This window comes from Homo sapiens, chromosome 2 (genome assembly GCF_000001405.40).
Source record: "Homo sapiens chromosome 2, GRCh38.p14 Primary Assembly".
In the NCBI taxonomy this organism is placed as follows: domain Eukaryota; kingdom Metazoa; phylum Chordata; class Mammalia; order Primates; family Hominidae; genus Homo; species Homo sapiens.
The window spans coordinates 157,951,505-158,967,924 of NC_000002.12; the positions used below are offsets into that span (position 1 = coordinate 157,951,505).

General features: G+C 39.9%; 5 protein-coding genes, 4 long non-coding RNA genes and 11 pseudogenes across 26 annotated transcripts, besides 29 other annotated features; 12 read left to right on the forward strand and 8 right to left on the reverse strand.

Moving 5' to 3' along the window:
* MTA3P1 (MTA3 pseudogene 1) lies at nucleotides 9,870-11,396 on the reverse strand (annotated as a pseudogene).
* On the reverse strand, nucleotides 34,285-34,390 carry RNU6-932P (RNA, U6 small nuclear 932, pseudogene; annotated as a pseudogene).
* UPP2 (uridine phosphorylase 2) lies at nucleotides 43,675-184,650 on the forward strand. 3 transcript variants are annotated; one of them, NM_001135098.2, is made up of 9 exons: nucleotides 43,675-43,755; nucleotides 64,297-64,382; nucleotides 150,536-150,621; nucleotides 154,595-154,712; nucleotides 163,597-163,755; nucleotides 166,320-166,434; nucleotides 169,905-170,114; nucleotides 172,245-172,391; nucleotides 183,244-184,650. In NM_001135098.2, the coding sequence occupies exons 1-9, from the start codon at nucleotides 43,695-43,697 to the stop codon at nucleotides 183,384-183,386; spliced, it is 1,125 nt and encodes a 374-aa protein (NP_001128570.1). In that variant the 5' UTR covers nucleotides 43,675-43,694; the 3' UTR covers nucleotides 183,387-184,650. The 3 variants fall into 3 exon arrangements, with proteins under 3 accessions (NP_001128570.1, NP_775491.1, XP_016858973.1); NM_173355.4 differs by lacking the exons at nucleotides 43,675-43,755; nucleotides 64,297-64,382 and having other exon boundaries at nucleotides 150,372-150,621; XM_017003484.2 differs by lacking the exons at nucleotides 43,675-43,755; nucleotides 64,297-64,382; nucleotides 172,245-172,391; nucleotides 183,244-184,650 and adding an exon at nucleotides 171,867-172,227 and having other exon boundaries at nucleotides 150,372-150,621.
* PTP4A1P1 (PTP4A1 pseudogene 1) lies at nucleotides 113,841-114,750 on the forward strand (annotated as a pseudogene).
* Nucleotides 161,865-163,064: an enhancer, noted in NCBI's record as "MED14-independent group 3 enhancer chr2:158969881-158971080 (GRCh37/hg19 assembly coordinates)". NCBI's record gives its function as "activates an origin of replication core promoter dependent on BRD2, BRD4, P300/CBP and CDK7 cofactors, and independent of MED14, by STARR-seq in HCT116 cells {active_cell/tissue: HCT116}" and the evidence as "EXISTENCE:reporter gene assay evidence [ECO:0000049][PMID:35650434]".
* A 30,495-nt stretch (nucleotides 184,651-215,145) lies between the features above and the next one.
* On the forward strand, nucleotides 215,146-284,665 carry CCDC148-AS1 (CCDC148 antisense RNA 1). Its single transcript, NR_038850.1, has 5 exons — nucleotides 215,146-215,219; nucleotides 225,097-225,191; nucleotides 226,557-226,608; nucleotides 255,980-256,113; nucleotides 284,226-284,665. It is a non-coding gene; the product is annotated as a CCDC148 antisense RNA 1 (long non-coding RNA).
* On the reverse strand, nucleotides 219,569-505,249 carry CCDC148 (coiled-coil domain containing 148). 3 transcript variants are annotated; one of them, NM_138803.4, is made up of 14 exons: nucleotides 504,911-505,249; nucleotides 406,945-407,066; nucleotides 393,711-393,814; nucleotides 389,094-389,176; nucleotides 388,738-388,889; nucleotides 387,486-387,581; nucleotides 387,222-387,403; nucleotides 362,252-362,390; nucleotides 357,929-358,135; nucleotides 299,268-299,408; nucleotides 269,091-269,209; nucleotides 227,375-227,492; nucleotides 225,017-225,157; nucleotides 219,569-220,755 (listed from the first exon to the last, which is right to left on the reverse strand). In NM_138803.4, exons 1-14 carry the CDS (start codon nucleotides 504,933-504,935, stop codon nucleotides 220,609-220,611), a joined length of 1,776 nt encoding a protein of 591 aa, NP_620158.3. In that variant the 5' UTR covers nucleotides 504,936-505,249; the 3' UTR covers nucleotides 219,569-220,608. The 3 variants fall into 3 exon arrangements, with proteins under 3 accessions (NP_620158.3, NP_001288613.1, NP_001288614.1); NM_001301684.2 differs by lacking the exons at nucleotides 388,738-388,889; nucleotides 393,711-393,814; NM_001301685.2 differs by lacking the exons at nucleotides 219,569-220,755; nucleotides 225,017-225,157; nucleotides 227,375-227,492; ... (2 more) ...; nucleotides 357,929-358,135; nucleotides 362,252-362,390 and having other exon boundaries at nucleotides 387,089-387,403.
* Nucleotides 236,499-236,699: a silencer, noted in NCBI's record as "peak3909 fragment used in MPRA reporter construct". NCBI's record gives its function as "represses an SCP1 promoter by STARR-seq MPRAs in K562 erythroleukemia cells {active_cell/tissue: K562}" and the evidence as "EXISTENCE:reporter gene assay evidence [ECO:0000049][PMID:32103011]".
* Nucleotides 239,872-240,031: an enhancer, noted in NCBI's record as "active region_16679". NCBI's record gives its function as "activates an Ori minimal core promoter by ATAC-STARR-seq in GM12878 lymphoblastoid cells {active_cell/tissue: GM12878}" and the evidence as "EXISTENCE:reporter gene assay evidence [ECO:0000049][PMID:35858748]".
* Nucleotides 251,259-251,459: a silencer, noted in NCBI's record as "peak3910 fragment used in MPRA reporter construct". NCBI's record gives its function as "represses an SCP1 promoter by STARR-seq MPRAs in K562 erythroleukemia cells {active_cell/tissue: K562}" and the evidence as "EXISTENCE:reporter gene assay evidence [ECO:0000049][PMID:32103011]".
* Nucleotides 271,741-272,240: an enhancer, noted in NCBI's record as "H3K4me1 hESC enhancer chr2:159079757-159080256 (GRCh37/hg19 assembly coordinates)". NCBI's record gives its function as "activates a minimal SCP1, AML or CMV promoter by ChIP-STARR-seq in primed H9 embryonic stem cells {active_cell/tissue: H9 hESC(primed)}" and the evidence as "EXISTENCE:reporter gene assay evidence [ECO:0000049][PMID:30033119]".
* Nucleotides 443,703-443,856: a silencer, noted in NCBI's record as "fragment chr2:159251719-159251872 (GRCh37/hg19 assembly coordinates)". NCBI's record gives its function as "represses an EF-1alpha promoter that drives an FKBP-Casp9 reporter gene in an ReSE screen in K562 erythroleukemia cells {active_cell/tissue: K562}" and the evidence as "EXISTENCE:reporter gene assay evidence [ECO:0000049][PMID:32094911]".
* HNRNPDLP2 (HNRNPDL pseudogene 2) lies at nucleotides 473,221-473,799 on the forward strand (annotated as a pseudogene).
* Nucleotides 495,662-495,957, reverse strand: RN7SL393P (RNA, 7SL, cytoplasmic 393, pseudogene; annotated as a pseudogene).
* Nucleotides 505,153-505,447: a silencer, noted in NCBI's record as "tiled region #156; HepG2 Repressive DNase unmatched - State 1:Tss". NCBI's record gives its function as "represses a minimal TATA promoter and a strong SV40 promoter by Sharpr-MPRA in HepG2 cells {active_cell/tissue: HepG2}" and the evidence as "EXISTENCE:reporter gene assay evidence [ECO:0000049][PMID:27701403]".
* Nucleotides 505,153-505,547: a biological region, named in NCBI's record as "Sharpr-MPRA regulatory region 156".
* Nucleotides 505,178-505,547: a silencer, noted in NCBI's record as "silent region_12035". NCBI's record gives its function as "represses an Ori minimal core promoter by ATAC-STARR-seq in GM12878 lymphoblastoid cells {active_cell/tissue: GM12878}" and the evidence as "EXISTENCE:reporter gene assay evidence [ECO:0000049][PMID:35858748]".
* Nucleotides 505,448-729,925, forward strand: PKP4 (plakophilin 4). 14 transcript variants are annotated; one of them, NM_001377220.1, is made up of 23 exons: nucleotides 505,448-505,714; nucleotides 547,336-548,577; nucleotides 581,676-581,812; nucleotides 625,767-625,879; nucleotides 651,566-651,600; nucleotides 669,486-669,617; nucleotides 669,727-669,917; nucleotides 673,374-673,923; nucleotides 680,249-680,437; nucleotides 682,569-682,785; nucleotides 689,123-689,255; nucleotides 690,982-691,195; nucleotides 706,627-706,810; nucleotides 709,829-709,946; nucleotides 711,393-711,584; nucleotides 711,768-711,941; nucleotides 714,909-715,059; nucleotides 718,216-718,411; nucleotides 722,173-722,257; nucleotides 722,379-722,496; nucleotides 725,235-725,363; nucleotides 727,077-727,150; nucleotides 728,925-729,925. In NM_001377220.1, exons 3-23 carry the CDS (start codon nucleotides 581,681-581,683, stop codon nucleotides 729,171-729,173), a joined length of 3,576 nt encoding a protein of 1,191 aa, NP_001364149.1. In that variant the 5' UTR covers nucleotides 505,448-505,714; nucleotides 547,336-548,577; nucleotides 581,676-581,680; the 3' UTR covers nucleotides 729,174-729,925. The 14 variants fall into 14 exon arrangements, with proteins under 14 accessions (NP_001364149.1, NP_003619.2, NP_001291898.1 ...); NM_001377221.1 differs by lacking the exons at nucleotides 505,448-505,714; nucleotides 547,336-548,577 and adding exons at nucleotides 506,389-506,803; nucleotides 525,740-526,411; NM_003628.6 differs by lacking the exon at nucleotides 547,336-548,577 and having other exon boundaries at nucleotides 682,566-682,785.
* Nucleotides 505,627-506,630, reverse strand: LOC124907900 (uncharacterized). The gene has a single exon (XM_047446754.1). It carries the CDS (start codon nucleotides 505,948-505,950, stop codon nucleotides 505,627-505,629), a length of 324 nt encoding a protein of 107 aa, XP_047302710.1. The 5' UTR covers nucleotides 505,951-506,630.
* Nucleotides 505,768-505,817: a silencer, noted in NCBI's record as "silent region_12036". NCBI's record gives its function as "represses an Ori minimal core promoter by ATAC-STARR-seq in GM12878 lymphoblastoid cells {active_cell/tissue: GM12878}" and the evidence as "EXISTENCE:reporter gene assay evidence [ECO:0000049][PMID:35858748]".
* Nucleotides 506,068-506,117: a silencer, noted in NCBI's record as "silent region_12037". NCBI's record gives its function as "represses an Ori minimal core promoter by ATAC-STARR-seq in GM12878 lymphoblastoid cells {active_cell/tissue: GM12878}" and the evidence as "EXISTENCE:reporter gene assay evidence [ECO:0000049][PMID:35858748]".
* Nucleotides 506,138-506,197: a silencer, noted in NCBI's record as "silent region_12038". NCBI's record gives its function as "represses an Ori minimal core promoter by ATAC-STARR-seq in GM12878 lymphoblastoid cells {active_cell/tissue: GM12878}" and the evidence as "EXISTENCE:reporter gene assay evidence [ECO:0000049][PMID:35858748]".
* Nucleotides 506,228-506,447: a silencer, noted in NCBI's record as "silent region_12039". NCBI's record gives its function as "represses an Ori minimal core promoter by ATAC-STARR-seq in GM12878 lymphoblastoid cells {active_cell/tissue: GM12878}" and the evidence as "EXISTENCE:reporter gene assay evidence [ECO:0000049][PMID:35858748]".
* Nucleotides 506,728-506,807: an enhancer, noted in NCBI's record as "active region_16680". NCBI's record gives its function as "activates an Ori minimal core promoter by ATAC-STARR-seq in GM12878 lymphoblastoid cells {active_cell/tissue: GM12878}" and the evidence as "EXISTENCE:reporter gene assay evidence [ECO:0000049][PMID:35858748]".
* Nucleotides 537,853-538,147: a silencer, noted in NCBI's record as "tiled region #8835; HepG2 Repressive non-DNase unmatched - State 19:H4K20, and K562 Repressive non-DNase unmatched - State 8:EnhW". NCBI's record gives its function as "represses a minimal TATA promoter and a strong SV40 promoter by Sharpr-MPRA in HepG2 and K562 cells {active_cell/tissue: HepG2 | K562}" and the evidence as "EXISTENCE:reporter gene assay evidence [ECO:0000049][PMID:27701403]".
* Nucleotides 545,465-545,966: an enhancer, noted in NCBI's record as "NANOG hESC enhancer chr2:159353481-159353982 (GRCh37/hg19 assembly coordinates)". NCBI's record gives its function as "activates a minimal SCP1, AML or CMV promoter by ChIP-STARR-seq in naive H9 embryonic stem cells {active_cell/tissue: H9 hESC(naive)}" and the evidence as "EXISTENCE:reporter gene assay evidence [ECO:0000049][PMID:30033119]".
* RPL7AP22 (ribosomal protein L7a pseudogene 22) lies at nucleotides 596,900-597,770 on the forward strand (annotated as a pseudogene).
* Nucleotides 625,887-644,753, forward strand: LOC105373715 (uncharacterized). The gene is made up of 2 exons (XR_001739137.2): nucleotides 625,887-626,759; nucleotides 636,721-644,753. It is a non-coding gene; the product is annotated as an uncharacterized LOC105373715 (long non-coding RNA).
* Nucleotides 668,053-668,347: an enhancer, noted in NCBI's record as "tiled region #6347; HepG2 Activating DNase unmatched - State 14:Gen5'". NCBI's record gives its function as "activates a minimal TATA promoter and a strong SV40 promoter by Sharpr-MPRA in HepG2 cells {active_cell/tissue: HepG2}" and the evidence as "EXISTENCE:reporter gene assay evidence [ECO:0000049][PMID:27701403]".
* On the reverse strand, nucleotides 706,833-783,498 carry PKP4-AS1 (PKP4 antisense RNA 1). Its single transcript, NR_135242.1, has 4 exons — nucleotides 783,224-783,498; nucleotides 727,742-727,885; nucleotides 714,344-714,577; nucleotides 706,833-710,246 (listed from the first exon to the last, which is right to left on the reverse strand). It is a non-coding gene; the product is annotated as a PKP4 antisense RNA 1 (long non-coding RNA).
* Nucleotides 771,905-772,410: an enhancer, noted in NCBI's record as "H3K4me1 hESC enhancer chr2:159579921-159580426 (GRCh37/hg19 assembly coordinates)". NCBI's record gives its function as "activates a minimal SCP1, AML or CMV promoter by ChIP-STARR-seq in naive H9 embryonic stem cells {active_cell/tissue: H9 hESC(naive)}" and the evidence as "EXISTENCE:reporter gene assay evidence [ECO:0000049][PMID:30033119]".
* Nucleotides 773,247-773,746: an enhancer, noted in NCBI's record as "H3K4me1 hESC enhancer chr2:159581263-159581762 (GRCh37/hg19 assembly coordinates)". NCBI's record gives its function as "activates a minimal SCP1, AML or CMV promoter by ChIP-STARR-seq in primed H9 embryonic stem cells {active_cell/tissue: H9 hESC(primed)}" and the evidence as "EXISTENCE:reporter gene assay evidence [ECO:0000049][PMID:30033119]".
* Nucleotides 793,304-793,804: an enhancer, noted in NCBI's record as "H3K4me1 hESC enhancer chr2:159601320-159601820 (GRCh37/hg19 assembly coordinates)". NCBI's record gives its function as "activates a minimal SCP1, AML or CMV promoter by ChIP-STARR-seq in naive and primed H9 embryonic stem cells {active_cell/tissue: H9 hESC(naive and primed)}" and the evidence as "EXISTENCE:reporter gene assay evidence [ECO:0000049][PMID:30033119]".
* Nucleotides 793,805-794,305: an enhancer, noted in NCBI's record as "H3K4me1 hESC enhancer chr2:159601821-159602321 (GRCh37/hg19 assembly coordinates)". NCBI's record gives its function as "activates a minimal SCP1, AML or CMV promoter by ChIP-STARR-seq in naive and primed H9 embryonic stem cells {active_cell/tissue: H9 hESC(naive and primed)}" and the evidence as "EXISTENCE:reporter gene assay evidence [ECO:0000049][PMID:30033119]".
* Nucleotides 831,687-832,186: an enhancer, noted in NCBI's record as "H3K4me1 hESC enhancer chr2:159639703-159640202 (GRCh37/hg19 assembly coordinates)". NCBI's record gives its function as "activates a minimal SCP1, AML or CMV promoter by ChIP-STARR-seq in naive H9 embryonic stem cells {active_cell/tissue: H9 hESC(naive)}" and the evidence as "EXISTENCE:reporter gene assay evidence [ECO:0000049][PMID:30033119]".
* Nucleotides 841,239-841,408: an enhancer, noted in NCBI's record as "experimental_53410 CRE fragment used in MPRA reporter constructs". NCBI's record gives its function as "activates a minimal promoter by MPRAs in K562 erythroleukemia cells, with activity observed for both the introgressed and non-introgressed 2:159649340 variant alleles {active_cell/tissue: K562}" and the evidence as "EXISTENCE:reporter gene assay evidence [ECO:0000049][PMID:34662402]".
* DAPL1 (death associated protein like 1) lies at nucleotides 843,813-864,486 on the forward strand. Its single transcript, NM_001017920.3, has 4 exons — nucleotides 843,813-843,926; nucleotides 852,778-852,865; nucleotides 855,551-855,611; nucleotides 864,201-864,486. Exons 1-4 carry the CDS (start codon nucleotides 843,869-843,871, stop codon nucleotides 864,315-864,317), a joined length of 324 nt encoding a protein of 107 aa, NP_001017920.2. The 5' UTR covers nucleotides 843,813-843,868; the 3' UTR covers nucleotides 864,318-864,486.
* Nucleotides 855,515-855,684: an enhancer, noted in NCBI's record as "experimental_53422 CRE fragment used in MPRA reporter constructs". NCBI's record gives its function as "activates a minimal promoter by MPRAs in K562 erythroleukemia cells, with activity observed for both the introgressed and non-introgressed 2:159663616 variant alleles {active_cell/tissue: K562}" and the evidence as "EXISTENCE:reporter gene assay evidence [ECO:0000049][PMID:34662402]".
* Nucleotides 864,487-876,563: 12,077 nt separating the features above from the next.
* On the forward strand, nucleotides 876,564-910,983 carry LOC124907901 (uncharacterized). The gene is made up of 3 exons (XR_007087272.1): nucleotides 876,564-877,791; nucleotides 887,251-887,414; nucleotides 910,902-910,983. It is a non-coding gene; the product is annotated as an uncharacterized LOC124907901 (long non-coding RNA).
* On the forward strand, nucleotides 902,000-903,168 carry OR7E89P (olfactory receptor family 7 subfamily E member 89 pseudogene; annotated as a pseudogene).
* OR7E28P (olfactory receptor family 7 subfamily E member 28 pseudogene) lies at nucleotides 910,842-911,788 on the forward strand (annotated as a pseudogene).
* On the forward strand, nucleotides 923,089-924,262 carry OR7E90P (olfactory receptor family 7 subfamily E member 90 pseudogene; annotated as a pseudogene).
* Nucleotides 928,414-928,525: a silencer, noted in NCBI's record as "fragment chr2:159736430-159736541 (GRCh37/hg19 assembly coordinates)". NCBI's record gives its function as "represses an EF-1alpha promoter that drives an FKBP-Casp9 reporter gene in an ReSE screen in phorbol 12-myristate 13-acetate-treated (for megakaryocytic differentiation) K562 erythroleukemia cells {active_cell/tissue: K562(+PMA)}" and the evidence as "EXISTENCE:reporter gene assay evidence [ECO:0000049][PMID:32094911]".
* TRE-CTC7-1 (tRNA-Glu (anticodon CTC) 7-1) lies at nucleotides 930,155-930,226 on the reverse strand (annotated as a pseudogene).
* Nucleotides 941,937-942,106: an enhancer, noted in NCBI's record as "experimental_53476 CRE fragment used in MPRA reporter constructs". NCBI's record gives its function as "activates a minimal promoter by MPRAs in K562 erythroleukemia cells, with activity observed for both the introgressed and non-introgressed 2:159750038 variant alleles {active_cell/tissue: K562}" and the evidence as "EXISTENCE:reporter gene assay evidence [ECO:0000049][PMID:34662402]".
* Nucleotides 971,301-972,325: an enhancer, noted in NCBI's record as "VISTA enhancer hs1477". NCBI's record gives its function as "enhancer in: limb[3/6]" and the evidence as "EXISTENCE:transgenic organism evidence [ECO:0001131][PMID:17130149]".
* Nucleotides 977,503-977,672: an enhancer, noted in NCBI's record as "experimental_53495 CRE fragment used in MPRA reporter constructs". NCBI's record gives its function as "activates a minimal promoter by MPRAs in K562 erythroleukemia cells, with activity observed for both the introgressed and non-introgressed 2:159785604 variant alleles {active_cell/tissue: K562}" and the evidence as "EXISTENCE:reporter gene assay evidence [ECO:0000049][PMID:34662402]".
* Nucleotides 984,294-984,481, reverse strand: RNU2-21P (RNA, U2 small nuclear 21, pseudogene; annotated as a pseudogene).
* Nucleotides 1,011,488-1,012,068: an enhancer, noted in NCBI's record as "NANOG hESC enhancer chr2:159819504-159820084 (GRCh37/hg19 assembly coordinates)". NCBI's record gives its function as "activates a minimal SCP1, AML or CMV promoter by ChIP-STARR-seq in naive H9 embryonic stem cells {active_cell/tissue: H9 hESC(naive)}" and the evidence as "EXISTENCE:reporter gene assay evidence [ECO:0000049][PMID:30033119]".

Genomic DNA, 1,016,420 nt, shown 5'->3' on the forward strand with positions numbered 1-1,016,420 from the left:
TTGTTTTCTTACTATTGAGGTGTACAAGTTCTTTATATATTTTGGACATTAACCTCTTTGTATGATTTGCAAATATTTTCTCCCATTCTGTAGGTTGTTTCTTCACCCTTTTGATTGTTTCTTTGTTATACAGAAGCTTTTTGGTTTGATGTAATCCCATTTATCCATTTATCTATTTTTCCTATTGTTGCCTGTAGTAAGCCACTTTTTTTAAGTTATTAAACTTCAAGAGGAGAGAGGTCTTTCTGACCATACACAGATATTCTCATGTCTTTTTTTTTTTTTTTTTAATAGAAAACAGGCTGGGCATGGTGGCTCATACTTGTAATCTCAGCACTTTGGGAGGCCAAGGCATGTGGATCACCTGAGGTCAGGAGTTCCAACCAGCCTGGCCAACATATGAAACCCCGTCTCTACTAATAATACAAAAATATAAAAAATACACAGAAAGGCTGAAGCAGGAAAATTGCTTGAACCCAGGAGTCAGAGGTTGCAGTGAGCCGAGATTGTGACACTGCACTCCAGCCTGGGTGATAGAGTGAGACTCTGTCTCAAAAATAAGTAAATAAATACATAAATATAAAACATACACTAATGGGTTAAGCCTAATTTAGCTTCAGGAATTGGAAAATTAGATTTGGTTCCTACCTCTGAACACTCACTGCTTTTTGCATGATCTTAAACAAGTTGCATTTCTCCTTTCATTCATTCTCCATCTGTAAGTCAGTAAGTCCTCCTTAATTGTGTTTTCCTCTTCAGAGGAATGGTGTCAAACTTCAAGAGAAATACAGCCAAGTTCTTAGGTTTTTAGAGTGGTAGTTAGGCAGACACGAGCAGGGCAGGAGAGGGCCCCCACCAGGAATGTCAGGTGACCATCAGGTTATGGTCAGGTTGTTGTTAAACTGTCTCTCCAAAATAATTGGTTGCAGCTGGCGCCACGAAAAGACAGCCTCCCAATAGACAGAAAATACCCGAAGCTGGTGATCAGTAGCTTTCCGATAGAATTTCAGGAGTTGGGCAAATGGGCTCAAACATGCACACTAAGAGGCAAAATGGCAGAGTTTAACTGGTATATGACCTTCCTCTAGGAACGCTCAACTGGTAAGGAAAAAATGCCCCAGGTGAGCATGCACACAACTTCAGTAAACACACTGCACATGCAGCCCCTCCCAAGTGCTGGCGGGCCATCACACATATGGACTGCCCACTCCAAGGGAAAAATCAAGGAAGAAGAAATGCCAACCCCAGAACCGTGCCAATGTAGAAAACCCCAAGTCAAGGGACAAACGGGGCACTTGGATCTCTCAAGTGGTCTGCTGGGCCCTCTTCCAAGTGTACTTTTCTTCCTTTCATTCCTGTACTAAAACTTTAAATAAACTTTCACTCTTGCTCTAAAACTTGCCCCTGTCTCTCACTCTGCCTTATGCCCCTTAGCCAAATTTTTTCCTCTGAGGAGGCAAGAATCAAATTGCTGCAGAGCCATATGGATTTGCTGCTGGAATGAGGTGACTTCACAACCCTCCCCAGTAGTCGCCAGGAGCTGGCAGAGTGGCAGTAACTTCTGCTGCCCACCGGAGTAAAATGCAATCTGAGTCAAAGAGCCATAAAGTGTACTCAGAAATTAAAAATCTATAGGCAGGGAATTCTAGCTGGGGGTCAGGTTTTCCAAGCAACCAGGGATTTTCTTTGCTTTTAGGCATTTTCTTGTCATCTTGAATGAAAAGTATTAAATACTATGTAACAATTTTTTTTTCTTTGAGACAAGGTCTCACTCTGTCACCCAGACTGGAGTACAGTGTTATAATCACAGCTCACTGCGGCCTCAACCTCCCAGGCTCAGGTGATCCTCTCTCCTCATCCTCCCAGGTAGCTGGGACTACAGGGGTACGCCAACATGCCTGGCTAATTTTTTGTATCTTTAGTAGAGATGGAGTTTTGCCATGTTGTCCAGGCTTGTCTTGAACTCGGGCTCAAGTGATCCTCCCACCTTGGCCCCCCAAAGTGCTGGGATTATAGGCATGAGCTACTGCGCCTGGCCAACAATTTTTTAAAGATAAGGAATTACCATTAAAACCAATGATTCTTAACTCCATCCAGGCGCAACTCCCTTCCTATTATAGATATTTTATAAGACCTGCTTACAATTCTGTCATTAACTAAATAGACTATATAACTTACAAGTGAACATAATTTAAAAAAGCAACATAACACCTGATTATGTAAAGGAGTAATAAAAGCAAAGTTGTTTATAATATAGTATGTATTTCAAAAGGTAAATATCTAGTTTTGACTTCTAGACAAAATAACTTAGATGCTTACTTACACTAATATATAGAATAAATGTAAATGAGACAGCTATACATGTAGTCTGATATAGGTGTGTTATATTGGAAACTTTAAAATCATATGCAGCATTGCGAGTGATTATGTGATTTTCCTAAATGTTGAATACCTTATGGTATATTTCTAACAAAATATTCCTGGAAGCTGGGCTTGGTGGCTCATGTCTGTAATACCAGCACTTTAGGAGGCCAAGGAAGGAGGATCACTTGATGCCAAAGTTCAAGACCAGCCTGGGCAACATTGGGAGACCCCCATCTCTAAAAAAAAAAAAAAAAAAAAAGCAAAAGCTGGGCATGGTAGTTACTACTACCATGCTACATGGTAGGACTACCCCTGTAGTCCTAGCTACTCAGGAGACTGAGGTTGAGGTTGGAGGACTGCTTGAATCTAGGAGTTTGAGGATGCAGTGAGCTATGATCATGCCACTGCACTCCAGCCTGGGCAATAGAGCAAGGCCCTGTCTCTTTAAAAAAAATTTCTGGAAAATTTAAATCTATTAAACACATGAAGAAACTACTTGGTATTTATTTGCAAAATGAATTAAGTTCTAATTTTAGATCATTAAAAACACCTTTTTCAGCTAGAGATATGTCTTTGGTGGACTTTGAAAAGTATGCGAGATGTAGGGCAATTCTTACTGCATGGGACAGTCTTATGCATTTTAAGAAATTCTGTATTGGCTGGGCGCAGTGGCTTATGCCTGTAATCCTAGCACTTTGGGAGGCTGAGGTGGGCAGATCACCTGAGGTCGGGAGTTCAAGACCAGCCTGACCAACATGGAGAAACCCTGTCTCTACTAAAAATACAAAATTAGCCGGGTGTGGTGGTGCATGCCTGTAATCTCAGCTATCCGAGAGGCTGGGGCAGGAGAATCGCTTGAACCCGGGAGGCAGTGGCTACAGTGAGCCAGGATTGCACCATCGCACTTCAGCCTGGGCAACAAGAGCAAAACTCTGTCTCAAAAAAAAAAAAAAAATAAGATGTAAAAAAAGAAATATTGTATTCCCAGTACCAATCCACTAAATGTTAGTTGCTTCCAGTTGTAACACTACAAAAACTTTCTCACAAATGTTTAAAATGCTAACTAATAGTAATACCACCCCTAATGAGAAACTCTATTATAAACAATGTCTGGCACTTGATATGTATTTAATACATGCTTATTGATTAGATGGATGAATGATTATATAAATATTAAATCTCAAAAATAACTTTAATTTCTGACTGTAAGTATCAGAAAACCCAACCAACAGTAGTTTAGACAAATTAGAGTATATAACTTTTCACTAAGAAGTTTGGAGTTAGGCAACCCAGGATTGGTCCCACAGCTCATGATGTCATCATTGTTTATGGTTTCTGTTTTATTTCTATTTAGCCATTCTTAGCAAATGTGTTACTTCCTAATGAATTAAAGATGGGTGCTTCATCTCTGGTTCTCACATCTATATTCGAAGCAGAAAAGTGGAAGGAAGAGGAAAGGATCATTGCCCACAGACTTCCTCTTCTCTTATTGGCCAGAACTATGTCACATGATCAGTGCTAGCTGCAAGGGAAGCTATCATCCTCTCCCTCAAAGTAATACTGCTGCCATATAAAATATAAACAAGCCAGGCACCGTGGCTCATGCCTGTAATCCCAGCACTTTGGGAGTCTGAGGCAGGTGAATCACGAGGTCGGGAGTTCGAGACGAGCCTGACCAACATAGTGAAACCCCGTCTCTACTAAAAATACAAAAATTAGTCAGGCGTGGTGGTGTGTGGCTGTAACCCCAGCTACTCAGGAGGCTGAGGCAGGAGAATCGCTTGAACCTGGGAAGTGGAGGTTGCAGTGAGCTGAGATTGCGCCACTGCATTCCAGCCTAGGTGACAGAGTGAGACTCCATCTCAAAAAAAAAAAAAAAAAAAGAAAAAAAAAATATATATAAACAAATAAACTTTCAAACATATTACTGAAATGCCAAGAAAGTAAAGGCTCCCAGAAACTAAAAATAGAGTGAACATGGAACCTCCTAAGAGGTGAGAAAAGTGCTAAGGCTTTTGCCTTAAGAACATATGCTAAACTGTAGTGATCTTGACATTGCATTTATAATGGTTTCACAGGAAGTGGGGTGGAGAACAGAAGACAAAGCTTGAGGTCTGCCCAGTGTTTGGAGTCTAATAGTAGACCTTGACTCAAAGTTGGAATATGAAATGGCAAGCCACAAACTATAGAAAATATTCATGAAGATGTGTGTTCAGAATATGTAAAAACTTCTACAAATAGGTATCAAAAAGAAAACCCAATTTTAACCAGGAACAAAAGTCTTGGCAAGACACTTTAAAAAAGAAGATACGCTAATAGCCAATAAGGCCATGAAAAGACACTCAACATCATTAATCATCAGGCAAATGCAAATTAAAAGCACAATGAGATACTATGACACATCCATTAGAAGGGTTAAAATTTAAAAGACTAATCAAACCAAATATTGGAGAGGATATAGAGCAACTAGGACTTTCATACATTTCATATATTGCTGATAGAAATATAAAATACGCAATCATTTTGGAAACTGCTTTGCAATTTCTTAACATGTTAAACACATACCTACTATATATCTTAAGATGTTAAACACATACCTACTATATATCCAAGATAAGTGAAAATATATGTCTACACAAAAGCTTGTACATGAATGATCATAGCACCGTTAATAATAATAGTCAAGAAGTAGAAACAACCCAAATGTCCATCAACTGATAAAAGCATACACAAAATATAGTATATCCATACAATGGAATATTGTTTAGCTGTAAAAAGGAATAAAGTACTGATACATGCTACGATATGGATGGACCTTGAAAACATGATGACACATGAAAGAAGCCAGACATGCAAAAAAATACATATTATATGATACCATTTACATAGCATGTATCCAGAATGGGTAAACTCATACAAACAGAAAGATGGTTAGTGGTTGTTGGGGGCTGGAAGAGAAGGAAGTGGGGAGTGACTTCTAATGAGTAGAAGGTTTCTTTTTAGGGTGATAAAATATTATGGAATTAGATAGTGGTTATGCTTGCATAACTGTGCCAAAAACCACTGGATTGTATACTTTAAATATGGGTGGATTGTATGGCATCTGAGTTACATCTCAATAAAGTTGTTGTTAAAAAATATATATAAGCTATATACATCATCAACACTGCCACCATCCCAATTACCATTGCCAATATCTTGGTATACAGCCTTCTAAACTCATTTCTGTGCATCACATATACTTGTTAAAGAATGAAAATTGGATTACACCATGCATATCCTTTAAGAAGTGTTGTTGTTGTTGTTTAGATACAATATTTCACTTTATTACCTAGGCTGGATGTAGTGGTGCAATCATAGCTCACTGCAACCTCAAACTCCTGAGCTCAATTGATCCTCTCAATCCTCCTGCCTCAGCCTCTTAAGTAGGTAGGACTACAGGTACATGCCACAACACCCAGCTAATATTTTAATTTTTTGTAGAGACAGGGTCTCACTATGTTACCCAGGCTGGTCTCAAACTCTTGGCCTCAAGCAATCCTCCCACTTCAATCTCCCAAAGTGCTGGGATTACAGGCATGTGCCACCACATCTAGACTTTATAGAAAGTATTTTAAATTACAACACACATGACTTTATAATCATAAAGTAATATCAGACTGGAAGACCATTGTCTTTTTTCTGATTTTAGGAGTAAAACTGTCAGTCTTTCATCATTAAATATTATATGAGTTCTGGGGTTTTCATAGATTCTCTTTATCAGGTTAAGTTCCCTTTTACTCCCCATTTGCCAAGTGTTTTTTTTTTTTTTAAATCATGACATGGTGTTGCATTTTGTCAAATGCATTTTTTGCATTAATTGAGATGATCATATGGGATTTTTCTTTATTAATATGGTATAGCCTATTGATTGATTTCTTTATGTTGAGCCAACCTTGCATTCCTGTGATAAATCTCGTTTGGTTATGGTATAAAATCCTTTTTTAAGTGTAAATTGGCAAATTTTATTTATTTATTTATTTATGAGAGGGTCTCGCTCTGTTGCCCAGGAGTGCAGTAGTGTAATCTTGGCCCACCGCAACCTCCACCTCTTGGGCTCAAGCAATTCTCATGTCTCAGCCTCCCAAGGAGCTGAGACTATAGGCATGTGCCACCACACTTGGCTAATTTTTGTATTTTTTGGTAGAGGTGGGGTTCCACTGTGTTTGCCAGGCTGGGCAAATTTTATTTAGACCTAATTAATCTACATATGAATGGACCTCACTGTCTCAATTATGGAGTTTCATTATAACATCATCGTATTATTCCATTCTCACACTGCTAATAAAGACATACTTGAGACTGGGTAATTTATAAAGGAAAGAGGTTTAATTGACTCACAGTTCTTCAGGGCTAGGGAGGCCTAAGGAAACTTACAGTCATGATGGAAAGGGAAACAAACATGTCCTTCTTCACGTGGCAGCAGCAAGGAGAGGTGCAGAGCAAAGTGGGGGAAAGCCCCATTTAAAACCATCAGATCCATGAGAACTCACTCACTGTCATGTGAACAACATTCAATTACCTCCAACTGGGTCCCTCCTATGACACATGGGGATTATGGTAACTACAATTCAAAATGAGATTTGGGTGGGGACACAGCCAAACCACAGCATTATGCCCTGGCCCCTTCCAAATCCCATGTTCTCACATTTCAAAACATAATCCTGCCTTCCCAACAGTCCCCCAAAATCTTAATTCATTCCAGCATTAACTCAAAAGTCCAGGTTCAAAGTTTTATCTGAGACAAGGCAAGACCCTTCTGCCTATGAGCCTGTAAAATCAAAAGCAAGTTAGTTACTTTCTAGTTACACTGGGGGTACAGGCATTGAGCAAATACACTCATTCCAATGGGGAAAAAATTGGCCAAAACACAGGGGTTATAGGCCCCATCCAAGTCTGAAACCCAGCAGGGCAATCATTAAACCTTAAAGTTACAAAATGATCTCCTTTGACTTCATGTCTTACATCCAGGTCATGCTGATACAAGAGGTGGGCTCCTATGGCCTTGAGCAGTGCCACCTTTGTGGCTTTGCAGGGTACAGCCTCCCTCCTAGCTGCTTTCATGGGCTGGCATTGGGTGTCTGTGACTTTTCCAGGTACATGGGGTAAGCTGTTGGTGGATCTACCATTCTGGGGTAAGACAGTGGCCCTCTTCTCACAGCTCTACGAGGCAGTGCCCCAGTGGGAGCTCTGTGTTGGGGCTCTGAACCCACATTTCCCTTCCACACTGCCCTAACAGAGGTTCTCCATGAGGGTTCCACCCCTGCAGCAAACTTCTCTCTGGACATCCAGATGTTTCCATATATCCTCTGAAATCTAGGTGAAGGTTCCCAAATTTCAGTTCTTGACTTCTGTGCACCTACAGGCCCAACACCTTGTGGGAGCCACCAAGGGCTTGCACCTTCTGAAGCAACAGCCTGAGTTGTACATTGGTCCCTTTTAGCCATGGCTGGAGCTGAAGCAGCCGGGATGCTGGGCACCATGTCCAGAGGCTGCATAGAGCAGGGTGGCCATGGGCCCAGCCCATGAAGTCATTTTTCCCTCCTAGGCCTCTGGGCCTGTGATGAAAGGGGATGTTCTGAAGGTCTCTGACATGCCCTGTAGGCATTTTCTCCATCGTCTTGGTGATTAACATTTGGCTCCTTGTTACTTATGCAAATTTCTGCAGTGGGCTTGAATTTCTCCCTAGAAAATGGGTTTTTCTTTACTATCGCATCATCAGGCTGCAAATTTTCCAAACTTTTATGTTCTACTCTCTCTTGAATGCTTTGGCACTTAAAAATTTCTTCTGCCAGATATACTAAATCATTTCTCTCAAGTTCAAAGTTTCACAGATCTCTAGGGCAGGGGCAAAATGTCATCAGTCTCTTTGCATAGCAAGTGACCTTTACTTCAGTTCCCAACAAGTTCCTCATCGTCATCTGAGACCACCTCAGCCTGGACTTTATTGTCCATATCACTATCAGCATTTTGTTCAAAGCCATTCAACAAGTTTCTAGGAAGTTCCAAACTTTCCCATATCTTTCTGTTGTCTTCTAACTCTTCCAAACTCTTCCAACCTCTGCCTGTTATCCAGTTCCAAAGTCACTTCCACATTTTGGGGTATGTTTACCCGAACAGCTCCATTCCTGGTATCAATTTACTGTATTAGTCTGTTCTCACACTGCTGATAAAGACACACCTGAGACTGGGTAATTTATGAAGTAAAGAGGGTTTTGTTTTGTTTTGTTTTGTTTTTTTAATGTCAGTTTCGCTCTTGTTGCCCAGACTGGAGTGCAATGGTGCAATCTCGGCTCACCACAACCTCTGCCTCCTGGGTTCAAACAATACTCCTGCCTCAGCCTCCTGAGTTGCTGGGATTACAGGCGTGCCCCACCACGTTCGGCTAATTATTTTGTATTTTTAGTAGAGATGAGGTTTCTCCATGTTGGTCAGGCTGGTCTCAAACTTCCGACCTGAGGTGATCCACGCGCCTCAGCCCCACAAAGTGCTTGGATTACAGGCGTGAGCCACTGCACCTGGCTGGAAAGAGGTTTAGTTGAGTCACAGTTCAGCAGGACTAGGGAGGCCTCACGAAACTTACAATCATGGTGGAAGGGGAAGCAAATCCACCCTTCTTCACATGGTGGCAGCAAGGAGAAGTGCAGAGTGAAAGGGAGAAAAAACCCTTATAAAACTATCAGATCTCATGAGAACTCACTCACTATCATGAGAACAGGATGGAGGTAACCACCCCCATGATTCAATTACCTCCCACCTGGTCCCTCCCATGACACATAGGGATTATCAGAATTACAATTCAAGATGAGATTTGGGTGGGACACAGCCATACTATATCAACCATCCTTAGGGGTTATCTTGTTGCACTACCTAGTAGGTAAAAGTGCTTATGGGCTTTGTAGGCAATTCCATCATAAAACCCCATGGGATAGGATCACCTCCCACCAATCTTTTGCTGAGCAGTATTCCCTGATAAGATAACAGAAGTTTTTAATGCTTTGATTTTTTTCAGATTGGCATGATACAAATAGCAACAGACAAAAATAATGTTAAAAAATAAACCAAATAAAAGGTTGTACACAATAACTTACATTTATTACAAACAAACAAAAAAAGGAGCGAGAGGAAATGGTCAGAAGCACAACATATAAGATTAAGAATTTTAAAGCAGTGGCTGGGCATAATGGCTCACACTTGTAATCTCAGCACTTTGGGAGGCCGAGGTGGGAGGATGACCTGAGGTCAGGAGTTCAAGACCAGCCTGGCCAACATGGTGAAACCCTGTCTCTACTAAAAATACAAAAATTAGCCAGGCGTGGCAGCAGCCACCTGTAATTCCAGCTACTCAGGAGGCTGAGGCAGAAAAATCACTTGAACCTGGGAGAGGAAGTTTGTAGTGATCCATGATCATGCCACTGCACTCCAGCCTGGGTGATACAGTGAAGCCCTGTCTAAAAAAAAAAAAAAAAAAAAGCTTACATTCTGCCCTAATGGCAGCATAAATTAATAGCTACAAGTGGCCATCTTGCTGCCTGCTTCAGCCAGAGGATACTTTTGAATAAATGGAGAGCAAATTTTGTGAAAAACACAGTATGAAGGAAGAAAGCTTGGTGAGTTTTCACTGCAGACTTTGTACTGACAGTGTTTTGGAGTGGCATCCCTTGAATGGCCTGGCAGCATTTCTAACATGAGAGTCCTCTGTAATTGGGCTAGGAGATAACTTTTCTTCTGACTGGGTGGGCATTTTCAGGTCTCCATATTTTTCTCAATAAAGCCAACAAATTGCACTGCATATTAGGTGGGCCCCAAGAATACTACTGGTTAGACTGTGTAGCACAGCAGCCCTCCCAGGCTTGCACTACAAGGGGATTCTGAGGCAGGAATGTCAACCTCATGGTTTCACTCATAGCACCAGGCTTGCCATTGCTGGTAGATATTTGGTTGGGATTTGGTTTCCTGTAAATTGGGATATATACTTGTTTCAGCTTACTCTCAGTTTCTGCTGCTTTTAACCATTTCTGTTGCACATATCTGTCAGTAGTTCTCCACAAGAAATAACATTCAGTGATGCTAGTCAATGATTTCCAAGGGAAAAAGTTTTGGCATATGTCGTTGAAGTCTTTGCCATATTTTTTCCAGTACCTCTTCGAATAAGCTAGCTTAAGAGGCTGACCATTCTTCCAATTTATCTCTGCATAAAACAGCTTCTGCAAGTGGTACTGAGACACTAATTGCACTGCTCAAATCATAGCTATGTCTACGCAATGTATTGATAGCATGAAAGAAGGTGATGTCTTGGGAAGCTGCAGCAGCACTCATATGCAAACTAGGCTGCCTCAAAGAACTGCTGCAATCGAGAGGTCTAGGGAGTGTCCCAATAGCACTTGCTACAATTAAAAACTGGTTAATTGATCAATCTTTAAGTGGGCTATTTGGATCCCCAAACTTTAACTTTCCATTTTCACTGCTCCCTCTCATCTGATTCTCCTTCTATGAGCATTTCTGGGACATCTACTTGATATCTAGGTCCCATTCTGAATTCACCTTCATCAGCTAATAGTGTTTTCGATGAGGGGTCATGATCAATAAGTAGAAGAAAGTATCCTTTTTATGAAGATATGACAATACTGATTCTGTCTCATTCATAAGCCAACACTGCATTTTCCCCTAATATGTGTTGAAGGCAAAGATTCATATTGGGGTAACAAAGAAAGTAACTTATGTTTTGATTGATGTTTCTGAGTATTGGTCAAGTAAGGGTCAACTATTGTTTCAGATTCTTCCTCAATTTCTTTAGCATGCTTCTCCACAAGCATTATCAGTGTGTTAAAAATATCATGTAATCTGTAAAAGCATACTACTTTTGCTTCCATGTTGCCACTTGCAGTCTTGTCGAGATTTTCTATCCTGATTATTTATGGATTGCTGGAGGAATTCTCAAAGTAGACAAAATCTCCTACCTGGTACATGTTGGCCGCCATGTCTGCCAGCCCCCGCTCCTGTTCACCGGGACCCAGTTGAACCCCATTGCCACTACTGCAGCCTCACGGGGAAGGTGCTCTGGGAGGGGGAAGAGAGGGAACAAGGGAAAGAGACAGTGAAGGGAAGGGGATGCTGAGTGGTCTAAAATGTTTTTATATGTTTTTTTGAATTCAGTTTGCCAGTATTTGGTTGAGCAATGTTGCTTCCATATTTATAAAGATATCGCTCTGTAGTTTTCTTTTCTTGTCATGTGTTTGTCTTGCTTTTATATCAGGGAAGTACTGACATCAAATATTGAGTTAGAAACTGTTCCCTCCTCTTTTATTATTTGCAAAAGCTTATGAAGAATCAGTAGTAATTCTTCTTCAAACGTTTGGTAGAATTCACCAGTAAATCTGTATAGTCCTGGGCCTTTTCAAAAGTTTTTTTATTACTAATTCAGACTCTTGTTATTGATCTTTTCAGATGTTCTATTCCTTTTTCAATTAGATTTGGTTGTTTGTATGTTTCTAGGAATTTGTCTATTTCATCTAAGTTATCTACTTTGTTGGCTTATAATTGTTCATAGTATGCCTAATGTCTTAGTTGGCTTGGGTTGCCGTAACAAAATATCACAGACTGTGTGACTTAAACAACAGAAATTCATTTCTTACAGTTCTGGACTTTGGGAAGTCCAAGATCAAGGTCCTAGCTGATTTACTTCCTCTTGAGGGCTTGCTTCCTGACTTACAGACAGCCACTATCTTGATATGTCCTCACAAAGCTTTTCTTTGGTGCATGCATGTAAAGAGAGAGCACTAGAAAGAAGAGAGAGATGAGATCTCTCCCTCTTTTTTATTTTATTTTTTATTTCCGTAGGTTATTGGGGAACAGCTGATGTTTCGTTACATGAGTAAGTTCTTTGGTGGTAATTTTTGAGATTTTGGTGCACTCATCACCTGAGCAGTATACACTGTACACAATTTGTGGTCTTTTATCCCTCATCCCCTTCCCACCTTTTCCCCCTGAGTATCCAAAATCCATTTTGTCCTTCTTATGTCTTGGCATCCTCACAGCTTAACTCCCACATATGAGTGAGAACATACGATGTTTAGTTTCCCACTCCTGAGTTACCTCACTTAGAATAATAGTCTCCAATCTCATCCAGGTCACTGTGAGTGCCATTAATTCATTCCTTTTTATGGCTGAGTAGTATTCCATCATATATATATATATTCACACACACACACCAGTTTCACATCTTTTTTTTTTTTTTTTTTAGACAGGGTCTCATTCTGTCACCCAGGCTGGAGTGAAGTGGCACAATCACATCTCACTGTAACCTCCACCTCCTGGGTTCAAGTGATTCTCATGCCTCAGCCTCCTGAGTAGCTGCGATTACATATGTGCACCACCATGCCTGGCTCATTTTTTTGTATTTATTTTTAGTAGAAACAGGGTTTCACCATGTTCGGCAAGCTGGTCTTGAACTCCTGACCTCAAATGATCCATCTGCCTCGGCACCCCCAAAGTGCTGGGATTTCAGGCGTGAGCCACTATGCCCAGCCTTATACCAGTTTATTTATCCACATGTTAATTGATGGGCATTTGGGTTGGTTCCATGATTTTACTTGCAAATTATGCAACTAAAAACACGGGGGTGCAAGTATATTTTTCATATGATGACTTCTTTTTCTCTGGGTAGATACCCAATAGTGAGATTGCTGGATCAAATGGTAGTTCTACTTTTAGTTCTTTAAGGGATCTCCACACTGTTTTCCATAGTGGTTGTACTAGTTTACATTCCCACCAGCAGTGTAGAAGTGTTCCCTGTTCACTGCATCCATGCCAACATCTATTATTTTTTGATTTTTTGATTATGGCCATTAATGTAATACCATTATGGTATCACATTGTGGTTTTGATTTCCATTTCCCTGATCATTAGTGACGTTGAGCATTTTTTCATATGTTTGTTGACCTTTTGTATATTTTCTTTTGAGAATAGCCCAATTTTTGATGGGATTGTTTGTTTTTTTCCTTGCTAATTTGTTGTAGATCCTGGGTATTAGTCTTTTGTCATATGTACAGATTGCAGAGATTTTCTCCCACTCTGTGGGTTGTCTGTTTACTCTGCTGACTGTTCCTTTTGCCATGCAAAAACTCTTTAGTTTATTAAGTCCCAGCTATATGTCTTTGTTTTGTTACATTTGCTTTTGGGTTTTTGGTCATGAAATCCTTGCCTAAGCCAATGTCTAAAAGGGTTTTTCCAAAGTTATCTTCTAGAATTTTTATAGTTTTATGTCTTAGATTTAAGTCCTTGATCCATCTTGAGTTGATTTTTGTATAAGGTGAGAGATAAGGAGCCAGTTTCATTCTCCTACGTGTGGCTTGCCAATCTTCCCAGCACCATTTGTTGAATAGGGTGTGTCCTTTCCCCACTTTATATTTTTGTTTGCTTTGTCAAAGATCAGTTGGCTTCATTTCTGGGTTCTCTATTCTGTTCCATTGGTCTATGTTCCTATTTTTATGCCAGTACCACGCTGTTTTGGTGACTATGGTCTTATACTATAGTTTGAAATCAGGTAATGTGATGCCTCTAGATATGTTCTTTTTGCTTAGTCTTGCTTTGGCTATGGAGGCTCTTATTTGGTTGCATACGAATTTTATAATTGTTTTTTCTAATTCTGTGAAGAACGATGGTATTTTTATGGGAATTGCATTGAATTTGTAGATTGATTTTGGCAGCATGGTCATTTTCACAATTTTTTTTTTTTTTGAGACACAGTCTCACTCTGTCATCTGGGCTGGAGTGCAGTCACATGATCTTGGCTCACTGCAACACTTGAACCCTGGGTTCAAGTGATTCTCATGCCTCAGCCTCCTCAGTAGCTGGAATTACAGGTGTGCACTACCACTCCTGACTAATTTTTATATTTTTAGTAAAGAGGGGGTTTGCCATGTTGGCCAGGCTGGTCTTGAACTCCTGGCCTCAAGTTAGCCACCCATCTCAGCCTCTCAAAGTTCGGGGATTACAGGCCTGAGCCACTGCACCTGGCCATTTCACAATATTGATTCTACCTATCCATGAGCATGAAATGTGTTTCCATTTGTTTGTGTCATCTATGATATATTTCAGCAGTGTTTTGCCATTTTGCTTGTAGAGGTCTTTCACCTCCTTGGTTAGGTATATTCCTAAGCATTTTATTTTATTTTTTTGCAGCTATTGTAAAAGGGGTTGAGTTTTGTTGTTGTTGTTGTTGTTGTTTTGAGACGAAATCTCACTCTATTGCCCAAGCTGGAGTACAGTGGCACAATCTCGGCTCACTGCAACCCCCCCCTCCCAGGTTCAAGTGATTCTCCTGCCTCAGCCTCCTGAGTAGCTGGGACTACATGCACATGCCACCATGCCCAGCTAATTTTTTTGTATTTTTAGTAGAGACGAGGTTTCACTATGTTGGCCAGGCTGGTCTTGAACTCCTGATTTCGTGATCTGCCCACCTCGGCCTCCCAAAGTGCTGGGATTACAGGTGTGAGCCACCACGCCTGGCCGTGGTCGAGTTCTTAATTTAATTTTCAGCTTGGTTGCTGTTGGTGTATAGAAGAGCTATTGATTTGCATACATTGATTTTGTATCCAGAAACTTTGCTGAATTCTTTTATCACTTCTAGAGCTTTCTTGAGGAGTCTTTATGGTTTTCTAGGTAAAGGATCATATCATCAGCAAACAGCAACAGTTTGACTTCCTTTTTACCAATTTGTATGTCCTTTATTTCTCTCTTTTGTCTGATTGCTCTGGCTAGGATTTCCAGTCCTATGTTGAAGGGGAGTGGTGAGAGTGGGCATCCTTGTCTTATTCCAGTTCTCAGAGGGAATGCTTTCCACTTTTTTTTATTCAGTATTATTTTGGCTGTGGGCTTGTCATAGACAGCTTTTATTACATTGAGGTATGTCCCTTGTATGCTGATTTTGCTGAGAGTTTTAATCATAAAGGGATGCTGGATTGCGTTGAATGCTTTTTCTGCATCTATTGAGATGATCGTGTGATTTTTGTTTTTGATTCTGTTTAAGTGGTGTATCACATTTATTGACTTGCATATGTTAAACCACTGCCGCATCCCTGGTATGAAACCCACTTGATCATGGTGGATTATCTTTTTGATATGTTGTTTGACTTGGTTAGGTAGTACTTTGTTAAGTATTTTAACATCTATGTTCATCAGAGATATTGGTCTGTAGTTTTTGTGTCCGGAATTGGTGGGATCTTGGTCTCACTGACTTCAAGAATGAAGCCAAGTACCCTTGCAGTGAGTGTTACAGTTCTTTAAGGCGGCATGTCTGGAGTTTGTTCCTTCTGATGTTCGGATGTGTTCCGAGTTTCTTCCTTCTGGTGGGTTCGTGGTCTCGCTAGCTCAGGAGTGAAGCTGCAGACCCTCCCGGTGAGTGTTACAGCTCTTAAGGCGGGCGTCTGGAGTTGTTCCTTCCTCCCTGTGGGCTCGCGGGCTCGCTGGCTTTAGGAGTTAAGCCGCAGACCTTCGCCGTGAGTGTTACAGCTCATAAAGGCAGTGTGGACCCAAAGAGTTAGCAGTAGCAAGATTTATTGCAAAGAGCGAAAGAACAAAGCTTCCACTGTGTGGAAGAGGACCCAAGCAAGTTGCCACTCTGTGGAAGGGGACCCGAGCGGGTTGCCACTGCTGGCTCGGGCAGCCTGCTTTTATTCTCTTATCTGGCCCCACCCACATCCTGCTGATTGGTAGAGCCGAGTGGTCTGTTTTGACAGGGCACTGATTGGTGCATTTACAATCCCTGAGTTAGACACAAAGGTTCTTCATGTCCCCACCAGATACAGAGTGTGGACACAAAGGTTCTGCAAGACCCCACCAGAGTAGCTAGATACAGAGTGCCGACTGGTGTATTTACAATCCCTTAGCTAGACATAAAGGTTCTCCACGTCCCCACCAGACTCAGGAGCCCAGATGGCTTCACCCAGTGGATCCCCCACGGAGCCTGCAGGTGGAGCTACCTGCCAGTCCCGAGCCATGCGCCCACACTCCTCAGCCCTTGGGTGGTGGATGGGACTGGGCTCTTGGAGCAGGGGGCAGCACTCCTCGGGGAGGCTCAGGCGGCACAGGAGCCCACGGAGTGGGAGGGGAGGCTCAGGCATGTCGGGCTGCAGGTCCTGAGCCCTGTCCCGTGGGAAGGCAGCTAAGGCCTGGCCAGAAATTGAGCACAGCAGCTGCTGGCCAGGTGCTAAGCCCCTCACTGCTGGGGGCCGGTGGGGCCGGCCGGCGGCTCCGAGTGCGGGGTCCGCTGAGTCCATGCCCACCTGGAACTCGCGCTGGCCCACAAGCACCGGGCGCAGCCCCAGTTCCCACACGCGCCTCTCCCTCCACACCTCCCCGCAAGTTGAGGGAGCCAGCTCCAGCCTTGGCCAGCCCAGAAAGGGGCTCCCACAGTGCAGCGGGAGGCTGAAGGGCTCCTCAAGTGCCGCCAAAGTGGGAGCCCAGGCAGAGGAGGCGCCCAGAGCAAGTGAGGGCTGTGAGCACTGCCAGCACACTGTCACCTCTCATTTTCTTTTTCTGTTATGTCTTTTCCTGGTTTTGGTATTAGGGTTATGCTGGCTTCATAGAATGATTTGAGGGGAGGGTCCCCTCTTTCTCTGTCTTGTGGAATAGCATGAATAGGATTGGTACCAATTCTTCTTTGAACGTCTCTTAGAATTCTGCTGTGAATTCGTTTGGTCCTTGACTTTTTTTGTTGTTGGTAATTGTTGCTATTACCATTTCAGTCTCTCTACTTGTTACTGGTCTGTTCAGAGTGCCTAATTCTATCTGATTAAAGCTAGGAAGGTTGTATCATTCCAGGACTTTATCCATCTCTTCTAGGTTTTCTAATTTATGCACATAAAGGTGTTCATAGTAGCCTTGATGATCTTTTGTATTTCTGTGGTGTCAGTTGTAATAGCTCCCATTTCGTTTCTAATTGTGCTTATTTGGATTTTCTCTCCTCTTGGTTAATCTTTCTAATGGTTTATCAAGTTTATTTATCTTTTCAAAGAAGCAGCTTTTTGTTTTGTTTATCTTTTGTATTTTTTTGTTTGTTTCAATTTCATTTAGTTCTGCTCTGATCTTGGTGATTTCCTTTCTTCTGCTGGGTTTGGGTTTAGTTTGTTCTTGCTTCTCTAGTTCCTTGAGGTATGACTTTAGATTGTCTGTGCTCTTCCAACCTTTTTGATGTAGGCATTTAGGGCTATGAACTTTCCTGTTAGCACTGCCTTTGCTGTATTCCAGAGGTTTTGATTGGTTGTGTCACTATTGTCATTCAGTTAGAAGAATTTTTAAATTTTCATCTTGATTTCATTTTTGACTCAGTGATCATTCAGGAGAAGGTTAATTTCCATGTATTTGCATGGTTTTGAAGGTTCCTTTTGGAGTTGATTTCCAGTTGTATTCCACTGTGGCCTGAGAGAATACTTGAATTCAATTTCAATTGTCTTACCTTTATTGAGGCTCGTTTTGCAGCCTATCATATGGTCTTTTGGAGAAAGTTCCATGCACTGTTGAATAGAATGTATATTCTGTGGTTGTTGGGTAGAATGTTCTGTGTATATCAGTTAAGTCCCTTTGTTCCAGGGTATTGTTTAAATTTATTGTTTTTTGTTGACTTTCTGTCTTGATGACCTGTCTAGTGCTGTCAGTGGAGTATTAAAGGCCCCCACTATTATTGTGTTTCTGTCTATCTTATTTCTTACTTCTATTAATAATTCTTTTACAAATTTGGGAACTCCAGTGTTAGGTGCATATATATTTAGGATTGTGATATTTTCCTGTTGGACAAGACCTTTTATCATTATATAATGACCCTCTTTGTTTTTTCAACTGCTGTTGCGTTAATGTTTGTTTTGTCTGATATAATAACAGCTACCCCTGCTTACTTTTGGTGTCCATTTGCATGCAATGTCTTTTTCCATTCCTTTCCTTAAGTTTACGTGAGTCCTTTTGTGTTAGGTGTGTCTCTTGAAGGCAGCAGATGGTTGGTGAATTCTTATCCATTCTGCAATTCTGTATCTTTTCAGTGGAGCATTTAGGCCATTTACATTGAACGTTTGACTGAGATGTGAGCTATCATTCCATTCATTATGCTATTTGTTTCCTGTATATCTTGGGTTGTTTTTTTTTTTTTAAATTGTATTTTTGTCTTGTAGGTCTTGTGAGATTTATGCTTTAAAGAGGTTCTGTTTTGATGTGTTGCCAGGATTTGTTTCAAAATTTAGAGCTCCTTTTAGCAGTTCTTGTAGTGCTGGCTTGGTAGTAGTGATTTCTACCATTTGTTTGTCTGAAAAAGACTGTATTTTTCCTTAATCTACAAAGTTTAGTTTCACTGGGTACAGAATTCTTGGCTGATAATTGTTTGTTTGTGAAGGCTGAAGATAGGGCCCCAATCCCTTCTAGCTTGTAGACTTTCTCTGAGAAATCTGCTATTAATCTGATAGGTTTTCCTTTATAGGTTACCTGGTGTTTTTGCCTCACAGCTTTTAATATTTTTTCCTTCATCTTAACTTCAGATAAGTTGATGACAATGTGCCTGGGCAATGATCTTTTTGTGATGAGTTTCCCAGATGTTCTTTGAGCTTCTTGTATAATGTCTAGTTCTCTAGCAAGGCCAGAAAAGTTTTCCTTGATTTTTCCCCCAAATACACTTTCCAAGCCTTTAGATTTATCTTCTTCCTCAGGAACGCTGAAGATGCTTAGATTTGGTTATTTAATATAATCCCAGACTTCTTGGAAGCTTTGTTCATATTTTCTTATTCTTTTTTCTTTGTCTTTGCTAGATTGGGTTAATTTGAAAACCTTGTCTTTAAGCTCTGAAGTTCTTTATTCTGCTTGTTCAATTCTATTGCTGAGACTTTTCAGAGCATTTTGCATTTGCATAAGTGTGTCCATTGTTTCCTGAAGTTTTGATTGATTTTTATTTATGCTATCTTTTTCATTGAATATTTCTCCCTTCACTTGTATCATTTTTTGGATTTCCTTACATTGGGCTTCACCTTTCTCTGGTGCCTCCCTGATTAGCTTAATAACTAACCTCCTTCTGAATTCTTTTTCAGGTAGATCAGGGATTTTTTCTTGGTTTGGATCAATTGCTGGAGAGCTAGTATGATTTTTGGGGGGTGTTAAAAAACCTTTTTTTGTCATATTACAAGAGTTGGTTTTTGGGTTCCTTCTCATTTGGGCTTTGTCAGCAGGAACATCTCAGGCTCAAGGCTGTTGTTCAGGTCCTTTTGTCCCACGGGGTGTTTTCTTGTTGTAGTACTGTCCCCCTTTTCCTAGGGATGTGGCTTCCTGAGAGCTGAGCTATAGTAATTGTTATCTCTCTTCTAGCCATCCAGCAAGCCTACCAGGCTCTGGGCTAGTAGACTTGCTCTAGTAGACAGGTTCTGGGGGTTGTCTGCACAGAGTCCTATGATGTGAACAATCTGTGGGTTTCTCAGCCATGGATACTGGCACCTGCTCTGGTGGAGGTGGCAGGGGTATCAAATGGACCCTGTGAGGGTCCTTAGCTTTGGTTGATTATTGCACTATTTTTGTGTTGGTTGGCCTCCTGCTGGGAGGTGGTGCTTTCAAGAGAGCATCAGCTGTGGTAGTATGTGGAGGAACAGGTGGTGGGAGAGGCCTTAGAACTCCCATGAGTTTATGTCCTTTGTCTTCAGTTACCAGGGTGGGTAGGGAAGAACCATTAGGTGGGGGCAAGACTAGGTGTGTCTGAGCTCAGACTCTACTTGGGTAAGTCTTGCTGCGGCTCCTGTTGGGGGTGGGGGTGAGGTTCAGGTTCCTAGGTCAATGGAGTTTTGTTTCCAGGAGGATTATGGCTGCCTCTGCTGTGTCATGCAGGTTGTCAGGGAAGTGGGGGAAAGCTGTCAGTCACAGGCCTCACCCAGCTCCCACCCAACCCAAAGGGCTGATCTCACTTCCACCATGCTCCCACCCCCAACAGCAACAAGTCTGTTTCCAGGCAGTGGGCCAGCAGGACTGAGAACTTGCCCCAGGCTACCCACCTCCCAGCTGTGAAAATAACTAGGGCTTTCCTTCCTCTCCCACCTGTGGAGTATGCACACCAGATTCACACCCTCCCCCAGTTTCTGGCCAGGAGGCTTCTAAATTGGTTCAAATTGTTACAAAGTTCAGCTGGTGCTTTTCTTCTCCCTGTGGCCTTTTCCCAGTGACTCTGGTAGCTCTCCTCAAGGATGCCTGTGAGGTGAGGCAGAAATGTCTTGCTAAGGGACCCAGCAAGCCCACAGAGATTTTCCTTCTGCTTCCTCTACCTCTGTATTTCACTCAGCTCTCTAAATTGACTCAGCTCCAGGTAAGGTCAGAATCTTCTCCCATAATCTAGACCTTCAGGTTCCCCAGTGGGGATGTATGTTCATGGATGAACAATCTTCCTTTCCCACTTGCAGAGTTTGGGCACTCACAGTATTTGGGGTGTCTCCAGAGTCTTGCAGGAACAATCCACTTCTTTCGGAAGATATATGGGTTCTCTTGGCTTTCCTAATATATTTCTACAGTCATACTGGAGCAAAAGTTCACAGTACAAGCCTCCACAGGCTGTTGTGTCTGTCCAAGTGGGAGCTTCAATCTAGTCCTGCCTGTCTGCCATGATCTCATCTCTCCTTCTTTTTCTAAGTCCACTAATCCCATGATGAGGGCCCAAGCTCATGACCTAACCTAACCCTATTTACCTTACCCTAACCCCATCTTTAAATATCATCATATTGAGAGCTAGGGCTTCAGCATGTGGATTTAGAGACAGTGAGGGGGAACATTCAGTCAAAAACACCTTATAATATTTTTTGTTTTGTAAAGTTATTAATAGTGTCCCATTTTTCATTTCTGATGTTAGTAATTTTAGTCTGTTTTTTCTTTTCTTTCTTTCTTTTTTTTTTTTTTGGATACAGAGTCTTGCTCTGTCAGCTCTGTCACCCAGGCTGGAGTGCAGTGCTGCAATCTCAGCTCACTGCAACCTTGCTTCCTGGGTTCAAGTGATTCTCCTGCCTCAGCCTCCCAAGTAGCTAGGATTACAGGTGCGTGCCACCACACCTGGCTAATTTTTGTATTTTTAGTAGAGATGAGGTTTCACCATGTTGGCCAGGCTGGTCTCGAACTCCTGACCTCAGGTAGTCCACCTGCCTCAGCCTTCCAAAGTACTGGGATTTCAGACATGAGCCACCACGCCCGGCTGAGGTTTGTTTTTTTTTTTCCTTGCCTGGTGAGATTAGCTAAAGTTTTGTCAATTTTGTTGGTCTTTTCAAAGAACCAACTTTTGGTTTTACAGATTTTCTCTATGATTTTTCTATTTTCTATTTCCTTTATTTTCTCTGTAATATTTATTATTTCTTTTCTTCTGTTTGCTTCGGATTTGCTTTTTTTTTTTAGCTCTTTAAGATAAAGTTTTGGTTTTGATTTGAGATCTATCTTTTTTTAAAAAAAAATAGGCATTTCTAATTATACATTTCCCTCTAGGCACTATTTTTACTGCATCTCCTAAGATCTGGTGTACTGTGTTTTTATTTTCATTTATCTCAAGGCATTTTCAAATTTCTTTTGTAATTTACTTTTTGACCTTTAATTATTTACAACTGTGCTCAATTTTCTTGTGAAATTTCCAAATTTTCATGTTATTAATTTCTAATTTCATTTCACTGTGGTCACATAGTATAATTTGTACCATTACAGTCTTTTATACTTTATTAAGACTTGCTTTATGGTGTAACATATGTTTTATCCTGGCAAATGTTACTTGTGTGCTTGAGAAGAATGTGTATTATTTTATTAATAAATGGAGGTTCTTTAGATCTCTGGAAACTGGACTATACCTTGTTCAAGTCTTCCATTTTCTGGAAGACATTCTGTCTAGCTATTCTAACCACCATTGAAAGTGGGTTAATTAATCTCCAACTACTGTTGAATTGACTATTTTCTCCTTCAATTCTGTCAGTTTCAATTCTGTTAGAATTTGGGGTTGTTTGGTGCATATATGTTTATAATTCTTACATGTTTTTGATCAATTAACTCTTTTTTTTTTTGAGACAGAGTCTCACTTTGTTGTTCAGGCTATATAGTACAGTGGTACGATCTCAGCTCACTGCAACCTCCACCTCCCGGGTTCAAGTGATTCTCTTGCCTCAGCCTCTTTAGTAGCTGGGATTACAGGTGCATGCCACCATGCCTGGCTAATTTTGGTATTTTTAGTAGAGACAGGGTTTCTCCATGTTGGCCAGGCTGGTCTCGAACTCCTGACCTCAAGTGATCCACCTGGCTTGGCCTCCCAAAGTGCTGGGATTACAGGCATGAGACACCATGCCTGGCTGATTAACTCTTTTATCATTGTAAGATGTCCTTCTTAGTCTTTAGTAACAATTTTTTGTCTTAAAGTCTACTTTAATAATATAGTCATTCTAGGTCTCTCTTAGTTACAGTTTGACTGGTACATCTTTTTTCATACTTTTATTTTCAACCTCTTTGTGTCTTTAAATCTAAAGTCTCTCATAGACAGCATATAGTTGAATCTTGCTTTTAAATCTGCTAACCCCTTTTTTTTCTTTTTTTGAGACATAGTTTCACTCTTGTCACCCAGTCTGGAGTGCAATGGCACAATCTCGGCTCACTGCAACCTCTGCCTCCTGGGTTCAAGCAATTCTCCTGCCTCAGCCTCCCAAGTAGTTGGGACTACAGGCACCTGCCACCACACCTGGCTAATTTTTTTTTTTTTTTTTGTATTTTTAATAGAGACGGAATTTCACCATGTTGGCCAGACTGGTCTTGAACTCCTGACCTCAGGTGATCCACTCATCTCAACCTCCCAAAGTGCTGGGATTACAGGTGTGAGCCACTGCACCTGGCTGAATCTCTTATTTTTAATTTGAATGTTCAACCAGTTTACATTTAATGAAATTGCTAATAATGTAATGTTCTCATTTGCCATTTTTCTACCTGTTTTTTAGATGTTTCATGTCTTTTTCAATCCTTCCTTTATTAATACCTACTTTTGTGTTATAAATATATTTTCTAATGTATTGTTTTAATCCTTCATTGTTTCTTTTACTGTATTTATTTTTATTTTCTTTTTTAAAATAATTTTTAATTTTCAATTTCTGTGGGTACACAGCAGCTGTATATATTCATGGGTTACATGAGATGTTTTGATAGAGTCATGCTATGTGTAATAATCACATCATGGAAAATGGAGTATTCACACTCTCAAGCATTTATCCTTTGTGTTACAAACAATCCAGTTGTATTCTTTTAGTTATTTTAAAATGCACAATTAAATTATTTAATTTTTTTCTTCAACTTTCATTTTAAGTTCAGAGGTACATGTGCCAGATGTTCAGGGTTTTTTCACATAGGTAAATGTGTGCTGTGGTGGTTTGCTGCATGGATCATCCCATCACCTAGGTATTAAGCCCAACATGCATTAGCTGTTTTTCCTGAGGCTCTGCCTGCCTTCACCCCTGCTCCAACAGGCCCCAATGTGTGTTTTCCCCCCAATATGTCCCTGTGTTCTCATCATTTAGCTCCTACTTATAAGTGAGAACATGTGGTGTTTGGTTTTCTGTTCCTGCATCAGTTTGCTGAGGATAATGGCTTTCAACTCCATCCATGTCCCTGCAAAGGACATGATCTCATCCTTTTCTTTGTGGCTGCATAGTATTACATGGTGTATATGTACCATATTTTCTTTATCCAGTCTATCGTTGATGGGCATTTAGGTTGTGTTCATGTCTTTGCTATTCTTAATAGAAAATGCACAATTAAATTATATTAATGGTAGCCACCCTGTTGTGCAGTCAAATACTAGGCCTTATTTATTCATTTTAACTTTTTGATACCTATTAAGGATCTCACCTCCTCCTATCCCCCACTAACCTTCCCAACCTCTGGTAACCATCCTTCTACTCTCTATCTCAATGGGTTCAATTGTCTTTATTTTTAGGTCCCACAAATAAATGAGACCACGTGATGTTTATATTTCTGTGCCTGGCTTATTTCACTTAACATAATGAATTCTGGTTCCATCCATGTTGTTGCACAGGGATCTTATTCTTTTTTATGGTTGAATAGTACTACACTGTGTATGAGAATCACATTTTCTTTATCCATTATCTGTTGATAGACACTTAAATGCTTTCAAATCTTGACTATTGTTAACAGAGCTGCAACAAACATGGGAGTGTAGATATCCCTTCGACACACTCATTTCCTTTCTTTTGGGTATATACTCAGTGGTGGGATTGCTGAATCATATGGTAACTCTATTTTTCATTTTTTGAGAAACCTCCAAACTGTTCTCCACAGTGGCTGTACTAATTTACATTCCATCAACAGTGTACAAAGGTTCCCTTTTCTCCACATCCTAGCCAGCATTTGTTATTGCCTGTTTTTGAGGCCATTTTAAGTGGGGTGAGATGACATCTCATTGTAGTTTTGATTTGTCCCTTCCTCTGATGATCACTACATTGAGCATCTTTCATAGGTCCGTTTGCCATTTGTATCTCTTCTTTTGAGAAATGTCTTTTCAAATCTTTTGCCCATTTAAAATTGGATTATTAGTTTTTTTTACTTTTTTTTTTTTTTTTTGTCACCCAGGCTGGAGTGCAATGGTGCGATCTCGGCTCACTGCGACCTCCACCTCCTGGGTTCAAGCGATTCTCCTGCCTCAGCCTCCCGAGTAGCTGGGATTACAGACATGTGCTATCACGCCCGGCTAATTTTTGTATTTTTAGTAGAGATGGGGTTTCACCATGTTGGCCAGGCTGGTCTCTAACTCCTGACCTCTGGTGATCCACCCGCCTTGGCCTCCCAAAGTGCTGGGATTGCAGGTGTGTCCCACCATGCCTGGCCAGATTTTTTTTTTTTTTGACAGAGTTGGTTGAGCTACTTATATATACTTGTTATTAATCCCTTGTTAGATAGGTAGTTTGTGAATAATTTTTCCCATTCTGTGGGTTGCCTCTTTCCTTTTTGGGTTGTTTCCTTTGCTATACAAAAGCTTTTTAACTTGATGTGATCCCATTTATGCTTTTTTGCTTTGGTTGCCTGTGCTTGTGGGGTATTACTCAAGAAATCTTAGTGCAGTCCAATGTCCTGGAAGTTTCCCCAATGTTTTCTTGTAGTAGTTTCATAGTTTGAGGTCTTTAAGTCTTTAATCCATTTGGATTTGATTTTTGTATATGATGAGAGATAGGGGTCTAGTCTCTTTCTTCTGCATATGAATGTCCAGTTTTCCCAGCATCATTTATGGAAGAGACTGTCTTTTCCCTAGTGTATCTTCTTGGTACCTTTGTCGAACATGAGCTCACTGTAGGTGTGTGGATTTGTTTCTGGGTTCTCTATTCTATCCCATTGGTCTGTGTGTCTGTTTTTATTCTAGTACCATGATGTTTTGGTTACTATAGTCGTGAAGTATAATTTGATGCCAGATAATGTGCTTCCTCCAGTTTTGTTCTTTTTGTTTAGGATAGCTTTGGCTATTCTGGGTCTTTTGTGGTTCCATATAAATTTTAGGATTTTTTTTTCTATTTCTGTGAATAATGTCATTGGCATTTTGATAGGGATTGCATTGAATCTATAGATTGCTTTGGGTAGTATGGACATTTTAACAATATTGATTCTTCCAATCCATGAACATGAAATATCTTTCCAATTTGTGGTGTCCTCTTCAATTTTTTTCATCAGTGTTTTATAGTTTTTATTATAAAGATCTTTCACTTCTTTGATTAATTTCTAGGCATTTAATTTTATTTGCAGCTAAAGTAAATGAGATTACTTTTTAAAATTTCTTTTTCGATTTGTTCACTGTTGGCATATAAAAATGCTATTGATATTTGTATGTTGATATTGCACCCTGCAACTTTACTGAATTTGATTATACGTTCTAACAGTTTTTTGGTGGAGCCTTTAGGTTTTTCCAAATATAAGATCACATAATCTGCCAACAAGGATAATTTGATTTCTTCCTTTCCAATTTGGATGCCCTTTTCTTTTTCTCTTGTCTAGCTGCTCTATCTAGGACTTCCAGTATTACGTTGAATAACAGTGGTGATAGTGGGCATCCTTGTCATGTTCCAGATATTAGAGGAAAAGCTTTCAGTACCCCCTCACCCCCCAGTTAGTATGACATCTGCTATGGATCTTTTGTATATGGCTTTTATTAGGTTGACGTATGTTCCTTCTGTACCCAGTTTTTTGAGGGTTTTCTTTCATGAAGAGATGCTGAATTTTGTCAAATGGGTTTTCAGCATTGATGGAAATGATTGTATGGTTTTTGTCCTTCATACTGTTGATATAATGTATCACATTGATTATTTTGCATATGTTGGAACCATGATTGCATCCCTGGGATAAATCCCACTTGGTCATGATGAATCATCTTTTTAATGTATTGTTAAATATGTATTTAGTTGAAGATTTGTGCATCAGTATTCATCAGAGATATGGACCTGTAGTTTTCTTTTCTTGAGGTATCTTTGGTGTTGGTATTGGGGCAATAATAGCCTTGTAGAATGAGTTTGGAAGTAGTCACTTCTCCTTGATTTTTCAGATAGTTTGAGTAAGATTGGTATTAGTTCTTCCTTAAATGTTTGGTAGAATTCAGTGGTGAAGCCATCAGGTTCCGAGCTTTACTTTACTGAAAGACTTTTGATTATGGCTTCCATCTCATTGTTATTGATCTGTTCATGTTTTGGATTTCTTCATGGTTTAATCTTTGTAGGTTGTATGTGTCTAGAAATTTGCCCATTTCTTCTAGATTTTCCAATTTATTGGCTTATTGTTGTTCACAGTAGTGACTTATGATCCTTTGAATAGCTGCAGAATCAGTTGTTGTGTCTCCTTTTTCATCTCTGATTTTATTTATTTGTGTCTTTTTTTTTCTGAGCTAATCTGGCTAAAGGCTTGTCCATTTCGTTTAACTTAAAAAAAACCAGCTTTTTGTTTCGTTGATCTTTTGTATTGTTTTCTTCATTGTAATTTTATTTATTTCTGCTCTGATCTTTTTTATTTCTTCTGTTAATTTTGGATTTGGTTTGCTCTTGATTTTCTAGTTCTTTAAGATGCTTTGTTAGGTTGTTTATTTGATGTTTTTCTTTTTTTAATGTGGGCATTTATAGCTATAAACTTTCCTTTTTAGTGCTGCTTTTGCTGTATCCCATAGGTTTTGGTATGTTGTGTTTCCATTAGCATGTGTTGCAAGAAATTTTTAAATTTCCTTTGTAATTATTTCATTGACCTACTGGTCATTCAGAAGCATATTGTTTAATTTCCACGTTGATCTTGTTTGGCTGTGTCCCCACCCAAATCTCATCTTGAATTCCCACATGTTGTGGGAGGGACCCCATGGGAAGTAATTGAATCATGGGGGCAGGTCTTTCTTGTGCTGTTCTCATGATAGTGAATAAGTATCATGAGATCTGATGGTTTTATAAGGGGGAGTTTCCCTGCACAAGCTTTCTCTGTTTGCCTGCTGCCATCCGTGTAAGATGGGACTTGCTCCTCCTTGCCTTCCATGATGATTGTGAAGCCTCCCAATCCACGTGGAACTGTAAGTCCAATAAATCTCTTTCTTTTGTAAATTGGCCAGTCTTGGGTATGTCTTTATCAGCAGCATGAAAACGAACTAACACATTAAATTGGTACCAGTAGAGTAAGGTGCTGCTGAAATGATACCCAAAAATGGGGAAGCAACTTTGGAACTGGGTAACAGACAGAGGTTGGAAAAATTTGGAGGGCTCAGAAGAAAACAGGAAAATGTGGAAAAGTTTGGAACTCCCTAGAGACTTGTTGAATGGCTTTGTCCAAAATTCAGATAATGATATGAACAATGAAATCTAGGCTGAGGTGGTCTTAGATGGAGATGAGAAACTTGTTTGGAACTGGAGCAAAGGTGACTCTTGTTATGTTTTAGCAAAGAGACTGGTGGCATTTTGCCCCTGCCCTAGAGATTTGTGGATCTTTGAACTTGAGAGAGATGATTTAAGGTATCTGGCAGAAGAAATTTCTAAGCAGCAAAGCATTCAAGAGGTGACTTGGGTGCTGTCAAAGGCATTCAGTTTTAAATGGGAAACAGAGCATAAAAGTTCAGAAAATTTGCAGCCTGACAATGCAATAGAAAAGAAAAACTCATTTTCTAAGGAGAAATTCAAGATGCCTGCAGAAATTTGCGTAAGTAACAAGGATCCCAATGTTAATCCCCAAGACAATGGGGAAAATGTCTCCAGGGCATCTCAGAGACTTTTGCAGCAGCCCCTTCCATTACAGGCCTGGAGGCCTAGGAGGAAGAAATGGTTTTGTGGGCCAAGCCCAGGGTCCCATGCTGTGTGCGGTCTAGGGACTTGGTGCCCTGCATCCGAGCCACTCCAGCCATGGCTGAAATAGAGATTGGGCCGTGGTTTCAGAGGGTGCAAGCCTCAAGCCTTGGCAGCTTCCACATGGTATTGAGTCTATGAGTGCACAGAAGTCAAGAATTGGGTTTTGGGAACCTCCATCTAGGTTTCAGAGGAAACCTAGAAGAAGTTTGCTGAAGGGGTGAAGAAGTTTGCTGAAGGGGTGAGGCCCTCATGGAGAACCTCTGCTAGGGCAGTGCAGAAGGGAAATGTGGGCTCAGAGCTCCCACACAGAGTCCCTACCTGGGCACCACCTAGTGGAACTGTGAGAAAAGGGCCACCATCCTCCAGACTCCAGAATGGTAGATCCACTGACAGCTTGCACCATATACCTGGAAAACCCACAGACAATCAACACCAGCCCATGAAAGCAGCTGGGAGAGATGCTGTACCCTGCAAAGCCACAGGAGCAGAGCTGCCCAAGACCATGGAAACCCACCTCTTGCATCAGCATGACCTGGATGAGAGACATGGATTCAAAGGAGATCATTTTGAAACTTTAAGATTTGACTGCCCTGCTGGATTTCAGACTTGCATGGGGCCTGTAGCCCCTTAGTGTTGGCCAATTTCTTCCATTTGGAATAGGTGTATTTACCCAATGCCTGTACCCTACTGTATCTAGGAAGTAACTAGCTTGTTTTGATTTTACAGGCTCATAGGTGGAAGACCTTGCCTTGTCTCAGATGAGGCTTTAGACTATGGACTTTTGAGTTAATGCTGAAATGAGTTAAGACTTTGGGGGACTATAGGGAAGGCATGATTGGTTTTGAAATGTGAGGACATGAGATTTGGGAGGGGCTGGGGTGGAATGATATGGTTTGGCTGTGCTGCCACCCAAATCTTACCTTGAATTCCCATGTGTTGTGAGAGGGACCCCATGGGAGGTAATTGAATCATGGGGCAGTTATTTCCCATGCTGTTCTCATGATAGTGAATAAGTCTCATGAGATCCGATGGTTTTATAAGGGGGAGTTTCTGTACACAACTTCTCTCTTTTTGCCTGCTGCCATCCATGTAAGACATGACTTGCTCCTCCTTGCCCTCCACTATGATTGCAAGGCCTCCCTAGCCATGTGGAACTGTAAGTCCATTAAACCCTTTTCTTTGTTTTTTTTTTTGAGATGGAGTCTAGCTCTGTCACCAGGCTGGAGTGCAGTGGCATGATCTCAGCTCACTGCAACTTCCGCCTCCTGGGTTCAAGAGATTCTCCTTTCTCAGCCTCCCGAGTAGCTGGGATTACAGGCACGCGCTGCCACACCCAACTAATTTTTGTATTTTTAGTAGAGACAGAGTTTCACCATGTTGACCAGGATGGTCTTGATCTCCTGAACTTGTGAACCGCCCACCTTGGCCTCCCAAAGTGCTGGGATTACAGGCATGAGCCACTGTGCCTGGCCCATTAAATTTCTTTCTTTTGTAAATCGACCAGTCTTGGGTCTGTCTTTATCAGCAGCATGAAAATGGACTAATGCACATACAAATACTAAACAAGTATTTGTATAGTTTCCAAAATTCTTCTTCTTATTATTATTATTATTATTACTTTTGAGATGGAGTCTTGCTCTGTTGCCCAGGCTGGAGTGCAGTGGCGTGATCTCCGCTCACTGCAAGCTCCGCCTCCCGGGTTCTTGCCATTCTACTGCCTCAGCCTCCAGAGTAGCTGGGACTACAGGCGCCCGCCACGACGCCTGGCTAATTTTTTTTATTTTTAGTAGAGACGGGGTTTCACTGTGTTAGCCAGGATGGTCTTGATCTCCTGACCTCGTGATCCACCTGCGTTGGCCTCCCAAAGTGCTGGGATTACAGGCGTGAGCCACCGCGCCCCGCCCTTTTTATTGATTTCTAGTATGATTCTGTTGTGGTCAGAGAGGATGCTTGATATTATTTCAATTATTTTGAATATTTTAAGACTTGTTTTGTGACCTAACATATAGTGACCTAACACATAGTTTATCTCTGAGAATAATCCATGTACTGAGGAAAAGAATGTGTATTCTGCAGCCATTGGATGAAATGTTCTGTAAATGTCTACTAGATCCATTTGGTATATAGTACAATGTTTCTTTGGGCCATGGCCCAATGTTTCTTTGTTGATTTTCTCTCTGGAAGATCTGTTCAGTGCTGAAAGTGGGGTGGTGAAATCTCCAGTTACTATTGTATTGGATTCTCTCTCTCTCTCTAGCTCTGATAATATTTGCTTTATATTTCTGTGTGCTCCAGTGTTGGGTGCACATATGTTTCAAATTATTATATTCTCTTGCTGATTTCATGCCTTTATCATTATATCTTGACCTTCTTTGTCTCTTATAGTTTTTGTCTTGAAATCTATTTTGTCTGATATAAGTATAGCTACTTTTGCTCTTATTTGGTTTCCATTGGCGTGAAATATATTTTTTCCAGCCCTTTATTTGCATTCAATGTTTGTGTTTGTAGGTGAAGTGCATTTCTTGTAGGCAACAGATTAATGGGCCTAGTTTTATTTATTTATTTTTAATCCATTCATTTACTCTATTTCTTTTAATTGGAGAGTTTAATTCATTTACATTCAGTGTTATTATTGATAAGTAAGGACTTATTCCTGCCATTTTGTTATCTGTTTTCAGGTTGTTTTGTGGTCTTCTCTTCCTCCTTTCTTTCTTGTCTTCCTTTTAGTGAAGATTATTTTCTCTGGTGATATGATTTCATTTCTTGCTTTTTATTTTTTGTGTACTTACTGTATGTTTTTCAATTTGAGGTTACCATGAGGCTTGCAAATACTATCTTATAACCCATTATTTTAAACTGATAACAACTTGACACTGTTTGCATAAACAAACAAGCCAAAAGAAAACTAATACACTATGTCTTAACTTCGTCCCCCTGCTTTTTAACTTTTTATTGTTGCTATTTATATCTTACTGTACTATGTCTTAAAACGTTGTAGTTATTATTTTTGATTGGTTCACTGTTTATCTTTCTACTTAAGATAAAAGTAGTTTACACACCACAGTTACAGTGTTATAATAATCTGTGTTTTTCTGTGTACTGACTATCACCAGTGAGTTTTGTACTTTAGATGATTTCTTCTTGCTCATTAACATCCTTTTCTTTCTGAATGAAGTACTCCCTTTAGCATTTCTTGTAGGACAGGTCTGGTGTTGATGAAATCACTTGGCTTTTCTTTGTCTGGGAAAGTCTTTATTTCTCCTTCATGTTTGAAGGGCAATTTTGTGGGATATACTATTCTAGGGTAAGAATTTGTTCTCTTCAGCACTTTAAATATGTCATGCCACTCTCTTCTAGCCTGTAAGGTTTTACACTGAAAAGTCTCCTGTCAGATGTACTAGAGCTTCATTGTACGTTATTTGTTTCTTTTCTCTTGCTGCTTTTAGGATCCTTTCTTCATCTTTGACCTTTGGGAGTTTGATTATTAAATGCCTTGAGGTAGTCTTCTTTGGATTAAATCTGCTTGGTGTTCTATAACTTTCTTATACTTGGATATTGATATCTTTCTAGGTTTGGAAAGTTCTGTTATTATCCCTTTGACTAAATTTTCTATCCCTATCTCTTTCTTTACCTCCTCTTTCAGACCAATAACTCTCAGCTTTTCCCTTTTGAAGCTATTTTCTAGATTCCGTAGGTATGCTTCATTGTTTTTTATTCTTTTTTCTTTTGTCTCTTCTGACTATGTATTTTCAAATAGCCTACCTTCAGCCTCACTAATTCTTTATTCTGCTTGATCAATTCTGTATTAAAAGACTCTGATGCATTCTTCAGTATGTCAATTGCATTTTTCATTCCATTATTTCTATTTATTCTTTTTAATTATTTCAATCTCTTTGTTAGATTTATCTGATAGAATTCTGAATTCCTTCTCTGTGTTATCTTGAATTTCTCTGAGTTTCTTCATTATAGCTATTTGGAATTCTGTCTGAACAGTCACATATCTCTGTTTCTCCAGGATTGGTCCCACGTGCCTTATTCGCTTCTTTTGGTGAGATCATGTTTTCCTGGATCATCTTAATACTTGTAGATCTTCTGAGTCTGGGTATTGAAGAGTTAGGTATTTACTGTAGTCTTCACAGTCTGGGCTTGTTCATACCCATCTTTCTTGGGGAGGCTTTCCAGCTATTTGAAAGGACTAGGGTTTTGTGATCTAAGCTGTATCTGCTTTAGGAGGCAGCAATGCTCTGGGTCTTGCAGACTCATAGAGGTACTACCTTGATGTTCTTGGACAAGATCTGGAAGAATTCTCTGTATTACTAGGCAGAGACTCATCTTCTCTTCCTTTACGTTCTCCCAAACAAAGAGAGTCTCTCTTTCTCTGTTCTGAGCCACCTGGAGCTGGGGATGGAGTGACACAAGCACCCCTGTGGCTACCACCCTTAGGACTGTGCTGGGTCAGACCTAAAGCGAGAACAGCACTGGGTCTGGCCCAAGGCCTGCTGTAACCACTCCCTGGCTACCACTTATGTTCACTCAATGCTCTAGGGCTCTACAATCATTAGCTGGCAAAACCAGCCAGGCCTATGTCCTTCTCTTCAGGGCAGCAAATTCCCCCAGGTCTTGTGTGGGTCGGGGGGCCATCCAGGCACCAAGAACTAGAGTAAAAAACCTTAGAACTCTACCTAGTGTTCTGTTGTGCTATTTTTGAATTGTTTTCTTAGTGGGTGTATGTTAGCCAGGGTTCTCCAGAGAAACAGAAACAATGGGCTATATAGAGATATGTAGGAGGAGATTTATTATAGGGATTGACTCATGGAACTATGGAGGCCAAGAAGTCCAATGATATACTGTCTGCATATTTCCTGGGAAACCAGGAAAGTCAGTGGTATAATTTAAGTTCAAAGGCCTGAGAACAAGACTACCTGATGACATAAGTCCCAGTCCTGAAAACTTTAATCCTGGTGTAGGGTGTACACTGGTGGAACTCTATTTCCTGAGAACTTGAGTTGTGGAGGCATTGGAAGTCCTGAAGTCCAAAGGCCCAAGAACCAGTAGTTTCAATATCTGAGGGCAGGAGAAGCCGAATGTCCCAATTCAAGAAGAGAGAGAAAATTAACCCTTCCTCTGCCTTTTTATTTGATTCATGCCTTCAACAGATTAGATTATGTCCACCCACATGGATGAGGGTGGGTCTTCTTTGCTCAGTCTGTTGATTCAAATACTAACCTTGTCAAGAAACACCTTCACAGACACACCCATAAATAATTCTTTACCAGCTATCTGGGCATTCCCATTCCTTAGGCCAGTCAAGGTGACATATAAAATTAATCATCACAGGTTGCTGTTAGAATTACAACATCATAATTTATAACAATCTATTTCAAGTTAATGCCAACTTAATTACAATAATATACACAACTTTGTTCCCATATAGCCCATCCCCTTTCCCCTCATTTTTTGTTGTTATTGTCATGCAAATTATAATACATAATTCCAAATTTAGATATCCTACTCTTTACTGATCATCTCCAGTACATTGTGTGCCCTTGGATACAGAAAAAATATGAAATGCTTTGCAAATCTTAAGTCATCCTTGCACAAGGGCCATACTAGTCTTCTCTGAATTGTTCTAATTTTGGTATATGTGTTGCTGAATTGAGCACAATGTAATCCGATTTTACCATTAAAAACTTCACTCTGACAGCATGAAAAATGGATTAAAGAGGAGGCCAGTGTGGAGGTAAGAAGACTGATACAAGATGCTGGAGTAAACAGATAAAAGATGATAGTAGTCTAAACTGGAGTTCAATACTGAAGTGTTAGAGAACAGAGGCTGACGACAAATTTGAAAAATGTTAAAGATATAATATTAACTAGCTATGGTGACTGAATGTAGGGTTGAAGAAAATAGAAGAGGAAAAATGTTTAGCTTTCTGCATCATGTAACTGAAGGGATATGGTGCTATTCATAGAAACAGATAACATTGAAATAGGAGCTTTGGGAGAAAATGCAACAAGCTCAGTTTTAGACCTTTTGAATTTGTGATACTTGTTGGATATTCAAATGGAGACTAGAGATGATCAATAAAGAGTGCGATATCTAGATTTGAAACTAAAGTGAGCAATATGAACTGTGAGTATAGTATAGATTTGAGTGATTAGTATGTAGATAGTAATGGAAGCCTAGTAAGTTTATTAGAATGCCCAGTAAGAGTGAATATAGTGATAATAGAAGAAGAAGAAGGATGGAATTCCAAGGAACAGTAATATTTGACTTTGAGGAAAAGATTCTTCCCAAAAAAGAGAAGGAGAAGCCCTAGAAGTGCCTGGACAAGCAGGAGAGTGTGTTGTCATGAAAGTTGAAGGAAGAAAGTATTTCCAGAATCAAGGTGCCACAGAAAATAAGGACTACAATGTTTTCATTGGATTTAACAATAAAGAAATTCATTAATAACTGTGGTACATTAAAGATAGCTGTAAATTATTTGCTGTTCTCTCTATCAAGAAGTGAAGTCTATTTGCTTTCTGTTGAATCTGGGCTGGATTGGACTTGTATTGACCAATGTGGCAGAAGTGAGGTTCTTTAATTTCTGAGGCTGAGCAGCTTCTATTTTCACAAGGTTGAAATTGTTCCTCTTGAAATTCAGCCATCATGTTGAGAGAAGCCCACATGTAGAGAGGCCAGGAGGAGAAGGACTAACTTCTAGCTGAGTTCCCAACCAAAAGCAAACACCATCTGCCAGCCATGTCAATGAGCCATAGTGGATGTTCCAGCTCAGTCAAGCCTCCAGGTGACTGCAGTTCTGTGCAGAACAGAGGAATTGTCTAACTGAGCCTTGTCAACCCACAGAATCATGGCAGATAATCAGTGGTGTCTGTTGTTTTAAATGACTAAGTTTTGAGGTAGTGTGTTACTCAGCAATTGACAACCTATTTTCTTACTATTTTGTAAAGTCCATAAGAGCAGCTGTCCTGTTGGGGAACTGCAGGTGTAAATTGCAATGGGTTGAAGAGTGACTTGAAGGATAGAAACTGGAGACATCTATTTTAAGAAGTGGACTGTGAAAGAGAGGAGCTATTTTGAGTGGTATTGGAAGAAGTTCTGTATTTGACAAAGGATGTTTTGTTTGTTTTTAATAGGAAAAACTTAAACGGTATTTAAGAAGGGGTTAGTTAGGTGGTGCCTCATGCTTATAATCCCAGCACTTTGAGAGGCTGAGGCAGGAGGAAAGCTTGAGGCCAGGAGTTCAAGACCAGCCTAGGAAACACAGTGAGAACTCATCTGTACAAAAAAAAGTCAAAAACTTAGCCAGGCATGGTGGTACATGCCTGTAGTTCCAGCTATTTAGGAGATTAAGGTGGGAGGATCATGTGAGCCCAAGAGGAGGTCGAGGCTGCAGTGAGCCATGACTGCACCATTGCACTCCAGCCTGGGTGACAAAGTGAGACTCTGTCTCAAGAAAAGAAAAAAAAAGTGTTAGTTTAAGGAAAAAACATTGAAGACACAGGAGAGATGGGTTAATTGATGGAGCAAGGTTCCTGAGGAGACAGGGAAAATGCTGTCTTATTCAGATGCCCCTAGAAAGGATCTGATTGGTTTCATTAGATATTATCCAATTTGGATGCCTGGATGAGTGAACTTTCATATCCTACCTCCTCAGCAGTCATCCTATGGATGGCTGCCTATGGCTCAGGCACTAATACATTTTCTAGTCATCTATGGCTAGAGTATTTAGGTAGTATTGTTTAGGGTATTTCAGGCTATGAGTAATAGAAGACATATCTCAAAGTGGCTAAAACATACATCTGAAGTTTGAAGGTTGATTAAATCAGCAGCTCAAAAGGTATCATCAAGGTTCCAGGTTCTTTCTATCATTCTGCTCTGTTGTCTTTGGACTTTTATCTTGTTCTCTTAGGTGTCCTTCCATAATTGTCTCAAGATGACTGCTGCAGTTCCAGGGGTCATATTCAGAAGATAATGTCAATGGACAGAAGTAAGTTTCTCCATGCAAGTCCCTTTCCAGAAGTATTCTAGCAAACTACTCAAAAGTTTAGAATCTCATTATATGCCCAGTCAATATTGAGGATGATTTTAGGTAGATTATTTAAACTTACTGAACTTCCATTTGCTCATCTGTAAGACAGGTAGCAAAATATCTATCTCAAGATTATCATAAGGAATAAAAGAGTTTTATATTAAGTGCATCACCTAGTGTTTGGCCCATATGTCCTCCATCTTCCATCCTGTGTCTACAGTTCATTTTCTATGAAACATACTTGAGGTTCTCTCCTCCCATTTAAAAGACTACATATGGCTTAAAATAAAATTGATTCATGAGAACACAGGGACACAGGGAGGGGAACATCACATACCAGGGCCTGTTGGGGGTGGGGGGCTAGGGGAGGGATAGCATTAGGAGAAATACCTAATGTAGATGATGGGTTGATGAGTGCAGCAAACCACCATGGCACGTGTATACCTATGTAACAAACCTGCACGTTCTGCACATGTATCCCAGACTTAAAGCATAATTAAAAAAAAATTGATTCATCTTCTGGTGCTAGAGTTTACTCTCCTGGAAATACTCAGAAGAGAGGAAAAAAATAACTGGATGTCTATTAGAAAAGAAAAAGGATGGACGGACAAAGGAGAATGTCTGCTCCATGGGACCACCAGTGTGCAAGAAACTGTTCTGGTTGTCTCATTCTTGGGGTGTAAAAACTCCTGGGTTCCAGGCAGGAACTGCCTGGGTTCCAGGCAGAGTTTCCTGTCTGGGAAAAAGGGAGAGAGCCAGTGCACAGGTGGGGATCCAGGGCACAGATGGAGTATAGGTGCTGCTGTATGTGTTGGGTAACAGAGGTGAACATTCAGCATGATTTATTCTTATTCCAAGTATATACTGTATAGGATGGCCCTGGGCTTCACCACAGGCCTAAGATGGAGCCAGAATAATAAATCATAAAATTCCATGGGCTCCAAAGAGAATGTAACCTGAATACTGAATAGTATTTGCGTTATCATGTAACTAAGGCAAAAATAAAATACCGTGCATTCTCACATGCCTTGTGCTTTCTCTAGAAACAATTAAATTTCCCATCTAGAATCTCCCTTTGCTTATCTCAATAGACACAGTGCCATCTACTGAAAATAAAGCACCAATAGCCATGGTACCCTGAGGGATTCCCAGGAGAGCCCCCCTCTCTGTGGGCTCCCTGTCTCACCCACCTCCCAGATGGACTGGAGGGAGTAGGCGGAATCCACAGGCTGTTCTCCTGTCACAAACTGTAATGCATCTGTTCCCTGGTGCTTTCCGTGAGCAGCGAGAGTAAGATGTTCCTGAAGGGACCTAGGGAGCCTGGCAAGGCACTTACAGTGTAAGTGAAGGCTCTTTTAGGCTACCCTCTTGCCTTCAACCAAGTATAAACTGAAGCTATTTTATATAGTGGAGGCATAGTTTTTATATTCAATCATAACAAGGATGAATGACATGTCTTCCTTTGGGTAATTAGGAGATGTTTCTTTCCACACAATAGTGTAGCAATGTGTTTAAGTACGTTTACCCTTCTGTGAAATTTTTAATGGGTACAATGGATAAGAGATTAATAACAGAATCCTGGACCATTATCAAGTCAGGTATGTCTTTGGGAAATGTGGATAACCTAGGTTGCTGTGAAATTCACTTAGGCGAAAGTCCACATTTTAGTTCATTATGTCCTCTCCAGGTGGCAATGTCTCTTGGTCTCATACATGGAGAAATGGAGAAACAAAAGGAGACCGTTTCTGATTTAGCCACTACAATTAATGATAAAATAGAAAATGGAAGCTTTAAAATACACAGCCCTCTGCAGGACATACTCAACTCTTGCCCTCACCACCTCTCACTTTACCATTCCTCCTCCCAAGGAATCTTGGCTCAGCATGTCAGGAAGCCCTTCAGGGACCGTTTATAATTTAAAGCTCTGGTTTGAACTGATTCTGATTTGGCTTTTGGTAGTCAGATCTGGCATCTCTTCCATTTGCCCCTCCAAATCTGGCCCCATTTTCTCTGTTGCATTTACTGCTCATTCTTTCTGCTGTCTTTTTATTAGATTTTCCAAAGCAAAACTCCCTGCAGTGAAGTCTGTGGTCTGGTAATTTATCACAGATATTCTTGAAATTGCCTCATTAAAAGGGGCATTCGAAGCTGAAACCTAAGCGTCTGTTACCACGGTAACCACCGGCAACTATTTAGAACAGCCTGCTTAAACCAGAGGGGTAGAGGATTGCTGTTGGCAGAGATTGAAGGTAGGCAACTAAACTCTACTGGGCAGGGGAAAAGGCCTATAGATTCTGATGTGGAATTCTCAACCTCAAGTCAGATATCCTTCTACATAAGACAAAATAAGTTGGTGCCATGCTCCTGAGTTCTCTCCTGCATGTAGTCTAGGAAATTTGAAAATTGAAAATTCTTTTCACCATCAGATTACCAAGGGAGTTTGAATTAAAAATGTATACCTCAAAATTACTTGATCATGCTTTGCATGTTCTTGAGCCAGTCATTTGCCTCTCAGTGCCTCAAGTTCTTTGTACATTTTTTTAAAAAGTGGCCACCATGAACTCTATATGTCTTAGTCTGTTTGTGCTGCCATAACAAAATGCCTTAGGCTGGGTAACTTATAAAGAAAAGAAATTGGTTTCTTACAATTATGGAAGCTGAGAAGCCCAAGATCAAGGTGCTAGCATTAATGTTTGGAGAGCTGCTCTCTGCTCCCAAGATGGTGCCTTGTTGTTGTGAAATCTGCAATATCACGGGGTGGGAGGTGGAAGAACAAGAGAGCCAAACTTCACTTACTCAAGGCCTTTTAAGAGGGTACCTAACATCATTCTTGAGGGCAGAGCCCTCATGATTTAATCACCTCCCAAAGGCCCCACCTCTTAACACCATCACCTTGAGAACTAAGTTTCAGTATACAAATTTTGGGGGTATACACACATTCAGACCATAGCACTATGTCAGCAGGTTATGTGAATTATCAGTGAGGCAATAAAAGTGAAGCCTTTTTGTTAACAAGGTGCTACATTCAAGTAGACTAAAACTCACATTTTGAATCTATAACTGTTCTCCAGAATGTCTTATGGATTGCCATTAGGCAAGCTTCTTCTCTCAAAACAGAAACAAAATCAAAAACAATCACAATTCCTCCAATAGAGAGTAGTGTCAAAATAACCTTATTTATTGCCTTTCCAAGCCAGGATTCTCCATACTTTCCATTATCCACAGGCCTGTAAAAGAGCTAACAGTGCCTGTTAGGCATATCTTGAAGTACTACAAAGGTGGTTATAAGAAAAATACATTTGGTAAATAATGAAGATTACAAAAAGTACAAATGACATTCCTTTGTCCTGTTTTCTTGGTTTCCCAGTGCAATTTTGGATAAAATATTAAAGAGACAATTAATCAGGAGTGCTGAGCACTGTATGAAAATAGAGAGAGATGCCAGGTCAGGCAATACATATGGGTAATTTAGAAAGATCTATATTTTTAAAAGTAGTTAGATGCTTGGGAGTATTTTGTATGTACTGTTTTCTTAGTAGAAATATAGTGCATTAAATCAACAGGATTAGACAAATATGACAGATGGAAAAACACATCTTGGTGAGCAAAGTATGGAGGGATGAAGACATGATAAAGAAGAAAAGACTGCAGAGTGTTGATGTTCTTGTGACAAGAAGAAGGGGGTATGGCCTGGACTGGAGTCGTGGTAGGAATGGTTATGGAAGACAGTAACAACAATAACTAGTGTCATATGAAAAGGGATTGAGTTATGGATATAAGTGGATGCATTAAATCTGCAAGATCTAGAATTTCTTCAGCACTGCACTCCTTTTGTTGTTTTTCATACTGTCACAACTGCATTAATCAACTATTAGTGAATTTTTGACGACTCATTCATGTACCTACGAAGGAACAGGGGTAAGCAGAGCTCATTCTTCGGGTAGTCTTAAGTAGGCAGCCTGCGAGCTCAAATGTTCTAAATTTCCTTCTTTTCACCAAGTAGGTAGGGAGGTCTGAGCTTCCCGGAGATAGGTGGGGTGTGGAGGAGTTCATGGAACATCAAAAATATTGAGATGTTCAAATCAGAATGGATTCAACATCAAAGAGAGATCTTGCACATATTTCAGAAAAGGTGAACAAAGCAATTCCACATAAAATTGCTTGTTTTGTGGCTGTTAATGAGAAAATTCCCAGAAACATACCTTTTACTGTTTATGTCTCAGACCTTGTAAATCATGAAATGCAATTTCAGATTGTAGTGTAAGACCTATAGAGAAACGTGGGTATTGCTGTTAGCTGTAAATACAGTTCTTTATTATGATTGCAGCTTGTTCTCCCTAAAATAAAATTCAGCATGTGCTGAATTTAAGTTTAGCTTGGCTAACTTTTCTGCCAGATAGAATATAAGTACACTGCATATAATACTGTGTTAGCTTTTTTTTTTTCAACATGAACTCAAATTTTGAATGTTCTTATCAGTTTATTATTAAACCTTCATGCAAAAACAAAATGGGAAAATGTAAGGGCATAATCTGTGGCATCAGATAGAACTGTTTAGATCTTGATTATGCCACTTACTTGATTGCTAATCCTTACTTTCCTTATCTATAAAAATTGGATGATAGATATGCTTACCTCATATGGTAGCTCTGAGGTATAAAGGAGACAATGAATGTAGACTTTGTTGGGATACTTACGTATCCTCAGTAAATAATACCCATTTTCCCCACCCAAGTTCTGAACCAATTTAGAAACAGACAAGAGTAACGCAGGCAGGAGACCATTATCATTGATAAAGCTGACACTGGAGAACTTAGGCTTCCTGACGCTGAATACCAGAAATAGACAGGCTCACCAACTGGTATCAGGTAGTCCTGGACAATGGGTCGTTCCACCGGGAAAAGGTCTTTGCCACTATGCTTACAGCTTGCCTAAAATCATGCTCCCTGTGAGAGTTGCTACCAAAAGAGAAAGAGGCTGGAATACAAATACCCAGATTCTCTCAACTTATCCTTGCCAGGGGAGGATAAATGAGGAGGTGGAAGTATCCAGGAATGTTACAGCTCATGCAGCTCTCTCTCATGGGAGGAAACAGCAGGAGTGGAGAATGAGTATTCCCTCCCACAGAATGATTAGCACAGTGCCTGGCACATGCTAATTTATTATTTGTCATCTATGCCTATTATATTTACTGGTTCTTAAGGAAAAGTGAAAATAAATACAAATTATACTTTGAACATATGTGAGAGTGGTAGGTGGCAAGTTTTAGAGAGATTGATAAAACCTGAATAGTTAAGGTCCTTATATGTCATAATGTGCATTTTCATTTTGTTTCGTAGATAATGGATAACCAAAAATAATCTTAAATCAGGGAGAAACCCTCTATTAAGTCTGTTCTTACACTGTTATAAAGAACTACCTGAGACTGGCTAATTTATGAAGAAAAGAGATTTAATATACTCATAGTTCTGCAGGCTGTATAGGCAGCATGGCTGCGGGGCCTCAGGAAACTTAAAATTATGGCGGAAGATGAAGCAGAACCAAGCATATATTCATCATGGCGGAGCAGGAGATGGAGAGAGAGCAAAGGGGGAAGTGCTACACACTTTCAAACAACCAGATCTTTTGAGAACTCTATCATGAGACAGTACTAGGGGGATGGTGCCAAACCATCAGAAACCACCCCTATGATCCAATCACCTCCCACCAGGCCCTACCTCCAACACATAGGGTCACAATTCAACATGAGATTTGGATGGGGACACAGAGCCAAACCATATCAAACTTTCAAGTTTGCACTTTAGAATATGAACTCTTTCTTAGACTGTTTCATGTTGCTATAAAAGAATACCTGAGTCTGGGTAATTTGTAAAAGTAAGAGGTTTATCTGGCTCATGGCTCTGCAGGCTGTATGACCATGACACCAGCGTCTGCTTCTGGTGAGGGCTTCATGGAGCTTCCACTCATGGTGGAAGGCAGAGGAGAGCAGGCATCACATGGTAAAGGGAAAGAACAGAGAGAGAGAATGAGAGAGAGAGGAAGAGGGGTGGGGAGGGAGGTGTCAGACTCTTTAACAGATCTAACAGGAACTAAGAGTGAGAACTCACTCAATCCCGCAAGAATGGCACCAAGCCATTTGTGAGGGATTCATCCTCATGACCCCAACACCTCTCTCTAGGCCCCACCTCCAACATTGGGGATCAAATTTCAGTATGAGATTTGGAGGGGACAAATATTCAAACTATATCAAACTCTAACTGCAGTATACAACATAGAGAAGATGAACAGTCTCCCTGAGCCAGGCACTATGGTATGCACCTAATAGAATGCTCTCTCTTTTAATCCTCACAGCAATCTTGAGAATAATGCCACACTCACATCACTCCCATTTTAAGATTGCATAACTGAAACTTTGAAAGTTTAAATAATTTAGCCAAGATACTCAGCTTATAAATGAAAAAATCGAGAATTTGATCCCATATCTACCTGACTCTAAAACTCAGGACTGGCTTCATGGGCCCGTGACCAGTACAGTCACACAGAGACCTGAATTTAGAAGGGCTCTGAGCTTGGTTTCATGCTCTGCTGTCTCAGTATTAAAATTCTTAATCATTTTAGAACAAGGAGCCTGCATTTTCATTTTGCATTGGGTCCCTTAAATGATGTAGCCAGTCCTGCCAAGATATCTTTTCTTACTATTATTCCAGTCACCACTATCACCAAATCGGAAAGATTCTACACAAATAAAACTCCCCTTTTCATCAGAGTTATGGAAAAGTAATGAGTCTAGGTGGAAAATTAATATGTGGATGATCGTATATGGGTGTTTCTGCATTTACACGTGTAAATGTTCACAATTCAGAGCCCAGTCATTGTCACCACTCTTTTCTCAAACATTTTTTTTATTCCTAGGGACTTCACCAGTGCTGCCATGCTGGCCCCAGGCTGTGAGTTGGACCCAGACCAAGAAGTGGTGAGGACAAGGCCTGAAGGTTAGTGAGGGAAGAGGAGAAATACATTCATGTCTAAGCACATGTGTCTGGTCATATTCCAAGTCTCAGTACAAATTAATTTTGAATTATGTGGTTGATGTTTTCCACATTTCAGCTTCCATCAACTGGCACAAATAATTAAGGGATGATGCAACACATATTGGTACAATTTCTCAACTTTTTTAGAGCTAGGCCCACTGAAATTCAGGTAGCTACTACAGACGATGGAAGAGGTTATTTTAGAAAAACATGCTATGTGAACAGCCCTACACTGGTGCCTTATTTTCAATCACCTTTTTAAACCATGAATTCATAATACTCTTTAAGGTAGTTGACCACTCTAACGATCCCTTTAATACATAATTTTTAAAAAAAAATAGAAAAAAATTGAAAATACAAAAAGAAAGACCCCAGAAAAATTATTCTAAGTCTTTCTGCATTTTTTTCACAGGCACATACACACACATACACAGACTTACAAAATAGAAAATGGTGGGCATAATTTTTTGTAATCTGGATTTTTTCCTACTTATACTGAGCATTAATGGTTTTGAAAAAAAGCTATAATAGTTTTTTTGGTCATTTAAATGATTTCCTGTGTTTTTTTTTCTATGAAGTCCATTGTTGTAAAAAAATCTGATTATTTTCTTAAGCTAAAGTGAAATATCCTATTCAAAGGACATATACACTCATAAGACCCTTGATATATATTGCTAAATTGTCTTCAAGATTGGTTTTACCAGTATATAGTCCCAGCTCAATGTGGGAATGCCTGTTTGCATAAACCTGTTTTTAAAAGTTCAGATCTAAATCTATTTGGTTTTCTCCTTCTAGCTGCTTATCAACCAAGGTGCATACTTTGGACTAAGGGGAACAGAAGATGCCTTGCCACTCTACCATACACACTGTGACCACATGATTGTAGAGGCAACATTGCCTCTCTCCACTGGAGAGAAGAGCTTTTCTTGGTTTACTATAGCTTTGGCTATATCTTAGCTTACCATACCTTTAGTGAGGAGATACAACTATTGCCTAAACATACTTTTTTTTCTTTTTTAAGCTAGGCTATAATATTTATTGAGCTCTTTTTTCTTGCTAAATGATATTATTAATTTATTCTCTCACATATTTCCCTAGAACTTGTTTACTCCCTATTGAATAAATGTATGGCTTTTTTCCAATCTGAAGTCAGTGTTAGTCATGTTGCAATGTTGTTGCCTAATTTGGGGTCTCTAAAATGACTTGTAAATAAGAATTAGATCCCAAAGAAAATTATTCCGGCTAATTATAAATCTTTGAAAGTTATTTTTATGCTTTAGTTGTATTCTGTGAGGATTTACTATGGCCTTCTAGAGCTTTCTAGAATTAGAGAAGAAACAGCCTGAAAACCAACCTTTTGAGTAAGCTCAGACTCAGATATTACTCATAGAAGCCCACATACTTAGATCCTTTTCTAAATCCTAGGATTGCTTTAGGGGACACATATCGATGAAGCATATTGATTAAACTTCAATGAGAAGTTTAATAGGAAAGTCTTTCTTATAAAGAAATCCTCTCTGGCCAGAAATTGAATAAGTAATTTTAGGGCAACATGACATGTTTTTGAGTGATAACTTGGATTCTGAAAAGACATTTATTCAGTAATGCTAATAAAGTAATCATAATTCTTTTCACTGATTGCTTTCATCTCAAGTAATATTGTTTAATCAACTGCAGAAGGACCAAGAGAATAACACCAACTTGACCTTTGACTTTTAACCTCAACAGTGTGTCTTCACATCACTGCAGTAGCAGATTGCTGCAGTTCTTCCCTATTGTTTTCTCAAACGTTTCTTTGGAAACTCTGAGGGTAATTCATTTGCCTGTAACATCAGGGAACTGCTTGTCTGATTATTAGATCAAATAAGAGGATGAACTAGGGAGCTTATCAAAAAATCAGTAAAATATAGTTAGGACACTACATAATATTTTGTGTTTGGACCTCCTATTTTTTTTTATTTTTATTTTACTGCCAGTCATTCTACTGCTCATTTTGGGAACCTTTGCTCATTTCTTTATTATAAGTTTACCATTTTATAATATACCATTGAACATCTGTAAAGGTCTTCACATTTTTAGGTAGCTAAAATTGGATGTTAATATTTTTTTGGAAACTTGTTGCCTGGTAGTAATAAGGAGAAAGTGGGACTAGAAACTGGAAATAGCTATTTTTAAATTGTTAGCAAATTCTTCTGTTTATAGAGGTAAAATTTTGAATTTACTTTTGAGGACAGATTGCTCCTTCACTTCCATGCCTTAATTCCCAGACACATATATTTTGATTATGGGGAAGATGCCACCATGGTCTCTAATTCAAAGCATGTACCACATCCTGTTAAGACAGAATATCATCCTTTTAAGCCGTTGTCTCCCAGTTGGCACCATAACAGAGTCTTCAGTGAACTATTCCAGCTTTGAAATAGCCCAGCCATTTCTGAGAGATTGGGTGTGTGATGAGGCATTTAGATCATTGCTAGGAAAACCTTCATCTGGGGAAGATGCTTTGAAAGGGGATGTTCATTTTCCTTAAGATGCACTACAATCACCCCCTCTTACCACTAAACGTTTGGACAGGTCCAAATCTCAGTATGTTGTAGGTGGATAAGTACACACAATGACCTGGGAAAAATTAACTTGCATGCCCCAAACATTTCAAGACTTTGCTAATAAATATATAGCAACAGAAACCTGGGGAACATGTGTGAGAGTATGTTCTAAGGGTCTTTTTCATAAGAAGATACAATATTAGATTGGGTTAAATCATGGATATGGGTGTACTTAGTAGAGATTCTGGATTTAATGTATTAGCTCATGCAACTGGAGGTGGTTTTAACATCTTTCTTGGTGGATTGACTAAAACTTGGACTCAATGGTAGTCTACATTTAATGGGGATGCCATGCCAGAGCTTCCTTGGCATGCTATGGAGAAGGGAATCCACAGGCTTAGGACATAAGGTTGAACTGGATTTATCATGTGCAACCTGGTGCCCATCCTCCCACCTAATGCTCCACCAGAAACCTCGAAGACTTTCCCTTCACTAAGATATTCAGAAATACTTTAGTGCAGGGCACGTCTGAATCCTTGAAATGCTCTGTGATTACTCTACTTCGAAGGTCAGAAATGACTGTGGGGGATGTTGCCCACTTAGATGGGCTCCCTGATTTGATTATGATGTGCCTTGATGTGTGTCTTCATCTTTCTTTTCATTAACATTTATTGAGGCCAGGCACAGCGGCTCATGCCTGTAATCCCAGCATTTTGAGAGGCCCAGGTGGCTGGATCACTTGAGATTAGGAGTTCGATATCAGCTTGGACAACATGGTGAAATCCCATCTCTACTAAAAATACAAAAATTAGCTGGGTGTGGTGGCGCATGCCTGTAATCCCAGCTACTCAGGGAAGCCTAGGCAGGAGAATCACTTGAACCCAGGAGGTGGAGGTTGCAGTGAGCCGAGATTGCACCGCTGCACTGCCTGGGTAACAGAGCAAGACTCTGTCGCAAAAATAAAATAAAATAAAATAAAAATAAATAAAGTTTATTGAGTTTCTTGGATCTATATGTTTATGTTCTTCAACAAATCTGGGGAAATTTCAGCCATATTTCTTCAAACTTTGTTCCTGTCCTCTCTTCTCTCTCATCTTGGAGACCACATTTACATTCAGAGTAGGCTGCACGAGGTTGTCCCACTGCTCACTGAAATTCTGTTGATCTTTTTCAGTCATTTTTTATCTGTGTGTTTCATTTTGAGTAGTTTCTATTGACATGTCCTCATTTGTAGTGTCTAATCTACTTTCAATCCCATCTAGTTTATTTTTCATCTCACATATTGTATTTTTCAACTCTAGAAGTTTGATTTGGGTCTTTTTGTTGTTGTTGTTGTTGTTGTTATTGTTGTTGAGATGGAGTCTCACTCTGTTGCCCAGGCTGGAGTGCAATGGTGTGATCTTAGCTCACCGCAACCTCCACATCCTGGGCTCAAGCGATTCTTCTGCCTCAGCCTCCCAAGTAGCTGGGATTACAGGTGCCTGCCACCACACCCAGCTAATTTTTGTATTTTAGTAGAGACAGGGTTTCACTATGTTGACCAGGCTGGTCCTGAACTCCTGACCTCAAGTGATCCACTCGCCTTGGCTTCCCAAAGTGCTGGGATTACAAGTGTGAGACACCTCACCCAGCCTATTTGGGTCTCTTTTATGTCATCATCTATGTCTTTTCTTAACACACTTATGGTTTCCTCTACTTTCTTAAACATATAGACTATAGTTATAAACCTGTTTTAATAACCATGACTGCTATAGTCATTCACCACATAATAACGTTTTGGCCAATGATGAGTTACATATATGACAGTAGTTCCATAAAATTTTAATAAAGCTGACAAATTTCTATTGCCTACTGACATCTTGATAATCCTGACTCTATGTAGGCCTGCATGTTTTTGTCTTAGTTTTTAACAAAAAAGTCTAAAAAGTAAATGGAATAAAAGTTAAGAAAAATTTTACATCTATTTTTATTTTGGGATGCTATTCAAATCACACACACACTTACCCAAAAAGAATCAGTGAGTGTGAGAGAGAATAAGAGAAGTACACTAAAAACATCAAAAGAGATGGAGATTGCACTAGAGGGATTAGGATAAAAAGGGAAGGAGGGAAGGAGAGAGAGAGGGAGAAATGTCAAAAGTTATTAAAACTTTTCAAAATAAGTATTAATGTAAGAATGGTAGAAAAGATAATATGTTTTTCTCTTCATTTTGTGCCTTTCAAATTTTTTTTTTTTTGAGACAGAGTCTTGGTCTTGTCCCCCAGGCTAGAGTGCAATGGCGCGATCTCGGCTCACTGCAACCTCTGTCTCCTGGGTTCAAGTGATTCTCCTGGGTTCAAGTGATTCTCCTGCCTCTGGATCTCTGTAAGCTCTGGAGATTGCTCTACCTGCTCCTTCTGAGTGGCTCTTTTTCCTGCTTTTGGTAGTTTTCTCACACGCATGGGCTGATCACTGCCCAGCTGAAGAATCTCTGCAAGGCAGCCTTAATCTACTTACAGGGTTTTTTGGAAATATAAATGAGAGATCCAACTTATATTAAGTAAAAATAAAGTATTCATTGTCTCATAATACTGGAAAACTGAAGGATAAAACTCACTCAAGAGACTGGCTGCAGTAGCAAATGAGGTCATCTCTTTTGTGCTCACTGTTGCTCTTCCTCCATCTATCCCTTTTCTCTCTCTCCTGTTCTCTTTGCTGATGCTAAATGATTTCTTGCTGGAGATGGCTTCCTCCAAACAGAGGGAAAGGTGGCCTGAAGCAATGGTGGCTGCTATCATCATCCTTCTAGTCTTTCCCTAGGTCCAAGTATCAAATCTCGGAGAAATTTATTGGCCTGTTAGAGTCACATGTCCATTACTGAGCCAAGCATTGTGCATGGGAGGAGGTGTGTTCTGACAGGCAAGGCCTGGGTTAGCACTAGTTAAAACCTGTGAAATGAGCTCCTTGCAGGAGAGAGTAGTTTTATTACTAGAAGATGCTGAAGGAGGGAATTTGGGTCTACAAAACAGCAATGATCAATTCACCCAGTTTCCTCATCAGTAAAGTGGATAAAAAATTCTAAAATATGACCGGGTATTTATTAGGTACTTGGCTTATCATAAGTGCATGGTAAATGTGTTATTATTAAATCTGAGCATAGTACCTCCAGTTGTCAGTAACTGCATTCACTTCTCTGTATTGCTAATCCTCAGTAAAGAAGTTTCTCCTTTGTTTCTCTGTGCCAAGAGTTGCTTGAATTCCTACCATGGGCCTCAGTTTCCAGGTAACTGGGTTCCCGATCATTTGCCATTGCCATTTCTCAAATGCACCTGTTTCTGCCTTGCCTAAGCAGAGATCTTTTGTAAGCATCAAACCAGCAGCAGGAAACAAATGGTCCACTCAAATTGGGTAATTTGAGTAGAGTTTATTAAGGAGATTATTTATAAAGGTATTAGCAGGTTATAGGGAAATCACAAGGAGTAGTGCAGTACCCTGGGCTAGTAGAAGGCCTGATGGGACAAAGGACAGAATGATGTTGGTGCTGGAGAGAGAGGGTCACCTGACAGGAGCAGGGATATTCAGCCAGCCTGTAGTGGCCCAAGGAGAGGGAGCTGGTGAATAAATACCCTGGCCTTCTGCTCTCACTATTCTACCCTCTTTCTGATCTCCAATGCTCCCCATGGGGTGAATCCAATAAGAAGCTATAGTGCAAAAGAGCCTGTTTATACAGCCCAATAGGTCAGCCTCCTACTTGGGGCACAGAGAAGAGTGATGAAGGGAATAGGGTGGACTGGAAGAACAACTGGGAAACATCAAGCACGCCCTAGATCTTGGTCTTATTTTTTTCCCAAGATGAAATAACTTATTCCTGGTCATATTCACAAAACATGTGTCTGCTCTGGATTTTCCTGGTCTTGAGATAGGGAGCTCTGAATTTCTATAACCTGAAGTTGGGGAAGATTGCTAGCCATAGTCTGGTATTTAAGAAAGCAAAACACTGCTTGCAAATACCTGGACATTTGCAACCTGGTAACAGGAGGTTTTGTTCTTTAGTTGTATCCCATGATTGGATCTTAGATCAAGCCATTCCTTGAAGCGGACAGCTTTTCTGGTTGCCTGGGGAGAATGAGCACCAAAAAAAAAAAAAAAAAAAAAAAAAGAAGAGAGAGAGCTGTTACCTTACATGGAAAGAAGGTACTCATATGGAAGGAGGCTACGGGGGCGGGGGCTTCACAGATTCACCTTTCAGCATCTTTTACCAATATAAAATTCACCTCATTTTTCAAAGTGCTTACAGGGGAAGCCAAGGATGCAGGGCAGGGGAATAAAAATGGTAATAATAAAAGAGGGAGATGAGGTAAAAACAGGTTGTTAGGAAATATACAGACAGATAAAAGTGAAGACAAAGGGGAGGGTGAAGTAATAACAAAATCAAAGTGATGAGTACCAAAGATAAACGTGCAACTCGAAGCCAGAGGCAATCCCACCATTAGAGAGAAAAAGCAGGCCTTGGTCCAGTTTTTGCTGTGGAAGATGAACCAGGGGCCGAGCAGCTACCCATTATCACAGTTAGAGGACAATGCAGGCCTGGCCCAACTCTCTGCTCTTTATTTTGAATCCTACATTTTCCTTTCCGAAACACCTTGGAAGCCACTTAGCCAAGGTAAGAGGAAAAGAAAAAGGCAGCTATCTGGCAGGCCTGCCTGCACAGAGCAAGAGCTTTGCTGGGCCATTTGAGACAGGTAGGTGATTCAGACCGTATTGAAGGGAAGATCCCTGGGGTGGTTTGAGGATTTGGGATATGTTACCAAATATCTTGAAAGAAAAATCACAACCCAAGTGCCCCCTGGCTTAAGTGCATGTTTATTTTCACAGCCTTTGTCTTTCAGAGATCAGCACTCCATTGCTGTGTTGCTATTGTAAGGATGGAAAAAAATAGAACCATTTTAATGTTGTGCTGTTTGCATTTCCTGACAGTTAAGAAGCAGCCCCATTATTAGCTGGCAACACCGTTGTGACATTAGTGGTGACTTTGCTGCTTGGGATTCAGCTCATGAAATATCTTCCTTCCTGGTACAATTTTTTTTTTTCCTTTTTCTTTTCTTTCATCTCTCATGTTTAATTCTCATGCAAATGACTAGCTAAATGGCCATCTATGCTTTAGGTCTAACTGCTGGTCCAGGTTAAGAATGGGCTACCAAAGATGCTAACATATTAAGTTTGATGCAGTCTCAAAATACTAGAACCCATGGAGCCACCTCCTCATGGCTATCCCTGATGGGCAAGGGAGCTGTCTTTGTCAGGGATGGGTAGGTGGGGTGTCACAACTTAGGGGGCTCAGGGAGGTCCTGACACAGAGAAAGAAGGACTTTTGTGTTGGTGGAGGTGTCAGAGCATGATGGGGCACAAGGTCTTGGAGGTTGTAGGGGGTGAGAGGGTCCGATGCAGAGTGCTGGAGACCAGTGGGAGGAGGAACATTCCTGCCAGGGATAGGGACAGTGGAGGCAACAGGAGAGTGATTCGATGAATAAATAAATTGAAGACAATTGGAGCCAGCCTTCACATTATTTGGGAGAATAAATATACATATAGAAAGAGAGCCAGCTGGGCAGGGTGGCTCATGCCTGTAATCCAAACACTTTAGGAGGCCAAGGTGGGTGGATCACCTGAGGTCAGGAGTTCGAGACCAGCCTGGCCAAAATGGTGAAACCCCATCTTTACTAAAAATACAAAAATTAGCCAGGTGTGGTGGTGTGTGCTTGTAATCCCAGCTATGTGGGAGGCTGAGGCAGGAGAATCACTTGAACTTGGGAGGCAGAGGTTGTAATGAGCTGAGATCACACCACTGCACTCCAGCCTGGGCAACAGAGTGAGACTGTTTCTCAAAAAATAAAAAAAAAAAAAAAAGAGAGAAAACTACAACTCTGTGGCCTAGGAATGGAATTGTAGATATTAGTACAACCTCATGGCTTTTAATATATGGGTATATAGAAGTAAATACAGATGTAAAATGTACACATGTATATGCTTGTGTGTGTGTATGTGTATTTTGCATGTTGCAACATTTCTCTAAGTGCTGGATTGTTTCAAAATAAAAACAAGAAAAATAATATGAGAGCAATAGTACTATTTCAAATGGAGTATAGTACTAATAATGTTATAGTGCCAACAACATGGTGTTATTGAAGGATTAAATGAGATAATTCATGCAGTGGATATAATATAATGCCTGGCACCCAGTAAGCTCTCAATAACTATTATTATTATCCCATGGGAGAAAAGCTTACAATGAACACTATTCTACATCTTATTCTTTTCACTAAAAATATATCTTAGAAATATTTTCATAACTGTACATACTTTTTAAAATTAGTAAATCTTGCTAGTGTTCTTTACTATATTACTTTTATAATTAGAAAAATAAAAAACAATCATCGTCGGGGGATGATCTGCCTTAGTATGTCATCTGCTGATGACTCATAATTTAATTAATTCTTGTTGCTAATGGAAACCTCCCGGTGAATAAGGCTTAGTTGTATTTTAATAGCAGTACGTAGTGGAGAGAATAAGAAAAAAAAAAATCCAACACCTAATCTATGGAAAAATGGATATTCACACTAATTTTTCCTACTTTTGTAAAGCTCTGAATCAAAATCACTGAGTAATGAAAGCAGCTGTCAAACTTCATTGCTTCAGTCTGTGAACAAACCCCTACAGGTCTGCTGCGACCAGTCACTATTCAGTGTGCTCGGGAGACAGCTGTGAACAAAACAGGCTCTCCCCTCATGAAGCTCTCTCCTCCTAGTCGGGGGAGATGGATAAGAAACAAGTAAACGCCCAACTTTCTGTGCTTCCTCAGTTAATAACAAATTAACATTAGATCTGTCCCTTTCCTTCATAAAGAAATGCAATTTGGTAACTTTTTTTAAAGTTTGTGCCTTATTATTCATTTGACTTTTAGTAACCTTTTGAGCCTTGGTTCCCATATATCAAAAATGGAGATAATAATTATCTTATAAGGTTTTTGTAATCAAATATGTAAAATGCCTGGCATAAAGCCAGCCCCTTTGCAGATGCTTGATAAATAGAAGCCATTATTACATGTTAAATTGTACAATTTTTGGTTCTTGTTTTTAAGACTAAAAGAAGATTGTTTTGATTTACAGTTACAGTACCCTAGGTTGGGTGTGTCACTGATATATCCCTAAATCTTATCAACCAGTGCCTACACCTCTAGTCATGTTTCCTTTACTGCCCTGTCACAACCTCTCACCAACAGGAATGAGGAGCCTGTTCTTCTACTGGGTTCCCTTCTAGAAGGAATCTCAAGAAATCTGTTATGGTCTCTTGTCACCTACCCTGCAGCCCACACTTTGAGTGATCACTTTGCACTGACTATAATTGTGTTTTCCAGGCAGCTTTTTCCAGAGGCCAGGGCTCTCACTGAGTTCTCCAAAGCTCACCAAGCCCAGACTTGACCTTGCAAGCCATGCTAAGCATTTGGATCTTTATCCTGAGAATACTGGGAAACTGAAATGTTTAAGCAGGAGAACGACTTGACTTCATTTATATTGTAAAGGGGATTCTCAGGTTGCTGGTAAAGAATGGGATGGAAGATGAAAAGAGAAAGCCAGGAGAGGAAGAGGATCCTGTTGTCACCCAGGTGGAAAACAACAGAATCAGAATCAGGGTGGGAAACAGGAGAGGCAAACAAAGCACGAGCTTGAGCTTAAGGCTCTTTGGAGGCAGAATTGATAGTACTTGTTGATGGTTTCAGTGGAAGAATGGGAAGGAACGGGGAAGTTTTCAGTTTGAACATTTTGGTGAATTTATATGGCTCTGCCATTTACCAAAAATGAAAAGTAACATGATATTTAATAAAAACTTTACTAAGTGCCAATGGAATCAAGTTGAGTGCTTGACACTGCAGGGACCAGTGGGGGCTCTTCCGGCTTACAGCTGACCCTAAACAAACTTCAGGGTCCTGGCCCAGCCCCCGAAGGCCTCTCCATGGCCAGGAGCAGCTCACACTCCACACACAGGACTTCTAGGCATCCGCAAGCCTCAGTCCTGTGCCCAACCATCAGTCCCCTTGAAGCAAATAAGCTTCTCTCCTTCTCTATCCTGAGGCGTGTTCATCCCCTCCTCACACTCACCTAGGGAATGGTCTCATTACACTGCGCAGCTACAGTGATCAGCAAAACACCCCAAAGCGCATTCCCCTTTACCCAAGTCTGGGCTGTTAGTCCTAAAGGGCAGTAAGTAGAGGAGAGTTCAGCCTACAAACACCATTTTATGGCTAATAAAGTTATTTAATTCTTCAAGAGCACAATGTGGTTAAGAATGTCCATAATGGCTGGGCACGGTGGCTCACGCCTGTAATCCCAGCACTTTGGGAGGACGAGGCGGGCAGATCACGAGGTCAGGAGATCAAGACCATCCTGGCTAACACGGTGAAACCCCGTGTTATTTAGTCTTTACTAAGAATATAAAAAATTAGCCGGGCGTGGTGGTGGGCGCCTGTAGTCCCAGCTACTCTGGAGGCTGAGGCAGGAGAATGGCGTGAACAAGGGAGGCGGAGCCTCGGCTCTTGCAATGAGCCGAGATCGTACCGCTGCACTCCAGCCTGGGTGAAAGAGCGAGACTCCGTCTCAAAAAAAAAAAAAAAAAAAAAAAGTCCATAATTCCCAATATGAAGCAGAACACTCAACATCTTCCAGACTGCAGTGTCTGCACTCAGATGCATGGAAACTTCACCATCTTCTCCAGAAACAAGGGAGAGATACTTACCTCACATTTTAAAAAATAAAGGGACCATTCACTTGAATTAAAAAAATAAAAGCAACTTCCAAGACTCACTTGTTTTGGCAAACAAGCTAACAAACCATCTCCAGTGGGCGTCTTCCTAGGCATACTCGAGGAAGCCTTTCAATGGAATGAGCTTCTCCTTCCTGCTCTTACTCAAAGGCACTTGTCAGATCTGAAATGACACCAGATTTGCTTTCCAGAGCAGCTGTTACAAATGACTGGATTTAGAGCAAGGTATCTTTAAGACAGGGTCAGGAAAGGTGAACATTCCAAGGGGCATATTTCAGTGTGCAAGATTTTGTGTACCAGAAGGCCCTTGGTTCAATGCAAAGCCTAGTGAGGAGATTCCACACCATCCTAGTTCCCTTTGCCTTGTTTCCTTTGCCTCCCTGACTTTGACTCTGTGAGGTACCCATTTGTATCCTTCTCTGAGACTGGCATTCACCTTCCCTTTGCCAGCCTCTCTGGCAGCAGCACTCAGTAGTAATACTCATATCCTTTGCTCAGCCCTTTCTGTGTACTCATAGGCAGTGTGCTAAGTGCTTGATATGCATCATCTTATAACCCTATAATAATTCTGCGAGGCGGTGCTATCATTATACTCAGTTGACAAGTGAAAAACACCAAGTCGGAGAGACAAAGGTGTTTCCTTTCCCAGAGGTGACACATTTGATAAGGGTCAGAAGTCAGGTTTTCGTGACTTCCAAGCCCAAGCTCTTTCCACTCTGACTTCAGTCTTTTCTTGTTCCCTCTGGCTTGCACTTTCTCTTTTCAGCTCTGCATTCAGCTGACTTCCCCATAACAAATTGATCTTGCCCACTTCTCAGGTGCCCTGAGTGTTCCCTGGCAACCAGCTTGTCTTGAGGGCCTCATCTAACCATGTCATTGTGAAGTGCTCTCTGCTGCCCTGCCTGGCAACTTTTAACACCGGCCAGTTCCTTGTTCCATGCACATTTGCTAAGAGGAGCGTGGGTTTTTCACGTATTTCTCTCTCTCTCTTTTTTTTTTTTTTTTAAGACGGAGTCTTGCTCTGTCGCTCAGACTGGAGTGCAGTGGAGTGATCACTGCAACCTCCACTTCCCAGGTTCAAGCAATTCTCCTGCCTCAGCCTCCTGAGTAGCTGGGATTACAGGCACGCACCACCACATCTGGCTAGAGACAGGGTTTCAACATGTTGGTCAGCTGGTCTTGAACTCCTGACCTCGTGATCCGCCTGCCTTGGACTCCCAAAGTGCTGGGATTACAGGCCTCCCAAAGTGCTGGGATTACAGGAGTGAGTCACCGTGCCTGGCTTTTCATGTATCTCTATTTTCATTAACCAGATGCTTCTGTGTTAACATTTAAATTAAAATAAAAGCAATCAATTTTCAAGCTCAGGATCTAAGAATACATTTAAGGTCTCAAAAATGGATTGAAAAGAATGTAAATTTAACTTGTAATTGGATACATGGAAAGTTAATGGGAAGTAAAGATATTTCAAATTCAGAATCCTTTGAGGCTTTTCCTAGAGATGAGAAATTATGACTTTTAAAAAGACTTTGTGTGTTTTTAATGTATATTTGCTTATAAATATATTCGTTCATGAAACTTTGCCAGAGTGTCTCAGGAATGCCAGTCTAAAATGTAAATTTACTATTTTGAGAAGGTTATTACTTCTTCAGCTTATTAGAAATAAGCCAGTGTGAGATCAATAATTACCTTTTGGAATGCTGAATTATTTACTGTATTTGATTATTTTGTGTTGCAGGAATATAGCAGGTGTTTAGGTAGATGAATTAGAAAGAGTACCTAAATTGCTTTTACCAGTTACAGAGCAGAGTGGAGAGGAATGTTATTTGACTTAGGCTAACCTTGGAATTTTTCTTAAACACACAGTTGTTTGAGGCTTTACTCAATAAAATACTGTACTGGCACAATGAAATGGGTATCCCGTTTCCCTAAAGCTAATGACTTTCTAAAGCACTTGACTTTCCTACTGTAAGATTAGCACTATTATTTCCAGGCCAATCAATAGGCATAACTCCAAGATTAAAAGCAATTTGGATCATTATTCTCTTTTCATTACATATTCATTATTTTCTGTTTGAATAAGACCTGTAATCAGTGTTATTTACCAATCTTTATGGCGAAATTTTAAACTACTGATTGTTTCAGTCTTTGCAGGTATTAAATGCCATTTCAAATATCCTTTCAATAATTTTGTAGTTGCTAATGAAGTCCATTTTCCCAGATTTTTCAGTCCACTGAAAGAACATTGAACCCCCAAGAGTCTTTAAAAGGTATTTGTTGTTTAATTGGTGGCAGCTGTTCCTTAGAAAGTTACCTAAGTATATAAAAGTGCTTTTTCTCCCCTCTTTAATAGCTTTTTATCACCCTTTAAGGGTTATCCTTGAAATACATGCAGACTACATATGATGGTCTCCTGAAATGCTTTGATATTGCAAATTTTAAATATTATAATTCTAACACATGCAAGAAATTATAGGACAGTACCCTTTAATTTTGGATTTAATTACTAAAGCTTTAATGAAATATATTCTCTTGGCTTTCTGGCTAGATTTTTTCAGGAAAAGTTATTAGTTTATTGTAGTTAATTCTAAAGCATGTACATTCTGAATTACTTGAATACAACAGTTTTTCTGCTTTGTCCTTGAATTCTTTCCAAAAATCATAAGGTATTGGATACACACAGTAATAGCAGATTTGCTTAAATGTCGCTATTAATCCAGTTTATAACCCCTAACATTTTGTACAAGGAATTTCAGAAAGAAACCCTTACATAGACATCTAATGTCCAGAATAACCAGAGCCAAACATAATGATTTTACAGTTGAAGGATAGCCAAGACGCACATTTTCTGAGTGTGGTTTTACTGGGAGTCTGTGTGCAGATGAAATATGGCTTTTAAGAACATAATCTTCATGGAAAAGGCTTTTCTTGTCATAGCACTGGGCTGACTTTCAAGCCAAGGTCAAAGTACTTTCTGCAGGTCTATTTTTAGGTTTCCCATTTCTCAACAGAAGGCTCCCAGTTTTGAGTTAGCGCAACGCAGACTGGACTGTGCCCTAGAAGGAACAGGAATGCTTCCTCTTTGTGGCTTCCCCTGCATCTACCTGCAGACTTCTTGCTTTGCACAGCTCCAGGGTGAATGGGCATTCTCCTGCGGGCTGCCTTCTGTGGTCATCTTGCCCCAGCAAATGCTGTAGTCTCTCGTAAGGCAAAGGGCTATGCAGGGTTACTTTCCTCTTGCTTCTTTTGGATTTTCTAAAAACGTGGCTACCTTACATTATTGCTATTAATCAAGAATTTTCCAGATCTTCAAACTGCAAACCCAAGGGGGGAAAAATGAGGTCAAAGTGATTTAATTTAGATTGAGGTGGAAGACACCAGGAAACGAGTATGTTAATCAAATATATCAAATGCTATTTCTTTGTCTTTGAAATTGAATACAGAGGACATAGAAGTCTGTAAATAAATTAATAAATTAATGCATGTATTTTGGTTTTATGTTATGGCTTTTCATCGAAAGCGACAGAAGAATGAGGATGAAGAAAACCCGGAAGAAAGACAAGCAATCAACCTTGATATAGGCGGAAAATATCTACTATAATAATTATGTATCACTTTCCCAAAAAGGAACACTAGATTGTTAAAAAGAGTAATCCCTGAATTTGTTATAAGTAGTGCTTTGATTTTATGAATATATGTTCTTAAAATATTTTCCTTTCCTTATTTTCTAGTGAGGAAAGATTTAAATATCCTATCCTGGATGCTGGAAACTGTTGCATCCTCTTCCCGCCAACCATTAACTTTTACTTCCTTGCATAACAGCCCCATCTTGTGGTTGTTTGTAAATTTTCCACTAAAGATATGTTGCATTTTCACAGTTACGGGCATAAGTGGAATCCTCCCTTTTACCTTTCCTAGTAGGCTGAATCAAATTAAGCAGGAAAGAAGAACGGGTATGCATGAATTCAATTTAAAAGGCCAAAAACTGGTGAGGGAAATACAGGGCAGGTATTCAACAAGGATTGTTTGCATTAATGTTAAGTGAAGGCACAGTTATATTAATAGGTAAAAGGTAATACAATGAGTTCCCTCCAATGAGAGCATCATTAGCTCCCTCTTTTTCTTTTTTTTTTTTTTTTTTTTGAGACAGAGTCTCGCTCTGTCACCCAGGCTGGAGTGCAGTGGCACAATCTGGGCTCACTGCAATCTCTGCCTCCTGGGTTCAAGTGATTCTGGTGCCTTAGCCTCCCTAGTAGCTGGGACTACAGGTGCACGCCTCCATGCCCAGCTGATTTTTGTATTTTTAGTAGAGACGGGGTTTCTCCATGTTGGCCAGGCTGGTCTCGAACTCCTGACTCAAATGATCCACCCACCTCGACCTCCCAAAGTGTTGGGATTACAGGTGTGAGCCACAGTGCCCGGCCTCCTCCCTCATTATCTTAATAAAGCTTCTGATCTGGCACCTGTCTGCTTCACTAGGCCAAGGAGGCTTACCAGAGCTCATACAGAGCGCTGCAATTCCAAACCCTTGTGCTGGGGAACACCCTTTGGTTTCACACGGCAGAAATACAATAGGAAATAGCTTCAGAAGAATGCGAAGGTAATGACTCAGGTAACCAGACAGCCAGAAGGACAGAGGAAATGGGTGATTCAGAAAGACCTGACACAGGGTTCTGAATGCCAGCAGGACTCTTTCTCCCTCCTGCGTCTCTGAGTGTTTTGCTCATTGTCTTTTTCCCCTCTGCTTCTTTTCTGGCTCTTTACAGTTTCCAGGCTCACATCTGGGCTCATGGCTCTCTAACTGGAGAGAAGGAGCCCTCCTTTCCCATAAAGTTTTGAAAAAAAGCTAGGGAAGAAGTCTGATTGGCTTGTTTTGGGCCACATGACCACCCTTTGATCAATTGCAATGGTCAAGGGAGCTAGGCTCAGCTTGGGTAAGTTGTCCACCACTGAAGGGAACCAATCACTGTGGAGGAGGATGTAGGGTCATGTGAAAAGATCAAGTTTTCACACAGAACACTTGTCTGGAGGGAGGGAGGGAGGGAAGGAGCCATTTGTTTAAAGAAGGAAGAGATGAATAAACCAACTTGGCTAATTGAAACAAACAGACTTCCTCCTTTCCTCTCCTGTCTATGCCTGGCACATCACTCAACAAATATTTGCTCGATAAATGAAAGATTTTCTAATTGAATAGAAGATCCTAGGGTAGGTGTAAATGGTAGTGGGGTGGGGATAGGGGTGTGTTTGCTATTTCCTGGAGCTGAAGAAACCACAAGGTTCCTTTCCTTCTAAAATTCTGGGTTTTTCCACTCCCTGGCTATGGCCGTATATGGTCTCCCCTCTTGCTTAGAGCTTACACCAAGAATGCTGGTTTTCATCTACTTGACTCAGTGAGCATCTTTTTTATCCTTTGGGTATCTTCTCCTCTGCGGTCCTGCCTTTAGTGTTTGCATGCTCACTCTCTGAGCCTCCCTGTACTCTCTGCCCGCATAGACCAGTACATGTAAGCCTTTTAAAAAAGAGTTTGATTGCTAATCACTCTGAGGAAAAGAGAAAATTTTAAGAACAGAATAAGCATGAGGAAGTTTCAAAGGTTCAATAATCTTTCTGAATTGTTTCTACCTTTTTTTTTTTTTTTTTTTTTTTTTGAGAGGGGGTCTCCAGTTGCCCAGGCTGGAGTACAGTGAAACGATCTCGGCTCGCTGCAACCTCTGCCTACCGGATTCAAGTGATTCTCCTGCCTCAGCTTCCCGAGTAGCTGCGATTACAGGCACGTGCCACCACACCTGGCTGATGTTTGTATTTTTAGTAGAGACGGGTTTTCACCACATTGGCCAGGCTGGTCTCAAACTCCTGACCTCAAGTGATCCACCCACCTCGGCCTGCCAAAGTGCTGGGATTACAGGTGTGAGCCACCGTGCCTAGCTGATATAATTTTAAAATTATGAATAACATTGTGATAAATTATCTTGTGATATTTAACCACATCTTTGATCCTTAAAAGAGATTCCTGGAAACAGAATTATTAAAGCATACAAATATTTTTATTATAAATTTATTTATTTCCCTCATTATACCAATTTTTAGAAAATACTAATACATAGAAGAAAATATAATTTATGAAGTCACTACAAGGAGATGGTAACTATTTTGTTGGATCATGTTTTTATGTGTACATATACTTTAAACAAAACAATAATTACAAAGACACTTTAATAATCTTTATTCACTTAAACTCAAAATAACTTATTACTAAAAATTTTAAGTGATGATCTCATACCCTACTATATGGAGAAATATTATAATAAAATTCATCAATGCCCCATTGTTGAATATTTAGATTGTTTCGAATTTAAGCTATTGTTATTATTATTTTTTTTTTTGAAATAGATTCTTGCTGTTGCCCAGGCCGGAGTGCAGTGGTGCAATCGTAGCTCCTGGCCTCAAGCAATCCTCCCATCTCAGTCTCCCGAGTAGCTAAAACCACAGGTATTGCCACCAAAACTGGCTAATTTTTTTAAAAAGTTTTATTTTTTGTGGAGATGGAGTCTCACTATGTTGCACAGGCTGGTCTCAAACTCCTGGCTTTAAGTGATCCTCTGACTTCGGCCTCCCAAAGTGCTGGCATTACAGGCATGAGCCATCACACCTGGCCAATAATTCTTTTTCATGAATTTTAATGCACATATCCAACGTGGACATGAGGATGCATTAAAGGGGCATTATAACTCTTACAGCTTTAGGCATATGGGCATCCATTTGTGCTCTTGCCTGGGCTTTACCAATGTTAGGGGTTGGCCTGGCTGCCAAGGCCCAGGTATTTAATTCTAGATGTGGAAAGGCTTGGGGAAGAGGGGATTAGTAAGATGAGAAGACAGCACATCATTTGTGACTTTTTCTCTCTTGCTCTGGTAAAATGTAAACAGAAGCAAAACCTCAGGTTGGGAAGCCAGCAGTGTAATTTGGCAACTCACTCGGAAGAGATGTGTTTGATGAGGAAGAGGTGAGATGATGGATACAGAGTTCCTGCGTGGCAACAGGCACTCAATAAATAGTTATTTTTCCTGAGAAGGAGAAGGGCGAGGCACCTTTACATATCTGGACAAAAACACCTTTAAGCAGCAGTAAAACCTAAAGGAAGAACAGCACACTAGCACATGCAGATGAAGGAAAGAAAGCTTTGTGCGGCTTGCTTGTGTGAACGACAAGCCCAGGGGTTTTGTTTTCTTGTGTTTACGTAGGAAAATCACAGACAGGGACTTCCCAAGAGACTGTTTCTCTTAGCCACTGTCTGCTCCTAACAGTTACAAGAACTGTTCTTCCTCCCACAGCTGTGGCAGAAGCCTGCTTCTGCAGGGTCTCTGATGGGGAAGAACTGAGCTGTTTAGGATTGAACTGCCCACCTACTGTTAAGTAATGTTCTGTCTGTAACACAGGATTTCCACTTAGGAAAATGTGCTGTACATTTGGCTGCAGCATTTACTACGCATCTGCTTTACAAGCCTGTTCTGCAGCTCCAAGGCCTAACTCCAAACTGGCAAATGGTCTCTGAAGACTGCCATCAGAAAGAGCCAGGCCAGAGTTGGGATGGGGCAGGGTTAGCAACTAGTCTACTAGGAGGTCTGGTGGAATCAATTAGGAAAGTTAAGCAGGGGAGCTCATCAGCGGCTGATTGCCTCTCCTAGAACAACCCCAGCTCGCAAATACTCTCCAGAATCATTCAGGGAGCAGTGGGTCTGTAGAACTGGCCCTGCTGCAGTATTAAGCTGGAAGGTAGTAAATTCTTCTTATGGGCTTCCTTGAATCTGAGCTAAAGCCACAATTTCCTTAATAGTTTTCCAATAGCACTCCATCTCTTATTAAAAAGTACAGTTAATCTGGACCTTCCCTCCCACTCCCCTGTAATGTCAGAAAAGAAATGTGTTTCTGAAAATAAATGCTTCTTTTGCTGCGTGGCTATATTTCTTCAGGACTGTGGTTAGCAAATTGCTGCTGCACAACATAAAACCAAGCAATGAAACATAAGACATATGCCTTCTATAATACACTACTGATTAATACAGCTATTCTCTATCAAAAATACAAAAAGAGCCCCACCCAAATAGAGATCATGCCAACTTCCACCACATCTTCTCCCTCCACCCCATAACAAAACACCCAAATCATTCAGTTTCCTAGGGAAATTTGGTTCTAAGCAACTCTTGAATCACAAATTACTTTTGAAAATGATGCTTATATTCCAAAAGAATCCTTAGATTCTATGGTGATAGATTATTTTGCAATGCCTAGCCATTCTGATATGTAGGAAGCAGAAAACTTGGTCCAGCAACAATAAAGAGAATAAAATTACCTGTATTCCTATCCCATAATACATCTTTTGAGCACAATTTAATTAATCTTCATTATGATCATTAGAGAAACTAACAGATTTAAAATTATAATTAAACAAAAACACACAATGTCAAATTTACCATCTTAACCATTTTAAAGTATACAGTTTAGTAGTGTTAAGTATATTCACATTCTTGTTAAACAGATCTCCAGAACTTTTTATCTTGCACAACTAAAACTCTATACCCATTAAACAACAACTTCCCACTCCCCCTTTCCCAGCTCTTGGCAGCCACCACTCTACTTTCTGTTTCTATGAATTTAACTACTTCAGATACCTCATATAAGTGGAATCATACAGTATTGATCTTTTTTTGTGACTGGCTTATTTCACCTAACATGATATCCTCAAGGTTCAACCATGTTACAGCATGTGACATAATTTCCTTCCTTTTTTAGGCTGAATAATAATCCACTGTATGTATATGCCACATTTTGTTTATCTATTCATCTGTTGTTGGATATCTAGATTGCTTCTATTTCCTAGCTATTGTGAATAGTGCTGCTGTGAACATGGATGTGCAAATATCTCTTTGAGACTCTAGTTATATACGGATGTGGTTTTGCTCTGTGTTCCCACCAAATCTCATCTTGAATTGTAATCTCCACGTGTCAGGGGAGGGGCCTGGCGGGAGGTGACTGAATCATGGGGCAGACTTCCCCCTTGCTGTTCTTGTGATAGTGAGCTCTCACAAGATTTGGTTGTTTGAAAGTGTGTGGCACTTACCCCTTTGCTCTCTGTCTCTCTCTCCTGCTCCACCATGGTAAGATGTGCCTGCTTCCCCTTCAACTTCCACCATGATTGTAAGTGTCCTGAGGCCTCCCAGCCATGCTTCCTGTACAGCCTGTGGAACTGTGAGTCAATTAAACCTCTTTTGTTCATAAATTACCCAGTCTCAGGTAGTTCTTTATAGTGGTATGAAAAAGGACTAACGCATATACCCAGAAGTGAAATTGCTGGGTCATATGGTAATTCTATTTTTAATTTTTTGGAGAACCACCACACTATTTTCCATGGCAGTAGCCCCATTTTGTAATGCCACCAACAGTGCACAAGGGCTCCAGTTTCTCCACATCCTCACTAACACTTGTTTAAAAAAAAAAAAACTAACAGATTTTTTTTTTAAATTACTTTTTCTTGATGTCAATTAAGAAAATATTTCTAAATTGTCCCATTTCATTAAGACTGTCTTTTAGTGCCCATTGTGTTTATTGAATACTTTATAGGGATCAAGTTGTCTCATAAAGGGCTCACCTTTCATAGAGGTTTATGGATGACTTATATTAGCAAAAAAAATTCTTGTGAATTAGATGATTTTTTTTTTTGAGACAGAATTTCGCTCATGTTGCCCAGGCTGGAGTGCAATGGTGCTATCTCAGCTCACTGCAACCTCCACCTCCTGGGTTCAAGCGATTCTCCTGCCTCAGCCTCCCAAGTGGCTGGGATTATAGACACCCGCCACCAAACCCAGCTAATTTTTGTATTTTTAGTAGAGACAGGGCTTCACCATGTTGACCAGGCTGGTTTTGAACTCCTGACCTCAAGTGATCTGCCTGCCTCGGCATCTAAAGTGCTGTATTACAGGTGTCAGCCACTGCACCCAGCCCTGGGTCTAGGTTTTGATCACCCTAGACCATCCCGTCTTCCTCTGGAATTTGAACTTGAGATTTGTTCAAGCAACCTTGATGATTGTTAATCCTTTTCTATAATCCTGGAGAGATACGGAGGATTTCTCAATAATTAAGTGTTGAGAGGGCCCTTTTCTGTCCCCACCCCACAAGCAGAATCAGGTGGTTAATGTTTCAGGCACAGGTCAAATCCTCAATTTTTCCCTCTGAACAAAAAAGAAAGCCAAGGAAGAATTGGTGACTTGATTTTGTAACTGCTCATTACAGGGCCATCTATGCTTTTTAGCATGCAGCATCTTAATAAGCCAAGATACTATAGCAGAGGGTCCATAACTAATCTACTGTAATAAATAAAAGGAATGGGAGTGGTACTAGCATATTCTATGGATATAATGTGCAGTTTGCAAAGTGTGACATTTTAAATAAACTTTATTCTTGAGGTATTTAAAAAAACATAAAGGCAGTAATGAAATATAGTGCACAACATTAGTTGACACAGCAATTCCTGCCTCTTAAGACCCTGTTAAATAACCAGAGCTTAAATCTTCATCTTGAAATATACAGCTCTTCTATGATTTTAAGTGAGTTGTAAAACTTTTATGGAGTGTGTCCTAACTTTATTTTAAAAATAGTCTCCACTTTTATAGCAAAGGTGACCCAGAGGTACCTTGTGAATAATAGAACAACATATTTAAGCCATAAATTTACCTTTCTGGGCAATACAGAAGTCATCTTAGTACTTATATCTCTCCTGGAAGGAAGCAGCAGCAAGCAGGAGCAGGGATGCATCTTGAAATGGCTATTTACCCAAAACTTACAGATTTTAACTCTAGAAGTAACTAAGTTTTACCTCAAATGGGCACACTTAACATTTCTGCTACCAAGTTGAAACAAGGATTCAAAAGTTAAAGCTAGGTATTATAGAAACATAAAGTCAAATCTTTGCATAGCTGAGTGTTGAAACTGGGAAAAGTTCATACTCTCAGTATCTGGTTTATGTAGTTATTCGTTTTTGGGCATACAACTCTGTAAGCTGATGTGGGCCTGTGGGATGAGTTCATTCCCATATAGGGGGAACCAAATTTGACTCCAAAACTAATTAAGATGTTCAAGTGCTTTTTACTTATGGCCAAAATTTCACTGGGTTGCAATTCTTCGATTATATCAAACTCTTGTACATTTTTCAATGAAGCACAAACAATTCATTTTCTATTATTCTTTGTTTCTTCTTTTTAAGCTTATATACTTTGAAAATAGTTGTATAGTTGTAGTCTATTAAATATATGTCATATATATATGCATACACAATGAATACAGTTTGGTCTTTACCTTAACACTGTATGTGAAGCCTCATTTGGATGTAATGATAATTAATGTTTTAAAAATGAGAAAACCACTGACTTAGGCATTTCTTCTCTTTCCCACTGAAGACACATAGAATAACTAGATGATATCATAACCAATGAAAATCATTTACTAAACAGCCTCTCGTATGTGGTGTCATAGTAAGCATTATCCAAAGGACACTAGTTTTAGTGACTAAATAAAAGCTCCGCTTCCTGTGATATCCCAAGAAATAGCTACTTGCAAAAATATCTAGTAAGGGTGCACTTGTTTACAGAATTCAGAAGTCTTATTAAGACGGTTTGGATTATGCTAATATTCTCTGTTCCAATATTTATAGAGGGCAGTGAACCTGGCACTGTGTCTTTTTTTCTTATTAGGAATTCACTGAATGCAAGTGAGCATTAGCTTCCTTTTTACCTGTACCCATTGTTCCTCCCTTCTCTTCTCTCTCTCCTCCTCCCTTTTCTCTCAGCTCCCATCCTTCTTCTAAGGGAGGGGCCCAAGGGCAGGGTCGACCAAGTGGGTGCAGAAGAGCAGGCTGCAAGGCTGGAAGGCAGGTGCATGGCTGTTTCCCAGGTGGCAGTGGGGGAAGGGGGCTGCATAATCTCTCTATTTGGAAAGCAGGTAGGGAGAGAGGACAGCTACCTGTTACTTTAGGCCATGTTAGGTGAACAGGAAGAGTCCAAACTAGGTAAACTTTTAGTGGGACAGAAAAAGGATATCTTTTCCCTTTTGTCAATACACTCTTACATTCCTGTCTCTCAGAACACCTTCTCTTTCCCACTCTTCTTGGATCTTTATATCTCCTTTTCCTAGGAGCTCTGTGAAAACGGCCATATATGCTTAACAGCTCCCAGATGTCGAAGGAGCCAAGAAACTAAAGGAGGTGGTAGACAAATCCACTTTGTTTGTATTGGGTAATTTATTGAGGGAACTTATAGACAGAAGCATGGTCTTGCGTGGCCCCAAGATAGGTAGATCTCCACATGGTTACTCCACAAACCCAAGTCTTATCCACCATAAGGAAAGGGTATACATACTCTAGCAAGACAATTAAACCATCCAGAACAAGCAAGAATGCTATATGTGTCATAGCCTATAATTTGTGTGAAAACATCAAGATTGCTTTGATCTAAAATCAGGAGCACATGTTCTTGCACTAGGGTCAGTAAATAAAGGAGGAATCAGGAGGCCTTCCTAGAACTGGGGCTGATGGAAAGTCAAGATGGTGGATTAGCATCCAAGATGGAGTCACTTTTGTCTCCACAGAAGGTAAAAAAGAGGCAAGTTGGTGGGATATGAAAGGAGGCAGGAGAGAGAAGAGAGGACAAACCTGGAGAGATATACAGATCCATTGCTGGAGGACGGAGCGGGGAGTAGTATAGGCGCAGAAGACCTTGTGGGTTGGGGTGGGGAAAATGTTCAGAAGCCTCACTCCTGGGGCCGCTATGTTTAGGCACCACCCCAGTGGTTCATCTTGCTTCCTCTTATGCCTTCCGTCACAATCTGAAAATGGTCAAACCATCATATTGCTTTAAAGAATTATTGAAAATTCTCTTTAATGATAGCCTGTATAGGTTATTTCTCAAGAATTTATATCCTCCAAAGTGGAAGGAAATACAATCCTTTAAAACACACACACACACACACACACACACACACACACACACACACACACACAAGAAAGACAGAGAGAGAGAGAGAAATTCTATCTTGATTTCATATGGATAAAATGTACACTTTATTTTACAAATATCCTTGTAGCTTCCATTTTACATGTACATCAGTATATATATTTTTTAAGACAAAGAACTAGCATGCAGGAGTTTTTTAGAGTGATAGATCTGTATCCTGAAGGTGGTTACGTAAATTTACACATGGGTTAAAATTTTATACACCAAAAGAAAAAGTCGATTTTATTGTATTATAATTTGTAAAAATAAAATAAAACATTTTACTGTCACAAAAAGCCCATCTTCCATACAAAATCCAAAATCTGTCTCTTTATACCTAGCATAAAGGCTAAGGTGACTGTTGAATAGCGACTAGATTTGCTTGAAAGGCCCAGACTTGCTCTGTTAAAATATTAATGCATTAAACAAGGCCTGTTTGGTTTTTGTTTTTTTTAAAAAAAGCCTTATTAAGCACTTGCTGTGGAAATCCCCAAAAGTCACTTCCCTTGAGGAGCGAGTGTTTTCGAAGTGTTTGAGTGGACTAAAATGCAGGTCTGTGTTCTCCTTCTGACTTCACTGCTCCTGTTCTTCGACTGTCCATGGTCCTCCTTTGCAAAGTGGCGTTAGTTCCAGCTCTTTCTTCAGAAGGTTTGGTATGAGGATCTCTCAGCTGAGGGCCCAGGGAGACAGCTCTGTTAACTGCACTATGCAGGACAAGTGCGGACATGATGATGATCAGCTCCATTTCCCCTCAAGTCCAGAGACTGGACGGCAGGGTGGAGCTGGCATCTCTGCTCCTTTGCCAAAAAGGAGAAATTGATCTTCTCCTAGTTCCCCAGGATGCTCCCAAGCACACTCCAAATAGCCCACTGCTCACACTCCCTGATATTCCAGGAAGAAGGACAGATGCAACATGGAATGACACCCAGAGAGCTAGAGAAGCCTGCTGAAGCAGGGATGGAAATCCTCCAGGCACAGGGCTGAGGTTCACAGGGCATGCACCAGCATTGTTCGTGCACAGATGACAACCATTCTGACTGGTTGGTGGCTGTGCTTCACTGGTGATCAAGGATGTTAAACACAATCCCTGTGGACCAGAGGCCAGTGAGCTGGCATAAATAAGTGGAGCAGCTTAGTGTAAGAATTCCAAAACCCTCAATTCATTTTTCTTTTTCCAATTTTTGATAGAGACATAATTACAGGAAAATATTTCTTGACTCCAGGAAAATTGTTAGTGCAATGGAAAATGAAAACAGATGCATGGCTTCAGAGAAAGTAAAGAATGATGAGAACAGGGATCGAGGGGACAGCTGCTGCTTGGCTCTACTCTAGGATGGTCTCAGCCTTTATTGGGCCATGAACCCCTCTGGCAGTCTAGTGAAGCCCATGGATCCCTTCTCAAGATGACGCTTTTAAATAAAGAAAATAAAATACATAGGATTACAGAGGAAACTGTATCAAAACACAGGGGTCCCCTGGACCTAGGTTAAGAGCAATAGTCTCCATGCAGTAATATGGGTCTTGCACTTCTAAATATTTTAACCTTTCCAAGAGAAGTCAAGAACCCTAATTTTTAAAAGAAATGTTCTGACTTTTAACTGTTAACATGAAGTCTTTTTAAACACCAAGCCAGTCTAAGTATGTATCTGGATTGGTTTTGGATGCTGGTCTGATACTGAAACTTAATTTTAAGATTCCAGGAGACTCTTCATAAACAAAGAAGCGTGACAATCCCATATGGTGTCAACAGACGAGACTGGGGACAGTGTTATGGCCAAACCAGGGAAAGCCTAACACATGGCTGTCTGTTCATCGGAGGAGAACAAAACACAGCAGAGAAGAAATTGTATCCTATGTGCTTGGATTCATGTTCTTAACAAAGCTAGTTGATATTTGCCTTCCTTTGAGATTTTAATTTTATTATCTCACCTGTCACTATGATTTCCCATGGAGATATTTAGATAGATTTATCAAAGTTTGATATTGGAATTTAAGATTTTTAATTTGCTTTTATCACTTCTTTTCTACTAACTCTTAGAAAATGGCTTTTTCACCTTGGTAGGAAAGAGAGAGAGCTAGTATTATACTATCATCATAGACAGGCTCTACATGGGGAGACATAAAAGACAAAACAGAGGGAAGGTCCCTATTTTAGGAAAATTTTCTTAAATTATTTATCTCTATGAAAGATACCTATTCTGAACATAATTGAAATTAGATGAGATCAGATCATTATCATTTCAAGTAATTAGAAAATATATAGCTCTCTCAAAAACATCATGGAATCCATATACATTTCCTGACAAATGGATCCCCACATTCCAATAAATGGAAGCCATACCATAAAGTCAGCAGTTTTTTTTTTTTTCAAATTGAGTCAATGAAGTATTTAGTAAAGTATTAGGAAGTATTTCCTAGATGAGTGGCTTCTACATTTTTTGACCACTGTGTGTAGTAAAGAAGTATATTTTGCACATGTCTATATAATAAAAGTCTTGGCCATGTGCGGTGGCTCATGCCTGTAATCCCAGCACTTTGGGAGGCCGAGGCGGGCGAATCACGACGTCAGGAGTTCGAGACCAGCCTGGCCAACATGGTGAAACCCTGTCTCTACTAAAAATACAAAAAATTAGCTGGGCGTAGTGGCGGGCGCCTGTAATCCCAGCTACTCAGGAAGCTGAGGCAGGAGAATTGCTTGAACCCGGGAGGCGGACGTTGCAGTGAGTCAAGATCACACCACTGCACTCCAGCCCAGGGAACAGAGTGAGACTTGTCTCAAAAAAAAAAAAAAAAAAAGTTCCATAAAGCTGTACTGGAACTTACTAAGAGACATGTTTTCTAATTTATTCTATTATGTTATACTTCATTTAAAAATGTTGGTCTGAACCCACTAAATTGACACCACACAATAGTTGATTTCACTGACCTGTGCTTTGATAACCTACCATGCTACTTCTACTGCAGGCACAGCCCTCCATTCCCATCTTCTCCCCAAAATGCTCCAGAGTCAAGACAGTCTGGACCAGGTTCTTCTTTCCTCATCCAGACTTGTGCAAAGAATAGGTATAGAGGTTCTGTACGATAGTCAGCTTGCATCTTCTTAATTCCTTATTTATCCACTCATTCTTTCATTCCTACTGTCATTCATTCAAGGAAACATTTATTGAATATTCAGTATGTGGCAGCCACAGATCTTCCATTTAGGGATACAGGCATAAAAGCAGATGATTATAATGTCACAGGTTAAGAACTGAGCTGAGTATGCATAGGGAATGGTGGAGTCTCAGAGCAGTGGCACCTGGGGGCAATGATCTTGAAAGGATAAGAAGGATGATCTGGGTGAAGTCTCCACCTAGACATTCTTACAGGTATCTCAGCACCCAACAAGATGAATGCTAGAGCAGGAAGTGGGTTCAGAGACAGGAGGCCTGATTGGGAGGTGGGGGTGGGTGTGGGAAGGGCGTGTGTGAGGATGGGGTGTGTTAAAGTCTTTGGAGAATAGTGCATGAGGAGGGGAGGGTGTGATGAGGTCATGGGGTTGCTGTCAGTTGGGGGGGGGCATTTGGAAGGCTTTCAGTCCAGTGCTGCTTTACCCCCAATGTAGAGAATTGACATTGCAAAAGTTTATTGTTTTTGTATTGGCAGAGGATCTCAATTCTCAGTGACACTCCATAATAATTAATTGCTACAAACAGCAAAGGCTTAATGCTAAGCTTGGAATCTGGACTCCCATGATCACTTCTCATAAAGAGCCTCCTCTCCCTCTGAAAGCTCAAAATGAGATCACAGAATGTTAGAATTGGAAAGAAGCTAAGTGATGGTTATCTGGCTACTTCCATTTACAGCAATAACACCTGAAGCCAGCGACCTGTCCAAGTTCACAAAGCTGGTCAGCAGGAGAGCCTGGCCTGGAAGCTGGTCTCTTGCCTTTCACATCGAGTTGGGACATGGAGCTTTGGGGTGGGGTGGACACGGTGGGAGTTGGGTGGGGGTGATGGAGTAGCCAGCAGAGGTGCCTCTCCTTCTAACTGCCTTTTGCTGCTTCCTATGCAGGCCAGAGGGAGACACCATACACAAGCAGCCACTCTTCTGGTGGCCCATGGCTTCTTGTTTAGAGGGTTCGACCGAAGTTGCCAGGTCACTGTGGTGGAGCCTCCTATGTTCAAGCAGCAAACATTTGGGTTGTCAGGGGCTTTTGAGAACTCCTGCATTGGTCTCTTGAGCTCTCTTCAGCTCTGGATCCCCTCCCTCCCAGGGCCCAAGGGAGATTGCCTGCGTCAAAAGCATTTCATATGTTAGGTCTCCAGTTTCTTTCCTTAGTAGACTAAAATGTAGCATTGTTAGAACTTGAATGTGCATTAAAAATTCACCTGAGAAATTTGTTTAAAATGCAAATCCCAGGACTTAGACATTCCAATTCTTAGGTCTTGAGGAGGGACCCCAGCAACCTGCATTTTAAAGATCTTACCCAGGAATGCGGATATAGGGATCCCCTGGAGCATATTTTTTAAAATATGGGACTTAGAGCATATAAGGTTTGAGGAAGACAAAGACCTGGGCTTCCTGGGAGGTTATCTCTTCTCCTTAGTTTAAGGACCAAAAGGTTTCTTTCAACTAACCCACTGAGGCCATTTAGAATAGCTTTCTTGCCCCCAAACTGCCAGGATATCACTACAAGTTGACCTGTAGAGGAGCAGGATTGGGATGTAAACTGCATGGGAAAAGATAATCTTAAGAGTCATTTAATTTAATTAGCAGTAGGGCCCCAACGCCTGGGAAAAATCAGGTCTAAGTGGCAGTTTCCACAACAGCCACAAGGTGGCCACCTTCGGCGTCAATTTGAAGAGCTCAGAGAGTTACCATCAGGTTTAGCTTATTTTCAATGTTAAATGTCATCAGTTTTTAACGTGAGTGTTAATTTTAAAAGGATGCAAGAAGAAATGGCTTCACAGGAGAGCCTTCAAACTCACATTTTAATCAAATACTGACATGATCTAGATGGAGGAATTTAGTGAGGTTTCCACATCAGACCCCAGAAAAAAGATAAAAATCTGTTTGAGAAAAAGCCATAGTCTTTGCAAAATGAAATGTGTCACTTAAAGGGAGTGTTTTTTAAAGCATTCTGAAAAGTTGGCTTTTTGGAAAAGTAGCAGGTGCAATCTGGTCATAAAAAATAAAAAAAAATTATCATCTGGTAAATTTTTCTTTTTATTGGTGCATAATCAAGATCAGAAAATAGGGCCAGGTGCAGTGGCTCACACCTGTAATCCCAGCATTTTGGGAGGCCAAGGCGGGTGAATCACCTGAGGTCAGGAGTTCAAGACCAGCCTGGACAACATGGTGAAACCCCGTCTCTACAAAAATATAAAAATTAGCCAGGCATGATGGCGGGGTGCCTGTAATCCCAGCTACTTGGGAGGCTGAGGCAGGAGAATCGCTTGAACCCGGGAGGTGGAGGCTGCAGTGAGCTGAGATCGTGCCTTTGCACTCCAGCCTGGGTGACAGAGCAAGACTCCCTCTCAAAAAAAAAAAAAAAAAAGATCAGAAAATATAAAAAGGTCAGGGTGGAGGGAAGGGTGTGGGTGTGGAAATGCTCTGGATAAATGCAATAACCCCAGGGCCATTGTGGACCAAAAATGACAGCAGAGCTGTGGCTTGGCTGATGCAGACCTGAGCCTTTCTTCCCAGCAACTCCACGTGCTTTAGATGTTATCCTAACTGTCCTGGAGTGTGGAGGCCAGCAGGCCTGCAGGGAGGAGCAGCTACAGGGGAGGGAAGCCAAACAGGCTAAGAGCAGGGTACAGGAGGCCTTGAGGACTCACCACAGTGCAACTGCAAGCCAAGAAGCCCTGCCTCAAGCCTCCGGGAGGCCGAGCCACTGGCAAGGTCACTGCCAGCCTGTGACCTCAAGGACAGAGCAGCCAGTAGTTGGGGTTTATGGTGAGGCCACGGTCACCATTCCACAGGGATAGGTTGGAAAATATAGCAATGGCATCAGACCAGCAGAGAATGCTGGGGACAAGGCTGCTGGTCACTTAGTGGGCTTTGGGCCATATGTGTACACATCTGTGTAAAATTAGTTCAGAGAGCAACTCCTGGCCAGAGCCTCACACGGAAGACATCCTCTGACGCATCTGAATTCCAGAACAATGTGCGTAGAGAGGTCAGTAGAAGGGGGTCTGGAGGGATAAACATCACATCCTCGTGTTCCAAGGGCACATGGGAAAGTTGGCCTCACATCCTACCCTCTCATTTCAGCTTCGTCTGGAAGAAGCAGCCCCGGAAAGAAAGAGGACATAATCGAGGGAGGCAAAAGGCCACCAGGACATAAGAGGTGGTGATGAAGTACAGCAGCCTCCATAGCTGAGGCCTTCCTCTCCAGCCTTCTTCATTGTATCTCCCGTCGTGCTCTTTGTGAGGTTAGGAAATGGTGGGAAGGGAAAGCTCTTGTCGACAAGAGACCTGAGGCGGCCTGGTTTCTTAGATATTTGGAGAGTGTGGGAGAGGATTCTAAGAGGTTTCTCTTTCTGCCTCTTCTCTTATCCTCGCAGAGCAGCATCGGGGGCTGAAAATTCCCAGAGCATTACCCTTGGTGCTTAGGCTGCCTTCTTTCTAGAAATATGCCTTCAGCTCTCAAGCAGAAAGTAGGACAGTGTGGGGCCCAAGTAAAGGTCTCAAGGTCCTGATTGTTCTGAGGGACAGCTGTCCTTTGGTTGTTCTCTGATCAGGCCAGCTCACTGCAGGCAAAATTGGATGACAGCATATACAGAGAGCAGGACTCATGTTCCCAATGTAAGAACGAGCGTCTCTCTAGGACTATATCTCATGGGAACCCTCTCTGTGCTGCTTGGTAGATGGAGGAGATGCATATATGGTTGAGGAGAGGGGATACTTCATAAGTCACCGCCTTGGCAAGACTCTTTTTCCATGACATTACCTGTGGCTCCAGGAGAGTGGCTTCCCAAAGTTGGCCACACAGAAAGAGTTCAAACCTGCTGACTGCCATGAGATGACCAGGTCATGTTTAATATAAAATATAACAGGCAAGCAGTCTGTATTAGTCCATTTTCATGCCGCTGATAAAGACATACCCAAAACTGGGAAGAAAAAGAGGTTTAATTGGACTTACATTTCCACATGGCCGGAGAGACCTCAGAATCATGGTGGGAGGGGAAAGGCACTTCTTACATAGTGACAGCAAGAAGAAGTGAGGAAGATGCAAAAGCGGAAACCCCTGATAAAACTATCAGATCTCTTGAGACTTATTCGCTACTACGAGAACAGTATGGGGGAAACTGCCCCCATGATTCAAATTATCTCGCACCGGGTCCCTCTCACAACACTTGTGAATCATGGGAGTACAATTCAAGATGAGATTTGGGTGGGGACACAGCCAAACCTTTATCATTCCACCCCGGCTCCTCCAAATCTCATGTCCTCACATTTCAAAACCAATCATTGCCTTCCCAACAGTCCCCTAAAGTCTTAACTCATTTCAGCATTAACTGAAAAGTCCACAGTCCAAAGTCTCATCTGAGACAAGGCAAGTCCCTTCCACTTATGAGCCTGTAAAATCAAAAGCAAGCTGGTTACTTCCTAGATACAATGGGGGTACAGGTATTGGGTAAATACAGCCATTCCAAATGGAAGCAATTGGACAAAACAAAGGGGTTACAGGACCCATGCAAGTCCGAAATCCAGCGGGGCAGTCAAATTTTAAAGCGCCAAAATGATCTCTTTTGACTCCAGGTCTCACATCCAGGTCACACTGATGCAAGAGGTAAGTTTCTATGATCCTGGGCAGCTCCACCCCTATGGCTTTGTAGGGTACAGCCTCCCTCCTGACTGCTTTCATGGGCTGGCATTGAGTGTCTGTGGCTTTTCCAGGCAAATGGTGCAAGCTGTTGGTGGATCTACCATTCTGGAGTCTGGAGGATGGTGGCCCTCTTTTCATAGCTCCACTAGACGGTACCCCAGTAGGGGCTCTGTGTGGGGGATCTGACCCCACATTTCCCTTCTGCACTGACCTAGCAGTAATTCTCCATGAGTGCCCCACCCCTGCAGCAAACTTCTGCCTGGGTATCCAGGCATTTCTATACATCTGAAATCTAGGCGGAGGTTTCCAAACCCCAATTCTTGACTTCTGTGCACTTGCAGGCTCAACACCATGTGGAAGCTCCCAAGGTTTGGGGCTTGTATCCTCTAAAGTCATGGCCTGAGCTCTACATTGGCTTCTTTCAGCCACGGCTGGAGTGACTGGGATGCAGGGCACCAAGTCCCTGGGCTGCACACAGCACTGGGATCCTGGGCCAGGCCCACGAAACCATTTTCTCCTAGGCCTCTGGGCCTGTGTTGGGAGGGGCTGTTGTGAAGATCTCTGACATGCCCTGGAGACATTTTCTCCATTTTCTTGGAGATTAACATTTGGCTCCTCTTACTTATGCAAATTTCTGCAGCTTGCTTGAATATCTTCTTAGAAAATGGGTTTTTCTTTTTCTATCACATTGTCAGGCTGCAGATTTTCCAAACTTTTATGCTCTGCTTCCCTTATAAAACTGAATGCCTTTAACACTCAAGTCATCTCTTGAATGCTTTGCTGCTTAGAAGTTTCTTCCACCAGATACCCTAAATCATCTCTCTCAAGTTCAAAGTTCCACAAATCTCTAGGGCAGGGTCAAAATGCTGCCAATCTCTTTGCTAAAACATAACAAGAGTCACCTTTGCTCCAGTTCCCAACAAGCTCCTCATCACCATCTGAGACCACCTCAGCCTGGACCTTATTGTCCATATCACTAATAGGCTTTTGGTCAAAGCCATTCAACAAGTCTCTAGGAAGTTCCAAACTTTCCCATATTTTCCTGTCTTCTTCTGAGCCCCCCAATCTGTTCCAACCTCTGCATGTTACCCAGTTCCAAAGTTGCTTCCACATTTTCAGGTATCTTTTCAGCAACACCCCATTTCTGGTACCAACTTACTGAATTAGTCTGTTTTCATGCTGCTGATAAAGACATACCCAAAACTGGGAAGAAAAAGAGGTTTAATTGGACTTACAGTTCCACATGGCTGGAGAGGCCTCGGAATCATGACAGGAGGCAAAAGGCACTTCTTACATGGCGGCAGCAAGAGAAAATGAGGAAGATGCAAAAGCAGAGACCCCCTGATAAAAGCATCAGATTTCATGAGACTTATTCACTACCATAAGAACAGTATAGGGGAAACCACTCCTATGATTCAAATTATCTCCCACCAGGCCCCTCCCACAACACATGAGAAAGTGAGGAAGGCTGGCAGGCTTGCCCAAGGCTTGGATTTCTGATCAGAGCTTCGTCAGCCCAGAGCTCTTTGCAGCCAGTCTATCTGTTCACTCGCCCCTCATTCCACATAATGCACTCACTTTCAAGACAGTCCTTTGGAAATAAATTTTGCCTTAAACAAGACATCATTGTAAGTCTGAATGGTTCAATGGTAAAGTAAGTTAATAAGGACAATTTATCTCCAAATATTTAGAGATATTAAACAAAATATCTAGTTTAAACTAATAATAAACTAAATGTACTGTTCTAAGATCAAAGCAGCACTTCGTAACTGAGTTCCTCATAATTAGATTTCTAAAAAATAAAGATGCTTTAAAAAAATGTTTTCTTTGAAGCAGATGCTGTGTTGACTGATAGTCAAATTTTCAGTATCTTACACATTGTAATATCACTTTAGATAATTAGTTACATTGCTTTAATTTCCAAGCACCATGCCTTCAAGTTCCATCTGGCTGCCATGCAGATATTAGCTTTATAGGAAGCTTACTGAATGGCCAATATGGTGAATGCCTTGACAAGGCTACAGATTTATAATATATAGCATATTCCTTGCCATCAGTAGAGTGGCAACTGAATATATTGTCCAAACTGGGACACTTTTGAGCATAAAAGAATGCACTATTAATAATTACTCCAGAAAACAGGTATAAACTGGGCACTCCTTACCTATAAGGCAAAGTTTTTCCTTCAAAGTTATTTCACAAAGGGAGGGAGACATAGACATAAAAATAGACACAGATATAAATAGAGGTATTATTCAAGACTTCTTGAAGTTTCTCATATTCTAGGTCATCTCGTTTCTTTTTTTTTTTTTTTTTAAAACACTATTTAGGAAAGATACATTCCCTGAAATGATTCAATCACTGCTAGTTCTACAGTTTTATAGAGAACATCTTACAAAAATGCGTTTTAGAAAGCAGGCATGGCAATTTGACACAGATTTCGTAATTATTCCTTAGGGTAGTCCTTCAAACTTTCAAATTTGGGTTTTGAAAACACAAAATAGCAAAAAGGGAAGTAGTTGTATTGTCAACTTATAGAATGAATGGGAACCCCTACTGTTAGGAAAGTTTATGGTTTGAAAGAAATTTTACAGACATCATCTCACACGATTTCAAAAAGTGCTGTATGTCAAACAATGTGCTCTGGACAAGTTGGTAAAAGATAAAAAATTGGCGATTATGATGAAAGAGACAACGAACATGGAAAATATATTTTGAGAATGTACAAAATTATTCTGAAACATGAGGGTGGCAAGAAATTCTAAATTAAGCATTATTTTAGGTAGTACATGATTTTTAATATCAACAAGTAATTTAATTAACAAATTATTATGAGTAGACAATTGAATATTTCATCCATATCCCTGAAAGTTTATATATTCAAATTGGCCAAAAACTTTTCCTTTGGCTGTTCTTATGGGAAATCACTTTGTATTTGTGGCCATCTTATATTTGAGCATATGTTATAATCACCATATAGATTTCTGTTCTGTGTAAGTTTGTGGCAACAGACTCCTGAAGTTAAGGCTTGGAGAATAAAGGGTGCCCCAACTTTCTGTTTGGGCAGAAACTTCATCAGGACTCCAGGTGACAGGGTAGGGCATTGAGACTGTGAGCTATGCCTTGCTTGGGCTGATGTCTAAGCCCAGCTACTGTCTTTCAAAATACCACCACATTTAAGGTAAGAGATTATGAATATGAGAAGATCCTACAGCTTAGTAGATGACAGCCAGGATAACTAAATGTCCCAGGGGCAGTTCCTTTTCATCCCACTTCTCTAAGAAGCCTTCAGTCATAGACCCAAGACCTAACCTAGTTTGCTATTAAGGTGACCTGAGGCACATCTATTAAAAGTGAGCTGCTGGTTGGATCTAAAAAGAAGGATGTGTCAACCTGTTCTCTTCTGACCTCTTGGGAGCTTAGCATCTAGCTGGGATGGTTATCTGTACTCTTGTACTAATCAGCTTTGCAACTTTAGGCCAGTCAGTTCCCTCAACTTTCCAAGGGCATTAGATGAGTTGTGTTATTTTTTTTTTCCTAGAGCTTACTATCCTTTTATTTATGAGAATAAAAATAAGAAGGCAGCAAAATATTAAAATTAAATAAATGGTACAGAAAATAAATGCCTCAGAATTAAAAGAAAACAAAAGATCAGTGTGGGCTGGAGTGATTAGGGGAATCATTTGATTTCTTATCAGGCTTTCCTCCTTCATTAGTTGTAGACTTTAGGTTCATAGATTTTGGAGTAGGAAGTAAAGTGAGGGCCAGGAAGGAGAATTCACTCACGTAAGGTCCTGTGGCTACATAAAAGGCCCTCAAGAACTAAAGCATAATCTGGCCTCCCAAGCCCTAAACCTACGTAAGGCATTGCTTGGTATGTTGAGGGACTTGGAGAAAAGGAAATTGTTTCTTCCTGGTGGTTTTCTTCATACATTTGATGATTTCATTCTCTTAATTTGGCTCTTTGAAGGGACTTCCGAGATTTTGAGGCCCTGGAGGAGGCTTAGGGATGGGTGAGGAGTGCAGAGATCTGGGAAACCTGAGCTGTTGGAACATCTCCAGGACCGCTGAGGTTCCGAGCCAGCTCTATTCTAACAAGGATCTGCAGAGGCAGCCAGTGTCGGTTTGGAAGGCCATAGTTATCTTTCCAGTTGGTAACACATAAAGCTGTTTAATCAGATACATGAACTTCTTTGTATAACTCACTCAAACCACAACTCTACCATCAGAAGGCTATGAAATAACATTGAGAAAGTAGATTCAATGTCTGCCACAATCCAGGTGACTGCATTTCCTACATTTTTGGTTTTCTTCAAAACTGGAATCCCTTGGATGGGTAAAATACTAGCGTTCTTTCTTTAGCAATTTCCTCGTGTTTTAAAAGGTGGTTAGAATTTGATCGTGATCATGATCATCACCATTATCACCAAGATACCTCCCTCGAGTATGTTCATCATTCAGAGCACACATCTTCATACAGCTGAATATTGTGTTCCCCTCTGGGTGGCAACTTTCATGAGAGACTCTGGAAACCAGAAATTTCCCAGGAGAGAGCTGCCGGAATGGTACAGGGTCTGTAAACTATGATAGATGAAGATCAAAAGAATTGGGGAATCTCTGCTCTGGAGAAGAGAATCCTGACAAAAATTGAGAGCTAGCAGCTGCTTGTAATGCAGCATTGGGAGCAGATATTGCTGATTTTGGCTTAGTAGAAATAAGAACTTAATAAAACTTATAGCTATTCAATATTGGAGTGGGTCAGGATGAAGTCATGCACATCCTGTCACCAGAAATGTTCATGGCGAGACTGGGGAAACATCTTTCAGGGATGCCATGTAGGGGACCCCCTCCATGGGCTAAGTTGTGGTGAAAAGTTCTGGGTTTGAACTGGGGAGTCAAACAGGTATATGACAAAGAGCTTACCTCTGAGGGGCCTGTGGTCTTCCAGAACAAAGGCTGCCTACATGAAAATATAAGCAACAACCTAAGGAAGTGTATGACATAGGACAGGGGAAATATTAAGAGCTGTGGGTGGTGAGGGCAGTGGCAGAGGAGGGCTTCATTAGGAGGTGGGACATGGGGGAGGTGCTGAAACATGGCTGGGACTGAGATCACTGGAGAGGAAGACTCAGGGCTGCATTTGGGGCTACGGGGAGCATTGTGAACAAAAGACTGTGCTGGAACACAGTATGTCTGGGACAGAGGAGGATTTGTGAGGATACAGATCATAAAATTAGAGAGCACTACAAAGGCTGGATTCTGGAAATCCATGAGTTCCAGGTTATTGAAGTAAATCCTCTAATGGTTTTTGAGTTGCTAAATAGCAATGCTTTTCATATCTGACAGGCAGCACAGGTTTCTTTGTGCAGGGACACAGAGAGGCCAAATGTTAAGGTAGGAAGCAAGTAATATCATGGCATTTTCCTGACCTCTTTCATCTCTGCAGGCTCTGGCCCTAACAGGCTTTTAGGGGGAAATTGTACATTCCTTCTGGTATTTACCAGTATTGGCCTACCCATCCTTAAACCCTCAAATCCCGCTGTATAATTACCCCTAGGAGGCCAGGGGTCATTTAGAACACCAAATGTAGGCAACACCCAGCTATTAGAACTCAAACTTCAGAGCTCTACCTAAATTCTGGCCTGAAGCATACTGAAGATGGGAGGGGGGCCCCAAAGGTGGAGGACCTTTGAGCATGGTGTTTCTTTCTTGAAATAAAGGTGTTTAGTTTCTGAGGTTGGCCTGGGCAGGCTGTGTTCCTGTATAGGGAAGGGTATAGCTCCACTCCCAGGGAGGTCTCTCTGCCACACTAGAGCCCTGGCGGCAAAAAGGCTTACAGATGCTCTCACACTCACCTACTCTCCTGCTTTCTGCATTTAGCTGGGCTCTTAGGGAGGAAAACTGAGATGAGACTCAGGGGTGCTCTTATGACTGCAGATGGGATGGGTGGTTCCAGGAGGGAATGCTGAAGAATAGCTTCTCCAGAAGGGATCTTCCAGGGAGCTTGAGGGGAGCCAGCCAGCCAGCCAGCCAGTGAGTACTCCTCCTCTTTCCTGGGAAGAAGGAGAAGAGGCTGGGGAATGGGCGGTCCAGCAGTTGGTCTCCATGTAGGGCAATTCCTTGGCAAGATAGCAGCAATAACTAACTAGTTCTATGCAAGATCTACCTGCAGGCAGCTGTCCAACACGTTATAATTAAAGGGGTTCCACAAGCCCACTTTTCCAAGTAGTTTCTGTTATTAGCCTATCCTCAGGTTTAAAATGCTACCATTAGGAGAGATTCACTGGACTTTAGCACAAATCTCACCCCAAGGTTCTCTTAAAACATGCAGTTTCACAAGGATGCAATGAAATTAGTTTATTTGCTTATTCCAACCTGTTGAGAAGAGTGCATTGCCCTGAAAACATTAGGAGTTGGAGAAGGCAGCCAAAGACAACCAGATGTTTTGAGAGTGGACAGTACCAAGGGTCACCTTTACTTCCTTCAGGATTTGCTCTGGGGCAACACAGACCCGGTCAAGCAGCATCTCCTGGCTCTGGCAACCCAGAGAACAGTGTAAGGCTCCACACTTGGAAGTGGATACTTTTCAAGCTAGCTGTATGTTCAGTCTCTCCAGGAGGAAAAGCCATAAGAATCTAGGAGTTTGACCATGATCATGAATTCCAACCTTCCACCTCTGAACTGCTCTTCATGGTGTTCCTTCCTGCATGCATTTTTACCATCAGGGTGCTTGTTCTTGAAGCTGCCTGGGGACTCTCAAGTCTGCTCTCTGTGGGGAGGAGGTACGTTTTCACTGAGCAGACACAGCACTCCGCAGGGCAGGGAAAGCTCTCTGTTCCTCTTCCAGTGCAGAAGCCAAGGTCCTGGCTCCTTCGACCTCACACATAGGGCAAAGGCTTCTGCTCAGATGCTTTTCAGAGAGAAGGAAACCGTCCAGCAGGTGTCAGTAAGTTCTAAGATGTGTAAGGAGCCTGGCTTGATAATGGAGTGTGCTCTTTTCCAAACCAGCTCAGCCTTCAAGGATCTCAGAGGAGATGTGACAGACAGAGGGCCTTGAGTGACAGAGCTTCCAAGAGGGGAGCTTGGGAAGGGAAAATTGAAGTCCATTTCCTTCCAGAGATTTGTCGTGTGTGTGTGCCTGAGGATTCTAGGAAGTCTGTCCTATAAATCTGGACTAATTACGCATAGTGAATGAAAAGGAAGAGATTGTTTGGCACCAGTCAGCAGTTCATTATGTCTATGCCTCTGCTGCAGAGCATGAACCATTTCTGGCTTTATCTCAGGGGCAGCTTGTTCGAACTAGCCTTAAGATTCTCCTTCAAATTGAATGAGGCCTTAAACTGAGGTCACTGTGGAAAGGTCACTGTCAGTCCAGCCTGGAGAACTCTTTTCTGAATTAAGTTGGCCCTCCTCCAAATAAAGTGCACATCAGAAGCCCCAGAGCCACTGTAGCTTGCATTAGAGCCCCATTTCTGGCCTGGCATCAAATGGGGTTCTTGAAGATGTGAAGCAGAGGTGTGGAAAAGAGCTCTTTACCTTGCTACATCCTCTTCTTTTTATCAGAATTTATTAAAAGATTGCATTTTCAGGTACAGTGCTAGAAACTACAGAGGATACGTAGAGATATAAGATGGGGTACCTCAGTTTAAGAGGATCAGAATCTTTTTTTTTTTTTTTCTGAGATGGAGTCTTGCTCTGTCGCCCAGGCTGGAGTGCAGTGGTGCGATTTCAGCTCACTGCAACCTCCGCCTCCTGGGTTCAAGCGATTCTCCTGCCTCAGCTCCTGAGTAGCTGGGATTACAGGCATGCACCACCACGCCCAGCTAATTTTTGTATTTTTAGTGGATACGGGGTTTCACCATGTTGGTCAGGCTGGTCTCGAACTCCTGACCTCATAATCCACCTGCTTGGCCTCCCAAAGTGCTGGAATTACAGGCATGAGCCACCGCGCCCGGCCAAGGATCAGAATATTGAAGTGGGCTCTGATAGTCTGTCATTGATCAGCATATTATCCCATTCCTATTGTGCTGGATACAATCAAAGGAACTCCTCCTCCATTTTACAGAATCTTGATGGGTTATTAATTGGGCACCATACCCTACTACTGCGGCATGGGCTTGTAACCTGAGCTGGCCAATCAGAGTCTACCTGGGAATTGCTTTATGGGTGTTATCAGTTTCTTACAGCCAGAGATGTGAAACTAATTCATACATTGATGACATTAGATCTGCCAAACTGTTTAGCACTGTATAAAAACCAGCACATAATTCTGCAGGGACGGGATTGACTGGTCCAGAGATGTTCTTATTTTACATTGTAAGCAGTTGTTCAAATACACAAGGGTTGAAACCAGTTTTCCTCTGTTAAACAGCTGTCATCCTTACAAGCTACTGGAATAGGGGATTTCTAGGAAGTTGATTTTCACGTTAAACATACATTAGTGTTTTCCAAGGGACAAGGATTGTGTCAAATAGTTGGCCAAAATTTACCAAGCTCCTGGAGATGTTGTCACTCCTCTGACATGTAAGTCTCTTGGGCAGTAGAAGGGTCGTGAATGTAGATCCTAAAAGAACTCAAGCTCACAAGCTTGGAAAGTAGCAGTGATGATTTAAAAAACAAAATACTCAACTTTACTTCTTTAATCTGTAAAATTAGATACATTATCATTAGAGAAGGGCTAGAAAAAAATGCTTGCTGAGTTTCTTAAGCCATTCTCCAAGATTCATAGTGTCACACATTCTGTTATTAAAGTTATATTTTATGTTTCACAAGTTTCTTTTTTTTAAGGTATAATTTCAAAGTCTTTTCACTTGAACCTGAAAAGCAGGGTGGGCAAATACTCAGCTCCTTCACTACGACTGTACCCCCGAGCGCTTGGTGGAGACATTGATGCCTCCCAGCACAGTTCCTGTGGAGTCCAGGTGTGGTCTTGTAATTGACCTCAATACAGAGCTCTCAGCATCAGCATTCATCACCAGGCCATTAGTGTGGGCCTATTGTGTGCCATGAAAGATGAAAGCTATTTTCCAGTATAAACTATAGCCAGTGGTGCCATTTTATGTACAGACTCTGAGCAGAAATTTTGCTAGCTCTTATCTGTTCGTTCATAAGCTGGTGTAAGTAAGGCTCTGAGAAACACACAACTTCAAAATCAATCAATGATAGATTGTGACACTGATGCTATGAATATAAATGTTTATGGAAAGGCAGGTGAAGATAAGACCAGTTACTTTTAAGTTCTCAACATGTCAGTTATCTGTCCCTGTGGGCAGAAGATAAATATTCATTAAATAAATCAAAGAATGGTGAACAGTTGAAAGGGGGCACAGTCAAAATTTCACATTTCCAAATGTGTTTTGCTTCACACTGAAGGGTACCAGACACACAGACACGGAGACCCCAAGGTCTTCTGTATGTTCCTTAAAAGAAAGTGACACATCTCCAACAAAACACTGGCTCAGTAGAAAGTCTGTATGGGGCTGGGAAAGTTTCCTATCTTCAAGTTCATTTATTTTTTGGAATCTCAGATTCATTCCTATCTCAGAGGGCTAACCAGGCTCTGACTTGACATAAAGGATAGAAATGTAACAATCCTTGGCTGGGTGTGGTGGCTCACACCTGTAATCCCAGCACTTTGGGAGGCTAAGGTGGGTGAATAACGAGGTCAGGAGTTTGAGACCAGTCTGGCCAACATAGTGAAACCCCATCTCTACTAAAAATACAAAAAAATTAGCTGGGTGTGGTGGCGGGCATCTGTAATCCCAGGTGCTCGGGAGGCTGAGGCAGGAGAATCGCGTGAACCTGGGAGGCGGAGGTTGCAGTGAGCCGAGATTGTGCCATTGCACTCCAGCCTGGGCAACAGGCTGGAGACTGTCTCAAAAAAAAGAAAAAAGAAAAAAATCCTTTTGGGGGGATATATTAGTTTCCTAGGGCTATTGTAATAAAGTAGCACAAACTGGATAGCTTAAAATCACAGAAATGTATTCTCTGATTGTTCTAAAGCCTAGAAGTCCAAAATCCAAGTGTCAGCAGGGTGAATTCCTTCTGAGGCCTCCGAGGGAGAGTCTGTTCCATGCCTCTCTTTAGCTTCTGGTCATGGCCAGCAGTCACAGGGACTCCTTGGCTTGTAGAGGCATCACTCCAATCTCTGGTCCATCTTCCATGGTGTTCTGTGTGTGTGCCTGTCTTCACATGACCATCTCTTTTATAAGGACACCAGTCACATAGCATAAAGGATCCACCCTACTCAAGTATGACCTCATCTTAATTTAATTACATCTGCAACGACCCTATTTCCAAATAAGTTCAATTCTGAGGTACTGGGGGTTAATATTTTTGCATTTTTTGGGGGGTGGGGGGAGATACAATTCAATCCATAACAGGGAATGAGGAAATATCTGATCCCATCAAATAGTGAATGTTGCCAAAGCATGTAAAGCAACATCTTAGATGGTTTTGATTTATGGTGGCAGGTTCATGGGCCCTTAGAAAGAAACTAAGGCAGAATGTATCCTCAATGGGTAGAAGCATTTCTGCTGCATTGTTTTCCCATTTCTGCTCTGATTAGAATGTCAACAGTCGCCTAAAAGACAAAGGCTCTATATTCCATCATCAGTCTCCAGAACCATCTTATTTTCAGTTTCCCAAGTTTAAGAATCTCAGCACACATAATTTAGTATTTGTATCAATAACACTGCTTTTTGTATTTTATTCAGGTGGCTTCTCTTTCCTGGGCTTTCAGTCTACCAGATGTTTTAAATGGCTTTCATACATGGAGAAACAGAAAAGAAAATATTCCACAGAGGTTAAAGTGATGTGAGGCTGATTTGTTAAAAGTGTTGTGTCTTTAGAATAAATGGATACTAAAATAGTTGATTTCAAAGAACCAGATTGATAACCCCATTTTGATTGCATCAATAATGAGGACAAGCAAATCAAAGATACTTTGTAGCACATGTTTGCTAGTGTTCTTGTAATTTTTCACTGGGCAGATGCTGGAATGATATATATTTTGTATTATGCAGCAACAGTAGACAGACAGCTAATATTTTTTTCCAGTTCAGTTATTCATATCTTAGCACTGCTATAGAAAGAAGTAATTTCATTCTTTTTATTGCAGAGAAAGAAAAGAGTTTGTGCTACTCTTCACCCTTGAGCTGGAACAGCCTGTGGCTAATGCCCATTTGTAAAACCACATTGGGAGAGAATTTTTTTTACTCTCTCTGCTTCCTGACCTCCCAAAAGACATCATTGTCAAATGTGGGCATTAGAACTCTATTGAGGGTTTCTATAAAGATGGCAGGGAAGAAGAAAGGGTTGTATGTGCCTGGCACTAATTTTAATTTTATCCCCAGAGACCAGGTCACCAAAGCTAGTGTTATGCAGAGAGTAGACAATAGGTTCCATCGGGGCATCCATAATTTTCCCCATGAGGGAAATGCTTTCCCCTTGAGAGCTGCAGGGATCTACACACCGCACTGAGGAGATCTAATCCACTTTGGCTGGTTGCACTGAGATACTCCCTGTTCCCAATTAAATCAATTATCTGGGTAATCTTCATAATTAATGGCAGGCAGAAGGCTTGTGTTGTCAGGACCGGCTATAGCAAAAATATTTGGGTGCGTGACGTAAGCCATAGTTGCTCTGTGGGTTTCTGAGGCTGGGGAAGTGAAGGGGGCCTGGGTGTACCCTAGGTCAGCTTTCTTAATTAGTAATGGGCTCTAACTAAGCAGCAGACCCACAGGTGGTAGAAAGGGCTTTCAACTAAAAGTCAGGAGATTGTGTTCCTGTGCAACCACTGGCACTAGCAAGCTGTGTCACATTGAGCAAGATTCTTCACCTCAGAATGACTTTTCTGTACATCTGTAAAATGAAGCAGTGAAATCAGTTGTATTTACAAAGCAAATGCTAAGTATCAGGCACTGTAGTAAGCATTATTTCATTTAATCCTTATAACCAACCTTTTATGAAAATCAAGGTACAGAAAAGTTAAGCAACTTGCTCAAGGTTACATAGTTAGTAATTGTCAAAGGCCAGAGGGTCTTTAAGCTCCCTGTTGAATATAATTTTAATGGCCATTGCCGAGAGTCAAGCATAAGACTCAGTGTCCCAACTAAGGCTTAGGTTAGTTTTGATTCTTTCTACTCAAAGTTCATGGACTAATAGCATGGGAATCACCTGCCATCTTTCTGGAAATGTAGAGTCTTAGACCCCACTCCAAATCTGTTAATCAGAATCTGCATTTTAACCCAGATACTAACTTGGTTCACACACCTATTAAAGCTTGAGAGGCACTAATCTAAGGCCGACCAAAGTCTAGTCAAATTGGAACCAAGGTAAGGAATTTCTGTTTTCTCTCATTTCCAGTAAGCTCTGAAGGCCCTAGACTGAGGCCCCAGGGGAGGGGTGCTGTGCCTTCCATCTGGAACTTAGTGTTAAGCCATTTGCTTGTGTGCAGGGCTGTGTGTTTCATCTTTTAGTTTTTTGCCCAAGTTGTCGGCTCCTGCTTTGCTGCTCTGTGTCCAAAAGGAAGCCTCCAGTAACCAGAAGTGAAAAGGAAGTTAAAAATGATCTTTGTGGGCTGACTGCAGTGGGCAGGCCATTATGAATGGATTAATGTATGTGCAGGATGAACTTCTCCAACGTCCTTTTGCAGGGAGGAGAAATTGCTGTTCTAACTCTCCCACTGGCTTCCCTCCTTTATTTAACAATGACTCCACACAAAAGCTTTCTATGGAAAGATAATTGGATTTCTAACTCTATTTGTTGAAAATTCACTTAATATTATAATGGCCTCAGTTATATTGTTTGTATCAACTGATGAGTACTAAAGTGACAATTTCTGGATAGATATCTAGATTTTTGTTCATACATCTAGCATTACCAAAGCTGAAAGGGAAAAAGAAGCCAGAAATAAAAATCCATTAATAAAAACAGATACCACATATGCCTTGCTATGCTAGGCTTAAATGTGCTGGATAAATTTAGGTTTTCAACATCTGAGTGCTATTTTTATCTTACCTATGCATGTATTTGCTCAGTGTTTAATTGCTGTGGTACTTTTGGCAAATGGGTCACTGAAGAAGAATATAGCCTGCTGTACTCATGACTGAAGTGCTCATTTAACTCAATCTAAAATGAATTAAACATACACTTTAATCTAATAGTGATTACCCCTCCCTTCCTCTCAATGGAGGTTGCAACAGAACCCTGCTTTCTGAATAGACTAGAGGTTCCCTTTGACATCTTTAGCTCTCAAAACATTGGTTACATCATGCTTGGCTATTTTTATTTGTAAATAAATTTGGTGGCTATAGTAGGATAAGATTTGATTTAGGGACAGAAGATCTGGGTTGGAATGTAACTAATATTACTAGCCATGCGCCCAAGGGTTAGTCATTGAACCTGCTAGAGACAGAATTTTCTCCTTTACAAAATAAGAATAATTGCATTGCCTATGTAATTGAAGCTAATATTTACTAACTTTGTAATACTGTTCAAATCACCTCCCAAGGCCTCAATTTTCTTACTTGTAAAAATGGTGCTAATAGCTGCTTAGCCTAACAGGGTGGCTGTGAGCAGTAAATGAAATAATATATGTGAAATAATAAAGAACCACAGATGGTCCTCAATATCCAAGGATAGCTGATACTTTAAAAATTCAAAGAGAAATCACTTGAAACAAGAAGCATTTTTTTTACAATAAATGGTATTTTTAAAGTACTGATTGAATTTTATTTTTAAAAATGAAAGGTATAAAATCATTTAGTATTTATTTTATATTTACCAGAATGTTACAGTTAAAATCAATTGCTAATTTTAGAATCAGGAAATGAATTAAATGTTGATTTTTTGGCTTAACTTTGCTGGCAAAATTTTAAGATCTCCTTTACTTTACATTGACTTTTGCTACAGTCATGAGAGGGTCATTTCTGCAAAAATATTAAAGGACTTCACTCATTTCCCCGAGAGTCTCTTTTAATTCTCTGATATTCAGATCACTCTCTTTTGAAGCTCAAATTATGTCCTCATCCAAGTTGGATGAAAGCCTACATCTTTTGTAGGATATGCAATTTCACTTTGTTGCAATCAATTTGCATTTGATTTGCATTGTATTAATGACCTCATGGGAGTGACCAACAAAGATCTTGATGCCAGTGTGAGGGTAGACAACAGCATAAGTGGAAACTTATGATTAAATGAGAACTAATTACATAAGTGGTCAATTAATTAGTGAATCTTTTTCTGTCCTGAGAATTTTTGCTTTCCCATCCGATGTTGGAATTGCATAGATGTAGTTGATGAGTAAATGAGTTCCCTCTCCCACCTCCCCCACACTGAATATGATTCAATTGCCAAGAATTTGATTGGGGACCAAATTCTTAAAATCAGATCATATTTCAAATGCCCTTGGTTGGGAGACACCATTTTAAGGCATCCTTTCATGTTTCCCAAGGAAATCAAAAAGCCTATCTAATCCCTGACTTAATCTTACCTTTATAAATCTGGATTTCCAGGAATCACACTTCCTTGGATATACATACATTTCTTCAGTGAATTAGGGGTCAAGTAATGCTGCCTCACTTCATTCTTTGCAGACCAGGGGCCAGGTCCAGGACCATTTTGAAGCAGGCACAGGTGCGCCAGGCATAGAAAAAAGTTCCCCACTTGCAGGAAGAGACTTAAATCCTGAGTGTGGAGCATCTCACCCCTTCCCTGCTACTCTGACTGATTTAGGCCTGTACAGTTTTTTCTTTTCAATCCTCTGCAGGCCAGGAGTGTTGACAATTAAAGATAAAAGCAGGCCAGGGAAGAACAACCCCCCTCGCTTTTTTTCCTGAGCATCTCCCATAAGCCATAACATCCCCTGACATGTCTAGAAGGGGAAGTTGTCTGATGTGTGTCATGATCACAGATGCCGCCCTTCCCCCATCTTAAAACAAGCTCCACCTTCCCATCCTGTTGGATTAGCACTGATTAAGGGTTGAGAACAAACAGGATTTCATGGTGTTTCTGTGAGGTTTCTTAAACAGACAGCTGTGGGCAGAAATTTAGACAAACAGCAGGGCTTTTAAGGGGATCCTTAAATGATCTTGTCATGTCATCACTGATGGAATTACTTCTAGTTTCTGCAGCCAAACCCTGGTATAACAAGAAACTTGCACTCTAAGATATTGGGGAGACTTTTTTGGGGTGACCTTATAGGAAGAGAGAGGAAGGCCTTTTTGAATGTACTTTGTTCTCTTCTTCCTCCCAAGGAGGACACTGGGTGGCAGAGGGGAAGCAGAGAGACTGGAGAGGCCGGCGAGGATGCTGGAGAGGAAGGGAGGCGCCACACTGTTGGTGGGGAGGAGGCCTTTGGAGGAAACGAATGATTTCCACCCCAAATCCTCTCACAACAAAGAGGCCCCTGCCGAGCCTTTTCCTGCCAGGCCTGGGCCTGTGAAGCTCCCCAGCACCCTCCGCAAAGAGCAAAGCCAAATGTTGACAGTCTCAAACCCTCATTTCACCACATCTTAAGGTAGCCCTAAATGCTTGTAGCTTTTCATTTAGGAGCAGGAAGAGAGATCCCCTTGGGAAACCACCCTTTGAAGGCATAAGCTCTAATGTTTAAAATCTGTTCACAAACTAGACATTTCTCTGCTCTCACTGGGGCAGCTGGTTTCCCTCTAAATAAATCACAGGGCTGGGGAGCATTTCAATGAGAAATCTTAGGGGTCTCCTTTCAACACTGTACAAAAAGCCCAGCCTCAGGGGAGCTGGCCTGGGAACACCTTCTGCAGGCTATAATCCTGCTCATGAACTCCTTTGGGATTGGTTTGTCTGGAAGGTAGATTTAGGAACATTGTGCAATCCCGACATTGCAAAAGGGCATCAGGGGTTGACCAGAGTCCCATGACATCAGAAGTCAAGCCTGGCAGATGGGCAGAGAGAGAGAAGTAGAGTCTCTGGGAAAGCATCCAGATGCCTCCTACCTTTGGCGGTCAGCACCTTAGCCATCCAGGGGCTCACAGAGTATGCATGGGAGGAAAGAGAGGAAGTGCAGCACTCAAACTTAACAGAATCTGAATAAGCCTCAAATGTAAAGACCATGTTGCTCTATATGGGAGATAATGGTGATTCAATGGGAGAGGCCAGTCAGGGGAGATAATCATTCAAGGGTCTTGTATGTGCTTGCTTAGGAGGATGCAGACAACACAGAATTCATGATCTTGCCCATATTGCTGCCAGCATAGTTACGACCATCTGGTTGGGGAGATAAGATCAAGACACTTGAAATTGGAAGCAGTGATTCTCTGGGGGCGGTTTGCCAGCATTAACGACAAGTTTAGTCTCTGGAATCTGATATCATGGTGTGAATTTTAGTTCCATCCACTTATCATCACCTGTATGACTTTAGGAAAGTTACTTAGTCACCAGGAGGCTCCATTTCCTCATTTCCAGTATGTACATCATTGTGCCCACCTCACAGGGGTGGAGTGCAGATCAAATGAGCTATCCTGGGAAGGCACTTGGCCCATAAAAGGTGCTCAACAAAAATTAGCTTTAGATACCTATTATCCAAAGATGAGATATAATTAAGCTCTAAAGTAGCATGGCCTAGAGTAACTAACAGCTCAGAGTAAAGAAAATAAGTTGGATTGGAGGAAGCTTGGAAAAATGGGTTAGATTTAGACTAGCGGTAGATGGGGGCAAAAATCATTGAGGAACTGCAGAAAATGAGAGAGCAAGCACAGACAGGGTGTTCCCCTTTACAGGCCAGTTTTGATGTAGGCCTGCCTAGAGTACAGGCAAGTTGACCATAGTGGGAAATTGGATTATTTTAAATGGGCAGAACCCGAGAACTGCACTGAGGCAAATCCAACTTACAATGACTGGGAGGAGGGTGAAGAGCAATGTGTAAGTCTCGGGGCAGGAGAGGATGTAGTGACAGTGGAGTTTCAGGGAGCCTAAAGGGGCAAGGATGGCAGGATAACCGCAAAGAGAGTCAGGTCAGCCAGCTAGGGTGACATGGTGGTGACCTGGGAGTGTGGCAGCCGGAATCTGAGACTATTACGACATTTACAGGGAACAGGAAATGAGATTTAGTGACACTCGTGTGCACAATGTATACACATTGTGGAATATAAAAGTCTTAAATTAATGCTTATGTTCGATCAGGTATTTTGGTTTTAAGGAACAGAAATGCACTTAAGTTAAATCAAGTAATTAGAGATTTGTACACAAGCGTGGGAACACAGGAAAAGCCAAATAAACTAACAAAAGGAGGCTCCAGAGAGACGGTAACCAGAGAGTCCTCTGTAACCTAAACGGCTCTAGTAAGATGTTTGCTGTTTCATTTTAGTCCCTACCAATCACAGCCTTAACTCCGCTCCATGTGTCTGAACAGCAGTCCTCTCACTTCTGACAAATTCCCTACCCTTTATAAATATATTTTCCATTCTTGATAGGTAATGAATGAATACTTTGCAAATATTAAATGAATGTTAAATGAATGTATTTTCTTTCCCCCTCAAATCCTATTCTTTGCAATTTTCCACCTTTCCACCTTTTTCCTGAATGTATTTTCTTTTCCCTTCCAAATCATATTCTTTGTAGGTTAAGCCATGAAACCCCCTTGTCCCTTGAGAAAATAATGGGCTTGAAAACCAGGCTTAGATGACAGGAGGAATTTTCAAAATCCCTTTTAGAATTTCAGGAACTAACTTGGATGAATCAGACCATAGAATTCCTCCTGAGGTATAGAGATGATACCCTTTCTATCTAATATGGCTTAGTCACAAGGCTTAACTAGTGATGGTGAAAGGATGGTAAGATGCAGGCGAAGACAAGGAAAACCCCACCCTTTCTAGCCTGAAGCACGGTGGGAAAAAGGAGAGAGGCAGAGATGGAAAGACTAACTTCCTCTTATCTCCCAACACCATCTCAAGGCCAAACTTCAAGGGCAGTGGGCAGCTTTAGGAACATCCAGGTAATTTGGGGTACTGAAGTGGCATGAGCATTTCGCTCCATACCATGCCTGGGACTCTAGGAGGCAGTCACTTCCCATGTTGCCCTCTGCACCTCTGGGACGACTTCATCAAGTTGTCCACCTGGAGGTGCCATGTGGTGAGATAAACTTCCTGATGTTTTACTTTTTGGGTTGGCTTTTGGTGCTCCAGTGATGTAGATTCAATGTAGAGGAAACAGAGTTTGGGGAGTTCTATTTCTCAGTAAGCGTGTTTTGATGCTGTGACAGACAAATGGGAGGCACAACCCTTTAGGAAGGGTTATTAGCATCAGTAAAGTGCGGTGAGGCCACATGAGCCAGGGAAGGCCATCAGCCACCACCCAAGCTACGAGAGGCTAGATCGCAAGTGGTACCAGCCGCCAATTGTAGCTGCAAGTACCAGTGGGGCCAGCCATGAGCAGCTGTTCAAGGTCATGGCTGTGGAGACTAGAGGAGACAAAGAATATTAAATGGCATTTGGGCCTCTTTCCCCTCAAAGCCCACAAGATCATATAAGCTCCAATCTGCCCTATAGCCCCAGACATCACATTGACAGAGAAGGAAAAGAAATAAGATTCTAAAAAATTGAGTAATGCCTAAGAATGTCAAAATTATTGCTTCAAACTAAGAACTAGACTAAAGCATGTTATTTTGGTTTGTTCCTTTTGTTATCCAGTGGGTAGGGCTCATTAACAAGATTAAGGCTGTTCTAAATCAAATAAAGAAGCTATATTTTGTCTGCATAGTGGAATTGTAGTTTAAATAAATGTATAACCTCATCGCCAGAGTGTATGTTTGCTCATAGTTTCCACTCCCCCTCACTTGAATATGATCCATCATGACATCCCAGCCAACTTCTCAATTGCTCTTTAAATCATAACCTACAACTTCACTTTTTACTCTTAAGCATCTGGCTTGCTCATTATTTATTATTTCAAGGACTCCCCCAGCCAGAGAATCTGCTTGCCCCAAGTTGTTTTTCTGTGCCAGGTTGTATGGATTGAGATTTGAATTTTGGGTTAGGAAATAGGGAGACGGAGCTACACACAAAAGAACTTCCAAGGAAGCATCTAAAGGTAGATAAATTAATAGTCAATTCTTCACTAGTTTGCCTATGGTTAACGTTATGACCAAAGGAGAACTGGGAAAAATGCCTTGTCAAGATATTGAAAATGTTCTGTCTTGACAACACGTTGCTTCCCTTTAAACCTCTCCACTTATGTAATTCTTATAAACCTCTTCACTTATGTAATTCCTACAAACCTCTCCACTTATGTAATTGTGATTGAGTTTTTCTACTACCAGAAATAAGCTTAGGGAGTTCTGTAAGTTTCATCTCTTTTCCTTATATAGGGAACCAGGGAATCAGTCCATTCTTTCTCATGCAGAATTTTATTTTTATAACTACTCAGATATTATAGTTAATAAGATGTTGCCATTATAGAATAGAATGATTTTCCAAAGAATTTAAATATATTAAAAGAGATCAACTAAAACGACACCATGCTTGAAGATTCAGAAGATAGTTCAGAATTTTGCAGTCTCTCTGGGTTATAAATAGAGAAATCAGCTATCATTGTTCTTTCTATGTGCATCTGAGGGAGTTTTGGTTAATAGTCGAAGTCAGCTTATAATGTGTATCTCATGTTGCATTTGTTCTAAGTTTCATTCCACCCAAAAGCAAATTCAGGGTGTCCTGTGGTGCATTTCCTACCTCATAAACATCTTTATCAGGAACTCCACATGTTCACACAGCGGGGGTATTGAGGTTCATTTAAGGGGAACCAACTGGAAAGCCCATTTTAGGTGATGAAAACTTTAGCATGAGCACAGGCTGATTAGCTGATGGCAAAGCCACATGATGCCCCCAGGGGTGTTGGGAACGAGAGGTGGCTACTGGTTTACTTGAACGTCTACCATCAGCTGAGTTTAAACCTGCCTTTTTCCCAGTTTATGTGTCAGTGGCAAGAGGAGCATGCTGATATAAGGATTTTGTAGCTGGCATCCGGTTTAAACCCGGGCATTGTTCTCTACTCAGAAATATCATATGGGTTTACCCAAGGCCAAACCAAGAGACCAGTGGAAATGAGAAGGCACAGGAAGTCTTTTTTTCCAGCACCACTCCTTAGTGTCATATGTCAAAAAAATGCACTTCATTATCAGTATCTGTAATTGTTAAAAAACAGATCATGATAGAGCCAAATTATAAAGGAATGTAGCTTCAGTTACAGTTGCAGATAGAAGGCAGCATATCATCCTTTATCCTATTGCCACAGTGGCTCATTCATTCATTAATTTTCTTTCAACAAGTACTTGGTGAACATATACTATATGCCAGGCTCTTTGTAAATTGCTGGATTACAAGTCTTCCCAATTGGTTTTTCTAAATTCTAGAAGGAGTCTCTCTTACCTCAGATTTATTAGGATATTTGTTTGTTTGTGGGATTTTTGCTCCCGTCACAGCTCAAAATCTGAGGAGAGAAGTATGTACAGTGAGCAGTCCTGAGCAGAGAGTTCAGTGAGGGTTAATGAAGGCTGGGGGCATCTGAGATTACATAGCCAGATGTTCAACCAGAGAAGGATTAAGGGGTGAGGCTTCTGGGCATTTCCCCAAGCACCTAATCTATAAGGGGCACTAAACAGTACTAGACACAGAAAAGAAAGGACACAAGTTTTTGCAAGAACTCTCCTCATGGATTGCATTCTGTGTGGCTGGAAGGAACACTTGGACAAGAGAGTTGGATTGGGGCAGGGGCAGATGAAAGTTTTGATTTCCTGAGTGGGGCCCCCATGCTCAGTTAGAAGAACTGAGTTGCTCAGGAAAACAAAAGAAACTGAGGGTGGACATGGTGGCTCACGCCTGTGATCCCAGCACTTTGGGAGGTCAAGGTGGGAGGATCACTTGAGCCCAGGAGTTTGAAACGAGCCTGAGCAAAATAGTGACACCCCATCTCTACCAAAAAATAAAATTACCCAGGCATGGTGCCATGCACCTGTGGTCCCAGCTACTTGGGAGGCTAAGGTGGGAGGATTGTTCGAGCCCAAGAAATGGAGGCTGCAGTGAGCTGTGATTGCACTACTGCACTCCAGCCTGTATGACAGAATGAGACTATGTCTCAAACAACACTACCACAACAACAACAAAAGAAACTGAGGACTCCCTACATATCTTCCCTCTCAGCTTTTGCCCTTTGTAGTGCACAGTCTCTCTTCTAAGTTAAACAAGTGTTTAAAGAGTATTAAAAAATTGTAAATTAGCTATACAAGGTGCCTGATTCCATGTTTAACCATCTTCTTGCTTCCCTGGGATCTACCATTTGTGTGGCTTGAAAAGGAGGAAGGCAGAAAGCCACATGAGGGCTAGAGGGGTGTTTAGACATAGAGGAGAACTCTGGCCCAATTTCTACCCCTGCCCTTCTGCCTGCAAAGCAGAGCAGGCTTTTGAAAAATGTGATGTGAGTCAATGTGTCTTGACCATCTCTCCTTTCTCCACTATGGCATCTCCCTTGCTCCAGGCACCCAGTGCAGTGGGTGTGAGCCCTGACAATTTAGAGTTCCCCAGGGTGGTTCCAGACATTCCGCTTGCCCACCCCTCATCACAATTTAATTGTTACCTGTTTGGTCCCTTAGGGCCTTACTAGGTGATTCTTACTAAAGCACTGGGTTCTAAAATAATGGTTGACTTTGGATCCATGTCTAACTTCTCCAGATAGAGACATAGAGTTCAAAAGCAAAGCATGAGAGATGGGTAGTTTATTTCAAAGGCATGCATCTATCATGGTGGGCTCTGTGACAGATGGAGAGAGATTTAGGGGTGTGTGCATCTGTCAGTGGCATGCTCAAAACCACAGCACCTGTGTGGCAAAAGAAGTTCCCATTCATGCCACAGGCCTCTTCCTTTAACCTCATTGGTTAAGTTCCAAGTGATTTTCAGCTGCAGTACAAACCAGAGGACATCAGGTTTTGTTAAATGTTCTTTCCCTGTTTTCCTTTTTAAACTTCTTCATCTGCTTACTGTAGCCCAGCATTTATTAGCAGGAGAGAATGGTTTTTCAGCCTCTTTTCATTTTAGGGGTAATACATTAGTGAGCTTTTTCCTCTACTGTGAACAACAGGTGCATGGAAATCATAGTCGGGGAGAACAGGCAGCAGCAATCAGACTAATACACTCTGCGGGGAGGAGGAGCGCCAGGCACTTTAATTGACTCATGCATTTGGGATCTGAGACCATTTTAAAAGATCTCAGTCTGTAGTAGAACAGTCTGTCAGCTTTCATTTGGGATTTTAAAGTGAACTGGGGAATATTACCTAGGGAGAAGAATTTTGTAAATGTTTTACACTAGTTTCTTATGATCATACATTAGAATTCAAAATATATTTCTTTAATCCTGTTGACAATTTTTCACTTGGAAAAGACTTGAGCAAAATAGCTCTTATGTGATTTCACTTGAACCAATAGGCCCCATTACCATTTGAAATAAAAATCCCCTTGAATTTAAGCTTTTTTTCTTCACTGTGGTGATTCATTTTTTATTTCTAATGGTTAATCTTGATTCCTGACATTTTATTTACCTTTTGTTAGTTCTCAAAATATTAAGAGTCATAGGCAACAACAGAAAGTGGAGCGTTTTATGCTTAATTCCTGATACAGAAATTTAGCAGAGTGTTTGGCTAAAGAGTTTCATGAGAAATAAACAGACACCTTTATGAACTGAGGTTTTCCATGAGCACATTCCCACATTGACCATCTCCTGGAGACAGGTAACATATCATTCTCTTCTGCATTTTTAAGAAAGTGTGAGAGGCATTAGCAACTATTTGCTAAAAGCACAGAAGCAAAGACTCTAAGTGAAGACTGAGAAGTAAACAGTTTGGCTCCAATGTATTTACATGGATTATTTAGTTTTTTTTTTTTAAATGTACTAGTCTATCTTATCCTTATTCTCTAATAAGGTAAGAGATGAAAAATTGCACTAATTATAACCATCAAATTTCAGTTTCTAAAAGAGACCTTAGAATAAGAAGGATCTAGCTAGGTGTGATGATATACACCTGTAGTCCAAGCTACTTAGGAGGCTGAGGCGGGAAGATCCCTTGAGCCTGGAAGTTCCAGGCCAGTGTGGATAACATAGCAAGACCCTGTCTCAAAAAAAGAAAAAAGAGTAAGATGGATCTGGCATTTACTGAATGCACAAAGAAAATAAAAATTCTATTATTCCAGGAATTTTTTAAAAATGAGTTTTTATTTGCTGCTGTCAAATGTGATTATGGAATTTGAAACAGGGTGGAACTCGAAAGCAGATAATGTAACTGAATATGAACTATTGAAATGCACTGAGGTAGTTAGGAAGGATGAAAAAGACCTACTGTTTGATAGCATAACAGAGTGACTATAGTCAATAATAATTGGACATTTAAAAATAACTAAAAGAGTATAATTGGACTGTTTGTAACTCAAAGGATTGCTTGAGGGCATGGATACACCATTCTCCATGATGTGACTAATTCACAGAGCATGCCTGTATCAAAACATCTCAGGTACCCCAGAAATATATATACATGTACCCCATAAATATATATATATGCACACACATAAACATTATATAAATAAATATATCTACTATGCACCCATAAAAATTAAAAAAAAATCATTGAGGGTCACTCTAGGAATATGTGTGTGTGTGTGTGTGTGTGTGTGTGTGTGTGTGTGTGTATGTGTGTATAATATCTTTCATTTCATAACAACGCAGTCTGTCAAACTTCCTTTTTTTATCCCATGGAATTTATAAATTGGGAGGAGCATTTTGCATACTTCATAATTAAATTAACTTTGATAGTCATTTAAATCTTTCAGTGAGATCCTGGAAAAAGAAGAGGCTAGAGGGACACAATCTGACAGTGCTGTGCTGAGGGTATATTGAGGAATATCTGTTTTTTAGAATCTGAACTACCAGAGGAAATGACTAAAATGAATGAACAAATATTACTTGGAGTGAAGATAAATAACAACTACATGGTCAGGGGCGGTGGCTCACGCCTGTAATCCCAGCACTTCGAGAGGCTTAGGCGGCCAGATCACGAGGTCAGGAGTTCAAGACCAGCCTGGCCAACATAGCAAAACCCCATCTCTACTAAAAGTACAAAAATTAGCTGGGTGTGGTGGCGGGCACCTGTAATCCCAGCTACTCAGGAGGCTGAGACAGGAGAATCGCTTGAACCCAGGAGGCGGAGGTTGCAGTGAGCCGAGTTCATGCCACTGCACTCCAGCCCGGGCAACAGGGCAAGACTCCACCTCAACAACAACAACAACAACAACAAAACAAAACAACTACACTTTGCCAAACACAATGCTATTCATATACAACATTTCACTGAGTCTTCACCAGACCTTGAGAGTAGGGGCTCTCATTCCCATTCTGTGGAGGGATGCTGCCCAGCTGGCCTGGCACACATATCCTCTGCTGGGAAATCCAATGCTGTCTGTCCTAACCCATGAGGCCTTCCCAGTAAATACCCTGCTACCCACAGTGGATAATTCTTCCAGCTACAAAAATATTTAGGTAGGGGTTGCCAGAATTAGCAAATAAAAATAGAGAACACCCTTCATATGTCCCAAATATTATGTGGGACATACTTAGACTAAAAAAATTTGTTGTTTATCTGACAGTCAAATTCAACTGGTGTCCTGTATTTTATCTGGTAACTCTAGGTAAGGGAATAATGGGAACATGTCACCTGAAGGAAAAAGTAGGTAAGGAATTGGAACCCAACAATGAGTCTAAGGTCCAATAAACAGTGAGGAATGTTCCTAAGGAACAAAAGATGTACCTGACTTATTCTATCAAATGAAGCTGTAGTAGAAAGTATGATGGTGGCGATATCAAGATGTGGGTAAACTGGAAAGAAGTATACTTGGGGTAAGCTTTCAATAAACAGGGACACTATCGAGAGTTACTCTTACCTAGGAAGGAGTCAGTTATTATTCCTTGGAGTAAGGCCTACCATTCTATCCCTAGTGGCTAATGCCCTGGACACCAACAGTAGCCATTCATTATATGGGTATTGAATGACTGAATTGGGAGAACAAACTTAGGAGTGACATTGGTTGCCATATATTAGCTCTGTCACTTTGATAAGGTTACTTAACATCTTTGGGCGTCAATGTCTTTATTTGTAGAATAGAATTAATATTATTGCCTTTTGCCCAATAAATGGCAGAAGTGGCTTGTCTTCTTCACTGTCGTCATCATCATCTTCATCATCATTATCTAGAGTAGGAACTGGTAAATGTTTTCTGTAAAGTCCCAGATAGTAAACATTGGAGGTTTGTTGGGCCATAATGTCTCAGTCCCAAGACTCAACTCTGCCATTATAGTCTGAAAACAGCGACAAACAATACATACAAGTATGAACATGGCTGTGTTCCAATAAAACTTTATTTACAAAAACAGGCATTGGGTCAGATTTGGCCTGAGGGCTGTAGTATGCCAATCCCTGATTTAAAGCAGGGCTCCTCAATCACCTCACAAATCTCCTCATTACAGGGAAAGGATGGGAAAAGAAGAAAGGAGGTGCCCCTGGAACCGGTAGATAAGCTGGAGCACCTTTCTAGCAGGAGGTGTGTAGAAGCCCCCACACCAAGTGTAAAGAAGGTGGTAGAAGACTTGGGTGTCAACTGTGTGTGGTGAATAACAATAGCCTTTTGGGAAGTCCTGATTTAGAAGAATAAGTAAGAAAGATGTAGCCTTTCTAACAAAACCTGGAGGGCAAGGGTTGGGTTTTACATACTTTCATAATAATACCTAACATACACTGGGTGCTCTGTTATGTGCTGGCTGCTGTGCTAAGCACTTTATATGCATTTTCTCATTTAGTACACCCCAAATTCTCAAGGAACAGGTATATTAGATAAGGAAACTGAAATTTGGAAAGACTCGTGATCATGGTTATCCAGAGTTCAATTTCAAGCAGTCTGACTCCAATGTCTGAATGCCTAACTCCCATACCATATTGCTTGTATCTTGTACAGGCCTAGCTCAGTACCATGTACAGGGCTGGATTCAGGACCATTCTATAACCATTCGTAGAACAAGCAAATGGATGGATGGATGGAAGGATGGATAGGGCTTTGATTTCTAGGTAAATCATTATCCATACAGTAGCTACTTGACCTTTGGCAGAATTGTTAACATGTTTATAAATAATCTTATGAAGCTATAGATTAGGTTTTCCAGGGAATTTGAAGGATTTTAGCCACAGGATGTCTCACACATTACCATAGTTTACTCGAAGTGTGAGGAATTTATCTTCTACAATTCAAATGTGGAGAATGGGGCATAGACAGATTATAGGCCTTCTTAATTGGAAAAAGTAAATAGTGAAAAAGCTAATGCAGTGTTATTCCAAAGAAGGGGTTTTCTTTACCAGGTTTGATGGGACAATGTAACTATCTGTCACAAGCATTTTCACAATTTTGTGGTGACTTACAGCAAAATATTAGTAGCTGTGTTGAATAAAAGTCTGCATTTTTGAAAAAGTGCAAAAGGAGACCGAGGTGGGTGGATTACCTGAGGTCAGGAGTTCAAGACCAGCCTGCCCAACATGATGAAACCCCGTCTCTACTAAAAATACAAAAATTAGCTGGGCGCAGTGGCACACGTCTGTAGTTTCAGCTACTGAGGCATGAGAATGGTTTGAACCTGGGGGAGGTTGCAATGAGCTTAGATGGTGCCACTGCACTCCAGCCTGGGTGACAGAGTGAGACCCTGTCTCAAGGAAAAGTAAATAAATGAATAAATAAAAAGAAAGAAACAGTGCAAGAGGGAAAAATATAGCTTATAAATAATTGATAAATGCCTGGTTTACTTTTTCATGTTTTTGCTTTGTTGGTTATTTTGAGGTTTTTTTTTTTTTTTAAATCCTTGCAATGTGTAGAGAAAGAAGGAAGTGAGAGAAATTAATTAATGTATTTCTCTATGTTCCCTTGGAGAATCATGGGCTTTGCATATTGAAAGTCATTTTCCTCTGATAATATGAGATTGTGCTGAAATTTCTGTAGTGGGACATGGGAAAGAGTGAGGCTGAGAAAAAGCATGAAAACCATCCCAAAGCCAGTGACTTTTGAGAATCTGGTGTGTACTAAGGGCTTGCTGGGAGACTAGTTTTGCAGCTTTTTCACTGCCTTTTCCAGAAACATCTGCTGCTAGTATTTTAATTGGTTCTTCTCATCCCCATAAATAGTCAATGACTTCTACATGATGTTGAGCTAACAAATCTTTTTCCCATTAAAAATGTTTTAAACTACAATAAATACACAAAACATAAAACTTGCTATTTTAACCATTTTAAGTGTATATACAATTCAGTGGCATTAAATAAATTCACAGTGTTGTGAATTATCACCACCATCCATCTCCACAACTTCTTTTAATCTTGCAAAACTGAAACTCCGTACCCATTAGACTAAACTTCCCATTCCCCTCTCTCCCTAGCCCCTGACAACCACTATTCTACTTCCTGTCTCTACTAGTTTGACTACTCAGATACTGTCTTAGTTCATTTTCTGTTGCTTATAACAGAATACCCCAAACTGGGTAACTTATGAAGAATAGGAATTTATTTCTTACAATTCTGGAGGCCGGAAAGTCCAACATTGAAGGGTCGCATCTGGTGAGAGCCTTATTGCTGGTGGGGGCTCTCCCTGCTGAGTCCCAAGGCGGTGCAGGGTATCACATGGTGAGGGGCTGAGCATGCTAATGTGCTGGTTCGGGTCTCTTTTATAAAGCCACCAGTTTCCCTCTCAGGATAACACATTAATCCATTAGTCCATGAATGGATTATTCCATTCATAAGGGCAGAGCCCTCACCACCCAATCACCTCTTAAAGGCCCTGCCTCTCAATATTGTTACATTGGGGATTAAGTTTCAACCTGAATTTTGCACGGGACATTCAAATCATAGCAGGTACCTCACAGAAGTGAAATAATACAGTATTTTTTTTTGTGACTGGCTTGTTCACTTCGCATAATGTCCTCAAGGATATACATCCTCAGAGCTGTCTTTCTTGACACTCCTAAGTGATAGCCCTCTAAAAGTATTCCCATAACATGATGAACTTCTCTTTTATACAATTTTTGAAAGTTGTGATATTTAAGTTAAAAATGGGTATTTAACAGGCTGTGCAACTATGATGTCAAGGAAGGGTAGGGAATTCAGGCATAACCAACTCCAGCATTTCCAGCAATGTCCCAGGGCCTCTCTGCTGTGTCCTGTGTTGGTTTCTTTCTAAGCTAAGCATTCTGCTCATGGCGGAGATTGTGTTGTCCTCACAGCCAGCCATTTAAGCTTAAAAGGTCACAGGGTGATTTGTCATTTCTATGTGTGATGATGTTTCTAGTGTCTGCCTCCTTCCCTGGATGGCAAGGTCACTTTTTACCCTACATCCCTGGCACATTTCCTGGCATACAGTGAATGAATGGAAGGTTAACAAGACCTAAAAGATTCACGTGTGAGGAAAGGAGAGGAAGGAGACAAGACTAAACTGGGAGGCATGATGCCTTTAGGATGATCGCTTTCTGTGGAGAAGTTCCTGATTCTTTAAAATTAGAATGCATTTGATATAAACTACACAAAGGCAGATGGTTTCAAAATCAAAGCTTTGAGAAATTGAGACCTTATTTCAACAATTGCTGAAATAAGAAAAAGGTTCTTTTAAAATATACTTTATTTTAAAAACAGTTTTCCATTGTTAAACAATTGAGAACTGAGTGCAGAGCTCCCATCTACCCCACACCGAGATTCCCCATTATTAATATCTTATATTACACCATGGTACATTTGTTACAATTAATGATCCAGTAGTGGAAACATTATTATTGACTACAGTCTATAGTTGATTCAGATGTCTTTGTTTTGTTTATTTACTTTTTTCTGTTCCAGGATCCAGTATTCATTTCCTATGACCGCTGTAAAAATTTTTGACAAACTGGTGGCTTAAAAATAACAGAAATGTATTGTCTTACAGAGGCTAGAAGCCTAAAACCAAGGTGCCAGGAAGGCTATGCTCCCTCTGAAACCTGTAGGAGAGCCCTTCCTTTTCACTTCCTAGCTTCTGGTGGCTGCTGGCAATCTTTGGTGTCCCAGGGCTTACAGCAACATATTTCCAATCCCTGCCTTCACCGTCAAATGGCCTTCTCCATGTATCTTCACATGGCCGTGAGATTCTTAGAAGGACGGCAGTCGTACTGGATTCAGGACCTACCCTATCTAGACTGCATCCCAACTTAACTAGTTACACTGCAATGACCTTATTTTCAATTAAGGTGGTATTCTGAAGTACTGGGAGCTAGAATGTCAACATATCTTTTTTTCTGAGAGGAGATGCAATTCAACCCATAACAGATCTCATCCAAGACACCACATTATGTCATGTCTCTTTAGGCTTTGCTTGGCTGTGGCAGTTTTTCAGATTTCCCTTATCTTCTGATGACTCAACAAAATTGAGGACTACTGGATAGGTGTTTTGTAAGATGTCCCGTTTTTTGGAATGTGTCTGAAGCTTTTCTTATGATAACACTAGGGTTATGTGTTACTGGCAGGAAGGTCACAGAGGTAAAGTGATATTTTCATCACATCTTATCAAGGGTACACAGTGTCAACAAGATTTATCACTGTTGATGTTGACCTTGGTCACCTGGCCGAGGTAGTGTTTTGTCAGGTTTCTCTACTGTAAAGTTACTCTTTTTTCTCCCTTTCCACATTGTGCATTTTGGAAGGAAGTTGCTATGCACAGCCCGCACCTAAGGAGTGGGGAGAGTTAGGCTCCTGCTCTTCAGGGTGAAAGATCTACATAAATTATTTGCAATTCATCTGTGTGGAAGATTTGTCTGTTTCCCCCCATTTATTAATTTATTTAATCATGTATTTATATCAGCATGACCTCATGGATATTTTATACATTGGATTATAATCCATTACTACTCTATTTTGTTGCTCAGATTATTCTAGCATTGCCAGTGAAAACTCTTTGAGTTGGCATGTGTGTCCTTTTGAGAAACTACTGCAGAGTTCTCATCTACCCCACACCAAGTTTTCCCTTATTAATATCCTATATTACACTATGGTACATTTGTTTCAATTAATGATCCAATAGTGATACATTATTATTAACTACAGTCTATAGTTGATTCAGATTCTTTATGTTTTTTAACCTAATTTTTATTATTAAGTATAGTCTACAGTTGATTCAGATTCTTTTTTGTTTTTTAACTTCTTTTTTTGTTGTTCCAGGATGCTGTAGTAGTTTTCTATGGCTGCCATTAAAAATTTTTGTAGAAGTGGGTGGCTTATAACCTCATGTTATGAACTGAATTGTGTCCTCCTGAAATCCACAGTGTTGAAGCCCTAAACTCCAATATGACTGTATTTGGAGACAGGGCCTATAAGCAGATAATAAAGGTTAAATGAGGTGATAAGGGTAGGCTTTAATCCAATAGGACTAGTGTGCTTCTTATAAGAATAAGAAGGGCCTGGGCGCAGTGGCTCACTCCTGTAATCCTAGCACTTTTGGGAGGCCAAGGCGGGCGGATCACGAGGTCAGGAGATCGAGACCATCCTAGCTAACACGATGAAACTCCGTCTCTACTAAAAATACAAAAAATTAGCTGGGTATTGTGGCGTGCGCCTGTAGTCCCAGCTACTCAGTAGGCTGAGGCAGGAGAATGGCATGAACCCAGGAGGTGGAGCTTGCAGTGAGCCGAGATTGTGCCACTGCATGCCAGCCTGGGCGACAGAGCGAGACTCCGTCTCAAAAAAAAAAAAAAAAAAAAAAAAAAAAAAAAGAAGAAGAAGAAGAAGAGACGCAAGGGAGCAAGGGAGCATGCTTGTATGCTCTCTCTCTCTCTCTCTCTCTCTCTCTCTCTCTCTCCCCCCAACCTGTGTGTGTGTGTGTGTGTGTGTGTGTGTGTACGCGCATGCACAGAGGAAAGGACGTGTGAGGACACAACGAGAAGGTGGTCTCCTACAAGCTAGGAAGACAGGCCTCTCCAGAAACCAACCCCCTGACATTACCTTGATCTTGGACTTCCAGCCTCCTGAACCATAAGAAAATAAAATTCTATTATTTAAGCCATCCAGTCTGTGGTATTTTTTTTAAGACAGCCCTAGCAGACTAATACATCCCATCAATTTCTTTTTCAAGCACTTCCATATTTTCTGGCACTATAAGATGCTCCAGGCTTGTATATTTCCTGCCCAGTCCTAAAATCAGCCATTTGTTTTGAGGGAACGAACCCTGGTTCCTTTTATTAGAGAAAGATATTAGACACCAAGATCTGGGCAATGAAAAGGGTTTAAATAAGGAAAGTGAATGGTTTGGGAAGCTGAGAGGGAGAAGAGAGTTGCAGGCACAATGCCTATGAAAAAGGCAGGCAGGGAATTGCCCAGGTCAAGCAAAGATTTCCTGGTTAAAGATTCAAGTGGTTAAGGTGAAGAGAGATGAGTGAAGGGATATGAAGAGGACAAGCACAGAAGGTCCCAGAGTCAGCTGAGGAGGTCAAAGCGAAGGGCTTTGTTATTAGCTAAGCTACTGATTCTCAGCCATTGAGGAGGTCTTCAAGAAGTGATTAAAGATATCCATGTTCCATTGCCTGACCCACTTCCAAAGAACAACTATCTAGTCGATTGTGACTTCAGAGTCTGAGATCATAGATATCTTCAAGAAGTCCAAGCATGATGGGAAAACATATGGTATGGAATCTCCGAACTTACAGACCTTGCTGCCCAGCTCTAGCCATATAATGAACTTGACCATCAGGTAACCAAGCTAGTGCCTCAGACAGCTTCATACTGAACACTAATGCCTGTCAGCCTTTCAAATTATATGGCCATTTAAATTGATGGCTAGGATGACTGGTTGCACATCCATTCTGTCATTGAACTGGGCTCTTGTCTTTAAACTCAACTATTGAACTTTCTGAGCTTCCTCTGAGTGTTGTTCCACATGCAGTCAGTCACATTTTAACATAAGTCATACATCATATCTTGGCAGCCAGGAATGACCAAACTTAAGCACCTTGCTGGCACAAAAAGAGGTCTTAATGACTTGACTTTGGTCATATTGGGCAAAAGGGTAAAAGTGATTTGTCTCTGGGAGGCTGTGTACAGACTACAGATTATTGCAGGGAGAATTTGTACAACGTCTGGCACACAGAGCTCTGGAGTGTGAACACCTCACTTGGCATAGTTCTTGCCCCAATATGGCTTCCTCCTTTTTTCCATCCTTTTCCTCTCATCGAGCACTTGAGCCTTTGTCTCATACCCTAGCTGTTCATGGCTTCTAAGTTCAATGTTCTATCTGGACCTTTCATCCTTCAAGGGCTCCAATTCAAAGGATCTTCTTGGTCTTCACCACTCATCAAAATTCCCATTTTCTGAGATTCTAATCTCATCAAGATGTTGGGAGAATGCATTTTGCTTAGTTGGTTAAAGAAGTCCATCATAGATGGTGAATAACTTATAGGCATTAATACATTAATTAACACATATTATGAATACATTAAATGCACGCTATTTTCAACCACATCTGATTTGTGTGTGTGCGTGCATGCATGTGTGTACACACATGCATGCACACAGGCACTCTTCCCATGACTTGTGTTCAACCTGAAGGTTGTAGATCATGGTGATTAGGAGGGCAGGCTCTGGAGTTAGTCTACTGAGTTTTATATCTGGACTCAGTCTCATATTACTTGTGACACTGTATGAAAGCTCCTAAGGCTTTCCAAGTATTAGTGTGTCTTCATCTCTACAATAGGTCTAGTAATAAAGGCTGTCATTTTAGGTTATTGTGGAGTGAGATGAGATGATACATGTAAAGCACTTCAAGGAGTGTCTGGTGCACGGTAAGCTGTCAAGTAAATGTTAGTTATTATGATAGTGGGTAATTGAGACAGTCATCCTCCCATCCTGCCTCTGCTTTGAATGTCAGAAAGGTGGGACACAACTTGATATTCCTTTCTCAAAAATTTCTTGCTGATGAGAGACACATCTTTTGTTTTGTCCATGAGCAGATTGCAAAATTCCAAGAAGTCAGCATCTTACCTTAATTTGAAGGTTTGTGCTATGGACTAAACTGTGTTCCCTCAAAATTCGTATGTTGAAGCCCTAACTTCCAATGAGATAGTATCTGGAGATGAAACCTTTGGGAGGTAATTAGATTTAGATGAAGTCATGAGGGTAGGGCCCCATAATGAGATTAGTACCCTTAAAAAGAAGAGCCACCAGAGAGCTCACTCTCTCCCTGCCATGTGAGGACACAGTGAGAAGGTGGCCATCTACAAGTCAGGAAGAGAGCCCTCACCAGAAACCAATTATGCTGACACCCTGATCTTCGACTTCCGGCCTTCGGAAATGTGAGAAATAAATGTTTGTTCTTTAAGTCACCCGGTCTATGGCATTTTAGTATGGCAGCCTGGATGACTAATATAGTTTGAGTGATAGCATGTCCTTACAACTATCCAAGTATTAAATATCAGAACTTTTCAGTGAACTGGTAGAAACTTAGCTAATTCAGTTTTATCTTAATAGTAAAGCTAAGGCTTAATCCATTGACATGTGATCAGGCTAACTATGTTAATTATAGCAACGGGCCACAACCCCAGTCAGATTTCTTTCAGATGAATCATAAAATTATTATCTCTGAACTGGATAAGAACTTAGGAGTCATTTGATCTATCTTCCCATGTGGCAGATAAGGTCACTGAAGCCCAGGGTAGTTAGAGGTTTAGCATAAGTCACACAGCTGGAGCCCAGATTTTCTCCCTCCATGCCAGTGTTCCCCTCACACAAGGCCTTAGTGTATATCTTCAGTCACAAGGAGGCCCTGGAGGGGCTGTAGAGATGAATTAGCCCAAATTAGTGCTCCTAGAAAGAGTGCAAAGATTTCTTTTCTAAAGGGTCTTTACATACATTTGAGAAAACACTGTGTAGCAGCATTGACTTTTTATTTTCGCTGTAACTTAGAAAGTCAAGGAAACTGTAGCTTATTTTCTTTAAATAATAGATTTAAACTTCCTCCTGAGCTCCTACTCCTTCAGGGGGTTAGGGATATGGGGAGTGGTGGGACTGGCACAGGGGGCGGGGCCACCTACATCTGCCAACAGACAGTATCACTGTCTCTTCCATTTAAACAGTTTCTTCTAGATCATTTGGATTATTTGGGGTTGGTCTTTTGAATTTCTTTCCTCTCTTCCTGCTCCTTCCCAGGATGGACTCGAAGCTGTGTGCAGGTTTGTGGTCTGGCCCTTGGCCTATGTGTCTCAGTTGCACCTGGACCCATATCGCCTTTGCGTGCACAGATCAGGTAATCTGGCCCTAGCCCAGGTATCCACTAGCTCACTGATTCTTTCAGTGGCTTCTGTCCCTTTACTGAGGCATGTGGGAACTTTTGGCTCCTCTATCCCAGCGACAGGCATGTTGCATCCCTCAGACCAAAGCCTGTTTTTTAAAATAAAGTTTTATTGGAACACGGCCATACTTGTTTATTTACATACAGACTACAGCTGCTTTTATGCTAAAGCAATAGTATTGAATAATTGTGACAGAGACTTTCTTGTCCACAAAGCCAAACATATTTACTTGTAAGCCCTTTACGGAAAAGTTTGCTGACTACTGCTGTCTAATAGAACTTTCTATGATGACGGAAACATTTTTTATTTGTGCTGTACAGTGCAGTAGTCTTGAGCCATACATAGTTATTGAGCACTTGAAATGTGGCTAATGCAGCTAAGAAAACACATTTTAAATTACATTTAAGCTTGGTTACTTTAAATTTAAGGAGCCTGTGTGGCTAGTGGCTACCATATTGGACAGTGTAGTTCTAGATGCTGAATGGGCCTTGGGGAGCCAGGAATTCTACCTTCTGGTCTTCTCCCTGGCCATTTCTCTATTAGTGCTCCTGGGACATGTATCCACGTGCAAGGTTTTTAACCAGGGGTTTGCATCTTTTCTCAGGCACAGTGGGGAAAACATGCTATTAAACCCTGCTTTCCAGATTCTTCCATAGCTAGCAAAGGTTTAATGTCCAGCACTATCTACCCTACCCCAATGTTTGACCCAAGGATAGGACACAAAGAGGCAATTCTGTAGCACTCTCCTTTTTACACTATCCCTTGGGTCCAGGAGGGCAGGAATTCCCTCCTTTTTCATGTGGCTAGGACTTCCCTTATAGGATGCTGTATCTTCTTCTGAGATAACACTTGTTATTTTCCCGTCAGAGGACTATCCAATGGATGAGGTGCAGAGATAGAAACCAGCTGAACTATAAGGGAGATCCAGCATACTGGCATTCCAAAATACTGTTCTTGATAGGACTGCTATATTACCTCAATTTATGAGAGGTGTGAAACTTGACTATGCTCAGATTCAATGCACATTTGTTGGGTATCTGATACGTTTCAAGCACTCAATCCACTGTTAGGAAGTACCCAATCTGCTCCCCTGCCCCTCTTTTCTGTTATTCTCCTGCATCCCCAAGCTGACAAACACAGTTTCACAATCATCCCTTTGAGCCTGATTTCAGCAGTTGTAGAGGGAATACTTGCAATATAAGTGTAGCCTTTTCTTGAATGATTTAACTTTTTTTTCTGAACAATTACCTTTTCTGGAGAGCCATTCTTCATCACCTCATTTAGGCCCACATCACTCACCTGTCCTCTTTCCCTGCTTTACTTTTCCCCAAAGCACTTTATCACCTGACAAACTCTGCAATTACCTAATGAACTCATTTTCTGTCTGCCTCTTTAGAATATAGGCTACACAACAGCAGGAATTCTATTTGATTCATTGCTGTATTCTTATTACACAGAGCAGTGCCTGACAGAAAGTAGGTACTCAAATATTTTTGAATAAGTAAAAGAATCAGGATTATACCTTGTAGTATAACTTTGATGTCTGAAAAACCAGGAGCCGCTCACTGCATGGTAGAGTCTGGTGTTCCCACTGGCTGCTTGCAACATGGCCACCGCCACCCAGCAACAACCATCTCTGCCTCCTGCCCTGCAGCCTCTGCCACTGCTGCCTGGGGACCAGCTGTAGGATTAGGCCACCATTTTCTTTTCTTTTTTTTTTTTATACTTTAAGTTCTGGGGTACATGTGCAGAATGTGTAGTTTTGTTACATAGGTATACATGTGCTATGGTGGTTTGCTGCACCCATCAGCCCATAACCTACATTGGGTATTTCTCCTAATGTTATCCCTCCCTTAGCCTCCACCCCCCGACAGGTCTTGGCGTGTGATGTTCCCCTCTCTATGTCTGTGTGTTCTCATTGTTCAACTCCCACTTATGAGTGAGAACATATGGTGTTTGGTTTTCTGTTCTTGTGATAGTTTGCTGAGAATGATGGTTTCCAGCTTCATCTTTGTCCCTGCAAAGGACATAAACTCATTCTTTTGTATGGCTGCATAGTATTCCATGGTGTATATGTGCCAATTTTCTTTATCCAGTCTATTATTGATGGACATTTGGGTTGGTTCCAAATCTTTGCTATTGTGAATAGTGCTGCAGTAAACATACGTGTGCATGTGTCTTTATAGTAGAATGATTTGTAATCCTTTCAGTATATACCCAGTAATGGGATTGCTGGGTCAAATGGTATTTCTAGTTCTAGATCCTTGAAGAATTGCCACACTGTGTTCCACAATGGTTGAACTAGTTTACAGTCCCACCAACAGTGTAAAAGTGTTTCTATTTCTCCACATCCTCTCCAGCATCTGTTGTTTCCTGACTTTTTAATGATCGCCATTCTAACTGGTGTGAGATGGTATCTCATTGTGGTTTTGATTTGCATTTCTCTAATGACCAGTGATGATGAGCATTTTTTTCATATGTTTGTTGGCCACATGAATATCTTCTTTTGAGAAGTGTCTGTTCATATCCTTCACCCACTTTTTGATGGTTTTTTTTTTTCTTGTAAATTTAAGTTCTTTGTAGATTGTGGATATTAACCCTTTGTCAGATGGATAGATTGCAAAATTTTCTCCCATTCTGTGGGTTGCCTGTTTACTCTGATGATAGTTTCTTTTGCTGTGCAGAAGCTCTTTAGTTTAATTAGATCCCATTTGTCAATTTTGGCTTTTGTTGCCATTGCTTTTGGTGTTTTAGTCATGAAGTCTTTGCTCATGCCTATGTCCTGAATGGTATTGCCCAGGTTTTCTTCTAGGATTTTTATGGTCCTAAGTCTTACGTTTAAGTCTTTGATACATCTTGAGTTGATTTTTGTATAAGGTGTAAGGAAGGGGTCCAGTTTCAGTTTTCTGCATATGGCTAGCCAGTTTTCCCAACACCATTTATTAAATAGGAATCTTTTCCCCATTGCTTTTTTGTGTCAGGTTTGTCAAAGATCAGATGGTTGTAGATGTGCAATGCTATTTCTGAGACCTCTGTTCTATTCCATTGGTCTATATATCTGTTTTGGTACCAGTACCATGCTGTTTTGGTTACTGTAGCCTTGTAGTATAGTTTGAAGTCAGGTAGCGTGATGCTTCCGAATAGGAACAGCTCCGGTCTGCAGCTCCCAGTGAGATCGACGCAGTAGGCCACCATTTTCAATGCATAAACACATTCCTCAGTTCTGTGGTGTTCTTGGTCACATATTTATGGAGTTTCTGAAGGGCAGTGGAGATCACTGCCAGGCATAGCATGACCTCTATGCAAACAAGGAAACTGTAGAAATTCATTACTACTCTACCAAGAAGCACCCATTGTCCTGGACACAGAAGTGTTGAATTGAAACCCATAGGGCATTTTACAAGAGTTCTGACCTAGATAGGGTAAACCTCAGTGTGCTTCCTTTCTGTTGCCTCAGTATTACTGGATTGAAGAAGTGTCGCTTCTTGTTAGGAGGTTCATTTCATTTATTGTTACTTACAACTTCATACTCAAAGCACTGAGAATTTCAAGTGGAGTATATTGAAGTAGACTTCAGTTTCTTTGCATCATTTCTGTATTCAACTTTTAAAATTCTTTCATAACCCTATTGAGTGTCTTTTAACTAAATTAACATGGCTCAAATGAACTGTCCAGCTCCTGTGGAAGTCACATACAAGAACATGAGGATTTCTTACTACACACAACCCAACCAATGTGACCTTAAACAAATTCGTAGAGGAACTTAAGAAGTATGGAGTTTTCACAATAGATAAGAGTATGTAAAGCAACTTATGACACTACTCTTCTGGAGAAAGAAGGTACCCATGTTCTCGATAGGCCTTTTGATGATGGTGCACCACCATCCAACCAGATTGATGACTGGTTAAGTCTTGTGAAAATTAAGTTTCATAAAGAACCTCATTGTTGTACTGCTGTTCATTGCATTGCAGGCCTTGGGAGAGCTCCAGTACTTGTTGCCCTAGCATTAATTGAAGGCAAAATGAAAGATGATGATGCAGTACAATTCGCAAGAAAAAAGCAGTATGGAGCTTTTAACAGCAAGTTAACTTTTGTATTTGGAGAAGTATCATCCTTAAAGATGTGGCTGCACTTCAAAGACTCCAGTGGTCATAGATACAACTGTTGCAGTTAATAAAACTGGGGTCCCTGATGCTATTGCCTTGGAAGTGGAACTTGAGATAGGACCTGATTTGTTATACTTATTAGCCAACATGTTGGCTTTGAGTAAGTCTAATGAAACTTCCATAGGAGTACTGAAAGGCAGTTTTACCAGGCCACAAGCTAGACAGATTTGGCAACCTCTGTGTTTGGGTTACAGTCAACCTATTTGGACACTTGGCAAAAGATTCTTGCTGTTAGCATTTAAAATGTGCCTGTCGTTTGTACCAACTGACCTTTCCCGAAATCATGCAGTATTGAGTTATGTCTTGTTTAAATCTATTTGCTTGCCAGAATCTTATCAATATATAAGAAAATTAGGAAGATTAGGTGCCACCCGGCACAATACTTGTGTATTTTTAGTACCATACAGAACTAAAATCCCAGGAACTATGAACACTCTAGACCTTATGTAGTTTATTCCTTCAATCATTTCAAACATTGAAAGTAGGGCCTACATAGTGATTTGCCTGCTCACTCCATGTTTTCATCTCCCACATTCATGCTAGCAAATATCAGATTTGTTTAACCATTGATTCTTTTTTTTTTTTTACCATGTCTTACAGTGATTATTTAATGTGTTTCAATAAATCTTACTTTGTGCTGTTATGAAAAGCCTCCATTAAAAAAAATCTACATTGTATAGAAGCATGTGTCTTTAATGTCTTCAGACAGAAAGGCCTTACAGTTCATTTAATGTTTGCAATCTGAGGTGCAACTTCACAGGCAGGGACTGAGAAAAGAATGGGAGGGGGCTATTCATTATTTTTAGCAAAATTTTGCCTTTGTCTTGTGCAGAGCATGTGGGATATGCCCTTTAATTTAGTAAAATATTTTTTAAAGGTAGAGATGATTTGTTATTGTAGCCAAAACAATTCTTAATCATAAAATTTCTAAAATTATTGTAATTTTTTCCATATTTATCAGAAGTTGTTTACCAACTTATTTTTGTTTGAAAGTGATTTTTTATTTCCTTCTCTTCCTAACCATTCTTGCAAAAAAAAGAAGCAGGTTTCTGCTAATGAATTGAGCAGACATCTAATTTTTATATGCCTTTTGAGCTGTGCAACTTAATATTTGGATACTTGATAATTTGTTTTATTATGTAATTGATAAAATGGTGATGTGTATTAAGGTTAGTTCAACCATATATTTATACTGTCTGGGGATGTGTGGTTTTAGTTCTGTGGGAGAAATAATTTGTCAGTGTTCATCAGCTTGTAAAAACTTAGTGTGAGAGCTTAAACATCTAAATAAATAGTGAAATGCATTTATCATCAAAAAAAAAAAAAAAGAGAGAGAGAGAAAAAGAAACAAACCAAACTTCTTCCCTATCAGGAGTGAAGACAAAGAAAGACAAATGAGATGAAGGATATAGGGAATTCCTCTTCACTGCCTTTGTGGGGAGAGGGAGAAGCAAAATTTGTAAAGGAATATGGAATCCTACGTGCATCAGGGATTGGAAAACCAAAACTTTCAGAAGATGAATGGTGTCCCATTATGGGCAGAGAAGATTTACAAATCGATGTGTTCAGATTGCCAGATTCCAAGTTTTTACCATGCCCATTTTTTTATTTCATTACAAATACTGTGCCCCAGAATAATTCCTGAAACTCACTTATTTACCTATAATTTCAGTAGTTATCAATGATTGGAGGTACATTTTATTTTTAAATAAAATAATTAGGGTTATGTTTCTGTTTGGAATGAACTAAAATGTTTTCAATTTATTTTTCACCTTAGCATCTTTAAGTTGCAATAAAACAGGCCTAGCAAGTAAAATTTCTAAAGAGTTATTTCAAATGAAATTATATATATTTTATCTACATTATGTCACATGTTATATTACATATTATACATATTTATAAACCATAAAGTATTCTGCATTAATAAGGCATTGCTACTGTTATTATTATTAGCAATTCTGTAAAAACTTTGAAATAACTTTGAATAATCTTTTTTCCCCCCTTGCCAAGAGTGTGAAATTATTTAAGAATTGGACATGGCCTAACATTTAGTTACTTAATGAAAATGGCATAGATTTCCCATTCTGGTGAAGTGATAGAAATCTCTACAACCTCATCTGTTGGAAAGTAATGGCTCTGAAAATGCAAAAGAAGGGAGAATAGGAGAATCAATTAAATTGTTCTTATAGTACTAATTACAAATTGTGAAGCACTGGTTTTGTTTTAGGAGATTTTGAATGGGATTTTACATTAAGGCATACTTAATATCAGGCTAGTTAACCCGAGGAGAAACAAGTCTGAGTAAGCATTTGGTTATTTTCTTGCCTCAGAGAATTACCTGAACATATTTATTCCAACGATCTTGATTTTATGTAAATGAGCAAAATCTGTGCAATACAAACAGCCCAAATTCAAAGCAAATGTTTGAGAAAAATCACCACTAAAGGAAAGTTTATGTATTACCTCCCCCGCTGTTCTGTTTGACTATGACAGAGACGGGGGCAGGGGCAGAAGTAGCCATTTAAGCATGCTGTTTCCTCACCTGTAAAATGAAGTGGTTAAATGGTTAAGGACCACACGCTCAGATGCTTGTGTGGGCCCAGCATATATTTGTATGAAGTTTGCTGCTGAGCTTAAGATCCTATGGAGTTACTGAGGACTATGATAAATAGAATAGGTATGGCCTTCCTTAAAGCATTCAAATTCAAATATATATATATATATATATATATATATATATATATATTTTTTTTTTTTTTTTTTTTTTTTTTTTTTTTTGAGACGGAGTCTCACTCTGTCACCCAGGCTGGAGTGCAGTGGCGCAATCTCAGCTCACTGCAAGCTCCACCTCCCAGGTTCATGCCATTCTCCTGCCTCAGCCTCCCCAGTAGCTGGGACTACAGGTGCCCGCCACCACGCCAGGCTAATTTTTTGTATTTTTAGTAGAGACGAGGTTTCACTGTGTTAGCCAGGATGGTCTCCTGACCTCGTGATCCGCCCACCTCGGCCTCCCAAAGTGCTAGGATTACAGGCACGATCAAACTCAAAATTTTAAGGCTTTTTGCTGTCCAGAGGCTAGTCGCCTCTGGAACAAATGATTGCCAAGGTACAATAAGACACATTTCATGAACTCCTATCTTTTAGGAAACTGCTTTTGATGTCCACCTGTGCAAGTTCTTGATTTAGTGCCCATGAGATCCAAAGTCATCCTTTTTGCTTGCTCCATGAAATGAAGCTGGGCCATTTAGTTTTCAGTTGTCAGCTGACACAAGGTTAAGCTATGCTAGTAGAGTGTGCAGAAGAGATATTGCAGGAGAAAGGGGTTTGCTCTCTGATTCCAGTGAGCCCTCTTGGCAGGCTCCTGCAGTGTGGGCAGCTTCTCCAGTGTCGAGCTTATGCAGAGTGCAAAGCTTCTCTAGTGCCCAGCTCCTACAGTAGGGGTGACTCCTTAAGCATCTAGTTCTTGCAGTAAATACAGCTTATTTAGTGCCTGGCTTCTACAGTGCACCGTGGTCGTCAGCTTCCCCTAGAACCCTTTGTGTTCTTTTGTAGCAGAATCTCTCTGGTGAGGCATGTCCCTATGAACAGCTCTCCCTGACACCCTAGAGCGAGGATTTTCAGCAAGTTCCACTGGCATGGCACCTCAGTGATCTCTCAGTCACTCTGTGAGCCACAGCCATGCCCTCCAACAATGTCTTGACTTGTTCAGGCTGTTACATCAAAATACCATAGAGTGGATGGCTTATAAACAACAGAAATTTATCAAGTTCTGGAGGCTGGAAGTTTGAGATCAGAGAGCCAGCATGGTCAGTTCCTAGTAAAGGCCTTCTTCCAACAAGAAGACTGCTGACTTCTTCTTGTATCCTCACATGGAGAACTCTCTGGGGTCCCTTTTATAAGGGCTTTAATCTCAATCATGAGGGCTCCACTCTGACCTAATCACCCCCCAAAGGCCTCACCAAACAAGGTCTGGATCTCAACCTTGAGTGCAGGGAGCTTTTTCTTGGGTGTTCTAGCTCAGCTCTAGGGATAGTGGCTCCTTGTATCTGCTATTTTTATATTATTTAGCACTCTCTTCACTTCTTACTAGCCAATCTTTTGCTACTGTAGTCTCTCCCTATAATTAACAACTCTTTATATTAAACTTTCCCTTGTCCAAATTACCGTGTGGACTCTGTCTCATGAATGAACCCAAACTGAGCTACCCCCAAGCATTCAGCAGCTTTTCCATTTATGTTGGTGTCATTCAGATAGGACATCTCTACCCATTCTAGACAAGCCATCTCTACCTGTCCCTACCCAGAAATCAGAGACGTGTTTCTATCTATGTACAGGTCTCTTGATTCAAGTAAAGTGTTAATTATCCAACCTCATTTAATAGATAACTGAGAACAAGAAAAGCTGTATGGTTTCCTTATGATCACATAGCCAGTTAATTATGGAGCTGGGATCAGAACCCTGGTATTCTGACTCCTAACCCAATGTTCTTTCCTCTCTGCCATGCTGGCATTTTTCACTAAAAATATTAATTAAGCCACTGTTTATGGGGGGCGGAGCAAGGTGGCTAAACAGAAGCCTCCACTGACTGCCCCCAAAGGAACACAAAATTTTAACAACTAACTACAAACAAAAATGCACTGTCATAAGAACCAAAAGTCAGGTGAGGAGTCACAGTACCTGGATTTAACTTTATATCATTGAAAGAGGCACTGAAGAGGGTAGGACACAGTCTTGAATCACTGATGCCACCTCTTCCCTATTCCCCAGAGCTGCTACATGGCATGGAGAGGGAATCTGAGCACTTTAGGGAGGGAGAGCACAGTGACTGTAGGACTTGATATTGAACTCAGTGCTGTTCTGCCATGGCAGAGAGCAAAGCTGAGCTGGGCTCAGCCATTGCCTGCCCACAGAGAGATCATTTGGATCAGCCTTAGCCGGAGGGGGATCATCCATCCCAGTGGTTGGGACTTGAGTTTCTCTGCAAGCCTCATCACCAAGGGCTAAAGTGCTCTGGAGTACTAGGTAAAATTAAAAGGCAGTCAGGGACACAAATACTGCATTTCCTAGGCAAGTCCTAATGCTGGGCTAGGATTAGAGCCAGTGGACTAGGGCGGCACGTGACCTAGGGAGACATCAGCTGGGGTGGCTAAGGGAGTGCAAGCATCATCCCTCCCACAACCCCAGGCAGTGCAACTCGCAGCAACAAAAGTGACTCCTTCCAGCACGGTGGCTCATGCCTGTAATCCTAGCACTTTGGGAGGCTGAGGCGGATCACTTAAGGTCAGGAGTACAAGACCAGCCTGGCCAACATGGTGAAACCCTGTCTCTACTAAAAATACAAATATTAGCTGGGCATGGTGGCACATGCCTGTAATCCCAGCTACTGGAGAGGCTGAGGCAGGAGAATTGCTTGAACCCGGGAGGTGGAGGTTGCAGTGAACCTAGATCATGGTATTGCATTCCAGCCTGGGCAAAGAAGCGAGATTCTGTCTCAAAAAAAAAAAAAAAAAAAAAAAAAAAAGTGACTACTTCCTTCTATTTAAGGAGAAGAAAGCTAAGAGGAAAGTGGACTTTGGCTTGTATCTTGACTACCAGTTCAGCCACAATAAGATAGGACACTGGGCAGAGTTATGAGTCCCCCAGACAACATTTCTATATACACCCTGGACTAGAAGGGAACCCACTGCCTTGAGAAGAACCAAGTCCTGGCAGGATTCATCATCTACTGACTAAAGAGCCCTTCAGCCCCAAATAACTAAAAGTGACACTAAGGTAGTATGCAGTGGGTCTTGGGTGAGAGTGTGAGATATGCTGGTTACAGGTGAGACCCAGCACGTTCCCAGCTGCAGCGACTACTATGAAAGACTCCTTCTGCTTGAGAAAAGCAGAGGGAAAAGTAAAAGGAACTTTGTCTTACACCTTAGGTACGTATTTGGCTACAGTAGAGTAGAATATCAGGTGGGCTCTTGGGGACCCTGAGTCTAGGCCTTGGTTCTTGGACAGCTTTTCTGGACCTGCCCTGGGCCAGAGGAGAGCCCACTGCCCTGAAGTATGAGTCACAGGCCTAGCAGCATTCCCCACAAGCTGACTGAAGAGCCATTCGGCTTTACGTGAATATTGGTGGTGGCATGGCAGAACTCCCTGCAAGCCAGTGGTGGTGGTGGCCACTGGGAGAGCCTCCTCTGCCAGTGGAAAAGGGAGGGAAGAACAGGAAAGACTTTGTTTTGTGGTTTGAGGGCCAGCTTAACCACAGCAGAATAAAACATCAGGTAGATTTCTAGGTTTTTTTACTCCAATCTCTGGCTTCTAGACAGCATCTCTGTACCTGCCAAGGGTCTGGGGAAACTTGCTGCCCTAACAGAAAAGACACAAACCTGACTATCTTCCCATCTGCAGACTGTAGAACCCTAGGGCCTTGAGTGAACACAGGCAGTAGCCAAATAGTGGTTACAGTGGGCCTTAGGCAATACCCAGTGGTGTGCTGGCTTCAGGTCCAACCCAGCACCGTCCCAGTGGTGGTGGCCACAGGGCTCCTGGCATCACTCCAACCTCAGCTCTGGGCAGCTCAGCACACAGAGAGAAAGAGACAGACAGACAGACAGACAGACAGACAGACAGACTCCATTTATTTGGGAGAAAATCAGGGAAGAGAACAAGAATTCTGCCTGGCAATTCAGAGAATTCTTCTAGATTTTATCCAAGAACACCAAGGTGGTAACTCAATGAGTCTATAAGAACCACAGCATTATTGATCATGGGACACAAGTCCCTTCAAATACCTGGAAAGCCTTTCCAAGAAAGATGGGCACAAACAAGCCCAGACTGTGTAGACTACAATGAGTACCTAAATTTTCAATGCCCAGGCACTGATGAACACCCCCAAGTATCAAGACCATCCAGGAAAACTTGACTTCACCAAACTAAATAAGGTACCATGGACCAATCCTGGAAAAACAGAGATATGTGATCTTTCAGACAGAGAATTCAAAATAGCTGTTTTGAGGAAGCTCAAAGAAATTCAAGGTAACAAAGAGAAGGAATTCAGAATTCCATCAGATAAATTTAACAAAGAGATTGAACTAATTAAAAAGAATTGAGCTGAAACTCTGGAGCTGAAAAATGCAACTGACATGCTAAAACAATGCATCAGAGTTCCTTAAGAGTATAATTAATCAAGCAGAAGAAAGAATTAGTGAGCTTGAAGACAGGCTGTTTGAAAATGTATAGTCAAAAGAGACAAAAGAAAAAAGAATAAACAAAAATGAAGCATCCCTACAAGATCTAGAAAACAGCCTCAAAAGGGCAAATCTAAGAGTATTGATCTTAAAGAGAAGGCAGAGAAAAAGATAGGAGTAGAAAGTTTATTCAAAGGGATAATATCAAAGAACTTCCAAAATGTAGAGAAAGATATCAGCATTCAAATACAAAAAGGTGATAGAACACCAAGCAGATTTAACTCAAGGAAGACTACCTCAAGGCATTTAATAATCAAACTCCCAAAGATCAAGGATAAAGAAAGGATCCTAAAAACAGCAAGAGAAAAGAAACAACATACAAAGGAGCTCCAATACATCTGGCAGCAGACTTTTCAGTAGAAACTTTATAGGCCAGGAGAGAGTGGCATGACATATTTAAAGTGCTGAAGGAAACAAACTTTTACCCTAGAACATATCCAATGAAAATATCCTTCAAGCATGAAAGAGAAATAAAGACTTTCCTAGACAAACAACAGCTGAGGGATTTTATCAACACCAGATCTTTCCTACAGCAAATGCTAAAGGGAGTTCTTCAAACTGAAAAGAAAGATGCCAACAAACAAGAAGAAATCCTTTGAGGGCCAGGTATAGTGGCTGACGTCTGTAATTCCAGCATTTTGGGAGACCAGTGCGGGAGGGTAGCTTAAGCTTGGAAGCTTGAGACCAGCTTGGGCAATGCAGTGAGACCTTGTCTCTCCAAATTTTTATTTAAAAATTAGCTGGGTGTGGTGGCATGCACTTGTAGTCTCAGCTACTTGGGAAGCTGAGGAGGGAAAATCACTTGAGCTGGGATGCAGAGGTTTCAGTGAGCCAAGATTGTGCCACTGCATTCCAGCCAAGGTGACAGAGTGAGACCCTGTCTCAAAACAAACAAACAAAATCCAAACAGAAAAGAAAGAAAATACATCATCTGAAGATAGAAAACTCACTGGTAATAGCAAGCACACAGAAAAGCACAGAATATTATAAAACTGTAATTGTGATGTGTTTACTATTCTTAAGTAGAAAGACTAAATGGTGAACCAGTGAAAAATAATAGCTATAACACCTTTTCAAGACATAGACATTTCAATAAGACATAAAGAGAAGAAAATAAAAAGTTAAAAAGCTGGGGGATAAAGTTAAAGTGTAGAGTTTTTATTAGTTTTTTTGTTGCTTGTTTATTTGTTTACTTATGCAATCAGTGTTAAGTTGACATCACTTTAAAACAACGGGTTATATGACAGTATTTACAGGCTTCATGATAACTTCAAATTTAAAAACATAGTATAGATATACAAAAAATAAAAAGCAAGTAATTAAATCATACACCAGAGAAAATCACCTTTAGTCAAAGAAAGACAGGAAGGAAGGAAAGAAGGAATAGAAGACCTTCATACACACACACACACACACACACACACACACACACACAGAAAAATAACAAAGAGGCAGTAGTAAGTCCTTATTTATCAATAATAGCATTGATTGCAAATGGACCAGACTCTCTAATGAAAAGACAGGGTGACTGAGAGAATTTTTTTTTTTTTTTTAAAAGACCAATTGACCTGTTGCCTACAAAAAAGGCACTTCACCTATAAACACATACATAGACTGCAAATAAAGGGCTGGAAAAAGACATTCGATGCAAATGGAAACCAAAAAAAGAGCAGGAGTGGCAATACTTATATGAGACAAAATAGATTTTAAGAAAAAGACTGTAAGAAGACACAAGGAAAGTCATTACATAATGAAAAAATGGTCAGTTCAGCAAGAGAAAATAACAATTATAAATATATATGCACCCAAAATTGAAGTACCCAGATATAAAGCAAATATTATTTGAGCTAAGGAGAGAGATAGACCCCAATACAGTAATAGCTGAAGATTTCAACACCCCACTTTCAGCATTGGACAGATCTTTCAGAAAGAAAATTAACAAAGAAACATTGGATTTAATCTGTACTGTAGAACAAATGGACCTAAGAGATATTTATATTAGGGAATAGTATAAATGTAAATGTTCTAAGAGAACATTTTTAGTGTAATAAAAATGTGAATGTTTTAAGAGAACATTTTAGCCAATGGCTGCAGAATACACATTTTTCTCCTCAGCATATCGATAAGGATAGACCATATGTTAGGTCACAAAATAAGTCTTAAAACATTAAAAAAACTGAAATAATACCAAGCATCTTCTCTGACCACCATGGAATAGAACTAGAAATCAATATCAAGTTGAATTTTGACAACTGCACAAATACATGGAATTTAAACAATATGCTCCTGAATGACCATTGGGTCAATGAAGAAATTAGGAAGGAAATTGAAAAATTTCTTGAAACAAATGATCATAGAAATACAACATACCAAAACCTATGGGATACAGTGAAAGCAGTATGAAGAGGAGAATTTATAGCTATAAGCACTTACATCAGAAAAGAAGAAAATATTCAAATAAACAACCTAATGATGCATCTTAAAAAATTAGAAAATCAAGAGCAAACTAAACCCAAAATTATTAGAAGAAAAGAAATAATAAAGATCAGAGCAGAAATAAATAAAAATGAAATGAAGAAAATAATAAAAAAGATCAACAAAATGAAAAGATTTTTTGAAAAGATAAATTGAGAAACCTTTAGCAAGACTATCTAAGAAAAAAAGACACAAATAAATAAAATCAGATATGAAAAAGGAGACATTACAACTGATTCCACTGGAATTCAAAGGATCACTAGTGGCTATTATGAGCAACTATATGTCAATAAATTGGAAAATCTGGAAGAAATAGATAAATTCCTAGACATATACCACCTAACAAGATTGAACTATGAAGAAATCCAAAACCTGAACAGACCAATAACAACAAGATCGAAGTTGTAATACAAATTATCCCAATAAAGAAAAGCCCAGGACCCGATGGCTTCACTGCTGAGTTTTATCAAACATTTAAAGAAGAATTAATACCAACTTTATTCAAACTATTCTAAAAAATAAAAGAGTAGAGAATACTTCCAAACTTATTCCATGAGGCCACTATTACCCTCATACCAGAACCAGACAAAGACACATCTAAAAAAGAAAACTATAGACCAATATTTCTGATGACTATTGATCAAAAATCTTCAACAAAATACTAGCAAACCAAATTCAACAATACAGTTAAAAGACTGTTCATCATGACCAAGTGGGATTTACCATAGGGATGCAAGGATGGTTCAACATACGCAAATCAGTCAATGTGTACATCATATCAACAGAATGAAGGATGAAAATCATATGATTATGTCAATTGATGCTGAAAACAGATTTAATAGAATTCAATATTGCTTTATGATAAAAATTCTCAAAAAACTGGGTATAAGAGAAACATACCTCAACACAATAAAAGCCATATGTGAAAGACTCACAGCTAGTATAATCCTGAATGTGGAAAAGCTGAAAGCCTTTCCTCTAAGATCTGAAACACGTCAAAGATGCCTGCTTTCACCACTGTTATTCAACATAGTACTAGAAGTCCTAGCTATAGTGATCAGAGAAGAGAAAGATATAAAGGGCATCCAAATTGAAAAGAAAGAAGTAAAATTATTCTTGTTTGCAGATGATATGATCTTATATTTGGAAAAACCTAAAAACTCCACAAGGAAACTATTAGAACTGATTAACAAATTCAGTAAAGTTGCAGGATACATAATCAACATACGAAAATCAGTAGCATTTCTATATGCCAACAGTGAACAATGTGAAAAAGAAACAAAAAAGTAATCTTATTTACAACAGCCACACATAAAATTAAATACCTAGGAATTAACCAAAGAAGTAAAAGATCTCTATAATGAAAACTAAACATTGATGAAAGAAATTTAAGAGGACACTAAAAAATGGAAAAATATTCCGTTTCATAGATCGGAAGAATCAATATTGTTAAATGTCCATACTATCTAAAGCAATCCCTATCAAAATACCAATGACATTCTTCACATAAATAGAAAAAAACAATCCTAGAACTTATATGAAACCACAAAAGACTCAAAACAGCCAAGGCTATCCTGAACAAAAAGAACAAAACTGGAGGAATCACATTACCCGACTTCAAATTATACTACAGAGCTATCATAACCAAAACAGCATGGTACTGCCATAAAAACAGACACATAGACCAATGGAACAGAATAAAGAACCCAGAAACTAATCCATACACTTACAGTGAACTCATTTTCGACAAAGGTGCCAAGAACGTACATTGATGACAAGACAGTCTCTTTAAGGTGCTGGGAAAACTGGATATCCATAGGCAGAAGAATAAAACTAGACCCTTATGTCTCACCATATATAAAAATCAAATCAAAATGGATTAAAGACTTAAATCGAAGACCTAAAACTATAAAACTGCTACAAGAAAACATTGGGAAACATTGGATTGGCTAAAAATTTCTTGAGTAATAAACTACAAGCACAGGCAACCAAAGCAAAAATGGACAAATGGGATCACATCAAGTTAAAACTTCTGCACAACAAAGGAAACAATCAACAAAGTGCATGAGACAACCCACAGAATAAGAGGGAGAAAATACTTATAAACTACCTATCTGACAAGGGATTAATAACCAGAATGCATAAAGAGCTCAAAACAGCTCTATAGGAAGAAATCTAGTATTCCAATGAAAACATGGGCAAAAGATCTAAATGGACATTTCGCAAAAGAAGAGATACAAATAGCAAACAGGCATATGAAAAAATGCTCAACATCATTGATCATCAGAGAAATGCAAATCAAAACTACAATGAGATATCATCCCACCCCAATAAAAATGGCTTTTATTCAAATGACAGCTAATAACAAATGCTAGGAAGGATATGGAGAAAAGGAAACCCTTGTACACTGTTGGTGAGAATGTAAAGTAGTACGACCACTATGGAGAAGTTTGGTGTTTCCTCAGAAAACAGTAAAATAGAGTCACCATATGATCCAGCAATCCCACTGCTGGGTATATTCTCAAAAGAAAAGAAATCAGTATATTGAAGAAAGATTTGTACTCCTGTGTTTGTTGCAGCTGTGTTCACAACAGCCAAGATTTGGAAGCAACCTATGTGTCCATCAACAGATGAATGGATGAATGAATGTGATACACAGACACAATGGAGTACTATTTAGCCATAAAAAGAATAAGAGCTTGTCATTTGCAACAACATGGATGGAACTGGCAATCATTACATTGAGTGAAATAAGCCAGGCACAGAAAGACAAACATCACACTTCACTTATTTGTGGGAGATACAAATGAAAACGATTGTATTTGTGAAGATAGAGAGTAGAAGATGGTTACCAGAGGCTGGGAAGAGTAGCAGGGGGATGGGAGTGGGGATGTGGGGATTATTAATGGGTACAAAAAGTAGTTAGAAAGAATAAAGAAGACCTAGTATTTGACAGCACAACAGGGTGAATATAATCATAATGACTGCACATTTTAAAATAATGAAAAGAGTAGAATTGGATTGTAACACAAAGGAGAAATGTTTGAGGGGATGGATACCCCGTTTACCCTGATGTGGTTATTGCATGTTGCATGTCTGTACCAAAGTATCTCATGTACCCTGATATGGTGTGGTTCTGCATCTCCACCCAAATCTCACCTCGAATTGTAATAATCCCCACATGTCAAAAGTGGGACCAGGTGGTGATAATTGAATCATGGGGGCAGTTTCCCATATACTGTTTTCATGACAGTGAGTCCTCATGAGATCAGATGGTTTTATAAGAGGCTTCCCCCTTCGCTCAGCATTCATTCTCTCTCCTGACACCATGTGAAGAGGTGCCTTCTGCCATGATTGTAAGTTTCCTGAGGCCTCCCCAGCCATGTGGAACTGTGAGTCAATTAAATATCTTTCCTTTATAAATTACCCAGTCTCATGTATTTCTTCATAGCAGCATGAGAACGGACTAACACATACCCCATAATATATACACATACTATGTACTCACAAAAATTAAAAATAATTTTTTTTAAAAAAAGGAAAAAGCCTACTTGTATATGTCCCTGTAGGATATCCAAATTATAAGAATTTGGTCCTAGATATGCTTCTTGGATTGGCTGATCAGGGGTTAATGAAAGAGTTGTGGAATTTAGGATTGGAGAGCCTTGAGCTATTCACCTCCTGGAAGATCTGGGGCAAATGAACTAACATTGTTATAAAATGGAAATATCTACGTTACAGGGGGCTTGTGATGACAAAACAAGATCACAGACAGGTAGCACCTGTCATCATTAGCCAAATTTAGAAAAATTAAAAGGCGATTAAATCATACTAAACCCATTCCACTTCATTCAATTATTTTCCCCACTCATACATTTCTCTTACATACATTTTTTTCAAATGGCTGAAAAAAAGCCTTTTCCAATATGTTCTCCCTGACTTGTCACTGTTTCTGCTCTCCAACAATGAGTGTGTTTCTGGCAGAGTAATGTTGAATGAGTTCGAGTGAGTCAGAATTGAGAGAGAGGTAAGTTCTATGCTGCCTCATTCATTGTTCTTTTATATAATCAGTGTTAACAAATGTAAAGCTAACTGTATTCTGTGAAGTGTATCATGGGAGTCAGTTTCCTGTCTGTCAGGCACTATTTGCACAGAGACAACCAAGCCATTCAGCGTAATCATCATCTGTGTTTGAAGTCTCACTGTCTGGGGGAAGAGTCTTGCTTAGATCCACACAGCCACATAAATATCCCTGGTCTTAGCCCCTTGACTCTCCGGAATTTCCCTTTCAGAGCTTTCTCATTTGATTAAGAGATTTGTGTTCCATGAGCCACACACCATTTCATGCTTCTTTAATTACATATTCATAAATTTTTATTTAAAAAGTATATGTTAAGATAAATGGTATTAAAATAACAATAATTTTATCTTTTATTATGTGCTTACAAACCAGATATTTAATATATATTTTCTTATTTTATCTTCCCAATACTCCTGCATAGTAATTATTATTATTTCCATTTTACAAGAAGAAAACACTAAGATTATGAGCTTGCTGGCCCAATGATACATGGGTCCATTTGGCTTTAAAACAATTATCCTTTCAGTATATCACACTGCCTCTGTAGGTGCAATTTGTTAGTCTACCATTTTGAAACAAAACAGCATCTATATCCTGTGACAGAATTGTGCTGTACTGTTTTTCTTGCTTCCACAGCCAAGAGAATGGCTTTCTTCTGAATACAATTACTTTCCATTTATCCACACACTGATTATACCCGGAACAATGCATCATTTGGTATATTGTTAGTCTGTTTTTATAAATCTTGATGCACTACTCCCTTCCAACTTATTGAAGCCATAGTTATCTTTCCCAGCTAGTCCAGTTCAAATCAAAACTGGCCAAACGTTGGAAATATTTTTTCTACCTTGAAACAAAATTATGACTTTTACCAAAAAGCCAGCCTCTGTATTTTGTCCACCAGACTGTGCCCTCATTAGTGTGGGAATGAAGAAGGGATTAAGACAAAGTAGGGGAGGATTAGAATTAGTGTGGAACATCTCTGCTCTCTGATCCCCTGACCTTCTCTCACCTGAACAGGCTCTGGAGAGAGGAGAGGAAAGATCTCCAGAAACCTCAGTTATTTGTTAGAAAACCACGTTGCAGTATTTTAAAAGTATTCATTTAAAGGCATTTATTTTAAAATATTTTCAAATAAAATCTAATGTTAAAAAATGAAGTGTGTCATGCCTGTGTACTCTTCTAAATGTTGATTTAGTGTTGTTACATCTCAAATGACTTACAGACATAAGAATCAAGTGTTACCAGGAAAATAAAGAATGGATACAGTCTCATAAATTAAATCACAGAATATAGAGGAATTGTATGAAATGATGATTTTGGAAAAACAGGACCATTAGTCCAAACACTGCTTATGTCAAGTTTTACTGCTTAACAAAGATAGAGGATATTTCTAATGCTTAACAAAAATTAAGGTCACTTTAAAGAAAAGCTTGTGCCCTGGACCATATTTTTTGTATTGCACTATGTTCTTATTTTGCTTGAGGACTAGGTCAGTTAAAACATTTTTTTCTATTGAAGGGAATGTAAATTAGTAGTCATTATGGAGAATAGCATGATAGTTCCTCAAAAAACTAAAAATAGATCTACCAAATGATGCAGCAATCTCACTGTGAAGTATATATCCAAAAGAAAGAAAATCAGTCTACCAAAGAGATAGCTGCACTCCCATGTTTATTGCAGCACTGTTCATAATAGCCAAGATTTGGAAGCAATCTAAGTGTCGATCAGTGGTTGAATAGATAAAGGAAATGTGGTCATATACACCATAAAATAATATTCAGCCATAAAAAGAATGAAATCCTGTCATTTGCAACAACGTGGATGGAACTGGAGCACATTAATAAGCCAGACACAGAAAGATAAACTTCACATGTTCTCACTTATTTTGGGGAGCTAAAAATTAAAAAAATTGAACTCATGGAGATGGAGAGTAGAATGATGTTACCAGAGGCTAAAAGGGGTAGTGGGGAGGGGGAAAAGTAAAGATGATTAATGGATATAAAAATATAGGTAGATAAAATTAATAAGATCTAGTATTTTTTATATTTATTTTTATTTCAATAGGTTTTTGGGGAACAGGTGGTGTTTGGTTACATGAATAATTTTTTTTTTTTTTGAGACAGTCTCACTCTGTCATCCAAGCTGGAGTGCAGTGGCTCTATCTCGGCTCACTGCAACCTCCACCTCCTGGGTTCAAGCAATTCTCCTGCTTCAGCCTCTTCTTGAGTAGCTGGGACTACAGGTGCCCATTACCATGCCCGGGTAATTTTTGTATTTGTAGTACAGATGGGTTTCACCATGTTGGCCAGGCTGGTCTCGAACTCCTGACCTCAAGTAATCTGCCTGCCTTGGCCTCCCAAAGTGCTGGGATTACAGGCATGAGCCATTATACCTGGTCTGGTTACATGAATAAGTTATTTAATGGTGATTTGTGAGATTTGGGTGCACCTATCTCCAGAGCAGTATACATTGTACCCAACGTGTAGCCTTTTATCGCTTACCACCTCCCACTCTTTCCCTAAGTCCCTAAAGTCCATTGTATGATTCTTAGGCCTTTGCATCCTTATAGCTTAGCTTCCACTTATGAATGAGAATATACAATGTGTGGTTTTCCATTCCTGAGTGCCTTCACTTAGAATAATGGTCTCCACCATATGCAGAAAACTGAAACTGGACCCCTTCCTTACACCTTATACAAAAATTAACTTAAGATGGATTAAAGACTTAAACGTAAGACCTAAAACCATAAAAACCCTAGAAGAAAACCTAAGCAATACCATTCATGACATGAGCGTAGGCGAAGATTTCATGACTAAAACACCAAAAGCAATGGCAACAAAAGCCAAAATTGACAAAGGGGATTTAATTAAACTAAAGAGCTTCTATACAGCAAAAGAAACTATCACCAGAGTGAACAGGCAACCTACAGAGTGGGAGAAAATTTTTGCAATCTACTCATCTGACAAAGGGCTAATATCCAGAATCTACAAGGAACTTAAACAAATTTACAGGGAAAAAACAACCCCATCAAAAAGTGGGTGAAGGATATGAACAGACATTTCTCAAAAGAAGACATTCATGCAGCCAACAAACATATGAAAGAAAGCTCATCATCACTGGTCATTAGAGAAATTCAAATCAAAACTACAATGAGATGCCATCTTACATCAGTTAGAATGGCGATTATTAAAAAGTCAGGAAACAACAGATGCTGGAGAGGATGCGGAGAAACAGGAATGCTTTTACACTGTTGGTGGGAGTGTAAATTAGTTCAACCATTGTGGAAGACAGTGTGGCGATTCCTCAAGGATCTAGAATCAGAAATACCATTTGACCCAGCAATCCCATTACTGGGTATACACCCAAAGGATTATAAATCATTCTACTATAAAGACACATGCACACGTATGTTTATTGCGGCACTGTTCACAATAGCAAAGACTTGGAACCAACCTAAATGTCCATCAATGATAGACTGGATAAAGAAAATTGGCATATATACACCATGGAACACTATGCAGTCATTAAAAAAGATGATTTCATGTCCTTTGCAGGGACATGGATGAAGCTGGAAACCATCATTCTCAGCAAACTAACACAAGAACAGAAAACCAAACACCGCATGTTTTCACTCTTAAGTGGGAGTTGAACAGTGAGAACACATGGACACAGGGAGGGGAACATCACACACCAGGGCCCGTTGGGGGATGGGGGGTTAGGGGAGGGGTAGCATTAGGAGAAATACCTAATGTAGATGATGAGTTGATGGGTGCAGCAAACCACCATGGCATGTGCATACCTATGAAACAAACCTGTAGGTTCTGTGCATGTATCCCAGAACTTAAAGTATAATTAAAAAAAAATATAATTGTCTCCAATTCCATCTAGGTTGCTCTGAATACCATTATTTCATCCTTTTTATGGCTTAGTATTCCATGGTGTATATATATATACATATATATATATACACGTATATATAGACATATGTTTATGTCTGTTTATATATATATGTTTTTTATATATATATATATATCTCACAAGTTCTTTATCTATGGTGATTGAGTGGCATTTGGGCTGGTTCCATATTTTTGCAATTGAGAATTTTGCTGCTATAAACGTGCATGTGTAGGTATCTTTTTCATATAATGACTTCTTTTCCTCTGAGTAGATATCCAGTAGTGGGATTGCTGGATCAAATAGTAGCTCTATTTTAGTTCTTTAAGGAATCTCCACACTGTTTTCCATGGTGGCTGTACTAGTTTACATTCTGACTAGCAGTATAAAAGTGCTCCCTTTTCACCACATCCATGCCAACATTTATTATTTTTTTATTTTTTAATTATGGCCATTCTTGCAGGAGTAAGCTCATATTGTGTTGTGGTTTTGATTTCTATTTCCCTGATAATTAGTGACATTGAACATTTTTTCATATGTTTGCCATTTGTATACCTTCTTGAATAGAATTGTCTATTCATGTCCTTAGACCACTTTTTGATGGGATTTTTTTTTCTTGCTGATTTGAGTTCTTTATAGATTCAGGAAATTAGTCCTTTGTTGGATATATAAATTGCAAAGATTTTCTCCCATTCTGTAGGTTGTCTGTTTGCTGATTGTTTCTTTTGCTGTGCAGAAGCTTTTTCATTTAATTAAGTCCCATCTATTTATCTTTGTTTATGTTGCATTTGCTTTCGGGTTCTTGGTCAAGAAGTCTTTGCCTAAGCCAATATCGACAAAGGTTTTTCTGATGTTATCTTCTAGAATTTTTACAGTTTCAGGTTTCAGATTTAAGTATTTGATACACCTCGAGTTGACTTTTGAATAAGGTGAGAGATGAGGATCCAGTTTCATTCTCCTACATGTGGCTTGCCAATTATCCCTGCACAATTTTTTGAATAGGATATACTTTCCCCACTTTATGTTTTTGTTTGCTTTGTTGAAGATCAGTTTGGTGTAAGTATTTGGGTTTATTTCTGGGTTCTCTATTCTATTCCATTGGTCTGTATGCCTATTTTTATACTAGTACCATGCTGTTTTGGTGACTATGGCCTTATAATATAGTTTGAAGTTGGGTAATGTGATGCCTCCAGATTTGTTCTTTTTGCTTAGTCTTGCTTTGGCTATGCAGACTCTTTTTTTGTTACATATGAATTTTAGAATTTTTTTCTAGTTCTGTGAAGAATGATGGTGGTATTTTGATGGGAATTGCAATGAGTTTGAAGATTGCTTTTGGCAGTTGGTTATTTTTACATTATTGATTCTACCCATTCATGAGCATGGGATATGTTTCCATTTGTTTGTTTTGTCTATGATTTTTTTCAGCAGTGTTTTGCAGTTTTCCTTGTAGAGGTCTTTCACCTTCTTGGTTATGTATATTCCTAAGTATTACATTATATTTTATTTTATTGCAACTATTGTAACAGGGATTGAGTTTTCAATTTCATTCTCAGCTTGGTTGCTGTTGGTGTATAGCAAAGCTACTGATTTTCATACATTAATTTTGTATCCTGAAACTTTGCTGAATTCATTTATCAGTTCTAGGAAGCTTTTTGGAGGAGTCTTTAGGGTTTTCTAGGTATACAATCATATCATCAGCAAACAGTGACAGTTTGACTTCCTGTTTACTGATTTGGATGCCCTTTATTTATTTGTCTTGTCTAATTTCTCTGGCTAGGACTTCTAGTACTACGTTGAATAGAAGTGGTGAGAGAGGGCATTCTTGTGTTTTGCCAGTTCTCAGAGAGAATGCTTTCAGCTTTTCCCCTATCGGTATAATGTTGGCTGTGGGTTTGTCATAGATGGCTTTTATTACATTGAGGTATATCCCTTGTATGCTGATTTTGCTGAGGGTTTTAATCATAAAGGGATGCTGGATTTTGTCAAATGCTTTTTCTGCATCTATTGAGATGATCATGTGATTTTTGTTTTTAATTCTGTTTATGTGGTGTATCACATTTATTGACTTACATATGTTAAACCATCCCTGCATCCCTGGTATGAAACCCACTTGTCATGCTGGATTATCTTTTTGATATGCTGTTAGATTCAGTTAATCTAGTATTTTATTGAGGATTTTTGTATCTTTGTACGTTCATCAGGGATATTGGTCTGCAGTTTTCTTTGTTATGTCCTTTCCTGGTTTTGGTATTAGGGTGATACTGGCTTCATTGAATGATTTGGGGAGGATTCCCTTTTTCTCTATCTTGTGGAATAGTGTCAACAGGATTGGCACGAATTCTTCTTTGAATGTCTGATAGAATTCAGGTGTGACTCCATCTGATCCTGGACTTACTTTTCTTGGCATTTTTAATTACCATTTATCTCTCACTGCTTATTATTGTTCTGTTCAGAGTTTCTATTTATTCCTGGTTTAATCTGGGAGGGTTATATATTTCTAGTTTCTCCTGTATGTTTTCTAATTTATACACATAAAAGTGTTCATAGTAGCCTTGAATAATCTTTTGTATTTCTGTGGTATTGGTTGTAGTATCTCCCATTTTGTTTCTAATTGAACTTATTTGGATATTCTCTCTTCTTTTCTTGTTTCATCTCACTAGTGATCTATCAATTTTATTTATCTTTTCAAAGAACCAGCTTTTTGTTTAATTTATCTTTTGTATTTTTTTTGTTTCAATTTCATTTAGTTCTGCTCTGATCATTGTTATTTCTTTTCTTCTGCTGGGTTTGGGTTTGGTTTGTTCTTGTTTCTATAGTTCCTTGAGGTGTGACCTTAGATTGTCTATTTGTGGTCTTTCAGATGTTTTGATGTAGATATTTAAGGCTATGAACTTTCTTCTTATCACCACCTTTGCTGTATCCCAGAGGTTTTGATAGGTTGTGTCACTATTATCTTTCAGTTCAAAGAATTTTTTAATTTCCATCTTGATTTCATTGTTGACCCAATGATCATTCAGGAACAGGTTATTTAATTTGCAGGTATTTGCATGGTTTTGAAGGTTCCTTTTTGAGTTGATATCCAATTTTATTACACTGTGGTCTGAAAGAGTACTTGATATAATTTTGGTTTTCTTAAATTTATTGAGACTTGTTTTGTGGCCTATCATATGATCTATCTTAAAGAATGCGCCATGTGCTGAGGAATAGAATGTATATTCTGCAGTTGTTGGGTATAATGTTCTGTAAATATCTGTTAAGTCCCTTTGTTCTAAATTATAGTTTAAATCCATTCTTTGTTGACTTTCTGTCATGATGACGTGTCTATTGCTGTTAGTGGAGTATTAAAGTCCCCCACTATTAATATGTTGCCATCTATATTATTTCTTAGGTCTAATAGTAATTGTTTTATAAATTTGGGCACTCCAATGTTAGGTGCATATATGTTTAGGATTGTGATATTTTTCTGTTTAACAAGTCCTTTTATCATTATATAATGTCCCTCTTTGGCATTTTTAACTACTGTTGCTTTAAAGTTTGTTTGGTCTGATATAAGAATAGCTACTCCTGCTCATTTTTGATGCTCATTTGCATGGAATATCTTCTTCCACCCCTTTACCTTAAGTTTATGTGAGTCCTTATGTGTTAGGTGAGTCTCTTGAAGACAGCAGATCCTTGGTTGGTGAATTCTCCATTCTCCCATTCTTTGTCTTTTAAGTGGAGCATTTTGACCATTTACATTCAATTTTAGTATTGAGATGTGAGGTACTATTCTATTCATCACGCTATTTGTTGCCTGAATACCTTTTTTTGTTTGTTTTTCATTGTGCTTTTGTTATATAGATCCTGTGAGATTTATGCTTTAATGAGGTTCTATTTTGGTGCTTTTTGAGTATTTGTTTCAAGATTTAGAGCTCCTTTTAGCAGCTCTTATAGAGCTGGCTTGGGAGTGGCAAATTCTCTCAGCCTTTGTTTGCCTGAAAAAGACCATCTTTCCTTCATTTATGAAGTTTAGTTTCTCTGGATCCAAAATTCTTGGCTGATAATTGTTTTGTTTAAGGAGATAGGTCTCCAGTCCCTTCTAGCTTGTAGGATTTCTGCTAAGAAACCTGCTGTTAATCTGATAGAGTTTCCTTTTTAGGCTACCTGATGTTTTTGCCTGACAGCTCTTAAGATTCTTTCCTTCATCTTGACTTTAGAAAACCTGATGACTATGCTGAGGTGATAGTCTTTTTGCAATAAATTTCCCAAATGTTCTTTGAGGTTCTTGTTTTTGGAGTCTAGATCGCTTACAAGGCCTGGGAAGTGTTCTGTAATTATTCTCTCAAATATGTTTTCCAAACTTTTAGATTTCTCTTCTTCCTCGGGAACACCAATTATTCCTAGGTTCTGCCATTTAACACAATCCCGTACTTCTTGGAGGCATTATTCATTTTTTAAAATTCTTTCTTCCTCTTCTTTGTTGGATTGAGTTAATTTGAAAGCCTTGTCTTCGAGCTCTGAAGTTCTTTATTCTACTTACTTGATTCTATTGCTGAGACTTTCCAGTGTATTTTGCATTTCTCTAAGTGTGTCCTTTATTTCCAGAAGTAGTGATTGTTTTTTATTTATGCTATTTATTTCACTGAAGCTTTTTCCCTTCATATATCATTTTTTAAATTTTATTAAGTTTGACTTCACCTTTCTCTGGCACCTCCTTGATTAGCTTAATAGTTGACTTTCTGAATTCTTTTTCTGGCAATTCAGAGATTTCCTCTTGGTTTGGATCCATTGCTGGTGAGCCAGTGTGATCTTTTAGGGGTGTTAAAGAACCTTGTTTGTCATATTACTAGAATTTTTTTTCTGGTTCCTTCTCATATGGGTAGACTATGTCAGAGGGAAGATCTTGGGCTCAAGGGCTGCTGTTCAGATTCTTTTGTCCCATGGGGTGCTCCCTTGATGTGTTGCTCTCCCCCTTCCTCTAGGGATGTGGCTTCCTAGAGCTGAACTGCAGTGATTGTAATTTCTCTTCGGGATCTAGCCACCCATTGCAACTACTGGACTCTGGGCTGGTACTGGCGAGTGTCCGCACAGAGTCCTGTGATGTGGACCGTCTTCAGGTCTCCCTGCTGTAGATAACAGTATCTGCTCTGGTGGAGGTGGCAGGGGAGTGAAGTGGACTCTGTGAGGGTCCCTGGTTGTAGTTTTGCTTATTGTGCTAGTTTCATGTTGGTTGGCCTCCAGCCAGGGGGTGGTGCTTTCAAGAGAGCATTAGCTGTGATAGTGTAGGGAGGATCAGGGAGTGGGCAGGGCCATAGAGCTCTGAAGAGATTATGTCCTTTGTCTTTGGCTACCAGAGCGGGTAGAGAAAGACCATCAGGTGGGGGCAGGGTTAGGTGTGTCTGAGCTCTGAGTCTCCTTGTGGGGTCTTGCAGTGGCTGCTGGGGGGATAGGGGTGTGGTTCTCAGGCCAATGGAGTTACGTTCCCAGGGGGATTATGGTTGCCTTTGTGCATCATGTAGGTTGCCAGGAGAGTGGGGGAAAGTTGTTAGTTACAGGCCTCACCTGGCTTCTCTGCAGCCTGAATGACTGGGCTCACTCCCACCGTGCCCCTTTGACAGCACTGAGTTTGTTTCCAGGCAGTGGGTAAGCAGGGCTGAGAACTTGCCCCAGGCTACCAGCCTCCTGGTTTAGAAAGCAAGCAGGGCTTTCAGATTTTGCACCTCCCTGCCTGCTGCAGTTTCTGTGCTGTGTCTGCACTCCCGATTCAACCACCCCCGACCCCAACTTCTGTCCAGGAAACTTTGCACTCGGTTGAAATTGTTACAAAGTTCAGCTGGAAGTTTCCTTCTCTCTGGTCATTTCCCAGTTCCTCTGGCAGCCCTCCCAAAGGATCCCTGTGAGACAAAGTCAGAAATGGCATCCCTGGAGAATGAAAGTGCCCACAGGGCTCTTCTCGCTGCTGCTTCTACCCCTGTATTTCACTTGACTCTCTAAATTCATCTCAGCTCCAGGTAAGGTCAAATCCTTCTCCTGTGATCTGGGATCTGGACCTTCAGGTTTCCCAGTAAGGGTATATGTTTGGGGGCAGAATATCCCCCTTTCACATTTTGGGCACTCACAGTTTTTTGGGTATATCCTGGGGCCTGCAGCAGCAGTTCACTTCCTTCAAAGGGTCTGTGGACTCTCTTGGCTGTTTCTGCAGTAGTTCTTGAAGCAAAAGTTCATGATGTTAGTCTCTACATGCTGCTCTGTCCATCCGAGTGGGAGCTGCAAATTAGTCCTGCCTCCTATCCTCCATTTTCCCCAAGATCTAGTATTTGATAGCGTAACTGAGTGACTACAGTCAACAATCATTTATTATATATTTAAAAATAACTAAAAGGGTGGAATTGGAATGTTCCTAACACAAATAAATAAATTCTTGAGGTGATGGATACCTTAATTACTCTGGTGTGATTATTACACATTGTGTGCCTGTATTAAAACATCAAATGTAGGCCGGGCACAGTGGCTCACTCCTGTAATCCCAGCACTTTGGGAGGCCGAGGCGGGCGGATCACGAGGTCGGGGATCTAGACCATCCTGGCTAACACGGTGAAACCCTGTCTCTACTAAAAATACAAAAAATTAGCCAGGCGTGGTGGTGGGCACCTGTAGTCGCAGCTACTCCGGAGGCTGAGGCAGGAGAATGGCGTGAACCCGGGAGGCGGAGCTTGCAGTGAGCCGAGATGGTGCCACTGCACTCCAGCCTGGGCGGCAGAGTGAGACTCCGTCTCAAAAAAACCCAAAAAACCCAAAAAACAAACAAACAAACAAACCAAATGTATCTAAGTATATACATCTATTATTTACCCATAGCAATTAAAAATAAATTTAAAAAAATTTTCATTTCTAATTTTTTGCAATATTATTTTTGCTTGTTAAACAAAGCATCTGCCAGCAGCACGGCCACGGACCCACATGGACAACTTTCCTAACAGACATAAAAGGAGTATTGTCTAAAGGCTAGCATGGGTTAGCTTTAAGGAATAAAAGAGATAACCCCCAAGTTTTAGAAATGAAGAATGTAAGCTCATGAGCTGATGCCACTGAGGCCCAGAGAGGATCAAACTTGGAATAGGCCCCCGTGCCAAGGTGCTGGGATTCTGCAGGATGTATACACAGGGTCCTGGTTTGTAGGTGACCGTTGAACCTGAAACTTCTACATTAAGCCAAAACTGGGAAACTCTGTACCTTCAGTGAAAGAGGGCTAACATCCCAATGACTGTCTTGAATGCAAAGAAAGTTTGTCTCTGTGGCACGTGGGTACAAAAACAGTCTCCAGTGAGAAACGGAAGTAACGCGTCACTTGTGTTTGTAGAATGACAGTTTATGCTACCTACATGGTACCAAAATCCTTAAAATAAGACATTAATGTCAAACTGGTCCTAGACTGTGGACACACTTGTAGCCTCTAGCAGAAGCAAATACAAAACTGCTGCCTGGGGATGCTTTCAAATATTTCTGTGTACTGGATTCCCATGGTAAAATAGATATGGACTACAAAATTGAAATTATAGGTAAAATGAGGAAACACTAATGAGAGAAATCAGCTGTAATGGGAAGATTAGCACTTCAAGAACTTCAGATAGATCAACAACCTGAAAGAAATTATAAAATATCTATGTTTAAAATGATTACATAGACAAAAGATGAAACAGAAATATGTAGAAAAAATAGGATACGGTTTTTAAATATAGGTTAATTTGAAAAAGTAATAATTAGCTTACCTACAAATGAAAAAGTTTAGTAAACGAAAAATCTCAATGCATGGTATATTTGTTACCCTGTTGCCACAATAATGCTATTGCCATAGGTCCTGAAAGACACACAGCAAGCATTTCCTACTCATGTGCCTGGGGTCAGCTGGGCTGGCAAAGTGACTTTGCTGATCTTCGTGGGCTTGCTCACTTCTGGGGCTCAGCTGGCTGTTGGATGATCTAGGCTGGCCCTCACTGGGGTGACGAGGTGCCTGGGCTCCGTTTTACATGCTTCTCTTCCTCCAGCAGACTACCCTGGGCATGTTAGTATGACAATGGGGAAGTGCAAAGGCATGAACAACTGGCACATTGTCAGTTCTGACTCATTTTCTTGATCAAAATAATGGCATGATCGAGTCCATGGTCAAGGAGCAGTCAATGTTACCCAGTTTATGGTGAGAAGGCATTGCATAGTTATATGGAATAGGGTGTAGATACAGGGTGGAGTAAATAATTGAGGACATTACTGCAACTAACCACAGATAGGTTAAGAGTGGTCAAGCACACCCAGAGAGTGTGTGAAGAAGAAAGATCTGAGAAAATTTCTCATTTTATTGCCGAGAGACAAATTGAATGTATAAAAGGGAAGTTAATACATTAGGAGGACAAACTGAGGTGGCCTAACATACATCTAAGAGGGGTGCCAGAAGAAGATAACCTATTCAGGAAGAAATAGTGAGAATTTCCTAAAATTGATAACAGACAGGTTTTTTCATAATTTGGAAGCACAGTGAGCCATGAGAATAAGTTATTTTCTAAAAAAGTCACACCTAAACACATTTTAATAAAGCTTCAGGATATAAAGAGAAAATCTAGATGCAACCAGAAAGAAGAGACAGATTACTTACTCAAACACAAGCAGATGAAAACAAACTTTTCATCAGCAACAATGGGTACCAGAAGATAATGAATAAACATCCCATGAGTGCTGAGGGAAAATCACTGGCAATCTGGAATTCTAGACCATGCTAAATAGTCACTCAAAAATGAGGATAAAACAAAGATAGTTTTCAGCTCAAAGCCCATGCTGAAGAACTATTATATAATGTACTTTAGAAAGAAAGAAACCCAGAAGGAAGGAGATCTGAGAAGCAATTGTGATCAAAGACATTGGCAGACATGGATAATGTAAATTATTATTAACTATCAACAAAGTGGTAACCATAAGACTAAAAGGGAGGAAGGGATGAAAACAAGATAGATTAAGTTACTTTATACCAAAATGTGAAGTAGTAATTAGAGTTAAATTGTTCCAAGTTGCTTGTGTTATGCAGAAGAGTATAGGTATTAATTAGCTTTGAATTGTATTAAGTATGCTTGTTGAAATGTAAGGGTAACTATTGAAAGAATAGAAATAAAATATATAACTTCCAAAATAACAGAGGGAAATGGGGTCTGCAAAGAATCATGTAATCATTTTTTTTTCTCACTTTGCCACCCAGGCTGGAGTGCAGTGGCATGATCTCGGCTCACTGCAACCTCCGCCTCCCGGGTTCAAGTGATTCTCGTGCCTCAGCCTCCCCAGAAGTAGGGACTACAGGTGCACGCCATCATGACTGGCTAATTCTTGTATTTTTAGTAGAAATGGGGTTTCACCACATTGGCTAGGCTGGTCTCAAACTCCTGACGTCAAGTAATCTGTCCACCTCAGCCTCCCAAAGTGCTGGGATTACAGGCGTGAGCCATTGCGCCCAGCACAGAGAACTTAATCATTCTATAGAATGTAGGAAGGCGGTAAAAAGAAACATACACACACACACACACACACACACACACACACACAATTAGAAAAAAAATAAGAAGAAAGGAGTAAAAATATATCAGGAATCACAGTATTTGTAAATGTATTAAACATAGATAAAAGACAACTTTTTGAAAATCCATTGATGTATTGTTTACCTGATACACTCCTAAAACATAATGACATGGAAAGTTTGGAAGTAAAGGACAATATATATAACCAACAAAGGATCAGTATTCATCATATATAAAAATCTCCTACAAATTAGTAAGACAAAAATAAAATACCCAAAAGAAAATACGGGCAAAGAATGGAGAAGAAAGCTGAAAGACTGCCAAACATATATAAAGGCGTTTAATCTCACTAGTAATCAGGGAAATGAAATAAAGCAAAGAGATACCATTTTACAGTCATCACATTAACAAAAGAATTATAAGGCTAACAACATCAGATTTATTGGCAACAATATGGGGAAATGGGGTTTATTATACACTGTTGACAAAAGTGTAACTTGGTAAAACTATTAGGTAGGGCAATGTAATACTATCTAGTAAAACTGAATACATGCAAACATATTATTACCACACATTAGAGAAACTCTTATGTGCATACACAAGAAGATACCCATAAGGATGTTTACAGGAAAAAATTGGAAGCAACATAAAAAAGCCAGTTTTAAAAATATATATATAGTATATGTTACATTTATATATATATGCCATATATTATATATACATATGATTCTTATATATACATATCTACCATATATATACATATACCATATACATACACACACGCACACACCTTAAACCTGCTCATGTAGTTATTAAGTACATACTTATAAGTACGAGTTTTAACATATACCCCAAAAGCATACCTACCAACTCTTCACCTTTAGGACAGTGATTACCTTCAGGAAGAAAGTGAAGGTAATCTAAAGTAAGGAAGGTGACAGGGCTTTAATGAAATCTTTCCTTTAAAAAAAAATGTGTTAAATATGGCAAAATGTAACAATTGTTAAATTTGGGTAGTAACTACACAGGCATCTAATATATCTGTACCTTTATGTTTAAATGTTTTAAAATTAAAAATTTTAACTATAGTAACTAACATGAAGTAGTCACAAAGACCTAACAATCACCACAGCAACAGTATTTTCTGTTTAGTTACTTTAAATAAAAAACCAAGTAAAGTGTTCAAAAGAATAACATTTTTGAAAAGTCATGACATGCCTAAGGTGAAGCATTTACAGAAATGTCAATGTGACCATGATTATACAACCAAGGTTTTCTACTTCCTTAGAAAAAAAATTAATGGTTAACTCAATATATTGCACTTAGTAATGTTAAGAGAGTTCCATAAAACATACTGTTCTCTTTCACTCAGCTAAACCTAAATTAGAATCAGTCAGCTTTGAAATTTCATGACTTTGGGGGCCTAGAATTCACCACCTCCACAATGTATTAGCATTATTTTCCCATCTGAGCCCTCTTGGGCAGCAGCAGTAATAATCTGTGGTGTGTGTTAGAGGTTAGGACTGAACCTTCCTTGAGTTCCCAGGAAAATCACCCCCTCTCCCTTCAGTGTGGGGTTTGTCAAACTCACAGAGCTTCCTCCAGCTGTGGAGGCTGATTTCCCAATGTACTTCATGATCTGGTTAAGCGCTTTCATCAGGTGCTGAAAGACTAACACGGGCTTTAATCTCCAAGGCTTGAAGTCACCAGAATGGCCAGTCACAGGCAGTGAGGAAGCCAGGCTAGGAGACCAGCAGAAACAGAGCCTCTCAGCCCTCATACCCTTTAACTAATATTTCAGGGACAGCTCAGGGGCAGACAGAAATTGCTCCAGACAGGGTGGTGAGTTGGGCCCTGCTATTTGGGTAAAATCATAGGGAAGTGATGAGCCTGAGATGAGTTAATCGTAAAGTGTGTGTGAGAGACATTTTAAGGGTCAATTTAAAATTTGGCAATGAGATGACTTTAAAATCAGCTTTAGGACTGGGCCATCATTTTGATGGGGCCATCTTGTTCATCAGCATTCAAAGAACACACAGCTGCTATGGTTTAACTGTGCCCTCTTTTCCTATAAATGAGTTAAATCAACAACCTGATGACTAGCAGGGTAAAATGTGGCAGAGAGATGTTCCTTACATCCCAGTCCTACTTCACCTTCAACACCCAGATCAAATTCCCTTCTCTTGTTGAGGCCATTCTCCTTGGACTTTGTCTTCTTTAATGGACTCCACCATGTACCAGAAGCAGAGTAGAAAGAGTTTTCATGGTTTTGTGGCTGCACAGATCTAGATCTGAACTCCAATCTCCATTTACTCACTATAGGATCTCAGGCATTTGATTTAACCTCTCTAGGCTTCCATTTCCTCATCTGAAAATTGGGGAAATAATAATACCTATCTCACAGACGTGTTGTGAGGATGAAATGAGATACGGAGTCGAACTGTTTAGTCCAAAGCCTGGCCTGGAGTAATGCTATTAGCCACTGTTGTTACTGACATTCTTCCTGTTTTTTTTTTCATTATTTTTCCTTATCCTTCAGATTTCTATTCTGAGTTGAATGTGGTTATTTCGAGCTTAGACAAAAGCTTTTACATTTTATTCCCTACTGGTATTGATTTAAAATATGCTTTATTTCCAATGAAATAGCTTTTCTTGAATTTTTGTTAGACACGCGGTGCCTCATATTTTCTCAAACATCATTAAGAACAGAAACATCCTAAAAATTGAAGTCAAGTACATGCAGAAGTCAAGGGTTTTTCAGTCTTAAGGCCCTCTGTTGACCAGGCCACTAGAGGCACTGATGACCTTTGCTGGCTGTTCAGAGTTTTCTGTTGACTCTGAGGCTCTGGTGTTGGCTTAAGGTCAGCCATTAGAAAACAGTGAATTTACGCTTTGGTCACACTGTGGGAGTCAGGCTCGTGATAAGAAAGGCCACCAGAAAAGCCAGGGAAGTTGTAAGTAAAGTTCTTTTCATTTGGATGTTGCCAGAAAAAACAGGCTGAGAACAAAGACCATTATTAAAAAATAATAAAATAGTGGGCCAGGTGTGGTGGCTCACGCCTGTAATCCCAGCACTTTGGGAGGCCAAGGCAGGCGGATTACCTGAGGTCAGGAGTTCGAGACCAGCCTGGCCAACATGGTGAAACCCCGTCTCTACTAAAAATACAAAAATTAGCTGGGCATGGTGGCACAGGCCTGTAATCCCAGCTACTCAGGAGGCTGAGGCAGGAGAATTGCTTGAGCCTGGGAAGCGGAGGTTGCGGTGAACTGAGATTGCACCACTGCACTCCAGCCTAGCTGACAGAGCAAGACTCTGTCTCAAAAATAAATAAATAAATAAATATAATAAACAATAAGTGGCCATCAATAGGAGAATGGATAAATTGCTGTAATGTCATATAACAGATCACTATATGGTAATCTGATGAATTAGACCTATGCCTAACAATAATTTGATATCATTGCATATATAATATTAAATTTTTGAAAACAAAGTTGTAAAGGAAGGTAGAGTGGGATAGTATTAAGGTAAAATTTTTAAGCAGAAGAACCAAAACTATTTTTTTATCATCTATACTTCAACTTATAAAACACTTGAACCAGAAGTATACTTCCCAAATTTAGGGTTATGTTTACTTATCTGGGGAGAAAGGGAAGGAAATGAGATTGGATAAATCTTCAACTGTACATGGATTAATTTTAATGTTTTCAAATTAATATTAAGTCTGGTAGAAAAGAACATGTTAAATTTTTCTGAATACTTTGTAATATATATTAAATATTTTATAGTTTTAAAAACATGATAAAAAATATGAACCAGAAAAAAATAAAATAAAGTAAGTCATTACTCATCTTCGAGCATTAACAAACTTAGCACATAGTAGGTGCTTAATAATCACTTACTGCATGATAAGTATGACACTTCTTATGTGGCGTTTCCATTTACCTGGAGACAGACCCTTTCTGGAATGGCTGACAATAGTCAAGTCCTCCTTACTCAAACCCCTACAAAAGCCTATAAATAAATGTTCACGCAATTTGAAACTTGTTATTTTCTTAACTTTAATCATTGTCCAAAGAGAAATTCCTGGTTTCTCTCTCTATATATATATATATAGAGAGAGTGTGTATATAATTCTGGTAAAAAATAAATTTCGTCAATCAAGAAATTTTCCTCAGGCAAATTTCAACTTTATAAAGATTCCAGATGTCAATGCCTTGTGGGTCCTGGAAAATATGTCATTGTTTTGTATTTCTAAATCTCATACACAATTATTAAAACTTTTACAACATAACCACATCTCCTGAGACTGGAAACAGGAGCTTGCAGTCCTTTGCAAGGATTAGGGGATGCTGCAATCCTCCCCAGGGCCTCAGCATGGGTCAGCCTCCACTACACCAACCCTCGGGGGAAGGTATCTGTGCAAACATTCAGCTGCCACCCCTCTGCCTGGCCCTGCCTAGAACAGCAGTGCATTTTGACAGAATTGTGGAGGGAAACACCCTCCAAAAAAGAGCAAAACAAACACCGTAGGGTTGTAGCATTTGTCCTAGGGATATCATTCTTGCTTATAATTATAATATAGTACTTTGAAACCTAATACTAATCTCTTTTTTTCTTTTCTGTATACATGGCCTTTTTCATAGTGCACACTCCCGTCTATCTGCTGGGGAATGGGAGTTAGAGTAGGAAATTAGAATTCTTTCAATAGCAATTATGAGTCCCTAATAAGGCAATGTGAGGAAAAATAAAGATTTTAGATATGTTTATACTGTCATTAACACAAAAAAACCTAGGTCTGGACTTGAACACGGAGATTGCTAGAAACCAGAGAGAACTCAGGATAGGATATAAGGGAAATTCACATAAGACAGAGAGAAAAAGTACAAAGAGGGTCTCCTCTTTTAATTATGAGAGTAAGAGGGCAGGAGAAATGGTGCAAGAGGCAGGCCAAGGTCTGCGGTGACCACCCACCCTTGGGGGTGAAAATAAAGGAGGAGGGTGCTATCCCTATCCAACTAGGCATAGGCCAGCCTGAGAACACTGCAGCCAGAGGCCTGCATCCTTCGAGGCAGCCTAAGAAAGGTTGTGATTCTCTAGGAGAATTTCCATATTCAGCTTAGGCCTGCATCCAAGATGGTGAGGGGGAGGGCCAGCATAATGCTCCCTTAGGGCCAGATGGGGCCAGCTGCATCTCAGTGAGCGCATTCAAGGACCCATAGACTACACCTAAGTAGCCACAGGTCCCTTATGAGAAAACAGCGGACAATGCCTGAGCTGCATCATCACATAGAGCCAAGGGATAATACAAGGAAATGAGCACATGGATCCAGGAGCCCTTCTCTTGCTCCTTGCTCATCCCCACCATTCCATTTTGTACGTGTCACCTCAGATGGGAGCAGTGGGCACAAGGAAGAAATTGGATGAACGCGTATCTAAAAGAAAATAAATCATCTAAATGAGACTATTTAAACCAAAGACAGAGATGCTGTTAATTGGCAAGTTTAAAAACACTGTCCTCTGCTCTATCTTCCAGGAGGGTGCGTATACTGAGAAAGACTGGATAGCTAATAGAAAATACTGTACATTTTCTTTGCACGTATATGTAATAATGTTAAACTATAACACATCTATACCATAAAAAATTGTACACTCTTAATAGCTCCCCTTTTATACAAAGGTTTTGAGGCACCTATAACCTATGTATTGGAAAATAAACACTCAAGGAAAGATCAAAAGATCTTTAATTAGTTTTAGTTATTTGTCACGAAGGAGAGAATGCTGAATTTACACTTAGTATATGTGTTTTAACATACAGAAGGTTAGTATGAGGAGTGTGGTAACTTGCGTTTTCTTTATTCATGGAATGTCAATATTTTTGTGGAAGAAAAGAAGCAAGAACTGTCTTTTTCATGCCTTTATCTTCAGCACTTCCTAGACTTCCTGGAGCATGGTGTATGCTCAGTTAATATTTATTGAATGAATAAATGAAAATATAAACTGCTTAGCCTCAGAATGGATAGCTTAGGACATTTTTGGAGCTCTCTCAAGCCATTGCTGGTGCTATGGGCTGAATGGAAGAGCCAGGGAATCTGATGTGGCAGGAGGAAAGGGCTCTTGGTTACCCCATCCCCACTCTGAGACCCGCCAAAGAAGGAGGAGATGTGAGGACTTTGCTGTGCGTTGACACCCCTACTCCCATAGGCTGTGAGGCTAGTGTGTGTGTGCATGTGTAAGGGGCAGTGTCTTCTGGGAAGGGGTGCCTGCTGCAGCCTCAGGTGAACCAATACAACCTTTGCTGATACCCCATGGAGAGACATCTAAGAATTGAGACTCTGGTCCCAGGGCTAGTCTAGCAGGCAGGGAAAGAGCACAAAAGCATGGTCTCAGGGAGGCCTAAATGCTATCCAGTTGTACATCAAGACTGTGCTTTCTTTTTCTAATATTAGAGGTTCAGGGACAAAATTAAGCCAGATAGAAAACTGTAATGGAATTGAGAATGTAATAGTGCCAGCATCATAAAGGAAGACGGTAGGAAGTGAAGTGTTTTGTCTCAGGCAAGACACCATGGAGCATGGATTTGGCAGATCTGATGCAAGACCCTCCTGATCACAAGGCTGGACTGAGTCATGGGCTGTGCCTGGCACACAGCCTTTGTTTGCAAATTACCCAGTGGCCAGGTCTGAGTTTGCCTTGTGCACTCCTGTGTGCATAATTTTTAAAAACGAAACCTTTTCCCCTGCTCTTCAGGTGACTGGCCTTTTGCAATACAGTCAATCAAAAAGCATTGCTGAGAAACAACCTACCATAAGAGCAGGATCGAGTCTTGAGAAGATTGAAAGGTGGGGAGAATAATTTAAGACTGCCCAGAAGGCATTAACTAGTATTCTACTTTCATCAACTTTTATAGATTCCACAAGATTATTCTGAACTTCATCCAAATGACAATTACTTGCCTAAATGTCTGACCGAGTTGTTACATGGGGTCCATAAATCTTAGATGGCATTACCTGGCACTGTTAGTGATCAAGATCACTGGTTGACTGAATCTGCACCGGAAACAGACATGTTAATCAACCTAGTTAATTCACTGTGGTAATTAATTACTGAACACTTATCTAATTAGCTAACATTTTTACCTCTCAAAGCCAGAGGTAAATGCCAGATTGAAATTGGTGGTTCTCCTCATTATACCTTAAAAATAAAATTGAGAGATATGGCATGGAATATCAAATAAAGGTGTGCTGGTGCCAGCAGTAGTGAGTGAGTATGTTGAGTCTCAAAATTGCCAGTGGTTCCTGGGAAGGAGCAGCAGGTAGACCAGCCTGAGATGAGTCAGGAGGTAAGAGACAGATGTATACAAGCTATCAACAAGAACTACTGTTCTAAGTTACAAAGGCAACACACATGTTAAAGACTATTTTGCCTCATAGTCATCATTACCTTTTCCAGGATAAGTGTCCTCAGGAATTTTTTGCTATCTGGGCACAGTTGCAAACGTCTAGTTGGTGGTAACAGTGGCAAGATTTAGGCTACATGGATTCCCCAATATAGAGTCCCCTATTCTTTTTCCTTCCTATTCTGTAAACTTTGCTGTCTGACCAAGATGGACCAAAGGAGGCCAGTGGGGCATTCAAAGAATTTGCCAAGAATGACTGTCACCAGGAAGAGGAGCATCTTCTAACATGGAGAACTCAGTTAGGATATGAGCACTTGATTCTTGACTGTGATGCACATTCTTGGAAAGAAATCCAAGCATATTAGGAGGTGTCTTGTATTTGCTGCTGTTTGGCATTTATAGACATTTTAGGTTCTGATTTGCCTGAAAGCCATGAGACTACGTTCTTGAAGCTCTCACCAGCATAGAACTTCAGCTGATTGCTATGGGAGTGAAGAGAAAAAAGATCAGGATGAAGTTGTCTAGTTTTCTAGATTTTTCTGTCCCAAAAGTGAAAAGTGAGAAGCATTAGTGAAAGTAGTGAATTCATGCCTTTCTTGGCAGAGACTCCGTTTTCTGAAAATACTATGCTGTATTATTATTCCATGTGGATTAACCCCTGGTTCAATAAATTTTACCAATGGCCTACAGTTTAACTAAAGAAAGAGGCCCTGGGAAATAAGTTTTGTTTAATTATCAGTTCTTCTGTGTGAACTGGAATGAGCAAAGTTCAGATAAAGGGACATTCTGAGGTCCAGACTTTGGATGCTTCCCTAACTTGTGATGACAAAGAATGAAAACAAGTTGGCGAGGGGCTGGATGGAGATGGGGAACTGAAATGTTTGAGAACTGAAAGTTCTCGTATGTACTGGACACAGTTTTGAGAAGACCTGGTAGGTGTGTTATAGAAACCAAAAGAGGACTCGTATCCATATACAGTTGTCTCAAAGCAAATAAGCCTGTTTGCAACATCAAACCTGTGTTGGGATCAAGGACAGATGTAAGGGAAAGTTCTCACCAATAGTTAACAAGCTAACCAACCTGGTCAAAGAGCTAGGATGCCACACCTTCAAAGGGGGCCTATCTTCTTGAGGAAGTGCTGCTCTGAGAGCTGGGCTGTGGTATAAAAGTCATGTCAGGGAGGACATCTTTTATTTGATAGGAAAATTTAAAATGCTAAAGGAAAAATTTTCTTAGCAATTTCACAGGAAAACCTAAGTTTTAAGAGAGGTTATCATTCTGACTGGGAACTGAACTATTATGACTAGGTCTATAATTTAATAACAAGTCACAATATCTCTCTTTCTTGACATCAATTTAAGGTGACTTTTCACATAGTAGAGAGAATGGCTTCAGTTATACCTGCCTCCAATAGGTCCATGAGATCTGACAGGAATACATATGTTGGGTGAGTAATTTTGATTTTGTAAATTTGTTTTGATCAGATGGTTGCTCCTTGGATTTTGTATTAAATGATTAGATAATGGGCCTCTACAGTTAAGCAAATTTCTTAAATGTAGAGATTATATCACTGGATGCAGCTCATAAAGCAATAAAAACAGTGGAAAATGTATTTTCAATGACATTTTTACTCCTTGGTTTTGGGGGTTAGGGTTTGGCTCATCTAAGAAAATGGGGCAAAATAAATTATAAAAAACATGCAAAAGTTTAGCCAACCTTCAGTAGTAAACAAATTCAAGGTTCAGCCTGGGACTCACTATAGAGTTCAGCCCTTAATTCTAAGACCATGGGCTGCAAATGAGAAATAATTAAAAGGGCCTCCCAGTGCCTGAGGGAGGTTTAATTGTATTGCAGGATATTGTGGAGTGATTTCATATGCTTCATGATGGACCTTACATAGAATTTACTTCTGAAATACCGTCTATGTGATTCATCTCATGGGTAGATATAAAATTGCTGAAGCTGTCTACAAATTTAGCTCCAGTTCCTGCCCCAGGTTAACAGAACACAACAGAGCATTAATCATCATGAGGCATAAGGAGATTTTGCTGGTTCCCTCTGATTTCCTGAGAGTTGTGTGAAATGTCTTGCTTAGAGCCTCCATTATGTCAGCATTTCAGAAAACACTCCATTTGCCCATCCCAAACAGAGGTAGCCTCCTGCATGTTCCCTTCTTCAGGGAAGCCCAGGAGAAAAAGAAAAGGAAAAATTATGAAGATGAAGGTAATGGCAAATGGAAAGACTTCTGCTCAGCCAGCACTTTCTTTTGGTTACCAATATTTAATACTCATCATGTAGTGTAATTTGTCACGATTTACTAAAAAGACTATTCTATGTGTTAGGAAAAGGAAGAAGAGTTTGAAGATTCAACAACACATATAAACCTATTTAGTAAAAATTATATATTTTGGAAAAATCAAATATTCCAAAAACTACATTCATATTGGGTAGAAATTTGGCATGAAATCCCAAACAAGTTTTTTCTTTGGTACTGATAAAGTGATCATCTTAGAAGTGCTTCTGGATGAGCCCAATGAAACAAGAAACTTCTATAGACAGTCCCCCAAATTTTCTGACGGAGAAATCATTAGACGTTGGGACAGGGCATCAAGGAAAACTAATCCTAATGAATTAATAGTATTATAATTAATATAAGTGAAAATAATTAATGGCTCTGCTGGTTGGAGAATTTCTCCTTGAAGATAGGAAGTGTGTGTATAGATGAGTGATTTTAAAAACACCAAAGCCCAGGTCTCCTTGACCAAGTCAATCCAAATTTCTAGAGATAGGGTCTAGGGATAAGTACTCTTTAAAGTGCCCCTGGTGGTTCTGATATGTAGCTGGAGTTTGGAATCACTAGGGTAGAGCAATGAGACTCTTTTATAGAGTAATGATTCATAGATTCAGTTAGGAATCCAAAGGAATATTTCCAGGTCGTGAAAGTAGTCTTGGCAGAGTGAAACAGAAAGTGTAATAGAATTTGGAAGAAAAAGTTTATGGCAGTGTTTGTCAAACTTTAATGTGCATGTGAATCACACAGAGTTTGTTAAAATGCAGATTTTGATTCAGCAGGTATGGGGTAGAATCTAAGACTTTGCATTCCTAATGAGCTCCCCAGATGTTCCTGATGCTGCTGGTTCACTGACCACACACTGTATAACAAGGGACTAGGGATAAATTCTTGCCTCACAAGAGAAGAAAGGAAATGTCCCTTTGCTTTGAGATTTTGAAGCTTGTTCTGTAGTAGTAATGTGTACTAACACCACGGAATACTTTATTTTTGAAACTAGGTACGTATGACCCAGTAACTAATTAAAAATCTATAACTCTAGATGTTTTTGAGAAGGAAATTAATAGTATTTTGTTCCAATTTCTGAACAGTTAAATTTAATTCAACAATAGAATTTGTTAAAACTTAGGGATTCAAGAAGGATATTTGAGATAGCTTGCATCAGGGGATTCGCAGTCTTTCTAGAGGGATGGAAACTTAACTATATTGCAATGTGAAATGCTATCTACCAGCATTAGCATGAAACAAATGCTTTGGGAACACAGTGAGAAAAAAATTAATACTGATCAAGGAGAGAAGATGCTTGGAAAAGCCTTCACGGAAGAGGTAATATTTGAATTGGACCATAAAGGAAAATTGGAATTTGATAGGTGAAAAGTGGAAGAAAGGGGGAAGGATGTTTGAAGGACAAAGGCCTGAAGCAGGGGTTCTCAACTTTGGCTTCACCAAAGATCATTTGAGATTTTAAAAATACTTAAAATCTTTAGATTTAAAATACAGAGTGTCTAAATTAATTAGTGCCTGGTCACCAGTGTTTTTTTGTTTTTGTTTTTGTTTTTAAAGCTCCCTGGTAATTTTAATGCAAACCCAAGTGAGAATCGATAAAGATATAGAAAGACACAAGGCCTGGTAAAATGTTTTGAGGTGTATGGAATGAAAGCCATGTGGAAAGGCTAGGCATGATGGCTCACACCTGTAATCCCAGCACTTTGGGAGGCTAAGGTGGGTGGATCGCTTGAGGTCAGAGGTTTGAGACCATCCTGGCCAACATGGTGAAACCCCATCTCTACTAAAAATACAAACATTAGCTGGGTATGGTGGCAGGCACCTGTAATCCTGGATACTCAGCAGGCTGAGGCAGGAGAATCGCTTGAACCAGGAGGCGGAGGTTGCAGTGAGCTGAGATTGGGCCACTGCACTCCAGCCTGGGTGACAGAGCGAAACTCTGAAAGGGAAGGGAAGGGAAGGGAAGGGAAGGGAAGGGAAGGGAAGGGAAGGGAAGGGAAGGGAAGAGAAGGGAAGGGAAGGGAGGGGAGGGGAGGGGAGGGGAGGGGAGGGGAGGGGAGGGGAGGGGAGGGGGCAGGCATGTGGAGAGAAATGGAGGAACAAAGAACAAAGAAGTCTCAGACAGTTCTTGGCAAAGACGTCTTGACCCACTGTGGTGTGGGGGTAGATAACTTTTATCACTAACAACTCTAGTGGCATATGATTACTATCCAAATAACCGAAAGCTACAAATGATATGCTTCATAAATATGAACTAGATTGAATTAAGGTCATTCTTATAGCCGTCATCAGCTCACTGTCTTGAATTTCGTGGTATTTCACAAAGAAAAGGGAGGAAGGATTGGTGTTCTAGCTAGCACTGCCGTGATGGGGGTTTGAGCCAGGGCCATGGCCAGTGGGGTAGAAAGAAAGTGGTGTGTTCAGCATGGTTGGTGGAGTCCTCAATGGCAGCGCTATTCAAAGTGTTGTCCATAGACCATCAACATCAGGACCAATGAGGAGCTTGCTAGAAATGCAAATTCGGACACACATCAGCAACTCACTGAATCAGAATTTCCAGAAGAAGAGTCCATGAAGTGTCCGGCTGATTGTTATGCATGCTACACTTTGAGAAGATAAAATAAAATACAAATAACTTACTCAAGGTTGCACAATTAGGATATATATGGTTGAACTTGTACTGGAACCCAGGCAATCTGAATCCAGAGCCCAGTAGTTTATATTCCACAGCCTCCCATGCAAAGAAATTAGATGACCGTTACAGTCAGAACTGAATAGAAATGGCTGTTTTGTAATTTACTGGTTGTTAATCTTGCACAAGTTTCTCAACTTCTGTAAGCCTTGGCTTCTTTGTAAACTAAATTATTAATCTTACCCAGCTAAGAGGGCAGTTATGGGACAAATGAGTTAATGCATTTGTTATATGCAGTTTTCTTGCCATTTTCATGCTCAGTGCTATGCTTGGCACATAGTGTGGGCAAATATTAGCCATAATTACTGTTATACTACATTGCTTCTCAACAAATAATTTAACCCTAAAGGAAGGTTTATGTTCAGACTTTCTTTCTTGTGAGCTTTCTCTCAAAATTCTTTTATATCTTCTTTGTATAATTTTTTTTTCCAGAAAAAGGTTTGTTCACGTTAAAAATCCTTACTTGGATTTGATGGATGAAGACATTCTCTATCACTTGGATTTGGGAACAAAAACACACAACCTACCAGCAATGTTTGGAGATGTAAAGGTAAAAACATTTCTAATTTCAGGAAAAATGATTGAGTTTTCTCTACTAATTTTTCTTCTTACCTTGCCAAAATAATCTATACACCTTTGGCTAGCACAGTCCCAATAGGAACTGAAGTCACACTCATTCTCTGAAACAATTTGGAATGTGTATATCATGAACAATCATTTCCACCTCAACAAGACATAAAGGTTCCCAAACTAAATCTAATGCAAACATGTTATTTGGCTACTCTGGCCCCTGGAGATAAATATAATTTTATTGACAATACTGCTGGGTGTTGAGAATTCATTATGTTTTAACAGATTCAGCTCACTATTTAGCATCTACATTTATAGCTTAATCTCACTAGTTCTCGTTTTATTAACTCATAAAAATAACCCAACAAAACTAACAATATAATATTATTTCACTTCTGGGAAATAACCATTATCTAATATTTCATATTAAGAATTTTGTTTCATAAGAAATATTTCATACAAATTATTTATTAAATACTACCATAAAATTGTACTTCTGCATTATTTATTTTATCTGACATATTTTAATTATATAAGCAATTTGTGTACATTATTTAAAATAGGGAATACAAAAAAGAATATGATTGTTAAAAAACACCCAATAGTCCTGCCACCTAAACATAGACATGATCAACTCATTTTTTTCTTTCAATCATTTTTAATGAATAGACTTTAAAATAGTTGTAATTATATAACTGCATTCTGCACTTCATCATTTAGGTTTACATCATTAACATTTCTCCATATTATTACATTCTTTTGAAACATATCATTTATGGGTGTCAAGTGGTGTACCACACATTACAGAGACTATTACTGAGTTTTATGTTAAAATATTTTCCATTATAAACAGGAATCAAATGAATATTTTGTAACTAAAGATTTTCTACATTTAGGCCAATTTGCTTAGGGTGATTCACAGAAATGGTCAAAGAGACTGAATTTTTAAAGAACTTTTGTTTTCCAAAAGACTGTATCTATTTACAGTTGCACTAATGGAGAATCGCGCTGTTTTCATCTGACTTTTTCGTTTCTTTAGCAATTACGAGAACAAAAATAAAAGCGTCACATCTACTATCTCACTAACATCTGCAGATTTAGCTCTTTTGGATGGGTTTAGCAGATATTAACTCTCTCCATAAAACAAGGAAATTAAGTTCAGAGAGGTGGAGGAAGGTTACAGTTACACCATAGAGTGGTAGTGCTGAGACCTGGATTAAGTTCTTCCAAGTCCAATCTCTAGGGTTCTTGCTCATTGCACTAGGAGGACCCTTTGAGTCACAGTAACTCAGGATAGTCCATAATTATTTAATCCTAGCTCTTTCACTTACCCAGTGGGTCAAGAGGCAGGTGAGAAAAGGGGAGGAGGAAGAGGTTGGAGGCAGAGGAAAAGGAAGGGAACAAGAAAGTAAGGAAGGAGGGAAGGAAAGAAAAAAAGATGGGAAAATGAGAAGAAATAGATCTATTATGCCTATGATTAGTAGGTGCTGAGTGGCCTTCTCCTGCTCCCTCTCTCCTAGGAAGGAAGGTGTGAGGGCATGGGTGGGTGTCCTGGCAGTGAGGTGACCCACCCTTTCTTCACTCCTCTCCAGGCTGTGCTCCTTGCCTTTGTGTGGCCTGCCTCTATTTTGCGCTTTGTCTTCTCAATGTAACCTCTTCCCCTGCTGCTGTTTTGGTTTACTTATGCTCCAAGAGTCATTGATCAAGGCGGTCTTTAATACTCAATAACCAGATTGTACCAGAATTCAAATGTTAGATTTGAGGTTCATGCCTCTCAATAATATCCCAGGACCCTTGTCTAGGGATGACTCTGATTAATTGAAAGACTTTTCACAATTAATGAACTAAGGCACACAGCTGGTTAATACATTTAAAAGACTTGAGATATATATTTGAGACAGAAAGTGATTTGCTATCTACATATCTTGGGTGTCTGTGTCTCCTCTACCATTTATGGTGCGCTTTCTATATATCAGACTCTGTGTGGCACATGCAAATGGTACATTCAGTCCCCACAGCAACTATAGTTATTATCTCCACTTTACAGATGAGAAAACACAGGCTCAAATATATACATAGTGTTATAACACATATATGTTTGTCTGTAATAGGCACAACACAGCTGGTAAGTCAAATAGCTGAGATTAAACCTTAGGTTTCTCCGATAAAAAAATAATGGCTCTTTCTCTGTTCAAACAAAACAAAATAACACAAAAACAAAAACAAAAAAACAAAAGCACTATGTTTTAGTACTTTTTAGTACTCCAAGTATTAGTTTCTGGGAAATTATTGGGATGGAAAGCTTTGTTTTAGAGATAAAAATAAGGGGACTCACATGTATGTATCTCTCTCACACACGCACACACACAGACACACACACACATACGCACACACACATAGTTGTCTCATCTCGGTTATAATCCCAGGAAACAGACCTTCACGTCTGCCTGTCCAGATTTTGTTCAGCACTTATTCTCACACACTGTCTGTCATAACCACTATCCAACCTTATACATTCACCACCCACCTGGTTGTGAACCTTCAGTAAATTATCTTTTGGATAAAAAGACATGCTCTGTTTCAAACATGTTTTATCCCATCAAACAGCAACTCTACTGATTGAGCCATTTTGATGAATAGGAGGCAAAAGCGTGTGTGTGTGTGTGTGTGTGTGTGTGTGTGTGTGTGTGTGTGTGTTTGTAAATTGAGGAGCAGGTAACCTAGCTCCAAATGTTCAGAACTGGCCATTTAATCTGAAGTAGAATTTTTTCAAGGCAGCGTGTAAAGTCTGATTTATTCTCATAGATGGTTTCCTCAGAAACTTGCCTTCCTCCAGCCATGTTCTCCTCTTTGAATGAGAACATTCTACATTCAATTTCTTGAGTTCCTTAAATCCCAGGGCAGCAGTCCTGGCTAAGAAAAGAGGACATAATCCATCAGTACCTGAAAACTCAGGCTTGTCTTCACAGAGATGATAATCATTATTAATACCATTATCTTCCAAGAAAGGAGAACTCTGGGTGTATAAAGCTGAAACTTCAGACTCCAGCAATCACTCCTATTTCCTTCATATTCTTACCATATTTAAAAATTTTTGCTACTTGCTACTGCAAAATCTCAGTAGCTTAATACAATTTAAGTTTACTTCTCACTCACATTAGGTACAAGGTGGGAGTTCTTAGTTGATGGATGGTTTCCCTACATCTGGTGATTCGAGGACCCAGGCTCCTTCCATAATTGTTACTGTTTCCTTCAAGGCATAAATTGCTGTTTCCCAGTGTGTCAACACCTGTCCAGCAGATGACAGCGACAATATGTAGGGTCACCAATACATCCTCCTTGTAGGATGGGAGATTTCTATGGGCTAGGACTGGAAATGGTACCCATTACTTCTGCTCAAATTCTAGTCACTGGAACCCAGACAAATGACCTTGTCTAACTGGAAAGGAGGCTGAGATGTTAAGTTTAGCTGGGTGCCCAGAAAGAAGAGCAAACTGTTTAGGTGAACAGCTAATCAATCTCTGCCATACTCACTAGAAAGATTCAGACAATTAATACATACGGTGGAAGATCCTTAGAAGTTATCTATTCAAATTTAATGGACATTTATAAAATTCTCCACTCAAACAAAGCAGGATATACATTTCCGGGGAAGGCAGGAAATAGTTTGAACTGAGGAAAAATGAAAATACAACATATTATATCTACAGAATGTGGGTAGAGTGCTGAGAGGAAATTTATAGAATTAAAGGCTAATGTTGGAAAAGAAGAAATATTTTTTATTATACTTTAAGTTCTAGGGTACATGTGCACAACCTGCAGGTTTGTTACATATGTATACATGTGCCATGTTGGTGTGCTGCACCCATTAACTCGTCATTTACATTATGTATATCTCCTAATGCAATCCCTCCCCACTGCCCCCACCCCATGACAGGCCCGAGTGTGTGATGTTCCCCTTCCTGTGTCCAAGTGTTCTCATTGTTCAATTTCCACCTATGAGTGAGAACATGCGGTGTTTAGTTTTTTGTCCTTGTGATAGTTTGCTGAGAATGATGGTTTCCAGCTTCATCCCTGTCCCTTACAAAGGACATGAACTCATCCTTTTTATGGCTGCATAGTATTCCATGGTGTATTTGCTTAATCCAGTCTGTCATTGATGAACATTTGGGTTGGTTCCAGGTCTTTGCTATTGTGAGTAGTGCCGCAGTGAACATACATGTACATGTGTCTTTATAACAGCATGATTTATAATCCTTTGAGTATATAGCCAGTAATGGGATGGCTGGGTCAAATGATATTTCTAGTTCTAGATCCTTGAGGACTAGTTCTAGATCCTTGAGGACTCGCCACACTGTCTTCCACAATGGTTGAACTAGTTTACAGTCCCACCAACAGTGTAAAAGTGTTCCTATTTCTCCACATCCTCTCCAGCATCTGTTGTTTCCTGACTTTTTAATGATTGCCATTCTAACTGGTGTGAGATGGTATCTCATTGTGGTTTTGATTTGCATTTCTCTGATGGCCAGTGATGATGAGCATTTTTTCATGTGTTTTTTGGCTGCATAAATGTCTTCTTTTGAGAAGTGTCTGTTCATATCCTTCGCCCACTTGATGGGGTTGTTTTTTTCTTGTAAATTTGCTGGAGTTCTTTGCAGATTCTGGATATTAGCCCTTTGTCAGATAAGTAGATTGCAAAAATTTTCTCCCATTCTGAGGTTGCCTGTTCACTCTGATGGTAGTTTCTTTTGCTGTGCAGAAGCTCTTTAGTTTAATTAGATCGCATTTGTCAATTTTGGCTTTTGTTGCCATTGCTTTTAGTGTTTTAGACATGAAGTCCTTGCCCATGCCTATGTCCTAAATGGTATTGCCTAGGTTTTCTTCTAGGGTTTTTATGGTTTTAGGTCTAACATTTAAGTCTTGCCGATTCCCTTTCCATAAGTTCTATGCATTACTGAGAGAGGTGAAGTCTCAAACTATGCTTGTGAGTTTATTAATACTTTATTTCTGACAGTTTTTGCTTTATTTTTTAAGCTCTGTTTTTAGTTTTTATACACTTTGAATGTTATGTCTTCTTGGTAAACTGACTCTTATGGTTATGGAATATCCCTCTGTCTCTGGTAATTTTCTTTGCTCTGAAGCCTATTTTGATATTAATATAGTCATTCCAGCATTAGATTAAAGCTTGCATGGTCTATATTTTTCCATTCTTTTACTTTTAATCTGCCTGTATCATTATCATTATAGACAGCATATAATTGGATCATATGTTTGTTTATTCATTCTGAAAATCTCTGTGTCTTAAATGGGTGCTTAGACACTTTGCATTTAATGTAATTATTGATATGTTTGGATTTAGGTTTACCATTTTATATTTGATTTCTGTGTATTAAGCTCTGCTTTCCATTTCTTTATTCCTCTTTCCAGCTTTCTTTTGGGATAGTTGAACATTTTTTAAATATTCCATTTTTATTTATCTGTTATATTTTGACTATATCTCTTTGTTTTGTTTCAGTTTTGTTTCTCTGCTTATTTGTTTTAGTGGTTGCTCTAAGGATTACAGTAAACATATTTAATGTTTAAAAATCTACTTTTAATCAATGTTGTACGACTTGAAGTGGGACATATAGACCTTACAGGAATATACAGGAATCAAATAAACAAAAGAAGTGCAAACTTATACTCTGAAAACAACAAGCATTATTGAAAGAAATTTTGAAAGCTCTAAGTAAATGGGAAGACATCCTATGCTTATGGATTGCAAGATTTAATATTGTTAAGATAACTATACTACCAAAAATATTCTACAGATTCAATGCAGTCCCCATTAAAATTCCAGTTGCCTATTTTGCAGAACTTGACAAGCTTCTAATAAAATCCACGTCAAAATGCCTGGAATGCAGGATAGCCAAAATAGTTTTTACAAAGGAGAAAAAAGTTGGAGGACTCGCACTTCCCAACTTCAAAACTTATTACAAAGTTATAATGATAAAGACAGTGTGGTACTAACATATGGATAGACATAAAGATCACTAGAACAGAACCAAGAGACCAGAAATAAACTCTCACCTTTATGTACAACTGATTTTCAACAAGCATGCTAAGACAATTTATTGTGAAAAGAATCATCTCTTCAAATGGTGCTGGGACAACTAGATATCCACATGCTAAAGAATAAAGTTAGATCCCTATCTCACACCATATTCAAAAATTAACTCAAAATGGATGAAAGACCTAAATGTAAGGCTTAATTCTATAAAATGTTAGAAGAAAACATAGACATAAATCTTTGTGACCTTGGATTAGGAAATGATTTCTTATGTAAGATACCAAAACACAAGCAATAAAATAAAAATAAATAAATTGAACTCTAAAAAAAAAAGGAAGTTATCTATTCAAAATCAACATCTAAATATGTCTTTTATAAAATCACTAACTGGTATCCTCTAATCTCTCACTAGAAATTTTAGTAATATGCAATGCATTTTGAATGTATTTATATTCCCTTGTTAACACAGAAAATGCATAAAATGCAATAGACCAGATTAATACAACATGGCATAGTTAAGCCTTTTAAGATGCTAGGGATATCTAAAGCTGAGTTTTTTTCTGGCAATCATTAGGCAAAATCCTTAACATATTTTTGTAATGCCTCTGACTCCTTCCCAGTGTGTTTCTAACTTCTTTGATAAAACCAGGACAATTGATCATTTTGTTTGAGACATAAACACAGTAAGTGTCACTTAAGGTCAATGTTGGTTGGTGGTCTTCAGCCATATTTTACTTCTCATTAAAGCAGCCAGACCGAAAATTGTGTCCAGAGGTGGTGTTTAGTGAGTCTGGTTTAGGAGTAAGGAAGGCTTTAAGAACCAAGCTGCTTCTGTCTGTGCATATGATCTTTATGTCTCCAGAAATATTCAGAAATTCCTGTCGATTATAGCAATATCTACAGTTCAAAGGAGAATTCAAACCACAAGCTATTCTAACATCTGTTTTGGTTTTATGGTCAATCTGAATAGTTGTAATTTACATTCACTGGCACCACACAATGAGGTTATTTTCAAACTACCGTACTGTGTTAAAAAATTTCCTTGGACTTAGATCGTGAGCCAAGTCTTAACTATCCATACCAACAAAGAAGAAAATTCTAAGAATTATCAATAACTAGTTTAAAACTCACCTGAAACCATGGTCTTAACCTCTTTGCTACCAGTCTTTATGGCAGACTTCTATTGCAGTTCATTACTAGCTTAAGGCTTCATCAGAGAAACTCATAAGAAGGCAGAGAAAAGACAATATTAAGGGTAGAAGAGAAGCAGAGGGCGTGGATACAGGGTTAATTACACCCCTAATTGAGAAAGAGAATAGCTCAGGAATTATTGCTAAATGGAAACAAGATGCATCATGTACTCAGACCACCCAATAGTTAGAGTAAATCATTTGTGAATGGGGCCGCCTATTCTATAACCTCAGTTAGGTATTTCGTTAGACAGATATTCTTTATCCCTGTGATGGACCTTGTCAGCCCTCCCAGTCCTCTGTCCAATGCTGCCTACATCAGCCAGATACCACCAACTGCCTTTTCCTCACTAGAGGACTCAAACCAGCTTCCTGTGTACTAAATTCTGCAATACAGGAAAAGTAACAAGCTCAGAAGCAGGAATAGAAAATTGCTACATGATATAAAAAATAATGGTTACCATTTGCACATCACTGAGAACGTGTCTGGACTTGTGCAATGTCCTTTGCCATATGCAATCTCACGTTCTTCTTTCAAAACTCTCTGAGAGGTACTGTGTTTTTCCTATTTTGGAGATGTTCTGAGGCACATCGATTATTTGTGTGACACTGAGCAAGTTTCTTACTCACTGATGGGGTTGGAGTTCAAAGCCAGGTTTACCTAACCTCAAAGGGCAGACCCTCCACTATGTTGTCTTCTCTCTCTCTGCATTTTCCTCACCACTTACTTCAGAATCCGGGAGGACTTGACTCTTGCCACCTTGCTGTGGCCTGTGCTTCCTCCTGGGTGTGAGAGTCTGCTACTGCTCACCCTCTTGTTGCTGACCCGTAGTGCTTCTCTGCTCCTCTCCCTGGCGTCCACCTCTCCCACTCCTGGTACCTGGGGCTAGGGTACCCCTAAACAGACTGTTGTATGAGTAACTGCCAGACAATTGTATTACCATCTTCTATTAGACACCGTTGACTGCAACACCTATCCTAATTTCAGAGAAGGTAAAATGTGAATAAAACAAAAACAAAAATAAATCACTGGAATTGATGAAATGCCACAGGGAGATCCCACATTTACAATAATAAGGCTTGTTCCATGAGAATTTCTTCTGAATAAGAAATTTAAAAGTCTTGACATGATTCCTTTAAAATTTTAAGTTCACATACTCCATTTCACAATACAAATTTATGATGGGGGATGGGGAATCAGAAAACATACCTAAAACTGGTGGTTCTCCTTTTGCTCTTACATCACTCACGTGCCGTGGCCTCAGAACTTACATCCTAAGCATATGTCATGGTAATGCTCAACAATAGGCTGTCTATGTCAATTTAAGATGCTGGTTGGTGTTCACTATAAACAAAAACACCAGGAAACACCTCCTTGAATAATATCAACATTTATTTTGATTTTGTGATTTTCTTTACAAATTTAGTGCAAAAAACTTTGCATCTGTTGCTTTATTTACAGGTTGATGATGCAAATTAGCTAATTCATGGAACATAAACCATGACATCTACACGTGTTCTTAAGTAAATTAACTAAAAAGTAAAATAAAAACATTAGAGTTGAAACTGACCCGTGGTTCTTATCCCAGTTACTATGGCAGGCCCTTGTTTATTTTTATTAACAGTTTGTCTGTGTCGGTGGGAGCCCCAACAGAATGAAAGCATTTGCACTGTTTATGCACAAGGAGCTCGGGTTTGAGGAAGCTGAAGAAGACATAAAAGACATCTGTGCTGGGACAGACAGATACTGTATGTACAAAACCGGGCCTGTGCTCGCCATCAGTGTAAGTATCCATGGTTGCATTTCAGCTAGTCATTGCAGGCTAGAGAAAAAAGTGGGAACTTTTACATGTAGGAGTTCTTTTTCCCTCCAGCTTCGCATTCTTACACAATCAAACAAGGTGTCCAGGTATGAGTTCATTATTGGAAAAAGCCCCCAGGGCAGAACACAGCATGCAGCATCATTTTTGTTTATTAGTTACCACTTAGGTATTCAAATTAGGGGGAAAATACTCAAAGCACCCCTCCTTTCTCTTTACTTTGTAACTGGTTAACACCCCTCACCCCCGCCACGGCAATTTTCCTTCTTCTATCCCTTACCCAGCTTTGGGAATGTTGAGCTTTTAGTACACAGAGGCTAATTTTCAGGACTGCTAAAGTGCTGCTGTTTAACACCATAATAAGCTCGCTGAAAAGCTGCTAATGCATTTCTACTGAGCTCTTGTAAATTACTCTCCTGCATTTAGAACATGTGAACAGTTATGGAAGCACACAGTGCCCTAAGACAAAATGAAAGGGGAATGATTTGCAGTTTTAGGGAAGATGCAGACCATTTCCCCCTTGGACTCAGCTGGGCACACACTGATGAGGGCGTATGTGCATAGGCATCCCATTTGCCTTCCCATGTTTGTCTCTCTGCACAGGGCTGTATTCTGAAGCAATAACTCTGAAGCCATCACATTTCTGGGCACTGCAACCCTCAAAAGAGGCACAGGCAGGCATGCCAGGGGACAGGGGAAGAGTCTCCTGCACAGGGTGGCAATTCTAAGGAACTAAGCTGTAAGTGGCTCCTACCATAGGGAATAGGCATCATCCATTGATTGCCCTACAGTGTGGACAATCATTGATGAAAACCTGCGGTAAAGAAGGGAAAATTATGCAACACCAATAAGGCAGCTAAATTGCTCTCCTCTCTGGGCCAAGAGCGCCTGAAACCTGCTCAAATGGGAGAGTCCATTCAGTTATTCACTTGTGCATTCAATAAACCATTACAGAATATCTACATTAGAAGGAAGCTGAATATCCACTGATCTTGGTAAATTTTTTCTTACCAACATTTAGTGGACCTTTAGACTATAACTGTTTTTTGTATAGTAAATGGAGAAGGACAAAAAAGTAAGTTTCTTAAAAATGTGACACTACCATAAATAAGCAGTAAAACTTCACAGTAAGAAATGAAAACAGCAATAGACTGATCCTGTCCTGTCTGGGAAAAAGACCTGAAATATGTGTGATGCCAAGGTTACCAATTAGAAATGGGCCTTACTAGGCAGGCAGGGGATTGACAAATGTGATTCCTTCTTTGAAAATTCTTCCTCTCCAGTAGTGGTTGAATGGGGTGCGTGTGTGTGAAAGAGAGCACAAGTCCATTTGTCATTTTATCAATGCGTAACATAATAAGTGGCAATCATTAACTTACTAAATGTCTGAACTAGAAGGAATCTAATAGATCAAATAATAGTTCATCTTCTTATTTTGCAGGTAAGAAAAAATAATACTTAGAGCATTTATTCATTAGTCACAGAGCCAGTTCCAAAGTCCTAAACTTGTTAATCTTGGATATACAAATCAATACAAGTTCGATGCCTGGCTCCAGGATGCTTACTAAACATTTGAAAGTCAGGGCATATGCAATGGGAACCAGAAAGGGGTAACGCAGAGGTTCGAAGTTTCCATAGCTCAACATTCTTGATAGACGGAGGAAGCTCAGGTGAAAACATCATGGTCACGGCCAATGGTTTTCCAAAGTCTTTGTGTCCAAAAGTAGGACACATTGAAGAGCACATTTGACTCTCTGCTGTTATGTCAGGAATTAAGTTACTACCAGTTTTGAAATCAGTTCCAGTTTCTGCAAATTACAGAATGGAGGATGTTTCTGGAGAGTTATTAGGACATTGTGTAGCCACCAGGAGTTGCTAAATCCTGTAGCCTGTGTTGATCCCTTTTCTGGTGACATTGATTCCACTGTCCTGAATACTGAAAAAAACAGGGCTATGGTCATCATCTATAGTAATTTAAACTCACTTCCATGTTCAGTTTAAGTTTAAAATTGTTAAGTGGGGAATCTAACCCACGTTTCTACTCTAGTACCTTTCAGAGCACACAAAATTAACAGCAAATGAAATGGATTCACTATTTCATTTAGTATGGTTGAAAAAGACTGATGATTTGGCAACCAAAATTATATTTCCTCAAAATCAAGTCAATCGTGCAAAAAGCTCTTTTTCAAAGGCTCATCATGAAGAGCCCAGTGGGAAGATGGGAAATGGCACCGCCCTGACACACCTGTATACCACACCATCCCCACCTTCTGCTCTTGCTGATGAGGGCTGAAGTCAACAGAACTGGCAGTGAGATGCCTCCCTCTGATCTTCACAGATGGACACATCTGTCAGCATGTCATGTAGGTGCCAATTAGGGAGGACTTACATTTTCCTCAGCATTGGCAAAGTCTTAATGATTATGTAAATGTATCTGAGGCCTGTTAACTTGTAATGATGGAAGAAATTATGTCCTGTTCATGTATCACTTTGCAAGATGTATGATGACTTTCTCTTTCTCTCAATAGCACGGCATGGGCATCCCCTCCATTTCTATTATGCTTCATGAACTCATCAAATTACTCCACCATGCACGGTGCTGCGATGTCACCATTATTAGAATCGGTACATCAGGGGGAATAGGTGAGACGGATTGATGTCTACTATTAGAACTGAGTGATCCTTACATACATGGTAGCTGCCAAAATATAACATCCTATTCAGAGCCCAGCAAAAGCCCAGATGGGCTAAAAAGTGTCAGAAGGCTGGACTTGAGGAAACTTAAGGAAATCTGCCCACATTGCCTTTTTCTTTTATTCCTTTTTTCTTTATGGAAACCCACAGGGAGAGATCTCACTGCCTATTGCGGGATAGTCTTAGGTGTTTATAAAGGGAAGAGTAGAAAAATTGTTAGAAGATATGTTTTGAGGGTAGGGGTAAATTTCAAGTCTTAGGAGTTTTTTTAAAGTGACAGAAATAAGTGTGTTCAAGTAAAAAAAAAAATCATAAAAATGTCCCAGTTTTATCAGCTAAGTGAGCAAACTGCAAAGCTCTTAGAAAAACATTGCTTTTTGCTCACATCAGTTACTACGTCACCTCTACTGGCTGTATCTTTTCCTCATCAGTACACTAGAAAGAAACCAGGCCAGGCTTTCAGGGAAGGCTTAAGTGATGCTTCCTATAGTTTTCACAGAGCCTCCCAACCTCCCTTCTTCTTAGGCCTGTCAGTCAGCTGTATAGAGGCCTTGGTTTTGCTTCCAGAATGTGTTATGATGAAGTTTTGAGGTTTCCTCAAAACTTTCAGCTTTTTCTTAAGGAGCACATCTTGTCAGGGTATGATTTTACCATGTCACCAAAGTGCAAATACAGACTGCACATGGCAAATGGAGAAGTTTGGTTGACAGGGCGATAGAACTGAATGGGCATTATAAAAAGGGCTGAGATTTGGGAAGAGAAATGGTGGTAGAATTAGACATTTATGGAGCAAAAAGGGATGTCAGAAATCCTCACACAAGTAGGTGGAGAAGTGGTGTGTTCAACATCACAAAGCCACCATGGCTGAGCCATGCTTCACTAGAAATCAGACATGTTGGAAAAGATGATGGCTTTCCACAGCCGTGGTCCAGGAATAAAGTCCAGCCAAGGCCCTTACATCTGGGAGAAAGTAGGACCTTTGTGGATGTTCATCCATAGAGAGAAGTAGAGTGCTAGCAATAAGTGTCAGATCAGGCATCCTTCTAGATTGTAGTTTATCCAACAATACCCCAAATAATCAGTAGTAGGGAACTGCTCATTTGGGCATGAATTTCAGATAACATAGCTATTAAAGTTGCTCATAATTCTTGGGTTGTGGGTTACAAGGATCTGCCTTCATAGCCAACATTCATGCATTGTAAAGTCCTGACTGCTACAGTTACCACTTGATATTAACAAACACCAGCATGGGCAAGGTGCTCCAATGATCATCCAGCTCTTGATTAGGGTATTTTATTTCATGGCAACACGATACATATAGCACACAATGAAGGCCCATGGATGGTGGCAAATTAACCCACTGTACTGGTGTGGACACCTTCATTTTGAAGTTTTATCCTCATTAAGAACTCTTAGCTTACCAAAAAGATGTATTTGCTTATTTTCTTTTAAGCAGTATTGCGTTTGGAGATGAAAGATGTACACAGTATTGTCGCTCACATGATCCCTTCCTACATGAGCCAACACACCTTAACAAGCATAAACTACTCAGTTAAATAGTATGTTGACCTTTGAGAAACCTTAACCATGACATAATACACTAACACATTTAAATATTAAGATGGCATATAAATAACATCATTTTTATGTATATATTTTCAACTTCCCTCTCAATCACTTTCTTAGGACATTGTGAACAATTCAAGGAGCCACTTACTTGGATTGTTTAAAAACTATCTGGCCAGGCATGGTGGCTCACATTTATAATCCCAGTACTTTGGGAGGCCGAGGCAGTGGATCACTTGAGGCCAGGAGTTTGAGACCAGCCTGGCCAATGTGGTGAAACCCCATCTCTACTAAAAATACAAAAAATTAGTTAGGTGTGGGTGTATGTGCCTGTAGTCCTAGCTATTCTGGAGGCTGAGGCAGGAGAATTGCTTGAACCCTGGAGGCAGAGACTGCAGTGAGCTGAGATCACCCCACTACATTACAGCCTGGGTGACAGAGCAAGACCTCATCTCAAAAAAAAAAAATAAAAATAAAAATAAATTAAAAAAAAATATTTCACCCAACAAGGCTCTATTATCAGTGGCCACCTTGGGTCTCTAGTTGGATCTTCTAAAGCATTTTGTAATTAAGTCTACTTTGATCAATATCAAAATTTATGCCACCCTGAAGGATAAGTCTATACTCTATAGAAAGGATTGTCAAGCTTTTTCTGTAAAGGACAAGACAGTACATATTTTAGGATTTGCTGACTGTGTGATTTCTATTGCAACTTCTCAACTCTGCCTCTAGAGCTTGAAAGCAGCTATAGACAATATGTAAATAAATGGGTGTGGCTGTGTGACTAATAAAACTTTATTTACAAAGACAGGATTTGGTTTATGAACCATAGGCTTGCGGAGCTATAATCTATGGCATCTTTGTGAAAACATTCACTCATTTGACAAATTTTTATTGAGTACCTATAATGTGGCAGGCACAGAGCTAGACCAGGAGAGAGCAGTGAACAGACATAGTTCTTGACTTTATAGAGTTTATGTTCTATCAGAGAAAAAGATAAACAAATGGGTAATTATAAAAAGTGTTAGGACAGAGAGAGTCTAGGGCATTTATGAAGATATATCTTCTTATTCAGGCTTTAAATAGAAACCAGACTGGGTCAAAAGCTGGGTCAAAAATGGGCCTGGGGAAATTTAGTGTAACCTATCTGTGTTGCCTTTTAATTTTTTCATTTGTTTGCTTCCCTTCTGTGGATTCAGACCTTTTTCAGGAAGTAAATTAAGCTGACACCTGAAGAGTGACTTGGTGTGTGGTGAAAAGGTGGGGGGAGGAGGAGATGGCATGGCAGGCAGGGAGACTAACAGTTGGCAGAAAATAGTTTCTTAAGTAAGCCCAAGTCCCTTGAGCAACTCAGACTTTGTAGCCATGGAAGGTCAGCCAAGAGCCCTGATTTACATGAAGTCGGCGAGAGAACAAATGTGAAAAGAATCAGAAGAAAAAGAGGATAGAGATGCAAAGAAATTACAGTAATCAAGAAGTCGCAGAGAAGATTAAATATTAAGAAGTCACATCACTTTATGAAAGCTACTTGCTGGCAGGCTTATTTAGTTTTTTCCTGACCTAATTTATTCAAATTTGAGCCCAAAGTCTGGCACTAATTTGCATGTCCAAGAGTCATGTTTGTCTTGAAATCTAAACCCCATCACATTGTAAATGTGCATTTGAAAAGACAACAAATGTAAATGCCTCTTCTGAATGTTATTTAATTGCATTTGGAAAAGAAAATAATTTTAAAGTTGAAAACAGGGAGACTCATTAGCAGCTAGCATTAATACTAGAATAAGTTACATACTATGTGTCAAAAGTAAACTCTAAACGATATTCTTCTGTAATCATTTATTCCCACATTGCAGGGATTGCACCAGGGACTGTTGTAATAACGGATATAGCTGTAGACTCCTTCTTTAAGCCCCGGTTTGAACAGGTCATTTTGGACAACATTGTCACCCGAAGTACTGAACTGGACAAAGAACTGTCTGAAGAACTGTTCAACTGTAGCAAAGAAATCCCCAACTTCCCAACCCTCGTTGGACATACAATGTGTACCTATGATTTTTATGAAGGTGAGAACAATTTATAAACTGTGAAGGAAACAGAAAAATGCCAGCAACTCTTTGTTATTCAAACCCATAATTTATATTAACAACTCTACTTAAGAAAATTAATATTTGTGGGTTAAAAAGGAAATGAAACAGCCTTTTTTACTTACTAAAGCATAGAAACACAAGGACATAATGAGCAGCAGAATGAATTTATATTGAGGGTGGATTTAATCCTCCAAGAACACATTGAACACTAAAATGCAATTAGTGATGTTCACAGAATCTTATCTCTGTTTATGCCTTTAACTTAAATTAGCAGCTCTAAGAGAAGGGAAGTATGCTGATTCTATGTTTCTGCCATTCATCTGTACCTCAAAAATGATCCTGTCCCCCGGAAACAGTGGTCCAGAAAATGGGGAGAAATGCTTGGGGAGGGGGTACAAATCCCACGGGATGGCATGATCTCAGAGCGGGGTTTTTATCTCTCAGCCATGAGTAAGGGGTCCCCAAACCAAGTTTAGAGACAAATTGAAGATGACTGCTATGTAGCAGCACTTGCTACTAGGGATGAAGGGCCAAGGGGAAGAAACCTTCAAAGACAGACCCCCGATTCTTTCTCGTCCCAGAAGAAAGAATCTACACAGTATTGGTACCATGCCTTGAAGGGCATTCTGAAAATCTGGCAGTAGTTTTATTCTTTTCAAAATCCATACTATTTCATTATAAATTACTTTTATTTTCCCTTTAGCTCAAACTTAAGATATATTGAATTTTAAAAAATTATGTTTGGAGATAGGTCATATTATCTATACATTTTACTTCCGGTTAGTAAAGGTGGTTTCACCACATATTTGTTGTAAAATAGAAGGGCTGTTGGGGTCCAATAGGGTTGGGACCCTCTGTTCAAGGCCACTGACTCATAGTCCATCTCGAGGGTCACTCACTGATATGTTAAAGCAGAATTTGCAAATGGAAGCTTGTTAAAGTCAATGTTTCCTTTGGCCTGCACAGTATTTTTAAAAATGTGAATTATTTTGCCAACATTTACAATATCTGGAGATTTTATATTAACACCCACATTTCTGGCTTTTTGAAATAACTAGCATTTAAAAATGTACACCAGTATATGCATGACAGCCTTGACAAGCCCTGACCCACATCTGGGGCTACATTTGCTGAAGGTGAGGTGAAGCTGCTCCCCTCAGACCAGACACTCGCATCGACATTACCTGCTTGGCTTCTGCGATGTCTGTGTTTGAATCAGCTTAAATAGAGGTGGTGGCACGCAGCTCTAATGAGAAGAGAAGGAACAAGGGGAAGCAGACTGCCAGGGGTGAAAGTAGCGTGAAAGAGATAGAGGAAAGGGAGAAAAAGAGAGGAAAGAGCACCAAAAAGGGGATTGTGAAAATAATGGATGGCAACAGAGTGCTATTAGCCCACTTGCTTGAATCCAGGTCTTCTCAGGAGTGAGGAGGCATTAGGAGGTCTATTTCTGGGTGTGCACAGGGTACGGAAGGAGTAATGACATCAAGGTTTCCTTTCCTTGCTTCTGTCCGCACTGGTAGATACAGCTGAAATTCAGTGATGAATGAACACTGGGAGCAGCCTGGAAAGGAAAATGTGATCACAAGGGGTGGCGTGCAGCCTGAGAAGTGTGCGGAAAGGGGGAAGGTGGACAATGTCGCAAAGGCATATGGAGAGGCGCAATGTCCAAACACTGTCCTGATCCTCAAGTAGCTTAGCATCATCGAAACCTCTTTTTTTTTCTCCCAGCACCCATCCCTGGGCCATTCCCCAGTCATTGGAGCAACCTGAGATTTTCCTCAAAGGGCAGCTCTCACAGCAACCCCCCGCTTCCTGATTTCCCTGGGCACAGTGCTGGCTGCTGCAGCCACTCAACAGTTACTGACCCCAGAACTGAGGTCCTCGGCCATGAAGGCTCCTTCCTACGTATGAGACTCCTCAGCTAGGGACAGCATCGCTCCACAGTCCTCTGGTAGGAAGAGTCACACAGCTCAGTTTATCCTACACGGGGAGCACGCTGTAGAGTTAGACAGCGGCAGCGTGCTCCAGCCAACAGCAAGCCTCCTATGAGGCCACTGTCAGTGGGGTGGGACATCAAGTCACTAAACGTTCTCCCCTCCCTTTCAGGCCAAGGCCGACTAGATGGAGCACTGTGCTCCTTTTCCAGAGAAAAAAAGTTAGACTACTTGAAGAGAGCATTTAAAGCTGGTGTCAGGAATATTGAAATGGAATCTACAGTGTTTGCAGCTATGTGTGGACTCTGTGGTCTAAAAGGTAAGCTTTTCGTGAATGCTTAGGGTCAAATTCTCCTCTTTCATGAAGCTACTTTTACACCTTAGGAGAAGAAAAAGAGGTCCAGCTATATATTACCTTGGGCTGAAGGCATGACTTATAATTGTATATAATATACATTATCTCATAATATCTTGTGAGTGGCCAGGACATTATTCTTATTATGCAAATAAGGAAACTAAACCTCAGGGTTCAACAGCTAATTGGTGACATGTTCAGGGCTTGACAGCAAGTTCAGTTTCCTTCATCCTGGTGGTGGCTAGTAGTTTCTATTACAATTGAATTTATTGAGACAAGATACAAACAAAATATTCCTAAAATAGTCCATCAATCATAATTTTAAAGAGCATGGTCAGGGAAGGATGGGAGAAGAATGTGCCACTTGGATATCTGGGGGAAGAGCATTCTGTTCAATGCAAATCCAAGGCCACAGACAGGAGCATTCAAGGAGAATTGGAGGAACAGGGAAGAGATCAGGAGGGGAGAGGCAGTGGTGGAGAATGGGAGGAGAGAGGGAAGATGTACAGATTGTGTAGGACACTGTGAGAACAATGACTTTCACTCTGGGTGAAATGAGAAGCCACTGGAGAGCTCTGAATAGAGAGGTGGCTGGATCTGACCTGTGTGTTAACAGAATCACAGTGGCGGCTCAGCTGGGAAGACCCGAATGGGGTCAAGGGCAGAAGCAGGGAGAAGAACGAGAAGGCGAACGCAGTAGTCTAGTGAGAGTTGATGGACAAAGTGATAGCAGCGCAGGTAGTGAGAAGTAGTCAGATTGTAGAAACATTTTGAAGACAAACCCAACAACATTTGCTGACAACTTGATGTAAATTTGGTGAGAAAGGCAGGAGTTAAAAATGACTCCCATGTTTATGGTCTAAACTACTGGAAGCATGAGGTTGCCATAACTGGGACAGAGGAAATTGGGGTGAAGACATTAGGGTAGTAGACATCAAAATGGAGGCCAAGCAAGCAGGTGAATTTATGAATCTGGAGTTTAGGTTGGTCGTTTGCACTGGAGACATAAAATTCTAAGTTGAAAGCATATAGATGGCATTTAAAGCTATGCAATGGGTAAGATAACAAACAATGAGTCTAGGCACAGATGACAAGAGGTCCTTGCTTAAACGTTAAAAGTTAATTGAGATGGGAGAGACCAAGGAGGAGTGGCCCATGAAGTTGGCAGTACACCAGGGAAGTGTGGCATCCTGATATGCAAAGAGGAAGGCTTCAAAGAAGTAAAGAATTACAGCACAATAAAGCTTCATTTTTATAAGTGGAATTTGACTTGCAAAACTTGTCCTTATAGTCAATGAATTTTAATCTACACATTACAAACAGAATATATGTGGTCATATTTCTAAGAATGCATTTTACAAAAAAGCTGTAGTTCTAAGGAGATTAATTGTTGAACCACTATCCTTAACTACTTGCATCTGTCAGAATATATGTACGTGTAAATTATTGGTAAAAACGTGGGAAGAACACGCAATGCATTTTTGTACTCTTTTTTTTTTTTTTTGAGACAGAGTCTCCCTCTGTTGCCCAGGCTGAGTGTAGTGGCGCAATCTCGGCTCACTATAATCTTTGCTTTGCCTCCTGGGTTCAAGCAATTCTCTTGCCTCAGCCTCCCACATAGCTGGAATTACAAGCTTGTGCCACCATGCCCGGCTAACTTTTGTATTTTCAGTAGAGATGGGGTTTCAATGTTGGCCAGACTGGTCTTGAACTCCTGACATCAAGTGATCCACTTGCCTCGGCCTCCCAAAGTGCTAGGATTACAGGAGTGAGCCACCACGCCCAGCCCATCTTTGTATTCTTTTGAAGGTCATTGCTAGTATCCTCTTTTAGAGAACAAGAGCATCTGCTTTTCTCTCTACAAGTTAGTGACGGTGGGAAAGCAGCACCCCACACAGCCTGCAGGGACACCTGGATTCAGATGGTTCTGCTCCAGGAAATGCCTCCTCACATTTCTTTATTACATAAACAAGTGATCACTTGAGTCATGTCTCCACCTAATGTGTAAGTGTAACATAATTTGTTAACCACTTTATTAATAGTTAAACATAAAATGCCGAGTTATCAACATGTTGCCTTCATGAAAACCGGGTGATGACCAGCAGTTCTTTCTTAAGAGGCACCAACTGGCAGCCAAGAAGAGTTCTAGGCTTGTGGACCCTGGACTCTGAGTCTTTCTTTCTCTGTTTAGGATGTTGCAGAAACCTAAGTGAAGTTATTCTAAGAGCCTTTCTGTCCTTGCTGCAAATCTTTGTAACCTTGCTCTCTCTGCTACCTGCAGGTTTCCCTCCTGGATGCTTTCTTCTCTACATTTCTGTAGTTACTGCCCTCCACTGCATTTTCTTTCTTATGCTGCTGCTGGACCTGCTGGTAGCTGATTTCCGCCTGCAAATAGCTCTCCCCCAGGCCACTGCTGCAGCCTTTCATGGAGTAGACCCCTTCTAGGCTGCCAACATTCACACTAAAAGTTGCATCTGCAGCTCTGTAGTTCTTGGGAGTATTTCTATCTGAATGTCTTCATGGTGCCAGCGGCTCTTTATCTCCCTCAGATTTACTGTTCTAAAAGGTGGATTCCTGGTATGCTGTCCCCTGGAAGATCAGCCACCAAGTATAGAGACCGAAAACCCCATGGATAGGGTGCTATCATATTCTCTTCTTTCATTACTACTTCATAACATCCTGTTCCCGTAACACTGAAGCTTGGAAGCTGGCATCTGGCACCTTTTGATTTTAACCCATTTATAACGCACTTTGTGTGAGCCAGAAAAGCTTGCTTGGGGAAGGGCTGAGAATGCATTCATGGACAGCTGCTGAAACAGAGGAAGTTAGAGAGGACATCTGATGGTAAGCAATATGGAAAAAAAGATTTCACCTGGCACCAAGAGCCCAGGGCCCATAGGCATGTCTCCCTAACCCCCTCCCTGCCACTGTTAGTTATGGCCCACCCTATCCTATCTCTCCAGACAGCCTTCTGACACCTCTTCTGTTCCTTTAGTACACCAGATGACTGGATAACCAATCAGAATTCATACTAAGGTGATGGCTTATAAATACCAAATACTTACATAAACAAAGGTCTTCTAGAGAACCATTGTACTAACTTAGATGAATTACTCACTGAGTTTGGACCATTGCAGAAACAGATCTTTCTAGATCTACTTAGCACAAGGAGGCCTTGGGTCCACGTGGATTACCACTTATTATCTTTGCAGTTAGTATTACACATCTCACCCTAAATCTCACCTCCTCAAAAAAGTCTTGCATGACTACCTACACTCACTCACTCACAATGGTGTCATTCTATTTCATTTATCTGCATCACATTTACCACTACTGACTATATTTCCAGTCTGTTTATATGTTAACTTATATATTATTTCATGCATATTAGTGCATAAAGGCATATATTGATTATTTCTCTCCATTAGTGCCATAAGAACAGGGACCTTGTTTGTCATTGCTGTATCCCCAGTACTTAGAATAATGCCTGCCATATGGGCTTTCAATATTTACTGAACGAGTGAGTGAATGAAAAAAAAAAGGGCCACTAGACTCTTTTTGACTATGGAAAATGGCCATTGCAAACTTTAACCTTTATTCCCCAGCCATATAAGTGGCTTAGAATTGTCTAAAGGACTTAGGAGTATCTCCTAACTGTCCACAAAGGGGGAAATAAAGCCTTAAAGTCAAGCCTCCCTTTGCTCTAAGGTCTATACAAATATTTATTTTGCTAGATCTACAACCTCTGGGTCTGTCAACATTTGATAGGTGGACAAACTACCTATAATAAGGCCACTGACACCCAGAAGTCACTGTTGCTATCCTGATCTCATTATTTTAGAAAAGAGAGTTGGGAATCCAATGCTGTTTTAACAAAGATTCAGGTGAAGGGAAATAGTGGAATTCACCCAATTATTCCAAAGCTAAATTTTCAGCATAATGTAAACCTGTTCAATGGAAGCACTGTGCAATGCTCAATAAATGCATTCTCCTATCACTTTATAATATGCACATATCTGTGTCTCTCTTAAAGCAAAATCTACTTTAATTAAGCCCCAAACATTCTGATGAAAGATGATAATCCTCTTGTACTGTGAACTTGTGGTAAGTATGTTTAACTTGTATTCGTGTTTTAAAGACAGTGCTGCCTTTTGACACAGGCTTGCCTGACAATATATGAAGCCTAATATTTGTCTACGCTTAGGTTCTGCTTAAATCCTCTTCTATGTCTAGTTGTTTGCAGCACTCACAGTGGCTTTTCTTTAAAGAATTCAGTGTTATTTCCTTGGACAGACACTGGTAACTTAGGGAAATATTTAGTCTTTATAATATTACCTTAGTACAGTTCAATGAGAGGGAGCAGAATCTTGACTTTAATTCCATGTTTATATTCTTCTGCTGTTCCCAACAATGAAGGATATTGGACTCTGAGAACTGCATGAGGATCATTGATAAAGGTAAAAAGATACCACAAGGATTAAAGGTTATAATCAGTTTGGAGCTAGAGTATTTCTTAACCCTAAAATGGAGATAAATCCAGATTTTGAAAAATCTTTAGGCCAGGGTACAAGGAGACCAATTGCAGGGCTCTTCACCTTTACAAGAGAAAAACTTCATTCTGTATGTATTCTACATGACTGTAGCTCAGGGAGGTTAAATAACTTTCCCACCTTCTCAGAGCTGGGAAACAGGTGAGCTGGACTTTGAACCCAGCTTGGCTGACTCAGGCAGCTTTGCACCCTGCCTGCCATTTCTTGCCAGCAGCCTCCGTGTGGACACAACATGTTCATAGTCTCTGGACGGAAGAGCCAAAATGTGCACCACTAAAAGTCAATGCAGATTTTTCCATTTTAAGTGTGGTGAGCAGATAGTTGCACCACTGCCACAAGCAAACCCTAAGGGCTGAGCACATACCAATTGACTTAGTGATGGGATCAAATAAAACATTAAGCAGATACTTATTTTATAGTATGCAGAGCCCTCATTTTGCCAAGAAAATCAGTCATTGTAGCTGGAAAATCAGGTATAAATGGTATATAATTCACTTATTACTTTTACAGGGACAAGATTTTTACAAAGGTGTCTTTTTGCTTTTTCACATATTTTAATCAAGGTCAGTGTCTATAGTTTTGTTTGATTCATTTTAATTCCACCCTCCTAGCCTCTATTCTACTCTTCCCTTCCCACTGCCAACAACTCACACATTAGGGATCATTTAGCGCCATTGATTCCACCCTGTCTGTGGTTGTCATTATTTGTGGCCCTCCTCTCCCCTGCTATGACCCCAGGGAGGCTATCTGGATTCCCCTGGTGAGCCTCTCACCCCCACCTCCAGTAAGTACACAAGGCTCCATCGTCTACCTATCCTGTAGCATCTCTGGTTAACGGTCCCACATCTGGCAGAAGCTCAAGTCCTCGAGATTACATCTGGACCTCCTGGAGAAGACAGCAGGTTTTTGAACGAACCAAATCATGTGAGGCATGTAAGCTGAGGATGTGGACTTGCAAGAAGCCTTTGAGATCTAACCTGCTCCTTGCTCAGAGGATGAAATGAGGTCTAGAGAGTGTAATTGACCTGCCTGAGGAAACAGACTAAAACAGAGATGAATTAGAATAGACATCTCCTGTCTCCTGATCACCACTCTCTCCACTATTCCATAAGGTGCAAAAAAGTAATATATTCATCTATCGAAAGATGACCTGTACTGCCTCTATTTAAAAAAGCATTTGTGGCAGCTTTCAATGAAAGAGGAATGCATAATAATATAATTTAAACAGAGGTAAAAAAAAAAATAGGAGGCATTTATTTAAGGAAATAGATAGGAAGGTTTTTTTTTGTTTGTTTTTTTTTTGAGACAAGGTCTCTGTCTGTAACTCAGATTGGAACACAGTGGTATGACCACAGCTCACTGCAGCCTCCACCTCTTGGGCTAAAGCCATCTTCCCACCTCAGCCTCCAGAGTAGCTGGGACCACAGGTTCATACAACCACGAATTTGTGTGTGTATGGGTTTTTATTGTTGTGGTTGTTGTTGTTTTTGCAAAGTCGAGGTCTCACTTTGTTGCTCAGGCTGTCTTGAACTCCTAGGGTTCAAGCAATCCTCGTGCCTCACCCTCCCAAAATGCTGGAATTACAGGCATGAGCCACTGTGTCTGGCTAGAAGTTCTCAGTATTAAAGAGGCCACCCAGGAGTACAATACTTAATTTAAACACTTAGATTGAGCTCTGAGTTTCCTGGAAGCCAAGCTGTAAACAAAAACACTGCATTTGGGAGGCCGAGATGGGCAAATCACGAAGTCAGGAGATCGAGACCATCCTGGCTAACATGGTGAAACCTCGTCTCTACTACAAATACGAAAAAAACCAAAAATTAGCCGGTCATGGTGGTGGGCATCTGTAGTCCCAGCTACTCGGGAGGCTGAGGGAGGAGAATGGCGTGAACCCAGGAGGCAGAGCTTGCAGTGAGCTGAGATTGCACCACTGCACTCCAGCCTGGGTGACAGAGCAAGAATCCGTCTCAAAAAAAAAAACAAAAAAAAAAAACCACTGTGCATTATACAGCCACCATTAGCTAGTAAAAACATTTGCGGTTTGTCACAAAATCTTGATCCAAATGTTAAACTTAAATGAAATTATCAGCTATATTATAATGGGCAGTGTCGTTGATAGCACCTTTATAAAAGGTATGGGACAATTCTTCATAGGTATAATGAATTGGTTCTAATTCAGCATTGTTTGGGCACCCAAAGAACTGGGGTCCAGGTATGTATATTTGTGGTAATGATGATTCAAAGATAGAGTTTAAAGTCTTTGAAGCAGTCATTTTCAAATATTAATGTAAAAATAATTTAACTGGGAAGATGTTTTCATGCAGATTCACTGCGCTTTCCCAACACCCATCCCCAATTGTGATTTAGTATGTCTGGAATAAAGCCTAAGTATCTCTGATTCTGATGCAAGAGGCCAGTGGAGCACATTTTGAGAAACATGACTCTAGAAGAACAAATTGTTTCTATGTCTCTTACCATTGACCAGCCCCTTTGAATACAAATTTTCCCCACCTTGTTTTTAATAAGCAGCCAATAGCCTGAGATTAATGTTTCAGCGGAGATACAGGAAGTGCAAAGACTCTGGGTTGTTGATTAAAAAACATTTCCTGTGCTTTACATACCAGGCATATAGGGAGCAAAGGTAGTGTTTGCTTAATAAACTCAAACCCTTGAGGAGCAATGGGGGAGGGTATGAACATAACCAGGAAGAGGTAGAAGAAAGGCCAGGCTGGGAACTCCAAAGCTAATCTTTGCTGCTTTTCCTTTTTCCAAAGACCAGCCCTGTTTGACTTCTGCTGTGCAATGGGCATTTGTGCCCAGCCCTGCTATCTTTGCCCACTGTTCATGGGAAAACCTTGTTGAAAGTTCATTCTGAATCAGAGAGGTGGGGTTAAAGTGGTGGTCCATAGGGGTGCGTGGATTCCTAAGGATTCATGAGTGAATTTTCAGGGGCCCTGGGACCCCTGAAGTTATACACAAATATTTTGTGTGTATTGGCAGATGTGTATTTTTGTGTGAAAAGAGGTTCCAATTAGGACTTTCATCAGATTTTCAAAGCAGCCATAAATGTTCCCAAAGGGTTGACAATTACTGGGCAGTCCTAGTTCAGCTCAGGGTGCATCCAAGCTCCATGTTCAGGTCTGTGTGTTCCCAGAACATTCTAGCCTCAGGTCAGTTCACTGACAATCTCCTTGGTGGCAGCTGGGTCACTAAGTATCTCTTCCTCCCCAGCAGCCACCCTCCCTGCCTAATCTGAGGATTTTGCTAGCAAAGCTGTCAGGCTTAATTTCAGCAAATTGTTTTGGGTAATTAGTCCCTTTTAATTGCTCATGGAAATAGTAATTTTAAGTGACAAGATTATTATATGCTGCTCGCTAGTGGATTCTCCAGGGTCAAGAAAACACCACTGAGATTGCTATAACCTGTTCTTTTCTATCTTTGGCATTCCCCTTGAAATCCAGAAAAGACATTTAGTAAAGTCGGTTCCCACTCTGTAAAAAGTATAGAGCACTGGTTTCCTTTTATCCTTCTGCCAAAGTGAAGGATTAGAGAAGGACTTTCAACTTTTCTGTGCGACTGCCAGCCCATGTCAGGCTTCACAGATTTGCTGATCATTAACTTGAAAAGCTGTGGGAAGTTTCTAGCTCTTCCATTTGCTTGTTTACCTGTACAGCCAAGTTGCTTTACAACTGACTGAGTTTTGAATAAATAGGGTCCTAGGTGATGAAATATTTGCCGCAGCTCAAGTTGAATATTTTCATTGCTTTTCACGTCACTGAACAAGAGGGTCAGTCTGACCGATGGGTCAGTATAACCGATAGGGCAGGATTGCCTAATGGTTCACCATGTGCTAGCTCAGGGGAGGAGTGGATGGAAGGTAGAGAACTCTTCTCTCATCAGTTTAGGAAGCTAGGAGTTGATTGGCTCTGACCAGCTGTGTAATACTGGGCCATTTGGTTGATCATTCTAAGCCCTCATTTAATCATCTGTCGAAAGAGGACAAAAATAATCCTAGCTCAAGGAATAGCTGTAAAGGATTAAGTGATATCATAAATGCTTGGCATGTAGCAATAACTAAGTCAAACAAAAAAGATACATGGATTGGAGAAATGTGGAGAAACGCATGGAGAAAACATTTCTAAACTGATACATCTGATAAGAGGTAATACACAGAACATACAAGGAACTCAAACAACTCAATAGCAAGAAAACAAATTAAGAAATGGGCAAAGGATCTGAATAGGTTCTAAAAGAAGACATACAAAAGGCCAACAGATATATTAAAAAAAACACTCAACCTCACTAGTCATCAGGGAAATGCAAATTAAAACAATGGCGAGGTGTCGCTTCACACCTGCTAGAATGGCCATAATCAAAAAAGACGAAAGATAAAAAGTGTTGGCAGGATGTGGAGAAAAGAGAACCCTTGAATACTGTTGATGGGAATGTAAATTAGTACATCAATTATGAAAAACAGTATGGTGGTTCTTCAAAAAACTAAGAATTCCCATATAAGCTAGCAATCCCACCTCTGGTACATATCTGAAGGAACTGGTATCAGTGTGCTGTAAACAGACATCTGCTCTCCCAAGTTTGTTGCAGCATTATTCACAACAGCCAAGATATGGAATCAACCAAGTGTCCATCAACAGATGAATAGACTTTTAAAATGTGGTATATATACACAATGAAATACTACTTAGCCTTTAAAAAGAAGGAAATTCTCTCATTTGCAACAACATGGATGAATTTGGAGGCCATTTTGTTAAGTGAAATAAGCCAGGCACAGATAGACAAATACTGTATGATTTTACTTATATGTGGAATCTAGAAAAATCAAACTCATGGAAGTAGAGAGTAGAATGGTGGTTACCAGAGTATAGGGGAGCAGGATGGGGAACGGAGAGAAACTGGTCGAAGGGTGCAAAATTTCAGTTACAAGGAGGATTAAGCTCGAGAGATCTATTGCATAGCATAGTGATGAGAGTTTGTAATAACGTATAGTGAAAAATCTTTAAGAGAGTAGATTTTAATTGTTTTCACCATAAAAATGCAAGTATAAGAGATGATAGATATGTGAATTAGGCTAATTTAATCATTTCACAATGTATACATATATCAAAACATCACATTGTACCTCATAATTATATATAATTACTATTTGTCATTTAAAAATAAAGATAGCATGTACTATTATAATTACAGTATACTACTTCTTCCCAAATCTAGATCTTACAAAGAAGTCTGGAGTAGCAGAGAGGTCAAAGAAATAAACACTACCCTCATGCCCAACTCTCTCCATGCCTTCCAAGTTTGTTAATACAGACACATCCAATCCAATCACATATGTACTGAAATCCTTTTTTAAATGATGCAGATTCAGATGGAGATTATTACACCGTTAGCAATTCAAAGTGGCTAACACTGATTTCAATGTGGGTAACCACATTCCTTGAAATCAAAGATTTGATATGAAACTGACAATAAAGAATTCATATGGAACTCAATTTTTCTTGCTGATGAAACCAAAGACATTGCCCTTGTGACAACTTTTCAAAAATAAGAGTTTCATTTTTTAAAAAAGACTTTTGTTTTTTTTCCTCCAGTTTCCTATAAGATTTCATTCTCATTCTTTAGAAATCAAATGCTAATACATTTCCTCTTTCATGGTGCTGCTTCTTACATTTAAGCATTTCATATCATGTTTTTTCCTCTCAAATTTCATGAGAGCCAGTACTCACGTTTATTGGTATTTCCTGAGGTCAGCGTTCTATATCTCTTCTGTATTTACTTTTTTCTTCAGCAAGGGCTGCAATGCAGCAGGCAAACTCAACCATTGCACCAAGGAGAAAAATGTCACCTTGGGAATTACGGCTAGTTCTCCAGTTATATCCTCCCGTAAAAGACCCTCCTCTAAGAACTGGAAATAGGATAGAAAGCAGGAGATGGCATATCTCAGATTGCAAAGCTTTCTCCTTTATCTTGAACATGATGCTTTCCTGAGCCTTAATCTAGTCAATTGTGGAGGAAAAGAGGAAGGAGGAGTGTTCACAACAATTTTAGTTAACTTATTTAAATGAAGTGTTTGGTGGGATTCCACAAAAATATTGAAGACCAGAAGGTTCAGTAGGTTGCATCTACATTACAACAACAACAACAAAAATACACAAAAGTACATGTGCTAGGGATGCTGGTGTGTTTGGCTAATGCTTCTATAGAAAAGATGAACCCATTCATTCCATCAGTTGTGCTAATTGCTCTTCTAGCTGCTGTGGTCTGTGTGACACTTCTCGACAGACTCGACTGTGATCAGATCAACTTGCCTCATGATGTCCTGGTGGAGTACCAGCAACGGCCTCAGCTCCTAATCTCCAACTTCATCAGACGGCGGCTTGGACTTTGTGACTAGACGTCCTAACTGGGCAGCCCAACCCTCCCCTGCAAGTTTGTAGCTCAAGTTGTAATGTGAAAGTCATATTTTATTTGTGGCATTTTTATATAGTTCTCATCCACATGCTAAATGGAAAGACTTTATGAAATCCTTCTCTCTTAAAAAGGAATTTATTGTAAAAGAATACTCACACTAAATTAAATTCAAATTTCATTTTAGAATAAGTTAACTAAATCAGTCTAATAATTAAAATTTTAAAACTCCTGGATTATGACATTTGGAGTTTCATATGCAGCATTAATTAAGCTCACATCAAAATAGACCAGCCATTTGCACATAGTTACCAGTCACTCTGTTTCTGAAACCAATCCAGAAATTCATGTTAGAACATTGTCAGGCACTTCTAGGTATTGGACAAGTGACAGAAACTGATCATCCATATTCAAAATATTTACAGAAAAAAGTGTCAGTGAAATGTAGGTCTATATGGAAAAGTTACCATTAGGAAAATATGGCCATACTGCTTTTTTACCCCTGCACTATTTCAGTGCACCACAGAATAGGATTCGAGATTTACATATGCCTGTTTGTGATTTTATCTCAGAATATAACAACTCTGGATTACATTTTCCTCTCAACTGAAAACCCTCAGTAATGCAAAGAAAGGCCTTCCTTTTTCTTCAGAATCACAAGTGACTAAATTGCCTTCTAGCCATTTTTTCTTGTAAAAAAAGTGTTTTGAGGAGGCTGTATTTTTTATTCCATTTCAATATTAACCAAATAGGCTGAGAAATTCATAGCAATTGAATTAAGACTTGAGTTCAAGATGTTAAAGGAATCCTTTTGTATGACTTGTCCAGACCGGCCTATTGCCCTACCCGTTTGATTCTCTGGGAGGCATGGTGCTCCTCCTGGCTGCACATGCTCTCTGTGAACTGATCGCATCTTGGGTTCTTCTCAATTTGACATACTTGGGAGTCGGAATGACTGGATGGGGGATGGGTAGAGGATGACTGGCACACTTGTATAGTATGTAATGTTGTGTACATATTATTTATATGGTTGTGGCTCAAATAAAGTTTAATTCCAACACAGTACAGATTATTTGGATCCCAGAGCCATTGTCACACATGACCGAATGGAGGCTTGGGGCAGGAAATAGGTCCTAGGCCGGTTGAGTCTGAATTGGCCTGCTCCTGGGTGGGGAATGTCTTTCTCTTTCAAGCAATGACAATAAACAAGAGGTATTTATCATCACCAATAAACAATCCCCCAAGAGGTACATTGGTTTGTGAACTTCTTTTTGGCACTAGAGACACTTTAAGTGCCATTTTTAGGGTATCTCAATAATTGACCATCAAATTCAAAGATCAGAGCTAAAAGCAAGCTAGAATAGCATTGCCGTCATTTTCTGATGGGATTTTTACTTTGTTTCATATTTTTTTAGACCATGTAGTGAAAACCACCTCAGAGAGGCTTCAGTTTGAACTTTTATCTGCCTGCTCCTGGACAATCTTTTTTTTTTTTTTTTTACACGGAGAAGGAGAGGCTATGAGAGGGAGAAGAATGAAATAATTACAGTTAATCTTCTCTTCAACTCCTGCAAGGAGTGTGTGCGCACAGGTGCATGCATGCATGCATTTATGTCTGTGTCTTCCTCACTGGTATTTTCTATCTCAGTAAACCATATCACTTGCACAAGCCAGAAACCTGGGAAACCCCTGTGATGATTCTTTCTCCTTAATTTCCACAGCCAGTCAATCACTAAGTCTTATTAATTGATCCTCCTAAATATTTCCCCAGTCTGTTCATTTCCTTCCATCTTTTTGGCACCCATCCTAGTCCAGGCCACCATGATCTCTCCTCCAGGTCACTGAGGAAGCCTCACTCCTGATCACCCTGCCTCCATTCTTGAAGTTTGATTGGGTTATTTTCCTGCTTCAAAGCCTTCACATTGGTCTTAGAATGAAGACCAAAGCCCTCTGTGCAGCTTAGGCATTCCTGACTGGGCCCAGCTTGGTAGCCCAGCTCACCTCACCCACTTCTTCCCCTTGTGTCTGCCCTCCAGGCACATCACCCTTGGTCCTTCAGTCTTACCCAAGGCACAAATTCACAAAGGCACAATCCCTTGGGAAGGACTGCCAACAGATCCATCCAATGGGGGTGCTTAGCTGCGGGGACAAGTGGGACTGAGATCCACCCTGTCCAGCTAGCTGTGAGACCTGGACAGGGTGAATCTCAGTCCACCCTGAGCCACAGTGACTGAGAGGGGCCTTTTCCTGATTTATACAATGGTGTTATATGGGATAGTGGGAACTCTTAGTGCCAATGTCCCTTCCCATTTCAGAGCCTTTTGCTGTCTACTCTCCCTGAAGGGCCCTCGCTTAACTCATGCTCATGGTTTAAATCTCAACTCAGAGATCCCTTCCCTTAGAAAGTCTTTCTAATCCTCAAACCAGATTCCTTCCATGCTCACCTGTAGTCCCCCTCCAGAGCCCCCTCGACTACTTCTTCAAAGTATGCAGCTTGCAACTATGTCATGATTGGGGTCATTATTTAATTAATGCCTACTGTCTACACTATAAGGTTCTGGAGAACAAAGACTGCACATATTTTATTTGCTTCTATCGCTTCAAGCACCTAAAACAGTACCAGACACATACTAGGCACTCAATAAATACTTGTCAAGTGAAGAATGAATCCTTTTCATAGCATTTCCCTTGTAAACTCTCACTATAATCTCACAATCTTTGCAAGACTCATACTTTCCTTATTCAGTCCTGGTCAGCACAGCTCTCCCTGGCTGTTCCTCCCACTACATCTCACTCTGTGGGGAGGAAAGTCCTCTGTACCATCAGTGTATATCTGTGGCAGTGTCTAGAACCTCTTGTTTTCTCACATACACACAGCTTTCCCCTCTGTCAAAACCAAGCCCCAAATTCACCTCCTTTGGGGAGGTCTCCAACTTCAATTTTCCCTCAAGTCATCACTTCTTCCCTCCTTCCTTTAGAACTAGATTTGCACTGGGAAGACAGGAATTTGTTCTCATGCAGATGCCGTATTGAGAACATTTATCCTTTTTCATGTTCCTGGGCTGTCTTCATTTGGGAGGCTCACATTTCCTTTGTACTCTTAGCGTGTCATAGAGTTTTGTTCTCTACAGGTATCTTCTGACTGCTTACCTATGCACACTCTAGGTCTGGGCACCGGCTTTTTACCTCACCTGTAACAAGCTTCTCTACTCATTCTTTCTTGCCCTCTTTGAACACCCTTCAAGAAGCAGATTGGCCTGCAAAAACCCTCTTCTTGTCATTTCTATGTATATTTGTGTACATTTTTTGTATGTTTCTTCCTTTGTTCATTCATTCATTATAAATATATATTCCTCCTTCTTCCCCAGTAGAATCTGAGACAGCTTACAAGGTTGAATAATAGCACATCGAGATAGTATAAGATAGAACTAACTGGGCAAGAAAAGGAAAAGCAAAGGCAAGGGGCATCAACTGGTACAAGCCTGAAGCTTCTGCTACTGTGCATTCCATAGAGTCTGTGCATCAGCAGAACGTGGGCTCTGAATTGGCTTGGGGCCAGCTAGTGGTTGCCTCGTAAAGAGAACAAATTTACAGCATCTCTAAAATAAAAATGCAAACTAATGATCAGGAGAAGAACAACTAGTCCTGATTCTAAGAGGCCACAGTGTGCAGAGATGAGTGTGGATCTCAGACCGCCTGGGTGTGGAGTTGGGGGGATGAGCCCCAGTTGGGCGTCAGTGTGTTCATTCCAGGACACCGCCCTGAGGTTCTCAACACAGGTGCATACTAGGATCACCAGGGAAGCCTTTTGAAAACACTGTTCAGAGGTCCATCTCAGACCAATTCAACAAGAATCTCTGGGAGTGGGACTGGGAAGCTCTATTTTTTATTTTGCAGCCTAAGTTGAGAGTTACCAATTTAGAAGAATGGACAGTCTGTGACTCTGGCATGTGCTCTTCCAGCTGAACTTCTAAAACTCTTTAGGCCTTGTCTCCGCTGGAATAGTTATATAAAGATCAAGTTCTTTTACTTGACTCACTCCTCGATGCTAGCAACAGTATCTTACTCATTTTATATTCCAGCAACTTGCACAGTGCCTGGCACATAGTAAGACTGAAAGGATTTTACATTTTTATATTATATATAAAATATATGAAACAGTTTATAATTTATATAACATATGTGATATATTAAAAATTATATATAATTATAATGATGTAATTATATACTATATATTATCTATTAATAAAATAATTCATTCAATCTTACTATGTGTTTATGTATTCATACATATACACATGTACACACACATATTTGCTGGTATGTATAAAATTATGTACAAAAACATACAAAAAACTAAAATACCCCAATGAAAGATGAAACAAAAATGAACAAAATCACAAAAATAACAAAAAATAGCTGACTATCTCTCAGGGTAATTTTATCCAAATGTTATCACCTGAACAAGTCTTCAGGTCGACATGTATATATTAGTCAATATAATTTGCTTTTGTATTCCATTTTCATTCCCAAACATCAGCACAGGAAACAGTTAAGTTTAATCATTGCTTAGAAAAACTCAGTCTGTAATCCAAAATACACAAAATAACATTTTTGACTTATTTTTATCAGCTATAGAATGTTACCTAGTGTGTTGCATCCTGTAGAGGCTTCATACGGGAGGTAAACTATCAACTTCAGGAATATAATAGTTTGAATTTTATTTATTCCTTTTACAAACACAGTTTTAACATTTGGGATTCATTTTGGAGACCCCTGATAAAATCTATGAACCCGATCTTCAGGAAAACACACATTCATACATATGCCCCCAAATCTGCATACAATTTCCTGGGTTTGTGCACCTTCCTTAGGTCAGGTTGTGGCAGGACACCTGTGTCCTCTACCAAAGGCCATAGCTCCTGTGGGTGGCCCTTGCCACACTTCTGTCCTCCCTGGGTTCTGGTAATTGCCCTGCTTCAGCCCTCTCGGATCAGGGCTGGTAACAGTTGTTTCCAGCTGCATCATCCCTTGTTGCTCCCTAAATCCTGCCCACCCCTTGTAAACAGTCCCTTCAGTAAGTTCTCTCGGTTCCCTGTTTAATTATGCCATCTGGTTCCTGCTGAGACCCAGTAATACAGCCTCCAAAATACATCTGGGGACCAAAACCATTTTGAAAATCACTGACTTAAGGAACTGAAGTCATTCTATATGAAGATCTTTCAATTATGCATTTTTTAAATTGCAAAACAGAAGCTAATTCTTTAACTGGTAAAATACTTTTAAAAATATAATCTTCTGTACAAGAATGTATTCTTTTATTTAGAGATTCTCGTGAACTCTCCAGGGCCTGCAGCTTGAGAAACATGGTGCTCAACTTATTTTCCTAGCTGGCTGCTGGGCATCACATGTATGATAGAATTGAAAACTTGAGTAAAAGACAGATTAATGGCCTCTACTGTTTGCCTCCAAGCTACAAGTCCTGTCATCCTGTCATGGAAGGAAATTAAAATTGTCTGATACATACTGAGTTTCATAAAGCCACACTGTTCCTCTCCAGGATCCTGTGTGCCTCTAGATGTCTATACCATAGATTTTTTTTTTTTTTTTGAGGATTTGATCAACAACCTCCACCTCAGGGTTGGAGCTGTGTAAACTAATCTTTAATTGTTAAGATCTCCCTTTGTTCCTTTTAAAAATAAATGAATTATACATGTTTTTTTCTTTCGCAATCCTCCAGGACTTTCTCTGTCTTTTAATGATCCTAAAACTATAGCCAGTGACTCTGCAAACCACTGTCTCCTAAAATGAATAACTGGAAAAAAACTTACCATTTGCAGCCTGCTTCGTTATTCACTTCTCAATGATTTTCTCAATTTCTGATTTGTTTTTTCACTCCTCCCAAACAGAAGTCATTGAATCTAGAATCAATTTAACATTCGTTTTTCTAAAAAACTGAGCATAGCAGTTTTCACTTGAGAACAAGAGCCATTAAACCACTTTTTCCCCTTGAAACATTAAGCCTGATTTAAATATTATTTTTTATTAGTATAAAGTAGTTTAGAAATTCATTAGGCAAACAACTTAGACCAGTATCATATTTTGCAGAGGACTGGTCTAGAATTAACCTACCAAAAAGTAGTAATTTAGGGTTGTGTCTATTTTTCTAAATTTCTAATATTCTTGGAAAAGCTATTCCACCTATAGTAGCTTAATTGTTAACACCGTGAAGCACTGTGGATGTTCCAAGGTTACAGACATTATCTGGGTCATCAGATTTTGCCCATTCCTTGTTAAAACAGGAAGATGGATCTTTAAAAATCTAGATGCTTTTCATATCCAAATCAACTTATTTTTTCATTTGAGTTCAAGTTTGTACATTTCCTACCAGCATTCCAACCAACAAAAACCAATGATGAGATGAAATAAAATGACACCCAGGTTCCACTTACTCTAGGTAAATGATCAGCAGTGACCACGAGCCCTCTACTCAGATCTGTTTCCTACACTTCACAGTCCTACTTTCAGTGCTATCTTCTTCCTTCTACTAGGACCCCAGAGGACTCACCTCTTAAAGAGCCAGTCCAAAGTTGGTTTAAGGCTACAATGCTATGAACTCGCTCCAAGTAAACAAGCAAATGACAGAACAAATATATTTATAAAGAATCTACTTTCTGTAAGTCACAAGACTAGGTGTTATGAGAGAACAAGATACAGCCAGCTCCATTAAGCAATTTGCAACCTAGTAAGTTCAAGGCACTAAGACAAATGTGTGAATGACTAGAACTCAAAGGATAATCTGATAGACTCCAAAAAATAGGTAGACATACAAGTGTTTTGAGAGGTTAAACAAAGAAAATGATACTATGGAGCTGAGAGGGTTTGAAAGGGTTTCTTGGCTAAGGTGGATATTTGAGATGAGCTTTACTTAAGGGTATTTTGATAGAGGTTCTAGCGGAGGTGTTGTCACTAAAAGGAAAAGCATTAAGAAAAAATGAGGAAAAGACAGGACATATGACTAGAATGGTGAAGAATCCTGGTTGGCTGAATCTGGAAATGTAGTTTGGGAGTCTATTAGGTAGGGTCCTAAAAGTCAGGTTAAGAAGATGGGACCATATTGGCCAGGCAATGGGAAGTTGTTCAAAAGTGTAAAAGCACTGGTTCTTTTTCAGATAAAGATCACTAAGAAGAAACACCTGGATGTAGATGACCAATACTTGATCGGCTACATTTCACAATTTCCAAGGTGGTGGTAGGTGGTCAGGGGGAGATGGATTAAAGATAAGATGAGGCCTCCAAAGACACTATTTGCTTGTTAGTCAGTTCCCTTACTTGTGAAGGTCAGTGGCTTCAAATTTTTACCTAAAAAGTCAAGCCGCTTACATATTTCAGAATAAAAATTGCCTTTTCACGTGAAAGATCATGTGCTTCCAAAGTCTTCTTATGTTAAAAGGCTAAGGAGAGTTCAAATATGACACAGCCTGAATAGAGGCTGTGGGAGACAGTGGTGTTGAAATGACTGATGAGTGAGAGATGTCAGTGATGATCTCAGCATCTATGCAGATAAAACCTTTTACGGTTTTGTGGCTAATAAAAAATTAGTTTTTCCAAAAAAAATGTATAAAATTTAATTCATTAAAAAGTAAAGTCTCAGTGAAATTCTGATACATGCTACAACATGGATAAACCTCAGGATATTATGCTAAGTGAAATACTACACACATACAGATAAATATTGTACGATTTCACTTATATGAGGTACTTAGAGTAGACAAATTCACAGAGAAAGAAAGTAGGATACTGGTTACCAGGGGCTGAGAAAAAGAGGAAGTGGGATTCATTGTTTTATGAGCACAGAGTTTCAGTTTGGGATGACGAAAAAGTTCTGAAGATGGATAATGGTGATAGTTGCACAATAACGTGAATGTATTTAATGCTACTGAACTGTACATGCAAAAGTGTTAAAATGATAAATGTTATGTAAGTTTCACTATCACAAAAATGTAAAGGCTCAGTGAGGTCTATTTTGTGGTTTTTATAATAACACATTCTAATTTGCTAATTTTATTAATTTACTCATTGCTGATACTCATGCCTGCTGGTTGGCATTTCTACGTGGGCTTCTCTGATCTACAGGAGTTAAGTGGCTCTAAGAAGGTTCTGTGGTGAGTGATGAGTCACTCAGCAAAGGAGTTGAGTATGGTAATGGCTACCAGCAGGGAGACCGTGTAGCCCCATGTTCTTATCTCCAATATAAGACTGTATCTGCCAAGAAGTCCTAAATCTTTGAATCCGGCAGTTCAGGCATTCTTGCTCAAGACAGCATAGCTGACTGAAGTTATTTTTAAAGCACAGTTTATCAGACTCAGGAATGCAGTGAGAAGATATGACTGACACATCAATAGCTATCAGAAAGAATGATTAAATCTAAAATACTAGAGAGAAGAGAAGAAGGTAGACACACCAGGGAGTATTTCTACAGGATCAAAGGCTGTAAATTTAAAATGGAATTTTCCTGCATCAATCCAATAGGCATTACCCTGGGTATAAATACTCTGGTGTCTCAATAATGGAAGAACAACTAATAAGTTAATTTATCTTTTCAGGTTGTCATAGCATACATGGGACTCTGTGGGGTCAAAATATGTTGCTAGAGAAAGATAGAAATTATCATGAAGTGAAGGGAAATAATAAGAAAAAAATGAAAGGAAATATTGAGAGGGAAGGGAGACTAGTAAGCAAGGAGAACAGTTGTGGAAGGATATTATGAGAAGAAGTTTACTGGGGGTTCTGCAAGAGGGAGAGCTATTATACCCCAAGGCATTGCAAACATCTACGAAGGCTGCATGAAATATTTTGGGAAGAGAATCAAAACATGCCAGAAAAAAAGAGAAAACTTAAAGCCAGGGTTGTGACCGGGGCTTACAGCTGATACTAAACATGAAGGCTAAGGTTTAAAGCTCATGTAGACATGAGGCCTCATGTCAGGTGAGGTGGATATTGGAACTAATACCCAGCTGAAGAAATCCTCCCACCTACACAGGAGATTCTAGTGAATCTAGTTTGTCTCTGTTTAACAAGCAATAGGAAAAAAATACAATTCCCTAAGAAAGTCAAACTCCATGCCTGAGTCTGGCTTGGAATTTGAATTTATTTCAGGAACTCTCATTTTAAAAGATACACAGAAAATTGGGTCATGGAACAGAGACACCCCTGGTGCTCCTAGCATAATAAATGCAAAACCACATGGGGAAGCAGACACACCCAGGTGACACATGATTCTCACAAAATAGCCAGCCTCGTTGAAGATAAGCTCATGATAGAAAGTCACAGAATAAGCAAGTAACAATATTTGTGTGAGGCACAGTCAACAGGAGGATTAGACCCAAGAATGTGACTAGAATTGGGCCTTAAAGAAAGCAACTGTCATATAATAGCTTTAAAATCATCAAAGCTATACCAGAAGTAACTAAAACACAAGAATAAAAAATGTGAAAAGACATGTGAGGATCATGGCGGACGCGAGGCAAGACTAGATTGCAACTCCGACTGGGACAGACAGAGGTGTGTGGAGGCTCGCATCATGAATTTTTGCTCCACAACGACTGCAGGAATAAATCAGAAAACTTCGGAGGACCCACAAACCCCCTGAAGAAAGCAGATTGCTCCTGCAGGGCCCGGGAGACAACCCAAATACTCTGCGTGCCCAAACTGGAAGTAGGAAAGGGAGATTGTCTGCCCCCAAACACACCTCCCCACTGGAGAAACTGAAGGCCTAGATTATGGGAGAAGATTTTGACCTTACCTGGAGCTGAGTAAATTTAGAAAGCCAGTGAAATACAGGGGTAGAGGAAGCAGTGGGAAAAGCCGTGGGAGCTCGCTGGGTCCCCTGGCAAGCTGTTTTTGCCTGGCCTCACAGAGGCGCTTTGGGAGGATGGCCAAAGGTGCTGGGAAAAGGCCACAGGGAGAAGGAAATCTCCAGCTGAATTTTGTAACAATTTGAACTGAGGGAGAAGTCTCCTGGCCAGAACTTGGGGCAGCGCGTCAATCTATCTGGTGTGCTGACTCCACAGGTGGGGGAACAAAGAAAGCCATAGTTGCTTTTGCAGCTGGGAGGCAGGTAGCCTGGGGCAAGTTCTCAGCTCAGGTAGCTGAAGACAAAAGGCCTATACTCTTGGGAGTTCTGAGGCCCCGCCCACCACCTGTTACTCCTATCCTATCACAGCTGATGCTCTCTGGAAAGCACCACCTCCTGGCCAGAGGCCAACCAGCGCAAAACCGGTGCATTAAACCACCGAAGCTAAGAACCCCCCAGAGTCCATTTCACCCCTCTGCCACCTCCACTGGAACAGGTTGTTAGATATGAGTTCTAAATTTCTTTTCAAAGAATCAATATGTCAGTATGTTCAATTCTTTACCGTCTACTTTTAAACTTAACTTTCTCATAAAGCAACCTTTTTTGATTACCTGCTCCACCCTGACTCATTTCAGTTACCTGTTCCATCCTGACTCATTCTGATTACCTGCTGTGTCATAACCATTTTTCCCGCCAAACCACTCACCCCCGTCACTCTCTTTAAATTAGCCAGTCGGAATTAGTTTAGCTTGTGTGGTCTAACTCTAGCCAAGAGGGGAAGGACACAGCAGCAGGGGCCACGCGCGTCAGGGATAAGAACCCCTTCCCCTCCCTTGTCCAAGTGTGTACTCACCATTGCTTCATCTGTAAGGGTGCACACTTCTACAGAAGTACCTTGCCTTGCTGAGAATTAAAAAGAAAATTTTATATTCGAGTGCTATTTCTTTTGCAGCACCAAAACTTTATATATAACAAGGTGCTGGTATCCATGGCTGAGAGACCCAGGTGGTTCACATCATAGGACTCAGCAGACAACCCCCAGTACCAGCCAGGAGCCTGGTAGACTCACTAGGCGGCTAGATCCAAAAGACAGATAACAATCACTACAGCTTGGCTCTCAGGAAGCCACATCCATAGGAAAAGGGGGAAAGTACTACATCAAGGCAACACCCCGTGGGAAAAAAGAATCTGAACAACAGCCTTCAGCCCTAGGCCTTCCCTCTGACAGAGCCTACATAAATGAGAAAGAACCAGAAAACCAACTCTGGTAAAATGGCAAAACAAGGCTCTTTACCACCTGCCAAAAAATCACACTAGCTCACCAGCAATGGGCCCAAACCAAGAAGAAATCCCTGATTTATCTGAAAAAGAATTCAGGAGGTTAGTTATTAAGCTAATCAGAAAGGCACCAGAGAAAGACAAAGCCCAGTGTAAGGAAATCCAAAAAATGATAAAAGAAGTAAAGGGAGAAATATTCAAGGAAATAGATAGTATAAATAAAAAACAATCAAAACTTCAGGAAACAATGGACATGCTTATAGCAATGCAAAATGCTCTGGCAAGTCTCAGCAATAGAATTGAACAAGTAGAAGAAAGAACTTCAGAGCTCAAAGACAAGGTCTTCGAATTAACCCAATCCAACAAAGACGAAGAAAAAAGAATAAGAAAATATGAACAAAGCCTCTCCAAGAAGTCTGGGATTATGTTAAATGACCAAACCTAAGAATAGTCGGTGCTCCTGAGGAAGAAGAGAAATCTAAAAGTATGGAAAACATATTTGGGGGAATCATCAACGAAAATTTCCCTGGCCTTGTGAGAGACCTAGACAACCAAATACAAGAAGTACAAAGAACACCTGGGAAATTCAACGCAAAAAGATCACCTAGGCATAGTCATCAGGTTATCTAAAGTAAAGATGAAGGAAAGAATCTTAAGAGCTGTGAAACAGAAGCACCAGGTAACCTGTAAAGGAAAACCTACCAGATTAAAAGCAGATTTCTCAGCAGAAACCCTATAAGCTAGAAGGGATTGGGGCCCTATCTTCAGCCTCCTCAAAACAATTATCAGCCAAGAATTTTGTATTCAGCAAAACTAAGTTTCATATAAGAAGGAAAGATACAGTCTTTTTCACACAAAGAAATGCTGAGAGAATTTGCCACTACAAAGCCACCACTACAAGAACTGCTAAAAGGAGCTCTAAATCTTGAAACAAATCCTGAAAACACATCAAAACAGAACCTCTTTAAAGCATGAATCTCATAGGACCTATAAAACAAAAACACAATTTAAAAAACAAAAACAAAAAACCAACATATACAGGCAAAAAATAGCATGATGAATGGAACTGTACCTCACATCTCAATACTAACAGTGAATGTAAAGAGCCTAAGTACTCCACTTAAAAGATACAGAATTGCAGAATGGATAAGAATTCATCAACCAACTATCTGTTGCCTTAAAGAGACTCACCCAGCACGTAAGGATGTACACAAACTTCAGGTAAAGGGGTGGAAAAAGACATTTCATGCAAATGGACACCAAAAGCAAGCAGGAATAGCTAGTCTTATATCAGACAAAACAAATTTAAAGCAACAGCATTAAAAGAGACAAAAGGGGACATTACATAATGATAAAAGGCCTTGTCCAACAGGAAAATATCACAAATCTAAACATATATGCACCTAACACTGGAGCTCCCAAATTTATAAAACAAGTGATAATAGACCTAAGAAATGAGATAGACAGCAACACAATAATAGTGGGGGACTTCAATACTCCATGGACAGCACTAGACAGGTCATCAAGACAGAAAGTCAACAAAGAAACAATGGATTTAAACTATACCCTGAAACAAATGGACTTAACAGATATATACAGAACATTCCATGCAACAACCACAGAATATACATTCTACTCAACAGTGCATGAAACTTTCTGCAAGATAGACCATATGATAGGCAACAAAACAAGACTCACGAAATTCAAGAAAATTGAAATTATATCAAGCACTCTCTCAGACCACAGTGGAATAAAACTAGAAATCAACTCCAAAAGGAATCTTCAAAACCATGCAAATACATGGAAATTAAATAACCTGCTCTTGAATGATCATGGGGTCAACAATGAAATCAAGATGGAAATTAAAGGCCAGATGCAGTGGCTCACGCCTGTAATCCCAGCACTTTGGGAGGCTGAGGTGGGCAGATCATGAGGTCAGGAGATCGAGACCATCCTGGCTAACATGGTGAAACCCTGTCTCTACTAAAAATACAAAAAATTAGCCAGGCGTGGTGGCAGGCGCCTGTAGTCCTACCTACTCGGGAGGCTGAAGCAAGAGAATGGCATGAACCTGGGAGGCGGAGCTTGCAGTGAGCCGAGATCGCGCCACTGCACACGAGCCTGGGCGACAGAGCAAAACTCTGTCTCAAAAAAAGAAAAAAAAGATTGAAATTAAAAAATTCTTCATATTGAGCAACAATAGTAACACAACCTATCAAAACCTCTGGGACACAGCAAAGGTGGTGCTAACAGGAAAGTTCATAGCCCTAAACGCCTACATCAAAAAGGAGGGAATAGCACAAACAGACAATCAAAGGTCACACCTCAAGGAACTAGAGAAACAAGAACAAACCAAACCAAACCCAAACTCAGCAGAAGAAAGGAAATAACCAAGATCGGAGCAGGACTAAATGAAATTTAAAAAAAAATACAGAAGATAAATGAAACAAAAAGCTGGTTCTTTGAAAAGATAAATAAAATTGATAGACCATTAGCAAGAATTAACCAAGAAAAGAAGACAGAAAATCCAAATAAGCTCAATAAGAAATGAAATGGGAGATATTACAACTGACACCACAGAAATACAAAAGAGTATTCAAGGCTACTATGAAGACCTTTATGTGCATGAACTAGAAAACTTAGAAGAGATAGATAAATTACTGGAAAGATACAACCCTCCTAGCTTAAATCAGGAAGAATTAGATACCCTGAACAGACCAATAACAAGCAGCGAGATTGAAATCATAATTTTAAAAATTACCAACAAAAAAGAGTCCAGGACCAGACAGATTCACAGCAGAATTCTACCAGATATTTAAAGAAGAATTGGTATGAAGCCTATTGACACTATTCCATAAGATAGAGAAAGAGGGAACCTACCCTTAGTCATTCTATGAAGCAAGTATCACCTAAGTACCAAAACCAGGAAAAAGCATAACCAAAAAAGAAAACTACAGACCAATATCTCTGATGAACACAGATGCTAAAATCCTTAACAAAATACTAGCCAACCAAATCCAACAACATATCAAAAAGATAATCCACCATGATCAAGTGGGTTTCATACCAGGGATGCAGGGATGGTTTAACATATGCAAATCAATAAATGTGATACACCACATAAACAGAATTAAAAACAAAAATCACATGATCATCTCAATTGATGCAGAAAAAGCATTAGACAAAATCCAGCATCTCTTTATTATTAAAACTCTCAGCAAAATCAACACACAAAGGACATACCTCAATATAATAAAAGCCATCTATGACAAACCCACAGCCAACATAGTACTTAAAGGGGAAAAGTTGAAAGCATTCCCCCTGAGAACTGGAACAAGACAAGGATGTCCACTCTTACCACTCCTCTTCAATGTAGTACTGGAAGTCCTAGCCAGAGCCATCAGACAAGAGAAAAAAATAAAGGGCATCCAAATCAGTAGAGATTTTGCTGTTTGCTGATGATATGATTGTTTACCTAGAAAACCCTAAAGATTCCTCCAGAAAGCTCCTAGAACTGCTAAGAAAAATTCAGCAAAGTTTCCAGATGCAAAATCAATGTAGTAGCTCTTCTATACACCAACAGTGACCAAGCTGAGAATCAAATCAAGAACTCAACCCCTTTTACAATAGTTGCAAAAAAAATTACTTAGGAGTATACCTAACCAAGGAGGTGAAAGACCTCTATAAGGAAAACTACAAAACGCTGCTGAAAGAAATCATAGACAATACAAACAAATGCAAACACATCCCATGCCCATGGATGGGTAGATCAATATTGTGAAAATGACCATACTGCCAAAAGCAATCTACAAATTCAATGCAATCCCCATCAAAATACCATCATTCTTCTCAGAATTAGAAAAAACAATTCTAAAATTCATATGGAACCAAAAAAGAGCCTACATAGCCAAAGCAAGACTAAGCAAAAAGAACAAATCTTGAGGCATCACATTACCTGATTTCAAACTATACTATACGGCCATAGTCACCAAAACAGCATGGTACTGGTATAAATATAGGCACGTAGATCAATGGAACAGAATAGAGAACCCCAAAATAAACTCAAATACTTACAGCCAAGTGATCTTTGACAAAGCAAACAAAAACATAAAATGGGGAAAGGACACTCTTTTCCAAACAAATGGTGCAGAAATAATTGGCTAGCCACATGTGGGACAATGAAACTGGATCCTCACCTCTCACCTTATAAAAAATCAACTTAAGATGGATTAAGGACTTAAATATAAGACCTGAAACTATAAAAATTCTAGGAGATAACATTGGAAAAGCCCTTCTAGACATTGGCTTAGGCAAGGATTTCATGACCAAGAGCCCAAAAGCAAATGCAATAAAAACAAAAATAAATTGTTGGGACTTAATTAAACTAAAGAGTTTTTGCACAGCAAAGAAACAGTCAGCAGAGTAAACAGACAACCCACAGAGTGGGAAAAAATCTTCACAATCTATACATCTGACAAAGGTCTAATCCAGAATCTACAACAAACTCAAACAAATTAGTAAGGAAAAAAACAAACAATCCCAGCAACAAGTAGGCTAAGGACATGAATAGACAATTCTAAAAAGAAGATATACAAATGGCCAACAAACATATAAAAAATGCTCAACATCACTAATGATCAGGGAAATGCAAATCAAAACCACAGCGGGATACCACCTTACTCCTGCAAGAAGGGCCATAATCAAAAAGTCAAAAACATGGATGTGGTAAACAGGGAACACTTCTACACTGCTGGAGGAAATGTAAACTAGTACAACCACTACGGAAAACAGTGTGGAGATACCTTAAGGAACTAAAAGTAGAACTACCATTTGATGCAGCATTCCCACTACTGGGTATCTACCCAGAGGAAAATAAGTCATTATATGAAAAAGATACTTGCACACGCATGTTTATAGCAGCACAATTCACAATTGCAAAAATGTGGAACCAACCCAAATGCCCAATCAACAAGTGGATAAACTGTTATATATATATATATATATATATATATATATATATATATATATATATATCATATCACATATCATATCACATATATATATCATATCACATATCATATCACATATATATCATATCATATCACATATATATATCACAGATAGATGTATAGTAGTATTCATATATATGTATGAATACTACTCAGCCTTAAAAAGGAATGAATTAATAGCATTCGCAGCAACTTGGATGGGACTGGAGACTATTATTTTAAGTGAAGTAACTCAGGAATGGAAAACCAAACACCATATGTTCTCACTCATAAGTGGGAGGTGAGCTATGAGGATGCAAAGGCATAAGAATGACACAATGGACTTTGGGGACTCAGAGGGAAAGGGTGGGAAGTGGGTGAGGGATAAAAGACTACAAATAGAGTGCAGTGTATACTGCTCGGGTGATGAGTGGACCAAAATCTCACAGATCACCACTAAATAACTTACTGATGTAACCAAACACCTCCTGTTCCCCCAATAACCTATGGAAATAAAAAAATTTAAAAAAAACTTTTTGAAAGAAATATGAAAAGACAAGTTTGCTTCGAATGATAATGTTAATGATGATGATGATGATGATGATGATAGCATAGCACTGACCACACACTCCACACTCTATTTTTGCAAATAACTCATTTAATCCTCATAACATTATAGTATTATAATTGTGTTATGAGGCATTATTATTTTCCCATTTTATAGTTGAGGAAACTAAAGGACAGTGAAGTTAAGTAACTTGCCTTGGGTCATAGATCTAATAAGTGACGGAATTGACATTCACAAGGGCATTCTTTATTTGGAGTACAGGTCCTTAAGCACTATACTAAATTAAGAACTAAGTCTATTTCCAAATGAAATTTCAAAAGAACTTCAGGATTTGAGAATTACAAAAATTAAAATGTTGGTAATTGTAAAGAAAATTCAGCAGGTGAGTTAAATAGACGGTTAGGCATAGTTGAAGAAAAAAGGCATGTATAATAATGTATAGTAGAACTGAAAAAAATCTAAGAATGCAGTACAGAAAGAAAGAAATGGCAAATATATAAGCAAAAGTAAGAAATCAAGAGAATAAAGTAAGAAGATCCAATATATTTCTCAGAATTCCAGAAGGAAAGAATAGAGAGAACAATAAAGAGGCAAAATTCAAAATAAAATGACTAAGAAATTTCCAAAGTTGGTAAAAGACAATGAATATTCAAGAAGCACAGTATAAAGATATATCACAAGTGAATAAATGTAATAAGGCTGTCTAAGAAAACTAAGAGAAAATGTTAAAAGGAAGCAAAAAAGGAAAGACAGATTCCTTACGAAGGAGCAGTTAGATGGATAGCACATATCTCAATAGCAACCATAAACACTAGAAAATTCTAGATTATCTAGGTGATAATCTAGATCAGGACTCCTGCAGAGTCCTGAGGAAAAATATTGTTAACTTAGAATTCTATAAGCAGGTAGAATATCAACCAAGTGTGAGGACAAACTAAAAACATTTTTAAACAAATAAAAATGGAGAGAGTCCCCTACACTTAGGTTATTGATGAAAGAATAGCTAATTGAAGGATACACTTCAGGTAAAAAAATAATTGACTCAGATAGGAAAATAGGATGCAAGAAGAAATGGTGAGCAAAGGAATACAAAAATAATGACTGAAAAAAATAAATCTGAGGGATTAAAAATAAGTACTAAATAATATTAAAATGGAAATCTGAAATATAGAGTTGAAGGGTCCTAAGAGCCCACCATCGCTGGAGAGGAGAGGTTTGAAATAACATTAGACTTTATTACTTGTATATATTAAAATATAAGGCTGGAGGAGGGGGCAGAGCAAGATGGCCAAATAGAAGCCTCTAGCAATTATCCCCCCACCACCACAGGAACACCAAATTGAACAACTATCCATACACAAAAGCACCTTCATAAGAACCAAAAACCAGGTGAGTGACCACAGCACCTAGTTTTAACATCATAAGAGGCACTAAAGAGGGCATGAAAGACAATCTTGAATTACCTACACCATCCCCTCCTCATCCCTCGGCAGTGGCTACATGATGCAGTGAGAGAATCTGGGCATCTGGGAGAGGAAGAGTGCAGAGATCATGGAACTTTACATTGGAACTCAGCGCTGTCCTGTTATAGTGGAAAACAACTTGGGGTAGAACTCAGCCGGTGCCCACAGAGGGAGCATTTAGACCAGCCCTAGCCAGAAGTGAATTGTCCATCCCAGTTGTCAGAACCTGAGTTCTGGCAAGCCTCACCACGACGGGCTAAAGTTCTCTAGAGTTCTAGGTAAACTTGAAAGGCAGTCTAGGCCACAAAGACTGCAATTCTTGGGCAAGTCCTGGTGCTGTGCTGGGCTGAGAACCAGTGGACTTAAAGGGCATGTGACCTAGTGAGACACCAACTCGGACAGCCAAAGGAGTGCTTGCATCATCCCTCCCCTAGCTCCAGGCAGCACAGCTCACAGCTCCAGGAGAGACTCCTTCACTCTGCTTGAGGAGAGGAGAGAAAAGAGTAAAGAGGACTTTGTTTTGCAACTTGGATACCAGCTCAGCCACAGTATAATAAGGACCAAGCAAAGTTCTGAGGCCCCCATTCAGAACCTAGGTCCCAGATGACATTTCTAGACACCATAGGCCAGAAAGGAATCTGTTGCCTTGAAGAGAAAGATGCAGTTGCAGCAGGATTTATTACCTGCTGGCTAAGGGGCCCTTGGGCCTTGAATTATCAGCAGCAGTAGCCAGGCAATACTCACCACAGGCCTTGGGTGAGACTCAGAGATGTGCTGGCTTTAGGTGTGGTCAAGCACATTCCCAGCTGTGGTGGCTATGGGGAGAGATTCCTTCTGCTTTAGAAAAGAAGAGGGAAGAGTAAAGGAAACTTTATCTTGCAGCTTGGTTACCAGCTCAGCTACAGTGGGATAGAGCACCAAGTGGGCTCCTGGAGTCCCCAATTCCAGGTCTAGGTTCCTAGAAGGCATTTTTGGACCTGCCCTGGACCATAGGGAAGCCCACTTCTCTGAATGGAGACTCAGGACTGGCAGCATTCACCACAAACTGACAGAAGAGCCCTTGGGCCTTGAGTGAACATCAGCAGTAGCCAGGCAATACTCACCATAGATCTAGGGCACTTGTGGTTATGAGGAATCTTCTGCTTAAGAAAAGAGGAGGGAAGGCTGGGCATGATGGCTCATGCCTGTTATCCCAGCACTTTGGGAAGCTGAGGTAGGTGGATCACCTGAGGTCAGGAGTTCGAGACTAGCCTGACCAACAAGGTGAAACCCCGTCTGTACTAAAAATGCAAAAATTAGCCGAGTCTGGTGGCAGGTGCCTGTAGTCCCAGCTACTCAGGAGGCTGAGATAACAGAATTGCTTGAACCCAGGAAGTGAAGGTTGCAGTGAGCTGAGGTCGCACCACTTCACTCCAGCCTTGGCGAAAAAGAAAGAAAAGGGGAGGGAAGAGTGGGAAGGACTTTGTTTTGCAGCTTGGGTGCCAGTTCAGCCATAGTAGAATAGAGCACTGGGTACACATGTAAGGTTCTGAACTCCAGGCCCTGGCTCCCAGATGGTACCTCTGGACCTACCTGGGACCCAGAAAAATTCACTGCCCTGAAGGGAATGACACAAGCCTGGCTGGATTTGCCAACTCTTGATTGTAGAACCCTTGGCCATTGAGTAAACATAGGTGGTAACCAAGCAGTGGCCATCCTGGTCCTTGAGCAAGACCCAGTGCTATGCTGGTTTCAGGATGACTCAGCACAGTCCCAGTGGTGGTGGTCATAGGGGTGCTTGTGTCACCCTCCTGCATCTTCAGGTTGCTCAGCACAAAGAGAGGCACCATTTGCTTGGAGGACAGTAAGGGAAGAGAACAAGAATCTCTGCCTGGTAATCCAGGCAATTTTCTGGATCTTACCCAAGACCACCAAGGTAGTATCTTTACAAGTCTGCAAGAGTCACAGCCTTACTGGCTTGGGGTGCCACTTAATGCAGATATAGCTTCAGTGACCAAAGTCTTAGATCACAACATTCAAGTCGCTTCAAATACTTGGAAAGCCTTCCCAAGAAGGACAGGTACAAAGAAGCCCAGACTGCAAAGACTACAATAAATACCTAACTCTTCAATGGTCAGAAACTGGTGAATATTCACAAGCATCAAGACCATCCAGGAAAACATGGCCTCACCAAACAAACTAAATAAGGCACCAGAAACCAATCCCAAAGAGACAGAGGTATGTGACCTTTCAGACAGAGAACTCAAAATACCTGTTTTGAGGAAGTTCAATGAAATTCAAGATAACACAGAGAAGGAATTCAGAATTCTATCAGATAAATTTAACAAAGAGATTGAAATAATTAAAAAGAATCAAGCGGAAATTCCGGAAGTGAAAAATGCAATTAATACACTGAAGAATTCATCAGAGTCTCTTAATAGCAGAATTGATCAAGCAGAATAATTAATGAGCTTGAAGACAGGCTATTTAAAAATACATAGAGGAGACAAAAGAAAAAAGAATAACAAACAATGAAGCACACCCACAAGATGTAGAAAATAGCCTCAAAAGGGCAAATCTAAGAGTTACTGGCCTTAAAGAGGAGGTAGAAAAAAGAGACAGGGGTAGAAAGTTTATTCAAAAATAATAATAACAGAGAACTTCCCAAACCTAGAGAAATATATCAATATCCAAGTACAAGAACGTTATACATCACCAAGCAGATTTGACCCAAAGATGACTACCTCAAGGAACTTAATAATCCAACTCCCAAAGGTCAAGTATAAAGAAAGGATCCTAAAAGCAGCAAGAGGGAAAAAACAAATAACATACAAAGGAGCTCCAACACATCTGGCACCAGACTTCTCAGTGGAAACATTTTGGGGGTCCAGGGGACCTTCCCAGCACTTCTTAAATTATACCATTATGACACATGTGATTCCATATCCTGGCAAAAACCCAAAGAAGAGTCATCACTTTATCTGATTTGTGGATATGTCCCATAATGTTCTATAGATACCCAATGTAATTCTTGATACTTGTGATAACAGAGGATGGTCAATTTGACAAATGCTGAGATCAGAAAGCAATAGAGTTGAGGGCTTAGAAGCCAGGTTACCTGGCTTTAAGTTCAGATTCTTATCCATTCTGTAATCTTGGGCAAGATAAGCCACCTTTCTAAGCCTTGGTTTCACCCATTGTAAAATGCAGGTAGTAACACTGTATATCTCATAGTGTTGTTGTTGCAGATCAAATTACTTCATACATGCAAAGCACCTGAAACACTGCCTGGAATGTACTTAGTCTTCCATAAATGTTGGCTGTTACTCTTAGCAGTTCTGACAAAAAACTATCCGTCAAAAATCTGTTGTTCAAGAGTTTGATTTCAGTACTTGTGTCTGCATAACATATCACTGTAAAACAAATGTATTACCATTCTTTATAATTTCATGAGTTGACTGGGATCAGATGGGTGGTTTTCCTGCTGGTCTTACTTGGGGTCTCTCATGTGGTTGCAGTCACATGATGGCAGGGGCTGGAGTATTTGGAGGCTTGACTGTACTGCGACTGTACTCCCAGATGAGCTCTTTCCTAACCTGTCTGGTGCCTCAGTGCTCCACCACATGGCTTTACTCTCCACAGAGCTCATCCTCCAAGGCTCTCCATGGGGCCTATCCTTCGGCGGCATACTTGGACTTATCACATGGTAACTAGCTTCTAAGAACACAGGAGCAGAAGCTGCTAATCCTTTTTAATGCTTAGGTTCAGAACTGTCAGCATCACTTCTGCCCCATTCTACTGGCAAGTCACAAGGCCATCCAGCTTCAATATGGGAGGGAGGGCACTAGAGAAGAACATTAGAAGAGGGAGGCAGGGCTCACTGGGGGTGGTTTTCAGTGACAGCAGCTACAGTTGGCATGTGGGAGTATGAAGAGTGTGTTACACCCAAAATGAAAGGACAGGTAAGGTGTGAGTATCAATAACTGAAGTGAACACAAACCAAGACTTGTGGTATAAATAGATCCAAGCAGGGGTAGGCCTGGCAGATGGTTGGCAGAACTCCATGCCAGTGGTTGGTAACAAAAGATGGTGAAGGTAGCTACCAGAGGAACTGGAGATCTTGATCACAGAAGACAACCTCTGAGTCCTAGAGTACCACAGACAGAAAAACCATTACCAAAGAACCACAAAGAAGTGACCATGGACAGGATAGGATGTAACCAACCAGGCCCTGGGCAATGGAGTGACATGCTGGCAACAGGAGGAGCAGACTCAAGGGCTTGATGCTGAGTGAGGGCAGCCTTCTTATCACACTGTGCTTAGAATCAGGATTGTTCAGAGATTCTGTAAGAGCATTAAGTGCGCTGTTTGGGATTCGGACAAGAGTGAAGAAGCAGCTAGAGCCAGGCCAGTCATCACACCTTTGGGCGCTGCAGAGTTATGAATATTTCCATTTGCATATCCACTTGCCCAAGGCTTACTTTGCATACAGACCTGCTCACCTACCCCTCTAAAGGAACTTTCCAAAAGAGAAAACAATGAATAAATTTGCTCTTCCTCTCGAAGTGATAAGGATTGGACCCCACTGACCTCCACTTTCACATCATCTCACACCTGATTTATTCTGATTAATAATAAGTGGTTCCCCCACTCCCAGTGTTCTCCCTGCTTCCATCTGACTGTACCCTGCTCTCCTATTAACCTTCTGGAAGCATTGTCTTTGTTTTCATGCTCCACAAATATTTAAATATTTTGTACTGTCTACGTAAGTTCAAACACCTTGGGCTGTCATTCATGAAACCCTAGGCCTTTGTCTGTGAAGAATGGGGTGGAGTTGGAGGATGGCAGAAGTAAAACCCACAGATACCAGTAGGGATTGCATTCTGGCTTTATAAAACCTCAAAAGGGACAAGAACAGCATAGACCAGGAAACAGCTGGATGTTGTTCTTTCAGAAAGAATATGGAAATAAACCAAGGGGGTCTGTTTGATCATCGAACAGACCAAGGGGGTGACAACTGGTCAGCAGCCTGCAGGGGTGAAACATCTGCTAGGTCTGAACCAAAGGGATCCCAGAAATTTGTTATCTTCCCTATTGGAAGAGTCCATCATCACCTCAAAGCAATTGCTGCTTCTTGTAAAGCCACTCAACAAGTCACAGGCGTAGGCATGGCAGGTGATTGGCAGAACTCCATGCTAGTGGTTCACTTAGAACAGTCATCCATGCATAGTGTCTGGGTTCTCGGTCCCAATGTTTTCAATCCATCATATTCTACAAGTTTTTCTCTGTGCCTGCACCACAGATTATGCAATTTCCTTTATCTACACCTGTGTAGAGATGAGGAGGTTTTTCCATTTCTCCATGTTGGAGGTTCGTTGAATTGAATTAACCTGTTACAGATTTGGACTCAGAAAGAGGAAAAAAAGGAAATTGTCTAGAAGCATTAAACTCTGAGGCTTCCACTGATCTCTCAAGCCAGTTTTAAGTAACTACATTATATTGATATAATAATATCAGTGGATAACAAAATATTCTCTTCACATTATCTGGACCTTTTCTTCTAGATACCAGGGTCCCAATCCATGTAGACAGAAGTTCATGTTGTGCTGTGCTGGACTTCCTTTAGCAAGGCATTTATTTTCACTACCAAGTAAAGTTTGATTTTATTTTAGTAGGTTTAAAAATATTATTTTTAATAATCTTCCCAAAGTAAATGAGTGTATATTTCAATAGTAACAGGGCATTTGTTGCATCATTTTGTTTTTAATATACTGTGAAGATAAACATTTCAGATGAATACCATATTTATAAAATGTCTAAAGAAATGTAAGCAAATTGTTTTTGAAATTGTTTATAAATATTAGGAGTTTTAAGCATATGTGGTGCTAAGTAATATTGACATGTCTGGGAAAATGTGCAAAATAGAAGGCAAATAAGGCAGCTACTCACTCCCCAAATTCACTTACCCACAAGCAAAATAAATTATTTGAGAAAAAAAATTTGATGAAATTAGTGAGGCCACCAGTGACATTTAAAACACGTATTTAAATACAAATCTGAATCAAGTTAAGCAGCGAAAAAAACCTCGACCCCTATACTATGAAAGGCAGGAAAGAAAAAGAACACAGGCATTTGTTAGTACAAGAATTACTGTTGAGGGTGGAAATTCTTTCTGGAGATTATAAAAATATGGTAATAACAGATTTGATGTCATATTTTTTCCTAAGGACTGAGGGGTACAGTTGATTCCTTAAGTAGTCGGGCAGCTTGTGGATTCTATTGACATAATTCAGTCCTGTATTGAGTTTCAAATATCTACTGTTCCCAAATGTTCAGTGTCTAAGTTCCTGAGACTTTCCTCTCAGGATCTCTCCAGTATTCAGCAGTAATATATCAAGTGTTCATCTTCAAGTGTATCAGCAGCCATTCAATCATTTTTCCAAAGAAATTGATCAAATATCAGAAACAGTAGAATTCCCAGATTGTTTTCTCTTCCTAGGTCAGACTTCATCATTTCTAGGATTTGTTTGAAGTCTTTAAAAATTTTATAACTTAGACTTTCCTCCTGACTTCTCCCGGCAAAGTATTGGTCTTAACAAGTTTCTATTTTCTTCCCCATGTCGTTTACCTTCAAAGTGGCTTCATATTTTATCTTTGAGTCCTGAACACAGAACACAGAGGTAAAATATAGCTATGCTAGATTTTAAGAGATGATGAAGCTGTTTTAATGAGGGCAAAATAAAACCTATGGAAGTACAGCCTCCATAAAAAATAACTAAATACACATCAAATGTAGAAAGCCCCACGCTTTCTATGATTTTTACAATTACTAGGACCATATAAATCATAGGAATTTGGGTGTGGGAAAGTGGGCTGAGCTCTTTGGAGGGAAAGAAGGTCATTTTTATAGTTAGCCTTTCTGTAGTGCAGAAATCTTTGCTGTGAAAAACGGTACTCAGCAATTAAAGTGAGGTTAAAAAGAAACTGAAATGTTCTCTTCTTCCTATTTTCAGAAAAGAGTGGAAATGGTAGTTGGGACAGTTGCAGAGATGGAGGGATTATCTACAGAGGGCATGAGGCTGTGGTTGGTGCATCAGAGGAAATGAAAAAAGAGCAGTGGTGTGTCATTGCATCCATAGTAGCAAATATTGAAACCTACTGAAGCTAATTTAAGTAGGAAAGCAATATTTTATGGGTGTTAGGTAGTTCTTAGAATTTCTGGAAAGGCCAGAAAGTTATTGTTTGAGGCTATCCAACTGGAGAAGATGCTCAACTCTCATGAGGAAATGGCCCCACTGAAGACCCACTGCTGCTGTGTCCCCTGCACCTTCGCCCACATCAGTTACCCTGAGAACTAAGAACCAGATACTATAAATTATGCAACTATTGTTCCTTGAAGCTGAAATCTTCCACTGCCACTCGTCAGAAAGTGGATTCTTGCCTTATCACATAGCTGTCTTATGAACTGCAGTCTCAGATGGTTACATCTGATAGGCAGAGAATATATCACAAGATATTGGGGAAATTGAATCTCTAGCTTCTACTCTGGAAGACAGAGGCATAATGCGGGACATTGCCCAAATGTGAGAATGGCAAATATATTCCATCAGCAAATGTCCTCCAACAGCAGTATGGTTCCAGTGTAGGAGACAGGAAGTCAAGAAGTTTGATAGATTAAATGTTACAAATGAGAGAAAATGGAGCATCATGAATGACTCCCAGATTTCAGGTTTGCATAATGTGGTAGATGGTGTGGGCATGACTGAGATGAAGTGGGTTTGAGGAAGGAGCATGTTTAGTACAGGAAAGGCAGTCAGAATCAAGAGTTCATTTTTGGTGAATTCTAGGAAGATGACAGCATAAGTGGCATAATATTTTGAATCTCCTTAAATCAGCCTATAAAAAGAAACAGAGCAAATAGGATAACAAAGCCAAATACCCATGGAGATCATCCTTAAAAATAGGTGACAGTGGTTGGGTGTGGTGGCTCATGCCTGTAATCCCAGCACTTTGGGAGGCTGAAGCGGGCATATCACGAGGTCAGGAGATCAAGACCATCCTGGCCAATGTGGTGAATGCTCATCTCTATTAAAATACAAAAAATCAGCCCAGCATGGTGGCACACACCTGTAATCCCAGCTACTTGAGAGGCTAAGGCAGGGGAATTGCTTGAACCCAGGAGGCAGAGGTTGCAGTGAGCTGAGATCACACCACTGCACTCCAGCCTGGCAACAGAGCAAGACTCCATCTCAAGAAAACAAGGAAAAAATAGGTGACAGTATATTTCCATAGACTGTAAAATATGAGTGGATGAGGAGTAACCACTGACACCAGTAAGAACTGCATTTTATCAGTACCTTTGCAGGACGAACCAGAGAAAAACAAGGGGCATCAGATGAACTTGAGAACCCTAAAATATCCAAAAAGTACTCACTGGAAATTTTATCTGAAGCTGAGAGGAGTTTCACACCCTCTAATAAGGGGTAAGTTAAAGGAGTTTGCATTAAAGTCTGAAGGGACCAGAGAAGTCTGGGCTCCATGAACTCCCAAACTAACTCATCAAAACTTACTTTGAGGGCAAAGAGTCCAAATGAGGAGAAACTGTAGCAAGGAGACGCCCATTTGAGCAGCACAGAGACAACAGCATTAAAGGAAAGGGAAGGTCCAGATAAAAGTAAGGGAAAACATATTTCCAGAAAATAAGCTTCCAAATTTTTTGAACATTGCACAAATATAACAAAACAGAGAGCTCTAGAGCCATGAGGTTAGAGAAACTATCTTGAACAACAACTACTTCTAAAAATTAAGAAAGCTAATTTCAAGTGTAAATGAGGAAACGAAGTATCAGATCTTAAAATTAACATCAGACAACAGATCAAGAAGCCAAGTAACATTCCTAAAATAATTAATGCACATTAGAAAAACATTACCACAAAAGAGATTAAAATTATAACCTAAAAAATAAAATAAAAAGCTAAACAACTATGAAAATGATACATGAAATGAAATTAATCAGAATTAGGAACACTCAAAAATTAGGTAATATATCTCTGGAAATATTATAAATAAAAGAAAAATATTTTAGAAATGAAGAGTAAACTAGAAGAACAAATGAATAAAAGCGCAACAGATAATACCTTAAAAATAGGAAGTAAGAAATATAAAAATTTAAAAATAAAAGCAAAGAGCAAATGAAAAACATTCTATTTTGTTTAAAATGACACTGTGTTCTTCAAAAATGTCAGTTTCATCTTCAATAAAATACCAGCAAACTGAATTCAGCAGCATATTAAAATGATTATATGCCATGAACAAAAGATACTTATTCCTGGAATTCAAGGATGATTCAACATACAAAAATCTATCAGTGTAATACTCCAGATTAATAGAACAAAGGAAATAAAGTCACACAATCATCTCAATTGATGCAGAAAAGGCATTTGACAAAATTCAACACTGCTTTGTGATTTAAAAAGAACATTTGACAAATCAGGAATTAAAGGAGATTTCCCAACATGATAAAAGCCATCCATATATGAAAAACCCCCTGATAACATCATGACAGTTTTTCAGAGCAATTAGGCAACAGAAAGAAATAAAAGCATCCAAATTGGAAAGAAAGAAGTAAAATGATCATTTGCAAATGACATGATCTTCTATGTAGAAAACCTTAAAGATTACACACTTACACAAACTGTTAGAACCAATAAGCAAATTTAGCAAAGTTGCAAGATACAAAGTCAACACACAAAAGTCAGTTGTGTTTCTGTACACTAACAATGAGCAATTCAGAAAGGAAAACAACTCCATTTACAATAACATCAAATGGAATAAAATACTTATGAATTAACTCAACCAAAGAGATAGAAGACCTGTACAATGAAAAATACAAAATATTGCTGAAAGAAATAAAGGAGACATAAATAAATGGAAAGATATCCTATGTTCATAGATTGGAAGACTTAATATTTTTAAGATGTCTATATTACCCAAAGCCATCTAAAGATTTAATGCACTCCCCATTAAAATCCCAATGGTGTTGTTTTGCAGAAATATTTTTTAAATTCTAAAATTTGTATGGAATTCAACAAACCCTGACTAGCCAAAAAAACTTGAAAAAATAAGAACAAAACAATAGTGAAAAAGATCAAAGTTGAAGGACTTCCTGATTTCAAAACGTACTACAAAGTTACAGTGATCACACTAATGTCTTTAGGTTAGTGTGGTACTAGTCTAAAGACAGACAGACCAATGGAATAGAATAGAGAGCTCAGAAACAAGCCCTCGCATATATGGTCAACTGATTTTCAACAAGGGTGACAAGACCATTCAATTAAAAGGACAGTCTTTTAAACAAACAGTGCTGAGAAAACAATATCCACATGCAAAAGGATGAAATTGGATTCTTACTGTATACAAAAAATAAAGTGGATGAAAGCTCTAAATGTAGGTACTAAAACTATAAAACTCTTATAAGAAAACATGGAGGAAAAGCTTCATGACATTGGGTTTGGCAATGAATCTTTGGATATGACAGTAAAAACACAGCAATAAAAGAAAAAATAAATTGGACACTGATATTAAAAACTTTTGTACATCAGAGGATACTATCAACAGGATAAAAAGGCAACCTACAGAATAGGAGAAAATATTTGGAAATGATATATATCTGATAAGGCATGAATTTCTGGAATATGCGGAGCTCCCCTACAACACAACAACAACAAACCAATCCAATTCAAAAATGGGCAAAGGGCTTGAATAGACATTCCTCCAAAGAAGATATACAAATGACCAAAAAGCACCTAAAAAATTCTCACCAACACTAATCATTAGGAAAATGCAAATCAAAATCACAATGAGATACCAATTCACACCATTGAAATGGCTATGATAAAAAAACAAACAAACAAACAAAACAGAAAATAACAAGTGCCAGCAAGGATATAGATAAATTGGAACTCTTGTGCATTGCTAATGGGAATGTAAAATGGCAAAGCCACTGTGGAAAATAGCATGGCAGTTCCTCAAAATCTTAAACATAAAATTACCATATCATTTACCAATTTCACTTGAGTATATTCTCAAAATAATTAAAAGTAGTGGTTTGAACAGATATTTGTACATCAATGTTTATAGCACTGTTATTATAGCCAAAAGGTGAAAACAATCCAAATGTCCTTTGACAGATGAATAGATAAAAAAAATTTATATATATATATATACACACACACAATGGGATGTTTTCAGCCTTAAAAAGGAATGAAATTCTGATACATTCCACAACATGGATGAACCTTGAAAACATTATGGTAAGTGAAATAAGTCACACATAAAAGGACAAGTATTATATGATTCTGCTTATATGAAGTACCTAGAATAGACAAATTCATAGAGAAAAAAATTAGAATAGTGGTTACCAGAGGCTGAGGGGAGGAGGTGTATAGTTTTTGTTTAATGGGTTCAGAGTTTCAGGTTGAGATGATGAAAAAGTTCTGAAGATGAATAGGGGTGATTGTTGCACAACAATGTGAAAATACTTAATGCCACTTAACTGTATGCTTAAAAATGGTTAAAATAGTAAATTTTATATTATGTATATTTATCACGATAAAAAGTCAATGTCTTGAAAGACAACAAAGGCTGTAGAAATGAATCAAATTAAAGAAGAACACAAAAGCAATTTAAAAGTTGAATAAAATGTTAACAATGGGAGAATCTGGGGTAAAGTTACAACAATTTTATTCTTGCGGCTATTCTATAAAGTTATTTCCAAATAAAAAAAGTTTTTAAAAATGAAGAAAGAGATTAAAAGAATTCAAAACAAAGTGACAAATAAAGACTACAGACAAAGAAGATCCAACATAGCATAATAGCATAATAACAGTCCTGGGGAAAAAAGGAAACATAACAAACACTAAAAATTATAATTTTACAAAATTCCTGAAATAAAATTGAATTTATATTGTGAAAGGGAATATAATTTACTAAGTATATTAACCCAGAATGACAAACACAAAGTCCAGTAAAACTGCTATATTATAAAGGAAGTGAAAAAAACTCTAATTAGGCAAAAAGATCAAGTGATTCTTAGGGAAAGAAAACCATGTTATAGCCAGCCCTTTGACATTTTATGCTAAGAAAAGAAAATGTAAATAAAGTATCTTAGACCCAGGAAAAATTTATTTTCAACTATAAAGACGACCATCAACCTGTTATTAACATTCAAGGACCCAGAAAATATTGCTTCCATGACTAATTCCTAAATAATCTTCTGGAAAACAGGCTTCAGACAACCTAAATGACAAGAGAGAAATTGACATTAAAAACTGGCAGTATTGGTAAATATATATTTACTAATAGAATAAGATTCAATCATGGATAAAAGAGAGTGTGTATAATGTCTACACAGTCCCTCGCAATATAGATAACAAAAAGAAAAAGAATAGAAAAGGCATAATAACCCCAAATTTTATTATTTTTGTTTTTATTATATTGGTATTTTATTCTAAGACTTTTGTGTGGATAATGTAAATGAGTAATTATGTCATATTCTAACATCCGTGTGTAATTGGGCACCAGAATTGTCAGTAAGGAAAAAAGAAAATACAAAAGTAACATACAAGATATCAAGTGAAAATCCTATGGAATTTGAAGTAACAGAATAAATAAAAAAAAATTTTATCTTTAGATAATATAAGCGTATGTCTGGATTTGTTGGGTTTTTTTTGTTTGTTTTTGAGGCGGAGTCTTGTTCTCTCACCTAGGCTGGAGTGCAGTGGCACGATTTCGTCTCACTGCACCCTCTGCCTCCTGGGTTCAAGTGATTCTTGTGCCTCAGCCTACTGAATAGCTGGAATTACAGGCGCTCTCGACCACACCTTATTAATTTTCATATTTTTAGTAGAGACAGGGTTTCACCATGTTGGCCATGCTGGTCTTGAACTTCTAGCCTCAAGCGATCCACCTGCCTTGGCCTCCCAAAGTGCTGGGATTACAGGTGTGAGCCACTGCACTTGGCCTGTTTTGTATATATGTCTGTACATGTATATGTATATGTGTATGTATATGCATATGTATGGGAGTGTGTGTGTGTGTGTGTGTGTGTGTGTGTGTATTTTCTAACCATGCTCATTGAAAAGGTCTAGAATAGAAGATCAACCTAGTAGCAATGTGTATTCTTTGTCTCCAAATTTTGGTTTTGAAATACGATTTTCCAATAAAAAGAACCAAAGCTTCTCAGAGAAAAGGTTAGTTCCAGGTCAGAGCAAGAAATATTCAAAATGAGCTTAAAACATCTTGTTATGCCCGATAACAAACATGACAGATTTCAAAAAGTGGCTGCAAAAATATTTCCTATTTCACATACTTTTTTCCAATGTGACCTTGCCATCAATAAGTGGACTTTTTCTCAGCCTTTTTTAATCTGGGAGAGTTCTATGACTGCTTTGATGAAAAGAGTATGGAGGAAAAGACCCTATCCCAGTTCCAGCAGTAGATCTTAACTGGTCTAGCAGCTTGCATTTTATACCTCTTAGAATGTTTGCTCTTGGAAAATTCTATCTTGGAACCCAGCTACCATTCTATGAAAAGCCAAGCCATCTTGAGAAGTCATGTGTAGGTGGTCGGTCCCATTGACAACCTCAAATGAGCTGCCAGCCAACAACCAGCATCAACTGCCAGTCAGGTAAGTGAGTCCTCTTGGTCATTCAGCCAAGTTGAGCTTTTGGATGACTACGTCCTCAACTAGCAATTGACTACAAATTTATAATATACCCCGTGGTAGGCAGAAAATGTCTCCCAAAGATGTCAATTTCCTAATCTCCATAATCTGTGAATGTTATGTTACATGGCAAAGGGTATTCTGATCGCTAATCACCTGACCTTAAAATAGGGAGATTATTCTGAATTATCAGAGTGGGCTTAATGTGATCACAAGAGTTCTGAGCAGTGGAAGAGGGAGGCAAAAGAGGAGTGTGGAGTGCTGGGATGTCAGAAGGATTAGGCCTGCCACTGCTAGCTTTGAAGATAAAAGAAAGACAGCATGAGCTAAGGACTATAGGCAGCTTCTAGAAGCTGGAGAAGGCAAAGAAACCGATTATCTCCTAGAGCCCTGAGAAAGGAATACAGCCCTGTCAACACTGTGATTTTAGCCCAATGAGATTAAATTCTGATTTTTGACCTTCCAAAACTATAAGATAGATTTACATTGTTTAAACCATTAAATTTGTGGTAATTTGTTACAGCAGTGATAGGAAATTAATATAGGCCCCAAGTGAGAACTACCCAGTAGAGCCCAGTCGACTCATAGAAACATGAGAAATAATTTTTAAAAATGAAGTTTGAACCACTAAGTTTTACTGCATAGCAATAGATAACTGGAATAGCAAGGAAGTTACCAAGTCTATTAGGCTATCTGAATAGAATTCATAAGCCAAACTGAAAAGGTTTCCATTAGGCAAAGGGGGAATAAATGGAGCATCAATAAGGATAACACTTTAATAGAGTAAATGATCAAATACATTTAAATTCATAACTTCATAAAGATACAACAAAATTGATCACCTTTGCAGGATGTCAAAGAATAAATTCATTATTTGTAAAACTGTTAGGTTAAAAAAAAAACTCAAACACTTAGCCTACTCCTCTTATACTATCAAATACCAGAAGAGGAAAATTTTTTTCTTTATGTAATTTTTCCAGTAACAAAGGAAAGAGTGATTGAATTTGAATATATCTCTACCATGCAATCTGTAAGTAATTAATGGACTTAGGCATTGAGAATTAGTGGCAGCAAAAATTGCAAAAAGAAGTTCCATCCGATAACATGCATATCCTGCTGGGGGAACACACCACCACAATAAAGTAGCCTTGGAAAAAAGAAAAGAAGAGAACGACCTGAGTCTTATGTCTGATAAAGCCTCTGGGTCAACTACCAATTTATGGCAAACACAAAGAACAAAGGAGAGAGGAATACATTAAACTATTAGTACACCAAAAAGATAAAGTCAACAAAATCCAGCATAGGGAATTCTGCATATAAATTTCTTTGTTTCTTCAATAAATAAAATGCAAACAGGGAAAATGGATGGAGGGGGAAGCCTGTAGATTAAAAAACACTTAAAAGACATAATTTAAAGCTAAAACTAAAGTACAGCATTGAAGGATGTCCCCTTGGATAATACAATTAAAAAGATAGAGTTAAAGGGTCTAATCCTGGAGCACTTCAACATCTGGAGATGGATAGAGATGGAGGAGTCAGAAAAGGAATTGAGGAATGACCAGAGAAGCAAGAGGTGAAGCAGGCTGGTATCATAGAGGCCAAGAGAAAAGCATGCTCTGGATGGGGTAGTTGTCAACTGAATCAAATGTTGTCATGAAGTCAATAAGATGAAAATTGAGAAGTGGTCATCAGATTTGCCAGCACACAGTTCATTGGTGACCTTGCTAAAAGCAGTGTCAGAGGAGTTGAGGGCAAAGCTAAATCAAATGAGTGACAGTAACTGGAAGATGAAAAGAGACATTTAATGGCTATTGGCAACTCTTTAAAAATGTTTGCTTGAGAAGAGGAGCAGAGATACAGCCTGGTAGCTAGGGGACAATACGGGGTTAATGGAGATTTCTTTTTAAAGTGGAGTTTATTCTAGCATATTTGTATGCTGAGAGAGAGCTTGAAGATATAGAAGAGAAAAAGAATAAACAAAAAAGAAAAATTCTTGCAGAGTTGAGATGGGATGAAACCCAAAACACACATGGAAACATTGGTCTCTGATAGAGGGAGGGTTTCTCCCTCTGCTAGAGGATGCAAAAGTAAATGCCCATTTGGGTGTATTTGCAGATTTGGTGGTAGGGAGGTAAGGGAATTTCTACTAGATGGATTACATTCTTTCCTTTCAGTTTGAAACAAGCCCATCGTCTTCAAAGATGTGGAGCTGTATCAGGATATCCCATTTATTAACCATGGGATTGAGGGTAGTGGTTTTTAAATTTTTTTTGGACCATTACCCACTAATAAATATATTTTTCTTATGACCCACTATACAGAAACACAGATAATTGAAATAAACTTTCATGGCCCAGTGCTTACTCCTATTAGGTATGTTCTCTTTTCTTTCTTTTTCAAGCCTGCTAGGCAAACTAGACTGGCAAGAGCCACAACCTTTTGAAGCAGAGCACAAGGGTTGGGGAGGAGGAAAATAAAGGGGATCCTATCCCATGTCAGGGTAAATATGACTCCCGAGCAGGGACTGGCCTTCCTGTCTCAGAAATACATGTAAATTAAGGATATTAAATCAGAAACTGGCTAACAAGATTATTTCCAATACACTTATATGCTAAAAGATTGTTTTCATAATTTTCTAAATTTTTTTCATTTCATTGGGAATTCATAGCATTGACCTATTATAGTATATAAGTAAAACACTTATGTAAACATTAAAGAATAATTAGACAGATCCTCTAATCACTACCCTGGTTAAGCAATAAAACGTTTTCAGTAACTTGGAAGCCCCTACTCCCAACTGTCTCTGCATCTCTGAGAGGTAATCATAACCTTGATTTTAATTTTAATCATTCTATTTTTCTCTATTATTTTGCCACTTATGCATATATCCCTAAATAATATAGGTTAGTTTGCCCTGCTTTTGTACCTTAGATAAATAAAATACTACACAGTATGCATGCTCTTGTTTCTGGCTCCTTTCACTAAATATGTCCATGGTGCTATTTTTATTCATTTTCATTGCTGGATGCAATTCGTATTTGAATACACCACATTTTTTATATTTATTTACTGTTGATGAACATTCTGCTTGTTTTCATTTGGGAATCCTAGTTTATGTCCTCCTACACACATGCAGGAGCTTCTCAAGAGCATCTATCTAGCAGTAGAATTGCTGGATCAGAGTATGAATGCTTTCAACCTTATCAGATAAGTTCAAATGCTTCCAATTTACACTCCCACTACCAGTAGGTGTTTCCCATCGTTCTATATTATCACTACATGATATTGTTAGATTTCTTGACATTGTTGCCCATCTGGTGGGTATATATTGATAATTCATTGGGGGCTTTAATTGGTACTTCTATCTTTTCATATGTTCATTAGCCATTTGGATTTCAGATTTCTTTATTCAATTTTGTTTTATTTTAAAAAATGCTGGTTAGATCTGATCTTTGACAAACCTGAAAAAAAATGGGGAAAGGATTCCTTATTCAATAAATAGTCCTTGGAGAACTGGCTAGCCATATGCAGAAAATTGAAAGTGGACTCCTTCCTTACATCTTTTACAAAAATGGACTCAAGATGGATTAAAGATGTAAATGTAAAACCCCAAACCATAAAAACTCTAGAAGAAAATCTAGGCAATACCGTTCAGGATAAAGGCACAGGCAAAGATTTCATGATGAAAATGCCACAAGCAATTGCAGCAAAAGCAAAAATTGACAAATGGATCTAATTAAACTAAAGAGCTTCGTACAGTAAAAGAAATTATCATCTGAGTGAATACAGAACCTACAGAATGGGAGAAATTTTTTGCAATCTATCCATCTGACAAAGGTCTAATACCCAGAGTCTACAAGGAACCACCACGTGTCAGTTGATTGTTCTCAAAATGGTGGTGCTATCCCTCACAGTACTATCACCAGCTACTAGTCTGACTGTTGGGAAAACGTAAAGGGGATACTATTCAGCTGGAATTTGAGTGTGATCCTCTGGACATCAGTGTGGATGTTGATGTTGGAAAGGATCTGTGGACTCTGAGGAATATTGGTGTCATGCTGTTTAGAGAGGGTATGCTCTGACATGGCAGGGCTTTCTTGGGTCTATGTCTGAGGCGTCACATCAAGCAAACTGAGGACCCATAAAGGAAAACTGTAACCCTGGGAGATACTGTAAGGATAAACACTAATGCTCACTACTCTCTAGCTCTTGTTAAACACTCCTTCCTCTCTTTTTATGAGATGTTATGACGAGGCAACAAAAAGGGTGTTAGAATGAATTTTGGAATGCAGATAAAGATATTGCCCATAGAATCTTTTGTGAAGATTTATTCTAACGGGACTGTACTTGTATTTTTTATTTCCATGATGTTGGGGACAATCATAAAGTCAAAGATTCCACTAGTTGGATTGGGCTTTTTTTTTTTTACATTATTCCAGTAATTGCACAGAGGCTGCAACCCCTGGGAGGTAGGTGGGAAATGTCAGGGAGCTGCAATAGACAGAAAAAGGAGTGGGGTAATCTTAACTGTAACAATGGCAACTTTCAACAACACTAACTTGTTATTCTGCTTGAAAAATTATTTTTTAGAAATAGTCAAATATTTATGTTTGAGTTTTATTTTAAATGCTCCTTTTCTATAAAATCATCTAAATATTTAATAGATAATTTGGAATTTTTGACAGCATTCCAAATATTATGAAATTTTAAATATTTCTTCTAAACAATCACACAAATATATATATTTCCAAACCAAAACAGATATTCCCATGCTTGAAATGCTATTTCTAATTTCTAATTTATTCTTAAGGGCTAATTTGCAAAATGAAATTGTTTGGATGATTGGTTTGCAGTAAACATGGTGTACCAAATTGGTTTCTAAATTTAGAGAAAGGTTGAGTCTCCTCTTATAATAATCAAGAAATAATAGAAGTATTAATGATAATGAAGCTTCCATAATTAAAAAGTCAAATTCTGAAATAACAAGCAGAAATGAACATTAGCAGGTAGCAGCTACATAATTTATAATTCTCACAAAGTTATTTTGAGCTCTTTTTATAGGATAACATAACCTCCAACATGTAGTTTACTAAATTATAGTATAAGTACTATATGTGCCATAATTAAGTTCCATAATTTGGGGGAATTTAGTACTATTAAATATAACTTAAAGATACAGGAAATATAGTGCATAAAATTCTAAGAATCACAAAAGAAAGGCAAAGTTGTTTTAATAGATGCTATGATTTCTATGTCTGATATTTCAAACATTTTAGAAAGTAGTAATTATTATTATCCATATACATGTTTTCAAAGAAAAATGCTCTTTACATATAGAATTTGAGGATGAGCTCTATATTTTAAATACAGTAGACTCCATGTCCTTTCTTGGAGGTTTTTGAGGACTAATTTTTGGTAATATCTCTTTAGCATAAAGTGTTCTATGAAGTCCAGCTTCTCGAAGTGCTAACTCGAAGCGAAGTCTAGGGTCAGAAATTATCTGTAGAAATAAAAATACAATTTAAATAACAATTCATTGAACTAAAATAACTTTTAACATTTAGTTCCATGTTTTCCCAAACTAATTTGTTTTTACTGGACAGATGACTAGGTGACAGTAAACTGTGAATACAGTGACTATATTTTGGAAACATCTAAACCTTTTTGACATTATCACTTTTCAGTACATCAGTGGTTTCCCATGTAGGGTATATAGAACATAGTGTACTAGATTAGTCAAAATATAATGCGTTAAAATTATTAAAAGATGAAGTAAAAGAAGCTTACTTTCAGTGCTACTATTGATTTATCACTTATTGCTGGCTGGAATTATAAAATACAGATAATCATTGATTAAAATAAATCTAAGCCACAAAAAAAGCATCTTAATTTCTCCATCATCTGGCAATATGTAAATTAAGTTTAAACACATGGCCACCACTTGAAAAACAAAATCAATAGAACTTTTCTTCCAAGGCTGGATTTCTATTTCAAACAGAAGTAGAAAATGCCTCCATCGATCTGATTCTAAGTGGAAGTAGACATATGAGTAGTTCAACTTCTGTTTTCATTTATAGCTGATTGGATCTTATTCCTCTTCCCCTCCTCCTATGAATATTAAATGTCAACAGAGACTGTTTGAAATGATAAGAAGGTGGCCACATATGGATTTTACCTAATGAGGCATTTTACATGGATTTGAAGTCCCCCTAGAGGATGTGATAATAAGCTAGTAAAAGCAGCCCCTCCAGGAGCTCTTAGGCGAACTGGGGCAATAAAAATGTACACAGATAACTACAGATTATGGCAACATGTGGCAGATGCCCTAAAAGTAGTAAAACATGGGGGTGCATCTCCTGGTGGTGGCGGCATGCGGATGGTCTCAGGTGAAGATGAGCAATTGAACTACCCTTAAAGTCCAACTTAGTCTATAAAGCAGACTGGGGAGGAAGAGAGACCTAATGAGAAAGGAAGACACCTACAAACTCAGAGGTGAAATAGGCCAACTTGGGATAAGGGTGGTTTGAGCAGAGTACTGGTTACCATTGAGGAACACTGGAAACAGATGCTTCTCAGACTAGGACTTGAACTTAAAAGGCTTGCATGGCCATGCCGAGTCTAAGGAGCTACTAGGGTATGTTTGTTTCTAGTTTTTGCATAAAAATAATATAATCATTGTAGTTGCATAGGAAGATGGGTCTGATTGTAAGTTCAGAATAAATTAAGGTGGCAGGGAAAGAAGAAATGGAGGCCGAGAGAGTGGTTAGGAATTTACTACAATTGTCTAGACATAAAGTAATAAATGTCTGAACTTGGCTGGTAGCAAGGAAGAGATAATTGTCAGAAACACTATGAAAACAAGAATCAATAGCACTTGGCAGTTGATCAGATACAGGGCTTGGGGCAACGATGAGTATGAAGTCAAGAATAATACAGAGATTTGTGTCTGAGAAGCAATAAATATGAGCCTAAGACCCAGGTTTTTCCTCTTCTGTCTCAATGTCTTCTCCCTGGTCTGCTCTCATGTGCTCCAGTGATTCATGTGCAACCTGTATGCCATTGACTCCCAAATTACATCTAGGACTCACCTCTCTTTTCAGTTCCATGTTGTGAGGCTTAAATTTTTTTTTATTATTCAATTTTTGCATAGCTAGAGAGTGAAATGGAGATCTCCCCTCTACCGGAACTTCCATCTTCCCAATTCCCTTCCCCACAGGCAGCCCATCAGTTTCTTGTAAATATGTACTAGATATTTTTACCCTAAACATGGTATAAGTAAAACAAATTCTCTCTTTCCCTAAATCTGTTTTTCTTTCTGTATTCTTAAATGGTTAATGGCAGCACCACCAGATGATTATAATTTACTGAATTACTACTGGGTACCAAGAAATATTTTAGGCAGTGGACATTTATTATCTCTAATGCTCACAAGGACTTTGTAAATAATTATTTTACAGATGAGGAAAACAAGGCATAAAGACGTAAATAGCTTATACAAATGCACCCAGCCAATAAACAGCGGATGTGGATTTGAATCCAAAACACCAGCTCTTAATATTACTTGTTGTCTAGCTTCGAATCATCCTTACTTTCTTTGTCCTCTCCCTTTCTCAGCCAGAGCCATTCATGACCCCACCACCACCACTACTTCTATGAAGGCTCTGCCATTTTAAAAGGAACTCACCCCAACCCATGCCCACCCCCACCAATTTTCCATTCAGGACACATAGCTAAAACATAAGTCTGATTACAGTTGTGTGTCACATAATGACAGGGATACATTCTGAGAAACGTGTCCTTAGGCAATTTTGTTGTGTGAATGTCATAGCATGTACTTACATAAACTGAGATGGTACAGCCTTCTACACACCTAGGTTATATGATATAGGCCATTGCTCCTAGGCTACAGCCTGTACAGCATTAGTGTGCTCATTACTGTAGGAAGTAATGAGCTGTTACTGTGCTCATTACTGTAGGAAGTTGTAACACAATGCTAAGTACTTGTGAAACTAAACATACAAGAGGAAATGCATTGTGCTATGATGTTAAGACACTACTAGGCAATAGAAAATTTTCAGATCAATTATAATCTTAAGGGACCACCAACATATATGTGGTCTGTCTTTGACCAAAACACTGTTATGGGGCACATGACTGTATATAATTTAAAGCTTCAAAGTCTGGCATCTGCATACAGATGCCTTAGTAGCAAGGCCTACTTGCTACTACTGGTCAAATGCCTTAGTAGCAAGACCTACTATGCTTTTCAGCGCCTGAACCTAACACATGTTTCCAGTCTCCTCTCCCAGCACTTGTCATGCACCCCTTGTCATGTATCTTACACTGAAGACATACTAGGAAAAAGCCTTGCCCCACCCTCTTCCGCTTGGTCAAACCCAGAGGTGAAATAGGTCAACCGAGTATAAGGGTTAGCCCAGCGGCCTGAGACTTTTTAGCTTCTGATTTCAATCCTTTCAAGCCTCAGCTATTCTCCCCACTTCAGCAGCTAGGATCTAGAGACACCTCTTAAACCTTGTAATTAATCCTTCTCCCTATGTATCCTCCCCCACAACCTATTTTTGTTGTTATTATCGTAAATCATCTGGAGTGGATTTTGCTACTGCTTCCAAAAATCTTTGACTAAGATAGGGCTCAGAAGTTTCCTCTCTGACACCTTCTCTGACTTCTCCAGTCGGGGTTAGCCATTCATTCCCTTCTTCTTCCTAGGGCAACCCTTAGACATTCATTACAGAGTTGATCCCACCCTGGTGGCATTGTTGCTACACATGCTACTTTCCTTCCCCAGTAGGCTCTTTTGCTCACTTCCTCCAGACAAGATCAGCCTATCTTGCTCTGATGTAGCCCAGGCACCATACGCAGAGCCAGAATATAATATATGTTCCATAAATATTGGTTCAATTAATAAATGAATTATGCCTCTTTAGAGTCCCTAGCAAAGTATGCCGCACAAAGTAGAGACATAAGCGGATGAATGGATGGTTTCCTGGTTTTTAAATAATTAAATAATTATTTAGCTTCTCTCCTTAGATTTGTAAAACTGACAACTACTTTCTCTCTTAATTTCAGTGACTGATATATCATCCATCCACCCATCCATCCATCCATCCATTCATCTGTTTTCCCTCCTACCTTCCATCCCTCAATCCATCCATCTAAAAGATCTTTTAAAATCCTTTCTCAGTTACAGGCACAGATTCTCAGGCACAGATTAAAATGAACCCTAGGTTCCTAGAAATGGTTAAATAAGCCCTTAACACCTTTTTCCGTAAAAAATGTTTTATCATTAGCTCTGATGTATTATCTTCTGTTCATTTTCATTTCTAAAAACTTTCCTCTGCTTTGTCATCAGTATCAGTTGTTTATTAATATAATTTATATTATGAATTTAAATATAATTCTTAATGTAACAGATAAACATTTAAACAACAAAATACAATATTAATACAGAGCTCTCAAATAAAATTTTATAAAGCATTTTTAAAAAAATTTAAAAAATAAGCTTCAATGACAGATTTATAACATTTTTAGGTAACCTCTTGTTCTATGGTAGCCTATTAACTAGTTTGTAATATTAAGAATTATGTAGTAATTATGTACTATCATTTAGAAGTAAAAATTATGCTAATATGTAAGATATTCAAATGTAAATATTGAAAACTGTTGTAACCCCAAACACACACTTCTACAGTCCTTACCATCATCATGGCTTTTTCATCAGTCATGCTAATTTCCATAATTACCTGCTGTTCATTGTATGTATTCAATGTGAAGAGTGGCTTTTGAAGAATAAATTCTTCTTCAATTTCAATGCCCATTCTAGCTTTTGATGCCATTGTATCTGACATCATTCTAACAGGATCAAATTGAGCAACAACAGCAACCTAAAAATGAGAAAGCATGGCTACTTGGAACAAGGTACAAACTAAATATTTCTGGGCAACATTATTGATGTCTAATGCCCATTAAAGTTAAGAAATTTTATTAAAGGTAAAGCCTGAGAGGAAAGGGCAGAAGAAATATTAATTGGTCAGTCCTAGAGATCCACAAAGGAGTTAAAACAAAACAAGACAATACATATAAGACAAAATATTAAAATGCCTTGGCATATAGTTATTTGCTAATGATTGAATAATTATAATTAATTTCAGAAAACAATTTATCTTTCTGATATGAAGTCACAGGAAATCTCATATAGAAAACCTTACATATTCAACCAACTTGAAAGTCACAGAAAGTAAAAAAAAATTCACTTTTTGACCATTAGCAATTTATGGTTATGGTAACAACCCCATGAAGTTTCCTAGGAAGTTTAACCTGATTGAACTGGATCTAGAGCATATAATTCTTGGGTCAAGTGTGTTGGCATTAGTGAACAAGGTGGGTGAATTTCCTTTGTACCAGGCAACTAGATTTCCAGGGACTGCTATAAACCATTGTCCTCCTTCTACTGAAAAATTGCAAAGTCATTTTAACCCAAATGCCCTTGTCTTTTATAATTCAAACCTGCATCTTAATGAAAAGAAGTCACTAATTTTGTAAATGATATGCACCATTAGTAACACCTGCCTATTAATTCTGAAAGTCAAGAATTAGCATGAAGAAAATGGCATTCTTAATGCCATTTAAAGACTGTAATAAAATAACTGAGGGTTGAACATGCTTTAATTATTTTAGGTTTGCTAGCTAAAATAGCTTACATCACAGTTCTAAATACTGATTATAGATAAGAGATAACAGCTATTTCCTCTTTCAAAGCATTCACAGATGGAAAGAATTCTAATCATATAGACTGTAGTTATCAAAGTTATGTTTTGAACAAGAATGTGTTCAGTAATAGTGACATTAAGTCTTGTACCCAGAAGGCCATGATATATAAGTTGAATAACTAAAATTTTGTAGGATCCAGGATTACCAGGACTTACATTCCTATGCTTTAAATTTATCTTTATAATCTTTTTTTATCAAAGAAGATGATGATATAATAGTCGTATGCATTTATGCCACATCTATACCATCTCATTTAGCTAGACTTCCTTGGTTTGAATCAGTATAACATTTACTAGCTGTGTGACTTTGAAGAAAGCACCTAACCTCGGTGTCTCCTCTGTTTCCTCTCCTATAAAATGGGGATATTAATATTGCCCACGTCATAAAGTTGTTGTAGAAATTGAAGTAATACCTAACAGCATTTAGAAGAGGGCTTTACACTTAGTAAATAATAAATTTGAACTCACATTATTGCAAACCTATCAGACAGATCCTATTATTCCCATTTTTCAGATGAAGAAATAAAGCTTACGGAGGTTAAGTAAATGACCTGTTTCCAGTGCCGGTGAGTACACAACCAGCTTGTACCAGGTTGGAAGGACACCAGAGGCCAAGTTCTTATCCATGATTCTGTGTTCCCTCCAGCAACACAGGAGGGAAACCAAGTAGTCCTTTCCTATTAGCTGGGAAACGGTGTCAATGAAGATTTTAGAGATTTTGAGTTGAAACAACCCCTTCAAGTTCAAAACTCTGAAAAACTACCAAGTAAAACTATCACATTTCCTAAGTTCTTAAATTCTCACCCTTGCCATCTACCATCCATTTTCATCTACTTTTGCTTACTTTCACTAGGCAAAGTGATAGGAGGCTTTTATTTCTCCACAAAATAGGTATTTTCTAAAAAACTGTTTTTAACACATTTGTTGACTGTGGGATGTTTCCAAAGGGAGGCTCCTATGCCAAAGAAGATTATCTTGCTCGAACTCCACCAGGTTTTTTGAGGACAGTAAAATTCGTAGACTAGATGTAGAGCCTCACTGTTGTAAATGGATACTATCCAGCTAATAAACTCTAGGTGATATAGATATAGTTAAATCTTGGGAGAGCTTTTTAAAAGGTGATGATAAAGTTCTTTCAATACACTGAGAAACTGGAAATGGTTCAATATAATCTAATTGCTCCCAGGAATGAACAGCAGTATCCCCATTTGGAAAAGTTAAATTTTATATAGCAGATGTCATGAACTAAGCCCCAGTAAGAATGCTATTAAGAGCACTTAGAAACATTTTTTTTAAAAAAACCACCCATGAAAATTTCCAAATGAAAAACACCTGTTTCCTAAGGGCTTCTAGCCGCCGTGCTCTCTCTTTGTCTTCATGAGCTTCTTGAAGGGCCACTTCCTTTTTCTCCATCAAACGCCTTTCCAATAATTCTTGTCTATATTTAACCCTTTAAAAATAACACAGAAGGAAGTTGTGGAAGCATCATAATAATATTGGAGATTGTACAGAAAACAGCATAGGGGCAGAACACATCTCAGAGGTAACAGCACTGTCACATTTTTTTTTTTACTGATTTCTCAAGTCCAAATCAATAAAAGACACTCATATAAAATGCAATTTTTTTTTTTTTTTTTTTTTTTGAGACACAGTCTTGGCTTGAGTGCAGAGGCACGATCTTGGCTCACTGCAACCTCTGCCTCCTGGGTCCAAGCAATTCTCCTGTCTCAGCCTCCCGAGTAGCTGGGATTACAGGTACCCGCCACCATGCCCAGCTAATTTTTGTATTTTTAGTAGAGACGGAGTTTCACCATGTTGGCCAGGATGGTCTCAATCTCCTGACCTCGTGATCCGCCTGCCTTGGCCACCCAAAGTGCTGAGATTACAGGAATTCATAGTAATTCTAATAACAACCAGAGAAATACAGGAAAGCGTGGGAGTAAAATTCAGTTCATCTCATTCCTCATTGAAATCACTTTATTAACTCTCAGAGTACCCACTGGCTGCCATGGCTCTGGCTAACCTGCCCTGAGAGGTGACTGGCTCACTTTCAAGTGAGCTATTATAGTGGTCTCCCAATGAGAAGCTTTAGCACACCTTGGGTTGTTAGAAAGTTTACATTACTGATTAAATATACAAATTTTTAGAAGGAAAAGTAAAATAAGCTACTATAATAATATGTCTAAATTATTTTACTTACTAGAACTTAAACTTTACATATATTGTCATCTACATTCTCACTTTCTGAGTAGGTGCGTATGTGTGTTAAGCAACTTTTAAAATTGCACTTTGACATCTGTAGATGGCAGCAAAAACATGACTTTCCCTTAGCATTCTATTTCCAACCCCCTTAAAATCATCGGCTATTAAAATATGGCCCACTTAAATACCAGCTTAAAGCCCTGAGCTCCTTGGCCCTCCTCTGCTGCCTTTTTTGGGCAGCCTCCCTTGCCATCTCCTTGCCCAAGCTATACTTCTACTGAATTATAGAGATGGAATTCATCCTTTCAAAAGAGTAGGCACCTGGGTTCTCAGGGGAGTATTAGCTCTCCACCTCTGCCTTTCATCATTGAAAGATTTAGCTTTCTCTGTGGCATCAGTCACAAATGTCCTTTACCCTTAGTGTGCACACCTGCATTTTCCAAGGTGGAGACACCTTCACTAGACCTTTTACATTCTGGATTCTGGTATTTACTGCGTGTTCACCCTGCATCAGGTCTTGTGCTAAGTGCTTTATATGTTTTAGGTCATTTAGACCTCACAACAATCACATGCTGGGTTGCCATTTTTTAATTCCATTTTATGGATATAAAGAAATAGAAGCATAGACATGTGATCTTAAGAGACGTACAAATAAGAGCCACTGAGAATTTGGAGAAAGGTGAGATGACCAATCACTGCACTGTGGGAGGGGCTGGCTAAACTTAGCAAGAGCTTCACGGAGGAGGCAGTATCTGAGCAGGGTCTTGAGGATTAGGATTCCAGGCAGAGACAGCAAGTGCAGGGCTGGCATCTGAGAGTGGCCCTCACTTGCCTTGACCTAGTCATGGAGGCCACGAGAGGGGAAGAGCTCAGGGTGGCAAGAACAGAACAAGTGAATGATGAGTGACAGAGAAGCCCAGGCAAGTACTGGTGGCTGAGGCTGCAGCCACAGGGTTCCCTTAGGAAGACATGCTCCTGGGGAGGAATACCCCAGAAACAGGTTGCTCATGAGTCTGTCATGAAAGGAGAGACACAGGAGAGGAAAGGAGGGAAGCACACAGTGGATCCTTGTGGAATACAAAACCCAGAATGAGATTTAGAAGGAAAATCCTAACCTCCTTTGATGGCCATGAGTGTTCTTGCCAAAATCAGGAGTCAATATAGTCAAGACACATAGATTAAAGAGCCCACAAACCAGAATGCTCCCTTTCTCTCACGCCTCCATGTCATGGAAAGCTCTATTTCTCATTCTCTCCACTTTCACTAAGGCATGACATGACACAACCTCCCTAATGAGGTTCTACTCAATTTAAGCACTGAGTACAAGCTAAGTGAACTACTGTGAAGGTTCAATTAAAAAATACCCTGGGATTTGACAATTACCATATGCTAATTCTCAGAACCTTTGGAAAGTTTCTCTTCCTTTGGGATATATAGGTTGCTTTGTCTGCAACAAAGTTTTTGTCTGTTTTGTGGAAAAGTAATAGTTGTTACAGTCAGGGGAGCTTGACTAGTGAGGAAGAAATTGCAAATGAGAGAAAGGCATTTGTACTTGTGTGGTAGAGAAGGCTGACTCATCATTTACTTTGAGGCTTATTCATTTATTTAACAGGTATTTGTTGAGCACCTGCCATGCATCAAGGGCTGTGTTAGGCACTGGTGATACAACGTCAACATGGGAGACATGCTCCTGTCCTCGAAGAACTGACAATCCAATGTAGATACAAAGACCCAGGCAATTATGATACAGGGCAGCTTGTGCTCTGATGGGACAATGGGGCAGAGACCATGGGAAAGACAGCTTTCCCAGACTTGGGGCTTTTAGGGCAGTATCTATAATAGGAGGAAGTACTCTGAATTTAAGATCCAAAGAAGGAGCAGGAATGCACCAGGAGGGGAGAGAATAGAAAGAATGATTCAGACAAAAAAGTAGCATTTGAAGGCCCAGAGGTGAGAGTGAGCAGGTATGTCTTAAAAGACATTCAGAATAACCAAAAATGAGCAAAATAAGGTGCAGAGGGCCAAGAACTGAAGCTAGAGAAGCAAGAGGGGCTGGACTGTGGGGGTTTTGAAAGCATGAGAGGTTTTGATCAGGGAGAAGTATCTGCTGTGATATGCAGGATGGGTTGTTGGGAGGCAAGACTAGAGATGAGCAATCCAGATGGGAATGGAAGGCCTCCTGATCTAGGATGGGGGAAGAGTACTCATAGGAGGTTGGGAAAAGATAGGGATTTAAAGGACATGTAGAAAATAAAAATCAACAGAAAGTTTTCATTTATTTTATGGGAGAGGGAAAGAGATAGAGGAAATTTTCTCTTACACAGTGAACAGGGGTGTTCCTCCCTAAGACTGGGAACTCACATGAGAAACAGGGAGGTGAAAGAATTAAGTTCAGTTTGAACACAGACCTGTCTTCACAAGATCTGGGCTGGAGAAATACATGGGGAGTCTTTACCAGTAGAACGGAATTGAAGCCACAAGGCAGATGCCACCATCTAGAAAAAGAGTGTAGAGTAAGAAGAGAGGTAGGCCTGGGATTGATTCCTAAGGAAACAACACTTAGGAAAGGGAAAGAAGGAGAGGAAACCATTTAGGGAAGTGAGGAGGATAAGTGGTCCTAAGATGTTAGGGAAAATGGGGTCAACAACATCAAATGCTACAGAAAGATCAATTCTAGTGCAAAATAATGATTGGGTTAAACAACAGGGAGTCATTGGTGACCTTGGTGAGAACATCCCACAGAGGTGGATGAGGTGAGGTAAGGCAGTAAGAGAGGGCATGGAGACAAACAAGTCCTGCAGCAAAACTGATGCAAATGGAGAGGCGAGAGACAAGGCGGAGCTGGAGGGTGCACAGAGCCGACCACAGTTGCATTGGCTCCAAAGTGATGATCAAGGTTACTCTGACTGCCTGAAGGATTGGCCATGAAAAAATTTCAGGACTTAGGAGACACACTCAAATTCTTCATTTTTACAGATGCTATGGTTTAAACTCAATAATACTTCACTTAAAAAAGGAGAAACTCTTGGTGCTTCTTCTACTCTGGATAGAAAATTTTCTTTGCCTAAAGAGAAGTGATGCAGAAAAACTCCTGGGAGGAAGCCAAATACTCACATATTCATGGGGAAAGAAAATAGCAACACAGTAAAGTCAATCATTTGGAAATTTTTCCACATAAATACTTTTAGCCACTTGAGGTAGCAGATTTTCTCCAAATTAAACTGTTGCTATGAAAGTCAATGTCAGGAAGTGGCTAAACTCAATAGTTTTTAAGTTGTGCACTGAATTCCCAAACAGAAACCGTCTTGGGTTCATTTCTCAGTCTATTATATGCTCCCTGAGTCTACAAAGGTTGAAAGTGCTGCAAAAGAGGCATTTTCGACTTCTCTTGGGGGAGGAGAAGCATCATATTGTTCAAAAGCAACAGCTGCTGCAGAATCCGGCACAGCACTAACAATAATCTGGAAAGGATTTTATTTAAGCCTCCAGGCCTGAGTGTAGTTGAAGGGACAGTATGCTTTCATGTAGAAATGGAGAATTTATGTATCATTTATGAGACATTTTAATGTGTGCACAGCACTCTAAGAAATGAGTATACAAATGCAAATGTTTGGAAACACCTTGATCCGTAGTAACAGCTTCCCTGGGCTTCACTGAAACTTCAGTGAGAACCGGGCAAAATGATAAGTACCAAATCTTGATCTCCCTTTTATCTGGAGTCACAGCTAACTTTCCTCTCAAAAGAAGCTACAGCCACCAAGGGGGAAAAAGACTTCTGACAAATGGTCAATAGTGGCAAGTTCTACAATTTAAAACAAACAAAGAAACAAACAAAAAACTTAAGCAATAAAATGGAGCATAAAGACGTATCTTCATTAGGGTCTCTAACTAGTATGGAACTCCCCCTACCACCTAACATTTCAGGCAAGTAATTTGCCCTACTGAATTAAAGGCAGTTTATAATCAAACTTGCTACTTAGTGTTTAAGTCATGTGGCTTAGTCAATATGCAACAAGAAATCTTTAAACAGGCATGTGCTGGAGGTGCTACTATCAGGTGTTTCAGTGGCAGCATCACGGGGAACCTGTTTCTGCCTGTTGGGAAATTCATTTTTGGCTCAGATTTTACTCAGGAGGTTGTTCTTCCTACTAAGCAGAGGGGACCCCTTCATTAACTACAGGTCACCCCAACAGGGAAGAATGTGCAGATCAAAGCAGGCAGGCCAGGTGCCAACACGTTTCAAGTGGAGGGGAGAAGTCTGCCCAAAGAAAAGAATGGAAATTGCACAGGAAGACATTCACATTGAAAGGCATCACTCCTCTAACCACACGGGCTGGGAGTCTCCACTCAGTGGGGATTCTGGCTAAGGGCATAAGCAAAGACCAATTTCTGCAAACAGGAATGTGAATCCTGACACAAGACACTGACATCCTGGTACAGATTGGCATGAGGCAAGAACAAAGAAAACTCACAGGGTCTCTGCAGAATCAGAAAAGATGAACCCTTGCCAGCCCCAAACAGAGACCATTGTTCAGCTCAGAGAGCTTCCTGGTTCCTTTGTGAAGCTATTGGAACCCCATCTTTTAATTGATTAATTAGTTAAATTAGTCAACATAGAGTTACTTAAGCACCTACTATGTGTCAAGCACTGTTCTAGGTGCTCAGGTTATAATAGTGGGGGGAAATAAAACAGAGGAAAGAAGTCCCTACTCTGTTGAGTTTACATAATTTGTGGTCTGTTATGTATAAGCATGCCTAAATGAACACTGTAGTAAAATCACAAAATTGTTCTTAATAGTTTTTGAATTTATTCATAAACTTCCAAATTACAGAGCCCCTTTTCAGATTGCTACAGAATCATGGTTCTCAATCACTGAAACTTGTAAAATGACTTGCAATGCCAAGGCCTCGCTCCAGAATAATTACATCAGAATCTAGTAGTCAGGCCCAAGTACTGTATTTTGTTGAAAGTTCCACTAGATGATTCTAATGAGCAGCCTGGGATGAGAACCAATGCTACATAGCTTAGTCATTCTCAAATGAGCGTACATCAAAATCACCTGTGTGACTGGTTAAACCTCAGACTTCTGGGCCAGCTCCAAAGTTTCTGATTCAGTAGTTGTCAAGCGGAGCCCCCAAATCTGCATTTCTGACAAGTTTCCAGGTGATGCTGATTGTGCTGGTCTGGGGACCACACTTTGAGAACTACAGCATAGATAAATATACAGATTAAAAGGACTTTACCTGACTATTGTTATCAAGACAAAACCAGTTACAAGTTACTACCTAGACAGGGCTTATTTCTGTTTGCCTGTGCTAAACATTGCAGTTATATGCCTCAGGACTGTTCCAAACTAGAAATTCTTGCTTGGTATTATTGACATTCCAGAGCAGGACCTTTCAACCCCATTCTTTCCCAGCCCCTATGGCCCTGACACACATGGATGACAGGTTCTCTCAGAGACCAGAGCCTTCTCAGGCTTGGATAAGTGCTGGTGATGGGCAGTTGCAATAATGGCTATTACTGAACCTCTTTCTTTCCCTCTGATGGACAAAACACTGGTGTATCCTGATGACAGCTGAAAACCTCAGGCTACTGGCCGATATTTAAAGGGTCTATTCAGTAAAATCAAAGGAAGAGGAAATAACTCGAAGGCGTCTCAGCCTTTAAATAGAGATATGAACCACCTTCTTTGAGAATTATTTCGGCAGCTCCAAGGGTTGGATATCTTATCACAATGGAAGCAAAAATCCATAAATAAGAGCACATTTTCCTGTTGATTTTAATCAGTTCTAAGCCTGCTGTTTGAGTTCAGGTGAGCTGGAAGTGAGAGATACAAACAAGGACTTCAATCTGGGAGTCCCATGTTGAAAGGAGGACAAGCTGTGAAGAGAGAGACACTGGAAGAGTGTTGCAAATATCATATTAGCTCATTCCCCAAACTAATCCAAAAAACTATTTCTGCCACAACTTATTTATTCTTCTTTTTCTGAACCATTCCTCTTTCTACCTGACCTTCTGTAATCCTTTTATATCTTTACATATCTTCAACATTTTCCTCAACTACTCCTTTCCAATAACATTCCAAATGGGGCTCATTGTTTATAGAGAATTTAAAAATAATAAACGGACAAAAACCTTTTTAAAAAATCACCATGCCCCAATAGTTTAAATAATGTTAGTGATAAAATACTTCCTCCACTGGAACACTCAGCCACACCTGACCCCATTCTCAGTCGCTGCTTTCAATGATTTGCCTTAATTGAAAACCAGTGCTTCCCAGGTGCCACTACTTTTATTGCAACCTCTTAAAATAGAGGGTACCTGCAGAGAGGAGGCTGAGTTTTTCTGGCTCCTCAGTGACAATTCCAGAAAGTTGTACACATTGACTTTGGGATGATACCATCCTGTCTGTTCTATGGTTCTTGGAATTAACTACTGACTGGCTGGGTCAGTGTCCAATATTTACTCAACTCTGCCCACACAGTCTCTTGATTTCCAGCACCATTAACTCCATCCCTACTTCAGCAAACTTTTCCTTAGACTGAACTTAGAATTGTCATCACCTAGAACTGTTCCCCTGCCAACACCTTGAACTGAGGATTCCCGTTATATGCCTCCAGGTCTGGGGTCATGGCATAGACTTAGAAAGGCTGTATGCTGCACAAGTCTAGGAAGCGTCATTCACATGGATTGCCTGTCACCCTTCTGACACTGTCACCCATTTAACCTTACTCAATCTGTGACTTGAGCTTAGCAAGATTTCCATTGTTCAACAATATTTATTAGCTTAAATTAATAACCAACCACCTTCCACGGTTCTTTTTCCTCTACATATAAATTTATTCAAATCGGGTAGAGGGATGTATCTCTCAACTCTGCCTCCCTTTTCAGATACCGTCTTTTTTTCTTTCATTCCTTTTACTGCAAAATTTCTTAACTGAGGAAGCCATACATTCTGTCTCCAGCTCTTCACTTCTCATTTATTAACTTAAATACCATTGAACAATGGAAATCTTGCTAGGTCCCAGGTTAGGCCTTCCCTCCTGAAATTTTTTTTCTAGTTTTGCCTTTTCTCCCAGGCTACAAGAACCAGTCAGGCTTTATCTCATTCTCTCCCCAGCTTTGGAGCCCTGGGTCTATCTCTTCAAAGGCATTGTCAACAGCATCCTTTAATTATCTTGCCTTTTCTTTCTCATCTACCCTGCCAATATCCAACTCTAATTCTTTGTTGAAATTATTATGTACTAATGAAGTTGATCCTTAACTGGACATTCAACACTGCTCCAGAATTATTTATTCTCTCCCCAGCTGCTTGATGTTCTCCTTGAATTTCTACATCATGGCTAACTCTCCCTCTTAGTGGAGAACCTCACCTGCTCCACTGAAAAGAGCATTCATTTCCTCAATATGCTTTGCCGCTTCCAACCTTGTCAAAACTCATCTTCATCCATCCTTTGCTCCTTAAATCTGGGCTCCTAATCCTATAAATCTAGTTGCTGCTAGGATCTTGCTCCAGAAGTGAACTTCTTTCTTTCTTAATTCTTCAGTCTCTCTCTCTCTCTAACCAACCACCTTCCATGGTTCTCTTTCCTCTACGTACAAACTTATTCAAATGGGGTGGAGGGATGTATCTCTCAACTCTGGCTCCCTTTTCAGACACCATCTTTTTTTCTTTCATTCTTTTTACTGGAAAATTTCTTAACTGAGGAAGCCATACTTTCTGTCTCCAGCTCTTCACTTCTCATTTAGTCCAAACCATCCTGCAGTCTGGCCTCTGTCCACTCCACTCTATGGAAACTACTTTCCCCAATAACACCAGTGACTCAAAATTGCAAACTCAGAGCCGTCTTTCAGAGCTCCTTCAATGTGACCTGTCTGCAATGCCTGGTACTGATGATACCTTCTTCTTGGAATGTGCTTCCTATCTCTTGCACTGCTTTCTCTTCATTCCTTTTACCAGCTTCTCCTCGTCTGTCTACCCAAAGTTCCAACATGAATCCTCTTCTTTTCTCAATTTAAAAACTACTTCTGAGAAATCTGACTTCAACTACAATCAGTGCACAAATATCTGCAGCCTCCACCTCCCTCAAAGTCCCAGATCCTTTGAGCTTTTATTTGTTCTTTATGTAAGTTCAGGATTACCCTCAAACAAATCTCTCAAGTGTAACTATATTACATTGCTGGTTAAATAAAGAACTGCTGCTTTAAGGGCATCTGAGTTGGGTATAAGTTTGACATCTTCTTGTGCAAAGTTAGGAACCAACCTGATGACATATCTAAATAGAAAGCCAGACGGCCTCCTTACATGCTGTTAGAGATGAGCCACTATGGTACCCTGGGTACCATGGACAGAGCTAAGATCATGTCTGCTCAATTATTTGGGGTCCACTCCAATCCAAAAGCAGACAATCAAGCTCCCAATGTTTAATGTCTTATAAGATGGCTGCAACAATTTTAGCCTGCAATATTTATAGAGGAGTTGGTCATTTCAGCTACTTAAAAACCTAAGGAAAGCACTCATAAAATATGAAACTTTGAGCAATAGAACTTCCTGGGGCCAAGAAAATCATGTATATGCTTAAGTAACTGATTGAGGTGACTTCACATTTGGGATTATTAGCTATAAACCACTTTATATAATCTAAAAATAATGACTTTGATATTAGAATATTTTTTTTAAATATGTGTCTTCTTTCCAGCAGTAATTAGATACCAGAGCCAACTGCCTATTATGGACACACCTAGATTTTAATCATTAAATCAGTACTGGGGAAACTGGCTAACCATATGCAGAAGAACAAAACTGGACCCCTACCTCTCACCATATATAAAAATTAACTCAAGATGGATTAAAAGCTTAAGAATAAGAAATCAAACTATAAAACTCATAGAAGAAAATCTAGGAAATACTTTTCTATACATTGGCCTAGGCAAAGCATTTATGACTAAGTCTTCTAAAAATGCAACAAAAATAAAAATTGACAAGTAGGACCTAATTAAACTAAAGAGCTTCTGTGCAGCAAAAGAAACTCTCAACAGATTGAACAGACAACATACAGAATGGGAGAAAATATTTGCAAACCAAGCATCTGACAAGGGACTAATATCCAGAATCTATAAGGAACTTAAGTCAACAAGAAAAAGAAACAAATAAACCCATTAAGAAGTAGGCAAAGGACATCAACAGACACTTCTCAAAAGAAGACATGTAAGTGGCCAACAATTAATCACCAGAGAGATGCAATCATTAATCACCAGAGAGATGCAAAACAAAACCACAATGAGATACCATCTCACACAGGTCAGAATGGCTATAATTAAAAAGTAAAAAACAAAAATAACAGATGTTGACAAGGTTGAAGAGAAAGGGAACACTTATACATTGTTGGTAGGAATGTGTACTCAGTACACAGGTACTGAGTAAAGAGTCAGAAAGAGAGTGAGAGGAATCTGAAGATACCATTTGAGTCACTGAGGCAAGACTCATGCCCTGGATTCCCATTCTTGTAAATCAATTCATTCCCTTTTCTGCCTAAGCTAGTTTGAGTTAGGTTTTGTCAGTTGCTTCTGAAGATTCCTGACTAGCAGACACATCTTCTATGTGTAAGGAAATCTGTGTCTTTTTGTCCTCTATAACAAGAGGACATGTATCTAGCTGTTCCAAAGGGTAATCAGTTCTTTTCCCAAACTGATGGTCCATGGAATGTTAATTTCCCACAGGAAGTTAACACGTATACTATAAAAATGTGTTCAAGTAAGTTTGGGAAATACTAAGATAAACAAAGTAAAATAAATTTATTTATGGCAGGAGCTTTCAGAATATTTATGATAATATGGTGGAGTGCATTATGAATCTCTAAAAGGAGGACTTAGTGTGCTTATTGCTCAGTTATCTGATAACAGAAACCTTTCTCAATAGACCCAGTTTGGGAAATAATATTTACCTTTCCATAAGCAAGCAAGAATGGTCAAGTAAACAAACTGAATGGCATAGACACATAGACACTTCCTGCTTTGTATTATAGTTTCTGTTTTCATGTCTTGTCTACTAGACTGTATACTTCCTGAGTCTAGTGGCTATGACTTAATCTCCTGTGTATCCCCAAGAACTAGCAGAGTGCCTAAAACACAGAAGATATGCACCAATAAATGAAAGAAACATAGAATAAATGATGAGTGAAATTAAAAAGTGATGGAAAGCATTCTATTGAATATCCTAAGCTGTAGGTAAATAACAGGACACAGGAGTTGGCAAAATAAAAATGTAAGAATAAATTAAATATACATTATTCCTTTAAGCCTGTCTAATTAGTCAGTGAGTATGTCTTTGTAAGATATTTAATCATTTGAGAAGCTGGAAGAGAAATTGAATTACTGGAGAACAAATCTAGTGTCAGTTCCTTTTGAGAATAAGGAGCCATGAATGCTAAAAGCCAAACTGAGGCATGACATCCACGACCATGATACAGACTTGCTAGGATCATGATTTTGGAGGGACAGCACAGGCAGAAATAATGTTGGCTTTCAGAAATTATTTATCATGAACTGAAATTTAAAAGGCCACCCAGGCAGATCAGCATTTATTTGCCCAATTGCCTCTAATACATTCATTTATTCAGCACATTTATACAAAGTGCCATATATGTAAATGTATAACAATCATATTTCTGCAAAACAAACCAAAAACCCAGAGCAATTAGAAACACCTATCAAGTAGACAAAGGCAGAGCTTACATCTGGATTTTGAATACTTAGAGGCACCTGTCACTTGCCATCATATGAACTCACTAACAAAAGACATCTGCCATTTGATACTAATTGGGTAATTTGCACAGTGACTCTTGAACTCACAAATGGTTTATGGTAGATATAGTTTAACTCCACAATTAATATGTATTGCATTTAAAAAATCTTCATGAGGCCATATAATCATTTTAACAGTTGTGTAAGAAGGGAACTTTTGTTGAGGGTTTACCTCATAACATTGGAACCTTTCTTTAAATTCTTATGCTAATTTTGTTTGTAAAGCAAAATAATGCTTTTAAAAGTAAGAAAATGATAAGCATGGGTGATTAGTTTTATTGGAGAGGTTTTTTTCAGCTGAAAAATTCTCATAAGACACATAATTCCTGATGCCCAAGGTTTTCATAAATGTGTTTTCAGAATCACAAATACTAAAAGAGGCATTGCTTTAGTATTGAGCTTTAAAAAGACATGCTAATAAAATATACCACCGTGTTATCAAGTCATAATATTTCGGTCTAGTTCTATCTATTTTTAACTTCGGCTACTTATTGTGAGAACTGATTTTAATTGGTCCTCGTTTTTCTGGAGATAGACATCTGTATGATTATGATGATGGAACTGGGTTCCCTTCTTTAGCAGCACTGCTGAACCGAGAGGGCACTGAGACCACAAAAGAAACCACAGTCTTCTCCCTCAAACAAATGATTTAAGTAAATAAGATTAATAAAACATGGCTTCTCTAATGCTGTTTGAAAAATCCCCATTACATTCTCTTTCTTCCTTCCCAGATCTCTCAGAACTTCTGTAGAAAGCAAACATCAAAAGGACCAAAGGTTTTTGTAGTGATTCAGCCGCCCACAGCAAAGAAGTAAACCTTGATTTTCTTTCAGCCTAGGAAATGATCAGCGAAGAGGCTTCACAAACAGCCTCTTTAACATTTGAGGTTAAAAAAGAAAGTCAGTGGAGCAGAACAGTTATTTTCACAAACGCCTTCGGGGTTTTTTCTTCTACTTTTTAAGTAACCCTTCTAATCCCCCCAAGTAAAATATTTTCATTAGCTAAAGTTTTGGCTAGGCATTTTAAACATGCTTTAAAAAAACAAATGATAAAATATATTTATGTATTGGGTGTGACTTTTTCTAGTGCTTTTTTCCTTTGGCTTTCTCAAATGCTGATTTCCTCTGGCTATAGAGTTTCAACTAGCTTCTTTGGTGACTCTGCCAAGTCACACCTACCTTAGCAGTTTCCGTTTTGTCTCAGAATTCAGCTTTTGGAATTGAGCTCCGGAATCACTGTTCCTTTTTTTTCTTTGGAGACAGACAACTCTACAAAGCAGTTCACCCTAGAGTTCTGCCAAGTGAACCCTGGTGTTTGGATTTCAGGAGGAGAGCCCATCTCCAGTGCCTACTTGGGGAACTCTGTTACCTACCCTGTAGTTTTTTCAGGTGAGATGCCAAAGGTTATGTTCAAGAAAGGCAAAGAGAGAGAGATGTGTTGCTTTCATCAACACTCAGACAATAAAGTCAAAGATAGTAAAATTAATTAAATTAACAGGGAACCAACTTTACTGGAAAAGATAAAGCAATAAACTGGACAGAGATTCAGATGAACTTACAAATAATATGTAGATCACTGATAGCCCCCTCTTTTAAAGGAAACATGTATATATCTTCTCGCCAGCTTTATTCAAGTATGGACAGAAATAAACCTCAAGAAACCCTGTCTTTTCCCTTCCTACATTAAGCTAGAGATGTCCATATGGGTCTCTCTTTGGATATCTCTCTCAAAGGAAACAGAGAAATTGCTAGAGGAGGGTCGTGGGCCAGAGAATAAAACAGGCTTCCAACAACTCACGATTTGTAAACTTTAGTCGGATGTCTGGATTATAATTAAATCTAAAACTTGGAAAGCAGCTGGGGAAGGGTAGACAGGCTGAATGAGAAGTAGGGCAGGGTTTACTAAGCAAATCATGGTGTAGGAAAAACAGATAGCTAACTTTTATGAAATTTTATTTTAATAAAGTTTACAATGGCCAAGCGTTGGCCATCTAGACACAGCTAACAAAGGACACCAAGAGGTGGTTGTGTCTCTTTGTTCACATTCTACACAGAAAGAAAAGCAGCAGCAGGAGAGGCTCCTTAGGAAAAGAGCTCTCTCCCTTCATGAGAACTTCACAGTAACAGAGGTCAGGAAATAAACAGACCTGGCTCTCTCATGGGGCCTAACCATGACCCCAAACAGTAAACCCAAGGGAAAATTCCACTTAGTCCAAGTTAAGCTGACAAAGTGGTATCAATATTGCCCATTAAGGATAGGTTTATTTTCTCTGACCTAAGCTGCTTGGCAATCCCATGGTCTAAATAGAAAAAAAAAAAAGGCTATTTTATTTTCTCTAAAAGCAATAAGCTTATGTCCAAAAGATTATAATTTCTTAGAGATATTGTCAACCCTGTCAATATATGAAAGGCAACTCACATTTTCTCTCCAAGTGACTCAAATTTTAATCTTTATTATCCTTTCCCAGATGTCACAACTCCTCTCTGCCAGATTCCCCATTATTTCAAGAGACAAGAATATTCCTTAAGGCCTCCTTTTGAATATACATCTTTCTGATATCATGTCTCTGGTTTCCCTGAAGACTAACACATCAACAAATCTATCCTGTGCCTGGATTCTAGGCTTTGAAAATAATTGTATCAGTTTAGCCAGGCACAATCAACATTTCTGTCTTATGTGCATTCTTCAATTCCAGCAGAATGTCTTGTTTGCACCGCCCCAATTCTATGCATAAAAGTGTTGATGCAGAAATTGGCATAATTGTGAACAGAGACAAACCTTTCTGCAAATAAGACAACTGTCACTCATGGACCACAGGAAGACTCTATTCTGAGACTGCTCCAACATAACATCAGCTATGGAAGTCCTAGGAGGGTATGGCTTGTGGAGTAATACCCTGATTAGTGTGCACCAAAAGCTCACAGTATTTTTTTTTAAGCATCAAAAAGCCTTGCTCCTCTAGAAACGTTTAGCGCATTCAAGCCCACACACACTCAGATAGTAACGATAATCCTTTCTTTGTGGGATTTGGAAGAGCTACAAAGAATAAAAAAAGCCACAATATTTTGACAAAGTGATGCATTCTTCTCTAGGTATAGTTGATGGAAACTTTTGAACTTTCCCTGTTCAATTGATAAAACATTATAAATGCAAGAACATTGGAGTATATAAGGCTTTATAGGAATACAACAGATAAAGACACACACTTATTAGGTGTATATGAAGTACCTTATATTTTTAAAATAATCCATTTGCATAAAAATTTACAATTTTACATAAGGTATATCTCCTAATGCTATCCCTCCCCCCACCCCACAACAGGCCCCAGTGTGTGATGTTCCCCCTTCTGTGTCCCAATGTAAATGATGAGTTAATGGGTGCAGCACACCAACATGGCAGATGTATACATATGTAACAAACCTGCACGTTGTGCACATGTACCCTAGAACTTAAAGTATAATAAAAAAAAAAAATTTAAAAAAATTTACAGTTTAAAGGGTATTCTCTGATACATTATCAAGACATTTAGTATAAAAATAAGTTATTACTCAACTAACATTTAAACAGCATCATTCACTTTCTCCATTTCTGATTAAATGAGGAAGGGTGTTGGCAATTTTTTTAAAATTTAATAAAAATTTCTACCCTCCTGTTTCCAAGCAAGATTTGAACTGATATTTAGTATTAAACACAGGTAAAACAACAACATTAAAAATCAAAGACAAGACAAAACCAAGTAAAAGGAGTAGATATTTCCAAGCAATTGTAACAAGTTAATTGTCACAGTTGGGCCATGAATTTGCCTTTCACAGGCGTCAGCATTTGCTCACCAGATGGAACTACTGAAACTCTGTGCCTCTTTAACAGGGTGTTTCTAGACCTGTCTCACCAGCAGGGGCCCTGGATTAATTATACTGTTGTATTTCTCAGAAAGCGGTGAGTAGACCAACTGCACTGGAATCAAGGATGCCTATTTTTAAAATGAGGATTCCTGGGCCTGCCCTAGGCTCTCTGGAGGTAGGGTTCTGGAATTTGCATTTTCATATTACCCATCAGGTGATATTTTTGCTCTCTAAAGTTTGGAAACCACTACCTTCCTGGGAATGGTGTCCATTGCATGGGAACTATAGAAAACCCAGCAACAACGAGATAGAAAATTGTTATAGTGACCAGCCCCTTGGATATTGCTTTATGCTTTGTTATTTCTGCCCTGTGCAGGTAATATATTGAAATGCCTGGTCCACAGTTCACTTGATTTTTTATTTTGAATGGTCCCATGTGCTTGAACTCCTCTGACTATTATGTTATTCTCTTTCCAGCATCCCATCCCCCATCTGCTCATCCACACTTTTTTGGTTCCTGCCACAAGCCCCTGATAATTGTGCATGTCCCATAACCTGCTGGTTACTCCTGAGCTCACTTTGATAGTTCTGCATGTGCTACAGTCTCTGCTTGTCTCGCTGGGATCAATTCACTCCATGCTGGTCCTGGGTCCATCTGAGACCCTCCCTACCCCAGCTTCTAGCCATCAATGCCTACATATGGACCTACATTGGAGAAATTATCTGTTCTTTGTTCCTGAAAGATATTTCCAGTTCACTGGCTTTATTGGCTTATTCTGTGTATTTGAGGTATGTATCTTATGCTTTTCCCACTTTCTACACACTCTCAGACACAGTTAATTGCCCCTGCTCTTTTCCATTTCCCCCCATATATTCATTGGCTTATATTATTGTCTTATGATGTGCCTCTTACATTTGACAATTTCACATGAAGGCATATCCAACATCTGGCCTTTAAGTTTATGGTCCAAATTTCTACACTAAACTTATGAATGCTTCAGTCATATACTTGGGAATTCATCATCGTTTAACATTCATTTACCCCCAAGTAATTTTGTTTGTTCTTGTTCCCTGTGAAGTTTTGCGTTTTTGCTAAAAATTTACGATAATACTTCCTGCTCCTTCTCTGTGGAATTATTAAGGCTCCTGTCAAAAATATTTTCTCCATTTTTGAGAGGGACCCATTGTCCCTAGCTCAGAGCCTCCCTTTTTGGTCACAGACCACTCAGGAAATCATTTTTAAAAGAGCATGGACAGCACATTCTGGCAGTTTTCTATGGTTATGCTGCTTCCAAAGCAATCTGCATGAGTCTTCAGCAACCTGCAAGAAGACAAGATAGAAATATCACCTCCACATTCAGCTCCTTTAGTCTTCTACTCAAGACTTCAAAGTGTTCAGGATGCCTCCCACTTTTCTTCAAATTGATCATACAAGCCAGGACAAGTGCAGAGTGTCCAGTGGGCGCAGGAGGCTTAGGATCTCACTTCTGAATTTTGGAAAAGTTTATCAGGGGAGGCAGCACAGCAGATATAGCACATCAGGTCTGTAACACAGGCAATTCCATAGCAATCCATAGGGAATCACAATTAGCTCCTCATGGGACTTACTCACATGATTTCTTCCATCAGCTGGGGTGCCTGTAAACCCCAGTCATATGCCAGAGCCACTTCATACTAGCTGGAGGGACTGAGCCAATTGTTACATTTTGGGACCTTTGCAAGCTAGTCGTTAAACACAGGCATTATTAAATTATGTAAATTTACACAAAATCAATTATATTAAAAACAAAGGTAACAAATACTAAAAACTCACCACTTTTTAATTATTTTACTGTGTTTTACTATTATCTATGCTCTTGAGATAATTTATATCTACTAAATCTGTATGGCAGAAATAATATATGAGAGTATGCCACTGCACATCTCTTCCCATCTCTGTGTTCAGTAATATCAAGTTGGTAATTTGAAATAGGCTATGGTGGGATATTTACACCACAGAAATCAGCACGTGCTGAAAATCAGGATTTAACCAACCCTCTTCTCCTCCCCCCAGCCAGTTGTTAAATATGTCCAGTGCATTATTTGCTGTGAATCCAGCCCATTTAGTATTAAGATGGAAAGTGCAAAAGTACACCATGGTTATGGGTCAAATTTCCCATCTTTACTTAAAACTTTCTCACTGCCCCCAATCTGCTTTCCTTTCGATATGGTCCAACATGTCTCAAGCCAAGGCCTGTGGAAGCACAACCTATATCAAATAACTTACCTGAATAACGTTCACACTGGCCCTCCTTTTTAAAATCTTCAGAAATTCTTTCATATAAATTTTACGTCTACTTTTTCTCTGCTCAAAATCCCTGCTCTTTTACCTACATTGTCTCCTATACCCTACTCTGCACTTGTGTGTCTATGTGTTTATATCTGTGTGTTTATGTGTTCATATCTGTATGTACTAGATAGTAGCTGGGCAGTTACTTCTGATTGACTAACTTTAAATTAAAATATCTGTAATTTAAGCCCACCTTAGTATCTACTAAAACACTGGAAGGTGAGATCATTAACTGTCTTAGAATCAATACTTGAGTCCTTAAGAGGGAATTCAGGAGGTTAGCAAACATTATTAAAAGATCAGAAAATGGATTCAGGAAAATCTAAAGAAAGTAAGACTCTTTATGTGGCAATGATAAGGCTAATGGGGAACTGAAAGTGATCATGGAGAATGATTGGGAATTTTATACAGAGAAGTCTTTGTTCTCTGTTTCCACTCACAATAAGTCAGGACAGATTCAACTTACAGCACTTCATCGAAAGAACTGTAGAAGAATTCAATGAGAGAAAATTATCTGAAGGTTTTATTTCTCCTAAAGTTTTTTTTAATCAACATTTTAATCAATGATCCCACAGAAGCTGAATTTGAAGGTAGAGAGTCTAATTACGAAAAAGTCACTCAAAAATATAGTCAATGGAAGATGGGATGTCTGAGTTGTCCCCACAAACAGATATGGACTCTGGCTTTCTAATATCCTACAAAGTTCTAAGCTTAATTGAAGATCTTATTTACTAAGGTTACCCCAAGTAAAGTATGTGTATGGTTAAGGGATAAAGATATAAATACCTAAGACACATGATACCAAATCTAACCAAAGAAACATCCTGTCTAAAACCCCATTTCTGATAAAGTCACTGAAGTTATTTTGCTGGAGAGCATAAGAGAGCCTCTAATAAACAACTTCCCCTAATACTTCATGAGGTCCTTGTGTTTGTCTAATCTCATTTTGAACCAATTTATGTATTAACCTGCTATGCATAATTTATGTGCAACCTCCTGGTAATTACTTCCCTATTTTTTTATTGCCACTCTAATGATAGATACAGTTTCTATACAAGTTTCTTCCAGTATCCTGGAATTTGCTAAATCTCTGGGTATATATTATAATATTTTTGGAATAGAAAAGGTAAAAACCACTAAATGCATTCATTAACTGGTTAATGCAATTAATTCTAATGAATTAATCAATTAATTCTAATGAATTAATCAATTAATTCAAAAAGTCAGAATTAACCCTATTCAAGCTCTACAATATTTAAGGCTTCCAGGGACTTTTGTAATTTGGTCTCTACTTATCTATTTAATCTTTTCTCTCACCACAACCTTTGCCCAACCTACTCCAAACACTTCAACTATAGTAAATTACTAAATTACTTTCAGTTCCTCATGGAGATTTGGCAGGAGGACATTTCCTATTTCTGGAAGGCCTTTCCTTCTACTAAGAAAACACCTGACTCATCCCTGGCACCCCCTACCTGGTTTAAGTGCTACTTCCGTGTGTGTCCATAGCACTTTGTGCTTCCCTTCCCCAGGATATCTGAATATCTCACTTGGCCTTCAGGTTCTTGAAAACAGGGACAGTGTCATTTTTGTCCATCATTGTATCCCAAGGTAGTAGACACTCAATAATAATTATTAAATGTGTAAACCAAATAAGTTGGTGGATTTTAAATAATAGTATCACTGTGTTCTCAGACTAGAGGCCAGTGTATCAACTCTGCACCTTTGAAGTTGAAGTTGAAGAATGGCCCAACTTCATGGTCATTATATTCATTTTCTGAATCATGCCAGGAATCATGAAGTTTCCCAAATGCGAATTCATGATGATTTTACACACACGTCATTTCATGCCTTTGTTTTCTTTCCTAATGATGCCTGGGATTTCATTGGACTTTTTGGCTGATATCTTCAGAGAATACTTGAAATGGCTTCAAGGTCTTTTTTTTTCCAGGTCGGAAATAATTATTTGGAATTATCATCCTATAAGCACAGTTTGTAGGATAGAAAAATCAGAAACAGTGAACTGAGTTTAAATTTATCTTAAGTTAGATTCTGTATGTTACCAGCAGCACAAATTTTATCTCTTTGTCAAACAGAGCTGAAAAGCTATTGTAAAGTTCAAGAACATCTCCCCTAAGGAACAAAAGCAGAAGACTTCTGTTATGATGAGGGAAATCAAACAAACCTTGATTCTGAAACAGCTTTGTTCTCAGAAAGATGACTTTTTAAGGGAGGAGACCAAAACAAGAGTGAAAAACCAGAGGCAGGGACCTTGGGACCAGTAGAGATTAGTTAAGCATAAAGGGATCTGCTTGAAAGGTATGTATAGGCTTGATAGGGAGAACAGAAGAGTGTCATGGCAGCAAGGTATGAATTAAGAAAACATGTCTTGGTTTATAAGAGATTTTACTTGGTTTTATTCATCTGCTCTAAGGTGTATGATACTTTAAGCTTGGAAAGTAATTTTCTTATAGTTTTAATGAAGACATTTTGATATTGCTTTTTTAAATTTTAATTTTTATTTATATATTTTTTTGAGACAAAGTCTCATTCTGTTGCCCAGGCTAGAGGGTAGTGGCACCATCTCGGCTCACTGCAACCTCCGCCTCCCAGGTTCAAGTGATTCTCCTGCCTCGGCCTCCCAACTAGCTGGGATTATAGGCATCCGCCACCACCCCTGGCTAATTTTAGTATTTTCAGTAGAGACAGGGTTTCACCATGTTGGCCAGGCTGGTCTCAAACTCCTGACATCAGATGATCCACCCACCTTGGCCTCCCAAAGTGCTGGGATTACAAGTGTGAGCCACCACGTCCGGCCTTTGATATTAATTTAAAACCAGTTTTTAGCTTATAAGTTATTTAAATTATTTTTCTATAACAGACTTTAGGTGCTTCTAGATGATAGATTCTAAAATAAAACTCCATTTTATTTTAACTTGGAGTCATTTTAACTCCAAGTCCTGTCTCAGGAAATTATAGGTGAATAATGAAGGTCACTTTATGACAGTTATTAGTAAAAATATAGTTATCTGATTAGATCATTATTGGGAACGAGCAAATGTTTCTTTTTCTTTGAAAATAAAAAGGGTCAAATGATATAAATCATCCACTTGTGTCTCATGATAATTAAAGATTGGTGCTTAAAGCATAAACATCTATTTTTCTGCCTCCATAAACTTGCTTTCTTAATGATTTTAATCAAATGTTCAGGTGAAATGGCATTGATTTTATATCATGAGGCTTTGAAAAGCAGCTCAAGAGGGTTGAGACGCATTCAAACTAGTCATTGTGGTAGTGATCACAGATCATTGTGATGGCAGGGACAGGATAAAGGAAGATTCTGCACTCTGGTCCAAAAAAAATCAGCTGCACAAGGACAGGGCTGGTGACACAGAGTTTGGTGGTGCATGTTTAAAAAAGATGATCATTATCTAGGTTCATGCCCTGAAATTGGTTTTTACATCTCACTGGTTTATTTCAGTCTGAACAGACCCATTTTTTCCCATGATATTAAGTTTTCTGAAGCACTTAAGGAATGCTGTTTAATTTAAAGTCTTGTAGGATGCTCCTTATTTTTGATTTGTCTGATTATTTCCTCTTGATATCCAGTTATTTACTTTGGTTCCTCTTTCCCCTGAATTTCCTGTAAACAGTAAGTTGGGTCTTGAACAGGGGTTGACACACTATGACCCTGGGACCAAATCCAATCTACTGCTTATTTTTATAAATAAAGTTTTATTGGCACATAGCCATACCCATTTGCTTACATATTGACAGAGCTGAGAAGCTGTGACAGAGACAGGATGGCCCACGCAGCCTAACATAATTATGTTCTAACTCTTTCCAAATAAAATTTGCCAACTCATTGACTAAGAAATTGATTGGCTTCAGGTAAAATATTTTGGCACCAGGGTGATGTACTTCATATTATACCATCATGAGGCACACTGTCAGTTTGCCTCAGTATTAGTGATGCTAAATCAGTACACTTGGTTAAGGTAGCGATAGTCAGCTCTCTCCATTGTAAAGGCATATTTTTTCCCTTTTAATTTAGTAATTCATAGAGTTATACTTGGTTCTGTGTAAATGTCCAATTTTCTGAAAAATTCTTTACCTAAAAGTTTCACCATCCATTGATGATCTAGAATTATTACATTAGGAAATAAAAAATGTTATTTTCTAAATCTATCATTTCTTCAGCATTTATTAGCTGACACATTAAAATAGCCTAAACTCACCCCATAATTTCCCTGCCCCAGACCTGGAATCAGCCATTTGTTTCCCAATTAGCCCTGTTCCTTCAGGTGGGAAATAATATCTAGAAATCAGTACCTAGATACTAGGTAGGCTCATTGCCACTGGAGTGTCATTGTTTCCCTTACTGTGATGCTTTCTAGAGAGAGAAAAATTTACTTAAAAATTATAAGTTCTTAATTATATTTTCATTTTATATTTAATATCACCGTTTTGAAATTTTCATTTAATATTGGTATTTTTCTTTTACACTGAGTCCTAGTCCTGTTAATATTAATATGTCAATTTATATGTAAATATTTCGAAGTCTCAATACCAGTGTTACCAATAATAATAAACCTAACCAGTGAAGTTTAGGATTTCGTTCCAGTACTTTTTCCCTAAGAATATATCCAAATAATGTATACAGATTACTGTTTTCTTTTATTTGTTACTATTTTTTTTTTGGAGACAGGGTCTCACTCTGTCACCCAGGCTGGAGTGCAGTATTATGATCTTGGCTCACTGCAACCTCCATGTCCCAGGCTCAAGTGACCGTCCCACCTCAGCCTCCTGAGTAGCTGGAACTACAGCTATACGCCACCAACTCTGGCTAATGTTTTTCTATTTTTTGTAGACACAGGGTTTCACCATGTTGCCCAGGCTGCTCTGGAACTCCAGAACATAAGCAATCCAGCCATCTCGGCTTCCTAAAGTGCTGGGATTACAGGTGTGAGCCACCAAACCTGGCCCAGAGTTTTCAAAAGTTACTTAAAATAGTCTTTTTTCCTCATATGGTTATATTATCTTACTTGGGAGGGGTTAAAAAAACATTATTATGACAATTGGGGAAATTTGAATATGGCTAGATACTAATTGATATTATGGAATTACCATTCATTTTCTTAGGTATCACAATGGTATCGTGGTTAAGTACGTAATTGTCCTTATTCTCAGTTAATTCATGTCAATGTAGTGATAAAGTGTCATGATGTCTGCAACTCTCTTTCAAATGGCATGGCATAACAAAGTGTGTGTGTGAAGGTAGAGAGAGAGAGTAGAAATGATGAAGCAAATCGGGCAAAATATTAAAAATTAGTAAAACTGGGTAGAAATTATTTGCACTATTCTTATAACTCTTCCTTTGCTTGAAATTTTATGAATAATTAAAATTTAGAGAAAAAGGTGGGAGAGAAAGAAAAATATTGTCATTGTTCCATATGAATTTTTTAAAGTGTTCCATACACATACGCACAATCACTTTCCCACTTTGGGCAAAATTAATTAACGTATGTATCTTGAGGAAAGAAGCTTATAAGTTTGCTCTGTTTTAGCAGAAGGGTCAGACCATACATAAGGCTCTGAGTGTTATACTGTGGAAGTGAATAGGCAGAAAGGAATGCAATCAGATGAGAATGGTGTCTTTGGTTTAATAGAATGTCAAGTTTTCTCAGCTTTCCTTCATTTCAGTTAAGTTTTTCTAAAGGCGAGATAGAACCCAAGTATGTAAGAATATTTTGCTTTTAAGCAGCAATACTGATGTTCCCCGCTTCTTCCACCATCCTGCTAGACCTGGGGTCAGTACACATTTTGTGGAAACGGTGCCAAATAATAAATATTTCAGGCCTGCAGGCCATACAGTCTCTGTTGGCATCTATTCAACTCTGTCACTGCAGCACACGAAAGCAGCCAGAGACAAACAAAGAAGCTTGGCTCTGTTCCAATAAAACTTTACTTATGGACACAGAAATTTTAATTTCATATAATTTCTACACAACACAAATTCTTTTTTATCTTCTTTTTTTGACCATTTAAACATGCAAAAACATATTCTTAGCTTGCAGGCAATACAAAAAACAGGCAGAGGGCCAGATATGGACTAACCCAGAGAACAAAAGGGAAAACTTAAAATTGAATCTTTGTGTTGGCTGCCCTTTAGCTGCCTAGCTTAACTTTGGTGAAGGAAAGGGGCTCTCTTAGATGGTGTGACAGGTCTGAGCAGCACTATACTCTTAAGCCATTCAGCAGAGAGCAGGAGAGTCCTCTGAGACCTCCAAGATTAAAGAAGTCCATGAGCTGCTGTAAGTAGGGAGGCTTGCTTCAAGTTTGTAATCAGTGTGATTGGAGTCATAATGAAAGTAATGGTAACTGGAACCTTGGTCTGTTAGTCCAGCATCTACTTAGAGTTGGAGAGCATTGTCTTATTTGCTCCCTTCTGCAAGTGAAGCCACCTTACCCACTGTCTGTGCCTTGAGGTCTTTACCTTGACAGATCAATCTCATGTTTATCTGTGCAATAAAATGGGTTTGCTTTCAGATATGAATTCGTCTTATTTAAATAAATGTATATTAGATACTGATACAAATAACTTCCTAAGCAATAAGCTTTATTTGCAATAATTTATATCCTTTAACAATACTGCCATAGTGATCCTGAACCACGATGTTTGGGCATCATCACGGTGGTGTCCTCTGGCCAGTGAGGATTTTCCTCCTAAACTCTTCTCCACTATTAATGGCAAATGAGTTGAAAGCATACTCCCTCCAAAAAGAACTCACAAAACAAAGACCTTATAGGGATGGAGACAGATATGGGGAAAGAGAAAGAGACAATATCCTCAATGTTAAAAGTTTGTTAGGAGAAAGATTTACATTTGTTTCACATGGTCTCAAACAATAAAAGGAGGACCAATGTGTACAAGAGACAGATCTGAGCTTACTATAAAAAATAAAGGAATTAAAAAAAGGAAAAGAAAAAAATTCTATAGCTATCAAAAGATGAAATATACTGCCCTCAAAGATAGCAAGTTCAACATCAGGAGATGCGTATGTACCTAGGATGTATGAAATGTAGGAACACTTAGTAGAGAAGTGGAAGAGATTTAAACATTAAAACCATTGAACTAGATGACTTTTAAGATTTATGATCTTTAATACTCAGGCTTGACAATTTTGAGATGGTACTCTTTCCTTTGTTTAGAATAAAAAGGCAAACATAAATAACCAAGAGACAATTCCTTATTCCTGTAGTTTAAACAGAACTAAAACAAGTGTGACTCATTCAACTATAACAAATCAGGCCCTACCATTTGTCTAGTAGTGGTTTATTCTAGTTAGATTCCTCTACTCAATGAATATTTATTGAGATTGAGTTACCTACAATGTGCCAGATACAAAGGTAGGATGGTGAAGACAGATGCAAATTCCACTTCCGTAGAATTTACTGGAGTTTACTGGAGAAGATAAAAATTTAACAAGTAATTACAATACAAAATGAGCGTTAAGACTGTACAGGAAAAGGGCACTATGGTGGTTTTCAAATAGGATCACAAATTATTTGATACTCCTCCTATTGAGAGTTTGGATCTAAATGCCTTCTACTTGAATCTTGATGGGCCTTATAATTACTTTGACCAGTGGATAAAACAGAAATAACACTATGTGATTTCCAAGACTAAGTCATGAAAGCTATAAGGCTTCTGCCTTTTTTTGTTGGAAGACAATCTCCTGGAGCTCAGAGGCATTATATAGGAAGTCTGGCTCCTCTGAGGCCACTATGCTTTGAAGAAGCCGAGCTTCATGGAGAGACCATGCAAAGCTCCAAATGACAGTTCCCAGCTACCCCCAGCTTTCTAGTCATCTCAGCCCAGACGAAAGAAGACATCAGATTATTCCCCTCCCCTGCCATTCAAGTCCTCCAAGCTCAAACTCCAGAAATTATGAAGCAGAGAAAAACCATCCTCTCCACGCCCTGTCAAAATACTTGACTCTGTCCAAATTCATCTCAGCAGGCATCATGAAAACATACACCAAGAAGACATAACTTCAACAAGAGGCCAAAGAAGGTCTCACTGAGGAAGTCACATTTGTGCAGAGACATGAAGAACACAGGAATGTAGTCAGCCACAGGAATGTTCCCAGTAGAAGAAACATCCATCTGAAGACCCAGTGGATCTACCAGGAACTGGCAGGGCCCAGCAGTCTGGAGAGGAGTAGGAGGGGCAGGACTCCAGTGAGAGATTAAAGAGCTAAGCGGAGTCCAGCCATGGGCATCCCATGGGCAACATTAAGGCATCTGAACTTTACCCAAAGTGTGAAGAAAAACCACAGAAGGGTTTTCAGTATCTGAATGACATGACTAGCTGTGTTTGCTTTGGGGCAAGGCTGAAGTAGTGAGGTGTTGTGGCTGCAATTCAGGTGAGAGGATGGTGGCCCTATCAGGGTGACAGCAAAGGATATCAATATTCAAAAGGTAAATTCACAGAATTTAATAAGCCCTTGGCTGTAGGAGTGGGGAGTAAGAGAGGGAAGAGTCACCTTGGGCTTCTGATTGGGCAGTGAGTACATCCTGTTGTCATTTACAGAAAAGGGAATGCTGGAGGAAGAACAGGGTGGAGAGAGCAATGAATATCTCTATCTGAGGCATGGAAAATGTGAAGTGCCAGGGAGACATCCATATGGCAAAGCCCCAGACAGCTGGCTAAACATTGTAGATAAGGAGGAGGGTGTAGAGAGAAATGAATGTAACAGTGTGTATTGTACTCCGGGTGCTTTATATACATCATTTCCTTTAATTCTGCTAACAATCATTTGGGTGTGTCCAGAGACATAGGTAACTTGACTAAGGTCATAGAGGTAGGAAGTGGTAAGATAGGGATTTTAATACAGATTTTCTTACTCCACATTAAAAAAGACAATCATAATGCCAGATGATTCTTTGTAGGTTTGGAAGGTAGCAAAATCAGCTTTTGGGAATGCCTATCCAGTCAGTTTAGTGAGTGATCTGAACAGCTAACAGTATGAACACAGGTCAGAACAAGAGAAAGCTGTCCAGCTGGTCCAGGCCATGATGCAGATGGCAATGCCACTTGTCCTTGATGCAGAGGGTTCACTGGTGCCCCGGTGTATTCTGGGTAACTAGAATGTCTTATAGAGCATGTCAAAACCTTTATAGGTTCTCGCATAGTAGAGACCCTCAGGGTTCTGCAGCACAATCATGCCTTCTTTGCAAGTTGTAATTTTTCTTTTAAGATCTAGCTCTTGAATCACTATTGGACCCTGGTGATCATTATGATAACTATCATTTGTCAAGCAGATACATGTGGTAGGCATTGTAGTGAGTGTTTTCCATGTTTTAGTGTGTTTATTCCTCACAAGAACCATATAAGGTATGTATTTTTTTAACCTCTGTTTCATAAACAAGAGTTTGGCTCCTGACCTTAAGATACCAGGTAACAATGAGACTCATCGCTATTCCAATGAGCTGGGTGTCACTTGAGCCACCAGATGCTTCTAGGAGTACCTAAGCAGTACCAACTCATTAAACGAATGTAGAATGGGCCTTAAGACCCAAGTAATTTACACAGACAGGCAGCTCCCACTCAGCATGCCACTCCTGCCACAGCAGCATCCTTTCAACCCACACCCACAGCCCCTAAGGCACCCTCTGGAGAAAGGAAAAAATGAGCCAGTTTTACAGCTGGATCTACACATGCACTGGTCCAGACAGAAGCAGAGTGCTGAGATTGATGGCCCTGCTCAGAAATGTCCCTGAAAGGGGATGGAGGAGGGAAATTTACCATGCAAATGTAATTTCAATAGGATGATTTCCATGTTCACTTTACCTCATGTAAAGAATTAGTGACTGGCTCATATTAGGTACTCAGCAAATATTTTTTAATAGATGAATAAAATATGGATTAATAACATTTTGTGGGCAGTAGCTAATGGTTTGGCCAGTAGATTAGGGACACTGAAGGAATAAGATTGGAGGATTGTGAAAATAAGTCCCTGAAAAATTGTTGGAATTAGTCCAGAGTGCCCATGTATTGTATATAGGTGATTTTAAAGAAGTAGGTGGGAGTCATGGCCTACTATGTGTGTATCAGTCTTCTTCCCCAGCAACCTGCCACTTGCTCAATGGGCTTATGATAAAATGCTCCTAGTGATGGGGAACAGGAGATACGGACTGCTCAACCATGTCAGTTGCTTTTATCAAGGCTAATCTGACTACTGTAACTGTGAGTCCTTAACATGGTATAATACCCCAAAGGAATCAGCCAATTTTAGCCAGTTCCAATACTTTATCGACCACTTTCTATTATGGAAAGGACAGAAAAAATAATTGGATTTTCTTTCACTATACACTGTTTTTGGGCCAACTGTGTATCCATAGTATCGCACAAGACATTGTTTCTTCCTAAGGAAGTCCATTAACTGTGTAGAAGTAGAGGAATGGGCTGAAGCGCAGGCATTCACTGCATCACCCGGATACTGCTGTCCTTATAAGACGACAGATAGCCAATTGAAGACTCCACTACAGAACGAACTGGGAAGCAATATTTTCTGAGGTTCAATGCTGTTTTATAAGAAGTGATTTTGCTCTGATTAGTGACCAATATATGGTGCTATTTCTCACAAAGACAGAATATGCACATAATTGTACCACTAAATACAAGTGGGAATGGTGCTTTTCACAATTAACCCCAAAGATCCTTTAATAAAATTTCTGTTTCCCATCCCCAGGACTCCAGGCTCTGCTGGTTTTACTTCTAATGCTTCCATCGGAGGACAACAATGGTTACATTGACTTAAGATCTGATGCAAATGTTTACCTTTTGGGGTCTGTCATACCATGAAGCAAACAGACAGAAAAGAAGGTACAGTGTTGGTTGGAACAATAGACCTATCAATGGGAAATAGGAGTGTTATAATTTAATACAGGCAGGCAGAAGCAGATGAAATCCAAGGAATTCCTAGGACACCTTATGGAATTGTATGCCAGGGATAAAAGTCAACCTATGCAAGCAAGTCCTTCAGAAATTAAGGTAGGAGTCAACCTATTGAGTAAAGAACTGCAGTCAGTCAAGATGCTGGCTGAAAGCAATGGGCATACGTAATTCACAGTACAGAAGGGAAATTATAAATCTGAATTGTGATCTTGACCAAATTTGCAGAAGCAAGGACCACTTACAGAAAGGTGTTCATTTTGATCTGACACACACACACACACACACACACACACACACTTTCTGTTCACTTCCTTCACCTCCCTTTTCCATACTATTTTACATGAGGTGTTGTTATTGGTAGTGAACTTTAAAATTCCATTCACAGGTCATGGAATATAAAGATAGATCATGACAAGATGAGAGGATGATAGGGCAAAAAGATATGACCCTAGGGATCTTGGATTTGGAACTGGATGCTGTAACAAATGAGACTTTAAGTTTATTCCCTTTGGGAATGAAGCGAGTACATTTTGGGTTGTAAAAGGTAAAACAACAGTCTTAGGTGGAAGCAAATTTTTTGCTGTTTTAGGTATAGAAAGAAGGGTATGTGTTGATTTTTCTAACTAAAGCTGTGAACTGTAGAAGGTGTTCTCTTTCTTTTTTCTCGCTTCTGAGCCCCCTTCCTCCTTTGTAGAAATCCCCACTGTAAGCTGAGGCCTGATGCTTGCTTTCCCAGCCTCCTCTGCAGCTAGAGCATGAGTGTGGGACCTGAGCTCTGCCCTATGGATGCTGCACTCAGAAGCCAGTGGTGCAGAGAAGCAGGGCCTGTCGAGGAGCTGTTAGGGCCCTGGGCAGGGTGGCACGACAGGAACAGGAACAAAGGCAGTGTTGCCAGCAGAGATGCCCAATGTCATGAGACCACAGGGGAGGAGGCACGCCATGAGGTCCAGTAGTCATGGTTAAACTTAAGAGGATAATTCCGAAGGGAGTTGGGTTCCAATCCTGACTCTTTTCTATCTTCCCAGACTTCATTATTCCCAACAGTTTGCTAAGCTTGGGTCTGTGGCCTAACTGATGATTTTGTGGGCTACTCAAATATCTTTCCACAAAAATCTTTTTACCACAAAATTTAACTAGAAAGGATTTCTGTTGCTTGTAAGCTAAAACCTTAGTTAATGCAAGGAGGTTGGACTAGATGCATTGTATGATTCCTCCCAGTTTCAAAATTATATGACGCTGTAAAACTTATATTAGAATATATTTTTTAAAAAAACCCAGATTATAAACATGCTCCCTTCATTAACCTTCTAATTCTTATTTAATATCATCTGATGGCTGTATTTATGTATGTATATTTATAAATAAACATAAATATATGTTATATATACATACATACATGTGTATGTATGTATATATATAAATAAACATAAACATATATTTTTACACATACATATTTTTTTTCAGGGGTAGTCCCCCAAAAGAATAAACTTCAAGTGCCTGGAGTTCTATGGTATCCACCAGGGTAGTGGCATATTGTAAAAGCTACCATGTTATTTCTCCCAATCCATGGCTTTATTCTCCTTCCTTCATTTAACCTATACCAGCTAAGTTTCTGCCTACCTAGCCCTGCAGCTTTATAAAATCTTTGCAAAGTTTATGCCCAAAAGGTCAGTATTTCATTACTTAAAACTACTTAGTAAAACTCCCTAAGAAGTTAGTAATAAAGACATCAATACATCAATAAAGTATATAATGGTTGCCTCCATATCACTCACAAATACTGTGTGATGTACTGGAGGACACAGCATCCTTTGCTGCTGTGGAAGACCTGCAAAGCATTTACCTCTGCATATAGGTGTAAAGGTTGCCAGAGAGAAAGGTTGGGTTACCCACGAAGGGATGCCCATCAGACTAACAGCGGATCTCTCTGCAGAAACCCTACAAGCCAGAAGACAGAAGGGGCCAATATTCAACATTCTTAAAGAAAAGAATTTCAACCCAGAATTTCATATCCAGCCAAACTAAGCTTCGTAAGCGAAGGAGAAATAAAATCCTTTACAGACAAGCTAATGCTGAGAGATTCTGTCACCACCAGGCCTGCCTTACAAGAGCTCCTGAAGGAAGTACTAAATACAGAAAGAAAAAACCGGTACCAGCCACTGCAAAAACATACCAAATTGTAGACCATCGACACTATGAAGAAACTGTATCAACTAATGGGCAAAATAACCAGCTAGCATCATAATGACAGGATCAAATTCACACATAACAATATTCACCTTAAATGTAAATGGGCTAAATGCCCCAATTAAAAGACACAGACTGGCAAATTGGATAAAGAGTCACGACCCATTGGTGTGCTCTATTCAAGAGACCCATCTCACGTGCAAAGACACACATAGGCTCAAAATAAAGGGATGGAGGAATATTTACCAAGCAAATGGAAAGCAAAAAAAGGCAGGGGTTGCGATCCTAGTCTCTGATAAAATAGACTTTAAACCAACAAAGATCAAAAAAGACAAAAAAGGGCATTACATAATGGTAAAAGTATCCAAGCAACAAGAAGAGCGAGCTATCCTAAATATATATGCACCCAATACAGGAGCACTCAGATTCATAAAGCAAGTTCTTAGAGATCTACAAAGAGACTTAGACTCCCACACAATAATAGTGGGAGACTTTAACACCCCACTGTCAATATTAGACAGAACAATGAGACAGAAAATTAACAAGGATATTTAGGACTTGAACTCAGCTCTGGATCAAGCAGACCTAATAGACATCTACAGAACTCTTCACCCCAAGTCAACAGAATATGCATTCTACTCAGCACCACATCACACTTACTCTAAAATTGACTACAGAGCTGGAAGTAAAACACTCCTCAGCAAATGCAAAAGAACAGAAATCATAACAGTCTCTCAGACCACAGTGCAATCAAATGAGAATGCAAGATTAAGAAATTCACTCAAGGCCGGGTGCGGTGGCTCACACCTGTAATCCCAGCACTTTGGGAGGCCGAGGCAGGCAGATCACGAGGTCAGGAGATTGAGAACCTCCTGGCTAACATGCTGAAACCGTGTCTCTACTAAAAATACAAAAAAAAAAAAAAAAAAAAAATTAGCCGGGCATGGTAGCAGGTGCCCATAGTCCCAGCTACTTGGGAGGCTGAGACAGGAGAATGGCGTGAATCTGGGAGGCGGAGCTTGCAGTGAGCCAAGATCATGCCACTGCACTCCAGCCTGGGCGACAGAGCAAGACTCTGTCTCGAAAAAAAAAAAAAAAAAAGAAACAATGAGAACACATGGACACAGGGAGGGGAACATCACACACCAGGGCCTACTTGGGGGTTGGGGGCTAGGGGAGGGATAGCATTAGGAGAAATATCTAATGTAGACGGTGGGTTGATGGGTGCAGCAAACCACCATGGCACGTGTATACCTATGTAACCAACCTGTACATTCTGCACACATATCCCAGAACTTAAAGTATAATAATAAAAAAAAAGAAAGAAAACAACCTAATGCTCCAACAAAAACTTTCAAATATCTGTAGCACTAGTTATGTACCAAAATAAAAGTCTGTGTTACTGAAGAGGAGAATTTGAGATAATTGATTCTCAAAAAGATCACAGCACCTAGATGTTCTATTCGGAATTACAGCATCTGTGGTCAATTCATTGACACATACATATGAAACAAAAATAATGGTGGGCATAAAGGGATGTAATAATGCTCATTTTATACATTAAAAAACATATTCTAAAGTATTTCTGATTGTTGTCTGACCTTTACCAGACACATACCTGCTGACATTCCATTTTTTGACCTGAACAAGTAAATGCAACAGACAGATCAACTTAGCACACAACGAAAATCCAGTAACTCTTTAAATGAACAAGATTTCCAAATCAAAAATCAAAGTTGTAAACAACAAAGTAAAAGCAGCCTAAACTACTCAGCAAACGACATGCTTCAATTGCTTGTGGTTTGGAAGGAACCAGAGATGTACAGTCAACTTGATGTACAGTCATCAGGAGCTAAATCATCATCCAAGACCTCTTGAATGACCTTCAGCTGTGCCATCTCTGCCCAGCTGGTGCTCCATTTGCCCACAGGCATAAGCTTGCTTGTTCATTTTCACATCAAAATTGCTATATATTGCTTTGTCCATGAATTTCTTATCCTCTCTGTCAATCATGCTTGCTTAGCTAAGCTCCATTCAAGAACTACTATGATAATATCCAAATAATCTGTGTATCCATGTCCCAATGTATGAACACACACATCTCCCACAATTTGTTTTGTTATACTGAGAAGCAGGTCATAAGTACTATTATTATTATTATTACTGTTGGCCACCAATGAGGTTTCTTTCCATGTCTTAAGTTACTGCTAATTTGCAAAACATTTCTAATATACATATAAAATACAAAACAGACAGTCCTATTAAGAACTGTATTTGTTTAATGGTTCACAGTGATCTTTGGACTATATCATTTGGCACATCCACTTGGAATGGGGATTTGGTTGACAGAGACTTAATGAACAAGAGCATCCCCATTAATTTTGAGAAATCTCATGCTGAGAAGCAAAAACATGACAAATGTTTGTAAAAATTTCTGATTAAGTCACTTTACTAAACATACTCTTTAAAGATCTCAAACATTAGACTGTGAACCCACTTTAAATTTCCTTAATGCCTTCCAATACAACATGTCGAAATTTGCACATTGTTAAGAAAAGACATGGAAAATAGAGAGAAACATCTGGCTTTGTTACTTAGAAAATGCAATAACTGTCAATTCTCTGATGTTGGCAAGGACCTCAAAACACACACTAGATTCGCAAGGCCAATTTAGTGTTAGAAAGGCAGCTGGCTCTAGTCTCTTCCTTCCCAAATGGTCATTGACATCCTAAACTTCAAATGTTTACTGTTTTACAATACAGGAAAATGCTGTTATTTGGGAAAAAATAACCTAAAATTAGTGCTGCTTTTGTTTTTTGTACTGTGGAAAGCAACGTTTTCTCCACTAAACATACACACACATACATACACATAACTGGGTTGTTAGAAAAATAACACGCAAAATTTTTACTTGAAGTGGTTTTCTAGAATTGATAAACTGTTCCATGAATATAAGTTTCACCTATATGACCTCTCTGAGCTCAGTGAGGGTACTGTCTAGGAAAAGAGAAATTATGGGCATTTCTACAAAAAGTGGAATGGTCTCAAGAACCCAGTAGGTGACTTTGGGCCCATACTTGAGAAAGTGTAGAAAGAACTTTAGTACAATGGTTCTTAAATTTTGCTGCACTTTAGAATCCCCTAAGAATTTCCCAAAAATGTGGGGGTCAGAATTTTCCCCAGAGATATGAATTTAGTTGGTCTGGAGTCTGGCCTGGGCATCAGGACTTTCAAAGGCTCCCCAAGTGATTCTAATGTAGCAAAGAATGGAATAACAGCTGCTCTAGTGTTACATGAGCATTGACTGATAAAGTTCTTAGAACCTGTAGCATCCATTTGTTGGTTGTACCCAACTTCAGTTTTTTTGGTCATGAAATGATATCTAGAGGAACTCCTTAGCTAAGTAAATCTGCTTTTAGAGATCTTTAAAATTATCTTCTGGAGTATATTGTTAAAACATTTTTAAAACATTAAAATTAGCACAAAGGAGGTAAAATGAGAAAAGCAAGCTATTTATTAAATTATAAGAAACAGCAATGGAGATAAGTAGATGAAAGGCCACAATATAATTATCCTTATTAAAGCAATAATTGGCAAATACAGAGGAATAAGATTGTTAACTACAACAGAGCTGAACTTCAGAAAAGTCAAAGATTGAACATTGTAATAAGCATTTTCAAAATGTCATAATGTAAAGGGGAGAAAGGCCCCTGTGCTTGGAAGAATGGTCTAATTTCTGCTTGCATGCTCTGCAACAGTCACTGATAATAGAAAGCAGTGATGCTAAAGATATACAACAAATGAGATATGACCGTTACATATCCTAGCTTTCTACTCCTCCCTGTGTGTAGAATCTTTCACTACCCAACATAAAGAATGCTCAGTAAAGAAAGTTTCTGGGAACAGGGTAAGTGTTTAAAAACACCTGAAAACAAAATAAACATATACATCAAAGTATCACTGCAGCTGTAGAGAACTCTACACTGCAGTGACCAGGGCACCAGTATTGGTCCCAACAAGGTTAGTTAGGAAGTGCAGTCAGTGCCCTGCTGAAAAGAAAGAACAACTACTGCATGCGAAAGAGAGACAGTTTAGCTTTCAGCAGTGGTGGGGTAGGGGGAGGGGGAGAAGACTTTGGGTAAAAATTACCATGAGGGCTAAGTGGCAACGTTTTGGGATGGCTAGAAAGGAACTTGGAGCATAGAGTTACAGAAACTAAAGAACACAAAGAATAAACATTGTGGTAAAAAAAAAAAAAAAAAAAAAAAGACAAAGATACATTCTTATGTCTATTTTGAAGACTGTCATTTGTTACCCAAGAAAACTAAAGGTATCTTTCACTTAATACTCATATTTTGATTAGCATTTTAACTTTTATACATTTCGCTATCCAGTTTGCTCACCAATTTGAAGCCCATCACAAGACAATCAATGAAACTGAAACTTACCTGTGGCAAGCACCCCAATATCCACCAATTTATTGTTGCAACATAAAAAATGAAATGAAAACTACTAGAAATTAGGTAATAAAAACACAATATTTCAAACTTTGTAGAATATGGCCAAAAATAAACAGGAAAATAAAAACTATAGTCGAGTGAATTGATTAGGAAATAAAATACATTGAAAATAAAATAACTAAAGCTTTCAACCCAAGAGGCCAGAAAAAGCACAATAATATTCAGGGTCATGTTTCATTCTTTGTCTTCCTTTAGCCTCCAACCCTGATGACATGAGTCATCAACTCTAACTCATGTAAATACTGCACACACATCTGTCAGCTTTTGTAGCACTTCTGCTTCCCGCTGTCACTTCCTTAGTTCAGATACTTTTTCTCACAGAGCTTACTGAAGGAAACTTATAATTGGCTTCTTGGTCACCAATTTCTACCTATTTCAAAAATAATTTCTGTCCTCCCCAGAAAAAAAAAAAGATGAACTTTTCTAAAGGATCTAGCAAAAGTCTAGAGCTGTAGAGCTATTTGGAAGCATGTCCCCAGGCTGGAGATTAAATTTGGTATACGTGTCAGCTCTCCTTAATAAAATTTCAATACAAAAAAAATCAACAACATTTCTAAGTGAAATTTGACATAAGAATAGCTAAGATATTTTTGAAAAGAACAATGAGTGAACACTTGTTCTACTAGATAGCAAAACAGAATAATTAGAACAGGACACTATCAATGTAGAACTATAAACATAGATCAGTTTTTAATCTAATCAAGAGTCCATATGGATATAAAAGTATAATTAGAAATGTAACATATAACAAAGGTGGCATTTTAAATCAGTGGGTAAAGATGAATCATTAAATAATTGGTGTTGAGATAGTTGGCTATCAATTTAGAACAATTTAGCTCATATCACTCATTAAAATAAGTTCCAGATGGCTACAGAACTAAATTTTAGAAGAAATATGAATAATATATACTATTTTAAAAGAATTAGGTAGGTTTATTTGCAGAGATACCATGTATCATTTTGAAGTTTGTGCTCTACAAAAATGACCCATGACCCAGAGATACAAAAGAAGTATGACATCCAGCTTTGCCTCTGCTTGTCAAGCTGTATGCCATGGTTCAGAAGGGAGTCTTTTCGTAATTTGTCCACTTGTAGTAGGAGCAATATGCACATGCCAACAGAAGGAGGCACCTTTTTCTTTTTTTTCTTTTTTTTTTTAAATTATACTTTAAAGTTCTAGGGTACATATGCACAATGTGCAGGTTTGTTACATATGTATACATGTGCCACGTTGGTGTGCTGCACCTTTTTCTAACTAGCACAAAGGACTTATATGCCAGCAGCAACCTATAAATAGAAGTTAGTAGTGAATAGTCGATTTGTACATACATAAATGCTTTTTTTACACAAATGGTTGCTATAGACTGAATGTGTCTGCTCAAAATTCATATGTTGAGGGCCTAACCCGCAATGTGATGGTATTTGGATATGTAGCCCTCACGGTGGGAGTCACGCCCTTGTAAGAAAAGACACTCAAGTACTTGCTAACTCTCTTCACCATGTGAAGTCACAGCAAGAAGGCCCCATTCTGCAAGCCAGGAAGAGACCCCTCACCAGAACCTGACCATGCTGGCACATTGATCTTGGGCTTCTAGCCTCCAGAATAGTGAGAAAATAAATTTCTGTTGTTCAAGTCACCCAGTCTATGATATTTTGTCATGATAGCCCAAGCTAACTAATACAGTGGTATTATATTGTTAAATGTGTTGTGATTTTTGTTGCTGTTCTTAAACTTGATTTTATATAGGTACATATAAAATAGATAGCATGCATGTATATGCATTTAAAAATGATAAAAGCAATGGCTTTTAGAGAAGAGACTACATGAGGGTAGTGGTTAAGGGCACTTTTGCTTTAACTTTAATTTTTATAATAATGTCCTCATTTTTACATGTTTTATTTAAAATATTTTTAAAAATATTCATTTAAAATGTACCTATATATACGTACTGTAAAAAATCTTTAAGAACAGCAACAAAAAGCACAATACTTTTTTTTTTTTTTTTTTTTTTTTTTTTGAGACGGAGTCTTGCTCTGTCGCCCAGGCTGCAGTGCAGTGGCATGATCTCGGCTCACTGCAACCTCCGCCTCCTGGGTTCAAGCAATTCTCCTGCCTCAGCCTCCTGAGTAGCTGGGATTACAGGTGCGTGCCACCATGCCTGGCTAAAAAAGCACAATACATTTAATAATATAATACCATTGTATTAGTTAGCTTGGGCCATCATGACAAAATATTATAGACTGGGTGACTTGAACAACAGAAATTTATTTTCTCACTATTCTGGAGGCTAGAAGCCCAAGATCAATGTGCCAGCATGGTTAGGTTCTGGTGAGGGCTCTCTTTCTGGCTTGAAGTGTGGCCTTCTTGCTTTAATATTTTGAGAAAAAATACATTAGTATTTTGTGATGTAAAAGTCAATTGATAGGAATCGCTTATATTTAATGAATACTTAACTGTGTTCCAGGCAGTGAATGTGTTACATTCAATGTATCATTTGATCCTTGCAACAATCTTAAGAAGTAGATACTGTTTATATCCTCAAGGTACAGATGAGGAAACTGAAGCACAGGGAAGTTAAATAACTCATCTAAAGATCACACAGCTATAAAGGATAGAGCCAGGATTCTAATGTCAACCGATTCTAGAGCCTTCCCTCTTAATCTCAATGGCATGTTGAGAAATAAAAGCAGGGTATTAGGAGGTTAGTGGAAACTTGGGCAAAAACAATTTTGATAAAATGAAGAGGGCAAAAGACATATTCTAATAGATTGAGAAGGTAAATGTGATTAATAAATAAAACAATTTCTATGTCTTTTTTTAATGTTGAACCACATGAAATTGCCAGTACTCAACCATTTTGACCTACAAAAATGGAATTTTATGTGGTTCAACCTATCATTTTATTTATGTAGGTATATATATATATATATAATTTTGTGTATATATATATATATATATAAAATTTTGTGTGTGTGTGTATATATATATATATATATACACACACACATACATTTCATTTTTTTGAGATGGCGTCTCGCTCTGTTGCCCAGGCTGGAGTGCGGTAGCACGATCTCAGCTCACTGCAAGCTCCGCCTCCTGGGTTCACGCCATTCTCCTGCCTCAGCCTCCCAAGTAGCTGGGTCTACAGGCACCCGCCACCATGCCCGGCTAATTTTTTGTACTTTTTTAGTAGAGACAGGGTTTCACCATGTTAGCCAGGATGGTCTCAATCTCCTGACCTTGTGATCCACCTGCCTTGGCCTCCCAAAGTGCTGGGATTATAGGCATGAGCCACCGCACCCGGTCGAATATTGTTTTTAAGAAATATAATCTTAGAATTTAAAAATAGAAAAGGGAAGTAAATGACGGAAGTTTTCAAACCCTCAAGGATATGTGTGTGTGTTCTGAACACAGTTCTGGAAACTGCTTCAAGCCACCTTATTCTGATACGGAAAAAAAGTGTCCGTAGTTAAAATATCAAACATAAGGTTTATGAATTGTATTTCAGTAGTACAGAAAAATGTTTTAACCAATCAACCGAATTTCTTAGTGCTATGCAGTTATGAAAGAAGACAACTTCTGGTTACTATCGAAAGCAAAAACTATCAGCAATTTTGTATGTTGAATTCTATCTCCCTAAGTCACAAAATGAGGAATATACATCTATAATATTATAAAAATTTTTCTGAGAATTATATGTCTTAAATATCCTGATATTTTAAAGGCCTTTTTCACTGATTTTCCACTGGCAAATAAGCACTGGACTCATAATTATCTGAATCTACAGCATTTTAACATACGAGTTGAACAAACATATCATAGGCCCTTAAAAGTGGATCAACTCTGTCCTCAGAAGTTATCCAGTTCAACTTTACAGAGGACAAAACAGAGCCTGTAGAGGTGAAATGACAGATTTTCCCAAGGTCATATACAATTCAAAGAAGAGTCAAGACTAAAACCTTGGTCTCCTGGCTCCTCGTCTTTAGTACTCTTTTTAGTATCTTATAATATGCTTATTTTTTTTCTTTATGTAATGCAGATTAATCTGATTTTCCTTTTCTTCTTTTCAAACTGAAGTTCTGAATCAGCTAATCTTGATAATTATTGGGACAGGAAGCAAAAGACTGAAATGACTCTGTAATCAAAGAAGCTCCCTGACTATGAGGGGTAATTTTAGTGGAAGCCTGTATCCTAATGCTGGAACTACATATCTGTTCTGTTTTCCCCATTCCTTTTAATTTCTGTGGCTCTCTTTTGTTCTGGTAGGATAGCTTTAGACTGATCAACCAGATGTTGCCTTGCCCTTTAGTATTTAGCTGTTTGGGAATTCTTATCCACCTACTTGTTTCTGACCCATGGCCTGTATCCACTTAGGTCTTGGTTTGTGTTTGTTAATCTGGGTTCTCATTGGTGGCTTCACCTTCTAACCACGAGCCCTGGCTTTGCTATATTCTCAGTTCTCTCAGTAACAGATTATACTAAACTCTAAAATCCTGAGCTACCTGGGAAATAATGTGCATTTCGTCCAGAAAATCCTTAGGAATGCTTAGCATCTATTTGAAACTCCAGATTCAATCTACAACCTCAGTGATTAGAGTTTGAGATAACAGTCACATGGGTCACAAAGGAAGCTTCCTAGATACAAGTGAATCTCATTGTATCAAATGGTTATGCCTTCCAAAATTATATGTGAGTCTGAGGGGCAATTTTCAAAATAGGCTTTATTTATTATAGCGATTTTAGGTTCGGAGTGAAATTAAGCAGAAAGTATAGAGTTCCAGGAAATTTTTTTACAGCGACTAACTTAGGTAAATGTATCAGGGAAGCTCACTATTTAGAGGAAATTTACTATGATTTATGTTATGAAATGAGAGCTCTCTCTTCTTTATCTTTGGTGAAAATCACTAAGGAGCTAGCTAAATTAGATAACTATGCCAGTTATCAATGTAATGTCTCACAGCTCTAAATCCACCCTTCATTGTCTGCTCTCTGAAAATGGAGGTGGACCCTCTATCTATCCCTACAACTGGCAAAATATTAAGCAGTGTCAGAAAAGGCTGCTTGAAGGACACTGTAGAGGAAGGGGATTTCCTTCCTGGTTTGTGTGTTTATGCCTTCTTGTTCCTACCATACAGCTGCCAGCAGCACATGTAGGGGACACAAGTGTTGCTGTGTCCACAGAGTTCCAATGGCACACCCATGGTCAGTCCCATCAAATTTCAAAAGTACTTCCATGGTCAGATTTCCATTAAGCCTTGCAAGCATCTCAATAATTGGCTTCCAGCTTTGGCCTGCCTGCATCCAAGTTGGGTATTCCCTGTTTGCCTAGTGACTATTGAACTAGCTCTATCTTAACGCACCCAAGAACTTCTCCACCATTCAGAGGGTCATAACCATAGCTTCCACAGTAAGGTGTGAATCCCAACCGTGGAGAGGGCTCCTCAGTTCCAAACGTGTTTCTTCCAAGGGAACCCTCCTTCAGCCCTAGGGTATTCTTTAGCATGCTATTTATCTCTTTATATAGAAAGGATTTCCTGTTAGAGTTTATCATTTTTTCTATTAAACTTACCCTGTTCAAATTACTATATGTTTTTTGTCTCCTAATTGACCCTAACTGATACAGTAACTTTGGAAAAAATAACTTAAATCTCTTATTGTACTCATATGTAAAATGAGGAGACTAGGCTACTTGATCTCAAATGTCCTTTCCAGATCTAAAATTACATACTTCTAGGAAATTCCAGATTTTTTTCATGTATTGGGCATGCCCTAAGTATGTTATAATAAACACCACACAGCACTGTATAATTGTGTACTGTCTTCCCCAGCCTCCGTCACAGTAAATGGGTCTTCCTTCTTATTTGAATAATGGTTTCCTCCTTCTGGGTCAAGAGATAGTTACAGCAGCAGCCAGTATCATTTTATGCACACAGTGGGTAATCAAATACTATCAAATCCTCTGTGAGGGTTTTAACTAGGAAGCTATCTAAGGAACAAAATGAAAAACCAGAGGTTCATGTATGACTATGAGAATTTAAAATGCATCATAGATATCATTGTATTCATTTGTGAATATAAATATTGAAAGGATACATTAAGTATAGAAAAAAGTTCCCTCTGATATTATTTATTCTAACACTTTACAAAAGACTCCATTCACCACCTCCATTACCACACAATTTTAAATTTTCTTTTACCTTTCTCTGTCTTTTAGTGACTGTTCAGCGATTAATTTCTTCAGTTCTTCTAGACGCTGAAGATCTCTCATTTCCATTTCTTGCCACTTCTGTTTTTTCTTGGCCCAGTATTTTTTTATCTATTGTATAAATGTTACATAAAATTTAAATTAACAACAGATATGTAAAAATGAGGGAAAAGCCATAACCATATCCACTGGTTCGTATTACAAAATTGAATTTAAAGGGCACTTCATCTTTTTTGTTTCATAGATATGCTTATAATACATTGGCAACAGAAAAATAAATTAAAACACAAAGGTAGATGCCCTGAGAAACTGCAAGGTTTAACAATTTCTGCAATGAATGGAAATATAACTTGTGCTGACCTAAGGTTTTAATCTATGGCTAAAATAATCAACTTTCCAGAGAACCACAATAAAAGTGTGTTATTGTCTCTAAAGTATATGATCTACCTGTTACTCAAGAATATTTTTATCTTCTTATGGTAATGCAGTCTTTAACAAATATAGCATTAAAACTATTTTTATTTTAAAAGCATTAGTTTATTTATGCTAATGGACAGCAGGATGTTGAAAGCTTTATGCTTCTGGGGAAGTGGCAGGAGATAGGTGGGAGGAAGGAGGAAAAGAACAAATTAGCAGGGTTGTGGTATATAGTAGTTCTGACTTATGTGGTAAAATAAAGGTCGAGCTTATCAAGTGCAAAAAGGTGAAAGCAGTGTTATTAGTAGGCCTGTTTTACTTCCCTTTTCTGGAAATGGAAGCAAAATGAGAAAACCAGAGGTACATATGAGCTATTTTCAGGGAGCTGAAACCCTTATTCAGGATTTCCCAATGTGATGGGACAATGAATGTTTATTGAACAGAGGCCCATTCCACCACTCTGGCCTGCCATGTTGTGCCTGAGTCAAGAGACTGGCTCTTGCAGGTGAGTACCTCAATGGTAAATAGTGAGCGACTGGCAGCAGGGGGTCTGTTGTAGAGGCTGGGCTAGCCCTACCCCTAAGGTGGCATTTTCTTTTCTGAGACAGAGGTGAATAGGAAAATCTAAGTGGTTTCCTGACTTGCCCTAGCAACATGGTCTCTGATTTCTGGGAGAATCAAAAGAAGCATCCCAAGCACCATCGCCACAGACATAGCAACTCTGCAGCCACAATAGCAACATCTGTTCAATGTTTAATGAATAATTAAATAAGCCCAATGTGCAGTGATATCCACTGCAGAGATGACAGAGCTCTGGATTTAGAGAGAACAGAGATAAAGCTAGAAAGGCAGCAGCACCCAAGATGGAGAGAGAGAGAGAGAGGGTGGGTGCAGGAGAGGAAACATTGATTGACAAGGAGTGTTCTAGAGTCCTAACTGATAAATGCCAGGGAATTCTATTAATGACAGATACGGAAATGTTAGCAATGATTATGTCATCTCCATCTGGGAATTATAAACCATCTTTATTTTATTCTTTTCTGCATTACCTTATTTTTGCAATGAATCATATTTCTTTTATAATCAGAAAAAAATTAAGCTACTTCAAAACAAATTTTTTTAAAAGAACAGATATGGAATCAAAGAGCATTTTTCTCTGGGTTAATGCAGACCAATAATACTTCCTTACTCCCAGCACTGGCCTTGGAGAAAGTCAGTGGCTCTTTTGCAGACAATTCCTTGACCACAAGCAGAGCAACCCCAGGTTGCTGGCATCCTCAGATTTCTGACACCACTTGATCACTTGATACACTGTCCTGTGCAGGCCCCAGGCGTATGTTATACCTGGAGCTTTTTGCAATCTCAAGACCAGTTATTTCCATCTTTGACTCTGAAGGTACCAACCTTCAGGCATTGCTATAGTATAAGTGTGCTCTCTCCCTCTCTCTCTTTCTCTCTCTCTCTCTCTCTAATCCTTTTCAGTGCTTTCCACTGAGACCTCTGGAACCCCTGTGTCATCACATGTAAAACTCCCTACATCTTCAACCTTCAGAAAACTATTTCCTTGTTTTCACTGAAATTCTTTTGAGTGAAGGATACTCATATTCTGATACCCCATGTGCCATTTTGCTGGGGAATAGCTGGGGCATTTTCCTCATTGTTAACTGTCTGTTTCAGGCCATTATGATATGTACAATTCTTTCTCCCTTTGATGTTAACACCACATGGATATATCACCCTCTACCTGTCGTTATCATTGGCATGTGTAAATTTCCAAGTCACTCCCAAATTCTCTTCAAGAATTCAGATACTTGGAGTGGAGCCAAGATGGCCGAATAGGAACAGCTCCAGTCTACAGCTCCCAGGGTGAGCGAGGCAGAAGACGGGTGATTTCTGCATTTCCAACTGAGGTACCGGGTTCATCTCACTGAGGAGTGTCGGAAAGTGGGTGCAGGACAGTGGGTGCAGTGCACCGAGCATGAGCCGAAGCAGCGTGAGGCATCGCCTCACCTGGGAAGCACAAGGGGTCAGGGAATTGCCTTTCCTAGTCAAAGAAAGGGGTGACAGACAGCACCTGGAAAATCGGGTCACTCCCACGCTAATACTGCGCTTTCCCAAAGGTTTTAGCAAAGGGCACACCAGGAGATCATATCCCTCGCCTGGCTTGGAGGGTCCTACGCCCACGGATCCTCACTCACTGCTAGCACAGCAGTCTTAGATCAAACTGCAAGGCAGCAGCGAGGCTGGGGGAGGGACACCCGCCATTGCTGAGGCTTGAGTAGGTAAACAAAGCAGCCCAGAAGCTTGACCTGGGTGGAGCCCACTGCAGCTCAAGGAGGCCTGTCTGCCTGCCTCTGTAGACTCCACTCTAGGGGCAGGGCATTGCCAAACAAAAGGCAGCAGAAACCTCTGCAGACTTAAATGTCCCTGTCTGACAGCTTTGAAGAGTGTAGTGGTTCTCCCACCACACAGCTGGAGATCTGAGAACGGACTGACTGCCTCCTCAAGTGGGTCCCTGACCCCCCTGTAGCCTAACTGGGAGGCACCCCCCAGTAGGGGCAGACTGACACCTCACATGGCTGGGTACTCCTCTGAGACAAAATGTCCAGAGGAACGACCAGGCAGCAACATTTGCTGTTCACCAATATTCACTGTTCTGCAGCCTCGTCTGCTGATACCCAGGCAAACAGGGTCTGGAGTGGACCTCCAGCAAACTCCAACAGACCTGCAGCTGAGGGTGCTGACTGTTAGAAGGAAAACTAACAAACAGAAAAGACATCCAAAGCAAAACCCCATCTGTATGTCACCATCATCAAAGACCAAAGGTAGATAAAACCACAAAGATGGGGAAAAAACAGAGCAGAAAAACTGGAAACTCTAAAAATCAGAGTGCCTCTCCTTCTCCAAAGGAATGCAGCTCCTTGCCAGCAATGGAACAAAGCTGAATGGAGAATGACTTTGACGAGTTGAGAGAAGAAGGCTTCAGACGATCAAACTACTCCGAGCTAAAGGAGGAAGTTCGAACCATGGCAAACAAGTTAAAAACCTTGAAAAAAAATTAGACGAATGGCTAACTAGAATAACCAATGCAGAGAAGGCCTTAAAGGACCTGATGGAGCTGAAAACCAAGGCACGAGAACTACGTGATGAATGCACAAGCCTCAGTAGCCGATCAACTGGAAGAAAGGGTACCAGTGATGCAAGATCAAATGAATGAAATGAAGCGAGAAGAGAAGTTTAGAGACAAACGAATAAAAAATAAATGAACAAAGCCTCCAAGAAATATGGGACTATGTGAAAAGACCAAATCTACATCTGATTGGTGTACCTGAAAGTGATGGGGAGAATGGAAACAAGTTGGAAAACACTCTGCAGGATATTATCCAGGAGTACTTCCCCAATCTAGCAAGGCAGGCCAACATTCAAATTCAGGAAATACAGAGAATGCCACAAAGATACTCCTTGAGAAGAGCAACTCCAAGACACATAATTGTCAGATTCACCAAAGGTAAAAATGTTAAGGGCAGCCAGAGAGAAAGGTTGGGTTACCCACAAAGGGAAGCCCATAAGACTAACAGCTGATCTCCTGGCTGAAACTCTCAAGCCAGAAGAGAGTAGGGGCCAATATTCAACATTCTTAAAGAAAAGAATTTTCAAACCAGAATTTCATATCCAGCCAAACTAAGCTTCGTAAGTGAAGGAGAAATAATATATTTTACAGACAAGCAAATGCTGAGAGATTTTGTCACCACCAGGCCTGCCCTAAAAGAGCTCCTAAAGGAAGCACTAAACATGGAAAGGAACAACCGGTACCAGCCACTGCAAAAACATGCCAAATTGTAAAGACCATCGAGGCTAGGAAGAAACTGCATCAACTAACGAGCAAACTAACCAGCTAACATCATAATGACAGGATCAAATTCACACATGACAATATTAACCTTAAATGTAAATGGGCTAAATGCTCCAATTAAAAGACACAGACTGGCAAATTGGATAAAGAGTGAAGACCCATCAGTGTGCTGTATTCACGAAACCCATCTCATGTGAAGAGACACACATAGGCTCAAAATAAAGGGATGGAGGAAGATCTACCAAGCAAAAGGAAAACAAAAAACAGGCAGGGGTTGCAATCCTAGTCTCTGATAAAACAGACTTTAAACCAACAAAGATCAAAAGAGACAAAGAAGGCCATTACATAATAGTAAAGGGATCAATTCAACAAGAAGAGCTAACTATCCTAAATATATATGCACCCAAAACAGGAGCACCCAGATTCATAAAGCAAGTCCTTAGAGACCTACAAAGAGACTTAGACTCCCACACAATAATAATGAGAGACTTAAACACTCCACTGTCAACATTAGACAGATCAACGAGACAGAAAGTTAACAAGGATATCCAGGACTTGAACTCAGCTCTGCACCAAGCAGAACTAATAGACATCTACAGAACTCTCCACCCCAAATCAACAGAATATACATTCTTCTCAGCACCACACCACACTTATTTCAAAATTGACCACATAGTTGGAAGTAAAGCACTCCTCAGCAAATGTAAAAGAATAGAAATTATAACAAACTGTCTGTCAGACCACAGTGCAATCAAACTAGAACTCGGGATTAAGAAACTCACTCAAAACTGCTCAACTACATGGAAACTGAACAATTCGCTCCTGAATGACTACTGGGTACATAATGAAATGAAGGCAGAAATAAAGATGTTCTTTGAAACCAATGAGAACAAAGACACAACATACCAGAATCTCTGGGACACATTCAAAGCAGTGTGTAGAGGGAAATTTATAGCACTAAATGCCCACAAGAGAAAGCAGGAAAGATCCAAAATTGACACCCTAACATCACAATTAAAAGAACTAGAGAAGCAAGAGCAAACACATTCAACAGCTAGCAGAAGGCAAGAAATAACTAAGATCAGAGCAGAACTGAGGGAAATAGAGACACAAAAACCCTTCAAAAAATCAATGAATCTAGGAACTGGTTTTTTGAAAAGATCAACAAAATTGATAGACTGCTAGCAAGACTAATAAAGCAGAAAAGAGAGAAGAATCAAATAGACGCAATAAAAAATGATAAAGGGGATATCACCACCTATCCCACAGAAATACAAACTACCATCAGAGAATACTATGAACACCTCTATGCAAATAAACTAGAAAATCTAGAAGAAATGGATAAATTCCTCAACACATACACCCTCCCAAGACTAAACCAGGAAGAAGTTGAATCTCTGAAGAGACCAATAACAGGCTCTGAAATTGAGGCAATAATTAATAGCTTACCAACCAAAAAAAGTCCAGGACCAGATGGATTCACAGCCATATTCTATCAGAGGTATAAGGAGGAGCCGGTACCATTCTTTCTGAAACTATTCCAATCAATAGAAAAAGAGGGAATCCTCCCTAACTCATTTTATGAGGCCAGCATCATCCTGATTCCAAAGCCTGCCAGAGACACAACAAAAAAAGAGAATTTTAGACCAATATCCCTGATGAACATCGATGCAAAAATAATCAATAAAATACTGGCAAACTGAATCCAGCTGCACATCAAAAAGCTTATCCACCATGATCAAGTGGGCATCATCCCTGGGATGCAAGGCTGGTTCAACATACGCAAATCAATAAACATAATCCAGCATATAAACAGAACCAACGACAAAAACCACATGATTATCTCAATAGATGCAGAAAAGGCCTTTGACAAAATTCAACAGCCCTTCATGCTAAAAACTCTCAATAAATTAGGTATTGATGGGATGTATCTCAAAATAATAAGAGCTATCTATGACAAACCCACAGTCAATATCATACTGAATGGGCAAAAACTGGAAGCATTCCCTTTGAAAACTGGCACAAGACAGGGATGCCCTCTCTCACCACTCCTATTCAACATAGTGTTGGAAGTTCTGACAAGGGCAATCAGGCAGGAGAAGGAAATAAAGGGTATTCAATTAGGAAAAGAGGAAGTCAAATTGTCCCTGTTTGCAGATGACATGATTGTATATCTAGAAAACCCCATCGTCTCAGCCCAAAATCTCCTTAAGCTGATAGGCAACTTCAGCAAAGTCTCAGGATACAAAATCAATGTACAAAAATCACAAGCATTCCCATACACCAATAACAGACAAACAGAGAGCCAAATCATGAGTGAACTCCCATTCACAATTGCTTCAAAGAGAATAAAATACCTAGGAATCCAACTTACAAGGGACGTCAAGGACCTCTTCAAGGAGAACTACAAACCATGGCTCAATGAAATAAAAGAGGATACAAACAAATGGAAGAACATTCCATGCTCATGGGTAGGAAGAATCAATATTGTGAAAATGGCCATACTGCCCAAGGTAATTTATAGATTCAATGCCATCCCCATCAAGCTACCAATGACTTTCTTCACAGAATTGGAAAAAACTACTTTGAAGTTCATATGGAACCAAAAAAGAGCCCGCATTGCCAAGTCAATCCTAAGCCAAAAGAACAAAGCTGGAGGCATCACGCTACCTGACTTCAAACTATACTACAAGGCTACAGTAACCAAAACAGCATGATACTGGTACCAAAACAGAGATATAGATCAGTGGAACAGAACAGAGCCCTCAGAAATAATGCCGCATATCTACAACCATCTGATCTTTGACAAACCTGACAAAAACAAGAAATGGGGAAATGATTCCCTATTTAATAAATCGTGCTGGGAAAACTGGCTAGCCATATATAGAAAGCTGAAACTGGATCCCTTCCTTATGCCTTATACAAAAATTAGTTCAAGATTGATTAAAGACTTAAATGTTAGACCTAAAACCATAAAAACCCTAGAAGAAAACCTAGGCAATACCATTCAGGACATAGGCATGGGCAAGGACTTCATGTCCAAAACACCAAAAGCAATGGCAACAAAAGACAAAATTGACAAATGGGATCTAATTAAAATAAAGAGCTTCTGCATAGCAAAAGAAACTATCATCAGAGGGAACAGACAACCTACAGAATGGGAGAAAAATTTTGCAATCTACTTATCTGACAAAGGGCTAATATCCAGAATCTACAATGAACTCCAACAAATTTACAAGAAAAAAACAAACAACCCCATCAAAAAGTGGGCAAAAGATATGAACAGACACTTCTCAAAATAAGACATTTATGCAGCCAAAAGACACAGGAAAAAATGCTCATCATCACTGGGCATCAGAGAAATGTAAATCAAAACCACAATGAGATACCATCTCACACCAGTTAGAATTGCAATCATTAAAAAGTCAGGAAACAACAAGTGCTGGAGAGGACATGGAGAAATAGGAACACTTTTACACTGTTGGTGGGACTGTAAACTAGTTCACCCATTATGGAAGTCAGTGTGGCGATTCCTCAGGGATCTAGAGCTAGAAATACCATTTGACCCAGCAATCCCATTGCTGGGTATACACCCAAAGGATTATAAATCATGCTGCTATAAAGACACATGCATACGTATGTTTATTGCGGCAGTATTCACAATAGCAAAGACTTGGAACCAACCCAAATGTCCAACAATGATAGACTGGATTAAGATAATGTGGCACATATACACCATGGAATACTATGTGGCCATAAAAAATGATGAGTTCATGTCCTTTGTAGGGACATGGATGAAGCTAGAAACCATCATTCTCAGCAATCTATCGCAAGGACAAAAAACCAAACACCACATGTTCTCACTCATAGGTGGGAATTGAACAATGAGAACACATGGACACAGAAAGGGGAACATCACACACCCGGGCCTGTTGTGGGGTTGGGGGGAGGGGGGAGGGATAGTATTTGGAGATATACCTAATGTTAAATGATGAGTTACTGGGTGCAGCACACCAACATGGCACATGTATACATATGTAACTAACCTGCACGTTGTGCACATGTACCATAAAACTTAAAGTATAATAACAAAACAAAAAAAAAAAGAAAATGAAAGAAAAAAAAAGAATTCAGATACTTCAGTCACAGCCTTCTCAAATACAGGCAACTTCAGCCTGTCTGAATGCCCTTCCAACCTTCCTAATCAACTTCACCATCTGTCTGACTGCCCTTCCAACCTGTAATTCTCATAATTCTATGACTTCCTCCATTCTAGGGAACTTCCTCTTCCTCCAGAATTCTATTATCATTGAAAACAGTTCCAACTGTGTAATCTTGAATCAGCAATAGACTCTGTGACCAGAACCTGCCCTACCCACTTCCAATCATCCTCTGGGCTCCACTTATATAATGTTATTTCCCTAGTGCAGCTCTCATCACAAGGCTTTGCTAATTAATATACTTTTCTTCTGTCCCACTAGGCTGCAACAATTGTGAGATATTCAGCTAAAGTGTCTAAAACATAGCATGTACTTAATAACCATTTGATTGATGACATAATTGTAGGAACTAGTACTAAATTTATGGTTTCAATTGAATCTTCAATGACAATAAGCATTCCATTTATGAATTCCTGGACAATGCCTCTCAGTTTCTCATAGTGATATTCTAAAACCTGTTCACTATGTTCAGCTCCATACCTGCTGCTATTTCCTCACTTTCATCAGAGCAAACAGAAGCTCTACAAGATATCTTTCTCATTGTTCAGCCCATCAGAAGAAGAGGTATTTTTCCTCCTGTTCAAGACTAATGCCTCACCTGGGCTGCAGATCCCATTCCCAATTCCACCTTCTTCGTAGCCTCCCTCCTCATCTGTCCCCTCCTCTCCCCTGTACCTTCAGCTTCTTGCTCTTTGCTGCTTCCTTCTCACATGGAATTAAACATAATTTTATCCCATTGCAATAATTTAGAAATTCTTTAGAACCCAAAGATTGTAGCATCATACCTTTCATTGTTCCTCTTTGGCCAGGCATCTTAGCAACTCGCTTTTTCCCATGTGCACATCTTCTATTTCACTCCTCACCTATGGTATTCCTACCTCTGTACTCCACTCCGAAGTCACTGCTCTCACTAGTGAGTTCCACAGGATCGGATCAAATATCCTTTCCAATCATGATTTTACTTGATGTCTCTGTGTATTTGATTCTATTAACCCTTACCTATAGTATTAAACCATTATTGACTTTGGGACTTTGACATTCATTTGTTCAACAAGTATTTATTGAGCACATGATAACTGGTACTTAAAAAAAATAAAGCCTCTGTCTTGTGGAACTGAGACTTTCTAGAAAGGGAGACAGATAGTAAATGAATGAATGAATGGAATATCACATGCTGTATTAACCTCTAAGAAGGGGATACGTAGAGTGATGGTTTAGAAAAATTTGAGTAGAATTAGTAGAAGGTATCTTTTAAATGTCTTAAATAGGACATCTGGATGACATGACATTTGTTTGAAAACCTGGTAGATGAGCGTGAAACACCCACGGGAAGAGATGGAGGGGAGTACATTGGGAAGAGGGTGCAACAGCATTGGATGGGGAAGACCTCGCATATGTTGAGAACTGGGAATAGGCCAGGGAGCTGGAGCAGGTGGCATAGGTTAAGACTAGAAGCGAGATTGGAGAGCTGCATGGGGTTAGATGATTTGGCCAGGATTTAATTCTAGAAACAAGGAAAAGCCATTGAAGAGACTAAAGCAAATAGTAGCATGATCTGACTTACATTTCTTACATTTTAAAAAGAGAGCTCTCGATATGAAGTGGAGCACGGGTAGTAGAGAAGCTAAGGAACAACAGGGAGACCAGTTAGAAGGAAAAGGCAGCGCTCGTCCCTGGACTCAGGAGATGGATTCAAGTGTTCAGATCTGAGATGTGCTTTTGAGTAGAATCAGAGGGCTCATTGAAAGATTCCAAGAGGGCTCATTGAGAGATTCCATGTGAAGATTGCAGGAAAGACTAATCAAGGACAATTCCTAGGTTTTTGCTTGAACAGCTGGTTGAAAGGTGATACTAGTAACTGAGATAGAAGATTGGGAGAATAACAAGCTTGGAAAAGGAAGAAAATTGGGAGCTCAGTTTTGAACACATAACACTTGACAAGCCCATAAGACCTCTAAGTTGGAGGGGCCAGACGAACATCTGAAGGCACAGATGGGTGGCTTAGGGGAGAACTCAGTGCTGGAGACCTAAATTAAGGAGATAGCCACATAAACAGTATTTGACACCAGAGGACTGGATGAGGTCTCCAGGATGAGGATGTGAACAGGAAAGAGAATGTGGTTATGCACTCTCATGCTTATTTGCTTTTCTGCACAGCTTTCTCTACTAGAATGACTTAATTTCCCTCTTCCACCTGTCAAACTTACTTTATCTTTAAGATGAGAACAAATGCCACCTCCTCAAATCTTCTCCTGAGCCTTCTAGAAAAACAGTAGCTCCATCCATGGCACACCAATAGCTTATAGTTTATGACCCTCCTTTCTTTGACTACCTGCATTCCTGGACTTCTTTCATGAGGTTCTGCCCCTGGATCTTTACCAATATATTTGGGCATTTAGTACATGCCTGGAAAGTTCTGCCTTGCCTTATTGCTTGGTAAATCCTTCCTATCCATCCTTTAAAGACTCAGTTTTAGCATTGCCTTCTCAGCCTTTCTCCCTCTCCCTCTCCTCCAGATACAGCTAGGTGTACCTTCTAAGGCATTATTTGTGTATTCTTAACACAGCATTTCCCATATTAATCTGCATTGTTTATCTTTGTATCCTTAGTACATTGTGTCATGTCTAACACATAAGAGGGTATCATTGATCACTCTTAGGTGACTGGAAGTTTCTTCTGGTCTCTGGTCCAAGAATAACAAAGTTGTACATGGGAACCGGGCCAACAGTTTTCTTTTCAGGATGGTAAAGGCCAAACTAAGTACCTCCCTAAGGACAGTTCCATTCACTGTTCATCCATTAATTCATCCTACAATTTATGTATCAAGAATTATTAGCTTTGCAAGCCTCAAACTGAAGTCAAGACTAAGGGTATTTAACTAGTCCTTTGGGACATTTGTTGAGACAGAGATTTTAAATGCACTGATTGTTAGACTTTTTGAAGGATTCTTATAATGTTCCAATGATAGAAGAATCAGAAAGTCAGCATATGATAAGAGTTGAATTTATAGCTTGTCTCTTTACTTCCACATGAGGTTTACAGAAAAACAAAAGAAGCACTCATTATCCCCTATCTCCTCTTACTATTATACTTCTGATTTGTATTGAATGCAAGAGGTTTATTTTCACAGTCCCACATTTTGTTCATTTTAATAAAGTTAAACCAGTAAAAGTATAATAAATACTGTAGAAATAAAAACTGTAGAAACTATTCACCATATAGATTTTGGAGCCAAAATAATGTCATGCTATTTTTCAGTCTAAGATCATTTTTATATCCTACCTTACTTTTGTAATCTTTCAGATTTTTTCCTATTAAAAACTACACTTGTAAACAGAACATTTATAATATTAGAGTATCTCAAAGTTTAACTTAAAAAAAAACTTGGACCAATATTATACAACCATTAAATTCAACATGAAATAAGAATTTCTTATTTACACATAGGAAGCAGAAAGTTAGGACAAAAGGATTAGAGTAGCAAATAGTTTGTCTCTTATTTCACGCTTGTGTGATGTTGAATCTTTGAACAAATAGACTTCTGTACATTGTTGTCAGGTCATTATCTCTGACCTGTGACTCAGTCAGAAGGAAGTCATAACACTTAACCAGACTCATAAAAGATATGAAGTTCAAAGCATCCAGTTCCAGTCCCCATAAGCCATTAAGATAAAGCACATTTTTATTCCATTTTCTAGATTCTAATTAGATAGTTCCTTGCATCCTATTTTTAAGGTAGAGAGTAGAATGGTGGTTATTAGAGGCTGGGAAGGGTAAGGGGCAGGGGATGAAGAGAAGTTGTTTCATGCATATAAAACTACAGTTAAGTAGAAGGAATAAATTCTAGTGTTCAATAGCACCAGTAGGATGACTATAGTTAATCACAATTCATTGTATCTTTCAAAATAGCTAGAAGAGAATATTCGGAATGTTTCCAACATAAAGAAATGATACATGTTTGAGGTAATGGATATCCCAATTACTCTGACTTGATTATTACATGTTTTATGCTTGTATCAAATATCCCAGGTACCCCAGAAATTTGTACAATCACTATGTATCAATTATTTAAAAAGATCCCCTTTCTACTTTTGGCCTGGAATATGCAACTCCACACAAAAAGTATGTTTTACATATACATAGCATTGTTATATGTAAAAACATAACAGGATGTCTTAATAGAAAAGCATTCTTTTTTTACTATAATTTTTCCCATGTACTTCATTTAGATCAATGATGGTTCCTGTACCCCCTAAAATCACCACCAATTGAAGTATGACTCCTCTTTCTATATGATCAATTTTACAATTATCTATATTTTGCCACATAGTTTTTACAACTTTGTGTGAACTTCTGAATGGTAAGGAGCATGCCTTATACTATCATGTTTATTTGTATCTAGTATTGCACCTTTCAGATGAGAGATACAAGGTATACATTTGCTAAACTGATCCAATGAAAAAGAATATAGAAAGATAGCATTGCCCAAAATACTTTTCTTATATCAGCTCATATGAATCCAAAAACATCTGGATAGGCAACTTTTCAAACAGTGAGCCAGTTCATTTAGCCAGTTCATGCAGGGGTTTGGAGGTGCATTTAATCCCAACAGAGAATGGGGACCTGGTACATCTCTAGGTCAAACTGCTCATGGAAGCCAGATTAAAGGTATTCTATACTTAGTCATTCCTACTCTCAAAACCTTTCAGCCAACATTACCTCTTCTGTAGTTTGATGGTATAGAGATCTCCGTGTGCTTCAACCTGGGACTGGCTTAAGTTTCTGAATAAAAAATTGGCTTCAGGTTGGGTGCAGTGGCTCAAGCCTGTAATCTCAGCACTTTGGGAGGCCGAGGTGGGTGGAGCACGAGGTCAAGAGACAGAGACCATCCTGGCCAACATGGTGAAACCCTGTCTCTACTAAAAATACAAAACTTAGCTGGGCATGGTGGTGTGTGCCTAATATCCCAGATACTTGGGAGGCTGAGGCAGGAGAATCACTTGAACCTGGGAGACAGAGGTTGTAGCGGGCCGAGATTATGCCATTGCACTACAGCCTGGGCAACAGAGCGAGACTCCATCTCAAAAAAAAAAAATTGACTTCAAAAGAATTACCATCCAGGGCATTTATTATGCAAAGATGGAAAAACTCTCTACATGAGTAAGAAAACAGAGTTAATCCTTCGTTTTCAAAATAGAAAGTCAATTTGGCAACCATCCTGCCTGGTTATTTGAACTTAATGGATCTCCTTTCAGTCTGCAATTAAAACTGTTTGCGTTTCAGCTACTTATCAGTGCCTTAAACTTGAACATTTTAGCAACCAATCTCCAAGGTGATAAACAAGCTCATTTACCTCTGGTAGGAGGGTAAATTGTCATACTTTTTCTGAAGAATAAATTTTTAAAAATAAAAATAAGAAAATAACTAGTAAAAATCTTAAGAATTAAGAAATAAACTTTTAAGAATTAACAGGCAGGAATCTATGCAAAGATTTATAGGCAGAAATGTTCATCACAACCTTAAAAGGGTGAAAAATTGGAAACAATGTAATGATCCCAAGTTGCAAGATTTGCAAAATGCACTATTCTGATGTAACACTATGCAACCACTAAAAATTATGCGGCAGGAGAAAAAGGGGAAAATATGCAAAATGTTGGTCAATAAGAAAAAAATCTTGTTAAAAATAACATATATAGTGTGATTCTAGTTAAATTAAAGTTCTTGGATATGTAGAAAAAAGAGTGTAAAGACACTGTTAATTTTCTTTTGGCAGTGGTTTAGGATTTTGGGTGATTTTTATTGTATTTTGTATGCTTGCTTGCATTTTCCAAATTATCTACAATGGACATAAAATACTTTATAATTACACAATGGGGCCTTCCAGAGGGTGGAGGGTGGAGGAAAGAAAGGATGAGGAAAATAACTAATGGGTACTAGGCTTAATACCTGGGTGATACAATAATCTGTACAACAAACACCCATGAAACAAGTTTACCTACGTAACAAACCTGCACATGTGCCCCTAAACTTTAAATAAAAGTTAAAAATAATAATAGTAATAACTACAAAAGTATATTGTGTATATTATGTGTAAGTATATTATGGCCAGTTTTTATAATGTCTGGCCAAGGAAATTAATATTTGGGAGGAGCATGTAAAGGGCATAACTATTATTCATTCCTGAAGTTTCCAAATTCTATTCCTGTATCAGGTCAAATGACAAGAATCCTACATATATTCCTATATAACATTTTTCTTATCACCTTGCATGTGGCAGCAGTTTCATTTTCTGTAGAAAAGTTTCAAAGAATCATGATTTAATTTTATGCCACAGGTCTTATAAAGGCTGGTACAATCTCATAAGAAGATTGACTTAGGCTCTTGTAAAATTTCTACTGAAAATGCTATCCATTGAGTGGGTTGTACTCCTCCTCCCAATACATGCTGCCAGCTGCTGATCTGCTGGTATGTTCTCTATTATTAGCAAATAAGAGCTATATGTTTCCCTTTAACTTTAACCATGTTCAATTACAACACCCTTCTTTAGTCTTGTTTGCTGACATAATGATATTCCCATTCCCTTAATTTCTCATCTTTTATTCTTTTACTGACTTTCTATTTTAATGATTCCTAATAGGAAACAGATGGCACACTGAAAATTAGGATAAGTTAAGAAGAATGTAATAAGCGGACAACCGACAAAGGAGGGTGGGAATGCAGGGCAACCGCAAGGGCTCATACAGTGCTGGGTGAGGAGGACCCCTGACGGGAGCTGAGATCTTTGGTGAAGGACACAACTGGTCAGTACAACCCTGCAGGGCAAGGAGCTGCAGAAACAACTATCCAAACCCCACACCTCTCCCTCACCTTGATCTCCCATGTTCCACTTCGGCTGAACCAAACCAAAAGCCAGAGGGCAAGGAAGCCATGTGTGAAAACTGTGCTACAGAGCAGAATGGAGAGTGATACGACTCAGGGAGAAGATATCCAGCACTAAAGTATTAATGCCTTTTATTATAAATTGTTTGGAAGTAGATGATGTCTATATGCATAAATAAATAACACTAATCTCTTTTAGGTGATGTTTACTTTGGTCACTTATGTGAGCATTTTCCCATAGCAAAGCTTCCCACTCAAATTGGCAGTAAGCTATTTTCTGCTGTGATGCAGTCCCATGTCCTTATAACATGATGAGCCAAGAAAGTATTCTTGGGTAAACACATTAGTTATCTCCCCCTTAATTGAAATGCCAGGTGGATTAAAAAATAACTGTCATGTCTTCTTTAGGAGGAAGGTCTGTTTTCAGTATGGGCATTGAAATATTGCATAATGATCATGTCATATGTTGATATGGCTGAAATGAATTTGCCTGTAATCCTGTTTAATTTCTCTCTTTTCACTATTCATTAAGAAGGGAGTATATAGACTAAGGATGTTGTATTTCAAAACCTGAAGTGTCAGAGAGAGTGAAAAGTGAAAAGTAATCAAACCTGAGTCATTCAATCATGACTTAGAACCAAGGTGATTTTTGCAATCATTTAATCAAAACACCTCATTTTACAACTAAGGAGGCAAAACCCACAGAGCCTACATAACTTGCTAAGGTCACCGCTCTTGTTAAGACCTCTCAGCTTGGCATGCTTTCCTCTACACCATAACATCAAAGGAGAGTGATATACTTTTCATTCATTTAATTCATTTATTCAATCACTAATTTTGAGTGCCCTGTGCCAGCACTGGGGCTAAAGCAATAAAGAAACTAGACAAATTCTCTTTTCTCATGGGGCTTACATTCTAGAAGTGGGAGTGAAGATAGTCAATAAATAGATGTCGGGAGTGACAAGTGCTAAGGAAAAAATGAAGCAGGATAAATAGATAGTGACAGAGAAAGAGGATGCCATTTTTGTTGGGCCATCAAGGACTTTCTTTCTAAGATGACATTTGTGCAGGACCCTGAATGCTGTGCAGGAGTGAGTCATGCAGACATCTGGGAGAGCAGTGCTCCAAACCTGAGCAAAAGGCTGAGAGGACATATGCTCGAGTGTTCATGGAGTAGGAAGTAGGTTGCTTGGGCTGGAGCTCAACGATGGGAAGAGGAGTAGGATATGAGATTTAAGAAGTATCGGAGCAGAGCAGAGAGGTAGATCACACAGGGCCCTGTATGTCCCTTCTAGACTTCTAGATTCTATTCTGAGTAGAATGGGAAGTCATTGACGTGTTTTCTGCAGAGCAGTGACATGATCTAAAGTGAGTTTTAGAATGATCGGTCTGCCTACTGTGTGGGAAACTGATTGGAGAGGCAGAGTGGAAATGGAAAGGGAGGGGACATATTAATTAGGAGATTAGGAAGCTATTATAATAGTCCTAATTATATTTTAAAGGTACAGCCTTCTATCCATGCCAACAGGTAAGCGTATAAGGGCGGAAACAGAAGTCAGAGAGGATACCAAGCCTTTCGGCCTGAGTGCTAGCAGACTAGATTTCCATTTACTGAAAAAAGAAAAACTAGGGAAAGAGTATTTTGGAGACAAAAGCAAGAATACAGTTTGGGAATATTAGATTTGAGGAGTTAACACATATGAGTTTGGAGTTCAAAAGAAAAGTCCAGGCCAAAGGTATGAATTGGTATTAGGAAATAAATGGTATACGAAGTCATATGGATTGGCTGAGATCATTACAGAGTACACATACTGAGAGGACTGACCCCCACCCTGCCACCCCAGGAGACTCCAAAGCTTAGAAGATGGAACGGTGAGGAGTTTACTGAGAGGAAGATACCAGTAAGACAGAGGAACAAAGAAAGAATGGCTTCCTAGAGGCCAAGGGAATCAAGTTTTCCAAGGAGGAGGCAGTGATCAATTCCATCATAATAATTCAAGTAAGGTGAAGACAAAGAATTGATCATTGAAATACGGAGGTAAGCAATGATGTTGGCAAGTGCGACATTGCTGGAGCGGAGGGACAAAATGGTTCAAGAGGGAATGAGAGGAGAGACACTGGAGACACTGTGTATAGGCCAGGGAATGATGAGATTTTCTGAAGAGGGCATGTGGGATCAAGGGAGGGTAGTTTATAGATGAAGGTCATAATGGTGTATTTTTAGGGTACCTGGAAAGAGCTAGAAAAAGGGGGATGGTGGTGGGAGAGAAATTGGGATAAACTTGAGCAGGAGAAGGGGGACAGGATTCCATGCACAAATGGAGGGACTAGCCTTAGACAGGAGCATGACACGTCATGCACTGTAAAAAGAGGTAAGGGGAGGTAAGGGGTACAGATTCTGAGAGGTGGGCAGATGTCATATTGGAAACCTGTGGAAATTCTCTTCTTGTGAAATATGATGTCAGTAGGAAAAGAAATCACACCAAAATCATTACATTTTCTTCAGTCTGCTTAACAAAAGAATGGCACTGAGGAGGCGATGAAGAAGGTATTTTTTATCTGTTCCATAACACATGTCTTGATACTTCAACTATGATCATATTATAATGGTCTGGTGTCCTGTAAGTGTTTACACATCATAATTCATTATCTCAGAGGGAAGAATCTTGAAAGAATTTTAAGAAGAGTAGGGAGACAGACATAGTAAGCAGTGTGAACTTTTAGAACACAAAAGAAATTCTACTAGAAAGCAGGCAGGTACTAATAAAGAGTTTTAAGATTATCAATTACCTAGCCACTGAATAGTTCTGAGTAAACCAGGACAGGACCAAAGCCATTAAAGCGACCCGAAAGTAAATAGTTTGAAACTGAGATTTCTCAAAATTAATTAATCACAAAATTAACAGCACACAGCAATCATGATGATGGGGAGCATAGCACAGTGTCTAAAATCATACCGGTCAGACCACTCAGGTTCAAATCCTTACTGCACACTTAATGTTCATGTGACTTTGGGGAAATTACATAACCCCTATGTGCCTCAGTTTCTTCATTTATGAAATGAGGATCATATAAGTATCTACCCCTTAGGGCTGTTAAGAAGATTAAATGAACATGGAATACTGCCTTGCACATAGCAAGTACTGTTTAGGTATCTGTTAATTAAATCAAATCCCTATGAATAATCAAGACCTAGCCAGAAAGTACAGTCAAAAATTTATACCTGGAGTTAAATTCAAGATTCTTTCTCTAAAACTGTCTAATGGGAAGTCTTTTCCAGAAAAACAAATACATCTGGCTCCTGATTATCCAGGCTTTCTCTCTCTCTCTCTCTCTCCCTCCCCACCCACCCCTGGCTTTTTCTTAAAACTATGTCCTGACAGAGGGTAGAAAGATTCCATCAGCTTTTCTACCTTTTAAAAAGATGCTCTAGTGGAAGTTTTTATTTTTACAAGACAGCTGAAACCAGAAAAGTGAGCTTCTCGGATTACCATTCTACCATCTGTGGGTTACCACCACAACTTTTCTGTTACCTATTGACTCATATACTGTACCAAGAGTTGACCGTGTGCTCAGTCTCATGTTAGAAGGTTAATTTAATTTAAATTAATAAGGTTGATTTAAATTAATAAGTTAATTTAATAAAATAATGTTTATTTCTAAGTTTTAATAACAAAACAAGGAACATTATGAACATTTAAAAATTAGATGATCCCTAGTTTATTTCTTCTGCATAATTAAACCTCCTATTCTACTTAATTTCTTCACACATACAATAATACTAAAAGAACCAATATTAAATCTTCAGAAAATAAGGTCTGAATCCCAGTTTACTTGGGAGTCTTGTCTACAAAAAACATATGCTATCGTCTCCTTTTGACCATTATATTATCCTGATAATTAATTTACCAATTAGGTTTTTTTTTTCTTTAGTTCCCATGTTTGCAGTACTCCATCAGATTCCCAAAGAAAAAGACTAATAACTAAATAAAAAATACTCCCTTAAACTTTGCAAGATCACATGTCTAGGAGTTATTAATTGAAAGAATCACAAAAGGGAGGGTAGGAAGCAGTTAATCAGAGTGGCCCTCAGCCAAGTGGGGACACTTCAGCTCTACTGGCAGCAAGTTCTTTTGCAGTGAGGATGCTTGCTGTGAGAGATCTCGGTGGATGGATGTTAGAGCCAAGCCCAAGTTGGTGTTCAGAGTGGTTCAAAGACATGTTTCCAGGGTCTAAGAAGTCTATGAGAGTTCTTATACTCCATATTCTCAGGTTTACAAACATGTAAAAAGAGTGCTATAAGCCAACTTTAGATCATCTGAATGACACTGTACTATTGAGTCCTGCCATGGGATTTTTGTGTTCACATTTCAGGTGGCCCTAGTAACATATTATATAAACTGACAATATTTACAGTTTAAGTCATGTTTGTCTAACTGGGATCCAGTTAGATCACTCTCTCTTTCTCTCTCTCTCTCTCTCACACACACACACACACACACACACACACACACACACACCTCTTTAAAAGAAGTATCAGCCTCTCTGTTACACAAGGTTAACAAGGAGAGTCATGAGGGAAAAGGACCTGGAAGAAATGGATGACCTGGGCCAGGATCAGCAGGTACCATCTCACAGGGACCTCTCTGCTATGTGCTGGCTTCCAGGCAGCACTCTGATTTTCCCACCGCCTGAAGCCCTGAGATCTGTATCACTCTCCCTCAACAGCAGAGCATTCGATGGAGATGAAAGGCATTCAGTCACAGGCAATCAAAGAAAACTGCAGAGGACAGTCCCATATCCTGCAATTCCTACAGTACACACACGCCTGCAACAATTAAAGGCCTCAATGGAAACAGGTAAATTAATAGAAAGAGAGTTAATAAACCCTATTGGAGTCAGTTAGGGCAAAAAGTCTATACTCTAAGGCCTGAACTTTGATTAGCTATAGCAAAACTAATCACTTCTGTTAGCATAAGAGTATTCACACTAGGAAGCAGTCAGACCAGCATGGGTGAGTGTGAAGACAGATGCCCAAATTACAGTTTGATGATACTGGAACAGGAAATAAAAGGAGGTCTAGGCATGGATGAGAACAAAGGCACTCTCCTAACCGCTCCAACTTAGGTTAATGTTAGGTTAGGTTAGGTTAAGGCTTTGTTGATACTCCCTGAGAAAGCAGGAAGTAAATCTCAAAGTCACACTCTACATGTGTGTGTACACATGCATATACATATATTTGCGTATGCATATATGTATGTATGTATATGCACAAATGTATTTAATTTGCTATATATGGGCATGCTTAATTTAACCAGTAACAAACTCTATATAGTTCATTTTATATTTTTAGTTTTTCTCTATTAACTCTTTTTGTTGTGCTTATAAAGTCTGAAGCTAAAAGATATCCTTCTGTATTATTAATAAGAGCTCCCATTGACCTAAGAATTGTATATCAGTTTGTGGCCGAGCAGGTAAACACCTCCCTTTAAACAGAGATGAGAAAGGGGGCAATTTCTTGAGTGGATGATCTCTTATAATTGCATGAGGTATGGAGAATGGAGGATTGGGTATAATACATGTCACAATAAAGGCACTTGGTATGTACTTATTGAACAAGCAAATGAATGAATGATCATTTTGTTTGGACCCTTAATGCCCCCTTTGGAATTATACACAATCTTATTGTGAATGTATCTTACTAGGAGTTGATACCATTATCCTATGTTAAAGGGTGGGGAGGCTATTGGAAAGGAGGCAAATGCCACATAGTACTATGTGCTGGAGGACATTCGTACCAATACTCAATATAACAGTAAATGAAATATGTTGAGCCATAGTATTTTCTGAAAGGTGACTTTGGGATTTCAAAATAAAACACAGATTAGAAGACTTATGTATATAGTTTACAATAAGGTCAGCAAGTCATGAAACTTATGAAGTTAGTATATGTTTTATTTGTTTGAACTATTTAGGTGCTAATCAGTACATTTTGTTGATGATTGCCACTTAGAACCATAGGATGTACTTACTAATGAGTCAAAGATTCTTTGCTTTAAAGTGGATAACTATTTCTGCATGCCCTATGCTGTAATTAGAACATTTCTTCTTACTTGACCTTTCAATGGATTCCACTGTCACTAGTGTTGGTATAGTTCTGCCATTCTAGAGACATTCTGTTACTTGGTAAAGAGTAACCAGGCAAAGAGAAAAAGAACTGTATTCATGACAATAGTTTCTGAATCAGCATTAAAACCACTGCCTCTCATTATTATTATCTTTATCTCGTTTCTACCTTTTCTATTTGGTTCTCATGATTTTTCTAACTGCCTTCTGCTCTACCATTCCACTGGGGTAACAATAATAAAAGTAACAATTAGAACATCATTTACTGAGGCCTTTCTAAGTGCCAGCCACGTGCAAACTGCTTCACATGCATTTTCTTATCATACAAATGCAAATAGCACACAGACACAAACACTGAAATGGAGAAAAAGTAATTTCCCTCAAGGCCCCACAGTTAAGAAGTGGCAGTGCTGGAACTCCAGCTCAGGTCTGAGGGAACGCAAAAAGCCCCATGCTCAATACCACCCTGAGCCATTCCCCACTTGCAGTGGGCTCACTGAATTCATGGCCTTCCACATCTGCTACCCACTCTGTAGTTTTTTTTTTTTTTTCTCCTTCCACCATGGCTCTTCTTCATCTTTATTCTGGTAAATACATCCTCTTAGATCAACTCCAATACCTCCATATCTAGGAACTTCTTGGCTCAGGTCTTAATGAGGTTGTTAGTGAACCATTTAGTTATAGGTTTAAGGCCAACATATAGTTGAATAAAGGTGTCTTTGGACTGCTCTCCTTCTATTGAGCCTTTAGTGAAATATCATTTCAGTACCATGGATGTACCAGGGGATATGGAAGCTACCCTATACTCTTCTTAGGGGGAATGCTCATCTTCCACTCCTCACATAGCTGGGAACTTCCTCTCCCCAGGAGGGTTCACAGTATGGCCTGTCATTCTGATTGGCAAATGTGGGAGAAATGACTGAACAAGTTCAGCTCAGCCCTGTCTCTCTCTTAAAATGCCGTCTGTCTTCAGGCGGCACTTTCCCCTTTCTCTGCCTTGCAGTAAGTAGCCTGTGCTTTTACAGGAGGATCTGGATAGTCACAGCTCTTTCTGAGCCTAGAGAGGTGGGTTTGTTCAATGATGGAAGTATCAAAAAAATGCAAGGGGCCACAGGGGCCAGCCACAGTCTCTAATACCTGGGCTATTAAATTCTGCCCTCTTGGTTCAAGGGTCATTCGTCCTTCTTCTTGAATGGTAGTAGGCACTTGCATTTGAGTCGTTTTATCAGCCTGCCTCCCATCACTATAATCAAATTTTGGGGGACTATTAGCCCATTTTCACATCATACTCTCTCTGTCCCTTTCAGTCCAAGCTGGCAGTGTTTCTAATAAAATTTTCCCAAGAACCCAGCAGGACCTCTGTGGATTTTTTGGGAATTCACTACCTCAGACAAAAGCTATACCACAATCTTTTTGAAATAATCTCGTCTCTCTCGGTCTCCTGCCGAGATGGCTGAGGGATACCACTCTTAAGCTTCCTGGAGGCCTGCTAGTTTGAAAAGATCCATGAGAAGCACCGTTGATCTCCCAGAAGGGTCTTTTATATAACTAAATACTCTGACTTTTGATCTTTTCAAGACTAAAACAAAGGACTGTATATTCACACCTCAGTCTGTTCTTCATGCCATACTGTTGGCAGTAATTTGTTAACTCTAAGATCTTTTCCAATCTAGATAGGTCAAGAAGTCCCCAAAGCATCAAGTCTTGATCCTTTTCACTTAAATTTCTTCCTTCTATTTATCTCTTTTCTTTTTACTATAAGCAGCAGAAAGAATCCAGGTGGCACCTTCAACATTTTTTTTTTTTGATATCTTAGTTCATCAACTAGGAAGTTCATTTCTGGTTAATTTGTTTTCCATCTAACTGCAGGACATGACTGCCCTAGGCTTTCTGTCACCACATTAACAGTGATCCATCCTAATTTTTCCAGTTTCCAATAATACATTCATTACTTCCTCCTCAGCCCTCACCAGTCACGTTGTTAACATCCATATTTCTACTAACAGTTGATTCAAGGTATTCTAGCATTTTTCTATCATCCTCAAGATGACATCCTTAAAATTCTTCCAGCCTCTTCCCACTTATGAATTCCAAAGCCACTTCTGCATTTTTACGTATTTGTTATGGCAGCATTTCACTTCCAGATACTAAAATCTGTATTAGTTTTTTTTAAATCGTTGTTGTATAAAAATTGCCTCAAATTTAGCAGCTTAAAACAACACTCACTTGCTAGCTCAGAATTCTGTAAACCAGAAGTCTAGCATGGTGTGGTTGGGCTCTCTGCTTATGGTATCACCAGGCTGAAATCAAGGTATTGACAAAACTGAGTTCTCACCTGGAGAAAAAATCTGCTTCCAATCCCATTCATAAAAGTCCAGTTCTTTATGGCTATGGGCCTGTAGGCTATAGGTCCCATTTCCTTGCTGGCCATCAGCCCGGGCCACCCTCATCTCCTTGAGGCCACCACATTCCTTGCCATGTGACTCCCTCAGTCTTTTATCTATCAATGGTGGTCACATCCTTCTCATGTTTCAAATCTCTTACCACCCCAGTCTGCTATCACTCTGCCTTTAAAGGGCTCATGTGATTAGGTCAGGACCACTTGATAATTTTAAGGTCTTCTGTGCCATATAATCTGACCCAATCGTGGGAGTAAAATCCACAGTATTTATGGTCTGGTTGATTATACAGGCCACGGCTGGAGGGTGAGTAGGGGATCCTATAGCCCACCTTAGAAGCCTACTTATTTTGGTGTTATTCATTGACCGACCCCTTTAAATTCAACAATCCTGAAAAAGCAGAGTTTAAAGCCTGGGAATTTTTTAAAAAATCATTCTTCTGTGCTCACCATTTTTTCTACTCTTAGCTCTTTAGATCAGTATACTATTAGAATAAAAGATGCTGGAGAACAGATTTTATAATGTCATGATTCATTGCCCTGATAAGAACCTACAAATTCCCACACTGGGAGAATGGTTCAGATCTGAAATGGGGAGGTACTCTGAATTCTCTCCTGTGCAAGAGCTTCTGGAGTCTTCTGAAATAAGAATGGTTACAGTCCTTTAACCTGCATTCTGTTTATGACAGTCTACTGGTTTTTGTTTTAGACTATTTCTCCTCTTCTTGGTTCTCTGCAGGAAACATGTAATTTGGGTATTATGAGATCCCCTGAGGGGGTGGGGGAACACCCAAGTGCCAATGTTCTACCAAAGCCATGTCTTTTGGTATTTATTGGTATGATGTTACAAGAAGCTAAGAATTCACAAAGTGGCAGATCCCTCCCCAGAAAGATCTCTAAGGTAAGGCTGAAGGTCACAGCAGAGGTATCCTGATATCCTTGAAAATGCTCCCCACTCCTCAATTGCACAAAGTGTCTGGTGTGCAGATTAGGAGTTGGCAAAATTAGAGAGAATTTTGAAACGCTAGACGAGGGGAGAGATATGTCTTCTTTTTATGTGAGTCTTGCTAAAATCTCCATTTTGGAAGTGAGGCTAGAACCATCCTTGTAATGGATTCTGTGGAACTCTAAACTAGGCATCATGCAGCAACAACATCTCCTAAACCTCAATAATGCAGAGAAATTTTTCTGTGATTTAAGCTAGACAAAGAGCCACATCTAGAGAAAGGGTGGTATGGGAACCAATATTATATAAGGTCCATCTAGCAAGGAAATTTTGTTTCTTACAATAGCTCCCAGGGATCATTTATAGAGAGGTGTTATCTTTTGATTTTATCATGACAACAATTTCAGAAATAGAGAGATGCTCCTGAAAAACATCAATATCATCTAACAACTTAGGAATCAAAACTTTCTTTGAGTCTTAAAACTATGAAAACTGTAACTATTATATTCAACTTGAGTTTTAAAGCATAGAAGAAAAAGTGATTTAAGGAGCTGGGCAACTGCAAGGGTAAAATTAGCATCGAATACAAACCAAAATATTATTCCAGTAAATTGGTCATAACAGACAAATTGCTGGAAAGAAGAATTAGGAGGAAGATTACCTCTTGTTCAGAAATTGTATGGTGGAGTTTTGCACATGGCACAGTTTCTCTGCCTCTACTGCCAGTCCCTTAGGAAAAGGGAAAGCCAGGTAGATGAGACAGCAGATGGGGGGAAAACAGAGCACCAGCTACCAAAGCAACACCTCTCATGACAGCAGGGGGCTGCTGGTGTAATTTTCTGCCAAGCTGCTGTTAAACGCTGAAGAACCAAAATGTATCTCCAACAGTAAAATAGTTAAAACAAAGATAATCTAGGTTTGTGGTGAGTATATGTAAAGACAGCTAGAACTTCTGGTCAGTATCTCTGAGTTGACATGGAAATCTCCTTTCCTACCTCAAACACATAGAAATGCTGGACAAACTATAACACAACTACACACACACATACACGCACACACACTGCCCCAGTGCCAAAAATAAACATGGAACCTAAAGTCAGAGCAGTCAGAGAGAGCTGAAGCCTAAGGACTTGAGGAAAACTGGGACCCAGTATAGGTCTGCATAGCTGGTGGCCGGGCCTTTAACATTTGTCATGGGACCTGTGCTCACGGGAGCTGGAATCAAGCTACTTAAAAATAGCACAAAGTCACATAGGACTTGTCCAGATACAAAATAGGGACTAGATACACCATAATCACTCTCTGCAAAAGTTCCAGGGAGACCAGAGAAGAAAAGGGTCAAGTGCAGAACCCCAGACCAGTGCTGTGCACTAGCCCTAAATCTGATGCACTCTAGGCTCACGGCATAGTGTCCCAAGTCTAGAAACTGATAGGAAAATTGTTTCCAGGCCAAAGGGTAAAATGCATATGACCTTCAACAGAGACACATGTAAGAGCCACCTGTAGAGATGCTCTTGCTACCAGGTCACAGTTCATGAAGAGAAGCATAATTCATAAGAAACAGTTTAATAACCTTGATTACTTGAGCGTTTTAAATTTCCATGGCAATATAGATACTGCAGGCAAAATTAAAAGGCAAATGACCAACGGGTGAAAATACATGCAACCCATATAACTACAAAAAGAAATAGTATCTAGAATTTATAAAGAGCTTTTACATATTAATTTAAAAAATGGATTTTAAAAGTATGAATAAGTGAGTTACAGAGAAAGAAAACTCTCCAGTAAACATGAAAGATTTTCAACCTCACAAATGATCATGGAAATACAAATTAAAATATTTATAAGATACTTTTAAAATTTATCAAATTGACAAAAGTAAAAAAGCAAAGTTGTAGTATCTTATAAACCACCCCCCAAAATCTTATAAAGTTGAAAGTATATGAATCTACAACACAGTTATTCTCCTTCTAGGTACACCCTAGTGAAAGCCTGAACACACGCATCAGTACAAGCTGGCTGCTGCAGCACAGCCTATACGAACAAAACTTTGGAAACTTAAATGTCAACCACCAAAGAGAATGGATAAATGCTAGCTCACTTCTACTACGGAACACTATGTAGCAATTAAAAGGCCGGGCATGGTAGCTCACACCTGTAATCCCAGCACTTTGGGAGGCTGAGGCGGGCGGATCATCTGAGGTCCGGAGTTTGAGACCAGCCTGACCAACATAGTGAATCCCGTCTCTACTAAAAATACAAAAATTAGCCAGGTATAGTGGCGGGCACCTGTAATCCCAGCTACTCAGGAGGCTGAGGCAAGAGAATCACTTGAACCCTGGAGGCAGAAGTTGCAGTGAGCCAAGATCACGCCATTGCACTCCAGCCTGGGCGACAGAGCGAGACTCTGTCTCAAAAAAACAGAGTGAATTAGGTCTATGTGTATTACTAACACAGGTATATTTATATTTTTATTTTACTTTAAGTTCTGGGATACACGTGCAGAACATGCAGGTTTGTTACATAGGTATACATGTGCCATGGTGGTTTGCTGCACCCATCAACCCATCATCTAGGTTTTAAGCCCTGCATGCATTAGGTATTTGTCCTAATGCTCTCCCTCCCCTTGTCCCCCACCCCCTGAAACATAGACATATTTTTAAAACACTGCAGAATGACATAGCATGATAGTGTTCATGAAAAAATTAAAGTCACAAATTATATGTCAAAATATCTTAAAATCTATATATGGCCTGGAAAGATAGAAGTAAAATTCCTGATCATGATTGTCTCTGGGGAGGAAAGAAGGGAAATGGTACTGAGGAAGTTCTCAAAAGAGGATTTCAACTTTATCTGTAATATTCTCTCCTTTATTTAAATTTTAAAAATCTGAAACAAAATGAAAAATGTTAACATTTTAATGCTAGCCAATGTGTACTAATGTCTATATCATATCAATCTCTATTTTAAAAAAATATTTTATAAATGAAAAAGTATTTTAAAAATAAAATAAGTCGTATGCCTTGGTCCTACACAATTGCTAGGGTTTGACCACAACTTTGGCTTAGTTTCCCAAAGCATTGTAATGTCCTCTATACTCTATATAAATAGGACAACAAATTTGATAGGGCACTTCTTATAGTATGTTTTACTATAAAGTACAGGACACTTTATACATGTAACACCCTGCATGAAGCTTAGCAAAATGCAACCAGGGACAAAAATGCATTCTAGGCATGGAGATTTTCATGTTTTTTCAACATGTACTACTTTAATGCTCATAGGTATAGATCACATCTTGCATTCTAAGATGAGGAGAGGATATTTAATTTACACACACAACTAATGATACTGAAATTCTCCTCAGCCTTCATCTTTTCAGGCCTAAGTGTCCTTGTTTTAAGCTGCATTTAGGTTAGCCCTTTGGGTGCCTCAGCCATTAAAATAGCTTAATTCTTCCTTCCATTACTCTGTTCAGTTCTTGTTACAGTGTTTATGAGGCAATTGTCAGCCCCATCTGCAGGCTCAGGAAGCTCTCTCTCTCTCATCTTTTAAATGCCTTTCTCTCACTTCCAGAAATCTTACAAACTAGTGATGTCCCTCCATCCTCTCCTGTGTAGCCATGCCAGTTCCTCAACCCAAACTTAATTGGCACAATTAATTGTACCGACTCCCATTCTCAATACTTGAGTTATTTAATTTGCATGGCTTTACCTGTCTTTGTAAACCCCCAGTAAATGAAACTGTTTCCAAATCTCTTCATATGACATTTAAGTTGACACCGCATGTAAACAAGTGCCTACGAATATAATACTTTTTGTGGTCACGCTAATTCACAGTGAAGAAATGCTTCGAGGGCCCAAGTAGAGGGATATGCTTTTCAATAACTGTACTTTCATAACAGTAAATAATTGGTAAGTTCCCCTATTCCAGAGATATATAGCTCACTTACATTATTTGAAACGTGATCAATATTTATGAGTTTTGGAGGTACATGTAATTATTCCCTTTAATCATCAACTCTCTTGATAGGGACTTGATAAAACCACCCTATTTACTTCCTTAGAAGCAGAAATCAAATTCCTTTTTGAATTAAAATAAGCACTGTGAAGTATATCTTCTTAGCAGCTGACTTTGTCAAATGATCATATAACTTCTATGTATGTTGTTTTCCACAATGCTGCCTCTACACCAATTTGCTGATTTAAAGTCACAAAACAAATCAATAACAATGACAACTGAAGTACAATAAAATGTGGAAAAACTGGCTTATAGCTTTAAAATACATAGTTCCTTTACCTCTACATATTCAACTTGGAACAACCTCTAGGCATGAGCTTCTTTGACTTAGTTGGTCACATAGTGCAAAACGTCAACCATGTTCACAAAAATGAAAAGTTTGTCCACCAATGACCATGAATTAATTAATCATTCTTGGCACTGCAAGCAGCTTTTCCAAAGAAAAGATTTTTTTTACACCATATAGATCAAGTCAAAACAGGTGTATAGGTTAAAGACATTTCCTTTTACTCTGCTGATCACAAATTAATTGACTTTTTGTGAATTATTTCTACAGAGCTTAGCCACTCCATTTAAAAAATGGTTCATATATCTGATTAAATGTCTAACAAAAATATTTTTATGGCAAATTTCATAATTTTTGTGGTGGGAAAAAACATAAATGCCTAAATAAGTATCTCACATATATATTTAAAACAAAACAACCCTTAAGTGTATTCTATCTTCCATGGATTATCAACAATCACTTCTTTTGGTGTATAGTTTTAAGATTGTGCAACAAATGTTTACTCAAAAGAGGAATGATGAATTTGTGTTAGTAAATGAAAAACAAAACCATCTAATAAACAGCCAAGAAGTAAACTCTAAAGGGCATTTTGACTTTCCATGAATTGCACTGTCTCTAGTATAATATATTCTACCAACAAGGATGTTTTTGGCAATTATTTACCACATTGCCATCAACCAAGACACTATCCCAGCACAGTACCCTCTCATTTTTTGCCACGTCCCTATTTATTACAAGATTTAACAACTGTCACAACCTTGTCTTTTTTTTTTTTTTTAACCTACAGCACCTCTTCTAATCACAGGTACCTGTGCTCACACAAATCAACAAAGTGGGTTCTCCTCCATGTCAACAAATCTTTGAAGCTCAAATAAACTTTTCATTAGATAAAACATTCCACTAGATCTTTATGAATGTTCTCAGAACTGCTTATGAGAATTTCATGCCAAACACCAAGACCAAAAAGCTCAATCAGGCCATTAAGCATTCATTCACACATTCGTATTGACAATAGATTTTTTACTTTTTTTTTCTTCTCTGCTCTTTGCAACAATTCCTTCTTCTTCCACAGTTTCTCTTTCTCCTCTTCCTTTTCTCTTCTTCTGGCAGAAATTTCCATTTCCAGTCTTGCTACCTCTTCTTGGTGGGCTCGCCATTGACGAACCTGAAATAAAGAGAAAAACTTCATTCCAGTAACTATGCACACTGAAGTTATTTCATAGGTCATAATAAGACTAGGCTCTATATCAAGCAGATGTCACTTTTTTTCCAAATAAATGTTTAAATTCTATGTGCACATGACTGTGTGATGTATCTGTGAAACGTGTGTGTTAGGGTTAAAAGGAAAAAGCAACTTTAAAATCATGTAATTAAGGAATTCTTCACCTGGATTCATGGAATAGGGTTCCTAAAGAGTCTATGATTTAACTCCAAAGAATCTGTGTATTCTCATAAATAGTAAGTAAAAATTTCTGGTTTTGCCTATGTTTTTTTTCCCGGAGGTTAAACAACTTTCAAAAATTCTCAAATAATCCTAAAATGCTTAAAAGTTTAAGAATCTCTGCAATATTTCAGCCTTCTTATTTTATAAGAATGGAAAACAGGCCTGAATTAAGATGAAAAATAATTGTAAGACACTTAAAACAACTTTCTGGGTACTGGTATGTGTTATTGGCAGAAGTATACTTGCTACAGCCTTTCTATTGGGTATTAGGTAATATGTAAATATGCGTCACAATATAAAAAATGCATAGCCTTGATCCACAACCCTATTTCCAGAATATTATTTAAAGAGAAGACAATTAACTGGACAAGTGCACAAAAATGTACCCACAGGAATGTGCACTACAGTGCTGTTTAAAACAGAAAAATCGAAAAAGTCTAAAGTCTGGCAGTAAGAGATGGCTTAAATCAATTATGGTTCTTTTATACAATGACTGCCATTGAAAGAGGATGCCATAACTCCATATTCATGGAAATAGAAAATATCCACGACATATTGTTAGATGCAGAAAAGCAGATACAAAGCCACATTTGCAGTATGATCTCATTAATGTAAAATATCAACTATGTATCTATGCATAGAAAGAGATTTGGAAGGGGACTTACCAAATAATGATATTGGTTATCTCTGAATAGAATCACTTCCTGGGATTTAAAAAAATTATTCTTTAAACCTTTCTGTGCTGGGTGACATTTTTTCAATAAGTATTTATTATCCTTGTAAGCAGGAAACCAATGAAACTAATAAAATAAAAACAAATACTTATCTGATCCATGTATACATCTGGCTAAGGAAGCAGACAGCAGGGAAATGTAGAGGTATGCAAAATTCTTTTTATATTAGCATTCCCAGTTAAATACTTCATTTCTTACACATTTCATATAAGCATCATTTATTAATGGTAATATATATGATGAAAATTAAATAAATAAAATGTCAAACAAATACAATTAATTAAAGTGACTCTAAAGTTCATTTTTGCAAAAATTTCATTTTCTAAAGTAATATTTGCCTTGTTTATCAAAATAACCCAGGAAATTTCTACTCCCGTTTTTTAAATACAGTTCAGTTTAGCCCACCTACTGCTTATCCTGTCCATCATATTGACCTTTTTCTTGGGAACCCCATTCCTAGAATAGATCATCCCTGCCTTCTGTCCTGACCTGCTTTCAAACCTTTCCTTTCTGTAATTTATCTTCCATCTTTCACTTGCTACAATTAAAATCAGTGTCCTGTCATCCCATCACGTATTACCAGTGATCTACCCCTAAATACCCAAAAGATAGTTTTCTGTTCTCCATTCCTTGACCTCATGGTGATAGTTGACACTGTTGACCATTGCTTTATGCTTAAAACTTTCCTGCCCAGGTCATGACATTTCTCTCCCCTGTTTCTCTACCAACAGATACTGCTCTCTTCTTCCTGTTTCCTGTGTCTACCCTATAATCCAAACCCTACATTATCCTCTCATTAACCTCCAACCTCTCTATCTATGTTCATTATTTGATGTGCTTATCCCCTTCTAGGAGTTCATTCTATGTTTCTGACCACAAAATTTATACCATCCGCTCTATCTTTTTGTCTGCAATTCAATCCTATGTTAAACTCTTTAAGACTTAGCTTTTTGTATGTACACTTAAAATCCAACATTTCCAAAATTAAATTCAACATCTTTAACTTTGCCATAGCTTCACATCAAACCCTGTGCACCTGCTTCTCCTTTCCAAATATCCTGGTTTGGTCTGTGGAACCACAAGTCACCAGGTAGTTTGGATTTTTTTTATTACTATGTATACACATCAACATGACTGTCTCTTTACATTTTACATCTGACTTGGAAGCTCATACATTTCTTAAGCGCGGATGAATTTTTATTTATGACAAACTAATTTCCAAACCATTGAGCTTGGTCGTAGTTCCCTAGTCCATCCAAAGTCTTTCTGCCAGAAGTATTTAGAACAAGATCAGAAAGTTCAAAAGGATGATGTCAACTGATCAATATAGAATCTAAATAATTTAGTTTTCTCACTACCAACAAATGCCCCCCTTTGATGTAGCTAACACATAATCTCTAAGTAGCGTTCCTCCTCTGCCTTCCCTTATATGGCCATTCCTATTCTTAGCTCATGGAGTGACTCAAAGTACCCCCTGCTTGAAATGCTCTCAGATTTCCCCTTCTTCATAAAATATTCATGGCCTACATCTTCCTTGAAACATTCTACTGCCCATTTTTATCTCTCTTGTCTTATTTCACTGACCATACCATAACTGCTCTCTGAGTATGTTGAATAAAATGTTGGTTTCCACTTAGAGCACAGTCCATGCATTTGCCTTCCCCTTATACTGCCTAGCAGAGTACTGGTACATCACAGGTGCTCAACAAGTAACTTTTATTTAATCCTTCAAAATGAATATTTTAAATGAAGCCTGATAAATAAGAAAAAATGATAGTATTAGAATACACCACTTTGCAACAATTGCTGAAATAATGGATCCTAGTTAATGATCATCAATGACCACTAAAAATTTCATATTAACAATTAATGGGAAACTTTATAATGAATGGATCAAGCTGGAAACAAACATATGGAATAATCTTAACATCACAGAGGAACAAGCAGACATTGCTCCTTCTGATGGAAGCATACAGCATTCCCATGAATTATTCTTGCCAAAAAATAAAATTGAATCTGATCAAAGCTCTAGACCTACCTATCAGGTTACAGGAAATTCAGCCAACAGAGAAACACATTATGCAACAGTATATGGGAACACAATCCACAAAACTAAAATTTGTGAACACTCAAAGAACTTTAACAAATTACAAGAATAAAAATGAGGGATAAATTGATAGACATTTATGGAACATATTAACCAAATGCAATATGTGGTTTATATTTGGATTCTGATGTAAATAAACCAATGTGAAAAGAAATTATGAGATAATTAGAGCTATTTCAATACTGATTAGTTAGTTGATGCTATTAAGTTGATGCTATTGGTTAGTTGATGCTATTAAGGAAATATTGTTAAAGTTTTTAGGTATGATAATAGTATGGTTATGTTCTATAACGTTAGAGATATACACTTTAATTTTAAAGCTAGATACTTAATACTAACAGATTATATGGTGCTTGTGATTCTTACTATTATTTCAAGGGGCAGGAGGGAGTAAGTAAGAATACAGATAAAACAAATTTGACTAACGAATGGATAACTGTTGAAGTTAGGTGATGATAGACTTTCATAGGTTTTAAAATTTTTCCATACTAAAAAATGTATTGAAAAACAAAATAAACTGTAAAATATAATGCATATGCAAAGAGATTTATATAATCAAATACTGTAGTCTCAAGGTTCTGAGGCAGTAGGAAGGAAGATCTGTAATACATTGAAACAGTGAAAAGAAAAATTCAGCCTTTCTGAGCACTGAGACTATTTTTATAAATTTTAATGAAAATAAGTTAGGGTTTTAGAACTACTCTTCTCATTTTTTGATTTAAAACTAAGGGGAATCGTCATTGAATGACCTTTGCATATTATATGATGTCCTGTGATTTAAAGAAGCAAAAGCATAAATCAAAATCTATAAATGGAAAAGATTTCTGTTTCCTAAGGCAAGTATAGCAAGATAATAACCAGACCAATAAAACTAGTATAACCAGTTTACTCACCAATTTATTTAATTTACCCTTCCCTGTCTTTGGCAAGTCTAAATGATGCTTCTTTTCTCCAAAAAAAAAAAAAAAAGATAAAGTTATGTTGATTTTTAAACAGTGATGTACACACCAGAAAATCCTGAAACAGCTGCAAATTCAACAACCAAAAGCCAATAGTTTGTAGATCTTAATACAAGAAAAAAAGAAAAGAAAAGAAAAGAAATGCTGTAAAAAACAAAAAACAAAAACCCTAGAGCAAAGCTTCAGCCTTCAGAAACTAAATTGCTTCTACTTAATATTGGAATCATGGGGATGGTCAGGGACCCGTAGAATTTTACCTGAAGTCAATAATTCACAGCATTATTTCTAATTATAATGGTACCAGGAAAAAAAAAGGGGGGCGGGTAAAGGAAAGAAGGTTGTTGGAAGCTAGAGTGGTAAGATCTTGATAATGAGAAACAGGCTCAGCAGCAATTGGTATCTAAGCAATAAGGCAAAACAACTTTTAAGAATGCACACTGGATAAGATGAAGAATCTGGTGGCAATTGAAATAACCCTTATCCAATGGATCCTCACAGAGATACTCAAGGGATGTGGATGGCTTCCATGTGGAGAGAATGACAAACAATTATGGTATTTTCAAGACGCCTAAGGATAAGAAAGCTGGCAGGTGGGCAAAAGAATCAATATTAGTACAATAGACTAAAGCACAGAAGACTCTGAGTGAACAGTGAGCAAAAGGAAGAATAGCACAGAAGAACATTTTAGTAGTTTTATTTTAAAGGCTTTGCTAATTATATAGCTTTAAAGAGAGTATGTGAACATATAACAATGTAACAATAATAATCACAAAAGAACATTACCACAGTGGCAGCCAGGAGTGTGTGTTATAGGAAAGCATTATTTAAACTACTAACTACAGGGCATTTTTCCAGGTTTTAATTAATACTTTGCTTAATATGCCTACCAAGGGTTGTCTTTGAATGAGACCTTAACCTAACAGAGGATAAATGACATTTAAAATATGCTCGTCTACTGCAAATAATAAATTAATGGTTTAAAATGAAAATGGTTAGTAGCATTACATGTACTCCTCACTCTTAATGTACAGTAAAGTGGTTCAACTGAAATTAATAAGCACACATTCTCAGAAAGAACAAAGTAATAGAAAAACAAAAATGAAGCCCATGAAAACTTCAAAGGTAATGATTGAAATTAACATCAATGAAACAATATTAACACAATTTTACATCAAAGTTGAGAGCTTGAAAACAATTTATTATAAGTGTCAGTATGGCATAAAGGAAATGAATATTGAACATCTGCTTTTGAGACCCATCTTTGTCACCAACAACAATATTGTTACTTTCAGCAAATGGCTCATGCAGTTCTTTCATGTGTTAAAGGGAGGGACTGGATCAGGTTACCCCTATAGTTCATTTAAGTTCTATTATTCTGATACCATATTTTCCTTAGATAGAGAGATCATAATATATGATATGCTCTGCAATTTTCTTCTCCACGCAAAGCTGACTTCAATGAAAAAACATCAGTACTTTGTAAACCTTTTAAATAATAATAATTAAACATTAATATTATATTCTATTGGCCATATTTATGGAAACAGTGTGTGATGTGGTTGTTTTATATGGAAAATCAAAAGAAAGTTACCATCTGAGCAGTGCCTATAACTGACAATAATGAAATATGAAAAATTGCCATTTATGAGAGATTATTCTGTGCCAGGCTAATGTTTTATTAAGATGTTAAACACATGGTATGATGTAATCCTTGAAACAAGCAAGCCTGTCTACTTCACACTTCATCTGCCTAACTTCTACTTATCCTACTCAAGTCTTGGCTCAGATGCCATTTGCTCCAGGAAGGCTTTCCTAACCCACCATGCCCAGATCAGATACCTCTCTACTTCTCTAGCACATTGTCCCTATTCTATTACAGCACGTATCAAGTGTTTGGAATGACCCAAGGGACTGCAAACTTAATAAGGGCAGGGACCAGATCTGTCTTATTCATAGGCTGTCTCCAAAGATTAGCACAGCATCTGCCAGTCAGTAAGGGTTCAATAAGTACTTCTTGGGTGACTGCATGGATAATGCTCTGAAGTTAGATTGACAGTATTTTCTCTTCTGCCTCTTGCATTGATCTTTAAAAAAAAAAGTCTCCCACCAGAGACATGCTACCATTTTCCAACTCCCCCACCGTGAGACTCCTGATCCCTGCTTTCCTCAGTCCTAGCTGTTTCACTGCTTCCTAAGCTTCATCTGTGCTTATCTGATGGGGAAAATAATCAGAAAACTTATCAGGATTTTCAGCAACTAATTTATATTTCCATCAAGATTAGAGGACATGTGTAAAAACTAGCAATCAAATCCCTTTCTCTGTCTTCTCCCTAAATGTTACTATAAGCTTCTAAATTCAGTTCAGCTGAGTAAACTTTAAATTTTCATTTTATTAAATCTTTAACAGTCTGACAGCACCATTAAATATTTTTCCAATGTACCACTGTTTTTCAATATTACCTACCTAAGCTTTTTAATCTTATATATTTCGTTTATGTTTAAACTTTGCTCATGAAATATAGTACCTGTGATTTTGGATGTTATTAAAGCTTTCTATTCTCCATTTGGCATTTCTGCTTAGCAGAAAAATTTTGTCTTTATTCTTGGCTTCACAATTATTCCTTGGTTTCTTAGGTAACTTCATAAGTTCATTTTTTTATCACCTCTCTTTGATAACTGCTTTTCATTTTCTGTGGCCTTTTATTAGTCTTACTCAGATTCTCAAAGATAATGCACTATTATTATTTCGACTGTTCCATGTCCTTTACTTTTCAAATAAAATCTTGCAATGTTTCATTTAATTGGGTCCTGGAGGGTCTAACCTTAGTGTAAAACAAAACTTCTAGAGGAAGAAACAAACTAAATGCCAATAAGCAGAAAATTATCAACAGCTACTTTTTCTGAAAGGATAAAATTTACAAACCTATCAGTCAATTTTATTTATGAAAGTAACAAAGAAACTGGACTAAGGGTAAGAAATTCACTTGCTTCTTGGCTGTGAGATCTTGGGAAATCACTTCCCAGTTCTGGGCCTCAAATCCTCTTCTAAAAATTAAGAGGACTAGATCAGTATTGTCTAAACAATTCATTAACTGGATCATGAAATCAATTTTGTGGATAGCAACTAGCATTTTTTATGCAAGATAATAGAATGGAAAATAACAGAGATGTCAATGTATTAATGCTGTGTCAAGAAATTATTTCCATTCTGTGTGTGTTCATTTGTGATGTAAAATACATTTCTCACTGTAAGTCACAGTCAAAGAAGCTTGAAAAACACATCAGAAAGCTCTCTATAATCCCTCCCAATGCTAAGGTTCTATGGCTCTGTGATAATAAAGACCAACGTTTTTATGTCACCATCATTGAGCTACAGTCTTTCTTCCTTCTGCAATCAACTCAGAAGCACAGCATAGATGAGAAAACCCAGGTTTTGAAATCATAAACCAGAGTTTGAGTCCTACCTCTGTGACCTATTAAAGGTGTCCCTGGGCACACTGTTTAACCACTTAGAACCTCAGGTAAGTGTAAAATGAGATAATAATGATGCACACTTGACAGGGTTGCTATGCAAACACCAACCATTTGAACAAACCAGAAACTCAGGAATCATCCTAACACTGCCTGTCCCTGACACTCCATGTATCCAAGTTCTGTTGCCTATTACTCCTGACTGTACTTCCCACTGTCTCTTAAACCCATTCAGTTCTCTCTATCTCCATAACCACCACCCTAATTCCATAAGGGCCTCCCTGCATCCACTGTTGCTCCTCTCTCTCTACTGAGGCCAGACTCAGCAGAGAAAATACTTTACTGAATATTTTCAAAACAGATGTCTGATCCATCTCATTCCCTGTCCACACTCCCACCTCCCTGCCTAACATCTTTCAATAGTTTCTACTGCTCATGGGGTAATGTGTAAACTCCCAGGTATAGACTACACGGCTCCCAGTATTTGGCCCAGCCTGTGTCTGCAACCCCAACTCATAATCCCACACCAATTACCAATTTACCCTCTGTGTTCCAGATGCACCTTACAGATAGATCCCTGAACAGGCCACATGCCTTCCAGCTATGTAGATATTGCACATGCCATTTTTTTTTCTTGGAGTGTTCTTTCCCCCTCCCTGCCCCACACTCCCCTTTCTAATCAATATTTATTCAATCCCAAATTTCTGCTGCAATTTCTGTCAGGGAAGCCTTGCCCACCAGGACATGATATCAAGCCTCTTAGTTATGTGCTCCCATAACACTGCTTACTTTTTCTTCAAGGTAATTCTTGTAATTCGAAATTAGACATTCAGTCTTGTAATTACTTGACTGGTGCCTGTTTCCCCACTCGACTGTGATCTCCATGAGAACAGGGACCATAACTGATTGACTAATCAATGTACCTCCAGTGCTTTACCTACCACCCGGCACCTGATAGATGCTCAATAGATATGTTTAAATGAATATGAAATGAGGTAAGAAAGCAAATGTGATATACAAATGCTATTTATGTACCTGGATTGCTGCAGTTGCATTCTAGCTGACATTCCTGACTTCAGTGTCACTTTGGTTCAAACCATTGTGTACACATATATTTATTGGATTAATTTTCACACATTTTTGCTTCCCTGCTCAAGCCTCTTAATAGCAGTGGCTTTTTGGCCACCAGTTCAAGTGGCCTTACAGCTATTTATTTATTCATTTATTTGTATACCACCTTGTCCAAAAGGAAGACTCAATCTTTCAAGGTGTATTTGGATGTGACCCTGTACACATGACTTTATTTCCTATGACTCCCCAGGCTTTTGTCCTTCTCTGCCTCTTCCTTTCCTCCCCACTCCTACACGTCCTTGCTTATCTCCATCCCAGGCCTTGCCTGGAAAGCTCTCATTCCTGCTTCTTACCCTTCAAGGTCATTCAGTGTCCCATCCTAATGATTTCACCTAACATTTGACTAACCCATCTCTTACCTGTGTCTGTGAATACTGCCTAAAATACACCCCTCCTAGTGACTTTTTAACTACCTACTTTGTTTTATTTTCAGTTCACTTACATTTGCCACTATATAAATTGTTTTATTAATCAATTGATTTATTTTCTTGTCTGTTTTTCTCTTTAGACAGTAAGCTCCATGATAGCAGGGACTTGCCTTATTCACTATTCTATTCCTACTCCTGGAATAATGCCTCACCCAAAGCAGATACTCAATGAATATTCCTAGGTGGATGAATAAGTATCTAAAACTCAAATTAACATAAACAGAACTAAAGACAAAAACCACATGATTATCTCAATAGATGCAGAAAAGGCTTTCAATAAAATTCAACATCCCTTCAGGTTAAACACTCTCAATAAACTAGGTATTGAATGAGCATAACTCAAAATAATAAGAACTGTCTATGACAAACCCACAGCAACATCATATTGATTGGGCAAAAGCTGGAATCATTCCCACTTGAAAACCGGCACAAGACAGGGATGCCTTCTCTCACCACTACTATGCAACATAGTATTAGAAGTCCTAGCCAGAACAATAAGGTAACAGAAAGAAATAAAGGGCATCCAAATAGAAAGAGAGGAAGTCGAATTACCCCTGCTTGCAGATGACATGATAATTCCATATCTATAAAAACCCATAGTCTCAGCCCAAAAGCTCCTTCAGCTGATAAACAACTTCAGCAAAGTTTTAGGATACAAAATCAATGTACAAAAATCACTAGCATTCTTATACACCAACTACAGCCAAGCTGAGAGCCAAAACACGAATGCAATCTGATTCACAATTGTCACAAAAAGAATAAAATACCCAGGAATACAGCTAACCAGGGAAGTGAAAGATCTCTACAATGAGAATTACAAAACATTACTCAAGGAAATCAGAGTAGACACAAACAAATAGAAAACCATACCATGCTCATGGATAGGAAGAATCAATATTATTAAAATAGTCATACTGCCCAGAGCAATTTACAGATGCCATCTCATTCCTATCAAACTACCAATGATATGCTTCACAGAACTAAAAAAACTATTTTAAAATTTATATGAAACCAAAAAAGAGCCCAAATAGCCAAGACAATCACAAGCAAAAAGAACAAACAAAGCTGGAGGCATTACATTACCTGACTTCAAACTATACTACAGGGCTACAGTAACCAAAACAACATGGTACTGGTACAAAAACAGGCACATAAACCAACAGAACAGAATAGAGAGCCCAGAAACAAGGATGCACACCTATGACCATCTGATCTTCAACAAAGCCAACGAAAACAAGTAATGGGGAAAAGACTCCCTATTCAATAAACGGTGCTGGGATAACTGGCTAGCCATATGCAGAAGATTGAAGCTGGACCCCTTCCTTACATCATATATAAAAATCAACTCAAGATGGACTAAAGACTGCAATATAAAACCCTAAACCATAAAATCCCTGGAAGACAACCTAGGCAATACCATCCTGCACATAGGAATGGGCAAAGATTTCATTACAAAGATACCAAAACTAATCGCAACAAAATCGAAAATTGACAAACAGCATCTAATTAAACTTTAGAGCTTCTAGACAGCAAAAGAAACTATCAACAGAGTAAAAAGACAACCTACAGAATGGGAGAAAATATTTGCAAGCTATGCATCTGACAAAGGTCTAATATCCAGCATCTATAAGGAACTTAAATTTACAAGAGAAAAACAATCCCATTAAAAAGCAGGCAAAGGACATGAACAGATACTTTTCAAAAGAAGACATATATATGTCTTCAACAAGCATAAGAAATAAAGCTCAATATCCCTGATCATTAGAGAAATGCAAGGCAAAACCACAATGAGATACCATCTCACACCAGTCACAATGGCCATTATTAAAAAGTTGAAAAATAAGAGATGCTGGCAAGGTTGTGGAGAAAAGAGAACCCTTAAACACTGTTGGTGTAAGTGTAAATTAGTTCAACCATTATGGAAAGCAGTATGGTGATTCCTCAGAGAGCTAAAAGCAGAACTACCATTTGACCCAGCAATCCCATTACTGGGTATATAGAGGAATATAAATCATTCCACCATAAAAAAGACGTGCATGCAAATGTTCATTGCAGCACTATTCACAATAGCAAAGATGTGGAATCAACCTAAATGCCTACCAATGACAGATTAGATAAAGAAAATGTGGTACATATACACCATCGAATACTATGCAGCCATAAAAAAGAACAAGATCATATATTTTGCAGAAACATGGATGGAGCTGGAGGGTATTATCCTTAGCAAACTAAGGAACAGAAAATCAAACACCACATGTTCTTATAACTTATCCTTTAGCTAAAGGATGAGAACTCGTGAACACAAAGAAGGGAACAACAGACAATGGAGTCTATTTGAGAGTGGAGTGTGGGAGGAGGGAGAGGAGCAGAAAAATAACTATAGGGTAGTTGGCTTAATACCTGGGTGATGAAATATATCTGCACAATAAAACCCCATGACATGAGTTTACCTATGTAACAAACCTTCACATGTACCCCTGTATTAGTCTGTTTTCACGCTGATATAAAGAACTACCTGAGACTGGGTAATTTATAAAGAAAAGAAGTTTCATTGACTCAGAGTTCTGCATGGCTAGGGAGGCCTCAGGAAACTTAAAATCATGGCAGAAGGTAAAGGGGAAGAAAGGCATGTCTTACATAGTGGCAGGAGAGAGCAAGGGGGGACGTGTCACACTTTTAAACCATCAGATCTCATGAGAACTCACTCACTATCATGAGAACAGCATGGAGAAAGCCGCCCCCATGATCCAATCACCTTCCACCAGGTCCCTCCCTTGAAACGTGGGGATTACAATTCAACATGATATTTGGGTGGGGACACAGAGACAAACCATATGAACCTAAAAGTTTAAAAATAATAGTAATAAAAGAAAAAAGAAAACTCGGATTGGCAATCATATACTTGTCTAGTATCTAAACCACAGGGCCAGATGAGTACCATCTAGCATGTCACTACGTGATTACGTGATTTCAATAGGAAACTTTAGCCTGACAAATTTCTTACACAGAACACACTTCCTTCCACCTATCCCCTTGCCCTCTCTGTCTCTCTAGTCTTTTATCAAGGAGGCAAGCTAAAGTCATGAAGGTTTCACACAGCTGGTAGGACCTGGATTCAGCTTTGAACGATTCACAAAGGAGGATTTGGACTCTAAGGGAACAGTCAAGTTTAGAATACAATAAGACTCTACTTTAGGGCATGTACTCTATGAATGGAGGCCTTGAGAAAGTTAGGCTTATGTATGTGTATAATTTTCTGCAGTGCGTAGAGGGCACCTACCTGTTCTTTTTACCTCCCACGGAAACTATTGCAATGGCTGGCACAGTAAATACTTATTAAAGGTGTATTAAATATATTTAATAATACTTTATTATCTTATATTAAAAAGTTTATTAACCACTTTACATGTGTATCCCACTTCCCAACTAGATTATATGCTCCCTGTATTCTGGGGACAAGGTGTATGCCAATTTTGTAATCCATAAAATCTACCACATGCTAAATTCAAAGGAGATACTCAATAAAACTCATTCTTAAAGACACTTGTGATCTTACAAACATCCCTTTAAAAAGTTGAGACATCTTTCTGCTGAGCCTTAAGTTTAATTTTAATATCAGAGATTTTCCATAAATCTACCAAACCCCAGAAATGACTCCTCTTTTGATTCTGCAATTCTGGGCTTTCTTATCTTGGGCTGTGCTTAAAAATAAAATATCTAGTACATTTACCTAACAAGGCATTTGCCTAATTAATGCAAGTTAAATGGATTACAAAGAAGAAAAGTAGTTATCAAAAATCCTTTCCTGTAATTAGGGGATTATGATGCCTAGCAGGGGAAGGTGAAAAATGTATAGTACATAATGTAAATATACATATTTACATTTATATATTATATAATTTAAAAAAGCATTGGTAAACTATTCTTAAATGTACAGGTTTACATTAACATAACCATACTCCTCAAAGGTCTGATATTTCCTTTAGAGTTATTATTTTAATGAACAGAACCCTCAAGAGAACTGCTCATAGATCAGTAACCACTGTAACTTTTTTTTTAATGAGAATAAGACCATTTTGGAGCTACAAAATGGAGACCACTGCTGAGAACAAAAATTAAGGAAAGTGATTACAGAGTATGATAAAAGTGATTACAGTATATGGATTTACTAACTTATAGGACCCAAATAGGAAACCTTCAATGAGAATACTTCTTCCGTCATCAGCTCATTCCTTTCTAGATATAGCACAGAATCAACAACTGATAATTTAAAGAAACTGGCAGTACTTTTAATCTCTTCACTTGTTACATCTTAGCTATACAGGAGACCAAGAATGGAATGTGATTCTCAAACAAAAATCACAAGATTATTAACTGGGAAAAAATCATAAAAGAAAGAGACTTCCATTATCATCAGCAGAACCCCCTTCACGTGGGATGTTATTCAGCAATGAATATTTCAAACTAAATATAGTGCATGTTGATATGTGTGCATTTTCTGAATGCTATCTTCTAGAAAGAACAGTCAGAATATACCTGGGGGAAAAGGAAGCAAGATCTTCAAGACAGAAAAAGAAGTGGGGAGGGGAGGCAAAGGATAAAATGTAAAATTAAGGGGCTATTATATCCATGCACAGGGGCCTCACCCAGATTATCCCCCAAAATGCTAAATGGAAGTTACAAATCAATTCTCTGAGTACTCACAAGACGATAAATCCAGTCATCTTGAATTTTTTCCAAATAGATACTAAAAAGCAGGATGCTATACTGATATTACAATACGTTCGTGGAAATGGGAAATCTTATTCTTTTCCATAAAGTCTTAGTTAACCTCTGAAATGAATGTTCTGAGTAGATAAACACTAGAATAACGTGCATTATTCTGAATTCATTTGTTTTATGTTCAAGATTTAGCCAGTTTTACTTCTAAATGACAGCTCCACCAAAGCTCATTTATACATTCCTCCAGCTTCCCCAATCTTCGAATTACTTCTTCTGCATATGTTTCTTAAAGGAATAGCTATGACCCCTCATATAAAATTCTATACTATTCCTCATATAAAATTCTATACTATTCACCCAAGGAGACAGCTCTGTCCTAATCCATAAAAATGTATTAAATAGAACATATAAAGCATGATGGTGTGAATCTAATTGCCGCTTATGCTAGGAGGTTCAGAAATTTGAATTTGCTCTTTCAAGTCTATGTTCTATTGAACATTTCCTGCTTACAGATAATTACTCTCAGCTAGAAAAAGATGCTATCTGTCATAACAGAACTAATGCAACCAACCAATAATCCTATACATCATTATGTGCAAATGTCTTGGGTTTTTGTTTTTTTACATTTAAAATTACTTTGTCTCTTCATAAGAGTCAGTTTTTTCATACGTGTGACTCCTCTGCATCATATACATCCCATGGAAGCTTTAATCTTCACACAAGGGGAAATTTTAATCTTCGAATACCACTGTCATTAGTATATAAATTAAAGTATATTTATTGAATTAATAAGAAAATGTTTCTAACTTATAATTTATAAGTATATTTTAAAGAGTTAGTAGCATGTCGGAATCAATAACACCAATTGTACATCTCCCTTGGCTAGCTGGGTCCACTTCCTCTTGTGTTTCCTTTTTGGTTCTTTCCTTTTCACTCAACCCACTGGGGCCTCAGTACCACAAATGTGCTCACAGCTCCCAAATCCTTGGCTCCAGATCCAATTATTCAGCTCTCTGTTGGGTAGCCAACATATCTCCAAAAGCAGCACATTCAAAACAGAATCACTGTCTTCCCCTGAGAATCTATATTCCATATCTAGATTAATGGCATCACAGATCACCCAGTTGGTTGCCTAAGCCAAGAGCCACCCTAGACTTCTTTTTCTCCATTACCCTTCACATCCTGTCACCAAATCATCCTTAATATATCTAGACTCTGTTACTCACCTCCAGCCCCCTACTAAGTTCAGTTAAGCATTCATCTCTTTCCTAGACTGGCAATTATTTCCTAACTGGTTCTCCACTTTCAGATTTATCCCATGTCAATCCACCTTTCATATCCACGCCTGACTAATCCTTTTATAGTGAAAAGTCTGATCACATGATTCCCATGCCTCAAGCCTTTCATTGGCTCCCCACTGTCTCCAGCAGAGGCACAAGCTCAAATATTTGCCAGGGGCAGGCAGGTACAAAAGTGAGTAAAGGGGGCTGGGTGTAAAATGACAGGTGGTGGTTGGGACTACACCCAGAGGAAGAGGCACATGCTCCGTCTCAAGGCACTTAAGGGAGGCAGCTGCTTTGACTCCAGCCAGTTGCTGCCACATAGGAATGAGTGTAGGCCTGCGGTCACCAGATGTTCCAATTTTTCAAGAGAAGCTGGAAGCCTGGATTTGTATGCACAATTTCCAAAATGTTCATGTTGAAAATACACCCACATTCTTTTTAAATTTTTTAATTTATTTCCATAGTTTTTTGGGGAAACAGGTGGTATCTGGCTACACGAATAAGTTCTTTAGTGGTGATTTGTGAGATTTTGGTGCACCCATTTCCCGAGCAGTATACAGTGAACCCAATTTGTAGTCCTTTATCCCTCACTTTCTTCCCACCCTTTCTCCCTGAGCCCCAAAGTCCATTGGTCATTCTTATGCCTTTGCATCCTCATAGCTTAGCTCCCACTTACGTGTGAGAACATAAAGTGTTTGGTTTTCCATTCCTGAGTTACCTCACTTAGAATAATAGTCTCCAATCCCATCCAGGTTGCTACAAATGCCATTACTTCATTCCTTTTTATGGCTCAGTACTAGTATTCCAGTACATATATGTGTGTGTGTCTGTGTGTGTGTGTGTATTTACATATATATATATTTATTTACATATATATATACACACACATATATACATATATATGCACACATATATATGTGTGTGTGTATATATATATATACACATATATATATGTTTCTTTAACCACTCCATTGATGGGCATGAAATTATACCCACATTCTTAAAAACAAACATATGAAGCCCTAGCTTAATATTCAGGCTATCAAATTTCAACCTCTCCCGAACTAGATAAAACTCCGATTCTTAGCATGACATGCCAGGCCCTCTATTATCTGTCAAAGAACATTCATTCCTTTCTTCTCCCCACATACAACCTGTGTTCCACCCACACCAAACATCAAACTCGCCGTGCTTTTTTGCAGCTCCCGTGGCTTTGGATAGTCTTCTCCACTTCTGGAATGCCCTGCCACACCTACACACCTCTTGTTTTAATAGGAAAATGTTATTTGCTTGCCTAGACTCAGCTCAAGCATCTCTTCCTCTGTAATGCCTTCCCAGACCCAGGACGAGACAAGGCAATCATTTCACTCTTGGTATTACCACCATATCGAGGACATGTACTTCTTACATAATTAGTCACACTGAATTGAAAATTTTATTTTACAGTTGCCTTCGCTATCAGAAAATACAGGTTTTTAAGGGCAAGGACTGTTGTTATTCAGTGTTTTACATCTACCCCTAGGTCATAACCTATTAGCAGACATATAATAGTATTAGAACTAAACAGGAGATAAGTAACTATGTCATTTTAACAATAGAAAAACATATAAATTAGAGATTGTCATTGATCTCTAAAAGAATTTAACTCTGCTTTCATATAAATATAAAACCTCAGTCTTAACTGAAAAAGTGTCCATTATCTCTCTGCCTTTTCTCCCGGACTGGTCAGTCCTTCACTCACGATACAGTGGCTTCAGCCCTATTTTCTGTCCCTATAGTTTTGCCTTTTCTAGAACGTTATATAAAAGGCATTACACAGTATGTAGTCTTTGTGGTTGGCTTCTTCCACTTAGCATAATGTATCTGATGCTCATCCATGTTGTTCCATGTATGAGTGGTTGATTCCTCTGAATACTTTGAGAAGTATTCCATTGTATGGATGCACCACGGATTGTTTATACATTCATTAGTTGTAGGACGTTTGGGTTGTTTCCAGTTTTTGATGATCACAAATTAAGCTGCTACACACATTCATGTGCAGGTTTTGTGTGAACATAAGTTTTTATTTCATTTGGATAAATAATCAGTAGCATTGCTGAGTCGTACATGTTTAACTTTATAAAAAACTGCCAAACTGTTTTTCCAAAATGGCTGTACTTTTCTGCCTGTCCGTCAGCAATGCATAAGGGTTCCAGTTGTGCTTCTTCACTAGCACGTGATATTGTCAGAGTTTGGAGGGCTAGTTTTCTGGGGGAGAGGGGTTGATTTACGCCCTCTTATAGGGTGTAGTAATATCTTACACCTCCTTTAAAGCATTTGCCTGACCTCCTTTAAACTCCTCCTTCACTATTCTTTATTAGCTGATAAATCAAACATCTGTGTACCATCTCACGTCCTCTATACCAAATTTTTAAAATTTTCCAGATTTATTGAGGTATAATTGACAAACAAAATTATATTAAGGTATACAACATGATGATTCTATATCTATGAATTTTGTGACATGACTACCACAATCAAGTTAGTTAACACATTTATCACCTCACCTAGTAACCCTTTTTGTTTTGTTTTGTGGTGAGAATATTCAAGCACATTTCAAATATACAATTTAGGACTGTTAACTATAGTTACCATGCTGTATATTAGATCCCCTGAACTTATTTATCTTATAAATGAAAGTATGTACCCTTTGACTATGGTCATCTCCCCTTTCCTCCCATGCCCTTGCCCCTGGTAACCATCATTCTACTCTCTGCTTCTATGAGTTCAACATTTTTAGATTCCACATGTAGGTGAGATCATGCAGTATTTTATTTTCTCTAACTTATTTTACTTAGCACAGGTTCATCCGTGTTGCTGCAAATGGCAGAATTTCCTTCTTTTTATGGCTGAATACTATTCTGTTGGATATACACATGCCACAATTGCTTGATCCTTTCATCCCTTGATGGACACTTAGGTTGTTTCCATATCTTGACTGTTGTGAATAATGAACACAGAAGTGCAGCTATCTTTGATTGGTGATAATTTCATTTTCTTTGGGTATATATTCAGAAGATGAATTGCTGGGCATATGGTAGTTCTACTTTTAATTTTATGAGGAACACCTATACCATTTTTTTCATAATGGCTGTACCAATTTACATGCCCACCAACAGTGTAGAAGAATTCCTTTTTCTCTACATCTCACTGACGCTCATTCTCTCTTGTCTTTTTGGTCATGCCATCCTTTCAGGTGTGAGACGGTATCTCATGGTGGTTTTAACCTGCATTTCCCTCATGTTTGAGCACATGTTCATGTACCTGTTGGCTCTTGGCCAACCTCTTAACTGCAGCTATTGTTGTGGCAACCAGCTGCTCATAGGTAGGACCTGGCAGCAACTCAACCTTATCTCACTTGTGCCATGTATCTCACTTTCTGCTCCAGGGTTTCTCTGCCCTCCAACCCCCATGTAAAGTGTTTGCAAAAACTTATTCATTCTGAAGCATGTGTAAACCTAGAAATGCAAGAAAGTTTATACCCTATTGGTCAACCCTTGACCACTGGTGGAGAGAAGCTGATGAGTACATGTTTCTCTCTTCCACCCCTTCCCCTTGGAAGAATAGTTATAAGGCACATTCTCTGTGGCTCCTCACAGGATACCTAATTGGAATGAACACAGATGAACACTGTAGTGCCCATAGTGGTGACCAACAAAATAATGCATCCTTGGAATGGCTTTTCCTCCTTCCTTGTTTGACTCTTTCAAAGCCTCTACTTTTCTTCCTTGATGTATGTCATTTTCTGAAATAAATTACCTGCACATAAGCCCTTGTCTTGGGCTCCACTTTAGGTGCTATCCCTGCTAAGTCTAAAGGAAGTAAATAACAGAACAAAGTAGAAAGTATTTCAGTTCAAAAGGGAAGTTAACAACAGAACAAAGTAGAACCTACACTAATATTCTCTGTAAGGAACACAAGTATGCATTTTTTCCTTCTTTGGTGAGTAATATTTTTAGGCATGTCTTCAAGCATGAGATATAAGATTGCAAAGTTACATGGCTAAACTGTTGGATTTTTAATACTTAAGTATGTCTCTTCAATTAGAATCATAAGGAGATATATGAACACAGTATTTTAGACTTATTGAAAAGCAATAAAATAGTAATGTCAAACTTGCTAAACATTAACATTTATTCTTCACTAAAGTCATTTGTAAATTGGCATTGTTTTATTTTACCTGCACATTTTGTGACACATCCTCATGAGAATAATATGAAAAACAAGTGAGGTGGCTTGTATAGGTTTGGTCTCATACAGAAGCGGGGTATTACTCTGCACAAGGATTCATGCCAGGGCTGGAGAGATGACACAAGTGTACTAAGCATTGTATCATTTAGGACACAAGCAAATAGCAAAGGATAGGGTTACTTTACTTTGTACGAGGAAAAGAGTCCTTGATTCTGATAACCAACCATTAAAGCTATACTCAAGTGACTCAGATGAATCCTACACATAAGAAATGTCCATATAGAGAACAATTCATAGGTAAACCTGGGATCTTGTAAAGGATTGGATTGTTATCACTTTTGACAACTGACACCACTTGCCATGGCTGTCCATACAAAAGTAGCTTTTGTTAGCAAGCACGAGAAAGCTAGTCTATTCCGAAGGATAGATTTCTCAAGTTCCTTGATGGTGATACAAATATAGCTCAACTCTTTTTGGCACAGCTTTCTGGCACATGCATATTACATATACATGTTGATTATATCCACAGGCACTGTTACCAGGGGGGAGTACTTTTCCAATTATAGAAAGCACTCTTAGTATTTTCAAAATGGTAAAAGCTGATACAGTGGTAGACAGAAGCCACATATGTGCACCCTATCAGAGGATAGTTCCTGAATTTCATTCAACGTTTCACAACATCATAGATAAATGCTGGAAAATAGCTCCTGAGACAAATGGAAAATCTACATTGGATTTGATTTCAGATAAAAATGTATAAGGGAAAATTCTATAAATAATTGTTTAGTTTTATAACCAAGCATTGCAAACATTTGTAACATAGTGCCTTTGTGAAATTGATCCATTCACTGTTTCAGCATAATCATCATCACTTTCACTTTCATCATCTAATAGATTTAATGAAGAAGATTTTGGGGGGGTTAATAAGCTACTTTGAGGCTTTTATATATACTTTTCTAAATCTCTCAATTACTAATTCACCACTAAATGAATACCTTGCAATATATCTATGCTTCTTAACAGTAGTCCCCCCTTATCTATGGTTTCACTTTCCACAGTTTCAGTTACCCAAGGTCAGCCATGGTTAGAAACATATTAAATGGAAAATTTCAAAAATAAAACATTCATAAATTTTAAGTTGCATGCTGTTCTGAGTAGTGCGATGAAATTTTGTGCCGTCCTGCAGTATCCTGGCCAGATGAATCATTCCCTTGTTTAGCACATCCATGCTGTATGCACTACCTGCCCATTAGTCACTTTGCAGCCATCTTGGTTATCAAATCAACAGATCAGAAGTAGAAAGGTGAGCACAGTACAGTAAAGTATTTTGAGAGTGAGAGACCACGTTCATATAACTTGTATTGCAATATGTTGCTATAATTGTCTTATTATTATTCTTGTTCAGCTCTTACTGTGCCTGATTTATAAATTAAACTTTATCATAGGAAAATAATATAAATACAGAATTTGGTACTATCTGTGGTTTTAGGCATCTACTGGGGGTCTTGGACTGTATTCCTCATGGATAAGGGGGAACTATTATAGTATGGAAATCAGATATGTGACTACTAAGTATTTTTATTTAGGGTTACTACTGTCATTTAAACAACATGCCTTAAAACCAAGCTTACTGATTTTGTCACAAAAGTGAATTGCTCTTCCTGTTTCTCTATTTCCCTAACTACTTTAGCTTAGAAATCTCAGGCATCCTACATCCTTTGCTTCCATGTGACAAGTTGCATTAATTCATTCTTTGTTTTATTTGATCCTTCTTTTCCATTTCCACTTCTCCAATCCAAGTTCAAAAGGCAGGGCTGATGTTCAGTTGGTTAATATCAGGACAAAATATAAGTTAGCTCTTAGATGACATGAAAATTGTCTAACAAGCTTAAAGACAGCATTCCAAGAGGTTTCATAAGAAGATTTATAGTGGGAAATTCTGGGGAAAGCACAAAGAACTTTAGCTCAATTTCAGACTTAAGAATCATCTTGGAACAATCTCAGTAACAAGCAGAGCATGTGCTAGAGGTAGAGACCAAGACAGTATATGAGTCCTAAATGCACACTGGTCTCATTGATGGAGAAGAAGGGTACAGTAATATTTCTCTATACCTCTGGTTTATGGAAGGTGAAGTATAGTTCTCGGATGAATGGAATAAAGTATTCTTGAATAAAAGTCAAAAAGAAAAAGTACACAACTACTGCCAATTCTTTGGTAATTCTTATCTTTGACATAGATGAGAAAAAGAGGAAACTCTATAATGCCTTAACTATAGGTTAAATATGAAGCTGTCTCCAGGCAAGGCAGACTCAGACCTTTTGATGAAGCTGCAGAATCCCCAGCCCCTGAGAGTAGGATGCACAGTGCTGTGCCGAGATGGATGTATAGTAGCTTATTGCAGAGGATGAGGCAGCCAAATGCAGGTCTGATGTGGGGAATCTATCTTCTTGGAGTATCCACTCAACGTTCAAGAAGAACTGGTCTTGAGTCAAGCATACCAACTCCTATACTTCTGCTCATTCACTGGGAAAGCATGAAACAATGAAATCCAGAATGTATCTCATCCACCATAAAAACTCCTCTCAGAATTTGAAGTCTTGTGATAAGCAGGTGAGGTGATGGATATATTAATTAGCATGACTTAATCATCCCACAATGTATACATACAGCATAACACCACATTGCTCTCTATAAATATATGTAATTATTGTTTGTCAATTTAAAAAGGATTTAAAGCCTTGGAAACATATGAAGTGGATTCACTTTTTCTTCTAATATGAGATGATGACTTTGGAAGAGGCTGGAGGATGTGAGAAGTGAGTAACTGGCTATGAAAAAAGAACCAAGAAAGGATTTTCTTTCTGTGCTACAAATTATGATTTAGATGAACATTTTATAACAATCAGAGGAAAATTTTGATAGGAGTCATACAGACCTGATACAGAAGGCATCAAGCTAAAAGAAGATGAAGATGGGTTAAAAGTCTATATTTTGGTGATTGCAGGCATGATATATAGGGAACAACAGTGAAGGACCTGATTAGTAGTAAACATAATAACAATATACCCCCAATGTCCCGAGATTTCTTTGAGCAGTGATTACACATGAAATCATATTTATATTTGTGTAAAAATGTTATTGCCTCCTCATGCTTACCTCCTTCCACTATAAAATGTCCCCCAAAGTACTTCTGGGGTGTAACAGAAGATACACTAACAAGAAAGTGCCTGATGGGCACGTGCGTCTTTGTTTGCAGACCTCAGGGGAAGATCTGCCATCTCCTACTATGCATCCACTAAATCTGCAGCTGCTCTTACAGAAGCTCTCTTTGAATGCCATCTCCCGACGCTCACAAAGATGCCACACCCTAGAGGTGCTAGCTGACCCTGCATTCCCTCTAGTATTTCTGTGCCACAGTGATTCTGGGTTCCTTACAGAAATGAATCATGCTTATTACTTGCTGATTTGATGGACTCATTCACTGTGCCATCCCTCCATCACTAACTCTCATGCATCTGTCTCAGGCAACTGCAGAGATTTATGACATGAACTTATAGGGTCAATTTAGGTTCAGCATGATCTACCTTGCTACACTGTGCCTCCCCCACCCAACCAAAAAAAAATATTACAAGTGCTTAGGAAAGGATTCCAACGTCAGCCACCGATTCCCCAGAAAAGAGGATAGTGTTTTCTTTGCAACTCCCTGGCCCTTCCTCTGGGCTCAGAGCCAAGGGTTACTGGCCTCCAGGGCTATGTTCCAGGATAACAGTTACTCCAACATATAGATGACCCCATACTAGAAGCGAGAATTCATGAAGTTTTGCATGGGACTTCAGATTTTACTGGAATGTCCCTAGATGTCATTAGCTTCTGAATACAAATGAAGTTCCCCAAGTTTAGGCTCTGGCTATTCAACATGTAGTTTGTGAACCAGCAGCACAAGTATCATCTAGGAGCTTGTTAGATATGCAGTCTCAGGCTTCACCCCAGAATCGGCAGTTTAAAGAGATTTTCAGGTGATTCAGGTTTACATTAAAGTATGAAAAGATGTTATAGACTATGTCCCTGAATTTTTCCATTTTAGAAAATTACTGACAGCAACACCATTCATGGGTTTGAGTCATGAATACAAACATCTAGATCCATCGACACCTGCAGCTGTCATAGTCACTGTGTTAAACATAGGTGCAAGCAACTGGCCAATGTGTCTCCTGGTGATGTCACATCCAAATATTTACACATTAAAATATATATTATTTTATGCTCAGTTATTTTATTTTTATTTCTCTTTTACATTACTGTTCAGGCATTAATTTTATTTTCAAGCTGTGTAAGTCAGCCAACTATATTTCCTATGGATTTCATTCGGGGAGAGTAAATGAAATATTATAGAGTATTTGTTACAAAAAGGGAGCATTGGGTCTAAGAGAATTGACAACCAACGGTTATGAGAAGCCATCCAACAAGTTTATAGCAGGAAAGTAACATGGTCAGATTTGTTTCAAGTAGATTATTCTGGTGGCTATTTGGAAGATGGATTTAGGATCACAAGGCTGGTGGTAGAGAAGTCAATGTGGGAGAATACTACTATAGTCCAAGTGAGTCTGACAGGTGGCTGGGGACCAGAAGAAAAACTGGCCAGTGAAGATTCTCAGAAGCAAAGATAAAAGGATTTCAAGATGAAAGGAGCAAGTCAACAGAGTCACACGGATTTATATGAATTCTATAAATTGGCCACAAAATGTGGGAACAAGGCCAACTCACTTTGCCTTGGCAGGAGTGTTGGAGGGCAAGGAACAAGGAAAAGGAGGAGGAGGAAGAAGAAACACTTGCTCTCTTTTCTCTGAGCAGCATTCTCCCCTTCATCCCTACTTCCTCATAAGTGATTCTGTAGTCTTTGGGAAATGCCATCGCTAAGAATCTGTAGAATAAATTCTAGTCCCAAATCAAATGCCAATGAGCTGTGTAACTTCTGGCTAGCCAATTTTCTGTGACTCAATGTCCTTACCTGTGGCTTCAGGATAATAATTTGTCCTCTCTTATAAGATAGCTCTGATGACAGGAAAATATATGTCAAAGTATTTTGCAAAATTAAGGAAGAGAACTAATTGTGATTGTTATATTATTTAGGTTTAGACAATATAATAGGTTTCCATTCATAGCATCTGGATGCACGAGTGGGAGCCAGGCCATTTGCTTCTAGGTAATAATTAGGTTTTTCCTTTCTCAAAAAATAAAGAACTTTTTGATATTAGCACTTCTCTATGGCTTTATACTAGGGAATTTATATGAACAAAGAGGCCTAACGGTTCTGTGGCTTTTTGGAGTCTCTTTCTTTATCAAATCCCTGTCAATCTAGTTTTATCATCAAAGTATATTCTTTAGAGGCCTTTGGTGACAGCTGGAAGTCAGAGTTGCAGTTGGTTATATTTATGCAAAGTATTTTCTAAAAGATTCTTGATGGGAAAAATTTAAATTGAAAAAAAAAAAAACTCTGGAGAAATTACTATTGCTTTGGAAGAGTGTAAGTAGTCATGATGACTCTGAAAAAGTATATCCTATGATGAGGGTTTCTCTTACAATGGAAGTTCCAGACAGACTCTTCTATGCACATCATCAGTACTTCTCTGTACCCATAGAAATTTATGGCCTGAACATCTATTCACTTTAAAATCAAAGAATTATCATTATACCTATAGATTCCTGAAAGGCTTTAAAAAATGTCTAATTTATCAAAAAAAAAAAGAGTAAATGGATTTGGTTAAGTAAAAGGATTAACATGTAAAATGGTGATATGTGGTTCTAAGTTATTTATATGACTTGGAGCTTTTCAAGAGTCTTCTCAGGTCAGGATGAGACACTGGGAGTTTACTGGGTTTGCATTAAAAACCGCCTTGCCTCAGTGGCTCACGCCTGTAATCCCAGCACTTTGGGAGGCAGAGGCGAGTGGATCACTCGAGGTCAGGAGTTCAAGACCAGCCTGGCCAATATGGTGAAACCCTGTCTCTACTAAAAATACAAAAAAATTTAGCCGGGCCTGGTGGCATGCACCTGTAATCCCAGCTATTTGGGAGGCTGAGGCACAAGGATCTCTTGAACCTGGGAAGCGGAGGTTGCAGTGAGCTGAGATCACACCACTGCACTCCAGCCTGGGAGACAAAGTGAGACTCGGTCTCAAAACAAAAACAAAAACAAAAAACAAACAAAAAAACTGCCTCGTTATGGGAGGCGAAGGTTGCAGTGAGCCGAGATCACGCCACTGCACTCCAGCCTGGGTGACAGAGTGAGACTCAGTCTCAAAACAAAACAAAACAAAACAAAACAAAACAAAACAAAACAACTGCCTCATTATACTCGTGAGCTGCCTTTAAGACTGGGCATGAAGTTATCACATTAAGTGAGCTGAAACTCCATTCAGACACACAAGACAGCATTTCCTTTATCACTGATGAGGACTTTTCTTTCAGCCATTTGAAATTGTGAAGAAGGCATTTGATACGGTCCTTTATACACAGATAATTATGGTGCTGAAACAGACTTTGAAAAGGCCACTTAGGTCAGACTAAGCCCTGTGATTTTAAATGTCACACATTTGTTCTAGAATATGTATGCTTTGTTAATATGACAAATAGAAAAAGTATGATGTTTCATGCTAATTATCAGCCTACAAATTCCAAACTGCCCAGCTAATACTAGAAATTTACTAAAAGATGTAAATCCACTACAGAGATACTGACATTGCATTTTACATGCAAATCACAGAAGTTTAGAGCTGGAGATAATGTAGCTCAACTCTCCTCTTTGACAGATGAAGAAATTCAGGTACCTTAAGTCCAATGGTGGTTTGCAAATTAATATTGCAAATGTATAGAGACTATACCATTATTGAAGAATTTTCCCAGTGCCATTGCATGTAGTTAGTTGTGCAAGTTGAATAAATGCACATCACAACTCGAGGGGATGATAACATTTGCATAAAGTTGGGCAGTACAGTATACAACTTCAATGGCTATTCACAGCAGGGTTGGCTATTTCATGCAAAAAGTCCTTTAAAGGATTTGGCCTACATTTCCTTGAGGTGATAATGACCATTCCTGATACTTACCATTCACACCTACTGAGAATGTTCCAAATTAAGCTAATGTTTTGTCATAGTCAAGGAGAATAATGATTGATCTAAATATATACTATGGTCATTTTTCTGTCTGACTCACAAATAGGGGAAATAATAGCTAAATGCTGTGAAGTGTTTACTATACTAAATGCCAGGAACTACACCATGTCATTTACAGGCATGGCCCCTTTCAATACTCACAACAACACAGTGAGTTATGTTTTTTTGTTTTTTTTTGTTTTTGAGACAGAGTCTTGCTCTGTTGCCCAGGCTGGAGTGCAGTGGCGTGATCTCGCCTCACTGTAAGCTCCACCTCCCAGGTTCACGCCATTCTCCTGCCTCAGCCTCCCGAGTAGCTGGGACTACAGGCGCCCGCCATCATGCCCAGCTAATTTTTTGTATTTTTAGTAGAGATGGGGTTTCACCGTGTTAGCCAGGATGGTCTCAATCTCCTGACCTTGTGATCCGCCCACTTCAGCCTCCCAAAGGAGTTATGTTTTTTATTTTCATTATTTTATATACAAAGAAACTGAGGCTTAGAGGGGTTAGTAACATGTTCAATGTAAACAAACTCACAAATGATCTAGATAAGACAAGACCAAGTCAATTTGACTAGCACCTGTGGTTCTAGCCACTACACTGTGTTTGGTAAACCTCAGTCATTAGAGTGTCCCCTTCTAACCAGATCCACAAATAATCTATGTTATTAACATTTTTCCTTAAATTGACTCATTTTTTAAAACATAAATTTATTTGAAAATAAAACCGGAGGAGCCAAGATGGCCGAATAGGAACAGCTCCAGTCTACAGCTCCCAGTGTGAGTGACGCAGAAGACGGGTGATTTCTGCATTTCCATCTGAGGTACCGGGTTCATCTCACTAGGGAGTGCCAGACAGTGGGTGCAGGTCAGTGGGTGCAGCTCACCATGCACGAGCCTAAGCAGGGTGAGACATTGCCTCACTCGGGATGCGAAAGGGATCAGAGAGTGCCCTTTCCTAGTCAAAGAAAGGGGTGACAGACGGCACCTGGAAAATCGGGTCACTCCCACCCTAATACCGCACTTTTCCGATGGGCTTAAAAAATGGCGCACCAGGAGATTATATCCTGCACCTGGCTGGGAGGGTCCTTCACCCATGGAGTCTCACGGATTGCTAGCACAGCAGTCTGAGATCAAACTGCAAGGTGGCAGCGAGGCTGGGGGAGGGGCGCCCGCCATTGCCCAGGCTTGCTTAGGTAAACAAAGAAGCCTCAAAGCTACAACTGGGTGGAGCCCACCACAGCTCAAGGAGGCCTGCCTGCCTCTGTAGGCTCCGCCTCTGGGGGCAGGGCACAGACAAACAAAAAGACAGCAGTAACCTCTGCAGAATTAAATGTCCCTGTCTGACAGCTTTGAAGAGAGCAGTGGTTCTCCCAGCACGCGGATGGAGATCTGAGAACGGGCAGACTGCCTCCTCAAGTGGGTCTCCGACCCCTGACCCCTGAGCAGCCTAACTGGGAGGCACTCCCCAGTAGGGGCAGACTGACACCTCACACAGCCGGGTACTCCTCTGAGACAAAACTTCCAGAGGAACGATCACACAGCAGCATTCATGGCTCACGAAAAACCACTGTTCTGCAGACACCACTGCTGATAGCCAGGCAAACAGGGTCTGGAGTGGACCTCTAGCAAACTCTAACAGACCTGCACCTGAGGGTCCTGTCTGTTAGAAGGAAAACTAACAAACAGAAAGGACATCCACACCAAAAACCCATCTGTACATCACCATCATCAAACACCAAAAGTAGATAAAACCACAAACATGGGGAATAAACAGAGCAGAAAAACTGGAAACTCTAAAAAGCAGAGCACCTCTCCTCCTCCAAAGGATCGCAGTTCCTCACCAACAATGGAACAAAGCTGGACGGAGAATGACTTTGACAAGTTGAGAGAAGAAGGCTTCAGACGATCAAACTACGAGCTACAGGAGGAAATTCAAACCAAAGGCAAAGAAGTTAAAAACTTTGAAAAAAATTTAGATGAATGTATAACAAGAATAACTAATACAGAGAAGTGCTTAAAGGAGCTGATGGAGCTGAAAGCCAAGGCATGAGAACTACGTGAAGAATGCAGAAGCCTCAGGAGCCGATGTGATCAACTGGAAGAAAGGGTATCAGTGATGGAAGATGAAATGAATGAAATGAAGTGAGAAGGTAAGTTTAGAGAAAAAAGAATAAAAAGAAATGAACAAAGCCTCCAAGAAATATGGGACTATGTGAAAAGACCAAATCTACATCTGATTGGTGTACCTGAAAGTGACAGGGGGAATGGAACCAAGTTGAAAAACACTCTGCAGGATATTATCCAGGAGAACTTCCCCAATCTAGCAAGGCAGGCCAACGTTCAGATTCAGGAAATACAGAGAACGCCACAAAGATACTCCTCGAGAAGACCAACTCCAAGACACATAATTGTCAGATTCACCAAAGTTGAAATGAAGGAAAAAATGTTAAGGGCAGCCAGAGAGAAAGGTCGGGTTACCGACAAAGGGAAACCCATCAGACTAACAGCGGATCTCTCGGCAGAAACTCTACAAGCCAGAAGAGAGTGGGGGCCAATATTCAACATTCTTAAAGAAAAGAATTTTCAACCCAGAATTTCATATCCAGCCAAACTAAGCTTCATAAGTGAAGGAGAAATAAAATCCTTTACAGACAAGCAAATGCTGAGAGATTTTGTCACCACCAGGCCTGCCCTAAAAGAGCTCCTGAAGGAAGCACTAAACATGGAAAGGAACAAGTGGTACCAGCCACTGCAAAATCATGCCAAAATGTAAAGAGCATCGAGACTTGGAAGAAACTGCATCAACTAATGGGTGAAATAACCAGCTAACATCATAATCACAGGTTCAAATTCACACATAACAATATTAGCTTTAAATGTAAATGGACTAAATGCTCCAATTAAAAGACACAGACTGGCAAATTGGATAAAGAGTCAAGACCCATCAGTGTGTTGTATTCAGGAAACCCATCTCACATGCAGAGACACACACAGGCTCAAAATAAAGGGATGGAGGAAGATGTACCAAGCAAATGGAAAACAAAAAAAGGCAGGGGTTGCAATCCTAGTCTCTGATAAAACAGACTTTAAACCAACAAAGATCAAAAGAGACAAAGAAGGCCAATACATAATGGTAAAGGGATCAATTCAACAAGAAGAGCTAACTATCCTAAATATATATGCACCCAATACAGAAGCACCCAGATTCATAAAGCAAGTCCTGAGTGACCTACAAAGAGACTTAGACTACCACACATTAATAACGGGAGACTTTAACACCCCACTGTCAACATTAGACAGATCAACGAGACAGAAAGTCAACAAGGATACCCAGGAATTGAACTCAGCTCTGCACCAAGCGGACCTAATACACATCTACAGAACTCTCCACCCCAAATGAACAGAATATACATTTTTTTCAGCACCACACCACACCTATTCCAAAACTGACCACATAGTTGGAAGTAAAGCTCTCCTCAGCAAATGTAAAAGAACAGAAATTATAACAAACTATCTCTCAGACCACAGTGCAATCAAACTAGAACTCAGGATTAAGGAACTCACTCAAAACTGCTCAACTACATGGAAACTGAACAACCTGCTCCTGATTGATTACTGGGTACATAACGAAATGGAGTCAGAAATAAAGATGTTCTTTGAAACCGACGAGAACAAAGACACAACATACCAGAATCTCTGGGACACATTCAAAGCAGTGTGTACAGGGAAATTTATAGCACTAAATGCCCACAAGAGAAAGCAGGAAAGATCCAAAATTGACACCCTAACATCACAATTAAAAGAACTAGAAAAGCAAGAGCAAACACATTCAAAAGCTAGCAGAAGGCAAGAAATAACGAAAATCAGAGCAGAACTGAAGGAAATAGAGACACAAAAAACCCTTCAAAAAATTAATGAATCCAGGAGCTGGTTTCTTGAAAGGATCAACAAAATTGATAGACCGCTGGCAGACTAATAAAGTAGAAAAGAGAGAAGAATCAAATAGACGCAATAAAAAATGATAAAGGGGATATCACCACCGATCCCACAGAAATACAAACTACCATCAGAGAGTAGTACAAACACCTCTACGCAAATAAACTAGAAAATCCAGAAGAAATGGATAAATTCCTCGACACATACACTCTCCCAAGACTAAACCAGGAAGAAGTTGAATCTCTGAATAGACCAATAACAGGAAGTGAAATTGTGGCAATAATCAACAGCTTACCAACCAAAAAGAGTCCAGGACCAGATGGATTCACAGCCGAATTCTACCAGAGGTGCAAGGAGGAACTGGTACCATTCCTTCTGAAACAATTCCAATCAATAGAAAAAGAGGGAATCCTCCCTAACTCATTTTATGAGGCCAGCATCATCCTGATACCAAAGCCGGGCAGAGACACAACAAAAAAAGAGAACTTTAAACCAACATCCTTGATGAACATTGATGCAAAAATCCTCAATAAAATACTGGCAAACCGAATCCAGCAGCACATGAAAAAGCTTATCCACCATGATCAAGTGGGCTTCATCCCTGGGATGCAAGGCTGGTTCAATATACACAAATCAATAAATGTAATCCAGCATATAAACAGAACAAAAGACAAAAACCACATGATTATCTCAATAGATGCAGAAAAGGCCTTTGACAAAATTCAACAACGCTTCATGCTAAAAACTCTCAATAAATTAGGTATTGATGGGACGTATTTCAAAATAATAAGAGCTATCTATGACAAACCCACAGTCAATATCATACTGAATGGGCAAAAACTGGAAGCATTCCCTTTGAAAACTGGCACAAGACAGGGATGCCCTCTCTCACCACTCCTATTGAACATAGTGTTGGAAGTTCTGGCCAGGGCAATCAGGCAGAAGAAGGAAATAAAGGGTATTCAATTAGGAAAAGAGGAAGTCAAATTGTCCTTGTTTGCAGATGACATGATTGTATATCTAGAAAATCCCATTGTCTCAGACCAAAATCTCCTTAAGCTGATAAGCAACTTCAGCAAAGTCTCAGGATACAAAATCAATGTACAAAAATCACAAGCATTCCCATACACCAATAACAGACCAACAGAGAGCCAAATCATGAGTGAACTCCCATTCACAATTGCTTCAAAGAGAATAAAATACCTAGGAATCCAACTTACAAGGGACGTGAAGGACCTCTTCAAGGAGAACTACAAACCACTGCTCAATGAAATTAAAGAGGATACACAGAAATGGAAAAACATTCCATGCTCATGGGTAGGAAGAATCAATATTGTGAAAATGGCCATACTGCCCAAGGTAATTTATAGATTCAATGCCATCCCCATCAAGCTACCAATGACTTTCTTCACAGAATTGGAAAAAACTACTTTAAAGTTCATATGGAACCAAAAAAGAGCCCACATCGCCAAGTCAATCCTAAGCCAAAAGAACAAAGCTGGAGGCGTCACGCTACTTGACTTTAAACTACACTACAAGGCTACAGTAACCAAAACAGCATGGTACTTGTACCAAAACAGAGATATAGATCAATGGAACAGAACAGAGCCCTCGGAAATAACGCTGCATATCTACAACTATGTGATCTTTGACAAACCTGAGAAAAACAAGCAATGGGGAAAGGATTCCCTATTTAATAAATGGTGCTGGGAAAACTGGCTAGCCATATGTAGAAAGCTGAAACCGGATCCCTTCCTCACACCTTATACAAAAATCAATTCAAGATGGATTAAAGACTTAAACGTTAGACCTAAAACCATAAAAACCCTAGACGAAAACCTAGGCATTACCATTCAGGACACAGGCATGGGCAAGGACTTCATGTCTAAAACATCAAAAGCAATGGCAACAAAAGCCAAAATTGACAAATGGGATCTAATTAAACTAAAGAGCTTCTGCACAGCAAAAGAAACTACCATCAGAGTGAACAGGCAACCTACAACATGGGAGAAAATTTTTGCAATCTACTCATCTGACAAAGAGCTAATATCCAGAATCTACAAAGAACTCAAACAAATTTACAAGTGAAAAACAACGCCATCAAAAAGTGGGCAAAGGATATGAATAGACACTTCTCAAAAGAAGACATTTATGCAGCCAAAAGACACAGGAAAAAATGCTCATCATCACTGGCCATCAGAGAAATGCAAATCAAAACTACAATGAGATACTATCTCACAACAGTTAGAATGGCAATCATTAAAAAGTCAGGAAACAACAGGTGCTGGAGAGGATGTGGAGAAATAGGAACACTTTTACACTGTTGGTGGGACTGTAAACTAGTTCAACCATTGTGGAAGTCAGTGTGGCGATTCCTCAGGGATCTAGAACTAGAAATACCATTTGACCCAGCCATCCCATTACTAGGTATATACCCAAAGGACTATAAATCATGCTGCTATAAAGACACATGCACATGTATGTTTATTGTGGCACTATTGACAATAGCAAAGACTTGGAACCAACCAAAATGTCCAACAATGATAGACTGGATTAAGAAAATGTGGCACATATACACCATGGAATACTATGCAGCCATAAAAAATGATGAGTTCATGTCCTTTGTAGGGACATGGATGAAATTGGAAATCATCATTCTCAGTAAACTATCGTAAGAACAAAAAACCAAACACCGCATATTCTCACTCATACGTGGGAATTGAACAATGAGAACACATGGACACAGGAAGGGGAACATCACACTCTGGGGACTGTTGTGGGGTGGGGGGAGGGGGAGGGATAGCATTGGGAGATATACCTAATGCTAGATGACGAGTTAGTGGGTGAAGCGCACCAGCATGTCACATGTATACATACGTAACTAACCTGCACATTGTGCACATGTACCCTAAAACTTAAAGTATAATAATAAAAAAAAAAGAAAACCAATAATGACAGATTAGTATTTCAGACCAACCTTTCTGCTAAACTAAAAAATAACTATTCAGTATTTTTTATAATTAATAATAAAAATAACAACCTCTTAAAGAACTTAACAAGATGGTGAGGAACGAATGTGACAAGTGAAGATCTCCTTTTGGAAATTTGGATAGCTACTCCAAATCAGAGATTCTTTTGTGAAAAACTGAGGGTAAGCACTGGGGCATTCACCAACTCAGGGAGGAGGACAGGGCTTTGGAAAGATCATGAAGGAATCTGAGTGAAAAACTGCAGCAGTCAGCTGGGATCCTTGATAACTGGAGCAATTAAAAAGGCTTCAAGCTTTGGTCCTGGACTTTTAATGCTTTCAGGAATACGGCAGAAGGATGCAGCATGTTCATTGGAAGAGGCTAATATACTTACATATCAAATTATTTCTGTGAGCATTTTTAATTCAATGTCTAGTAAATAACCAAAGTGCAAGGTACATGAAGAGAAAGAACCTGAGCCAGAACCAGCGAAAACAAAAGGCATCTGTAGAAATTATCACAAACAGATTATAAAACAACACTGCTTACTGTGTTCATGGAGATGAAAGCTGAGCTTAAAATTTTAAGCAAGGAATTTAAAATTATGAACACTGACATTTAAAATTTTGAAAAATAAGCAAATATCAATTCCAAAACTGATAACTGATATTAAGAATTCAGTGCATTAGGCTGGGCGTGGTGGCTCATACTTGTAATCTCAACACTTTGGGAGGCCAAGGTGGGTGGATCACCTGAGGTCAGGAGTTCAAGATCAGCCTGGCCAACATGGTGAAACCCTGTCTCTACTAAAAATACAAAAATTAGCCAGGTATGGTGGTGGGTGCCTGTAATCCCAGCAACTCAGGAGACTGAGGCAGGAGAATCGCTTGAACCTCGGAGACAGAGGTTGCAGCGAGCTGAGATCATGCCATTGCACTCCAGGCTGGGCAGCAGGAGTAAAACTCCATTTCAAAAAAAAAAAAAAAAAATCAGTGTATGAGATTAACGGCAGATGAGAAATAGCTAAAGAATTGATAATCTGAAAGCTAGATTAGAAGAAACTCTCCAGAATAAAGCATAGCATATGAAATAGGAAATAGAAAAAGAAGGTAAACATAGAATCAGAAAAAGTATTTAATAATAGTAATATACATATATATACACATACATTCATACATACATATACTTCTAGCAAACTAAAACTATAAGGTAACTACTTTTTTTTTTTTTTGAGACGGAGTCTTGCTCTGTCGCCCAGGCTGGAGTGCAGTGGTGCAATCTCGGCTCACTGCAAGGTCCGCCTCCCGGGTTCACACCATTCTCCTGCCTCAGCCTCCCCAGTAGCTGGGACTACAGGCGCCCACCACCACGCCCGGCTAATTTTTTTTTTTTGTATTTTTAGTAGAGACGGGGTTTCACCATTTTAGCCAGGATGGTCTTGATCTCCTGACCTCATGATCCACCCGCCTCAGCCTCCCAAAGTGCTGGGATTACAGGAGTGAGCCACCGCGCCCAGCCAAAAGTTAACTTATTTAATCTGAGAATGTTCTCTTTCAGGTCAGGAACAAGACAAAAATGGCCCTTATCAATGCTTCTATTCAATACTGTAATGGAGGTTCTAACCAGTACAGCAAGGCAATAAAAATAAGTAAAAGGTATAAGCACTGGTAAAAGGAAGCAAAATTGTCATTCATAGGTGGCAATATCCTATACATGGACAACCTAACATAATGTACACAAAAATTATTAGAATTCATAGTACTCATATTAATATGTATTAATATTAGTATACCAAGGTTGCTTATAAAATCAATATAAATTATATTTTTATGTTCTAGAAAAAATAAGACACAGTTTTTTTAAAGATTCTATTTTCAATAGCAAAGACACCAAATATGTAGAAATGAATCTGGCAAAAGATTGTATAGCACCTCTGCAAAGAAACAATAAAACTTTACAAGAGGCTGCTCTGCCTATGGAGTAGCCATTCTTTATTCTTTTACTTTCTTAATGAAAAAAAGACAAAACAACTTTATAAGAGAAATTAAAATTAAAGAAGACCTCAGTAAGTGAAAATGTATACAATGTTCTTTATTTTGCAAAGCTCTCCATTCTTGCCAAATTTATTCATACATTCATTACAATATTAAACAACCCTCAATAGGACTTCTTTTTTAGAACTTGGCAAATAGTTTCCAAAATGTAATGCAAAGGTTCAAGAGTTAAAAAGACACTTATGAAGAAGAACAACAAGGTAGGAGGGCATTTTCTATAGCAACACTCATTACAAAGCTATAATATCTAAGGTAGGACAGTATTTGCCCATGGACATAGACAAATAAAATGGAATGGAGGGTTCAGAAGTAGATTTAGAGACACTTGCCTATGGCACAGACGGAACTGCAAAACAGTGGAAAGGACAGAGCTTACAATAAAAGGTACTGGGACAACTGGGTATCCTTATGATAAAAAGTAATATTAGACATTTACCTCATACCATTAAAAAAAACAAGTCTAGGATTATGGGTCTGAGTATTAGAGGCAAAATAATAAAGCCTTTAGAAGATTAAAAGGAAAATGGATTCATGACTGTATTAGTCCGTTTTCATGCTGCTGATAAAGGTATACCCAAGACTGGGAAGAAAAAGATGTTTAATTGGACTTACAGTTTCACATGGCTGGGGAGGCCTTAGAATCATGGTGGGAGGTAAAAGGCACTTCTTACATGGTGGTGGCAGGAGAAAAATCAGGAAGAAGCAAAAGCAGAAACCCCTATAAGCTCGTCAGATCTTGTGAGACTTATTCACCATCACGAGAATAGCACAGGAAAGACCTGCCCCATGATTGAATTACCTCCTACTGGGCCCCTCCCATAACACATGGGAATTCTGAGAGATACAATTAAAGTTGAGATTTGGGTGGGGACACAGCCATACCATATCATTCCACCCTGTCCCCTCCCAAATCTCATATACTCACATTTCAAAACTAATCATGCCTTTCCAATAGTTCCCCAAAGTCTCAGCTCATTTCAGCATTAACCCAAAAGTCCAAGTCCAAAGTCCCATCTGAGACAAGGCACGTCCCTTCTACCTATGAGCCTAGAAAATCAAAAGCAAGTTAGTTACTTACTAGATACAGTGGGGGTACAGGCATTGAGTAAATAGAGCCATTTTAATGGGAGAAATTGGCCAAAACAAAGGGGCTACAGGCCCCACACAAGTCCAAAATCCAGCAGGGTAGTCAAATCTTAAAGTTACAAAATGATCTCCTTTGACTCCTGTCTCAAATCCCGGTCACACTGATGCAAGAGGTGGGTTTCCGTGATCTTGAGCAGCTCTGCCCCTATGGCTTTGCAAGGTACAGCCTCCTTCCGGCTGCTTTCACGGGCTGGCATTGAATGTCTGCGGCTTTTCCAGGTGCAAGGTGCAAGCTGTTGGTTGATCTACCATTCTGGGGTCTGCAGGATGATGACCCTTTTCTCACAGCTCCATTAGGCAGTGCCCCAGTAGGGACTCTATGTGGCAGCTTCAACGCCACATTTCTCTTCTGTACTGCCTTAGCAGAGGTTCTCCATGAGGGCCCCACCCCTGTAGCAAACTTTTGCCTAGACATCCAGGTCTTTCCATACATCTTCTGGAACCTAGGAAGAGGTTTCCAAACCTCAATTCTTGACCTCTGTGCACCCGCAGGCTTAAACATTACATAGAGGCTGCCAGGGCTTGGGGCTTGCACCCTCTGTAGCCACAGCCTGACCTGTACTTTGGCCCCTTTTAGTTATGGCTGTAGTGGCTGGGATGAAGGACACCAAGTCCCTAGCACAGGAACCCTAGGCCCAGCCCATGAATCCATGTTTTCCTCCTACACTCTGCCCTGTGATGAGATGGGCTGTTGTGAAGACCTCTGACATGCCCTGGAGACATTCTCCCCATTGTCTTGGGAATTAACATTTAGCTCCTTGTTACTCATGCAAATTTCTGCAGCCAGCTTGTATTTCTCCTCAAAAAATGGGATTTTCTTTTCTATTGCATTGTCAGGCTGAAAATTTTCTGAACTTTTATGCTCTGTTTCCCTTTTAAAACTGAATGCCTTTAACAGAACCCAGGTCACCTCTTAAGTGTTTTGCTGCTTAGAAATTTCTTCTGCCAGATATCCTAAATTATCTCTCTCAAGTTCAAAGTTCCACAAGTCTCTAGGGCAGGGGCAAAAAGAGTCATCTTTGCTCCAGTTCCCAATAAGTTCCTCATCTCCATCTGAGGCCACCTCACCCTGGACCTCATTGTTCATATCACTATCAGCATTTTTGTCAAAACCATTCAAAAAGTCTCTAGGAGGTTCCAAACTTTCCCACATTTTCCCGTCTTCTTCTGAGCCTTCCACACTGTTCCAACCTCTGCCTGATACCAGTTCCAAAGTCACTTCCACATTTTCGGGTATCTTTTCAGCAACACTTCACTCTACTGGTACCAATTTACTGTATTAGTCCATTTTCATGCTGCTGATAAAGACATACCTGAGACTGGGAAGAAAAAGAGGTTTAATTGGACTTACAGTTCCACATGGCAGGGGAGGCCTCAGAATCATGTCAGGAGGCAAAAGGCACTTCATACATGGTGGCAGCAAGAGAAAAATGAGGTGGAAGCAAAAGCGGAAACCCCTGATAAATCCATCATATCTCATGAGACTTAGTCACTATTATGAGAATAGCATGGGAAAGATCAGCCCCCATGATTCAATTACCTCCCACTGTGTCCCTCCCACAACACGTGGGAATTCTGAGAGATACAATTCAACTTGAGATTTCAGTGGGGACACAGCCAAACTATATCAATGACTTTGAAGTCAGGAAATTATTTCTTACATAAAATATAAAAGAACTAACCATAAAAGACAAAGATTGATAAATCAATTACATAAAAATTGTAAATGTTTCTTAATTGAAAGATACTATTAAGAGAATGAAAATGAGTGATACAGGATTGGAAAACATACCTGAAAAACATATAACCCACAAAGAACTAATATGCAAAATATTTAATGAACAAGTACAAATCGATAAGAAAAAGTGGGGTAACACAATAGAAAAAAAATGGATGAAAGACTTAAACAAGCAATTTCACAAAGAAAAAAATCCAGATAGCCATTAAACATGCTGAAAGTCCCTCAATTTAATTAGAAATCAGAGAACTGCAAGTTAAAACTACAATGAAATACCACAATACATTTTTAAAACCAGATTGGTTTAAAAAATACAGTAGGATGACAGAAACATTCACAAGGATGTGGAACAACAGGATCTTTTATATGTAGCTGGTACAAGTTCTGGTACAAGCTTGTTAGGAAAAAAATGCAGTGGTACCTTGCCAAGTTGCAGAAACACATATTCTATATTGTTAGGTATGGACCCAGGAGAAGTGTGTATACCAGGGAACACATATAAAAACATTTATTGCAACATTGTTTCTAATAACCATGAAGTAGAGATAACCCAAATGTCTATCAACAGCAAAACGGATCAATAAATTGTGGTACACAATGGCCACACATAACAAAATATTGGGGGAAAGATGCCACACACAGTACGGTAACATACTACTTGATTCTATTCACAGGAGTTCAAACACAGGCAAAACTAAATTATATTACTCAGGGATGCATATCCAGTGATAAAACCAAGGAAATGACTGACACACAAGTTTGTTTATAACATGGGAAGGTGAGGGGTTAGGGTAGGGTGGAGCTACATCAAGTATTTGAATAAAGGGTAGAGCATAGTAGAGGTGGACCTGGGAGACATGTGAGATGCAGATATGCAGGTTGAGGTGAGGCACACAGGAGAGGGAGCTGAAGGATGGCAGGTGGCTGAGGAGGGCACAAGCTGGGAGCACCAAGACAAGCTGGGGAATAAAGGAGGCTGGCGGTGGGAAGGACTGGGCACAGGGATACCCCACCACTCAGGACACATTGTCAGTATACAATCACATTTCATCCCATGGTCTCTAACCTAGCTTACTGCAAAAGCTTCCTAATGCATCTGCCAGCTTTTTCGCTTGTCCTGTCATCCATTATCATGCCTACAGTTCGACTGTTTAGCCAGAGCACGTCATCCTCTGCTCACTCCAGCCACACTGTTCTAATTGCTGTTCCTTGAATACATCAGCATGGCATTTACGCTTGCTGTTCCCTTTGCTTAGAATACACCTCCCCTAGAATTGAGTCTCAGGATTTGACTCAATTGCTGTCTTCTCAATAAGGCTTTCCATAGATAGTTCCATCTAAATTATCATTTCCCTCCTTCCCCACATTCTATCATTTTCTTTGCTTTATACTTTTCTCCCTAGCACTTTTTGCTCTCTTGTAGTATTTATTATAGATTTTGTTGATTTATCTTGTTAGTCATCTTAACTTGCATTAGAAATGAAGCTCCATGAGGGTTGGGATTTTGGAATCTTTTCCACAATTTGATTCCCTAATATTTGGAAGAATGCTAGCGTATACTCAGCATTCACTAAATATTTGTTGGATTAATGAATCTATCCATCCCATAATGAAAGTAGAAACCTTTCATTTCTTTCAATTCTTTGGCTCTTTCTTCTCCCTCACCCAGTTCTGCCCATTCAACTTTCTCAATATCCCTCTACTCCTTTATCTCCACCTCTATCACCATCACTCTAGTTCAGACTACATCATCTGTCACCGAGACGATGGCAATAGAAACCTGACTCCCCACCTCTAGCCCTCTCTCCATAAAATCCATCGCTGCCCCTAACGTTCCCAGCTATGAGACTGATCCTCTTTTATATATATTTTGTTTTTTAAAGAGATGGGTCTCGCTATATTGCCCAGGCTTGACTGGAACTTCTGGGCTCAAGTGATCCTCCTGCCTCAGCCTCCCGAGTGGCTGGTATTACAGGCATGTGCCACGGTCCCCAGGTCCCAGGCTGATCTTAAAACATGTCCCTCTTCTGATAAAGGCTTCCAATGGCTCCTCATCACACAGGTAGACAAAAACTCCTGCTCCTTGATGTTGCACACAAGGCCCTGCAACATCTAGTACACACCTAGTTCTCTAGCCCTTCTCTCATTACACTCTGATTCACACCTTAAAAATAAGAACCACTGAACTGCTTTTGCATCCTGGAACATTGTTTCTGATCTAAGGAAGACTGGCTCATCTCTTCCCAATGTCTAGAATGTCCTCCCACTCCTCATTTTACCAAGCTACCAATCCTATCCTTGAGCAATTTGTTGAAAGGGTTGCCTCTTTGGTGTTTATATGGTTGCCTTCCTCGTTAGGCTATGTGCTGTCCTCTGTGCTCCCGTAATTCTTATACATATCTCTCCCATGGTGTATACTGCACTCCATAACAGCCAAATGTTTATGTGTCTGCCTCCTCTACTGGAATCTGAGATCCCTGAGGATGAATTACTCATCTCCAAATGCCCAGTGCCTGTCATAATGTCTGGCACAAGGTAGGTGCACAAAAACTATTTGTTGAATGAGTAAATGAATAAATTACACCATATAAAAGAAAAATAATTTTTGTAATAATCACTAAGTATATTACTAACAAGCAACTTGTGTCACTTTCAAATACCCAGGCATTCAACATATGTCTTTTATAAATTCCATCTCTTGTGAAAGTAAAGAAATAGGCACAGAGCCCAGAAGAATCACATTTAACATGTCTTTTATGGTCTTTTCATGCCCAGAAAGTTGATTCTCTTTATTATAAATGCCTCAGGCACTGAAAGATCACTTTTTTCTTTTTTTTTGTTCAACTTTATCCCTTTGCTAGTCTGCCTCTCTCATCCACAAAAAGAACTTCCAGCAAGCCACTATAACCAAATGAAACATTTATTATAATAAAACAATATTGGAGAAACTCAATATACATTATTTTAGACATTTACAAAATAGGGATTTTCTCAAATAGTCTTCAGCGAAAATACTCTGATGGGAATTCATTTGGTTATAATCAGCTTGGCAAGGAATACCAAGCAGGCACCGGGTTCAGAGAATGATATGCTCCACTAGGTGGAAATGTACTTGAATACTGCAGATATCAAAACAGAGATTTCCTTCAACAACTAATATATTTAATTCCTCCATTATCACACAGATAATTCTATGAAAATAAATGATACATTTAAAAGTATCATCTGTCCATTTGCAAACTTTCCATTCTGACCTTGAAATTCTCTTGATAAAAGCTTTCCTGTGCCATCCGGAGCTAAGAGCAAGAAATCAAGACTCGAGTCTTTCTAACCAATTATTCCTTCACTCACTGCCTAAAGTTTCCCTAATCAAACAATGCCAGGGTAAAGGGCAAACTACAAAAGGCAGTTAGATCTGCCTTCTGAGTTTCTTGCTGGAGAAAAGTATATATAGAAACCAGAATGAGCTCTGGTGTTATGCAATCTATAGGGATTGCCTGAAATAGACTCAGATGAATTAATGGCACGGGCAGATTTTACAGTGCAATTTTTAAAAACACCATGAAGAATATAAAAGCCAGATGTAAACTATTTGAAATACAAGTAAATTATCAGAGAACATAAAGGAGTACACAAGATTCCTCCTATAGCACTTTTTTAATAAAGTCAATTTGTTACAAATGCAGCATATTCAAAGGTATAGTAAATTAATGCTGTGTTTATTGAGTACCCATTATGGATCAGGATTGGTGTTAGGCATTAGTGATACAAAGCTCAATAAAAAATGTACCCTTCCTAACAAACCTGCACATTGTGCACATGTACTCTAGAGCTTAAAGTAAAATTTTAAAAAAAGTACCCTTCCTTTCACATGTTTAGCGTCCAGAAATAGACACACAAACAAGTATGTATATCAGATATAATAAATGTAATATGGGAGATGAGCACTAGGAAGACAATATGGGGGGTGGGGGAGAAGCACATTCACAATATCTATGGCATTAGTGTAAAGAGCAGATCTCCAGAGAAAGTTGCACTGGTAATATACCCTCATAGGAGCCAACACACCTTACACTTGTCTGCACACTAGGTTGCACCATATGATATTGCTGATATTATGCCATTCCTGACCTATAGAAACAGCAAATTGACATGTTTTAACCTATTTGTTTCTAAAGCAAAGTTTCATTTATTTATTCCACAAATATTTGGCAATCACATAGCAAGTGCAGGTAGGGAGGATAAAGAGAAGGTAGAGTAGATGGAGACTAAGAGAAGCCAAGGACTATAGTCACCACTTAACAAAATGTTTTTTTCCCCTAAAATTTTCCCTGAAACAATATCATAGACTTAGCCCTCCAGGAGAACTATGCTGATCAGAGGACCCTATGGTTGGCCTTAGAGATAATAAGCCACAGAATCTTTGTGAGAATACCTGAAGCAGAGGTTGAGTCTTAGAAAGGAAGGTACCCCCAAATTCCTTGCCGGCAACTCTCATCCCTGGAGTCTGCTAGTTGTCCCTGTTATTTTATTCTCACCTTTATTCATAGTAATAATCTCTGAATTTTGGCTGGGCATCAACTACCTAAAATAGACTGCATTGCTCAGCTTGCAGCCAGGCATGGCAAGTACAAAGAATGTGCAACTTCTGGAAAACCAATGAGGGGCATGGATGTGCCTTCCTGCCTTCCTTCCCCTCTCCCTCCCTCCCTCCCTCCCCCCCCCCCTCCCTCCCTCCCTCCCTCCCTCCTTCCTTCCTTCCTTCCTTCCTTCCTTCCTTCCTTCCTTCCTTCCTTCCTTCCTTCCTTCCGCCTTGGAAATCCCTCCCCATCCCCACCCCGCCAAGTCCTCTGCAAAGACTGATTTATTTTATGTTCCTATAGTTTTGTCTTGCCAAAAGATCATGTAAGTGAAATCATATGGAATGCAGCCTTTTGTGTCTGACATATTTTGTTTAGCGTAATACATTTGAGATGTGTACATGCTGTTGCTTGTATCAGTAGTGTTTTACTTTTTGTTGCTGAGTAATATTCCATTGTATGGAAGTATCACAGCTTGTTTACCCCTTCCCTGGTTGAAGGCATTTGGGCTGCTTTCAGTTTTAGCAGTTATAAATAAAGCTGCTATAAATGTTTACTTATAAATTTTTGTGTCAACATAGATTTCCAGTTTAAATGAATAAACACCCATGAGTAGGATTGCTGGGTCATGTGGTAAGTGTGTGTTTAATAGTATAAGGAACTGCCAAAACAAGCCAAAATAGTAAAAAGAACTGCCAAAATCGTATAAAGAACTGCCAAGATTATGCCTGTAATCCCAGCACTTTGGGAGGCCAAGATGGGCAGATCTCTTGAGGTCAGTAGTTGTAGACCAACCGGGGCAACATGGTGAAACCCCGTCTCTACTGAAAACACACAAATTAGCCAGGCGTGGTGGCTGGTGCCTGTAATCCCAGCCATGCAGGAGGCTGAGGCATGAGAATTGCTTGAACCTAGGAAGCAGAGGTTGCAGTGAGCTGGGATCTCACCACTGCACTCCAGCCTGGGTGACAGAGCAAGACTCTGTCAAAAAAAAAAAACAAAAAAAAACCTGCCAAAATGTTGCACAAAGTGACCATGTTACTTTGCATTCCCCGCTAGCACTGTATGAGAATTCCAGTTGACGATATTTGACATGATCAGATTTTTTAGTTTAGACTTTCTGATAGGTAATACTAATAGCCCCCTGTGGTTTTAACCTGTATTTTTCTACTAATTAGTGGTATTGAACATCTTTTCTTGTTTTATTTGCCATATATCTTCCTTGGTGAAGTGATTGAATTTCTGCTCTTTTAAAAAATTGAGTTGTTTCTTAAACTAGAAAATCTAGAAGAAATGGATAAATTCCTCGACACATACACCCTCTCAAGACTAAACCAGGAAGAAGTTGAATCTCTGAAGAGACCAATAACAGGAGCTGAAATTGTGGCAATAATCAATAGCTTACCAACCAAAAAGAATCCAGGACCAGATGGATTCACAGCCGAATTCTACCAGAGGTACAAGGAGGAACTGGAACCATTCCCTCTGAAACTATTCCAATCAATAGAAAAAGAGGGAATCCTCCCTAACTCATTTTATGAGGCCAGCATCATCCTGGTACCAAAGCCGGGCAGAGACACAACAAAAAAAGAGAATTTTAGACCAATATCCTTGATGAACACTGACGCGAAAATCCTCAATAAAATACTGGCAAACTGAATCCAGCAGCACATCAAAAAGCTTATCCACCATGATCAAGTGGGCTTCATCCCTGGGATGCAAGGCTGGTTCAATATACGCAAATCAATAAATGTAATCCAGCATATAAACAGAACCAAAGACAAAAACCACATCATTATCTCAATAGATGCAGAAAAGGCCTTTGACAAAATTCAACAATGCTTCATGCTAAAAACTCTCAATAAATTAGGTATTGATGGGACGTATTTCAAAATAATAAGAGCTATCTATGACAAACCCACAGCCAATATCATACTGAATGGGCAAAAACTGGAAGCATTCCCTTTGAAAACTGGCACAAGACAGGGATGCCCTCTCTCAGCACTCCTATTCAACATAGTGTTGGAAGTTCTGGCCAGGGCAATTAGTCAGGAGAAGGAAATAAAGGGTATTCAATTAGGAAAAGAGGAAGTCAAATTGTCCCTGTTTTCTTATTAAGTTTCAATAAATTTTTATAAATTCTGCACACAACTCTTCATTAGACATGCAATTTGCAAATATTTTCTTCTAGTGGATGGCCTGTCTTTTTATTATCTTAGCAGTGTCTTTCAACAATTTTGAAGATGTCCAATTGATCAATTATATATTTTAGGGATACTACATTTGGTGTCGTATCTCAGAAATCTTTGCCAAAACCAAGATCATAAAAATTCCCCCAAGTTGTCTTCCCCATGTTTTGTAGTTTTCAGTTTTACATGTGGGTTTATGATCCATTTTGAGTTCATTTTACATACGGTAGAAGTATGTATTAAGGCTCACTTATTTTTGCATCTGGATATTCAATGGTTCACACCATTTTTTTCATAGGACTACCCTTTCTTCATTGAACTGACTGCATATCTTTGTTGAAAATCAACTGACTTGAGATGTGTGGATCTATTTCTGGACTCTCTATTCTGTTCCACTAGACATGTTTACATTTTTTTAATGGCTATGTATTTATTTTTAACAGATATTTTAAGAATATTGGCTTTCCAACTCCAAGTTGTAACTTCCCCTCCTAAATTACCCAGTACTTGAGATTATGGTTGCCTGAAATTTTGTTGCATAAAGTCATTGTAAAATGCAAACATCTATATTCTAGACCAAGTATCCTCATTTGCAAAACATCTTGTGACATGTTGTTATGACTTGCCACAGAAATATAAGGCTCTCATTATAAAGAACATTTAAAAAGTACAGCCTCTTTTAAACTTTGTAAAATAGACCCCAATGCAGACAGATACACTTTAAAAACTAAGACATTTTAAGAGTAGGGCTACTTGGAATATTTTACTTGGAACTAATATGTAGATTCATCAAGTCCTCGAACCCTGGGAATTTCAATTAGCTACCTGCCAAGAGCCACAGATAGTGCAATATAGCTGTATAGACGAAATGCCATCTGCTGCTGTGACCAAAAATCACTCTGGCACTGATGCCTATGGTTCCTCAGAGCTCTCTTTCTTCTGCTAATATTGTATCCATGGTTAACCACAGGGAACTTCTCCATAAATGCTCCCAACTGCCGTGACTATAGGGAAGCCGATAATGCAAGAAATTCATCACTAGCACTGATTATGCTAATGATGCATAGCACAATTGACCACACCAAAATACTCATGAACAACTGCCTTAAATTGGCAGAAACTATTGAATCCTTGCCAGTTCTCATAGTAAACTGGACACCCAAGTTCCTCCAATTATGTTGTTTTTTCTTGTCTAATCAACGAAGTATATTGTGTGGAGATCCCTAATGCTCTAAAAGAAGCAACTTGCTGTATCTCCTGAGCAAATACCCCCTAAATGACGTCAGAGTACAAATGAAAGTAAATTACATCTATAGATGTTGACATATCATTATTATATGCATCTCCTTCCCTATACCTTTTCACTTGGGCCATGTGACTGATGGATGAGCTTTTTGTGATTATCTCTGCCTCAAAGGTGATCCAACATAGTGTGTGCCTGCAAGATCTATTTCAGCTTGGACCAGGAGAATGATGAATCATTACTGATTCTGTCTGTTTTTCATCTTTAACCTGCAGCCAGCAAGAAAGCAGTCAAAATAGCATAGCAGGACCCAGACACCCTCTGTGTCAGAGTTTTTAGTTGCACACAGCAGAATCCACCCTAGATAGTTTAGCAGAATGTATTAATTATGGAATTTTAGAAAGCTCATAAAATCTGTGGAGGGGGCAGAGAAGCAAGCTCTAGACTAAGTTTCCAGAAATAACATCCAGAATCATGTACCACAGAGCTGGTCTAGTAGAAGCCACACTGCCTCTGGCACAATTGGGAAGTTGTTGCATCACCAGTGACTCAGAACAGACTGCCTTTGTGTGTGACCACACCAGCAAAACGATGGCCATGCCATGTCTGTCTCTTCATATAACTCCCTTTCTCTTTATCCATCTGAATTAGTCTGTTCTCATGCTGCTAATAAAGATATACCCAAGACCAGGTAATTTATAAAGGAAAAAGGTTTAATTGATTCACAGTTCAGCATGGCTGGGAGTCCTCAGGAAATTTACAGTCATGGCGGAAGGGTAAGCAAACATGTCCTTCTTCACATGGTATCAGGAGAGAGAATGAGTGCCCAGCAAAGGGGGAAGCCCCTTATAAAACCATCAGATCTGGTGAGAACTCACTCAGTAATAGGAGAACAGGATGGGGGAAACCACTCCTGTGATTCAATTATTTCCACCTGGTCCCTCCCACAACATGTGGGGATTATGGGAATTACAATTCAAGATGAGATTTGGGTAGGGATACAGCCAAACCGTATCACCATTGTTTTCAGGAGTTTGACTGTCAAGTGCCTAGGTGTGGTTTTTTTTTGGTGTGTTTGTCTACTTTGGGGTTTGTTGAGCTTCTTAAAAATATAGGTTGATGTCTTTCACTGGATTTGGTAAGTTCTTAGATATTATTTCTTCAATACTGCCTCTATTTTATTCTCTCTCTTCTTTTTCTGGAACTTTAATTACATATATAATACAACTTTTTACCATGTTCCACACCTCTCTTATGTTATCTGCTCTATTCTCACTTTCACTTTATTATTTTTTCTTTATGTGCTTCAGGTGGAATATTTTCTATTGGCTTGTCTTCAAGGTCACTAATTCTGTCTTCTGCTATGCCCAGTCTGCTGATAAAGCCAATTCAATAGATTCTTAATTTAAGGTACTATATTTTACATTTCTAGAATTTCTATTTGACCCATTTTTATATATGCAAATTCTCTACTGAAATACATATTTTCATTCATTTTTTCCATGTTTACTTCTATTTTCTTTAACAAATTAATCATAATTATCTTGAGGTTCTTGTCTTTTAACTACAAATATCTGGATAATCTCTGAGACAGTTTCTTTCCTTGATTATCTATCTGATTTTCCTGTTTCTTTGAGTATTTGGTAATTTTCATCATATTTTGGACATTGTGAATCATATTTGTAGGGCCTCTGGGTTATGTTATATTTCTCTAAACAGTGTTGAGCCTTAGTCAGGAAGGCACTTAAGTTGCCAGAAAATCTCCTGAATTTTACTGATGCTTTGTCTTGGCCTTTTAGAGGGTAAGTCTGTTTCTATTTTCTTTATAATCCTAGAGTACAGCCCTTACCCCTACGGCATGGCCTTTCTAGGGTTTCAACCGAATGTCTAGAGAGTTCACCAAGATTTCTCTACTTTGACTAAACTAGAACTCCAAGACCTACACCTCCCCAGGCCTGTGTCCTGTGACCTCTCAAATCTCTATTTGGTTCTCAGCCTTCTAGTGGTTGTTCTCTGTTTGTCTTTTAGCATCTCATCCTGCACATTCAGAACTTAGAAGCTGGCAAAGGACCCAAGGAATATTTTCATATACATTTTGGAGGCTCTTTATCTGCCAGTCCTTCATCTCTAGTATCCTGCCCCCAAATTGTATTTGCCTTTGCAGCCCAAACTCCAATCTCTGCTTCTTTTACCTATCAAGACTATCATTTTCTGCTTAGGCTGTTTCTATCCACCTCATATTGAAAGATGACCTCAAGAAGAAATCCAGGGTGAATAAGAGGCTCACTTTTAAAACTTCTCTTATTTCAAAAATCTCATCCATACACTGGTTATCCAATGCCTGCAAACATTTTTAAATCATTTTGTCAAGTTTCTATAGTTGCTTACTGTGTGAGGGTGAGTCTGACAACAGCCATTCATCATCCCTGGAACTGGAACTCAGAAAACTCTATTTGAATTAAAGTACTGCTCACATCTGATTTGTGAAACCTAAATCCAAGTCTGCTCTCCAACAGCAAAGGAGGCTGAAATCTGTGGAGAAGGGGGGAATTATGGAAGGAATTGATACTGTGGAGAACTACCAAATGTGGAGAGAGAGAGTTCAAGTGATATTTATTCAAAAAGGTATCTTCTCTCTCAACATTATCTCATTTTCTTAGCTACTTGTGGCTTCTTGACTGGGTCATACAATCAGCTAGAGAGACAACGAGGAGCACAAAAACAAGATGAAGTGAAGAAGAAAACTAAGTGCCTGGTGACTTTGTTCATGCCTAAAATATACCTCAATTTTATGGGTAGTCAGGTTTTATTTTTAAAACTACATTTGGCATCTCAGAATATTCAATGTTGACAATTCAGTCTTGTACTTCACTTCTTGATGACTGCACATCATATACTTGTTTCAACAGCAAGTTTCCTGAGAAATACATTAGAAAGAAGGTAGTGAGGAGAGTACTGTGTCAGGAGGTATTGAGAAGAAGGAACAAAATGCCTAAGGCTTATCCACTTCACTTCAACAAAAGTTACTGAGCACCTATCAGGTCCCAAACACTGAAAATCTAGGGCAGGGGTAGGGGGAGGCTTACACCAAGATGAATAAGATGGTGTTCCTGTTTGCACTTCTTTTGGGGAAATAGAGTTTTTAGTGTGACATAATCATAATCACAGGCGAGCCAGAGTTATGTACCAGGAGTTAGGGAGAACAAAGAGTGTATTGACTCTAGTCAGGGATTCAACAAAGTTTTCCTGTATCAGACATTTGAGCTGAATTTTGAAGATGAATGAGACTTATTCAGACAAAGGAAGGTAAGAGAGGCATTCCAGGCAAAGCCAACAATAGCAAGAACAAAGGCACAAAAACAGGAAATAGAATGTTGCACTGTGCAGTGGCAGAGGTAGAGTGAGAGTGAATTACAAGGAGTTTGGTATTTCTAAATTGTAATGTGTAAAATGGAGTGTGTCAAGAAAGGAGGCTAGAAAGAAAGCCGGGGTCCAAATTACTGAAAACCTGGACAGCCATGCCAGAAAGTTGGGCCATTACTGTAAGCAAATGAGATGGTATCATTAGGGAATGGCATACCTGAATTGCAGTTTTTTTAAGAGACAGGGACTCACTCTGTCACCCAGACTGAACTGAAGTGCAGTGATGCAATCATAGCTCACTGTAACCTTGAACTCCTGGCCTCAAGAAATCCTCCTGCCTCAACCTCCTGAGTAGCTAGAACTACATGCACGCACCACTACTCCTGGCTGTTTTTTTAAACACTTTTTTGTAGAGGCAGGGTCTTGCTATGTTGCCCAGGTTGGTCTTGAACTCCTGGCTTCAAGCAATCCTCCCACCTTAACCTTCCAAAGCACTGGGATTACATATATGAGCCACTGTGCCTGGCCTGAATTGAATTTTAGATAGAGCATTCTGCCTGCAATTTAGAGAAAGGGTTTCTCAAGGGCAGAATGTGAAACATAGTCATGAGAGGAGCAATAGCTCAGGAACAATGGCCAGGGCTTTATGATAGAAAAGAAGGGGCAGATAGATAAAGTTTTCAAAAGTTGGTAAATAGCTATGAAGGTAAGAGAAAAGAGGAAGCTAAGTTTCAAGTAAGAAGTGCAAATTTACCACAGGAAAATGAGGATTTCTATTTTGGACACTGAATTTGAGGCATTCAGCCTTCTAAGTTGATATAATCAGCATGTAGCTGGATACATGAAGCTGAAGAGAGAACTGTGCAGAAATGGGAATAGAGATCTGAGAGCAGTTATAGCATATCAGGGTAGGCGGAATCACGAGGAGGCTTAGTGGCCAATGAAGTAAGGATATAAGAGCAAAGAGCAAGGACAGAAAACTGGAAGGCTCCAGCGTTTTAAAGTGGGCAGACAATGGGAAATATACAGGAAGACTAAGAACCACTGTAAGATATGGCAAGATAGGTTTTACAGAATCTGAGGGAGTAAAGAATGTCAAAGAGTGGATCGTCAACAGGGAAGTGAAGGGGAGAGGTCCAGGAGGATCAGGATGGAAGAGCCTTGCTGGATTAGGTAATACGGTGGTCACTGGAGACCTTAAGGGGTGGAGAAGATTTCAGTAGACTGAGAAGTCAGAAGTTCTTGGGACGATAATGTAGACTATTCTTTCAAAGGATTGATTTCAAATGAAAGAGTAGAGCTAGGGACTGCCCAAGACCTTGAGGATGACAAGAGAAGGCTTCTTTGGATAGTCTTTTGACTTAGTCATGTTTATAGGCTGAAGGAAACACTACAAAGAATAAGAGAGACAAAAATAAAGAAAGGCGATAACCACTAGCATCACATTTCTAAAGTAGTTGGGGGGGTCACAGTTCCAGACTTTAGGGAGAAGGACCGAACTTGAACACATAGGAAGCATCACACCCTTCATCTAGAGGAAGGCCAGCACCTGGCAAGAGACAGAAAGGCATAGGGTGGGGAGGAAGAAATTAGGGGTTGTTTCACTCCTCAATGACTGAATTTTCTTGCTAAAGTAGGAGGTGGCTTGTCTCCTGGGAGTCTGAGAATGAGGGTGTATGGTGTCAGGTAAGGGTCCTATGGAGTGGCGACCATAGGAAACAGTCATAAAAGGAATGGGGAGAGTGGGCAAACTAAGGACAGGATGAAAGCCTCTCATGTGGCATTCAGCATCCAGATGAAGTTAACTCTTCCCCTTTGGCCACCAGGCAGCACTCAGCCACCCAGCATGGAAGCAAAGAAAGACAATTATGAGGGCCGGGAGCGGTGGCTCACACTGGTAATCCCAGGACTTTGGGAGGCTCAGGTGGGCGGATCACAAGGTCAGGAGATCGAGACCATCCTGGCCAACATGGTGAAACGCTGCCTCTACTAAAAATACAAAAATTAGCTGGGTGTGGTGGCACATGCCTGTAATCCCAGCTCCTCAGGAGGCTGAGGCAGGAGAATCACTTGAACCCAGGAGTTGGAGGTTGCAGTGAGCCGAGATCGTGCCACTGCACTCCAGCCTGGTGACAGGGTGAGACTCCATAAAAAAAAAAAAAAAAATTATGAGATGGCTCTGGGGAGGATGTTCCTAGGCATGCCGTTGAAAGACAAGGATGCTGCGGAATTGAGTGCACAGCTAACAGACTGGTTCAGGCAGTAGTCGGGGAAAACTTGGGGGATCAAAGAGCAGGTTTCATGGGAGCAGGAGATTGAGAGCTCTGCTTCCTCCCTTTACTCTCATCCTCTGGTGAGAGGCCTAAATGCCTCTGCTTGCTACAGCAACTGTTATGACAGAAACCAAAATAAAACAAAACAGAGACAGAGAAAGAGAGCACGAGAGCATTATTTCAAAATTCCTTTAACACATCTTAAAAGACACAAATCATCTAAATTACCCCCCAAAAGCCCTTTTAAATTCCAAGGCTGAGAACAAAATTATGGTTAAATGTTTAATTAATGTTTATTATAGCTGGCATATTAGTTTTAGAAAGGTCAAATTTATGATACAATGAAGTAATATTTTTCACACTCTGTGGGCCTACTTTATAGCACACTGGAGCCTACAGTATAATAAATATCTTCTATTATTTTGTAGAACTCTTGTATGCAAACCTTTGTGGGGCCAAGATAATATTGAATTACAAGTTGAATGAGCTGGTGTGAACCTTAGGCAAGTCACTTCATCTTTCAGGGCTCAGCTTTCAGGCTTATAAAATGAAAGGCAGGGATAAATTGCCAAGTTTCCTTCCAGGTTAAAAAAAATTATAAGCATATTTTAACATTTTAAGTGACTGAAGAATTTATAGATTTACTTATTTTCTTTTATGATATCATTCTGATCCCAGCTATAATTTACTGAGCTCAGTCCCTCATCAGGAATACAAATTCCAATGATAACACCCTCTCTAGAAAAAACAGAATCCATTTTACTATAGTGTACTTTATGTTCTGATTTCCCCCACTGTCTGCCTGCATTTACACTTCTCAGGTTTCATCCCTGAAAGTTCAGATATTTGTTTACCCTCATGTGACCATACCCTTCTGAGGAGGCTACATTTTATGTTGTCTCTTAGAGCTGTGGCCTTGATTCAGTGGCTAGATGCTCTGCAGCAACCTCTGCACATCTCAGCTTAGATTTGTCATTGAAGAGAATATCAGGAAATGCACAGAAAGCATCTATTAGGATGCCTGGTGGATAGGAGACACTCAGTAAAGTATGCTTAGTATACGGTACAGCATGATGTGTGAGACATCAACAAAATGTGGCATTGTTTTTGTCCTCCATTCAGATGTTCTCCAACCACCAATTGAAAACTCAGCAGAATGCATGGCTCACTCTTGGGTTAGAGAGGTCCGTGGTAACTTTAAGTCACAAAACACAGTCTTGGTTCAAAATCAGTGCCTGGTTCCAAGAGATTAGTTACCACTTCCCTCTTCATGCAGAAGATGGCTTCTTCTTTCATTCCCCAGATGCTTAAACCTTCAGGGCCCAGAGGTGGGAGAAAGAAAAGAAGAGGAGGGCTAAAGAAAAGGAAAGCAAGTTCTCAGATGATGGGTGACTGACACTGTCCTAAGTAAGCTAGGCAGGAGGTTGATACTGACCCTTGATCTCCAAGCAGTACTGTTGCCTTGATTGCTAGCTGGGCTTTCCAGGAAAGATGCTCCTGATGTGGGTCATGCTCATTTACCTTTGACTAGCCATTTCTTTTCTATCTGTCAGGTTCCCATTTATTGTTGTTCCATCCCACTGTTTTTGGGGTCCCCTTACCTCTGGCAGGAACCCTGTTAGGCAGAAAAATCTTGGGCAGAATATCTTTGACAATGGCCCTTTACCATTAGCCAGTGGTTTCTTAAATAGGGCACAAAAAAGATTGATGAATTATATTTCATTAGGACCTATGAGCTTCCATTTAGGTGTAGAAAGTTAGATAGAATATTGTTCTCACCGTAACCAGAAGAAAAAGCTGAATCACTTACATCAGGACTTTTCCTGAACTCATCAGAGAGCAGAGGTCACAAGGCAATAAATTAGCCTGAAATTTAAGGAAAGACAGATGCCTCCAAGGAGAGCCAGGATGTGACAACTGGCTTACCTGCAGCAGAGCACCTGGGGAGATGAGGCCACTATGGAAGTGGGTAAGAAGACTGCAGCTAAAATGTTGTAATAAATTGATAAATTTTAATGATTTACAAGTTTTAATGACTTCGCAGAGCATGAGACTATAGAACCTGTGGAAGCTACAAACACAAGAGGAATTTGCACCCACTCTCAGGCTTTTCTCCATAGATCTCACAGAGTGCTCACAAAAAAAATATCAGAGTCAGGGTAGGAGAGCAGAGAACGCATCCTATGACAGTGCAGATCTGCCAGAGAGGATCCAAAGCCCTATAGAATGAACACCCATCACTGCTGAAGGAAAAGCCACAAACCCACTAGGGTACAAGTGTGGACCCATCACAACTGGGAGAAGGAAATGAAGAAACCATCTTCTCCTGGGGACGGTGAAGGAAACTATCTCCCTCACAAGAACATCAAATTCATGAGGCAGAATTTGTCTGCCATGGGGAAAAGAGCAGGATTGTTGAGTAAGCCCTTAGCCCCAAGACCCAGGGACACAGGCCCTGCCTGAGACTGAGGTTGAACCAGTATTGCAGAATGCCCCTTCCGCTACCAGGCTAGCAAGTGTCTAGTAACAATCTAGTGCAGGGGAAGGAACAAGAGTGTGGCAAGCCAGGCACAGTGGCTCACCTGCAATCTCCGTGCTTTGGGAAGCCAACGCAGGAAGATTGCTTGAGGCCAGAAGCTCAAGACCAGCCTGGGCAACATAGCAAGACCCTGTCTCTACAAAATATTGAAAAACTGAAAAATTAGCCAGGCATAGTGGTGCATGCCTGTGGTCTCAGCTATTTGGAAGATGGAGGCAGGAAGATCACTTGAGCCTGGGACATCTGGGCTGCAATGAGCTATGATTGCATCACCACATTCCAGCCTGGGCAACAGAATGAAACCCTGTCTCTTAAAAAAAAAAAAAAAAAAAAAAAAGGAGGGACACCCTCTGAGGCACAGGCTCACCAGGAAGCCTAAAGTCTACTCCCACTATAAGCAAGGCAACATTAATCACCAATAACTTGAAACAACTGATGAATGGAAAAACTGTAACGTAGCCATGTCATGGAATACTACTCAGCAATAAAAAAGAACAAACTATTGATACAAACAACATGGGTGAATCTAAAATGCATTATGCTAAGTGAACAAAGCCAGACTCAAAGGCTACACACTGTTGAGTTACACTTACATGACCTTCTAGAAGAGGCAAAACTATAGGGATAGAGAACAGATCAGTGATTGCCAAAGGCTGGAGGTAGATGAAGGGTTGACTACAAAGGGGAGTGAAGAATTTTTGAGTGGTGGTGGAACTGTTCTATATCTTGATTATAGTGGTAGTTATACACCATGCATTTTCAAAATTCATAGAACTATGCATTAAAAATAGTGATTTTGGCCAGGTGCGGTGGCTCATGCCTATAATCCCAGCACTTTGGGAGGCTGAGGCAGGTGGATCATGAGGTCAGGAGATCAAGACCATCCTGATTAACACAGTGAAACCCCATCTCTACTAAAAAAAAAATACAAAAAACGTATGTTTATTGCAGCACTATTCACAATAGCAAAGACTTGGAACCAACCCAAATGTCCATCAATGATAGACTGGATTAAGAAAATGTGGCACATATACACCATGGAATACTATGCAGCCATAAAAAAGGATGAGTTCATGTCCTTTGTAGGGACATGGATGAAGCTGGAAACCATCATTCTCAGCAAACTATCACAAGAACAAAAAACCAAACACTGCATGTTCTCACTCATAGGTGGGAATTGAACAACGAGAACACTTGGACACAGGAAGGGGAACATCACACACCGGGGCCTGTTGCAGGGTGGGGGAAGGGGGGAGGGAAAGCATTAGGAGATATACCTAATGTAAATGATGAGTTAATGGGTGCAGCACACCAACATGGCACATATATACATATGTAACAAACCTGCACGTTGTGCACATGTACCCTAGAACTTAGAGTATAATAATAAAAAAAAAAAACACTAAAAAAAAAAAATTACAAAAAAATCAGCCAGGCGTGGTTGCAGGCACCTGTAGTCCCAGCTACTCAGGAAGCTGAGGCAGGAGAATGGCGTGAACCCGGGAGGCGCAGCTTGCAGTGAGCTGAGATCACACCACTGCACTCCACCCTGGGCGACAGAGCAAGACTCCATCTCAAAAAAAAAAAAAAATAGTTATTTTACTATATATAACATATCTCAAAGACATTTAAAAATAAAAAAAAGTACTTCATTAAAATTAAGAAGTTTTGTTCATTTAAAGATGCCATTAAGAGAAGTGAGGAGACAAGTCATTGATTGGGAGAAAATAAAAAGAAATAGCTCTTGCATACAGAATATATAAAGAACATACAAATAAGTAAGAAAAAAAAGCACAAAACCCAATAGAAAAATAGGCAAAAGACTTGAGTGGGCTTCTCACAAAAGAGGATACCCAAATGGCTAATAAACATATGAAAAGACACTTGGACAGCTTTATTCTAAGTGCAAATAAAAACCATAATGAGGTACCACTACTCAGTCACCACGTTAGATGAAATTAAAGATTAGCAATACCAATGTTGGGGAAGATGTGAAGCAACTGAATTCGGTTGCAAATTTGTATAACCACTTTGGAAAACTATTTGGCAGTATTTACTAAAGCTAAACACATCTGAGCCTTATGATGTAGTGATTCTGCTCCTAAGTATACTATCTATCCAATAGAAATGAATGTATATGTCCAACAAAAGACATGTTCAAGAATGTTGATAGTGCCATTATCATAATAGCAAAAACCTGAAAACGGCTCAAATTTCTGTTAGCAGGAAAATATATACATATACTATGAAATACTAAACAGCAATAAAGAAGAACAAATAGCTGTAACATGCCACAAAGATGAAACAGATATGATGAATCCAAGAAGTACAAAGGACTATATACTGTATATATCATTTGATTTATATGAAGTTCAGGAACAGACAAAACTAATCGATGGTCATGAAGTCAGAATAGTGATCACAGGTGGGGATTGTATTTACTGAGAAGAGGCACTAAGTGGTCTTCTGAGCTGCCAGAAACATTCTAGGTTTTGATCTCAGTGGTTTTTCATGGGTATGCGTGTGTGTCATAAAGCTTCATCCAAGAGTCTTTGAGTCAGCATTAGACAGTTACTTTATCAAGACACTTGCATTTTCGTCTAGCACCTCAGTCTGATGTGCATGTCTATGGTTGGTATTGGATATCCCAATCAAAACTTCAATATTAACATCCTGTTATAGTAACTTTTTGGTTGAACCATATGAAATTATTGATTGTTGACCGTTTTTGACCTAAAGTGCACTTGTGCACTTTACTACATGTATGTTTACCTCAGTGCAATACAATATAAGGAAAATATCAATTTCAGCATAGCTCAACAGTTAATGATAATGTGTGCAAAATGAATATAAACAAACTAGGAATACAATAACTTGTCATGGCCCCTGGCCCCTGTGTGTTTCTTATCAGCCTGAAGATGGAGAAGAAACATGTATTAGCCCTGCAGCCCATGATAGACCAGCTTGATGCAGCTTCTATTCCTTTTAGGTCTCAAGCTTATGCAATGTCAAAAGAAATATCTTTTTGTTTTAAAAAATGCAGATGAAACATTTTTCCTCTAATGTTTTAAAACAAAGACATTTGTTTTATATGCTCTTAATTGGTATTGCTTAATGTCTGCCAGTTGTTTTCTATCAGGAGAATAAAATTTTTTGTTGCACCATCATCTTCCTACCATATCATTTATCAACTTAAGATTTGTGCACTTCAAGTATGTTATACCTCAATACAATTTGTTTTTAATGGCCCTGGCCAACACTCCTGGGGAGGCCATATCCACATCAGGCCTCCAGGACTCATGCACTGTGACCCTCCTGTGGAATGCAATTATTCCCAGCACAACAACCACTCTTACTTACAGTTCTGCCACTAAAGCAGCTCCTCTATTTCCCTCTGAGCATTGCTCCAGTCCTCAATCCTTCTAACAGCGAGGGTTACCTACCAACTCCCCAAGCCATCCTCAATCCAGCCCCGCTAGATATTTCTGGGTCTGAGGAGGAGGAAAACCCCATCCATTCCCCAACACTTCGCTGAGGACTCACACACAGCCCAGCAAGCTTGCCCCAATGTATTTCATCATAAAGCCTCTCTTCTCCTCCTCATTTGAACTTTTTGCTATCTTTGATGTGAATGAGAAGTCCAAGAGTCTTTAGATCAGCATTAGACAGTAACTTTATCATTACACTTGCATTTTTGTCTAGCACCTCAGTCTGATGTGCACATCTATGGTTGGTATTGGATATCTCAATCAAAACTTTGATATTAACATCCTGTTATAGTAACTTTTTGGTTGAACCATATGAAATTATTGATTATTGACTGTATTTGACCTAAAAAATGCAATTTTATACAGTTCAAACTAACAGTTTTATTAAAGGTAGGCTTTTGTTTTTTAAGAGAAACTGAACTTTAGGTTGAGTTTGAACAAAAGGGAAAAATGGATTCTTAAATATCCAGACAAATACTGAAACACCTGTGCAGCATCTTACCTTGGCTTTCAGATCAGCACACAATTCCTGTTGCTTTTTCTTGTCCTTAGCCAACATGCTCTCCATTTCATGTGTTGCACAAGCCTCAGTGAGTGTCAGCACAGCCTTCTGTATAAAGTCTTTCTTATTTTTATTCCAATTTGATATCAGGATATTTTGCTGCTCTATAGCAAAGCGATATTGGTCACAATATTTCTCGTGTTCAACCTGAAAAGATAACAGAGGGTGAATACTTATCATTATGAAAATGAGCTTACATTTTGCATCATTGTTACAAAAATGAAAAGAAAATGAATTATAACCAATGATTTTGAAAAACTGGGGACAAATATTTAATCGTAAATACAGCAACCAGAAACCAGGTACTACCGCCAAAATTCTGAACCCATGGCTAATTGGTGACTGAGGACAAGTCATTTAATGTTTATAAGTCCTTAGTTTCCTCATATAGGATGCAGTTACACCAGGTAACCTCTAAAACCACTTTATTTTTTAAATTTTTTTAGTATTTATTGAGCATTCTTGGGTGTTTCTCAGAGAGGCGGATTTGGCAGGGTCATAGGACAATAGTGGAGAGAAGGTCAGCAGATAAACATGTGAACAAAGGTCTCTGGTTTTCCTAGGCAGAGGACCCTGCAGCCTTCCACAGTGTTTGTGTCTCTGGGTACTTGAGATTAGGGAGTGGTGATGACTCTTAAGGAGCACGCTGCCTTCAAGCATCTGTTTAACAAAGCACATCTTGCACCGCCCTTAATCCATTTAACCCTGAGTGGACACAGCACATGTTTCAGAGAGCACGGGGTTGGGGGTAAGGTTATAGATTAACAGCATCCCAAGGCAGAAGAATTTTTCTTAGTACAGAACAAAATGGAGTCTCCTATGTCTACTTCTTTCTACACAGACACAGTAACAATCTGATCTCTCTTTCTTTTCCCTACATTTCCCCCTTTTCTATGCGACAAAACTGCCATCCTCATCATGGCCCGTTCTCAATGAGCTGTTGGGTACACCTCCCAGACAGGGTGGCGGCCGGGCAGAGGGGCTCCTCACTTCCCAGACGTGACGGCTGGGCAGAGGGGCCCCCCACCCCCCAGACGGGGCCGCCAGGTAGAGGCGCCCCCCACCTCCCAGACAGGGCGGCTGCCGGGCGGAGGGGCTCCTCACTTCTCAGACGGGGCGGCCAGGTAGAGGCGCTCCTCAGTTCCCAGACGGGGTCGTGGCCAGGCAGAGGCGCTCCTCACTTCCCAGATGGGGTGGCGGCCGGGCAGAGACACTCCTCACCTCCCAGACGGGGCGGCCGGGCAGAGGCACTCCTCACATCCCAGACAGGGCGGCCGGGCAGAGGCGATCCCCACATCCCAGACGATAGGCGGCCAGGCAGAGACGCTCCTCACTTCCTAGATGGGATGACGGCCAGGAAGAGGTGCTCCTCACTTCCCAGACTGGGTGGCCGGGCAGAGGGGCTCCTCACATCCCAGACGATGGGCGGCCGGGCAGAGACGCTCCTCACTTCTAGACAGTGTGGCGGCCGGGAAGAGGCGCTCTTCACTTCCCAGACTGGGCGGCCGGGCAGAGGGGCTCCTCACATCCCAGAAGACGGGTGGCCAGGCAGACGCTGCTCACTTCCTAGGCGGGGTGGTGGCCGGGCAGAGGCTGCAATCTCAGCACTTTGGGAGGCCAAGGCAGGCGGCTGGGAGGTGGAGGTTGTAGCGAGCGGAGATCACGCCACTGCACTCCAGCCTGGGCAACATTGAGCACTGAGTGAGCCAAACTCCGTCTGCAATCCCGGCACCTCGGGAGGCCGAGGTGGGCAGATCACTCGAGGTCAGGAGCTGGAGACCAGCCCGGCCAACACGGCGAAACCCCGTCTCCACCAAAAAATACAAGAACCAGTCAGGCGTGGCGGCGCGAGCCTGCAATCCCATGCACTCGGCAGGCTGAGGCAGGAGAATCAGGCAGGGAAGTTGCAGTGAGCCGAGATCGCGGCAGTACAGTCCAGCCTCGGCAACAGAGGGAGACTGTGGAAAGCGGGAGATGGAGACGAGGGAGAGGGGGAGACCGTGGAAAGCGGGAGACGGAGATGACGGAGAGGGAGAGGCAGAGGGAGGAGAGGGAGAGCTAAAACCACTTTCATTTCTAAATGGTAATGATTCTATGAGCAGAAAGCAATATTTTCCCTATATATAATTTTTTAAATACGCCATCTTTACATCAGTTTTGGTATTTTAACAATTACATCAAGGGTTTCAGTTAGACAAAATGCTAATAAACATAAAAATTGCTACCACAATCCTGAAAATTCACAATTTTACCTTTAATTACTGAAACATTCAGATGTTAGGATGCCTAAACTTAAAGTAATAATAACAATGACACTGAGCCCTTCCCATGCTATGCTCATGAGGGACATGGCATTTCCACATTGGCAGCAGTAGCTCCTTTTGGCAGTGAATCTCATCCATGGGAATTAGCAGTCTTGAGGGAAGAACAGGAATGGAGAGAACCTGAGTAGCCTGGAAAACCTCTGTGGGTCATTCTGAAATGCTCCTCAGAAAAACATGTGTCTTCCAAAATTGAGAGTCACTGATCTAAATAATTCTTTATTTTGCCAGTATAGACCATGACTCTGAATTTAATACATTATTTAACCCCCAGGAGTTGTGAGAAAAGCAGCTAGCAAATGGGATAAGGTATGTCCCACCTAAAATAATACTTTAGGTATAATTAGGTAAACAGTAAAACCACTTACTTGGTCTCACTTAAACTAAGTATCAGCTACTAAAATCTGTTCTGTAAACTTCTCAGCTTTGTTTTATAAAGCCAAAAATATACTTAACATCTTTCAAACATTAAGCATATACCACACAGAAATGGATGCTAATCAATCTAATGTAAGAAGTAAATGTATTGGGAGGCCGAGGTGAGCGGATCAGGAGGTCAAGAGATCGAGACCATCCTGGCCAACACGGTGAAACCCCGACTCTACTGAAAATACAAAAATTAGCTGGGCGTGGTAGCCTGCACCTGTAGTCCCAGCTACTCTGGAGGCTGAGGCAGGAGAATCGCTTGAACCCAGGAGGGGGAGGTTTCAGTGAGCCAAGATCGCACCACTGCACTCCAGCCTGGCGACAGTGAGAATCCATCTCAAAAAAAAAAAAAAAAAAACCAAAAAACAAAAAAGTAAATGTAAAAATCTTTATCATGATAATAATAGGAAAATATAAAAATCTTCAAGTTATAAATAACAACTTGTCACAGAAGCAACTAGAATCAATAGGGAACAAAAGGAAAGATCTAATTTAATAAATGAAAGTTATTTAAAAATCCAGAGTGAACTATTTATTATATAACAGGTATCTGTTACTGAATAAAGGGGGAGAGGTGAAGAGGATGAAAGAGGATGGGAGAAAATGGTCACAGTAGCTGTGTGACCTTTGCTTCAGTTTTTTCATCTAAGGATGGGAATAGTACTTCTCCCATCCACTCTTACATGTATTCAAGGAGTTTCCACGTGATTGATATATGGTTAACTTCTATATACATGTGAGTATTATTACTTGCTTAATTTAAAACAATTACAAAAATGCAGAGTATATAAGATGCTATAGCATGGCTCACTTAAAAATTAAAAGTCTGTGTGTTTGTTTACGTGTATGTTATAAGGTGAGTTATTGTGAAATTAACTGGTGACAGAGTAACTTCTGTTTTCTTGCCCTTGTGTTCTTGTTGACTAAAGAATGAAACAATAAAACAGTAATTTCCCAGTTCCTTTTTAGGAAAATATCAGTCACATCTTTGAGTTCTGTATTTGGGGTATTTGTGTTTCAGATCCAACTAGGAGGATCAAGCAGAGTTGTTGTGGTGGGGAAGAGATAAGTAAGTACCACCCCCAGGGCAAGTGCTGGCCTCCCTGTGACTAGAAAGACTGAGGTAGAGCAGGCTCTGTGAATGGTGGAGCAGGCATTTCACTTTCAGGCAAGACCTGGAGATGGTAAAGCCCCTGAAGGTGAGCATCTGGCTGTATGGACATCCAGGAGTCAAATACTAGCAGAGCAGCCCTGGGACCACAGTGAAGATCTCCGCAGCAAGTAGGCACAGAGAGTGACTTCTGCCCGAGGGGGCCCCCCACCTCGTTATGGACAGGACAAACTTGAAAAAATGACCTGCACAGGCTTTCAAACTATTATATAACCCTATTATTTTCTAGAGGGTAGGAAAAAAATAATTTTTAAAGAACCATTGAAAATACATGTACATTGCTTAATAATTATTGACTACTAAAACAATTTAACTTGCCAGTATGTAGGTAGGTCCAGTACTCACCAAATCATGCCTAGATTTGTGAGGAAAATATCTTTGTAACATGTCCAGATACAGAGTCCTTCTTCCAAAGAGATCTCCAGGGTACTGATCCAAAATAGCCTGGTAAATCCAGTGGTCTTCTTCACTTAGTTGACAGTTTCTAGAAGCAACAAAAATGTCACAACATATTATTGAGCAATCATGAAATTTGAGGGACTCAAACTGTTCAAGCTACTAGCAAGTGATAGTAACGAAGCAAAACGAGGTTTCTGTGTATTTTAAATACATTAGCCAAATTTAATGTCTGTTTCAGAAAAGCTTCTAAATTCTAATGCAATGGGTTCCTTCAGTTCTTTATTTGGTCTTGCCATGAGTATCAGGCACAATTCAATTAAGTTTGATGAGACATAGTATTTCAAAAATAAATTATTCTTGCCTAAAACAATATTTTAGAAATCATGACCAATGAATGAAATAAACATTGGAAAATAATTATATATACAGATTAAAAAGGAATTTTATTTATTCAACAAGGTTCCTATGTCTAAACTGGAGAAAAGTATAAATGTAGACAGTTAAATGAGCAATTATGTAACGGAAAATAAAGACAGACTGAGGAAGAGACTTATTTAAGGTTTGACTTCAAAAGAAAGTCTAAAATTATCTTTTACTTTATCTTCTTAGTGCTTCATAGAGGCAATACTAAATATTGATAGTGAAAAGATAACCAACGGCATTAAAACCACTGAAGAAATCATTTGCAAATAGGATCCCTTCAAGTCACCTTCCCAGTAACATATCCACTACGCTCCAAAAGGCCTTTTTCATTTCAGAACACTCCTAGGCACCATCCTGGTTTGCATTCTTTCTAGACTATTAGCAAAGTCTTGTGCAGAGTGAAAAGTTTGCAATATCAGTTTGAACACTAAACTGAATTAATATCTTTTTATATTCTGAGTTTATTTTGCATATCATTATTCCTGTTTAATAAATTAGAATAATCAAATACAAATGCAATCAGAGGGAATATTATTAGCAACAAATACTTCTTAATCCAAGAGGATACTTGTCATTGTTTATTTCTACTATATCAATGGTCTTATACTTTAAGTTAACTGTGCATTTCAAAGAATTTCTTATATATCTTCCATGCCCCTAAAAAATATTTGACAATTTAAAACAGAATAAAACACCTCTTAAATCAGTGACACTGATGGGAATTCCAATGTTCTCATACAAGATTATTATTCTGATAAGTAGCAAGAAAGAAAAATTCTTTTTCAAAGAAAAAAGTCCTATCTGTTTCATAATAGGGGGAAAAAAAGAGAGTTGGAGGTTCTACCAGGAAGAGGAATACTCTAAAGTTCTTCAGTATGACATAATAATTTATTGCAGAGAGAACTGGAAATGAATTCATTGAACACACCAAGTGTTTCAGTCCTGTCTGAAGCAGTTATGCACGTATAGACAAAGGCTTCTGCAAATAAAGCAGTACAAATAGGAGTATTAAGCCAGGAGAAAGGTTTGCCTGAGTAAACTTGGCATTTAAAACATCCTCAGGTTTTCATGGACAACATCTCAGGTCCTCTCTCAAGCAGCCCATCTTCATTCAGGTTAACATAAATGCATTTTAATAGCAGAGTTAGCCACATAAATTCTGCATTACCATACCACAAGCAACAAACAAAAAAATAGAACTAAAGTACATGTCTTCATTAATGTTTGTAAAATGTTTTTTTAATCAAAAGGACTTGAAAAAAGTTTGAATTTCCACCTTTATTTGATTATAAATGTGGATGTATGGGTAGTGTGTGCCCTGGGAAGGGGGAAGCAATAGAAGCTAGGTCCAACCAGTTCTCTGTTCCTCTAAATTGTGATTCACCTCTATAATGGATACTGTTGGTACCACACCCACATCGCCTTTATTAGATGGAATTCCCATCACCGAGATGCTGTGAGTCTTGGCAGATAACTCACAGATGCCCCTTCCTTCTCTGGAGAATTGCTATGGACCAACTAGGAGCTGCCTCTCCCACCCTCTTTAGAGAAGGCTACCCTCCCACCCTCTTTCAAAGGCCAACCATAACCAATGACTGACCTACCTGGAGGTACAGAAAGCCAGCCTACTTGCCTCCAGAGAGGATCAACTCTATGATACCTTTGCACTCTGGCCTTTCCCCATGGGAGCAAACCATGGCCAGTCTCCACTGACACTTTCTTGCTTACACATTTCCCTTCCTCTATTTGGCTTCCTTCACAGCCCTCCCTCTGAGAGCACCTCCCAACAAATCTCTTGTTTAGGAATCCCTGTCTCAGCTTTGTTTCAATAGAACCTACCCTAAGATAATCTACAAGCAATCTTACCCGTAATTTTCAAAAATAGTTTAAATCTTTTGGTAAATGGAGAAGTACTCCTAAATTAATTTCTTTGATGATATCTCATACTGAGTGGCAGTGCAAGATTGTGGCTGTCCTCAAAGAGAAAGTGAAAATGGCAAACATTTACAAAAATGCTTTCCAAATAGAAGCACACATTAAGCAGTGTACATTGCTATAAATAAATATAGCAGCAGAAGAATTTGTGGCACTCAGTGCATTTTTATACATTGCCTGAATGTATTAATTAGCTGCCATTTTAGTGACAATATTAAACCACTTAAACATATGAAATGATCATAAGACATTAAAGTCAGATATTTCAAAGCAAGCATGCCATGAACTGTCACCATATCCATTTTGACCTTCTTGTTGATTTTAGAAGCCTCACATCCCAACAGTTTTTTCCAGTTACCAAAATTACTCAAATTGCAAGTCACTTTTTAGTACATGTAGAATAAAAATTTAAAAAACATGCTTAAAGGAAATGATATATAAATACTCACAATATTATTATTTTTAGGTTATGTATTTATAGCAGTTTCCAGAGCTGCAGCCTTAAATATTGGAGCAAATATTCACATAGGCAGTAATAATGAAACAGCCCTGCATCTCCATTAGAATGCTGCATTTGAGGAAGGGAGAAATCTCCCTCAGCTACATACATACCCTACGTATATACTGAGCCTTTGAATAGTAAAAATCTAAGAATATTTAAACATAGTAGTCTCATCACAATAACAAAGTAGCCACTTCTGAGGAACATGCACTTTGAACTTCTAAAATAAAATCAGATTCAATATATTTGCATTTCCAAGTGTAAATGTGGACACTTTTTAAATCAAACCTTCATCTTTTTTGTATAGAAAAATCTATATCAAATAGCTGAAACTAAGGTTAGGTTTTACCTTTCAAAGTTCTTGTTGAATTCAACTGCTTTGCTGGTGATTCTAATGACAGAACTAGCTAAATTGCACAGACAGTGAAAAATATTCTCATCTCTTATCTACTTTCTGAATTTGAAAAATGACTCTACGTTAAAAGAAAATTTTAAAGAAAACTTTTAAAGTGTCCTAAGCTTTTTGCAATTTACAAAAAAAAATCTTTAGACAAAAAATCTTTAGCAGTTCTCTGCAATTTCTATTCCTTTTTGTCCGTCTAAACTTTCTAATTTAAAGTGCTTTAGAATGTTCATCTTTATCGTAGCCTGCCAAGATTTTACAATTTGTAAGTTTATTGAGTACTTTGAACACTTCAGGGAATTTCAGCCTACAAAAGGTGAGGTATTTACCATTCAATTCTCATTCACCATCCCCTGCCCCACAATATAGTATCGATCACAGATATCATTTTATTATGATTTCTCAGGAAGTGAGACAAAACAGATAATTCAGAAAACAACAACAGAGCTGTAAAAATTCACCCTGACCCAAGCCAATTGTCTCCCTAATTCTACCTGTTTGAATTATTCCAAAAATCCTAAAGTGACTCACAATTAACTTAGCTACTAGTGGTCCTCATAGCCATGTTTAAACCACTTTCCTTGGGTTCTGGTTCCGTGACATTCAAATACATTTAGGGGTGGAGGGCAGACAATGGTGCTAAACAGGACACATACAGGTAACAGATACTTTAACAACAGAAACAAGTTTATGAAACTAAACATTGTGGTTACAAACTGGCTGAAAGCTGTTTTATGTTTTCTCAGAGAAAGGGAGCTTTCCAGGCAAAATGGTAATTAGTGCCTCCTGAAGCTAGCTGATGCAATAGTGAACCTGACCTGAAGAAAAACTCATCTCTTAAAGCAGAACAGTGTTAGGGGACACCTACTGCTCCTTCACAGAGAAGTAGGAGTGCAGTGAGCCACCATTCAATTAATGTGGATGACAGACCATCCTCTTGTCTGGCTGCATCGGGTCTGACCCTCTGTAATATACAACTTGACTTCACCTTTCAATTTTTTCTTTCCAAGACAGAACCATCCAAACACCCAATCTAATCAGCCTGGTTTCTTCATCCACCAATGATCCCAGCCCAGGCCCACTGTCCAGATATAAATCTGTCTGATTTTCAGTCTGGTTTATAGGAGGCTCCCTGCTCCCAGACCCATTTCTGACCAACAGAATCTGATCTTCCCTGGGTATGCATCTTCTATTCCTCAGAGATCCATTCCCACCTCCACAGTCCCTGGCTCTACCAGTCTGGCTACTTAGCTGGAAGGTGACAACCAGAATAAAGTGAACTTTCACTAGCAAGGTCAAAATCCATTGAAACAAACAATTAAAAAAAAAGTGACCTATAGGATAAAGCCAAAACTTGTGCCAAATTCCAAAGCCTCATTCTTCTGAAGAATGATGAAAAGATAGCAGGGTTCTAAAAGTGATGGCTTTGGGAATCCGGTCAGAATAGGAGGCTAAGAGATTTATTTGGAAGTTGCATTTTCCAAATAGCAAGCATATTGCTTTTACTTAGATTTTTTTTTAGAGAAGTTTACATAGAAAGCTCATTTTTTTTTTTTACTTAGAATGTATATTTTTTGGAAGTAGAATAGTAGGGATGATGGCAAGCCTCTTAAACCACTCTTTGTCTCTGAAACATCCATCCAGCAGTAGTTTTCTAGTGGAAGTTTTAAAATAACATGACCGAGATAAAATAGCCTTTTACTGTTTTTTTTTTGGAGACAGGGTCTCGCTGTGTCACCCAGGCCAGTGTGCAGTGGCGTGATCATGGCTCATTGCAGCCTTGAACTCCTGGATTCAAGCAGTCCTTCTGCCTTAGCCTCCCACAGAGCTGGGACTACAGGCACTTGCCACCACACTCAGCTAATTTTTTATTTTCAGTAGAGATGGGGTCTTGTTCTGTTGCCTAGGCTGGTCTTCTTCTGAGCTCAAGCAATCCTCCCACCTCGGCCTCCCAAAGTGCTGGAATTACAGGCATAAGCCACAGCACCTCACCTAAAATAGCCTTTTAAAAGTAAGATGTAATTGCTCAACCACCCCATATGCTAAGTTTTTAATAATTACATTCATCATAAGAAGTGTAAGGAAAAGAAAACTGTAGCAGACATTGCTCCCACCCCTGCTCCTGCCCACCAGAATGCTGACTTTATTCAAGATCCACTCTCCTCCATCCACACTTGGCACTGCTTCAGGAAAAATGAGCCCCATCTCCAGCCCTGGCAGTGAATCTGGATTGATTTTCAGCTATTCACAAACACCCATTCACAAACTTCCTGTTTCTCCAACAAGTGTTTGGTAGGAACAGGGACAAAAGATCGAATTCTGGCCAATGAAATGTGAGGGGAAGTCCTCTGGGGCAAAGGTTTCCTAGCTCTTAAAAAGAGTCACAAAGAAAGAAGGAAGGTCCCTCTCTGCTTCTGGACATTGTTATGCAGAACTGTCTGGCAGGAAGTCATCTAAATTGCAAGAAGGCTGGGCAAGAGAATGCAGAACACCAGACCTCACTGTACTTGGACTTTTCTACCTCTAGACTTCTTGTTAAATAAGAAATTCCTTTATTATGTAAGTTACTTTGAGTTGGATTGGGTATTCTCTTATAGCTAAAGATAATTTGACAGCAAACTGAAAAAGAGAAACATGACTTTTTAAACATAGCATCTTAATATTGCTTTGGAAGAAAAGTACTATGAAAGGATGTAGAGATGAAAGAGATATAGACCCAACATGGGGAGAGACCAGCATCTAAAGTGATGAATACTCTGCAGCTGATTGTGGGCAGACCAATGATGTTCAACACCAAGGGCCATTTTTAAGACCAGAAAAACCCCCTCAAACTCAAATGAATAGAATCAGTGAAGACAAGATCATCTAGAAATACATTATTTGCTCTATGTTTTAAATCCTTATATTGAGCCAAAATCTGTCTCCATGTTACCATTTTATTCTTCATTTTTGGGGGGACAAGAACATTTTAAAGTGCAGTAAAGTTGAATTAAATAAAATTACCTTATATAGACATTATGACTCAATTTTCTAAGTCCAAAAGCAAGAGTAATAAAATTGGCCTACTTCTTTGGGACAGTATGAGGAAAATTTTAATTAGCCATCATAAGGTCTTCTGAAATTTTAATTGCCACATAAAATGTCATAATGTCATCTCAAACCAACCATAAGTAATCACTAAGAAATTATAAGAATGAATTAAAAGAGTGATGGTTCTTCTCAGTTTATTTTTTAGATATTAGCAATGTTCAACTTTATGTTTTCTGATAGGCACTAATACGGCAAATAAACATAAACCTGGGAATGGTGTAGTTATTCTTACATTACTTGTTCTCCATAGTGTTCGTTCTTATGGTTACCTCAAAAGATTATATTTTAACTGCAATTGGACTTCAAGGTACAAAGAATAGGGAAAAGTTGTTGTCATGAACAATTGGTTTGTTATATAAAATAGGTGTTAAAATTCTTCTCATGTTAAAATTTGACAATCTTGTCCATAGAAATTTTAATCTTGGCTTTGCATATAGCTACACATATTTTATTATTTTTACAATATATTCTTTCTGTATTATCCAATAACAAATGTCAGTTGTCCTAGACACAAACCCATCAAGCTGCTGTTTCCATTTTCTTCAATCATATTTATCCAAATTAATTTGATTTCACACCCAGTGAAGAATAGAAACCCCTTATAAATGATTTTCACCTCTTCATCATATAAAACCCAGATTTTTCAGTTTCCTGAAGTATTGAAAATGTAGCCTCATGCACCATTACATTGTGCAGTCACTAGCTAAAACAATTACATTAAAAAGGCAGGTGAAGCTGCAGTGATATTACTAATAAAGACTTAAACTAGGTATTTAAGCCGCTATTCTTAAATACCTAGATATACTTTTCACAAATACATAACATGCAAATAAATATAACTAAGCAAAGGTAAACTCTAAGACTAGTTTTTGAGGGTATCCTGCAGAAAGTGAACCCTTTTTTCCCTTGAAAAAAGGCACTCCACCATATCTAAGAGAATTTAAAATGTTTTATTCCCACGACAAACTCAAAGTAGGTTGAATAAACACCAAATGTGGTTTTTGGTGTTTAAAGGAAGAGTATAAAACCATAAAGTAGTTATTATGAATGATGTATTTTAAGAGACAGCTACTAAAGATATGTGACAAAAATAAAATCATGGTCCACACTATTACCCACTCCTTCCAAAAATATAAACCCCAACATCAAGTTGGACAAGAGAAAATGGGAGCTGCAGTGACCCAGGATGTTGGGTGAGGGGTCATCTAACCAACGAGACTACGTGAACACTGGAAGATAAGGTAATTACGCTGCTGTTTCTGGGAACTTCTCTCCTTATTAATCACCCTTGGCACACAACCAGCTCAGACTGGAAGTGCAGAACCTGAGACTGGACATGCCCAGGCACTGAAACTTTCCAACAGCTCTGAGAGTTCATTCTCAGAGAAAAATGCCACATGGGAATTAGGGCTCCAATGTTTTAACTTGTTGTCACCTCATCAAGTAAGCAAATGTCAGTTACCTATTATACCCCTTTCCCTCTCTTTCTTCTGTCTTGTATTCATCAAGCAACGGTCATATATGTAAGCATTTGTTTATTTCACATATTTTTAAAGACAATTATGTGAAGCCACACAGTGTTTCTTGAGTGTTGCCTTCTGATGCTGACTTTTATCCATCTCATCTTTATTAGCAATAGAGTTTATTTTGAAATATGGTTTATTTTGAAACAAGGGAAGAGTCAGGTTTATTATGAAAACTATGCATAGATTTCTCTTTTGGCAAAACTTTCACATAAGGACAGTGAAAGAGCTATGCTACACAAATAAATATTGAAAGAGAGAGAAAGAACATGAACGTGACACTGATGATATTCACACATGACGGCAATCTCCAATGCCCTGATCTCCAAGTACAGATGAACCAAATAATATAAAGTCTACTAATGAAAACATAAATTGTTTTTACTTGTCTGGAAGGCAATTTACCAATGCTACCAAAAGTCTTAGAATTTTTCATGCCCTTTGACTCAGCAGTTCTATTTCTAGGAGTTCATCTTAAGGGAATAATTATAGAACTACTCAAAATATGGTGACAAAATTGTCTATTCCAAGTTTTTAAAACAATTATCAAAATGTGGTAAAAATAATTGTCCAAAAATAGGAAATTGGTTAAATGTATGTGATACAGTCATACATTGTAATACTATCCATCTAATTTAAAAATATATTGTAAAATAATATTTAATACATGACCTAAATCATAGAAGCAGCTCAGTAACCATTTATTGAAAAAAGGAATGACACTGGATATGATTCAAAACAGGAAAAATCAGTAGATATGTGTATAGTTTTTTTTCATTTTTATAAACAACATTCATACATCTGAAATATATAAAATGTTACCAAAGGATATATCTGAGTGTTGGAAATTTAGATTAATTTTTAGTTTCTTCTCCAGTTTTCTAACTGTATTTTAAAAATTTTCTTTAACAAATAGAATTATTTCTGTATTAAGAGAAATATGCACAAAAGGAAAAGCTCATAGAGCACTAAATAGTTATCTTAAAAATTACTAATGAGTAGAATAAAGCTACTAACAAGTAGGGTAAATTCAAATAGTTTAGTTGAGAAAATATAAAACTATGGGCATCAGCAATGTACATACAGAGGAGAAAATTGTTAAATCATTGTGGGTTTTAAATAGCATTCAGAGTCAGATCTCGAATAATAATAGAATATTAATTATAAACTAACATTATAAAATTTAATATACCTATTAAACTATAAAGTAGAAATTACTTGCCATCATTCTTTAGCTTTTTCCACATATTGACTTCATATCTGACATAGCTAAATGGAGCATCAGACAATTATGTCTCATCTATATGGTTAATTCATCCAAATGTTAGGAAATTAAAGCCACAATCTCATCTGAGTCTCAAACAAGCAATTAAACTTGTCTTCATGTTACTGATGAAATACAGCCCAAATAGAATCTAAATAGCTTCACAAAAACACTGAATAAAGAAAGAGGTTCAATTGTAGTCAAATTGTTTTTAAAATGTGTTTCAGTAAAAGAGATCATCCTTTAAAGCTGTGCTGTCCAAGATGTTAGCCCCTAGCCACATGTGGCTTAAAAATGTGGCAGTCCAAATTAAGATGTGTTCTAAATATAAAATGCTGACCAGATTTCAAAGACTTCATATGAAAAAAGAGAATGTAAAATATCTCATTAATTGAAAAATATTGATTGTATGTTGAAATTATAATATTGTGGAACTATTGCATTAAATAAGACACACTTTAAAATAAATTTCACCTTGTTCTTTTTACATTTTTAATACAGCAACTTGAAACTTAAAATTACATATGTGCTCACATGTATAGCTTTTATCATATTTCTATGAAATGGCAACCTGTTTTACCAGCTGATACTGGTACTCAACCTGATTTACCAGCATCCTGGCATGTGTACATTCTTGAAGCAGTGTGGTAAGCGGGGAAAGCTCTCTATTCAGATGTGCAGAAGAGATGTAATCTTGCCCAACCATTTACCATGTCAGAGACTTTGGGGAAATTGCTCACCTTCCTTTGAGCTATAGTTTCTTCATCTGTAAAACAGAGCTTTTAAGATGGGGTAAACTGAGGGTTAAAATCATTTGTATTTATCAGATCATGTAATAGGTACTTATTAAATATCAATGGTCTCCTCTTCACCCTTTAACTTAGATTTTTAAAAACATGTATTTTTGCTTTAAAAAATAGAAAGTAAAAATATGCCAAAATTATGTCTAATTTCACCACCTGGGAATAACTTTTTTTTTTTTTTTTTTTTTTTTTTTGAGATAGGGTCTTACCCTGTTGCCCAGACTGGAGTGCCGTGGTGTGATCTCAGCTTGCCTCCCAGGCTCAAGCGATTCTTCTGCCTCAGGTTCCCAAGTAGCTGGGATTACAGGCATGCACCACTACTGCCCAGCTAATTTTTGTATTTTTAGTAGAGACGGGGTTTCACCATGTTGGCCAGGCTGGTCTTGAACTGTTGACCGAAAATGATCCACCCATCTTGCCTCCCACAGTGCTGAGATTACAGACATGAGCCACTGCACCTGGCCCAGGATAACTATTTTTATTGTTTATTTGGGTGAATAACATTTCAGTCTTTTTTCTGTGGCTATATATAGATGTAACGCTTTCAGAAGGAAAGAAAAAAAGAAAGTCCATGTTCTATAAACTATTTTGTGGCCTGCTTTTTAATTACATAGCAACATATTCAAACCATTTGTGTCATTAGAAATATCCTTTATATAATCATTAATGTCAGTGTAGTATTCCACTGTGTGGATATATCATACTTGATGAAGCTCATTCCCTATTTGCTGGCTCTTTAGGTAGTTTTGAAGATTTTGCCATCACTAAGGAGAGAAAATTTAATGTTGAACACCCCTGAAGCCAATATCCACTTTATGTCTCTGATTATTTCCTTAAAGATCATATCTAAAGAGACAAAGAGTACTCACATTTATAAAGATTTTTGATGACATGGTGTCAGACTTCCAAATACACCAATTATATATTAAAATGCTCATTTCTCCCATACCATTTTAAACTCTGGACACAATGTTTTACATTTTATAGGAAAAAAATTGAGTATTTTTTAAATTTTCATTGCTTTGATGAGTAGAGAGGCTTTTATAACTTTCTTAGTCATTTGCATTTAGAATTACCAGCCAGAGTTCCACAGACTGCCACCATGAACATCTATTCATTCCCCTCCCAGCATCTGCACCATATACTCTGCAACCTCACCTGTTAGAGTAGCAGATGAACCATCTGTGCTTATTCCTCCACTTGTGTACTAAATCCCAACTCTCCTTACAACTCCAAGGCATCATTCAGCAATTCCCCTCTCGCCTGCATCTTCAGAGTTTATCCTTTACTAGATTACTCTTACTAGCATCAAACACACTGCTACGTCTCCTATTTGAAAAAAAAAAAAAAGCAAATAACTACATAAAAGCCTGGCCCTACTTGCCTACTCTCCTTTGCAGAAAAACTTCTCAAAATAGTTATCTGTACACATCATCTTCAATTCCTTTCCTACGCATTCCAATCTATTCCATCAGGCATTTGCTTCCACTTCTTCAATGAAGATTGAACCTCCATCTAAAGCCACCAACAACCTCTATTAAAGCCAACAGTCAATTATCAGTGTATTTTACTTACCAGCAGCATGTATTCAATGGACTGACCACTTCCTCTTCACTTGCCTTCCAGGACACTACACTCTCTTTGTTTTCATATCTCACAGACATTTTCTCAGTGTCCTTTGTTGGCTCTTCCTCTTGTCCCTGACATTGTAATGTTGGCAGGCCTAAGGGATCAGTCTTTGATTTTCTCCTTCCTCTCTTTACTCACTACTTTAGTGATCACATCCAATCTCATGCTAATGACTCATATCCATGTAATTCCAGTCAAGAGCTCTTTCCTGAATTCCAAACCCATATAGCCAACTGCATCCACACAATCTCTACACAGATACCTAATGGCATCTCAACCTCATCGTGTCCAAACCTCAACCCCGGATTTTCTCCACAGCCAAAGCTTGCTTCACATACGGTGTTCCCCATCTAAGTTGATGGCAACTCCATCCTTCTAGTTGCTCAGTCCCCAAAAAGCAACTATTTGGAACTATTCTTGTTGCTCTCTTTTTCTTACATGGCTCATTGAATCTGTCAACAGGTGCTGTTGGCTCTGCCTTTAAAATATATCCAAGAGCTGAACTGGATTACTTTATCTAAGTGTCCAATATCTTCTTGCACTTCTACCCCCCAGCCCCACAGTTTATCTTAAACACAGTAACTGCCAAAGTGATTCTGCTAAACATAAGTCTGATTTTGTCACTCTGCTCACTTCTGCTCAACACCTTCCAACAGCTTCTCATATCACACAGAGTAAAAGCTGAAGTTTTAAAAATGGCTACAAGGCTCTAAATGTCCTGCCCCCCATCCATACCTCTATGACCCCACCTTCTACTACTCTCCAGATCTGTCACTCTGTTCCTGCCACACTGGCCTCTTGCCAGGCATACTCCCGCCTCAGTAAACATTGACTGGAATATTTTTACCCAAATATCTGCAGGACTAGTTCTCCCAACCCCGTCTTAACTTTTATGTCACTTTCTCAACCAGGCCTACCCCTAAACATCTACTTAAAATTACAGTCTGCCACCAGAACCCCAACACTTTCTATCTCTCTTACTTTGTATTTTTTCATAGCACTTATCACCTTCTAACACTACTGTGTATAATATACTTATGTATTATGTTTATGGTTTTCAGCATGTTTCTGTTTCATGAGTACACGAATTTTTGTATATTTTATGCCAATAAATGTTCAATAAATATTTGTTGAAAATACGAAGGATAAGTCAGTCATATCTTCATCTCATTTGCTCCATTTTCCTTTTGGCTGTTCACCATTCAATTAACTTGCAAAATGTCTTTATGCATTAGGGATTTTAATCATTTGTACCTGATATGTTGCCAACATTTTCCTGTTACTTCATTTTTACCCTTGTCAATTTTTTTCCTTTAAAAATTTTTAGAATAGAAACAATACTCATATGGTTCAAAATTCAAAAAGTTTAATGAAAGAGGATACAATAAAAATTCTTTCTCACACCTACTCCCCCAGGCATCTGGCTCCCCTCCCTCAAGATGAATGTTATCAATTTTTGTGTATTGTTTCAGACATGAAAAAGCAAATATATAAAAATATATATGTTTGCTTTTTCCTGTTTTACACAATGTAGACTGTGCATTGCTTTGATTACTTAACTATATACCTCACCCTAACCCTTACATATTGTTCCATGTCAGTTAATATAAATTTTCACAATTTTTAATCTGCAAAATAATATATTCTGTGTATGTACAATAATCTATAAAACTAGTTCCTATTGATATTAAGGTTTTTGCTCAATCTTTCACTACTGCAATGAATAACTGTAAAAATAAATCAGTGTATACATATTCAAGTACATTTATATGATATATTATTGAGATTTAGAGGCTGTCAGGACAAAGGGCATATGCTTTGTGATCTGGGAAGTCCTGCTGATCTGCTCTATAGAAAAGATTCACCAGTTTAGACTCACTTTAGCAGAATATAAAATACCTGTTTTCTCCACACTCTTGCCACATCTGTTAAGATTTAGTTGCAGATGATAAAAACTATTCAAACTCTTTAAGCAAAAAATAGTTTATGACTACATATTATATGACTTACACAATAATGCCTCTGCCATGATTAGGAAAGGACCCACCTACCACCTCAGGAAGCTATAATGTCAGAATATGATCACATGAGCAACGTGAATGCCTCACTCCTTGCTTCTTTTCCCTTTAACTCAATTCTGAACCCAAATTCATCCAAGGATTTTGGATTGTCTGAGCCCAAATCACATCCATTGACTGATCTGTTCATGGCAACATGCTACAGTTTATAAAATGCTTAATATAACACAGCAATAGTCTTCCCTCATTATTGCTTCTTTTCCTCAGAATTCTCCTAAATTCAAATTCAGATTAATATTTTAATCCTGTGAATTTTATTGATATCGTTAAATTCATATATTGATGGAAAATATCTCTATAATTATTCAGTCTTCTGAGACTAAAATATCACTTGTTCAAGTTTTATGTCCTTCAGCAACATTTGAAATTTTTTTCCTATAGTACAGATCTTTTACATTTCTTGTTAAATTAATTCCCAAATATTCTATATTTAGAATTGCTATTGCAAACTCTGTTTCTTTCTTTCATGAGATCTTCTAGATGGCCACTGTTTATATATATGAAAGTTTGGGTTCTATTTACATTAATTTTATACCCAGCCATCTTACTAAATTATCTCATTTCTTTTTTTTTTATTTAAGTTTTAGGGTACATGTGCACAATGTGCAGGTTAGTCATGTATGTATACATGTGCAATGTTGGTGTACTGCACCCAACAACTCGTCATCTAACATTAGGTATATCACCTAATGCTATCCCTCCCCTCCGCCCACCCCACAACAGGCCCCAGTGTGCGATGTTGCCCTTCCTGTGTCCATGTGTTCTCATTGTTCAATTCCCACCTATGACTGAGAACATGCTGTGTTTGTTTTTTTGTCCTTGCAATAGTTTGCTGAGAATGATGCTTTCCAGCTTCATACATGTCCCTACAAAGGACATGAACTCATCATTTTTTATGGCTGCATAGTGTTCCATGGTGTATATGTGCCACATTTTCTTAATCCAGTCTATCATTGTTGGACATCTGGGTTGGTTCCAAGTCTTTGCTATTGTCAATAGTGCCACAATAAACATACGTGTGCATGTGTCTTTATAGCAGCATGATTTATAATCCTTTGGGTATATACCCAGTAATGGGATGGCTGGGTCAAATGGTATTTCTAGTTCTAGATCCCTGAGGAATCGCCACACTGACTTCCACAATGGTTGAACTAGTTTACAGTCCCACCAACAGTGTAAAAGTGCTCCTATTTCTCCACATCCTCTCCAGCACCTGTTGTTTCCTCACTTTTTAATGACTGCCATTCTAACTGGTGTGAGATGGTATCTCATTGTGGTTTTGATTTGCATTTCTCTGATGGCCAGTGATGATGAGCATTTTTTCATGTGTCTGCTGACTGCATAAATGTCTTCTTTTGAGAAGTGTCTGTTCATATCCTTCACCCACTTTTTGATGGGGTTGTTTGTTTTTTTCTTGTAAATTTGTTGGAGTTCATTGTAGATTCTGGATATTAGCCCTTTGTCAGATGAGTAGAATGCAAAAATTTTCTCCCATTCTGTAGGTTGCCTGTTCACTCTGATGGTAGTTTCTTTCGCTGTGCAGAAGCTCTTTATTTTAACTAGATCCCATTTGTCAGTTTTGGCTTTTGTTGCCATTGCTTTTGGTGTTTTGGACATGAAGTCCTTGCCCATGCCTATGTCCTGAATGGTATTGCCTAGGTTTTCTTCTAGGGTTTTTATGGTTTTAGGTCAAACATTTAAGTCTTTAAGCCATCTTGAATCAATTTTTGTACATGGTGTAAGGAAGGGATCCAGTTTCAGCTTTCTACATATGGCTAGCCAGTTTTCCCAGCACCATTTATTAAATAGGGAATCCTTTCCCCATTGCTTGTTTTTCTCAGATTTGTCAAAGATCAGATGGTTGTAGATATGCGGCATTATTTCTGAGGGCTCTGTTCTGTTCCATTGATGCATATCTCTGTTTTGGTACCAGTACCATGCTGTTTTGGTTACTGTAGCCTTGTAGTATAGTTTGAGGCCAGGTGATGCCTCCAGCTTTGTTCTTTTGGCTTAGGATTGACTTGGCGATGTGGGCTCTTTTTTGGTTCCATATGAACTTTAAAGTAGTTTTTTCCAATTCTGTGAAGAAAGTCATTGGTAGCTTGATGGGGATGGCATTGAATCTATAAATTACCTTGGGCAGTATGGCCATTTTCACGATATTGATTCTTCCTACCCAAGAGCATGGAATGTTCTTCCATTTGTTTGTATCCTCTTTTATTTCATTGAGCAGTGGTTTGTAGTTCTCCTTGAAGAGGTCCTTCACGTCCCTTGTAAGTTGGATTCCTAGGTATTTTATTCTCTTTGAAGCAATTATGAATGGGAGTTACTCATGATTTGGTTCTCTGTTTGTCTGTTATTGGTGTATAAGAATGCTTGTGATTTTTGCACATTGATTTTGTATCCTGAGACTTTGCCGAAGTTACCTATTAGCTAAGGAGATTTTGGGCTGAGACAATGGGGTTTTCTAGATATAAAATATGTCATCTGCAAACAGGGACAATTTGACTTCCTCTTTTCCTAATTGAATATCCTTTATTTCCTTCTCCTGCCTGATTGCCCTGGCCAGAACTTCCAACGCTATGTTGAATAGGAGTGGTGAGAGAGGGCATCCCTATCTTGTGCCAGTTTTCAAAGGGAATGCTTCCAGTTTTTGCCCATTCAGTATGATATTGGCTGTGGGTTTGTCATAGATAGCTCTTATTATTTTGAGATACGTCCCATCAATACCTAATTTATTGAGTGTTTTTAGCATGAAGCGTTCTTGAATTTTGTCAAAGGCCTTTTCTGCATCTATTGAGATAATCATATGGTTTTTGTCTTTGGTTCTGTTTATATGCTGGATTACGTTTATTGATTTGCATATGTTGAACCAGCCTTGCATCCCAGGGATGAAGCCCACTTGATTATGGTGGATAAGCTTTTTGATGTACTGCAGGATTCAGTTTGCCAGCATTTTACTGAGGATTTTTGCATCAATGTTTATCAGCGATATTGGTCTAAAATTTTCTTTTTTTGTTGTGTCTCTGGCAGGCTTTGGTATCAGGATGATGCTGGCCTCATAGAATGAGTTAGGGAGGATTCCCTCTTTTTCTATTGATTGGAATAGGTTCAGAAGGAATGGTACCAGCTCCTCCTTATACCTCTGGTAGAATTCAGCTGTGAATCCATCTGGTCCTGGACTTTTTTTTGGTTGGTAGGCTATTAATTATTGCTTCAATTTCAGAGCCTGTTATTGGTCTATTCAGAGATTCAACTTCTTCCTGGTTTAGTTTTGGGAGGGTGTATGTGTTAATGAATCTATCCATTTCTTCTAGAACTTCTAGTTTATTTGCATAGAGGTGTTTATAGTATTCTCTGATGGTAGTTTGTATTTCTGTGAGATAGGTGGTGATATCCCCTTTATCATTTTTTATTGTGTCTATTTGATTCTCCTCTCTTTTCTTCTTTATTAGTCTTTCTGGCAGTCTATCAATTTTGTTGATCTTTTCAAAAAACAAGCTCCTGGATTCATTGATTTTTTGAAGGGTTTTTCTGTCTCTATTTCCTTCAGTTCTGCTCTGATTTTCGTTATTTCTCGCCTTCTGCTAGCTTTTGAATGTGTTTGCTCTTGCTTCTCGAGTTCTTTTAATTGTGATGTTAGGGTGCCAATTTTAGATCTTTCCTGCTTTCTCTTGTGGGCATTTAGTGCTATAAATTTTCCTCTACACACTGCTTTGAATGTGTCCCAGAGATTCTGGTAGGTTGTCTTTGTTCTCATTGGTTTCAAAGAACACCTTTATGTCTGCCTTCATTTTGTTATGTACCCAGTAGTCATTCAGGAGCAGGTTGTTCAGTTTCCATGTAGTTGAGCAGTTTTGAGTGAGTTTCTTAATCCTGAGTTCTAGTTTGATTGCACTGTGGTCTGAGAGATAGTTTGTTATAATTTCTGTTCTTTTACATTTGCTGAGGAGTGCTTTACTTCCAACTACGTGGTCAATTTTGGAATAAGTGTGGTGTGGTGCTGAGAAGAATGTATATTCTGTTGATTTGGGGTGGAGAGTTCTGTAGATGTCTATTATGTCCGCTTGGTGCAGAGCTGAGTTCAAATCCTGGGTATTCTTGTTGACTTTCTGTCTCCTTGATCTGTCTAATGTTGCCATGGGGTGTTAAAGTCTCCCATTATTATTGTGTGGGAGTCTAAGTCTCTTTGTAGGTCACTCAGGACTTGCTTTATGAATCTGGGTGCTCCTGTATTGGGTGCACATATATTTAGGATAGTTAGCTCTTCTTGTTGAATTGATCCCTTTACCATTATGTAATCACCTTCTTTGTCTCTTTTGATCTTTGTTGGTTTAAAGTCTGTTTTATCAGAGACTAGGATTGCAACACCTGCCTTTTTCTGTTTTCCATTTGCTTGGTAGATCTTCCTCTATCCCTTTGTTTTGAGCCTATGTGTGTCTCTGCACGAGAGATGGGTTTCCTGAATACAGCACACTGATGGGTCTTGACTCTTTATCCAATTTGCCAGTCTGTGTCTTTTAATTGGAGCATTTAGCCCATTTACATTTAAGATTAATATTGTTATGTGTGAGTTTGATCCTGTCATTATGATGTTAGCTGGTTATTTTGCTCGTTAGTTGATGCAGTTTCTTCCTAGCCTTGATGGTCTTTACAATTTGGCATGTTTTTGCAGTGGCTGGTACTGGTTGTTCCTTTCCATGTTTAGTGTTTCCTTCAGGAGCTCTTTTAGGGCAGGCGTGGTGGTGACAAAATCTCTCAGCATTTGTTTGTCTGTAAAGGATTTTATTTCTCCTTCACTTATGAAGCTTAGTTTAGCTGGATATGAAATTCTGGGTTGAAAATTCTTTTCTTTAAGAATGTGGAATATTGGCCCCCACTGTCTTCTGGCTTGGAGAGTTTCTGCCGAGAGATCAGCTGTTATTCTCATGGGCTTCCCCTTGTGGGTAACCCGACCTTTCTCTCTGGCTGCCCTTAACATTTTTTCCCTCATTTCAACTTTGGTGAATCTGACAGTTATTGGTCTGAAATTTTCTTTTTTTGTCGTGTCTCTGCCAGGTTTTGGTATCAGGATGATGCTGGCCTTATAAAATGAGTTAGGGAGGATTCCCTCTTTTTCTATTATTTGGAATAGTTTCAGAAGGAATGGTACCAGCTCCTCTTTGTACCTCTGGTAGAATTTGGCTGTGAATCCATCTGGTCCTGGACTCTTTTTGGTTGTAGGCTATTAATTACTGCCTCAATTTTAGAACTTGTTATTGGTCTACTCAGGGATTCGACTTCTTCCTGGTTTAGACTTCAGAGGGTGTATTTGTCCAGGAATTTATCCATTTCTTTTAGATTTTCTAGTTTATTTGCGTAGAGGTGTTTATAGTATTCTCTGATGGTAGTTTGTATTTCTGTGGGATCAGTGGTGATATCCCCTATAACATGTTTTTTTGTGTCTACTTGATTCTTCTCTTTTCTTTTTTATTAGTCTGACTAGCAGTCTATTTATTTTGTTAATCTTTTCAAAAAAAGCAGTTCCTGGATTCATTGATTTTTTTGAAGGGTTTTTCTTGTCTCTATCTCTTTCAGTTCTGCTCTGATCTTAGTTATTTCTTGTCTTCTGCTAGCTTTTGAATGTGTTTGCTCTTGCTTCTCTAGTGATATTTGGGTATCAATTTTAGATCTTTCCTGCTTTCTCTTGTGGGCATTTAGTGCTATAAATTTCCCTCTACACATTGCTTTAAATGTGTCCCAGATATTCTGGTAAATTGTGTCTTTGTTCTCATTGGTTTCAAAGAACTTATTTATTTCTGCCTTGATTTTGTTATTTACCCAGTAGTCATTCAGGAGCAGGTTGTTCAGTTTCCATGTAGTTGTGCGGTTTTGAGTTTCTTAATCCTGAGTTCTAATTTGATTGCACTGTGGTCTGAGAGACTGTTTGTTATGATTTCTGTTCTTTTGCATTTGCTGAGGAGTGTTTTACTTCCAATTAGATGGTCAGTTTTAGAATAAGTACGATGAGATGCTGAAGAGAACGCATATTTTGTTGATTTGGGGTGGAGAGTTCTGTAGATGTCTATTAGGTCCGTTTGGTCCTGAGCTGTGTTCATTTCCTGGATATCCTTGTTAACTTTCTGTCTCGTTGATCTTTCTAATATTGACAGTGGGGTGTTAAAGTCTCCACTATTATTGTGTGGGAGTCTAAGTCTCTTTGTAGGTCTCTAAGAACATGCTTTAGGATCTGGGTGCTCCTGTATTGGGTGCATATATATTTAGGATAGTTAGATCTTCTTGTTGCATTGATCCCTTTACCTATTTCTAGGTTCTTTCTTCTGTTCTGTGGATCTGCTTGGCTATTCTCTGGTCATATCACACAATCTTGATTATGGTAAGTCTTGAAGTTGGGTAGTATCAGTCCTCCAACTTTGCTCTTCTCTTTCAATATTGATCTGCCTATCTGGGTCTTTCATCTTTCCACATCAAGTTTACAATCAGCTAGCCAGTCAATATCCAAAAAATAATTTGCTGGGATTTTGACTGGGATTGCATTGAATGCATAGATCAAGTTGGTTCCTTTTATTCTCCTGCTGCCAGAAGCAAAAGGGAATTTTTATCAGATATTTACAGTGAGAACTTGATATAGCTCCTGGAGTAAAACTCACAAAAGTGTGGAGTGCCTCCTATGACTGGGTCCTCCTGGAGTTTTTAACTCTCAGAGTTGTCTACACTGAGCCTCTAGCAGTTTATGAATTATGGTTCAGGGTTTCTTAGCTCATTACTGGTTCCTGCAGAGGTTTCTGCTCATGTATTTCTGCTCCAGTAAGTTGTAATTCTTTGTATCTTTCTGTCTCTCCAATTTTGGGGGAAGCATTTTGTGCTGCGGTCTCACTTATTTGATAGATCAAAGACATCTGATTTTTCAGTTTGTTCAGCTTTTTATTTGTTGTTAGAAGCAAGTGGCAACTATGTTTCTACATGCTAGACTGGAAACCAGAAGTCTCTATTTTCTAGAGTTAAAACTTCTCTGCGTAACAATTATGCTAGATTTTTGAATGGCCTTCTCTACTTCAAGATTATTTATTTTTATTTTTATCTCATTCTTTTATGATTTTCTTTCTTCATATCTTAACGCACCTGGAGGTCACTGAGTCGAATAGAATGAAGAGACCTAACCTTATCTTCCAATTGCCTATTATCTAATGCTATCTCTTTAATAATCTGATATTACCCCAGTTTTGAAATTAGCCTTTATTGTAAATTAAATCATTATATTTTTCTGCTTTATTTCTGTTTTGTTCCACTGATCTGCTACACACTCCATAGTCACATAGAACTTTCTAATTTATTTTGATTTTAAAAAATATATATATTTATATTTGGCTGCGCAAGTCCCATCCCTCCACCATTAGTTAATCTTCATTTTTAAAGTTTGGCTGATTTTACAAGCTTAATCTTCCTAATAAATTGGAATATTTAATATAATTTTTCAGATTAATTCCATGAGTCATGGATATTTTGAAGCCAAATCAATTATTGTATTGAATTACGGATGTTTTTAGTGGCAAACAACTAGAAAGCCAAGTCACACTGGTTTAAGACAATAATTGGACCAATGGCCCTTAAAATTCCAGCAGTGAGGTGGACTTCCCATGCCATTCAAATAAAGCACTAGCTCAGTTTCTCCAGGACTCCTGAGGCCCTGCCCTGTCTTCAAAGGCTGTCTTCCTTCGGTCACCAGATGACTGCCAGCAGTAACGTCAGCCATGTGCTTTCTTGGTAACATCCATGCAGAAGAAAAGATACTGCTTTTCACAAGCACCTAACAAAAGTCCTGAGCTTTGCTCAGGGTAGCCTATGCTAACCCTACTCATTCTTCAAAGTTCATAGTGAATTTTGCTTCCTCCATCAATCCTCCTAAGTTACTTTATCCTCAATGTTCCTTTCCTCTGCAGAAATATTAGCATGTGTATTAGTCTGTTCTGATGCTGTTAATAAAGACATACCCAAGACTGGGTAATTTATAAAAGAAAGATGTTTAATTGACTCACAGTTCCACATGGCTGGGGAGGCCTCACACTCATGGCAGAAGGCAAAGGAGGAACAAAGTCACATCTTACATGGTGGCAGGCAAGAGAGCTTGTGGTGGGGAACTCTCATTTATAAAACCATCAGATCTGGAGACTTATTCACTACCATGAGAACAGTATGGGGGATACTGCCCCCATGATTCAATTATCTCCACCTGGCCCCACCCTTGACATGTGGGGATTATTATAATTCAAGGTGAGATTTGGGTGGGGACACAGCCAAACCATATCAGCATGTGATGTATATTCACCTAATCCTCTCCTGAGGATTAGACCTCCCTTAGCTAGTCACTGTGACCTGGGAAAATGAGGTTGCACTGACTGGTACATACTCCCAATCACTGCCTACCTTTGGATCTAGAGATGGAGTCATTTCAAACCAAACCAGCGAGCTACTATAAAATAGGAAGAATTGAATAAACAATGGGACTAACCATGATGTCCACTGCCTTCAGCCAATGAAAACCTTTTATAATTAAACAATGCCCCCTGGATATTTCAACTTTCATATGGCATAGCAGTGCACAACTGTCTAAACTATGCACACACTTCCACATACATGAACACAATCTATGTGAGCCCAATAACTAGAACAAAGAGGGGAGAAGGCCATATCAAAGTAGTGAAGATACTGGTAAACTGGAAGTACAAATAATGTTATGATTGAACCTATAATTCATTGTCTTAGGTAGAACAGTATACTTTTATGCCTTACTGCTCACAAGCCACAGACTACTGATAGCCACCACCTCTGTATTTATTCAAAATCACTCTTTTACTCTTTCTTCTCAAAGACACAACTCCTGAAACCTCATTCAGTTTTTATTGATGCTTCATTATTTCCTGCCAGCATATTTATAAAATATTTTCTTTAGTTGACATTTGCATGTTATTTTTATTTGGTTAGGGTACATGTATATACATTTCTTCCCCCAAATATTCCAAGCCTTCTTAGAGGCAAAGCCATATACTAAACTAATCTGTCTGTTGAACCCCCTACCAGGGAGCTTGCAATGACTACTGTATTTTAAGTTTTATTCAATAAATATTCATCAAGTGAAACAGATCATTATCTGAATAAAATGTATTATGGATAATTATAAGTGGCAAGCAGACTATTAAACTAGAATTTATGAACTTTATATTCCTCCAAAGTAGATTCCTACTGTTCCCATAACATATCTTGCCTTCATTGTTTTTCTTTTCAAATTCAACTCAATTGAACAATCATTTATTTAAAGATGTTAAGGATACAAATATAACTACTAAATTACTTTGTCCTCAAGGGGTTTACAGTCTAGTCATTTAATCTCCCTTCTTAGAATGCCTCCCCACCGTCTTCTGCCTATGCTAAGCATACCCCTTCTTCAAACTCCATAGTGAATTTTACATCCTCCATCAAGCCTTCCTAAGCTATTTTATCCTCAATATTTCTTCCTTCTGCAGAATTGTTAGCATGTGATATATATTCATCTAATCCTCCACTTAATCTTCAGTAATTTTAATGTAGCTGTGAATCTCAACTGTTTCTGAGTCACACAGGGTTGCATTATGAAAGAGCAGAAATTGAGTTTAGTTAAAAAGAAAGAAGGAAAATGGGCTGTGAAGAATAACTCTTACTGGAAGAAAGCCATTTTAGACTGCTAAGGCAAACTCCTCCCTCTTGGGGAGTTACTAACCTAGAAACACCACAATCTCAGCCAGCTTTCTCAGGGAGATAAGGAATCATCTGGGAGAGGAGGTACTGGGCCAGCCAACTTGCTTTAAATGATAGGGTCAGATTTACCCTCTTCACAGCTACAGTTTATCAGGCTGATTATAATGCCCTCTCCCCTACCAAACAAAAAATCCTCTTCCTCTTTCTTGATGAGTTCTAAAATCTCTTTAACAAGATTGGGATGGGGAGTGGGAAGACAATGTTCATTTAACAATTGGAGACTTAAGTGTAGTGCATGGTTGAGTTAGTACTTCACTACGACTGAGTTCCAGTTAACATGTAATTAATCAATCATCAAGTGTAAATTGTATATTATTATTTCTCAGCTTTACTGCAAGATAGGAAAGAAGAAAGGAAAGGAGAGAGATGGGGAAGGAAAGGCTATCAGGAGACCAAAAGGTGTGTGATGTGGAGAAGCTACCATCAGAAAAAGGGGTCCAACTTCAGGTAGAATCAGCTCTATTTACTGACAAGAGTGCTAAGACCAATAGAAGCTATAACTGAAGAGTTTGGATCAGGAAGCTACCAAAGCAAATAACTCTACTTGGTATAATTTAAGTTTTTTCCCCCTGTAATTTATTTCTTACAATTAATAGTTTCATACAGAGGAGCTGCAGTTCACAGGCAATTCATAAGAAATATAAATATTTGTCATATTCGTCTTCTTCCATTCCAAAGTTATAAACCTTTTATTTTAATTTACTATAAATGTGTCCCTTAAATAGTTATCTTTTTAAATATACATTCTTTCGGGGAAAATATTGAGGTCAATATCATAGCACACAAAGCTGTTTCCCTACAAAATGTCCCCTAGATGCTTCATATACACTATAAGGTAGACCATTGATCTAGTTCAGAGTGGTGTATCCGGATTTGTCATCTAAGTGAATTTTAACATAGAAGACACTAGAGAAGATGACCGCTGCCAAACTGAATTTTAAATCGCTGAACATTATATTCACCATGCAGAAGTGGATAATCATTCTTGGGAGAAAACCAGAAGTCTATTTCCTAAAAATGAAATTTAACATATAGAAGAAATTTTTTTAAAATTTAGAAAACATACTCTGTGTTGATCATAGGATAAAATTACAGTCAATTACAAGTAACATAATTCCATGGGTACATTTTCCATTGTATCAATTACTGCAGAGCAGCTTCACATCTTGAAAAGAAAAGTTGTGGTTACTGAAAATTCATATTTGAAAACTATTTCTTACCTGTGTAGTGAAGAGCTCAATAAGAGACATTTTCAACATGTCTTAACCTTATAAAAATCTTAAGAACTATTATGTCAAGAAATTTTTTTGAAAAAATAAAACCCTCTCTATTCATCAAATAGTCAGTCTAAACATTTATTGATTGTATTCCAGTTACATAGTAACTATACAGTAAGTTGGAAGTATAGTGATCCCAAACAAAAATAAAAAGTTAGTGTCAAAAGTCTACACAGGACTCAGTTTTATCTTATCACCTGTATATGTCTTCCAACTGCAGATTAAAGTCTTGAAGCTTCTTCTGATATTTCTGTGTAAACTTATAGAACTCACTGAGAATTGAAGATTTCAAATCAGGGTATGGGCATTCCAAACTTTCTAATTCAATGGGCAGTTCACTAAGCGGGTTAGTCTTTTCTTCCAAAGAATGATCTAGAATCTGAAAAAAAGTATATGATTATTTTATTTAACATAAACGACAAATTGATAAACACATAAATTATTAGCCACATCACACTTACCTTTATACTCCAGTCTGAAAGATCATTTTCTATTCTCTGTTGCTCCAGCCTAAGTCTTTCAAAGACAGTTTTCAATTGTTTCTTCACAAAGTCAACCTATAGGACATTTGGAACAAGTAGTAGGCAAATTATTGCAATTCATTCCATATTTATATTTAAAGACACAATAATTATTCTCAAAAGCCAATCAGTGATGAAGTTTAAAGACCTGTGGAAGAGAGTTAAAGAGATGCCAGCCAGGTAGGCAGTGCTCATCAGACAAATGAGCTGTGATAAGGCTTCTAGACATCCCAAAAATAAGCTCAGAAAGTACAGTGCAGTCACAGTCACTCTGCACCCACCTTTTTATTTTCTCTGTGGTAATGCAGAGAACTTACCAGATGTCTCTGCTCCAATCACCCCTTCCTTCCCTTGCATTCTTGCCTCTAATCCCCACCTGGGCATACATTTATATTTTTTATGAGTATTTATAAAAGCAATATAACATTACAGAATAACTGAAAAATAGAAAAAACCACCTAAATTTTTATCAAACATAGCACACCTATACTCAAGAAGTTTATGCTCAATTGAGGGGAAGCAGTTGACAAACTAATAAAAAAATATGTAAGAAAGGGTCAGGAGCAGGAAGGAAATGTCAAAATAGGGTGGTGTGATAGGGAGTGACTGTGGCTTCTCAGCACAGGCCTCTCAGACAAGAGGACATTTGAGCCAAGATCTAAATGGCAAAGAGTCACATCAACAGGACAGAGGAAATAGCCAGTACAGGAATGGGCCTGGCATGTTGGAGAAACAGAAAGAAGGCCAGCCTGGGTGTGACTGAGCTTTTATGGCAAAGTGGAAATGTCAGGTAGCAGATGTGATTGAAGAAGCAAAAAGGGGGCTATAGGTGGATAGAAGGACTTATGTACTCACAGGAGCCCCTAGGGAATTTCAGCAACAGATGACTTAATCCCCCTGTGCTGGGGTAAGATCCCAGGATGCATTGGGAGGAGAGGCAAGAATGAAAGCAGGGAAGCCAGTTATGAGGCCACTGGAACATTCCAGACAAGAAATGAGGGTGCTCGACAGAGTTCAGGCATGTGTTTAAAATATTTAGTGGATAGAATTAGCTGCCCTTCTATTTAAATATTATTTATGTATTAATATTAACTAATATACAGGTCACACATGTTTGTTTCTTATCTCAAACTCTTCTAGTTGGGACAAAAATGAAATATTACATTATGGAAAATAAAGGTAACATACTAACCTCTTCCAATACTTTCATGGAGTTAAACTCAATATGTGGGTGTGAATGCTGCAAAGTGTGATGCTGTCTGTATTTTAGATCTGCTCTCAGCTGCTGAATAGGATTTATTACATTTTTAAGATATGTGCACTGTTGTTCTGATAGCTCTTGCTCTATGGTGAAACAAAATTGAATTAAAGGAACACATTATTATTTTAAGTGTCTCCAAAAACAGATCATTAGAGTACAGATTTATTTGGGGATTTCCTTAGAAAAAAACAAATGGCAGTTAATATTAAAAGAACATGAAGTGAGTGGCCCATTCTCATTCTTCAAAATAAAACTCCCCTTTAAATATAGGATCAAAAAAATCTTACCAAAATTTGTAAGGTCACAAAGACATTCATTTCCAATGTTCTCTTCATTGAGAAGGGATTTTATTTCAGATTCCATTTTACATCTGAAATAGATGTGATCTCAATAAATGTTACAATCATAAACATACATCTAGGTTTTTAAAAAATAACCAAAGAGATATTTAGTCTAATATGGCTTTGTCATCTGTTCATTTAAACCATGTACTAAATTCCTAACATGGCTTGAGTCTTTACTAGACACTGAGGTAGATGCATAGGCTCAGGGAGAAGAAACAGCGTGAGCAAAGGCCAGCCCACAGCAGGTCCTGGCATTGCATGTGGAGAGGACCCAGAGCATTGGGAAGCACTGAAGGTCAGTAGGCTGACCTCACTTCCTCAGATCCGTGTTTCAGAAAGATTCCCAAGACAACAAGATAGAGCAGAAGGAGATGTGAGCAATAGAGATGGAAGATGAAGAGGAGGGTATCAGACAAATCTAGACCAACAAGGAGGTAATTTTAAAAGTTCAGAAAGGATGAGACCCTGAATTACAGAGGTAGAAGTATACTTTATTTTTAATATACTAATAAGAGCAACAAATCTTCATGAGCTTATATATGTATACATACGTATGTGTACGTACATATGTATACATATATATGTGTATGTATATACTAATAAGAGCAACAAATCTTCATGAGCTTATATATGTATACATATGTGTACATACATATTTTTTTTTTTTTTTTGGACTGAGTCTCGCTTGATCGCCCAGGCTGGAGTGCAGTGGCACAATCTCAGTTCACTGAAACCTCCATCTCCTGAGTTCAAGTGATCCTCGTGCCTAAGCCTCCCGAGTAGGTGGAACTACAGGCATGTGACACCACACCTAGCTAATATGTGCGTGTGTGTACTTTTATTAGAGACAGGGTTTCACTATGTGGGCCAGGCTGGTCTTGAACTCCTGACCTCAGGTGATCCGCCCACCTTGGCCTCCCAAAGTGCCAGGATTACAGGTGTGAGTCACCACACCTGGCCTACATATTTTTAAAATATAGTCATTTTTTTAGAATAAAATCATAACTAACTCTAAATGGGCATCCAAAAATATTATAGCCTACCCCTTGCTTATGGCAGATTCGATTAAATCATATAAAAGAGTTTTATGATTATTACAGTATTAAAATGGTATAATATAAAAAAGCAGCAATTATAATCCTTTAATATAATTATTATTTTAATTTTTCCAGATAAGTTTCTAGCCCTTATCTAAATGTTGATATATTTCACATGGTCATAACATGGCATATTTAACATTTTATGTTGTGGGATTTTTTTTTTTTTTTACTAACACTAACTTTTTTTTTAGATATTTCTAAATAGTTTTCATAATTATCATTTAATGACTCCATAGTATTCCATTTTATGTACGTGTCATTATTTTCTTTTCTTTTTTTTTTTTTTTTTTTTTGAGAAGGAGTCTTGCTGGGTCGCCCGGGCTGAAGTGCAATGGCGTGATCTCGACTCATTGCAACCTCCACCTCCCAGGTTCAAGCAATTCTCCTGCCTCAGCCTCCCAAGTAGCTGGGACTACAGGTGCGCGCCACCATGCCTGGCTAATTTTTGTATTTTTAGCAGAGACAGGGTTTCACCATGTTGGCTAGGCTAGTCTCAAACTCCTGACCTCAGGTGATCCACCTGCCTTGGCCTCCCAAAGTGCTGTGTCATAATTTTCTAAGCCAATTTACATGGGACAAGGTTTTGGTTTTTGTTTAAATGTATAAAGGAGGGGTGATATTGTAAGTGATACCTCACTGTCTATTTTTCCAGCAGGTAGTTTCTGCCAGAAATATTTTTAAGATCACATTTGCAACTGTTACATGGAGGATGAGTGCATAATGGTTGAGTCAAACCAGAAGTTATTCCAGAACAGATTTGTTTAACCAAAAACACAGCACTTAAAAACCATCTAGCTCGGCACCCAGAAAGTCATAACAGAGCATACTAACTGCCAAAAAATGAAGATATGGGTAATTTTTGATGTTCTGAGGAGACTGATTCTCCACTTAGAACTTTGGCACCTTTCTGGAAGGATAAGAATCTATACCAAGGTAGACACCTGAAGGCTCAAAAATGCCCTTCACCAGGGTGTCTTATCTGCAGGTGGTTGCACTGAGTAGATTAATACATCATCTGGGCAAACGAGCACACAAAAACTTAAGGGATTCTTTGTGGTACCAGAATGAAACGAGGGAGAAAGCGCCTCTGGAAAAGTGTGTCAAAAACCTCAAGGGGTATAGCTTGATTAAGCATAACACAATTTAAATAAAACTGTATAAATGTAAATATTAAACATAATTTCACATTTGAAAATTTTGTCTAGTTTTCTTAGTACAGATTTCAAAGAATCAAAGTTTGGCATATGTTTTCATTTTGTTTTGCTGTTTTTAGACATGGGGTCTCACGATGTTGCCCAGGCTAGAGTGCAGTGGCTGTTCACGGGTGCAATCATAATGTACTGAAGACTTGAACGCCTAGGCTGAAGTGATCCTCCTGCCTCAGCCTCCCACGTAGCTGGGACTACTGGTATGCACCACCACACCCTGGCAAAATTTCTTTTATTTTTGCCAGCAAGGCTAGACCAATTGCATCTCAGGTGATGTAAACAGAATCCTGTAGAAAAAGGAAAAAGCTACTCAACTCCAAGGTCATAGAGCACAGAAGTTAGGGGCAAATGTTCCAATCCCAGCTCCACACAGACTAGGTTATTTATGATCTACAAATTAACTTTCATCATCTGAGACTCAAGATTCTCATCTGTAAAACTGAGAGAGCAATAACGACTACTTTGTAGGGTCGTTGTAAATATTAAAGGAGATAAAACATGTAAAGGACTTAACATACTCGGTTGGTGCAAAAATAATTGTGGCTTTTGCCCAACCTAATATTACCTGGCACATATTAAATTACCTAACAAATGTTAGGTGTTATTGTAAGCCCTTATCCTCCGCCTGCCTGAGATTCTTAAATGTTGTCTTTTATGGTAAGGCATAGAATCTTACTTATTAAAAGGGGATGTCGATTTCTAAAGGTTGACAAACACTGTTAGGACTTTAACTACTTCTAATTTGTTGGTGGCCCTAAATTCTCCACAAGGTAGTCATTTCTCTAACTTATCTCCTATTGCTGTTAGCTTTTAGTTGCACCGAACACAAATTGCAATTAGCCTGCATTCTAGAATAACATAGAAACTTATCCTGGAATTCTTCATTTTGTCCAATTTTCAGCCCTTACAAGTTCTGAGACATTAAGGTTATCATTACTTAAGTGTTCCTCACTTCCATTTTCTTTGTGTCATTCCAGGTCAGCCAAAAGAATTATTTCCCATAATGATATGTATACACCTCTTCTACATAGCTTAAGAACAACTTAATATACACATTAAGAAAGACGTGGAATAGCCAAGATTTAAAAAAAACAAAAAACTTTACCAAGTGTCTTCCTTTACACTTGAATTTGAATCAGTGAACACCACAATTAAAGCTTCCTAATGGCTTTCCTTTTTGTCATGTTTCAAGTTATGCACATTTTCAAAAAAAAAATTCAATAGGCTCAAACATTCACTCCATAAAAGGTGACTTTTTGAGGGATAAGATGGGTCTAATTTCATTGTATTTAAAGTAGCTGTATGGTGATGAAGTCCATATAACTTTGTTTTTCTATGTTTTAAGTTACACAATAATGTAAAACCACTTTCAATTATAAGCCTTCTACTTCACATAAAGGAGTCACCTGCCAGAATAAGAAACTCATCAACATGAAAAAGACCTAAGTCAAAAGTAAAGTTAATGGCATTTACAAACTTTACTTAGAATAAGACCACAGAAATTAACTATTTTGATATAAAATAAATGCTTTAAAATGCACATTTTAGAAGCACACTTTATAAATATCATCATTAAAACAAGTATACAAGCTATAAATGAAGGAGAAACATATCTGCCTTCTCTTTTTGCCTTGACCTTTGAAAAAACTAATTTTTCAAAGATTACAATTAAGATCAACTGTAGAATCAATATTTCATTTTATCTTTACGTGACAGCTGGAAATAATAACAAAAGTCAAAAAGCAAAATTGAGTAAGTTAGTCATGATGCACTTACACCCAGAAATCATTTGCAACTTGAACTCCTTGTTCATTAGTTCATCCATGTATTAAAAGCATTTACATCTCTCCTATGTATTCTACTATATAAAAATGAATATGATGAGATGTTTGCCCGTGATAGGATCTTTACCACTTTATAGGGAGGAAAAAACATGTATCCAAAACATTATAATCCAATATGCTAAGTATGATACAAGTAAATACAAGTATGAGAGTGGGAGTGTGGAAGTGATTGACACATACAGAAGATCATCTTCTTTCCAACAGGAAGCAAAAGCCATATTAATATATTCACTGGATTTCAGATTAAGATGAGGAAATGAAAGGATTTTAATTTGACTCACATTCAAATCGTAACTTTAAATTTTTATTATAATGGTTAATTAACATGGAACATTATAGAACATCTGACAAGATAAGTGCTATTCCTAGTAATTCCTACGTGTTCTTACTATGTCCCCCAGTTCTTACCTGACTTCATTCAGCCTCTGGTATTCCTGCCACCACACTTGCTTGTGTTGTTTTATTAGTGTTTGTTCTTTGGATAACTTTGAAGTCAACATTGCTTTTCTGATCTAGATTTAGAGGAACAAAAGAGGAGCAACTTCAAAGTTTTCAGAATGTGTTTTTCACAACAGAAATGCTTAATCTGAATTTTCTAAGTTAAATAGTTTCTCTTTTAAAATTCTTATTAGTGCATCTCCTAACACAAAATCTACCTAAAATAAATTTGATTTTTTAAAGCAGGGAGGAGAAAGAAAAATGGTTGGGAATACTGACAAACTTAAAAACTGTTTTTAAAGTACTTATTAAAACAAAGGCAAAGTCATTCTATTTTCCATACATGAAATAGATAATACCTTAATTCATATAACCCCAGAAAAGTTTTCAAGAGGTTTCATTTCTCCCCTTTTGGATTTATCTTCCCTGTCAGGCATAATAGCCATCTTTATTCACATTTTTGGAGGAGAATATTTATTGAATGTATGAGAAGTTAAAAGATGTGGTCAAGATTATAAAGCTCATAAATATCAGAGTAACAAAGAACCTTGATGTTTAGATTGGCTTCTATCTGATCCCTCAGCATAAGATGGGAAAGGTTCCTTGGATAAGTTTTTAGAAGGCCTGGCTTCAACACTTACTAGAAATATGACCTTGAACACACAATTTTAGTCTTTCAACTCTAAGTGCGTCTTTGTAAAAAAATTTTTTTAATTTAAGCAAATATTTATTTGAAGATACTTAAAGAAATATGAAAAATCATGTAGCATTGAAATCTAAATTTTCAACTAAATGTAATTTTTCCTCAATTTTACTACTTTTTAAAAATGTAGCACATAATTAATGATTTTGAGTTTCAGCTGAAAGGTTATATCAGCCCTGGATCTGTTTGTCTTAGATCCATTTCTGGCTGTTTGCCTGATCTGCTCCATCTCACAGAGCAGCTTGTGTTTCTCAGGCACCCCTATCAGTTGGCTTCAGCCAAAGCAAGACCCTGGGATGGGAGACTGAAGGCAGGGAAGAAAGGAGAAGCCAAAGGATTATGTCATCTTGCCTTCTCTACTCTCACAGTCTCTAGGAGCATTTGCATTGTGTCCATTGCCCCAACTTTTCTCTGAACAGTTCCACTACGGTTCCAACTATCTCCGGGTAACCTCACCCCAGGAATTTGGCATGGCCTTGCTTCTTCTGTATGTCCCTCTGACCTACTGATGGCAGTGATTTCCTGTACTTGTCAATCTCCGTATTGCCTCCCAGTCCTTTGCCTTCTCAGTGCTATCACCTGCATAAACATTTTCCTACATTAAAAACCGCTCTACTCTAAATCCTCAAGTGATGTCTGTTCCCTGGTTAGACTCTAACTTATACTCATGGGTACTCCAAACCGAAGTATTCCATATTAACAATTTTAAACTACAAACGTGTACATCAGAAACTTGATGAAATACGCATATTTCATAATTTCTCTGCTGTTAAAGTACTTAGTACCCTAAAAGCTTTAAAAGATCAATGCTGGAAATGTAAAGACTTCAGAAGACAAGTTCTAAAAAGGAATCTTTATAATGCATGCTATTTCCAGCCGTCATTCACTGATTGCTTTAACCTTGAGTTTATCTTTCTGCTGTTCTGGTTACTGATTCAAAATTAGGGGTATAAGAAAACAACCCAAAGATTACTTTTAAAAAATACAAAGTCAAAGTCAAATATTTTCCTAAGAAGGTAAGAGTGTTACAATTATAAAATTTAGGAGGAAAGTACGTTTTTAAAAGCACAGGACCCTGCAGAAAAACATTCAGCAGTCTCTACTTTACCTACCAAAAAAATATAAGTACACAGTATTTCTAAAATCTGACACTTTAACGTTCACTTTAAGAATGCTTAAAACTCATTCCAGCCATTTACCATACACAGTCTCTAAAGTTTGTTGCAACAGATACAACTTTTAAAATTAGATTTCTTTGGCATATTTGGTACATATTGTACAAAAAAATTAAAATACATTGGTGAAAGACGGGGACACATTTTTATAGTTTGAAAAAAAATCAATGCTCTCGCCTTTGGGCCCATGGAAAGTTCAATTAAGTAGACTATAAAAGTCAAAATAAAGCTACTATTTTTCACTAGACAATTCCAATATTTTGCAGAACATACTGATTTTTTTATAAATTCACTCATTGATTCCACTTCTATCCTTGGGCCAAAAATGAAAAAAAAAAGTCTTAAAAATAACAAAAAGATTTAAAGTTCTATCTTTAACAACAGAGAGATGTCTAGGTGATTCCAATTCATTTTACTGGGCAATACACCATATGAAGTCAATACTTAGGGTGGATGATAATTTGTGCAGAATGCTGACGATTCAAAAATACTCTGGAAACATGCCAAAACAATGAATTCATAAAAGAATCAGAAACCAGGGGTTTCCTGTATATGGCTTATTGTGATGGTCCAAGATAATAAAACCCTAAATAGGTACCTTGAAATATTACAAAAGCTCTTTGAACGAGAAGATCCATCTTTTGAGACAGACGTCAATAACTAGTAGACCACTGGTTACATGTATGTATATGTTTGTCAAATTTCACTGGGACGTATGTTTGAGATATATACATTTTACTATATGTGAGTTATAGCTCAATAAAGAACTGTTAACATAAATAAAAAGAAAAAACAACTACAGTAAGATGCAATTTCTCATTTATCGGGTTGACAAAAACTCAATTGTTTAACAAAACACTGTGAGGCTACAGAAAGCATGTTCTGTCTAATATTGCTAGTGGGAATACAAAGTGATACAACCCCCATAGAAGGGAATTTGGAGATGCATCACAAGATTGCATATGGATTTATCCTGTGACCTAGCAAATTCATTTATAGAAATCCATCTGAAAACTATATTGGCAAAAGTATAAAAGATATATGCACAAAGCTATTCACTGCAGTACCATTTGTAATAGAAAAAGATTAGAGCACAAAACTTCCATCAGTAAGTGTTCTTGACAAAATTAATTGAACTTGAATCTGATCAAGTCCCTAAATATAACTATCAATTTACTGGAAATACAAGAAACAGAAAAACATGTTGAATGACACCACCAGGATGTAATCTGCCCAATTCAGACTATAAGACAAACAATACAATTTCTTCAAAAAATAAATTACAAAATACAAAAGGATAGAGGAGCAAATCTACAAAAAAAAAAAGTATAATGTACAGACCATATCTAGAAGCTTATTTAAATAATCTTTAAGACAAAATTTTTGAGACAATCAGGGAAATTTAACACTATATATTTGAAATTATTAAGACATTAACATTTTTAGACATGGTAATAGTATTGTAGGCTTTTTAAAAATCTCTATTATTTCAGAAATATATGTTGAAATATTTATGGGTGAAATATTATGATGTCTGTGATTTGCTTCAAAACAATCTGGCACAGGGGGTCATTTGTGGGTAGCAGTATAGAGGAAACAAGGGCCAAAAGTTGATCATTGTTGAAGCTGAATGATGTGACATGGAGATTCACTATACAATTCAATCCAATTGTGCATATGTTTATAATTTTCTATAACATTTTTAAAAAGAATTAATAGAGGCTTGAGCTGGACAAGAAGTATCTAAGCAAAGAAATTCAAATTTAAAAATAATTGCAAAGATCTCTTTTACAGTTAAAATACTGGGAATGTACAGTTACACACAATGTACCAAAATTGGTCTCAGTTTTTAGCCCAACTCTATTATTTGTCTTCAGGTTCAATCTCAGCCTTTGAAAGACTAGATCACTGACTGTCCACTTCAGTCTTATATAGCTGGCATCGCAGAAATTGTGCATGATCAATGACACAGTGATTATATAGATGACCATCACATCTAACTTGTTAATAATATCAGTAGTACAAATCAGACAGGTAGCTAAGTATTCTAGATGTAACTTGAAGCAATAATCTCTTTATGTGCTTTAAATGTTAACATTTTATCATTTTATTTAAATATGTTTATATTTAATATTGCCAGAGAAAAGTGCTGTAATAATTAACAATGATTATTAAAACTGTTAATTACATGTCTAAAAAAAGAGTTTATTTAAAAGGTAAAATAAACAGGGAAGTAGGCTGATAATACAAATATTTAGAGAGAATGTGTTAGCTATGTAATATTAAGAATAATAATACATTCTTTTTGAGCCTATGTATTTTTAATTCAAGTAATATATGAAAGAATAAGAGAGATACTATTATAATAATAATTCTAGTTAGTGTGGATTGTTTGGTATCTTAGCATTCAGGACATTAAAAAAAACTTTGAGTTGTATTTAATTTCCAGTTATTTAATTCCACTTAAGCCATGAGTCTTTTAAGAAAAAGTCCTATTTGGCAATTGTTCACAACTTACAAGAATAAATTAAAAGCAAAATGTCAACTTGCCACCTCTAAATTAAATTAGAAGACTCCAAAAAATAATGTACAGCAATATTCCCAATGCATCTTCCTTAATCCAGATATAATAAAAAATGAAAACTGCATGAAGAAAAAAAAGCAAGTGTTAGAAAATGATGAAGTACCTAGGACACATTTTGTTCTCACTAACTGAAATTCAAAACAACAGACATTCCAAAATGCTTTAAAAGGACAATTCCTCATCATCATGAATCTACGGAGACTAAAAATGGAAGCAAAAGCTTGTCAAAATGATTGCTACAGACTGTGAACCATTTTCATTAAAGACAAGGGATTTTTTGAGATTTGCCAAGCTATGAATCTCAGGTACACAGTTATTTCTAGAAAAGCTTCTTCCTGAATTACATTCCACTATAAACAAAAAGGTTACTGATGTTATTTAAAATGCCAGTTGAACGTGAGCATCTGTTTAACCGCACAAATATGTAAATACAGAGACCACAGTAGCCATCTAGCAGCTAACAGTGCTGAGAAATTATTGTTCCTGCACTTGATATTAAATTGTAAAAACCACAATAATTAAAAATCTGAAATATATTGATGCTTTCATAATGAGTCTATCACCAAAGAGAAATTCACTTTGATAAAATACTGATTTTAACACTCAACCATTCTACATTCAGCCAAAATGTCTTTTTTGGTACATCTCGAATGGATGGATGGTATTAGAAATATAAGTGTGTATATATACATGTATGAATATTTATTTATCTATTCCAATACTGACAAGGGTGTAGAGAATACATTTGTTTGGTATCTTTATTAAAACAATACCTTGGGAAAGAAATTTGGTAACAGGTCTCAAAAACACTAAAAAACACTCACACTTTTGGTCCAGATGTCCCAATCATGGGAATTTTTCCTATGAGAGTAGAGGATTCTAAAACATGAAAAGTATCTATGCTTGAAGTAGCATAATTTCTATTATCACAAAATTGGATACATCTCAAATATCTAAAAATTGGGGTGGGATAATGCATGCATCTTTTTCTCTTTGGAGTACTTGTCACTCCTGTTTTTACCTAGTTAATTCTTTTGTATTATATTTTTAATTGACATATTGTAATTGTGCATATTTATGGGCACAATTTGATGTTTTGATACATATATATGTTATATAAAATATACGTTAAATCAGGGTATTTTGCACGGCCATCGTCGTGTGCATTTATCATTTCTTTGTGGGGAGTATATTCAACAGCCTCTCTTCTGTTTTGTAATATACAATACCTCACTGTTACTCATCCTCACCCTACTGTGCAATAGAACACCAGAACTGATTCCTCCTATCTCATTGTAACTTCATACTTTATTGGCCTTGAGATCCCAATTCCAAAATCACTTCCTCAGAAAAGCCTTCCCTAACCACTCAGTGAAGATCAAATCCTATTATACACCAAACAGCATGGTTTTTATTGCAGTTTATACTTCGGATAATTTTACTTCCAGGCTTATTTGATAAACACTGACTCCTCTCCCTCCCCCAGCAAACAGTAAACTTCATAAAGGTAAGGGCTGACCATAGCCCAAGATGGCCGAATAGGAACAGCTCCGGTCTACAGCTCCCAGCGTGAGTGACGCAGAAGACGGGTGATTTCTGCATTTCCATCTGAGGTACCGGGTTCATCTCACTAGGGAGTGCCAGACAGTGGGCGCAGGTCAGTGGGTGGGCGCAACGTGCGCGAGCCGAAGCAGGGCGAGGCACTGCCTCACTTGGGAAGCGCAAGGGGTCAGGGAGTTCCCTTTCCGAGTCAAAGAAAGGGGCACCTGGAAAATCGGGTCACTCCCACCTGAATACTGCGCTTTTCCGACCGGCTTAAAAACCGGCGCATCACGAGATTATATCCCGCACCTGGCTTGGAGGGTCCTATGCCCACGGAGTCTTGCTGATTGCTAGCACAGCAGTCTGAGATCAAACTGCAAGGCGGCAGCGAGGCTGGGGGAGGGGCGCCCGCCATTGCCCAGGCTTGATTAGGTAAACAAAGCAGCCAGGAAGCTCCAACTGGGCGGAGCCCACCACAGCTCAAGGAGGCCTGCCTGCCTCTGTAGGCTCCACCTCTGGGGGCAGAGCACAGACAAACAAAAAGACAGCAGTAACCTCTGCAGACTTAAATGTCCCTGTCTGACAGCTTTGAAGAGAGCAGTGGTTCTCCCAGCACACAGCTGGAGATCTGAGAACGGGCAGACTGCCTCCTCAAGTGGGTCCCTGACCCCTGACCCCTGAGCAGCCTAACTGGGAGGCACCCCCCAGCAGGGGCACACTGACACCTCACACGGCAGGGTATTCCAACAGACCTGCAGCTGAGGGTCCTGTCTGTTAGAAGGAAAACTAACAAACAGAAAGGACATCCACACCAAAAACCCATCTGTACATCACCATCATCAAAGACCAAAAGTAGATAAAACCACAAAGATGGGGAAAAAACAGAACAGAAAAACTGGAAACTCCAAAAAGCAGAGTGCCTCTCCTCCTCCAAAGGAACGCAGTTCCTCACCAGCAACGGAACAAAGCTGGATGGAGAATGACTTTGACGAGCTGAGAGAAGAAGGCTTCAGACGATCAAATTACTCTGAGCTACGGGAGGACATTCAAACCAAAGGGAAAGAAGTTGAAAACTTTGAAAAAAATTTAGAAGAATGTATAACTAGAATAACCAACACAGAGAACTGCTTAAAGGAGGTGATGGAGCTGAAAACCAAGGCTCGAGAACTACGTGAAGAATGCAGAAGCCTCAGGAGCCAATGCGATCAGCTGGAAGAAAGGGTATCAGCAACGGAAGATGAAATGAATGAAATGAAGCGAGAAGGGAAGTTTAGAGAAAAAAGAATAAAAAGAAATGAGCAAAGCCTCCAAGAAATATGGGACTATGTGAAAAGACCAAATCTACGTCTGATTGGTGTACCTGAAAGTGATGGGAAGAATGGAACCAAGTTGGAAAACAGTCTTCAGGATATTATCCAGGAGAACTTCCCCAATCTAGCAAGGCAGGCCAATGTTCAGATTCAGGAAATACAGAGAACGCCACAAAGATATTCCTCGAGAAGAGCAACTCCAAGACACATAATTGTCAGATTCACCAAAGTTGAAATGAAGGAAAAAATGTTAAGGGCAGCCAGAGAGAAAGGTCGGGTTACTCTCAAAGGGAAGCCCATCAGACTAGCAGCGGATCTCTTGGCAGAAACCCTACAAGCCAGAAGAGAGTGGGGGCCAATATTCAACATTCTTAAAGAAAAGAATTTTCAACCCAGAATTTCATATCCAGCCAAACTAAGCTTCATAAGTGAAGGAGAAATAAAATACTTTACAGACAAGCAAATGCTGAGAGATTTTGTCACCACCACGCCTGCCCTAAAAGAGCTCCTGAAGGAAGCCCTAAACACGGAAAAGAACAACCGGTACCAGCCGCTGCAAAATCATGCCAAAATGTAAAGACCATCGAGACTAGGAAGAAACTGCATCAACTAACGAGCAAAATCACCAGCTAACATCATAATGACAGGATCAAATTCACACATAACAATATTAACTTTAAATGTAAATGGACTAAATTCTCCAATTAAAAGACACAGACTGGCAAATTGGATAAAGAGTCAAGACCCATCAGTGTGCTGTATTCAGGAAACCCATCTCACGTGCAGACACACACATAGGCTGAAAATAAAAGGATGGAGGAAGATCTACCAAGCAAATGGAAAACAAAAAAAGGCAGGGGTTGCAATACTAGTCTCTGATAAAACAGACTTTAAACCAACAAAGATCAAAAGAGACAAAGAAGGCCATTACATAATGGTAAAGGGATCAATTCAACAAGAAGAGCTAACTATCCTAAATATATATGCACCCAATATAGGTGCACCAAGATTCATAAAGCAAGTCCTGAGTGACCTACAAAGAGACTTAGACTCCCACACATTAATAATGGGAGACTTTAACACCCCACTGTCAACATTAGACAGATCAAGGAGACAGAAAGTCAACAAGGACACCCAGGAATTGAACTCAGCTCTGCACCAAGCAGACCTAATAGATATCTACAGAACTCTCCACCCCAAATCAACAGAATATACATTTTTTTCAGCACCACACCACACCTATTCCAAAATTGACCATATAGTTGGAAGTAAAGCTCTCCTCAGCAAATGTAAAAGAACAGAAATTATAACAAACTATCTCTCAGACCACAGTGCAATCAAACTGGAACTCAGGATTAAGAATCTCACTCAAAACCACTCAACTACATGGAAACTGAACAACCTGCTCCTGAATGACCACTGGGTACATAACGAAATGAAGACAGAAATAAAGATGTTCTTTGAAACCAATGAGAACAAAGACACAACATACCAGAATCTCTGGGACACATTCAAAGCAGTGTGTACAGGGAAATTTATAGCACTAAATGCCCACAAGAGAAAGCAGGAAAGATCCAAAATTGACACCCTAACATCACAATTAAAAGAACTAGAAAAGCAAGAGCAAACACATTCAAAAGCTAGCAGAAGGCAAGAAATAATGAAAATCAGAGCAGAACTGAAGGAAATAGAGACACAAAAAACCCTTCAAAAAATTAATGAATCCAGGAGCTGGTTTTTTGAAAGGATCAACAAAATTGATAGACCGCTAGCAAGACTAATAAAGAAAAAAAGAGAGAAGAATCTAATAGACACAATAAAAAATGATAAAGGGGATCTCACCACCGATCCCACAGAAATACAAACTACCATCAGAGAATACTACAAACACCTCTACGCAAATAAACTAGAAAATCTAGAAGAAATGGATAAATTCCTCGACACATACACTCTCCCAAGACTAAACCAGGAAGAAGTTGAATCTCTGAATAGACCAAGAACAGGATCTGAAATTGTAGCAATAATCAATAGCTTACCAACCAAAAAGAGTCCAGGACCAGATGGATTCACAGCTGAATTCTACCAGAGGTACAAGGAGGAACTGGTACCATTCCTTCTGAAACTATTCCAATCAATAGAGAAAGAGGGAATCCTCCCTAACTCATTTTATGAGGCCAGCATCATTCTGATACCAAAGCCGGGCAGAGACACAACAAAAAAAGAGAATTTTAGACCAATATCCTTGATGAACATTGATGCAAAAATCCTCAATAAAATACTGGCAAAACGAATCCAGCAGCACATCAAAAAGCTTATCCACCATGATCAAGTGGGCATCATCCCTGGGATGCAAGGCTGGTTCAATATACGCAAATCAATAAATGTAATCCAGCATATAAACAGAGCCAAAGACAAAAACCACATCATTATCTCAATAGATGCAGAAAAAGCCTGTGACAAAATTCAACAATCCTTCATGCTAAAAACTCTCAATAAATTAGGTATTGATGGGACGTATTTCAAAATAATAAGAGCTATCTATGACAAACCCACAGCCAATATCATACTGAATGGGCAAAAACTGGAAGCATTCCCTTTGAAAACTGGCACAAGACAGGGATGCCCTCTCTCACCACTCCTATTCAACATAGTGTTGGAAGTTCAGGCCAGGGCAATTAGGCAGGAGAAGGAAATAAAGGATATTCAATTAGGAAAAGAGGAAGTCAAATTGTCCCTGTTTGCAGACGACATGATTGTTTATCTAGAAAACCCCATTGTCTCAGCCCAAAATCTCCTTAAGCTGATAAGCAACTTCAGCAAAGTCTCAGGATACAAAGTCAATGTACAAAAATCAGAAGCATTCTTATATACCAGCAACAGAAAAACAGAGAGCCAAATCATGAGTGAACTCCCATTCACAATTGCTTCAAAGAGAATAAAATACCTAGGAATCCAACTTACAAGGGATGTGAAGGACCTCTTCAAGGAGAACTACAAACCACTGCTCAAGGAAATAAAAGAGGATACAAACAAATGGAAGAACATTCCATGCTCATGGGTAGGAAGAATCAATATCGTGAAAATGGCCATACTGCCCAAGGTAATTTACAGATTCAATGCCATCCCCATCAAGCTACCAATGCCTTTCTTCACAGAATTGGAAAAAACTACTTTAAAGTTCATATGGAACCAAAAAAGAGCCCGCATCGCCAAGTCAATCCTAAGCCAAAAGAACAAAGCTGGAGGCATCACACTACTTGACTTCAAACTATACTACAAGGCTACAGTAACCAAAACAGCATGGTACTGGTACCAAAACAGAGATATAGATCAATGGAACAGAACAGAGCCCTCAGAAATAACGCCGCATATCTACAACTATCTGATCTTTGACAAGCCTGAGAAAAACAAGCAATGGGGAAAGGATTCCCTATTTAATAAATGGTGCTGGGAAAACTGGCTAGCCATATGTAGAAAGCTGAAACTGGATCCCTTCCTTACAGCTTATACAAAAATCAATTCAAGATGGATTAAAGACTTAAACGTTAGACCTAAAACCATAAAAACCCTAGAAGAAAACCTAGGCATTACCATTCAGGACATAGGCATGGGCAAGGACTTCATGTCTAAAACACCAAAAGCAATGGCAACAAAAGACAAAATTGACAAATGGGATCTAATTAAAATAAAGAGCTTCTGCACAGCAAAAGAAACTACCATCAGAGTGAACAGGCAACCTACAAAATGGGAGAAAATTTTCGCAACCTACTCATCTGACAAAGGGCTAATATCCAGAATCTACAATGAACTCAAACAAATTTATAAGAAAAAAACAAACAACCCCATCAAAAAGTGGGCGAAGGACATGAACAGACACTTCTCAAAAGAAGACATTTATGCAGCCAAAAAACACATGAAAAAATGCTCATCATCACTGGCCATCAGAGAAATGCAAATCAAAACTACAATGAGATACCATCTCACAACAGTTAGAATGGTGATCATTAAAAAGTCAGGAAACAACAGGTGCTGGAGAGGATGTGGAGAAATAGGAACACTTTTACACTGTTGGTGGGACTGTAAACTAGTTCAACCATTGTGGAAGTCAGTGTGGCGATTCCTCAGGGATCTAGAACTGGAAATACCATTTGACCCAGCAATCCCATTACTGGGTATATACCCAAAGGACTATAAATCATGCTGCTATAAAGACACATGCACACGTATGTTTATTGCGGCATTATTCACAATAGCAAAGACTTGGAACCAACCCAAATGTCCAACAATGATAGACTGGATTAAGAAAATGTGGCACATATACACCATGGAATACTATGCAGCCATAAAAAATGATGAGTTCATGTCCTTTGTAGGGACATGGATGAAATTGGAAAACATCATTCTCAGTAAACTATCGCAAGAACAAAAAACCAAACACTGCATATTCTCACTCATAGGTGGGAACTGAACAATGAGATCACATGGACACAGGAACGGGAATATCACACTCGGGACTGTTATGGGGTTGGGGGAGGGGGGAGGGATAGCATTGGGAGATATACCTAATGCTAGATGACGAGTTAGTGGGTGCAGTGCACCAGAATGGCACATGTATACATATGTAACTAACCTGCACTATGTGCACATGTACCCTAAAACTTAAAGTATAATAAAAAATAAAAAAAAAGAAGACAAAAAAAAATAACATAGCCTGGGTGGCTTAAAAAAAAACAAAAAAAAAGGTAAGGGCTATATTTTGCTGACTATTGTATCTTCAAGGCAAATAGTAGGCACATAATAAATATTTATGGGCTTGAACAATTAAATATTTAAAAGATTATGTGATAGACTATTAGGGAGAAAAGTATACATGATTTCATGCCTATGTTTATCATGAGAAAAATAAAATATGTATTATGTTTATGTTTACATATATGTGTACAATAAACAGAAGTCAGGAATATGAAAAGTTTTGTTAGGATGATAGTAATATAAGTGACTTTACCATAAAATTTCTTTGAATGTTCCCATAACATTAACTTATTTTAAAGTTATATAAACCAAATAAATAATTCCCTGGCTTTTAAGTGGTCGCCTTAGTTTGAGGAGATATGTCCCATGAATATACGGTAATCTCTCCAGAATAGAGTATCAAATGTGCTTTGAAATAATAACAATTGCCTTCTATAAAAAAAGATATTAACAATAAAAGGCAAAACAAACAAACCATGAAAATTTTAAATACAAATAACTTGTAAATTACGTAACAAGTTGCTTCACCTAACCTGTTTTTTGATGCAGCCAAGTAATGAAAATACTGTTTTCAATGAACGCTATTATTTGCACAAGAGAGAATCACAGTGTGTGAGTAATCCTAAACTACACATGGTCCTAAAATACTGTGCAAAATCACTTGCACATAATCTCCTTTCAAATCTAGCCTAGGTTCACCCTGGCTTGGAACATATATTTAAGCCAAAAACAGAATTCTAGAAAAGAGAGCACCTGAGGACATATTTGTATAGTGTTGGAGAAGGAGCCTTAATCAGATAATAGTCCATGGCTGGTAATTACTAACAATTTTTATTCTTCAGATTAAGTTGGAAGTTGTTGAAAGCCAATAAAATAACTGTCTTTAAAAAAATAAAGTTGAATTCAGACCTGAAAGAGTTGTTCTGAACATTAAATGGGTAATGTATGAATGCATGTAAACTATATAATGGTGTCCGAGAGCATTCGATAAATGTTAGCTGCTATTCACTATTATTTCTACTTGGGAGTTTCTAACAACTATTTGGAATGTCATTTATTTTCACATTGACAATGTAAATACTTTCCAGCAATTCGATTTTCTAAAACTAGAAAAACACATACACACACAACTTCTAACCTTTAGCTTTGCAGAGGCAGAAGCCAATTTCTTTGCTTCAGTTAATGCACGCAATTGTTGATAGTCTACTGGTTTGTACTTGATGTTTCTCATCTCATTTTTCATATGGAATACCAGATTATCTATTAGTCATAAAAATAGAAAAATGACAAAGAAAGAATATCATGTTATTGGAAGTCAAAATATAATTAGGGCAACATGTTGACTTCAGATCTTATTTTTAAATATTTTTAAGCAAATATAAGAAATAATATATTACAATATTAATAATATATTTGAGGCCTCTATTTCTAGAAATTATTATAATATAGCCACTTTATTTCTTGCACAGCATTACTTCTGAAAGGGTACAGAGGGAATGCTTTCATCTAAGTTAGTACCATATATTGAAGATTTTAGAAAATTATAATACCAAGCTACAAAGTATGACGACTGTTAACCCATTCTTTTTATTTAAAATGTGATAGACATCAACTGTGAATATTAAGTATCACATCATTATAAATCAAATTATATAAACAGATTTTTCAGTCATAGATGCATTTTTAACTTAGAAAAATCTAAATAATTTTAACTAATTTGAAAAAACGGTTGAAACTGAAAGCTAAAAGTTTAATACGTTGAAAAATATTAAAATGATGTAAAATGTCTGAGTAATCTACATCCAAATACATACAATGTCCTAGTCTGGTATGATATGAAAACCATAACATAAAGTAAAACATAAGTGAGGGTTACTCTAAGTTCAAGTAGCATAAAGTACAATAACTTGAGTAAATCGAACAAAACATGTACTTCCACCTCAATTATATGAATAATTCATCTGTGTCATATAAAGTAATTGGATTTATTAAGTAAATCATGGATCACATGACTATAGGAAGCTCTCAAATGATTTCAGGCCAATCACAGTGAAAGAAAACAAGGGTAGGGCGACCTGGCAATATGGCCAAATAGGAACAGCTCTGGTCTGCAGCGCCCAGCTAGATCGATGCAGAAGGTGGGTGATTTCTGCATTTCCAACTGAGGTGCCTGGCTCATCTCATTGGGACTGGTTAGACAGTGGGTGCAGCCCACAGACAGCAAGCCGAAGCAGGGTGGGGTGTCACCTCACCCAGGAAGCACAAGAAGTTGGGGAAACTCCCTCCCCTAGCCAAGGGAAGCCATGAGGGACTGTGCCGTGAGGAATGGTGCACCCCAGCCCAAATACTACACTTTTTCCCATGGTCTTTGCAACCCACAGACCAGGAGATTTCCTCAAATGCCTATGCCACCAGAGCCCCGGGTTTCAAGCACAAAACATTACAGCAGACACCAAGCTAGCTGCAGGAGTTTTTTTCATACCCTAGTGGCACCTGGAATGCCAGTGAGACAGAACCATTCACTCCCCTGGAAAGGGGGCTGAAACCAGGGAGCCAAGTGATCTAGCTCTGTGGATCCCACCCATATGGAGCCCAGCAAGCTAAGATCCACTGGCTTGAAATTCTCACTGCCAGCACAGCAGTCTGAAGTTGACCAGGAATGATTGAGCTTTTGTGGGGGTAGGCGCATCTACCATTACTAAGGCTTGAGTAGGCGGTTTCCCCCTCACAGTGTAAACAAAACCACAGGGAAGTTCCAACTGGGCGGAGCCCTCTGAAGCTCAGCAAATCTGCTGTAGACAGACTACTTCTGTAGATTCCTCCTCTATGGGCAGGGAATCTCTGAACAATAGGCAGCAGCCTGAGTCAGGGACTTATAGATAAAACTCCCATCACCCTGGGACAGAGCACTTGGAGGAAGGGGCAGCTGTGAGCGCAGCTTCAGCAAACTTAGACGTCCCTGCCTGTCAGCTCCTTGCAGCGGATCTCCAAGCATAATGTTCGAGCTCTGCTAGGGGTCAGACTGCCTCCTCAACTGGGTCACTGACCCCCATGTCTCCTGACTGGGAGACACCTCCCAGCAGGGGCAGACAGACATCTCATACAGGAGAGCTCCAGCTGGCATCTGGTGGGTGGCCCCTCTGGGACAAAGCTTCCAGAGGAAGGAAGAGGCAGCAACCTTTGCTGTTCTGCAGCCTCCACTGGTGATACCCAGGTAAACAGAGTCTGGAGTGGACCTCCAGCAAACTCTAGCAGACCTGCAGCAGAGGGGCCTGACTGTTAGAAGGAAAACTAACAAACAGAAAGGAATAGCATCAACATCAACAAAAAGGATGTCCACTCGGAAACCCCAGCCGAAGCTTACCAACATCAAAGACCAAAGATAGATAAATCCACGAAAATGGGGAGAAGCCAGTGCAAAAAGGCGGAAAATTCCAAAAACCAGTACGCCTCTTCCACTCCAAAGGATCATGACACCTCGTCAGCAAGGGAACAAAACTGGATGGAAAATCAATTTGACGAACTGACAGAAGTAGGCTTCAGAAGGTGGGTAATAACAAACTCCCCCAAGCTAAAGGAGCATTTCTAACCTAATGCAAGGAAGCTAAGAACCTTGAAAAAACTTAGTTGAACTGCTAACTAGAATAACCAGTTTAGAGAAGAACATAAATGACCTGATGGAGCTGAAAAACCCAGCACAAGAACTTTGTGAAGAATACACAACTATCAATAGCTAAATCGATCAAGCAGAAGAAAGGATATCAGAGATTAAATATCAACTTACTAAAATAAAGCGTGAAGACAAGATTAGAGAAAAGAGAATGAAAAGGAACAAACAAAGCCACCAAGAAATATGGGACTATGTGAAAAGACCAAACCTACGTTTGATAGGTATACCTGAAAGTGACAGGGAGAATGGAACCAAGTTGGAATGCACTCTTCAGGATATTATCCAGGAGAACTTCCACAACCAAGCAAGACAGACCAATATTCAAATTCAGGAAATACAGAGAACACCACAAAGATTTTGCTTGAGAAGAGCAATCCCAAGACACATAATCATGAGATTCACCAAGGTAGAAATGAAGGAAAAAATGTTAAGGGCAGTCAGAGAGAAAGGTTGGTTACCCACAAAGGGAAGCCCATCAGACTAACAGCGGATCTCTCTGCAGAAACCCTACAAGCCAGAATACAGTGGGGGCCAATATTCAACATTCTTAAAGAAAAGAATTTTCAACCCAGAATTTCATATCCAGCCAAACTAAGCTTCATAAGTGAAGGAGAAATAAAATACTTTACAGACAAGCAAATGCTGAGAGATTTTGTCACCACCAGGCCTGCCTTACAAGAGCTCCTGAAGGAAGCACTAAACATGGAAAGGAACAACCGGTACCAGCCACTGCAAACACGTAGCAAATTGTAAAGACCATCAGCACTACGAAGAAACAACAACAGACAAAATAACGAGCTAGCATCATGATGACAGGATCAAATTCACACATAACAATACTAACCTTAACTGTAAATGGGCTAAATGCCTTTAATTAAAAGACACAGACTGACAAATTGAATAAAGAGTCAAGACCCATCAGTGCGCTGTATTCAGGAGATCCATCTCATGTGCAAAGATACACATAGGCTCAAAATAAAGGGATGGAGGAATATTTACCAAGCAAATGGAAAGCCAAAAAAAAAAAAAAAAACAGCAGGGATTGCAATTTAGTCTCTGACATAACAGACTTTAAAACAACAAAAATCAAAAGAGACAAGGTCATTACATAATGCTAAAGGGATCAATGGAACAAGAAGAGCTAACTATCCTAAATATATATGCACCCAATACAGGACCACCCAGATTCATAACACAAGTTCTTAGAGACCTACAAAGAGACTTAGACTCCCACACAATAATAATGGGAGACTTTAACACCCTACTGTCAATATTAGAACAACGAGAAAGAAAATTAACAAGGATATTCAGGACTTGAACTCAGCTCTGGATCAAGCAGACTTAATAGACAGCTACAGAACTCTCCACCCCAAATCAACAGAATATACATTCTTCTCAGCACCACATCGCACTTACTTTAAAATTGACCACAAAGTTGGAAGTAAAACGCTCCTCAGCAAATGCAAAAGAATGGATATTATAGCAGTCTCTCAGATCACAGTGCAATCAAATTAGAACTCAGCATTAAGAAACTCACTCAAAACTGCACAACTACATGGAAACTGAACAACCTGCTCCTGAATGACTACTGGGTAAATAATAAAATTAAGGCAGAAATAAAGATGTTCTTTGAAACCAATGAGAACAAAGACACAAGGTACCAGAATCTCTGGGAAACAGCTAAAGCAGTGTGTAGAGGGAAATTGATAGCACTAAATGCCCACAAGAGAAAGCATGGGAAAGATCTAAAATTGACACCCTAACATCACAATAAAAAGAATTAGAGAAGCAAGAGCAAACAAATTCAAAAGCTAGCAGAAGACAAGAAATAACTAAGATCAGAGAAGAACTGAAGGAGATAGAGACACAAAAAACCCTTCAAAAAATCCATAAATCCAGGAGCTGATTTTTTGAAAAAATTAACAAAATAGACTGCTAGCCAGACTAATAAAGAAGAAAAGAGAGAAGAATCAAATAGACACAATAAAAAATGATAAAGGGTATATCACCACTGATCCCACAGAAATACAAACTACCATCACAGAATACTATAAATACCTCTATGCAAATGAACTAGAAAATCTAGAAGAAATGGATAAATTCCTGGACACATACACCCTCCTAAGTCTAAACCAGGAAGAAGTCGAATACCTGAACAGAACAATAACAAGTTCTGAAATTGAGGCAGTAATAGCCTATCAACCAAAAAAAAGTCCAGGACCAGATGGCTTCACGGCTGAATTCTATCAGAGGTACAAAGAGATGCTGGTACCATTCCTTCTGAAACTATTCCAAACAACAGAAAAAGAGGGAATCCTCCCTAACTCATTTTGTAAGGCCAGCATCATCCTGATACCAAAACCTGGCAGAGACACAACAAAAAAAGAAAATTTCAGGCCAATATCCCTGATGAAAATCAGTGTGAAAATCCTCAACAAAATACTGGCAAACCAAATCCAGCAGCACATCAAAAAGCTTATCCACCATGATCAAGTCGGCTTCATATCTGGGATGCAAGTCTGGTTCAACATACACTAATCAATAAACGTAATCCATCGCATAAACAGAACCAAGGACATAAACCATATGATTATCTCAATAGATGCAGAAAAGGCCTTTGACAAAATTCAACACCCTTCATGCTAAAAACTCTCAATAAACTAGATATTGATGGAACATATCTCAAAATAATTAGAGCTATTTATGATAAACCCACAACCAATATCATACTGAATGGGCAAAAACTGGAAGCATTCCCTTTGAAAACTGGCACAAGACAAGGATGCCCTCTCTCACCACTCCTATTCAACATAGTGTTGGAAGTTCTGGCCAGGGCAATTAGGCAGGAGAAAGAAATAAAGGGTATTCAAATAGGAACACAGAAAGTTAAATTGTCTCTGTTTGCAGATGACATGAATGTATATTTAGAAAACCCCATCGTCTCAGCCCAAAATGTCTTCAAGCTGATAAGCAACTTCAGCAAAGTCTCAGGATACAAAATCAATGTGCAAAAATCACAGGCATTCCTATACACCAATAATAGACAGAGAGCCAAATCATGAGTGAACTCCCATTCATAATTGCTACAAAGAGAATAAAATACCTAGGAATACAACTTACAAGTGATGTGAAGGACCTCTTCAAGGAGAACTACAAACCACTACTCAAGGAAGTAAGAGAGGACACAAACAAATGGAAAAATATTCCATGCTCATGGATAGGAAGAATGAATATCGTGAAAATGGCCATACTGCCCAAAGTAATTTATAGATTCAATGCTATCCCTATCAAGCTACCACTGACTTTCTTCACAGAATTGGAAAAAACTACTTTAAACTTTATATGGAACCAAAAAAGAGCCTGCATAGTCAAGACAATCCTAGGCAAGAAGAACAAAGCTGGAGGCATCATGCTACCTGACCTCAAACTATACTAAAAGGCTACAGTAACCAAAACAGCATGGTACTGGTACCAAAACAGATATACAGACAAACAGAACAGAACAGAGGCCTCAGAAATAATGCCACACATCTAAAACCATCTGATCTTTGACAAACCTGTCAAAAACAAGCAAATGGGGAAAGGATTCCTTATTTAATAAATGGTGTTGGGAAAATTGGCTAGCCATATGCAGAAAACTGAAACTGGATCCCTTCCTTACACCTTATAGAAAAATTAATTCAAGATGGATTAAAGACTTAAATATAAGACCTAAAACCGTAACAGTCCTAGAAGAAAACCTAGGTAATACCATTCAGGACATAGGCATGGGCAAAGGCTTCATGACTAAAGCACCAAAAGCAATGGCAACAAAAGCCAAAATTGACAAATGGGATCTAATTAAAATAAAGAGCTTCTACACAGCAAAAGAAACTATCATCAGAGTGAACAGGCAATCTACAGAATGGGAAAAAAATTTTGCAATTTATCCATCTGACAAACAGCTAATATCCTGAATCTACAAAGAACTTAAACAAATTTACAAGAAAAAACAACCCCATCAAAAAGTGGGTGAAGGATACGAACAGACACTTCTGAAAAGAAGACATTTATGCAGCCAACAAACATGAAAAAATGCTCATCATCTCTGGTCATTAGAGAAATCCAAATCAAAACCACAATGAGATACCATCTCATGCCAGTCAGAATAACAATCATTAAAAAGTCAGGAAACAACAGATACTGGAGAAGATGTGAAGAAATAGGAATGCTTTTACACTGTTGGTGGGAGTGTAAATTAGTTCAACCATTGTGGAAGAGAGTGTGGTGATTCCTCAAGGACCTAGAACTAGAAATATCATTTTACCCAGCAAGCCCATTACTGGGTACATACCCAGAGGATTATAAATCATTCTACTATAAAGACACATGCACACATATGTTTATTGTGGCACTGTTCACAATAGAAAAGACTTGGAACCGACCCAAATTCCCATCAATGATAGACTGGATAAAGAAAATGTGGCACATATACACCATGAAATACTATGCAGCCATAAAAAAGGATAAGTTCATGTCCTTTGCAGGGACATGGATGAAGCTGGAAACCATCACTCTCAGCAAACTAACACAAGAACAGCAAACCAAACACAGCATATTTTCACTCATAAGTGGGAGTTGAACAATGAAAACACATGGACACAGGGAGGGGAACATCACACACTGGGGCCTGTCGGGGGGTGGAGGGCTAGGGAAGGGATAGCATTAGGAGAAATACCTAATGTAGATGACGGGTTGATGGGTGCATCAAACCACCATGGCATGTGTATACCTATGTAACAAACCTTCACATTCTGTACATGTACCCCAGAACTTAAAGTATAATAAAAAAAAGGAAGAAAGCAAGGGTATCCTGACCACTGTTGAGGATTAACACAAACCCATTGTAAAGAACTGGCCGGTCATTCAATGTAACCAGAAAGTGAGCTTTCCATTATTAAAATTTTGAAAAATCAACATTCCAATTGTGTATCATTTCAAAAGTACATAATCCACTGTAAATAATAAAACAGAGTTGGAAGTAAGAAAAATACCTGAGCTATCATTTCTCTGAATTGTCATGAATGGTTGGTCTCTTTGATTCATGTTTTCCGTATCTGTTAAGGAAACGAGAGAACTAAAATTTCATAATATTATTTTATAAATGTTTTTAAAGCTGTGTTACTTGAAGTATTTTTAAAAGTAAGACCCAGGACTGGGTGCCATAATGCTTTTAATTTTATTAAAATTTGCTTTTCTTGCCCCTAGAAGCCTCCCTCTGTTAGTGTTTTTTCTGTGCCTTTCTTGTTCTTGGTCCTGTCCTTTCTATTTTTTCCCTCTTAATCCTCCTCCGCTGGATTGTTCCAGTGACTGATAAAAAATTTGTTATTAGAAAGTTGTTATGTGTTTTATTTTGTGTTCCTGGGAGGAAAGAAATTACCTAAATTGAAGAATAAATTATTCACTACTTCTATTACAAGTAATATGGCACTTTTGGTAGATACAGAGATGCACCAGCCAGATCAAAGGACTCGCTGCCTTGCTGTGGGAATGCAGTCTACAGATAGCCTCCAGCTGTCACCCCCTTCAGGTTAGGACTCAGCTGCAGAGAAGAGCCTCGTCCAAAGGCATATGCTTTCCGGGGCAGCCCGTACCCAGTGACTGAGGAAGGCAGGGGTGTAAAGCTATTTGGGCCCAATGTAGGACACTCTGATACATAATATTTGCTCTGGAGCTTCCTGCCACGCTGGCCTAGACTTTGTTGGACCTGCATTGAAGTTGTTGTCTTCACCTGCCCAATCCCACTTCCTTCTTCTCCCTTTCACAGGTAAAGATGCCTGCTAAACATCTTCCACTCCACGCTCTTCTGGTGGCTCTTTAAATAACAGTACTCACTTTTCAAAAGTTTGTGTTCCATATCCACTAGGTTGAACTACCCATGTCTAGTGGCCCTTTCAGTAACCTAAACCTTCTTAAAAGGAGGAGAAGATAGTTAAGGTCCATGACTTTTGGAAACTCTGCCAAGTTACCAAGAATTCCTAAGTCCTTATTATAGCCTCCCCCTCCCTACCATAGCCTTCCCAGTTATTTTAATCTGCTTTAAGAGTATAACCTACAGACAGGAGTGGCAAATGTAAATGCACTCAGCAGCCATCAGTAAGTTAAAGGAGAGAAATGACAAGGAGCAAGACCACAGGAGTGGCAGAAAATTTGGAAAACTGAAGAGCATTCCACACCCAAAGATAATCAAATATACCTTTTTCCTTTTTATAACACAAGTACCAGGCAAAGCACGCCTCCAGAAATAAATCTATGCTGGTTTGTTAGCTCTGGCCTACTGCATCCCCTCCCTAGTTTTCATTTAATTCTGCCATCCATAGCTTAGCTGTCCAAGTTTGCCATCTTTATCTCATAGGAGACCTCTCCTGTCCTCTTATTGGTTAGTTGTGTAGTTTTCTTTCATTGGAGAGCCAGCCCCTTTAGATTTAGGCCTCATTTTTCTTGGCATTGAGACTCAAACATTGAGGTTCTGAAACAAAATAGGATTTTGCAGATTCCCTTTTGGCTACCTTGGTCTAACCCTGTCTAATTTTTTCCTCCTGGTTTTCAGAAGAAAATCATGCAAGCCATAAAATGTTTCTCACCATCTCTATGTACTTCAAATTTTAATTATGGCCATAAGAAATCTGACATTAGAATATATTCTGGAAATCAAAGTTGTAGCCAAATCTGTCTTCATGAACTGGAAACCTCATTTGGTTCCAACTATTTAGAAGACCAAGTGGAAATACTTCCTGACCTGCATACTTTAATCGTTATATATAAATCATGTATAATTTCTACTTGCCTTTCAAAAACATTGAGGGCCTGTGAACTAAAGCTGAGGTATTATAAAACTGATTTCATTGTAATGTTTCTTATGTGAGAGAAATGATTAGGCATTCAGATTTAGATCTGAAAAGTTCACAAGTAATTTACTTAGTTCAGTTCTCATTTTAGCACTTGAGATGATTGAGGCTCAGAAAAATGACCAAAATCATACACCTAGTCAGTAGCAGAACTTTCAGTTTCAAACTCTCACATTATAATACAAACATCTCTGAAAATGAAGGTTTATTTCATAATTAATACACTGGCCAAACCCAACCTGAGCTGCAATCATTTGGTGGCAAACCTGACCCAAACTGAAGTTTACACTATGAATGTGAACATTCATACATTTATGTAAAAATATTAATCTGTTTAATTATGGGATGATGCCTGGGCCCCACCAGGGTTTCAAAAAATAATGGGCATATGTTCTTTATCCCATTTCTAAAAATCTGAAAAACCTAAAAACTATCTGGCTCCACATATTTCAGATAAGGGATTTATGAAACTGTATTAAAACCAACATTTCCTGGTTCCCAAAGAAGTATACATCATCCAGGCTATTTCAATTTTATGTTTACTAGTGAGAAATTCAAAGTGGCCACATCAGCCTGTTGTTAAAATACTTTTGGCTGCATAACTGCTACTTGAACAGAATTTTTTATGTTAAATAATTTAAGAACAGTTAGTTTTATAAATTATTCCATATTCACATTATATGACATTTTAGAAATTGCTCATGAATGTTATCAAAATGCTAAGCCTTTTAGATCTACTCAATTATGGAAAATATCTTAAAATAATACTTTTGTAAGAAATTTCTTATAGCACAGGAAGAACACTTTGATATATAATGGAATGATAGTGTCACAATAGCTAGAGGGTTGAAAAACATTTTAGTGAAAAGTTAATTATTACAGAGTTGATGGGGAATCTAAACTTTTGTAAAATAGATAAATAAATGATATTTATCTATTTATGACCAGTCTCTACAGGGAAAAATCAGGACTTCTTTAGAGATGTGAAAAAATAAGAGAGAGATCATTTATATAAGGAGGCAGTTTTTTTTAACACTGTTAATATTCTTATTCTTCTCTTTTCTAAGAAAATCTTTTTTTAATACACTGAGGAAGGAAAAAGTCAATTATATTTAGGGTTAAGGTTGTACTACATATGGATAGCATTTAAACTCTAAACTGATTATAAATATGTAGACTAGTCAATCACCCCATGACGGTGAGTCTTCTATAATGGGGATTCTGCCAGGCGAAATGATGTTAAAAACAATACCAATATGTAGAAATAGTATTGTTTCACTATACGGGCTCTTTTTTTGTTCCATATAAAGTTTAAAGTAGTTTTTTTTCTAATTCTGTGAAGAATGTCAATGGTAGTTTAATGGGAATAGCATTGAATCTATAAATTACTTTGGGCAGTATGGCCATTTTCATGATATTGATTCCTCCTATCCATGAGCATGGAATGTTTTTCCATTTGTTTCTGTCCTCTCTTATTTCCTTGAGCAGTGGTTTGTAGTTCTCCTTGAAGAGGTCCTTCACTTCCATGGTTAGCTGTATTCCTGGTATTTTATTCTCTTTGTAGCAATTGTGAATGGGAGTTTATTCATGATTTGGCTCTCTGCTTGTCTATTGTTGGTGTATAGGAATGCTTGTAATTTTGCAAATGATTTTGTATCCTGAGACTTTGCTGAAGTTGCTTATCAACTTAAGAAGCTTTTGGGCTGAGACAATGGGGTTTTCTAGATATAGGATCATGTCATCTGCACACAGAGACAGTTTTACTTCCTATTTGAATATTCTTTATTTCTTCATATATTTCTCATGCCTGACTGCCCTGGTCAGAACTTCCAATACTATGTTGAACAGGAGTGGTGGGAGAGGGCATCCTTGTCTTGTGCCAGTTTTCAAGGGGAATCCTTCCAGCTTTTGCCCATTCAGTATGATATTAGCTGTGGGTTTGTCATAAATGGCTCTTACTATTTTGAGGTATGTTTCATCAATACATCGTTTGTTAAGAGTTTTTAACATGAAGGGATGTTGAATTTTATCGAAGGCCTTTTCTGTGTCTATTGAGAAAATCATCTGGTTTTGTCTTTAGTTCTGTTTATGTGATGAATTACGTTTATTAATTTGTTGAACCAGCCTTTCATCCTGGGGTTGAAGCCGACTTGATCATGGTGGATAAGCTTTTTGATGTGCTGTTGGATTCAGTTTGCCAGTATTTTATTGAGGATTTTTACATCAATATTCATCAGGGATACTGGCCTGAGGTTGGCCTGTCAGGGGGTTAGTGGAGGGAGAGTATCAGGATAGACAGCTAATGCAAGTGGGGCTTAATACCTAGGTGATGGGTTGATACATGCAGCAAACCATACGTGCAGCACATATTTACCTATGTAACAAACCCGCATGTCCTGCACATATATCCCAGCACTTAAAATTAAATTAAATTAAATTTTAAAAATATATACATGTAGAAACATCTTGGATGTGGTATCAAATTATTGTAAAAAATTAATTTATCAAATAATAAAAGTTGGCCATGATATTGATTATAAAATAAGCCTTCATTTTTAGAGATTCTTGTATTATAATGAAAGATTTTGAAACAAAAGTTCTTTTGCTACTGACTAGGTATGTGATCTTGGTCATTTTCATATGAAAGATCCCACAACATTTTCATTCAAATATTATGGCCAAAGTCCAGCTGAAGCAATATTTTTCTAACATCCAGAATTCATTTTTAAATTTTAAGCAGAATGTTACACATCACTTTCATTATAAAACATTATGGACTGTAGTTTGTGTAAGATAAATTTATTGTCCTGAAAAAACTGATGGAACCAAAAGATGTACTATTAGAACTAATATAAATGGTTAAACAAAGTGCTCAGTCACATAATAAATATGACCAATTCAAATATAATGGGAAAAATCTCACTCAAAACAAATGAAAAACAAAATATCTAGGAATAAACTATATAAGAAGTTTGTAGGACATAGACTGTAAAAAAAAAAAACTACCAAAGTTGATTACGGGAAATTAAAAAAAAAAATTGAACAGAAAGAAACTAGTCTAATTCTGCATAGCAAATATTTAACACTGGCAATTTCTGGGTAGTAGGATTATACTTAATTTTGATTACTACTTTATGATTGAGCATAATTTCTAAATTTTTCTTATTTTATAGGAAGAAGAAAAACACAGTTTTAAAAGTACTAAGCAGAGGCAATAGCTATTTTACTATATTCTGGGAAAACACTACCATGGTATGCCTATTTTACCAATTAAAAAAGAAATTGGATTTCATGACATCAAGAATCCTTCAAGATATAAACATATGTAAGTGTAATTCATGATATTGATACTGAATTGATTCTTGCTAACCTTCTACTAAAAGGCAGACTATATTAAAATACACTTGTTGCACTGTATAGAACTTTAAAATGTTAACATTAGAATATTCACCACGTCATTTTTTAATGCTCTTTGGGAAATAAGTAGTTTAGTTTAAACTATTCTTTAGTTACAAATGTACTGGTTAAAGTAATAAACTGTATAGAAAATTGTGTGGTAAGAACTAAGATTTTCAGTCCTACTTGCCTCTAACAGAAGAGCTGGAGGAACAGTTGCATTTAGCCCTGGTAGTCATTATCAAGGTTTTATTTTGTATTATTTCAAAGAATTTCTATGCATTTGTAAGTACTTATATATATCCAATTTTATACAGGTATAATAATGACATTTATACAATTCCACAAGTTATTTAATAATGTAACTTGGCCATCTTTCCATATCATTCTATTTGTGTGTTCATATACATATATATATATATACACACGTGCCTTTAATGACTGAAAATGGCATGTATACATATATATATATTCATTCAACCACTACAAGAATCAAAGACAGAAATTTTTCTCAAAGAATTCTGCCTTTTTTACTGAAAAATAAAATTCATAATCAGAAAAATAAAATCTATCAAATCTCTGCCCTCTTTATAATTCATATAAATTTGCTTATGAACCAGTTCCACATATAGTCAACCTATATGATTTTCTCTATTTTTAAAACAGCTCAAAGTAGAGAGTCTCAATCAACCTTGCTAATAAAATAATTCAAATACAGATCTATACATCTCATAGGCTTTTCCAGTCTGGGGAACACAGTCCGGGAGAAAGAAAAGAGTTAACCACAGCAAACAACCTAAAAGGGCCCAGTTTCCATGGGACTTCAGAGTCCCACAGAGAGTGAAGGTAACTGCAGTGGAGCCTCTCATGCCCTTACTCCCTCTATATCCTCCAAACTGTTTTAATAATTCCAAAACCCCAAGAGAAAAGGTATAAATTAGGTATATGCTACATAAAAATGGGAATTTTCCAGAATTTTTTTGGGGCGGGGGGAAAGGACAAATTCACACAGCTTCCACTGACTGTCTCGAAATTCTGACCAGAAACTATGACTGGGAGTTTTGAGTTTTGACAAATCACCTTAGGGAAACTAAGTACTTAGTTATGAAGAAATACTGTTTTGCCTCTAATTTTTCCCCTTGAATGTGGGATCCATAAAGAAAGAATAATGAAAGTAATCCTCTGCTTTGGAAAGACTTACCACTTATCTTCCTACATGACTTGCCATTTTGGACATGCTTAAATTTGTCAATTTTCTGACACAATTTGGGAGTCTACTTTCCCAGCCTACATACCTGGACTTGATGTAAGAGGTTCACCTGCTTCCCCTTGGTCCCTTTTACGCCTAACCTCTCTGACAGCTGCAGGGTATTATATAATTCACTCCTTCCATATCCTATATGTAGAATTTTATCAATATCCTTTTATCTGCTCTTCTAGCCCAGCTACCATCACACAATTGCCTGGATGAGTGATGTCTCAAACACCCAAATACATCATAGAACTCCCTGACCTACCAAATGGTTTCTAATTGCTCTCCAGGACAATCTAACTCTTGACTCTCTAACCCCTTCATTACCTATTACCTTATTTGTACTTTACCCTTGAGCATTCCCAAACCATTTGCAGATCCCTGAACGGACAATGCTTGTGAAAGGCAGAATAGTGCCCCAAAGATGTCCATGTAGGTCGTAATCCTCAGAACTTATGATTATGTGATGTTATGTGGCAAAGGGGAATTAAGGTGGCAAAGATAATTTAGATTGCTAATCAACTGATGTTATATAAAAGAGTAGCCTGGCTTATCCAGGTGGGCCTAATGTAATCAGAAGGGCCTCATTAGAAGGAGGCAGGAAGGTCAGAATCAGAGATGTGATGACAGAAGCAGAGGTGAGAAAGCAGGAAGGTTTGAAGATGTCATGCTTCTGGCGTTGAAGAAGCATGAAACCATGACCCAAACAATGCAGGTAGCCTCTAGATGCTAGAAAAGGAAAGGAAACAGATTCTCCCCTAGAGGCTCCAAAGGAATACAGCCCTGCCCACAGCTTGCTGTTATTTTGGATGTCTGACCTCCAGAATTGTAAGATCATAAACTTGGATTGTTTAAGTCACTAAGGTTGTGGTAATGTTTTTTCAGCAATAGGAAACTGATATGCTCTTTGATATCTCTCTCATTTGAAATAGTACACACACTATTACCTATGCTTGGAAGGCCTTTCTGTGCTGTTGCCTCTCTGACCAATACCTACTTATTTTTCAGTCTCATCTTAATTATCCTACTGGAGCTTCTCCTAATCCAGACAGAGATGATCTTTCCTTTCCCTTGTACTACTATTACACTTTGTGTTTGCTCCTACTGTTTCTCTAATTTATTTATGAGCTTATTACAATGTTTATTAAACATCTATCATACACTAGATAAAGGGCTATAGATTTATTCAGGCCTCTGCAGAGAGACCATCTCTGGCAATGTCATCTAAAGTAGTTCCTCTACCCCCAATTATTCTTCACCCTCTCATTCTAATTATTTTCCTTTGTGGTACATCTCACTGTGTGGCATTATACTACATATTTATTAACTTTCCTGTTGTTCACGTCTACAATTAGGATATATGCTCCATGAAAACAAGGCCTTTAGCTGATCATCTCTGTTTCTCCAGACTGCCTAAAATAATATCTGGTCCCTGTTAGATATTCAATACATATTTGCTGAAAGAGCATTAAGTGATTACATTATAGATCACAGTCCTGCACCTAATGCATGGTAGTATTAGAAGCAAACATATAGTTTTCACCTGCTTTTCCCCTACATTTAAATCTAGGGTCACCTGTATGAGATGACAACTATTATCAAGAACAACCTCCAAGTCAAAATGGTCAGTAGATTGAGGTATATGTGAAGAAGTGAGGAAGAAAACACATGCCCGCTTTAAAGTTTCAGCACTGGCTCTAAGTTCACATTAACTGCAGTTGACCGGTGCCCCAGACCAGCTACTCAGGTGTCAATCATAGCACACAACCCCCGCATGGAGAAACTTGCATTTTGTTAGTAATCTAAGGATATCTATGCTATCTTACTTCTCCAAGAGCTTGGGGTTAAGAAGGAGATTCTATGCATAGTAGACACAAATAATGTAGTTTTACCTCCAACATATATTATTGAGTGAAAAAAGCAAGTTTCACTATGATACATACCATATGATACCATTATATAAACATTAACAGACTTCAAACAATACTACCCCCTTCTCTTGTGCGTGCGCTCTCTCTCGAGAAAAAAAGCCTAAATGCCCACACGTAGACCAAACTGAAGAGGATGCTGCAATTGGAGGTTAGTGTCAAAGGGGACTTTAGCTTTAACTGTAATAAAATCACTGCATTTTTACAGTGATTTTATATATGAGTGTATATATATACATATATATGTGTATATATGTGTATGTGTGTACATATATGTAATTAAAAGTAATCAACATAGCCCCAAAAGGTCCTATTACTACATACAGTCATCTCTCAGTATCTGCAGGGGACTGGTTCCAGGACCTCCAAGAATACCAGACTGTATGGATACTAAAGTGTCTCATAGAAAATGGTGTAGTTTTGCAAATAACCTAGGCACATCCTCCTGTATGCTTTAAATCATCTCTAACTTATTTATAATACCTAATACAAGGTAAATTCTAAATAAATAGTTATGCTATATTTTATTTGTATTTTTGTTGTTCTATGTTATTTATTTTAAAATATTTTCTATATGAAGTTGTTTGAATTCACAAATGCAAAACCTGCAGAGATGGAGGGCTGACTGCAATTCTCATTTCTATTGTAAAATTAATGCAACAATATTAGAGTCTATAAAGATTACCAAGTGGGTTCTACTGGTGAGAACCCCAGAGTCTGATCACTTGTCACTCACATTTCTGAACCTGCCAAGTTTGGACCACTTCCCAGAGCCCCTTGACCCTACCAAGTCATACAAACCCTGTGAAGGCCAGCCTGAAATACCCAGTTAACTTTAATTTTGTATATAATGAAATAATTTTTATACAAATTTGTTCTGCCTTGTAAGATAAATTTCTTCTGGCCCCTTTAACAAAAATGATTCAAAACACAGCTTTTCTTCTGATTAATGGTCACAAATGCATTGTCTTTCTCTTGATTACAAGCTTGATAATTAAAAGAAAACCATGAAAGCGAAGGCCACAAGCAAGGTTATAGAGTTCAACAATTAAATGGTATTTTGATGTGCTTTTCACTATCACTGCTGAGGAAATTTTATCCTCTGAAGTTTAAAACTGGAAGACACAGCTAGGTACTAATATTCATTCTACTTTTTTCCCTTTCTAACACATTCTAATTTTGTTCAGGGTAAAATATTGGCTTTCCTTTGACACCTCTGAGACTGTAAATGACCATGTGATACACTTCCAACCAATGAGACATGACTAGAGAGAGGTCTGCTGGGAATTTCAGGGCAAGATATGTTTTCTCATACAGGCACACCTCCTTATTCCTTGCCCTTTCTCCTTTCTTCCTGCATGAAATGCGGACGTAAAGCTAGACATGGAGCGAGTATTAAGATGAAAGATTCATACTAACTGTTGCAGAGAAGAAAGCCAAGGGGAGCCTGGGATGTTGTTATCAAGAATCTGCTGTACCAGCCCTGGACTCTTTCCCTCTGGACTTGTTGTATTGAGAAAAATAAATCCCCAAGCTTCTGCAATCAGGTTCTGTAACTTTCAGCCAAACAAAATCCTCAACTGAGATAGACTGGGATAATATGAAGCACCCAGGAGATTCTGATGTCTCTGTACATAAAGCAGTATAAAAATTGTTCTAGAAAAACACCTATCAATATAGACATAGGTAAAATACTAGAAAATATTACTGTCATTGCTTTTCAATAGTAGCATGAAAAAATTACATCTAGCAAAATTTCCTGTCTTAAAACTCTAATAGAATTTCACATGCAGTTTTAACATAGCTAAAAGAGAGCAGGTTAAAAGATATGTCAGTGGTTCTGGAAAGGGAAAGAAAAAAATCCTCAGAAAGTTAAGTATACTACCAAAAAGTAACATAAAAGAATGCATCTGTAAGTATACAATACTCCAGAATAGTTTTCCATGAAGGATCAGTTATGCAAGGAGTAATTTTCCTCTAAAATGTTACACAAAGGGTATTTTTAACATTTTTAATAAAAAATAGCAACCTACCACTCTTTAACAACAAAGACTATAAAACTCTATTAAATTACAGTGCCTGGAACATGGTAGCCACTAATATGTTTTGAATAAATAAGAGGTAAGAAATATTAATGCATTTTGTATTATTGCCAGTTAAATTTGAAAGATCTCCAGGTTAGGAAGTAAATAAATGAAGGGGAAGATGAAAGGAGTTAAGATAAAGTTTAGAGGGAGGGAAAGGAAGAGGGAGGAAAAAGAAACGCAGAGGGAACAAAAAGAGGAAAAAAAATTTCCTTATTTTCCTATCTCCTCTTTTCAATTCTAAATTTAAATCATAAACGAAAATCTTCCTCCCTATAAAGGCAAATTTATAGTTGGCATTAGCTGCACTGAAGTGGGTAGAGTTTTTACTGCAGAGGAACTAGAGGGGCTAATTTTGAAGCATGAAAGGTGGGCCCTCAGGTCTGGGTAGGGTTTTCAGGGAGAGGCAGTGACTGAGGATGAGCAGCTACCTGGAGAAGAGGGAGGTGATGTGAGGAGAGGGGCTGAATGGGGAGTGCTCATAAGTCAGTCTTCTCTTGTTTCAATTTTTGCTTCAACCTAGTCCTTCACAGAGGCAAGGAGGGGACGATTCTCCACTATCCTTTATTTCATAATCTCTTTGCACAAGGATCCATATTCTCTGAACAATGATTTGAAAGTCCTTTTTCAAAAAAACCTCAATGTCTATGAAAACTAGGGGAAGTGGAGGAAAAATAAACTGCTCTTCCTTAGAGAAAGAGGGAAGGGATAGTTTTTCTTTCTGCCTGGAGGGGTAGGGTGTGTCGATGGTGTGGGGGGGGTGGGGTACAAATTACCATGTAACACAAGGACAAACAGAAAGTGGCTGCATAGGATTTTCCATTTGGCTTTAAAAGTACCATCAAATACTTTGTTTCAAAATATAATGGTCAGTAACATGAAATAGTCATTAACATACGACTACCACTTGTTACTGGCAGTCAAAAACATGCAAATTAAAATAACCACAACATTCCCAATCAAATTAACAAAAAATAAAATGTATGTATGTAATTGGAAAGGTGGCAGTAAATTAACTCTCATACACATTGTTGGTGGGTATCTAGGGGGCTATCTGGCGACATACAGGCATACCTTGTTTTGTGCTTCATTTCATTGCACTTCACAGATATTGAAGTTCTGTGGCAACCCTGTGCCAAGCAAGCCTGTCAGCACCATCTTTTCAATAGCAGTGCTTGCTTCATGTCTCTGTGTCTCATTTTGGTTATTACTGCAAAACCCTTCATTATATTTATTATGGTGATCTATGATTGGTGATCTTTGATGATACTATCGTAATTGTTTTAGTGCACCTCAAACTGCATGCACATAAGAAAGCAAACTTGATAAATGTTGTGTGTATTCTGACTAATTCGTTCCAGCTGCTTTCCTCTGTCTTTCCCTCTCCTGGGCTGTCCCTATTTTCTGAGACACAACAATATTGAAATTAGGCTAATTAATAACCCTACAATGTCCTGTAGGTGTTCAATTGAGGGAGAATAGTACATCTTTAACTTAGAATCAAAAGCTAAAAATGTTTGAGCTTGGTGAGGAAGACATGTCAAAAGCCAAAATGAGATGAAAGTTAGACCTCTTGTGCCAGTTAGCCAAGCTGTGAATGCAAAGGAAAAGTTCTTGAAAGAAATGAAAAGGGCTACTCCAGTAAACATGCAAGTGATAAGAAAACAAAACAGTCTTATTGCTCATATGGAGTAAGTTTGAGTGGTCTGGATAGAAGATCAAACCTGCCACAACAATCTTTAAGCAAAACCCTAATTCAGAGCAAGGCCCTAACTCTCTTTGATTCTAGGAAGCCTAAGTGAGGTGAGGAAGCTACAGAAGAAAGTTTGAAGCTGGCAGAAGTTGGCTCATAAGGTTTAAGGAAGGTTGCTGTATTCAGAACATAAAAATGCAAGATGGAGCAGCAAGTGCTGATTCAGAAGCTGCAGCAAGTTATCCAGAAGCTCTTGCTAACATCATTGGTGAAGGTAGCTACACTAAACAATAGATTTTCAGAGTGGATGAAACAACCTTATGCTGAAAGAAAATGCCATCTAGGACTTTCATAGCCAGAGATGAAAAAACAATGCCTAGCTTCAGAGATTCAAAGGACAGGCTGACTTTCTTGTTAGGGTCTAATGCAGCTGGTGACTTTAAGTTGAAGCCAGTACTTCTTTACCATTCTGAAAATCCTGGGGCTCTTAAGAATTATTATAAATCTACTGTCTGTGCTCTATAAATGGAGCAACAAAGCCTGGGTGATAGCACATCTGTTTACACCATGATTAACTGAATATTTTAAGCCCACTGTTGAGACTTACTGCTCAGAAGAAAAGATTCCTTTCAAAATTTACTGGTTATTCACAATGCACCTCGTCAGCCACGAGCTCTGAAGGAGATGTACAGGAGATTAATGTTGCTTTCATGCCTGCTAACATAACATTTATTCTGCAGCCCACGGATCAGAAGTAATTTCAACTTTCAAGTCTTATTATTTAAGAAACACATTTCATAAGGCTATAGCTGCCATAGATAGTAATTCCTCTGATGCATCTGGGCAAAGTAAATTAAAAACCTGCTGAAAAGTATTAACTATTCCAGATGCCACTAAGAACACTCATGATTTCTGGAAGGAGGTCAAAATAAATAGCAGCATTAACAAGAGTTTGGAAGAGGTTGATTCCAACCCTTGTAAATAACTTTGAGGGGTTCAACAATTTCATGGAGGAAGTAACTGCAGATGTGGTGAAAATAGCAAGGGAACTAGGATTAGAGCCTGAAGATGTGACTGAATTGCTGCAATCTCATGATATAACTTGAACAGATGAGGAGTTGCTTCTTGTGGATAAGCAAAGAAACTGGTTTCTGGAGATGAAATCTATACCTGGTGAAGATGCTTGTGAACACTGTTGAAATAATAAAGGATTTCGAATATTATATAAGCTTAGTTGATAAAGCAATGTCAGGGTTTGAGAAGGCTGACTCCAATTTTGAAAGAAGTTCTATGGTGCGTAAAATGCTATCAAAAGCATCACATGCTTCACAGAAATCTTTCATGAAAGGAAGAGTCAATTGATGTGTCAAACTTCACTGTTGTCTTCCTTTAAAAAATTGTCTCAGCTACCCCAACCTTCCTCAGCCACTACCTTGATCAGTAAGCAGCCATCAACATTGAGGCAAGACCCTCCACCAGCAAAAAGATTATGACTCGCTGAGGCTGAGATGAGCATTGGCATTTTTTAGCACTAAAGGATTTTGAAATTAAGATATGTACATTATTTTTTAGACATAATGCTATTGCACATTTAATAGACTATAGTATACTGTAAACATAACTTTTACAGGCACTGGAAAACCAAGATTCATGCCACTTTCTTTATTGCAATATTAGCTTTACTGTAGTGGTCTGGAATCAAACCTGCAATATCTCCAAGGTACACCTGTACCAAAATTCTCTTTGTGTTTGAGATGGGGTCTCACCATGTTGCCCAGGCTGGTCTTGAACTCCTTGGCTCAAGCGATCCTCCTACTTCAGCCTCTTGAGTAGCTGACTATAGGTGTGTACCACTGCAGCCAGCTCTGTATCAAAATTCTTAACATTTTTATATCATTTAACCCAGTGACAATTTTAGAGATTTATCCCAAGAAAACATGTACAAAAAGATATATTTACAAGTATGCTTGCAGCCGAATTATCTATTTGGAGAAAAACTGGAAATGACTTTAAAATTAGTGATCATAGGGGATTGGTTACATTAAATTATGAGATACCCATACAATGCAAGGTTTTAAGACAATAGTACTGTAAAAGAAAGCATTACAGTAGACCAATAAAATAGGTTCATTTAAAATATAGTTGAAATAAAAATAGCATATCCTCAAAACTAAGGTACACCTAAACTCTAGGGTAGTGTTGGTCTTTGGAATCAGGCTGTGAAAGACTGAAAGACTGAATTCCAGGTCCACCACTTATAAACTGTGGCACCCTCAGCAAATTACTTAAATGGTGGAAAAGACTCAGTATTGTAAAAATGTCAACTCTTCCAAATTGATTTATACAATCTCAACTGAAATCCTAGAAAGTTTTTTTGTGCATATGAAAATTGGCAAGCTGGTTTAAAAATATGTATAGAAATGCAAAGGACAAGGATAGCCAAGAGAATCTTGATGAAAAGAGTAAAGCTGGAGGATTTATAGTACCATATACCAAGATCCATTATGAAGTTCTAATAATCAAGACTGTTATTGGAGCAAGGATGGGCAAATAGGTCAATGAACAGTATAAAGAGCCTCAAGAAACAGTTCCATACATACATGATCACCTGATTTATGAAGAAGTGAGTCATACTGCTGTGCAGTATGGAAAGAACAGTCTTTAATAAATGGTCCTGGTTCTGTTGGATACCCACATGGAAAAAGTGATTCTTGATCTCCTACTTCCCAACAGTCACATAGATCAAATCCAGATGTACTGCAGATCTAAATGTGAAAGATAAAAATGAGCATTTTGGAAGAAAACAAAGGAGAACATATTCATGACCTTGGAATTGGCAAAGATTTCTTTTTAAAAAAATGTTCATCTTAAATGGAAAACATAATAAGTTGGGAAATACTAAAATTAAGACCATCTATTCATCCAAAGACACCATTAAGGGAGTGAAAAGGGAGCCTGAAGAGCAGGAAAATCCATTTGCCATATATCTCTTCAAAATATTTGAATCCAGAATACATATGTATATATTAAAGCACATACAAATTAATGAGAAAAAGGCAGACGACCCAATAAAAAATGGGGCAGAAGACCTCAACAGACACTCCACAATAAAAGGATACCCAAGTGGCCAATAAACATATTACAATGCGCTCAACTTTATCCATTAGCAAAATCCAATTTAAAACCACAGTGCAATACCTCTATAAACACACTAGGGTAGCTGAAATGAAAAAGATAGAAAATACCAAATGTTGGTAAGAAAGTGGAGCAACCAGAGCGTTCACACACAGCTGGTGGGAGTGTAAACTGGAACAACTTCTTTAGAAAAAAATTACTAGCAGTTCATCTACTATGACCTAGCCATTATACCTTTTATATACTCAATAGAAATTTGTACATACATTCATCAGAAGACATATATAAGAATGGTCATAGCAGCGCTATCTCCAGTAACACATGTTAGAAATGACCCACAGCCTGGGCAACAAACAGATACTGACTCTACAAAAAAAATGAAAAACTAGCCGAGTGTGGTGTTGCATGCCTATCACCTTCTCAGAAAGCTGAAGTGGGAGGATGGCTTGAGCCCAGAAGGTCAAGGCTTCAGTGAGCCATGATCACACCATAGCACTACCTGAAACAAACAAAAAGAAACTACTCAGATACTATGGTCTGAATGTTGGTGTTTCATGCCCCCACCCCCTGGCTAAATTCATATGCTGAAACTGAATCCCCAACGTGTCTGTATTAAGAGTTGGGGCCTCTTAGGAAGTTATTAAGTCATGAGGGCTTCTTTCTTCTGAATGGGATTAGTGTCCTTACAAAAGAAATTGAAAAGTGTGTATTTGCCCCTTCCACCATGTGAAGACAGAGCAACAAGGGCCCATCTTTGAGGCAGAGAACAAGTCCTCATCTTGCCTCATCAAGCTCTCATCGCCAAATGCTGCTGGCACCTCAGGCTTGGACTTCCCAGCCTCCAGAACCGTAAGCAATCAATTTCTGAAGTTTATTAATTACCTAGTCTACAGTATTTTGTTATAGTAGCTAAAATGGACTAACACACCAGATGTCTACCAATAGTAGAATAAATTGACGTATATTCACAAATTCACTATTAGATTTTTGTTATTGGGAAAAGGGCTGAGAGGGAAAGTGAGTATTGAAATATTCATTAATACTAGTGCCGACTTATGTCTAGAAAATGATGCTTCTAGTCCTGTCCAATGGGAAATGTGTATAAGGCAAAGGGTGTGTAAACAGCTACTAGCATCATTCTTCTCTGACATATGTATTAACTTATTTGCTCCAAGATATATTTTATAACTGCTAAGGCTAGTTTGACATAACCAAGTGACAGAGCTGACAAATTTGAATAGAAGTGTTAAGATAATTTTAAAACCAAATCTGAGGCCAGGCACAGTGACTCACGCCTGTAATCCCTGTACTTTGGGAGGCCAAGGCAGGTGGATCACGAGGTCAGGAGTTCAAGACCAGCCTGGCCAACATGGTAAAATCCACCCTGTCTCTACTAAAAATACAAAAAAAAAAAAATTAGCTGGGCATGGTGGCAGACGCCTGTAATCCCAGCTACTCGGGAGGCTGAGGCAGGAGAATGGCTTGAATCCGGGAGACAGAGGTTGCAGTGAGCCAAGATCACACTACTGCCCTCCAGCCTGGGTGACAGAGTGAGACTCCGTCTCACAAAAAAAAACCACAATAACAACAACAACAAAAATCTGAATATTTCAATGACACAGTTTTACACGTAAAAAAGTTGCCATAAAAAATGATGACATAGGCTGGGTGCAGTGGCTCATGCCTGTAATCCCAGCATTCTGTGAGGCTGAGGCAGATGGATCACCTGAGGTCAGGAGTTCAAGACCAGCCTGGCCAACATGGTGAAACCCTGTCTCTACTAAAAATAAAAAAAAATAAAATAAATAAAAATTAGCTGGGCATGGTGACGTATGTCTATAATTCTAGCTACTTGGGAGGCTGAGGCAGAAGAATCGCTTGAACCTGGGAGGTGGAGGTTGTGGTGAGCTGAGATCACACCACTGCACTCAAGCCTGCGTGACAGAGAAAGACTCCATCTCAAAAAAAAAAATTACAGATGACTATTTAGTGACATATAGCTTACATATAATATTAAAATTCTAAAGCAAGATAAGAGATAGGAATAATTATAATTTTATTTTAAAAGTGTATATATGTGTGTAGATGTATATTTAATAAATGACTGCAAAGCTATACATCAAAATGTAGTAGTAGTAATCAATGTGAATAGAATTATTTTTATTGTCTTCTTTGTGTTCCATATTTTATAAATTTTCAGTGAAAGAAAAATTTTTTTCTTTTTAAAATTTAAGTTATGTTTTTATGTTTAGAAACAATCACAGACTTATAGAAAAGTTGCAAGTAGAGTATAAGGAAGTTTATTTTTCTGAAGGAAGGTTCCATTTCAGAGGAAAACTGTTGCCCTGATTTCCCATCCCTCCTGAATACTTGAGGGTGTCTTTCCTACAAACAAGGACATTCTACTACATAACCACAAGACAACTCTCAGCAACAAGAGATTTACCATCGATAACTTTACTGTCAACTGATCCTCAGATCTCATTCACGTTTTGCCAACTGTTTCAATAATGTCCTTTATAGAAAAAGGCTCCAGTTTTGAACCAAGCACTGCATATCGCTGTCACGTCTCCTTAGTCCCCTTCAGCCCAGAATTGCTACTCAGTCTTTGACTTTCAGGATCTTGACACTTTTGAAGATTACATGCCAGTTATTTTGTAGCATGTCCTTCAGTTTTGGTTTGTCTGATGTTTCTTCATGATTAGGCCCAGAATATGCATCTGGCAGGAATATCACAGAAGTGATGTGCTCTTCTCATTGCATTACCTGATTTCCCTTTGTCCATTACTGATGCTATTGACTTTGATCGCTTAATTAAGGTAGTGCCTGTCAGGTTTCTCCACTATAAAGGTACCTTTCTTCCTACTTGTATTTTGTGGAGAGGTACTTTGAAAGTGATAAAGTTTAATTTCTCGTTAAATATGTAAGTTTTTGTTTGTTCATATCTGCATAGATTTGTTTTATTCAATGGTGATACAGTTTGGTTCTGTGTCCCTACCCAAATCTCATGTCAAATTGTAATCCCCAGTGCTGGAGGAGGGGTCTGGTGGGAGGTGATTGAATCATCAGGTGGACTTCTCCCTTGCTGTTCTGTGATAGTGGGTGAGTTCTCATGAGATCTGTTTGTTTAAAACTGTGTAGCACCTCCCCGTTCATTCTTTCTTCCTCCTTCTCCAGCCATGAGGATATTTCTGCCTTCCCTTCACCTTCTGCCATGATTGTAAGTTACCTGAGGCTGCCCCAGCCATGTTTTCTGTACAGCATGTGGAACTGTGAGTCAATTAAACCTCTCTTCTTTATAAATTACCCACTCTCAAGTAGGTCTTTATAGCAATGCAAGAAGGGACCAAAACAAATGGGTTACAATCTGTTACTATATTTATTTATTTTGAAGCTCAAATTATCCCAAATTTAGCCAGTGGAAACCCCTTCAAGCTGGCTTCTGTGCCCTATGTCTTTAAACAACAATACCCATTCTTAGCTCACAGTTCTGCAGGTTGGAAGTCTGGCATGGCATGACTTTGCTCAGAGTTTGATAAAGCTGAAATCAGCATATCACCAGCCTGAGTTATTTTCCAGAACCTTAAGGGAAAACCCATTTGCCAGCTCATTCTTATTGTCAGTCAAATTCAGTTACTTGCAGCTATTGGACTGAAGGTCCCCCCACTTCCTTGCTCACCATCAGTCAGGGACAGTTGTCAGTGACTACAGTTGTTTGCATTCCTCATGTGGCCCTCTCTATCTTCAAAGCCAGCCATGGATAATCACCCTCATGCCAATTCCTTCTCATGGTTTGGATCTCTAATTTTCTCTAGACCTAAATTTAAAGGGCTCTTGTGACAAGATCAGGCTTACTTGGATAATCTCCCCTATTCTGAGATCAACTATCAGGAACCTTAATTACATCTCTAAATCTCTTGCCATATAATGTAACATAGTCATGGCAGAGATAGCTCAACAAGTTCATGCTACTGGGAATTACACAGAACATATATGCTAGAGGGCAGGAAATCTTGGGGCCCTCCTAGAATTATACTACACATACAAAGTACTAAAACAGTACGTAGCACATAGTAAGCACTATACATGTATTAACTGATATTATTATGTATAATTGAACAAATTCACAGACATCTTTAAAAAAGCAATGCCAAGGGCATAGCAAAATAACATTCCAATTAACCATTAAGGAAATAGACATTGGTAGAAACTTCTGGCAATTTGTTAAAATGTATATAGAAATCCAAGTACTTCCATTTCTAGGAATTCATCCTAATGATATAATCAAAGGTATACACAAAGATATATAAAAGAAGATATTAATTATAATTAAGCTTCTGTGGCATGTCATGATAGGTCTTAGCCTCCTGACACTGCTGTAGGTCAAACAAGGCTTCTGGCAACTTCTTGGGGAGCCCCAGCCTTCTTCCTGGAATGTGAGGTGGCTTTTGGCAAGATAGGGCCTCTTGAAAAGCAAGAGAGCATACCCTGTTACCATCTGTCTATGGTAACATCTAGGTCATGCCTATCTGCCAAAACAAGGGCATCCTGGGAAGGAAGCCTCTGCACTGTCTCCCTGGTTTTCTGTGCTACTGCCTCATCCAAGCCCTAACAAATAGTGGGGTCTGGCCTCTCACTCCTAATGTGTTGTCCCCTTTACACTAAATTGGTTATATTATGCCCAAGATTCTAGAGTATGGCTTTTGCTTGGTTTTAGCAACAATATGAAGCATCCTAGAGAACAAAGTATGTATCAGCGGTTGGGGGGCAGTGCGGGGAGTTGATGCAGAAGGTAATTACCAAGAGAGCACCTGTTGCATACATTATAACACTATAAAATAGCTGCTATTAGTCTCATTTTTCAGGTGAAAAAACTGAGGCTCAAAGAGGTTAAACAACTTGTTCAAGGATGCACATTTAGAAAATGGAGAAACCATGTTTTGAAACAACTGGTTTCACCCTTTTTACCATACCAGTGATTGCTATTAATTTCTGAGATTGTGTATTTATTTTAAAAGCTCACCAAGAAATGTTCATAATTAGTCTACTTTAACACCTACTGCAGTAAGCATTTCTGCTTCCCGGTACATGAAGGCAAATTAACCATATACAATGTGGTTGCAATGCAGATTAATTTTTCTCCTACACATTTTTTTCAGCTGTAGTCTCCCACAACTTAAATTTCAAATTAACAGATGTACCACAAGTTCAGCTTGAATAATTTTTTTCCCATCATCTCAACCCAAAGAGAGATGCTCCAAACTCCATGATCTTTGGAACTATCATCTTTCCATAAATTCAACAACCAAGCTAGTTTTGTCTACCTCATACTATTCTCTGACACAATTCTTGATTTTTAAAAAAATCAATACCTAGGGCCCCTGAAGTCACCAAATTGCCCATTTCTCCTTCAGGGATTTTCCCCTCATCCTTCCCATACTCCTTCCCACATATTCTACCTCCCCTCATATGCACAGAACAATTCAATCTGCATTCACCTTCATTCACCTTTCATTACCACTCATTTCTAGCTCCAACAATCTGCCCTATTCTTGTTCTAGTTTTTGCCAGTGAATCTCTGGCAAGCAATTCAAACTCATGGTTACATTCCAGCCACATAACAAGTGTCTTTGCAGGGACAAAAATGGGACTATAAAAAATACATATATGGTTGTGGAGTTCTGTGTTCTTTTGAAACCTTTCTTTGAATGTTTCCTTTCTTTCTGTCACAACATAATTTTCCAGCCTCTTCTGGGTCTTTGCTCGTCACAGTCTAGATCAAATATTTTTCCAAGGAGCTCTGGTTCCTTGGAGAATGGCATTAGAAGGCAAGCTTTGGGCACTAGATGTGTTCATGGCCACTGAGATGTCACTACTTCTAGGCTCACCCAGTAGGCAAAGCTAGAAAACACAGGCCCACACATTTATATCATTATCTATATCTATATCTATATCTATATCTATGAATATACACTGATATCTCCAACTGCAATACAACAGTGTAGGGTTCATTATAGTTTTCTCCTCTCCTATATTTGTAACTTCTTTCTCCAACAGTGAGAAGTCCAGCTGCCGTTAACTTTTTATCTTTTATTTGATCAACTCCCTATATAAAATCTCATCCCTCATCTATAATACCACCTCTCTTCTACACAGATGCCTCCCTTATCCCATTTGGGTCCCAACAGCCCACAGTCAGTGCTCCCCTGCCTTCACTCACATGAGCTACAATATTCCATGGCAGATTCTACCCTTCCAAATATACTTCTTCCTCACTCTGACTCCCCATTCTGCCCCCCACCCCATTGCGTGAGCCTGCTTTCCACTCCAGTTGAGTTTCAAAACCCCATGTCAGGCTGTCCCTCCATGATGATGTTCTTCTCACTCTGCTTGGGCACTGACACAGTGCACTAGTCACCCATTCATGGTACCTCTTCCACCCCCACCTTGCTTGTGCTCTGACACCCATATCAGGCCGCCCTTACACATAAATGTGGTCCTTACCCGCATTGGTCTCTGACCCAGTGAAGGTCAGCCTTCCTAAACAAATGCCCTCCTTTCCCCTTTTTGGGCTCCAACACCATAGTTTGGGCCACTGCAGTTCCCTCCCAGTTCCAGTGTAGAGACCAGCACTGTTCTGCTCCTTATAAGGATTTAGGACTGAAAGTTCAGGAAGGGACAAAGAAGAGAAGGAAACTGGGTAGAGGAAACATTGTTTTCTTCCTATATGGATAATGCACATCAACAGAAATTCTCTAATTTGTTGCTATTATGGCTTAACAGTTTTCTATTGGTAACTCTAAAAATGTTTGATACACAAATTAATTCCTTCTATAAGTAGTCATACCCTTAGAAAAGAAGCCAGTCAGTATTTTCTGAAGTCTTGTTATTCCAAGAAATTGAAACCCATATTCATCAAATTAATGAAATCAGTTACTTTTTAAGTGCTCATAATTATGGGTAACCAATGACAAGGGCAGGGAACAGTACCCATTATCCCCACCAGGGAGGAAAGGGTCACAGTACTCAAGAGCATGAACTCTGGAGCTAGAGTGTGGGATTCCAAACCCAGCTCTAACACCCTTGGCAAGTTCCTTAGCTTCTTTGTGTTTATGTTTTTCTATCTTTATTTTTATTTTATCTATTTATTTATTTTGAGACGGAGCTTCACTCTTGTCACCCAGGCTGGAGTGCAATGGTGCAATCTTGGCTCACTGCAACCTCCACCTCCTGAGTTCAAGCGATTCTCCTGCCCCAGCCTCCCAAGTAGCTGGGACTACTGGTGCCCGCCACAATGCTCGGATAATTTTTGTATTTTTAGTAGAGACAGGGTTTCACCATGTTGGCCAGGCTGGGCTCGAACTCCTGACCTCAGGTGATCGACCTGCCTGGGCTTCCCAAAGTGCTGGGATTACAGGTGTGAGCCACCACACTGGCCTCTTTCTATGTTTAAAATGAAGAAAATAGTAATACTTTCTAGAGTTGTGAGGATTATAGCAGATAATACATAAAAACTTCTTAGAAGACATCTGGTGTCAAAAATATCATCTGAAAATATTAGTTATTAATGTTGTTACAAAGGTAGTTGCAGATGCCTGAAAACATGTCCAGAGATTCTGTGATTCTTAGAGCCTGATTTGAGAAACAATATATTAAAATGTAGACACTGTCACAAAGGTAACTCTTGGCACTAATGTCATAAATCCACGGACACAAAAATAGGCATCAATATTGTATGGATGGATTTAAACTACACATACTCTTCCTTAAAAATTACGTTTGAAATAACACAAAGTATTTAAATTCTCATAGAGAACTTAAAAATCTCACAGCATATGTTGGTGGTCCCCAATATGAGAAACACGTTTGTATAACATAATATATTTTTCATTCTCTCTACGACTTGAGGAAATATATAAAAAGACCAAATAGTCCTTCAATGAATTTGGTTTTAACCAGGACTCCTTTCAACTATTTTAAATAAACAAAACACAAAACAAGAATGAAAAAGAAACAAAACAAAATCAAATGAAGTTTATGTATGACAGAATTCATGCTAATTTACTGCAAAACATGACAAAACTGTGATAAAGTTAATTGGGCTGATCCCAGATCAATTTCAATTCTCAGTTCACATTCTCTTAAAAGAAGGGCCAGATAATTATTCTTTCAAAAGCACTTATCCATGTCGTCACAAACTAATTAAAGTAAAACTTCATCTTTCTTCATTTTAAAATCATTTCACCATAGAGCTAAGTGAAAAATGCTCTGTAGGACCACAACATTACCTATTTATTTGTAAAGATGTCTTCTTTGACTAGAATTCATCCTGCTCTGACTTTACTTGTAATTATTTTCTCATGATTCAAAATGTATTTCCAAGACAACTTTTGCACATTTAAAAAATTCAGCACAAAAGTTTAAGTGGAGTAGTGCAGATGAAATGTCCTGCTCTAAATTAGGCTTACACTTCCTTTGGTCATTTTAAAATGCTATTGTCAAATCTGACTCAGGACAGGCTTTGCACTGGCTGCTGTAGGAGTAGAAGCCTTAATTGCCTTTCCAGAAACAGAAAAGAAAGATTATATTGGTAATTCCCATGCTTCAATATGTATGTACCTTTTTACTGATCAAGGTCATTTCTTAGCACTTGTATCAGAGAAAATTCTAGTCTAATGACTGAAGGTGTCCCACTTTACAAAAGAAGTTATTTTAAGAACTTCTACCCTATATGCTGCTTAGGACTACAGTAGATATAAAATAACTGCCTTTTGTCCTTTAGTGAAAACCATTTGAAAGTACAAGGAAGACTTAAAACAGCTATGGTTTATATAATCTTGAAACTTACATATTATATGGCTCAATTCCTCCCAGGCAAAAAGCTGGAAGGGGATTCTCTGAGAAACCAGTCTTCAGTCAAGACAAAGGGATAGAAGGACCAAACGACATACCAAGACACAAAGAACAGGAAAGCTAAAGGCCAAATAGGCCAGGAAGAGAGTTAAGAAGTGAGAAAGACTGGGCCAAGAGTCCAAGTTTGGAATTAAGGAAATGATGCTGAGAAAGAACAGATGGGAATAAAAGTGGGAAAGTCAAAAAAGAGTGGTGGGGCTGCAAATTAACTGTTGCAGCAGAAATTTCTGAAACTCGTTTTAAATAGCCAAACTCTTATAAACAAAATTCCTTCTCCAAAATTTTAAACTTGAGGCCAAAGAAAGCCTGAAGTCAGTCTTTACCCAGTGACTAGAGATCTAAGACATACCAAAGCTTAACAGCTGTCATAAGCTATGTTTCCCACTGAAAAAACAGGTCTGCAGTGAGCATGAAGCCAACATGCTGAGAGATGAAGGTGATGTTTATTCTGAGACCAGGCTGCATTCTAGCCTTTCCTTGGTGTCTTTTGCGCTACCTTTTTCGGCATTTCTAGCCAAGAAGTCTTTTTTTTCTTAAGGTAGATTGCATTGTAACTAAGAATCCTGACAAATAACACTCCAGCAGTGTAAAGGTTTGACAGAAAGCAATTTGCTATTGGCAGAACCACTCAGCATCTCCACAGAGCACCAAGGTTCCCCAGGTCAGAGACTGAAAACCACTGCCCTATACAATAGCTGTTATTTGAGACTTATCTTTATGGGCAGGCAAAGGTGTAATACATGGCTGGTGCCAGGGGTGAACATACACATACTTCATTCATTCATTTGACAAAATATTTGTTGTATTCTTATTACATTCTAGACACTCTACTATGCATGGAGGCTACAACAGTGAGTGAAAGGATATGTTTCCTGCTTTCATGGTGCTTACTGTCTAGTGGCCTCTTGTGATGATGAACCGTGAATTACAGAAGGGCAAGCTCCATTTACTATTGATGGCTGCAACTCTTTCCCAATAATGTAATAAAAAATATTTGTGCTCAAAATGGATATTCTATATTTATCATGAACATTTAATTAAAAGGTCAATATTACTTGTGAATTGCCTATATTACTACTCCTAAACCATACAAGCTAAGCTTATAACTATCATAAAATTTTAGAGAACATTTAACCAAGATGACACAGATGAATTAAACATTTGCTACCCAAGTAATGAGACTTTATACTACTAGTTGCTGAAATTGTTTTGCTCTATTAAAATATTAGAAAAATGATCTTTCCTTATTTCTGAAAACACAAGTATATTGCTAGTCCATATTGCTTGCCTCAGCACTTATTATTATTTAAGAATAAAAATAATTAACAGATCCCTCTATTAGGAACCCACAACATCCAAGGATAAGTAATTCTTAAATAGTAAAACAATTGAGGCCTAAGGTGAAATTTTTGTTGCAATATCATGACATGAATTAGATTCTTTTCACTTATACTGAAGGATGAGGCATGGGCTTGCAGAATTGTGTAAGTAAAGTTGTAATCATTTATCAGAAAATAGCTTTGGGACTGTGATTACACAGACATAAGCAAAATCACTCAGTAATTCAGGTGAGCATATCAGGCAATAAAGGTTCCTTGGTAACAGGGGCACAAGTGGTGGTGTGAGGGGATGAGACCTGGAGGAGGATCTGAAAAAGAGGAGGCAGTTTTAGGGTGAAATCAAAAGGAGAACAGTCCCAGATTCTCCCCAACTGGCAGTATCTCCCTTTCCCCATGAGACAGAAAGTGATGACTTCACCAGATAAATTCACGCTGCAGAAGGGTCATAATTTCATTGCATACTCAGACATAAATCCACTTCCTGCATCTGAGTCATCAGGTTCTTTCATCTTGGTTTCTCACCTCTAGTTTGAGATTATAACACTCCCCATCCTATATTCATTCTTCTATTGATTTATTCACTCATTCAATATTTACTGAGCATATAATATGGTCCAGTCATTGTGCTAGGCGCTTGAGCTACAAAGATGAAAACAATACAGTCTCTATTCTGCAACAGCTCTGGGCATTCATCTCTAAATTCATAGTAGTGGTCTGTAACTTTTTTATTACATATGCCTACTAATGCACTTTTCAGCATGTTCTGTCAATAATGAATATTTATTACAGGTTGAGCATCCCAAATCCCAAAATCCAAAATGCTCCAAAATTTGAAACTTTTGAGCACCAATATGATATTCAAAAAAATGTCCACTGGAGGAGTATTTCAGATTTTAGATTTTTGGATTTGAGATGTTCAACTGGTAAGCATAATGCAAACATTCCAAAATCCCAAATCCAGAACACTTCTGGTCCCAAGCATTTTGGATAAAGGATACTAAACCTATATTTGTAAACTATTACAATTATCATAAATTATTTGCATTACTATATACTATATAAATTATTTGTATTACTATATTACTTTCATCTACTCTCTCAGGGCAAAATAAACCCTTAAGATAATGTTACTAGACAGCAATAGTGAAACACAGATATAAATCTATATTTTAAATTATCTGAGTCATTTTAAATCTTCTATAAGATGTTACTGGATTGCTACTGTTGTTGTTACTGTGATGGGCCTGATGTCAGAGACATTGCATACGACTGCACACAACCACATGCCATGCTATTGCTGACAGTGTTTGTAGCAGTATAGAGGAGTCAGCTCTGGCTTTTTCCTGTCATTTGTGTGCTTACATTACAAGTATTATCTACAAGTCAGGGTGTTTCTGTAGGAATATATTTAAGATACTTGTCCATCTTGTGAAGGTAGTTTTAGTTTAAAAAAAAAAGTTAACATAATCTGTAAATCCTCTTAAAACCAGATAAAAATAACTATAACATTTCATAATATGCTGAATATAAGCAAATGTGTGAGAGCAAACCTGGAATAATAGGGGAACTGAGTGAAGGTGCCAGGATGGATGTATACATGAAACATTAGAAAAGCTTACCATATTGCCTTAGATTTCAAATCAATAAAAATAGGTCGAATGCTGCCTGGATCATCTTGTACTCTACATGAAGGAACTCTGGTCTGTGGAGTGAGGCAGAGATCATGATATCGTAGCTATGCTACTGGAGCACAAAAGGCAGATAGCCTAATTTTGCTTAGGATGGAGGGCCAAGGTGGAGAAAGATAGGACAGGTGATGTATAAGGTGAGTCTTTAATAGCAGGGGGCTTTCATCAATTATAGGGAAAGGGAAGGCCTTAGAAAACACAGATATTTGAGTGATGGGGCCACAAGGGTGGGATATGTTTGAAGTAGTACAAGCAAGCAATTCTGTGTAGCTACAGGTTAGGGGGCCAAGTGGGCAGACTCAGATACAGACAGAGAAAAAAACTGATAAAAAGAGGATTGACAGAAATCTGCTGATGCCAAGAACACCGATGGCTTCAATTTTGAAAAGGGCAGCCAAAATTAAATAGATGAGCTGACAAGAGAGCAGATCACAGAGGTGGATGGATTTTTAAAGAGAAATCATTGAGGAACATGTCATATTAAAAGACATTGCTATAGATAACCTTTCTTGGGAACTAAATAAATGGGTCTTTTCTCCAACAGTATCACAAAAAATAGAACAGTTTCACCCATAAAAGCCTTTCCTTATACCAGATATCTGTGGGATAGACAAATGGAATAATTATATAACAAATTTGATTTTAAAGGATGTGATTGTCATTTTGCCTTTAATGACCAAAGAGCCTTCCGAGTTCCTAGATCCTAATATTCTTCTTTGTAGATCTCTTACTCTTCAATACCAGTAAGGGACTCTGAGGACTGACCAAAGAGGTATGTTTAAGGTTCAAATGGATAAGTCATTATCACCTGACTCATTCCACTTACAACCACTGTCCATCAGTTTTGAGTTTATTTACAGAGGGTAAAGCTTAGTTATTATGCACTAATATATGCAAAACATTTGCATATATTCTTCTACTCCTAGAAAATTCAGAAATTGCAGAGAGACAGTGTATTATAGTAAGGCAAAGCAATAATTTCCATTGACAAATAAATAGGGAAATAAGTTGAGGATCCCAAGCTGCATCTGAACCAAAATGAAAGAATAAAATTTTTCATAGCTGATATCTAAAATGAACAAAAAGGGAAAGAAAATAGAACTATTCTGAGACTTCTAAAAACTTGGGAGGTAGGATTCAGGTTACAAGAAGGCATGAGCAAACTCTAGGAAGGCTGGCACAGTAAACATTTAGGGCTGTTTTGGGCAAAGCTGTCTAATAAATAACAGTCAGTACTAAGGTTTAACAGATGTCAGGGAATTCTGAGTACTGAATCACCCTGAATTCTTCCAAATTCTCATTCTCACTTCCAGAAGGAAAAAAAAAAACTGTGGAGAAACCCCACATTCCTTGGGGCTTCAGAAGTAGGGAGAAGGAAAGACCAACTAAAACTTGGAGAGTCGGCCCCTCCTCTGTTCCCTTTCATGAGCCTCATACCCTCAATAGGGCCTCTCTCCTTGAGGTAATCACAGATGCTAACTCACAGGCAGTAAAACTTGCCCACCTCATTCTGACTACACCCTGACAACTAAGAAATTTTTCATTCACCCTCCTCCAACGCCAAAACTCTATTGTTTGTTCTCCTTCTAAAATGAGTTATCTTATTATAAAAAATTCAAACAATACATTGAAAGTCCATAATCCTATCCCTTAGAGAGAGCTATTTTGTGATTATTTCTTCAGCTTTGTTTTCTCTTTAATTATTGACAGAGTCTGTTCCTTAATCAGGAAAAAAGAACATTAATTTTCTAAAGATAATAGTTTTATTTTAGAAACATAAAAAATATTCAAAATCTAATTCACAGCCAAAAAAAATGCTACATTTCTGTACCATAAATATAATAGGATAAAAAACACCAGCCAATAATATGGTTTTGTCTAGTTGAGGGGACAGATCTAGGCAAAAGGTAACATAATTAACAAACTTCTGTGCCCACTCTTCTGCTTCTGAAGCAGCCAGAAACCTGCCCGTGGTACACAGGGCCTATCCCAACTTCCACAGCCCAGTCACCCCATCTAATCAATGACACATATTTCTGAAGAGCCACTTCCTCCTCCCTGCTGTCCAGGGAAATTCCTATTATCTCAGCTAGTTGTTTGAAGGATATAATCTGATTAACTTCATGTTAACAAGTGAATGAAGGAAAGACTGCTTGAGCAGGCACCTACACAGGAGTATGCTTGTTAAAACTAAAGAATCTGTAAAGGCTCAAATTTCAGCCTGAGTGATAATGTGAAAGGGAATAATTTCTGGTAGTGTACAAAGATAATTTTGATTAGAGGAATCTCCTTGTTGAAACTGAAAGTCATGCTGAACAACATGGACAGCCTTTCCCTGCCTATGTGAGATCCAGCATAATGCCAACTTCACAGCAATATGTCACTGTAAAGGCAGCAGAGCTGAGCAGGAAGACAAAGGGCTCTGGAATCATGCACATCTGGATTCACACCCCACACTGCCCCTTGCTAGAGCTATACATTTTTGGCAAGTTGCTGCTATTATTTTTTGACCTCTCAAATATCTATCCTCACATGTCTAACAGGAATGTTATGGGAATTAAATAAAATAGCTATACAAAGTGCTTGGCACATAGTAGGGGCTTAAGAATACAATCATTATTACTTATGTGATTTCTTTCAGTCTTTATACAACATTTAATAAACTGGGATTTCCCCAGAGTCTTCCGTAAAGCAATTGTTGATGGAATGGCTAAGGACAGTCCAACTACTGGCCAATACGGAAGATTATATCTCTTATTGTATTGTGTCATCACTCATTGACATGGTTTGAATGTTCCAAAATTTTTCCCTGAGAGAGGTAACACATCAGGCCCAACTTGGTCCCCAGACATAATTATTTTAACCCTCACAGTGTTTTGTTTAGCTTTTCATTTGCATCTAATGCCAATATTTAATAATTGAGAAATATTATATAAAATCCATGTTTTCATCATCTTTTTAAAATTTCTGCACTAAAAAGTTTATTTCTCTATGAGAACAACTGCTGGATTTAGTAGTAGCTGTCATTTTTTTAGATAGGACATATGTTCTCCAACAACCCCAGTCCCCACCATGCCTCATAGCACCCCAACACTGAGGAAGAATGTCAGTTGCCATTTATCATCTAGCTTGCACTGCTGTCTTCCTAATTCTGGGCCCTGTCCACCAACTTTCACTTCTGAACTGGCTCCTATAGGCATTTGAGTCAGTGGCCTCTGCCCCAAGAGCCAATTAATGTATTCCAGAATGTGGAACAGTGTACTCAGGTTCTGAAATTAAACCTGGCTTTGAATACCGATTCTCCATGTTACTACTCAGGCAATTTGCTTCACCTGCAGAGCCTCAGCATCTTCAACTCTACAAGAGAAATAGTGACAGACTCACCTCACAGGGTCATTGGAAGGTTTAAATCATATAATGCATGTTCAGAAGTTTTCATCATACTTTGTTGTAAAAAGGGGCAAAAATGTTAACTACTACTAAGACAATGATGATGACTACTACTACTACTATTATTATTATTGCTGCTGCTGCTATTACCACAATTACTTCTAGTAGCACTACCAAAATTACTACTACTCTTAGGTGGGAAGGTTAAAAACACTTATTGGCTTTCCTCAATCTTATTTCTGCTTTCTCAAGCTAGAACTTGAAATTCATTTGGAAACTCTTATGGAATATGGAGTCTTTCAAAAGTGGGAAAGAGCAGTTTCTATCTGCTGCTGACCTTGAGAACAGGGATGTACGGTGCAAAATGAAGTGAGAGCACTCCCACTCTCCAGGCAGCAAGACCACTAGCAAGCCAGACCCACACTTAAGCTCAGGTGAAGAAGGCAAGAATCTGTCTCAAAATCTCAGTAAGAAATATTTTTCAGATAAACCAACCCAGGAGACAGAACTATGGCATGGGGAGGATAAGACCTCTAAAGATTTGAAGCTAGACAAGGCAGGCCAACATTCAAATTCAGGAAATACAGAGAACACTACAAAGATAATCCTCGAGAAGAGTAACCCCAAGACACCTAATTTTCAGATTCACCAAGGTGGAAATGAAGGAAAAAATGTTAAGGGCAGCCAGAGAGAAACGTCGGGTTACCCACAAAGGGAAGCCTATCAGACTAACAGCGGATCTCTCTGCAGAAACCCTACAAGCCAGAAGAGAGTGGGGGCCAATATTCAACATCCTTAAAGAAAAGAATTTTCAACCCAGAATTTCATATCCAGCCAAACTAAGTTTCATAAGTGAAGGAGAAATAAAATCCTTTATATACCAGCAAATGCTGAGAGATTTTTGTCACCACCAGACCTGCCTTACAAGTATTCCTGAAGGAAGCCATAAACATGGAAAGGAACAACCGGTACCAGCCACTGCAAAAACATGCCAAATTGTAAAGACCATAGACACTATGAAGAAACTGCATCAACTAATGGGTGAAATAACCAGCTAACATCATAATGACAGGATCAAATTCACACATAACAATATTAACCTTAAAAGTAAATGGGCTAGGTGCCCCCAATTAAGAGACACAGACTAGCAAATTGGATAAAGAGTCAAGACCCATCAGTGTGCTGTATTCAAGGGACCCATCTCACGTGCAAAGACACACATAGGCTCAAAATAAAGGGATGAAGGAAGATCCACCAAACAAACAAACAAGAAAAGCAAGGATTACAATCCTGGTCTCTGATAAAACAGATTTTAAACCAACAAAGATCAAAAGAGACAAAGAAGGCCATTACATAATAGTAAATGGAACAATTCAACAAGAAGAGCTAACTATCCTAAATATATATACACCCAATACAGGAGCACCCAGATTCATAAAGCAAGTTCTTAGAGACCTACAAAGAGACTTAGCCTCCCACACAATAATAATGGGAGACTTTAACACCCCACTCTCAATATTAGACAGATCAACAAGACAGAAAATTAACAAGGATATTCAGGACTTGAACTCAGCTCTGGACCAAGCAGACCTAATAGACATCTACAGAACTATTCATCCCAAATCAACAGAATATACATTCTTCTCAGCACCACATCACACTTATTCTAAAATTGACCACATAGTTGGAAGTAAAACACTCCTCAGCAAATGTAAAATAACAGAAATCACAACAAGCTGTCTCTTAGAATGCAGTGCGATCAAATTAGAACTCAGGATTAAGAAACTCACTCAAAACCACACAACTACATGGAAACTGAACAACCTGTTCCTGAATGACTACTGGGTAAATAACAAAATGAAGGCATAAATAAAGATGTTCTTTGAAACCAATGAGAACAAAGGCATAACACACTACCACCTCTGGGACACATTTAAAGCAGTGGGTAGAGGGATATTTATAGCACTAAAAGCCAAGAGAAAGCAGGAAAGATCTAAAATCGACACCATAACAACACAATTAAAAGAACAAGAGAAGCAAGAGCAAACACATTCAACAGCTAGTGGAAGACAAGAAATAACTAAGATCAGAGCAGAAGTGAAGGAGACAGAGACACAAAAAACCCTTCAAAAATATCAATGAATCCAGGAGCTGGTTTTTTGAAAAGATCAACAAAATAGATAGACCACTAGCAAGACTAATAAAGAAGAAAAAAGAGAATAATCAAATAGACACAACAAAAAATGATAAAGGGGATATCACCACCGATCCCACAGAAATACAAACTACCATCAGAGAATACTATAAACACCTCTACGCAAATAAACTAGAAAATCTAGAAGAAATGGATAAATTCCTGGACACATACACCCTCCTAAGACTAAACCTGGAAGAAGTTGAATCTCTGAATAGACCAATAACAGGTTCTGAAATTGAGGCAATAGTTAATAGCCTACCAACCAAAAAAGTCCAGGACCAGATGGATTCACAGCCGAATTCTACCAGCGGTACAAGGAGAGCTGGTACCATTCCTTCTGAAACTATTCCAATCGATAGAAAAAGAGGGAATCCTCCCTAACTCATTTTATGAGGCCAGCATCATCCTTATACAAAAGCCTGGCAGAGACACACACACAAAAAGAGAATATTAGGCCAATATACCTGATGAATATCAATGGGAAAAATCCTCAATAAAGTACTGGCAAACCAAATCCAGCAGTACATCAAAAAGCTTATCCACCACGATCAAGTCAGATTCATCCCTGGGATGCAAGGCTGGTTCAACATATGCAAATCAATAAATGTAATCCATCACATAAACAGAACCAACGACAAAAAACACATGATTATCTCAATAGATGCAGAAAAGGCATTCGACAAAATTCAACAGCTTTTCATGCTAAAAAACTCTCAATAAACTAGGTATTGATGGAATGTATCTCAAAATAAGAGCTATTTATGACAAACCCACAGCCAATATCATACTGAATGGGCAAAAACAGGAAGCATTCCCTCTGAAAACCAGCAGAAGACAAGGATGCCCTCTCTCTCCACTCCTATTCAACATAGTATTGGAAGTTCTGGCCAGGGCAATCAGGCAAGAGAATGAAATAAAGGGTATTCGATTAGGAAAAGAGGAAGTCAAATTGTCTCTGTTTGCAGATGACATGATTGTATATTTGCAAAACCCCATCATATCACAAGCATTCCTATACACAACATACAAGCAAAGAGCCAAATCATAAGTGAACTCCTATACACAATTACTACAAAGAGAATGAAATACCTAGGAATCCAACTTACAAGGGATGTGAAGGACCTCTTCAAGGAGAACTACAAACCACTGCTCAAGGAAATAAAAGAGGACACAAAGGACACAAACAAACGGAAGAACATTCCATGTCCATGGATAGGAAGAATCAATATCGTGAAAATGGCCATACCACCCAAGGTAACTTGTAGATGCAATGCCATCCCCATCAAGCTACCACTGACTTTCTTCACAGAATTCGAATAAACTACTTCAAAGTTCATATGAAACCAAAAAAGAGCCCACATAGCCAAGAAAATCCTAAGCAAAAAGAACGAAGCTGGAGGCATCATGCTACCTGACTTCAAACTATACTACAAGGCTACAGTAACCAAAACAGCATGGTACTGGTACCAAAACAGACATATAGACCAATGGAACAGAACAGAGGTCTCAGAAATAATGCCACACATCTACAACCATCTGATCTTTGACAAACCTGACAAAAACAAGAAAGGGAGAAAGGATCCCTATTTAATCAATGGTGCTGGGAAAACCGGCTAACCATATGCAGAAAGCTGAAACTGGATCCTTTCCTTACACCTTATACAAAAATTAACTCAAGATGGATTAAAGATTTAAATGTTAGACCTAAAACCATAAAAACTCTAGAAGAAAACCTAGGCAATACCATTCAGGACATAGGTATGGGGAAAGACTTCATGACTAAAACACCAAAAGCAATGGCAACAAAAGCCAAAATTGACAAATGGGATCTAATTAAAATAAAGAGCTTCTGCACAGCAAGAGAAACCATCATCAGAGTGAACAGGCAACCTACAGAATGGGAGAAAATTTTTGCAATCTACTCATCTGACAAAGGGCTAATATCCAGAAGCTACAAAGAACTTAAACAAATTTACAAGAAAAAACCCCATCAAAAAGTGGGCAAAGGATATGAACAGACACTTCTCAAAAGAAGACATTTATGTAGCCAACAGACATATGAAAATATGCTCATCATCCCTGGTCATCACAGAAATGCAAATTAAAACCACAATGAGATATCATCTCACGCCAGTTAGAATGGCAATCATTAAAAAGTCAGGAAACCACATATGCTGGAGAGGATGTGGAGAAATAGGAACGCTTTTACACTGTTGGTGGGAGTGTAAATTAATTCAACCATTGTGGAAGACACTGTGGCGATTCCTGAAGGATTTAGAACTAGAAATACCATTTGACCCAGCAATCCCATTACTGGGTATATACCCAAACGATTATAAATCATTCTACTATAAAGACACGTGCACACGTATGTTATTGCAGCACTATTCACAATAGCAAAGACTTGGAACCAACCCAAATGTCCATCAATAATCGACTGGATAAAGAAAATGTGGCACATATACACCATGGAATACTATGCAGCCATAAAAAAGGATGAGTTCATGTCCTTTGCAGGGACATGGATGAAGCTGGAAACCATTATTCTCAGCAAAATATCACGAAGACAGAAAACCAAACACTGCATATTCTCACTCATAAGTTGAACAATGAGAACACATGGACACAGGGAGGGGAACATCACACACTGGGCCTGTTGGGTGGTGGGGGACTGGAGAGGGATAGCATTAGGAGAAAATACCTAATGTAAATATGAGTTGATGGGTGCAGCAAACCACCATGGCACATGTATACCTATGTAACAAACCTGCACATTGTGCTCACGTACCCTAGAACTTAAAAGTATAATAATAATAATAAAAAGACTTGAAGCTAGAAAATGTCAGAGGGAAAAGGGAAATGTCCTCAAGTTGATTCTGACTCAAGTAAGACAAGCCTTTCTCTTTGGGAATAAGGGAGAGGGCAGGGCAAAGGAGATTACGGGGAGAACATATCAGAATTGTTGCAAAGTGGAAATGGAGTGCAAACTGTGGCCAGAGCAGAGCAGCCCAGACCTCAGCTACAGAACCAAAGAATAGACCAGAAGAGAAGGATGGCCATGTAGACAGTGAGAATCCCACGAAGCATGAGTGCACACAATCTGAAATTTATCTCCTTAGGGCTTCCACAAAGTGAAGAAAAACAACTGAGTTGTGTATTTAATGTACCTAATACCCATAGGCAGGACTTGTATCATCAACACTATAACTAACATCTGTCTTTTACAAAGTACTTTCATAGTTATCATTTGATCGTAAACTAGCCATGTGAAGTGTTATTCTCCTATTTTAAAAGTAAAGAACAAAAAGATTAAATCAATTGTTTAAAGGTACAGAATCAGTTAAATGGTAAGGACTAGAGTTTAATTTTTCAGAAACCAAATAGTTTGTACTGTTCACTGCATTATGTTCAGAAATTTCACATCATTCACCACATACTTTCCTGGTTTGTTTTTTCTTTATAATTTTCCTTATATGATTAAGGAAGTTTGTGTTGCTTGTTCTTTGTTCGTAATGCAGATTGGCTTTGTTAAATACAGAGAAAGTAGTCAAAAAAAAAAAAAAGGTATATCAAAACCTGGACCAGCATAGCTAAAGAGATCAGTTTTCCTGAGGTGTCAGGTATGGGATCATCAATAGTCCCAGCTACAGATCAGAGTAAGCCTAATTCCATCACCATTACTCTAGCCTTCAGTTGGGGATTATAATGTGGTATACTTCCATAAGGGATTTATAATAATTTCATCCAAAATATCTTCATTCTTTTAACAGATATATTAATCCTATTGGAAATGAAGGATTACAGTTGAGAAGAGACTTTTAAAAGTTGTAGAAAAATGTAACTCAAAGGAATATTCTCTGCCAGGATTTGGAACTTGCCTATTTAGATAGTATAACTTTGCCAAGGTATTTCCAGTTAATACTATGCTTTCAGGGCTGATTAGAAAGTAAAGTGTACTATTTCAAACTAGAGTAATATCTTTATTTGAAGGTCACGTGATTTTGTTTTAAGAGATTTTCCAGAGCTGAGAATAGAACATGTCTCTAAGGCTCCCAGTCCAGTGAATTAAACAATGTGGCTTCTTCATTTTTAAATGATCTGTTTTGAAATGAACAAATCTTAACATTTCCTCAAGCTACGAAAAGAAACAAAAAGAAAGAAAGAGTTTCTTGGGCAAGGGAAAAGCTGAGAAAGGTCTGAAGATGCAGAAGTTGAAGTCCCTTGTTAGGCTGCCAAGCTAAATTGAATCAATTGATTTCATTTTTTTAAAATCAAACAGAATCTACAACAAATATTTTTTTCTTTTTTTTTTCTGACCCAAAGCCTGTATTTGCAAGTTAAACAGTCAAAATGTCTGTCAACTCCAATGATATATGATAGATTCACAGTAGATGTTGATATTTCATAAGAAAGAGATTGAAGAATACAGTTTGTAAGTTTGTAAGACTGGGGCTTTCAAACAAGATGTGCACATACACAGACACACACATATTCCCACACCATACATACAGACACCTTCTCCAGAAGGCACAAAAGGTATTCATTTCAACCACTGAGGGAAAGTACCTGCAACACATATAAAATGTCTATTACATCACCCATTAAAGTGTGTATTTTTAGAGCTACTGACCTTTATATGAACTAAACAATAAAGCGGTTCAGAAACCTGACAGAGAGCAGCTTTTCCAAAGTGAAACAGTGATCCACTGTTCCTAATGCACCCATCAAACTAAACAATTAAATTGGCATTTAGTACAAAATTTAAAAAGCCATAACGCTGCCAAGATTATTGGTCCTGTCTCAAACACACACACACACACACACAAACACATGCAAACACGAAACACTGTTTTGTCTTGTCATTTATTAAAAAAGAAAAAGAATGTATTTATTTAGTTGACAGATGAATGGGCTGAATAAATTTAAGGCAATCAAAAGAAACTCAGTTGTCCCAGCACCACAAGTTGTTACCAACCTAACTTGGGCTCAGTGGCCACAGACTTGTTCTCATAAAACAGCAAAGGCACAAACAGTTACTGTGCAGATACAACAAGTCTGAATTCAAGTCCCAGTTTATCAGTTACTAGCTGTTTGACTTTGGGTAAATTACTTAACCTCTCTTGGCTCCCATTGCCTTTTGTAAAATAGCATTCCGATACAGTTGCCTAATGGAAGAGTTATGCTCTGTGCAGTAATAAAAGAAATAATATAGGCAAAGACCTTAACACAGTGCCTGGTATAGAGCAAATGCTCAATAAAAGCCATTATTATCATTGACAGATCTCACAGATTGACCACAGAATTTAACACCAAATCCAGGGCACTCCTGAGGTTGAAAGGGGGCTCTATTTGCAATATAATGGCAAGGATGGAAGCGCACCCTAACCATGGTCTGTGCAGCATAGTCATGTATCATGGAATGCTGAGGACTGGGAGCAAGGTTCTAATGCTACACAACATGAAATACAAAATCATATTAGTAAATGAGGATGCCTAGACACCCTGAATGGAAATATTAGCAATGAGAAGGAGGAAGCGCTTGAGTGAATAAAAAACTTCCAATTTTGTAATTAGTTGGTGATATGATCACACAAGAGATAATTGTTAGCATCACAAACTCCTCTTCAGCATTCTAAATTTAAACAGTTCAAACTCTTGAAACATCACTTTTTACAAGACTTTAAAATTACAAGTTTTTAAAATTTGCTTTGAGCATAAAACATCCTTAACCATTTTTGAGATCTGTATATACTTTCCTATGTGGTGCCTTTAGCAGAGATTTTATGCTAGAAATTAAATTAATTTTTAAAATATGAAAAAAATAGCTCAGCAGTTATCCAAATCATCAAGCCAGGAAGGCAGTAACCTGCATAGTGCGCCAGAACATTCCAGTCACTAGGGAGGACCAGACTCCCTCTCTGATGTCCTTAACTCAAGCACTGTGTTTCCAGCAAATCAACCAATCCATTCTGAAAACTTATAAGAGTGGAATCAATGAACAATTATTTAAAATCATCCTGTTAATTTTGATAACTTTATAGAGATCTTGTGAATGCATACATAGATGATTTAATGAATTCTCTTTGCAAAGAAGTAAGTTACCAACTGGAAAAATAAGTCAGCAGCAAGGTTAAAAGGCGTTGTGGGCAGAATTTTTACACATCACCTGTTTTTGAAAGAAAGGGAGAAAAATAAGAACATATATTTGTGTTTTATTTTCATTAAGAAACACAGAAATGATTAATAAGAAGCTACAAAAAATGGTTCCTTATAGGGCCAGGAGGAACAGGGGAACAGGGAAGGAGTAGTCACAAGACTTCTCCTTGTATACATTCTGACATTTTAATTTTGAACCATTATCAAGTATTACATATTGAAAACATTAACAGAATTTTTAAATTGCCTATTTTAAGAAAATAAAAAGCCCTACAGATTATCTTGAACCTGCAAACAATAATACAGGGTTTAAATACAAAGGAAGATATAGTGCTTGTATACCTCTTATAACTATAAGCTTCATTAGTGGCAATATGTGACATTCAATAAGTCTAAATGAAGGAAATGGAACAGCCTTAATTGAGGATAATCCAAACTGATACAAATAAAGACATAGACACAAATCACATTTGATCAGCAATATCTTATTACCCAGATTTTCGCTGAATTTGCAAAAGAAGATAGAGCAAAAGCTAAAGAAAATATTGAAAATAAGTGTAAAATATTTTTAGCGTAATCATTTATGTGAATAAAATGTGTTAAGTGTTTGGTTAATTAGCATTAAACATTAAAGAACAGTTCAATAAGATTGGATCGTGGTTTCAAAATTCCTCATATAAGTTAATGATTTACCTAATTTACATGTTTCATATTTTGTTAGAGTAGACATAATATGAATTATTGACATTAATTGCATTTATTGGATAGTACATTCATTGAATATTGTAATAGTTTAAAGTAACTCATATGAAAGAATGGCTAGCATTCATGAATATAGGAAAAATGTATATGAATCATGTATAAATGTATGTGTATAAATACAAATATGATGATTCTGGAATGATTTCTATGATTATTTATGAAAAGATTAAAATTACAAGTAGTTTCTGGATGGAAGAGCAGACTGGCTGAAACATCTGCCTCCTTATTGATCGTCAGGGTGGCTCTACATGGTGTGGCTTGCTGAACCAGTACCTCTTTCCTTTTTGATCTCCCCACCTGCATCTCTCCCAAATTGCTGTTCTGTAACCTTCCTACCCAGATTCACATTGACATGGATAGCTGGAATGCTAGAAATGAATGATAATATTGTAGGGGCTCTGGCTTGCAAGAGACCTGAATGTCCTTACACATACCCAAAGGCTGTCCACATCCCCTCTGCTGCCTGAAGCCTAAGCAGAAATTCAGTTCTTTTTAACAGGGTTAACACAGTTAACACAGAGGGATGGCAATGGAGAGAAATGGGCACTGATATCCCAACTACATGGTGCTCGCTAGGCCACAGGTCCTAGTGGGGGGCTGGGCCTGTATGTTTCTAGTTCAAAATAAAATGTCCTGTGGGCTAGTGTGAGGTCTGAGCCATAATTTGACATACAGGGGAGAGGCTGGCCCTTTTGTTCTCTCTAATATTCCTCTACTCACAATGAAGCATAAAGTAGTACATATACACTTTCGGTAAGTAATTTTAAAGTGCACACTCTTGAGGTTACAGCCAGTTAAACAGATTAAATTTCTTTTTTTTTTTTTTTTTTTTTTTTTTTGAGACAGTGTCTCCCTCCATTACCCAGGCTGGAGTACAGTGGCATGATCACAGCTCACTGTAACCTCGACCTCTCAGACTCAGGTGATCCTCCCACCTCAGCCTCCCAAGTAGCTGGAGCTAGAGGCATGCACTGCCATGCCCAGCTAATGTTTGTATTACTTGTAGAGACAGGGTTTTGCCATGTTGCCTACTCTGGTCTTCAACTCCTGAACTCCAGTGAGTCTCCCACCTCTGCCTCTCAAAGTGCAGGGATTACAGGTGTGAGCCACCACGCTCAGCCTGGCACATTACATTTCCACAAGATAATTAATTAGACTATTTTTGTATAGATTAATACAAGTGTGGCTTCTTTCCTGAGCTTCTCTCTCCCTCTGTCTCCCTTTCTTTCCCCTCTACTCGCATTTCTTCCCCACTCAGTATTTCTCTCTTTCTACCGCTGGATCTCAACTCTAAGACCTTGAAAAAAACAAAATTATTTCTGCCTGGGCTTTTGATACAATCCTCAAATTCGGGTTGAAACAGTTTTCTCTGTGGCCATCTGCCACCCAAGCTGTTTTCATTCCTCCCTGAATTCTCATTTCTAAAACAAGGGAGGGACCAAGGGCATATGCTGCCAGCTCTCTGAACTCATCCCTTTGACTCCAGTATGCACTAGGCTTTTTGTGGCTGGCTTCTGGTCACCTCACCTCCTTCCCCCAGGCATCTTCCTTCTTGAATTGCATGATCAGGAGTCTATTAGGAGTCACCCTATCTCAAGGTATTTTTCCCTCTATTATTCCACCAATAAACTGTCAACTTTTTACTCTTTCTATACATAGCTTCTCCAAAACTGGAGTTGTATCAAAATACATGAGATTTTTTAAATTGACATATTAAGCAAAAGAAGTACAATGGCAACATATGTCCTATTTAACTGGAAAGAGAGGTATATACAGCCAGAACCCTGGACCAGTTTATTAAATTTTGGCAGTACAGCATCCGGCAAGAAAAAAAGTTAAGGGCAAGGCTAAAATACTTAGTATAGAGCAAAATTAAAAATAATGTGGGTCCCAGCTGAAGAATAGACCTTAAACTGGTCCATGGCTGGAATTCACTATTATATGTCTGGGTTCATAGAAGCCTGGTAATTGTATGCAAAATTTGCATGTGTTAATTTTCCTGGGGAGAGATCATGCAGATTTCATCAACTTCTCAGAGGGAATCTGTGACCCAAATAAGGTTAAGATATTGAAGGAGAGTCAGTTACTAAAATATTAAAAGAAACTTACTCTAAGTAACTGATAAAATTATCTAATATTTAGCCTATTTTAAGTACAAATTCTAAATTCTTTGAATAAATATAAAAATGGTCCATTCATTGGTGGGAGTATACTATGGGTCCAAGTAAGTTTTTCAAGTTCCATTCAAAACACTTTATATATGATGAAGAAAATGTGAAAGTATTTTTCTGCTTTATTGGAGTATAGTTGACAAATGAAATTATAAATATTTAAGGTATAAAACTAAATCTTTTGATATATACATACAATGTGTACCACAATCTAATTAACGTATCTATCACCTCACATAACCATTTTCTTTTTTCTTTTCTGTGGTGAGAACACTTAATATATACCCTTTTAGCAAATTTCAAATATACAATACAGTATTATTAACTATAGTCATATTGCTGTACGTTAGATCTCCAGAATTTATTCACCTTGCATAACTGAAACTTTGTACCCTTTGACCAATATTTCCCCATTTCCTCTTCTCCCAACCCCTGGCAAGCAACATTCTACATTCTAATTCTATGAGTTTGACTATTTTAAATTCCACATATAAGTGAGATCATGAAGCATTTGTCTTTCTGTACCTGGCTTATTTCACTTAGCATAATATCCTCCAGTTTCATCCATGTAGTCACAAATGACAGGATGTCTTTCTTTTTTAAGGATAATATTCATAAACACACACACACACATACACAGACACACATATATATACATACATATATACCACATTTTCTTTATGCATTCATCCATTGATGGACATTTAGATTGTTTCCATATCTTGGCTATGTGACTAATATTGCAATTAACTGATTTCATTTCCTTTGAATACATATATTTTTTGAATATATATATATTTTTTCCATAATGGCTGTACCAATTTACATCCCCACCAATAATGTCCAGGGTTCTATTTTCTCCACATCCTCACCAACTTTCTGATAATAGCCATTCTAACTGGTGTGAGGTAATAATTCATTGTAGTTTGGATTTGCATTTTCCAAATAATTATTAATGTTGAGCAACTTCTCAAATACTTGTCAGCCATTTGTGTTTCTTCTTTTGAGAAATGTCTATTCAGATTTTCGCCCATTTTTTCATAGGATTATTTGTGCTTTTGCTAGTGAGTTGAGTTGTTTGAATTTTATATATAGAGAGAGAAATATATATATGTATATATAATTTTTTTCTGGTTATTTATCCCTTGTCATGGAGAACCTCTGCTAGGGCAGTGCAGAAGGGAAACATGGGGTCAGAGCCCCCACGCAGAGTCCCTACTGGGGAACTGACTAGTGGAGCTGTGAGAAGAGGGCCACTATCCTCCAGACTCCGGAATGGTAGATCCACTGACAGCTTGTACCATGAGCCTGGAAAAGCAACAGACACTAAACGACAGCCCATGAAAGCAGCCAGGAGAGGGTCTATATCCTACAAAGCCACAGGGGTGGAGCTGCCCAAGGTTGTTGGAGCCTACCTCTTGCATCAGTGTGACCTGGATGTGAGACATGGACTCAAAGGAGATCATTTTAGAGCTTTAAGATTTGACTGCCCCGCTGGATTTCAGACTTGCATGGGGCCTGTAGCCCCTTTGTTTTAGCCAATTTCTCCTATTTTAAATGGCTGTATTTATCCAATGCTTGTACCCCCACTGTATCTAGGAAGTAACTAGCTTGCTTTTGATTTTACAGGCTTATAGGTGGAAGGGACTTGCCTTGTCTCAGATAAGACTTTGAACTGTGGACTTCTGAGTTAATGCTGAAATGAGTTAAGACTTTGGAGGACTGTTGGGAAGGCATGATTAGTTTTTAAATGTGAGGACATGAGATTTGGCAGGGGACAGGGGCAGAATGATATGGTTTGGCTCTGTGTCCCCACCCATATCTCATCTTGAATTGTACTCCCATAATTCCCATGTATTGTGGGAGGGACCCGGTGGGAGATAATCGAATCATGGGGGCAGTTTCCAACATACTGTTCTTGTGGTAGTGAATAAGTCTCACAAGATCTGATGGTTTTATAAGAAATCCCTTTCACTTGGCTGTCATTCTCTGTTGCCACCACCATGTAAGATGTGCTTTTCACTTTCTGCCATGATTGTGAGGCATCCCCAGCCATGTGAAACTGTGAGTCCATTAAAATTATTTTTTCCCTAGTCTTAGGTACGTCTTTATCAGCAGCATGAAAACAGCCTAATACAATGACCTCCTCTAGAACAGTTTTTGATTTAAAGTCTATTTTGTCTAATTTAAGTTAGCCACCCCTGCTCTTCTTCAGTTACTATTTGCATGGAATATTTTTTTCCAACCTTTCATTTTCAACCAATGTGTGTGCTTAAGAATAAAGTAAGTCTCTTGGAGACAAGATATTGCTAGATCTTGTTTTTAATCCTTTCAGCCACTCTAGCCTTTTATTAGAAAGTTTAATCCATTTATATTTAATGTAATTATTGATAAGTGAGAACTTCTTATTGTCATTTTGTTAGTTGTTTTCTGCCTGTTTTGCACTTGCCTCTCTACCTTCCTTGCTTTCTTGATGTCTTTTTTTGTTACGACATGATTTTTGTAGTAATTTGGTTTGATCCTTCTCTCATATCTTTTGTGTATCAATTATAGGTGTTTTTCTTTGTGGTTACCTTGAGGCTTGCATAAAATATCTTGTATTTATTTATTTTAAATCGATATCAACAACTTCAATCACATATAAAATCTCTATACTTTTATCACCCCTCACATACACACGTTGTGTTCTTACAGTCAGAGTTTACTTCTTTTTGTATTGTGTATCCATTAACAAATATTTTGTCCTTTAATATTAGGGTTAAAATTTACACACTACCATTATGGTATTAAATTATTTGTTGTCTATATATTTATCTTTATTAGTGAGATTTATGCTTTCATATGCTTTTATGTGTCTGTTTAGCATATTTTTGTTTGAAATTGAAGAACTCCCTTAAGCATTTTTCAAAGGAAAATCTAGTGGTGACAAACCCTTCAGTTTTTGTCTATCTGAGAACTATTCTAACTACTTTATTTTTAAAGGATAGTTTTGCAAGGTATCATCTTGGTTTGCAATTTTTTTTCTTTTAGTACTTTGAATATACCATCGCACTTTTCTCTGAGCTGCAAGGTTTCTTCTAAGAAGTCTACTGGTATACTTATGGAGTTCTCTTATATGTGATTCCTTTTCTGTTTGCGTTCAAAATTGTCTGTCTTTGACTTTTTACAGTTATAATGTGCCTCAGAGTAGACCTCTTTATGATCAAGCTATTTGGAGTCCTTTGGGTTTCTAAAATCTGGACATCTATTTCCTATCCCAGATTTGGGAAGTTTTCAGTCATTATTTCTTTAAGTAAGCTTTTTGCCCTATTCTTTCTCTCTCTTCTCCTTCCCTATGACTCTGATAATTTGTATACTGGTTCACTTGAAAATGTCCCATAAATCCTGAAGGCTTATTTCACTCTTTCTCGTTTTTTCTTTTACTTCTCTGACTAAATAGTTTCAAGTAACTTGTATTTAAGTTCCCTGATTGTTTCTTCTGCTTGATTGAGTTTTCTATAGAAACTCTTTATTGCATTTCATTCATTACATTGTTTAGTTCTAGAATTTCTGTTTTGTTCTTCATTGTTATTTCTATTCCTTTGTTGAACTCATTTTGATTATGTATTGTTTTCCTAATTTCATTAAGTTGTCTAATTGTGTTCTCTTGTTGCACATCAAGCTTTTTTAAACAAATTATTTTAAATTTTTTGTCAGGCAATTTGTAGATCCCCATTTCTTTGGGGTCAATTACTAAAAATTTATTGTCTTCCTTTGATGGTATCATGTTTCCTTGATTTTTCACATTCCTTGTAGTATTGTGTTGGTGTCTGTGCATTTGAAGGAGTTATTTCTTCCATACTTTATGGTCTGGCTTTGGTGGGGAGAGACCTTCACCTGCAAGTGTCTGTAAGGGTACTAGCTGGGTGGGATGTGCAGCAGTGCTGGGTGCATGGGTGCACAGTGGAATCAGGTCAGGGGCATAGGTGTACATCACTGCTGGGGCTGGGAGTAGTGCAGTGGCTCCAGCTCCAAGGGTCACAGAGGCAGTTCTGGCTTGGGGTGATGCAGTGGTGTGGGCTGTGTGCAGCTCTGTCAGCTGGGGTTTTACTGACAAAGGCTGTGGGGATCCTTGGCTGAAAAGGTGAAGGGTCCTGATGGTGACAACTACTGGGGTCCTCCTGCTTTCCTTTTCCACTACATCAGGAAGTTTCAGCCAAGGAGACTCTTTTTGACACTGAGTTGTGGTGGCCTAGGTGATGGGATAACACAGGTAAAATGTTTCTGGTGCTTTTCTACGTGCCTATCCCCAGTTGTTGTGCTACCTGGGTTGCTGTAGCTTTTAAATTGTACTCTAAAGCTCTCCTAGAGCTATTTTCATCCGTGGATAGTAAGTCATTGTTTTTGAAGGAGATGAGGAATGGGACTCCTAGTCGGTCATCTTGCTGACATCACTCCCATGAAGGTATTCTTTAAATCAACATTTCCTAAATTCCTCTCATGATTTGAATAACTCAGAGTGCTTGTATTCTAAAAATGAAAATTCCCCAGTTCCAGCCCACAAATACTGAATCAGAATTTAAAAGAGAGAGGCATAGGAATTTTTTGAAAGAAATATCTCAGATTATTTCTATCAATAGGAAGCACTTTATGGAAAATTGCCAAAGTTATAAATAATTGATGTCCTTGTTCATCAAACAAAAACAAATGAATTAAAAACAGAAAACAAGAAATCTATGCCCTAATTTTAACAATTTTAACATAGCAATTATCCACTTAAGGCTAGGTTTGTTACTTTGTGAAATTCTGCATAATACAAATGATTAATAAATTATAATTGTTTAAAACATTTGACCTTTATAGCAATATAAGTATTTATTATTATTATTATTATTATTATTATTATTATTATTATTATACTTTAAGTTTTAGGGTACATGTGCACAATGTGCAGGTTAGTTACATATGTATACATGTGCCATGCTGGTGTGCTGCACCCATTAACTCGTCATTTAGCATTAGGTATATCTCCTAATGCTATAGCAATATAACTATTAAAAATTAGTTTTGTAATTCACATGTAGCCACATACAAAGGTTTTACTACCTAAACAATTTTTCCAAACAAGGTACTAAAATAAACTTACAGAAAGTATTTGTAGAAAATGCATTTGAGTTTAGTAATTTGATGACTTTTTATCCCTAAAGTATTAAGAAATTGTAAAGGAGTCTTAGCATAAAAAGCAAAATGTTAAAAGAAGCAGCAGGTGGTCAAGCAGTCTCTCTCAAACATATTATCCCATTAAACTAACAGTTTTTTTTTCACAAAAGGAATGTTTTTCTAATGTATTACAAATCACCCCAGAGAGATTATTTATAATGGTCACTTCAGTGGGCTATCCCAGCTAGTTTACTCTACAGTGCCATTTTAATAAAAACCTACTGGGAGGAAATCTCTTTATAATTTAAGCCATTTAATTTTAAAAATTAATGTAAAGTAAAGCCATAGTCAACTCAATTCCATAAATATTTGATTATTATCTCATATAAATAAGCCCAGCTGTAGGTTAGCTACTAAGGATAAAGTGACGAGTAAGACACATTTCCTACACTCAAAGAGCTATCTTGCTCTAGAACATTTTTTTCTCTTGCCTTTTTTTTTTCTTTTGAGGAAACTAAATCAGGGGTTTGCAAACTTTTTCTGTAGAAGGACAGATAGTAAATATTTTCTACTTTGCTTGTCATTCCGTCTCTGTTGTAATTATTCAACTCAGTTGTGTAGCATGAGAGTTGTATAGCCAATGTGTAATTTTTAAAGCATGGTTCTAATAACAAAAATAGGCTGCTGGCCAGATTTGTCCCTTGGGCTGTAATTTGTTACCACTGGACTAAATAACTCGTGAGTGCTTATTTAATCTTTCAAATTTTTATCATATCTGCCTTACTAAAATGTTTATACCAGAAATAGTGAAAAGTAGATATACCAAGAAGATAGGAAATTTAAAAAGGAATTACAGAAAAAACAGACTGAGATAAATCAAGGAAGTTGTTAAAGGAGAAAAGGCAGTGTCACCCAAATAGAAAGTGATACATCAATAAAGGTCGAGCTCTCTGGAGGAAATTTGAAAACTTTTAAACAGTAACAACAGTAATAGTAACATATTATGAAATAATCCACTTCTATGTAAAATCATCTTTATAGCTTTAACTTGCTTTAAAAACAGATGTGTTAGGCATAAAATCTAAAATGCTTAATTATACAAATAATGCATAATTTTGTAATTAAAAATACAAATAAGCCCAAAGAAAAAAATAAATATCTCCACAAATCTTACCAAACCAGAAACACTACTGTTTTACTAAAAAAGGTTTCAAATACTTTAGAAGAGCCAAGTCTTTATAGGATTCTTCTGCAGCTTGTAGGATCAGATAGGATCAGAGCTTAATCCATTCATTCACTCCCAAAGTTCACATTTTAGAGTGCTGAATTTGCTCAAGTGGGGCAAACTGCAGTGCCCAGTGCCCAATAGCCTATCACCACAAGAATAATGTGTGCTCCACCATGGCACACGTATACATATGTAACAAACCTGCACGTTGTGCACATGTACCCTAAAACTTAAAAGTATAAAAAAAAAAGAATAATGTGTGCTAGGCACTATATGAGGAGCTTTCTGGAGATCATCTCATTGAATCCTTCCCACAATCCCAGAAGGCAGACACTATTATGATTATGTGCAATGTTAGAAATGAGGAATGTGAGGCATGAATGAAGTATGTGAGGCATGAATGAGGAATGAAGTAATTTACTATGGTCAAGCAGCCAGTCAGTGCCAGAATGATGATATAAATCCAGAAATTTGGTTTCCATCATCCATGATCTGAAACTTTAGCATTTCTCCTAAGGAAAAATAGGTACATCCAAACCCTGTGGTATAAACCTAGAGCCAGTAGTCAGACACTCCTTGCTTTCATTGAGATAGACATGAATGTAAAAAGTGTAAACGTCTCTGTCACCCATAAAGAGATAATGGCAACAATATCACAATTAGCAATGATTTGGTATGTATTACTTACCAAACTCAAGGTAATAAATTTGAGTCCATAGTTTGGGGCCATAATTTAAGTGTGAATTTGTCCATTCTCACATTGCTACAAAGAACTGCCTGAGACTGAGTAATTCATTAAAAAAAAAAAAGAGGCTTAAATGGCTCATGGTTTTACAGGCTGTACAGGAGGCATGGCTAGGGAGGCCTCAACAATCATGGCAGAAGGCAAAGGGGAAGCAGACACATTCTACATGGCTGGAGCAGGAGGAAGAGAGTGAAGGGTGAGGTGCTATACACTTTTAAACAACCAGCTCTCTTAAGAATTCACTCACTATCATGAGAACAGCAAGGGGGAAGTGCACCCCCTTGATCCAATCACCTCCCACTGGACCCCTCCTCTAACATTAAGGATTACAATTCAACATGAGATTTGGGCAGGGACACAAATCCAAACCATAACATTCTCCCCTGGCCCCTCCCAAATCTCATGTCCTTCTCAAATTGCAAAATACAATCATCCCTTCTCAACAGTCCCCCAAGTCTTAACTCATTTCCGCATTAACTCAAAAGTCCACATTCCAAAGTCTCATCTGAGACAAGGCAAGTCCCTTCTGCCTATGAGCCTGTAAAATCTAAAACAAGTTATTTACTCCCAAAATACAATGGGATATAGGAATTACTCCCTTTCCAAAAGAGAGAAATCTGCCAGAAGAAAGGAACTACAGGCCCTGTACAAGTCCAAAACCCAGCAGGGCAGTCACTAAATCTTAAAGCTCTAAAATAACCTCCTTTGACTCCACGTCTCACATTCAGGCCATACTGATGTCTGGAGGATGATGGCCCTATTCTCACAGCTCCACTATGCAGTGCCCTAGTGGGGACTCTGTGTGGGGGCTCCATCTCCACATTTCCCCTCTACACTGTCCTAGTGGAGGTTCTCCATGAGGGCTCTGCCCATTCAGCAGACTTCTGCCTGCACATCCAGGCTTTTCCATAGATCCTCTGAAATCTAAGCATAGGCTCCCAAGCTTCAGCTCTTGTCTTCTGGGCACCTGCAGGCTTAACACCACATGGAAGCTTCCAAGGCTTGTGGCTTACACCCTCTGGAGGAGTGGCCTGAGACATATCTGGGACCCTTTTAGCCATGGCTGGAGCTGGAGTGGCTGGGACACAGGGAGCAGTGTCCCAAGGCTGCACAGGGCAGCAGGGCCCTGGGCCCAGCCCAGGAAACCATTCTTCCCTTTTAGGCCTCCAGGGCTGTGATGGGAGGGGCTGCCACGAGGTCTCTGAAATGCCTTGAAGGCATTTTCCCTATTTTCTTGGCTATTAACATTTGGCTCCTCTTTACTTAGGCAAATTTTTGCAGCCAGCTGGAAGTTCCAGTTTCAGATCATCTCTGCTCACACATATGAGCATATCCTGTTAGAAGAAGCCAGGCCACATCTTGAATGCTTTGCTGCTTAGAAATTTCTTCTGCCAGACACCCTAAATTCTATCTCTCAAGTACAAAGTTCAACAGATTCTTAGATCTGGGGCACAATGCTGTATTTGCTAAAGCCTAACAACAGTGACCTTTGCTCCAGTTCCCTATAAGTTCCTCATCTCCACCTGAGACCACATCAGCCTCACTGTCCATATTACTATCAGCATTTTGGTCATAACAACTGAACAAGTCTCTATGAAATTCCAAGCTTTTCCTCATCTTTCTGTCTTCTTCTGAGCCCTCTGCACTCTTCCAACCTCTCTGTCTTTACCCAGTTTCAAAGTCACTTCCACATTTTCAGGTATCTTTATAGCAATGCCCCACTTCTCAGTACCAATTTTCTGTATTCATCCAGTCTCACATTGCTATAAAGAACTACTGGAGACTGAGTAATTTATAAAGAAAAGAGGTTTAATTGGCTCATGGTTCTGCAGGCTGTACAGGAAACATGGCTAGGAAGGCCTTAAGAAACTTACAATCATGGCAGAAGGGGAGGCAGACACATTCTACATGGCTGGAGCAGGAGGAAGAGAGCAAAGGGAGAGGTGCTATACACTTTTAAACAACAAGATATCATGAGAACTCACTCAATATCATAAGAACAGCAAGGGGGAATTCCACCCTCATGACCCAATTACTTTTTACCAGTTCCCTCCTCCAACACTGGGGATTACAATTCAACATGAGATTTGGGCAGGGACACAAATCCAAACTATATTAAGGTGTCTGAATAGTCAGTTGTTCTGAACTTTCTTTGGAACCCAAACACTTTGTAAATGTAACAACAGCCACAGATAATTCCCTCAAAGGAGTGCAAATAAGCATACTGTGGTGGCCCTGGAAGTGTACCACCCAGATCTCCTTCATAGAACTCCTGCCAGGAGCTGAGCTGATGGACAGCCCCAGCTACTACCCCTTGGATTCATGACTGCTCATAGCACTTGCCCTAGGGCTTCTTGGAGCCAACAAATAAGCATGGAAGAGGTAATGGTGCTTGTACCTTTCTGCCCAATATAGGATGCTTCCAATAAGCAAACTTTGCTTGGGGACTCCACATCAGCTTGGATGAGATTTTCTTAGAACTATACTGCAGTCTGAGGCCTCCAACCAAATCCTCCTTCCCGTCTCTCCTTTCACAGATGCCAGACCTGCCTTGTGGTCTCAAGGCTCTTGCCTTCTATTCCTCCTCCCTCTCCTTTACCGTCCACATGCACTCCCCCATAAATTAAGCTTGTCTAATTCTGTCTTGTTGTCTATTCCTTGGAGGACCTGAAATGATAATCACAGGTGTGTAAAACATTGTGCATTTTTTCAAAGGATTAGTGGAACCCTGAAGTTCATTTGTAGATCCCCCTGAGGCATAAAGACATCAGGTTAAGAACCTCAGCAGGTGGTACAATTAAAGGTAATTAAAAGATGGATACTAAGCCAATTTTTGCATCATTCTGCTCTTATAAAACTTTGGCAAATGATTTTTTAAAAATATGCATAGTTCAAATCTAAAACAACTATATTTAAATACTTGTTAAATTATAGTAATCTATTATTTTTTTAAAAAATCAAATAGGTAATAAGAGAACCATTAAAACACCATAAATGTAAAAATCCCTTGAGTGTTTTTTTTTTTAGTTTTCTGGAAAGAACATCACACCGTGTAATACTAAAGCCTGAGCTCAAATCCTAGCTTACCCAGGCTTGCTGATTAACCTCCTACAAATCACTTAACTTTTCTGGGTTCAAATTGCCATATCTCTACAATGAAGGGGTTGGACTAGGTAATTTCTAAGGAATCTTTCCATTCTAAAATTTTATGATAATATATGGTTTTCTCTGTAGCATAATTAATAGTATCAAGAAGGCAAAACTAACTCTAAGTCCAATATAATAATATCAGTAATGTCATTTCAGAAGAAACTGAAGGAAAAATTAAATGTATTTAAAATCCTCAAGGGCTGGCCTCTGCCTCCTCTTCCAGCCTTAAAAACTATCCTAGTAACACCTTCCTTCTGTTCCTGGTATCTCCCAAGTTCATTTCTGCCTCCAAGTCTGTTGCATTTGTTTGGGAAGTAGTTCCCAAATGGCTAGTTCCTTCTCATAGTTCAGGTCTTGTTTCAAAAGTCACATCTACCAGATCTTATGTGACAATCCTGCCCAAAATAACATCCCCAATCCCCAACTGTTTTTTTTTCAGAACACTCTCTTATATCATCTTACAAACAATTATCACTATTTTTTTTTTGGTTGCTTGTCTGTCTTTCCTCACTAGAATAGAAGCTCTGTGGAGCAAACATGTTTTCTGTCTTATTTATCATATATATATCTCTTAGAATAATGCCTGGCATATAGGAAGCATACAATAAACGTGTTTTAATGAACAAATGAGTGAATCAATGAGTGAATCATTACGTGCGTGCTAACAGAAAACAAAATTGTAACTTTTAGAAGAGTGAAAGAAAGTATAAAAATCATCCCCATTCCATTTTTTAGGGTCATATAGAAGCAGAAACTTGGCTTTGCATGCTGTATTTCATAATTAGAGAAGATAATAACCCAAATGTGTGCCAGGAGTAGCATTAGGTTTAGCTTTGGACTGAGTTTTTTCCTGTGGGACATCAATAGAATTGTATGATGATCAACACTAAGATCATGTTCTAACTAATTGAGTTCACAGGCTTAAATTACTCAGCTTTTAATATTTGGAAACAAGCAAGCATCAAAATAATTCTATTGACTTCCAAAGAATTAAAACTCACAATGCCTAATTTTAAAAAGTCATCAAATAGCTCTATGAAAATTTAAATACTATGGAAAGGTTATATTAAGAATGAGTCACTGAAGTTTTAAAAAACCTTTTTTTACAAGATAATTTTGTGATTGAGTTTTACGTCACAAAGACCAAGAAACAGCCAAATGTGAAGTCAGCTCTCAATTTTCCATGATAAAACCAGGAATTAGCTCATGAAGAAGTAGTAGGAAGGGTATATATTGGTTTTGGTACTTCAGAGATCCTGGCCTTGCCACTTACTAACTATGGCTTTGAACAATTTGCTTAATTTCTCTGGGTCTCAATTTTTTAATTTGTAAAATAGGATTAGTAATGTTTGTATGCTTGTTTTGGAGATTAGTAATACTCTAAAGCACTAAACATAGAGCTAGGAACATATGAGATAATAAAAGGCAGCTAAGCCAAACAAGAAAAATACATTGACTACTTAAGTCTATGGTAATCAGGAGTATGTGTGAGAAAGGGGATAGATGTCAGAACTACCTCTACAAGCCCATTTCCCTCATTAGAAACTGGATAACCATCCCCTCCTTTGTGAAAATATACAATCTATACAGTTGAAAGCTGAAATATTTTGAAAGTAGGTCTTTCCCCACCCCTAGAAAGAAAAAATTTTCCCACCCCTAGAAAGGAAAACTGGAACCAGGAGGTAAATCTTTTAACCATATTAAATACAGAAATAGTTGCTCTGCCATCACTACTGCAGCAACCTAGTCTGCATGCCAGCACCTCTCTGCTGACAACTCCTTCACTGTGGAGGACATGAACAAATACAGCAACAGAATTCACAGAGGGACCCAAGATGAATGCAAGCAAGAATGAGCAAGATGATAGTAAAATGTGTATTGGAGGTTTGAGCTGGAATAAAAGCAAAAAAGAGAATGGAAACAAGTTGGAAAACACTCTGCAGGATATTATCCAGGAGAACCTCCCCAACCTAGCAAGGCAGGCCAACATTCAAATTCAGGAAATACAGAGAATGCCACAAAGATACTCCTCGAGAAAAGGAACTCCAAGACACATAATTATCAGATTCACCAAATGTAAAAATGTTAAGGGCAGCCAGGGAGAAAGGTCGAGTTACTCACAAAGGGAAGCCCATCAGACTAACAGCAGATCTCTCGGCAGAAACTCTACAAGCCAGAAGAGAGTGGGGGCCAATATTCAACATTCTTAAAGAAAAGAATCTTCAACCCATAATTTCATATCCACCCAAACTAAACTTCATAAATGAAGGAGAAATAAAATCCTTTACAGACAAGCAAATACTGAGAGATTTTGTCACCACCAGGCCTGCCTTACAAGAGCTCCCAAAGGAAGCATTAAACATGGAAAAGAACAACCAGTACCAGCCACTGCAAAAACAAGTCAAATTGTAAAGACCATCGATGCTAGGAAGAAACTGCATCAAGTAACGAGCGAAATAACCAGCTAACATCATAATGACAGGATCAAATTTGCACATAACAATATTAACCCTAAATGTAAATGGGCTAAATGCTTCAATTAAAATACACAGACTGGCAACTTGGATAGAGTCAAGACCCATCAGTGTGCTGTATTCAGGAGACCCATCTCACGTGCACAGACAAACATAGGCTCAAAATAAAGGGATGGAGGAAGATCTACCAAGAAAATAGAAAACAAAAAAAAAAGCAGGGGTTGCAATCCTAGTCTCTGACAAAAGAGACTTTAAACCAACAAAGATCAAAAGAGACAAAGAAGGCCATTACATAATGGTAAAGGGATCAATTCCACAAGAAGAGCTAACTATCCTAAATATATATGCACTCAATACAGGAGCACCCAGATTCATAAAGCAAGTTCTTAGAGACCTACAAAGAGACTTAGACTCCCACACAATAATAATGGGAGACTTTAACACCCCACTGTCAACATCAGACAGATCAACGAGACAGAAAGTTAACAAGGATATCCAGGAATTGAACTCAGCTCTGCACCAAGCAGACATAATAGACATCTACAGAACTCTCCACCCCAAATCAACAGAATACACATTCTTCTCAGCACCACATCACACTTATTCCAAAATTGACCACATTGTTGGAAGTAAAGCACTCCTCAGCAAATGTCAAAGAATAGAAATTATAACAAACTGTCTCTCAGACTACAGTGCAATCAAACTAGAACTCAGGATTCAGAAACTCACTCAAAACTGCTCAACTATTTGGAAACTGAACAACCTACTCCTGAATGACTACTGGGTACATAAAGAAATGAAGGCAGAAATAAAGATGTTCTTTGAAACCAATGAGAACAAAGACACAACATACCACCACCTCTGGGACACATTTAAAGCAGTGTGTAGAGGGAAATTTATAGCACTAAATGCCCACAAGAGAAAGCAGGAAAGATTTGAAATGGACACCCTAACATCACAATTAAAAGAACTCAAGAAGCAAGAGCAAACACATTCAAAAGCTAGCAGAAGGCAAGAAATAACTAAGATCAGAGCAGAACGTAAGGAGATAGAGACACAAAAAACCCTTCAAAAAATCAACGAATCCGGGAGCTGGTTTGTTGAAAAGATCAACAAAATTGATAGACCACTAGCAAGACTAATAAAGAAGAAAAGAGAGAAGAATCAAATAGACGCAATAAAAAATGATAAAGGGGTTATCACCACCGATCCCACAGAAATACAAACTACCATCAGAGAATACTATAAACACCTCTATGCAAATAAACTAGAAAATCTAGAAGAAATGGATAAATTCCTGGACACATACAACCTCCGAAGACTAAACCAGGGAGAAGTTGAATCCTTGAATAGACCAATAACAGGCTCTGAAATTGAGGCAATAATTAATAGCCTACCAACAAAAAAAGTCCAGGACCAAATGGATTCACAGCCAAATTCTAGCAGAGGTAGAAGGAGGAGCTGGTACCATTCCTTCTGAAACTATTCCAAATAATAGAAAAAGAGGGAATCCTCCCTAACTCATTTTATGAGGCCAGCATCATCCTGATACCAAAGCCTGGCAGAGACACAACCAAAAAAGATAATTTTAGACCAATAAACCTTTCCTTTATTGAGGAAAAATCCTCAATAAAGTACTGGCAAACCGAATCCAGCATATCAAAAAGCTTATTCACCATGATCAAGTGGGCTTCATCCCTGGGATGCAAGGCTTGTTCAACATATGCCAATCAATAAATGTAATCCATCATATAAACAGAACCAAAGACAAATCCACATGATAATCTCAATAGACGCAGAAAAGGCCTTTGACGAAATTCAACAGCCCTTCATGCTAAAAACTCTCAATAAATTAGGTATTGATGGGACGTATCTCAAAATTACAAGAGATATTTATGACAAACCCACAGCCAATATCATACTGAATAGGCAAAAACTGGAAGCATTCCCTTTGAAAACTGGCACAAGGCAGGGATGCCCTCTCTCACCACTCCTCTTCAACATAGTATTGGAAGTTCTGGCCCGAGCAATCAGGCAGGAGAAAGAAATAAAGGGTATTCAGTTAGGAAAAGAGGAATTCAAATTGTCCCTGTTTGCAGATGACATGCCTGTATATTTAGAAAACCCCATTGTTTCAGCCCAAAATCTCCTTAAGCTAGTAAGCAACTTCAGTAAAGTCTCAGGATACAAAATCAATGTGCAAAAATCACAAGCGGTCCTATACACCAATAACAAACAGAGAGCCAAATCATGAGTGAACTCCCATTCAGAATTGCTTCAAAGAGAATAAAATACCTAGGAATCCAACTTACAAGGGACATAAAGGACCTCTTTAAGGAGAACTACAAACCACTGCTCAACGAAATAAAAGAGGACCGAAACAAATGGAAGAACATTCCATGCTCATGGATAGGAAGAATCAATATCGTGAAAATGGCCACACTGCCCAAAGTAATTTATACATTCAATGCCATCCCCATCAAGCTACCAATGACTTTCTTCACAGAATTGGAAAAAACTACTTTAAAGTTCATATGGAACCAAGAAAGAGCCCACATTGCCAAGACAATCCTAAGCCAAAAGAACAAAGCTGGAGGCATCATGCTACCTGACTTCAAACTATACTACAAGGCTACAGTAACCAAAACAGCAGGGTACTGGTACTAAAACAGAGATATAGACCAATGGAATAGAAATAATACCACACATCTACAACCACCTGATCTTTGACAAACCTGACAAAAACGAGCAATGGGGAAAGGATCCCTATTTAATAAATGGTGCTGGGAAAACTGGCTAGCCATATGTAGAAAGCTGAAACTGGATCCCTTCCTTACACCTTACACAAAACTTAATTCAAGATGGATTAAAGACTTAAATGTTAGACCTAAAACCATAAAAACCTTAGAAAAAAACCTAGGCAATACCATTCAGGACATAGGCATGGGCAAAGACTTCATGACTAAAACACCAAAAGCAATGGCAACACAAGCCACAATTGACAAATGGGATCTAATTAAACTAAAGAGCTTCTGCACAGCAAAAGAAACTACCATCAGAGTGAACAGGCAACCTACAGAATGGGAGAAAATTTTTGTAATCTACTCATCTGACAAAGGGCTAATATCCAGAATCTACAAAGAACTTAAACAAATTTACAAGAAAAAAATCAAACAACCCCATCAAAAAGTGGGTGAAGGATATGAACAGACACTTCTCAAAAGAAGACATTTACGCAGTCAGCAGACCATGAAAAAATGCTCATCATCACTGGCCATCATAGAAATGCAAATCAAAACCACAATGAGATACTATCTCACACCAGTTAGAATGGTGATCATTAAAAAGTGAGGAAACAACAGGTGTTGGAGAGGATGTGGAGAAATAGGAACACTTTTATACTGTTGGTGGGACTGTAAACTAGTTCAACCATTGTGGAAGTCAGTGTGTCAATTCCTCAAGGATCTAGAACTAGAAATATCATTTGACCTAGCCATCCCATTACTGAGTATACACCCAAAGGATTATAAATCATGCTGCTATAAAGACACATGCACATGTATGTTTATTGCGGCACTATTCACAATAGAAAAGACTTGGAACCAACCCAAATGTCCATCAATGATAGACTGGATTAAGAAAATGTGGCACATATACACCATGGAATACTATGCAGCCATAAAAAAGGATGAGTTCATGTCCTTTGTAGGGACATGGATGAAGCTGGAAACCATCATTCTCAGCAAACTATCACAAGGACGGGAAACCAAACACCGCATGTTCTCACTCATATGTGGGAATTGAACAATGAGAACACTTGGACACAGGGTGGGGAATATCACACACCAGGGCCTGTCATGGGGTGGGGGGAGTGGGGAGGGATAACATTAGGAAATATACCTAATGTACATGACGAGTTAATGGGTGCAGCACACCAACATGGCACATGTATACCTATGTAACAAACCTGCACGTTATGCACATGTACCCTAGAACTTAAAGTATAATAATAAAAAAAAGGGAAAGAATCCCCCAAAAAGGGTTTTGTGGGTGGATTGAGCCCAGAAACTTCTGAAAAACAAATTAAAGAATATATTGGAGCCTTTGGAAAGTTTGAAAATATTGAAATTCCCATGGATACAAAAACAAATAAAAGAAGATTTTGTTTTCTCACATATATAGATGAAGAGCCAGTAACGAAATTGTTAGACAGCAGATTATTATCAAATTGGTTCTGGGAAGTGTTAAATCAAAGTTGCACAACCCAAAGAGATATAGAAGCTGCAACACCAAAACAAAAAGGAAGAACAGGTGCTGCAACCAGTGAATGAGGGGGCCCTAGGGGGTCGTGACCAAGGTCAAGGCATAATTGGAATCAATGATCTAGTGACTACTATGATCGCGGATATGGGAATTACAATAGTGCCTATGGTGGTGATCAAAACTGTAGTGGCTATGGCAGATATGATCATGCTGGGTATAACTATAGGAACCATGACTATGCACAGGTGTATGCAGACTATAGTGGCCAAGAGAGCACTTATGGCAAGGCATCTCCAGGGGGTCGCAATCACCAAAACAATCACCAGCCATACTAAAGGAGGACATTGGAGAAAACAGGAGATGATGCTAAAATAACCCATCTTGCAGGATGACATTGAAGACTGGTCTTTTGTTGATCTAAGATGATTATTTTGTAAAAGACTTTCTAGTGTACAAGACACAATTGTGTCTAACTGTATATAGCTGCCAATTCATGTTCTTTGTTTTTACTTTGTCCTTTGCTATCTGTTATGACTCAATGTGGATTTGTGTTTATACACATTTTATTTGTATGATTTTATATTAAACCTCAAATAAATGCTTCCTTATGTGATTATTTTTCTGTGTCAGGTACCACATGGCTCCATAAAAATATAATTTTAAATAAGCAATAATTAAGGCACAGTTTGTTGTGCGGAGAGAATTGATCCATAGGGAGAAACTGTGGTCCTTTATAAATAGCCAGCCACAGTGACACCCTGTTTCCCAATATGTAGATATATTCCATGCTCTTAAGGCTTCATCTGTCTGTTACCTGAAGTTTCCACCACATCTTTGGATGATGTTTTTCCCCTCTGGATATCTGAAGACACTGTCCTGAGACAAAGTCACAGTGTTGTGATCACTGGAAGCTTTCTAGTAGACCATGTGTCCTCTGGATTGTAACATAATGATTATTAGTAACTCCTTTTGCTTTGTTCTTGTCTCTGGAAAGCCATCTTTGAATTGCTAATTACTTCTTTGACTTTAGAGCTAATCAGTGGTCTGCTAGAAAAAGCTTTACATGCAATTATAATCATAACACCATGATGTTAATTCTCTTAGTAAAAATCCAAATAAATATAGAAAAGAACACTGTAAAACTGTGGTAGGAACTATAGTTTAAAGTAGTGAAAGTAATTATAACACAAGGAATTTCACAGATAGGTATGAGATTATCCATTAAAGTTTGATCAAAAGTTCAATTAAAATTTGAAGTAGTGGCAGAATAACTGATTTAGTTATATTCTGTTAGTGTTATGTCACAGCCATCACAACACTGAACAAAATATTTTCTATTTGGGCATTCTGAGGAAGCTGTATTACAGTTAACTGCAAATGCCGTGTGAGTTTAGAAAAAGTCATGATAGTAAATATCATTTTAATGTAGTTAGTGAATAAACTTGAGTAGGTAAGCATTTGCATATTCAGATGTAGGAAGGAATAGTGCAAAAGGTAAGTCTTAGATATGTTAATGTTGATCCAAGTGTTCCTGACTCCTGTCATTACAGTATATTTTCCTGGTTCATTGAAAAGAAATAATTTCATATCTAGGTTTTAGAGGACCTAGGTAAACACAAACTTTGAATTTGGCATTCAGTGTAGTTAATTGGATTTAAGGATGTTTGTCTCCAGGTTAACTACTGGGATTGGCACATGTGTCCGCATGCAGAGTAGTTAATCTTGTGCAACCAATTTAAGTTTTTTATGCTTATGAACCTGCCTTTTAAAAAAATTTGGTGCCTGTAACTTTATTTGTTCCAGTGATATTTGCACTTGTTGTGCTATAAAGTTACAATGCTCTTGTCCGTTTTTCCTTCTGTTTTTCTATTACACCTTACACCTAGGATAAGTACCAATGTTGGCTATTGCAAAGGATTCTGCTTATTCTTTTAACATGCAACTTTAGGGACTAGAAGGCAGTTCATTTTGTGTTGTCAGTAGGCACAGTGTCTAGGTAGTGAATCCTGTAAGTTCAAACGTATAATTAAGTGAAAAGTTGACCTTGAGATTGTCCTTTTCTCTGACCAAAAATGAATAAAGGCTTTTGAAATAAATAAAAATAATAAAGAAATAATAATTTGACCTCACAGTGAGAGTTTATCTAAAATTGGCTATACTATAATTTCAATAAAATATAAGCCTCATTTTAAAAGGCCATAAATAGTCATTCAGAACAGATGAAATGATAATGCACATTAGGCAACAATTCATAAAGTGTTTAACAAATTTTCATTTATGACTTATTATGTTCATGATTCTATAAAAATAAATGGAAACCACTGAGTAATTCATCCACTTATCCATTCAAAAATATTTATGTAGGGCCTAGTGCTGAGGACATGGATCTTATTTTCACTGGGGGACAAAGTGGCAGTGACATAACCAGTTTTATACAATTATAAACAAAGTATGTATTTAAAGGGAAAAAAGGGCTTTCTTGAAGAGGTGGCAAAGCTGAATCTATAGATATTATAAATAGGAGTTAACCTGGAGCAGAGTGTGATTTAAAGGTAGGAAAGGATATTTCAAACAGAATTGCATATGCTGAGATACTATGGCAAGGAGGAAAGAGGGAACCAGGTATGGTGGCTCATACCTATAATCCCAACACTTTAGGGGGCTGAGGCAGGAGGATTACTTGAGCTCAGGAGTTCGAGACCAGCCTGGGCAACATGGCGAGACCCCATCTCTAAAAAAAACACAAAAATTAGGTGGGTGTGGTAGCACATGCCTATAATCTCAGCTACCTGGGAGGCCTTAGGTAGGAAGACAGCTTGAGCTGAAGAGGTCGAGGCTACAGTTAGCCATCATCACACCACTGCACTCTAGCCTGGGTGGCAGGGTAAGACTTTACTGAAAAAAAAGAAGGAAGTGGGGCATTTTCCAAAAACTGAAAGAAGCCAGTTGGTTGGGGAACACAGTCAAGATCATTGCGGTAGAGAAGAAGCAGGAGAGGCAGACAATGGCCAAAACACAGAGAGTCTTTTAGGCTTTATTTAGGATTAGAGTCTTTATCCTAAAATCAATAAGAATCTATGGAGGAGACTTAAGGAAGGGGCTGACATGCTCAGATCTGATCTTTGGAAGGTCACTTTATTCTGGGGTATTGAGAGCAGATTTGGGTGGAGGATTAGAGGAGATACACAGAGGCCACTTAGGAGACTGTTACAGTAGATCAGATGAAAGATGATATGTAGCTTAAACTAATTCAGTGGCAATGATGAGAAGTAAATGGGGTCAAAAGACTTAAGAGGTAAAACTACAGAACTTGCTGATGGAGAGAATATACAAGGTGGTAGGGTCAGGGATTGCACGGAATAAGAAAAAGGAAACTGTCCAAGATCTGATCCTCATTTCTTAACAGCACAACTAGATGGGATGGAGGAATAATTCGTTGAAATATGAAACATTGGAAGAGGGCCAGATTTGGAGGCAGGTGTCAGGGAAGGTGAGAAGATAGCAATTTCATTAACTTGACTTTGAGTTGCCTTAGAGATGTCAAAGCAGGCAGGAGGGTTTAGAGCATGTAAGAGAGGGCTAGGCTGGAAATAGAAGTTTGAAACCACAATGAGATACCATCTCACACCAGTTAGAATGGTGATCATTAAAAAGTCAGGAAACAACAGGTGCTGGAGAGGATGTAGAGAAATAGGAACACTTTTACACTGTTGGTGGGACTTTAAACTAGTTCAACCATTGCGGAAGACAGTGTGGCGATTCCTCAAGGATCTAGAACTAGAAATACCATTTGACCCAGGCTTCCCATTACTGAGCATATACCCAAAGGATTATAAATCATTCTACTATAAAGACACATGCACACATATGTTTATTGCAGCACTATTCACAATAGCAAAGACTTGGAACCAACCCAAATGTCCATCAATGATAGACTGGATTAAGAAAATGTGGCACATATACACCATGGAATACTATGCAGCCATAAAAAAGGATGAGTTCATGTCCTTTGTAGGGACATGGATGAAGCTGGAAACCATCATTCTCAGCAAACTATCACAAGGACGGGAAACCAAACACAGCATGTTCTCACTCATATGTGGGAATTGAACAACGAGAACACTTGGACACAGGGTGGGGAACATCACACAGTGGGGCCTGTCGTGGGGTGGGGGCAGGGGGGAGGGATAGCATTAGGAGATATACCTAATGTACATGACGAGTTAATGGGTGCAGCACACCAACATGGCACATGTATACTTACGTAACAAACCTGCACATTGAGCACATGTACCCTATAACTTAAAGTATAATAATAATAAAAAAATAAGTTTGAAAGTCCTTGGTGATCTTTAATGTCATAGGTAAGATTTCCTAGAAAGAGCATGAATAGATAGATAGATAGATAGATAGATAGATAGATAGATAGATAGGAATACTTAGAACTAAGCCTTGAGAAATTCCAAGATATAATGTTAAGGTAAAGGATGATGAGCTAAAAAGGAATCTTAAAAGCAATGGCAAGAGAGAAAGGAGAAAAATCAGATTAGTATGATATTCTAGGAACTAGTGGAAGAGAACCTTTCAAGAAAGAAGGAGCCAATAACATCCAATGCGTAAGTGCATACATAAACAAAAATGTAAATTGTTAAAAGGTTTTTCTGAGGGATTAAGGTAGTAATAATAAAATTAAGAATACAAACCAGACATCTGCTTCTGGCTATAATGGAGTATCAAAGACCAGGCTTACCCTTCCACTGTAACCAACTAGAAAACTGGACAAAATATATAAAACCCATGTTTTCACAAATTGGATAACAGGCAAAACATGTCTGTGATCACTGAAGAAAATGAAACAAGTTGGGTGGGACTCATGATTGCCATGGCTTTCTGACTGGAGGTATACTTCAGGCCATACAACAGGGAGAGCATTCTCAGCATTAGTAGCCTTCAGTAATCAGAGATCAGCAGTCAGGGAAGTGAAGGCATCTGGAAGTTGTGAAGCAGAGTTATAAAAAAGAGGGAGCTATGCATAAAATCAGTTCATAAATCTGCATGTGGCTCTTCTTGAGTCTTTGCTGAATACTGAGAGGTGTGTGCGGAGACGAAAGTAGTACAAATCCCAACAAAAATGGAACAGGAAGATAAAAGGCGAGCAGTTATTCGAGTTCACACAGGGATGAAGATGTTTGACCTCTTACTAGTTAAGGTGGAAAGTCTTTGTAAATCACCCCAATCATTCACAGTAGGGACCTCAGGAGCCTTAGGAGGAAAACTGAAATTTGTTAGAGTAAAGGCAACTCCACACACATTCTACCAAAGCTTAAAAACAAGCCTCAACCTGATCCATGAGTCTTAGCAGCCTGCCAAAACAAGGCCAAAAACTAATTTTTTTAAAAAAGACAGACAAATCAGGCATTCAACAATATTAACATTTACAACATCCTGTATCCACTCAAAAAGCACTCAAAGCACCAGGAATCAGACAAAAAAGTTGATCAATGAACAAAATAAAAATCCGTAAATAGTGATGGGTACAAATATACAATTAAACAGAAGAAATAAGACCTGGTATTCTACAGATCAGTAGCGTGACTACAGTTAATATTAATTTATTGCACATTTTGAAATAGCTTGGAGAGAATAATTCAAATGTTCATAACATAAAGATAAATATTTAAGGTGATGTATATTCCAGTTACCCTGATTTGATTATATGAATGTATCAAATTATCACATGTACCCTGAAAAATATGTATCTATTATGTATGAATTTTAAAAAGCACAAAAAATCCAGTAAATAAAACAGAGAAATGGCAAAAATGATAGAATTAGTATGAAAGAACTTGAAAATAGATCAAATAAGTGTTATGAGTATGCTCCAGGGCTTAAAAGAAAACATAAACATAATAAAAAATGAAAGAGACAAATAAAATTTCTAGAGCTGAAAAAATATAATATGTAAAATGAAAATGTCATTGGATGGAATTAATAGCAGATTAGATCTGCAGAAGAAAAAAATCAATGAACTTAAAGACACAACAATAGAAATTATCTAAAATGAAACACAGAGAGAAAAAAGACCAAAAAATTAACAGAACCTCAATGATATATCAGATAATACCAAGAATACTAATATACATGTAAGTGGAATGCTAGAAGAAAGGAGAGGGAATGAGGAAAAAAATAATTTAAAAAATAAAAGTCAAAATGTTTTCAAATCTGAAAAAAAAGATAAAATCACAGATTGAAGAATACCAATGAACCACAAACCAGGAATTACAAGCCTTAATAAAACCATTCAAAGGCATTTAATAATCAAATTGTTAAAAAAAACTGTCATAAAAAAATCTTAAAAACTTCTAGTGATGGGGTCGAGAAGGGAGACATTCTATATAGAAAAACACAGAGAAGAATGATCACAGACTTCACAGATAAGAATGATCACTGTAAGAAACTATACAAGTCAAAAAAAATGACAGAACATCTGTAAAGTGCTATAAAAAAGGTGTTTTTTAAAAAAAAAAAAACCTGTCAATTTATAATCCTACACACGCTGTGAAATATCTTTGAAGAATAAAGACAAAACAAAAAATTTTTCAGGAAAACAAAAGAGAAGAGATTTTTAGCTGCCCAACAAGGATTATTAAAGAAAGACCTGCACCCTAAGAATTATTAAAGAAAGGCCAAGCACAGTGGCTCATGCCTATAACCCCAGCACTTTAGGTAGGTCAAGGCAGGCAGATCACTTGAGGTCAGGGGTTTGAAACCAGCCTGGCCAACATGGTGAAACACTTCCTACTAAAAATACAAAAAATTAGCTGGGTGTGATGGTGTGTGCCTGTAATCGCAGCTATTTGTGTGGCTGAGGCACAAGGATAGCTTGAACCTGGGAGATGGAGGTTGCATGAGTCAAGATTGTGCCACTGCACTCCAGCCTGGGCAACAGAGCAAGAAAAAAAAAATGATACCAGATGGAAAAAATATGTAGCACTGTTTACCACACATATACATGAAAAATAAATTTTAACAATGGCAAAGTACAGAATAAGAAAAATGAAAATATCTTGTGTTAAGGGTTTTATATAATGAATAAGCTGATAAAACATAATTTAAGATATACTGTACTGAGCTAACCTATAAATTCTAGAGGAACCACTAAAAATTATAACTAATAATATCATAGTACAGATAAAGTAGAATAAAACATAATCAAAAGGGAGCAGAAAAAGGCAAAGAAAATTAAAAAAAAGATGATGAAAATAAAAAAAAACAGCAGGATGGTAGGCTTACATCCAACCATAGTTATAAGTATATTAAAGGTAAATGACATAAATACTATAATTAAAAGGCAGAGATTGTCAAACATGATAAAAACAAGACAAACAATATGGTATTTACAAAAAGCCCACTTTAAATACAAACAAAAGTATGGGTAAAAAATACAAGAATGGCAAAAGATATACCACAAAAATACTAAATATACTATAAACAACTTTATGCCACAAAATTCAACAATGTAGATGTAATGTCCAAATTCCTAAATGACACAAATAGCCAAAAATAACTCCAGAAGAACAGAAAATCTGAATTCCTTACATCTATTAACTCAATTTCCTTATTAACAACTCCCTCAAAGAGAAAATTCCAGATGTACACTATTTGACTGGCAAATTTTATCAATCTTCTGAGGAATAAATAATATCAATCCAATACAAACTCTTTCAGAAATTAAAGGAGAAAAGAACACACCCCAAGTCTTTTCAAAATGTTGGTATCTGCCTGATACCAAAGCCAAAAAAATAAATTACAGGAAAAGAGACCAGGCGTAATGGCTCAAGTCTGTAATCCCAGCACTTTGGGAGGCCAAGGTGGGCAGATCACCTGAGGTTAGGAGTTCGACACCAGCCTGGCCAACATGGTGAACATGTGTATGATGTGATGCCTCAAATCATACACAAAAATTAACATAGGTAAAATTATAGGTTGGGTGCAATGGCTCACACCTGTAATCCCAGCATCTTGGGAGGCCAAGGTGGGTGGACTGCTTCAGCTCAGGAGTATGAGACCAGCATGAAAAACATGGCAAAACCTCATCTCTACAAAAAAAAAAAAAAAAAATATATATATATATATATATGACTTGGGTGTCATGGCCCACACCTGTAGTCCCAGCAACTCAGGAGGTAGAGGCAGGAGGATTGTTCAGGCCTAGGAAGTCAAGGCCACAGTGAGCTGAAATCAAACCACTGTACTATAGCCGGGGCAACAGAGTAAGTCCTTGACTCAAATATATATATATATATAAAACAAAAGCACAAATAAAAGAAAAACAATACAGTGGACTTTATCAAAATTAAAACTTTTGTCATAAAGACACTGTTCAGAAACTCAAGTTGCAAACAAAATACTAGGAGAAAATATCTATGATACATATATCTGACAAAGCACTTGTATCAAAATATGCAATGAATTTTTAAAATCTCAATAGTAAGACAAACAACCTAATTTTAGAAAGGGTAGGTCTGCAGAGGGAGGTTCCAAGATGGCCGAATAGGAACAGCTCCAGTCTACAGCTCCCAGCATGAGCAACGCAGAATATAGGTGATTTCTGCATTTCCAACTGAGGTACCAGATTCATCTCACTGCGGCTTGTCAGACAGTGGGTGCAGCACACCAAGTGTGAGCTGAAGCATGGTGGTGCATCGCCTCACCCAGGAAGTGCAAGAGTGGGGGAATTCTCTTTCCTAGCCAAAGGAAGCTGTGACAGACGGTACCTGGAAAATCAGGACACTCACATCCTAATACTGCGCTTTTCCAAGGGTCTTAGCAAATGGCACACCAGGAGATTATATCCTGTGCCTGGCTCAGAGGGTCCCACGCCCATGGAGCCTCGCTCACTGCTAGCACAGCAATCTGAGATCGAACCGCAAGGCGGCAGCGAGGCTGGGGGAGGGGCGTCCGCCATTGCTGAGGCTTGAGTAGGTAAAAACGGCTGGAAAGCTCCAATTGGGTGAAGCCCACCGCAGATCAAGGAGGCCTGCCTGCCTCTGTAGACTCCACCTCTGGGGGCACAGCCTATCTGAGCAAAAGGCAGCAGAAACTTCTACAAACTTAAACGTCCCTGTCTGACAGCTATGAAGAGAGTAGTGGTTCTCCCAGCACGCAGCTTGAGATCTGAGAACAGACAGACTGCCTCCTCAAGTGGGTCCCTGATCCCTGAGTAGCCTAACTGGGAGGTACCTCCCAGTAGGGGCCATATGACACCTGATACAGCCAGGTGCCCCTCTGAGACGAAGTGTCCAGAAGAAGGATCAGGCAGCAACATTTGTCATTCTGCAATATATGCTGTTCTGCAGCCTCCACTGGTGATACCCAAGCAAACAGGGTCTGGAGTGGACCTCCAGCAAACTCCAACAGACCTGCAGCTGAGGGTCCTGACTGTTAGAAAGGAAAACTAACAAACAGAAAGGACATCCACACCAAAACACCAACTGTATGTCACCATCATAGAAGACCAAAGGTAGATAAAACCACAAAGATGGGGTAACCAGAGCAGAAAAGCTGAAAATATTAAAAATCAGAGTGCCTCTTCTCCTCCAAAGGAATGCAGCTCCTCACCAGCAACAGAACAAAGCTGGACGGAGAATGAATTTGACGAGTTCAGAGAAGAACGAATCAGACGATCGGTAATAACAAACTTCTCTGAGCTAAAGGAGGATGTTTGAACCCACTGCAAAGAAGCTAAAAACCTTGAAAAAAGATGAGACGAATGGCTAACTAGAATAAACAGTGCAGAGAGGACCTTAAATGACCTGATGGAGCTGAAAACCATGGCATGAGAACTACTTGACACATGCACAAGCTTTAGTAGCCAATTTGATCAAGTGCAAGAAAGGGTATCAGTGATTGAAGATCAAATGAATGAAATGAAGCGAGAAGAGAAGTTTACAGACAAAAGAGTAAAAAGAAATGAACAAAGCCTCCAAGAAATATGGGACTATGTGAAAAGACCAAATCTATGTCTGATTGGTGTACCTGAAAGTGACGGGGAGAATGGAACCAAGTTGGAAAACACTCTGCAGGATGTTATCCAGGAGAACTTCCCCAATCTAGCAAGGCAGGCCAACATTCAAATTCAGGAAATACAGAGAATGCCACAAAGATACTCCTCGAGAAGAGCAACTCCAAGACACATAATTGTCAGATTCACCAAGGTGGAAATGAAGGAAAAAATGTTAAAGACAGCCAGAGAGAAAGGTTGGGTTACCCACAAAGGGAAGCCCATCAGACTAATAGCAGATCTCTCGGCAGAAACTCTCCAAGCCAGAAGAGAGTGGGGGCCAATACTCCACATTCTTAAAGAAAAGAATTTTCAACCCAGAATTTCATATCCAGCCAAACTAAGCTTCATAAGTGAAGGAGAAATAAAATACTTTACAGACAAGCAAATACTGAGAGATTTTGCCACCACCAGTCCTGCCTTACAAGAGCTCCTGAAGGAAGCAATAAACATGGAAAGCAACAACTGGTACTGGCCACTGCAAAAACATGACAAATTGTAAAGACCATCAATGCTAGGAAGAAACTGTATAAACTAACAAGCAAAATAACCAGCTAACATCATAATGACAGGATCAAATTCAAACAAACAATATTAACTTTAAATGTAAACAGGCTAAATGCTCCAATTAAAAGACACAGACTGGCAAATTGGATAAAGAGTCAAGACCCATCAGTGTGCTGTATTCAGGAGACCCATCTCACGTGCACAGACAAACATAAGCTCAAAATAAAGGGATGGAGGAAGATCTACCAAGAAAATAGAAAACAAAAAAAAGCAGGGGTTGCAATCCTAGTCTCTGATAAAACAGACTTTGAACCGACAAAGATCAAAAGAGACAAAGAAGGCCAATACATAATGGTAAAGGGATCAATTCAACAAGAAGAGCTAACTATCCTAAATATATATGCACCCAATACAGGAGCACCCAGATTCATAAAGCAAGTTCTTAGAGACCTACAAAGAGACTTAGACCCCCACACAATAATAATGGGAGACTTTAACACCCCACTGTCAACATCAGACAGATCAATGAGACAGAAAGTTAACAAGGATACCCAGGAATTGAACTCAACTCTGCACCAGGCAGACATAATAGACATCCACAGAACTCTCCACCCCAAATCATCAGAATATACATTCTTCTCAGCACCCCATCACACTTATTCCAAAATTGACCACATAGTTGGAAGTAAAGCACTCCTCAGCAAACGTCAAAGAACAGAAATTATAACAAACTGTCTCTCGGACCACAGTGCAATCAAACTAGAACTTAGGATTAAGAAACTCACTCAAAACCACACAACTACATGGAAACTGAACAACCTACTCCTGAATGACTACTGGGTACCTAACGAAATAAGGCAGAAATAAAGATGTTCTTTGAAACCAATGAGAACAAAGACACAACATACCAGAATCTCTGGGACACATTAAAAGCAGTGTGTAGAGGGAAATTTATAGCACTAAATGCCCACAAGAGAAAGCAGGAAAGATCTAAAATGGACACCCTAACATCACAACTAAAAGAACTAGTGAAGCAAGAGCAAACACATTCAAAAGCTAGCAGAAGGCAAGAAATAACCAGGATCAGAGCAGAACGGAAGGAGATAGAGACATGAAAAATCCTTCAAAAAAATCAATGAATCCAGGAGCTAGTTTGTTGAAAAGACCAACAAAATTGATAGACCGCTAGCAAGACTAATAAAAAGAAAAGAGAGAAGAATCAAATAGACACAATAAAAAATGATAAAGGGGATATCACCACTGATCCCACAGAAATACAAACTACCATCAGAGAATGCTATAAACACCTCTACGGAAATAAACTAGAAAATCTAGAAGAAATGGATAAATTCCTCGACACATACACCCTCTCAAGACTAAACCAGGAAGAAGTTGAATCTCTGAATAAACAAATAACAGGCTCTGAAATTGAGGCAATAATTAATAGCTTACAAACCAAAAAAAGTCCAGGACCAGATGGATTCACAGACAAATTCTAGCAGAGGTAGAATGAGGAGCTGGTACCATTCCTTCTGAAACTATTCCAAATAATAGAAAAAGAGGGAATCCTCCCTAACTCATTTTATGAGGCCAGCATCATCCTGATACCAAAGCCTGGCAGAGACACAACCAAAAAAGAGAATTTTAGACCAATATCCCTGATGAACATTGATGCAAAAATCCTCAATAAAATACCGGTAAACCGAATCCAGCAGCACATCAAAAAGCTTATCCACCATGATCAAGTGGGCTTCATCCCTGGGATACAAGGCTGGTTCAACATACGCAAATCAATAAATGTAATACCTCACATAAACAGAACCAAAGACAAAAACCACATGATTATCTCAGTAGATGCAGAAAAGGCCTTTGACAAAATTCAACAGCGCTTCATGCTGAAAACTCTTAATAAATTAGGTATTGATGGGACATATCTCAAAATAATAAGAACTATCTATGACAAACCCACAGCCAATATCATACTGAATGGGCAAAAACTGGAAGCATTCCCTTTGAAAACTGGCACAAGACAGGGATGCCCTCTCTCACCCCTCCTATTCAACATAGTGTTGGAAGTGCTGACCAGGGCAATCAGGCAGGAGAAGGAAATAAAGGGTATTCAATTAGGAAAAGAGGAAGTCAAATTGTCCCTGTTTGCAGATGACATAATTGTATATCTAGAAAACCCCATCGTCTCAGCCCAAAATCTCCTTAAGCTGATAAGCAACTTCAGCAAAGTCTCAGGATACAAAATCAATGTGCAAAAAGCACAAGCATTCTTATGTACCAATAACAGACAGAGAGCCAAATTATGAGTGAATTCCCATTCACAACTGCTTCAAAGAGAATAAAATACCTAGGAATCCAACTTACAAGGGACGTGAAGGACCTCTTCAAGGAGAACTACAAACCACTGCTCAATGAAATAAAAGAGGATACAAACAAATGGAAGAACATTCCATGCCCATGGGTAGGAAGAATCAATATCGTGAAAATGGCCATATTGCCCAAGGTAATTTATAGATTCAATGCCATCCCCATCAAGCTACCAATGACTTTCTTCACAGAATTGGAAAAAACTACGTTAAAGTTCATGTGGAACCAAAAAAGAGCCCGCGTTGCCAAGACAATCCTAAGCCAAAAGAACAAAGCTGGAGGCATCATGTTACCTGACTTCAAACTATACTACAAGGCCTCAGTAACCAAAATAGCATGGTACTGGTACCAAAACCGAGATATAGACCAATGGAACAGAACAGAGCCCTCAGAAATAATGCCGCATATCTACAACCATCTGATCTTTGACAAACCTGACAAAAACAAGAAATGGGGAAATGATTCCCTATTTAATAAATGGTGCTGCAAAAACTGGCTAGCCATATGTAGAAAGCTGAAACTGGATCCCTTCCTTACACCTTACACAAAAATTAATTCAAGATGGATTAAAGACTTGAAGGTTAGACCTAAAACCATAAAAACCCTAGAAGAAAACCTAGGCAATACCATTCAGGACATAGGCATGGGCAAGGACTTCATGTCCAAAACACCAAAAGCAATGGCAACAAAAGCCAAAATTGACAAATGGGATCTAATTAAACTAAAGAGCTTCTGCACAGCAAAAGAAACTACCATCAGAGTGAACAGGCAACCTACAGAATGGGAGAAAATTTTTGCAATCTACTCATCTGACGAAGGGCTAATATCCAGAATCTACAATGAACTCCAACAAATTTACAAGAAAAAAACGAACAACCCCATCAAAAAGTGGGCGAAGGATATGAACAGACACTTCTCAAAAGAAGACATTTATGCAGCCAACAGACACATGAAAAAATGCTCATCATCACTGGCCATCAGAGAAATGCAAATCAAAACCACAATGAGATACCATCTCATACTAGTTAGAATGGTGATCATTAAAAAGTGAGGTAACAACAGGTGTTGGAGAGGATGTGGAGAAATAGGAACACTTTTACACTGTTGGTGGGACTGTAAACTAGTTCAACCATTGTGGAAGTCAGTGTGGCGATTCCTCAGGGATCTAGAACTAGAAATACCATTTGACCCAGCCATCCCATTACTGGGTATATACCCAAAGGTTCATAAATCATGCTGCTATAAAGACACATGCACGTGTATGTTTATTGTGGCACTATTCACAATAGCAAAGGCTTGGTACCAACCCAAATGTCCAAGAATGATAGACTGGATTAAGAAAATGTGGCACATATACACCATGGAATACTATGCAGCCATAAAAAAGGATGAGTTCATGTCCTTTGTAGGGACATGGATGAAGCTGGAAACCATCATTCTCAGGAAACTATTGCAGGGACAGGAAACCAAACACCGCATGTTCTCACTCATATGTGGGAATTGAACAATCAGAACACTTGGACACAGGGTGGGGAACGTCACACACCGAGGCCTGTCGTGGGGTGGCGGCAGGGGGGAGAGATAGCATTAGGAGATATACCTAATGTAAATGATGAGTTAATGGGTTCAGCATACCAACGTGGCACATGTATACATATGTAACAAACCTGTACGTTGTGCACATGTACCCTGGAAGTTAAAGTATAAAAAGAAAAAAAAAGATGTCTGGATAGTTACATGACATTAGCCATGTATATATGCTGGCAACATGATATCCAAAAAAGAAAGGGTAGACTATTTGATCATATGCTTCACAATAGAAGATATAGTAATGCTCAATAAGCATATTAAAAAATGTTCAACATCCTTAGTCATCAGGAAAATGTAAATTTAAACTACAATAAGATGCCACTACACACACATTACAGCGGATAACATTTATTATTATTACTTTACTTTTTTATACAAGGTATTTCTCTGTTGTGCAGGCTGGAGTGCAGTGGTGCAATTATGGCTCAATGTAGCCTCCACCTCCTGGGATGAAGCATCTTCCTATCTTACCTCCTGAGTAGCTAGGACTACAGGCATGTTCCATCACACCCAGATATTTTTTTTTTTTACTATTACTTTTAGTAGAGATGAGGTCTCACTATGTTGCCCTGGCTGGTCTTGAACATCTGGGCTCAAGAGATCTTCCTGCCTCAGCCTCCAAAGGTGCTGAGATTACAGGTGTGAGGCACAGCACCCAGCCTAAAATTTAAATGTTGATAATATCAAGTGTTGACAAGAATGTGGAATAACTGAAACATTATAGATTGCTGTCAGGAGTGTAAAATGGTGTAGCCATTTTGGAAAACTGTTTGGCAGTTTCTTAACTGTTAAATAGTTAAACATAAACTTATTTTGGGACCCAGCAATATCAAGCGAAACAATGTACACCTCCAAAAAAACTGTACATAAATATACATACATTACTCATAATAACCAAAAACTGAAACAACTCAAATGCCCATCAACAGGTAGATGAATAAAGAAATAAATACATGCACAATAGTCCCCCGTTATTCTCAGGAGATGCATTCAAGACCCCCAGTGGATACCTGAAACCTCGAATAGTACCATAACCTATATACGCTGTTTTTTCTTATACTTATGTACCTATGATAAAGTTTAATTTATAAATTAGGCACAGTAAAAGATTAACAAAATAACCAATAATAAAATAGAATGTTTATAGCAACGTACTATAATAAAATTATGTAAATGTGGTCTCTCTTTCAAAATATCTTAATTTTTTGGCAGGTAACTGAAACTACAGAAAGTAAAATCACGAATTAGTGGGAGACTACTGTAATGGAATACTACTCAGCAATAAAAAGGAATGAACTAATGTTGAACAAACTGAATGACTACTAGTATACTCCAGACTGTTCATGTATTTTTGTCTGATAGCTGTTCAATAGCCTATTAAAAAGAAAATGAGCCAGGCATAGTGGTGCACACCTGTAAGTAGCAGCTACTTGGGAGGCTGAGTCAGGAGCATTGCTTGACAGGCGTTCAAGGCTGTAGTATACACTGATCACACCTGTAAATAGCCACTGCACTCCAGCCTGGGTGACACAGTGAGACCCTGTCTCTTAAAAAAAGAAAAAAGAAAGGAAAAGTACCATACTTGACAATGACAATTACCCCCTATATAGGCTATATAAACAAATAGACCAGCAATTCCAGGGAAAGATAGCTTGAAAGAGAATCTGCACTACTATTATAATACTGGGGTGAGTGGATCACGCTACAGTCCCAGGTTTGGACAAACTAGAGAGATTTCAACATCTCTTCTTCTGAGTCTTTGGAAAAATGGAATTTTTATTTCTAGGGCTGCCAATTTACCAAAATGAACTATGAAACCCTAAATGAAAAATATGCAAGATAGAAAATCAAGATTTCTGAATGAATCGTATTTAAAATAATATTTTCTAACTAAATATCACACCAAAAATTTTAAAGTAAATCAGAAATATCTAATTAAAAGTTTACAAAATAAGTACAGAATGTAGTTGACTTATACATACAGAAAAGTCTAATGATTTCTGACATGACCATGCAATATGTGATTGTTTTCCTCTTAACATATTTGAGATAAAAAATATGCTGAGGATGTTTTATTAAAAGGCCAAATTCTTTGCTATGTGACATCCTATGGCTCAGGAATTTTAATTCTTTCTTTTGTTGACATATTCTTTTTGAGCTTCAAATACAGTATTTATGATCTGAAAAAGTACATGTACTTATTAGCCTTTTGTCAATATTGTTTAGTATTATTTTACTTCTGCCTTAGAAGAGAGGAAAAGTGAAATACTCATTGATTTATCCAGATTTAATATTAATATCTTCCATGTTCATCAAGAATGTGCAATATTATTTTCTAAGTACCATTGAATTTTAACTTTTTACCAGCAAAAATCTTTTTATGTGCCTTCTTTTCATATGACATATTTGTTATGCTCACTCTACCAAAGATTTGGCATAATGGTACTTCTTAATCAAAATGGATAAATACCCTCTTATTTAAAAAACCTACATACTTCAATATTGAGGTGGAAAAATATGTTTTACACCCAAACTAGAATCTTGTTATTAGATTTGGCTGCCTTTTTCTTATAAAAAGACCTGCTGTATTTAAAAAATTTGCTTTGATAGACAATAGAAAAAGAGCTCTGTTATAAAAAACAAAGGCTTTTTAAAGGTAGTATTGAAAATAAATAATTGGCTTTTGTTCATCAGAGGCTAAATCTATTTTGCGGTTTGAAAGAGCTAAGAACAGATTGCTTCCCTCAGATTCTTAGCAAAGAAATGTTTTTGTCAATTAATATTCTTTGCTAAGAACAGTTTTTCCAGTGCTGTTTTTCAACTGGAATAATATTATAAATAGGCCTGTCGAAAGGACAATTCTTGGGCTTTTTTCTAAGATCTTAAGGTCTTAGAGCATAATAATTATGGTATGCCAGTTCAGAAGCATGGTAGAAAACAAAAAATCACGTTTCAAACAGGAAATGTACTGGGAGAAAAAGTTGCCATAGGTAGCCATTCTTTCAAATTAAATGAAAGGAACATCACCCACAAATTATGCCAGTCTTCCTCTTCTCATCAGGCTTTTGCCCAACATTTGCATCCCAGGATGATAGCAGGAAAAGAGCAGGAAGCAAGGAATTGAGTGCCATTGCAAAAGGCCCAGAACTATAAGAACACAGCATTCCACTCATGCAGTGTTGTTCCCCTGCTTCAGCTTTATCCTCTCTTCCAGCCTGCGCTGAAGTCACTACCACTTTATGAGAGTCAATAGCAATTACTATGTGCCAGACACTATTCTAAGAGTCTTAGCTCTTTTAACTCATTAAATACTCACAACAATGTTTGAGTAACACTGTTCTTCCCATTTTGCAGATGGAGAAGCTGTGGTTTGAGATCATCCAGCTGCTGAGTGGAGAGACCAGATGCAAACCCAGGCAGTCTGGCTCCAACGCCTGCAAAGGTTTCCATTCTACCCTCTCTCAGTAAAGGGAGATGACTACAGGTAGTGGCTCCTCAACAGGCATAGAAGAAGATCAGTCATAGTTTTTGTTTGTTTGTTTGTTTGTTTGTTTTTTAATAAACAGCTGCTCCCTTGTTAAGGTAGGGGTAAGGTCCTAGAGTTAGGGACAGGAAGGCAAGATATAAGTAGGAGTAAAGGGGAAAGGCATATCTTGAACAAAAAAAAACAAACAAAAAAAAGTCACTCAGGCACAGTGGCTTACACCTGTAATGTCAGCACTTTGGGAGTCGGGGTGGGAGGATCTCTTGGGAGTCCAGGGTGGGAGGATTCTGGCCAGAAGTTTGATACCAACCTGGGCAATATAGTGAGACCTCATCTCTACAAATAACAATAATGATAACAAAAATGATCAAGTGTAGTGGCCTGTGCCTGTGGTCCCAGCTACTTAGCAGGCTGAGATGGCGGGATCATTTGAGCCTGGGAGATCAAGGCTGCGGTCAGCCATGATGGTGCCACTGCACTCCAGCCTGGGCGACAGAGCAAGTCTATCTCAAAAAAAAAAAAAAAAAAAAAAGAAAAGGAAAAAAAGTGAAGGCAGGAGAAAAGTCTATTCAAACATAGGTTCTGGAAAACTGAAAACCAACAAGGGGATGAAAATAGACTTAAGGGCTATAGCAATGTGATAAACATATTTGGGAAATTTCTTTCAAAATAAAAAAAATCAAAATATAGACTGAGATCATGTAGTATTTCATTTTATGTGGAAATTAACCTAGGCCCAGGGAATATTTCTGCCCAGCTGAGTCATTTTACAGACCAGTGAACACAGGGCCATAGAGATTGAATGCCCTGCCCAAGACTTGAGGAAGCAGGCAGGACAGGCAAGGCTACAAGCCAGCCACACCTCCTGACTTTGAGATCAGTGCTCTTCCACCAACTATATTAAACACAATTTATCAGCTTTTAAAACACAGAAGCCATAGTCAATAGGTTGCAATTCAATTTTAGGAACATAAAAAATAATTACAGTGTACCCATATCGAAGGTTAAATACAAAATACGTCAGGCTATCACTTTCTCAATAGCCAAATAATATTTTAGAGTAATAGTCAGATAAAGTAGTCATTTTTAAATATGAGGAGGAGAATTCTTGGCATAACTGCACATTTTTTTCTTCTAATATTTTATCCATATAACATTTTCAAAATTTACATTATTCTAGACTTGGAAAATTTAGTCACATGCATACACACACATATATATATACAGCAAACATGGTGAAATGACTGAATCTTATTAATTTCTTCTTCTCTATAAGGGAAATCAAAAGGTTGAATAGAAAGGGATTTAAGCTGAGAGTTATTGGGCCAGTATTAATACTGATTTATAATCTCTAAGATTCCTCTAGTCCTAAAATTCTATAATTTTAGAAAGCTCATAATTGAAAAAAACATTGGATTAAAATATTAAATTTAAGTATTTGACTAATGAGATTATGACATACCAACTAAAGAAAATTATTTCTAGTGGTTTCAAAAAAGGGAGAAAATGCTGGGTGCAGTGGCTCATGCCTGCAATCCCAGCACTTTGGGAGGCTGAGGTAGGAGGATTGCTTGAGCCCAGGAGCTCAAGACCAGCCTGAGCAACATAGGGAGACCTCATCTCTATAAAAAATAAACAAAATTGGCCAGGCATGGTGGCACATGCCTGTGGTCCCAGCCACTCAGGAGGGCTGAGGCAGGAGGATCACTTGAGCTGGGGAGAGGTTTAGACCGCAGGGAGCTGAGATTTAGCCACTGCACTCCAGCCTGGGTGACAGAGCGAGACCCTGTCTTGAAAAAAAAAAAAAAAAAAAAAAAAAGATTTACAAGAAGTTGATAAAATGCTGGTGATTATGCTATCTATGGGATTAGAAATTATGTTAGTTAATAAAGAAATTTTTACTAATCTTAACAAATAGAAAGAAGGGGGGAAACAAAAAGTTAATGTAAAGTAGAAATAAGGAGTTCTTTCCTGATATAAACTCTTAGATACAGAAGCCTTCCGTGTTTATGCACACTAGCACAGGAACACTAGCATACTTATACAAAAAGTTCAGAAGCTTATACAGTTCACACTTTTTTTAAGTTTAAAGGTTAATAATGTTTGTGAGAAATGGAGAAGTACATTAAACCTCATTTTCACAGATGTGAGAAAGAGACAATAAAAAAAAAGTGACTTTTCCAAGGCCCAACAGTAAATCATTAAATGCCTATGATTTTAAAAATCAAGTTTTCAATTGACCATAAAAATGAATTAATTCTGTGTGGGCAGATATTTTTCTTTTATCAAATTCTCTACATTATAGGAATTTCCTTTTATTTTTTCCTATTGTGTTTTTCTTATTTATGTCCTACTTTTACATCATTTAGAAGTGTCCAAAGGCTACTCCTCTCAATACCACTGGAGATTTCATTGACCTTTCTCAGTCTGAATCACAATAATGATCACTGTCTCTGATAATCACCGTGTCTGAGATTCAAATTTATTGGAGCTAAATGATTTAAGTGATGTTTAAGACAAAGAAAAAAGCAAAAGAACAAGATTAAAATATAGTCTTTCAAAGACTTACTTCCAGTAATTGGGGTAGACAGAAGAGAAAAAACTAAAACGACAACAAAATACACAAATGGCAGGGAAAGAATAAACATTTTATCTAAAGATATTCTACTAAAACGTTGAAGTCTCATTCACACATCTCTGTAAATAACACTTTTGAGGATATATTTCCAAATGTATTTATTTTACATTCTTTAAGTGTAATCTTGTTCTAAATTATGTATATTATAAAATATAAATATAGAAAATCTATAAGTACAAGAAAAAATATAGTATGGACATATGTAGTATAGACAATTCGAATAAATGTTAGTGAAAATTATGTGATGGACTATGCTTCACTACTTGAAAATCTTGGTTTAATGGTTGGTCATAGAAGAATTCAAACTCTAAGGACAGTTCACCCCCATACTTGGCTTTAATGAATATAGTCATTAAAATAGACACTGGAAAAAATATGGAAGAAGTACAAAATAGGCTTTATGTAATCAACTATGATACTCAAATTTCAATTCCAGGGCCGGGGGCTATGGCTTACATCTGTAATCCCAACACTTTGGGAGGCCAAAATGGGAGGATCATTTGAGGCTAGGGGTTTAAGACCAGTCTGGGCAACATAGTGAGACCCCATCTCTACAAAAAAACTACAATGTAAAAATTAGCCAGGCATGGTGGCCCATGCCTGTAGTCCCAGCTACTCAGGAGGCTGAGGCAGGATTGCTTGACCCCAGGAGTTTGAGGCTGCAGTGAACTATGGTCACACCACAGCACTCTAGCTATCTGACAGGGCAAGAACTTGTCTCAAAAAAAAAAAGAATCAATTCCATCCACCAATTATGCAAAGATTGTAATTTAGTCTTTTTCTCTAGTAAATTTCTGGCTTCTCTGAGGTCAACTAGTTTTCCTCACAAAGTTTTTTTTTAATGTTTAACAGCTGGGTTCTGAGCCACTGAAATGCCATTAGGAATATTTTTAATCATGTTAGAAAATGTTTTCAAATTTATTAAGTGTTCATATAAGGGAGTTTTAAGATGTGTTTATGCCATTATTTTTAAAGTTTTTTATTTATAATAGCTTTATTGGGGTCTAATTTACAATTCATAAAATATACCCATTAGAACTGTATTATTTTTAATAAATGTATTGTTGTGGAACCATTACCACTATCCACTTTTAGGACATTAACATCACCAGAAAACATTCAGTCATAACCACTTGTATTAAATCCTCCCATCCCAGTCTAAGGTAATCACTGATCTGTCTTCTATCTCCATATTTTTTCCCTTTTTGGGAGTTTCATATAAATGGTATCATACAAATGAGGCCTCTTGTCTGGCTTTTTCTCTCTTGGCATAATATTTTGGAGGTTTATCCATATTGTACCATGTATCAGTAGTTCATTATTTTTAGAGATGAATAGTATTCGAGTATGCCATGTTTTGTTTTGTCAATCATCAGGTGATATTTAGATTATTTCCAATGTTTTGCTATTATTAACAATATTGCTACTGTTCATGTAAAAGTCTGTGTGGACATACATATTTATTTCTATTGAAGTAAGATTGCTGGGTCATATGGTATAAGTTTATATTTATATATATGACTTATTCTTTTTTAAAGAGAATAGGCCTCTCTACATTGCATAGACGGGCGTGCAGTGGTATCGATATGTGCAATCCCACTACTGATCAGCACAGGAGTTTTGACCTGCCCTGTTTCCAACCTGAGCTGCTTCACCTCTCCTGAGGCAACGTGGTGGTCCCTTCTTCCCAGGAAGTCACCATATTGATGCATAACAGTACAGACACCTGATCAGCATAGTGCACTATAGCCCAGAACTCCTGAACTCCAGGGATCCTCCTGCCTCAGCCATCTGAGAAGCTGGGTCTACATGCATGCAACATTGTGTCTGGCTATGTTTATGTTTTCAATAAGTTGCTAAATGACTCCAAAAAGTGTGTATACCATTACACATTTAGCAATTTATGAGAGTTGCAGTTTTTTCACATCTTTGTCATCACTGTGTATTGTCAATTTTTGGTTTATAACCATTTTACTGGTAGTGTACTGGTATCGTATTGTGGTTGTAATTTGCATTTCCCTAATATGTTGAACATCTTTTCATGTGCTTATTAATCATTTGTATACCTTTTTGGTGAAATCTCTATTAAAACATTTTATTTTTAATTGAATTGCTTATCTTATTTTTCACATTTAGCATGCTTTATATATTCTAGATACAAGTACTTTATCAGATATTTGACCTAGGAATTTTTTCACAGGCTGTTATTTGTCTTTTCACTTTCTTACCAGTATCTTTTGGAGGGCAAAACTTTTCATTTTTATAAAATGCAATTTATCAATTTCTTCTTTAATGGATCACAATTTTGGTATTGTATCTAAAGAAACCTTTCCAAAAGCAAGGTTGCAGAGATTTTCTACTGTTTTCAGATATAATTTTAGCTCTTACAGGTAGGTCTGTGATATATATAAATTTTTTTCTGTATGGTGTTTGGTAAGAATTTAAGTTCAGTATTTTGCATATGAATATGCAATTATTCCAGTAGTATTTCTTTAAAAAAAATCCCTTTCACTATTGCTCTGCCTTGTCATCTTTGCTGAAAACCAACTGATTGTAAATATATTAATTTCTGTACCTTCTATTTCATTGATCTAAGTGTCTATCATTATGCCAATATTACATCCTATTATTATAGCTTTATAAGTTTTGAAATTAGTATTGTAATAACTCTTACCTTTTTTTTACAAGATTGTTTTTGATATGTATTTCCATTTTATTTTTTTTTTATTTATTTTTGAGATGGGGTCTCATTCTGTTATCCAGGCTGGAGTTCAGTGGTGTGATCACAGCTCACTGCAGCCTTGACTTCCTGGGCTCCAGCCATCCTCCCACCTCAGACCCCTGAGGAGCTGGGACCACAGGTGTGAGCCACCATGCCTAATTTTTGTATTTTTGGTAGAGATAGGGTTTTGCCATGTTACCCAGGCTGGTCTTCAACTCCTGAGCTCAAGCAATCCACCCCGCTCGGCCTTCCAAAGTGCTGGGATCACAGGCATGAGCCACTGCACCCGGCCTGTATTTCCATTTTAAAATTGACTTCTCAATTCCTATAAAAATGCTTGCTAAGATATTGATAGAGATGACATTTAATCTATAGATTAGAGGTCTTATGCTTGTTTTCTAAAATTTATTCTTAAATATTGTCTTCTTTCTCATGTTATTATAAGTGGAATTGGGTTTTTGTTGTTGTTGTTGTTTTTGTTTGTTTGTTTTTCTGAGACGGAGTCTTGCTCTGTCACCCAGGCTGGAGTGCAGTGGCGCAATCTCAGCTCACTGCAACCTCCGCCTCCCAAGTTCAAGCAATCCTCCAGCCTCAGCCTCCTGAGTAGCTGGGATTGCAGGTGCCCGCCACCACATCTGGCTAATTTTTGTATTTTTAGTAGAGACAGCATTTCACCATGTTGGCCAGGCTGCTCTTGAACTTCTGACTTTGTGATTTGCCCACCTCAGCCTCCCAAAGTGCTGGGATTACAGGCATGAGCCACCGTGCCCGACCGGAACTGTTTTTTAAAATTCATTTTCAGATTCCTAGTTCCTAGCATATAAAAATACAACTGACTTCTATATATTGATCTTGTATTCTGTGACCTTGTTAAATTCATTTATTAGGTCCTAGTAGGATTTTTTATGTATAAGGTCAAGTAATCTGTAAATAAAGACAGCTTTAATTTTTCCTTTCCAATCAATATGACTTTTTCTTTCCTTGTTACACTAGCTAGAACCTCCAGTAAAATGGTGACTAGAAGAGATGAGAATGGACATCCTTATTTTATTCTCCCATCCAAGTACTAATGAGTTCTGTCCCTTCTTGCCCTCCTTGGTTTCTTTTTTTTTTTCCGAGACAGTCTCGCTCTGTCGCCCAGGCTGGAGTGCAGTGGTAGGATCTCGGCTCACTGCAGCCCCCACCTCCTGGGTTCAAGCAATTCTCCCTGCCTCAGCCTTTCGAGTAGCTGGCACTATAGGCACCCACCACCATGCCAAGCTAATTTTTGTATTTTTAGTAGAGATGCCATTTTGCCATGTTGGCCAGGCTGGTCTTGAACTCCTGACCTGAGGTGATCTGCCTGCCTTGGCCTCCCAAAGTGCTGGGATTATAGGCATGAGCCACCATGCTTGGCCCCTCCCTACTTTCTGAGATCAGACAGGTACGTTCAAAGTGGTATGGCCATATACTTTATTCTCAGATTTAGAAGGAAAGCATGGAGTCTTTCACCATAAATATGTTGTTATCTGTTGGTATTCATAGATGCACTTTATCACACCAACAAAGTTCCCTTCTATTCTTAGTATGTTGAGCATTTTACCGTGAATCGGTGTTGTATCTTGTCAATTGCTTTTTCTGGCACATATTGTCATCTTCATTTTTTTTTTTTTGTATTTTAAAAATTAACTACAGACAAATGTGGCAGTTCCTGACAAGATGATGTATTAGTAGGTACTGTTGTCTTGCTGTCCTGATCCAACCCCAGGGATGTACAGAAAACAACAATAAACAGTGGCCCAGGGATGTAAAGGGCCAGGCATCACGGCTGAAGGATAGAGTGGGGGCATATATTTTTTGAATGATTCATTTTCTCTCTGCTACTGCTTTAATAACCTTCTTTCTACCTCTACGAAGCAGACAAAGAGCTCTGAAGTTCAGGAAATAATGAGGTCATATTTTCTGAGGATTTATTTTAGAAGAACTTCAGATCTAGCATTTTACAACAGCCCTCTACTGTGGTGATCATTTGATGACCCAGTGTTAGCACTGAGTAAAGAGCTGCTTTCCAGCTGGAGATGATGGGTGACTTGCCAGGTGCCCTGCATCTGTCTGACAACCTTCTTTTACTTTGAGCTTTGCACAAAGCTGCTGGCTGTATGGGATCTGGCAGTAATTAGCACACTTCCAACATAGGTCCACTTACGGTAAGTGTCACCTTCATTTTGAAGAACAGTTTTGCTAGATATAGAATTCTTGACAGGTTTTTTCTTTCAGCATTTTGAATACGTCCTTTTACTATCCTCTAGTTTGTTTTGTTTCTAATGAGAGGTCAGCTGTTAATTTTACTGTGATTCCCTTGTGTAAAATGAGTTGTTATTTTCTTGCTGCCTCAAAATTTTCTTGTTATTTTTGTCTTTCAGCAGGCTAAGATGTATCTAGTTGTGCCTCTCTTTATGTTTATTCTATTTGGTGTTTGCTGAGTGTCTTTGATGTGTGGATTAAGATTTTAAACAGATTGGGGAAGTTTTAGGACATTGCTTCTTCAAATATTTTTTCTATACCCTTCTATCCCTCCTTTCCTCCTGGGGCTCCCAGCATAAATTGGTATACTTCGATTCTGTCCCACAAGTCCCAGCAGCTTTGTTCATTTTTCTTCAATCTTTCTCCTATTCTTTAGGTTGGATAGTTTCTATTAGTCTGTCTTCAAGTTCACTGATTTCTTGTTCTGCCATCACAAATTTGCTATGGAACCCATACAGCAGATTTTTAAATTGTTATATTTTTCAACTCTAAAATTTTTCATTTCTTTTTCATAGTTTCTATTTCTCTATTTAGAGTCCATATTTGTTGAGTCATTTCATCTTTAAGTTTTAAAACATACTTATACTAGCTGTTTTGAATTAGTTGTATACTAAATCCAACAAGTGGGGTCACTTAGAGTATCTAATGGCTGATTATTTTCCTGAATTTCAGTCACACTTTCCTGTTTTTATGCAGGTCTCATAATTTTTGTTGATAATTCAGTATTTTAAATAAAATATAGTAGCAATTTTGGATGACATCTGATTTTCCTCCTGAGAAATTTTTAAATTGCTGGAACTTAAACATCAGAGTCTATTTCTCCTGCATTGTATAACTACTGATGTCTCTAATAAATTATTTTTATTTTCCAGCCTGATTCCTAAAATGTATAATAGAAATACAAGTTCCAATATTTTCTTCCCATACCAATGATGCGGCAAAATGATTCTACCCTGAAAAAACAATTATATCACTAATTTTCTCAAAGTTCTCTTATCTTCAACTTGAAAGGATGAGAACAGATTGTTGAGGAATAAAGGGCTTTGATATGGGAGAGTAGGGGATAGAGACACCGCACTAAAAAAAATTCTTTTGCCTAACTCAGGTTGGCAACAATTTGATACTAGATAGGTAATTCATTTTCTACTATTTACTTATTAAAAAAAACTTTAGGCTGTTACTCTTCATAGTTCATCAAGTCATAATATCTGTTTTCTTTTGTTGTAAAATATTTGCATAATTTGTAAATGAAGCCTTGGATGGCAAGGAACAGGGACTCACTAAAGGCAAACAAGGAAAAGAATGGAGTAGGGATGATCACAGGAAACAAAAATCTCACAAAACAAAAAGAAAATGAAGTTTATTTAAGTATGACCTTATGAGGAGAATAGTGTAAAGAAGGAAAAACACTTTTCCTCTATCCTCTTACCTTCAATGTCTGAGAATTAAACTGATAAAAGACAGACTGACAAGAGAAAAAACATTTAATTACATATGTACACAAAGCCTTCACAAATAAATGTGACTCAAGGAGGCAATTAGAATTTTTGACCTATACCATCGTAACAGAAGTGATTAAGTGTGAAGAGGCTACACAAAGGAAAGGGGGTATGGGGCTTCCTGTGGAGAACAGGGGTGAGGGGGGAAGTTAGGAAAGGTGCTAGGAAACGTATGATAAATAAGGGTTGTCTAGTAAGGTGTGTTATATGCATAAGCGTCCTCAAGAGATATTTCCAAGTAGATCCTTTCCTGGTAGTAGAGAGGCAGACAACTTTATAAATGGAAATTTATGGCCTACTCTTAGACAGAAAAGCAGGAGGGAAAAAGAGTTTTTCTTGTATCTGCTATTTCTCAATTGCTTTCAGCTCAAAATATTCCTTATGCCAAAATGGCACATTTTGGGGTAGGCATATTGTGGTCCCTTCAATAGGAACCCAGAAAACATCAGGACCAAGACAGCTGCTCTCTCTGGTTCTCTTGTTCTCTTAATTTCAAATTCCCTGGAAAATAATCTGATTGGCATCATTACCAGTTAGGGGTCAATGGTTAGGCAGTGGATTGGCTACATGGCTCAGGTCTCCCCACAGGGGCTGATGCCTTGCCAGGTGCATTGTTATGAGGTGTGCAGGGCTGCCTCCTTCAAGGGCTGTGGATATACGTACTAGGAAGCATTTCTATTACACATACCAGATGTTTGACACCATTCTGATTTTATGAAGTTGTTAAAATCTCATGACCCCACTGTTTTCCAAGAGACAGGACAACCTAGAAGTTTCACATACCAAAAAATGTAACCCTTAACTTGCTTAGCAAAGCTGAGTTTCAAAACCTCTATTCTGCTCTATCATACTTTATCTGATTTTTCCACATTGTACAGCTAATCCCAACTTTTCCTAATTCTCTCCCAACATCCTGATTCCAATTTTTTATTGTTCAAAGTCAAGTTCTTCCAAGAACTAAACAAAGGACTAATAAATATTGGCTTTTCTTAGTGTGGGAGGTGCTTCAGCAGTTTAAGGCAGTGAGGGACACAATCATGATCATGATGTGGATCCTATCCCTTAGGGGAAAAGGCTCACACAAAAATAACCACACCATTTGATATAGAGTGTCAAGGGTCACAATACAGTAAGGAAGAACTCACCCTCTCAAGAAGGGGGAAGGCCAGGAAACTTTCAGAAAGTTTTTACAGGTAATCATTAGGCAGAGCCATGGGAGGATTTGTATAATATATTCAGAGGATGGGGATGGGGTGGGGCTCAGCCAATCCTGAAACCACCAGAGCCACCTGAGCGGAACTATTATTAAGCCCTAGCAACCCTTCTCAGGCCCCGCTTATTCCATTACTCTCTTTCCCTCCTTTGCCACCCACCTCTGTTTTAACATTCCTCTTTAAAAAGAAAACCCCAAAATTATCAGTATTGGCGTACTTTTTGAAGATTTTATCTTCACCTCCCCCACTCCTCCATAGACACCCAGGTATGACAAGAGACTCAGTGCTCCTGCTTCCTCCTATTCCTTGCTGCCTCTGCTATGCTTCTTAGGGAATTTACCACTAATCTTTAGGGGATAATATGAAAAAAATAAACATTGGAAAGTTACAAAGTTTTCGTAATCTTAAAAGTTTCAGGTAGACTTCTTTCTGAGCTGGTAATTGAAAAGTTGTTTGGATTTCTGCTGTTTACTTTCGTTCTTGAGGGTGGAGTCACCAGACCTCCTAATATTCTAACCTTGCCCTGGGCCCCAGTGTCAGCCTGAGCACAGGCCCTCTCCCCACCCCTACTTTCCAGCACTTTTCCCAAGGTGGCCAGGCTAGCAGTTTAAATCATCCTCTTCTCAAGCCAGTCATTTGCATTTCTGTGGATCCTCAGGCTAGGTAACAGTGGTTTCATTCCTTCACTGGAAATCTGGAATTGGGCCATTCCAACTTGGAGGCAAAGGACATTTTTGTAGGAGAGAACTTAATTGGCAAAATAAGCTAGGATTTTGAGGACAAAGAGCACAATCTTCAAAATCATTTCAGTGGTATTCAAGGGCCAAAACATTGGCAACAAAGTAGAAACCTCAAGAAATTCCCTTCAGACAGTTTCTTGGTGAAAAGAAAGGCCAATAGATAGAGATGGTGGTAGGGTAGAAGGAAGGTGGTTTTACCAAAAGCCAGATATTTGGAAGGCTTAGGAAAAATCTTTGGAGGAGAGGGTGTAACACATCATGTAAGAGAGAAATTATAATCAATAGAGCAAAATCCTGGTAGAGAGAAGATGGCTCATGTTTAGGAGCATAAGTGGAGTATGAGCCTTGAAGAGAAATGTGGTCACCCTTCTCAGCCATGACTGAAGGAGGTGAAGATGTGTGAAAACTAGGACTGAGGTTTAAGAAAGTTAAGTTGAGGAACCTCATGGTGGATCCTTCAGTAGAGTACGAGGCAAGATCATTTGCAGAAGTGCAGGAAAACCACGTAAAGTGGGGGCTTCAGGAGAGCAGACATTGGACAGGTTTGGAAGTGGCCTGGATAATGTTCCTGGATAAGTGTTCCAGATAATCATCCTCCTGATGAGGAAAGGAACTGAGAATCAGTGAAGACACAGCCAAGTCTGAATAGCATGAACTTTTAGTGGAATGAAGTGATTCTTTAACCTTGTCTAGCAATGCTTAGTAGCGCAGGAGCAAGTTCAAAAGAAACCTTTCAACTAAATACAAAAATAAACAAAAAAATTAATGTTGAGTGGCAACTTATTTCAGGGGACATTATTCATGGTGGATTTCAGTAACATTTTAATTATGACAAACACGAAATCTACAATATCAAAATAGTCATCTGAGAAAAACACCCACACAAAAAGATTATTGGAGTAATAATCTTTTATTTTCTTCTTTCTATGCTAGCCTAAGGCAAGAGAAAAGACCCATTTTTTCTTTCCATTAGACACAACTTTCATTCATTTGATGTTATTGAAATTTAAAAGAAGCAAAATCATTGGTATCTTTTCATTAAACATGTGTCTCATATAACAATTTGTGGTTTACTTTTTCTGTTCTATAAACAAAAACACACATTAAAAAGCCGGAAGAAGTAAAAAACAGCCTATTTCCATGATGGCCAGCCATGGCACAGCACTTCCTGGCCCCTGCTGATCCCTTCTCAATTCTGAAAATATTTAGGGGGAACATACACACGTTCACCTGTTTTGTTCCACAGTCCTACCCTGTGTAGGACTGTCAACTGAGTTCACATTTTACTACAAATGTGGAGAGGTTTTTTTTTTTCCAATCAAGGCACCATATTAACATTTCTTAGGTTACATCTTTGTAATCTTCAATTATAGTAAGATAAAAACCAGTAGCAAAGCATATCACCCAACTTAAAATTCAGAACAATACTTAGACATATGCAGCTTGCACACACATTAACCTGTTTCTCCCAACAAAATATTTGTAATTTCCAAAATCCTATCAGCTTTTTCACACAATATGGTCCCTCCAATTTGAGGGGTAGTAACATAGTCTCCTTACTAAAGAGATTAGTCTAAAAAAAGTAAAATCGCCAAAAGAATGTAAGAATATCAGTGGCTATAGGCTAGAGCAATATCATCTTTTAAAGCCTAATATGTTCATGAAATCTCACTTTAAGAAGGTGATATCTAAACATAAAATTTATTGACAAAAAACAATTAGTATTGATAAACCACCACAAAATGATTTTAAATGAAAGTAGAAGACATTATTAAAGCTCAAGATTTTTGCGTGTACTGATTTCATGCCTCAGGTTATTTCCATATCAAATTTAAAGAGATACTGGAAAATAGAAAACAAAATCCATCAACTGTAATCCATTTCCCTTACTCTTTTGTGAAATCATCACAAGGTGTGAAGGATTGTTTCTGTTTCCTCTATCTTTAACAAGCCTGTAACCTCTCAAGTGAAAGAACATGCACCTGTCAAGCTCATAGTGCGGGATGTACACACAGATGTGTTTAATAAATATCTGCCCACAGGGAGATTAGAGGTTTGCTTTGAGAATCAGGGAACAGGCTAGCTCATGTGTTGACGCTTTGGCATCTATCATACAATCCGCCACCTCGTTCCCTTACCAAAATATCCTCAAAGGAAATCCTCTTTGAGTCTTTCAGAAGAGTTATGAGTTTGAGGACCCAAAACGTTGAGGAAAGATCCACCCCAGGGAAGGGGGAGTGGCTGCAGAGAACAAACATAAGTAGGATTTAGGTGGCTCAGTGACGTCAGGAGGAAGCAGCGATGGAAGGGATGGGGTGCAAACTCACCTGGAGAAGCAGAAGCTGCACACATGTCAAAGGTCAAAGGGCATAGCCTCAGGGACTCCCCAAACGCAGGAAAAGTGAAACGCCCACTCCTGGGCTCTCGCCGTCAGGGGTACATCTAAGGGCTCAGCTGTTCCTACCTTTGACGCCAGGGACAAACCCTACCAGGCACAGTTGGGATTGGCAGTAAGGCAAGGAAAGCCTGCCCCAGATTTCAGAGCCAGCGCTGGGGAATCTCCCTGTCCTCTCCGCCACCCCCTCCCGCGCCCGAGACCTGAGACACCTTCTCTCTCACACCCACCCTCTCCAGGCCCTCTCGCGCTGAACAGCATCGGTCTCTATGGCGACCTGAAACCGCAGCTCCCATTGGCCTGTTCAATATGAGGGCCGGGCCAATGGGGAGGGCCAGCCCTCTCCTTCCCGCCAATGGGGTGGCGGGAGCTGGCCCGGGGACGGCGGCGTGCTGACGTTCCCGGGAGCCCGGGGCTGGCCGGGCGGGAGGGCTGGCAGCGGGGCGGGCGGCGGCGGCGGCCTCTGGGCAGTAGAGGGGGCTCCGGGGCTGAGTCCGCGTCGACGCCGGCCGCGGAGGCGGCACCATGGGCAAGGGGTAGAGGGGCAAGTTGGCCACCGCCGCCGCCGGGGGTGGTGGGAGAGCCGCTCCGGGGGCGGGGGCCGGTGGGGGAGGGAGGGGCGGGCAGCCGCGCCGCCGCGGCACTTTTTTAATTTTTTCGGGTGCCGCAGCGGCGACCCCTCGGCGCCGATGTCCCTGATCCCTGGAGCGACGACGGCCGCTGCCTAAGCTGGAAAGTAAGTGTGTGGGCTCGCGGGAGGGCGCGGAGACTCCTGCCCACGAGACCCTCGGCCCTCGCCCCGAACACGCGCCAGGGCCAGGACCTGCGCGCCGGGGGCCGGGGGCCTCCCTCCCGCTGCCGCGTCCCCAGCGCCTCGCGGCCGCCGCGGCTTTCCTGCCCCGCCTCGTGTTCCTGCCCGCACTCGCCTGCTGCTCCCCTCCCCCCGGCAGGCGCACAAGTTTCACCCTCCATTTGCTTTTCCCGGCGATTCCTCTCCCCGGTCTCCCGTACGCGCAGCGCACGACCTCTGCCCACGCTGGGCTGTTCGGATTCAGAGCTCCCAGCCCCGAACTTGAGCGCCGCGCTGAGCCCTGCTGGACGCCCTCGCGGCGGCTTCCCCGCTGCCTGCCGCCGCGCGCCCCAAGTCGCCCTCGACACCACTGGGCGCCCGCCCTCCTCAGCACTCGGGGCCGGCTGTCTGTCCTTCTAGCCCCAGATCCTGCACCTTGGTCCCCTCCCCGTCTTCCCACGCCCCTGCTGCCCGCGCGGTCTTGCGTTTGTCCCCGAAGTCCTGTACTCCTTGCCGGTCCTGCCCACCCCTCTGCCTAGTGCGCCCCTCTCTACCGGCCGCGGATCCTCACGCTCCACCCCTCCCGGCTCCCCAGCGCCGAGCCTCGCCGCTGCCCTCCTGCGCCGCCGCTTCCTCCTCTCCCTGCCAGGAGTTGAAGCGGAGCTGCGGCACCTCCCTGGCGGATCTGGTATCCCCGCCCGCTGCCGAGGCTGCCGGCCCTCTCCCCTGGACCGCTACCCGGAGAGCGAGCGGCGGGGCCGGGATTTGGCTGCGTGTTGGCTGAGTGCGACACACCGCGAGCGCGGGCAGTGGAGGTGCCGCGGCGGCCGTGGCCGCTCGGGGCGCAGCGGTAGTCAGGTGTGTGTGTACAGCGGGGGACGCGCGCTGCCGGCTCCTGGGCTGGCGACAGATTGTGCAGGAATGCGAGGAATGCACCAGGGGCAGAGTCCACACAGCCCGCCGCGGCTGCCCTAGCGCCTTCCCTCCCCAGCTCTCGCCGCGCAGCCAGAGGTCACCGGAGCATCTTCGGAGCTGGTGAGCCTCATTCCACTCCTCTCCTCCCATAGCTTCCCTCCATGCGGCAGAGGGGAAGCGCGGTAATTCTTTGGGGCTCCAGCTAGCCTTTCGTCTGGGTTTTTGCTGCATTGGTCTTCAGGACCGTGAATTTGGGGCCGATGACTGTGTAGCCAAGGTTATTGATCATTGCACAGGGCTGTTGGCAAGTTTGGTGTGCAAGGTTTGGATAGTGCCTGGTTTTCACTAGGGTTTTCTGAAAACCAGCAGAAACAGGGGGCCTGAAGGTTGTTAGAGTAATGAGCTTGCAGCCAACATATTTTAGCTCTATCAAAAAATGCCTGTTAGTGCTCACGGGCATGTACTGCGAGAGAGATCTTGAATGCATCACTTTGGTATCCTAAGAAGTGTAATTTTTTTCCCTCGTCATACTGGGCTGTGTTTAGACCTCGTATAATACATAATGAATAGAAACAGAGAAGCACTGTTCGGTCAGCGATGGGACAGATAGAACTGTCTGGTACAGTTAAATTCGGGACGTGTCAGTTACCATTGAAAGTAACACGGGGACACCACAATCATGTATATTTCAAGATGTAATTTATTAGTGGAGGTCTCAGTTTTTTCTCTTTGTTACTGAGTTTGACTGAAAAAAAAAAATAAATGCTGCCCTACAAGTTTTAAAGAACGGTAATTATTTACGTGTAAAATCAATGATGGCTAGTATGCATTTTTGGTCAAATTTTGTTTTCCTTAATACGGGAGAGCAAAATTTTGACAGAAAATGGTTCGCTAGAATTGAGCTTAGATTCTTTTTATTTTTAAAGAGAAACTAGAAGAATGCTTCTCTTCTTGAATGCAGTATATTGCTGTAGGAGTATCTTCGTTTTGGTGCCTGTGAAACAGTTATGGAAAATGGCAACATGAAAACGAGAACAACTAATGTCTGAAATAAGTGTTTCTGGGTGTTGAAAAGCATCATATGTGTGTTTTTATTTGACACAATTTGCTTTGCAGGTTGCATTTATGATAAACCTCTTTGCACCTGGTTATTTTATGTCAGATTCAGTAAAATAATAAGTCAGTTGTCTGACCAATCAGCTTTCTTCCAACACCTACTTTGTGTAGATCATGGACATTGAAAACTATTAAATAGGAGCCTTTAGTTAAGGACTCAACAGAAAGGAAAAAAAATAGAAAAAAATATTTTGCACTCAGAAACGTTTATGTTTTGGTTGCTACGTTGTTTTTCAGCTATGTGCATAATCAGTGAATCTTCTAATTTAGAGGTTTAATTTGTGTCCAGTAACACTGTGGAGGATATTGGGAGGTGTTTGTAAATGCCAACAGGAAACTTTTATTATGTAACAGTATCATATTACAGCAGTGTTTAACCCATGCTTAACCCGTGCTTTTTTGACTTGATGTCAAGATTGGGAAGTAAAAGCAAATTTAGTTTCCCTGCCGCATTAGAAATTGAAAACCCTGTTCAGATGTATGGATCACACACACACACACACACACACGACACACACACACACGATTGGCTGTGCAGATAGTTTTGCCTGCTTCAGGTAAAGGTAACCTTTCAGTTAGAAATGCTTTCTATTTGTTACAGATATTCAAAGAGTGGAAGTTTTTCAACTAGTGATCCTACACAATTGAAAATAACCGAAATTGTATTTTGACCAAAGTGCATTCCCTCCCCACCCCCTACTATTATGTAAGGAGAGGGTGCTGCATCTGGTGTCTTATGTATTATACTGAAGAGTCTAAGTTGGGAAAGCTAAATATCCAATTATTTTAATTTTTACCTGTATTGTTTTTGGAGGGAGATAAGGGAGCAGAGTATTGATGGAAAACAAGGGAAGAAGAAACTAGGGGCAGCTAGTATTCAGCCAGAAAGTAAAATTATATACATTATTGCAGCAGTAATGCATTTATAAGCTGAATAAATCAAATCTAATTTTGTGACTAGTTCTGACATGATATGAATTTAAAGAAACTACTACCAAATTCAGTTTAATAAAAATTTTAGCATTTCTATGACCTTGAGTATTTGGATTAGGTTTAAATTAGAATCGCAGTTTTCTTCCTTTTCTTGTAAATAGGCAAAGTAAATTTAATGTAAAAATTTGAAACTCGCTTTAATTTTTGAAAATGCAATTATTGGCAATTTTTGACCTTAGTAATTTCCATGCTGTTACCCAGGGATCAATTTAAATAATATTCATACCCTGGATGATGCCAACCATCAGGTAAGTCTAGTCTCTTACCTGACTCTTTTGAAATATTAAGGTATTTTGAGAATGCTCTGTAATCTAATGTGTTTTTCTTTCTGTTTCAATTGAGCAGTAATTCCCTACCTTGCTTAATTCTAAAATGGACATCATATCTTCATTCTTAAATGGAAGGTAAAATAGAGGTTACTATAGGGTTATTTTAGGGCATAAATGCCTATGGTATTGTATGTCAGTTTGGGAAGTTTGCCTTCACGCCTTCAAGTGTACAGGGAGATAGTTACTCCTTCAATGTGTGAAATGATTCTGTAGTGCCCTTCCTGCACTGAAGGGGGAAGAAGAATCTGAAACATAACACCAGAGGACTAGGTATGTTTGGAGAATTAAATAACTATTTCACAGCCAGACAACACTACAGACAGCTGCAAATAGAGAAAAGAAGGAAAACTTTTAAGATACGTGGATGTAAGCTTTCATTCTTACATCAATGGAAGTGATGATAGCAGTCAGCAGGTCAGTTCGATGCTCAGTGATAAGAAATAACAGGGTTATTTCAAGGTAAGGTAATCAGGCTCTAAGTTGCCAAGAACAGTAATTCATGTACTTGCTGGTTTCAGTTCAGAAGTTGCATAACATTCAAATATTTCTTACCTTGTCACTTTAATAATTCAGTGGAATTATCTTAATTTAGTGTGCTATGTTACCATTACTAAATTGGGGATGTTACATGATGGTGATCTTCAATTAAACTTAGGAATGTTGCAGACATTTTCTTCATCATTGACCTGTTGTTTTTCCTTTTCATAATTCAGATTTGTTTGATATACCAATAAATGTTGGCTATATCACTGATCATTTTATTATTCATAGTCTTGATAACATTATAGTTTATTATGACTCATATATAATGATTCATTGCAGCTGATAAAATGTTGTTAGGGATTGTATTGTGAGATTTTATTACTACCAAATATATAAATTAAAATGTGGAAGTGTCTGAGTTATTGTAAGTCATGTGATTGCAAAGCATTTTTCCTGAATGGAATAATGCCTGGTGACTGGGTGGGTGCCAATCCAGGTAGCTAGATATAGAATAATACAGTCTTCACAAAATCCAGAACTCACAATATAGGGTAGGGAGGGAGGGGGCCAGGGGAAGCACCTTTCTTTGACATCTGAGGCATGTTTGACTTCTATAGTTTCCTCTCCACTAAATATAAATTGGGTGAGTTGCAAATATTTAATGGTGTTAGTACTGCTCTTCCTTCATCTGTGCCCCTACACTGCCCCCACCACCCTGCCACAACACACACACACTATGCCATCACCACATCTGTGAGCTTGGCAAGGCAGAGGAAGCTCCTTATGGCCTGAGACCATGTACATAAAATGTAGACATTGGTGTCCTGTATTCCAGGTTGAATTTAAAACAGGTATGGGGTTTGACACAAAAATGATACTGTATATGAAGGTTAGGTAAAATATGTATTTGAAGTGAGGCTATCAGGGTACTATGCAGGCTTTTGGGGCCTGGCCCGAAACTTGGAATGCAGTTTTTCATAGAAACCCACAATCAGTTTACAAATAGACTTTTGAAACACTGGCTAGGTGGTATCTGAAGTTTTGGCCCATTGCAAGCTGTGTCTGAATTGCAAGCATGAGGGAAGTAAAAAGCATCCCAAATCAGAAATTAGGAGATCTGCCATTAAACCTTATTACCTTGACAAACCATTTAATGTTTGGATGATAGCTTCCTCCTTTTAAAAATACAATTTGGATTATATTGATCTAAGTTATATTTTAGCTCAAGATTCCTGAAGTTCACAGTGGTTTTTAAAAATTTTTCTTAAGAAAAAAAAAAGAACAAAAAACTTTTCCAAGCTTGAATATACATAATCAGCCCTGTTTCCCCTTGTACCTCAAATCATGGCAACAAGGAAGTTGAATTTCTCTTTTGAGACTTTTGAACCTTCTTCACATTCATTTTTAATTGTTTTGTTTTAAAACAATATCATTTTGGGAAGTGAGGGGAAGGGATGAAGCACATGTTTTCAAAGTCTTGCTGTCTGCCTCTACCCTAGTCTGAGATTACATATGGTAGTTTTGGCCAGGGAAAGTGCTTGGGATTTCACCTTCATACTCAGTGAGGCTCATGAAGTGTCATTAAGGTAGTGAGGTGTCATGATTAGCAGCCTTACTGTCAGGGTCCAATTCTGGCACTGCAACTTGCTGGCTGTGTAACCTGGCAGATTGTATAATCTCTGTGGTCCTCGTTTTGCTCATCTGTAGGATGGAGTGATAAAAGTACCCACTTCATATGGTTGTTGGGGAGATTAAATGAATTAATACATGTAAAGTGCTTACAACAGGAGCTGGTTCAGAGCCAGCGCTTAATACATTGAAATAATTATTTTTACATTGTGGTGCTTTTATGATGGTTTCTGCAGCATTTACCAAATGCCAGGGAAATTATTGGCTTGCTTTCTGTGTGGGTTTTGTCAAAATGATTATGGATTTCAACAGGATATTTCAGAGAAGAAATAAACTGCTGAACAGAAACCATTGTGAGCTTGATAGTTTGCAGGACATTGTAGAAAAGAGAATCCAGCACAGTAATTAAGGGCCTTTTTAAGTAGGGAAGTTGTAGCTTCTTGCGGTAGGCAATACTTAGAGAGGCATTAACCACCGCTAGCCAACAAGTATAGGAGAATGTATACAATTATTGCGTTTGTAATCCCAGGTAGTAGTCATTTTATAAAATGTCTTTGCTAGTCAGTACATGAATAAAGCGTTAGAAAGTGTTCATCATTTAACACCATTTGCCCAAATGCAGCTTGTAAATTAACTCTTTAAGCTGGCTTTTCTGTCTGAAAGTGATCACAGTTGAAAAAAAAAAAAAAAAGGATATTTGAAATCAGCAGGAGACTCCCAAATCAAGAAAGGCTAGAAAAGAGGAAGGGGGTTTGGAATATACATGATATAAATCAACAGACAGTGGTTAAATAGATATCAAGAGGCTCTAGTTCTAGTCCTGGCTTTGCCACTATGCAGGTGTGTGTCCCATGAGCACATCATGTAACTCTCGTGGGCTTTAGTTTTCTTGTCTATAAAATGAGGGAGTTGGTCTAGATGCTCTCTAGAGTCCCTCTAGTACTTACATTTCGCAACTCTTAGAACATCAAGCCATTACATTTTTTCCTCAGCAAGAATATGCTGTCTTCCCAAGGATTTATGACAATTTACCCTCTGGGATAAGGAGGGAAAATTGAAGTTGTATACTTGAAATTCTCAGCTCCTGAAAATATGTGTCGCAGCCAGACAAACCTGTGACCCCTCTGTGGCTGAGTCAGTGGCTCCGTGTCTTGTGCGGTAGTGGTGAAGTGCTCCAGGAGTGAGGATCCCTGGGGCCCCTCGGGGCAGGAGCTGAGCAGTGAGCCTTTATGGAGCTGCACATCTGCAGTTTGTCACAGCCCTGACTTCTGGGACTTACTTGTCTACAACCAGTCCCCTGTGCACATTGGAGGCTTCACCTCTGATTGAGACTACATTTTTCAGAAGTTGGATAGAAACAAGAAAGGGGATTTAGCATGGTGGTTAGAAGGGACTAGTCTTGTTACAGTGAGAAAGATCCACTTCTTACTTGCTCAGATGGTTTGATTTGTCCTCAGAGAAGTTAAACAACTGACAGAGTTGCTCCTCTGAAAACATTTTGTATGAATACTTTAGGTTCATAGGGAACTCGTCAATCCATATCTCATAGAATAGAGGGACTTTTCATTCAAGTCTAATTTTTACATATAGACAATCTACCAGTGTTCAGAAATTGTGGCAGATTTCATGAGGAGAATTTTTTACTTGGATTTGTGCTCTTCTATAAAAAGTAATTTAAAAATTCAGTGATGAAAGTTTCTCCTAGACCCTGTTCTCTTCCTTTGTGGAGAAAAAAAATCCGTATAGAACTCTAGTATGTATTTATCTATAAAACAATTGTTTAAAAATATTGAGGTTAGCTCTTCCCCTTTGCTAATGCAATAAGCACATTATTTGCAAAGGGAAGCATTAATTATACTACTATTGTATGCAGTATTAAATGAATTGTCAATGTCACGATCAAAATAAACCCTTGAAGAACTGGCTGTTGTTCCCATACCTTCATGAGAATTGTAAACACTCATGTAAAATAGAAACCATTATTTACCACTTTGCAGTGAAATGGATCATGTGTTCTGACACCTGTACCCTGAGTTGAGTGGGAAACAGGGACTGTTTGATGAATTAAAGGTAACTTTATTCCTGTATACCACTAGGGGTGCAAGTGAGGGGACTGTAGACAATTAGTACTTTAGATATTTGTTGGAGTCCTGCTGTGTGTGCAGTATTGTGTTTCATTTTGCATACTTATTTAAAACGATACTACTTATTTGAAATGATTCATTTTAGTTCATTTTAACCAACATTTTTTAGTCCCCTACTCCATATCAGACTGATAGGCCTTATGGCCAAAAAGATGACTTCCTCCAGGGATACTTACTGTCTGTGTTAGATTCAGTAATGGGAGTCTCGGTCTTTAAGGAATCCATGATACATTTTTCAGTCTGGTTGGGAAAGATAAGACACATGAGGTAGAGAAGATTGTCCTAGAAATGTTGGTATATAAATAAGCATGTAACATTGTTTCATAAGTATTAAGGATGAGCTATAAAATAACTAGGTTGTAGCTCATACTTCTACTTGCTTAATTGTGTATTACATGATAAATTACCCGATTCTAGAGATATGCACTAACCACTCTCATTAGCTTTCTTTGGGAAAAGTCTGCACCAAAGATAAATAGTGATTTCAAAATAAGTTTTAATCATGAACTTGATTATTTTGGCTGTATCTCTTGAAACACTTTACCATATAGCCTATGTGAAATAATTAATCATAATGACAATACATGATTTATGAGAAACCATAATTTATGCTGTAAGACCTGCCATTTTATTACATTCTTATTTTTATTTTTCATGCAGCAGTATTTTCGTTTATTGTGTTTTGTGCTTTTCTTTTATTCTCTATGTAATTTGTGTGCCTTTATAAGCCCAAACTTGCTGTTGAAAATATTCCCTCCCATTGTTATGAATAAACAGAATGTTTCAAAATCTCTCGTGATGTATGCTAGAATAAATGGTCTCATTGAATCTTACTTTGAATCTCAGAATGATGCACTGATGGGAATTTTTCACTTACTGTCATTTTGTCGACAACTACATAAGCAGTAAGTCTGTTTAAAAAAGGCACTGACTAAGGAATCACAAAATCCAACTGGACTTCACAAGAACTATTAATACTATTAGTCTGAGACCTGTGATAAACAACTCAGATGTTAAAGGTCTAATTCAGACTGTCAACAGATGAAAAATAAGTGTCAGTCTGAAATCTTCGGATAGTATATCGGCAAGTGTCAGTCTTCCAAAATATTATTTAGAACTGTGAATATAATTTTTCACAGAAGCAACATTAATCCATAAATCTCCCGTCCTGTAGTGTAACTATAGTATATCAGTTCCATGGGAAAATAGTCCTGCTCTAAGCTACTCAACAGCAGGGACTTTATCTTTCTACAGGACTTAAATCTTGACCTCCAGTGGTTCTACATACCTTAAGTGAATGAATGAGTTTGAATTCTAGTTTTGAACACCTTCACCTGCTACTCTTGGATAATCGTGTCTGTTTGTGCCTAGTACCTATCCTCTGTCCTTTTGTAAACTGGTCTGAGACCCTGATACCATTTATCCTGCATGTTTCAAAGGAAAAAACTATTTAGACTTTAAAAAAATGCTTTTCTAATACAACTTGCTAGATAAATAATTCATTATACCAAATTCCTTAGTAAAGAAATTAACGGCTGGGTGCAGTGGCTCACACCTGTAATCCCAGCACTTTGGGAGGCTGAGGCAGGTGGATCACTTGAGATTAGGAGTTCAAGACCAGCCTGGACAACATGGTGAAACCCCATCTCTACTAAAAATACAAAAAAAAAAAAATTAGCCAGGCGTGGTGGCGGGCGCCTGTAGTCCCAGCTACTTGGGAGGCTGAGGTGAGAGAATCACGTGAACCCGTGAGGCAGAGGTTGCAGTGGGCAGAGATTGCACCACTGCACTCCAGCCTGGGTGACAGAGCGAAACTCCATTTCAAAAAGAAATTAATTAGAAGATTTTAAACAGATTGGTTCATATTCATTTTAAACTTAATTGCCTGGATTATAACCATAGTGAGATGAGTTTTCATAATGCTCTTTATCATACTACTAATAGGCACCAATCAAGCACCAAGACTAAGCTAAGCTTTGAAAGTGTGATATTGAGCAAACTTTCTGTATCTGTACCTTTTGTGAATCAGTAATATCTTTGTATACTCAGTTGAAGAGTTAAGACAGAAGTAGATATAATTTAAAGCACATGAAGTTTTTCAAAGGGGAAATGTTACAAAAATGCTAAGGGTTATTGGTACTATAAAATTACATAAATGTTAAGAGTAATGAAACAAAATTTCATAGCTTGTTTTGACCTAGTTGGTATAGTAAGTAAACCTTTGTTTGGTCTTAATATAGTAGATAGAAATATTCTTATACATTTTGGTTGTCCCTTTCCCAACCTCACATAATCACTGTAATAAAATTTACAGAAGGAAAGATCCTGTGTACCCTTTATATTGTTTTCCCCAGTGGTAACATCTTGAAAACTATATTACAATGTCACAACCAGGATATTAACATTGATGTAATCAAGATACACAACATTTCCATCACCACAACGCTCATCTCTCCTACTCTCATCGCCTCCTAAATCTCTGGCAACCATTCATTTTTCATTACAACTATAGTTTTGTCATTTTAAGAATGCTAGTGGCCTACACCTGTAGTTACAGCTACTGAGGAAGCTGAGGTGGGAGGATGACTTGAGCCTGGGAGGGCAAGACTGCAGTGAGCCATGATCTCACCACTGCACTCTATCCTGGGTGAGAGAGTGAGACCTTGTCAAAAAAAAAAAAAAATGTGGGCACGGTGGCTCGCTCCTGTAATCTAAGCACTGTCAGAGGCTAAGATATGAAGATTACTTGAGGCCAAGAGTTCAAGACCAGCCTGAGCAACATAGCCAGACGCTGTCTCTAAAAAAAATTTTAAAAATTAGCTGCGTGCGATGGCATGTGCCTGTAGTCTCAGGTAATTGGGAAGCTGAGGTAGAAGGATTGCTTGAGCCCAGGAGGTTGAGGCTACAGTGAGTTATGATAGTGCCACTGCACTCCAACCTGGGCAATAGAGTGAAACTCTATCTCCAAAAATAAAAAAATAAAAAAAGAATATTATATAAATAGATTTATAAAGTATGTGATTTGGGATATTTTTTCCCATTTTGCATAATTCTTTGGAGATTATTCCAGGTTGCTGCGTGTATCGATAGTCTGTTCTGTTTTATAGCCAAGTAATATTCCATAATATGGATGTACCATAGTTTGCTTAACCATTCACCTGTTGTTTCCAACTTATAGCTATTACAAATAGAGTTGCTATGAATATGTATGTACAGTTTAGCATAAGTATACTTTTCTCTGGGGGAAATGCCCAGGAATACAATTGCTGCATTGAATCATAATTTTTAAAACTTTCTTTCTACATTATGCACTGAATTATCTGAGACCTCAGTAATCCAGCCATCTTTATCAATGTGTTGGTGAATTAAAATAAAGAATTTTGTAAGGTAGATTTATAGCTTTGGTAAATTACAAAAACTTGTCTATAAAATCAAGTCTTTTATCTTTTGTTACTGTTTTACAAATAGTACTTCCCATAAGTTTACCTTATTTTTTAGGAAAACCCCATTGATTTTAAGTAGAATTCATGAAGTTGCTTTGTAGCTTGGCTTCAGGATTTGTTTGGTTTTGTTATATTTTTTTCTTTAGATAGCAGGCACATTTAATTTTCTATAACAATATTATATTTTAAAATGTAATCATGAATGTTGGCTCTTTCAGAATTTCACTTATATATGATCATAGGTAATATTCTTGCAAAAAAATGTTGATAGTGCACCATGTTAACAGGCAAGGTGAGGATGTAAGATGAAGACAGTATTTTCCTATGTGATTGGAATTAATCCAGTCGTTAGGTTGAAGCCAGTAAGCATACCTGATACTTTAAAAGGTGAGGATTGTTTCATTCCTAGAAGAAAAGAAATTAGACATTTTCTTTTCTTCTTCTTCTTTTTTTTTTTTTTTTTTTGAGACAGGGTCTCACTCTGTCACCCAGGCTGGAGTGCAGTGGCGGTACTATTATAACTCACTGCAGCCTCAAATTCCTGAGCTCAAGGGACCCACTCGCATCAGCCTCCTGAGTACCTGGGACTACAGGCACATGCTACCATGCCCGACTAATTTTTTTGTTTTTGTTTTTTGTAGGGGCGATCTGGCCATGTTGCCTAGACTGGTCTCGAACTCCTGGCCACAAGCAATCCTCCTGCCTCAGCATCCCAAAGTGCTGGGATTACAGGCATGAACCACCATACCTAGCCAGAAAATACTTTTTTGTTGTTTTTTTTTTGAGATGGAGTCTTGCTCTATTGCCCAGGCTGGAGGGCAGTGGGGTGATCTCAGCTCACTGCAACCTCTGCCTCCTGGGTTCAAGCTATTCTCCTGTCTCAGCCCCCCGAGTAGCTGGGATTACAGGTGCACACCACCATGCCCAGCTAATTTTTGTGTTTTTAGTAGAGATGAGGTTTTGCCATGTTGGTCAGGCTGGTCTCGAACTCCTGACCTCAGGTGATCTGCCTGCTTTGGCCTCCCAAAGTGCTGAGATTACAGGCGTGAACCACCACACCCGGCCAGAAAAGACATTTTCTAAAGTGATTTTCTTATCCCCTCCTTCCCACCGTGCTTTTTGTGTGACTGTTGTACATACCTCTGCCAGAGAAATATGTTGAAATTGCATCTGGCTAAATGAAGTCTTCGTGATTGATACTTTGGTTAGTTTTTATTAATGTCTTTTCTACCTTGAAGGTCAAATCTTTATTTTCATAGTTTAAAATACCATCAGATTACTTAACAAGCTTTATACTTTGTTCAGTATTACTTTTATGTTCATTCTAATATTTTTATTATCAATACTTCAGTCTTCCAGAATCCTAGCTGAGAAGGTAAGTGTTGACTGTACAATCAGTCCTAAAATATAGCTATACAGTAACATTCATTTTTAATATGGTGCTTTTAAGGATTTGATCCATTTTCTGTATTTGAATGATATAACCTCAGCACTATTTACTTTCACAGAAATATGATCCTCCCAATAAGTTGTGTATTTCCTGAAGGTTTTTCTGTGATTACCTGTTATGTCCTTCTCTGCCTGGTGAGCCCTTGTTTTTCTTCTTCAGGGTCTAACTCAATGACCCCTCTTTAATGAAGCCTTCCCTGGCCCTTCGCTCTGCCCAACTCCAGATTTCAACCTTCCCACCTGTGCTTGTCATCACTTTGCACATAACTCTGCTTTGAACACTTGTCACATTGTGAATAGTTTCTGTGTCTGTTTCCTGGCTATTTGAGCTCTCAGCAGGTTAGAACTGTGTCATAGCCATCACTGTAATTCTCTCATGTAGCAGTATTCCTAACATATAGTAAGCAACGATGCTTTCTTTGAGTGAATGAATACTTAAATACTTTGTTTACAACCTTAGTTATCCCCTTCTCTTCTAACCTTCAGTGGCTCTCCATTGTTTACCCTGCTGGATCATATTCACATTCCCCAGCGACCTACCATATAAGGCCCGTTACAGTCAAACCTTAATTACTCTCCTTCCTGAACCCTCCACATCAGCAAGTCTAGTTTCTACTCATTGTTCTCTGTCTCCCTCCACTCTAGGTTCACATCTTCAAAGTCCTTCAAGACCTAGTTCAAATAGATACTGTAATAGTATCTAACTTTTTTGTGGTAGAAAGAAAGAAAGCGCAGAGATCCTACTCTGATGACAACAAGAACAAAAAACACAACACAATCTAATTCATTATTTTCTTCAACCCATCAGAGAGTTGAAATATCATAAACAACTAACCTGAAATCTAAGGAAGGAAAGGCATCTCCAAGGTTGGACTTGCTTACCTGGGACAGATGATGCTGGACACTAGTAAGAAGAACTGAGTTAAAAATGTTTAGCAAATTGCTAAGTGTTGAATGTGGGCAGGCAAGAGAATACAGAACCCCACAAGGCATCAGTCAGGTGGTGAATTCATACCCCTTGAGGGCTCTTCTACATGGACCTCCCCTGATGCTAATTTTAAAAAGATTGGCCAGAGTCCTGAGAAGGCCTCCCACTGAGTGCGGGGCTGGGGAGGGGAGCAGCAACCCGAGGATGGAAAGGCAGAAAACCCCAGTCTTCCTTAGGGCACTGGTGAAAACCATTGAGAATGAAAATTTCTGAGAGTATTGTTAAGCCATCCCAATTTAAAAACAGCATGCTTGCTACAAACACAGCTTCAATGCCCCTTCACCCCAGCCACCAAACTAGCTCCTCAGCAAACACTCTGCACCCACCATGAGCAGAGGAATCTCTCAGAGCCTTGGAGGTGAAGGAGAGAGAATGATGGCCCAAAACAAGGTTTTGGTTGAAAAAGTTTTAAGATAGAGTGGACTTAAGCGTGGTAATGGATGGAGTGAGGAAAGCCAAAGAATAGAATTAAAAGAAATCAGGGAGTAAGGAGGATAGGTTGTAAATCACATAGCATGAATTTTCTTCCAGAATGTTTCATCAGTGTAGATGCTTAGGCGTGCAAGTTTAATTTTTGTTTAAAATGGGGGAAAAACCCTACATGAATAGATTCCTGGATTAAATTTAGTATCAGATTTAATTTTTACAGTCAAGAACAATTAGATTGTCTGCTCGTATTTTCTGGATCATGAGATCTATTCACACTGAAATGTCTAACATTTTGCTCATTGTCAAAAAAAGCCTTCAAGTGCTGACATGAAGAATTGTGCTTTATTTCAAATTGTGCACATCACTGCAGTAGCAGAGGCTCATCACACATGAGAGAAGACATACTGGAAGTAAGATTCATCTCTTCTAGTTGATTTGACATAAGCAGTATCATCCAACTAAATATCAGTGAATGCCTGTTTTAATATTTCTCCAATCTTATTCATAGTTACAAAATCAGGACAATTTATTTCTTCTATTAAATGCCGTTTATTGAACTAAGCATTATTTCAAAGAAAAAAGAACTAGTCATTGAAAAGTAATTCCTTTTTTAGATACCTCATTAAACTTAACAATGGCATTTAAACACTTCTGATTATTGAAAAATTAAACATGCCTAAATTATTTGGTCTCATTCTACTCATAGCCAAAATTTAAATATAGCTTATCAAGTGGTTTCTGAAAGGTATAGAGTAAAAATGCATTCTTCCTCAGCTCTTTTTCTGTACCAAAAAGCGCTATCTAGGAAGCTTAGCACAGAACTGAAAGTGAATCAATAGGAAGATGTTGGTTAAAGAATATATAATTAGTTAGATTGAAAGAATGAGATCAAGGAATCTATTGCACAGCATGGTGAATATCGTTAATGATAATATATTTTTGAAATATGCTGAGAGTGGATGTTAGGGGTTCTCACCACAAAAATGACAGCTATGTTAAGTAATGCATTTGTTAATAAGCTGGATTTAACATTCCACATGTATGTATACTTCAACATCGTGCTGTACACAATAAATACATACAATTTTATCTTTTAGTTTCTAAAAAATTTAAAATGAATTTTAAAAAGTAGAATTAGGCCGGGCGTGGTGGCTCACGCCTGTAATCCCAACACTTTGGGAGGCCGAGGCGGGCAGATCATGAGGTCAGGAGATCGAGACCATCCTGGCTAACACGGTGAAACCCTGTCTCTACTAAAAAAATACAAAAAAAATTGGCCTAGGGCAGTGGCAGGCGCCTATAATCCCAGCTACTCGGGAGGCTGAGGCAGGAGAATGGTGGGAACCTGGGAGGTGGAGCTTGCAGTGAGCAGAGATCAAGCCACTGCACTCCAGCCTGGGACACAGAGCGAGGCTCCATCTCAAAAAAAAAAAAAAAAAAAAAGAATTAAAAACTATCTTCAGGCTGACCATATCAGTTTTTATGTCTTTTCAACCAAATTGGGTCAGATAGAGAAAAGGAAAAGATCTGCATACTCATTGCAACCTATGCTTTTCCTGTGAAGAAGCCAGTCATCTAATTTTTTAAAAGCAGTGAAAAAAAGGCTACAGACTATAGCATAGATTTATGTTAAATGTTACAAGCATGAAATGTTAAAATATATCCATTTACAACAGAGTAATGGGACAACGTACAGAATGGGAGAAAATATTTGCAAACTATGAATCTGACAAAGGTCTAATATCCAGCATCTATAAGGAACTTAAATTTACAAGAGAAAAACAACCCTATTTAAAAGTGGGCAAAGGACATGAACAGACACTTTTCAAAAAAGGACATCCATGTGGTCAACAAGCACGTAAAAAAAAGCTCAGTATCACTGATCATTAGACAAATGCAAATCAAAACCACAATGAGATACCATTTCACACCAGTCAGAATGACTGTTAGTAAAAAGTCAGTAAATAACAGATGCTGGTGAGGTTGCAGAAAAAAGAGAACACTTATATACGGTTGGTGAGAGTGTATGTTAGTTCAACCATTGTGGAAAGCAGTATGGTGATTCCTCAAAGAGCTGAAAGCAGAACTACCATTCGACCCAGCAATCCCACTACTGGGTATATACCCAGAGGAATATAAATCATTCTGCTATAAAGACACATGCACACAGATGTTCATTGCAGCACTATTCATAGTAACAAAGACATGGAATCAACCTAAATGCCCATCAGTGGCAGATTGGATAAAGAAAATGTGGTACATATACACCGTGCAATACTATGCAGCCATAAAAATAACAAGATCCGGTCTTTTGCAAGAACATGGATGGAGCTGGAGGCTATTATCCTCAGGAAACTAACTCAGGAACAGAAACCAAATACCATATATTCTCACTTATAAGTGGGAGCTAAATGATGAGAAGTCACAGACACAAAGAAGGAAACAACCCTTGGGTCTACTTGAGGGTAGAGGGTGGGAGGAGAGAGGGGGCGGAAAAGGTAACTCTGGGGTATTGGACTTAATTCCTGGGTGATGAAATAATATGTACAACATACCCCAGCGATATAAGTTTACCTACATAACCTTCACATGTACCCCTGAACCTAAAAGTTTAAAATACATATATATCCATTTAAAGCAATTCAGATTGTATCTTAGCTTATTTTTTGCTTTGAAGCTAGCTTATGAAATTTTAAAATCAGGTAAAATTTGTGTGGCTTGCAAGGTCAGCATTAAAAAACCTAAGGAAAGGGGAGGACTCTGATTTTTCACTGGTTATGAAGCAAGGTGATACTAAATGAATTATATTTATTATATGCATTACAGAATAAAATTTCTGTGTTTACTGGGTATTTTTTCATTTTAATTCCCAAAGTAAAACTACAACTCAAAGATGACCAGAACAATTGTTTTACTTCTTTCATCCTCATAGTCATTAACAAGTTTTAACAGAAGCTACTCGACGACAGATATTCTGCGTTTTACACGTTTGCTGCCCCTAGAGGTCTGAGCAAAGACAGAGGGAAGCTCCGAAAGTACAAGACTCTGGCTGACTTGAAGCTGCCACATAGGTGAAAACAATCGTGTCTTTCTGTAATCAGTAATGACATTTTGGGATCCCTGAGGCTCACTTGCTGTTAACGATATCACTTCTAAGACATTATAATACCAAAGCTATTAGAACCAAAAGATCTAGGCTGTGTTGATTACTGAACCCCTGCCCACTCCTAGCATTGGGCCTCAGAAATCAGTTATTGATGAGAATTCACAGAATTACATCGGAAGTGTCAAAGTTAAGCCCAATAAAAAATTTTTTAAAAAACCATGAGATTTTAAGTGAAGGCAAGAATAATTTGACAACTGCTTGTGCATAAAATGTTTTCCGTAATTCATTTTGGAAATGAAAATTTACTGCCTGTTTCCCATTTGCAATGGTTTTTCACCAGTGCCCTAAGGAAGACGGGTTTTTTGCCTTTCCCTCAGCAGTGTAAGGCTGTTCCATAGTAGAGATAGGAGAGGAGGATCCAGGCAGGATTTCTTGCCTCTCCCACACTAGCTGCTGCTCCCCTCCCCAGCCCCGCACTCAGTGGGAGGCCTTCTCAGGACTCTGGCCAATCTTTTTAAAATTAGCATCAGGGGAGGTCCATGTAGAAGAGCCCTCAAGAGGTATGAATTCACCACCTGACTGATGCCTTGTGGGGTTCTGTATTCTCTTGCCTGCCCACATTCAACATTTAGCAATTTGCTAAACATTTTTAACTCAGTTCTTTTTACTAGTGTCCAGCATCATCTGTCCCAGGTAAGCAAGTCCAACCTTGGAGATGCCTTTCCTTCCTTAGATTTCAGGCTAGTTAGTTATACTGAGATATCAGCTCTCTGATGGGTTAAAGAAAATCATGAATTAGCGATTGTGTTGTGTTTTTTGTTCTTGTTGTCACCAGGGTAAGATCTCTGCTCTTTCTACTAGAAGAAAAGTTAGATACTTTTATAGCTGTCTTAAGGAAGTTCACCTTTCCATTTGAAACGCCAAGGACCCCTGGTGCCACTTTTTAAATCTTTTTATTAGAGTTTTATTATTTTTTGATAACATATCTATATGCTGTTTCCTCACTAGATTGTGGACTTTAAAAGTCATGAAACTGATTCATTCTTTTTTTTTGTCTTCAGCACCCAGCACAGTACCTGGCATAGAGTAGGTGCCCAGTGTTTTAGACACAGAGGTTTGCATTTTAATCTCAGTAAGGGCATTTTTACTTTCTTATTGTTCTCAGTAGGTAGGAACAACCTGGCAGCAGATTCTGTCTGTGCTCTGTCCACATCCTGTGGCACTTGAAATGACCTGACAACTTTCTACTGCAATATTCTAGAATTTTTAGCCAGAAGACTTCTCTGCCACCTACCTGTGTTGGGGCAGGTAAGAAGTGCCAGTGGGTTATCCCTGCAGGAGCAACCCTCAGTCAGTAGCTCAGCATCTTCACCCCTTAGTTGGGATATCTTTGAGGTGTGTTCTTTGTAGTCTGGCAGAAGTGCCCAGTGGAAGTAAGACCCATTTGTTCACTGTGAAAACTGACTCAGTGCACCCCTTATGGACTTCCCTGCCCTATCTCCCATATCCACCTACCAGATAAACTACATGCACTGAAGTTCTTGTCTTGGGGTCTGATTCTGGAAGAATCACAACCCAATACAGACTGTTATGATTCACATAAATTTTCAGATATTTAGAATAGTTTTCTCTAATAGGGACAGTCCACAAAATCAAGGAGCCTTTTGAGGGCAATTATAGCTTTCATCAGATTTTCAAATAGTTCTTGTCTCTCCCTTCCTCTCATAGAATTCGTTTTCATTGCAATAAAGACAAAGAAACATCCTTATCTTTTTAACTTAGAATATTAAAGCAGCTATTTTCCTTTCAGAGGACCAGTACACTGAATCTTTTTAGATGCAATCAGGAAATCATTGGGGTGTGTTGTAGGTACACATGCGATTGTATCTTAGTAACTGAATTTCAAAAATAGGATTTTACTTTTATATTCATGTTATTGGTTTTCATCCACATGTACAGCGAAAAATGTGCTGGGATGTCATATGATTCCTTTCCTGCACTTTTGAATTGGGGGCTCATCCTCTGATGATTTTTAAGTTTTATTTTATTTTTTTAGAGACCAGTCTCACTCTTGCCCAGCCCGGAGTGCAGTGGTGTGAGTATAGCTCACTGCAACCTTGACCTCCTGGGTTCAAGTGATCATCTCGTCTCAGCCTCCCAAGTAGCTGGGACTACAGGCATACACCACCCTGCCTGGCTAATTTTTTATTTTTTTCTAGAGACAGAATTTCGCTGTGTTGCCAAGGTTAGTCTTGAACTTCTGACCTCAAGTGATCCTCCCACCTCTGCCTCCCAAAGTGTTGAGATTATAGGTGTGAGCCACTGTACTCAGCCCCTGAAGATTTTATTTGAAATAAAATAGTCTCAGATTAGAGACCTGCTGTTTCAAGTTTAGGCGATCTCACTTTTAAAATAGTTTTTTTTTTTTCTGATTGTAAATGAAATCCATGCATTTGCAGAAAACTCTTTGAATACAGAGCAGCACAAAAGAAGAAAGTAAAACCCGAGTATAGTTTAGCTGCATTCACAGGTGACCACTGATGTCATTTTGTTTTATATGCTTCCAGGAGGTTTTTATTTTCTAAGCCTCTGCATGTACATATCTAAAAGAATTGGAATTAATAATCATCATATTCTTACTCTATTAAATGCTCTTCTAACACAAATATTTAAAACATTTACAAAGAATTATATTCTTTGTTCTGTGAACACCTGTATAATAGAATTCTTTGTAAATGTTAATTCATCCCTTAAAATTGGACAATTTTTTTTTTGCTTTTATAAATAATGAAATTCCACTTCTAGTTTATGACTGCCTTGAAGTTAAGCCACAGATATGACCACATTTATTTGAAGATGACACTGAGGTTAGTGCTTGTAGAATCGCAAGCTTTTAGACCAAGGAAAGATGTTAGAGATCACCATATGCAGTTCTTTCCTTTTACAGGGGAAGAGCTTGAGATCTGGAGACATGGTCCCTGAGGGTCAACATGCATACCTGTATCAGAAGGCCTGGGCTAGGTACCTTGTTTCCCATCAGCTTATCTAGCCGGAAATATCAGACTTTGCTTCTCCTCTCCCCTACTAATTGAAAAAACAGGAAATGATCTAGCCAACTCAGCTGGAGGTGTGCTTTTGACAAATAAGAAATTAGAAGGAAACCATGCCAAAATGAATGAACTACTTAACTGAAGCAAAAGTATCAGCTCCTGTACCGTTGAGTTAGTAATTATGGCCTGATACCTCAGGAAGTCAAGCATCAGGGGATAGACCCCGTAAAGAAGAAAGAAGTATCAGTCTTAAAGTAAGGTTTCCTGAAATTCTGCTGTCATATTGATCAACTGGGATTAGGCTGAAGTCCAATTTCCTGGCAACAATATCCTGGTTTAAAAAATGGTTAAATTGGGGCATGATGGCACATGCCTGTAATCAACGCTACTTGGGAGGCTGAGGCAGGAATATTACTTGAACTCAGGAGATCGAGGCTGCAGTACACTGTGATCCTACCTGTGAATAGCTACTGCACTGCAGCCTGAGTAACATAGCAAGACACTCATCTCTCAAAAAAAACCAAAAGTCCAAAGCCTCATGCTAACTGAGCTATAGACCAGCTTCTGAGGTATGCCAATAAATAAATTGATGACTGTACTAATGTTTCATATATATAACTGATAAGCCAGGGACAAGGTTTATTCCCTCAGTTCTTATGTTCTAAGAGAAATTTCTAGTTCTGGCTAAAAAATGTTTTCAGTGTCCTAAAATAGACTGGCAAAGGTTAGAGATCTTAAATTTGCAGTTTTGTTTTGAAAGGGTGTGGTTTGAAGCTTAATGTTAACCTCATGTTAGCTATAAGATGTAAGGCTGTTGAATAGGAGCTTATAGCTTTATCCCAGATTTTAAAGACATTATTATTTAGATTTTTTTTTTGATTAGGGAAGCATTCAGAAAAATTACTTCTGAACCTTAAAAGTAATTGTATTAAGTTGTATGTTTTGTTTCTCCCATTCAGTGAGTTAGAATGTTGTAAAATGGGGTTTTCACAAGCAGATGACGTGCTGTGGTTTTGATTTTCATAGTAAATCCTTTAGACTATGCCGATAGTAGTGTTTTTTACATTCTTGTGTTTAAAGACATTAACATGTTTTAGAAGAGTCGTACTAAGTGCTGTCCTAATCAAGATAAATGGAATCATCAGCAAGCCTGTAGTCTGCCCACCGCTCTCTGCCTTGGCAATAGCTCATCGTTTTTTGTTAAGTAGTTTTCTAAATATTTGGATAGATCGCCTAAGTTATCAGTGATGGCTTAAACCTTAATTCATTGTGATAAAGCACAAGCAAAATGTGAATTATCCACATAGTATTTTGGTAACTGTTAAAAAACATAATTTGAACTTTTATTGTAAATGAAACTGATGAACACTAATGATAATTAAACTTTTTGCTTAGGGTTTGTATGGCACATTTTAAATATGGGACAGTACAGAGAATAATGTATGGAGTGCCCATGAAACTATTATTCATATTTTTAAAATCTTGTTTGCCAAGTTTGCTTAAGGATTCTGAAGTTGGTGTTTATCCTCTTCATTATGTTTTTATTTTTACTACATATCTGTATCTCCATAAACATGGGCTTTTAGATGTGGAAAATCTTTGTTACAGTTATGATTTCCTGTCACATTTTCCCCAGTATTGGAATTAGTAAATCCCACCCACTAAGTACTTCCATGGAGAGACTTGTTTCTATTCCTTTCTAGGCTAGGCTGCCAAGCCAGCATTCTCGAGGAGGTTTCTATTCTTTTTATTTTTCCATTAGTAGGAGTTACCTAAGTAGTATTGTTTTTTAAACCTTTTTAATTCTCAAACAATTTAGATATTAAACATTAGCTAACTTTTAAATTCAGCATTTAATTTTTAAATTTATTTTATTATTATTATTTATTTTTTGTCTTTTTTTGATACAGGGTCTCCCTCAGGTTGGAGTGCAGTGGCACAATCTTGGCCCACTGCAGCCTCCACCTCCCGGGATTAAGCGATGCTTCCACCTAAGCCTCTCGAGTAGCTGGAACAACAGGCATATGCCACCATGCCCGGTTAATTTTTGTATGTTTTGTAGAGACGGGGTTTTGCCATGTTGCCCAGGCTGGTCTTGAAATCCTGGACTCAAGCGATCGGCCCGCCTTAGCCTCCCAAAGTGCTGGGATTACAGGCGTGAACCACTGCCCAGCCCAGTTTTTAAAATTAATTTTTTATTTTGTAATTTAACATTTTTTAATTTTATTTTTCCTTAATATAGTCTTATTAAGCTTCTATAGGCAGACTGTCACTTTTGTACTTAAAATGAGAATCATGGTGATGTCTTTATCAATTTGGAAAGGAGTTCAACTAATAGCAACTGTATTAAGGAAAAAAAAGCTTTATATTCTGTCATTGATGGCAGGTGAATAAAAAGCATTAATAACTCTTGATTTATTCTTTAGTCTCTGGTTTACTGTATGACCCAGACAAGCAATCCTTTTTCCAAGTCATGACATGGAAATGTGTATCTAAAGCATTTATGATTCCTCTGTTTACTTGACTTAATATTGAAATCTAGGGCTTGCCCATAAACTGGTTCCACAGTTTTGCTTCTGCCCTAGCTACAACCGGGGCTGCTCATGTGGCTTAAATGTTTGTATCCTTCGTCAGCTGAGGAGGATATCAGAAAGGGGAGATTCATCTTCTTAGACGTTGATTCTGAACTGCTACTGCTTTACAAAGAGCACCAAATTGCAGATCTGTCCCATATCCCTAGGTCAGGAGTACACGCCTGTGTTTTTCTACCCATAAGTCAGTGCCAACTCACAGGTTTTAAAGATTTCTGTTAAATAGTTCCTTTTGTCTTAATTTTAAGTATCTAGCAACTCAAAATTTGCCTCCTATATGGAATTTATTTATTTAGTTATTTTTATTTTATTTTATTGAGACAGAGTCTTACCTTGTAGCCCAGGCTGGAGTGCAATAGTGCGATCTCGGCTCACTGCAACCTCTGCCTCCTGGGTTCAAGTGATTCTCCTGCCATAGCCTCCCAAGTAGCTGGGATTACAGGCACCCACCACCACGCCCAGCTAATTTTTGTATTTTTAGTAGAGACAAGGTTTCACCATGTTCGCCAGGCTGGTCTTAAACTACTGACCTCAAGTGATTCACCTACCTTGGCCTCCCAAAGTAGCTGGATTACAGGTGTGAGCCACCGCGCCTGGCCTCTGGGATTCTTTTTTTTTTTTCCAGTTGTTTCTACTTACAGAAAAATGATTTATTAAAATGGCCAGCATTTCTTTAAGAGGAATAAAAACCACACCCGAGATATTTAATGAAAAATTATATAAATAAGAAATTAATAGAATTTTAAAACTAAGAATTGAAGTGCATATTACAATTGAGATGTATTCTCATACCATAAATTCACTCCTATAAAGGATACAGTTCAGTGATTTTTAGTACATTCACAAAGTTGGACAATCACCATCCCTATCTAATTCCAGAACATTTTTATCACACCAAAAATAAACCCCATACTCATTAAGCAGTCATTTACCATTTCTCTCTCCCCTCAGCACCTGGGAACCACTAATCTTTCTGTCTTTATGGATTCGCCTCTTCTGGACATTTCATGATTTCATGTAAATAGAATCATGTAGTACATGTCCTTTTGTGTCTCACTTTTTTTACTTAGCATGTTTTCAAGATTCATCTATGTTGTAGCATAAATCAGTGTTTCTTTTTAAATTAATTTCTTTTTAAAAGTGATATTATACTTTTTGTTTTTAAATATTGAAATGAGGTCTCACTATGTTGCCTAGTCTGGTCTCGAACTCCTGAGCTCAAGCAATCCTCCCACCTCAGCCTTCCAAAGTGCTGTGATTACAGGTGTGAGCCACCACACCTGGCCTCATTTCTTTTTATGTGTGAATAATATTCCATCACATGGTTATACCACATTTGTTTATCCATTCATCAGCTATGGGCATTTGGATTGTTTCCATGTTTTTGGCTGTTATGAATCATGATACTATAAACATTTGTGTACATTTTTGTGTGAACATATGTTTTTAGTTCTTCTAGGTATATACCTAGGAGAGGAGTTGCTGGGTCATATGGAAGCTCTATGTTTAACTTTTTGAGAAACTCCCAAACTGTTTCCAAAGCAGCTGCACAGTTTTTACTTTCCCACTAGCAGAGTATGAGGGTTCCACTCCTCCACATTCTCACCAACGCATGTTATTGTCTGTCTTCAATTATAGCTTTCCTAGTGGGTGTTAAGTGATACCTCATAGTAGTTTTGATTTACATTTCCCTAATGACTAGATACATTTGAGTATCTTTTCATGTGCTTCTTGACCATTTGTATGTCTTCTTTGGAGAAATATTTATTTAAATCCTTTGCCCTTTTTAAAATTGACGTATTTCAAGTGCTATTATAAGTACTATGATTACTTTTAGGGAGAGAATTTTGTAGAATTGACTGATAATATATAAGTAAAATGTACGTGGAGAGTTGACTGCCACATAAGACATAAAAATAAGCAAAACTGGTTTATACAGGTGAACAGTATTCACCTACTTGTATTATTGAAATGGTGCCAAATTATTTTATAACTTTAGTGTCTGATTTTAAAAACTGTTGTAATGTTAGTGATATTTTACTGTATTCTACTTGGAATAATGTTGGTAAAGTTTATAGAGTTTTCAGTTGTGATCGCTCATGCCATAATTACGTACCTGTGCTGTCTAAAATATATCCACTAGTCACATGTAGCTATTTACATTTAAATTAATTAAAATAAAGAGTTCAGTTACTTGGTCATACTGGCCACATTTCAAGTGTTCAGTAGCCACGTATAGCTAGTGCCTACTATGCAGGACACTGCAAATATACATTTCCACATCATCACAGGAAGTTCAGTCAAGTAGTGCTAAGCTAGATGTGCTATATCCTGAAATTCTCTCTTTACCTTCTTCCTCCCTGCCTCCATTCTTTCCCTTCCTTCCTTCCTTTCCAAGACATGGTCTTGCTATGTTGCCCAGGCTGGACTCAAACTCCTGGACCCAAGTGATCCTCCTGCTTCAGCCTCCATTGTAGTTGGAATTATAGGCACATACCACCGCACCTGGTTTATTATGAAGTTTCTTACTCTAAGGAAAATGTCAGTGAAAGTTTTATTTCATTTATGTTTTAACCCACGTTATCTTAAAACCTTACCATTTGAAATTGAACATATAGGCCAAGTACGGTGGTCATGCCTATAATCCCAGCACTTTTGGAGGCCAAGGTGGGAGAATTGCTTGAACCCAGGAATTTAACACCAGTCTGGGCAACACAGGGAGACCCTATCTCTACAAAAAATAAGCAAATTAACTGGGTGTGGTGGCTTTTGCCTGTAGTTCCAGCTATGCAGGAGGCTGAGGTGGTAGGATTGCTTGGGCCTGGGAGGTTGAGGCTGCAGTGAGTCATGATCATGCCACTTCTCTCCAGAAAGAGCAAGACCTTGCTTCAAAAAAAAAAAAAGAGGGGGGAAGGGAGGAAGGAATTTAGAGAACATGCAGGTCATTGCACAGAATGGAAGTATACCTGTATGTGTTATTAAAGTTTGTGATACAGTGTTTGTTAGCCTACACACAGGCCAATTGGTTATTTTTTAAGTAGCTTTTATCCATCCAGTGTGGAAATACTGAATATTTATGGCTAGGTCCTGAAATTTAGACCTCAAGAGTAGTCATTGGTTCATCTCTAAGTCATGAGCAGTTAGCTGTCTGTTCATTAGTGTGTCCTTAAAAAAATCAGTGTTTTGAGTTGGGGAAGTTGTATCTTTTAGAAAATTGAGATAAGGATTAGGAAGCTGTGATTGGTTTTCTTTTTCTTTTTTGTTTATCCATTTCTCATGGTGGAATTTTTTTCCTCAATTATTTGTTCTATTCATTGTTAATGCATTTTATTCAAAGACTCCCCAATTTCTAATGCTTTTCTGGGAATGTTTGATCTTTCTGTAATTTTTCTTTTCTGTGTATAAACAGATTGCTCTTCATTGCTATGTGTTTTTTTTTTTAAATCATTTTGTCTTCTCATTCTCTGCTTTTATTATTGAGGTTTGGATCTCCAACTTGCTGTTTCTAAACTTTGATGATCTTATATAAGTTTCATGAGTCATGAATTGACAGCTGGTCATTAATTAACTCTAGCTACATATTAATGACAAAATATGTAATACAGCATCATAGAGACCATCAGTGTGGCAGGTTGGAAAGCAGGTAGCTTTTTGTGTATTAAATGGTGTTTGGGGGGATCTACTATCTGGAAAAGTCATTGTAGTGATTTTTTTTTAATGCCATTTTGAAACTTTTTAAAGCCCCTAACATTAAGAAAAATACTAAGGGACATAATTTTCACTAAAGTTTACTCTTGAATTTATTATTAACATCTTATTAGAACCAATTGAATTTGGAATTATGTTCTGCTCTAAGGAAATGTGTAGATAAAATTAGGAGATTAACAGATAATTAACAAATAATTTGAAAGGTATTGTTTTTCATCATCGTTCTACCAAAGTATTGTTAAAACTGCCAGCAGAAACCACGGTCAGCTGAGTTGATTTTCCTTTTTTCATCTATTGCCAGCCTGACTAATGAATTTCTTTGTGTGTGTGTATACATTAAAAGTGAGCATAACAAGAACGTGCACAGTTGCACATTTTTTCTTTTTCTTTTTTTTTTTTTTTTTTTTGAGACGGAGTCTCGCTCTGTCGCCCAGGCCGGACTGCGGACTGCAGTGGCAGTGGCGCAATCTCGGCTCACTGCAAGCTCCGCCTCCCGGGTTCACGCCATTCTCCTGCCTCAGCCTCCCGAGTAGCTGGGACTACAGGCGCCCGCCACCGCGCCCGGCTAATTTTTTGTATTTTTAGTAGAGACGGGGTTTCACCTTGTTAGCCAGGATGGTCTCGATCTCCTGACCTCGTGATCCACCCACCTCGGCCTCCCAAAGTGCTGGGATTACAGGCGTGAGCCACCGCGCCCGGCCTGCACATTTTTTCAAAGCCTCTTGAATCCGTGCTAACTCAGCGTCATTTCCACTTGTCCTTGAGAACTGAAGCATTGAGGCTCTGCTGTTGCAAGTGTCCGTTGCTGTCCTGATTTGGTGAATGTGTTAGAGATGTTTATGGTTCCAGGTTATATGCATGTTGTTGTCTATTCTTAGGAAGTATTTCTCCTTTGTTTGCATACTCTGAACTTTTAATAACTAAAATGCCTGGTTCCTGTTGAATATACACGTAGATGACTTTCTCAAAGAGGGCCTTACCTAAGAGGCCTCTGGCATATTTTCTGTGATAAAGATGATGACAATCAGCCTTTATACCAAGTGGCATTTTATAGAGTTGCAGTAAGTGGATTATCTTCGCTTATAAATGGGTTGTTAGCCATGAAACTATTCTTTTAAGATGTGGTAACACAGTGTGGTAAATAGAAGATTGCATGGTTCTGTAAATGCTGAAAACTGCTCATAAGTGGGGTGCAAGCACAGCCCCATATGGACTTGTTAGAAGGGAGTACTTCCAGTAGGAAAAGCTTTGCAGGTGACAATCAGAATAAATGGTACAGGATTTTGTTACTGTAAGCCATCCAACCTAGTATACTCATATCTCACCTCAGTATACCTCACTCAGTTCTCCCCAAGTGCCAGATCTTTAAAAAGAAAAAGAAAACCATTTGATGAGGTCACTTTCCTACCTGAATGACTTAACTGTTGCTCTGTGATAGACTGAAAGCCTCACCGTGGTCTACAAGGCCTTTTGTGGCCCACCCTTCTCTATAATTAGAATGTCCCAAGTGACAGCCTGGCCTGTATACAAGGCCAGATTTGCAGCTACTCTTAAAACAATAGTCATTGTTTATTAAGCACTTACTGTATGGCAGGCACTATTCCACACATTTTATGTGAATTAACTGGTTTAATCACAACAACTCTACAAGCCAATTATTATTAGCCCTGTTTTACAGACGAAAACACGGAAACACGTAACAGTTAAGTCATTCAGAAGTACGTAGGAAATGGCAGTGCTGGAATCTCATCCAACCCACTTAACCCTAGACCCACGTTACTATCTGAGATGAGATTGGCTCTCCATGTAACCTATAACACCACTGTTCATAATTTCATATTTGTCGAATTATTTGAAGCCTCCCCAAGACTCTAAGCTGCATGAACCGTGCATGTTTAGAGCCCATTACAAGCACCTGAAGTGTACTGGGTGGTCAGTGTGTATTTGTTGAATGAATGAAAATGATTTGATGTGATGAATCACTGAGCTTAAACATGAGAATAGGGTCTCTTTTATAAACAAAACATTTAACCCTTTAGTTCATTGTCATTTGTAAAATGGGAGAATGATACTGAAATTTCTGTATGCCTACTGGATTCTAATACAAAAAAAAGTGTAACTTCATAATGGCTGAAGATTTGTTTTTGTTTTGTTTTTATCTCAAGTATAAGAATAGACATTAATTAGTTTATGTTCAGTAACACCCATCCTTAATGTCAATAATTAAAATACATTGGCATATGTAATCTAATTAAGGTTATGTTTACAGTAAATTGTTATTTTGTTGAAAACCTTTTAAATAGCAGTTGTTACCAAACAAAAATACACATTCTAATTTTGGCCACATTAAATTTTTTTTATTTCTAATTAAATCTATGTAATTATTAATAGTGGAGTTCAAAGTAAAAGAATTACAAAAATGAAATTTGATAAGGAAAATTGGAATTTATAACATTAAATTTGTAATCATAGCATTATTATTTTGAAGATACTTGGCAGCTCAACTTTTTTAAATTCTTACTTTTATGATAGGCTATAATTAAACTAGTTGTTTCCTATGTGAATATATGTGGATATGATATAAGGAGAAAATTGTATTATATTGTATGAGGTATAGAGACAATATTAATTGTATCTTGCAAAGTAGAATTGTTTTCCTTTGAGATTGTTACTAGAGTAATAAATCATGTTGAAGTGAAGAAATTTACACAGCATATGACTGAATATTTTCCACTGTATCAAATTTAATGGGTTTTGGGAAAACGTATAGTTTGGTAGCAGTATAGAACTGAGTTTTTGGTAAAACTGAGTATTTAAAGGACGAAACTTTGAAGGACTTTGAGACCCATAAGACCTACAGATATTATTCAGCTTTCTGAGCAGTATTCTAGTTTACTAAGAATGTGGAAGGTAATGTGTGGTGGTGAGGCAAGGGGTGTTGAGAACACAGTGACCTACATTCCAAATACAACTCTTCTAAACTATAAGGCAGAGAATAGACTAAGTAAGGCATAATAAGTTAGGACCTGCCACATGGCAAACTGATTTTGGGAAGCAGTCTAGAAAGATGCTTGAAAAATGTACTGATGTGTAATGCCAGCAGCAGGCCATTGTCATGGTATGGAATAATGGTGACTGAAAGTCATTCTCCCTTGCTTGGGATGATCTGTCTTAAGCATGAGCAGCTTGAGGCTGAATTGTAGACAATAAAACGTGAGTCCAATGACAGTCTTTGTAGGTTGAGTAAGAGTATTTGTGTACTAGCCATTTTAGTTGTAATGCATTCACAGAATGATTACAGTCAGAATTACAGTAACATTTTAAATACAAAGGAGACTATCTTCCATGTCAGCTTCATAGTTCTGTACCTATTCCCAGCCCTGTGATATATTCCATATGAAACGTTACATCAGCATCCTTATATAAAGCATACCTATAAACTGGGGTGGGACAGAGAAGTAGTGGCCAGAGAATGGAGTTTGTCACGCTATGATTCAGCCCGTGGGAGTGATTTTCACACTGCCTGTCAGCTTCGTGCGATAGTTAAAAACAATTTGCAAGTGACATAGTAGAGCCTTAAGGCCATAAATAGGAATTTTTAACTGGCACAAAGCCTTTTTTTAAAAAAAAGCACATTTGTATAAACCAGTGTTTCTATATAGTTTCTCATTTACTGGTTGTCTTCACCATAATCTTTGGAAGTGCATAATCTTATAATCATTATGTGTGTTTTACACATGAGAAAACAGTAAAAGAAATCCATGATTTGCCCTAGGATCCTGCAACTTGTGAGTAATTCAGTCAGAATCCAAACTTTAATTTTCTGATGTATAAAGAAAAGGCCTCTGGTTGGATCATACTGTTGCTATGAGTTAATATGGGAGGTGTCATATGCATAAAGTACCCATGAGTTTAAAGTTTTGGTTTGTTCAAGTAAAATGTTTATATAATTATTCAAGTTAAATTTAAATAAACACATGCTGAAAGAACTTGAAGGTAAAAATAGTTTCTGCAAATACTATTCCACACTTTTTCTTTATACCACTTTGAATGCTGAGTAAGGACATTGTACTGGACCATTGCCCAGCATAGTTCTGGCTTATAGAGACTTGATGGTGAAAGAAAGACTGAGAGAGAGAGAGAGAGAGAAGAGAGAGAAGGGGGAGGGAGGGAGGAAGGAAGGGAGGAAGGAAAAAGATTTGACAAGGGAATGTGTTTTTTAAGAGAAGCTCTTTGGGGAATAAATATAGTCTTGAAATACACCATGTAAAATAAGTTTAGTAGAAAACTATGGAGATATGCCTAAATCATAAATGAAAATATTGATTCGTTTCTTCAGTTGTGGAATTATTCATTTCTGATTTCTTTGCACAGGATCAAGCTATATTCTAGGTAGACCCTTTATGTTTTTCAATCTGTTCCACCTATATCCACAAATTTATTACTGCCACCTACTAAATTGTTTATAACCATTGTATGATCTGATTTTTGTATACATGTGTTGCTAAGTAAGTTTCACATTGTCATGAAACCAAATTATAAAAAAAATTGGAGGCAAGGGGTGAAAGATCTAGGTAGTGTATGAAAGTTTAACCAGTATTTGTTGAGCCTACTATGTGCTGGGGCATCCTCTTTAACACTTCCTAGGCGCCATACCCTGACTAAAGTTCCTTCAGCTTCTCATCAACACTTTTCCGCATTTCCTTCTGAGATGACTCTTCATCTGTTTTTATTCTGACTGTTGAAGCTTTTCCAGAAATGGTGCCTTGCTAAATTCCCATATATACCATGTGCTCTTTTTTTATGTTTATTATGCCCCTTGTATTGTCCCACTACCTCTAAATAATGTGGGGAAGCAGTCACAGAGAAGAGAGATCATTGCCAACCCTGTTTTGATTCTGTTTGACACTCACTGTCTCACTTACATGCAGATATCCTTTCACCAGTAGGTTTATGGTAGGCAGCTTTAAGATAGCCTCCAGTGATCCCACCTCCTGGAATCCATGCCTTAGTGTAATCTCTGTCCCTTGAGCATGCCTGAATTTATTATTCATTTCTAATGAATAGACTATTTATTTGGGTGATTGTATATCACTTCCAATAATAGCAGTGTTAACAATATCTCAGTGTTACCAAGGATTATCAGTGATTGTTGATAGTGTTCAGGAAAAAGAGCTTAGAATTCACTCCTGAGTCAGGGAAAGAATGAAGTCTATGGGTGTTTAAAAGAGAGCTGTCCAAGGAGTGGCTGGAATCAGATAGGAACAGGTGTGCAAGGCAGTGTGTCTTCAAAAGATGTGTCTTCATTTGCATCAACTATTTTAACAACCTTGGGGAAGGCATTACATCTTTCAGAGCCGTTATTTCGTCATCTGTACAATGGAGTTGAACTTGATGATGATTGTTTTGATAAATCTTTTCAATTCACATTCTCTACATCCAGAAATCCAATATTTTACATTTTGATAAGATTTTATTTAAAACAAAGTTCATCCACATACAGTAGAGTCATTTTTTTTTCCTTCAGAAATCATTATTGTAGGTGTGAAATTTATATAACATCTAAAATCTTTTGATATTATTTCTCTGGGTGTTAGCATATCTGGGCTTCTCTTTTTTGAACTGCTATTTATAGTAACTTTCTAGGGTTTTGCTTTTTATAGTTATGGAGTTTTAATGTGGCCACACTATCTTAATCATTTCAAGTTTGTGTCCCTGACAAATGAAAGAGATTTCTGACGCTAAAACCTATCAATAACCCTTCTCAGAATTCCTTGCTAGAAGAAAATGATTGGCTGCTTGTCTTTTGTTCCTCCAGTGGAGTTGGTATGTCATCCCTGAAATCATCTTCTGTACCTAAAATGTTCCAGCTACCCATCGCAGCACTCAGAATGCTGATTTGGGGCTTCCCTGACTCCTCTGCCCCCTGCAGCTGCCTTAGCTGGATGCAGGGTTTTTGCTGAGGCTCTTCCCACGCTGGGCTAAAGATTTATTAACCCTTTCTTTTCAGTGTTACAGTATCAGAAATGAAATTCTACTCACTTGCTGCATTTAAACCTTATGTTATTCATGTCATTTACAAAATGTTCTTTCCTTTTGGAATCATTTGCAAATCAATTTAAGCTGTGTTAAGCAAGACAAAAGTATACATTTTAAAAAACATAATTATGTCCAGCGAAACTCTCACAGTCTATAGTAGGAAAACCTTAAGGTGAGAGGAGTCTGGATTCCTCAAGTGTGGCCCTAGTGCTAATGAGCTTCAAAACCCAGGCACAGCCAGTTACTTCACCCCCTTCCCCCGTGAGCAAAACAACAAAACAACTAACAGTGTGAATCATTTTTCTTCAGCTCTTGGTCATTATTAAGACAACAATTAGGGGAAGTGTTATTCTCAGATTGTCTTTTTAAAATAGACACATTAATGATACTATATAAAACCGTGAGATTTATTTAAAATATTTTCAATTTAAGGGGTGTGCAAATCATTAACACCAGATGGCATCTACCTAGGATTTTTTAAAAGGTGGATTTGGGATACTTGTAGCCAAAATGTAGAAATTTAGCTTATAAACAGTTACTGTGCCAACAGATTGGTCAGTGCAAATTGAACGTGTCGATGCAAGAGGATTTAGAGCTTTTGTTGTCCATCTTTCCTGCTAAGCTCTGGTACCTCCCTGATAACAGACCTGGTCACCAAATTGATTTAAAAAAAAAAAAAAAAGACGGCAAACAAATGTGATATTTACAAGAAAAAAAATACTAGAATATTTTAGGGGGTTAAAAGATGCATAAGTAAAGTCGATGAATTTTTCTTAGATTTTCAAAAAGCTTGTAACAAATTTCCACTTGTTATTTTTAAAAGAATGCTGTTGAGTTGTAAATGGTAAGAATAGCTAATTTGTCATAGAGGATTGAAGTTTAGAAAGGGGAAATAGCAAGTTGGGATAAGCAGGCATTTTTCTGGAGGAAGAAGTACAAATAGGATTCCTCAGGAGTCAATGTGGACAATAATTTTAAACATTGATTTAATCTGTCTTAAGGAGGGCATGAGTCTCTGTAGGTTTACAGTAGCAAATCCCCTGGAAGACTGATCTGACCACCTCCTGTTTATTCTCCTTGGCTCTGGATTCTCTCTTTTGTGTTCACATTGCTGGTCTTTATTTTGGAGAAATTCTTTAGTTGGATGTTAGGGAGGGTTGAGCTGTTCATGTATCTCCATTGATGGCATTTGTCAGGACCAGGTCAGTGTTTTATTTCTTTATCCCCATCTTCTACATCTACCTCCCACGGCCGTAGGCATTTCTAATGTGTTTAGTGTTTTTGTTTGTGTGTACTCTTGTATAATATGTATGTTGCATTATGTAAATCATTACATAAATGTTGTTATTCTCATTCAGTTAATATTTTTCACTTAGTTTATTTTAAAGATATGTGTCCCTGGGTGGTGTCTGTGTTAGCTTGTTGATTCTGACTGCAGTTGAGTATTTCATGATATATATCCATCCAGTTTTATCTCTCCCCTCCTTCTGTGATGGTTATTTAGATTGCATTCACCTCCTCACCATCGTAAAAAGGGGTGCGTGATCCCTTGGGACCTGTGTGACAGTTTCTGTGGGAAATATGCCTAGCACCAGAATTGCTGCATCATAGACTATCAGTACTCTTACTTTGCCTGAGCTGTGCGGTGCTGATACTCTCTAGAATGGCTGCATCCATCTATATGTCTCCACAACCCAACACTTAGCGTGGTTCAGTCTGCCAGGTGTAAATCAACTCATTTTCAGTTTGTATTTCTCTGACTACTTATGAACTTGATAATGTCTTCATCTGCTTGTTATCTTTTTTTGGGTATCCTCTTCTGTAAATTTTTTGTCCATACCTTTTGCCCAGTTTTCTACTGGGGGTTCTAATCTTATGTTGATTTGAGGGACATCATTATATTCTGGATATATATCCCTTATTATGGCGTTACAAAAGTCTTTAATATCCCACTTGTCTGTAAACTTTATTGAACAGAAATCATTAAATGTGCTATCAAAATCATCGTTTGTTCTCCCTTCACCCCCCACCCCAGCCATATAGCTTGAAGGTTTTGTTCAAATCCTTCTCTAGCCCTAGTTCTCAAGGTATTCTTCGTGCTTTCTTTTTTATTTTTAATTTTTATTTTTGAGACAGGTTCTCACTCTGTCACCCAGGCTGGAGTACAGTGAAGCAAGTATGGCTCACTGCAGCTTCGACCTCCCAGGCTCAAGCAGCCCCTCATGTCAGCCACCCTAGTAGCTAGAGGTGAAGTAGATGGAGCACAGGTGCGCATCACCATGCTGGAGTAATTTTTAAATGTTTTGTAGAGATGATGTCTCGCTATCTTGGCAGGGCTGGTCTCAAACCTCTAGGCTGAAATAGTCCTCCTATCACAGTCTCCCAAAGTGCTGGGATTACAGGCTTGACCCACTGCACCGGGCCCCTTTTTTTAACTTTATAGTTTTACTTTATACAATTTGGCTCTCTTGCACCTGGAGTCTACGTTGTGTCACTGCCCTGATTGAAAAAAAAAATCTAATGGCCTCAGTTGCCCACAGAGTGAAACAAGGCATCACAGGGAATAGGAAACTCCTCAGAATCTATCTCACACCTTCCCCCTGTTCAGATATTCCCATATTCTTATAAAAATAAGAAACCGAAAAAGCAAGTTATGCGAAGTTAATTTTTTTTAGCTGAGGAATCATCTTTGTCTTAATCTCAGTTGCTTCCTCTCCACTGGTTGCTTCTCCTTAAGTATCTTCTGTCTCCTCAGATTTTAACAACAGCCAGCAACCTGCCTTCACTTCCAGAGAGCTGTACTGGCACCCCCTCTCCCCCACACCAACCCCAACCCCGTTTCCCTTTGGCTTCCGCCACCCTGCTTCCCCTCCTGCCACCCTGCCCGGGCTTTGCTCCTGAGGATACTCTTCATCTGTCTTGCCCATCAACACTTGACAACCCACTCCATGGGAAAATTGCTTTCCTTCTTTGCCTGTTACAATAGTATTTTTTTCTGTCTCCTTTTGTCTTTCTGACTCTTACTACTTAAGTTCTGTTTCCAGCTGACCATTTTCCTCCTGCGTACCTTTTAACATTACTATTTTCTTCTTCTTACAGAAGTGTTATACGTGTTTACAGTAGAAAATGCAGACTAACCAAAAGATGGACTACCCATAATTTCATCATTTAGAACAGCTTTTTGGTTTTGTTTCTTTAAGAAAAGGGGATTATGCTTCATAGGCATAGTCTTTATACATAACCTTTATTTCCTCCCTACCTAATAATATTTATTTTCTAAACTGTTTATTTTTAATGTTTGTTTTAGTTTTTTATTTTAAATTAAAATATTGAAAGCCTTATAACAAATTATAACAGTCCTTTGACCCCCTTGTCTCATTCTTTTTGCCAGAAGTATATACTTTCAGTTACTTTGTCTATTTCTTCTGATACTCATCTCCTTATTTCTAAATAACATATTATTTTTTAAATCATTAATTTTAGATATTATCTATTATTGTTAATACATAGATGAGAATCTCTGCCTTATACCCCTTTGCTGTCTTCCCGTTTTCCTAATAATGACAGATCATAATTTTTTATTAAATTACTATTTATTGTTTCCATTATTTTGACTATATATATCATTCACCAGTGAGCCAAATAGTTTCTCATCGTTTTTTAAATCCAAGTGTTTTTTCCACCAGTGGAAATACCTGCCTCATTTTTCCATTTCCTTAACTTCGTTTTGATCTACAGCCAAATCTTCTCACACCCTCCTTTAGCCTCTTAGTGCCATTTTCCATGTGGTTACCCTAGCAGCTCATCAGTGAATCCCATTTAACCCTCACATTTGGGACCAGCCACCTGTCCTCCTTTTCCAGGCTGGACTGGTTGCTCTCTAGGCCTGCTGCACAGTGTCATTAATGCCTGAGTAGCCCTCTTCCAAAACTGAAGTCGGTGACACAGTGACGTTAGCAAATTGAGAGATTTGAGAAGGTCTCAAGAGGCTTCTAGTCCCTGTAGGTGTCTAGCACTGCTGCATGAGGGCATTGAGCAGCATTTGGCCTGGGCTTCTGTTTTGTGAGTGCTGCTCACTTGGCAACATGCTTTCCTCCTTGAGGTTTCAGGACTGGTGAGCTTTTCCTGCTAATCTAGGTCTTACTGTTGCCTTTCTCTCCTCTTCCCTCACTCTCCCCCTTTCCCCACCCTTGTGGACCCCTTTTTTCAGTCTTCTTTCATTCTCCAGTGTGATTATTGATTGCACTACTAATATTTCTTGGTCTTTGGGGAAGAAATGAATGGAGTCCAGGGGTGCAAAATTCATTTAAAATGAAGCTGACATTTTCATTTCAGTCTTATCAGGAGGGAGGCAGATTCTTGCCATGATAAAAGTTGGATCTTTTTTAATACAGTTTAGGAACTTTAAAAGGTAAACACTGATGAGAAGGGAAAAGCTATTTGTACTTAGCATACTGCTTATTCGACTTCAACTAAGAAGCTCATCCATTACACCAATTTAGGCATCTCACTATGTTTCTACTACTCTAGGACAGCAGAGTATATATTTATATTATGTACTTTTTTTTTTTTACTTATGGAGGGGAAAATGGGTTCTGTATAAAACAAGAAACAGCCCTAAAAAATGTGACCTTTATATAGTCTTACTTGAAGTTAGTTGAAATATCAATTGTGCCAAATAATATACTTGTAAACTACAGCGTTATTTGCAATGATATGAATAAATAAAATGTGTTAGTTATTTGAAAGTAGATGAGCGAATTATGAACCTGATATGTCTGAAGTGATGATTAATACCATTAAGGATGATTTGTTTTGTAATAACATATTTAAACTAGGTAATCATGGATAGTAAAGCACTTTAAAATATGGTAGTAGATTACTTTCATTATTCAGTTATTTAGGTTTTTAATATGAAATTTTCTAGACCAGTTGCAAAGACTTTTTCAAAGTACTAAATATCCCCATTATAAATAAAGTGCACTTAATGGTTCTTTTAATTTGTAAGCAAACAGCAAATGATTTTTTATAACCAAATAGAGATTTTAGTTTTGCTATTTGCTTGCTCTTTAACTTTGGGCAGATATTTAAACTGTTTTGAGCCTATGTCCTAATCAGTGAAGTGAGAATCGTGCCTACCTCTAGAGGTTTTGCAAAAACTTTAATGAGATGAAATAAATGATCATTGCTCTATTTTTTTTTTTAAAGTTGTGCATTTTTAGTAGTCAGGAAAACTATTAAATCAATGAGGTGGCCGGGCGCGGTGGCTCACATCTGTAATCTCAGCACTTCAGGAGGCCGAGGCAGGCGGATCATGAGGTCAGGAGTTCGAGAGCAGCCTGGCCAACATAGTGAAACCCCATCTCTACTAAAAATACAAAAAATTAGCCGGGCACGGTGGCGGGCATCTGTAATCCTACCTACTCGGGAGGCTGAGGCAGGAGAATCACTTGAACCCAGGAGGCGGAGGTTGCAGTGAGCCGAGATTGCACCATTGCATTGCAGCCCAGGTGACAGTGCAAGACTCCGTCTCAAAAGAAATAATAAAAATGAAGTACCATTTTTTTCACAGATTAGGCTGACAAACACTGGAAAGAATGATAAAACCTCATGTGGATGAGCGTTGGCAAGTTGGACTCACATTGCTACAATTCTTCTGGAGAGTTAAAAAAAAAAAAAAACAACAAAGCCCAGAAAGTTCACTTGGCTCATCACTTCTAATGTGCTATATAAGGAAATAATCAGACAAGTGGACAAAAACTGTTTTCTGCTGAGTCGCTTATACTCTCAAAAATTCTAAATATTAGTACATCAGACAATGAATTTTTTTGTAGCCATTAGTAATAACTATGTTTAAAAAAAAAGGAGTGTCCGGGTGCCGTGGCTCCCACCTGTAATCCCAGCACTTTGGGAGGCCAAGGAGGTCCTGACTTGAGGTCAGGAGTTCAAGACCAGCCTGGCCAACATGGTGAAACCTCGACTCTACTGAAAATACAAAAATTAGCTGGGCGTGGTAGTGGGTGCCTGTAATCCCAACTACTCAGGAGGCTGAGGCAGGGTAATTGTGTGAACCCAGGAGGCGGAGGTTGCAGTGAGCTGAGATTGCACCTCTGCACTCCAGCCTGGGCGACAGAGCAAGACTCTGTCTCTAAATAAATAAATAAATAAATAAATAAATAAATAAATAAATAAATAAGAGGGGTATATATGTATATATTTTTAACCTTTCATTATGGTAAATCAATATCAGTTTTAACATATATTTTCTTTTTTGTATACATTTTTACTTGAAAATATTTTATTTTATTTTATTTGAGATGGAGTCTCACTCTGTCACCCAGGCTGGAATGTAGTGGCGCAATCTCAGCTGACTGCAAGCTCCACCTCCTGGGTTCACACAGTTCTCCCACCTCAGCCTCCTGAGTAGCTGGGACTACAGGCACGTGCCACCACGCCCAGCTAATTTTTTGTATTTTTAGTAGAGACAGGTTTCGCCATGTTGGTCAGGCTGGTCTGGAACTCCTGGCTTCAAGTGATCCACCTGCTCCAGCCTCCCAAAATGCTGGGATTACAGGCTTGAGCCACTGCGCCTGGCCCAAAAATATTTTAAATAGAAATTTAAATAAACATTTGATAGTTTACCTAATAAATGCCATGTTATATTTTCTTTTTTAGCAGTGTATATTCATTTAAATTGAAGGCCTTGGCTGTAAGGATTGAATTTATCGATTCTGTGAATTTGTTGGTGCACCCCTCTTGTGAGTGTACTAAAAATCAAAAGTGGTGGTAGATCAGTCTCCTGTAAACATTCTTTTTCCTCATGGTCCACATCCATCTGTCCTCTGGTCTGAAATATCTATCTCCTTTTTCATTTTCACCTGTGCAAGTTCAGAAGTTTTTAATTTCTTGCTTTTAACCAGAATCTTGTCTTTTGTCTCTCCAGAATTCAGCCTTCACATGTTTACCTGTGTCCCCAAAATGTTCTTATTTCAGAACAAAGCAAGCTGACTGAGAAATTTGAGAGTCTCAGTCAGTGTCTCTCTTTCGCTCTCACTCTCTCTCGCCTTCTCTCTCCGTGTGTGTGTGTGTGTGTGTGTGTGTGTGTGTGTGTCTGTGTGTCTCACTCTCTCTGTCTCTGTCTCTTCTTTATCCTCCTGGGTAGGTGGTTCTTGATGAAGGAAACTCTCAAATAACCTATTATGAATTCTTCCTGTAAAAAGACATTTAGGTTCCTGCACTCTTGATAAGTTGCCTTTTTCATTATATCTTGAAAAAAATTAATGGTCTGAAGTCCCACTAACAGATTTTTTTCTATGCATTTTTAGTGATATGTTGATTTCCTTAAAAGAATAATTTGGTATTATACAGGTGTGCCACGATTCTTCAGCTCTAGGAACTTGAAGCAATTCAGCTTGGTTAAAGATGAATCAGGTTCTTTAGGCTATCCATTGGACAGTGCCTCACCTAGAGATGAAAAGATCCACAGGGCCAGGTGTCAGGGAAGGGGAACAGAGCTTCCACCCTGCAGGAACCTCCATGCATTCAACTATCGGGAAGCTCCTATGTATTTTTAAATGACTAGAGTGATATTCTAACAATACTTTCAGTGTTACGCAGTATTTGCATTTGTATTTGCATTTTGAGTGGCCTGCCTTTTCCTCTTGGTTCTTTGCCTGGTTTTTATCTTCAAGGTACCTTCCCTCTTTCCTGCTTTTTCTCTTTAGTTCACTTGCTTCTGCTTGCCCAATGCTAGATAAGAATCACACAGAGAAAATAGATACTGATTTAGGAGTTATATTCTCTTAAATTGTTTTCTTTTAATTCTCTAAAATCTGGCTTTAAAAAACAGTCTGTCAGTTATTCTGGAAACTCACAGAGTGGTGGTGAACAGCTTAGGAATCAGGTAGACCCAGGCTTGAATTTAAACTGTGTCACTAGCTGATTAACCTTAGGCAAGTTATTTCACTTCTCTGGCTCTGTGTACTCAGTTGTGAAACAGCGATAATGTGTAACTCAGTTTTGCCTTAAAGATTAAATGATATAATGTTTTAAAGTGCTTAGCACTGTATGAGTCATAGTATTCAATAGGTGGTTGCTGATGTTGCTATTATAGCATTAACTTTTCAGAGATGAAGGTAGAGGCCAGACATCTTATTTCAAATATCATTGTAACTTTAAAAATCCCAGTAAATGTTGCCTGTTCGGTATACAGTCAAAATCTCCCAAAACAAATCCACAAAACAGAAGTGTAGGGTGGGACACAGGTGCATCTGGTGTTTCGTAAGTATGAGCTTAGATATGGAGTGTGGTAGAAAAAGAATGAAGAGAGGATAATGGAGGAAGGGAAAAACTCAAGTCTTGTTTCTGACTAAATTTTTTTAGAAAAAGGAGATTGGATGCCTGCACTGAGGCAATGTGAGGATGGGCAGATTTTAAATTGTGCAGCTTTTGACACATTTTTATTTTTTGTTATTTTTATTTTTATTTTTTTGAGATGGGGTCTTACTATGTTGCCCAGGCTTTGAATTCCTGAGCTCAAGGGATCCTCCCACCTCAGCCTGCCAAGTAGCTGGGAATACAGGCATGTGCTACCAGGCCCAGCTTTTCCACACATTTTTTAGTCAATGTAAATATCAAATTACAATTGTTAGGTGACTGAGAATGGGGAAAATCAAAACCTATCCAGATAAAAAGCATTTTATAGTCCACTACATTCTCATGATGGATTCTGTACTTTGCTTCAGATTTTTTGTTGTGAGATGCTTTAAAAATGTTAACATTTTATCATGTTATCAGTTTTACATAGTTTTCCAAAAAGGTTAACTGTGTTGTGAAATGTAATTTTGTTTCTTGGGCTTCAGTTTTCTCTTCAGCATTCCTTTTGTAGTAGTGATGACTGGGAATCTCATGCACTCTGCTGATGTTGGCCTTATAGCCATCTTCCCCAGGATATTTCTTCTAAATGTCTGTGGATGCTGCAGTGTTAAACAGTGGAGATAGGTTGATAGGGCAAACAGTCTTGGCCTGTTCTAGAACCTTGACTCCTCTGTGCTCTGCTCTGATAAACTCCTGCTCAGTTTGTTCATATAATACTGTTGACCCAGTGCCTGCATTAGGTGGGTTGTGAGTGTTTTTTTTTTTTTTTTTTCCTTCAGGGGTGAGAGATTTTTGGTGATCATTCAATTCTGCCTCTGCTAACCAGGCACAGCTTTCTGCAGCACAGCTGATGGTGGTGACAGCACAGCCTGTGGCCACAGAAGAGAACAGAACTCCTGTGCTCACCTAAGGATTAAGCCCACGGGGCTGGTGCATTAGCTCAGTGCTCCTGGATTCAAAACAGTTGTAGAATATGTTCAGGAAGAACGGTAAAATACCCTCCAATGAGAGAGCCTGCGGTAGGGGTGCCTTCAGTGGTCCAAAATGGCAGTTACTTCAGATTCTCCACAATCTGAGCAGTTTATTATACTATGGTGGTAAGGGGAAAGGCTTGGTGAAGATTAATGTTAAATACATAAGATAAAATGACCCACTGATTTTTTTTAATTAAAAAATGGGCCCCTTTCATATCAAAACTGAAGATGGATACATTACCTGAGGGTGCACATCAGCCAACAAAAGTGGGTTCAGCATCCCCCCAACCCTGAACCCAGAGCAGTCCCAACAGCCTGCCCCATGTAGTACCTGTTAGTGAAGTACCACCTTTGACCCACCTTGCTCAGTTTCCTCACTTGTTCTTAAGAGAAATTAGTTCCTTGTGACCCAGTTGTGTTTCCAGCTATAGAGAAACTGTAACACCACTGGGTTTTAGCTGGATAACATTTTTAACACATGTCTGCATTTGAGTTAGAATAGCAGAGATCAGAGTACTGATAATCCTGAAGGATAATTGGGCCTGTGTCCACTGGCCTGGAGGAACACATATTTGTGTGAGTGGCCAAGCAGAGCACCACTGACCCCTCCTGCCATTGGAAAGCACAGTGGCCTTGCTTCAATGGCAGCGTGTTCTAAGTCATGCCATTTTACTTAGTCTTCATTCACTCGGTTAGAAATGAGGTCAATTATTCCTGAAAAAAAAATTGGTAATACTTGGACTAAATAAAAAACTGCACCTGCCCATAGATTTGTCTTAGACTTCTTGAATAAAATGAATGATGTTGGGACATACAGAATATAGACAGAGTTTAGAGAACAGGATGCATGAATTAAACAAAGTCTCACCTCTCCAGACTTGTATTTGCAACTTCTGATTCTGTTATGCACAACAGCATGTATCAGAAAGTGAGATAATTTCCCAGAAATGTTAGAAAGTTTTAATTAGTGTACTGATGCTAGAGAAAGCAGCCATGAAAGTCATCCTCAATACAAAGTTGCTGGCACTTTTATGGACAGTATATAAGGTAATTTAGTGTATTTTACATTCATGAATAATCAAGGCAGGTTAATCTTGCATATTTGTTTCTAATTACTCTATTTTTACTAGTCCCATCATTTCTCTTTCTCCTGCAAGAAGTTGGAATGTCCTAACCACAGTGCATCACATACACCCACAGAACAGTAGCAAATGAGGGCCCCAGTGTTTCTGTAGAGAAAGCAGTCACCCTGATAACTGCCGGTAATGACAACCTTGTTGACTGTACCAGTCAAGGTTTATTATTAAGTGTGCAGAAATTTTCATTTTTGACTCACAAATACATTTTTGTTCTTTCATAAACATGTATAATAGCAAAAAATAAAGATAACCCATCCTCATTAAACCTAAGTTCCATAAAGAAAAGACACAAAGCCTGCTCTGTTTATAGATATTTTGTTTCCCTGAGCAACAGAAAATGCAGTGCTTATTTAACTTAGCAGCAATGCCTTGTAAAAATATAAGCCTGCAGATGGCAATGGCCTCTATTTTTCTTCCACAAGTTTCTTCCAATTCAGAGCCCGTGCCTTCCTTCAGCCACAGAGCGCACAACAGCATGGATGAGATTGAGTCAGCCCTCTTACATTGTTGGCCTACAGCTATGGAGCTACCTTTGCAGAGTTGTCCACTTTGGGGTTTGAGCATGGGAAGTAAATTCAGAGATGCAAGTATCTGGGAGAGGGCATGAACTCGTGAGAAAGTCCTCATATTCTGAGCTCCTATGACAGTTTTGCCTTTAGAAGCTATCTCGTCTCTTAGCAGCTTTGTTTTGGGCAGAATGAATAGCAGAGGGGCAGGAAAGACCCAGAATCTTGATGCCCAGCCTCCCTGCTTTTACTCTGCTGCTTGATACTGCCTCTAATGAAGGAGCCGTTCTTATAGAGCAGTTACTTTGAGGCCTGAGAAACCCAGAAAAATTTATCATGACTGCTAGACCTGGGCACAGGTGGATTTTAGATTAGACTTGGCAGGGACAACAGGCATCTTGGAAACTCCCTAAGGAAGGGTCCAGATCAACAACACTGCAAACACCATATTCCCTTCAGGCAGGCATCCCTATTTTGCTGTACCAGGCCTTAATACTCTCTGGGTTGTAGCCTCCAGTGGTCCATTTGACTTCTGAGATGTATTAACAAGAAGACTAATATTACCAATGGTAACCGCTCACTTAACAAAAACAAAACAATATACCCCAACATTTATTGTTGCCTTGCAACTCTGCCTTTTTGGCCTCTCTGGATATCCACTGACATCATTTAAAATGAACCATTTTATTTCTAATTGCTACATGCCAGGTTGGTTTATATGTGTCTGTTTCTCAGCATTCCACAGATGCCACATTACTCAAAGCTGTGCTTTTGTGCATCTTCACAGATTTCTCTCTCCCTACCCTGCACAGCCTCCCTACCTGAGTTTCTCATCTAGCAGCTGCCTGCATGCCCTGCTGACATCCATCCACAGCACATGCCCAGCCAGCTGAGCTCAACTGCAGTGAATGTGGCTGTAGTGCCAGTGAACTGGCTGTGCTCCAGGACTTTGCCTCCCCTGCCATGCCATCTGATGTTAAGTGTTTTGTTGAAGAGGGAGATGTAAACGCCTCAGTGAGGGCACACCAAATTTCACAGATCTGTGAAAGGTGCATGATTATTATTTCAGTCTCTATTGTGTGCCTATTTTGATTCACTCTTATACTGTCTTCTGTCTGCACATCCACAGTATCACCATGCAGATGTTTGGCTAGGTAAGGTTTTCCTGTTTAAGGCAGGTGGCCTTGATCTTCCTACTTTTCAGTCCTTGGTATCATTAAGTTTTCAGGATCATGTGTAAGACCTCAGCAGCTTTCCTGAATGTGTGCCTCAGGAGCATGGTGGTTGGCATCAGGCAGTGTCTGAACAGTATTTATAAAGTGTGTTTGATGATGCTTACAACATTATTGAAGGTTTTCTGAGGGCTGGAAGCTCTTATCTAAGTAAAATAGAGTATTATGAAATCCAGTTAATTGACTTTGCTTTATTGCATTCATGCTGAAGAGTAGATCATCCACTTGGATTTTTAAAAAATCATGAAATGATTTTTTTTCATGATCATGAAATCCCAAGATGTTAGTGAGAACAAATGAGCCAATCATATTTTAGGAACTGTTCTTGATGATGGTTCCTGGAAATAAAGCACTGGACACAGAAGTGACCTCTAGTTCCATTTGCAGCTTAGGGTCCATAAGAATTCTGGTTCTGGTCTTTCTGAGATTGAAGTCTTCCTAGTCGCAGTAGGGGAGGGATCCCCAAAAAGTTTCCAAAGAAGTTAGAGCCCTCATTCCCAAATTAGTGCCCTGGGCTGGAAATTTTAGCTTAAATTGTCTCTCAAATCCATTTGAGCTTTGAATTTCAGTGACAGAAGGCCTCACCTTGAGTTCTCTAACACATACTTGTCTCCAAGTGAAGTGTCTTCTCATCACCCCTCACCTTCTTCCCGGTCCCCTTCCATGTGGATCGCTGCAGTCACTTCTAGTTGAAATCTCTGCTACCACCTGACTTCTTTCCAGTCCTGTAGCACAACTAGTCTGTAAAACATAAATTTTCCAAGTCACCTTTAGGGAACTGCCCAATTGCAATTGGTGCAGATGGACACAAAAGGTGGTTCAAAAGTTGGGTTAACCCGCATGCTGATAGGAGTTAATGGTGATGCAGAATATTTGTTTACATTTAGTACAACTTTTACAGTGTGTTAGAGATGGTTTTTGTAAGAATAGAAGTATACATTCATAAAAGCAAAGAATAGTAAGTTCTCTCTGTTTTAAAATAAACTTTGGACACAAATCCTCGAGACTTTCTGCTCTGTGGTCGTCTATTTATATATTAAGAATGCTGTGGGAATTCTTGCTAAGAAGTGTTAAAGACTTTAGGCCTGTAATATACCTCTCTTAGCTTTGCTATCCACATGTGTTTTGCATAATTCCAGCTAGGAACCTCCCCTTGGAGGAATTCTTCAGCCTGATTAAAAGTTTGAGCCATAACACATGTGAAGGAATTGGAAAAGCTCTTGGAAGCAACATTTGTCAGATGATGTAAGCAATATCCAATTTGTTAGCTGTACTTAACTATGCTTCTGCTATTTCATAGATGCATATCAACTCATGTAGAAGATATGTCAAAAGGAATTCCAGTAATGCGTTATCTTTCATTCAATCCATATTTACTTGGTGGCTGGCTCTAACGCTTCAGTGCAGAGTCCCTTGACTCTCCTTTTGCCTCTAATTTCCTCCCTCACCTAAGATTAAAAAATATTTTGATAATTTATAAACAAATACTTCCATGGCTAAGGAAACTTGCTACTCAAAGCAAGTCTCATGAATAAGAGGGCAAATAATATTTTTGTAAAATGAAGTTATATTCTCATATATAAACTCATATTTTATCAAATCCTGTTTTAAAGTGGAGATACACTTGTAATTTTTAATTGTGTTTTCAAAACTTAAGATCTTTCATTTCTCATTGAAATTTTATGTTAAAATTTTGGACATTCCAAGTATTTTAAACAACTTCTTTTTTATTGGAAATTTTAGCAGCTGAGCAAAGTTTGTATCATTCATATACTTAGAATTATTTTAACCCCACCACCCAAACTGCCTTTTTGTCTTTTAATTGTATACACAATTCTGAAAGCACTTTGTTCAGTTGTATTACCTCATGATGTGTTACTTTAGGACAGTGCTTGTCAACCTTGAATGTATACCACAATCACCTGGATAGATTGCTAAAAACAGGTTGCTGGGCTCTGTACCCAGAGTTTCTGATTCAGTAGGTCTGGAGCATTGCTGATGGTGCTGGACCATACTTTGAGACTACTGTTTTAGGATTTCTGGTAAATTCTGGCTTTTTTTTTTTTTTTTTTTTTTTGAGTAATGAGTTTGAGATATAAGAAAACATAGAAAACGTTTGCCATAGATTTTATAGTTCACAAAATTTAAAGTTCCTTTTTAACTTCCCTTTCTTGTTGTTCTCATAATATTGCATTTTTCTTACTTTGATTTAAATGTATTTAGTGCTGACAATGTGACTTGTATTACTTGATAAATGACCAATGTACATTTGCTACTTTAATAATTTGAGAGGTCATGAAGGGAGCATTCCAATGACTTTTATACTGTCAACATTGCGTTATTAGGAAGTCAATATAAACAAGTTCCTATGAAGTACACGGCCCAGGGCCTGACACATAGTGGACACTGAGTAAATGCTGGAATGAACAAATGAACAATTGTCCTACTTCCCCGCAGTGTAATAGTTACTCTTTGAAAACTTGATTGATCCAACTTTGAATATCTGAGAATTATCTGATTTATTGATCTTTACTATTTCTTTGCTTCTCATTCTTGTAGTCCTGAGGATGGTTGTCTCACTGGCAATTTAGCCCTTCTATTAGGAAGAGAGGAGACAAGTTAAACATAAAACTAAGTTTTCACTTTTCTCTTGTTAGTAGTACTTAATTATTTACTAGAATAGGTAGTATTAACTTAAAAGTTCTTTGAGGGTTGATTCAGGTTCATTTATTCAAGCTGGCCTTATGATCTTCTAAATATCCTTAAAAAAAAAACCAACTTTATTACCTAATCTGGAATATAAATGTATCGCAAATCAGATACTACTTTTATATCCTTCTTGCAAATTCACAGGAATTTCCAATACTCTGTTACTGCATTCTAACAAAGTTTATTATGAGAGTTCTGAAGATACTGAATATGTTGAAATCTCTTTAGTGCTTCATTTTCCAACTATTTCAGTGCAATTTCAGTGATGTTTTGTCTGTTTTTGATGGCTGTCCTGTGCTTAGATAATGGATAAGAGTTACGGTAGATTGCCAAGCCATCTGTTTGTATCAGTCTTCACAAAGATGCTTCTTCCAAAGGAGAAAATGGACAGAAGAGCTTAATAGTGTTTTCAGGTGGAAATTAAGAGTTCTTTTCCTGTTCTGGCACTGATAGCATGCTATAGAATAATTCTGTTCTGCTCCTGCTTACTTCATGAGGATGTTGTAAGAGTTGATTTAATAACTATTTTGAGTGGCTTAAGGCACTGATAGGAAAGGTACTTTGTTAGCCATACAGGTATAGGAAGAGTATGAGTTCTGCCATAGGCATGCTGAATATCTGGGAGGAAACCCTGTTGATGACTGGGAGACATGAAATCAAAACTGAGCTCAGGGACCCAGAATAAAATTTTTAGTGGGTAGCCTAGAAGTGATCACCAGAGTATTAAGATTCTACCCACCTGCCAAATGTATGCCTATCAGGAAAGCCAAAGACAACCACTAAGGAGCTCTTGGAGCTTAGGGGAAATCGGGAGATTGAACCCTAGTCATTTGTCCAGGGCTTCTCCGAGGCCCAGGTTTTTCCTCCTGTACTGTGCTGCCTGCTGACAGCTGTTGCAGTTGATAAACCAGTGAACAAAGTCTCTTCTGTACTCATGTAGCTTTCTCCTTGAGATTGGGGTAGGGAGGATTAGTAATGTATTAGGGGGTGGTGATAAGCATTAAGGTGAGAAAAGAAGCAGGGTGGGTGATAGGAGAAGTGAGGGTTTTGGAGTGGCAGGGAAGGGGGTTCATCAGGATCAGAGTCAGGTCAAGAAAGGCTTCTTAGGTGACGTGACTCAGCAGAATGAAGGAAGAGACAAAGCTGGGAGAGGGCATGCCAGGGCCTGGAACTGCAAGTGTAGAGGTAGTTGCAGGGAGGGATAGAGTGCTGCTGTCCCTGGAAGTACCGGTGTGGAGGAGGTGGGGTCTGAAATGTGCCCACCTTTCCACCAGCAGATCTGGTGAAGAAGACCATAAGTACACAGGAGGCGCATCCCTCAACTGTGAGCTTCAACAGCCCTGTTTTGAAACCTTAAGTAAAAGATTTGTAAAATAATAAGCCTGAACTTTTTCCCTCCAAGCTATACTGTGAAATGTGAATTTTAAAAAGAATGGTTGTGTAAATATGAAGAAAGTACTTTCAAATTAGATGATCAGACTGCGTTTCCTTCAGAATTGTGTTGCTTTGCTTGAACATGGCAATTGAAAGATCCCAGAAGCAAGACTGTGGACAAGTTATGCCCTGGCTTTGAGCCTCCAGTCACCTTGCTCTGCAGTGCAGTCCTTGATGTTAAGTGGCCTTCCTCCAAGCTTTAGGAAGCCTCAGTGCAGGTTGTGGTTGAGGAGATGAAGAAGGCCTAAGAGGAGCAGCTCCTGTTTTTATAATTTTTTGTATCAGTGCTCCCTCCCAAGGGTATTTAAGTAAAGGTATTAACAAAATTAAGAATTTGGCAGACAGCTCAGTTAGACGATCACCAAGGTCCTTCTCATTTCTAAAGTTATTTGAAGCTGCTGTTTTCATTAGTCCTTAAGTATATGTTGCTACCATATAATTTGGCCACAAAAATGTTTAGATATGTGTCAAAGTCCTCAGGGCTTCCTGACAGAAGTGCTTCTTGACTGATTGTGTATTTGGTACAAGGGCTTCTTTGGTGATAGTTTCTACTCTCTTTAAATACTGTTCTGTTATTTTTGAAATCTGATCAAGAATTGACACAATAAATCTCTTTGATATTTATACTTATGCCTACTTTTAACCTTTTAGGAAAACTTTATGAATTGGAATATTCTAAAATCCTGAAATAATTTGGAATATTCTAAAATTCTGAAGAGAATATGAACGGATTGTTGGAATGGAACTTTTACCCGATTCCCTCAGACTAGAGTGTTCATACGACATTTTGCCAAGAAGTTCCTATAGAGGCAATATCACTTTTAGGATGGATGGGTCTAAAAGGATCATATTTAGTTTCTGGTTATTCATGGTTGCACTCACTTTAGAGGATGTGTTCCTATTAGGTTGCTGCTACTATTTGTCTCTCCTAAATAACAGTATGGAATTATAGAAAGAAAGGTTGGGAGAATAGTCGTGTGATTCTCCTGGTCAGCATAAAGCCTGTTCCATCCAGCCACTGACTATTTTGTTCTTTCTTTTGCTTTGAAGGCCAAGATGACATTTCCATTACTTCGATGTTTTTATGTTCTATACCTCTCTCTTGCTCCATATATTTTGCAGTGGTGCAGATATATTGATCCATAAATGACTGGTATTACATACTGAATCAAGGTACATGCATTCAACTCTAGAGAGAATTGTTTCTGGGTGTTTTTCACTATGTGACTCACCACTGTGAAGGTATGAAGATGAGTTTATGCCGCTAATGGGGTAGCTTTGTTGTGATGTAATTTCAGTAGCTGCCCATGGCAGCTGTTAGTCGAAGGTAAATTCAAAGCCAGATGGTTTAGATATCACAGTGGTGAAGATCAACAGAGTACCGTGAAACCAGGACTCGGTCATGGCAACCTGAGACTGTTCTAGCTAACTCTTTCTAATGTGTTTCATCTGGCACTTTGCCAGTTCAGTCCCTTGCTTACCTTTCCCCATTTGAAAAACTCTGCTTTTGGAGGGAGAATGGATTACAGGTCTTGACAGAGGCTTGGACTCTTGACTTCTTGGTTTGTTTTTTTAAATTTAAAAAAGAATTTCAGTTCTTTTGTGACCATCACATTACTGAAGTTAACATTGATGTCTTGCTCAAACTTATTTTTTTTCTCTCACACATTTCAAAAGAACCAAGTTAATACATTGAATTGAGCAGTCTGATAAGAAGGTAGTGTGGGGGGGTCTCCGGGTCCACAGAATTTCCTTGAGTGTGGATTGCTGTGTAGGAAAAGCTCTCTAAATTTTTTCTGCTGGCTGAATGTAGAGTAATGTGACCCTGTTGCTCTCCGTGGTGAGCTTTCCATAATTGAGATATTCCTGGATTCATTGCCAGGAGTGGACTTCCTTTACCTCTGCTCTGCCACAGGGTGGCTGCTGCCTTTCTCCTTTAATAAGGTATGTTCAGTTTCCCCCACTCAAAGACCATTTCATCCCTTAGACATTCTACCCAGGACATTGAAAATAGAAACAAGGCCAGGCACAGTGGCTCACGCCTGTAATCTCAGCACTTTGGGAGGCCAAGATGGGCGGATCACCTGAGGTCAGGAGTTCAAGACCAGCCTGGCCAACATGGTGAAACCCCGTCTCTATTAAAAAAAAAAAATACAAAAAATTAGCTGGGCATGGTGGCAGGCACCTGTAATCCCAGTTACTTGGGAGGCTGAGGCAGGAGAATTGCTTGAACCTGGAGGGGCAGAGGATGCAGTGAGCCAAGATCACGCCATTGCACTCCAGCCTGGGCAACAAGAGCAAAACTCCGTCTCAAAAAAAAAAAAAAAAAAAAAAGAAGAAGAAGATGCCAGTGAAGGAAAGTTAGAAACCACTGCGTGTCCTAAGCAGTTCCTAACTCCCATGGACAATTCTAGCATGAGTTTTGTAATAGTTTATAATTGACATATAGGTAGAAAATTGATACCAAGAAACCCAGCTGTTCCTAGAGTACTAGTAGTAACTCAGAAAGAGTAGAGAATTGTACTGTAAAATGAGCAGATTGCCTTTTCACTTTCTTTTTCTACTCCATCAAAGTGCCAGCTTGCTCCATCTTTGCTAAACGTTAGATTAAATGTCTTATTTATCATGATACCTCTGATGTTCAAAATTACATATGTTGCTGTAATTCTTATGAATTGTGAGCATACATTCTTCTGCGTAAACAGATGGTACTGTTGACACAGGCTTTATAATCCTAGTAGGCTGGACATCAAAATTTTATATTTCTACCATTACCTTAATTGTAGAGAGGTTCTGGGGTGACTGTGGAAAGTCATCTAACATGTGTTCTCTTTCTTTGCACTGCTGGGTTTCTAAATATTTATTAATCATTATTTATACTCTGTAATGCCATACTTTATTGGTGAATGTACCATCTTTGGGAGGTCATTAGATATTCTTTAGTATCTAAGAGAAATATCTACCTATCAGTGAATTTCAAATTATAGTTTATGGTCTTCAGATTAATGAAAAGCAAGTTCCCACCCCCACCAAAAATTAAAATGACACAAAAATGCATCTTGGGAACATCACAATATTTTAAACTGAGAATACTAATTTTTTGAGATTTGATTATATCACATATGACTTAGATTCTGATAGATTATGAATTTGTAATCAGTTCAATTTTGTATACTGAAATTATCTTTGCACTCTGAATAAATGAAGTATCAAGCAAAATTTTAAGAGTAACAATATTTTAAGAGATATAAACACAGTTAAAATCTTTGAGGTATTTTACCACTCACTTTTAGAATTATCAAATGCTGCTTTGATCTTTTCATCAAATCAGAACAGATATCTATATTTTTATTGGCAACAATAAAAACAGTCTGTGAGGAAATGAAACAATCCAGTCTTTCATTTTCTTGCTCATTTAATCTGAACAGGTGATGTTTCAGTATATTGAGACATAAGACAATCAAGACTTTTTGAGACATAAGACAATCAAGACTTTGTTAACAGCTTTCTAGATTATTGGTGGAATTATAGCTCTGATTTATAGGGTCACATTAAAAGTACTCCTTTGTGTACACTAGGTCTGGAGGTGATGATATAGAAATACTAGTGTGGGCCGGGCGCGGTGGCTCACGCCTGTAATCCCAGCACTTTGGGAGGCTGAGGCGAGTGGATCACCTGAGGTCGGGAGTTTGAGACCAGCCTGACCAACATGGAGAAACCCTGTCTCTACTAAAAATACAAAATTAGCCAGGCGTGGTGGCACATGCCTGTAATCCCAGCTACTCGGGAGGCTGAGGGAGGAGAATCGCTTGAACCCAGGACGTGGAGGTTGCGGTGAGCCGAGATCACACCACTGCACTCCAGCCTGGGCAACAAGAGCAAAACTCCATCTCAAAAAAAAAAAAAAAGAAATACCAGTGTGACCACATTGTAACATAGGTTGTGTTATTTCCTGCTAATGGAATGTAGCTTCCTTGACTTGTGGTTATTTCCCAAAATTCTTCCTTTAAGAAATTCAAAACCCTCACCTAAAAGGAAAGAAGTTACCCAAGTAGGAAGATTGAAAATGAAATCTGATTCTTTCTGACATTTTTACTGCCAACTAATAAACAAAAGACTTCATTAAGGAAGCAGACTGTTCAGTGGTTCTTTGTGTCTGAATATGACTGATCTAATATATTAAACATTTTTCTGTAAATGTAGCAGTATAGTGCCAGTTTCTATTTTCAACTCCTCAAATAGTAGAATCAGTTCTGTCAGCAGGCATTTTATTAAATGCCTCAGAACATGTGTTAGACATCATAGAAAATACAAACATAGAAGACAGGGATCTTGGTCTTATTAAATTTAAATCTAAAAAGATGTGGGAGCATTTTAAAGAGCAAATACAAGTGGGTGAAAATGAGCATTGCGTGTTGCTAAGACTTGAACTAGATTGGTTGGACTAGAGGAGTGAGTCATCGAAAAAAGGCAATTTCAGAACACATTAATGAATGTCTTCTTAAGGATGAGGCACTTGCAAAGTGCCTGTGTGTCAAAGGAAGAAATGATTTGGTGATTCAAGTGGTAGTGGAGTTGTTTGACACTTGCTTGTGGGCTTTGAAATGATAAGAAGAGCAGGGCTGGAGTTCCAGGAGGGCTGGGCCAGATTGGGCTGGTGGGGTGGGGTGAGTCCACTTCCCCTGCCCAGGCAGCTGATGGAAGGCATGAGAATAGACCTATTCTAAGGCAGCTATGTTGAAAGGGAACTGCTTTCAGCAAGAATGCCCACTGTGCCCCCCATTTGGGGACAAGCAGATGCAGAGGGACCCCTTCCAAATTTACACCTAGATTTTGCCCGAGATTTCTTTAGTGATTGATCTCTACCACTGCATCTGCTCTACTTTTCTGTCACCATTCCTCATTCTTCAAAGTGCAGCTCAATTCCTGTTGTGCCAGACCACAGAGTGGTAGGGGAAGGCCTCTGTGAGCCTGAGTATGGTGAAGGAGGAACCCTGGAGAGAGCTGGGCAGGAGGGAGCATGCAGAGCTCTGCCGAAACTCACGTCAGGGGCTGAGCGCGGTGGCTCACACCTGAAATCTCAGCACTTTGGGAGACCAAGGCGAGCGGATCACCTGAGGTCAGGAGCTCAAGACCAGCTGGCCAACATGGCAAAACCCCATATCTACTAAAACTACAAAAATTAGCTGGGCGTGGTGGCACACACCTGTAATCCCAGCTACTTGGGAGGCTGAGGCAGGAGAATCACTTGAACCCAGGAGGCGGAGGTTGCAGTGAGCCAAGATTGCGCCACTGTACTCCAGCCTCGGGGGGAGAGTGAAATTCTGTCTCAAAAAAAAAAAGTTAAGTTGGTGCTCTTTATTTTCTGTACATAGTGTATTATGTATCAAAAGTGTGATTTTGGTTAAACAATTTTATTTGAATCCTATAATTTACCATTACTACAAAACAAATGTTCTATCCTTTGGAAGAAATTAGTAAATGGGAGAATTTTCTTTAACTTTGAAAAATTTAATCTAGTATTTAACTGATGTACTATATTTGCTCAATTAACTGTCACCTGACTTAATTTCCTTCTAGAAAACAGTGACAAATTGTATTTATCAGAGAGAGAAAGGGAGAGCCCTGCCAACCAATTAGGAATAAATTTTCAAAATTAAACATTTTTGATTTGCAGTTTTATTTTTGTACAAGCTTTCATGTAGAATATGATTATTTACCTTCCTCTGACTATGAAATGGCATTTAAATTTTACACATGAAGTAGAAGCACATGCAAACACAGGCTAGTCATGAAAGATACCCTACTCTGAATCAGCCCATTGGGTGTTTAAGAAAAAAAAAATGCTGAGTAAACCATTTTGTCCTCAAAATGGGTAGTATTAAAGCCAGCAAGAATGGTATGGCATGAGTCATAACTCAGTTTTTTAAAGTGTTATGGTATATCTTGTCTAGAGAGTATTTCTGGTTGCTTAGAGCATATTTGAAGATAATTCTATTACATATGCATTTGGATGCAGCTATGCTCTTGGGATGACTGGACTAGAAACACACAAACTATTATTATTTTAATGAGGCAGGCTTTATTTTAAAATATACAAAATTGGAATAATTGCCTAAGTTATTTCTATATATCATTTGGAATACTAAACTCGTATATCTTGGTTCTTGGATTTGAAATTGCACTTTAGGTGAAATGGAAATAAACTGCCATGAAAACAAAATCTGTAAACAGATTATTAGACATAGACAATATCTCAGAATTAAGGCATTGTTTTGGAAAAGGTGATTTAAACCCATGAATATTGAAAGAAGAGAGATTAACATGCTTGTGGTGGTGATACAGTGCATGAGCACAGCCATTGCACAGCAGTGGTAGAGAGTTGTGGAACGGTTGGCATGTGCAACATTCTCAGCCAGCTCTGTCAATTAGAGCAGATTCTGACTGACAAACTGTGGTGTGCCCATGTGGCATGGAACACTTACTCCAACAGCTGTCCCACTGTACACTTGTGAATCAACATGTAACTGTTTTCATCATGTTCTAAAGTGACTAATAGATGTATATTACCCATCATGACCAACCTTTTGATTTGTATAGGTTGATATTAACCCTTTCTTAAATTTTTGAATTGGAATAATCAGCTAGCTTATTGTCTGTGGAGAACAACCACCAGTACTGACAAGACCTCCCTAAAGTCACATCACAGAACTTTGAAGTCACTGCAGTCCTGAGCCTGTCCTCAGTTTTACAGTTCTCAGAACCTGGAGTAATATATAAACCAGAACACAAATTTATTAATTCATAATTATCAAAATGTCCATATTTGCCAAGTACACTTCTCCTTTCTAGGATCAGGTGACTGTTGCCATTGTGAACTTAGAATCTTGTCAAAGGTGAAGATGTGTTTGCAAGAAGAGTTCATCTCAGGACCATCTCTGTCCCTGAGAGCAAAGATCCTTCTTGTAATCTCACTTGTTTTTACTTCTCTGGGGAGGGCAGGAATCTGGGTTTTCCTTTTCTGTGTTTCATACTAACTATCCTCTTCTCTAATTATGACAGCAATCACATGTGATAAGTCATAATCATAATCTGATTTTGGTCTACATGTTAAGAGTCTGTTCCTTGATGATAGGTTAGAGCTCTTGGGGGATACTTTTACTGATTCTTAGTTTACGTCCACCCATTTCCGGTCTTATCCTCATTTTATTGATTTTTCTGATTTTCTTCTCTTAGAAGCAGCCTTGTTTCCTTTCTCTTGAGGTTTTGAGGAGCAGCTCCCTGATGCATCTGCCTGTGAGGATACTGAGGCGAGCAGGATGGCAATACCCGAGTACATCTTCCTAGTGTCCTTAAGTAGCCCACTTGGACAAGGAAGGACAAGGTTTCCTAGGATTCGATTTAATGATTGTATCCCCCAGGGATTTGGCACATGAGGGAGAGAAGAATCATTCTTTTCTTTTGCAGATGTTGGAGATTTCTTCTTTTTGATGTCTTTAAAGTCTTCTTTTCCTCACGGTTGCTTCCTAGCTCCTCACCGGGCTTTCCAGACATTTCCCCAGTACTCCTAAGTTGACACCATCTAACTTTTACTCTCCTGACTCCAGGTCACATTACCACCTTCACTGGGACCAGTGACACCTCATTCAGTTTGACTCTTTGCCTCAACTTTCACCGTCATCTTAGGCAAATTTAAAGGCTGTGGAGACAATCCATGTCTTTATTTGCACTTACTATTGTTCCTTCGTCTTCTCATCTCCAGAGTTTTCTTTCTCTTTTTCTCCCCCACCCCGCTTCCACCCCAATTTTAGACTGTTGGCATTCTCTGAACACAGCACGCTGTGGTGTTTTATGCCTCTCTGTCTTTGTAGTAAGTCTCATCTTCCCTGACGACCCCGCTCTCCCATGCGAAGTTGAGCTCCCCTCACTTCTGTGGTGGTAGATTTTATGCTTGTTTACTCTTGCATTTATCACACTATTTTTACTCCTTTGTTCCTGCTAGACAGCTCTTTCAGCATCATAATGGCCACAAAACCTAACACCATCTGGTGTATAAATGTGTTTTCATTGAAAACACAGATATGTTGTCATATCTTCCCTCAGTTTGTTTCATGCTCCCATTGAACAAACACTTTTGAATACCTACTGTGTTTCAGGCACTTTCTGGATCTGCTGAGAATGCAGTGGCAATCCAGATGAAAAGAGTCCCTGCCATTACTGAACCAAGAGCGTATGGTTAGATTGCAGAAAAGTAAATAAGTTATCATCCAGTCCATTGCGTTCTCCATCTGTGATCAACAGAACTCTAGAAACTTTATAGTGGTTGTTATTTTTTCTTGTACTTTCTTCAAAAAGCTGTTTGGAGATGTTAAGTGTGAAAATTTGTCTCCTTGAAAACGAAATATAGTATTAAGCACACAGATTCTAAATGGAATAAAGGAGACTGAGAGATAACCATCATTCCTCTATCCTGCTGAAGACCAGACAGAAAGAAAGGATGTTATCACAACTGAGAATCTATGGTACTTTTTAAAAAATATCTTTTAAAATCAAGAGGTTTTTTTTCTTTTACTCTAAAGAGCTACTTTAAAAAATTGCAAATTAGCCCGGGTGTGGTGGCTCACGCCTGTAATCCCAGCACTTTGGGAGGTCGAGGCGGGTGGATCACCTGAGGTCAGGAGTTCAAGACCAGCCTGGCCAACATGGTGAAACCCCATCTCTACTATAAACACAAAAATTAGCCAGGCGTGGTGTCATACGTCTGTAATCCCAGCTACTCAGGAGGCTGAGGCAGGAGAATTACTTAAACCCAGGAAGCAGAGGTTGCAGTGAGCCAAGATTGTGCCATTGCACTCCAGCCTGGGTGACAGAGTGAGACGCTGTCTCAAAAAAAAAAATTGCAAATTACTCAATGCATCATTGCTTAAATCAGCATTATTCAGAGACTTTAAACATGTATAAAATCAATTTTTCTGATGTTATAATTCAAAACTGTTGACTTTGCTTTTTTTGCCTGTGCTTTCAGTAAAGTAACTTATAAATTAACGTCTGTCCTAAACTGGACATGTTTTAGGCTAATTGTTGTATAACCCAGATGGGGGAATTTATCTGTGCAACCAAAGTACCAGAGTGTACAGTATACCAAGGTCATTTCCATGTGAGTGTTCATGAAATAAGCATGAAAAAACAGCTAAAACTTGCACCTGGCCTGGAGTAGGCTGGGCTTTTTTTCTGGAAAATCATTTATTCATTTACTTTCAAACTAAGTTGTCAAGAAATTTAAGCCTGGTATGGTGATGTGCATCTGTAGTCCCAGCCTACTTGAGAGTCTGAGGGCTCAAAAATTATTTGAGCCCAGGAGTTTGAGTCCAGCCTTGGCAACATAGCAAGATCCTATCTCTTGAAAAAAAAGGAAAAGAAAATAATTGGTACTCAGCCTTCAGCAAAAACAGAATTTCATGTTTTTGGTGGCAGGAATCTTTATTGAAAAGAGCTTTAATTTTTCTGTACCATTTCTTAAAAGTATTAATGTTTTTCCTTAATAGATAAACATCATTGGAAAAGCTGAGGAAAGCCAAATTGTGAAGGATGGAACAATGTCTCTTTCCATCTACATTTGCTCATGAATGATAATAATTATCATATTGTGGGATTTCCCAAAGTATGTTCCTCAGAATGTTAATAGATGATCCTCAAAAAAAATGGGGGTTGGCTGACCTGGTGGTGCACACCTGTAATCCTAACACTTTGAGAGTCTGAGGTGGGAAGATTGCTTGAGGCCAGGAGTTCAAGACCAGCCTGGCTAACATACTGAGACCCTGTCTGTACAGAAAATTTAAAAATGGGCTGGGCATGATAGTGTGTGCCTATAGTCCTACCTATTAGAGAGGCTGAGGTGGCAGGATCGTGTGACCTAGGAGTTCAAGGCTGTAGTGAGCTATGATTGTGCCACTGTACTCCAGCCTGGGTGACAGAGTGAGAATCCATCTTTTTTTTTTTTTTTTTATACACATGAGGGTCTCTGGTTAATAAATGTTGAGATGTAGGGTTAGGTGAGATTAAACAGGTTCTTTTTTTCATGATTTCTCGGAGTCTTTATGATGCTCCACACCAGTGCTTCTCAAAGCTGACTGTGTATACAAAACACTGGGGATCTGACCCACATGTAAAGTCTGATTTCTTTGGTCTGGGGCAGGCCTGAAATTCTGCATTTCTTACAAGTTCCAAAGTGCAGCCTGCACAACTGGCACACAGATTACACTTTAAGTAACAAGATTCTTAGGGATTTTTTAAGAGGAACCATGTTCTGCCACATTTCCCAGACTTGCTAACCATAGGAACCTCATTTTGAGATGCTGGAAGTTGTCCGTGGAGCACACTTTGAGAATTTTAAATTGAATCTTTAAAATTACACATGAATTAATGTATAATTTAAATAGAAATCTCATGCAGATCTTCTAGGTTATGATTGGCCGAACAGCCCCGTGTAAATCCCAAGACACTGAAAAAATCATTTAGCTAGTTCATGTAGAAAGAAAAACCAGTATGGGCTAAAAAGACAACCACTAGGTAAGATAGCAAGTACACTGGATTATATACTTTTCTTTTTTTTTTTTTTTTTTAAGACAGAGTTCCGCTCTTGTTGCCCAGGCTAGAGTGCAGTGGCACAGTCTTGGCTCACCACAACCTCTGCCTTCCGGGTTCAAGCGATTCTCCTGCCTCAGCCTCCCGAGCAGCTGGGGGATTACAGGCACTTGCCACCATGCCTGGCTAATTTTTTGTATTTTTAATAGAGACGGGATTTCACTGTGTTGGCCAGGCTGGTCTCGAACTTCTGACCTCATGATCCGCCTGCCTCAGCCTCCCAAAGTGCTGAGAGTACAGGCATGAGCCACTGTGCCCGGCCTACTTTTCTTATTTTTTAATAGACCTTATAAATATTGTTAAATATTCAAGTCTTTAAGCAATTTTACTTTGTTTTTATTGCCTCTAGTAATTCACATATAAATTGCCATATTTCTAAATCCCCATATGTGCTCTGCTAGTGATTTCATTAGTCTTTAATCTTTGTTAACACTAGCATTTGATATGAAAAACTAATGATGAAAACAAATCTTTTATTTAAACAGATTGAGATTTCATATGGTTTACCATACCCTAATTACAAATGACATAAAACAGCAGTCTAGGGAGGTTTTTAGAAATCTATTGAACCTAAAGCAAATTTTAAAATAAAAAAGCTGAATAAAATTAATTACTATATTATAGATGGGCTTTTTCCCACCTGGGTTCTTCTGCCCCACCTAGAATAGTGTCTTCATTTATGCATTCCTGTTGAAACTCTTTTGAGCCCCTGCCATCTGTGTTTCACCTCTTATTTCCTCATTTATCTCACACTGCATTTTATTGTAGTTTGTTAATTTGTCTTGTGCCTTTTAGATTGTAAGTTGGATGGGAGTTCAGGGTCTTATTTATCTTTGTACTTTTACACCTGGTTTATAGTGTGGTTGATACGTAAGTAGATCAATAATACATTAAATAAATAATATTGTTATAAGATAATCCTGGGTAGTAGCACATTCCTGTGCTACTTGCACATACCTGTACTCCCAGCACTTTGAGAGGCCCAGGCGGGTAGATAGGTTGAGTCTGGGGATTTGAGACCAACCCTGGGCAACATGATGACACCCCGACTCTACAAAAAAAAAAATGAAAATTAGCTCAGTGGTGTCGTGCCACTGTAGTCCCAGCTCCTCGAGAAGCTGAGCTGAGGATTGCCTGAGCCTGAGAGGTCAAGGCTGCAATGAGCTAAGATCCCACCACTGCATTCCAGCTGGGGTGACAGAGCGAGACCCTGTCTCAAAAAAAAAACAAAAGAAAATAAGATAATTTTGTACATCAGATATTATACTGAAAAAATAAGTTTAAAATTTTTTTCTGTATCCCCGTCATCTATCTTGATGGTTATTTCAGGTAGTATTGACTTATTCAGTGTGTAACAAGCCATCCTAAATCTCAGTGGCTCAAACAACAATGAGTTTTTAAGTTGGCAAGGAGGTTCTTCTGGTCTGGCCTAGGCTCAGTCAGGTGCCTGGAGTCAGCTGGTGACTAGGTCAGGGCAAGACTAAGAAGGCCTGTCTTACATATTCTGAGGTCTTGGCTCGAATGGCTGTGATTGCTGGGCTGTGTGTCCATAGCGTCTTTTAATCCCAAGTTACGTCACAGCTTAGTGATCTCAGGGTTTCAAAAGAAGCTGTTAGTCCTCTTAAGATTTAGCTTCAGATGTTGCACAAGATCACATCTGCCACATTCTGTGATCAAAGCAAGTCACATGGCCAGTCCCAGATTCCAGGGGTGGGGCAGTAGATGCTCCCTCCTCCTGCAATTTTGAGAGCAGCAAAATTGCAGTCACCTGGAGTTACTGTCTACATATTTCTTCCCCCTGAGATAAATGAGAACACTAGTGTCATTTCACTTTTATCAGCTCCTCACTCCTCTCATGTTGAGACTACACAGAAGGTATGTAGGTTTAATCTTCAGTTTTCCTAAATCATTTGCTTTGCACTGTTTCTTGTGTCCTAAACCTTCCTCTGTCATATTTGTTGTTTTGCTGCAGAATTTCCTTTTATTCAGCATTATGGTTGGGTGATTTTGGTTACAGAACTTCCTTTTGTTGAAACAAATTCTCTGAGTCCTGGTATGTCCTAAAATACCCTTTATTTTGCCTTCATATTTGAATCATAATTTTTGGTCAGTACTTGGAAGCTATTGATAAATCTATAATTGAGAAGGTGTCTGATGCTAATTTGATTTTATTTGCTTTTTCCACTATAGTAACATATATAATTTTTTCTTTATCCTTGGAACCTAGAAATTTCAATGGCTTGGTCCAGATGTAGCTTGTTTCATTCATTTTATTCACTTATTGTCTCATTTTAAGTGATTTGTTTTCAGCTCTGGGAATTTTCATTTCTTCTTGTAGTATTTCTTCTTTTTTCTCTTTTCCAAGAACTTGGAGTAAACAGATGTCATTCCTGCATCTAAGCTCTAGTCACCAAACTGTTCTTTGATCTTTTTGTAAAATCTCTCTCTTTTTTTTTTTAATTGTTGTTTCTGAGAGAATTATTTAGGTCACTCTTATGAAATACTCTGTTTTTAAAAATTCATTTTGCTATTCATCTCACGATTAAGATTTCTTTTTTATCCTGTAGCTTTTTCTTCAAGGCTTCTGGCTGTTTCTCTTTCCTACTTACAGTTTTCAGTTTTAACACTAAGGATATTAGTTCTACCTGTTCCACTTTACTTTCTTCTGTTTGGGGAATTTGGTCCCCCCTGGGTGTCAGTGTCTGAGGCCTGCTCTGTCTGAATCTCTTCTCTGCCAGTGACAAAATGCTTGGGCACTTGCAGGGTAGGCGCTGACCACCCAGCTGCACTCTCTCTCCCCTTGATTATCCTGACATTGGCCCCAGGCCTGAGAGCCTCAAGTCTGGGATATACCATACTCTGAACCTCGAGCTCTGTCACCCAATGCTCCATCCTCTAAAGCCAGCCTTTGCCTCTTTGTGTTATGGTTTCCTCTGGTTGCCTTACCAAAGGTCTATAGCAGTTATCTTTCTGACATTTTGGCACGCTGATGACATTTTTAAAATTTCTAGACTGACTAATTTTCTTATCTTAAAAATGAGAAAATGCCTTTTCTATTATTTCATGGAGTTGTGAGTTGGAGAAAAGTTGAAATTTATGCTCATCTTGCCTCTTCATCCAGTTCCCCTCCATCAGAGTTTTAATTACATTCTTAACTCTATTGATTACCTCCATCCTATCTTTGTATACCCTTAACATTCCAGGTATAACTCTGAATTTGTCATGATTTTCATTTCGTCTCCTCCTAGCATCTATGGTGCTATAAAGGATCCTGAATCCTCAGAAAGAAAAAAAAAATGAACCCGTAGTACTTTTCAAAAAGATTTTCCTTTTTTCCTTCTTTCCTCTATATAAGAAGTAAGATATTTTGGGGAAATGTTGAAAATGCCCATGTGTAATTCGTGTTTATCAAGATAGAATTTCCAGTTTTCATTAACCATTTTGCAGTGCTTTCCTTGTGTTATAGGGGCAAGTCAATGCTGCATAAGGCCAGAGGAGCACCACTCACATAAGACACAGTGTGAGCAGCCCAGGGTGCCAACAGTGTTGACTCTGGTGTTATATGTTAACCGTGTGTTTTATTTTCAAAAATCGTTATTGAATGTTATACAGGGCTGAGGGTATTATATTTTGCAACTTTAACCTCTTATTATTGAAGTGGATTCCTTCTAGGCATTTATACATCGTAAAATTATATTTAGTCTAGTTTTAAAACCAGAAGTAGTTTAATTCTATTAAAAGTGAATAATCTTTAGTATTTAAGTTACTAAATACTATTCTATTTATCATCACTGAAATATTCTAAATTATTTGATTTATAAACTTCGTCTAATACTGTATCATGTTTATTCCGCTATATTATTCTTTTTCCATTCTGTGAGAAAACTATGAAAGTACATAAAATATACATACAATTAAAAATATTGAAAAGCAAGCACATCTATGTAAGTGCCGCCCATGTCGGGCTAGCACTTTAGAAGTTCTTCATGTGCCTCTCTGAGATCACAGCCCCCTCTCTCCACAGAGGTAGCCACTCCTCTGACTTTGGTGGTGGTCATTTCCTTGCCACCTATGCATGCGTTCTTAGTAAGCAGAGTTTTATTTTGCCTATTGTTGAAGTTTACATAAATGGAATCCCACTGTTTGTGTTCTTTTGCACCTTGCTTCTTTTATTCAGTATTACGGTTGACAGTCATCCTTGTTTTATAGAGCTTTGGTTCATTCATTTATTGCTGAAAGTGAAACACATTGAATGAATATATTACATTGTATTTATCCATTCTTCTGTTAATAGTCACTTGAGTTGTTAGCAACCTATCGCCTTCACAAAGAGTGCTGCCTTGAACATATTTCTGTAACTCTCCAGATGCCTATGTACAAGAGTGTCTCTACTTAATCAGGAATGGAATTACAGGACTACAGAGTGTACATGTCATCAGCTGCACTAGATAATGCCAAAATGGATTCCAAGGAGTGGTTCCCATTTACACTGTCATCAGCAGCATGGGATAGTTACCATTATTCCAGGTCCTCACCAAAATTTGATACTGTTTTGCCATTCTGGTGCTTGTGTATTGACTACTCATTGCAGTATTAATGTTCATTTTTCTAATTACTAATAAGGTTGAGAACTTCATTATTGGTCATCTAGATTTTCTCCTCTTCGTACAAACCTTTTGCTTAATTTTTTTTACCAGATTATCTTGCAGTGATATTTCTAGTGAAAAATAAATTCATAATCAAAAACATTTAACTACTATGCATAGATTATTCTCTTGAACTACTATGCTGTTTGGCACAGAGCTCTCTTCTAAACAAATTCTTGCCAAGAAATTTGAATTATTTTATGAACCGCCTGATTAGAAGGTTAGTATGCAACTACCTCTAATCCTCCTAAAGAGTTGCAGCTTTTGGTTATGTTTCTATTTCTAGGATATTTTAAAAATATAACTGCAAAAAGTTTATCTGATACTCCTTTTAGAATTCTAGACTCGATACCATATGCTCCTGAAGATGTTTAACTTTTCAGGCAAATTCTTAATTTCCTAGTACTTCATTCTTCTGCAATATCTGTTCCAGTTTCATTATAAGTAAAACAAAGAGGAACTTATGTTTGCTATATGATGATACTCCTAGCAATTTTTTCTACTTATTATTGTTAAAATATTTTGTTCATCTAATGCTTATTTTCTACACTTTTATCTGACATTAGTATCTTTACATTTTGAATCAAATTTAAATATTCACGCTTTCTTTAACCTTTATTTTTTATTAATTTGTTCTTAGGCATCATTATTTTGTCATATCAGTTTTGAAATTGTGTTTCTCATCAACATTTTTCTGAGTGTTCATAATGACAACTATATGTTATATTCCAGACAGCTAACTCAAGAAAGGAAAAATAACTGGAGTCCAACTTATTTTACTAAAAAGGTGAAATAAAGTGTACTTGGTATGCTTTCACCAAAAATTATTAGTAAGGCGAGTAGAAGGGAATTAAGTAGAGAAAAATCCAGTATTTAGTTGATTTGCCATCTCTGGAAGATTTAAGACAGATGATTTTGTGGACTATTATCAGCTCTGGTAAAAGAGATTACATATATATTGAATAATAGGTTACACCTATATATTACATCTATAATATGCCAAGAAAACCTTCAGAAGTCATACTAGAGTATATGTGGTCTGCAGCCTTGAGCAGAAAAATTGCCTGTTAATCACTGATAGTTGAATATAAGATTAAGATACATACATGCATACACAATTATACTGCCAGTTTCACATATGAGCCTCTTTGTGTTCAATAAAGATTGTGATGAAAATGCACAGCTGTCCATAGTGAACCCTCCTCTAAAACATGTTTTAGAAGCCTCAAAAGAATTCAGTCTAATGGTATGATTTTAAAAAAAGAGACCTGGAGGGGGAGGAGCCAAGATGGCCGAATAGGAACAGCTCCGGTCTACAGCTCCCAGCGTGAGCGACGCAGAAGACGGGTGATTTCTGCATTTCCATCTGAGGTACCGGGTTCATCTCACTAGGGAGTGCCAGACAGTGGGCGCAGGCCAGTGGGTGTGCGCACCGTGCGCGAGCCAAAGCAGGGCGAGGCATTGCCTCACCTGGGAAGCGCAAGGGGTCAGGGAGTTCCCTTTCCGAGTCAAAGAAAGGGGTGACGGACGCACCTGGAAAATCGGGTCACTCCCACCCGAATACTGCCCTTTTCAGACCGGCTTAAAAAACGGCGCACCACCAGACTATATCCCACACCTGGCTCGGAGGGTCCTACGCCCACGGAATCTCGCTGATTGCTAGCACAGCAGTCTGAGATCAAACTGCAAGGCAGCAGCGAGGCTGGGGGAGGGGCGCCCGCCATTGCCCAGGCTTGCTTAGGTAAACAAAGCAGCCTCAAAGCTACAACTGGGTGGAGCCCACCACAGCTCAAGGAGGCCTGCCTGCCTCTGTAGGCTCCACCTCTGGGGGCAGGGCACAGACAAACAAAAAGACAGCAGTAACCTCTGCAGACTTAAATGTCCCTGTCTGACAGCTTTGAAGAGAGCAGTGGTTCTCCCAGCACGCAGATGGAGATCTGAGAACGGGCAGACTACCTCCTCAAGTGGGTCCCTGACCCCTGACCCCCGAGCAGCCTAACCGGGAGGCACCCCCCCAGCAGGGGCACACTGACACCTCACACGGCAGGGTATTCCAACAGACCTGCAGCTGAGGGTCCTGTCTGTTAGAAGGAAAACTAACAAACAGAAAGGACATCCACACCGAAAACCCATCTGTACATCACCATCATCAAAGACCAAAAGTAGATAAAACCACAAAGATGGGGAAAAAACAGAACAGAAAAACTGGAAACTCTAAAACGCAGAGCACCTCTCCTCCTCCAAAGGAACGCAGTTCCTCACCAGCAACAGAACAAAGCTGGATGGAGAATGACTTTGACGAGCTGAGAGAAGAAGGTTTCAGACGATCAAATTACTCTGAGCTACGGGAGGACATTCAAACCAAAGGCAAAGAAGTTAAAAACTTTGAAAAAAATTTAGAAGAATGTATAACTAGAATAACCAATACAGAGAAGTGCTTAAAGGAGCTGATGGAGCTGAAAACCAAGGCTCGAGAACTACGTGAAGAATGCAGAAGCCTCAGGAGCCGATGTGATCAACTGGAAGAAAGGGTATCAGCAACGGAAGATGAAATGAATGAAATGAAGCGAGAAGGGAAGTTTAGAGAAAAAAGAATAAAAAGAAATGAGCAAAGCCTCCAAGAAATATGGGACTATGTGAAAAGACCATATCTACGTCTGATTGGTGTACCTGAAAGTGATGGGGAGAATGGAACCAAGTTGGAAAACACTCTGCAGGATATTATCCAGGAGAACTTCCCCAATCTAGCAAGGCAGGCCAACGTTCAGATTCAGGAAATACAGAGAACGCCACAAAGATACTCCTCGAGAAGAGCAACTCCAAGACACATAATTGTCAGATTCACCAAAGTTGAAATGAAGGAAAAAATGTTAAGGGCAGCCAGAGAGAAAGGCCGGGTTACCCTCAAAGGGAAGCCCATCAGACTAACAGCAGATCTCTCGGCAGAAACCCTACAAGCCAGAAGAGAGTGGGGGCCAATATTCAACATTCTTAAAGAAAAGAATTTTCAACCCAGAATTTCATATCCAGCCAAACTAAGCTTCATAAGTGAAGGAGAAATAAAATACTTTACAGACAAGCAAATGCTGAGAGATTTTGTCACCACCAGGCCAGCCCTAAAAGAGCTCCTGAAGGAAGCACTAAACATGGAAAGGAACAACCGGTACCAGCCGCTGCAAAATCATGCCAAAATGTAAAGAGCATCGAGACTAGGAAGAAACTGCATCAACTAACGAGCAAAATCACCAGCTAACATCATAATGACAGGATCAAATTCACACATAACAATATTAACTTTAAATGTAAATGGACTAAATTCTCCAATTAAAAGACACAGACTGGCAAGTTGGATAAAGAGTCAAGACCCATCAGTGTGCTGTATTCAGGAAACCCATCTCACGTGCAGAGACACACATAGGCTGAAAATAAAAGGATGGAGGAAGATCTACCAAGCAAATGGAAAACAAAAAAAGGCAGGGGTTGCAATCCTAGTCTCTGATAAAACAGACTTTAAACCAACAAAGATCAAAAGAGACAAAGAAGGCCATTACATAATGGTAAAGGGATCAATTCAACAAGAGGAGCTAACTATCCTAAATATATATGCACCCAATACAGGAGCACCCAGATTCATAAAGCAAGTCCTGAGTGACCTACAAAGAGACTTAGACTCCCACACATTAATAATGGGAGACTTTAACACCCCACTGTCAACATTAGACAGATCAACGAGACAGAAAGTCAACAAGGATACCCAGGAATTGAACTCAGCTCTGCACCAAGCGGACCTAATACACATCTACAGAACTCTCCACCCCAAATCAACAGAATATACATTTTTTTCAGCACCACACCACACCTATTCCAAAATTGACCACATAGTTGGAAGTAAAGCTCTCCTCAGCAAATGTAAAAGAACAGAAATTATAACAAACTATCTCTCAGACCACAGTGCAATCAAACTAGAACTCAGGATTAAGAATCTCACTCAAAGCCGCTCAACTACATGGAAACTGAACAACCTGCTCCTGAATGACTACTGGGTACATAACGAAATGAAGGCAGAAATAAAGATGTTCTTTGAAACCAATGAGAACAAAGACACAACATACCAGAATCTCTGGGACGCATTCAAAGCAGTGTGTAGAGGGAAATTTATAGCACTAAATGCCCACAAGAGAAAGCAGGAAAGATCCAAAATTGACACCCTAACATCACAATTAAAAGAACTAGAAAAGCAAGAGCAAACACATTCAAAAGCTAGCAGAAGGCAAGAAATAATGAAAATCAGAGCAGAACTGAAGGAAATAGAGACACAGAAAACCCTTCAAAAAATCAATGAATCCAGGAGCTGGTTTTTTGAAAGGATCATCAAAATTGATAGACCGCTAGCAAGACTAATAAAGAAAAAAAGAGAGGAGAATCAAATAGACACAATAAAAAATGATAAAGGGGATATCACCACCGATCCCACAGAAATACAAACTACCATCAGAGAATACTACAAACACCTCTACGCAAATAAACTAGAAAATCTAGAAGAAATGGATAAATTCCTCGACACGTACACTCTCCCAAGACTAAACCAGGAAGAAGTTGAATCTCTGAATAGACCAATAACAGGAGCTGAAATTGTGGCAATAATCAATAGTTTACCAACCAAAAAGAGTCCAGGACCAGATGGATTCACAGCCGAATTCTACCAGAGATACAAGGAGGAACTGGTACCATTCCTTCTGAAACTATTCCAATGAATAGAAAAAGAGGGAATCCTCCCTAACTCATTTTATGAGGCCAGCATCATTCTGATACCAAAGCCGGGCAGAGACACAACCAAAAAAGAGAATTTTAGACCAATATCCTTGATGAACATTGATGCAAAAATCCTCAATAAAATACTGGCAAAACGAATCCAGCAGCACATCAAAAAGCTAATCCACCATGATCAAGTGGGCTTCATCCCTGGGATGTAAGGCTGGTTCAATATACGCAAATCAATAAATGTAATCCAGCATATAAACAGAGCCAAAGACAAAAACCACATGATTATCTCAATAGATGCAGAAAAAGCCTTTGACAAAATTCAACAACCCTTCATGCTAAAAACTCTCAATAAATTAGGTATTGATGGGACGTATTTCAAAATAATAAGAGCTATCTATGACAAACCCACAGCCAATATCATACTGAATGGGCAAAAACTGGAAGCATTCCCTTTGAAAACTGGCACAAGACAGGGATGCCCTCTCTCACCGCTCCTATTCAACATAGTGTTGGAAGTTCTGGCCAGGGCGATCAGGCAGGAGAAGGAAATAAAGGGTATTCAATTAGGAAAAGAGGAAGTCAAATTGTCCCTGTTTGCAGACGACATGATTGTTTATCTAGAAAACCCCATTGTCTCAGCCCAAAATCTCCTTAAGCTGATAAGCAACTTCAGCAAAGTCTCAGGATACAAAATCAATTTACAAAAATCACAAGCATTCTTATACGCCAACAACAGACAAACAGAGAGCCAAATCATGAGTGAACTCCCATTCACAATTGCTTCAAAGAGAATAAAATACCTAGGAATCCAACTTACAAGGGATGTGAAGGACCTCTTCAAGGAGAACTACAAACCACTGCTCAAGGAAATAAAAGAGGATACAAACAAATGGAAGAACATTCCATGCTCGTGGGTAGGAAGAATCAATATCGTGAAAATGGCCATACTGCCCAAGGTAATTTACAGATTCAATGCCATCCCCATCAAGCTACCAATGCCTTTCTTCACAGAATTGGAAAAAACTACTTTAAAGTTCATATGGAACCAAAAAAGAGCCCGCATCGCCAAGTCAATCCTAAGCCAAAAGGACAAAGCTGGAAGCATCACACTACCTGACTTCAAACTATACTACAAGGCTACAGTAACCCAAACAGCATGGTACTGGTACCAAAACAGAGATATAGATCAATGGAACAGAACAGAGCCCTCAGAAATAACGCTGCATACCTACAACTATCTGATCTTTGACAAACCTGAGAAAAACAAGCAATGGGGAAAGGATTCCCTATTTAATAAATGGTGCTGGGAAAACTGGCTAGCCATATGTAGAAAGCTGAAACTGGATCCCTTCCTTACACCTTATACAAAAATCAATTCAAGATGGATTAAAGATTTAAACGTTAGACCTAAAACCATAAAAACCCTAGAAGAAAACCTAGGCATTACCATTCAGGACATAGGCGTGGGCAAGGACTTCATGTCCAAAACACCAAAAGCAATGGCAACAGAAGCCAAAATTGACAAATGGGATCTAATTAAACTAAAGAGCTTCTGCACAGCAAAAGAAACTACCATCAGAGTGAACAGGCAACCTACAACATGGGAGAAAATTTTCGCAACCTACTCATCTGACAAAGGGCTAATATCCAGAATCTACAATGAACTCAAACAAATTTACAAGAAAAAAACAAACAACCCCATCAAAAAGTGGGCGAAGGACATGAACAGACACTTCTCAAAAGAAGACATTTATGCAGCCAAAAAATACATGAAAAAATGCTCATCATCACTGGCCATCAGAGAAATGCAAATCAAAACCACTATGAGATACCATCTCACACCAGTTAGAATGGCAATCATTAAAAAGTCAGGAAACAACAGGTGCTGGAGAGGATGTGAAGAAATAGGAACACTTTTACACTGTTGGTGGGACTGTAAACTAGTTCAACCATTGTGGAAGTCAGTGTGGCGATTCCTCAGGGATCTAGAACTAGAAATACCATTTGACCCAGCCATCCCATTACTGGGTATATACCCAAATGACTGTAAATCATGCTGCTATAAAGACACATGCACACGTATGTTTATTGCGGCATTATTCACAATAGCAAAGACTTGGAACCAATCCAAATGTCCAACAATGATAGACTGGATTAAGAAAACGTGGCACATATACACCATGGAATACTATGCAGCCATAAAAAATGATGATTTCATGTCCTTTGTAGGGACATGGATGAAATTGGAAACCTTCATTCTCAGTAAACTATCGCAAGAACAAAAAACCAAACACCACATATTCTCAGTCATAGGTGGGAATTGAACAATGAGATCACATGGTCACAGGAAGGGGAATATCACACTCTGGGGACTGTGGTGGGGTGGGGGGAGGGGGAGGGGTAGCATTGGGAGATATACCTAATGCTAGATGACGAGTTAGTGGGTGCAGCGCACCAGCATGGCACATGTATACATATGTAACTAACCTGCACAATGTGCACATGTACCCTAGAACTTAAAGTATAATAAAAAAAAAAAAAGAAAAGAAACTTACTAAATGAAAAAAAAAAAAAAAAAGAGACCTGGGCAAAGAAAACATTCATTAAGTAAAGGCTGGGATAAAATGAGAACACAGATATGCATACCCACACATGTAAGAGTTGGTCACAGGTTCATCTCTGAGCTTTGTATAGCCAAAGAGAAAACAAGCTAATGCTACAATTTCCAGTATCATCCAGCATTCCCTCAGGAAAAGCCCAGGTCCTGGCTTTCAGGTGGCTGATACAGAGACAGTGTTATACAGTAGACAACATTCTGAAAACTCCTGAGGAACATTCACATCTGTTTACAATGTAGAACTTGTTTAATCTTAGTGTTGGCCTCAAGATTTAGAGTTTCCTGTCTCTGCCACACACAGTGCAGCATCTCTTCTACACTATCCCTCCTGCAATCATCATCGAGACTCTGATTAAAGATCTCTCATCATGGGAGTGTGCTACCTTCAGAGGCAATCAGTTCTGGAAATTTTAAGCATTTTACCATTAGCTCCAAAAGGAAAGGCCTCCGTTATTGCTCCAACCTTTAATTTTGATTCCAAATATAAAGACAGTAATAATACAGGTTAATACACATTTGTTACAAAACCATTAGCTTTTAGTCTGGCTCTTGGGATTATAGCCTAAAAAGCCTCCTTCAGAGGCTTATAGGCATCTGCCTGTCAACATTGGATTTCTCTTCTTCAGGTCAAACTTTCTTTTCTTGTTCCATTAACTACCACTCTCATGTCTCCCAGTGAGCTTTGAGCTCATAAAAAACAGGAGCTGTGTCATTCACATCCTCCCTGTCCCCTTACCTGGAAATAATGACTGGATCCCTTTAACACCCCACTCATCATCTCTTGAATGGATACAGTGTGTGCATTCCTGTTAATGTGCTGCCCTTATCTGGAAGTAGTTATGTCCCAAGGAGCCTGAAGGAAAATTGTAAGCTCACTTAAACGCCCTTCCTATCATCCTAGTGACTTACATCAACACAGCATAAGATCACTTAGGTTTGGGCAGTCTTGTTTCACTTATGATTCACTCATTTTGCTCTTGAACCTGAAATGCCTACATTTCTTTCCCAATATGCTGCTGAGCTAACCTAAATACAGGACCTTGTATTTATTCCCGTTGTTTTTAGTCTCATTAGAGGCAGCTCATTACTGCAGTGTAGCAGTATATTTTTTGTATTTTAATTTTATCTCCCTCTGCCAAATTCCATATTCTTAGTCATTGAAGAACTTGTATATGACTTGTATTGATATCATGGCTAAAACATTTGGTAGGGTTGGGTCAAGGTCAGACCTCTGGCATTATGTTAGAAACCTCTATAGGTTGATGTATTTCATTCAGCTGTTTACAGATTGTTGAAGTCAGCAGTTGCCCTTATTCCAGCCACATTTCTATGTTAATGACAATGTGATGGAGGACTTCTAATATCATACACGCCCCACTAGAGTTTGGGCAACACTGCATTTCCATGGTTACGCTGCCACAGACATTAGGCCAGCTTAACATGACTTTTCTGTGGTGCCCCATTTTAGTTCTCACAAATCACCTCTTGGATAAAATCCTTTAAAGAATCTCACCCAAGATCTGTGTCTAGCTCTGTAGTTTGTAATGTGAAGAGTCTACCTTCCCTTTTTCCAAAAACAGCCATGGCATTTTCCTCCTTCCAGTTTTCTGGCATGCCTTCATTCTCTGTAGAACCCTCAAAAATGGTTCAGCAACCTATCTGTAAGCTTTCCCAGGTCTCCTGAATGTGATCAGTCAAATCAAGCAAATTGAGGTCACTGAGGGAAGCGTGAGGCCTAATTTCTCACAGTCTCTTTACGATAGAAGTACTCTTTCTTTCTTTTTTTTTTTTTTTTTTTTTTTTGCTAGTGGAATGGAGCAATATCATTATTCTGTGACTCCAGTCTTAGCTTGATACTTTCTAATTCATTAAATGGTCTTACAATTATGAAAACTACAAGAAAATGGATAGGAAACCTTCATAGGTTTATAACTTGTCAGCACAGTGGTATCCCTCCCCTGCCCCATGTTGGTTGTGGCATATTGAGACTGCTTCAGAGATAAGGGGTAGGGAAGTGTCTCACCCTTAGTAACGACAGGTACCATTGGCTTTGCTCCTCATCTAATGACTGTTCATGGTTGCCTGTGGTGTGTCCTAACCTTTGAGGAATCAGAATAGATATCATCCATGTCTATGAAAATTTCCTCTCCTGCCAAGCTTCTCAGCATTATATTAGTTTCTTTTACACAGTTATAAGCTCTCTGACCCTCCTCCTCTTGACTTTAGCATTACTCCTTTGCATTTACATCTTGCCGTACTCTGCCTTGATCCTATGTTGCTGCATCAGCTAGGTGATGAGCCCCCTAATGGTCAATGTCCCTGGGAGAGTGGTACTCAGAAAGTGCTCCTCTGGGTTCATTGGTCCTGGGAAGCAGGGTCAGCAAGATAAATACTGTGAAATTAAGTATGATATCCTCACAGTGATGTAATACAATTACCATAATATAATTCTATGTCTTTTTAACAGTAAGGCTCCTTCTATATTAATAAATAATTACTTCCCCAGTGACATTTCTGTTTCTCCTTTTCTCAAATTATCTTTGTTCACTGAATTTTTCCTTCTTTTTCTTCTTACACATTGGTTGTTTCATATTATACTCTTGACATTTAAAATTTTTGGTTCTTGGCATTATTTGTTTCACTGTTGCATAGTAACATTTTTGTTCTTTGCAACCATCTGCTTATTTTAAGGTGTGTAATTTTTCAATGGCTGGAATACTTTTATATCTTTACTTGCCTTAAATGCTAATCTAGGATCTTTGTGTAGCATTTTTTTCCTTTATAGACCTTAGATCTTCTCTTTAATGAGCACTTGATACAGAAAGAAGAAATTTTATTTAGTTGATAATATTTTGTTTTACATCTCAATAAGCATTCCACATACACTAAAAAATATAGATTGCCATAAAATTATTACATTGTATAAAGAACTAGCCATTTTTATCAGTGAGGAAGTGAGGCTCAGCAAGGTAGAAACTCCCCCCAGGGCACTTAGGTTTTCATCCTACTCATCTCATGTCTCAGGATCCTTCTATTCATACTTGAGAAGATCCTGCCTGCAGTTCAAAGTCTATCTAGGCCTTATGTGCCATGAAAATGAGAGATTGAGAATTCACTTGCTAGATAGAGCAGGCAAGAGAACTCATGAGGCTGGGGAAATGCACAGATAAACTAATCAGACCCACTATCCATTTATGCCTATTAATATGGCAAGAATAAAACAACCACCAGCAGAAACCTGAAACTTAGACCCTCTCCACTAACATTTAAGCCAGGAGAGTAGGGAAGAAGATGGGATCTCAGAGGGTGTGTACATCTCCCCTTTTACTTACGGATTATTATTTTGGAAACAGAAGACTGATACTGAAATTTGAGGGAATGGGGTAACAAGTCCCAGATCAAGCTATAGAATTGAAGACTGTGGAAGTTAATTGATTATAAATGAATAATAATAGTAGAGTAGTTTGCAAGAGAAAACTGAAGAATGTTGAGAAAAATATTTATAGTCTCAGATGTCCCTATTTGAATATACAGAGTGACACATCTAAACAGATAGGGTCTCTCGGGCATCTTAAGCCTTGGCGGGATTTGCCTAATGACTGGAATGAGACTGAAAATATATCATCCTTCATTCATGTATTCATTTATTTAGCAAACATTAATTGAATACCATTTAATGTGCCAGGCACTAGGCTAGTTTCATGGTATGATAAAGACTGTACTCACTAGAAGACAGAGAGACTGATGTGTAAATGAGTTATTAAAATTTTAATAACATTTTACACTAATCATCGTTTCCCCCTATTTTCCAAAACTGTAGGAAGTCCATATCAGGTCAGTAAGTCTTTTGACAAACACACTGCTCTCACTATGTGTTGTCTTAGGAAAGGCATTCCATCTGCTGCCAAGAACCTATTCTATCATAAGCTATGGGCCTAAAAAATAGATTTTCTTTTCAACACCACATTCCTAGTTATTGTTATCTTTGAATAATCAGATTCTTCTAAAGAAACCAAGCTAGCTATAGGACTCCACCAAGGGTGACCTTGTTGCTAGTTATTAATATGTTATATTTCTTTTAAATAAGCAGACTTTTATTTTTAAGCCTTCTTTAGGTTTTAAACTCTTTTTTTCTTTTCTGTTGCAAAAACCTCTTCTGCAATTGGTAAAACATTCTTCTCATGTCAGTTAACATTTGTAGATGTCTTTTTGTGTGCATATTACTTTGAAAACAGACCCCTATAGCAATCTAGAATGTTTATTATTTAGTTTCTTGATAAGTTAGTCATATTTACTTATTGGTTACCTGTTTAGAAAATTTAGCAATTTCACAAGTTTTTGATCATGGTGTGTAGACTGTAGTCTACTGTAGTTGCTAGGAACCATCTGTAAAGCCTTGGTTCCTGCAAGGGAGCCCAGAAGAAAGTGTTAACCCTTTGCCTGCTTGATTGCAGGAGGAATGCCAGCTCCTGAGCAGGCCTCATTGGTGGAGGAGGGGCAACCACAGACCCGCCAGGAAGCTGCCTCCACTGGCCCAGGCATGGAACCCGAGACCACAGCCACCACTATTCTAGCATCCGTGAAGGAGCAGGTACATCCTCGTATTGAAAGTTGCAGTGAATTATTTCTTTAATGCCTTTAAAAAATTAATCTTTGGATATGTTTTAAATTTGTGTAACGTCCTTGACGCCTTCACGTTTTCTAATTATAAGGTGTTTACATCCCTGAGTACATTGGGATGACTGGCATGTAGAGCCGCTCCAGGTGCCAGTCAGAATCGGAACATGCAGGATACTTGTGCGTCTGCAAGTAAGGACAATCTCGATGGTGATCGGTGTCTCTGTCTCTCCCACATTGCAGAGTGTGTGCATGCACGCAAAGCTGTGTAAAGCATAGTTCTCAGTGCTGACTTTTCTATCAGGACTCTGGCAACCTGAGGCCTGTAATAGCGTTAGGTATTTTGAACATTTTAACATAGGTAGTATATAGGATTGTCTCTGTGATTTTTGGATAAAGGCTATATTTGTGTGTTTGTCTAAATTTAAGTATATTCATTTTGTGAGCTAATGTTCTAAAACTTGTCGAACTGTGCCAGTTTGCTTCAATGTCATGTTTATGTTGATTTTTTTAAGGCATTAATACTCTTTATCCTTCAAACTCAAGTAACCTCCTATATTAGGTCTTATCAGTTGTGCTTAGAGAAATTGGAATTCTGCAATTTTAATTTCTTAAGATTTCAAAGCTTAATAAGGTAAATGTAAATTTAAAGCTCCAGGGATGGTTTTTTTGTTTTTTTTTCCCTGCTTCTTCTCTCCAAAACAACATTATGTGTCCCCTGTGAGGGTTATTTTGTTGAAATAATCTAAGATTAAGTTTTTTTAAAACATCTTATAATTAAGCCACTAGATGTTTTTTTCTCAAGATAGGTAATGTTGTATTTGCTGGGATATTCCTTTGAAAGTCAGTATCAGTAACTCAAATGATGAATGATGACGAAGATTGAGGAAACATTTATTACCTTATTGTTGTACTATTTTTCGTAACTTGGAATGTGGCATGAAAGATTGCTCTATAACCGTGACACATGTCTGACGTTAGAACTGTGTTTTCAAGAAAAATTATTTCAGTTTATTCTAGTAACAAGATGTCAACATTTTTTTTTATTCCTCAATGAAATTTGAAGTTTTTAAACTTTCCACAAAGAGTTTGAGAAGATGCAAGATATAGTCAGTACAATTTTCATCTTCCACCAAACTATAAAATGTCTAAGCTTCTGTTATCTTTAGGAGAGAAAAAAGGACTCTTCGATAGCACTTCATAGTTGTCAAGATTTGACCCACGGAGCTGTTAAGATGAGAAGCCTCAGATTTATTTGGGGCTCTTAGTATATACTGTGTTTTGGTGAAACGTGGTAAATTTATCAAAATGTTTAGAAATGACTTAAAACTATTAACTGCGTGCAGTAAACATAGCAATGGGAATGTCTGTTTGTACCTTGAGACCATATACCCTACATGTAAGAAAATAAGGAAACTTGTTAAGATTTTGACACTAGAATTCCTTGATGGCCTCAAATGACTTCAAAATTTTATCTTCTGGCAGTAAATAGTGTTCTGAATAAGTATTTTGTGGGAAGTGCTAAGAAGAGTTCAGCTTCTCAAGGCAGCCAAAAATGTATTCATCTTATTCATTAAAACAGTTATTATATATAATTGTTTAGTTTAGTGGGATGCTATACTCTAGTCTTTGGTTCTGTTCCTATCCTGAGAAATTGGAGTTCATTAATATATATTTGCCGTTTCATACATAATTTCTTTTAAAAATTGTAAGTACTTAGCATTTCAGTTGTTTAACCCAGGATACCACATCTGTGTCTTTTTCCAAGATACTCTCCTGGTTTTAAATAGCTCCCCTGCAATTTTTGTGGCACCAGGCAAAATATAGTTGGAATAAAAATTTCTTAAGACTCTCCTGAAATATGTCACTTCCTATCATCTACCCAATGGGATAGAGCACAGAAAAGTTAGATCCAAGTAAGAAAACTAATTACCATTCACCTTATATGTTTGATTTTAAAATTTACTGGTCAGAGTGTGACACTCTTAGCCCACTGTTACATGCAATTGCAATAAATGTTGGTCATGTTTTATATCCAAAAGAGCAATATTCTTAAATGGGATGCATAATTATTATTACTTTTTAGAGCTGGGGTCTTGCTCTGTTGCCCAGGATGGAGTACAGTGTCACCTTCTTAGCTCACTGCAGCTTCAAACTCCTGGGCTCAAGCAATCCTCCCACCTCAGCCTCCCTAGTAGCTAGGACTACAGGTGTGTGCTACCGTGCCCAGCTAATTTTTAGTTTTTAATATTTTTTTGTAGAGATGGGGGTCTCACTACCTTGCCTAGACTGGTCTTGAACTCCTGGCCGCATGCAGTCCTCCTGCCTCAGCCTCTCTAAAGTGTGAGGATTATAAGTGTGAGCCAGTGTACCTGGCCCATAATTATTATTTTTTTAAAAAGCGTCACTGCCATGCCGTAATGGTATCCACTCTGTGATCTCAAATAACAGAACTTGCTTAGTGGCAGCTGTGTCTTAGGAATGATATTTCCTTAGGTCACAAAAGGAAGGGACCCTATCAATGCAACTGGGTACATAAAATTCTGTTTTCTCTTTTAACCATGTGACCTTGGAAAGATTTCTTAACCTTTCTGTTCTCAGTTTGCTCATTTATAAGATGCAGGTAATAATAGTGAGGACCTTAAATTAACATAGGTAAAATGCTTACAACAGTACCTGGCACTTAGTAAGGGCTAACATTACGATTGTCATCATCATTTCTGCATAAGAAGAAAAGGCTCCTCTTAGGAGGAGCTAGTGGTTCTACTTGTAACCATACTAAAGATTCAGTGAGCCCTTTTTTTGGACATTGATAGCAGAAGACAAACTTTGAATATTGAGCACTGTTTATGCTGTGACAGTAGTTTACTTATGCAGACACTAAACTTTAAAAACTTCATATTGATCTCACAAAAACTGTATACATAAACATACAATTTTATGTATATGTTATGAGAAAGAGCATATAAAAATAAGTTTTATGAACATGCTAATTTATTGCAACCCCAAACATAATGTCAAGGCACTTGGTTAAGGAATTGCAAAGTAGTATCTTATAAAATTAACCTGAATTTTGAGAGGAAAAGTCTGGGTTCTTCAGTAGAGTATATCTAAGCCAGTAAAATACCTCACACATACTCCCCTTGGGCAATTCATGGTAAGTGGTAGGAAAGGAAATGGCAAGCAACCAATAGCAGTCTTGTTAACAAACCGTTAGTCTATTAAATATCTGAAATTGGACATAGAGTGTCATAAAACAGTGAAATCTTTCTTCACTGGGCTATGCTTTCCCTAGAATCCTCCAGTGCCAGAAGCTAGCTGTTCCTTGTTCTTTGGCATAATGCTAGAATTTACAATGTCTTTTATGAAGTGATAACCTCTCACAGTGGTATCAGTCATGTGGATGCGTACCTGCGAAGGTACAGAAAAATCCTTGCTCCTTGACAGAAAGAATCTTTGCTACTTGTGTTCAAACGCTGCGTTTTTGATGAAACATACCCAGCCTGAAGTCAAATCTCTCTCCTGATCTCTTTTAGCACTTTATACTACTGCCATGACTCTTAATAGTATGCTTCTTTGGATTTATATAATCAGTTACCTGAGGATAGAGCCGTGTTTTAGGCCTTGTTTTATACCTGTGTTACAGGTTGCTCCTCTCCCAGCACCTTGGATATATTAGACCTGCAATAAATGGTTGTTCGAGCAGGGAATGAATAGATAATACTTACTGTCGATTACTTTGTCACCAACTTGCGGTTTTATTAAGATAACAGAACCTGTAGCCACGTTCACAGAAACATTGTGAGCAAGAGAGTCTCACAGCACCTAGAAAACTTGTCACTCAGCCAAACCTTCTTAAGACAATTTGAATTGCACTATATCCATATTGATAAAGGATTTAAATTCAATCTTTGCATAGTACAAAATAAAATTTTATTTCATATCTATGGTCAAATAATGACATAGGTGTCATAACTTTCATCTCCCGTCTGTCCAATTTAGTCGAAAGTTAAGTTTAGGGAATAAAAGGATGTGGTTATCTTGGTGATGTCACAAAATATCCACCAGTGTTATGTGTATCAGGTGATACGGGTAACTACTAAAGAAATGTTAAGAATTATGCTTTAAGAGAAATAAAAAGTCAATCCATGGGAATAACAAAGTAATGTGATTCTGAAATTACAGGAAGTATCAGAACTTCAGCCACCACCTGGCTGTAATTAGGATCATCCTTTAGCAGATTCTACTGTTCAGCTCAACTCCTAATAAGAATCCAGGAGTCCATGATGAATACAGATGTAGGAAAGGAGGAATCTCCTAATAGTTTTCAAAAATGTCTGACAAACTTGATACTGGTTAGTGCCTAGCTTACTCTCTTAGTTGTAATAACTAGATAAATACAGCGCTGGGCATGGTGGTTCATGCCTGTAATCCTAGCACTTTGGGAGGCTGAGGTGGGCAGATGGCTTGAGCTCAGGAGTTCAAGGCCAGCCTGGGCAACATGACAAAAACCCTGTCTCTACAAAAAATACAAAAAATTGGCCAGGTGTGATGGTGTGCGCCTGTGGTCCCAGCTACTCAGGAGAATCACTTGAGTCTGGGAGGTCAAGGCTGCAGTAAGCCGTGATCATGCCACTGCACTCCAGCCTGGGTGACAGAGCAAGAACCTGTCTCCAAAAAAAGAAAGAAAAATGTGGTGCCCTCAAAGGATCCTGCCTCTTCCTGTGGAAACCTTAGATTAAACTGATTGATTTGTCATTGAAATGCACAGCACACCCTTGGATGCAGAGAAATTGGAATTTGATAAGACATTCGCTGCTTATCCAGAGCCTTGCTGCTGCCCTCTGCAACTTACTTAGATGGGTCAGAATGCTCACTCACAGGCACAAGGAAACAGTGAGCCAAGCATCATGTGCAGGGTATTATTATCAAGTGGTAGAATACATTGTAGTTTTATAATGATTCCAATATGATCTCTTGGTTTTAGAAACACTCTTTAAAAGAGAACAATATGGCCAATCATGGCTAGGATTTGCAAGTATCTTTCACAAGTATCTTTGCAAGTTGATTTCTGGTTTTGTAGAATTGCACATGTAATATTCATTAGAGTTGTTCATCTTCTGTCATAAAGTTGCTTGAATAATTGAGATCTCTATTTGAACTTGGTCATACTTTTCAGGCTCTCTAACCACTTTTTTTTTTTTTTTTTTTTTTTGAGACAGACTCTCGCTCTGTCATCCAGGCTGGAGTGCAGTGGTGCGATCTTGGCTCACTGCAACCTCCGCCTTCTGGGTTCAAGCAACTCTTCTGCCTCAGCCTCCCAAGAGTAGCTGAGATTACAGGTGTCTGCCACTACACCCAGTTAATTTTTGTATTTTTAGTAGAGACGAGGTTTCTCCATGTTGGCCAGACTGGTCTCAAACTCCTGACCTCAGGTGATCTGCCCACCTTGGCCTCCCAAAGTGCTGGGATTACAGGTGTGAGCCACCACACCTGGCCCACAAACCGCATTCTTATATTTTTGGTTAATGATTTCAGAAGCTTAGAATCTAGATTTAAGGTTGAGGCCAATCCAGATAGCATGAACTGGTAAGCAAAGAATAGATTTGGTAAAATATGCTAATTTTATATGCACTCTTTTTACTCTGGTGAGGTCTCAAGTTAGATAGTGTATGCTTCTTTTGTTATCTTTGATGAGTGAAAATTGCAATGTTCCTCATCTGTGTGGCTCTTAAAGAGAATACCACTTTCAATATATTTTCTGGCTTTTGTGAAAATAACCATTCTATCTTCAGTATGTCCTTATTAACTTAAGTGATATTTAAATATCAAAGAGTGAAATGAGAGCCAGAGATCCTTAATTTTTTGAAGATAAAATAAGAAAATCTGAAGCCCAACTGTGTCCTATTGATGTTACTTCATTTTTACATAGATATCTTAGCTTCAGTAATTACACACCCTTCCTGTATGGCAAAATGCCCAGAAGTGAACAAATTCCAGTACAATTATTTACTTTATTCCTCTGGAACTGAAACAACTCAGCTGTTACACACCTGCCTTTGTAACTTCCTTTTGTTTGGCCCCTATGCTTATTTTCAATGAAATAGTCCTCTCTGACACACCTCAGCCACATGCAGAAGAGAGAATTTTTATTTCAGCTGTAAACAAGCATAGTTTGTCACTTAACTAGAAGTCTTGTGCTGTAAGTACAATGCCTGAAACTTCTGATTTTTCCAATTGGCAACTTAGTTATTTTTCCAATTGGTAACTGAATTATCCTGGCAGTTATTGTTACCGTGTAACCCACAGTGAAGTTTTCAGTGCCTGAACTGCAGCATCTAACCCAAGATAAGATTGGATCTCAGTGGTTTTTGAGGGATCATCAAATTTTACAGCTTTATCTCCATAATATTATAAAAATGAGGTTCAAAATGAGGACAAATGGCAGAGCCTTGTGACACTGTTTGGCTTGTATTCAAGAATTCTGAACTCTAAAATGGCTCTCAGGAGATCAGTCCTCTTAAGTTGCATGTACCATGGTCAGAATTTAACATTTCCCTTCATTTTGTTAACGATGCAGGGTGTCCTCCACCTCAAGCGTCCCTGTGATTAAAGAATACTACAGAGTATGGCCAACAGGTTTATTCAGTATTTGAGTACTGCCCACTCCTCAAAGAAGTTGTCCTTCTCAACATCAAAAAATTAGACTGCCAAGAGGTAGCTAACAACAAGCATATGCATTTGGCTACCTGCCTACATTTTCCGATAGTCTGATGAATGATCAGATGGAACTGCTAGCAAAGCTTCCAGTCTTATATGTCCTCAACTATATATTCAGAATAACTTAGTATTTGTTCTCTTTGATTTCATCGGAAGCATCATTTTAGGTTGTATTGACACTGAGGGGTTTGTTTGAAAGACTGTTCTATGAACTTGAACAGACTCCATGTGGCTGTTCACACATAACTGGATCACACATTCAAACATGGAAAACATAGTAGGTGCCCAAAATATTTATTAGTTAATGAACTAAAAATGTAAACATGTTTACAGTGCCTCCATACTTAGATTAAGCTTGCTTTTAATTAATTAAAAAATGTTTATTTAAAGACTACTCTGAGCAAAGCACTTTGTCAAGGAATGGGTTGAGGGGGATAAGTAGACATATAAAGTTGACCTATTTCATATAGTTTCTACTCTCAGAAGAATGCAGAGGCACAAACCGTATTTATACTTCAATATAGAGTAATTGACACATTATGAATATTCATTAATTGATGCATAAGAGACAAGAATGTGTGTACTTTTGCCCCCTTTTAGTTTAAACAGGCTATCAGTATGTATTATGTCAGTTTTATGTAAGTTTGTTAACTTAGGCATTTTTAGGTTTAATTTTTACCACTGAATTACCATTAGCTTTTATTTACATTTGAAAGTAATAGAATATTTTTGTTTAATTTTTACCATTGAATTAGCATTGTTTCGTTTACATTTGAAAATGATAGAATATTTTTCTTTGTTAACACTTAAAGCCAACCATGACTTTATACCTTTAAAATTATAATTTCCTTTTCAGTTGAATAATCCAGTTTACAATTCTTTTCAGAGTTAAATTATGAATATATGGAATAATTTCCCCCTGTATATGCAAACTTTATGCTGTTAAATTTGAAATGAGTGACTGCTGAGTTGATGAGATTAAATGGATGAGAGGATTATTCAGCATTGAATTCTCTGCTTTGCATGATCGTTTTTCTTTTTAGAATCACTTCTGGAGAGAAAAATATTTCGGAAACATGTTTTTCCCTTCAGGTATAACCCTAAAGTTATTCCGTAGCTATTGCAAAACATAGCCTATCCAGTGCCTATCTTCATGTTTAAGGGCTCCCAATTTCTAAATTGCCATTTTTGTTACTTTGCAAAAATGTGTCCATATGGTCTCACTTCATCTGTTTATATTTTATGAATGTATTGTTCCCAAAGTGATCAGATCTGCTTGTACCTCAGCAAAGTAATTTGGTTTATGGCTATTTTATTTCAGGCATTCCTAAGAAAGATCATTTAAAATGTAAAGTTATTTTCAGTAGTTCAAAGACAAATCTATTTCTTAGCTTATAGAATCTTAAGAGTTTTTATGTACCCAAACCTTAATAATGTAGGAGTTACACAAAGTAGAAGCAGTCTGCAAGCAAATTGAAATAACACATTATTGAAACTTGAAGACAAATAACATCCTATGCAATTATATTCTATATAATTATATTTCAAATATGAAAATAGCTATAATAAATTAAAAGTATACTTAGAATTTCAATCTCTGTGGCTCTTGAAAGAAAATTTAATTTTTCCTTTAAAAATTGGAGTTCAAAGCATTTCAATTTATAGACTGTTTAGTGTTTTAACTTGTAGTCTTTTTCTTATGAAAATTCCTATAAAGCAACGCGGCATCAGTGAAGTGTTCATCGTGAGTTATCATCTACCCTAATAGGCATATATCTCATTTAAAAATTTTCCCCAAATCATTCTAAGAGCCTAAACCAAGATTAAGGTCTTAACCACTGCCTATGGCCTTCTAATAAACTATTCTGGCAGAATTAATAACTCTTACTATTTCATCCATATGTAGTATTTCTGTATTCTGGTATTCCTTCAGAAATGCCTTTCCATCACAAAGTTGACATGAGCCATGATTTCTCTTCTTTTGAAAATACTTCTGTTAATTATTTTCAAAGTAAGCCCTTTATGCCCAACTGAAGAGTCAAGTAACACCGTTTTTCATTCATAACCTTAGCTGCCTTATACACCCCATGGTTTAAGTCTAGGACTATTGGAAGGGATGCTGCTTACTGGAGATTTCCCATTGTCCCACTTTCTCATTTGTTCCTTAATAAGATAAGTAATATTATTTTTCTATAATGTAAGCTCTTAACAGCAGGATTTTTATTTTATTTCAGTTAGCAAAGAATAATGAAAAAGCAAATTTTTTAACTATGATGTGAAAAAATATATCTTAGTGATTGCTGCTGTTGACATTCTAAGCTGATTGATTAGAAGATTTGAAGGCCTGTAGGTAAGATTATGAAAAATATTTGTGTATTTATGGGTACTGAACAGAATGCTGTTGCATTTCGCTCATTTGATCTGCACTACAGAACTGGGCAAATGTGTTTTACTGATGTGGAATAATTTATCTAGTTGAATAATTTTTTTTTAAAAGCAAACTTTTTAACCTAGGATAAAACTTCAGTTTCCCACTGAAAACCTTTGTCAGAGTTGGAGAGTGCTCTTCTTACTTTAAAACCAGTAGATCAGAAATGCAAAGAATGGATCATCTCTGACAGGTCTGCCATTGTGCGAAAAAAGACCCTTCATTGCTTTACTGGGCCTGCTGCTTTTTGATGCAGCTAGATTGCTATCTCTGTTCTCCTTACTACTACTACCACCACCACCACTACCACTATTACTACTGCTTCTGCTGCTACCACAACAGGAAACAAATGACAAATCTAGAAAAATTGTAATTGTGAGTAAGATATGAGAATCAGTGATCTCTATGGAATAGAAATCCAATAGGAGACTAACAGCTAACAATTATTGAGTACTTACTATGTATCAGACATTGTACTTAATTCTATAAGTGGTAGATTTTCTATGTTCCTTATCACAAATTTTGGGGTTAATGTAGTAAAAAATCTTTCAGGTTATTTTGGTCACTGAACATTTCATCTCAATTTCTTTGTGCCATGAGTTTTCGTACCTTTTTCAACTTTGTGAGGCAATATATAGTCTTGAACTGTACAATATCCTTTCAGTTCAGATTTTTTTAAATTTTTGGAATATTTGCAAAATATACGTACAAATCGAGCATCTCTAGTCCAAAATATCTGAATGTTGGAGCATTTTGAATTTTGGGTTTTCTGGTTAGGAATGCTCAACAGGTATATATTTGGTTATCTTTGTATTTTTGTGGAATGTGTTTTAGATATGCACATTTGGTTACATTAGTGGTAGAGGCTAAAAAGAGGAGAAGGGACCAAAGAACAAGAAATGGAAAACACAAGATCAAAATTAGGGGACAGTGACAGCAACAGCTGATGGTCTTATGTCGGGGGAAGAGACAGAACAACTGCAAGATAGGTCCAGAGGCTAATGGTGTCTCCATGCAGTTGTGAATGTTCATAGTGGTGCTTTCAGTCATCAAGAAAAGTGTGTGCTCTGTATATTCTGGTTAATAAGTCAGAAAATAAGTAATAATACTAGAGTAGTATTTGAAATCAGAAAATAAATTGGCATTTGAAGGATAAACTTTGGATATCCAGAAATTACAATCCTGCAGAACAGCTCTTTACTCAAAGATGAGAGAAATGAAAAATTATTAAGTAATGCAAAGGATCAAGGTAGCCAGTTTTCAAATGTAATGCATTAAAAGGTCGTAACTCCCTTGGGAGAAGAGCACTGAGAGACCAGGGTAGTTCTCCGTACGTGGTTACTCTTACCCAGAAAAGCAAGGTAGAATTTTGTTGTTAGAATAATAATTAGTGTTCACTGAGCACTTACTATGGGTATCACTGTGCAGGTGATGACATGTGTACCTCATTTAATTTCTCATCACTTTGCGGTTCAGGAATTATGAGGATTATCTCATTTGAAATGAGAGGAAACTGAGGTGTAAATTGATTGCTAAAGCTGTTGATAGTCACACACAATTCATAAGCAATCAGCCTGAATTCTCCTCCCCACCCCTAGTCCACCACCACTCACAGAGCTTGTGCTCTTGCCAGGGCTTACTAGAGCCATGCTTAAGTGAAGCAAAATCACTTCCTAGCTTTGTGGCTCCAGGGCAGCCAGCCAGGTAGTGTTTCCAAGCCTCAGTCTGCCTGTTAGACAGTGGGGATAAGAGCAATTAGTTGACTGCCTATTACATAGGGGCATCGTAAGACTCATGAAAATAAAGGTTCTTAGAAATCCAAAAACAATTTTGTAAAAAGGACTGTTATAAAGCATTGTTATGGATATCCTTAAGTCAGCAAAGTAAAAATACACTTATTTCCTTTTGGGAAGTATTATATAACATTATGCACTAAGAAATAAGAATTAGAGTAATTTAGGCCTAAATATTGTCAAATTAGAAATTTTAATTTGGTTTTCCCCACCGTAAGTATTCTCTTATCTTCCCCTCCCCCAGCTCAACAAGAAAAGTCCTCGTTATATTGTATTAATTTCATTCTGATGATATGTAGGCTGCACAAAAAAGACAGCAAGGGTAATGAATTTGCTTCTTACACTGATCGGTGAATATGGTATGAATTGAACATCCCACCAGGAGCCAGAAGATCCTGTGCTGTCATTCAGTTGTCTCTTCAACCTGGTAAATGCAGAGTGTTTCTCTGCCACTACTCCAACTTATCTGTTATCCATATGTGTTGGATGAGTTCATGTTCCTCATCTGTTGGAGCTGCAGAAGACAAACACTGTGTCAAGAGGGCCCTTTTTTAACTGCAGGTGGAAACAGAGCAGTAGCCATGAAGTGATATTTAAGGAAGCTAGAGCTTAATGAATGAAAGTCCCCTGTCCCACCTAGAGCTATGTATTCTCCAAGGCCTCTCATTCACAGGACTAGGATTTGGTTCCATCCTCTGAATGTACAGTGCCATTGGGCACCCAGAGATCCAGCACTTGTATTTTTGAGTCCAAAGTGTAAAAGAGAGCAGGCCTAACCTAAGTCTTTCACTTTTTTTTTTTTTTTTTTTTTTTTTTGAGCCACTGGGCACAAGGCAGTTGGGTATTCCTTTTGATTAGCTTTTGTTAGCTCAGGAGGAAGCCTTTCATCACTTCCCCCTTTGGGGGCTCAGCTTCCTCACCAGGCATTCTGGGCCTTCACTCTCTCCCTCTGTACTCCCTTCTTTGACAAAGGTTTCCTTTTCCTGTTCCCTTAGCTTTGTCCTTTTTGCACTTTCTGTAATCCCACCAGCAGCAGTGTTCCCTTTTGTTTGGAAATAAGGACGAGAAAGAAAGGGAGGTGGAGAAGTTTTAAAATTTTGAGAAATGAATAAATCTGTTCTTTTAAGTCATAAACCGCTGAAGGTCAGGTGCCCTTGTTAAATATTGTTGAGCACTAATAAAATCTCATGAGCCTAATACTTTTGATAGAGCATAGCTATTAGGGAGTCTAAGCAGTTGCAGAGGTTAGGATTTTCCTAATAATACTTGCATTCAGTTCATAATCTTATACTTATTTAAACCTGTTTCTAGTCACTTTTCATCATATCCATGAATAATTACAGCTACTCATTCTTATATCCATATATAACTGCATATTTACCCCCTAGGTTTATGCTTGATTTAAACCTGGTACCATAGTTATTCCTAATTGTAAACTGATGATGAGATTTCACATGTGTATTGCATAATTTAATTAGTTTAGTGTTTGTAAAAATTCTTTGAAGGTAAAATATTTTCATAAATGCCAAGAATTATGATTACTTTTGTTATGTAATTTCTAAGACTCAATTTCTCTTGCATATAGTTCCTCTCTTAAGGAAGGTTTATATACAGTGCCTTTTAAAAATATTTCAAAATTGGAAGCATATTTTTGGTTGTAGTAGATACTGAATTATTCTTGCTGGTTTGAATCTTGAAGAAAATGAAATGTAAATTCAGATTAAATTGGTATCTCTTTAGTACCCAGAATATGTTTTTGACATTTGGATACTGCCCATTAAATTCTTTGTATTTGACTGTCTGAAATGTATTCTGAATTTGTGTATCTGTTCTGGGTTTTATTTGAACTGAATTTTAGTTAAGTAAAGAATTTTAGTATACTTTAAGTGGTATTAAATAAAATGAAAAAGACTGATTTCAAATATTAATCTTTTTAGATTCTTTTGCCATATGTTCTTTTCCCAATTTATTTTGTCATATAGTTTCCATTTGTTCAAACGTCATTTTTCTTCAGATTTTTGCTTTATTCTCTTTGCAAGATTATGAAAACTGTCTCTTCTGTAACTGCTTTCAGAGTGAAGCCTGCAAACAGGAAATGCCCAGGTAAAGATGGTTAGATGGCACAAATAGTAAGCACTGCATATTTAAACCTGATGCTTTTGAAATCTTCTTTTTTTAAGTAATCACAAGATATTTGGGAGTTTGGTTGTCCTTCTCAGTACACAGGAAAGAAACGTGAAATTTTGGTTGAGAGAAGTAGCACCATAGGGCATGAGCCAAAAAATGTAGCAGTAGGCAGCCCAAGAGAGGTGTCAAATTCAAACTAATTTCACTTTTGAGAACAAGATTTCCTCTCAGACAGTGCAGCTCAGAGGATAGAAGATAAGCATAGAAAAACAGCATGGGATCTTTGAGGTGGGCACAGGTTAAGGATAAAGAGCAAGGGGATGTGATTTACAGACATAGAGACAGTACGAAACCAGGCCTGGTGCATTGCAGAAATGCTGAAATCTCAAAGTTGAGAGAAGAAAAGGTCAGAGGATTGGCTTCACAGAGAGGCTACAGTAAGTAAAAAGGCCTCTTTTTTATGCAGTAAGATAAGAAGTAGAAGGTACACACACTGGAAAGGAAAAGTGAAACTCTGTTTTTCACAAAGGATATTATTGTATATATAGAAAATTCTTAAGCAGGAAGGAGCAAACTATAGCCTACAGTCTAAATTCAGTCTACCACCTATTTTTGTATCACCTATGACCTAAGATGACTTTTACATTTTTGGGCCATGGGGGGGCAGTGGTAAGTGTAAGATGGCACAACCATGTTGGAAAACAATTTGATAATTTTTTGTAAAGTTAAACACATTTACCCTATGGCCCAGCAGTTCTCCTGGGTCACACCTAAGAATAAAAGAAAAAGTATGTCCACACAAAAACTTGTCTAGAATGTTCATAGCACTGTTATTCACAAATACCCACCAAACTAGAAACCACTTAATTATCTGTCACTGGGTGAATTAATAAATTATATTCATAACATACAACAAGAAAAAAGAACCCAACCATTGATACATGCACCATGGATGAATCTCAAAAATCTGCTGAGTGAAGGAAGTAAGCCAAACATAAAAGAGTACGTACTGATTTACTCCATTGATAGAAATTTTAGAGCAGGCAGAATTAATCTGTAACAACAGAAAGCAAGTCCATGATTGCTGGGGAACAAAGGGAGGGGCAGTACTGCAAAGAAGCTAAGGCAATTTTGCGGGGTGGTGGCATGACCAAAATATTCTGAATCTAATTGGAGCTGTGGCTCGTTGTTGTGTACATTTAGTAAAACCCCTAACGCTGTGCCTTTAAAATGGGTGCATTTTATTGCATGTAAGTTATATCTCAATAAAGTTGACTTTTTAAAACACATTAACATGTTTTTAAGAATCACAGTAAGACCCTGGCTTAAACTAGATTATCGGCTTCCATAGAGCACAGACTCTTGGATAGACACTGTTTTACAAAACTCCAGTATGCAGCTTAATATTGGGCACTCATAAAATATTTTTGAGCAGACACCTGAGTGAAAGAAACAAGACCACACATTAGGCTGAGCGTCGAGGAGTGAAGCTCCGTGAAGTCGGCCAACAAGGCTCAAGACCGGAGTTCAAGTCTGTGCTGAGGCTGGGTGAAGCTGTTGGATATAAAAATTTTGTTTTAGATTTGTTCATCTTAACATTTATTTTTCTATTGGAGAAAAATATGTGCAATGTAATCCACTATGACTAGAATAAAGCCTTTTGAATGGCAGACAGGGATTCAGACAATTAACTGCCTGTGGAGTACTCTGTACAGGAAACAATTTTACTGAAATAACATAAGGAGCCTGTATTGGTAGTTTTAATAAAATCAAGCCTGACTCATCTATTTGAGGACCAGGATTATGGAAATAACATCTTATGCTTCAAGAGTATTTTAAGATTGGAACAGTTATACTCATATTTATGAAAAAACAAAATTTGTGCATAAGTAAAATTTTAACCCTGTGGAGAAATTTAATATTTTTATTTGGCTTCTTTATGTTAACCCTGAAGAAATTCCTTTAGATTATTCAACTTCATAAATGTTAAGTTTCACTCCTCCAGCCACCCAAGATGCCAAAAGGAAAGAAGGCCAAGGGGAAGAAGGTGGCCCTGGCCCCTGTTGTTGCAGAGAAGCAGGAGGCCAAGAAAGTGATGGATCCCCTGTTTGAGAAAAGACCTGAGAATTTTGGCATTGGATAGGACATCTAGCCCAAATGGGATCTTAACCCACTTTGTCAAATGCCCCTGCTACTACATCAGGTTGCAGCAGCAAAGAGCTGTCCTCTATCCAGAGCTGAAAGTGCCTCTTGCGATGAACCAGTTCACCCCGGCCGTGGACCGCCAAGCAGCTACTCAGCTGCTTAAGCTGGCCCATAAGTACTGACCAGAGACAAAGCAAGAGAAGAAGCAGAGACTTGGCCTGGGCTGAGAAGAAAGCTGCCAGCAAAGGGAACATCCCCATTAAGAGACCACCTGTCCTTCGAGTAGGGGTTAACATTGTCACCACCTTTGGAGAACAAGAAGGCTCAGCTGGTGGTGATCGCACATGACATGGATCCCATTGAGCCAGTTGTCTTCCTGCTTGCCTTATGTCCTAAAATGGGGGTCCTTGACTGCATTATCAAGGGGAAGGCAAGCCTGGGATGTCTGTGCATAGGAAGACCCTGCACCACTGTTGCCTTCACACAGGTTAACTTGGAAGACAAAGGAGCTTCGGTTAGCTGGTGGAAACTATCAGGACCAATTACAATGATAGATATGATGAGATCCGCCATCACTGGGGAGGCAGTGTCCTGGGTTCCAAGTCTGTGGCTTGCTTTGCCAAGCTGGAAAGGGCAAACGCTAAAGGACTTGCCACTAAACTGGGTTAAATGTACACGGTTGAGTTTTCTGCACATAAAAATAACAAAAATTCTCCTTCCAAAAATAAATTAAGTTTTCAGTATTATCAGAATGGTACTTTTACAGGGGTGGATCATATTTTATTTCATGTCTAAAAAATAGGCTTGAGTCAGTGTAGTCTGCTTTTTAATCCTTTTAAATTTTATTTATAATATTTTTCAGAGTTTTTGGGAAATCGTTTAGTGGCCCTTCACCTACGCCCCTGTGAGGGACGAGTGCTTTGGTTGAATATGTTCCTTCCCACCGCCACCCCTAGATTTAGACCTCTTTCCCCACCCTTTGCTATTCCACACACTAAGGGCTGCTGGGCCTGCAGGTGGTTAGGTGCCATTGCCCCTCTGCTTGGAATTCAAAACAGAGAACTTTTTTTCTTATAATATTTTAATAAGCAGAGGGAGGAGGTAAAGATTGATTCAACTGAATAGCCCAGTATTTTAATCTTCCGTGTTGACCAGTATGGAAAGGGTCATTAATATTCCAACACTCATATTTTGCATTTATTCACAAAAGTTTAAAAAGTTTTCTTGATTTAATTCCGATGATTTTATTGAAGGGATAGTAGTTTATTTTCATAAAACATGTTTTTTTCCATTATTGCTTAAATTCTGTGAATTTACAGAAACAAAACATTTAGGTTGTGAAAACTACTTAAGATTATGCCTAATAAATGCATGGTTGTAGTTTTAAAATTATTCAACCTAATGTAAGTAATATTTTATCTCATAGCAGTGTCGCTAATGGGAGTAGTATTGTCCAACATAGGAGGGTCAGGCACAGACGGAAGATCAAAATCTCACTCTCCTGAGGCTCCATCTATGGCTCTGCTCTCTAAAGAAGGTTACATTTATAGATCTCTCAGAATAAAACATTACTTTTCTGCCAAGAAGAAGTTAAACAATCTATTAATGTGGAAAAATGTTGCTTCAAACACAGAAGTCTATTTGTAATGTGTATCAAAGTGGATTCATGAATGAATCTATAGCAGTATTTTGCCAGAGTTGTAAGAATGTCACTTATAGCTTACAAAGTCATAACTTAATAAAAAGAAAATATGGACATGTGTGTTAATGTTTTTAAAGGCAAGCTTACTGAGGTATAATTTATGTAAAATAAAATTTAATGAGTTTTGACAAATGAATGTAGTCATGTAACCATAATCAATATATACAACATTTTCATCACCCCAGAAAATGTTCTGTAAAGCAGTTTTCAAACGGTGGTTGTGAGTCCTTGGACAAACAGTGTGACCCAACAAGCACTTTACCACCAGGGCTGACTCCCTGATGGGGTGTGATTTCTAGTCCTGCTGTTTGGCTGCACTCTCAGCAAAGGTGGCAACTTGGGATCATGTTAATGTAAGACACTGTCTGTTCTGATAGACTGGTGGGGCCTGTCTACTTCTCAGACTTAATGGAGAATTCCTGCAATTCTATGTCCCAGTGAGAAACAGTGTTTGAAACTTTTTATCACTCAAGTTCTCAAACTGTGGATTTTACATTTGTGCAGGATTGGACATTTATTGATTTAGGTACATTTACGAAGTAATATTTATTGTTAGTTTAGAATTACAAAATGAATAATTTGAGAGAAAGCTTATAAATGTCTGGGAAACAAATGTGGTGCCCTTCCGGGAATTTACAACCTAGGCAACCTGGCCTTTTAAAGATACACATAACAGAGAAAGAAGACTACATTGCCTTGCTGTGTTATTTATGTTTTTTAATATAAAATATGTGACCATATATTCAAATTACTATGCATGAATCACCATTTTTAGAATAAGATTTTACAAATACAGTTACTTAGTTGTCATTATTATTTTCACTATTAAGTATTAATTATTATTCTGTAATGTAACTCTGATTTGCTTTTAGGCTTACGTGGAAAAGAATAGTAAGAATCCTATCAGACCTGTGGTCTTTGGGTCAACTTTATAAAAGTAATTAGAGCTATTAAATAGGCACACAGTTTTATTTGGCCATTAAAGCTCTAGACAGAAAACCCCAAACTGTTTGCCTCTAGGTTGTTAGAGAAAAAAACATTAATTAGCATTACCATTGCTTCTCTGAATCTTCCCTCTTCCCTGTAGTGGACAGTGCAAGTGGGGGTGCCAGTTGCTAGACTGTGAAGCGATTCCCAAGGTAATTGATCATATTGACAGAAACTTAGCTGCCTGTTGCTCTACTAAAACCATCTCAGTTAGCATTCCCCCTTCTGGTATTCAATCACCCTCGCCCTTCCTCAACCTAAAGACTGAAACATAACCAAGAGTTAAAAGAGATAACAGCCATTTATTTACTCTAACTCCTAAGGGAAAATAGTATTTTCCTAAAGAGTAATTTCTAAAATAAAGGCATATCTGTTTCTAAAATATTTTTACTTTATGCAGAAGTATTTTTTAAATCTTTGCAACTATTTATATTTGCTAATTTACCAGTACTTATTCTACTTAGCTGTACCATCAACCTCATTTTTAAAATTATGTTTAAAAGTTAATTATACTTATTCGTAAGTGAAAAAATCAAAATAAGTATCTCACATTTACATATTAGCTTCAGAAAAGTAATTTTGCAGCTTTTGCAATATTAAGTAGTAATTTTGAAACAACTATAACTTTTTTATAGACAGGATAGTCTTATTATAAATTAATATGCTGTCTCTCTAAACTGATTGTGGGAGGCAGAATAATGCTCTCCTCCCCAGAGATTTATTATCCCAACGCTTGGAGCCTATAAACGTTATCTTATTTCAAAACTTTATGGGTGTAAATAAGTTAAAAAATCATGAGATGGGGAGATTATCCTGGATTATCCAGGTGAGTTCTAAATGCCATCACAAGTATCTGTCTATGAGAGAGGCAGAGAGAGACACACGAGAAGGCTCTGTGAAGGTGGAGGCAGGGATTGGAGTGATGTGGCTGCAAGCCAGGGAATGCCAGCTGTCCCCAGAGCCTGTAAGGGGCAAAGAAGAGGTTTTTCCCTACAGCCTCTGGAATGAGTACGTCCCAGCTTACACCTTGATTTCGGCCCAGTGAAAATGATTTCTGATTTCTGGTTTCTAGAACTGTGAGAATAAATTTTTGTTGTTCTATTCCACCAGGTTTGTGGTGATTCGTTATAGCAGCCATAGGATGCTACTACAGAGTTTGGCATCAGGAAGGGGAGTCTGCTGTAACAAATACCTAAAAATGTGGAATTGCTGTGGAATTGGATAATGGGTAGAGTCTGGAATAATTTTTAGCCCCATGATAGGGAAAGCCTAGATTGCTTTAAACAAAACGTTGGTAGAAATGTGGGTATTAAAGGTGGTTCTGGTGAGAGCTCAGAAGGAAATGAGGAATACGTAATTGGAAACTAGAGGAAAGAAAGGTGATTCTTAATATTTACAGGCATACCTTGGTGATACTGGTTCAGTACTAGACCACCGCAATAAAGCTAATATTCCAATAAAGTGAGACATAAATTTTTTTGGTTTCCCAGTGCACATAAAAGTTATGTTTACACTATACTGTAGTCTATTACCTTATGTCTAAAAACCAATGTACATGCGTTATGTCTAAAAACCAATGTACATGCCTTAATTTAAAACTGTATTGCTAAAAATGCTAGTGAAATAAGCACATATTGTTGGAAAAAAATGTGCCAGTAGACTTGCTCAACTCAGGGTTTCCACAGACCTTCAATTTGTAAAAGATGCGATAGCCACAGAGAGTAATGAAGCGAAGTGCAGTGAAACAAGATATGCCAATACTGGTAGAAAACTTAGCTGAATTGTCTCTCCCAGTCCTGTAGAAAGCATGTAAATGATGGACTTGGATATTTAGGTAAAGAGATTTCCAAGCAGAGCGTAGAAGGTACAGCCTGGTTTCTTCTTGCTGCTAATAACAAAATGTGAGAGGAAAAACAAATCAAGGGGAAACCTCTCAAGCAAAAATGAATCACAGTTTGATAATTTGGAAAATTCTCAGCCTATCCAGGTTGCAAAAAATGGTAAAATTAGGAGATTCACTTTTAGGAAAGTGCTCTAGAGAGAACGCCAAGGATGTAGATAACCTTTGACTAGTGCTGAAGATATCAGGCATGTGACTCCGCAGAAATCAGGAGTGGAGATGAAATTTTCCAGGGAAGATCTGTGGATGACCCACTTGTTTAATGGCACAAATACACAGGAAACCCACAAGTTTTTTGAAAATGTTGTATCAGCAAAAATGCTGCCAGCTTGAACTGAAAAGGACAGAGACAGGTTGAAATATAGGAAAGCTGTTAGACTTCCCAAACTGTACAGGCTTGTCAAAACAGTGCTCAGTTGCAAATATGTGGTCCCCTTAAAGAAAAGGAAAAATGACTTCAAGGATACAGCTTTGGCCTAGAGTCATAGTCTCAGACTTTAAACCTTGTCCCGCTGGGTTTTGAAATTATTTGGGAAAGGTGGCTCCTTTATTCTTTACATTTTTTTTTCCTTTTGGAATGGGAGTGTCATAACTATTATCCTATGTCTATCCCACCACTGTATTTTGGAAGCAGATAACTTATCTTTTAGCTTCACAGAATCAATAGTTGGAGAAGAATTTTGCTCCAGGATGTATTATACTCAAGTCTCCCCTGTACCTGATTTGGATGTTTAGATGATGAGATTTGGGATTTTTGAGTGATGAAATTTATGTGAGATTTGACCCTTCTAGTTGATGCTGTAATGGTTTGAGACTTTTGGAGATGTTGGAATGGGTTGCATGTATTTGGGACATGGGACAGACATGAATTTATTTCTTTAACATCTGGTTATTCTCCTGCCCTCTGTGTTCTCAAGCTAAGTAGGTGGGGTCAGCATTCTCCTTGCCCCCCGGTTGTTGCCTGCCTTTACACGTCCCTGGCTCCTTTGAGACTTCCATGCCTGGCTTTACCATGCTTCCTCCTCTCTCCTGACATTCAGTAGCCTTCTGGCACTCACTGTCATTCGCTGAAGATTCAGCTCATGGCCACCTTCTCCAGTTCACCTCCTGCTGTGGGTCTCCAGGTGACTTCAGTATCTACCTAGACAGCCCATCCAGGCTCTGGTAGGGCAGTCCCTTGGCTTTCTCATCTTGCATTTCCTTTAGACATTATATTCTTAGGCCACAAACTCCTGTCCTTCAGTTCACTTTCTTAGTATTCACTCAGAAATAATTATTATTATTATTTTTTTTTTTTTTGAGACGGAGTCTAGCTCTGTTGCCCAGGCTGGAGTGCAGTGGTGCAATCTTGGCTCACTGCAAGCTCCGCCTTCCAGGTTCACACCATTCTCCTGTCTCAGCCTCCCGAGTAGCTGGGACTACAGGTGCCCGCCACCATGCCAGGCTAATTTTTTGTATTTTTAGTAAAGACGGGGTTTCACTGTGTTAGCCAGGATGGTCTCGATCTCCTGACCTCGTGATCCGCCTGCGTCAGCCTCCCAAAGTGCTGGGATTGCAGGCGTGAGCCACTGCGCCCTGCCAGAAATGATTCTTCATCAAAAATTGCTATCCATTGGTCTTGCCACTTTCTCTATACCTCAAGCAACCCTACTCTTAATATACCAAACTCTTACGGCCCAAGAATAGGGAAGGTAGTTTCTTTAGATAAAAATCAAAATGCCACACCTAGAAGAAAGGTACAAAGATGTTAGGTAGCAAGAACAGCAGGGGTCCACTACATAATACTTGCACAGTGCATGTTTCTGTTATGATTATTTGCTATTTACTTGTTTAAATAATCCTGAATATTCTAATATGAATAGCTTCCAAAGAATATATCTCTTCTTAAAAGCCATGTTTAAACATTAGTACATGTTTTATTTAGTGAAATGATATTTTCTAATTGTTCTCCAGGTAGTTGAGGAAGCTTCCCAGGCTCCTAAGAAGGCAACATGCAACATCAGCAAAAATGATCTGTACCAATCCCTAGTGACCTGTACCAGTCTTATGTAAATTATGAGTGCTTATAAAGTAATTAAGGTTTGAGTTGTTCAGTCCGTTCTTTTTCTCTGAAGCCTGTCTGTGGTGTCTTTGTAATTGTGAGCCAGCTATTCTCCTGCCTAGCAGGCTTTAGGGACACCACCTTTCCCATACATGTGTATATTAAAGAAATGTTAGCTCATCTTAATAATAAAGCAAAATGTAATTAGATCTGCTACAGAAACATCATACTCTGCACTACAAATATAAGTGTAAATAATTTGGAGTAGACACACACCACTGGATAGCTCTATTAGCATCAATAACTAAGAATTGGTTGTATAAAAATAGCCTTACATAAATGCTTCTCTGTTCTTTGATTTAAATATTTCTGAAATGTTTTACTGCCTGCAACACAATTTATACCCAAGTGTGGGAAATGTTTGTTAAATGTCTTGTATTTGGATGTGAAGATGGATGGTAATAGTACTTCACACTCATCTGGATTTGCCTTTGGTTGATTTTCTGATTGTCATGGGTTTTGTCCATGCCACCTGTATCCTCACCTGGTCTCACTTTTGATCATGATATAATTCGTAGGGTGGCTGACAGTTTGAGTTGTACAACCCACAGACATAAACTGGTTTTTTCTTCTGTGGCCTATTTTTTTGTTTGTTCTCAAAATACCATCCCAGCTGAGTTAATAGGCCAAGTCCAAGTATAATCTACTCTGAGACTGAGCTTGGTTTTTTCCATAGCTTGCTTATTTTGGTCACTGCTGATCTAACTCAAGATACTTTAAAACTCTTGATCAAATTCTAAGGACAGGGCATTTATATTCTGTCATAATTAACAGTGAACGATTAAAGACATTTATGAATTAGAGCCAAGATTCAATATTTACTAGTGATAAAGGGCAATGTCTTATTTATCACATTATTACACTGTGACATTGGCAAGTTTTGAAATAGCTTAAAGATGTCTGCCTTATTTTCTAAATAAGAGGGAAATGGGCTACAAACAAACACATCTCAGTGTGATTGTATGTGTGAAAAATATCTTCATATCGGGTAGTTTAGTTTTTAAAGTTCATTCAGTACACTAATGGCTTACAATTTAGTTTAACAGCTCGGTGTGTTGTAATCAAGAGTGTGAAGAGGCAATCAAATACTTCTCTGAGATTCTGCTCCCCAAAGAATTCCTGGCAAGCCTGTTGCTATGGTGCAGTCTCACCTGGGACTTGTTTGGTATCTTTCTCAATTAGATATATTGACAAAAATGAGCTTAAAAACAGAACTCATAGAAAATCCAGAATGGAGAAATACGGATAGATAAATGAAGCATTGTGGCTCTTTCTCTCTTTTTTTTTTTTTTTAACTTGTACTTACCAATTCTTGTTTCTGATCCCAGGAGTCTTAAGATATGCCAAAGATACTACTTTCTCACTGTAACGGATGCTGGATGTCATAGAAGGCACTGTTTATCAGATGAGAAACTGTGAAGATGATCATCTCTAAAACCCTGCAAACTAGATTTTCTGCACCCACAGCTGCTTCCCTGGAACTTTGGCAGCTGTGATAATTGTTGCAGACCATCCCTGTTTGGTACTGCCATTGTATTTAGATAATGTCAAAGAAAGGCTTATGAGTCAGTTATTAAATTGAAGGAGATGATCACGTCAGAGTAAAGCCAGGTAGTGAGACCTCTGTTGGATTACTTAGGCTTATATTATTTTTAAGAGATTATTATCTTGCCCCCTCCACCTTGAAATCAATTTCATTTCCACACCCTGAAGATCATGGCATGGGGCTGAAAGACAGAGTGATAAAGAGCATCAACTCTGGAGTCACACCTTCTAACTGCATATCCCTGCCATGTCATCTACTTGGTGTAGCCTTAGACATTCATGATCTACACCTCTAAAATGAGATTAATAGTAATATATTCCTCGTGGGGTTATTGTAGAATTTAAATAAAAGATGCCTCTCCCATAGAAATTATTCACTGGGTGTTGGCTATATTCACACTTTTGATATGCATAGAAAGCCTTAGTATATACTATGTGGCTCATTGTATGCACTTAATGAATAATAGCCAGTAATACTATTATCATGATACCTTACATGAGTCTGTGTCAGATGTAGACTTACTGAAAACACAGGAGGAAATGTAAGGGAATGGCTAAAATTTGACTTTATCATAAATTGTAGTTGTATGAATGAATGAGCTGGGGTAGTGAACCAGAAAACATCAAGTCATTCTATATACTGTCCTGAATTATATACATGCAAGGTTTCTGGGACTAAAGTCATCCTAGCAGCCTTTGCAGTGAAAATGTTGCTGTTCTTAAATCCAGCTAAGTACATGCTATTTTAAAACACAGTGTTTTTCAAGTGAACTTAATGTGTGCTGCTGAGAAAATGCCAAGTTTTGCCAGATCCTGTATTTTTACCTGTTGTTTGATATTTATGTCATTCATAACATAATACTATTAAAATGCTTTGTTTTTATTGTAATGCTTTAGTTCATTTTAAAAGATAAGTGTCACAGATGTATAGTAAAGTGATAACTTAGGTTTAGATCCAAGGAGAATGAGAGATGGAACAGGACCTGTTTACGTTTGTGTGTGGAAGGTGATGGAGCTATCTAAGAGGATGCTTGGGTTTGAAGAAGGCAGCTGGTTACAGATTGCTAGAATTTGTGAGAGTAAACTGATGTTCTGCATGTGTGTACCTTGAGGTGATTGTGGATCATCCCCAAGAAGAGACCCATTAGATAGCTGGACACATGGACTTGGACCTTGGTCAGGAAGATCTAGGTCAAAGTTGTCGATATGAGATCCACAACCACATAGTTGTTACTTGAAGCCATGGGAGCAGCAGAGGCATGAAGAACACAGGCCCTAGGGTGATCCTCAGGGAATCTAGTCCCCATTCTTTCCCCTGTGCACCATATGACCATGGCTCTATCTCCTCTGAATAATAAGTGTTAACAGTTCCTACTTCATAGGCACAATTACAGAGATATCATTGCCTTTCAATCAATTTGATTTAAAGGCTTAGAATAACAGGTAGCACATAGTACATGCTTTTAGTACATTTCGGCCGATGCTACTATCACTATTATTATTGAGGGACTCACCCAGGGAAAATGTCTAGAGCAAGTAGAAAACTGGAAAAAGCAGTATTTACAAGAGGTGGGGAAGGAACAGGATTCTATGAAGGAGACAGTATAGCCAGAGGAGGCAGGGTGGGCAAAAAATAGAAGGTGATATCTGTGAAGCCAAAGGAAGGATGAATGTCAAGGAGGAAGTCATCAGTGATTTTGAAGGATGCAGAAAGGTCAGGGTAGATAGATGGAGAACAGAAAAGTGCCTTTTGGATGTAGCCACCAAGAAATGGTTAGTAACCTTGGAGAGAACAGTTGGTACAGAGTTTAGAGCAGCAGCCAGATGACAGAGTTGAAGAGAAAATGAGACCTGAATAAGTGGAGAGCCCTTGAAATAAGTGTGTCTGGAAAGGGAAACAGGAACTGTCTGAAGTAAAGGACTGGGGAATTGGGGTGCTGTCAAGAGAGTGATGCGATGGTCAGGCTGAATATGGAAATACATAAAGAGGAGAAGGTGAAGGTGTCATGGGTACAGGGAGTGGGTACTATTGCAGGCTGTGGAAGTTCTGAGTAGTTTAGGAGGTCCCCAAGCAAAATGAGTAAGGGAGGATCAGGGTCAGTGCTTCAGTAGAAGGTTTCCCTTTGGAAACCACGGTGCCTCCTGAGTGAATGGGAGGACTTTGGAAAAAGCTGGCCACAGCTACATTGGTGGTACTTCAGAGAAAAGTCTCACCTGGTATGTAGGATGTTGGGTTAGTTTTTTCTCTTCATCTTTTGTGGGAAACCGCAGACTCTCATGAATGGAAGGCCTTGTCTGTTTTTAGATTTCAGGCTCCAGTGTGAGTTGTAAGGATCCTAGGATATTTCTTGTGAAGAGCAAAAATTGCCCAGTGAAGTATTGATTCCTTTATGGTTCCTGGCCCTGTTCACAGATCCACTTTTCTCGCCACTAGTCCCAAGAGAATTGGGATCAACCCATAGCTTGCTCTGTGGTGATCCTTTCTACAGCCCCTTTAATTCACTTTGCTGATGAATTCAGAAGGTTGTGGGTCTCGGTGGTAGACTGTGTTGTCCTTTCTTTCCAAAGGGACCCAGTCTTCTAACCCTGTTAACACACATGCCTGAGGGAGGCAGGCAGGCACTGTCCCAGGCATTAAGGTTGATGATATCCCTGGGGAGGGTATGGGCCAGTGTGCTGGCCTCTGCTTACAGGAGCCTCAAGCCCTACGCAGGAACCCTGACCTAGCCTGGCACTCTGCGGAGGACTTACACCAAGCATTCAGTTTAGAGATGGCATTCTCTTGCAATTGCGGCTTCCTGCTTCTGGAAGGACAGAAGACAGTTATGGAAGTAAGCTTGATCTTTTCCTGTGTATTAACTGGAGGTAGGGAATTGTTACCATGAAAACTGCCCAGAGTACCTTCAGAAAACAAGGGCAGAGTTTTTTTTGTTTTTTAGTGTTTTCATAAAATAGACAAAGGAAAGGAATTTCTTAAAAGAGTAATATGATGGGAAATACTGAATTAAGACTTTGGGTTGCTTTAAATCAGTATCTGAATATTAAAGAGCAACACAAATGTACCCACCATCCCTGTACTGGCCCTTTTTTTTTTGAGGCAGAGTCTCACTCTTTCTCCCAGGCTGGAGTGCAGTGGCGCGATCTTGGCTCACTGCAACCTCCATCTCCTGGATTCAAGTGATTCTCCTGCCTCAGCGTCCCGAGTAGCTGGGATTACAGTCATGCACCACCACGCCTGGCTAATTTTTGTATTTTTAGTAGAGAAAGGGTTTCACCATGTTGGCCAGGGTGGTCTTGAACTCCTGGCCTCAAGTGATCTGCCCTCCTCAGCCTCCCAAAGTGCTAGGATTACAGGCGTGAGCCACCGTGCCTGGCTGGCATTGATATTTTGCTATCTGCAGGCTGGCTATATAAAGAAATCATGCATTTTAATTTTGTAAGGGTTGTAAGAGTGCCTAATTTGTGTAAATTTCTTGCTTTGAAATTAAATAAATAGAGCATTATGGCTGTAGCAAAAAGGAACCACTATTTTTCTCACTCATTTGTCATGAGTGGTGCTTCAGCCACTACTTCCTTCTTGTGATTTTATGTAAAAAAAAAATGGATCTTCTGTATATGAAGTTTAAGAGGAAAGAACAAAAAATGACATTGAGAACAAAAAAGGGTTATTGAGAACAGAATATGATCAGAAGATAAAAGAGGTAAATTATTAACTAAGTGTCATGATAACATTGTACAATGCTAAGAGCTTAGTAAAAATGGAATCCAAGGCATCTGTCTATGGCAGAAATTACTTAATTTTTTTTTCTCTACTTAGGAAATGAAAATATATTTCCAAATTTTTGGCAAGTGAACCTCTTAGGAAAGAACGTGGTATATTAAAAAAATAAAAATTTATATTTTACTTTATCATGCCTAACTCTTTAAAAAATAGCTCACAGCATTTAGCATTTTGTTCATGTACTTCACACCCAACTCCTCTGATGTGGTTGTTACTCCCATTTTACAAGTGATTAAACTGGGGTTTACAGATGTTTAAGTGACTTGTCTAATATTATATAGCTAGTAAGTGACAGAGCCTAGCGTCAGATCCAAGTTGATACCAAAATCCTATAATCCTTCCATATTTGTTCTAATCTTTGTCAAATCGTATGCCTTTAAAGAGGCTTACAAGTTGTTAAACTACAGGACAGGTGGCCTACCGGCTGAATCTGGCCCTCGCCTGTTTTTTATAGCCTGCAAGCTAAGAATGTTTTATACAATTTTTAATGGTTAAAAAATAATCAAAGGCAGAATATTTGATGACGCCTGAAAATTAGATGAAATCAAATTTCAGTTTCCATATATATTATAAAATCTTACTGGAACACAGGCACACTCGTCATTTATGTTTATGGCTGCTTTTGCACTCCCAGGTCAAAGGTGAGTAGTTGTGACACAGACCTGTGCTATGGTCCACAAAGCCTAAAATATTTACTGTGTATCTGGCCTTTTCTAGAAAAAGTTTGCCAACTGCTGCTCTAGGATATTAGAACAAAAATCTGTGATAAGAAGTTTTGTATGGGGCCCGAAAGCTTGTTAAAGCTCTCACACACCTTAGGTCTTTTGATCATTTCAGCAGCCAGCAATGCAGATGGTGTTGCCTTGTTGAACCAATGGGGAATGGATGCCAAGCCCTGTGGTCTCATCAGCACCATGCAGTTTGTTTATGTTCACTGACTTTCTAGGTGCCTACTTTTATTTGGCATCTTAAAACAGGGATTTGTTTTGACCCTTCAGCTTGAATGTTTTAATCCAATTCCCTGACTTCCTTGAAGAGAAACTTCATATCTAATTTAGACCACCTCTGCTCTGTGGCCCCAGGCCGACTTCCCAGGTTACATGAGTGCTCGTCGCACTTTGTTATGATTGTGGAGCGCAGGCACTGGTGTTGCCTCTGCTTTTCCCTCTTTCTCTCTACCCATCGCAGTGTTTAAACAAATGAATGTATAATCAAGTCAGTCTTTTTTTTTTTTTAATTTAAGTTCTAGGGTACATGTGCACAACATGCTGGTTTGTTACATAGGTATACATGTGACATGTTGGTTTGCTGCATCCATCAACATTAGGTATTTCTCCCAATGCCATCCCTCCCCCCAGCCCCCCACCCCCCGACAGGCCCCGGTGTGTGATGCTCCCCGCCCTGTGTCCAAGTGTTCTCATAATCAAGTCAGTCGTTTAAATTACAGAAGAAAAAGTCATAGAACTGTTTTCATCCTGGGAGATAAGGCCTTTCACTATTGAATTTTGTGAAAGTTAGTAGTTTCTTGATGGGAAAAGAAGCCAGGAGAGGAGAAAATAGAAATATGAATTTTAAGATATGTTTTGTTGCAGAATTTGGCTTAAGTTTTGTATAGACTTTTGGGACTTTAAAAAAATACATAAAAATAACCCAAGTTGTTTTTAATGACAAGTTGTTTCTATTGGCAGTCCATTGACAGATGAATGGATAAACAAAATGTGGCATATATATTGCGATGGAATATTTATCCTTAAAAAGGAAGTAAATTCTGTAAACCTTGAGGACATTATGCTAAGTGAAATAATGCCAATCACAAAAAGACAAATAGTATATACATAATTTCATTTATACAAGGTGCCTAGAGTAGTCGAATTCATAGAGACAGAAAGCACAGTGGTGGTTGCCAGAGGCTGGGTAGAAGAGGTAACTGGGAGTTGTTTTTTCAGTTTGGGATGATGAAAAAGTTCTGGAGATGGATGATGGTGATGGTTGCACAACAATGTGAATATACTTAAAGCCCTGTACAATTAAAAATGGTTAAAGTGTTACATTTTGTTAGCATATATTTTGTCACAGTAAAAATATATACATATATCATCACCTGTTTAAAATATCATGTCTACTTTGAATACCTAATCAAAATTATGTATTACAAAAGAATGATTACTCTTTCAAACTATTTGTTTATCAAATGAAAAATTTACTATGTGATACATGGTATCGAAGTGATTCAGCCCTAACATGATTCAAAATTTAAAGTTAATTGGGTCCTCTTGCGTGTTTTATTTTCAAAGCATATTTATATAAAATTTTTAAGAATGATTAGGTAGATATAAGATTACGGTTGATTATCAGTTGCTCTTTCCTTCCTTACTGATTAGCAATTTATGGAAGAAATTAATTAAAACCGTAGAGTAAGCCAAAAAGCATCTTTCTAAAGATACCAGTTCTTTATTAAATCCTGTGGAGTTTCCAGAGAAATACATACAGTAGAATCTATTAAAGCAAACAGTTCATTTTACAGCATATATATTTAAGATGTTATATATTTCATGCCCTTCATGAAAATTAATTCTTAAAACATTTTCTTTGATAGGTCAGAATTGGAACATTTAACTATTAGTAAAAATTGGGATTGTAGTGTGGTTTTACGTAAGCAAACAACTCTTACTCTATTTTATTTACAAAAATTAATAACAAAAATAAATGCCCAAGGTAGAGGGAATTAAATACTCAGAAGTATAAAATGAAAAGTAAGCCACCCTACAGGCATCCAGTCCCATTTCCCAAAGGTTAAAACTTCCTCTAAAGTTAAGTTTTTTGAGTATACATCAAGAAAAAATTTATTTCTGCATATTCTAGCATAGATGTCTTTTTAAAAACAACTGCCTGGCTTTATTTTCCTGCATAATCTTTCTTAAACATATTCTGTATCAGCACATTTGGATTTACTTCAATCCTTTCTAGCAATTGCATGGAATCCTATTATGTAGATGTATATATATATTTAGCTATTCCCATTTTGATGATTATTGGGTTGTTTCCAGTTTTATTTGATTGGTTGGTTTTGTGTACTTTTCCAAGTATATCACAACCTCAGCATTGGAACTAATGGGACAACAGGTAGGTATGTAATATTTACCTTTTTTTTTGGTATTGTTAAATTGCCCCACCAAGAGTTTGTACTAGTGTACATTCCTGCTACACCATTTCTTCATAGCATCACCAATGCTGTGTACTTTCGAATCTGATGTGTTGTTTCCAATTGTTAGAATAGGCCATAATAGGTTATTGGAATATTATTGAACACTGTTAGCATACTTTAATGGCTTCAGAAAAGCAAAAATATCAGTTGTCCACTCAATCAGAATACCACGTTCGAGGAATTGACAGTTTCCTCAGCAGGTTTGTCCTGGTACATGCAAATAATACTTCGTGTCTTTTCTTTTCTTTCTGCTTAATTTTCTGAATTCAATTTTAATTACAGAAATTGTGTTGTAACAAGTGATACAATTAAAAGAGATAATATAAAAGTGTAAATAATTGTAAATATAAAATAATATAATAATGTAATATAAAAGTATAAATAGATTGGTCACCCTTCTGAGGTGACCAATCATACTGATCTGCTGTGTCTCATTCACAGTTGTGTCTGTGTTCAAACAAACCTATGTAGGCTTTGGGTTTTTAAATTTTGTTGTGTTTTACTCAGTTCTTCAGTTGACTTTTTAACATAATCATATATAATGGTCCTTCTGAAGCAACAGATAAGAGTCCAACTCATTCTTTTGAATAAGGATATAGTATGCTGTAGAATGGAGATGCCATCGTTTGTTACAATATTACTATGTGGATGGACATTCAAATTGTTTCAAATGATGCTGCAATTACTGTTTAATATATACCATTGCTTTTATTTCTGTAGACTAGATTTCCAAGTGGGGATGGCAGGGCATGAGGAATATGGCTTTTTAATTTTAATAGGTATTACCAGATTGTTTCCTCAAAGTGTTATAGCAGATCCCACTCCCATGAACAGTACGTGTAAGTGCCCATTTCCCCCCAGTTCCTCACCAGCCCTGGCTGTTAACCGCTTTTTTAAATGTTTGCCAGTATGATGAAAAATGACATCTCATTGTTATTTGATTTTCTTTTTCCTTACTAATGAAAGTGAGCAATGTGTGCATGTGTGTGTATAGTTTGAGGTGGTAATCTAGCTTTGTTTTCTCTACTTAACAACAGCAGTACTTTTCCCATTGAATGAAATTTCCCCTTTGTCATTAGTTAAGTTCCCATGTATACTTGCATCTGGCTCTTTAATTCTTATTAAATTGCAGGGTTTTATTTGATTTGAGAAGAATGTTTTGAAGTAATAAAGTCAATTACAGTTCTAAATATAACCTTTAGCAACAGAAAATGACATAACCTTAATTTTTCAGCTTCCTATAATGGAAAGAGCAAGAATTTAGAATTTCAGTCCAACTCTTCACTTACTAATTCGTGTGACCTTGGGCAAGTCATTTACTTTGCCCCTCCCATTTTAGGATTGCTCAATTCAAAACTGTGTTGCTTTTTAAGGATTAGAGAAAATATAAATAGAGTGCCCAACCCACAGATGGCATTCATTCAGTACTGCCCGATATTATTATTTTTGTTATGACTTAAAAGGAAAGTTAGACATTTGATATTAAATTGTGCCCATTCCAAACATAAGCAAATATATTTCTTCATAAGGGAGGATGTATTTTATGCAAGAGAAAAAGAATTCTCAATATGGCAATTTAAAGATTCTTTTGGTCAAATAAATTAGTCTGAACAACGTATATATTCAAATCTGGAACTTCTTTTTCTTCTTCTTTTTTCCTTTTTTTTTTTTTTTTCCTTTTCTGCCCTATAGATCTAACACAAGTAAGAAGTAACATTACTTGTCTGCTCTTTTTTTGGTAAACAGGGAGTATGCAGATATTCAATAAGGGTAACGAAAAATAAAATTGCTTTTATATATAGGTGGAAGGAGCCAAATGTTAGGGAGAAAGCAGGAGAGTCGGAGAAAAACAGGGACATCAAATATGGAAGCACAAGGAACAGAGCACTTGTGGACCCAAAGACTGAAATCAGGGCTTTATTCTGGATGTGTATGCACTGAGGTTGGACGCAGCCTGTAGCTAGATGTGCCTGAGCTCTCCTACAGCTTTAATATTCCTTATAGGTTAGATATGGCTTATGGTTATCAATAATACATTGATCTTTCTTAACCTTCTTTCCGAAGAAGCCCACGATAATTTCTGGAAGTTTAGAAAGGAGTGATGATATTATTGAAACCATACAGATAACATGAAAAAAGTTAAGACAAAAATTTTGAACACTTGTACCTCTTGAGCCAGCTACCCAGCATTCCCAAGGAACCATTTAATTGACTAGGGCATAACTAATAAATATGTTTTCTAATTCTAGTACCCCTGCCACCCACACACACATTAAGCCACAGAATATCTGCGGACAATTGTAAAAGTAAACCTAGTATAGTCTTAAGAAAAAAATCTTCCTGTGTTAGGTGGTATTTGTTTTCATTCTCATTAGATTTCATTAACTTGCTAGCCAAACCTTAAATTAGTAATTTTTAAAATAAGTCTCCTATTCTGTAGTGCAATTTATTACATCTACTGAGGAATAGAAGGTTAAGTTTATTTAGCCTTGTTGTTTCTCTTATCATTTTTATATTTTTTACTGTGTTTTCATTAACTAGTCTACGTAGAGGAAGGAGAAAATTGGTCATTTATTCTTTTAGTTTTCCATTTCAGCAAATAATGATTTATGCGGACTATTATCATATACTGTGTAGTCAATTAACCCCCAAATAAGCATCTAACATTAGGTGATATGCATCATTGGTCTTAATAATTTTGAAATATATATATATAAAACCCAAATTGTTCATGTTAAGTCATTACTAGTTTTTGTAATTTCTTAAGGTTTAAAGTAATAGCTAATCAAATATTCAAGGCATTACATTTTAAAGAAAATCTCACCATGTTTTTTATATTAATTCTACCAAATAACTACCTTGTTGGAAAATGATAGCAATGGTTGTCATTGACAACTACAGCTTACACTCCTCCAACTATCCATTTTCCTTGTGATACCTCTTTTCCTCAATATTTATTTGACTACTAAGGCTTTCCCAAATGTAAGGAATTTTAAACATAAATTAATAAAACCTCAACTACAAGACTGAACTAGAATTATTTATATCTGCAAACACACACACACACAGCACACATATCTATACATCCTATCTATACATTCTACATTTTAGGAGAAAAAGTAAATGAAAATAAATGCCATTCCCAGTTCAACAATTAAATGTCAGTAGTCTGTTCAATGAGTTTTCAAAAGTGGCATGCTAAGGCTGGAAACTCCTGGTTTTTTGATATGCAGGACGTGATGTCTGAGAGATCAAGATGTCAGGGAGGAAGGGGAGGCTGTAATAAGGGAGTAAATCATAAAATCACCCTGAATTACTTACCAGAGTTTTCTGGGTTTGTTGTTGTTGTTGTTTTTGCAAAGAGCTGGAGAGATACTAAGATGAGTGAAATATAGATTCCACTCTTCTTTAAGAGGAGTCCTGTTTAGTAAATTGAGAAGATGTCACAGAACACTATACCCTAGGGCTGGATAAAGAACTGTAGGTGTTTATGGGAGAGTGTTTCAAGTGGATGGAACAAATGAGGAAAAGCCTTGAGTGGTGTGTATAGGAAGCCATAAATAATTCTGTGTAGGTGCATGAAAGGAAGTGATAGGAGACCACAAAAAGATATTTGGGGGCCAGACTATACAGAAGGTCTTAAAACAAGGCTGAGTTGGCTTTTTATAAGTAGTTTTATGGGTTGGGTTGGGTAGAGCGTGGTGCGCAGTGGTTAACCCATGGGGTTAGGACAGATTGAGATGATTTCAAATCTTGGTTTTGAGTGACCATAGGCAAGTCAGTTCTCTATGAAATGAGGCTGACTCTGACTCCCTCACAGGCTGATTATGTGGAGTTCATGAAGAAATACTTGGCACTTAGCGTAGAGCCTGGAGCCCAGTAAACCTTTTGTAAAACATAGAGATTATTGGTGAGTAGTATTGAACGTTGGCAAACATATCAGGAAAAAATGTAAGCAGTGGAAGCAGGACCCCACACCACCATGGCAGGGAGAAGACTTAATGAGTTTTTGCAGTAGTCTAAATTAATGTGAACCTGAAGGAATAGTGAGGAAGGAAATGGATTCAGCCTATGCTAAAGATGTGAACTGACAGAATTTGGGAAATCACTTAATGTGCAAGGAATGGGATAAGAGAAAGGGAGGAAATGACAAAAGGATGAGGACACTTACAGTTTGAGCCTGAATGAAAGAGGGATGGTGGTTCCATTAGCACAGTGGTTTTCAACCTTCCGTGTGCATGAGAATCTCCTGGAGGACTTGTTTAAACAGGTTTCTGGCTGGGCATGGTGGCTCACATCTGTAATCCCAGCATTTTGGGAGGCCGAGGCAGCAGATCACCTGAGGTCAGGAGTTCAAGACCAGCCTGGCCAACATGGTGAAACCCCTTCTCTACTAAAAATACAAAAAATATATAGCTGGGTGTGGTGGCACACACCTGTAATCTCAGCTACTTGGGAAGCTGAGGCAGGAGAATCACTTGAACCCGGGAGGCAGAGGTTGCAGTGAGCTGAGATCGTGCCATTGCACTCCAGCCTGGGCAACAAGAGCTAAACTCCATCTACGAAAGAAAGAAAAACACAGGTTTCTAAACCCCACCCCTCTGACTTTAAGAAGTTCCCAGGTGGTGCTGATGTTGCTGGTTCAGGGACCACACTTTGAGAACTACTCCGTGCAGAAATAGACAACACAGTAGGTGGGGAAGTATGGGAGAGGAGAGAGGTGTGTCTGGGTAAGGCCATGGTTTACCCATCATTTAGGTGTAGCTACATAGCAGACCACTGAAAATTCAATTAGAGATAGTGAATTTGGACATTACCACTGTACATGGACCCGTGTGATGGTCATATTGTCAAGTGAGAGGCTGAAGAGCCAAGGGCAAGTTACTCAGTGAGTCACTGTTGAGTAGACAGTCTTTTAAGAAGCCATCGGTTCACACCTGTAATCCCAGCACTTTGGGAGGCTGAGGCAGGTGGATCACCTGAGGTCTGGAGTTCACAACCAGCCTGGCCAACATAGTGAAACCCCATCTCTACTAAAAATAAAAAATTAGCCAGGCTTGGTGGCACATACCTGTAATCCCAACTACTCAGGAGGCTGAGGCACAATAATCGCTTGAACCCCGGAGGCAGAGGTTGCAGTGAGCCAAGATCATGCCACTACACTCCAGCCTGGGCGACAGAGTGAGAATCTTTCTCCAAAAAAAAGCCATCCGTGTGGGTGGGGTATGTAGGAAAAGCATGAGACTCTACCTGTCTTCTTTGAAGTTCTCATCCACACATGGTTCCAAGTAAAAAGCTTTTCTTGTGTATTTTTAATGTACCCCCAAACCTCTCCTCCTTTATTTTGGTTTCCTAATAGAGGAGCTAAGTTACAGATGAGAGCCTGAGTCTTAGAATATAAACTTCAAGCATCTGGTAAACTTTACTATTTTCTCTCTGCTTCATTAAAACTGGAGGAAAGATGTCAACTAGAACTTGGTTTATTCCTGTTTTGGTGGTAGGATAAAACAACAAAGATCTTAATATTGTTCATCTCCTATTAGAATATTAGCTAGTAAGGCAAGAAATTAGATGGGTAGCTGTATGTTGCACTTTTCTTTGATCGTGAGATCTCAAGGTAACAGGCAATGGGCATAGCATAGGGCAACGAATCCCACAGAGCTGTCCTAATAATGTATATCCTTCATGTCTTCAAAGTGATGCAATGTCAGCAGTTTCCATTTGAAGGCTAACCCTTTGTAGTGCCCTTCCCTATGTAAGTATTCAGTCTTGACAAAAGTGATTAAAATTTTGTTTTCCAATTTGTAAAAAATATTTTAAATGTAGACTATAGTATAGTACCTCTTAATTCAGCCTTCCCTAAATACAACAAATAAACTTTTTTTTCAGTGTTGCCTAAGTTGTGTTCTCAAAATGATAGTTCCTTGAGATGTTAATAGTTGTTCTTTGCAAAAGAAAAAGTGTGCTTAGTGTTCAATAAATCAAAGAAGTGCTGGGTTAAACAAAGGTAATCTGACTTCCTACTGGTAGACTTCTCAGAACTTTTAATATGGTAGGGTTGCTGTGACTCTCCAAGATTTAGAATCTCCTGGGCAGCATTTCCCAAATCTACTTGACCCGGAACCCTTCCTTTAAGGGAATATCTGTTAACATCCTGTAGGACACTGGTGTTCTCAGTTTGAGAAACATAATTTATCTTTGATTCTTAATTTCCTTTTAACAAAGGAAGCTAGCCAGTACAATGATGATTGACATCATATGCCCAGCATTTCTATAATTAATTATACATTGATTTAGGGACTACCAAGTAGACATAATAATGGTTTATCAGTTATTAAGTAAATTGTGGTAGATGGTCAGGACATTTGATTATCTCTGTCAAATTTGCTGGTTATCTTAAGGATGAGAAGTTCAAGGACCTTTGTAAATATGACTACTTTGGTTTTTGCACCAGCCTAGGTTACAGGACAATATTTAGGATGTTTTTGGGGGATTTCTTGGTAGTTCTTAAATATTTGTTTGTAAAATAGTTTCCTAAACTTGGCCCAAAGATATGATCATGACCATAATTGACTCATCTTTTTGATGTGGGAAATGGGGAGAAATGCTATAGCATGTCCTGGGAACAGGACATAAACCTGCCCAATCCCCTCTATCTTAAAAATCTAGTCAGTGATAATTAGTATTTTAGTAATATAAAACTCTCAGTATACTAAGGCAGAAAGTAGATTTTTTTGAAAGATTTTCAACCAACAACAATTGAAATAAAAATGCTTGCTTTCTTAACCAGTAATTCTATCACATAAGGACCATCTGTTTTCTTCTTTCAATATAACTGGAACTAAGTACTTTCCTGCTGAGATACATAGTCATGGAAAGGTATGTTGCCTCTTGGTGTGTTATACTGCTAGCATGAGATGATTTTTGTCACGCAGATAAACATTTCTAAAAATTACTATGTATTTTATATTAAAAATATACAAGCATTGGAAACCAGGATTTCAATGACTTCAATGCCTGGAATGATAAAGGAGTCAGTTTAAAGAAAAATACTCAATGAAAGAGATAATATAGGTCAGAGGAGAAAGAAACAGAGACTGAGGAGTCCTATAATCAACAAGATATGTTCTCAGATGAGAAAAACTTGAGCATTAGACTAAAATGAAACATAGAGGATTCCAGAGAGAAGCAAGGCTCTGGATGAGGCAGGAGAGCATGCAGAGACCAGCCTTGGGTGAGAAAGGGACACTCCCTCCACTAAGCCTGGAAGAGAACTAAGGATTAGTGTGAATGTGGGGGCAGGAGTTGAGTTGTCAAGCTGATGGCCTGAAATGAGCGCCTACTGCTGTTTCTTAATTGTCGTCATCATAATTGTAGTAGCTATTGCAGCTACTCCTGAATTAGCTGGACTAACTTGAAGTAAATCCATGTAATGATGCAAATTGACAACTGAGCTAGATGGCTCGAGGCTCAAAAGACAATGAGCTTTTGCACATATTTGGAAGCATAATGGTCTTTACTGATAAGGAAGAAAAGGAAAACATGATTTACTAATATCAAGAATGTAAGGGGGCTATGGTTGCGGATCCTGCTGACAATGAGGACAATTATATAACATATACTGACAGCAAAGAATATTATGAACTACTTTATGCTAATAATTAGAGGTAGTAAGGAGCCAGGAGCACACCATCTCTCCTCTCCCTTCTTTGAGGCACCTTGGGTTTGGGGTGTGGAGGAATACATAGTCTTCACCAGAGAGGGTTGTAGGAAAATGCAGTATTTTCGAGAAAGAACTACATTTCAATTAAAGCCTGGAAGTGGAGAGTATTCTTAGTAACTCAGAGGTGGAGAACATTCTGATTAAAAGATAAAGAGTTTGTAAAGAGAGAGTTTGTAAACTGGAATGAGACTTCCACAGGGCACAGTTGGAAAGGGTCAGGAGATATGTCACTATGGCCATCAGTGAGGACTTAATGAGGGTAAGAGACTAGGAGGCCACAGGAGGATGAAGTATGACCTGCTTTCAGTGTTACGTGAAAATGGTTCAAGGGACTGAGCCTTGAACTGGAGTGGAGCTCTTCCTGCTCATCAAAGGAGCGGGAGTGCAGAGACCTAATTCTGAAAGCTACCTAGGGTTTCTGAAAGCCAGAAGGAAGATGGTATCCTTGTGACTAGATGTGCAGTATCCTAATACTTCTGTTTGAAAGAAACACAGTAATCACCAATTTTAAGGGCTTATTTAGAACTGAGTGACTTGGGAGTTGAAGTAGACATCAACCTAAACAGGAAGAGAAAACAAAAGAAGAAAGAGATTTCACACCCAATGACCATGCAGGAACAGACATGAAAAAGAACTAATAAGAAGTCTCAGAAATGGAAAATACTGTCTTTGAAAAAAAAGTTCAGTAGATGAGATAAACCATAAACAAGACACATAGAGAAATAGTGAATTGAAGGCAGTGCTGAGAAATTCTCCCTGACTACAGCTCAAAGAAATTAAGAGAAAATATGAAAGCGCTATACTGTAGATTCGGTATTCTAACCAGTCTTTCCCCTGAAAGAAACTAAACATACTAAATAAAATATTTGAATTGTCTTTTTAAAAGCAAGGCTAAGCTAGAAAGAAAAGAAATAATTCACAAAAACTAAAACCAAAATGCAAATGAGAATCCTAAGCAATAAACCTGGCTTTTACCCTGAAGATATCTGGCAAATCTAGGTCATCTTGAACATGCTATTTGACAGCTCCATGCCACAGGCATTTGAGGACAGCCTAAGGTGAGGGTTCAAATTAGATCCTTTGCCCAAAGCTAGAACTTGCCAAAACTACAACATTGGCTAAAACTGGTAAGAAATCTGTCCCACAGAAGAGGACAGGCCTGGGTGCTGGCAGGAGGAAGACATTTTCCCCCGATAGTTACGATACCTATGAGATTCAAAAACTTAAATGGTCAATAAACATAGGAAAAAGGTGTTTGTTATCAGGGAAATACAAAATAAAACACAAGCAAAATAGCATTCTATGCCTATGAGACAACCAAAGAAAAGAGAAATTTAAGGCCCAGAATGCCAGCTGATGTCAGTGAGAATGTGGAGAAGCTGAAACTCTCATTTATTACTGGCTGGAACATAAATTAGTACAACTACTTTGAAAAGTAACCTGACAATCATTATCAAGCAAAACTGAAGATGTGTGTACCTTTCGACCAAGCAATTCCACTTCTAGGTCTCTTTGCTCTGGAGAAGTATGATTCATGTGCACAAGATGGTTTATACAAGAAAGCTTATTTTACAGAATGTTTATGATTACATAAAGTTGGGAACAACCCAAGGTTCATGATGAGAACATATAAAGACATTATGTGATAGCCGTGCAATGGAATACTATTGGGCAGTGAAAATAGATTAGCTAGATCTACATGTATTGATGTTAATAAATCTCAAAATCATGTTGCAGTAAAAGCAATCTGCAAAAACTGTACAATATACCAATTGCATAAATTGTGTGGACATACAAAACAATGCTGTATCTGTTGCCATTTATGGCTCTCTAAATAGGTAGTAGTAATATAAAATACTCATGTGAATATTAAGCACCAAATTTAGGGTAATGATTCCTTCTAGGGAGGGAAGAAAAGAGAAGAATAGGATCTAGGAAAGAGAAACCAAGGGATTTTATTGTATTTTAAAATAAAATTGTAATATTTTACTTCATAAAACATCTGAAGCAAATGTAGCAAAATATTAAGATTTGCTGTACCTTGGTCAGATTCACAGAAGTTTATTGTGTTATTGTCTATAATTTTCTGTATTTTTGAAGTGTCTCACAATATATTTAAATTGGGAGAGAGAAATCTATCATAGAAATGGAAGCCAAAAAAAAAAAAAAAAGACTGTTTCAGATTGAATTCTCACTGAGATGGAGTTTTACATGCAGAATACTTGTCAGGGATCAACACCTGTGGAGGAGAGGGGAAGGGAAAGCAGGATTAGGCAAGGGAGAATTCCAAATCAGGCTGACAAAGCCTTGGCCAAGGCCAAAGGGAGCAAATCTGGGCCTGGTCTTTATTTTCTTATCTTGATCAGTGCCTGAATGCAAGCTTCTCAGAGGGTGTGCCCATGGGCAAGGGGACTGTCTGCAGCCGAGACACCCCTGAAGGAGCTGATGACCACAGGCCACCTGCTGGCAGATGGGACAGCCAGCCTTTCCTTGGGCTTCCTTGGGCAGTGTAGCTCTGTCTACCAAATATGGCTCATCTGAAAGTGCAGCTTTATTTTCATCTATTCTCTTAATTCTCTCTCAAAGAATATTTATCAGTATACTTACTTGAGAGGAAGGAAGTAAATACAAAGAAAAGCTTTGTAACACAGGTGAACAGATTCCATTTTCATAGTATATTAGTAGCCTTGACTTTCTAAAGTCGTGTGGTATTGTTTGCTAGGCTCTACGAGGAAATTTTCATACACTAAATCACTGACAAGTGCTTTTAACATTAACTTTTTTCTTCTCACAAAAGAACAAATATAAGCTCCCCCTATAATTAAGATTCCCAATTTGGGATACTGATTTAAGAACCATTCTTCACATTTTTTGTTTAGAGGATAAAATATAAGAATTTTTAACTTCATAGATGATGTCTCTGCATCATCATCTTAATGAGCGTTATTTTGGAAATTATTAGATGTGTTTTCATATGACAGCATAATACTGTCCTCATCAGTCAGTCAAAGAGGCCAGTAGAGACTGAATTATCAAATATTGATATCCCACTCATACATCTTGGTGCCATTCACATGTGCGTGTGTTCAACTTGTATTCTTAGGAGGAATAGTAATAGTTTTGCAAGAAAGCATATTTTTTCTTTGTAAACATTTACAGGTGTTAAGTCACTTTTACAAATTCAGTGCTTTATAGCTTCTTGATATTCTGCTTTTGGCACTTTAATGAAGTACTACTTGTGAGAAGTTGTGGGCACGTAATAGGTTGAATGGTTTTGATAAAAGTAGCCAGTGATGTTCAGTATTATGGGCTCTGCATCCAGTAGGGATATAATGTGGACTTAATTCAGTCCATAAGAATGTTAAAGGAATTGCCCTACTTTTAAATAAAAAGTGTAGCTACATCATGCATGTATAGGCTTTCCTAGCAACTCAAGAACTGTAAATTGTTTCTGTGGGTACGTCAATCAAAGTTTCTAGTTGTAAGATACAGAAACTAACATGGCTAATTAAGCAGAAAAGGAATTCATTAAGGGATTATTAGTGAATTCCCACATTTGTTACAGGTACTGGAGAACAAGACTTGAGACTAAGATTCCAGGAACGGTGTCCAAATTTGTGCCACAATGTTGATCAGATAAAGAAACTATTGTTATAGCCACCAAACACACAGAATTGTGTATGGAGGTTGTTTCCATGTCAGGATCTTGACCTTGAGACCTAATGCAGGAAGCACAGCAAGAAGGCAATAGAGAGAGAAAACAAGTGTCCTCTTTGCTGGAGTCAGAGTCTCAGTGTCAGCACCTGCATCACAACCTGGCATGAGTGTACTTTCTTGGCAGAGCCAAAGTCACCCGTTCTGCTTTTGAGGGAAGGAATTATGAGAAATTCCAACTTCTGCCTTCAAGCAGGAACTTTCCCAGCCATTTCCTTGAAAGGTTGTTTACAAGGTCACAGGCAGCCACAAACATGATAAAAATTCATTCCTGTACAATGGAATTTGTTTCTATGAATGGAATTTTTTTTCTATGTTCTTATTTGCAATGTATCTTCATACCATACTGTACCTGATATGGTAACTTTTGCCCATCCCAAAATGAGGACAGTACTCCAGCCCTCAATCCCTAGTAGCCACTGAACTCAGAGGACGAAGGTATTGTGATGGCTTGGGGAATATTTTGGGATTCCTGAGTAGTCTTTTCCTGGCCCAGCTTGATACAACCAGGCAGTCTTGTGGGAAAAGATGCATATAATGACAAGTGAGTAAATGAAGTGAACAAATAGAAGTCTATAACAAAAAAAACAAAATGATGCTGTTTAAGAGCAAAGAAAGAGTAAGTGTGAGGTAAGCATAATAGTATTTTCAAATTGGTTATCTTAGCCTGGTACTGAATGCTGAACAATTTATGTCTATCTAGTCTTTTGTTACTGAACATTTATTAAGAGCCTAGGAATTGTTAGGCAGAGGCAGGCATTGTCCCACTTACCGATTATGATCATATTGTACAGCATTATTGAGCCAGCTATTATTCATCTAGGCCCTGTCCAATACTGCCACACCAGTTGGGATCATTAGGAAAGGATTCTCAGTATCAGAAGATGGTAAGGAGTTTAGGGACTGTTTCTTAAAAATTATTCCAAGAATAGCTTGTGGAATTTGCAGAGCCAGTACTGTCAAGCAATTACATGTTTGCCTGATTTCACAGGGAGTTCATATACTTTTCAATTAAAATTTTTAATGGCAAACGAATGTATACATATAATCATAAATAATATTTTAGGTTGTTTTATTTCTGAATAGTTTCTAGATTTAATACTCATATGTCTGGTATTTTGAACTAGCAGTCATCAAATTAAACTACTTACAGTTCAGCATTTGCTTTGAATAGACTTGTGAGGAGACAGTATGGCACAGGGGAGCTTGAGATGCTATTTGTAGCTTAAAACCTTTGGAATGTACTTGATCTTTAGATATTTTATAACATGACATGTTTTCTACTTACTAAAATCCCATCAAGCTAACAATGAGAGAAATACAAATAAAGTTAAAACATTCTCTCCTTTCATAGAACTTGTTTGCCTTCACTTTGCAGCATAGATTCAAGAATATAATTTCTGTAGACTATCTTCCAGCTTTTGAATATATTTTAAATTCTATGTTATGGCTTAGTCTTTTTCACTTCTTGTGTTCCTTCTCTCCTTTGCACAGTGGCACATGATTGCTTTTGGACATAGCAAATTTTTGTTGGTTATATTATAGATAAATACGGCAAGACTTTTTCTGTGGCATTGGAATCATTTTTTTTCTTAATTAAAAGACTATATCAAACATGGTAAAGTGATTCTGATCACGGGGATTTATATTTTTTTAAACTATGCTGACATATAGTATAAGAAATATAAAAACTAGCCATTGTTTGCTGTGTCTCTGATGTAGATACATTAAGTAAGGTCTCTGGAAGCCTTAACTTTAGTAAGGCACTGTAGCAGAAGTACTGTTTGAAGACCTCAGAACCAAAATCAGAAAAGGCAAATAAAGATCTACATGGTTTTTATGCCAAATAAAGGCTGATATTCTATTGCCTTTAGATTTGAAAAAGCTAGGAATCAATAGGTCATTTATTTCATCCAAAAATTGCATTTCACAAAGCCACACCATAGCTTTATGTTATGGGTACGTTCCTATGTTTCCTGTGACATACATTAATTCATATATCTGCCTGAGCAGCATACCTTGGCGCCTTATATGCCTTTTATTTTCTTGAATCACAGGAGCTTCAGTTTCAGCGACTCACCCGAGAACTGGAAGTGGAAAGGCAGATTGTTGCCAGTCAGCTAGAAAGATGTAGGCTTGGAGCAGAATCACCAAGCATCGCCAGCACCAGGTACAGGGCCAATGGCTCCATCTTTATGCACACTCAAGTTACATGCCTTACTAGGTTGTTCTCTATGCAGCAAAAGATTCTGTTAGTGTTGTTACTGTTAACTTGCCTTCCAGAATTTGAAACCAAAAATGTCCATTTATTCTAATTTTGAGAAGCCTCTTGCAATCCCTCAGTCCTGTGCTTGAAATGTTTTCTATAGCATTGGCAAGCTTCTGTAGCAAAAGCTACTGTGCTGCCTTCAGATTCCTCATATGTACACACAGTTAATGGGTGTTGTCGTGATTAATTGCTAATTATTTGGTAAAGTTAATTGGCTGGTGCTTTGAACACCTGGTATTGATTTTTTTAAAACTAAGAAATATTTCTAAATAAGATTGCATTAACTTTAAAAATGTCTTCAATTTACTTTGGGTTTTTCTAGAACTCTATGAATCTACCACACAAACTAATTACTATATGGAATAATTTACTGTACTCACATACAGTAAATACTAAATGAGTGCATTACTGTAAAAACATAATCATGATTGTTATTTTTTATTTAAGTACCTCTTATGCTATTTAAAAGCATAATTCCTGTAAAAATTACATGTTCCGAATAGTTAAATCACTGCTTATCCTATCTATAGATTTCTTTCTTAATAATTACATATTTCTGTAAAGCCTACTGTAAAATGCTTTCATTGCTTGCAGTTTTAAGTTTGATCTGCTTACACTTAGGTAGACATGCCTGCAATAACTTTTCTCTCAGTTATTTCTAACCTCATAATTATTCTACTTTTCAGTATCTTGTGTTACTCATGGGCAAAAAAACTTCTTAGTGAATAGAATTCTGTCTGTTGTTTCTGATTGTTGGTATGAACATTAAACTATTGGGCTGGTAAGTTGTAGTAATATGAATTTTTCATCTCTCTTAACAGTTGTGTATATTGATATGTTTGGTAAGGCATAAAGTATATAAATAAAGGTCGTCAAAACTTTTACAAAACAAATATAAGATTATGTAATTATTTTATAAATATCCAGGAAGGTTTTTATAGAAAGAGAATTATAAGCAAGGTATAAAATAATAAATTAGAAATTTCTAACTCAGACTTTGCAATACCCAATGAAATAATTCGTTAAGTTAAAACTGTGAAAACAAAAATTAGCTTTAATTCTCTATAATATTTTTTAGAAATTATCCGTATCTTTAGCACCAAAAAGAACAACTCACAAACTCAATAATATGGTATTATATATTTCTAAAAGGTATGAACCAACTGGTTTTGTTTTTCTAACCAGAATTATATTTTAATAGAAAAGTAATTCAACATTTAACAGAATTCTGTTAGTACTTCTTATTCTGGCAATATTACTAACTAAATTAAAATAGAAATTCTCTTGATAAACTCCTAGTAATACTTGGTATATCAATAATAAAGACCAATACCTAGAGGAAATGGCACAAGAGGAGGGAAAATCCCCAGATATTGAAACTAGAAAGAGCACTGAAAACCAGAGCCAGAAGCTTGAGCTACCTCTGTAGGAGATGTGAGAACAGTTGTCAAACCTCAAAGTAAGCACTAGAGGTGGATTTTATACCCATAGAGGAGCTAAAGAATGAAGTTTTGTGTGTGCTCAAGATGGTATGTTTGAACTTAACATCACTGCACTAAGCCATGTCCTTTAAAGGACCCCATGATTAGCAAACCCCAGGCTTCTATCATATGTGGGTTTGGAGCCCAAATGTAACTATCCACATTGCTCAGGAGTCCCCAGTGAGAAAATGGCACCACTAAAGATGAGCTCACAGTGAGATAGTATAAAACACAAATTTATGAATGACATCAGCAAGATGACAGAATAGGACTTGTCAGTGCCCATCCTCTCACAGAAACTTCAATTTGAACAACCATTCACACACACAAATACCTTCACTAGAGCTAAGGAATCCAGACGAGAGATTACAGCACCTGAATGTAGCACAGAAATAAGAAAAGATGTATTGAAGAGGGTAGGAAGGACAGTTTCACACTGTGCTTTGTTCGTCATGTATTTCCAAATTAGTTCTGATTTTGTAAAAAAAAAAAAAAAGCATTGAATTACATATCATAAAAAAACTTGACCATGAGTGAGAGAATCAGTGAGCAAAAGAGTAGGGTTTCACAGTCCAAGAACTGGATACCATTGGAGGAAGTCTGACAGGTGTGCACAGTAAAACAGATACAAAGCATGCTCATTGCAGCACCATTTGCAAAAGTAAAAAATTACAAAGAACATACTTATTCCTTAGAATGGAAATGGAAAATAAACTGTTAATAGGTACACTCTAAAGCAGTTAAAATGAAACTCTAGAGCAGTTAAAATGAAATAACTAGATCTACATGTATCAACATGGACATGTTTGCAAAACAGACTTGAAAAGCTGTAAGTTGCAGAAGAATAGCTGTAGGAGGATATAATCTATGAGCAATTTAAAATATATATATATAGCTATATATATATTGCTATATATATAGCAATACTGCATAATAATTAAATAGTACTTGGTATTGTTTGTCAGTGTGTGCATGTGGAGTAAAATTATAAAATATTTTGGAATGACACCAATTTAAGATAGTGGAACCTCTAGAAAGGAAGAAAGGAGGACGATACTAGGAATTAGGCTTTTGCAGAATCTGTAGCATTTTATTCAAGAGCCATCTGGAGCAAATATAACAAAATGTTAACAACTGTTAAATGAGGGAGTGGTTGATATATGCATGGCTATTAGATTATGTTCTGGACTTGTGAATTTTAAAATGTTAAATAATTTTAAGGCTATATCGTTCATTGGCTGGTTCCATATGTTTTTTTAAAATCTCTAAGTAAAGTACATATTGTGGGTAGTAGTTTCTGTCAGTGACTTTTTTTGTGGTTCCTGTCTGGTTCTCAGTGCCTGGCATTTGTGCCTGGCAAGTGACTGTGGCACCACCAGTGAATGTCGGGTGAATGAATGGGTCATGCAGAAATGGGAGTGGGGTTGACCAGGGAAAGGAGGAAAATGTGCACAAATGCATATATGGCCCCACAAACAGTTGTCCCGAGCAGTAAGAGGCTCAGTGTCTAGGATATGTCCTAAAAGGACCTACTGGCTTATGAAATTGGAAAGGTGAAGCTGGCATTTAATTGTGAAGAACTTTATTAGATCTTTAAAGGAGACCAACTGAAAGTTGTTATTGGTGGTGGTGATGGTGATTAGAAGTTTTCCTTTTTTGAGAGTGCAGTGTGTAAAACAGAATAAAGAGGCCAGGCAGCCAGATAGGAATCTATTATGAAATTTTAAGGGTTATGAGTAAGGTGGGTTTCTTCATTCAGTGATCTCTGAGCTGTGGTTGGAATGGTAATTGATCTACTTGGATTGCCCTACTTTCTTCTCATGTTGAATTCCCATGTATTCTTGATGTCCCAACTAAATGCTTACCCTTCTTTACAACCTTTCTCAAGTTTCTCAGGAAAAGTCACCTCCCTCATCTGAATTCCCATCACTGTTTCCCTGTGCATGTTAGCTGCTCAACAGGTAGTAAGGCTCATTCCACCCCCATGGCCCTGGCACAGAGCCTGGCGCTCAGCAAGTGGGCACCCAGCCAAATGATCATTGAATGGATAATGAACCTTAAGTCCAGGATGCTTCGGGCACATCATGTAAAGGTGCTTTGCCATTAGGGGAGCTAAAGTTTTTTATTGTGTCACTTGAGAGATCCCCCTTGCATCTCCAGTGTGTTTCAATTGTCAGTCTTGGAACCAGAATCTAAGTGATACAGAGAAGAACAGAAATTAGCTCTTAGACCCAGGCCCCCTTTCCGGTATGCCATTTCCGATTTGCTAAAAAATAACAATTAAAAGTGGAATTGTTGCTTTGGGCCATCAAGCTTCTGTTTGATTCAGTTCGTTCTTGCATGAAATGAGTTTAATCAGCAAACTGGGGGATTTGATCACCAGTTACCTTTCATACTGTTTGATTTGGATCCTGTGGCAGAGTTGGTAAGGTGATCTGTAAGATTTTCTTACTTTTCCTGGTCCAAAGATGACACTAATGACTCAAAGGAAAACGAAAAGCATTTGTTTTTATTTACCTTTTCACCCATCCAAAGTTTTTGTCATTATTGGCCTCACCCTGTGAAGAAGGACGTGGCAGTGGCATGAGGTTCTGTTTAATACCTGTTTAATGACGCTTATGCTGTGATAAACAAACTGTGGAATCCTCTTCCCCGAATGGGTGGCTCTAATAGTGAGTAGTTCGGTTCCCTCACACTTGTAGGATCAAAGATTCATTTTTAACCCATGCCAGAAGATGTTTCCATTTTATAGGTAGAAACTAGTCCTCTGCATATATTTCCACCTATCAGGAAATGTCCCAAAAAGGTGAACTGCATAATAATCATTGGCAGTTTATTTGCAGTATGCCTTCTTGAGAACATTTTGAAAATCTTAAGATAAAATTCCTTAGTTTTTCTATTAATGACTCTTTAGAATTAGTAGTCTTCCAAACAAGGTAAAAACCTCATTTCTGATGACTTTTCCATTGGTTTTATTTACTTCTTAAAAATTAATAAAACTAGCACTATCAATATATTATAATGAACTTTCATCTGAAGTTGATGAAGTCTGTATCAAGAGATGATATATCAGACCAGAAATAATCGCTGCAACCTTGAAAAGCCCTGAAGGTGGGTTATGGCCTCATTTAATAGAGCAGTTGTAGCCTTTCTTCATTTGTACCAAGTACACTAAAGTTATCTATGCAGGTAATATTATCTGTGTATTTAATATTTTACTCATTGAAGTTTGGTTTTGGAATGAATTAATAAAGAAGTTATGGTTTGTCTGCATTTATATTGAGTAGCATATAGTTATATTTCACCTCATTGAAAGGAACCAGTTAATTAGGGAAGAAAAAACTTTTCTGCATTTGTTCTGAATATGCTATAGTTACTTATGCATTCAATATTTCACCTCATCCAAAAGTATTTGAAACACCTTTCAAAATACAAAAATTAAAAGTTGGGAAATTAGGGCAAAAAGAAGATAAAATTTAGAAAAATAAGATGAAGCCAAGTTTAAACTAGTACACAAAATGTGTGTTGTAACCTTCCATGCCACATTCACTCTGAGTGACCTAATAGCCATGGTAAAGACAAAAACGCTAATGAATTCCACAATTCATGTGTCTGTAAGAGAAAAACAAACTAGGTTGCTCAGGAAGATCCACCATTCCTGGGGCTGAGGCTTAAGTGGTTTCTCCCGTGTGTCCCCATTAACATACTGCTGTATGATGAGGCAAGCAGTGTCCTCAGTGGTCTCTTTCCAGTAAATTACAAAAACAAGCTCATAGGGCTCTTTCTTCCATTGTTAAATGGAATATAAATGGATGGAATAGCACCTTAACTAAGAGTAATTTTCCACGGGGCCAAGTCTGACACTACAGCTTGGCTCCAGGATAATACTTAGCATATGTAGATGGATGAATCAATTTTAGGTCCACTAAGCAGGCAGCCTACCATGACTATTTCTGTCTGTAGAGCCTTTTAGAGTCATGGATGGCAATGAGTGCTGAGATGTGAGATGGCTTGTGTTGCTTGTCATTGTGCAGGTGCATAGTGTATACATCTTAGCAACAGAAATGACTCCCAGGGGATGCTGGGGTATGTACAGCTCATCTCAGGAAATCTCACAGCATAGAATCTTCAGAGGGAAATATGTCCTTTAAGTCTCATGTCTCCCACGGGCTAAGCAACATCCTTCAAATCCAACTTTTGATGAGCATGGGACTTGTTCTTTTATTCCCTGCAATATCATTGATGGGGTATCATTTTCACATTAGTTGGGTTGAGATTTCACTGGATACAGTGAGAGTAAAAGGGTCCAATAGCCCACATTGCAGGGCCCACTTAGATTCTGTACCTATCTACTCCTCCCTAGGACTTCCCCTTATGCCTCCACTCCAAGGACACTGAAGCAGGCAATGGTGTAGATAAGACCGTATTCTTACTCCGTATTTTATTGATTGTGGAGTTAAATGGCATTCCTTTTAGACAAGTTGTAAAGGTCAGGAAAGTATAAAGAGAAAAATTCCTGAATCTATCATTCAGAGATAACTACTATACATTTTAAGTCAACTTTATTGAAGTGTGATTCACTTACCGTAAAATTCAACCCTTTGTAGTGTAGTTTTACAATCCTTTACTAGCACTTTTGGTATACAGTTGTGTGACGACCACCACCACTACAGCTGACATATAGAACATTTTCATGAACCCCCCTAAAAAGAGGCAACCACTTTTAAAAGTTTGCTGTATTTCTTTCTCTTAAAAAAATTTATTTTTTAATTTAATTTTGAGGTAATTCCCCACAGGTGACTTTTTATCTTGTTCCTAAAGTCCCACTTTGGTATGCCAGGGTATTCTTTAAACAATCTTTTTTTAATGTTTTGTTTGTTTGTTTCTTATATTTTTATATTTTCTGATTTTTTTTAATAAACCTTTGTGTCGAGGGCAGACTTTCAATAGATCACAGCGAGGGAGCTGCTCCACTACATACGAAATCCAACCCAGAAACAGGTCGTCTACAAATGGTTTAGCGCCAGGTTCCCAACAAGCGTTACATGACGGGTAAGGGGGAAGCCGCCTTTCTGGCCGCATTCCGTTTCCCAGGACCAGGGGCTCTCTGCACTGGGGTCCCAGCGCACGTCCAAGTGGCCTGCTGGCGGGGACCCAGTGATTCGAGGCCAACTGAGGCTCCGGCTCCGAGGCCAACCGAGGGTCTGTGGCCCTGCTGTATGGTTCTGCCTGGGCGGTATTCTGACTTAGAGGTGTTTAGTCATAATCCCACAGATGGCAGCTTTGCCCCATTGGCTCCTCAGCCAAGCACGTACACCAAATTTAATGGTTTCCACGTGCCAGCGGAATTCCCAAGTGCTGAATACCTTGGGGCCTAGGGATGCTAACTTAGTAGGTTAGGGACCAGTGCAGCCTTCCAATGGCAAGCGCATTCTAGTGGAAGACTCGGCCAGGAGAAATACTGCAAGATAAATTCACCGTTCCAGTAGGCATTGTACGATCTGTGTTCACATTTCACGCAAGCAGAGAAGTTACACTAGTGGTTCAGCTTCTTGTGTAGCAAAACTGGAAGGATAGGCCAGGCACAGTGGCTCATGCCTTTAGTCCTAGCACTTTGGGAGTCCTAAGCAGGAGGATCACTTGAGGCCAGGAGTTTGAAACTAGCCTGGCCAACATAGTGAGACCCTGTCTCTACAAAAAATTTAAACAATAAAAACTAGAAGGATTAAAAGTATATAGTTAGAATTGAAGATTTCATAAATGAAATATGATCATCTTAGAATTCTAGAAACTATCCCTGAAATTTTATAGTAAAGAATTTCAAAACTATAACTGTTCTTGACAACAGACTTGGAATGTTACTATTTCCCAGAAACTCATCTTGGTTATCTATTCTTTGTTTTTTATTTACTTCTCGATAAATTGTAAACAGTGAAAGAGAAAGTTTATTTCTTTGTACATCATAAATTGGTTCCAAGTATTTGATTTTACAAATCGTAGTTTGTCTCCTGACTAAAACAAAGCCCTAAGTTTTTATTTATATTGAAGTAAAAAATATATATTTAAAAATTGGGCCTTTTAATAATTGTAGAAAACATTAATGGCAACTTTTGGAAGTAAAGCACAGTTTAGATTTTCATTTTCGCTTTTTGCAAATGATTTTGAAATTTGATTATCCTGTTCAGAAGCATTTGGTCCCTTCACATTGTTCATTCTTTGGCTGGCTGCTGCTGGTATTAGGAAAATGGGTGGCAATGTTGAAGTTAAATAACTTCAAAGTCTTCCCAAGATTATCTCCCCTTTTTCAGTTAGTTTAAAGCCCTGCTAAAATAGAATTCTTTCTGATTTCAAAAAGGTCATACAGTTTTGACAAATAGTGTTCTTACTACCACTTAAGAAAAGAACTGGTTTATTTTAATGAAAATATTTGATTCCCCACTGCCATTCAGATTTTTTATTTTTTACACTTGATCGAGTCATCTGCAGATGCCCATCAGGTTTCGATTGATATTACTAAAAATCCTAAAAATGTTTTAGAGCTGACAGCAGCATAAAAGACCTTTTTGTGGTTCAAATCTTTTCTTCAGTGAATATTTTTAAGTCAATGAGAAATCAACCTCTTCAAATAATGTATTCTTTAGAAAATGAAGAATCTTTGAATAGATTGAATGTTTGTGCTTTAACAGTTTATTACTTATTTAATATACCACTTCAGGAGGATGTTTGAGAAAGCTCTGTCCCTTTGACCTTCAGTGCTCTCACCAGGCAAAACCTGAGAGTGCTTTTTATAAAATAACTATTTTATTGGGATACATTTCACATACCATAAAATCCATACTTTTGAAGTGTACAATTCAGTGTTTTTAAGTATATTCAGAGTTGTGCAACCATCACCACTACTTAATTTTAAAACATTTTTATCATTCCAAAAAAAAAAAAAAAACCCTCTAGCCTCCCCCTTTTTTCCTTTTCCCTGTCCTCAGAGAACCACACTAATCTACACTCTGTATCTATGGATTTGCCTATTCTCAACATTTCTAATAAATTATATCATTACAATTTGTGGTCTTTTGTGTCTGGCATTTTTCACTTTGCATGAAATTTTCAAGGTTCCTCCATGTTGTGGCATGTATTGGTACTTCATCTTTTTTTATTTCCAAATAATATTCCATCATGTAGATATGCCACATTTTATTTATTAGGCATCAGTTGTACATTTGGGTTGTTTTCACTTTTTGGCTCTTATGAATAGTGCTGCTGAGTATTGTATTTTAAGAGGGAAAAATATCAAGAGCTTTGCTCTAGACATTCTTAAGTTGGGAGAGGTGGGAGCAAAGGGAGATTCCCCTTGGCCTGTCCACCCATCCTCCCAGTCTGTCATGTGGGCTTGCCTCCTTTCCTTTCTCCTTTGCTTCTTCTTTTAATAAATGCTTGTTTATTGGTGGGTTAGTTGTCTGTAATTATTTAGTTTTAATTTTTTAGTGTATTTGGTCACTAGTGACTCTCTTAATGGTCAAATATTCTAAAGCTCCCTAACTTCATTTCTAATTCAGACTAAATGAAGAATAAACTGTTTAATATCTGAATATAATTACCGGAAACCCTCGGGATCTCTATGGTGAATATTTATTAAATTGATGCTCTTACGAGCAAATTTGGTAACACTGCATTTTTGTGATGCAACTCCTATTGTAAACACAGTAAAGAGTTCCACATCTGAAAGATACCAAATGAGTCAAAGCTGACCTGCAGCTCTACAGAAGTTGTTTATCTAGAGCAGTTTGCTCAACCACAGTTCTTCCAGAAGGCATTTTTAATTATGATATCTCATTGCCATTCCAGTCACAAGCCAGTTTCAACTGGGACATACAAATCCAAATGACAAGTATCTCTACACATGTGAATTAAACTAGTATAACTGAGTCTTGCCTAGGACATGTGACCCCAAGGTATTTCAACCAGTATTGCAGTAAGCTAACGTATTTTAAGCTAAAAATGTCACCATGAAGAATTTTAAACAATATATCTTTTATGAGTAATAGAATCTTTTTTGAACCTAGAATGTTTTAATCACAGCAAATAAGTATTCCAAAATAAATTACCTGTCTCTTAGACTGAGCATTTTAAATGTTAAATGGATAATGCAGTTAGGAAGAACCACAAAAAAGATCAGGTTAATAGCATAAATGTTTCAGATTATTTTAAGACTATTTTAATATATGTGGTTAAAATGGAGGCACCTCAGCTGTATTAATTTTTCTAATACTTTTAAAAATTCAGAGGCCCATACATCTAAAATATGTATATCATGCCATTATTTAATCATCTTTTAAAGAACAATTTTAGTTAAAACAGTATTTCATTTTCTGTAATTTTTCATAGTTTGCTTTCTGTAATTATATTATTAAATTATTTAACAGTATTGAATTATTGAATCAAAATAAGAATTATAATATTAGCCCTTACCCTTCATCATTAGAGTTTTTGAAATTATGTGTACATATTGATAAAGTACTTTAATAGGTTATACAGGATATTTCAAGATGCTTGAACAGATTTGCCTTCGCTGCTTTATAGGAGTTAGTAATTACATTTACCATCTCATAAAAGCAACAATGCTCTTAAATCCTGTATTTTCTTATTACTATTATTATTTTCCCCTTATCTGGGTTTTAAAATCTTCTTTATTTTGAGAAATGTTAAAAATTGTAAATGCAGAGAATAAAATGGAAATGTTAAGTACTCACATCCTGTAATTAAAAATTATTAAAAATTCATTTTTTATAAAAAATATTGAACATAAAATTCAAGTCCCCTTTGCCACATTTTCTCTTCCCCATAGCTAACCACTAGTATGTAATGTTTCAATTGACTTTGTATACTTTTATGTCAATACATATACAGTACTTATATATTATATACATATATATTAACACCTGTGTAACCAATATTTTGTGTTGCTTTTTTTTTTTACATCAAAGATTGTAGGTGTAGTTTATGTGCCATTGTACACCTTGATTTTTTCCATTTGAGATCCAGCCACATTGAAATGTGTAAATCTAGTTCATTCTTTTAACTGCTCTTGTATATTTATATCATAGACATTAAACTGTTTAGCCATTCCATTGTTGAAGTTTTACAATATTGTAAGTGAACATTTTTGAACATATATCCTGGTTCACATGTGTAAGATTCTGGAAAATATATAATGAGAAGTAGACTATTTGGATCATAATGAATGTACATTTTTAATTTTTCTAGATCTTGCTGGTTTGAAGCAGCTTTCTGAAGTAGCTCAACAGTTGCCACCCCCTTGAGCAGTGTAAAAAAGTTCCCGGTTCATTTTCTCTTGCTTGCTTGCTTTCTTTCCTTCTTTCTTTCTGCCAATATTTAATATTGAACAGGCTCTTTAATTTTTGCCAAACTAACGTTATCTCATTTAACTTTGCATTTTCTCAATTACTGTTGGGGTTGAATATGTTTTCATATGCTATGGTCCATTTGAGTGTCCTCCGGCTGTTGATGTTGTTTGCTCATTTTTCTAATGAGTAATTTGGCTTGTTATTTTTGGTTCTATCATTAGTTTTTTAAAGCTAAAATAACTCTGGGATATATTTCTTAAAATAGTACAGATCCTAGTACATTGTAGAACAAAGTACACCATATTGATCTATTTTAAGAATATGAACATTAGTACAGTGACACGTATGTGGAAGAAATAACTTTCTTTCTACCTATAATATAATAATAAATCTCAAATTATCCAAACCTGCCACTTAGGGTAGGTGAAGGCCCAACTAATATTACTCTCAGTTTCTATTTCCATATTTTCTTTAGTGACTCTGCATTTATTTTTTTCTGCAAATATTTATGATGTCTTTTCTAAATTCATTCACTAAATACTTAGCTTTTCCTGTTTTCTAGAGCTACAAAGAGACAAGCTTAGAAATTTGCCTTCTATCAGCAAGAGACCATTGTGCGTAACTAAACCAGGTGATGAAGTGTCTTCCTAGCAGCATAAAATGTATGCCTGTATTTTATTATTTTTAGTTTTGTGAAGAATGCTGTTGATGAGGTTGCACTGGTTCTCCTAGCTCTGTCCCAGGATGCCTTACCTTGGTATCTTTGATTATCATATCCTTTGGTAAAAATCCCTTTCTATAATTATAGTGTAGGAAAGAGAATAGCAGCAGTTGAACACCTATTATGTAATTTGCAGTTTGATAGTAAATGTCTCGTGCATGTTATCCTCTTACTCTTCAGTAGCATTTCATTTTTGGTCTTGGCGGTGGTGGTGTGTTTTGCTTTGATTTGGTTTTATTTATTGTACACCTGAATCTAACATGAGGCTGACATTTTCCCCTAAAGATAGTGTTTTTCTCTTGCTTTACCATTGGAGTGTCAAGGGGGTGGGAAGACTTCAGTACTCCATTTACCTCCTTCTTGCCACTGCACCCCTCCAAACACATGCTATCTAGGTAAAAGTTGTGTTGGCTGTACCGAGGCATCTGTGAGAGTCCTCGTCTCCAGCCCCACCTCCACTACCACTATTTTGTCTCTCCTATCTGGAAACTCTGAAGCGCTTGATATTTCTATTCCTGGTCTTTCACAAACATGTACAAGAGGTCATATAAATGTTAATTCAACAACTCTAGGAAACAACCTTTAAAAATATATTGTCTGTTGCCACTAATGTACTTAGCGCAGTTAACTATTTTAGGGGGAAATTTTTTGTAATTCCTTCATCTAATCACTTTAATATTCATGATGAAATAAAGGAAGGTTGGTAGTAAACTCTCATTCTCATTACCATTTGGCAGGTTAAGGACATAGAGCAACAAGAGCAATATGTGTGATGTTTCCTTAACCCTTCAAAGAACTACCCTAGACAGCTCTAATCCAGTGATGTATGGGAAAGGAAACTGAAAATGTGATTATCTACCTAAAAGTGAGGGCCATCCACTAGTGCGTTTTCAGCAGTTAATCAGCTTGTCGTAAAAATGTACATGGCATGTCTGCCTAGGGATGGGGGTGGGGGACAAACATGACAAGTTTGCCAGACTTTATATTGTCTGAATTGTTATTATAGTTATCTTCCCTGAGGCTTCACAATGTATTTAATAAGAAATCAATATAATCTGTTTTTGCATAGATTTTTCTATGCTGCTGTTGTGTTACTCCACAATTAAATAGGAGAAAAACACTCTAAAACTGAAGCAGGAAAAAGTGTGTAGACTACAGATTTTCACAGCTAAAAAAACTCCCATTAAATACCTACACATTTTAACCACTGTCAAATGTTTGGTTTGCATTAATAGACTGCTTATAATCCAAGGAGGAATGTCTTGAGTGTGTGTGTGTGTGTGTGTGTGTGTGTGTGTGTGTGTGTGTGTGTATTGTGTATTTCTTCTAGACTTTTTTTTTTTTTTGGAGAAAAATAATAGCCAGTTATTTTAGGATCCTATGATGTGTAGTCTTTGCTTCAGTCCAAGTCAATTAAAGATTGATCTACTTCCCAGATTTAGTTACATTATCAATAATGGGGCTATTTCAGCCACAGAGAAAATTCAAGTAAAATTATCAACCATAATACAAGAACTAATGCTTACAAAGTACAAAATGCAAAAGTGTATCTGTTTTCTGAACAACATTAGCAAATGTCTTTCAGTAAAGACATTTGTAAATGACAACTGAAATAGTATTATATCATAAATGAACATGAAACAAAGGGAGAAATTATATTACTGAATGAAGTAGTTTAATCAGAATAAGTCTAGAAGTTAACTTGGTAGAACTTCGCAACCACTAACAAAATAGTGACAAACCAATGATCACCAATGGCCACTAAAATCATCAGCTGGAAAGGTAGTGAGAAGTTTTACAATGAATGGATCAGGCTGACAGGACATGAACCCACTTATCTATCTTATGTTAATATCACAGAAAGGGAGACAGCCAGAAATCACAGTCACCTGATACGATGCAATGAGAAGTATGTAACGTCACCCATGACATGTTCTTGCCCTAAAATTATTTAAGCATCTAGATATTAATATCAGTTTATGGGGAATACAGGAGACAGAGGAACATGTCAGTTGATACTGTACTGATACATTCATTAGAACCAGGCTAAAATTCTACAGAGCAAATGAAATTATTTCAAATAGGAAAAAGAAGAGAGGGGGAGGTAAAACTATATATCAGAAGATTTTTAGAGACATAGCAACCAAATGTAACATATGGACCTTGTTTTGGTCCTGATTTAAACCACCCAACTGTTTTTAAATTGAAACAGGGAATATGAATACTGACTAGATACTTGTTGATACTAAAAATTTTAATGTTAATTTTTGGTGTAATAATATTGTGGTTATGTTATTTTTTAAAGTATCTATATTTAGAGATACATTTCAAGTATTTATTACTGAAGTAATAAGATGTCTTGAGTTTGCTTCAAAATAATCCAGTAATGTAGAGAATATAATGTAGAATAAAGATGTCAATGAAATAAGTTTGGCCACATGTTCATTTTCTTGTTGAAGCTGGGTAATAAATACAAAGAGTGTTTGTTATACTGTTTTTTATTGTATATATTTTAAATGTTGCATAACAGTTTTTAAAATGTTAGGTGATTCAGATCTTAATTTTCTGACTGAAATTGCATTTTAAAAATTAACCATAATTTCAATGTTTATAAGATTAGTATGGTTATATTTCTTACAATCTGAGTAATAAATATTCTTTTTGAAAATTTAAATAAATGTCATTTATTAGCTCTAACTTTTACCATTTAGAGATTATAAATTTACATAATATGTTCCACATACCATGTAATACCTTTCCTATCAATGATGTTCACTCATGGCAATGAATGGGACAGGGAGAAAAAAGAGGGAAAGAAAGATTAAGTTAGTCAGCCTCTCCTCTGTTATGTTGTAAATTGTCATTTCTTTTTGGATTCATGTTTCTTAAAAGAAACCTGGACATTAAAGCTAGAAATTTAAGGCAGTCTTGACCAACCACTTACCTTTTCTGTTTGCCTTGAAGGGTACCTGTTCAACTCCTGATCAGTGTTTATGGATCACACACTGTTTATCAAGAATGCTGTTTTAAGAGACTTTACCCTGTCTCTCCATTATCATTATCATCATTCCTTCTTATTCATCCTCTTAGGCTTTTTTCTGCTTCATTCCCCTACAGCAGTAGTTAGGAACATGTGGGTGATAGAGAAGAGTAGGAAACCAGAGTGGTGGGTAAGGGGATATGGGATGAATTAGGGATCCATGAGAGTTTTCAGAGGGATTTAAAACATTCTAGAACCACTTTTCTAGGATCCAGATGTCTTACTACATAGAAACATAGTATATGCTATGTAGAATATTGACTGTTTCCTTATGGGTCCACTCTTTTTCCAGGATAGTTATTAATAATCCTGGGTCTGTGGACTGTCCCACATGTGAATTCATTCCTCCTTCTGCACTAAAACAGCTATTCATGTTTCTTGTCCATGAATCAAGAGCTGAAAATGCTGTTACAGAGAGAAACCTTTCTTTTTCAAAAAGCAAGGCAGAAATTTAACAAGTGTATTATGCTCTCTCTTTTCACACTTACAATTAAATTTATTAATGAAATTTTTACTGTTTATAAAAATTAAAAATCTTTACTCTGGATAATTAGTAGACAGAAAGTGAATATCATTCTTTAGACACACACCAGATTTAATAGTACCTTTACATGAGTAGCAAAGAATTCTCTGTGTAAATGATTGGGGGAATAAATGTTTAATTACAAATTTAGGCTTAAAATTCCTTTTAAGTAAATTTTTACATAGTCTTTTCAAAGCACTTAAAATATGAAATAATGTACGAAATTAAATTGTATGCATCAAATAAAACTATTTGTAATTATAAATTTCAAGGATTTGGTATCCCAGCGTGTCTCTTACTGTAGACTGCTACAGCTTAGTCCCATGTTAATGCTGTGCCCAGTCTCACATAGAACAAATAGAAAAACAGGGCCCTTTTCTTGTTCCTTACCAGCATCTGCTTTATTTACAAGTATAACATATAGATGCTTTTATGCAGTTCTAGCAGAAAATAGTATGTTTATATGCCCTTTCTTATTTTAAATTTTTTTAAATTTCCTTTCTATTTCTTCACCTTTGGAAGGTTTTAGAAGAATAGAAATGAGGAAGGCAACAGCATTTTGTAGACCATGGACACAAATAGTTCCCAGTAGCCCCTCTGTTTCAAGGCCAAATCTTTGCCCAAATAGGATCCTAGGTTTGTGGCAGGATATTTAGGAAGAGAGTCTGTTGTTGTGTTTAGCCATTTTACTCTTTTCATCTCAGTTGCTTTCATTCTTTCAAATGTCACTTGAAATATTAGAAAACCTTCCTTTTCTGATTTCTACTTTGACTAGTTGGAACACCTGTTGTGGGATGGGCATAAACAGAAGTCATGTTTCCTGTATAATTTATAGGGATACCAGAGGGAACTGTTTGTCTCATTTTTGTCTAGTACTACGTCCTTTTTGATCTTCCCTTTCCCATATGGTCTTCTGACTCTTTTATTCATAGATTCAAGGCACTAACATAAAATGCTTTTGTCAAAGAATATTTAACATCTTCTGAAATTTGTTCACCTCTAGTCCCTATGAAGGTTACTTGAACTGTATTTCCTGTTCCTTTCATGTTTTTGCTGTGCATCAAATAAGCAACTTTCGCCTTCAGGAGGCTGATCATGATATTGTTTATTTAAATCTTAACTTTCCCTGGAATGCGTTTTAGACAGCTGTTATAGGGATCCAAAAATATACAGTAGAGTAGCACAAAGGAAAAGTAGAATGAAGAACTGAGAAAACAAGTATGAAAACAAAATAGGGCCATGAATAAGACCAAACATGTTCACCACAGTAGCTGGGCATACATTTTACTCAAACTTGCTAGCAGCCAATGTAAACCAAGAGTGGACTTTTTTTCCACATTTTGCTGTCCCTGTTGCTCATGATTTTGTAAAGACTAAAATTGTAAAAGCACATTCTGAGCATGGCCAAGTTTTTCAGGTAAAGTGTCACTGAGGGAAATATGAGTCTGACTCTAGGCCCTTGACCTTTTCTGCCTTCCATGAGGTATCAGGTCTGCCTTCCTATAGCCATCTTGTTTGCTCATTCTGTTGGTCACACCAGTGGTTGGGTTTGGAGTGGAGATGGATTGACGCAGAGCCTCACTGGTGGAAGGCAACTCAAGCCTCATGTCCTGTTGCTGATGGGTCAGGAACAGCTATAGCCTACATGAAGGGTGTCATTTTTAATTCAAGTGCTCTTGCTTTTCTGTAACCTCGATATCACCCTCAGATCATATAAATAATTATGAAAAGAAGCCCTTTGCCCTGTCTCATTTGTTATGCCTTGCTTAGTTCAAACTATAGGCATGTACCATTTTCAGGGGCAAGGTCATAACACATAAAAATAACTAAACTACAGTTAGGCACCTGTTGTCACATTTTCACTTTTCCTGGCTGCTGAGATCTTGGGAATAGCCTTAGGAAGAGAGGGGACTAACGGCCATTCTGATGAAAAGCCAGGAAGAATTAATTAGTGGCCCTTTCTTGGGAAGAAAGAAATCAGTCTCCATCCAACAGAGAATTGCCCAGGATCTGACAGCATGGTAAAGAGACACTTGGTCAGTGAAAAACCAGGAATTTGGAGGAAGAGGTTTTGTTTTGTTTTTGTTTTCATTGAGATTGATTGTGAATGGACACTAAGTAAATTTGGAAGGGGTTTCAAAAAATATAGTTAAATACTAAGGAGGATTGCTTTCAGAATATTTTTGCTAAGAAATCATTACTGCCTGGATTTGTGATTTTTCAAACTAGGGTCCTGAGAGCCCCTCCGAGGTGGTAGTGAATGTGGTGGTGGAGATATTTGTTTGCCTTCCAACTCCCTCGTCCTTCAGCTGGGCAAAGCAGTTCACTTTCACTGTCTTCACGTGTTGACCTTCCTGTCTTCACCTTACTGAACTAGCTTAGTGCAATGATGAAGAGCTATCCAAACTTGTTTTGGGAAGAATAATCATGACATATTGTTTAATTTGTGTAACTGCTCTATTTGTTCTGACGTTAAGACAGAGAGCATAAGTCTCTAGTGTAAAGAATTTATTTCCCGGGCAATCCTTACCTGACTAAGAGCAACAGATAAAGGCCCTGTTTCCCAAACAGGAAAAACGGAACTGGTTGTAACCTAACAGTTACCTATTAGTAAGTGGTATGAATTTTCAGAACATCAGAAGACAGGTTATAGCATTAGAGAACCCTCTATTCCATCTTAGTCTTCTAGATCCTACTTCTCACCATGCTTATTGTAAATATAAAATGAGCTCACGGACATTCTTCTTGAGGGTCAGGGTAAGGAGAAATCTGACCTGCCCACAGGTGAATGCCTGGTCTTAATAAGACCAGGGACTTCCATAGGAATTATATTCAAAAAGCGGTATTCTCAGCATAAATTCACGAGCACTCAAGAAAGCTAAAGCAAAGAATGCATTTAACCTAGCTAAGAATTCACAAGAAACTAATGGAATATTTTACAAATGCATTAAGAGATAGACGGAGTAAAGTTTTAAATGTACTAATTAAAACAGAAGCCAAAGCAATGTTAGATAGAAATAAAAATCTTAAAGTATGTTGTATCTCCTGATCATAATTGAAGATTTCATTTAATTATAATTAATGACGATATAGAAATTTAAGTGTTTGACAGAATGTGTTAAACTTAGTTAAGGTAGTTTGTTTTAAATTTATCCTGTAACATTCTTAAGTAGAGACAAACTTAAGAATCATTAGTAGTTATTTTGTCATATTTCCTTGGGGAGGGGAAAAAAAAATCCCAGATGCATAATGGGAAATACAGAGTGACAGGGAACTATGGAGCCCAGTTCACATAACTAAGAGGATTCTGGAATAATTCTTTAAAAAGCAATTTGTAATGCCTAGAGGATAACAAGGTGTTAAGTAATTGCAATGTGAACTCATTGCCAAAAAATAAAATCACAAAATGAGTTTACCTTTTTTTTTTTTTTAACTTAGAAATAGACCTTGGAATTGACTAAAAAGTAGACTTAGCTAGAACTTCTCACAATAGATTTGGAATCCAGAAAGCCTATACATTTGCTAATGGAGTAATTTTGATTAGTGGAAAAATAAAGCCCACCAATGGCACAATAAAAGGTGAAACATATGTTATAAAATGAGCAAATCACAAATTGAAAGTAAGATAATAAAGAATTGGTGGAAAAAGAGAGAAATGCAGTTTGGAACTTATGTCCTGAAGCCACTGAGATTTCATCTGTAAACGTGGGCGTTTTTAAACTCTAATTCAATAATTAATATGTACAGAAATACAGACTTGTGTGGAACTTAGGATCAGAGCTCAAAATGGTAAAACTGAGAGAAAATTGAGGAGTGAAACATCAAGGAAAGGCCACAATGTACAAATGTATTTTAAAAATTTTTCATAGTAAAGATTAATATACACCTGATTCATGTATTAATTACATCTATTTAATAGAAGAACACTTAAGAATAATTTAGAGAATATTGTGTACCAGGCACAGTGGCTCATGCCTGTAATCCCAGCCTGGGCAATGAAATGAGACCTTGTCTCTTTAAAAAAAAAAAAAGAAAAGAATATTGTAATATTGTAAAAAACTATGGTGTGACAGTGAAAGTAGATCATGTAACGCTACTCATTTGAGATGGTTTAAACAGCCATTAAAGAGATCATCTGTCATGACACAGAGGGGGAGAAATGTCAGATTTCTTACACATGCAGCGTATTATTTTGGTGGTCTCCCAAACTGGCTTATTCCCAACCCCTTACGGTTTTTGAGCTGTGGAAGTCAAGGTGCAGTCTAGACTATGGCGTATAGTTCATATTCCATACCTGTCTCACTGGGGACTTCATGTTCAGATTCCTACCTGGGTGCTCCCAGTACCAGTTGACCTTCTTTTCATAGATGAGTATAAGGAGAGTTAGGTCTTTGTTTTTGTTTTTAAAAGTTGCTTCACACTTTTGTTTGTGATAGATATGTGAATGTCTCTTTAGTCGGCATAGTGCTGGGCCCTGTGACATTGACATCAGAGTCCTCTCTTGTAGAATGCTCTTCTCACCATGTATTCCCAGCCTCTAACAATGGCTGGTGCTCAATAAATGATCAACAGATATTTGTTGAATGAATCCATACGATATATGCAGTAAACATCTTTTCTATAAGATACAAAGAGCCCAAATCAGGAGGAATCTGTCTCTTTTGCAGAATGATTGAAACAGTTTCTAAAATTATGTAGCATTAATCTTTAAAACAACAACCCAAAGAGTGAAGATCAGCTATCATCTATTTAAGCATCCTACTCAATGCCAGTTCCTGGTTAGATGCAGGTAGAATTAATATACTATCTTTACTCTCAAGAAGGCTGCAGTCTGCTAGTAGAACAGGTAGGTAAACAAATACTATGGTTACAATGTGAAAAGTGCAAAAATAGAGATAAATTATTGGGTACATTCACGATAAAAAGGAGGAGGTGACCAACTCTCCTCAAGGTAATTCTGGAAGGATGATTGTTGGTCACCAGAGAGAAGGCTATAGATGGTACATAGTCTAGACAGTGGGACACACCCATGCTCCATTCATAAATAAAACAATTTCTAGGATAATTTGAGTTATCCCTTCTAATTAATACTGAGTAAAATTTAATTTGTTATTGGCTATGGTTTATTTTTTCAGCTATTAATGAGTTATATTCATATATAAATATACATGTGTGTGTAAAATTTCTTGACACAATTATTTTTGTTTATTTTTTTGAAACAGGGTCTCACTCTGTTGCCCAGGCTGGAGTGTGGTGGCATGATCACAGCTCACTGCAGCCTTGCTTGCCTTGAGCCTTGCTCTCAGGCTCAGGCAATCTTCTCACCTCAGCCTCCCAAGTAGCTGAGACTAAAGGCACATGTCACCATGCCCGGCAATTTTTTTTTTAAACTTTTTTGTAGAGATAGGGTCTCACTTTGTTGCCCCGGCTGGTCTCAAACATCTGGGCTAAGCAATCCTCCCACCTTAGCCTCCCAGAGTGGTGGATTATAGGCGTGAGCCGCTGTGTCAAGCCTGATTTTTTTAAATAAAGCAGTAAATTTTGCAATTTGACCGTATTCTGATTTCAGGCTAAGAACTGTTTCTTTTTCAGAAAGGAGTAACCCTTGGATCTTGTCCTAATTCAGTATGTCTTGCTAAGAGACTAGTAACAGTAGCTTGTGTATACTTGTGATAAAATGAGCCCTACCTGAAAGAAGGTGAGGGAAATGGCATGGCAGAATTACCATGTGGCTCCATCCAGTTCTCTACTGTCCCCTCTCCTAGCGTTTACCTACTGGTATCCACTAAAGCAGGCTTGCTCACATCAGACAGAGGAACCAGGAGAAAATTGGGTACCAACTTAAGTAAAACATTTTTTAAAAATATTCCTGTTATTGCCGGGCGTGGTGGCTCACGCCTGTAATCCTAGCACTTTGGGAGGCTGAGGCGGGCGGATCACGAGGTCACGAGATCGAGACCATCCTGGCTAACACGGTGAAACCCCGTCTCTACTAAAAAAATACAAAAAATTAGCCGGGCATGGTAGCGGGCACCTGTAGTCCCAGCTACTTGGGAGGCTGAGGGAGGAGAATGGTGTGAACCTGGGAGGCGGAGCTTGCAGTGAGGCGAGATCGCGCCACTGCACTCCAGCCTGGGCGAGAGCAAGACTCCAACTCAAAAAAAATAAAAATATTCCTGTTATTATAGAACGTGATACAAAGTGAAGGTAAACTTTAGAGCATTCTGTTTCATGGGTATATAAACAAGTTATATGGTACCTGCATGTGCCATTCTAGAATTTGAGTAATTCTGAAAGAATTTCCAGACTCTATTCCTGCATGTTCTACCCTAAAAATAGCAGTGGAAGTGTGAAACAGTATGGTGTGTGAGGCAACTGCAAGCAGTTAGAAATGCTTCAGATGTAGGTTTGTGTGGGAAAGGGCACACTAGGAGGAGCCAGGTGGTGCAGGGCCTTCTGTGCCATCTGAGATGTTTGCATTTTATCCTGTATGGATCTGTTGTGCATTAGCAGCAGAAGAATGACATCAGAGGTGAGTGTTTGAAAAAAATCGCAGTAGTAGCAGCGTGGAAGAGAGCCTGGCAGGATGAGAAATGAAAGCCAGGAAGACCAGTTAGGAGAGAGACTGAAAGAATGACCCAGCCAAAAGAGGATAAGAGGATAAAGGCCAGAACAGTGTCAGTGGTAGTAGAGATGAATTCAAAATGAGTGATAGCCATGTGTCAGATACTGCCTTAGGCTCTGGCCATTGTCTGTAAACAAGGCCACCTGCCATACCCTCATGGAGGTTACACACTAGTGGGAAGAACAAATAGTAAAATTACTCCCTGCTCTTCAGTTTGAGTGACTGAAGGTGGGAATCACTAAACAGGAGTCAGTTTAGAGGGAAATAATTTCAATACGTTGAATCTGAGCTGTGTTACATATCCAGTATGCAGTTGGAAATAGTCTACAGTTATGAGTCTTGGGCCCTTTTCAGAGGGCTACTTTGTCTTTGTTAGTTTTAGGATAACATCAGTCAGGATTTTTGGTTGCAAACAATAGAATCTTCTCTGGCTTATGTAAGCAGAAAAGCAACTTTTTAGGAGCTATTGGATATCAACTCATGGAGTCTCTAGGAAGGCCAGGGAGCCAGAATCTGAATCTGGGTTTCAAGGAGCAGTGCCTACTGCCACCACTGTATCCACCACAAATGCTCAGGATCACCCTATCTCCACATGTGGCTTCTTGTGAACTTCACTCACTGGCCTGCCCTCTGGCTGGAGGGGATTATGAGCAGGTAATTTTCTGACTCCTAATATGGGAAACAGCAAAATAAGGAGAGTTTTCAAAGATATTGCACAGCTGTCAATGTCCAACAAAGATATTTTTGCCTCCATTTGCATCTGAATGAAAAAAATTAATTTCAGGAGTATGTAGAATTTTATAGTGATCTACAACATATTTTCATGTAATATTATGATGAAGGCACATTGTCTTCCTGTAAACAAAACTGATTTTTCGTATTAAAATGAACTGTTTTGTTAATTTGGTAATAAATTTGCTTTTGATTGATGTTCACCATCTGACTGGACAGCCCCAAGGTTATTAGTGGATTTCATTCTAAATGATTAAGTTATTAACGTATTAAATTATGAATATATCTTCCCATTGAAACAAAGTTATCATGGGTGACTCAGTTCCTGTGTGTATTTTAAAATGTGTTTCACATTCCAGTGGAAGCTCCTAGAACGCAAGCTGCTTGGCATCTTCAGAAGAGAAGTGAAAGGGAACCGGGATGGAGTCATTTGTGGGCACAGTGCCTACAGACACATTGTAGCCATTCAATAAAAGTTGAGGAAGTGTTTCTAGGAATAGATGGTTGGAGGGAGAGAAGGAGGAAATAAGCCTATGTTTCTAACATGAAGCTGCCTGTGATTGTTGTAATAAACATGGGTTTATTAGAACAATTGCCTTTGGTGGTTTAAAACAGCATTTCAAAATTCCATCTGTTTTGTTGTCCAATCCCTGAGTCCCAAAGTAGTGAACAATTTGAGAGTCATTTGAAGTGAGTAATTCAAAAAGAAAATAGGCTGTTATGAATAACATGTAATGACCAGTTATTTCTCAGAATTATAGAAGTTTCTGTGAAAGTAGTTGGGCTGAATAGATGATCTTCAGAGTATACCATGGAACTATTTATTTATTTTTAATTTCATTATTAGCTTGTTTTTCTAATGATTTATATATGGTACCTTAAATGGAGGAGGGAATATTATTGAGGCTTCCCATTGCCTTCACCTAGGAATACCTATTATATTTTGGTAACCAAAGGTCCTTTCAGCAGCAAAAATGCTGTTTGCTTGATTGTTACACAACGAGGTTGCTGGAGCTTCCTACCTAGACTCGGGGAGAATAAGTTGACCTGCTTATACTAGGTAATACCTGGTAATTTGTATAATCTGACCTTTCAAAACATTAAAGAACTTGATTTTTTCACAATTTAATTAAGCATCTGCTGTGTGCCTGGCAAATGCTAGGCACTTGGTATAAAGAGATGAGCAAAACAACCACAGCCCTTGCCCCATTTGAGCAATTAGCTGGAATTATATTCTGTGACCTACAGTTTTGAGGATAAAAAGTCTTGTATTTCATTAAAGTTGATATAAGTTTCAAACTCAGAAGATAAAACTTTCTTAATATTCCCGAGAAACTTGAGGTATACTAAACATTTCCGGATGGCAGTTTGATTTACCATGTATTTTAATATTGACATAAAATATGATCCTTTTGAGGAAACAGAGTTGGGTAATACCAATCTCAGTGCTTAGAAACTAATTTAGATAATAGAATTAAATAACAAAAACAGATTGAGGAGAAATTGAAATTCAGTGTGCAGAACCACTTTTGGAGTCACAAGACAGTGATGGCCTACCCTTAGGAGCAAGACAAATGTCTCATTACTGATATTTGACCAAGTTTTCACTTTTTCCTATCAGTCCATTTTGAAATCAGCTAAGAGTGTTTCAGATAAAGGAACATCACAGAGCCCTGGAGGAGATTAGCATTAACTGATTGACTCCACTTGCTGGGAGAAGGTCACCCTGCTTGCAATTCGTTCAGTGGTCCTGGAATGTGAACTACTGCACCTGTGATGGAGAAAAGGCAAATCACACACAAAATTGAAGTTCAGGGAGTTTCTATGGAATCTAGGGTTTTCAACCAGCAAGTTTCATAACCACATAATGACTTGGGGAAAGTATCAAGGGGGTAATAAGAACTTAAAATCTCAGAAATATAGCACTAAAAGGACGGTTCTTCCCCCACTCCAAGTGCTTTATTTGGCAGAATGTTTCCTTAAGCCCAGAGTCACACTCCTTTTTCTATAAATTTAATAAGCACTCAAAAAAATACCATGAATATATGTCCTTTTTCTGGTTTTTTAAAAGGAAAAAAGGTATAAATGATTAAAAAGAAAAACATGTAATGGCTGTACTCAGGGATATAACTGCTAGCACATTCATTTTTATTTTTCTAGACTTCTAGTCATATTGTCTATGTGTCTGTATGTGTTTAATGCAAAAATGGGATCACAAGCTGTTCTGCCAGGTAGCACAGTGATAAGGTGCACGAGTTTGGAATCTGACCAGGAGTCCTGGGTGTGGTTCCAGCTCTTCGAGTTACCAGCATGTGTTTCTTTGTCTGTAAGATAACAATAAGGGTGTACCTATTCACAAGATTGTGATAAATAACATAAAGGAGATCATATGTGAAATGCTTAATCTAGCATTTAATAAATGCTTAATAATCCATTCTGTTGTTCCTGTATTCTGCTACACTGTCCCTGTAACACCATGGTTTCCTGTATTGATTGGGGCAAGAGAGGTGGCAAGCAGGGAGGCACTGATATGTTTTTATTCACAAATTTTTTAAATGCACCCTCTAATAACCAAGGAAAATACATAGCTGTCACTTTATCCTGGCTTATAGGACCTTATATTTTTGATATGAAGTTCTGCGTTTTAAATTTTATAAGGCAATATTCAATTCAAAAGTGGCCTCAGTAATTTTTGTCTCTGTTCTAATTGCTGCTTTTGAAAATACATAAAATAAACTGTTTAACAGCCTTTTTGGTTCTTTTTCATATATATGATACGTATGTGGTTTTCATATTATCACGAAAAAACTGTAGTACATCATGTAAGTACTGTGAATATCATACAGTTGTGCTGTTTTGTCTTCTTCAAGTAGAATTTTATGTCATTTTATAATTTGCCTTAATTTCCAAATAGAAACAATTTTTGTCCCAATTTTAAATACTATCTAAAAATTAACTTAGATAAGTTTAAATTTTATTTAAGGTTTTTGTGCTCTTGTATAATTTAATGTGGAAATTAAATGTTAATATGCAAAACAGGTCCTAAGCTAAATTTTATGACAAAATAAATAAATGTTCCATTTTTTTCTTTCTTTTTCTTTAGCTCAACTGAGAAGTCATTTCCTTGGAGATCAACAGGTATGTTTTTTATTATATAAAAGTTATGTTTGATAAACACAAATTACATAGCCTACTCTCTTAACTTACTATCTCTTGGTGAAATAAGCCAAGCAAAGCCTTTAATAGTGACAATATTGCGCTACATTGCTTTGGAATAGTACTTAATATGCTTAAGTTTTTAGTATAATTGAGTAAATTTGTGTATGTCAACTGTAATGAAAAAGCATTGAACAGCAGCATTTTTAATATTAACCCCATATCTGAAAGTTTCCATTTCCATCATAAGAAAACACAGGGCTGACTTCAAAAAAAGTTATTACGTAATCAAGAAAGCTGCTAATTATACAAGTTGGGTATTTCACTGTGTTTATCATACTCAGAGAAAAGTCGCTTGAAGTTTTCATTTTTTTAATGTATCCACATGTAGAATATCTAGTAGCTTCTAACATAGTGTGGTAGCTTTCCATGTAGTCTCTCTATCTTTTCTTTTTAACCTAAATTCACCACATAGGAAGGATGAATTACATTAAGGAGACTGTCTGTCACTTACATAAATCGTTGATGTCTTCATACTCAGCCTTCACTCAATAAATGTTTATTGAGTATTCACATAATGTACCGGGTGCTGTGCACATTGCTGGGCAGAGTGATGGGCATAACACACACTTGTCCCTGTCCCCTTCCCCCATGGAGCTTACATCGTAATCAGTAATGTGAACAATGTTGTAATGCTGGAATAGGCATTGATGTGTAAATACTTTGGCCCTTTTCAAACAAGACTTGAATTGAGGAAGACTTAGATAACCAAATGCCCAGTATCTGAGTTTATCTAAACCTAGTGCCAGGATTCTGGTGTTCCTTATACTGCATACAAGGCACTTGGCTGTCATACAAAGAAGTTCTTTCCCCCAGAAAAATAGCGTTAACTCAAACTGTTGATGAGGCAGAAACGTGAAAAGCTACCTAACAATAAGGCTTCTAAACAACAGTTTAACACAAGGCAAGTCACACCATGAAATAATATGTGGTTAACTGCCAAGTAAGTATTATGTGGGAAATACTGATATAAGTGGACAGCCCACATCTGAGATGGCAGAGGAGATGGTCCTGCAGCCTTGGGCTTGATGGGCGGCTCTGGAGAGGGCATTGTCACTGGGCAAAAGAAGAGACAACACAAGTGTCACGGGAAGGGAACATTTAAAACTGGTTTGGGAGGTGATAAGACGTGCAAAGTCTAGAAGGCTGAATTGGCTGAAATTACAGAGATCTGTAAGTTCCAGGGACTTTATACTCTCTCCGTGATCATGGGGAGACACTGAAAATTCTTGAAGCAAAATGTCATATTATTTAAACATTTCTCAGAAGAAACAGCAGAGGTGTGAACTGGTGGGAGGAAAAATTAGTGACAAGATAGACCAATTGAAAGCTTACTGCAGAATTTGGTGTGTGAGATCATCTAGGCAATTCATAAGGATTTAGAGGCTGGTGTGGTGGTCAGGTGGGTAGGCAATAACTGTGAGGTTTTGCGTTTGGGAGGATGGTACAGTTAAAACAATTAGGAGTGTCAAAATGGAGAGCCAGTTTCGGTGGGGGTGCTCTGGACCACAGTGTGAGATGTGTTGGATTTGAGATGATTAAAGGGCAGCAAGTGACACCACTCAATAAGCATTTAGAAATGTGATTACTAAAGAAAGCCTTTATTCAAATGTGAAGAAAACACTTCTGTTAAACCGATAGGTCCATGCATATTAATACTTTATTATGTGGTTCAGACATGTGGGCCAGAGTGCTGTGGATAAGGGACAACTGAGTTAGAGAAAGCATGCCTGAAACCTAGGAGAGCAGCCTATGCCAGGAGAAAGCTGCTGCTTCTTATTCTTGGGAGGTAATGAGAGAATGATCTGAAATCTGACCAAGGCGGACAGAGGGAGTCAGGTGAGATGCAGTGTTATTTCCCCCACTTTGTCACAGCATTTAAGGTCGTTACTGAGAGTGGGAGCCATGTCTGCTCTGTTCAACAAAGTATTCCAAGGGCCTTGTGTGTGGATGGTAGACCCTAGGTGATTCACCACCTGAGCGAATGAATACTGCATACATGAACGAATAGTAAATGCTGCTTTACACGTCCTAGGAATATTTCGTGTGCATATATTAGCTTCACAGCCAAATTCTAAGCTCTTGCAAAGTGTCTCTTTTTTCTCTCCTACTTCATGCCTAGAAAATGCCCAACCTTTAGAAGGTATTAAAAGTATACCTAATGAGTAAATGAGGTGAATATTTTCATTTAGTAACAAAATCTATATTTTGAAAAAATATATACACAAGGAAGTTATGTTTTTAAAAGTGACAAGAACTATTTTTGATTCATAACTTGACTCACAATGCCTTAAAACCTTTATAGCCTAACAGGACGTTAGTACAGTATTGCAGGTTTGTTTTTTTTATGGCAAATTTGGCACACATGCATGTGAACTTAATTTTTTGTTTGTTTCTCTTAACAGCCTTTTCTTTCTTTATGTATAATATACAAATTTCTTTATTATAATAGCTTTATTGAGAGATAATTCATACTATATAGTTTACCCATTTTAAGAATACTCTTAAATTTTTTTTAGTATATTCTGACTTGTGCATCTATCACCACAATTTTAGAACATTTTCATCACCCCTAAAAGAAACCATGTGCCAGTTAGCTGTCACGCCATTTTACCCCCAAACTTACCAGTCTTAGGCAACCACTAATCTATTGTACTTTCTTTCCTTATGGATTTGCCTATTCTAGACATTTCAGTTGAATAGAATCATACATGTGGTCCTTGTGGCTGGTTCCTTTCACTTGGCATGATTTTTTCAAGGTTCATCCTTATCATAGCATGTAACAGTAGTTTATTCCTTTTTATGGCTGAATAATATTTATTCATTCATCAGTTGATGGACATTTAGGTCTTACTACTTTTGTCTGTTATGAATAATGCTTTTATGACCATTTGTATAAAAGTTTTGAATATATGTTTTCAGTTCTCTTAAGTATAAACCTATTAGTGGAATTGCTAGGTCACATGGTAACTCTGTGTTTAACCCGTTAAGCAACTACCAGATTATTTTCCAGAGTGGCTGTACCATTTAACATTTCCACTAGTTAAAAATAACGGTTCTACAGGAGAATGGTGTGAACCCGAGAGGCAGAGCCTGCAATGAGCGGAGATAGCACCACTGCACTCCAGCCTGGGCAACAGAGCGAGACTCCTTCTCAAAAAAAAAAATAATAATAAAATAACAGTTCTGATTTCTCCACGTCCTCTCAAACACGTTATTATCCTTTTTATTATAGCCGTCCTAGTGGGTGTGAAGTAATTTGTTGTATTTTAACCTTACCAACTGCCTTCATCTCGACTTTCTTCTTTACTTTGTAAATATAATTTTTCTCCTGATTCTAAATGTAATATATACTCATCAAAAGATATTTGGAAAATATTTAAAAAGTACAAAAAGTGGATAAAATTACTTATAATCAAGCTCATCACTTAGCCTTTCTGTGCATTTGTGTGTTACATACAGTTTTTTTACCTTTTGAGAGAAATGGGGAACATACTGTATATGCAGTTACATTTGCCAGTTTTTTTCATGTAATATAAAATTCTTCAAATTCATCTTTAAGAATGCATAATTAATTTATTTCTGAAATAAATAAACACTTTTCTAGCATGTAATTGTCAATGTTTAAAGCAAACATCCTTGCCCTCTTAAGAACTTCAGGTTTAATGAAGGTGAGCTATAGTGGAGATGTATAACTATATTCAGTTACAGTTGGGAGATAGGGGAATTCTATAAGGGAAAATCATAAGTATATACGTATTTACCCATATCTCTAGTATCGGACATTCAGATTTTTTCTTATTTTTTACTATTTTAAATAACAGTGTGGTAACCATCCCTATATATAAAATTGTATTGGTACCTTTGATTTGCCTTAGGCTGGAATTTCAGGAAGAAAATTATTTAAAGTACTTGAATATTTTAATGCTTTTGCTATATGTAACCAAGTTGCTTTCCTGAAAGATTGTATTAATTTTCCCTCCCTCCAGGTGTATGGGATTGATCTTCTCATATTGCCACATTAGTGTCATCATTTGTATTTCTAATTATCTAGAGAATATAGAAGTACAATATAGATTGCCCTTTTCTTTTCTATTGGAGACTTAGTGTTTGATGGATAAGAGTTCTTTGTAACCCAAGGATAATAGGTGTATTTATTAGCCAGGGTTCAGCTGGGAAAACAGAACCCATGCCAGGTAGTTCAACATACGGAATTTGATACAGAAAATGTAGTTACGAAAGTGTGGGTTGGAAGATATGAGTGATTAAACAGGATGATGAAGCACCCAAGAGATAATGATACCAGAAAGCTGCTATCATCCCTAGGACTGCAGAGGCAAAGGGGTAGGTAGATGGTTTTGTCAGTGTCCTAGAGCTGGAGCAGTGGGAGGGGCTTCAGACGGGGAGATTTCCAGCATTAGGTGAAACCAGGAAGGAGATGCCACCCGTGCCAGAAATGTTGTTTAAAATAGAGCCAGAGAAATACCCTGATTTCCCCATGCAATTTTTCTCCTAACCCTCACCAGTCTATACACTGGCTGAACTGAGCTGGAGAGGGCAGTTGTGGATTTTTAATTACCAAAAGCCAAGCAGACACTGCATATAATCATGTGTTGATTTACAGTCTAGAGAGAATGAGTTTAGATTATGAAGACACATTAATTATAGTGGACCTATGGCCTTGGCATCCTTTCTACCCCTTCCCCGTTGCTTAAGTCATTTGACTGCCATCTTCAGGGTTTTTATCATGGCCAAGTAACAAATATAAGAGTACAAAAAAATAGAAAAAAACAATAAGACCTACTATTTGATAGCATAACAGGGTGACTATAGTCAATAATTTAATTGTACATTTCAAAATAACAAAAGTATGATTAGATGATTTATAACGCAAAGGATAAATGCTTAAGGGGATAGATACACTATTCTCCATGATGTGATTATTATGCATTACATGCCTGTATCAAAACACTTAATATACCTTATAAACATATATACCTTCACTGTACCCACAAAAATTTAAAATTAAAAAATTAAGAGAAACCCATATATACTATTACGTGCTTAGTATTTTCCTTTAAATTAAAGTTTTCAAATCTTTTTTTTACTTTTCTAGTAGGCTGTGCAATCAGCTGCTAAATATAAAAATATATATGGTACACAAATGTATTAAATGATTTAAATTGAATACATAATAATTAAATGTTGTCCAAATAGCTCCTCAAGTACTCAAGTACTTTAGTGTTAGGCAGATACTAATTCAGTGGCTAATCTCCCCTCGCCACAGGTGTGTCCATAATTCACACTTAATAACTGCATAGTTCCTTATTTTTCTCAGAGCACACTCTTGCCTAAAACTCATATTCAAGCCTAGTAGTTACATTTACTAATTTTTTTTCCTTTGAGGGGAAGGAGGAAGGGTATTAACTTCTAAACACAGCAATCACAACTGGTATTTACTTTCTAATATTTTAACTGTATAATGTTGTGGTTTTTCTTAAGTTTACCCACTTTTCAGCCATATTTATGACATTTAAATTGTAACCATGGCAATAAGCTATAGTTAGAAGAGTAGCAAATTGAAAATTTATGAATAAAATAGTAAAATCTTATTTTCTTTTCTTTCTTTTTTTTTTTTTTTTTTTTTTTGAGACGGAGTCTTGCTCTGTTGCCATAGCCGAAGTTCGGTGGCGCCATTTTGGCTCACTGCAACAGCCACCTCCTGGGTTCAAGAGATTCTCCTGTCTCTGCCTCCTGAGTAGCTGGGATTATAAGCGTGCACCACCATGCCCAGCTAATTTTTGTTTTTTTTAAATTACAGACAGGGTTTTGACATATTGGCCAGGCTGGTCTCGAACTCCTAACCTCAGGTGATCCGCCCAACTCTGCCTCCCAAAGTGCTGGGATTACAGGCATGAGCCACTGCACTGGCCCATATTTCCTTTTCTAGTAACTGTAGATGCTATTTATAACTTTGAGTATATATTAATAATTGGGATAAAACAGCAGTGTTGCTGCTGCTTTTTCTATAAATTTTGACAATTGTTTTTTTTCTTTGCTGCTTTGACTGCAAAGATACTGAAGATAATATGAAAATCATCTATCTTAGAATTAGGCAGTCCTACTCAGAATAAATGAGGAGTGGCTTAAATTTGAAAAATATTTAAAAGACCATCAGTCCACTTAGTCTTTGGCTGGGTCTTGACAAAAGCAACCTCTTTATTCGTTTTTTGGTTTCCTATACAAAATTTCACAAAAGGATTTAGGATTGAAGGTCCTCATTTATCCTCATTTATTTTTATACTTTGCATGTTTACTTTCAGACACTTTCTCTACCTTTTTTCTTAAGTTTTACAAATTTGACTTGAAAAGCTTAGCTCTTTAAAAGCCTTTCAGCAATAGGTGGATTGTTAGAGATGCAATGGTTTGATCACTGCTTAGGAGCGATCCCTGCTTACTCAGGTGTTTTCAGGATGTTATATTCTGTTGAAATGTGGTAAACTGGAACCAGCCTTTGAATTGGATTTTTAAATAGCTAACCTACTGCAGCATCATTTTCTAAGGAAGAGCTTAGGATGCCCTAGGCAGAAGAGATTTTCATTTCACTCTCATTTCATTAGATTCAGGAGACTCTAGCTTGCTTGTTTGTGTGTTTATTGTTGAGGGGCTGGGGGCAGAAGTTAAGGAGGGTAGGACATTTGAAAACAAAAAGCCCAAGTTTCTGAAGTATGGGAGCTGAGAAAGATACTTCCCAAAGAACGAGGAAGAGCTGCCCATTCTGCCAAACATTTTTATTTTCTCAGGTCTTTAAACTTCTTCCCTAGAAGTAATAAAGTTGTTTTGGAGCATTTATGCTTTATTATTATCTTGACTTTTGCCCTTTCTCTTCATTATTCTGTACCCTCTAGCTTACCAGTGTTACATATTTGCATTCTAAAAATATAAATGCACATCTTTTGTGTTTTTTTATGAGGAGCAGTTTATTTATGTTTCAGCTTTGTCTTTTCTTGCATGTCTTATAACCTTGTGTATTCTGCTGAAACATTTCCGAGGGAATGTTATGTTAGCGCTCCCTTCTGTTTCCATAATATTAGTGTGTCAGTTTTTCCATTGTTCACTGCTTCACATCTCGAAATATACAATCTCTGTGTGCCATCAAAATTTGAGGTAACTTGTAAGAACGTATATAATACAATAAAAAATAAACATCAAAATCACAGAAAATACATACTAGAATAATAGGTAAAGGGTGATGAAAGTGAGAAGCATGTATAATCATAATTCTTCATGAGCGAAAATGCTATACAGAATCTTTTTCTTTAAATCCTTTGAACGTACCTCTTTTTAAAGAAAAACACCAACTCAATAATAAAAATAGCTACACACAGTATATGCTACCCATCAGAAAGAATCTATAGGTTGAAGCCATGGATTGAAGTTTTTTTGTCAAAACAGTCATTGATTGTTACTTAGGTCCCCCAGTCACATTCCATGAAGTGAATTTTGCTGCAAGTCACAATATCACAGTTTTTCTGTTTGCGAGAAAAAAAAATTACTAGAGTTTAGGTGGTTGCCAACTTGAGTAGATCTGTGTAAAATGCAGGGGAGGAGAATCGGCCTCAGAATCCAGCCTCCCTCCGCCCCAGCTCTTCCTAGCACATTAGACCAGGAGCAGTCCGTCTTACAGGGCTGGAATGTGCTGCTCTGTCCCCACCAGCCAGCCAGCCAAGCTCATTCTTTTTAACACTGCTGTGTTCCTAGAAAAAGAAAGTGTTCGAGAAATTGATGGATGTTACGTAGGTGATAAAGAATTGGTGCTCATGGGTAAGAAATTAGAGGCCAAAAAAGATTGGAATCTCTACCAAAACAACAAGTGAGAGAAATTTTCTGGTTGACTCAGAAGGCACTGAGGGGTTAATAGATTTGGATGAACAGGAGAGAAAATAGTAACAATTCTGTGCAGTTAGGAGTTTTGATGTTTGACAGTAAATATGGAAGGGAAGAAAAAAGACCATAGTAAAATAGGAAGTTTAAAACTGATTCTATAACTTCACAGTGCTGCATTCATTTATTGTATAACAGGTATTGAAGTGGTATGATTTTAACATACTATTCATTTAAATCATTACTGTGTGAAATACTGGCATTAGTTAATGTTTACTACTAAATTTAAGACTGTAGGAGCTAGGCTGTGCATTTTGTTTATGTATTTAAATTTTGTTTCTAAAATGTATAGATACAAGTTTCTTCCACTGGGATGAGCTTTAAAAAATAAAAATAAAAAAACATCAATACCGAAGATAAATGACAAATGAGAAAGTAGTCCTAAGTCAATTTATCTTTTCTTTTTTCCTCCATCTGGTGCAAGTAATTTACAACACAAAAATTCATCAGCACATCATGAGATAAGAAGTTGACTTAAATTGAAACACTTTATGCCTCAGTAGAAATGTACTGAATTTATAAAGGAGATACAGTAGGAAGTGAGTGTTGTATTGTACATGTTCATAAACAAAATATTAGATCAGCAATCATGTATAAAGGACTATTATTGAGGATTTTGGATGCCGTCATTTATTATAGCCATAAACTTTACAAATGACAAAACTTTATCATATATTTCTTCCTGTTTCTCTTCTAAATATAAGGATGATAAGAATTTCTTTTAAAATCAGCTGTAGAGTACAAGTTTCTCTCCCTTATTTTCTACAGGCCCATTTAGCCACACAGTCTTGACTGCCTTTTTACCAACTGCAGTGCTATAGCTTCCTGATTGCCACTATAAAAGCTCTTCTTAACTTACTGTTTTAAGATGAAAATAAGATATGCTTCTTTAAAAAAAAAAAAACAGCCTGGAAGAATCTGAGTAAAAGGTAGAAATTTCCTTCATTCCAACATGTTCCCATACCATGACCAACACACCTACACAACTGCACACACACACACACACATAATGTATAGGAAAAAATCTGGAATAATGAAACACCCCAGACTGTTAACTGTGTTTGTATGTATGTCTAAGTATCCACACACATTTGAGTTGTTTGTTTTGGTTTAACACAAATGAAGATACACTCTACGTTATTCTGTGACTTTTAAGTTTTTCCCCTAACATTACAAAGTAATGGATGTGTTTCTATATCAGTATATAAAGCCCTATTTCTTTTTAATGGCTAAATAGTATTCATCGTTTGAAAATTTATATAACCAGTTTCTTATCAGTGAACATTTTGTTTTTTCCAGTTTTGTACTTTGACAGACAATGAGAAGATTCTTTCTGCACATATATGAGTGTCTCTGATAGGATTTCTGTAACTGAAACTTCCTGGACAAGGGTGTATACATTTTAATTTTGACAAATATTGTCAGTTTGCCCACCAGAAAGCTTAACAATTTATGCTCCTACTGATAGCACCTGGTAGTCCTATCTACACTTACTATGTTACCAGAGTACAGGAATGTAAATCTTCATGATTATTTAAAATTTTAATAAGTTACTAGGCTTTAACAAAAACATTTGTTTCAAATTTCTCTATATCATAAAACAGGAACAGATTGAACAAAGTAAGATAATTTTTAAATATCATTATTAACTATTCATTAAATCATAACACTCCATGGAAACTTGAGCATACCCCGGACCATCATGCTAATTAACTCGTTCTCATGGAGATTGGAGATCAGCATGACCTTAGAATATAGTAAAAGTATCATACTGTTTCCTGTCAGTTTGGCTTTCTTCTGTCTTCATAGCTGGCTCAAAATGATCAGATACATTTTTCTATCATGAAAAATGCAACAACCACTACCAAATCAAGCAAAAAACAAACTTAAAAAATCACCACTGGATATAATTGTGGGTGCCAACATCTCACTCCAGAGGTTCCTACACACTGCTATACTTCAGAGTCACCTGCAGAGCTACTAAAATCTTGACGCCCAGGCATCACCCCCACACAATTTAGTTCGAAAGTCTGAGTTGGGAACCAGGCGTCAGTGGGGTTTAACGAGTCCCCAGGTGACTCCAGTGTGCACAGTTTGAGAACCACTGCTTTATTCTAAAACCTAGTCATTAAAGAGAAGAATTAAAAATTTATCCTGCCTGTCCTGTTCATATTTCAGGATAAGTAAATAATCCTAGCTATTATGTAAAATATTCCAAAAGAATTCCTGCTGATAAATGTAGAAAGAATAACAAAATTAGAAAAATCACTAGTTTGCAAGCCCTAATGAAATAATTCAAGCAAAGATTGTCAGTGGATGCTAAAACCTCTTAAGTTCCCAACCCTAGCTGCACAGTAGAATCACCCTGGGAGTTTTTTAAAGTTCCATTATTCAGAATACAGCTTAGACTGATTGAATTGGAATCTCTGAGTGTGGGACTTGGACAGCAATAGTGTTAAAATTCCACCCAATTTTCAACCCAGGTGATTGCATTGTACAACCAAGGCTGAGAACCATCGCATTAGGAGACAGATTGGTGGTAAACTTGACAGAGGATTAGGCTGCCACTACCTGCATTGCCTGATAGATCTTAGCAACCCTGAAAGTTGTAATGTGAAAGGTGTGATGTACATGGCACCATTCATAAAGTATGCTACCCACAAAGGCTTGACCTGAAAGCTTTTAGCTATAACCTTCTGCTTAAAGAAATAGTGTATTTAGAGGAATAAGTAAATGACATGAGAAAACCATCAGATAAATTCAGGATGTGGAACAACTTAAAAGTGTATTGCTGCAGTTTCCTCAGTTCATCAAAAACATGAAAATGAAGGAATGGGTGCCCCTTTCTAAATTGAGGGACTTAAATCAGTTGTACTCAAATGCAATCAGGAAACCTTATTTCAGCTTGACGAGTACAAGCCAACTGAAGAAACACATTTCCAAGACATCTGAAAAATTTGAATTTGAACACACTATATGGCATTATGGAATAATTATGGTTTTATGAAGTCCTTATTTTATAGAGATACAAATGGAAGTATTTAGAGTTGAAATGATCCGACGTGAGAGATTTGTTTTGAACTTCTACAACAAAGGAAAAAGATAATGGAAAAAAGTATGCATAAAGTAGAACTTTTATATATGTTTAAAACTTCAATTACAAAAAAATTAAATACAAATGCTTTAAACAAAAGTTTTGAAATATCAAGGCAAAAATGGTGTGCTGGAGTGACATGGTAAAGCCAGCAAAATTTTGACCATATTCTGAAGGTCAGCCCTGACATAAATGATATGAAGAAACCAACTATGAAATGGATGCATGAGTTTCCCAGCCAGTGGATATTACTTAATTTGTAGTTTCCACATATTTGGGATTTTATTAAATGAATTTTTATCGAACAAATTACCTATATTATACAGAAGATCAGCCTTTCAAGTTTAGAACGATAGATGTCTCAATATGTTTATCGTGGGCCACCACCAAATAAGAATATTAGATTTTGCCCTAGCAAACATAACATCTAAATATTCCAAAGCCACTTATGCATGATATATGAACAGATTCCCAAAAGCACATTATATGAAAATCAAGAATCCAGTTTTAGCCTTTAATATTTTATGTTTGATATAAACATGCCAAATATTTAAACTTTCTCATGCTTTTAGTGATATGTGAAGAAATGTGCTACTATCTAAAATAAAATAGAAATTGTCAAGTCTGAAAACCCTTCTTTTTCTATTACCACCTCCTCAAAACACAGAGCCTTCGATCCTCAATTTACAACTGTTGCTTTGGGAAACATCTGAAAGCCACCCTCTATAATTTCACATTTCATTCTTATGACAAAGTTAGTCTGCATGTGGCTTTATCTTAGTATATTTTACAAAAAAAAAAAATAACTAGTGGAAAAATATAGAAGATCTTATTTCAAAAGAATCGTTTCTTTCTTTTTGATAGTGAATATCATCCTTTATAGGTTTGTGTTTTTAAGAAGGTTTTTTTGGTTTTTAACAAAAGGAATCTTATTTTGTATCTCCCACTGACAGATATTCCCATTTCTATATTTGGTAATTTTTTTTCCCAAAGAGAATAAAAAGTGTCTTTGAAAAATATTTTAGAGTGATTTTTGATCACTTAATTGTATTTTCCATAAGCTGACTTTTTATATCACAATGAATCCCTTACTTATCCCTTTTTCAGCTTTCCTAGATAGGAAGCAAGAGCCCCTCAGCCATTTATGAAGCCTGTTAAACTCAGTATTGGGCAATTTATGTCTTGTTCATTTCATTTTGTATTTATAATTCTTAGTTTCTTGGTTTTTTTCTTGTTTTCCTTTTATAGGTATAAAGTATAAATTTTTATGGTAGCTGTGACATCTGTATTTTAATTAGTATCCAGACTAAAAATACTTAACACTCATTTTTATATGACTATTTGTGGAAATTTCTCTTCAGTTTATTTTTTGTAAAATTTATTTTTAATGGTTTTATATTCTTGGACAGAATTTATATATGACCAGGAGATCTCTTTTAGTTTAGTCATTGTGGAAATCACTACGATACCAGTTTATGCATTCACAAAATTTGCTTATACTATAGATTCGAATCCAGGCAGTCAAGCTTTACAGTGAATTTCAAGACAGACTAGTTGATGCTTAAAGCAGAGTTTAAAGTGAAGTAGAAGATACTTCGTTAATGGTTTCCATTTTCCGAGGCCTTTTTATACAACACTTTTTAGACGGGTAAAATTTTTAGAGCCATTGCCTGATTAATATTGATAAGATAATATAAATATGCACAAGACCCAAGAATCTAGAAACCCTCAAGAACCAGACCAGAAATAGTTTCAAGAAACATGGTCTTTCTGCCTTTCCTTATGTCTTCACTTCCATTGAAATCCAACTTTTAAATGATATCCTATGTATATAGTAGCTTATATTTGAATCAACAAACTCCAAGTATGTGTAATATTCTTAAAATATCTGTCAACTTGTATTTTCTCCTGTGGAGGAAGGAATACTATTGGTGCTTCATGTTTCCGTCACCCTGAAACAACATTTCTCACTCTGAAACAACGTTTCCCAGTGACCTCATTCCCTCTGATGATAAGCATACCTGCTATAGAAATAAATCTTGTATGTCACAGAAGGTACTAAAGAGGAGAAATCTTTTTGGTGCCACCACCTATGTTCTCTTCCAGAATTTGGCTTTGCTTTTTTGCCGTAGGAGGCACTGGACAATTTCTGCACCTCTGTGGAAAGTAGACTCCTTCGTAAGCCTGTGGTCCTACAGGAAAGGAGAGCCCCATGACCAGAGAGGAAGTTGAGTCCATGTAACACAACAGTTTCTACTCATTTTTTCCACAAAATGTTGCCCTCTGGGTATGACAGCCTAACCTCAGCTCACAAGCCAGAGAGTTGGAAGAAACCGTCAAGGAAGAGTATCATCTGCCTTAACCTCGGGTGCTATTGCTGTCCCAAGAGTCCTGCCAAAACTCACACCACACTGTCTTTTATGTAAGGGCAAACCCCTAAACACCATAGCAACTCAGAACAGACTCAAACAAGGAGAACCTGTCATGAGGTTCCAGTGTGCTGGACTATGAAAGACTAGTCACAGGGTTGTCTATACTAAAAATCTCCTTACTGATCTCTGGGTTCCTGTTTCCATGGTGATTTTACACACACTACAGACCCTGTTTCGTACAGCAAGACATAGACTAACAAAGCAGAACCATTTTAATAATTTCAGGTTCATTAAAGAGGCCTTAGACTCTTTTACTAAGCATATCTTCATGCACACACTGTATATTTGGGGATGTACATTATAAAAAAGATAAAATATCTCACTTTGTATTCCATCTTTTACCATGAGCTTAATGAGGTGGATAATATACCAGATTTTCATAGCCCTACAGCGTTATTGTCCCTTACCCACTAGTATTTTCTATAGATGCAATGTAACACTTTTTCTAATTACATAGTTTTAAATATTAGAGCACTCAAATGAAATGTAATAAGACAAGAAAGTCCATGATTCCAATAATTTTGCAGTCTTAGGCACAAATGGAGATTTCATTCTACCTTGAAGCTTGTTCAATTTCTGTATTTTTAGACATACATTTTCGAAGATGCTAATTTGATGTTTGAAAGTTCCCCATAGTATATTTCTGGTGTCCCAGAAAACATGTTTGTGAATTTTTTTTTTTTAAACCAACACATGTTCTTCAGTACACTGATTAAAGAAGTAACATTCACATGCTGTTTGCCATTTTTACTTATAAAAATGTCTCTTGATTTCTTATGCTAATTGTGCTAAATTTTAATATTCCAACTATTTAATTATAGGTTACAGCATTCATCATGAAATGGTTATTTGCACACTATATACCTCTTCTCTAGTGAATTTGACTAGTATCTTTCATTCCACATAGCAGAGGTTTTTAAAATTCATTCATCTTAAAGTAAGATTGTTTAAATAATACATAATTGGTAAATGTGAACCTTACCATACTACAGTGAGGAATACTTTATCCAGTAAAATTAGAAGATGTGTCTTCTGTTTACCTGAGATATGATGTCTGTGCATATATAGGTTTATGCATGTATATAGATAATTTGTGGATCACAAGTTTTCAAAGAAAATAGTAAAACTATTTTGAAAACCATTTAAATTTCTTTTCATAAATCAGAATAGATTTCAGGATACTTTGATCTCTGCAGCTATTCTTCATTATCATTGGGCTCTACTAAGGAAACAGAAAAATAACTGAATGGCCGAGCACAATGGCTCACGCCTGTAATCCCAGCACTTTGGGAGGCCAAGATGGGCAGATCACTTAGGGTCAGGAGTTTGAGGCCAGCCTGGCCAACGTGGTGAAACCCCATCTTTACTAAAAATACAGAAATTAGCCAGGCATGGTGGAACACATCTGTAATCCCAGCTACTCAGGAGGCTGAGGCACGAGAATCACTTGAGCCCAGGAGGCAGAGATTGCAGTGAGCCAAGATCATGCCACTGCATTCCAGCCTGTAGAGACTCCGTCTCAAAAAAAAGAAAAAATAACTGAAGACCTTATTTATAGAATAGAAGTTGATTGCTTTATACTAAAGTTCATATTAAATAAATCTTTTATTAACTCTTAGTTTTATATTTACTTAAAGATAGGTCACAAAACCTAAGTCCTATCCTTTAAACCCAGTTACTTAGATTTTCAAATTAGATCCTGGGTACCTGAGAATTTTGTATTTTAGTGTTCTAGTTAGCATCTCAGTGTCCTTTTCTAGATTCTGTTTTCTAGGGCGTTGCATTAAAAAATATATGAAACACAGGTCATAATATTTAAAAGGAATATGGCTGTCATATTACTTTTGGAATAATTTTGTATTGTTTGAGATACTAATTTCGTGAAGTTTTATTAGGGCAACCAGTATGGAATCACATATCTCATGATTTGTGCTTTCTCTAAGGTTATTTATTTTAAATAGCTTCTCATAAGGAAGAGTTTAAATGAGCAAGATTGTTACATGGTTTCTGAGAATATGTTTCATTGAGTGAAAAGACACAATTTCTGAGCTACAATTTTTAGGGTATGTTTCTCTTTTTCTGTTTTTTTTTTAAGCTCTGAATAGCTTTTTTTAAAAAGTGGGTGGGCAGCTTACATAAAATTCTAATGGTTTTGGTTTCCATGGTGAAAAATGTTGAGACCCTGACACTACATGCCACCTAGTGTTTCTAAGCCAAAAGCTTTAATATATTGGTGTCCTAGATTTTACCTTATATTTAAGTAAAGCTGAGAACTATCTGAACATCTTTTTCTTTTCCAAGACAGAACATTTTTCCATGTATGTGAAGCCTTGAGGCTACCACAGTGGTACTTTTTATCTGTAGTTTCTTGCTAGTTCGTATTTGCTTTCCCAGGGTTTCCGTCCCTGATGGAACAAAGGTTGACTGCTGCATAGCTCTGATTTCAGGCCAGCACCTGTGCAGCTATTCCCAGCTATTCCAATTCCTTGGTATTTTACTTAGTCCTTAGCAAAACTCCTTTGAGAATTACTGTATAAGAATGTTTAGAACTCTGGAAAACTCATGATAGAAGATGTACAAGTAAAGCAGAGCACTTTCTGGTATTGTCAGCCTGACAGTGACTCAGCTCATGTTTCAACGTGTACCAGGGAAACCATATACAATCTTTAATCTTTGTTGAAATTCCAAACTGAAGCAATCAGAACTGTCACAGAATTCTACCATACAGAAGCATTCTGTCAAATAATATAACAGGAGACAGGTCGGTAAAAACCTATACTAAGAATGTCAGCTAATCTTTCCAGAGGCTAGGAAACAAAACCTTGAATTGAATCTGACATCAAGTTAAAGGTTTAGAATGCAGTGGGATTTCCCACTTCTCCCTTAAACCTTGTATTCACCTTCTAAAGCAGCTTAATCAGCAGTCCCTAAGAAGTTTGCTTTACATAGCCAAACTTCATTGAACACAGTAAGGTAAAGCCACAATGCAATGCCAGGCATGAGTCAGCACTCAGTAAAAGGAAGCTGCTGTTGTTACTGGGAATTTGCTTGTTCAACAAATATTTACTGAGCACCTACTGAGTACTCTGCACCATCCTAGACACTGAGGATATAACAAACCAGATAAAAGTCTGTCTGTCCTCGTGGAGCTTATATTCTAGTGGGGAGAAATGGTGATAAGCGCTATACAGAAAGAGAAGGCTGGCCTCCTGTGGTAAATGGATGCTACTTAGATGTTACTTCCTTTAGGAAGATTTTCCTAAGCTCCATTCCCCCAGACACACACACACACGCACACACACACCCCTTACCTTCTCTCATAACTGCATAGGGCCTGGCATGTAATAGGGCCCAGAGGGAGACAGGGAGGGAGGAAAGGAGGTAGACATTTAAATCCTTAGGATTGTATGTTAAACTCAGAATGTGATAAGAACTTAATTATCTTTGAAGTGAGAGTGAAGTAGCATTTCTGAAAGAAAGTTTGTTAATAATATAAGGGTTAAATGCAAGGAAGGAATGGCTTGTATTGAAGTCCATCAGAAAATGGGAAAATACATTTTGAAGATATTAGAGAAAGAAGGACATACGGGAATCGAATTGGGAAAAGGAAGCATGATCTACACCACCTAAGTTTACGGCATAAAAAACAGAAGTTTGAATGGGGTTTGTTTTTTTCAAGTTCAGGATGGCAAATGGTACTGTTAAATTAAAGCAGATAATGGAAGAGATGAGTTTGGCTGGAAGAAACAATGGTTAGGTTAGACTTGCCTATATTCCTTTAAAAAAGGCTAAAGGAATAAAATAAGCAGGTGAACAAGAAAATTTTCATTGCTTGCAATTCTAAAACTTTGTATAGAGTTCCTTTGACTGTAAGTGACATGAAATATAACATAAAATGTGCTCTACCTTCAGAGGCTTCATCACCAAGCTCAATAATATGAACGTTGTGTAAGTTTTCATTTTTAATTGTTTGGAAGATGGAGGACCCTTCTTGAAATACTTGGTCTCCATTCTCAGTCTTTTAATCCCTTGGAGGAAGGTGTCTGAGAGGTCAGTTTTCCAAGAGGAACAGGATCAGTTTTCAGATTTTGATTTAATATTGAGACTTACAATCACAACAAACAACATTCATGAAATTCAGCAAAATATATTAATGAAGTATAAGTATATGGAACACATTCATATAGTTAAGAGTCAGATGTGCTGTGTAAGCTGAAAATAATAGCCTTGTATTAGCATATAGATTCTAAGATGCTGTTGACAAACATCTGAACCTTTTTTAGCAAGTTTTTATGTAATGTTATTATATTTAGCTGATTAAACTTTTCTTGTTACAGACGTGCCAAATACTGGTGTAAGCAAACCTAGAGTTTCTGACGCTGTCCAGCCCAACAACTATCTCATCAGGACAGAGCCAGAACAAGGAACCCTCTATTCACCAGAACAGACATCTCTCCATGAAAGTGAGGGTCTGTTGTGTTATCTTTTAAGTACTGGATTTGCTTTTAAGATTTTATTCTTGAAAGCGAGTGTCAGAAGTGTGTATAATAAAGATATTTCTTGGTTTCATTCTTACAGGATCATTGGGTAACTCAAGAAGTTCAACACAAATGAATTCTTATTCCGACAGTGGATACCAGGAAGCAGGGAGTTTCCACAACAGCCAGAACGTGAGCAAGGCAGACAACAGACAGCAGCATTCATTCATAGGATCAACTAACAACCATGTGGTGAGGAATTCAAGAGCTGAAGGACAAACACTGGTTCAGGTAAGCCAAACGCATCAAGATCTCTGCAAAGAAATACCTTCCGGCCGGGCACAGTGGCTCATGCCTGTAATCCCAGCATTTTGGGAGGCCGAGGCGGGTGGATCACCTGAGGTCAGGAGTTCAAGACCAGCCTGCCTAACATGGCGAAACCCCGTCTCTACTAAAAATACAAAAATTAGCCGGGCGTGGTGGCGGGCGCCTGTAATCTCAGCAACTCGGGAGGCTGAGGCAGGAGAATCACTTGAGCCCAGGAGGCAGAGCTTGCAGTGAGCCGAGATCGCACCACTGCACTCCAGCCTGGGCGACAGAGCGAGACTCCGTCTCAAAACAAAAAAAAAAAAAAGGAAAAAAAAAGAAATACACTCCTAGTTGAATATCTGTTATAGGTATTTCTTATTAGAAATAAATGTGTACAATTTTTATAGAATGGATAAAATAGTAAAATCATTTTATTCTATTTGAGATACAATGTTAAATATGTTTGTTTCTATGAGTTAGCTCCCATTGATGAATTCTGATGAGTTCCTGGATACAGTAGAGTAATTCTTCTGGAAACAACAAGTTTGGCATGAGGAGAAGAGTCTAAGGGGAATGTAAGAGAGTTGAATGGAATGTTTTGGTCCCTGAGGGGTTATGAGTTCCTAAAAATACTAGGGCTAAAATATGCTATAAAAAGCTCTAGAGGGCAGGGTGCTATACCCACACCTGCATAAAATGGGATTTGCCCATTCTAACCAAAGGTTATTACCATCATCACTGGAATTATTCTCTAAAACTACATTTCTTTTCTTTTACTAGATAGAATACAGCTATTCCTGCTTAAAGAAAGTTATTGTATAGAAACATATCCATTCTGTTAAGTTAGGGTTCTCTAACTTGATAGCAAAAAATATATATTGCATGTATATTTATAAAAACTCTTCAGCTCCTTTCTCATTACCACTGTATTCACATCAGTCCACCAGCATGTCCCAGGATTCAGAGAGGCAATAGGAGTCCTGCATGGTGGTAACCAGTGAGGCTAACTATCTGTGCCAGGACCCCAAAACCCCAGTGCTTTCTTTAGAGCTGAAAAGTAGCAAGATAATCAAATAAGTTAGGAGGACACTGTGCTGCTTCTACTGCAATACAGGAAGCTCTACAGGTACACAGCAATGGGTCACGGTTCCCAACGCCCACAGAGAAACATAATACAACTTTGGCACTTTTGCTCAGCAATTCAGGAGAAATTTCAGAGTCATTTAAAACATGTTTGTATTAAACACAAATATAACATATGAATTTTTCAAGCTAAAATGGGAAATCTTGTGCATGTGGCAAGCAACTTCAGGCTGCACCCCAAGTCCTCAGATTATATATTTATTCTTTTGCTGTTGGGGATGCTTTGGTGGAAAAGTTTGAGAAGCTCTGGACTAAATGCTAATGGGAGTTCATCCGCTTAGGTGAATTTCTGTGTCAGCAGGTCTGAAATCACACTTTTCAACAGCAGTTACCTTATATCTATATAAATTTTATTGCCCTTAGTAATGATCATGTAAACACTTTTTTCTTTAAGAGTAAGTTGATTTTCTCACTAGAGCTAAAGAATTGTTTGCAAGGGGGTGTCTGAGACTTAATTTGCATGTAGTCTAGGCAACACATTTTCTAGTTGTCTGGACCAACTTATCACTTCATTTTGGTAGTTGCAAGTCATGTGGGATTTTCTTTGCATTTTGTTACCACTATTACCACCCAATCATGCTTTTTTTGTTGTTGTTCTTAATTAATAGAGACAAGGTCTCACTCTGTCACCCAGGCTGGAGTACAATATGGCAAAATCATAGCTCACTATAGTCTCAATCCCCTGGGCTCAAGCGATTTTCCTGACTCAGCCTCCTGGAGTAGCTAAGACTGCAGGCACATGCCACCATGCCCAGCTAATTTTTTTGTTTGTTTGTTTTTTGTAGAGGCTGGGCCTCACTATGTTGCCCTGGCTGGTGTCAAGCTCCTGGCCTCAAGCAATCCTCCCTCCTCAGTCTCCCAATGTGTAGGGATTATAGGTGTCAGCCACCACACCCAGCCCCAATCATGCTTGTTAACTTTCCAGCTGTCTACTAATTTTTAAACCCCATCTTTTTTGCCTTGTTGTTTACCATCCTCTTTCCTCCCCATGTCTTCTCCCCTGCTATTGCCTTCCCAAAATTGTTGAACTTGAACACACAGTGAGTTCTCACTGCAAGTGTTTCAGCCAGCCCAGTTGCATGCGACACCTGGAGGCAGAGCAGACATCCTCATATGACCCCTAAGGGTATACAAAGCCCTCATCTGATCCCTGCTTCTTTCCTTACCTCCCCACCTAAAAGTGGATGTGGGTTGATGACAACTAGACTCTAGCAGCCACTAAGGAGGTAACAGAGCAGCCTGGTCCTAGTCTTCTAACCTGGATCCCTAATGTCTTTATTTCTCAGTTGGCTCTCCTTTTTCCCATACATGTTTCCCTTGGGCCCCTTCTCCAGCCTAACCATTCCTTTTTATTGTTGCACAGCATGAAAAACAGTGTCCAGCACCTGCTGTAACTGCAGGAATCAACAGATTCAGAGTAGGATCAGCAATGGCAGAAATGTTCACTTTCCATCCTGGTCTTTTCCAGCTGTCTAGGCCAAGAACCCAAAAGAGGCTTTGACCATTCCTCCTGCTGGAATAGATTTGGGGGTGCCTTTTTTTTGCATCTCTTTAAATCCACCAATTAAAGCTAAGAACTCATAGATCAGAAGAGGTAAAAAGAAATGGCTAAAGTGAGAAGCTATGCTTGATCTAAAGGAATCAACAAATTTGCCTAGAGCACCTGTGTAGCCAAGCTGTTCCCCGAAGTAAATTCACAGTGGAGAGCGCCAGACCCACACTTGATCCAAATGTTCATTTATTCCACAATGAAAGAACATGTTCCTTTTGTTAATGGGACCAACCCATAAAGAAAAACAATGATAAATATTCCACTAGCTACATTTAGACTGATATATTCAAATTATATTCAAATTTTTGTTTTACATAAATGCATTGCCTTGGCCAAACTTTGCTTCATAGGGAATGAAGTAAGTACATTGTTCTGGTGCCCCTTCACGCTCATGAATTACATGTAACACTTAGAATAAAACATTTTATGTGCTGTGAAAAATGCATAGGCAATAGTTAAAAATGTAAAGATAAAAAAGGAGTATTAAATGTCTTCAGATCTCTTTTTACAGGTTAATTTTAGCATTTGGTTTAAACCACCAAAAAAAAAAAAAAAAACTAAAACAACTAAAGCACCGTGAGGAAAAATTAATGTCTGGCTCAAAGCATAAAAAGGAAAAGAATCTTAGATGCCTAAAATAGTGGATTCACATTCTGTAGTGAGCTATGTGTATTTCTTTTGTAATGGCAATGAACACAAAACCCTGGATAAACCCATTCTCTTTTTTCCCCCCCTTTCATCAGCCATCAGTAGCCAATCGGGCCATGAGAAGAGTTAGTTCAGTTCCATCTAGAGCACAGTCTCCTTCTTATGTTATCAGCACAGGCGTGTCTCCTTCAAGGGGGTCTCTGAGAACTTCTCTGGGTAGTGGATTTGGCTCTCCGTCAGTGACCGACCCCCGACCTCTGAACCCCAGTGCATATTCCTCCACCACATTACCTGCTGCACGGGCAGCCTCTCCGTACTCACAGAGACCCGCCTCCCCAACAGCTATACGGCGGATTGGGTCAGTCACCTCCCGGCAGACCTCCAATCCCAACGGACCAACCCCTCAATACCAAACCACCGCCAGAGTGGGGTCCCCACTGACCCTGACGGATGCACAGACTCGAGTAGCTTCCCCATCCCAAGGCCAGGTGGGGTCGTCGTCCCCCAAACGCTCAGGGATGACCGCCGTACCACAGCATCTGGGACCTTCACTGCAAAGGACTGTTCATGACATGGAGCAATTCGGACAGCAGCAGTATGACATTTATGAGAGGATGGTTCCACCCAGGCCAGACAGCCTGACAGGTGCGTACAAGGTGACAGTGCTACATAAAACCCAGTGAGGAAATCTTCTGTGTAACTTAAGTTGAAACAAAGAATGAAAAGGTGGAAAAGGCTCATTCGTGTTTTTAATCTCAGATTTTAAACTATAAACTTAAGGTTAACTTGTCTTTCAGGTTCTGTAATTCTTAATACATGAAATTATATACATTTATATCAATAGAATCCTTTTGCAATGGATATAACTCTTTTGTAATATTTTCCCACTAAATATTAGGGTTTAAAATGTGCTTTTTTTGCATTTCATAAGTATTAGTTGCAATTCTAAGCAGTTGACTAATTTTTTTTAATGAAATATTTTTTACCAGCCAGGCCTACCCCTAAACATACCCTAAAGTTATGTTAAAAGGTGGTATCAGAATATCTGTTTAAATGTTTAAATTTTTTCTTTAGAAATGCTTTGGTAATATAGACTAGACTATGAATTTTATCCCCTACTTGATTTTGGCATTTTAACGGTAAATGCACAAAGCGCTTATGAATCACTTTTACATGCCACTCCTATTAAAGCAGAAAGACACCGGGTCCCTAATACAGCTGTTCCAACTTCAGGGTTTTTCGTGGAGGGTTTCCTACATGGTGTAAAGATTTGGTTATTTTAAATAAAATGCAATTTAACTTTAGTGTTTTAAATTATATTTTAAAAGTAACATATACAGAATGGTAAAAATTAAAACTATATGGGAAAATATTGAAATAAGTGAAAGCCTTTTACCCTCACCCAGTCCCATCACAGTTGATGTGGCTTTCAGAATGTTTCTTTGCATTTACAAATATATGCAATCCATGCAAATCTGCACACACATTGTGTTTTCTATTGATGGAATTCTATCATATAGATCTTCTATACTTTGTTCTTTTCACTAACTATGTCTTAAGAGCTCTACCTCATTCTTAATAGATGCATGGGACCCATTTTTTATAGATATATCATAATTTATTTGCATTTTCCTCCTAATGGACAGTTAGGTTGTTTGTTATGTTTAGCTGTTAGAGATGATGTAGTACATACATTGTTCTCCCTGCATATTTCACATAAGTACTAGGGTAACTGGGATCCAGTAGAATTGCTGCATCAAAATATATGTGTATTTTTACTTTGAGAGATATTACGTAGAATTGCCTTCTAAGAAGGTTACACACGGATTTATATTTCTGCCAGTAGTTTGAGTGCCTGTTTGTCTATACCTTGTCTACACTGCACTAGTGCTGCATATTCCAAGTTTTTCATCTTTGCCAATCTGATAGGTAAAAAGCTGTACCTCATTGTTTTTAAGGGCTTTTATTGAGTTATGACTGAGGTTGAAGATTTAATCTGTTCATCAACGACTTTATTTCATTTTGTGAAACTACAAGTTCTTTTGTCTATTTTTATAATTCGTGAAAGCTTTTTTTTACTAGAGATAAGCTAGCACCTCGTAATATGCTTCTCAAGTATTTTTTCCATTTTGTCACTTCTTTTTATTTCATTTTGGTTTTAATTTACAAAACTGTTTAACATTCTTACATAGTAAAATTAGTATCTTTTTTATGTCTTCTAAGAAAATTTAAGCCTTTTTGAGATTTTTGTGATTGAATAATTTTGCCTGGAGAATTTATATTGAACTTGATTTTTGAGCTCAAAGAAATTCTTAGTGGAGAAACCACCTCTTTTTCATTCATCTATCCAAGAAGTGTGCTTGACTTAGATATTTTCTGAAATGCCTCTGAAAAGTATGCAGCAAAATGATGTAGGAATCATTTATGAAATTCTACCTCCCAAGGAAATCTTAGAAAATAAATAGTTCTGAGGACTTCCATATTCCCCCGTGTGTATAGAACAGCTATGTAGAAATCTCTGCTTGTAAGAGAGTAGAGAGGAGACTGGAGGAAGGAAGCCAGCATATAAATTATTGTCTCCATATTTAACCCTAAGAGGACTCATTTCCTCTGGTTTAAACAGTCTGTTTCTCTGACAATGCAGGTAAAATTAGACTTTATGTCTTGGGGGGAAAATATATATAATGTCTATTTTTTAGGCCCAGCCTCTCAGTGATTTTTTTCTAGAAATACTGCAGTGTTCTCAAGAAGCAAAGTGTTCTTGATTTCAAAGGACTAATAGCCTGCTAATTGATAAGCAATGTTTTGTACTACATTCAGGGACTTGGGTATTTGATGATCATAATTTAAATGATACAAACTACAGAAATATATATATATATACTCTAAAATGTTCATTTCAGAATAATCATGGCATGTAAAGAAAACTTTTGAGGAGATAAAGAATTGATCTTTGAAAGATAAATTTATGTTTATTTCTAATGCCATAAATATAAATATTTTTAATCACATGGAATCACCGTAATAATAGCTAAACTAATATGTTTGTGGAATTGCAAATAGAAAGTATTGGTTGGATAAATAATGCAGTGGCGTATCAGTGTTTTCCATTATTTGGAAGGGGAAGTAATGTTATTAAAAATTAATCAGTGGAAATGCTTCTGAAAAAATTATTTTTTATTTATTTTTATTTATTTTTATTTTTTTATTTTTTTTTGAGACGGAGTTTCGCTCTGTCACCAGGCTGGAGTACAGTGGCACGCTCTCGGCTCACTGCAACTTCCGCCTCCCGGGTTCAAGCGATTCTTCTGCCTCAGCCTCCCGAGTAGCTGGGACTACAGGCGCCTGCCACCATGCACGGCTAATTTTTGTATTTTTAGTAGAGACGGGTTTTCACCATGTTGGCCAGGATGTTCTCGATCTCTTGACCTCGTGATCTGCCCGCCTCAGCCTCCCAAAGTGCTGGGATTACGGGTGTGAGCCACCACACCCAGCCCTGAAAAAATTATTTCTAATACCAATTATAGAACATAATTATTTGAATTCCAGTTTCAATAATAGTAAATTATAGTGAGCTGTCTACACATATTCATTTTACTTAATCTACAGAGGCTATTTACTGTAATTTTTTAAAATGCTAATCTATAGGACTGTGTACTTGTGTTTTTAAACACACGAGCGGGTAAACAAAAATAGTTTACTACTATTTATTATGTCATTCAGAAGGATTCTTAATATCAAGAAAGTGCTACATCCCACTAAAGTTCTAAGTCTTTTATTTCCCATTATAGCCTATCACATAATAGTAATTCCAATTTACTAATGATCCTATAACGAGTGAACATCTGCTGGTTATTTTTTATATTTCTAAATGCAAAAAGCTCATTTTGTTACCTTTCTCATGAAATCATAGTCTGTGCTTACAAAACCTTTCAGATTGCATGGATTCCAGTGACGAATCCAGCCAGATACTTGTAAAATGAGAATATAACATTGTAATCGTGGTGCAGAATGCTTTGTCTTATTTCACATCCCTGTGCAGTAGTGGGAACATGAGGACTCAACCGATGTCAGAAGCATCCAGTCTTCGGCTTGGCTCTGTCCAAGTGTAAATGATCCTCAGTGTCTTGCACTGAGTCGTGAGTGTCTGTGGCTCTGTTGGGTGTTACAATAGCACCTCATAATGATAAGATTATCGAGGACTAGGTACATTCACCTGTCTGCTTTATGTCACTGTTAACAAAAACTGTGCACTTTTGTCTAAGGTATTCATGGGCTCCATAAAGAAATAGAGCTTAGACTCTGCTAAAAATGATAATAATAATGAGAAATTGGCCAGTGCCTAAAAAGCTGAAATCCTCAAAAGGGAATTTTGCAATAGCAATCACAGTGTCATCTTTAAAGTTGGTTTCCATGGCCCCCTCCTTGGTGTGCTTACCTTCCTCTTTAACCTGGTGTTTGTGGAGGGCTCTGTGGAGTTCAGACTTTTCCTCACCATGTGCCGTTGCTCCATGAGGGATAGCTGTGTCCAGTATTGGGTGTATAATGACAGAACACTGACCTGTGCTTTCCTGTCAGCTCGGCAAGGAAGTAGCTCTCTAATGGGGGCGAATCACATTTCCTTTTGGACTCTGTTTCCTCGGTTTTGAAATGAGGTTTGGCTGGATAATCTCCCAGTTATAAGATTGTATAAACCTGTGGTCTTCGTTATAGCAAGAGGGGAGCCAGTAGCTAAAACCCACATTGATTCGTTTAGTTTCTTTCCATGTCACATTGCTGTCCAGGGTAGGTAATAATCATTCACTTTAGAAGCTTTATGCATGTGTTAACTTTCTTGCCTCTCCTCACTAACCAACATGTAATTAGCACTCTTATTCAGGTCCATTTGCTTTTAGTTGTGATTTGATTAACTGAACTAACAGGATGGGAGCAATCTTTTTTTTTTTGAGACAGACTCTGTCTCTGTTGCCCAGGCTGGCGTGCAGTGGCGCGATCTCGGCTCACTGCAACCTCCCGCCCCCAGATTGAAGCAGTTCTGTGCCTCAGCCTCCCAGGTTCAAGCAATTCTCTGCCCAGCCTCAGCTGGGATTACAGGCGCCTGCCACCATGCCCAGCTAATTTTTGGATTTTTAGTAGAGTCGGGGTTTCACCACCTTGGCCAGGCTTGTCTTGAACTCCTGACCTCGTGATCTACGTGCCTCAGCCTCCCAAAGTGCTGGAATTACAGGCATGCGCCACCGTGCCTGGCCAATCTTACCTTTTTATAATTACTTACTTTGTTAATGATTTGCTATTTTTTTAAAAGCAAATATATGCTGACTGGCTTCAGATATGTTTGTCCTTTCTCTTATATTTGGGATATACCCTTAATTGATATTTTTACAAGTGACAGATTTTACTTACCAATAATGGAAGTCACAAACTTCTGAGCATCATAATATAGAAAATATTCAGTCTTTTTAAGAAATTGAAATGTTTGGGTTTGAAGTATACCTTTTTATCATGAGTCCCATGTGTAAACATTAGTTATTAGCAGTTTGAATCAAAATATTTAAAATGATTTAAGGTTCATGTACTACTAACTTTGTACTTTTTCTTTATACTAGAAAGAAGGTAAACAAGAATCTGGTATGTGAGTTCTTATAAAAACAGTTTTTGGGTTTGATTTTTTTTAAAAGAAAGGAAAAACAATGATAAATAGTATTTCATAATAATGTTAGTTCACTGATAATATTACAAAACTTATAGCACAAAACTTCCAGTGTTTTTCTGTAAAAATTATATGTGAGTTAATTGACATTTCAAAACAGCTTTTAAACATCAGCCTTTACCAAGTACATTATATAGGCGTTCTCTTAGATGTTGGGATTCAAAGAGGTGCGAGATGGTGGGCTTTGTGCCCAGAGAGAAGCTGATTGTCCACTGAATGAGACTGGCAGGTCCGCAGGATAGGAAGAGAGCAGCATGAACCACTGCTCATATAAAGCTTTTAAAGTGAAAATGATATAATAATAAGTCATTCTCTGTTTGATCAGCATCATAAAATAGCTTACTGGAGGATGAATCTCAGTGTATCAAATCATTTAATTTTTTGTTATTTTTCTTAGAAAACCTACTTTCATCCTGCTGCCAAGAGAAAGTGTTTTTGTTTGTTTGTTTGTTTGTTTGTTTTTGAGACGGCGTCTTGCTCTGTTGCCCAGGTTGGAGTGCAGTGGCGCAATCTTGGCTCACTGCAAGCTCCGCCTTCCGGGTTCACGCCATTCTCCTGCCTCAGCCTCCCGAGTAGCTGGGACTATAGGCTCCCGCCACCACGCCCGGCTAATTTTTTTTTGTATTTTTAGTAGAGACGGGGTTTCACCGTGTTAGCCAGGTTGATCTCGATCTCCTGACCTCGTGATCCACCCTCCTCGGCTTCCCAAAGTGCTGGGATTACAGGCGTGAACCACCGCGCCCGGCAGAGAAAGTTGTATTTAAAATATATATATGCAGTACTTTTCACGTGTGGCATTTCTCTTTGGTAAAACTTACTAGTTTTAGTGTTTAGACTTAACACTTGGTCCTATTGGTTAGGATTTTCTTAGTATATATCTATGTATGTATATATGTATTTATTTATTTTGAGACAGGGCCTCACCTGGTCACCCAGGCTGGAGTGCAGTGGTGTGATCATGGCTCACTGCAGCCTCGACATTCTGGGTTCAAGCAATCTTCCAGTTTCAGACTCCTGAGTAGCTGGGATCACAGACATACACCACCACACCCAACTAATTTTTTTTTTTAATTATTTTTTGTAGAGATGGGGTCTCACTCTGTTCCCAGACTGGTCTCAAATTCCTGGGCTCAAGCCATTCTCCCACCTCTGTCTCCCAAAGTGCTGGGATTACAGGGGTTAGGAATTTAATTAGGGTTTATGTTTTTAACCTCACTGTGATTGTCTCAGTTCTTAACGATGTAATTTTTGTGCCTCTAGGCTTACGGAGTTCCTATGCTAGTCAGCATAGTCAGCTTGGGCAAGACCTTCGTTCTGCCGTGTCTCCCGACTTGCACATTACTCCTATATATGAGGGGAGGACCTATTACAGCCCAGTGTACCGCAGCCCAAACCATGGAACTGTGGAGCTCCAAGGATCGCAGACGGCGTTGTATCGCACAGGTTCAGGTGGGCATCAACTCTGTTTACTGGTTTCCTGATTTCATAGGCCCCACAGTAGAAGTGTTTTATTGAGATTGGGTTCCCTGTTAGAAGGAAATCATGTTGCCCATTTGGTTGTCAGATAAGCAGCTGTGACAGCAGATCAATAAGCAATAAAACAGGTTCATTTAGTACCTATTTATAGGTGATATATTTTTACCTTAGTACATTCTAATCAATGAACATAGTGATTATACTGTTAATTCAGGAATAAGTTTGTAAAACTGTAAATCTGACTCTCCTCGGGTTAGATGCATATTCAGTATCAAAAGGAAAGCCTTGTTGGAATATTTCTTTGTAATTCTTTTGCCAAACAAGTTTTTGGAGAAAATCCATACATGAGTTACTTGGCCATCTTTGATTTAGCAAGCATGAAGCCCAAGTGTATTTGGCATTACTCCTTTTTTAATGTTGGATGTTCTCTGAATAGTTAAATGTAGAATGTAAAATAGATACCCCTTGCAATGGACTCAAACTGGTACAGGATTCAATAGCGACATTTATAAAAGCAGGGAGCTGGAGCATCACACCCTTGTACCGCCAGTCCTCATGTTTATGCCATACCATCAAGGCTCATACAGCAGATGCTGTAGCCCATGGTGGTGTGAGCTGCCAGGTTGTGCTGCACGGCTAGCTCATGGAGTCTCAAGACTACTTTTTTTTTTTTAGTAAGTATCACAAATTTATTAACATGCTTACAAATGAACCCTAGGTAGCAATAATAACCCCTCAAAGGTACAACTCTAGAACACCAGAGTGGGGAAGACTGTATCTGAATTTGTTCTTTGCAGGAAACTGACAGTTTGATCCACTGAGGGATTTATCTTCTAATAAAATGTACCATTTCTAATAGACATTAATAAAGAAATATTTCGCTTTTCCTTATGTCTGTAAATTGAGGAATTCCTTTAATAAGACTAAGAAATAGATATTGTTTAAAATCTTTTTAATTGCAGGAAGATATGTACACAGTTACTGGAGGGATACCCACTGACATAATTAGTAAAGTCATTTTAAATACAGTGTAGAGTATCTTTGTAATAGCATCATACAGTAATTTAGGGGAGTAGCTGTAGAATCATTTGATATATCAGTCTTCTTTCCCTCTTGTGAAGTAGATTTTCCAGTGTTATTACAATCCACAGGTCTAGAAATAAAATGTATAATAGTCTGTCTATATCCATGGAGAATACGTTCCAAAACCATCAGTGGATGCCTGAAATGGCAGATGGTACTGAACCCTGTATATACTATGTGTTTTCCTATACATTCATTCATGTGATAAAGTTTAATTTATAAATCAGGCACAGTAAGAGATTAACAACAATAACAAAGAATGAAATAGAACAATTAAGTAAAATAAGGGTTGTTTAAACACAAGCACTGCAGTACTGAGACAGTAAATCTAATAGTCAAGACAGCTGCTAAGTGACTAACAGACTAGTAGCATCTATAGCATGGGTACACTGGACAAAGGGATTATTCACGTCCCAGTGGGATCACAGCTGAATGGCACAGATTTCATCATGTTACTCAGAATGGTGTGCAATTTAAAACTTATGAATTACTTGTTTCTGGAATTTTCCATTTGATATTTTTGGACAATTGACCACGGGTAACTGAAACCATGGAAAGCAAAACCAAAAGATAAGGATGGACTACTGTAGAATAAAATAAGTAACCTGGGTACACGAAGTGTTAAAATTTTGATGGTTTTAATTACTTACAAATTTGAATAAATATCTTGTTTTTACCACTAGAATGAAATTAATAAATTTTGCTATTTTATCATTTATCTCTAAGATTCTTATATTTCTCTCAGTTTTGTTACTGAACCTCAATGAACATACTATATAAGCAGATTTGTAGTTTCACTTTTGCTGTTTCTTGCTAAAAAATTAACAAAATATTTATGTACATTAAAAACTTAAGTACCCTTTTTAGCACTAATAAGGTAGAATTTTAAAATCTAAAAGTAAGCGATTTATATAATTGCCAAAAAATATAGTCCTTAAAATTAAAAATGTTTTACCTTTAATTAAAGTGTGATCTCATGGAGAACATACTAATCTTTTTCAAAATGTTGACTTTCTAGTAGGTATTGGAAATCTACAAAGGACATCCAGCCAACGAAGTACCCTTACATACCAAAGAAATAATTATGCTCTGAACACAACAGCTACCTACGCGGAGCCCTACAGGCCTATACAATACCGAGTGCAAGAGTGCAATTATAACAGGCTTCAGCATGCAGTGCCGGCTGATGATGGCACCACAAGATCCCCATCAATAGACAGCATTCAGAAGGACCCCAGGCGAGTACCAGTTAGGAGTCTCTAGAAGGCTACAGTATTGCAGGAGTCAGCCAGTTCCTCCATTTTGACTTTTTTAAGTTGCTAAGTCTATTATACTATCATTATACTATCATTAATTCCATATATATTAATACTTCCAGTTGTATTCCAGCTATATAGGTCATTGAGGTTAATTTCATTTTAAAGATAGATTCCTTCTTTCCATCCTTTCATAATAAGTTAGAGAAGGCACAGATCCATGGGAATATCTGCAGCATTCATCACTGAAATATTTCATCAAGACAACAACCTGGAATAGCCTCTTGGAATTAAACAAGGCTTTGAAAGATCAATTTACCCTTTGCCCTTATCCTGACCGACTTCTTCGATAACAGCTTCAAAAAATGGATTTGGTTATTACAAACTAGAGAAAGACCCGTGTTACATGTTTTCAATCATAGTGGTCAACAATATATAACGCTGTTATTAACCAGGTCCTTTGAAAACAATTTGTGACATTTAGGAGAAGACAGTCTTTATAAGAAATTCTATCTAATAAGCAAAAAGTGTTTGGCAAATCATAGACGTTTCCTCCTTCTGATTTTATTTGGCCCTGTAGACAGCATTTTTATTAAGATAATATGAGTCATTTAATACTTGATTGATTTTGAAAAACTGACCTTGTCCTTAAAGCCATTTAAAATATTCAGGAAATAAAGATATTTTGAAACTAAAAGAATTTTCATTTCTGAAAGAGTGAAATTGTTGCTAAATTTTAAGCGCTTTAGTGTTATTTTAAGGCATGTATGCAAGATTTCATTCACTCTTCGCCCACAAATAGTTGCTTCACTGGAAAATTGTTATAATTATCAATTCATTTTTAGCAGCCTACCAACTTGTTTTAATGAATGTGAATTAAAATGATGAGTGAGGTTTTGGTCATTAAAACAAAATGACTAAAGATACCTTAAAGTTGAGTGGGAAATCCACTGCTTCACTAAAACCGCTTCACTTATTCACTTCTATTCCTGAAATTCTTTAAGCTATATAAATGCATTTGGTTCTGCTACTCCTGGTTTGCCACCTTTTTGTCATTTTTAAGGAGTTTCAAAAATAACTTGTCTAATAACACCTACAGCTTGTCAGAGATACTCTTACTGATTTTGTTTTTTCAAATCCTCAAAATGACAAAGACCTAAGGCACCCAAATAGATGCAGAAATTCCCAAAAGAGTTTTGAATTGTAGGTAATTTAGACCATCCCTTGGCTGGACCTGAAGAGAAAATAATAGCTACCTAGAAAGGCAGTGAAATGTGATGAGAACTTTGAGTTTAATATGTGTCCCTGAAGACTTCAGTTTTGACCTCTAATGTGAGTTGATTCTCTATAAACAAGGACTTCATGTATGATAATATACCTCAGCTATTCATAGTGTGATAATTTCATAGTCTAATGCATAAAACTGATGGCTGTCTTTGATTATGTGAAACTTTACTGATAATGCATTTCGTAAGGTGAATAAGTGATTATTTGGTAGGTGCATTTATTCTAGCTAAAACTGGAATTCAGGTGACTTTGAAGTTTGAATATTTAAACCAAAATTAAAAGCTCATGACAACTGTTAATTTTTAGTTTTGAAAATAGCAATTTGAAGTAATTCACTACAAGTTTTATTCACTTGTAAGCCTTTATTATTAATGCTACATTACAGTTGGCCTGAAAAATTCTCTTTAAGACTGAGGAAGTTATTGATCTTTACTGTATAAAAGGAAATCTGTGAGTTTTTTTATAGTTGTCTACTTGGAAACCATATTTATTAATAACATCAATGATGCTTCTGAAAGGAGTAACGTAAAAGACTTCCTGTGTATTCACGTTTCCATCTCAACTCATTTCCCTTTGGCCTAAAGAACTTCCTTTAGCCTTTCTTGTCTTGCATTTCTGCTTGTAACAAATTCTCTCAGCTTTAGTTTATCTGAAAATATTTCACTTGTTTTTTTAAAGGATTTTTTTTTTGCTAGATATATAATTCAGGATTTACAGGTGTGCATTTTTTTCTTTCTGTATTTTAAAAGATGTCATTCATTGTCTTCAGATCTCCGTTGTTTCTGTTGATAAGGCAGACATCATGTGCATTCTTCTCATTATGTAATGTGTCTTTTCTTTGGCTGCTTTTCAGATTTTTCTCTAGCTTTCAGCTGTTTTATTCTGGTGAGCCTAAGTATAATTTTCTTTGCATTTAACCTGCTTAGGGTTCACTGAGATTCTTGGAATGTAGGTTGATGTTTTTGTCAAAATTGGGAAATTTTCAGCCATTAATTCTTTAAGTTTTTTTTTCTGCCCCAAACTCTCTTTTCTCCTTCTAGGACTTGAATTAAACACATAGGATCACTTTATTATTTTGCAGATTACTGAATCTGTCTTCATTTTTTAAATCTTTTTTCCCTGTATTCTTGTAATCAGAAATTTTTATTAATGCCTTCAAATTTAGTGTTCTTTGTCCTATAGACTACAATCTATTGTGAAGCCCTTGCAAATTTGTTTTTATTTCCAATCCTTGAATTTGGTTCCTTTTATATATTCCATGTTCCTATGAGATTCTCCATCTCTTCACTCCTTATATACATCTTTTTCTTTAAGTCTTTGACACATTTATCATAACCATTTAAAATATTTCCTCTGATAAGTTCAACATCTGGGGTGAGTCTGGGTCTGTTTCTATTGGTTGCCTTTTTTACATATTTATAAGTCATATGTTTCTGTTTCTTCTCATGTTTAGTCATTTTAAATTATATACTGACGGTTGTAGATGATACATTATAGGGAATCTGGATTAAGTTGTCTCCTGTTAGGGTGCTGAGTTTTGTTGTGGCAGAGAACTAAATTACTGGCAGATCCTTTCAATCCCATCAAGATTGGTTTTGTTCATTGTTAGGTCTAGTTCATATTTCTTTTAAGCCTTAGAACATGATCCTTACCCCTAAAACTTGGCCTTTGTGGAGTCTTGACTAAATTCCCAAGGTGTTCAGTGAGGTCTGCACTCTGACTAGGCTGGGAGTCCACATCACGTGGTACCTGTTCAGCCTTGAGCCGTGCAGCAGCCACTTTCCACCAGACCTGTGCATGTGCCCTACAGCTCAGGGTACAACTAAGGACTTCGGATAGTCCACACGCAAACCCGGAGAATCACCTCTGCTTAGCTCCCTTGTCTCCAGTACTCTGCCTTGCACATTCTAACCACTTTGGCACCCACAAATTCCACTCGCTCCCTGCCTCAGCTCACTAAATCCCTCACATACTACTTGGCCTCAGCTTCCTGTGTCTTGGTCCAGAAAGTGCCCTCAGGCAGAAAGCCAAGTAAACATGGGACTCGTGGATGTTTCCCTCCTCTCAAGGATTATATTCTTGTGTTGCCTGTTTTCGAGGGTCTAAAAACAGTTTTCTCCTACATTTAGCTAAATTCACTTTTATAATTGTTTATGGTGGGAGGGCGAAATCCAGTACGAGTTACTCTATCATGGCTGGAAACAGAAGTCTGGGCTTAGGTTATACTGAAGCAAATCCTGGCAGGCATTGATGCCATCCAGCCAGCCTACAAATTGATAGCAGTTTTTCGAGGGTAAATTTCTACTGAATTTTCATCGAGGTTGGAGTTGAAGCCAAGCAAGCCTAATTGCCCAGCTCTGGCAGGAGCCCACCCTCGGGGCTGTCTGGCCCTCATGGCACCGGGGATGTCAGGAAATCTTGACCCTCAGTGTCCCATTTAAAGAGGACAAAAATGTGTATTTGTAATGATTGTGAGTCATCAAAGAAAGAGTAAATCACACTCCTTGCACTCTGTTAATTACAACAGAGATTTACATAATAGGCTTTAGACAGATTTTCTGAGAAACGATTGATAACAGTTTCAATATATAAAAGGAAAACTATTTGTTACCAGGAATTCATCTATTTAGAATAGCTCATTTTTTAGGGATGATGAATATTAATAAAACATCTGTGTCAGAAGTAAAAGTATATAAAATATTTTAGTATTCATCATCATATTTAATCATCACAACCAACCAGTGAAGATTGAAATATTAGTTTCATTGATCTTGTTTTACAGTTGAGGAAACTGAAGCTCCAAATAATTAATTGGTTTTCAAAATCACACAGAAATGGAAGGACCCAAGACTGAAACCCAGGCAATCTAACTCCATATTCTGTGCTTTTTCTGCTGTTATCCTGCCTCCCTTGGCATTTGCTGTATTCTTAATGGCTGTTAGTGACATCACCCTCCAGCCTGTTCACCAAGCCAGAAACTCCATCTCACACCTGACTTCAGTTTTTAGATCATCTGGCTGCTGTATAAAGAATGGATTGGGGGTGCAGGTGGGGTGAGGGGATAATATTAGAAGCAGAGAGAACATGTAGGAAACTGTTAGACTCTTCTGGGCAAAATGGAGAAAATGAATGGATTTGGTATATGTTAAATATTTTGTAGATAGTCAACAGAACTTGCTGATGGATTCCATGAGGGAAGATGAAGAAAAGAGAGGAATCAAAGAGAAGTCTATTTCGTTTCAAGCAGATGTATAGATTCCTGTGCAGATAGTGGGTAATCTGCATGACACCCATCTTTTTGTATTCTAGGGCATTCTTTCCTTGGCCACTAGAGTTATCGTCTGTATAAATGTGACTATGTCACATCCTCTTACTCTCCTGCTTCACAGCCTTCATTCCTTATGTGTAGGCACACATATAGACCACCTGGGTTTCACTAACCTCTATCACTAATTACTAATCCTGAGTTCCTTATCTGTATCTAATGTTATTTTAATAGTGCTTACCTCATGAGGCAACAGTAAAGGTAAATGAGATAATGAAGGTAAAGTTCTTGGCACAAAGCCTGATATAAGTAAACTCAATAAAGGATAACTCCTGTTATTGGTATTAAGACTAAACTTTTTAGTTTGGCAGAGAAGACCCTGTAAATAGAATCGTATCTTACCAATATTTGTATCTCCAGCACCATAGCACAGTAAGAATTCACTAACTGAACGCATGAGGGGTGTGTGTGTGTGTGTGTGTGCGTGCGTGTGTGTTTGCGTGTGTGCACACAGGTGTGGGATGACATGCCCCTTTGCAGGGGTCTAACAAGTTAATACATGGAGACTTCCCAGATCAAGAGAGACTCTAAGGCTTCAAAAACCAGGCAGGAGAATTATCACTCGGTCATTAATTTTAAAGATAATTTTAAAGGTTTACTCAGTATGAATTCTTTTTTTTAATAAACAACTAACTTTATCCTGTAATCAGAGTCTGCATATTTGTTGTTCTGTGAACCATTTTCTAACAATCTGCTTTTCACATAATATAAGCACAAACTCACATTTAACAAGAATTCCAAACAGTACACCAATCAGATGACATTAGAAAATCCTGAAAATGGATGTTAGCTGAAAAAAAGGAAAGTATAAAAGTATATATACATAGCATGATTATGTATTCATTGTTCAAAAAAATGGTATAGCATAGTGTTGGAGGGCACAGACTCTGAAGGCAGGGTACCGCTTCGCAGTTTACAGCCACGTGGCCAGGCGCATGGCCTTTCTGCCTCAACTTCCGTTTCTCTAAGGTTGCCGTAAGAATAAATTAATAAATATATATAAAATGCCTGGAATAGTGCCTGACACAGGATAGGGGTTTATGAAATATTAACTACTATTTAATAATAACCCAGTTTTATGGAAAAAATTCCAAACTCACACATGTGTGCACATTTGCACACATATATAGAAAAACAGGAAATGTCAGCAGTAATCCTGAATATAGGATGACTGGTCAAATACTTGTTTATAGTTTTCTGTGTTTCTGTGTTATACTCAAGAGCAACCATAAACATTGTTTCTTAAAAATCCTCAGGCCCACAATGTTTGTGATTTCTAGGCTGACGCCAGCCCTGTCTGTTCCCACCAGCCCTTCCTCTCCCTTCAGGCATGACATCTCACTTCGCTACAGTGCACGTGTTTACCTGAGCCTTGCACCTGCAGATTTCTTACATAGGTAGAAAGACATAAAATTAGAATCAGGAGGAGGAACACGAGAGTGGAAGTTACTTATATTAAGAATTTTCTTTGTTCCCCTGAATCTCTTTCTGTGCATCTGTGCGTCATGATTTCCTTAAGATCATAAGCATCTGGGCCTCTGCATATGTTCATCAGGGGGAAAAATTATTTAGGTATGTATTTTTTAGGATTTTTGTAACTTCCCATTTTTGTCTCAGCTGAGCTTTTTTTCCTTATACCAAGTGTTTTTTTCAGTGTATTTTTACAACATGGGCCTTCCTTTCTGAAGCCATGTTTTTCTCATGTAGGGAGTTTGCCTGGCGTGATCCTGAGTTGCCTGAGGTCATTCACATGCTTCAGCACCAGTTCCCATCTGTTCAGGCAAATGCAGCGGCCTACCTGCAGCACCTGTGCTTTGGTGACAACAAAGTGAAGATGGAGGTACAGGACATGGTGCCTGGGATGACTGGGGAAAATAATGCCTTTGCATTTAACAGCCACGTGCTTCTGTATTTAAGAAATTACCCAGTGTAATTCAAGAGTCTTTTTAAAGGGATATTTTGATACCAGATACTCTTTCACTTAACTATGCATTTCAGTATCTCTCAGGAAAAACTAGGATACATATATTTCTTGGAGTGCTTTCAGCATTTTCAAATCGTATGTCTACTTCATTAGCTTATTTATAAAACCATGAAGCAAAAATCAATTTAACTTGCATTTAAAAAATATTTTAGGCCAGGCACAGTGGCTCATGCCTATAATCTCAGCACTTTGGGAGACAGAGGCTGGCAGATCACCTGAGGTCCGGAATTCAAGACCAGCCTGGCCAACATGGTGAAATCCCTTCTCTACTAAAAACACAAAAATTAGCTGGACATGGTGGTGCATGGCCTGTAATCCCCGCTACTCAGAAGGCTGAGGCGGGAGAATCACTTGAACCTGGGAGAAGGAGGTTGCAGTGAGCCGAGATCAAGCCACTGCACTACAGCCTAGGAGCGAGACTCTGTCTCAAAAAAAAAAAAAATTATTAGGTTAAAAATTATAGTATTCATTGAACTAGTGAGCCAATGTGTTTTATGGGATTCTAGTCAGATTGGTGCCAACTATAAATAAGTTATAGAGGATTATAACCATCACTAAGGCTGAACATACATGAATATTTTATTTCAGGGTTTTTTTGGTATTTATAGAAACATAGCAAGTTACTGGTTATTGGCTATAATTCTATATAACATATAGATTCTTTCTTTAACGTTTCAAGCCTTCTTCTGACCCACTGTGTTATATAAAACTGAAGTGTTTTTCATCATTTTAATGTGCATAACAGTATACCAGTTCCAGACCTAAAAGTGAATGTAGTACATAAAGCCCAGAAATACTCAAATAATGTACTAATGAATTGACAAATGGAAGAAAATTTAAGGAGAGTAGCCTAGAGAACTCATTCTAGAAACTAAATAACTTAAGTCAAAAATTATTTCCTATATTGCCTCAAGCCCTGCAGATAGCTTTGCTATGTTTGTGTATTTGCACATTGCACTGCTGGAGTGAAAGCACAATTCTTGATGTGTGTTCTGAGGCTTGGAGGAGGACTGTGCTGCCTGCCGATGGACATTAAACCACTTAAATCTCCTATCTTTTTTTGAAGCCATGAACCCAGGAAAAGTATCATCTACAAGAGTGTCCTTAGAATTCTGTTTTTTTGGTGGGGGGTGGGGGGCACAGAGTCTCACTCTGTTGCCCAGGCTGGAGTGCAGTGGTGCAATCTTGGCTCACTGCAACCTCCACCTCCCAGGTTCCAGCGATTCTTGTGCCTCAGCCTTCCAAGTAGTTGGGATTACAGGCGTGTGCCTCAACACCCAGCTAAGTTTTCTCTATTTTTAGTAGAGACGGGGTTTCATCATGTTGGCCAGGCTGGTCTTGAACTCCTGACCTCAAGTGATCCGCCCATCTTGGCCTCCCAATGTGCTGAGATTACAGGCATGAGCCACCGCACCTGGCCTCTCCTTAGAATGTATAAAAGTTGTCTTATTTGGAATAAAAAGTAACCTTTGAAATGGTCTAGAGATATCCACATCCTGTGATCTCTCCATAACGGACTTCTGTATGATCACTGATTAATTGCATGTTACTTAGGCCTGGTACCTAATATTTTTCATTCTAGGTGTGTAGGTTAGGGGGAATCAAGCATCTGGTTGACCTTCTGGACCACAGAGTTTTGGAAGTTCAGAAGAATGCTTGTGGTGCCCTTCGAAACCTCGTTTTTGGCAAGTCTACAGATGAAAATAAAATAGCAATGAAGAATGTTGGTGGGATACCTGCCTTGTTGCGACTGTTGAGAAAATCTATTGATGCAGAAGTAAGGGAGCTTGTTACAGGTAGGTATAGAATGTGATCTCGTCCTAGAGGAAATGTTGAAAACAGTCTGGACTGTGCCCTTGTATAGTGGCACTATGGAAGAGTTGGAGGTTCCAGGTAATAGATAATGAGATATATATAGTGCTCACAACTGTGAAGGCTGAGAATTATTTAGTCTAATGAGTCAGAAACCGTTTAGAATGCAGTCATCTCTATTAGTATAAGTTATTGTACTTATTAATTTGTAAATATCAGCTAACAGATGTCTTTTTCATGGAGGACTAAATATGACATTTTTTACATGTATTTCATAGTAAATCTAGTTGTATTAAATAGACTATCCTATATTATGAAAATAAAATATACTTAATGGATTGGCAGTCTTTTACGTTAGCTCAGCTGGTGTCTGAGTGCCTGTTTGTATTCCCACGTACTTTACTAGGCCCCAGGGATAGAAAGATGAATAAAACTCAGTGCCTGCGCTTAAGTCACCCTCAGATTGGTGAGGAACACAGGTGGTTTTGTGAGCGTCAGGGAAATGTGGCAAGTCTCACTCAACAGAGGTTGCATTGGGCACAGAGGATGGGTAACGAAGTTCCCTGGGTGACATGAAACTGAAGTTGGCCTAAGGGATGAGGAAGCATTGGCTGGATAGGCAGAGGTCTTTCTAGTTACAAGCTCCGAAACAGCATGGGATATAGTTCTGGAGCTACCAGCAAGAGGGGGCTGCTGTGTTAAAACCTCGTGAGGGCCAAGTGTGGTAGCTCACACCTGTAATCGCAACACTTTGGGAGACCGAGGCAAGAGGGTCACTTGAGGCCAGGAGTCCAAGACCAACCTGGGCAACACAGGGAGACCACATCTCTACAAAAAATAAAAATAAGTAGCTGGATGTGGTGGCACATGCCTGTGGTTCCAGGTACTTGGGAGTCTGAAGTAGGGGGATCACTTAAGCCCAGGAGGTTGAGGCTGCACAGTGAGCCATGATCACACCACTGCACTCCAGCCTGGATGACAAGTGAGGCCCTGTTTCAAAAAAAAAAAAAAAAGAAAAGAAAACAAGGCCAGAGAGAGATAGAGTCTTCATTTAGGGAACTGTTTTTTTAGACGGAGTCTTGCTCTGTCACCCAGGCTGGGATGCAATGGCATGATCTGAGCTCACTGCAACCTCTGCCTCCCGGGTTCAAGCGATTCTCTCGCCTCAGCCTCCTGAGTAACTGGGATTACACACACGCGCCACCAAACCCAGCTAATTTTTGTATTTTTAGTAGAGATGGAGTCTCACCATGTTGGCCAGACTGGTCTCCAACTTCTGACCTCAGGTGATCCGCCCGCCTCAGCCTCTCAAAGTGCTGAGATTACAGGTGTGAGCCACTGCACCCCGCCCATTTAGGGAACTTTTATAAGGAACTTAATTGTGTCCCACATGCAGTAGGGACACTGGGGTATGGCATGGCCAGTTTAGGCCTTTAAATGCGTTCTTCCAGCAGGCAGCAGGGTAGAGGATTGATATGAAGTGGGAGAGCGTGGGAGGCCTATGAACAGACCAACAGTCTACTGATAACAGCTTGAACTATTTTAATGATGAAAAGGAAGAGTGGGGTGGAGCAGTCAGAGAAATATTTTGTGGTCTGGGCATGATGGTCGGAAGTGCGGAGTGAGAGAGAGGGAGAAGTGAGTAATGCCTGGATGTTGCAGTGCTAGTGGCTGGATTCAAGGATACTTGAGATTGAGCTGGAAGAATGGTTCTGCAGGAGGACACATTGATGACAGCATTGCTTGTAATAATAATTCAGGGAAAATACTAAGAGTTCATTGACAAAAGAATGGTTACATCAATGGCAGTACTCTCACACAGTGAAACCACATACAGCAGTTAAAATAAGCACAGTAGAATACACATAACAGATACATGCAGCTTTAGAAATACTTGCAGAATGATAACTACAGAGTAATACTATTTGAATAAAGTTTTTAAATATGTAGATTGATGTGGATATATGCACATGCAATAAAGTTAAAATTTCTAATTGGAATAATAAAAATAGATTCAGGATAGGGGTTACCTCTGTGAAGAGGAAGGAGGAAAATGGGACTGGGGGTTGTATTCCACCTCTGTTTCTTTAGAGAACTCTGAAATACATAAGACAAAATGTTAATATTTGACAAAGCTGGCATACCTGGGTGTTTGTTTTATATTTTCTTTGCCTTTTTTCATGCTTGAGATATTTAATTTAAAATTTTAAAACAACATTTCTTCAAAATTAATTTCATTCCCCCCAGGTTTCCACTGTGAAATCAGAGTTGTAGTTTCTGTAACACTTGGGAATGAATAAACTATCCTGCATCCAATATTTAAGGGGAATCAACTTTCTCATAAGATATTAATGTTCAAAATACAACATTAATATTCCCTTGTACTCTAAATAAAATACCAAAAGTAGAATATACGTTACAAATAATCATAAATCTGGAATGGACCATCTGCCTTAATGTATTTTGACTATTAATGCTTTAGCGCTTCTAAATTAGTACTCCCACTTTCTAAAATGCTTTTGAGGCATCTCACCAAAAAACAAATTATAATTATTTTTGTTTACGTGTACATGTAGATATAAAATGAAAATTAGAGCAAGCTAAACAGAATTAAGAAAAAATAAAAATGTAGCTATGTTCATCCTAGAAGTCAACACAGTCACTGTGATTACGCCCACAAATTTACCCTGAGCCTACTGTTAGGGAGGCATAGAGGAGACAGAATCATTTGCATTACATGAGTGCTTTCCTGCTTTGTCTGATGTTTCTCTTCCCATCACTTTGAACTTCCTGTGTCATGTCCAGTTGTCTTCCCATAGTAACACCGTGCAGCCAGGAGGGCTGCAGTCCATCGTGTGCGCTACTCCCTGAGAGAGCAGTGGCGATCCAGGGACAAATGACATGGAAAACACAGCTTCTCCTCAAATTTAACTAGCCAGATTCATCATGACTCGATCCTTACATCCTTAATGTGAAGCTTTTTCCTGCTCTTCTGTCCTCTCATAGGAGGAATGAGTCTTTTCTGAATTTCTGTTTGAGTTTTTTCCTTGGGAGAGACTATTACAGTGCCTTTCCTGAGCTGAGCTCAAGGAATTTGTAAGATTTAGTGTTAAACAGGAAGAAAAGTACATGATTGTGTGCTCTTTTTTTGTTTACATTTAAAAATAAGTCAAAATTACTTTAAGTAGAGCCCGACTTTACTACCAAGGGCTTTTATGTACTAGGTTACCTGGAGCACACTCTGGAATTGAGTGCTAATTTAGATGATTTCCTCCTTATTTTATAGAGAACATAAGATGTTTTAAGACATGGACCTTGGCCTTGAAAAGAGGATATAAGTGTTTTCTAATTCAGAAAGAGCTGTTTTCCTAATAGATCATATCAATCACTTCTAATGTAAAACTAAGAAGTACCTCTGATATTTGTCTTGAAAATATCTGCCGGTAGCTTTTAGGCTATAAGAAACAATTTTTTGCCATACTTATAGAGTAGGAGACATTAAGAATTGCTTTATAACTATATACTGTTACCACTAATCCTTTATTTTGACATGTGGACTGATTATCAAATGTTTTCTTCAAAACATTGAAATGAGAGTGGTCAGTGGGTAAACACTTCATGCAATTGCCATAAGTAAAGTAGGTTGGACCAGAAGACTTCAGAAATGAGTTCCCAGTTCAAAAAGCCAAATGGCAGCTGTGTTTGATTTATACCTAAACATTGTCTAACTAACATGAAACAAGTCACAATATAAATCTAGCATAGTTGCTTTTTTTGTGTGTGTACATGTATTTATAGTCTAAGCTTTATAGAGACAGCAAAATTGCTCACATTTCCCAGTCCTACAATTTAGTGGTACCAATCTTAACTGATGTTCAGTAATATTTTAAGGGTGATTGATCCTTGATACATATTAAAGCATGAAAACATCAAAAAATGCTTGAACTCTTCTTTCTTCTTTCATTAAATCTTCCTCACATCAAATGCTCAAGCCGTCTTTAATTGTAGCACAGGGTTGGGGGAGACCTCAGAACTCATTTTGTTCAGTCATCCATCCAGTGCATGAATCTCCTGTACAGTTTCCATACAAAGTAGCCGCCATCACATGCATGAACCCACAGCACAGGAAGCTCATTACCTGGTGGGGTTAAGTCTGGACAACAAGGTTATCCAGAAAGCAGCAAGAAGTTATCTGATATAACTTGAAAAGGCAAAAAATACAGACCCTCAGGAGGTCATTTTTGCATAGGAATGGCCCTACAAAAAGACCAGTTCCACCCTAGATCCAGCCACCAGCACTCCTAACCAAGGAAGTAAGCCCCCAGTCTGAACTGTCGTTAAAGCACGTCTGCTCTGAACTCAGGCTGAAGGTGCTGTGTGACCGTGTCACCCAGCATTCCCCATCAGGTGCCCATCTCCTATAAAGTCCCCTTTGAAAACAGAACATTAGCCTTAGATTTTAGTGTTCTGCTAGTATCATTCACAAATACCATGGCTAGCCTTGCACGGTGCTTGGCCTTTGTAGGTACGGTCCACACATTCCTAAGTGAAAATTATAGTCAACTTAGGATCATGAGATGTTAAAATACAGTGAACCATTGTGTTCCAAATATTATATAATTTGAAGAAACTACTATGCCCTTGAAACTAGGAATTCTTTGATTCTTAATATTAAGTAATTCAACCCAGTTATTAATCCAGTCTTTTTTTCTAGTTCCCTTTGTTTCAGTTTGGCAGTTTTTACTGTACTTAAGTGGAGAAATTTTAGCTGTTTTTTATAAAGATGCCTTGCCTTTGCTTTAAACACAATAACTGCCCAGGGCCTATATTTTTGGCCACATCTTTATTTTCAGAGGGAAAAAAGGACTTTTCTTCAAATGTATTTTCCCAAGACAATATGGCTGTCATTGTTAATTAAAATGGTTCTCTAGTATGTAACATGATTCTTGTGTTTTCCTCATTGTGTTGAACATTTTCCAGTTGAAACCTAATGAGCTTTTCTTTTAGTAAGTGCTGATATATGTGAGTGCTTAGGGTAATTTTTCTTTTATTCCAAAAGTATTTTTTGCTGTTGTTGTACTTAAACTTGAAAGCTGGATGAAGTATGGTTGTTCCCCAGTTTGGTTATAAAATGAATGTCTGCTAGGCCACAAAGTATGGAGGACAGATGGGAACATCTTGTCACTAAAAAAGATATGTTGAACTCATTTGTTCAAAATAATTAAATAGTGTTTCTAAGCTAGGAAACATGAGTTTCAAGTTATTGAGCCTCCTGAAAACATCATTTTTTAAAACTATAGACATTGAAGATATTGCACAAATCTGGAGGCCTGCTTTTTAATGTACGTACCAGATGTCCCCAACTGTCACACTTCTATTACCCTCTTAAATACCAAAAAGTAGCCTTTGTTCTTCGGTAATAATAGACTTTGTTCATATGACTGCTACATGTACATTTCTTCCAATTTAGTAAGTGATTATTCATCCATATAGCTAAGTAAAATATTTCCACTGTTTATTGTGAAATGTTTGGATGCCAGCAATGGATTCCAGACACTGCAGAACATGAAATGAAGTGTATTGTTTTCCTGATCATTAGCTCCATATTTTTAATTCGATGATAAATTAATAAGAAAATAATAGTTGTAACTAAGGAAGGGTAGATGGGCCAGGCTAAGGTTTAACAAAGGGCAGAACAGTCTGGCAAGAATTAGTCTTATATACTATAAAAAGCAGGAGCTTAGTGGACATGCCTTTTGGACGATTACTTGCCGTTACAGGATGAAAACAGTTTACGAAGCATGTCCCCTTAGCCTAATTAATATGCCTTCAAAACAGGTCATTTATGCTCTGGTCCAGAGAGGAGTCAGTCCTACTGTTATGGGCCACTAGGGCTGTTAGAAGCTATGTGGGTCATTTTTAGAAATCTAGCAACATCTCCTCCCAATTCCCAGCCCAAATCAGTAAGGATCCATGTCACTTGGTCCACTTTATAAAACATAGCTGGGTGCAGTGGCTCACACCTGTAATCCCCACACTTTGGGAGGCCAAGGAAGGCAAATCACTCGAGGTCAGGAGTTCAAGACCAGCCAGGCCAACATGGTGAAACCCCATCTCTACTAAAAATACAAAAATTAGCCAGGTGTGGTGGCACATGCCTGTAATCCAGCTACTAGAGAGTCTGAGGCAGGAAAATCGCTTGAGCCTGAAAGGCGGATGTTGCAGCGAGTCGACATCGCGCCACTGCACTCCAGCCTGGGCGACAGAGACTCTGTCTCAAAAAAATAAATGAAACAATCACAACAGAAACATTCCCTTATTCACTGAACATTTCAAACCCTGAAAATGTGTAATGAGAAATGACAAATTTTTAAAAGTTTAATTACTAAGAAGACAAAAAATGTCTATTATGAATAGACCAATTCTCAATTGGTAGAGAACTTTGAACTGGAAAGAACCCTAAAGAAATCTCCTGTCTACCCCTGTTATTACAGATTAGAAACCGAAGTCCAGGAAGGTTGAGCAGGCAAGTCTCCAGGCTGAGTTCCTGATGTCCAGGCTGGAGGTGTTTCTTCCCTGACCCTTCCCCTGCCTACCCTGGCCACTGAGAAGGGCTGAACAGGAGCTAAATCTGGAGGGTACAAATGTTATTTCCCTTGTTCTTTAAGATTACCACCAAAAAGGGAAAAGAAAAAAAGCCCCACAATAAACTACTCTCTGAATTTTACCCAGGACCATAGAGAAATATCCCTGAATTTCACCACTAGCACTATAATATCAAACTAGTGATCAAGTATAATCATAAAGCTTCAGTTTGCTTAGGAAGTCTATGAAACGTGATTTTAGGTCTTGCGTCTATTTCAAGATTTATAGTTTTGAGTATGAAAAGATTCAACCCTCTAAGTGGAATATGACCCTGTATTTTGAGTGTAGGCTTCCGAGTGCCAAGCACAAGGAGGCAGTCAAGTAGGGAGTCTCAGAAGGTCACTTATAAGACTTGGGTATTCAAACATCAGTCAGAGTGGAACTTCTCAGCAAAAGAGAGGCCCTGTAATAACATGCTCCCTCAGTTGACTAGACGTCCTACAAATGCAAGAAAGGTGGGAATATGGAGACCCCAGGCCAGGTCCTGCAAATGCTTTGCAGTTTCTGAGTATGATGCTCTATAGCTTGCAGCTGGAGGCACCTTTGTCTCTAAGCTTCTGCCAGCACCAGACAACTGGGTTGAAGATCTAGTGCAGTTACAGATGAGCAAGTGTGTTCCTGGAACATGTAGGTCAGCTGTGGAGTATATGACTTCAGTGACAGTTTCTTGGGCAAATCTCTATGATAGTGTAACTGTGACAGTATAAATGACCTAATTCTGTGTCACACTGAAATAACCTGCAGAACAAGGGTGGCCAGGGCCGCTGCCCCCACTGCCGTTTCTGCCCCAGAAGGATTCTCTAATTTCCTTTCATGTGACCTGTTCCCTTTTATTAGCTCTGCTTCAACAGAAGGAGCCACTCTGTGTGTCCCATATGGGCAATTCTCAGTCAGCATTTCTGAATTGTAAGCTTATTTATTTTCTGTAGAAATGCCTTTCCAGGGAACATAGAACTGTATAACTACATTATGTCATTAATCCTCAAAACATATCCAAGAAGTGGTAAAATTACCTAGAATAAAGAAGAATACATTAAAATGCAAATATGATTCTGTAAATGGATCTCTAAAAGTTGGTAGATCTTTTCAAAGGTGCTGTGATCCACCTTTATGCCTGCAAAATCGCAGAGACTCGGGCTAACCCTTATATTCTCTAAAGGCACTAAAGATCTATCTTGTCCCAACTGGGGACAAATTTCAGCAGCAGGAATGGTCACCTTCAACTGGAATATGCAGGCTGGGGCCCCTGTGTGCAGCCTCTGTGACCAGCCCAGTTCCTTACTTCCACACAGCTCCCTCCTAGGAAGCATCTTGCCCTCAGACCACCTGAGCACCCACTTCCCACTGCGCTGAAAGCTGAGATGGTGGTGTTCCGAGCACAGCTGGACCTGAGTGAGCTCCCCCGTGCCCCATGAGGATTATGCATCTGCTGTGCAGGAAATCCCAGAGAACACAGGGGTGAGCAAGGCAGGCCTGTCCACCACCTGCAGTGCTCTGTGCCAGGCAGCAGGGAGTGCAGCAACTGGCCTCTCATGCTTTGGGGCAGGAAGGAGAAAGCCTCAAGCCACACCTATAGACCAGGAGCCTCACTGCATGGAGGGGTCACTGCACAGGTTTCAGGAACTCTGCTCAGATAGTGGCATCTTAGAAACTCTGGGAATGGCTATATACCACCACAACTTGTTTTCCTCAGCATTTATCCAGAGAAAGGTATTTTTCTATAACTGAGGATAGTAGTTTTATCCCTGTCTCGTAATTGTTTTCCCACTATTTCAGTTTCACTTAGATTTCGTAATTTGTTGACAGCCTTCAGCCCTGTTAGAAAGCTTGGGCAATTGATTAGCCCAGCAGACAGTTTTATGGCACTGATTCTCCCCACCACCCCCTTGACTTCCTCATTTCTGTTAACAGTGCCATATTTTCACACGTATTCAAACTCCTGGCTTACCTGTGACACCACCCTCAGTTTGCATCTGGCTCCAAATTCTCACTACAGGCACTTCCCTTCCCTTTTGGCCTCCTCCCTCCTCCATCCTGTCCTGTGAAATAGGCTCTGCCCCTCCTAGCCCATTGGCCTCACCCCCTCCCTGGGATAACACCTGTGCCTGCAGTTCAGGTTTTCCCACCTGCCTGTCCAAATCAGTAGCTTCTGTGACCTCCTGCCAGCCAGCTCCAGCATGTGCCGTCACCTCTTCTGCTTCTTTCCCAGGCTATATATAGTTGGCCTGAAGAGCTCTGCACCCCAAACCTGCTTCTTTCTGGCCTCTGTCCTTGACACTGCAACTCAAATGTGGTCTCCCATCCTCCTGTCAAACACAAGTTCACACACTTTGAAAAACATCCAAGGAGAAGCGGCATGGTCTCGAGTGAGTGTGAGCTTTGGAGCCAGGTTGACTTGTTTCCTTCCAGCTCTGTGGCTCCAGACACATCACCACTGTCAAACCCCAGTGTCCCCGGCAATGACACATTACCTGCTGCTTGGTGTTTTTGTGATGATGTGTGTTGAGCTCCTGGCACACAGGATATTCAAGCCATACCTGTTGCTCTTCCTGCCCTTTGTCACAACTGCCTGGTGGTGTAACTGTTTGTGGTAAGGCCCCCCTGAGAACAGATGGCTCCCCTGTGTGTCTCCCTCGGAGTCTGGCATGAAGCAAGCAAGCATCTCTGCCAGCGCTGTTCAATAGGAGAATAATATGAGCTGCATATTTTCTACATTTTCTAGCAGCCATGGGAAATCTATTTTAGTAATGTATTTTATTTGGCCTAATAGTTTCAAAGTATTTCAACTTCTAAGAAATATAAAAATTATTAATATTTTGTGTTCACTTCTTCGTACCAAGTCTTCATAATCTGTTTTTTACTCAACAGTGCATCTCAGTTTGGACTAGCCATATTTCAAGTAGCCACATGTGGCTGATGGCCACCGTATGGGGCAGCACAGGTCTATACTGCATTTGGGTAGAGGTAACGTAAATGTCAAAGGTATGAGGTGTGTAACTTTAAGGCTGGCGGGAGGCCATATTGTAGCAGGATGTAGGTGCCATAGCATCTTGGCATTACTCTCGTCCCAAGAAAAAGCCGCAGAAGTTTATAAAAACCCATTGGGCTAAGGGGAGAACTTCAAGGGCAGCTGCATAGAGAAAGAAATGAAGATGTGTGTTTGCTAGATCCTGAGTGTTTCAGCCAGAGACTGTATAGGGAATGATAATGGAGGCATGTGCTAGGAGAAGCAGGCAAGGGCCGTGATACAATCTGCAGCCCTGATATTATTATGTTTGTGCTATTAATCTAATATTTCTACCCCCATTTTTCAAGAATGTTTGCAGGGTGGTTCCAGTGAGCCCATAGATGCAGAATAGCCAGGAGCTGGGGCAGGAGGTGGGGAGGATTACATAAGGAGCAGTGTTCCCCAGAGCTTCAACGGGAATGCACAGTCCTGTTAGCCACTGGTCATGACACTTGCTTTGTACTGGGAATGGAGTGGGGGTTGAGTGTGCACAAGACCTTAGCATCCATTATCTCCTTGATGGTTCCTCACACCCTGAGCCTGGGTAGTTTTACCTGCCTCCATCATGAACGTCTTGTGAAAGAGCACGACTAAAACCAGAGCACTCAGAGCGAGGTTCACTCAAGAAGGAAAATGCAGGGGCCTGTCCAGTGATGATGTTTGAAGCACACTGGCACCTTTATGGCTGTTGCTTTTTTGCTTTTGGCAATGTCTACAAACACTTGGGCTCTTTTTAATATAATTAGGAAACATGGCATAAATTGAATGCTGTCTAAAAATGAGTGGTTTAAGATTGTCTTTCATATCAAAAAGAAAAACAGTTGTATAGGCTGCCATGCATATCTGCCACCAGAGAAATCGCATTTTCCAAATGTTTTGTTTTTTTTAATATCCTTTAAGAAGTACATTTTTCAAATAGTTGCTATTATTTTAATTAATCAGTAAAATCAGCTTCTAATTTGACTATAAAATTATCAGTTCGCCATTAGAATAGCTATAAAGTTAGTTTTAAATGTGAGCTCTTTCAAAATTGTGCAGCATAGGATTTATGTGAAATGGTATTTTAATTACTTTATTCATTCTTTGTGAGGAAAATGAACTTTCATTTCTCATGGCAGTATTTCATTGTGATTATTGGTTACTCATAATTATATGTACTTGTTCCTGTGACAGGGAATAAGCAGCGTTTTCTACAATAATATGCATGAGACTCCCTAATATTTTCTAAATTAGTTTGTATGTTTATATTCTTAGTCCTCACAACAAATAGCTAATTGCTTTAAATTAAATAAAACCTCAAGCTTCCTCAACCAAATTCTAGTTTATTTTTAACTTTCCCTTTGAGAACCAGGAGATAATGGAGTATGGTGATAAATATTTTTGAAGCAAATTTTGCATTAGGATGTTGGAGTTAGAGGTTATCATGTTGATGGAGAAGGCTAATCCTACAGCTCTTCATTTTCTCATCAGTCTTACTACATCTGGGAGTTGGTGTATTCTCTATTCATTACTTACTGCCCTAGCAAGATTCTTCCTGACCCATTAAATGAAGCCCTAGACAAAGTGGAGAGAACATTGTTTTAGTGAGGTCGAGCACACACAGGTGTTATTAGCCGGTCTTAAGAGAGGTGCTTTTTACTTTGAGCAAAAAAGCCAAATTAATCATTTCATATCTAAGGCTTTTAAGTTTAATTAAATCTTTTTCATCCATTATTTATTGACTAGAGCTGGTTGTTTTGGCTTTATATAACCTTAGTTTTGGAATAGAAAGTGAGGAAGAAAAACCAGTCAAAATGGTGAGTTAAATCCATACCGAAGGTTGCAACTCTTTGTGTTACATGGTGAAGTGCAGGATTAGAGGATAATATAACACACAATGCAGGGTGATAAAGCTGCCTTTTGGTGGGTCCCTTGAACACCACATACTTAGCAAAAATAGAACCTTTCCTTTTTTCTGATCAAGAATAACTGTAAACATTTTTTTTTGGAAGTTGCAGAAATGAAAGCCTGAATTTCTATAGTAGGCTAGTGTTATGATCAATAAGTCATTTTAGTTGACTAAAAGATAGCATAGTCAACTTGTCTACTGAAGGGTAACATATTTTTTAACAACTTTATATTTTATAATTTGGCAGCACTGTTCCTTTCTATTTTGCACTTTGAGGGATGGGGATTCTGGCATGTTGGTGTGACTTTTCCGATTCTGGGAGATAGAATGGCAACTGGATTCTCCTATCCCCGTAACTAAGATGGTGGTTTCAGCAACCATCTGTTTTGGTCTCAATGTGAAAGGCAGGCAAAACTATGCTGACAAATTTTGTTAGAGATCCTCTCCCCCAGTTGCAAACTTAAAGGACACTCCTGAATACTCAGTTTTACAAAAAGGCACAAAGGGGAGGTAATAATAATAATACTTATAAGCCAAGTCTGATAGGTAGGAAATAAAAGAGAAATCTAAAAACAAATACAGGATATAAAAATAGATCCATCACAAATATTTTTGACCACCTACTATGTGTCCTGCATATGTGTCACACAACATATATATAAAAGGATGGATAATGATAGGGTATTTCTTCCTCATTATATAATACTTGCCTAATGAAATTAAAATTTAATTTCAGCATATAAATGTTCATCTTTTTTTAAAAAAAAATCAACATGTAGAATTTCAAACCTATAAAAATATTTAAAAGGGAAAGTTAATTAATTTTGTACAACTTGGCTTTTTAAGGTATTATATGTAAAGCACACAATGCCTGGCACAGAGTAAAGCCACAGTAAATGGTGATGCTACCATTGTTTACATTGATTTATGAATGTTTATGCTATGTCCAATCCCAAGTATATATACTGGCTAATACTAAGCTGTAGAATGACATACAACTCCATCAGTCATTCTGAATGCCTGGGAAGAAAAAGACAGAGCAGGACAAAATTCTACCACCAGCATGAAAATCAGGGAAATTCTCAAATCAGAGAAATATTCTCTTGCCAGAAGTAGGTGTTAGAAGTAGCTGGGAGTAGAGACAGAAACAACAAAAAAAAACAGGTTTTTCTGACTGCAATCAGAGAATTTCTAGGCATCAACTCCAGGATCCAATATGCTGAAAAACTACTCTTCTTCTTAGTCATGTTTTCACCTGAAGTTTGTGACACAGGTTGTTTAATTTTCTGTATATATATCCAATATTATAGTATGATATAGACTTTACTTTCCATAAACCTTGCCTTGCAGCTAACTTTACTGGAATGCATTTATTCTGTGAAGTTGAAAATATCCTATTGAAAAATGCAGCTCTCTGCCATGCATTGAGGAATTCGAAAGCTGTGACAGAAAATTTGTGCCAATGGCATTAGGAATCACATGTTATGAAACTGTCAGCAGGGGAGCTTAGGGAGTCACCCTTTTCCCACTGATGACTTCTGGGCTGCATGCTGCCACTGTGGCTGGCTTATGCTCCTGGAGGCCCCATCAGGGCCCAGCGTGACTATGGTTGGCCTCCCTAGCAGGAAATGTTAAAGCCCATGTTAGTGACAGAGTCTGTTGTCCTCTCCTGCTATGCCTTGACCCAACTCTGTCTTCTGTTTTCACTCCCTTGCCCTGTTATTTGGTCAGGACAGACTGCCAAAAAAAGTGTTTCTCATGCTTAGCTCCCGGATCCTTTCTGTGGTCGTCAGGCTTATCAAATGTCTTTTAGATTTGAAACAGAAACCCAATTAAGCCCAAAATTGAGCATAGATAATATGAAGCTGCTCTGAGTCAATTGAGGTGGGGATCTGGAGCCTTACGACCAATTCTTCCTCAGTTCCTCACATGGCTGCCCCTATGGGAGGCCAGCAAAACCCCCAGGATCCAGGGAGCACAGTTTAAAACCATTGCCCAAAAGCACTTTATATAGAAGCATGGCCAATTTTCTAAGAATCCGTGGAGAAATAGCTCCAACTGTAGAATTTAAGTTCTTTTCATAAGCACCCATAATGCGTGCTGCCTTCTAACGGGACCCTAGCTTTTGTGTACCCCAAGATAATTATATAAGCAAAGGTCTATCATGAACAGAAGAAAAGAAGAACAGAGCAAGCTTTTGGAAGTAAAGCAAGGTCTTTACTTGCCTGATTCAGAACTGTCTTAAGTCTCCCGCCCGTCCTGTGTCCTGAAGGCTGTAGTTATGGTGGAATAGGAGTAGAAAAGGGGTAAAAGTCCTTGGGGAACAAGGGAAACCAAATCAGCAAGGTCCAGAAGTCAAAGCCAAGTGAAAGAGGAGAGTTGTGGGCACAGGTGCAGAGCAGAACACAAGAGGAGGCCAGAGCACAAGCATCAGGTTCCAGTCCGACCATTCCCTCCACAGCACATGGACAGGCCTGGGAAGGGGCAGTCCTCACGCAGTTTAGAGTCAGAAGATTGTTTCACTCTCTTCACTTCTAGCCCTTGGCTTCTACATCCCCTTCCTCCACAAAGGAAGGAGCTCCTGTCTTCCTCCCCATACCACCCTCTTTTACAGGGGGCACCCAGAGAAGGCTGAGCAGGTGGTGTCCAGGCTGGCTTCTTGGGCCGTGACAGCTGGAGCAGCAGTGCTCAGTCTTGTCTCCGGGCCACGCTCTTGATCAGTCATGTTCACAAGCCTGACACGCTCCCATGGACATGGGCAGATTTTGCCACCCCTCCCTCTGCAAGGCCACAAACGTTTTTGTGTGTTGGTAGTTGTGAAAGCACTGTACAGACTCGAGCAACTTGCCAAGGGTATGTCAGGAGTGTAGGACTCTGGGGGGGACTTGAATGCAGAGAAAAACCAGCTGCACCATCTCTTCTCCACCTACTTTCCTCTTACTCAGGAAGATGCACTGATGTGAAAATGACATTAGGGTAGGTATCATCTCAAATTTGCTCCAATGTCTATGAGAGCAATTATTGGAAAACCTGTGCTATGATAATAATTTTAGCTACCTCATACTTGGTGCAAAAATTAAGGCCCTCTAATATCATTAAACAGAACTCTAATAAGCTCCATTTAAGATCTGTTATCCTGAAATCTTGATATGAATTACAATACAGGCGATTCTTAATTTATTGTTAGTTTCACCTATTTCCAAAAAGGAATGACAGTAACGTGTGTTTCTAAAGCACATGATAATAAAACTCTTAAAATTGAGATAGAAGTGTTTAAACCTTATCTAAGTAAGGTGGATGAAGCAAATATAACAAACATCCATGCCAGGAAAGTTACGGCAAGTGCTTTATTGAAGCTTGAGCTTTCTGATAGCAAAAGTAAGAAAAGGAAGCAGATGAAGAAAAACATGCCAGTCTTTCAAGAAAAAGAAATATTTTTCCAAGTACTAAATTCTAAAAATGGTTTGTCACACAGACATTAAATGTAAAATACAATGCAATGAATAGCAGTTTTGTAAAAATCACAGATGCATTATATTCAAGACCCCTGCTTGGATTGTGCCCCTCTCCCTTTGCAGAGTAACTAATTTGCTTTGCAAAATCCACAGTCACCTTGCCTAATAGATACAGAGGGTGTATAATATTCACCCTCTAAAATCCAAGAGGGTGAATATTAAGAATTTGTAATATGTTGTCGGAGGCTCATACCTTCACTCAAAACTCATTAGAGGTCTATTCCCACCCTGGTTGCAAATATAGGCCATAGATTAGGTTTGGAACAGACTGACTTCATATTAATTAGAGCTAATACGTTTATTTTATTTCTAAAGCCACAGGATCTCTATTTGTTTGATTTTTTAAATCTCCTTTTTTAGGAGTTCTTTGGAATTTATCCTCATGTGATGCTGTAAAAATGACAATCATTCGAGATGCTCTCTCAACCTTAACAAACACTGTGATTGTTCCACATTCTGGATGGAATAACTCTTCTTTTGATGATGATCATAAAATTAAATTTCAGACTTCACTAGTTCTGCGTAACACGACAGGTTGCCTAAGGTAAATTCTTTATTTCTTCTTTCCAGTTAATTCTGTGATTAAATATGTGTCATAGGTAAATTGATTTTAGGAGGACTTACTTTATTAACATCTATCTAAGTTTCCAGTTTTTATTTCAAAATTTAGGCCACTGGACTTTGTTATTCTGGGAGAAAAACATCGTGAGCACAGACTTGTGGCCTTAAAGAAGTTATCTTGTAAATGACTCTTCTGTGACTTACTCAGAAAGGCCCTTTCAGTCTAAGATTACTGCCAAAATTCCAGTGTTTTCCACTTTAACAGCATTTTTCTGGTAATCGCATTCTGATTGCTAATGTGTTTGCAGCCTGCTGTTTGTTTAAATTCAAAATGTGATGGTTAAAACCATTTTGCTTTTAAAGAGGTGTGTGATTTAAACAATCAGTTTCAAGTTGTATAAATAAGTGAAAATGAGCCCAAATACTTTTTTAGTCATTATCTTTTACAGTTAAAATCTATATATAAAGCCTCTTTCGAGTGTGCACAGTAGAGTTCATTATTTGCCCTTAACACTCATCAGCTCCATTTTGACCCTATTTCCCAGCCTTACAGTACCCTGGGAACTGGAAGCAAGCCTTAGGGCAGAGTGGCACAGGGACAGAGAGAGTGGGCTCTGGTCTCAGACCACCTGGCTTCCAGGACCCGTTTGAGCCTCCGTTTCCTCATCTGTAGAATAGGGATGATAATACCACCTCAGAGCTGTGAGGGGTCAGCAGGTACTTGTGGAAGGTGCTTAGCACAGTGTCATCGCATGAGCACTCAGTGAGTGCTGTTTAACATCTAGCATCACCAAGACAGGCAGCCTGAAAGAGAGCAAAGCTTGTGTGGCTGGTCTGCAGCCTTCTAGCATTGAGACAGGTGGCTATCGGCCCTGGTCAGGGGGCAGTGTTGGTGGGGAGGTAACAAGAGTCAGGATCCCAGAATGCAGGCCAGCTCCTCCTAATTCAGATGCCCACATCTCAGGGTGGGTCTCATGGCCTAGCAATCATCCAGGGAGCTAGGATTACTCCTCAGCCAGCCAGCTAGGCTTCAGGGAGAGCCTGGGGCAGGACTCACTGTAGCTCCCCCAGTGGGTCAGGGATAGAAACATTTGGTGAATGCCCTCTGTGTGAAACCAGTGACGAATAAAACAGACTAGATCCCTGCTCTGATGGAACCACATTCTACCAGGAAGACAGACAAACAAGGAAACAAGAAAATAACAGTAGGTGCCATAAAAACAAATAGGGTGATGTGAGGGTTATTGAATGGTTACTTTGGTGGTCAGGGGGTCTCTCAAGGAGTTTAAATTTAAGCCTACATCTGAAATACCACAAGGAGTGACTCACTAGAGGGTGGTGTTGGGGAAGACAAGAGTCATAGGCCAGTCAAGGAAATGGTTAAGGTAAAGGTTCTGGAGCAGAAATGAGCTTGCAGCCGTAGCCTACTGAGCAAAGGGCAGAGTGGTACCAGATTATATAGGATTTTGTAAGTCAGATGGGGTTTGCATTTTATTCCAAGTGCCATGGGAAACCATCAGAGTGTTCTAAGCAGTGGAGTAGTGGGCCTCATTTCTGGCTGCAGTGTGGAGGAGTGAGTACAGGCAGAAGTAGAGACAGGAACATCAGACTGTTGCAGAGATCCAGGCAAACAGTGAGAGTGGCCTAAACCAGGTGCTGGGGTGAGGTAGGCAGATTTGGGTTATTTTGTGGAGGAAGAGCTGACAAGGCTTGCTAATAGATCGAATATTAAGAGCGAGGAAAGGGGGGAAATAAGGATACACCTAGATCTTTGGCTGGATCAGCTGCAAGCACAGAAGTGCTGTTGATGGGGGGAAGGGACAGGAATGCTTGGAAGGGTGAGCAGCTCAGAGTTTTGACAATGTCCAGTTTGAGAAGTCTAATTAGCTGTCTATGTGCCAGTGTCAAGAAAGCATTGGAGAAAAGAATCCGCAATTCTAGAGAGCAGTCAGGGCTAAAGGCAGATGTGTGCCAACCTATGGCCCTGTGTCCATAGGTTGTATTAAAGACAAGGAGCAGAAGGCACCTTGGAGAGTGCAAAGATGAAGACAAGACAGGACCTGGGGCACTCCTGGAGGTGCCCATGGGCAGATGAGTCTGAGAAGTAGCAAGGTGAGAGAGAAGCCAGGTGGGGTCCCAGAAGCTGTGGAGAAAAGGAAAGTGCTGCGGAGAGGCAGGGCAGATGAGAGCCGCCATTCCACCGCCCCCTCATCTAGTCACAGTTTTGCAAATTCTCAATTTGCATAATTTTACAGTTAGCCTAGAACCATTGTTAATGGGACATAAAATAGATCCTTATTTGGTATCAATTTATGAAGGCAAATTGATATAAAAAAATTTAGACACAAAACCGTTTTCTGGGTGTTTTATAATTGAAAAGATCAGAAAAGTTTTAGCATAAGCAAATATCTATATTTAACTTGAAATGTTTATAATACAAGAAATTATATGTTTCCTCTGTTCATCCAAAAAACATTTAATGACCACCTACTTACTGCACGCAAAATATTATAATAGGCCCAGGGGACTGCAAGAAGCTTCTGGCCTAACAAGGGAGGTGAAGCATGTCTAGTAGTAGCCACCACCATGACTGACAGCAGGCCACCTTCTGGGAAGGAGGCACTTTTCTAATTGCTTTCTATGTAGCAACTCGTTTCTTCTTCACAGCAACCCTGTGAGGTAGTTACTGTTATTTTCCCCCTTTTACATATGAAGAACCTCAGGAGAATAGGCCCCTAAAGAATTATATGAGGGAATTAGAAAGTGACACGTCATGAGAGAGATACAGTCCAAATGTGCAGGTTCCCTTCCATGTGTGGATAATGGGGAGCGGGCCATCATTGTGAGCTTCAGGATGTTACCATGCAAGCCCCCAGTGCCTCCTCCGACCTCTAAGTGGCTGCCACCTGTTGTTCGCTCTCTCAGATCCTTAAGGTTAAGTCCACGTGGCTGATGAGTGCATGGTTCATCTCAGCAGCTCCTCCTGTCTCCACCCCTTTAGGAACCTCAGCTCCGCGGGGGAAGAAGCTCGGAAGCAAATGCGGTCCTGCGAGGGGCTGGTAGACTCACTGTTGTATGTGATCCACACGTGTGTGAACACATCCGATTACGACAGCAAGGTCAGTGCCGGCCTGGTTGCAGGAGGGCGTGGTGGCAGGTGACCATGATGCCTGGTGCCACTATTTGCATGCCATTGGTTCTTTCTGACCTGCGGATCCTGTCCTCCTCAGGAGGCCACTCTCCAGATCAAAGGGCAAGTCTCCAAAGTTACAGGGGCAAGGACGTGGCAACTTAAGAAAATATCCTGAGAACCGTGAGAACAGAGTGGCTTGGTGTGGTAAAGGCTTTCTCTCTGGTTCCCCTAGGCTCATTCTCAGGGTGGTGCCCATGCTGCTATTTCCTCCAATTCTGTATCCGCACTAGAATCAGAGCCATCAGTATTTGAGTATCTACTGACTAAAAGTTCCTGGTTGAGGCACTGTAATCCCCCCAAACTCTCTGCCCTCCTGGCTGCAGTGCAGTCCACAGTCCCCACCCCCAGCACTAACTGTTGTTGCACCTCTCTACACCCCCTCCTGCTGCTGCTGCCTGTGGTTGGTCTGTCCCCAGCATGAGCCCCTTACCCTCTCCCTCCTGTGCCCGAGTACAGGGCATTCTGCTCATCATTTGTCAGCTGTGACGACCATCCAGGATCCTCCTGGGGGCCGAGGAAAGTGGAAAGAACAGGAAAGAGGGACTGAAAGTGTCAGGACTTCCAAAGCGGGCCAGTTACTTGGTGTCAGGATGGACTGGACTAGGAGAGGCCATTGGAAGGTGTTGGATTGTAAGGGTGAGCCTGAGAGAAAAAAGGATGAAGAGTGCCTGGGAGAAGAGAGAGGAATGCAAGGGAACAGCCAGTTTTTGAGCCTTATTGAACCAGGAGATCTGCAGATGAAATTGAGAGGAGTAAGCAAGTTGGAAAGGGAAGCTTGCTAGATAGACAAATGCTGAACTTGGTTTTAGACACTCAAACACTCAGTTAAATGACAGTTGGCCTCCCAATCAGAGGTGTGATGCAGTCTTTTAGGGAACAAAAGACCATGTACAGAAGGCAAATGTCAGCAGGGAAAGACACCGCTGAACATGGCTCAAAAGGAGGGTGGAGTTGGGAGATTGAGAAGGAGGCAGACATGGGACTTGGGGATATAGTTGTCCCCAGGGAGGGAGTTGGGGCATCTGTTGTCACGCCAAGGATCTGCAGTAGTGAGAAGTGAGGCTCAAGCATCATGGGTGCAGTCTGCACGGCAGCAGCCCTGAAGAGAAACACTGGGCCGGAGCCTCAAGCATTTCGGTCGGCATGAAGTCAAATCCTCAGCAGGACTGAGAAGGGCTCTGCATCCTGTCATCTGGGTATTCCACAAACACTCTAGAATCATAATTCTCTCTTCAGATTGTTTCAAGTTCTCATAAATAAAAAGTAGTTCTTTCATATTTCCCATTTATTTCCTGTCTGTAGTGTTCAGTACAGAAGTGTTTTGCTCTAATGTGCCGAGTTGTTTTTAATTATACGCCATGCTGGGTTTCAGACGGTGGAGAACTGCGTGTGCACCCTGAGGAACCTGTCCTATCGGCTGGAGCTGGAGGTGCCCCAGGCCCGGTTACTGGGACTGAACGAATTGGATGACTTACTAGGAAAAGAGTCTCCCAGCAAAGACTCTGAGCCAAGTTGCTGGGGGAAGAAGAAGAAAAAGAAAAAGAGGACTCCGCAAGAAGATCAAGTTAGCATTTTATTTTATATGAGACTCTCAAGTTTAATTTTTCTGGGAGTGAGGAATCACATATTTGGCAAGAAAATAAATTTTCTGCATAGCTATAGCTGAGTCCCGCAAAGGTGAATGTTTTCAAGTATTGGAGATCATGTTCATTCTGCCTCCATTTAACGTGTGCTGTTTGTCTTTCAGTGGGATGGAGTTGGTCCTATCCCAGGACTGTCGAAGTCCCCCAAAGGGGTTGAGATGCTGTGGCACCCATCGGTGGTAAAACCATATCTGACTCTTCTAGCAGAAAGTTCCAACCCAGCCACCTTGGAAGGCTCTGCAGGGTCTCTCCAGAACCTCTCTGCTGGCAACTGGAAGGTAGGATGACTTCCACTTATCTACACTTCTTTCCATCTTTGCAAACTAACTTGAAATGTTATATATATATGTTCTGCCTCAGTCAGATCAGCCCTGATGGTGAAAGGGTCACAGCTACTTAGCTTGTGTGTGAAGGGGTTAAAGGGAAAAAAGGGAGACAAGCAGTTGCTCTGGGGATACAAAGATAAATACAAGTCCCTCACTATGAGAAACAGAAGGCTAGTGAGAAAAACAGATGGTGCCAGCACAGTGTAGAAGCCACAGGATGTATGTGCTGTGGGGTCCTGAAAGAAGACATCTAACCCAGCCACACAGTGTAAGGGAAGGTCAGGAAAAGAGCGGAGTAAGGACGTGGAGGAGATTTCCTGAAGGGGATGCTGCCCGGCAGAATCTCTGAAGATGAGTGAAAGTAAGCCTGTAGAGGCTGAGGCTGTGGTATGGAAGGAGCCATCCAGATAACAGGGACAACAGGAGGAGGACAGTCTTGTGGTGCAGAGAAGACGTGTGGGCCAGGACTACTGGCTGCCCACTGGGGCCCACCATGGAGCCAGGCATCATGGATAGGCCTGAAGGCCAAACTTCAGGAGCTGAATCCTAACCTACACACAGGAGGGACTACCGAAAGAGTCTGGGCAGATGAGTGACAGAGACGGGCTAATATCATCACTGCTCCCCCACTTCCATGGCAGTGCAAAAGGTGGATTCGAGGAAGGGAGAGTTAGAAGCAGGGATTGGATTTGGGAGCCAGTGCAGCAATACAAAGGTGAGAAATCTTGAGTGGCAGGACAGAACACAGGTTGGGCAGCACTGTGGGGAGGGATAGAGGACCTCTGTTCCTCTCAGACCGTTACAGACATGCCTGTGTCTAAGGTTTCTGCATCTTTTTGCAAATGTATGAGTATGAAAACTGAAGACAGTTTCCTTTTGTTACCACTGTAAGCAAGTTCTCAGAACTTTCTAAATGTCCCCCAGCAACTTCCCAGACAGTCCTTGTCTGAGACATTTTCAACCTCTAGTAATTTCTTGACAGGTGTATTTTAGTAGAGTTACTACAATGCTTGCTGTGGGCTTCTTCCCCCACCTTAACCCCCCAAAATGAGAATCTTTTGGTGATGGTGTTTTCAAGATAGTGAAAAGCATTGATAAGCCTAGGTATGGTTTGTTTCGTGCACGTGGCCACTATGTTGAATATAGAGCGATAACTATGGTCTAGTGCTAAGCCGGTGTGGTTATTTTGTTGTGGCTCCTAGTTAAAGTGCCAGTGACTGAGTGTGTAAGTGCTGGCTCTGAATCCAGGCCACTCTGCTTACCGTCTGGCAGCCTAGGGGCTCTGCCCACAGTTTCCACCTCCCTAAAATAAAGTGAATATTAATACCTGCCTTATAAAGTGGTTATGAGGATTTAGTGAGATACTCCCAGCACATAAGTATTTATAAACATTTATGTTGTAGAACAGCGTTCACCTTCAGCTTCTGTGACCAGAGGATCATTTGATGATAATAAAAGACAGTAATTGAAATCGATGTGATTTGACTTATTTAGAAGTTCATGTCTGGGATCATTTAGTGAGAGAGTTAGATGGCAAAGCTCATTTAAAATATAAACATTATATCTAAGCGATTTCAATAGTGAGTTAAAATATTGGACCTTCACTAAGAAAATGAGATAATCGTGGCCACAGATGTTATCAAGTAAGAAGCTATTTCAGGAGCAGTGATGACTGTAGTTCTCCAGAAGGGAGACGGGCTGGGCTGGGCTGGGCTGGTAGGTCTCCAAGTGAGACAGAAGGAGATGGTTCTGTTGTTGCAGGTTTCAGAGAGAAGTTCATAAAACTGCCTGAGTGCTTTGCCTAGTAACCAGTCATGTACTTCATTTTCCCCCCATAGATTTCATGTGATTTGAAAAATAGGAGTATGCATTTCATATGCAGAATATAAATAGGATCTTTGAAATGCATCTTTCCCTCTTATTTGTATTATTAAAATATTCTGTTGGTATTCAAGAAACTGGATGGTCAATCACATATTTTAATGTTCGAAATAATACAAAGGGCTGGTAGATCTCTGTCCTACTGTCTTGGTCACAGCAGGAAAGTATATGTTTTATGAGCAGCATCTTTCAATTACCCTAAAATTTGAAAGATGATTTGCATTGGTTGAAAAAGTCAATTAAAGCTCAAAGCTGGAAACAAGATTAAAGAACCGTTTTCTAACGTTACTCTTTTTGGTTGTTTCACTGATGACTTAGCGCTCATTTCCATTTTATAAGATATACAAACTGACTCACAGTACAGAGTTGCTTCATAGTCACAGAAAAATTTCTTGACTATGGATTTTTAAAAAACAGCATCAGCAGCTAACTAATCTTGAGTGAGAATGCATTTTGCACACAAATATACTTACTTTTTCACCAGGCTGTATGAATTATGATGCTGGATGTTTCTGGAGATTTCCCTTTCTTCTGAGGCAAGGGATTTTTCCAACTAATCTCTTTGACAGGTTTCTGAACTCGAAATATTGTTGCAGGGAATATAGAAAAAAAATGACTTGATGGAGACAGGTTCTCCTTTCATGTGTGCTGATGGGTTACTGTCTCTGCCATCCTATTTATAGCCTCTGGGTTTGGCAGGGGACCAACTGCAAAGAAAACACACGATCCTTCCTTAATCATGTTTATGTATCTGAGATAGAAAGTAATCACTGCCTTCTCTTTTCTGCACAAAAATATCTGGCAGATGGTGGTTTGAGATTTTCAGGCTTTGGGATTTCTTTTTAAATCAGTCATTCCAGCCTATCTTTCTCCCCAACTTTGGTTTTCTCTTCACTGACACCACAGATTTGATCTTCAATTGGAAAGAAACCATTTAATCTATTAGTTCATCTTTTGGAAACATCTTTTTTAGGTGACAGTAACATATGAGACTGGAACTCTGTTTTATGTTACTTCCTGCCTTATTTTTCTCACTAGTTTGCAGCATATATCCGGGCGGCCGTCCGAAAAGAAAAGGGGCTCCCCATCCTTGTGGAGCTTCTGAGAATGGATAACGATAGAGTTGTTTCTTCCGTGGCAACAGCCTTGAGGAATATGGCACTAGATGTTCGCAACAAGGAGCTCATAGGTATGTTCTGGTGACAAGATGAGCTGTAAATGTGAGAGCAGCTACAAAATTCATGAAACTCTTCTTTTGATTAATAAATATATGGCTTGTAAAATCATTAACAGCTGAGCCCTAGTCTCCAGTTTCTTGGCATATTTGAGTACTCCTGTTTTGTGACCATTCTTTTTCAGCAGGAGGCAAGCTCATTAATTAGTCATTGATTAGGGAAGGTAAATTTTCAGAAAGGCCAGCAATTTTAGTTGTACCTTACAACACTAGTAGGGTTAATGTCTCTCATTTCTAAGAGAGTTCTCTATATCCTGAGCAACAAAAAATCTTAATCTCCCTTTCCAATTTTTGGACTGCTACCTGCTAATTCACCAACACTACCATACTCTAAATAAAAAATCACATGAATGTTTTGTAGCTTTCCCCTCTCACATTGGTATAAATCTTTATCCCAGAGAAGAACCACTGTCCCAACATCATTTCCACCCTGGGCAGGGGCAGGACTAGGGTGAGCTAAGCAAGGCGCCAAAGGCACAACATTTTAGGAGGCCTTTACTCTCAGGTTTGTACAAGGTAGGGTTGGCACATGCACAAACCAAACAGTGAGGACCTCTGTACGCTCCGCACCCCAGGCAGCTTGCTTGCCTCTGCGGCATTGCCACATCCTAGGCAGGATGCGGGCTAAAGAAGACATCAGGGACCCCCATAAACCTGAGCTTCGTTCCCAGGATGTGCTGCTCACTGGCCATGCAACCTGGGGTATCCTATATAACCCCGTTCAGGCTCCGTAATTCTATCTAGATTGGAAATGAAAGGCAACTCCTCATCTCTGAAGGGGAGCTGTTGATGCCTGCTGTCCTAACTGGGTTTGCTGTAAAGAGGAAATGAGAGAGCTCCATGCCAAGTCCCACAGCTGGTGACAGGTCAGGGGAGAAGGAGGGGAAATGGGACAAGATCTTATGTGGATTCATGTGAATCTATAGTAAACTTAAAATACACCTGCCATGAGAGAAGGAGAGAGAAACAAGGGCGATGATGTTTACCATAAAGAATTGCTGTAAGGATTAAACGTGATGACTTACAATGGAAGCCCTTCACACAGTGCCTGACAGAATTGCTATTTTGAATTGTTGCCCAGATTAACCTGCTCTTAACACACCATTCCTTTAAGCCAAATCATCCCCCTACGGAGAGGAAAGGAAGTTCCTCCTCACCCTGTTCATGGTCCAGCTCATGCCTGATTCTTGTAGATGTGCCATATCTCTCAGTTCCCACACTTCCTTTACAGAAATCCTTCAGGTCCCTAAAGAGAGATATTCTTTAAAGTTATTTTTCTTACGTCTGTATTGTTTGGATTTCTTATAAGAAGCATGTATAATTTGGGCATTTTTAATGCTAAAAAATAAATGGTTGACACGTATATCCTGTGGCCTGTCATATTTCACAACGCAAAGACACAGGTAGACAGGAGTCCTTGAGCTGGTACTGTGAAGTGCTAAGACCTTTGGCAAGAGGAATGTGTGTTCCAAGTCTTGGCTTCCTCTCAGTGCATTTCTGTGTTTTCTGTGAATAACCCTTTTTAACTTCCACTGGCCTTCTGCCTCTCCAGTGATGAGCTTTTTTTTTTTTTTTTTAACCTGGCTGGAGCACTCTTGAACTGTTCCATCAGTCTGTTTTTTTGTTTCCCTATTCCCGTCTTCCTGTGAGATCTGCCTCACTCTTGGATTCAGTATTTGGCTCTAATTTACCCAGTACTTCAGTTCCTAGGAACCTTCCCCTTCTCTGACCTCTTCCCTCTTTTTTCACATTCATCATCAGCACTAGCAAAGGACTTTCTTTTCAGAGCCATTTTTCACAAAGAAGCAAAGTTTTATCACTTCATAAAAGTTACTACATACTCAACTGAGTGGGACCCACCCTGCTGTCTGGAGCTGCAAGTTCTGAGGGGACCGCCAGGCTCACTCATTCATAGGCAGAGTGAGCTGCCTCGGCCTAACCCCCAGGAGTGCAATTTAAAGTTATGCCTTAGCAAAATGACAAATTACATGTCATGGGCCTTTTGGTCATTCATGAGTATTCAAAATCACCAGAGCTAACTTATCATCTGCTCTGAAAACCACATTTATCTTGTGGCCTTACAGTGTCAGCACTGTTTTTCCACTCTTCATAGCAGTGTTTGTCGTGAGCAAGCCAGAGCCTTCCCTCTGACGTGCTGTACATCACACAGCATGTAGCTGAGACCTGTCTTCTTCTGCTTACCACTGTAAATAAACAGGCCTTTATAAAAAGCGATTGCACATCCACTCAATTATTAGCATAGGGGAGAACTAAGAAGATGTTTACTTGCACTTTAGTTCATTTCTTTTGTTTGTAGTGCACTTACAGTTTGTCAGTTGGTAATCGAAGTTGAAAAAGCTAGAGGTAATCTCTTTTTGGAGAGGAATAAGAAAAATTCAGTATCTATAAAGAAATACCTCAATAACTGTGAAACTCCCCTTGCCTTGTCTTAGCAAGAATTTCATTATTATTGCATTATTCCTGGGAGATAACATACCTATAATTTTAATACCAGAACTTTTACTTGTGTCATCTTTTAAAGAAACTAACATGTTGCCACCGTTGTCAGATGAGTTGCTGTACACCTCAGCTCTATACACAAAAATGTGTAACTGTACCCAGTTCATACATTAAGATCCAGAAAGATCTAACGAAAAGTATTGTTTGGCAGCCTGACTTGGTCCAGATTCAAAGGTAAGTTTTAAAAAGCTCTAAGAGGAAATTGAGGTATTTGTGATGCATAGGAATTCCATTGAGAATAAAATTTACTATTATAATTCCTTCATTACTCAATGTTACTGAAAATACTCGAACGAAAGTAACTTGATTTGTCTACCCAATTTTACGCATTGATTTACATTTGCTTTCAGCAATTGACAGTAATGTTTTATAAATGAATCATTTCTGCAAGTGACGTTGCAATAAATGTTAGCTTTCCCCTTATAATGACATTTGTCCTTTTCTTCTTTGCCATGGGTTTTGATTTTTTCCCCTATTATTGTCTCTTTGGGGGTTTTATTTTTAAGAGATTGCATGCCACCAGAATCTGAACAACAATAACAAAAACCTAGTACCTTCTGGAAGTAGAATTTACTCTTTTGCCGTTGGCAGGCAAATACGCCATGCGAGACCTGGTCAACCGGCTCCCCGGCGGCAATGGCCCCAGTGTCTTGTCTGATGAGACCATGGCAGCCATCTGCTGTGCTCTGCACGAGGTCACCAGCAAAAACATGGAGAACGCAAAAGCCCTGGCCGACTCAGGAGGCATAGAGAAGCTGGTGAACATAACCAAAGGCAGGGGCGACAGGCAAGTCTGCGGCAAGGAGGTGCAAGCAGTGCTCTTATTCCTGAGATTGTCCTGTGATGAGGCCTTTGTTGAGGATACCTTTCCTATTGGAAAGGATTTATTTTTGCATTTCTTACATGCCGATAAGCTAAGCAGTCTCCAGCACTTACAACCTGCTATGCTGGGAGAAGTGTTTTCTGTTATGGGGCCTATTTTTGGTTTTCACTTTATTGTAACACCCTCACTCCTACATTGGTATTTGTCTCTGTCTTAGTCTGTTTGTTCTGCTGTAACAAAATGTTGTGAACTGGGTGGCTTATAAACAACAGAAATTTATTTCTCACAGTTCTAGAGGCCGGGAAATCCAAGATCAGGGCACCAACAGATTTGGTGTCTGGTGAGGGCCCCGATTCTGGTTCATAGATGGTGCCTTTCAGCTGTCCTTGCACGGTAGAAGGAGGGAGAGGTCTCAGGCCTGTTTTTATAAGGGTGCTAATGCCATTCATGAGGGCTCTACCCTCATGATCTAATCACCTCTCAAAGGCTCCACCTCCTAATACCATCACCTTGGGGGTTGGAATTTCAACATATGAACTTTGGAAGGGACACAGACCTTCAGACCATAGCAGTCCCTAAAGCCACAACTGGTCATGCCAACTCCTGGAAGAATTGGAAATGCCAGGATGAGAAAAATCTAGGGGGCACCATTTCCCTTGTGCCCTTGTCTCTCTGCTCCAGGCCTGAGTGCCTGTTCTGCAGGAACGTCTTCTTGAATCCCCAGTTCTGGAATTGAGTTTTCTGCCACATACCCAGAAAGTATTAAAATTACTGCTCTGCAGCAGGGCTGCTGTGTGGCCTCAGGATGTGCCCCAGGCTTGGATGGCGCATTTCCCTTTGCTTCTGCATGACACCTCACTGATTAAGCAGGAAGGAAGGACTAGAGAATCAGTGGTAAAAATTGAAGGCTGCTTGTCATGGAGCTGTAGCAGTGACTATAAGTTTGCCTTAGTATCAGATCAGAGAAATGGTAAGTAGGATGCCTGGTGCCATCTCAGAACAGCAGGACAGCAACCTCCCTGAGCCACAGTAGCATGGCAGCCCTCTCCCCCAAACCCCCTGCTTTGCTCTCTCCATAGCGCTGATTTCCCCTTGCTGTGGAAGTTATGTCTTCCTCTTATACCTGACTCTTCCATTGCAGAGATTTTTATTTCGGTTCACTGCTATATCCTTGGCATCTAGAATAAGCCTGGCCTGCTCATAACAGGTGTTTGGTGAATATTTATTAATTGGCCAAATGACAGTGCTGGAACTCACATTACATCTCATCTTTATACTTTTGAAGGAGTTTCTAAAATATAAGAATAATCTAAAACCATATTCTCATCTCCCAGAAACCACACCTATCAGCAGTAATGATATTTCCTTTCAGTCTTTTTTTTAAATGTATTTTTTTCTATTTAATTAGTAATAAATGGTTATAGGGGGTGGGGAGGGCTGGGAAGGGGAGTGAGTGGAACCATAATCACTTATGCTCTTAAAATGTCGCTGGACAGCCTGCACTTGTGAGCAGCATAAGAAGAGGCTGAGATGCTGAGCCAGTGCCAGAACCTTTCCATATTAAGAAAATTGCTACCCAGTCTAATCTGTTTTTCAAAACCAGAGATTCGGAAAGTCCTGGACCAAATCAAATTGTCTCCTAGCTCCACACACTTAACTTCTTTCACAAGTACTTACTGCCTGCCTGCTGTGTGCCAGACGCTCTTCTCTATGCTGGGCTTGCAGCAGCAGACAGGTCGCATGACAGCCCCACCCGAGGTAGCTTACGTTCCATGGGTGAGGTAGACGCAGACAAGGTGCCAAACGAACAGAAACGCGTGGAGCGTGGTGGGTGGTGCTGAGGGGCAGGGCGCATAATAATGTCAGGGTGGGTGGTGGGCCATGCTGGGGAGAGGAATGCTAGTCAATGAAGGCCTTGCAGAGACAGTGCCTTTTGAGCACAGAGCTGGAGGAGGCAGGGAAGGAACAGTGCAGCTCCCTGGGGGAAGAGCATTTCGGTTAGAGGGGGACATCAAGTGAGAGAGCCCTGAGAAGCTAGAGGACCTTGTGTGCTTGAGGAACAGAGGGAAGCCGGTGGGGCTGGAGCAGAGCCAGTGAGGGGTATAGGAGGCCCACCCCAGCGTGGTGATCTGACGGCCTTGGCCAAGGCAGGGCACCGCATCCCCTCTGCACTTATCCGTGAAGCTACTGACTTAGAGCAGCAGCTCCCAAGGTGAAATACAGTGACTCAGGATGAGGACTGCAACTTGACCTTCGGATGTAACAATATGGAGGTCCTATATTTAAGAGAAGATGGGATGGTGGAAATTAGAGATGCAAGTACATAACTCTTTCAAGGAGTTTTGCTGCAAAGGAGAGCAAAGAATCTTCCTTGCTTTTCTCATGGGTCAGGTTTCTGCTCATGGAATTTGTGTCTGAAAATATGTAGTCTGTTTTTGTCAAGGCATATCCTGGGCACAGTCCTGCCTGGTCGAGTGTTTCAGTTGTCATCCTACCAGGCAGCTGTGGAATCTGCCTTTTGAGCCTCATCCTGCTGCCTAGCACTTAAAGACAGACGGGTGAACAAAGCAGCAATGGCCGGGCCCAGCTGAGAACAGGGTGGCTATGTGGGGCAAGTGCCCTGCTCCCCCAAATCTGTCTTCCAGAGGCTGTCTTGGGTGCCTGAAATTTCATCTGTGTTTATTTCTTTGGGGTATTTAGCTATTGCCTGTTCCATAGTCCAATTTGGAAATAAAAAGGTTAGAAAGGCTTTGAGTGGGTTGGCTTTACCTGGCTCTGCTCACCTAAACCCTCAGAATCATTAGCAACCCATGTTCTGTTAGGGGCTGAGGAAGTAGCTCACCACCTGCTCCCCTCCCTTGTCCTCCTCCACTTCATGAGAGTTTAATTGGGAAGATAACGGAGTAGAAGAGAAAACCAGATTTTAGATCGGGTATATACATTTGAAGTCAAACTGTCAAAGGAGCCTTAAGATTGAAGTGTTCAGTTGTCCTTAGGGCTAACTCTGCAAGCACTGGTCCATGAGTACCACCCAAATGTAGAGATCTGAGGGCCTTAGCTGAGGCAGGAAGTCCCCTCTTCAGTTACTGGTGAGGCCACTGACTTAACAGCAGCAGCTCCCAAGGTGAATCCAGTGACTCGGAATCCAGTTGGCTATGCTTAAGCAGAGCACCAGCATTTGCAAAATGTCCTCAGAGAGGGGAAATAATATCTGTGACCATGTTTTCCAAATTCAACATTAGAACGCACATTAGTCTACTTAGAGGTATGAATGATAAGGCAATGGAGGTATTTAGATGAAGGCTTAATAAAGAAGGAGGGATAAAACATACTCACTTGGGAGGGTCTCCAGACACTCAGAATGTAGAGTCATGGTTGCATGAATCCCAAAGCCCCAGTGAGATCAGTGGCCCTCAGTAAAGATTCGGAGGGAGGTTGGGACTGACACCTACAGAGATCCTCAGCTCAGGTTCGTCCCGGCCACAGCTGCTCCACAGAGCTCACTGCCTGATGGCCTCACTTCAGTTCTTGCCACCTCTTGCCAGTTCCGAACCTGATCGACTCCCAGGCACACCTGGTCCCTTTGTGGTGTGTCCTGCAGTAGCCTCCATCCCTGTGGCCCTGAGAGCGATGGCCTGTTGGCCACTGATTTTCATCCTGCACCCCTCTGAGTGGGGCTGAGGCTGTGTCACCCACATTCATTAATATCCTTGCTCTCTACCTAGATCATCTCTGAAAGTGGTGAAGGCAGCAGCCCAGGTCTTGAATACATTATGGCAATATCGGGACCTCCGGAGCATTTATAAAAAGGTAACCTACAAGAATAGCTCTGGCATAATTAGCATTCATCAGAGCACACACTCATAATCATTTATTGTAATGAAATGTCATTATTCATTTTGAGAGGTTTCTTTTTCTCTTAACTCTGCAGGATGGGTGGAATCAGAACCATTTTATTACACCTGTGTCGACATTGGAGCGAGACCGATTCAAATCACATCCTTCCTTGTCTACCACCAACCAACAGATGTCACCCATCATTCAGTCAGGTCAGTGGGAAAATGCCACTCCTTGGCGAGAACCTTTGTGTGACAGAACATTGTTCCCCAGCCAGAGAAGATCAAACATAAGCTGGTTAAGCCTGTCATCTCCAACACTACCCATGCAGCAGAGAACCTTCTGTAGGAATCACACACCATTATAAACCACAAGCCCACTTTCTTCCTTTTTAAAAGTGTATACAATTTTACATCAGCAACAGCGCCCCAGGCCCTGCCCTCAAGTCTGCCTCACTAAGTGTGAGAAGGGGCCCTGAAACCTGCAGTTGACAGACTGGACAGGGGATCGGGGTGCCTGAGAGTGGAGGGCCACACTTCGAGACGCACTGGGTTATGCCTGAAAGTGGCTGCCCTGTATGCCAGCTGGCCATAAGGTTGGAATCTCCTCCAAAGTGAATTTTTTTAAGTTTTCTTAGTGAAACCTTTTAGAAGCAGGGTCCTTTACCAGAGGACCTTTAAGGTCTTCAGATCCGCAACCTGGGAGAGCTGCCTGCTTTCCAGTTAAACCTCCTTCCTCTGCAGACCCCCAGCATCTGCTGCTAATGGAAGCAGGCCTTACAGTGTGGGTCTGTAGGAATTCCTTTTGATTTTTAAGTTGGGAATCCTGGCAACCATACTACCTACTTCTTTGTAATGTTTAACTTGATGGAAAGAATGTTTTGAGATTCAGACTTAATTTTTTTACATGTAAGGGCAGATTATTACTGCCAAGCCAATCAGTCCTATAAATCTAATTCTTTCCAAAATGAGAAAGGAAAAATAATAAGTATCTTATTTTTATTTGGCTTTAAGTCACCCATTTGGACTTTTAAATATTATCTATTTTATTCAGCAGTGCTACTGCTGGCAGTCTTATTTCTCATGTGGACAAATGTGGCCAAAAAGACGAATATACATGGCCAGTGGTTCTTGCCACATAATTGGATGTCCCCACTTGAACTAGAATTTTTTTTAATTGTCTGTGCTTGTTGTGTATGGTATATATCTTAGTTTTTAAATTATGGGTTGCTTTCTTGAAAGAAACCTACGTGTCTGGTTTTTAACATCCTTGCTAAGCTCCCAGGTATAGCCTGAAACTGCTTTCTTTTAGAAAAATGCTCAGAACCTTTTAGGGTCTTGGGAATAGAGGTGCCAGGGAAATTAAGATGTGTGGCTCTATAACAAAAGGCACATAGACAAGCAAAGGATAATTTTAGATTAGTACGAGCTTGTCCAATCTGCGGCCCATGGGTTTTATGCGTCCCAGGATGGCTTTGCGGCCCAACACAAATTTGTAAATTTTCTTAAAACATTATGAGATTTTTTTGGTGATTTTTTTTTTTTAGTTCCTCAGTTATTGTTAATGTTAGTGTATTTTATGTGTGGCCCAAGATAATTATTACTCTTCAATGTGGCCCAAGGACGCCAAAAGATTGCACACCCCTGGATCATTAGCACATAGTTACTGAATAGTGACCTTGTTTTCAGGACCCCTTAAATATACCTGCTGGACAGTGTTGGCTAGCCCCATTCAAATTCCTAGGTGCCTTTTGGGATTCTAGTCAGTGGTAGGGAATACTCCACTTCTGCTTCTCCAGTTATTCTAAGGGCTGATAATGCATCCCTTCACACTAGTGTGGGATCTGCTTCCGGGCATGTCTGATGCCTTGCTGATGTCATTGGAGGCAGGCGGGTATGCTTTCTGTCCTACTACTTTCTGGAAAGTAAGCAAGGTGAGCAGCACATAGACATTGTCCATACATGCTTACATGTTTAACACTGAACAATCCTATGTCAGTGAGGTGACTTTTTAGGAAAAGTATTTCATTGTCAGTCTTCCTCTGAAAGCGTCAATTTATGCAAAACCACTGGTGTCAAGGTTTGGGGGGCTGTTGCTTTCGAGTGTATCAAGTGAATAAGTGGCCACTCTTATTTGAAATTAACTTTAGGGGAAGCAAGATGATTTTTTTAATAAGAAAAAGAAAAAATGTGAAATATTTCTCTCTTCTTTCTGTGCCACAGTGTCCAAAAAGAGTCCTAAGGATAGATACGGTGTTACTAGATGTTGGCTGAAGCTGGGGTAAAACAGTCCTCAGTCCTCTGGGCCTTTCTGAGGTCAGGGCTTAGCACCATGTGCGCTTCCTAATGAGCCAGGCTTACTGGGTTTAAATTGTTTCCTTGATCACCATAAAAAGAATTATAAATTTTATAGAATGGGTGCTTTTATTCAAACATGTTTAGAGATGTGGATATTTTGGAAATAATTAGAAATCAAAACATGCCATAAAACTTCTGTTGGCTGAAGAGCTATACATAAAGGATAATAGGTGGGTATTTTGCAAGCAACTGAACTGGGATCATAAAATAACAAGTATAACTCTTGCATGGCTAGTAAGTTATTATCACTCAGTTTCAAACGCCTAGTCAAGACATTGAGACAGACTAGTGGGGAAAGCTGCATGATCTCTACACTGTGCCTCTTTAGCCGGGCAGCTTGCCCTCCAGCTTGAGAGTGAGCCCCGGTGTTGACTTTGCTGATTTGTGCAGTGGCAGGCCTGCATGCAGGTAGCACTTGCAGTACTTGGGTCTAGCTGCTCTTCCACTCCCAGCACCTCTGAGATATTTTCAGCACCAGCTGTGTGTCATTTCTAGTTACTGAGCTTTGTGTTTCTGGAGAGGATTTTCCACAGATACTGATGCTGATTTCTCTTTCTACCCCTCTTTCTCTCCTCCTTTGCCTCTCCCTTCAGTCGGCAGCACCTCTTCCTCACCAGCACTGTTAGGAATCAGAGACCCTCGCTCTGAATACGATAGGACCCAGCCACCTATGCAGTATTACAATAGCCAAGGGGATGCCACACATAAAGGCCTGTACCCTGGTAAGACGCCAGTTGGGTGTGTGATACAGTCTCTTGAAAAGCCGCATTTCCAGGCGCTTGGCCAGTGGCCTGGGAAGTAGCCTGTGCTTGTATTGAGACAGTCCCCCAGCAGCAAACCATGTTCCAGTCATTCCCTTTCCTACTTTGGGGATTGTTGCCTTTTCTGCTTGTTTAAAGTAAAACAAGCATGTACTTGTTTGTATGTATGTATGTATGTAGTTGTACGGTGGGCACAAATAAAAAGAGGGCTGTATCCAAATAAATCATTTCTGGCTGCTCACTGGCACAGTCCCTTTGCTCCGTCCCCTCCTGGCTCGAGCAGTCTCTGTGTTTTCCACATGCATCAGAACCGTCAGCCCAGTGTCACTTTGCAGGGGCCACATCTTCTAGACTGGCTCATCTCTTAAATTCAAACCAGAGAATGGAGATCAATTTCATTTACATTTTCATGGAGAAGAGTTTGAATAAATAGCAAAAGGTATAATGTGATTCTTCTCAACGTGATTATTTTTTAAGAATAACAAAAATAATGTTACATAGTGTTAATATTTTTATATCCTATTCAGAAAGCTGTGCATACAATTTATTTAAAGGATACCAGCCCAAAGGGTTACTAAGATTTCATACTGTTCCCATTCTCAACCGTCTGGCGATTATAACTACTTTAGATGTTCCAAATAAGTCAGTGTGAGCTACCCCACAAAAAGTACTCTTTTCTCAAACCTGTCTATTAAAAATAAATAAAAGCTGGTGGCAGCTTTACTCCTGCTGGGGGGGCAGTCTCCATTGTACTGTTGTCTTTGAAATTGTGATTTCACAGGACTATTTACTAATCGACTGTTGTTACTATGGCAATTAATAGCTCAGAAAATTGCAGATGCTACATTTCAACACCAAGCTCTGGGCAAAAGGAAATGCACATACCAACTGAAGTGCATGGTTGCTTCCGATTTGCAGCAGCCTGCTTTATCTTACAGATCACCTCTTTAGCATGCATGCCCTTCTGTATCTTCTTCGCTTGCTTCAATAAACTAATTTGCCTCAACTACGTTTCATTTTCCTCATTAAAAAAATAAAAATCTTTGCTAGCCTTAATAATAATGGAAGGGTAACATCATCAGGAGTCTACTATGGACTTTTGAAGACAATTATCTCATTATTACCAAGTTCCTTTTGTATTAAAACATACTTAAATATGCCAGGTACAAGACTGTGCCTCCATTGTTGCTCCTTCCTTGACCTGAGATTTTGAATCCCAGTTGTTTGTTTGGAAGGCATGGGGCTTGTTCGAATATTGTGTTTCGCTTCTCCTCTCTGACCCACTGCCGTAGCTCAGAGCCCTGGAAAAGGAGTGTTCCTCAGCTCAGGATCCCGTGCTGCTGTCCAAAGCCAGCTGGAGAAACCCTCCCACATGTGAGCAGAGCTTGAGCAGGAACCTTTGCGCATGGGCTCTGCACTGGCATTGCTTTTTGGGGAAACACACACAGCCTGTTTCTGCCATAGTTTTGCCATTAGCCCCCACCAGCCCTGAGGTAAGCAGCAGCCAGGCCAGATCCAGGGACCCTGAGCTGCTACCTCTCCCAGCCCGCATTGGCACTGGGGAAGACAGGCCCTGTCGGGGACAGTGCTAGCCCTAGTGCAGGGGAGACCACCCAGCCTAATGGACCAGAGTAATAAGCACTAGTTTTAATTTCATAAAATATTTTCTTACAGGCTCCAGCAAACCTTCACCAATTTACATCAGTTCCTATTCCTCACCAGCAAGAGAACAAAATAGACGGCTACAGGTGAATTTGCAATATCATTTTTACAGAAGGCTGATTAGCAGTTAACACAGTAAGGGGTCCACGTCGATTGACTTCCCAGAGCTGGGCCAACATGGCAGGGTCCTAGATGCTTTCCCTGGGGATCTTCACTCCTTGGAAACTCAACGTGTGGTTTAAGCAAAGCATTTCCACGGTAGCCTCACGTTCTTGAGTATCCACATCGGTACTGCTGAGACCACCGTGCCACTGATGGGGACAGCCGAGAAGTCTTTAGTTCATGTCTTTTGCCCAGCAGTGTCCTCTTCCCACTCTTTTTCTGTTAAGCTCTAAAATCTCTTCCAGCCTCTGAGTGAGGGAAGGTTGGTAAGCACACTTCATGCCCTCATCACATTGTTCTCTTTTGTGTATACCTCGTTCTCCATCTCGCCCCTCCCTGTCCAAGCTCCACAATTTAAAAACACTGAGTCCATCACCAGGTCTGTTTGTCTCAGTGGTCAAGGTGGACTCAGCCCCTGCCGGGATGGACCTCACTGTGGGAGAGTGGGACTGGCGGTTATAACACACCCAGGCTTTGCTTTCATGAAGGGCCTGCAGTCAGTCTCAGGTCCTTACCAGTGCCATGGCGAACTTGGACCATCTGGTCTCTCCTCTTCCCTTTCAATGACACAGAGCAGCTGGAGTTTCCTAAAACAAGACTGTATCCTGTCCTTCAGATAAGGATGTGTTCTAAGACCTCTCCTTCTCGTCATCTTTTCTCTGTAGGTGGAAGAAAAAGAACTTTCCAAGTTATTCATAATTTATGCTATGGTTTTTTAGTCAGGAAAAATAGACCAGAATCATAACTCTGGCTTGAAAGGAGAATTTAGCTCTGAAATCCTTATAATGTTAGAATGCATTGAGTTCCAGGACATGACATTGGTTTCTATGTGGTAAATTTGTTACATCTTACTAAGTAGGGGGATTTGGGCATAATCAAGAACATAGACATAATAACCATCACAATTTGAAGAAATTAGTGTGAGGTCAAAGCTAAGACTGAACAAAAGGAAATGGAGAGCAGTGTGCCCTGTGTGGGTGCCCACGTGTGCCTGGTCTTGCCCACTTACAGATGGACTTAGCCCTGGCTTGGGGAAGCCTTTTCCTCTAGAACCATATTTGCTCACGTGTGTCTCCTAATTTTACTATTCTTCTGCCTTGAGATTGCTTATTCCTTTAATATTACAACTTACAGCAGAGTTTCCAAAGTGTGACTGTTGTTCACCTAGCCACATACATCTTTTAAAATGTAGGGGTGGACTCCATCTTCATATCTGAAGTAAATGTTCTAAAAGATGGTTCGGTAATTATACAATTATCCAAGGCCCAGAAACCCAGTCCTTGACTAAATTAGTGATGTGCTAATAATTCCCCTGTGTCAAACCAAATATCAAGACCATCCTCTCATTCGGCATGCCCAGGTAACAGGTGCCTCCACAGCTGAGCACACAGCAGGGCCTCCAGTAAAGAGGGGAGGTTTCTGGGGCCACCTGCCCTGAGATCTCAGGCTTTCTTGAGGCACCTGCTTCTCTAGAGGTCTTAGGACAGGAAACTCAGCAGCCTGCCTGAGAATGCAGCTTAAAATCCTTAGAGTCCAATAGTAAACGCATAGTGTGCACCAGAAACAGCTTTTAACCTTAAACTGCAAATATTGAATATTGCTTTAAAAATATGAAGCAGGAAGCCCACATTAATTTTCCTAACACATGTATTTTTAAAAAATTGCTTTTATTTATTTGCCTTTTCATTTTGTCAACAGCATCAACAGCTGTATTATAGTCAAGATGACTCCAACAGAAAGAACTTTGATGCATACAGATTGTATTTGCAGTCTCCTCATAGCTATGAAGATCCTTATTTTGATGACCGAGTTCACTTTCCAGCTTCTACTGATTACTCAACACAGTATGGACTGAAATCGACCACAAATTATGTAGACTTTTATTCCACTAAACGACCTTCTTATAGAGCAGAACAGTACCCAGGGTCCCCAGACTCATGGGTGTAGCATCAAGATGCCCAACAGAGGAACTCTTTCTTTCTAACCTTGTTCAGATTGAGGTGAAAAGTCCATCTTGCTGATTTGATGATTGAAATGTGAAAGTGAAGTGGAAGGAATGAATGAAGTGTGTTTTTTTTTTCTTTTTTGAGGAATTATCAGGGAAGTGAGGAAATGTTTGGGAGAGGACTTTCTAAGCTCTATTTAGGTGTTAGATCTAATTACTTATAGATTCTGTAGTCTGGTGAAGGTGTGGGTGACGTGATGAGAGGTTTGAGAAATGGGTGAAATGAAATGGGGGATATGTAGGTCAAATCAAATTAAAGATGATTTTTTTAATGTGAATAAAGTTATGTTCTGATAGTTTGTACAGAAAAAATAAAATGGATGCCCATGTTTTATTGCTATTACTAAATGTCAAGATTGTATGCTATTATGTCTTGTAAATTTCTTTTGTTGGTGTAAATATGGAAATGCCACATTGGTTAAGTGCCATCATTTGTAATGCAATGTGTCACTTGAAAAGAGATTTGAAGAAACTGACAACTTCAAAAACAAATGAGAAGCCCAAGGAACTGTGAGCAATTAAAAGCAAACCGCGACACCCTTTGTCTCCACCACACATAGTGTACTTTGGAAGCACAACGTCCAGGCTGGTACCGCAGCGCCATGCCCATTCCTCGCCTCATTCATAGGACACTTCACTGCCATTTTCTATTCACATAAAAGAAAAATAAATGTGGAAATTTCATCCTTGGAAATGTGTTCTCTATTCTTTTTAAATTTTCTGTATGTATATGGAAAAGCAGATTTAATAAACACAAATCTAACTGCATGTTGGAAACAGCTTAAATATATCCAACTATTTTGGACTTTTCCTAGTTTTATATATACTTTGTGAGATGGACCACACCAAAGAATTAAGCTATGAACTTTCCTTCTCTGACAATCTAGGTATTTTTATTTCTTGGAATCTATTTCAAATCTAGTACCCTTCACAGTTTTATCATGTTTTTCTATATGGCAGCCCGGCCATAACTAAATTGATATAACTAAATTGATACCTTTTTTAGGCATCATTTTTAAGAACTCAGTAACTTCATAAGAACAGTGGTTGGGCATTTATTTGGTTGGCACCAATATAATAAAACAAATTCTAAATTATGATCTTGTTGAGTAATTCCTGGATTAGGAATGGGGTAGGGGAAAGAAGCCCCACAGTAGGGTAGGCAGAGGTCCCCATAGCACCACACAGCATTACTTGGGAGCTTTTCTCCATCTGTGGAGGCAATGAGGGACACCAGGCCCAAAGTCTGAGGCCTTCTCAGGTCTTGCAGTTTCCACCCTTCAGTCCTAGCTCCTGGATCTTTGTTGGTGTAAATATGGAAATGCCACATTGGTTAAGTGCCATCATGGAAAACTAGGAACTAGTTTACCTGTAGCTGTACTAGGAAAACTAGGAACTAACGCCCATGGCAAGTCAAACCCAGAAGTGTTGTCTTAGCTCAATATACCCTGCAAGTGTAATACAAATCGCAGATTAAAACATTTGTACTTATATTTGTGAGTATATGGAAAGACACCCAAGAGAAAACTGCGTTTTCTTGCCGAATGGACAGCAGCCCAAGATGAGCATCCAAAGTGAAATGGAAATACCAGTGCGAGCATGAAAGTTCCTAAGATCTGCAAGCCGGGAGCCCTTCTGGGGTGCCTTCTGAAGAACACTCGAGCCAGCTTGCGGAGTCGACTGCCCAGCTACTGAGCCCTGGCTGCCTCATACCTGGCGGAGCTCAGCAGACAGCCCTTGTTAGATGGCAGAGGTCGCCAGATGTTCCTGAGGAACTGGCATCAGGACTTCTGGGACGTAACCACTTCAGTTTCCAATCACTGACTTCCCTGAACCTGGTATCTTCAGATCTGGGTTGAAGCTGAAGGCTCAGTTGGGGAATCAGGAAAACAAGGGAATCGGAGCCAGCCCAAGCCAACTGACAATAACTTTCTTTTAGTGACTGCATTAGTTTGGGGTAATGCTGTAACAGGCAGCATTTCAAAAACGGATCCAAATTTGGGTTGAAAATAACTCACCTGGGTCTCCAATCAGACCTAACAGAGCCAGAAAGAGGCCTGTACACGGGGACTGGGCAGAAGATCTAATGCCGTTTAAGACTCCTCCCTTGAGACCAGAGAAAAGAAACTGCAGACACAGCCTGAATGATACAAAAGTGCATCATTGATGAAAAAACAAAGCCTACTGTTCCTTCAAGGTGTGGGAATAAACAAGCTCTGCTAAAACAAAGTTGACTTTTTATTGCTGTCCTTACGTCACTAAGTAGCATATAGAATTCAGCCCACTTCCACCCTGTTCCAGAGGGTCAGGGCTGAACTGAGCCAATGTCAGTGAGCTAAACAAGGGTTTCCTTACCGTGATTGCACATTAAGAGTCACCTGGACCCCACCCTGACCACTCAAAACCACAGAGGTGGTGTCCAGACATCAGTATTCCTGAAAAGCTCCCTGGGTGATCACAGCATACAGTCCAGTGAGAGCCACTTGGTACTACTCCCCATTCTCCCTCCATCCCTTCATGCCGCACCACCTGAAAATTTAGCAGCTGGGGTTTAGGGTGCGGAGTTTGCCTAGAAGAGAGGGATAGATTTGGAGTGTTATCATTGAGATCTTAAACTTGGAAAGTCAGATGTGAGGTTTTTCTTTTTGCCAGAGTATGTCTTTTTGCCTGCGCACACTTGTTTAAGGTTATGTCCTTTGAAGTCCATGAGTATCAGAAGTGATGACCACACAGTCCCGTAACTGTTCCAATCATTAATCCCTGGCCAGTGTTCTGTTGTCCACCTGATGCTGATTCTTGCACTGAAATACCAACAGGTCACTTTATTGACTGCTGACTATGTGCTCAGAGTACCACATACATTATCATCTAACCCTCACAGCACATGTGTGACATCTGTACTAACAGCCCATTTAACATATCCTGAAGCAAACTTGGAAGACTAACTTGCTGAAGATCATACAGCCAGTAAGGGGCCATTAGCATTACACTCAACTACATTGCCAGTGGTTTTCATATTTAATAATTTGAGTTTCAGCTGAACTTCTACAAAGTGTTTTTCATCATTGCTTCAAATTTGCCAAAGGACTTTCTATTACTACTCTAAAAGGAGAAAACCATCACTTGCCATAAACTTTGGGCAAGTGATGGTTTTCTCATATACTTTTTTAGTAACCATAAAAATGAACAATTAACTATTAAACATAAAAAATATCAAATTGTTTTTAATTAGCTGGGCATGGTGGCATGCACTTGTAATCCCAGCTACTCAGGAGGCTGAGGCAGGAGGATCACTTAAGCACAAGAAGTCAAGGCTGCAGTAAGCTATGATTGCACCACTGCACTTCAGCCTGGGTGACAGAGGGAGACCCCATCTCAAAAAAAAAAAAAAATGCCTACGTACCACCAAAATTTATCTTGTCTACCACCACTGGTGTTACATGAACCTCATTTTGGGAAACTTGAGTTCTGATTATTCTGATGTGTGTGATGATTTAGGTTTGGCTGATAACTCCCCCTAAAAGAATGCTGTGAGCTATGCCTATTAATATAAGCCACTAAAAATCTGTCACTAGGCAACCCTCCCATTTGGGGGCCTCAGCAGTACATTTGATGGAACACTTATCCAAACCTATTGGATGGTGGTTTTATTTCCATGATCAAACTGGCTTACAAGGAAAAGACATTTGAAAACTTGGCCATTGCTATTCACTTATTAGATTTTTAAAATACCATTGTTTTTAACAGCGTTATTCATAATTGCCAAAAACTAGAAACAACCCAAATCTCCAACAGAAGAATGGATAAACAAAAGTTATATCCAAGAATAGATAAAATTATGGTATATTCATGTAATAGAATACTAATCTACAATAAAAAGAATGAGCCACAGTACAGAGACATGGATGAATCTCAAAAATATGCTGCTCAAACGCAGGAGAAAGTTGCAGAAAAGAGAACATAAAGCATGACTGATTCAAGAAGAGGTGGTAGAAGTCAGAATCATGGTTGCCCTAGGTATTGACTAGAGAGCTAAGCGATGGAAATGTTCTGTATCTAGGTTGGGGTGGCAGTTACACAGGGGTATACCTTGATCAAAACTCATCAAAATAGGCTGGGCATGGTGGCTGACACCTGTAATCCCAGCACTTAGGGAGGCCGGATGGGTGGATCACCTGAGGTCCGGAGTTTGAGACCAGCCTGGCCAACATGGCCAAACCCCATCTCTACTAAAAATACAAAAATTAGCTGGGTGTAGTGGCAGATGCCTGTAATCCCAGCTACTCGGGAGGCTGAGGCAGGAGAATTGCTTGAACCTGGGAGGCAGAGGTTGCAGTGAGCCGAGATCACACCATTGCTCTCTAGCCTGGGCAACAAGAGCAAAACTCTCTCAAAACAAACAAACAAACAAAATCAAAATGTACACATAAGATCTTCATTTCATTGTATATACAATTTGCCTCAATAAAAAAAAATTTCTTCAAAAATCAGTAAGGAAATACACAACATTGTCTGAGACTTAGTTTTATGAACTAGAATCAAAATTTTGATTATTAGTCTCCCATGAGTTAAGAAAAATAAACAAAACATAATTCCTTTTTTTTTTTTCCCCATTGAGATGGAGTCTCACTCTGTTGCCCAGGCTGGAGTGCAGTGGCGCAATCTGGGCTTACTGCAGCCTCCAACCTCCCAGGTTCAAGTGATTCTCCTGCCTCAGCATCCTGAGTAGCTGGAATTACTGGTACCTGCCACCAAGTCTGGCTAATTTTTGTATTTTTAGTAGTGACGGGGTTTCGCCATGTTGGCCAGGCTGGTCTCAAACTCCCAACCTCAGGTGATCCGCCTGCCTCGGTCTCCCAAAGTGCTGGGATTACAGGTGTAAGCCACTATGCCTGGCCTAGAAAACATAGTTTCTTACACAAAAGGTTTGAGCACAAAATGCCTTTGTAGTTCTATACACAGCCTACCAAGTTAAGTTTAAACAGAATTCTGGAAAATATACACTTGGAAAGCACTACAGGGGGTGTCCTTTTGGATGAGCTATGATTGTACAGATTCAGGTGTGTGCTGACAAGAAGGTAAGTTAAGAAGCAACACTCAGGCACCTGTCTCAACATGTTGCTGAGAGTGAGAAGTGTGTCACCCCTTTTACCTAACGATCCAAAGAGTTGTGTAAATAAGCACCTCACCCATCTCAGTACTTCCCAAGCCACAGGACGGAGTGTGGGAGCGAAGCCCCTTCATCAAAGCACCAGAAAGATGTCAGCAGAAAAACAAACAGGTCAGTGAAATCAGAGGCAGAGCAGCTAATGGGGTTTTTTTAATGTTACAAATGCAGGGCAGACTTTGAATTCAAAGGAGAACTTTGTGGCAGGTAAAAGGCATCGTTGCTGTGGAGGAACCAAAGTCTTTAATTAGTGTGCAACTGGGAAGGGAGTTAGCGGGCAGCAAAGATAAAAATGATGTTTGGAATTCCATGGGGCAGCTTCCACCGCTGATACACAGCTGCCCTTTGCTGGCCTGTGCCAAGAACTGGACTGGGCCTCAGAGACCATGTGCAGCACGGGCTGCCACCCACACAGAGGAACGCTTCTCAGCTGGGACTCATCAGTTCCGCCACCCTTTAATCAGTCTTGTCTTTGGTCTCCAGCCTTATTCATCCTCGTGATAGCAGTTTGCTGTGCCCCAGCGTAATGGCTTGACTTAACTCTCTGTCCTTATGAATACCCTTATTCAGGACAATCCTTAAAGGCTGCAGACACAAAAAGGAAATTATTAGCGAGCAGATTATGACTTGGATTGTGTCTGTTTTAGTGCCTTTCCCTGTTTTCATGTCAGCAGCTTTGCTGGAAGCAGCTGGCATGTCCCCGAAGTGGCTGTTTGTGCCTATCGCTATTGCCTAATTCTAACGAAATCACTAAAAAGCATTTTGTGCTGTCATAATCGTTTGCATGAGCCATAACTAGCTCTTTCATTATTAAAGCCCCATCCAATGCTTGGGGTAATTTTGATAAAGACTTAATGATATGATGAGCTATTTCACCCTCCATTCACATCCAGTGATTCCAGAGCTGACCAATGCATTGTCTTAGAAAATAAAACACAACTTATGCTGGGTCAAAGGTGTAATTCTGAGATCAGTGGGAACATATCCAATTCTTCCTTCAGAAATCCCTTATAACTATTAACTCACTCCCCAGAAGCCCCCTGAAATGTGCCTTTATTTGCTGGCAATGAAATGTAATGTGTTTGGCTTCCAAGGCCTTGAGGAGCTGCCACCCACTGAGTAATAATCTAATAAAATGACTTCAGGGAGGACGAAACCCCTCTAGGGTCTTTATTTCGGATCTCCAGAGTCAGTGGTTGTGCCAGCACAACCCAGGGCAGCTCTCTCCTTTCCAGAGGTGAGAATGAACCTAGTGAGGTGTGCCCAGTTTCCTGGGGACCAGAGGAAAGGATTCAATCCTCATGGGTTCCAGGTTAGAAATGATGATCACAGGAGGGGTCCTGGCCATCGTAGAAATGGTTGTGTTGTGCTATGAGGGAAGCATTTTGAGCCTTCACAAAAACAAAAACCAGGAGGTTCTATCACTGAATGATGACCTCTGCACTTTTATTTCTTCGGTTCCTATGAAAGTATGCTCCAAGCTGGAGACCTGTGTTGTATTATTCCCATGGCTCCTAGACATGAAAGATAAGTAAGGCTGGATGAAATATGTGTCCACCAAAATCACTGTGATTATGGCTGGCCACAGTGACCAGCAGTCTCCTTCTTGTCTCTCACTGTGGTCAAAAGATAATGGTGTGTTTATTCAGCTTGCAAATGGTGAGGTTCTCATTTTTCATTTTCCTCTCATCTCTGCGTAACCTTTTAATCACTTCTTTGAAAATTAACACTGCTTTGGAAAAGGCTATCAGAGGAGAGGTGGAGTGGTATTGAAATCAGGTCTGTCGATATATAACATCTTAATTGGAGAAAAGCTGATGCTAAACCACCTGAAGCTACAAATATTGTCCTCTGAGGCCACATCAGTGAGTGTGGTGATGATATATCATCACTGAGAAACTGCATTTGGCTGGCAGTAAAAAAAAAAAAAAAAATTCCAAAATTGAGGCTTCAACAAGACAAGTTGTAAGAGGTTTTATTTGTAGTTTTTTCCTCTACCACATAAAGAGATGACCACAGAAAGTCTAATGTCTGTCTTCCTAGTATGGGGTTCCACAAATGCCCTCATGGCATAAAGTAAGCTTTATCCTACTCTTTGGGTAGGACCCTCATCCTCATGGCTTCCTGGCTAGCTGCTGGAGCTCCAACCATCACATCCTCATTCCTCAACAAAGAGAAAGGAGTTGGGAAAGTGGAGCTTGGCAATTGAGTCAAAACCCCTAAAAAAGCTTTCCTTGAATCCCTGCCCATACATCTCATTGGCCATTCCTATCTATAAGAGACACTTGGAAAAGGAATCTTTACCAGGTCCTATTGCCACCTCTACTCATGTAGGTTGTGTTAGTAAGGAAAAGGAGGGGGTGGATAGGAGGAAGTCACTCTCAGTCTCTGCCCAAGATGATAGATGACCTCTGCACTTTTATTTCTTCGGTTCCTATGAATGTATGCTCCAAGCTGGAGACGTGTTGTATTATTCCCATGCTTGGGCAGAAGCCATAGTACCCAGGGCTCCTAGGCATGAAAGATAAGTAAGGTTGGATGAAACTTCTCAAGCTCAAGTTGTCCTAGAGGTAGGAGTCCTCAGCAGTCAGGCTCCATGTCATAGTGTAAAAGTTAACCACGGAAAGCCAGTAACCATCAGCAATCTATGGTCAGAAGCCCCACCCTCCTGGTAGCTTCCAATCTCCATGGGGTAGAGCCATGGGGAGTCCACAGAAGTGCGAAAGTCAAGGGGAGGGATGCCAGGTGCCTCTCCCCACTGCACCAAGAGCAGCCCACTGTGCGCTGCTTTCTATATTCCATGTCCACCTGAGATCATTTTAGCAAAGGTTATATAGCTAAAAACAAAAATAATGATAAACCATGTATGGCCAACACCTGACCTTAAAAAGTAGCTCCCTAGAGACAGCTCTGTGTGCTCCTGACTGGCAAGCCATGTAGGCTGAGGCAGCAGCTGCCTCCCTCAGCCACCCAGATGAGAGTCGCTGCGACTCACTGTATGTCTGTGGCAATCTTCCTTCAATGTTCTGGGCACTGTGGGGTAATCTGGGGCTGACACGTCTGCCATTGCCCCCAAGAATTTGTAACATTCCTGAGTCCATCGGAGCAGTTAGCAGCTACCAAGTCTGGGTTGAGCTGTCAAGGAAAGCCCAATAGAACAAGATGTACTCAAGCTAAACTTTGGGTTAACTTTAAACAAAGGAAATACATGAGAATGGTGGGATGCAGACTACAGAGAAAGCCAGGGAACGTGAGTACAGGAAGAAAGTCAAGAGGAAGAGACAAAAAAACAAAACCAAAACAAAACAAAACAAACAAACAAAAAAACAAGTTTCTCTCAGCGGTTTGGGGTGAAGATGAAAGAAATCTCAGCCTTTTGATCACTCCTAAAAATAATAATAATAATCTTTTGATGAGTATTTGCTAGGATGTAAGATATCAAGGACAGTACTGTATGCTTTAACCACATTATCCCATTTAATCTTCATAACAACCCTAAAACAATGTCCAAGAGAAAACTGTCCTCAGAACTATAAAGTGGCCCAAGGTCACCTCAATTGGGGATTGCCAGATGAATCTGTTGGATTCCAGAGACCCCATTAGCTGTTCCTGCCTCCCTAAGGAAGCAGAACAGCCGTCCCCTCCAGCCTTGATGTTTATGCTAAAGTCAACCCTTGTGACAAACCCTCTCCCAGCCAGGAATCCCCCTCCAGCTTCCTACCAGCTTCCCAGCCAAATTAGGCTCAAATAATACAAATCCATTTTAACGTTGCCTTAGCAAAGATTACTAGGAAAATAGCATGTTGGCGCAAATCAAAGTTGATGCCTTCGAAAAGAAAACTATCAAATGGCCTGTTCACAAAATATGCTCCGAGTCCAGACCTGTGACTAAACACTTCATGGAATCAAAAGAACCCAGAAGAGAGGCCCTCCCCTGTACGGGCCAATCCCACTGCACCTCCCCACCCCTCCAACCTCGCTTAGCCTCAAGGAGCAACTCTGCTGGGCAGGAGCAGGGGCAGGAGGCCAGGCAGTTCAGCTGGGAAAGGGCTGTTGCCTCAAAGGGAGGGAAGGGCCCTACCACCAAAGACCATCTCCAATAAGGACTCACTCATAGCCCTGCAAGTCTATAAAAAGGGAAGCACAGACATTCTGGAAGATGTGGAATGAAACCTTGTATCTTTGTCTTCACTGTTCACTCCTCACTCTTCTTCAGGGGCAAAGGAGGGATCATCTCATGAGACTAGGAGAAACAAAGTAAGCTCAAGGAGCCCAGCTGCCCAGCAAAGGGCCGGAGCATCTGGCCTCCCTCGCAGGGCAGACTATCCTGGCTGGTGCTGCACTGCACGGAGGCCTCAAGTTTTGGTTGGGTGAGTTCAGTTAACCCAGGTATCTATAGAAGACTGATTTTTGTTCTGGTTCAAGCTATAGTTCCCAAATCCACCTCAGGAGTGAGAAAGCTGATAGTGTTCTAATCCACGTGACCCCTGGGTGTATTCCTCTGCAGTTCTGGTCTCAGCCCTAAGGTATGTCTGGGCCTTCAGAAACCCCAGCACATCCAAACTTCTGGACCAAACTGAATCTCAATATGTGAAATAGGACTCTTTCACGGGAGTAGATAAGAAGGGGCTGTCACCAGTGCCTCAGGGCTAACACACACTGAGGGCAGAAGTCCCACCAGGTTAGCCTGGGCCAGCACCCATCACCCCAAGGGACAAAGCTTCAAGCAAGTTCTTTGGAGAACATGGCTGAACCTGAGGTTGAAGTTGGTTTTCCCACTTCTCTCCTCCCTTCCCCAGATGGAACTTCGGACAGCCAAATCCAGTGAGGTGTGAGCTAACCTCCCCACCCAGTCATGTGCTTACACATGGGAACAAAACCCAAGAGGGTGGCCAGCCTTCAGCCCAGTGCCCAGGGATGAAACATGGCCCAAGAAATAACACCACCACCATCAGCTGTCCATGCTTCCACCTCAAGCACTGAGCAAGATCCTCTGGCAAATGACCTCACTGGGAGGTAAAGAGGAAAGCGCTATTGTCAACTCCATTCTTCAGGTGAGGAAACCCAGTAAAGGGAGGTTAGAAAGCCCACCCCAAGTGACAGTGCAGTGTCAGGCTGTCACCTATCAGATCAGCAATGGCCCTCTGCTGGGGAGCACAGGGAAAGAGGGACAGGAGCTCCTCTTGGCAGCCTTGTCTCTTGGGAGAGTAAGCATGGATGCCCTATTCTTTTGTTTGTTTTTTTCTTATACTTTAAGTTCTGGGATTCATGTGCAGAATGTGCAGGTTTGTTACATAGGTATACACGTGCCATAGTTGTTTGCTGCACCCATCAACCTGTCATCTACATTAGGTATTTCTCCTAATGCTATCCCTCCCCTAGCCCCCCACCCCCCGACAGGCCCTGGTGTGTGATGTGTTCTCATTCATTGTTCAACTCCCACTTATAAGTGAGAACATGCGATGTTTGGTTTTCTGTTCTTGTGTTAGTTTGCTGAGAATGATGGTTTATGGACTAGCTCTCATTCCATTCCAACTCCCTGCACTGTGACTGGGTGGGTAAGGCAGGTGAGACCTGCCTTGGGCTTCTCATCTCTTACAGCATCATTGTCCCATCTCCGCGCTGCTCTTCCCCTCCCATCCCCAGTATCCCACATTCTCACGAGATCTAAAAAGCTTCTATTCTATTTCTGCTCTCTACCCAGGCCAGCCCTGGGCTCCAGAATCACCTCTCTCTCCCCTCTGCTACATTGTTCACCATCAGGTTAGGCTGAATGCTTCCTGGCCCACTCCACCCTCCACCAGACCCACCCGGGCACCCCCAGAGTACAGGGCACAGCCAGCCCTCCCTGTTCTCGCACTGGAGCAAGCAGTTGGGCTTGTAGTCATTGAGCAGCTCTCAGGTCTTTGGAGCAGTTCATCCTTTTGCTGAGTAAAGCATTTTCCCAAAGTGCGTTCCTTGGAACATTAGCTCTGCAAGTCATCCCTAAAAAAGTTTATGATCAAATAAGTCTGGAAAATACAGCGTAGTGTATTTCTCTGGGAGATTCACAATACTTCTAATGTTCATATTGAAGGCTCAGAGAAGACTTACAGTAAATATTGGATTCAGAAATCCAGTATCTCTGAAATAAGAGAGTACATAAAAGTTATTTTTCCCTACTCATAGCTGAAGGTGCTTTTTTTTCTTACATAATCTATACATTTATAATTAAAATATATCTTCTTGACTGTAAGGTCCCCTTAAATTCAAAATAGCCTAATTCAAATCCAGACCCATTTGCTCATTCTGTAAATGTCAAGAGTGAGCATATAAAGTGGCCCAGATCCCCTGATGCCACATGATGTGGGGTGCTCTATAGACTCAGTAATGTCAGTAGTTCTCAAATTTTTGGTCTCAGAATTCCTTTACATTCTTAGAAAATACTGAAAAATCCAGCAAACTTTAGTTTATGGGGGTTATTGGAAATTTTAAAACTACCTAATAATACATTTTTAAAAATAAGTTCATTATATGCTAACATAAATTATATATTTTATGAAAAATAACTATTTTTCAAAAAATCAGGAAGCATAATGACAGCATTTTACATGTTTGCAAGTCTCTTTCCTGTCTGGCATAAGAGAAGACAGCTGGATTCTCATACCTGCTTCTGCACTCAAACTGTTGCGACATCACACATCATGTAGCCTCCAGAACACACCAGTCTACACTCATGAGAGAGTAAGAGTGAAAAGGGAAATTGACATGTTAGCATCATGATAATAGTTTTGATCTTGTGGCCTACCCCAAAAAAGAGTCTCTAAGACCCCTGGGGTCCCCATACCACACTTCAAGAACCACTGCTTGGGCTAAGTGACCCAGTGCCTCCTTACTCTGCATACCCATGAGGTGGTGAAGGGATGGATGTGTCTCCGTGGCTCCTGAGATTAACAGGTTCACAACCCGGAATGGGGCCATCTCTCAGAGAACCCTGGGGTGGGGCTACCTAGAAGTCAGCCTGTGCTGTCATCCACTATGGCCCAACCAGGCTGATGCCTTTTTCTGTCCCCTCCCCACCACTTCTCACCATGGTTCCTGGGCCCAGAGGAATAGGGTTCACTTTGCATGATCTTGACTCAGAGGTTTTTAAAGGGCTTTGATGTATAGAATTTCATTAAAGCCATAGGGCCCTGAGGTAGTCATTGTCCAAACACAGATATTGCCTTCATCTGTAAGCTGCCTAATTCCTGCAAAAATGGATTTAAGTTTTATCTATAATCCATGCTCTGTTCTACAGGGTGTCAGTGGGTCTATGATATGAGCAAGCCAAGATCTATCTTTTGTTCTTCTTCACACATAGAACAAGATGAAACAGTGTTTCATCTTTGCCCTGGGGAGGTTTTTAGACTAGACAGAAAAGGGACAGAGAGAAAGGAAGACACCAGCCTCAGCAGATCTGAGCATAAAGGCCACATGCTGTTGGCACCCGCACACCCCAAGGCAGGGGCCCCCTCCCTTGGGCCAACTTCCTAAGATGGAGTGAGAGATGGGTCTAGAAGAATAAGGCCTGGGTTGGTCCTCATTCTGTAGAGGCCACAGGTGAACAGTCAGACACAACTAACAAATTTTCTGCTTTGGGCCAAAATGAGAGAAAAGGAAGGCCTGGGGACCCCTCTTGTACCATGGCAGTAGGGACACCCTTGTTCCCACAGGCAAGAACCTGCATTTATGAAGCTCAGATTGGAAGGTCTGATTTTGGAGTTAAATGGCTAGGATATAGATCCCATTAGCCACTAACTACTGGGGTGACCTTGAGCAAAGTACATGGCCCTTCTGAGTCTCAGTTTCATCATCTGTAAAATGGGTTATTGTAGGATTGGCTGAGATCATGCATGTAAAGCACTTACCATGGTGCCTACAGTAAGCACTCACTAAATGCTAGCCAGTATTCCATACTCCTGCTCACCTTCTAACATCTCAATAAATGCTGGCCAGTATTCCATACTCCCACTCACCTTCTAACATCTCATAAATGCCTTCTAACATCTCAATAAATGCTGGCCAGTGTTCCATACTCCCGCTCACCTTCTAACATCTCAATAAACGCTGACCAGTATTCCATACTCCCGCTCACCTTCTAACATGATTAGAGAAGTAAAAGTGCAGGCCCAGCCTTAATGTTTGCAGAGCTCAGTGCAATACAAACTTAATTCTGGACACCGTACAGATATATAGATATTTTAAAGATATATCTGCTAACAAACTGTTACATAAACTGTGTCTCATATGTTTATCTTAATTATTTTTTCATAACAACAAAATTTTTAAAGTATCCATGAAGGTACGATTTTTTTATATGACTAAAAGTTTGCAAAATGTAAAATATGATTGAATTTTATTATTGCATATATCTCATTCAGGGAAAGCATTATTTGGATGAGTAATAAATACAAACACAATTTATTATTATAAATATTTCATAAAACACTTCCTCCCTTTATTTTGGCAAAGTCACTGATGATTTATGGTCAATATTTTTACATAATTTTTGTTCTATTAACATTTAAATTAGAAAATAAAATGTAATTATATTTAAATTGTTGTATATTCAAAAAGTAGAAATAGATTTTTATCAAGGTATAAAGTATACGTAAAAGTCAAAAACATAAAATTACTTTTCTTTTATTTTTATTTTTGAGATGGAGTCTCACCCTGTCACCCAGGCTGGAGTGCAATGGTACGATCTTGACTCACTGTAACCTCCACCTCCCAGGTTCAAACAATTCTTCTGCCTCAGCCTCCCAAGTAGCTAGGATTACAGGTGCCCGCCACCAAGCCCAGCTAATTTTTGTATTTTGTAGTAGAGACGGGGTTTCACCATGTTGGCCATTCAACTCCTGGCCTCATGATGCGCCCACCTCAGCCTCCCAAAGTGCTGGAATTACAGGCATGAGCCACCACCCCCAGCCAAAATTACTTTTCATATGTTTCCAAAATATCATTTTGCTTTGAATATATTCAAGATGATAAGGCAAATTATACATTTTAATGTATTAATATAAAATTTTAAATCAAATAATTTAAATAAAGCTGCCATTAATTTAACTTTTAAATTTTCAATTAAATATTTCACCTATTTTGACAAATACGAAACTTTTCATAATTCTAGCATGTATATCTACCTAGTACCAGAATAATCATTTTCATGTTTCGTGCATGTTACTTTTAGACTGTCATGCATTAAAATTTAAAGTAACTTGAATTAATACTGCACGTGTTCCTCAATCACCATGTGCAACTGTTGTGTATACAGTGCTCCTTATTTACTACTGTGGGAACCACACATTAGAACTTGAAGAGACGACAACAAAAATCAACCAATTTAAAAATGGGCAAAGAAGTTGATTAGACATTTCTCCAAAGATGATATATAAATAGCTAACAAGCATTTGCAAATATGCCCAACATTACTAATCATCAGAGAAATGCAAATCAGAACCACAATGAGATATCACCTCACACCCATTAGGATTGCCAATGTAAAAAGTAAAATAAAATAAAAGCAGAAGTGTTGGGAAGGAGGTAGAGAAATTGGAACCATTGTGGACTGTTAGTGGGACTATAAAATGGTGCAACCATTATGAAAAACAGCTTCCTCAAAAATTAAAAATAGAACTACCATATGATCCAGCAATCTCACTTCTGGGTATACATCCAAAAGGATTTAAAGCAGGATCTCAAGAAGATATTTGCACACCCCTGCTTACAGCAGCAGTAGTCACAATAGCCAAGAGGTAGAAGTGACCCAAATGTCTATCAATGGATGAATGCATGAACAAAATGTGGTATACACATACAATGGAATATTATTCATCTTTAAAAAGGAAGGAGGCCAGGCACAGTTGCTCATGCCTGTATTCCCAGCAATTTGGGAGGCCAAGGCAGGAGGATTGCTTGAGCTCAGGAGTTGGAGACCAACCTGGGCAACACAGTGAAACCCCGTCTCTACAAAAAATACAAAAATTAGCCAGGCCTGGTGGCACGTGCCTGTAATTCCAGCTATTCGGGGGCCTGAAGCAAGAGGATCAGTTGAGTTCAGGAGGCAAAGGTCACCGTGAGCCAGGATTGCACCACTGCATTCCAGCCTGGGTGACAGATTGAGACCTCATCTCAAAGAAAACAATCCTGTCACGAGCTACAGCATGGATGAACCTTGAGGACATTATGCTAAGTAAAATAAGCCAGTCACAAAAAGACAAATGCTGTCTAATTATATAAGTTTCTATATAAGATTCTAATTATATAAGTTTCTAAAGTAGTTGAATTTATTTAAAAAAAAAAAGAAAGAATGGTGATTACCAGGGACTGAGGGCAAGAAGAAAGGGAAGTTGTTATTTAATAGGTATTGAGTTTCAGATTTGCAAAATGAAAAAGTTCTGGAGATCTGTTTCACAACAATGTGAATATATTTAACATATTGAACTGTACACTTAAAATGGTAAATATAGTAAATTTTACATTATGTGTTTTTTACCACAATTTTAAAAAACAGTATATATCTAATTTTTTCCTCTAAATAGTTATGGTCAGTCAGTAGTCAAACCTTTGGGATTTGGGAAAAACACTACATATATTGCCAAAAAGATACACATTGAGAAATATAAAAATAAAATGATCTCAGTAAAATAGAAGTAACGGTGAACTTCCTCAACTTGCTGAAGAACATCTACAAAAAGCCTACAGCTAACATCAATGGTAAGAAAATCTAAGATTTCCCACTAAGGTCAGGAATAAGGCAAGGATGTCTCCTCTCACCACTGATTTTCAACATTGTACTGGAAGTCCTAGTTAAAGCAATAAGACAAGAAAAGAAAATCAAAAGTACATGGATTGGGAAGAAATAAAGAAAACTTTTTTTTTCACAGATGCCATGAACATTTATGTAGAAAATCCAAAATAACTCACCCCAAAAGCCCTCCCAGAACTAAGTGATTATAGCCAAGTTGAAGAGTACAAAATTAAACAAACAAAAGTCATTTGCTTTCCTTTATACCTGTGATGATTAAGTGGATTTTGGAATTTAAGATACATTGCCATTTATATTAGCACACCCCCCAAAAAAATTCTTAGGTATGAGTCTAGCAAAGTATGTGCAAGATCTATATGAGGAAAACCACAAAACTCTGATGAGAGAAATAGAAGAAATAAACAGAGAGATAGTCCATGAGATTGTCAAGCTGTCAATTCTTCCCAACTTGATCTATAGATTCAATGGAGCCCCAATCAAAATCTCAGCAGGTTACTTTGTAGATATTAACAAACTGAATCTAAAATTTATACAGAGATGCAAAAGACCCAGAATAGCCAACTCAATATTGAAGGAGAACAAAATTCGAAGACTGACACTCCCCAACTTCAACACTTACTATCAAAGCTACAGTAATTAAGACAATGTGATATTGATAAAAGGATAGACAAATAGAGGAGAGAACTCACAAATAGACCCACATAAATATGTTTTACTAATCTTTGACAAAGGGGCAAGAGCAATACAATAGGGCAAAGATCATCTTAAATAAAATGGTGCTGGAATGACAGACTATCCACAGGCAAAAAGATGAACTAAACACAGATCTTATACTGTTTATGATAATTGATTTAAAATGGATTGTAGAACTAAATAAAATGCAAAACTATAAAATTCCTAGAAGGATCGCTTGAGCCTAGGAGATTGCGGCTGCTGTGAGCCTTTATTGCAACATTGCACTCCAGCCTGGGCAACACAGCAAGACACTCTAAAAAAAAAAAAACCTGAAAACAGAAAAACTAGAAAACAGAGGAGAAAATAATTTGGAGTATGGAAATAACTTTTTAGATATAGCACCAAAGACATAATCCATGAAAGAACTAATTGAGAAACTATACTTCGTTAAAATTAAAAACCTGCTCTGCAAAAGACAAGGTCAAGAGAATGAGAAGACAAGCCATAAACTGGGAGAAAATATTTGCAAAAGAGGCATCTGATAAAGGACTGTTATCCAAAAATATATGAAAAAATTCTTAAAACTCAGCAATAAGAAAACAAACAACCCAACTAAAAATGGGCAAAAACCATTAATGATAGACTGGATAAAGAAAATGTGGTACATATACACCATGGATTACTATGCAGCCATAAAAAGGAATGAGATCACGTCCTTTGCAGGGACATGGATGAAGCTGGAAGCCATCATCCTCAGCAAACTAACACAGGAACAGAAAACCAAACACCATATATTCTCACTCGTAAGTGGAGTTGAACAATGAGAACACATGGACACAGGGAGGGGAACAATACACACCAGGGCCAGTCAAGGGGTGGGGAAGAAGAGGACGGAGACCATTAGGACAAATAGCTCCTGCATACTGGGCTTAAAACCTAGATGACAGGTTGATAGGTGTAGCAAACCACCATGGCACACATATACCTATGTAACAAACCTACACTTTCTGCACACGTATTCCGGAACTTAAAGCAAAAAAATTAATTAATTTAATTTTTTAAAAATGGGCAAAAACCTTGAACAAACATCTCACCAAATAAGATATGCAGATGATAAGTAAGTATATGAAAAGATGTTAACATCATATGTCATTAGGGAAATGCAAATTAAAACAATGATATCCCACTACATGCCTATTAGAATGGCCAAAATCCAAAACCTTGACACAAAATGCTGATTAGGATGTGGAGCTGTTGTTCCACAATGAACTCTTATTCATTGCTGGTGGGAATACAAAATGATACAGTCACTTTGGAAGACAGTTTGGCAATTTCTTATAAAACTAAACATAGTCTTGTCATACAATCTAGTTGCACCTCTTGGTATTTACTCAAAGGAACTAAAAACTACTGTCCGCACAAAAACCTGCACGTGGATGTTTCTAGTGCCTTTATCCATAACTGTCAAAAACTAGTGAGTGGATAAGTTGTGGTGTACACAGACAACGGAAAACAATTCAGGCCATTGCAGCACAGAGAAAGTAAAAAGGCAAAATATATAAATTAATAATTCAAGAGACTAGACAATAACCTGAAATAAAGTTGAGCATAGGATAGATGTATATTTCAGTCCATCTCTCCTGTGAAATGTGGAAAACCAGATTTATGAGCTAAGTTCTGCCTCCAGGAGGATTTCCCTTCACCACTACCTTTCAGAGCCATACTTGTGTTAGATTATAATGATTATTCCAGAATAAAATGCAGACCTATCCAAAGAAGAGAAGGACAGGATGAGGAGGAGGAGGAGGAAGGAGGGGGAGGAGGGAGGAGGGAGGAGAAGAAAGGAGAACAACAACAACTTGAAAAGAAGCAGGCAGTGAATTCCTGTCCATTGGGATCTGACACTGTGTGATGCAGGAATCCATCACATTCATGCTATCGGAAGGGAAGCATGATTGTGATGGATTCCTTTTATTTCTTTTCTCTGTCCTTGGCATTTTCACTACTGAAATTCTTCCTGCACTCTGAAGCACTCTATCTCTGACCTAGGCCTCAGTTCTACCCACACCTTCAAGGCCTTCAGTCTCAATAGCATTGGGTTTTGAGCTTCTGTGGCACGAGATGGGAAGAAGTTCCTCCCTGAGGCATGCGCAGTGTGTCTGGACAGCAGTCGTTGAGAGTTATGAGTCCTGAGTGACTGAAGCTCTCATGTCTTCTTTAATAAATGCTGTGTGTGCATGTGTGTGTGTGTGTGTGTGTGTGTGTGTTATGTGTGTGTGTGTGTGACGTGTGAGGCCGGGAGCAGGAACCCCTTTCTTCGACCAGGTCTAAGGTCAGGACTGTAAAGGGCCTTGGTGAGTTCTCCCGCCAAGTGTGAGAGGGTGCTTCATTGTTGTAGAGATGGACCAAATACAGCAGTCCCTTCTTTTCCATGGTTTTGATTTCTATGATTTCAGTTACAGTCAACAACTGTCCAAAAATATTGAGATATTTTTAGAAGGAGAGAATAAGGGAGACCACATTCACATAACTTTTATTATAGCATATTGTTATAATTGTTCTATTTTAGTAGTAGTTGTTGTTAATTTCTTACCTCTCCTAACTTATGAGTTAAACTTTATCATAGGTATGTAGTACAGCAGGTCCTCAAATAATGTCATTTTATTCAACGTTGTTTCATTGTAAAGCTGATGAGAAAAAAAATTGATTCAGTGCCGGGGCCACTGTCTGTGTGGAGTCACACATACTCTCCACGTCTGTGTAGGTTTTCTCTGGGTACTCTGGTTTTCTCCCATACCCCAAAGATGTGCACCTTAGGTTCATTGGCATGTCTACATTGTCCCAGTGTGAGTGAGTGTGAGGGTGTGTGTGAGTGTGCCCTGCGATGGGATGTCGTCCTGGCCGGGGCTGGTTCCCACTTTACGTCCTGAGCTTCAGAAACAGGCTTCAGCCACCCATAAATAAGTGGGTTGGTAAAAGAATGAGTGAATGAATACAAACTATTGTAAAATTTTTTTAAAGTAGACAATAATCATACAAATGCATGACGATAAACTATGCAAAATGAAAGGACTCAGCAAGCCTGCAGTATTTATGACTGCTTCTGAACTGTGTGGTGGTATGGGGTATTCCTTAAAATTTTCTCTTTGTAAATATTTATTCCTTGATTTAACCCACCATGACTACAACGGCTGTCACTCACTGACTCATCAAAAATTAGGTAAATCATTATTTTGTTTTTATTACTTTATTAAATGTACGTATAGCTCACATTTATTTCAATGTTTAATGTTAGAAGCATTTTGGTCTTTATTGAGAAGTTTGATGATGTTTTTGTAACCAGAAATCTGCCCTAGGAATTTAACCCTTGTTTATATCAATTAGCTGTATGGTAAAATTGGTTTTACTATATTGGTTTCATTATATTTTGCTAACGTCCCAGTTTCCATGAACCCACTGATGACATTAAATGAGGACTTACTGGATAGTAAAAAACATAGCACACACAGGGTTAGGTACTATCCAAGGTTTCAGGCACCCATGGAGCTTGTTGGTATGTATTCTTCACAGATTCGTGGGGAGGCTATTGTCCTGCCAGACATGGGGTGGGAGGAGGGGCATTGAGGGTATTGCGCTGTCACACTCTGCTGACTCGTTTTGAAGTATGGCTTCCCCACCCAAAGAACCAAGGCAGAAAAAAAACAAACAAACAAAAAAGAAAATCAACTCAAACAGCCATGTTCTGGTTATTTTTGTGGATCTCCCAGATGTTTTGCTTCCCTCCCCTAGTGGTCTGTCTTTGGGTATCTCTCCTCTCCCAGGCTCTCAATGAAATGTCAAAGCCATGTTGAGGAACTCCAGTGAAGGTTGGGATTATCTGTGGTTCCCATTAGCTACACATCAGTAACTCCTGTCACTACGAATAAGAAAAAGTCAGCTGCACCTGAACGATTAATGAGTTGACTCTTTAGGAAAGAAAATGAATGTTGTCAAGATTAAATGGGAAAAAAATCAATAGATGTGTAAATCCTGTTTTAACCAGGCTGTCTTCCTCTGAAGCACTAAGGCCTCAGAGGAACTGGCTGGACTTACATTCACAGTTCCTGTCTCCTGTCTGCCTGTCCTCCGGAGCCATTCTCCAAGGAGCCAAATTAGGCCAGGGTATAGGACTCCCTGTCACAGCCACAGAAACTATGACCCTGATTCTAATGTTCCAATGTGACCTTCTAGGAAGGCCCCTGCTGAGACCAGGGTAAAGACCTGTGTTGGGTGGTTGGGTGTCGGGTTCTGCAACCACCTGTTTCTCTCTCTCTCTCTCTCCTCTCCCTCCCTCCCTCTCTCTTCTCCTTTCTCTCTCTCTTCCTCTCTCTCTATCTCTGTCTCTCCTTTCAAGATGATGAGTTATAGAATGTGTCCAGGCTGAGAGATAAATCAAGCAGAGAAGAGACAACCAATAGCATTGTCAAATCAATTTTATTACCTGTCTTCTGTCAGCCTGCAGAGAAACCCAGAAGGCTGTATTAGTCTGTTCTCACACTACTAGAAAGTACTGCCCATGACTTGATAATTTATAAAGAAAAGAGGTTTAATTGACTCACAGTTCCACATGGCTGGGAAGGCCTCAGGAAACTTACAATCTTGGTGGAAGTGGAAGCAGATACATTTTACATGATGGCAGGTGAGAAAACACGTGTGAAGGAGGAACCACCAAACACTTAGAAAACCATCAGATCTCACAAGAACTCACTCACTATCACAAGAACAGCATGGAGAAAACTGACCCGATTATCCAATAACCTCCCACTAGTTTCCTCCCTCAACATATGGGGATTATAAGGATTACAATGATGAGATTTGGGTGGGGACCCCAAGCCAAACCATATCAAAGGCAAAACCCCAAGTGTTTATTTGCTTCCAATTCTTCAGAGCAGTCATCTTCATGGGTCACAAGCTTGTCTGTCTAATGCAGTGATTCTCAAAGGAGGGCATTTGGCAATGCTAGAGAAGTTTTTGGTGTGACAACTGTGCTGAAGTGCTACTGGCCAGTAGAAGCCAGGGACATTGCTTAACATCTCGTAGGACAGCCCACCCTTTTGCAATAATAATAATAATAATAATAATAATAATAATAATAATAATATAATAATATTGGTATTATTATCTGGCCCAAAACATCAATACTGCCAGGGTTACAAATCCTGCTCTAATGTTTCTGTGGATCCAAAGTCCACCCATGGATTTAGCCTATGTATCAGTTTCCTGGACTGCCATAATAAATTGGGCAACAGAAATTTATTCTCTCACAGCTCTAGAGGGCTAGAAGTCCAAAATCAAATTGTCACCAGGGCCATGCTCTCTTCAAAGGCTCTGACGGGGATCCTTTCTTTCCTCTTACAGCTTCTGAGGGCCTCAGGCGTTTCTTGACTCGTGGCAGCAAAACTGCAATCTCTGCCTCCGTCTTCACATGGCCTTCCTCCCTGTGAACCTCTCTGTCTTCTCCTCTTCTTATAAGAACCCTAGTCAGGCCTGGACCAGCCCATTCCCCCTTCCCGCTGGCTCCATGAGGCCAACTGTGAGCAGCCGAACAGACAGGCGGGTGCACACAAGAACTGACAGGTGCACACAGGGAGGGCAGCGGGCATGCAGGGCCCGGACTGGCACTCAAGGCCCTCCCTGGAGGGCTAGGGCAGGGCTCAGGTACTGGGAAGAATGGAGGGAGGTCCTACTAACTAATTTTCCTGAGAGCGGTCAGAGAGTTCAACAGAATTTTGATTTGGCTGCTACCTTGAAATCCAAGCCCTAAAAATGCCAGCTTGTTTGGACTTAGAAGATGACCTGGATACATGATAAAAATTTAGAAAGAGATTCTGGTTTTCTTATTGGCCCCTTGGCGTACGCTTCTGGAATAATATTCACCAGGGTTTTGGATGACCTTCCAAACTTAGACGACATCTATATTTCCTTGTGTTCATCAACAGTGGAAGACTCAGAGATGGATTTTGACTCTGGACTAGAAGATGATGACACAAAAAGTGATAGTATTTTGGAGGGTTCCACAATGTTTATGGCCTTCAAAGGAAATACAGAGGATAAATGTGCCCAATTTGTTACACATGGGTAATTTGCTTCAATTATTTTTTCCCTCTTGTTACTGTTTTTGAAATGTTTGCCCTTCCTGGTTATCTTGAGTTTTACAAAGTAAGTTTGCTAAATTGGGGTCAAAAGGCTGATTTTAAGGGCAAAGGTGGAATTTTCAGATTTTTTAAAAATAGAAATGTTGTGTTTCTTTTATGTACATAGAAGAACTGAACATAATAAAGTATTGCTTATCATGGAAAAAAAAAAGAACCTTAGTCATCGGATTTAGGACAACCCTAAAACCAGGATGATTTCTTCTCAAGATCCTTCACCAATTACATCTGTAAAAACCATATTTCCAAGTAAGGTCACATTCTGAAGTTCCAGGTTGATACAAATTTTAGGAGGACACTATTTAACCCACCACACCCTAGAGAAAAATTACCTTTTAGCCAGAAGTAACAGCAGGGCAGTCGATGTTAAAAAACAAAACAAAACAAAAAATCCACTGCCTACCTTTAACTCCTAAATACCCAGGTTGCAGCTACAGAGAAGTGAAAATAAAGAAGGTGAATCTGGCATTTCCCAGCCTTCTACCACCAATTTTAGACGCCAAAAAGGCAGGTTCATTCCCTTCCCGCACGAAACCATTTTTCCTTTTTCCTTTCTTTCCACAATATAGGACAGAAAAATGAAGCCCAGAGGAACACCAGGGCCTGTGTGGAGTCTGTGGTATTGATGGCAGTTTTAAAGCATGGCCACAGCTTCTTTGGCACTCCTATTGAAAGGCAAAGCCCATGTCCCCTGTCCTTGTATCTGGGTGAGCCTGTGTCTACCTCAACCAACAGAGTAGGGTGAAAATGATGCAAAAACTTTCAAGACTGGGTTGTAGATGGCTGTAAGAGTCCCACATGGTTCACTGGAACACTGGGTAAGGAGTCCAACCATCCTGAGGCCACTACGGTGGAGAGACCACACGTAGAGAGAGAAAGAGAAAGAGAAATGACTCATGAGCCCCCTGCCCCCAACTCAAATAATGCCAACCCTGGTGGTAGACCTCTGAGTGAAGAAACTTCCAGAAGATTCCACCTCCCAGCCTTCAGTCTTCCAGTTGATGCCCCAAATACCACAGAGCAGAGACAAGCCATTCCTACTGTCACCTGTCCAAATTCCTGAGCCATTGGCTTTATTAAATGATTGCTGTTTTAAAACATGAAGTTTGAGGGGGTTTGTTACACAACAATAGACAATTGAAAGTCTCCAACTCCATTTTCACCCAGGGAGGGCCTTTGTCAGATATTGATATGGTTTGGCTTTGTGTCCCCACCCAAGTCTCATCTTGAATTGTAATCCCCATAATCCCCACATGTCAAGGGAGAGACCAGGTGGAGGTAATTGAATCATTAGGTCACCCTGCAGATCCTCTTCTTTTTGTATCATCCATGTGTTCTGCAAGTCTATGGCTACAAGTCCATGCTGTTCTCATGATAGTGAGTGAGTTCTCACGAGACCTGATGGTTTTATAAGGGGCTCTTCCCCCTTCACTCAGCACTTCTCCTTCCTGCCGCCTTGTGGAGAAGGTGCCTTGCTTCCCCTTCACCTGCCACCATGATTGTAAATTCCCGGAGCCCTCCCCAACTATGCTGAACTATGAGTCAATTAAGCCTCTTTCCTTTATAAATTACCCAGTCTTGGGCAATTCTTTATAGCAGTGTGAAAACAGACAAATACAGATATCAAGTTCCTCATATTTTTTGTGGCTATCCTCCTTCCCTGTCTCTGGGCCGCTGTATTAGCAAACAGCTCCACAGGAGGAAAAAGAATGAGGTCATTGCAGCACTTATTTACGCCCTCCATGTCGTGAGCACTGTGCTGAATGCTTGACATGCATTCTCCCGTGTATATTCACAACTGCCCAAAAAAGTGGGTATTATTCTCCCTGATTTGGAAACAAGGAAACCTTGGTTCACAAAGTTAAGTAGTGCAGGTAGTGGAGTTCCATCGGACTCTGGGGACCTTGCTCCAAGCCTTTATGCTGTCTTGCCTTTGAGCACAGCTTGTCTAGATAGTCACCTAAATAATCTTCATACAAAGACCATACAAATTTTCTAGAAGTTTGTGTTCTTGAGAAAACTAAATTAATGTAACCACCCAACAGGTTCACCTTGCCAATTTATCACAACAGGGGAATTGCAATAGAGAAAGAGTAATTCACACAGAGCCAGCAGGGTGTGAGACTGGAGTTTTATTATTACTCAAATCAGTCTCCCCAAGCATTCATAGATCAGAGTTTTTATGGATAATTTGGTGGGTGGGACACCAATGAGTCAGGAGCACTGATTGGTCAGGTCAGAGATGAAATCATAGGGAGTCGAATTGTCCTCTTGTGCCTGGGTCAAGGCCTCAAGAGTCAGTTCCTGGGTCATGGCCACAAGAGCAGATGAGCCAGTTTATCTATCTGGGTGGTGCCAGCTGACCCATCAAATGCAGGGGTCTGCAAAATATCTCAAGCACTGATGCTGGGCTTTACAATAGTGATGTTAATCCCAAGAGCAATTTGGGAAGGGTCAGAATCTTGTAGCCTCTAGCTGCATGACTCCTAAATCATAATTTCTAATCTTTTGGCTAATTTGTTAGTCCTACAAAGGCAGTCTAGTACCCAGGCAAGAAGCGGGTTTGTTTTAGGAAAGGGCTGTTATGATCTTTGTTTTAAACTATATGTAAACTAAATTTGTCTCAAAGTTAGTTCAGCCTATGCCTAGGAATGAACAAGGACAACTTGGATGTTGAAAGCAAGATAGAGTTGGTTAGGTCAGATCTCTTACACCTGTCTCGGTTATAATTTTGCAAAGGCAGTTTCGTTAGGACACTATTGAAAGGGGCACAGCATCACAGGAAGGATTAATTGTATCAAAGCATCCCTGGCCATGCTTTGCCAAGATGGCACAACCAATGTTCATTTGGTTCCTTTACGTGGATGTTTCCCTTAAAGCTTATGACAAATATCCTTCTTGACAGTCAGAGATCTTGCAAGGGACAGGGTCCTGATTTCCAAGTCTATCCTTTGTGGGAAAGCAGGTTGACAATGGACAAACCATAGGGTTTCTAGGCAGAAAATAAATGCTGTGCTCACTGGCTGCTACAACACTCCTCCGCCCCTCCAAGGGTCCTATGCTTCCTGGGGCTTTTTCTTCATATACCCTGACATCAGTTTGTCCAGAAAAAAAAATAAAGTAGCTTGCTTACCATGCCAATTGTAAAATAGAAAATTGAAGAAACAACTGTATATTTCTTTTAAACAACCCTTTAGACTTGTGGTTTCTGGTTCAGCAGGTAAGGAGCTTGGAAGTTGCCACTCCATCCCAACAAGTAAAAAGCCGAAAAAACTGAAACTCAACAGCTCTTCTTAGATCCAGCATGGAAGTGCGGTCTTAGAGCAAATTGCTGCCCCAAAAACTGCAGAAACAGACAGGAGGATACAGAGAACCACAACTTACTGGAGCAGAAACCTATGAGCAGAGACCCCCATGGGAACCAGAGCTGGGCTAGGAGACCCTAAACTGTAATTGCTCAATTTCTGGAACCTCAATGTGGATAAGTCTGAGGATTAAAAACCCTAGGGGACCTCAACACTTTTGTGGGTTCTACCTCTAGGAGCCCAAACAGGTTCTGACAGCAGATAAGAGAAATATCCCCTTGTAGCTTTTACACACACACACACACACACACACAAGAACTATTTTGAAATATATCAAAGTATTCTAAACAGGGCCTGACCTCAGGAGAAACTATTTTACTAGACCCTAACCTGCGGGAGTTTTATCAGAGCCAAACCTTCCTGGGGAAAGGGAAATACCCAAGTCCAGGCCCCTCTAGACTTACTGTCCCACCTAAGGCTCTGCCCCTGGCAGAGACACACTTGTGGAGGTCATAGACCAGGGGTACAGACTCACTAGAACACTGAGGCTAATCATAGGACTATAGAACATTCCTCTCCCCAATATCCTGCCACTACATTACTAAATACCTGTTTTCTTCATGTTCTTTTACCCAATGCATCATGTCTGGCTTAACAAAAAAATCACAGCGAGCTCAGGCCTTAATGCTCCCTAGCCCACTGCTCAGCTGCTGTGTGGCCCGGTTCCTAACAGGCCTCAGCCCAAGGCTTGGGGACCCCTGATTTAGAGGGATATATTCCTTCTCCATTACAAACTAAACTTTCAGCGCTGAATTATACTAAATGACTTAACTTCACACCGCAGGAGGCATAGTACAGTACGCTGCATACATGCAGCAGGGGTTTCTAGATAAATCTCAACTGATGCCAGCGTTTGGAGTCCCATCCTGAATCTGTGACTTCTAGACCAACTGCTGGAGGATATCTGTGTGGGAGGCTTTCACTCACAAGGTGCTGTCTGCTTCTCACAGCATCCCTTTATGGTACGGTTATCTCCATTTGGCCAATTTTAGCACTGGGACTCATAACGTACCAATGGTCACATGCTAGTAAGTTAGGAAACTGAGGCTCACACCCAGGTCTTCAGCTGTAAATACAGCACTCTTCTACTACACTGTGCCCCTTCTCCTGAGACATCTGCAACACCTTAGTTCACTCTGCAAGTTGCCTTTCAGACAAGCACCTGTGCTGGGTGAATGCCAATCCTGCCAAGCATGTGAAAGGGAATTTTAATTTCATCTGCTCCTCTACCCATGTAGAATTTTTAAAATTAAACTTTTAATTTTGCAATAATCATAGTTGTAAGAAACAACTACAATTCCGTAACATGTAGTTGTAAGAAATAATACATCTCAGGTATCCTTTACCTAGTTCTTCCAAAGGTAAAACTTATAAAACTATAATACAGTATCACAACCAGGATATTGACATTGATAGTCAAGGTACAGAACATTTTTATCATCACTAGATTCCCTCAAAACTCCTGACATTCACTAACCTGTTCTCCATTTCTATAATTTTATTACTTCAAGAACATTATATAAATGGGATCATAGAGTCCGTAGCCTTTTGGGATTGTCTTTTTATGTTCATCTCTGGGGACTCCTCCAGGTTGTTACTGTACTAATAGTCCATTCCTTTTGACTGCTGAGTAGTATCCTGTGGTATAGATGTACCAGCGTGCTTAGCTATTCACCTATTGAAGGACATCTAGGTTGTTTCCAGATTGGGACTATTACAAAAACTGCTATAAACATTCATGTATAGGGTTTTGTTGTTGTTGTTGTTGTTTTGTTTTGTTTTGTTTCAGACATGGTCTCTGTCACCCAGGCTAGAATGCAGTGGTGCAATTTCAGCCCACTGCAGCCTTGACCTCCCGGGCTCAGGTTATCCGCCCCCCTCAGCCTCCCAAGTAGCTGGGGCTACAGTGACATGCTACCATTTCCGGCTAATTTTTTTTTTTTTTTTTTTTTTGTAGAGATGGGGTTTCACCAGGCTGGTCTCAAACTCTTAAGCTCAAGGGATCTTCCTTCCTCGGCCTCCCAAAGTGCTGGGATTACAGGCATGCGCCACCACACCCAGCCCACATATAGGTTTTTGTGTGAACATAGGTCTTCATTCCTCTGTGATAAATGACCAAGGGTGCAATTGCTAGGTTATATGGTAATTGCATGTTTCTTTTTTTTTCTAAAGAAACTTTCAAACTGCTTTCCACAATGATTATGCCATTTTACATTCCCACCAGCAATCTAGAAGTGATCAGTTCCTCCACATCCTCTCTAACCTGTAATGTTGTCACTATTTTTTATGTTAGCCATTCTTATAAGGGTGTATCTCACTGTGCTTTGATATCAGGGTAATACTAGCTTCATATAATGAATTAGTAAATATTTCCTTTTCTTCTACTTTCTGGAAGAGATAGTGTAGAACTGGTGTTAATTATTCTTTAAACATTTGGTAGAATTCTCCATTGAAACCATCTGGCCTGGAGATTTTTTTTCTGAGAGTTTTTAAATTAGAAATTAAATTTCCTAATTTTCTTTTCTTTTCTTTTCTTTTGGAAACAGAGTCTCACTCTATCCCCCAAGCTGGAGTGCAGCGGCAGGATCTCAGCTCATTGCAACCTCTGCCTCCCTGGTTCAAGCGATTCTCATGCCTCAGCCTCCCAAGTAGCTGGGATTACAGGCACGTGCTACCACACCCCACTAATTTTGTATTTTTAGTAGAGATGGGGTTTTGCCATGTTGGCCTGGCTGGTCTCGAACCCTTGACCCCAGGTGATCCGCCTCGGCCTCCCAAAGTGCCAGAATTACAAGCATGAGCCACTGTGCCTGGCCTAAATTTCCTAATTATTATAGGGTCTACTCAAATTATATATTTCATGTTGGGTGAGTTGCGGTAATTTGTGTTTTTCTGAGGGAGTGGTTCATTCAGCCTAAGGTGTCAAACTATGTATATAGACTTGTTCATAACAGTCTATTATTATCCTTTTGATAACTGCAGGGTCTGTAGTGATAGCCCCTCTTTCATTGCTGATATTGACAGTTTGTGTTTTCTCTCTGTTTTTGTCAGTTTTACTCTTAAAATTGACTATTTTATTGACCTTTTCAAAAAAAATAAAACCTCTGTTTCATCAATTTTCTCTATTGTGTTTCTATTTTCAATTTCATAGATTTCAGATATTACCTTTATTATTTCCTTCATTCTGTTTGCTTTGGGTTTATTTTGAGCTCTTCTAAGTTCTTGAGTTGGAAGCTTCTGTTATTGATTTCAGACTTTCCTTCTTTTCTAATGTAAGCATTTTGTTCTATACATTCCCTTCTTGGCACTGTTTTAGCAGTGCCCCACAAATGCCAAGATGTTGTATTTTCATTTTATTTACTTCAGGGTAGTTTTTATTTTCCTTGAGCCCTCCTCTTTGACCCATGGATTATTTTGAAGTGTGCTGTTTAGTTTCCAAGTGCTTGGAGATTTTCCATTTATCTTTCTGTTATTGATTTCTAGTTTGATTTCACTGGGTCAGAGAACATACTCTGTATGTTTTCAATTCTTTTAAATTTCTTAAGGTCTGTTTTATGGTACAGGATATGGTCTATCTTGGTATAACGTTCTGTGGGCCCTTGAAAACAACATGTATTCTATTGTTACTGAATGGAGTTTTCTTTTCTTTTCTTTTTTTTTTTTTTTTTTTTTTTTTTTTGAGATAGAGTCTTGCTCTGTTGCCCAGGCTGGAATGCAGTGGCACAATCTCAGCTCACTGTAACCTCCACCTCCTGGGTTCAAGCGATTCTCCTGCCTCAGCCTCACAAGTAGCTGGGATTACAGACGCCCGCCACTATACCTGACTAATTTTTTTTTTTTTTTTTAGTAGATACAGGGCTTCACCATGTTGGTCAGGCTGATCTCAAACCCCTGACCTCAAGTGATCTGCCTTGGCATCCCAAAGTGCTGGTATTACAGGTATGAGCCACTGCGCCTGGCCTTGAATGGAGTTTTCTATAAATGTTGATAAGATTCTGTTGATTAATATTTGCTGAGTTCTTCTATCCTTGCTGATTTTCTGTTTAGCTTTTCATCAATTATTTATTTATTTATTCGAGACAGGGATTTGCTCTGTCGCACAGGCTGGAGTGCAGTGGCACGATCTCAGCTTACTGCAGCCTCTTCCTCCCAGGTTCAAGTAATCTCCCAGCTCAGCCTCTTGAGTAGCTAAGACTATAGGCGTGCGCCACCACACCTGGCTAATTTGTGTTTTTTGTTGTTGTTGTTTCTTTTTTTTTGGTAGAGATGGGGTTTTGGCATGTTGTGCAGGTTGGTCTCAAAGTTCTGGGATCAAGCAATCTGCATGCCTTGGCCTCACAAACTGCTGGGATTACAGGCATGAGCCACCGTGCCTGGTCTACATCAATTTTTGAGAGAGGCGTGTTGTGCTTTCTAAATACAGTTGTGGATTTTCCTATTTCTCCTGTCTATTCTGTGAGTTTTTGCTATCCATATTTGGAGCTCTGTTGTTTGGTGCCTATGCAGTTAGAGTTGCCACTTTTTTCTTGGCAATTGACCCTTTATCATGACATAACATCCTCCTCTGTCTCTGGTAATTTTCTTTCCTTTGATATTTACTTTAATATTAATATAACCAATCTTGCTTTCCTTTTATTAATGTTTGCGTAATATATCATTTTCTAGCCTTTTACTTTTTTAACCACTTTAGCCATTTGTAGTGTACAGTTCAGTGGTGTTAACTACATTCACATTGTTGAACAACCATCACCATCATACAGCTCTAGAACTTTTTTAATGTTCCCAAACTAAAACTCTATACTCATTAAACAATAATTCCCCATTTCCCCCTCTCCTCAGCCCCTGGAAATCAACATGCTACTTTCTAGTTCTATGAATTTGACTATTGTAGGTACCTCATAGAAGTGAAATTATACAGTATTTGTCCTTTTGTGACTGGCTTATTTCACTTAGTACAGAGTGTATTCAAGATTCATCTATGTTGTAGCATATGTCAAGTTTCTTCATTTTTAAAGCTGAATAGTATTCCATTGTATGTATATATCACATTTTTGTAATCCATTCATCCATTAGGAGACACATAAGTTTCTTCCACGTTTTGGCTATTGTTAATAAATCTGATATAAACATTGGTATACAGATATCTTTTCAAGTCATCACTTTCATTTCTTTCGGATACATACCCAAAAGTAAAATTGCTGGACCATATAATAATTTTATGTTTGATTTTTTGAGGAGTCACCATGTTGTTTTCTATAGTGACTTCAGCATTTTGCATTACTACCAGCAGCACACAAATGTTCCAAATTCCCCACATTCTTGCCAACACTTGTTATTTTCTGTTGTGTTTGTGTGTATTTATGTGTATCTTTAATAATAACCATCCTAATGGGTCTGGAGTGCTTCCATCTTTTGCTGTTAACCTGCCTTTATCATTATATTTGCTGCAAGTTTCTCATATACAGCATACAGTAGAGTTATGTGTTTTGATCCACTTAGACAATGTCTGCCTTTTAGTTGGTGTTTTTAGACCATTTACAGTTTAAGTGATTATTAATATATTAGGGCTTATCTCTGCCATTTTATTTCTTTTGTTTTCAGTTACTTTTTTCCTTTTCTCACTTTCTAGTGGGTTGCTTAAATATTTTGTAGAATTCCATTAGGATTTTTCTATAATTTTTTGGTTTATCTCTTTGCAGAGTTTTTTTTTTTTGTTTTTGTTTTGTTTTTTTACAGAGTCTTGCTCTGTTGCCCAGGCTGGAGTGCAGTGACATGATCTCAGCTCACTGCAACCTCCAGCTCCCAGGTTCAAACTATTCTCATGCCTCAGCCTCCTGAATAGCTGGGATTACAAGCATGTGCCACCATGCCCGGCTATTTTTTTTTTTCCCAGTAGAGACAGAGTTTTGCCATGTTGGCCAGGCTGGTCTCAAACTCCTGGTCTCAAGTGATCTGCCCACCTCCGCCTTCCAAAGTGCTGGGATTACAGGCGTGAGCCACTGCGCCCAGCCATCTTTGCATAGCTTTTTAGTGGTTGCTCTAGGTATTGCTTTATATGTACATAATTTATCACAGTCTACTGGTGTTGACATTTTACCAGTTTGAATAAATATAAAAACCTCACCTTCCTTTATATTACATTACACTCCTGTTTTTATTACTGCCTTAAATATTTCCTCTAGATATATTCAGAACCACATTAGAAAGTGTTTTAATGTTTGCTTCAACCATCAATCATAATTTAGAAAACTCTCGTAAAGCCTATTGTAATAGCTCATATTTTTGCTTAACACTTTCTTTCTTCCTTCCTAATATTCCAAAGTTCCTTCTTCTTTTTTTCTTTTCCTTATGTGTGGAGAACTTCCTTTAGGGTTGGTCTACTTGCAACAAATTCTGTTCATCTTCCTTCATCTCAAAATGTCTTGATTTTCTCTTTATTCCTGAAGGATATTTTAGCTAGCTATAGAATTCTAACCATTCTTTCCTTTCAGTACTTAAAAATTATTATGCTGCTTCCTTCTGTTTTCCATGGTTTCTGATGAAAAAATCCACCTTCATTTAAATTTTTTTCTTGTACATAAGGTTTCATTTTTGTCTGGCCACTTTCAAGATTTTTTGTTTGTCTTTAGCTTTCAGAAACTAAATTATCATGTCTTGGTGTGGATTTCTTTGAGTCTATTCTCTTTGGTATTTGCTCAGCTTCAGAAGTCTGTAATTGTATATCTCTTGCTTAGCTTGGAAACTTGCCAGTGATTGTTTCTTCAAATATTTTAAAATTCCTTTCCTCTTTCTCTTCTTCTGAGACTCCAATGATGCAAATGTTAGATCTTTTGCTATGGTCCCAACAGCATCTAAAGCTCTATTTGTTTGTTTGGGGTTTTTCTTTCCAGTTTGTTTTCTCTCTGTTGCTCAGAATGGATAATTTCTATTTTTCTATCTTCCAGTTCTCCAATCCTTTCCTCTGTCCCCTCCATTCTCTTGTTGAGTCCATCAATTAGGTTTTAAAATTTTGCTGATTGTGTTTTTTATTTCTCACATTTTATTTGGTTCTGCTTTATATTATCAATTTCATTGTTGAGAGTTTTTTTTCACTGACGCTTTCTATTTTTCTATTTGTTTCTATCGTGTTCATAATTGCTTGTTGAAGCTTTTTTACCACAGCTGCATTAAAAACCTTCATCAAATGATTCTATCATCTGTCATTTCAGTGTTGCCATCTATCAATTGTCTTTTTAAGTATGATGACAATTGAAGAGAAACCTGGACATCTTCATATTATTTTCTGGTTTAGCTGGCTTTCTTTGACAATGCAGGGGAAGAGGGAACTTGCTGCCTCATTATTGACACATGGAGGTAGAATACCAGTTTCTCCACTCAGGCTCCATTGACATAGGGGAGGGGAGTGTGCGTTGCTGTTGCTGGTGGGTGGGAGTTCTGGCTTCCAATGTGGTCTCCACTGACGCCATTGTGGAAGTGGCCTCATTATTGCTGGGCAATTGTAGAAGTCCTGACTCTCCACTAGGTCTCCTCTAACACCACCCCAGCCGAGGATGGAGGTGCATGTCATACTCTCAGGTGGGGAGGGAAGTCCAAGCTCCCTTTGTGGTTTCCACAGACATGGTGGGGAGAGGTGTGCATCATGACTGGCCAGCAGGGACAAAAGTTGGCTCTCTGCTTGGCCTTCTCTAATCCCACTCTTTGGGGGCGTTAGGGCTCCGCATCATGGCGTAATGAGGACAGACATCTGGGCTCCCCACTTGGCTTTCACTTATGAGGGTGGAAGTGGGCCAAAGTTTTTCCATGGTGTCTGGCTGCAGTAGAGCTGTCATTGTCTGGAAGGGTTCTGTCTTGCTAGGCTGCCCCTTTCCTGGTACTTTGGCTAGAGAGAGCTAGCTTTTATGGGCACTTTTTTGCCTGTGCTTGTTGCTGTTTCCAGGTTTCTGGCTTCTTCAATTGCAAGTCTGGGACGTATGAGGCAAAAAGAAAACCCAGAGAACTCATCACTGTGTCATTCCTTGGGTCCCAAGGTCCTAACCACCTGCCTTCTTCCCTCTACCTTTCAGAGTCTTTATGTGTTTGTTTTATATATAATATTAATGGCTTTAAGTTGTAGGAAGAATAGGGGAAAGTATGTTTATTCCATCTTCCCAAAAGTACAAGTCCAAGAGAATGGTTTTTAGCAGTGGATTTTTTTTTCTAATGAGGCTCATTTCAAGAACAGCATGATGTTGTTTAGTCAAAATCAATAAAGACTATAGATATTTTGTATAGCCAAAGGCATAAGAATGAACATCAGCACTTACCACCCTGTTCTGAGACACACGAATAGTTGTTCCATGAGAAAAATACTTCTCCGTGATCAAAAACATCTGGGAAAGGTTGCATTTTATGCCCCCTCACTTCGGAATTCTTGATGAAGTTAGCATATTAAATACTCTGAGAAGATCTGAATGTAGTGAATTTTTTCAATCCAGTGTTTCCCAAATTCAGCTAAGCAGGAAACATGCTTTCCCAGCGTACTTACAATATCCTATACTATACTCCTGTCCACTTTGGAAATAGTGTCCACTGAGCCATATAATCTGGGGAGTTATCTCAGGACCCACCCTTCACAAGGGAGGGGACTGGCATCTTACTGGGTGTGCTGTGCCCCCAGGTCCACAAAATGATCAAAGGTCATTCTGTCTTGACAAAACATGCAGAGGAGAGTGGTGGGGAGAACATAGTAATCCTTTTCATTTTCCAACTCCAATAACCTCTGTGCCTTTATTGTTTTCTTTAAGTCTACACCAACCTCTACCAGGTAAGAGGGAAAAGTATTACTATCTCCATGTTGCAGGTGACAGAGGCTCAGAGAAATAAAAGTATATTTGTTGAAGAGCCAGATCTAGAACTGCAGGCTTTGGGCTACAGGGCCCTCCATAATTATTGAGCCCCTGTGATTCTAGCCTGGAGCCCGACCCTGCCAGAAGCAGGTGCAGTCTGACCTCCTGTGCCTGCCCTCCAGGACCCTGGGCCCTGAATCCTAGCTTGGCCTCCCTAGCAAAAAATAATAATAATAATAAATAACCCCAAGGGGCTTCCAGAACATGGCTCCCTGCTCACTGTCCCATACAGGGCTCTTCCAGGATGGCCTTCTTGCTTTCCAGAAACCTTTGTTCCATGGAAAACAAGTGCTGTTTTCCAGAACAAAGCCTCCAGGGAAGTGAGGGGAAGCTAGAATCCTAAATACAGGATGAGGCTCAGAATTGCTCCCTGGCCCTCACTTCCTCTGCAGCCATCACAGCCCACTGTGTGACTTGAGAGAGGAAGTGGCTGGGACTTCAGAAAGTGGATTTACTGGGAAGAAATGATTCCAGTAAACATAACCTCCAAGCGGCATGCCCCCGCCTCCCCCTCAGAACTACACAATAGTGACTTGTCTGCCGTGTCGCCTTCAGGGAATGGGGAAAAGGAAATGACCACTCTTATTTTGAGGAAGGTTCAGCATGAGGGCAAGGTCATTGAATAAAATGAGCCAAGGGATGATGCTGTAAAAACAAAACATTCATCCCAGAAAAGAGCTCCTGTCTGAAGGATTACATTTCTCTGCCTCCATGGTTATAGCACAGCCTCCCTTTTCTCCGCAAATGGCCACAGAGGAGGGCAATTCTTTGGAAAGGGAAGAACTGAGAGAACAAGGGATTTTATGGTTGACATCACTGGTCTGACTGGCCTTGCCAGAAAATGGAATTTATTTTGGCCCTGCAATTAGTTCTTCCTTCCCACTTAACAATTCTTCTTGCTGCTAAAGACATTAACTGAAGCATTAAATTCTTAAAATATTTCCCCCACTAGCCAAGCCTGGCTGCTGCAATGGCAATAGGAGTCTTTTGCTTTAAGTCATTGAAGGCCACTGTTAAAATCTAGCTACAACCTGCAGGAGGGAAAATAGCATCCATTGTTCACTCTTTAGCTGGGATTAGTTTTTCCAGCTTGACCAGATAGGCTTAAAGAATCCGACATAAGACTGATTCCTGGACATAAGACTGATTTGACTGGGAGAGAGGTCAGGAGAACATGGAGCATGTCCGAAACAGCTGGCCCAAGAGGGGTCCCCAAAAGTTACTGTGATCAGGCTGGGGCCAGCACGAGAGCCCCGGGCACTTGGGCAAGCCCAGGAGACACAGTGAGAGGGAAGGAGGGGTGTGAAAGGCAGGTGAAGGAGCGCCAGCCTCAGACCATAGTTCCACCCCCACCGCGCGCTAGCACCGCCACTGTCCTCTAGGCAGCTCTGAGAGGAAGGAACAAGGAGAGTCCAGAGAGCCAGGTTCTGTCATTACCACCTAGCTATAGAGCCTGGGGCAATCGCTTCACCTTCAAGACCACTTCCTCCTTGGGCTAGATCTGCTCCAAGGCCACTTTCAGCTCTAACATGCCATGTTTAAAAAATATATATTTTAAGGTATTTTTTTCTTCCTTCCACCACCCCAGATTTGCATATTTATCACATGATCACCTCAATCAATGACAGAAGTGCATGAAGTAAAAAGTGAAACACCCGCCCAGCCCCGCAGCCTCACCTCACCCAGGTTGTTGACCCCAGGGCTTCATTTCCAGACAACTGGAGCGGAGGGGAGTGTTTAAGATCCCGGGCTCCAGACGCAAAAGGCCCAGTTCAAACCCATGCTGTGCTCCTTCCCACTGTGAGGCCTTAGACACAGCTCTCCCTGCCTGCCTGCTTCCTCATCTGTAAAACTAGGACAATAATAGTGGCTGTGTTTCTGTGAATTAACACACAGAACCACAACAATGCCCGGACACCATGTTCCCTACATGCTAGCTGTTTGTATTGCATCTGACTTTCACTCACAGTAAGGGAGCGATAACTATAACAGAGGTGAGTGCTACCTTTAAGGAGCTCACAGTTGAAAGTCACCCCCGCAAATGTCAAGACCCACTTTTTGTCTGTTCCATGCCCCTCTATGTGGAAGGAGGGAAGGAGATGTCGGTTAGAGTGGAGCGTAGCTCCCGGGACTGACCCATCACACAGGTCGCAGCATCATGTGGAATCACTTCAGCCAGACGAGCCATCAGAAGGAAGCTAGATAACCCATTTAAAAACAAACATCTTAAAAGGGCATTGCAGATAAAACAATAGAGGAAAAAAACTGAATTTCCTATTAATTATGATGTGTTTTTTAAAAAATACAATCCATGCGGAAATTCCCAATCAGGCATTGTCTGGTGTTGAATACTCTGCAGTAGAGAAATGCTGCTTGTCATGGGGAACACAAAATTCCTCCTGTCCTTATGCACCCTAGTTCCTGAGGATTATGTCCTGTCTTTTTCAGCCTGCACCCTAAAAATAGCTGGTGCTATTTCCAGGTTCCCCAGCAGAGTCTCCATCCAAATGTATCCTATCAGCTTCTCCAGCTCAAGATCACAACAGCTCACCCCTGGATTGATTTGGGAGCCCATGACCTCAGGCTTCCAGTCTCCCCCACTGGCCAGGTCCCAGTGAAGCTTTTGCCCCTACCCCCTGAGTGCCAGCTTCCCCTTCCTCTGACTCCTTAATGCTTTATGCCTGTTACAGAGGGGCATCAGGGGCTGGCAGAAACCAGGGGCTGATTGGAATCAGGTCCTGCCCTAACCTCCATGGTTCTCAGTATTCTTGCCTATAAAATGTGCCAATAATAGCGTCTGCTTCATAGCCTTACAGCAAAGACTAAGTGGGATGATAATGTAGATAAAATGCCTGTCATCATGTCCAGCACATAGATAATGTTCAAGAAAAATTGTCCCCATTGTCACTTCCCATTAGAATGGCATGTTTGTTGGGGCTGTCTGCCTCCACAGACTGTGAGCTCCTCAAGGGCCAGAACTATGCATTATCCACCTCTGTATCTCTGATTCTCTGTGGCTCCAAACTCTAGAACAGCAGTAGTATACAGTAGGTACCCAGGGGATCAGTTATTTATTGCCACAATAATGCTGCACAGCAAACCAAACTTAAAACCACAATTCATTTAGCCCATGATTCAGCAATCAGGCTGTTTAAGCCAAGCTCTGCCTGGGGGGTTCTTCTGGTCTCCACTGGGCCCAGCCACAGGCCATGTAGGCACTGCTTCTACTTATGGAGGTGGTGGGGAGAGATGGACCACGTGTCCGTCATCAACCAGCAGCAAGGCCTGGCAGAGTTCTTACAGGGAGAAGAGCAAAAGGCCGCGGGGCTTTTTGAAACTGGCACATTGTTACTTTCACTACATTCTATTGGCCAAAGCAAGTCACAAGGCCCGCTCAGATTTAAGGGATGGAAAAATAGACTCTGTCTCTTGATGGGAAGAGTGGTGAAGCCACGTTTAAAGGGCATGGATTCAGAGAGGGGTGGGAATTGTCACCCCTTTCTGAATTTTTGTGATCTACCACACCCAGTTTTTCATATGAAAGAGGTAAGTTAGAGAAAAATGAACGAAAAGAGCAATGAGAAGAAAAACCCAATTTATGTCCTCACAATCATGGGCAAGGACACTTAAATTCTAGGTTGCTCAATACAAGCAAGATGAAAATTGACCTCTCAAACCATTATGTAGTTGAGAGTTCTCTAAGGTACAGTAAAGAGAATATGTGCCAATCAGGGCATAAATCAAGACACTCCTTTCCTGGTGTCTTGGGAAGGCAGATGGGCCTGGATTTATCGAGGACACTCAGCCTCCTGACAGCAGTATAATTACAGACACCAGCGTCATTAATCAGCAATCCGCCAGTGACCGAGGAGTCTATAAACCTCCAACTCTCTCGGTTCCAAAATTGATTTGACTTAAAAACAATTATTTAAATTCCACATGCTTGAGCATTTGGCTTAGGAGAATGTAGGAAAAATATCAAAAAGAAAAGTTTGTGTTTTTTATTCATCTCCACCTTCAGAACATTGAAAGTTTTTATTAGCCCATCAGTAATTGGATGAACCTTCTGTTTCACACACACACCACCCACCTTCTATCAGAGAGACTCTCACCAAAGATCCTCCAGCTGTGATGTCTGAAAACTCAATTCAGTGATGAGCTAAGGGACCCACTCACCTAAAAAGGTGCTGAAAGGCACAGGCATGGAGTTAGGTGACTTCCATGGAGCCAGCTCCCTAGAGAGACTAGTCAGTTTCTGCCTATGTGTAACCATCCTTTCCAAAGGTTCTCCATCCTTCTGGACCCCCCTTTTCTTCAATACCAAATAAAATGGTATTGGTATTGAGAAAAGTCCCCATTCCTGGTGCAGGAGGTCTAGCATCCCTGAATGTATCCATGCATTTGTAGCAGTAAGAGCTCACATTCTTCTGGTCGGTCCTTGCCTAGAGTCTGCTTCCTCGCTGGACCACAATTCCTGCAATGCCCCCGTCTCCCCTTTCTTGGGATGTTCTGCTATGGCACAAAATCTCTTTTCTGCAAGGGTCTTTGTACACAAGCTACACATAACAGATTTTACTGAAGGTTTGGTGGCCAAAAGAGGGTCATTACAGCATAGACTACAAGGTAAATTCATGATCAGGCAGACATCACTTCTAGTTTTAGGCTGCCTCTGCTTCCCAGGGAGGCTTCCTCTCTGGTCCCGTCTTCCATATGTTCCAGCCTTAGGCCATGCCACTGGGCCCCATGACCCCCTCAGAGCTGCCTCTAGACGACTCTGTCATCTCCTGCTGGTCTGATCTTCTAGCTTCTCAACTCATCTACATCCTGGACACCAAAAACCTTCAACATTTCTTCATTTCCAAGAGCAATTTAGCCTTCCTTTGTTTCATCTTTACTCATCCAGCTCAGGCCCAGAACCTGATCTCTCAGCAGTAGCAGGGCTCCTGTCATTTTTCCCAAACAATAGGGCCACTCAACCTCTGGGAACAATTATCTTCCTCCCAGACCAATGAAAAAAATCGCACTCGACTTTTAAAGTAACAGATGTTTTCTCTCATCTTTCCACACTGTCTACCACGTGATTTGAAAGCTTAGAGAGACCTGCCTCACCCCCCATGCCTGACACCCCTGCCAAGAAGGTCATCTCTTCAGGTTAAGGGATTATATCCAGAAGATGCACATAACCACACATTTCATTTGGGAAGAGTAACCCACCAGGTCTCAAACTACAAGTTCTCAAACTTTAGCGCATATACCAATCTTCTGGTGCACATGTTAAAAATACAGCTTCCCTGGCCCTAACCTGACACAGCAGACAGTAGAACCTAGGAATCTGCATTTTTAAAAGTCTTTCATCTCCACCCTCCCCCAAGTGCTTCTGATGCAGGGGATCAGCTGCTCACACCTGGAGCAATTCTGTGCTTCTGCTTGATTTATAGCATGGAATGCAGGAAGGCCGAGGGTCCAATCAACATCTCAAGGTTTCCTAGGGCTGCTGTAACAAATTGCCACAAACTTAGTGGCTTACAGCAACAGAAATGTGCAGCATTGTTCATAATGACCAAAAAGTGGAAGCAACCCGAATGTCCATCCACAAATAAGTGTATAAACAAAATGGATGTTACACACAGTGAAATATTATTCAGCCTGAAAAAGGAAGAAAACTCTGACACATGCTGTGACATGGATGACCCTTGAAGACATGATGCTACATGAAATAAGCCAGACACGGAAGAACAAATACTATACGGTTCCATGTATATGAGATACCTAGAGGAGTCAAATCCATAGAGATGGAAAGTAGAATAGTGGTTACCAGGGTCCAGTGAGGAGGGGAGGATGGATGATTTATTTTCATGAATATAGAGTTTAAGTTTGGGATAATGAAAAAAGTCTGGAGATGGATAGTGTTGATGGGTGCACAACAACGTAAATGCACCAATGCCACCAAACTGTATATTTTAAGAGGGTGAGAATGGTAAATTTTATGTGATATGTATTTTTACACAATTTTTTAAAGCTAAAAGATAAACAGTCCCAGCCCCAGAAATGTACTCTCTCATCGTTCTGGAGGTTGGAAGTTGAAAATCAGTATCACTGGGCTGCAGTCAAGGCATTGGCAGCCCCACACTCTCTCCAGAGGCTCTAGCAGACAATCTTTCTTTGCCTCTTCCAGCGTCTGGTGCATCCTTGGCTTCTGGCCACAAAACTCCAGTTTCTGTCTCCATCTTCACATCACCTTCTCCTCTTCTCTCTGGTTGGGGAATCTCCCTCTGACTCCTTCCTGTAAGGGCACTTAGGATGGCATAATCTTCCCATCTCTAGGTGTTCAAGTCCATCGCATCTGCCAAGTTCTTTTTCGCCATATAAGGTAACATTCATGGGTTCCAAGGATTAGGATGGGATATGTTTGGGGGATCATTATTCGGCCTACCATACTCTCCGTCAGAGTTGCCAGGAAATGGGGGCCACAGTGGAGAGAGGCGAATAAGAGGCAGTAGAGAGCTGGGATTTGGGCCTCAGGGGCAGCAGGTCCAGGGGAAGGATAGGCATCCCAGGCAGGGGAAGGCCCCACTCTGTAGGTCCTGGGTGTCGGGGGTGTTCTCCCAACCCAGCAGGAGCCCAGCTCAAGATGAAGCCACCTGTCAGGGAAGGGAGTAGCTGGGGGTGCAGTGGTTGTGTCAAGGTCACTGCCCAGCCTCACAGACATGATGGGTACCCAAGCACACACAGTGTCACATGCTCTGAGGCAGAAAGGGAAGCAGGAAGTGACTCCAACCCCCCTCATGCCTGGCTTGGGCCTCGATGAGAGCACTCCAGGTCTGAAGAGGACAAAGAGTCAAGTTAACTCCTACAGTGTGCCTAGCAGAGCAGGCACTCTTCATACTTCATCTTAGCTAACCCCCACCCCAGCCCCAGAAGGGGGTCATATTAGCCCCTCTTCACATGTAAGGTACCTGCAGCTCAGAGAGGTGAAGCAGTGGGCTCACAGTTACACAGTGCGTCCATCTTCTGAGTCCTGCAAGTCCTGTCTTGGTGAAGAGCTCCCATGCGAGTTGGACAGAGCTGGGATCACATCCTGGCCCTGCACTTACTGGCCATGCGACCCTGGACACCGCCTTGCTATACTGGCTGCGTCTATCTCGTGGGTTAATTTTTGTAAGATAAGCACAGTGCTGAGCACAGCATTTGGCATGAAAACACTCAGATAACTCATATTAATATCCCCAGCCCTGCCTGCCCAGGTGTGGAGAGCAGGGCCTGCCCCAGCACAGCTCCTCCCTCCCTTGCATGGTGAGGAGTGCCCAAGCAGGGATGCTGGCTGCTTTGCCACTATTGTCTGCAGCTGGTTGTGCTGGCCTGGTTAGAAAGGGGTTTCTAGGCAGAGGAGCCCCTGGGTTTGTAACAGCTGGACTCTCCTAGCCCCTGCCCTTGTGCCTCCCAGCAAGTCCACTATGAACCCTTGGCAAAGCAGAGGGCAGGGAAGCCTCAGGATAATTCCCCATTTGTCCTCCACCCCCACAGCCAACTTGAGTCTCGATGGGCTTCAAGGACTGTGTTGTTCCGCTGCTCGGAGCCTCTCACAGGCCCAGCCTCACAGCCAGTGCCAGCTGCAGTCGCGGGGCTGGCAGCCAGACTGGGGAAAGCAAGGGGCGGCCCCGTCCCTGCCCCCAGCCTTCTAGGGGGTTCTGCCTGGACAAGAAACCCTTTCAGAGTCATGAATCCAGTTGTGGGACAGGCCTGTGATTGTGCATGTTGTTTTAAAGAGCTTTAACAAACACAACTGGCCCAACAATGGCCTGACTAACATTGACTCTGGAGGTCACCAAGCCCAGGGCGCCCACAGGGAAAGCATTGTGGCCCTGCCCCAGTGGCCCCAGGCACTCCAGGGCTGGCAGGATCTCCCATAACCCACAGTCTAGGTGCACCTCACAGTCATCCAGAAAGGAGGGAATCTACCCTTGTATAAGTGCCATTGCATGCCAACCTCTGCCCTCCCATCACAGGTGAGGGGTTGATGCCCTATAAAAATGCACTATCACTCTGCCCAAGGCCTCAGTGAATTTGTCCCAAATGAACCTTCTCCCCTCAGTACCAAACCTACCGCCCTGACCTGCTATCTCTGGTTCCAGCTCTGAATCCTATCACTGGCTTCCGCTTCTCTCCCCAGCCCCTCAGAGAAGGCAGTGTGACAAGATCCAAGCTCCCCAAGGAGCTCTGGAAGCTCCCTGGTGACTCATAGCCAAGCACCTTTCTGTTTGTCACAGCCTTGCCCAAATGTAAACAGCCAGTGCAGGCTGGCCCCAGGGCTCACATCCGGCTCACGACAGTATGCCCTCTCTTCATCAAAATTTCACAAGTCTTGATGTTCATCTTCTAAAATGAAAAGTATTGCAGGCATAGAGACATGCCCCATGTGGACGGGGCCTGCTTATCTATGACATCAGTAACAAAACAAAACAAAAAGGCATCCCTGACAAGTGGGCAAACTTCCTTGGTTTTTACGAAAACTAACCAACTTTGCCACAGCCACTGAGGGAGCAGTTGCACTCTCCACCACCAACCTCAAGAGGGAGCTAGCCTCAGTCGCCACTCTAAACACCCTCTCACCCGCCAGCCTCCTCTGTCCTCGCTAGCTGCCCTCTGCCTCCACCCACAGCTTGTGCTCTTTTGTTTGAACAGAACCATCCGACATCTCCCATATGCCCACTGGCTCCAGCAGGGGCGGTGACTGCTAACAACAAGTCCCATTCCATTGATTCCCTCCCCTAAAGGTGTCTGCAAGGGAGAGCTCTCCTGGACGGACACACACAGGAAGAGAGGGCAGGTGGCTTTCCTCACAGTGAGAGCATGCTCGTGAGTTATGGAGATGCTGTCAGCTGCAATTGCACCAGGCAGTCTCCATGTGGGTCTCCCCTGTGGCTCTGATGCCTGGCAGGGAAGGGACCCTGGAGGGGGACTGCTGCTCAGGTGTCCAGACACCTGGCTGAGGGAGAGAGGGACCCACAGATCCTCTAGGACCGCAACAGCCCAGCCACCCTGGACGGGATCTGCAGCCGGCTGTCAGGGCATGCTCCTTGGAGCTTGGTTTGGCTTCTCTTTGCTGTTCTTGGAAGCTGTGTCTTTGGAAAGCAGAAGCTGGAGTTCCCCCAGCCCTTCAGGTGGCTGGTGTTTGCCTTCTCTCTCTGCCCTAGCAGCCACACCTCTCTGGAACACTCTGATGTGCGTTTATGGAATGCCCCAGTCACTAATCTTACAATTTGTTTAATGAAAAGGAAAAAAAAAAGTCACCCAATCACATATCTGTGGCATTAGTCACAAAACCCTTGACCTGAAGTGCCCAGACTACACCAGCTGCTCCATCCCACGAGGCAAATGGTACCCACCTCACCACTCCCTCCAATGGATGGGTCCCTGAGCACTGGCCTGGCAGACTTGAGACTCACTTGGTGCCCTGTTCTCCTGTCCAAGCCGTGGAGAACTCCAGAGGCAAGACTGCCTGGGTTCACTGTCCAGAGCTGATACTCCCTTGGCACGGGCTCTCAGACAAGTCATTAACCTCTCTGCGCCTCAGTTATCTCTAAAGGGCGGGGGGTAATTTTAGTGCCCACCTGATAAAGTCATAATGGGGATTAATAAGTTTCCTGAGTACCTGGAAAGTGCCAGCTGTTACTGCTGACAGTAATATTATGGCCGCCCATGGCCCGGTAGAGCTGCGGAGAAAGCCTATGCAAACAACCTCCCAGAGCAGAGATGATACTGCTTGCTCCGAGCCAGTTAACCCAAGGGCGAAATGTGATCCTTTAACAAATGCACAGCTTGCTTCCTGCTATAGCAGGCTGTTCCCAAAGACATCCACCCTTTCGCTGTCTCCATCAGGACTGAGAGTGGCATCCCTTTAACAGGGTAGAGTCCCTCTGGCTTTGAATGGCTGCCACTTATCAAATGCCTCTGCAGTCTGGCTAGGAGTGAGCCAGACAAAGAGCTGGGTGTGTGCAGTGCATAACCAATGCCTGGCCAGCGCTGGGCTCACTTGGCTATGTGTTGCACCTGATGACATCAGGGGTTGCCTTGCTCCCCAAGTGGTGACAACTCGGCTGTCATAGGGACAAATTATGAGGGGATTCCTGTCCCCTCCTGTGAAGAAGAGAATGGAGAAGCCAGGGAGAAGCTCTGCTCACTGGCTCTGTTCTTCTCTGCAACATGGGATCTGTACTGATCTTCAGCTGAAACCTAGTAGCTGATGGGCCACTGTCTCCCCCATCAACTGAGATCACCTCTCATTTCCTTATATCTGCAGGACTTTTCTTTATGTCTATGAAATTAAAGGCCTTGGGGTGTGGGGGTGCAGAAACATGCAGTGAACCCATCCCAGACTCATAGCACCCAAATCCCTGCAGGCGGAGCCCAGTCTTCTCCGCCTGAATCTGATGCACCTCTGTGCTTGAAGACCGTGGATTTACAGGAATTACCTGACCCTTATGTGTATGCAGCCAGATGGTCATTTAGTACAAGCCTAGTGGGTTCTAGCCAAAGGCAAACAAAAACTGGCCAGTCTCTGTCTAGACTCTGGTTTTCTGAGAACTGCCCAAAGAAGTGAATACTTGAGTCCACATGAGAACTCAACTGATCTTTACTAGTTGAATTCAGACTGCCCACTAGGTAGCTTCTCAGCCTCATTCTGCAGGGCCATATGCTGAGATAGGTGCCACCACCCAGGTAGGAGACTCAGGTTGAGCTGTGCCCTGGTCCAAGTACAGAGCAGGCAGGCACTGGGAAGGAACCCAGTGGCCTGGCTGGGAGGCAAAGTGAGAGGCACTGCAGGTTCTTAACCAGGCCCAGGAAAGGAAAGGGCTGTTGAGCAGGCTTTATGGATGAATGGAGGTAGCTCCCATGGTTCCCACCCCTCACTAAGAGCCTGGGGGCTCGGCAGGGGAGCCTAGGCCACCCCTTGGTCTTCCTCTGAGTCCTTTAGATGCTGTTTGGCCACCTCAGGCACAAGTGTGGCTGAGATGTTTCCCTGCAGGCTTGTTCCTGAGAACAGTCACCTGGGCAGTCAATCTGAAGGTGGCTGCTGGGAAACCTCAGGCTTAGGAGTTGGACCCAGGACTCACATGGTGTGAACCCAGCTCAGAGAAACAAAGCTCATCCTTGGAGCAGGGCCAGCAGAGGCAGCTGAACTTCACGGTCCAGACCAACAAAGCCGTCCCCAGTGGAGCTCTTGGGAGAGGAGCCTGGAAGGGACAAAGGCCAGACACTGGCCACTCTTTAAAACATAAGGAGTTTCATCGTCTCATACCCTGCTGGTGGGGCCAACGGACAATGAGGACTGAACATCTGTGAGGTGCCACGTCACTTCTCAAAGACAGATCACAGAGGCCTGTGCTGTTAATCTGGGCTCTGTCAGCTGCATCAGCTGACAAGCATGGCCACTCACCAGTTTCTAAGGCTGGGGAACATCTGTTGCCATTGTTTTGCCTTGTCTCTTCTTGACTTGCTGCAGAAAAGGCTTGTAATAGTTATTTGCAAAAACAGGTGGAGTGCTTTGAAGAAAAGCCCTATATAAACAGAAATAACACAAACAGGTTGCTCTGCTGCGAGGCTGACCTGACTCCACCCTGGCCCAGCTCTGTCATGTCAGCAAGGCTGCTGCCTTCCCCAGAAAAGGGCCATTAGAGGCCTTGGGGAGGAGAATACTGAACACAGCACTGGGGCGAGAAGACCTTAAATCAAGCCCTAACCCGACCCTTACTGACTGTGTGACCTTGACTAAGTCACTCAACTTTTCTTCCTCAGCCTGATTCTGTCATCTGGGAAATGTGGGTAAGCAGAACTCTTCTGGTGTTGTATGAAGATTAACTAGACAGTGCTTATGAAATGAACTGGCTCACATTAGTTAGAAAAGTCATAGAAAGTTCTAGCTTGAGGTATGGCTTTATTCAGGTTCTAAGAATGCCAGCAGGTTTTGCCCCTTGGTCCTTCTTCCCCTGGGTTGGCCCCCTGTTCCTGACTCCATCTGGAAGCTCTGGCAGCCTCAGCCTCACACCGTAACAACACTTAGCCCAGCAGACCAAAGCAGGTAGGTGCCTGTCACCCAGTGCTCTGGCAAAGTCCTGAGATTCACTCTGCCTGGACCAGGTTAAGTCATGTGACCCCCAAACCAGAACCAACCAATATGTCTGGGACACTGAATGCTCAGATTGACCTCATTCACTCACTCATCAAGTGTTTATTGAGCATCTACTATGTACCAGCTACTATTGTGCATTCTGGGGGCATAATATTGACAAGGCAGTAAGCTCTGTTGGGGCTTACTTACCAGTAGGAGACAGAAAACAAACAAATACATCAAACAGAATGATACAAAATTAGGAAATAACAGATATTAAAAAAATTAACCACCTACAGCAGATTCAGAGGGTAGAGATTGATGTGGGGTATGGGGTAGAGTGCTGTTTAAATAAGATGGCTCTCTTAGGAGGTGACATTTGAGACCTGAATGCAATGAGAATAGAAGCTGCGAGAAGATCCGGGCACAGAATATTCTAGGCAGAGAGGGCCAGTGCAGAGGCTCTGAAGCAGAATAAGCCAGGCTGGTGAAGGAAGAGCCAAAGTGGCCAGTATGGACAGAGGAAAGTAGACTGACAGAGAACAAGGGGAGGAGAGGTGGGGAAGTGGCAGACGCCATGGGAGGCTGGGCCCTGCCGGCATGGGGAGGAGACAGAGCTTCATTCTGACCATGGTGGAGTCTGCAGGCTTTTCGGAAGGGAAGAGGCATGACATGAGTTATGCTTGGAAAAGCCCCCTTGCTGCTATGTGGAGAGGGGTGGGGGCCACAGGGGCCAGACAGTAGTGGCTGGAACGGGGGTGGTGACAGAGCTGGCGAGAAGTGGCTGGACTCAGGACATGTTGTAGGTCATGAGTTCCATCCCTGGAAGCAGAACCTCGTGACCTTCCCAAATGGAAATCGGGAGCTATTGCCAGAAGTAATGGGGGTAGATGCTGGTGGACAAAAAGCAAGAGTTTTCCATGACTTTCACCATTTGTAGTTTCATCAATGTTTCCGTGTGGTGCTATCGTTTCACCATCATTAGTGTTCCCTTGGATGGAAACTGTATCTCCAATTTCTTTTTCTTCCTCCAAGGCCTAGAATCATTTCGAGGGATTTTAGAGACGATGTGGTCCAAGTCCAACCTCCTTGCAGAGCAGAATCCTAAAGCTTAGGAAAATTTTGGAATTGTACAAAGTCCCCCAGCTAATTAGAGCTGGAACTGGCATGCGGCACTCCTGGTTCCTAGTGCTGGCTCCATTCATGGAACAAAGGCTTAATTTGGGATGCTGCCAAGAACTGGTGGAGGTGATGGGAGAGGGTCTTACCCTTCTGCATTCTCCATCAGCATCTCCCCAAAAGCCAGTGTGCTCAATAAGCAGAGACCCCACCCTCTCTGACCACCACACTGCCCCCAAATCCCTCAATACGTAAGTCCTGGAGCTGCCCCCGTGTACAGTCAACAGCCTTTCTTCAGCAATGCTAATGAGAGTCAAGCATCCAGGCCGTAAAAGGCAGGCTCACATATGGGAAACACCGGGGTAGTGCCTTATTTTTGTTATTTTTTATTTTTTAGAGGAAACTTTATTTGAAGTACAGTCTTTTTATTCCTGCCGGGAGAGCTGCCAGTGGACAGCTCATTGCTCCTCAGCCACAGGGGCAAGTGTCTGCCTTTGAGGCAGTTCTGCAGTCCATAAAGCAAGATGGATGGGCAGCTTTGCAGGAGCAGAAAGGGCCAGCGTGGAGCAGCCTGGGAGGGGACTGCCTAAACTCTCCTGCAGATGCTCAGTGTGTCCTGGCCGGTCTCCTGTGGTAGAGGGGCCTGGGGACAGCTTTTGCCCTTGGGCCCAGCACAGTGTCTGACACTCCGGAGGAATCAATATGCTGGGTGAGGAAAGGGCCAGAGTGGTTGGATCCCCATGACATGCACACTTGCTGGGCCATAGCACATGTCCTCTGGGCCATCTTCTGGGTGACAGGGGCGCCTGGTATCATGAGAGGGACATGGCTTGAGCAATCTGGAGTTCTTATTAAGAGCATTACAGTGGAATGCACTCTCCCTCTATCTGTGTGTATGTGGTTTTAATTTTCTACTAAGAAAAGTAATCCCGATTCTCTTTAATCAGTAACCACCGTGGTCAGAAGAAGCTGTCACAGGCCAATGGGAGTGGTTAGTGGGTTTAATCATGAAAATGGCTGGCTGTCCTCTCTGAGGAGGAGACGTAATGACGCCTTGGATGGCTTTCTTTCCTTGCTCATCCTGGTTTCAGTAGAGGGCCAGCTGGCTGTGCAGGGCTGCCATCTCTCAGGATCTGTGCACTGCTGAGGGGACAGCCAGGGAGGTGTAAATACCAATAAGCTCCATGCAAGCGCAGAGGATCTCGACAGAAGCTCTTCTGAGATGGTGAAGGCAAGAAGAGCAGCATGTCTGGCATCAGGCAGAGAAGTAGAGAGAGGGAGCCCCGACCGCAGGACACACGTGCTGTGCCTCTCTGGACTGAACAGACATTCTTTCTCTCGGGCCAGCTGAGGCGTGACAGCAAACAGACAGAGGCAGTGATGGCCCTGCAGCCCGTGGAGCATAGGGGAGAGGAGCCGGGGAGAGGAGCCAGAGAGAAGCTGCTGGCTGTTGATGTGGGGGGATGGCTAGTGAGGGATGCCGGGGTCCTGACTGATGACTGCCTAGTGCTGGCTTTGGCGAAGACGTGAAGGGGCTGCCCACATGAATGCCCACTACTGACACTCTTGCTACTAACCTTCAACAGGGGTTTGGGGTTGCCCCTGGGGGGCCAAGTAGGCTGTGGACTTCAAGGGAACACTTTCTGTGGCCGCTGGCCATGGGGAAATTCCCCTTGCCAACAAGGAGGAACATGCGTGGGCAAGTGGCTGAGAGCGCTCAGGAGGCTTTAGCTAATGTGTCCTCCTCAGGAGGCCAGCTGGGAGGGGCCAGTCCTGCATGGAGGTTTCCTCCATCCTCTGCTATTCCAAGCTCAGCCAGCTGCCCAGTGCCCCTGCCCAGCCAGTGACAACCTGGCTCCTGGGCCTCCCCCTGGCCTCTCACTCCTCACCCCAGCACTGTGTGGAGCCTCTATAGCCAGGTGGAAAACAAGTCCAGGTGAAAGGCTGGCTCACATCTTGTCTTTCCTTCCCTCTGTCCCCCGCAACGAGCAAGGGCTCTGTTTGAAGAAAGATGCCTCCCACTCCTCGGCCTACGTGTCCTCCAAGAGGCTGCCCACCTTCCTTCTCACATGCAACCTGCACACACCTGCGGGCGACAGATGGATTTTTCTAACCATGCTCTACTCAGAGTTTTCTCTCCTCAGAATTTCAGCATCCAGAATGTGTGTGTGTATGTGTTTTTGTGTTGACGAATTTCTGCCCACCTAAAAAGCAAATCATCTCTAATATCTTTGCTTACATCACTGTGAGACCCGCAGGTGAGGCCTCACCTTAAAAGGCATTAAATTCACTGCAAGGCTTTGTTTAGAGAGCAAATCTGCATTGTCTAGGGGTAACAGCACCCCAGAGCCACAGCACAAAGGGCTCTCTCTTGAAGGGGAGAAGTTGCTATCATTCTCGGTCCACGCGTGGAACACATGAGCACCACAGAAATGCCAGTTGTCTTTCTCTGGTAACCACTCACATCAGAGATACAGCCTTGGCCCTCCCTTGTCAGATCAGTTTAATTACAGGCACGGATGCCCACTGGGGGGTAGGGAGCAAACTGGGATCCTTGGATTTCAATGAAGTCCAAACTGCTTTGAAATCCAGATACAGCCAACCTTCAATTATCCACACTGAGGAAAGGGAGCATGGATAATCCTGAACAGCAGATGATTAAAAAATCATTTCTTTTGGCTTTTGGGGAGGTACCATATGCTATTTGCAACAGAGCAGCAAAATTTCCTCTCTAGTTGTGTTTTGCTCAGATTAATATTGCAATGAGCTTGCATTTCTCCTCATGCACCAGCTGCCAGCAGAGGGGTTCGGACAGAGGTGGTGAGGAGGGAGAGGGATGGCCTGGGGTACTGACGAGAAGCCAAAGGCTCGAAAGAGAGAAGGAGAAGAAAAGAAATGAATTAAAAACTCCACATGGAGGGACCGGCTATTAGAGGGTAAATCCTCCTGGGGCATTGCCTTACTCTTATCTAACTTTCAAGCATATACTTTCTGCCTGTGTGCATGAACCATCTCTTTAGATGCCTGGTCGACTCTCTATGGTGTGTGACTAGTGCTCGCCTGCCTCCTTGCCTGGGCTTATGCTGTACCACCTGCCTGAAATGCTCCTTTCCTCTCCTGTCCCAACCAAATTTCATCTATCTTTCAAGATCCAGCACGTTTCTAGTCTTCTCCACAAAGCCTTTTCCAATCACACCCATATGAGGATCTTCTTCCTCTCTTCCATGCCCCTTCTGAATGCCCCTAGCACAGTATTCTCTGTGGCAACCTATCTGGAGCATAGGCTCCATGAGGTGGGGACAGGTGCTGCGCCAGGCCTCTCGGTGTTCCCTCTGGCAGCTGCACAGTGTTTGGGACATGCCCGATAGTTGTCCCCTACTGGAAGACTGATGGACTAAATATTGCAAGAAGGCACGAAGACACTAAACCAGTGGTTCTCAAGCTTGAGTGGCCTAAGACTTCCCTGGGGGACTTGGTAAAAGGGTTTCCTGGGATCAGCCCCCAGAGATGCTGCTTCAGCAGGTTGGGTGGAGCTCAGAGTTGGGCATTTTCAACAAGTCAGTTCTTAGGTGACTGACCGCTGTGGAGTCAGTTGTAAAGGCACATATCACCAACACTCACACACCAAGGAACTTTCATCCTTGTGTTCCAGTTACAAAGGTGAAGCCAAAAGGTTAAAAACAGACACAGCAAAACACACTGGGGTTATTAGTGTTGTCTCTCATAATTCCTAATGCTGATTTCAGCATTTTCTTAAAAAGGAAAAAAAAAAGTGGAAGCTAAAAGTACAGAGGTTTGCAACAGATTCTCCATATTTCTTTGATCCAAAACTGCACCTTCTCCACTTTTTAGCATCTCTGATATCAGAGTACAGCTTGCAATCGGTGGTATGCTACAACTAGCTTGGTCCTAGCTCCACTCCCCGCCATCACACTTCAGTGAATTATGTGCTGTGCTGGCACTACACATGTTGAGTTTCACTGCCATTTAAGAGCTTTCAAAAAGATTATGTGACAATTTGGCATTGAAATGAAAAATTACTGCATATACAGAAGAGCATGAAAACAGAGCAGCAAGACATAAATTTGATATTAGTGAAACCATTTGTTGGAGGAATAATCACACTTCCATATTTTCTTGCAAAGAAGCAACAACCAATAGGATCAATTGCTTTATAGCTTTGCTGCTCAAACTGTAGTGCTGGGGCCGGCAGCATTGGCCTCAGCTGGGAGCTTGTGAGAACTGCCGGATCTCAGGCTCTAGCCCAGACCTGTTGTATATCTACTGTTTAGCAAGATCCCCAGGTGATTTGTATGAACAGGGAAGTTTGAGAAGCATAGCTTTATAGGGCTTATGAAGGGAAGATATCCACAAGTAGATAAAGCTGAGTTAGGTTTGTTACCACGATATACACAAAAGGATCATCTATCACACACTAGGCAAAAAAGCTTGTAAAAACAGATGTCAGCGGCTGAAAAAATACGGGAGACCATAAGAGAGTGTATCGCCAGTTCACATGAAAGCCCAGAGGATGTTAATTGTGTGGTTTGGAAAAAATGTGTGGCATTGATGACTGCAAAGTGGTTCAGAAGAGTGAGAATGTGAAGTTTTGTGGAACACCTTAAGCAATTCATTTCACTTGTGTTTTCCTTTTTAGATACGTCGAGTGCTACACGTAACAAGAGATGTTTAAATAAATATGAAAGAGCTCTTTCAATATGGAAAACATTGTATCAGGAAAGAAAGCATTGTGTCATAGTTTAATTTGCAACTATTTTTTTCCTTAACTATATAGAAAATGAACATATCTTATAATAAAAGGCATCTCAGATTTAATGAAATATATATGGAAGTTGCCCATACTTTGCTATAATTGCCTTTTGCCTTTTCTCTTAGAGTTGAAATTTCAGTAACCATTGTCTTCACTCTGGTGATTACTAACATCAAGATATTTTACTTAAAAAACAAAATTTTGAGTTTGTTGCTTTTGCTTTTTTTTTTTCCTTTCCTTGAGACAGAGTCTCGCTTTATCACCCAGGCTGGAGTGCAGTGGAGTGATCTCGGCTCACTGTAACCTCCGCCTGCTGGATTCAAGCAATTCTTCTGCCTCAGCCTCCTGAGTAGCTGGAATTACAGGCACATGCCACCACGCCCAGCTAATTTTTGTATTTTTAATAGAGATGGGGTGGGGTGGGGCGGGGCGGGGCGGGGGGAGGGTCACCATGTTGGCCAGGCTGGTCTCGAACTCCTGACCTCAAGTGATCCGCCAGCCTTGGCCTCCCAAAGTGCTGGGATTACAGGCGTGAGCCACCACGCCCGGCCATTGCTTTTGCTTTTAAACTTTATGTTTTTAAGGGCTATGTACTCAATGCCATTAATCTACTAAGAAAAGAACAGTTTGTCTGCTCTAGCCGCCGTACTTTAGAATTTAGAAAATTAAATAAGAAAGGAAAAAATGTCACGCAAGAGGTGGAAATGATACAGCAAGACTGCCGTCCAGACAGACTTTAACAGTGATATATCCTCTTTTGCTATTTCAAACAATGGCAATCACATTTTAAAAAACCGAATAGCTGCTTTCACAATGAGCTCAACCTGAGCTCATTTAATCCTGAGAAACCTGTGTAACAGGTAGTACTATCTTCTTTTTCACAAATAAAGAGAGCGAGGTCAGTGAAATGAAATAACTCACCCAAGAAGAGAAGTGTTGTCAGTGGTGGGCCCAGAATTCAAAGGAGGCATCCCCCAGCCCCCTAAGCCAGCGTCTCTGCAGTGGCAGCTCCTCCATACACACTGGAGCCTGAAGCCTGGATTGGCCCTCTGGCGACAGATTATTTGAAAATCATTCCTCAGTTTTAGTGAACAATCCATACATTGTCTTCGTGGACTTGAAGGTCTTCAGTGGGCTGCCTCCTGAGGCTGCCTTTTGCTGGGTAATACCTTAGGATGTGAGAGCCGCTTGCCTTTAAATATGGAACCAGCTGCTACGTGCTCTTGACCACGGCAAAGCTGGCAGGACCTCAGATTTCCTTATGCGCAAAATGTCCCCATTTTTTGCAGAGTTTCTTGGAGCGTCCTTCTAAGGTTGAGCTCAGCTCACTTCACTAGGTTGTCATTTAAGAGCATATTGTGGGATGGACCTCATGCCTGACCCTGGGGTGCCATCTCACTGCCAACCTTTGACCCCGCTTTATGGCCTCACTGAGAACCTTCTCCCCCAAGATTCTCACTCCTTTAAATAACTCAGAATGCTAGTCTAAAAAGTTATCCCTCTTCCTTCTCATTAACTGCATTAGTGGTTTTCCATCTTTGCCAACATTGGAATCACCTGGGGAGCATTACAAAAATCTCCAGGCTCGGACCACACCTCCTGTCAATTAAATCAGAAGCTGTGGACGTGGGATCCAGGAACAGTATTTTTGAAACTGTGCAGGTGATTTCAATATGCAACCAAGTTTGTGAGACAGTACATCAGGTTAGTTGTCCACGAGCTTTACTTTTATAAACCTTTCCAATTAAGTTTTTCACTTTAAGTTAAAAGCCCTTCAGTATTAGACCAGGTGGGGTGGCTCATGCCTGTAGTCCCAGCACTTTGGGAGGCTGAGTGGGCAGACCACCTGAGGTCAGGAGTTCAAGACCAGTGACCAGCCTGACCAACATGGCAACCCCATCTCTACCAAAAATACAAAAATTAACCCTGCATGGTGGTGCCTGCCTCTAATCCCAGCTACTCTGGAGGCTGAGGCAGGAGAATCACTTGAACCCAGGAGGTAGAGGTTGCAGTGAGCCGAGATGGTGCCACTGCACCCCAGCCTGGGCAAAAGAGCGAGACTATGCCTGAAAAAAAAAAAAAAAAGAAAAGCTCTTCCGTATTCTTCCCTCACCTGCATAACCACTTTTCAAAAACACCTTTTGTTTTTATTACAAAAAGAACACACATTTATTGTGCAACCTTTAGTTTTGCAAATACAGCTAAGCAAAGAGAAGGAATTACAAATCACCAGTGATCTTACTATGAGGCAATAATTCCTGCTAATGTGTTCATATGGATTTCTCTAGCATCTTTTCCTTGTTTCTATCATGTGCATGTGTATTTTATTGTACATATGGTTTTGTAGCCTCCTTTTCTCATCTGAACGCCTTTTCGATTGAACTTCTCAACCTCCTGTCTTTTCCTCCTCTGACCTGACCTCTGTAACTTTAATAAGTCAGTTTTTCTTGGGCCTTTCAACTTGACCTTCTGTGAATTCTGAAGCCTCCTTTTAACCTAATGGCCAATTCAGTTCACAAGTGCTAAACCTGTTCCTTCTGGAGTCACTGTCTTTCCAAATGGCTCTACCATCTGGCTGCCCAACTGCTCAAGTCAAATGTGTCTGAGGTCATCCTAGATTCCTTGGACACATTACACTGCATTTCTAACCAACTATCAAAGCATGTCTATTGTGCCTCTTAAATATTTTTTGAATCCTTATTCATCTCTCCATCCACATTTGCAACTTCCATCCAGGGCCCCATTACATTTTGCCTCCATTGTCACAGCCTCCTAACTAGCCTCTTTATCCCCAGCCTTGCTTCCCTCTAGACCACTCCCCCACAACATCTGGGTGATATCACAAAGTTATTACCTTTGAGATAAAGTCTACACTCCTTCCTAAGGTTTTCAAAGCCGATATGAGCCAGCATCTGCTTAAATAATGCCCACTCTATCCTTCTCCCATGACTCCACCACACACCTGGTCCATGATGCTTCAGAAACATTGACTGCTTCCCTCTTTGTTCTACCTTAAACACGCTTCTCGTTTCTTCTGGTGAATGCCTGCTCATTTTGCAGGTCTCAGATGGATCCCCGCTTTCCTGGAGAAGTCTTTCCTGACTCCCCAGAGCTGGATCAGATGCCTCTCTTTGTGCTCCCCTAATACGCTGTATCTGCCCTATTGCAGCACACATCACATTGAATTGCACTGGCCTCTTTTCTTGGCTGTGTCTTCTCCAAACTGGAACACCAGGGCCACATCTGTTTTGCTCGACATAATGTCTCCAGCATCTAGCAACACTAACGAAAACATCTGTTGAATGAATGGTGAATGATTGAAGCCCTTCATACCACAACATGCAGTCTTGCGGCACAGACAGGGGTCTTTTCTGTATTGTGCTCTCAGTTGCAACACAGAACATCAACAGGTACTGGGCAGTGTCTTCTCTATAGAGCAAAGGGGCCCAGTGATAAGGGGATGACTTCCTCCTGCCCTATAGACCAGTCTCCCAAACTTTCTCGACTGCATAGCCTTTCCTAGTTCTTTTTTTCCCTCTTCCTGGCTTCCTCCAGCTTTGCAACCTTCAAGTCAAATTAGCCAAGTTGAATTTTATATGAGCTTAGTTTTATTTTTCACAGTGGAAGCTCCTCATCTCTTCATCAATAATAGACATCACTGTAACCCAAAGCTCTGTGGCTTTTCCAATAGAATCATGTTAATAAATATCTGGTGTTAGTTTGCTGTTGATAGCAACATTTCCAACTCTTTAGTGTTGGCCAAAAAAAAAAAAAAAAAAGAAAAAGAAAAAAAAGAAAAAGAAAGGAGTTGGCAAAAGCAGAGAAGAGCAGGCATGGTTTCTAGCCTTTCTCTCAAAATGTGAACCCTTAGTGCCCCTGAACTAGCTGGATGCCATTCTGGGGATAGAGCAGGTTTTACAGAAGCTTGTGTATTTATAATTTAGGGGTTTTCTTTAAGAAAAAGAGTATAAAACTATAGATATATGGCTTGCAGTTCTTGAAAGTTGCTTGTGCAAGTGCAGTGGGGGCCCTTGAAAACCATCCTTCATTCAATTAATTTGCTTTCCATCTCTATCATAATTTTTATAACTGGAGAAACTGAATCCTAGAGTAATGGAGCTGAGCATGAGTCAGCTTGAGAAGCTCTGGTTGCCCAGCCCTCCCTGCTGCAGGACCTGCAGTTCGTCGTGAAGCTACATGGACTCGAAACACTCACAAAATCCCCAGCTCCCGGTTTCATTCACAGGCCATGCCAGAAGGGTAAAAACAGAAAGGTAAAAAATAAATATTTTTCAATGAACTCAGCCTCTGTGTGGGCAATAAGCTGCTTGGTTTGGTAGGAAGAACGCTGGGCTGGGAGTTGACAGGGGCAGTTGTTGTTCATTCTATTAAGCACTTAGGAAAATAGACGTGCTGATGCTGATTTTGAAACAGATTAATATTGAGCCAGATAACAAGTTTCTACTCCACATTAATAGGAAAAAAATGGTGGATTCTGAGCTCAGTGGAGCTAAGAATTTAAAGAGGTAACCAGTTTTGTAAGAACAGGGAAGAAAAAGCCACTGCACCGCTTAATCACTGTGACCGCCACAGCCCTTTGGGAGCAGAAGGTCACTTCTCAGAACTCCTCCCAATCACTGTGACCACCACAGCCCTTCGGGAGCAGAAGGCCACTTCTCAGAACTCCTCCCAATCACTGTGACCACTGCAGCCATGCAGGGGCAGAAGGCCACTTCTCAGAACCCCTCCCAATCACTGTGATCACCACAGCTCTGTGGGAGTAGAAGGTCACTTCTCAGAACCCCTCCCAATCACTGTGACCACTGCAGCCCTGCGGGAGCAGAAGGCCACTTCTCAGAACCCCACTTCTCAGAACCCCCTCCCAGCCTCGAAGTCAAATCTGATGCCATCCCAAGGTCTTATACCTGGATTGCCTCTTCATGCCTTACCTTTTTGAAGGCATCTTTGAGACATCTTGATCAGTCTGTGCCTGTTTGTGACTTCAGTTTTGCCTCTAGACTCTCTTTCACGGATCAGCCTTGCCCAACCCGGGCCCCTGAGTCCATTCTGCAAGATCCCACTTGTTCAGGATAGAGGTTGAGACCTTCATTTAAGGAAAGTCCTACCGATGATAAGACTCCAGTTTCTAACCTTGTCATCAAGGTTGTCATCCTGCAAGCAGGAATGATAATGTGTGGGGGTGGGGGATTGTCACATGATTTAAAACTCCGGTCCCAGCTACGTGCCTTGGAGGCCATTCTTGCTCCCGTTTCCTAACTTACAAAATTAGGGGCTTCATTGACTAATGAGTGGTATATACACACCATGGAATACTACTTAGCCATTAAAAGGAATGAAGTAATGTCTTTTGCAGCAACTTGGAGGAAGCTGGAGGCCATTAGTCTTTTTTTTTTTTGAGATGGAGTCTCGCTCTGTCGCCCAGGCTGGAGTGCAGTGGTGCAATCTCAGCTCACTGCAAGCTCCACCTCCTGGGTTCACGCCATTCTCCTGCCTCAGCCTCCCGAGTTGCCAGGACTACAGGTGCCCGCCACCATGCCTGGCTAATTTTTTGTATTTTTAGTAGAGACGGGTTTTCACCATGTTAGCCAGGATGGTCTCGATCTCCTAACCTCGTTATCCGCCTGCCTCGGCCTCCCAAAGTGCTGGGATTACAGGCATCAGCCACCGCGCCCGGCCTGGAGGCCTTTATTCTAAGTGAAGTAACACCAGCGTGGAAAACTAAAAACCATATGTTCTCACTGAGAAGTGGGAGCTAAGCTCTGAGTATACAAAGGCATGAGTCATAGAGTGGACTTTAGAGACTCAGAAGGGGAAGAATGAAAGGGGGGCCAGGGATAAAAAATGACACCTTAGGTACAATGTATACATACATTACTTGGGTGATGGGTGCACTAAAATCTCAGAATTCACCGCTATGTAATTCATCCATGTCACAAAAACCCACGTGCATCCCAAAAGCTATCACAATAAAAATTAAAAAAATAAATAAAATAAATAAAAGTAGGGGCTGGACCTAACCATCTTGAATGCCTTTTGCAGCTCCACACTTTGCAGATGCTAAGTAAGAAGCAGCTGGGCCAGGTGCAGTGGCTCATGTCTGTAATCCCAGAACTTTGTGAGGATGAGGCAGGAGGATTTCTTGAGGCCAGGAGTTCAAGACCAGCCTGGGCAGCATAGCAAGACCCCGTCTCTACAGAAAAAAAAAATAGCCAGGCATGGTGGCTCAGCCCTGCAGTCCCAGCTACTTGGGGGGGCTGAGGCAGGAGGATTGCTTGAGCCCAGGAGGTCTAAGGCTTCAGCAAGCAGTGATCATGCCACTGCACTCCAGCCTGGGTGACAGAGCAAGACCTTTTCTCAAAAAAAAAAAAAAAAAAAAGATTTAAAAGGCAGCCTGAACCCCTGACCCAGGGATGATGCAGGCTAGACGCAGGAAATAGGAACTGCTCTGGAAACCAGGACTGGAAGGGCCTGAGACGGAAATGGATGGACTCGGCTGGCTGAGCAAGGAATCTGGAATTTGAGGAAAGGCTCCCAGGAAGAGCCGCAGCCTCGGCTGGACAAAGCTGCAATCCATGTCACCCTTTGGCTTTAGCTAATCTGCATGGGGACCTGCCCTGACAGAGACAAACAAGCCTGAGGCACTTTCTGAGGAGGGGTGAGAGAAAAATGGAAGGCAGCATCTCTGAGCCTCTGTCCCAGATGGAGGCTGTGATGGGGAGGCCCCAGTCTCAATTCAACACATACAGTGAGTGTCTACTGTAAGCAGCTGAGCATCTTCTGTCTTCACACATACCCCTCAAACACATACTATACAGGCATATCTGCAAACACACTCATGTGACACATACACACCTCCCACAAACAACACAAAAATACATGCAAACACACACACATGGTATCTGGTATGACCTCTTCCTTGGAGCCAGGTTCTGGAACTGTGCCACAGCCTTATGAGGAGTTTTAGATCTGCAGTGACTAAATCCCCTTGGATAAAGTCCAACGAGGTCTTCTTGTTCCAAATTCTCCAGCAAATGCTGTTGCAGTGAGGTTCCTGCTGATGGACAGAATCACAAAGCCAGATGCTAGCTGAAGTGGTCATCTAGCACTTAAGGGAACGGGCAGGACACCCCTGCAAGTCTTCCCCGGGGATTATGGTTGCCTCGTGTTAATTCATTCTTGGAGGAACACATGGCCCAATCTCGATCCCAGAAGAGTCAATAAAATCTTCTTAGTGTGGAAATAGTGCAGAGTTACCGTGGTTTAGAACCAGGCTCACAATATGATGCCCTCATTATCATTATCATTAAAGCATGACTTTTTGCCAGAATCTATCATTTTTGATTCAACACGAGTCCTCTTGCACATTCTCTCCCTCATGCACATAAGAATTGCTTTATAGTGGGAGATGGGGAGGCTTCTGGGATTGTGTTTGCAGGGTGGAAGCTCTCCTGGGGGCAGAGCAGGCACTTAAGAGAATGAAAAACACAGTAGTCCAATGGTATTGGTCCGAAAGTCTCTGGAAGGCACCCAAGCCCGAAGGTGTCTATGGACAGCAGACCACGTCTCCTACTCAACTAACCTTTCATCCTGTGGTTGAGGGGAGCCCGATACTTGGGTTGGCTAAAGCTTGAGGGCTCACCTACTTCAGATCTTTAGGTACAATTCGTCCTGTTCAGAGCTGCCCAGTGGCCCTGTTGCTAGTTAGGAAATGGGTTGGTAACCCTTGATCTTTTCTTTGGGGAAAAGTCAAATCCATATGGTTCTTCAATAATCAGAAAAGGACAGCAAACACAGAGGACATTGGGGATGAGAGGAAAGCTTTGCAACTTTAAACGTCTAACAACTCGGCCATGAAGCCTAAGCATTGAAAGCAGCAGGTTTTGCAGGTTGTTAGTTCTCAAAGTGAACAGCTCCTTCTGTTACAGTAGGTAGCTAGTCAGGCATGAGCCGAGCAGGAGAGGGCTCCCCGACACACATACCAGGAGTGTCAGGCGACCATCAGGTGATGGTCAGGCGGTTGTTAACTCTCTAAAATAGTAATTGGTCACAGCCAGTGCCAGGGAAAGGCAGGCTCCCAATAAATAGAAAACACTTGAAACTGGTGAGCAGCAGCTTCCTGATAAGAGCTCAGGAGTTGGGCGAGTGGGCTCCAGCATGCGCATTAAGAGGCAAAATGGCAGAGTTTAACTGGTATATACCTTCCTCTAGGAATGCTAGCCTAGTAAGGGAGGATGCCTCAGGTAAGCATGCGTACAACTCCAGTTAACACACTACATGTTCCCTTCCCAAGCCCTGGCAGGCCACTGAGCATGCAGACAGCCCACCCCAAGGAAAGAATCGGGAGAAGTAACACACAAGACCCCAGAAGTATGCCAACATATAAAACCCCAAGTCAAAAGATCAAACAGGGCATGTAGCCACTCAAGCCATTCCGCCTGGCCCTCTTCCAAGTGTGCCTTACTTCCTTTCATTCCTGCTCTAAAGCTTTTATTTTTTTTTTGAGATGGAGTCTCGCTCTGTCGCCCAGGCTGGAGTGCAGTGGTGCAATCTCGGCTCACTGCAACCTCCGCCTCCCAGGTTCAAGTGATTCTCCTGCCTCAGCCTCCAGAGTAGCTAGGGTTACAGGTGCCCACCACCACACAGGGCTAACTAAAGCTTTTTAATAAACTTTCACTCCTGCTCTAAAACTCCCTCGGTCTCTCCTTCTGTCTTACGCTCCTCAGTCAAATTCTTTCTTCTGAGGAGGAGGCAAGAACTGAGGTTGCTGCAACCTGGTACAGATACAGATATGTTCCACTGCTAGCATTTCCACCAGGGCCAAGACAAAAGTTCTCGAAGGCAGTGTTGTTTCAGCCGTGCTCCTGTTTTGTGCAGCAGCAGGAGTGCAGCTGATGCTAATCCAACAGACTCCAAGGGCTTTCCTGTGTGGGCAACTTCCGCCTCCCCCAAGGCATCTCCTCCAGAGCAATTGCTAAGGGGAGCAGGGAAAGATGATGCTTTTCAGCTGTGACCTTTCTGCTAGGAAATCTCTCAGTTGATCAGTGCCTGATATGTTTAAAGTGATATTTGCAAGAAGGATGACCTTCATTAAATAAGGTCAAGGGCACCATTAGGGGAGGGAGCTGAGAGATGCCAGAAGAGTGACAAAGAGACAAAGACAGAATCACAGCCCTCCCCGGGGTTGTTGACTGAATTCTGAAAGACTGAAAAGTCTCTAAGGCAGCAACCACAGCTTTCCAACATTGAAGGGAGTCGAGTCACCTGCTGGTTTACCAGCAAACTCCCTGGATATGCAATAAATAAAAGCAAAGGGTAAAGGTGAGATCTGGCTGCCCAGGAGCTCAGTTGGCTGAACGCTTAAAAGAGCTAAGGTATTTAATTTAATTCACCTGGTGAAAGGCAGGGATTTCAGCAGTTCTGTCTAGAAGTTTCTCATCCACTCTTAAAAAAAAAAAAAAAGCCAAAAGCCCAAAAGAGTTCCCTAAGGGCCCTGGGAAAAAGCAAGAAATAAATAGGACCATCAACTCTAGCTGCCAATGAATTTTTAAAGTCTGGTTTGCAATTACCTATAAAAACCAGACTATCAGAGCATTCTCAGGTAATATTCGAGGTAAAAGAGTATTCTTGGGGCCTCAGAGGTCTGATTTCTTCAGTTTTGTCTTCATGGTTTCTCCCCTAGGTCCTTTGAAATACCAGCATGGTTCATGCAGAGAAGAAACAGTGTGATAAACAAAAGAGCATGTGTCTGGGGTCAAGGATATCTGTATTTCTAACCCGGCTCTGCCTTTTCCTAGCTAGGTAGTTCTGGGCAAGTTATCAAATTCTCTTAGCCCGAGTTTCATTATCTGCAGAAGGGAATGATCATTTGGTGTTTTGTGGGCTGCAATCCCAGAAAGCCTAAGGCTAAATGCTGAAACAACAAAGGGGTTGACTGGCTGGCATCACTGAGCCCAGAGCACCAGCCATAGCCCCTTCCAGGCCCTCCCGCACCCTTTCTCTGCGAGTTCTTGGCTCTTCTCTCTGCTATGTATTGAGCAGCACAGAAATGGATGAGGTCTTATATCCATACACTAGGAAGTCAGTGGAAAGACACATCTCTAGTAACTCTCTTTTAAGATAAAGCAAACTTCTTTCCCAGAAGCACTTAGCTAACTTCCTCTTGTTTCCTATTGGCCCAAAGAAGTCACACCTCATTTCTCAACAAATTGTTGTGGCAAGGAGATTGGCCTTGAGCTGTGTTCCTCAGCCTGTTGATCACAAAAGACTCCTTTTGGATCAGTGAAGCCCTCCCTTGGAGCTGGGAGTGCAGTCCTCTTACTGGGACAGCCAAGGGCTGGGGAGAGCAGGAGTCATATTTGGGGAGAGGAAATGGATCTCTTGCTTAGATAGGCAGCAATTCCAATTCACAGAAGGTGGTGGGAATTAAATGAGATGTGTGAAAGCACTTAGCCCAGCCCCTGACACATAGTAAATACAATAAGAGGGAGTAAGAGAGAGTAAATACAGTAAGAGAGAGGAAGGCAGAAGGTGGGGAAGAATACCACAGATGAAGTGAAACCAGAAATGAATCACTCACATATCTGGGGGGCTACAGCTTAGAGAGCGTGCTTCTAGTTACCTTGAAATCTATTCCAATAGCTAACCCACCACCACCACACTAGTGCTCAACCCCACTCCCCACCCCAAATGCAAACATTTCATGTATTAGGGTCAAGACCATCCTCAGGATGCTTCTAAACTCTGGAGTAGAAATCAGAAGACCACTTACTGGCTGGAAGACACAATTCGTCTGAGCCTTAATTTCCCCCCATTGATTTGCTCTTAATTTCCACCTTTGTAAGTGGCCTTATATCGTTCCCATAGATGCCCAAAATGCCACAATACTGTCCAGCAGAACTTTCTGCAAGGATGGAAATGGTTTTTGTGCTGTCCAGTATGGTAGCCACTGGCCAAATGTGGCTACTGAGCACTTGAAACATGGCTAGTTCAACTTAGGAGTTGAATTTTTTGTTTTAGCTACTTTTAATTTAAATAGCCACATATGGCCAGTGGCTACCATAATGGGTAGTGTAGCTCCAGACTGTACCCTCCTGAAGCCTGAGACAGAAGTTTCTGCTTCCTCTGCACCTCACCACTGCCTTGAGTCAAGCATGGGGCCCTTGGAGGGCCTCCCGTAAATGCATGTCACCAACTAGCTAAGTGCTCCCAGTTTGCACAGAATCATGAATAGACCTGCTCAGCATAGGTGAAGTGACTGAGCCCTTGTGGTGTAATGGAGAAAAACAGAACTAACCTGGGCACTGAGAGTGAGCGCCGCCTGCTCCACTCTCTGCAGCAATGGATTGCCGCACTCTCCAGGCCATGTCAGTCTGTCCTCACAGGGCTTTGCATGTGTGCGTGTTGGTTGTGTGTTGCATGAGAATGGCCCTGGGAGGGTGAGAGGAGCTGCCTGCTCCTCCAGCCCTGCCTCCCCAGTGGCTGGCCTCTGTCCTGTCTGCTGCTCACTTGAGGCACTTGCTGAGATGATACAGGCTTGAAAAGAGGAGGGGGGAAAAACACACTCCTAGAGCTGAGGGCCTGAATGCATTCTCTCCTGACGGCTGAGAGATCACCCCTTCCACCACTGCGTTCAGCCAGCGCCCCCACTGACACCCTCCCGGGAGTAACAATAGGCCTTTTCTTCTCCGAGCACTGAATGTTTCCATTGGCGCACTTCACCTCCCTCCTGGCGGGAAAGGCCACAGCTGATGGCTCCGCGGCATCCTCAGGGAGCTGTGATGCCTTCCCCCCATTGTCATCAAGATGATCAAAGCTCTGCCATCTTTAAATCGACTCCAGGAGGTTCATATTTAGGGCTTGCCTTCAGCTGGGGCAGGGAGTAGCATCCTTACAAAAATCCCCTGCTTCTGAACTGAGCCATGAAGCTTGATTCACTGACAAAAATCTCATCCTCTTCTCAGGTATTTATCACGGTCTGTGCACCACCTAGAGGCCGCTGTCTTAAACTCTTTCCAGTAAGCAACCTGTCTCCTTCCCTCACCAACAGAAAGACCCCAGAAATGCTGTGTTTCCTGAGTAGACTCCACTGTGCTTCTACTTTCTCAAAGTTGGCTTTCTGTGATCCCACGCACCTCTCACGGAGTCCTTAGACTGAAGCAGACCTGCTCAACCAGGACAGCTTTCTAACACTTTCTAGCCTCTGTCAAAAGAAAAAAACTTTTCGGTTTGTCTTCAGAAGTAAGAAAGGTACCTAGGAAAGATGAGCTGAGCCTTCCTGCTGATGTCCAAACCCACGCGAGCTCTCAGTGCTAGGAGATGCTTGCAGCTGCCTGACGGGCACTCCTGGCTGGGTCTTCCCATATGGGGCTCATTCTCCCAGGACTGGAGATCCTGTCCACTTCACCCTCCCTCCCATGACCATGTCGCTGCCACACAACACAGATTAGGAGCTGTCCCCAGGGGATGACACCATTTTGGGGGAATTGATATCAAATATGTTATTGTTGTCATTGTTTGCTCTGGTTTATTGTGGCAAAATATATATATATATAACATAACATTTACCCTTTAGCTTTTTTTTTAATTGAATGATTCAGTGCTGTGCAACTGTCACCCCCATCCATTTCCAGTACATTTTCATCATTCCAAACAAAAACTCCATGCCCATTAAACAATAACTCCTCCTTCTTCCTTCCCCTCAGCTTCTGGTAACCTCTACCCTACTTTCTGTCTCTGTGACTTTGCCTATTCTGGGTACCCCCTATAAGTGGAATCATACAATATTTGTATGGCTGTGTCTGTGAAAACTGCTGCGGTCTACAGGAAAGGCAGAGCCAAGTTCAAACTTCTCAAAACAAACAAGGAAGAGTCCATTGTTTGGGAGCTTGGGCAAATCAAGCCTCAGCTGGTGTTTACTATCTCCATTTTGAAGTGATCTGAAGAAAGCTCCACTGCAGAGCTGCGGGTAACTAGAGGATCTGACCCTGGAGGTTTGAGGGCAGGCAGGAGGCAGCTCTGAGTGTCTGGACGTGTCGGCGTGGAAGTTTCTGGATTTGCGTGTCTGGATATAACCTCAGGATTCAAGGGGGAGTGATGTCTACACTTCTTTCTTCCTGCATTTGACAGAGAACTGATGATGTACTTTACAGTCATTTTCTTATTACACTAACAGAACGGACCCTTTTGTAATATAAATGGCTATTACTATTTGTGTAGGTTTCAATTATTTTTATATTATGAAACTACAATTCTGTAAATGCTGCATCCCAGGGAGAAAGGGATTGGAGCACCAGAGTGAGTCATTGTAACAGTGACAATTAACATTTATACAGCATTTAAAGGTTGATAAAGCAGCTTTCATAACCGTGATCTCATTTCTTATAATAAGCAGAGAATATAAAAAAGTAGGAAGAGTTTATAAGAGACACCCAGAAAAGATGCATCATTTATTGGTTTCAAGAAAATAATGATCATCTCAGATCTGCAAATGGGATTTAAACCTTAGATATCTCCTTGGCTGAAAAGAGGGACTCAGTAGGAGTTCCCTGCCCCCACCCACTCCCACCAGGAACAAGAAAACTGCATATGAGAGAAAAGCATATTTGACTAGGAATTATAGGAAATTTGAGATGTTCAGGACACACCCTCCTAAAGCTGACCTCTAAGCCAAGCTTTCTCAGTCCGTAAGTAGGAAACATTGGGTTGATTAATAGTATTTCTTTGCAGGACTTCTCAGATCCTTTAATATGCTAATGTGCATTTTGACTTCCCAGAGTGAGACTAGAGTATACAGTGCTTCCCACACATAGTTGATAATGGAATCGTGTTTGAGATTAATGTTCCTAAGGACACACTTTGGGAAGTGCAGACTAAAATGGGTGGGTCCCTGAACCCAGGAGAAACCAGGACCACCAAAACGTGGATACAAAGAGCTTTCCAGAGAGGTAAAGGAGGCTGATGATCTAAGCAGAATGGTCTGAAGCTCAGAAAAAAATGGAACCAGCAGAGGCTTACTCCTGGAGTGGGTACAGGGCAAGTCTGAGAGCAGAACGTCCAGCCGCAGAGCTTCTGTGGTGGCCTGGCCCGCTTGAGTGTGGTCAGGGCAGCATCTTTCCTTCCATCTTCACCAGGTTGGCAGCAATTGGGTCAGGAAAGACCCATGTCCCCGAAGTTCACAGAGAGTCTCTCAAACTGTTCACACCCCCCATACGGGAATGCAAGGAACCTCAAATCATTTAGTCCTATGGAAACTGCACTTAAAAGGAGTCACCAATCCAGATTTGGGAACCCCTCCATCATACTTTTTGGATGACATGTTTGTTTGAATGGGATTTAATTTTTATCATATGTTATAAACGTTATTGAAACTTTGCTTCCCAAGCCCTTTAAATCAGAATCCTAGTAATAGCTGTCACTTTGAGCTGCTTTCTGGGTGCCAAACACTGTGCTAAGCACTCTGCATCTACATCATTATCAGACTCTCACAAGCCTTTGCGGGAGTCTTGATTACTTTCTTTATTTCACAGATGAGGAAACTGTGTCTTAGAAATGTTAGGTGTCTTGTCATTGATCACACAGTTAGTAGGTGATAGAGCCCAGATGCTTACTCAAGTAATCTGGCATTAGAGGCTCCACGGTTAACCATGAGGCTTTACTGCCTCAACATATGTGGAAAAGAGGACAGGCTGCCCCACCTCCATGTTCATTGTCTCTGGCAACCCTTCCAAGAGAATCTCAGTTTATTCCAGGAAGCCAAGTCTGTATTTCTCAGCCTGCCTTTCAGCTAGGTACGCTCAATGAAGCAGAAGTTGTCAGGTGTAGCTTCTGGGATGGCTACTTTAAAAAGCTACCCTGCTTCAAGACACACCTTGTTGACCTTTTTTCTGCATCCTTTTGCCTAACACCTGGATGTGATGGCTGGTGTGTCAGCAGCCATCCTGAACCCAAAGCAGGTGACGTACCTCACCTGCTAAGGATGGCAAAGCAGGAAGGTAGAAGTCTGGGTTCCTAACAGTCATGGAACCCACATGCCAGCTATGGACTGCATACCTCTAGAGAGAAACTAGCTTTATTGTATTTAAACCACCTTTATTTGGGTTTTCTATTCTATGCAGATGAAGCTAATACTAACAGATACACAAGCCCATATTTCAAATTGTGCTTCCTGGTCTTTATTTCCAACTGCCTGCCCCATCAATGAATAGTTTCCTCCATTAAGCTCTGTTTCTCTTCCACAACCCATTCCCCGGGGATGCATGTTCCCTGCCTCTGTGACTCAAGTCTGAAGTCCCAGTTTTCCACATCCACCCAGCCTCTGCCTTTCTAGATCTTACAATTAATACCGTAACCAGACAGCTGGGCCCTGTATTCTTTTCAGCATCATTCAAAATAGCAATAGGAATGTTTTATACCAACAGCTGTTGAGGGAGAAGCATGGTTTGGTGTAAAAAGCACTTGACCTGGTAGAAAAATAAGGGGGTGACTCTATCCTTTGTAAGCTGCAATGATGTAAAGAATCAGTAGGTGATGTCTTCCTCAACATGGGTCTGAGACCCCCTGACTCAGCAGTAATGACTTTTCCATTTTATAGAAAGCAGATGGGATTTTAATGGACTGTGACTATTGTCTATTTTCTTTAAGCAACATACACCAAGATCTATGCACTCTTACAGGTGATAGTATGCATAGCTGCAAAAAGAAAGGTAATATTTACAACTTCCTACTTAAACCCTTTCCTTTAGAAATCAGACTTCTTTCCTCCCCCTCCCACCCCCCAAAAATAAATAAATAAATAAATGAAGGAGACATGGATCCTTCTGTTTTCTAGATGACATAAGAGAGTCATGATTGAACAGCACCACAATGCCACCTTTTTTGCCCTAAAGAAAACAATAAAATGGAGCACTTCTGGATATAATAAGCATTCCTTCCACTCTTGGGGAAGGAAAAGGGGGTAGAGTTTGGGCAGAGCAATGGAGGACTCCTTGGGTAGCTGGCAAATTTCTGTCTTCCAACACAGATATTCGTTACAAGAATTTTGGCCTTATTTAGAATCCACTTGTTTTATGCCATATTCTGTATCTGTGTTTTATTTAACACAAAAGGTTAAAAGGAGGGGAGAGATCACATCTTCCCACTGGAAATGTCTCTTAGTCATGTTCCTTTGTAGATAGCAAAGGGATTTTTTTCTACCATCCATCCCCATCAGCAAGGAAGCAATGCTAGCTCCCAAAAATGGAAAGATCCCATTTCTGCAGGTGGAGACGTGACAATAAGACAATATCAATTGCTCACATTTCCCTGAGTACCTACTCCAGCTAGTTACAATTGAAGAAGCAGTGTGTGTGTGTGTGTGTGTGTGTGTGTGTGTGTGTGTGTGTTCTAATCTTTTAGCAACCCCTTGAGACAGGTACTTTCATCATCCTCATTTTACAGATGGAGAGACTGAGGCACAGAGTGGTAGATCAACTTGCAGTTAGTGAGTTCTGAGGTCAGAATTGAAATACAGGCAGTCTGGGTTTTGCTTCCAATCCATTTGACTGGGAGGGTGGGAGGGGACCTGCTAGAGTGGCCAACTGTCTCAGTGTGCCCAGGACTTTGGGGTTTCCTGGGACATGGGACTTTCACTGTGAAAACTGGGCAAGTCCCAGGTAAACTGTAACAGTTGATCACCCTAGATGGGCTCCTCTCTGCATGTCTCAGATGCAGGGACAATCTCCCCTAAAACAAAACTCAGGTGACAGCTGGGTCATTACGATGCATCTGTGAGCCACAAATCCCCATCAGTGTGCACACCAAGAAACAAAGAGGTCTGGTGGCTCAGAGCCCTCCCTGGGATTGAGTCAACTTCCTAATACAGAAAGCTGAATTCATCTTGACACTTAGAAAAAAAATCAATAGTAGCATAGGATTGGTTTGAATGAGAACAAAATTTACATTTCTTTATATTGGGCCATAAATCCTCCTTGGACTTCCCATCAGTCTAGACCATGTTTAATTCTGTCAGTCACTCTGAGACAGTACGGAGGTCTTAGAGACAAGGATTTGTGCACACTGCTATAATCCCTTGCTGTGGAACAGGGCTCAGGGCATCCACAAATGTCACACGCACCTCTGCAGCTGACTCGGAGCTGTTAACAGTGTTCAGCTCATTGTTGGTGGGGATATGATTCAGCAGAGGACACACAACTTGCCACCGGCATCCCTTTCCTCTGGTGTATAATGAATAGGAGAGGCATACATGTAATTGCAGAGTCACAGAGGTGGAAGGGACACAGGGGGAGGTGTGTAGCCAGGGCTCTGTGGGGAGGTGTTTGATTCTGCAGTTGGTAGCAGGGGGATAGGGGAGCAAGGACATAAAAAATGACAACTGTCTGACTAAATTTCATTCACATTCCTCACTATATCTCCTTCTATGTTCATTCAACAAATATTCATTAAGCACCTGCTCAGTGTTGATTCTAGGTGATCTGTGGTGCTCCTTGGCTTATATTAGGGATGCACCACTCCAATCTCTGCCTCCAGCTTCACACAGCGTTCTCCCTGTCTCTCTCTCTTTACATGGCCATCTTCTTATAAGAGCACTGGTCTCAGCCAGGCACAGTGGCTCATGCCTACGATCCTAGCAGTTTGGGAGGGCAAGGCAGGAGGATTGCTTGAGCCCAGGATTTTGAGACCAGCCTGTGCAATATAGTGAGACCCCATCTCTACAAAATACTTAAAAAATCAGCCAGGCATGGTGGTGTATGCCTGTAGTCCCAGCTACTTGGGAGACTGATGTGGGAAGATCGTCTGAGCCCAGGAAGTTGAGGCTGCAGTGAGCTGTGATTGTGCCACTGCACTCCAGCCTGGGCAAGAGTGAGAGCCTGTCAAAAAAAAAAAAAAAAGGACTAGTTGCATTGGATTAGGGCCCCCCTATTCCAGTGTGACCTCATCTTAAATTCCATCTGCTAAATTCAAAATTCCTATTTCCAAATAAGACTACATTCTGAAGAACTGAGGTTTAGGGTTTCAACATATCTCTTTGAGGGGGACACAATTCAACCCTGAATTGTGACCCTGGGTGACAGTGACCCTGGGTGAGTGCTTTAGTTCCCTCCTCCACAGAATGGGGATAACTAGTACCAACCTCTGAGGATCAATGAGCTAATAAATACATAAAACTCTCAAAGCCGTGCATTGAATGTAGTAAGTGCCATTTAGGAATTTGCCATTATTTTATTTTTATATGCCGGTTATGAACCACTGTGTTCGTTTCACACCCCACATTTTAAAGACCATTGCTCACATAATGTGATTCCAACATGGTTTCCGAGGCCTTCATGACTGGCCTCTGCTGACCCCTTAGCCTCCTCTATCCCAGTATCCCCTCCCACACGTAACTCATTTTCAGTTACCTGAATATGTCATAATCACTCTTGTTCCCAGGGTTTCATTCAGTCTCTTATTCTACTTCTATACCCGATCATCTGGAAAATGCCTAGCTTATCCTTCAGGTCTCAGGCAAACAGCACCCCCTCCAGAAAGTCTTTCTTCACCACCAGTTATGAGCTACTGCCCTTTAGTTCTCTATGCATAGTACTTAGACGCTAGAATGTAAATACCAGTTTGCTTGTCCATAACCTTCCGTACTGTAAGCTTTCCAGGATGGCATCTGACTTATTAACTACTATATGCCCAACACCAAATACAGGGCCTGGAAAACAGTCTTGGTTGCCTACCCAACAGACATTTTTTCCCTTTTTCTTTACGTAATTGATTTCTTTTCTAGTACCAACAACTCCAGAAGACCAAGAGAGATCTAAGGTTGATTCATGATTGGTCTGTTCCAATCATGGAAACCTATTCACCCTCCCAGAGGCTGACTTAGGGATGCGCAATGTGACCCACTCTGGTCAGTGAGACATGAGGGGAGATATGCTGGGATGATTTCTGAGAAACAGTTTCAGGAACATTTTAAAGAGTTTCAGGAGAGGAAACAACCCATCCCTGTTTTTAGGTGAGTGGGAGGCGGCTGTTGTACAGCCATGATGAAAGGCACAAGGACAAATATTCACCTGCTGAGGATGGCAGAGCCAAAGTATGGAATGAACCCAAGTCCTTGATGATTTTGCTAAGACGTTGAATCAACCAGCCCTGGAACTGCCCTGCTGCTTGACTTCTTGTGATGAGATAATACCTTTTCACTATATTACCTATATAATAATATTGTGATTGTATCTCACTATAGAGATAATACTGTTTTCCTTGTTGTTTATTTAAGTAACGTGTTCTGTCACTTGCAGCTGAACATAACCTGACAGACACTTAGGAAATATTGTTGACTGCATAGGTGTTCAGATGTTAAACGTGCTAGAGACAGAAAAGAGAGATGAGAACTAGAAGGCCAGCCATCTCCCAGGGGTCAGGCACAGGAGGCCTGTTTCATGTGCATCGTAGAATTCAACTTTCCCAGAAAGCTTGTGACCATACAAAGTTTACCCATTTTAGAGATGAGGAAACTGAAGCTCAGGAAAGTTTATCAACCTATCCAAGGTCACGGAGTTAGTAAGTGCAGCAGCTGAGCAATATTTAGTTACTATTTTATGAAGACTTAGTTCAGCATTTTAATTCAGACTTTTCATTCATAATACAAGATTTTAAAATTTCTTTTTTTTCCCATTTCCACTTCCCATGGATTTTCACCTACTAGTTTAAAGTTAAGCATTCTAATTTTGATGTTATCCTGGTCACTCCTAATGTTTGACCGTACTCATGTTTATTTTCCCACGTTAATTTATCAGTGCCATCACTCTCTCTTTCCCTCCAGAGTATCTGAGCCCAAGGGACACTCCCGTGTGATTTGGTCTCCCTAACCGCTCCCCTACCTCCCTTCAAGTTAATGTTGGAGCTTCTCCAGGGCTGACTTGGGAGAGGAGCCGGCAGACCGGGCCAGTGCACCCTCTTGGCAGGAAGCCTGCGTGTGGGAAATAAATCCCAGGTTTGTCTACTTCCAAAACACATTCTTTTCACTACACCATGAGGCCTGAATAGACGCATGTGGCCTACAAGTATATTCTCTTTAGCCATCTGAGAAAGAACAAAACTCATTTGAGCAGCTTTCTGCAGCCCTTTTCTCCTCCCCTTGGTGGGAATGAGTGACGGGAACAGAGAATACAGTCCTTCCTCTACCCGCCAGAATGTCTGCTTGCAGCCAGCATTTCACAGATGAATGCTGAAGAAAATGTCTTAGCTGCATCCAGGGAATTTCAAGTGCTTTCCTCCTGTTTCTGAGGGAAAACAAACAAACAAACAAACAAACAAAAACTGTCTTTTTCTGCAGCAAAGCCCCAGGAATTGGCGGTGTAAAGGGCTTGTGAGCTGGGAATCATGTGCCCTCTAGTGGTCATCTCTAGGAAGTCCCAACCAGATGGTCATTTCCACAGAAAACAGCAGGAGGAACCGCTACAGAGTATGGGAGACAAGAAGAGAATGCCTCCTAACACCTACATAATAAGCTGTAATGGTGGAAAGCCATTTGCTTTTGAATTTTATTGAAAATGCCAAATACAGGTCGTGAATATTGAAATGGACGTCTGAGCGGTGCACAAATCCTCGCAGGTCTTACTGAAGCTTCCCAGGATTAGCTTCCCAGCACAGAGCTCCTAAGGCTTGATTGGGTTTGCAAAGCAAGGATGCTGAGCTGGAGAAAATCAACTAGCCAGAAGTCATCTTGGGAAGGGAAAGTTATTTCTGATGGGAAAATATTTGATAAGAAGCTGATGCCTGTGTGGACAGAATGGTCTAGGGTTTGTTTTTGTTTGGTTGGTTTTTTTGTTTTGTTTTGTTTCTTTTTTGTTTTTGAAATGGAGTCTCGCTCTGTTGCCCAGGCTGGAGTGCAGTGGTGCAATCTCGGTTCACTGCAACCTCCACTTCCCAGGTTCAAGCCATTCTCCTGCCTCAGCCTCCCGAATAGCTGGGATTACAGGCGCCTGCCACCAGGCCCGACTAATTTTTGTATTTTTAGTAGAGAGGTGATCCACCCGCCTCAGCCTCCCAAAGTGCTGGGATTATAGGTGTGAGCCACTGTGCCTGGCCTGTTCTATTTTATTATTATTGTTATTCATCTCTTATTGTGCCTAGTTTATACATTAAACTTTATCGTAGGTACATATATATAGCAAAAGACATAATATATATATGGTTCAGGCATCCACTGGGGGTCTTGGAATGTATCACCCACAGATAAAGGGAAACTATTGTAACTTCAGTTGAGAAAAGCTCATAGTCAAATGCTTCTCTCTGACTTAACGTACTGCCCATCTATTGGTACTAGAAAAGTCAATGTTATAACAGCCCTAAAACTGCCAACACATGTGAAAAATATTTAGCTTTTTGTCTAACGATGGGACCCAACTGACCAAATAAAACCCAAATAAAGGACCTGTAACTGCTCATATCTTTCATGTGTGCCTGCAAGCAAATTTTATATTCCTTCCCACTGAGATTTCTTTCTTTCAAAATATTCCAGGTATGTGGCTTCAAAGCATGTGGCATCTGACATGTGGACACATTGAGAGTAGGATGAGATTGTATTTACCTTTGCCTTGCTGGAGCTTAGCACCTTTGTGGTGTCTTTTGATAAATGGGAAGTGACAAATGTTCTCACGTGGGCAGCAGGAAGGATTCATATGCTCCTCCAATTTTACAGCAACAGACAACAAATGAAAAGGAAGGGCTTAGTCATGCAGGGGCACACTCTCACCTCATCACTAGATGACAGTGCAGCACCCCAGACTCACAGCTTGCCCATAAGTCTTGCATTTAGTGCATGAGGATTCCATTCAGATGCCACCGAATGCCATTTCCATGATCTGGACTGACTTTTCTTTTTTCAGGCACAATAAAGTAAAGACAATTTGGAGTCATTTGCCTTGTTTCTTCAATAAAAGAAAGACTTGGATTTACACAGCCTCTTTTCTCCAAAGAGCTCAGCATGCTTGCCCATCTGGTGTCTCATTTGCCTTCGTTTCATCGCTTTAAAGTCAATAAAGTGTGTTATGCTAGTGTCAGGGCCAGGGAAGGTGAGAGAGTGTGTAGGCTTATTCCTGCTCGCCAAGAGGGGGCGCCCCTGTGCCCTCCTAGTAACACATTCCTAGACACCCATTGCCCACCTACGAGGTGGCCAGTCCACATTCTGCAGGCACCAGAGGCTCTCTGCCCACAAGCAATGCCAGTCTGCAACTGCCAAGTCTAACACAAAGAGACACGTGAACAGAGAATCACAATATAGCATGATAAGAGGTAGGCTGCAGGGATGGGTTAGGTTTGGGTGTGGAGAGAGTCAGAGTTGGGCACAAGAGGAAGTTACTGAAGGGTTTAAAAAGTAAAGTTTCAGTACAAATTGTAGTAAATGAAGTAATTGGAAAAACAGTGTTAACCCCTTTTTAATTAGTTAAATTAATTAAATCAGACTTTCTGCTCACCAAAATGTATCCTATGTGTTTTCTAAGCTTGATTGACAAGTTTGGCTGAAAGGACCAAACTACTTTTTGCTTAATAATTACAAAATAGGTAGAAAAAATGCACCCCCTCCAAAAAAGTAAAGCTTCAATAACAAGGCTGTGGAGGAGTAGCAACCCTCATACATTGCCAGTGTGAGTGAAAAATGACTCAGATGCTATGGAAAGCAGTTTGACGTTTCCTCAAAAAGTTAAACACAGAATTACCGCATGACCCAGCATGCATACCCAAAATAATTGAAAACCGGTGCTCAGACAAATCCTTGTACACAAACATTCATAGCGACATTATTCACAAGAGTCAAAAGGTAGAAACAGCTGAAATGTCCGTCAACGAATGAAGACGTAAACAAATTGTGGCTACACACATACAATGGAATAATATGCAGCCGTAAAAAGAACTGAAGTACTGATACACGCTATAACTTGCATGAACCTGTAGACTGTTATGCTAAGTGGGAGATGCTAGACTCAAAAGGTCACGTATTGTATAACCCCGTGTATATGAATTATCCAGGTTATGCAAATCCATAGAGACAGAATGTGGATTGGTGGTTGCCAGGGGCTGGGGAAAGTGTTGAATGGTGGGGGGTGACTGCTTAATGAGTGTGGGGTTCTGTTTTGGGATGATGGGATTGTTTTGGAACTAAACAGAGATGGCGGTTGCATAACACTGTGAATGTACTAATTGCCATGGCATTGTTCAGTCTAGAGTGGTTAATTTTGTTACGTGAATTTCACCTCAGTAACTTTTTTTTTAAGTAGAGCTTCACTCAAGAGGTACGTGGAAGCAGGACAGCAGGATCTTGACAGATGGCCCTGGGGGGGCGGCGCATTTGAGTCAGAGACAGCATCATGAGTAAGAGGAACCCAGCCTGACGTGGGCAACTCAGGCTACCGCAAGTAATCCCGTGGGCTGGATGCGGGGATACATGACTGACTTGGGGTCGGAGAGGGCTCTACCAAGGGGTAGAGAATTAGATGGCACATAGTTCACAAATTTATCTTCATTATGTCTGTGTGTCCTGTGAAAGTCAATTTCAAATTCTTGGATAACTGGCCGAGTAGGGAGAGGAGTTGCCCACCAGGGGGCTACCCTAGAACCCCACAGAGCAGACCAGGTGCCACCTGAGGCCAGGATCAAGATTTTTCTCTGACACTCTCCACTCTAGGACCATCACTCCTTGAGAAACGAAGAATCAAAGCCCCGGCCTTCTCCACAGGGCAGGGTGCAGTCATCTGTGCTGGGGAACCTTCTCAGCCCTTTAAGGTACACTCCGGGCACAGGTTCTCCACCTTTACTATTATCACACATTCTCAAAATGAAAGAAAGGCTATTATAAGATAAAACTTTCAAACCAACTTGAAAAATAACTGAACAAATGGCTGGGCATGGTGGCTCATACCTGAAATCCCAGCACTTTGGGAGGCTGAGGTGGGCAGATTACCTGAGGTTGGGAGTTTGAGAGAAGCCTGGCCAAAATGGCGAAACCCCACCTCTATTAAAATTACAAAAATTAGCTGGGTGTGGTGGTGGGTGCCTGTAATCCTAGCTACCTGGGAGACTGAGACAGGAGAATCGCTTGAACCTGAAATGTGGAGGTTGCAGTGAGCCAAGATCACACCACTGCACTCCAGCCTGAGTAATAGAGTGAGACTCCATCTCAAAACAAAACAAAACAAAAAACTACTAATCACCAAATTAAAGACACTGTTTGTCTTAATATTCAAAGAAGACCTACTCAGAGAACAGTACCCAGAGAATCTTAAGAAAGTCAACCACACTCGTTCTGGATCCTCAGAGCGTGGGGCCCTCAGCTCCGGCTGGTTCCTGCTGCCTCAAAGCTCTAGACCTGCCTCTAGCTCACTTTAGCACTGCTGGCCAGGTAGGTGGTGCTGATGTAGCAGTACACAGATTCAACTTTAAGCTTGGTTATGGACTACATTGTGTTTCTCCAGTGTGACTGTATTTGGAAGTAGAGCCTTTAAGGTGATAATTAAGGTTAAATGAGGTCACAAGGATGGGGCCACAATCCGAAAGGACTGGTGTCCTTATAAGAAAGGGAAGAGATATCAGAGAGCCCTCTTTTTTTCCTTGAATGTACAGAAGAAAGAACATGTGAGGACATAGTGGCCAACTGCAAGTCGGGAAGAGAGGCCAGAAAACAACCTTGATCTTAGACTTCCAGCTTCTAGAAATGTGAGAAAATAAGTTTCTGTTGTTTAAGCCATCCAGTCTGTGGTATTTTGTTATGGCAGCCCAAGCAGATTAATACAAGCTTGTAAGAAATGCAGAATCTTAGGTCCCACCCAACCTAATGAGAACCTGCATTTTAACAGGTGGATTATGTGCACATAGCAGTTTGAGAAGCATTGTCCTAGAATACTGCTATGGTTAAATGTGTCCCCCAAATTTCATGTGTTAGAAACTTTATTATTCTTTATTTATTTATTTTGAAACTTTATTATTTTATTTATTTCACTCTTTCACTCAGGCTGGAGTGCAGTGGTGCAACCACGGCTCAATGCAACTTTGACCTCTTGCGCTCAGGTGATCCTGATCCTCCCACTTCAGCCTTCCAAGTAGTAGGGTCTATAGGTGTATGTCACCATGCCCGACTAATTTTTTGTATTTTGGATAGAGATGGGGTTTCAACATGTTTCCAGGCTGGTCTCAAAGTGCTGGGCTCAAGTGATCCAACCACCCTGGCCTCCCAAATGCTGGCATTGCAGGCCTAAGCCACCTCACCCAGCCTGTGTTGGAAGCATAAATCCCAAATTCATATGTTGATTGGAGTTGGAGCCTTTGGAAGGTGATGAAAATTAGATAAGGTCATCAGGGTGGGGCCCCCATGATGGACCTGGTGGCTTTAAAAGAAGAGAGATTGGCCTGAGTGAGCACACTTGCTCTGTCTCACAATCTGATGCCCTCTGCCTTGTTAGGATGCAGCAAGAAGGTCCTCACCGGATGCCAGCACCATGATCTTAGACTTCCCAGCCTCTAGAACCATGAGCTAAATAAATCACCCAGTCTGTGGTATTCAGTTATAGCTACAGAAAGTGAACTAAGACAAATACCTACTGTCTTTAACCTCTATTCTGCTTTCAATATGATAAAATGGGCCACTCATGAACCTCAGCTACACAATCATAAAAGCTAACAGACAAATTGAATGATTATTTTTTTAATGACAAGTAAAAGGAACTACTATCCTAACACAAACATGCAACTAAAGTGGACATCTGATGCTTTGTCTGCCCAGCACTCCTCTTCCTGCGAAGAACTGCACCCATCCTATGTCATTCCCACAGGGATAGTCATTCACAATGCTGCATCAGTGTTGCACACCTACCTATCCACGGGGGTGGATGTGTGACCCAGAAGTTGACCGGTCTGGTACCCACCTATTTTAGCTTTATGTGCCAGGCATCAAGCTGAACGTGAGGGATACCGACATGAAGAAGATGCAGTCCCTTCCTTCCGGTTACCAGCAGTCTGGAAACTGGGACTACTGCAGAGTCCAAGGTATTAGCAAACCATGCAATACAGGGTGATAAGTACATGCTGAAGCACTGAGCAAAGTGTTGTGAAAATACAGAGAGCAGGTAAAGACTGAAGAAAGGAGTTCGTATTTCAGCAGAATCTTAAAAAGAAGTTCCATATGAGCAATCAGCATGTGCAAAAACAAGGATTTTTGAAACAGGGCTTGTGGCCTGGTGGGTACACTGGAACCCCACTAGAGGGTGAGATTAAGGGGAATGGTGGGGAGCAAGATTGCAGGACGGAGTGAATGACATGAAAAGATCGAGTCCAGCCAAGGAGTTGCATTGAATCCTAGGCAACAAGGAGCTAATGTAGGTTTCTGAGCAGAGAAGAGTTAAAAGCAGATTTGTAATTTAATACAATCCCTCTGGAGGTTAAATGGGATCATTAAATGATGAACCCTTGGATGGTAGGAGTGTCTTTGGTATGCAGTAGTGTTGATAAACATTTATTGGGAAATGATGACAGTCTCAACAGAGGCAGTAGCAGAGGGGATAGAAAAAACGGAGCAATTTTGAAAGACATTTTTGAGCTAGAACCAACAGAACTTATCCAACAATTAGGAAGGAAAGGCAAGAATTAAGAATGTTTTAGCAGTTTCTCTCTTAAGTGATAAAATGGATGGAAATAAGAACTAGGTGAAGATAATAGTCGTGCTTTTGAACATATTAGATTTGAGAGGCCTGGGAATCCAGGGAACGAAGTAGGTCTGACAGGTAAGGAATTTAAGAACGTCTGGGGCAAAAGATAGGAAGGTCTAGAAGTCACCATCACAGAGATGCAGTTTACAAGAGAGGGTGTTAGTCAAGAGAATTAACCTCCGAAATGCTAGAAATTGTTCAAATTATGACTTTCCGAAGGAATATGTCAGGCTCAAGTTCCTTTATAATTGTTACATACAAGATCAAAGCTCCCCCACCTACACCCACATTCCCTACACCCCTAAAATAGAATTGGCAAAATGCCTCCACACCACAGGTAGGGATTAAAAAAAAAAAAAAACAAGACTCCAGCTATTTGACTCCCTTAGCATGTCTGGGCCACCAACAAATCATAAGCTGTTGGAGACTCTGCCTGGCAACCAATGCTGGACCATTCATAAGGAGAAATGGCATCAGCATCCACTAAACCAGACAGTCTTTGAAGTACTTCTGCCAAACCCAGGGTAACTACTGAGCCAGGAGGCCTTCTGGTCTTTTCATTTCCCTGCCAAACTGGCCACGTGCTGACTCTCCCTTGCCAGGAGTTCATGCCTGCACCTCCATGGGTACCTGATAAGATGCCACAGTCCTTGTCATGGGCATATGCATGGGGGCTGGGGGGTCAGGTGAGAGGAGGCAGCAGTGGCCAGGGAGCTGGCAGCCTGGGGTCAGTTGTACCAGTGATTCTCAGCTAAACTTGGCTTAGTGGAGCCACAGAACTTTGTCTGAATATGTACCTATCAGAAAGCCGATGACTTTTCTTGTTATACTTTTTCTTTAAAAATGAAACAAAACTGAATTAACATAGAAAGATCTAACTGATATGATAATTGATAAAGGCACATGGTATAGCTGTATGCACAATATGATCTATTTGGGTTTTTTTCCTAAGTGTATGTGAAGGTGTGTGTGTGTGCGCCTGTGCGTACGTAGAACTTATCTGAAAGGATACATACCCAGCACTGGGGAGCTGGGATGGGGAGGGGGAATGGGGAGCTTCTACATTTCACCTTTCTCTATCGTTTGCGTTTGCTTTTTTTTCTTTTTTTTACAAGAAACTTGTTAATTTTCATGTAAAATTTTTTCAAAAGGCACCAGACATTTTAATCAATCATAGAAGGGCAGCTCAATACTTAATAGATTTCTAAGGTCTGTGTGTGAACATGCATTGCTTAACAGCGTGGTTTTCAAGTAGATGCCTCCTAACCAAGTCAGCACAAGTTCCTAATGACTGACTGAGCAAGAGCGTGGCTTCCTGAAGGCAGAGTCCCTCCCTCCCCCTTCCCTCACTTCCAGCCATCCCAGGTCAGGTAAGAACCTGTCTGGAGAATGTGTGTAGGAGAAAGGAGGCTCCACAATGGTGAATAGGAGAGTCACTGGCTGCAAAGACGCTTGTGAAACAAGGCCAGGCCTTGGATTACTACCTTCATGTTCATGGGGATGCGACAGTCTTTGCCCAGACTAACCCAGGTTTGTCACACCCACACTAAGCTAGCGTGGAATCAGTAACTAGGTCAATAATCAGCTCTAAAGCTGGCTTATCCCAGGGTTGAAGGCAGGTGGATCCCTGTGTTGAGCTGGCTTCTTTCCTTGGGTGAGAGGTGGGTTCCTGACTGGTTGAGGTGCCCTCTCTGCCAAGCTGGGAAAGGCCATCAGGAGCATAAATCCTGAGAGCCTCCTCAGAAAAAAAAAAAAAACAAAACAGAAGAAGCCAGGAAGATTCAGGAATAACTGGCTCAGAAAACATTTCCTAAAGGCAGGGGTAAAGGATTCCCATTTAGAAAATTTAAGCAAGAAATTAAGTAAAACAAAGAAACATAAAAATCAGTTTGAAAAACAACATACTCCATGTTGGATTTTTGATGCTCTTTAAATAACAGCAAATTGAAAATGCGGACATCAGTGACATGGAGCCACATCCTGTGACTTTTCCAACAGCTCTACCACAAGAGCCCTGCCTGCCCTGGGCAGCGGAGACTTGTAGGGAGGAAGTTGAGGAAGCTTCCTCTCTCTGCCCAACCCCCATCACCACCCCCTGCCACCACCCCCATCAAAAGGCAAGTCTACCATTCGCACAACTGCCACTCTATATTGTCCTTGTCTTCCCACTTTTTAAAATAAGATTTTATTTTTGTATACATATTTGCTTAAAATCAGTGAGTTTCTGGTCAGGTTGTGGTACCAGAAGGCTTTTATGAGTAGTTTATGTTGCCAAGACCCAAGATATGCTGCAAACAGTCTGGAGTAAAGTAGACAATAACATCTTTCTAAAGAGAGGTTAGAAATTTCTAATCCAGCAAGTTTTTTAAACATGTTTTCATTTTCCAGAAGCAAAGCTGAGTTAAATTTGGCTACCAGGACACTATTCACAGGTATCACCAAGGAAACAGAGTATAGACCACCAAAAACAAGTTCAACCCATCCATTCATGTTACAGTACAGCTATCACAATTCAAACCCCCCACACTCAAAGGCAAGCTTACAAAATCTTTGTAAGGTAAATGTGCTGTCAAAAATGCCAGGTAAGGCCGTGCATGGTGGTTCATACCTGTAATCCCAGCACTCTGGAAGGCTGAGGCAGGAAGACTCCTTGAGCTCAGGAGTTTGAGACCAGCCTGGGCAACATAGTGAGACCTCATCTCTACTAAAAATAAACAAAAAATTAGCTGGGCATGGTGGTGCATGCCTGTAGTCCCAGCTACTTGGGAGGCTGAGACAGGAGGATTGCTTGAGCCCGGGAGGTTGAGGCTGCAGTGAGCTATAATGACGCCACCACACTCCAGCCTGGGTGACAGAATAAAACCCTGTGTCAAAAAAATTAAAAAAAAAAAAAGCAGGTAAGCATGTAAGCTAAACTAACCTGTGTCACACTAAAGATACATCAATAAAGACTGTAACTGAGAATGTGAATAAATCAGAACCCTTGTGCATTGCTGGCAGTAATGTATAATGATGCAGCCACATGTGGAAAATGGTGTGGAATTCCTCAAAAATTTAAACGTAGAATTGCCATATAATCCAGCAACTCCACCTGTGGATATATACCCAAAAGAAGTAAAAGCAGGACTCAAAGAGATATTTGCATACTCACAATATAGCAGCATTGTTCACAATAGCCAAAAGGTGGAAACAACCCAAGTGTCCATCAACGGAAGAAAAGATAAAAAAAAAATGTGATCTATTCATGCAATGGAATATTATTCAGCCTAGAAAAGAAAGGAAATTTTGACACATGCCGCAACATGGGTGAATCTGAAGACATTATGCTAAGTGAAATAAGCCAGTCACAAAGAGATAAATATTTTAAGACTCCACTTATGCGAGGTACCTGGCCACGTGCTGTCTAGAGTGGTCAAATCCATAGAAACACAGTAGAAGGGTCTAAACCTCCTAGCCCTGCACAGCAGGGTCTAAACCCAGTAGGACTGAGACCCTGACAGGACCCATGAAAGGAATCCAGAGACCCAAGACCTGCTGAAAAAGGACATGCTTATAGGAGTGGTCTGAATCCCTGTAGGCACTGACTGAGTTGGTCTCAGTTAGTTCTTTGGTTTGGACACTTGCAGTTGGGCCTTTTCCATGATAGACCCCAACAATGACTCATCTCCTTTTCCAAAACTTGCCACAAGCTGAAATATGTTGACTTCCCTGGCTTAGAGCCTCAGATATCCTTGCTAGGGATTCTGCTCACCTGGCCACACACCCAACCCTGCCATCCATAATTACCACTCTTCCTCTGAAACTCCTGCTAACTCTTTCCTGGAATATTGATGTCCCATTGTCTCTGTAATTTAGAGAGTAAAATCCTTGAACAAAGACTATTCAAAACTACTTCAGCCAACAGGCATTTATTAAGTACCTAACAGATGCAAAACTTGTATGAAGTTTGAGTTTGAATAATCACTAGCCATCAATTGCATTAACAACTAACCAAACAGACATTTATGTGTGTAATTTACCCTACATGTAGGTGGAGTAGGTGGCCAGTGGAAACTTCCAAAACCTTGCCCAAATTATCGTCCTATCAGATTGTTTAATGTGGAACTGGCAGGGAAACCTGGGAAGCCAGACACACCCAATTGCTACCATTAAGGAGGCTTTTATTGACTGAGCATTGTTGGAGCCATTAGCAGTATTGTGATAGTAGCTGAGGGAAGCTCTCAGAGGGACACTGCAATGGAACATTTTTACAGGAGCAGAGAAAATGGAAAGTCTGAAGTAAGGCACTGGCCAGTGAAAGCTGGCCTAAGGAGTGAATGACACTGAGTGACCTTGGACAATCAAAGTCTTCATGAGGGCCGGGCGATATGACTCACGCCTATAATCCCAGCACTTTGGGAGGCTGAGGTGGATGGATCACCTGAGCTCAGGAGTTCAAGACCTGCCTGGCCAACATGGTGAAGCCCCATCTCTACTAAAAATGCAAAAATTAGCCAGGTACAGAGGCACGCACCGGTAATCCCAGGTACTTGGGAGGCTGAGGCAGGAGAATTGCTTGAACCCGGGAGGCGGGGGTGGCAGTGAGCTGAGATCATGCCATTGAACTCCAGCCTGGGTAATAGAATGAGACTGCTCTGTCTCAAAAACAAAAACAAAAACAAAAACAAAAACAAAAACAAAAGTCTTCATGAGGACACCTAGCACCAGGGGAGGGAGTGTCTAAAGGGCCAAAGAGAGTGGAAGGAAAGGCAGTAGAGAAGGCATTGTCATCCTCCTCCACGGGTTTACCATGGGCCAGCCCTGCAGATGGCTCATGGAAGCCTTTGGAGGAAGAGACACAACCTCTTGATGCCTCGCAACCTAGTCAGAGCCTGGGAGGGAATGGATAATGTTTCATGGTTGAAACGGTGGCACATACTTTCGAATATTATGTTAGTTTCCAAAAAAACAAGACTAAAGCGGCCTCTTCTCTGGCAGCTCTCCACCTAACGCTTCTCTGAGGCCTCTACTCTATAAAGAGGACACGGCTATCCACACTTGAGGTTCCACAGCCTCCTGGAGTCTTCTGAGGAGAATAAGATCCTACTTGAGTTTTCTAATCCATCCAATTCACTGGCCAAATCATTTTTTGCATAACATTAAGTCTGTGACCAGCCTTCCTTTGGGGGTCTGCCATACTGTTAATGTGCCAGAAAACAGCTGAGATTAAAGCATAATGGAGCTACGGGAAATAATTTGTAATGAGCATCAATAAGCACCAAGTGTGACACTATGAGTAAAATTGTTACTGGGATAAATCGCCTTTGTAAATGGCGTGGGATACTTTATGGTCCACAGAGTATAGCCCTCTGTTCCTAATACTCTGTCAAACTCTGGAAAGCATTCAATATTTCAACTAATTCTCTTGGACAGTTTTCCCCTCTACCTACTAGAAATCAAAACCATATCTATAATGGGAATTTTAAGGGCAAGATTTTACAGCAATTTCATATTTATAAAATGTAAACATTGTATGATATTTTGCAACTGGCAAATTTTCTATGACTTTTCATTTTCGTACATGTGAATATATGAACCAGGTGAACTGGGGGCTCATTAATATTGGAATTTTCCTTAAAATGTACAAACAATGATTTTCCTTTATTTGGCTATTTTACTATGGGAATGTGTACTGTGTCAACTGGGTTAATCTAGAACTACATTTCCCAGAACCCCCATATGGTTCTGAGAGAGAGCTGGCCAAAAGAAGAATTTGTGCAAGATTTGTAAGGCAGGAGTAAAGCAGTAGCCATTATTCTCTGAAGTTGACAGACAGATGGAGAGGAGGCGGCAGCTTGCAGCTTCTTGCTCTCTCCTGCTCTGTGTTCAGCTTTTGCTAACTGCCAACACTGCTGACCAACCGCATCCAACAGCCCACTGCCAGATGCCTGGCTACAGACCCTCAGAAGCAATTGCTATGCAGAGATCACAACTTTCAACCAGCTTTCCCTCACGGTCCAACTCTGGCAACTGACTGTATCTGGGTTCCCAGATTCCCCAACAAGTTCCAAATTGCCCATCTTGGGGGCAGATTAGCAACTTTTCTCTGATCTTCCAATTCCTCCTTTCAGGCCTTACTTTCCCAGCTTCTCCCACAATTGTGTAATGAATCCTTTCCTCTATAATACTCCTAGTAATTCCACTTCCTTGAGTACACCCAAACTGATTCCTTTGCCTCATCATGCTGAGAGCAGTGAATCAGTCAAAGAGATTTCACACCAGAGTCAAGAGTTGGCTCCACAGTTCCTCTTCCTGAAGAAAGGCATACAAAGCTAAAATACACCTATATCCACATCTATCCAATTATATCTATGCATTCATTCTTTTGCTGTGATCAAAAATGAGGGTCTGGCCTTGTAAAAGGGCTAAAAAGTTATTAGTTTTATATACATTTTTTTTAATTTCAAAGGTGAGATAGTTGCCCAAAAGAAGAATTTGTGCAAGATTTGGAAGTTAAGATACAATGTTGAGTAGGATGTGTCAATTTTCTGCAAATGTTGATACCCCAATTTTACTTGCTACTTCAAAATAGTGCACAAAGGAAAAAGAAAAAGAAATTGAAACCCATGGTTATTATGCCCTGTTCAAATGATAAAGCTCCCATCTTTAGTGTTGAGCTGTGTACAGCAACAACACAGTCAAAAATCGTAAATATTTTTTCACCTTCTGAAAGTATATTACACAAGAGACCACCCAAGCACTAAGACTTCCTTTATTATTCACATATTTCACCCTCTTACATACCCTCAAGGGTATGTAAGTCTCAGTCTCTGCCAAAGGCAGCTTCCCCTGATTATCTCGAGAATTACTCCATGAGCTGCAACCAATTCTTGTTTGCTCCTTGCTTTCTCTGCACTTTCTTAGGTGCCTCAGGGACCATCCTAAACCCCAAATATCTTATCTATGGTGACTTGAGAGTATTACGCTATGTGGGATTAAGTGTGGCAAGAAGACTCATACACAGTATCACGTATATTAAATATTACCAGAATGTCACACACCCACAAGGGAAAATGGCAATTTAAGAAAGCTAGAGAGGCATTTACCCATGAGACAGATATGTATGCCATTCAGTGGACAAGATAAGGAGCGAGAATAAAAATGATATGAGACAGAAGGCAGCAGGAAATCTAGGAGAACTAGCTTCTATCTAGTCCCAACCCTGGACTGAATTGCCATGTGGCTGTGGGCAAATGACACATATCTGTTGGGGCAGAAAATGCTAGTTACCTCTAATAATAATCCCTGCTAACTTTCAAAATAAGCACATTCTAAATTTTCTCTTCTTGAGTGTCCACAGTTTATCTGAGCACATGACAGCCAGGAATAAAGACCCAATTTCCCAGCCTCCCTTGCAGCTAGATGTAAGGTATGACTAGGCTCTGGCCAATGGGATGTAACAGATAACATGGAAATTTCCAGAAATTTCCTTAAGAGACAACTTAGATGTATGCCCTTGGCTCCTTCTCTTCCTCTTTCCTTCACCCTACTTCTCGAGATGTGGAAATGTTAGATAGACTTCTATCTTGGATAGTGATGACAAGAGCCCCACTCTAGTGACTATGCAGTCAAAAGCTGGAAGTAGCCTGGGTTGCCAGTGATTGTGGAGCCTTACACCACATTTCATGTGATAGAGAAATAAATTGTACATTATTTAAGCCACTGTTTTTCAGATCTCTGTTACAGGTAGTCTAATCCTAACAAATACATGTGTATTTTCAACTGTTTATAGATGCTGTTAAAATTAATAAGATAAATATTCCATTGAAATGTTTTTGCATTAGCAATATTTTTGACTGTATGCATTTTTTAATCAGTAGAAACAAATGCTCTTATAATTTTCCTGGATTTTTTTTTTTTTTAGACAGGGTCACGCTCTGCCACCTAGGCTGGAGTGCAGTGGTGCAATCTCGGCTCACTGCAACCTCCACCTCCCAGGTTTAAGCAATTCTCATGCCTCAGCCTCCCAAGTCAAGTAGTTGGGACTATAGGTGTTCACCACCACACCCAGCTAATTTTTGTATTTTTAATAGAGATGGGGTTTTGCCATGTTGGCTAGGCTGGTCTCGAACTCCTGACCTCAAGTGATCCACCCACCTCAGCCTCCCAAAGTCCTGGGATTACAGGCATGAGCCACCATGCTTGGCCTGGATATTTTTGATATTCAACAATCTTTATGATAAAAAAAAATGTTTGCACTCTCTGCTCTGGAGGATGGACAGAAATTAGAAGTGAACAGAGGAAGAAGTAGGACTAGGAGAAAAGTCACAAGTGTGCCCTTTTCCACCATGTACAGCCACCTGCTTAATCTACTAGGCATAATTGGAGAAATAATAAGCAATATTTGGAGAAAGAAAAATTAAAGGCAGATGGGTGAACAAAGCCCATGGCTTCACCAAAGCTCAGTAGGGTAATCTTCAACAACATTGCTTAAACTTGTCCCCAGGCATTCCAAGTTTTTTGCCTAGCCGAGCCTCTTAACCATGTTTCTCTATGACTTGTGGTGCAAGCTACTTAAGCCTCAGTGATACAGGGATGTCTGCATCACCTGTCCCTCTTCTCACCATGCTGTCACTCCATGTCTGTACTTGAGCTAAAATCTTGACAGAGCTCCCTTCTCAAATTCCCTCTGGAATTCTAACCCTTTTTATCTTTCTCTGTATTTTTCCCCATCTCATCAATGTCAGCTCTCCCAGAGTTATGGTCTCCTTAGTCCACTGAGTTTTCTTTCCTCCCTCCCTCTCCTGACTCCTTGCCAACTTTCAAAATAAGCACATTTATAACTTTTTAACCTTTTTATTTTATTTATATATGTATTTACTTTTAATCAACAATAATTGTACATATTCATGGGGTACATCGTGATGTTTCAATATGTGTAATGTACAGTGATCTCATCAGGGTACTTAGCATATCCACCATCGCAAACATGTATCCAACATTGTTTCAATGTTGGCAACATTCAATATCCTCCTTCTAGCTACTTGCAATTATGTATTATCATTAACTATAGTAATTCTACAGTGGTATGAAACACTGGAAATTATTATTCCTCCTATCTAGCCGTAATTTTGTATCCTGTAAAAAAAATAAGCACACTTTTATCAAGGAAGATGCCCACTGGTCAGCCACCCCTTCACCCCACTGCATTAACTACATCCTGGTCCCATGCCAACTTGAAGGCAGAACATTGACTGTCACAAGAAGCTCATTACTCCTAGCATTTGGATTTCATTTTTCTGGTCTTTACTGAAGCTCTGTGGGTAACAAAGAGAGGTCAAATCAGGCAGCACATTAGATACTTCTCTTCTCTTAAAGGCCCCCTCTAGTCTTGCCCCCCAACAGAATTGATGTAGGAAAGCTTTTTTCTCCAAGACTTCTCCATATGGTTCCCAGTCCCTCTGGCTTCTCCCTCCTTTATTCTCCTTCTGTACTTCCTCCTCCCTGATCTGTGCAGAGCCTTTAAGCTCTGCTCCAGCTTCAAGCCCATTTTTGCATAGGCCATGCCTGCAGATCCAAACTCTTTAAGATGCTTAACCAAGGGCCTCTCAATTGACAGAAACCCTCTTTGGAAGGCAGTTTACCAATTCTGTCTTGTGGCCTGACTGCCCTTTGAGGCCTCGCTCTTTTCTGCAGCTTCTCATATATATTTCTTTCAAACAAATGGAAGACCCTGCTCAAAGGAAAAGCTAAGAGCATAAAACATCTCTGTATGCTTCTGCCCTATGTATTTCCATGGAACCACTAACCTTATCTCAGGTATATCCTCAATTACCAATTCATTCCATGGTTTGTTAATTTCATGGACTCCTTAAAAATAATGCAGTTCTTTCCTTTTTGCTTCATTTTTTTTCTTAAACTTACTGCCCTTGGTGAGCATTATCTAGAATACTTTTGCATATGCACTTAAAGGCAGGTAGGTATTATCCTTCTAGAAAAGTCTACTCTTTAAATAGGATTTTCATATTATTAAATGGACATTTAGCAGAATAGACATTACTGACTTTACCTTGGTGTATTAGTCAGAGTTCTCCAGAGAAATGGAACCAATCGGATATAGATAGATAGAAAGATAAGGGATTTATTATGGAAATTGACTTATGCAATTATGGAAGCAGACAAATCCCAAGATCTGCCATCTGGAGCTGAGGAACAGGAAAGCCAGTGATGTAATTCAGTCCAAATATAAAGGCCTGAGAACTGGCAAGCAAGGAGGGAGAAACAACTTATATAAGGCCCCAAAGTACCACAAACCAGAATCTCCAATGACTGAGGCAGGAGAAAAGAAACATCCAGAAGAAAGCAACTTTGTTCTTCCTCCACCTCTTCATTCTAGTCAGCCCCTCAACAGATGAGTGATGCCAACACACATTGATAAGGGCCGGTCTTCTTTTCTCAGTTCACCAATTCAAAGTCTCATCTCTCCCAGGGCACCCTCACAGACACACTCGGAAATAATGTTTTACCAGCTATCTGGACATCCCTTAACCCAGCCAAGTTGACACATAAAACTAACCACTGCAGTTGGAGAATTGAAATAGAATTGAGTCTGACCCTTAGCTCTGGGCCCTAAACTATACATATAATTTTCAGCAGATCCCATTAACCTCTACAGCATAAGGAAAAAGCCATAATTCCTCAGTAGGGCATACAGGTAGGAAGCTTAGAACAGTCCTGGCATAATTATAAAGAGAATCCTTTTTCATTCACAAAAGTGTTCCATTTTGGACAATCATCTGTATGGTCCCCCTCAGAAGGCACCGGGCCTGGTACCTGGCACAGTGACTGAACCATGGTAGAAGGGGCTCCTGCAGGGCTTAGGAGTGTGGGCTCTGTAGTCCAGCTGCCTAGTTTCAAGTTCTGGCTTCCCTAGCGGAATACCCAAATCAGTTAGGGTCTTAGCTGCAAGTGACAGACACTGACTCTGGTTAATTTAGGCAGAAAAGGGACTTATTAAGAGGATTGAGAGAGGCTCATCCAAAATTGCCAGGAGAGCTGGAGAACCATGCTCGGAGGCTGGGCATTTGGGAAGACACCCAAAAACCACAGGGCAGAAGTGATATGGCGGTGGGGACTACTGCTGTGCCCTTGAGAACTACAGCGTCTCACCCATCCCTTTCCACTGATCCCCCCATACTGCTCCCACCTCTATCTCCCCACCTGCCACAAATGCCTCCCCATTCCCTCACCCTCCCACCCCAGTACCAATGGCCAACACTGCAGGCCCTAAACCTGGTCTCTGCCTGGGGGACCTCTACTGCCCTGAGGCCCTGACTTTGCTGCAGCCAGCACCGGCCCTGAGAGGCTTTTCATGGCCCCTGCTTCTTTTTGTTACAGGACATCTATAAAGTGGACCTCCAGGGATATCCCTTCCCAAGGTCATTTTCACAGATCTCTTGGATATTCACTCTCATTTTGCTTCTAAGAAGCCCTATCTACCATTCACATTGGAGCTCCTGGGTCTCTGATTCAACCACCTGGGAATATTTTATTATAATATTTGTATGAACATATGAGTTAATGAGCAAAACTCGGGCTCTTCTGCACAGCAGTAAACCATCACTATAGATAAAAAGAAAAAGGAATGTAAAAATCCTCTATTTTATCTAAAAATATTAGGAGAACATGCTCAGACTTTACTTAGAAAAGCAGTATATGCTGACAAAAATTATTAATCTACCCCTAAATCTATCCCCACAGTAGATTCGGATATACCATAGATTTTTTTATGGCTTATACTGAGCAATTATGTCATTATCTCAGAGTCCTGTACCTGCGAGCTCTCCAGAGAGGTTGTAGGCAAGGAAATATGGTCCCCATTCAGATGTACCCAACTCATTTGGCAAAGATGCCCAGACAAATAAATTCATGAGAAGGCTGAGCACAGCGTCAGCACTAAATGGAGAGACAGATGCTGTTCAGGCTGGTCTCCAAAGCTGGCACTCCCATCCCCAGTGAACAACCGAGATCCTGTCCATGTTTGCCAAACTCCAGAATTAGAAAGCTGAGCCTGGGCTACTGTGGTCCAACGAATTGAATGGACAATGACTAGATTTAAAAGTGATTCAGATGTTTCAGTGCTCAATCATGCTACTGGGAGAGGAGGTTCACACTGTGGTGGATGGTATTTTCTGTTTTAATTACAAACTACTAGCGAAATATATCTGGAATTTTGCAAATAATAAGCAAGTCAAGATCTCCATTTTCATTCCACAGTTGGCTGCTGTGAGAAAATAGCGACCATTGTTTCTTCCAGCTTTTCATATGCTGAGCCTGTGAGGCACATGTGAAGGCTGAACGGAGGGGAGGCAGGAAGCAAGGCTGCCTCACCTGCCTGGATTCTAATTCATCCCACACACATAGGCTTGTTATGCTGCCTTCTTCTGAACCTTGACAGTTTTTACAGAAAAACCAATTTTGAACTGATCATAAAAATTATAATCGTAATGCTGTTTCTGCTAAAAGAAAGGCTAAACTCATTTTTAAAGCAAGACAAACTACAGATCTTATATAAGATCACAAGCCTAATATGACGGAATTGGAAAAAAAAATCTGTGTTCAGCATAGCAGATATCCATGAATAAACCAGACATTCACCTTATGAGACTTCAGCCAGCTTGTAGAGCACCTTGGTGCAAATTAGGAAAAAACAAAAACAAAAACAAAAAAGCAAAACAAAAACCTTTTGGGTGGTTGAAACCTCATGGGATGTGTCATGCATTGTGGTAGAAGGCTCAGGGGGCATGGCTTGGAGAGGGGCCTAGTTGGAGTTTAGCCTTCACTGCCCCTGAGCCAGCTGCCTGGGCTCATGCCATGGCCTGAGTCACAGATCAGTTTCTTTACGGGCTTTTTTCCTGGTCCTTCACTAAAAGCAGAGTGAAAGCAATGGGACTGTTATGGATTGGATTGTGTTCCCCCAAAAGATATTGAAGTCCTAACCTCTAGTACCTATGAACATGACTTTATTTGGAAATAGGGTTTGTTGATTGATGATTATTCCTGTCTTTTCTTCTTCTTCTTTTTTTTTTTTTTTTTTTTTTTTTTTTTTTTTTTTTCTGAGACAAGGTCTTGCTCTGTTGCCCAGGCTATAGTGCAGTGGTGTGATCTCGGCTCACCGCAACCTCCACCTCCCAGGTTCAAGAAATTCTTATGCCTCAGCCTCCTGAGTAGCTGGGACTGCGGGCGTGCGCCACCACACCTGGCTAATTTTTGTATTTTTAGTAGGGATGGGTTTTTGCCATGTTGGCCAGGCTGGTCTCGAACTGCTGGCCTCAAGTCATCCACCCACCTCAGCCTCCCAAAGTGCTGAGGTGTGAGCCACCATGCCCAGCCAAATTTCTGTCATTTAAACCACCCAGTTTGTGGTACTTTATTACAGCAGCCCAAGAAGATGAATACAGGGACCAATAGTAGGGTTGCAGCAGAAGGCAAAACCACAGAGCACAACCTGGACGGGAAGGCCAGGGTTCAGCAGAGGTCACCACTCATCCAAAGCTGTCTCCCAAGGCTGTGGAAAGCACTCAACTGAAGCAAAAAATAAATAAATAAAAATAAAAATAAAACAAATGAACAAACAAACAAACCTAGGGCAGAATTGCAGAACTGCAACCCTGTGGGGGAGAGATGGAGGCCTGTCCTGGAGGAAGAGTGGAGGGTAAATGAAAGCCTGATGGAGTCATGGGGCAGTAGGCTCTAGAACTGCCAAGAGAGCTGCCAATATACATCTCCTTAATAGCACAGGAGTAAGACAAAGCCATAGAGCCTTGGGCCTACAGAATAAAGGGGACATTGTCTAAAGATGAGACCTTGGGGTGAAGAAAGGCATGTTCAGAGCTTGAGCCATTAGGAGATGGAGAAAGGAGTTCCTGGCTCTGGGCAGAGCCACTGGATTTGAAAGGAAAACGGGAACAAACAGTTCTTCAAATATAAAAATGTGTTTATAGTATGTCAATTTTACCTCCATCATAAAAAAAAAATAAGATAAAAAATCAGAATATACATTAGTGGTTATTATTGATGGGTCTAGTTTCCTTACAGAAACTAATAGAACATTTGAGGCTGTTGGAGGATTTCCAACTTTGGTCAGAGAGGGATGCCCATGTTCATATGGTTACATCACACCAAGAATTGGCTCCCTTTAGGCAACATTTCTGATTGTTTTCTATCTCCTACAAATAAACATCAAGCCATAAATCCTCATGTTTGATCCAAGGAAACTACCAAGGCAGTTGCCAGTGCAGAAAAGATAAAGTCAGATGGCCTCGGAGTGAATTTACTGAGTCTCATGTTACATTTGCAAAACAACCAGAACTGAACTGAGCCTGCAAGTGAAATGGAAATCAGTAGTTAAGAACAGAAATAGAATAATGTGTGAACTCTACCCACTCTTTATGACATCTGAGTAGAGGCAGAGGCCCTGGGTTTTCATTTCTGTTTGTCACTCTTGTCTTGCACATGAAATGAACTGGCTGAGGTATAATCATAGTGTCCCAAATGGGATCCATTTTCCTAGACAGTTTCAAATCATCCCACAACCATATTCAGTTTAAATATGCTTTTTTTGTAACCATGAAAGGAATGTTATGTTCCTTTGTCACACAAAATATGAGCATTATCCACGTCTCCAAATGAGCAAAAGACTGCCCAGATGTTTGTTATTCTGAATCCCTCCAAATCAAGAAAAACTGGGATTCTTTTTCTTCTGAAGAAAATTGTCGGCTGGGTGTAGTAGCTCAAGCCTATAATCCCAGCACTTTGGGAAGCTGAGGTGGGAGGATCACTTGAGGCCAGGAGTTGGAAGCCAGCCTGGGCAAAATATTGAGACCCCATCTCCATAAGAAAAACAAGAATAAGCCAGCCATGGTAACACGCACCTGCAGTCCCAGCTACTCAGGAGGCTGAGGTGGGAGGATCTCTTGAGCCCAGGAGTTCCAGGTTACAGTGAGTCATGATCGTGCCACTACACTGTAGCCTAGGCAACAGAGAAAGATTCTATATGTAAAAAGAAAAAAGAAAATTGTCTCTGACTCTTAGAAAAAAGAGCCATAAATATATCACATATCAACAACAACAAAAATACATAAAATCTTTGGAAATACAAAAAAAAAATGGGAATGCTGTTTTCCAACTTTGTTTGCCATGGCAGCTGAGATGAATGAGTATGTATATGACATTTATTTTATACGATCAAAGTGAAATGCTGCCATATTACTCCATGCAGATAATCTCTCAAGAGTGTTACCTGGAACTTGATTTCCTGGAAAGCTTTAAGGAAGGTCAAAGGTCATTCATTAAACACCATTAGACATTGTTTTTACCAGATTACAAAGAGCTTTGCAATAAGTGCAACAACTATAAGGTTACTGAATTATCCAGTTGAAGGACATTTTAATCAGTAACTAGACTCAACCATGAATCAATCTGATCTTGGTAATAAAAATGATTAAAAATACTTAATTGGGCATTTAAAATCTGACACATTCCATTGTGTAAAGACACAGAGAAGAAGATACCAATATACAAACCACACCAACCCAACCAGTTAGATGATTGAATTAGAGCAATTATATCTAATAAGAATTATAGTTACAAACTGTCAACATCTGTTGAAGACTTATGTCCTGGGCAGAGTGGTCAGGCTGAGGACTCTGAAAAACTGGTACATTTCTTACTCACAACTCTCTGAGGCAGATGTTGACATCTGCATTTAACAGTAAAGAAAATGGAGGCTTAGAGAAGGACTTGCCAAACATCTCACTATCAAAAACTGTGAGGTGTCTGAGACTTTACCCTACTTGCAAGCTAATGAGTTAGGCTGCCAGTTTCATGTGTGCTTACAAAAGACATATGATTCCTGGGTCAGAGACAAAGGACTTAATTTTCATGACATAGCAGACAGCTGTGTAAGCATCAGATACTCATCAGTTTCCCAGCTAAAGTGATCATTTTGCCCAGGACTGTTTCAACTTAACATTGAGAGTCCTGTGCAAACTGGGATGGTTGGTCACTCAAGTTCCCCTTACCTTCCAAGTCCCACGAAGTCAATGGGGATCAGTCCAGGTGGATGACACACACGCAATGGGCCTGAGAGCTAAGGAACCCCAAGCTTAGGAAACTTCCAGTCTTGTAAAAGGGCTGCTAGTAAACTCACCCAAATTTTTTCCCCAAAAATGCCATTAATTTTATGATCTAGCAAACACATCTGCTCCCTGACCTGGAAGGAGACATTGTATCTTTGAAGACTATTCACTATACAAACATCCTTGAATAGATTCTCTGATACAAAAGCTGACACAAGAAGAGCAGAAATGTGAGAAACCCATGGAGAATCATCCCCCAACACTTACCGCTAGCTAAGAAGAGGTGAGGACAGTATTCAAATCCAGCTCCCTCAGACATGAAAACCTATGTGCAATCCTGTCTCTTAAATTACTATGCTCAGATTTACAGAGTTAAGCCCCAACGAGAGTGGCTTTTCTTTTAATTGAAGCTTTGAGCTTTTGGTTATATTTTTAGAACAGATGGTACAGAAGTCCCCTCCTTATCCATGGTTTCACTTTTCATGGTTTCAGTTACTCTCAGTCAACTGCAGTCTGAAAATATTAAATGGAAAATTCCAGAAATAAATTCATAAATTTTAAGTTGTGCCCCATTCTGAGTAACGTGATGAAATCTCTGGCCGTCCCACTTCATCCCACTTGGGACATGCAACCTCCCTTTGTCCAGCATCTCCATGCTGTATTCAAGTGGCCAGTTGTCTATTAGTCACTTAGTAGCCCTCGTGGTTTTCATGTTATCACAGTGCTTGTGTTCAAGGAACCCTTATTTTACTTAGTAATGGCCCAAAACACAAAAGTGGGGATGCTGGTACAATATTATAATTGTTCTATTTTATTATTGGTTATTGTTGTTCATCTCTTACTGTACCTAATTTATTAATTAAACTTTATCATAGGTATGTATGTATTTTTTTTAAACATAGTATATATAGGATTCAGTACTATCCAAGGTTTCAGGCAACTACTCGGGATCTTGGAGCATATTCCCCTAGGATAAGGGGGACTATTGAATTGTGTCCATCTTGTATGCGCTTATGGAAAAGAAATGTGGAGGTACTGTATTGCAGAATAATACTGTCATCCAAAATACAGTTAAACGAGTCAGATGGGCTAATTGACCTCTACTTGGCTCTTCTTGCCCTGGGGGTCCGTCACTCTGCTTCCATATTGTTACTATTATTACTACTCGCTGTTTTCCATCCTCTTGCTGTGATCAATGCCTGACCCAAAATGCTATTCTTCTGCCTCATTTTTTAATTCTGGCAGGATTTCAGCAATGAGCAGTGTACTTTCAAAGCACTGCACCTTTCAACAAAGGTGCAGTGTATATTTAATACTAGAGTAATTTTAAAAACATGTTTCACTATAAAAAGAAAAGCAACTAAGATTATTGCATAGGGACTCACTTTTTATAAATTTTCATTCTTTTGCACAATGTTGACCACATCATCAAATTGTTGTGACATTTTTTAGGCAGAGTTTAAAGTCTATTTTTTCCTGGAATATTCAGATCAAATTTCCTTTTCCTTTTTTGCTTAACCCAAGGTGAGAACAGGAGCAGATATTACCGTATGTTTTTAAAAGATTATTTTGATTTCCTTTCTGGGTAGAGCTGGTTATTATCTCTATTGCTCTCTAAAGATCAGAAGATGAAAAGAACAAGCAAATAGAGAAAACAAAAGGCATGTGATAAGAGAGTTTCTATATTGCCTAAGTGATAGTTTGCCATAGTACATTGTAGCGAAAAGGTTGCACAAAAGTTATAAGCAAAGTATGAAAAAGTTAATAGAAACAGCCTATCCTTTGTAGAGATAGTTGGTGATTAAGATGCCCTGGGGTGGAAAACAGTTTGTCAGTTTCTTTAAAAAGTAAACATGTAACTACCATACAGCCTAGCAATCACATTCCTGGGTACTTATCCCAGGGAAATGAAGACTTACGTTCACACCAAAACCTATATACAAATGTTTATAGTATATACTATAAAGTATATACTGTAGCTTTATTTGTAATAGCCAAAAAGTAGAAATAGTTCCTAAAATTGTTTATAGAAATGAACTATTTATTTATATATTTTGTTTATCTATCTACACCAGAGTAATAAAAAGAAATGAACTATTAATACATGCAACAACCTGTATGAATTTCCAAAAAAAACATGCTGAGTGAAAAAATCAATCCCCAAAAGTTACAGACTGTATGCTTCCATTTATAGAACATTCTTGAAATGACAAAAATTACAGACAATGGAGAACAGATTAGTTATTGCTGGGGATTAGGAAAGAGGTTGGCAGGAGGGAAGTGTGTGAAGCCAAAAGGGTAAGAGATTCTAGTGGTGAAGGGATGTTCTGTATCTTGACTGTATCAGTGTCAATATCCTATAGTGATATCGTATTATAGTTTTGCAAGATGTTACCATTGGGTGAAACTGGATAAAAAGTACATGGGATCTGTCTGTGTTATTTCTTACAACTGCATGTGAATCTACAGTTACCTCAAAATACAAATTTTAATCATAAAAAAAGATGGCCTTGGAATGTGATCACACCAGACAGAAACCACATAGGTTACCTGGAATGTCCAGTTATGGTCTCTATTCTGGGGTCTCCAGGATGCTCAGGGACTGTAAATGTTAGAAATCAGGATCCAGAGCTATTTTCCATTCATTCAGAAGATTTGTGGAAGTTATACCTTCTCCTGGAGCCCTCAGGAGCCAGACCTTCCATTGCAATGCATGAAGCCAAAGTAACACCAAAGGAAAACTAGACAGCATTTGTCCCACCTCAAGATGTTCAAATTCAATTTTGGCAAAACTGCCCGAATAGAGTCAGCTATATTGGCAGTCAAAGGGTCAAATTGCAACTCCTGCCTCCCAGACTATCTCAGACACGAAGTTGTTTGCTGGAATTGTATCAGTAATAAGAAAATACCCATCCAAACAAAGCTTTGGTCTATACATTTGATTTAAGAAAAGTGGAAATATAAATTGCTCATCAAAAGCAGTTTGGCTGACAAAATCTTTCAAAACATGGAGTCCATGGGATAGAAAACAATGAAAAGAGTGCTTAAAATGGAGTTGTTTTTCTCTCCTAATGAATCAGGATCTGGCATGCTAGGAAGAAAACCAGAATGCATGTGGATTGTGCAAGAAAATGTAATAAAAGTTGATTTTCAGTAGGCTTATTGTCAGAAGAAATACTCTTTGCAGACCTAAGAGCTCTGTTTTATACTGCCCAACACAAAGCACGGAGATCCCTCTGGCTTGGGAGGCACAGGCACACAAGTCTTATTGACATTTCCACTTTGAAACTAAATGGGCTTCAGCAAAGGATATTGCTACTCTTCTAAAGCATTTCCTGCTGGCTTGAAAACACAGAATGCTGGCATTTTTTTTTTCTTTTTTTTTTGATTTTTTTTTTTTATTATACTTTAAGTTTTAGGGTACATGTGCACATTGTGCAGGTTAGTTACATATGTATACATGTGCCATGCTGGTGCGCTGCACCCATTAACTCGTCATTTAGCATTAGGTATATCTCCCAATGCTATCCCTCCCCCCTCCCCCCACCCCACCACAGTCCCCAAAGTGTGATATTCCCCTTCCTGTGTCCATGTGATCTCATTGTTCAATTCCCACCTATGAGTGAGAATGTGCGGTGTTTGGTTTTTTGTTCTTGCGATAGTTTACTGAGAATGATGGTTTCCAATTTCATCCATGTCCCTACAAAGGACATGAACTCATCATTTTTTATGGCTGCATAGTATTCCATGGTGTATATGTGCCACATTTTCTTAATCCAGTCTATCATTATTGGACATTTGGGTTGGTTCCAAGTCTTTGCTATTGTGAGTAATGCCACAATAAACATACGTGTGCATGTGTCTTTATAGCAGCATGATTTATAGTCATTTGGGTATATACCCAGTAATGGGATGGCTGGGTCAAATGGTATTTCTAGTTCTAGATCCCTGAGGAATCGCCACACTGACTTCCACAATGGTTGAACTAGTTTACAGTCCCACCAACAGTGTAAGAGTGTTCCTATTTCTCCACATCCTCTCCAGCACCTGTTGTTTCCTGACTTTTTAATGATTGCCATTCTAACTGGTGTGAGATGATATCTCATAGTGGTTTTGATTTGCATTTCTCTGATGGCCAGTGATGATGAGCATTTTTTCATTTTAAAAAGCCCAGTTATCTATGTGAGTTTGCTCTTGAAATCAGTTCCTCTCTCCCTCCCAGCCCTGTATTCCCCCACCTTCTATTTTATACAAGGTATTTTTTTAACTTTTATTTTAAGTCCAGGGATGCATGTGCAGGATGTGCAGGTTTGTTACGTTACATGGGTAAAAGTGTGTCATGAGAGTTTGTTGTATAGATTATTGTTTCATCACCCAGAATACTAAGCCTAGTATTCATTAGTATTCATTAGTTATTTTTCCTGATTCTCTCCCTCCTCCCACCCTTCACCCTCCAATAGGCCCCAGTGTGTGCTGTTCCCCTCTATGTGTCCATGTGTTCTGATCTTTTACCTCCCACTTATAAATGAGAACATGTGGTGTTTGGTTTTCTGTTATACAAGGTATTCTTTTCATCTGCTTTTTTACCTTCTCCTTTCTCTCTTCTGCCCAATTTTTGACATTTCTAGTTTTTGCCTGCTACCATAGCTATTTTCTGACCCTTTCCATGGTTCACAGGCTTAAGATTCCTTTTTTTGGCATGCCTATTTTCATGGAATACACACTGGTAGCAGAGGAGAACCCTAAAATGACTATTGATCACACTGTTTGTCATATTGCCTTTGAGGTGTACCCATGAGATTCTCTGGTGATCTGAATCAGTGGCGCTCCATTTCTTAAGTGGAATTCTAGAAGTCACAGCTGCCAACTCTCCTGCTGACTGCTCTTCATGCCGCACAATTAAGAGTGAAACACCTCCCACAGCTGTCTATCCTGGTATTCTCAGCATCATCAATAACATGCATCTATTTTCTGCCAACTGCATGCCATGTGATCTGAATAACAAACAGAGCCTACTCTCAAAGAGCTCCTAATCCTGCCCCAAAGGTAGGAGAAGTGCAGGCAAAGAGTGAAATGCTGATGTTGCAAGTTATCCTGTGCTAAAATCCACAAAGGGGCTGAAGAGACGGAGTCCAGAGTCAAAGTTCCTCTCCTGATTGTTCTGCGTCTTAAAACCCATGACTTACTATTTCCACCCACACCCAGCCTTGGGATTTCCAACAGCACACTGACTCAGCATTCCAAAGCAAAGGGAGTGAAATGAAGGGACTGTTTTGTAAAAGTTCTACATTAAGTTGTGGTCATATAGGAAAGGAAGAATTGTATTATAAGTATTTACCTTGGAAAGATTTTTTTTATTCAGAAATTAAATTCTTGGGTAAGACAATCCATTACATCTATTACTATAAAAATTTAAATATGTGTGTATAAATGTGTATAAATGTGTGTGTATAGCCATTTTGAAAATCTCCAACCAGTGTTATTAAAGAGAAGATTACTTTCAGAAAGTGGGTGTTTTCTCACAACTTCTCTTCAAGTAACAGTTGAAATTAAATTCTACATGATCTGTCGGTGTCTTTGGATTCTCATTTATTTTTCAATTTCTAAAGCACACCAGCCGTTTGTGAGATCAGAATCACATGCATCCACAGCAAAATACCCAAGAGAGAACAGGGCACGTGCACCTCTTTTCCAAGCCCGCGTGCTCCCAATCCAGGCAAACACAAATCTTTCACATGACTGCAGTTTCTTTTATACCCACAGGGAAGGGCGACGGAAAGGAGGGCCATCCGCGGAAACCTTTCAAACAAGCCACTTCACTTGTCGATTCATCCGTTTATCACTTTAGGTATCACTTAGGATCATCATAAGATGTATTTAGGAAAGTCATTTTTGTGGTTTAAATAAGATTAATCGGATTGGCAGAATTTTAAGGCAATTGCAGATACTGTAGAATGGCTTTGGGAAAGTAACTTTCCACTGAGACACCACTCAGGCTACTTGTCTTTGAAGAAATGTAGTTTTTAAAGTAACACAAAACAAGGAAATTTGATTCCCTTTTAAAAAGTACTTATTGAAGATCTACAGGTTGGTTCAAATTCAGGATACTATGAGATTTAATTCATCAATCCCACAAAGTATGGTGAATGAGAAGAGTGGAATGATTGCAGGAGCAACTCACAGACTGATGGGGTCATGGAAGGCGTGGGAGTTGACCAAGAGTAGAGGATTATAGCAGACTGAGGAAAATGAAAGCTCAGAGGCAGGGAAAGGAGAGTGGGCGACAGTCATTTAGACACCGAAAGTCCAATATGACTACAGCCGAGACCCCAGCCACCGAGGCCTCCTGGAAAGACATCTTCCAAGCCCCCTAAATTATCACTCACGTTTTTGAGGCAGCTGTTTGTTTCTTTGTTTGTTTTGTTTGTTTTTTGAGATGGAGTCTCGCTCTGTCGCCCAGGCTGGAATGCAGTGGCGCGATCTCGGCTCACTGCAAGCTCCGCCTCCCAGGTTCAAGTCATTCTCCTGCCTCACCCTCCCGAGTAGCTGGGACTACAGGCGCCCGCCACCACGCCCGGCTAATTTTTTGTATTTTTAGTAGAGACGGGGTTTCACGGTGTTAGCCAGGATGGTCTCGATCTCCTGACCTCATGATCCGCCCACCTCGGCCACCCAAAGTGCTGGGATTGCAGAGGTAAGCCACCACGCCCGGCCTGAGGCAGCTGTTTTAAAAGTGAAACATAATAAGCAAGATGAAAATATTCTTATTCTGAGTCAAATTAAAAAGATGGTAGAAAAATGCCTGAAATCTAAATACATTCTGACACAGTAAGCCAGCAAATAAATCACACAAATATCTTTTTTTTTTTTTTTTTTTTTGAAGTGGAGTCTCGCTCTATCGCACAGGCTGGAGGACAGTGGCACCATCTCTTCTCACTGCAACCTCCACCTCCCGGGTTCAAGTGATTCTGCTGCCTCAGCCTCCCGAGTAGCTGAGATTACAGGCACCTGCCACCATGGCCAGCTAATTTTTGCATTTTTAGTAGAGACGGGGTTTCACCATGTTGGCCAGGTTGGTCTGGAACTCCTGACCTCAAGTGATCCACCCATCTTGGCCTCCAAAAGTGCTGGGATTATAGGCGTGAGCCACCGCGCCCGACCAAATCACACAAATATCTGATGCTGAACTGGGGACTAAAGGGAACTTGAACCAGAAGGGCAAGTTTTTTCTGTGAGTCTTTCACTGTGTTAAATATAAAAGCAAGCTACCCACATTGTGCATTCTCTCTTCTCAAAAATGAAGTTGTGGGTTTCTCCTTTGGCACTTCATTTTCTATAGAGAGGCAAATTTTGTTTTCTGTATCTAATAGCATTCTTTAGAACAGAATGTCAGCTAAAATGACAGATCAGCCTCAACATTACACAAAGACAACCAGACTTTATGAGCCTGTAGATGTGCCTCAACAGGAAGTACACAATAACACCCTTGGGTATACTTGCCCAAAATAAATCAATCAAGCATGAGTCTGATCACGCCTCTAGATCTAACCACCAGTTTGCAGGAAATACAAAGAACAGGACATGTTCATGCAATACAACAAATCCAGCCAAATCCAGAATGTAGCAAATTCTACAGGACTAAAGACCCAGCGTCTTCAACAAATAATTGCAAAAATAAATTAATTAATTAAGGAAGGGGCCAGTTTGGATTCTGGTGTGAACAAACCATCTGTTAAAAAAAAGATATGAGACAATCAGACAAATTTGAGTACTTACTAAGTATTTAGTGATATTAAAGAACGTCTGTTAATTTTGCTAAGGATACATAATAGTAATACTTCAATGTAATAGCAATCATTACCGTGAAATTATGTAACACCCAGGATTTTTACATCTTAATAGTCCAAGGGGCAAGGGAAAATTTGTGGCAGAAGTGGGGTCGGTCAGGGAGAAGGTTATGGACAATAAGATGGCCATGTGTTGATAATTGCTGAAGCTGAGTAATGAGTGCATGGGGATTTGTTAATGTCATTCTCTCTACTTCTGTACATGTTTAAAAGTGTCAATAACAAAAAGTTTCAAGACCAAGACAGGAGGATTGCCTGAGCCAAGGAGTTTGAGACTAGCCTGGGCAACACAGTGATACCCAGACTCCGTAAAAAAAAATTTTTAAATTAGCCCAGGCGTGGTGGCTCACACCTATAATCCCAGCACTTTGGGAGGCTGAAGCTGGAGGTTCGCTTCAGCCAAGGAGTTTGAGGCCAGCCAGACAAACATAGTGAGGTCCCATCTCTTAAAAAAATTTTTTTTTAAATTAGCTGGTGTGGTGGTGTGCACCTGTAGTCCCAGCTACTCAGGAGGCTAAGCTGGGATGTCCACATGGGCCCAGGGGGTTGAGGCTGCAGTGAGTCATGATCATATCACTGTACTCCAGCCTAACAGAGAAAGACCCTGTCTCAAGAAACAAACAAACAAACGAACAAACAAAAAGTTTTTGTTTAATGAATATGTAAAAGCATTAAAAATAACCAAATTTCCTCTAGAGACTTTTAATATATACATCAATAATTTATATTTCTTTTGATTTACACAAGAAAATTATAAAAGTGTTGCTTGTTGCACTGATTACAGTATATAAACAGCTTCTAAAAAGTAATAACAAAAATGACCAAAATACCATCAAACCCCTACAAGAATCAACATGGTGAATAATAATTCACAGCAAAGAAAATTCAAATAAGTCTGAAGCATTAAAAGATATTCACTGTCTCAAAAAAAATAAAATTAAAAAAATAAATAAACTAGCCGGGCATGGTGGTGTGTGCTGATAGTCCCAGTTACTCGAGAGGCTGCAGTGAGAGGATCAATGGAGCCCTGGAGGTTGAGGCTGCAGGGAGCCATGACCATGCCTCTGCACTCCAGCCTGGGTGGCAGAGTGAGACCCTGTCTCAAACAAACAAACAAACAAAAGATATTCAACAGGCTGAGCACACTGGTTCATGTCTCTAATCCCTGCACTTTGGGAAGCCGAGGCTGGAGGACTGCCCGAGGCCAGAAGTTCAAGACCAACCTCGGCAACGTAGCAAGACCTCATCTCTACAAATAAATAAATAAATAAATAAATAAATAAATAAATAAATAAATTTAAAAATTAGCTGGGTGTGCTGGCTTTCACCTGTAGCACTAGCTACAGGGGAGGCTGAGGCGGGAGTATTCCTTGAACCCAGGAGTTCAAGATTACTGTGAGCTATGATCACCCCACTGCTCTAGCCTAAGTGACAGAGTGAGAACCACCTCTAAAAAGATGTTCAACCTCACTCATACTCAGAGAAGTGTAGACAAAAACAAAATTGAATACTATTTTTCACCTATCAACTTGACAAAGAGCAAGTTGGTAAGACTTGGCAAATTGGTAACACTTGGGGGAAAAAGGCACTCATTTATTTCTGGCAGGAATTGCCCTCCAACATCAATAGAGAGCAATTTGGCAGTATCAGTATTACAAATACACATGTCTTTTGACACAGCAATCTATTTTTAGGAATTTAGCTTATAAATAAAATGGCATACACAGGCAAAGTTGTATTTGTAAAAGATTATTCACTGCAACATTATTTATGGGAGTAAATGATTAGAAACAACTTAAATCTTCATCAGAAAGACACTGATGAAATAAATTCTGATCCATCCATAACATGGAAGGGTACAGTCACTAAGTAATTGCAGAGCTTTTATTTCTAATGAAGGAAGTGTCTTCAAGATATTCTATAAGTGAAAAAAGTTAGGTACACAATAATATATGTATATATTACCATATGTGTTATAAAAATTAAAAAACATGCCGGGCGCGGTGGCTCACGCCTGTAATCCCAGCACTTTGGGAGGCTAAGGCAGGCGGATCACAAGGTCAGGATCGAGACCATCCTGGCTAACATGGTGAAACCTCGTCCCGTCTCTACTAAAAATACAAAAAAAAATTAGCCGGGCGTGGTGGCGGGCGCCTGTAGTCCCAGCTGCTCAGGATGCTGAGGTAGGAGAATGGCGTGAACCCGGGAGGCGGAGCTTTGAGCGGAGATCGCGCCACTGCACTCCAGCCTGGGCAACAGAGTGAGACTCTGTCTCAAAAAAAAAAAAAATTAAAAAACATATGTATGAATTTCTCCTAAATGTATGAAATATCTTAGGAAAACTTATAACTTTGGTTGTCCCCAAAGAGTGGACCTGGAGGTTGGAGAGGGAAAAAATCAATTTTCACTATATTCCTTTTTGTATCTTTTGAGTTTTGAATCATATGAATGTATTACTGAAACAGGGTATTTCCCTGACCCCTTCAAGGGACTCATGACAGGGGCGCCTGGTTTACTCAGCCTGCCACTCAACTCCTCACAGGAGGGAGCACGTGAGCAAACAAGATGTAAACTGGAGTGCATAAGCACTGGAACCACCCTACCACTTCAGCACTGGCAGGAGCAAACTCCGTGTAGGCCCCACGGCAGCATCCAGGTGGGTGCCTGCGACCCCTGAAGCCCCAAAGGGCATGTTACATTGCTCTTTTAGCACTGCCATCCGCAGACTGCTTAAGTGTCAACAGTTCAGCGGGCCCTTTCCCTTTTTGCGTGAGGTGGCTGCCCTTTGCCAGAGCAGGAAAAGAGCCAGTGTGACAGCCTTTTGTGTCCACACTCATGGTTCCCAAGCTCTTGTCCAGCATCCAGGAAAAATGAGGTCACACTAACAAATTGAAGGATGGTAAACGTGGGGGATTTTATTGCCGAAGAAAGTGGTTCTCAGTGGGAAGGGGAGCTGAAAAGGGGATAGGATGGGGTAGGTAATCTTCCCCTGAAGTCCTGCTATCTCCAGCCAGATTATTCTCTGAAGTTACGCCTTTGAGCTGTCCCTCTGAAGTCGACAACATCCAGCCGTAGTCCCCAATGTCCAGCTGCTTCTCCTCTCTGCTGGCTGAATCTGGGGTCTTTATAGGCAGAGGATGGGGTGGGGCAGGGCCCTGGGTGGTTTAGGAAAAGGTAACATTCCAGCGGGAAACCAGGGATATACGTTCTCACTTTGGGCCACCGTTTCAGGCTTTTCAGCTTGAGGATGAGGTTTTCCCTAGGGACATGCCCTTTTCTGCCTGAAATTTCTCTGCCTCCTGTCTCCATCATTACCCATTCAATAAATAAAAACGTAAAAATCTTTGGAGAGATTAAATGAGATGAATAATTTGTAGGAGACTTAACACAGGGCTTTGCCAATAGAGAGATAAATAATAAGTTTATGATTAAATGGATGAATTTGAGGGTTTTCCCAACAGTAGGATGGGACTTACAGAGTGAAGTGGAGTCATCATATCATGACTACAAGGGCCCAGATTCATGAAAAGGGATCTCCAGGCTCCGAAATTCACCGCTGAACCCTGAGTGGCACCAAGAGATGGTGCCCACAGGCAAGAATGTCTTGGTCTTTTAAGCCCAAGGACCAAGGGAATGTTTTCTCCATAATCACTCCCATGATCCCACCACACACACCCCACCTATAATACATATAATGGAGAAACAGCAGAGAAAATACTGAATGAAATCTAAAGAGAAAGCAAACACTTAAACAAATGGATATAGACTAAAGGAAAAAACTAGAGTAAAAATGTCTATAAAGACTGCATTTTATATAAATTTCCAGCTCTAGTTTTTCCTTTAACAGGAAAGGCAGGGAGGGTCCTTGGCAGAGAGAAGAGGGAAGCAGTTAGTGAAGTAAACACTGGTCCAAAAAAGTCACATCTTGGCCCACAAAAGGCTGGCCCTCTTTCCAGGTATGTCTTTCCCATGGCCTAGTCTGGCTATGGTTGGAATTCATTTCAGAATCTTTGATACCTGAAACATCTCAACCCATGGAAAGGGTACAAAACCCTGTAACAGATAACTTACTAGCATCCGCTGCTCAGACAGTATGCTGTCCTTTAGCTGTTTTATTAGTGGTGCATTATACAGCTTCCTGGCATGACTTTTCAGATGCCCAATGCGGGTTTCAAGCTGCTGGACAATAATAAAGACTGGGCCGACAATGGATCAGTAGCAGCTTCTGATCTTTCCACTGCCATCTTGTTATGTTTTACGACTAATTTACCTCTCTTTGTTTCCTTTTATGGCCTTTTCCCACCTGTAAAATGGGGTCAGTAAATTTTGGCTTTATAGAAGATGTGGAAGGTAGGGAATTGCAGAAATTTGTGTTTTAACTAATCTCGAGTGTATTTCTAAAAGTAAAGTGAACTATTATTATCTTCCAATTAAGTTTATTTGCCTCTTGGCTCCAACACTCACCACTAAAACTTCAAGACCCCAAGGCAAGAAAAAATGTACTCTTCATTGTTTACCTTGTTATCAAGATTGGCTAACTTCTAAACTGTGTTTCTATATTCCTGCACACAGAATTGTGATTGTTTTGTTGCTGGGGGAATCCCTATACATAAAAGTGTCTATCTGCATGATAACTCGGAAGAAAGATCCTTACACACCTCTCCAAATTATTAATGGATTCTTTGTTTCAGGTCCAGCAAATGGAGAGAGAAAACAATGAGTGCTTTCTGCTAAAGAATACTAGGAATTAAAAATGTCCTCGGATGAAAGGAAAATCCCAGTGTTTTGGAGAGAGGGAAGAGAAAGACACACTATATCTAAAAAACAGACCAAAAAAGCTGGTAAGCACAGTTTTCTCCATAATGTAACTCCCATAATACCGCACCCCCCAACACACCCCACCTAGAAAACATATAATGGAGAAACAACAGAGAAAATACTGAATGAAATCTAAAGAGAAAGCAAAGCACCTAAACACATGGATATAGACTACAGGGAGAAACTGGAGTTAAAATGTCTAGACAGGCACTGGAAGCTCAGAGACATCTTACAAAACAGGAGGCAAGATGCTTTGGAGAGGGCTTTCTCTAAACCACCTGCTATGGTTTGAATGTCTCCTCCAAAACTCATGTTGAAACTGAATCGTCAATATGCCAGTATGGAGAGGTGAAGACTTTAAGAGGTGACCATAGGGCTCTGCTCTTCTGAACAGATTGATCCATTCATGGATTGATAGGTTAATGGGGCCAGGTGCAGCCTGTAATCTTAACACTTTGGGAGGATGAAGAGGGATGATCACTTGAACTCAGGAATTTAAGACCAGCCTGGCCAACATAGAGAGACCTCATCTCTACTAAAAATTTTTTAAAGATTATCTGGGCATGGTGGCACACATATGTAGCCTGCGCTACTTGAGAGACCAAGGCTTGAGCCCAGGAGTTCGAAACCAACCTGACCAACACGGTGAAACCCGTCTTTACAAAAATGATAAAAATTAGCCAGGTGTGGTGGTGCACACCTGTAATCCCAGCTACTCGAGAGGCTGAGGCAGGAAGATCACTTGAGCCCAGGAGTTTGAGGCTACAGTGAGCCATAATACAGCCACTGCACTCCAGCCTGGGGAATAGAGCGAGACCCTGTCTCAAAAAAAGGGTTAATGGTTATCCTGGGAGGGGAGCTGGTGGCTTTATAAGAAGTGGAGGAGAGGCTGGGCATGGTGGCTCACACCTGTAATCCCAGCACTTTGGGAGGGCCAAGGTGGGCAGATCATCTGAGGTCAGGAGTTTGAGGAGTTCGAGACCAGCCTGGCCAATATGGTGAAACCCCATCTCTACTAAAAATACAAAAGTTAGCCAGGCATGGTGGCACATGCCTGTCATCTCAGCTACTTGGGAGGCTGAGCCAGGAGAAACTGCTTGAACCTAGGAGGCAGAGGTTGCAGTGAGCCAAGATCATGCCAATGCACTGCAGTCTGGGTGATAGAGTGAGACTCTAAAAAGAAGTGGAGGAGAAACCCCGAGTGAGCAGGTTAGCTCTGTGCCGCCTTGGGACTCAGCAGAGAGTGGGACCCCACCAGCAATAAGGCTCTCAGCAGATGCATGCCCTCCACCTTCGACTTCTTAGCCTCCATAACTGAATACTGTTTTTTGTTTGTTTGTTCTTGTTTTGATACAGGGTCTCACTCTATCCCTCAGGCAGTGGCGAGATCTTGGCTCTCTGCAACCTCTGCCTAGTGATCCTCCTGCCCCAGCCTCCTGAGTACCTGGGGCTACAGGCATGCGCCACCACACCTGGCTAAATTTTTGCATGTTTTGTAGAGATAGGGTTTTGTCACATTGCACAGGCTGGTCTCAAACTCCTAGACTCAAGCAATCCTCCAGCCTTGACCTCCCAATGTACTGGGATTACAGGCATGAGCCACCATGCCCAGCTGCTTATTTTTATAAATTACCAAGTTTCAGGTATTCTGTTGTAAGCAATAGAAAACAAATTAAGACACCACCCCACCACCTAAGAGTCACCACCCTCCCAGTTAGCTTTCTTGCCCCTGATTTCTAACATAGATTTCTCATACTTTCAGAACTTAGCATAAGGTACAGCATGTAACTAATGTTAAGAGAAAAAAGAAAATATAAAAATTAGATGCACCCTGCAAATATACAGGTGCATGAGGAAGGTAATGTCTCCCACATACAAATTAAAAGAAGAAAGTGCAATACTACGATGAAAGTGTTGTATGATTTTAAAATATGATTAATGTTAAAGCATCCTTTCATTTTAAGACAGAAAGCTCTCTGGCAACCTCAACGTCGTGAGAATCCATTTTACTAGGCTTTTTGCATTACAAAGCACAATTTCAAATACTTTGGTCCTAGCATGAACTGCTCTCCTGTTGCAGTTAACTCGACTGATGCCATTTTTAAAGTGAGCTTTATAAGCCCATTTAAAGAGTAATAACATGTTGTCTTCTTTCCATGAGACTTTCACCCTGATGGAAGCTCCAGTATGTCCCCAGAGTAAATCACTTGGGCTCCACTTACCTCACAGTGTACAAAACAGGCCTGGGCTTTTCATGACGAACATAAAGAGAAGGCAAGGGAAGACCCCACCCCACTTTGGGGCTGCCCTGTGCTCCTAAGCACACACAGAGGGAGACAGAGTTGGGACCCTGGGCCTCCTCCAGTGGAAGCAGAAAGAGTGGCAGGGCAGGAAGGCTGTGCTGGGCGGGGCCCAGAGGAGGCCACATTGGCCTCATTTTTGCTTTTGCCACTTACCTTTTACCATCACCCTGTGGATACCACTACTCCCGTTCCCTTAGATCAGAATTTTCCAACTTGGATTTCAAGAGCACAAATTCTTTCCTCCCTTCTTTCTTTCCTTCTTTCTTTCTTTCTTTTTCTTTCTTTCTTTCTTTCTTTCTTTCTTTCTTTCTTTCTTTCTTTCTTTCTTTCTCTCTTTCTTTCTTTCTCTCTTTCTTTCTTTCTCTCTTTCTTTCTTTCTTTCTTTCTTTCTCTCTCTCTCTCTCTCTCTCTCTTCCTTCCTTCCTTCCTTTCTCTCTTTCTTTCTTATTTATTTATTTTGAGATAGGCCTTGCTATGTTGCCGTTGAATTCCTGGGCTCAAGCAATACTCCCAACTCAGCTTCCCCAAGTAGCTGGGACTCCAGGTGCACAACACCCCACCAAGCCAAGAACACAAATTCTAGGGGGTTTTTGTTGGTTGGTTTCTGTTTTTGAGACAGGCTCTCAGTCTATCGCCCAGGCTGGAATGCAGAGGCATGATCTTGGCTCACTGCAGCCTTGACCTCCTGGGCTCAAGCAATCCTCCCACCCCAGCCTCCCAAGTAGCTGGGACCAGAAGCGTGTGCCACCACTCCTGGCTAATTTTTGTATTATATTTTTTTTAGAGATGGGGTTTCTCCATGTTGCCCAGGAGGCTGGTCTCTTAACTTCTGGGCTCAAGCAATAGGCTGGCCTCAGCTGCCCAAAGTGCTGGGATTACAGGCGTGCACCACCAATCCTGGCCCTCTAAGGGTTTTTTTTAGGGCCATGAGAACGAACGTTTTCATGATGAAAAATGCTCTGCGGATGCTGCCTACTAAATCCCCCTGGGGAGGGTCACAATGTACATCTGTGAACTGAAGGCTTTACATGCGAATGATGTGAAAAGAAATCCTGTTTAACATTACTTCATGGATAAATCGAGTATTTGCCCCAAAGAAGCCTTCTCTGCTTGGGCATGCATTATATTCTGGTCCAACCACTCATTCCTCCACATCACTTAGGCTGTCCTAGGTGCAGGCTCTCCTAAGGGGTGGTTGCCCTTTGATTTCCTCCTTGCCTTTTGCACTTTCGCAGCTTATAGATATAGAAGATAACCAATAAAATCTGGTACCAAACAGTCACACATCTAGGCTTTATGCTACCTACCTATGCTGTCCAATACCAGAGTCACATGCCACATGTAGCTATTCCTATTTCTATTAATTAAAACTATTTAATTTTAAATAAATTAAAAATTCAATTTTTCAGTTGCACCAGCCACATTTCAAGTGCTCAAATGAATGTGTGGCTTGTGGCTACAACACTGGTCAGAGCAGATACAAACATTTCCATCTTCTCAGAAATTTCTGAGGAATAATGCCACAATAAACCTTGTCAATCATAGAAGGAATTCTGTTAACCTTCTCATCATGTCCATATCCGCATGAGAATGTGAGATCGCTGAAAGCAAGAATGAGATTTTCTCATCTCTGAACCCCAGCTCCTAGTCCAGGGCCCTGCAGGAAAGGCCACTCACAAAATAACTGCTAGATGATATGAATGTTTCCTCTTTGCTCCCAAAAATGTGCCAACCTTTGTCGCAACACTTTACCATACTTTTCCCTCAAAAAAAACTTTTATTAGTTTTTATTTATTTAAAAAGTAATACAGAATACTGAAAGAAGATTTAAAAATCCACATGTAATACTCCCACCTACAGAATGCCACTCTTAACATTTTGGAGTATTTACATTCATTTATTTACAAACAGATTTTTTGTCATTTGTTGAGGCATATTTTGCATATGGTAAAATTCACCCTTTTAAGGTGATGTGTGTATGACGTATGATGAATGTAACAACCACTACAATCAAGATACAAATTATTTCCATCACCCTCAAAAAGTCACCTCCTCACCTTTGTAATTAAGCCACTCTCCCCAACCGCTCTCCAGCAATCACTGATCCAATTTCTGTTCCTAGGGTTTCAACTGTTCAAGAATGTCATGTACATGGAATTATATAGGAAGTAGCTTTTTTTAGTCTGGGTTCTTCCATTTAACGTGTTGCTTTTGAGATTCATCCATGTTTCCCTTTTTATTGCTGAGTTATATTCTATGATATAGATACACCACAATCTGTTTACCCATTCTACAGTTGAACTTCGGAGTTGTTTCTAACTTTTGGCAATCCTGATAGAGCTGTTATAAACATTTGCACATAGGGTTTTGTGTGTACATATGTTTTCATCACTCTTGGGAGAATTCCTAGCAATTGGATTGTTAGTCATATATAGTAAGTGTATGTTGAATTTTATAAGAAACTGTCAAACTGACTTCCAGAACACCTTTGCTTTTTTGCGTTTCCCCCAGCAATGTATGAGAGTTTCAGTTGCTCTGCGTCTTCACCAGCATTTTGTATTTTCCTTTTTTTTCTTGTCTTGAGCCATCCTAATACATATGTAGTGGTATTTTATTGTGGCTTTAATTTGCATTTCCCTAATGACTAATGATGTCGAGCATCTTTTTGTGTGATTATGTGTTGTCAATATCCTTACTTTGTAATGTTTTATTTGAATCTTTTGCCCATTTTTAATTGGGTTGTCTGCTTTCTTATTATTGAGTTGTAAGAATTCTTTATACATTCTAAATGTCGGTACTTCATCAGAAATGCATTTTACAGATATTTTCTCCCAGTTTGTAGCTTGTTTTTATTTTCTTAACAGGGTTTTTCGAAGAGCAGACAACTGCTCTTCAAGTTGTTTTTTAACTGTACTGAAGAACAAAGAAATTTTTATAAATATCTGCCACATGCTAAACTTTTATTGGCGCTGGAATTACAATAATGGCTAAGCTTAAAGTTGTATTTTTCCTTTTTAGCAAAATTGGCATTGATTGGTTTCTTGTCTACTTTTTCACTATCTTATCGTTAATATTTCTACATCATTAAATATTATTTGAAAACATGATTGTAAGGTATACTCTCACAGTGATTTCTTGATTCATCTTAACTATCCCTCTGTATTTGGAGATGTTTATCTTGATTCCCATCAATATTTTAAAAAGAAAAGAAGCATATGATTCCCATCCTTGCGCAGAAATCTCTGTATACATTTCCAATTATTTTCTTAGTATAAATGCTTATAATTGCAAAAACTGGGACAGAGGCACAGGACTTTGCTCTATACCTGTCTCTTTAGAAAGACTACAGATGTCCTGAAGCAAAGAGCTTGTCTTGGCCCCCTTGTCATGCCAGAATATGACAAAAGCCTGTTACATTGCAGGTGCACTATACACACTTGAGGGATCAACGGTTGGAGAGAAAAAGAATTCCACTGAACTCCATCCTCTCCCTTTCCTCCTGTGGAAAAAAAAGAAAGAAAAGAATATCCTGTCTCCTGCAGACATCTACCTTGCCTTCCCAGATGAAGGGAAGAAGAAAGTCTTCTTCTAAGAGAAAACTTGCCAAGGAGATGCAGGTTTCCCAGAGAGCTGGATGACAAGCCCTGTTGCTGCTCAGCAATGCCCTTAAGGGGCCCTGCCCCCTGCCTTTATAAAGCCGGTGCGGTGGTGGGGCAGCCACAGCTGGCATTCAGCCTCCAGAGCACCAGCACTGGCACTGGCACTGGCACACGCTATGGCAAATGAAGTGCAAGACCTGCTCTCCCCTCGGAAAGGGGGACATCCTCCTGCAGGTAGGCTGCCACCTGCCCTCAGTCCTGCAGGCTGTTGCTGCTCCCCTCTTCCACCAATGCCTTCCATGGAGCACCCCGACAGACGGAAGCTTCTCTGTCTACCCAGTATGACTTTAACTCCATGCAGCCTGACTTCCTCTTATGTCTTTGATCCTTCTTAGCTTGTATGTAAATCCACCCGGGGATTTGTCAGACCCCCAGTGAGTTAAAACCTAATTACCTACGGCAGTGTATGGATTTGGGGCTTGTGGAAAGGCATAGGTAGAGAGGTTGCACCTTTCCTCCCTCGAGGCAGCATTCCTTTCACGGGGCCCTGGCTGTAGATTAGCAGTGACACATCTACACCAGGAAGATGATTTGCTACCATGGAAACCTTTCTCTTTAGAGGTTCCAGCTGTAAGACTCAGTCTCCCCAAGATGCCTGTGCATCATGTGACTTCCTACCCAGGCAAAGCAGCTTCTGCACAGAGGACAACAATCACATTTCTTTCTCCCTCCTCAGGCTTTGGGGATGTATTTACCTGTCAACAAGCTGAGAAGTACTTTTAAATAAAGACACAGGACTTGAGGAGGCTGACTGGAAAAAGTAGCTGTCAAGGTGTTTGCAAAGCATCCATAGTTGTCTTTTTTTTTAATTTATGCTATCTATATTGACTCTCTGGAATATGGAAATTAGTTTTATTGTACTTAACCATATGTTCATATAGATTGGCTGAGGTGTACAGGCCTATTTTTAGTCAGTTTTATATTCTTCCAACTGCCTTCCTTCTTTTTTACTGAAGAAAGAACTCAAAAGCTTGACTGCTTTGTTCTTGCCTTTCTCCATTTACAAAAACATATTTACTGTCTAATTCTCTGGCACCTCTAGGCCAAGGTTATTTCAATAATCTTTGCTGCAGAGGGTGATGGCGGGTATTGTCTTCACAGAGAGTCAAAATGTAACATTGTTTTGGTGGCTTTCCGGCGGGTAGCCTGGCCAAAAAGAGTCCAGATTTTACTACTCATTCTGAGTTTCCAGCTCTAGACATCTTGGTCTGATCTCCTCTGGTAGATTACTGATGTTTTATATTTGTAATCAAATTTAGCAATATTTAACATTACCTATATTTAAAGTTAATTATGCTAGCTAATAGTCAGGAAGTATATATGCAAATCATTGGAAGACAGGCTCCTTACATAGACAAAGACAAAAGAAAAAAGAACTCCATTCTCATTATGTTGTTTCCACTCCAACCCTTCATAAAATGGCTAAGATGAAACCTGTTTTGCTAAACTACATTTATGCACAAAGAACACAGACATAAACTTAACCAAATGAAAGTTCGAATGAAACCACCGGGAACTTTCTGTCCCCACCACTAATGATTGCTAATTACTCTGTGTACATAGCACACCATGACTCCATCAAGCATGTCACAATGCCTCTGGCATGACAATTAATTATTATGAACTGTGACACTACAGATAAGAGGTTTTGGATAATTAGAATGGAGATGAAGGCAGACTTTTGCCTCCCCACTGAGCACAAGGGAACAAAGAAGTGTCATCCTTCAGCCTGTCTTGCCACTAATTTTAAGTCTGAATCTGTTTGTGGTGGTGCAAAATTTTATTTATGGAACAAAAACAAGTGCCAAAATTCTGTTAATTTTTCACTTGATTTTTATAAGCAAAATACAGATCCCTAAAAGTGGGAAGAAGATACGATTCGGTGGGGAGGGTGGGACATACATAGCCTTTGGAATCAGACAGACCTGGGTTTGAACCTCAACTTCATTTCACATCTTCGAGCCTGAGTTTCCTCATCTCTGAAACAGGATGCAATAAATAACATCTATCTAGTAAGTTTGTTGTAATGATTAAAAGAGATCACCTCTGTAAAGTATCTGGCACCTGAATGTTAGCCCCCTTAAAATGCAGGCCCGGTAGAACACATCACTATCAAAAGAAATTATCCTCCCCAATTTCAAGACATCCTGATGCTGGAGCGGCATTAGACACTACTGCAGTAGTTGGAACAGAAAGAAACTGCAATGGAAAAAATATGTGCCTATCCCATCACAGTTAAAAATGAAATCACTCAGCTGGGTACAGTAGCTCACGCCTGTAATCCCAGCACTTTGGGAGGCCGAGGTGGGTGGATCACCTGAGGTCAGGAGTTCAAGACCAGCCTGGCCAACATGGTGAAACTCCATCTCTATTAAAAATACAAAAATTAGCCGGGCGTGGGGCATGTGCCTGTAATCCCAGCTACTTGGGAGGCTGAGGCAGAAGAATCGCTTGAACCCAGGAGGCAGAGATTGCGGTGAGCAGAGATCACGCCACTGCACTCCAGCCTGGGCAACAAGAGTGAGACCCCGTCTGAAAAAAAAAAAAATCACTTAGAAGTCAGCCTGCTGCATCTCTTTCCTACCTATCTATGGAGCAGTCAATGGTTTCACTTTAATGTATATTAATATAATATATTGCATCTCTGATAGCCCTAGTTATACATTTATGCTGTGAAATGAGACTACATAAAACACAAGGTGGCCTGGGCTCCAGTAAGAAGAACTTGGAATTTTCTGCTTTTTTGATTTGTCTCACCCTCACTTTCAGAAGAACCCCATTATATGAACAGCAGCACCAAAAATGTGTGAGTAGAAGTTGACCCCAGGAAGCCAGATATATGATGAATAGAAAGAAGAGCAGTGGTTCATGACTTTTTCTATATTTCCTGCACTTTTTAATTGGGTCTAAGCCAAATGAATCAGAGCCATTAGAGGTGTTGCCACTGAATCCCTAAAGAGAATATGTTTTCTGACTCATTAAAGAGAGAAGGAAGTTGGAGGGGGAGTATGACCAATTGTAAAACTAATGCAGAAAATGGGGGACAACCATAAACTGCATATGGACCACGGTCATTTGAAAACCCTCACACACTCCAAAGGCTTGAATCTCTCAATTCCATCTGCTCAAGTCAACTTGGGGGCATTGGAACAGGACAGAACCATGAAGTTAGAAGAGAGAGGCTGTGAGATTCACCTCCTCCTGCCCCAGGGGACAGGGATTTGAGGACTGCAAGAACAGCTGCCATTCGCTCAATGCTGACTGCACCTGGCACAGCAAAGAGACTTCTAGACGTGGCAACAGCCCTGCAGATGGGTGATGTTTCACGGAAGAGTGAACGGAGACTCAGTGAGATTGAGGGACTTGCCGAAAGCCACACAGCTAGTGGGAAGTGGAGCTGGAATTGGAAAATGAAGCTGACCTCATGTCAAAGCCCTCTTACTCTAAAGCCTTTTCTGTTTGCTCCACAACCTTCTCTTGATGAGGGTTTTGGGGGTCTTGATTGGCAGCCTAAAATTTCCTGATAAATTAACTGTGAATGCAAAGTGAGCATTTTGCAAACATCTAAACTTTTCATTAAACCTTCAAATAGATGTTCTCATTCACAAGGCAGAGTTTGCACAAACCTTTGTGCCTTTCAGCTTTTTCACATACATTGTCCATGGATTTGTGAAGGAAAAAGCCTAATTTTTTTGCAGGCTTATGTTTATCTTCACTACTCTCTACCAAAAACTGTGAAAAAGATTGGAAAATCTTAGCTGGAAAATTATTATTTAGAATTCTAAACTAACTGATGTATTTTTAAAAATTTATAAACTACAAAAGCAGTCACAAGAGTATAATTCTCATGCAGAGATGGGAAAGCAAAGCTTCATTTTCCCCGCTTAAATTTAGGTTTTCTAGTGAAATTATCTAAAAGAGCATCTCCCTTTTTTACATTGTCTATCTCTAGTTCATCTTCATTATTGAAAGGACTGAAAGTCTTAATTTACATATTTGTACTCAACATCCTGTTAAAATGTTAAATCAGTTCATATTTTACTTTGCCCAATTCCAATTGATCTTTCTGCAAAGGTTCAAAAAGCAGGATAGTCCCAAACATGGAGTTACGTAAAGGATTACAAACTTAAATGGATCGATTTGGATACAGTGAAACTTTGAAAAGGTCTCTTGAGTCAGAGGTATCTAGTATAAGCAAAATGAGCAAGAACCTGATTGTGTTGCATTGTAAATAATGGCTTGTCTAGACCCCAGGAGATCATTGTGATCAGTGTTCCCAGCAGAGATTTTAAGATAACCCTCCCACAAACTGACCCCACCTGGTTCAGTCACCCCAGTGTAGTGACAGCCCAAATCTATATCAGTGCATCCATCTGTAGTCTAGGGATATTATCTTCCGCTTCTTTCTACTGTACATAGATGACTGAGTAAGATCAGCTACCAGAACAAGTTTGGTACAAGAACTCTGTTCTGGAAATCCAATGTGTGTTTCCCTTATGCTTCCGAAATTGCTGAGTTAGAGCCTACAGCCCTATGACAGAGACGATTTAAAGACTGCTGGATGGAAGTAGGAATCTTTATGGGGAGGACTTTTTCTTCTTCCCCCTAAAATGTCTATCTTATTGTTCCTAAGGATGAGGAATTCCCATGTTTATGGTTTAGCTGGGTGTGGTGGCGGGCACCTGTAGTCCCAGCTACTCGGGAGGCTGAGGCAGGAGAATCACTTGAACTCGGGAGGCAGAGGTTGCAGTGAGCCGAGATCGCTCCATGGCACTCCAGCCTGGCGACAGAGCGAGACTCCATCTCAAAAAAAAAAAAAAAAAAATTTGGCATTTATTTCTTTGTTAAATGCCTTATGCTCTTTCCAAAGAGAAAGAAGTGATGGATTTTTTTGAGAGGTAGATGAAAAGAGTTGAAATTATAATAAGGACTTTATAATAAACATAATCTAGTTCAACTTCCACTGAATTCCCCAAAGTTCTCCTAAGGTATTCATGACAAAAGAACTTCTTTCCTTTACTTTAATACACTGAGGTACAAAAAACTCGTTATTGTATTAGGCAATCTATATCATGTTGAATAAGACAAGCTGTTACAAGTAGCCAGACTGTACCTTTCTAGAACTCTTAGTCTTTGGTCTTCGTTCTCACCTCTGGAACCACATAAAATAAATATAAATAATAATTAGTAATTAGTAAGTGCCTACCATGCACCAGGTTCTTATGTCACCTCTATTTTCTGACAGCAATAGTCAGTATTATTCCCCATTGAAGGACGTGGAGACAGTCTGAGAGCAGTTTTAAGTGTCCTACTCACAGTCACAGAGCTTAGGAGGAATAGAGTTGTCCAACCCTACATAACATTTCCTCACCAGTAAACTGCTCCTCTGCCCTCATGACAGCCCTTCAGATCTTTGAAGATGGCTCCCTAAGTTCTCTCGCTTTGCTTCTTCAGGAGTTATCTTACTAGATTCCCTAGTTCCTCATGTAGCATGCCTGCCTTCACTCTGGTCACTCTCCTCTGAAGATTCCCAGATTATCAATGTCCTTCCAAATGAGTGGTACAGAACTCAGCATTCCAAAGATCTTCTTTTCTTTTTTTTAGACAGAATCTCACTCTGTCACCCAGGCTGGAGAGCAGTGGTGCAATCTCAGCTCCCTGCAACCTCTGCCTCCCAGGTTCAAGCAATTCTCCTGTCTCAGCCTCCCAAATAGTGGCTGGGACTACCGGCAATCGCCACCACACCCAGCTAATTTTTGTATTTTTAGTAGAGATGGGATTTCGCCCTGTTGGTCAGGCTGGTCTTGAACTCCTGACCTCAGGTGATCCACCTGCCTCGGCCTCCCAAAGTGCTGGGATTACAGGTGTGAGCCATCGCGCCCAGCCAGTTCTTCTCATCTTTAACTAAAACAATTTTGCTTCTATAGTTGGTAATAATAATTAATCCAGGTAGAAGAAAATGTGTAGGAATAATAGCATCAGGGAAAGCAAAAGGAACACTAACAAGAAAATAATTACAGCACACTATATATGAAAGGCACTTGTCATAAGGAGAATGAAAAATACTGTTGGGAGGTGTATCAAAGGCCCCAGAGCTCTTATCTGATTCTTCTTAGCATTAAGCAACAGTGCTATGAGCAGTCACCATCTCCCATACAGAGGCACACACGCCTCAAACATTCTTTGGGAAAAAGCCCATCCCTTGATTTATTTCACCTGTATTCCATGGCTATTCAGAAATGTTTCCCTATAATTTCATTTTTGTTGCAGATTACTTTGTATGCCATATGCGTGTGTATAAATAATTTATGTATATAAAGAATGTGCATATATATATATAATTTAAAGCAGATAATGTATAAAGATAGCATTTTCTGAGGCTTATATACAAAAATCAATATTTTTTAAACTTGGTAATTCAAATGACCAAATGGAGTTTATTCCATGAATGCAGGAATGGTTGAATAGTAAAACAACAGATCTTAGTGATACAAAACCCATAAGAGATTGACAAGGTCATATAAAAACAGCAAATTTCTGACTGGCAAAAACATTATCAATAAAGTCAAAAAGCAGTAACTGGTACAATATAATATTTTATATTTGCAATGTATCTCATGGAAAAATAGCTCCTATAAATCGGTAAGAAAAAGATAGGAAAAAGACTAGCAATCCAATTGAAAAGGACAAAAGATTTGAACAGCTTACAGAAAAGGAAATGCAAATGGCTTCTAAAACACAGAACCAAGCTCAACCTTTAATAAAACATGAGAAATGAGAATTAAAACAGTGATATACCTTTATCTATTTTGTAACTTACTGGCTGACAAAACCAAACACTTTGTAGCTCGCGTTGTTAACAGGGGTATGGAGGAACAACAACTGTCATCATGGCTGGTGAGATTCTAAACTGGTGCAACCTCTGCTAAGGGCAATTTGGCAAGATTTAACAAAATTCCAAACACGCATACTCTTAAGAACTAACAAGATCACTTTTAGGAATTTCCCCAACAGGTATGCTTGTATTTGTGCAAAATTATGTATCTAAAACTGTTAGGAGAGCAAGAACCTAAAAGAGCCAGAGTGACATCATTTGAAAATCACCTCCATCTTAGAATGAGCGAGGCACATTCCTTGCTAGTCACAACCCCATGATGCTAAGATGTTTACAGCTGAGGAAGCAGCTTGGTAATGCCTGCAAGAACAAACTCTTAGAACCACAGAAAGTCCAGATGGGCCAATACCCATAATGATAATGCTTTCAAGATAGTAACAGTTATGCTTTGATGTACTCACACACCAAATCGTCAAGGATGGTTTTCTTTACATCAGTAGAATAATAAATCTTGTCATGTTGTCTGCTCACCTGCATGTAGTCACAGTTTAGTCTTTACATAGACAAGACCCCTATATAAGAAAAACTGAAAAACAGTGTGTTTGTGCACTCACTTTCTGAGGACACCCTACTCTGTAATGGAATTGTTTCTAATAAACTTGCTTATTTCACTGAGCTCTGTGCCTCGCCTTGAATTTCTTCCTGTGCAAGATCCAAGAACCTTTTTTTGGATTCTGGATCAAGACACCTCTTTCTGGTAGCAAAAGGATATTCATTGCAGCATTGTTTGTGATAGCAGTAGATTAGAAACACATGAAATGTCCAACATTAGGGAACTGGTTAAGTAAACACAGGATGTTCATACAATAAAATGTTAAAGCAGATGTTAAAAAGAAAAACACACAGATGATATATAGAGATATAGATGTAGATGTAAATATAGATTTGGAACTTTCTCTAAAATATGTGATTAAGTGAAGAAAATAAACAAGATGTAGAGCAATGTGTACCTTAGGCTACCATTTTATAAAAAATAAAACCTGAGTGTATGTGTAGAATAACTGTGGATGAAGACACAGGAAGCTTATAACATTAGCAGTATCTTGGGAGATAATCTAGGAAGTTGGAAAATAATTGTAGGAGGGAGACTGCAGACCTTTTTATGGCTTTTGAATTTTGGGCCTTATGCAGATAAGATAACCAAGACAATAAATTAAGTAATAATTGTAAAGAACAATGATGAAGTCAGTTGACAAGGGCACAGAAAAATAGAATACATTTTCTTTATTTTTCACTTTATTGGACCACAGTTTTAGAAAATCGCCAATCTGGCATTTTCATAAAAAGAATTAACAGGCTCAAACAAATCAATGTCCATTTAGCTTTTTCTCATTTGAGCTTGTCAGATTTTAGATGTGCAAATTTCCTGGGAACAGAAAAAAAGCATTTGCTTTGACTTGCTATCTTGAAATGGGTTGTTCCTTTTCAAAAGTTGATTTCATCTGACATTGTTAAACACTTGAATTGCTGTTAGGTCATCTGTAGCCTAATTAACACTAATTGATCACTTGAATGGCAGGATTATTAATGCAGTTTAATTACTCATTAGAACATCTGAGCTTGGCCAACACCGGAGTTTTGGGGTCTGGATGGAAGGTGGGTATCTGGTAGAATCAGAACCATCTCTGTTGAATTAAATGCCTTTTATCACTGTGTGCCCTGACTTTTGGCTCATCTCTCAGAATCTGGCTTTTGAAAGCTTTGGTTGGAAAAAAAAATGCAAGCCACGCACAACTTTAATCTGGTGGGAAAACAGAGGGTCACGTTGTAATTGTCGGTTGCTATTGTGGGGAATGTAATTGGTTTGATAATAAGAAAAAATGTTTTTCAGTGAAATGCCTAAGGGAGTATGTTGTTATTCTCCTCCCCAAATCTAAGGTGTAACCTCTGCTTTTTCAGTCTTGGTTCCACTTCTCTGAGCATAAACAAGTAGCTCTCAGCCCTTCCTCCACCCACACCTGGTTTGCCAATAAAATATATATATTTTTTATTGTGTTGTTTTATACAAACGTTTAGATCTTTAAAAAATAAGTTCAAAAATTATTTTCAAATCTAAAGTCATACCTTTAATAACAAAGCAAGCCTTCTCTCACTGTTCTAACTTCCATGCTGATTTTTATCTGTTTGTAGTAAAAGCTGGAGGAATGAGAATTTCCAAAAAACAAGAAATTGGCACCTTGGAAAGACATACCAAAAAAACAGGATTCGAGAAAACAAGGTAGGGACTCTTAATTTTTCTCCATCACCTTGAGGAGTTTTGAGTGACTCTGCCTCCAGGAGTTATTTTAGGACAAACCAAGGCTCCCTATGCCTTTGGAGGCAGCCAGAGAAGGGGGCAGGAGGGGGAGGGCGTGATCCGTGGTGACTTAGGGTGAGGGGTGGGGAAAGGTAGGTGGCTACCCTCTGGAGGGATCCCTCTGAGAGGGCTCCCATCACGACCCCCACCCATTCTCCTCCTGTCTGCATCCAGCCCAGCGGCCTTGCACTTAATAGGCACAGGCCTAAATGCATCCAAACCTGACACACATCCTTTTATCCTATTTTCAGATCAGCCTTTAAAATATTGTTCCTAGGCTGGCCCTGTTTTCATAATATGCTTTCTGCTGAAGTAAATGTCCTGAATTAAAAATAAATGTCTTTTTTGTTTTAAACCCATCACTGAATTATTTAGAAAGTAATGGCCACTATATTTGGCATAGCCAGAAACACATAGGTACCGAGCAGCCTCCCCGCTGCTCCTTCCACCATAACATTGACGCCTGCCCTATTCTCAGAACTCAGCAGAGAGCTGTGGGCTGGATCAGGTAAGCAAATGGCCCAACCAGTCTAGGCCTTGGGTAAGGAAAACCAGAGCATTCCAAAAAACAAGAAACACGCAGAACTGTTTCTTTCTGAGGAGTGCTTCAGAGACTATTAATTTTGAAATGGTTTCCACAGATCAGTTGATGAGTAATTCAAAAGGATCTGAGTAGAGGATGCTCCAGGCACCTCCATAAGAGTTAAACCATATCAGAAAGAGAATGGAAATAGACTGTGGCACTTCTTTGACTCTTTTCTATAAAATTATTTTTAAATCACTTTTAAAGATTGCTTCCTAATTTCTGGGAAGACATTTTTTGAGGATTTGCCTCCCTCCACTTTAGAATGAAATACTGATTCGCTCCATTAGCAGCAAGTCATTTGTTATTTCTGATATCAGAAACTAACCATCACATGACAAAAGGGAAGCTGTGCGTCCTCAAGAGTGGAGGTCACACGTTATTTTTCTTCTGACCCAGCATCTAGGACAGTTCCTAGAATAGTGAATGCATTCTGTAAATGATATCAGACTGCGATTGAATTGCAAGCTGATTAACTTTGAGACCTATTCATTCTGTATCTAAAACCTGAGTCAAGCATGTGCCCTGCTTATTGTGACATTAGTTAACCTGCCTGAGCCAGTGGCTCAGGAACTAAAGTGTCTTATCTTGGAAATGACTTACTAGTGGACAGCCAAAGGACAGGTCATTCATTTCTCTGCATCTCAGAAAAATGGGACTTACTATTAATTCTAACATCCACTGAACAATGCAGGCAGGGGAGTTGGCTAGAGAGTAATAAGATGGTGATTGGAATCTTCTTTAAAAACTCAATTGTTTTCTAATAGTCGTTAAATGACAGGAATTGGACTTTTACAGAACTTAAACAGCAAAAGATAGCTCTTGCCCTAAGTACCAGGGACAGAAACAGGTTATGCGGAGCTTGAATCTTATGGACTTTCAGGGCCATTTTAAAAGAAAAATAACCAAAAATGACCGATATGAAATGGGTAGGGCCCCTCCCAGGGCCTTGGGAGGAGCCACTGTGGCAGGAGACCCTAGGCTTAAATATCATTAGCTCCACATATATCCCCCTCTGCTATTTACATCTCCTAGCAGGGCATGTGCACAGGATAGGAAAGCCTTGTTTTCATGGACAAACACTCCTTTGTATGTCATCTTAGAGAATAGCTTTTTAAAAATATGCTCTAGACCAGAATTTTCCAAACATCATCAATCCATGTCCACTTCCTAATAGCTTCTACAAACCAACACAAACCATCCAGAAAAAAAAAAATATGCCAAGTGCAGAGTTTCTTCAAGACATTGTACTGTAGATTTGGCCCTGATTGAAACTCTCCTACAAAATAACTTGGCCTGAGAGAAAGAAGCCAGATGCAAAAGAGTACAAGCTGTAGACGGTTCATTTTACGAAGCACAAAAACAGTCAAAACTAGTCTTTGGGGCTATAAATGAGGATAGCAGTTATCCTTAGGGGCAGCTGGTTTGACTAGTGGTTTCAATTTTATTCAATCTATATGCTTATAGCATGTGCATGTTTCTGTATGTATATCATATTTCAATAAAAAGGTAAAAAAAAAATGGCTAGGCACAGTGGCTCACACCTGTAATCTCAGTACTTTGGGAGGCTGAGGCGAGTGGATCACCTGAGGTCAGGAGTTCAAGACCAGCCTGGCTAACATGGTGAAACCCCATTTCTACTAAAAATACAAAAAATTAACCAGGCATGGTGGTGCATGCCTGTAATCCCAGCTACTTGGGAGGCTGAGGCAGAAGAATCGCTTGAACCCAGGAGGCAGAGGTTGCAGTGAGCCGAGATCATACCATTGCACTCCAGCTTGGGCAACAAGAGCGAAACTGTGTCTCAGAAAAAAAAAAATAATAATAATAATAATAATAATTTGGCCTGCAAAGCTTGTTGTGTGTAGCACATAGGTACACAGAGGCAAAATCTGTGTCTTCTAGATGTTCCTAAGCAAAGTGAAAGCATAAAAGGCTGGAGAGACAGCCCTCTATAAATCATGTGGCCTTTTCAGTGGGAAAATTTTTTAAGTCCTGTTCAAAGTTTCTTTTCATCTTCACAGTGCCATTGCAAATGTTGCCAAAATACAGACACTGGATGCCCTGAATGACGCACTGGAGAAGGTGAGCCGTGGGCAAATCACATAGCGCTCCAAGTCAATCTGCCCAGTGGATCCAGCTGCATGGGTGAATGAGCGGATGACCACTGAGGTTTTTTCCAACCCAGAGGTTTGAGGTCCTTGTGAAAGAATTTGTTCTCTGTCAGAGGAACACAAAGTGATTTGAGTGGGAAAAGCTGCTTCTCTCAAATTCCTAAAGTGTCCATTTAATAAATCATTTCAAAAATAAGATAAGAAAGTGGGAATCATGATGGTGAGTTTGCAGAATGGTACTTTGCCATCCCAAATATTTCTTGGAAACATTGGCATGTTTTTATAAAAGGCAGCCTGTGGAGTGGGGCTTCAGTGGTTTTTGACCTTCCTCCCTGCCCCTGTGTTCCTATAAGGAGATATTGATTTGAGGAGAGGGTGGGTGGTAGAGGGTTGCATGGTCTAGGGTTGGAGGAAGGCTGGGTACCAGCTGGGTTTACCCAGTGAAGTCTGCTTATAAAGGTAGTTGACCAGGACTATTTTTATTTCTATATTCTGAATTCCTTCTTTTCTTTTTTTCTTTGAGACAGAGTTTCGCTCTTTTTGCCCAGGCTGGAAAGCAATGGAGCGATCTCAGCTCACTGCAACCTCCACCTCCCGGGTTCAAGTGGTTCTCCTGCCTCAGCCTCCCGAGTAGCTGGGATTACAGGCATGTACCACCACCCCCAGTTAATTTTGTATTTTAATAGAGACAGGATTTCACCATGTTGGCTAGGCTGATCTCGAACTCCTGACCTCAGGCCATCCGGCCACCTCGACCTCCCAAAGTGCTGAGATTACAGGTGTGAGCCACCTCACCCAGCCATATGTCCTGAATTCCTTCTAGGTAGTTCTAGAAACTCAGAAAACTCTTACCAAGTAGACAGTGGTTTGGTTTTCCGGATTGAAAAGTTTGTTTTCAAATTTTGTAGGTGAGCTGAGTGAGGGCCCTTATTCTATGTCTAGTAGGCAGGTACATTACAGTCAAGGTAATATAGAGCCACTCTTTCTGCTACTGCCATGTTTATGGAAGGCGTTGGACAAAGTGTCCTCTGTAGAAGGAAGACTTGCTGTTGCAGCCAAAATCAGATGCCTGAGGACCACCAGCTCAGCCTTTGAAAAAGATTAGTGCAGCTGGCCTCCTGGAACCCCATTTGGCACTGGCTTCATCACCATCTATATGGCCTTGAGCAAGTTATTTATCCTGTGGTTCAGTTACATGTGTGTATAATGGAGGTAAGGAAGAGTGCACAGCTTATAGGGTTGTTACGTGGAGACAATGAGCTCACATACATGAAGGTCTTGGAAGAGTCTCAGCACAGAGTAACCTCTTTGCACTCTGTCAGGGATCGTAGTATTGGTTTTTATGACAGTGAAATAAGACAGTATATCTAAAGTCCATGATGTTACAGGGTAGATTGCACAAGGTAAGATCTTGATGATGAGCCATAGCTACAGAGCCTTCTCACATGGGAGCCTTGGTTCTCCACTCAGGTCGATTTAGGGTGAAGTCATAAGTGACTCTCTGCCTTCCTGGCTTCAGAGGCAGGGCTGGTGCATGACACCCTGTAACATAAGCTGCCTGCTCCCACATCTTATATTCTCTTGCTCCCGCCCACTAAACACCACTTCCTTAGGGCAAGGGAATGCTCACAGTTGTAAGTGGATAGGATAGAATAGACATGTTCCCCTAAAATATTTGTTAACTCGAAATAAAGTATTGAAAAGGAATGGTCAATAAAGGTTGGTCATGCTGTGTATTAGGTATGATGCCAGAGTTTACGTTCTGTTCTTATAGACATGTGATATGCTTATGTCTTTGACATATCACCTCTTTATTTCAAAGGTAAAAAGAATAATCTCTTCCCTAAGTAACAATACTTAACAACAATAATCAGTTGTATTTGGAAACCATAAGAGAACATTGAGATGGTGTGCTGTTAGAAATATTTTTAACAGGCCAGGCACGGTGGCTCACGCCTGTAATCCCAGCACTTTGCGAGGCTGATGTGGGCGGATCACAAGTCAGGAGTTCAAGACCAGCCTGGCCAATATGGTGAAACTCCATCTCTACTGAAAATACAAAAATTAGCCTGGCGTGGTGGCAGGTACCTGTAATCCCAGCTACTCAGGAGGCTGAGGCAGGAGAATTGCTTGAACCCGGGAGGTGGAGGTTGCAGTGAGCCGAGATCACGCCACTGCACTCCAGCCTGGGTGACAGAGCGAGACTCCATCTCAAAAAAAAAAAGAAATATTTTTAACAGAAACTATACCTATTTTTTAAAATATACCTTTGTGCTCAGCTCAGTGTTTAGTGGAGTAGGACTGTGGCTAAGATTGCACGGGTTACTGGTTAGGAGAGCAGGTCCTGGCATCAGCCATAGGCTGCCGGGTTCCTGTGTTGGCTGTGTCTCTTACTAGCTTTTTGTCCTGGGGCAGGTTTCTTCACTTTTTTGTGCTCCTCTTTCCTTATCTGTAAATGGGAGTGTGAGTACCAGTATCTACTTCATAGGGACATGTTGAGAGTAAAATGAAGTTACATAATACATGCGCAGTGCTAGGATACTTAGCCCTCAGCAAGTGATATCTTCTGTTCCCAGGCCTGCATCCTGCCTTCACTTGGAATCCCAGGTAAAGCGTAAGGCACCAGCAACAAAAATAAGCTCCAAGATTACCATAAGGGACTATCTCAAAAACGAACATTGGTAGAATCCATGTGTTTCCATATAGCTAAGAAAAATCTCACCGAATCCATCATTCAACCTGAAACCTAGTAAGATTTCACAATAAAGGTCAACCTGGGGTTGACACCTGCTGACCACTAGATCTACCAAGATCAGCAGTTGTGTGGGACTGAGTAGGAGGATTGATTACAAATGACCAGAGGAAATTTGGGGGAATGATGGGATGGTTACTCATCTTGATTGTGGTTGTAGTCACAAACTGTATGTACTTGTCAAGACTCATAAAGCAGCACATGAAAAAGCGTAAATTTTACTGTAGGTAAGTACTTTGATTTTTAAAACAGAATAGCCATGCTGCATAAACTATACAGGGTGATTCAAAAAATATATGAATCGATATATAAAAGATACAGACATACAGGTATCTTTTAATACATTTTTCCTGCACTACAATGATTCTCCTCACGGTATGTATTGCCACAGAGACCTAACAATATACAGCTGGTCAGAATAAATGCAGTGGCAGAATTGAGAGTCACATCCTCTGCATTTATTAACATGCATTCATGCCCTCAGTTACACTCATGTCTAGTCCCAAGAACCCATGTTATTTCTCATACTTATTTTAAGAAATTAAGTCTCTAAAGAAACTCCTCTCCATAGGAACTCATCAACCATTCAACCATGGCAGGAAAATTCTCTCTGTATGCTACTCATCTCTGAATTCCTACTTCAAAATCAACATGGGGTTTAAGATTTTGGAGATTGAAAAATAGTCCCCGAAGGGCTGGAATTGTGTAAATCAAAGTGGGAAGCAGCCTAGAATCTACCCCCACAGTATTTCCCCACCTCTCCCCTCCACACAGCCTGCTTTCTCCCACCCTACCTCATTTCTGCTTTCCTCCTCACTCTCCAGCCAGCCTTCCCCACCTCTTGAAGCCCTCAATAAGAGAATTCATGTTGCCCAGTGGCAGAACACAAGACATGGTATTCCTGCAGAAAACAGGCTGTGTAGCCCAAAAGCTCTTTAGGCTAGAAATCTGGGAGACCTGGTCTTAGATCAAGTTCCACCCACTACTTAGAAGTTATTTGACCTTTTAGATGTCACGTAACTCCTCTGGGATTTGTGCTCGTTCATTTACTTTTAAAAAATTATTTTAAGGCAGGGAGTGAACAAGAATGATACTGCCAAATATATTAATCCTCTGGACAGTCATGGCAATAAATTTGGCAATAGTTGTGAAACTTCTCAGAACATAAAAGTATCCAGTTAAAACATCCATAATGGGGTTGCGTTATGGTGTGGAGGGGGAAATGCTGAAGCCTGGTTAAAGTTGGGGCTACTTTTCTCAAGCTGCCAGACTTTGGGTCACCACTGCCAAAGCCAGTGAGATGTATGTGAAATGGGATCCTGAGGGAGAGAAAACTATAAAAGGCATCGCAAATTTTAAAAGGCTTCTCTTGTTCTGTAGATTAATATCACTGTAGGAGTATCCTTGAATTTCATTGACGAGAGCTGAATGTTTTGTTTTAAGCAGTTTGCTTAACAGGGTGTGGAAATTTAAGTGCCAATATTCGAGTTGGAAGTTAACACCCTGGAAAGATGAATGAAAGTGCTGCCAGTCTGCTAATACTACCCAACTTCAGGCTCTAAAACAAAACCTGCAGCTGATTTTCTTGCGTCTAGAATTTCAGGGCTCTCTAGTCATAAAGACCTCTATCACACTTCTTTTGCTTTTTCTCTGAAATGAAAAATATAGGTTCTGAGGTCGCAGCTACCCAAGATGAAGGTAAATTCTCAATGTGGAAGTTTCTATTGATCCACTTTCTAAGTTCAATATGTTGCCCCTGTAATGGAGCCACAGCAAGGCAGGATCCTTGTACATATACTGGCTTTGAATTCTTTCTCTCGTGGGGTTACCCTAGATTCTCTTACCCTAATGAATGAGACAAGAAACACCTTTTATTCTACAAATACTATCATTTTACAAAGACTAATGATGAAAATTCCACAGCTTCCCCGAAGTTAAAATGTCAGACTAAAACACAGCTGGCTGTAGCTTATACTCTGGAAAGCTGTTTCTACTTATTTGTAGTTTAGAGTTGAAAATAAACTTTTCCTATCTCCATTGATATAAAATCTACCACAAAGAATTAGTACATTTAGGAGCTGACCATTTTACCGACAGTTTCATCAATTCTGATGAAGATCCTTTATAGACTCTCCACCCATAGCCCCAAGTCCTACATCAGGATGCCCCTGACTGAGGCAGGTAGGGAGATGAGAAGGAGAACTTGACTTTCCTGTTATCATATTTTCAAGTTGCTATGAAACCCTGCTCTGGGCACCCCAAAAGCTGTACACTTGTAGCTTAACAATTATGGGCAGTTTCTCTATTATCTTTGCCAGAATTATTCCTACTTTTTTCTCAATCCTGTTGATTTTCTTTTCTTCTCTAAAACTTTCCAGATCAGTTCAGATGGCCATTGGGCCACAGGGGCTGACTTTGTTTCCCAAATATTCTGATCTGTGGCATTCCTCTTCTGAGAAGTAGTTGAGCAGTGCTTTTAGAACTTCGGTTGAATGCCTCAGTTAAAATGTAACCCTTAACACTTCTGTATTGCTGGTGGGAATGTAAAATGATCCAGCTGCTGTGGAAAACAATACAGTGGTTCCTCAAAAAATAAATATAGAATTGCCATATCAGGCTGGACGCAGTGGCTCATAACTAGAATCCTAGCACTTTGGGAGGCCAAGGCAGGAGAATTGCTTGAGCTCAGGAGTTCGAGACCAGCCTGGGCAACATAGAAAGACCTTGTGTCTACTAAAAATATAAAAAATTAGACCAGCATGGTGGCACATGCCTGAGGTCCCAGTTACTCAGGAGGCTGAGGCAAGAGGACCACTTGAGCCCGGGAGTTCAATGTTGCAGGGAGCAGAGATCACACCCCTACACTCCAGTCTGGGTGACAGAGCAAAACCTCAGCTCAAAAAAAAAAAAAAAGCAAAGAGAAAGAGAGAGAATTGCTGTATGATCCAGCAATTCCACTTCTTCCAATATAATCTTCCCATATATTGGAAGAATTGAAAGTAGGGACTCAGAACAGATATTTGTACACCAATATTCATAGCTGCATCATTCACAATAGCCAAAAGATGAAGAGATCCTAACCAAGTATTCATCAATGGATGAATGGATAGAAAAAACGTGGTATATATATATACAATGGAATATTATTTAACCTTACAAAAGAAAGAAATCTCAACACATACAGTAACATGGATGGACCTTGAAGACATTATGCTAAGTGAAATAAGCCAGACACAAAAGGACAAATATTGAATGATTCTACCTATGGGAGGTACCCAAAGTAGTCAGATTCATAGTTATAGAAAGTAGAATGGTGGTTGCCAGGGGCTTGGAGGAGGAGGGAATGGAGAATTACTGTTTAATTGGTACCGAGTCTCAGTTTAGGATGATGAAAAAGTTCTGGAGGTGGATGGTGTTGATAGCTGTGCAATAATGTGAATGTATTTAGCACCACTGGACTAACTGTACACACACTTTAAAATGGTTAAAATGGCAAGTTTTATGTTTTGTATATCTTAGCACAATTTTTTTATATGCCCAAACGATGTAGCCTCTAAATTGTGGAGATCACCCTGGAGGTGATCAAATAACAAATTAGTGCCCAACTAAGCAGCAAATATCTTCTATCACTTATTCTAACACTACTCTCCTTTCCTTTTTCTTTTTTTTTTTTTTTTGAGATGGAGTCTTGCTCTGTCGCCCAGGCTGGAGTGCAGTGACCCGATCTCGGCTCACTGCAACCTCCGCCTCCTGGGTTCATGCCATTCTCCTGCCTCAGCCTCCAGAGTAGCTGGGACTACAGTCGCTCGCCACCATGCCCGGCTAATTTTTCATATTTTTAGTAGAGATGGGGTTTCACCGTGTTAGCCAGGATGGTCTCGATCGCCTGACCTCATGATCCGCCCGCCTTGGCCTCCCAAAGTGCTGGGATTGCAGGTGTGGGCCACCGAGCCCGGCCTCCTTTCCTTTTTCTTTTCCTACCTCCACCCATCATCTCTTTCACACTTAAGAACAACAATCAACATGTGGCTTTCTTTGTTTCAGTCCCAACTTGTCCTCTTACCCTCCCTTACCTTGGCTAATTGCCCAAATTTCTGTTATATCAGAGTTTTTTTGTTTGTTTGCCTTCTCACCCACTTTTACCTTAACTGACTTGTCACATTTTTCTTCCTACCTGCAATCTCTCAAATATGATTTAAAGCTAACCTGAAATAATTCATCTATTTTAGTTAAGACTAAAGACACACAGTCTGGAAGTAAACTACTGAAGTCAGTGACCTCTTAAATTTCCTTCTGGATCTAATGTTGAAAGAAAACCAAAGCAAAACAAAACATTCTGCCCTTAACACATTGTAAAATGCATGTCATATGGTCTGATGATAACTGACCTGACAAAAAAAAAAGTCATCAGGTCTTTTTTAGACTCTAATGCAACATTTATGATCAATATCTCAATTGTGTTTTGTTTCCATTCTGCTAGAATGTTGGCAGAGATAATCCTTGGGCTTAATTTTTGTATAACTTGTACCTGCTCATTGTAAAAGAAAAAAAATTTAGTACTGATAAATAAAGTGAAGAAAAAGAGAGGCATTGCCCATAATTCTATCCCCCAGAGGTAACCATTGCTAACACTTCAGTGTATTTTCTTCCAGTGTGTTTAATTTTTTAAAACCAAGAAGAAAGGACTTTTTGGAGTCACATTTCGTATGAAAGGGACTGCTGAGTGCCTAGGGCCTGGGCAGAGACATTTGAGAAGAGATGTAAGGCACATATGTTTTCCCTGGCTTAGAAGAGCCCAAACAAACCATGAACAGTATGATGGCTAGGGTCATGAACAGTTTATCTCCCCTTTTATTTAATTTGAGTGCCAAGGCAAGGGCATCTAAGTTCAATAGTGATAAGTTAAATTCCTACTGAGCTGAGGCATTCCTTCCTTGCTGGCCAAGGGAGGTTTCTTTAGGTACTTTTACATATTGATGGGCTTGGAAACCAAGAACTAGCATGGACCCAAAAGGTCACTGTGTCCAAATTCTCCTCCTAGGAAAACCATGTCTGAAGTGGTCAGCAGCATTGGGCATGCTTTCTATCTTAAGCTATCATTAATGTAAATTCCACAAGGTCTCTGGGTTGCATATGAAATGTCTCTTATTGTCAGAAAGTCTCAGCCTGTGTTAATAAGCCTATTTAAGCTTATTTACTCATAGATGTCTTCTGTGGAGAAGACTAATCAGAACTTTTGTTCCCTGAGGCTAGTAGGCCATCCCTCAGCCTTCTCTTCACTGGGCTATTTAGATTGAACCATATGGAATGGCCAATATCACATCATTTTTGACCTGAAAAAATAGCAAATGTACACACTTAGACCTAATAAATAACCCTAACTCTTCTTAACTTCTTTCAGAGGTTCTTTCTTTCTTTTGACAATTGAGGAGTTTTTCGTCCCCACTCTGGACCTTCTCCAATGTCCCTGTAGCCTTCTTAGAATTCAGTGATTCATAGATGCATACTAGTGCCAGAATAATTGCTAACAACACAGAGAACTGATGCAGACATAATTAACCATTCCTACTTTTTAAAATGTCAATTGGAATTTTTTAAAATTAAGGACAGTAAATGAGAGAAGACCCAGGTTAAAACATACTCCCATGGGTTTAGGGCTAGAAATAGTATGGAAAAAAAGAGATATTATCAAATAAATAAACAAAATTGTGAGATTCCCTTGATCAACGATATCACTTTCTACTAGTTTAATATTTCATGACCAAGAAGATCCAATATGCCTATTTTTTCTTCCCTTCTCACCTTTAGCTCAACTATAAATTTCCAGCAACAGTGCACATGGCGCATCAAAAACCCACACCTGCTCTGGAAAAGGTTGTTCCACTGAAAAGGATCTACATTATTCAGCAGCCTCGAAAATGTTAAGCCTGGATTTAAAACACAGCCGTCTGGCCAGCTGCCTCGAATATCTGACAGCTTAGCAAAAAGGGCCAAAGCTTTCCATAGGCGTGCTGCACTTGCTTGGTAAATTAAGCAGCTTTTGTATCTTCCCCTTTGACTTTAGGTAATAAAGCATCCAAACTTGTAAATCTGACACATCCCTGTGCCTCTTTTTGGTCCAGGTCAGAATCCCATTGATGTTTGCATATGTAATTCTGTAGATTAAGTGAAGCATCCAGAATACCTGACTGTTCCATCCACCTCCCTACATAAGCACTCTTCTTGACGCTGACCCTGAATTGTTCTACCCTCATTGAGTTCTCCTTGAAGGCAGAGGTTGGAGAGGAGTAGACTGGGCTTGGCAAAGGCCAATATCCAATGCAAACATAAGGAGTGACTCTTCTCAGTTTGTTTGTCTAAGGATGTTCAAGTTTTCACTTGAGGCGAAATGTCTTTTCCAGTTTCCCACATAAGTACATAGTTTGTTTTCAAGGCTCAGTGTGGGAAAATGAAAAATTAAATTGATTACAAACATATTATTTTCTGCCAAGCAATCAAGGACAGAAGGTAGAATTATAGCTTCAGTGGGAGAGTTGCTCAGGGCCTTCCAGAAAGCTCCAGAACAGGGCATTGTCGTTGGGCTACAGAAGTTATTTTCACTGGAGATGGTGTGGGAGAGAGAGTATTGCCATAACTAAGCATGCACTAGCTCTTCTCCCCTCTACCACACACACACACACACACACACACACACACACACACACACTTCATGAATTCACATGTAAACAGTCAAGGGCATTCTCAGGTGACAGCTGGGGACAGCCATATCATTTCCTCACAGAAGTTGGCTGTCACTCACTGCTTCACCATTCTGCACCTCCAGTTGAGAATGCTATTGGACTACCAGCCCTTCTCTTTACCCAGGGAAAGGGGCCAGCACTTCAGTCCTTCATTGAACAGGTTGACAACTCTTGGAGTATGACCTGGTGCTGAGCCTGTCTCTGATTCTTGGAAACAAGAGGCACTTGGCTAATGCCCACTTGGATGTGGGGATGCATCCACCTCCTCCCCTCTATTTTTTGGCTCTTGTTCAGGAATAAGAGAATTGCTAGAGACAATATCAGACCTTCAGGCAATGCCAGCATGAATCAGTAAGACAGTTATTACCACCTCATTTTGGCTTAGCTCAGTTTCCTGTCCTCTGGGACTGCTGTCAGATATATCCCAGGAAGATAACTGTTGCAAGGAAAATGGACAGAAGTTCAAGGTCAGCCACCATTTTCCAAGGCGACAGTAACACAGACCAGATGGTGGGTACAGGTTGGAACATTGGACAAATGTTCAGGAGACGGAGATTCTACTACTGACCCTTACTAGTTCTGCAACCTTAAGCGAGCCACTTAACCTTTCCAATCCTTGCCAAATGGGCACAATAACACCTGACTCCCCAACTGAACCCTTTCAGTGTTGCATACTGCAAAGAGGATAAAATGACTACTGAGATTGGTAAAAGCTAATTAAAGAGTAGTGTGAGAGCAAGATGGTGCCAGGATGCCTATCCTAGAAGCTGCCAGAACTAGAGTAATAGTAGAACTCTATTAAGTTGAGACTAGAACAGGAAATTCAGAGAAAAGGTGGAGATTTGGGGCTAGATGGAGGCAGGAAGGAAACACGAGGAGGGGGTGATAAGAGAACTGAGAAACACAGATGATGGCACTGCTAGATTTGCCTTTCTTTAGGGTGATATGAGGGCCAGCCACCCAAAGGAAGTGAGAAGGGAGGAAGGGTACCATTTTCTCTGTCTGGAGATGAGGGTTGTACTGTGGGGGAAGGGAGGCTGCTCGAAGGGAGCCTATGCAGTGAGGACCCACGCATTAACTTGAGTCTACAATTACAGTCATTTAAATCACCAAGTCACAGGGAGTCAGACGTTTGGTATGAGCTTCAGATCTGAAAGGAAATTGGAATTCCCTTGGCTAATGTAACAGCAGAAGAAGGTCCAGGAGAGAATTCTGTGGTGATGTGGAGGCATGTGCAAGAGGCCACAAGAGCTGCCCACTGTCCCTCCTGAGGAAGAGATCCTGGCATGGATGTGCTGTGGCTCCACTCAGGAGCCCCCAGCCATGGGTCATGGGCCCAGCAAAGGCCATGACAAGGAGGAGGGGCTGCCGTGGGCTGGGAATTCACTGGCAGATAATTTTCTTCAGTTCATTTCAGTTCTGTTCACCAGATTCTATGCTAGGCACTGGGACATGAAGATGAATAAGACACAGACCCTGTCCGCCAGGATCTCTCAGACCAAAGGGAAATGGACCCCCAACAAATTAATAACAAGAGAGAGTATAGATGCGGCTTGGTGGGGGCTGGGGTCATGCTGTGGATGAGGCTCAAGAACTCACCTGAAGGTCATGTGCAAGCCAAAAAAAACCATGGTGGCTGTGGAGACCAATAACTCACGTGTGGATCTTTAATAAACAGACTTTCCTTAAGCTTATTATGAAATCTTCAAACATACACAAAAGCCAAGTGGCTATTATATTAAACCCTCACTTACCCATCACAGGGCTTCAACAATGTGGACCGTCTTGGTTTGGCTACAGCATCCGGCCCCCTACTTCTTTGCTCTTTTCCCTCTCTCCTTCTGGATTATTTTAGAGTGAAGCCTAAACCTCATATCGTTTCATCTAGAGATACTTCAGTATGTTATCTCCAAAAGATAAGCCTTCATGTGTGCTCTCTCTCTCTCTGTATCTCTTTCTCCTTCTGTAAACTGATTTTTCACCAAGATTGAGGAGAATCTTTCCCCACAGAAGGGAGACTAGCATTGCTAGCTATGCTAGGCACAAGAGCCAAAACAAACAAGACCGCCACTGAGCCAGGGAAGCTGAGAGAGTGTGTGGAGTTCAGAGAGTAGATGATGAAGCTGGCCTTCAAGTCCAAGGAGGGAACCAGGAAACATGAAGTTGCTGAGGACAAACAAGAGGTACAGGAAGAAAATGACAGGCAAAACTAGGTCTTGCCGAGGAAAAAGATATAGAGAACACTTAGAAATAGCTATTTCTGAGGCCACTCAAAAAAACACAGAGTAAGAGAGGAACAAAGGATGATAAATTATTGGCAGGAAAAACTAAAATCAATTTATCCAACAAACACTTGCCAGGTTTCTCCTGTGTGATAGGCTTCGTTTAGATAGACCCCAAGTCCAAGGAATATATGCCTAGCATTTGACATATGTCATGTTTTATCTGATTTATTTTATTTGTTTATTTATTTATTCATTCATTCATTTTGAGACAGGGTCTTACTCGGTCGTCCAGGCTGGTGTGCAGTGGCGCGATCATGGCTCACTGTAGCCTCAATCTCCCCGGTTCAGATGATCTTCCCAAGCTGCTGGGACCACAGGTGTATGCCACCACATCCATGTCTGGCTAATTTTTTATTTTCTGTAGAGACAACGTTTCCCCGTATTGCCCAGGCTGGTCTCAAACTCCTAGGCTCAAGCGATCCTCCCACCTTGGCCTCCAAAAGTGCTGGCTTACGGGCATGAGCCACTGCACCTGACCTGGGCTATGTTTTGTTTTAAAGAACATCTAGATGTCAGGTGGTGTCACCACCCCCTTTAGAATGATAAGATTGGCTCAAATTCCCATATTATCCCCAGTGGATATTCAAAGCCCTCTCCAAGATGTCTGTAAATTCCCAGGAGGGTTACACTGGTATGGTCACCTCTGATTTTCAGTGAATTCATTAATTCCTTGCTGTCCCTGCGCCCCCACCACCCTGATCTGGACCCAGCTCTTTTCCATGATTTCCCTAAAAGTCTTCTTCAGTGGGTGGCAAAATTTACTAAAGACTTGATAGAGCATTTACATCATGGTAACCAGATGACATCCAGTAGAATGTCCGCTACCCTCATTCTATTTGTGTGTCCTTCCACGCACTTCCCACTGCCACCCCCACCCCACCCCACCCCGGGACTTCATTCACTATTCATGTCACCTGGGGCAGCCTCCATCTTGCTGGCAGTGCTCCCCTCTCCCACTCTCCCTTCCCTCACTTTTCTTCCCTTACCCTGTTCAGTTTCAAATTCGCAATTCAGCTACTTCTCTGGTTGTTGGACCCCTGGAAAACCATGTCACTTTACCCCAGAATAGTCTCCTCACCCTCAAACAGCTGTGACACCAACTGTCAGGATGTCAACATTTTTGTCCAAATATGATAGATGAACAATGAATTAATTAGAAAAAATGAAGTGATAGAGAACCTGAGACAAGAGAAATGAGAAGCCAAAGGAAAAGGAAGAGAAGTTTCAAATAAAATCTTGAAGGCCTGAAAGAAATACAAACACAAAAGTAGGGCAAGCAGAGCTTCTGCTAAAAAATATATAAGACAGAATTTTAAACATAGTTTTCCATACAGTATTTCATGGAATTGTCACAAGAATTCTGAAAGATGATAGCTGTTATTATCCTATTATACCGATGGGAAAAATGAGCCTCTGGGAAATTAAGAGATTCCTTAATGTCTTATAGTTTGTTAACTAGAGAAATTTATCTGGGGCTCTCGTAATCCCAAATCTAGAGCTGTCTCTGTTGCTGACCCGTAAGAAAATAGGTTGGAGCTGAAGCTTAGAAGTCTCCAAACAGAGAGGATCGAGATCTAATTTTGACTTAGGAAATAGAAATGAATTTGAAGAGAGAAATCTGTGTGTGAGAGAACTGATGTGGGATTCACCGAATACCTCAATAGGGAGGAGCCACACAAACACAGCTTCTCAGAGTTTTCTTTGAAAGGTGCTAAGGTTTGAATGTTTGTCTCCTCCAAAGCTCATGTGGAAATTTAATCTCCAATGTGGCAGAGTTGAGAGGTGGGGCCTTTGAGAGGTGATTGGGTCAAGAGGGCTCTGCCCTACTGCATGGATTAATGCATTCAGGGATTAGTGGATTAATGGGTTATCATGGGACTGGGCCTGGTGGCTTTATAAGGAGAAGAAGGGAGGCCTTGGCTTAGCATGCTCAGCCCCCTCCCCATGTGTGATGCTCTGCACCACCTCGGGACTCTGCAGAGAACCTCCACCAACAAGAAAGGGCCCCCAGATGTGGCTTCTCAACCTTGGATTTCTCAGCCTCCATAACTGTAAGAAATAGATTTCTTCTCTTTATAAATTACCCAGTTTCAGGTATTCTGCAACAGAAAACAGACTAAGACAGATATAATGTGAAAGCTTGAAAGATCATGGAAGTGAACTGGGTTGTGAGAAAAGATCAAATGTACAGGATGAGCCTTCGAAAGACAAATGAAAGATAAAAGGCAACTTTGCACAGGACACCTCTCCTGTGTACAGCAAGAGACATGAGGCTAGGGGACATGTCAAGTGAGGCTTCGGAAAGGAGCTAGGGCAGGGGAAAGGTGACCTTGCACTGAAGTATTCATTATCAGACTGTAAGGTGTAGTAACAGAGATCTGAATGTTTCCTACAATGGCTTTACAAATCAGTCTAAATCATTGCAGAAGCATGTTTTGAATGACCTGGATGCCTACTTTATGAGCAAGTGTATTACAGGACCTCTGACCCAAGTTCACACTGGGATTTTTAACCCATCAACAGTGCCAGTATTCTATCTCAGAGACCTATGAGAAAAGAATGGAGGAGGACTTAACAGAAATGTTCCTCGTGAACAAAATGTCATGGTAGTGTGAAAAGAGACAAATGAGAGAACTGAGTCATTGTAAACTTGCTAAAGTTATGAAACTAGCCAGAATCATATCTATATTAGAACAGCCATTGATCATAAATAAAATAACTTAGGTCAACACTGTGGATGCAGAGGAATTTTTTTTTCTTTTTTAAAAGAAGGCCTATCAGTTATTCAAATTAAAGAACCATTCGAGTGGAGAGAAGAATGTTTATTTAGCTGCCCATGCTAGCCGTTTGAATATGGCAGGATTGAAAGGATCATAAGCAAAAATGCTAGAGGTCATAAAATGTAAAGTGCAGGATTTTATCATCTCTATGTACACGATGAAGAGATTGAAATTAATTTCTAAAAACATAGGAAATTGGGTAGAAGTGAAGAAGAACAGAAGTCCTGCTCCTCTTTAAAGATTTCAGAAAAATGAAACATTTTCTTTAACAAATAAAGAGAGCTTTCCAAAGGAGTATAGCCAGAGGCTTTTAAGGATAAAATAGATATTGCTGCAGAAGTGTTTAAGAGACAGCACAGGTAAATAAAATGGAGGTGAAGACACTGGAGCAGAAATAGTGAAATTGAAGACCAGATGAAACAGAATGGGGAGGATGAGAGCAGAAAAGGTCAGGCAAGAACAAAAACACTCTCACCAGAAACCTGAGGTCTGGGAGAAGAGCGAGGACGGTCACAAGATTAAAATGGACAGAATAAGAAGGCACCAGTAGAGAGCCTTGAGATAATGGAAAGGTTTAACCAAACGTATCAAGTGCAAAGAAAGATTGAGTGGCCAGCTCGGCTGTAGGCTGACGAAGAAACAAGCAATCTGACAGCGGACATCATGGGTCAAGTGGCTGGGAGTGAGCTGGGTTTGGAAGAAAGGAAGCACCCCGGGTCTGGCAGGCGTCCTGCGTAGTTCCACCAGGCGTTTAAGAACTGAGCAAAGCACTGTTTTCCGTGACAGACACTTGAGAGGGAGGCGGAGTGTCCTGTACAGTAAAACAAGGAGCTGGGATGTTAAAAAAAAAAAAAAAAAAAAAAAAAAACAAAAAACAAAAACGGAAGGTGGATGCTGGGAAGTAGAGGTCACTATCTTTATAAACCTGTAGTTGGAGACTTTGTAGCAGAATTCTAGACAAAGTTTAAACAGAAAAAGTTGTCTGGACTGGTGTGAAATGACAAAAATGTCAGGGGCTTAGCAGGGATAATCAACAGTGTGGGTGGGGGTGGGAGAGGGGGATGGTCCCTGACCACACAAGCATTTGTAAAAAAAAAAAAAAAAAGAAAAGAAAAGAAAAGAAAAAAGAAAAAAAGCCTTTTTGCTGTGTCTCCAAGGACTAGCTATTTGGCCTCCCTTTTCTGATTCCTGAAACACACCAAACGGGCTGGAGTAGCACAAATCAGTCTATTTTTATCAGGCAAGAATGAAGGCCCAATACTGCCATATCTTTTTATTCTTCTCAAAAGCAATCTGAAATATAGGTTTTGTGTGAAATCTTCTGAATTTGATACGTTGGCTCAACTTTCTTATGTTTATTTATTTATTATTCTTTTTTTTTTTTTTTTTTTTTTTTTTTTTTTGTCTGAGACGGAGTCTCGCTCTGTCGCCCAGGCTGGAGTACAGTGGCGCGATCTCGGCTCACTGCAAGCTCCGCCTCCCGGGTTCACGCCATTCTCTGCCTCAGCCTCCCGAGTAGCTGGGACCACAGGCGCCCGCCACAACGCCCGGCTAATTTCTTGTATTTTTAGGAGAGACGGGGTTTCACCGTGTTTTCCTGACCTCGTGATCTGCCCGCCTCAACCTCCCAAAGTGCTGGGATTACAGGCGTCGGCCACTGCGCCCGGCCTTTCATGTTTATTTTTACTATACACTGTGCAGACAAATAATTGAGTCTGCATGTTCAATTTGGCCCATGGGCCACCGTTTCGTACAAGCCAAGATTTTCACACCGAGCCTGCACAACCGTCCTACGTTCCTGATGACCTGAGGGATGTAAGGGCAGGGCTTGCCTCTCTGACAGGAGGGATGCAAGGAAATAGTTAATAACCTTAGAGTTTGGCAAGAAGTAGGATGTGAAGATGAGAAGGAAATGGCCCACTTTAAGCAGAGGCCGGTTTTAGTTTCCGCAGGTGGTAGCATTCTGGCAGTTACTGAAGGGTTTACATCAGCACTGGCAAAATAAAACACAAGGTCGTAAAAATAAAAGAACCAGAGAAATCTGATAATATTGATGGTACGGATGGATGAAGAGGCTAGGCCCATGAGGATTTCTGTTTCACGGTTTGGAGGGTGTAGAATAATAGCTATCATTTGCTGAGAATTTACTGTGTGCCAGAGGCTGTCCATTATATTTAATCTCTAATATTTACAACAACCCCTTTTACAAATGCTGAAGGATTATTCAGAGGAGTTAAGGCATACAACACCCAGGCCCCTGGACCTTTATGCTTTCTCCTTTAACTGGAAATCTCTCCATTACTTTTTTTTGCCAAAATATTCATTGCAACACTACTCACGTGTTTAAAAAGCCAACAAAACGGTCAAATAATTCCTCTCCTAGATATATAGCCAGGAAATAAAACACATATCCACACAAAAACTTGTACACAAATGTCACAGCAGCTTTATTCATAATAGTCAAAAATTAAAAACAACTCAAATGTCCATCAACTGACAAACAGGTAAAAAAGATGCGGTATCTCTATACCCTGGCATATTACTTGACAATAAAAAGGAATGAAGTGCTGATTCATGCTACAACATGGATCAATCTTGAAAACATTATGCTAAGTGAAAAAAAGCCAGTCACAAAAGACCACATATTGTTCCATTTACATAAAATGTCCAGAATAGGCAAAATTATACAGGTAGTAAGTGGAAGTGGTTGCCTAAGACTCAGGGACAGAAAGAGTTGGAGGTTGCATTTTTAACCCTAAATATTAATAGTATAGGGTTTCTTTGAAGGATGCTGAAGATGTTCTCAGATTGATTATACTGATGGTGGCACAACTCTGAAAATACTAAAAACCATTGAATTATACACTTAAATAAGTGAAATTGTATGATACATCAATTATCCCAATAGAGCTGTTACAAAAAAAAAGTTATGAAGAGAACATTGATTTTGAAATATCTGTTGCATGTCATGAAACACAAATTATTACCTAATAAAGGTTGGCACCAATTTTATATTCTAACTTCTTCACCAACCCAAACTGTGGTCCAATCCCCAGGCTTGTGGCCCTCAATACTGGGGCTTGGCTACACCTTGGGCCTTAGACTATCCAGGGCGTAAGCATTTTGTGTGTGTGTGAGACAGGGTCTCACTCTGTCATCCAGGTTGGGGTGCAGTGGCGCAATCACAGCTCACTGCAGCCTCCACCTCCTGGGCTCAAGAGATCCTCCCACCTCAGCCTCCAGAATAGCTGGGGACTACAGGTGTGAGCCATCATGCCCAGCTAATTTTTTAATTTTTTATAGAGACAAGGTCTCCCCATGTTGTCCAGGCTGGTCTCGAATTCCTGGGCTCAAGTGATCCTCCCGTCTAAGCCTCCCAAATTGCTGGTATTACAGGCATGAACTACTGTGCCTGGCCCTCACATAAGCATTTCACATACAGTATCTCATTTACTTCCATGACAGCCCCAAGAGAAGGGTATTATTATTATTCCCATGGGAAGGATGAGGAAATGCTTAGTGAGACTGCATCATTTACTAAACAATGAAGTTGGTATCTGGCAGAGCCAGGGTGCAAAACCAGACAGCTGGATGTCACAGCCTGGACTTCCCACACAAAACCCCACATGCTCATACACTGTTTGTGGGATTGTAGATTGGTACGTATTAACTTTCTGGAGGGTAATTTGACAGGGTGTATCAAAAGTTATTTTAAAAACCCATACTTTTTAACCCAGCAACTCTACTTCTAAAAATTTATTCTATAAAAATTATTGGACAAGTAAATAAATATATATATACAAATATAAGGATGTTCATCAAGGTATTGTGTATATATAGCAATAGCCAATTAAAAAGACTTTTTAAAAGAAAAATTCTTATTTCTGTCCACAAAGTATTGGCTAAATTTAGCCCAGCACATCCCTCTGGCAGTGTAGCTGAGCTCAGGAAGGGTATGTTCTGTGGATTAGCATCTGGGGAGAGCAGGAGGGGTCAGAAGAAACAGGAGAATAGGAAGGAAGAACCCTTCACCAAACCAGGTCATGAGGCCCAGCCTGGGCTGACGTGTGTCACACTTGGAAAGGTCACCTCCTCACCACCATCCCAGTCTTCATGAGGATTGTAGAGCAGTGTCTATTAATGACAGAACCATTCTTCAATGTCGTTTACCCAAAACATATCATCTAGCATTAATCTATTCATAGAATGTTTCTGAAATATTTTTAAACTAGTTTTGGGGGCTGGGTGCGGTGTAATCCTAGCACTTTGGGAGGCCAAGGAGGGTGGATTGCCTGAGCTCAGGAGTTTGAGACCAGCCTGGGCAACACGGTGAAACCCCATCTCTACTAAAATACAAAAAAAAATTAGCCGGGTGTGGCGGCGTGTGCCTGTAGTCCCAGCTACTTGGAAGGCTGAGGCAGGATAATTGCTTGAACCTGGGAGATGGAGGTTGCAATGAGCCAAGAACACACCACTGCACTCCAGCCTGGGCAACAGAGCAAGACTCCATCTCCAAAAATAAAAATAAAAATAAACTGGTTTTGAGGCGCAAAATACTACCTCATAGTAGTTAAAGCAGCCGTGTAAGACTCTGGGTCTTTGCCAGAGCCACGGGGGACAAGGCCAGCCCCCTTTCCTTCCTTAGACCTTCCATGCTTACCTCCACCTCCATATTTCTCCTCTTTCTCCAACAGGAACAAGTTCAGCTGGGAGTGAGGAATGAAAGGCAGGTCCAGCCTTTTCACCATGGTTGCAGCTGGAAGGAAACAAGTGGATTTGACACAAGGTGCTCCATATATATATATATATTTTTTTTTTTTTTTTTTTTTTTGAGACAGAGTCTTGCTCTGTCACCCAGGCTGGAGTGCAGTGGCACAATCTCAGCTTACTGCAACCTCCACCTCCCAGGTTCAAGCGATTCTCCTGCCTCAGCCTCTCAAGTAGCTGGGACTACAGGCGTGTGCCACCATGCCTGGCTAAGTTTTGTATTTTTAGTAGAGATGGGGTTTCACCATGTTGGCCAGGCTGGTCTCGAACTCCTGACCTCAAGTGATCCACCCGCCTTGGCCTCCCAAAGTGCTGGGATTACAGGCGTGAGCCACTGCACCCAGCCTATATATTGTTAATTACTTTTAAACAAGGTGTAGTTGAGGAATCTTCTTCCAACTTCATGACAGAACTATAATGGCCTGTGCAACATTTTCATTAGGACTTCAGGGAAGCTGCAGACTTTTAGAAATTAATGGCTTGATTTTACCAAAAGGAAGATGAAAAAACCCTCTAGAGACTGATAAATGGATGCCATTAAGAGTGTTTGATGAGCTCCACAGTGACACACCCAATTCACTTCCTCACCTATAACAGTAGATTGCCTAATGGCCATTTTGTACAATGTAAAAGTTAAGATTGATCTTATGTTTGGGAAACATTTGTTTCTACAAGAAAACTCTCTTGTTCGTATTGCATCACCATAAATTCATGAAGTTGGTAACTGTGCAATGGTTACATTTTTAGAAAATACATTCTGAAACATTTAGAGGTAGAGGATCCAGAACCTCAGATGGTTCAGATACAGTATGAGAGAGAAAGAGAGAGAGAGAGAGCGAGAGGAAACGCATGTGGGATAAAATATTGATAACAGGGAATCTGGTTAAGGGCATAGAAATGTTTTTCGTTTTTTTTTTTTTTGAAGACAGGGTCTCACTCTCATTGATAGGCTGGAATGCAGTGGCGGCTCACTGCAGCCTTGACCTGCCAGGCTCAAGCAATCCTCTCACCTCAGCCTCTGGAGTAGCTGCGAACACTGGTATGCACCACCACATCAGGTTAATTTTTATATTTTTTCATAGAAATGGGATCTTGCCATGCTGGCCAGGCTGGTCTTGAGCTCCTGGGCCCAAGTGATCCATCTGTCTAGGCTCCCAAAGTGCTGGGATTACCGTTGTGAGCCATTGCACCCAGAGGGCATAGAGATCTTTGTGCTATGTTTATTTTTGTAATATTTTTAAAATTTTGAAATCATGTTTACTATTTGGGTGACAGAATGGACTATTTGGGCTTCCAACAGAAGCCCAAACCTCAGCATCATGCAATATGTCCATGTAACAAACCTGCACATGTACCCCAAATCTAAAATTTATTTATTTATTTATTTATTTATTTAATTTATTTGTTTATTTTGAGATGGAATCTCGCTCTATTGCCCAGGCTGGAGTGCAGTGGCGTGAACACAGCTCACTGCAGACTTGAACTCCTGGACTCAAGTGATCCTCCCACCTCAGCATCCCAAAGTGCTGGGATTACAGGCATGAGCCACCGTGCCCAACCTAAATTTTTTTTTTAAGGAAAAAAATAAAATAAAACTTACCATCATTTCTAAATCAAGTGCTAAACATTAAAAAAGACTCTCTAGGCCAAAAACTAAGAATATACTGATGCTTCTCAAATGGTAACAAGGCACACTGGGAATAGTACTGGCCTACATCCGACATTATTTTTTTATAGTTATTTTAAATAGAAAATACACTTAGACGAGTGAAAACTCTGAACACTATGAAAAGGTAGGTACTGAGAACTGTCATTCCTTCCCATCCCCATCTACTCCGTTGCCTCTCACACTCTACAGGTAACCATATTTATTCATTTCTGATTTCTCTTTCCAGTGATTACTTATGCAAATACAAACAAATATGAATATATATTATTCCCCTCCCTCCTTTTTACACAAAAGGAGGCATGCCGTACACACCATTCTGTGCTTTGGTTTGGTCACCTAGCAGTATATGCTGTAGTCTCTTCAGCCTGACATCCTTTTAGGATGTCATCCCTGCCTGTAGAAAAGTGAACATGATTGCTGCTTCTATTTATTCACACAGAGAGTGTGCCCAAGCCTGATACCTGGCTCTGGATTAAATGAACTGTGCTTTGTATTTGCACTTCACAGCTGGCTAGAAAAGTCAACTCCTACAATTGTCAAAGGTCAAGTTCAGAATGTCTAGACACTTTCTTAAATATTCCGACTTGTTTTGAACTTCAAGGAAAAATGAAACTTCAAATATTTTTCTTGAAAGAACACAGAGAAGATGGGCTGGCCACAGAGTTTACTTACATTTTCATGATTCCTTTTTTAAATGCTTCACTCGGGGAATTTTCAGACAATCTTTGTTTTGTATTCCTGCCCTTTGTTATACATGGCTGCAACCCAGAACTGTCAGAGGAGATTAAGTTTATAAAAGAAGAGTTTCTACATTTTTGAAATATTTTGACTAAGTGAAATCATTTTTTTTTCTATCTGCAATGCAATTCAGCTCAGTTCGACAGATATTTACTGGGCCTTGTGCAAACCACTGAGCTTTAATAGATGAATGAGACATTGCTCCTGGCTTCAGGTGAACACAAATAATGTCTCTTTACTGTGGAAACTGCTATGGTACACAAGCAGGCACAGGCTGCTAGAGGAGGACAAAAGAAGAATGCTGAGCTCTGCCTCATTAGAGAAAATGAGCTAAGTCATGAAGACCAGTAAAAGCTGAGCAGAAAAAGAAGGGCAGGAGCAGCAGAAGCAAAGGTCATGAAGTTTCATGAACACGCAAAGGTAACTACTATAGGTGGGAAAGTAGCAAACTGTTTGAGCATCATTAGAGTCCACAGCAGGAGACACAGCTGCAAAAGGGAGAGCCTTGTATGGCCTGCCAGGGAGTTTGGACTTGAATCTAAGCAGTGGTTAAAGAAAGGACCTTGGTCAGGTTTCCTTTTAGAAGGCTTGTCTTGGCTTTGATATGGAGGATGAATACGGGAAGGGATAAATCTATAGGCGGAGAGCCATAGAGGCCAAAAGGAGGCGTATATTAGAAAGGTTTGGGCAGCAGACACTGCAGGGCTTGATGATTGCTGGTCTGTGAGTGGGAGGAGTCCAGGAGGATCCTTGGTCCTGACTCGTGTGACTCAGGGAATGATGGTGCCATTTATTTATTTATTTATTTATTTATTTATTATTTTATATCTTTATTTATTTATTTGAGATGGAGTCTTGCTCTGTCACCCAGGCTGGAGTGCAATGGTGCGATCTCGGCTCACTGCAATCTCTGCCTCCCAGGTTCAAGTGATTCTCCTGCCTCAGCCACCCGAGCAGCTGGGATTACAGGCGCGTGCCACCATGCCCAGCTAATTTTTGTATTTTTAGTAGAGGCGGGGTTTCACCATGTTGACCAGGCTGGTCTCGAACTCCTGACCTCTGGTGATCTGCCTGCCTCAGCCTCCCAATGTGCTGGGATTACAGGCATGAGCCACCACACCCGGCCGACGGTGCCATTAAATGAATCAGGGAAACACAGCAGAAGGAGGGAGAGGATGATGGGGTCTGTTTGAGTCCTGTTGAATGTGAGGGTAGCAGGCAGATGCAGCTATGAATCTGATGATCAGAGGCGAGTTCTGGTATGAAAAATACGTATTCAAGCATTATACTAGTTTCCTGAGGCTACTGTAACAAATTACCATAAATTTAGTAGCTTAAAACAACATAAATTTACTCTGTTATGATTCTGGAAGTTAGAAGTCTAAAATTAGTCTCACTAAGCTAAAGTCAAGGTGTCAGCAGGGCTGGTTCCTTCTGGAGGCTCTAGGAGAGAATCCTTTTCCTTCTCTGCTCCGAGAGACTGCCTGCATTCCTCAGTTTCTGGCCCTTAATCCATCTTCAAAGCCAGGAGTGCAGCGTCTTGCTTCTGTTGTCGCATAGCTTTCTTCTTCTGTAGTCATGCCTCCCTCTGCCTCCCTTCTATCAGGACACGTGTGATTACATTGCACAGATAATCCAGGATAATATTCCCATCTCAAGATCACAATTGCACATTTTGCTTGATAAGGTATTATTCACAGGTTCCAGAGATTAGGACCTGGACATCTTTGGAAGCATTATTCAACCTACTATGTGTTGATAGCATAAAGTTAGTGAGAGTAGATACAACCGATGAGGTGAATGTGTATGGAGAGAAAAGCATGAGATCAAGACCAGAACACTAGAAACACCAAAGTTAAGAGAGTGAGCATTGGACTAGGCATGGTGGCTCATGCCTGTTACCCCAGCACTTTGGGAGGCCGAGGTGGGTGGATCGCTTGAGCCCAGGAGTTTGAGACCAGCCTGGGCAACACAGTGATACCCTATCTTTACAAAGAAAATAAACAAAATTAGATGGGCATGGTGGCATGTGCCTATAGTCCCAGCTACTTGGAAGGCTGAGGTGGGAGGATCACTTGAACCCCAGTGGTTGAGGCTGCAGTGAGCCAAGATCGTGCCACTACCCTCCAGTCAGGGAAACAGAACAAGACCCTGTCTCAAAAACTAATAATAATTGACTGGGCGCGGTGGCTTACGCCTGTAATCCCAGCACTTTGGAGGCCAAGGTGAGTGGATCACTTGAGGTCAGAAGTTGAAGACCAGCCTAGCCAACATGGTGAAACCCGTCTCTACTAAAAATACAAAAAATTGGCTGGGTGCAGTGGCTCATGCCTGTAATCCCAGCACTTTGGGAGGCCGAGGCGGGCAGATCGCGTGGTCAGGAGATCAAGACCATCCTAGCTAACACGGTGAAACCCTGTCTCTTCTAAAAATAGAAAAAATTAGCTGGGCATGGTGGCGGGCGCCTGTAGTCCCAGCTACTCGGGAGGCTGAGGCAGAAGAATGGCATGAACCAGGGAGGCAGAGGTTGCAGTGAGCCAAGATTGTGCTACTGCACTCCTGCCTCGGTGACAGAGCAAGACTCCGTCTCAAAAAAATAAATAAATAAATAAATAAATAAAATAAAATAAATAAAAATAAAAATACAACAAATTAGCTGGGCCTGGTGGCGCATGCTTGTAATCCCAGCTACTCGGGAGGCTGAGTCAGGAGAATTGCTTGGACCTGGGAGGCGGAGGGTGCAGTGAGCTGAGATCGTGCCATTGTACTCCAGCCTAGGTGACAAGAGCAAAACACCATCTCAAATAATAATAATAATAATAATTTTTTAATGAGTGAGCATTGGAAGAAGGAACCCAAAGAAGATGGAGAAGGAAGGCTGACCAAGGAGAGCACCAGGAAAGAACTGGTGTCATGGAGGGGAAGAATGGAGAGTTACAGGGAACAGTGGCAGGTGACATTTAGTAAACCACTTAGAGGTCCCTGGGCGTCTTTTCCATGGCGGTGTCAGTGAAGTGCAAGGGGTAGAAATCAGATGGCAGCAAATAACAGTCATGGTAATGGGGACAGATAGACAACCTTTTCAACAAGCTGGCTAAGAAGAAAAGAAAAGAGGCATGATGGCAACTAGAAAGAAATGCGGACTCAACAAGGGAAGCGATTTTGTGTTGTTCTGCTTTGTTTCTAAGAAGACGTGAGTTTGGAGCATGTTGGTAGGCTGAAAAGAAAGAGCCCATGGATTGGGAGAGGCTAAAGATTTATGCGGGAAAGACTCACTGAGAGAACAAGTTTCCAAAAGCAGCTGATGGGTAGGAATTCAAAAGCGCAGATCAGTGAAATTTAAAATATGCCTATCCTTTGATGCAGTTTCTCAGAATTTGTCTTCCAAGAAAAAAAAATTTTTTAAACTTATACAAATGTTCACATAAGGAGGAAAAATTGTATAAAATTGTTCAAAGGCAAAGAGATAGATGTACGTACAGGAGTATTCAATGCAGTATCACCAGCAAAAGGGAAAATTTGAAACAATTCACATGTCTATCAGAAAAGATTAGTTAAGCTATGGATTACAGAATCACTTTAAAGTCTTGCGGTGGAAAGATCTCCCTCATAGTATATGATTTCCAGACATAATAAAAGTTGATAACAAAAGTATACAGCCTCTATAGACTCCACAAATAAGTCTGGAAAAAAAAACAGTTCTAGTCTACCTAATATATTTAAAAACTCCTTCAAATTCTTTTTTTTTTTTTTTTTGGAGACAGAGTCGCCCTCCATCCCCCAGGCTGGAGTGCAGTGGCATGATCTCGGCTCACTGCAACCTCTGCCTCCTAGGTTCAAGTGATTCTCCTGCCTCAGCCTCCCAAGTAGCTGGGATTACAGGCACCCACCACCACACCCAACTAATTTTTTGTATTTTTAGTAGAGATCGGGTTTCACCATGATGGCCAAGATGGTCTCAAACTCCTGACCTCAAGGGATCCACCAGCCTTGGCCTCCCAAAGTGCTGGAATTACAGGCGTGAGCCACCATGCCAGCCCAAATTCATTTTTTAAAATAACAGCCTAATAGAAAATATGGGCAAAAGCTAGAAACTGGCATTTCATAGATAACAAACTTGAACAGCAAATATATATATATATTTTTTTTAATAATCAATCTCATTAAGAATGAAAGCTATGTAAATGAGATCTTTCACTTTGTCAATAAGGTTAAGAAAAATTAGAAAGATTAATATGTGTTGTTGGTAAGGCTATAGAGAAAAAAACAGTCCAATGCTGATTGATGGAGCCTAAACATATACAACATTTGTAGAGAGCAATTTGGAAGTGTTTATCAAATTCATTTTATTTGTATAAAAATAAAAATATTTATGGGGTACAAGTGTAATTTTGTTACCTACAGAGATTGTGTAGTGGTGAAATCAGGGCTTTTAGGGTATCTATCACCCAGAGTCACAATATTAAATGTACCTTTTCAGTCAGCAATTCTACTTCTAAGAATCTGTCTATACATTCACAAGAAATTATGAACCAGTATTTATTTTACCTGTTCATACTTTTTTACATGCTGGAACAGTGAAAAATTGGACATGACCTGATTGTTCATTAAGAGAAGAACAGTTAAATACATTATATAGAAAGTATGTAATGGAATACTGGGCAGCTATTAAAAAGAAAGAATTAGATCTAGATGTAGTAAGTTACAAAGAAATGGATTTACCTGAGGTCAGGAGTTCCATACCAGCCTGACCAACATGGAGAAACCCCATCTCTACTAAAAATACAAAATTAGCCAGATGTGGTGGCGCATGCCTGTAATCCCAACCACTCAGGAGGCTGAGGCAAGAGAGTCGCTTGAACCCGGGAGGCAGAGGTTGCAGTTATCCGAGATTGCGCCATTGCACTCCAGTCTGGGCAACAAGCGCAAAACTCTGACTCCAAAAAAAAAAAAAAAAAATAGGCCAAGAGCGGTGGCTCAGGCCTGTAATCCCAGCACTTTGGGAGGCCGAGGCAGGCGATCACAAGGTCAGGAGATTGAGACCATCCTGGCTAACACAGTGAAACCCCGTCTCTACTGAAAATACAAAAAATTAGCTGGGCGTGGTGGCGGGCGCCTGTAGTCCCGGCTGCTGGGGAGGCTGAGGCAGGAGAATGGCGTGAACCCGGGTGGCGGAGCTTGCAGTGAGCTGAGATCGCGCCACTGCACTCCAGCCTGGGTGACAGAGCAAGACTCCGTCTCGAAAAAAAAAAAAAAAAAAAAAAAGGATTTATAATATTTAAGTAAACAAGAAAAGAAATAGCTACATTCCAGGTATAGCATGATCCCATTTCCAGGAACAAAAACCATTTCTATGTACTAGACAAGGATTTAATAACACACATATCAACATGGATGACTCTCCAATGGATTATGCTAGGGGAAAAAAGCCACGGCTCCATGGTGGCTCAGGCCTGTAATCCCAGCACTTTGGGAGGCTGAGATGAGTGGATAACTTGAGGTCAGGAGTTCAAGACCAGCCTGGCCAACATGGTGAAACCCCGTCTCTACTAAAAACACAAAAATTAGCCGAGTGTTGGTGGCACACACCTGTAATCCCAGCTACTCAGGAGGCTGAGGCAGGAGAATCTCTTGAACCTGGGAGATGGAGGTTGCAGTGAGCCGAGATCGTGCCCCTGCACTCCAGCCTGGGCGACAGAGTGAGACTCGGCTGAAAAGGCTGCACATTGTATGATTCCATTCATATGGCCCTCTAGAAAAAGCGAAACTATAGGAACAGAAAATAGATCAATGGTTGCCAGGGCTGGGAATCAGGGAGCAGGTGACTATAAAGGGACACAAAAAAAGTTTCTTGTTGTTATGGAAATGTTCCGTAACTCAACTGTGGTTTTGGTTGCACAACTATATGTATTTTTACAAATTCGTAGAACCGTACACTACAAATGGTGAATTTTACTGTATGTGAATTACACGTCAATTAACCAGACTTTAAAAAATGTTTGTAGAGATTCCCAGTAAGCTGTTAGTAATAGTTACCCCTTGGAGAATGGGAGTGGGAGTATAAGAAAAAAAGCAGCTTTCATATTTTACACTTCTATATAATATGTATTACTTTTAGTAAGTATATACTGCTTTTTGGCAATTTTTAAAAAGGTTTTAATAAGTGTGACATACTCAATGCATGCAACACTAAATAGCCCTAGAAGACAGTAGATTTACATGTACTGATACATAAAGGCATTCACAATCACTGTTAAGTAGAAAAAGACAACTTGTACAAAAATATACAATCACTGTTATGGAAAAATACAATAAAATTATGTGTACACATATATACTTAGTTGTGTGTGTGTGTGTGTGTGGCATGTGTGTGTGTGTGTGTGTGTGTGGGTAGCCCTGGAGGATGGCTACCAAATATTTAGCAGTAATTTTACAGTATTTACTTTTGGGCAGTGATACCATTGTGGGTTTGTGGAGGAGTGACTTATTTTTAATTTTGGCTTTAGGGTTCTGAGGCTATATCATTTTCATAATCATAAAAAACAATATATTTTTAAAATAGCATAACTGAAGAAATTGATTTGACCAAAAGCAGGACTATCCCATCCTCTGAGAGTGAGGCAAGATCTGTACAGATATAGAAAAGTTAGTAGGTTGGACAGCAGATAGAAGATTCTGTACTTTTGGCCTCAATTTTCTCAACAAAATTAGTCATCTGGTGAGAGTGTAGGGGAATGGGTGTTGGGGGAGTAGGGACTTTCAGGAAGCTGCAAAGGTCTGAAAGTGTTTGTAAGAGGAAAGACAGAGAAAGGCTTTTGAGGCTAAGTGAGAAACCCTGCCTAAGGTCAAGGTTAGAAATGCCCTAGAGGGGCTGGCACAGTGGCTCACGCCTGTAACCCCAGTGCTTTGGGAGGCCAAGGTGGGCGAATCACAGGGTCAAGGGTTCGAGACCAGCCTGGCCAACATGGTGAAACACTGTCTCTACAAAAAATACAAAAAATTAGCCAGGCGTGGTGGTGGGCACCTTTAATCCCAGCTACTCGGGAGGCTGAGGCAGGAGAATCGCTTGAACCGGGAGGCGGAGGTTGCAGTGAGCCAAGACCACACCACAGGACTCCAGCCTGGGCAACACAGCAAGTCTCCATCTCAAAAAAAAAAAAAAGAAAGAAAGAAATGTCCTCAGAGGCCAATGTGTGAGGCGGCCAGGAGGGGTTTCCAGCAAACTGAAGAGGGCAGGATTAATCAAGGTGGGCCCTAGTGCCTCCACCACAGCCCAGTGTCACCATGATCCAAGAGAAGGCAGAAATACAGCTTTGTAGATGAAATTATCCAATTGAAAACATTGTGCACTCCAGCCTGGGCGAGAGCTAGACTCCGTCTCAAAAAAAAAAGAAAAGAAAAGAAAAGATTGATAATTAGTTAAACGTTGTTTCAAACACTATCCAGGCCAAACCAAACTTGGGAGCCCATGGCTGCAAGTAGGGGTGGGAAGGAAAGTGTAGTATGCATGCTTTTTTAATAGAACCCTAGGTCTTTTTTATTCCCCTATTTTTTTTTACAGTCCAACACCTTTTAACCCACTGATGCTTATTTGGGGCAGAGGGTGAGATACAGTTCAGAACAACAAAAAAAGTCATTGAGGTCAGGTACGGTGGCTCGCGCCTGTAATCTTAGCACTTTCGGAGGCTGAGGTGAGAGGATCACTTTAGCCCAGAAGTTCAAGACCAGCCTGGGCAACATAGTGAGACCCTGTCTCTATTATTTTATTTTATTTATTTATTTATTTATTTAGAGATGGAATCTTGCTGTGTTGCCCAGGCTGGAGTGCAGTGGTGCAGTCTTGGCTCTCTGCTACATCCACCTCCTGTTCAATCAATTCTCCTACCTGAACCTCCCAAGTAGCTGGGATTACAGGTGCACACCACCACGCCCAGCTAATTTTTGTATTTTTAATAGAGACGGGGGTCTCACCATGCTGGTCAGGCTGGTCTCAAACTCCTGACCTTAAGTGATCCACCCACCTCGGCCTCCCAAAGTGCTGGGATTACAGGTGTGAGCCACCGCACCCAGCCTATTATTTTAAAAAAGAATTTTATATAATATAAAAAAGAAGAAGAAAAGAGTCATTGATCAATTATGATGTTCAAAATAGACCTTTCTTAAAAGAACATAGCAGAAACATTAGGTTTGAATTCAAGCTTTCAATGGCAAGAATCAGGTTTGCTTATTCATTTGTTTGTTTTTTTGTTGTGAGATGGAGTTTCACTCTTGCTGCCCAGGATGGAGTGCAATGGCGAGATCTCGGCTCACTGCAATCTCCGCCTCCCAGGTTCAAGTGGTCCTTCTGCCTCAGCCTCCCGAGTAGCTGGGATTACAGGCATGCCCCATCACACTCAGCTAATTTTGTATTTTTAGTAGAGGCGGAGTTTCTCCATATTGGTCCGGCGGGTCTCCAACTCCCGACCTCAGGTGATCCATGGGCCTCGGCCTCCCAAAGTGCTGGGATTATAGGCGTGAACCCGGCCAAGAGTCAAGTTTTTAAGAGAAAAAAGAGTTTCCTGCATTCTAAAAATTTCTTCTTAAATATCTAGAACAGGAACCTGGCTCTTTAAGAGCCCTTAGGAGAACAAGTTCTGCAAAATATAGACCCAATTTTCCATCAAGGGAAGAATTTGACCAGTTGGGTGGAAGGGGCACTCAGAGAGGAGGAAGGGGTGTTACACAGGAGAGTGAGGCTGGGCTCAGTGGCTCACACCTGTAATCTCAGCACTTCAGGAGGTGGAGGAAGGAGGACCATCACTTGAGGCCAGGTGTCCAAGACCAGCCTGGAGAACACAGTGAGAACCTGTCTCTACAAAAAAATTTTAAAAGATAGGAGAATGACTCCTAAATCCCTTAGCTAGGTCTGAAGGCATGCAGGGAGGGGAGGGGCTTATGATCTGCTTCCCTCTTGAATCCCTGGGAGGAAGCCATCTCCTCCACACTCCTTGCCAGCCATGGGCAGCTGCACTAGAGTAGCAATCTGAGCAGGACAGGTCTAGACAGAGAGAGGGCCCGAGCTAGCCTCTCCTTTCATAAGCCTCTCTGTCTCAAGAGGCCGAGAGGGTACTGAATTTCAGGCCTTGGAGGAGGTGGAGAAGAGGAGGTGAGAGGGCTAGCCTGCAAGCCAAGGGTCACCGTGGTGAGGGATGAGAGGACCTTGTGGCTGAGGGCTTTAGGGTGGACTGTCTGGTTGGTGGCAAACTTAGGGAAGTGTGTGTGTGGCAGGTGCAAGCTGAGGTGGGCTGCAATCCTACCACATTTGGAACAAGCAATAGAAACAAGCATTTCAGGTGATTCTGAGGCATGCTAAGATAGGGCATGACCGAACTTGGTTTGCCTGGCTGTGCTGTGGGAAACAAGTGTGCAGCAGGGATGTGGATATTTGTAAAATAATGCTTCCAATTACCCAGTGAACAGACTAAACCCACACTTGGGGTACCAACGAGGGGGAACTCAAAATTGAAAAAAAAAAATTAAGAACACAGTATTCTCCCCACTCCTCCCTACCCTGCCTCTGAAGAACACTAAACTAGTCACCTTGAGAACCAAATAAGAAATTGGACTTATACTTTTGGAATTACCTCTAGAGACAAGGGGTCCAAAATTTTTCAGCACCTAGGGCATCTAGTCTAGCCCTGATTTTTTTTGAGTTTTTAGAGACAGGGTCTCACTCTGTTGCCCAGGCTGGAGTGCAATGGCATGATCATAGTTTACTGCAACTTCCAACTCTTGGGCTCAAACAGTCCTCCCACTTCAGCCTTCTTGTGTAGCTAGGACTACAGGTGCACGCCACCATGACTAGCTAATTTATTATTTATTTATTTATTTTTTTGGCAGAGATGGGGTGTCCCTATGTTGTCCGAGCTGATCTTGAGGTCCTGGCTCCTGGCCTCAAGAGATCCTCCTGCCTCAGCCTCCCAAAGTGTCTGGATTACAGGTGTGAGCCACCAGGTAATCCACCTGTGGATTACAGGTGAGCACCCAGCCTTCCTGATTTTCAAGTGAGTAACTATATACTCTCATCTGGATGAGGTACTCTTATCAGGGATGGGAAATAAAAGGAGGGGTCAACCGGTTACAGTAGGTAGCTAGTCAGGTATGAGCAGGGCAGGAGAGAGCCCCCCGACACACACACCAGGAGTGTTGGGTGACCATCAGGTGATGGTCAGGCTCTTGTTAACTCTCTCGCTAAAGTAATAATTGGTCACACCGGGCACCAGGGAAAGGCCGTCTCCTAATAGATAGAAAATACCTGAAACTGGTGATCAGCAGCTTCCCAATAAGATCTCAGGAGTTGGGCGAGTGGTGAGAAGTAACACAAGACACTGGAAGTATGCCAACATATAAAACCCCAAGTCAAAATGTCAAGCTGTCTTGGTGCTGACAAAATGTCAATGCCCTAGGTGCTGAAAAAATTTTGGACCCCTTGTCTCTAGAGGTAATTCCAAAAGTATAAGTCCAACTTCTTATTTGGACTTCTCTAAATGTCAACCTTCTCTAAATCGTTTTAATGAACTTTCACTCCTGCTCTGAAACTTGCTTTGGTCTCTCCCTCTACCTTATGCCCCTCAGTCCCATTCTTTCTTCTGAGGAGGCAAGAATTGAGGTTGCTGTAGCCCCGTATGGATATGGATACATTCTGCCAGTAACAAAGTATTGGAGGTCTCCATGGGCTCCAAGAGCCCTCAGGGCCACTGGGAGGATGTAAAACAGGGTGTGGCCAGAGCCTCTCTGAGGACAGGCTCTGGGCTATGGCCATGGAGGTGGGTAGCTATGTGGAGCAAGAAAAGGGGACAAAGTTGTTGAAAAGGTCATCAAGGATGAAGCAAGTCATAGGATGGAAAATAGAACCATGAGCCGGGTGCCAAAGTCTTCAGTGAAAGCCAGAGAACTTTCCAGTGCTGAACAGATACTGGATGTGTTCAGTTTACTGAGCCTAACCTTGGACCTTCTACTATTGGACCTTCATCCAATGTAGCCCATAGTCATGTTACATGAAGTAGTAAGTTTATATGAGGGACTAACATAACACTTCCTAACTTGATAAAACTCTGTAAAGTGTGCTAAGGCATGACACATTAGTTATTTTCCTCACATTGGTCAGATTTTAGCAAAATTGGGATTCACATGTGTGATATTAACTCTGTGCTCTACTGTTTCCTGTTAAACACACATATAAATTTCTCCTTTCCCATTTTCCAGCTAACAAAAGGCAACAAGTTATCTTTAGAAAAAAAAATTTTTTTGTTATACTTTAAGTTCTGGGATATATGTGGAGAACATGCAGTTTTGTTACATAGGTATACACGTGCCATGGAGGTTTGCTGCACCCATCAACCCGTCACCCATATTAGGTATTTATCCTAATGCTATCCCTCCCCTAGCCCCCCACCCCCCAACAGGCCCCAATGTGTGATGTTCACCTCCCTGTGTCCATGTGTTCTCATTGTTCAACTCCCACTTATGAGTGGGAACATGTGGTGTTTGGTTTTCTGTTCCTGTGTTAGTTTGCTGGGAATGATGGTTTCCAGCTTCATCCATGTCCCTGCAAAGGACATGAACTCATCTTTTTTATGGCTGCATAGTATTCCATGGTATATATGTGCCACATTTTCTTTATCCAGTCTATCATTGATGGACATTTAGGTTGGTTCCAAGATTTTGCTATTGTGAATAGCCCACAATAAACATATGTGTGCATGTGTCTTTATAATAGAATGATTTATAATCCTTTGGGTATATACCCAGTAATGGGATTGCTGGGTCAAATGGTATTTCTAGTTCTAGGTCCTTGAGGAATCACCACACTGTCTTCCACAGTGGTTGATCTAATTTACACTCCCACCAACAGTGTAAAAGCGTTCCTATTTCTCCACATCCTCTCCAGCACCTGTTGTTTCCTGACTTTTTAATGATCACCATTCTAACTGGCATGAGATCATATCTCATTGTGGTTTTGATTTGCATTTCTCTAATGACCACTGATGATGAGCTTTTTTTTCATGTTTGTTGACTGCATAAATGTCTTCTTTTGAGAAGTGTCTGTTCATATCCTTCACCCACTTTTTGATGGGGTTGATTTTTTATTTCTTGTAAATTTATTTAAGTTCTGTTTTTTTTTTTTTTGAGACAGAGTCTTGCTGTGTCACCCAGATTGGAGCACAGTGGAGCAATCTTGGCTCACTGCAACCTCCACCTGCCCGGTTCACACCATTCTCCTGCCTCAGCCTCCCAATTAGCTGGGACTACAGGCGCCCACCACCAATCCTGGCTAATTTTTTTGTATTTTTAGTAGAGACAGGATTTCACCATGTTAGCCAGGATGGTCTGGATCTCCTGACCTCGTGATCCACCTGCCTTGGCCTCCCAAAGTGCTGGGATTACAGGCGTGAGCCACCGTGCCTGGCCACTGTTTAAGTTCTTTGTAGATTCTGGATATTAGCCCTTGTCAGATGGCTAGATTGCAAAAATTTTCTCCCATTCTGTAGGTTGCCTGTTCACTCTGATGATAGTTTCTTTTGCTGTGCAGAAGCTCTTTATTTTAATTAGATCCCATTTGTCGATTTTGGCTTTTGTTGTCATTGCTTTTGGTGTTTTAGACATGAAGTTGAAGGGGCCATTCACGGTGGTTCACACCTGTAATCCCAGCAGTTTGGGACGTCAAGATGGGTGGATCACCTGAAGTCAGAAGTTCAAGACCAGCCTGGCTGATGTGGTGAAACCCCTTCCCTACTAAAAATATTAAAAAATTAGTCAGGTATGGTGGCAAATGCTTATAGTCCCAGCTACTCGGGAAGCTGAGGCAGGAGAATCACTTGAACCCAGGAGGTGGAGGTTGCAGTGAGCCGAGATCACACCACTGCACTCCAGCCTGGGTGACAGAGAGAGACTCCGTCTCAAAAAAAAAAAAAAAAAAGTTGAAAGTAGGCACAAGCTGCCAGGGGAGCCAATTCTGTGCATTTTTTATTTGACATTGCAGTAAAAGCTTGCAGAGAAAGCTTTCTACTCAACATCAGTGTCTTTTTTCTTTTAAGTCTCCAGAGAAAATGACTAACCAGGAAAGATTTTTTTTAAACTTGTTTTCATTTTCCCTGGGCCAAACTAAGTATTCCTGAGAGAAAACAAACCTTCCCAAGGAATCCAGACTTGGCTCATGATATCTAATACTGAGTGAATTAACATTTTTTTCCTACCAAGGGGAGTAGAAAACAGCCTATAAGAGAATTCATGTTGGTTCCTAGTTAATCTTTAGCTTTACAGTGAGTTAAGCTGTCTTTTCTCCTTAATGATTTAAGTATCCCATACTAAGCTTTCCTGTCAAATAAACTAAAAGTCTGGTTTTATTCTGTTTGGAAGTTTGTAACTAAATATTTATCTATGGTCTGAAGAAAGAGGGAAAAGTCAAGTCGGTTGTGATAGAAAGTGTTTCCACACCCATCAGCAGAAAGTGTTGAAAATGGTGCTATAGTTATTGCTCTAGTAAATGCTCAAGTCTGCCAATGAAGGAGGATTTATTTGTTTTTCCAACAATGCCCACTTAATTTTCTCTAATTTTTCTTCTACTTTGCTAATCAAGGCTTCAGCATGATCAGAGACTGCATTGGATCTAATCTAGAAATCTGTGGGGTGAGGGAAGCCCTTGAAAGCAAGCAGTGGCGGTCCTTGATAGAATGGAGTGAGTCCTCAATTATCTATGTAGCTAGAAAGGGAAAGGTTAGTGAAGAAAACCGCAGATAATATAGAAATCCTTTTTATTTCTTTTGGCTTCTCATACACACACACACACACACACACACACACACACACACACACACGTTTATATCACACAGCAATGTGCCATGGTTGCAGGTTGTTTACCGGGTCCGGAGGAGGATTTTGCCAGGACTGCTTTCCTTTCTCCTTGGAATCTTCAGAGAGGGGAGAGAGGGTTGTGTTGGGATTTGGGGGTTCTTCGGGTGAACTTGAGAGAACTGCTAAGTTCTCTTGAGTAGAAAGGTTTATATTACACTTTAAACCAGGTAAATTATTTTCCTATTGTTGCTGTAACCAATTGCCACAAATATAATGGCTTTTAAAAACACACATATTGGATATCTTACAGTTCTGGAGATCAGATGCCCAAAATGGGTCTTGCAGGCTAAAATCAAGGTGTTGGCAGGTCTGTGTTCCTTTCTGGAGGCTCTAGAAGAGGATCTATCTTCCTGCCTTTTCCAGCTTCTAGTGCCACATGCATGCCCCATTTTCTTTTCTTTCTTTCTTTTTTTTTTTTTTTTTTTTTTTTGAGACAGAGTCTTGCTCTGTCTCCCAGGCTGGAGTGCAGTGGTGCAATCTTGGCTCACTGCAACCTCCACCTCCCAAGTTCAAGCAATTCTCCCACCTCATCCTCCTGAGTAGCTGGGATTACAGGTGCACATCCCCATGCCCAGCTAATTTTTGTATTTTTAGTAGAGATGGGGTTTCACCATGTTGGCCAGGCTGGTCTCAAGCTCCTGACCTCAGGTGATCTGCCCGCCTCAGCCTCCCAAAGTGCAGGGATGACAGGCGTGAGCTGCCGCCCTGGCCTCATGCCCCCATTTCCAACAAGCATCACTCCAACTCCTGCTTCTGTTATCATGTGTCCTTCTTCTGACTTTGATCCCCTTGTCCCTCTTCAAAGGACACCCGTGAATAAAGCAGGCCTACTGGACAATCTGTATAATCTTGCCATGTCAACATCTTAATTTAATCATGTTAGCAAAGTCTCTTTTGCCATGGAAGGTAACATAGTCACAGATTTCAGGGCTAAGAACGTAGACATTGTTCAGGCTACCACACCAAGACCAGCCAGGTTTTCTCAAACCTGGGGCTGATCCTGGTCTTCAGTCACCAGAGCAAGTTTAACCTGGGCTAGGGCTTTTAGGGGTTCAGGCTACCGCAGCACACCATAGCACCTTCTGCTAGGTCCTTCACCCACTTCATGGCCTGCTTCTGGCTCTAATGCATCCAAGCAGCTGGAATGTAATTAAGCAGCTGTGGGAAAGAGCTCTCAAGTCACTGCAAAATACTTGTAGCCTCAGCGTAATAGATATGGTGAATAAGCATAAAGGGCAACATAATGAAAATGTATTTCTATTTTTGTCTCCCACTGTCTTTTTTTTTATTATTATTATTTTTCTCAGATATTTACTCTGAGAACCTGGTTGACCTCCAGCAGGTAAAATTCACAAAAGTAACTGGGTCCCTCTGGAGTTTTCTTCTCAGACTTGTTCACACTGAGCCTCCAGCAGGTCATCAATTACAGTTCTGGTTTCCCTGCCTGGCATAGGTTCCACTGTCTTTTTAAAACTTGTTCAGGGAAGGGGTGATCCTGCCCCTGCCTCCATGAGTGTAGGCCTCAACTGGGAGCACTGTTAATATTTCAAGCAGGAGAGTTCTTGGGTTACTGGGATATCGAGCATCTCAGGCCCTTGTCCTCTAAATGCCAAGAGTATCCTCCCTGCCAATCATTGTGTCAATCAAAACACACTCCAACATATTTCTGAATGATCTCTAGGGAGGTGGTACTGCCAGAAAACCTGGGCAGCCCCATGACTTCGTTCATTCTCAGGTCCTCAGGGAGTAATTGTTTCATGGTCCCAGCAGGTCTTTACTCAGCCATTAGAATACCTGATCCAGTGTGAAACCCAAAACTCCCAGGGGTTTAGGGCTGCTGTTGGGGAATATCCGCAGGAGGGAAGGGAACTTTCAAAGTTAGCCCACTCCCTCATCCCTGCTTACTCACCTGAGTGGGCAAAACTGGGGAAACGGAATCAGAGAAGTTTCTGAGTTTCTTATTGATGGCTTGATCACAAACCACTTTTTCTTTTGTGGAAAGTTTTGTGGGTTTTTAGAGTCCCATCACTGAGAATGCATCCACCCTCAAGGCCATGCCTGCTTGACCCCTGGTTCCGTGGTACCCCACCCCATCCCACACACAGGCCTCACCCCCCTCTAGGGTAGGGAGTTCAGAAGTCAGGACACTACTTCTTCATTCTGCGTATGGCAGCCCAGAGGCTCACTTTGGAATATCACATCTATTGCAGCTTGTTACCTAGTGGAAACTTCCATTTTAACATTCTATTGTAGTCAAGAATTAAGATAATTATTTCAAAACAAATCATTTACAGCTGATTCTTCCATGACTGAGGACCTCTGGGTGTCTGAGTTTCCACAGCATTGTCAAGTACATACAACTCACTTTTATAAGCTAATAACTTTCCAAACTGAATTTTGAAGACAATACTTGAAATGCCCTTTTGTCTGGAAGAATGTGTAAGACATTTTTTTTCTCCAGTTTTGACTCTGTTCTCATTGTGATGAATTCTGAAAGCTTTCTTAACCTTGCTGCTTTATTTTCCAGTCCCCTCAAAATGGAGGTTTGGGGACCCACAGGTAACTTCTCATTCATGTTGTTTTCTGACTTTAAAAAAGCATTTTAAAATGTTTGGAACATAGAAGAGTGAATGACTCAAATCTGATGAAAATATAATGACCTGTTTTGCTTCTACATGTAGCATTTCACTGCTTACAACACATCTACACATAGATTTTCTTTTTTGATTTTCTTTTTAGATTTTCTTTTTTGAGGTAAAGAGCAGGCAAGTCCTATTTTATAGATGAAGTGTTCACAGTGGACAAATAAGTAGGTATTATTATCATCCCCAAGAAACTAAGGCTCAGAAAAGTTAAGCAATTTACCCAAAGTCACACAGCCAGTAAGTGTGCCCTCAAGATACATGCCCTTCTTGCTGTGCCATACATCTAGCCTTCTCTCTTGAACTAGAACCTGATCAGTTGCTCATAAAACACTTTAATATTCACCCTATATGGGAAAGGAAAGGTTTGGGTCTGTCTGTTTTATTGAATGTTAATGCCAGCAGAAAGCCAGATGGCCAAAAGGAGTAGTCTTTTATGGTTCTCAATTTTGGCATTGAAGGGCAAGTGAAAAGGAACATGAATTTGAGGAAATAGCAGTGCAAGTCTTCCCACGAGGCATCACAGGTCTTTGTGAAATGAGTACTTTGGGACCAATCAAGCCAAGATAAACACTGAATCATTTCAAGTGAGACAAACACAATCCCCGTGTCTCTATTTTGCTAATTAGGAGCCCAGAGCACAAAGCTCACAGGACTGGTGGTGTCAGATTAAATTCTGGAGCATTCCCATAAACATTTCCAGAGACCTCCCCTGCCCTTTGTCAACTGCACATTAAACAGCTTTCTCAGCCCAAGGGGCCTCTTCCTTTGCAGACCTCCTGCTGGGTGAGACCTTCTACCGAGGATTTCTCTCTTTACCTTTAGTTTTTGGAAAGCCCTTAGCTCCATTTGTTACAGTTATGTTCTGCCTGAGTACTCAGACTTCCCCTAGTCCTTTGTACCTGAAGTTTTATAGCTCTTCTTCACTCTTCTACCCTGTCTAGCACTTCATAAAGCTGTGTTCTTTGTTGCCTTTATGTACATTCAAATACTACTACTATCCAGGCTTTATAAATCACTGAGTTGTGGAAACCAACTGTGTAATGCACATTCAGATGATGATGTTTTACTGGTCACAGGAGATTCTTAAGGGCAAAGTATTTAGCATTAGCACCCAAAGTGGCAAAGACTGGTTAATACTACTCAGAGGACCCTATCTAAGAGATTGAGGTGGTGATTATAATGGGGAAGAAGTAAAAAAAAGACAAGGTAAGCTTCAAATATCCACAATTCCCCACAAGGAAACCTCTCTTCTCTGAGCTCTATAACATCACTTCAAAGCAATTTTACAGCATAAATTATTCTGGTCAGTATGATAATAATAACGTCATGCCCTTCAGAGCAATTGATGATGGAGTTTTTCCCTGGGATCATGGAAAAACTCATCCCCAGTGGCTATTCACCATCAAAGTGGGTAATATACAGACTTGAGGTTTACAGAAGCAGGTCTGCATTATCCAGGGATGGAGTTCACGCCAACCTGAGTAGCGGCTCTTTCAGGTTGTCAGCGAAAAAAGCTTAAATATCCTGTTTTCAAATTCCAACAGTACCTAACCCGTCCACGTTGTTGGGGTTGCTGCCAGCTGAGGACAGCTGGTTCACCTGATTGGACCTGAAAGGTGCTTTCTTTCCTATCAGCTTAGCCCATGAGAGGCAGAAGCTGCTTGTCTTTCAGTGGGATGATCCGGAGTCAGGTGTCACTAGTCAGTACACTTGGACCGGGCTTCCCCAAGGGTTCAAGAACTCCCCCACCATCTTCGGGGAGGCGTTGGCTCGAGACCTCCAGAAGTTTCTCACCAGAGACCTAGGCTGCATGTTGCTCCACGAGGTTGATGACCTTCTGCTGGGACACCCCACTACAGTGGGGTGCGCCAAGGGAACAGATGCCCTACACCAGCCCATGGAGGACTGTGGGTATAAGGTGTCCAAGAAGAAAGCTCAGATCTGCTGACAGCAGGTACGTTACTTGGGATTTACTATCCGACGGGTCGGAACACAGCCTGGGATCAGAAAGAAAGCAGGTCATTTGCAATCTATCGGAGCCTAAGAGCAGAAGGCAGGTGAGAGAATTCTTAGGAGCTGTGGGGTTTTGTTGACTGTGGATCCCAAACTTTGCAGTAATAGCCAAGAATTTGTATGAGGTCACAAATGGGGTGGGGACTGGGAAACTTTGGAATGGGGATCCCAACAACAGCAAGATTTTCATGAGTTAAAGGAAAAACTTCTGGCAGCTCCAGCCCTGGGGCTACCTGATCTGCCAAAGCCTTTTCCATTGTATGCATCAGAGAGAGAAAAGATGGCAGCTGGACTTTGAACCCAAACTGTGGGGCCCTGGCTGAGGCCGGTGGCCTACCTCTCTAAACAACTAGACGGGGTTTCTAAAGGATGGCCCCCCTGTTTGAGGGCCTTGGCAGCAACTGCCCTGCTAGGACAAGAAGCAAATAAGCTGACTCTTGGGCAAAACCTGAACATAAAGGCCTCCCATGCTGTGGTGACTTTAATGAATACTAAAGGACATCGTTGGCTAATGAATGCCAGGCTCACCAAGTACCAAACTTTGCTCTGTGAAAATCCCCGTATAACCATTGAAGTTTGTAACACCCTACACCCTGCCACCTTCTCCCGGTATCAGAGAGCCCTGTCGAGCCTGATTGTGTAGAAGTGTTGGACTCAGTTGACTCTAGCAGACCTGACTTCCAGGACCAGCCTTGGGCATCAGTAGACTTGGAACTATACGTGGATGGGAGCAGCTTCTTCAACCCCCAAGGAGAGAGAGGTGCAGGGTGTGCCGTGGTAACCCTGGACACTGTTGTTGAAGCCAGATCGTTGCCCCAGGGCACTTCAGCCCAGAAAGCTGAACTCATTGCTTTCATTCGGGCCTTAGAACTCAGTGAGGGTGAGACTGTCAACATTTACACTGATTCTTGGTATGTCTTTTTAACCCTTCAAGTGCATGGAGCGTGATAGAAAGAAAAGGGCCTATTGAACTCTGGGGGAAAAGACAGAAAATATCAACAAGAAATCTTGCAATTATTAGAAGCAGTATGGAAACCCCACAAGGTGGCAGTTGTGCATTGCAGAGGACACCAGCGAGCTTCCACCTTGCTGCGTTTGGGGAATTCGCGCGCTGCCTCAGAGGCTCGAAAAGCAGCATCTGCCCCCTTCCGGGCATCAGTGCTCCCTCAAGCACTTGATCTTGGACCTACTTCTTCTAAAGAAGAAAAGGACTTTCTCCAGGTAGAGGGAAGGACAAGTGATGCAGGAAGGATGGATTCGGTTACCAGATGGGAGAGTAGCTGTGCCACACTTGCTAGGAGGTGCAGTTGTACTGGCTGTGCATGAAACCACCCATGTAGATCAGGAGTCACTGGAAAAGTTGTTAGGCTGGTATTTGTACATCTCGCATTTGTCAGCCCTTGCCAAAACGGTGAGGTAGTGGTGTGTTACCTGCCGACAGCATAATGCGAGGCAAGGTCCAGCCGTTCCACCCGGCATACAAGCTTACGGAGCAGCCCCCTTTGAAAATCTCCAGGTAGACTTCACAGAGATGCCAAAGTGTGGAGGTAACAAGTATTTACTAGTTCTTGGGCGTACCTACTCTGGTTGGGTGGAGGCTTATCTAACACGAACTGAGAAAGCTCATGAAGTAACCCCTGTGCTTCTTTGAGATCTGATTCCTAGATTTCGACTGGCCTTACGGATCGGCTCAGATAACGGGCCTGCGTTTTTGGCTGCCTTGGTACAGAAGACGGCAAAGGTATTGGGGATCACACGGAAACTGCATGCCGCCTCCCGGCCTCAGAGTTCCAGAAAGGTGGAGCAGATGAATCGGACTATCAAAAATAGTACTATTGTCTTCCCCGCTGGATATTTAAAACAACACCACAAGCAAGGGGCGTCAAACCATCTGCTAAATTTGAGGGAATGTTATCCTCTCCCCACTCCCCTGGCCCCAGATATTAGAGACAATAACACAGGGGTAATGTATACCCACTGCTTTATTGAGAGTAATATCATCCTCTCCCTTCTTGGATATTAGGAACAACATTACATTGTGCGTGAACGCCTGTCCCGAAAATCAATGGAATGTCATCCTGTGCCTCCATGGATATGACGAACAATATCACAGGGGATGTACAACTTCTAAGATATTGGCAGTGATATCATCCTCTCCCCTCTGGAAGTTAGGGACAATATCACAGGGGTAGTGTACAGCCTCTGGGATGTTGGAACTAATATCATCCTCCCGCCCACTGGATATTAAAAACCATATCACAAGGGGCGTGTACACACACTTTGATACTGGTATTAATACCATCGTCTCCCTCTTTGGATAATCCGTGCCATATTTCAGGTGGGGTATACACCACCTGCAATATTGGAAGTAATATGATTTTCTCCACCCCCCGGATATCAGAAACAATATCACAGGGGGGTGTCAACAACCCCTGCGATATTTGCAGTAATATCATAGTCTCCTCTTATGAATATTAAGAACAATATCGTAGGGGTGGGGGGTGTACACCCCCTTTCATATTTGATATCATCCTCTTCCCCCCTGGATATTAGGAACAATATCAGGAAGGGATGTACAGATCCTGCGAACTTTGCTGTCATATAATTGTCTCTCCCCTAGGTATTAGGACAAATGTCACTGGGGATGTGAACAGCCCTGCGATATTGGGAATAGTATCATCCTCTCCACCCTTGCATATTGGGAACAACATCACAGGTGGGGTGTACTGCCTCTGCGATATTGGGAGTAAAATTTTCCTCTCTTCCCCTGGACATTAGGAAGGGTATCAGAGGGGGAGGGTGTACATTCCCTGCGATATTCAATGTAACATTATCCTCTCCCTCCCAGGGTAATCAGAACAATAGGACAGGAGGGATGTACACCCCCTGCGATATTGAGAGTCATATCATCCTCTTTTGCTCTAGATATTAAAAACAATGTCACAGGGTTATGTACACCCCCTGCGACATTGGGAGTAATATCATCCTCTCTCCTTGTAGATATTAGGAAGAGTATCACAGGGCTGTGTAAACCCCCTGCGGTATTGGGAGTAATATCATCTTCTCTCCCTCTGGATATTAGGAAGATTTTCACAAGGGTGTGTACTCCCCCTGCGATATTGGCAGTAATATCATCCTCTCCACCCAGGAAATGACTAAAAGGTCACGGGGGTTGTACTCCCCCTGTGATATTGGGAGTAATGTCGTCCTCCCCAAACCTGGATGTTAGCAACAGGATCACAGAGGGGGTGTACACAGCCTGCGACATTGGAAATAATAATGATCCTCTCCCCACCTGGATATGGGGAAAGATATCACAGCGCGGGTATACATTTCTGACACTGTTGGAAGTAATATCATTCTTTTCATTTCTGGATATTAGGAAGAATATCACAGGGGTGCTGTACAATTACTTCGATATTGGGAGTAATATCATCCTCTATTTTCCTGGATATTGGGCCCAAAAACACAAAAAGGTGTACAAACCCTGCGATATTGGGAGTAACAGCACACTCTCCTTCCCCGGATGTTAGAAAACAATATCATCAGGGCTGAACACCCCCTGCGAAAATGGGAGTCATATTGACTCTTTCACAGGCCATTTGGAACAATATCACAGGGGGTGTTTACAAACAGGGGTGGTGTACACCCCCTGGGATATTGGGAGTAACATCATTCTCTCCACCTCCGGATATTAAGAACAATATCCCGGCAGGAGGTGATACACCCCCAGTGATATTGGGAATAATGTCATCCTCTCCTTCCTGTATTCGGAACAATATCACAAGGGGGTGTACACCTTCCATGATATTGGAAGCAATATCATCCTCTCCCTCGCTGGATATTAGAAAAAAATATCACTCACGGTGTACAACCACTGTGATATTAGGAAGAATATTACAGAGTGTACACCCACTCCGACTTTAGGAGAAATAGCTCCCTCAAATGTCACAAATAATTCCACAGGGTATACACTGATATCTCCCTAGGATATTACAAATACTATCACAGGGTGTACACCCACTGTGATAACAGGAGTGATATCTCCCTAGGATATTACGAGTAACATCACAGAATGTACACCTATGGTGTGCACCCACGGTGACATTAGGTGTAATATCAAACCAGGACATAACCAATAAGACCACAGGGAGTACATACATGATGTACACCGACAGTGATGTTACGAGAACTGTCTCCCTAGGATAATACGAATAACATCGCAGAGTGGACACACATGGTATACACCCACTGTGGCACTGGGACTAATAACTTTCTAAGATATTACAAATAGCATCACAGAATAGAAACACATGGTGTACACCCACTGTAACACAAGGTGTAATTTCTCCCTAGGATATTACGAGTGACATCTCAGTGCGTACACACATGGTAAACACCCACTGTGACATTAAGGGTAATATCCCCCTAGGATATTACCAATAACATCACAGGGTGTCCACCCATGGTGTACACGCTCTGTGATGTTAGGGATAATAACTCCCTAGGATATGATGAATAATACCACAGGGTGTACAGAAACTGTGATATTAGAGGTAATATCGCTCTAGGATATTATGAATAATATCACAGGGTGTACATCCACTGTGATACTGGGAGCAATATCTCTCTAGGATAGTACAAATAATATCACAGAGTGGACACCCACTGTGATGTTAGGAGAAATATCTCTCTGGGATATTACAAATCATATCACAGAGTGTACACACGTGGTGTACATCCACTTTGCTATTAGGAGTAATATCTTCCTAGGACATTACAAATAACATCGCAGAGTGTACACCCACTGTAATATTAGGAATCGTATTTCCCTAGGTGATTACAAATACTATCACAGGGTGTACACCCACTGTGATATTAGGAGTAATATCCTCCTAGGGTATTACAAATAATTTCACAGTCTGTACACACATGGTGTACACTCACTGTGATATTAGGAGTAATATCTACCTAGTGGATAACAAATAACATCGCAGGGTGTACACCCACTTTGATATTAGCTGTAATATTTTTCTAAGTTGTTACAAATAAGATCACAGGGTGTGCAAACATGGTGTACACTCGCTGTGATATCAGGAGTCGTATCTCCGTAATATATTATGAATCATATCACAGGTCGTACACCCACTGTATTATTAGGAGTGATATCTCTGTAGGATATTACAATTAATATCACAGGGTGTAGAGCCACCGTGATATTAGGAGCAATATCTTTCTAGGATATTACAAACAATATCACAGGGTGTACGCTCACTCTGCTGTCAGGAGCAATATCTCCCTAGGATATCAAAAATCCTATCACAGGGTGTACAATCTCTGCCTTCCAGGTTCTAAGGGATTCTCCTGCTTCAGCCTCCCGAGTAGCTAGGGTTACCCGCCAGCACGCCCGGCTAATTTTTTTTTATTTTCACTGGAGACGGGGTTTCACCACGTTGGCCAGGCTGGTCTGGAACTCCTGACCTCAGGTGATCCATCAGCCTCGGCCGCCCAAAGTGCTGGGATTACAGGTGTGAGCCATGGCGCTCGGCCAAGAGTTATATATTAAATTCATTTGGAAACACAGCTCCCATATTTGAGTGTGCATGTACTTCTATGAAGAAATGATGTCAGAAAACCTAAGGATGATAATAAATATGAAAAGTAACAGGCATGTGAAAAGGTGTTCCGATTGAGAACTCTAAGGTTCGATTTCGTTTTTAGATAATGGGGTCCTAGCTCTTGTGTCGTCCTTTTACATATTCTACGTCAAAGGAATTTGTAGCACGGTGTCAGAATAAAACAGAGTGTATTTCACGGCTTCTTAATTTCTTTCAATTAGACTGAGATCTTTTTCTTAAAGAGAGAAGGACATTTTCACTGCATTGTATTTTTTCTGAAAAGAGTAGGCCGTATTTTACTGAGATCACGGATTTGGTCTTCTAATATTCTTCAGTGGATTTTCTCTAAAGTAGTATGTACAGAAAGACTTGTATAGCAAAAAAGTAAACCACGTAATAATTCTGAGATTTTTGGATTTGTCACAACTGAGAAACATTGCTGGCGGTGTATGGTCCGCAAGTGTGAAAATGTTCCTTGTGAGTTGCTCGCATCCAGCATTAAGGGCTGGTTTTTATCTTTTATTTTTCCAATCCTCTTTCCTTCTCAAGGTGTCCAAGACACACGGAGCCACGGAATCTCACAGGTGTCTGAGAATTCCTCCTCCTGGGACTCTCAGAGGATCCAGAACTGCTGCCGGTCCTCGCTTTGCTGTCCCTGTCCCTGTCCATGTATCTGGTCATGGTGCTGAGGAACCTGCTCAGCATCCTGGCTGTCAGCTCTGACTCCCCTCCACACCCCCGTGTACTTCTTCCTCTCCAACCTGTGCTGGGCTGACATCGGTTTCACCTCGCCCACGGTTCCCAAGATGATTGTGGACATGCAGTCGCATAGCAGAGTCATCTCTCATGCGGGCTGCCTGGCACAGATGTCTTTCTTGGTCCTTTTTGCATGTATAGAAGACATGCTCCTGACTGTGATGGCCTATGACAGCTTTGTAGCCATCTGTCACCCTCTGCACTACCCAGTCATCATGAATCCTCACCTCTGTGTCTTCTTCGTTTTGGTGTCCTTTTTCCTTAGCCTGTTGGATTCCCAGCTGCACGGTTGGATTGTGTTACAATTCACCATCATCAAGAATGTGGAAATCTCTAATTTTCTCTGTGACCCCTCTCAACTTCTCAAACTTGCCTGTTCTGACAGCGTCACCAATAGCATATTCATATATTTTGATAGTACTATGTTTGGTTTTCTTCCCATTTCAGGGATCCTTTTGTCTTAGTATAAAATTGTCCCCTCCATTCTAAGGATGTCATCGTCAGATGGGAAGTATAAAGCCTTCACCACCTGTGGCTCTCACCTAGCAGTTGTTTGCTGATTTGATGGAACAGGCATTGGCATGTACCTGACTTCAGCTCTGTCACCACCCCCCAGGAATGGTGTGGCGGCGTCAGTGATGTACGCTGTGGTCACCCCCATGCTGAACCTTTTCATCTACAGCCTGAGAAACAGGGACATACAAAGTGCCCTGCGGAGGCTGCGCAGCAGAACAGTGGAATCTCATGATCTGTTCCATCCTTTTTCTTGTGTGGGTGAGAAAGGGCAACCACATTAAATCTCTGCATCTGCAAATCCCGCCCCTTAGTCACATTCTTTTTGTGGCTTGATGGCTTTTATTCCTTTCTGCATTTCCTTTGTGAATATTGCTTTCTTCGTTATGCCTTTAACTGGAATGGGTCAGTATTCTGGGATCCTCTGTTTAGCAGGAACCTCATGACAGAATCCTCTATACCTAGGCGGCCTCTTTTAGTTTCTGAGCAATAACCCTGTCATCCAGGTGGAATCACAACCATCTTTTTATATACACGAAGTCCTCTCTTCATTTTGGAATTCCCTGAAGACTGACTTTATGGAAACAATGTACAGGAGGTCCTCCAACACCACTGGTTGTTCAAAGTTGTGTAGTTATACTGTTGATGAAAAATAAGTGGTTTCACTATACATCATTTTGCTTCAAGGTGAAGTTTCCAAGAGACTTTCAAAGATGTTAAGTGAGGACATACTGTAAATCAAATTCATATCCTCTTCCAGAGTTCATGTGGAATTTCTTTATAAACTGCTTCTAGAGAATCGATTTAGGCAGGTTACGTGTAGAGATCCAGGTCGCCATTCCTCAATCTTGGCTTTGAGTCAAATCACCTGGGGAGCTTACAAATGGTGAGGCCTGGGTCTCAATACCTGAGATTCTGATTTCCTTGCACCTATGTGAGTATGTGGATTTTTTTTTTCTTTTAAACCACCGGAGGTGGTTCCAAAGACGAAGTTTTCAGAGGCATCAAGCTCCAATGAGTAAGAACAGAAATTAATTGTGATATGATTTCCTCATATATTACCTTCAAATGCGTTGTCCATCAACAGCATACAAATGTTTATTATGCTGTTTTTTCTTACCATTTCGCATTTTCTATTTCTTTCTTTTCCTTTCTTTTCTTTTTTTTTTTTTTTTCAAGTCAGAGTTTCACTCTTGTTGCCAGGGCTGGGGTTCAATGGCAAGGTCTCGGCTCACTGTATCCTCTGCCTCCCGTATTAAAGCAAGTCTCCTGTCTCAGCCTTCCAAGTAGCTGGGATTACAGGCGTGCGCTACCATGCCCGGCTAATTTCTTTTTTTTTGTATTGTTAGTAGAGACAGTGTTTCTCCGTTTTGGTCAGGCTGGCCTTGAACTTCCGACCTCAGGTGATCCGCCCGCTTCCGCCTCCCAAATTGCTGGGATTACATGTGTGAGCGACCGCGCCCAGCCACCACTTAGCATTTACATTTTACATTTGTTGAAGTTATAGATTTATACACACATTGATTGCTGCTTTGTTATACACTTGCATATACCTAAGATGGGAAATAGAAAAGAATAAAATGGGCACAGTATCCCTGAAGTTTCACATTCCGAGACATTTTAAAAATATTTGCTCTTTAGAAATTTGTTTCAGTTAAGGAACTGTGGTATACACACCCAATGAAGTATTATTCAGCCTAAAAAGGAAGAAAATCCTCTCTGCTGCAGACAAAATGGATGAGACTGCGTGTCTGTATATTAAATGAAAGAAGCCAGGCACAGAATGACAAATATTTCATGTCCTCACTTCTATGTAGAAAGAAAAAAGGAAACCTTGGCCAGGTGTGGTGGCTCAGGCCTGTAATCCCAGCACTTTGGGAGGCCGAGTCGCACGGATCACTTGAGTCCAGGAGTTCGAGACCTGCCTGGCCAACATGGTGAAACCCCGTCTCTACGGAAAACACAAACAATTAGCCGGGCGTGGTGACGCGTGCCTGTAGTCTCAGCTACTGGGAGGGCCGAGGCCCAAGAAGCGCTTGAACTCGGGAGGCGGAGGTTGCAGTGGGCCCGGATTGTGCCTGTGTACTCCAACCTGAGCAACAGAAAGAGATGCCATCACACACCTACACACAAAAGGAATCTCAGGAAGGTGGAAAGTCTAAAGGTGGTTAGCAGACGCTAGGAAGAAAAGGGGTGGGATGGGGAATGAAGAGAAGGGGATAATTGGGTCCCAAAATACAGAAAGATGGAATAAGTGAGTTCTAGTGTTTGACAGCACAGTATGAAAATTTTAGTTCACAAGAATTTCTTGCATATTTCCAGATGCTTTGGTAAGAAGCTTCCTAACTTTCTCCTTATGCTGGTTTTTCAGCTATTCTCTTTCTGCTCTTGAAATCATGCTGGTTTTTTTGTTTTTGGTTTTTTGTTTTGAGACGGAGTTTTGCGCTTGTTTCGCAGGCTGGAGTGTAATGGTGCAATCTTGGCTCACCGCAACCTCTGCCTCCTGGGTTCAAGCGATTGTCCTGCCTCCACCTCCCAAACAGCTGGGATTACAGGCATGCCCCAGCACGCCCAGCTAATGTTGTATTTGTAGTAGAGATGGAAGTTTCTTCCTGTGGGTCAGGCTGGTCTTGAACCCCTGACCTCAGGTGATCCGAACGTCTCGGCCTCCCAAAGGGCTGGGATGACAGGCGTGAGCAACCGCGCCCGGGCCATGCTGTATCCTTGTCTGTTGTCTGTTGTTGTTTGTTTGTTTTCGAGCCCAGAAATAACTTCTTCCCTATATGTTCAAATGATTTTTCACAGGAGTGCTAAGAAAGTTCATTGGTGGAAAAGCAGCCTTTTCAAGAAATGGTGTTGGAGAAACTTGATTTCCACATGCAGAAGAAGGAAGGTGGACCCTATGTCACACCAGGTGCAAAAATGAACACAAACTGGATCAAAGACCTCACCCCCAGTGCTGAAAGTATAATATGCCTCAAAGAAAACATTGGCCACACTTTCACGACATCAGATTGGGCAATGCTTTCTGGGATATGACACCAAAAGCATAGGCAACAAAAGAAAATTGGATTCCTTGGATGACATCTAAACGACAGACACTTTCGTGCATCAGCAAACACTGTGAACTCAGTGAAAAGATAACCCATGGATTAGGAAAAAGATTTGCAAATCATATCTCTGAAAAGAGGCTGATATCCATCATATATAAAGAAGAGCTAGAACTAAACAACAAGAAACCCAAAGCACCCCATTAACAATGGTCAGAAGACTCGAGTAGACGTGTCCCTAAAGAAGATAGAGCAATGGCCAATAAGCGTCTAAAATGATGTTCAAAATCACTAATCATGGGGAAGTGCAAATCAAACCAAGAATGTGATACCACATATTAGGATGGATATGATAAACGAACAAGCCTTGGTGAAACTAGAGGGAAGTAGGAATGCTCGAATCTGATTGGAGGGAATGTAAAACCGTGAAGGAATGGGGAAAATAGTATGGCCTGTCCTGGAAAAAGTAGAAACAGAATGATCAGATGTTCCCGCAGTTGCACTTGTGGGTACCCACCAAAAAGAATTAGAAGCCAGGAGTGGAAGAGAGATTTGTACACCCATATTCATAGCAGCGTTACTCAAAACAGCCAAAATGGGGAAGCAACCCAAGGGTTCGTGGGCAGATGAATGAAAAAGCACAGTGCAGTTCATTCATACAACGGAAGACTATTCAGCCATAAAAATGCAGGCACTTCTGGCCGGTGCCGTGGCTCACGCCTGTAATCTCAGCATCTTGGAAGACCGAGGTGGGCGGATCACCCGAGGTCAGGAATTCGAGACCAGCCTGGCCATCTTGGTGAAACCCTGTCTCTACTGAATATGCACAAAATTAGACGAGCGTGGTGGCGCGTGCCTATACTCCCAGCTACTCGGGAGGCTGAGCACAAGAATCGCTGGAACCCGGGAGGCGGAGGTTGCAGTGAGCCCAGATTGTGCCACTGCACTCCAGCCTGTGTGACAGAGTGAGACTCCATGTAAACACAAAACAAAACAGAACCAAAAAAATAAATAAATAAATAATAAAAAACCGAAAAAGCCAGGCAGGCACTTCTGACACAGGCTGCAACATGGATGAACCTTGAAGACATTATCGCCAGTGAAACAAATAAATCCCAAAAGGATAAACACGACCAGCCTCCGTGGCTCGCACCTGTAAACCCAGCACTTTGAGAGGCCGAGGCAGGCGTATCACTTCAGGTCAGCAGTTCGAGACCAGCCTGGCCAATATGGTGAAACCTCGTTTCTATTAAAACTACAAAAATTAGCTGGGCGTGGTGGCGCACGCCTGTAACCCCAGCTACACGGGAGACTGAGACACAAGAATCGCTTGGACCCACGATGTGGAGGTTGCAGTCAGCCGAGACCATGCCGCTGCACTCCAGCCTGGGTGACAGAGAAAGACTGTCTCCAAAACAAAGAAACAAAGAAAATTAAACACGGTATGATTCCCCTTCTATCAAGTGTCTAGAGTAGTTAAACTCATAGAGTTGCAAAATAGAACGGTGGCCCCCAGGGGTGGGCGAGAGAGAGGAATGGAGAGTTTGCTTAATGGGTGCAATTTCCATTTGGAAAGCTAAAACCGTTCTGGAGATGATGGCGGTGATGGTTGCAAAACAATGTGAATGTACCTAATGTGATTAAACTCTAAACTGAAAACTAGTGGAAATTGTAAATGTTCATACTGGCCATTCTATATGCAAGAATCTCTATTTATAATTTTTAGGATTTATACGTGGTATATTTTCCCATACTAAAAGATGAAAATTAAAGCACTTGGATCTTGAAAAAGAAAAGAAAGAAGCGAAGAATCCACACAAGCTCTCTCCTGATTAGAGGAAGAGCCCCAAAACTTCTGTGGACACTGACTTTTCCCTTCTTCTTCTTGCATGATTATGAGGAAATCCTTAGAGGTTGGGGAACTTGGGCGACTCTGGCTAATGAGGAGCTCTATGCCTTGAGACCCCCAGGCCATAGAATAGTAAATACTCAGTCTGTGCCTCCAGCCCTGCAGTGTGAGGTTGCAGTCCTGTGGGCTCCACACCCGTCACCTGTATCAGGAGGCTCATGTCTCGGCCTGTCTTCTTGCCAGCCTTGAGGACGGAGGCTGAGCCTCCCATGTGCACCACGCAGGGAGGACAGTGGACCTGTTCTCCGTGGTCATGGCCCAGCAGAGGGGAAGGGCAGTTCAGTGAGTGCTGAGGGACGGTTGGGAGCCTTGTTTGTTTCCTCATCCTCAGGACAAATGGGAGAGTGCCGTGGGCAGATGGGAGGAGACCAATGTGCAAACTGTCAGCTCAGCAGACCGTGGAGTTTCTGTTCTTGGTTGGGGTGGGGGGTCTCTCTCAGAAATCTTATTCAAAACTGTGCTTCCCTCCCCCACTGGTTGTCCTTTTCATAGACATCTCACCCACGCGAGCAGGGAAAGAGTCCCTCTAAACTATTCCCTGAGAACAACAAAAAGATGATGAAGATGATGATGAGGATAAAGAGGATGATGACAGACACCACGGCAACATGAACCCTTACTGAGGGCTTCCTAAAGGCCAGGCTCTGAGCTCTGTGGTCTATGCTACTTGTTTCATTTCATCTGCATAGTCTCCCAGTTATCAGTGCACATTTCATGATTATTTTGCAGACTAGAAAAGGAGCAACACATTTTCATGTAACTTGTACCAGATCATGAAGTCAAAAACGGTGAAGTCCAATTTGAACTAGGCAGTCTAAGGCCAGACACATGGCATTTGGCCATTCCTCTCCCTGCATCCAACCTGCCCCCTCCAATCCTTGTCACTCAGGCCGATGCCCCTGCTCACTGTGCCCTTCCCTTTGGGGGTTCCTTGTAGACCACAGCTAGACCAGTGGGTGCCATAAGCACTGTGTCAAGTATGGAAAGGGCAGCTGAGATCACATCAAAGATTCCAGAAAGAATTGGCACAGGATCATTCGGGATGCATCTCTCCCTTGCCCCTGTTCCTGGCTTTGCTTACAGCTCTCGACTTCCTCCAAGGAGTCATCAATTCGGGGTTTGGCTTCCATTCCTATTGAGGAAGCTGGAAACCATTTCAAAAATGCTCCTCAGATGTGCCTGTGGTTAAGACCTCTGAGCTCTGTTGAAAACTTTTGGAAGCTGGGCGCGGTGGCTCGCGCCTGTAATCCCAGCACTTTGGGAGGCTGAGGCAGGCGAATCACAAGGTCAGGTGTTCGAGACCAGCCTGGCCAACATGGTGAAACCCCGTCTCTCCTAAAAAGAGAAAAAAATGAGCCGGGCGTAGTGGCGGGTGCCTGTAATCTCAGCTACTCGACAGGCTGAGGCAAGAGAATAGCTTGAACCTGGGATGCGGAGGTTGCAGTGAGCCGAGATCACTCCACTGCACTCCAGCCTGGGCAAGAGAACGAGACTCCGTCTCAAAAACAAAAACAAAAACAAAAAAGAACCCACAACATTTTGAGGGTTGGGAGACCATCAGGTTTAGTGCCCGGGACTTAGAGTCTGGCCATTAATTTTCAACACCACCTTTCCTACTTATCTGTATGGCAAGGGCTGAGACGTCCATCCTCTGAGACTCAGCACTCTCATCTCAGTTGATTTCTAGTTGATCCAATGGAAGTGAGCGATGATGAAACCGATCGTGGCTGCCCGCTGCGTGATCTCTATGTGATGGATGCATAAAGTCAAGGCAAAGTGAATTTTAGATACATTCGTTAATATTTTCAGCTTAAACTCCATACGGTTCGACGGAAATATCCCCTGACCTGAAGTTCTGGTTTCCCTGCATTCCAGACCGGACATTTTCTTTTGTCCTTATCTCAGTAAGTACTGAGTATTGTGAGAGGAACAAGTGAGTCTCTTTTGTTTCTGATTCCCCAGAGCCTATATCTTGCTTGGCACATAGGAGATAGCCAGAGTAAACATCTACGTGAATTATTGAATTGACACTTCCTTGGTTCACAAAAATTGGCTGTCATCAGTGTGACGTCAGTGTGACAGAGCGTGTGTTTTTTGTTTATTGTTTTTTGAGACGGAGTTTTGCTCTTGTTGCCCAGGCTGGAGTGCAGTGGTGTGATCTCGGCTCACTGTAGCCTCTGCCTCCCAGGTTCAAGCCATTCTCCTGCCTCAGCCTCCCGAGTAGCTGGGACTACAGGCACGCGCCGCCATGCTGGGCGAAGTTTTTGTATTTTCAGTAGAGGCGGGGTTTCACCATGTTGGCCGGGATGGTCTTGATCTCCTGACCTCGTCATCCGCCCTCCTCGGCCTCCCAAAGTGCTGGGATCACAGGCGTGAGCCACCGCGTCCGGCCAAACGTTCTGATGAAAACGCTAAGTCCACCGAAGCTAAGGACAGGAGTTATAGCTTCCATGAATTTTAAAACAAGACCCACCGATTTGAGTAAGCAATTCCTCTCTTGAAGGAGAAAAGCCAGAAAACAGAATGATGAAATCACTAGGATCCAACCGGTCTGTGGAACTATTCTCTGCTTATGAACTATCAACTTTAATTTCATTTCCAGATGGCATGGGCTCAGCAGTTATACAGTGTTTACAGATGTTCTAAATCAAGGGAATTTGTATCAATCTATTCGAATAAAATAAAATATTTGAGTTCTTAATTTCCTTTAATTAGGATAACCTTTTTCTTAAAGTGAAGAGAATGGTTTTATTACATAGTTTCCTTCAGTAAAGATAGGCTGTATTTTCTAGCAATTACGAATTTGTTATATAGGATGATCTGGTTCTTGGAACATTCTTGAATCTGGTGTCTCTGAGGCAGGTGTGTACAACAAGAAGTGAATAACACAGAAATCAATGATGAAAGCATTAGAAGACAATTGAGTTTGTCAGAACTGCAAACTATTGCTGAGTGTGGATTGCTCTGAAATCTGAAAACATGACTTGTGAATTGCTTCTATCCAAAACGCAGACATGATGCTGGGGGTCAGTTTACTTGTTTCCGATTTCTCAACCCTCTTTTCTAGGCAAAAGTTGTCCAATCTCTACAGACCCACAGAATCTAACAGATGTCTCTATATTCCTCCTCCTAGAAGCTCAGAGGATCCAGAACGGCTGTTCCTGTCCATGTGCCTGGTCACGGTGCTGGGGAACCTGCTCATCATCCTGGCCGTCACCCCTGACTCCCACCTCCACATCCCCATGTACTTCTTCCTCTCCAACCTGTCCTTGCCTGACATCGGTTTCACCTCCACCACGGTCCCCAAGATGATTGTGGACATCCAGTCTCACAGCAGAGTCATCTCCTATGCAGGCTGCCTGACTCAGATGTCTCTCTTTGCCATTTTTGGAGGCATGGAAGAGAGACATGCTCCTGAGTGTGATGGCCTATGACCGGTTTGTAGCCATCTGTCACCCTCTATGTCATTCAGCCATCACGAACCCGTGTTTCTGTGGCTTTCTAGTTTTGTTGTCTTTTTTTTTTCTCAGTCTTTTAGACGCCCAGCTGCACAACTTGATTGCCTTACAAAGGACCTGCTTCAAGGATGTGGAAATTCCTAATTTCTTCTGTGACCCTTCTCAATTCCCCGTCTTGCATGTTGTGGCACCTTCACCAATAACATAATCATGTATTTCCCTGCTGCCATATTTGGTTTTCTTCCCATCTCGGGGACCCTTTTCTCTTACGATAAAATTGTTTTCTCCATTCTGAGGGTTTCATCATCAGGTGGGAAGCATAAGGCCTTCTCCACCAGGGGGTCTCACCTGTCAGTTGTTTGCTGATTTTATGGAACAGGCATTGGAGGCTACCTCAGTTCAGATGTGTCATCTTCCCCGAGAAAGGCTGCAGTGGCCTCAGTGATGTACACGGTGGCCATCCCCATGCTGAACCCCTTCATCTACAGCCTGAGAAACAGGGATATTAAAAGTGTCCTGCGGCAGCCGCACGGCAGCACGGTCTCATCTCAATATCTTCTTATCTGTTCCATTCCTTTTGTAGTGTGGGTTAAAAAAGGCAGCAAGGTCAAATAAGAATGATGTCACAGGGTGAACACCCACTGTGATATTAGGAGTAATACCTCCCTAGGATACAGAATATACTGTCACAGAGTATACACACATGGGGTACACCTGCTGTGATATTAGAAGCAATATCTCCCTAAAGTACGATGAAAAATATCACAGGGTGTGCACACTGTGTGATATGAGGAGTAATATTTACCCTGGATATTACGACTCATATCAAGGGTGTACACACCCGGGGTACACGCACTGTGATATCAGGAGTTGTATCTCCCTAGGATATTATGAATACTATCACAGGGTATACACTATGTGTGTACATCCACTGTGATATTTGAAGTAATATCTCTCTATGAGATTATAAATAACATCAAAGCTTGTACACCCCTGTGACATGTTAGGAGTAACATCCTTCCAGGGTATTGCAGATCACGCCACAACGTGTACACCTCCTGTGATGTTTTGTACACTCTTTGTGACATTAAAAGAAACATCCCCCTAGGATATTATGAATAATAAAACAGGAGGGGTACCCACATGGTGTACACCGCCTGTGTCTTCAGGAGTAACATTTCCCTAGGATATTACGAATAATATCACAGCAGGTGTACACACATGGTGTACACCCCATGTGACATTTGGAAGAGCATGCCCCTAGGATATTAGGAATAGTATCACAGGCGTTGAATACGCATTTTTAATGCGTAATGTCACCCCCGGTGACATTAAAAATAACATCCCCCTTGGATATTACGAATAATATGACAGGGAGTACACCCCGTGTGACATTTGGAGTAGCATCCCCAAAGGATATAACGGATAATATCAGAGGGTGTACATGCACTGTGACCTTAGCAGTAACATCTCTTTAGGATATTACAAATAGTATCACAGGGTGTACAGGCATTGTGACATAAGTGGTAACATCCCGCTGGGATATGACGAGTCACATCACAGGGTGTACACCCCCATGACAATAGTATCAACATTCCCCTAGAATACTATGAATAATATCACAGGAGGTACAGCCCCTGTGATTTACGAGTAACATGTCTACAGAATATTACAACTCATATCACTGTGTGACTCTGTGTACACCCCATGTGACTTTAGGAGGAACATCCCACAAAACTATGATGAAAAATATCACAGGGTGAACACCCCCTGTGACCTGAGGAATAACGTAGTTTTAGGATATTGTGAATGATGTGACAAGGTGTACACAACCTGTGACGTTAGGAGCAACATCCGTCTAGGATGTTAGGAAGAATATCACACGGAACACACCTCCTGGGACATTAGGATATGACAAATAATATCACAAAGTGTACACGCATCGTGTCATTAGTGCTAATATCCCTCTGGTACACTATGAATAATATCACAGGGTGTGCATCCCTGTGACATTAGCAGTAACATCCCCCTAGAATAGTAAGAATAATAACACGGGGTGTACACCACCTGTGACATGAGGAGTATAGACCCCAGGGAAATTACGAATACTATCACAGGGTGTACAGCCCTGTGACATTAGGAGTAACATCTTTCTAGAACATCACAAATAATATCACAATGTGTACACCCCCTGTGTCATTAAAAGTAAAATTGCCCTAGGATATTACGAAACAGAACACAGGGAGTACACCCCGTGTGACATTAGAAGTAAGATCCCCCGAGGATATAACGAATAAGATCAGAGAATGTACCCGCATTGGGACATCAGTAGTAACATCTCTTCAAGACAATACGAATAATACCAAAGGGTGTACACGCATTGTGAAATGACTAGTGAACTCCCGCTAGGATATTAGGAATTTGATAACAGGGTCTACACGCCCTGTGACATTAGCAGTAACGTTTTCCTAGAAGATGACGGAGAATATTAAAGGGTATACAGGACCTATGAATTACGAGCAACATTTCCATAGCATATTGCACGTAGCATCACTGTGTGTACACGCCGTGTGACATTAGGGGTAACAATATCACAGACTGGATGTCCAACCCCTGCGATATTGGTAGTCATATCAGCCTCTCCTCTCCATGGATATTAGGAAGAATATCCCGGGATGGGTGTACACCTCCTGCTGTATGGGGAGTCATATTGTCCTCTCCCTTCCTGGCTACTAGGAACAATATCGGAGGGTGGGTGTACACAGCCTGCGATATTGCGAGTAATATCACCCTCTCCCCCTCTGGATATTAGGAACAATGTCACAGAAGGGGTGTACACTTCCTGCCATACTGGGAGTAATAGCATTCTCTTCTTCCGTGAATATTAGGAGCAAAATCACCGGGTGCATGCACACCCAGTGCTATATTGGGAGTGACGTCATACTCCACCCCCTGGAGATGATATTCAGATCAATATCACCGGCTAGGTGTACACCTACCGCGATATTGAACGTAATATCATGCTCTCTCCCTCCCTGGACATTAGGAGCAATATCACAGGTGGGTGTACACCCACTGAGGTATTAGGCCTAATAGTAGTATGAATTATTCCTCATTTATTATTAACATGAATATGAATGACTGATATTAATATTACTATTAAGAAATAATTGCTAATAAAAAGTTTTCAGAGTATTAATATTAATATTAATTATTAGAAGTTAATATTGCTGTTTTCTAATGAATAAGATCAATATCAGTTATTAATATCAGGCGTCATTAATCATTAATATTAATCATTTATAGTTATTGTGAGTATAACTATTTAATATTAATCATCATTATTATCGGTATTGATTTTTAAAATTATATTATGAGTTATTAATATTGATAATTATTAGTGTCAATTAATAATTGAGATGATTAATTGCGGTAAGTCACATTGCGCCATTCCACCCCTCCCTCGGCAGCTCTTTTACGACCCAAAACGGGGATACAAATGCCCCTGAGAGAGCAGCGGTATACTGGGATAGAGGAGGATGGTCACGTGGTGGAGAGGAGTGTTTTTGGGTAGCAGCCCTTCACCTCCCTCGACTTCTCAACTAGAAAAACAATACACCGCCCTCTACCGAAAAGCCACAAGCCCTAATTGATTTGCTCCAAACTGTTATCCAGACCCACAACCACACCTGGGCTGATTGGCACCAGTTGCTCATGTTCCTCTTTAACAGCGAAGAAAGGCGGAGAGTCCTCCAAGCAGCAACTAAGTGGCTAGAGGAACATACAATAGCTGATTATCAAAACCCCCAAGAGTATGGAAGGACCCAGTTACCAGGAACCGACCCCCAGTTGGACCCACATGAAAGAGAGGATATGCAAAGGCTAAACCAAGACAGGGAAGCTGTCTTGGAAGGATTAATGAGGAGAGCTCAGAAGGCCACAAACGTTAACAAGCTCTCTGAGGTCATTCAGGGAAAAGAAGAAAGTCCAGCACAATTCTACTAGAGACTGTGTGAGGACTGTCGTCTGTATACTCCCTTTGATCCCGATAGCCCTGAAATCAGCGCATGATTCACATGGCTTTAGTCCATCAAAACACAGAAGACATGAGAAGAAAACTGCAGAAACAGGCTGGGCTTGCAGGGATGAATACATCACAATTACTAGAAATAGCTAGCCAGGTGTTTGTAAACAGGGATGCAGTAAGCCGTAAGGAAAACGGCAAAGAGAATGGAGGTCAGGCCCAGTGAAACACCGAACTGTGGGTTAGCTGCAGCAATCAGAGGGGCCCCCCCGCAAAGAGGCAAGGGAAGGGGGGTCCTGGGAAAGAAACTCAGCTTGGCTGTCAGAGTTTGCAGTGTAACCAGTGTGCTTATTGTAAAGAAATAGGACAGTGGAAGAACAAATGCCCTCAGCTCAAAAGAAAACAAGGTGACTCCGAGCAGGAGGCCCCGGACAAGGAGGAAGGGGCCCTGCTCAACCTGGCTGAAGAGTTATTGGACTGACGGAGACCGGGCTCAAGCGTCCCCAAAGAGCCTCTGGTCAGAATGACAGTTGGGGGAAGAGACATTGATTTTCTTGTAGATAGCGGTGCTGAACATTCGCTAGTAACTGCCGCGGTCGCCCCCTTATCCAAAAAGACTATTGACGTCATCGGAGCCACGGGGGTTTCAGCAAAGCAAGCTTCCTGCTTGCCTCGGACTTGTACTGTGGGAGGATATCAAGTCATTCATCAGTTTTGGTACATGCCTGACTGCCCCTTGCCCTTTTGGGGAAGGGACTTGCTCAGCAAGCTGAGAGCCACTATCTCTGACAGAGCATGGCTCTTTGCTGCTAAAGTTACCCGGAACAGGAGTCATTATGACCCTTATGGTCCCCTGAGAGGAGGAATGTAGACTTTTCTGAACGGAGCCGGGCCAAGAGAGAAGACCAGCTCTGGCTAAGAGGTGGCCAAGAGTACAGGCAGAACACAACCCTCCGGGATTGGCCAGTTAAGACCGGCACCCAGCCAGTTAGGCACAAACAGGAACCCGTCCCCAGAGAAGCTCTTCAAAGTATCCAGGTCCGTCTCAAGCACCTAAGAACTTTTGGAATGATTGTTCCTTGTCAGTCTCCGTGGAACACTCCCCTCCTGCCTGTTCCCAAGCCACGGACCAAGGACTACCGGCCGATACAAGATTTGCGCTTGCTTAATCAAGCTACACTGACTTTCCATCCAACAGGAGCTAACCCGTCCGCATTGTTGGGGTTGCTGCCAGCTGAGGACAGCTGCTTCACCTGCTTGGACCCGAAAGATGCTTTCTTTCCTATCAGATTAGCCCCTGAGAGGCAGAATCTGTTTCCCTTTCAGTGGGAAGATCTGGAGTCAGGTGTCTCTAGTCAGCACACTTGGACCGGGCTTCCCCAAGGGTTCAAGAACTCCCCCACCATCTTCGGGGAGGCATTGGCTCGAGACCTCCAGAAGTTTCCCACCAGAGACCTAGGCTGCGTGTTGCTCAAGTAGGTTGATGACCTTCTGCTGGGACACCCCACAGCAGTCGGGTGTGCCAAGGGAACAGATGCCCTACTCCGGCACCTGGAGGACTGTGGGTATATGGTGTCCAAGAAGAAAGCTCAGATCTGCCGACAGCAGGTACGTTACTTGGGATTTACTATCCAACAGGGGTCGGAACGCAGCCCGGGATCAGAAAGAAAGCAGGTCATTTGCAATCTAGCGGAGCCTAAGAGCAGAAGGCAAGTGAGAGAATTCTTAGGAGCTGTGGGATTTTGTAGACTCTGGGTCCCAAACTTTGCAGTATTAGCCAAGCCTTTGTATGAGGTCACAAAGGGGGCGGGGACTGGGAACCTTTGGAATGCGGATCCCAACAACAGCAAGTCTTTCATGAGTTAAAGGAAAAACTTCTGGCAGCCCCAGCCCTGGGGCTACCTGACCTGACAAAGCCTTTTCCATTGTATGCATCAGAGAGAGAAGAGATGGCAGCTGGACTTTGAACCCAAACTGTGGGGCCCTGGCTGAGGCCAGTGGCCTACTTCTCTAAACAACTAGACGGGGTTTCTAAAGGATGGCCCCCCTGTTTGAGGGCCTTGGCAGCAACTGCCCTGCTAGGACAAGAAGCAAATAAGCTGACTCTTGGGCAAAACCTGAGCATAAAGGCCTCCCATGCTGTGGTGACTTTAATGAATACTAAAGGACATCGTTGGCTAACGAATGCCAGACTCACCAAGTACCAAATTTTGCTCTGTGAAAATCCCCGTATAACCATTGAAGTTTGTAACACCCTACACCCCGCCACCTTGCTCCTGGTATCAGAGAGCCCTGTCGAGCCTGATTGTGTAGAACTGTTGGACTCAGTTGACTCTAGCAGACCTGACTTCCAGGACCAGCCTTGGGCATCAGTAGACTTGGAACTATACGTGGATGGGAGCAGCTTCTTCAACCCCCAAGGAGAGAGAGGTGCAGGGTGTGCCGTGGTAACCCTGGACACTGTTGTTGAAGCCAGATCGCTGCCCCAGGGCACTTCAGCCCAGAAAGCTGAACTCATTGCTTTCATTCGGGCCTTAGAACTCAGTGAGGGTGGGACTGTCAACATTTACACTGATTCTTGGTATGTCTTTTTAACCCTTCAAGTGCATGGAGCGTGATAGAAAGAAAAGGGCCTATTGAACTCTGGGGGAAAAGACAGAAAATATCAACAAGAAATCTTGCAATTATTAGAAGCAGTATGGAAACCCCACAAGGTGGCAGTTGTGCATTGCAGAAGACACCAGCGAGCTTCTACCTTGGTGGGTTTGGGGAATTCCCGCACTGACTCAGAGGCTCGAAAAGCAGCATCTGCCCCCTTCCAGGCATCAGTGCTCCCTCAAGCACCTGATCTTGGACTTACTTCTTCTAAAGAAGAAAAGGACTTTCTCCAGGTAGAGGGAAGGACAAGTGATGCAGGAAGGATGGATTCGGTTACCAGATGGGAGAGTAGCCGTGCCACACTTGCTAGGAGGTGCAGTTATACTGGCTGTGCATGAAACCACGCATGTAGGTCAGGAGTCACTGGAAAAGTTGTTAGGCTGGTATTTGTACATCTCGCATTTGTCAGCCCTCGCCAAAACGGTGAGGCAGCAGTGTGTTACCTGCCAACAGCATAATGCGAGGCAAGGTCCAGCCGTTCCACCCGGCATACAAGCTTACGGAGCAGCCCCCTTTGAAAATCTCCAGGTAGACTTCACAGAGATGACAAAGTGTGGAGATAACACGTATTTACTAGTTCTTGCACATACCTACTCTGGGTGGGTGGAGGCCTATCCAACATGAACTGAGAAATCTCGTGAAGTAACCCCTGTGCTTCTTCGAGATCTGATTCCGAGATTTTGACTGGCCTTATGGATTGGCTCAGATAACGGGCCTGCGTCTTTGGCTGCCTTGGTACAGAAGACGGCAAAGGTATTGGGGATCACACGGAAACTGCATGCCACCTCCCGGCCTAAGAGTTCCGGAAAGTTGGAGCGGATGAATCAGACTATCAAAAATAGTACTATTATCTTCCCCGCTGGATATTTAAAACAACACCACAAGCAAGGGGCCTCAAAGCACCTGCTAAATTTGAGGGAATGTTATCCTCTCCCCCCCCTCCCCTGACCCTGGATATTAGAGACAATAACACAGGGGTAATGTACACCCACTGCTTTATTGGGAGTACCATCATCCTCTCCCTTCTTGAATATTAGGAGCAGTATCACACTGCGCGTGTACGCCTGTCGTGAAATTCTATGGAATGTCACCCTTTGCCTCCCTGGATATGATGAACAATATCACGGGGGATGTACAACTTCCGAGATATTGGCAGTGATATCATCCTCTCCCCTCTGGAAGTTAGGGAAAATATCACAGGGGTAGTGTACACCCTCTGGGATGTTGGGATTAATATCATCCTCCCGCCCACTGGATATTAAAAACCATATCACAAGGGCATGTACACACACTTCGATATTGGTATTAATACCATCCTCTCCCTCTTTGGATATTCGGTGCCATATTTCAGGTGGGGTATATACCACCTGCAATATTGGAAGTAATATGATTTTCTCCACCCCCCACATATCAGAAACAATAACACAGGGGGGTGTCAACAACCCCTGCGATATTTGGAGGAATATCATCGTCTCTCCTCAAGAATATTAAGAACAATATCGTAGGGGTGGGGGGTGTACACCCCCTTTCATATTTGATATCATCCTCTTCCCCCCTGGATATTAGGAACAATATCAGGAAGGGATGTACAGACCCTGCGACCTTTGCTGTCATATAATTTTCTCTCCCCTAGATATTAGGACAAATGTCACTGGGGATGTGAACAGCCCTGCGATATTCGGAGTAGTGTCATCCTCTGCACCCTTGCATATTGGGAACAACATCACAGGTGGGGTGTACTGCCTCTGCGATATTGGGAGTAAAATTTTCCTCTCTTCCCCTGGACATTAGGAAGGGTATCAGAGGGGGAGGGTGTACATTCCCTGCGATATTCAACGTAACCTTATCCTCTCCCTCCCATGGTATTCAGAACAATAAGACAGGAGGGGTGTACACACCCTGCGATATTGAGAGTCATATCATCCTCTTTCGCTCTGGATATTAGGAACAATATCACAGGGTTGTGTACACCCCTTACAATAGTGGGAGTAATATCATCCTCTCTCCCTGTGGATATTAGGAAGAGTATCACAGGGCTGTGTAAACCCCCTGCGGTACTGGGAGTAATATCATCCTCTCTCCCTCTGGATATTAGGAAGATTTTCACAGGGGTGTGTACACCCCCTACGATATTGGGAGTAATATCATCCTCTCCACCCAGGAAATGACTAACAAGGTCACGGGGGAGTGTACTCCCCCTGTGATATTGGGAGTAATGTCGTCCTCCCCAAACCTGGATGTTAGCAACAGGATCACAGAGGGGGTGTACACACCCTGCGACATTGGAAATAATAATGATCCTCTCCCCACCTGGATATGGGGAAAGATATCACAGCGCGGGTATACATTTCCTACGCTGTTAGGAGTAATATCATTCTTTTCCTTTCTGGATATTAGGAAGAATATCACAGGGGTGCTGTACAATTACTTCGATATTGGGATACTCTATTTTCCTGGATATTGGGCACAAAAACACAAAAGGGTGTACAGCCCCTGCGATATTGGGAATAATAGCATACTCTCCTTCCCTGGATGTTAGAAAACAATATCATCAGGGCTGAACACCCCCGGCGATAAGGGGAGTCATAGTGACTCTTTCACAGGCCATTTGGAACAATATCACAGGGGGTGTTTACAAACAGGGGTGGTGTACACCCCCTGGGATATTGGGAGTAACATCATTCTCTCCACCTCCGGATATTAAGAACAATATCCTGGCGGGAGGTGGTACACCCCCAGTGATATTGGGAATAATGTCATCCTCTCCTTCCCTGGATATTCGGAACAATATCACAGGGGGGTGTACACCTTCTGTGATATTGGAAGCAATATCATCCTCTCCCCCGCTGGATATTAGAAAAAATATCACTCATGGTGTACATCCACTGTGATATTAGGAAGAATATTACAGGGTGTACACCCACTCTGATTTTAGGAGAAATAGCTCCCTCAAATGTCACAAATAATACCACAGGGTATACACTGATGTCTCCCTAGGATATTACAAATACTATCACAGGGTGTACACCCACTGTGATAACAGGAGTAATACGTCGCAAGGATACTACCAATAATATCCCAAGGCCGTACACCCACTATGACACAGGGAGTGATATCTCCCTAGGGTATTACGAATAATATCACAGAATGTACACCAATGATGTGCACCCACGGTGACATTAGGAGTAATATCAACCCAGGACATAACCAATAACACCACAGGGAGTACAGACATGATGTACACCGACAGTGATGTTAGGAGAACTATCTCCCTAGGATAATACGAATAACATCACAGAGTTTACACACATGGTATACACCCACTGTGGCACTGGGACTAATAACTTTCTAAGATATTATGAATAGCATCACAGAATAGAAACACATGGTGTACACCCACTGTAACACAAGGTGTAATTTCTCCCTAGGATATTACGAGTGACATCTCAGTGCGTACACACATGGTAAACACCCACTGTGACATTAAGGGTAATATCCCCCTAGGATATTACCAATAACATCACAGGGTGTCCACCCATGGTGTACACGCTCTGTGATGTTAGGGATAATAACTCCCTAGGATATGATGAATAATACCACAGGGTGTACAGAAACTGTGATATTAGAGGTAATATCGCTCTAGGATATTATGAATAATATCACAGGGTGTACATCCACTGTGATACTGGGAGCAATATCTCTCTAGGATAGTACAAATAATATCACAGAGTGGACACCCACTGTGATGTTAGGAGAAATATCTCTCTGGGATATTACAAATCATATCACAGAGTGTACACACGTGGTGTACATCCACTTTGCTATTAGGAGTAATATCTTCCTAGGACATTACAAATAACATCGCAGAGTGTACACCCACTGTAATATTAGGAATCGTATTTCCCTAGGTGATTACAAATACTATCACAGGGTGTACACCCACTGTGATATTAGGAGTAATATCCTCCTAGGGTATTACAAATAATTTCACAGTCTGTACACACATGGTGTACACTCACTGTGATATTAGGAGTAATATCTACCTAGTGGATAACAAATAACATCGCAGGGTGTACACCCACTTTGATATTAGCTGTAATATTTTCCTAAGTTGTTACAAATAATATCACAGGGTGTACGAACAGGGTGTACACTAACTGTGATATTCAGAGTCGTATCTCCATAATATATTATGAATAATATCACAGGGTGTACACCCACTGTATTATTAGGAGTGATATCTCTGTAGGATATTACAATTAATATCACAGGGTGTGCAGCCACTGTGATATTAGGAGCAATATCTTTCTAGGATATTACAAACAATATCACAGGGTGTATGCTCACTCTGCTGTCAGGAGCAATATCTCCCTAGGATATCCAAAATAATATCACAGGGTGTACAATCTCTGCCTTCCAGGTTCTAAGGGATTCTCCTGCTTCAGCCTCCCGAGTAGCTAGGGTTACCCGCCAGCACGCCCGGCTAATTTTTTTTTTATTTTCACTAGAGACGGGGTTTCACCACGTTGGCCAGGCTGGTCTGGAACTCCTGACCTCAGGTGATCCGTCGGCCTCGGCCGCCCAAAGTGCTGGGATTACAGGTGTGAGCCATGGCGCTCGGCCAAGAGTTATATATTAAATTCATTTGGAAACACAGCTCCCATATTTGAGTGTGCATGTACTTCTATGAAGAAATGATGTCAGAAAACCTAAGGATGATAATAAATATGAAAAGTAACAGGCATGTGAAAAGGTGTTCCGATTGAGAACTCTAAGGTTCGATTTCGTTTTTAGATAATGGGGTCCTAGCTCTTGTATCATCCTCTTACATATTCTACATCAAAGGAATTTGTAGCACGGTGTCAGAATAAAATAGAGCGTATTTCACTGCTTCTTAATTTCTTTCAATTAGACTGAGATCTTTTTCTTAAAGAGAGAAGGACATTTTCATTGCATTTTATTTTTTCTGAAAAGAGTAGGCCGTATTTTACTGAGATCACGGATTTGTTATATATTAAGTTTTGGTCTTCCAACATTCTTCAGTGGGTTTTCTCTAAAGTAGTATGTACAGAAGGAGTTGAATAGCAAAAAAGTAAATCACGTAATAACTCTGAGATTTTTGGGTTTGTCACAACTGAGAAATATTGCTGATGGCGTATGGTCCTCAAGTGTGAAAATGTTCCCTGTGAATTGCTTGCATCCAAAATATACACACAGCATTAAGGGCTGGTTTTTATCTTTTATTTTTCCAATCCTCTTTCCTTCTCAAGGTGTCCAAGACACACGGAGCCACGGAATCTCACAGGTGTCTGAGAATTCCTCCTCCTGGGACTCTCAGAGGATCCAGAACTGCAGCCGGTCCTCGCTTTGCTGTCCCTGTCCCTGTCCATGTCCATGTATCTGGTCACGGTGCTGAGGAACCTGCTCAGCATCCTGGCTGTCAGCTCTGACTCCCAACTCCACACCCCCATGTACTTCTTCCTCTCCAACCTGTGCTGGGCTGACATCGGTTTCACCTCGCCCATGGTTCCCAAGATGATCATGGACATGCAGTCGCATAGCAGAGTCATCTCTCATGCGGGCTGCCTGACACGGATGTCTTTCTTGGTCCTTTTTGCATGTATAGAAGACATGCTCCTGACTGTGATGGCCTATGACTGCTTTGTAGCCATCTGTCGCCCTCTGCACTACCCAGTCATCATGAATCCTCACCTCTGTGTCTTCTTCGTTTTGGTGTCCTTTTTCCTTAGCCTGTTGGATTCCCAGCTGCACAGTTAGATTGTGTTACAATTCACTTTCTTCAATAATGTGGAAATTGCTAATTTTGTCTATGAGCCATCTCAACTTCTCAACCTTGACTGTTCTGACACCGTCATCAATAGCGTATTTATATATTTCGATAGTACTGTTTGGTTTTCTTCCCATTTCAGGGATCCTTTGTCTTAGTATAAAATTGTCCCCTCCATTCTAAGGATGTCATCGTCAGATGGGAAGTATAAAGCCTTCGCCACCTGTGGCTCTCACCTAGCAGTTGTTTGCTGATTTGATGGAACAGGCATTGGCATGTACCTGACTTCAGCTGTGTCACCACCCCCCAGGAATGGTGTGGCGGCGTCAGTGATGTACGCTGTGGTCACCCCCATGCTGAACCTTTTCATCTACAGCCTGAGAAACAGGGACATTCAAAGTGCCCTGCAGAGGCTGAGTAGCAGAACAGTGGAATCTCATGATCTGTTCCATCCTTTTTCTTGTGTGGGTGAGAAAGGGCAACCACATTAAATCCCTACATCTGCAAATCCTGCCCCTTAGTCACATTCTTTTTGTGGCTTGATGGCTTTTATTCCTTTCCGCATTTCCTTTGTGAATATTGCTTTCTTCGTTATGCCTTTAACTGGAATGGGTGAGTATTCTGGGATCCTCTGTTTAGCAGGAACCTCATGACAGAATCCTCTATACCTAGGCGGCCTCTTTTAGTTTCTGAGCAATAACCCTGTCATCCAGGTGGAATCACAACCATCTTTTTATATACACGAAGTCCTCTCTTCATTTTGGAATTCCCTGAAGACTGACTTTATGGAAACAATGTACAGGAGGTCCTCCAACACCACTGGTTGTTCAAAGTTGTGTAGTTATACTGTTGGTGAGGAATAAGTGGTTTCGCTATATCTAATTTTGCTTAAAGGTGAAGTTTCCAAGAGACTTTCAAAGATGTTAAGTGAGGACATACTGTAAATCAAATTCATATCCTCTTCCAGAGTTCATGTGGAATTTCTTTATAAACTGCTTCTAGAGAATCAATTTAGGCAGGTTATGTGTAGAGATCCAAGTCACCGGTCCTCAATCTTGGCTTTGAGTCAAATCACCTGGGGAGCTTACAAATGATGAGGCCTGGGTCTCAATACCTGAGATTCTGATTTCCTTGCACCTGTGTGAGTATGTGGATTTTTTTTTGTTTATTTTTTAAAGCACCAGAGGTGGTTGCAATGACGAAGTTTTTAGAGGCATCAAGCTCCAATGAGTAAGAACGGAAGTTAATTGTAATATGATTTCTTCAAATATTATCTTCAAATGCATTGTCCATCAACACCATACCAATGTTTATTATGCAGTTGTTTCTTACCATTTAGCATTTTATATTTTTTTTCTTTTTTTTTTTTTTTTTTTTCTTTTTGAGGCAGAGTTTCACTCTTGTTGCCCAGGCTGGAGTGCAATGGCATGATTTCGGCTCACTGCAATCTCTGCCTCCCATATTCAAGCGATTCTCCTGTCTCAGCCTTCCAAGTAGCTGGGATTACAGGCATGCACTACCATGCCCGGCTGATTTTTTTTTTTTTCTTTTTTTCTTTCTTTTTTTTTTTTTTTTGGTATTTTTAGTACAGACAGTGGTTCTCCATATTGGTCAGGCTGGTCTTGAACTCCCGACCTCAGGTGATCCACCCGCTTCCGCCTCCCAATGTTCTGGGATTACAGGCGGGAGTGACCGCGCCCAGCCACCACTTAGCATTTACATTTTACATTTGTTGAAATTATAGATTTATACACACTTTGATTGCTGCTTTGTTATACACTTGCATATACATAGGATGGGAAATAGAAAAGAATAAAATCGGCAACGTATCCCTGAAGTTTCACAGTCCGAGACATGTTAAAAATATTTGCTTTTTAGAAATTTGTTTCCATTGAGAAACTGTGGTATACACACACAATGAAGTATTATTCAGCCTAAAAAGGAATAAACAAAATCCTCTCCACTGCAGACAAAATGGATGAGATTGCAGGTCTGTATATTAAGTGAAAGAAGCCAGGCACAGAATGACAAATATTTCATGTCCTCACTTCTATGTAGGAACAAAAAGAAAATCTTGGCCAGGTGTAGTGGCTCAGGCCTGTAATCCCAGCACTGTGGGAGGCCGAGTCGCACGAATCACTTGAGGCCAGGAGTTCGAGACCCGCCTGGCCAACATGGTGAAACCCCGTCTCTACTGAAAACACAAACAATTAGCCGGGCGTGGTGACACGTGCCTGTAGTCTCAGCTACTCGGAGGGCTGAGGCCCAAGAAGCACTTGAACTCGGGAAGCGGAGGTTGCAATGAGCAACCTTTAAGATTATGAAGATTATTAAAGGGTGTACAGGACCTGTGAATTACGAGTAACATTTCCATAGCATATTGCACGTAACATCACTGTGTGTACACGCCGTGTGACATTAGGGGTAACATCCCACAAAATTATAACGAACAATTTCACAAGGTGTGCACCCTCTGTGAAATTAAAAGTAACATTTCCCTAGAATATGACGACAAGATCACAGAGTGTACACCCTCTGTGATATGAGGAGTGACATCTTATGAGGATAATACGAGTAATTGGACAAGGTGTACAAACCCTGTGACATAAGGAGTGACATCCCTCTAGGATATTAAGAATAATATCAAACGGAACATACCCCGTGTGACAATAAATGCAACCTCCCCTTAGGAGAATAAGAATAACACCACAAGGTGAACACACAATGTGACATTATTATTAAGGTAAAGCTAGGATATTGGGAATAACATCACAGTGTACAGAGTCCTGTGACATCAGGTTTAACTTTCCCCTACAAAATTAGGAATAGTATTGAAGGGTGTATACCCTCTGCGACTTTAGCAGCCGCATCTTGCTACAATATGGAAGATAATGTCCCAGGGTGTGAACCAAGGGTGGCAGTAGGGAAAAGATCCTAGGACAAATCGGGGAGTAATATCACCCCCCTCTCCCCCCCGGATATGACGATCCACATCGCAGCGGGGCGGGCGCCCTCCGCGATGCGTCGAGTAATATCACGCCCCCCTCCCCCCCTGGATATTATGATCCAGGGTGGTCACGTAGCCTGTTCACGTTATTCTCAGTAATATCTTCTCCACCTCTGGAAATTACCAACTATATCACAGATGGGTGTACATCCTCTGCACTATTTGCAGTAATTGCATCCTCTTCCCTCTGGATATTAAGAAAAATATCACAGGAGTGTTTCTACCCCTAGTGGCATTGGGTGTAGTATCATCCTCTCCCACGTTGAAATTAGGAAAAATATCACTGGGGGCGTGTCCACCCCATGCGATGTTGAAAGTAATATCCTCTTGTCTCATGGATCATGGGAACAATATCAGTGGCGTGGTGTACACTTTCTGCGGTATTGGTAGTAAGATCATCCTCTCCGCCTTGGAATATTAAGGACAGTATCACAGGCCGATGTACACACCCGGCCGTATTAAGAGGAATATTATCCTCTCCCGCCCTGCATATTAGGAACAATATCATAGAGTGGGTGTAAACCTCCTGCGATATGGGGAGTAATATCATCTTCTCTTCTTCTGGATAGTATCAACAATATCACACGGGTTTGTACAATTTCCGTGATATTGGGAGTAATAACCTCTCTGCCTTTGAATATTAAGAACAATATCACAGACTGGATGTACACCCCCTGCGATATTGGGAGTCATATCAGCCTCTCCTCTCCATGGATATTAGGAATAATATCCCAGGATGGGTGTACACCTTCTGCTGTATGGGGAGTCATATCGTCCTCTCCCTTCCTGGCTATTAGGAACAATATCACAAGGTGGGTGTACACAGCCTGCGATATTGGGAGTAATATCACCCTCTCCCCCTCCGGATATTAGGAACAATATCACAGAAGGGGTGTACACTTCCTGCGATACTGGGAGTAAAGCATTCTCTTCTTCTGTGAATGTTAGGAGCAATATCACCGAGTGGATGTACACCCACTGCTATATTGGGAGTAACGTCATACTCCACCCCTGGATGTTATATTCGGATCAATATCACCGAGTGGGTGTACACCTACTGCGATATTGAACGTAATATCATGCTCTCTCACTCCCTGGTCATTAGGAACAATATCACACGTGAGTGTACACCCACTGAGATATTAGGCGTAATATTAGTATTAATTATTACTCATTTATTAGTAACATGACTATGAATTACCAATATTAATATTAAGGAATAATTGCTAATAAAGTTATCAGATTATTAATGTTAGTATTAATTATTAGGAGCTACTATTACTGTTTTCTAATGAATAAGGTCAGTATCAGTTATTAATTTCAGGCATTGTTTATCATTAATATTAATCATTTATTGTTTTCTTTAGTATAACTATTTAATATTAATTATCATTATCGGTATTGATTTTAAAAATTATAGTATCAGTTTTTAATATTGATAATTATTAGTATCAATTAATAATTGATATTATTAATTGCGATACGTAATATTGCGACATTCCTCACAATATCGCAGAAAATATACACCCCCCTGTGATGTTGTTCCTGACAGCCAGGGGTAGACGATGAGATTACTCCAAATATCGAACTGAGTGTACATCCCTTCTGTGATGTTGTTGCTAATATCCAGGCGGGGAGAGGACACCTGCGCATCAGCGGGGGGTGCCCATGCCCCTGCGATGTAGCTCCTAATATCCATGGGGAAGGGGGGTAGATATTATTCCCCGCATCACTGTGGATGTCCACCCCCTGCGATGCGGCTCGTAATATCGGGGGTGGGGGGGTGATGTTTCTCCCCGCATCGCGGGGGTCGCCTGCCCCCCTGCGATGTGTATCGTAATATCCAGTGAAGGAGAGGGGGATGATATTACTACCTGCATGGTGGCGGAGTCTATCCGAGGTCGGGATACTATACACCCCCTGGGATATTGGGAGTACAACCCCTGTGATATTGGGAGTAGTATCATTCTCTTCTCCCCCTGAATATTAGGGACAGTATCATGGAGGGGGTGTTCACCCCCTGCCATATTGTGAGTCATGTCATTTTCTCTACCCGTGGACATTAGAAACAATATCACAGGGGTGGTGTACAACCCTGCGAAATTGGGAGATATATCTTCCTCTCCACTTTTAGATACTAGGGACAACATCACAGGGGAGGTCTACATCTTCTGGATAATTGGGATTGATACTGTCCTCTCCCCACCTGGATATTAGCAACAGCATCACAGAAGGGATGTACACCCAGTTCGATACTGGGAAAAATATCACAAGGGCGTGTATTCCCCCTTCCATATTGGGAGTCTTATCATACTTGCCTTCCATATATTAAGAAGAATATCAAAGGGGGGTGGACACTTTGACGATATAGGGAGTAACGTCATTCTCTCTACCCCTGGATATTAGTAGCAATATCACAGGAAGATGTACATTTCTTGTGATATTGAGAGTTGTATTATTGTCTTCCCCGCTGGATATTAAAAACAATACCACAAGGGGTGTCAAACCACCTGCCAAATTTCAGGGAATTTTATCCTCTCCCCCCTGCCCCGGATATTAGAGACAATAACACAGGGATAAAGTACACCCACTGCTTTATTGGGAGAAGTATCATCCTCTCCTCCCTTGGATATTAGGAACAATATCACAGGGGAGGCGTACTGCCTCTGCGATATTGGGAGTACAATTATACTCTCTTACCCTGGATATTAGAAAGGGTATCAGAGGGGGAGGGTGTACATTCCCTGTGATATTCAATGTAATCTTATACTCTCCCTCCCAGGGTATTAAGAACAATATTACGGGAGTGGTGTACACCCTCTGCGATATTGAGAGTCATATCATCCTCTTTCGCTCTGGATATTAGGAACAATGTCACAGGGTTGTGTACACCCCCTGTGATATTGGGAGTAATATCATCCTCTCTCCCTGTGGATATTAGGAAGAGTATCACAGGGCTGTGTACACCCCCTGGGGTACTGGGAGTAATATCATCCTCTCTCCCTCTGGATAGTAGGAAGAGTTTCACAGGGGTGTGTACACCCCCTGCGATATTGGGAGTAATATCATCCGGTCGCCCTGAGGAGAGAAGCCATTTCTCTACTGTCTTCTGTCTCTGAAGAGGAGGAGGAAGTAAAAGTTGAAAAACAACAGGAATGAAGTCAGCGGCAAGACCAGCCGGTGGCACTGAGGAGCCCACCTGAGGTGAAAATATTAACCACCCCCTCCCCCACTCTAAGCACATGTGCTCTCAATCCATCACGACCCTTTCACGTGGAACCCCTTAGAGTTGTAAGCCCTTAAACAGGCCAGGAACTCTGTCTTCCTTCAGGGAGCTTGACTCTTAAGATGCAAGTGTGCCGACGCTCCCAGCCAAATAAAAAAACCTCTTCCTTCTTTATTCCGCTATCTGAGGGGTTTTGTCCGTGGCCAGTCCTGCTCCATTTCTTGGTTCCCTGACCGGGAATTGAACGCAGGCTGCGGTGGCGAGAGTGCCAAATCCTAAGCACTAGACCACCAGGGGAACTTAGAATCTTGTGGGAAATAGATTGCCCACCATTAGAAGTGGGTTGGCCATCAGAAGGAAGCCTGGACAGGTCCCTTGTTTCCAAGGTGTCGCACAAGGTAACTGGTAAAGGATACCTAGACCAGTTCCCATACATAGACACTTGGTGACAGCTGGTGCTAGACCCCCCACAGTGGCTAAGAGGGCAGGCAGCAGCAATACTAGTAGCAAAGGGACAGATAGCTAAGGAAGGATCCCTCTCCACCCACCCAGGGAAATCAACTCCTGACGTTCTGTTTGACGCAATGTCAGAAGATCCATTGCAGGAGATGGCACCAGAGATCCCAGTGGTGCCCCCTCTTACCAGGGAAAGAGGCTCCCCACTCTTGAGCCCACAGTGCTTGCACCTCCGCAAGACAAGCATATCCCTAGGCTACCCAGAGTAGACAAGAGAGGAGGTGAAGATTCAGGAGAAACCCCTCCCTTGGCAGCTCATTTATGACTCAAAACGGGGATACAAATGCCCCTGAGAGAGCAGCGGTATACTGGGATAGATGAGGATGGTCACGTGGTGGAGAGGCGTGTTTTTAGGTACCAGCCCTTCACCTCTGCCGACCTTCTTGACTGGAAAAACAATACCCCATCCTATACCGAAAAGCCACAAGCTCTAATTGACTTGCTCCAAACTGTTATCCAGACCCACAACCCCACCTGGGCTGATTGCCACCAGTTGCTTATGTTCCTCTTTAACAGAGATGAAAGGCAGAGCGTGCTCCAAGCGGCAACTAAGTGGCTAGAGGAACATGCACCAGCTGATTATCAAAACCCGCAAGAGTATGGAAGGACCCAGTTACCAGGAACCGACCGGCAGTGGGACCCACATGAAAGAGAGGATATACAAAGGCTACACGGAGACAGGGAAGCTCTCTTGGAAGGATTAAGGAGGGGAGCTCAGAAGGCTACAAACATTAGCAAGGTCTCTGAGGTCATTCAGGGAAAAGAAGAAAGTCCAGCACAATTCTACGAGAGACTGTGTGAGGCCTATGGTATGTATACTCCCTTTGATCCCGATAGCCCTGAAATCAGCACATGATTAACATGGCTTTAGTCTGTCAAAGTGCAGAAGACATGAGAAGAAAACTGCAGAAACAGGCTGGGCTTGCAGGGATGAATACATCACAATTACTAGAAATAGCTAGCCAGGTGTTTGTAAACAGGGATGCAGTAAGCCGTAAGGAAAACGGCAAAGAGAATGGAGGTCAGGCCCGGTGAAATGCTGACCTGTTTGTTAGCTGCAGCAATCAGAGGGGCCCCCCCAAAGAGGCAAGGGAAGGGGGGCCCTGGGAAAGAAACTCAGCTTGACTGTCAGAGTTTGCAGCATAACCAGTGTGCTTATTGTAAAGAAATAGGACAGTGGAAGAACAAATGCCCTCAGCTCAAAAGAAAACAAGGTGACTCCAAGCAGGAGGCCCCAGACAAGGAAGAAGGGGCCCTACTCAACCTGGCAGAAGGGTTATTGGGCTCAAGCATCCCCAAAGAGCCTCTGGTCAGAATGACAGTTGGGGGAAGAGACATTGATTTTCTTGTAGATAGCGGTGCTGAACATTCGCTAGTAACCGCCCCGGTCGCCCCCTTATCCAAAAAGACTATTGACATCATCGGAGCCACAGGAGTTTCAGCAAAGCAAGCTTCCTGCTTGCCTCGGACTTGTACTGTAGGAGGACATAAAGTCATTCATCAGTTTTGGTACATGCCTGACTGTCCCTTGCCCTTGTTGGGAAGGGACTTGCTTAGCAAGCTGAGAGCCACTATCTCTTTGACAGAGCACGGCTCTTTCCTACTAAAGTTACCCAGAACGGGAGTCATTATGACGCTTATGGTCCCCCAAGAGAAGGAATGGAGACTTTTCTTAACTGAGCCAGGCCAAGAGAGAAGACCAGCTCTGAGTAAGCAGTGGCCAAGAGTATGGGCAGAAGACAACCCTCTGGGATTGGCAGTCAACCAAGCCCCTGTACTCATAGAAGTTAAGCCTGGGGCCCAGCTGGTTAGGCAAAAACAGGACCCGGTCCCCAGAGAAGCTCTTCAAGGTATCCAGGTCCGTCTCAAGCACCTAAGAACTTTTGGAATGATTGTTCCTTGTCAGTCTCCATGGAACACTCCCCTCCTGCCTGTTCCCAAGCCACGGACCAAGGACTACCGGCCGGTACAGGATTCGCGCTTGCTTAATCAAGCTACACTGACTTTACATCCAACAGTACCTAACCAGTCCACATTGTTGGGGTTGCTGCCAGCTGAGGACACCTTGGACCTGAAAGACGCTTTCTTTCCTATCAGATTAGCCCCTGAGAGGCAGAAGCTGTTTGCCTTTCAGTGGGAAGATCCAGAGTTAGGTGTCTCTACTCAGCACACTTGGACCGGGCTTCCCCAAGGGTTCAAGAACTCCCCCACCATCTTCGGGGAGGCATTGGCTCGAGACCTCCAGAAGTTTCCCACCAGAGACCTAGGCTGCGTGTTGCTCCAGTAGGTTGATGATCTTTTGCTGGGACACCCCACGGCAGTCGGGTGCGCCAAGGGAACAGATGCCCTACACCAGCACCTGGAGGTCTGCGGGTATAAGGTGTCCAAGAAAAAAAGCTCAGATCTGCCGACAGCAGGTACGTTACTTGGGATTTACTATCCAACAGGGGGAACACAGCCTGGGATCAGAAAGAAAGCAGGTCATTTGCAATCTAGCAGAGCCTAAGAGCAGTAGGCAGGTGAGAGAATTCTTAGGAGCTGTGGGGTTTTGTAGACTGTGGATCCCAAACTTTGCAGTATTAGCCAAGACTTTGTAAGAGGTCACAGAGGGGGTGGGGACTGGGAATCTTTAGAATGGGGATCCCAACAACAGCAAGTCTTTCATGAGTTAAAGGAAAAACTTATGTCAGCCCCAGCCCTGGGGCTACCCAATCTGACAAAGCCTTTTACATTGTATGTGTCAGAGAGAGAAAAGATGGCAGGTGGACTTTTAACCCAAACTGTGGGGCCCTGGCTGAGGCCGGTGGCCTAGCGCTCTAAACAACTAGATGGGGTTTCTAAAGGATGGCCCCCCTGTTTGAAGACCTTGGCAGCAACTGCCCTACTAGTACAAAAAGCAAATAAGCTGACTCTTGGGCAAAACCTGAACATAAAGGCTTCCCATGCTGTGGTGACTTTAATGAATACTAAAGGACATCATTGGCTAACGAATACTAGACTTACCAAGTACCAAAGTTTGCTCTGTGAAAATCCCCGTATAACCATTGAAGTTTGTAACACCCTACACCCCGCCACCTTGGTCCCGGTATCACAGAGCCCTGTTGAGCATGATTGTGTAGAAGTGTTGGACTCAATTGACTCTAGCAGACCTGACCTCCAGGACCAGCCTTGGGCATCAGTAGACTGGAAACTATACGTGGATGGGAGCAGCTTCTTCAACCCACAAGGAGAGAGATGCGCAGGGTATTCAGTGGTAACCCTGAAGCCAGATGGTTGCCCCAGGGCACTTCAGCCCAGAAAGCTGAACTCATTGCTTTCATTCGGGCCTTAGAACTCAGTGAGGCTGAGACTGTCAACATTTACACTGATTCTCGGTTTGCCTTTTTAACCCTTCAAGTGCATGGAGCATGATAGAAAGAAAAGGGCCTATTGAACTCTGGGGGAAAAGACAGAAAATATCAACAAGAAATCTTGCAATTATTAGAAGCAGTATGGAAACCCCACAAGGTGGCAGTTATGCATTGCAGAGGACACCAGCGAGCTTCCACCTTGCTGGGTTTGGGGAATTCCCGCACTGACTCAGAGGCTCAAAAAGCAGCATCTGCCCCTTTCCAGGCATCAGTCACAGCTCCTCTGCTCCCTCAAGCACCTGATCTTGGACCTACTTCTTCTAAAGAATAAAAGGACTTTCTCCAGGTAGAGGGAAGGACAAGTGATGGAGGAAGGATGGATTCGGTTACCAGATGGGAGAGTAGCTGTGCCACAGCTGCGAGGAGCTGCAGTTGTAGTGGCTGTGCATGAAACCACCCATCAATGTCAGGAGTCACTGGAAAAGTTGTTAGGCCAGTATTTCTACATCTCGCATTTGTCAGCCCTCGCCAAAACGGTGACACAGCGGTGTGTTACCTGCCGACAGCATAATGCGAGGCAAGGTCCAGCCATTCCACCCAGCATACCAGCTTATGGAGCAGCCCCCTTTGAAGATCTCCAGGTAGACTTCACAGAGATGACAAAGTGTGGAGGTAACAAGTATTTACTAGTTCTTGCACATACCTACTCTGGGTGGGTGGAGGCCTATCCAACACGAACTGAGAAAGCTCGTGAAGTAACTCCTGTGCTTCTTCGAGATCTGATTCCGAGATTTCGACTGGCCTTATGAATTGGCTCAGATAACGGGCCTGCATTTTTGGCTGCCTTGGTACAGAAGACGGCAAAGGTATTGGGGATCACACAGAAACTGCATGCCGCCTCCCGGCCTCAGAGTTCCAGAAAGGTGGAGCGGATGAATCAGACTATCAAAAAGAGTATTATTGTCTTCCCCGCTGGATATTAACAACACCACAAGGGGCGTCAAACCATCTGTTAAATTTGAGGGAATGTTATCCTCTCCCCCTGTCCCCCGGCCCCGGATATTAGAGACAATAACACAGGGGTAATGTATACCCACTGTTTTGTTGGGAGTAACATCATCCTCTCCTTTCTTGGATGTTAGGAACAATATCACACTGTGCATGTACGCCTGTCATGAAATTCAATGGAATGTCATCCTGTGCCTCCCTGGATATGATGAACAATATCACGGGGGAAGTACAACTTCTGAGATATTGGGAGTGATCTCATCCTCTCCCCTCCGGGAGTTAGGGACAATATCACAGGGGTAGTGCACACCCTCTGGGATGTTGGGACTAATATCAACCTCCCGCCCCCTGGATATTAAAAACCGTATCACAAGGGGTGTGTACACACACTTCGATATTGGTATTAATACCATCTTCTCCCTCTTTGGATATTCGGTGCCATATTTCAGGTGGGGTATACACCACCTGCAATATTGGAAGTAATATGATTTTCTCCACCCCTTGATATCAGAAACAATATCACAGGGGGTGTGAACAACCCCTGCAATATTTGGAGTAATATCATCGTCTCCCCTCGTGAATAGTAACAATATCACAGGTGGGTGGTATACACCCCCTTTGATATTTGATATCATCCTCTTCCCCCTTGGATATTAAGAACAATATCAGGGGATGTACAGACCCTGCGACATTTGCTGTCATATAATTGTCTCTCCCTTAGATATTAGGAAAAAATGTCACTGGGGATGTGAACATCCCTGCGATATTGGGAGTAGTATCATCCTCTCCCCCCTTGCATATTAGAAACAATATCACAGGTGAGGTGTACTGCCTCTGTGATATTGGGATTACAATTATCCTCTCTTCCCCTGGATATTAGGAAGCGTATCAGAGGGGGAGGGTGTACATTCCCTGCGATATTCAATGTCACCTTATCCTCTCCCTCCCAGGGTGTTCAGAACAATAGGACAGGAGGGGTGTACACACCCTGCGAAATTGAGAGTCATATCATCCTCTTTCGCTCTGGATATTAGGAACAATGTCACAGGGTTGTGTACACCCCCTGCGATATTAGGAGTAATATCATCCTCTCTCCCTGTGGATATTAGGAAGAGTATCACAGGGCTGTGTAAACCCCCTGTGGTACTGGGAGTAATATCATCCTCTCTCCCTCTGGGTATTAGGAAGATTTTAACAGGGTGTGTACACCCCCTGCGATATTGGGAGTAATATCATCCTCTCCACCCAGGAAATGACTAACAAGGTCACGGGGGAGTGTACTCCCCCTGCGATATTGGGAGTAATGTCATCCTCCCCAAACCTGGATGTTAGCAACAAGATCACAGAGGGGGTGTACACACCCTGCGACATTGGAAGTAATATGATCCTCTCCCCACCTGGATATGGGGAAAAATATCACAGTGCGGGTATACATTTCTTATGCTGTTGGGAGTAATATTCTTTTCCTTTCTGGATATTAGGAAGAACATCACAGGGTTGCTGTACAATTACTTCGATATTAGGAGTAATATCATCCTCTCCCCATTGGAACATTAGGAACAATATCCCGGGGGGTGTCCACCCTCTGTGATATTGGGGGTAATATCATCTTCTATTTCCCTGGATATTGGGCACAATATCACAAAAGGTGTACAACCCCTGCGATATTGGGAGTAATATCATACTCTCCTTCCCTGGATATTAGAAAACAGTATCGTCAGGGCTGAATCCCCCCTGCGATAATGGGAGTAATATTTTCTCTTTCACAGGCCATTAGGAACAATATCACAGCGGGTGTTTACACACTCTGCGATATTGGAGGTAACATCGTCCTCTGACAAACAGAATATTACCAACAATATCAAACAGGGGTGGTGTACACCCCCTGTGATATTGGGAGTAATATCATTCTCTCCACCTCCGGAGAGGTTTAAAAAGATAACCTCAGGCTAAAACAACTGACTGATTCAAATGTTGATGTGCCCATCCCTGAGCTGGGTGCAAATTATTTAACTTCCTTTGGCCTTTTGTTATCTGTAAAAAGGGAAGATTAATATCCAACTTTTAATTTTATGTGAGATTAAATGAAATAATGCTGGTAAAGCACTTAATGTTTTAAGTGGCTGGTACTCAAAACAATGTTAGTTCTTTCAACAAAAAACACCATGAAGAGCCAGGCACGGTGGCTCATGCCTGTAATCACGGCACTTTGGGAGGCCGAGGCAGATCACCGGAGGTCAGGAGTTCAAGACCAACCTGGCTAACACAGTGAAACCCCATTTCTATTAAAAATACAAAAAATTAGCCGGGTGTGGTGGCATGCACCTCTAATCCCAGCTACTCGGGAGTCTGAGGCAGGAGAGTCACTTGAACCCGGGAGGTGGAGGTTGCAGTGAGCTGAGATTGTGCCATTGCACTCCAACTTGGGCAACAAGAGTGAAAAAACAAAAAACAAAACAAAACAAAAAAATTAATAGGCACACCACAGATTGGAAAAAAAAAATTACAGCATATTCATCTGAAAAAGAAAAGCCAGGTGTGGTGGCTTATACCCATAATCCCAGCACTTTGGGAGACCAAGTCAGGAAGATTGAGCCCAGGAATTCAAGACCAGGACAGACAACATAGCAAGACCTCACCTCATCTCTACTGGAAAAAAAAAAAACTAGCCAGACACAGTGGCTTGTGACTGTAGTCCCAGCTACTGGGGAGGCTGAGGCATGAGGATCACTTGAGCACAGGAGGTTGAGGCTGCAGTGAGCTATAATTACACCATTGCACTCTAGCCTAAATGAACAGGGCAAGACCCTGTCTCAAAAAAAAAAAAAAAAAGTTGGAGGGAATCCATATCCTCAATATATAAAGAATTGTCACAACTCAACAATAAAAATCACCACCTCATTTAAAACATGGGCACAAAACTTGGACAGACTCTTCAGAAAAGAGGATATACAGATGGTTAAAGGCATATGAAAAGGTGCTCAACATCATTATTCATCCAGGAAATGCATATAAAGCAACAGTGAGACATCATTTCACACTCAATAGGATGACTAAAATCAAGAAAGACTGATAACACTAAACATCAGCAATGAAGCAGAGCAACTGGAACTCTCAGACCTGGGTGGTAGGAGTATAAAGAGGTGCAATTGCTTTGAAAACCAGCCTGGCACTTCCATCAGTTTAAACACACATTAAGCCTATAAACCAGAAATTACACTCCTTGTATTTATCCAAGAAAATTAAAAGTTATAACCTCAAGAACACTTGTCCATGAATGTTTGTAGCAGCCTTATTTTTAGTAGCCCCAAAGTAGAAACAACCCAAATGCCCTTCAACAGAGAAAAGATGAACAAATAGCAGCATGTTCCTACAGTGAAATACTACTTAGTCATAATAAGAAAACAACTATCGGTACTTGCAACATGATGACTCTCCAAACCATTACGTTGAGTGAAAGAAACTAGACACAAAAAGGACATTGCAGATGAAGCACAAGAAAGGCCACATTAACCTTTGGTGCTTTTGGTAACAAGAAGGATTGATTGGAAAGAGGCACGAGAGAACTTTCTGGGATCAGGAAAATGTTCTATCCTGTTTTCGTTGGTGGTTACATGGGTGTATATAATTTCCAAAATTCGTAGAACTGAACATTTAAGATCTGTGCATATTGTTGTGTTAAATGATTCATCGACGGCCAGGTGCGGTGACTCACGCCTGTAACCCCAGCACTTTGGGAGGCCGAGGTGGGCAGATCACCCGAGGTCCAGAGGTTGAGACCAGCCTGACCAACATGGAGAAACCCCACCTCTACTAAAAATACAAAATTAGCTGGGCATGGTGGTGCAGGCCTGTAATCCCAGCTACTCAGGAGGCTGAGGCAGGAGAATCGCTTGAACCCAGGAGGCGGAGGTTGTGGTGAGCTGAGATCGTGCCATTGCACTGCAACCTGGGCAACAAGCAAAACTACGTCTCAAAAAAATAAATAAATAAATAAATAATACATTGCTGTAAAATAACTTATGTTACTTATTATCTTATCATGATTACAACAAATCATCAGCAAAGCCATAGGCCTCATGGAGAATGGGAACAGGACCTGCAGCTGTTCAGGATACATCAGTAGCTCTCTGACTCCAATATTTTGTGGTCCCATCAGAACTGAGCATCTGCCGTTCCCTCATCTAGTGACTCTGTTCTCATGACTCAGATTCTCTCTCGACTCTCCAATTATTTCTCCTGCTGCCTCTCTCATTACTTCTCTTGGTTCCCATTGTAATTTTTCCTATGCTTCTCTCTCACCCCCAGAGAGAATAAGATTTGGTGAGTTAATTAGCATTCCCTGACTATTGGTCTGATGTCTCATATCCTGCCATCTCAAAAGCCTCCACTGTCCTCGCTTATAACATCTAGAGGTGCCTTTGTTAGAACTCCATTTCTGGTCCAGTCTGTATGGCCAGGGTGGCAGGGTCTCATGACACACTTCATGGCAATTTGGGTGGAAGGCAGGAACTCCAGGGGCTGTGAGGGTGGTTGAGCCCTTGAAGGTTCCTGAGTCATTGTGATGACCATGTTCAGTCATGGGGAAACAGTGCCCCTCAGCTCCCCAGTGTCTGAGTCTCCTGCCCTGGTTTTGGGGCACACATCGCTGTAGCAGGAAGGATCCAAACGTGTGTGTTTTACACCCATAATACTGCTTTAATATCTTGCCCTGATAAGGTCGCGATGTTACCAGGGCTGTCTTGTCAAATACATGCTTAACGTCAACTCTTAACTCGTCAAAGAAACCCAGAAAAACCTGTTGATCAAACAAAGCTAAGGGAGAACATCACCTTGACAAAGTCTTCATAATGTCTCATCACGGGAAAGTACAGAGAGATGTTTTCGGGTTTTTAGGACCAGCGTTGAGGATTTTCAGGCAGGTCTTGCAAGGTGGGGAACTGGTCAGAATGAGGTAGAGTTTATGACATAATAGCTTTGCGTGGTGGCTCCATGAGACGAGGGTCCTGAGGGATCTGTCGATGGGCAAGCTGCTGGTTGGTTCATACTCCTGTCTTCCGGGGCTATTAGTTTCCTGGAGCAAGCAACTCACATATTTTTGCCTGTTCCCAGCACTGGTTAATACAGGGAGAGGCAACTGTGTTTTTAGCTTTTATTGATTTGGTTGTAAAATGTTAAAGCTATTTCTCACATATTCTACTTGAATCTCCCACCTTCAAATCCATCAGTTACAAACAAGGTTTTGGTGTGCGTTGCAGTCATGGGAGACCTTGGGTAGAGAGCAGGTTGTGACAGGGTGGCTATGGTTTTTAAATTCCTACGAGACAGTAGGGGGCTTATGTTTTACCCATTGTTTTTCTTCAATTACTTTATGATCCGGAGCACTCTTCAATTTTCCTCATCTGTAAAATAAGGAAAATTAATGTATCTACTTCATGGAATTGTGGTGAGGATTAAATGACTTACCTAAGTGTGGAGAACCTGGAAAGTATTACTATTATTATTATTTCCCAATTTCTCCACCCTGGACACTGCAGCAGTCTGTCTGCCATGAAGCTGTCTTGGTAAGTCCTGCTGTGGCACTTGCCTAGGTCTTTTCCTGCCCCCTCATCTTTTGCCCTCAGTAACCACATGCACCAGTATGGCCATAGTGGTTATTTAAAATATTGAGAAACTTCTCTTTAGGTGTGCAAGCCCCTCAAGTGTCCTCTACCACTGTCACCACCACTGCTCCCTGGAACATTCCATTTTCTCTGTCAGGCAACTAAAGGTTAAACATCTCTTCTGCATTTACACAAGGGGCCTCCAAGCCCCTGCTCAGCACCATTCTCTCTCTGCTCCCTGCCTCTGTTCATGGTTCCTGCCCCCCCCACATGCTTTTTGCGCCTCCTTCTCTCAATATTCACCTGTCCAGATAATAGCGTGCAGATTTGTTGTTGTTGTTGTTGTTGTTGTTGAGACAGAGTCTCGCTCTGTCACCCAGGCTGCAGTGCAGTGGCACCATCACAGCTCACTGCAGCCTCGACTTCCTGGGCTCAAGTGACCCTCCCACCTCAGCCTTCTGAGTAGCTGGGACTACAGGCACACACTACCATGCTTGGCTAATTTTTGTATTTTTTGTAGAGATGGGGTTTCACCATGTTGCCCAGGCTGGTCTCCAACTCCTAGGCTTAAGCAATCCACCCACCTCAGGCTCCCAAAGTGCTGGGATCACAGGCTTGAGCCACTGTGTGTGGCCAATGTGCAGCTTTTAAAAAACATGTTGCTACAAGCCATGGGGCTATATACAGGTGTGTACAGTTACAAGTGAAGACTCTCAGTAGGTTCCTCACTTGAGTTTGATTCCATTTAGGAATCATTTACTGAACCCGGCATTGTGCTGAGCTGGGGGCTACCAAACAAGGAACTCTCCTCAAACCCTCAGCTAGAAAATGTCCTCAGCTGGTTCAGACTAAGGCTACATTAGCCCAAAGGCTGAGGGTCCAATATGTCAGCTCAGCCTCTGGAGTTGAGCCGACTACCTGGCCACAAACCCTCTGCCTGTTCCTACAGAAGTTGGTGACAACCTTAGGCTTGCTCTAATGTAGTTCTCCTGGTACCAGCCACTACCAGACTAAAGCCCTTTTCTCTCCCACTAGCAGTCTTCTCTGCTTTACACCCAGATGCTCAGTTTCTCCTGCTATGCTCAGTATCAGAGGCAGTTCGTTTCCATTGGAAGGAATAAAGTGACATTCCTGGTTCACCTCCTGACTGCTAGAGGTAGGTGCCACACGTGTAACCACATACATCATATCCCACATTCAGACCAAGCAAGCCCAAGGAGGGATGGGGTGGGGGGCATTCGCCACAGGCCTCCCTCTTTCAACTCCCCCACTGTTTCAAATGTCAGTGGCAGAAGTTCTGCCGGCTCAGGAGTGGGAGGAGGCACAGTGTGCGTGTGGAGGAACAGATGGCTGCAGGGGGTTGGGGCTGAGCCATTCTCCACCCCGCTGCCCGGCTTGTCCTGGCAAGTTCGTTCACTGATGGAGCACAGCCTGAGTGTTCACAGCCCCTGCCCCGTCTCCCCAACTCTGCTCTCTCTCACTGCTGTTCATCCTCCTTGGAAGCCAGAGTCCTTCTCTCCTTCCACAAGGAATCCTGTCACACTCTGCTTCACAGCCTTTGTTGACTTGCTTGGCTACAGGATAAAATGCCAACTCGGTACCTTGGCCCAGGTCAACTCCCATGTGCTACTAAAACACAGGGTGCTCCTGCCATTCCTAAAGGGATCACACTCTCTAGACCCTACCCCAGGGCACAGGCTATTATTTCCACCCGGAATTCTTAGAACCTTCCCTCACACCCTTCCCACCTGCTAAACTCCTATTCACCCTTCAAAACCCACTCCAATATTGCTTCCTCTGGAAAGCTTTCCCCAAGGCCTCTGTGGAAAAAGAGTTGTTCCCACCTCAGGGTCCCCTCAGCACTAGGTTCATACATCTAAATCAGCATATTACAGGTCTTACTATAATTTATCTGTTTACATGTCTCTCTCCCCAACTAGTTCACAAGACCCTCAAGTACATAATGCTTGTCTTAAGTTGATGCTCAATGTATTTAGTGAATAAATGAATGAAAAGTCAAATACACACTACTTATAGATTCTTCTTAAGCTTTAGTATGCTTCTCAGGGTTATCAATGTTATCGAGCCTCTGCCTTTCCCTCCCCATTCACCCCTCCTATGGCTTAGGGATTATGGGAAAAGGGAAATTATAATGACTGTGAAGTGGAGCACCCCTGTCTCTAGAACCACGTCCCTGCCCATTTTGATATTCTCTCCTCTCTTGGAGGACCCTCTTCCCTGCCAGATTCTCAGGTAGAGAGCAAAGCAAAATACCAACTAGTGTGTGCCTGTGGCTGAGTCATTTAACATTTCTAGACTGCAGTGTCTCATCTGAGAAATTGGAGATTAGAACCAGGTGACGTCAAAGGCTCTTTGTAGTTCTGACAAGCTATAAGTCATGAAGAAAGTCGTTGGAATTTTAGGCATCCCCAAAACTAGAGAATAGAAATGTGCACAGGGCCTCTTCAGTGTTCGCATAATATAAATCTGTTTATCCATGAATAAGGCCGACCCTGGCAGTGGCTTCTTTCTTTCCTGACACATCATTCCCACCACTTCTTGTTCAAAGCCACCTCCTGAATTGTCAGCTGGGCACCTTGGGAGACTTTGTTTTTGGCTTATTAATGTTGATGGAACAGCATTTTCAACAGCTACAACCAGTATAATCCAAACTTTCCATATTAAAAAAAAATTTATTTTTTATTTTTTATATTTTTATATTTTTATTTTTTCATATTTTATATTTATTTTTTTCCCACCACCAGTCACCCCAGACTATTTGCAGAGATAGAGAGGCCTGGGCACTTGTGTTTTGTTGGGGACTCTTTGAACAACCTGTGCAGGTAGTATACTGCACAACTCTAGGGGGCTCCCTTCATACTGAAGTCATTGTAGATTTGCACGTGCATTAGGATACGTTTTTTTGCAGATGGCAGCAAAGTATCTGAGGAAAAGTTGCTTTTTCTCACCTGCACAAAGGTACTTAGGAGGTTAGCTCCAGTGCTAACTTTTTTTCAAAAGGAAACTATGCCAGGCCGGGCAAGGTGGCTCACGCCTGTAATCCCAGCACTTTCAGAGGCCAAGGCGGGTGGATCACTTGAGGTCAAGAGTTCGAGACGAATACGAAATACAAAATATTAGCCCAGTGTGGCGGCATGCCCCTATAGTCCCAGCTACTTGGGAGGCTGAGGCAGGAGAATTGCTTGAACCCGGGAGGTGGAGGTTGCAGTGAGCTGAGATCGTGCCACTGCACTCCAGCATGGGCAACAGAGCAAGACTCCATCTCAAAAAAAAAAAAAAGAAAAGAAAAGAAGAAAGAAACCTATGCCAAAATAGCATTATGCAAATTGTGGTAGACATCAATGTTTCCATGTTACAAATCAATATTTTTAATATTGTGGTAAAAAAATATATCTCACATAAAATTTACCCTTTTAGGCTTTTCTTTTTTTTCTTTTTTCTTTCTTTTTTTTCTTTTTTTTTTTTTTTTGGAGACCAAATTTTGCTCTTGTTGCCCAGGCTGGAGTACAATGTCGCGATCTTGGCTCACTGCAACCTCCGCCTCCCAGGATCAAATGATTCTCCTGCCTCAGCCTCCTGAGTAGTGGGGATTACGGGCATGCACGGCCACACCTGGCTAATTTTGTATTTTTAGTAGAGACAGGGTTTCACCATGTTGGTCAGGCTGGTCTCGAACTCCTGACCTCAGATGATCCGCTGTCTTGGCCTCCCAAAGTGCTGGGATTACAGGCGTGAGCCACTGCACCCGGCCTCCTTTTAGCCATTTTTAAGTATATAGTCTAGAAACATTAAATACATTTACATTGTTGTGCAACCGATCTTTAGAACCCTTTTCATCTGTCCAAACTGAAACTCTATACACATTAAGTCATAACACCCCACTCTCCCTTCTACCCAGTCCCTGACAACCACCATTCTACTTTCTGTCTCTATGAATATGGTTCTTTTTTTTTTTTTTTTTTTTTTTTTTTTGAGACGGAGTCTCGCTCTGTCGCCCAGGCTGGAGTGCAGTGGCGGGATCTCGGCTCACTGCAAGCTCCGCCTCCCGGGTTCACGCCATTCTCCTGCCTCAGCCTCCCAAGTAGCTGGGACTACAGGCGCCCGCCACTACGCCCGGCTAATTTTTTTTGTATTTTTAGTAGAGACGGGGTTTCACCGTTTTTAGCCGGGATGGTCTTGATCTCCTGACCTCGTGATCCGCCCGCCTCGGCCTCCCAAAGTGCTGGGATTACAGGCGTGAGCCACGGCGCCCGGCCTGAATATGATTCTTGTAGGTAACTCAGATAAGTGAAATCATACAGTATTTGTCTTTTTGTGACTGGCTTATTTCACTCAGCAATGACCTCAAGGTTCACCTATGTTGCATTATGTGTCAGAATTTCCTTCCTTTTTAAGGCTGAATAATATTCCATTGTGTGTATAGACCATATTTTGTTTATCCATTCATCTGCTGATGAACACTTGAGTTGCTTCTACCCTTTGGCTCCTGTGAATAATGTTGGTATGAATGTGGGTGTACAAATAAACATTTTTAACACATCAAAAATATTTCATGATGAATATTTGGCCCTTTCAGAGTATCCCTGGGATGGCTCCTATAACTTTATTTTCTTTTGAGGGTATGAGGCCAGGGCCACGTGGGCCTGCTGCTCCCAGCCCAGACTGCCATAGGCTCTTTTTATATGATTCTTCTAGCTGGCCTTCCTAGCATAATTGGCAATCAGATAGATTTTAAGAGCCCTCCTCTGTACAACAAAATTATTTTTAGAAATAATCATGAAATGGGCCGGGCACAGTGGCTGACGCCTGTAATCCCAGCACTTTGGGAGACCGAGGTGGGTGGATCACCTGAAGTCAGGAGTTTGAGAGCAGCCTGACCAACATGGCAAAACCCCATCTCTACTAAAAATATAAAAATTAGCCAGGCATGGTGGAAGGTGCCTGTAATCCCAGCTATGTGGGAAGCTGAGGCATGAGAATCACTTGAATCCAGAAGGTGGAAGTTGCATTGAGCCGAGATCGCGCCATTGCATTCCAGCCTGGGCAACAAGAGCAAAACTCTGTCTCAAAAAAAGAAAAAAAAGAAAGAATCATGAAATGAAGTGAATAATAATGATAGTCTAAAAAGAAATGCAGACAGTGATCATTTTCTTTTATTGAACTTTGTCTATATTGAGAACTAAAACTGTCTACAGTCATACAGCTTACTGTCTGCATTAACATCACTACTCATCCAGAATATTCTTGATCAAGAAGATAAATTGAATTTCCTGAAATAGCAGTTTCTCTAAATAGGCTATCAATTTGCTCTCCGCGGGATGTCTTAGTCTGTTCCAGCTGCTATAACAAAATACCATAGACTGGGTGGCTTAAACAACAGATTTTCTTCTTCTCACAGCTCTGGATGATGAGAAGTTCAAGATCAAGGTGCTAGTAGATTTGGTTCTCTGCTGCCTTCTCATTGTGTCTTCACATGGCCTTTCTTCGGTGCGTGTACATGGAGAGAAAGCTCTGGTGTGTAGTACTCTTCTGATAAGGACACTATCCATGATGGGGGCTCCACCCACATCACCTCATCTAAACCTAATTACATCCAAGGGCCCCACCTCCAGATACACTTGACCCTTGAACAACATAGGTTTGAACTGGGCAGGTCCATATATACATAGATTTTCCTCCACCTCTACCTGAAACAGCAAGACCAACCACCCCCTTTTTCCATCTCCTGAGTTTACTTGATGTGAAGACCACAAGAATAAGACCTTTATGATGAACCACTTCCATTTATTTATTTATTTATTTATTTATTTATTTATTTATTAACACAGTCTCACTCTATCGCCCAGGCTGGAGTGCACTAGCGCCATCTCGGCTCACTGCAATCTCTGCCTCCTGGGTTCAAGCCATTCTCCTGCCTCAGCCTCCCGAGTAGCTGGGATTACAGGTGCATGCCACCACACCTGGCTAATTTTTGTATTTTTAGTACAGACGGGGTTTCACCACATTGGTCAGGCTGGCCTCCAACTCCTGACCTCGTGATTCACCCACCTCAGCTTCCCAAAGTGCTGGGATTACAGGTGTGAGCCACCGCACCTGGCCCCACTTCCATTTAATGAATGGTAAATATTTTTGTCTTCGTTATGATTTTCTTCTTCTTCTTCTTCTTTTTAATGTTTTATAGAGACAAAGCCTCACTATGTTGCCCAGGCTGGTCTTGGACTCCTGAGCTCAAGTGATCCTCCCATCTCAGTCTCCCAAAGTGTTGGGATTACAGGCATGACCGACTACACCTGGACCCTTATGATTTTCTTAATAATATTTTATTTTCTCTAGGTTACTTTATTGTTAAGAATACAGGATATGGTACACATAACACACAAAGTGTGTGTTAATTGACTATGTTATTGGTAAAGCTTCTGGTTAACAGTAGGCTACTAGTAGTTAAGTTTTCGGGGAATCGAAAGTTACACACAGTTTTTTTTTTTACTTTGTGGGGGATCAGTGCACCTAACTCTTGCATTGTTCAAGGGTCAACTGTACCATGACATTGAGGACTAGGACTCTAACATATGAAATTGGGGGGACATAAACATTCAGCACATAACACAGGTAAATAGCATCTTCTCAAAGCAATAGCAAGCTCAACTGAAATTATCAAATGATTGTTTACTGTTTGAAGACTCATTTCAAAAGCCTATCCTCTCTGTATTCACCAATACTAAACTATTATGAACTTTGTCCCATCTCAGTCAAGCCTGACATTGAAAGACCCACCTTAAACATAGACCCCAGAAACCTCATAAATATCCCCACCTCTGGCTTCCCTGCTATTAAGATTTCATCAAGATCGTAACCTCCACAGCAGCCAACAATATAATCGAGTCAATTTTTAAATTTTTTAATAAAAAAGTATACAGGACAAAAAGGGAAACATGTAATGGATTGATACCTTTAAAACACAATCATGTAAAAAAAAAAAAAAAAAAAAGGCAAGCCAGGCATTGTGGCTCACAGAGGTAATCCCATCACTTTAGGAGGTCGAGATGGAAGAATCACTTGAGCCCAGGAGTTGGAGAACAACCTGGGCAACATAGTGAGACCCCATCTCTAAAAAAAAAAAAAAATAGCTGGGTGTGGTGGTATGCCTCTGTAGTCCCAGCTACTCAGGAGGCTGAGGTGAAAGGATCACTTGAGCCCAGGAGGTCAAGGCTTCAGTGAGCAGTGATTACACCACTGCCTCCAGCCTGGGCAACAAAGCAAGACTCTGTCTCAAAAATAAAAAAAAAGAAGGCAAACACATACGTACATTTGGTCTGTTGCACTAATGAATAGGATTATGGTTTCTATTTTCAAGCCTTCTACAAATTTGTCAAGAACTGTGAAAATCAAACTTCTTCATTCATATTAAACAAATAATATTTTAATTACTTTAATTTTGAAAAGCACAAATAGTTAAGAAAAACACAAATAGTTAAGAAACACAAATAGTTAAGAAAAAACTTAAGCATCAAGGTGAGATTGATTCATAAAAATTCCATGTCAAAGTCAATCTGAGATTGTAATACAGTCCATGTAATTTCTTGAGGATGAATTATAGCAGTTTTCAAACATCTCTGCAGTGAAAAAAAAATTCCCTCAAGTATCCTCACCAGGAAATTCATGATAAATTTCTTCTGCATTTAGTTAAAACTTCTCAAGTTATTCTTTTGCAAAAATCAGAGAAAGTGGCTGAGTGATAGTAAATGTTCATCGTATTTGATCCTTTATTTTAGAATGAATGTCCAGTTCTTGCTGAAAATAACTCAGGCATTCAAAATTGTCTTTTTGATTTCTTCTGGCCATGTAAGGCCTGCATCTTTTGTTGTTTCTCCTGACATTTTTCTTTGAAATGTCCATTTCCTTATATTTTGTTTTTGCAGAGTTAATGGTCTTCTTGAAGTCTATGTACCCATCTGCAGTAAACAATTTCACTGTACACTGTTCTAGGTTGATTCTGGCTGTTTGTTAATATGTTTGTGAAGTCACGTAGAATGACAGAATTAAAGTTACCCAAGCTCTGTTTCTTTGTCTTTACTATCACTGTATTATCACTGATCATTTCAAATGTACACTTTAGACTCAGAAATACATGGTAGAACTGTGCCCAATCTGAGGTCTGATAGTTACAATTTATCATGAACTTACTCCTGAAACAAATGCTTGTAGCTGCATATGTCATAGGCCAACTGCGTAACTGGAAATTCTCCAAATTGACTTCCATGACGTAGAACAGAATGTTTGTGAAAGGATATATAATGAAAACGTGCTAATTGGAAGCATACATAGTTAAAAATGGAAAGAAAGCAAAGTCCTTGTTTAGAACTTAAATGAAAAATGTTCAGGGAGAATTAGTTTATCATTGCTGTTTAGAATCACTGTTTGATGGTGATAATAAAGCACAGGCCACCTTTTAGTTAGTTTTACTATTGTTTTTCAGTTTCCTTCAGGTAATGCCCACCTTAGTGCCTGCACAGGGAGGATGCTCCCATGGGCCTGCCCCCAGTCCCCCACCTCCTGAGGTCGCCCAGGAGGGAGACTCGGGTAAGACTGCAGCCACCCCTGCAGCAGGACTTCTTCCTTGTCCAGACCATCCCGGCCGGGCACGGTGGCTCGTGCCTGTAATCCCAGCACTTTGGGAGGCCGAGGTGGGCAGATCACTTGAGGTCAGAAGTTTCAGACCAGCCTGGCCTGGCCAACATGGTGAAACTGAAATACAAAAATTAGCTGGGCGTGATGGGGACAGCACCAGCCTGTAATCCCAGCTGCTCAGGAGGCTGAGGCACAAAGCTCGCTTGAACCCAGGAAGCAGAGGTTGCAGTGAGCCAAGATTGCGCCACTGCACTCCAGCCTGGGTGACACAGTGAGACTCTCTCAAAAAAAAAAAAGACAATCCCAATTATCTTCACATCTCCACCTCTCAGGCCAGGGGACTATGCCCAATTCAGGAGAATATACTAATTAATCTAAAATTTTGAGTTAATTTCTCCTTGCCTGTAATGGTTTAGGAGTGGGTATTTGTTGAAAATCTAGCCAAAGAAGTTTGAGGGAAGTCTAATTTGGGGGCTTCTAAATCCATCAATGCACTCCAGGCATTGTCTATAGCTAAACAAATAAGGTGTATGTTATATACATACATACATACATATATATGTATAAAACACATATATTGTATAACACATGTATATAGCACATATGTATATATACACACACAAAGATATATATCACCTTGTTTCTTATGTATGTGTATACTATTGAGATTAATAAAAATAAAAATACACGTTCACATAAATGAGGTACTAAATTCATAGAATCTTTTAGTCTTTATGTATTTTTCTCAATCAAAAGATACAAAAAGTACAAATACTATTACATGCAGGTTCATGTCTTACCCTTATGCTTAAAAGGAGTCCTCATTAGTGGACAGCATTCTATTTCTCTCTTTGTCATTAAATAGCCTATCATCGAATTTTTCTATCAACCACTAGAGGGTAGTATAGACCAGAAAAAAAGCCCAAGCATCCAGTTGGCGGCAGCACATTCCTGAGACTAAGTGCTGCAGTGATAAACAGCCATTTGGTTAGAATGACCAGTGTAGGCAAAACAATTTAGGCCCCACTTTATAAAAACTCAAAATAAAAATACCGTTACCGGCCAGGCGCGGTGGCTCACACCTGTAATCCCAGCACTTTGGGAGGCCGAGGCGGTTGGATCACGAGGTCAGGAAATCGAGACCATCCTGGCTAACACGGTGAAACTCCGTCTCTACTAAAAATACAAAAAAAATTACCCGGGCGAGGTGGCGGGCGCCTGTAGTTCCAGCTATTCGGGAGGCTGAAGCAGGAGAATGGCGTGAACCCGGGAGGCGGAGCTTGCAGTGAGCAGAGATTGTGCCACTGCACTCCAGCCTGGGCGACAGAGCCAGACTCCATCTCAAAAAAAAAAAAAAAATACCGTTACCAAATTCCATGAGAAATGTGTATATTTAACTGGTTAGACAAATTTAGACATGAAGTGCTCAGAGTGTAGGACTGGAGTGACTAGGTTTGAATGTTACCTCGACTCTTAACAGCCGTGTGACCATGGGAAAGTGTTTAACCTCTGTTTCAGCATCTGTAAAATAATGGTAATAACAGTATCTATGATCATTCAATTAGAACAGTGACTGCATAGCACATAGTGAGCATGCTCCAAATTTGGGCAGATTTACTTTTCTTGGCCTCAGTTTTCTCATCTGTAAAGTGGAGCTAGCAATATTAGTCCCATGGTTGAAGAGTAAATGCACATAAGCAATTAGCACAATGCTTGACACTTGGTAAAATATATGCTTTTGTTAGTACTATTTTAATATTCTTTTTATAATTACTAATGATATTATTGTTAGACTTGGAATAAAAACTTGGCACTGGTATTTTGTCATTGATTGTTTACCTTAAGGCACATTTGAGAAACAGCGGCCCTATGGGGTGGCTCATGCCTGTAATCCCAGCACTTTGGGAGGCCAGGGCAGTTGGATTACTTGAGGTCAGGAGTTCGAGACCAGCCTGGCCAACTTAGCGAAACCCTATCTCTACTAAAAATACAAAAATTAGCCGAGTGTGGTGGCGTGTGTCTATAATTCCAGCTACTTGGTAGGCTGAGGCAGGAGAATCGCTTGAATCTGGGAGGCGGAGGTTTCTATGAGCTGAGATCGCACCACTGCACTCCAGACTGGGTGACAGAGTAAGACTTTGTCTCAAAAAAAAAAAGGAGAGAGAGAGAGAAATGGCAACATGGAATTGCATTTTCTGGTTCTTCCCAAAGCTGGCAAGGCTCCTGGCCACATACTGCTCACCACAGTTTTAAAGCTTTGCCTCTACCTGAAAACCAAACTGGATATGCAGTTAAGTGGAGAATTTAATCTTCCTTTAAAGACAATGCAAACAATTGGTGCCCCTTTAAAACTCGCTTTCTTGTTGAAAGTGAATATTTCTTTTGGATCATTCAAAAACTTCAAGTTTCTTCTGTGATTGTGTACAAGGTGTCATCCCTTGTTTATTTCTGGATAGACTTCCACAGATTAAAGCTAGCATCTGTATTCTCCCTAAGCTGGTCTCTGCTGCCAGGGCCTTACTTGTTGTTGAGCAAGGATGGTTTGGCACTGACGGTCCGATTTACATCCTCCTATCTCCATGAAGAAGCTTATCCTAGCCTGGGCAATGTAGTGAGACCTCATCTGTACTCAAAATAAAATAAAATAAATTTAGCCGGACATGGTGGCTTATGCCTATAGTCCCAGCTATTTGGGAGGCTGAGACAGGAGGATTGCTTGAGCCCAGGAGGTCGAGGCTGCAGTGAGCCATGATAGCACCACTGCACTCCAGCCTGGGTAACAGAATGAGACTCTATCTCTAAAACAAAAAAAAAAACTTACCTTTAAAAAATCATACCTACTTCAAAATGATATAAAAACGTCATCAATCATTTTATGTGTTTTGCTATACCTGCCAAGAAGAGTTCGATGGTGTTGAACTGTTGCTTAGCATTTAGTCTCTTTTGGTAATAAAAAAATTAATACTGGCCACAAAACAAATTGATTTCATGAGCTTATTGACAGCCCTGGGGAATTTAGAGTTTGCCATAGTGAGCCAAGAGGGCCAAGCTGCTTCTGCTTGACCTACAAATCCTACAGTTGCCAGCCAATCTAGTCAATTCTTGGCGATGGATTGATTTCCCCATCAGTTTTCTTCAATCTCGCCTCAGACCTCAGAACTTCCTATTCCACTGGACACCATTGCTGCTCAAATAAATCCCATTATAGACAGAGCCCCAGTGTGTCATATCACCAAAAGACAGAGCAAATGGCTGGTTGGACTACTGTAAGCCCTGGATCACTTCCAGAATACAGGTTCCACCATGCGAGCCAACGAATCTGTTTTCCCAGTCATCTGTTTTCACCAAGTCAAGAGTTCAAAAGACTTGTCCAATAAGTCAGAACTTCTGTAGCTGGATGACTGGTGTTCCAGTGTGATCATCATGTCTGCCCTTTAAATGTAAAAACTGAAGCACTTTGTGAAACCTGAAAACAGTTTAAGACATTAAAAAGTCCTCCCCCCTCATCTAAAAGAAAAAGGAATTTTCATGCACTGTAGAAACCATTCAGAGGCAAAACATCACATCCCAGTGAATATAATAGGGTCTTGCAGCCCCCTCTTATTTGAACACAACCCTCATTGACTTAAAAGTGACATTTCCAAACTGGCTGCAAGAATGATTTGTCCCCCAGACAAAGCAGGCTGCATTTGTTCTGCTAGAATGGCTGCTCTTCTTTGTCTCTGGATAATTTGATACAGCATACATTCATTCATTCAAGGGTGACTCTTATTTGAAAAATTTCTCAATGAGACCATTTAAAAAATGGTTTTTAATCCAGAGCTTTCATGACTAACTCTAAGGCTTCTTTCAGCCTTCAGCCTTGTCCCTGTTAGTTTCATAGAACTGGCAAAAATTGATCTTTTGAAATAAAATTTTTTACAGTAAATATCAACCTAAAAGTGATCATTTTTTCTGAAAACTTTGGACTAAGAATGTGCAGCTTCTCTACAATTTTTAACTGGAAATTCTCTAATCACTTCAAGATTTTTTTTTCTAGTTAAAATGGCAGGTTAAGGGAAGGGAAGTGACTTAAATGAAGTCTGGTGCCTTCTACATGCCTGGGGCCATTTCAAGAGGAGTAACAAATCTTTAAGTGTTTAAAAACAGTGCAGTGGAAACCAGAGCTGCAGGTAATATTTTCTCTTCTAGGAAAAGCTCTCCATCACAGGCCAGACTCCTTGCTACCCACCTTCTCCAGTCCCATGCACTTCCTGGCCCCTTAGGTCAGAATTCCTATAAATTTCAGGGCCTGCCATTTTCCCAGGGCAGAGGTGAGGACTGGGGGAAGAGGTGACTCCAAAATCACAACTTCATTAACTAAAACAAAGCAGACATGCAGGGTTGACATTTGGGGCCTATGAATCTTCTTCATGATGGTTCCCATGTCTCTTTAAATAAACAATGTGGAAAGAAAAATATGACAGTCTCTTTTTGCAGCAGTTCTGAAAATAACTTGTGCAGGAGAGGTGAACCAGTGGCATGTGCCTGAGCAGAGCCCCCTGGCTTCACTTTCGCAGTCACCTCTTCCTAAAAAAAAAAACAAGCAACTCACAGGATACTGCAATACCTGTGTGTACATTATAAAAGCCAAAATGAAAAGGTGTCTTTAATGCTAAAGGTAAGATGGCAAGTTACATTTAGAACTGACCAGAAGGCGGTCTGATTAGTGGTTGTTTTTTTACCTCCAACTTCTGTTTTTAGTGTATAAATAGAGTTTAAAAGAATAATCAGTACTTAAAGTCAGTGTAGCCCTTTAAGACATAAATAACTGAGAAATAATGAGATTGTTAAATATCAAAGAGGTTACTACTACACCCTAAATTTCCCCTTGAGTGAGAAGTGAATGATCAAATTCAGAAACACTTCATTAGATAGAACTAAATGCTATCCTTCACCTTGCTAATCTCCTCCTGAGATTTTGCTCTTCACTTGAGCAAATTAACTGAGGGTGAACGATGATCAAAGGAAAAACTTATGAGGAGCAAACTCCATAAATTGCTGGTGAGACTGAAACATAGATCAGAAAAATCTCTCTTTAGTTAGATAAAGATGAGAAATAAAAGGCACAGATATACGCATGAGATATCCGCTATAAAACAAATAGAAGGAAAACAGAAACAGGAAGGTTTGTAGAGAGGTTAAGAACATCACAAAAAGCAGAGGGCTTTGCAGGGCTCCGCAGCTTCTTATAGCCCTCTTTGTGTTCCTTTCTTGGCAGGTAGATCCTGAATTATGAAGAGTTTCTGATTTGGAGGCTTCCATACCCACCCCTCCCTCTACACACACTCCATACCACACACATCCCAGTTTTTCTAATATTTATAAATAGAATTTGCACAAGCCCCTTGAGTGGAGTTGAAATAAACAGAGGAAGTTTACATACGAGTTCAGAAAGGCCATGGTTCCATGGTTTAAGAAACAGTCATCGGAACTGGGCTTGTGGCCCATGCCTGTAGTCCTAGATAGTCGAGAGGCTGAGGTGGAAGGATCTCTTGAGCCCCAGAGGTTGAGGCTGGTGAGCCAGGATCGTACCACTGCACTCAAGCCTGGGCAACAGAGCAAGAAACTGTCTCAAAAAAAAATAAAAGTGCACACTTCGCCAAAGAAAAGATATGAACAACAAATAAGCACATGAAAAGATTCTCAACATCATTAGTCACTGGGAAACTGCAAATTAAAATTAGAATGGCTCAAATTTAAAAACCTGATAGTACCAACTGCTCGAGAGGATGCAGGGCAACTGGAATTTGCATTGCTGGTGGGAATGCAAATGGTACAGCCACTTTGGTAACAGAAAGAGTTTCTCATAAAGTTTAACATCCATTTACCGTATCACCCAGCAATCCCATGCCTATGTAGTTAGCCAAGAGAAAGAAAGACATATGTCAACTCCACCCCCAACAAACCAGTAAACTTGTATGCTTATAGCAGCTTTAATCATGGTTGCCAAAAACTGATGATTTGGGTAGATAAACAGTTTGTTGCTGGAATACTACTTAGCAATAAAGAGGAATGAACTACTGATACATGCAACAACATGATAATTTCAAATGCATTCTGCTAAGTGAAAGAAACCAGACTACATAGTGTACGATTCCATTTATGTGACGCTGTGAATAGGGTAATACTATAGGGACAAAAGTAGACCCATGTGAGTAGAGAAATGTTTGCCTACAAAGGGACTCACACACAATGATGTGCCATTTGTTAAATATTATAGCATTGTACTCCTTCAAAGGGTGAATTTTACTGTATGTAAATTGTAACTCAACAAACTGACTTATAAAAAATTATAATACGGGCCAGGTGCGGTGGATCATGCCTGTAATCCTAGCACTGTGGGAGGCCGAGGACAGCGGATCACCTGAGGTCAGGAGTTCAAGACCAGCCTGGCCAACATGGTGAAACCCCGTCTCTACCAAAAATACAAAAATTACCCGGTGTGGTGGCACATGCCTGTAGTCCCAGCTACTCAGGAGGCTGAAGCAGGAGAATTGCTTGAACCCAGGAAGCGGAGGTTGCAGTGAGCCGAGATCATGTCACTGCACTCCAGCCTGGGCGACAGAGCAAGTCTCCGTTCCAAAAAATAAAAAATTATAATATACTGAGCTCAGTGGTGTAGTCTCAGCTACTCAAGAAGCTGAGGCAGGAGGATTGCTTGAGCCTCATGTGTTAAGGTTCAGCCTGGGCAAAATAGTGGGACCTCATCATTAAAAAAAAAAAAAAATTAATTATAATAATAAAAAGGAGGGGAACCTGGTCAAACTACTGGGTTGGAAAGTCACTCTGGTTGTTGTGTGGCAAAAGGACTGGAGCAGCAAAAGCAGGAACAGTCTTGAAGCTGTTTCAGTGGTCCTGGTCAGACATCTTTCCTGAGAGCCAGTCCCAGGGTGGTGGGGGTAAAGATGGAGAAAAGCAGGCCACCAGAAACATATTTTGGACGGATAACTGGAAGATTTGCTGATGGACTGGAGGTGAGTCAGAAAAGACCTAGAGTTGTCAAAAGAGACCCCAAGAATTTTTTTTTAATTTCCTGTGCCATTTGAGGTGGTTGTAGAGCAAAGAGCCTCAAAGGGTTCTATTCCTAACTCCACTGTGAATTACCTACAGAAACCTCCTAACCTGCAGAATTATATGCATACATTAGCAGCATCTCTAAATATGTACTAAGGACTGGAATAGTAATGTAAACGCTGGAGAACATGAGACAGAATTATCTTCTTGCTTGTACTAGAAACTGAAGAATAAAGAACTAATCTAGTCAAGATCTCAAGCAAGAAGAGCTACTCTGAAAGAAGATACTGCCCGTCAGAAGAGTAATGGCAAAAATGTGAAACTCTGTTATTTGTATTTTCTGGTTAACATAAAAAGTCCTGACAAACAAAGGGGATGAAAAATATTGGCTAAAATGTATCCAATGTATTAAATAAAATAAATAATAAGAATTTCTTTGTGTTTTTTTTAAGTCTATAAAGTCCATTTCCTATGCTCATTCATGCATTATTTACCTTGGCTGACTGTGGACTGAGAAGTGATTGCCTATTAGCCTAGCTTGGATGTTCCTGGCTCCGCCATTAACATGCTTTCCCCACCTAGGATTTAACCATCTAGAACAGGACAGTTGCCTTTGGTCACTTCAGGGTCATTTGGTCAAAGTGGTGAAACCCAATCTTGGAATGTCATGTGAAGTCTGACAGGCAATCCTTCCGGGCTTGTGCTTGTGAAATTCTCTTGTGATGGAGCTGAAGTAGGGCTGGGCATGGTGGCCCACACCTGTAATCCCAGCACTTTGGGAGGCCAAGGTGGGCAGATTGCTTGAGCCCAGGAGTTCAAGACCAGTGTGGGCAACATAGCTAAACCCTGTCTCTACAAAAAAACACAAAAATTAGCCAGGCACAGTGGCACATGCCTGTAGTCCCAACTACTCAGGAGGCTGAGGTGGGAGGATTGCTTGAGCTTGAGCCAGTGGGATCAAGACTGCAGTGAGCCATGATCACGCCGCTGCACTCTAGCCTGGGTAACACAGCAACACCCTGTCTCAATCAATCAATCAATGCAATCATAGAGCCCAAACCTACTATATACAACTCTTTCTTTTATTTTACATATATACAAATATATTCAGATTACAAAAGTAACACTCAAAGGCTATAAAACACTTTTAAAAAATACCTCCCCAATTCCATTTCCCAAATATCCAGTTAGCTTTTTGTCATATATTCCTCCAGATTGTTTTCTGCATAACTACATGTTTAAGAGTATTACTTATATCAAGATAATTTACAGAAATTCAAACTAAGATATATACACTGGATATTAATACTTCAACCCTGATTAGGAAGAGAAAATTATCAAAGAAGATATATCTAAGTATCTCTAAAGGATATGTCTAAATAATTCATTAACCTTTAAAGTATTAACCTAGGATTGTTTCCTTGATAGCTATTAAGACAGTGTAATAGGCCAAGCGCAGTGGCTCATACCTGTAATCCCAGCATTTTGGGAAGCCAAGGCAGGCAGATCACTTGAGGTCATGAGTTCGAGACCAGCCTGGCCAACAGGGTGAAACCTTGTCTCTACTAAAAATATAAAAATTTAGCCGAGTATGGTGGCATGTGCCTGTAATCCCAGCTACTTGGGAGGCTGAGGCAGGAGAATTGCTTGAACTCGGGAGGCAGAGGTTGCAGTGAGCCAAGGTTGTGTCACTGCACTCCAACCTGGGCAACAAACCGAGACTCTGTCTCCAAAAAAAAAGACAGTGTAATAGAAAAGTCATATAAAAGAGTAAAATTAAATTACAGAATTATCTGATTCTATATAAACATTATTAGCAACAATATTTCAAAAAGTTAATACATTTAAAACATTTAGAAATGTTTTGATCTGATAGAAATGCTTTCTAAATAATATAATAAAACATATGCCTTAATGTAAGTAGGTATTTGAATTGTTTGAGTATTTGAATTAAGGGAAAATCATGATTAATAACTAGTAGGTGGGCTGGGCTCAGTGGCTCACACTTGTAATACTAGCACTTTGGGAGGTCAAGGCAGGAGGATCACTTGAGCCCAGAAGTTTGAGACCAGCCTGGGCAACATAGAAATACCTTATCACTAAAAAAAAAATTTTAAATTCGTCAGGTATGGCAGCATGGACCTGTAGTCCTAGCTACTTGGGAGGCTGAGGTGGGTGGATCACTTGAGCCCAGGAATTTGAGGCTGCAGTAAACTATGATTGTGCCACTGCACTCTAACCTGGGCAACACTGTCTAAATAAATAAATAAAACCAGCAGGCAATTCACTCCTGGGCATGGTGGCTCATGCCTGTAATCCCAGCACTTTGGGAGGCTGAAGTGGGCGGATCACCTGAGGTCAGGAGTTCAAGACCAGCCTGACTAACATGGAGAAAACTGTTTCTACTAAAAACACAAAATTAGCCGGGCATCGTGGTGCATGCTTGTAATCCCAGATACTCAAGAGGCTGAGGCAGGAGAATTGCTTGAACCCAGGAGGTGGAGGTTGCAGTGAGCTGAGATCACGCCATTCCACTCCAGCCTGGGCAACAAGAGTGAAACTCCGTCTCAAAACAAACAAACAAAAACTAGAAGGCAATTAACATCAAGATATCTAGTTTGTTTAGGTCCAACCTTATTCAAGAAAGATTAAGGAAACCTTCAACCTAGAAAACATAAGGAGACCCTGTCTCTACAAATAATTTAAAAATTGGCCAGGTGTGGTGGCATGTGCCTGTGGTCCCAGCTACTCATGAGGCTGACGCAGGAGGATCACCTGAGCTCCAGAGGTTGAGACTGCAGTGAGCCATGATCACACCACTGTACTCCAGCCTGGGTGACAGCGAGATCCTGTCTCCAAAAATAAAGAAAGAAAGAAAGAAAGAAAGAAAAGAAACCATTACTCTTAATGTGTTTTCTATCACCTTATACACAACTTCTTCTGGTCATAAAAATATTTTGGGCAGTCAAAAAATACCCAGACATGGTTTGAAAGATCAATTAATACTACAACACTTATAATAAACAAAAAACTATGACAGCAATAGAAAAAAAACAGCAATATTTGACCCCAGAATTAGACTCCCCAAAGGCAGAGACAACTTTTAACTCAGCTGTTTTTCCCTTTACATTTAACTCTTTATTTTTAGTAATAAGTTTATGCTACTATTTATTGTATTTATTGATTAAACGATTTTAGACATTGCAGTGGACTGACTGTGTGTGTCCCCCACAAAGTTTATATGTTGAAAACCTAACCCTCAATGTGATGGTAATCAGGTCACAAGGGTAAGCCCTCATGAATAAAATTACGGCCCTTGTAAAAGGGACCCCAGAGAGCTCTTAACCCACTTCCACCATGTGAAGACACAAGAAACTGCCAGTCTGCAACCCAGAAGAGGACCTTCACCAGAACCCAACCATGCTGGCACGCTAATCTCAGACTTCCAGCCTCCAGAACTGTGAGAAATAAATGTTAGTTGTTTAAGCCATCTTTTTTTTTTTTGGGAAGTGGGGACAGCCTCACTCTGTCACCCAGGAGTCTGGAGTGCAATGGCATGATCACGGCCCACTATATCCTTGACTTCCCAGGCTCAAGCGATCCTCCTGCCTCAGCCTCTTACGCAGCTGTGCACCACCACACCCGGCTAATTTTTTAAAATATTTTGTAGAGACAGGGTCTCCCTTGCCCAAGCTGGTCTCGAAATCGTGGGCTCAAGCGATCCTCCCACCTTGGCCTCCCAAACTGCTAGGATTACAAGCCTAAACCACTGTGCCCGTCCCGCTCTGTCTATGGTACTCTATTGCTTTTTCATAGTCTTCTAGAACAACCATATGGTATTCTATTACAGCAGCCTGAACAACAGATTCAGACAGACCTTATTAACTTACTTCCTACTACAGAAGATAAGGATTTAGCACCCTCTCACTACCACTCCTCCTACCCAACCCTCCACACATATTTCTCCCACCCTGTGTGTTTTAATCACAATTTTGTATTAATTGAATATCCAAGGTTTAAATATAAGGATGCTGCAAATATTGCTCATAAATAAGCAATATCATTTTTACATTTTCTTTTCTAGACAAATTGTTTTTTTGTTTTTCCTGGAATTAAATACTGCTTACTTATTCGTCTTGTTTTGTTTTTTTTTTGTATGTGTGAGTGGACTTTCAAAAATATATATACATTTTCTTATGCTTCCCCAATTCTCTTCCAGACAACATGGTCAAGCACCTCAAGTATTCTAGCAGGTTTTGGTTTTTTGTTTCTTCTTTTTGATGGAGACAACTCTCCTAGATTCTTCTGTCCTTCTGTTGCTGTTTGTAGTGACTGATCTCTAGAGTTGCAACATTTTGTCATCCTAGGATATCTCTTCACCATCACTATAGAAATTTAATTTGCCTCTTTCTTTTGTTGTAATTCCTGTTTCCAAACTCAGAGCTTCCTCTTTCTTCATTTATTCCCCTCTTTTAGTGACACACATTCCTGAAGCTTCGTGGGGAAAAAAAGAAAAAAAAAGATGCAAAGCAAAGTTTTTGAGATTTTACCCGTCTGAAAACAACTTTTTTGCTATGCTCATATTTGGTAGTTTGGCTGGCAAAGAATTGGATTGGAAAGATTTTTTTCTCAGACCTTTTTTTTTTTTTGAGACAGAGTCTCACTCTAACTCAGGCTGGAGGGCAGTGGCGCAATTTTGGCTCACCACAACTTCTGCCGTCTGGGTTCAAGCTATTCTCATGCCTCACCCACCTGAGTAGCTGGGATTACAGGCATGCACCAGCACACCCAGATAAATTTTGTATTTTTAGTAGAGACTGGGTTTTACCATGTTGGCCAGGCTGGTCTTGGACTCCTGGCCTCAAGTGATCCACCCACCTTGGCCTCACAAAGTGCTGGAATTACAGCTGTGAGCCACCGGGCCTGGCTTTTTCTCAGAAGTTTGAAGGCATTGCAATATTATCTCTTAGCTCCCCGCATTGTTGTTGAGAGTCCTGTGCCATTCTATTCCCTGGTAACCTCTGTTTTTCTCTCTGGATGCTTTTGAATTCTTTTTATCCCCAGTAGAAATTTTATAGTGATGTGCCCTGGTATAGGTCATTTTTATTTCTCATTCTCACTGGGGCCCTTCACCAGGGACTCACATCCTTCATTCTGGAACATGTTTCTATTTCGTATATGTGATGGTTAGTTTTATTTGTCAACTTGACTGGGCCATGGGGTGCCCAAATATTTGGTTAAACATTATTGTGGCTTTGTCTGTAAGGGTGTTTCTGGATGAGATTAACATTTGAATTGGTAGTCTGGGTAAAGTAGATTGCCCTCCCCAATGTGGGTGGCCTTCATCTAATCCATTTCAAGCTTCACTAGAACAAAAAAGACTGAGAAAGAATTCACTCTTTCAGCCAGGTGCAGTGGCTCACATATGTAATCCTAACACTTTGGGAGGCCAAGGCAGGTGGATCACTTGAGTTCAGGAGTTCAAGACCAGCCTAAGCAAATGGTGAAACTGTCTCTACAAAAAATACAAAAATTAGCCAGGATGCCTGTAGTCTCAGCTACTTGGGGGACTGAGGCAGGAAGGTCGCTTGAACCTCAGAGGTCAAGGATGCCGTGTGCAGAGATCATGCCACTGCACTCCAGCCTGGGTGACAAAGTGAGACCCTGTCTCAAAAAAAAAAAAAAAAAAAAATTCACTCTTTGACTGTCTAGGAGCTGGGACATAGATTTTGTTCTGCCTTCAGACTTGGACTCAGATTGGAACTTACGCTGTCATCTGTCTGGCTTCTCAGGCCTTTGGACTCAGACTGGAACTCCACCATCAGCTCTCCTTGGTCACCAGCTTATTGACTGGAGATCTTGGGGCTTCTCAGCTTCTCTATTCGCATGAACCAATGCCTTATAACGTGTACATATTCCTATTGGTTCTCTTTCTCTGGAGAACTCAGACTAACACGGTATTTTTGACAATGTCTGCCTCTCTTTTTTGCCTTCTCTCTGAAATCCTTGTTAATTAGAAGTTGGCCCTCTTGAACTACCCTAATTTTCCTATCTTTCTTCTTTCTTTTTTCCAGCTTTTTTGTTCTACTTTTGAGAAATTCTTCAACTTTGCCTTTCAACCCCTATATTGCATTTTTTACTGAAAATATTTTTAATTTCTAAAACTCTTTCTTGTTCCTTGGTTATTCTATTGTCTTAGCATTCTATTATTTTATGGATGCAATATCATCACTTATCTTTCTGAGATTATTAATAGTTTGTTTGAAGTTTTCTTCTGCTCTTTGCACTGTCTTTGATTCTTCTGAGTTTCTTTTTTTCTTTTTGTTCTTGTTTCTATTTTTGCACATCAGAGGTTTTCCTAAAAAATCTGCCAATTCGTATTTTAAAGTGAGGCACTAGATTGGAAGCTCTGAGTACATGAATGGGGCTTATCAACTGGTGGGTTTCATTGTAGGTTGATCAAGTGGGACCTTGATGGTTTGTTGGATGATCTTAAAGGTGACCAGGTCCACTGGGGAGAACTTTTCCAAAACAGAATTATCCAGACTCCTGACTGAGGGGTCTGGGCCTTCCTGCCAGCATTCTTGTGGCTGAGAAGGGGAGAAGGCCTGGGGAGTCACCACAGGGTATGTAGCCTTTCACTCAATCCAGCTGTTTCCTGTCCAGTGCCTCAAGGTCTCACTTGATCACCATGTGCCCTCAGTTGTTTCTGCCATCCCTGAATTCAGAGTCTCTAGAATAATTTTTTCAGGAATCAAACCTCCCATTTCCTGCTGGTGTTGGGAGAGTGTAATTACTGGACTTCTGGGAGTGGGGTAGAAGTTCAAGGAATGGAATTCCTTCTAATAAAAACTCTCAATTAATTTTCCTGTTTTTATCCCCCTCCTTATCCTTCCTTCGAAGGCAAATGGTGTCTCTAACTTCTGAGTTTCTCAGGTGTTCTGGGCCATGAGTCAGTTTGATTCTCATTGGCAACCACCTCCGCAGAACTATAAGCTTCAGTTTTTGTTATTCTGTGAATCCAGTTATCACTTATCCTCTGCCCTTAACTTTCCGAAATTTTGTTGGTGTCTCTAAGCCACTGTTGTCATCTCTCAGTTCTGCTTGTCCTTTGTTGTCTCTTCACTGTCATTTTGGTGAGGTTTTAGGAGAAAGCATAGATGAACACAAAACGTGTTGTTAAAGATATGTAAGAATCCCTTACAATACATAAGCATAGAGAGCAAAATGTGAGAGCATGTTTCACACCCTTTCCCTCCATTCCCCCAAGGGGAATCACTGTCAGTGATCTGGAACTCTCCCCAGTTCACTCTTGACGATGATACATACACAAATCATCTGATTCTGTTTTTTTCTTCTGGCCTTGGTTTTGTTAAGTGACACATTGTCTTGGAGTGATTTCCATATTGACACACATAGGACTATCTCATTCTTTTTTATTTTATTGTATTTATTTATTTATTTTTTAGATGGAGTCTCACTCTATTGCCCAGGCTGGAGTGCAATGGTAGAATCTTGGCTCACTGCAACCTCTGCCTCCCGAGTTCAAATGATTCTCCTGCCTCAGGCCCCCAAGTAGCTGGGATTACAGGCAAGCACCACCATGCCCAGCTAGTTTTTGTATTTTTAGTAGAGACAGTGTTTCACTATGTTGGCTAGGCTGGTCTTGAACTCCTGACTTCAGGTGATCCTCCTGCCTCAGGCTCCCAAAGTGCTGGGATTACAGGTGTGAGCCACTGCGCCAGCCAATTTTATTTTCTTTTATTTTATCTTAAGTTCCGGGGTACATTTGCAGGATGTGCCGGTTTGTTACATAGGTAAACATGTGCCATGGTGGTTTGCTGCACCTATCAACCCATCACCTAGGTATTAAGCTCAGCATGCATTAGCTATTCATCTTAATGCTCTCCCTCCTCTTGACCCCTCAATGGGCCCGAGTGTGTGTCGTTCCCCTGTCTGTGTCCATGTGTTCTCATTCTTTTTAATACCTCTATAGTATTCAGTAGTATGAATTTATCATGACTGATGTAATTATTTAATCTTTTTTAAAATTTTACACACACACACACACCTACACATACATACACTTTCATATACACACATGTATCTTTTTGAAAGGTCAGTAAATTAAGTGACTTGAATTTTAGAAATATCAAACAATTGTATATGTGCAAAGAAGAAAGTAAAACAGGACCATGTTATATGCATGGAAATCTTCATTGTAGAGTTATGTCTAATAGTGAACGGATAGAACCATTTCCAAGGCCTCCAAAACCAGAGCTATCAGGATTCACCTCCAGTTGAAGATGTGTCATAAATTAAGCTAAAGCACTTTTGAAATTATAGAAGCCCATCACCATAGAGTTATGTAAGTCAATGGCTCTATGGTTTAATCTGCAATTCATATTTTTACAAAATGTGCTGTGCTCTTCACCAGTCAGAACCGCTTCGTGTCAGAGTCCTGACAGGAAATAGGCAACACTTTCAAATGGGGTACTGAGGAAAAAGGAATAATGGGACCATTTTCAGTGGTGTGGCAAAGTTAAAGGAAACCAGAAAAAAATGGTGAAGCACCTTGGGAGTAGCAACAGGGAGAGACATTATCACCCCAAGACCTGAGAGTGAAGAGAACAAAGCAGTTACTGGGCACGGAGAGTAACTCTAGCTGTAAAAGAGGCCACCTGCATGGTCCTCATTCAGCAAGGAAAGGAGCAGGAGGTGGTGGGTGACCTCACTCTTAATCTGGTGTTTTCATTTGCTAAATCTGGCAACCCTAGGTGGGCAAGGGTAGAGAGCCAATCTGAAGGGGTACATCAGTGTCCTTCTTTGCTCATTAATAGCAATGCATGTGGACCTCAGGACAAAGCCACTCACCAAAACCACAGGCAACACATTTATCCAATTATGGTAGTGAATTGGTTATATCTGCTCTGAAAATTGTTCAACTATTTAGGAATAGCTGTGGATACCTTGGCTTATAATTCCAATTATATATATTTAAAAAGAGGCTGCACATAAAAAGAGACAATAAAAAGGTAAACTTTAGAGGGAAAAATGTCCCCTACTTGCCTCTGCCCATTAGTATTTAGTTTCTTCATCATTCCCAGTATGGGAATCTGTAAGATATGCCACAGGAGCTGAATGGAATATCTTTATCCAGGCTTTAGGAGAAAAATTCCATCACGAGTGGAGGCTAAGTTGACCAGAGAATGCAAGAGGAATAACTTGAGCAAAGGCTGGAAACTACTATCCTCATGCTTACAATAAATGTTAACCTAAGACAGAAACAATGTACAAAGGAGAATGTGAATGGGGTCGATAAGAAGTCAGAGTTCTCCACAAATCAATATGATTAAACAATATTCTGGTAATTTCAAAACAGCAATCTGCTTTAAGAATAAAGTTTATCTTAATTTATAAGCAAATAGACAAAAATTGGAGACAACATGTCTACAGCTATTCTTAGATTAAAATAATAAATCTGATTGGTTGGCAAAAGAAGAGTCCAGAGGAAGCACTGTGATTTTATAGTTTTGGCAAGTACTTTTCCCCTAAGAAAGCTTTCTTAATTTACAAATAAACGTCATTTATCCCATTTCCACAGTTCATCTATTTATTACCAAAACATTACATTTTTAGAGATTTAGCATGTCATACTTTTATTATAAAATGTGTGTTTTTAAAAAGTACTGAAGAGGAAAAATGATTAAAGTTCTGCCATTTGGCTCAACAGCTGTAAGAGAGTTTGAACTCATCTTAAGCGGTGGGCTACTGTTCACTCTTTGATGTCTGGTGAAGTCCAAGCATCTGGTTTCCAAATAGTGGTCTACATAGCTCATCTGACACCTGGGATAGATCATTTTTTAACACACCCCTTTATGTGTGACAAAATTATCCTCAGTAATAATCCTGAAATTAAATAATAATGTAGCCAAAAGCATAATTTTTCTTTTATTGAACTTCCTACATATAATCATCCCAGGAAAAAAATAAAATAAATATTACAGTACCAAAAAAGCAATGGTCTGATTCTGTTTAATTACATTAGAGTAGTTTTTTTTTTTTTTTTTTAGGGGGTGGTAAAACACATAAAGAAAGGCTTCCAAAAAATTTAACTTCACAAGATGTGACTATAAAAGGGTAGCACAAGGAGTTTTGCAGTGATAGAACAGCCTGTATCTTGTCGTGGTGATTACATGAATTCACACATGATAAAATTGTATAGAACTGGCTGGGCATGGTGGTTCATGCCTGTAATCCCAGCACTTTAGGAGGTAGAGACAGGATGATCACTCGAGCCCAGCAGTTCGAGAACAGCCTGGGCAACATAGGGAGACCCTGTCCCTCAATAAATAAATAAATATTAGCTGGGTATGGTGGCGTATGCTTGTGTTCCCAGGTACTCAGGAGGCTGAGGTGGGAGGATCACTTAAGCCCCAGGGGTTGAGGCTTCCGTGAGCGGTAATCCTGCCACTGCACTCCAGCCCGGGCAACAGAGTGAGACCCTGTCTCAAAAAATAAAAAAATAAAAATAACAGTTGTATAGAACCACACACACCCCCACAAATGAGTGCATATAAATCTGAAGAAATCTGAATGAGGTATTTGAATCCTGGTTTTGTTATGTATTATAGTTATGTCACATGTCATCATTGGGGGTAACTGGTGAAGAGTACCAGAATCTCTCTGTATTATTTCTGCAACTTTCTGTGAATCTATAATTATTTCTAAGTAATAAGTTTTTGTTAAAATTTATATGCTGTGTGATTTCATGTATTTGATATTCTTGAAAACACCAAAATATAGCAACATTTGCCAGGGATGGGAGAATGTATGACTACTGAAGCTGAGGGAAACCTATCTAGGCTTGTCAAATTTTAACCTGCTTTGCTTGCTTTTAGCTGGTTTTTTTTAAAAAGAAACTCCCATCAGCCATCCTATAGATAACATCTCTGACATACAGGTCACAATGGTAAAACAGCTGCCTAAGTTGTTTTTCAGGAACTTAAAGACAGCTCTCAACCAGTCCAAACTGGGTAAGACCACACTGACCCTTTGGGCCTGAGCAAATGTCTGATGGGTGATCTTTTGATGTCAGAGGCCATGAGCTTCACCCACTGATCATGCTAAAGCTACCATTTTTGGAACATGTGTCCCACAAAGAGCCATGAAGCTTAGCTATGCTTGCACAGAACACCAATTACCTCACTTTTCCTTACCCCCACTCACCTTTCCTTGTACCTCAGACCACCCTGCTCCCCTATCCCATAAATATCTCTAAACCCCATCTTTGGGGAGATGAATTTGAGACCTGTTCTCTCATCTTCTCACTTAGCTGCCATGTGACTAAATCCCTTCTTTGCTGCAAAGCTCATTGTCTCAGTGATTGGCATACTGTGTGGCAGGCAAAACGGGCCTGGCTCCATAACACAACAAAGGATCCACACAAGGAGAGTTGTTGGGTGATGGAATAGTTCTATATCCAGATTGTGATTGTGGTTAGAAAAATCTACACATGCATTAAAATTCACGGAATAAAAATGTCAAGTTTACTGTATGTTAAATTTTTAGAAAATTTTGTCATTATCTTATTTTTAAGACATTAAAAGCTTTGGAATCAGTCAGACTTGTATTTAAATATTGGAATATTAGGCAAGTCAATCTGTTTTCTTATCTGTAAAATAGTAACAATGCCATCCATCTAATGATAATGTATGTAAAGGCCTTACTTAGCACATTGCCCAGCACTAAGAAAGCACTGAGCAAATGGTCTTATTTATTTGTTTCTATTTTTTATTTAGAGGATTCACTCTGTAAATAAATTTAGAATAAGCAAAGAGATTACTAGGTATCTCCAGTGAAAAACTGTATGTCTAGAACACACTGTTTATCTAATTGTTGACTTTGAGTTATTTTATGACTGTAATTTGTAGGTAATTGATAGCAATCCAAAATAATTCTTATCCATTGTCATGCAAATAAAATCTGCAGTGAATTGTGGTGTGGTGGTTTCATTTTACTCCTCCCAAAGCCCACAAACTCCCCACTCTAGTGAAAAAAGCCAGTTTTGTTTCCCTTTGTAAATTCATTTTAACATTCCCTTACTCCATATAAAATTGTGGTGCTTTTGACTTCTCCTTTGAATCAGTTGTAATATGTCTACAGTTTATTCATTAAATAATGAATTGAGTAAAATCTTTGACACGTGTTTATTTTATAGCTGCAAGAGAATCATGATTTTACCTCTTTTTGAAAGCTATCCTTTAACAATTTTGTTTTTCTTTTTTGAGACGGATTCTTGCTCTGTCACTCAGGCTGAAGTGCAGTGATGCACTCCAGTGGCACGATCTCGGCTCACTGCAGCCTCTGCCTCCCAGGTTCAAGCAATTCACCATATTGGTCAGGCTGGTCTCGAACTCCTGACCTCAGGTGATCTGCCCACCTCAGCCTCCCAAAGTGATGGGATTATAGGCATGAGCCACTGTGCCCAGCCCCCTTTAACAATTTTATAATTGAAAAATGCTCGCAGACAATGTAAAATTGGGAATAAAGCACTCTGTACAGAATCTTAGATACCTAGTCATTTTGGCTGTTTTGAACTATCTGGAATTTTGGTGTTTTATTTAAAAAATAGTCAAAATAGTCCTACCAATCAAATACAGTTTTGGGTTTGTTTTGTTTTGTTTTGTTATTTTTTGTTGTTGTTTTTTTGAGATGGAGTCTTGCTCTGTCACCCAGGCTGGAGTGCAGTGCTGCAATCTCGGCTTATTGCAACTTTTGCCTTCCGGGTTCAAGCAATTCTCCTGCCTCAGACTCCCAAGTAGCTGGCATTACAGGTGCCCACCACTACACCCAGCTAATTTTTGTATTTTTAGTAGAGACGGGGTTTCACCATGTTGGCCAGGCTGGTCTCAAACTCCTGACTTCAAGTGATCCGCCCACCTTGGCCTCCCAAAGTGCTGAGATTACAGGCATGAGTCCCATTGCACCCAGCCAAATACAGATTTTTTTACCCTTCATGTAGTGCTTTGTACACAGAAGCTCCTCAGTAGATACTTGCTAAGTGAATAAATTGAATTGATATTTCATCTGAGATTGCTCAATCAGATGTAAAGGCAGACTTTAATTTTTGTACTCATGGGCTGAGACAAACATCCATCGATGCTCTTCAATATTTATTTGTGATTGTTCTGGAATTTTATCAGCCAGGAAGGGCTAGATAGTAACAAACATCTCCCAAACCTCAGCAGCTTAACACAACAAAAGTAATTTTTCACTGTCCATTGCAGATTGCAAGGGAGCTCTTCTAGTCACTGTTACTCCAGGATGAAGACCATGGAGTCTCCATCTCAACATTTACTCCTACAACCACTGCAGCACTGGGAAGCAGACCTGAGGAATCATAGGATTTGAAATTTTCACCTAGATATGACACATATCACTTCTCATATTCCACTGGCCGAAGCAAATCACATGGTCTCACCTCTAAAGGAACAATGAAGTACAGACCTACTACGTGCCTGGAAAAATGACCAAAACAGCATTAAGGATTTCCATATCAATACAGTCAGTGATAAAATGAGTGCAGAAGGATGAGATGCCCAGCAATGGACTTATCATATATATATGATTATATATTTTATATATTATGCATTATAAATATTTACAACTTATATGTATATATAATTTCAACTTTTATTTTGATTCATGGGGTATACATGTGCAGGTTTGTTACATGGGTATATTGCGTAGCACTGAGCTTTCGGGTACCAATGGTCCTATCACCCAGGCAGTAAGCATAGTACCCAATAGGTAGTTTTCCAGTCCTTGCCCCACTCCCTCTCCTTCCCCTATTGCAGTCCCCCATGTCTATTGTTCCCGTCTTTATGGAAACCCAATGTGTACCCAATGCTTAGCTCTGACTTAGAAGTGAGAACACCAGCAATGGACTTCAAATGAAATTATTACTAAAAACTGTAGGGCTGCTAGAAATTTACTATACACCTTCTTCCCTCATAAATGTTCCCTGTAGAAATGACGCAGGATTTTTTGGTGCCAGTTCGCCAGCCAGAGACCTCTGCAGCTGGTGACACCCTTGCCCAGGGCCTCACTCGGCTTCAGACTCACCACTGGAGGCACCCTGCCTACTTGGCCCCGCAGGCTGTGCTTGGCTTGTGCCCTGGCCAGGATCCCATGACCACTGCAACTGCGTACTCAGCCTGCAGCGAGAGGGGGTGCATGAGCAAGCAAGCACAGGGCCTGGCCACAGCACACAGTCAGGTGTGTCAGCTGCTGCAGCGGGCGGGCTGCTGCTATGGTGGGTGGGCTGCTCCAAGCAGCCCACAGGCTCTGCACGGGGTATGTGTCTGAACCAGGTGTGTCACAAGTGACTCCCTCAGTGGGTTCCAGTGACCAGACAAGGGGGATGCGTTGGTACTTGAAAACTTGGAGATGCCAAAAAAACACAGAGCCCCAAGGGGTGTCATTCCCGCCGTCCATAGCTTGGAGTGGATGGGGGCATGCTAATAGCTCTTTCAGTCCCTCTGCCCTGCTCCGGCCCATGCCCCCTGGGCTGGCCTGGCCCCACCACTGCTTCCCATCACATGGGGCAGCCACCTGGCACTGGCAGAGTGCAGAGGGCTACAGTGTTACAGGGTTACTTGGGACCTGCGTTAGGCAGGTCCCAAGTTCTTGTCCTACACCCAAGAAGAATTATGTCAGCATAACCCAGCAAGGTTATGCTGACAACTGAAGAGTGAGTCGGGTGGAGAGTTTTATTGAGCACAGAACAGTTCTCTATGAAGAGGGGACCCAAAAGGGGCAGTCCCCCACCCAAAGTCATGTAGTCCCAAAGTGCAGCTGAGTCCGAGGCTTTTATGCACTCTGAATTGGGTAGTGTGTGCTGATTGGTTTGTGAGTATGCAAAACAGCCTAAAAAAAGGCACCACTCAGAGATGGGCATGACCGTGTACAAAATCAATTAGGGAAGGGTAGGTATACGAAAAATAAGTGAAGGGTAGGGATCAATCAGAGGAAAGTGCACCAAACAGGAAGAGAGGTTCCAAGATTTATCCAAGATTTGTAGCTTGGTTTTCAGGCTTTAAATTGTCTTTGATTTGAAGGTGAGGTTTCACTAGGGATTCATCCCTGTCTGCCTAGGATTTGCCTGCCTCCTACTGCTATCACCACTGCCCCACAAGTAGAAAACATTCTTTGCATATTTTTCTTTTTAGTTAGGGTTTACAGAAAGAGAAGGAAACTCTTTCCTTGCCATTATCATCATCATAAAACCATTAAGGCACCCTAGTAGAGGTGAGGAGAGCCTGTGGGCACTAATCTAAAATAAGGAATAATCTGAATGTCTGAGGGAAAATGAATACTTAGGAACAATCAAAATAAAACTTCAAGTGAGGAAAAATAAGAGGAATGAAAAATAGTTCTAATTGGATGAAGGTAAAAGATTCTTCCAAAAGTAGATGGATAGGTCTAATGGAGTGTTTATCTGATTATCTACCATGGGGGTGGCCACAGAGCCCCAGCTGATTTTTGTGTACTCCTTGGTGAAGACAGAATGTTATGCCCTGGCACAGTCTCAAAACAGGAAGAATGAAGGTTTTTAAATCACTGTTTTATTGAAGGAAAACACTAGTCTGCATCAGAGGACTCAAAAAACCCAGGAAGTGAAGTGTAGCCAACTACTGCCTGGGGCTATGGGGGAGTGGGGAATCTGTACCTGGATCCAGACCAAGTCTGTTTCAAATTTATGTGATTGAGAATTTCTCTTTGAAAAGAGCACTTCATGGGACCCTTGGGAGCTGTCAAACTCTGCCCGGGGGCAGAAGATTAACTGCTCTGTGGACCAGCAGGGAGAAGCCTAGTAAATCAGAAGCCCCTTGTTTGTGGGTCTGTGGACTTACAGGTGGCGATGTAACAGGCAGTGCCTCTCTGCAGGCGACTGGGGGACTTCAGAGTTTGTGGCTCAGAACTAGCTGTGTGAATGGAAAGGAGCATTTGAATCCATTCTCCAAACTGCTTATTGAAAAACACACTTGAATGAATCTGCAAAAGAAGTTTCCTTGAATTATCAATCTTCTGGAAGAATCTCCAGGAAATGGTGTCTTCAGGAGAGGAGAACATTCTTTTTGTTTCTTATTGAGGGAGTGGTCAAGTTAAGAGCATGACTTTGGAAACAGCTCTGCTGCCCTTTAGTGGTTGTGTGTTTGTGACCCTAAATTGTCTCAGTGGTAAAATGAGGATTATAATGAGGATTAAATGAGTCAACTACATGGAAAGCAGAACAATGAACATAGTGTGTGCTATTGGCTTTTATTATTCCATATATTCGGGTGTATTACCTCTTAAAAATATTTTAAATGTTTTTATAAAATATTGAAATATTTCTATAAAGCAAGTAATTGCCTGATAATCTCTCTCTTTTCTGGAATTTAATTTTTATAAAGTTTGGTTACAGTTAGACTAAACTATTATGCCCCTTCCTCCCTCCTCCCTTCTTTGCATTTCTTTTCTGTGATCTGCTCTGGCAAGTGCAGAGCTCCCTGTAGCTATATGGTAGCCCAGGAACATGAAAGGCCATTTGCATCAGAAGCCTTCCATATGCCATTCTCCACTTATCATCTGACTGCTCCCAGAGAGCTTATCAATAGAAATGAAATGACTACTACTCCAAGGACAGTCCCTACATTGTAGGTGCACCCCAAAAGAGAGGAGGGTGCTCTCTTCCTTCGTTTCAACTTGTAATTAGTAAAGGCAAGAAAATACCTTCTCAAATGTAGGTTTAAGAATATGGATGTTAAACTGGAATTTCCACTCTCTTTTTTTTTTTAATTAATAAACTTTATTTTTTAGAGCAGTTTTAGTTTCACAGCAAAGTTAAGCAGGAAGAATAGAGAGTTTTCATATACCCCTTGTTCCCACACAAGCACAACCTCCCCAAATATGAACATCCCCCACAAGTGATGCATTTGTTACAATTCATGAACCTACATTAGCACATTGCAGCCTCGAACTCCCCAAGCTCAAGTGACCTTCCCACCTCAGCCTCCTGAGTAGCTGGGGGCTACAGACACATGCCACCATGTCCAGCTAAATTTTTTATTTTTTGTAGAGAAAGGTTCTCACAATATCCCCAGGTAGGTCTTGAATTTCCTGAGCTCAAGCAATCCCCTCACCTCAGCCTTCAAAAGTGTTGGAATTACAGGTGTAAGCCACCACACCTGGCCTGGGTTTTTCTGTAGATATAAGTTTTCAATTTATCTGGACAAGTATCAAATATTTTAATTGTTTAAAAAACTGCCAAACTGTCTTCCAAAGTGGCTGTACCATTTTGAAATCCTACCAGCAATGAATGAGAATTCTTGTTGTTCCACATCAGCACCAGCATCTGGCATTGTCAGTGTTCTGAATTTTGGCTATTCTAATAGGTGTATAGTGGTATCTCACTGGTGTTTTAATTTGCAATTTTCTAATGATGTATGTTGAACGTCTTTTCACATGCTTACTTACCATCTGTATATGTTCTTTGGTGATATGTCTGTTCAGATCTTGTCTTATTTTGTTTTGTGTTGCTATAACAGAATACTTAAGACTGGGTAATTTACAAAGAAAAGAGGTTTATTTAGCTCACTGGTCTGCAGGCTGGGAAGTTCAAAATTGGGTGGTCACATCTGGTGGCTTCTGGTGAAGCCTCAGGCTGCATCGAAACATGGCAGAGAAATGAAAGAGGAGCTAGGCTAATGTGACAAAGGGCAAAATACAAGAGGCAACCTCCCTATACCAACCAGCTCTGCAAGGAACTAATCCATTCCTGGGAGAACTAACAGTCTCTCAAGAAAGACATTAATCTATCTTAACAACCTAATTACCTCTTAAATTCGCCATCTCCCAACACCATCCCATTGAGGTCTAAGCCTCAACATGAGTTTTGGTGGGGACAAACTGCACTCTAACCATAACGGATCTTTTGTCCATTTTTTAATCAAGTTATTCATTTTCTTCTGGTTTAGTTTTAAGAATTCTTTGTATATTTTGGATAATAGTCCCTTATCAGATGTGTCCTTTGCAAATATTTTCTCCAAATCTGTGGTTTGTCTTTTCTTTTCTCTTGACATTGTCTTTTGCAGAGCAAAAAAAAAAAGTTTTTCATTTTGATGAAGTCCAGCTTAAAAATTATTTCTTTTGTGGATTGTGCCTTTGGTGTTTTACCTAAAAAGTCACCACTATATTCAAGGTCATCTAGTTTTCTTCCTAAGTTATTTTCTAGGAGTTTTATAGTTTTGAACTTTATATCTACATCCATGATCCATTTTGAGTTAATTTTTGTGAAGGTGTAAGGTGTACATCTAGATTATTATTATTTTATTTTATTTTATTTTGCTTGTGGATGTCCAGTCATTCCAGTACCATTTGTTGAAAAGATTATCTTTGAGGCTGGGTGCAGTGGTTCACGCCTGTAATCCCAGCACTTTGGGAGGCCAAGGCAGGTGGATCACGAGGTCAGGAGATCCAGACCATCCTGATTAACATGGTGAAACCCCATCTATACTAAAAAAATTACAAAAAAAATTAGCCAGGCGTGGTGGCGGGCACCTGTAGTCCCAGCTACTCGGGAGGCTGAGGCAGGAGAATGACGTGAACCCGGGAAGCGGAGCTTGCAGTGAGCCAAGATTGCTTCACTGTACTCCAGCCTGGATGACAGAGCGAGACTCTGTCTCAAAAAAAAGAAAAGATTATCTTTGCTCCATTATGTTGTCTTTGCTCTTTTGTCAAAGATCAGCTGACTATTTTTATGTGGATCTATTTCTGGGCTTTCTATTCTGTTCCATTGATCTCTTTATCTATTCTTTCATCAGTACTGCACTATCTTAATTACTGTAGCTTTATAGTAAGTCTTGAAGTTAGGGAATGTCAGTTCTCTGACTTTGTTCTTTTTCTTCTTCTTTTTTTTTTTTTTTTTTGAGATGGAGTTTCACTATTGTTACACAGGCTATAGTGCAGTGGCATGCTCTCACCTCACTGCAACTTCTGCCTCCCAGATTCAAGGAATTCTCCTGCCTCAGCCTCCTAAGTGTCTGGGATTACAGGCATGTGCCGCCACGCCCGGCTAATTTTTGTATTTTTATTAGAGATGAGGTTTCACATCGCTTCTCGGCCTTTTGGCTAAGATCAAGTGTGAGATGAGGTTTCACTCTGTTGACCAGGCTGGTTTTAAACTTCTGACCTCAGGTGACTCACCACCCTCGGTCTCCCAAAGTGTTGAGATTACAGGCATGAACCACCGTACCCAGCCTGTTCTTCTCTTTTAATATTACGTTTGCTATTCTGGTTTCGTGTTTTGTTTTGTTTTGTTTTGTTTTGTTTTGCCTCTCTATGTAAACTTTAGAATTAATTTGTCAATATCCACAAAATAACTTGCTGTGATTTTTATTGGAATTGTATTGAATCTATGAAGTTGAGAAGAACTGACATCCTGAAAATATTTAATCAACCTTAATTCTTAATTGCATGATCATGAATAATCTTACTAAGTTAAGACTAAGATGATCATGGAATATCGCTCCATTTATTTAGTTATTCTATTTACTTATTCTTTGATATCTTTCAGTAGAATTTTATAGTTTTTCTTATATAGATCTTGCTCATATTTTATTAGATTTATACCTAAATATTTCATTTTGGGGGGTGCTAATGTAAATGGTAATATATTTTAGTTCCACAGTATCATTTTGATATATAGGAAAGTGGTTAGCTTTTGCATATTAACCTTGCTGTATACAGGATACCTCGTATCCTGTATCCTGTAACCTTGCTATAATTGCTTACTAGTTCCAGGAGGTTTTGTTGTTATTGTTGTCAATTCTTCTGGATTTTCTACACAGACAATTATGTCATCTGCAAACAAAGACAGTTTTATTTATTCTTTTCTTTTCTTTCTTTCTTTCTTTTTTTTTTTTTTTTTTTTTTTTTGAGATGGAGTTTCGCTCTTGTTGCCCAGGCTGGAGTGCAATGGTGTGATCTTGGCTCACCGAAACCTCCACCTCCCGGTTTCAAGTGATTCTCCTGTCTCAGCCTCCCGAGTAGCTGGCATTACAGGCATGCACCCCCACACCCAGCTAATTTTGTATTTTTTGTAGACATGGAGTTTCTCCATGTTGGTCAGGCTGGTCTGGAACTCCTGACCTCAGGTGATCTGCCCGCCTTGGCCTCTCAAAGTGCTGGGATTATAGGCATGAGCCACCGCGCCCGGCCTTATTTACTCTTTTCTAATCTATATTTCTTTTACTGCCTTTTCTTGTCTCACTGAATTAGCTAGGACTTCCATTAAAAAGCAGTGGTTAGAAGGGACATCCTTGTCTTGTTCCTGATCTTAGTGGGAAAGCATCAAGTTTCTCACCATTAAATATATTAGTTTCAGGTTTTTTGTAGATGTTATTTATTAAGTCGAGAATGTTCCTCTCTATTCTTAGTATGCTGAGAGTTTTTATTATAAATGGGTGTTGGGTTTTTGCCAAATGCTTCTCCACATCTATTGATAAGATCATGTGATCCTTTTCTTCTTTAGCCATTGATGTAATAGGCAATATTAATTTATTTTCAAATGTTGAACAAACTTTACATACCTGGGATAAATCCCACTTGGTTATAGTGTATAATTCCTTTTATACATTGTTGAATTTGACTTGCTAATATTTTGTTGAGGATTTTTGCATGTATGTTTATGAGAAGTATTGGTCTGTAGATTTCTTTTATTGTAACATATTTGTCTGGTTTTGGTATTAGGGTGATGCCGCCTCATAGAATGAGTTAGAAACTATTCCCTCTGCATCTATTTTCTGGAACAGATTGTGAATAACTGGTATAATTTCTTCCTTAAATGTTTGGTAGAATCCACCAGTGAACCCATCAAGTCCTGGTTTTGAAAGGTTATTAATTATTGATTCAATTTCTTTAATAGATATAGACCTATTCAGATGGCCTATTTCCTCTTGTGTGCATTTTGGCAGATTGTATATTTCAGGGAATTGGTCTGTTTCATCTAGATTATCAATTTTGTGGGCATACCGTTGTTCATAATATTTTTTATTATCTTTTTAATGTCTATGGGATCTGTAGTGATGTCCCTCTTTCATTTTCGATATTAGTAATTTATATCTTCTCTCTCTTTTTCTTAGTTAGCTTGGGTAGAAGTTTATCCATTGCTTTTGGTTCTGTTGATTTTCACTACTGACTTATTTTTAATTCATTGGTTTTTGCTCTAGTTTTTATGGTTTATTTTTTCTGCTTACTTAAAATTTAATTTGCTCTTCTTTTACTAGTTTCCTAAGGTGGAAGCTTAGATTATTGATTTTAGAGCTTTCTCCTTTTCTAATATATACATTCAATGCTATAAATTTCTCTCTAAGCATTGATTTCACTGCACCCACAAAATTTGATGGTGTCCAAGTCTCCAGGGGCTTACAGAGTGTAAATGTGTATGAACAGGTGAGTCATGGGCCCCTGGATTTCCAGGGAGCCTACATTTCCTGCTTTCTGTAGCATGTGGTCCAGAGTCCTACTGAGAAACCTGCTGCAGACACACCCTTCCCAGTAACCAGCTAACTAACCAACCAAAACCCAAGAAACTAGGAAATCCTAACCAGTGTTTCCTAATCATCAGATTTCTGAGGGGTAGGGTCTGAGTATCTGTACTTTTTAGGCCCTCTATGTGATTCTGATAGACTGGTGCCTTAACTACAACCACACTCTTCCATTTGCATTTACCTGAATGTGATTCACTTTCAGGCTTCAGTATATGATGTTCCTTTGGTCTAGATTTCCCTTCCTCCTCCTGCTCATCCTTAAAGTCCAGCTCAGAGGTGGTCTCCTCCATAAAACCTTCACAGAGGCTCTCTTCTACCCCCCTCTATCTTCCTACCCCACCCACAAATTAGAATTAGTCATTTAAATGTCTATGTCTGCAGACTGGGCCATGAGCTACTTGAAAGCAAATGTAGTGACTATATTCATTATCTATTCCTGAGTAACAAATTACCCCCCAAAACCTGCTGGCTTAAACAACAATAAACGTTTATTAACTCACAGCTGCTGTGGTTCAAGAACTCAGAAGCAGCTTAGTTGGGTGTTTTAGGGCCTAAGCCTCTTATGAAGTTGCAGCCAACATGTAGGCCAGGGTTGCAGTCATCTGAAGGTTTGCCTAGGGCTGGAAAATCCACTTTCAAGATGGCTCACTCAAATTTCTAGCAAGCTGGTACAAGAGGTTAGCAGAAGTTCTCAGTTCCTTTTTGATACAGTGTGGATGATTGTGGCCTCTAAATCTCATGTTGAAATGTGATTCCCAATGCTGGAGGTGGAGCCTGGTGGGAGGCTCCCAGGTGTGGATCCTTCATGAATGACTTGGTGCCCTCCCCACAGTAATGAGCTCATGTGAGATCTGCTTGTTTAAAAAGGAGCCTAGCACCTCCTTCTCTCTTGGTCCCTCTCTCGCCATGTGACACACTGGCTCCTAGGCCTTTTGCCATGATTATAAGTTTCCTGAGGCCCTCTCCAGAAGCAAATGCTAGCACCACACTTCCTATACAGTCTGCAGAACTATGAGCCAAAATAAACCTCTTTTCCTCATAAATTATCGAGTCTTGGGTACTCCTTTATAGCAAGGCAAATGGACTAATACACTCTTCACATGGATCGCTTCACAGGGCTGCTTGGGTATCCTCACAACATGGTGGCTGACTTCCTTCAGAGCCAGTAATATAAGACAGAGCACAGTGAAAGCGTCAATGTGTTTTATGACCTAGCCGTGAAGGTCACACACCACCACTTCTGCATATTCTATTGGTCATGCAGGCCAGCCGTGATTCCATGTAGGAGAAGATTATGGAAGAATGTGTAAATATGGTCATGTACCGCATAACAATATTTCTGTTAGCAACGGGCCAAAAATAAGATGGTAATCCCATAAGATCAAAATACCATAGTTTTACTGTACCTTTTCTATGTTTTGATATGTTTAGATACATAAACATTCACCATTATGTTACAATTGCCTACAATACAGTAGCATGCTGTACAGATTCGTAGCCTAGGAGCAATAGGTTATACCATATAGCCTTGGTGTGTAGTGAGCAATACCATCTAGCTTTGTGTAAGTATATTCTATGACATTCACACAATGACAAAATCATCTATGGACACATTTATCAGAATGTATCCCCGTTGTTAAGTGACACATGACTGTATGAAGAGGTGGAGATCATTTGGGGCCATCTTGGGGGCTGACTACCACAGTGAATATCTGTTCTTTTTGTCCATCGTTTGCTCCTTTCCCTGTGTGGAAAACATATTTCATGTTGTACAACTGCTAGTAAACCCTCCTCATCCAAAGGAGAAGCAGGTAATCAAAGTGTGGCCAATCTGAGGACTTCATTTCCCTAACCAGATTGGTCAGTCAGATGGGCATGTGATCAAGTAGAGCCAATCAATATCTTTCTAGATTTTTGATAAGTGGATTCTTATTGAGAGATGATCTCTATTCCTGTACTTCTTTGAGCTCCAAAAATGATCTAAGCTGGAGCTTCTTATAGCCATTCATTCAGGTTATAGTGGAGGAAGCTATCTTTGGTAAGAGAAAATGAGGCCAGCACACAAACAGGCAAAGATGAGCAGAGATGAAAACAGAAAAAGGAGTCCTAATGAGATCATTTGAGTCCTCTTGATCCAGTGATGCCTGAAATTTACACCCAGACTTTTCAGTTACATGAGTCAATACATTTCCTTTTTTTTTTTAAGCTATTTTAAGTTACTATCACCTGCAACCAAAACAGCCCAACAGATCAGCAGGGTCTATATCTTTTTCCTCTTAAATTTCTTGCATTGGGATTAATTCCTAATACTCAATTCAAATTTGATGAATACATTATTTAACTATTATACTTTTACATAAAAACAATCTGGTACATGCAAACACTGGGGATTTTTTTAAAAAATACTTGACAACTTTCTAAGTAACAGTTACAAGAACCCTAAATATCTTAGAACCTCTAAAAGTTTTGGAATCTGGCAGCCCCCAAAACCATTGTTAGTCTGCTATGCTCAGGGTCAGTTTTCTATAGCTCTGTGTAATGTGGTTGAATGAGTCATTCACCAGGATCCTGAATATACACGGAGCTAGTTGGGGAGACAGGGCTGCTGCTGATGAGTACCACGTTGCCTTAGTGACAGGAAAATGGGAAGGGGCCCTGAGTGGACCTCCAAACACTCACTTATTTAATATGTGGATAAAATTCTGTTGCAGAAATTAAGGTGAGTAAATGGGTTTTTAAAAAAATCCATAGAATGATGGTTGTGGCTGGCGGTTTATGTCCCCTCTAAGAGCCATGGCCAGAGAGGAACTTGCAAAGGAAAGATGCAAGATCAGGTTTACAGCTGCTGGTGAAGAGTCCACTAAATAACCATGCTAGTAATCAGATTATCCCAACTTTTGCCCTCACTGAGAGGCTGAAAGGAACATAGAAAAACATGAATGTTTTGCTGTGACTTAGATCAGTAACTTCATGTGTGAATGGTTGTTCTGGTATAAGATATTATAGGGAGATATAAAAAGAAAGGAAGTCAAATACGGAAAAGAGAGAGGCAAGTTGTCTGCCTTTTTCTTCAAAGCCTTCTAAAATTCCACAGTTTTGTTGCGTCTAGGAAAACTGTTATACACATCATCAACCAAGCGACAGATCTTTATTTTTAATTCATCACAGAAGTCTGCTGCTGAAATGATGCTTGAGAGAAAAAAAATCTCTTGTTGGTAAGAGCCTTTCCTGAAGTCAAGGAAAACCTCAGAATTCCTTAGTTTTCCCCTGGGCTTTTATAGCAAGTCCAGTTTTCTTTAACCCTATAAATTCCTATTGTGGCTTCTAGTCACATACCAACTGTTATTCTTCAGAAAGGAAACTACGGTATCTAAATCAGGTACAAGCCTGGATTCCAGAGTCAGACTGCCTGAATTCAAATCATTGCTCCCCCACTTACCTGATCTGTAGAACCTAGGACAAGTCACATTTTGTGCTTCAGTTTCCTCATCAGTAAGATGGGAATAATAATGTGATGAGCTGGGCACAGTGGTGCATACCTGTAGTCCCTTGGTTTCTGAATACAAGAAGCTGAGACAGAAGGATCACTTGAGCCCTGGAGTTCAAGGCCAGCCTGGGCAACACAGAAAACTCTGCCTCCAAAATAATAATAATACTAAGATAATAGTATGTCTTTACTAAGGTATGGCTTAGAATAGTTACTGGCACATAGTAAGCCCCATATAATTCTATTATTATAATTATATAGACAAAGCCACATGTTTTTCTATAAATCTTCCTTGAAGTTTGACCATCACATGTAGATTTTTTTTTCCTATTTGGCCCTCTTTTAAAAATTATTATTAAATACATCTCATGGTAACTACTTGCGGATAGTTAAATGTTGTTAACTTGTTCAAATCAGTTTGGTGGTACACTGTTGTTAGTGCCTTGCTGGGGCCTTCACCCCTTTGAGTCACGGGAGCTTGGATCTTCTGCCCCTGCACAGGGTCACTGGGTGATGAGGTCCATGAAAGTGAGTCTTGGGCCTATCAGCAAACAAGCCTGAGTCAGGCAAATCAGCCTCATAAGCTTGGTGAGCTCCAGACTCTCTGGCCATAGTCTTCCATGAAGTATTCACTTGAACCAGACGCCACAATGCCCCAGAGCAGAATCCAGTGGATCAAACTACTGGGTGCTGCCTTCAGTGGCAGGCACAATACTAAACAAACACCTAAGCCTGGAGTACCATTCTGGGCTCACCCAAAACTGAGTAGCTGGGACCACAGGGACACACTACCACACTGGACTAACTTTTTCTATTTTTTGTAGAGATGGGGTTCCACTACGTTGCCCAGGCTGGTCTCAAACACCTGGCCTCAAGTGATCCTCCTGCCTCGGCCTCCCAAAGTGCTGGGATTACAGGCATGAGCCACCACGCCCAGCCTAAGAAGTTATTTCTAACATCTCTTATGCTAAACAATAAATTCACTAGTGTAGATTCAGAAAGGAATAGTTGAAGGAGCTATAGTAGCTATAGATTCCAAGTCCAAGGTGCTGATTAGGGCCCTTAAATGCTAACAAACCACCCCCTGGAGGGTTATTCCCCATCAGACTACTTCAAATGTTAATTAGCAACTGCTAGGGTGAATATTAGAACTCACTTTGAAAGCACAAACATATATCTTGCTGTTTAAGCTGAAGTATTTAAATTATTACAATAATTGTCTAATGTCGGTAAAACCCTCAAACCACAACTTGACTTTTTTTTTAGGTGACAGCCTGCCTTTGACTCTGATTTTTAAAGATATTCATAGGTGTCTCATTAAAAGTGAATGATTAAAATAACATCGGCTGATACAATGCTGTGTTTGCAAGGAAGCTTCACAGCTCTTGATATTATAATTGCTGGAAAATGTATTTTCAGATGTGTGGGCAGATTGGAAGTGATTCTACATGTGACTTGGGCACATCAGAGGTAGCACTAACTAGAGCTCTTTAATACCAGAATTATCAGTGGGAAACGGTCCTCAAAGAAATAGATTTTTGATGAAGCAAGTGGAATTTTATAATTTAAATATCAACATATCAACACAGGAAATCTTTTAAATTTTTGCTCTGTATAGAAAACAAGTATTTGGTTATGGTACAAAAACTATGCAGCCAACACCACAGCAGAGTTCATAGGCATGTTTATTTAGGACACATCTCACTCGTTTGCTTTTGAAATTTAACTGAAAGTAGGTCACAGTAGGCAAAATATTAGAAGAAAATATAGATACTTATTTTTAGTGTCCTTGATGGTACATAAGTTTGGCTCTTGTTAATTGCAAGGAGGGTAGCAGGAGGGCATGGATTTATTGCAGGATGAGGGAGAGAAGGCAGAAGGGAAGAAAGATTCAGAGGGCAATTGCCAAAGAAAGGCTTTGTCTACTTTGAAGTGGATCTTAACCAAAGGTTTTGTTTTTGTTTTTTGTTGTATTGATAGGGGAAGTGAAGAAACCCTATAATCATTGAGGAGCAACAACTCATTGGGGTGTAAGCATGAAACTATTTGACTGCTCTCAGCTTATTCTTGTGGAATCCCTGCTTTACTCTGGGCATTAGGCTCTCTTGATGTCTTAATGATGTCTCCATTCAATTCCATAACTTCCCAGTCCCATTTCTAAATGCTCTGTTTCATTATTATTTTTTTTTTTTGAGACAGTCTTACTCTATCCCCCAGGCTGGTGTGCAGTGGCACTATCTCGACTCACTGTAACCTCTGCCTCCCTGTTCAAGCAATTCTCATGCCTCAGCCTCCCGAGTAGCTGGGATTACAGGCATGCACCACAACACCTAGCTAATTTTTTGTATTTTAATAGTGACAGGGTTTCACCATGTTGCCCAGGCTGGTCTCAAACCCCTGAGCTGAGGTCTTCCACCCACCTTGGCCTCCCAAAGTGCTAGGATTACAGGCGTGAGCCACCACACATGGCATCCCATTCATTTTGAAATTCAATCACAAAAACAAAATGTCAAAAGCAGGGAATTTCAAGTTCTCTGTTCTCCTGCCCCACTGTCCCAGTACCTGCCAGTCCAGCAAGGGCAAGGATGGGAGCTATATCTGCTCTTGCATACCCATCTTCTCCTCCTTTCTCAGAGAGGACCACCCTAGGTTTGGAAGACAGAATGAGAGGCACGGTCATTTTACTTGACTCCTCTAGATAAGGGATGGAGGGGGTGGGCACTGGGTGCTGTCACCGAGGTTGCTGCTGCCTCTGTAACTCCAAGAGAACTTCTTCCCCCTCTGTAGCTGCCCATGTTGTTGCTCCCTGGGGACACATGTCCCGGCACACAGTCCCTTGACGTGGGATTTCTAGCTCAGCCTGTTCTCCCCCTCACCCCAGGCTGCCCCTCACTCAAGTGATCTTCTTGTCCAACACTCTCTTGGATGTGGTACTGGCAAGATAGCTCAAGCCCACTGCTTTGTCAACTTCACTTATGGGAAACTCTATTTTTTGCAGCACAAATGGTGGAAATGCAGTCTGGAGCCTCATTAACAGTGAATTAGAGCACTTTGTAGAACACTAGGGGAACAAAAGAAAACAATCTGTCATTAACTCAAAAGGAATGCACCACTCCTGAAAGCATTGCAATTACATGCTGAGGCATGGAGAGGATAGAGCAAGCTCCCAAACCATCTCCCAATTCCAAATATTAATTTAATTCCCTGAACTTAGAGACCACATTTGATGCTTTAACTGATAGGAACAGATACTACATTTGTTTTTAGCCAATAGGCGGATAATGCGTCTACTTACGCCACACCTCTCCTATTTCTCAGTTGAGGTGGAGGCTGACACCTCAGCTCCCTACAGCTCTCCAGTGCTCTCAAACTTTCCCTGATACTGCTCTGACCTGATGTAATGCTCCCAAGGAAACATCTTTCTCACTGAACATAATCAGTCTCAGTATCTTATTCCTGAGGCCTGACCCAAACATCTATTTTGTGTATTCACACTCATAAACCTAAGTGGTCAGCTCAATCCTTCCAGCTCCCATATTTTCTGAACCCCTTTGGGAGTCAAGGGACAACTCTGGGAATCATGTCAACAAACCCTTTCTTTTAAACTTTTTATTATGGGCTGCACATGGTGGCTCATACCTGTAATCGCAGCACTTTGGGAGGCCGAGGTGGGTGGATCATTTGAGGTTAGGAGTTCAAGACCAGCCTGGCCAACATGGCGAAACCCCATCTCTACTAAAAATACAAAAATTAGTCGGGCGTGGTGGCAGACGCCTGTAATCCCAGCTACTCAGGAGGCTGAGGCAGGAGAATCACTTGAATCCGGGAGGCAGAGGTTGCAGTGAGCCGAGATAGTGCCACTGCACTCAAGCCTAGGCGACACAGCGAGACTCTGTCTAAAAAAAAATAAAAGTTTTTATTATGGAAATTTCTGAACATCTACAAAAGTAGGGAGAATAGTATGATAAATTGACATGTATCTACCACACGGCTCAACAGTTGTCCACTCATGGCCAACCTTGTTTCAAATATTCCCTCACCTACTCTCCCTTTCCTCTGAAACATGTATCCAAAATATAGGAATTCTTTTTGTTCTCTATTTTTTAAATAGAGATGGGGTCTCATTATGTTGTCCAGGCTGTACTCGAACTCCTGGACTCAAACAATCCTCTTGCCTCGGCCTCCAAAGTACTGGGATTACAGGCATGAGCGGCCTCTTTTTGTTCTTTTAAACCTAACTGCAATACCATCCACACACCTAAAAAATTAATAGCAATTTCTTAATTATCATCAAAAATATCTAGTACGTACTCAAATTTCTTCAATTGTCCCATAAGTCAAGATCCTAACAAGGTTTACATATTGTATTTGAAACATTACTTATATGAGTCAGAGTACATTATGTTATGCTGTTATGTTTAGCAGACAACTTCAAAATTGGAGTGGCTTACAACAACCCAGATTTATTTCCTGCTCACGTGAGTTTCCACTGTGAGTCAGCCCTGCATCCTCTTCACTCCTGGCTACAAGCTAAAGAAACAATCTGTGTTTGGGATATGCCCAGTTCCTGGCAGATGGAAATGAGGAATGGCTGAAACACACAATGTCTTTTAAAGTTTCTGCTCAGAAGTAGCAATCAACCATCACATTTGCTCACATTTCACTGGTCAAAGCAAACCGCATGGTCAAAGCTGATGTCAGCAGAGAGACGGGAAGTGTAATTTTCCCTATAGGAGACAGCATCTGTTATTGGGAAGAATACAACCTATTCTTACGCCTCTTTTAATTTACAGGTTCCCCTCCTCATCTTGTTTTTTCAGTTTATTGATTGAAGAAAATGAGTAATTTGTGCTTTAGAATTTCCTATATTCTCTGCAGTGTGTTTGTTTAACATATCTCCATGTCACTTCTAGTTCTTCTAAACTTGTAATTAAATCTAGAGGCATAATTGGACTCAGAAAAAAAATTAAGGCCTAAATAGAAGTACTAGATCTTTATATTGCTGTGTGAAGTCATTCAAAAATCCAAATTTTTGGCCAATTTTTGACCTTCCTTGATGGTCATGTGAGTTGTATCAGTTATATCTTGCTGTGTAACAAATTATCCCCAAACCTGGGGGCTAAAATCAAAAATAATCATATATTATCTCATGGTTTCTGTGAATCAGGAATTCAGACAGGGCAGAAGGGCATGGCTTGTTTCTGCTTTATGATTTCTGTGATCTCAGCTGGAAAACTCAAGGACTGGGGGACTGAAATCATCTGGAGGCTTGACTGAGGCTGAAGGCTCTGTGTTCAAGGGGCTCATTCACTTCATTCACAAGTTGGCGTTGGTAAATTGGTTCTCTTCCATATGGGCCTACTCATCTCGCTGCTTGAGCATCCTCACATGGTGGCTGACTCCCTGCAGAGTGATTGATCCAAATGTTGAAGCAATTGCTCCAATGTTGAAGCAGCAATGTCTTTTATGACCTAGTTTGGGGAACTCATTCACTGACACTTCTATTGTTTGCAAAACCAGCCCTTACCTAATATGTGGGAATAGTCTGCACAAAGGCATGAATACCAAGAAAGGAGGTGCACTGCAGACCATCTTGGAGGCTGACTACTATATACATTAAGTGGTTTTTGATGTTAAAAAACAAAAAAGAGCCAGGCACGGTGGCTCATGCCTGTAATCCCAGCACTTTGGGAGGCCGAGGTGGGTGGATCATGAGATCAGGAGTTCGAGACCAGCCTGACCAACATGAAACCCCGTCTCTACTAAAAATACAAAAATTAGCCAGCCGTGGTGGCACGTGCCTGTAATCCCAGCTACTCAGGAGGCTGAGGCAGGAGAATTGCTTGAAGCCAGGAGGTGGAGGTTGCAGTGAGCTGAGATGGCGCCACTGTACTCCAGCCTCGGCAACAAGAGTGAGACTCCGTCTCAAGAAAAAAAAAAAAAAAAAATCTACACTGTGTATGTTCTGTGCAACAATGGTTTACAGCATTTGAGATGTCATGATCCAATAGAATTTCAGAGGAAAAGCTTAGAAGTTCCTAAATGGAACTAGTAGATCTTTATTTTGGCATGTAAAAAGAGCAACCTGTTAACCATCATTATTTTTTATTTTTTATAAAAGTATTTTTCATACAGAAGGATATTATCTCAAAATGAAGAATCATTTTTTGGATGTGGAACAGGGAGAACTCTTCTAAATTGCTAGTGAGGATGTACATGGAGAACCCACTTGGAAAATATTCTGTAGTCAAGGTGAGGATTTACGTACTCTGTCACCCAACGTTTCCGTTTTTTTTTTTTCCTTTTGAGACAGGTCTCCTATGGTGCCCAGGCTGCTGTCAAACTCCTGGCTCCAGCAAGCTTCCTGAAGAGCTGGGAATACAGGTACATGTCATCATGCCCAGCTTTATCACCCAATATTTCTACTCCTAGCCATATATTTACGCTAAAGAAATGCATATACACTCATGCCAGGAGTCATGTACAAGAATGTTCATAGCAGCTTGGTAATAATAGCCCCAGACTGGCAACAAACCAAATGTCCATCACCAGTGGCATAGACAGGTAAACCGGTGTGGAGTCATCCCTCAGTATCCGTGGGAGATTGGTTTCAGGCCCTCGCAGATACCAAAATCCGCAGATGCTCAAGTCTCTTCTATAAACTGGTGTAGTGTTTGCATATAACCTACACACATCCTCCTGTATAATTTAAAGTCTCTCTACATTACTTATAATACCTAATACAATGTAAATGCTATGCTATACCATATTTTTAAATTTGTATTGTTATTGTCATATTGGGTTTTTAAATATGTTTTTGATCTATGGTTGGCTGTATTAGTGGATGCAGAACCAGCAGATATGGAAGGTCAACTGTATATTTATACTATATGCTTCCATCTTTATAAAGTCTCCAAATAAGCAATACACGCATACCTCATTTTACCGCATTTCACTTTACTGGACTTCACAGATACTGCATTTTTTACAAATTGAAGATTTGCTGCAACCCTGGCATCAAGCAAGCCTACTGGCACCATTTTTCCAACAGCATGTGCTCACTCGTGTCTATGTGTTACATTTTGGTAATTCTCACAATATTTCACACTTTTTCATTATTATTATATCTGTTTTGGTGATCTGTGATCAGCGATCTTTGATGTTACCATGTAATTGTTTTGGTGCACCATAAACCGCATCCATAGAGGATGATTAACTTAATCCATAAAATGTGTGTGTTCTGACTTCTTCAACAACCAATCTCCTATCTTTCTCCCTCTTGTTGGGCCTCCCCATTCTCTGAAACACAAAAATGTTGAAATTAGGCCAATTAATAACTCTACACTGACTTCTAAGTGTTCAAGTGAAAGAAAGAGTCACATGTCTCTCACCTTAAATTAAAAGCTAGCAACAATTAAGCTTAGTGTGGAAGGCATGTCAAAAGCCAAGATAGAATCCCAGCACTTTGGGAGGCTGAGGTGGGCAGATCACGAGGTCAAGAGATTGAGACCATCCTGGCCAACATGGTGAAACCCTGTCTCTACTAAAAATACAAAAATTAGCTGGGTGTGGTGGCACATACCTGTAGTCCCAGCTACTCGGGAGGCTGAGGCAGGAGAATCGCTTGAACCCGGGAGGCGGAGGTTGCAGTGAACCAAGATTGCGCCACTGCACTCCAGCCTGGTGAAAGAGCGAGACTGCATCTCAAGAAAAAAAAAAAAAAAAAGCCAAGATAGGCCAAAAGCTAGACCTCTTGTGCCAAACAGCCAAGTTATGTATAGAAAGGAAAAGTTCTTGAAGGAAATGAAAAGTGCTACTTCATTAAGCACATGGATGATAAGAAAGCAAAACAAACATTGCTGAGATGGAGCAAGTTTGAGTGATCTGGACTGATCAAACCAGTCAAAATATTCTCTTGAGTCAAAGCCTAATCCAGAGCAAGGCCCTAACTCACTTCAATTTTATGAAGGCTAAGAATGGTGAAAAAGCTGCAGAAGAAAAATTCAAAGCTAGCAGAAGTTGGCTCATGAGGTTTAAAGAAAGCCATCTCCATAATATAAAAATGCAACGTGAAACAGCAAGTGCTGATATAGAAGCTGCAGCAAGTTATCCAGAAGATCTAGCAAGATCATCGATGAGGGTGCCTACACTAAACAACACATTCTCAGTGTAGATGAAACAGGCTTATACTGGAAGAAGGTGCCCTCTAGATCTTTCATAGCTAGAGAAAAGAAGTCAATGCTTCGGTTCAAAGCTTCAAAGGACATGCTGACCCCTTTTGCGGGGGCCAATGCAGCTGGTGACTTTAAACCAAAGCAAATGCTTATTTACCATTCTGAAAATCCTAGGGCCCTTAAGAATTACGCTTCATATATTCTGCCTGTGCTCTATAAATGGAAATACAAAGCCTTGGTGACAGCACATCTATTTATAGCATGATTACCACTTTTTTTTTTTTTGAGACGCAGTTTTGCTCTTGTCACCCAGACTGGAGTGCAATGGCACGATCTCGGCTCACTGCAACCTCTGCCTCCCAGGTTCAAGTGATCCTCCTGCCTCAGCCTCCCAAGTAGCTGGAATTACAGGCATGTGCCACCAGGCCCAGCTAATTTTGCTATTTTTAGTAGAGGCAGGGTTTCACCATATCGACCAGGCTGGTCTCAAACTCCAGACCTCAGGTGATCCACCCGCCTTGGCCTCCCAAAGTGCTGGGATTACGTGTGAGCCACTGCACCCGGTGGGGTGTCACAAATGTTTTAAGCCTTCTATTGAGACCTACTGCTTACAAGAAAGGATTTCTTTCAAAATATTACTGCTTATTGACAATTCACCTTGTCACCCAAGAGCTCTAAGGGAGATGTACAAGGAGATTAATATTGTTTACATGTGCACTAACACAACATCCATTCTGTATTCCATGGATCAAAGAGTCAGTTTACCTTTCATGTTTTAACATTTAGGAAATATATTTTGTGAGGCCATAGCTGCCATAGATAGTGATTCCTCTGATATATCTGGGGGAAAAAATTGGAAACCTTCTGGAAAGGATTCCCCATTAAGAACATTTGTGGTTCATGGGAGGAAGTCAAAATATCACCATTAACAGGAATTTGGAAGAAGTTGATTCCAACCCTCATGGATCACTTTAAGGGGTTCAAGATTCACAGAAGTAAGTAACTGCAGATGTGATGGAAATAGCAAGAACTAGAATTAGAAGTAGAGCCTGAAGATGTGACTGAATTGCTGCAATCTCAGGATAAAACATGAACAGATTAAGAGTTGCTTCTTAAAGTGGTTTCCTGAGATAGAATCTACTCTTGATGAAGATGCTATGAACATTGTTGAAATGACAGCAAAGAATCTAGAATATTATATAAACTCAGTAAAGCTGCAGCGTGGTATGAGCGGATTGACCCCAACTTTGAAAGGTCTTCTATGGTAAAATGCTATCAAACAGCATCACATGCTATAGAGAAATCTGTCATGAAGGAAAGAATCCATCAGTGCAACAAACATCATTGTTGTCTTTTTTTCCCCGAGACAGAGTCTCACTATGTTGCCCAGGCTAGTCTTGAACTCATGGCCTCAAGCAGTCCTCCGGGCTCGACTTCCCAAAGTGCTGGAATTACAGACGTGAGACACCAAGTCCATTGTTGTCTTATTTTTTAAAATTTCCACAGCCCAGCCTGGGCAACATAGTGAAACCCCCTCTCTACAAAAACTGCAAGAAATTAGCCAGGCATGGTGCCATGTGCCTGTAGTTCCAGCTACCTGGGAGGCTGAGGTGGGAGAATCACTTGAGCCCAGTAGGTCAAGGCTGCGGTGAGCTGAGATCACACCACTGCACTCCAGTGGTGTGCAGTAAGACCCTGTCTCAAAAAAAAAAATTTTTTTTTTCACAGTCACTTCAGCCTTCAGCAACCACCATTTTAATCGGTCAGCAGGCATCACTATTGTGGCAAAACCCTCCACCAGCAAAAAGATTACAAGTCACTAAAGTCTCATGATGGTTTATGGTTTTTAGCAATAAAGTATTTTTAAATTACAGTATTTTTAAATAATGGTATGGTATTGATTCCTTTTTTTTTTTTTTTTTTGAGATGGAGTCTCACTCTATCACCCAGGCTGGAGTGCAGTGGCGTGATCTCGGCTCACTGCAAACTCCGACTCCCAGGTTCACACCATTCTGCTGCCTCAGCCTCCCGAGTAGCTGGGACTACAGGCTCCCACCATTGTGCTGCCGGCTAATTTTTTTGTATTTTTAGTAGAGACGGGGTTTCACCGTGTTAGCCAGGATGGTCTCAATCTCCTGACCTCGTGATCCACCCACCTTGGCCTCCCAAAGTGCAGGGATTACAGGCGTGAGCCACCATGCCCGGCTGGTATTGATTCTTTTAGACATAATGCTATTGCACACTTAAACTACAGTATAGTGTAAACATAACTTTTATGTGCATTGGAAAACCAAAAAATCTGTGTGACTTGCTTTACTGTGAGGTGCTCCATCAACAGTAGTGTAACAAAATGCTGCTAGGTGTCCAGTACTAAAATGAGCTATTAGCCAGGTGCAGTGGTGTATACCTGTAGTCCCTCCTACTGGGCGTCAGAGGTGGAAGGGTTGCTTGGTCCCAGGAATTTAAGTCCAGCCTGGGTAACATAGCAAGATCCTATCTCTGGAAAAAAAAAGCATCTCAAAACAGTAGACTTTAGTGCAGTCATTGAAAGGATATTACAATCCTTTGGAGATATTACAGATTTGGTTACCTCCTGAGTAGCTGGGATTACAGGTGCACACCACCATGCCCGGTTAATTTTTGTATTTTTCGTAGAGATGGGGTTTCATTATATTGGCCAGGCTGGTCTCGAACTCCTGACCTCAGGTGATCTGCCCACCTCGGCCTCCAAAAGTGCTGGGATTACAGGCTTCAGCCACCACGCCTGGACCATGTTTTATAGTTTATAATATTTTATTTCATTCTCACAACAGGCTGAGCATGGTGGCTCATGCCCGTAATCCCAACATTTTGGGAGGCCAAGGTGAGAGGATCACTTGATCCCAGAAGTTCAACACTAGGCTGGGTACCATAGCAAGACCTCATCACTACAAAAAAAAAAAATTAGCCAGCCATGGTGGCACACACCTGTAGTCCCAACTACTCGGGAGGCTAAGGTGGGAGCATTGCTTGAGCCCAGGAGTTTAAGGATGCAGCTAGCTACAATCATACTACTGCATTCCAGCCTGGGCAACAGAATGAGACCCTATCTCTTAAAAAAATAAAAAAAAAATACATAAATACATAAATAAAATAATAAAGACAAAAAATAGAGTCATGTTCATAACAATCCAATGAAATAGATGAGAGACCTTTAGTTATTTCCGCTTTTCCAAGAGGCCATTGAGGTTCCTAATGTTAAGTGTCCTGCCTAAAGTGATCATTAAGAGCTGGTCACACCTTGCCACGCCCACAGCCACTTGGCAGCTAGGTAGGTAGCCCTGAATGGTCCTCGGACAGGATTTGCTTTGATGGTATCTCCTGGTCCCTTCCCTATTCCACAGCTGATTTTGCCAGAGGTGGTAACTGACTCAAGGGCAGCCAAGCTACAAGGCTGAGGTATAAGAGGTTACCTAGAGCAAAAGCTCTGCCCAAACAGGAATGATGGTGATTAGGTACGTAATTAGATTATCTAGAAAACATTTTGTGAGAAATACAGGGAGGATGTTGTCATTAGTCGCAAAAACTGAAAGCTACCAAAGATGAGAAAATCATTGTCTTTGTCTGTCTTGTCTTGCTATAACAGAATACCACAGACTGTGTCATTAACAAAGAATAGAAATTTAGGCCTGGCACAGTGCCTCATGCCTCTAATCCCAGCACTTTGGGAGGCCGAGGCAGGTGGATCATTTGAGGCCAGGAGTTTGAGACCAGCCCAGCCAACATGGCAAAACCCTATCTCTACAAAAAACACAAAAATTAGCTGGGCGTGATGGCACACATCTGTAATTCCAGCTGGGCTGAGGCATGAGGACTGTTTGAACCCAGGGGACAGAGGTTGCAGTGAGCTGAGATTGCGCCACTGCACTCCAGCCTGGAAGACAGAGTGACAACTCCTGTCTCAAAAAAAAAAAAAAAAAAAAAAAAAAAGAATAGAAATTTGTTTCTTACAATTCTGGAGGCTGGGAAGTTCAAGGTTGAGGACTCTGCATCTGGTGAGGTCCTTCTTGCTGTGTCATCCAGAGAGCATGAGAAAGCCAGAAAGGAAGGAAGCCAAATTTATCTTTTATCAGTAACCAACTCCCAAGATAACTAACCCACTCCTGCAATAACAACATTAATCCATTCATGAGAGCAGAGCCCTCGTGACCTAATTACCTCTTAAAGGTTCCACCTCTCAACACCATTGCATTGGGATTTAAGTTTTCAACGCATGAACACTTTAAGATTCTTAAAGTGGTTTCTTGAGATAGAATGTACTGCTATGGCTTGAATGTGTCTCTCACATTCAAGCCATAGCAGTTGTGCACATATACTATAAGGCAACAGGAATCATCCATAAACAGGGGGTATGAGTAAGAGTAAGGTAACTATAAATAGAAAACATATGTACTGTGTACAAATAGAAGGTAAGCTTTTAAAATGGCATTGGCAGGAGCACTGAAGCAGAGATTTCAGGGGACAAGTTATCATAATGGTGGGGGAACAGCATTCCTGCTGCTGAGTGGGCTTAGACCAGCCTCCTCTGACTTTTTAAAAAAAGTTTCATCCCATGGCCAGACTATAAGGACAGTGATCAAGAAAGACTGAGCCATCAGGTACAGTGGCTCATGCCTATAATCTCAGCACTTTGAGAGGCCAAGGTGGGAGGATCACCTGAGCCCAGGAGTTCAAGACCACCCTGGGCAACATAGTGAAACCTTATCTCTACAAAAAAATAAAAATAAAAAAATGAGGTGGGAGGATCGCTTGCGCCCAGGAGGTCGAGGCTGCAGTGAGCTGTGATCGTGTGAGTGCACACTGCATTCTCACCTGGGTGACAGAGAAAGACCCTGCCTCCAAAAAAAAAAAAAAAAAAAAGCAAGACTGAACCTAGAGGCAATGCGATGACTATCATATCTCATCTGATTATAAGAGTAAAGCCTTTTTTCCCAAAGTACTGATGAAAAGTAACAGAGAGAAGGCTGGGCGTGGTGGCTTATGCTCATAATCCCAGCACTTTGGGAGGCCAAGGCAGGCAGATCACCTGAGGTTAGGAGTTCGAGACCAGCCTGGCCACATGGTGAAACCCCGTCTCTACTAAAAATACAGAAAAGTTAACCAGGTGTGATGGTGGACACCTATAATCCCAGCTACTCAGGAGGCTAAGGCAGGAGAATCGCTTGAACCTGGGAGGCAGAAGTTGCATAGAGCCGAGACTGTGCACTGCACTCCAGCCTGGGCAAGAAGAGCAAAACTCCATCTCAAAAAAAAAAAAAAGAAAGAAAGAAAAGAAAAGTAGCAGACGGAAAATAAGAAAGTTAGAGAATCAATCCAGAAGACTATCATCTGATCAACAGGATAGAGAGATTTTTTTTAAAAAAGAAGGAATAGGAAAAAATGGAGTGGAGGAAATTATCAAAGAAATAATAGAAGAAAAATTTCTACCACCAATTGATGTAAATCTTCAGAAGATAAGTCCCACTGAGTGCTCAGTGTAACAAATCAAACAAATCAACAACAACAATAAAGCCATGACATACCTTCATATAATCCCAGAACATCAGGAAAAAAGAACAAATCCGAAAAGCTTCAATAAAGTAAAAACAGGTGACACACAAAGGAGTAGGTAGCAGAATGGTACTGCACTTTCTCATTCATTTTCTAAGAGTTTTGTAAAATAATTATAAATATTTATAAAACATATCATATATATTTATTTGTATGTACATAGGAAAAGGTCTAGAAAGTTACATATCAAAATATTAATAGTGGTTACCTTTAAGAAATAGCAGCACTATGGCAGGTTTTTTGTTTTTTTTTTTTAGAGATAGGGGTCTCACTATGTTGCCCAGGCTGGTCTCAAACTCCTGGCCTCAAGTGGTCCGCTCACCTCAGCCTCCCAAAGTGCTGGGATTACAGGTGTGAGCCACCGTGCCCAGCCCCATTATGGTGATTTTAAAATACGTCCACAAATATGTTCCTACTTCTCTCTCCAAAAGGTGGGGCTTGATTTCACTTCCCTAAATATGAACTGGACTGAGTGGTGTGTGTGTGTGTGTGTGTGTGTGTGTGTGTGTGTGATTTATTAGATTCAACCATAAAAGTCATTTGGCCTCTTTCTTGCTCTATCTTTTGGATTGCTCACCCTGGGGAAAGCTAGCTTCCATGTTATGAAGACATCCACACATCCACACAGTGCTATGTCATGGCCCATGTGGTGAAGAAGTGAGGCCTCCTGCCCACAACCAGCATCACTCAGCAGGCTTACTTTGGCAGTGGGTCTTGCAGCCACAGCCAAGCCTTCAGATGACTACAGCCCTTGCAAGCATCATGGCTACAACCTGTGAGAGATGCTGGACCAAGAGCCACTCAGCTAAGCTACCCCGGATTCCTGATCCACAGAAACTATGTGAGCCATTAAGTTTCAGGGATAATTTCTTACATGGCAATAGATAACCAAAATAAGTATAAACATGAGAAAGGTAAGGGAGAACATTTTACTTTTTAGATTTTTTTTTTTTTTGAGACGGAGTCTTGCTCTGTTGCCCAGGCTGGAGTGCAGTGGCACGATCTTGGCTCACTGTAACCTCCATCTCCCAGGTACAAGTGATTCTCCTGCCTCAGCCTCCCCGAGTCGTTGGGACTATAGGCACGCACCACCATGCCCGGCTAATTTTTGTATTTTTCGTAAAGGCGCTATGATGGCCAGGCAGGTCTCAAACTCCTGATCTCGTGATCCACCGGCCTTGGCCTCCCAAAGTGCTGGGATTACAGGCGTGAGCCACTGCACCCAGCCTAGATTGTTATATTCATATTCATTGTTTACATTTTTACAATCAGTGTTTCTAATTAAACTTTTAAAAAAGGCGGGGCAGGGGCAGGCATGGTGGTTCACATCTGTTATCCCAGGACTTTGGGAGGCCAAAGCAGGAAGGATCGCTTGCATCCAGGAGTTCAAGACCAACCGGGGAACATAGCAAGACCCTGTCTCTATAAAAATCAAAAATTAGCTGGATGTGGTAGCAGTGCACACCTGTAATCCCGGCTACCCAGGAGGCTGAAGTAGGAGGATCGCTCGAGCCTGGAGGTTCAGGCTGCGCTGAACCATGATCTTACCACTGTGCACTTCAGCCTGGGTGACAGAGTAAGACCTGTCAAAAAAAAAAAAAGGGAGAGGCAGGCAGCCTTTAAGGAAAAATAGTATATTTGCTGGATCTATAAATAATAATACGTATTTTGAAAAATATGTAAGAAACTCTTTCAGTGACTAGTAGTGGTGACTGCATATATAAGGAAACAGGCAAAGAATGTATTAAATATCTGTTCCTGGTGATATAAAACATAAAACATTGCCAGTCATTGATCGTTATTATGTTGTTCTAATTGAATATTTCCCAGTCATCCCTAGTGTGCTGAGGAAGAGACCACAGAGGGGCATTTCTCTCATTGCACAAACATTTATGTTTGTGTTAACAAAGGACAAAGAACACCTTTCTGATTTTTTTCCTTAAAGAACCAGTAGTTCAACTTGCAGTATTGATTATTGTGATGTCACTAGTTAAGATATCAGTGAAATAAGTTAAGTAAGCATTCAATATCTGCTTCTTTCTTATCACCTCCATAGTCTTCCTTGGTGTTGCACCCATTAGAACTTCAGTATTCTCTTTTGCTCACATTATTTCTTCTCTTCCCAATTATTTTATGTCTGCACTACTTGGGCAAACCCAACAAATCAGTCTAGCCAGGTTGCAGAGTAAGGACTTCCTAGAAAAAGACCACTGGCTTAATGACTTCCCCTGCTCATAGTTACATTTAACTCCTGTTGAGCTAATGGTACCAGGGGACTGATGTCTGCATCCTGTAGCAAATATTCCCATCATTTCTTCCTCTCCACTTAAAAACATTCTTTAGCTCTTACTGAAGTTAAGGGCCCCAGAGTTCTTTGTGTGAGTGTTGTATGTGCTGTTATATGGATTTTATCCATGTACCAGATTTGGTTTAAAGTGAACATTAGTCTTGCCTGTTATATAAACTAAACATCTGCAATTTTCCATGTGTAATGATACCATCAAGGGAGGAAGGAGTGTAAGAGAAGAAGGGGGAAAATCATTAAAAAGAGAATATCAGGCTAAGACAAAGGAACCTAGACCTAGACTGTCTGAAAAGTTAAACTAATTGTTTTCCTTAAATTACATCATCAACCCAATGTGGCGGGTTCAGGGCCATTCCAGTCATGGTCATTGCAACTACCACCCAAGTAGTATAAAAACTGCTGTCAACCTGTTCTTGTTCATTTTTAGCATCCAGATTTAATTAGTGTTCAGGCAGGAACTTGACACCTATTTGACACACTTCAAATGTGTTAGTAAAACAATTCTCCCCAACATCCTCCCCTAGTCCCCTTTGCTAACAGAGAGCAGCCACTGTAACTTTCCCAAAAGAGGGTCAAGATCTAACCCTGTTTTGACTACGGAAAGCAGGGCTTTTGGGTACTGACTGTTTTACGGTCTCATTTGGATTATAGTGGGCAAACAAGGTGAGATAAAGTCCAAATAAACGCCTCTGAAATTCCCATGCTTGTGTGGATTTATTTGGCCCTTTGATGTCTTTTTTGTTTCTCTGTTGGAATGTTTCAAATATGCACTTAAGTCACCCATAGAAAAGGCTGCTAATGTAAACGGATGTGTGTTTAGAATGGGTTGTCATCTTAACCTTCCCAGAGATGCAAAACCCATAAAAACACAGAGGGTCGATTGGAATTACCTCTTCTGTTTCTTCTTTTAAATATGAGAGGTTGCAGAGTTCAAATTGCCCTTTCCTTCTCCTCTCATTATTTATTCAGGTGATTCAAATTTTGGCTGTTATATGAAGGGGTTGACCCTCAACTCTATGACATTCCTCTTAAAATTAAGTTTTGACTTCCATGCTTAACTGATTATTTTAAGAATACTATTTGAGTCTTTGATACTCTATCTCACAGTGATTTCCATTAAAAAAAATCTACATGAACACAAAAGTATGTAACCAGAAGTATTTGAATTCATATTGTAAATGCTGTTTTTGAGTTTAGAAAATATTTTGTCATAAAAGTATTATACAAAAAAAATTAAGGCCGGGTGCAGTGGCTCATGCCTGTAATCCCAGCACTTTGGGAGGCCAAGGCAGGTAGATCACTTGAGGTCAGGAGTTTGAGACCAGCCTGGCCAACATGGTGAAACCCTGTCTCTACTAAAAATACAAAAATTAGCTGGGCATGGTGGCATGTGCCTGCAGTCCCAGCTATTCGGGAGTCTGAGGCAGGAGAATCACTTGAACCCAGGAAGTGGAGGCTATAGTGAGTCGAGGTGGCGCCACTGCATTCCAGGCTGAGCAATAGAGTAAGACTCTGTCTCAAAAAAAAAAAAAAATTGAGGAACAAAGGGGAAAATTCATCCATAATCTATAATGCACCAACAAATACTGCTAAAACAGACCTAATAGGGGTGAGATGGGAAATTGGCCCATCCACACACATCCAGATTAGTGTGTTGAAGGTAGTATGTACTGGAACCAATGGAACTGTAAATGTTTACAGACTGCTTTTCCATGTAACATTATATCACAAGGCCGGGCGTGGTGGCTCACACCTGTAATCCCAGCACTTTGAGAGGCTGAGGTGGGTGGATCGCCTGAGGTCAGGAGTTCGAGACTGGTCTGGCCAACATGGTGAAACCCTGTTTCTACTAAAAATACAAAAATTAGCCGGGCGTGGTGGTGGGCACCTGTAATCCCAGCTACTCGGGAGGCTGAGGCAGGAGAATCACTTGAACCTGGGAGGCAGAGGTTGCAGTCAGCCGAGATCGTGCCATTGTACTCCAGCCCTGGGTGAGAAGAGTGAGACTTCATCTCAAAACAAAAACAAAAACGAAAACAAAAAAAATTATATCACAAGCATTTTATAAAAGATAAAATTATATTTAGGTTTATATTTTTTTAAGAATGTGCTTAGAGAAATAAAAATCTAGCTATGTTATATTAATATCAACTCTGGTTGAATACTTAAGGCCTTACCATTAGCTATGTAGGATAAATAAATTACAGTGCAAAAACTATTTTAAAAGCTTAAAGGATCATCCTTTTCTTGCTAAAAATTACATCTCTTCTAGAAGCAGGTCAATGGTACACAACCATGCTCTGTTTGAGACCTCTAGAGAGAATCAGTGTCTCTGCTGTGCTTGAGTGCATACTTTTCTTTGAAATGTGAATCCCTGTCAGCATTATTATAGTCAGAGCAATATTATATATATATAAAATGCTGTTAATGAACTTCTGAAAATCATAAACGCTCTTCAGGTATTAAAGGTGAGAATTATTCAATAGTGAAGAGAGCCCTTAAAGCAATTGGTTATCATCTGGGGTAATAGGAAACATTCTGAAGTTATCACTTGTTAGGTATCAAGCTATCAAGTTACTACTTGATAGCATAATGCTGCCTCTCAATTTGATGGTATTGTCTGTCCAACTCACTCAGCATACCGAGTATCTCCTTGTCCACAATCTTATTGTAGTCATTTTTGTTTCGGGGCTTGTGGTGATCAGTTTTAAGTCCTTAGGTAAGTTAGTTCAGTTGGCCACCTCATTATACTAATGAGGCCAAGGAAGTATGGCCCCATTGGTTACCATACTTCAGCTTTGTCGAGAGAATTATTTCTTACATAAACCATTTCCTCTACTCTGTTTTTCTCCACTTCTCCCAACCCCCAAAATTGTGAGGTTGTAAGCAGCTCAACGTGTTATACTAGGAGGCAAGGGAAAAAGCATAGGTTTTGGAATCTGGTGAAACTAAAATCAAATCTACACATTAGATGGGTCTCTTGGACAAATAACTTGGCCTGTCTAAGCCTCCAATTTCTCATCCAAAAATTGGAGTTAAACAATATCCAAATGTATGGTAAGAATTAGATAACATAAGTGACATCACACACAGTAGCACATAATACGCACTCAGTGATACTATTTCTTTGATAGGCATTGGTGCGGTTCGCCAACATTTTCTGGTGCTACCGTTTCTGGCACATGGTAGAAGTGCACTTTATGGCTCACTTTTGGTTACCTGAGGCCATGGGACTGGTTCCAGATAGTGGGTTGTGAGCAAAAAGTGACATATACTTGAAACTGCCAAAGCAGGGCCCATTTTCCTTTCAACATGGTGGCTGGCAATGTTCAAGATGATGGTTGCTCTCTCAGCTTGAGTTCCATGGCTATAATGAGGAGTGTGTCCCAGCTACCCCAGGAAGGATGAGTGGAATGAATAAGAAACAAGTTTTGTTATTTTCAGCCACTGGGATTTTGGTGGAGGTGTTCTTGCAGCGTAATTCAACCTTTCCTGCTGCTCCTGCTGCTTTCCTCTACTTAAACAACCAACAGTTCAAACTGAGAAAAAAGGAACATCATTTAATTGGTGGCTTGAGGGATGTCTGATTGGTTCTCTGATCTCACCCTGGTCATATGGGGAAGTCGCTTGTCCAGACTGAAGCTAGAATGAACTTTTCTCGTGTTGGGGATGGATCCACATGGTCTCACTCTGTCACCCAGGCTGGAGTGCAGTGATGCAGTCATAGCTCACTGCAACCTTAGGTCCTGGGCTCAAGGGGTCCTCAGCCTCCCAAGTAGCTAGGACTACAAATGTGAGCCACTGAGCAGGCCTTTATCAGTTAAAATATGTAAATGTTCTATTCCCCCACCTCCCATGAGTTTACTAGATTTATTAATAAAATAATCCCTTTAAAGAGCTAGTTGAGTATAACCTAGCAGCAATAAAACACTATCCTAGTATGTCAAATTCTATTTCAACAAATGTTATTACTACCAGTGTCTCTGAATAATAAGAATGTTTACCAACTCTAGTTGACAACTGATAATTTTATATAATATTTGCCATAGCTAAATTTCATGACAATAATTGTGAACCTCTCTCAGTGTTCAGCAGAGAGATAGCTGACTTATGGTACTTCATAGAAAAATAAAAGGTAACTGTTCTTTTTTTTTTTTTTTTTTTTTTTTTTGAGGAGTTTTGCTCTTGTTGCCCAGGCTGGAGTACAATGGCATGATCTTGGCTCACCACATCCTCTGCCTCCCGGGTTCAAGCGGATTCTCCTGCCCCAGTCTCCCGAGTAGCTGGGATTACAGGCATGCGCCACCACACCCAGCTAATTTTGTATTTTAATAGAGACGGGGTTTCTCTATGTTGGTCAGGCTGGCCTCGAACTCCCAACCTCAGGTGGTCTGCCCACCTTGGCCTCCCAAAGTGTTGGGATTACAGGCATGAGCCACCGTGCCCGGCCTAAGGTAACCGTTCTTAAGGTGTTATTGGCAGGCGGTATGAGTTTAGATCAGGATTGCATTCAGCTGCATATAAGAGAAACTACCATGGTGGCTTAGCCAAATGGAGTTCATTCTTCTCATGTAACATGAAGTCTGGAGATAGGTGGCTCGCTACTGGCACAGCTGCTTCAGGACATCATCAGGGGCCCAGGTTCCTTCTAGCTTTCTGCTCTACCATCCTTAGCATGTGGCTCTTGTCCTCTTAGTTGCAAGGTGGCTGCCTTTCTTGCAGGTATCCTCATTCCAGACAGAATGAAAAAGGAAGGGCAAAGAGCAAAATATACACGCCAGCTGGGTCTGTCCTTTTTTCATCAGAATCTGCTGCTTTCCAGGAAACCTCTCCCTGTAGAATCATACGATCACCGTAGCTGTAAGGGAGTCTGTGGGAGTATTTTAGCTGGGCTCACTGCCACCCCAAACAAAATCATATTTCTGTTAACAAAAAAAGAAGAATAGAAAGGATCTTGGGTAGAGAACGAGTCATATCTTCCATTGAGCCTTAAGTGCATTATCTCATATCTTTGCAACAAAACTATGAAGTATTTACTATTATTTCCTGGTTTTCCTCCCATGTTTTACATTAGGAAACTGAGGCACAGAGGGCTTAACTAACTGACCTAGGGTCACCCAGATGATGGGTAGGAAAACTGGGATCTGAAGCTAGGCAGTCTTTGGAAGATGATTTTCAAATAATCACAAAAGGCAAAAGTGGAAAGTCTGTCAAGTTTAGAGATTGGTTCTGGGCACGGCCAAGGTCTCTTGGGCAAACTGCCAGCAGGTCCCTGTGGGAGGCAATTATGATGTCATGTCTTTCCTGCTGTAACCACATACTCTCAGACTCCAGATAGTCCTAAGGCAGCTGTGACAAGCATCTGTATTAGCTTACTAGTGAGGCAGGGTTCATGGGTCCAAAAAACTTGGCACATCAGTGCTTCTGGGCAGCAAAATGGATTGGGGGAGGGGTGAGGCAAAGGTGTGGCCTTTCTGCCCTCTTAGCTTAGGGTGTGTGTTTCAGACATGCTATAAAGTACTTCAGGTTCAAGGAGAAAACAAAATCTTTTGAAGCAATAAATACTGACAAAAACTTACATAATTATTAAAATGCTGGGCTTTTTTGGGGGGGGGGGGCGCTCACTCTGTTATCTTTATTCATTGTTTTACTTAACTTTAACAGCTCCTGGCCTGTAGTAGAAAACATGAAGTGTAGCAACAAGAAGAAAGGCTCTGCTCAGGGCAGGAGAGCAGAGGCACTGGGAGCCAGCCAGTGTTCTCAGGTTGTAAAATAAAATCTCTAGACCAATTGGACACTGGCCTCAGGCCATGGCAGTGATTAATGCCAGAGTTGTAAAAAGTGCCGTGGTAGGAACGGTTAGCCAGGTTGTACTGTGTGCGTGTGTGTTTGTGTGTGTGTGTGTGCTGGTTTTTTCCTTAAAGTAGCTTAATATGAAACACATAATTCTCAGTTGTTTTGGAATCTAAAAATAAAATTAAAGACTCATTTACTTTTCTCTGTCTCTCTTTTTTTTTTAAGGAGACAGGCTCTTGCTTTGTTGCCCAGGCTGGAGTGCAGTGGCATGATCATAGCTCACTGTAACCTCAAACTCCTAAGCTCAAGCAATCCTCCCACCTCAGCCTCCCAAGTAGGATGATAGGCATGTGCCACCAAGGCTGGCTAATTTAAAATTTTTTTTTGTAGAGACACGGTCTCATTATGTTGCCCAGGCTGGTCTCAAACTCCTAGCCTCAAGCAATCTTCCCCCATCTGCCTCCCAAAGTGCTGGGATTATAGGCATGAACCACTGCACCCAGCCTCCCTCTTTTTTTTTTATTTTATTTTTTATTTTTTTGAGACGGAGTTTCGCTCTTGTTGCCCAGGCTGGAGTGCAGTGGCACGATCTCAGCTCACCACAAACTCTGCCTCCCGTGTTCAACCGATTCTCCTGCCTCAGCCTCCTGAGTAGCTGGGATTACAGGCATGCACCACCACGCCCGGCTAATTTTGTATTTTTAGTAGAGATGGGGTTTCTCCATGTTGGTCAGGCTGGTCTCGAACTCCCAACTTCAGGTGATCCACTCGCTTTGGCTTCCCAGAGTGCTGGGATTACAGGCATGAGCCACCGTGCCCGGCCAGGCTCTCTTTTTATTAAGAACTTAGCCAACTTTACAGAAGAAGCCTAAGTAACATTAAGCTCCAAACCAGTTATATCACTCCAAGTCTCCCCTGATCTTTGTTAATATACATTACTACATTTTTACACAGATGTAATTAGTGTAGTAGACATATAATTCTGCATTCTACTTTTTTCACTTAACTTTATTTCATATGAATATGTTCATACTGCCTTGAAACATATGTTTTGGGTTTTTTTCTAAGCTTTAGAGTATTCTGATACATCGATCAGTCACTGCTTTCTTAATCATCCCCTTATTGCTGGGTATATGGGCTGTTTTCATGGTTTTGCTGTTATAAATGATGCTACTTCAAACATTTTTGTACAAATTCTTTCTTTTTTGCACGTAGGTTATTTCTCAGGATGATGTTCCCCAGAGTGGCCTTATTTAGTCAATGTGTATAAAGAGTTACTTATCTCTAATTGTTCTCTGACTTACAGTATCATCAGCAATGTAGAAATACACCTGCTTTTCCACATCACTTGATGTGCCAATTATTTACTTATTGTCTCATAGCTCTGCACCGACCCCACTCTACTCTGCTTCACAATGCTGGGGCTAGAAGCCTGCAAAGCACATTTCCCAGGCTTCATTTCTAGCTGGCTTCTTGTTAGGTTCTGTCAATAGAAGAGGCCAGCAGAAAATTAGAAAGTGTAAGGGAGGGAGAAGCCATAGTTTTCTTTCTTTCTGCTTCTGGCAGTATTTCTAGAAGTGACTTCATTTCTGGACGTCCTCTCTCTGGTGTTCCCAGAATCCTATTTGGCATTCCCAATGACACAATAAGACATGCAGTCTTGTGCTGTGGTAGTGCTACCTCCTCCTTCTTATTCTGCCAGCTTCTTTCTTTCTATCTTTATTAATCTCAGGGTTACCTACCTTTCCCTTTTGACCTTTCAGTTCTCCCAACAATATAGTTTCCTGTATTAAATACCCTCTCTTTGAAATACCTAGCTTGATTGCTAATTTCCTGACTAGATCCTGGTTTAGAAACTGGGTCTTCTAATTCTAATATATATTTTATTAGGTTAATGTGAGTATAATGGCACCCAAAGTCCTATTTTGCATTTTAAAAAATTGGTAGTGGAAATAGGTTTTTTTTTTAAAAAAAAAAACTGTAAACATTTCATTAACAAATATAATTTATTTGTAAATTTAAATCTAGTCTTAGGGTCTTTATTCCATTTTTGTTAGATTATTTTTCTGTTTTAATAAATATTGTAGTGGTTGAGCGGTGGTTCCTAAAACATAGGTCCATGTCTAAATACCTGGAACTTGTGAATGTTATTTGGAAATGTTATTTGGAAAAAGGGTCTCCGTGGAAGTAATAGTTAAGGGTTTTAGGATTAGCTCATCCTGGTTATCTGGATAGGGGCCCAAAATCCAATGACAGGTGTTGGATTGGATAAGAGAAAGGCAGAAACTGGGCATGGTGGCACACGTCTGAAGTCCCAGCTACTCAAGGATCACTTGAGCCCAGGAATTCAAGACTGCACTGTGTTATAATCATCCCTGGGAATAGCCACTGCACTCCAGCTTGGGCAATCTAGCAACACCTCATCTCTTAAAGAGAGAGAGAGAGAGAGAGAAAGACCAAGAGACAAAGGTAGAGCGAGAGAGAGAAAGAGAGAGATTTGAGACATACAGAAGAGGAGAAGACACAGACCATATGAAGATGAGGGCAGAAACTAGAGTTTTGCAGCCATAAGCCAAGAAATGCCTGGAGCCACTAGAAGCTGAAAGAGGCAAGGAAGGATTCACCCCCAGAGCCTCTGGAGGGAGGATGGAGCATTGCCAACACCTTGATTTTGGACTTTTGGCCTCCGTAACTGTGAGAAAATAAATTTCTGCTGTTTTAAGCTACTCGGTTTGTGGCAGTTTGTTGCAGCAGCCACATGAAATGAAGACAAATATTAAACAATTTCAGTATTGTTAAAAACTATTTTTTCTTTATTTCATTTGTAGTATTCAAAGTCCTATACATTAAAGGGGGAAAAGGTCACACAAATATTGCCATTAAATAATTGGGTTTCAGATCCTTCTCTACTTGTAGCCATCTCTTATTTAGTATTTGTCCCTACCTTTTCTTAGGTGAGATTTATTACAAGTTGTTCTTGTTCTGTTCTGTTCTGTTCTGTTTCATTTTGCTGACGGCTCTAATAAACCTTATAATTAGGTCTCTATGACATTCATGTTCAGAGAAAAAGACTATCAGCTTCTTATTGAGACAAGACTCTTAAAATTAATTTATCTTTGCCTATCTCTTTTTTCTCTCAATCTTTCTTTTAAAATTTTCAATTCATCAATTATCCTGTTTTCTTCCCATTCTTTTACTTCCTTTTATATCAGCGATTCCCAACCTTTTTGTTTTGTTTTTGTTTTTTGAGACAAGGTCTCACTCTGTCACCCAGGCTGCAGTGCAGTGGTGCAGTCACAGCTCACTGCAGCCTCAACCTCCTGGGCTCAAGTGATCCTCCCACCTCAGCCTCCCGAGAAGCTGGGACTATGGCGTCACCATGTCTGACTAATTTTTGTATTTTTATGAGAAACAAGGTTTCACCATGCTGCCCAGGATGGTCTCGAACTCCTGGGCTCTAGTGATCTGCCGTCTTGGCCTCCCAAAGTGTTGGGATTACAGGCGTGAGCCACCGCGTCTGGCTCCAACTTTTAAAAAAATTGTGGCTACAGCCCCTCCACCGCCTGGGAAGTGAAGAGCTCCTCTGCCCGGCCCCCACCGTCTGGGAAGTGAGGAGTGCCTCTGCCTGGCTGCTGTGCAACCCTCCAAGTGTGAAGTGATAGCCTTGTGTGTGATCTTTCTGCCCTCCCTTGCATTTTCATCATTAAGATTTACTTTTTAATTAAAAGTTTTTAAAAATATATGGCTAAAAAAACCCGTAATTTGTTTTTTTAAACCATCAAAGAGCCCCTTAATTAATTTCCCCCCAATATTTCACAATTTGAAGAATTTTGTCTGTAATCCATATTTGCCAGTTGTGGTGGATATTAGTTGGTTTGCTTCTACCTAACAGGGTATTTATTTGGGAACTTGCATTTTCCTGGTGTAGCCTACATGCTTCAAGGAAAACTAACTACCTTTTCCACCAATGACAGGGATAGGCCATGATTGACAGGCCAATCAGCATGGTTCCCCCTCCTCACCACCAACTACTGTCATTGATTTCAAAGTGGACATTGGAACTCAAATGATACAATCAAGGTGAATTTCAGGACTCTTGCTTAGAATGTTGGGACAGAAATGTGTGTTTTCTCCTACTGGATGTAAATCTGGAAGCGCATAGCCCAGTTGCAGTTCCCAGCCACATTACATTCACAAGGGGAATTGGCATTAGGATGAAGGATGAAGCTAACATTGCACATAGCTAAGCAGAGAATGGAAAGGAAATGAATCCTTGATGATCTTGAGTTGCTGGATCACCCAAATTTTGAAGCTTACTTTATTTGTGATCTTGCCACTTAAGTGAGCCAATAACCCCTCTGTTGGTTAAGCCCATTTAAGCTGAGTTTTCTTTCTCTGATTGTAACCTTAACTGGTATATCATGCAATATTTAATTAGTCGTTTTTATTAAGATATGTAAATTTGATCTTTTGATCAATAATTATAATACTTGTTGCCATTTATTATCTATAATATGCTGTTACATTGCAAAGTGGTTAAAATCATTATTATTGAAAGTATGTCAGTGGCTGAGGGAGAATGGCATGGAAGGAGACACAGAAGCAGCACATTACCACCAATGACTTTAAATTTAATAACGAGCACTTATTCTTAAAATGTCCTTTAGCCACCCTACTGCAGGGATCTTCTTGTGGGAGGGAAAGTTCCTTCATATACATAGCATGCTACCTTCTACTGTCTGCAGTTTCCTCTTACTGCCTTTCCTCAGAAGCAAACACAAAGTTCTCTCCTTGTCACACTTTAAGGCAGTTTGGCTCTTGTCTCTGATGCCTCGCCACTTAACCTATACTGAGGATTATACACTCTCACCTTCTACTCCAATAAATGTTTTCCCAGTAAAGACAGTTACCTTCCAGAGGGGAAGTCTTGGTGCCAATTATTAAGATAAGGGTTTCACCTTGGGTGGCAAAGAGATTAAATCATTTTGTCAAGGACTCATACCTAGGAAAGGAAGAACTGGGCTGTGAATGTAAGTGTATCTGTCTCTATAGCAAAAAGTCTTCAGTTCCAGGAGCCAGAATTTTTTATTTATTTATTTATTTATTTATTTTGAGACGGAGTCTCACTCTGTCGCCCAGGCTGGAGTGCAGTGGCGCGATCTTGGCTCACTGCAAGGTACTACAGGCACCTGCCACCATGCCCGGCTAATTTCTTATTTTGTATTTTTAGTAGAGACGGGATTTCACTGTGTTAGCCAGGATGATCTTGATCTCCTGACCTCGTGATCCACCCACCTCGGCCTCCCAAAGTGCTGGGATTACAGGCGTGAGCCACCACGCCCTGCCCCAGGAGCCAGAAAATTTAAAACAAACAAACAAAAAAATAGGCCAGGCGTGGTGGCTGACGCCTGTAATCCCAACACTTTGGGAAGCCCAGGCGAGTGTATCACTTGAGGTCAGGAGTTCGAGACCAGCCTGGCCAACATGGTGAAACCCCATCTCTACCAAAAAATACAAAAATTAGCCGGGTGTGGTGACACGTGCCTGTAGTCCCAGCTATTTGGAAGGCTGAGGTGGGAGAATCGCTTGAACCTGGGTGGTGGAGGTTGCAGTGAGTCGAGGTCATGCCATTGCACTCCAGCCTGGGCAACAGAGTGAGACCCTGTCTCAAAAATCAATACATAAAATAATAATAATAATAAAGCACAGGGTCTTAATAGTATACCACGGCAACTCTCAGCAAGAGGATTAAAGGATGCTATGCGACTTCTGAGTCTAGGCTAGAAAAGGCCATTCAGCCTTTGTTGCTGTACTTGGGAACTCACTCTGGGAGCCTTCCAGCTGCCACATTAGAGATTTGGCTGTGCTGAGACTGCCATGTGGAGAAATCACATGAAGACATATAGATGCTTAAGGAGCCCCAGCTCCTCCAGCTTCTAGCTGTTTAAATCTTTCCAGCCCAGGCTCCAGATCCCACCCCAGGCATATTCTAACTGCAGCTTCATGAGGGACATTGAGTGAGAACTGCTTAGCAGAGCTCAGTCAAACCCTAGATTTGTAAGCAAAATAAATGATCATTATTGTATGAAGTCCCTGAATTTGGGATGGTTCATTACACAGCAACAGATAACTGGGGAAAAATGCACAATATGTATTCATTCAGTCATGCAACATGTTGCTTGTCCTCATGGAGCTCACATTCTAGTGAAAAAGCTGTCTCACTCATTGTGATTCTCTTATAAGCCACTCTGCCATTTGGTTATCAGCATTATTTATTATACAGACCATTCTTCTCAAGGGCCTTTGGATGTTACATTTTAATCAACATCTGGAGACAATCTTGCTTTTGATATATTTGTCATACTAAGTGATGATACACATGACATTTTTTTTTCTTTTTTTTTTTTTTTTTGAGACGGAGTCTCGCTCTGTCGCCCAGGCTGGAGTGCAGTGGCGCGATCTCGGTTAACTGCCAGGTCCGCCTCCCGGGTTCACACCATTCTCCTGCCTCAGCCTCCCGAGTAGCTGGGACTACAGGCACCCGCCACCACACCCAGCTAATTTTTTAATATTTTTAGTAGAGACGGGGTTTCACCGTGTTAGCCAGGATGGTCTCGATCTCCTGACCTCGTGATCTGCCCGCCTCGGCCTCCCAAAGTGCTGGGATTACAGGATTGAGCCACTGCACCCGGCCCAATATTTTTTTTCAAGTCAAATATTTCTATTATTATTTTGGTTTTCAGCTTCTTGCGTATTTTTTTGCCATTTGATTTTTTAATTAAACTTTTAATTTAAGATTATTATCAATACACATGCAGTTGTAAGAAATAATATGGAAATCTCCCGTACCTTTCATCCAGTTTATCCAAAATGGTAACATCTTGCAAAAGTATTATAGTATACTATCACAAGGACATTGACAGTCATACTGTCAAGAAAAAACATTTCCATCACTACACAGATCCTTCCTGTTGCCCTTTTACAGCCAAGCCTCCCTCCTCCAGCACACAGTCCCTGACTCCTGGCAACCATAATCTATTTGACACTTCCATAATATTATTATTTCAAGAAGGTTATTTAGGCCAGGCGTGGTGGCTCATGGTCGTAATCCCAACACTTTGTGAGGCTGAGGTGGGCGGATCGCTTGAGCTGGGAGGTGGGAGGTTGCAATGAGCCATGACGGCTCCAGCCTGAGCAATAGAGCTAGACCTTGTCAAAAAAAAAAAAAAAAAAAAAAAAAAAAAAGGCCGGGCGCGGTGGCTCACGCCTGTAATCCCAGCACTTTGGGAGGCCAAGGCGGGCACATACAAGGTCAGGAGATCAAGACCATCCTGGCTAACACGGTGAAACACCGTCTCTACTAAAAATACAAAAAATTAGCCGGGCGTTGTGGCGGGTGACTGTAGTCCCAGCTACTCGGGAGGCTGAGGCAGGAGAATGGCGTGAACTCGGGAGGCGGAGCTTGCAGTGAGCCAAGACAGCGCCACTGCACTCCAGCCTGGGCGACATAGCAAGACTCCATCTCAAAAAAAAAAAAATTAAATAAAAAATAAAAAATAAATAAATAAAAATAATTTAAAAAAGATTATTTAAATGGATCATATGTAGCCTTTTGGAATTTTTGTTGTTGTTGTTCAGCATAATTGCCTGGGATTCATGCAAGCTGTGTATATAATAGCTCATTCCTTTTCATTGCTGAGTAGTATTCCATGGTATGGCTGTATCCCAGTTTGACCGCTCATCTGCTGAAGGGCATCTGGATTGTTTCAAGTTTTTAGCTGTCATGAATAAAGCTAGTATAAGCATTTTGTGTATAGGTTTTCATGTGAACACAAGTCTTCATTTCCCTGGGATAAATGCCCAGGGGTGCAATTGCTGGGTCATATGGTAATTTCATGTTTAGTTTGTTGTTGTTGTTGTTGTTGTCGTTTTAAGAAACTCCCAGGCTAGCAAGGTGACTCATGCCTATAATCCCAGCACTTGGGGAGGCTGAGGCAGCAGGATTGCTTGAGGCCAGGATGTCAAGACCAGCCCAGGCAACATAGTGAGCCTCTGTCTCTACTAAAAATTAAAAACCAATAAAAATTAGCTGGGCGTGGTAGCTGGGTAGTCCAGCTACTTGGAAGGCTGATGTGGAGTATTGCTTGAGCCCCGGAGCTCACTGAGCCTCAGCCTGGGTGACAGAGCAAGACTCTGTCTCTAAACAAACAAACCAACCAACCCCCCGCCCCCCGGCCAAAGACTTTCAAACCATTTCTCAGAAAGGCTGTATCATTTTATATTACCACTAGCAATGTATAAGTGATCTAATTTCTCTGCATGTCACCTGATTTTTAATAAGTTAAATACAGCTTCCCAGGTAAATAGTAGGTTTTTGTTTTTTTTAAACCGATTGTGGGAACCTGTTCTTTGTCCAATAAGATTGAGGCCTCTAACATTCTGGTTGACTCCTGGGGGTAGAAAAGGGGCATGGCAAATTAGAAAAAAGATGAATGGATTTATTCCTGAGCCCAAGAAAAAAAAGAAAAAAAGAAAAAAGACAGTCAAAGAAGACAGCATCTAATTTTAACCCCCAGCGACTGCTGTCTTATTTTGGGTTCCTGACATCTTGTTTTAACCTGTTTCTATTGTAATCGTATCAGTAATCTCTTTCCCTTCAGGTGGTCTTTTCAAAGGCACTGAAAACCTTGAAGAGTGAGAAGCAATAGATTAGCTGTGAAATCAAAAGGAGGTTTAAGAAGAGCTTTGAAATCACTGAAAGGTAACAGGGCTTTAGCTACAGCTCACTAAGTAGTCAAATCAATCTTTACTAAGTAGCTGGTTTTTAGAGCAAACGCTCTAGGTAAGGGGTGACTTCTCTAATGAAGCCCAGTAGTTTAATTTCTCCTGATAATTACATAGTGCCCTATTTTCTCTTAGGCAGACACGACTGCTGCTAAAACCATTGAGACATTTAGACATGACACACACAAGAAAGATAGAGGAGCAAAAGTTTATATTTAATCAGTTTCTGCTCCAAATCAAAAATGTTCAGATCTTTAATAGTTAGACAGATAGGACTTCTAATTGTTGTATTAAAAACTTCTAAATGCACGAATCTTGTTTTATGCACCCTTAGGCTTGGAAGTTACTGCTGTCTCTTATATGTGGCCCTTTAGTGGACAAACCTCTTCAATTTTATCAAGTTGATTTTCTTCATCATCCACAATATCAACATTCCTCATCTCTTTCTGGATTAAGTTGTCTGATCATCCAGAGACAAACAGCAAACTGATTTTTAAACAAAACCAAAATTGCTATTTTGGCTAGGTTTTCCATATTTTTGTCCCCCCATCTCCCACATCTCATCCCCTTTAAACCAAATCTTTTAGTAGGTGCTATTTTCTGATTTGCATTTCTTCAAATAAATATGCAACTACAAAGTAGTTTTGATTAGTGCTTGGTCTTACGAAAGTATTTCAGGGGTTCAAGTTCGTAATCCCATTGGTATTTATCAGTGTTATTTCACAGAATTGAAAAGATTGTCACTAATTAATAATATAAATAAGATTGTACTGGCAGTTGCAAAGAATCTCAGCGAGAATTTTTTTAAAGAAAATATTTCCTTTACATTAATATATTATGTAAGAATTTTCACATGTTGATTTGCATAGAGTTGTGCCTGTGTTAGACATACACTACACTTTTTCCTCTACAGTAACACAGGAGAAAATATATCTCTGTAAATGACTCCTGACTGCGACAAGACCTGCCAATTTACCCTCGGATAAGTCTCTGAGAGCTTAATTGGAGTTATTACCTACTACTAAATCATCTTTAAGTCACTCTTCCTTAAGAGCACAAATATAGGCATTCTGGACTGCTCTGATCAAACCTTTAGGTTGTTATTCAAGCCAAAGTGGCCCCAGGTAACAGGGAGAGGAAAACATCTAACTGTCTACTAAATAAAAACTAACTTTGGTAGAGCATTTTCTAATTAATTGTTTTCAACCTTTTTAAAATTTAATCTTCCCAACACATCTGTGAGGCTGGGATCCTATACCATTCTCCTTTTTTCATAGATTAGGAACCTGGGGCTCAAAAAGGCTAAACGAATTGCCAGTCACCACAAACAGTAAGTACCAGTCAGAATTGGCATTTAGATATTATGACTCCATTTCCAGTGCCTTTTCTAGCACAACTTGCTGAAAAGAGGGAAGGTGGAGAACATTAAAATGCATCTGTTATACTCAAAGTTAAGAACACATTTCTTTTTAAACTGTCTTAGCCAGACTCAATGACATTTCTCAGAGGGGTTACTATCTGATTGCCTTACCTACCTTTCCTGAACAAGGGAATTTCCTGTTTCCCCCTATAGGGTATTTCACTATCAGAAGATTAATGAAAGTCTATATTTAAAATCTGAATCTAAATTTATAAATGTAGATTTCTAAATCTAAATTTATATTTAAAATACTACTCAGATGGCATGCCGTCTTAAAGCAGGTTCTCCCAGGACTTTATTTATTCTCATATTCTTATAAGGAAATATGAACCTCTGACTCTATCTCTCTGTTTCTTCTCTCAGTGGATTACATATCGGTTTAAACAATTCACTGCCTCACCCATATTGGATGAGTTTCTATAATGTTGGCAGGCCATGTGTTAGACCTGTGGAGGGGTTTATATGTCCCATGACTCCTTAACTTTAACTGTCTGGCTAACTGTGCACAGCTACGGCTTTCTATATTCCTGGATGAATGTCTGCCATTAGCTTGCAGCTGACCATGGTGTTGGCATCCGTGTATGGCCATGGATCGTTACACACGCTGGGACTGTGGTGTAGGGGTATGTAATTTCATTGCTTTTCCCACCTGATTTCTAACTACACCCAATTTATTTTATTATTTTCAATGTCTTTAATAAAAATTATTTTCTTCCCCAAAATGTTAAAAGGGAGAGGAAGAATGAGTGGACCAAAGGAGAATGGATTTTGTAAACATTAAAAGATGCCCCAAAGAAGAAGTGTTTGTGTGCTGAATTATTTTGAGTCTAGATTTCCTTAAATTTTGCCTTAAAAATTGACTTAAAATTTTTTTTAGCCCTGTTACAGTTTTTGGATGTAATTAACTACAGTGTTTTAAACATTTTACTTCTCACTATGTATTCTATACTACACATACCATAATAAACACTGGCCATGATCCCAACTTAGACTTGATTTAAAATAGAAGTACTTACGAATCCAAGCAGGAAAAAAAAGCATTCTAACACTCACAAGGCACATTCTTTTCTCACGCTTTCCTCAGCCTATTCCCCTGGGCAGTAAATTGTATAGTAAAATGACCAGTTTATTATTTGCTGTTTTCTTTCACTCTGCTGAGAAAAGCTACATTGCTGGCAAACTGACAGAAAATTTAAAAATGGAATCCAGTATTTTGTATGTCTGTTTAGGGAATGTGTGCAGCATAGACTATTCACGTGATCTATATTTCTCTTTTTTTGTCCTAACTGGTATCAACAGAAATGTAATGAATGAGCTTCTTAAAGTAGATGGGATAAGCAGAGATATCCTCAGAAAAGCAAGAGATGATTCTTGCTTTCCTTTTCCTAAAAATTCAAACAAACCATTAACTAACAACTAACTAAAAACGCTTTTATTTTTTAAGGGAAAAGCAGATTTTAAAAAAATTAAAATTCATTTTTTAATATGTGCTCAGCTAATACTTCACTTATTAAGATATTTAGAAAATGTTCACATTTTTTTCTTACAAAACGGATCTTAATGGAAGCCCCCTGTTTGCCTCACCCATGAATTTTCATTTTTTTTTTTTTACTCTTTTTGGCCTTGTCTTTTATAAATGTACTATTTTCACCCACAGCTTAAGAGAGCTTCTTTGATGTTCTTAGTACAACATAGTGTATGTAATGTCAGCTGTTTAAAGCTGGAGATCAGATTGTGCATAATAACATATGTAGTTTGGATTATATAAACACTACAGGAAGAAGGGGAGACAGGGCCTTTCTGTGTGCACATTTCAGATTGCTAGCTGTATGCCTGTTTAGAATGTTAAATACTCCTAACTAGGCAGTGATGAAGTTACTTCTTTAGTGACTGTGACTTCTGAAACTATAAAGACAAAACTTTTTCAACTAAAAATAATTTAAAGATGATGTCAGTAATGAACATATTTATGTGATTTTCTACTTGCTACTTAAGGAGCTTTGAGAGTAGAGGGAAAAAAATTGCACTGCCTTCAAAGCCCTATTTAACTAAGCAATTTCATCAAAAATTTGGAAATACAGCTGAGAAGAGCCAAAACCAGAAAAATGTGGTACAAATGATAAATTTCATCCATTATACCTTTCTCCCATTATAAAGAAGTCTGGAGCAGGAAATCTTACCAGTCTATTTTCTTAGGATTGTTTCTCTTATATTTTAATATTTCAGATTAGTTAGACTGCTTGGAGTTTTTGTCTTTTGTTTGCATCATTCTTTTATCATTAAGGTTGCTGTCTGGCTTTTTTGTCTGTTGAAAGATTTCGTTTCAAGATAAATTAAATAAAACATTACCATATTTTTCAGCAATGAAACATTTCAGATGGAGAAAGAAGTCAATAGTTTTCTGGTTTAAGTTTGTATTTTTATTTTCAATATTCTATCCTGCCTTGTTTCGGGAATACTTCAAGGCCGCTGATGTGTTTACTGCTCAAATATCAACACAGCAGTAATCAGGCCTTTGAAACTATGGGTGAAAAATCCAGTCCATTTCAGTCTTTTTAATTTATGAAAAGAGATTGTGTGGCATTTTGCTTCCTGTCCCTTTTCATAAGAACTTTAAATATGGACACCCCTCCTGCTGGTGTCTTTATATAGGGAAGCTCTGCGTGAGGTTGAAGTTTTTATGAGGAAACTTGTTTAAAACACAATCGTATTTTAAGGCGGGTTTGCCACAGCAAGGTTAGGGGTTACCAATAAATCGGTTTACAGCAACTTCTCTATTCTCTGCTCCAGACACACCAATGGGGTGACCCGTGCACAATTCCCGCTGGCCACACAAGGCAGCGGCAGTTCTAGTTGATCCTTCCTTCGTCAACTAGATCAACGAAGGCTGTCTTAGAGAGCTTCGGGTATTAAGTGAGCAGAGTCCCTTAGGCCAATTTGGCTGCCTGGGATTCCTGGGAGGATCTTGGAGAACCCAGGACACCCGAATCCCTAGTCCCTATCCTGGTTTTTGCTCTGCTGGAGAATAACAAAACATTTTGGGAACTCAGGAGTTTAATTTACTGCCACCAACCGACAAAATAATAGCATCTTTGTGTGTTCTCTCCCCTCCGTCCCTCCCACCTCCTTCCGACAGAAGCACGACGCTGGCCCTCTGT

Bases quoted from the DNA above. Each gene is read 5' to 3' on its own strand.
- DAPL1 (NM_001017920.3), top strand. From the start codon at position 843,869: ATGGCAAATGAAGTGCAAGACCTGCTCTCCCCTCGGAAAGGGGGACAT. The intron at 843,927-852,777 runs GTAGGCTGCCAC...ATCTGTTTGTAG, and splicing joins AGGGGGACATCCTCCTGCAG to TAAAAGCTGGAGGAATGAGA. The intron at 855,612-864,200 runs GTGAGCCGTGGG...TCTCACCTTTAG, and splicing joins TGAATGACGCACTGGAGAAG to CTCAACTATAAATTTCCAGC.
- LOC124907900 (XM_047446754.1), bottom strand. From the start codon at position 505,950: ATGGAGGGTGAAACTTGTGCGCCTGCCGGGGGGAGGGGAGCAGCAGGC.
- CCDC148 (NM_138803.4), bottom strand. From the start codon at position 504,935: ATGTGTGCAGCTTCTGCTTCTCCAG. The intron at 387,404-387,485 runs GTAAGTGTGATG...ACTTTTTTTCAG, and splicing joins TTTCAGACTGGAGTATAAAG to ATTCTAGATCATTCTTTGGA. The intron at 362,391-387,221 runs GTGATAAGATAA...TGTTGCTTCTAG, and splicing joins CAGTTGGAAGACATATACAG to AAACTGTCAACTAAGTGAAG.
- UPP2 (NM_001135098.2), top strand. From the start codon at position 43,695: ATGCTGGCCCCAGGCTGTGAGTTGGACCCAGACCAAGAAGTGGTGAGG. The intron at 163,756-166,319 runs GTAAGTATCCAT...TTCTCTCAATAG, and splicing joins GGCCTGTGCTCGCCATCAGT to CACGGCATGGGCATCCCCTC. The intron at 170,115-172,244 runs GTGAGAACAATT...CCTCCCTTTCAG, and splicing joins TACCTATGATTTTTATGAAG to GCCAAGGCCGACTAGATGGA.
- PKP4 (NM_003628.6), top strand. From the start codon at position 581,681: ATGCCAGCTCCTGAGCAGGCCTCATTGGTGGAGGAGGGGCAACCACAG. The intron at 581,813-625,766 runs GTACATCCTCGT...CTTGAATCACAG, and splicing joins TAGCATCCGTGAAGGAGCAG to GAGCTTCAGTTTCAGCGACT. The intron at 680,438-682,565 runs GTGGGCATCAAC...TTGACTTTCTAG, and splicing joins GTTGTATCGCACAGGTTCAG to TAGGTATTGGAAATCTACAA.